Source organism: Leptopilina boulardi, unplaced genomic scaffold (assembly GCF_019393585.1).
Source record: "Leptopilina boulardi isolate dan_hultmark-lab unplaced genomic scaffold, ZJU_Lbou_2.1 LbouV2_123, whole genome shotgun sequence".
Classification (NCBI taxonomy): Eukaryota; Metazoa; Arthropoda; class Insecta; order Hymenoptera; family Figitidae; genus Leptopilina; species Leptopilina boulardi.
Window position 1 is genome coordinate 4,894,687 of NW_026137667.1, and position 886,219 is coordinate 5,780,905.

General features: G+C 27.4%; 51 protein-coding genes, 3 long non-coding RNA genes and 1 other non-coding gene across 83 annotated transcripts; 26 read left to right on the top strand and 29 right to left on the bottom strand.

Moving 5' to 3' along the window:
* The first annotated feature begins 1,936 nt into the window (after positions 1–1,936).
* On the top strand, positions 1,937–5,006 carry LOC127289647 (calcium release-activated calcium channel protein 1-like). Its single transcript, XM_051317728.1, has 2 exons — positions 1,937–3,354; positions 4,366–5,006. The coding sequence occupies exons 1-2, from the start codon at positions 2,785–2,787 to the stop codon at positions 4,855–4,857; spliced, it is 1,062 nt and encodes a 353-aa protein (XP_051173685.1). The 5' UTR covers positions 1,937–2,784; the 3' UTR covers positions 4,858–5,006.
* Positions 5,007–7,472: 2,466 nt separating this feature from the next.
* On the bottom strand, positions 7,473–12,405 carry LOC127289630 (signal peptide peptidase-like 3). 3 transcript variants are annotated; one of them, XM_051317699.1, is made up of 7 exons: positions 12,041–12,405; positions 10,951–11,012; positions 10,036–10,178; positions 9,386–9,690; positions 8,966–9,309; positions 8,062–8,487; positions 7,473–7,969 (listed from the first exon to the last, which is right to left on the bottom strand). In XM_051317699.1, the coding sequence occupies exons 3-7, from the start codon at positions 10,062–10,064 to the stop codon at positions 7,901–7,903; spliced, it is 1,173 nt and encodes a 390-aa protein (XP_051173656.1). In that variant the 5' UTR covers positions 10,065–10,178; positions 10,951–11,012; positions 12,041–12,405; the 3' UTR covers positions 7,473–7,900. The 3 variants fall into 3 exon arrangements, with proteins under 3 accessions (XP_051173656.1, XP_051173673.1, XP_051173664.1); XM_051317716.1 differs by lacking the exon at positions 12,041–12,405 and adding an exon at positions 11,482–11,892; XM_051317707.1 differs by lacking the exon at positions 10,951–11,012.
* A 444-nt stretch (positions 12,406–12,849) lies between these two features.
* Positions 12,850–12,922, top strand: Trnak-cuu (transfer RNA lysine (anticodon CUU)). The gene has a single exon. It is a non-coding gene; the product is annotated as a tRNA-Lys (tRNA).
* Positions 12,923–13,338: 416 nt separating this feature from the next.
* On the top strand, positions 13,339–18,699 carry LOC127289718 (14-3-3 protein epsilon). The gene is made up of 4 exons (XM_051317829.1): positions 13,339–13,536; positions 16,152–16,458; positions 16,558–16,901; positions 17,228–18,699. Exons 1-4 carry the CDS (start codon positions 13,473–13,475, stop codon positions 17,281–17,283), a joined length of 771 nt encoding a protein of 256 aa, XP_051173786.1. The 5' UTR covers positions 13,339–13,472; the 3' UTR covers positions 17,284–18,699.
* A 1,465-nt stretch (positions 18,700–20,164) lies between these two features.
* Positions 20,165–22,801, bottom strand: LOC127289667 (leiomodin-2-like). The gene is made up of 5 exons (XM_051317750.1): positions 22,230–22,801; positions 21,578–22,137; positions 21,333–21,506; positions 20,794–21,258; positions 20,165–20,680 (listed from the first exon to the last, which is right to left on the bottom strand). The coding sequence occupies exons 1-5, from the start codon at positions 22,615–22,617 to the stop codon at positions 20,354–20,356; spliced, it is 1,914 nt and encodes a 637-aa protein (XP_051173707.1). The 5' UTR covers positions 22,618–22,801; the 3' UTR covers positions 20,165–20,353.
* A 250-nt stretch (positions 22,802–23,051) lies between these two features.
* LOC127289707 (malate dehydrogenase, mitochondrial) lies at positions 23,052–25,215 on the bottom strand. Its single transcript, XM_051317819.1, has 5 exons — positions 25,014–25,215; positions 24,328–24,543; positions 23,963–24,235; positions 23,507–23,836; positions 23,052–23,381 (listed from the first exon to the last, which is right to left on the bottom strand). The coding sequence occupies exons 1-5, from the start codon at positions 25,086–25,088 to the stop codon at positions 23,253–23,255; spliced, it is 1,023 nt and encodes a 340-aa protein (XP_051173776.1). The 5' UTR covers positions 25,089–25,215; the 3' UTR covers positions 23,052–23,252.
* Positions 25,216–25,364: 149 nt separating this feature from the next.
* Positions 25,365–26,896, top strand: LOC127289746 (uncharacterized). Of its 2 annotated transcripts, XR_007844214.1 has the most exons (3): positions 25,462–25,716; positions 26,124–26,792; positions 26,882–26,896. It is a non-coding gene; the product is annotated as an uncharacterized LOC127289746 (long non-coding RNA). The 2 variants fall into 2 exon arrangements; XR_007844213.1 differs by lacking the exon at positions 26,882–26,896 and having other exon boundaries at positions 25,365–25,716; positions 26,124–26,468.
* Positions 26,897–27,190: 294 nt separating this feature from the next.
* On the bottom strand, positions 27,191–30,637 carry LOC127289675 (serine/threonine-protein kinase Pink1, mitochondrial). Its single transcript, XM_051317763.1, has 7 exons — positions 30,281–30,637; positions 29,728–30,002; positions 29,124–29,659; positions 28,931–29,053; positions 28,441–28,858; positions 28,268–28,366; positions 27,191–28,192 (listed from the first exon to the last, which is right to left on the bottom strand). Exons 1-7 carry the CDS (start codon positions 30,414–30,416, stop codon positions 27,938–27,940), a joined length of 1,842 nt encoding a protein of 613 aa, XP_051173720.1. The 5' UTR covers positions 30,417–30,637; the 3' UTR covers positions 27,191–27,937.
* Positions 30,638–30,923: 286 nt separating this feature from the next.
* Positions 30,924–32,926, top strand: LOC127289735 (DNA-directed RNA polymerase III subunit RPC8). Of its 2 annotated transcripts, XM_051317859.1 has the most exons (6): positions 30,924–31,151; positions 31,240–31,423; positions 31,525–31,665; positions 31,740–31,867; positions 31,942–31,999; positions 32,700–32,926. In XM_051317859.1, exons 1-5 carry the CDS (start codon positions 31,041–31,043, stop codon positions 31,993–31,995), a joined length of 618 nt encoding a protein of 205 aa, XP_051173816.1. In that variant the 5' UTR covers positions 30,924–31,040; the 3' UTR covers positions 31,996–31,999; positions 32,700–32,926. The 2 variants fall into 2 exon arrangements, with proteins under 2 accessions (XP_051173816.1, XP_051173807.1); XM_051317850.1 differs by lacking the exon at positions 32,700–32,926 and having other exon boundaries at positions 31,942–32,142.
* A 122-nt stretch (positions 32,927–33,048) lies between these two features.
* On the bottom strand, positions 33,049–42,043 carry LOC127289684 (F-box/LRR-repeat protein 16). Of its 2 annotated transcripts, none has more exons than XM_051317776.1 (8): positions 41,914–42,043; positions 41,093–41,466; positions 37,416–37,786; positions 37,054–37,347; positions 36,674–36,965; positions 36,402–36,597; positions 35,386–35,534; positions 33,049–35,247 (listed from the first exon to the last, which is right to left on the bottom strand). In XM_051317776.1, exons 2-8 carry the CDS (start codon positions 41,187–41,189, stop codon positions 35,099–35,101), a joined length of 1,548 nt encoding a protein of 515 aa, XP_051173733.1. In that variant the 5' UTR covers positions 41,190–41,466; positions 41,914–42,043; the 3' UTR covers positions 33,049–35,098. The 2 variants fall into 2 exon arrangements, with proteins under 2 accessions (XP_051173733.1, XP_051173742.1); XM_051317785.1 differs by lacking the exon at positions 41,914–42,043 and adding an exon at positions 37,979–38,121 and having other exon boundaries at positions 41,093–41,327.
* On the bottom strand, positions 41,742–44,946 carry LOC127289698 (actin-related protein 2/3 complex subunit 1A-A). Of its 2 annotated transcripts, XM_051317806.1 has the most exons (7): positions 44,713–44,946; positions 44,498–44,536; positions 44,066–44,326; positions 43,668–43,958; positions 43,403–43,581; positions 43,047–43,316; positions 41,742–42,852 (listed from the first exon to the last, which is right to left on the bottom strand). In XM_051317806.1, the coding sequence occupies exons 3-7, from the start codon at positions 44,271–44,273 to the stop codon at positions 42,814–42,816; spliced, it is 987 nt and encodes a 328-aa protein (XP_051173763.1). In that variant the 5' UTR covers positions 44,274–44,326; positions 44,498–44,536; positions 44,713–44,946; the 3' UTR covers positions 41,742–42,813. The 2 variants fall into 2 exon arrangements, with proteins under 2 accessions (XP_051173763.1, XP_051173753.1); XM_051317796.1 differs by having other exon boundaries at positions 44,498–44,946.
* A 297-nt stretch (positions 44,947–45,243) lies between these two features.
* On the top strand, positions 45,244–46,682 carry LOC127289729 (grpE protein homolog, mitochondrial). The gene is made up of 4 exons (XM_051317838.1): positions 45,244–45,413; positions 45,658–46,075; positions 46,150–46,233; positions 46,297–46,682. Exons 1-4 carry the CDS (start codon positions 45,325–45,327, stop codon positions 46,402–46,404), a joined length of 699 nt encoding a protein of 232 aa, XP_051173795.1. The 5' UTR covers positions 45,244–45,324; the 3' UTR covers positions 46,405–46,682.
* Positions 46,683–46,859: 177 nt separating this feature from the next.
* LOC127289657 (host cell factor) lies at positions 46,860–55,669 on the bottom strand. Its single transcript, XM_051317740.1, has 9 exons — positions 54,778–55,669; positions 53,523–54,230; positions 53,310–53,455; positions 51,860–53,242; positions 51,607–51,787; positions 50,021–51,489; positions 49,726–49,953; positions 49,260–49,644; positions 46,860–49,185 (listed from the first exon to the last, which is right to left on the bottom strand). The coding sequence occupies exons 1-9, from the start codon at positions 54,935–54,937 to the stop codon at positions 49,064–49,066; spliced, it is 4,782 nt and encodes a 1,593-aa protein (XP_051173697.1). The 5' UTR covers positions 54,938–55,669; the 3' UTR covers positions 46,860–49,063.
* A 191-nt stretch (positions 55,670–55,860) lies between these two features.
* LOC127290690 (iron-sulfur cluster co-chaperone protein HscB) lies at positions 55,861–57,244 on the top strand. Of its 3 annotated transcripts, none has more exons than XM_051319458.1 (4): positions 55,861–55,933; positions 56,314–56,717; positions 56,789–57,045; positions 57,111–57,244. In XM_051319458.1, exons 2-4 carry the CDS (start codon positions 56,337–56,339, stop codon positions 57,238–57,240), a joined length of 768 nt encoding a protein of 255 aa, XP_051175415.1. In that variant the 5' UTR covers positions 55,861–55,933; positions 56,314–56,336; the 3' UTR covers positions 57,241–57,244. The 3 variants fall into 3 exon arrangements, with proteins under 3 accessions (XP_051175415.1, XP_051175401.1, XP_051175409.1); XM_051319444.1 differs by lacking the exon at positions 55,861–55,933 and adding an exon at positions 55,955–56,119; XM_051319452.1 differs by lacking the exon at positions 55,861–55,933 and adding an exon at positions 56,068–56,216.
* On the bottom strand, positions 57,230–58,251 carry LOC127290708 (adenylate kinase isoenzyme 6). Its single transcript, XM_051319467.1, has 3 exons — positions 58,085–58,251; positions 57,850–58,001; positions 57,230–57,756 (listed from the first exon to the last, which is right to left on the bottom strand). The coding sequence occupies exons 1-3, from the start codon at positions 58,113–58,115 to the stop codon at positions 57,415–57,417; spliced, it is 525 nt and encodes a 174-aa protein (XP_051175424.1). The 5' UTR covers positions 58,116–58,251; the 3' UTR covers positions 57,230–57,414.
* Positions 58,252–58,313: 62 nt separating this feature from the next.
* Positions 58,314–67,366, top strand: LOC127290677 (ATP-binding cassette sub-family G member 4-like). Of its 2 annotated transcripts, XM_051319432.1 has the most exons (15): positions 58,314–58,445; positions 59,823–59,945; positions 60,065–60,136; positions 62,950–63,252; positions 63,819–64,002; positions 64,314–64,437; positions 64,572–64,717; positions 64,911–65,034; positions 65,151–65,265; positions 65,345–65,473; positions 65,545–65,699; positions 65,807–65,975; positions 66,064–66,320; positions 66,397–66,530; positions 66,741–67,366. In XM_051319432.1, the coding sequence occupies exons 4-15, from the start codon at positions 63,039–63,041 to the stop codon at positions 66,946–66,948; spliced, it is 1,959 nt and encodes a 652-aa protein (XP_051175389.1). In that variant the 5' UTR covers positions 58,314–58,445; positions 59,823–59,945; positions 60,065–60,136; positions 62,950–63,038; the 3' UTR covers positions 66,949–67,366. The 2 variants fall into 2 exon arrangements, with proteins under 2 accessions (XP_051175389.1, XP_051175388.1); XM_051319431.1 differs by lacking the exons at positions 58,314–58,445; positions 59,823–59,945 and having other exon boundaries at positions 59,952–60,136.
* A 145-nt stretch (positions 67,367–67,511) lies between these two features.
* Positions 67,512–70,930, bottom strand: LOC127290679 (ATP-binding cassette sub-family G member 4-like). Its single transcript, XM_051319435.1, has 11 exons — positions 70,443–70,930; positions 70,041–70,351; positions 69,757–69,930; positions 69,232–69,442; positions 68,992–69,087; positions 68,792–68,898; positions 68,551–68,719; positions 68,369–68,469; positions 68,139–68,294; positions 67,941–68,059; positions 67,512–67,863 (listed from the first exon to the last, which is right to left on the bottom strand). Exons 1-11 carry the CDS (start codon positions 70,609–70,611, stop codon positions 67,641–67,643), a joined length of 1,836 nt encoding a protein of 611 aa, XP_051175392.1. The 5' UTR covers positions 70,612–70,930; the 3' UTR covers positions 67,512–67,640.
* A 325-nt stretch (positions 70,931–71,255) lies between these two features.
* On the bottom strand, positions 71,256–97,271 carry LOC127288074 (ABC transporter G family member 3-like). The gene is made up of 23 exons (XM_051315302.1): positions 97,071–97,271; positions 96,780–96,951; positions 92,326–92,424; positions 91,703–92,089; positions 87,769–88,154; positions 85,409–85,526; positions 83,142–83,337; positions 81,960–82,107; positions 81,590–81,829; positions 80,796–80,909; positions 80,415–80,690; positions 79,461–79,717; positions 79,003–79,353; positions 75,911–76,082; positions 74,164–74,281; positions 73,847–74,030; positions 73,589–73,734; positions 73,273–73,511; positions 72,906–73,186; positions 72,624–72,792; positions 72,189–72,445; positions 71,938–72,092; positions 71,256–71,656 (listed from the first exon to the last, which is right to left on the bottom strand). The coding sequence occupies exons 5-23, from the start codon at positions 87,986–87,988 to the stop codon at positions 71,461–71,463; spliced, it is 3,837 nt and encodes a 1,278-aa protein (XP_051171259.1). The 5' UTR covers positions 87,989–88,154; positions 91,703–92,089; positions 92,326–92,424; positions 96,780–96,951; positions 97,071–97,271; the 3' UTR covers positions 71,256–71,460.
* A 609-nt stretch (positions 97,272–97,880) lies between these two features.
* On the top strand, positions 97,881–100,012 carry LOC127290723 (uroporphyrinogen decarboxylase). Of its 3 annotated transcripts, none has more exons than XM_051319491.1 (7): positions 97,881–97,972; positions 98,298–98,595; positions 98,750–98,908; positions 99,083–99,244; positions 99,313–99,450; positions 99,535–99,708; positions 99,778–100,012. In XM_051319491.1, exons 2-7 carry the CDS (start codon positions 98,299–98,301, stop codon positions 99,916–99,918), a joined length of 1,071 nt encoding a protein of 356 aa, XP_051175448.1. In that variant the 5' UTR covers positions 97,881–97,972; position 98,298; the 3' UTR covers positions 99,919–100,012. The 3 variants fall into 3 exon arrangements, with proteins under 3 accessions (XP_051175448.1, XP_051175449.1, XP_051175450.1); XM_051319492.1 differs by lacking the exon at positions 97,881–97,972 and adding an exon at positions 97,983–98,081; XM_051319493.1 differs by lacking the exon at positions 97,881–97,972 and adding an exon at positions 98,021–98,045.
* Positions 100,013–100,072: 60 nt separating this feature from the next.
* On the bottom strand, positions 100,073–112,682 carry LOC127290715 (zinc finger protein Xfin-like). The gene is made up of 6 exons (XM_051319480.1): positions 112,072–112,682; positions 108,191–108,325; positions 107,889–108,099; positions 107,262–107,658; positions 102,309–107,181; positions 100,073–102,234 (listed from the first exon to the last, which is right to left on the bottom strand). Exons 1-6 carry the CDS (start codon positions 112,204–112,206, stop codon positions 101,362–101,364), a joined length of 6,624 nt encoding a protein of 2,207 aa, XP_051175437.1. The 5' UTR covers positions 112,207–112,682; the 3' UTR covers positions 100,073–101,361.
* A 143-nt stretch (positions 112,683–112,825) lies between these two features.
* On the bottom strand, positions 112,826–120,942 carry LOC127287855 (protein mahjong-like). Of its 2 annotated transcripts, none has more exons than XM_051314981.1 (16): positions 120,494–120,942; positions 119,490–119,761; positions 118,038–119,417; positions 117,752–117,961; positions 117,472–117,638; positions 117,139–117,379; positions 116,916–117,038; positions 116,540–116,839; positions 116,272–116,469; positions 115,960–116,201; positions 115,642–115,896; positions 115,370–115,559; positions 114,998–115,291; positions 114,509–114,917; positions 114,203–114,442; positions 112,826–113,872 (listed from the first exon to the last, which is right to left on the bottom strand). In XM_051314981.1, the coding sequence occupies exons 2-16, from the start codon at positions 119,748–119,750 to the stop codon at positions 113,664–113,666; spliced, it is 4,719 nt and encodes a 1,572-aa protein (XP_051170938.1). In that variant the 5' UTR covers positions 119,751–119,761; positions 120,494–120,942; the 3' UTR covers positions 112,826–113,663. The 2 variants fall into 2 exon arrangements, with proteins under 2 accessions (XP_051170938.1, XP_051170948.1); XM_051314991.1 differs by lacking the exon at positions 120,494–120,942 and adding an exon at positions 120,169–120,355.
* A 341-nt stretch (positions 120,943–121,283) lies between these two features.
* LOC127290348 (uncharacterized) lies at positions 121,284–126,160 on the top strand. The gene is made up of 10 exons (XM_051318853.1): positions 121,284–121,509; positions 122,006–122,790; positions 122,856–123,110; positions 123,184–123,490; positions 123,599–123,864; positions 123,946–124,089; positions 124,165–124,408; positions 124,488–124,630; positions 124,720–124,855; positions 125,016–126,160. The coding sequence occupies exons 2-10, from the start codon at positions 122,047–122,049 to the stop codon at positions 125,192–125,194; spliced, it is 2,418 nt and encodes an 805-aa protein (XP_051174810.1). The 5' UTR covers positions 121,284–121,509; positions 122,006–122,046; the 3' UTR covers positions 125,195–126,160.
* On the bottom strand, positions 125,742–128,217 carry LOC127290411 (eukaryotic translation initiation factor 6). The gene is made up of 6 exons (XM_051318953.1): positions 127,919–128,217; positions 127,180–127,265; positions 126,881–127,056; positions 126,626–126,802; positions 126,363–126,544; positions 125,742–126,278 (listed from the first exon to the last, which is right to left on the bottom strand). The coding sequence occupies exons 1-6, from the start codon at positions 128,023–128,025 to the stop codon at positions 126,269–126,271; spliced, it is 738 nt and encodes a 245-aa protein (XP_051174910.1). The 5' UTR covers positions 128,026–128,217; the 3' UTR covers positions 125,742–126,268.
* A 417-nt stretch (positions 128,218–128,634) lies between these two features.
* Positions 128,635–130,888, top strand: LOC127290393 (mitochondrial import inner membrane translocase subunit TIM50-C-like). Its single transcript, XM_051318918.1, has 8 exons — positions 128,635–128,851; positions 129,228–129,568; positions 129,637–129,756; positions 129,846–129,953; positions 130,040–130,171; positions 130,246–130,369; positions 130,486–130,589; positions 130,658–130,888. The coding sequence occupies exons 1-8, from the start codon at positions 128,707–128,709 to the stop codon at positions 130,748–130,750; spliced, it is 1,167 nt and encodes a 388-aa protein (XP_051174875.1). The 5' UTR covers positions 128,635–128,706; the 3' UTR covers positions 130,751–130,888.
* Positions 130,889–130,892: 4 nt separating this feature from the next.
* LOC127290354 (uncharacterized) lies at positions 130,893–134,019 on the bottom strand. The gene is made up of 11 exons (XM_051318863.1): positions 133,575–134,019; positions 133,413–133,514; positions 133,206–133,336; positions 133,046–133,136; positions 132,851–132,970; positions 132,580–132,778; positions 132,323–132,458; positions 132,032–132,252; positions 131,700–131,965; positions 131,432–131,605; positions 130,893–131,344 (listed from the first exon to the last, which is right to left on the bottom strand). The coding sequence occupies exons 1-11, from the start codon at positions 133,810–133,812 to the stop codon at positions 130,935–130,937; spliced, it is 2,088 nt and encodes a 695-aa protein (XP_051174820.1). The 5' UTR covers positions 133,813–134,019; the 3' UTR covers positions 130,893–130,934.
* Positions 134,020–134,123: 104 nt separating this feature from the next.
* On the top strand, positions 134,124–140,949 carry LOC127290361 (alkyldihydroxyacetonephosphate synthase). Its single transcript, XM_051318868.1, has 7 exons — positions 134,124–134,254; positions 135,726–136,110; positions 137,358–137,450; positions 138,853–139,133; positions 139,215–139,503; positions 139,577–139,886; positions 139,969–140,949. The coding sequence occupies exons 2-7, from the start codon at positions 136,019–136,021 to the stop codon at positions 140,740–140,742; spliced, it is 1,839 nt and encodes a 612-aa protein (XP_051174825.1). The 5' UTR covers positions 134,124–134,254; positions 135,726–136,018; the 3' UTR covers positions 140,743–140,949.
* A 117-nt stretch (positions 140,950–141,066) lies between these two features.
* Positions 141,067–152,144, bottom strand: LOC127290320 (TATA-binding protein-associated factor 172). Of its 3 annotated transcripts, none has more exons than XM_051318818.1 (15): positions 151,939–152,144; positions 149,906–149,953; positions 148,721–148,968; positions 147,779–148,143; positions 147,228–147,570; positions 146,538–147,160; positions 145,705–146,465; positions 145,060–145,624; positions 144,705–144,999; positions 144,322–144,632; positions 143,943–144,247; positions 143,577–143,857; positions 142,756–143,495; positions 142,067–142,693; positions 141,067–141,993 (listed from the first exon to the last, which is right to left on the bottom strand). In XM_051318818.1, the coding sequence occupies exons 2-15, from the start codon at positions 149,914–149,916 to the stop codon at positions 141,790–141,792; spliced, it is 5,679 nt and encodes a 1,892-aa protein (XP_051174775.1). In that variant the 5' UTR covers positions 149,917–149,953; positions 151,939–152,144; the 3' UTR covers positions 141,067–141,789. The 3 variants fall into 3 exon arrangements, with proteins under 3 accessions (XP_051174775.1, XP_051174789.1, XP_051174784.1); XM_051318832.1 differs by lacking the exon at positions 151,939–152,144 and adding an exon at positions 150,767–150,788; XM_051318827.1 differs by lacking the exon at positions 151,939–152,144 and adding an exon at positions 150,285–150,308.
* A 225-nt stretch (positions 152,145–152,369) lies between these two features.
* On the bottom strand, positions 152,370–153,386 carry LOC127290420 (putative ATP synthase subunit f, mitochondrial). The gene is made up of 4 exons (XM_051318964.1): positions 153,210–153,386; positions 153,031–153,129; positions 152,715–152,831; positions 152,370–152,576 (listed from the first exon to the last, which is right to left on the bottom strand). Exons 1-4 carry the CDS (start codon positions 153,292–153,294, stop codon positions 152,548–152,550), a joined length of 330 nt encoding a protein of 109 aa, XP_051174921.1. The 5' UTR covers positions 153,295–153,386; the 3' UTR covers positions 152,370–152,547.
* Positions 153,300–158,141, bottom strand: LOC127290384 (divergent protein kinase domain 1C). 2 transcript variants are annotated; one of them, XM_051318895.1, is made up of 5 exons: positions 157,992–158,141; positions 155,794–155,954; positions 155,006–155,693; positions 154,748–154,915; positions 153,300–153,401 (listed from the first exon to the last, which is right to left on the bottom strand). In XM_051318895.1, the coding sequence occupies exons 1-5, from the start codon at positions 158,139–158,141 to the stop codon at positions 153,303–153,305; spliced, it is 1,266 nt and encodes a 421-aa protein (XP_051174852.1). In that variant the 3' UTR covers positions 153,300–153,302. The 2 variants fall into 2 exon arrangements, with proteins under 2 accessions (XP_051174852.1, XP_051174862.1); XM_051318905.1 differs by lacking the exon at positions 153,300–153,401 and having other exon boundaries at positions 154,646–154,915.
* On the top strand, positions 158,053–181,811 carry LOC127290336 (glycogen-binding subunit 76A). 3 transcript variants are annotated; one of them, XM_051318841.1, is made up of 3 exons: positions 158,053–158,194; positions 179,179–180,601; positions 180,674–181,811. In XM_051318841.1, the coding sequence occupies exons 2-3, from the start codon at positions 179,272–179,274 to the stop codon at positions 181,678–181,680; spliced, it is 2,337 nt and encodes a 778-aa protein (XP_051174798.1). In that variant the 5' UTR covers positions 158,053–158,194; positions 179,179–179,271; the 3' UTR covers positions 181,681–181,811. The 3 variants fall into 3 exon arrangements, with proteins under 3 accessions (XP_051174798.1, XP_051174801.1, XP_051174795.1); XM_051318844.1 differs by lacking the exon at positions 158,053–158,194 and adding an exon at positions 160,603–160,930; XM_051318838.1 differs by lacking the exon at positions 158,053–158,194 and adding an exon at positions 169,713–171,196.
* A 3,896-nt stretch (positions 181,812–185,707) lies between these two features.
* On the top strand, positions 185,708–189,701 carry LOC127290375 (fatty acyl-CoA reductase wat-like). Its single transcript, XM_051318884.1, has 10 exons — positions 185,708–186,736; positions 186,801–186,940; positions 187,100–187,222; positions 187,729–187,854; positions 187,936–188,096; positions 188,170–188,279; positions 188,407–188,605; positions 188,748–188,990; positions 189,073–189,336; positions 189,452–189,701. Exons 1-10 carry the CDS (start codon positions 186,688–186,690, stop codon positions 189,546–189,548), a joined length of 1,512 nt encoding a protein of 503 aa, XP_051174841.1. The 5' UTR covers positions 185,708–186,687; the 3' UTR covers positions 189,549–189,701.
* Positions 189,702–190,538: 837 nt separating this feature from the next.
* LOC127290365 (fatty acyl-CoA reductase wat-like) lies at positions 190,539–195,332 on the top strand. Its single transcript, XM_051318873.1, has 10 exons — positions 190,539–190,706; positions 190,870–191,009; positions 191,250–191,372; positions 191,538–191,663; positions 191,747–191,907; positions 193,311–193,420; positions 193,549–193,747; positions 194,361–194,603; positions 194,784–195,050; positions 195,142–195,332. Exons 1-10 carry the CDS (start codon positions 190,658–190,660, stop codon positions 195,236–195,238), a joined length of 1,515 nt encoding a protein of 504 aa, XP_051174830.1. The 5' UTR covers positions 190,539–190,657; the 3' UTR covers positions 195,239–195,332.
* A 369-nt stretch (positions 195,333–195,701) lies between these two features.
* On the top strand, positions 195,702–207,163 carry LOC127288081 (uncharacterized). Its single transcript, XM_051315315.1, has 31 exons — positions 195,702–195,807; positions 196,273–196,419; positions 196,497–196,636; positions 196,924–197,046; positions 197,166–197,291; positions 197,374–197,534; positions 197,610–197,719; positions 198,012–198,210; positions 198,429–198,671; positions 198,769–199,032; positions 199,127–199,167; positions 199,938–199,988; positions 200,091–200,230; positions 200,525–200,647; positions 200,819–200,944; positions 201,027–201,187; positions 201,265–201,374; positions 201,497–201,695; positions 201,825–202,067; positions 202,138–202,401; positions 202,637–202,664; positions 203,613–203,679; positions 203,792–203,931; positions 204,152–204,274; positions 204,394–204,519; positions 204,602–204,762; positions 205,150–205,259; positions 205,321–205,519; positions 206,223–206,462; positions 206,568–206,831; positions 206,939–207,163. The coding sequence occupies exons 2-31, from the start codon at positions 196,371–196,373 to the stop codon at positions 207,027–207,029; spliced, it is 4,422 nt and encodes a 1,473-aa protein (XP_051171272.1). The 5' UTR covers positions 195,702–195,807; positions 196,273–196,370; the 3' UTR covers positions 207,030–207,163.
* Positions 207,164–207,870: 707 nt separating this feature from the next.
* LOC127290401 (uncharacterized) lies at positions 207,871–211,197 on the bottom strand. Of its 2 annotated transcripts, none has more exons than XM_051318940.1 (5): positions 211,135–211,197; positions 210,276–210,483; positions 210,046–210,175; positions 209,627–209,958; positions 207,871–209,537 (listed from the first exon to the last, which is right to left on the bottom strand). In XM_051318940.1, the coding sequence occupies exons 2-5, from the start codon at positions 210,471–210,473 to the stop codon at positions 209,436–209,438; spliced, it is 762 nt and encodes a 253-aa protein (XP_051174897.1). In that variant the 5' UTR covers positions 210,474–210,483; positions 211,135–211,197; the 3' UTR covers positions 207,871–209,435. The 2 variants fall into 2 exon arrangements, with proteins under 2 accessions (XP_051174897.1, XP_051174888.1); XM_051318931.1 differs by having other exon boundaries at positions 211,032–211,195.
* A 3,034-nt stretch (positions 211,198–214,231) lies between these two features.
* Positions 214,232–219,271, top strand: LOC127288087 (ATP-dependent RNA helicase DHX8). The gene is made up of 9 exons (XM_051315329.1): positions 214,232–214,428; positions 214,803–214,888; positions 214,971–216,013; positions 216,095–216,399; positions 216,538–216,847; positions 216,939–217,317; positions 217,395–218,218; positions 218,327–218,711; positions 218,824–219,271. Exons 1-9 carry the CDS (start codon positions 214,329–214,331, stop codon positions 219,043–219,045), a joined length of 3,654 nt encoding a protein of 1,217 aa, XP_051171286.1. The 5' UTR covers positions 214,232–214,328; the 3' UTR covers positions 219,046–219,271.
* A 1,636-nt stretch (positions 219,272–220,907) lies between these two features.
* Positions 220,908–470,681, top strand: LOC127290938 (prostaglandin E2 receptor EP3 subtype). The gene is made up of 15 exons (XM_051319783.1): positions 220,908–221,067; positions 221,228–221,370; positions 233,524–233,675; positions 340,456–340,619; positions 395,769–395,824; positions 421,332–421,376; positions 443,530–443,562; positions 458,070–458,198; positions 458,845–458,934; positions 460,724–462,206; positions 462,897–463,136; positions 466,974–467,151; positions 467,406–467,644; positions 469,391–469,622; positions 470,293–470,681. Exons 10-15 carry the CDS (start codon positions 462,042–462,044, stop codon positions 470,403–470,405), a joined length of 1,167 nt encoding a protein of 388 aa, XP_051175740.1. The 5' UTR covers positions 220,908–221,067; positions 221,228–221,370; positions 233,524–233,675; positions 340,456–340,619; positions 395,769–395,824; positions 421,332–421,376; positions 443,530–443,562; positions 458,070–458,198; positions 458,845–458,934; positions 460,724–462,041; the 3' UTR covers positions 470,406–470,681.
* LOC127290943 (nucleolar protein 12) lies at positions 222,380–223,647 on the top strand. Its single transcript, XM_051319794.1, has 3 exons — positions 222,380–222,558; positions 222,644–222,749; positions 223,077–223,647. The coding sequence occupies exons 1-3, from the start codon at positions 222,461–222,463 to the stop codon at positions 223,572–223,574; spliced, it is 702 nt and encodes a 233-aa protein (XP_051175751.1). The 5' UTR covers positions 222,380–222,460; the 3' UTR covers positions 223,575–223,647.
* On the bottom strand, positions 224,033–391,575 carry LOC127290902 (rho GTPase-activating protein 7). Of its 2 annotated transcripts, XM_051319724.1 has the most exons (17): positions 391,420–391,575; positions 390,635–391,301; positions 377,122–377,358; positions 330,733–332,202; positions 330,388–330,562; positions 328,047–328,286; positions 327,516–327,758; positions 327,018–327,211; positions 321,114–321,156; positions 258,931–259,002; positions 240,704–240,891; positions 226,985–228,671; positions 226,574–226,908; positions 226,344–226,495; positions 225,967–226,251; positions 225,699–225,878; positions 224,033–225,602 (listed from the first exon to the last, which is right to left on the bottom strand). In XM_051319724.1, exons 3-17 carry the CDS (start codon positions 377,317–377,319, stop codon positions 225,488–225,490), a joined length of 5,577 nt encoding a protein of 1,858 aa, XP_051175681.1. In that variant the 5' UTR covers positions 377,320–377,358; positions 390,635–391,301; positions 391,420–391,575; the 3' UTR covers positions 224,033–225,487. The 2 variants fall into 2 exon arrangements, with proteins under 2 accessions (XP_051175681.1, XP_051175691.1); XM_051319734.1 differs by lacking the exon at positions 327,516–327,758 and having other exon boundaries at positions 390,635–391,572.
* Positions 439,306–454,099, bottom strand: LOC127290921 (probable basic-leucine zipper transcription factor Q). Of its 2 annotated transcripts, XM_051319764.1 has the most exons (8): positions 453,560–454,099; positions 447,975–448,109; positions 444,438–444,559; positions 442,102–442,635; positions 441,736–441,981; positions 441,004–441,383; positions 440,579–440,771; positions 439,306–440,465 (listed from the first exon to the last, which is right to left on the bottom strand). In XM_051319764.1, exons 1-8 carry the CDS (start codon positions 453,597–453,599, stop codon positions 440,199–440,201), a joined length of 1,917 nt encoding a protein of 638 aa, XP_051175721.1. In that variant the 5' UTR covers positions 453,600–454,099; the 3' UTR covers positions 439,306–440,198. The 2 variants fall into 2 exon arrangements, with proteins under 2 accessions (XP_051175721.1, XP_051175730.1); XM_051319773.1 differs by lacking the exon at positions 447,975–448,109 and having other exon boundaries at positions 453,560–454,097.
* Positions 454,595–458,900, bottom strand: LOC127290909 (alpha-taxilin-like). 2 transcript variants are annotated; one of them, XM_051319758.1, is made up of 6 exons: positions 458,725–458,900; positions 457,761–457,849; positions 456,757–457,407; positions 456,521–456,679; positions 455,313–456,446; positions 454,595–455,189 (listed from the first exon to the last, which is right to left on the bottom strand). In XM_051319758.1, the coding sequence occupies exons 2-6, from the start codon at positions 457,836–457,838 to the stop codon at positions 455,166–455,168; spliced, it is 2,046 nt and encodes a 681-aa protein (XP_051175715.1). In that variant the 5' UTR covers positions 457,839–457,849; positions 458,725–458,900; the 3' UTR covers positions 454,595–455,165. The 2 variants fall into 2 exon arrangements, with proteins under 2 accessions (XP_051175715.1, XP_051175705.1); XM_051319748.1 differs by lacking the exon at positions 458,725–458,900 and having other exon boundaries at positions 457,761–458,042.
* Positions 470,682–472,155: 1,474 nt separating the features above from the next.
* Positions 472,156–505,098, bottom strand: LOC127287896 (rho guanine nucleotide exchange factor 17). 4 transcript variants are annotated; one of them, XM_051315058.1, is made up of 26 exons: positions 505,003–505,098; positions 504,816–504,921; positions 498,296–498,482; positions 497,304–497,879; positions 496,968–497,207; positions 495,337–495,850; positions 491,477–491,896; positions 490,654–490,957; positions 490,266–490,563; positions 490,170–490,193; positions 483,759–483,836; positions 481,128–481,205; positions 480,821–480,925; positions 480,637–480,753; positions 479,893–480,179; positions 479,639–479,776; positions 479,470–479,564; positions 479,122–479,344; positions 478,581–478,672; positions 478,116–478,383; positions 477,921–478,025; positions 477,395–477,634; positions 476,641–476,708; positions 476,236–476,562; positions 475,957–476,127; positions 472,156–474,427 (listed from the first exon to the last, which is right to left on the bottom strand). In XM_051315058.1, exons 3-26 carry the CDS (start codon positions 498,461–498,463, stop codon positions 474,165–474,167), a joined length of 5,199 nt encoding a protein of 1,732 aa, XP_051171015.1. In that variant the 5' UTR covers positions 498,464–498,482; positions 504,816–504,921; positions 505,003–505,098; the 3' UTR covers positions 472,156–474,164. The 4 variants fall into 4 exon arrangements, with proteins under 4 accessions (XP_051171015.1, XP_051171013.1, XP_051171025.1 ...); XM_051315056.1 differs by having other exon boundaries at positions 475,957–476,130; XM_051315068.1 differs by lacking the exon at positions 490,170–490,193.
* A 5,723-nt stretch (positions 505,099–510,821) lies between these two features.
* On the top strand, positions 510,822–513,289 carry LOC127287920 (uncharacterized). Its single transcript, XM_051315075.1, has 5 exons — positions 510,822–511,074; positions 511,486–511,585; positions 511,668–511,855; positions 511,967–512,017; positions 512,094–513,289. The coding sequence occupies exons 1-5, from the start codon at positions 510,988–510,990 to the stop codon at positions 512,175–512,177; spliced, it is 510 nt and encodes a 169-aa protein (XP_051171032.1). The 5' UTR covers positions 510,822–510,987; the 3' UTR covers positions 512,178–513,289.
* Positions 513,290–520,099: 6,810 nt separating this feature from the next.
* Positions 520,100–541,440, top strand: LOC127289759 (photoreceptor-specific nuclear receptor-like). The gene is made up of 8 exons (XM_051317895.1): positions 520,100–520,537; positions 521,490–521,633; positions 525,213–525,630; positions 531,843–531,946; positions 534,517–534,631; positions 540,125–540,240; positions 540,323–540,820; positions 540,905–541,440. Exons 2-8 carry the CDS (start codon positions 521,513–521,515, stop codon positions 541,141–541,143), a joined length of 1,611 nt encoding a protein of 536 aa, XP_051173852.1. The 5' UTR covers positions 520,100–520,537; positions 521,490–521,512; the 3' UTR covers positions 541,144–541,440.
* Positions 536,840–539,985, bottom strand: LOC127289753 (centrosomal protein of 78 kDa). The gene is made up of 4 exons (XM_051317882.1): positions 538,847–539,985; positions 538,053–538,631; positions 537,368–537,991; positions 536,840–537,268 (listed from the first exon to the last, which is right to left on the bottom strand). Exons 1-4 carry the CDS (start codon positions 539,676–539,678, stop codon positions 536,928–536,930), a joined length of 2,376 nt encoding a protein of 791 aa, XP_051173839.1. The 5' UTR covers positions 539,679–539,985; the 3' UTR covers positions 536,840–536,927.
* Positions 541,441–546,951: 5,511 nt separating the features above from the next.
* LOC127290659 (protein disulfide-isomerase A3) lies at positions 546,952–549,990 on the top strand. The gene is made up of 5 exons (XM_051319395.1): positions 546,952–547,303; positions 547,792–548,023; positions 548,120–548,328; positions 548,400–548,516; positions 548,602–549,990. The coding sequence occupies exons 1-5, from the start codon at positions 547,164–547,166 to the stop codon at positions 549,371–549,373; spliced, it is 1,470 nt and encodes a 489-aa protein (XP_051175352.1). The 5' UTR covers positions 546,952–547,163; the 3' UTR covers positions 549,374–549,990.
* Positions 549,991–550,173: 183 nt separating this feature from the next.
* Positions 550,174–551,735, top strand: LOC127290666 (putative SERF-like protein). Its single transcript, XM_051319423.1, has 3 exons — positions 550,174–550,341; positions 551,016–551,127; positions 551,198–551,735. Exons 1-3 carry the CDS (start codon positions 550,335–550,337, stop codon positions 551,268–551,270), a joined length of 192 nt encoding a protein of 63 aa, XP_051175380.1. The 5' UTR covers positions 550,174–550,334; the 3' UTR covers positions 551,271–551,735.
* A 257-nt stretch (positions 551,736–551,992) lies between these two features.
* LOC127290662 (uncharacterized) lies at positions 551,993–562,149 on the bottom strand. The gene is made up of 6 exons (XM_051319410.1): positions 561,986–562,149; positions 561,393–561,444; positions 554,496–554,554; positions 553,954–554,291; positions 553,574–553,882; positions 551,993–553,494 (listed from the first exon to the last, which is right to left on the bottom strand). The coding sequence occupies exons 1-6, from the start codon at positions 562,053–562,055 to the stop codon at positions 553,486–553,488; spliced, it is 837 nt and encodes a 278-aa protein (XP_051175367.1). The 5' UTR covers positions 562,056–562,149; the 3' UTR covers positions 551,993–553,485.
* A 1,095-nt stretch (positions 562,150–563,244) lies between these two features.
* On the bottom strand, positions 563,245–573,976 carry LOC127290652 (myotubularin-related protein 13). Its single transcript, XM_051319383.1, has 12 exons — positions 573,183–573,976; positions 572,560–572,645; positions 572,162–572,449; positions 571,793–572,012; positions 571,411–571,652; positions 566,738–571,041; positions 566,482–566,629; positions 565,768–565,913; positions 565,452–565,678; positions 565,155–565,361; positions 564,592–564,674; positions 563,245–564,438 (listed from the first exon to the last, which is right to left on the bottom strand). The coding sequence occupies exons 1-12, from the start codon at positions 573,280–573,282 to the stop codon at positions 564,346–564,348; spliced, it is 6,144 nt and encodes a 2,047-aa protein (XP_051175340.1). The 5' UTR covers positions 573,283–573,976; the 3' UTR covers positions 563,245–564,345.
* A 918-nt stretch (positions 573,977–574,894) lies between these two features.
* LOC127290673 (protein Shroom) lies at positions 574,895–815,760 on the bottom strand. 2 transcript variants are annotated; one of them, XM_051319427.1, is made up of 13 exons: positions 815,567–815,760; positions 786,345–786,830; positions 640,901–641,260; positions 640,442–640,751; positions 639,147–639,392; positions 638,868–639,022; positions 638,016–638,801; positions 636,271–637,644; positions 584,920–586,316; positions 582,959–583,103; positions 578,509–578,710; positions 577,774–578,040; positions 574,895–577,636 (listed from the first exon to the last, which is right to left on the bottom strand). In XM_051319427.1, exons 1-13 carry the CDS (start codon positions 815,743–815,745, stop codon positions 577,385–577,387), a joined length of 6,159 nt encoding a protein of 2,052 aa, XP_051175384.1. In that variant the 5' UTR covers positions 815,746–815,760; the 3' UTR covers positions 574,895–577,384. The 2 variants fall into 2 exon arrangements, with proteins under 2 accessions (XP_051175384.1, XP_051175385.1); XM_051319428.1 differs by lacking the exons at positions 786,345–786,830; positions 815,567–815,760 and adding an exon at positions 765,021–765,461.
* LOC127290675 (uncharacterized) lies at positions 709,140–712,044 on the top strand. Its single transcript, XR_007844401.1, has 3 exons — positions 709,140–709,315; positions 709,458–709,610; positions 710,987–712,044. It is a non-coding gene; the product is annotated as an uncharacterized LOC127290675 (long non-coding RNA).
* A 1,927-nt stretch (positions 815,761–817,687) lies between the features above and the next one.
* Positions 817,688–824,261, bottom strand: LOC127290674 (uncharacterized). The gene is made up of 3 exons (XR_007844400.1): positions 823,583–824,261; positions 823,263–823,375; positions 817,688–817,891 (listed from the first exon to the last, which is right to left on the bottom strand). It is a non-coding gene; the product is annotated as an uncharacterized LOC127290674 (long non-coding RNA).
* Positions 824,262–824,794: 533 nt separating this feature from the next.
* Positions 824,795–854,243, top strand: LOC127291061 (dihydropyrimidinase-related protein 3-like). Of its 4 annotated transcripts, XM_051319972.1 has the most exons (5): positions 824,795–824,899; positions 825,065–825,113; positions 837,719–837,785; positions 852,338–852,432; positions 853,228–854,243. In XM_051319972.1, the coding sequence occupies exons 3-5, from the start codon at positions 837,735–837,737 to the stop codon at positions 853,550–853,552; spliced, it is 471 nt and encodes a 156-aa protein (XP_051175929.1). In that variant the 5' UTR covers positions 824,795–824,899; positions 825,065–825,113; positions 837,719–837,734; the 3' UTR covers positions 853,553–854,243. The 4 variants fall into 4 exon arrangements, with proteins under 4 accessions (XP_051175929.1, XP_051175928.1, XP_051175927.1 ...); XM_051319971.1 differs by having other exon boundaries at positions 824,795–825,113; XM_051319970.1 differs by lacking the exons at positions 824,795–824,899; positions 825,065–825,113 and adding an exon at positions 834,098–834,433.
* On the bottom strand, positions 825,321–833,937 carry LOC127291058 (histone-lysine N-methyltransferase KMT5B). Its single transcript, XM_051319966.1, has 8 exons — positions 833,502–833,937; positions 832,265–832,498; positions 831,973–832,138; positions 831,731–831,901; positions 831,504–831,632; positions 831,150–831,339; positions 829,060–831,037; positions 825,321–828,367 (listed from the first exon to the last, which is right to left on the bottom strand). Exons 2-8 carry the CDS (start codon positions 832,477–832,479, stop codon positions 827,968–827,970), a joined length of 3,249 nt encoding a protein of 1,082 aa, XP_051175923.1. The 5' UTR covers positions 832,480–832,498; positions 833,502–833,937; the 3' UTR covers positions 825,321–827,967.
* On the bottom strand, positions 834,724–837,617 carry LOC127291060 (FAST kinase domain-containing protein 5, mitochondrial-like). Its single transcript, XM_051319969.1, has 8 exons — positions 837,455–837,617; positions 836,349–837,344; positions 836,098–836,265; positions 835,841–835,990; positions 835,541–835,766; positions 835,381–835,455; positions 835,028–835,315; positions 834,724–834,947 (listed from the first exon to the last, which is right to left on the bottom strand). The coding sequence occupies exons 2-8, from the start codon at positions 837,302–837,304 to the stop codon at positions 834,855–834,857; spliced, it is 1,956 nt and encodes a 651-aa protein (XP_051175926.1). The 5' UTR covers positions 837,305–837,344; positions 837,455–837,617; the 3' UTR covers positions 834,724–834,854.
* On the top strand, positions 837,974–841,221 carry LOC127291059 (uncharacterized). The gene is made up of 4 exons (XM_051319967.1): positions 837,974–838,127; positions 838,501–840,093; positions 840,169–840,671; positions 840,775–841,221. Exons 1-4 carry the CDS (start codon positions 838,070–838,072, stop codon positions 840,994–840,996), a joined length of 2,376 nt encoding a protein of 791 aa, XP_051175924.1. The 5' UTR covers positions 837,974–838,069; the 3' UTR covers positions 840,997–841,221.
* Positions 854,244–886,219: the final 31,976 nt, after the last annotated feature.

Here is an 886,219-nt window from a genome sequence, read left to right on the forward strand (position 1 = left end):
ATTTAAAAGTAAAATTATATTTGAATGATAAAAAAAGTATATTGACGCAAGTTGAATGGTATTTTGAATTTAAAAAATTAATTTTCAAAGTGTGATTTTTTACAACATTAAAACACCTAATGATTAAACAAATTAAAATCATGGATAAAAATAATAGTATATAAAAAATATATTTCCTTTAAAGGAAAATGTTAATTATTGGGGGAATTCCATTCAACTTTGTTAGGCTTTTTTTCTGACTAATTAATGTATACATTTGAATATGCATAAATAATTGCGACATTGGCAGTGAAAAAACAAAGACATTTCAATATTTCCAATCTCAAAATTCTTTTTCCATTGTTTCCAAATTGAAAAATGCAACTTAATTGATTCTGAAAAATTATTGTTAATTACCTAAATGTGAATTTTCATTTGAGATTATGTTATTAACTATTATTTAGTACCTATTGTTTATTAAGAACTACTATTTATTATACCTATAATATTTATTGCCTATTGTCTGTAAATAATATTAACAATAAATATTATTAATAAATAAAATAAACTAAATAATAATAATAATAATAATAATAATAATAATGAATAATATTTTATATAAAATAAAAAGTTTTAATTTTTGATGAAATTTTATATGAAATTAGTAATTACATTTTATAAAATAAAATACGTTTAAAAATAATTAAAGAATCGTTCATGTGAATCTAAAAAGAAATGTTATTCATATATGCATAAATAAATCAAATATATTAGACTTAAAAGACAACTTGCACATATAGTATATCCTTAAAGTAAGAATTGCACAATATGTTATTCCAGCAATCACCTCGTGCACTCTACCATAAATAATTTTATTACGATTGTGTCTCATAATATTTTAACGCTCAAAAATGTCAGAAACAGTGTCAATTAAAAATAAATAAATAAATAAATAAAATCAAAGCTTGAAACAATAAAAAAGATCATTCATTTTTATAGTAATATTTTTTTAAAAAATTTCTAATTACTGATGGCAAAAAAAATTAGTTAAAAGTAAATTTAATAATTTAAATAACAATTGAATTTAAAAATTTAATTAATTTATAAATTAATTAATCAATATAAAATATAAATATAAATATACTTTTAATTTTAAAATAAACAAAATTTATTAAATTTATAAAAGATAATTTTTAAATAGTAAATAAATAATTTTTAAAAATCAATAATTAAAATGATTAATGTTTTTAATTAATTAATATGTAATTTATTAAGTAATGATTTAAATAATTTCCTTAATGACAATAATATTCATTTCACGCTAGTTCGCATATTGGGAGTTAATATAAAAGTCTTATATAGATTTTAAATTTGCAAAGTTAACGGTGTGAATTTAATATTCTATGATTATGAAATGATCAGCGTTATGTTAATTACTTTGACATATTTTTAATGCTATGTCATCAAATTTTTACAATAAATTGTTTCTTGAACTTCTGACGTTTACAAAAAATATTCGTCAACTCAATTCTAAAATAGATTTCAATAAAATATTAAATAAACTAATAAATATAAAAATTAATTTAAAAAATTAACTAAAGATATCCAAATGCATAAAAATATATTTTAAAAATTTTGTCTAGTTTTTGTTTTTTTTTTTTATATATCTAATCTTTGATTCGAATTGATTTATTTTGCAAATAACGAAGATAAATCAACTTCTTGTTAAATTGATTGAAGAATTTAAAAAAAAAAAAATTTTATACCTATACTAACACTTTCTAACTGATAATGAGTAATTCTGATTATATAGAAGATGAGAAACAAAGATGATTAGATTAAGTCAGCATCATAGGACAACTATGGATAAATCACCTGTATAATTTTTCTCTAGGACAACTTTTCTGAAAGTGCATATTATGCACATCAAAATATACTTGCACATTTATTAACTTGTGTGCATATATAGTTAGTTATTATGTGTCCGATATGGCTTGAAGGCAATTAGTACTATTGTTATGATTCGAATAGGAATGGATACACTTTGCTGTAACGTCTCAGTTACTATCAAGAGTTCAGAGTCATCAGTTGACTTTTCTATATTTCACGCACGTTTCTTTTTTTTCCCTCTTTGCATCCTATAAATAAATTATATAAATAAACATTAATAACAAATTTTTATAAATATTACTTCAAGTGCGTCAATTAATTTTTTTTTTTAAAGTACAGTTTTTCGCGTTTAAAAACAATTCTTGTTTTACACAATGTTTAAACAAATGGATTTGTAATGTGTCGAAAAATTTATTTTTTAAATGTGTCACAAAAGTGACTTGCTTTTTAAAGGTGTTAAAAAAAATTAGCAGTTTCCTCAATTTGTTAAAGAAGAAATAAACTTGTGTTTTAAAAAACTGTTTATTTTTTTCAAGTGACGAAAAATGGAAAGAAAAAAATGAATCTCTCAATTGAAAAAATAAAAATTTAGTGAAGAAATATAATTAAAACAATGTAAAGGACCTAAAGTCATCACATTTTTTTTTCATTGAAAGCGGATCAGTTGCATCACGTTTCAACATTCTCAAAGGAGTCATTAGTTAACGGAAGAAGAATATTAGTCTTAAAAATGTCGAGGTAGTAAATCTGGATTGTGTAAAAATCTTATACTGAAGAGATGTAATGAAAAGACGATAAATAATATTTTAATACTAATTGAAATTTAAGCTGATAAATCAAATACTCTCATATTTATATTTCGCATTGGAAAAAAGAAAATATTCTTTATGAAATAGCAACGATATCTGAAAAAAAATGATGATTAACGACAATTTGGAGGTGGGTAGGGCAAATTTATTTTTTCTCAAGGAAGAAAAATCCTCAATTGAGAGAGAAGAAACGAGAGCTAATTTGAATTTAGGAGCCTCGGATGATCCACCAGGTAAATCGAGCAAGTCGACGCAAATAGATATTTCACAATCGACTTGGAAGACAACTTATGGCCAAAGATCAAGACCATTGTCAATGGGTCATTTATCTAGACAAACACAATATGTAGATTCAAATTATTCGGGTATTTCACCGGCTCAAAGTGAATTAATTCTTTCACCAAGAAATCGTCATCAAAATAGATATATAGCTGTTGATATGATGAAATTAATGTCAAATAATTCACAATCTGGAAATCATTTACCAATTAATAATCAAAATTGTAATTGTTGTTGTATGTGTAATAATGGTTCACATAAACAAAATGGATCTGGCCCCGATGCATTGGAAGATCAAAATGGACCAGAAGGTCTCTCATGGAGAAGATTGCATATGAGTAGAGCAAAACTTAAAGCCACTGCAACCACATCTGAACTTTTAAGTGGTTTTGCAATGGTGAGGAAGTATAACTGAAACAAAATAAATACATCAATTATTAAAAGTGACATTTAATTATAGCGGTGAAAATTGGTTTAATTCAAAAATGACAAATAATTCGATTCGGTAGTAAAAAAAAAAAAATTATTATGCATCGTGGACAATCAATTTTTAATAGATAATTATTAAACAATATAGATAATAATAAAAATATAAATTATATAAATAATCGAAAATATTATGAGATTCTCAGGTTTTTTTATTAATAGAAATTTTCTTTTTGAGAATTTTGTCTCTTTGTTGAAAAAAAAATATTTCCAGAAAATTACTAAAATAATTTTAATTTTTTTTTTTATATTTCCAAACTGTTTGTTTTTTTGAGAAAAGGAAAATTTATTTTCAAGTGAATTTTTGAAATTGATTTATGCAGCTGCTTTTTAATTTAAACTTCAAACATGTTTTCAATCATTTGTGCCTTAAAGCGCATCATCATTAAAGTCATGTATTTTTTTTTTCTTATAAATTCTATATCCGTAATAATAAACAAGAAGAATCATAAAAATAATAAGTTTTTTTTTTAATTTATCTGGAAATACTTTTTTTAAAATAAGTTTCTTAAAAAAAAAAACAATTTGAAAATACATTAAATTTCATGTTTATGATGAAGAATTAAAAAATTGTTTCTTAAAAAATTACAATTCTATTATAATAAATTGGCCATGAAGTCAACAAAAGTATAATAAAAGATTATTACAATTTTGAGAAGTAGTTTTATGATTCAGTCAATGAAAGAAGATAAGAGTCAGTTCTATTTGGAAATAATTCCACAATAATCCAGGATTACTTCTTTATTTAAAAAAAAAAAAAATTAAGAAAATTTCTATTATTAAAAAAAATGAGTTTTTCTAATTTAAGTTTTCACTCATAAATCTTTGAATTAACAAATTATTTTTGATAATTAAAGAATTAATAATAAAAACTTGGTAGTGGTGAAGAAAGGAAAGATTTTGATTTTTTATTAATTTTTAGGTGGCTATGGTAGAGTTGCAAATAAATGAGCCAACAGAAGTTCCTGAATGGCTATTCGTAATGTTTGCCGTCTGTACAACTGTACTAGTTTCTGTTCATATATTCGCATTAATGATAAGCACATATCTTCTGCCAAATGTAGAGGCAATTAGTAAACTTCAAGTCGCCAGTCTTGTTACGGAATCACCACACGAACGAATGAGAGGTTTTATTGAATTGGCCTGGGCATTTTCAACAGTATTAGGACTTTTTCTCTTTCTTGTTGAGGTCGCTATTTTGTGTTGGGTGAAATTTTGGGATTATTCATTTACTGCTGCTACAGCAAGTACTGTAATTGTGATACCTGTGCTCATTGTTTTTGTTGCATTTGCCGTTCATTTTTATCATTCATTGGTTGTTTATAAGTGCGAGACTTCTGTAACGGACATGAATGAATTAGAAAACATAAAAAGGAAGTTAGACAACGTGACGATCAATCAAAGTAGTGTGTAAATAAATCCAATGCCAATTTTCTTGATTCATAATAGTATACAAAAATTTTTTCTTAAGACTTTTTGTCCTATAGGCGTTTTGACGGAATAATTATATTTTATACATTAATTTCAATAAGTTTAATAAAAAAAAAATTAATAAAATGACAATATATTGCATTTTTAGTCTAGTAATAAGTAACTATATTTTTTCATTATTAATAAATAATGCTCGTTAAAAATTAGAATAGTCAAAAAAAAAAATCTCATGAATACATGAGTAGATAAATAAAGGTTGTCCTAAATGACTGTAAACTGTGATAAATTTACTTTTTCTTTATTTGTATTTTTAATTAAGCTTAAATAACACACATACACACGAGGTGAAAAAATGTTTGAAAGCCTTCACGCAGTCAATAAAAAAAAAGATAAGATAACAAACAGAAAAGAATTTTTTTTTTGTTTAAATGAAACAATAGTTTTGCATAAAAATTCTTTTAAATAAATATACTAAGCTCAATTAAAATGGGGAAGGTAATATTTTTTTTTTAGATTTATGTATATGATAAAAGAAATAATAATAACAGTCTACTAAAAAGAAAGATGAAATAAAATATAAATTTTGTCATCGTGAGGAATCATCGTTTATTGTACAATGTTTTTTTCAGTTCTACTATTTTAATCTGCAATCTAGATATAGATTTGTATTACAGAACTCTATGTTATTTCGTTAATTATTATAATGAAATGCCAGTTTTTTTGTTTGTTTGTAAGATACAAACTTCTTGTACAAAAGTTAAATTTCACCTCTTAACTGTGAATGTACAAAAAAAAAAAAAAAATGTTATTTGTATCGAACAGTCTTTTCCAAATAAATCTATTAAAAATAATAGTATAAAACAATATATCCTTTAACTAATGTATATAGTAAAAGTTATTTCATAATAATAAATTATTATTATTAATAATTTAATTTTTGTTCACATTAACTTACTGAATAGTTAATTATATACGTTTAACAAGACATTTTTCAATGAAAATAAAAAATTTTTTTTTCTACATTTTTTTGTATTATAATATTTAAATTTAATTTTACCATAATTTTGAAAAAAAATGTCTATATAATTAAATTCTCTTTTTTTTTAATATTTTTTCTTATTTTTAATAATTTAATTAATTTTTTTTGTTCATTAATTCTTGCATATGTAAAAAAATAAAAATGAAAGAGGCGGGGAAAAATCGCTTGTGCTATGGACGGGCAGGCATTGCATTGGGAAGAAACTTATCGAAATCAGTAGAATATCTACAATTAATAGAGACTTAAAATCTAATCTTACATTTTTATATCTTGAAATATCTTTTTCACATAATTTAATCGTTTTAACTTGAATGATATAATTTTTTTTTTTTTAAATCATTGCATTTTTCAAAAAAATTTATCGCTTGCAAGTCTAGTGCAGACAATGATTACTCGTGAATAAATTTACGATTCCAGTATATTGTAATATTATAATTGATCATATATAATGCATTAATATATAAAATGGTGATCAATTTATTATCGATCGAACACTTATAATAACTAAATATATTCATATTTAAATGAATTTGTTTTTTAACAGAATTCATTCTATCAATTGGCATTTTTTTTTTCTTTTTTTAATAATATTTTCAGTCTTACAATAAAAGCAAGTAAATTAAAATGTCAAAAGAATCCCATCCATAGCAAGAACTTTTTTTTAACAAGTTAAAAATTTTTTTTTTATATATTTTATGTAAATGAGTAATTCTCAGATTTTTGTGACTGTTATCAAGAACTTAATTCTTTGTCTTTAATGTAGAGTTTAATTCTTTAGCTTTAAGATAGGTAGAGATTTTATCTTTATAACGTAGAGCTTAAATTTTTTTTTATCTTTATAAGGTAGAACTTAACTCCACCTAGTAACTCTTTTTTTTTATCGAGAAATAAAGAGAAGCTCGACCTTTAGTAACTCTGCCTGCAGAAAACTGCAAATCCAAAATTTCAAATGATTTTTTTTGTTCATGTAGAAATAATAATGAATATATTTACACAAATATAACTTCGTATCAAACTAAAGCAAACTTTAAAATACGATCACAACCTAAATTTGCATTTACTGGATTAATCGTGTATTTCTTCGAGTAACATTTTTTTTTTTACAATCTTTTTGTTACCGGAAGTAAATCCTATGTTTTACGTACAATTGGGAGGGGGTGACAATCTGTTAATATAATAAATTAAAAAAAAATCTCCTGTATTTATATATCAATATATATATATATATAGACTAATAACAACTTTTAGAGTGGAGCATTTTAGAAAATAAGAGGATTTTAAAATTAAACACGATCATTTACAAGCGGAATTATTTTTCAAATTGGTAACATATCCACAAAATTTCCATCATTGTTCGCAATCGTGCTTTGACGATAATATTCTTTTAGATGTTACTTTTGTACATAGTTCCTTTTTTTTATCTTTTGTTTTTAAAAACTTTTATGATCGCATAAAACTGTAAATATTCAACAAGGTTTTAAACCCGAAATTTTTTCTCTTAATTTCTATACAACTAGAATAAAAGGAATTAACAAGCATTTGAAAAATTTCCAATAATCTTAAAATTCGTATTAAGAATACGATATGATTCTTATATCGTTTATTTATATGAAATAATTCCTTATATCAGATTGCAATTCCTATATAAATAATTTTGTTCGTTTCTTTAAATGCCAACACATTTTTTGTTACTCCACTCTCTTTTTTTAACAAGCTATATGTTAAATTAAATAAATCACTGAATAATAATAATATTAATAATAATAATAATAATAATATAATATATGCCTATAGTTACATACAGTCCTTGTTCATTTTTCTGTTGATGTGAATTACGTTAACATCTTAATGACGAGAATAAAAAAATGTCTCATCTATAATGAAACGACAGGTTTACTTACGTAGAAATGATACTGATGTGAAAAATGAATGAGATGCTTTATAAGAACATGTCCAATAGAAATTGCGAGAATGCATTAGAGAGCTGTCAAACCTCCATATGTTTTGTTGGTACTTGAGATATGAAAGGTTCACTCCACATTCGACGTAAATCACCCTAAAAATTAATTGATAATAATTTTCATTGGAATTTTTTTTTTTTTTTTTTTTTTTGTTATTTCGTATAATATAAATGTGAATGAAAATTACCTTTAAATATGCCATTGTTAATAATGGCAATAGTGTAAAGGGCACGAGGTACAATAAGGCAGGCTGTGCAGCTTTGAACACCTCGGAGCTGACTGTGGCAGTAAGTAGACCGAGAAAATAACCAATGAGAGAGCAATGGAAGTAGCTGATGCGACTAAGATGTCGAGGTGGAGGTACGCCCGCTTCGCAACCACCGGGTATTAATTGTGTTTTTTTATATGCATCGTATCGTAATACAAAGCAAAGTAAAAGTCCTGGCATTACAACATCACCAAGACCCAACATGGAAAAATGTCCCGATTGATGCATCGATGGAAAAACTAATTTTCCAGGTAATGAGAGCTTTGGTGCTTCTCGCGCAACACTTCCCAAGTGAAATCTCCTAGCAACTAGACCCACTGGATTATCCGCCGGACGTGTAGCTACCTGTGAAAATTCAATTTAACCAGTTTGAATTTCAAATAGCAAGAGATGATTGATTTTAATGAAACTGGCAAAGATGATATTCATCTTGAAACGAACAAAATTTTTGCATTTTTAATAAATTTTCTTTTTCAGGGTGTCTAACGGTTAGGGAAAATGAGGGAAATTTCTGTAAATTTCTACAAAAATTAAAATTTTTTGTGAATTGAAAAATTTTTTAATCTAAAAAAACTTGAATGGTTTTTATTACCATTTGTTACTACCATTAGAAATTAATTTATTGTTAAATATGTCAGTAACCAAATGTCCAAAGAAAGCAGAAATAAGGTTATTAAAAAGTCAGGGAAAAATCAAAAAATATCAGGGAGGAGTCATGGAAAAGTCAGGGAATTTTTTTTCTCAATCCTTATTAGACATCCTGTTTTTGAAAATATATAAAAATGAAAAATTTTGTTCATTAGATGAATTCATGTTTTATTACCTTAACCATAACGTTTGTGCTGAATATATAAGATGAAAAAAAGACCCAAAAGACATCGTATATTAAAAGTCCTGTAAGAAGCAACGTGGAAACCTTGAGACTAGGGAGACGGACGAAAGCTATAAATGCAACACAGAGACCCATTCCCATAGCATCCATGAGTAACCAATGACCAGTCAATACCCATATGCAAACTATGCTGACGCTCAATGAAAATGATAATAACTCTGCTCCTGTAAACCTTCCACAGACTCCAAATGATATTTTATTACCGTCTGAACAGGGACGAATAATGTACTGACACATTGGTAAAAGAAGAAATGCCAATGCAACAGTGGCTATAACTGAAAAGAAAAAAAAATTAATTTGATATATTCTATGAAATTTTTCATTTTTAAACAACAAAATTAAAAGACTTACTGGCTGTGCAAATTGCAAACAGCATTTGCATACTGTCAAAAAAGAAAAACATGACAAGCAACGATATGGAAGCACCAAGAGGTAGACAAAGAGCGTGCATTGTATCCAATGTCTGCACACTTCCCCCTGTATTTTCCCCATTTCCAGTGCTTGGAATACCAGATAAAAGATTATTTCTCTCTTTTTCCTTTTCCCTTTCTCTTGCTTCTTGTTCCATATTTAGAGATCGAAAACTGCCATAAACAATTAGCAGTATCGATATTAAAAAAGTGGATACCCTGGACGAGTCCATTATAGAATAAGCCCTAAAACAAAAAATTAATTCAGTCAATTCTTCAATTCAATCTCATTAATTATTTTAATAATTAATTAATTCAATCTCATACATTTTATTATTATTCTACCGTGCAAAGGAAAAAGAAATTCTGTATTTTTAAAAATCTTCTGAGTGGACAGGATTTGCAAAGTCGAATATTATTATTATTATTATTATTATTATTTAACGCTTACAAAGAATATAATTTCTGTCCTTGACAGAATTAAATTGCCAAACAACGTCAAACATTTTGCAAAATTACACCAAAGATTTGAATGTTAATTTTTTTTTGTAAAGCTTTTAAAAATAATCTTTCATATATCTTAAAACCTACCACTGGTAATCCACTTGATTGGTGGCCATGATTAGATAACTCCTGGCCGTTGCAGGTGATGTTATACTAGGATGTGGAGCGACATTTAGATGCCTTTTATTGCACTCCTGATAACCAGCATTTGAGATCACCTGCAGTCACAGCTGTAAATTAAAAGAAAAAAAAATTCATTCATTATCGTAATGAGGTTTTTTTTTTCTGAATTATTGATATATTGAAAATTGTTAATAATTTCCCCAAACATTTTTTAATTTATAAAAATATATCCTTTTATAATATTAAAACTTTTTAAATTCGCGCTTTTATCAGAACATTATTTTTAATTTATATAATTATAATATATAATTATCCTCCTTTTGCTAAATATTTTTTTCAAATCGTTCTTGTTTATAATTTATTTAGAAGTTACTGATAACAGTGCTTTCAGAAAAAAAAAAAAATACATATACTATATACAATATTTGAATCACATTTTGCGATACTGGATATATGTTACGTAAATCTATTTTCATAATGTGAGAAAATAACTTGTAACACGCCTTAATATAATAAACGATGAGAGAATTATTTGCATGTTGTATATACACTCGCCTTTTGTAATTTATTGGAAATATTTAAAGCAAAGTTAATGAAAAAAAAAAAAATTTATAAAAAGGTATATTATTATTGTATTATAAAAAAATTTCGTGATTTTTCTAAAAATACTTTCTTCACTTTCAAATATCAATAAATCTTGAAGTAAAAGATTAAATTAAAAATCACCTATTTCTGGATCATAAGTATAAAAAAAAAATTTTTTTTTTTTGATAAAAAATTTTGTAAAATAATAAATATTAATAAATTTCTGCTTCAAGATAAATACAAAAAATATATATATATAGTATCAAAATTAAAATTATAAATTAAATAAAATACCTTTTTGTAGTAAACATATTAATTTGGAAAGTAATTTGGACGTCTTAAACTTCGGTCACCATCTGAATTTGAGATAAAAATTAATTAACGTGTGTTTAAAACATTTATATTTGGAGCACAATTTACATCTCAACTCGTTTCTTATATTAAGAATGTTGCGTTAGCCATAATTATATATGCAACTTTAATTCTCTTTAAATACCATCTTTAATACAATGCCTTGAGAAGTAAGAGTGCATGAAACTAGAACTGAAATGTCTAAATTTTTACATAACACTATTTTTAAAAATCAAATCTTGACCTGCACACTTTATACGCAATATATTCACACATTTTATTTCCCAAAGAAAGGAAAAAAAAAAAAAACAATTAGAAAGTGAACTAGACCACTTTCATTCACTGCACAATTAAGAAAATTATCTCAATAAATTTTTTTTTTTGAGAATTCTTATCACATTATTAAATTAGTAATTGTAATTAAATCAACAGTTGTTTTTATTTGGCAGTTTTAAATTAAATTCGAAAAAATACCTGTCAATATTATTAGGTCGTAATTTTTTTTTTATGAATTCTAGTTATATCCAAGCCTCCAATGTTTTTTTTTATTAGAATAGAATCTTGAAATTGATTTGTATTTCATGGTGATGAAAATCGATCGTAGATGAAAAACAGTTTTAACCGCACTGACAAGCATAATCGAATTCCACTTGTTTCATAATTATTACTTTTAAAAGAGTATAAACAATTAGCAAAAAGGTAGAAAATCAAAGCGAAACAATGTAGATTACATTCGCTCAAAAGAGAAATTCCAGAGTGCATTCATGCGTAACATTTAGAGTTTTTTTGCATTTAATATAATGCGTCAAATAAATTTTGAAATTTTAATGTTGAGAATTAATAATTTAAAGTGTCAGAAATTTTTAATGGATGGCTAAAGTAGTTAAAAATGGTTTTAAAAAAGAGAGGATCACCATTTTGGTAAACAGAGAGGTCACGTGACTGGCCTCTAGCTCTAAAGACTAAAACTACCGTATTCTCAAATGAATTCTCTTTCAATTTTATTGTTTTTTAAAAAAAAAAAACAACTTACCTGGTTTCTCCGAAGTTTCGTTTCCTCCTAAGCTCTTTCATTATCTTATGAATCCATTAATCGCCTGTGTACAGGTGACAAGTGACAGGAAAAGCAGAAAAAGATGGATTATTTCTTAACGTGAGATCGGTCAACTAACTGGTCAGGTTCGTGGTGCTTGACAGAAACTGCGTCTGCGAAGTCTCCCAGACAAAAATTAATGTACTCGGTGTTCCATTAAAAAAAATTCCATGAACTGGCTAATTCAACGAAATCTTCCATTATTACTTAAATGATTGTTACTTTCAATTTCAAAATTTATTTTTCTTTCTTTAAACAGAGCGAAATGATTATTTTGTTTTGAGAATATTGTCTGGAAACAATAGCGCTCAGGAGCGTAGCTATATAAAATAATTTCTTGGTCATTAAAATGAAAGGACAAAAGATAAATATATTTTTAAAAAGAAAATCTTTTATTAAAATTTTTTAATTAATTTTAAATAAAAAATATTCTTTAAAATTATTTTTTTTTAAATATTTTTTTCTACACATTATTGACTTTAGTTTTCTTTGTTCTTTGAAATCTTATAAACAGGGTTCTTAAACAAATTGAAAACATACGGTATTGTCTGGATCATTCATTCTACTATAGGGTGTGTTAAAGTAAATCATTATGGACAAATTCTGAAAATTTTTTCAAATTTAATGCCAATTATAAAATAGTGTGAGGACTTTTAATGAAAAATGTTTATTTTAATATATAATTTAAACAAAAAATATTATTATTTTAATCGAAGAGTGTAGAGAAGATTTTCGAAAAATCTTTCATTGCCCGGCTAGCTCAGTCGGTAGAGCATGAGACTCTTAATCTCAGGGTCGTGGGTTCGAGCCCCACGTTGGGCGAAATTTTTTTGAAAAATTTAATCGTATTTTTTTAATTTTATCAAATTTTTTTTATTAATTATGTTTACGTTGACTTATATCTCCTCTAGGGCAACAAAACGTAGTTTCCATAGTCCCCAACAAGTTAAATTAACTTTATAATCATTTTTTTCTTTTTCTCAATTATAGTTTTAAATGGAAATTAAAAAAATATTTATTTTTTAATTTTTGTCATATTTAATTAATAATATTTACAAAAGTAATTAACAATAATTGTAATATTATATTTGTAATTTTAATGACTTTGAGAAAAAAAAGTATTGATTAATCTTGTAGACATTGATTTTATGAAATTTTGAAATTGCGCGCGCTTTATTTTCGTGACGTCACGCGCATTAATCTGAAGAACGGAGCGTATGCGCGAGGGACTGCTTTCGGCGGGCGCCGCCATCTTTGGCAGTTTGCTAGCGGCGATCTGACGAAGTGTCTGTGTTTCGGATATACGCGTATCTGGTGTGAATTCTCATATCTCATCCGTTTTTATCCTTAAAAAAATCCGTGTGCATCCAGGATGTCGGAACGGGACGACAATGTTTACAAAGCAAAGCTTGCTGAACAGGCTGAACGCTACGATGGTGAGTTGATATTTTTTGGAAAAATTGGTTCCTACCGCTCCTTGAAAAATCTGAAATCGGTGGTGTATCCACTTGGCTGTAAAAGTGTCTCATTGAACGCTTCATTTTAATCGCTCAAGCCAATTTTTCACCGCGTCACATTTACAACGTTTTTTTATTTAAATATAATTGTGTTATCTGTCAAAATTTATAGTGAAACGTCAAATTTTGACTGATGAGATGCCGGTCGGTGTTTCGTCTTCGGAAGCGACCCTCCCTTTTTCCAAGCTTGCCCGGAGAATTTCCATTCATCTGGAATTTTTTTGACTTCAATCTTAAACTCTTGACTTTCTGTCTTGTTTATTAATAAGATTCTTGAATTGTGAATATTATAAGGATAGACGCATCTTAAATTCAGTGTTGCTAAGCGTTTTGAACCGGATCCCAATGAACCTTTCATATTAGTCTTCGCATTGAAATGACGCATAGACACGACACCCACCGATCGCCAGCATACTACGTACCTACCTACGTAGTAACGTGCTCTCTTGCAGCCCCTGGCCTTGAATGCGTTAAAGAAATCGGCTTCATGAAAAATAATCATCTTTCAGAAATTTTTACTTTTTACTTTCGTTAAAAGGACGCTCTTTTTATCCTACTTTTTCATCAAAATTAATCTCTAATGTGATTTTTTTCACTATCGCTTCTTATTTCATTTGCATTCATAAATAGTAACGCCGATTTCCAATGTATTTTACTGCGTCACGTGACTGACACATAATTTTTAAACGACTGTCATATTATCTACGCTGTAAGACACTGCAAAAAAAAAAAAAAAAATTCACGCTCACATTCCTCGTTTACACTAGTTTCCACTCCTTTTCTTCTTTTGCGTCATCCGATTATCCAAATTGTTTTGCAATGTTGCTTTTTTATTAGGCAAATAATTATTCAAAAAACAGGTGTATTTTTCAAGACTTGAAAAAATATTTTATTCACAACCTTTTTGAGTATTGAAAAATGTTTTATAAAATTATTTTCAATGTGATTTTTTTTTTTTATAAATATTATTAATTATTTAACGTTTGCCGTAAACTTCGTACTTTATATAGTTTCTTTAAATAAATAAAAATTTTAACTCGATAAAATAAATGTAACTTAAAAATTTGTATCTTATAGAGAAAATATTTTTTTTTTTGGAAATTAAATAGAAAACAATGTGATTGGATTGATTGAATAGAGAAGTAAAAAATATTTCTGAAATTAAGATATATATTTTATGATTTAAAAAATATATATGTATAAAAAAAGATTAAGTAGGAATGTCATAATCAAGAACGCACATAATGACTATTACTTTTTATCAGGGTTTTTATTAATGGGAAATCAGGTGTATTTAATCAAACAATTGTTACTATTTGTATAATTGTGGTGGTAGGTGTTAAAAGTAGGGGTTTAAATTTGAGGGTTGCAAAAGCAGGCGAAGGGTGAGCTCGGTTAGAGGGTGAGAGAAGGAAGGGAGGTCATAGCTGAAGGAAAGTATTGATCTGCGTCCGCTATCCTCTGTTCCTGTACACTTAAGCTTCTATACTCGATTTACACTAATTTTCAGTGACATTATTTAAATTTTATAAATTTGTTATTCACTCGATTTTTTATTGTACTGCTTTTTTTCACTATAATTATAACAATGCGAATATCAATAAAGAAACATCAATTGTAAAACTAAAAATTCGTTTTTATTTTATTTATTATTTATTTTTTTTTTTTAATTTTTTGCTTTAAACAAGTTTAAATAAAATATATTTTATATTTAATTTGAAGCATTCAGTGAGATAATTAAAAAATTATCACATGTTGTATTCACATTTATTGTATTTTAATTATGTAATTTTGTGATTGAATAAAGTTTTAAGCACTTTGTAAATTATCGTACATTTTAAACATGACACAAATTGCTTTTCGTTTCTCTTAAAACACAATTTTCACTTGACTGTATTTTGAAGAGTGATTTTTAAATTAATTATTAAATGTAATTTTAATTAGTGCAAGCAACTTTGAATCTTGTCTAAATATAATAATATAGCTCAAATTTTTGTTTCATAAATTAAGTAAAAATTCTGTTTTTCAATGTTCAGTCATTAAAAAATTTTAGACATTTTAAAGGAGGAAAATATTTTTCATATCTAAATTATTATAAAAATGAAAGTATTTTGATTTACTAATTAATCATTACTGTATTTATTTGATAATTTTGAAATTAAATTTTAGAATTTTAAATATTATTGAAAAGTGAATTAAGGAAAATTAAAAAGAAAATATTTTTATGACTAACAATGACGATATTTTACATCGAACATAACATTTTCATGGCTATTTTTATTTCCCGATGAGAGGGAGGGTTGCAATATATTGTCACCTCACTTTCGCCTTTGCACTTTATATGCAAATAAAGTTTATATATTTATTTAAATAATTTAAAGGTGAGTAATTTCACATGAGAAATCAATAAAAGTCTCAAAAAAAATTTAATTTAAATGAAAGCTTAGTTACTTTTATATTTCTCATTGGAATCAATGATTTTTGGAATTTTTAAGAATTAAATTGATGAATCTTTTCTTCTTTTTTTATTGTAGAAATGGTGGAGGCAATGAAGAAAGTAGCTTCACTAAATGTTGAACTTACTGTTGAGGAAAGGAATTTATTATCAGTCGCGTACAAAAATGTAATTGGTGCGAGGAGAGCATCATGGCGAATAATTTCAAGTATCGAACAGAAAGAAGAGAACAAAGGAGCAGAAGAGAAATTGGAAATGATTCGGCAGTACCGATCCCAGGTAGAAAAGGAGCTTAGAGATATATGTGCTGATATTCTTGGAGTTTTGGAGAAGCACTTAATCCCATGTGCGACAACGGGCGAATCCAAAGTTTTCTATTATAAAATGTAAGTATTTATTTATTTATTTATTTATTTTTTTTTATGAAATGTAACTTTTTTTTTATTAATTAAAAATTTTTTTTCTTTTCCGTTTTTGTAAAATAGGAAGGGAGACTATCATCGTTATTTGGCTGAGTTTGCGATTGGCAATGATAGGAAGGACGCAGCGGAAAATTCTCTTGTTGCTTATAAAGCAGCAAGTGATATCGCGATGACGGATTTGCCACCGACTCATCCAATTCGTCTAGGACTAGCGCTCAATTTCTCTGTGTTCTACTATGAAATTTTGAACAGTCCTGATAGAGCGTGTCGCTTAGCAAAGGCTGCTTTTGACGATGCGATTGCGGAACTCGACACCCTTTCTGAAGAGAGTTATAAAGATTCCACCCTTATTATGCAATTGCTCAGGGACAATCTTACCTTATGGACCTCGGATATGCAGTTAGATGGTTAGTTGTATTGAATTTTTTTTTTTTTTTTTTACAATCCTTTTTCTATTTTTATTTATTAGTCATTAGTAATTTTAATAATTAAAAATTCGCGTTTAAAAAGAGTTTTACGATTTAGAATCCTTACCTGAAGATGCAGCTGCTGATGAAAATCGTGGTACTGCCATTACCGTTGACTCTTAAATTTAGTAAGACTCCTATCCTTAAATTTATCCTTTGTGTCCCTTCAATAATAATAAAATTAGATTTTTTTAATTTCAATTATCACATATATATATTTTCTTTTATTAACAATATGGAAACTGATTTGATTGAATGACCAACAGGTGAAGGCGAACAGAAAGAACAGTTGCAAGATGTGGAAGATCCGGATGTATCGTAACTTTAGCTGCAGTGAGTGTTATTTGCGTATACAAATGAAACACAAGAAAAACAAACTCTTAATAACGTTTAAGCAAAAGAAAACAATTGAGCAGGTGGGAGGTCGGGGTGGGGAGGGAAGGTTTTTAGCAATTGCGTGACCCTATGTACGCACGTACGGTTACTCCAAAAACAAAAATACAAAAAAAAAAAGTAATAATAAAAAAAAATCATCCAATCACATGTTGAGTTATGGAGCACGCAACAAGAAAATAAAAATCAAGTAATTTAAAAACAAAAAAAAAAAAAAACGACACGCACCCTGCGAAATAGTGAGATTGCAAGCATTTAGTGAGGCAATTTTTATAATTGTCAATAAAAAAAAACGCATCGGAGGATTTGCATCGCGTATGTCCGAATTAAAATTCTTGAACGGCTGCATTTCTTATTTATAATGAAACATAAAAAAAAAACTTCGGATAATTCTCTAATCTTAACTGAATCAGTGGGAGTCGTCGAACATTTAAATGACATCATCGATTCAACGTTTTTTTTTTCTTAGGGTTAAAAATTCCTTTTATGTATTTTTAGAACTTTTATGAGCTACATAAAAAAAATTAGTGCAAGTATTTTGCTGCGGTGAAAACGATGTCATGTCGTCGAATTCGCATTCTCTTTTTTCTTTTTTTTTATATTATATATATATAATGTGCATAGATTGTCAGTACTTTATCACCAGTATTTCTTAAGTCGCGAATAAACAAAACAAAAAAAACAAAAAAAAAATAAGCGTATCACATCTACGATCGATATCCTATGTGTAATTTCTTTTCACTAAACAAAATCTTTATAATAATTGGTTCAACGACACAGTTTTAGAAAAACAAAACATATTTCCCCCTCCTCGAATAGTCTTCCTGCTGCTTGATTACAGGTTATTGTATTCTGCTTCACATATATATTTATATATAAATGTTTCCATTATATTTCGAGTAATATTTTATCAGGTTTTTTGCCGTTGACGCATGTTTGTATGAGACCAAGATAGAATGAAAAAAAAAAAAATAACTGACAGAACTGACTTTTAGATAATCGATTTTAAAAAAAAAATCCTTTTTCTTTTTTGTGAAAGAAAGTACAGTAATCTGAGATAAATTCAGGAGCTAAGGAAGATAAAAAAAGAGCTTCGTAAGATTTTTATGCTTCTCAAAAGTTTTTTTTTTTTTATATTTTTGGAAGCGGTGATGTTCGAATCGATTTAGAAAATGTCAAAGGAAACCTTTCGTCGTTGAAAATCAACTTCTTGTAGAATTGTATTGATACCAAAACTTAGCATGTTAGTTGACCTGTAACGAGAATGTACGTTTGCATACGTCTTTTATGTAAACTGTATCGGTAGCTGTGGTACGAGAAATGACAGAATAAATGGCTCTCTGTACTCTGGTTTGTTCTCTCTCTTCTATTTTCATTATTGAACTCTGAAATTTACGAATACCTATTATTTTTTCAATTCGAACAATTTTACTTTTGAAAATTTTATTTTCAAATCAAGACAATATCTGTAGATTTCCTTTTCTACGAAAGCTATCAAAAAAAATTTTTTTTTTTTTAAACGCGACTATAACGTAAAGCGTATATCAAGTTTCAATTGCTTAAAAAAAATGAAACAAATACAATTGCGGAATTGACAATTTATTTAACACATTGAGTGACTCGTTGTATTCGAATTTTAACTCTGGATTACGCGTGCAAGCTTCATGAATTGCCTCCTGCGCATGCTCAATATAATCAATTATTATCGAAATTTATTATAATAATTAAATTACAAAAATTTACGAAATTACTGAAATTTGTTAATGAAAACCATAATTTTTTTTTAATGTATAAAATCTATTTATTATTTAAAAAAGCTAAAAACTTGTTCAATCAAATTTAATGACAATCAATTTGGGTTTTTTTTTTCTTTTTTTTAAATCGTATTAAATTATGTAATTACTCGAATTTGTTGATAAATTTTATTGAATCACTAAAATTTATTAACAAAATATCTAAGTAATTTGTAAAAGATTTTCATTTAATCTAAATATATGTTTATTTTGTTACTAAACTTGATCAATAAAATTAATTCGTGAAAATTGAATGAAAATATTTGAAAGATTACTTTTTTTTTTTATTATTACAGCAAGAAACTTGACCCTACACACCCTGATCAAATGCGTGATTTTCATCGGCAAATTTGAAAATTTTGAGACTGAGATCAAATAATGCGAGATAATAATAATAATAAAAAAAATAATAATAATCGAGTATGCGAAGAGGCGAGTGCAAAGCGTTACATAAAATATTAAACTGTGTCGCGTGCCCCTGCATTTAAGTATTATATCAGTAATATTGATAATTACATTTAAAAAAAAAAACAAAAACAACTATATTACAAAGAATTAAAATAACATTGAATAAAATATTAATAATATTATGAGTAAGAATATTCATAATTTTAATTGCATATAAGACGTCAAGCGAGATTAATTAAGCTATATTAAATCTTTTGCATTAGGTGAAAACTGATGATTGTACAATTACATAAAAGAAACAAAAAAAAATTAAATGAAATTAATCGCGAATGTGGAGTGTATGGGCAATGAGAATATAAATTTCAAAAGAAACAAAAAAAAATCATAGAGCGAGAGTGAGAGAAAACGCGAGATAGAACGAAAGATAGATTCTTGATGTGTTTTAGCACAAAAAAAAATTATGAAATTTCGCGAATCTCTTATATATAGAAGGGAGACAAATCGTAATTGAAATTCATGAAATAATTAGGTTTGTATTAGAGTCAATACACCGAAATAAAAATTTATTGTAAAAGGCACACGTGGAGGAATAAAATGAATACAACTGTCTATCAAAATATTTCTTTATTGAATGTGTCTTCACATTGCGTTTTTTCGCTCCTCATAGAGATAAATAGAATTTTTTTTTTTTAATATCATCATCCTCGCAGAGAAATGTATATATATATTTTTTTTTAAATCGTCGATCTTCTATTGGTTTTTAACCAGAGTCAAAATAATTATTTTTAAATTTATCTTTTAATTAAGTTGTGGAACTTGAGTTTGATTTTGAGTAGAATTTGTATCGCATTGTGTTAGACACATAAGGGGTTTTCTTCTTGAGGGTCTATTTAACTCAACTTGCTTTAATATTTTTTCTAAAGGATTTTCTGATCTTGACGATGCTGGTGACATTTTTGGACTAGACTTTGATCGTTTATTTAAAATTACCGATCGACTTCTAGGCGATTTCGTTGTGAAATTACAGTTTCTACTTCGAGAAGAACGCAATTTGACACTTTGTAACATATCAAGGGAAATTAATGGACCTTTTTGAACTGGCAATGAATTTCTTCTCATGTTCTCCTAAAAAAAAAATTTTCTTTTTAAAATTTTTTAGAATAAAAATTTTTGAATTTTATTATCATTTTTGCGTTTATTGAAAATGGAAAATAAACTATAAAAAAAAAATAACAGACCTTTGAATTGTTTGGTGCTTTCTTCAAAGTAACTTTTAGTAAATCTTCAACTGTAATACTGGGTCTATTTAATGAAGTTGATGAATTTTTCTTGGACGGGGTTTTCTTTTTGAATTTTCTGCTGCTTTTAGGAGTTGTTGGGGTTTTTGCATTTTGTCCCAGGAAAAATGATGGGGGAAGGGGAGGTGGTGGAGGAGGAGGTGGTGGTGGAATAAATGGAATTGAAGATGTAGGTAATGGAGGTGGTGGAGGTATTGGTATTGTGTTAGAAATTTTTTGAATTAAAGGTTGAGATATTGGTAAAGAATTTTTTGAAGTGAATTGCATATTTTTTAAAGTTTCATGTAACGATTTTAATTCTTCAACTAGTGTGAAACTATTTTGTACTAATTTCTCATTGGCATCACGAAGAAATGATACTTCACTTTTGAGGGTTTTTATTGTAATTTCACTAGTTACTTGAACCTACAATAATACAGGTGTATTAATAATTTATATATTATAAAATATTGAAAAATATTTTTCATAACAAAATTTACCTGATTTAGTTCTTTAGAAAAATGTTTTATTTCTGAAGAAAAGACAGTTAAAATTTTCTCATTTTCACATCGAATAGTGGACAAGATTTGATTAATATCTTGTTTTTCTACAGGTATTAATTCTGATTGTGAAATTAGCCGAGATTTTTTATTTTTAGGTACTTGTGTGAAAATCTGGAAATTAAAAGAAATAATCACTGTATTTGAAAAAAAAAATTGAAGAAAAATTAATTTGTAAGAATTACCTGTTTCATGAAATCGCCTATTTTTCTTGTTATCCACCAACATACCTCTGTTATCTTTGGAAAAGGTATTTTTAATTTATTAAAAATTAACATTGATTGTCTAAACAATATGCATCGTGAATTTAGTATTAACGTATTAGTGTAATATTTTTTTTGTGGTATCACCTCAGATAATTTTGGTAAAATAGAAAATTCTTCCTGTGATTTGATTGAATATGGAATTTGATTCTCATGAGTATCATTATTTTCTATTATTTTCATTGCAGAAATAGAATGAATTACAGTTTCATTATTTTCTTTGTCATGAGATGTAGACAATTTTTGATTTGTTGGAGAATTACTATCATAACCACTTTCACATTCACTGATTTTATTTCTAGAGTCGACATTTGATATTTTATCATTTTCAATTGTTGTTATTTGTAAAAATTCAGGTGATGTAAATTCTTTGAATGATTCCAATTGTGATAATGTTGGTAAAATATGCGAATAGTTCCAATTTGCGTTTGTCTCTAATTTCGAAGTTTGAGCCTCCGATTCCAATAAATTATTATCAAACTCTTTTGAAACATGAAATTTAATATTTTAAAATCAAACAATTAAAATTTTGAACATAACGAATTAATGTTTTTTTTTTCAATTTCAAACTTACCTGATAATTGTTTTGTGATAGATTCTTTTGTCGTGGAATCAACTGTAAAATCCTCTTTATCCGAATCATTTTCTGGAATATCAAAATCTAATTTCAATTTAGGAATTTTTGGTGCAAATGTAGGACTGAAAAGTTTATCCAAATCGTCCAATTTTAATGGTGTGTGAAATAAATCATCTGATGGTGTTTGTTGTTTCTGATATTCAATTTTAGATTCGAAGAAAAAATTTTTCGGCGTTTTTACAGGAGTTCTTCCTGCAGAATTGAGAAGATATTTTTGTCTTTCAGTTTCAGGCGATTGGAATACAATTAAAGGCGATTGATCATTTGTACTAGATAAGTTATTTTTCTGTTGACGAAATCGTTTATGATTCTTCTTTCGAGTCATTTTAATTCTTGATGCTTAATATTGCCTTTTGCAAGTTTTTAAAATTTTCTACTCAAAATGTTGATTTAAAAAAAAAAAAAAAATTGAATTTATTTCTAATATAGAAAACCAGTTTTCGCTGTCCTAATCACTACTGACATTTTATTTATTTACAATCTTGACTTTAAAATCAAGATACGTTATTTACACTAACAAAACTTTGTAATTGAATAAGATTTTGAAGGTTGGATTTCATTAAAAGCTTTAATATTTAATGTAAACAGCATTTGTTTTGAGAGTTTTATTCTTGATGTTCAATTAGGTAGTTAGAATTCTCTAAATTCTATTAATATAATTATTATTTTATTGAATTTTTGAAAAACTTAAAGTTCTTAATTTAATAAATTAAAAACTGTTTCTTAATGTAGAGAATTTAAAGAAAAAATTAAAATAAATTGAGTTAACGTATAATCCAGAAGGAAACTTTAATCGTATTTTACAAGAAATTACATATACATGATTGAGGTGCAGTATTGACATTAAATGCTGCGAATTATTGTTGTCAGTCAACTGAGGGTTATCGGGAATATATTATTGGTATTATTTTTTTTTTTTACAATTTCAGTGTACTTCTTCGTTAAAATTCGTCTACATGTTTACTTTTTATTAATAAAGTCTTCTCCCTTTTGAATATTTTTCTTTAACTCTGGAATAGCATTCTTTAAGAGTTGTTCTTCAAAAGAGCTCAATTTTCCTAATCCATAATTCTTTTCTACGCCATTTTTCTACAAAAAGAAATATATTTTACATTTATTATTGTTGTATTATTTAGTTAGTATATATATATATATATTAATTTAATTTGATGAAAGTCAATTAAATTAGTCTTTTAGTAAAATAATTAACTTACGCCTAAAAGAATTGGTGTTGAAAAATATTTGGCATCTGTGACATTTGATCTAACGTATGAGCATTCAACAACATTTTGCTCGCCATTGATTGCTCTGATAAGAGAAAATCCAAATCGAGCACCAGCGTATGCCATTGATAATGTCGCGGAACCAGTTCCAGCTTTTGCTTTAACAACTTCCGTTCCAGCTTCTTGAATTCTTTCCGTGAGAGCTTTCAATTGATCTTGAGGAAAAGAAACTGATGGTTTGCATTGCGAAATTAGAGGAATGATTGTAATTCCACTGTGACCACCAATCACTGGTACATTCACCTTCTGTGGATCGTGACCCTAAAAAATATTTTGCTCTTTAGTTATTTTGCTCTCATAATCAAAGATTATTTTTCAAGGTCGTTAAATATTCGAAAAATCTTGTTCTAAATGAAAAAATTATTTTTTTTTTTTGTTACCACACACCTTAGCCTCTCCGATGAAGGTGTTTGCTCTAACAATATCAAGAGTTGTCACGCCAAATATCCTATTTGGATCATAGACTCCAGCTTTTTGCATAACTTCGCTTGCAATTGGCACAGTGCTATTTACAGGATTTGAAATAATTGCTACGAATGCTTTGGGTGCTACTTCAGCTACCGCTTGGGCAAGATCGCGGACTATTGATGCATTGGTGTTAAAAAGATCATCTCGAGTCATTCCAGGTTTGCGTGGAACTCCAGCTGGTATGATGACGACCTAAAAATATTTTTAATTTAAAAATGAAATTTTTCAAATACAAAAATTTATTACATTTCTCGTATTTCAAATTATAATATATATATAGTTACTTGTGCTCCTTTGAGAGAATCTCGCAGCTGATCTGGACCATTGTAGGCCTTGACTTTAGCAGCAGTGTTGATGTGCGATAAATCAGCAGCAACTCCAGGTGTATTGACAATGTCGTAGAGAGATAATTCAGTCACAAGGGATGATTCTTTTAATAAAAGTGACAATGGCTGGCCAATGCCACCACTTGCACCCATAACAGCAACCTTTGCATTATGCTAAAAAAAAAAAATATTGACAATATTTTATCGTATTTTTACATATTCTTAGTTAAATCTTGACATTTTTCTCAAAATTGGAGCATGCTCCAATTAAAACATTCTTGAAACAGTTGAATGAATTGATTTATTTCTATATGATGATCGTCAATTGTTTTCAGTATGTATTTTATTCTCGTAAGTGGATTGTTCGTTAGTGAGTGTATTGAAATTGTTAATGAATTGTTAGATGATATAGAAAAAGTATTGTAAATTGAGAATCATAGTTGCATAACATTTTTCACCTATATTGGTAACATTTTAAAAAGAGAAATTCATCAATTAATGTAGGTTTTAGTTTCATAGTGTATTTTTAGGTTTTCAGTTAAGAAATCAAAACACGTGTTAGAAGTATAGAAATTTGAGCTAAGTGATTTTGAATATTAAAGCTATTTTATAAATGATGTTAAAATAGGCCTGATTTTACATACCCTGGCGCTGGTTGATAATTGTTGTGCTCCTTTCTGAGCAACAGAGATCGTTGGTTTTATAAAACGGGGTAACATTTTTAATATTAGTCAATAAATTAAAATACAATGAAACTTATAAGTTTCAAGCAAACTCTTCGATAACCTCTCAATGACACCCCTATAATCCACAGCAAGTCAGGAATTCCACGTCCTTGTAGATAAAGTATATACATATGTATATATGTAAAGGCGGTTACATAAGTTTTAACATCAGTATAAATCGTTGACAACTTCATGTTATAAGAGTTTTGACTCTATTTTTATGTTATTTAATTCTTAAAAAACAAAATGTGTTCATTTCCCGATTTTTATAATATAATTATTTTTATAATACATGGATTTTCAAATTTTCCATCTGTTTTTTTCAATATTTTTTTAAGTATCATTCATTACTCCAAAGATTTTAAATCATTCAAAGACAATTTCAGACAGTTAATCATTTCACACGTTTCACACACACACAGTGTTTTTGAAGTGTCAAAAGTTTATAAATTTCATAAAAAAATAAATAATTGAGATATTTAATTTAAAAATTACGCATTGTATTTAAAGAAAATGGTTAAAATAATTGACAAAATATCTACCATCCTTCACTACTGGTACTTTAGATATTTACTTGTGACAGAATTGTACATGGTTGAAAAATGGGAAAGACACTTTGTTAGTATCCTTTTGACATTATTTTATTTATTTAATTAATAAAAGGTATTTTAACACCTTTGAATATTTAATAAGTAAAATTAAGAAGATATTTTTAATTATCTATTTAAAAGTTCTAGAACAATTTGAATACATAACCTCAAATACTTTAAAATAAAAATAATATTTAATTTTATGTCAGTAAATAATCAATTATATCAGTTTAAAGTATTCGATAACAATTAATCCATATTATAGAAGATATTTGACCTTGTGAAAAATAAATATATTTATAATTTTTTAAATTGAAAACAAATCAATAACATTAATTAATTAATGTAATTTAAGTGTGAATTAATTTTGATTCTTTAAAAAAGTACAAAAAAGATAGTTCATATTTAACTCAAATAATTTTCCTTAAAAAATTTATAGACATCTTTTTGATATCAATGTTCTTTGCATTCTTCCTCTTCAACTATAATGCAGTATTACCAACAACATCATATCTTCTTTCTCTAAATTAGTGAATAATTATGCAGTATTTTAGATAGGAATCAGATTTTAAGGAATAGTCATTTCACTTAAGATAATTTAACAACTGGCACATGAATTCATATGATGACACTAAAGCTTACTTATTTTTGTACATATATAGATAAATAGCCTTAACAGAAATGTGTATTTTTAATGATGACAAGAATATTGGCACAACGTTGTAAATATATATATATTCTGTTGAGAAAATAAAAATTTAATCAATTTTAAATTAAATTAAAATTTTATTATTAAAAAAAATTCCAAACTTGAATAAAATAAATGAGAAATTAAAGAAAAATTTAAAAAAAAAAACCCAAAATTGGTAAACTAAAATTGTACATAGATATTATAAATTGTTTATAAAATAAATAATAGTTTTTGAGTACAAAATATTTGAAACTAAGAAAACTGAATTTTAATGTTCATGCGCAAACTTGATATTGAATTAACAAATGCTGTCGAATCTATTGTCATTTTGTTTATATTCTTTCAAAATTGTGGAAAAAATGCAAAACATTTTAAAAAAAGAAGAAGAAATTATACCTTTGGATGAGATGTTTGAAGGTGTTATTTATAAAATTTTACAAAAAAAAAAATAAAAAAATAACTGAATTATATAGTAAAATATTTTTTCTATTTAAATTTTTCGAAAGCTTACTGTCAAATGGATCCTATTTCAAATTCAGTGGGTCAAAACTTGCTTCCACTTTCTCAAAGTGACAAATGGTTGACCAAAGCAAGAATTTTGGATATGAATAAATTAACAACAACTGACACTGGATTGTGTTTCTTTAAATTTCGAAAAAGAGCATTAACTATTGATGAGTATCTTTTCTATTTAGAAGATTTAGCAAATACCAAAAATCTTAATTTAGAAGACATGAAATTTAAAATGCAGACTGTCAAAGAACCATTAATTCTGGAAAAAAGAAGAAAAGGTGAAAAGAATAAAATAAACTAAATTATTTTCAAATTCTATGTACAATTTTATTTTCATTAGAACAATATTGTTAAAAGACACTCTGATTTTTAATTTATACAAATTTAACTTTCTTTTTATCACTATTATTGAAATTATTGTGAATAAATAATTCAATAAACAATCACATATATTATTAAGAATGACGATATTATTATTAAATTTGAAAATATAATCTTGTAAAAGCTGATTTGAAAATTATTCCTTAGAAAAGAAAATATGAAAATTAAGTATCTGATAGGTTTTGTAAAATTTTTTTTTATGTGTTTCTTCTCACAAATTTTTAACATGAAATTATCACGAAAATATTCACGGGTAACAATAAATGTACAATTATAAAAAAAATTTTAATTGTTTTTTTTCTTCTCGAAAATAAATACTTAAATAATTTTTTATTTTATTTAAGGCTCCTGAATCACAAAAGAGTCAATTCTTAAAAATTCGATAATTTCCGTTGAAAAACGATTTTTATTATTATCAGATCAATTCTTTTTCATTGATGATTTTTCTCTTTCTCTTTTGTGATTCTATAAGTATCAAAAATAAAGTTTGATAACAAATTTATGAAAAAAAAAAAATCACTTTCGTTAAGCACAATAAATTTTTTTTTTATCATATTTTCGAGAAAGCTTGATTCAATGCTCTACGAAAGTTGAAATATATTTCTTTTTCTGTGAAGTACTTTTAATTTATTTAGTACTATATATTATTTCCTCGAATTCGAAGGAGTTTATGCATTTTTTTGAATCCACTTTAAACCATCTCTGACATTTCCAAGACTGACTCTACTGAGAAAACTTGCGATAAGCTGATATTCAGGCATTGTTCTACGACCGCATGATTGTGTCGAGAGACTTCGTTGAAAATTATTTCGTCGCTCGAAATAAAGTTCATTTTCTTCTAATGAATCATCTTGAATATCATCCGACATTCTTCGACCTTCACAAAGTACTTTTGTTGTCAAACACAAAAGCCATTGAAGAATCTATTTAAAATGAAATTTATTTTACTTCAATCTGAAAATTAAATTTAAAAAAAAAATAGAATTAAACTTATATACCTCATTACTGGATGGAATTTTGCCCTCTTTTTGTAACCAGGAACTTGGTGCCCAGAGATATAGTTGTATAATCGTTGCTGACATCTCTGTACTCAGTCGCTAAAAATAAAATTTATTATTAAAATTTTTGAGAAAAAAAATTTACAAACAATGTAAAAATTTCTTTATCATACTTTGTATAAGCTTCGTGAGAGCATATTTTTTACTAAAGCGGAAATAATCGATGGAACACCTTCTGGAAGTGGTGGAAGAGCTTCTTCTTTATAATTATAATTTTTCAAATTTTCCGATTCATTTTTATCGAAATAAAATGGATTTCTCGCACCAAAAATCTCATAAGCAATTGTTCCCGCCGTCCAAAGATCGGCTTTAGTGTAATTTATATTTGTGAATGGTCCTGGAACTGCATTTACAATTTCTGGTGCCATTAATGCGACATTACCACCTTTATCGATATCGAGAGAATTAAAAGGAAGATATAATCCATGACTTTTATCAGCCAAACAACATCCAAAATCTGTAATTACCAACGATGGACAATTATCATGTTCCTCTGATAAATCGAGCAGAATATTATCACTCTTTAAATCTCTGAAAAAATGTTTTTATTATATTAAAAGAAATATTTTTGTAATTAAACGATTAAAAGGAAAAAAACAATACCTGTGAGCAATACCATGAGAATTCATATGAGCGATTCCCTCTAATAATTGCGCGAATAATAAAATTGACTCTCTAGTTCGTATATTCCGATCGGTGAAATACTGTTTCAATGTTGTATCGTATCTAAAGATTTGGAAAAAAATGGTAAAAAAAAAGTTTTTTATAGACGTCACGTGTATTATAAAAAACATACCTCTTCATAAGAAGAAAAAGACTCATGTTTCTTCCCGAACCATCTGGATAGATTCGCGAGGGCAAAGCATCTGGATATGCTTTTAAAGATCCTGGTAAATTAGGTACTCTGTCTGCAAATACTGAATACATTGCAACAATATTTGGATGTGGTGGTAATACTCGTTTATTATCAATCATTAATTGTTCCCAATTTGCTAATTCTTCATTTTGATAATGTTTTCTCGCTGGTACAGTTTCACGATACATTGCCCTTAAAATTGAAATAGCATTCGATTCTGCATCATAGTTAAACATCATTTTTATTGCCAAGGGAAAAATAGAAATTTTACTATTATTATCAATGACAAGCTGATTATTCTCTTCTTTTTCATTATTAGTTTGTAAACGTGCCGCATGAACAACAGCTGAACAACCTTTCGCTATTAATGGACCAATAACGAAATCTTGTAAATTTGTTGTTCTATCATCAATTAAGGTGGTTTCATAATTTTTATCGTTTTGCGGTTTATTCCATTGTAATTTAGATACTGCTTCCTGAAATAAATTTAAAAAAATTATGCAATATGTTGAAATACTCGAATGTATTGTATAAAAAAATTTACCCTAATTTCCCAACAGACACCTTCCAATTCATCTTCTTTTGTCAGTATCCCCGTTCCGGATGCTAGAGAAACACCGACTAGAGCAAAAAATGGTCTCGAATCTCCAAAAAGTAAACGACTTGCTGCTCGACGACGTAAATTTGCAGCTAAACTATTTGTCACTCTTTTTAATATATTATCAACGAATAATTGTCGTGCTTGAGTCCCCAGAAAGCCAAGACGCCAACCAGTAGTTGGAGTACCGGTACCCGGAGGCACATGGCCCTGGGATTTTCCTAAAAATAATTTTTCAATTAAAAATAAATTATTTTCAATTCTTATAAATATACCATCTTTTTCTAATTTTCATTTACCGTTTTGATTTTAATCTCATTAAATAACAAATAAGAAACATTGTTTTGCAAATTTGACATTGAATTCTATCTATATGTATGACAATTTTGATAATATGTTTACACAAGGCAATTTATTACGTTGCAAAAATAATGACCTTCGAGGATGGTGGGAAAAAAGTGAAAAAAAAAATAAATAAATAGAAAATATAACAACTCACCTACTTGTGAGACGTGTATCTTGTTAAGCTGTCCTCGATAGTAGCAGCTATTAACGTGGTGTTCTTGATTTCTAAGGGTTTGCAAAACAACCCGACCATTTTGTATAAGACGATATGCTGCAGCCCGCAAAGACATCTCCTCTTGGGCCGAGACGGCCCAACGGGCAAGTCCCGGACCCAAAAACCAGGCCTTCAACGCGGAAGGCAAATTTGCAAATATGACTTCAATTTTTAAAATATTTCTTTACAAAATTTATTGTTTCAATCTTTTTTTTTTTTTTACACACTACGTATTAAAAATAAACCTATTACGACTGAATTTTTGACATGAACCGCGTTCATATCCATGAAGTTAGCTCTCTAACTTATTTTTTTATTAAGTTGGTAATTTGGTACAGCTCTCTTGATAATTTATTCCTATTTAATAATACTTATTTATAACTAAAAAACTTCTGGAATTTTAATTATATTCAATTGAATATATTGATGATTCATGCTTTTAAAATAAAAAGAAACAATTTGGTTTTTTTTATTATTGTTTATTTGAAAAAAAAACCTGCTAGTAATAACCAATAAGAATACGAGATTCAACGCATGCGGGTTGTTAAAAGTCCGCATGCGCTTGCGCCATCCTGAGATGTCAACATTGTAACATAACCTTAAAAAAATTAAAAACCCGTTTACAATGTGATTGCACGTGTTTTTTTTTAAATTGTATATATATATAAAAAGAAAATAGTATTTTTTAAATTTAATAATTATGTTTGTTCTTACCGAGTTCAAAGATACTGTTAAAATTAAACCATGGAATTTCCAAAAAAAATTAAATGATACTGTCACTGATGAATTAAATAGAAAACTTGCTAATAAGGTAAGTAGAAATTAATATTTTATAATTATTATATATTTTTATATATTAATTTATAATTTTTTTATAAACTAATATTTTATTTTAATAGGTTTATCCAAATGTGGGTCTTTGTATTGCTTTACACGATATTGAAAAAATTGAGGAATCCTACGTTTTTCCAGGAGATGGTTCTTCTCACACAACTGTCTCCTTTCGTTTTATAGTTTTTCGGCCATTTATGGAGGAAATATTAATTGGCAAAATTCGAAATTGCAGTATAGAGGGAGTACATGGTATTTAAAAAAAAAACAAATTAATTAAAATTTAAAACACTAAGTTTTTATAGATTTGGTTAAAACACGTTATTTATAATTAATAAAATAAAATGTTTCAGTAACTTTGGGATTCTTCGAAGATATTATTATTCCACCAAATAAATTGCAGCATCCATCACGATTTGACGAAACTGAACGCGTCTGGGTTTGGGAATATGAAGTTGAGGGAGGTGACAAACACGATCTATTTATGGATGAACGTAAATAAAATTTTTAATTAAAAATAAATATTAAAACCCATTATTATATTAATTTAATGTAAACATTTTAACAGATGAAATTATACGATTTAGAGTTTTCAATGAAATATTTAACGAAACATCACCATCTCTTGCTAATAGACAAGTAGCAAGTGGTACAGAAAAATCAGAGACGAAAAACATTTCACCTTATACTTTAATGGTTTGTTATACATTTTATGTTAAATTTAAAATTAAAATTTTTAATTTTAATATAATGGAAATTTATGTTTACAGGGAGCAATCGATGAACCGGGACTAGGCTGTCTCACCTGGTGGGAAAATACTTGATCAGGTTTCAATGAAATTATAATTTAATCATTAATCAGATTTTTATTCTTTAGGAATTTTTATTTATTTATTTTATATTCATTTTATAGTTAACAAATTAAAAGAGATAATGAATTTAATTTAATAAATTCAATTTTAATTTGTAAATATTTACAGAAATTATTATTTGCAATCCGTTGAGAAATTTTATCATAAAATAGAATTATGTTTGAAAATTAAAATATTTAAAAAATATCTATGACATTATTTTAGAAAACAGATTTTTTTTTTCTTAATCAATATAAGATAAGAGCACTATTTCCCGACGTAAAAAAAAATGTTTAAAGTTAAAACTTGTTTTGATAATTTGATAATATAAACTTGAAACTTTAACTTTGTAAAAATTTATTTAAAGTTTCTTGTAAAAGAAATATAGTTCGTTTATAAATGTGCAAACAGCAGAAATTGAAAGATGATAATTACGAAATCAACAATTTTTCATTTAGCGTTGTTGTTTTGTACTTTGGGTAAAAATTGTTTAGGATGTATGGCTACGTAAAATTTTAATGAAATTCATTTTATCACCCTAAAGTTCCTTTTTAGAATGTTATTCAATTTAAATTATTTTTCTTGGAAAACTTTTTTTAAATTAAAATTATACAAGCTAATTGAATAATTTTTAATAGATTCAACTATTAATATACGTTTATTTTTTTTTCTTGTAGTGAACGTTGATTGTTCAACAAATAAGGCTTGTATTAAAAATCAATGTATCGATGCTTGTAAAAAAGCTTGTGCAACCAATGCACACTGTATAGTAAAAAATCACATACCTGTTTGTACCTGTCCTTCAGGTTATTATGGAGATCCTTTTTTGAGTTGTAAAAAAAATTAAGAACTGAAAAATAGTTTCAAAGAAATTAATTTCTGAAATAAATACAAAATAAAACTGCTTCTATTTATAATTTAAATAACAGTATGAAAATTATTTTCTATTAAACTTAATTGTAATATTCTGCAAAAATTTAATGGGAGAATATATTTGATGAGGTTTCAAAGAAATTTTATAGTAAATCATTAATCACGTCTTTATTTCTTACGTATTTCTGTCTCATTAACTGCTCGTTCTTAAAACTAATTACTCTTCGAAATAGAGTCACAATGCGGCATGATATCCCATATAAACGGGTGTAACTTTTGTTTTTTTTTTTTTTTTTTTCATTTCTTTTTTTGTATCATTAAACGAAATGTGTTCGGCAATGTTTTGTACAGTATTTACAAAGGACATTGTTTTTTTCTTGTAATCCTCGAAAATTGCAATCGCGCTCCCGAACACGTTTGACTACATCAAAGTCAATATTTTTGTCCATGAAATTCTGGATGCCAAGTCTCTTTTTTTTTTAGAATGACAAAAAACTTGCAAACAAAAACATCTTGAAGTTAAGAACACTCATCGATTTTATGATTTATTAAAATTATTAACAACTTTCACACACAAAATAATATATTTATCGATATTATTTATAATCTCGCGTGTTTTTTTTTGCTAACGCCTAGAATGATATAGTCGTGAAAAAAAAATTCAGTACGGAAATATCTTAAGGTTACAGAACACTAAGAAGATAAAAATTTAAGGTAGTTTGTGAATGTTGAAAGTTTACTCTCAAAAATTGAAAAGATTTTAAAGAAAGTAATTTTTATTTCAAAAAAAAAAATTTTTATTTTTTAAAATCTCTTTCTTTTTGATATGAAACTTTTTTTACTGCGATTTTCGTAATGACAACTACCTTAAGTCCATGGGAATTCAAATTTCCATTAAGTTTAAAAAAAAAAGAAAACAAAATTTTAGTGTTTTTAAATTCGATTTGATTGAAAATCGAGCACAATGAATAATGTGAATTAAATTTTGAATTCCCATATACGATTATGAATTTTACATATATAAAATGACAAATGCAATTATTAATAAGCATCAATGTTAAGTCATTTTTTTTTCTTGAATACAAGTCGTGTATTGTCAGATCGACCATGTAAAACATCTAGGATTATGAGCGCGTTCCTTATTTTTATCGTCTTTAAGTGCAACTATGTATTTTCTAAAATTAAGCTTAAATATATATATATATATTATATATGTATAAATTTGGTACAGAACGTCATTCAAAAATTTGTACAAATATATGAAAACGCAGGCAACAAAATAATTATTGTTAGATTCACTCTATATCTATGGTTAACAATCGTGAAGTTCAAACTGACGATAAAAACAAAGACCGCTTTACAAGATTATATTTAACATGCTTTGGAATGTGTGTTTTTTTTTTCTTTCTCTCTCTCTCTTGGTATTATGTTCCTAGATTGCCGCTCATAAGCAAGCTACTTGACTAGCATGATTAAATGACATAACGATAATGGAGGGATGAGCATCAGTTTACAACAAAACTAAATAAAACTATAATATAAACAATATCCAAAGAAATAAAATATGAATAACCAAAAAAGTAAAAAAACAAAAAACTAGATTTATCACAGATTCTAAATAGTGGTCATCACACTGCACAATTAATGATTAAATTAAATATTTATCTTCTATGATTTTCCAATAATTTAATTAATGGTATACTTGCTTCATCATGAATTTTTTAATAAATAAATTTCATTTGAAATTTTCCAATAAGATTATTTTAATACTTGGGAGCACACGAGATAAATTCTATACTCAATCGAAATAAATATTATTATATATACGATACAATGATAAAAAAAAAATTAGAATAATTGCACGTTTGTGAAAAATAACTATCAACTACTTTTAAAATCGTGTTATTTCACACACTGTCAAAAGCTAAATTTATTTCTTTTGTTTTGTATATTGAATAGTTTTTTTTATTGGATTTCTCGCGTGGACGTTTTTTTTTTTTAAATCGGTCACGGCAAGTCATTTTTCTCTAATTACTATATGCGTTAAAATTTGTCTTGAAGCTTTTGCACTTTTGTACTTTTCTTTTCTTTTTTTAATTTCCGAACGAATCTTTATACTCTTTTTGTATGATGAAAAGAGAGACGCTTTTTAAAAATAAACGCAAAAGTCAAAGTCTTTTCTTGAGTCTAATTTTCATTTTGTTTACTCGATTATTAAACAACGTGGCAAATGTTCTCGTAAATAATCAAAAAGTTCTCTTGATGTTCCTGGACAATTGGTCAATTCTAATTCATGAAGATGCCTTAATTGAATTAGACTTGATAAACCGCTACTTGATAACAATGGACATCCTGAAAAAAATAATTTACTTACAGAAATTGGAAATTATTTATCTATTAAAATATATTTTTAAATTATTTATTATTATTTTTTTTTTTTCAATTGAAAGTATTTCAAATTTTATACGTGTATATTTTCGAAAAACTCACCAGCAACAGAGAGAACTTGTAGAGAACGCATTCCGCACAAATGTTGAAGACCAAAGTCTCTAAGCTGAGAACACCATCTTAAGAACAATGCACTTAAAGAACCCATTGTTGAAATATATCCAACTCCAATATCAGTTACATGAACACACCTACGAGAAAAAATTATTATTTTTCATATTTTGCCATTTTATTTATATTTGCCGCAAAAATTTGACGAATGTCACTAAAAATATTTCTAAAAATTTATTTTCGTTCAAGGTTTTTTTACAAAAACATTTATTCATACTTTAGGAATTTATAAAAAAGTGAATTTAAAAAATTTCAAAATGCTTAGAAAAAGAATTTATAATTATATAAATTTATTGTGATTTTTCTTCTTTTTTTTTTAACAAATCACATTTTGTACAAAGTGGAATTGTAAATATTCAACTAACGAGCTTCTCAACACACAATTTACACACTATATAAGTGTGAAAAGTTAATTTAATTTCATGCGTTTACTAACGTGGCATAGACTCAATTGGCTTCGACGAATTACCCTGTTTTTCGAGATCAACAATTTACACATTGTGCAACATATCCTTAAATAGAAATACTTGGCAATATCTTTTTTTTCTACTATTTTAGTACATATAAAGTCGTGTAACAAAAAGCCGGAAGTTTACAAAATTAATTCAATCAAATGTAGAAAAATAATATTATCATTGGAAAATTTTTTTTTACACTTCAATAATAATTATTATTATGTCGATAATTCTAATAATTATTATGAAAATAAGAATTTTTTTCCCCCTCGATATTTATTTTTATTATCTTCACTTTTTTTTTAAACTTGTTTTTCTTTTTTATTTTCTTCACTTCTATTTTTCTAATATTTTATGCTTTATTTATTTTTTAAATTGAATATTCTTTGTTTTATTATTGGAGTTTATAATCACTTTGTGATTTCCGTGTTTTTTTTTCAGCAAAAAAAAAAGAAGTAAAATCTAATAGGCAATAAATTTTTGGAAAAATACCTATCCAATGTGAGTTCCTCCAAGTGATTCAAGTCACAGGCAATGTACTCCAAAGCTGCATCAGTGATTCTTGAACACCAACTCAAATCTAGCGAACGAAGTCTTGGCAAGTTTTCTGCTATTAATTCAACTCCATCGTCCGTTACCTTGCTACATCCCGATAGTGATAAAACAGTCAAGTTTGGCAACGAATGCACTGGAATAAAAAAAAAAAATGAATATTAATTAAAGTCAAATTAGTAAAAAAATAAAAATAATCAATGATAATTTACCGATATTAACGACACCGTGATTAGTAAGTTCCCAACAACTTTGAAGCCTTAGAATATTGAGAGATGTACTTTGCTTGGCGCTGAAATATCCGAGTGCAGCGTCTGTTACGTGATAAGCTTGCAGGGAAAATTCATAAAGGCTTGGCAAAAGTTGTGCAACAGCACCCACCGCTTCATCTGCTACATTAATACAATCGGATAATGATAATGAAACTATCCTTGGCGTTAAACAAGCCCAGAGACCAGCTTCTGTTATTTCATTACATCCGGCAAGTTCCAATTCAAATAAAGCCTGAAAATTAAATTCAAAATTTTGCTTTATAGCTTTTTTTTTCTAATTAATTAATTTTTAATTATTTAAAATTAAATTTTCCAATTACCTGCAAATGATCGAGAAGTGCTTCTAAACCTCTATCAGTGACTGCACAACAGCGTAATGATAACGAGTGAACGTGTCTTTGTGCTAAAGGAAAACCGTGCGTTAATTCTGGAATATCCTCATCTGAGGCTCCTAATAATACGAGAGAATGGAAGCCTCTCCGAACTAAAGATGCATAAAGTCGAGCACGTGAACTTGATGCCATTGCACGAGCTTCTCGACATCTTACAACTGGTACCAATCCAGCCCAAAGTCTTGGTCTCGCGTACAAAACATCACGCCATCGAGTACAAACCTGAAAAATAATTTTTTTTTTTTTCAATCAAATTTCTAAATAGAATTTTTTTTTGATTATTTCTATACCTGAGCTAGAATTCTTCTTTCAGTAGCATTGAAATATAGAAAAAATCGACTCAAAAAATGATCGTCTTGTATAAGTTGTTCCCAAGTGCAAGGTGATGTATATCCTCCAGTGCCACCACCGGCAAGTGGAACATTTTTTCCTCGATTTCTTGTAATTCTCATTCGATTGGAAGCCGATTCAATTCGATTATTTGTTAATGCTTTATTATTTCCCATATTGCTTGTACTATTCACAGGTAATGGAACACTTCTATTTGGTTTTTCTGGCGTTGTATTTGCATTATTTGCACTTTGTAGACTCGTATAAGCCACGGCTCCTCCACCACAAAAAACATTTGTCACACGTTCCATGACACTTGTTTTTCCACCACCTATTATAGAAAATTAAAAATTAAATTATTCACCTTTAATATTCGACAAAAAGAATAAATAAATAAATAAAAGAACGAAATTTTTAATAAAAAAAAACTTTTAAAAATCGTGTATATCGTACATATCATTGCAAAATTCATATATTCGAAACTTATAAATTGGTGCATATTTCGAAATTCGAATTATCAAACCTCTTTTTTACTGCTGAAGGATTCGTTTTTTTTTTGTGTGTGAAAAAAGCGAAGAGAAAAATCCAAAGGAAAATAATTTCAGCTTTTGTTGTCGTGTTTTTTTTTTTTATTGGATTTTCAAGTTTTAATTGTCATCATTATCTCTGTGAAATAAAATTGATTTTCAGTTTCTTTATGTATTTTATCAAGAGCAATTTCAATTTGTTTTAATGAGAAGCTTTGATTTTTTTTTAAATAATGATGAAATGAAGAAGCTTTGAATTTGTGATTTTTATTTAATATAGAGAGAAGATTGAAGATGAAAGTATTATTTAAAAAAAAAAAATTTCTTTCTGCGGAAAAGCAATCTTTGTTTTCTTTTTTTTAGAAAAATACTATTTTTTTTTAAATTTGGAGATTTATTTCTATCTATGTGATTTAATTGTCCATATTCTGAAACAATTGATTAAAACAACGTGACGAAACAGACGAAATTCCTGCTGATTTTATCAGCGTGCTCTCTCTACTCGGCAAGTTGCCAAACTTTTTTTTTTTCCTGACTGAATTCTATTCAAGCTACTTATCTAGCCTTGGAGGAAGTAGTGCGAACAACGCGTTTGGATCCTCCAATATAAACAAGATCAAAAAGAAGAAAAAAAAAAAAAAAATACAAAGACAATTTCAATTACGACTACTATCCCAAAAATAATTGAAACCTCTATATTGATCTGATTGCGGTTACAACAAACTTAATAAAAAGAAAGCTATCAGTAAATCAATAAAAATAAATTGTAGATAGAAAAATATTTATAAAATAAAAATATATTATTAAACAAATAATAAATAAACAATTTATATTTAATAAAAATATTGTAAAGAAAAATTAAAATGCAAAAAAAAATTAATTCAATGAATTTCTCGAATTAATGCGATCAAGTCAAGAATTAGGCGCAGACTTTGCGCTCTAATAATAATTAATTACGGTTTTCCTTATAGTCGATCTGATAACTGGGAATTAGAGCCAAGTCCTAAATTCAGAAAATTAACTCATTATTGCAAAAAAAAAAATTGAAAATTTATATCTTAATAATTAAAAATTTTCTTTTTTTTTGTAAATATCTAATTAATCAGCTGAAATCTCCTCGATATATATATATATATTTTTTTAAAGAGAGAGAGAAATGTAAATATTGAAATAGAATTTGCTTTCTGTGAGAAATTGAACGTGTTCCCACCTGCTGGCTCAAATCCAGGATTTCTCGACTCCCTCAATTATCCCTGACCGGATTTATTTCCGCTTTGGAATAAACGGTTTATTCGGAAATCCAATCTTGTTATAGGAAAGAAATTGCCGTTACCAATCCGCAAATTATAATAAACTTGAGGCAAATTATTAGATTCTAAATTTAATAAAATAATTAAAATTTTTTTTTTTTTAATTATTTTCACAAATTAAAAAGAAAAATATTTTTTTGAAAATTTTATTTTTTAAAGAATTTTCTATTGTAATTGCAATGTGGGATGAATTTAAAATTTAAATTAAACTTTTTATCAGTATATAGGTATTGGAATTTTAAATTATAATATTGCGAGTGCAAGTCTCGTTTTGATTACTCCCGGGCTTTGATATTTATTATTTTTCACATCAAAGAACAAAATAAAAATAAATTATTTTTTTTACATTAAATAATAACGAAAATAACTTTTAAAAAATAATTTGAATATGAATTATTCATTATTTAGGGCACACGTGCAAATCAATAAGTGAGTAAATATGTTGATTTTTCCCTAGGTTGTAAAGGCAACTGGTAATTTACATTTATGTGTAAAAATTGAAACATCAATAATCTAAAAAGATTCTATTTTTTCAATACCGGATACATTAAATAAAATTCTAATAATTAAATAAATAATTAATATTAATTCAATGAAGTATTTAGTTAATTATTTATTTAATAATGAATTTGACTTATTTTGTAATTATTAAATTTCTTAGTATAATATTACTTATTCTGTATATTGAAATTCTAGTATAGAAAATAGAGTTTAAAAAATTTCAATTAAATATTTTTTAAGAGTAAAATCGATTTGTTTTTTAGTATTTTTTTTTTTTGTTTTACAAAAGAAAGGTCATTGAATTGCAATACTGCATTGCTACTGCGCTATTAACTACACAGTATATGGCCCATGACAAGGGTCGATTGCACCATCTGATTGAAATTCAAGAGACGCAGCTTTAAATCGACCCATTAAAATTCTGCCTTCTGACTATCTATATTTAAAATTTAAATCCTAAAAAAAATCGATTTTGTTTAATGTCAAATTTGCACTAAAATGCTATGTGTTCAAGTTTCTATTTGAACAATCGAAGCTCTTAAACAAGTGGCACTTGGAAAATTTTTAATTATCAAGCAGACCTTCAATCTTCCCTTAAGTTTCAATTTTCAATAATTGTATATGTAATCTCATTTGGTAATTTAATAAACTTGAAAATCTCTTATTTTTCGACAGTGATTTTCAATGTTTTCTGATTTCTCTCTCTTTCTTTTTCTTAACAATTTCCCTTGGACAGTAATTTTACTAAATTCTATTTTTTTTTTCAATTTTTTCTAATCATTTTCTTGCATACTAATTTTATATCATTTGAATAATTTAAATTTTCTATTGCAAAATGTTGAAATTTTAAATTTTCTTAAGAAACTCAGTTCTAGGATTATAATTTCTAAAAATTGACAACATAAAAAAAAAGGATAATCAACACCTTTTATTTTATAATTTAGCCACGTAATCCAATGAGATATATTGACGTTTTATGAATAGAGGTCTTGACAAATCATTTTTAAATATTTGCTGGAAATCTTTTTTTACAAACTCGAGCCTAAGGGAAGAAATTCTTTTCAAATTTTTTTTTTTTTTTTTTTATTAAAAATTAGACTTGAAGTTAGTAAAATTTTCAATTTCAAGAAAATTTCTATTGAAAGATATTTAATTACATTTTTTTGTCATTTCTACTTATTTAAAATCAATAAATAGTAAAAAAAAAGTTTTTTTTTGTTTCTACAGTGAACGGCACTTTTATTTAATCCTCGCACTGCAGAGAGAATCTGTAATGATAAAAAAAAAAAAAATACAAACCATGATGTTTCGAAGCTCGAAGCCCTAAGCCGTTGATCCTCTTCGTCAGCTCAGCGCTAGCTCTCTCAACGACTCCTTGCGCAGATATCGACGACATCTCTCTCAACTCCTTTGTCTCTCCGTTTCTTATCTTTTCTCCCCGTGAGAGAATTATATCACTCTATAGTCAAGAGCTGCCATGAGCGTTTACCTCGAGGAAATCGAATACACCCCTCATAATTCGCTCCTATCAACACACAGGGTAGACGCTTTCGACCCAACTTCACTCCTCGTGATGACGAACGTTCATATTCAAGGAAACCAGATTCCGCCCAGCGATAGGCCTCACATCGATTTCCTTCGATAGACACACTTTCCTTCCTTTCTTCCTTTTTCTAACCGGAAATAATATAAAATTAAACTTTATATTAAAAATCCACTTGAACTTTCAATTTTTTAAATAGTTTTCAACAAAAAAAAAAAAAATTTGCAAACCAATACTTAAAAAAAATAATAGTAATTTTTAAAAATTATTTTAAAAATTTGTATTTAAAAATAAAATTCAATTTATTAATATAAAATAAATTTTTCTAATTGAAAAATATTAAATTTTTTTTTGCATTGATTTAAAAAAACAAATTTGAAAAATGATAATTATTTAAAAACCGACCGGTTTCTCTGCTTGCACTGCACAAATTGACCTCTTTTTTTTGGAGCAAATCAATATAAATTTATTTTATTGTCTGAATTATGCGATGAACTTTTAATAGAGAATTTTTTTTTTTTTTTTATTTGTTTGTTTATAAGATAAGTTTAAAAGTCTCAAAGTATACTATGTTTACATGAAGGTGTGAAGCGTCGAGATTCATAAAAAAACAAGGGAGTTGCGCGGCTCGGCGTCGAGGTGCTCTCTCTTTCTCTCTTGTCTTTTGTATATAACCGAGGCTCGACAATAGAACTCGGGGGTGGTTTGCGCGAGACTGAATCGATATTCGCACTGAACTTGTCCGGCTACCCCCCACTATTGACAAGCCAGTGGTTTTCTAGAGCGAGCGTTGGGTAGATTTAAGGCACCCCCAACTATTAAAACATGCGCGCAACTTGCCTTCTCCTAGGCCACTCGTTTCATTTTGACTTCTAACCGCAGGCGAACCACTTTACACCTGACTCTTCACAAAACCACTCACTTTTTCTTTTCTGTGAAAATAATTTTTTTTTACAATTATTCTTTATTTAAAAAAAAAGACAATTTTCTTCCAAGGAATTTAAAAAAATTTCTTTTCTTACTTTAAAAATAAATTCATCAAACTCACAGACTTTACACCAAATTACTCATGTTACAATCTGTCTGTGGCTATAAATATTCCCTTTATTCTTTGCTTCAATGATGACCAAACAGTTACAGGCCGTTGACACTAAGTTAGTACATAGTCAAAGGGTGTTCGTTATCCTCAATTTTCAAATTTAATTCATTTTAAATACTGAAAAAATTTGTTGACTTCTAAAAATGTTTTTTCGATTGTTTAAACAAAAATTCTTCTTCTTATTTATAATGGAAAAATTCTGGAATAGGTAATATTAATTAGTATCGTTTTTGAATTAAAAAAGAATAATAATCATTTTTTTTTTTTGAACGGATAAACCACTAATTGAGAAAGTGGTTAACATTTATTATTATGTTTATACATTATTGCACTCAGTGCAATAGTATTGTTTTGGATATTGCATTAAAAGTCAATTATTCAGACGATCTTCATTCCAGCCATTGAGTTCTCCATGAGCTTGAAAATTAAAGCACATTTTTTTTTTTACAAATTGATTTTTCATTATTTACAATCGAACTTTCGTTATTATTACATTTGTATACAAATAACATAAAAAAAAAATTGTTAACTAATTTTTTTAAATTAAATTAAATAAAAGTTCGACTGCATTTTTTTTTAATTTTATTTTTAAATATTATAAAAATAAGTACCTTTAAATCCCATACGACAAGTTGACCATCTAAACTGCTTGTACTGAACCTTGAATTGGATAATTTTCGTACGCATGTAATTGTATTTTGATGAATACTATCCAGAGCACTGTCATTATTTTCAACTCTTGCTTGACGATCGAGAGATTGAAATTTTCTCATAGCTGATAATCCGGCTGCACCTTTCTTTTGTGTATTATCCAACTTCGATGCGAAGTAAATTTGACCATTATCATCAAGCGAGTATAACATTGGCATACAATTGTGACCCTGTTAATTTTTTTTTTTTTTAATTATAATTTTTAGAATTTGTATTAAAATTTCTATATTAAAATTTAATAATATTAAAAGCTCACCGCTGCGATAATTGAATTTGACTCAACCCATGTACAACTTAAAAATGGAAGATGTTCTGTATATAATCTCACAACTGCATTTCCTTTTGTAGCATCTGCAACGCATATTGATGAATTGTGTCCAACCCAACAGATTTTATTTCCACATGGACTGAATGCAACAGCATGAATCCATCCGCCTGAAAATTTAAACAAAAATTTTAATATATTTAGCAAATTTTTTTTTTTTTTGCTTTAATAAACGGAAATAAAAATGAAAATTCACCTCCATTTGGAGTATTGGGAAACTCGACAAATAATTTTCCTAAAAGTCCACTGTTTCCCCAGGCACTTTCATTTTGTGGATCCTCCATGTCCTTGATACAAGCACTAAAAACTCGAACTTTATAATCCGTGGATCCTGCGACTAGCACTTTATTATTTGGATGCCAATCAATTGCCGTCACTGTTGAACGTAAAGGACGTTTTATATGTTTCGACACCCACCAATTATTCTCCGAGGCAAAATAACAAACGGAAATAATTCTATCACCAGAACCAACAGCAAATTTATTTTCTAAGAGAAAATTAAAATTTTACATAGTTAATAATAATTAGATAATGAAATTATTAATTTCATTAATAAATTATTTAAGAAATTATTTTATAAAATTTAAATAATACCTAATGGTGACCATTTCACACAAGTAGCAGCTCGATTTGTTCGTAGTAAAACCCATGCAGGATTCCATTTACCACTTTCGTCTTGTGTCCAAACAAAAGCATTTTTATCAGCTGCACAAGTGACAATTCTATTTGTCTTTGGAGCCCAATCAATTCCCGTTACTCGTTGATCGTGTTCTTGCATTACTTGCAATTGTTTCCATCCCATTGATTGATGCTTATAAACATGAACCTCATTATTGTTAGGAGATACTGCCACCTCTATAATATTTAAAATTTTGATTGTCAAATTTTTTTTTTTTTACAATAATTCGTATAATTCTTTAAATATCTCAATATTTGAATAGAAAAAAATTGATTACAATTTTACATAAACATTTATAAAGAATGATACAGCAATCTTATCGTAAAACATGACTTCATTCTACAAACCAGTTCTATCTTTATTCCATGCGTGACAGGAGACCGCATCTAAACCAAAATTATACACTTCCGTCATTTTTTTCCAAGTTAGAAGTCAAATATTTAAAAAAAAAAAAAAAAAAAAAAAAATTGCACTCAATTCAGAAAGATAATTTAACAAAATTTCACTATATTTTTAAAATTGATGTAAAAACTATAAATTTTTTTTATTGTATGAATCATACGAGTATTCGCTTGGGTGCGGCCAACGACCCGGTTCTTTTTATAAACTGAATTTAATCAAAAATGAATTAAATTTTTGGGACTTTGGATAATTCGTGGACTATGGTCAGTCTACACGAATTTCCTAATCCCTTCAAAAACGTTTATAAGTTTTAATGTTTCCACCAAAAAACGGTGGATTTTAATTCTGACAGCTCGATTTCACACCAAATAAACAATAGGTTAGGTTTTGCAAAATTGATGGTTAGGTTAGGTTCTACCGGTCAGGGTTGAAAAACTAATTTTTGTCACATTTTTGAACGTTTTAGTATTTACGGAGATATCTCAAAAATTTATCCTAAGATACGTATTTTTCGCAAGTTTAAAATGCTCGCTGTTCATTGGTTCGAATTGTGTATACCGAATACTATTGGCTATTTCTAGTAATAGTTATCGATTTTCATTGGTTTGTGAAAAATAAACCAAACCTAAGTTGCATTTTTTTGTCATGTGATTTAAACTTTAGCTTTATTATCTTTCTTTCTCTTGGTATCTTTCCTTCTTTTAATCTTGGTTTCATCATTTTTGGAATTCTCACGTGTGTTGTTTTTTTGGATTAAAATTAAAAAATAAGAATGGCATTTACTGTTTTACCAATTGCAATAAGATGTGGGCGTTTAACAATTGAAAATATTTGTCAAATTAGTAGGAACGTTTTATTTAGGTAAGAATTTTTATTTCCTAAAGAAAAATAATTTTTCTCTATCTTTATAGCTATTACGTGCATTTAACGATTTCGATGAGGTTACTTAATTTCTATAAAAAAGATACAATAAAACTTAAATATATAATTAATTTTTATTTAATTCTAAAAAATTAAATCTGTCATCTATAGTGACAATTTTCAGACATGTAATATTAATGTTTTTTAAATAGTTTTAATTTCATAACAAATTTTTTATTAACAGTTCGTCTAAAACGTTTTCGGCATCATCGACATATTATCAAGGTACAGCAGCAAAAGAGCAAAAACCTGGAGAAACATCAGAATCTAGTCAAGAACTTTCGGAAAATGAGAAAAAATTAACGACAGAAATAGAATTATTGAATAAAGAAATAATTGATCTTAAAGAAGAAAATCATATTTTAAATGACAAATACAAAAGATCACTTGCTGATAGTGAAAATTTACGAAGGCGTTTAATGAAACAAATTGAAGATGCAAAACTTTTTGGTATTCAATCATTTTGTAAAGATTTATTGGACGTCGCTGATATTTTAGGTAAAGCAACAGAAAGCGTTCCAAAAGATCAACTAACCGAGAGTAATCCACATTTAAAGACATTATACGAAGGTTTAACCATGACTGAAGCACAATTGCACAAGGTAATAATCTAATATATATATATCTGCAATAATTAATTATTTGTATTATTTATATATATTTATTTTTTTAATAGGTATTTAAAAAACATGGCCTTGAATCATTAAATCCATTAGACGAGAAATTCGATCCTAATCAACATGAAGCCTTATTTCAGCAGGTAATTAAAATTTGACGATTAATTGTTAATATAAATAATTTAAATAAAATTTTTCATTAACAGGAAGTTGAAGGCAAAAAACCAGGAACAGTGGTTGTAGTGTCCAAAGTTGGTTACAAACTCCATGAAAGAATAGTAAGGCCAGCTCTTGTCGGTGTTGCCAAAATATAACGAGACAATTTCTAAGAATAATTATTAATGTGTGAAGTCATATGGACCAGGTGTTAAATAGAGAACATAATGAGAAAATGTTGATTTGTTAACTATTTCTGATCTAATGTAAAATTATTATCGTACAGAATCAAATGTTAAAATATGTTATGTTATGATTTTAAATTATAAGTTATATATATATATAAAGAAAAAGAAAATAACTGGCGTTTGCATTCCTGTAATAATTCTCATTTTGTTCAAAAAGATCTTCAATAATTAAAGGCTTCTAATTTTTATTTCTTTTTTGTAATTTATCCAATACCCAATAGTATTTTATAAAAAATCTATATTTGAAATTTTTTAAATTTTAAAACAAAAGAATCATGTAAATTAAAAAAAAAAAAGGAAATTATTTTAAAAAAAAAACTAATAAGGATATAAAGGGTAAAACGAAAATTTGAATACAACATTAATTGATTCTCTGACCTGTATAATAATTACCGTCATACAAATATTGTTATCACGTAAATATTTTTGTCGCACAAAACCAATTTTTTCATTCTAGCCAATGGTCTTTTTTTCTTACAAGCTAATATATATTTATATATGTATAAATTACTCTATATGCCACTTACATATACAGCGCATAATGACTGTGATTTGTAAAGGCTGATCGATCCATCATGAATTAGTACAACAATCCCAAAAAAAAAAAAAAAAATGTTGCATACGTATTTATTATAAACGGTGGGCTTGAAAAAAAAGTAGATTAATCTCCACCTATGGAATTGTTTGACAGAACGACACTTTTCCTCAATTATGAATCATGTTTTCTTTTCTTTTATTTTTTATTATCAAATATTCTTCCAACGCCCTAAATATGATAAAAAGAATGTTTATGCGCGAAAAAGAAAAAAAAAACTTATATTAAATTTCTGACGAAATGAAAATTACCTACATAATAAAATCTTCGTTAACATAATATTCTCTGGACTTAATTGTTACAAATATTTATCAATAAAACAAGAAATCATATTTATAATCTAAGTAAACTTATTATGCAAGATTTAAAATGTTCTTTTTTTTATTTTTACGTCTTGCAAAAATCAACGAGAAATTATTAAAATTTTCAATAGAGTACAAAAAAATTTTTTTTTTTTTTTTGTTTTCATTTTAAAAAGAAAATAAATTATTTAAAATGTTTCCCCCTTTTTTCATTAAAAAAATAATAATAATAATAATAAATGAAGAAAATAGAAATCGAATTGACGAGAAAATATCTTTTTCTACGCTGCGTTGTAAAGTTCAATAATATATATCGATAAAGAACTTGAATATACAGAAAATTTGATTAACGGCGATATTAAAACACAGCGTCGAAAAGATTTCAATTATGAATTCTATTTTCTTCCCATATGTAAATTCACAATTATTAGTTCTTTTTCTTTTTTTTTTGTTTTTTTTTTTTTTTTTTTGAATATTTTGTAAAGGCTATTTTGGAAAGAAGATGAGACTTTTACAAGGTTTTCTTTTTACATTTGTCATTCTGAATATAAGCCTTAAAAATTATCCTAAATATGAATTTAAGGGATTTTTTTAAATTATTGAAATTTTCAATTGGTAAAAACGGACGTTTTTTTATATTTTCCCCCAAAAAAGAAAAATATATTTATATATTGTTACAAAATAACAATATTGAAAGGTAATTTTACTCTTTCAGTATATGTAAAATGACCAGCAAAATTCTTGTTCAATTAATTGTCAAGCAAGAAAAAAATAGTAAAATCACTGCAAAATTATTTTTTCCCCCTCTCATTATTAATTATTTCTCACATAATTGACGAAAAAAAAATGAAATGTAACTTGAAATTCTAAACAGCACTTAGTATTTTTGTAATAAATTTTATTATAAAAAAAAAGAAGAAAAAAAAATTGAAAAAACACATAATATCCAAAGCTTTTCTACGATTTATATGTAAAAAAGGTCCTTACAATTTAACGACAGAGCAAATTCATTTTAAACAATAAATTGATCTTAATAAGCAACGAGAAGCACATTCAAATCGTATTTGTCATAATGAAAATTATTTTCAAAGAAAAAGTTATTATTTTATTTTATTTTTTTTTTTACTTCCTAAGACTTGCTATTTTTTTTCTGCACCAGAAATAACACTTTAATTAATGAAACAGTGCAGTGACTTTCTTTTACATTATATATATTTATATATATAAGTATTTGTGCTCTGATTCTGCAAAAAGAAAAAAAAATTAAAAGATTAATGTAAACTGAATAAGATAGGATTCCCTTCATTGAGGAAAAAATATTGCCTCAAAGTCTTGTTAATGCTTGAAAATATATTCTAGCGTCTTTCTCGTGATCCAGGACTTTGATGGACAAAACTATTTTCGTGGTATCATATTACATTAATAGAGTACTTTAAGATGAAGACATTTTGCAATTTTTTTTCTTTCTTTTCTTTTTTTTTAACGAATCGCGTACCACTTTTTTTTCCCTATGTTCTTGTTACATGCATCCGATTAGTATCAAACTGAAGTTAATGTCAATTTTTTTTTGTTGACATTATTTGGTTCGATACTAATGGACATTTAATAATAATAATAATTAATAAGGGGGGCCTTTTTCATTTTCCAATTAATTCAATGAGACAAAAATAGCTCACGAGAAATTATCACCCGTGACTTCTGACTTCACTTTCTTCATTGGCGATCCTGCATGAGGTCTAACATCCGTCACAGGTCTCTTAACTTGAGGATTGCTCTTTCCTGTCGTGGTAGGATCTAAGGAAGATCATTTAATTTTTAATAAATTAATTTTCTATTTCGAATTATGATAGGAAAAAAAAGATTCTTACCTTGAAGCCACCTGACTTGTGTTGCGGGTCCATAACCTTTGTCGTTTCTGGCAGCTATTCTAAAAATGATGGCGGGCTTAGTTGTTGTATCAACGTGAGCCGCACTAAGGGAACTATTTGGTACTGAACAAGCATTGGTGGGTCCACAATAAACTCTGATGAATGCTAATTGTGTGGGTGTCGTTGCCACAGTTGTCGCTTCACCAGTATTGTTCGGTGTCGCACTTGCACTTCTCACTGCCAGATAGACGGAATATTCCAATATTGGGCCCAAATTACTTGGCGGTGGCTCCCAAGAGAGTTGAGCGCCTTCTGATGATTTGGAAATTTTAATTGCGCTCGGGGCACCAGGGAATCCAGGAAGACACGTTTTAAAAGCGGACACCTGAAAATTTTGATTTTTTTTTTATTATTCTATACATGTAAAAAAAAAAAAGAATTAAAATATTCTTGTGATTTCAATTACCTCGCTCCAAGGACTACGACCGCATGTGTTGACAGCGGCGACTCGAAATTTATATGCTGTACCAGGTTCCAAAGGAATTTTAACTTTATTTTTGAAAATATCCGTCGTTAATGCAGTGTTTATATCTAAAGCGTCGTCTGATGGAAGATAATAATGTTGAACAGTGAAATTTGTTGTTTTTACAACTCCAACGTCATACCATTGAATTTCCTTTTTCTTTTCTTCGCGCTGAAAATAAAAATTGTTTAAAAACAGCTAATAGAGATTATAAAAATAAAAAAGAAATAAAATTTACCTGTTCGGCTTTAACTTTAATGGGTGTTTCAGTGGATCCAAGAGCTGCAGTCGCCAAAGTGGTTAATGCAGCTGAATCATCATTTGTCTCAGCTCCATTCTCATCATTTTTCTCTTCTCTAACAGGTTCATTTTTCACTTTAACAGCTTCTTTTGGTTCTATTTTAATTATATTATCAACTTTCGTTGTTAAAGTCTCGGGTTCTTTTTCTTTTTCAATCACCGCGGATTGTATGGGTGTTGATTGTACAACAGGTTTTTGTACAATTGTCACGGGTGATTTTGCTTCTGATTCCTTAACAGATAGTAAGAGATCTTTGGGTTTTTCATCAACAAACACCATTTCAGCGGTATCTTTATCAAGATTGTCAACTGCATCAGACTCGGGTAAAGGATCTGTATCCATTGGTTCATCTACCTCATCCTCTTGTTGTTGTTGTTCTTCTTTTTCAAGTTTCACAGCATTAGCTTCATCGTCAGCTTCTGTCGTCGAATCCATGATATCCATTGCCTTCTCAGCTTCGTTGTCATCTTGTAATACATCCGGCTCAGTATCTTTATCACCCGGTGTACATTCATCTTCCAATTCAGAATCGTCTTTTGGTAATTTTAATTCTAATTCAGCTTCGTCCATTTGATCCTCTTTTTCATCATCATCATTTTTCGTTTCATCTTTAGGCTCTTCCTCTCCAAGTTTTTCATCTTCTTTCGTTTCCTCTTTTTTCTCATCTTCTTTCAATTCTTCCAATAGTCCCGTTGGCGGTTCAATATCCTCAGATGCTGATTCTTCAGGTTTTGTAGGCTCCTGCAATGCTTCAGAATTGAGATCTACTTGCATATCACTTTCACTAGGTACTTCAAGTGCAGACATTTCTTCTTCTTCTTCTTTTGCTTCCTCTTCTTCATTTTCAGTAGCTGACGCCGCTGTCACTTCAGGATTAATTTCCCCTTCGACTGCATTCTCCGATTCCATATTAGAATCAGGTGTAATTAAATCTGCACTTGTAGCTGCCGTTGATTCGGTATCCGCCTCTTTTGTCGATGATTCTTTCTCTTCCGTTGTCTCACTTGTACTGGGTGCTTCATTTTCATGAACGGTTTCACTTTCTTGGGATTCATCTTCTACTGGTGGATCAGCAACATTTTCAACTGCTTGTTCACCATCGGATTCTGCATCTTTGTTCTCGTCCTCAGATAAAAATAAATCAAAAGCACCATCAACTTGTGGAATTATAAAATTTCCATCGCCATCAACTTGCATTGGCTCGCCTGCATCCATCTGTGCAACTCCTTCATTTCCATTACAACCATCATCAGCCTTGTCATCTCTTTCCGATGGATCTTCAGCAGCTACCATAAATGAAATTCCACCCGATGGCTCTTGAACTGGATCAATTAAACCTGCCTCAGCGGCTAGTGCAGCTAATGCCGCATCCGTTGTTGCTGGTCCATCAGATGTAGTTGCTGTCACTTTGCAATTAAATAACACATTAAAAAAAAAATCCAACAAAATTGTAAATTTCTATTTAAAATCAAATAAATTTTTCCTAGATAATTTCGAAAAAAGTGATTGTTTTTAATACGTACCTAAAGAAGCTGATGGTTGTTTTTGCGATGGGACAAATAGCGCTTTGGTTGCGTCGATAGTTTCTGCAGTGCCGGAAGTAGTAACAATTGAAGAGCTAGTCGGTACAAGGGTAACAGTTTTAGCTCCAATTCCTCCAGACATTTGTAAAGTTACCGGTTTTCCAGCCATAGTAACGGCCTCCTAAAAAAAAAGAAAACACAATTCAAATGTTTCTTTGGCAAAAAAAAAAAAAAATTTCGAAATGAAACTTACGGCATTCTTTTGCATTTGTGGAACAGTAACAATTTGACTTTTCCCCGGATTGAAAATTGCTTGTTGTGAGCCTGCTTTTGTTGCAATTGTCACTGTTTTGGGAATTCCACCTTGACCTGGTACTGTAATTGTAATTGGTTTACCAGCAGTGCCACCGACCATTGCACCCGATGAGACAACAATCATTTTCACACCTTGTTGATTTGTCACATGATTAGCGGCTGACAATGGCAAAACATTGACGGGTGTTGTAATAGTTCCTCCTTGTCCAGCGCCAGCTTGTGTTGTTGTAACGGCTTGTACGGCTCTTAATCCAGAGCCAGTGGTAACGACAATTATTTGATTAGTTCTACCAACGAGGCCACCATTACCACCAGGTTTTGTGATCATTATTGTCTGTTTACCGGCAATACTTTGACCTTTGCTCATTGCAACAATACCCGATGATTTCATTGTTGTGAGAATTTTTGAACCGGCAACAGTATTTGGATTAACGAGTCTCAATATCGTTGGTCCTTGATTTAATGGTTTAGCACCTGTGGTGGCAACTGTTTTTCCAGGAATTAAACTAACTTTTGGCATGGTGACAACACCCTGCCCAGTCTTAAGAAGATGAACAATTTGCGGTTGACCGGCAATATTTTGTCCGGGTTTTTGTAAAATGATTTGTTTACTTTGTTGTGGTGTAGCTGCACGTAAAACAGTTGCTCCTGGTGCTGCGAAACGTATTTGTTGACCAGGTTGTACGCCCTTTACGCGTATTGTATTAGTTGCGCTTTGTGGTAATATTGGAACGTTGTTCATACTTATTTTGGGTGATGAAGCAGCGGCAGCGGCTAATGCGGCAATACCTGACATTGCCGCTGGTGTTTGTCCAGTGTTTGTAGTGTTGACTGGTGGTGTTTGTTCAGTGGTGGCAGCTATTGTTGTAACTAATGGCGAACGAATTCGAATGACATTGGCGGCAACTCGTGGTGTAATTGGACTTGCTGGTTTATTAATGACAGTCGATGTTATAAGTTTTTGTGTTGGAAATTGAACAGCAGCGGAAGCACGAATACCTTGTGGGATATTTGCCTTCGCGGCCGTAACCGTACTTGGTAAAGAAGCAACTGTGGAAATTGGAGTTGACGATATTGGTGTTGTTGGTGCTGTTGTCGTCGTTGGTGTTGGTGCAGCGGCTGCTGTTGGAGTTGTTGTTGTTGGGAAAGCACTACTTGTTGGTGGCATATCGTATTTTTGTATTTGCAATACATAATATTGAGCCGATGGTGTTGGATTCCAACTGACTTCCAACGATTGAGTTGAAGCACGAACAAGTTGCACTCGTGATGGAGCTGGTGGTTTACTCACTTCGAGATACCATAAGTCTTTGCAGCATACCTAAAAAGTTATTTTCAAATTAGATAGGGAAATTAATAAATTAACAGTAATAATAATAATAAATTACCTGATTATTCCAAGCTTTGCGATAACCGTCTCTACCGGACCATACGTACAATCTACTGTGAACACCCACAGCACAATGTCCAGCACGTGCACGAGGAACATTCTCTTCGAGTGAATCGACAGTCAATTGTTCCCATGTTAATGTTTCTATGTGAATATAAAACAATTGGATAAATGTCTAATTTTTCAATTATGAATTTTTTATTTTAATTACCTAGATTTAAGCATGCGAGAGTACTCGTGCATTTCCATTCCTTCTCGTGTGTGGCTACTTTAACATCATCGACGACAAGGGGGACCCATCCACCAAAGACGTACATACGATGATCAATTAACGTTGCAGTGTGCAATGAACGAGGTAATGGAGTTGGACCATGAACAACAGGTTTATTCCAGGTCATTGTATCAACATCGAGAAACCATAAATCACCTAATCGACAACCACTCATACCACCGTAGACAACTAGACATGATTTACCAGTCTTTTTATCAGTGTAAGCAACACCGGTATGCGATTCTCTTGGTGGTGGTGCATGGCCATAAGTTTGAGGCACTTCCCAAGCAGTCTGACCATTGGGAAGAAGTTCCAGTGTATAAAGATCATTCAAATATCTCGGTATATTATTTTTTGGATCATCACTGTCATTTGCTAAACCTCCAAATAGAAATACTTTATTTCCAATTAGTGTAAAACTATGACCAAGTCGAGGACACGGTGGTGGATCATTTTTCGGTGGTCTCGGCTTTAGCCTCTTCCATTCCCATCGGCTCGCTTGAAGCTCATACAATTCATTAGAATATTTTCCATATTCTACCATTCCTCCAAAGACTAAAATTCTTGTTCCATCCACGACAAATCCGTATGCCGCACATCCTGGCGGAATATCTCCTTTTGTTGATGGTACAAACCATTGATTTGTTGCTGAAAAAAAAAATTACAATCTTAATTTCTTTTTTAAATCTATAAAATATATTTATAGGTTAATCTGTTTAGATAAAAAAAAAAAAGAAAAACGTGTTTAGACTTGAGAAAAAAAAAAATAATGAAAATATAAAGTTGTGGACAATTAAAAATTGTTAAACAACCATACAGCAACAGGCAAGAAATAGAAATTGGAGACCGGACCGGAATATATGTACAAGAGGAACGCCGCGCGTTGCTAAAAGTAGAGTGGGGCAAAAGGCTGCAATGGCCGCTCCCGTACACATAAACATGTAAAATGTCAGGCAATTTTAATGTCTCAGATAAATGTCTATAAAGAAAATGGAAAATAGAAAAAAAAGAATGCCACAAATAAAACAGAATAAAATCAATAATCAATAATTATAACAATAATATGAAATTAAAGTAATTAGGAATTTGTGCCGGGTATGACCGGTGATGTCCTTGTCAACGCAAGTCGCCATATTGGATCGCGGGAATTGTTCAGAAGATGCGCGCTAAAACTTCATCTGTTAAGAATATTTACCTGTATTGTAGATATGAAGTTCATCGACGATTCCTTCGTTACCCCCGCCGAAAACAACCATAAGATCCTTGATAGCAACCGCTCTGTGTCCATGACGCGGTCTTGGTTGTGGCCCGACAGGATTTGAGATTCGCTTCCACTTTAACATGGGTGCCGCCATAATGACCGTCGATCACATAATTTTTTCATACACCAACCATACTAACACTCCCGTACAAAAACCAACAGTTTGACTTGTTCGTGATGCCGCAATTCAAACAAAAATCACAGAATTTTAACAAATTTACCCTTAATTAACACCTATAATTCGTTTCTTTACAAAAATAAATCTAAACTATTATACAAACGCGTCAGAAAACAATCACTTTGCTTCACTATGCGAAGGAAACCGTCCGCCTTGATTCTAACCTCTGATTTGTCAAACACAAAACTGAATTATTGCAAAAAGCTAATACATTCACAATCAATCAAGACATTATAATATTTTAAAATCTCAATTGAAAAAAAATACTAGAACAAATCCCCGACAAACATTTATTATCTGGCACTTATCAATCTAACGCAAATGAACATAAAGACACCAATTATTTATTATTTACTCTTACAATGTTTACAGCACTGTACTGTCACTAGTCAAGTCTTGTGCTTCTGTCACGAACAAAAATATATTTTTCAAGTTGCACAACCGTCATTATGAAAATGACGAAAAAGATTGTTCTATTACAATGAGGTTAACTGCCATACACTATTATAATACACCAAAAGATTTATTTGACGAATTTGCGTCAAATCAATAAAAACCGCACGCTGAAAATTCACACTTTAATAAACACAAAAACGTTTGTTGTAAACGCCAGTCGACAAAGCGTGATACACAATGCGCTGACCAGAAAATTTATAATACTCATAGCAGAAACAACTAATCAGAAAAGGAATCAGCTTTTTGTCCAATCTATCTAAAATACAAATACACGATTGGTTATAAATTATGTACTAGAATAATCTGTCCAATCAAAATACGAGATTACTTTAAATTTGAAACTGTGAATGCACCATAAGATGAGAATTCTGCTGTCATGAGAATTCGCCCTAAATCTTCCCACGTCCCACCATTGCCATTTAAAAATAAATAAGAGAAATTTTTTTCTTTTCTACAGTATGTATAAATTTTATAAATTTTGGAAGAAAACATTTTTTTCATATTTTAAAATTAATTATGAATTTTAGGAAATTTATTGTTTTGTTTTTTAAACTTAAGCGGTAAAAATTGGAAGTTTTGATAATTTTTTTCTTTATACAGTTGGTAATACTGATAAACAGTGATAAAAAAAAATTGCAAAAGGTGTTTTTTAAACTTTTTATTAAACGCAAATATTTTTTTTTAGATTTTTAATTAGATTAAATACTTTTAAATTACATATTCCAATAATTATTCAATTGTAAATAATATAAATCTATTGAGCAATATTAATTTTATTGATAGGAGTAATTTATTATAATTTTATTTTCTAATGCGTCTTTTATGAATTTTTATAGGTTATATATTTATTAATAAAGAAATGTCAAAAATGAATTCAAAAATAGTTGGAGCAACTTTAAATCTCATGAAATGTCGAGCACAATTTACAAAAACACAAGACTGTTGTCGTATTTATCATTCTTGTCACGCGATAAAAAATTTAACAGCTGCTTCGAATAAAACAAAACAATTGGGTTATTGTAGCGAGAGTTTATCAAAGTGTTGGAATTGCAAATTTACATTTAAATCAGAGTTATTTTGTTCAAAATGTAAATCCCTACAGGAAATGCCGGAGGATTTAACATTTTTTGATATTATTGGAGTAAAAAAAGATTTTAATATAGATAAAAATGAATTGCAGAAAAAATATAGACAAATGCAAAATAGACTTCATCCTGATAAATTTAGCAACAGTTCTGAGGTAAATTTCTTTTAAATTTGATATTTTCCAAAGTATTGTTATTTTAGTATTAGAATTATTAAATTTTATAGGAAGAAAAGCAAATATCCGAGAGACTATCATCGTTGATAAATAAGGCTTATTACACATTATCACATCCATTACAAAGGGGAATATATCTATTAAATTTAAATAATATAACACTTCCGGAAGGTACAACAAATATGAATCCAGAATTTTTAATGGATATCTTAGAGAAAAATGAAGAAATTGAAAGAGCATCTAAAGACGAATCAACAGCTATTAAATTAATTGAGGAAAATAGAAAAACTTTAGCTGATTTAACGAAGTAATTACTTCTTTTTTTTTTTTAATAATTTATATTTAAAAAAATTGATTATTTTTATTTTATAGAAATATTGCTGAGGCTTTTAAAAAACAGGACGTTGAGACAGCAAAACAATTGTTAATAAAAATGAGATACTACACAAGCATTGAAAATAGATTGAAAAAAATTAAGCAAGATATAGGAATTGTAGAATAAAAAGTAGATAAATATATTGTAAATAATAGTTCTCAGTTGAATATAATATTCAAATATTTATGTATATGAGTATGTAATTAAAAAAAAATTGTGATAGTGAATTTTTATGTTTTCAAGGATTTGAAATTATTCAAGGAAAAATAAATTGGAAATGTATATATATATAAATATCTTTTACGATCCTTCGTTATCTATTTTCCATTTTTGAATCCACTGACATATCCTATTAATGTTGCTTTCCATTTGTTCTGGTGTATTGCTAGTGAGTTCATAAACTATTTCCTCTTTATACGATTCCTTAGCTTCCTCGAGTATAGTTTGAAATATTTCACAATCTATATTGTCCTCTAATTTTTTTCCACTATAACCTCTGGCAACTAATCGATCATAGAGAACAGTATTGTCTGTTCTTAATACAAAAACAATATCAAACCAACGTTCGGGAAAAAATTCTGCTCCATGATAATCAACAATTTTTCCTCCCTTTTCCATTAAACCCTCCATTAAATCGAGTAACTATTTTAGAAGAAAAAAAAATGACTTAGCCGATAAAAATAAATATTAACAAATAATTTTCCCCGAAATAAATTTTTAAAAGAAAACAAATACCTTATCCTCGTTCAAAATTTGACATTGATATTGTTCATCAAATTCTTCTAGACAATTATATTTTTTCGCTAAAGAACTAACATCAATCCATTCTAATTCAGTTCTTGTTGCTAATTTTTCGGATAATTTACTTTTTCCAACACCTGGTGTTCCTGTATATAATAAAATTTTATTTATTTTAAAAACATAACCTTGATTTTGTTTTAAAAATAATTTTTTTTTTTTATTTAATCACCTGTCACTAAAATATTTGGATTTTTCCTCATTGTTAGTAAACAATGAATATTTTGTTTAATTTAGATAAAAGATGTTTATTCACTTGTTTTATTTATTTATTTATTTTTATTAATTGTTTCAAAACAGAGGTCTTCCTCCTATATCTAACCTCTTAGCGTTACAGCAGAAATACCAACATAATTTTTCATGTCATACCAACATGAAAGGAATAATTTAACTCTATCTCTCGTAAACAATGAATACTCCCACTCTATAAAAATACATTATATGGACCAAGAATTGGCATGATTTTATCAGTTATAAACAATAAGAAGAAGTAAATTGTGTAATTGTTTAAATATTATTTATTCTATTTTATGGTAAATATGAAATTACTAATTTATCTATATAAGCGTCAAATATTGAGAAACTAATATATATAGATTTGTTTATGTATCTAACCTAAAAATTAAACGATTTTTGCAATACATTTTGCATGTTATAAATTTTATTGTTTTAACCGTTTTTGAGAGTAAAATTTCAATTAGTTTTAACATTTTAAAAGTTTATAATTAAATTAGTATGTATTATCAAAAATTAAATTTAAAAATATATAATTCTAATTTCCCACGAATGTAAACAAAATATGTACTTAAAATACTGAAGGAATTATTCCACTGATTTAGATTTTGAAATAATAGAAAGTAAAGAGAAATGTTTTAATGTTTATAATAAATGTTTATCCGAAAAAAAACGTTTAAAGTGATTAACAAATGTAATTATATATGTAATACTTCACCTAACGATCTTTAACCTGTAAACAATATTTTTTAAATCATGTTAAAAGCTTGACGCACATTTTCATATTTGTGTAGGTTTTATCAGATCAAGCCTTTTTTTTAGTTTATTTTATAATATTTATGTTTAAAAAAAACAAGTAATATCGTTGTCGCATATTCCTTTTTTGATAATAATAGCGGATCAAGAATTTTTGTGTTAAAAAATATATATTTGTTTCATTTAGTTTTTTAATAAAACTATTTCCAGTTTGTTGTTAAATTATATTTTTTTTACAACGTTAAATAGGTCCACAAACTTTGTTTTGAAATTGACGTTTTATTATTGAACTGAATATTAAGATCATTGGTAACCAATATTGATCTTAACAGGTCAATGACTAACAAACTTACGTACATATATTACTTATTTTAATAATATTGATATCTTATATTGACAGTCAATATTTTTAAATAATCTTTTTTCTATTTATAAAAAGTATTTAATCGGCTTATTCAGCTTTAAAATTAAAAAGACAAATATTATTAAAATTATAACTAAAAGTTATTATTAGTTAATTGTTTAACTAATTTTATATTTTTTATTTAAAAAATCTCAATGGATCGAGGAAAACTCTTAATTATTTTTCTGTATTACAAAGTAAATATAAAAGAATCATTTTAATGGTAAAATTATGTACAAATTAATTTTTTTTTACTTCGATAGAAAATTGATTCATTAAAAGCAAATAATTTCTCTCTCTCTCTCTATTTTTTTGAAAACATAAAATTTTTCATTTTTTTAACATTGATAACGATAATGAACATTATCGAGTATAAATTAATAAATGTCAGTTTATAAAATAATTGCTTATAAATAAAAAAAGCCCTTTTTCATTATTGTGCATAATTATGATGATAGAATAACAATTTTCAATATCACATAGATCATTTGTGATATTTATTTATCTCTTTTCATAGTTCGAGATTAGAGAGGGGATGGCACAAGAGGACAAGGAAACGAGAGAAAAAAGAAGGGAATTGATAGGAAGGGAGGTAAGATGGAAGAACATGTGTACTGGATTCTGGGATGAACCGTCAGTAGTAAGTAGTCAGTAGTCAGAATCACTTTTCATTGATTCATCTACTTATTTATTAACTACTTTGTGACATTTCACTTGTAACTTATGTTTCACTGTGATATCATTTTATTTTTATCCTAGGCAGATCATTTTTCTATTTTGAGTGATCCAAATTGGAATCTAGACCAATGTTCTGCAAGAGAAAATAAAGTGGTGAGTTTTAAAATTATTTTCAATTTAATTTTTTTTCAATTAATCTTAATTGCGACATAATTTATTTCAATTTTTGTCTTATTTATCATAAATCTATGAAATTAGTCATGAAGGCTATTTTTTAATTATAATAACTTTTTATAAATTTTATATAATTCTAATTGTATTATTTTCTTTTATTTCAAATGTTTATAATTACAAATTTAAACGTTATAAATTAGTTTAGAATTTTTTTTTTTATTTTTAAATTTACATTTAAAAAAAATAATTTTCTATTTAGTAAAATAGTATTTAATTTTTTGTCCACATCAGAAAGGATCGTCAATCGTTTTTATCAGAGTGTTGTCAACCTTTACTGTTTGTATAAACGTGCCCTATTAAATTGCATTCATATATATCTATGCATTGTGTGGCCGGTATGAGTTTAAAATTTAATTGTCAACATCCTCATTTCAAATCTTGTCAAGAAATCAATTAAAATCATTGCAAAAGTTCATTAATGTTCCAGATGCCATTGCATTGTAATGTATTATTATGAACTTTGTCCATATAAATTTACGCACTTTTCTGTTTTTCAATTTATCTAAAGCAGCAATGTAGGACAAATGCATTTATTGACAGTGATCCTATAAAAAAAAATATGTCATTTTATTTTAAACAATAACATTGAGTTTAGATTTTTTTTTTATATTTATTTAAATATAAGAATATTTTTTTTTAACTTAGAAAAATTTCGAAAATTCAGTCTACTATAAAATAGTAGATAATATTTTATAAAAATGAATAAATTACAATAATTTATTACAAAATTTATTAATTAATATTTTTTTTATTAATATATTAAATAAAATATATAATTATAAAATAGTAAAATTCATTTAAGAAAAATTGATTAAAATATTCATAAATTCGGATAATTATATGTAAATTTTATACACCTTAAAAAATATTGATAAATCACAAGGATCAGAAAAAAAAAATATTTGAACTTTAAACATGTTCTAGGTAATTCCCGTTAAAAAGAACTATTTTTGCTTCTAAATTTCATAAGAAAAAATTTAAATAAAAGTATTTAAGTTTAGTTAGATTTACTTTCGCAATTAAACCATTATTATGTTGTTAACAAACGTGTTTAGAAATAAATTAACACTAGCTTAATTAATTATTGTTTCTTTTATTTTTCTTTACAAATGAAAATTACATATTAAATTAATATTTATGAAATTGATTGGCATAAACTATTCATATTCAATAAATTATCAATAACCAATAATTGAACTTTTATCTAAAGAACAAAGTCGACATTAGAATAATATATCAAATCCATCACAATAATGAAAAATTTCTTATTTAATTAAAATTGATTTATTTATTTTTTTTTAATTCTGATTTATCATTTTATTCAAAAATATATAATTTTATTAAAATTGATTATAAATTTAAAAAAAAAATGTTTAATCAATCAATCGTAAAAATTAATAATAGCGGTATAAATATGTTGATAAATATTTTAAAATAATCATCAAGATAATAAAATTGTAAACGATGCGTTGTAGGAAACACAAAGGAGTTTCATTAGGACGAATAATCATATTCATTTTGTTATACACTAGTTTCTCTTATCACTGCAATGGCAAAGTGACCATAATTTTTTTTTCTTTTCTTTTTTTTTTGTAAACATGCTTACACGATATGAATGCACTAGGGTGATAATATATATATATATGTATATAAAAGGTTCAAATTCAAACGTGTAACAATATAATGACTTTATATGAATCATAATTTATTTGGACTTTGATCACTACCACCATCCGTTATCATTTGTTATCATTTTAAAATGCACGTGGTTCTAAAGTCTTATTGGTATAGGCACCAATTGAATTCTAGAATAATGTTATCAATTGCTTTTATTTGCTAAAGTCGCGTGCAATTATCCCCCCGCAATCATTAAATAAAAAGTGTGCCAATTTGTCTAATTATTACACATTTTACTGATTTTCAAATGAGAAACTAGATTCGCCTAGAAATTCTTATATATACATTCATTCAATATCAGATTTATTTCATAAAAATTCTTATTTAATATCAATTATCAAATCATTTTATCAAATTATTTAAAAAAAAAAAATAATGATAATAATGACAATGAAGGAAGTAAATTAAAATAAATGAAAAAAAAAAAATTCTTTTCTGCAATAGCAAATGAAATTTAAATATGTAAATATGATTAAGATTCGTGAGAATAAATAAGCCATTTACAATTCATAGTGCATCTATGTGAAATTAATAGACTTTAGAAGTGAAAAATGTTTATATACTTTTTTTTAAACCAAGGCCGTCTTATACGCAGTCTTACAAAAAATGATGCCAAGAGGATATAATCTTAATCGGTGACTAAACCTGAATCTAGACAATCCACCTTTACCTGTTATAAAATGGACTTTAAATCCAAGTCCACTAACCTGAGACCTTCAATCTTGATTATTGACCATCAGATTCATCAAACAAAAAAAAAAAAAAAAAAACTAAATTAAATATGTCTTATCAAAAAAAAAAAAAAAAATTTAAACAGTAATTATTAATTATTATTTAAAAAATTAATTCATTAATAGTTTTATGAATAGGAAATTGTTGACAAAAGCGAAATATAAAAAAAAAATAATAATAAAGAATAAAAAAAATATTAAAGAAAATAATTTGATGACAAAGATCTAGATCCCCACTCTTTTTTTTTACGATTGCGACACATATATTTAATCAGTTAAAGCTAAACAATATGATTTCAATTGACAATATATAATTTTTTTCAGATTGGTAATCTTTTTTTAAGCGACAGTCGATTTCATCTAATTGAGAAAAATTCATCTTTATCTCTAGTGAAAAAAGTGAAAGAATAATTATGGAGGTTTTAATGCATGAAGCATCAAAAGGCCCTGACGAAAATGAAAATTCAACCTGTTGTAGTGTATATCAGGAACAAAGTATAAAAAAAGATGAGGAAATAGAAATGGAACGTAATAAAAATCCTCAACTCTCTTTAAATAAAAAAGATGACTACATGGACATTACTTTCGAGAATATAACATACAATGTTTCCTTAGGATTTCGGAAAGGTATTTTTTTTTAAATACTTATTTTTATAGTTACTCTGAATATTTATTTTATAAATTTAGTAAAGATATTTTCATTGAGTAAGTAATAAATCAAAGACGTAAAAATAAAGTAATATTCGATTTTAATGCTGAAAAAAAAAATTTGAACTTTGTTCGATTTTGTCAAGTGTTTTTTTTATTTAATGATTTTAGTTTTTAATGCTAAACTTTGTGAATATCACAAGAATAATTATCATCAGTGACTATTAATTTTTCTACTCGTCTTTATGTTTATAAATCAATAAAATTTTAAATAATCTAAAGAGAGAGGGTTTCTAACTATACAAGGAAAAATTAATATTTTTTCTTGTTAAACAATTAAAAATTTATTATCTTTCGTCTTATAAATTTTATAAGTATGATTTTTTTAATTTCTAAATTATCGATATTTATTATTATTATTATTATTACCTAAGTTTTGAAATAATTAAAAAATTTTTTAATAATTAATGAAATTGTGTTATTTATAATTTAATTTCAAATTAAAACAATTTTTTGAATGTTTTCATTTTTCTTTGTGAAAATAGGAACGAAAGAAATTTTACATGGTATCAATGGGAGACTTCCGGGAAAGCAGTTGATTGCCATAATGGGTCCTTCTGGAGCCGGTAAATCCACATTACTCGATATTCTTTCCGGATATCGAATAACTGGTGTCCAAGGAACTGTTTACGTTAATGGTCGTATTCGTGATTTGAATTCATTCAGAAGGTATGTTTTTCTTTTTTTTAAATTGCAATTACAATGATATATATATATTTAATTTGAACTTGAATCTTTATAATTACTTTTTTGTTATGTTAGGTACTTGAAAGTATCAATTAATTATGTCACAGCGTAATTCCCTGTAATTTTCTTTAAACTCTATAATTTAATTTTTTTTCAACATTTTTACTACTCTTACACATTCATATTAGAAGAAATAAAAAAATTGTAATTTAAAAAAATAACTTCTTATAATAATTTTATCGATTTTAAAATATTTAAACATAATTTTAATGTTTGAAAACAAAAATTTACAGATGTAGTGCGTATATTACTCAAGATGATAGATTGCAGCCTTTACTGACTGTCACTGAAAATATGAAAGTTGCTGCTGATCTCAAATTGGGAACCGATACTCCAGTAGAACAAAAAAAGAAAATAGTAGGTTTTAATTAATTTAAATAAATAAAATATATCTTCGGGAAAATTAGAATTTACTATATAATTTAAAATTACATACGAGTTAATAGAAAATAAAGAATATAAAATATAATTTTTGATTCAATTTATCACAGATAGATGAAATTTTAACCACCCTAAGCTTAAATGGAAATTTGAAAACTAAAGCAGAAAGATTAAGTGGAGGTCAGAAGAAGCGATTGTCCATTGCGCTGGAACTGGTCAACAACCCCACTGTAATGTTTCTGGATGAACCGACAACGTAAGTTCAATGTTTCTGTGTGTGTGTAGTGCATGAATTTTGATAATAAAATTTTACCGAGATTCTTTTTTTTTTTTTCTTTTAAACACCAAACCATAAAAATAGAATAAAAATATTTTCCACTTTATGATAACGAAATTTTAATATTTCATATATTTATTTTCCGTAAAATAAAATTTTATTTTTATTTTAGAGGCCTTGACAGTTCTTCTTGTATGCAAGTTGTAAATTTGTTAAAACTTCTTGCTTCTCAAGGAAAAACAATTGTGTGCACAATTCATCAACCAAGTGCCTCTCTTTTTCAATTATTTGATCAGGTAACTAGGTTTTAACGTTAATTTTAATGGAAAATAAATTTATTTATACAAATAAAATGTAATTTAGAGAATTATTTTTAAATAAACATTTCTTGTCACTTTATATTAATTTTTAGGTTTATGTATTATCTGACGGAGAGTGTTTATACCAAGGAGCAGTTCATCAATTAGTTCCATATTTAGAGAGTGTTAAATTACCCTGTCCCATGTATCATAATCCAGCAGATTATGGTAAAAATATTTAAGTCAGAAAAATTTTAATAGAAAAATAAATTTTCTTTAAATTAAAAAAATATATCTTTTTTTTCAGTAATTGAATTGGCTTGTGGAGAATATGGAGAAGACAAAGTGGAATCAATGATTTGTGGAACACAAAATGGAAAAAGTTTACAGTGGTTCGACAAATCGCTAAATTTATTAGATTTAAGGGCACTGAGAGGTATTTTTCAATTCTTTTATTATTTTATTTTTTATTTTTATGATTTCGACTTTTAAAATTTGTCAATTTAGCTGCATTTCCGGAAAAAGAGGATCGTAAAAATGAAAAGAGTATTTTAGCATCAAATCCGAAAAAAAAGTCAGAAGAAAGTTTACAAGCAACTTCTCAGTTACATCAATTAAAAGTTCTCCTTGGCAGAGGAATGATTAAAGTTAAAAGAGATCCGGTATGTATGATATAAAATTTTTTAAATTATTAGGTAACTTGTTTTTAAATTATTTAATTATTCTCTCTCTCAAAAAAAAATTGAATATTAAATTATAAAATTTTCAGACTTTGACCCATTTGAGAATAATTGTAAATATTTGCACGGGACTTATGCTCGGATCTCTTTTCATTAAAGCAGGAAATGATGGAAAACGTGTAATTGACAATTATAATCTTCTTTTTGGTATTCTTATGCATCATATGATGACCACAATGATGTTGACTATTTTAACATGTAAATTTAATTTGTTTTTTTTACATTTAAAATTCTGCTTAATCATAAATTATTTTATTTAATTTTAAGTTTTTTTTTATTTTTACAGTTCCCACTGAAATGAGTATTTTACAAAAGGAACATTTTAATCGATGGTACAGTCTAAAGGCTTTTTACATTTCTGTAAACATAATAGACATTCCAGTTTCAATATTATGTTGTACAATATTTTCATTTATCGTTTATTTTATGTCAGCTCAACCTGCTGATGTGACAAGATTTTCTATGTTTTTCACAATCAGTTTACTTGTATCTTTTGTTGCTCAGAGTTTTGGTCTTATGATCGGAGCAGTATTTAATGTAGTAGTAAGTCTAAAAATAATTAATCTATTTGTTTTTTAATTTATAATAATTTATTTAAAATGAAAATAAAAATTTTCAGAATGGAACATTTTTGGGACCAACTATTTCTGTACCAATGATGATGTTCGCTGGTTTTGGTGTTACTTTACGTGATATGCCAAGTTTTTTGAAATGGGGCACATATGTCAGTTATTTGCGATATGGATTAGAGGGGTAAGTTTTTTCTTTAAAAATTATTAATTATTTTGATAAGAATTGCTTTTGATGGTAAATCAAAATACAAAATAACAAAATAATATTAAAATAACTTATTTTTAAATAACATTTAAATAACACTTCAAGAATTATTATATTTAAAAAAAAAAATTAAATATAAGCGCTTAAATATTAAATTAATAATAAGAACAATTAATTTGATATCAGGTACATAAATGCAATTTATGGACTGAACCGAAAGACACTTGCCTGTAAAGACTACTGCCATTATAAATATCCAAGAAAATTTTTAAGTGAAATTGCCATGAGAGACGATCAATTTTGGAATGATGTTATTGCTCTCATTGTGATACTCTTCATTACACGTTTTTCAGCATACGTTCTCCTAAGATGGAAACTTATGGCATCGAGATAAAAAAAAAGAGAATTTTTATTCCTTTGGAAACAAAATACTCGAATAATTGATTTTTTTTTATTATTCACAAATTTTTAGTTGAAACTTATGTATTCGACAATTTTCTACAATTTTTTTTTTTTTAATAATTTAGATCTCGTTTTTCTTTGTATTTCATATTGAAAATTATGAGATCAATTTAAAAGACTTAAAACTTATATCAGAAGTAATAAGAAAAAAGAAATGGGTCTTTTAAAATCAAATTATATTAGAGCCAGTATATATTTTTATGGTCCGTTATTATTTATTTTTGCATAATATCTAATATTTTAGATTTAAAAGAAAAGTTGTTATAAAGAGATGTTTAAAGTGATAAATTAAATTTTTTGTACGTTTATGTATATATCATTGATAAACAAACGTTTCGTTTTTAAGTTAATCTTTAAACAATCATTCAACCTTCAATTTTTATTTACGTTTCTTTTCTTTTTTTCTTGAGTATTTTATTATCATATTCGTAAAATTTATCATTCAATCATGAATCATAAATTTTTTTTTTTTAAAAGAATGCTTTCTTTTTTAGAAACTTTTAAAATATATTTTATTATAAAAATATACATTTTTTGACTCACATTTTAATTCTAAAATACAAAAATAATTTCTTGATTCACATAAATTTTAAATAATTAAACTAATTCTGTGGAAAAATATTATTATTTGGCAGCGACATGCAATTTCCATCTCAGCACTAAATAAATAGTAATATGAAGAATAATAGTCCAAATGATTAAAGCTAAATTAGTAGTTAAATAATTTACAGATGGCATATTTAATTGTTTTAAAATTCTTCGAGGTGATATGCACATCTCAATTGTACAATTAAAAATTCGACGATCTGATCCATAAATCGCTTGAAGTATTCCTTCAAAAGCATATCTATAAATAATGAAAAATATATTTATTTTATTATTTTTGTTTTATAAATTATATTTTATTATAAAAACATATTTTACCTGAAATAACTTAATTCAGATAAAAAACGAAAACAATAAGGCATTTCTCCAAATTTTAAGAAAAATCCAGAAAAAAGAAACATTGGAATATTGAATGCAGGAATTAAAAACATTCCAATCTGAAAAAAATTTTAATTAAATTGAAATTTAAATAAAAATATAAGAATGAATGAAATAAATAAGTTTTAAAAAAAATACATCAGTATTAAACGCTGCTCCAGTAGCAATTCCCAAAGATTGTGCGACAATTGTTAATAGTATGCAAATAATCCAACTTTGGAAAAATCTTGTCACTTCCCACGGTTGACCAGTTAAATAATAAACAATTATTAAAAAACTAGAAGGACAAAGTATCTGAAATGCAATAATTTATTTTAAATTAAATATTGTTTTTTTTTAAAATATATAAATAATAGAAAATATTTTACCTGCAAGGGAAGATCTGAGACGACTTTAGAAATATAATAAATATGAAGTGAATACCAATTATTTGAATTTTCCCTAACAAAAACTGCTGCCTCAGTAGGAACTTAATTTAAAAAAAAAAGAAATCCATAAATTATTTGAAAAATATTTAATTTCAAAATATTATTTTTCATATATTTCTTACACAATTGAACAGCCGGCATGGAATTTGCAAAAAAGAGAAAAAGTATGATGAAAAATATACAAGCAATATTGCTTTGTACTTTACTTGAAACTTCGCCAAATTTGTAAAAAACTACTCCCAATAAAAGGGCTACAATTAAATGCGTTACGTAACGCAATTTTGTCAAGGTCTGTAAAAAAAATATTTCGTTATTATTAAATTTTATTAAATAGCAAAATAAAAATGAGAAAAAAAAACTTACATTATCTCGTCGTATACAAATGAAGGAACGTCGTAATAATACTTTTAATTGAATCCAATCGGAAACTGCATACCTCCGTGATTTTATATTAGAATCATTATCATTTTCTAAATGTTTAAAGATAATTTTATTTTTATCTCATGAAATTTTTCTTTATAATTATCATTTTTAAATATAGAAAAAATAAATCATCGACTTACTAGTTTCACTGTAAAATATGTTTTCTCTCTTTTTATTGGCATGAAGCTTTTCTAAAATTGAAAAATCAGCTCTTTTCTCTGTGATGACTTCCATGACTTGAAACAAATTATATAATTATTTAATTTAATAATTTTTCTAACGAATTTTTTTTTTTTTTTTTTAAATTGTGATTTAATTTTTTTTTAAATTATAGGTATACAAATCATAAAGTGAAAATATTATTAAAAAAAAAAATTTACCATATTCTGCAGGATTGTAAAAATTAGGGCAAATAAAACCAGCTTCATTAAAATGATCAACAATATTATCTCGTGGACCACAATAAAAACATTTCCCTTGACCAAGAATGAGAATATCATCAAATAGAGAAAATAATTGACTACTGGGCTGATGAACAGAGCAAACAATTGTACAGCCTGTTTGTGACAATGAATGTAACAATTCAATAACCTGCAAATTAATTTTAATTAATTTAATTTTTTTAAATCTTTGATAAGAATTTAAAAAAAATTTTTTTTTTTTAAAAATCCATTTGGTTAAAAAGTTTTTTTTTTAATAAATAGACGAAAAAAAATGTTTCAAGGCTTGTTAATTGATTGTATGTGCGCAATAAACTTGCAATTAAATATTCATGAGATTCTCTATTAGCGTTATGCAGTTATTAATCAGTAATTTTCGAGTATGTTACTATTTTTTTTTTTCTTTTTTTACGTTTTAAAATAAAATTAAAATTTTTAGTATAATTCTAAAAAAAAATGACGTACCTGTTTCGATGAAACACTATCAAGACCACTAGTTGGTTCGTCTAAAAAAAGTACTAATGGACTTGTAATAACTTCAACTCCAATAGACAAACGTTTTTTTTCTCCACCACTTAATTTTTCTACAGTTGAATTCCAACAATCACTCAAATTCAATTTATTACCAATTTCATTTATCTTAAATATTCAAATTATTATTAATTTTTTTTTTTAAAATATAAAAAATTTAATTTAATTATTTAAAAAAAAAAATAATATTCTCATTAAAATAAAATTTAAATACTAACTACCAATTCTCGTGCATGTAAATCGTATGTACTGTTTAATTTTAATTCTGCAGCTATTAAAAGAGTTTCTTTTACTGTAAGAAGTGGCATTAATGCAAATTCTTGAGGAATATAACAACAATATTTTTGTAAAGTTTGAGATGATATTTTCAATTCATTCATAATAATACAACCTTGAGATTCTATTCTTTTTCTTCCTGCTAGAATATTTAGCAAACTTGTTTTTCCTGCACCAGAAGGTCCTAAAATTGCTGTTAATCTTCCTGGTAAAAATTTACCAGAAACATCATTAAGAATATCTTTAAAATTTCCTGTAAAATAATAAATAATTGAATAATTATTTTTTTTTTTTAAATTTATTTTTTGACTTTATTTTCACATATATTTATTTTTATAACAAACCTTTTTTATATTCAACGCGATATTTTAAATTTATAAATTCAATGGAAATTTTTTTCTTCTCATCATAATTTTCATTATTTTCAGTCAATAATTTTTGATATGAAGCTAAATCAACTTCACATTGTTCTGTTTTTAACACTTCATCTGAATTGTCAGGACTTTGCTCCATTGCAATTATCTCTTTAAACTTATAATAATATAACGTTACTCCAATAATAATTTTTGTTTGTATTTAATTGAAATATTTACTGCGTTTTATAAATATAAGAGAGAAAACACATTTTAGAATTTGATTTCGCAAGTTGAGCTCTTAATAAAAAAAAAAAAAAATACAAGTGAAAGTAGTTTTACTGTCTCTTTGAAAACTGTTACTGAAGGAATCGACTCGCCGCGAGAATCAGCCGCTTACTGATAGATAGTATATAAAATTATCTTATAAAATGGTGGGGAATGAAATATATATGAAATAATGATTATAAACATCATCAATTAAAATCAATGGACACTATTTACAAAAAGACTGATGTGTATAATTTCATTGATTTTTTTTTTTTTTTATTATTATTTTACATGCTTTGAAAAAAATGAATTAAAACACAGTTTAGTTAAAAAATTAATTAGTATTATATATTTTTTTTCTATAATTTTTGAATTATTCATATTTATAATTGTTGAAAACATTATTATTTTTTTTTAATTTAAAAAAAAAAAAAAAAAAAACTAATAAATTCAAAACTGTGGTACAAAAGTTCAAAAATGATAGATTTTCTTAAAATTATTTTTGAGTATAAAGAAATTTAATAAACCATACAATTAGGTATAAATTTTTATTAATAAAAAATTATCAACTGTTTATTGTTGATTTTATTCGAACATAAATTGCTATAATTATAATCTATTTAATCCCATAAAAATTGTCTTTTTAATATAAAGAAAAATATAAAAAATTCGTCAAATTATATGAAAATATGAAATTAATTATTTAAATATAAAATTTTTGAAACATTTTCTTATATCACTAACGATAAAATCGTTGTTTCAGCCTTAATCTTAATATTAAAAAAGCACTAGTATCAAGTATAATGTAAATTAAAATTAATATTGCAATGCTATACCAATAATCTGAATATTTCATTCCAACTTCTTTTAAAAGTTGTTTAGGATGAGAAAAATGGCAATATTCTGAAGTGCATCGCATCTTTGGTCTATCGTATCTAAAAAAAAAATTAAAAATTAGTATTTTAGTAGAATTTTTTTTTTTAAAATACACGGAAAAAAAAGAAAAAGTAATTTTTACTAGTTTAATAATAAAACGGGAACTGTCCGAAGTTTTTACGCATCTCTGGCAACTTTTACTCGAAAAATAGTAAAATTTACTTCAGAAATAGTAAAAATTACTACGAAACAGTAAAATTTACTACAAAATTAGTAAATTTTATTAAACTGAAAATTATTTTTTCTTTTTTTTTTTCCGTGTAATTATAATTTTTCCTACCCATAAATGGCAACCATAATTCCTTCAAAACCATATTTTATAAATGAAATTTGAAATAACCATTGTAAATATGGTTGAGCATCATTCATGTGAATAAAAAATCCACTAAATATTGTAAAAGGCATTATTATCAGCGGTCCAAAAATTACACCATACTGTAAAAATATTTATTTTTTATTTATTTTTTATTTCTTTGAAAAAAATTCTAATGAAAAAAAATTTTTTCCTTTTTAATTTCAATTAAATATTACCTGTAATTTCATTGCTATACCAATAATAAGACCTATTTTTTGTGCAACGAGTGTAATTGCAATACATATAAAAATATAAAGGGCAAGTCTTTTTACATCTTGTACTTGGCCACTCATATAATAAACTATTAAAGTATAAATAAATGTTGCTGTAATTTGTATTGGGATGTCGGCCAATTTGTTAGCCAAATAGTAAGAACGAAGTTTATACCAACGATTGAAATGTTCTCTTGTTAATATTGGCACTTCTAAGGGAACTAAAAGAGAAAAAAAAAAATATTTTTTTTAATAACAAAAGAATTAGAATTTTTTTTAATTTTTAAATAAAATTTTTAAAAATGAAAAAAAATGTTTTAATTAATTATGTAAATTTAATAATTGGTGAAAGTAATATTTGAAATTTATAAGAGAATAATTATTGAAAGTCTTATTTACATGTTATAAGAGCTGCACTAAATGCACTATACATGAGAAACATGACATTAAAAAAAAGCAAATTGTAATTATCTAAAGCGTAGTCAGCATTCTGGCCAATATTGAAGAAAATAATTCCAACTAAAATTGCAATAATAAAGTGCATTGAAAGTCGCATGTAGGTCAGAACCTATATTTGAAAAAAGAATTTTTGTTTCAATTATTATTTTATATATATATTTTTTTTTTAATCAAAAAATTTTTTTATATTAAAATTAATAAAAAGAATTTAAAAAAAATTACTCTATCTCTAGAAAGTCGAATTGCATTTTGTTTGAGTAAAATGTATAATTGCATCCAAAATCCAGTTGCGTGATTTAATCCTTTAATTTTATTTTTTACTAATATTACAGGTGTTGGAAGATTTGGTGATACAATTGGTGTCATAATATTTCCATTAATTAGCTGCTGTATTTTACTTAAATCGTCTTCAGTTGGTGATCTCCATGAATTATTTTTACCATTTTCTATTGATTTTACTAATTTCATTATATCACCATAATCTCCATTACATATTTCTAATACTGAAAAAAAGAACCAAAAAAAAAAATGTTTTTTCATATTTTTATAATTTATTGAAAATTTTTTTTTTTCTAGTTAACAAACTCACCAAAATCTGCTGGATTATGATATGTCGGGCATTGTAATTGTAATGAGGATAGAAAATTAACTAAAGTTTTTGTCCCACCAGTATAAAGGCATGTTCCTTGGGATACAACATAAAGATGATCGATCATATCAAAAAGAGTTGCACTTGGTTGATGTATTGTACAAATTATTGTTCTACCCTCACGTGCTAACATTTTTAAAAAAGCTAAACATTGCTTGGATGAAACGCTGTCCAAGCCGCTGAAAATGGAATCATTGAATTTAAATCAAATGATATTTAAAGAGTACATTAAGAAAATATAAAGAAAATTAATTACCTTGTTGGCTCATCAAAGAACATAATCGGTGGATTGTTAACTAATTCTAAAGCAATTACCAGTCTTTTTCTCTGTCCTCCACTTAATTTATCAGTACGAGTTTTTCTACATTTTGAAAGACCCATGGCAACTAAAATTTGATCAACCTATAAATTACAAAAAAAAAAAAAATTATTATTATTTTTTTTTCTAAATTTTTATAAATAAAATTTAAAGAAAAAAATTTTTTAATTTTTAATTAAAAAAAAAGAAAATTACAGTTTGCTTTTTTTCTAATGATGATGTATTGAGCTTCAAATTTGCAGCACAATCCATTGCTTCTTGAACAGTTAATAGAAGTTGAAGATTGTCATCTTGCATAATATAGGCCGATGATCTTCTAAATGATGTTAAATCACGATTTTCTCCATTGACTGTTATATTTCCGGTAACAGAAGATGTCCTAAAATACAGAATAAAAATATTAATTTTTTTTATTATATTTCAAAAAAGCAGTACTTAAAAAAATACATGATTAAAAAAAAAATATATTAAATGAAAACAAATTTGTTTTTGAAATTTTTGAAAATATTTACGTAAATCCAGCTAAAATATCCATCATTGTGGATTTTCCCGCTCCAGATGGACCAATAATTGCTGTCAGCTCGCCTGATCTAAAATCTCCAGAAATTTCCGATAGTAATTTTTTTCTTTCTGAAAAAATAAAATTAAAAAATTTGTTAAATTTTCTTTTATAATTAATATTAATAATAATATTATTATTTCTTAATTTTGTCTTGCAATTTAAGATTTTTTGCTCTAAAAATCTATATTGGAAAAAAATAATTGAAATATTCGTTATAATTATTATTTATTTATAAATGTTTCTGGTCGTTGGCTTTTGATATCACAAACTTTCAAGAAGTTGATAAAGAACAATGCGGATTTATGTATGACAATCAAAGTCGCGTCTAAAATATTCACAATAAGTAAAATCGTTAATGTAAAAATTATTGATAATTAAAAAAAAATTGTATTTTATTTTAATTATATATGGAAAAAGTAATTTTTTTTTTTTGAAAGAGAAACAAAAAGCTGAAAAGTTAATTTTAATTTCTAAAATATTGAAGTTTGGTGTCGTATTTTGCAATGTGTGTAAAATTCTTCTAGATCTCTTAAGATACATATAATAGATAATATAATCAAATTTTTTTTTGATGTTCACATCTCTGTTAAAGATAAATAAAAAATTTTTTTTTTATCAAATATTTAAAAAAAAGGGTATTTTATCAGAGACTTGTAATATTAATTTTTTTCACAATTTATGTATTTAATTCTGATTTTCATATAATCCTCACTCTAATATGAATACTTTATTCTTATCATTATTCAGAGTTTTATCTTAACTAACGAATTCTTTCTAAATCTGAAAAACATCATCCGTCATCATTGATTTATTAACTATTTCAGTTTCTACGCTCTCTAGAAGATCATTATAAAAGATCAACAGTTTTTTTTTAAACATTTTATATAAAAGAAGATTATAAAAAGTATTTAAAAAAAAAATGTGTTCTTGTTATTCAATAAATTCTAGTCTTTTTTTAAAAAAAATATTGAATTAATATAAATGTCTTTCATTGTACCAATAAATCTGCGCTTTATTTTTATATTTATTAAAAATCCAGTTTTTGGAAATAAGTTTTAAAAAACATCTTGTATATTTGTTGAAAAAAAAAAAATGTAAAAATCAAATGAAACTCCATTGAATATTATTATGAAACTTATATATGCATAATAATTTCACATACTTGTGTGTGTATGAATAATAATCAACCAAACTCTGAATCACAATCGCTTTAATGAAGCAAGAAATTTTTAAAACAAAAACTATCAACAAGATATAAATTATAATTTGTAAAAAAAAAATTTCTAAATTATGAAAAATTAAAATTTTATTTTTCAGTAGTTTTTTTTTTATCTTTTTCTTTTTATCATAAATGACAAATTTTTAAGATTTGACTATATACTTAAACATTGATAGATAATAATAGTTGGATATATAGAAAATTAATAATCAACTAATTATTCTTTAGATTTGATAATATAGGGATAAGATATAGGAGTTACAAAAGAAAAAAACAGACATTTTTATAAATATGTCCCTTATCGAGAAGATATCCTCATTTTTATCAAATATTTTATATATATATTTTTTCTATAAAGAAATGAAACAATTATAAATTTATTAATCCATATATATATTATTGTTAAAACAATTTTTATTCTGATTTTCAATATTTAAATAATTATTATATTTAATATTATGAAAAAAATATATCATACTTTTAGAAAAAAGATTTGTCCGAACACTGTATGTAATATTGTTGAATACCAAATTAATGGATTTATTAAATTGATTAGATCCAGCATCATTGAAGGTGTCATTTTTTTTAATTTGAGTTAAATTTAACTTGAGATTCGGTGGTTTTTGGCAAACTTCAGTCATTATTGAAAATTTTAAAAATTATACATCATTTTTCACAGTTATTTTCAAATGCAAACAGATGCATTTCACGTTCCTCATAAATAAATGCGCATTTAATTATGAATATAAACTATTGTTCTATTTTCATCTTAGAACACTTATTATAATCACAAAAACAAATTCTCACTAATAATGACAAATTATTAATTTTCACTGTTTGAAATCACTTTTTTTTTTTATTCTTCTCGCAGATAATTCAAGACACATATTGAATTCTTGAAGGTTTTATTTTGTTATATTAAAAGGAAGGAATTGACAAAAGGTGTTTGAGATAAAAATAAATTCTTTTAATAATCAAACCTTGAGAAAATTTTAATTAATTAAAATAAAGGAATTAATTAAGTGTGTATTTAGTAAAGTGTAATTTTTCGAATGGATAACAAAAAAATTTGAAAAGTGAAATTAGATTGTCTAACAATATTAATTTTATATATATATATATATATATATGTATATTCAATATAAGAGAGTGTGGTGTGAAACGTCCGTCTCAGTCCGCCTACGAATCAACACTGAGCAATACACGCACTACACTTATTATTACTCTCGACACATTCAAACGTAAAAATAGAATATGAAAGAAAAGAAGATTAGACATTTCATTTTTAATTTAAAAAAAAAAAAAAATTTTTTTCTTTCTATTTTAATCAACAATATTATATTGTTATAAATTTTAATTTGTTTCATATTATATTCCACATATCCTAAGTTTAATTTTAAACATTCCATTCTTGCTTAGGTATTATTTTTCTTGCTTACCTTCAATCTTCATTTCTACTTCCATATACCAAACATTATTTCAACATCTTTAACCTGTGGTTTTTGAAGATTGTAATAAATTTTTTAAAAAAGTTCAAAAACTTATTTCTTTTGTATTTTTTATATACTTTACATAAAAAATATGAACTTAATTTAAATAAATATTAAATAATGAAATAGTAAAAAAAATTTCAGTTTCACACATTTTTTGCATTTTATTAATAACAATTTTAAAAAATTAAAAAAATAGACGTAAAAATCCAAATAGTAAAGAAGGATAAGATACAGAGAGTATACAATATAAAGATAAGATTAAATTGTTATATTTTGCTTCCTCTTTCCATTTTTGCAATTTTTGTCCTTGTTAATTGCATTTTTTTTTTTTTTTTTTTTTTGTTTCTTTATAGAGTTAAAATATACTTTACCATATTCTTTAATTTATTTGACATTAAAAATCACTTCCTTTATACTTAAATACAAATAATTGCAGAAAATACCTGTACCAATTTGAGAAAAAAAGAAATTATCAATATTGATTGTAAAAGCATTTAAAATAATTAAAATACATTGTATTGAGATAAGTGTCTCATGATAATTTCATATCAAACGATATCATATATAAAAAAAAATTGAAATACATATGTTGAATGGTATTAAAAAGAATTTAAAAAAAAACTACTAATACTAATCATAATGAATTTTATAATAAAGATAAAAATTGAACAAGAACAATTATAATAATATAATTGAAAATATTGTTATGCTTTCAAAACAATGTCATTGTTCTGCACCTTTTAAATGATTTACCGGATTACATGTATGTATGTATACAATTTTAAATTAATTTAAAATCAATTTTCTTTATCTAAAATAAATTTTTAGATATGGTTAATATTTTAAAACATTCGATTTCTGCCAGACAATGTTCCTTTATTATGAAATATACAATTATAAAACGATTTTTTAAAAAATCGTAACGTAGAAAATAACTGATGAAACTTTCAAGTTCTCTCTTATTCTTAAAATAATTTAAGAAGTGCAAAAAAATATATTACAAAAACAGTAATAAGATATTAAACTTAGTCATTAATAGAAATGCTAATTATCAAATATTTAGAAAAAAAAATATTTAAAAGTTAGAAAATTAATTTTTTACTTAAAATTAATAAAAAAAACAATCACAAAGTCGCAAAACTTTTCTTTTCTAAAGTGCAATAATACATTCACTATAATTTATAAATTACTCTGTATTTTCAAACTTAATTCTATAAAGTATAATAATTTTAATATGTACAAAAATAAATAGCGGAGTAAAATCATTATGATTCGTTTACATTTGAGCTAAAATAAAGACGTTAGTTTTCAATTAAAAAAAAAAAAAAAGTATAAAGAACCAACCCTGTTTTATGCGCTCAAAATTAATGAATCATATTTTTAAGTTAAGTATACATAAGTCACTGTTATTTATCTTTCAAGGATAAAAGATCTTTCTTTTTTAAATTTCTTAAAACTTTCATTTTTCTAATGAGATTCTGTATCACAAATAGAATTATGTATAAATTCACTTTCAATCGATATAAAAAAAATAATTAATATATATATATATATATATATACTTTCACTTTTGGTCCACAAAATAAACAAATTTTACAATTATTTAAAATCACTGTTATAATAATTGCTTCCTATTTCTTTATAATCAATTTTTGGTTTCTCTTCACTGTTTTCTTTTTTAATCAATTTTATATTAAACATTGCAGTCTCAAATACCAAAATATTTTTAAGTCACGTAATATTTAAAATTATCCTCAATGCAAACTTCATAATTTGCATGTCAATATTTTCCTTGAAAATTAAGTTTTAAATATTTTTAAGTGTCAAGTATTTAAAATTACACATCTTACGAGTAAAAAATATCAAAAAAAAAATTAAAACTTACAATATTTAAGACTGCTTTAAGAGCTTTTTTTTACTATTAAGTTATAAATAGTTTTCGTTAATATTTTTGCTTATTTTTTCTTATTAAAAAAAAAGCTTTCTCGTAATTAGCTTCCAATTGCTCTTGACGAGACTAGCACACGCTTTAAGCGAATACTGAACCACTGGGCAAATACATTTTTCATTAAACTCATCTTCTATTAAGTTTGCACCAAAGTGCACTTGCAGTCAAAAGATGCATAAGCACTCCAATTCCTATTATTAAAACCAAATTATTCACTACATTTGTGTCGGCAATTTCCATATCACTCAGGAATTTTTGCCCTTTTTTATAATGACAATATGCAATTGCTTCCTTTGAATCCTCACATTTTAGATCTTTACGATTAAAGCCATAAATTGATACCAATAAACTATGGAATCCAGCTCTAAAATAAGAAATGTGAAATATCCAACGAAAAACTTTTGGTGTATCCATATAACGGATACAAAATCCAAAAACCGAAAATAAAACAGCAATAATTGGACCAGCAAAAACTGCGATCTAGAATTAAAAATATTATTTATTAATTTTTTTTTTTTTTTAAACTCAATTAAATAAATTTTTATTGAAATTATTAAAATTTGATATATTTGTATAAAATTACGTACTCGTACGGGAGTTGTTGCACCAATAAAAAAGCCCCACGCCTGTGCAGTTAAACTTGCAGAAATGCTTAGAATCATAAAATAAACAATTCGATGTGTTTCCACTGGTTGACCTGTCAACCAATAACTAACCGACAAATACATTAATGCACAAGCAGCTTGAAATGGTATTTCAATTAGTAGCAAACTAATATAATAGGGAGCAAGTCGATACCATCGATTAAAATGTTCTCTAGTCAATATTTGCATCTCCAATGGAACTGCAAAAAAAAAAAATTATCAATTTAAATATAAAAAACAAATATATAATATAAATAAAGATATAAATCCCTGATTTTTTAAAATGATTATCTAAAATTACAATTTTATATCACATTCTTAAATAAAAAAAATAATTACATTTTCAGACAATGTATCATTCATGAATTCAAATTTCAATATGATAAGCATTATTTTTAAATATGTACTGAAAAAAACCGATTATTTTTATAAATAATCAATCATTAATTAATCATTAAATCTATGGTTTAAAAAAAACAATATCCAAAAAGAAAAAAAAATTAATTAGAATTTTTTAATCTAATATTTAATAGAAATTTTTATTCCTTCGAATTTTAATGTAGAAAAATTTCGATTGAGCCGAATTTTTGAATAACAAGAATTATTTGTTCCAAATTTTCCACTTCCGTTTCTATTTTCGGCGCGATTTTTAAAATTGACCAATCAAAATATTCTTGATAATTTCTGATTGGTCAATTTTAAAAATCGCGGCGAAATATTTATATAACCATTAATTTAAAAACGATTTATTAAAAATTCCGTTAAGTAGATATTTTGTTTAGTGAAAATTTAGTAAAATATAAATTTTATTTAATAAAAATTCTAAATTTACTATAAATTAATACTAAAGTGAGAATTTAAAAAGAAATTCTAATGAAATAAAAATTGAATGCTTACAAGCAAGAGTAACGGCCATTTTTCCTGTGTAAACAATTAATAAAAGTGATCCGTAAAGGTATACATAATTAGCAAAAACTCCATTTGCACGAAATCCACTTCCTCTGTAAAGATAACCGAATATCACGCCAATCAATAAATGACAAAGAAGACGAATCACCATTAAAGTATAATCCCTTTTTAATGAGATCAATTGCCTTTTATAAAGTAAATAACATTGTGCCAAAAATCCTGCAGGTGGTGGTGCTTTTTCATGTGAAATATTATCATCTAAATCTAAAATAAAATTATTTCTCATAAAATATAATTTAATTATAAATAAATTTTTATTAAAAAAAAAAGGAATTAAAAAGCAATTTTTGATATTAAAAAAATAATTACCATCGGCACTTGATTTTATTGCAGGTAATGTATTATCCTCATTGGGTATACTTTCAACTTTTGCTATTAATTTATCTACTGAGATTCCGTATTCACCAATCGCTACTTCCAATACTGAAATAAATATGATAATTATTTTTTTGTTTTTTTTCCCTAAATTTTTTTATATTTTTTCTAGTCATGAAGAATATAAAAAAAAAAAGTTTCTTTTATTATACTTCAAATTATGTGAGTTGAGAGAATAAATAATTATTAGATATTTGCTACAGTGACCTTCACCTCTTTCAAAATCTATTTCTTTCAAACAAATGCTGCATTTATCGAATTATTTATTAGATAAAATTTCTAGGGTATTGGGGCATCCAAATGTTTCTAAAGGAATTATATTTTATCTTCATCCTTTACTATCAACAAGGGTAAAATGAATGGAAAATTATGTCAATTAAGCATGTAATCGTAACTGGAGCGAGATAAAAAAACGACTCTCATTATTACGTCATTATCATTCAATTTCAAATATTAAAAATAATAATGGGATATTTAGTTCATCTCGTATCTATGAATAAAATTGTTTCAGTTATCGAACAATATACTTAGTGTTTCTTCAACTTTGATAACACATTAAATCATATATTCTCAAGTAACAATATATAAACAAAAGAGAATATGACATACTTTTGGAAAATGTCATATATTGTCATTATATAATTTTGAAAAAAGTGGAATCATAAAATTAAACTATATTAGATAAAAAAAATAAAATTAATTAGCTAATTTATTTTATAAATACGTACAAAAATCTGCAGGATTGTGATAAGGTGGACAGTCGGCTCCAACGGATGATAAATGTGGTACTAGTGATTGTATTGATCCTCTATATATACAATGACCTTCGGCAACGGCGTAAAGTTGGTCAAACATTTCAAAGAGCAGAGCACTAGGTTGATGAATCGTACAAACAACAGTTCGTCTTTCTACTCTTGCCAATCGTTGCAAGAGAGCAATGCACTGGCTACAGGAAGCAGAATCCAAGCCTGAAAATATTAATATATTTTGTCAATTTTAATTTATTTAGAAAATAATATAAGAATTTTTTAAAAAATTCTACAGGCAATAAAAAAATTCAATTAAATAGAAATAAAAATTAAAAAAAAAAAACCTTACCAGTTGTAGGTTCATCAAGAAATAATACTGAAGGATTGCTAAGTAGTTCTATAGCAACGTCAAGTCTCTTTTTTTGACCACCTGATAATCGACCACATAAAGTATCATAGCAATAACCAAGTCCAAGAATTTCAAGTAGCTCCAAAACCTGTAATAAAAATTGAAAATTACTTTTTATACCTCTTCTCAAATATATCAGTAAAAAATGAAAGTGTTGAAATTCATTAACCCACTGTGAATGCGTATAAGACTCACATATAAAACAAAAACCAGTCGCGGTGTCATAAAAGAAGATACGAATAAATTCAAACCAAAAAAATCGATCGCAATTAAAAATATCCAAAATTAGAATAATTCAATGATTAGACTTCTAATGAAAAAAAAAAAAAAAAAAAAAAAAAATTATGAGAAAAATTATAATAAACGATTTTATTTTTAAAATCTATATTGCAATATGAAAAAGTCAATAAAAAGAGATTGTTAATAATTTCAAAATCAAGTTTTCCATTTATAAAATAAAAGTAATGATCATTGGTCATTGAAATACACGTGGAGCAAAAGACTGTTAATTTTTGCATAATTAAGAATGTTTATCTATAATTCTTACTTTATGAGGGGTCATACTATCAAGTGCAGTATCATTATTAACGACGTAAAATAAAACAAGTTTAGTAAAATTTTGTATACAATTTAACATAAAAACAAGTTTTCAACTATTATAGCTGATTTGATATTATTTCATTCCATTTTTATCTGTTTTACTATAATAATTCATAAAAATTCGTATCAATACACAATGTTGACTAATTTTATTTACTTTTTTTTATTTTTTGCAACAGTCAAAGATTAATTAATTCTACCGATTTTTGCAATATTAAATCTAAATTTGAAATTTCAATGTTAGTTTTGTAAGATTTGTAAAATAGACTTTCGCAAATTACATAAAATTTTACTATTTTTTTTTTTTTTTTTTTTTGTTAACTTATTACATTCCTTTTGTAAAGTTAAAAACCAATAATACAAATTTTTATGTAAATTTCTTGGGAAATCATATAAATCATTATAAAAATGATTAATGGTAAAATGCAAACAATGAAGAAATCTATCGGAAATTGACGCGTGAATTTTTGTGCTTTTTTTTTATAATTATATGCAATAGAAGATGAAAAAATCTTAACACACCTGAGTGTGTTTATAAGCAGAGCTGATAGTGTAGCCGAGTTTGAGGTGAGCGGCAAGAGTCATGGCTTCTCCCACCGTTAGTCTCGTTCTTTGTAAAGAGTCTTGTTGTATGTAGCACGATGTTCTTCTCCACCTTTCACTGTGTGGTACTCGTTTCTTTCCATTCACTAGGATTTCACCGGTAGTACCTTGAACACTGAAAAAAGAAAAAATAATAATAACAGACGTCATAATCATTGTTTTCTTTATTTATATACAAAAATTTTTCCAACTGATAATATTTTGTCGCAAAAAAAAAAAAAAAACAAAAAACAAATGATTAAGAACAGATTTCAAAAGAGTTAAGATCTGAACCCGAGGGTTTGCCGTAGGGTCGTGAGTTTTGTCACGTAGACCCCAGTTCGTTGCACTCAATTATTATTGTGCATTTTATGTCTGCATAATATTCGTAATAATTTGGGACAGCCAGGAAGATAAACGTGACAGAATTCTTAAAGTTAGATCCTTTTTTTTTTAATTTTCTATAAAATATATTTTTAATTATTCAATTAATTATCACAATAATTATCTGCAATGTACTCTAACAAGATAATGTAATTATGTAAGAAGTTGTTTAATTAAAACAAACTGACATTGAAATTATGATATAATTTACAAAGAGGAATATCATCAACTTTAATTCATTTTCAACAATAAATTTATATACAATGAATGTAAAATAGCTCAAATGTAACTGGAAATAACTTTGACATAATGACATGCTTTTAAATTAAATAAATATGAGATGCATGACAATATATTTATTCAAATTGTACAATTTTCAACTACTAAATACTTTTTTATATATATAAGATATCAACTTTTATTTATCTCTATTTTTTGTATATTTAATAAAATGTCTCTTGGTAAAGAAACTATTAAATAAAAGTTTATTTATTCAGTATTCAGTGCTTTCGTATTCAGTGAACATTACATAAAACAATAATCCTTATAACAATGGAAATTACTCATAATTTTGAATTTATACTACACTTATATCTCACAAAATGACTATTTTTCTTTCCATTAAAATGTCTTATGTTCGTAATTTAATTTAATTCTTTTTATATATTTTTTTAAAGTTTATATTTATTTACGAGATTTTAATTTTTCATTATTTAATTTTTTTTTTCTAATCTTGACCTATAAATTGACATAAAATATCATAGATAATTCAAAAGAAAAATAAAGAATGAAAAAAAAAAATTTAATTCAATAAAAGGCATTTGACACATAATAGGTGGTAATCATTAGTCATTGTCAACTTTTTCCTACTTTTCACAACAATTACAAAAATTTATTTTCCTCCGCGTGTATGTCAAAAGGTTTATAAAAATCTATTAAGATTTGCGCATCAATTTTTTTTTTTTTATTGAAACTGGATCCAATGACGCTATAACTATTTCATTTGATTTGCATTAGTCATTTTGTTATCAGCAATGAATAATATACACTGAAAAAGAGTAAGTAGCGATAGTATTTTAGCTCTATAAAAAAAATTTCTATTTTTCAATAATTCAATTTTAATTAAATTTTTATCTATTTTTTAAAATATAAACATTTTTAATATAGAAAAAAAAAATTAAAAGAAATTTTTAATAATTTTTTTTTACCCGTATGTTTAAATAAAAAAATGATTTTAATGCAGCACTTGAAATCTTTAATCTTGAAAACTAATAAAAGATGAATCAATAAATAAATGTGTAAATCAATTCAATGAAGTATTTAACATGAATTTTCTGATAAACTAATTACAAGCAATAAAGTTTTCTTGTCTTATGTTAATTAAGATAATGCGTTTTGGAATCGATTCCTACCAATTATGTAATAAAAAAAAATAATAATAATAATAATAAAAATGTGAATCACGTTTATTGCATGGAGAGCTTTGTAAACCCATTAGGTGTTACTTGACTTTCGTATCTTCTATTTGTAACTAATTTAAATAAATAATAAAAATATTTATAGACAAATATTTGTATACTTCAAGAGTGAACAAATTTTTTATTTTGTACTTTAAAAATTGTGATTTTTTAAAAAAAAAAATTCATGTATAATTAAAGGGAATTAAAATTTTAATGTAAACAAATTAAAATAGAAAAAAAATTTAATTTTAAAATGAAATACTGAATATATTCTAGGAAAATAACTCTTATTAATGATTCAGTGATTTTTTGATAGAGATTATTCCACTTGGAAATTTAGAATAAAAAGAATGTGTTTCTTACGTAAATCCAGCAAGGACGTTTAAAAGTGTTGATTTTCCAGCACCGGAAGGTCCCATGATAGCTGTTAATTCGCCTGCTTTAAAATCTCCACTGACTCCATGCAGAATCTCTTTGGGCTCTACAATAAAAAAAAAGAAGAATTAACTCTCGACATTCTCGTAAACACATAAATATATTAAATTTTTTTTTCTGTTTTAAAAATATTTTTAAATTAAAAGAAATTTTTTCAATTTTTAAAATCTATTTAATTAAAAAAAAAAAATAATAATTTATCGTTTATAGATATTTCACAATTATAAAGTTGAATGATAACTCGTATATTACATTAAAGAACTACATAATTGCGTTTGATTACTCAATGAGGTAATTCTACTTGACTTAATCTATGTGTGATTCGACAGGAAATTAATTAAACTTTAAGAGTCGAATGCTTAATCATTTTTGCAAAGGCAGATGACATCTGTTCATTTTGTGTCAAACTTGATATGGACTTTGAGCAGCATTTCCGAAAGCATAATTACTTTTCTAGTTAAAGTGACGTAAGAATCAATTTTTTTATTTTTTTTTTTTTGCACGATAATGATAAGAAATTTTATTATCGAGATGATATTAAAAACATAATAATATAGGTATTTTGCAAACATTCAAATCTTTATTCTGGAAAGTTAAAAAAAAGTCAGAAGTTTCACTGAACAGAAAATAGAATTTTTATTTAAATAATTAGCAATAAAAATTCAATTTTTTTTTAAATTTGTAATTCTAATTAAAATAAAAAAAATGGATATTAATCCATTAATTAGAATTAAATTCTTTTTCTTTTAAGAAAGCGCTAATGAAAAACAAATTTGAACGATAACAGCGATTTGAAAAAAATGTTGAGTTCATCTTGTTAATTCGATGCAAAATCAAACAACAGTGCATTTCAAAACTATCAAGAAATTATTCATTTTCTTGAAATTTGTTTTTTTAGTCTAATGAATGAAAAAAAAAAAAAAAAAAAAAAAAAGGAAAAGAACTGTAACTTATGTGATCACATTTTTAGGTAATAAGCTATTTTGGTGAAATAATCTTAATTATGTTGAGACGATTAGAATTTAGGTCAATATTCGCTTATCAATTCTGCGACACCAAATCTAAGCAAGTTTTTTTTTTTTTTGCAATAATAATAGACATATCACTTATACAAATGTCGATTATCAAATAGTTCAAGGACACCAAATAACAAACACATCAAATATATATTTGTTTGACTATCAAAATTAAATATTTTCAATTAATTTACTATTAATTATTATTAATCATTATTTATATATTAATATAAGAGATTTTATTAATTTCTAATTAAGTTCCGATTTCGTATAAATTTTCATTTTAGGTAAAAAAAAACGAATAAATTTAACATTAGGGAAAAATACATTCAATCAATTTTTTTTTTTTAAATCATAATAATAAACAAAAAAATTTACTAAAAACTTCCAATGATTGACTGTATATTGGTTGTGATAAGAAAAAGTTCAAGGTGAAGATTGCTGTAATTCAAAAAAAAAAAAAAAAAATTTGTTATCTCTGTCTTTTAAGATACTTTCAATTATTCATAACGATTCACGAGACGTTAGAGAAAGTGCAATTTTCCCATCGGATGTAATTTTTTTTGTTTATAAATATATAAAAAAAAACAAATGCTCAATTTTTGTTATATAATGCATAAGATAGTAGATTTATTAAACATCGTTTAAAGAAAAATTAACTGCATATACGTATTTGATAACCCTTGATTAAATATTTTCTGTCAAATTAAAGCCGGATATATAATTTAAAATAATAAATAAGGAAAAAGATCTTGTAAATTGATTTGAAACGCCACAATTTTAATCCCCCTTTATTTTTTTTTTAAATATTTTTCTTTGAGTCTAAATAGAAAATGATAAAATTTTTTTTTCTTGAAAATTTTTTCATACTTCTTGAAAATAAAAATATATAATTATTCTATTTCTCATTAACCTTAGGCCACAATATGACGATACAAGCTATTGTGAAGCGTTTCCTTTGTTTCGTTATGAATAATACAATGAATCTTTAAGACGATTTCACATTTTAATTATTTTCTTCGCATTATATGTGTGGATTACAAAAAAAAAGGCAAGAAAAGTTTTCCTTGCATCATTGTAGATACTTTTTTTCCTTTCAATTTTGTCATTACTCTTTTTTTTATTGAAAAAAAACTCGCATTTAATTTCCTAAAAAAAAAAAAAAAAAAAAAAAATACCTAGTCTTTTATTACTCTGTGAAAAATTATTAAATACTCGATAATTGAGATTAAATTATTAAAAAATAATTTTTAAATATTGAACATATTTTACCAGGTTTCAATTTTCGGATGTTCCATTGCTTGATGCTGTACCTAATATTCCGAAAGGATAAATCAACTTCCGGCCTTTTTGGAAACGAATGTTTCTCTTGCATAAAATAATTATTATTTCCAGGCACGCATGTCTCATTCACGTCGCTTTGACTAGTATTATCCACCTGGCAACAGCTTAAAGATGATCGAGAAGGCGAGCAATGATGATTCGACGTCATTATGATGATGTTGAAAAAAAAAAAATTAATTCGAATTTCCTCAAATATCAAAAATTCTTCTCACTTGCTTCGATTCATGACCGCACTTCTGAATAATTTTTTCTTTTTTTTTTTTTTTTTCTCTCTATGGAAGTCTCTTTTATCAAACTTGCATCTTGTCCAGGTTCTGAAATCATAAAAGAGAGAGAAAGTTGTTTAATATTTCTGAATTCTGCAACGACCGCATTTGTAAAATTACATATGTATATATATAAAATTGAATAGTACTTGAGTCAATTTTTTCTCTACAATGAGCTGTAAATTGTTTCAACCTCAATACAATTTGGCGGAGAAATAATTCTTATTAATTGCAATATTTCTCCATCAAAAAAAAAGAAACTCTTAAATCATTTATTTGTGCTTGTTAATAATAAAAAAAAGTTTAAGTTAACAATAAATTATTATTCTTTTTTTTTTTCATTAATTTTTCATTTTTGAGTGATAATTCCGAAATTTAATTTTAGTCACGTTCAAATTATAAACTTTCTGCCAAGATTTACGATAATAAAAAAAAAGAAAATAAAAAAGAAGATGAAATAACTTCTTGACGGTTCTGAAGCAAGTTTTTAAGATTGAAATCTTAAAATCTCTCTCTACATCGAATTTTTTTGACTCCTAAACCTAAATCATTTTGTTACTTTTATTTCACTGTAAATATATAGAACTTTCACAACATACTTCTGTCAAGTTACAATTATGCAAATATTTGTAATGAAAATAAGAAAAAAAAAATATTAAAGACCGTTTTTCTCGTAAATCTATTTTTATAACAATTTAATAGAACTTGTCAATGTTTTTTTTCCGGAAGTGTTTTAGAACACCTTCATTAGTATTTACATATGTTAAATTTTTCTATTGTAATATTACATGGCTCACTTTAAAAAAAAAAAAATTATTATGTAACAAAAAAAAATCATCAGCTAATGATTTCCTATAACAAATTTCTATGATTATTATTAAATTTATTATTTTATAGAAAATATCTAACAATTTTTCTCTTATATAAAATTACATTATTCACTCATTAGAAACAATGTATATTTTCTTTAAATTGCACTATTCTTTTTGCATCCTTCTTTATCGCATTAGGTTTTCCCAATGCGTCAGAAAATTAATAAAAAAAATTTCCAAAGTGTAAATTTGCAAAAGAAAAAAAAAAAAAAACAATGAAACTTACAACCTGGTGGAAAAAAAAACATAAACTAATGTATCAATGAAAGTCAAAAGTTAATTAATTTTACTGTCAACATGAGATGATCAATCATTTTAAATTGGAAATGAAGTTAATAAATAAAAACTCGACAGATAAAAACAATAGTCGACAATGTGTTTTGTTTAATGTTTAACGAGCAAACTACAACGACCGATAAATCCCTAAAGATTTTTTTCCCCACTATGCGAAAGAAAAATATCAACAATATACAGGAAAAAAAAAGTGTCGATTTCAACGAAACAATATTAAAAGATATATTTGGCATTTGTTATGTTCATGTATGTAAAATACATAAATTACCAAAGTGAGTTGGATGATTAATATTGTATTGAAAAATAATAAGTTGAAATTAATTATTACCGCGCAGTGTGTTTTTTTTTTTTTTTTTTTTATAATAAAGTTTTCAAAAGGATTCATGTAAACGTTTAAAAGAAAAAAAAAGTGTGAAGGTTACAAACAAAAAGAATAACAAAAATTGTTGATAATAGAGTTCTTCATCCACAAGTATGTCAAAGTCCAAGTTCGTGGAGTTATCACTAACATTCAAGTCAAGGGCCGCAGACTGTAATCATTGGATTTGTAGACAATGATGTATTTTGAAAACTACTATACAGTATATAATAGTAATCAGAATGATTAAAGCTCTGAGGAAGCTTCGAGAAAATTGACATAACAAAAATTTTGTTTTCTATTACAATTAAAAAAAGAAAACTAATTTTTTTTAACAAACATTTTTTTTTGTCATCAGTCCTTCGAAATTAATTAAAATAAATGAATTAAATAATATAGAGATTAATTTTTTTTTTTCACGAATTAAAATATGCCAAATGTCCTAGAACTATTCAGAATCTTCAGGAAAAAAAATTTTAAATAATAAATTCACATTGCTTATGAAATAATTCAAAAAAATAATTTTTATATTATGTAAATTAATTTTTTTTTTTCATTTATATGCCTAATAAGATATGAGGACAAGATCGAGGTAAAATTTTTACATTGACCGCAATATTGGAACTCTCGATTTCATCTGGTATTTATATATATATATATCCCCATATAAAAGAATGTCTCGAATTAACATTTTTTTAATGTCATTTTGATGATAATTCTAACAAAATCAATGTCACGACCTGCGAATGTTATTTGTATAACTTTACTATAATACCGTTATGTATATAATTTCACATCTTATGAGATTTACGGAAGTATCAATTATTTTCATTATGCAACAAAAAATTTTGTCAAATAATTTCTCAATGACTAGACAGAGATTTGTTTTTTCTTTTTAATGTCTTATTGAAACAATTTTATAAAAATAATTATTAAAATAATTTTAAAAAATTTTGGTAATTTGGAAATTTTTTGCATAACGAACTATTTATAACGAATTAAAAGAAATGCAAAAAAAAACGCATTCTAATATAATTTCTACGTTAATTGTTAAGGTGATATAACTTATCGGTTTCTAAAAAGATAATACATTCCAGATAACAAAAGAATTACATATATCAACAATGAAAAAATTTTCAATTGTCTAAGGGCATGGATTATTGATAAATTTTTAAATTAAAAATAATCTTTTTTCAAATGTGATCATTGCTAATGAAATTGATATATTTTTTTTCTTTTTTTTTAACATATTCAAACTTTGAAAATTTAAATTATTCTTTGAAAGAATAATTAAACTTCTTTTTCTTTTACAACAGTCATTTGAATTTTAATAGATAGTAAACGAAAATTTCTTTTTACAAACACAAAATGAATATTCTTTAGTACAAATTTTATATACAAAACGTATTTGAATTCAAGGTTCTTTTAAATTATTCATTTTTTTTTTTTTAAATGACTTCTGTTTTTAAAATATATTTAAAATCTTTTTCAATACTTCGAAAAATATTTGTCAAGTTGTTTTTTCTAAAACTTTTTGTAAAAATGCTTTTATAGTTTTTTTTAAAAAAAAAAATTGAAAATGTTTTGCAAAAAATTAATTAAATTTTAATTGCAAATTAGAGAAAAAATTTTCTCATCAAAATTTGAAAAAACTCTAATTTAATGAAAAATTTTTCTGTCAGAAGTATAATTTTTTTTTTCAGGGACAAACATGTAAAAGGCAACATTTTAATTATACACATAACTATGTCACGTTATAGTCGTTAATAATTGAAGTATTGTTAAAAAAAATATAAATAATTTAAAAAGAATATTGAATTATAATTGAATAAGAATTTATAACTGATTTGTGAGTTTAAATAATACAACAATAATATTATAAAATTAATTATTAATAAAATAATTAAAACTCAAGAAATTAATTATTTAAAGAATATAATTATTTCATATTTAATTATTATTAATGAAAATAATTCTTAATTAGAAAATTGCAATATCCAAATTATTTTTTTAAATTGAAAAAATTTGCACTGTATAAATTTTTGAAAATTAAATTAAAAAATTTTTAATACCTGAATTTTTGAAATGTCACAAGGCGATGAGAACGGAAATGAATTTATTTCCCACGTTTCAAATTGAAAATAAATATACACTGCCGGTTGTGTGTGCGCGAGGGATAATTGAAGAAATAGAACTTGATGACTGAAGTGAAGTGTTATCGAATGTCTCGATTGATGAATTCGATCACAAATTCGAACACGTAAGTGTAATAAAAAAATAAAGCCGGTCTCCTTAAATTCAAACGACCAGAGAATGGCCAAATGACAACTTAACTTGCGAATACTTTAGCGTTTACTGACGAGTAGTTGCCATCGTCCAAGCTTTTCTACAAGACTTCTTTGTGAAGGGGTTAGTACGCAGGTTCGTAGCGCATATGATATCGAAATTGAAATCATCATCTATATACAAATCCAACAATAATCAATATCAATCAGTATATCCATCGTTATTTAACATAGATAATATTTATGATTAATTAAATAATCATCTTTAGAAACAAGATTCTATCTCAAAGAAACATTGTTTTTATTCTTCTCAATTTTCTCCGAATCCACAATTTTTACAAAATAGTTTTTTTATTTACAATCGTAAATAAAAAATATTTTCTATCGTTTTCTTTTAAATATATAATTACCTATATAATTACAGAATGGAAACCATTGAAATTTTCTTCCATATTTTTCCTCGGTTCTTCAGGGAGAGAATTTGTAGTTTTTCCTGATTTTTTGTATACCTGAAACATATAATTAATATTAGTTTCAAATAAAATTTAAAAAGGTCAACAAATGCGTTTTTTTTTTTTTTTTTTTTTATCAATTCTGAGCAATTTTTTAAAATTTAATTATCGAAGAGAAACGAAGAGAAAGAGAAAGTGTGTTATTTGTAAGAAACGAATATACTTTGCAAGGCACGCTTTCTTTCAAGATCATTGAACTGTTAAACTTATCCTTCCAAATGACTCAACAGGTTCGACTGTATCTATGCATATAATGTTTATTTCGCAATATTTCAAATTTTTTTTTTGTTTTGTTTATATTTTGTAAAAAAAAAAAAAACTTGCTTTCTCTTCGGCTGATTTTTAGTAAAATGTTCACTTGAAAGTAGACATGTCTAACAGTACTTGAATAAATTCTCAAGATTGTTGGCATAAAATCAAATCATAATTTTTTTTTTCAAAAGTCACTTAAAAAATTCGCATTTATTTGAAATTCCGGTTTATGTATAGTGATTTGCAAATCTATAAAAATTCGGTTCCCTTTGAGTTAATCTGATATGAGTATATAATTTTTTTTTTCTCTTTTTAATGCCCAGTTGAAAATTTAAAGTAGGATGGAATCTTTTTCTCATATTTTATATGCGAATTTCCTAAACGTGTGTGTCTTCCAAGAAGAAAGATAATATGAACATCTATGTGTCACGTTCAATTACGAACAAGAAAAAAAAAAAAATGTTGGAAAACGTGCCATGAGTAATTCGAGGTCAAAGATTTTTTTTTCTGAGATTTGACATTAAACGCTGTTGGATTGTCAATTTCTAAAAATTTTTTTTTTTTAAACTATTTTATGAATCTATAAAATTTAAAGAAAATTGCCATTTATTTAAAGAAGATAAAAATCTACATTATGAGAAATTCAAATCGTTATTAATCTTGCAAAGAATATTAAAAAGTTTAAAAAAATTGTTAAAAAGAAAAAAAAAACATCAACCCTTTTGGATTATGTAATAATGACATGAGATGAAATATTCATCAGAATATGTGCCGCGCACTGTTCAAATAAATTTTAATTCAATGTAATGAGAATGAAAAATAAAAAAAAATAGCTTGAATTTAAAAAATTGAGAATAAGTAGTAAATTATTTAAATTTTTTTGTATAATTTATTTAGTCCTAAAGTATAATTTTACGAATTAAATATTTTCTCTTTTCTTTACTGTCAATGAGAGAGTTTGATGAATGAATCACTATCGAGTTAAGAACAAAATATCATTCGCATTTTTGCAATTTTCTTGAACTTTGCTGGAAAATTTTTTTTTTTTAACTTTTGTTGATAAACAAACAGATTGATGTTGTAGAAATCCAATTCGAGGAAAATAATATTTAATACATATTTACTGTTAAATTTTAATGCGTTACTTAACCGTTACGTTTTACTTTATTTATGCGACACTGTTTTCTCAATTGTTTCAATTTTTTTTTAATAACAATTTATAATTTTTCTTTTATATTTTTAAAAAATTAAATCAATCTCGATAATTCTATAATTTAAAAATTACATTTCAATTATACCCGATTAATTACTATTAATTCACTATAATAACTGAATTTTCTCTGATGACCTTTTATGAAACTTTTTTTTTTTAGATCACAGATTATAATAGATTACGTGATCGACCTTCAAGTACATTACATATTACGTTTCTCTCCTTACTTACAATAAAAATTATACAATCCTAAGGTATTTATATTTTTACTATTATGGCAAAAAAAAAAAAATTAATATAAAGTTTTATTGATCAGGAAACCATAAGCCAGTTTTATATTATCCGTCCTTGGTTTAAGATAAAAATGATTTTATGGTTTCTATATATAATAATATTGCAATAGATATAAAAAAAAACTGTTCTGCTCTAAATAAACAAATTCAACAAAAACTTCTTTTGATTTAAAATTAATGACAATATTTAAATAATTCAAGATTTTCATTCAAATGCAAATATTTTTCGCAACTACAAAAACACATATGTCATTGAAAAAAACGTGAAATAATAAAACTAACAATGTGTTCGAAAAAAGAAAAAACTTCTCTAATGATTTGTAATCAGGCGCTAATTTTTTTTTTTATGATTTCACATTGATTATAAGTAGTTAATAAAAACATTTCTATTTTTTATTTCAGATAATAAATTTAAAATTTACGAGCACATTTTATTTTAATATGAAATTATATACAAAAAAAAAAAAAAAATGAGAATATGTAATATTTGAAAAACAGTTATAGAAAATAATATAAAAATTTCGTTTGGTCTCTATTCGAAAAGTGTTAAAGGCCCTGACGTCAAATGTGATCAAGGCTGTGCACGTCCGTATCGTAATAAATTAAACGTTTAACATTGCTTATAGACGTGCACATCAGTTCACGTACTGAAATAATTAAAAATCGTTAGTGCGTCATAAATATATTTGATAAGTAGTCTTCATCAAGGTCAATAGCCGAAACGGCACTTGCCAAAAAAAAAATTATTTCTATTTTCTACAAAAAAAAAAAAACAGCGAAGAAAAATACCAATAAATTTATAATAAATCATTATTCTACCTTATCGGAATTTTTTTTTTTTTTTATCAAAAACATTCCTCTTTAAAATGAAAATATTTACTCGAAATGCGCCAAGAAAAATGCGTTTTCTTTGGAAATCACATTTTTTTTTTCTTATCCTCGTGTATAAAAGTCTGACAATTTAAAATATCGTTCTCTTAAGTATGTCACTTTCAAATTTATAGTCCTTTTTTTCCTAAACAAAATAAAAAACATAAAAAAAGTCCTTATTTTATGTATGTAAATAAAAATTAATTATACAAGAATAGGGAAAACAATTTGTCAAATTAACAATTTCTCACAAGAAAGTGTAAATATAAACAATTTAGTTTTTTAAACTAAAAAACTTAAATTGCATGCGGATATTAAATAGAAAATCATATTGCGTGCAATAAATTATACTTCTTATGATTTCTGCACATAATTTTTTTTTTTTTGCATTAAACAAAGTACTCTTGTTTAAAAACAAGAGTACCCATTGACTTTAAATGAAATATGTAATTAAATAATAATTAAACAACTTTCCTCTGGATAACATATTTTTTAATCTTTCCTCAGGTGACAAAAAAAAATAAACGATATGAATCAAATTACCTGATTATGAAAACATTAATTCTTTTTTACATAAAAGTAACTGTTTATTAAAATCCGCACATTGAAAATATCTTGAAATTATTGAGAAAATAAGAAGTTATAAAAATTTTGTTTTAATCTTTAAAATTAAAAAGAAAGCCTCTAATTAACCTTTTTTTTTGTATTTAAAATTTCATTTACAATGTAATCTGTTTTTTGCAGTAAAAAAAATTATTTCAACTAACATTTAAATTAAATTTTTTTCCAATATTAGAAAATTATAAAGGAAATGTATATATATATATATATATATATACGTGTGCAATATGTATCTAATTATATTACAAAATTATGCCGCTAAAATTGCTCTACGAATAAATTCGAAATATATACACCAATTACGAACTATATAATTTTACCTAATTACTTTATTGCTGATACTCATTATGCAATCTTATTCCCATTTTCTATAAAGAATTTATTTGCTCTACTTTCTGGAAAAAAAAGTAATTAAAAAATTTTCAACGACAGTTCTTTTTGTTTTTAATATTATATATACGATTCTAGATTAATGCTATCAGTTACATTGCAATTTAAAACGCTATCATACTTGTTTCCTGAATATAACAGCTATATCCTGTTATTCTACAATATAACAGTATCCAATATATACATTATGACGCTTGAATAAAAACTTCTTACTTTACATGAATTCATATTTTCAAATTAAATTTATAACGTTACTTTATTAATGTAAAGAAAATATATTTTCTAACCCACACGCGGAAAAAACATTGTTGTTTTTGCAATTACAACAACAAAAAAAAAAACGAATATGACTCAGATAGATCATCAATTAAATTTAAATGATTAGAAAAAATGCTATTTATTATTCTTTTTTTAAAAAAAACGAAATTAAATGTAATTAAGGAAAAACGAATATAAACTTCGCATTTTCTCTTCAATTTTTTTTTGTAACATTTGATATTGTCTTTCAAAATCAGAAGAAAAAAAAATAAATGTCATTTCAAAATTGTTAATTCTTTAGACATTATAAATATTTGATTATATGTTAAACTAAACAATAATTCTATAAAAGTTAATTTCAAGTAGCAATCTATTTATAATAATCAATTAGTTAATCATAAATAATTTTTTCGTTATATTAAATAAATAATAAATAACAAAAGAAAATTACTTACAGTATTTGTTGAAAAGTTAGGAAAAGTTGTTGAATGCACGGTTGAAGATTACATACTTCCTGGTGATGCCAAAGTGATAGAAAAGCAAAATTGAGGTCATCCCCTTCTCTCACAGGCGCAATTCACTTTAGATTTTGTTTTTCGCATAGAATGATGTTTGTTAAATTACTTGCTTAAAAATAAAATTAAAAATTAGAAGGAAAAATACACAATAATAATAATAATAATAATAAAAAAAAGGTTATATAAATTTATTCTAAATTAAATAGAAATTTTGAATGTTTTTATTACCGGTATGTGTGCTGAATAAGAGAGACAATAAATAAGACTGAACAAAAGTATATTGAAAATTTGCTGAAGTCAAATGTCAATCAGCGCATGTTTCTATTCTCATTCCAGAATTTATTTCATCTTACACTTTGTCAAATGCTGCGTCATACTGTATCCACCCACTATAAATATACATGTATAACATTTATTACGTTCATTGCAATTTTGCCATCTTAATTTTTAGCACATGCGCCGCGCAAAAAAAGCTTCTAAATCAAAAGCTTAAAAGCTTTTTTATTTTTTAAAATATTTTTAGGAAATTACTCTTTTTTTTAACTGTTTTGCGTTAAAACTAATATTTATATTTAAACAATTATGAATTACATTTTTATATATAATTGAAACAATTTTTAAATAAATTTTCAATTTTTGAGGTTAGAAAAAAAAATTAAAATATTTTAAGTTTAGAAAATTTATAAAAAATAAATTAATTTTAATAAAAAATGATAATTTAATAAACCTGCTTAATATTATAAAATAATGTTAATCTCACTTTGCTTTAGATTTATTTTTTTAAAGATGTTTAGAGAGATCAAAAGTTTATGCACGTGGATATGTTTAACCGGTTTTATGATATATTACTTAATATAAATAATTACTTATACATTATAAATACTGTTATAATTACATTTTTTAACTGTCACAATTAAAATTCGAATTCTGTACATTTTTCCCAAAAAAAAGTTTTCGAAAATGTTATTGAAATAGAAATAAATTTAAAATATTCTTATTTGTTTTTTAATAATTAAAAAACATTAATTTGCCCTACAGCGCCATCTATTGGCAAATTGGAAAACTTCAGTACGTCATCGATCAGCTGATTGTGACACGTGTCTGAAGAGGTTATTCGGCAAAAATTTAAGGTATTTAATTCATTGCTCTATATTTATTATTAATTCGTTAAATGTGCAAAAAGTCCTGTTTTTATTAATCATAGTAATTCAATCTTAATTATTCTTCTTTCTATCATAAGTAACTAAATTTAATTTAAATTTTAATGTCATTCGGGTTAAGAGTTTTTCTTTTTTTTTTTTTATTATAAATGACGATATTTCTCAAAAAATAAAATTTTGCTCAATAATTCATTCTTAGAATGACTGGCATTATTTTCTTCACAAAAATTAAAATAATCTACTGCAATTCTTTGTTCTGTGTATGATATTCTAAAAAATATATATTTTTTTTCAGAATGATGGAACATAATTTTCCTTTATTGAAAAATGATAGAATTCTTCGGGCAGCTAAAGGTGAGGAAGTTGATAAAATTCCAGTTTGGATAATGAGACAGGCTGGTAGATATTTACCAGAATTTAGAGAATTAAGATCAAAACATGATTTTTTCACAATTTGCCAAACACCAAAGCTTGCCTGTGAAATTACACTTCAGCCAATAAAAAGATTTGATTTAGACGCTAGTATTATATTTTCTGATATTTTGGTTATTCCTCAAGTAATGGGAATGATTGTGGAAATGAAACCTGGTGTTGTAAGTATAAAAGTTTTAAAAATAATAACAGAATTTTTTTTTTTATTTAATTAGAACTCGATGCAACTACTTGTGATTGTAGTTTTTATATTAAATTTATTTCTCTTGAGAATATTATTCATTTTCATATATAGTTAGAAATTTTTTTTTTTAGGGTCCTGTATTGCCAAATCCACTTTTAGATCCAACACATTTGTCAAGATTAATTTTACCAAATGTTGAAACTGATCTAAAATATGTTGGAGATGCAATAACACTAACTCGTCATAAACTTGAAGGAAAAGTTCCTTTAATTGGATTCTCTGGAGCTCCAGTAAATACTTTAATATATTTCAAAGAAATAAAAATGAATTTCGAAATTTTAGAACTGAAAAAACATTTTCACAAGCTGAATTTTCATTTTATGATGAAGTAATTCTAAATTTAAAAAAATCCAGAACATAATTATTTTAATGGGACCGTTTTTTTTTTTTTTTTTTTTTTACAGTGGACATTAATGTGTTATATGATAGAAGGAGGTGGAAGTTCCATGATGTCGAAAGCTCGTCCTTGGCTTTACAAATATAGAGAAGATTCTCACAAGTTATTGCAAATGATCACAAACGTTATTATTGATTATCTTGTGTTACAAGTTAAAGCAGGAGCACAAGTAAGAATATAATTAAAATAATAAATTACAATTTCTTAATTATTATAAATATTAAATTCTTATTATAGTTGCTTCAAGTATTCGAAAGCAATGGAAATTTTCTCAATCTAGAACTCTTCAAAGAATATTCCTTTAAATATTTAAAACAAATCAGCGAGAAAGTTAAAGAAAAATTGGATGCTGAAAATATTCCAAAAGTTCCAATGGTATTTTGATGTTTTAATTTAATTTTAAAATTTTATAATGTTATTCTTTTATAATCAATTTTTTTTTTATATGTCAATATTTAGATTGTATTTCCAAAAGGAGCCACTTTAGATTCATTGGAATTATTGGCGAAGGATCAATGTTATGATGTAATAGGTCTTGACTGGACTGTAAATATTCAGGAAGCCAGAGAACGATTAGGAAATAATGTTACTTTACAAGGAAATATGGATCCTTGTGCGATGTTTGACACTAAGGTAAATATTATACAATCTTTTCGTTTCTAAAAAAAAAAACAACATATTCATAAATTATTTTTGTTTCAGGAAAATGTTTTAAATCGTGCAACCGAAATAGGCAAAAATTTTGGTAAACATCGCTACATTGCCAATTTAGGTCATGGTATTTTGCCAGAGACTCCAATAACGTCTGTAGAATCATTCATTGCAGGTGTTCATAGTATTTAATTATAAAAAAAAAACCTTGTTACTATTTTTTTTTTTGACATTTTAGTACTTCATTGTAATTTTAATATATTTTATAAAAAATTTTCAATTTTAATTATCAGTTTAATTACATTTAATGGATATTAAAAGGGGAAAATTTGACAAATTCATAAAATAAGTGCAAATGACCTCAGGCATTTATTCAAAAATTCGTTTCTGATATAACAATTGTTAGCCTTGGCTGTGTCAAACTATATATCTTTTTCAAATGATAAGTTAAACTATTTTTTTTTTTCATCGCGTGATTAAAATATGACGCCCTTTGCGTTTTATCCGTGAAAGATTTGGAAGTTTCATTTTTTTTTTTTGTCTTTATAATATATTCTTTATACATCAGTTTAGCAAGTGGCTTATCACAATAAACATTTTTTTTTTTTATTAAATTAAATCTTAATTATATGTAATAGAACATAATTGATAACATCAGTGGAACTGCCTTTTTAAAATTTAGGCAAATCTAACCGTTCACACATAATTTTTGCCTTTCATACCTTATTTATAGTTCTAAATATATTTTGCATTTCACGTATAAAGCTAATCGCTTTTTCACTGTTGGCTCTATGCTACATTATTTACATATACGAAGTATAGAGCAAATTATTGATAAACAACATTCACTCGTTAAATTTTGTTAAACAAGAACCTGATTGGAAAAGTGTTTTTTTTTTTTATCACCAAAAGGAAGCCACAATAAAACTTGAAACTTTCAAAGGAAATACTTTTAACACAATAAAAAGGATTGTGTTTCAAAAATAATTCTTACATCTTACTATAAAAGTCCATTCTCTCGCATATATATTTTTTTTAACAATTTACAAATCAATCAATCAGTAAAGAACACAAATTGCGTGCAAGTAAAATATACTAAATTGTTTCGAAACTTTGGAAAATGATATCGCGTATATACTTATTCAGGAACTGGAAATTGTTTCTTTTTACAAGTAATAGTTTTACTCGATATTTTTTTTTTACAAGTTTCGTCTTAAAATACTATACTTAAGTCAATATTTGACAAATTACTTGAAAGAAATAAATATAGGGATTTTTTAAGTCTCTTAATGAATTGAGACGAGTTCAGGAATGAAATAAAATTTTTTTTTTAGAATGGAAAAACGCAATATAAGTAAGAAATGTAATCAAAAGTTGGGCATAGCACAACATAAGAAATATTTTCGTCAACATTCCCTTAATAATAAAATGCCCATACGACTTTTAAGCGTGACAGTTAGGGCCCTTTTTGTCCAGCGAAAAATTTACACTCTTAATAATTTAAATTAACTTACTATACAATAGTACGTGTGTGTGATTTTGTGTAAGGTACATAGGAAATGGTTAGTGACGTTTTCGTGGTCCCTCTCAAGCTCATCTTACGTCACTTTGTCAAATATTTGAGTTTTTGACACTTTAACTTTTGGCACTCATTCTTGACTCTTCCGATTCACCATCATCAATTTTATTTTCATCTAATTTTTCATTCTCTATCTTCTCATTATTTTCTATTTCCTCACCAGTCAAAATATTTGTCTCAATAATATTTTGGTCATCAAGATTATTATCATCATCATCATCATTATTTATATCAAAAGTTCCATCGGTCATTCTCTGATTATCTTCTTCTTCTTCTTCTTCTTGTTCTTCTTCCTCTACTTCTTCTTCATCATCATTGAAGAAAGTATTTTGATCATGTGGAACTTGTACATAATCAGTTTCACCATCAAAATCATCTTGATAAACATATTCAGTTACTACTTCACGAATTAAAATAGGATTACCTTCAAGATCCTTACCAACAGTTAAAATAGTTTTATTTAAATTCTGCATGGAATGATCCTCATTGTTAATATCTTCTATATTAGTTTCATCTTCATAATTTTCTTCTCCTATAATTTCTTCTTCAATGAGAGAATTATTGTCGTCTAATTCTCCTTCAATTTCAACATTATTTTCCATTTGAAGTTCTTCTGCTCCTTCAATTATAACTCCCTCCTCGACTTCGTCAAAATTTTCTACAAAATTGTCGGACATTATCTCTGACTGTTCAATTGTATCATTTACAATTTGTTCCTTTCCAACTTCATATAATTCTTCTTCATCATCTTCTTCTTCTTCTGCAGCTTCCTCCTCCTCCTCTTCTTCTTCTTCACCCTCCTCCTCTGCTTCTTGTCCCTCTTCCTCTTCTTCTCCTCCATCCTCGACATTCTCATTATTACTTTCTTCTTCCGTTGCAATAGAATCTTGTGTTCCTTTATCTTCAAATATTTCTTGATTCATTTCATTCTAAAAACAAATAAAAATAATTTTTATATTCTAAATCAAAAAAAAAATAAAATATTGCTAAAAAAATATTATACCTGAAAATCCATCTCTTCTACTTCCTCTCCTTCTTCTCCTTCTTCTTCTTCATTATGATCATCATCGTCATCTGTATTTGTACCCGAAATATCCTGTTTAAGTTGTGCACTTTCTTCATAGATACACATTTTATTTTCATCATCACTTTCAGAATCTGTTGGATCAGCTTCAGTTAAATTTATTTTCGAATTTTTCAAATCATTCTCCATCTTCATTTCCAAATTTACCATAGGACTTAATTTATTCATTTCATTAATCTGACTAGTCATATCTTCATCTTGCGAAGGCAATAAAGGCATCATAGGACTCAAAACTGGTGGTCCCTCATCATCAGAATAATCCATACTATCCATTGTTTTCTCTGGTTTCATTTCTAAATTTCCAAAAACTGTCGAATCCTTTGTATCTGATTCCGATAATGTCAATTCTGTTTTAATTCTTCTTATTTCCTTTTGTTCTTTAATTGTTGTTTCTTTTTCCTCTTCTGATTTTACACGGGAATTAATTTCATTTTCACAATCATCCGAATTATCAGACTCTTCATCTTCACTATCACTTGTACAACTCAATTCTCCAAGTCTACTAGTTGTTCTTGATTCAGGTGCAGTTCCATTCTCTTCATTTTCATTATCCTCATTCTCATTATCATCTTCATCCTCATCATCGTCACTCGAACTTGATGAACTATCCGTTTCTGAATCATCCGAATCATCAGAACTACTTTCATCATTATCAGAAGCTTTCTCTTCACCTTCAGAACCAAAATCTGCCTCCTTTTCTTCTCCCTCGCTTCCTTTCTCATCATTCTCAACTTTTTCATCCTTATTCGCTGCATCGTGCCGAACTCCCAAACCTGATTGTCTACCCTCACAATTTCCAATGTGTTCCTTCAATTTATCATCAGTTTCAAAGCTGCGTTTACATTTGTTGCACATTGGATTATTCTTACAATTGATATGAATGCTCATATGCAATAATAATTTACTTCTTGCATTATGATATCTTCCACATATTTTACAAGTGAAATTATTTCCTTCACATGATAATAAAGCTTGATGGGCAGCTTTTAAATGATCAGCTAAATCCTCATAGGTCTTACACAATTTCAAACAAACACCACAAGTAACAGCAGCTTCCGTTCGATGAAAACGAATTAAATGTTGCCACAAATGTTTCTTTGCTGGCCATTGTTTTCCACAAACCTCACAAGTACATTCAGTGTTTGTTGATTCATCATAAACTTTTCTTGAATCTTTTCTTGAACATTTATTGCTACTTGATGATGATTTTATCGATAAATTTTGCACCGGCCTTTGTCCTGATAATTGCATATTAATATCTTCAAAAAGATTGAAATCTGGAGTATTTAAATTATCCACATCATCATGTTCTTCGTTTTTAATTTGATTATTATTCTTTAAATGAGCTTCGAGAATTGATGTCGAAAAACTGGGAACTTCACCAATTGGCAGACAACGACAAACAAAAAGATGATCATGATATAATTCCTTTGAATCAAATTGTGAATTACATGATTTACATACATAACATTCTTGATCATTTATTTTCTGTTCAATTGTAAGATTACGACAAACAACAATATGTTCGTAAAAATGTTCCTTCGATTCAAATTGAACATTACAAGGTCTACATTCATAGTTGACGTGATCCTTCATTTTATGTTTACCGCGAGAATCAAATTTCATTTTTTTTGCTGAATGAATTTCATCCTGCTCGTTGGAATAATAAGCTCGTGCATCATAATCGTAATCAGATTCAGATATTCTTCTCTTATAATCCATTGAATAATCTTCAACAGGCTCTTCATATAATTCCATTTCCTCTGGTTCTTCTTTCATCACAATTTCCAATGAATCATAATGACGTTTGCGTCCAATTTCCAAACGATATTCATAAGTTGCTAATTGATCCTTAGGCACATTATGAACATGCTCATAATGATTCTTCATATCCTCTTCAGTGATAAATACAGCCAAACATTGTTTACAAGTTTTAAAAACTTTTCCATGACATTTTTTTGTATGATCAAATGCTTTCCATTTTGATGCATATTGTTTACCGCAAACTTGACATGTATTTGGTTTCAAAAGAATTTCTTTATGTGAATCCTCAACATGTTTTCTTAAATCTTTTGGATCTTTCATTGGAATTAAACAAACACCACAAGAAACACCAATTTCATTTCGATGTAATGACAAAACGTGCATTTTTAATTTTAATTTATTTTCCACTGTATCACCACAAAAATCACAAACATTCGGTGATGTATGATATCGATGATCTTTTTTATGAGATTCAAGATCCTCTTTAGTACGGAATAATTTTTTACAATTAGTATAATCACACGTAAGATCTGGATGATTCATATGATGAACACGATTGTGTGTCATTATTGCCAATTTTGATGTGATTGTTTCATTACACAAATGACAAGTATAACTACTATGATGATTCTCAATATGTTTTTGAAGACTTGCTCTGTCTTTAAATATTCTCTCGCAAGCTCGACATCGTGTCAAAAGTGCTCCAGGATCTTTACGATAATTCTGACAACCCTTCATATGACGTCGTAATAAATATCTTTTATGAAATCCTTTATTACATTTTTCACAATGATGAAGAATTTCATCCTCAGGAATATTGACTTTATGATTCATTGATTCTCTCACATTATTCTTCACCTCCGGTTCATATCGATGAATTTTTGCAATATGCGCCGCTAAATGATCCCTCGATGCGCTTGTTTTCAAACAAAATCGACAAGTCACATCCTTATGACCTTTATGAACTCGATTAACATGCTTCCATAAATGTGACGTTCGTCCATAACATTTATTACACAAATCACAGGGAAATAAACTATGTGTCATTCTTCGATGATTACAAAGATCCTCCAATGATATAAATTTCAAATCTCCACACATTTCACAACTAAAATCAACTTCCGTTGCACCATTATCAAAACGTCCTGTATCATTCATATATTCACTTGGATCAGGATTTGCATTACCATCACCATCGAGACCATGAATTTTTCTATGTCTTGACATTTTTGATTTATTCGAATAAGGCCTTCCACAAATATCGCAACTAAAATCACCATTAGTTAATGGCCAATGATTTGTTTTAACATGTGAACTTAATTGCATAACATTTGGAAATACTTTTAGACAAACACCACAAATTAATGGAACAGTATCGGAATGAACGCCCATTACATGCTTCCAATAATCAACACGACTGCCCCATAATTTTCCACATATTTCACATGTATTTGGCGAACTACCTTGAATCATATGATGTTGAGCATGTTCATTACGTAATGATTTAGTTGCAAATATTTTTGCACAATCTTCTCTTTCACATTTTATTGATGGCTCATTACCATGTACACTTGAGACATGTAGCCAACGTTCCCATTTACTTGGATATGAACTTCCACAAAGTTCACAAATAAAAAATAAATGATATTGTGCCCTATTTCCATTTCCATTTGAACCTGGACCATTGCCATTTGATGCCGATTCACCAATTGCAACAGCTGGATCGGATTTATGAGCATTTCGTTGATGTCTTATAAGATGATCTTCATTTGGAAATGATTTATAACAAATATAGCAATCAACTTTTTCACTATCTTCAATTTCACCATCAATTTGTTCGTTTCCTTCATTGCTATTTAAATTTTCATTATAATAATTGCTATTCAATTGAACAAAACTCGCGGGATCATAGCTAGGATCAACATTGTGAATTGATACATGTGTTATTAATTTTTTACGCGAATCATGCTGTCGTCCACAAATTGTACAACTATAGCGTCTTTGTTCTGACATTAAAAGTTTTGAACCACCATGATACATATTGACATGATTTAATAATTGGGCATTGTCAGAGCAAATTTTTAAACAAACACCACATGCAAATGCGGCAAATTCTTTATGCGTTGCACGAATATGAAGCCACAATGATGCTCTATCATTAAAATCGCGAGTGCAAATTTCACACACAAAAACTGTTTCAATTTCAATCATTTTATTACTTTCCGGTTGTTGTTGTTGTTCATCTTCATCGTTTTCCAAAATTGCATCCGGCGATTCTTCTCTTTTAATTGTTAAATTCATCTTACCATTCGTGTCCTGTTTTTTATTCCACTTTTTCAAACATCGATCACTCTCAAGAATTGGATTTGGATCAACGCCATGAATTGTAACAATGTGATTACCCAAAATTGATTTTTGCGCAAAGTCCTTTTCGCATAATAGACAAAAATATGGTTTCTCCATTTCGTGAGTGTGTTCGTGTTCTTTAAAACTTTCCAAAGAATTAAAATTTTGTGAACAAGATTCACAGTACCATCGTTTTTGTACATCAGTCTCACTATTTTCATTTTGTTTCTTCGATTTGGAATTAATTTTATATTTCTCATCATAATTTCTCTTTAAATTATCACCTTTGGTAAGTGCCTGTTTAAGAATTGTGAGTTGTGGATTTTTTGCAAGTTTTGCTTCGGCATTTTTATATTCCTTTGATTCATCAGTTGATTCATTACTTGACATATCTGATGTATCAACAATGTGACTTCTTTTCAATTTTTCTATTATTAAATTATTTGGCAATTCCTTTTGTTGAACACCAGTACAAATTCGACTGTGTTTATTAAGATCCGTTGTATTTGTATACATTTTTGGACATGTTTTACATTGATATTTATTTTCCGGTTGTACATAGGAAACTGGTAATTCCGGCGGAAGTGGCAAACCAGCGTGTCTTGATCTAATATGTTCTTCTAGATTTCCTCTCGTTGAATAAATGCGAGAACAGTAACTACATGTTACCGCAGGATGTCCTCTGTAAGATTAAGATAAAAAAAATACAAAATGTTAAAAATAATCTAACATAGAAAAAAAAAAGAAAAAAAGAATAAGTACCTGTGCGTCGTTGAAACATGACCCCATCGATGTTTTGCAGTTGAATAAGCCTTATAACACAAGTCACATTGATAGGGCCTTTTGTATGATGTATGATCGTCAGTGATAACTTTTTCACCGATTACATCACCTGCGCCAACATGTATTCGTGCGTGAAGCGACAAATGACCTTTTGAGCTGAATGCCTTGTTACAAAGTGAACAAACATAAACTTCATGTTGCTCTGATTTATGATGCAATGGTCTTGCATTTTGCGTTCGCGTTGATACAATTCCACCTCTTATATTATCTTCAATATCCTCTGTAACCATTGGTGTCATTTCCAAAAAATCACTTGGATTCATTTCCATATCCATTTCGTATTCCTCTGATTTTCTGTCCTCTGCATCGTCAACTCCTGTAATTAATTCAATTTATTTTGCTTTTTTTAAAAAATTATTTTTATTTACACAGAGAAAAAATGGAAAAACAAATAAACTTTTTACTACTTTAAAAGTGAAATGTTCGTAGTTTCTGACAATTTTTACTCCGAAAATAGTAAAATTTTACTATTTCTTAAGTAAAAAATTGCTAAATTTTTACTTCATGTATTTTAAAAAATTGAGATCTTAATTTAAATAAATATACCTTCTTCTGTACCACTTTGTTCCAAAATTTCTTCATCGTCATTATCAGCTTCGCCATCAGAATTGAGTCTCGGTGGTGTTCCCAACGCTGCATTTGGATTAACTACGGGGGCTTCTGGAATAAGTATTGGCATATGTTGTTTTTCTTTAAGAAGTTCAGTTCGTAATTCTGAATAATGTTCCGGTGGATTTCTTCGATTCTCATCATTTCTCTGTAAAAATTTCAAATATTTTTTCAAAAAAAAAAAAAAATTCAAATAATTTCGATAATTAGAAAAAAAAATACACAATTTTACAACTTACATCTTTATCATGAGGTAGACACCTTTCTAAAAGTGCAACTGCATTCACACACGCTGTCCTGAAGTCGTAAAAATTTTCTAAATTGTACATGCAACGATAGCAAAGACACTTTGGTAGGCGATCATTCTCTGCTATCTAAAATCAAATAAAAAAAAAGAAATACATTCTTAAATGTATAATAAAACTCCAAGCCATCTTCAAATATCGGTTTTTTATAATAAAAAATCAACATCAATATTTAAGGAATGTCAATTAAAAATCTCTCATAGGGAAATTGAAAGTACCACTAGCGCCAGGATTCATTGATAACGAGAGCCGTAGTGGAGAAAGTAATGCCTTACTATTTACTATATGGGTCAAGGTGTGTGTACTCGTATGGAATGAGTCACTGATATATACCAGGTGATCATATTAAATCTCTTTCAATTTCCACTTCAATTATTTTTTTTTTTTATGTAAATGTAAACAAGGAAACAATGAAAAAGTTTGCAAGACTCAAAAAAAAAAAAAAATTCATTTTCAGTGTTTTGTAAAATTTTACAATATTTTGAATTTATCACTCAGCAGCACTAAATAATAAAAATGATATAAATAATTTTTATTATATATCATTTTTATAATTATAGTTTAATTCTAATATTTACAAAAAATCTTTTATTTCTAAATTTAAAAATATTATTATTAAATTGTAATTTGAAAAAAAATAATTGGAGAAAAAAAAAGAAAAAAAAAGCGCAAATATCTTAAAGGGACATTTCAGGTCGATCGTATTCCCACGTTACGTGATGTTGAGCCTCTCCAACCCCCCTGTGTAACTTTATCGATATTCCGAGGAGTCTGGACGCAAAAGGGAGAGAAACTCGTCGATTCTTGGGTTTTATGAAGCAAACACAGAGAGAAAGAGAGAAAGAGAAAGACCCCAGGTGCAATCTTATGGCCAGGTGATGCCTTAGAGGTCGGGTCGGAGGGAAAGGACGGGACGTGAAAACCAGGCAGGTAATTAAGGAGCAGCGGAGCGTCAGGTCAGGTAGTTTAGTCCGATTTTGTTGTTGGCAAGGAGAGAGAGAGAGAGAGAGAGAGAAACAGAGAAAGAGAGAGAATATGATAGTATTGGTGATTCGGTATAGAACGCGACGAGGATGCGCCATGCAGGAAGCCGGGTAGTGGTCTGGTGTTCTCGGGACCAGGGGGCGATCCCCGAGCAGCAGCAAACAAAGAGAGAGAGAGAGAAAGAGAAGAGCAAAGATAGAGAGACCGGGGGAAGGAAGGGGAAAGGAAAAGACACGGCCGGACATGGCAGCAGCAGAGACGAGGAGAGACGCCGACGCTTTTTCAATTGAGTGACGAAGAGGCACGACAAACTGCGTCTCTCCATGTAGCAGGCGATCAACCGCACCCGGCTCAACCAAGAGAGCCCTGGCCACGGCCCCAGAACTGCGGAGATAAAGGCCAACTCACTTCTCCTCCGTGGTCTTCAATTCCACCTCTCTATAACGGGTGTTCAAATGACAACTACGTTTCTTCACAAATTACATTTGCCTTCTTTCATCAATAATCTTCATATATGACTAATTCATCATCCTTACGTAATCAAATATAAATAAATAAATGCTTTCAATTATTTCAAAGGCATTCAATATTCATTAATAACTGTAAAAGAAAAAATTAATAATTAATAATCATTTAAAAATTGATCGTAAAAAATATTAAATTCAAAAAATAATATGATTGATATAAAAAAAAAGTATAATTTGAAATTAAATAATTTTAAAATTTACTTTTTTTTTTTCTTTAAAAAAAAAGGTATTACAATTTTCTAATAAAGAATTCATTCTTCCATGAAAATATCATTTATTTAAAATGTTGTTGAACTATATTCCTGTTATTCAATATAGTCTTCACTGAATCTTTCTTTACGTCAACACCGTTGCCTTTGACAGTTCCCAACGGGGTAAAATCCTGTGTGAGTTTCTCTGAAGACTCCAACAGGATGAAACCGCTGTAAGGAAGCTATCGGATTACAACTTGTACCTGGTGTCGCAAAAATAACTATCTATTTTTTCCTTTAAAAACCACTTTCTTCAATTTACAATTAATTTTTTTTTTTTCCAGAAATCTCACGTGAATGAATCAGATTCACTATCTTAATGAAGTTAAGAATCGCTTTGGTAATTATTTTTCCAAGTTAGACCTTGACGTAAAAATACTGATTATAAAAATATTCTCTGGAAAAATAGAAAATACAAGATATAGTCAATTAAATTGTCAAATTTATAAATTATAATATTCATACAGGTATTTTCTCAATATATTTTTTTAGAATTTACGTTATAGAAGAAAGCAAGATTTTTTTTTTTTTTTTTTTTTTTTTTTTTTGATGCAATATAGACAGGGTGATCAAAGGAGAAGATTCATTTCAAACTTCAGAGAAGGTAATTCGTAGACAGAAGTGAAGGTCCCTGGACTTTCGTCAAGGCAAAGAACGAGGTCTCTTCATATAACAGGAGAAGAGATTTAAACTTCAGAATTTTATTTAAAAAAAAAAAATATCACACGTTCATGAATAATTAAAAAAAAAAAAAAAAAAATCAAAATATCAAAGAAGCGTCAGTTTTCTATAAATAAAATAAATTTTTAAAAAATTTCAAAATCTTATTAGTTGTGCATTTCAAAATTAATAACAATTTATTCCATTGAGATCTCTAGGTATAATGTTCTCAAAAGAATATTTCAAATAAAGTACAAAACAAAAAGTAACAAGAAATTGTAATAATTAATTAAAAATTTATTTTCCCTTCAACATTGTTAAATGTAATTAATTATTTAAACTAAAATTTTCATTAAAATTTATATAATATTGAATGCATATTGATATATCACAATAGAAATTGATAAGAATGAATTATACAAAATGCTTCTTTGTTAAAAAATTGTTATCTAAAAATCCCAATTAAATTAAATCTTCTCCAAAACACGTAAATGATCGAAAATTACATAAGAAAATTTTGCAAATTTAAGAAGAGAATTTTTCTGACAATTTTAAAAGACTATAAAGAAACAAAATCATATAAAAGAATACAAAATTTTAATTACACCTTTACTGTTTTGTAAACTGAAATAAACATTTTTTATAAATTGCAAATATTGTGTCAATTTGTAATAAATGAAGTTCTAAACTTAGCTCTCTTTTTTTTTGCAATACATATTCATTTTCAATAAAAATTTTAATAAGTATACATGGTTAACAAAATAATTTCCAAAAGAAGCAACAAAACAAGGTTAAATGTTATCAACAAATGCAACTTTTAATCGAAGGGTCAAATTAATAAAATTAAAAAAAAAACTAGACAATCTTTACAAAATCTGAATTGTTTTAAATATCTAATTTATTATTTCCCCTATAATTAAAAATTAGGTCTATAAAATTGTGACATTTGAACAATTAATTCACCAGGTCTCTGAAAATTAAAAGAAGGTAGAAAAAACAAAATGTCTTCCGTGCGAGAGGCTAGCCTTCGATCGCGGATATACCTAACCACGTCGATGCGTACTTTGAGCAATTCGATGACAATTGGAAAGTAAGCCGTGGCAAGGGGCTGACGAGTCTGGAAACGAGAACAGGGACGTGGGCAGATACGAGGCTATACACTACGTAGGTAAATGTCTTCAACTCGGACATGAACAAGATCGAGGCCGTTTTCGATATGCGTAGGGGAATTTTATTAGTCAAGAGGAAAGAATCTCGAAATGAAATATAAGATAACATCCGGATATGAATTCTAGACAATCATATTTTTTGTAATTCTAAATTGACAATAAAAAATAATTAAACTAAGAGATAATTTTATTATAATTATAATGAAAATGAAAGCAAATCTTACCTTAAACGGTAGGCAGGCTTGTATTTTGTCAATTAGTTGACGATTTTTGCCTTCCTGGCCGAAAAGATCCATCTTGACGGCATCGTAGGAGGCACAGAGTCTGCATAATTCATCATAACGTTCTCTTTGCTCCATTGTCGATTATTTGTTCTCCGTAACAAAGAGGTTCTTCTCAATTATACTTTGATGTGAAAAAGGACACCAATTTTATTAGTAGCACTGAATCGTTCCGAGGACTTGGGCCGACTGATCCGCGCACTAGGCACCGCTCGAAACAACTGACCTCTTCCTCGCGGCAAATTTCTTGCCTGCACATATAACCCAGAGCTCCGTCAATCGGACTGGGCTTTAGACTGATTACATTTTCAAGATCCTGACTTGCAATTACTCGATTCACTACGTATACACGCTTTTGCTTTTTATTACTCACAAATTCACTGAACAAAAATGACAGATTACTATTTCGCACAAGCGATCAACCGACTGTTCTGGTAGGTACCACCATCTTGTATACAGAGTCACAGACACTTGTTTCGATCGAAGTGCAGGGGTCGTCGCCGGCGGTACCGAGGAACCATCCTCCACCATCCGCGAGGACAATGTTTTTTTTCTCGCTTGCACGTGTTGCAAGATGGCGCCTGACACTCCGTGCGCCCTCTAGTTGAAATGGCGCCATTTTTCAAATTTATTATTTAAAAAAAAAATATTTTTTTAAAAATTAATAAATTATTTTGATAGATAAAAAAAACTAGTAGACTTTTTACAATATTTATTAATATTTATATTCATATACATTATAGAGATATTTATTTAATCACGATCACTAACCAATTATATTTCACAATAATACCTATGAATCAGTTATCCTTTGAGTTTGGCTTTACTGAATGTACGTAAAATAGAAAAAATTTTTCATTGAAATCATTTACATATTATATGAGCGCAAGAGAATAGCAACGTTTGCATCTTCACTTTTTTGTATAGAAAAGTAACATTTTTAAAATCCTATCTATTTTTCTTGCTGTACCTATTCGACTTCCTTCATTTGAAAAAAATCTCAAAAGTAACTAATTATTGTTTTTTTCCTTTTCATCCTTAACAATATCTGAAATTCGTGGTTAGGCAAAGGTTTTCCTTTTTTTTTTTTAATTGGAACCCTTGACTTTTCAGTAGTGCAATGCATTTAAAATATAAAATTAATTTAATGTCATCATAAACAAAGAAATTATTATTGAAGACCTTTTATTTTGTACATATTAGAACAACGCGTCTCTTCGTATATTTTTCTTTAATATTTATCGATTGCCTATTTTTTAATCGTGAACATCACGACAACTATATTCTAAAATTTATTAACATGACTTATTAACTCCTGACTTCCAAAGTAAAAACTCAACAACAAATTGAGTCTATATATATATATTTATATAATATATAGAATGAAATCAATAAATATTAACACGTTTAGTTTAAAAAAAAAAAAAAAAAAGAAGAAGAAGATTTAGCGCTTACTTGTGCAGTAAATTTTTGAGACTCTTCAAGAATCTACACTGAAAAAATAAAATACCACGGTATTCCAGAGACTGTTCTATTCAAGGGAACATTATTTCTATATCATCCATATCGGAAAAGGAAAAATCATCCGAGAGATCATTTGAATCGCCATTTAAAGCAAATTCAATGCTGTCATCTGCTGATTCATCACCATCACCACTGTCATCATCTTCATCGTTATCGTCTCCATCATTTTGTTCGTTATCATCTCTATTATCTTCACTCCCTGGATCAGCATTATCAGGATCTGTGTTTTTTACAAGTTTTAATTAATCTTCAAACTCTTCTGAGTGTTGTGTAAATCATCAATCACACGCTTCACGATACTTGAAGTATTCCGATGTACGGCACTTAACAAGTTAAACTTATTATTACTTATTCTATAATTTTATTTCTTCAATTAAAAGCAATACGTGAAACGCATTTTATTCCCATCAGAATTTTCACATTAAAAAAATTATTTTTTTAAAGTAAATTATAGTTTTTTTTTGAAACTAGAAAAATTTAATTATTATTTGTTCAAGCATAAAATGAGCCTCAACTAACAAAATTCAATAATAAAAAAAAAAAACCTTACCATCACCATTATTGTCATCTGATGCCGAGTTTGATCCATCGTCATCACTCGCATCAAGATCCTCATCATCATCATCCTCTTCTGCTTCGTCCTCATCATCTCTTCTCCTACCAACGTCGTACAATCTTACCCATGATTCCTGTATACTATTAAATTCTCCCAAATTTTCTACGATTGCAATTTGCGTATCAAATTTATTGCAGGCAAGTCCAAAAATGCCTCTCTTGACATCGTAAGTTGCTAAAAAAAAAAATAAAACGTAAATTAAAAATTTTAAATAAACAAAATATTAATAAAAATCCTTACCAATACTATTGTAATCTAAAGCATCGAGTGTTTTAAAAGAAGTAGTATAATGGAATTCATCTTCATTTTCCTGATCCATTGATACTGCATAAATTATACTATTTACGGGAGAAAATATAATTTCCATCTGATCAAGCGCTGGAACTGTTTTAAGTAAATGAAACGTTCTTAAATCCCATACTTCAGTATTGGATACAACTTCAGTTCCATTTGGATGAAAAACACCATTTAGAGTTTGATTCAATTTGTCAAATTTATGTATTTCCTTTCCCGAATTCACATCCCACAATATTCCATCATTAAGTACTAATTCATCGTTCATACTAAATGTGGCTCGATTTTTGGTATATTGATTCGATATTGATGGCGTCAAAGTTGTTACCAATTTTCCAGTCGTAATATCGTATATCTGTGTAAAATATTAATTTCAAATTAAATAAGAAAAGAAAAAATTGAGTTAAATTCAAAAATTAATTTTTTTTCTCTTACTGTTGCAATTTCCCCTTGAGTTCCAATTATTCTATCTTGAAGTTTACCAAATTCAACGAAATCCTCATGATCAAGAGGTAATTTCATGTCGAAAAATGTTCCAAAACTCCACAGTGCAGACATTGGTGTTCGCCAAGCGGTTGATGTTAATAAAAGATTTCCTTTTTTATTGCATTCCATATGATAAATATACGATTCATGACATTGATATGTTCCCTCTTCAGTTCCCGTGTGAGCATTAAACATTTTTACTTCTCCAGCATAATTTCCAAGCACAAGATATTCTTGACATGGCTGAAATTTTTTTTTTAAATTTAATAAAATTAAAAAAAAAAAAAAAGTAAATATATTCAATTAATTATTTCTTTTTACCGAAAAAGTGCAAGAGGTGAAAGTTCCATCAATATCATTCGGTCTGAAAGTTTTAACAGGACAAAATCGACTATAAATATGTCTTCTATCCAATCGTCTTCCATCCATTCCTAAAGGTCGCCTCGATACTCGCATTGTTACGTTCAATGGTGTTGAATTTTTTGTACATGGATCGGGACATTTGTGAGGTCTAAAAAAAACATATTTTAATTAAGAAAAAAATAACAATTATTATAATAATTGAATATTAAGAAAAATAATTCGAATCTTACTCAAAGAGATTGAATTGAGGACACGTGACCATTGGATTTTTGCACAGGGCATGTTGATTGGTTAAATATTCCGTAATAATAGAATCTAAAGTAACAGTGGCCATATTTGATGTAGCTACTCCTGGACCACCTCCTCCAGGATCTCGTGAAATTTGTTTTTGCAAAGATCTACAAGAATTTGTCTGTGATTGTTGTGGAATTTGACAATTCGTGAGAGCTGTTGATAGAGGTTGTTTCTCATTTTGACTGGATTTTCTGCGATAAAATAAATGAAAATTAATTACAATAAAAAAAAAATGTTTTTAATTCATTACTTACTTTTGATTAATTTGTAGCTTAATTGGTTGACTAAGATTATTTGTTGCAGGACTCTGACCAAGAGAATCTGCCAATTTTATGCGAATTGGATTTGGTGAAGGAGATGCATTCGAGCATACATTAATAAAACGAGAAGGACCAGATGTGGGAGTTACATTTGTTCTAGGTGTTGTTTCACGAGCACCACATCTACTTGTATTGTAAAGATTAGCAGGTGCACCTGGCGAAAAACCAATTCTTGGCTGGAAAATAAAAAAGAGACGCAATGTAATAAAAAAAATATATACGAAATGATAATATTTTATGACTTACCCCTGAAGGCGCAGGACTTCTGTAATGAAAAGGTTGATAGGATGTTACAGCTTTCATAACAGCAGGCGAATCTAAACTCGCTTCTCGCAGTAGTGAATTAGCTGTTTCCATTAAACCTTTCGATACAAAATGCTGATACATGAGTTGATATAATTGTTGTTCATTATATTGTATTCTCGTTTGCGCAACAACGTTCGCCTAAAAAAACAAGATTTTAATAGATTTTAAATTTAAAAAATTAAATTTTTTTTTTTAAGATTATACTTACTCTATGTAGACTAACAAGGGAAACTTCATATTCGGCCCCAGTTGGTTTTGCTTTACCAGAAACTCTCTCCATCAATTCTAAAGCGTATTTTTGAAACATTACATGCTCCTGCCTTTTCTCTTGAAGTATTGGATCCTTCATAAGAGCTTGAATAAGATTATCAGTGACCATTGGCAATTTACTGATAATTTGTCGAACTTTTTCACTTCTTGCGAGGCCAGCAAGTGCTCGACAAGCGAGAGCACGAATACTATCCGCATCCGTGATTGGCGTTTTCACCATCATTAATTGCAATAAAACCTTTGAATAAAGAAATTATTTTAAATCTCAAAATTAAAAATTTCTAATATTACAAAAAAAAAAATAGAGTAACTACCATTATGCCATTGTTTGATCTCACACTTTCCCAAACTTTTTGTATTAATTCCTCGCTATTATGCAGATTTGTTTTCTTTTTCGCTGACCCTGTCACAGAATACCTGGCAACATTGCCACCCACCTAAAAAAAAATATATTCAATATTAAATAATACCATTTAAATTTGATAATTAAAAGAATAATTAAAAAAAATTAATTACTATTTAAATTAATGCTCTTACCCTATTAATTGGAGCACAAACACAATTAACAACAGCTCGGAGCGCAGCTCTTTGAACATCGGCATCTGCAATAATTTCACATTCTGCAGCAGCCAATAATAAATTAATTGCCATTGTCATAGACATGTCCGGCATGTCAACTCTTTCGCAAAGTAATGACATAACTTTTGGTACAACAGAGCAAATTGCAATTACATCTAAACAAGATCGAACAGTCTCAGCGCTGGATGTGGCGTGAACTCTGTAATTTAAAAATAAAATTTTTAATTTTAAACCCAAATTAACATTTTTCCTTTTTTTTAATTATCAAAATAAACAATAATTTATATTCACCGTCCGCTATAATTCCATTCTCGAGCAAAAGCAATAATTTGGAGAAGAAGAGTAATTCCACCAAGACGATAAAGTTCTTCCACAGGAAACCATAATGTTCTTAATGACATTAATTCCTGTAGAATCTCTACTTTTGCTTGTACTTCTTCGCTGCTCAATTTACATGCCTATAAAAAAAAATGTTTAATCAATTTTTTAAACAAATATTATATTATTTATAAATTAAAGAATTTATAAATCTATTAATACTTTGTAAGCTAATAAAAAAATATGTAAAAACCTTATATGGAGGAATAGAAGGCTGCCAAGTATCGCGTTCAGTTCTAGCATTCTCAGCTCTTTGCAATTGTTCCGCTTTTAAATACAAATGTGCTTCCATATATCTTTTTAAAGCAACAGCGACGTGTCTCACAATTTGCCTAGATGCACATTCTTCATCGTCATTTAAAGAAGGCTCTTCCTCGACATTTAAAATCGGCAACGTTGATATCTAGAATGTTTTTTAAAATACATAATTTTTTTTTTTATTTTTTTAATTAACAATTTTAATTAACATTTATACTCACCACATTAAATAGTTTTCTAAGACCATCCTGAGCATCAAATTCCTCCAAAATCACCTTAAATGGAAAAGAAAATCCAAAGAACATTGTCGCATGACATCGTCCCGAATCATGACTTCTTTCAAGTAGCCAAAGTGCATATGTAACTAAATCTGAAATAACATGTTTTGGTAAAAGACAAACACGTTCCATTGCATCTTCACAGTATGCAAGATAATAAAGGCATATAGAAACACCAGTGGCTGCAACACTTGGTCTTGGTACATCCAACAATTTTTGTAGTCCACCCATATTTAAAAATTCAATAGAAAATTTTTTATGACACAAAAGAGAGGCAAGATATTTTAATGATTCAAATGCCAATCGACTGTCTTTAGTTTCACGAACATTAATGTACTTAAGTATTAATTCTAGCGCATTTTGTTCGAATACATGACCTAAAAATTCTTGATACTCTCCCATTGGTGTTAAATATCTGAGAATTAACATTTGTCTTGTCGCAAGTGTCGGTGGATGAATTTGAATATTTCCAATTACATAAGATTCCATTTCTGCCCATGATGAATTTGAATTACCTTCAACAACACTATTTGGCGTACTACTAATATTTAAAGATCTAGATAAATTACATCTTGCTATCGTACCACTGGACCTTGGTGGTGTTGAAAGATTATTTAATCCTTTTATTGGTGTTACCTGGGAGTTGGACAAATTATTAGATTTTGGAATTGACAAGGGAGGTGACATTATTTCAGGATAAGAATTGTCGAGCGTTTTTAATGGTGTTGAGGGTTCATCATTGTTTTTCAATCTCTTACTAGGTGGAATTTCATCGGAACTTTGTCCACTCTCCTCTTCATAATCTTCACATGTATTTTCTTGTGATTGTGAAACACCTTCTGATGAAGAATTAACAACACCATTTTCTCGATTTTTATCCTTGACTTTTCGCTTTCCCGGAACACCTTTGTGCTCGAAATCTTGTAGGACATTACGATTTTGTCCAAAATGAGCAAAAGGTCGTGTATTTGCACAAGCTTGCCTTCCTTCGGTGGCTTTTTCTTGTAATTTGTGAAGTCTTTGCAACATTAATGGCACCATTTTACCATTTTGCTCACGAAATCCAGTTGCAATGTCCTGTACTTCCATTGCTGCTGCCAATAAACCAGTTGCATAACTTTGAAGTGGTTCGACACTTTTTTCAGCCCATGAAAATAATCTGTGTATTAATCCTTCCATATCGGGTTGAAACACTGCAGATGTTTCAAGGCCGGGCAAAATATCTAACATCAGACGACACGCAGCGGTGTTTAATTTTCTTACATCTCGTCCAGTGATGCCTGATCGCACCCAAAAAGTATCTCGAAGATAATCATTGATCAACTAACAAACAAAAATATAATAAATAAAAAATTAAACAATACATTAATTTTATAATTATAAATATTGACAAACCTTGGTCATAAAATTTTCCTTTCTGAAAAGCACTTTCAATATGTGACCAAAATTACATTCGGGATCAGTTCGTGAAGGATGCCTTTCATCAAATGGATCCGGATCCATTTTTAAATAATTTTCTGTTTCAAGTTCAATAATTTCAGCTAATCTTTGTAAAGTTGGAATCGGATCGTAAGTTGGGGAAATGTGATCTTCTTCCCATTGTCTCAAAATCTGAACTACATCCGTTACTTCTGCAAGTGATTCCGTTGTAGCCATCTTGATGGTTTCTATAATAATTATATTTTAATTTAATATCTAATTTTTAAAAAAAATTATATTTCTATAAACACTTTCAAAATTTTTATCTTTATTTTTATTTAAAAATTAATAAACAAAAATTAAAGAAAGAAATATAGTTTTACGAATTATTATTAATTGCAATTGTTACAGAATAAATGAAAATTTACTTGATTAAACTCATATCATTAAAAAAACATGACCTTTGTTGTAAATCCTATAACACCCAACTTACCGGATTTAAAAACAAATTATTGAATACATTCAAAAATAATCACATTATCAAATTAAAATAATACTACAATACAAAATATCATTTTCCATCACTAACAATTACTTTTTTGCGTATTAGTTTGAATAATAATTTAAAAAATAATTTTTACTTTCAAAAACTAACCTCAATTGTTGAATGTCAAAAAATATATATAAAAAATCATGAAAGTACGTAAGTTTAAAAAGAGTATTAATCTTCTAGTGGTAATTGACTATTCAAACAAATATATAGTGTCAATTAGAGTACGATAATAATAACAATGAAAATATAATATACAGAACAACTCTCATCCGTGCAAAAAAGAAGCCATATGTACGGACGGGTTGCTGACGATCTGCATCATCTGTCGACAATCTAACGATGGGATGGCGTGTATCATTTATAGGTTATGTCATATTAATGAATGAGAAAGGAAAATGAAATGCACATGACAATGTATTATGCTTACCCTCTACAGTAAACAGCAAATAAATATTATTAGCGTTATTTAGCGATTTCAATTAACACTTTGTATTACTCAGTCTTCTTTATATATTGCTAAAAAGCAATCTATTGTAATTCTCAATGTAAGCACGCAACTTCGATTGACTACAAAATGTTCACTGAACAACCACCAACTGCAACCACGAACTAAGTTCTACACATCACAACAATCACACACAACCATCACAAATAACGAAAGCATGGTTGATGGAAACTTCAAAAACACGTTTTTCAAATAATTCAAAGAATTCCGGAAAGTTTAGAGGTCAAGAATATAACACGTTATAAATGCACTTTAATTCATTTAAACATTCTTTAAAATTCACTTGTCTTGTTTTATTGAGAATCTTAATATTTCTGTTTAAGTAATTAATAACTTTTTTTTACAAGATAATTAAACTTCCTGTAAACTCTGTTATTTGGCGCTAATACGTAAATTTACATGCATTTTCAAGGACACGGAAACTTTGTAATTAGATCTAAAAGAAATAAAACATATCTTCCTCTTTGATTGGTGAAACATTTTTTTAATAATATTAAAACAGAATTTTATTGGCTTGCTCATACTGGACAAAAAATAATAAAATCTGTTTTGTCCATTCTGAGACGTGATAGACTTTATAACCAATCAAATTTTCTTTTACATTCTTTTCAAACCGCCTATCAGAAAGTAGAAAGGCAAATTTTAATTGGACTATATTGTTGATTCTTTGTCCAGTTTACCAGTAGAACCAATTAATAAAATGCATTCTCTTCAACAGCTGATTATCATTATTACGTTGATTCATCTCATAAATGTTATATCCATTCTGATATTGAGTACAATGTAAATTTTAATGAAAAAAATAATTTAAACTAGTTTAAAGAAGATTATGTAAATGAAATTTTAAAAAGACGGTGCGCGAGTTATCAGTGTAGTGTAAAAAAGATGTTATGACAAGATTTATTTTTAGCTAAAAATTTAGAAAAAAAGATACAAAGGTACTTAAGTATAACTTGTGAAATTAATTTATAAGCAATAATCAACTAATTATTCAATAATTGATCAAACTTAAAGTAAAGCAATGGTTTAAAAAAGGCAATAACCATATTTTTTTATTGTTCGATAATTGATTTCATCATTTCTTATTTTGTCTTATATTGGTTATTAATTTTAATTTTCTAAATAACCTTACAATATTTTCAGTTTATTTTCATTTTTCAGATAATTGTTCTATATATTAATTTTTGCTTAAATAATTTTGTCAAATTTATTGACATTTTTCATGTTTTTAATATTTGGCATTGGCATTATGTTGATATTTAATATTTTTAATTACTTTATATTTTAATTTGTAGAAAATATATAAAAAAAAGTATTTGTACTTGATATGAATTAACGAAATTGATTTTCAATAAGTGTTATTATGGAAATAAAATAAAAATATTAAATAGTAACAAAAAGAACATGAATCGACAATTCTATTTTTGTTCTCAGGATTTCTGGAATTCGTGTAATTTTTTTAAAAATTGCACACAATGAATTCAGAAAGTCAAAAGGTAAATGGTGAAAAAATAACTCTAGATCAGCAAAATTCAACAGATAATCGATTACCATCAGTACAAGAACCAAAATTCTGCAGTGTCACAAAATTAACAAAAACAACATCAGACGAATTAAAATTAAACAATAATGTTCCACTATCTGATAAATGTTCCACATCCAATGATTCATCAATAAAATTATTAAATGGATTGCCATTAACGAAAAATGTTGAAACATCTGAAAATGGTCATTTTTCCGATATATCATCATCATCATCATCGAATCTTCCATCTTATACTGCTCTAAATCTCAGGTTTCAATCGTCAAATAATTCATCATCAAATCATATAAATCATAAATCGACAATTTTCACAAGTAATTTGAATCTTCCTCAAGATAATCAATTAATTTCAAATGAATATAATTCCTCATCTTTAGAAGAGAATAATACGAGAAAATTGAATAGTAGTGAAATAACAGATGAATCATTTCCAAATTCATCAAATGAGGATCGTGATATGAGAAATAATGTTGATTATACATCGGAAATTGAAAAATGTCCACCAAAAGTTTCATGTAGTTCAGATTCAAGTCCAGAAATGGAGAATAAATGGTCATCGAATAGTGTTTTAAATAATATCGGCGGTAGTATTGGATCTACAAATCAGGGCACATGTTTTTTAAGACATAATATTAATGGTTGTAAGGATGTGGCTGGTCCCAGTGGTTTACAAAAGGTGAGTTTTTATTTATTTATTTATTTTTTTTCGTAATACATTTCTAATTGGAATTGAATTTTTAGGCTCAAAGAATACAAAATGAAAGTCGAGATTCAAGTTCAGGGAACGAGGGTGATTTATCCGATGAGGAGGATCAGTATATTTACACCTATAAAGGTGACGATGATGACGATATCGGTGTTGAAAATCGATTAGACTTTAGACAAGATTTAAATCATATTCGCCGACAAGAACTCGAGAGACACGATAGCGATAGATCTAGTCCAGAGATGGATTTTTTGGAAATGGATTTTGATCCTGGACCTTCTTGCGAGCATGTAAGTTACATTATTTTTTTTTAAAAAATATTTTCAGATTAGGTACTATACAAAATTTTGCTTTAATTTTCAGGATACAGGAGATAGTGATATGGCTTCCATTAATGAGGATATTCAAAATATTTCTTTGGATAATATTGAAGGGGAACCAAATTTATTGAACGATTTGAGTAACGCTAAAGTTGTTTCACGACAGGAAATATTGCAAATTCAAGTTGTACCACGTCACGATATGTTGGGAATTTCACAGGAAAATAATCCAATTGAAATTAATGTTAGAGATGATATTCCTGAGTGTCAACCGAGTACATCAAGGAATTCTTCTTCTAAAGAGGTGGAAAAATCATGGTTACCTGGTACTAGTAGCAATACTAGTTCAAGTTAGTATCTTTTATAAGTTTTAAATGTAAATTAAAATATTATTCCTTTGTGTAGTATTTGAAAAAAAAATTATTTGTTACTAGTAATTAAAAAGTGATAAATTATAGGAAAATCAGAAGCAACAGGATTACATAGAAGTGGAGGATGTCCCCTACAAGAATCTTATGGTTATCACAATACAAGTGGTGATTTAATTTCACCAGGTGAAAGTAGAGAAGTAGATGCAGAATTTTGGGCTAATAATGCATCAACATCATCATCTGATAATTCACGAAAAATTAATCTTAGTTCGACTCTTTATCATCGAATGATGGCTAAAAAATTAATGCTCAATAAGCAAACGAATTTTAATCAAAGCAGCGAATCAAATTTGGTTTGTTGAAAACGACTAGATATTTTCATCTACTTTTTAGTATTTAAAATTTATTTTTAATATATTTTTCTTTTTAAAAAGGAAAGTGAATTATGTGACGAGAGATTGGATGGTTTACCACCAATTGAAAAATTAATGCACTGGAGTGAACAGGAAGCGGCTGTCAAACAAGTTACACAAATTGCAACTTCTGCCTGTGGTGCAACTGCGGCAATCAATGCAATTGTGAGTTTCGCATATATTTGTTTTAATTTCACATTTATGAAATATTTATATATATATATTTTTTTTTTTTTATAGATGGCACTTGATGTGCCTTTTTCACTGGAGGTGTTAGTTAAAGGAGTTGCTACAAGATTGAGAGAACCAGGTACACCATTACCGAGATATTTGGTGAGTCGTTCATTAGCCGGTGCAACACACAAAGATATAGAGCGAGGTATACATTTAGCAACGAACGGTGCATTGGGAACAAAATTTTTCGCCTTTTATCCCGAGAGGAAGGTTTCATTATCCCATTGGTTACATCATTGGATTTCTCGCGGTAAATTAAATAATTTAAATTTTTAATCTTTAAAATATAAAGTTAAAAGGAAGACTAATTTTTTTTTTTATTTTTGTAGGTGCTGTTCCTATTGCAACTTTAAATCTTCAACATTGCGGAGAAGGTTGTAATATTCCCGATGCTTGGCATCATCAAATGATATTTGGTGTTGGTCCAGCGGGAATTTACATGACGAATCCTCTTCAATGTCTTCCAGAGCAGGTTTGAAAAAAATTAATATTAAACAAAATTAAAAGTATTACAATTAATTTTTTTTTAATTGAAAATTGCAATTTTTATTTTAAAATTAGATTTTGCGACATCAACTCATCAGCCCCAGTGTTTTATTAATCCGACGAGCAGATGTTTTGGCACATTGGAATCCGACAACTGATTTATCACCAATCAAGTCATTTGATCACAGATGGCGAAAACTCAATGTTCTAGGTAAGAAAAAATTTTTACAATTAAAAAAAAATGTCTTTTTCTACAATTTGATATTATTAACTTTATTTATATTTGTTATTATTATCAACTGGTTAAGATGATTTATTTGCCATTATTATTATTATTAATTTATGGGTTTATTGATTGTTTTTTTAAATAGGCCAAGTTGTCAATATGATCCGTGAAACAATGGGAGAAAGAAGTTGTACTGCCGTAATAACTGGAGCATCACATGTACGAATTCCTGCCTCGTATCAAGCTGGAATAACATTGGTTGTACCTTCGGATTCGGAAGTTGCAAAAGAACTCGCACTTGCTGAACAATTACCACTCCTCTAGTCTCAACTAAAGTGTTTTTCTTAAAGCTTCAAAAACTAAGAATTTCCTCCAGCACAATACACAAGGTTTTTTTTTAAATATAATTATTTTTTTAAATTCTTAAAAAATTATTTCTTTATATTAATTTTTTTTTTTTTTTGATATCAATACACTAACTTCTTTATAATGGCAATGATAATCAATCCCTTGCATAATGGATTATGTTACGAAAAAAAAGGAAAGAGTTTCAATATTTGTTTTTATAAATTGAAGCTTCAAGGCAAACTTCTTTAATCAATACTATTTTGAGATATATTTGTGAAATAATGTACATATATGATTAATACTAACTGTACAAATAGATAATACACTAATGTACATATAGAAGTAGAATTACGCTAGCTTGTCAAATTTAATGCAAGATCTAGCTGAAGTGTAATTGTTAAGAATAATAGTTATATCTTTTTTTTTTTTTTTTTTTTTAATAATTTTCGATAAATGTAATAATTAAGATTCTTTTTCAAATTAGTTTCTTTTCGTTTTTAAAAAATTATCACCAAAGCGTAAAGAAATTGTTTGCCAAGTTTATTTAATTATTACTGCGACAACTTTTTAGTTTTTAATAATGTGTCATTATTTCTTTTTTTAATTTTTATTTTAAAGAGTAACATTAAACTGACTCTTTATAAATTTTATATTAGATTGTTGTGCCTTGCAGTGCTTTAGGTTAAATTATATAGTTTGTACATTATACACAGACATTTGATAGTAACCTGTATGAAATACATTCAAGTCATTATATTGGATAAACGCTAATATTTAATTATCCTAGAATTAATTTTTTTAATTAAAAAAAAAATAATAATTATAGAATTTTCTTTAATTTACAAAGAGAAAGAATTTGTTTTATTTGTATTTCATAAAATTTTATAGCATTCACATCTATTTTTCAAAAGAAAACTCAAAAATGAATATGCTAAAGAGAAGTGTCAAGAAGATAGTCAAAAACGGTTTTTTTTAGTTGATTTTCATAATTTGTAAATTTCGGCCTTATAGTGCATTTATATTAAAGAATTTGTTCTTTAAAACTTCTCCTCACGACATACTGAAAATAAGAGTAATTTTTTTTGATTAAGAATTAAATTAAATTCAATAAATTAATTAAATCTTGATTTTAAATAAGACATACCTTTCTATGAGTGATGCACGCATAGTTGAGGTAATTGCAGTGGGTTGAGTTTCATTTAATTTAAAAACACTTTCAATAACTGAGATTTCTGGTGCTGTTGTATCCATTCCACAAAATGAAATCCAATCGTTTACTACCATTCCAGCTGCAAGTACATCGCTACCTCTATTTACTGTGCCTGCCTAAAAAAAAATTCAAATAAAATTGTTTTAAAAATAAAATTTTTTAACATTCATTTTGGAGTAAATATTTTGAAAGCTTACAGCGAGTGGTACTTGTAATAGGGAAGAGAGTTCATCTTGATCTTGAATCGATGTCTTTGGATGTACTAAGCCTCCTTGATTTGAGAGAACAGAATAAGAACCTACTAAAACATTACTCGCCACTGTTTGTCTAAATACTTCAACACTTAACGTATCTTCTAAGATTTCTTCAGTTTCCTAAAAAAAAGGAGAAAAGAACAAATACTTTCGTAGAAAACATTCCTTTTTTTCAAATTAAAATAAATTGTTAATTACTCTGTCGAGATCAGGATGCACCAAAGCGACGTGATCATTACAAGCAATCACATTTCCAAGTGCCGAAAGTCTTTCCTCTACCCGTTGTATTTTCACGGAATCAGGCAGTGAATTTCGAATGTGTTGTAATTCCACGTCTGTTGTTGTATTGGGAACTAAAAGTCCATTTTTATTTCCTGAAAATGTGGATAAAAATTTTAGAAAAATATGATAAATTAAAACAATTTTTAAATTATTTTTATTAAAAAATTTATTCTTTTTTGTATTATAATTATCAAGAAATTTTTAATTATACAAACCAACACAAAGTCTTCCAATAATTCTACATCCTGCAATGGAGGCATGAACAACTGGTATTGCATCCCCAAGTTCTGCTTCGAAAACACTAAATATCATTTATAAATTTTATGTAAATATTGTATTAAAAAAGCAAAAAAATAACATGAAAACTATCTAAATAGTTCAAGAAAAATAAATAATAAAGAAATTATAACCAGTAAAAATAATAATATCAAATGTTACATTTACTTGTGACACTATTAAAAACATTTTATTTCGCAATATTTTGCAATAACGGAATTGCCCTTTATTCAAATAATAAAAATTCACAGGAAATAAGAAATTAAATAAATTATTATAATTACTGGTATCATAAAAAAAAATTCAAAAAATTATTTTCGAATAGTTTAATTTTATATAAAATAATAAATTTTAGTTATTAAACAGACCTAACCTAACTTTTATTTTCGTACATCATATTAATCACATTTTTTTTGACACTTGAGCATTGTTCATGCAATTATTACACATAATTTAAAGTCTCATTACGTCAAAAACAATTATCCTTTAAAAACAATAAAAGATCTATGCGTTTGTGATTAATATATTAACAAAATAGTAAACATGCCAAAATTATCAAAACTGAACACGTGACAAAACTGTCAATCAACTGACTTCTTTTTTAAATTAAATATTAAAAAAAAAAATTAATAAGAATTTGAAATATTTTTAATCGATAGAATGAAAATTATTGTTTACCTGTAAAAGTTCTCAGAACCACCGATTGCAACCAAACAGTAAGTATTTGTTAGTTTAGAAAAGACTCCAACTTCATTATTATTTTCAAATTGTACTCGAACTGCCATGATTAAATAAAGTAGCTTGAATTAATATGAATTAAATTCGAAATTTTGAAAGGGTTGTGAAAAATTATTTGCACTAGTTTTCACGAAGTTTAACAAAGTAAATTAAAAACTTTACTTTAGCCGCGAATGAAGATCAATTGGAGTCTGTTTCCACAGTAAATACACTGAGCAGACACGAGGCTTTTTAGCAAAAAAATGTTGATAAGGAAATTACCGACTGTGATAACTTCCGTTTTATAAAAGGCGGCAATATTTTAAATTGTTTATAGAACTTCCTTTTTTTTTAAACAAAGAAATCAAAATAACAATAAATTTTTATAAATATTTAATTAATTTTCAATTTACTTATTTACCGTTTTAAAGAAAAAGCGAACATTTAATTGTTTATATATATTTTTTTTTTTTTTAAGAAAAAACAATTGAAAGCGAATAAGAGCTCTGATTGTTTAGTAAATATTTTTGTTTTGTTTTTAGTTTATGATAAAATAAAGCAATTGTAAAATATGTTTTTTGTTATCAAAAAATTATTTTTGATTTTTTTTAAATATAATTTTCTGTTATAAGAATTGTTATATGTTTTTTTTCTTTTAAATTCACATGCGGGAATATCAATTGATACGGGGGATACGTAAATTTTGCGCACTAAAAATTCCTCGCCGAGTTTTCGAGACGGTTTTAAAAATGTTGGCATTTGCGACAAGGCATTTAAGAATATTAAGTAAAATAAATAATGGCACAAAAATTGCAACTTTTTCCACTCTTCAACCATCACTTTCACGAATGACTTTTGTCAAATCAACACAAAAATACTCTTTCTGTACAAAACGTATGTATTTTGAAACATAACCTCACTTTTATTTTTTCTTATTTAAAAAATTGTTTTATAGTGACATTAATTAATTAACAATTATTTATTTACTGAAGTAAATATTGAAATTTAAACAATTTTTAAAATATTTCTAATGATTTTTTTTTATTAAGAATGATTTACAAGATATTTTATTTTATTTTAGAAATGAAATTAAATCTGTTTTTTTAAGTAAATAACATGGGAATTATTTTTCTTTTATTTTTCACTAAAAATTTTATAAAATATGGCTGATATTAAATTAATTTAATTAACTACATGTCTAAATTATTAATTTTTATTGAATTCGTATTTTTTATTTAAGGCAATAATTTATAATAAAATTTGTTTTCAGCAACCGGTCCTAAAATCACAGGTAGTCTAACAAATATACAATCAAGTACAACACCAATAGAAGCAAAACCAATAATAGAACAAAATCAAGGCAATGAAAAAAATGAAGATTCGGATAAAACGAATGAGGAGAAAAAAGATAAATCTTATTCTCAATTTACAAAATTTTGCATGGCTTTTTGTGGTATATCCATGGGAACAATGGGTTCGTATTTAGTTTATGAAATGGCAAGACCAAAATACGATGAACATGGGAATATAATTGAGGATGAATTCACAAATTTACCATATCCAGAGCAAATGTTTAAAAGATTATTAAGTGAACTGAATTACTATAAAAAGGTAATTTAATTAATTTTTTAATTTTATTAGCTTTTGATGATAATTTATTTTTAAAAACAATTTTACAGCTCGTTCAGGAACCAAGCAGAGATAAATTACTTCCTGATCCTTTAAAATATCCATACATTCAGCCTCAATATACTGTAGTTTTAGAATTAATAGATTTACTAGTTCATCCAGATTGGACGGTGAGTAAATTGGAAACTTGAAAAAAAATATTTTAATTATTTACTGAAATAATAAGAAAAAAAGGGGTAATTATTAATAATATTTTCAGTATCACACTGGATGGAGATTTAAAAAACGACCGGGAGTTGACAAATTTTTGGAAGCAATTGCTCCACCTCAATTTGAAATTGTTGTTTTTACTGCTGAACAGGGAATGGTAATTAAAGTTTTTATATTTTAGGTTTTAATTAGTATTTAATAATAATATTAATATTTATTCTAATTAAATGTTTAATATTTCAGACTGTGTTTCCAATTCTTGATGCTTTGGATCCGCAGGGATTTATTATGTACAGATTAGTCAGAGATGCGACTCGTTTTGTCGATGGTCATCATGTAAAAGATTTAAATTCCCTCAATAGAGATCTTAGCAAAGTTAGTGTTTAATTTTTTTTAAATTTCAAATTAAAGAAAATGATTATTTTTTATACATTAAATATTTTTATCAGGTAATTGTTATCGATTGGAATAGTGACAATGTCAAATATCATCCAGAGAATGTATTAAAAATTCCCCGATGGTCTGGAAATGATGATGATACAAGTTTGTATGATTTAGCAGCATTCCTCAAAAGTAAGTTAAATTAATAATTAATCATTATATTTACAAATGACGAAAAAATTAATAATCAAGTAAATTTTAATATAAGTAATAAAACAATTTTCAATGTAAAAATTAAAATGTTTTAGCAATTCATGTTTCACAAGTGGATGACGTTCGAGACGTTTTAAATCATTACAGACAATTTGAAAATCCTTTAGAAGCGTTTAGAGAAAATCAGCGAAAATTATTGGTAAGAAATTAAGAATTTTTGCAAATTTTTCTTTTACACAATTTTTGTATTTAAAATTTTTATTTCAGGTGCAATTAGAGGAAGATGAAGCAAAAATACAACAAGACGGATCGAAAGCACTTACGACAAAATGGAAACCATCTTTTCTAAAAAATCGTTAGTCATAAAAATAATAAACATTTGTTTGAAAAAAATAATTTCTATCTTATTTTATTTTTTTTAAATATTTTTTTTGTTTTTTAAATACAGAATTATATATATATATATTACTTTTAAATTAAATTTTTATATAAACAAAAGTTTTACAGGTATGTATATTTATTTTGTTGAAATTGAAAAAGAAAACTAGAAACCAGGAATGTATTTCCTTTTTTTGACTTCTTTGGATTTTGTTTTTGTCTTTATTTTAGGAAGAAACATTTGTTCAAAAATGTCCATTTCCACTTGTTGTGAAACGCTGACAAGTTCTTGTGATTGAAAAGGCATTGACAACACTTCAATATCTTGACTTGGCATTGTTGATTGAGTAAAACCATCTGCCACTTGAGTGGTTTCAAGCCAATTTAAAACTTTATCACGAGGAGCTGATGTCGAAGGTAAAACTGCATTATCATTAACTTCCCAAACTGCCAAAAGTTCAGGCGCTAAAAGATCCACGTAAGAATTCATTTCTTCCAATGATTCTTTCCAACGTGGCTCAATATAAATTTCAGTTTTCTCAGGATGCGTATACTTCAATTTCGAACGCTTTAAATCTATTTTTTGTTCGGGGGGAAAAAAAGGTAAATGATGTTTAATACTATTTAAAAATATAAATAATTGAAAAAATGATGAATTCTTACTTTCAAAAATGTGATTCATGCTTGTTTTCTCAGAAAATACGAGTGGTATCACAGTATCTCTTTGCTTTTGAATTGCATTCTCCCAAGATTCTAAAGCTCTTAAAGCTTGTAAATTTTCCGCGGAATATTTAACAAGATTTTCCTCGTGCATTATATTTTGATAGAAAATATCACCTATGAAATAGGAAAAATATTTTTCCATTAATTAATTTATAATTTAATTATAAATTTATTGAATTAATAACTATTATAGAATAATAATTTATACCAATAGAATTTTGTAGAAAAAGATAAATTTGTCCTTCAGTATCAGGAATTAATGTACATCCTGCATTACTAAGTCCTAATCTATGTTTCATTAAAGGATCTAAACATTTTCCCTGCATTTGAGATTCTTGAAGAGTTTCTAGAATACTGGGTGGTGTAAAGGGTAAACTGTAAGACTGTGAATCATTTTCATTAGTCCAATTATTTAGAATTATTGATCTTTCACGTTGAAGTTGACTCGTTAGAATTATTACATCCTGATCGCCTCTGTAAAAAAAAATTAGAATTATTTTCAGTTTAGAAAATAATAATTATTTAAAAATTTAATTTAACTTGTTGATAACGTTGAATAGAAGTGGAGCTCCTTTAAATTGATGAGTCCATTTTTGTTGCACACATTCATCTGGTACTCGATTGTCACATAAAAGTAAACTGTGATATGTTCCCACGTATCGACAAAATGAATTTCTACTTGAATTATCATAACAAAGATTTTCGCATACTTCCAAATTTGATTTTGGACACATTGACAGGGCAGGTCGTTCAATTGGTTCCTAATCAAAATTTAAAAGAAAAAAAAAAATAAATAATTTGGTAAAATAAAATGAAAAAAAATAAACTCACTCTTGTATCAATATAGTGGACACAACATCTGTCAGTAAAAATTAAAACATTGGGATCCATATTTTGATATCTAATACTTCCCCAATTATCGTCTGAGATTTTTCTGTTTATTACATTACCACTAGATATGGGTTTCCTGCAATTCAAAATTAAATTTCTTTTTAATTACACTAAGAATAATATAAATCTTATATAAAATTATTCTTTAGTTATTGAAATAATTAATTTTTTTTCCACAAAAAAAAAAAAATCATTACCTTTTCGTCACGTCCCAAATTGATATCAGTCTTTCAACATTTACTGTACTAAATTCTTTTACTTTGAATGGATTCAGATCCGCACTGACAAAAGGAATAGAAGATATTTCTTTATGCAATTCAATTAAATTCAATTTAGAATTAGATACATAAAGATTATATAATATACAGTGATTCTTAAAACGTCCAATAATTCTATCTGCAAAAAATTAAAAAATCTATATACGAAAGATAATTATTTAATTTAAAATGACATTTCGTTATATATTACATGAATCATTTGTGAATGTATTCCTTAATTCGTAAAGTTTGCCATCAAGTTGACATTTGTCTGCAGTTAGTAGATTTGGTTTCCATACAGATGCTTCATAAAGTGACATGGAAGTTGCAACTGTATTGAAAAAACTTAATTTAAAAAAAAATCGTTTTCTAAAATGTTTAAATAATTAAATCAAACAGATCTTACTTAATTCTTCACAATAGGGGAATAGTAGAATATTTTCGTTTCCATGACAAATATTATTTAATGTGCCTCCAGTGTAATACCAATTGTAGGTCTTAAAAAAGAAAAAAAAACATATTTTAAGACAATTAGTAAAGAATTTTGTATTAATTTATAAACTTACGCCTGAAAAATAAGGATCCGGATCCAGTTCAATAATTTCAGCAATTTCCGCAATATACCTTGGTAAAGTTGTAGTTTTTAATTTACTATTCTTATTCCATTTTATATCATCTCTTTTTAGTTTTTGCATAACTAAAAGAAATTTTGAACATAATTAAGTTGAATTTAGATATTGTTTATAATTTAAAAAAAAAAAAAAATTCCATACCCTTTTCGTATTTTAAATAATAGTTTTTAAGTCTATTCATGTCATTTTTCATGTGTGCTTTCGTTGTTATTAATTGTAATGCTGGATCTTCTTCAACCAAAACTAAAAAAAAATTATTTTATAAAAAGCAATAACGCTATTAAATAACAGTTAAGCATTTACCTTCACGATTTAACTTAACTGGTGGCAAAAGAGGTTTTGGAAGATCACAATTGTAAGGATAATCTTGAAACATTCCAATCATTGAACTAATATTCCAAGATTTATTCTTCTTATTTCGAATGAGATTAATTCCTGGCGCAGTATAGTGAGAATAACTTAATAGAAAAAAATCTTTAAGTCGTTCCTTAATGTTATTATTAGCGCGTTTAAAAGCTTTTGATTTAATTTTTTCACTCATTTTTGTAATTTATTTACTTGATTTTAATCAAAGTGTTAAATTTTTATGGATTTAGAACGATTTTTCTTTATTGTTTTTAACGACCACGTGCACGTGTTTTGACATATAATCTAACCTAACCCTGTAATTTAAATCGTCAGTGGTAATTTTTGTGATATTAATTTTACCGACATTTAAATGTGTCGGTAAAATAAATATCTACAATAAATTACCACCTGGGACAATGACGTCATATTTTAGATTGTAGATTGGCAACACTGGAATCAAGAATTCAATAATCGATCAAAAAAAAAAATAACCTAACTTCAGACATTATATGTCAATAATTTGATGTTGTTATAATAATTAAAGACAGTAAATATAATTAAAATCAAAATATAGTATATTATCAAGAGAGGTTAATAAAATAACCTAAAAATAGATGGTTTGATTTATTAAATAGGTACTGTTTGTTATTTTTTTGTATCTTCTATTTACTATCTTTCTTTATTCTTTTAAAGTGCCTTGTTCTATATTTTCTTCTTTCAACAATCTTTTAAAAAAGTTGTTTTATAATAATGTTTTTTTTTTTACTACTATTTTTATTATTTGAATAAGTTTATGGCAATATAAATATTATATGTGTTTTTATTAGAAAAATTTTCAGTTTGTACATTTCTAAAATGAAAACATGATAACCTTGATTTAGGTTTTTATTTTTTTCAAGTTCAGTTTCTGTCAAAATAATGAGAAAATTATTAATCATTGAAACTACCTTGGCTTCTACGATAATATTGCCTCTGGGCAAAGACGTATTTAATTTCTCTCTAAAAAGAATTTTATTTTATTATATATATTTGATAAAGGTGTTTCGAAATATTGCCTTCATTTGATTTTAATGAGAAAGCAGAAATATGTGGAAAATTGAAATTTTTTACTAAAAATTTTATATTAAGTCTTGCGAGAACATATTTGACATTAGTGTAAACTACTATTAAAAATCACTTATAATTTAATCATTGGTAAAAACTTTTAATGTTTATGTTTGTGAAATATTATCAAAGTATTTTTGAAAAAATATTAAAAAAAAAAAATTTTGAAAAATATTAACAATTTTAACTATTTTTAATGAAATGTTTAATTTTAATTATTATCAAATTTATTAAATTAATTAAAATTATATTTTATTAAATTGAAAACAGTAAAAACATTAAAATTAAATATTTTGAATTATGCTGATTAAAACTTTACATAATATTTAATGTGTTCTCTTATTGATATAACTCTTTAAAAATTTATTTTATGATATATAATATCAATCAACTTCCTTTTTGACACATTATGAAAATGCAAATATTTTGAAAATTTTACATAAATATTAACATGTATAATGTCACCAATGCCAAGGTGATGTTAACTTGCTCAACATTTACTTTTCTTGAGAATAATATCGAAAAAAAATATATTCAAAATAAAAATCAAAACTTACAACAATGTTTGTCAAACGTTTATAAACATTTGAGTTTTATAGTTTGCATAAATTTTTTTTTTTTTTTTTTCTAAAATTAATTGACTGATAAGACTTGAAGTAAAACAATAAATATCTAGAATATTTTTTATGTATAATAATAAGTTAGTAAATTTAAAAAATATTTTTTTTTTAATATCAAATTAAAAAAAAAATATAGAATAATATTTTTGATAATTTAGAAATGAAAAATTTTCAAAAATTGGGTCCAAATATGCAAAAAAAAATCATATTTTTCCAATTATTAAAAAAAACAGACATATTTTCGAAACATGAAGAAAAAATCAAATAATTATAATAAAATAAAAAAAAAGTGGTAAAATAATTTAGTTAATAGCTCCAATTGTAATAACAATTATTATATTTATATTTGTTATTATTTTTATTTTTTTTTAAATAATATTAGAAACGGAGATTGTGATTGGCTTGAGTCCCCCACGTTGTTACTTCGGTCAGACTCGGTGGTAGGCGGACCTTCATCGGGCGGGGTCTTTATTTATCGATTTAAATTTGTCTAGCCGGTGCATTTTCTGTCGACTGCTGGAACAGTGAAGCAGATGTTCCTCTCGTGTCTTGTATAATAAAATTTTTAATTTTACTTTTGTTGCGTATATTAAAAATATCCAGTTAAACGTAAATTGAATTTAAAAAAAAAAATTTTAATGTTCATTAACGTTTTGTATAACAAGACAATAAAACATGACTGATCCTTCAAATAAAACCGACACATCGGTTGATACAAACAATTTGATTGGACCAAAAGAAGTGATAAGTGCCGTACCAAAAGTCAGGTTAGTTTTATTTAAAAATAAATTTAAAAAAAATAAAAAATTCCGTGTCACATGTTTATGATAAATATTTTGAATTAAATTTTTTTTTTTTTATTACATCCTTTCTCCTCTCGGGATAATTGAATAATTTTTTCAGTGAAAATTGTTAATCATCCCCAATTTAGTCTTTTTATAGATTGTAATTATTTTTAGTAATTACATGTTAAAAGAGAGTAATTTAAATTTTTTTTTTATATAATTGGATATGTTTTTATATGCACATGATTTTTTTTTGTACGTTGTAATTATTTTTAATAAACGTCAAATTTGCTGCGGGAGAAATTTATTAGAATTTATATAGAAAAAGCCACTCCTCGTGTATTATGACTCATGCTATTATGGCATTTTCTCAAGTAAATGAATGTTGAGCGTCAAATTGAAGTCAAGGAAAAGAATATTGACTAAATAATAATCAATTGTCTTTATATAGTTGAAAAAATCATTTTTAATACCATAAATTAATTATTATTTAATGTGTCAAGTATTGATAAAAATTTTAACTGAGAGAGAGCTTGAAAAAAAATAATCTTTTAGTTTCTACTGTACAACATGTGTGTAAATAATATCTTAAATGGAGCAGACTTATTGTAATCCCAGCTTCAGACCAGACACACGCGTTATATGATCCGCAAGTTAGGAGTCTGAAAAAAAATCAATATTTACTTTCTGATTGGTTACTCGAGAGTCACGTGCCTCTGAATGCAAATTTACCCGCGAAAGAATTTCTTTTAGAAAATATCATATTTTTTTCACTTTACGTCGAGAAAGGAAAAAAAAAATTTTTTTTTTTACATTTTAACGACCTAAGTTTGTCATAAAATGTAAATTTATGTTGTGATAAATGTTTAAAGACTGATATCCAAATATAGAATACAACATTGAAATATATCGTTATTTAGGTTAATGTTTTTTTTCAGTGTATTAAAAAGTATACACAATAATATAATATAATATAATATAATAAATATAAATCAAAATAATTATTATATATTAGAAAAGTTCATAAAAGATAATTATTCTATAATATACATTACATTAATTAAAAAAATTGAATCATTGATTTGAATTATCTTTTTTTTTATTATTAATTAATTATTCAGTTCCGTCTTATCGCAATAATTTTTTATTTTCTTCCAATATGAAAATTTAAATATTAAATTAAATGGAAAATATTTTTTTCTGATTTACACATTTGTGTTTTACTTTAGACAAGATTTGCTCAAGTGGAATGGTTGGGGCTATAAGGATTCGCGGTTCAGTGTTAACTTGAATGAAAGAGTCCTCGAATTCACTGGAAATCGGTAAGTGTGTGTGTAATTCTGATGTCAAATGGTAAAATCAAATATTATGTCATAAATGTTTATATTACAATTTCAACAAAAAAATATATATATATATATATATATATATATATATATATATATATATATATATATATATATATATATATATACGAAATTGAGAATTTTTTTTCTTTTTTTTTTGTATTTATTATTATATATGAATGAATTTAACATAAAAATTTATTTGAATTGGGTAATTCAAGGCTTAAATTTCTGCAGTTGAATAGTGTTTACTTAGATGTTGAAATCATTTCCTTGCCCGACCGGCGACTCTTATGTGTATGTGGTAATCGTTGTTTAAATATTCGTAGGTATTCAAATAGATACCATAGGTCTATTCTAAACATTTTATGATTAGAAAAAGACTTGGGCAAAAAATAATATATATAATAATGAAAGCCTTTAAAATAAAAATTATTTAACAATCCAGTTTTATGGATATATTTCGTTTCATGAATTATAAAGTATCGATGTTGATAAAAAAAAAAAAAAAAAAACTTGCTGTAAATTTTTTTTTTCTCACCAATTATTTTTCGTATATTGTAAAATGCGTCACTTGTTAAATTTCTTTAATATGCTAAGTGAAAGTAATGAAGTAAAAACAAAAAACAAAGTCAAATAATTTATGCGAATTGTCGATTTTCATGTACCAAAAATCATAAGGAAGTATTTAGAAAATTCCTTTCTATTTAAATTTAATTATTCATATTGAAATTTAAATTTTTTTAAAATTTCATTTCATTATCTTTTTATATACTTATTTATTCTAATTTTTTATAATATAATTTAATTATCTTTTTATATACTTATTTATTCTAATTTTTTATAATATAATTTAAAATAGTTTTAGATTTAAATTAAAAATTTAAATGTGTGTCTATAAATATTGTTTTTCGTACTTTATACTTTTCTTAACATAGAATATTTTCATAGTGAATGGAAATATGTAGGTTGAGTGGCGTATAGGGTTTATGTAATCTTAATTAAATATGATTACTAGTCTGTTTTTTGTTCATATTTTTTAAAATTCGTTGGGAAAAAAAAAATTCTACTCAACATTAAATGTCTTTAAAAATTCATTTATATATTGTAATATAATCAGAAAATTTTATCGATAGAACTAAATATAACAGTTATTGACATGATTCTTATCAATTTCCATTATGAAAACGAAAGATAACTTGTTTTCTATTTTTTTTTTTTTTAATAAATAATAGTTTCAATAGTAAAGTAAAAATCAATGTAGATGTAATATTAAAAATTTAAAAAAAAAAAAAACTATGTATGTAAAAGAGGATCAGAAATGTCAGTGTCAGGTTTTATTGATTTCTTGTTTCTCTTCTTTTTTTGTTACCTATAGATATTCAATTGGCAATAAGCAATTACCATACTTTACAGTATGGGCACAAGAAAAATTAAACGTTGATTTAGATTCAAAACGTGATATTCAAGAATTACCAAAAACTTATCCGGAGCCAATTTTATCAGCAGAACTATTTGATGTAATTAAACAAAGTGGAATTGAATATTCGATAGAGGGTACCGATCGATTAGTTAGGGCTCATGGACATACTTTACGAGAAATTTATATGCTTAAACATGGCACATACCAAAGAATACCAGACATCATTCTCTGGCCAAGTAAATATTTTTCTTTTTGTTCAAAAAAAAAAAAAATTCTGTTTTTAATTTTATAATAAATTTGCTTTTTATTTTAATCAGAATGTCACAGCGATGTGGAGAAAATTGTGAAAATTTGCGCCGATTATGATGCGGCATGTATACCATTTGGAGGTGGAACAAGTGTCAGTGGCGCTGCAAATTGTCCCGTCGAAGAAAAAAGAACAATAATTTCACTTGACACATCGCAAATGAATCGAATATTGTGGCTCGATAGGGAAAATTTACTCGCATGTTGTGAATCGGGAATAATTGGTCAAGATCTTGAACGTGAACTTCGATTACAAGGATTCACATCTGGACATGAACCGGACTCGTATGAATTTTCAAGGTGAGAATTTTTTTTTTTTCTAAAAAAAAAAAAAATAGACAATTTTTTTTAAATTGAAAAAATATTTACACAGTTTGGGAGGATGGGTCGCAACAAGAGCTAGTGGAATGAAGAAAAATGTCTATGGAAATATCGAGGATATTGTCGTTCGATTAAGAATGGTCACTGGCAGAATTGATGACACTGCAGTGACGTTGGAAAAAGGATTTCAAGTACCGCGAATGTCATGTGGACCAGATTTTGATCAAATGATTCTTGGTAGCGAGGGAACACTCGGTGTAATAACAGAAGTTGTTTTTAAAATTCGACCACTGCCACAAATTGTAAAATATGGAAGTATTGTGTTCCCGGATTTTAGTAGTGGAGTCTCTGCCATGCGAGAGGTAAGAAAAATAATTTGAAAAAAATATTTTATTTTTTTTTATTTAAAAATATTTTTTACTTAAAAATAAAATTAAATTTCAGGTAGCAAAACAACGATGTCAACCGGCAAGTATTCGACTAATGGACAATGAGCAATTTAAATTTGGTCAAGCCTTAAGACCGGAAACCGGATGGGGAGGTCTCCTTCTTCAGGGATTAAAACACGCTTACGTTACAAAAATAAAAGGCTACAATTGGGATAGTATATGTGTCGCGACACTTTTATTTGAAAGCGATTCAAATGCCGATGTGGCAATACAAGAACAAAAAATTTACAATATTGGCAAAAAATTCAATGGTATTCCTGCTGGTGAAACAAATGGTGAACGTGGTTATACGTTAACATTTGTTATTGCTTATATTCGCGATTTGGGACTTGACTATGGAGTTGTTTCAGAATCATTTGAAACATCTGTTTCATGGAATCGTGCCTATTCATTGTGTCGTAATGTTAAAACGCGAATAATTCGTGATATTACCACGCGAGGAATTAAATACTATTTGGTCTCGTGTCGAGTCACACAAACATATGACGCCGGTTGTTGCATTTATTTTTATATGGCTTTCAATTATATGGGTTTGAATAATCCAGTTGAAGTTTATGAGGAAATTGAAGAGCACGCAAGAGAAGAGATTCTAGCTAATGGGGGTTCATTGTCACATCATCATGGTGTTGGTAAAATGAGAGCGGCATTTTATCCGGAAGCTGTTGGAAACGCTGGCGTTTCACTTTATCGTGCTGCCAAAATTCATTTGGATCCACAAAATATTTTCGCTGCTGGAAATTTGGATCCCCAGTATAAATCAAAATTATAGAAAGAAAGAAAGAAAAAAAAGTTTTCCCCATTCAAAAAAAGTGTACAATTTTTTCAAAATATGGTGTTCTCTTTTTTAAATATTGCAATTTAAAATTATTTCTCCCACTTTTTCATGAACGAATGATAAAATTTTCAATAATTGTATAGGTAGTTGCTTTTTTTTTTTTATAGAATTAATATTCAGAATAAATACATTTTTCAATTATTTGGAAAATTGTTTCAATAAAACGTTCAATTATTTTTAGTTTTCCAAGTTAAAAAATAAATTGACGTTATTTTTGTTTTTCTATTGAAAAATACATGGGCAAGTAAATTAATTCCATTTTGGTACAAATAATAAGTATATTGAATTTTTTTTTTTTTTTTGATAAGTTAATATAAATAATGAAAGAACTTACGTTTAATTAATTATTTATAAATTTTTTTAATCTAATCGCTTGTGTTATTCGACGCTAAAAAGGCATGTCTTTTTAATTGGACTAAGTCGATTCGTTGTACTACAAACTTTCTTCTTATTTGCTACCTTTTTTGCGCAATTTAACAAAAAAAAAAAATTTACAAATATATTTTATCAGACTTGAGTCAAAACTAAACCTACAAAAGAGTATTCGTTTTAAGAAATGGGATACTAAACCCGTGGCAAAAATATAATAATATAAAAGATAGAGATAGAGAGAGAGAAAAAAAAGGAAAAAAAATCTATTTAACATTTTCAAGTTGTGAATTTTATGTGGAAACTTTCATAAATGATGTCACGCACTTAAAAGGGAAATATGTTTTCAAGATACCTTGAGGGGGGGGGGTCCAAAATTTTGAATGACATCATTTATAAACGTTCCTTGTAAAAATGTAAATATATTCCATTCTTCTTCATATAATCGACATTTTTGGAAATATTTGCCTTCTTTTAAATTGTATTTCTTTTTTTGTTAGAAATATATACATACTTTTTTTTTAGAATGTCATCATTCTGACATTGATAATTGAAGTGGAACGCTTTATTTGTGTTTAATTCTGTCTGGAAAATTTTTTTCATTATGATAAATTATAGTTGAATGTCCCCTTTCAATGTTGACAAATACGCATCAAGATCGTATTCATCATCATATTGTTGTTGTTCCCAGAGTTCGGGAAGAATTTCAAGAATTGTACGACTAACCCCCGGCACTGCACTAACCTTTGATGTGATATCGTCGTTGCGATCAGATTTCTTTTCCTTACCATTATCCAATGAGAAGAGATCCAGAAGCTGTAAAAAGATGACATAAAAAAAAAATAATAGAATTTTAAAATAAAAATTGTAATACTTTTGAATTACTTACTTGATCAGTGCCCATTGTTTGTAATGAAGAATTTTCCGTTGAAATAACAGTGTTGGCAGTTAATAATTTAAATTTCTGAAGACCCATTATTTTCTCTTCAACTGTTGATCTTGTTACTAGTCGATAAACATTCACGACTTTTTTTTGACCAATTCGATGAGCTCGATCCATTGCCTGTAAGTCTTTCATTGGATTCCAATCGTGTTCAACAAAAATAACAGTATCAGCTCCAGTTAAATTTAATCCAAGTCCACCGACTTGTGTTGTCAATAAAAGTACATCAATAGAAGGATCAGCATTAAATCGTGCAACAACTGAATGCCTCTGTGCAGCGGGTACACTTCCATCTAATCGTAAATATGTGGCAGTTGGCAAATGAACACGAAGTAAATCTTTCTCAACAATATCCAACATTGCCTTTAATTGACAAAATATCAACGCACGATGTTGACTCACTAATTGTTGTGTTTGTTGTTGATTATCATTCGCCGCATTTAAATTACGATTCATTTGCTGTTGCGTCTGTCCAATTCCACAATCGAGTAACAATTGCTTTAAAGCCGGTAATTTTGCACCAAGTTCAATATCGGATAAATTAATTTTTTGTTGCTGTAACGAGGCGGAAATCTGGAAAAAAAAGAAAAGAAAATTAGAAATAAATTTATTTTTCGAAAAATCATTTGACTTACCGTTTGATATTGAGGATGTCGAGGAGTGAGAACTAATTTTGGATGATTGCAAACATTTTTCAGATATCGTAAAGCCTCGAATACATGACCTTTGACACCAACCGAAATTGAAGAATTGTTTGTCATCAAAGATGCCGAATGTCTCGATTGGAAATCCTCGTACAATGTTCGTTGCAACGATGATAATTCACAATAATAATCTTGAGTGATTTTCGGTGGTAAATCTTTAAGAACATCCTCTTTATTTCTACGCAAGAGAAATGGTAAAACTTGTCGATGAAGCGCTTCCATTGCCAATGCTCCAGCTTCTTGTTCCTTTGGTCCTGCCTTTGGATCACGACACGCTAAAATTGGACGTGAATATTTGGCAGCAAATTGTTTCTCACTGCCAAGGAAACCTGGCATTAGAAAATCAAAAAGTGACCACAATTCTAAAACATCATTTTGTACAGGTGTTCCTGTGAGAATAAGTCGATGATAAGCGTGCAGTCTTTTTGTGGCCTTGGCACTTTTTGTTTTTCCATTCTTAATAATATGACCCTCATCGAGAACACAATAATTCCATTGTATTGATTCAAAAAATTCAATATCCTTACGAACAATATCATAACTTCCAACGACAAGTTTATATTGAGTGACACGTGATCTTATTTTCTCACGTTCCGGTGGCGCTCCAGAATATTGAACAACAGAAAGATCAAGGGCTGTGAAAAATTTCTCCACCTCATACACCCAATGACCTATTTTAATAGCAAAAAAAAATTAAAATTATTAATTAAATTAAATTATTTAAAACTTTATTTTTAAAAATAAAATTTTACCTGTTAATGTCGGAGGACAAATAACAATACTTGGCGGTGCCTGTTGATTTCTATGATGATCCAATGCAAGAATACACAATGTTTGTAGAGTTTTACCCAAACCCATGTCATCGCAAAGAACACCATGAAGTCGATAACGATTTAAAAAGTCAAGCCAATTTAAACCCTGCTGTTGATACGATCGAAGTTCTGCGACAACATTTATTGGTATTTTTGTATCCGGAATATTGTGCGGATTAAGAAGGTGGTCCAAAAATCGTCGCTCTTGAGCTTTTTCCTCTCTGAAAAATGAATTTGTTTTTTTTTTTATTAAAATTATCAATTGAATAAAAATATTAATTTTCGTTATTAAAATTGGCTACGTACACAAGATGTGTATCTGCGATTGCGCCAGGATCCAAGGGCAATAATTGAACGAGAGTAGCGAACGTTGAACTGCATGTCAATCTTACAAATTGATTTTGATCACTCATCCGTCCGAGTAAAGGTACCATAAATAATACAGCGTATGGTACTATTCTTACTTCTAATTTTTCAATAAGACAAGCTAAAGCTTCAGCCGCTCCTTGACGACGAATATCCACATTGTTTGGCCTCGCACGATCAATTCCATCTTCAACATTTGTTGCTTCTAATAATGGTATCACACTACGAACTATATACGGCATTGTCTGAAAAATTCAAAATTCAAATTTATTTTTTTTTAAAACACATTTTTAATCATAAAAGAATGTTTCTTTTTCACCTTGTCAACATCGAGATAAGAAAGGACGGCCATGCAGCGTGATGACATATGCCTTACTGCTTTGTAAGGATGAGCTAACAGGATACATAAATATGGAAGGCACTCTATAACTTGAGGTAGTAGGGATTGAGCTACATTTGGAACAATTATCTCCAGCAATTGTAGGCTAAACACTAATTGATTGACTTGTTCTTGAAAATTATTATCCTGAAAATTTTTCCCTGTCGTTTCAGTATTTCTTATAATTGTTGGAATCATTAAATCCCAAAGATGTGGCATACGAGACGGTAGTTGAGCACCAAATAATGTAGCTATAATAAAAAAAAAAAAAAATTGGAAAAATTATTTTTAATTTTATATTTACATGCAAAAAAATAACTGACCAATAGCTGTGAGGGCAAATGTTGCTCCACGTCGTGTTATACGAGCAGCTTTAGCATCGGCTTCTTCACAGGCGAGTAATTCTTCTAAAGGAATATCAGAGGCTGGTGGTCGACCCGGTCCACGCATACCGCTAGTTCCAGCGCAAATTCCACGACCATAAGCAACTCTCTCAGCATGTTTTTGTTTATTACTCAATGTCAAAATTCCATCAAATGGATCATAATTTGCTCCTCCAGTTACTCTTGGTGTAAATTCAACATCCGAACACAAAAACGTGCACAAATTTGTTGCTATCTGTAAACGCAAAAAAAAATTAAAATAAAAAAATACAAAATAATTATAAAATTAAAATACCTTATTATTAGGACATGGTTTTCTGTCAACGCAAAAATCAACAAGATGTGCTAAATTTTTAGCCGTCAATTTTTGCAATTCCTCATCCTCCTCACGTTTAATTGATTCCATGAGTGGTTTTATAACCGGATTTAATGGTTGTGGTGATTGTGGTAGACATTTAAGCATTGTTGCAGCACCAGCAAGTGCAGCCATTGATGTTACATTAAATGATTGTTGTTGTTTTGATGTACTATTTGCACCGTTCTCAAGTCCACGGCGACGTTCTTCCAAACTTTCAACTAATTTTGGTTTTAATTTCACAATTACTGGATTATTAGCCATTCCCGATGATACCGAACTCTCGGCACTTCCGCTAATAATTGCTCCAGGCACTGGTTTCGCTGCAAGTACTGTTATTTGATCCAATGTCAATACACCACTTGTATTAACCTCCACGGGTATTGGTATTTTATAGTGTTTTAATGTTGCTAAATAGTCTCGACTCTCGTGCAATAATCGCGTGAATGAACCCGCCACTTCGTCATAATAGACACACTCATTTAAACAAGCTATTAATTTATCACTGAAAAATAAATTTTCAATTATTTTAATTAAACTGATTTTTTAATTTTTTTTTTATAATTTGGAATAAATTTTTCTTACCTGAGAATTTCTGGCACGTCTGGCAAATTTGTATTATCGAGTGCTGCCCAATATGACATAGTGAGACCGACAACAGTTCTTTGTAGTGCAGATTTTGAATTAAGATGCGCCATGAGTACCTTGGCATAACAAAGGGCAGGACTAGGTATTTCCGGTGTGTAAACAACACCAGGTGCGGGCATTACAAGATAACTGGAAAGTAATCCAAGCATTTTTGATGTCATACAACGTGCACGTACAACATTTGCGTGTCTTGTATTTTGAGAAACTGTTTCAACTCCTCCTAAATAACTTTTTAATTCTGATGTTGGTTTATGTGTATTATTTGTTCCACTAGCAGGATCCGATACACCATCACAAATTGATTGATTTGTTTTTGTATTTTTGTGCGTTATTGATGTTACATTCATTAGGAGACTGAGATTAAAGGGCACGTGTTCCGGTTGCATGGCAAGACAAAGCCAAGTACTAACTAATGGACACGCGGCGTGTAATAACATTTCGAGATCACTTCGAACGACTAGATTCTCCCAAACACGTTCGGCCACCTCCTGAATTGAAGGCACGTGTTCAATTAATACTCGTTGGAAAACATGACGAAGAGCTTCTTGTAAAACTAAACTCCCACCCTCGCCCCAACGTTCCTTTCTTTTCTCTCCATTATCGCCGTCGTCTCCAGTCAATGTTTGCAACGTTTGTAAAGTTGCTTTCCTCACGTTTGAACTCGAATGATTGAAAAATGGCCACATACGAGGCAAAACCTTAAAAATAAAATCATAGAAAGATAAAAAAAAATACATTTTTAGAAAGAAAATTGCATAATGATAAATTACCTCAGACAATGGTTGAGGTTTAAGACAAGCACGAGCAGCGGGTAAAGATAAAATGGCAGCAAGTAGGCCCATGAAACTATTGCAAGCAGCTGCCAATTCGTCCTGCTCCTTGAGTAGTTGCCAAAGTCTTTCAACCACCATTTCTAATTCAGAAGCAGCAAGTAAACGTGGCAGTGCCGATGCTACTGGAATTAATGCACTTGCAGCCGCAGCTCCAACATCATCAACAGGATCTGCCAATCCTTTCATAATATCAGGAAAAGCTTTTGGAAGAATATCATCTAAAAGATCATCTCTCACTGCCAATAAATATTTCAATGCAAGTAAAGCCCCATGTCTCGCTTCCCATTCGTCGTGTTTCAAAAGTTTCAATATAACCGATAAAATACCCATTATATCACTATTCGACACATCTTTACATTTCTCCTTTGCTATCAATAACATCAATGATCCCAATACTTGTGCACATGTTTCACGTACTGGTGCAACAACCTGATCCGATACAAAATCTCCAAAACGATCTAATCCTAAAACACAAAGAAGACGCAATGCTGCATCGATAACCCATTTTCGATGACTTTCATCCATTTCCTGTTCTGTCTGATCCCTAGATTTTCCAGCGCCTGTAAATTCGAATATAAATTGAAGAGTTTATAAAGACAAGATTAAATAAAGTAAATTATACAAGACCTTTGCCATGAAGACGAACGAGTTCTCTTAATGCAGTCGCGGCTCCATGACGCACTTCCCATTTTCGACTAAACAGATCTTGACATAAAGTTTCAGCAAATGATTCAAGAGGCCAATCTATTGCTGTTTCCGGCCAACATCCAGTTCCATCAGGCACTAATAGTCCCGATTCACTAGAACTAGAACTCCACCAACCTTCCGAGATTGTTTCCTCCAATTTTATTTTTTTAATCGGACTTTCTACACTATTACTTAATTGAGATTGATTATTACAAGTACTACTAAGATCCTGAGGTCCTTCTTCAGGATCTCTCGAACGTTGTTTTGAAATTGATTGGCGAGCCTGAAATAAATAAATTTACAATTTTAAAACAAAAAATCAAAATTGAAATAAAAATATAATAATTAAATACTGTTTAATATTCGTATTATTTTCAAAAAAAAAAAGAAACATTTTTGACACCCTGTATATTTATATTTCCGTATTATCATATAATAAAGCATTTAAATGAGAAAGAATTCGAGGCAGTTAGATAAGAATTCTAATTAACCTTGCGTCTCGCTCTGTTCATTTCACGACGACTGAGACCTTCGCCTTGACCCAATGTTTCCTCAATGGAAACTTTGATGGGTGCGTTTTTTGAAACAGGTAATGGTACAACAGGTGCTAAATCCTCGGCCGTGAATAATTCAGAAGCATCAACACCCATTAATCTTGGATGTAAACCTAAATTGGCAGCAATTTTTTCTTCTTGATTTATCAATGATGATTGTTCCTCATTTACAATATCGTATTCATTTCCTTCAGAACCAGTGAGATGAGAACTTTTTGCCAATATTTGTGTCATATCAAAATCATGTAAACTTAATTTTCGACTTGCATTACTCATTCTACGTTGTGGCAATTTTGAATTATCTACAAATCAATTATTATTCATTTAAAAGATATGTTAATTTCTTTTTCTTTTTTTTATTACAATTTACGTACCTATTTCATTTGCAATGATAAATAGTTATTACATATTTTATTATACAATGTACAATTTTGAATTTATATGCTTATTGTTTTTAAAAAATAAATATACGAATAAAAAATTGTAACACTGTAAATAAAAATATGTTTGTTTCCTTTTTTTAATGCAATCATTTTTTTTTTTTAATGTTTTTTTTAACTTCAAATTTATTTGAAAATTTTTTTAATCATGCGCTGACTATTAACTTTTTTGAAAATGCAAATAATATTCTTTCGATTTTTTTTTTAAATAAATACATAAAAAATGAAATTGCCCTTTTTTCTATAAATAAATGGAATTATTGAATTAATGGCTATTTAAATAATTGGAATATTTTATATTTTTTCCTTGTTAACGATTCCCGGAAAATTATTTTTATTTCGTTTACGACAAAAAGAATTCAAAAAAAAATTTTTTGTTCTTCATATTTTTCAATGTAAAAAAATATTTTTCAATTAATTTATCAATAAAGAAACGTACTTGAATTTGGCTCTTCTTTTACGGGTTCTGGATTCCAAGGTGGAACTTGAGATAAAATCGCTTGAACCGCATGTGCAGCCGATACTCTTGTATCCCATTGTGGCGATTTCAATAAAACCGATACTCTAGCTAATAAATGATGCAATTCGTGAGGATGTAATCGTTGAGCTTCTCCCAATTGTTGAGCGGCTGCACGTTTTGTCACAGCATTTGTTCCAGTTTCTAATAAAATAAATAGCCTATCTAATCTGAAAAAAAAGAAATATATCATTTTAGAGGCGAGACGTGAGAATTTAAATATACAGTTAAATATTGTACAATATTTAATCTGCCAAAGTTAAAAAATTTCTACAATTTCTACTTCACAAAGAACTCTTTATTTGTTAAAAGGCCGACTGTTCTCAAAATGTAAATGAAATACTACGTGCACATAACAAAGAAACACGTCTGTACTCGCGCATTGATAAACAAAAATCACAGACCACCGGCTGTGTACTCATATGAAAACATTATTAAAACCGAATGAGATCATCGTTTGTTGGTCGTTGAATTTTTCTTGTTTTTGTATTATAGAAAAATTAGCATATTTTTTAAAAAAAAATTCTTAAACCTCGACCCATCAATGGTTAACCACAATTTTTATTTCTTTTTTGCAGAAAAGTAATTAGGATCTTAACTTTTATTGCTAAACCACAATTTTAAAACTTCTGAAATGTTTTCAAAATATCAAGTCGTTAAAATCACTAATTTTAAAAAATTCAAACTAAATCTTTTAATTAAAAATAAATAAATTTTCCAATATAAATAATAAAAGTTTTTAAATATAATTATAATTTTTAGCTAATAAATCCATTATATTTTCCCCTATTTCTTATTAGAAGAGTTTAGGGCGATAAGTATCAAATATCGATTTACGTTTTATTCTGACATGAATATTTTTTTGTTTTATTATATTGAACTAAAAACTTTTTTTTTCAAAATTACTTTTTTTCCCCGTTAATGCACTCAGTAATATATTATATTAAAAAATAAAAAACATTTTGTTAAATAAATTTAATAACAAGGAAAATTAGAAGTTGATATTTGCAATTTTTCTTCAAATTACAAGTCTTTGCATGAAAATAATATACATTTAATAACTGGTTTATCTTTCTATGCATATTTAATTTTTTCATATTAACGTACCTTGAAGTCATGTTTATCAGAAACACTGGTTCCGATACTTTCAAATATCTGAAAATAAATAATAAATAGTTAAAAGAAAAAAATATATATATGAAAACAATGAATACTTAAAAAAATTAAATTTAGATAAGTGTTAAAATAATGCACAATGTTGTATGAAAAAAAAAACGTTTTCACAACATATTTTTTAAATAAACTTTTTTGTAAATTTTAATCATTCATAAAATTTTTTTTCTGAAATTTCATGATTTTTTTTTTTGTTTAAATTTTATAAAATAATCTATTTAGCTAATGAGCGATCAAAAACTTTTACTAATTTATAAAATAATTATATAGTCAAGGAAGAAAGCGAGCGAAAGCGAATGTAACCAACTATTACGTTAAAAGCTAAACAAACTGCTATCCCGACAATATTCCAGTAACTGAATAACTTGACTTGAGATATCATGCTAACTTATCGCGCCTGCGGGATAATATTCTATACTGTTAAATGGACACGTGTCTGTAAAACCTTATATATGAATTAATTGATTATGTTTAAAAAAAATCCAGCAAAATTATTTTAATACAAAATCCAATTAATATTTCTATCAGTAATCAGCAAAAATTAAGAAAAAAATTACTTGATACTTCCTCTATAGTCAAATAAGCAAATATTTAATATTAATTATAATAATTAATTATCAAACAATAAAATTCGTTTAATATTAATCAAAAATACAAATAATTATTTAAATAAAAAATTGACAATTCATACATTCTAAAATTGACTTTCTTACACTCTGATTTTTTTTTAAACACACATAATATATAATTAACAGTTAAATAGTAGCATATTATGTAAATATTCCATTAACTTACGTTATTTAACTATTTTCTTTTTGTCTACTATTTTTCAAAGTAAATGAAATACCACGTAAGACTGAAAAACCTTATCAATTTGAGTTTAAGTAAACTTTCAGTTAATGGTTTTGCAAGCTAATAAAGATTATCAAGTTTAATGCAAAAAAAAAAAAATCTTTACAAAAACACAAATAGAAACAATGTACGATATTTTAAATATATATATATAAATAATTTTCACTTCAGAAGACAATTACGAAAAAAAAATAATTCTAAATAAATACCAAGAATTCAATGATTTTGACATATTAAAAGAATAGCATTATCATATATTTATTATTGTTTTAATTATATATTATTTATAATATTCTAATAAATTTAATTCATTATAAAATATATGTATATAGAATTAAATGTGATTTATCTAAAACTTTCTTGGTTTTCTACTTTTCTGTTTGTGTCATCATTACAATCTGTTTACATATTAAATCAAGGTTTGTACGTACCTAGATAGACTATAATAGAGAAAATCATTCTTTCAAAATTCGAAACGCATATATACATAAATTAAATTATATATATAGCTATACACTTTTATTTATGTATATATATATATATATAATTCTCAAAAATGTAATACATTTAAATAATAATGTAGTATCAATAATGAATTGTTATCAATCTAGATTGCAACTGCATGTCATTATTTACAATGCAATAAATTGAATGTACTACGAAATAATTACTTTCAAATAGAAAATATGAAATTCCTTATTACGCCCAATGTCTCATCTAATGAATAATCATGTTTAATTATTACAACAATGTGCAGATTCACTCATATTACGTAGCATTTACTTTATATCTACTTTTTTCTTAAAAATAACTCCATTGTATTCAATGAACACATGATATTTTTATAAATAAAACAAATTAATGTATTTTGAGTTCCAAAGGAAAACAAGATGTTGATGATGTATATAAAGAAAACTCGATCCAAAAGGACGCGTCTTTATTATATATATTGTAAAATGTGTTGTATAAGAAAAAAATTGAATAGAGAGAGTGAAAAATTTAACGTGGCAAAATGATAAAATGATTAAAGAGATTATAAATTATAAATTGGCATCTGGATGTAAAAGATAGAAACTTTGTTTGTGAGTATAACAGTAGTTTGTTGTCAAGCTTACCTCTTCTTTGAAATACTATTTGACAGCAGAATAAATGTTTCAGCTAACCCTCATTGCTGTTTCCCAATGTTTTAATGCTCCAAAAGTCACATCACGCCGCGTGTTTTCCTGTATTCGATAGCAATGCGGTTCAATTATTGAATTTTTCAGAGAGAAACGCATGTTACAAGCATCAAATTTATACTGACAGCCATATTGCTCAAGAACCTGAGTTTTGTCCTCTGATTTTCGCCCTATTGGCCGATTTTAAGCCACCAAAAAATACGATCCTGAATATATCAACCAATCAACAATGTGCTTTAAAATATTTTCATTCTGCCCGCTGATTGGACGTCTTCTGTTCGATCATTGTTGAGCGGGAAAATCTGTCAAATTCAAATCAGAAAAAAATAATTCATAGTAATTTTAATTATAAATAAAATAAAGATATGTCCTGATTCAATTATTTATATTTAAAACGAGGCAATAAATTAAACTTGAGACACTTTTAACATGTACAGTTAGGTGAGAATACAATTTTTTTTTCCCCTCAAGTTTATTTAATATACATTTTATTAATTTATTTGCATTCTGAACTGTTCTATGATTGTAAAATGTTGCTGATGATTTTTAGTGGTACTTGTAGTTTTTGTGATGCTCTGCAAAAAAAAAAAAAAAGATTAATACGTGAAATAAAATTTTATACAATTCAAAAAAAAATGAAATTTAATATCTTTTGTTAAAAATTGAAAACAGAACTTTTAATAATAAATTAATTAAATAATTATAATACTTACTAATTTTGCCGTAATTAATCCAGTAAAATAATGCCATTCCAGCAAAAACTACTTGCATAGGTCCAACAAATAATGCATTTTTAGGTAACATATATTTATGTTGCCAACGCCACCACCCTAAAAAATAAAAACAAAAAATAATTATTACATGAAATATTATTACTAATCTATATTTAAAATCCAAATTATTTCTCAATTTTATTGAAATTTATTTAACTTATTATATAATACACTCAAAAGATCTATTCATTTGGAGGTTATGCAACTTTAAAAGTTAAATTTAGCAAAATCAATTTTTTGATATAAAAGATATTACCTCTTGAAACTAATTGAGCAAATGCTTGTGGACTTTTTTCACGACGACTAAACCAAGATCCAAAATCTTTCAATTTTACTTCCCCAAAAGGTGTATCAGCTAGAAAAAAAGAGAAAATTTTTAGTTTTGTCATTCAAATAATGATGGAATATATATATTATATTTTAATAAATACTCACGTTTTCCATAGAATCTAGCAGGATCGTAAGTGCCATGAATTTTCGGATTATAGTCCGGTTGATATTCTCCAAATTTCCAATTCATTGCACTATTTAATTAATCTGTTTTTGGAAAATGATTGCAAACAGGGTGCAGACGAAAATTGGAGAGTAAATGGAGAACAACGTCAGACGGATGTCGACTGCCATGAACTATAAAAACATATCAAGAATGACTTCCTTCCTTCTTTTTGTAACCAATAAACGGGTTTCAAAACCCCGGGATTTTTTTCAAAAATTTAAAAAAAACAAACTGCTATACGGTAATTACTTATTTAAAAAAGATTACAATTATTTTATTAAAAATATTATTTATGAGAATAATTTATTAATAACAATATTTAATATTGTAATTTTATATTCAAAATTCATTTTTTTTGTAGTAAAATAAGGAAATTAATAATTAACATACAAAAATTATAACGATTTTTAATAAAAATCTAATAAATCAAAAATTGATAATGAAAAATCATGCATTTGTTTTTAAATTCTACTTTATTATAAAGATAATAAAAATCTAATTTTTATTTATCAAAATCATTTTTTAAATTAAATAACGTGTTTTAAAAATTATTTTCAATTATTCTAAGAATATGAGTAAAAATACATAATTCTTCAGTTTTTTTTTTTTTAAATTTTTTATTAAATAGAAGTATCTAGAAAATAATTTAATATTTCCTAAATTCAATGTCAATTTTTATATAAGTCTTTTTTTTAATTGCACTAATTATTTATTTTTTTTTAATTACTTTTAATAATTGTAATAAGTAAAAAGTAGCAAATATTTTTACACTAAATTGCAAATATATTATTAAATTGTATAAAAAAAAATAAAAAATTAAATTAAGTACATTAAAATAAAAAAATGTTAGTTTTTAAATTAAATACACTTTACAGTCAGTGTTTTTTCCTTTAAAAAAAAAAAAAACATCAGATATTTTAAAAGATAATAATTAATTGGACTAGCTTTGAGCAGACTTATAATAAATATTAATTTTTTTGAATATTTTTAAATATTAATTTTAAAAAAAAAATTATCTAAAATGTAATTTAAATAAAGTAAAAAATTTCAATCTATCATTAATTTTACACTTTCTTAGTTATTTACATTTACATATTCTATTTACATTTTTTTTTACTTTAAAAAAAAACTACAGTAAATTAACTAAGAAAATGTTGACTAGAATAATTAGTAAAAATGGCTCCCTTAATTAAATTGGCGTTGCACTATAATATTACAAATATGTGCGCGTAAATAGTTCGAATCGATTTAATAAAATTCGAAACAATTCGAATTATTTTGATTTCAATAAGTTCTTCTTAAGAACTAATTATTCAATTAAAAAAAAAATAAAATCACTTAAAAATTATTTTCAATTAAAAAAAAATAATCTTCATTACGTTTCAATTTAAAAATCCTAATATATTCATATTCTTCACTAGGAGGAAGATAATTTCTTATCCATTTCACTTAGAATATTATATAAACGTGATTTTACATTTTCTGAAGCAGCCGCTCGAGCCAATTGTGACATATCTCCATTTGGATTTGCACATTGTCTCAAAAGAATTGCCAATGAATCGCTTGTATGTTCAGACATTAATAATCCTGGAATAATAATTGTTCCCGATATTGTCCAACCCAAAAAGATTTTTTCACAAACAATCTGAAATTAAAGAAGAAAAATTAATAAATATATAAATAATAAAATATTTGACTATTAAAAAAAAAAAAAACCAAAAAAAAAAATACCAACTTGTAAATTATTATTAGCCACCGGTGATACACAGCGTTTATTTTTCGAACATATCGATCTACAATCAAAATAATCACAATCCTCATTTCTTTCGCATTCCTTATTATTGTTAATTATTTTATTTAACACCGATTTAGGAAAAACTGCATCAAGATCGAGAAATTTTAATTTCTGTCCACCTGGCGGTAAACCAAAATGATTAATTTTCACATCACAAAGATAAAGAGGTTCATTAAATACTGTTTGTAAATCTTGTAATAAATCAAGAATCATAACAGCTAATTTAACTCTTTTTGCCCATTCTGGCATTGAATCAGATAATGCCAATATTGTCGTTGGCGTTTCAATTGGACGAATATATTCAACTGCATAAAATGTACCGCATGTACCAATTAATTGTGGAAATACATCTTTATTTTCAAATAAAATTGTCATTATATATTCCTGTTCTTGTAACAATGGCCAAACATTTTCCATTTCTAGTTGTCGTTTTTTTATTTCCGTTTCAATTTTACTTGTTCGTAAACGACTCAATCTTTCGAGTTGATGTGTCGTCATGCTGTAATTTAATTTATTAAACACCACATCCTTTATCATACTGGCAAATTCCAATTCCGATGGATAATGCTTTAAACCATTAGCGTCCTCCCATAAAAGTGATTCCGCTTGTTCAATTGTTATTTCCGTTCTAAACAAAAAAACTTATAATAATTAATTAATATAAAAAAAAAAATTATTTTTATGCCATAGTACAAAAATTAAATTTTTATTGAAAAATAAAAACAAACCTTGCAGCTTTAAAAACTAATTTAGTGCTTTCCCAATGTGCTGAAAAAACAGCCTCTTTTCCCGCATGTAAAGTTTCACAAACAAGAGAATGTATTCCTTGTCTGTTACACAGTGGAGAACAGAGAATACCCACAGCATTTCCAGAGTTGTGCCTGCTGCACTGGAATTAAAAGAAATTAATTAATTGAAAATAATAATTTAATAATAATTTCTAATAATGATAAATTATTAATTTATAATAATATTTATATTGAACAGTATTACAAATATAAATAAAAATATAAATTATGAAAAAGTTAATTATTAAATAAAATTAATTAACAAAAAAAAAATTTTTTTAATTATTTTTTATTAAATCTTTATTTTTAAAATCAATTTGTGAAATGTTCTTTTAAGCGTGAAATCATGTTTTTTTTCTCCTGTATAGGGCAATAATTTTGAAACAAAGAAATGCGTTTCTTTTGTGCAAAAAAGTTTTGAAATTCGCCTGAAGGGATTCATTCATATAGTTATTAAAGGTTTTTAAAACCCTTTTCGCTTCTTAAAAGTTAAAAACAAAAGTTGGCTTTAAGGTTTTCCTGGTATACTAATATGTATACTGAAAAAAAAGGGTTTGGTATTGACAACCAAACGTTTGGTTGGTATTTAAGCAACCAAAATTTTTTTTTGTTGAATCAACAAAATTTTAATTGTCTCAATCAAAATTTGTTTGACACAACAAAAATTAGAAAAAAAATTTTTTGTTCTCCTAACTAATTGGGACAACCAAAATTTTGTTGATTCAACAAATAAAATTGGTTGCTTAAATACCAACCAAACGTTTGGTTGTTAATACCAAACCTTTTTTTCAGTGGAAAGAGCATATGGTAATAAAAAAAAAATTGTATAAATATTGTAAACTATTACACAAAAAAATATTTAATAGTAGTCAAAAATACAAATAATTCTTTAAATAAAAAATTTATGTGCATTTTCATATAAATTCTAAAAATGACTTCATTTTCTTACTCTGATATTTTTTAAACCAAATAATTTTTATTACAATTTATTTGGACCAATAATTTCTTTACTTTCTGATATTTTCATAACGTAAAGAAATTATTGACTCAAATAATAAATTGATACAAATAAATTTGATAATAGTCAAGTAACCGATTATTTGAATGAAATAATTTTTTTTTTCAGTGCATGAATAAGCTAAACAGAATATAACAGTAATGTAACATACAGATAACGGAAGTTAAATAAAAAAAAATTTGTTTATATCTTTAAAAATTGGGAAATTCAATGCTAATTAATATTAAAGAGTTGAATATGCTGAATGACTATTTTTTTTTTAATTTCCAACACAAGATATTCATGAAATCGCAATCGTTCATGAGTTTGCAGTTTTTAATAAATTAAAAAATTCTTGGAACAATTGAGACACCAAATATACTGAATTAAAACTGTATATATAATTAAATTAAAATACATAATTATAATAATACTACACTGACAAAAAAAAAAATTTATTTAATTCAAATAATTATTTACTTAACTATTATCCAATAAATATTTTAAATAATTATTATTTGCGATGGTATTTGTTTCAAATAGAGAAATTATTAGTTCAAATAAAAATTATTTGGTTCAAGTAAATATTTATTTGATAATAATCAAAATATTATTAAATTTATATCGAAAAAATGTCTCTGATGAACAAACAAATTATATTACAAAAAAACATTATTGTATATAATTTATAAAATCATTAAAAAAAAAAAAAAAAAATGGAAAAAGTATAAAGAAAACTAGTTTCAATTTTAGTATAAAAAAATAATAATTCTTTAAAAAAAAAAAAAATTTATTTAACATAAAAAACTCTTTCAAGCATGTATGGATTCGAAGCTCCGAAATTCTTGAACTTTATATATCCCACCCCTATTTCACCCAATAATAAGGCGCGGGCGCATTTTGATTTGACCCTCAATACCATTCTCTCACTCAATCTATGTACCTAGTAAAAATCTCATATAAAATCGAAAGCGCAAGTTTTATATAATAAAACAAAATAAAAATTCCACTATTGCCGCGATTATTTATCGAATTTTATCTAATTTTTGAATCGCGTAACATTTAAATTATTGTGCATACATTATTTTTAGATATAATAAAAGAAGTGAATTAAAAAAAAAAAAAAAAGAAATTTACTCACAACGTTGGACACGTGACGCCAGGCTTGAAGATTTGTGCACATAATACCCCAATAAATGAGGAGATAAACAATTAAAAAAAGGCCGGATATCAATAAAATAGCAACAATCTTATAGTGATACATGAAGCTAGGAAGTCGACGGATATTCATGATTTCTGATAAAGATGACGATGAGAGTGATGTAAATTCCTGGAGAATATTAGGTGAGATTTTTGAAAATCGATGTGCACAATAATTTAATATATTTTTGAAGAAACATTTATAGGGAGGATGAGAAAAGATTTTTCAGCTGTAATACAGATAGTATGTATTGTATATATTTAAATTTTCGCCTCATGTCGAATTATTCATAATATTTTTGTTTTTAATATGATTTTTGTTATAAGGCTGGAAGCTCTCTTTCTCTCTTTATTATATATATAGAGATTATTCTTTTCCTCTTTTCTACTCAGTCGGAACTGAGTAAGACTCTTTGTATATACGTTATAAAATAAGGAAGCGGGAATAACTATACACTTACACACATTGCAAAGCAATGCGGTACGATCTGCGGCACACGCGAGCCGCGCGACGATGTTGCGCCATCGCGAGAGACGAGCTTTCTAGTATGTGCTTTCAATCACAGGAACGTAACATTTCTAAGGCACTTTTTTTTTTTTTTTTTTTTTAAAATAATATCACAAAAATTGTCTTAATTCATTCGAAATATTTATTTATTAAATATTAATTAAAGAAAATCTTACTTTAAGATACGAATATATCTTTAAATTAAAAAATAAAAGGATAATGTCAATATTTGCACTAAGTGTATATGAGATTTCTCTTGTTTAAAATATAAAACAAACGAAATAAATAAATAAATAATTTATAATAACAATATCACAAGAAAAAAGAAATTTTATTTTAAGATAAGTCTAAAATTCAGAATAGCTATACACTGAAAAAAATTTATTTGATTCAAATAAACGTTTACTTTATTTATCAAATAAATTTTTTTTTCCAAGTAATATTTTTTATTTTTATATATTTAATAACATTTATAATAATATCTTCACCTGGAATAGCGATAAATTTCCTTATAACAGCGATATGTTTCACTAAAACAGCGAAAGTTTTCTCTATTCTAGAGAAACATATCGATGTTCCAGATAAAGATCTTTTTTCCATAAAGATTTTTTTTAAATATACTAATTCATATTTAGTTTGACTAAAATGAGATATTTTTCTCGGTACCCTAAAAGAGGGCAACCTGTTGTGCTTCTCTGCACTTTATACAATATATACTGGAATTTAAATAATTTTTAATATAATAATACATACAGTGAAACTCATGTATGTCGAATTTGAAGGGATGAGTAAAAAAATCCGTTGTAAGCGGAAATCCGAATTATGCAAGTAAGATATACATGGGTTTCACTGTATTAAATTAAGTTTTAATCCTTAAAATAGCAGTTTTTACCAAGTAATAAAAAACTCTCTTTTATAATTATATCAATATTATAAATAAATAAATAAATATTTTTCATTTTAATGCGCGTTTGCAAAATCGAATTTAATTTGCGAGAGCTACGCGTCCATTAGGGTTATTTCACCCTACCGACTGATGGTAAAATAGTTTCTGAAAAATGAAAATATAAAAATTACCGACACAGAAATCTACCTTACTGCCTGATGATAATTTTTTTTGAAACAGGAAAATATAAAAATTGACGACACAGAAATCTCCCTTACCAACTGATGGTAAAATAAGTTTTTTGAAAAAACGAAAACAAAAAATTACCAACATAGAAGTCTACCTTACCGACTGATGGTAAAAAAATCCTATAATTTTCCCCAAAAAATTTGCCATCAATCGGTAAAGTAGATTTCTATGTCGGTAATTTATATGTTCTCATTTTTCAAAAACTATTTTACCATCAGTTGGTAAGGTAGATTTCTATGTAGGTAATTTTTATATTTTCATTTTTGAAAACTGTTTTACTATCAGTCGGTAAGGTAGATTTCTATGTCGGTAATTTATATATTTTCATTTTTCCAAAAACTGTTTTACCATCAGTTGGTAAGGTAGATTTCTATGTCTGTAATTTTTTATATTTTAATTTTTCAAAAAACTTTTTTTTTTAATGTATGAAATATCATCGATTCTTAGTGGATTTTTTGAATAATTTAAACTTAGATTATGTAAGATTTTTTTTATCTCTAACGAAAATGAAAAATTATATCTAGACTACAAATTATTTCAATAATTTTTTTTTGTGTGTTCTTTTTAAAGCCCATGACTACGTGACTAATGAACCACATACGAAGGAAAAGAATTATTATTATTATTATTATTATATAGTATTATTTACATTATTATATTATTTATTTATCTATTTATCTAATCCATGTTAATAATATTAAATCAAATAAATTCTTTTTCCACTGGAGCAACATGTGTCATCATGTAGATTTAATAGAAGAAAAAGCAAATTTTTTAATGTTTATTTAAATCTACTATTATTTAATTTAAATATTTATTTATTTATTTAAATAAAAAAAAATAAATTTATAACAATCACGCACCTGCGTATTGACGCGCAGCTGCGACCTTGAATGCCCTTGACGTCGCGACGTAAAAGAGGCACCTCATTTTTACGCGAGTAGCCCACAAGACTGAACGTTTTTATTCGATCATTTAACCCGAATCGTCCCAGCATCAGCGGCATGATAATCACGCGCGCGTGTGAATTTAGCGTCTTTTGACGCAATACATTATTATTTTTACTAATTTTTTTTTTCCCTTTTGTTTTATCAATAGTGATAAGTGTGACACACTGTGTGCCTGACGTAAAAAAAAGAACGTCACTTTTTTCAAAATCGGCCCTTGGGGTTTGAATTTAGGCGCAAATAATAATATCAAAAATTTTCTCAAATTGTCAACGTACTCACACAACTTGGTGAGTCGACGATTGTTATGTCAAACAAAAAAGAGTGCATTGTTTTTGATTGTTTACTTATTATTAAACACTGTTTTTTTTATTCTCATTTATTTTGTTCTTTCAATTAATTATTAATTATTAATTATTTTAATTAATTTATTATTTATTTATAGAGAGAAAATTGCATGCTTTCGTAATTTTACATTGTTTTCTTTACTTTCCTCATGCTGCAGGAAAATTAAAAATAAATTATCATTTAATGAGAAATAAACTAATATACTTGAGAAAATAATAATGAATTCTAATAATATAACAAAATTTTGATGTGCGAAATGTTAAAAGTTGCTCACTTGTTTTTTTTTTTAAGTTTTGTGACTAAAAAAGTAAAAGTGAGGTGCCAATTTTTGCTCTTAAAATAAACTATTAAAGTGACGTTTGGATCATTCAAGTTATTCACAAAATTTAATTCACAATTGCGAAACATTTTCGTAAAAAGTTTGAGGAACATGTGAATTGTAATTTTGCCGGTAGCACACTTCTATGAAAATCGATTTTCATTACAAAGGTTTTTGGGGTAAGGGTGCTTTTGAATTATATAGGGGATTTCTAATATAAAGGTCGCAGCTGTATTATTATGAATTTAGAGATACCCGAAAATTTTTTTTTGTTTGTACGCTCCTATATATAGAGGTAGTTACACTTTTATTTGCAAATTATTACACTCAATTGGAGTGAAATGTATTTAATTTATTTTTAAACTCAGATAAATATTTTTTTTTTAAACTAAATACAAAAAATAAATTTTTTTACGTCACATTTGAATATGCGTCTAACCTGATTATTTTTGATGGCAATAATATGTAATTGTTACCGGTGACACAGATTCAAATTGAACTTAAGTTATTATACTTCTAATCTTTCGTTTGAATTTATTTTTGAAATTGTAAACAAATATTCTCCCCTCGAGTGGAAATAATTTTTTTATATAATATATTGTTAATGTTTAATTATTAATTCTGAAACTACACTGAAAAAAATATTTATTTGATTACCAAATAATTACTATTTGAGATGGTATTTGTTTCAAATACAGTTTATTTAATTCAGTTATTTTCAAAAAAATTATTTGGTTCAAGTAAATATTTGATAGCAGTCAAGTAACCGGTTATTTGAATCAAATATACATTTTTTTTCAGTACAGACGGGAGAATTTTTATAAGAGGTTCTGTAAATAAGAAATAATTAAATCTAAATTAAAAAACTGATTTATAATACAATTTTCTTAAAATTAAAATCTATTCAAATTTAGAGAATAATAATTATTTATAAGAATCCTCAGAACAATGATCCACAAGAATAATAATTCTAGAATCATATATTTGTATGCGTAATATACACATTAATTGTTAATATATCTTCATCAGGGATGTGTCATTTAATACATTAGAAATTCTCATTACTCCCATTAGAAAATGTAAATTATTGTTAAAATATTTTCATAGCTACACTTGAAAATTTTATTTTTGGCATAATTGTGGGCATCTGTTTTCCCAAGATCTGCTCCATACCAACGTCACTATATTCTCATCATATCAATTATAATACTTTTAATACAAATCTAAATATATAATATCGATTTAAGAATTATTTAAATTAAAAAAAAAAATAATTAATTAACCTTCTTCATCAAATTGTTTTGTTCATATAAAATTATGAGCATATTTAAATTGTGTCACGAGAGTTTTAGAAATAAAATTTTTACGAAACAATTGAATAGAAGCCAAAATTTTGTGGAGGAGAGAGAAAATGACCACGTGAAAATATGAAGTTTTATTTTTAAATAACTCGATTCATCTTTTGAATGACTTTTTCGATTCAAATTTATTTTTTTGCTATGTTTTCACAATAATAAGACAATAAACAATAAGGTTCTGAGTTAAAAAAAAAAAAACACAAAATTCTATAAACATTCAAATATAAATTTTTGATATTCAAAAATATTAATTTAATATATTAATATAAAATTCCGAACGGGGTAACTTGACATTTCCCTACGTCTTTGCTTTACTGTCATGTTCTGATCGCGTGTCGTGTCACCCATTCGTTTAAATATAACACATGTTACTTTTGTGATAGTCCTATTACTCTCTTTCATTTCAATTGTTATCATTCAAGTGATTGATAAGACTACAGGTTTTTCCTAAACTCTCGTTCATATTTTTTTTTTACAATTTTCTCAGACGCTTCAATGACACATTATTGTCTCTTAAAATAACTTCTCATCTTCTTGTCTCATGTACATATATATTTATTGTATATTTAAATTTCGTGAAAAAAGTTTTATATAAACAGCTATAATTTAAGATTATAGATATTTTTTTATATAAATTTTAATAAATACATATATATATAGATCTGTCAATTGAGCTCGGAGATTCAATTAACAAGATTGGATTCGAGGAGAACAATAGTTTAGCCAATGAATGTGATATAGAGGGTCGCTGAAGAAAATACTTATTCAACACAAAGAGCCATCGTGTCATTGAATATATTACCTAATATTTTTGATAGTCACATTAATCTAATTTTGGTTCAAAAATTTCTTTTTTTTATAAAAAATTACTTTTTATTTTAAAAAAAATCTATTTTATTAAATAGTAATTTTTATTTCTCTTTTTAGATTCGAGTATTTTTACCTCGCGCCTTAAAAACACTTTGTCCCAAATAATAATAATTTCTTTGGATTATATCTCGATTCATCAATTTTTCCTAAAGAGGATCTGATTCTCTCTATCTGACCCTCTTTTTTTAATTTCTTCAATTATTATTTTTGTCCCTTCTATCCTTTATATCTCTCAACTTCCATCGAAATCAGTATTAATCTATATTTAAGTTTTCCCTTTTCTTAATCTTTTTCTATGTTCAACTTATTTTTTTTCGCAATCAACATAAACTGAAAACAATTTATTTGATTCAAATAATCATTTACTTGACAAATCAAATAAATATTTATTTAATTCAAATAATTATTATTTGTGTCAATTTAATGACATTTGTTTTAAATATACTTAAAACAAAATAATTTCTTTATATAGAAATTATTGATTCAAAAATATACAGTTTCAATATAAAAATTATTTGGTTCAAATAAATATTTAATTGATAATAATAAAGTAAAATATTTGAAATAAATTAAATTAAAATTAATATTTATTAAATTAATTATTATTATTTTTCAAATATTTAAATTTTATTTTATATTTAAATCAAAATATAAATTTTTTTTTCATTATAACCATCAGATTTATAATTCGTAAAAATTGTAGAATTTAAAAAAAAGCATAATGTTATTTTTTTTTGGGAGTACTGATTCAGAAGGACTGCGAATATCAATTTATGTGATCGTATAAAAATGTATATACCGTTATCTGTTGTATATATTTTTTATTTGAGGATCTAGTTTTATTACTGAAAGTATATAAATATATGATTTTCGAGACCTTCCTTCATGCATGTCCTGGAAGATTTAAATGTACGTACAAATAACTTTGGACCGTCCAAAAAGGATTTACAATCAGAGGCGAAACTGCCTGAAGATAAGATGAAGATTGTGGTTCTTCGATCTTTGAACCCCCCCCCCCCCTTCTAGGTTCGTGAGACTGTCAAGTTTCACCACGTGGGCATTTCTCAATTCAATTTGCTTTTCAATTCTTCATACTTTAACATTCATCACACTCTTCTTTCAACGAAATTTCATCTTTTTTTTTTTTTATAAATTTCGAACTTTTATAATTTTATAATATAAATATTTAATTTTTATACAAAATTAAATTTATTATTATAAATTTATAATTTAAATATTATTATTATTTAAATATTATTTATTTATTTCTTTGCATAGAATTAAATTTAATATATTATAAATTATATTTCTATTTTATTGTTTTTGAAAACGTAAACTTTTAAGAATTTAAAAAAAAATAATTTCTTTGCAAAATTATACTTTATCTTTTTAGGTTTATATTTCTTTTTTAACATGCGAAACTTGCATCGATAACCGGAAATAGTCTTGCGTGTAAAAAACCATTTTAAATGTAGGTACAATATATATATATATATATATATATATATATATAGTTCTAGAGAAAAAATTATTCAAATTAATGATCGAGAAAAGAAGTTCAGTGATCCTTAGCAAAAAAGTCATTCATGTGATAAGCAGACGTGCTTTGTTATGATTGAATCACAGAAGCGCATCCTGTAATTATTCTTAAAATTATGGTCTTATTTTATTTTTTAAATTTTAAATTATTTCATTTTAACCAAAAATTCGTTAATTAATAATAAATAATTTATAATTTTATTCAAATAAAAAATTTTCAATTAAAATACAAAAATAATTTCATTTGAATTTAAAAAATCAAAAAAAAATAGTATGTTGAATCAAAAAAATTCATTTACTTGTTATTTGATTCAATATTTTTTTGATTTAAGAAAAAAAATTTTTTAATTAAATTTTATTGAATTAAGAAAATTAGTGAATCAAATACAGATAAGTAAATAATTTTCTATGATATTTTTTTTTTATTCGATTCGGTTTTAAAGACTATTTCCAGCTTCTCTTGGCAAGATCCCATCATTTCAGGATTTTTTTTTTTTCTTTCATAGTTTAGACATCTTCATCACACAGATTCTAATTGCAAATAGACTTTCCTTAAAGGTCAAATTTTTCATTTTCATTAGAAAATAAGAAGAAAAAAGAAGTACCAAAATATGTTTTTCCCTGCACTAATTGTAAAAAAAAAAAAATATCTCCATAGAGAAATAAAATACAAATTCTTCAAGGTAGTTGTCCACCTTCTTCTCGCCACATTTAAAATCAAGTTTCAGTCTGGACTTTATGTCATAAGTCTGACAGTCTGGAGCACAAACATGCATGCACCATTTGCGTGAAAGCAATTCAATATATTTTACACATTTTCACCTACGACAGGAACTTGTGTGGGAGTCTACCAGGTGCGATTTTTGCTCCCAAGAAGAAGGTCTCGATTTTTTCTTTCCTCAGGAATTTACCATAGAATCTTTTCTATATAAATATATATATATATATATTGGTATATAAAGGCCATGAAATAATGTTTTTTATTTATTTTAATTTAAGAGACCAAATAAAATTCTGCAATTTATTCACATGGGGGGAAATGCAGGAAGTCGCGAGCTAGACAAAAATAATATATATATAATAACCATATAATTGCATCAAATTATTTGCTACCTACTTTATGGAAATACAATTTATAGAATGTGTTCTATAACAGAATGATACGTTTACGCATGAATTTGCATATACTACATGCAATATTATTTCAAAAAAAAAATATCACTGTAGAAAAATGAAACTAACACTTCCTCGCAATATTTCTTGTTTTTTTTTCTTTCAAAAATTAATCTTCTAACGCTTTATGAAGAAAGTAATATTAAATGCAAAATTGTCGTTACTTCCCCTTCAATTTATTTGCTTCAATTGAATAATATATATATGTGTCCTGATTTAGACGACCTATTTGAATATTTTTGAGTAGAAAAAACTATACATCAGTAAAAATGAATTTTAACAGAGAAATTTTCCAAAGAAGAAAATATTAAAATGAAATAATTTCTATAAAGGAAAAGAAAGAAAAAATTCTTCATTGTTATTGAAAATAAAGGCACAATCATAAGTTGATACGATTAAAGTAAAAACGAAAAATTTTAATTAGACATGATCGAATGTTCATTCTATATAACAACGCAGGTCAAAGGTTTTATATAAGGCCGATGTTCTGAAGGACGAGATATAAAATATGTCACGAAATTTTGTTATTATTTTTTGAAATTTCAAAAAGAAGATTATTTTTCATAAAATTGATTAGAAAAAAAAAACAGCAGTTTTATCAATTATTTAAATATTAGTTAGACAATTAAATTAACTAATTAAATAACTTGGTAATAAATTAATAGAAATTTAAACCGTAAATAAATTTTTAAAAATAATATATTAAAAACAAGAACAATGTATTCTAATTTGATAAAGGTCTTAAAACGTTACGAAACGTTTTATTATTAGGTCGCTTATTCGCCTACACTTTTATGCTTCAACTGCGTTCTGCGCAAACATTTGGCAAAATTGAAGCCTTCAAATTTTTCCCCGGCGAAAAAAATTATAATTTTTAAATATAGAAACATTGTTTACTAAATTTTTCAACGGCTTATTTTTTTTATTATAAAATTTGTACAAATGAAAACAGAATTTATTTTATTCAAATAATCGACTATTATGAAATAATCATTATTATTATTTGGTATTTGTTTCTAATACAGAAATTATTGGTTCAATATACAGTTTATTTAATTAAGTTATTTTCAAAAATTATTTGGTTTAAGTAAATATTTAATAATAGCCAAGTAACCGATTATTTGAATTAAATAAATTTTATTTTCAGTGTGTCTAATAAAAAAAAAATATTTTCGATGAATGAAAAGAAAAAGAAAAATTTGAATGCTATTAAAACATAAAGCACACGATGTATATTATAAATCAATAAAGTTTTGCTAAAGAAGATATCTTTTGCTTTCTCTTTTATCAAAACAGGACATTTATTTAAGGTTGGAGTATCCCCTATCTGACGTGAAAATAAACGTCTCAAAATGCTCACAATTCTTCGCTATATCCTAAGGTACAAGCCTTGATGTTTGCTTAATCAACTTTTTTTTTTTTTTTTTTTAAAAAAAAGAAAGAAGAAAATAAACATAAACTAAAGATAAGATTAATTCATGATATATGGATATTTTTATTTATTATTTAATACGAAAAAAAAATTGTAACACCAATTTGGCAAATTTTGTTTCGCTAAACAAAAAAAAAATTGAAAGTGAAAAAATATTCAAATAATAGTTTTTTTATATAGAAATTGTTTATTTAATCAAATAATTTTACTATAGATAATATCCAATAACAATAGCTTGATATCATTCTTCACTTTTGTGACAATCTAATTATATATAAATATAGGAAATTATCTTTATTGCTCGATGCAACACGTTCTCTACATGTGATAACTTAGGTTTTATATATATATTTCAGTGGACAAGGCTTTGTACCTCGGGATTAAAGTTTTCTCATAAAATTGTTTTCTATATTTTCAAAAAATTATCAATTAAAAAGTTAATTAATTCAACTAGAAAAGAAGTTAAAAAATTCCTTTAAAAATAATTTTCTTTATCCAAATTAATAATTTCTATTGTTCCCAGTAAATTTCACTATTATTTTCATAATAAATTATTTAAATGCTGCGAAAATATTTAGCGAGATTATAATTCACAATTATTAGCAATATTTACAGTTTAAATTAATATCAATTTTATTATATAAAATTCATATTTTCAAGATCAAGTCCATATATATGCGAAAATATTGAGACATATATACTATTTATTCATAATATTTATACAATAATCAGTTGTGTTATTTGATAATAAAGTATATTGCGAATGACTTTCTAGATTTCAGATCAGCGTCTTTTTTTGTTTCGCATAAAAAAAAAAGAATAAAGAAAAAAAGAAAAAAAAAGATGATCTCTTTTGTCAGTTTGATAATAAAGTGCAACAGATTATCTTCAATTTCGCAATTTGATTTGATTTAACAATATAAATACGAAAAGTTATAAATATTTATGATTTCGTTTAGCGCACATTTTCTTTTTATAGATATTTTGAGTACTTTTGCAAATAAATGTGACAATAATAAATTTTTATTTATCGAGAAAAAATTTTTTTTGTAATAAATTTAAAATTCAAAAAAATATTAATAATACAGTTATTAACCGGTATTTGAAATTTGAAAAAAGATTATAATCTGAATTGAAATCAATAAAGTGTTATAAGAGAGACAGTTTATTAAAGCAAACCTTGAGATATGTATCAAGGTACTTGCTATTTAAAAGAGAAGTAGATTATAAAATTGTTATTGTCACTCTTCCTAAAGTTGCAACGTGTGTGTCTTATCAGTGTTCTCCTTCCTTTTTTTTTATTCTCGCGTCTCTGTCATACTCGTTTAACTTTCTTCATGTCTGAAAAAGATATGAAACGCCTACTCAAGCTTCGTAATTCTATAACTGTACCGACCTACGCCAACTTTAACCTAGACGAAGAAGTAAACCTTTACGACCAGTTTTTTGAAGAAAAAAAAAAGAAAATAAATGTCTAGTTAAAAATACCACCTCGCAGACGGCTAATGTCTCGCCTTCTATATATATATATATATTTCCAAATGATTTAATTTAGAGGTTCAATTTTCATTCGAGAATATATATTATTTTCTCAATTAAAAATCAAAATATGCTAACTGTATTAATTCGAATTAACTGTTAAGAATTAAATTAAACTAAATTGTAATTAATTAATAAATATATTATTAATATCAATTAATATTAATAAATAATAATATTATTAATTAATAATTATTCAAAATAAATTTTTTGTTGAAATAAAAAAGGGATCTTTTGATTCAAAGAAAATTTCTTTGATTTAAATAAATTTCTTTCGAATCCAAGAAATTTGTTCATTAAATCAAAGAAATTCCAGCATTGATTCAAAGTAATATTTTTTTAATTTAAGAATTAATTTTTTCTTTGAAACAAAGGTACTTTTTTTGAAATAATTTTTTTTTTCAAATTTTTCTTTGAATCAAAGAAAAATTAACTTTAAATCAAAGAAATGAGTCAAAGAAAATGATTTTTTTTAAATCAAGAAAAATTTTTTTCCGGGTGAATTGAGTTGAGTCTACCAATGGTTACGAAAAGAAGTTTCGAAAATTCAAAATGGCGGATCCAAAATGTCGGACAATTAAAGAATTTGATTCATTCTCTCGAGGGGGTTTTTGAGGTCGTTGATTACAAATATTATGAAGTCAAGTTTGAAAAATCCGAAAAAATTTCCAAAAATACAAATTTTCAATTTTATGCAGTTATGTGAGCATTGCATATTCTGAATATTTTCCAACCTACAAAAGCATGTAACAGTAAAATATTTTTCTCCTCCGGTGGTACTTGGAGCAAAAATTATTTTTTTTTTTTTTCAAACTCCACATGGACATAAATGGTCCAGACCAATCTACAACTCGAAGTACATCCTGAAATCTTTGTCCATGCTTTAGCGCTTGGAGAGTCTCGTTAATCTTTTTGACTGATGTTTCGATCCTTCTTATTGAAGAAAGATCGAAAATGTTATATATATATATATATATATATATAGGTAAAACGAAGTAAGCTTATCTTGTCTGAGCAGTCTATACTGTAGAGTTTCTGGCTTTACTGCAGTTGCCATGCTACAGAGTAGGGATCTCAAGACATCTAACTACAATATGAACCAGTCGGAATTCAGTGTGTGTAAGCCGGCCGGTCTCGATGGGTCGTTCTGACCAACTCTATCATTATCCAAAAAAATGTTTATTTTTGTAAAAAAAAATTTTTTTTTTTCTCAAACGTGCAATTTTCTTCCTTGTAAAAATTCACAAAATTTAATATTTAATATCAGTATTTGCACATAAGAAATTTTTCATTAGAGTATCAAAAAAAAAAAAAAAAATTGCACAAAATGCAAATAATTCGCAAAAAAATACAATACCATTGAAATGTAAAAATTGCAAGACGGAAAAAAAACAAACTTTTAAATGCAACAAAATAATTAAAAAAATTAAGGTTATTTAAAAGAAATATTTTTTTTAATTATTAATAATAGTGTTTCGTGAAAATCAATACAATAAGTGTCAACGAACTGTGTATTTTTAAATCCACAAATAAGAGAAGCATATAATAGAAAATAGAACTGATATTCTCGTTCAAATTTTTGTGATACCTTATATATATATATTTAAACATGTCACAGCGAGGAGAAATAGAATTTTTTCTATTTTTAATACTATTTTCGGAGCACAGTGAGATTTCTCGAATGAAAAAACAAGCAATTGAGGAGTGATTTTGCAACTTTGTTTTTTTTTCAACAGTGAAACTCAACAGACAACTTCTTTTTTCCAAAGATATATAAATGGATGATTGGGGTTGAAAGTGATTAATAAAAGATTTAACAAAAGAGAATTTTATCCCACAGGGTAAAAAAAAGAAGATAAATAAAAAAAAAAAACTTGAAATAATTGGAAAAAAAAGAATAATTCACTGAAAAATGACACAAACGGAGGAAGTTTCAATGACCTTTGAGTCCAAGGCACCGGCTAAGCAAATGAATGGGGTAAATTTTACTTTTATTTACTCGTAAATTGAAGAAAAATTTTACCTAAATTTTCAGAAAAAAATAACGAAAACATAAAATAAAAACTAATTTAAAATTTTTTTTTGTGAAAAATCAAGATAAAATTAGCAATGAAAATAGTATAACCGTTTGAAATAAAGAACGGTGGATTTTACGAGTCTTGTTTATAAGAGGAATGAAATTTAAATTTTTTTAAAAGGACCGCCTGATTGTCAATTTAAATAGAGTGCCGGAGACATCGGGACTTGCATTCCAATAGATTCCGGTTTTTGATGTTGCTTGCACAACTTTCTAGCGTTATAACCGTTTTTTTTTTATTCTTATAGCTGTGCATAATTAAAAAAAAAAGATGTTTAAATATATAAAATAATGACAAATGTGTCTTATTTTATTTATACAATTTGCGAATCACGCGATGTTCACGTGTCATTCCAGACAGTTCGACAACGAGACTGGTATAGACATTATCTCCATTATTTTCCTTCCTATTAAGTATATATATAAACGATTTACGCATTACATTCAAAGAAGATTGATCTATTTTTTAAAAGACGATCTTTTAATATTCTACGCTTTTTTTTATTTACTTGTTTTGAAATAATTTACTTTTTGAAATAATTACAAAACATGTCAATTAATTAAATGAATTAATAAGAAATTTCCTCCTATTTTTTCACGAGAAGTTTTTTTAATTGAGAACTTGTATTTAAAAATAGTTGACATTTATTTTATTTATTAATAATTATTGAAAGAAAAAAAAAAAATATCGACAAATTTTCTGTAAATTCTCGCTGAATATATAGAAAATTTATTTTTATTGCTGATAATGCACTAGCTGTTTTGATGAAAACAATTTTCTCGCATTTGAAAAACTTGAATGGAAAAATATAGCTAAAGCTAAAAATAAATTTTTCACTTTATGAACTTTATCATTTGTTCAGATAAAATAACACACAAATGAATCAATATAAATAATGAAAACGATAACAATAAATAAATATCGTTTTAATAAAAAAAAAAAAAAAAAGATTTAATAATTATTTTACGTGTTAATTGTTTATTAGTCAATTTTTCGATTATTTATTTTAATCCTATAAACAAATTGAATTAAATAAAATTGTCAATTATTTAATTCTTTTGTTTATTCTCATAATAAAATGGTCACATTTTTTTGTTAATGTAAATTTAATAATTAATTTTACTAAACAATTTGTTTATTATTTGCAATTTTTTTCAGAAATCAAAAAAAAGTCTTATATATAAAAATGAGTTGAATCAATTTTCGATTTTATAATTTTTGCATTTTTTTTTTTATGATAATATTTGTATATTATGATATTCTCGGGTCATTTCCCTTTAAATCGAGTGTCATAATAAATTATTTGTATCCATTTTTTGATAAAGAAGGTCGTTTTTACGATGATATCCTGGAATACCTTGACACCGAAACTGATCTCAGACATTTGTTAGTATTGATGCTGACTGCGTGTCTCGACTATTTTTACTTTACTAATTAAAAAAAAAAATACAAAAAAAAAATTGATACTCATTCACACATATAGTAGTAATTATTCTAATTTTACGAAATTTTGTTTTTTTTTCGTCAAACGCTAAATATAAAAATATATTTATCTCGTAAAAATAAAATTTGCATTTGATTATAAAAACTCATTTCTATATATAAAACATTTCGTGCACTATATCGTAAAACCAAAATTGCAAAAAATGGAAAAAAAATTTATTCAAATAAACAGAGTAAAAAAAAATAAATTTTTCTTTAAGAATTACGTTCTGATTAAGAAAAAAAAGTAATTTATAAATTAAGAAATTTTTTTTTTACTGAAATACATTACATTTTATGGTGTAAGTATGTTAAGTATTTATTATTATAATATTATCAATAAATAATAATAATAATAATAATTGACAATTTTAAGTAACACGAAATGCATTTATCTCTTCTTTGAGTATATTTCAATGGAAATGTTACTGACTTTTTTTTTTGCTACTAAATTATACCAATATATCGAGATATATATATATATATATTCCTCTCACAGAGTGCAATTAGATTTATTGTCATGTAACAGATGCTGCCAATGACTGGGCTATAACGCAAATATTGATAATTTGTTTCTTCAAGACGATCAGTCGACATTCAAGTACGTTTTATTAATATCCTCATTCGCAGGGAGGAAGCCTTTCGAATATCGGCTCATAATTCAAGAAAACTATATGGACCGATTTTTTTTTCCTTGTAAATAAAATATTTACATTGATTAAATTTTGCAATAAAAAGTACGCAATCTTTTTACAATTAACAGGTACAAGCATGAAGAGATAAATTCTCCAGATTCTTGTCCTTTCAAAAAAAAAGAAAAGAAAAGAAAAAAGGATTATCCTGAAATATATTTCATTCAATATAATACATATTGTATATAAAAAAAAACTTCTGTAAATTATATTCATTATATACAATGTATTATATATTTTATGTAGTTAATTTTTTATCATTAGAGGTTAAATTTTTTTTTTTTCTCTTTTATTAATAAATTAATTCAATGTTAATAATACATTTTTTTTTTATATATCACCTCTATCGAGAATATATTTCTTGCGAATCTTTTGAAAGAAGAAATAATAGATAACCCCGCGCATTGTTCATAACTTTCTGCGCATATCGAATGCGTGCAATGTTCCTTAATCAAAAAATTATTAATTTCACACTAGAAAATAAGTTGTCGTTAATTATATATTTGTTATCGGTAGGATTATAAGAGTAAATTACCCTCAAATCATAATTATATATATTTCGCCAACTTTCAGAAGTTGATAATAATAAATATTTTCTCAATTTTATTTGCACTTTTTTTTGCAAAATCTTTTGTTTAATAAATAAAAAAAAAATTTTCATTTAAAAATCCTTTTAAAAAAAAAAGTTATTTTCGTCCAAAGAATATAATGTATATTTACATTTCATTTCGAAAAGACATGTGCGAATCGTTTTTAATTTAAAAAAAAAATTTCTTATATATCGGTTTTGACATATCTTTCAACAAACATTTATTTTATTTTTCTTCGAGAGTGCCAAATGGTAAAAAACTGTTTTTACACATTATCGAAGCATAAATAAAAAAAAATCAATTAAAAAAAATTAGTTAATTTCATTATAGCTGAGAACTTTTTTTTAATTTTAGTTAAAGATTATTTTTAATTAAATTTAATTTGTCATAATAATGTATAATTAGAATAATTCGATTAGAATAAATAAGTGAGGCAAGAGGTGTCATCTCGCTAACAATATTGATTCATGAAATTTTCCACTCTAATTTTTATTAATTTTCAATAAATAAATCGATGTTTCCGAGTTCGAGTTCAATATGTGACAAAAGCCAGGGAATGGAAATTTTTTTCAATTTAATTGATTAATCTAATTAAATTTATTATTTAATATTGTTTTAAATATTTCACAGGGGGGAAAAAATAATTAATTGTTCGATTATTTTTTTTTTTATACGTTTAGATTAATTCTCTCTTCCCCTTGTCATGTAATTGTCACATATGTAACGAGTGTTCTAATCAAAATACTAATTACAAGACTAATTACTCTTTCAAGGCAAGGGCATGAAGACTAAATATAATACAAACATATTTGTAAAAGACAATACAATTTTTTGTTACTAAAATTAATTTACTATTTTTACAATTCCTTTTTGTTAAATTCTAATATTAATTTCATAATTATAATTAAAAATTTAGTGTAAGTTCGCGTGTTATTTTTATAATGATACATTTTTAAAAAAAATGAAATCATCTTTTAATATTTTATTTTCATATCAATATAAGATACGCGATTATTACATAATTAATTCTATTTTGTAAAGTTTGCTGCACCAAAAGCAGCGAAGAGATAAGACTTCTTGTAAGTGATTATGATATAATTGTTATTTAATTACAGCTTTTGAATTAATAAACCACACATGAGAAAATAGTTAACTTTATTTCTAATTATAAATATTTTTTTTATAATAAAAATTAATATAAAACCGAGTTTAATAAATCATTTTTTTTTTGTATATATCCGATTCGTGCAAATTTCTGCATAAATGCAACATCTATTATTAACCTTTATAGAGTGGTTCAAGGCAAAATTGTATTTAATTAAATAACTACTTCACTATAGAGATTTATAGAAGAAGGAACCTAAATAAAACAATCACAAATTTCTTAATAAAAGAAAACTAATGAAAATTAATTGTCCATTATTATCATAAAGAAGATTGAATAAAATTATTAGCAACTTCCGTGATCAGAATATATTAGAAAAGTCTCTTCTCAATGCGAACAAGGCCTTCAATTGCTTCCTGAGTATAGTAGACTTGATGAATAGTTTCAGATTGATAAGACTAATGACAATATATAGTTTATTATCTCAATAAATAATAAATTTTAAAATTATCGAAAAAATGATATTAAAAATATCGAAAAAATGATATTAAAAATATCGAAAAAAAAGATATTAGAAATATCGTAAAAAATTACATTAAAAATATCGAAAAAAATAATATTATACTCCAAAGAAGATTCGCAATTTTTGGAATCGACAATAATAAAAAAAAAGTCCTATAATGGAGGGAAAAAAACAACAGAAGGAAATTTAAATATTTCACTTCTTTTGTATAAGAGATATTGAAAATACTAATTGATGCATTCAACGCAATGCTTCATTATTAATTCCCAATCATATGGAATGCAATATTATAATCATTTGTTAAGCAAAAAATGACTCATCACGATGAAAATTGCTCTTATTCCCCAACAATGATATTTTAATCGTCTTTGACATGTGGTTTGAAAATATTTTCACTCTCACAACAATTAGATTTTATAATGATATTCATACTCTGAAAAGTTATTTTAAACAAATTCATTTTGATTATCTGGAATAAATTATCATTATCTTTTTTGCAACTCGTCAAATAAATAAATATATATATAAACGTTCATCAAGGTGTATTAAATTATTTGTATATCGAGTATTTATCAAATTTTTATTGTGATAGGCATGCCTATCAGTTCCCTTATGTCTTCAGTTACAGTAACAAAGACTTTCCTGGAATAAAAACTGCAAATTATGAATGCATTTTTTTTTTTATTATTATTTATTTCGAGTTGCAAATGAGAAATTGTAATTTTTTCCAAAAATCCACATTAATAATTTATTCTAATTTCTAACTAATTTTAATTATTTAAAAATTTAATTAATTTTAGTGATTTTTTCGTTATATATACTTTTAGAGATTTGACCTAGTTTATTTTGAAATAAATTTACACATGACTACTAGACAAACGAATGATATATTTTTGCCTAAGCAAATACAAAAATTTGCCAACAAATTTTGTCCACATTGATATTTAAATGTCAACAAGACTCTTTAAGTCATCAAAATTATTGTATACTGCTTGTAAAAAATGATAAAACCAAAAGATAAAAAAATAATCTAAAAAATTAATCATCAGGAAAAGATTTTTAAGTGATTTTAAAAATTAAAGATGCTAAAGAAATAAATGCTATGTAAATAGCAAAAAGAAATCCAAATTGAAAAAAAAAAACGTGAAGATACAAATGAAAAGGTTTTCGAAATGATCTAAAAAAAGTCTCTGGTATTTGCATTTTCAACTTAAATATCAAAGAGCCTCGTTAAAAAAAAAAACGATGTGTACTTTTACTATCTTTTTTTTGTGAGTCTAAATTTATTTCTCTCAATTTCATAAAAACGAAATATTCTGCTATTCTTCAAATTACTTTTTACTTGATGCTTAAATATTAATTTATATTATTAAAATATTTATAAATTGAATTTTATTTTTTTAATAACGCAAGCTTCTCCTGTAACTAAGTAACTTTATTTCATCGTTATTTTTTTGTCAAATAAAAATAAACTGGAGAACATCTTTTTACGTAAATAACAAAAAAGAGAAAATAAATTTTGTTTTAATTAACTCTTTTATTTTTTCTTTTTCCCTATTTAATTCACTTCTTTTTTCTCTATGATGACACTTAGTAAAATTTTATTTTCATTCTTATTTCTTGCCCTTGAAAAATCAGTTATATTTCTAAATATAGTAAATTCAAGAAAGTCTCATTTAAAATTTAAATTAATTCTTTCTCATAATATACGTTATAGAAAATTTGTTCACGTTTCTTGTGAGTGCGATGAGTATAGACAATCTTACAGCGAGTCACACAAAATCTGCACACGCACTTACATAAGTGCGAATAAAAAGCGAATGAGGACAAGCAGAGAAACGAGGTGAAAAAATGTACTGTTCTTGTCTCATTATAACAGATAACCTCATTGCAAGGCCACATGTATTATCAATCATATCAATAATATGTTGATAGTATTATGTTATGTCTCGATTTTGTTCAGATAATAATAATATTTTTTTTGAATTATTTTCGAATTTTTACTCATCGAGGCTTCGAGTTATCGAAATTTGACTCTAATCGAGAATTTTTTTACAAGAAAAATGCCTAAGATTTTTGGGAACAAGAAATTTTCAAGATGTTTTTTTTTTAAAATATACTAACAACTAACAATAGAAAACATTTATCAAACAAATAAAAATGTTTGTTAAAGTACATAAAAATTCTATTTTTAAAACAGCTTATCCTTGCATATTTTATTGAAATATTTCAAAGAAATATATGACATTAGAAAAAAAATAAATACCAGTATTAATGAAATATAATATGGCATCGTTTTTTTTTTCAAAAGAGTGACTAAGGTCAGGATGTTTAAAAATTTGCAAACTAAGAGTAACGGTGAACGGACGTCCCAAAATAGATAGCCAGATCGCGTTATGTGTGATAAAAATAAAACAGCTGGAAGACCAAGTGAATCTTTTTACGTATAGCGGACAATGTCAGCTAAACTATTTTGAGATTTTCATAATCACACATGAACAACCATCAACTACAGATAAACTAGAAATGCTATTTACTAAATATTTATTTTCATTTTTCCGTAAAAAAAAAAAATTAAATTAATCTTTAATTTGGTATTTATGATGAAAATAAATTTAAAAAATTAATAATTATTTTAAAATTGTTAATTTAATTTTACATTAGAATTCAGATCGGAATAATATGAGCTTCTATAAATAATTATGAGTTTCTATATAAACCTATAAATCAAGAAAGATGATTCAATTTTCTTCTCAATTAAATTCCGATGTCGTGTAAATTACTTTTATCAAAGTTATCTATCTTTTGACTGCCTGTAAAATTGTAATACATTTATATGTACATGTACATGTACGATTTATACTGATTTCAGTGTATTTCACAAATACTCGTTTATGAGTCTATCGTGAGTCTAGTCGTTCGCACAGACATATAATAGATAATCGTTACGTAAGCCCGAGGTTTTACACTTGAGGCAAATGTCCTTTTACGTGACACATGAAGCCGTGGATTTACAATATATAATCTTTATCAATCCTCCCTACTTGAATTTCATTCCCACATATACAAGTAAAAAAAATACTATACTCTCCAACCACTACCTTTTTTTTTTATTATTGTCCCATCCTTTTTTTTCTATTTTTATCATATCTTTGGTATAAAAAAAGAGATTAAGAAATATAATACTATATATCCTTATATAGGTGTCAATTTTTTTTAAGGAAAAGTAGAAAATACCACAAATATCCGATTAGAAAAGAAGATTAATTAATTTATCTATATAAAAATAAAATATTATCAATTCTACTTAATTTCATTTATCTTATTGAAACTTGAAATCCGTTTCTTTATTCAATGGGGCTTTCGGTCAAATAAAATTTCGACGTTTTAAAAATTCGGTATCTAAAAATTCTGTTAAGTAAAAATTCGTTTTAAGAAAAAAAAAAAAAATTAATTTTACAAGAATGTAACTGAATTTTTTCATTTTTAGGCGGACACTGGAAGGCGAGATCAGGAGGAATTATCGCCGACCTCGACTTCGCCGTCGGGTCGGAACGAGACAAGTGGTGGGTCGGTCCTGGCGATGGGCAGTGCCGACTCAGCCGGAGATACCCACGACGGTGGACCTTCCTGTGGTTTGGTGAGCTCACTATTCCCCAGCAGCTGTCGAGGCAGAGCTGAAGCATTCGCCAGAAGTCTTCACCGACGACTGACTTCCCTAGGTGGAGAGAATGGCAGCAATGATGATGATTTTGATTTATCAAAACCAAATGAAACATCATGGCTACACTCGACAACCATCAAAAATGGAACTAATTCTTCCTCGAATAACATGAATCATGTACTTGATCATCAACCACGTCACAGTCCAGAATCTGATCTCTTTTACGATCTTGAAGGTGAACTCGAAGAAAATGGAACTGGCTCACCTGCAGAAGAAGCATCTGCAGCAGAACTAGCACATCTTCTTGTCAATCATCAATCTCTAAAAATCAATAATCGTTTTCCTCCTAATGGGACAAAACTTCCTGGTACCAGTCAGGATTCCGGTTCATTACCCAGAACTGGAAACAATACCCCGGAAAATGAATTAGCTCATCTATTGGCGAATCATCAAACACTAAAAATTAATAATCATGATCGTTTTACTGGAACAAGTCAGGATTCTGGATCTGATGGTGTGTATTCATCTCCCATGACTGGAAACAACACACCGGAAAATGATGAATCTGACCTATACTTCGATCCTTTATCATCCGATGGGGATAAGAAGAAGGAAACTTTTTTCGATCCTATTAATTCCTCAGAAAACGAGGGATTATCCACTCTTTCTAATGGAAGCGAGCCTGATATGATTAGAGTTCTTCGTCGAAAATTAGAGAAAACTAAAAATCAGGACCCGATAACTAATGATGAGGAAACCTCTGATTCTAGTTGTTCATTACAAAAGGATGAACTTGAAATCTCAAGATTACGAACAAATCCTGTTGAAAGTACCGACGAATCATCAAATGGAAGAAGTTCTATTGATACCACGTCACATGACTCACTATGGAGTACATTTGACGACAGTACCTTATCTGAAAATTCTGTTAAAAATGATGCACTTTGTAATATCCATAATCGGGTTCCTAAGTCTCATTCCGATTCAGAGCTACCAGGGATGGTAAATGTTAACGATATTCGACCAACCAGAAGGATAGATGTTCTAGAAGAGGGTGTAGATGAAGTGGACTTTGCTAGTAGTACTTTTGAAAAAGACAATTTGAGAGACAAACTTAATATTTGCCTCAAAAATGGATTAGATCTAAAGAATAAGGATGATGAGGACAGTAATAACGCTGAAATTGATAAGGTGACTCCAATCGAAGAACCTGATCAGTCGACCAACATCAGTACATTTAATATACCAGGTGAGATTCAGGTGTTTTTTTTCGTAAAAACATTTCTAATCAGTATATACTAATACTAAGTTCTATTTTTAGGTGCTCTGACTTTCGAATGCATCAACGGAGCCACAATCGAGGAACCAATTCAAACCGTAAGGAACGAAGTACAGCTGTTAATAAACGATGAATTAATACACAATTTAACAGATGCATCCGAAGTCCTACATAAATTTGACACTACTCCTGACAGTGATAATCAGGATGAAAGTAATACCACCACTAATCTTCATTTGCCATCCGAAGACTCTCCAGAAGAAGAAGAAGAAGAAGAAGAAGAGGAAGAAGAGGAGCAAAGGCCACCAAGAGTTAGACGATGTTCATCCTTAAAAACCGGCAAAACACCACCAGGAACACCGGGTAGAAAGAAAATAGTTCGTTTCGCCGATGTTCTTGGTCTTGATTTAGCAGACGTGAGAACCTTCCTTGACGAAATTCCAAAAGTTCCAAATTCCGCCTATTCCGATTTAATTTATGACGATATATTTCATAAGGAATCAAGTCCCATTAATTGTGGTGTTCAAACATGGAGCGCTAGATACTTAGACAACAATCGAACAAATTCGGTGGTTCAAAAACCAGACAAAACGCTGGTCCCACTTTTTCAGCAACCAGGAGGTCTTCCAAATTTTCTCGATTTTGTTCGCGATCGACGTGTTTGTCTGGAAAATGTTGTTGTCAGTGATCCCATGACTTTATGCATAAAAGGAACTGTTCGGGTGTGTAATTTTGATTTTCATAAATCCGTTCATATCAGATACACCTTAAACTCGTGGAAGACCTATAGTGACCTTCAAGCAACATATGCGCCTAATTCTTGTGATGGTTTTAGCGATAAATTTATTTTCACTCTTTATTGTCATACACTTCGAGTTGGTCAACGACTTGAATTTGCAGTTAGATTCCAATGCAAGGGCAATCAATATTGGGACAACAATTTAGGTGCAAATTATTGCTTTCAGTGCCTACCCTCATCTCCGGCTGTTGGATATATACCAATCACTGCGCCTGAAAACGCACACGATTGGACGCCAATGTTCTATTGATTTGAAGAACATAAGAACTGGATATATGGTCCAGATGATCTGGTCATAAAATAGAGATACTTCATGCTGCATGCGATCTTGCGGAAATGGCTCAAGAGATCTAGATCGTTTATATATAGATGATAAAGAAACACAAAATGCTGCCACTATATTTCGAAAGTTAACAATGTATAATACTCTCAAGAAATACCTAAGTCAATTGTTTATAGATTCGAAGATGAAAATGTTTATCATTTAAAAATCATTGCTATGAAGTTGAATAGAAATATTCTGCAAGATCTTAATCAGTATCGAAGATCTTTGTCATCTATCGATAACTCATTATGTAAAAACACCAAGTCAAAGGAATAAATGTTTTTTCTATATTCTATATAAACACTGCGCTATCAGAATTTTTTAAAACCATAAGAAGACGAAAAGGATGACAGAAACGAGGCTTTTAGAGTGTGAGAGAGAATATTTTTTTGACATAATAAATGACATTAGTCAAATAAAAATAAAGCCTTTAAAAATGAGTTGACTCGGGAAAATAATTTTGCATATGGACATGAACGTCTAAATGCAGAAATATTTATTTTGTTGATAGAAAAGTTGATGGAAAAGAAGATTGTTGACGAAAAAGAAGATTAAAAATAGAAAAAAAGGTTTATTAATCGAAAAGACGTTTGTTTTTAAAAATAGACGCTTATTCATAAAAACAAAACGTTTATTGATAAGAAATAGTCACTATATTGAGATTGATTAATAAAAAAATATGGGAAGAGAAGTACGTGAAATTTTCCTTAAATGTTAATTTTTGAATAGACCTTAAATGTTTGATATATTTTTTTTGTGTATAACATTTTTTATCAACGGTATTTGCCTGAAATTTAGGATCTATTCAAGAGTCGAGCACATGATAAATTTATTTATTGATAAAAAAAAACAAGAAAAGGGATATCAATAAGAAAAAGGAACATTGTCAATGGAATGAAAGAATTAATTACATTGGCATTGGCTTTGAAATCAAATTGTCCTTCTCGTGTGGGTGCCAAATGCTAACCTTCGAAAGTAATTTTCGTTGAGTGAAGCGGAACTGATGAAATGCAATGTTTTTTGAGATGGATGTATCATAATAATATATACCAATACGGTTATTGGCTACCTGCCATAGGGAAAAGAAGACATGTTTCCTAATAATACCAGGGTGCTAAATTTAGTAAATGCTTATAACGACACTTTTCATACAATCAGCCTAAGTTTAGTCAACGATAAACTGAATAAAAAAACTTTAGCCTACACATATAGTTTAATTTAAAAAAATCATTCAAGTACTTGTTAATCTTATTTTTATGTTCGAACTTTTAGAGGTTTTCTCAGTTTTCCATAAAATTCATAGGCTTTACTATTTTTTATGGATTCTGGGAAAAATCTCTAAAAATGTTCATTCAACAAATAAAGATTAAACTGTATCAATAAAATAATGTTAATATTGTCCAATAAAAATATATAAATATTGCTCGGTTAATGAATGGCATCGAAAAATGCAACGATATTTTCAAGAATGTTACAATTTACAATAGAAACTATATTCATATACAAGCTCTCGTTAAAAATATGTCCCTTTTTTAATTTCCAGTAATTTTTTTTGACAAAAAAAAAAAAACGCAAAAACTTAAAATGACAAATATATTCGTATTTATAGCCGAAATAATAAAAAATAATTGTCATTGTTTCATGTTTTTTTTTATTGGAAAAGTAACTGGAAATTAATTTAGTTAAAGATATATGAAAGATCTACAAAAAATAGATATTTTTGGATATAAGTACAACGACTGGGTTCGACGAAGTATATTTTGACATCAAATATTATAAATATGCCTGAGGGTGACTTCCGATTGCTGTAGTTTTTATCGATGTTGAAAAATGAAATTAATATATTATACATATATATAATATAAAAATATCTACACCCACGAAAAGAAATATATCATTAAAGTGTTAAAAGATAAAACGATTAAGGAAAAAAAAAGAATTAACTTTAATTAAACGCTAATGAATATTATAATTTCTGCTCTCGATGAAAGTAAAATAAGAGAACTAATAAAGCAATAAATACATTCATTGATTGTTTGAAATTCAATAACGTATATATCAGTATCAATAAGAGATTATTTGGATATTTTGAAAATTAAAAAAAAAACGCACTTTCTTTTTGTTTAAAAAAAGGTGCTAATTGTACATACGAATTATTGGGAATTTTTTTTTTTTAATGAATTAATGGTGACATTTTTTTTTTTAATGAGAGGCAATATTCCGAGATTTTATTAAGCTCAACTCAATAAATGATTAAAATATAAAAAAATTATAATAATAATAAAATGACGTCATTGTTTGTGAAGATTGTATCTCATATACTTTAATATTGTAGATTAAATATTCTATATGTTTGTGAAGATTCTGTCTCGTATCTACGTTAATTTGTAAATTAAATATGTGGTATTTTTTATATGCCTTTCGTCTAGTCCATATAGAATCGCGAAATCACATTGCAGCAATAAATCGAGAAATCGAGAATCCTCAGGAACACTTATAGAAAATCATATTAAATTATATATTTATAAATTGAATTTATATTTAAACTTCTTCAGTAAATTTAATTTTTACCCTATATACTTATTTTGTCAAGACTATATAATATTAAATCAAATCATTTTATTTTAATTTATATATTATTTCGTGAACTCGATTTTTTCTTTATAAGCGTGTAATTTTTTTTCGCGTTGTATAAATTTATTAATTATGTGAAATTAGGCTGTGCAGATCGTTGAATTGCCGCTGGAGATTAAAGACGTCGAGAAATGAATGTGTGGTTATTATAAAAATAACGATTTTTCAATCGTTTATTAAGGGCGTCGTTGAACTTTTATCTCGGTAATTCGCTTCTGATTTTATTCTTTTTTTTTCTTTTTGTGTATAAGAATGAAAATTTACATTGAGAAATGTTGCAAAAAAAAAAAAAATAAATAAATTTTTTTTTACACGTTTCTAAATAAGAAAAGCTCGTCGACAAAAGGAAACATTATTTTTTTTAAAAGGGGGAGAAAAAAAACAGAATTTGCCAGAAGATTATTAAAATAAAATGGCAAAAGTTAGACTGAACTTGGAAAGAAAATCATAATATTGAAATATGAAATTTGTTTTCGATATATAATTGATTTTCTCAGCGTTTATTATAAATGCCGATATGTATATAAAAAATGTTGAGATTATTGTTTTTCTTAACGACGAGCTAAGAGATCTTTTTTCAAGTATGTATTTGATTGTTGTAGTAGAATGTATATCGTTTTGGTTAAGTTAGAAATACATTATGTAATGGTTAAAAAAAAAAAACATAGAAAAATCACTTATTGAATGCGTGAGATTGAGTGAATTAATGATAGTACCTGAAAGATTATGAATGAAAAAAAACGGAAGCAAGCGATGAAAAATTTCTATTTTTTTAATTAAATTTTTCTCTAAATTTTTTTTTACAGGGTAACGAGAAACAATTTTAAATATTTATAACTTTTCCAATTTATTTAAAATAATAACTTAAAGAAAAGAATAATATGTTGAAATATTTTAATTTGTTTCTATTTAGCCCGTAGTATTTTATTTTATTCAATTTTCGAAAAATTGTTTGTCTTTTTAATATGGTGCTGTTAAAAAGCTTTGACAAAAGATATCATTTTTTATATATATGTAAACCTCGTGTTTGATACTAATTTATAAATGTATTTTTTACATCGACCTATAATTATTATTGTAAAAGTCCAAATAGAAGAGTGCCTGAATAACGAGAATATAATTACGAATGCATGTACCATAATGAACGATATATATATATATATATATATATATATATATATATATATATATATATATATTGTACATGAAAAAAAGAAGTCATGCATCTACAGAAATATTACACAAGCATCTACTATACATACACACGTATATATGTAATGTTGTTTTAAATATTATTACGACAATAAATGGAAAACTAAATTATATTTAATGTTCTTTCCAAGTCTGAATGATAAATTTCATCAAATTTTTTAAATATAAATAATTTAAAAAAAAATTTTTTTTCTATTTATATATTTATTATTTTATTGGAAAAATATAATTATCGTTATTTGTATAATTAATTCAAAAGTTTCGCTGATTTTTATATGAACTCTTACGATTTCTTGACTCTTTGTTTATTAATAAAACATTGAAGTATCATTAATAATTATTGACCTATGAACTTTTTTAATCATATTATGGGGTCCTTAACAGAAGAAAAGATTCTTGAAACAAAATGATTACTCTCATAATGAATCAACTAGTTAAATTTGTACGTGTCTATTTTTTTTAATAAAGATAAAAAAAGCAAAATAAATTTTTTTAAATCACAACTCCTAATATTTGATTTTTAAAAATAATTCTGTAATTTGTAATTTAAAAAATTACAAACAAAACTGATTTTTGTCTTACATGCGTAGGGCCGGTTCGATTCATAATTTAATTATTATTTTTATTACAGTCGAACCTCGATAAGTGAGAAACCGCTATAAGTAAAAGTTATCGACAGGTTCGTATCTAAATTTTCCAGAAAATTATGAATTTTTGTAAGTCAAATATCAGTCCCTTGAAATCTCACTTATACAGGTTTGACTGTATATAAATAAAATTTTTTAATATCGCCTCCAAATAATGGTAGACTCGACCCTGGTTTACATACTATTAAATGAATTGATTTTGTTGGATGCTAATTAGGCTTCTACATAAATCGTACCCTGCCACTTCTAATAAAATTGGTTGAAATTTAAAAGCATTTGTAAAGACAGTAAGGAATCATTGGTAATAGTGAAAACATGTGAATGTGTTATTCTACATTTTTTTAATTATTAATTTACCTAAATTTTCTATTTCTTTTTGGCACATTAGTATTGTATATTATTTTGTTAAAAATAATTAAATAATTAAATATATAGAAAAATGACGGAAATTCAAAGTTTTTATGAAGGACAAAATGTTTTTATAACAGGTATAAAAATTATTTGAACTTTTTTTTTTTTAAAATTCAATTATTCATCTAATTTTATTGACAGGTGGAACAGGATTTTTAGGAAAAATTTTAATAGAAAAATTACTTCGAAGTTTTCCGCAAATTGGAACTATTTATATATTAATTCGTTCAAAAAAAGGGAAAGATATCAAAACTCGATTGGATGAATTCTTTTCTGTACAAGTAATATAATAGATTTAAAATTTATTTCAAAATTATTTTTAAGCTTCTAATTTTTTATTATATTTAAATTTTTTTTACAAACATTTTGTAAATTTGAATTTTATTTATTTATTTTTATGGAAAAAAAAAATTCATTCTATTCAGAAAACCTATTTACAGGTATTCGAGGTATTGGAAAAAATAAATCCTAATTTTAGAGAGAAAATAGTAGGAATTAGTGGAGATGGAACTGAACCTGCCTTAGGAATATCAGCCAAAGATCGTTTACTTCTTACAAATGAGGTATATGATTTAAAATGAAAAAAACTATTACAAATTTAAATATAATAGAAAAAAGATTGTTTAAAACAGCAAAAAAAAAAGATGTTATAAAAAGGGAGTCTAAAGAGGGAAAGAATTTTTTTTTTTTTTATGGAAAATGAAGAAAAATAGGAGAATATAAGAAAAACAATTTGATGTCTGTAATTATATTTTGAAGAGTAATTAGATTTAAATTATAATCGATTTAATCGCACGTGGATTACATAGTGTGACTTGCAATAGTTGATTTAATTAATTGAATACATAATTGAATTTAAGAATAGGAAGAAATGATATTGCAAAAAAGTTTCCTCTAAGAATTTGGTATAAATTCAAAAAAATTGTTATTGAAAATTTTTAATTATCGTGAAAAAAATATATTAAATTTTTTCGCAAAAAAAGTTATAAATTAAAAAATTAAGTAACTTTAAAACAGATTAAATATAATATACAATGATAAATTAATTGTAATACGTAAATGTTTATAGGTGTCAATTATTTTTCATGCAGCAGCTACTGTAAAATTTAATGAACCATTGTCAGTAGCTGTAGCTATTAATGTCAATGCAGTAAAAGAATTAATTATTCTTTGCAGAGAATGTAAAAAATTAAAGGTAATTATAATTAAATTTTAATTAACTCAAAAATGCGAAGAATTTTGATTAAAAAATTTTTTTTTTAAATCATTTTTACAGTCAGCAGTCTATGTATCCACAGCTTTTAGTAATTGTATTTATGAAAAAATAGAGGAAAAAATTTATCCGTCACCAATGTCTTGTGAGCAAATTAATGCAACAGTAAATATAATGAAATATAAAAATTTAACAGAAGAGGAAGAAGAGCAAATGACAAAAAAGTATCTACTAAAACTAGATATTTCCTATAAATTAATTTTATGAATAAATTTAATCCTATTAATAGAATTTCAGTATTTTAGGTAAATTTCCCAATACATATACTTTTACAAAAGCAATAGCTGAAAGTTTAATAAATGAAAATGCAAAGGATCTGCCATTTTGCATATATAGATTTTCAATAGGTAAATAGAAAAAATAATTTAAAAATAAATTATAATATTATTTAGTTTTATTTAATTAGAGAAAGAGCAATGTTTTTTTTTTATAGTTAAAAAAATACGTTTAAAAAATTTTTTTTTGTTCCTACAGCATTGTCAACATATAAAGAACCATTTCCTGGATGGCTCGATGCTTATCAAGGATTAAATGTTGCTATTTCACAAGTTGGCAGAGGTTTAATTCATGTTCTTTATGCAGATCCGAGTGCAAAATGTGATTTTGTACCTGCTGATTTTGCCAGCAATGCATTAATTGCATCTGCTTGGGGAAATTATTCTATGCAAAGAGGGTAATTTTTACATTCATTTTTAATTTATTTATAATAGTAATTTGAGTAATTTTCAATATTTTATGTAAATTATTATTATTCATAAATAATAATAATAATAATAATAATAATAATATTTACTAATTTCATTAACATTTAACAGACAAAATGAAGATATTGCAGTGTACAACTATGTTTCGGGTACAGATAATCCTATTCTTTGGGAAGATCTTAGAAAAATAATGGTAGTATTGAGAAATACAATAGCAACCAATAAATGTATCTATTATCCATTTGGATGGTATATTAAGTCGAAAATAGTGTTTGATATTTTAAACTTTTTTTTACATTTTTTACCTGCTTTAATTGTTGATTTAATTTTAAAACTGATTGGAAAAAAACCCATGTAAGTATAATGTAGAAACAATTAATAAAGAAATTTTGTTTATTTATTTTATAAGTATTTTACTATTTATTTTGTTTTTCAGACTCTATAAAGTTTATAACAGAGGAATAAAGTTATTAAACGTTATAAGTTTTTTTATGATTCAAAAATGGGATTTTGATACACATAATGTTCGATTACTTTGGAATAAACTTTCCGAGAATGACAAAAAATTATTACCTTTTGATATTACTTCATTTAATTGGTTTGATGGTATAAGTGTATATATTGAAAGTATTAAAAGATATGTTTTAAAAGACGATATTAATGAATTCACGATAAAAAAAAGTCAACGCCATATTAAAAGGTTTGATTGTTAATGTCAATTTTAATTGTTCAAATTAATATTAATTTTTCTATTTATATAATTTCCGGTAAATTTTAATAGATTTCTAATTAGTAAAAATATTTTTATTTTGCAGACTTTGGACAATTCATCAAATCGTAAAAATTATTTTTGGATATTTTGTTTTATGGTTCATTTGGAAAATTATTTGTATGTTTAAAATTTTACTGTAATATCAAAAATAATTGTATTTGTTCTCTATCATTTAAATATTTAATTACGATTTAATTGTAATAAAATTCACCATCTGCGATAAAAAAAAATTGTACATCGATTATAAAATGTAATAAAAAGAAAGTAATTAAATAAATTGTTTTGTAATTTAATTGTGTATTAAACTATAAAAGAGTTTCTTTAGTGCTTTTTAACGCAGGGGAAGTTAGAAGAAGAAAGAAAATTAAATTTTCAATTTATTCAAAATTATAGTATCAATTTTTGGGTTTCACGAAAAGATAATAAATTTTGATACCTTTTAATTATTATTTTTGAGGGATTTTTAAATAATAATTATTTGGAAAAATAATTCGGTTTATAAAGATGTTTCCTCCTCTTTAATGAATACTGTTTTTTACACTTGAGACCTTTGAGCATATTTTAAGCGAAAAAATTCGATTGTTCAAAAGTCGAAAGTCAAAATAGACACTAACAAAACAAATTTTCTTAAACGGTTACTTGATTTCATGAAATGAATATTAATTTGTATTAAATAAATTTATTTTAGTTTACTGGTACTCAAAAACTTTAGGGAATGGCATTTTTTAAACATTTTTAAAATAAAAAAAACTTTGAAATACTTATATAATATTTTTTTGAAAAAAAATTAATTTAAATCAAAATTTGTTCAATTAAATATATTCTCTGAAACTTTATTTAACTTTTTTCATGTAAACAAATCGACATTAACTGGTCAAAATCAAGAAAAAAAAACTGTTCTTTATTGACTAAATTAACACAAACAATTATTACATCAACTCTTATTTTTACAAAATTAAATTCACTTTAAAATGTATTGCTGTCATGATATTGGAGAGTTCGTCAGCATTATTTCCATTTCCTCCAAAAATTCTAAATAAAAATAACGTAACTCGTTTATATTATAATTCATTTATGAGATATTCCCACCACGAATTTACATTTTTTTAGGTAAGATTCACGTTAGTTGTATTTCAGTTTGTAAGTGTCTTTCAAACCAAAATAACGTTTAAATCGTGACAATCAATTTTTTTAAAGAGTAATTTAACAAATTTAGAAGTGAACTTGAAAAATTAACTAATCTTCAATCATGACAGAAATTCAACAATTTTACAGTGATCAAAGTATATTTATCACAGGTAATGAGATTTAAAGTTTTATTTCATAAAAAAGTATATATTTTTTTAAATTTTTAATTAAAAAAAATTTTTTTTATATTAAATAAAATTAGAACTATAATAATATAAATTTTCTACTTTTAATTCAAATATTTATTCATCTATTTTGTTACAAATTAATTAGGTGGAACAGGATTTTTAGGGAAAATTCTTATTGAAAAATTGCTTCGTTCGTGTCCAAACATTAAAGTCATTTATATTTTAATTCGACCGAAAAAAGGAAAACAAATTACTGATCGAATTAAAGAAATGACTAGTTCACTTGTAAGATAAATTCCTATTTTAGTTATAAAAATAATTTTTAACTATAAATTAAAAGCGTAATTAAATAATTAATTAATAGGTTGTATTTTAACCGAATTTTTATTATTATTATTATTATTATTATTATTATTATTCTTAGTATATAAATTAATAATTATTGAAGTATAACCTAAATTATTACATAATAGTCAGTTACTTAATATAATTATAAATATTAACTTGTTTCTCTTTGAATAACAGATGTTTGAATCTTTAAGAGAAATAGATCCAAATTTTGACAAAAAAATTATACCAATGCCTGGCGATATAATAGAACCTAATTTCGGACTTTCGTCTGCAGATTTAGAGTTGATTAAGAAAGAGGTAGATAAACTAAAATTGTAATTGTATTTTAAATAAAAAAAAATATAGAACTAAATTTATACTTATAGAAGTAATCAAAAAGAATTGATAAAAATTCAAATTTTTATGTAAGATATTTAGTAATTAAAACAAGATAATTCAATGTTAATTAAAATTTTTAAATAGGTTTCAATTATATTTCATGCAGCAGCTACTACAAGATTTGATGAACCATTAAAAATTGCACTAAAAATAAATGTCGATAGTGTGAAAACTATGATTGACATTTGTAAAGAATGCAAAAATTTAAAGGTAAGAAATAAATATTTAAAATATTTTTTGATTAAAAATTTAATTTCATATTTATTTACCGGGAATTTTTTTTTCAAATTTAGTCCTTTGTGTACGTATCAACAGCATTTAGTAATTGCATTTATCAGCATGTAGAAGAAAAAGCATATCCAGGACCATTGTCACATGAGAAACTAAGTGAACTTGTCGGTGTAATGGACCAATTAAATATGTCCAAAAAAGAAGAAATCAGATTCACCAAATTGTACGTAAAAAATAATTACTGTTTTAGTAGAAAAGTTTTTTGTTTTTATTTTAAAATACAAAATAATTTGTTTTTGTATTAGGGTCAGTCGGGGTAAATCCGAACGGGGGGTAAATCCGAACGCTAATTATTTCAGCTTAATTAAAATTTTTAAAAATAAGTTCGATATGAGAATTTTTACCTCAGATCCTCTTGAAGAGATTCTAAGTATTATCCCATTTTTTGTTTGTTAATTAGCAACAGCATAAACAAAGATAACAAGTATTGCAAAAAAGATTGAAAATCAAAGATGACACTCTTTCAGTATTTTGTCTCGTATTTGAAGAAAAAGAAGCTAAAAATTCATTTTATTATTTATAATTGTTTGTTATGAATACTAGAACAGAAACTATTTTTGATTTTTGCCTTCTGTAAAATTTTATTAATAATATCAGACCGTTCGTATTTACCCAAAAAAATTGGAAAACTGGGGTAAATCCGAACGGTATTTTTAATAATTTTTTTTTACATCAAAGCCACACAAAATTGTTTTTATTTGATTACACTATTATTTTAACATTATAAAAGTACATAGAAAAAAGTTTTTCTTTCTATACGTATCCTCGTTAGTAATTAATAAGCAGAAACTTAATCTCTGTTCTCTCGAAGGAGTGTTCCACTTTTTTTGCCAAATGGTTTGTTGAAAAAAGTTTTACAGGATCTTAATAAAATTTGGTATTCTACGGTTTTTGGGGTCGCTAATTACCAATTTGAAGTCAGTTTTTCAAAATTCAAAATGGCGGACGAGAATTAAAAAATTCACTCCAAAATACTTTCTGTACCAAGTTTTGCAAAAATCCGTTATGATTTAATAAAGTTATTGAAGGTTTTAATTGTGTAATGCATTTTAATTTTTAACCTGTTTGATTTTTGTATTTATATATGATGCATTATTACATAATAGGTTTATTATCGTATTTTTTTTGAGTTTTTATATAAGTTTAACAATTGCAATACTTTAAATTTATTTTCCCTAAGATTTTTCTGAAATACAGTGGCGTTCGTATTTACCCCCATATTTTAGGAAAGTTGCAAAGTATCGAGGTAAATACGAACGCTAAGTTTCCTGCGATTGTAATTTATCAAAAATTTTTTCTACCCCATAAAATTGTTCTATGGAAGTAAAGTAACAACTTCATGCACCAGAATACCGGAAGTATTTTTTTTTTTAAAGAAAAAACTTATGTTATTGTTGAAACTTACTAAAAGCGTTCGGATTTACCCCAGTTGACCCTATAATTATATAAAAAAAATTCAGAAAAATTTGTTATATTTTTATTACATGTTGATTTATTGCAATATATGTAAATGAAATGAAATCATTTAAATTTACATTATTGAATAATGTGAAAATTTATTTTCAGGGTGATTGGCAAGTTCCCCAATACATATTGTTTTACGAAATCGATTGCCGAAGAGCTTATCAGTAAAAATACGAAAGATCTACCAGTCTGCATTTACAGATTTTCAATCGGTAGTTAGATTATAAATTAAAAAGAAATTATTTTGATTTAAAAAAAAATATTTTTATTTGTAAAAAAAATACTAAATTAAATATATAATTAATTTTTTTTTTTAATATTCTAAAACTTTTTTTCATAGCACTAGCTGCACTAAAAGAACCTTTAGAGGGTTGGTTGGATTCAAAGCAAGCACTTACTCAGGCTTTAATAGGATTAGGTTTAGGTGTCATTCGAGTGATGAGTATAAATGGAAACGCAAATATGGAAACAGTACCAATTGATTTGGCATGTAATTGTTTAATTGCTTCTGCATGGGAAACATCAACCAGTAAAAATAAGTGAGTATAATCTATTAATTTTTTTAAGGCACAACATTTTTTATGCAAAGAAAAATATTTTCAAACCGAAGTTTGAAAATCAAGTTATTTACACCAAAAACAAAAAAAATCCAAGGTGTAACTCTGGATTCTTACCATACGGAAAAAAGTTAAAGAACCTTGGAATTAGCATACAATGAAAGTAGAATTTATTAAAGTCCGTTAATTCAAATGTCGCAACTAAATTAAATTAATTCAATTTTAACTCATCTTTGACAACCAGTAGGTCACACACGCGTCCAAACAATTTTCAACATTTCAAATTCCTAAAAAATCACAGAAATGCCAGTTGAACACTTTTACTAAACTAATTAACCTATGAACTACCATGCCTTCAAAAGGATTAAAGCATTTTGAATATTGATTCAAAAAATAATTTAGAATTCATAGACTTACAAAGTTTCTTATTACGTCAATGCTAAAGTTGGTAATTTCAATTTTATTTTAAATTTTTATCAAAGCACAAGAGTTTAGAATATATTTTAATATACAAAATTTTTATTTATAAACAAAAAATTGTGTTTAAAGGGTTAATATATTCATTAAGAAGTTAAAGTATTTATTAAATTTTCAGTAAACAAGAAAATATGCGAGTTTATAACTACGTTTCCGGTACAGACAACCCAGTAACTTGGAACTATTTAAAAGACTACCTTCGTACTCAACGATACAATTTAGCAATGAAGAAAGCAGTCTACCATCCTGAAGTTATATTTATTAAATCTTTTCATCTATATTTTCTTTTGCACTACATATTTCATTTCCTTCCAGCTGTTATAGGAGATGTAATTTTAAGAATATTAGGTCGAAAACCAGTGTAAGTGAAAACTAAGAATACTAAAGAATACTAAGAATACTAGAATACTAAGAATATCTAAAATTATTCCAACTTTTAAAAGTTGTTGAAAATTAAAATTTAGAGCAAAAATAGAATACAAAACATTTTATTAGCTCTACATATGTAAATTAAAATTTTGAATTATATATTTTTAAACAGGTTATATAAAGTTTTTAAGAAGGGAACTAAACTTTCATTAGTCATAAGATTCTTCACTAACGGACAATGGGAATTTGACACAGACAATGTTAAATCATTGTGGGGAAAACTTTCTATAAATGATAAGAAATTATTTAATTTTGATATCACATCTTTTACTTGGGATGAGATGATTAGCAGACACTGTGAGGGAGGTATGAAATACGTTTTGGGAACGGATATTAATGCAAAATATGAAAGAGAATTAGCTGCACGTAAACTAAGAAGGTAAAAAATATCATAATTCAAAAAAAATAACGAATAAGAATATTACTTTTAAATTAAATTCAAAAAAAATTATGCTATTCAAATATTTCAGATTATTCTATATTCATCAAGTAGTTCGAGGAATATTCTATTCTATTGTCTTGTGGATTCTTTGGAAAATTTATAATTTATTATTTAATAGATTATAACAGTCTGAAGCAATTTTTATATATTTATCTGTATAAAATACGCAAATGTAAATATTGCATAAATGATCAGCAAAATATAAAATTTTGCAAATAATTTACTATTATTTACAGTTCTTACTTCCTTAGATAGTAATAAAATTTGTAAATGTGTTACATACAAAGTATCATAAGTAAATACAAATTAAAACGTTACATATAAAAATCTAAAATTCGATTTAAATATACGAATTAGGAATAATTTGGAAATTACACATTTCAAAAGTTAGCTTTGTTTATAATTGTCAAAAAATTTCTTAAATTACATATGTATATTAACACATTAGCAAATAAAATTATAAAAAAAGAGGAACAATGAAATTTAATTAAATTAAAAAAACATTATTTCTTGAATGAAAATTCAAAGCAAAAACAATGTTAGCAATGTATTATTTTTTTCCCACCATTTATTAACAATGTTTTCTAAGCACACTATTGATAGTTTGTATTCAGCAATCAGAGTGTATTTGACTTTCAATTTTCAATAACATTTACTGAATTCAAGTAGTTAAAAAATATATCTACATATCAAAGTGAGTTAAAAAAACCATTGTTTTTCTACCTAAGAGATAGAAATTTTCACCAAAATAAAAAAACTTCAAATAATAACACAGGAAATTAAAAAGCATTAAAATAAGCTGCAACGCTTATTATTTTAATCCAATTTTGCTTATTTTAATACCAAAATGGATTAAAATAATAAGCATTGCAGCTTATTTTACTCTCTAAATTTGAATCAGCGATAAGAATACCACTGGTACCAATCAGCGGATATACGCTGAAAAATCAGTGAAATTCCACTAATTTATCAGTGCATATAAGCTGATTGGAATCAGTGGTATACTTATAGCTGAGAATCAGCGAGATTCCACTGATTCAAATTTAGAGAGTAATGCCTTATAATTTTCTGTGAAATTTCCAAAACAACTTAAAACAACCTATCAGCAACGTAAAAATTTTGTTGAAATCAAAAAGTAAACTATTTTTAACAATTTCAGAACTATTTCTTCTCAGTGTTCAAATCGTCAGTCAAATTTTTTTTTTAATCAAAATAATTTGAATTAAACATAAAAAAAAAATTAATAATTCTTCAGTCATGACAGAAATTCAAGAGTTTTACAGTGGTCAAAGTGTATTTATCACGGGTAATAATATTAAAGATTTTATTACTGAAAATATATTTTTATTTCTTAATAATTTTAATTTATTTATTCAAATATAGGCGGAACAGGATTTTTAGGGAAAATTCTAATCGAAAAACTCCTTCGTTCATGTTCAAAGATAAAAGTTATTTATATTTTAATCCGTCAAAAAAAAGGAAAACAAATTCAAGATCGAATCAGTGAAATAATAAATTTACAGGTGAGAGACATATTTATATTAAACAATGAAATTATTTGTAATATATGTGTGCGAATGAGAATTATAATTAATTTTTCTCGTATGTAATATTTTATAATATATTTATGAAACAATTGTTATTTTGTATATTAACAAAAACAGATTAACTTTTTTGTTGTCATTATTTATAATGAAAAATCAGTTTCATTTTTGACGAACTTTTTTGTTACTATCGTATTTAAAGTTATTCTATTATTATAAACACTATTAACAAAATCAATTTTAAAATACTTTAAATTGTTAAATAGATGTTTGAACCTTTAAAAGAAATAGATCCCATGTTTGAGAGAAAAATTGTACCACTGGCTGGCGATATAATGGAACCTAATTTTGGACTTGCGTCTGCAGATTTAGAATTAATTAAGAAAGAGGTAAATCCATTTACCAATATATTAAGTAATTAAACTTTCGACGAATGTAAATTAAAGAATAATGGTTTTATCATAGGTGATAATTTTATGAAAAGATAAATAAATAAAATTATTTATAGGTTTCAATCATATTTCATGCAGCAGCTACTACAAGATTTGATGAACCATTAAAAATTGCACTAAAAATAAATGTCGATAGTGTGAAAACTATGATTAACATTTGTAAAGAATCCAAAAATTTAAAGGTAAGAAAAAATATTTAAAATATTTTTGGATTAAAAATTTGATTTCATATTTATTTAGCGGGAATTTTTTTTTCAAATTTAGTCTTTTGTGTACGTATCAACAGCATTTAGTAACTGCATTTATGAGCATGTAGAAGAAAAAGTATATCCAGGACCATTGTCACATGAAAAACTAACTGAACTTGTTGGTGTCATGGACCAATTAAATATGTCCAAAAAGGAAGAAATTGAATTCACAAAATTGTACGTAAAAAAGAATCAAAAATTTTTTTCAGAAAGTATCCAAAATTAAAAAATCTGATTATAAATATTTTTCAGGGTGATTGGAAAATTTCCTAATACATATTGTTTTACAAAATCAATTGCAGAGGAACTCATTAGCAAAAGTGCAAAAGATCTTCCAGTCTCCATTTACAGATTTTCAATTGGTAGTTATATTTAATTTTGTAAAAAAAATAATTAACTCTACACTAGCTCTCTAAAAAAAATTTATTTGATTCAAATACCGATGTATTTGGTTATTATCAAATAAATATTTACTTGAATCAAATATTTCTTATTTGAATCAAATAAATGATATTTTCTTCAAATACTGAAATATTTGATTCAAATATTATATATTTGATTCAAGTAAAGATTTATTTGATAATAACCAAATACACCGGTATTTGAATCAAATAAATTTTTTTTTCAGTGTAGTAATCATTATCTTTTCCATAGCAATGGCAGCTTTAAAAGAACCTTTAGAAGGATGGGTGGATGCAAATCAAGCCCTTAATCAAACTTTGATAAAAGTATGTTTAGGTATTATTCGAGTCCAATGTGTTAAAAAAAACGCAAATATGGAAACTGTACCGATTGATTTGGCTTGTTCTTGTTTAATTGCATCTGCATGGGAAACATCAACTATTAAAAATAAGTAAGTTTATATTTAAAAAAATAATGTAATGCTTTTTATGGATAAAAAATAAATTGAAAAAAAATTCTAAGGTTTTCTTTTTATTTATAGAATTTTGATTACAGCTTAATAGATTTTAGAAAATATTTCAATACCAAATTTTGCATTATTTTTAAAAAAAGATGGCCTTAAAGTTTAATGTATTTTTTTAAAAATTAATAAACTCATCAAATTTTCAGTAAAGAAAAAAATATGCGAGTTTACAACTTCGTTTCCGGTACAGAAAACCCAGTAACTTGGAACCATTTTAGAGACTATATTTCCACTAATCGATACAATTTAGGAATGAAAGAAACATTTTACCATCCTGAAATTATGTATATTGAATCTATTCATCTATTTTTTCTTTTGCACTACATATTACATTTCATTCCAGCTGTTATAGGAGATGTAATTTTAAGAATATTAGGTCAAAAACCAATGTAAGTGAAAAATATCAAGATATACATACTAAGAATATCTAAAATTATTCCAACTTTTAAAAGTTGTTGAAAATTAAAATTATATATTTTTAAACAGGTTATATAAAGTTTTTAAGAAAGGAACTAAACTGTCATTAGTCATAAAATTCTTCACTAATGGACAATGGACATTTGATACAGACAATGTTAAATCATTGTGGCGAAAACTTTCTATAAATGATAAGAAATTATTTAATTTTGATATCAAATCTTTTACTTGGGATGAAATGATTAACAGACACTGTGTGGGAACTAAAAAGTACATTATGGGATTGGAAATAAATGAAAAAGAAACAGAATTAGGTGCACGTAAACTAAAAAGGTAAAAAATTTCATAATTCAAAAAAAAAAAAAAACGAATTAGAATATTACTTTTATATTATATTCAGAAAAATTTTGCAATTAAAATATTTCAGATTATTCTATATTCATCAAGTAGTTCGAGGAGTATTCTATTGTACTGTCTTGTGGATTCTTTGGAAAATTTATAATCTATTATTTAATAGATTGTAACAATCTGAAGCAATTTTTGTTTCTGTAAATTTATACAAAGTATACAGACTTTATTATCCCAATATAAATATACAATAGCTCTCATTTAGAATACTACGAATGCATATTTAAAAAAATAGCACTGTTTTTGGTTATCAAAAAATTTGTAATAAATTTTTAGTAACACATTAGTAAATGGAAATATTTTTAAAAATGAAAACCAAATGCGATTTAATTTTATTTTAAAATAATTCTTTTCTGCTATCTGATAAATTCACAACAACAAAAATCTAACTCGGTTAAAAAAACTATTATTACTTTCCCACCACTATAATCAACAGTTTTTTTTCTAAGCAAAATATTGATAGTTTGTACTTAACAATCAGTCTTTATTCGCCTTTCAATCTTAAATAACGTTTACTGAATACAAATTGTCGCAAGAAAGGATTTACATATCGGGCTGAATAAGTATGTAAAATCGGACCCCGAATGAATCAAGTTCAAATAAACATTATTTTTTTCTACCTTGACGATATATATTTTCATTAAAAAAATTTTTTGGAGTAATCAAAATTTTTTCTCTAATTTAAAAAAAATTAACATTCACAGATTTTACAATAGGTGAAAAGAATTTTAAAAGAAACAAAATTAAACTATTTTCAACAATTTCAAAACTATAATTTGAATTAGAATAAAATTTGAATTAAACATAAAAAAAAAATAATAATTCTTCAGTCATGACAGAAATTCAAGAGTTTTACAGTGGTCAAAGTGTATTTATCACAGGTAATAAGATTAAAGATTTTATTTCATAATAATTTGTAGATTTTTATATTAAATAGAATAGGAAAAAGTTTTAATCTTAATTTAATTTTAATTCAAATAAAGGAGGGACAGGATTTTTAGGGAAAATTCTAATCGAAAAACTCCTTCGTTCATGTTCAAAGATAAAAGTCATTTATATTTTAATCCGACCAAAAAAAGGAAAACAAATTCAAGATCGAATCAAAGAAATAATGAAAATACAGGTGAGAGAAATATTTTTATATTAAAATATAAAAATAATAAAAGTAATTGATTTGGCAATTTTTTTAGGGATTTAGATAATAATTTAAAATATAAATTTATTTCTAATTTATGTATAAAACAATTGTTTTTCATGCTAAGAATAACGGATTTTGTCTATCACTCTTTAGCTGAAGAAAAACTAAAGTTTTCTATGTTAATAAATTATTTGTTATTATCATATTTAAATTTATTAGCAATTAAAATAATCCTACATTTGGAAAATCAATTATAAAATTTGCCACACGCTTTAACAGATGTTTGCACCTTTAAGAGAAATAGATCCAAATTTTGAAAAAAAAATTATACCAATGCCTGGCGATATAATGGAACCTAATTTCGGACTTTCTCCTACAAATTTAGATTTAATTAAGAAAGAGGTAAATAAAATAAAATTGTAATTGTATTTAGATAAAAAAAACTATAGAACTGAATCTATACTTATAGAAGTAATCAAGAAAAATTGATAAAAATTCAAATTCTATGGTAAATTAATTAATAATTATCAAGAAAATTAAATGTTAATTAACAATTTCAAATATTATTTATAGGTTTCAATTATATTTCACGCAGCAGCTACTACAAGATTTGACGAAAAATTGAAAATTGCATTGAAAGTAAATGTCGATAGTGTGAAAACTATGATTGACATTTGCAAAGAATGCAATAATTTAAAGGTAAACAAAAATATTTAATAGATATTTTTTCATTAAAATTGTATTTTATAATTATTTACCGGGAATTTCTTTTCAAATATAGTCTTTTGTGTACGTATCAACAGCATTTAGTAACTGCATTTATGAGCATGTAGAAGAAAAATCATATCCAGGGCCCTTGTCACATGAAAAATTAATTGAACTTGTTGGTGTCATGGACCAATTAAAAATGTCCAAAACGGAAGAAATCAAATTCACAAAATTGTACGTAAAAAAGAATCTAGAATTTTTTTCAGAAAGTATCAAAAATTAATATAATTAGAATATGTATATATTTTCAGGGTGATTGGCAAATTTCCTAATACATATTGTTTTACAAAATCAATTGCAGAGGAACTCGTTAGTAAAAATGCAAAAGATCTTCCAGTTTCAATTTACAGATTTTCAATAGGTATTTACATAATTTAATTTTTTTTAAATTATTCATAAAAAATATTATATATCTACAAGAAGGATATTTATAATATTATTTTCATCAACTACATGGAAAATAATCTGTTTATCTGTTTTTAGCAATGGCAACTTTAAAAGAACCTTTAGCGGGTTGGTTGGATTCATCACAAGCCCTAACTCAGGCAATAGCAAGAATAGGAATAGGTGTTATTCGAGTTATATGTGCAGAACAAAACGTAATTATGGAAACAGTGCCAATGGATTTAGCTTGTAATTGTCTAATTGCTTCTGCATGGGAAGCTGCATCTAATAAAATTAGGTATGTCAAGTGAAACACAACTATTTGATATTCATATGACAAGAAAATTCATCAAAAAGATATGTATTCTTAAAAATTAAATATAATAATTTAGATAAATTAATTTTAAAAATATATCAAAATTTTCAGTAAAGAAAAAGATATGCGTATTTATAATTACATCTCAAGTAAAGATAATGCCGTAACTTGGGGTTATTTAAGAAACTATCTTCGAAAAGAACGATATAATGTAGCAGTCATGAAAACAGTCTACCATCCTGAAACTCTGTTTATTGAATCATTGAAATTATTTTTTATCTTTCACTACATATTACATTTCATTCCAGCAGTTTTAGGAGATTTATTTTTAAGAATATCAGGAAGAAAGCAAATGTAAGTTATAGAAAATTATAGATATACATGAAATTTTTGAAAGATAATAAATTTTTAAAATTTCTTTTAGTTTTTATAAAATGTTTAAAAAAGGAACTAAACTAGTACTAGTTATAAGATTCTTTACAAATGGAAAATGGATATTTGAAACAAATAATGTTAAATCATTATGGAAAAAACTTTCTGAAAAGGATAAAGAATTATTTAACTTTGATATCACTTCGTTTACTTGGGATGAAATGCTAAAAGCTCAATGTCATGGAATTAGAAAATACTTTTTGAAAATAAATATGAGTGCGGAAGAACAAGAAAAAGCTACCCGTAAAGTAAAAAAGTAAAAATCTACACTTTTTGTTTAAACAAAATAATATTTACGATGAAAGAAAATTTTTCTAAACTAAACAAATGTTTTCGTCATAAAAAATTTATCTTTGAATGAAATTTTAAATCAAAGAAATATTTCTTTGATTGTACAACATGACTAGAACATTTTGTTTAAAGTAAAATTTTCAATTGAAAAATTGTTCTATGAGTGTGTATAATTCACATGTCTCATTTGATTATTTCAGATTATTCTACATTCATCAAGTTTTCCGAGTTGTTTTTTACTTTATAGTCTTGTGGTTGTTTTGGAAAATTTATTGTTTATTATTTTAATAAATTAGAACTTTACACGGAGAGAAGAATTAAATTGAATATCCTTCTCTCCTTGCTCTCTAAATATGAATTAGTAAAAATGTTTACTAATTTGAATTAGTGACGCACTTTTTGCTTCTGAATTAGTAAAATTTAACTAATTCTAAAGCAAAAAGTGAGTCACTAATTTAAATTAGTAAACATTTTTAATAATTCAGATTTAGAGAGTGCATATATATATATATATATATAATTATATAATATTTGAAGGAAATTTTTAATGTACTTTTATAAAACTGATTAAAAAAACAATGATATTCTAATTTTTAGAGTTAAATAGTGCGTTATGCACGTCACTCCCCTAATAGAGTCGCTAAGTTTTGCAAAATATTTTTTTCCACGAAATTTGCTCACGTCAATACGTATATTTAATAAATTATTAATGAAAAATTTTTTTTCGATTAGAAGTAACAAACAATAGCCAAAAATAAAAGTTTCAATTAAAATTGAAATATACAAACTTTTAGGGAAAAAAATGTCACATTTTTAATCAAAAATATTTTAATAAGTGATTTTCAAATAAAATTTTAATTTTAATTTAATTAATTAATAAAAAATATTAATTAATATCAATAAATTAAAATAACTAGCTATTTTAATGGATTTAAAATTTAATAATTTCGCTTATGAAAATTAATGTAAGATTTGTTCGTTAATTTTAATTTTCAAATGAAACTAGTTAATATTTATTAGTCATTTATTCCCACAAAGAAATTATATTCTTCATAGTGGAAAATAGTTGGTTCTATTCAGTTGAGAAGTGCATTTCAATCTTAAGTTACGTAAACAATTTGTAACAATTATTTAATGTGCATTTAAAACAATTCACGCAAGTAAACTTGAAAAAAATATAATAATTCTTCAGTCATGTCAGAAATTCAACAATTTTACAGTGGTAAAACTGTTTTTATCACAGGTAATGAATTTAAAGAATTTTTTTTAGACGATTACACTTATTATTATTATTTTTTTTTTTTTTTTTTATAATAATTTCAAAAAACAATTTTTTTATCTTAATTCAAATATAGGTGGAACAGGATTTTTGGGAAAAATTCTTATTGAAAAACTACTTCGTTCATGTCCAAACATAAAAGCTATTTACATTTTAGTCAGACAAAAGAAAGGAAAGCAAATTCAAAAACGCCTAAAGGAAATGACCACTTCACTGGTAAAATATATTTTAATATATGAATTTAAAGTGTAATATGCTATGAATAAGATTTATCATTTTCAAATTTGTTTTAATTTTTATTAACTTTGCACCTAGTTATTGTTATAGTATTTATAAAAAAAAGTAATTTTTACTAAAAGTATTAAGTGAATTATTATACTTAATTGTAATTAACAACCAAAGTAACTAATTAATTCGGTTTAACAATTTTTAACAGATGTTTGAACCTTTAAGAGAAATAGATCCAAATTTCGAGAAAAAAATTATACCAATGCCTGGCGATATAATAGAACCTAATTTTGGACTTGCGTCTGCAGATTTAGAGTTAATTAAGAAAGAGGTAAATCCATTTACCAATATATTAAGTAATTAAACTTTCGTCGAATGTAAGTCAGAGAATAATGGTTCTATCATAGGTTATAATTCTATGAAAAGATAAATAAATAAAATTATTTATAGGTTTCAATCATATTTCATGCAGCAGCTACTACAAGATTTGACGAAAAATTAAAAATTGCACTAAAAATAAATGTCGATAGTGTGAAAACTATGATTGACATTTGCAAAGAATGCAATAATTTAAAGGTAAACAAAAATATTTAATATAAATTTTTTCATTAAAATTGGATTTTACAATTATTTACCGGGAATTTGTTTTCAAATATAGTCTTTTGTATACGTATCAACAGCATTTAGTAATTGCATTTATGAGCATGTAGAAGAAAAAGCATATCCAGGGCGCTTATCACATGAAAAACTAACTGAACTTGTTGGTGTCATGGACCAATTAAATATGTCCAAAAAGGAAGAAATCAAATTTACCAAATTGTACGTAAAAAAGAATCAAAATTTTTTTTTTTCAGAAACAGGGTGTCTAACAAAGATTGAGAAAAAAATTCCCTGACTCCTCCCTGAGATTTTTGGATTTTTCCCTGACTTTTTAATAACCTTATTTCTGCTTTTATTTGGACAAAAATATATGATTACTGACATATTTAACAATAAATTAATTTCTAATGGTAGTAACAAATGGTAATAAAAACCAATCAAGTTTTTTTAGATTTAAAAATTTTTAAATTCACAAAAAATTTTAATTTTTGTAGAAATTTACAGAAATTTCCCTGACTTTGAATGAAATTTTCTTAAATTCCCTGACCGTTAGACACCCTGAGAAAGTATCCAAAATTAAAAAATCTGATTATAAATATTTTTCAGGGTGATTGGCAAATTTCCTAATACATATTGTTTTACAAAATCAATTGCAGAGGAACTCGTTAGCAAAAGTGCAAAAGATCTTCCAGTCTCTATTTACAGATTTTCAATTGGTAGTTATATTTAATTTTGTAAAAATAATTAACTCTAATAATCAATTTATCTTTTCCATAGCACTGTCAGCTTTAAGAGAACCTTTAGAGGGTTGGTTGGACGCATCACAAGCACTAACGCAAACAATTGTAAGAATAGGATTAGGTATTATTCGTGTGATATGTGTAAAAAGAAACGAAAATATGGAAACAGTACCTATTGATTTTGCTTGTAATTGTTTAATTGCTTCTGCATGGGAAGCGGCATCTAATAATAATAAGTATGTTGCAAATTTATCTTGTTCTTCAGACATAAACAGGAAAAAGCGCATTTTTAATTTAGGAACAACACTAAAAGAATTATGGATTTGTTTTTATCTTTTGTAAACGTATTAGTAAACAATTAAATCAAAATTTTGCTAATTGTACTTTAACGATTAAAAAACATTATATACGATTTAAATTAAAGTGTCAATACTGCACAGAAAAAGAAATTTATTTGATTCAAATACTCGATTACTTGACTATTATTTATCAAATAAATATTTATTTGTTTCAAATACAAAAATTATTGATTCAAATATAATTTATTTTAATTCAAATAAAAATTATATGGTTCAAGTAAATATTTATTTGATAATAGTCAAGTAATCGAGTATTTAAATCAAATAAATTTTTTTCCCAATGTGTATCGGTTGTACTACAGGTGGTATATAAATTAAGCATTAACATAATCTAGAAACTTGGTTGTCAGAAAATTAAGTAAAATTAGAGAAATTTCACTTTAATTGTTTAATTTAGTCGTTTATTAAAGCAGATTGAAATAAAATTTAAAATACATAATTTATAGTGTTTAATTATTGACTTTTTGGGAATAATTTATAATTTAATAAAATGCAGCCTAATCATGAGATCGACAAACCCCTAACAAGTAAATTTTAATTTCAATTAATTAAAGATTTATATATTTAATTTGATTTTCAGTAAGCAAGATTTGCGGGTATATAACTATGTTTCCGGTACAGATAATCCAGTGTCTTGGGGCTATTTACAAAACTATTTGCAAAGAGAGAGATATAAATTAGCAATTACGAAAACAATTTACTATCCTGATGCTATGATTATTGAATCATTGCGTTTATTCTTCCTTCTACATTACATTTTACATTTTATTCCAGCTGTTTTAGGAGATGCCTTTTTAAGAATATTAAGAAGAAAACCAATGTAAGTGAGAAAATTCCTATACGCTTTCTAATAAATAAAATATAGAAACTGCAAAAAGAACACGAAATCTTGTAATTAATTTGAAAATTATATATTTTTATCCAGGTTTTACAAATTATTTAAGAAAGGTAGTAAACTGGTATTAGTAATAAGATTTTTCACTAATGGAAAATGGTTATTTGACACGGAAAATGTCAAATCATTATGGAGAAAACTTTCAGAGACTGATAAGAAATTATTTAATTTTGATATAACTTCTTTTACTTGGGATGAAATGCTCACAGTTCATTGTTATGGGAGTAAAAAATATCTTTTGAAAATAGATATGAGTGCAGAAGAACAAGAACGAGCTGTTCGTAAAGCAAAAAAGTAAGAATTTTCATATAACTTAAAAATATGCGTATGTTTATTTTAATAATTATCTAAATTAATTCGAAGAAGAATTTTAACTCAATTATTTCATTTGACTATTTTAGATTATTCTATATTCATCAAGTGGTCCGAGCGATATTTTATGTTTTCGTTTTGTGGTTCTTTTCGAAAATTTACTGTCTATTATTTAAATAAATTATAATTATTTATATTTAAACTATATTTCAAATAAATACATATAGCAGTAATTTTGTAAAATTAATTGCTATAATAATAAATATATGAAATAGTTAATGGTATAAATAAATTCATAAAATTTTGCACATTAATTATTCGATACTTCTTTGATTGTGTCTTATAGGTGAAATTTTTGTGTTTCATGAAATTCTCGTGCGTCAATGTGCTTTAGATGAATAATTAATGAATTTGAAAAATCTTAAACTACATTCGCAAAGACAAGAAAATTATTATTGACGAATGAACGCTAATTTATCTATAATTTTTAGAAAAAAAAAATGAAAATTCAGCATCATAGTTTGAAAATTTTTAAAACAATTCTGATGTATAGAATAATATAGATTTATCAAAATTAAAATATTCGGAGCACATTTAAAACCTATTAACAATCAAACAGCATGCATTAAATGTTTGAACTCTTTCAAAGTTCAAAATCATCCATAAACATTTTTTTATGTTCATTCAACGAATGTATATTTGAATCATAATAGATTTTTTTAAATCAAATAACGTAACATTTTTAATAAAACAGTTGAATATTGAAGAAAATAATCTATTATTTTTTTTTATTACAAAATAGAATTACTGTCAAAAAGGATAAAATTTTTTATCGCAAAATATTAAAATCTTTTTTTGAATTGATTTTTTTAAAATCTTTTTGACTTAATAATAATAAATAGATAAATATTCAATAAATCTAAATTATCCATTAATTTAAATTTACCAATTAAAGTGAATTAAAAGTGTTTAAATTATTTTAAAAAATTGTTTCATGTAGAAAAATTATTGAAACGATCGAAAAAGTCGTAAAATGGACGGTATATTCTTCTTATAATAAACGAGAATACAAGTTTTAGATATGTTAACTTATTTTCTAAACTACTTAACAATACATATTTCTAGGACGGCATTGTTCATTGTTCTCACGAACATTAAATAATTATAAATTTGTAAATAAAAAATATAAAAATATGAGAAATAATTCGCAGTAATTACAAATGTAAGATCTATATGTACACAGTTGATTTTTATACACTGAAAATACTATATTATAGATTCTTCAACATTAAAAAAAGTTCTTTAAAAATTAAGGAAATTTTTTTTAAAAATTGAAGAATACTTTTCAAGATTAACACAAGTATATAATTAAAGGAAGTACACAATTCAATGTTATAATGAATTAAAAAAAAAAATCAATTAGTTCATTAATTTACTGTAAGTTTGATACTAAAGTTATGTACTATTATTTTTTGTGTATTCATTAAAACTAGAGATGTGCAAATTGAAAAAATTCCATTCTTTGTACATTTCTAATTAAAACCTTACACATTATAAAAAAAATCTCAACTGCTTTGATCTACAATATGGAAAAATTTGATATTTAAACGACTTATTAGAAATTTTTCAACAATTTTAAAAGTAAATCGTTTAATTGTAAAAATATATTTTAAATTCTTTCTAAACAATATAATAGACATATTATTAGAAATTAAAAAAGAAGCATTCGATTAAAATTTTCAGTTACTAATTAATCAATGGTTCTAAAAATAAAATACATTTTTGTAATTTATCAAGACATTTTTAGAGTCAATCTAATAAAATTTCTTATTAAAATTCAATTTCAAAAATTGAAATATTTTTATAAATTAATTTAAAAGAATATTCATAAAAAATTAAACAAATTTAAAAAATAAAATTTTGAAATATGTTAGTAAACATTTTCTAAATACAGTTAGAATAATTATATAATGAATAAAAATTACTTTTTCGTGAAAATTTACAAAAATTAAAGACATTAAATTTCTCTTTAATTTTTGGTACTAGTGGTAAAATTATACCACTAAAATTATAAAGAAATTTCGAATTTTCAACAATTGAGAAATATTTTCAAACGTGAAAAAATATTTCTTTTACGAATACAAAACAAAATTATAGACATTTATAGTCTTATTAATTTTTGGACGGATTTAAAAGTGCGTTAGTTTTATAAAATATTTTAACAATATATAATTCGAAAAATATCTAATATTATATATGAGATTCTATAATATACACCTGACAAAAATATACTATTGAATTATAGTATATTTTTCTCATTATATACTTTTTGTACTAAAAAAAAAGTTTGGGCTTCAGTCATTATTTTTTTCGAATTAAAAAAAAAAAACATGATACGCACATCTTTAAAGAACACAACGTCGGTCGTTTGATTTCATTCAAAATCTATATATAAATATTTTTTGCAAATAAAAAACCAAGAATAGTTTTTTAAACTTTAGAATCTTAAAATTATTTGTGAATTATTTTCTTTACTTTGTAAAAGAATTGTAGTTGTTTTTTGACTATAGATTTTTTTTTTTTTTTTTAATTTACCGGCATTGTTGATACTGTGCTATGTGGTGTTGTTGGTCGAGAACCAGCAATAGAATGCGTCGTCGATGCATTTAGAGATTGCATTGTGCCAATCTAAGAACAAAAACAAATTTTAATTCCCATTTTATATGATAATAAAAAATAAACATTAATGAAATTATTAAGTATTTTTAATAACTTACTCTCAAATGTGCTAAATCCTCTAATTTAGTCAAATCACTTAGCTCAATATATAAAGAATACACAATCAGCCATCCATAAATTGAAGCAATGGAAAATATTGTCCAAAGAAGGCACATTATTACGTTATAACCAAATATTAAATCGTTAACAACACTGTAAAATATATACATGAGAATACGTAAACCAGTAAATACCAAAAATGACCAAATCCAAGGAATCATTTTTTTCTCATGTTCCTTTCTTAAAGATTTTATCAGAATTATAGATGTTGCAAATATAATGATTGCTCCAATTATTGAAAACATTGCAAATACCAATAATGCATTTCGAACTGTAAAAAGAAAAATATTTATATGTATTGTTAAAAAATATTCTCATAGAATAATATTCTTATATTTTTCATAAATAAAAATTTTACCATGACGATTTCCAACATAAACAAATTCATATGATATAAATCTATAGCCATAATGGGTAACTCCCGGAGTTGCTTGTGACAAACAATAAATATCAAAAATTTGAGTGAAAATAGTAAATATTGAAAGACACTGAAACAGAGAAAGAAAAATATTCAATTAATAAAATTAATACTGAAAAATTATCGAATATATAATTAAAAATTTCAGAAATTAATTCAATGATAATTACCAGTGAGTATATTGCTGTTACCATAGAAGCTCTTTGAATATTTAGAATATATGCATGGGTTAAAACTTTTTTTCGATACCAAGGTATTTTAACACTTCGCACTGATCTTGTTGATCTAAGATTTGCATTACTACGACTTGTTACATGTGAATAAACAGAAGGTGTTCCCATACTGGGCGATTTTTTCCCGTAATTCATTTTGATAAACCTAAAAACATATTTTAATTAACTACAAATATTAATATTAACATTATTAATTACTTTACATAATTATTTTTATAACTATAATATTTATTAATAAAAATAATAATAATTAAAAAAATAATTATATATGGATTTAATTTATTAGAAATTTAAATTAAAAAACAATTTTGCCTATATTGTGTGTAACCATTTAAAAATTAAAATATCCAACAATAACATTAATATCCAAAAATATTTCAATAAAATAAAAATAATAAAGATGATTTCATACAATAAGAATGTAATTACATTTCAAATGTCAATTAAACAAATCATATAAACAATAAACCCTTTCTAATAAAATACAATAAAGATTATTTTTATCCTTACTCTTAGATTAAAATTACTATTTTAAAAACAATTGCAGAAAAACTTCTATTTTATAATTTCTTAGCAAAGTGAAAAACAGTGAATAATTAAAAAAAATTAGAGTGTGTCATGTGTCACACCCACAATCAAATAACGAATTGATTATTATGGAGGTTATCTAAATTTAATACTATAATGTATTACCGTTTTTTCCTGTTTAATTGCGTAACACTTTATTTTAATCAAGTAAATAATTTACATTTATTGTTTTCTTTATAAATAATAAATAAAAAAGAACAATGTTTACTTTTTGACAGCTTATAAACGGGCACACCTAAATCGTTTATTACAATAGACTAAGTGAATACACTAGATGTGCTACAGGTATGTCAGAATTGGACTCTTAATTCTTAAAATGGTCACCAGAGGCAGTAAAATCGTTTCGGAAAATTAAAACTTCTTGTAAAAATTAATTACAAAATTCAATAAAAACTTTAAAAATTATAAATATAAACCTATTTACATACCTTTTTTTTAAAAACTTGCTCTAAAAACACTTTAATTCACTCTTTTTTACAATTCTACTTTTTTAGAATAAAAATTTGCAAAACAAAATGTCTGCATTGCTTTTATTTTTGATAAATATAAAGTTTTGACAAAAAAAAACTGCTAGACTTTTAAATGTCATAGCTTTTTTAAATTCCGAGTTTTGTCAAAAATATAAAAAAAATTTTTATTCTTTTTATAATAATATTTATAATAAATATAATCAATGTTAATAAATAATTATACACTCAGGAAAAAGTTAAAATTTCAAAGAAAACGTACTGACTTTTAATAAACAGCTTTTTTCAATTGTTTTAAATAAATTTATTTTTATTTCAATAGTCAAATATTTTGGTTTATTTCAAAATCTGTTATGAATGTAAAATAATTTGATTAAATAAACCAAATATTTGATTAAATGGACAAAATGTTTATTTTGTTCAATTACATTTTGCTTTGAATTTAACAAACTTTTCCCTGAATATTAAAGTTTAGTAGGTACATATATAGTACAAAAAAAAGTATCAAATAATATTGTTAAAAATATTTTTCTGAAAGAACATAAGAATTAATATTAGTATGAATATAAATGATATTATTAAAAATATTTTCCTGAAAGAACATAAGGATTAATAAAAAAAAGTATATAAAAATATTGTTTCTCACCGCGATGACTCTGAAAACAATGTAAAATTAAGAAAACAACAAATAAAATTCACAAATTAAAAATAGTGACACATAGTGACAAAAAATTAAATTTTAATAATGATCTATTTCCCTACCTATAGCTATATTTAAAAATAATAAATTTTTTCTCTTACATCATCACAATACACACAAGTAAACGAAAAATATCCTACCTAAATCCTATATTTAAAATAAAAACTCCAATCCCCGCGAAACAATCATACAACGTCAGGAACTGTCCATACCGCCCAGGTGCAAATACCTAAACTAGGGATTACGTCCCGGGACGTATCCGTCACCTGAACTTATTCAATAAACACTCACACACACGCATATAATAAAGAAACATTGACAAAAAGTTTAATATTTTTATTAATAAAAATTAATATCAAATATTAAATTTTTGCAATGCTGTCACTATGTTGTCAATACCTTTCCTATTTATAAACCAAAAAAAAGAAAACATTTTTTTACTTTAACAAAATAGATACTTTGTTTTCTTACATTTATTTCCAACAAAATTTATTTAATAATTTATCGATAATTAATCAAAATATTGTTTAGTTAAAAGAATTTTCTATAACCGAATAAGTATTTTTTAATATTGATTTTTAATTTTAAACATTTAATAAATTATGAAATATTAAGTTTTCTTTAAATAGGTGCCCTACAAACAGGAAAGGTGTTAAAATAAAAAGAAAACTCACCGATCGCGGATTCCCACGTTGGAGCGGAGGCTGCTCGGATGTCTGCATTGCCTTCCCTGGAACAGCTACCGAAGATCTCATCCCATCTCATCCAATCTATCCTTCCTCTTCTTCAGTATCTTAGAACTGCCTGAAAAATAAATTTAATAACAGCTATGAGTTTTTCAAAATACTTTCAAATATTTGAAAATTCTTGAAAATATTTAGAAATATATTGAAAAATCAATAGTAAATATTTTTTCTTGCTTTGAAATAATATACTTATAATCATAAATGTTATCTAAACACAAAAATATAAATACAATTAAATAATTAATAAACTTACAATGAACTGCGCTCAGCGATGCCAGATCTCCTCCAGGAGCTGCTCCGCAACATTCTCCTATTTTTCCGAAGAACACACACAAACACTAAATAAACTGATAATTTAACGGCACAAATATTTCACTACACATTTAGGCACGACACTAAAAACACCAATTTTCCATATAACAATTACATACAACAGCCTATATGAACTAACACTTAAATTCATCCGATAACTGAAAACATTTTAAAATAATATTCACGCTAATCTTATAATGCAAAGAATACTTTTGATTGAAAAAAATACCGGCGCCCAACTCGGCGTTCTATAAAATAATTAAGACCACTGAACGAAAAAATACGATTCACAATTTGAGAAAATAACACACTTCGATAAAAAAAAACAACTAATCTTTTATATGCGATGTGACACTCCCGAACAAAAAACCGTTTACACAAATTTGGAATCAAAACTTTTCGTTTACTGAACACATTTCTAAACCACAAAAACTTAAACAATCACTAAAACACAAAAAAGACTGTATATATTTAAAATAAACTTTTTTAACCCGTACCAATAGGATAATAAACTTTGGATTCGTAAGAGTAAAGTGGAGGTTCCCTAGTTAATACATTTAGTATTTATATTAAGTATATACTAATATTTAATAAAAATTTGTAAAATATTAAAGAAAAAACTGCAAAGATTAACCAGGGAATAAAGGTTAGAGTCAGTGAACCGAAAAGGGCAAAAAACGTTATTCGTTTTCCACCGACGCAAAACTTCCTCCACTTATTCACTCTACGAGCTCCTAACTCGTACTGAAGCGCGCCATAGTGTAGCCGCTCTTGCCTTCCTTCATACTGAGCCTGATTGGCCGAGCGCTAGGCCAATGAGCGAGCGCGCTAGACTGCCTGTGTAGGGGGGGATAAATGCGCGCGCCTCCTACGGAGTAGAGGTGAAACATAATCGATTATCTCGATTATAATTACGTAAAAACGTATGTTCCGTTAAAATTGGTAAATAAATTGACTTTCGATTAGAGCGCTCAACTTGTAGTGGCCATTTTAAGAAACAATCATCTCTCTAAAAAGCTAGTCCTTAATTTACTTTCTGTAATATTGATGTTTCATTCTTTTGATTCTGTTTATACAATTTTATACGACTGTTTCACTGTTGTGTGATGCTTGTTGAAGTGGTGGGTTTTTATAAAAATAATATATAAAGAAATGTGTGTTTAAAAATTAATTAAATATGGAAATAGACGAAGTAGCAAAATTAGAGCATTTGTCTCTTGTATCAAAAATATGTACAGAATTAGAAAATCATTTAGGAGTAAACGATAAAGATTTAGGTAAGTTTACAGTTCATAACCTCATATTCATTAATTATACGTTTTCTTTTACTTCTTCTTTTTTTTTATTAACAAATATTTTCCATAGTAATATTTAATATAATAAGATATTTATTTTATTTAACTTGCTTAGTAATATTAAAAATTATTTTTGAAAACAATATTTAATTGTAATTTTAAGTGATTTACTTTTGACGTAATAACGCGTGTAAAAGTTACATATTTTACATTAATAAATTAACAAATGCTTTAAATGTTAATTAATTAATTTAAAGTATAATTATATTTTATTTATTGCCAAAATTTTTTTCTATAATTTTTATGAAAAAAGTACTTTTACAAAAATAAACCTTATTCTTTTTTTTTAATTTCAGCTGAATTTATAATTCATTTATCAGAAAAAAATGGTACCTTCGAAAACTTTAAAAGAGTATTAATTGAAAATGGAGCGGAATTTTCTGTGAGTATTTTATAAACATTTTATAATTATCTAATTTTAAAAAAACAACTATTTTTAATAATTAAAAATTTATAATTTTTAGGATTCTTTTGTTCAAAATCTCTTGAGAATTATAAAACACATGAAACCAATACCTACACAAGCATCACCACCAGCAACGTCAAAAAAAGATGAATTATCAACAAAATTTCCCGCATTAGCTCTACCAAATGAAAGACAAGATAAAAAATTAGCTAATGACGATGATATTATTAATGAAGCAATGGCCTCGTTAGAAGCCTTTGCACCATCCAGCTTGAAGACTAATAGTAATGAATCAAATGAAATTAAACACGAAAGAAAAAGAAGTCATTCACGTGACCTTCATAGAAATAGATCAAGATCACCTCATCAAAGGCATAAGAGACATAAAGGTAGATCTCGTTCTCGACATCGTTCAAGATCAAATTCACGTTCTCGACGTCGTTCAAATTCCCGTTCACGCAGGCGCTCCAGATCACGGGATCATAAACGTGAAAATACATCTCGAGACAGAAGAAGATACAGATCACGAGAACGTAAACGATCACGGTCTGGTACCAGAAAATCAAGAGTCGACGATCGTAAAGATTCAAGACGTACGCGAAAGGAAAGCGAAAGATCAAGATCACGTTCCACTGAGGAATTGTCAATTGATCCTGAAATTGGTAAAATTTATCCTGGTAAAGTGGCGAATATTGTGCCATTTGGTTGTTTCGTTCAACTTGAATCATTAAAACGTCGATGGGAGGGTCTTGTTCATATTTCACAATTACGAAGAGAAGGTCGCGTTGCAAGTGCAAGTGATGTTGTTTCACGTGGACAAAAAGTTCTCGTTAAAGTTCTCAGTATAAGCGGTCAAAAAGTTTCATTGAGTATGAAGGATGTCGATCAAGAAACAGGACGTGATCTCAATCCAGTTATAAATGTAACAAGAACCGAGGAGGATGAGAAACATTTGAGGAATCCTGATCGTCCAACGTCATTATTGGAACTTCAAGCAAATGACGATGAGGACGAGACATATTCTAGGAAACGAGTACAAAGACTATCATCGCCTGAGAAATGGGAAATTAAACAAATGCTTGCAGCGAATTGTATAGATAGGTAAATTATTTAATTAATATTTAATTATTTATTAATAATTATATTGAATAATAAATTAATTAATGATTGGTAAATTTATAGGAGTGAACTACCAGAATTTGACATGGAAACGGGACTTTTACCACGTGACGATGATGAAGATGAGGACATAGAAATAGAATTAGTAGAAGAGGAACCTCCCTTTTTACAAGGACATGGCAGAAGTTTGGGAGACTTGAGTCCAGTGAGAATTGTCAAAAATCCTGATGGGTCATTAGCTCAAGCTGCGATGATGCAAAGTGCATTAGCAAAAGAAAGAAGGGAACAAAAAATGCTGCAAAGAGAACAAGAAATAGATTCAGCACCAACGGGAAGTCATAAAAATTGGATTGATCCCTTGCCAGATGGTAAAAAAAAATCAATATTGTCTCTTATTTTTAAATAATTTAAATTCAAATAGAATTTAATTATTTGACAAATTAAATTTTTTATTATTAGATTACATTTTTGTAGTACTAGTTTTAATAAACTTTTTTAATTTTTAGTTGAAAGTCGTTCGATGGCAGCGAATGCTCGAGGCATTGGTCTTCAAACGCAAGATTTACCTGAATGGAAGAAGCACGTAATTGGCGGTAAAAAATCATCATTTGGAAAGAAAACGAATTTAACACTTTTAGAGCAACGTCAATCATTGCCAATTTATAAATTACGAGACGATTTAGTTAAGGCCGTTACCGATAATCAAATTCTCATAGTTATTGGAGAAACTGGTTCGGGAAAAACAACGCAAATAACACAATATTTAGCAGAAGCTGGTTTCACATCTCGGGGAAAAATTGGCTGCACACAACCAAGGTATTTCTATAATATAATTAAATGACTATTTCTGTTTTTAAAATAAATTATATAACAAAAATTTTAATAATTTGTTTTATTTTCAATAAAGGCGTATAGCAGCTGTTTCAGTAGCAAAAAGAGTGGCTGAAGAATTTGGTTGTCGTATGGGTCAGGAAGTTGGTTATACAATTCGATTTGAAGATTGCACTGGTCCAGAAACGAAAATAAAATACATGACAGACGGTATGTTATTACGAGAATGTCTCATGGACCTTGATTTAAAAACATATTCCGTTATTATGTTGGATGAGGCTCATGAGAGAACAATTCATACCGATGTTTTATTTGGACTTTTAAAACAAGCTGTAGGCCGAAGACCAGAATTAAAACTTATTGTTACCAGCGCTACTTTGGATGCTGTGAAATTTTCTCAATATTTCTTTGAGGCGCCAATTTTTACCATTCCAGGCAGAACTTTTGATGTTGAGGTGAATTTTTTAATAATTAATTTTCTAATTAAATAATTTTTATTGTTCTATTTTTAAATTTATAAAAATTATTTCAGATTATGTACACAAAGGAGGCTGAGACTGATTATTTAGACGCATCATTAATAACAGTTATGCAAATACATTTACGTGAGCCACCAGGCGATATTCTTCTATTTTTAACTGGTCAAGAGGAGATTGATACTGCTTGTGAAATTCTTTATGAGCGAATGAAATCATTGGGCAAAGATGTACCTGAATTAATTATTTTACCCGTTTATTCAGCATTACCATCAGAAATGCAGACAAGAATTTTTGAGCCTGCACCACCTGGTTCACGTAAAGTTGTTATTGCGACAAATATTGCCGAGACAAGTTTAACTGTCGATGGAATTTATTATGTTGTTGATCCTGGATTTGTGAAGCAAAAAGTCTATAATTCTAAAACTGGAATGGACAGTCTTAATGTAACACCAATTAGTCAAGCGGCAGCAAAACAACGTGCAGGCAGAGCCGGAAGAACTGGCCCTGGAAAATGTTATCGTTTATATACAGAAAGAGCTTATAGAGATGAAATGTTACCGACACCAGTGCCGGAAATTCAACGTACAAATCTTGCTACAACTGTTTTACAATTAAAAACAATGGGTATTAATGATTTGCTTCATTTTGATTTTATGGATGCACCGCCAGTTGAATCGCTTATAATGGCATTGGAATCATTGCACAGTTTAAGTGCACTTGATAATGAGGGACTTTTAACGAGATTGGGTAGGCGAATGGCTGAATTTCCCTTGGAACCAAATTTATCAAAAATGTTAATCATGAGCGTTCATTTACAATGTTCTGAAGAAATTTTAACAATTGTCAGTATGTTGTCTGTACAAAATGTTTTTTACAGGTGTGTATTTATAAATTAATTAATTTCATTATTATTTTAAATATTTTCTTATTATAATCATCTAAAATATAATTCATGTCTATTAATAATGGAAAAATTATTTTTTAGGCCAAAAGATAAGCAAGCGTTAGCTGATCAGAAAAAAGCAAAATTTAATCAGGCTGAAGGAGATCACTTAACTCTATTAGCGGTTTATAATTCATGGAGAAACAATAAATTTAGTAATGCGTGGTGTTATGAAAATTTCGTACAAATACGAACACTTAAACGTGCACAAGATGTGCGTAAACAACTTTTAGGAATTATGGATAGGCATAAATTAGACGTCGTCTCAGCAAGTAAAAATACGGTTCGAGTTCAAAAGGCTATTTGTTCTGGATTCTTTAGAAATGCTGCGAAAAAAGATCCACAAGAGGGATATAGAACTTTAGTCGATAGCCAAGTCGTTTACATTCATCCTAGCAGTGCTCTGTTCAACAGACAACCAGAATGGGTACGTAAAATAAATTTATTTGTTATCTAAAAAATAAGAACAATTTTATTTCTTTATTTGATAAAACAAATTAATTATTTTATTAATAATTGGAGAACTTTTTAATTTACAGGTAATTTATCATGAATTAGTTCAAACGACAAAAGAATATATGCGTGAGGTCACAACAATTGATCCAAAATGGCTAGTGGAATATGCGCCGGCATTTTTTAAATTTAGCGATCCAGCGAAATTAAGTAAATTTAAGAAGAACCAGAGACTTGAACCATTATATAATAAATACGAAGAACCGAATGCCTGGAGAATATCAAGAGTACGACGTCGACGTAATTAAGCATTTAATTTCTAAACATATATATATATATATATATTTAAATATATATTTGTTAATTTTAAATTATTACTGAAAATAATTTCTGTAAATGTACATATTAATTAATTGTAGCGAATACAATACATTATCATTGAAATTTAAATGCGACCAATCATATTTCTAATTTAATTCAATATTCTGTAATTTCTTTTTGTATAAACAAAAAGTGGCACGTTTGCCTATAAAATGTGTGTTTTTTTATTACCTACAATAATTAATGATTAATATTATTATTTATTATTTTAAAATTTAAGAATTTTAATTTAAAATCAATTAAAACAAAATACTAATATTTTTTTTATTTATATATAATAGTAATATAAAATTACAATTTTTAAAATTGTTTTTATATTTTTAATTAAATATATTCTTACTTCATTTAATTTAATTAATTAATTATATTAATTAAATTCATATTATAATTATTTAAAAAAAATAAATACTGATCTTTATAATTTAATATAATTTGTATTAGATTAATTAATAATCCTGTTTTTTAAATTATTGAAAATACATAAAATTAAATTAAAATTATTAAATTACACTAAAATTATTATTTATTTAATGAAAATAAATAAATCATAATAATAAAATTAGTAATACTAAATAATAAACGTTATTATTAATAGACTAAATTTGTATTATTATTATTATTACTAAATAATTGTTTTAAAAATTATAATAATATTAAAATTTTAAGTTTTTTATTATATTATATATATTTTACATTAATATATGTAATTAATAATATATATTATATTAGTTAGTAGATAATTAATTACAGAATTACTTTTATTATCATTAATCTTAAAAATAAAATACAATAATAAAATTCTAATATTTGAAAAAAAAGTTATTCGCGCCCTTTTTGTTGTTGGTAAAATCTGTCCAATCAGGTGATCCTAATTTTAAAGTTGTGAAGTGAACCGGAAATGTTCAATTATTGCGTACTCTTATTGGTTGGAAAAATGGAGAAGAAAGCGCTGATTGGCTGCTAGAATGCGTGCACAGCAAATTGCTACCTCCCCCACTTCCCCCAACTTTCTTCTTGTCGATGAGCGCCAACGGTCTCTACATTTCGTGTTTTGTCGTCAATAGAGTAGGAAGTGTTGTAAATATTTGCAGATTAATCGTTAATTTAGTTAATTTTTTGTTATTTCGGTCGAATGAACGTTGAAATATTAGTTTTTTCCTATCGAGAATAAAGATTAAAAATTGCTACGTTTTACAATATTTTTTCAGTATTGGCGTTTGGATAGGTTATGTATACACCGGCCGGTGGAATGTAGCGAGTGATTTTTTTTGTCTCCAATTACTCAAAACGGAAGTATTTTCGGGAATACAGATGAAATATTGTTCACGAAAAGTTTTCTCGTATTGATTTAATAGTTTTTGTCTCGCAAAAATCATGGGTCATTTGGATGCATATAATGGCGGCCATTTTGTTTCGATTATGGGGATCGTACGCCATACATTTTGCAATGGGGGTTTTTGCACGGTTCGCGTAGATTATTATAGTCTTGGAAAAGTATTCTTGTGTCAATTTGTTAATTTTATTTAGTAGAAAATGTTTTCGTCTCGTTTATTGCTGTTCGCGTGGGAATTATTCTCGTACGTATCGAAAATTGTGTAGGTATTATCGTGTTCCGATTTTTAGTTTGTTTCGCGAAAATTTTTTCATCGGTTAAAATTCGTCAAAGGGGCCATCTATAAACAACATTACTATTAAAGGGGGGGGGGTTAAGCTATTTAGGTATTACGATAAAAGAAAAAATGGCGCTAATATTTGGGTCAGTCCATTACAGGGGGATGGGGGGGGGGAAGTTAACTTTTCTAAATAATACACGCGATATTTTTTCAATTTTCTATAAAAAGTCATAAAAATTCGGTAAAGTGTTCAGTGTGTCGAAAAATATGTTCCAGTTGTATTTGTATTATTTGCATTGTTACACCTCCATGTTCGAGGTGATTAACCTCGTTTTTGTGAGTATAATTAAATCTAATTTTTATTTTACTTTGTACTTTTAACAAGTTTAAACTCATTTAAAAAATAATATATTGAATATCTCATTTGTTCTTTATATTTACATGATCATTAATATATTGTAGATTATGAGAATTTAATTATTATTTTTTTCCTCAGCTTTTGATGATGACGATTATAAAGAATACTGCGAGGGATTTTCTGTAGGATCAAGGTCACCTCTTTCACGCCTTCAATAATCCTTTGATGAAGGATTTTCCAATGGAAACCATCACCCCCCGTTTGCAGCACTTCTTCGACCGGTGAGTTATTCATTCAATTTTTTAAGCAACATAGTGACAACACTGATGTAATTAAAAAAAATATATAAGTGTGTACATTTTTATTGTTTTATTTAACATTTAATGAAACATTCTTCTGCATAATAAGAGCAAATTTTTTCTCAGAAGAAAAATTCCATTATTTACATCAGTGTCATATATTCTCATGATACATTGTGTTTATATTATACAGTTTGGTTATATTATTTTCATCTTCTCATTTTATTATAAATTTTATTTTCACTTTAAAAAAATCAATTAATTTGAATTCAAATAAAATAAATTAAATTAGTAAATTAAGTAATAAAGAAAATTAATCAATTAAATTTTTTTATTTAAAGATAATTATTAAATCAAGATAAATGCTCATAATTAATAATTAAAAATACAAATAAATTTTTTATAACATTTTTTATTTGAAAACAAATGCCTAACTGTATATAAGTTGTTTTTTTTATTCGTACGAATGAGTTTGTTTAAAATTTTTGGGCTCGTGTAAGGTTTTTCTAATATATTAGGTAGGCAGGTAATTTTTTATTTTTGGTGTGAATGAATTTATTGAAGAATATTTGTGCATTTTTTTCTGTTTATTATGTCACTATGTTGTTTTTTTATGTTATTTAATATATATTTATCAAATTTATATTTCTTTGCATTTTATTGTCTTTTATTTCAAAAAATATTGGAATTTTTTTTTTTTAATTTAACATTTATTGAAACTTTAAAAAGTTATTTTATAAATTTTTAAAAAAAGTTTAGAACAAACTTTTTTTTAGAATTTTTTCTTAACTTTTTAAAAGTTTCCCATTATATTAAAATACTATTTTTTTTAACTTTATTCAACCGAAATTAATTTCTGATATACTTGAAAAAAATGTATATAAATATTTCCTCTAATTTTTTTTTACATTTGAATATTCGTGCGAAAATCAAATACCAATCAGCAATCCACTTTAGCGCATGTGCACCGAGCACAAATTTACCACGTGACCACGTGTTTTTTTTTCTAAGGTTTGAGGTTAGATTTTTCAATGTGAGAATTTACGAATTTTTAAACAATTATTGTGTAATAATGAAGAAACAAACTGAAAATAGTGATAAAAAACAAAATCGGGGGAAATCATCTCGACAGAAGAAAATTAATTTAGTATTTGACGAAGAAAAACGAAGGTATAAATAAAAAATAATTACAAATATATAAACATGAATTCAACCAAGTCTCATTATGACTATATAATAAATTTTAATTTTGAAGACAGTTCCTTGGTGGTTTCCGCAAAAGAAAATTACAACGACAAAAAAAGGCACAAGAAGAATTGCAGCAACAATTAAAAGAAGAAAAAAAGAGAATAAAGAAAAATGTACGTTGTTTTTAGAGAACATATAATTTAGGTTATGTTGCACATGAAATTTAGACTACAATAACAATAATAATTACAATTAATTTAATATAATTTATTTGCACAATTTTTGTATAAATAACAAATATTAGAGATTCTTTAAATAATACTATAATTTCAATGTAAAGTTAAATTTATACGAAAGTTTTAATTATTTTTTTTTTAATTCAAGAACTTTGAAAATAAATTGAAATTTACCATTTCTTTTTTCACTTTTATTGTTTAAAATTTCAAGTGCAACAATATTTATCAAATTGTTAAATATCAATTATTTTCTTTTATTAATAGGCTAAAGATAGTTATAAAAAGTGGATTTCTTATCGTGCTGTACCAGAATTAGAGGAACTTTTAGCAAAAAAAGAATATGAAGAGGAAGGACATACAGTCAGCATTTTAGAATTAAATGTCGCAGATTTAGAACAACAGAGCAGTTTAATTGGAGAGAATGTAGTCAAATATGATGATGACAATGATAATGACAATGAAGATAATGAAGCAAGTGATGATAATTTTAATAGTAATGAAGTTCCTGGTATGGAAATTATAAGGAAACCATTAAAAAAACAAAAAATAGAAAAAGAATTGCCAGAGAAAAAACCATCCGAGTCTGGTAAAAATATTAAAAAAGCAATAAAACGAATTGCAACGAAGGAAGTACAAAAGAGCCGGGCATTTCAGCAAAAACAAAAAATTGAGCATTTAAAAAATAAAAAGAAAATGAGACAAAAAATCAAGAATCAGAAGAAATTAAAAAAGAAGGATAGCCGAAATAAACGAAGCGCGTAATTTTTATTCTAATTTAAGAAACTTGAAAAATATTTTTATAAAATATTTTGTAAATAAATACAATATCTAAGAATTATTGCAATTTTAATTACAAAAATAGAAATTAAAATTTGTAAGCAAAATTTACTTAAACTTGAATTATAATGATTAAATATTTTTTAAAGTTATATAAAATGGTTTAATTTGAAAAAACATTTGTTTTAATGTTTTTTTTTTTTTTGTAAATTTAAAACCACTTTTATTTCTTCTATTAATTTACATACAAGTGTAATTAGAAAATGAAATAAATATTTCTACTTTAATTTCTTTGAATTTTGTAATATTTTTAAAACTTTTTAATCTTTAATTAATTAAAATTAAAAATTAATTGAATACAAATTTTAATTTTTTGAAAAAATTTAAATTACTAAAAAAAAGGAATGGGATTAATAAACTGGATGTTTTTTTTTAAAGGAATATATATTTAATGAATATATATTCGTTATATACTTAATATACATATGTACAACTTAACAGACATTGATTATAAGAATAGAGATAATCATTACACGACACGAAGACACATTTGTTTCCACTCTTTCGCGATTAGCGGGTTTGTTTTTTTTTAGACAGAAAAATAAAATATATATATATTTTTTTCACATGCATTCCTCTTTGCATGTCTCGCAGTGCATATAATAGAATTTTAAACATCTTTTTATATTTAACGCAGTGGAATAAAAATCTATACATTCATTGTGTTGTCACTGTTCTTACAGTGTGACTAGCATTATGTTAAAATACATCTATTCGATATAGGTTATTATGCGCAGGTCATTGATTTTTTTTGGGCTCCAATTTTTTTTTCTTTTTTTTTTTTAAATATGGTCCCTGTAAATTTTTGCAGGTAACTTGAATTAACTGGTACTTAACACTTCGAACACATTAAGAGCCGATTACGTCATTTATTATTTATATATAACATAATTCAGGTAACTGCATAGACATCAATTTTCGTCACTCGATGCCTACAAACTCGTGTTTTAATATCCCTCCTTAACATCAAATATTTACAAGGGTTACGAGTTTTTTTGTTTTTAAATTATAAATTTCTTTTTTTTTCTTTCACATTCGCACACACACACACTTTTTTTTTCTAAAAAACTAATTATTTCTTTTTCTTGAAATAACTTGCACTCTCGAATTTTTAAATTTTTATGAAATACACAGAATGTTTTAAGCGTTTTCTTTCTCACGATGAAATACTATATAATTATACATTAATGTTTTCTTTTCTTTTCTTTTTTTTTCAGAACAACAATAATTAGATAAGTCTCTATACATTTGATATTTTTTCTATTCATGCATAATATTTTTGTTTTTTTTTAACGTTTCTTAATACTAAAACGAATTACGAGATACTTTTCTATAATAAAAATTAGCTTTGGTCCGAAAGTAAAGTATAAAAGTCATCAAATTGATTTTATAAAATCATGATTTCTTAATTAAATTAACATTTTTTTTTTTGCCTCTTTTATGAGGCAATTAAAAAAGTCCGGCTTTATTTAAATAGCCTTTTTTTTGTCATATATACTGCTCAAAATTCAAGTACTTATTATCGCTTTTTTTATTTGTCGTTCAAAAATTCTTCGAGATTTGGAATGAAAGCAATTTTATTATTATTCTTATTATTATTATTGTTAGACAATTAAACACAAATTAATGTGTATTTATTGGTTTGCCAGGCCCATCTCTATAGAAATGAATTCATTTTCATTTCTATATTCGTAAAAATGCCCATGAAGTTCTTCTTCGCGTATATTCAAGATCTTTTTTGATCTTCATATTTTTCTGTTAGAAAATTTTTCACGCATTTAGATTGAAGTCGTTTGTATGCTTCCGTGCAACAATAAATGTTGCACGGAATCCCTATCTCAAACTTTACTCTCTGGACCATCCGTCGTGTGTTTGAAGGAATTGCGAATTTTACTCAGATGAAGAGCAGTAATGTGTCCATAAGTTTTGTTGTACCATTCAGGAGTTCTTCCTCTGTAAATTTTAAATACAATTAAATTAATAATAATAAATTTAATTAATATAACACTAAAAATTAAATTATTAAATTAAATTAAAAATCGAACATACTTTGTATCAACTCTGGATAGATGCATAATGCGAGATTTGCCACTTCCACAAGGTTCAATTAAATATCGAGATGCTAAAACAATGCCTCGCGTTCCTCCAAATGTGATAGGAGCATTTGGATGCTCGACGGATGTTTCGACAATTACACAAGCACCTTTAGGTAAATCATTTCGCCATGATCTGTAAAAACAGAATTTTTACTTATATTTTTTTTTGTTTCGAGAAAAATTTTTCGTTTTCGATAATATATTTTAAAAATAGATTTTACCTTAAAACACAATAATCTCTGACTGGCAATGGAGGACTCATATTTCCAGTGACATACTGAAAAATCTCGACGTTTGTGTCTAATTTACTGATTAGTTGATATTTAATTAATTGATGATCCCAAATGTCTCGTTCTCTTAAAACTCGATTCAATAATTCATTGGGTGGTGCTTCCACATCAGTGGAAACTCGCCAAAGACGAAGGGGATGTCCATCTCCGACTTTTTTGTAAGCAACTTCGACACTAGAATCAGCTGGATTATTAACTGTCACCCATCCACGGCTTCTAAAATTAATTATTAATTAATTTAATTAGTGTTAATTAATTTCATAATATTTTCTTTTGATTTATAAATATTTTATTTTGTTGATAGTTACTTTTCTCGTGCTTCTTTCAATAAGGCGGTCGTACAGGCATTTAAATAGCCCCTCCAATCTTGTTTCAATTCTGATCCAAGTTCCTCCAAACCCACGGGAATGCTTTCCTCCATATAATTAAAATGACATTGAGTCAACATATCTGATGACACCTTTAAGTAAATAAAATGATTAGTAAGGAAAAAGTTGAAATTAAATATTTTTTTTTAATAATTAATTTCTATTTTTACCATAAAGAGTTCGCGATGACTTTTCACAAGATATAAAAGACAATCATGCGCTGCTTTGTTTTCGGAGAGTTCTCTTTGATCAGGAGTGCCGACGGTTTTTCTTCTTCGTGGCGAGACACTATTTGACCTATTAGTCACATTGGCATTATGATTGAAGTGGAATAAACTCGGCGCTAAGCATACTGACAAATTGGAAGCAGTCATTTGATTGTAGGGCGAATTACTCGCGACAATATTGAGAAAGTCGAGAAGAAATTCCAATGCTTCTCGATGCTCGTCTGGCAATAGTAGCAGGACGCATTGAACTGCATCGGGACGTAGTTCAACTGGAACGTCTGTAAAAAATAATTAGGTTTAATCATCAGCTAAATGATATTTGTAAAATAGAAATTATTGAATTTTTATACTCACGTTGGAAAATAGCGATAAATGTCTCGGATAGTTTATTAGTGAGTAATGCTTCAGGTAATTCTCTAAAATATTGTTTAACTAAATCGGCAACATCGTAAGCCTGTTGTCCATCAAAATTGATATTGTCACCCTGTGTCTCGGTCATGACTTTTAGTTTTTGGATTCTAGATCTTACTCCACTTTTTCGAAACAGTCCCACCTGATCGAGAGCATTTGTCTTGAGCCATTTTAAAGCAATTTGAATACATTTTGGCAGAGCTTGACCTGTTCTTTGCAATGATAGTAACAAGGGAACACCAAAAACTGTTTTGTCTTTATAATCAGGCGATTTGATTTTTCTAATGAATTTCGGTAATTCCCAATTCCAACCTGTTCTATGAGTGGGACAATATCGTTCCATACAGGCGGTTAGCTTTAAAAGTGCCAATTTCCTCAGTACCAATAGTTGACCACATGACATTGATGCCATCGCTCGACGACAAAGTGGATCCAATGCTTCAGGATTAAGAGAACCTCTTTGAAAGCTATGCCACCTAACGACTGTACTCTTGTGCTTTGGCGAATCTTCTTCTTGATCCGAATCCTTACTCGCTGCTGTCGAACTACTTTCTTGACTACCCGCTAAATCGGAATTTTTACTTCTTGATTTTTCCCGATAAACTGTAATCTCCTTGGATGGTGATCTATCGTCCCTGTAAATATCTTCACGTCCATGTCTAAAACTTTTGTGAAATTTATCCTCACGTTTCAATGATGTAACCTTCTCTTGATTAATCGATGAATCCCTAAATTTGGATTCTTTACTAGCGTGTAAACTACCACCGCGATTAATAATTGTTCCCGATCTTGTTGGCGATTCCTTTGGACTTTGTGAGACACATTCTAGAACTTTTGTATGATTACTATTAGCATCCTTAAAGTACCTTTGCCTCCAGCTTGTTGGCTGACATTCGGAATCACTAAGAGCACCCTGATCTTCACGGCCACGATTTAGAAATTTTCGTGCACGATTCATTTTCGTACGCGTGGGTGTTGGTGTTGGTCCTCCGCCTTGTGAACCATCGGAACAATAACTTGACGAGTCATCACCAAATAAACTTGGTGCATTAGTCATTGGTGATGGTGGAAGATGATTAGGTGATGCTGGCAAGGTGAGTGGCGATGCTGGTAAATGAAATGGCGTCGATGGCAATAGAAGATCATTGAATGATAATGGTGCTGAACCTGTTGGCGAGACATCAACGCAATTTAAATCCTTCATTTTTTGTTGCATTGATATAACATCAAGGACCTGTGGTCCACTAATAACAACGCCATCGCGATTTTGTCGTTTTCTTCGACGTGATTTTAATGATTCGACACGTCGTAAAAATGCTTTTGCACCATCTTTAATGCGTTCGGAACCAGTGCGACGAAAACGTTGACCAATATCATCGGGCGTTGTACCTGGAGGAAGACTGGAATATCTAAAATTATCTAATTGATCCTCAGCTTCTTCAACTTCAAGACGTTCTTCAATTGATTCCTCTTCGGATGGTATATTTTGACTTGCGATTGTTTGCAATTTTTCAAGATTCGTTTGTGTCACATCACATACACGCGACCATCTTCTTGTTTTCTTTTCAAACATCCAATTCTCGCTTAATGCACACTGTGTTTCCTCATCAGAATCATCGCCTCCTCCTCCCTGCAAAATAAAAATTTTTTTTTGTTAAATCTCAAATAATACTAATGTTTTAGAAGAATTTTTGATTCAAAAGTTTTCTGGATCATTTAGAAAATTATTTTTCCTAAAATGGGTAAAGGTTCGTTTGACCTATTTGTCATGTTAAATCCTGACTTTCTAAGTCCAAGTTCGTTACGAAACTTGACGCCTTTGTTATATATGGAAAATAAATGCATGCGGTCTGCGACCCATATGACCTGACCCCACAGCGACAATGGATCTTGTTTCACCATAGTATACCACGCCTGGGATCTTTCCTGGTCCAGAGAATCGTGCCTTTTTACGTTTGTAGGTTTATGACTACGAAACGATGGCTATAAATAATAAAGTTGACGTTTTTTCTTTCTCTCTTTTTTTATCTCGACAACCACTTGCCGTATCGTTACCGCGCTTGATTAAAAGAGGCACATACGAGAAAATCTCGCGCGCGAAAAAGTGGGACAGTTAAATATAATATGATTGGGAAGTTGTGCGCCGTGGGACAAAAAGAAGAAGAAGAAGAAGAAGAGAAAGAAGTAACACTTGAGGTGCGGTGGCATTGCCTGAGACACAAACCTCAACTCAAAAATATCATCTTGCCCACGCTTCTTGAAATAGATTTTTGAAATTAGGTGCACTTTTCCGATTACCTAACCCTGCACTGTCATGACCCCCACCCCCTCCCCCGCAAACGATGTAAGATTCTCTCGATTTTCGACATTTCTCGCTAACTTAAAATGAGAGCATCTCTGACGTCCAGAATATTACTTTCATCCTGGGGTATATGTGAATTGAATCTGGTCCACGAAATAAAAAATTTATCCATTTAACTTTTGTACAACCTCCCTCTTTAAAGTAATTTATCTTTTATGTGGTGGGAGAAAAAAAGTATATAAATTTTGCGAACAAAAATAAGAGAGAGAGAGTGGAAATTTTATATTTATTTTTTCTCGAAATCAGAAATTCGCGAAACATTTTTTATTTTTAGAAAAATTTTAAATTATTTTCTATTTATTTTTACGATTTGTATTAATATATGAGAAGGTATTATTTTATATAAAAGAAGAGAAGATTAATATTTTATGAATATGTTTTCTCCAAAAATTAAAAGATAAAATTACTTTTGACATTTCACATTAGAAGATCATAAAATAATAATGAGGTTACAAAATATGAAAAATGTGTGTTATCTGATTTTTACAAGATCCGGTGAAATGTCATAATGTTTGAGGTGTTTCTTTTTTTTTAGAAAAAAAATTTTATATACATTATTCAATCAGACACTATATATTATGGTATTTCATCAAGGAAATTATAAATTTTTAAACTCTGATTTCATAGTAGCTTTCGTAACTATATATATGACATTTTCGAAGTCACGGAAGTAGCTTCTTATATTATAGAAAGTTACATTAACTATATATATATAGTGTTCCGAATCCAAAGGGGGCAGTACTTCAGTGGCAATATGGTTTGCCATCTTAGGACTAATCTCATACTGATCCCGTGATTTAGAGTCACTGTCACGACTCGATAATAATCTCCATTTCTACATTATTATCCATAGAATTTTTTTCCCGCTGTGAATTTTTTTAACTGAATAGAAGTCTTCTTTAAAAACGTTGACGTAGTTTTTAAAATTATAATATAAAAACGATCTGAACCTAGAAAATTTGCTCATATCTTTTTTTAGTGGATTTGAAGAAACGTCTATTCTCGTCTGGTTTATTATTAACTTCTAAATGAAAATCAATTCATTAATATATTTCTTTTTTTCTGAATATAAAGCCGAGACTTTTTGTTAAATATATATATTAATTTGTCTTTTTCTTCTCGTTCTCGTTCTCTAAAACAGGAAATAAATATTCATTTTCCGAAAACTTGATTATTTAAAAAAAAGCAAGGCGGTGATTTCTTTGAAATTTTGAAGACAATATCATTGTATATTGTTTATTTTTACTCTCTTTGATGTTTTTTAATGGAATGAAAATAGATTTTCTTTTTTAAAAATAAAATCAATTTCCCTTTTTTAACAGACATTTTAGTCAGCATTTTACACAGACAATTATTATCGAGCTTGCCAGTTAACTTTTATCTACATTTCCGTTCCGCTGCTATTACTACAACGTGATGATGATTATTCTCATGCCCATGGAGTTATTTTGAAACTTATTCGATGTTCAACGAGCCATGTCACCCGTACTTTTCATACCTACTGCGTTCGTCATTTCCGTCACCGCACACGTTAAACAAACTACCATTTTACAAATAATTATAAAACAAATTATTTCTCAGAAAAGTGTCACTCTAAAATTTATTTATGCACAAAATTTTAGTTTGCACATAAGAAACTTTGTTAAGTTACTTTCAATTAAAATTATTAAATTTCTAATATTTTGTATTATTTATAAATTAAAATCGCTCAAAATGAAATTTAAAACAAAATTGATTAATTTTAATTATTAATTAAAATTAATTGATCAAGAAGAGTAATATATTTATTTAAAGAGAACATTTTATTTTGCTTAATCATTCTCGTGGATTCGTTAAAACTTTTTCTAATTTAAAAAATTACTATTTTCATCAAGTAAATTAAAGTTTATATATATATATAATTCATTATATAATAACTATAAAGTAATTTGAGTTTCTCTCACAAAATGGGTATATTTAGCGAATTTCATTTGAAAAAAAGAAAATCTTTGGGAATATAATAATAAAAGTCACGCGATTTAAAAAAAAAATTATATATATATATATTATTATAAAAGAAAAACTTTCTCTAGAAAGGTGTCAAACGTGGTTTTTATATATAACCTAATTATTAATTTTTTTTTCTTTCTTTTTTTTTTTGATGCTGTGACGACCCACATTGTACATATATACATGACAGAGGAAACCGCAAATTAGCCGAATCTTTTTAATTTTACGGTATCACATCACACAAACTTCACCCTTTAAAGGCTCTGGGCTGTTACTTTCGGTCTCTCTCTGTCTGTGTATAGGTATATATGTATAATTGAGGGGGACCAACGGATCGTTTTGAAAGACATATATACAACAGAATTTAAATGTAGATATATATGCGTATTTTTGGTTACCATCGTCATGACATGAGTTTTTTTTTTTTTTTTTTTTTCATCTTCCTCGCGGGGGTGATACTTAAAATGTGTCAACTCTCTTATATTTTGTTTGGCACTTTATCCAATTTTCATGCGTCAAAGATTATTCTTATTTATTCATTCATGGTCCTTTAAAATCCGGTGTATAATTGAATTAAATCCCACGAAATTTATTATTTATTTCAATTTATTAACTATATATACATATATGAAGTAAATTATTTCTTAAAATTTTTCAGAATTTTTTATATAAATGTTGCATTACAAAAGGTGGCTTTGTTTCATTTATTTGAAAGTCTTTAAAGATTCTTTTATTATATTCCGTTAGGTGTTTTTTCAATGTACGTTATATTTTTAGTTCAAGTTTTCTTTATCTTAAATTATTTCATAATTGTCTCTCTGAAAAACGGTTAAAAAAAGTAAATTAAGAATTAAAAAAATTAAATAATACTAATTGACTGTAATTAAATTAATTTTTATATTTAAAAAAAAAAATGTTATTTGAACTCTCAGAACTAATACATGTAAAAATTTTAATTGACCTTTGACTGAATTCAATTACTTGTGATTGCCAAGTTAAAGAACCAATATTAAAGATTGTGATTTTAACAAGAGATGATAAGTCTACGCAGTTTATTTTTAAATTCAATCAATGAATTCATTTAAGATAAAGAAAATAATATTTTTATTTGCAACCATTTTTAAATTCAAAAAAAAAAAAATTTGAAAAAATCGATTATTTTTGAGTTTGAGTGTACGTCTCTTTTCGTAGAAATTATTTTTATATATAATTGAATTTAAAAAATGGCACGTGCGTATCCTGTTGGAGTACCGGCTCTTCGAGATCTTTTGCAGTTATAGAGAAGAAACAAGGATTCCAGAAGTTTCAATGAGAAGTCTCATTAGTCGCATCGTCCTGGAGAATCTCGATTTCTTCATATAGTCTTATAAAAGCGTATTAAGAAAAACAAGAATCCTATAGACGTGTTCCACTCACTACTTGGAATTAAATACATATACTGTTGTAATGCTCGTCTCCCTTCCATTATCCCCGGATAATTCTTTACCTCTCTTTTATATTCCATTATATTGCGAGAATGTATAAGAAAATGGAATATATACCCTCTTGTGATAAATCGATTGCTGATTCAAGTATCTGTCATCGCAAATGTTTTTCCTCCACTCACTTGTCGTCGTGCCAAGCAGTCTGGAATATCCAGTATTACATTCTCTTCCAGGTCTCTTCTTTCTCTTGTGTTTCAATAATCAATCCTCTCTTTCATATATATATATATATACCGCACTAACGATGTGTGTTTTCTAATGCTATACACAACATTTACATTCTTGTCTCGCCATTCTCGGTTAGATTCGACAGTACGATTTATGAAAATTGGGTACTTTTGTGTATATCCATAACGAGCTAAGGAAAAAAAAACTCAATTTAAATATTTAAAAAGCCCTATAGGGAAATGGAAAATCTTTTTTGACGTGACAACGTTTTACTCCCTATAGGGAATCAGTCAGAAAAATTTGCGCTTATATCGACGCCGAGTTCTCGAAAACTATAAGTCATATATTTTCAAGATTTTTGTGTTTATAGTCTCAATGCCACACTTATTTTTGTCAAAGGAAATGAAATTTTTTTATAACTTTCTATTCGATCGGTTAAAGATTTAACTACATGTTAGTATTTTTTTTTTTTGTTACAGATTCTATCCTCCATGGCAGACTATTTAAAACTCGGTCTATTTTGACGGTTATTTTTCACATTTTTTGAATGGAAATTTAACTTGAAAGTAGGGATCTCCGAGGGCTATTTAGTTTGAAAGAATCTCCCTGCAGCTGCAAATTCATCATTAAGGTAAAAATTTTATTACAACAAATTTTTGTTCTCAATTCGTAAGGCTTATCGAATTTCAAAATAGTTAATTAATTAATGAAAATCAAAATTTGTATGTAATGAAAAAATGAAATTAGTATTTATAAAGAAACTCAAATAATTATAATTCTCAATGAATTTTATAAATAATTTAATTCAGATGAGTGCTGGTATTTTTATAAAATGAAAATACCTTCTCATTTATGTAAAAAAAATTTGATAGAAAGGTTATTTTTCACCTGAGAAAAATTAATTATAGAAAAAAATGAATTTTTTTTTTGAAGAATATCACTTTCACAGTGTTTTGTTTTTGTTGATCATTAAACTGACAACAAATAAATAATTATGTCTTTGGAGAAAGATTTTATTTTTATGAACTTCTTATAATAAAATTGTGGTATATATCCATTAGCACTATATCCTTGTCAGTAGCGCTTTCCATTGAGTCGCGATTATGCCTTCACGCAGTCTAGACATCTCCGACAACCATAATTATATGAGTCAGTTAGAGAAACCGTTTTTTTTTTTTTTTTTTTTTTTTTTTTTTTTTTTTTTTTTTTTTTTTTTTTTTTTTTTTTTTTTGCCCACTCTCGCCGTACAAGATTTCAGTATGGATCCTTTGTTAATAAATGAGGTCGGCAGCTTGATTTCATTAAGTCGTAATTATATGAAACTGATATAGCACACACAAGAGATGGACCCCATATTCTCTGGTTTCAAATGTACAATAAAAATCAATTTGAGCGGTCAATTTCTCTTTCTCAAGCATCTTCATTGTATTTGTCCTTATAGAAATTATTTATATATCACAGAAAAAACGCTGGGTAAATTTTGTTGCGGGTAATTTTCACCAATGTTAATTCACATAGACGGTGGCGCCCTCAACTAGGATAAAATTTGTTGCAGGTAATTTTTATACCGATTTTGGGGTAAAAATTCTACTTTTTTTTCGTATGATAGATATTGAAATTAGTTGTATATTTATTTCAAAATTTATTTGGTATACAATGAAAAATATAAATTACGAATTAAATGCGCATGTGCAATAGAATCTTTGAATGATTAACATTCTACAATTGTCCAATGATGATGACTGCGTACGACAAGTGGTCAATTTTCCTCTCAGTGAACAATCTTCGTCTTAACGAAATAATATATAGTATTGTCTTCATTTTTTAAAGAAAGTGTTTTCTAAATTAGGATATGAAAAAATAGTCTTGATATTTTAATAAGCATTTCGATGAATTTAATTCACTATACATTTGGGTTATATTTCTGTTCGATTATTAAAATTTCGAAATAAATTTTCTTGATAAAATTCCTATAGAATTATTCTTATTAAGGAATTATTAAAATTAAATTAATATCTAGAAATAATTGTTTGAAATAAAATAAAATAAAATTGTTTGAATATTAAAAATTCGACTTTTCTTTTAATGTAAATCGACTGCTTTTGTTTCTTAAATTCGATCCGAGGCCTATATATCTCCTATTCGGAACTAGATCTGACAGTCCTTTAAAAAAAACCTATATATATATATATATATATGGAGATCGTTATAACGGTGCGACATACATAGAAATGCATATAAATGCTCCAGTACGACAAGAACAAGCAAGTATTCCACACTAATGATCACTTCCTGGTGAGATTTCTCAGTAGTCGATCCTAAATAGAGCTTGCCAAAAACTTCATATTCCAACCATGAACTCTTTTTCTCTTTTATTATATCATGTTTATGCAACTTCTTTTTGTTGTATACTATAATAGTAAATACATTAATCATTTATATATATATATATAAACAATATTAATGAGATTAGTCAGCATGTGAAGAAAATGATGTCTAAAGTTTATTCAATTAATTGTTTATATGCAACTGAAATGTTGTTTGCAATCATAAATCCAATCGCATTTTCGTTAATCAAATAGAAAAGTTCGCTCGCATTCAAAAATGACAACTGATGTCATTTATGATAAATCAGTCTTTATAATATTATAAAGCTGTATATATATATATATAGACTTTCTGTGTGAAATAGCAATTGAAAATGACATTGAGCTTAGTCATGACTTTCACATTAATATGATTTAAAGTCAATTCTCGGTGCACTACTCATATTTTTGCCACTTTTTCTCACTTTCGAAAGTTTTTCTTTTCATTTTCTCCTTACCCCTTACTTATATCTTTCGTTTACCGCATAATTAGCGAAGAAGTTTAACTTCTTTCTCCTATATTTTCTATATGAGGAATTTCTTTTTCTTCCTATATATGTGTGTGTGTTTACTTTCCAACACATATATTTTAAAGATTTGTCATTACCTAATAACACACGGAATGACGATTGCTTTCGTTTTCTAAATAATTATCACTTCTATAAATCAACTAATTAATCACAGTAACTATGTGTCAATTTGGAATAATTACATATATTTTCTTTTACAATAAATTTAAATGTGCAATTGAAAAATTGCTTTATTTTGATATTTATTTACTGAAACAATTTTTTTTTTTTTGTTATAATTAATTCTTTTCTTAGAAAAAAAGTTTTGTTTCGCATTCCAAGGAATTGGAATTTTCCGTTCCGATTCCGATAGAGAAAATTGGACGATAAGATAAAAAAGAAGTGAATTGTTATTGAGGAAATAGGATTTGTTTTTTTGTAAAAAAAAATATTTTGTGCCGCGCTACTAATTGTTGTTGAGGATCCGCGTGGAGTAAACCACCGTTTCTTGGATGGCTTGCTCGCACCGGTTGACACGCAGCAAGGACAGCTCGACATTCCTCCCAACAACCGCGATCGGTAGAAAACCGGTTGCCATAAATTCGCACGAGGCGAGCTAGAACCCTATTTCAACATTCTACTGTATATACGGTACGATATATACCGGTATATTTTCTCTCTGTACACCTATAGGGGAGAGTACCTTTCATCTCCAAGTATACGACGGAACTATATGATCAATTCAAGACATGTTCCTTTAGATTTTCCTCCTTCAATAGCAATAATTTAATCATCAGAATACCGCAAGGTGTATTATTTTTTCATTAAGAAAAATCAACCATCAAGTTTCTTGACCTTTCCACGTGTAATTTCTTAGGCACATATATAGAATTCTATTTTCCATTTATTTTCAATGTCCATATTATAGAGGAGAAAAGCAATTGCGAATATTTGTGAAAAATTAGAGAGACGGGAAATTGTGAATTTTGTTTCATTGTGAATATATTTGATTTTAGAAATTGGAGGCGAGTTTATAAAAAAAAAAAATTGGTAGGGTATTGCGTATAGAAAATATAATTCATTTTCTTCGTTAAGAGTTATGGATGAATCTGCTGAGAAAAAAAAACAGTATACCGGTTTTCATGATATATTTATAGCATCATCGTCATTGCATTATTATTTTGTTTTCTAATACTTTATCGAGGACGTCATTTTTCCACTATATTCATATTTAATTGTTTCTAATGAGGTTATACGTTTTTGGAAAATTTTTTTTTTTCTTATCAGCCATAGGAAATTTTATAATCTATTCACTAAAAAAATCATTTTCAATGAAAAAACTATTCTGAAATTAAAAATAAATCCTCGGTATTTTAGAATATTTTAATTTATAATCCAGTATATAATTTTAAAATAACTAAATTTTTTCTTTAGAATTTAAATAATATATAAAAATAAATTTATTTTTAATTTCAGAATATAATTGTTACTTTGAGAAAAAAATATTTGCAGAAACAATTATTTTGTAAAAAATAAATTAATAACTCATGCACAATATATTATTATCGGTCATAAGTGATTTTGCTTTAGAATATATGTCGCGTAAAATAATTTTAATGAATGTTTGTATCTAGAGAAAATTCAATTAAACGAAAATGCATTAAAAATTGATTTATTGGGAAATAAAAAGCAAAGTGTCATTTGACATTTTAAACTGTCGTAAAATGGAAGCTGGGACAAAAGTAATTTTTTAAAATAATTAAAAAAAATATTTTACGAGAGAGAAAGAAAGGGTCGTTGTTAAATACATTATAAACCATCGGTCAATCTTGGATTTAGCGAGCAAGGTGAACGTAAACGCAGGTGCTTGAAAACACGAGAGTGCCGTGCAGTCTGCCGCTCTCTCATTGCGTGCATGTTTTGCAACCAGTTTTCGTCCTCTAAAGATCAAGAGAGTTAGTCCACGGAAGCGAGGATAATTACGCGTGTCGCTATATATATATGAAAACGCCTCGGATTCGCGAGAGAGCAATATATATATATATATATATATATATAATATAAGATTGCGTTCTCATTTGCGAGAAAATTACCAAGAGAACGCGAAGAGCGGATGCTGTGGACTTGAATTTCTCTCGTTTCTTATATAGCAAAGCGCATCAACGGAAATTTCAAGTTATAATCCTGCAATTTCATTTTAACTTCCTATTTTCCTCCGAAGTGCTAATTATGTCTCGTTAGTCGTTTGTCATTGTCGTTTATAAATGCAATACAGCAAAAAGAGGGTCGTGTAAAACACCATCATTTTCATATACACTATATATATATATATGTGATTTTCCTCCCCAAGAAATTATATATTTAGACATTTATAATTATAACTAAGTATCACGTTCTCTCGGGAAAAAAATCCATTTATTATTAAAGAAAGAAAACATTTTTCTACATCAGATTTTTATCGTATTTTAAATAAATTTTTTTTTAATTCAAATTTTTCATTTATGTTTAATAATGCAAAAAGTGATATTTTGATTTACTTTTTTTGATTTTGAAAAAATATTTTTTGCAAAATATATTATAATATATATATATATATATTGTATATGAAAATTGATATAAATAAAATTGAATGTGCGTTAACCGCAATATCGGATACCTAAACCGAGAAATTAATCGAGCAATGACCGGAAAACAAGATCCGAACGTTGAAAGTCATTGATTTCAGAGAAGAGATGTTTGATCACATTTTTTTAAGAGTGAAAGGTAGATTTAAAAATAATAAAATTGAAAGTTTTGTTTTTCATCAGAAAATTTCCATTAAATTATAATAATACAGTGAAAAAAAAAATTTATTTGATTCAAATATAATTGACTATTATCAAATATTGACTTATTAAATAAATATTTACTTGAACCAAAATATTTTTATTTGCATTAATTATTTGGAGCAAATAAATTGACTGGAATAATAATCATTTATTTGATATAATAGTCGATTATTTGAATCAAATAATTTTTTTTCAGTGTATAATATTAAAATTTCAACAAAATTCTTTTATTTCTATATACAATATATAAAAAAAAAATTTGCAGGAAATGTTTTATTTTCAAAATATTATATTGTTGGAAGGCTCACTGAAACGTGAAAGTCCATTTTGTTTCGGGGGAAAAAAAAGGCAAAATAGGTAGATATATATATATAATTAGAGAGAACAGAATGAAACCAGAAGTAAGATAATTGCCATTCTCGGGAGGGATGACTGTATAGAACAACTTTTTCATTTGTCTCTCGTCGTCTGCCATGAGTTGTATACAAACTATACTTCCGGCAAGAGTCAGAGCAGTTTGCTTGGGTCTTTCTTTTTTTTTTTTTTTTCTTTCTTTCTTTTTGCAGGGTGCACGTGTGCACTCTGTCAAACTGCAATTCGAGAAATGTTGAAGTTGAAACCATTTACGGTGAGGAAAGTTACAGAACCAGTGATGATCCATCAATTATACAAGATCGTTGTGAATCGAGAAAGTGAATTTATTTTTCCTAGACTTGCTTTAAAAAAAAAATTCAATTTTCAAAATTTTTTTATACACAATTTTTTGTATTAAAAACGCAAAAGTTTACATGGAAAAAAAATTTTTTTTTGATTCAAATAAAAATTATTTGATTCAAAGTAAATATTTATTTCATAATAGTCAAGTAACCGATTATTTGAATCAAATAAATTTTTTTTTCAGTGTATTTATATATTTTCAAAATATTGTAAAAATAAAAATTTTAAAATACAGATGAAATTTATTATTTAAACGGAAAAAAATTATAAGAACTAATTCTTTATTAAATCTATTTACCTTGATTATTAATTGTTCGAAATAAGATTGCAAATTGAAGGATCATAGGTCTGAAACTTTTTTTTTTTTTTTATGGGCAAAATATTATTTAACGCGAAGATTTAGATGGCTTAAGAGCTGACACGAATGATTAAGAGTGCTCGAGATTCCACGTTAATCATTTTAATGTGTATATAAGACAAAACAGGCGTGGGACTGATTATATATATAGTGTGTATATGTGTGGGGCATGATTCATTCGATCTGCGCAGTATTATTCTGATGTGAATTTTATTCCATGGGGGACTCTTTCCGAGACAATAAAATAAAATATCAAAATATATATGAGAAATTAAATTTTTCGGCGATTAGAAAAAAAATGTTATAATTTCTTTGGATGTTGGTTGGAGATGCGCGGTAGTCGTGTTTATGGAAAGAATAGAAGTTTTCATGATATGCATAACAATGACCATAAATGTGAAACATGTCATGGAGGGGAAAAGACGCTCGAGATTGAATACAAATATACTTAACAGTGTACTCGTGTGTAGTATACTTCACAAGGCGTACGATTTATGTTCCTCTTCAAGAACGTCAAGAAGGAAATTATGACTCATCCACGAGAAATAATCTACGATTCTAAAAGACCACTGTTTTGCCCTTTTCCAGTTCATGTTATCATTTTATATACCATGATTAATTCACTTCACGCGAAGATTCATTTACTTCTCTGGTGATGTTTTTTTATTTTTTTGAAAAAAGAGTTATATAATCTGTTACTGATTTTTGTAACTCATTTCATTGTTATCTAATTTCATTCTGTTCAATTTTTTTTTTTTTTTTTTGTAAAGCAATGTCCTTGAAAAAAAAGGTATTAGAGAATAGTTTGTCATTTGGGAATCGCCTACGTGAATTACAGCATATTAGAATTTTAGTAAAATCATTACATCATTAACACTCACGCTTTTACTGTGACTTGTACTATGATGATGATGATGATGATGATGGTGTGTATGGTGATGAGTATCCAACTTCATGTTGGCGCAACGATTAAGTGCGTGCAGTCTTCGAAAGAGACTCTGCAAAGAATCTCTCTCCAAAAACGGATGGTCCTTCGCCACACTCGATACATCTATTGGAAATTGGTAGTCTGTAAAAGAAAAAACAAATTTTATTTTTAAATTCTGCAAGAAATTTTCTTATTTTAAATTCAGAAAAAGAATCTCATCTTTATTTTCAAATCATCTTCCTTAAAAAAAAATATTATGTATCAACGTAATCTTAATTTGAACATCAAAGTGAGTCACGAGAGAGAGACGATGAGTTTCTCCGGTAGTAGTCTTTTTAAATTAGGAGAAATTTTCCGGAAGCTGGTATAGATTTAGATTAGAGGATATCGGTTGTATCGAAAAAAAAATAGTTGTTTAAAAATATAGAAACTAGTCGATAAGAAATACACGCGGGTATAGTATGTATGTATATATTTATATTGAGAGAGGAAAAGATTATTTCCATAATGGTTAACGCCTATCGATGATCCAGATCGCGAAATCGGCTCTTGGGGGCTTATCCCATTGGGAATAAATTAAATTTATCGATTAGCGATCGAGCCTGCTTTCTAGACATACTAATTATCGCCGCCTCGCGAAAGGGGCACTCTTGCTCACAGTACCGTTCATCTGACGAATCAATTAGCATTCTCGTGATGCAACGTATCACGTGTGTGTGTGTATACCATATGCGAAAGTAATCAATTTCCAAGATCGAACTTTATTCCATCTATATGGAAAAAATTTTTTTGCAAGGAGCTATATTCTAAAATTATAGGGTTCGTGAAAAATATGAGATAATAGTATTTGATAAATATGTGAAAGCAACATCAAATATCAAAAAGTGTAACGATGATTTAATTTTTGGTAAATAATATTTTTGACTATCCATTAAAATAATAATTATAAACAATAATAATTAATTAATTAAATTTTTGATATTAGTAATCAACTAGTTAATTAAATTATTAATTAATGTTGAAATTGGTTTCTCTAATACATAAATTTCTTTATACATATATATATTGAATATATTTGTTAGCATATATCAACAAGTTGCACTGCGAAATAGAATTTGTTTGACCAATCCTTATATTGTTCATTTCGCTCTTGATGAATATTCACTGATCCATAAAAGTTGTTTCTGGATCAATGACTTTGGTATCATATACAATATAAACCATATATATAAACGTGGTTGGTCGAATTTCGTGCATCCGATATGAACACATTCCACTTTGTTTTCCTTACACTACAATGCATAATTTGAGTTCAAGGGGGTCAATTAATTACAATTCATATATAGAGTTCTCAATGTTGTGTGTATTTTAATTATTAGAACTGTTTTATGTTTCCTGCAAAAGTGGACACATAAATTTGCAAATCACGATTATGTACTTTGATATTCGTATATGCTCTTCATTTAGTATTTGTGATATATATTATAAATATACGTTTTGAGGTCTTTCCCGTTTTCCTTGCTTTTTGATTGTAATTTTTCAATTTTTTCCTTGATGTGTTTTGTTAAATTTTTTTTACTAATTTGTTTTAGAACAATTAATAATTATTATTAATTATTATAGTTACTAATTATTATTATTATATAAAATCTATTTATTATTATCTGAATTCTACGTCATTCACAAAAACAGGAAATTAGTCATCAAGATTAAATTTCACTTTGGAAATTCCTATTCTATACCTTCTTTAAATTTTAATATCGTAAAAGAATCAATTGATTCATCAACTAAAAATGTCGCAATAAAATTAGTAAAATTTCCACTGATTATAAACAAATAATAAATATTTTTAATTAAAATAATTTAAAGTTTCTTTATTAATTGAATAATGAATTTTGGTAAGTGATGTACTAATTTAAATTAGTAAGAATTTTCACTAATTTTTAGTCACTTTTTACTAAAACTTTAGTAAAAAAAATTTTAAATTACTAAATCCAATAGTAACATTTTACTAAAAATTACTAAAAATTCTTACTAATTTGAATTAGTATAGAAAATTATAAGGTATTAAAATAAGCTGCAACGCTTATTTTAATGCCTTTTAATTTTCTGTGTAGCTCACTTTTTACTAATTCAAATTTAGAGAGAGTAATTGAAAGTATATCACTGAAAAAAAATTATTTGATTCAAATAATCGATTACTTGTTTATTCAAATAAATATTTACTGGAACCAAAGAATTTTTAAAACCAAATTATTGAATTAAATAAACTAATTGAACCAATAATTTCTATATTTGAAATAAATATCATTTAATTGTCTCACATAATAAAATTATTTAAAATATTTTAGTCAAGTAATCGATTATTTGAGTTAAATATACATTTTTTTCAATGTGGGAATTAAATTTTTTTTTACTGAAATACATATATTAATTTTTACTATATTCTCAGGTAAATTTTGACTGTAGGGGATACAATAAGAGACTATTAATAGTAGTTTTTCATATCTAAAATCAAGTATTATTTGAAATGATCACTGTAATGATCACATAAAATGTCAGCAGAGATTAATGATTTTTCGAGATGTGTTACGTAATAAAATGGATTAAACTTGAAAAGGGCGTTTATAATATAGAGGACAATATAAGTAGTCATTCCTTTTTAGTATGAAGTAAACATTCACACATATACATGTATATATGCATTTTTTTTGTACATGTATATGAAAACTCTAAACAGTCTTAGAAAATTTGAAGGACAAACTCGATACTTCTTCCGTTTGAAAAAAATATAATCACACCTACGTAGGCGATCATGGGTGTGACATAAGAATGAACGGTGACTTAATTCATAGATATGCGTCGTAGTAGGTATTCTAATTGCTATGATTGATTGTATTATATGGGATATAATAGAAATATATATATATATATATATATATATATATATATATATATATATAAGAACGTTTATAATAACTATATAGGCATTTATGGTGTAATAGGAAAATGATACAATATAGCAAAAGAAATAAATGCACACCTCCTTCTTCTCTGTGTGGCCTTTTTTTTAAATATAGTACATGAGCGAAAAACGACGTGACTTAACAAACTTTGAATCTATATAGGATGTTTCGTGGTAAACAATCGTTTTATCTCGACAAAAATGGTCTTACACAGCGTTCTCATACACGATAAGATCATGTGCCGTTTGTTAAAGATCAAGGCAAAATTCTACTTTGTTCATTCGATATATGTTGAAAATATCTCTCTTTCTCTCTGTAATTTGAATTGGTGGCTGCTTGAATATATTAGTGTAACTTTAGAAATAAGGTGTGCGACGGATTTACTCATGTAGAATAATTACTGTCATTAGGATTTATCTGGGAACTTTTTGAAGCTTCTAGTTTCTCGCTAATGTTTCTTCTATTCATTCACGTGTATATTAGAGAGAAAGTGTATAAGATTTAAGATAATTAGAATTTTAAGGGTTTGAATGTTAATTTAATTATATATACCAATTAAGAAATTCTGTTTGCGCAAAATGCAAGAATAATTTACTTAAAATATCAACTATATAGAATATAAATCTTTAGTCGAGGGAACATTGAGCAAGAAATAAGTAGAATAATAATGAATATGCAAAATAAAAGTAGATTATAAATAAAAACATTGTGGATGTATATATATAAAATGTTTATCATTAAAAAAAAAAAAAAAAAAAAAAATGAGTATTGTAACTCAGGGAAGAGTATTTTAATCCAAACTGGAATCAAGTTAGGCTCACTTCAAGACTCAATTGAGCCAATCAGTTGACAAGAATCGGTCTTAAGGCGAGCTTAACTCTTAAGCTTGAAGTGAAATACCGGACCTGGTGAAGCAAAGAGTGAAGCGTAGAATATGCTTGACAAGAAAAATCATTCAAGTCGTTAACTTTTATGTGCTCACGTAACGATCTTGCAAAACCCAGAAGAAAAGAGCAATTTAATGACATTTTTTTGTGGCTGCAATATAATGCAAGATATTTATATTTAGTAATAAAAACTATATCCCTTCTCTCAGGCTTCTTCTTCTTCTTTTTTTTTTTTTTTTTACTACTTTAATAACAATTTTATGATTTTCTAACATCTTTCCTTATTATCTATCGTTATATTAAAAATATATTTTATCAATTTTCAGAATTGATTATTAAAAATTTTTCAAAAAGAATTAAAAAACTGTTTTTCGTGCTACAGATTAAAAACATAATATTGCTTTTAAGATAGGATATATACATCCACAATGTATTACTACTAAGAAAAGTAATTCTATTTTTTTTTTATTTTCTTATGAACAACTATATATAGGAGAAGATATGATACTATTATCGACCTTATCAACAGGTAAACCTGTTTCTTGACGTCACAGGAAACCTCAAGAGGCAAAGAGTACTCAATATTTCAATGGCATTGAAGATTGAGTCTGTAATGTTAATAATTGAAGTAGTTATTAAAAAAATAAAGAAGCTATATACATATATTTTGTTGAAGAGGTTTGTTATATGAAAATCAAGGAACTATTTTGCATATTATTATTATTCTACGAATTTTAAATGTATTTTTTTTTTAATTATTAAAGAAAACATATAATTATTTTTTTCGTTACCGTTACTCAAAATAAAAACCATTAAAATTAGTTACCGTTACTAAAAAAAAAAAAAATAATAATTTTTCATTAATGCGTTACTTCCATTTTGAATTATATATATTTTATGATCTCGAGTGTAGAAAAAAAAGGATACATCCTTTTTAGGATTCGAATGTTATCATTTTCATTAGTCATTGAGGAACTGGGATGGGAGTACCAGATGATGACTAACTGTTATCTAACTGTAATTTCATCCTTTTCTTTCTTACACTATTTCTCAATGTCTTTAATCTTACTGTCTCCATATTTATTATTTTTTTACTTAAGGCCAAATTAATTTATTTGGCATTTATCGTTTTCACTATACATATAACCTTCTCTAAAAATCAATGATTCCCAATGTTATTAAAGTGAAATTCAATAGGGTTTAATTAAATCAATAATTATACAATCACTGACATGTCATTTGGTTATCAATAGTATTAGATATCATATTAATATTACGCTATCAAATTTCCTAATATCAGATATGCCAATTGTCTATCTATTATATACCTATTATTGATTTTTTATCTTTTCGTATGACTAATAATAATATTAAACAATTTATAAATATTTTTAACCTGCGTCAAAATTCTGTTATAAATAACTTAACATTTAATTTATTTTACATTCACTTTTACGTAAATCCTATTAGTGTTTCATTAATAATTTCGTGTAATTACCTAAAAATAATTAGGATTGTCTAAATAATTAAAAATAAAAATCGTTTCAATTTTTTTAAAAATAATTCTGATGGCAACAATTTTGCAATATAAACGCATATATGCAATTTATATCATACACATACTATAAATTATAATATATAATATTATGTAATTAGTACAATTTTTATATATTCTAATTACATAATGACATATAAAATAATTTGCATCAAATTTATATAAGTTGAAAGTATTTTTTTTAATTAATATGATATTATGCATAATAAATGTCAATATATAGGGTAATAATAATAATCTTGTATCTTAACATATATTATTGACAAGGAAAATACTTCTCTTTAACTAAATAGTTTTGGAGAAAATTTATAAATAAAGAAGTATTTTAATTTTTTTTTTTTTTTTGCCAAAAAAGTGTATTCATAATTTTTATTTAAAAAAATGCCCTTGTTTTTTTATTATTGATTATTTAGACTGAAATTATTTTCGTTTGTCAAATATTAGTTGCTTTTGACTTAATGTAAAAAATAAATCACTCAAAATTAATCACCTTGAAAATGGTTTTAATTTGATTAAAGAAAAAAAAAATGTTTCAACACCTGAAGGAAATATTTTTGTCTCTCTTTAAGAAAATATTTGTTTTGTTAGATAAATGATAAACGCTCAAAACGAAATTGTGAACAACTTTCAATTTCAAAAATATTCTTTCTAAATTTGAATTAGTGAAAAGTACTAATTACTAATTTTTAGAAAATTTAGTAATTTGATTTAGTAGTTTTAAATTTTTGTACTAAAATTCTAGTAAAAAAGTAACTAAAAATTAGTGAAAATTCTTAGTAATTTTAAAGTAGTAGCTCACTTTTCACTAATTCAGATTTAGAGAGTTGGCTGTTTCTAAAATTTTAAATCTTAATTAGTTTTAAAAATTATTATAGTTTTTTTGCTGATTTTTATCAAATTAGTTGTTTGTAATCTCTTTTTAAAATGAAAGAATTTTTCTTGGATTTTTGATCAATATAGAACGATATTGCATTGGGAATAAAAGATTTCGTTTTTGCAAACAACTATAGATTGATTAAAAAAAATCTAAATGTACCTTTCATGTTAATGTTCTGGCAGTGTCGGCACATTCGCAGCTCTATTTCCGTAGAGTCGTCTCGTGTGGAACGTATTAGACTTTACACAAAGTTCATTGCTACCGGGAGAGATAGATAGAGAGAGAGAGAAACTATATTCGCTATATAGCCAGGTGTTGGGAAATTCGTGAGTCCCACGTCTATCGACTATACGTGACCGGTTAATCTCTCGTGTATAATACAACCCTTATCTCTCAAGAAACAATGCCGGAAACCCTTTCTTTTGACAATATAGAATCGGGTAAACATTTTCGGGCACGCAACATGGAATGTTGTTTATGTAAAAAAAAAATTGTCAAAAAACTGTCACACATTTCTCACTAGATATTACACTTTTTTTTTTTTGTTTGTTTTTACTTCCACTATTTACATGTCACAGTTTATTCTTATTGGAATAATTCACCTTCTTCTATGTTCCGAAATACTAAAATAAGTTTCGAAATATTTTAGGTAAATGTAAAAATAATTTAATTTACCTATAAAAGAAATTGAAACTTTTTATTTTTGCACAAATTACATACCGGCCGGCATCAACCGCTAATGTGTTGGGTGCATAGCGGTTGGCTTTCGACTAGCGGTCGTCGGCGTATGCAACCGTATTCAAGAGAGGTCGACGTGAACAACTCCGAAAAGGAGGGGGTGTGGGGTATAGGATCTTGAGTGAAGAGAGTGTGTGTATATAGTAGTTGAGTTGAAGAAGGGAACAGTTCGCCTGGTGGGGTGCCACGGCTCTTCTCAACAAGTCAGAGAGAGATAGAATGAGAGTCTGCGTTTACAAAAGAAATAAGTATTTTGTGTTAATACATTGCGAGGATGCATATCCTGAAGGTCCTTGTTAAAGGGACTCGTGTTTCGAAACGTTGTAATCTTTACGCACCACATTTCTTTTCTTAATGTACAATTTGTTTAGTCTTCACGGCATATGTATTCGAAATATGTGTGTTACATTCCAAAAGAATGCCATAGAGAGCAAAAAAAGTAAGATACATTTTTAATAATATCAATTTTTAAAGTTATCGCAAAAACCTTTCTGCCGATGATGAATTTAGGTCTTTGGAAAAAAAATCTGATTCTTTTATATAGCTTTTAAAAGTGTTGTTATGTTTCAATATAAAATTTTTATAGGTATAAAATACCCGAGTCGAAATTTAGACTCTTTGTAAGTTCTCTAAAAACCTCCTTTTATCCACCTTTTATTCTCTCCAATACTTTCATACCCTCTTTTCGACCTCAAATTTGCAAAAGTGGAAATATCTGCTATATTATAGGCTGAAAGGAGGGTTTAAAGATGACTAGAGAGGCGTAAAAGTGGTTAAAAAAACGAAAAAATAAAATTAAAAAAATGTAAAAATTGGATTTTTTTTCTTATGGACATTATTTATTGACCCTATTGAAGATATATTTATTGGTCTTTGTCGTAATATTATAAAACTTTTAGAAGGAATAAAACTTGGAAAAATTCAAATTAAGAAAAAATTCCAAGACCTCTTTTCAACTTCTAAACATGCAGATTTGGAAATAATGATTTCAGACTGAAAAGAGGCTGAGAAAATCGAGGGTGAAAAGAGGGAAAAATTTCGACTCGGGTAGTGGTTATTTTTTTTTTTTTTAGGGAGAAAAATTTTTGTATAGAAGAAAAGTTACGGTATTTGTTTAATAAAATATATTGAATATAATTTATCAACTCTGTTGCCAAGTGTTTAGTGGAATTTTATTATGAATTTTATAGACTTGAAAATCATGAAATGTATCTTAATGAGCTACTATCTGTGTTTATCTATATCGATGGCTCATTGGAATAGCAAAGTAACTGACTGTTGCTATTACAGATCTACATATTTATCCGGCAGTTTATCATGTGCATTTTTAGCATTGGAGCGATTAGATATATTTTTATTATACACAGGAATCATAGAAATGCAGTAAATCAACTTATTATAGAGCAATACCATTTAGGTTTCTAAAAATAACCTTCTCTGTGACAAATTAGCATTCATTATTATTTCCTCTTTTTTGCCACCACTTCTTTTTTACATTAATGAATAATTTGTTTTCATTTGATTCAAATTAGTATTTTTTAAATTCAGCTTTTCGTTTAATAGAGATGGTAAAATTTTTAGTAGTATTCTTGGATTATAGAGAGGTGATTTGTCAGTTTTGAAATCTGAATTGCAATTTTTGTATATAGATAGATGGCCACTGATTGGAAGATAAAAAGCGATAATGGGATGCACCGTTGGATTCAAAAACTGGCGATGATCGATGAGCTTGGGGGGGCTTATTCCACTCGCTCTGTGGTTTGTAATGTAACCGAGCATGCTGTGTTGCACGCGAGGTGCGATTTTAAAGATTTACTACAAACAACCAGATACTTTATGATACCACTTAGCAGAAGTCAATTCGTCGATTGCACACACACACACACACACGTATTTTTTCTCTCTCTCTCCAATTTTCATATAATCAAAGCCGTCAAAGGTCGTATTTAACAAGACATAAAATATATATTTAAAAAAAAATTTAAACATTGCTATGGCGTAAAATATATTTTCTAAAAATACATTGTGCGAAAGATTTTATTTTTTCCAAAATAGTATAATCATTAATAAAGAACATCTGCCTCTTAAATTTTCATTGTTCAGCAAAATTAATGTTGGGTTACAATTTCCGTTTCTCTGAAAGAAATTGCTTTTGTGTCTAGGGAAACAAAACTGCAGTTTATCCAGGTGTGTTACAACACTGTATGCAGTTTAGCATTTTGGCATGCTACCAACAGATGTGTCAAAGACCTTTTTGGTCCAAGTTTGCAAAAAAAAAAATTGTCGACTTTTGGATCAGATCCAATATGTTTATAATGTATAGAGAAATCTGATTCGTTGAATTCTTCAGTTCCAGTGGAATTTGCTCAGTAGGGGTCTCTCTCTCTCTCTTTCTCTCTTGTCTGACGAGAAAAGAGGCCCTTGAATGCCACACAAACATTAGTTTAGTTATAAACGTTGTCTCCTTTGATCAGAACATACACGAGTAGTCTAGCGAATTTGGTAAGCTGCCCGTCTTTACCAGGAAAGATAATTTACTGTGATATTTCGAGAACCTAGTTATTAGACATGTGCTATATGCAGATACCAGAAATCTATTTTTGATATCACGCTGGTCACTTTTAGTTTTACCCCACCACTCCATAATCTCTTTTTATGAATAATTTTATTCTTCTATTTAATCTCAATTAAATTTCCTTTCTACTATTTTTGTCCGAATTCGGTAAAAAAATTTCTAATTAAATCCGATTATTTCTTTAATATTTTTCTTCTGTTTGTCTTTGATATAGGTTTAATATAAGCATTGTTCAATTTTTTTTTTTTTTTTTATCAAATATGTTCGGATTATTTTCCATTATATGTCAGCTAACAGGGATAATAGCCACACGATGGAGAATCCCCTCTTCACATAAGTTATCGAGGTGTGTCGAAATCAGCTTTTAATTTTCAATGGGTGTATATATAAGACGTTTGGACATTTTGACAACGAGACACGCGTGACTTATATGGTTAAAAAAAAAAATTAATATAAATCAAAAAAAATTCTCGCACAATATAATATTGCTTCGCTGATTTTGTCGAATTTCTATACATATGTATAAGAAAAAGAATTTCTGCAAGTTTTTTTTTTTTTTTTTTTTAACCTCACGCCTGGTCATGTTCGTCAAGCAACTCAGGCAAATATTGTACTGATTCTGTTCACCTGGAAAGGAAGTTCAATGCTCGAGTTTTCTAAAGATTTATTATGAATTTTTGACTAAAAAATTTGTACTGTTTATTGTATATTTTTTCTCAAATTACTGAAATTATATGTTTAAATAAATAATTTACGAGGTAGAAAAATTTCCAAGAAAAAAAAAAAATTGGTGTGTAAATTAAGGCACGTAAAATACAATTCCCCCCTTGCTATATGTAACATAGTTGTTGATTTTGGAGGAAAAAAAAACCTCAAATTAGACTTTATTTCAACTAAATTAGATTTTAATATGAGAAAGAAGTTTTATATATATATTTTTTTTTGCATATTAATATAATATAGAATCGTTAAATATTTATTTATTCTTTATTTTTTTTTTTTTGTTGATTTGTTTCTATTATTTTTAGGCCGATATTATTTAGAAATGGATTATTTCAACATTTTCTCTTTTCTCGCTGAAAAACAGATGTGTATAAAAAAAAAAAAACTCGGACCTTTTCTTTTGACCTAAATTTTAAAATTATTATTCTAATTCTATATAAAAATGAGGACAGTGAAAAATGTTATTTTGAATAGGTTCTTCTCTGATATAAAAAATTGGTTGCTCTTGACAATGACAGATATACCTGCTATTTCTAGCGAGATAGCAACATTATAATGGGTATATATATATATATATATATATATATATATATGTATATTTGTTGGTCAAGAGGCGGCAGGAAGGTCGACATTTGGTCTGGAAAGACTCAAGAGAGAGATTGACTGATCGAAAATCCTTGTCGTCGTAGCCAATTATCAATGGGGATTGACGTATTTACGAAGGAGAACTGAGGTGGTTTCTTTCTCTCTTTCTTTTTTTTTCTTCTTCTTTCTTTCTTTATTTTCTCGTCTCTGTTATATTAATCGTTTTTTTTTTGTTAATTTGACGTCATAAAAACGAGGCCGGACTATAAGTATATATATTTTCACGTCTGACTACTATCATCTTTGACCACTTAAACGGTCCATCGACTCTCACGATACATATATATATATATATATATATATATATATATTTATATATTTTGCGACATCACGTTACCATTTAAAAGATGTTGCAGCCCTAGACTGCGTGACTCTTCGAGGTCTTTATAATACATGTGATATTTAAACTTCATCCACAAGTATCTAATGACTGTTCATGAGTGACTCAAATATATATACATCTCATTGGAAAATCTCGCAAATATATATAGTCAAATGTAAGAAATACTTCTTCTTTTGAAGGCGTAGGTTAAAAATTCTGCTAAATGTTTCTAATAGAAGTGATGAATTTGCGATCATGTGGACGGAGAAAAAATTAATTTTTTTACTTACTAAATTTGGAACTAACAAATTTTGTTTAGTCGCTACAACAAATGTTTATTGTTGCACTAACTATATTTTTGTTACGATAACTAATTTTTAGTTGTTACAACATTTTATTGTTTCTTATAACAAATTTGTATTGTTATACCAAAACGAATTGTTGTAGTAACAAATTTCTTAGTAATACTAACAATATATTCGTTGGTTTAGCAATAAAAATTTGTTGTAAGAAACAATAAAATTTTGTTGTAACAACTAAAAATTTGTTGTATACACCCAGAGAAATTATTTATTTGAACCAAATAAAATCACAGAAAATTAAAAGGCATTAAAATAAGCTGCAACTATTATTTTAATCCAATTTTGCTTATTTTAATACCAAAATGGATTAAAATAAGCAAAATTGGATTAAATTAATCAGCGTTGCAGCTTATTTTAATGCCTTTTAATTTTCTGTGATATATTTGAGTTAAATAAACGTATATTTGTCTCAGAGCCTACTAACTTATTTATTTGGCGTAAATAAAAGTTTTATTTGTCAGAAATAAATTTTTCTTTGGCTCACTGTAAAAAGAAGATACTAAAACAGTACCGATTTTAGGTATTAAAATTGAACTAAAAGGCAATTTAGTACCTAAAGTCGGTATTAATACCTCTCGTTTTACAGTGCTTAAATAAATTTTTTATTTCATAGAAATAAAATAATATTTGCAACAAATAAATGACTTAGTAGGCTCGGAGAAAAATATACCATTTCTCTGAGTGTAGTAACAGATATATTGTTAGTGCAATAATACAGATTTGTTGTAGCGACCAAACAAAATTTGTTAGTTCCAAGTTTAGTAAGTACTACAATTCATTTTTCTCTTTGTGTGAGTGTATTTTTTAACAAAGGAATTAGGAAAATAAGGCCTTGACTATTATTGATAATTGTGAATTAGGTATAAAATTAAGTTAGTTAGTTTTGGCATTAGGTATAAGATTAGGTTAGAGATAAGGCTAATCTTAAACCTAATTTTAAACCTAATGAATTAGGTATAAAATTGTGTTTGGTTAGTACGTGTATTATTTTTGGAGAGTGGGATTTGTAACATTCTTAGAGTGCAGCATTGTAACATTCTTCGAGTTTATAGCATTTGGTATACAACATTCTCCAAGTTGGACAAAGAGTTTCTTCGTATCATTCTGAAGCCCGTTTAGATATGCATCCTGTCAGTCTAAATTTTCAAGTAACTCTCGTACATATATATATATATATATATATATATTCCTTTCAGAGAATCGTTATATACTCACATATGCAGAACTTTATATTTATATATATATATATATATATATATAAAGAAGTCTCAACTTCACCGCATGTAGAAATAAATACACGACAAGTTCGATTAAATCGACCTAGTTTAATATATTCTACGAGAAAGCAGAACGAGTAACTCGAGAAGCGTATATATAGTACTGGTATGCTGCAATAATGACAACGTGTATCATATATAGTCTAAGTATGCATAATTTCTAGTACATCGAAGCATTGTCTGATCCCTTTCTCTCTCTATATATGTTTTTAAAAATAGAAAATCGAGATATTTTTCATTATTTTTATTTTCTTTTGTTTTAATCATGTATAGCAAAATGATTTCGCGTATAGGTTCATCCAAGTTTAGAATTCTTCGAGACGTTATTCTACTTAGTAGAACTTGAGTAAGCGAAAATTATTTTGTCTTTATTTCCTTCTAAAAGCTTCTTTGAATTGTTTGTTTTTAAAAGAATTTCAATTTACATTAAACTAACATATATGCTTTTGATTCTAAATATTCCTAAATTGAAAATTAATTTCTCGTTTGAGATAAAGAATGAGAGATAAATGTAAGATTAATTATTTCAAATAGGATTTCATTTCCTGGAGTATTTTTGAAAAAAAAAAAAAAAAAAAAATTTGCGTATGTTAGAGATTGTGCGTTGTGTAATAGCTCAGGTGTGCCGGGTAAATACAAATTGGAATAAAATGCTCTCCGCTGTGAAAGGATATCAATAATAAGACAAATATGCATTACCATTGAATGTGCATATAACGGTAGCGACGTTCACAGGACGTAACATTTATTAGTATCGATTCAAACGTGAAATGACAGTGATAAAGAACTGTTCGTTGGCTGTAAACGGCAAACGTGAACGGACACATTTACGCGAACTTAAATATATAGTATATACACGAGAGTAACAATGAGAGGCGACTTTACCAGTAGTGAATATTATCTGGAGTAGGTGTTCGTACACAATTTGCTATGTAATACTATATACCCATATAACCAGGGCCATAAAGGCTTTCATTTCTAGAACACATATGCTTAAAGCATATATATGCACATTACTATCACTTTTATATTTACAAGAAAAAAAAAAAATTCTTATATATTACTGAATAAAATTGTTGATTTGTCGTATAACTAATTGAAACTACATTTTATACTTGAATATATTTGCATTTTTTCACATTTTCCTTGGATAATATTTATTTAAACAATTTTTGAAATATTCTTTCATTTTTTTTTTTTTTTTTTTTTAATAATATTTTTCAATACAATGTTATTTTTATAATTTTATTGTATATAAAAAATGTATTATAAATTTTTTATAATTTATTTATTGCATATAAAAAAAAATATTATAAATTTTTGTTTTATTATAAAAATGTAGTATAAATTGATTTCTTTTTTTTTAAATATTTAAATCTCTGATACAAATTCTAAAAAATTTGTTAATAACATTTTCCTAATCTCATTAGATTGACTCTTTTGACGTCAATGCTGTTGAAATTTAATTTCTAGATTTGAGAGTTATTTTCGTATAGCAAACAACAAAAGAGTTAAAATAAATTTTAATCTACACTAAAAAAAAAAAAATTATTTGATTCAAATACTTGATTACTTGACTATTATCAAATAAATATTTAATTGAAACAAATAATTTTTATTTGAATTAAATAAATTGTATTTGAACCAAATAATTTTTATTTGAATTAAATAAATTGTATTTGAACCAATATTTTTTTTTATTTAAAACAAATACAATCTCAAATAATGATTATTTGATACAAATAAATATTTATTTGATATTAAGTAACAAATAAAAACAAAAAAAAATTTAATTTTTAATTTTACAAATAACGAAATTATAACACGTGCGGATGAAGGTTTCCTTCTATTTTTCTTTAAAATCAATTCCTCAAACGAGGCGCGGAAATAAAATTAACTAAACACATGGTCAAGACTATTTTTAAATATTAGGCAAAAAAAAAAAAAAAATTTATTAAAATATTTAACCTTTACTCGTATCATAATATTCTTTCTTTTGAAAAAAAAGAATAAAATAAAAAAAAAGTTAAATAGTTAATGAAAATTTAGATTAATTAATTTTTATATATTAACAAAAACCTTTTTTTTAATAACTATATTAATTGACTAATTAGCAATTGGGTAAAATATAATTTTAGCTATAATTGATTTTAATTTTTTTAAAAACAAATTCGCAGATCTTTCTTTATTTCTCTCGACAAAAGAAGTGTATTTAAGAAAAGCTACAAATGTCAGTTTTCTCTCGAATATTTGCGTCCTCCTCGTGTGTGCATAGTTTTCAAGCAAGTTAATTAAGAATCCGGGGTGTCTCAAAGATTTCTTCAACACAGCTGCCTGACTCGATTCTCAGTAAAAGACGAGCAATTTACCTTTCACCAGAATAACAATTATATATGTACTACCCAATACAAGAAGATTTGAATTTTGGCAAACTTCCTACAGAATAAGAAATAAATGTATGAATAAAAAATAAAACCATAAAAGAATATTACATTTAACGTCCTTGAATAAAAAAAAAAACATTTTTATGTGAAAATTTTTTTCAATTAATCTACTTTTTACAATTATAATAGATAACAATATTTAAATTCAATTATTATTTGCAAATAATTAATGAATTATCAGTATAAATTAAACTTTATAATGAAAAAAACCCCAATGCAATAATTTAACAATTAATTAAATTATTTTATTGGCCCTTTTAGCAATATATGAGTAAAAAGTAATTAATTCGAAATGTATTGCTACCTAATTTGTAATTACTGACATATAATAAACTTAATTACAAAACAGGAATCATTAAATTAAATACATATTTGTAATCACGTCATGTTTCCTGAATCCAATTAACGAAACCTGCATTTAAGATTTATGTCTCTTATGACAAGAAAAAAAAGGATGAAAAACACATAAAATATTAAATTTTTTTTGAATTGACTTCTTTTTTTTTAAATAAATTAATGCTATGGCAATATGTGAAGGAAGTATTATAATATGTAACTAACAGTAAATTGGGAGGTATATTGCAGGCAGTAATGTTGCAGCATAGAGTTTGTTCTGTCAATTTCTGTTTAGTCACTCTTGTCAAATGTCTCTTTCCCTTTGAATGGTTCAACTGTAGATTACCAGTACACCATAAAAGGATCTCGATTCTAGATAGAGAATGACGTGACACAATGTTTCTTTATTTTATTTTTTTTTTTTTAAATAGACGATTACCGGCTTATTGTTGGGAGAGCTATATATACGTTCAATAATAAGCAATCATAGACATTGATGTCTTCCTTCTGTTTTTGAAATCTCTTTGCAATTTTATCTGTGGATTTAATCCAATTCTCATTTAGAAATTGTTTAAATAAAATAGAATAAAAATTGAATTTTTTTTTAATTATAAGCTCTCGCATGATTGGAATATAGGGAGTATTTTATTTATCAAGACCTTGGCCTCTAATTTATGCAGTGGGTTAAGAAAAATAACATCCTGATTTGAAGGTCCTATAAGGTTTGGAAAAAAATAAAACGTATTTCACAACAGTTCCCTTTGTGTAGAAGAAAACTTAATAATGCGTCTATTGTTACCGGAAATCCGTACAATCACTACTTTTTGATAAATAATATACCTACGTCATCTGTTTCAGTTGAAACAGTTCAAGACTTCTTTTGTAAAAAAAAAAAAAATTGACAATGCCGTTTTTATTAGAGCCACGAATTAAAAATCAAAATTTTTTTAATTATCAATTGAGAAATCAGAATTCAAAATTACGTAAGATGCTTTTATGTAAAATTAATTATATTTCATTTATTGTTAATTGTGTAAATTGAAGTAAATTATTGTAATTAAAGAAAGTAAATATTTAATTAAAAATAATTTTTTATTATAATGTTAATCATTATTATAATGAAATTATTTATAAAGTCAAATTTTTTCAGTCGCATTTTTTTTATTTGGATTAAAAAAGGTTCCCTTGTCTCTAGATGGACAAGAAAATGAGATATATATTCAGTTGCGCCCAGAAGTCAGAGGTCAATGTCTTGAAAATTAAATACCGCGCGCGATGAGAGAGCGAAACACCGAGAGCTTTGTCACTCAATTAATAAGACAAATCAAAAATATGCAAAAAAAAATTATTCCCCTTAATTTTAACAAGATTGCGCTAAAATTAATACATAGTCACACACTGTGTGCGGCCAATTTTGTGTACGATGCCAACGAACTCAATGCGAGAGAAATTTTCCACGAATAAAAAAAAAAAAAAAAATCACTTTTACGAATTATTTATTGTCGTCAACATATAGTATTCCACAAAAAACTAAAGATTTTTTTTTCTAATAAAAAGAAAATCAAATTTCATGGAAAAAAAGTATTTCCATTATATATGTGAATATAAATTTGATAAATCGCACAAGTGTGACAGTTGAGTTTTTCGCGGAAGTGACATTTTATATTCTTTTCGAATCTTCACTGTGTTTAAAAAAGAAATTGACACATTTTTTTTTTCACGTGAATTTTTATTTACTCTCTAAATCTGAATTAGTTTTTGCTTTTGAATTAGTAAAATTTAACTATCGAATTAGTAAAATTGAATTAATTTAAAGGAAATATAATTATAATTTTAATTTTCAAAAGAAAATAAATAATTATTATAACTTTAATATTATTAATTATAATTATTACTCTATTATTATTATTGCACATTTCCATGAGATTTGTAATAATAATGGATAAAATAAAAATAAAAGAATTCTTGAAAAATACATTACAAATATTTACTGGGGGTTTTTTTTTTTAATGATCTAAGCGAGTGATATAATTCAAAAGAGCTTCGTAAGAAGAAATAATAATAAAAAAGAAGTCAATAAATGTAAAATTGGCTCTCAGTGTAGATTATTGTTTAAAGTCTTTGGCTCTGCTCCAGATTGAAATATTGTGAACAAGTCTTTTCTTGAAAGTATCCCATTGGCCTAATCCTCATTTCAAAGCCAATGGAATACATAGACTCTTTGAAGTCACGATATTACGATTTATAACTTACATTGCCGAGGCCATTCGTCTCACACTCGCCTCAAACAAATCAGGTTGCTCACCGCATGCTTAAAATGCAGGTTGTATCATTCAATTTTACACAAATGGAAATAGGATTTAAATATATATAAATGGCGAAATTTTAATATAATTCGAAACTATTTTTTTTTCCCCCTTCGCATAATATTGAAATTAAAATAAAAAAAAAAAAAAAATTTTTTTTGACTCACCTTCATACATTTGTGCATATTGCGGAAATCCTGCAGCTCTCAACCATTTACAAGTTTCTTGGGCTTCAATTTCTGAAAGCAAACAGGAAAATATATTTTTATTAAATTTATTTAAAATAAAATGATTATGTAAAAAAGAAAGTTGCGCGATTATTTTATAGTTTCATTAAAAAATGTAATTACACAATTTTCCAAAGTAAAAAAAAATTTTGACGAATAAAAATTGAAATACTTGTCAAAACATAAACGATTTATATTTTGAGAAAAAAAAATTTTTTGTTTTTTAATGAATATTCTTGTCAGTGATAAATTTGAAATAAAAGAAAATATATATATATATATATATATATATTGATGGCTAAAAATATATCGTAAATGTCAATTTACATAAATATACTGTAAATTAATATAATTAATATATATATGAAAATCCTTCGGGGGAAATGTAAGCGCAAGATTAATGAGATCAGTTTTATATATATATATATATATATATATAAGAGAATGTAAGAAAAATATTTTGAGAAATGATTTGATACAAAGGGGAAAGGATGAGAAGAGTGAAGAGGGATATAGAAAATACATTATTGGCAATAAACGATTTACAATGTTGAGATTGATCACAAGTGTCACTATAGTTGATCTAGGAAAATCAATCTTCATTAAAGAGACAGTAACAATGACATTAGGGTTTAGCTTTTACTGAAGTTGTTTGTTTGTTTGTTTTTCATTTCACTGTGTATAGTGTAATCTTTCTCTTTGGCTAACAATAATAATTTAAAAAAAAAAAAAAGAAAAATTATTTGCCTCTTTTTTTTGTGATGTTGGATTCGTTTATATAAATTTATTCTTCTAGAGAGATGTTAAGCAGAGTAGATCTTAACGTCAATCCTTTCAAGGCCGATTTCAGTCTCTTTTGCATACGCAAGATCGATGGCCGATCACATATAGGTATATGAATGAGCTTCAGATGATCTACACTTAAATTTGTAATTGAAAGTATTTGCCAGACTCTTTTTTTTCCAGTTTCTATTTTGAGAAATATGAAAAATTTCTTAATCGTTATTATTCGTTATTTATGTTTTCTTTCTTTTTATCGATCTTTACTAATATGCTTTACACGTGGAGTAAGAAAATTATTGAAATACTATTTATTCGGACATAAATTTGACCGAATTTTTTGTTTAGCCGAATTTTTGTTTACTTTAAACAAATTTCGTTTAATTCAAATATAAATATTTATTTGATATGTGTGTAAAAGGTAGTTATAGCACAGCTTCCTAAAGGAATGTTGTTCGCGTTTTATACATACGTATAAGACAACGACACTCGTGAGCCGAGATGTCCACGTAGTGGCGTGTTTTGCGGAAAACATGAATAAAAGTCACTTAGTCAGTTGTATAGGTAAATATATATATATAATGGGGTTGCTTTCGTGCCAACAGCCAGAGACCTATTCGCTATAAAAGGTCTTGCCCGTAAATCTTGATGATTACCTATACGACATTTGCCATGCAGGACAAGAGAAGTCCTGTCATTTTGAAAAATTCCATTTTTTCATACGCACGCATTATCAAATGTATCATATCTGTCTAATTTCCCATAAAAAATTATATACAATATTATTATTATTATTATTATTATTATTCATACCAAAAATAATTTTCTTTTTAATTTAATAAAATGTCTTATTTTAATAATGCAACATTTTTTAAGATACACTAAAAAAAAATTATTTGATTCAAATAATCGGTTATATTTGACTATTATCAAATAAATATTTATTTGTATCAAATTATTATATTATTTGAGACAATTAAATCGTGTTTGTTTCAAATACAGAAATTATTGCTTCAAATACAAATTAATTTAATTTAATTATTTGGTTTCAAAAATTATTTGGTTCAAGTAATTATTTATTTGATAATAGTTGATTATTTGAATAAAATAATTTTTTTTCAGTGTATAAATTAATATATATTGATTAAATTAAAAAAAAAAAAAATTCGATTAAAATAAAGTTTATACATTAAAAAGTTGGGCTATTAAATTGAACTTTTAAAAATTATTGGGGGAAGGAAAATATTTTACTTTAGTATATATATATGTATACAAAATTTATTAGCAATAATTTAATATTATAATATCGTTAATGAAATTTCTAATTGAATCTCATATTAGATTCGATATTGAATTTTAACTTTTTAACTTGGATATACTGATATATATTAATTGACTAAATGAAAATAAGTAAAGGATTTTTTTAGACCTATTTATATTGATAAATATAAGTTTCTCCTTTTGATGATTAAATTTGAATCTATTTTGAAAGGAATAAATTTACGATAAAAATAAAATCATTTAAATTAATTATTATTTGGACAAATTTTTATTTGACTTAAATTCTTATGTGGGATAATTTGAATTTTGTTTTGTATTTAATAATTTTTATTTAAATTTAAATAAAAATTATTTTTTAATTAAATCAAAATTATGCCCCAAAAGAATTGGATCAAAAAATTTGCTCTAGGAGAAAAATAATAAACCGATAGAATTTCGATTATAAATATAAATATGATAAATGAATATAAATTTGGAGAAAATTCCATACATTCGTTTATTTAAAATAAATACAGAGATTAATTGGAATTTCAAAGGAAATCGTTATATGAATATTATTACATAATTATAATAAAACAAAATGTTGATTGCAAAGTGAAATTGCGATGAATGGAAATGATTTGGAAGTTGGTTTATGAGTCAGTTTTATAAGTATTATAGTTATATATCATATCTGATTTCTGGGCAAATCTACGATTTGCAACGAGACAATATTGTTCGAGAAATGTGCGGTGTAAGTGACCGCAGATATATAAATGCATTTATTGTGATTTATGTCAATGGTCTATTTGCTTTCATAAGAGCACGACAATATCTAATATGTCATGGGATTTATCGGGAAATAATCTTTTGTCAAAATAAACAACTAATTTAAAGTGGGGTATTTATTTAAAAATTTTTTTTTTCTTTCATTAATTTTTTTTCTTTTTTTCGATAAGAATCGTCTGAGCACTGTCGCTTCAATTACGCAAATGTAAATCTCTCTCTCTCTCTCTCTCCCTCGATACTTGCGAAAGGGGATATAGGAACTTATTCCGCACGAAGAAATACACCTACACGATTCTCTTATTTATAAAACCGATATAAACGATGGAGTTGAAAGGCTGAGCTACCGCAAAGCAATCACCATTATCATGCGGGTCAGTATTTTCTATGTATCGATTTTGATAATATGTTTATATATATATTATAACGACGATTGTCGACGCAAAATCCATAGAAAGTACTTGAGCGCAAACTTTATATATATATATATATATGTGTGTGACTTTCTTTGATCGAGATTGTGGAAATGTTCACCTATGGGGAAGAAAGTTGAATTTAGTCTTTAGAAATTTTATTGAGTCAATTATTTTCAAAGGAAGACATGTACTGTGTGCTTGTTGGCTTGTTTACTTTATGAGCCTCGTGTACTGTCTTTATGGAAAACGGAAATTGTTTTCAACAGAGTTATAGAGATAATTATTAATGAAAGAGTCTATAAAACATGTCAAAATCCATTAGTTCCGGAAAAATCAATCAAAATTGTATGCTTTTTCAAAAGGTAAAAAGGTAAAACTTTTTTTTTGGAGAATTTTAGATTTGAATTTTCTTTAAATTGTTTTTGATATTTAGATATAAGAACTCTTTTAATAAGCAAAAAAAAAAATCTTTTTGTTTTTTTTTTTACTGACAAAAATGATATTTCTTTTTCTTTTTTTTGAATAGCCTTGAAAAATGGCTAAATGATATTACATATTGTTATACATACAGAAATGACGGTATATACGTGCCATGACCTACTCAACTGGAATGTGACTGATTCGTACTTCATCCAGGGGCTAAAATAACATTACGTTTATTTTCGACACCTTGGCATGAAATTGGAAAATATTTTTGACTCTTATCGCGTTAAAATAAACCAAAATTTTTCGCAATTTATCCTTGGACTTGTAAAACGATGTTGTTCTATTCAATTTTGCCAATGATGCCATGACCTATCGCAATAATTTTAATTTTCTTTTCCAATGTGAATAATCCTTATTAGTGAATATTGGATCCAAATAAGCCAATAGAAAAATTGGAAAATAATAATTAATTATTTTAGAATATTTAAATTTGGAATTTTAAATTGATTTAAAAAAAGGTGATTAAAATAGTGCATTTAATTGTCGTGGTACAATTGATAAAAGGAATTAATAAGTTGATGAAAGAAGCTTTAAAAAAGATGATCTCCTAAAACAGGTTCATTAAACTTGTTGATTTATTGGTGAATGAATGAGGTGAAATATCTTGTAAAGGCCACGAAATACGTACTTATTTTAAATGAGGTAGAGAGAGAGAGAGAGAGAGAGAATTGTGGGTAGAAGGGAAGACAATAGCGTCTTTTGCGGGAAAGAGAGAATATCGTTAGCGCGCGCGAAGAGACCACAACATATACACGTATGTGTGGGTGTTTTATAATGAGGGGATATATCCTAATGAACGCAAAAATAATCCTTGAACCATGGTCAATATCCGTGTTTGTGTGTGTGTGTGTAACAAGGAACCAATGCCACATCAAGTCGAAAAATATTTATAGAATTTTTTTTTCTCTTTGTCTTTTTTTTTATTGATTTTTCTTTTTTGTTACAAAAATATGAATATAACAATGGGAAGAGAAAGGCAATATAAGTACCTTATATCCAAACTATCGTTATGTCCAGATCATTTCAAACAAACTGACGTTTCATTATAACAAATTTAAAAATACCAATTATTATTATCTCTTATATATATATATATATATATATATATATATATATATATATATATATATATATATATATATATATATATATATATATATATATATATGATATAATGATAAATTACCCACACGCGATTAATTAAATAATTTATCAAAATAAATTTTTCATACCGTCTTTGCAATTAATCACAATTAGTTTATTTTTTGAAATTATTAAAATTCTCACGTTGCATTTTCGTGAGCGCTATATGAACATAACTTTGGGAATTATAAAATATATCCGGCAGAGAGAAATAGAGATTTTTATTGACAGTAAGCTTATTTTATTATGAGAGGTAAATAAATAAAAATGGAAAATAAATAATAAATATAAAAAAAATGTTGGAAATGTGAATATCTTCCAAGTTTCGAACTGTCACTTTCCATAGTTAAGCCCTCGTTTGTGGTTGGCAATACCCTGCGGTTGTTCATGTTGCAAGTTAACCCCAAAACCGGCTGTTAACTTCCACGAAACGTATCATTTGGGGTCTTCTCAATGATGTGATTGCGGGCGATGAAATCCATTACGTGCCATATATTGCGGTGGAAATGATTTACACCTTATGGTCAGTAAATTAATGCGCCTTTAGTAAGGTGCTACTTTCGCAATCTCGAAAGAAGAAGGTGTATATATAGTGGCTCTCAGAAAAGAAAGCGAATCACAAAATATCAATTACTTTCTTTTGGCGCACACGCAAAGTTAAACCCCCCTCCAAAAAAAAAAAAAAAAAAAAAAAAATTGTATTTGATAATACAAAAGACATTAATAAAAATAGAAAGTTTAAAAAATTGTTTCTCTATTGAAGCAATTTTAGAAAATTTTTTTTAAATAATTTAAATAAAGGAAAAATCAACAAAGGCAAATGAACAAAGAATTTTTTTTTCTCAAAAAATTAAATATGTCAAATTTTTAACATAAAGTATGAACTCTAAAATGTTTATCGAGTTTTATTATTGTTTCTTTTTGTATTTCGTCCTTTGTCACGTCAATCCTCGAAAAATTCTTGCTAAAAATAATAATACGTCAAAACATACTTGAGCGCGCATTTCTTGAATGCAATGAAACACCACTAAAAACAAGATTAAGTTCTTTAAAAACTCGTTTACATAAAAGAGACAGAGATGAGTTTTCTGTATAGATGTGTGTGATCCTCTCTTGAATAATTCAAAAGACATAATCACAGATATACGTTTTATAAATCTCTTTTATAAATTGAAGATTACAAGCTCAAAAAAAAGAGAGAGAGAAAATTTTACGTAATTGCGAAAAACTTTTTTTTTAAAACGTATTTGTGTATACGAAAATTAGTCAAATTTTTATTAACTATTTTTTAAATCCGAGTTTTTTTTTGAAACAAAAAAATTTATTTGATTCGAATAATCGGTTAGTTTTTTTTTATCAAATAAATATATTTATTTGTATCAAAATAATTATTGAGTCAACTAAATGGTATTTTTTTCAAAATTATTGATTTAAATACAATTTATTTATTCAAATAAAAATTATTTGTTAATATTTATTTGATATAAGTAATTAAGTATTTGAATCGAATTTTTTTTACAAAAAATAATTTTCCATCACCTTTGAGGGAGGGTAAAATACAATTTTATGCGACAAAGTATAACGTTTTAATATGTGAATTTTTGATGAGGGGAAAAATAAAATAATAACATATATAAATGCATAATGAGACGTTGCATGTTAGAGAAAAGACTTCGTGAATGGAGGATCTAATTTTTCGTTACGTACTTCTCGCTTCCCACGGCTTTCATAAAACGGCCCATAGGCAAATGCTTGCACGTGCATTCAAGCACAAGTATGACAATGAACGTGATAACGTGTGTTAAACAACACGTCCTCTCATCGTCATTAGAATCACTCTGAACTTCGGGAACTTGTTCCTTTTTTTTTCTTTTTTTTTTTTTTTTTCTCTGATATTATGACCACACTAGAGAAAATACCCCGCATTGCTAGATGAGAATGCAACGCTTTAAAAGTAATTAGAGACTCGCGGAAGTGAGAGAGAAAATATTGAGATTAGCTTGTCAAGATTGTGCGGCAACCCACAAAATGCAAAACCAGGAAATGTCTCTTTTTAATTTTGACATATAGGAAATATTTGATTGGCAAAAAAAAAAAAAAAAAAAAAACTTTTGGAAAATTAATATATTTAATTATAATACTTGGCAAAAAGGAAAACATTTCCAAGGTGTACAAAAACTTTCTCATTAATTTTTTTATACGTAATTAAAAAAAAGAATTTCCAATGATTAATTTTTTTTTAAATATATAATAATAATAATAATATATGACACAAATTCTCTATTACCAAAAATTTTTTTTTATTAACATGTATTTTTGAATTTTTTGATTTTATAAAACTGGAAGTTTTTTTTTTTTTTATTGTCATTTCATGAAATTAATGAATCATTGATAAAATGTTTTAAATATTGCGCTTCGTCTCTCGTTGAAATGCGTAAATGCATATAAAGACCCAGCCCACCCGTATGATGTAACATTTAGGAAACAAACTGCTACAGAAGAGCGTTAAGGAGGAACATAATTTACGAGTATGTGATTAATTCGTGGCATGAAACTTTGCGATTTTTCTTACCGAATACCAAACGTCGACAGGAAATTAATTTAGTATCGTGCATTTCTTAACGGTGAAGTGATTTACAGGCACCATGCAAAAATATATACATTTTTCTTTGAAGAAGATTATCATTTGGCACCTGCGAGAGTATATATATATATATATATATGGTTCATTAAAAATGCATTGAAAATCTGTTCACGTTAAATGACGGTAATTATTTAATGAAAATTAAAAATTAGCGACGTTTTTTTGTATGTCATTTTTTTTTTGCGTTTCGTTACGAAAAATATTTTTGTTTTTTATTTATTAGAATTATATAATTTGTTTTTACTTCTTGTAATTTTATTTTTTATATAATTTTTTTTTTTTTTTGAAGAAATTGTAAAAAAAAAGAAAGAAACTTTATGTAAAATTGTGCGCAAATGAACAATAGAAAAATTATGGAAACTATTACGTAAAGTATATATATTTTCCCTATAGCATTCGATCATAATGATCGCAACATTTAGAGAGAAGTGAAACTGGGTTATTTAGAGACACTATACTTATTTATTACCTTTTCAGAATAATTTGAAGTTTAACATTTTGCTTATTTTTACAATTGTAATGTCTATAATATATTGTTGTAAATTTTATAAATAACGAATATATGTATATATATATATATATATATATATAAATGGAGAAAAATATTTGTCTTTGCATAACATTTTGATCGATAATAATAATAATAATTGTGTAACCAAACTTATTGGTTGATATAATAAAATTGTTAAACAAAATATTAACTAAAAAAATTTTGAAAATTTTTCAACTAAAATTAAAAAAAGCTCTCTTCAAAAGAGAGAACGAAACTTTGGTTTAAAGTATAATAAATTTAGTTGAGAAATATTTTGTTCCCCGATTTACTGCAATTATTTAATAACTAATTAGTTTTTGTTTAATAAATTAGTTTATAGGATTGAATTTTCATAGTGATAAGTATTTTTTTTATTAAAAAAGTATTGTTTATTAATTAAAAAAATTTTTTTTTTGTTTTAGGTAAGTCACATTACTGCAGATTTTCTTTTTTCCAACTGTTTCCATAATTGTTGGTAAGAAAATTCTTTTTCAAATAATTATAATTAATTTTGTTATTTTAAAAAAAATTTTTCCTTTAACACTTTTTTTTCTGTCTCTAAATTTGAATTAGTAAAAATTATTAATACATTAATTATTACTATTAAATATTAATCGTAGTATTCATATTTGAAATTAAATTCTATTCATTTTTATAATAATGAATATAATTTAATAGTTGTACATAAATACATTTAACGTAAACAGTATGTAATTGACAAATAACAATATAATCCACGTGACTTGACATGGCTGAAATAATACAACCAAACTTTTCCTTGTTGTTGATAGAAAGGGGTGGGGGGAGGGAAAGAAGGGGGTTGTCAATTAAAACTTAAACAAAGCACCCACCTCTGTATGCAAAGGAGATTGGATTTCCGCACTGTTTTATCTCTAATTATAATTTCTTTGTGTGCCCTCGGGATTCCATTCTCAAGAGGGAAGAACTTTTTTTTAATTGTAAAAACACATTTTCTAATTTTTCCATCAATGACGCCAATTTTATGCTTCAATATATTTAATTGTTATATAACTTATTTTTCAGGCATTTTTAAATCTTTTTTGCAAAATGAATTCTATTTATTACCCACACATTACATAATTGTCTATAGCCAATATAAAATCAAAAAAAAAAAGTTGACAAAATTTTTTAATATTTCAAAACAAAATTAATAATTGACTAATTCAGATTTAGAAATTGAAATAATTAAAATAATTTTTTTTTATGAATATAAACTTGAAAGTGTAACTAAAAGAAAAAAAAATAGATGTAAATATAAAATATGTCGATAAAACAATTTATATGACAGGTTGCAAATTGCTTCTATCGAGACAGGACAATAAATAATAATAAAGTTGATGAATAATGAGAAAAAATAATTAAAAGAATAGTTTGGGAAAGTGGAAAGTATGATTATAAAGAAACTAGATTATTTTCAACAAACTATGGCACTTGTCGAATGTGGCTTCTACATTTTATATATTGTTTATTTATTTAAATTGTCCTGGAATATACAACAAAATGGATAATCAAAGTGATATCCCATGCGAAGTGGGACGCTTATCTTGTTGCATATATATATATAAACAAAATTCGTAGGTGGTGAATGACGAACGTGGCACACGAGCCAGCATAAATTTCTAAACAACGAAGGAGAAGCAGGTATCAATTTCACGTGGGCATTAATTCCATGCAATATCGCGAAATAAAGAAGTGGAAATATTTTTTCCTCCATTCAATAGAAGAGAGAATATCGCGCACTCGCGTGGAGCAGATGTCTAACTTTCACGTTGGACTAATGTAAATAATACGTCACATTGTGTGAACGATATTATATATATATAGATTTTAATAACGTTTTTTAAACGTTTGATCAAATTTGAGATAAATCAATTAGTTTTCTTTTTTTTCTCTCTCTCGTTTTACAAAGTAGAATCAATTTTGGAAATTGTGCAATCGTACAAAAATATTTGGGAATATTTTTTTTTGAAGTGAACTATTTTTTTTCTTATTACTCACGAATTAGTTGAGATTATCTCGCCACACATACCTGTAACAGATAAAATAGACAATTGTTAGACGGTTTATAATTGAAAAGCATTTATGTACTTTAATTATATAGACGTTTTATCAAAGATAAATGTGATATCTCATTTATGTGACATTGTTGGGTTTGATAATTAATTGAATTTCGAGGGACAAATCTATAATTACGGAATGTAATTAGATGTTGGAAATATGCACAATTGAAATTGTGGAAACACTGATATATAGGATTGAGGAAATATTTCTTTAATTTAAAGAAATATTATTTGATTTCAAAGATAGATTTTTAAAAATATAGTTAATTCATTTAAAATTTTCTGTCAGTCTGCGACTAAAACGCTTTTTCTACTTAGAAAATAAAGGGGAAAGTTCTCTTCTACTTACTCTCTAAATCTGAATTAGTAAAAATGTTTACTAATTTAAATTAGTGACTCACTTTTTGCTTTAGAATTAGTTAAATTTTACTAATTATTAGTAAAAATTTACTAATTGAGAAGCAAAAAGTGAGTCACTAATTTAAATTAGTAAACATTTTTACTAATTCAGATTTAGAGAGTACAACTGAATTTTTTCTGGCTGACAATTTTTTTTCTTTCATTTAAAAAATAAATTTTGTCTCACGAAAAAATTTTTTCTACTTAAAAATAAAATTCCACTGTCTTAAAAACAGTTTTCACTTAAAATAATATAAATTTTTGTCTGATCCAATAGCTGTTTTTCTACTTAGAAAATAGATTTTGTTTGCCTTGATTGTTCTTTTCTACTTAAAAAATTAATTTTATCTGACTTAAAAGTTCTTTTTGATTTTAAAAAGATTTTTTGTCATCAAAATAATTTTTAATCTTGAGATCTTTGAAATCTTTTTTGAATTCTGAGTATTTTGACATAATTTTCAAAATGGAAGAACAATAATCGATTTAATATCGCCCACAACAAATATTAGGTACATCAATGTTATGTTTAACCCTCAGTGAACCTTGTGGAAGCAGTTAACCCACGTAACAATTCTAAGCTTGCACAAGATATACTTCCTGGAGTTGCTGAGTGTGTAATTTGCCACTTTCAATCTCTTCGATTGTTGGTGAATCTATGCTCTTTTTATATATATATACATATTATTTATTCGTTTGTTTAAAATTCAAAAATGAACACATAACCTAGTAATTCCTTTTTATTTTATTTTTTTTTTTTAAATTTGAACATATCTCAGGGAAAGGTTTTTCCCAAGGGAAAATAGTATATATAGTATACAAGAGTCGCCACACCTCTTTTACTACTCGTGGGTCGCGGCAATCTGCAAAAAGATCGAGCTTAATGGATTTACAAGTGTGGACATGCATCTCCTTTGCAGTGCGGCGCCACTAATTCTAATCGCACGTGCAGTCGTAAAATACCAGTATATCGATATAAGTGTCTCGTATCCCGTAGAAAAAATTGCGAAGAACTTGTTTGCTCAGTCCATTGTCTTTTATTTACTTTGTGAATGCAAAGTCTGTTAGTAATTGTCCTCAACCCACGGGATTCTATGTACTTTTTTTTTCTCTCAATGGGATCATTTGAATTATTGTCAATTATGCTTCAAATATCCCCATTTTTTTATATTTGCTATATATGTAATTGAGATTGATTTTGACATGTTGTTATTTGTTTTTCCAATTTTTTTTTTATTTGATTTTATTCCAATGGTTTTTTTTCTTGTTTTTTCTTTGCTTTTAGATTAAAATTGCTTTCTTTCTAAACACGTTTTTTTTCCATTAAGCGCGAATAGAAAAAAAAAAAAATCTCAATGAAGAGTATATTATTGAGAAGTGAATGGAATGTATACACTCACATGTAGAGACAATTTTTTTTTTTTTTAATATGATCATCATGGGTATTGCATTTCCCTTGTGCGCAAAAAAAAATCATTCAAGGTTTTTTTCTCCCCTCTCATATAATATGCATTCACTTCTCGTGAGAACACGATTTATTGGCATTGGCACTCGAATCATCATCGAACCATATCGAAACCCAGGAGTATTTGTTTCACACTAAGATTCTATATATTATGATTTTCAAGTTGAGAATAATAATTCATTCGATAACACAATATATATTTCTAAAAAAAAAAAAAAAAAAAAAAAAAAATATTTTACACATAAATAAGCAAAAGATTTTCAAGTAATTTTTTTCTACTTGAATAAATTGTGATTTTTAGAAAATTTTCTAATAATAATATTTATAATAATGAAAGAAAGGTCGTGTAAAAAGGTACAAAATAAAGAATATATATATATAAAAATTGAAAGCATACACCTTGAAAAAAAAATTTATTTATTTAATTTTTTTTTTTAATGGAAATAAATATAATGCAATTTTTCCTGGTTTAATACCTTTTTGATTTATGTATAAATATACTATCGATATAAATTATTATATACTCGAGAAAAGTGTCTCCTCGCGTTATCTCGAGTGTCAATGAACATTCTGTTAATAGCACCCAGCAAACGGTCGATACGGGCTAGTGCTTTACACATAACGTAATGAGATAAATTGCTTACGTCTGTTTGCGTTCAACATCAGCCAGATGCACCAAGCATCTATTCATGCTTAGATAGTACTCACCATTCACTATTATAACCACTCCCGCGACCACATTTCGAGTATAGAACGCCTTAATGTATATATATATATATATATATTTACGAGGAATCAAACTAGTCGACCGAGTGCTTAATTGATATTGCGAATTTCCCGGTGGTAATTATCAGAAGAACAGAAATACATTTCCTTGTGAGTGAAATCGTGACTGATGTATTTATATTTTCATTTGGGTGATTATTTATTCCTTTACCAATGCGGAAGTATATAATTCTCTGATAGGGGGTTGCTTCGAATATTAGAGAGTTTCGTTGTATAATATTGGATCAAAATATTTGTTTGAATTAAAATCGAACTATTTTTTGCCGTTGCAATTTTATTCGTATGAGAGAAAACATACCCGCAACCAAAAATTTCAGTATAATGCCAGAGTTGACTACTGGCGCAGTACTGGTTCAGTATTGGCTGCCGAGACTGGGCAGTCTGTACTGAACCAGTACTGGTATTTTCATTGTATCAGTACTGTCGCAGTACCACCCTTCCAGTACTGGAAAACCAGTACTCTGCCGATATTGAGTCAGTACTGACTAAAATAGATTTTCTTTTTGATTAATACTAGTTTACCAAAAGTTCTAGAGAAATGATTTATTTGAACCAAATAAAATATATTTGAGTTAAATAAACGTATAGTTGTCTCAGAGCCTACTAACTCATTTATTTGGCGTAAATAAAAATTTTATTTGTCATGAAATAAATTTTTCTTTGGCTCAAAGATAAATATACCATTTCTCTGAGTGTAGAGTGAATTTGATGAATCTTTTTGTTTAAATATTTTGTTTATAAAATTTTTTTCACTTTGATTTTATTTTTTTAAAATTAAAATGTATTTTATTTTGCTTTTTTGTAGATAAAATTATTTAAACAAAAAGTTTCCTGAGACCAATTCCAAAATATTTTGCAAGATTTTCTTATTGTCTTCAGATATGCAATGAACCAAAAAAAAAATTTTAAACGATAATTAAATAGCTGATTGTATAATTATATACATTATAATTATTTTATAAACAATTTTATTTTTACTGAACTATTTTTATATATTATAAAAACTTTGGTTTTAAAATAAACATATTTTTATATTTATTTTTTGATTTTTTAAAATAATAATTTGCAATATATATTATAATAAAGAATAAAAATTCTTGGTGTTTTCGATTTTATATAATAAAATATTAATTAGTTGACTAATTTAATTAATATTTAATTTGTGTTGGGTTAATAAAAATTTCAGACACTTTTTCCTAAGTATACCAAAAAAGTATTACCTGGAGCAGAGATAAGTTTCACTATTGCAGTTAAACTTTATTTCTGTTACAGTTAAAGCTTTCTTTTCATATACAATAAATTACAAAACTGCCAGTATTCAGCCAGTACTGAACCAGTAGTTTTTACCAGTACTGGTACCAACTCTGGCAGCCAATATTGGTAAAATGTTATCATTCCAAAGTTACGCCAACTCTAGCGCCAATACTGGGTGCCAGTACTGCGCCAATACACTCAGAGAAATGGTATATTTGTCTCCGAGCCTACTAACTCTTTTATTTGTTGCAAATATATTTTATTTCATTTAAATAAAAAATTTATTTAAGCCAAAGAAATATTTATATATGACAAGTAAAATTTTTAATTACGCCAAATAAATAATTTAGTAGGCTCTGAGACAAATATACGTTTATTTAACTCAAATATATTTTATTTGGTTCAAATAAATCATTTCTCTGGGTGTACTTACCAGTACTGCGCCATTAGTAAATTTTTGATTGGGATTGGTTATCATTTTTGAGATGACCATAGTTAGTTAGTAAAATATACTGCTGCTAATTTATTAATTGTGGTTACTATTTTTATTGGTTGGCATAACAATTTTATTAGTTGCTTTAACTATTTACTCTCTAAATCTCAATTAGTAAAAATGTTTACTAATTTAAACTAGTGACTCACTTTTTGCTTTAGAATTAGTTAAATTTTACTAATTGTTAGTAAAAGTTACTAATAATTAGTAAAAATTAGTTAAATAGAATTAGTTATTAGAATTAATTTTACTAATTATTAGTAAAAGTTACTAATAATTAGTAAAAATTAGTTAAATAGAATTAGTTATTAGAATTAATTTTACTAATTGTTAGTAAAAGTTACTAATAATTAGTAAAATTTTACTAATTCAGAAGCAAAAAGTGCGTCACTAATTTAAATTAGTAAACATTTTTACTAATTCAGATTTAGAGAGTAGATTGTTAAAAAATCTATTTAATTATTTACCTTACTAACTAAATGGTAACAATAACTAATATAAATTAGCAAAAATACGTTTTACTAAGGAAATGGTAATCGCAACCAATTGTTTCCATGTTTAGAAAAATACTAAAAAAAATCAAATTGTATATAAAAAAAATTGTAACCGTATGTACGATATGATTAAAAAAAAAATTTGAATTTGTTCCACTTGGTATACGCACCCTTTTTGTAATATAACTATAAAAGACTTTTTGAAAGGCATAATTTACGGGATGTTCAATCCCACTTTATTTATTTATTTATTTTTTTTTTTTTTGAGAGAGAGGAAGTAGTTCTCATTTGCAAAGGAAGAGCTTTCTACATAATATAGTTTCACATGTAACTGGTACAGTTTTCACTTTATATTTTGATTTACTGGCAGGGAATGAATTCATATTTTTTTTTATTATTTTTCATTGGATTGGACAACTCCGGAGGTCGCACTTTGCTTCATTCAAATTTTCAGAGATCTCTTAACGGCTTAAACGATCATCAACACCGTAACCAATGTCACATGTGTGTGGTACTTTCAAGTTATTATGAAACGTATTTTGAATCTTTTTTTTATATACAGTCTCTCATCATTTATGTATATCAAAAGATATACATTATTATAATTGGTGCAAAATTTATTATTTTTTCTTTTTATGAATCTTTACTTGTTTTTAAAATAAATTTAATTGTCTATCTGTCTGACGGTAGATGGAATAATTCTGAGTAAAAAATATTGGGATGACATTTTTTTTCTAATTTTTAATTATTTTGCGTTATTCATTTATTTAAAATTTTATTCAGAGAAAAGATATAAATTTATCTTAGAGACAAATAAATATTTATTTGATTTAAATAAAATTTTTATTTAAAAGTTTTGGTATGAGAATATCTATTCAATTGATAATTAGCTTCGATGAAATAATCTTCTCTTTGCATATAGAAGTTTGAAATGTTGTGCTCATATAGTGATTGTGTGAAATAAATAATACATTTATAGTGGTTTAATGTCAGAATGCTGCGAGATATGGTGATGTTATTGAATTGCGCGTATGGGTTTATAATGAGAAAGAGAGAAAGAAAAGATTTACCATTGCAGAATCGACACATTGTGAGAATGAGAAAATTATAAACACGTGCATCAGGTAATGTGTCGCATTTTACAATACACCTTAACTTCTCAAATAGACGGAAAATGAATTGTTCTGTTGAGATCGTGTGGCTTTGTCCATGACGAAGAGAATTCTGTATTATGTTTTGGGTCAAGGTTTCTTTTAGCTGTTATATAGCGAACGATACGACAAGACGCACATACACTGTTTATTATTTAGAACTCATATACTTTCAGGTCGAGCAGGTGAATATTTTAAACAAGAGAGAGATTGAGAGACCAAAATTTTTTTTAGTCTTTTGTTTCCATTCTTTTGCCTTCAATATTACATTCAACAAAGAACTTTTATTTACAAAGGGTTGAAAATTCTCGTTTGTCATCAGTCATATGGATAACAACTGTTATCAACAAAATGTCACGAGATTTTTAGGTTTAAAATTTTTTTTCTTTTTCAATCTATAATGTTCACATTGTAATTAATCACTGATTTATTGAATTTTTTATTTTTTTAGTTACTGTAAAAATTAAATTATTCCATTTGTTATCGTTTTATAAATTTTGACTTTGAAAAATTTTCTATTCAACAAATAAAATTTGATTTATTAGGTTTTTTAAGCGTATGAATTTTGTCGGAATGAAAAAAATTTTCCTACTTGGAAAATTTATTTTGTCTGACTTATTTTTTCTAATTAAAAATGATTTCCGTCTGACTGAAAAAAATTTTCTACTTCAAAAATAATTATTCTCTAATTTCAAACCATTTTTTTCTACAATTTTTTTTACCTAACAATGAATTTAATCGCTCCCTAAAAAGCTGTTTTCACTTAAAATATAATTTTCCTCAAACCTGAAAGCATTTTCTACTTAACCGATGAATTTTCATCTGGCTTGAAAGCTTTTTTCACTTACAAGTATCAAAATATGTCTTTTCCTTCAATTCTTTTTCATTTGCAATTTTTTTTCACATTCTAATAAAAAAAAGTTTTTTCTTGTTGAAATTTTTTATAAAAAAATTGTAATTTAAACAAAAAAAATTGTTATTCAAAAAATTTTAATATAATGTTTTACGTATAGAAAAACATGTAAATTTTTTTTTTATGACTAGCCCAATGTTGGTGATATTGATTTTCTATAGGTCAATCAAGAGGAGAAAGAGGCCTGTGTGAGAGGGATGTGTTTTCAACTCGAGATAACCACACAGTCCACCCATGTAAATCTCTTTGATGCATTCTAATTTTCTCTTGCTTCGGTTAGTCCTGTGTGTTTTTGGTCCTCGGATATTTTCTATATACTTGGGCGTACATTTTTTTTTTTTTTTTTTTTTATTAAAAAAAAAATCCCCTTTCGAAAAGTGACACTGTCCTTGACCTTCGTCATTAAAATCATTTTTTTATTTAAATTCTTTATAATTGAAAAAGATATTTGATAAAAATATTATTAAAATTATTTTCCTAACGCTTTTTTATGTAAAAATTTTGTTTAGCAGAAATGAATTATTATTTAATAATTTTTATTAATAAAAATTCATTTTATGAAAATTAATTTTCTTTAATTCCATTAACAAAAAAAAAAAAAAAAAAATTTTACTAGTAAATAAAATAAATAGCAACTGTTGTGAATTGATTTTATTTAATAATTGTATAAACTCTAAAATCTTTTCCTTTTAAATTGAAAAAAATAATTACGAGAAGAAGATGTTATGTTAATTTTGTAGAAATTGCAAAATATTTTTTCATGTGTCAAACTGTCGATGATTTAGACATTTCTAATCAAAGGCATTAAAGCACAACAGCATCTTATTAAAGTGGTTTAATTAATTATCTGGATCATTGAGACTATAAATTAGAAGCAACGACGACAAGTTTGGGGTAAAGAAAAGAACCGGAAGAAATTGCGAATGTTGACTTTAAAGTTCAATGAACGCCTAGCCTGTGTGCATTAAAATATTCACTGTTCGTGAAGTGCATTAGAATATTCTCTCTCTCCGTGCATCATCGTTTCCGTTTTCTTTATCCCTCTCTCTCTCTCTCTCTCTCTCTCTCTCTCACTTTTATTCTCTCTGTCTCTCTTGCTATCTGTTTTTTTTTTCTTCAGTGAGTATTCTCTGGCAACGACTTAATGCGAGCGACGTTGCGATTATGCGCATCGGTTTGTACCTTCGTGGCGAGTGTATACACACACTCTCGTTTGGATTGACCGATAAAAAGCCGTTTTATTATACCACCTCGTGGCCACATTTGCCTGCGTTCTCTCTCTCTCTCTCATTCTGACGACATTGATATGGATGGCTACTATATACCCCATTTAATCTGTAAAAATTTCACTTCATATGCGAGAAAAAAAAAAGTAAACATCTGATGATAGAAAAAATTTTACTTCCATTTATCATATTTTCTATTTGTCAATCTGGATTTTTTTACCTACTCGCAATTTACTGCAAGTAGAGAATTTTTTTTTTAAATTTATTTGAATTAAATAAAAATTTTTTTTGTCTCAGAGCTAAATAACTATTTATTTGTTTCAAATGAAAATTTTGTTTGATATAAATAAAATGTTATTTGATTTCAATAAATTTTTTACTTGAATCAAATAGAATTTATTTAAAATAAATATAAATTTACAAATAAAATTTACAAATAAAATTTACAAATAAAATTTATAAATAAAATTTATAAATAAAATTTACAAATAAAAATTTAATTATATAATATCTCAATACGTTACGTAATCGTTGAATTTTTTTTCTGTTTCAGGTGAGTGATTTTTACAAATGTCTACAAATTGCTTTTTCAATGTTTGAGGGTGAGAAAATTAATTATAATTATTATTTTTAATCAAATCAGAAAAAAAGCATTTTTATCACATAAATAAATATGAAGGAAATTATCAATTATAATTATCAATTGTAATTTTAATTATAGTATTCTCCTATTTTATATATTTAATTCTTGGCTTTGGCAAATAATTTCATATAAATTTCACGCATTATTCGCAGTTAGAAAAATTAATTAAAATCACGAAATTCCACACTGTAATTAATGTAAATTAGTGAATATCTATTTCACAGCGGAAAATACTTTTTATTTTCATTTCAAAATTAGTAAAATGGACTTTTTCCATGAAACCCAATATTTTCTTTTTGAAATGTACTTTGGAATTTTTTTTTTTTTAAATTAAATATTGTCTCAAATGTAAAATTTTCATTAAATTTAATTAACTTAATTAGTTTTTTGAATGAAAAAAATAATATTAACATTAAATTATTTTTATGAGGTATAATTAAATTAGAATTGATTTTTAATTGATTGAAAAAAAAATCGCGGAGTACTATGTTGAAATTTAGTTTTCTTTTGTGTACATGTGTAAAACAGCGAAAGGCAAATATTAATGATTGAAGAAGAAAGCCCTCCGTAACAATATAGTGGGTGTAAATAAACTGAGATCTTCAAAAAGCTTGACGTCAAGGGCAGGATGTGGGAAATTTTTTTTTTTTTTTCTGTAGTCCTGGGTATATTTTTCTAAGAATGCCCACTAAAAGTACATTTTGAACACATACAATATGTATTTTTGGCGCACAATCGGCTATTTTCGTAATACTACATAAAACCTTTGCGTTATTTTAAAATTCATTATATTAACGTCTCATTCTTAATGAGTTCGCAATGAGTATTTTTGTGATTTTTAGTGAATTTTAATAGCTAAAAATAATTTTAACTGCACTGAAAAAAAAATTATTTGACTCAAATAATGACTTGACTCACAGAAAATTAAAAGGCATTAAAATAAGCTGCAACGCTTCTTATTTTAATCTAATTTTGCTTATTTTAATACCAAAATGGATTAAAATAAGCAAAATTGGATTAAAATAAGAAGCGTTGCAGCTTATTTTAATGCCTTTTAATTTTCTGTGCTATTATCAAATAAATATTTACTGAAATGAAATAATTTTTTTTTTTGTATTGAATAAACTGTATTTGGACCAATAATTTTTGTATTTGGAACAACCATTTAATTGACTAAATTATTTAAAAATATTTTTTTGATTCACAGAAAATTAAAAGGCATTAAAATAAGCTGCAACTCTTATTATTTTAATCCAATTTTGCTTATTTTAATCCATTTTGGTATTAAAATAAGCAAAATTGGATTAAAATAAGAAGCGTTGCAGCTTATTTTAATGCCTTTTAATTTTCTGTGCACGGAGAAAAATGGAAAAACGAATAAAGTAACTTTTACTACTTTAAAAGTAAAATTGGACCTGTCCGAAGTTTCTGCGCATCTCTGGCAACTTTTACTCGAAAAATAGTAAAATTGACTATTTCTGTAGTAAATTTTACTGTTTCCGTAGTAATTTTTACTATTTCTGAAGTAAATTTTACTATTTTTGGAGTAAAAGTTGCCAGAGATGCGCAGAAACTTCGGACAGGTCCAATTTTACTTTTAAAGTAGTAAAAGTTACTTTTTCTTTTTTTCCGTGTGTTATTGTCAAGTAACCGATTATTTGAATTAAATAAATTTTTTTTAGTGCGTATAATAATAATTACCACAATAATTAAAATTATAATAATAATAATTTGCCGATAATTTAAAATGAAAAAATACTAAAAAAAATCATATATTTCAAAATTAGTGTTAAAAACATGAAAATAAAATGATGCGCGCAAATATGGTCAAGTAAACCGTATTTTAAACATACATAAACCTACATACTGTGAACTGATCGGTTAATAATAATTGTATAAGTAACCAAAGTTTCAAAAGTCGAACACTTTTTATGACTCATGTGGATTTTTTTATGACTGTAACCCGATACTGACAACTTCCGTCTGACATGAAAATTTAAGCTTTTTAGGAGCTTAACCTAAATTTCGAATTTTTTTTTAATTATATTAAAAAAATAATTGCTGCACTTTGAAAGTCTTGTGTAGGCAATTAATTAAAAGTACTATTAATTAGTGGAGGAATTGTATATCAGGAGTAATACATTATTTACTATATATATATACGTATCTTTAAAAGTGTTGCGAATCAAGGATCTTTAAGATCCCCGAATTCCAAAAGAACCTGTTCTAACGGAGTCGCATTCTACACTTAAGTGGTTAGGAGTATTATTATCAATGTGAAAACCAACTTTGGGAATGTCATTCAACTTGACGTTATGCAATTATTTACAAACGAGGTGTAAAGTGTTAAAGAAAGGAAAGCACAATGTATATATCTGTATAAAATGCGAAAAAGATGTTAATGCGACTGTTCTGAAAAATTAATGAACATAATCGATGGTATTCAATATTTTTTTTCTGCATTTAATTAATTTTTTAATTTTTATCTAAACAAAATTTTATTTTAAACAGCGAAAGATTTCACAGAAATAGAGAAAGATTTAGTGTCCTATTCTAGAAAATCTAGATCAGTATTTTTTCCCATTAGAGAAAACTTTTTTTTTAATATTTATTTTCGACATTTCTATCAACACAAACATTAAAATATTATTTCGATATTTTTGGCAAATTCTCATAAACAAAAACTAGTTCAGAACAGTATATTATAAATGACTGATATTTTAGATGCGTTCGAATGCGTTAGAAAAAGTTTAACGACAATGTTAAATAGAAGAGCAATGACTTTGGCTTTTAGAATTCATTTTACTAGTCTAGGAAGTGCTCAATTATGGATACTAAAATTCACTGATGCTCTAGTATATATATATATGTATAGTAATTTCCTAGTAACGCCCCTGATGGCCTATTGGGTGCGTTCGTAAATTATCTCAACTCGGTCTAGTCGACTGAACTCGTCCAATATTCACAGTGTGTGCTTTTTCTTTTGAAATAACGACACATACAATATACATTCATCAATCTAGCACCTCCACACTATATAAAATAGTTGAAAACATTTTTCATTCTGACAAAATTACTCGTTCGTTGTTTTATTCATTGCTTAAAATACAAGTTTTTTTTTTTTTAAATTAAAATAAATAAATAAATAAAATAAATTAATAGGATTATAATTAATTGAAAGGATTTTAATTTAAATGTAGCTTCTTTCATTATTCAGTAGGTAAAAAAATTCTATTTGTATAAAAGTACTCTCTAAATTTGAATTAGTAAAAATGTTTACTAATTTGAATTAGTGACTCACTTTTTGCTTCTGAATTAGTAAAAAGTGAGTCACTAATTTAAATTAGTAAACATTTTTACTAATTCAGATTTAGAGAGTATAAAAATTTCTCCTAGAACTTTGGCAATAGAATGTTTTTCGTTTCTTTGATTTCTTATTCATAAAAATAATAATTGACGTTAAATAGAATTAGAAATTTGTTTGGATTCCAGAAGCTTTTTGAAAAACTTATTGAAAAATAATTTGGAATTCGCATTAGAAGCTTGTTGAAATAGATTTCAAAAACTTGTTCGAACATAAGTCAAAACTTATTTTTATTTGAAAACTTTTACTGCAATATAAAGTTTGAAAATTGTTTCGAATAAATTTAAAGACTTGTTCGAACATTTATTAGTAACTGCGTTTTTAGTAGTTTGTTTCAAATAGATTTTATATTTAGTAAAATTGAATTTCGAACTTAATTTAAATTTTAGTTTTTTTATAATTTTAATATATCAATTATTTTTTGACTTCATATTTTATCCTGCTGTCGTCAATGCTGATTTGTTTATTTTTTTTACTCATTTAAATTTCGAGTGAAGTATCAGTAATACAAGTAGTGATTGTTAAATTTTTATATCATTCATTCACTGTGTGTTCAATTAGTAAATTACGTCATCGCATTAAAAGTGACGTCGATGAAAAATATTACATTAGGATGCTCTAAAACGGCTTTGACCTCGACAACATTCCATATGTGGAAACTTGTGAGTGACTTCATCATCATTGCCATATGAAAAATATTCAAAATCCTTCGGTTTTTTTTTTTTTTCTTTTGATGATTTTAAAAACAAAAGTGGGTTTATAGTTTTTGAAATTAGAAAATTTTGTAAATTTTCTTTAAAAAGCAATAGAAATGATAAAATAATTTTTTATGATTTCCAATTTCATCTTTCTTTTTCTCATTCATTCAAGCATATAAAAATTGCTATACTCAAGGTCATATGTCACTATTTTTTTTATTACTTTGACATAATTTTATGAAGTGATAGAAATTATTTAATAAAATTGTTATACAAATATTGAAAGTTTATTTACAAATAAGTCATAAATTTTTATGGACTAGTAAAAAATTGATTTTTTTTAGTATGTCTTGAAAAATACATTAAAATTATAAAAGGAAAATGGAATGTTAAAAAATTTTTTTATTTAATGTGTATCTTTCTTTTTATTGAATTGCATGTGGAATCTGCTTGACATTGTGCGGTATCTTCATTATATAAATATAATGTGTGAGGAGTAATTAGAGTGGAAATTTTTTTTTTTTTTCTTTTAAATCTTTATATCAAGAGGAAGTGGTTATGCGTTACCATTTTACTCTCTTTTTCAACGTTTACAATGTCACGAGCAGTCAGTCACTTTCACAATCGGCAGCTTTCAACCGAACAAATTTAACTTAACACCTTACCGTTGTATTTGCGAACCGGTCCAAAAAGTGGTTTTGTTTACCTTGATAATGGCATCCTTTTCGAGATCATGGGAATATAATTTTTTAGCTTACAAATCGAGAGACACAAAATGTGCATGTCACACACCATCTCATGTCTTTCTGTTTTTTTTTTCAAATGATTTATAAACCTCTAAAGAATTGTTTATAATTGGCAAATCAGTCATTTTGAAACATTTGCTTATTACTGATAAGAAATTTAAAAATATATTCCATTTAGGAAAATTTCATCTAAAAATAGTTCTTAAATTATATTCTTAAAATTATATTACTAATAATTATTCTTGAAATAATTCATAAAATCGTTTAGTAATTAGAAATTTAGTAATTTACTCTCTAAATGTGAATTAGTGAAAATGTTTACTAATTTGAATTAGTGACTCACTTTTTGCTTCTAAATTAGTTAAATTTTACTAATTGTTAGTAAAAGTTACTAATAATTAATAAAATTTCACTAATTTAGAAGTAAAAAGTGAGTCACTAATTTAAATTAGTAAATATTTTTACTAATTCAGATTTAGAGAGTAATTATTTAGATATAGTTTTGAAGAATTTTGAGAAATTCTTCACAAAATTCAAGAATTGTTTAAACTTTTCCTCAATTTAACCTGTTTACATGTCTTTTATTATGCTTTGCAATTAATTCCATATAATGACGACATTGTATAACAAATACTAAAGAATCAAAACAGATAAGAAAATAAGCGTTGATAAAACATATATTATCTTGATCTAAAATTAGCAAAGTAATTCATTCACAAGTTTTGTTCTATTCATTTGTCTACTGGAAAATTGATTGGCTATTATATGAATGAATTTTTAAATTTTGATTTTTTTTATATTTGCCAATAGGAATTGTTTCAGACAATCTAATTGTAATATTTTTAAGATTGTTGGTAGAAAATAACTTTTCGTTTATAATTTCTCGGTTTCCCCTCCTCCTCCTCCCTTTTTTCCATGAATCGAGTGGCTAAATTTGAAACTCACTAAAGCAGTTCGCTTCTTGATTGATTGACGGTGGTGTGTGGTTTTATCAAACTTTTAGCAATACTTGCGCTTCCGAAAGTGCTAGTTTCGACGTTGGCAAAATTGATTTAGAAATTATACTCAGAACTACTATAAAGTCAACAATTTTTTTACACTCTGCAATTTTGTGTTTTAGTTTTATTTTCGTTGGCTTTTAACATGATTGAATAGATTTTGAAGTTATTCCAAGATTCATTTGAACAAAAGAAACTTGATTTATAAAAAATTTATTTGATTCAAATAATCAGTTACTTGACTATTGTCAAAATAAATATATTTTCAATAAATAAATAATCAAAAATTATTTGGTTGAAGTAAATATTTTTTTTTGATATGAATTGATAATAAAAATATTTGGATAAATAAGTAACCGATTATTTGAATCAAGTAAATTTTTTTTTAGTGTATAATATTTTTCTATGAGTTTCATTAAAAGATAGTTGTTTATATTTTAGAATGTTTTTCCATTTCATTCTATAGAGATAGGTTCTTCTATTAAAAATCAGATCTAGAGATACTTTTTTTATTTTTTGTGTAGATTTATTTATTTTAAAAGTTATATCTATTTTAGAAATTTTCTTTCTAAAATTTAAATATAAAGTCAAAGTTAAAATATCATTCAAAAATTAGTTACTCTAAATTACATGCATTAAAAATTTTCAAGGTCAGGAAATCATATTTTATACAGCTTTTAATATATACAGTTTTTAATTTCTTTTTTTTTATATCGATCCATAAATTTAATATTTTTATTTAAATTTTGATGCCTGACAATGTGTCACGTAGTTTAACATACATGTCAATGTTTGGATTAAGTAATATATGTATAGATTTTCAATATATATTCATATTCAGAAATTCTCTGTCGAAATGAAACAGGAAATTAAGTGCAATGTGGAGAGAAGCTTAAATGAAGGGCTGGGGGTGTAAAAGTAATTGTGACAAGGACACAAAAAAATGTATTTCAAATCGAGGATTTTGCTCATTGACTAAAATTTCTTTTTGTTTTGTCTACTTTTTATTCATAGTTTTTTTTTTATTGTTGTATAATTTTTCGCAGGAAATGAAAACTCGTGATAGCGTATATATATATATAGTGTGATATCTTGAGTGTGTAAAGATGAAAATAACGTTGCGGATGTGTTGTAAGTTCGTCGACCGAGTCGACGTTTGACGTTGGTATCTGACGTAGAACGCACCAGTTGGTTCTCCATAGCAATATCTAAGCGCGAGTGAAAACGACCTCGATAACGATCAACCGTGATCGACATGGCTATATTTATAATGTTTTTATATAATCATTTTTACTACACACACACACACATAAATATATAAATATTCATGTCTATTAATTTGTCACTATTGGAAATTACTTACAAAATAAGTAAAGGGAAATTAAAAATTTTCAAACTTATTTGCAAAACATATTTGTAAATTGATTTAAAAAGATTTCAAATTTTTTATGATAGATTTGCAAAACTTGTTTGAACAGGTTTGAGAACTTATTTAAACATGTTTCAAAACTTATTTGAACAGATTTGCAAAACCCATTTGGACAGTTTTAAAATTTTTATGATAGATTTGCAAAATTTCTCCGAACAGGTTTGAAAACTAGTTTGAACATGTTTTAAAACTTAGTTAAACAGATTTAAAAACCAATTTGAACATGTTAAACCATTTGTGATGGATTGGCAATACTTGTTCGAATAGGTTTGAGAACTTGTTTGAACATGTTTCAAAACTTAATTGAACAGATTTGCAAACCCAATTTAGACAGATTTCAAATTTTATAATAGATTTGCAAAACTTGTTCGAAAAGGTTTGGAAACTTGTTTGAACATGTTTCAAAACTTATTTGAACAGATTTGCAAAATCCATTTGGACAGATTTCAAATTTTATAATACATTTGCAAAACTTTTTCGAACAGGTTTGGAAACTTGTTTGAACATGTTTCAAAACTTATTTGAACATATTTGCAATACTTGTTCGAACAGGTTTGAGAACTTGTTTGAACATGTTTCAAAAATTTAGTTGAACACATTTTCAATATAATTTCGATATTTTAAATATCAAATTTATCATTTTAAAGTCATTTAAGTTAAAGTAGGTGATCAACGACGAATATAGAATGTAAATCCCCTATCTCAAAGTGAAAATTAAGTGGGTAGTTGTTGTGAGAAGCTAAGCTTGAATAATTTTCGGGGATAATCGAAGAAAATTGAATTATCAAGGTTTGTTTGTTAATTTTCTTTTTTCTTTTTATCATATTCTTTTGTGGATAAAGAGACTACTTTTTGTATATTAATAAAGTAATTTAAGAAAAAAAAAAATGAAATCAAATGGAATTTGTTTTGTTGAATGATTTTGCTATAAATAAGTATTTGCAAATTCAAGATCAGTGTATTATCAAATATGATAGAGCATCATTAATTGAACTTTGACAAGTCACATAGTTGATCCTTGTGGCTATCGTTCTTCATTTCGATTATTACTGTGACAGTTCCAATCCAACATTTGCTGTGTATATATATACAATCACAATATATCTGATTATATGGGTCACACTTATCTCCTCAAATGAATCTCCAATCGATCAATATATATATATATATATATATATATATATATATATATATATATATATATATATAATATTATAGAACTAGTTTATGTTCCGACACTGTAAGATAATATACATATATACACCATTATTTGAATTGATTTCTAATTCGACTCACTTGGCATTGGCATTAATTCTATTTATTCGAGAATTTAAGGAAACAGGTGTCATTTTACAGGTATCTGGTGTATATAGATATACATAAAAGTTGTTGGCATTAGCCTTGGAAATTGTGGGACTGAAAGGGACTATAAAATGAAATCGATACCATCGAAAGTGAATAGGATGAAATCAATGCCAACATTCTGGCTTACTCCTACGTATATATACACTGATATTTTAAATGGACAACATGCGACAAGTGAGTTAATGGGTTAACGGGTTGGGTATAAAGATGACCCATTTATCAAAATTGCAAGACATATCTGGGTCCTTTGACACTTTGTTTTTCATTTTTCTTGTTTATAAATTATTATCTTTTTCTCATGTCAAGAACGGGATTCGAAAGTCATATTGATTGAAAATTATGAGTATTTTTGTTATTGAAAAATTGGTTATTTTTTCTTATACTTTCTCTTAAATTTTTTTTTAACGAGAATTAATTTTTATGTTTTATTTAATTTTTATTTTTATGCTTCTGTTTTTTGATTAGTGTTTAGTTTCTTTGAATTGGTTTCTTGTGAAATTAGATTTACTTGATTGATGTCAGTAATATATACTTATATATATATGAACAGTGGCTCGATCAGTTTGCGAGGGTGCACTGTAATATCTATTCAAATTGGCCCGCGAGGCTTTTACGTGTTCGAGAACTCGTGTATATACGTCATATTCTCGCGTGCACTTTGTTACATCAAGAACATTCCAATCATTAAACTAACCATCATATACTTCAAAGAATACCAGATCTCTTATATGAAAGTCGAATATTTGATAACATATAAAATTATGGTAATTTCATTATTAAATAAAAAAAATAATGTTTAGGAAAAAATTTAATTGATTCTTTAAAAGAATTATTATTGAACTTTTCTAATTGCTTTTTACCCCCCCCCCCCCACTCCCCTCTTTTTCAAAATGAGAGAAAGAAAAATATCTCGAACTTTGTGAGCGTTTATAAAAGTTGAAGAAACTATGTCCGTTACTTTTTTTTCTGCTTCTCTCTTGTTATAAAGAAACTAGAAGCATTTACTTTAAACGAGGCCATAAATTCCTTGATTCATGGAGTAAAAATATACAGTAAATGAGAAGGAATTAGTTTCAAAGTTAAATGTAATATCTTTTAAACCTTTCAATTAAAAATATATATATTTGTTATTATCGATAGAACTCGAAATTCATGGCTGTGAATTTTTTTTGGAATATTTCTGGTTATTCCAATATTGCGTTGAATAATTGGGATTTGTTATTAACGTTTTTTTAAAAAAGAATGAAAGAGCAAATATATTGGATTGGAAATTGAAGTTCCAGATTTGCGAAGCTGGGGAGAAGATATTAAATGGCATATGTGTCTGTGTATAAATGTGTCTCTGTGTGCGTTTGTAGAGTTCTGGTTACGGATCGTTTGTTGGGTGCGTGGATGTGGAATGCGAGAGGAACAACGCATTTATTGTACTTGCCGCTCGGCTTGAATCGCGAAGACTCTCAACTCAGCTGAGAATCGCACTTTGTAAACCGCAACGTTGAGATATTACATTGGATTTGGAATGCATATTTTTTCCTCTCAACATGGTCGCCTCCCACACGTCCCAACAGCATCCATACAGATTGCCCTTATACGTCCGCTTTGTCTATATACACACACATATATATACTTTGAGAGTCACACATTTATTCTATATATGTTCACGCATCAACCTGCTGTGGTCACACAATTTTTTAGTCCATAAACAAAAAACATTGTTGCCCCAGACAATATTTAACCACTTCCTTTTGACGCCGAGAAAAAAAAATTCTTTCTAAATATCAATTCAAAATTAATTTCCCTAAAAATAATTTAACTCATTAAATAATTTTGATAAAAAAGAATTCTAACAAGTTTTTCAAATAATCTGTTCGAACAAGTTTACAAATTTATTCAAACTAGTCCAGAACAGTTCCAAAATTTGTTTGAACAAGTTTTAAAATCAAACTGATTTCTATCTTTGTTTAACAAATTTTTAAATCTGTTCGAACAAGTTTCCAAATATATTCAAATAAGTCTAGAAAACCTATTTTAGCAAGTTTAAAACTGTTCTTTTAAAACTGTTCAAATCCGTTCGTAGAAGTTTCCAAACCTATTCAAACTAGTTCAAAACAGTTCCAAAACTGTTTAAACAATTTTTAAAATCGAACTAGTTTCTAACTTTGTTTAAGAAATTTCCAAATCTGTTCTAACAAGTTCTAAAACCTATCCCAATAAGTTTCAAAATCTATTCAAACTAGTACAAAACAATTCCAAAATTTGTTTAAACAAGTTTTAAAACCCAATTAGTTCCTAAGTTTTAGAAATTTCTAAATCTGTTTGAACAAGTTTCCAAACCTATTCCAACAAGTATAGAAAACCTATTTTAACAAGTTTGCAACTAGTCCAATAAATTTTCAAATCTGTTCGAAAAAGTTTTCAAACCTATTCAAACTAGTCCAAAACTGTTTAAACAAGTTTTTAAATCGAACTAGTTTCTAACTTTGAGAAATTTCTAAATCTGTTCAAACAAGTTGCCAAACCTATTTTAACAAGTTTAAAACTAGTCTAATAAATTTTCAAATCTGTTTGAACAAGTTTCCCAACCTATTCAAACTAGTCCAAAACTGTTTAAACAAGTTTTAAAACCCAATTAGTTCCTAACTTTGAGAAATTTCTAAATCTGTTCGAACAAGTTTCCAAACCTATTCCAACTAGTACAGAAAACCTATTTCAACAAGTTTAAAACAAGTCCAATAAATTTTCAAATATGTTCGAACACGTTTCTAAACCTATTCCAACTAGTACAGAAAACCTATTTCAACATGTTTAAAACTAGTCCAATAAATTTTCAAATCTGTTCGAACAAGTTTCCAAACCTATTCAAACTAGTCCAAAACTGTTTAAACAAGTTTTTAAATCGAACTAGTTTCTAACTTTGAGAAATTTTTAAATATGTTCAAACAAGTTGCCAAACCTATTTCAACAAGTCTAGAAAACCTATTTTAACAAGTTTAAAGAAAAAAAAACAAGTTTTTAAGAAAATTTACAACTTTTAGATATAAAAAGAAGTTAATAAGGAAATAATAACTAAAATTAATAAAATTGAATTGATTTTAGTTGTTATAAAATTCTGCTTCTGATTTTTCAATTGATGACAATTCCAATTGTTACAGTTGACTTTAGTGGATGAAAATAAATATTGCCCGCTCTCAGCGACCTCACTCCACTTTGGCGACAGTTCATGACTCGTTATAAGACGGGATTCCTGTAGTAGAATCATTCGAAATGTGTGTTACTGGTGTCTATGTCATCTAACGGCATCTTGTCTCTCTTCCTCCCCCTTTCCCTATAAGTTGACACGTATTGCAATAAATAGCGATATATTCCTATCCCGATGCAGTACACATTGTGTGTGTATATATATATACAATCCCTCTTTTTCTCTCATACATAAATATTACTTACACCTACGTCAAAACTGTTGCTTTATAAAGTGTTTTTTCTTTTTTTTTGTTGTTGTTGAAGAATTATGTATTGGCCTCGCAAAAAACCGGTGTGTGTGCCAAAGCTCTCGCAAATGGACGCATATATGTGCACCCACGGTATATATAGTCGCAACCAATAGAAAATCACCAGGAACTGATAGACTATTTGAAGTTGGCTTCAACCCACGACTATATATATACACGTAATTGTATTTCCGCTATCATCTATACCTTCTCTCATCGAAACCCTATCATCCCAACATTAAATCTCTCAAATCTTACTAACATAACAATTCTCTATGAGGAAATTTATGGCAGTACTTGTTTTTCAAAGCTTCTTATGTCACAAGATAAATAACCATACCTTTTAAACTACAATTATAATGTATGTGTGCATTTTATATTTTAATTCGTAAAATGTATATATATATATATATATATATATATTCAATGATCAGATATGCAATCTTTCCCTTATATACAAAACTTTCTAAAAGTGTGGGAAATTTCACCAAAAAAAAAAAAAACTGTTTTTACTAAATTTTTAGAGTTACAAAATTTTTGAGAAGATAAAGGAAAAAAGTGAAAAGAAAAGTGTCTTTTTTTGTTTATATAAGTGAAAGGTTGGTATACATATAGACTTGAAATTATTCGTCATGTCGCGGTATAGCTTCCAATCGAACGTCAGCGTCATCCTTTAACAGATTACTGGTATCTCATTTCAAACGATAGAAATCTACACTGCCGCATCTTCCCCGACAGTGTGGCTGTGCTTCTATTTACCCACTTTTAATACACTCAAAAGATACAAGTATTTTATATATATAGATAAATCGAGCGTGGCAGCTTGTCAATAGCTTCATATAGCATCTTGTATAGACGATCAATGTTGATTGTCATTTATATATATATATATATATATATATATATATATGAAAAGAAAAAAAAATTGGATTATTCAAACTCGATTTCTACTTTCTAATATCAGAATAATCACGTTTTGACCCAGCTCCAGATGTCCAGAAATTTTTTTTTTAAGTAGGTTATATAGTGACATTGTACACACAGAGAAATTATAATCCAGAAATTATATGACAAAAGCTTTGACACTAATAGTTTTCTATAGATATATCTATTAATATATATATCTGAGTATATAATTCCGAATATAATAGTAAAGTATAAAGGATTACAATAAAAAGGCAATTCTAAATATTAAGAATTCATTTTGTTCTAAATTCAAAATATTACCAGCTATTATTAGTTCCAGTTCTGAATAATCAGTTTTAATTGTAGATAAAATTATTTATGATCAGTTTTTAAAGGGAAAAAAAATTAATAACTAAACTTGAAATAAATTTATAGGTTCAGAAAAATAGAATCAAAAACGCCATATCCCAGGTGGAAAAGTTCCCGGTAGTCACTACCGGTAGTCATTACCGCTCCCGCTACCTGAATATTCACTACCGGTAATCACTACCGGTAATTTTTCCTAGACTACCGGTAGCCACTACCGGTAATTTTTCCGGGACTACCGGTAATTTTTTCGTTACTACCGCTAGTAACTATCGGTAATTTTTCCGTTACTACCGGTAGTTACTACCAGTAATTTTTCCGGGACTACCGGTAGTCACTACCGGTAATTTTTTCGTTACTACCGGTAGTAACTATCGGTAATTTTTCCGGGACTACCGGTAGTCACTACCGGTAATTCTTCCGGGACTACCGGTAGTCACTACCGGTAATTTTTTCGTTACTACCGGTAGTAACTATCGGTAATTTTTCCGGGACTACCGGTAGTCACTACCGGTAATTCTTCCGGTACTACCGGTAGTAACTATCCGTAATTTTTCCGGGACTACCGGTAGTCACTACCGGTAATTCTTCCGGTACTACCGGTAGTTACTACCAGTAATTTTTCCGGGACTACCGGTAGGCACTACCGGTAATTCTTTCGGTATTACCGGTAACCACTAATGGTAATTTTTCCGGAACTACCGGTAGTCACTATCGGTAATTTTTTTGATACTACCGGTAGTCACTATCGGTAGTCACTACTGGTAGTCATTACCGATAATTTTTCCGAGAGTTACAATCAAAATTTGTTATTTGGTAATAAATTTTGATTGTAATTCCCGGAAAAATTACCGGTAATGACTACCGGTAGTGACTACTGGTAGTAACGAAAAAATTACCGGTAGTGACTACCGGTAGTAACTATCGGGAACTTTTCCACCTGGGATGCTCACATCTCTAATTTACATCCAAAAAAATGTTTCTTTTATAAAGGATCAAAAAAATGTTTTCTTTAATTTAAAGAAAATTTTTTTATTCTAAATAAAACATTAAAATTAAAAAAGTATTTTTCTTTAAATTAAACAATTTTTTTAATTCAAATAAATTTTCTTTAAATTAAAGAAAACTTTTCTTTGACCCTGTATCAAAGAAATACTTTTTTGATTGAAACATTTTTCTGGCTGTATAGGGATGTGTCCATTTAACAATATTTTTTTCTAATAATGAATATCAACTCCAATTTTCATATGGGTTCTAAATTTTTTTTTTATATTGATCCTAAATTTGTCTTTTGTTTTAAAAATAATACAAAAACGAGATAAATTTGCATATATATATATAGTTCCTGGTTAATATTGGAAATCTATTTTGAAAGATTACGACGGACTAAATATGAAGCCCTAAACTGAGATGGAATATACGTCATTCTTGTAAAGTGAAGATGCATATAATGAGGTTGGAATAACAACCAGAGATAGCTCGCATTCTGAAAGGACTATTCACGCCAAAGTAAAATAATTTCGTGAAACATTCTTTGAAAATTAACCTTCAGAGTTCAATAATATTATACTCGCATTCTAGTTATTAATTACTTAATTTTATGCTTAATTTTTTTATTTTAATAATAATTAATTTTAGAATTTATTATGAATAATAAATTTCTATTAACATTTTTTTTCAAATAAATAAAATTAATGAAAATAAATATATAATTATTGATAAAAAAGTAAATATATTTTCTGATTTTAATTAAAGGTAAATATAAGATTTTTTTTTTGTTTACCGCATTTGGTCAAAATCGTTATTATAAAAAAGAGTTACTTTACATAATGAATGCGCAGGACTTAACTTGTCGATATTTTAATTTTTACGAGGGAGGTATTGAAAATGAAGTCGAACTTTCACTTTGCGTTTCTTATATGTATATACACTGAAAAAAAAATTTATTTGATTCAAATACCGGTGTATTTGGTTATTATCAAATAAATATTTACTTGAATCAAATATTTCTTATTTGAATCAAATAAATGGTATTTGCTTCAAATACTGAAATATTTGATTCAAATATTATATATTTGATTCAAATAAGAAATATTTGATTCAAGTAAATATTTATTTGATAATAACCAAATACACCGGTATTTGAATCAAATAAATTTTTTTTTCAGTGTATGAATAAAGTTTGATAATCCTATTTTGTGATTTTATATCGCCTTTCTCCGAGTCTCATCGATTTTCACGATCGCTTCAGCTCCTCGTTGTGCATTGCATATCGTAAATGCGAAATGCGCTCGCCATTATAAGTATAAATAAAAAATGAGAGGAAAAAAAAAAACCATTAGTTGGAGGAGTTATATAGTTTTTCTCTTTCTCTTCGCGAAAAAGGATATCTGATACACGTTGAGAAAAAAAAAGTCGAAAAAAAAATAATGTTCCATTATGTCTTCTGAATAATTGTATTCGCAGGAATTTCTAAAAGAGATAGAAAAAGGGAAAAGAAAAGTAGTCGCGAAATTATGCAAAAAAAAAAAAAAAAAAAATATGATTCATTGTCATGATATTCCCTACACGTACTTTCCAGCCACATAAAAACTTCTCTCTGTTTATCAGTTCACCTAATTTGAATTTAAAAGCTTCTAATGTTATCTTATTCGACATTTATTTGAGTATAAGTAAAATTTCTTTTTGATATGGTAAAAAATTTATCAGAAATAAAATTATTTTTGTACTTTCATATATATATTTTTTTATTAAATTACAATGAAAAAAAAATTATTTGATTATAAATATTTTCTTGAATCAAATAATTTTGATTTGAATTTAATACCAATACATTATTTAAAACAAATAAATTGACTCACTTATTTAATGCAAATAAATATTTATTTGATAATATTTAAATTATTTGATTTAAACAATTCTTTTTATATGAAATTTTATTTTTTATAATATTAATGTAAATTTTTTAAACGTGACATCATCGCAGTGTCACGATTATAACAATGACCCAGCAACAGTATTCGATACGATTAACGCTTCTAATATATGCTTTTCATGCAATGGATTATCCCTCGGATTATCGATTATCCATTGGTATTGCTCTGACAAGAGAGGCTTATATATAAGCTTTCTGTTTTACATGAAGTTCGACATGCATAATTATGTATACATTGAATATCGATATTTTATATATAATTTTAATATTCCAAAAAATTAATAATCAAAATTTTTTTTTTCAAATTAAAATCGATATTTCATGTTACAATTTTTTTGTCTTGCAAAATTTTTTTTTTTTTTTTTTGAGAGAGAAAAGAATTTTGTTTTGAATAGAAAAAATATTTTTAAGAAATTTAGGACACTATTTGACAGTTAAAATAATATAATTATTGACACAAAAATATGTGCTGCAAAAATTTATATTGGCAAATTTTGTAGCATATGTTTTCAATCGATACCATTGATGATAAAAATGATACAAATTTAGTTTTTTTAAAAAAGATTATAAAGATATAAAAAAAGCGAGGTAAAATTGATAATGGATTATTCTATTTTAATCCTTTTTTTTTGTTTGTTTTTTTCATTTCGTAATTTTTCTATCGTTTACACTTTGAAAATGTGCTTTTTTTATATATATATTACATAAAATTCTCATTAATTTTCACAATTTAGTTATCACTTTATATTTTATTATAATTCTCAATTTTTAAAGCATGTAAAATAAATTGAATTTCAATTTTAATCATAATGAATATTGCTGTAAAATTAACAAAATTTAATTTAACATGGAAAACCTTTTTTGAAAATTGACGTATTAACGAAATGTGAAACAAATACAATTAAAATTAAATAAATTAAAAATTATTTCAGAACAATCAAATACTTTTTTATTTAATATTTTTTTTTTTATTTTATTGTATTTTAATCTTCTTGTCAAAATTTTTTTATGAAAAAAAAAATATTTGATTTTAGGTAACGAAAAATTAACAAGAAAAAAAATTTCTTTTTTAATACATAATTATTTTTCTTATCAGAGTTTTGAGGTCAGGCAAAATGTGTGAAAAATTATTCATTGAATTACTGAAACTAAAGATAGAAAATACCGCATTTATATTCAATATGCGGGCAAGAATGAAAATACAATTTATATACGAGAGAGAAGAGGGAAAAGTTTGGAGATTCATTGTTGATTTTAGTTTAGCGTATGATGCGATGATATTCAGGAGTTGATAAAAAAAAAGAAAAAAAAAACTTGTGTATAATTTTTTTTTTTTAAAGTTATATTATAAATATTTCAAATGAAAAACTTGTTTTGCATTTTTATGTTATTTAAAAATATTATTGCGTTTACTTCGATATAGAAAACTTGAGAGAAAAATTTTAAAAATTCAAAGAAATTGAAAAAAAATATATATGAAAGTACAATTAAATTTTTTTTAACAAATAAATTAAATATAACAATAAAAATAATTTAAAAATAAATTAAAATAGATTAGAATAATAATTTCATGTGAAGTAATATTTGCAATTGGTTTATGAAATTAAAAAATTTGGAATAAATCTCGTCAAAGGGATTTTAATTGATATAGCAAATCAAAGGAGGATTTAAATTTCCAGATGCTAGATTCGAAATTTAAAAGAAATAATTTTCTTTTTCCATATCGTCTGATCGTAATTGGTAAATAAAAATAAATAACACGTGGGCTCCACACAGTGAAACGTAAGGTCCTACATTCGAAAAGTTCACATCTCAGTCTTTGTATTTGAAATTTGCTAATTTGAATAGAAAAGAATTGAGGCAACAATCGTATAGCTAATTTAAATAGAAAAGAGTTGAAAGCCATAACTATAGTAATTAGGCGGTACGAGGGTGTCTCTCCTTTTCTTCTTCTGTCATTCTTTTAAAAAAAACAATACAAAATATTTGTTTTTTTTTAAATTAATTTAATTATCAAATTAAAATTTGTTAATTGAAATTGAATTTCAAATCATCTTTGAATTTTAAAGAAAATTAATGTAAAAATCTTATTTTTAAATATTAATTTATCAATCAATTAATATAGAGAATAATTAATTATTCTTCTATACAAAATTTTTCGTGAATTATTAATAATTAGTATTAGAAAGTTTTTTAATTAATTTAAATGAATGTCTGACTTGTCCTTAATTGAGGTTTAGTGAGTGATTCCATTAATTTGGATAATTATTTTCAACATAATATGAGATAGGACGGAGTTTAGAGTAGACATAACGGAAATGAAAGAATGGATTAAGAGAAGTATGAAAGTATATGCATATACAAAGCAGTGAATCCAGATGAATAATTGTATGGACGTGCTCATGATTAAAGATAAAGATATCTCTTAGTCCCTAAAGGTGCATTCTGCAATAGCTACAGGGTGTTCGAAAATCGATGTATTATTACTGATATCACCTTTCGATTTAAGTCTCGAAAAACTGACTTCCGTCTCACTATCGCGATGACACAAATCCATTCATTTTGTTTGAAATTATTTTCTTGTACAATTAACCAAAAAATATTGTGAATTAATTTTTATGCAAAATATAAAAATTTGAAAACAAAAAAACAGAAGAGTAATTATATTGAGAATATATATATATATATATATAAATATATATATATATATATATATATTATAAATGGAGCGATAAACGGAATAGAAGAATTTTAACTACTGGCGCCTACAGGCAAAACCCACTGCGAAGATTGCAAAATGATTTACAAAGTGGCTGATTCGAAAAGGCGTATACAATGACAGATGAAATTACAAACGAAAACATTTTTATGATATGTTACATTTATGAAATTCCATCAACGGAGATAAGAAAAGAATGTGTCTTGTTTCATATATAGTAATATATAAAGTGCCTTGCCCTTGCACGAGATGAGGTGTGTGCTTAAAAAAAAAAAAAAAGTAAACTAAACACGACTGTCAGACACTTTAATAAATTCTTCTCTCTGATATTAAAATCACATATGAATGTTGCTGACATTTTTTTCCTTTTAAAGTTTATCCAAAGTTTTTTTTATTAAAAAATCGCCAAATGATTAAAAATAAAGATGCAAATGAAAAAAATAATTTTAATTTTTAAATTCAATATGAGAGTAAAATTATTTTTAAATATCGAAAAAAAAAATATTTTAAAAATTTTAATTTCCTACATTCAAGAATAAATTGCATTGTCCGTCATTATCAATTAAATGTAATTAATTAAAGGTCACATATATAATTAAAAACAGGATAAAAATATATACCTCGAATTTGCAAATAATGAATAAAACATTTTTCCGGAAGGTCAAAAACTTCGGAAGTATGAATTTTTTTTATATCCAAAAGTGGAAGAGAAAGAGAAAATATTTATTGGAATCTTCAAAAGAAATGAATCTTGAAATCAATATACTATATGGCGCGTTTGATTGAGGAAAAAAAAACGATCATTGCGTTGAAACAGAATCTTTTAAGGATTTATGTCAGGCCTACATTTTTACTTAATTAGATTAGCAATGGAATGTTAAGGTCCAGCGCAAGTCCACCTTGAAACTCAGCCACAGATTGTATATATATATATGAAAAAAAGAAGAAGAAAAAAAAAAAAAAAAAAAAGTAAACGCGTATCGCGCGCCATGAAAATGCAAAACCTCTAACTACCATGCCCTCGGCCACACTTTATGTTGATTGGATGTGTCTGAAAATCTAGGATATACTCACGCAAAATTTACTGTCTTAATCTGCACAAAGTAAACCAGCTTAATTCACCTTACCTGCAACAAGAAAACAAATGGAATTTGTTTTTAGAAAATAGAGAAAGAAAAAAAAAATTGAAATTGCTAGTTAAAATTTATTTTTAAAAAACAAAATCTTATTTTAGAATGAGTCTTAAATTCAGCTTTAATCAAAATCAGAAAAGTCTAAAAAAAAATATTGCATCTTAAAATAAAACTTTCTGCATTAAAATAAAAAATAAACCTTGTGGTACAATTTCACAGAAAATTAAAAAGTATTAAAATAAGCTGCAACGCTTATTATTTTAATACCTTTTAATTTTCTGTGTTATAAAGTACACTGAGAAAAAAAATTTAGTGTTTGCAATAAAATTTTCTTGTTAGGCAATTTTGGTTCTTGTAACCAAATTTTGGTTGGCTGAAACAAATTCGTAGGGTTATCTCAACCAAACATTTGGTTAGGTCAACAAAATTATTTGGTTGAAGATTTTTAAATTCCAATCAAAATTTAGTTACGATAACAAAATAATTTGGTTAACATAACAAAATAGTTTGGTCTAAAAAACCAAATGATCGTTTGTTGTACTAACCAAAATTTGGTTGCGACAACCAAATAGTTTGATTCGCTCTTAGCTCATAGCTTAAAAGAACAGTTAGTTTAAATCTCTCACAAGGATGAGTAGTCGAGTGGTCAGAGCTTCCGACCTTCAGTTTTAAAACGGAGGTTCGATCCCAGGCGGTGTAAGAGATTTTTCAAAGTCCATAAATATTTCAATTGAATAAATATAAATTCAATGTTAAATTGATAAATAAATAATTAAATAAATAAAAAAGTTAAAAAGAAAAGAGATAAGGTAGAATAAAATTTTTAATTTTACAAAAAAACTGTTGGTTTCATCAACCAAACTATTTGTTTAACCAAAAAATTTGGTTGAGCTAACTAAACATTTTTGTTATGCCAACAAAAAACACTCAACCTAATTTTTTGGTTAAACAAATAGTTTGGTTGCTTAAATACCAATATAATTTTTTTGTTGGCCCAACCAAATTTTGGTTGCTCTGACTAAACATTTTTCTCAGTGTAATAGTGAAAATAAATTTTTTCAATGAGGGGAGAGAAAGTTGATTAAAAAATCACTATATAATTTCCAATTTCAGTTATTATCTATTTGGCGTTTTACTTAAGACGACAGTTTCTGTCATATTTTTTTTTTTTTTTTTTTTTTTTCCAATAAAAATCCCCATTGGAATGCTAATCAGTTTAACTGTCTCTCGAGCAGTACATTAAAGATGAATATTGTCGGGTAGTAAAATCTATGAGATGATTAGATGATTGGTCAGTTCGGACAACATTAAAGATTAAAATTGAGTTGTTAAACCGGTTTTCATTGGTAAATTAATGCGAAATTTAACATTCACAAACTCTTCATTATAAAATATAGTCAGTCTTTTATTTATATGATGTGATCACTTTCATTATTAGATTAATTATAAATTTCGCATGTAGATGTTGAAAAAAATTAATTCTAATTCTCCTTTTAATAAACTGAATCGAATCGAATTTGGTAGAATTCAATTGCTTTTCATATAGTTTCCTTCTGGAACTCAGCCAGTTGTTCATCGCTGTTTGTCGTACTGCCTACCATCAGGCTCACTTTCTTTTCAAATCTTTTCACATATTGCTTCTTGTGAATCTGTTTTCGCTTTTAAAATAATTTGTCAACATTTTTATTTTTTACTATTGTTTTATAACAATTTTAGTAAATAATTATGTTAACTAATAAAACAATATAAATTTTTTATTTCATTTATATGAAAATTAATGTTATAGTTTTCATTTGAGAAAAATTTTTCTATAAAAATTAACCTAGATAGAATTTTATTATTTTGTATATCCTCTCTTTTCTCTCTTCTTTCTTTTTCCTCCTATTTATGTAAAATTATGCAAACGAAAAGAATTCTTTCGTGAAAAAAGGTTTCTCAAGTTTTTTTTTTTTTTTGCATCCTCTCATCCGCAAGTTGAAGGAAAATGATAATCTGTATCATTCGCAAGAAATTTAAGACGTGCTTACGAAAGAATATCTACTTAAGGAATTCAAACATATATACTATGTATATATGCTCATATACATAACGTTTGGTCGTTTTCATAATAAATTCGAAAATTTGAATACGAACGGATATTGTAATGTTCTCAACTATAAAATAAATATAGTTTAAATTGACTTTTTTTTTTTATTTATATATTTAAAAGAAAGATTTTTAAAAATATCGAAAGAATTTTTGTTTATCTTGTGGATCGAAATTTAAAAAAAAATCGTTTTCTGTTTGACTTTGAAATAAGTTCTTTTTTGCAGAGTTTGATAGGTTTAAGAGTATAATATTTTTTATTCAGTGTCCCGATAGATTACTTTTCTATACGATCAGAACTGACCTTTCACGAACGATTCGTAAAAGGACTTGTGTTTTCGCTTCAACGTGAATGTTTTAAAAGCTAAACGAGCGTCCTATTTTCACATATATTATATAGTTGGTGACTTCCTACGCGATCGTCGTTTAACGAGTAGGTACTGTTTACCAGAAGAAATATATAAATACAACTATAGACAAACAGCTGCAACAACTTGAAACACTAAAGTTGAATATTGCGCTCCTATAATATATATATATATATATATATATATATATATATATATATATATATATATATATTTCTCTCTCTCATTGTTTCAGAAAACATTAGATGATTTCAAAGAGACATTCCCAGGTGTAAACTTTACTCGCGTGATGAAATGTCAGTATTATTCAAGGTTTCCACTCAAAATAGAGAGAATAATAATAATAATAATAGTAGTTTGTTTGCAAAGAGAAATATTTCACTGTTAGGTGAAAAAATGAATTTTAAATAATTAAAATTAAAATGCGCGTAAAAAGTAATTTTTTTCTTCCTACGATTGCAAATGTATTTTTCTTGCGTAAAAGCAATAAAAAATTAAACAATTCATATACCTATTTTCTTTAAAAATGAGTTTAAAATTTCAATTTAAATTTCAATCATAAATGAATCGATTTTAGATGGATTTGTAGAAGAAAGAAAGAAAAAATACTGCTTTTTTAAAAAACTTTATTTCACTTTTTTTTTGGAAAAACATTTTCATTTTTTAAATAGCTTTAACTTTAATTAAAATGGAAACAAAAAGTTATTTGAAAATATATTGAAAAAATATTAAAGAACAAAAGTGATTTATTAATTTTGAATTATTAAACTTTAACGTCCGAGTAGAATATATTTAGAATAGGTTAAATAATAAAACGATAACATTTGATTTTTTTAAATAAAATTTCTTTCAACTTTTCGAAATAAAAAAACAAAAAAATAAATTAATACGAGACGAAAATGAGAATGACTGCTATATACTTTTTGTTTCATCGAATTGTTTGGTAAATTGTTATTTATTTTTTTTTTTTTGTCAATTTTCCTCTCATTAATTTAATTTCTTTGTTGGTTTTAATTAATTTTATAATTTTATTTATTGTCAGACCCTCTAGAGAGGAAATCAGTTTTCGAAATTTTATTAAAAAAATCCATTTATCCGAATTTTATCGTTTTGTTATTTAACTTATTCTACTTATTAATTTTTTTTTTTTTTTTTAAAAAAAAGTTTGCATATAAAATCTTTCTCGTCGATTTCAAGTACCACCCGCGGCGTTATATGATGTTTCCCCCTTTCCCACCTTAAACTATATAGAAGGTGCTGAAAATAAACGAGTAAATCTTGTAAGAGAGTGGATATATAACTTAATTTGAGAATATGAGGGACTACTTAGAGGTGGACCAAAAGGCACGTTTCATAAGAATAACAAATCTAAGCGCGGAAAACTTGTGCAAAATGTACGAGTAAATGTATATTGTGTGGGTTGGGGTTTATATTGTGATCTATTATAAGCTGAGGGTGCTTCCATAAATAAATTTATACAACTGCGTGCGTGTATATCACCATATCATATATATATATATAAATACAGATGATATCGCGAGAAAAGATATATATATATATATATATATTTCTCGTTTGTGCGTAACAAATGTGCAACTGGACCAAAATGATCGACAAGAAGTAGACAGATGAAAATAAACAATGTCTATCTTACACGTCTAATCTTGATAAGATATATATATATATATACTGTCGATTGTATACGTAAAACCTGCAATTTCCGGATTGAGTATATGACACTGGCAATGAGAGAAAACCTGCTTTATTCTCTGATACTATTTTTAGAATTCAGGATTCATAAATAAGAAAAAAAAAATTACCTTTATTTTCGTATCATTATTTTTAATTAATATAATTTCTCTGTGTGTCATATATTAATTGACAAAGAATATTTATTTTATTGTCCCGGAAAGATCGTTAACTTTTTTAAATGCGTAAAACGAGACTACTGAAAATCATATTTTTCTTTTTGTAATTCCGTAAAAGGTAAAATTATATTTTTATTATAAATAACTTTCAAAGCATTTAAAAATAAAAAAAATTCCCTCAAAATTCAGTTTAAAATGAGAAAAAAGGATTTTTTTCTGCATTTAATTTTTTTTTAACAAAATGTAAAGAAAAAAAAACTTCTGGAAGTTATTGCACTCTATAAATATTTACAATGATTGAATTTATAAAAAGAAGAAAGTGAATTTATACACATTCCATATCTGAATGGTTGACAATGTCTCATTCTTTCGTATATAACAATAAAACGTAATATATTGTGCTTTTGAAAAATATAGTTTTTTTTTTATTCTAACCGGGGCCATATTCAAAAGAATTGAATCTCTCGTCAGATTTCCCTGTAGCCAATACTTTCCAATTAAGCGGGCCAGATGAAAAGCTTTGCCCCCATGTATGTATATATATATATATAAAGTATTTTCAACCGAGCGCTCACTGGACTGTGGAACAATGTTTGCGAATAATAAAATAAAGGCGAAGGTCATTTGAGAAACAGGTCAGCATATTAACCCATTAGAGAGGCATCAAATTTTTCCACCCTATCAAAAAAAAAAAAAAAAAAAAAAAAAAAAAAATGTCGCATATATTTTGACATAAAAATCTTTTTTTATACCATGCAGATAGCGTGCTTCAGCGCACCTGTTTACTTTTATTACGCTTAAACGATAATATTTTACAATTAATTTCAACTTTAAACCAAAATTTTCGAGATAAAGTCTCGGAAACGTGAGGAGAGTTATCTTTAAATAGTGCTGTACAAAAAAAATATGGGGCATTTTTTGAATGGACCAACAGCATCCGAGCTACGATGGACCAAAATTTTCGCTTTAAAATCTCGAGAGTAGCAAGAGAGTTATCTTTAGATATAGTGCTCTACAAAAAATGTATGACGCACTTTTTTAATGTACCAACAGCATCCGAGTTACGATGGACCAAAATTTTCGAGATAAAGTCTTAGGAATAGCAGAAGAAAGTGCTATGCAAAAAAATATATAAAGCACTTTTTGAATTGACCAACAGCATCCGAGCTGCGATGGACCAAAATTTTCGAGATAAATCTTTAGAAAGTGCTGTGCAAAAAAAATATATAACGCACTTTTTCAATGGATCAACAGCATCCAAGCTACGATGGACCAAAAATTTCTAGATAAATCTTTAGATAGTGCTCTACAAAAAATATATGATGCATTTTTTGTATGAATCAACAGCATCCGAGCTACAATAGACTAAAATTTTCTAGATAAAGTCTTGGGAATAGCAGAAGAGTTATCTTTAAATAGTGCTCTACAAAAAAATGTATGACGCACTTTTTTAATGGACCAACAGCATCCGAGCTACAATGGACCAAAATTTTCGAGATAAAGTCTTAGGAATAGTAGAAGAAAGTGCTATGCAAAAAAATATATAAAGCACTTTTTGAATGGACCAACAGCATCCGAGCTATGATGGACCAAAATTTTCGAGATAAACAGCATCCGAGCTACAATGGACAAAAATTTAAAATTTTCCAGATATAGTCTTAGGAATAGCAGAAGAAAGTGCTGTGCAAAAAATATATAACGCAACTTTGCCACTTTTTGAATGGACCAACAGCATCCGAGCTGTGATGGACCAAAATTTTCGAGATAAACAGCATCCGAGCTACGTTGGACCAAAATTTTCGAGATAAAGCCTTAGGAATAGCAGAAGAAAGTTCTGTGCAAAAAATATATAAAGCACTTTTTGAATGGACCAACAGCATCCGAGCTGTGATGAACCAAAATTTTCGAGATAAACAGCATCCGAGCTACGATGGACCAAAATTTTCGAGATAAAGTCTTAGGAATAGCAGAAGAAAGTTCTGTGCAAAAAATATATAAAGCACTTTTTGAATGGACCAACAGCATCCGAGCTATGATGGACCAAAATTTTCGAAATTTTAAACATTCCAGATAAACTCTCGGGATTTTTTTTAAGTTTTTCATTTTTTAATTACAATTAAGCGATAATTTTTTTAATCTAAAAAGAATTAAAAATAAAAAATGAAATTTGATATAAAATAACGCAATTAACTATCCGATAAGAATCAAATATCTCTTTTTTAATTACAGGAAAGTAAATTAAATTTTTAAAAAAATAATTTTCGATTATTATTATTTTTATCATTATTTTATTTTGCTAGTAAAGAGAGAAAAACAGTTTCTCTTTAATCGGTAGAAAAACGTTTTGTGAGAAGGAAAGAATGATATTTTTTTTTTGTTCGCTTTTTGTGAAAAAAGTTCCACTTCGCAGGCACTAAGCCTCAAATAAACAGTGATCGTAATTTAAATTATGCATCGAAGACGTTTTTACTAGCAGCTCTTTCAGCTTATTCATCGAACCGGAAATGATGTTTCTTCTCTCATAAAACAGCTCGTCTGTTACGCTAGAAAAGTGTGCTGACTTGGCTGAAATGAAAGACTTTTCCGCATGGATGACGTATACACAAGTTTGCAAAATGAAAAAAAAAGAAAAAAAAAAACATTAGGACCATATTTGTATTTATTATAAATGAGGATGTCATTGCGTAAGGACAAATTAATTGCATTCTTTGCGTATATCATATTTTCTGATTCTAAAAAGTTCATAAAGTGCTTTTCATATCATACATATATGACAGAAGAAATTTCATTTATATTTAAATTTGTATAAAATTCCCCACAGATAGATTAAGATTTGTCATATTGCTCGTTTAATAAACCGTTACTTTTTATGAGAAGAAAATTATAATTTGAATTTTCATTTAGTCGCGAGTATGGAAAAAAATTGAATCATAATTTTATAAATTTTGAAACATTTGGTATTTAATGCTGCAACCCGGAGAAATTAAATGAGGCAAATAAAAATATTTATTTGTTGCAAATAAATTTTTGACAAATAAAATTTTTATTCACGCTAAATAAATGTGATAGTTGGCTCTGAGACAAATTTATTTAACTCAAATATATTATATATGATTCAAATAAAACATTTCTTTGGATCTGATTTTTTGAAAATACTTTATCTGTACTGATGGTATCAATTTTTTTTTTTTTTTTTTTTGTAATATGTATCGATTTTGTTGTCTTTGAATTATATTAAGAGTATGGGGTTGACCTTCAGACATTGATTCCCAAAGCGATGAATCTTTATTCCCAAGGAAAGCCACTTTTGTCGGATAAAGAAAAAAGAGGGGAAAAAAAAAGTTGACAAACACTAAGAAAATTATTTGACCAGACAAACAAGATTTTTTATTTTTTTATTTTCGTTCATAATCAGCAAAAAATAATTTCACAGATTTTTGTTCTCTTTGCTACTCTCTTTAAAAATAATTATACTAATTATTATTATTTTCAATAAAAAAAAAAAAAAAAAAAAAAATTAACAGAGAAACCACAAGTGAAAAATGTAAAATATTTTGACACATAATGCAAATAACTATATTCTGCAAGAAAATTTATTGTCCAAAAACAACTTTGGCGCTGTATAATATTGAAGAGAAGTAGTTATACAAAAATTTTCCCATTAACAATAAAAACAAATGCACTTGGCAATGATGATGATCATGATCAGAATTCTATTTTGAAACGAGACGAACATAATTCATTTCTTGAATATATATATATATGGTAAAAAGAATTTTATTGAAAGCAAATAAATATAAAAAAGAAAAAAAGAATGAAAATATAATACACATATTATGAAGAATAAAATAAAGAATCCTTACAGATGTTTACTCAAGATATTTCTATTTGAGAGTAAATAAATCCTGGATTAGGACTTTAGCCGGTTTCCCTTATCGATTGTATATTATAGAAAATGTTGATTTATCTTGAACGAAGAGGAGCAAACTTGAAATACAATATGTAATAGGTATATAGATATAGATAAGATATAGAGACACCTACGCGAATCTATCGTTTGCCGCTGTTTTCCGCATTCATTATATGTCGACATACCAATGTTTATATATATATATATATATTGCGCATGTACTGGAATTGCACAATGCACATCTGCCTGTGCATCATAGACACATTTCATGTTTAACATTGTAAAGAGCAAATGGCGAAAGGATATTTCCAAAACGTTTGCGATTTATAATGTGCGAATTTATATAAAGGAAATAATTACGTATTTGTTGTAAAATGCACATCTGGAAAGTGTTTATATACCAAAAAAAATTTTCGCCAACTTATATATATATATATATATATATATATATAAGGGAAAAAAAGGGTGAGTGCACGTGGTCCTCGAGAAACAAGGGAATTAACCGGAAAACTCACTTCACCGTGTATTATTGCTCGAGTAAACGCAATATTATTTTTTTTAAGTATATAAATAAAACAGATTCCCTGCGGATAGGGAATTTTTTTCCAAAAAAAAAAAAAAAAAAAAAATTGCGTACACAATAAAATGTATTTTATTGTATCCTCTCAAAAAATTCAATGAAAAAATATTTCATACTCTCTAAATTTCAATTAGTAAAATTTTTTAACTAATTTAAATATTAAATTTCATTAATTTGATAGTAAACATTTTTTTTACTATTAGATACCTAATTTTAACTAATTACAAATTACAAATTTTTTTTTACTATTAATTAGTTAAATATTAGTAATTCCTGTTAATTATTCATTAATTTTACTAATTACTAATTATAAAAAATTTATTTTTACTATTAATTAGTTAAATTTTCCTAATTCCCATTCATTATTAATTAATTTTACTAATAACTAATTAAAAATTTTTTTATACTATTAATTAGTTAAATATTAGTAATTCCTGTTAATTAATCATTAATTTTATTAATAACTAATTAAAAAATTTTGTTATACTATTAATTAGTTGAATTTTACTAATTTCTATTCATTATTAATTAATTTTACTACACTCAGAGAAATGGTATATTTGTCTCCGAACCTACTAACTCATTTATCTGTTGCAAATATATTTTATTTCATTGAAATAAAAAATGTATTTGAGCCAAAGAAAAATTTATTTCTGACAAATAAAATTTTTATTTACGCCAAATAAATAAGTTAATAGGCTCTGAGACAAATATACGTTTATTTAACTCAAATATATTTCATTTGATTCAAATAAATCATTTCTCTGGGTGTAATTACTAATTTAAAAAAATTTATTTCTACTATTAATTAGTTAAAATTTTCTAATTTCCATTCATTATTAATTAATTTTACTAATAACTAATTAAAGAAATTTTGTTATGCTATAAATGAGTTGAATTTTACTAATTTCTATTAATTATTAATTAATTTTACTAATTAAAATTTTTTTTTTACTATTAATTAGTGACATTTTACGAAATTTGAAAGCAAAATCTAATGTTAGAATGCAGAAAATTTAAAAGGGAAAAAAAATGTCACTGTTTATAAAATTATTTCCGCATTTGACAGAAATGCATATAACTTGATTGTAATTTTTAAACGAATAGCCACTTAACCGAACTGCCATTTAACATAATTGTTATTTAACATGATTGCCACTTACAACCATTTCGCATTTTTAAACGAATTTTTAAATGAGAAAATTTCACTACATTTTTCCGAACATTTATTTTTGCTATTAACAAAATAAAATTTAGTTGAATCAAAAAAAAAAAATGTATTTGTTAACACAACTAAAATTTTCTTTAGAAAAAAAATTTTATTTTTGCTAAATTAATTTGAAAATAAATATTTATTTGATTCTTAGACACTTTTTAATTATTTCAATTTGTCAATAATTATATTTTAAGTTTTTTTTAGTGATTTAAAAAAAAAATTTTTATATACGAATATGACTAAATCAAAAGATAAAAAATTGAAACAGTGGCTTTAATTTTTACTCAATCAAATCAATTTCTATATATATATTTGAGGCGAATTCATAGAAAATGCAATGGGGCATTCCTCGTCAAAGCGTGGAAATTTTATCGTTCGTTTCATTAAATTTCACCACGCGTTTCTTGTATCGTGCTATATAGTCTGCGGTTTTGCTGTGTCGGGTGTATGAGAGCTGAGGACGGTTAAAAATCAATTTGCTGTTTCACGGTGACCACAACGGTTTACTGTTATTTTTCCTATCACGTCGATTCAATCCCAACAAATCTGTTCATATTAGCTTTGTGGTCTTTTTACATGATCACTTTCTTTTGCATATAAACACACCTTTACTATATTATAAAGAGGAACAAATTCCATATTAATTTTTTTTTTTATATTTCCAAATATTTGAATAGAATTATTAATTATTTATTATTTTTATTATTTATATAATGTTATTATATATTATTATAATATTATTAATATTATTAATATTTTTATTATAATATTATTATATTATTATTTATTATTTATTAATTATTTATTAAAATAATATAAATAAATAAATTAAATAATTAAATAAATCAAAATGAAATTTTTTTTCATATTTTTCGTCAAAGGGAGAAAGAGAGAGAGAGAGAGAGAGAGAGAGAGAAAGTGAAAGAGATCGGATACAAATTGTCTTAGCAAGAATTTAACAATAATTGAAGTTACATTCTCTAAATAGTCAAGCATCCTTGACCAACTGTATAAGTGGCAGTTCTGTTTTTCTCTATTTGTTTAAAAAGCTAATTAACTCTTTAGAAAATAAAGAAAAAGTTTTACTGGAAATAGTGATTATTATCATTTCGCCGACGAATTGCGTTGTTAATATAATCTTAACGTTTTGTTATAATTGAAATTCGAAACTTGAAATTATTTATAATATAATTATATATAAAATATTTTATGGAATAAATATATTAGAAAAAAAACATAAAAAACAGAATTCTAAAACACATTTTTAATATTTACAAAATATTGCAAAAAAATTTAATATTTCATATAAATAATAATAAAGAGTTTTATCTATTTTTTTTTTTAAATATCTAATAACGTTTATCATAATAGTCAAAGTAAAAACAAGTATATACCGACAACGCTTCGTTGAACGCAATAATTAATCAATATATGTATATCTATATAAAACTGCTAAACTTTTGCTGAAACAAAACGCATTTCATTGGTCCCATTAATGCTTACCTTGTACATTTAACGAGCAGGACTATAATAATTATACTTGAGAAATTTATCGCCCATTTAGATAAATATCCAAATGCTCATAAGAGAGAGAGAGAGAGAGAGAGAGAGAAAAGTCTCATGTTTTTTCAGCTGTCTTGAGACTAATAACTATTCTTCTATTATTAGCGGATAATTTAACGCCAACATTGATTTTAATCAAATGTCAAAAATATTTCGCAATATCATATATATATATATATATATATATATAGAGAAAAACTATTATATTGCTTAAACAATTATTGAAATTCACAAAGTTTCAGATTCAATTTCTCATCATAATATTGTTTAGAAATACTATTAAATTTTAATATACAATTTTTTTTTTTTTGATATATTTAAAATTTTAAATTTATTTATTATTCAAAAATAATTGAAAGTGGTATTTTGAATTAATATTTTTTCTCATGCGACATGAATTTTAATAAAATGCCAATGATAAAAGGAATTATTAATATATTAGAGAATTATTTTCACTTATTTGCTAAGGAGAAAATTTAAATTTTTGATGGGGACAAAAAAAAATATGATGAAATATACAAAACCTGTTACCGCTCTAAAGATATTATTAATCTCAACAAAATCAGTATAACGATTTCTTCAGGCAATTTCTAAGCTTATTGTAATAAAAAAAAAAAAAAAAACACGAGCATAGATTATCATTCATATATATGAATGAATCCAGTGACTTAGCTGAATAAATTATTTGAATTTCAGAGACAAAGATAAATTGGTATCATCCAAGTGAAAATTATTTCTTATTTTGTAATAAAAAAAAAAAAAAATATTTTGAAAAATTTATATATATTTTGAAAAAATAATAATTGAATCCAAAAATAATTGTTTTTTTTTTTGAAAATAAAAATCATTTACCTGCAATTTTTCTCTCTCTCATTCGTCGCCAAAGTGCTTCGGCTTTTTTCATTTGCCATTTTCCAACTTTTGCACTGAAACTACGAAAGAATTTGTAATCTTTGAAATGTGACATTCTCCTTCCACTAGAATTTACAGTTTCATCGACGACATTTTCGGAATTTGCCGGCGTATTACTCGCTTGACCCTCTTCGGCCGCCATTATTTTCCAAAAAATTTTTTTTTTTTCCCCCTATAGACTCTGAAGATAACAAAATTTCCCCCGAGCTGTTTTTTTTTATACGAATTCGCCTTTAGGATCACGATCTTTATTTTAACCCTCGTTTTTTTAGTTCACTTCACTTTTGAATCCACTTTTCAATTTACTTTTTTTTTTCTTTTTTTTTTCAAGGAACCACTATTTTGTCACATATCACAGAATTTTTTTCCCCTCAATCAATTTTGTCACTAATTGTTCACGAGGAAAAATATATTAAAAATCTTTGTGAAAGAAAAATTTTATGAAAATTAAAGAAAATTGTTTCCAATTGTCCAGCAATCGTTTTTGGACCTTATTTTATTTATTATTATTTTCTCTCTTTTTTTCTATATATAGTATATAATATTATAATTTTTATATATATTGGATATAAAAAATAAATTTGACGAAGGGGGAAGTCCTTGCGATGAGAATAATGGTGATTGTTAATGATGATGATGATGATGATAATGGCTGATTTGTTGGTATAGAATATACGGAGCGTAATGAGATTATTTCAGGTACTCGTATAGCGCACTTTATAGTATATATAACGTCGTGTATAGATCGTGACGAATGATATACAAGGCAAGTTTATGCACATCGTTTTCTGTACCTATAGGGAAGTTGTAACCTCTCTTGAGAATGCCACTTGTGCCACACGAAACTTAGTACATTAGTATTATAAGGAAAACTGCTACAGAACAGAAACTCTTGACAGTTGTGAAACAAACTGCAAGATATAAATCAAGATTATTTTCCAATGTCACCAAAAATTAATTGCTTTTCAAGAATGTCGAGAGATGTTAATTTTAATATTTTATTTAAATAATATAATAATAAAAAGTAAACAAAAAATATTCCTGGTTTTTTTTTTTTTTTTGATATAAAAAAAAGGATAATAAATTTAATGGATTAATTTAAATTAATTTTTAATTTTTTTTTTTTTTAAATTTAAATTGGTTTTCATTTACGATCAAGAAGCTATTACTAAAGTTTGTTATAAAGAGCTTTCTCACTGTGGCATGAAGGATCTCTTTGGTAGATTACAAAAACATGAAGCGCATTCATAAAATTAAATTAAACATTTTATAACTATATTTTTATTTTATGATCTGTTGTAATTTAGTTGAAGAGGATATCGTTATAGGAAAAGGGAAAGTTTTGCATTGTGGAGTAAAACTTTTTTTTTTTTTTTGAATAACAATTACAGATAGCGAATATAATTTAAATTCTATTAGATTATTTAAATTTAATTAATTAAATACCAATTTTATCTATTTTAAATAAAAGTTTATTATTATTTTTCCAACCGAATTTCTTTTAGTCCCAAAAATTTTTTGATTAATTATTCTTTTTATTATATAAAAAAAAACTTTGTTTTTAATTATAATTTTTTTTATGTTTCAGGTAAGTGATCTTCTTTTCCAAGTTTACATATTATAGAGGTAAGAAAATAATTACGTTGATTACTATCTAAAAACAATTTTTCCATTTTTCTACAAAAAATTCAAATTTTTTCAAATTTTCAATCATTGAAAATAAATTTTATTATTATTGCACGGAGAAAAAGAAAAAGTAATTTTTACTACTTTCAGAGTAAAACTGGACCAACTCGAAGTTTCTGCGCATCTCTGACAATTTTTACTCCAAAAATAGTAAAATTTATTATTTCTGTAGTAAATTTTACTGTTTCCTTAGTAAGTTTTACTATTTCTAGAGTAAATTTTACTATTTTTGGAGTAAAAATTGCCAGAGATGCGCAGAAACTTCGAGTTGGTCCAGTTTTACTCTGAAAGTAGTAAAAGTTACTTTATAAAAGAAATCTTTTTTCTCCGTGTGGCAAAGTATATGTCGTATAATAATTTCCCAAACCTCCGTTAAATTTAGAAATCAATAATAAAATGAAAAGCTGGAAAAATTTTTTTGTACAACTTATTTTAAAAGAGATGATAATATATAGAGCTATAAATTAATAAATGTAAAAGCACATAAAAGTAGAGAAAGAATTTTTCGAAAAGAGTTTTTTTTTTTGGAATAATATTGACAATAAACTAAAACTTAAGTGTGACAAGTGTATTCTTTACACAAATTATGTTGTTTAATAGCCACTTTAAAACACCTTGATGATGATTATAATCAATAGTGTAAAAGATATTTCAATAAAATACCATCATAGAAATTATCTTGTCAGATAACAATTTTGAAATGACCACTTGACGTCGATCATATTCAGAAAAAGATAGTTTCACATTATGGAAACTCAGTAAGAATAGGTTAAGACTCTCGAGATCATAAAATAAATTACTGGGTTTCTTACACTCACTCATACACATACACAATTATCATTTATCATATTTTATATCTGCCGAAGAATCTTTAATTGAGCATTACCATCTATCACCTGTATTTATATATATATATCTTTATCTCTTATTCCTTCATAAAGAGATTTTTATTTTTTCACTTTTTAAATTGTTTCCAAAATTGAATTTTTTTTCTACTTTTCGATTGTTGATAATTTTTTCCTATTTTTCTAAATTTATTTTTTACAATTTCTTTATTTGGTATATTAAATTATTCTATTATTTTTGTTATTATTTAATTTTTTCTTTGTTATTTATATTTTTGTTTTCAATTATATTTTTTAAACTATTTTATTATTTTTTATTTAACTTTACTAAATTTTTAGTAGTTTTTGCAAATTTTAAGCACCAATTAAACAATTGTGGAAAATTACAAAAAAAAAATTGTAATTATTTTTTTTGTTTTTTACTCTCTAAATGTGAATTAGTAAAAATGTTTAATAATTTGAATTAGTGACTCAATTTTTGCTTTTGAATTAGTAAAATTTTTACTAATTATTAGTAACTTTTAATAACAATTAGTAAAATTTAACTAATTCTAAAGCAAAAAGTGAGTCACTAATTTAAATTAGTAAATATTTTTACTAATTCATATTTAGAGAGTATTTTATGTATTATAATTTTGATTTCAACAATTGGAACTTTTCATTAGTACCGAGTCTATATCAACTAAATTAGTAAATTTAATTAATTTCAAATGTCAATCTGTTTTACAATTTGAATATTGAAAAGAGTTAAATAATTTACAGTCTTATTAATTGAAATTGAATAATTAAAATTTAGAAAAATTTGCAAAATTAATTACAATTGAAAAAGTTGAAAAAGAAACAGTATAGGTAACGAAATTTAATTTTGTTGGAAAAATTTTGCATATGATTTTGCATTAAAAAATAAATTGGCAATTTTCCAACAGTTGTTCCATCTTGAGAAATATAATGGGCGGTTTATCTTATTTTGCCTTTAAGTTGACATTCTTTCTTTCTCTCTCGCATGGTTATCCATTTTAGAAGTGGAATTGGTTTTGAAATATTATACAGGCGTTTAAAACTTCAGTGGCTGAAAAGCATCACACCATCATGTTGAGGTGAAACAAATTGTCAAGTGGGTGGACAAAATGAAATGCTCGCGCACAAAATTACGCGTGGGATATATAATATATAATATTGAATGAGATATTCCAGATTTTGTGATTAATAAAAAAAAAAAAGAATCAGTATATATTTGTTGCATTTTATCTGAAAATAAAATAAAATAAAATATAAACTGAAAAAAAAGGCAAAGCAAAATTATCAATGTTTATATTGATTTGTTTATCAAAGACCTATATCTGGGAAAAAAAATTATACATCTTTCTAAAATGACATAAAATAAATATCATCATTAAATTTCCATCTGGAAATTAAAAAATAATGAAAGTATAGAATCTGCAATGGAATCGTATATATATATATATGAATCAAGAATCTAAACATGAAATCATATTTATTTGAATCCATAAAATCATGATTCATATTATACACAAAATTGATAATTTTTTAAATCGTTGAAAAACTGTTATTCCTTTGGAGAAACTTTCTTTATTATAAAATAGTCTCTCGATAGAAGAACTTTCTGATTCTGAATTACACACACACTTGGATTTTATCGTTTTTAAAAACAAGAGAATTGAAGAAACAGTTTAAGAAAACCTTTCTCCATACAAGAGGCTATATGTTTCAGTGACTGATATGCCTACCAGCAAGGTTAAAATCGTTGTTGTTGTTGCTGTTGTTGTATATTGAACAATAAGTACATTATCTGATCAGCAATCAACACATCGACTTTAATTTGACGTCGTTATGAAACTTGGTTTATATCAATATTATAAACTGATTTATTCGAAGGTATTGCAGAACCTATGAGAACGATATTTATCAGGTGTGTTCCAATAAATCAAAACGTGCGAATAAATAAAATCCCCAGGAAAAAAGGAGTTTTTTTTTCTTCTTTTCAAATGTAGTTACAAATGTCAGAATACTATGCGGCTTGTATATATATATATATTCATTCTTTAAGAGATTTATATATATATGTATATGAAGGTATACTATTCAAGATGAAGTACTATTATTGGAATATTGAAAAATCGATTAGTTGACATACTTTCATATGTGAAGTGATAATTAACAAGTGTTAGAATTTTTTATTTTAAATTGAAATAAAAAAGAAGAGTAAAACCGGTCAAAAAATGTATAATATTTTATTCAATTAGTTAATATTTATTGTTGAAATATTTTTCGTAGAAAAATTGCATAAAAGAAACTCGAAATATTCAGAAGGATTCTTAATATTTGAGAATTTAAAATTTCAAGTAAAAATTGTACAAATTTTTTTTTTCTACATGGAAAAAAATGTTTTACTTCAAACAGCGATATGTTTCACTAAAATAGTGAAAGTTTTTGTTATTATAGAGAAATATATCGCTGTTTCAGATAAAGATATTTTTTTCCGTGTACTAAAAGATGGTAAAAGATTTTTTTTTTTTCGTTACAGTAATTATAAATCACTTGAATGAAAATTATATTAACGTTATTATTAAATAATTTTATCTTTATAATTTTTTTTTTTAAACAAAAAAAAAATTTTAATTGTCCTTTTTTTAATAAAGTAATTTTATTAACTTATAAGGAAGAAAAAACAAATATTTATCATTGATAACAAAGAAGATGAGTACTTTTTATGTAATTAAATTTTCTTCTGAATTAATTATCTTACTTTTCGGAATAATTCTCGGAGAAGTTTAAAATAAAACATAAAAAGTTGTTAATTCTAAAACTTTTCAGTATACATGTAACTTCTAAGAATAAATCTGGACAGAAAGTGAGGCTTTTTTTTTTTTTGATGAAATTTTCATGACCAGTTTAAAATTCAGAATTTTTTAATTTAGTTCATAAATATTTTTTACGAATTTCACGATTGTTTTTATTTTGGTTTAGTTACCGATAATAAATAATATTTTTACTTCTAAATCATTTTACTTTTTAAATAATAAAAAATAGATTACAGTTTTTTAATAAAAATGTTTGATTTAAAAAAATTTATTTTTACATATAGACAGAATTTTTTTATTATTATATTAAATTATTTTAATTATTAATATATTAAATTATTGTTTTTTTTATTATTCTAATATTAATTATTTGTGTTTTCATTGATTCTCGTTTTTTTTTTAATTTAAAAAATGTTTAAGGAAAAAAATAAATTTTTTAATTTAAATTACAAAGTTTATTATCATATTTTGTATAATATAGCGAACTATAAATGACACTAAAAATATTATTTAAATAATTAATTATTATTATTATTATTAAAATAATTATTTAATTGAACCAAATAAATATTGTTATAAATTTTATTTTTCGGTATTTATAAAATAAACTGTTATTTTAATATATAAATAAATATATAATTTTAAAAAATTGTTAATATATTTTTTTATATGAAAATCTCGACATTCCAGAGGTAATTCTTTTTAAATAACACAAATAAAAAAAATGATTATTAACAATCAATTTAGAAAATGAGGAAATTTGTCGGAAAACATACTTATAAATATATTTTGAAGAGAAACCACGTGACTTGACAGAATATCACATTTGATTGAAGTGGGATAAAAAACGCACAATTTGTGATAGAGGAATTGAAGTTTTATTTCCTCCAGACAGTCATTGATTATAAAGAGAGTAAAAGAGAGAAAGAGAGAAAATGAAAGAGAAAAATATATATATATATATATATATGTAATATATTGATGTTTAAAGATATACGATCGTTAAAAGAATGATTTAAGGACGTGTTTGAAAGTGTCCGGGCTGTGGTGACAGCCCGAGACTCAGTCGCGAGCCGCGTGGACGCCGCTTGTAAACTGCGGTCTGTTAGACGGTGTTCATGATAGCAAAGACTGAGCTCCTATTGGTTGCCAAGCATCGAGTATAGTCGCGTGAGCCAGCGCTTGCGTTCGACTTTTTCTCATCTATATATCAAACTAAAACACCTGATACTGTCAACGTGTATATATATATATATATATATATATATATATATATATATATATATATGCGGTTTCAATTCCAACACTCCAAGGGGAGTAAACACCCCTTCCCCCTGTATTTTTTTTCGCACTGAAATTATATCGTTAAAAAATATCTTCTCTCTCGCCCTTTTTATAGAAGAGGGAAATTTTTTTACATTAAATTGAACCACATTTTCATAGTGAAGAAATTTTCCCTTTATAACCAAATTTGGGGGGAAAATTTCTATATTGAATCGAATTTTTCTATTTTTTATTCTCTCTAAATCTGAATTAGTAAAAATGTTTACTAATTTGAATTAGTGACTCACTTTTTGCTTCTGAATTAGTAAAAATGTTTACTAATTTGAATTAGTGATTCACTTTTTGCTTCTGAATTAGTAAAAATTTTACTAATTTTTTAGTAACTTTTAATAACAATTAGTAAAATTTAACTAATTCTAAAACAAAAAGTGAGTTACTAATTTAGATTTAGAGAGTTTCATAGAATTTTCATTCAACAGAATTTATGGTTAAAATAATTTTTATTCAATTTTCATTTTATGAAATTTTTATTTAATAAAAATACTTTTTTTTTAAAAGTATTTTTTATTTTCAAAAAAGAATCTTTTTTGTGTTTTTTTTTTATAAAAATAATTTTTTTATGAAAGAATAGAATAATAAAAATCTTTATTTGTCCTGATTGTTTTATTATTTTCATTTTGTTGTCACGGTAACCATAAAATGATAATATTAAAAAAATTTTATTATATGCGTTGAAAATTCCATATATATATATATATATACACTCGTTTTAAACACTTCTCATTTATGAAATTCTAAAATCCTTTCACAATTCTCTAAATTATTAATTCTCGACTATGAAATATTTCACATACGTGAAATTATTATATTACATTCTTTTTTAAATTCTCTCTTTTGTCTTAAAATTAACAGAACTTGATAATAAAATACACTCAAATGTGTAATTTAAAAGTAAAAAAAAAATATTCTTCAAATTTTAATAATTGGAAATTAATGTCTTGATTTTTTAAAAAAAAAAAATTGTTTAGACAGTGCAGCTTGAATAAAAAAAAATAAATCATTTATAGTGTGTGGTTGAACAATTGAGGTAAACAAAGGATGGGTGCAATAAAGTCGAGAGTGAGAAGATTGATAACGTCCTAGGGTGTCCTAAACTGGAACAACCATGCGAGTTATTCCATTTTACCCTCTCAAAGTTCTGACATGCTCTGAAATGTGTATCTACAAAATCCAAGTAAATTTCTCACTAGAAAACATTTCTTAGAAAAGATTATTTTTCAAAATGAAAAATTGCTTGAAAATTTTTTTTTTTAAATAGACATAATAAAGTGAGAAAAAAACTGGGTTATCCCATACCTTAAATGATAAATTAATTTCTACTTTCTTAAAAAATAAACAAACAAAAAAAAATTTCGATATCATAACAATAAAACACACAATAGTTTCAAAGAGCTCGAATAACAGTGCAACTAAAAGCAAATAAATGTTTTATACAAGGAAAAATAATTTTAAAAAATTAGAAAAAAAAGAGTTAAATAAAGTAATTATTATTTATTTGAAAAATAAATCTACTTTATGTAATGAAGAAAAATTTATTTAATAAAATAAGGAAATAAAAATTAAATAAAAAATAAATAAAAAATTAATCAAAAATAAAATAATTAATACTATAAGATAAAAATTTCGAAAAATGAAATTATTCATCATTGTTGGAAAATTTATTGAAGGTTAATTTGCATAGATAACGATTACTTGTTAATCTGATTCGAACTATTGTTTTCCCCTCTCGCCTTTCATTTCGAGTTTCTGTTTCGCGCTGTTTTAATTCGCATCAGATCGTTTAATATGAGCATCGAGAGAATTCACACTTTCATGAACGTTGATTAAAAACAAAAACAACATTTACACTTAAACTAGAACTTTAAAATATTCACATCATTTATTTTTCTATTAAAGAATATGTAAATAAATAAAAAAAAAAAAAAATTCAAATATTCAGCAAAAAAAAATATATATATTTTCCAATATGACAATTATTTTTCATATTTGTGAAATATTTGCATTCGGATACATTTTCTGCATATATGTAAAAAGTTCCAATATTTTATTATTATTTATTTTTATTATTCTGTAAATATAAAAATGTAAGAAAAAAAAAATGAAATTAGTGTATTTGAAAAAATTTAATTATTTAGGAATATTAAAGGAAGAATGATAATTTAACTCTTGATTGTGAAAAAACAATAAATATATCGAAGAAATTAACGCGAGAAAATCGTTTAGATGCGCTCTCACGTCTTTGGAATTTTTATCCCACTTTTAGCGAAAAAGTATAAGGAGAGGCTTGCTTTAGATTCTGAAGAAAGATTAAATACAAACTCTTCACTTCAAGTCACTTGTATAATGAAGAAATACAGTTTCTAATGAATTAAGCCAATTAAATGTAATTTGCAAATTAAAAAATCGAGCATTTTTTTTAATTCACAGAAAGTGGAGCCAAAATCATATTTTCCACTAGATGCGAAAATAATTAACTTTTACTAAATATTTAAAATTTGTTATATTAAAAATAATATACGATAAAATGAATAAATAAAAATAATAAATATAAATAAATATGAAAAAAAATTTCTAAATAATTGTTTGGGAAAATTATTATTTTATTGCATTTTGTATTTGATGAAATTTTTGATTCCGTGTATATAATAAAATTATATATATAGTGAACGCCATTCAAAACTATATCGTGCTCCCGGTTAATTATCGAGTTCTTGTAATAGTTCTCCTTTACGGTGATTCAGAGTAATTGCATTCTCTAGAATCGCGATCAAAACCATTCGAGCTCGAAACACTTTCAGCCAAGCCATACTATTTCGACGTGTATTGAAATCCCGTGCAAGGTATACTGTTTTCGAAAGTTCACACGCTACCTCTTATATACGAACAAAGACGCTTCTCTTATATATATACAGTGTTCCGAACATTGAACATCAGTCACGTTCCGGGTCTTGAAAATCGTATTTTATTTATTCAAAATTTCACCTGCGATATATCGCTCTTTTTTTCTCTTCTTCTTTCCTATTTTTCAATTTTTCCAATTTTTTTTTTTTCAAATTATATTTTTGAAAAATTCCAAATTATTTTTAACTATAATTAATTTAACAAAAATAATAATAGTCCTTTAAATAATTTATTAATTTTATTATTTTTGTTAAATTAATTATTATAATTAATGATTTATTAAATTACCATAATCTTTTTTCTAATCTTTAAAATTTTTATTGTAGCAATGAAATTTTTTACGAAATTTACTAATTAATTTTCGTTATACACCTTAAAAGCACAAAATTGTCACTTTGTTTTCAAGGCTGCAATCGACTTTTGTGTCAAATGCATTTAACAACACATATGTTTTGAAGGAATTTAATTGCTGTTTGCCAATTTTCCAGTTTGAATTGCACCCGTCAATTGCTTTGATTTGTATTACCTGCAATTAGGTGATTTTGTCCACTCTCTTTTAACGAGACAAAAAAAAAAAAAAAAAATATTAATAAAATTGAAAACACAATTTTTGAAATTAATTAGCAAAATTAAAAAATAAATTAATTTTGATTTTTTTTTTTTTTGAAAAAGGTGCGACAAAAAATTTAAAAACAAAGAACTTGGGAGAAAAAAAATTGTGAAATCTCCACTGACAACCAAAACGCCTACTCATATAATCGCGAATAACACACACGTGTGTGGGACTTGCGTCCAATGTCTTTTGTACCACGTTTTCTTCTTCTTCTTTCTCCCAACGAAACATATTGTTTCATGACTCTCGGTAGTTAATCGTGCGTGTGAATAGAAATTAATTTTTTTTTAAATATATTGTCTTTTAAAACTCACCTGATAATTGACGTTCTGACTGTGACCTCGGCTGCTGTAGAACCTGTAATGAAATTTTGCCATTAGTTAAAAAAATCCTAAAAAAAATTATTATTATTATTATTAAAAGATTTTTATAATAGAGCCTCGTATAAATTTAATAAATATAGTCGTAAAAATTTTACGATTTAATTATTTTCAATTTTTCATTTAATATGTCAAGAACAACAGGTGTTAATAGTTAATAAAATAATAGTAAAAGAAATTAAAAACCTGACCTCTAAAGGAGAAGATAAAATATTTATTGACGACAATTTCTAAAAAAAATAATTATTTATTATCAATCTTCTTTGGAGAAATAAAAAATTTTTTTTTTGTAAAAAAGATATTTTAACAAGAAAGTAGAAATTTAGAATTAGAATATATTTGTTTCAATTTGAAAATATTTTATTCGGAGTATTTTTTGTATTATTTTTATAAACTATATTTTCTACATTTTTATTTGTAGTTTATTTTTAAATTTACATTTTACTTTAATAAATATTAATTTAATAAAATTTAATTTAAATTTTATGAAATTAAATTTTAATTTAATAAAATTTAATTTAAATTTAATTAAATTAAATTGTTAATAAAAAGTTGTATTCGCAAAACTCTATACTTAAAATTAATCATATTGAGAAATGAATGAAATTATAAATTACAGTCAGACTCGTTGATTCGTTTTTTTTTACATTGCTTTCAACTAATAATGACTGATAAAATAATTTCGATTAGTTATTAATTTTATTAAGACATTAAACATGAATTGTTAATAATTTATTATTATCGACAGGTAGTATTTTAGCGCAATTGAGTAAAAGCAATTTTAATTCTACGTTAGACCAGTTTATTATATATATATATATATATATATATATATATATATATGCGTCTCTTATTGTTAGTTTGATTTGTGCAATAATTTATTTCTGAAAAACTGTCACTTTTTCTATATACATATTTATAAATTAAAAATATATAAATCTCAATTATTTACCATTTTTTAAGAATCTCATACATAAACAAAAAAAGTTTTTATTTTTTTTATTTTATATTATATCGATACTGCAGTTTTAATTTACATGACAATTTTCAAGGTGAGGAAAAAAAGTGAATTTTTCGAAAATAGAAACTAAAAATAAAAATGTAAAATATATAATTTATTACAATGATGGAATTTTTCCAACTTGAATTTAAATATTTTACAGAAAAGAAATTTAAATATTAAATTTAAATTAAGTTTAAAAAAAGAAAATAATTTTTAAAATTCAAATTGTAAAATGAAATAGTGTTAAAGAATATTTTTATTTTGTTCAATTTTTAGGGGAAAAAAATCGAAAATAGCTCACCAGAATGAGTCATATATAAATTGAAGTTGGTTTTTAAGACGAGATTAATGGGGAAACATTATTTTGCCTTATCTTGTGGATGCGGAGTATGAGAAATAAATTAATCTGACTATATATTCGCCCTTATTATTTTATTATCTAAACAAGACACACGTTAATGACAGTTTTATGAGATGCGCTACTCACGAAATTATTATTATTATATGAATCGATAACTCGCGAATATTTTAGAATTAATAAAACCTTTCTAAAATATATGCATTTGCCCCATATTCATTATTTTTTTATTTTAAAATTTTTTTTTACTAGCACAAATCGACAAATTTTTAATTAATATTAAGTGAAAATCGTTTCATTTTATGCATAGATTCAAAAAATATATTTTAGAAAAAATTTTTAATGAAGCTTGATTAAAAAAAAAAATTTCTAAGTAGAACAAAACGTGTTGAATTCAACAAACTTTAATTGCTTTTGAGTGGAAATTTACATATTTAGTTGAGAAATTTGACGAGTAGATGAAAATTAGTTGTTTATAAGTAGAGCAAATCGCGTTTAGTCAGACAAACTTTAATTAATTTCTAGTGGAAATAATAAATTTTTTAAAAATTATTTCTACTTAACATTCATACATTCAGAAAAAAGATATGTTTGAACCAAATGTACCATTTTTTTATATTTACCCAATTTTTTGGTTAGTTCAAACAAAATTTATTTAATTCAAATAAATATTTATTTGATCTAAATAACTGTTTGGTTTATTTTAATAAATTTTTTGAACAAAGAAAAAATTTGATTGAGCTAAATAAACGTTTGGTTTATGCAACCAAATGTTTGATTAACTGTATATCAATGCATTTATTTTGTTGATTTAACCAAAATTTGGTTGCTTCAAACGAATTTTTTTCAAAACTAAAAAAAATTTTTTTCAGTATAATATGGAAAATATAATAATTTAATAAATAAATAAATAATTATCAGTTGATTAAATAATAATTGAAATATGAACTGAGTAAAAATTTCCAACGACTTACACTGAGAAAAATGTTTAGTCAGAGCAACCAAAATTTGGTTGGGCCAACAAAAAAATTTTGTTGGTATTTAAACAACCAAACTATTATTGTTTGAGTCAACCAAAAAAGTGTTTTTTGTTGGCATAACAAAAATGTTTGGTTAGCCCAACCAAATTTTTTTTGTTAGATCAACAAACGATCATTTGGTTTTTTAGACCAAACTATTTTGTTGTGTTAACCAAATTATTTTTGTTGTCGAAACTAAATTTTGATTGGAATTTAAAAATGTTCAATCAAATAATTTGGCCTAATCAAATGTTTGGTTGAGTTAACTCTACGACTTTGTTTCAGCCAACCAAAATTTGGCAACAAGAACCAAAATTGCCTAAACAAACAATTTTGTTGCAAAGTCTAAATTTTTTTTTGTGTAGAGAGTAAAAAATTGAAATCTAAGAATAATTGTAGTTTGAAAATTATTTATTGATTTGTCAAGTATTGGGAAAAAAAAGAAAATATGGTGATATAAAGTTGGCCACTTCTCACCTGAGACCATAGTATATGTTTTCATGTATAAAGATCAAATACACATCAATACAAAGGGAAGTTATTCGAGGGCTGAAGGCTGTCAACCGATTAATACGAGGCACGGCTCACTGGTCCATTAACTTTGATCGTCTACAAAACACGCATTCGAGTGACGTGTTCACTAACATGTGGCTCTTCGTTGAAAACCTGATCATGTGAGAGATGGACAGGCCATGTACTGACACTTCATTGATATAATTTTACCCAGTTTTGTATTATAAGAGAGTGAAAGCGCAAGCAAAATCGATTGCCTCAGCATCTCAGATTTATATATTTCACTATTATAAACTCTCAGCAAAATGTTTTTTAAACACCATATTATATAGTGATTTTCACCTTGTCTCATATAATGTCTACCATTAACTATATAGTCAAACAAAAACCAAAGAAATATATTTATCAGCGAAAGTGAAGTTTATGCGCCTTTTAAAGACCATTAACGATTTTAGATTTATTTTAAATCAACATCTTTTATTTTTTTTAGAAAAAAAAAGGAAAAGAAAAAGAAAGCTGTCGAGAGAAAAATATAAATTATGAAAAAAAAAAGATTTTTCGCAACAAAATCGGTCAATTTTGATTGTAACCAAATTTTGGTTGACTGAAACAAAATTGTAGTTAACTCAAACAAACATTTGGTTAGGCCAAATTAGGACTAAATTATTTGGTTGAAAATGTTTAAATTCAAACCAAATTTTGCCTATGAGAATAAAATAGTTTGGTATGAAAAATCAAATGATTCGATTAACGAAATATTTTTGTTGCCCTATCAAAATAAATTGGTTGAGCTAATCAAACATTTTTGTTATGACAAAAAAAAATAGTTTTTAAATACCAACAAAAAATTTTGTTATTATTATAATAATTTATTAATAAATTAATATTATTAATTATAATAATAATTATTAATTAATTTTATTAATTAATTAGACGTGATTGAGTCGAGGAATTTACATGGCGTATATAATGCGAGAAGAGATAGTTTGTCGATATATTTGAAATTATATATTTTACGCTAATCGATAGTTGATGGACGTGATAGGCAGAAAGACTGATAACTGTTCGATTCAAACGTCACATGAGAAGCAGCCGCTCCCAATGAGGCTTTATATATATATATATATATATATATATATATAAAAGAGGATAAAGATTAACTACCATTTTCCCATGCGTTCATTTCACGAGAGATTAAATTCTTGATCTTTTAATGATTTTTCTTCTGGTGAAATGTTATTTTTTTTACCTCATTTAATATATGCGTCGTTTTATAGTTGGAGAATTTAAAACTAATGAAAGTAAAAATTAGAAATAAAAAAATAGTATAAAATATCTGTATTTTAAGTAGAACAAATTTTGCTTAGTCAGACATTTAAATTAACAAATGAAAAAAAAAATGTCGAGTGATATAAATTTTATAATTTAAGTAGAGCAAATTGTGTTTAGTCAGACATATTTAAATTATAAAATTAAAAAAAATTTATATTTTACATCAAAGAAAATTAAAAGACATTAAAATAAGCTGCAACGCTTATTATTTTAATCCAATTTTTACTTATTTTAATACCAAAATGGATTAAAATAAGCAAAATTGGATTAAAATAATAAGCGTTGCAGCTTATTTTAATGTCTATTTTAATTATAATTATTATAATTATTATTATTTATTATTATTATTATTATTATAATTATTATAATTATTATTATTATTATTATTTATTATTATTATTTATTATTATTATTATTATAATTATTATTATAATTATAATTTTAATTATTTTAATGGCATTAAAATAAGCAAAATTGGATTAAAATAATAAGTGTTGCAGCTTATTTTAATGCCTTTTAATTTTCTGTGATATTTTAATTATCAAGTAAAAAAACGTTGTTTAGACACTTTTTTATATTAAGTAGATTATATTGTGTTTAGTCAGACATATATGAATGTTCAAATATTTTACAAAAAATCAAGTGAAACAAATTTTTTCATATTAAGTAAATTAAATTGTGTATAGTCAGACCAAATTTGTTTTCCAAGTAGAATACATTGAGGTTAGACAAACTTTTTTTAAATTATTTAACAGAAATATTTTACTACTAAAAATATTTTACCATTAAAAAATAGTTTTTTTTTAAAGTAGAATAAATTTTGTTTTTTAAGTAGAAAAAACTGTATTTAGTCAGACATATTTTAATTGTCAATTTAAAAATGCTATCAATTTTCTATTTTAAGTAGAGCAAATTATGCTTAGTCAGACCTATTTTAATTTTTAATTTAGTAAAAAAAAGTTTTCCGAGTTTTTTTTAAGTAGTATAAATTAATGTTTAGTCAGACAATGTTATTTTAAATTATTTAGTGAATGTAATTAATAATTTGCCCAGGTTTTTAAGTAGTACAAATTTTTAGTCAGACAAAGTTTTCAATTAATTTATAGAAAAATTTCCCTTGATTTTTTTAAGTAGTACAAATTGTGTTTACTCGGACAATTTTTTGAATATTGTTTATTGAATTTAATTAATAATTTAATTTAAATGAATTTGAATAATTTTGCATAGTTTTTTAAGTGACACAAATTTTGTTTAGTCAGACAGACGTTTAAATAATTTATAAAAAAAGCCTCGGTTTTTAAGTAGTTTAGACAGACAATTTTTTAAAATAGTTCATTGAATTTAATTAATAATCAAAATTGAATTAAATAATTTCTCCAGTTTTTAGTGGTAAAAATTTTGTTTAGTCAGACAAACTTTTCAATTAATTTATAGGAAAATTTTTTTCTGGTTTTTAAGTAGTGCAAATTGAGTTTAGTCAGACAAAAGTTTTTTTTTTCTCAATTATTTATGATTGAAAAATTCTACTTTTCTTAAAAATCACTTTTAAAATGTGGAGAAAAAAAAATTTAGAAACCATATAAAAAATTACAAATTAGCATTGTGTCACTTACAGGTTTCTGTGAGTCATCCTTGTCTGCGTTGTTATTTTCTAAAAGAGGGGCACTGCTACTTTTTCCCCCTAATTCAATTGCAAGGGGCTCAGATTTAAGTTGAAGGCTCGCCGCAGATGGAGATGAAGGAGCACGTGGCGGTGTTTCTAATAATTCTCCAGAGCTCAACGAGCTACTTGCGGTTATTGAGAGACCTGTAAAAATCATAAAATTCAAAAAACCTATTTGTAAATTATTTTCAAAATGCTAATTACGTTTTTTTTTTGAACATATTTAGAAATTAGTAATTATTTACTAATTTCTTAAAATAAGTATTAAATTACATTTTTTTTCAAAATTTGTTATAAATTATTTTTATAAAGATTTAATTACAATGAATATTGAAAGTATAAATAGGAAAAATTGATACCATTTTTTAATTTTTTGAAATAAATATTTTTTTTTTATTGTTACGTCCTCGCTGTGGTGAAGATACAAAATGATAATATTGAATCTTACCCAGTGGTAGATTGTTGGGTCTATTTGGTTTTATTCTTGGTAGGGAATCATCTAAACCACTACTACTGTCGACAACATCATGTGAATAGTGATCCTCATCGTGTCGTCGAGTTTGCGTGTGAACGCTTTCTCTTTTTATCCAAACGTCCTGCGATCCCTTTTCCAATCGGGAATTCAACTTTGAGGGACGACGTCGTATTCTTTCCCAAGTCTCTTTGCGGTGACATTTGTTCGATGTCGCCGCTGTAAACACACAAAGCGAGGACGTAACGTATTTTTCAAATGTAACACAAAAAACAGCAGAAATTATTTTTTTTTTAATTTGTTAATTTTTATTATTATATGTGTTAAAATATCTAATTGATTTTTTACAAAAATATATTTGTAAATGTATATTTTTAGTTATAAATTTTTAGTTTTAAATTTTTAGTTATAAATTTTTAGTTTTAAATTTTTAGTTATAAATTTATAAAGAAGTGAACATTTTTTTTTTATTTGTTAGAATTTAAAAAAGAGAAAAAAATAAATTACGTTTAATAGAACGTCGTTCGGAACTTCTTGGTGGGCTTGCAGTGCCAATTCCACTTTCGAGAGGTGACGCTCGATCTGTTGTGTCTGGCGATACACTGCCGGAGGAAATTTCGTCCATACTTTGCAGTAAGTCTTGAGAGGAAGATGATGATCTGTTATCATCGTCTACAGTGTGTTGGGGAGACGCGTTATCCAAGGTCGTTACGTCTTGAAGTGATTGCACATCCACTCGAGAGTCAGCTATATTTATAGAGAGGAAAATTCAGAAGTTTATTTTAAAACCTAATAATTTGCCTTACGCAGTAAAATCTTCATCGTTTTATTATATTTTTCAGTATTTTTCATTTTTTATTATATTCGTCATTTCATTTTTTTATTTATTTAAAATTTTTATTTATTTTTATTAATTTTTTTTATTTTTTTTTATTTTTTAAATACAGATTATTTTCAGTTTTTAATTATATATTTAAAAATAATTTCTCTTATTTAATTAATTTATTATTTTATTTTATTTAATTTCTATTATATTTTCTTCATAGTTATTTTTTTTTTTTTAAATACAGATTGTTTTCAGTTTTTAATTATATATTTAAAAATAATTTCTCTTATTTAATTAATTTATTATTTTATTTCATTTAATTTCTATTATATTTTCTTCATAGGTATTTTATAATTTTTATTTCATTTTTTCTATTTTTTATTGGTTAAATAAATTTGGTAAATATTTATTTTAAGAGTTTATATTTAATTTTTCGTTAGGTTGTAGGAATAAAAGTTTGCAAATTTGAGTAGAACAAATAATGTTTGGTCAGACAGATTTTTATTATCAAATGGAAAAATGCTTTTCAGTAGAAAAAATAGTGTTTAGTCGGACAGATTTTTATCATCAAGTGGAAAACTGCTTTTTAGTAGAAAAAATAGTGTTTAGTCGGATAGATTTTTAATTTTCAAGTAGAAAAAAATTGGCGAATGGGCCAAATTTTTTTATTTTAAGTAGAACAAACTGTGTTTAGTCAAACAATTTAAAATTTTCAATTAGAAAGAAAGGTTAATTCGAACAAATTTTGTATTTTAAGTGGAAAAAAATTGTGTTCAGTCAGACATATTTTTATTATCAATTAAAAAATCGAAAAGGAAATAACAATTTTCTATTTTAAGTAGAACAAATTGTGTTTAGTCAGACATATTTTTTATTATAGAATAGGAAAATTAGGCGAATAGGATAAATTTTGTATTTTAAGTAAAACAAACTTTGTTTAGTCGAACGTAATTGAATTTTCAAGTGTGAAAAAAAATTGTGTGGTACAATTTAGTTTTATTTATTAAGTAGAAAAATATGCTTTTAGTCAGACATATTTAAATTATCAAAAAGGCGAAATGCGAATTCGGCAAATTTTGTATTTTAAGTAGAAAAAACTTTTTTTAGTTAGACAAAGTTGAATTTTCAAGCTGAAAAAAGTAGTATATGATATGTTTTTGTATTATAAGTGGAAAAAATTGTGTTTAGTCAGACATATTTTAATTATCAAATAGAAAAAATTGTTGAATAGAACAAATTTTATATTTTAAGTAGAACAAACTGTGTTTAGTCGGACAAATTTGAATTTTCAAGTTAAAAAAAATTGTTTTGGACAATTTTTTGTGTTTTAAGTAGAAAAAATTGTTTATAGTCAGACATTGTCTAATTATTAATTTAAAAAATTGCAGCGTGATATCAATTTTCTATTTTAAGTAGAACAAATTGTATTTAGTGAGACAATGTTTTTTAATTAATTATTAAATTAATATAATTAATAATTTTATGAATCGAATAATTTGTTCAGTTCTTTAAGTAATACAAATTTTGTTTAGTCGGACAAAATTTGCAATTAATTTATACAAAAATTTCCCTTGATTTTTAAGTAGTACAAATTGTGTTTAGTCGGTCAATTTTTTTAAAATATTATTTATTGAATTTAATTAATAATTTATTTGAAATAAATTGAATAATTTTGCATAGTTTTTTGAAGTGACACAAATTTTGTTTAGTCAGACATATTCTAAGTATCGATTAAAAAAAATTGGCGAGTGATATTAATTTTCTATTTTAAGTAGAAAAATTGTGTTTAGTCAGACATATTTGTATTAATAATTAAAAAATAAAAAAAATTTATTTTAAGTAGAGCAAATTTTTTTTAGTCCGACTTGAATTTTCAATTTAAAAAAAAATTGTACAATTTTTTTTAAGTAGAAAAAATTGTGTTTAGTCAGACTTATTTCTATTCTTATCAGATTCTTTTTTTTGTAAGAAAAAAATGTTTTTTAATTTCTAAATTAAAAAACAAAAAAAAATTGCCCTTACCTCGTGGAGATTCGCAGTCACTGACCCAGGTAAAACTTGAGCTTCGTGAAATTGCAGGCGATGTTTGTGTTGCTATATCGGCACAGGTGAATGATTCTGTAGGTGGTGAACTCGTACAACAGGTGCCCGACCCACTTCGAAATTTTGATAGTAGAGAATGTAAGGAAATTGGCAACTGAAAAAGAAAATATAAATTTTCGAAATGTGAAACTATTTTTAGTTTTAACATTTTTTTATTATAATTTAGTTTTATTATATTATATTATATTATATTATTATATAATATACAAATTGATTTAATAAAAAATTCAAAATACATTTATTAATTTAAAAAAAAATACTCACCGAACCCGATTTGGAGCCATCGTCGTCAATAATTTTCCTCTCATTCTCATTAACCGTCTTGATCTCTTTTTCATTTCCGTTGATAATTTCCTCGTCTCTCTTGTCGATATCGGGAAAATGACACTCAACAGCCACATCGTTGCTCTTTGACCTCCGAAATGGAAATTTCATTAAATTAACAGGACTTGATCGTCCAATATCTTTGTTCGATTCAGAGAGTCTTTTTGCCGTGAGATCAGATCTTAATGTCAATGGAGAAAGATCCCTTATTCTCAATGTATCGTCAATGTCATTTCTTTTTTTCACCCTTGACAATTGTTCGTTACTTGATAAATGTAATAAATCCTGATCGGGTAACGATGAGACACGCACCAATATTGCTTCATTGTCATTGTCATCGTGAAATATTGGTGTGTTATTGCGTTTTTTTAAAAATCGTGAAAATGGTAATTTTTTCTCCTCAATGGGCGTGACAGGCGCCGAACGTGGTAAATAATTTTCCAATGATTTTGATCTTGTTTCATGATAATCATTTGATTGTGATTTTTCGTAATTAAATTTTCTTCGTTTATTGATGCCTTTTAATGATGATGATGATGATGATGAGGATTGATTGATTTTTTTTCTCGTCTCTTGTCGTTGTCTTGGTGGTAATTTGGCATTGATATTTTCAAGATAACGTGTTTTAAATCCACTCCATGGTCCTGTGGTAGTTTTAATAGTATTTCTTGGATTTATTCCATTCTTTGGTTCTTGGCATTCTGTTGGATTTTTCAAATCAAAATCATTTTTTCGACTAGAGGTGTTTCTTAAATTTTCATTTGATTCCATTGATTGACATTCGCTCCAATTGTGATTTAAAAATTTTTCCCGATAATCTCTTGTTTCGAGAACATGAAGATTCTCCGGTAAACTTCCACTTAAACGACGTTTTTGAAAAATTAAATGATCATTTTTATTGGAATTAAAATTTTTCGGTATTTCATTTTGATATTTATTTGTTCGTTTTAATGAACTGTGCTTTCGTTCAATATCATTTATTTCCAAATTGTTTAAACTATTTGTTGAACTGTTATTACTACTATCGGCAATACCAAATTCATTGAGTAAATCTTTATAATTAATTTTTTCCTCCTTAACAGGATAATTGTTACGTTTTGAACAATTTAATTTGGTACGAGTCAGTTCATTGATCTCTTTGGCAATAATATCATTAAATTCGGCAAGAATTGTCTCTGACCAATCGCTAATGTCATCTCTCAATGAAATATTGTTGTTTGTTTTTTTATTTGATATTTGTCGTAATAAATGTTTTCTCGATGGCAATGAATTTGTTCCATATGAACGTTCTCTCGTCATTGATGTTGGTGAATTAAATGATTTTATTTTATTTGTATTTGATGAACATTTCTCAGTGTTGTTGATTAACGATGATGGTGTGACTGATTCTATTATCTCGCTTATTTCCTCCTGGAAAAAAAGAGAAGAAAAAAAATAATTAGAAATTTATTTAAAAAGTACATTTTTTTTTTTAATTTAGAAAAAATTTAAAAAGCGTGAGAAATATATTTTTAGGTTGAAGAAAATTATAAAATTCCGTAATGTAAAAACAATTGCAAGTTGATTGATCGATTCGTGATAATTCTAAATGCCGTTTAGATTCTACATTTTTGCTCTGCCTTTGTTTTTCTATATATATATTTTATTGGAGAAACAATTTTGCAAAGTTTTACTCGCAATAGGGATTCACGAGTGTTTATATATATATACACACGCGATAACGGATTGCACGATTACGCGTGTAAATCGAGTACCAAAAGTCCAAGTTAACAACTCTCTTGTATATTTACTTGCATAGAGAAAAGAGAGAGAAAAGTGGGGGTAGGAATATAAATGTACATATTATGCCAGCTAGTTGTCAACGATGTCTCTTCGCCAAATACATAGGTCAGATTAATGACGCTATAAAGAAACCTTCCATTATGCCTACGATAAAACCACCGCTGACTTTATAATATATTATACTATTCGCGGAAATGCAATTTCGAAAATTGACGACTTGAATTATTCAAAGACAATTTTTCCACACTCTCTTTTTCTCTCTCTCTCTCTCTCTCTCTTCTGATATGACTTTTACAGCCTCTGAAACAATTGTCAATATTCCTATCTTTATTGAGATTTCAACTTTAGATGAATTTTAATTTTATTCAAAAACATTTTTATTTTACATAGCCATAAATAATAATTTTTCGAAATAATATAAATAATTTATTAATTTTATTATTATTATTTATGAATTTTTATTGATTTTTTTAATAATAATAAATAATTTTAATAAATTAAAAGAATAAAATTTTCATACATTAAAAAAAAAATTTATTTGATTCAAATACCGGTGTATTTGGTTATTATCAAATAAATATTTACTTGAATCAAATAAATTTTTTTCAGTGTAGTAACATAAATTTTGAAATAATTTTTTTGTTATATTATAAAAAATTATTATTATTTTGTTAATTATGAATATGTGAAATGTGTAAAATATTATTTAAATCAATGATAATAATAAAGAATCAATATAATAGAACGTTTTTGATGCCTGTCTAAAACAGTAGAGAGAGAATGGAATTCTAATAATAAATGCGTGTGTGAGGGATATTATGAAATTATGAAATTTTTTTTCTTTTTTTTTAATGCCTGTTGAAATAAACCATTTATGATATTTTGACAGATTAGAATCTAACCAACGATTTCACTTGTTAATTAGAAAATGAATTACACAATTAATGCGCGACTCATTTTGACATAAATCTAAAGAATACCATAAAGTATTTGCTCGCGAGGAATAATGACCTTCCACTATTAAATTACATAACAGTCATAATTACAATAATTAATGATTTATTATACTCTTATTTATATATATATATATATATATATATATATATATTTATATTTATATATATTTATATATACATATAAGTAAAAAATTGAAGTTATTTTAAATAGGAGACGAAAAATTGTACTTAAAAAAAAAATTTAATTTAAAGTCAGAAATCTTTTCTTGATTCAAATAAAATGTTTCTTAAACTTTATAATTATTATTAAAAAAAAAATAGAGAAATTAGAAAAAAAATACTATTCGAACAAAATATCATTTAGAAAAATGTTTATATTCCCTTTCTCTTCAATTAATCAAATGTAATTACAGTTTTTATTTCATCGTTAAAACATATACATATTGAAAATAATTTATAGAGTGCAATTATAATTTTTTTCACGGCAAAATAGTCACAAATGTAAAAGAAAACGAGATGTTTTACACTGATAAAATCGACTGATAATTGATTCGTTTGCTTTAGTGAAAAAAATATATAAATATAGATATATAAATATATATTTAAGACCTGTTGGAAATATGTTTATTCATGAACTGTTTCAATTAATTTACTCGAGTTGATTAAAACAGGCTTCACGTTGTTATGAGCTATAATTTATATATTTTTTATTATGATTATGATTATTTTTATTATTATTATTATTATTATTATTATTATTATTATTATTGTTAATTAATTAATATATATATATATATATATATGTGTGTTTGAACATTTATAATGTTCTAATATATTTTTTATATCGTTAAAATTTTTTTGTGTTTTACTTACAATTTAGTAATATAAAAAAAAATTATAATAAAAAAAAATAAAAAAATAATGACCCGTCATTAATGATAGAGGTCAATATTTATGGTAACGTGTAGTAAAATTGATTTTGTCCGGAATTAAAGACTCCCGAGTTTATTGCAATTTCCATAGTATGAATTAAAAGTAAGGTCTCGTACACCAAGGCGGATGTAAAATTAAATTGAATTCGCTATTTTTTTTTTGCAAAAGTGGTTAATAGAATTTTGATTTTTTTTTCTCATCGAAAAAGAGAATTTCCTTTTTTTTCATGAAAAGAAATTTCTTTCTTTCTTATATATATATTGAGAAAAAATAAGTGTAATTAATTTTTTATGTAAAAAAAAATTGTAACTGTAGAAAAAAATTACTTATTTTTTTATAATATAAAGATTTATATTTTTTTTGTTAAAAAAAAAAGAATTGTAAATAATTTTTTTAATGTTTTTTTCTCTAAATCTGAATTAGTAAAAAAGTTTACTAATTTGAATTAGTGACTCACTCTCTAAATCTGAATTAGTAAAAATGTTTACTAATTTAAATTAGTGACTCACTTTTTGCTTTAAAATTAGTTAAATTTTACTAATTGTTAGTAAAAGTTACTAATAATTAGTAAAATTTAACTAATTCAGAAGCAAAAAGTGCGTCACTAATTCAAATTAGTAAACATTTTTACTAATTCAGATTTAGAGAGTTTATACTTAAAAAATTTGAAAAATATTCTCATAGAAAATAGCAAAATGAAAAGTAATTTTCGATGATTAATATTTTTTGCACGATATAATGACAGTAATAACAATTTGTTTTTTTTTATGTATTTTGAATTAAAAAAGAAGAAATTTTGTTGACAAACACAAAGTCCTGTTAATTTGTTTACATGGAGATGAGAACTTAGGAGAATATAATATCCATGTCACTTCTCTCTCTCTCTCTTTTTCTCTCGTGACATAAGGGAACCGTATAATTTTCCTTAATCATCGGTAGAAAGCTGAGAAGTCTCCATCATCGTCGCTTGGACTTGTAATCATTGGGCACGAATTCTCTTGTTTCGATGCACTGACCGATTATTATTATTATTATTCATATTCTCTCGAATGACGAGAAAGTGTTTCGAACACATATACATATATTTAAATATATTCGCTCATCATCATCATCATCATCACTTCCTTTTGTTATTTAAATGTTTCACAGGACATTATAATGTATGTACTTTAAGACACTCTGTCACTTGAATCGAAATTGATAGTCGTCTATTTTCAAGAGAGGAACAATTTGTCAAACAATCGAAACAAATTTTAGTCCAATTTCATAATTTTTTTTCAAATTTTAATTCCAATATACAAAATAAATTAAGTAAATAAACAAAATTAAAAAAATAATAAATAAAAAAAGAATAAAAAATGGAAACTATTTTTTTTTAATTTTTTTAGTTTTTTATTTTACAAAATCAAAAATATGGAGTTTGACTAACTTTTTGTTCAATTATTTCTCAATGGTATTAGTAGGAAAAATAGTTTTACATTTTGCAAAATAAAATTTATTATCGAACACGTGTTAAACAATAGAACCTGATTAAGTTTCCATAACACGGTAATATTGCATCATTCTTAAGTGGTTGATCGAGTAAAATAGATAGAATTATCAAAGTATCATCGATAAAATTTTATTCTCAATTTCTGTAGCACTATATTTTAAATTTTAATCATTTAAATGACTAGCGAACAGCATTTTTCAATTATTGTAATTTTTATATTATAGTCTAATCTTGACCTATATTTCCAAGACATTATTTATTTTTCCAAAATTTTTTTTTTTATCTCTAAAACCGAAATAAAAAAATAGAATGATAAAAATTATAAACATAAAATAATATTAACATAATTTTACAATTAATAATAATAATAATAATAATAATAATATTAACCATGACAAAATGAAATAATTAATATATATTTAATTATATAATATGTAATAATTATAGTATTTATAATTTAATATAATTAAAACAAAGGAAATGGCTTTTTATCACAGTAATAAATTAAATAAGGCAAGTAATGCAATAATAAAATTAATAAAAGTAACATAAATAATGCATTAGCGTATATACTAATAAAAATATATTTGAAAAATGTACGACCCCATTTTCCTTGACTCTCTCATTGCGTTTTTATAATGAATCATATATATATATTTGCAAATGGGCGCGTAATAATTAGATATAAATAAATGAAATTACGATTATTGAAAATTAATATCACACACACTTTATGTTTGAAAATAAAAGGGCAAATTATTCGCAATAATGAATATAAGAGGAATTTCATTATAAATATATGAGAAGAGGAGAACGGAAAAAAAAGTTGATCAGGAGAAAGAAAATCTCACAAAGCACTTTATATAAAAGAAAAACACAGAAGAAAAATAATAAAAATTTGCAATTTTTTACTCGTAATGAAAAAATTTTCAACGAAATAAGCATTCTTTTTATATTTAGCGAAAAAGAGACACACACTGTGAAATTGGAACCATGTGCGCGTTTAAACAGCAACTATCTTCGTTTTACTGAAAATTACAAGAAAACAGTCATTCAGTTGCTTATGTGTGTATAAATATATATATATATATATATTTTTTATAAACACAAAAACATGATTCGTCGCACAGAAGCGCTGCAAATGTTCTGCAGAGACAGCGGCGTACACGAGGCGACTGACAGTCTGGTTACATCGTAAACTCCATGAGCTGTCGCAAGAAAAAGAAAACCAACTCCTTTCAAATAATGTGTGTGTGTGTGTGGAGGAGGAAAAAAGAAGAAACAAAAAAAAAAATAACAATCAAATACGAGAAAAAAAAAACGAATTGTCCCGAGTAAGACAAAAGCGACATGGAGAAAAGTGACAAGAAAGATTTATCGTCATTGTTATAAGGAAAGGGAGTTTCTTAAAAATTACACAAAATTTATTATCCATGATTTTTTCTTTTCAATAACGAAAAGACCAGTGAGAAAACTAGAAAAAATAAATACCTTTTTTTTCCCTAGGATTAAAAAAGGTTACTTTCTCCCCTCAAAATGAGGCAAAAACGAATACTAAAAAAAAGGTACTAAAATAAAAATAAGTAAAATAAATAAATATCTTTTTTTTCCCTAGGATTAAAAAAGGTTACTTTCTCCCCTCAAAATGAGGCAAAAACGAATACTAAAAAAAAGGTACTAAAATAAAAATAAAGTAAAATAAATAAATATCTTTTTTTTCCCTAGGATTAAAAAACGTTACTTTCTCCCCTCAAAATGAGGTAACAAAAACGAATACTAAAAAAAAGGTGCTAAAATAAAAATAAGTAAAAAAATCTCAGTGATTCAAAAACAGAGAACAAAAAAATTATAAACTTAAAAATTAATATTTTTTTTTGAGGAAACTAATTTTTATCTAAAGACAAAAAAAAATTGTTCTCTATTAGATAGGAGATTATTATAAAATGTAGAGGATCATTTATCATTTTTATATAATCATGAAGTAACGTTATTTGAATTTATAACGAGTGGTAAATAATTCGCATGGGTGTTCCAGAACGATCGACGACATGATTAATACTTTCAGGTGAATTTAAGCAATTCTCACCACAGTGTGTATGTGTGTATGTGTAAAAGTCGCTCTTGGGATTAACAACGTCCGATGTTAACACATCCCGCACATTGAAGGGAACTTAAAATAAATGGACTTGTCCGAGTTTCACTATATCAGTATGTGTGACCAAAATCATCACATATTTATTTTATATTGAGATTCGAAAGTTCTACTTCTTTTCACAAAATTATAAATTTTGTTATTAATAAATAATTTTAAAAAAAATCCCTTCTATTTTAAACTAAAACTGAGGAAGGAAAAATTTACTTTATTTGTTTGATTTTTTTTTTATTTCATAAATGAAAAACAAAATCAAATATTTTTTTATTTCATCTTTGCAAATAAATAATTTAAAAGTAAATAATATATAAATTAAATTACAGGAATATTTTGCTAATAATATATAAATACACCTAAAGAAAAAAATTTAACTCGGAACTAAATAAATTATATTTCTTTCAAATAAATTTTTTAATTAAAAAATTTTTGTTTAAAATAAAAAATGTAATAAAATTTTATTTAGCGCAAATAAAATTAATTATTTTTTATTTGAAACATAAATAATATTGGATTATTTTTTTTTGGGGGGGGGGGATTGAAAAAATTGCAATGTGCTAAAAAAAGAGGCGAAATTTTTGAGAACAAAATTTCGAATACAATTGAAGATGTAATGTATATTTTGAAAAATGACCATTTTTGGTGAGCACGATAAAACTCTTGTACACTGACGTCAGAGTATTATACGATTATCTCGTCGAATATGCGCTTACCTCAGATTGTAACTTCTCATTATAATTATTATCGTGTGGGTGTAAGCGTAACTGCGGGAAGAAAGTGCAAAAATTGAGCAATATTATTTTTCACATTTTTGTATTTTTTCGAGAGAGAGAGAGAGAAAATATAATCGATTATATTCGTGTAAACTACACGGAGAAAAAGAAAAAGTAATTTTTACTACTTTCAGAGTAAAACTGGACCAACTCGAAGTTTCTGCGCATCTCTGGCAATTTTTACTTCAAAAATAGTAAAATTTATTATTTCGTTAGTAAATTTTACTGTTTCCGTAGTAAGTTTTACTATTTCTAGAGTAAATTTTACTATTTTTGGAGTAAAAATTGCCAGAGATGCGCAGAAACTTCGAGTTGGCCCAGTTTTACTCTGAAAGTAGTAAAAGTTACTTTATAAAAGAAATCTTTTTTCTCCGTGTATAATAATAATAATACAATAAAATAATAATAAAATAATAACAAAATAATAAAATAATTTTCCTTAAGCAAAAAATTAAAAAATTATTATTTTATTATTATATATTATAATATAAATAAAAAATGCACTGATTTTATCTCAGACAATGTCAAGTGTCGTCGGTAAAATTATAAAAAAAGATGGAACTAAAAGTAAAGTTGAAAATGATTGATAATATGGTTTTGTCGGTAAATCGCAAGGAACGCGCGAGAATCTTAGAACACTATCTATATATATATGTGTGTGCTTTTGAAACGAAAGATGAGGTGCGCTCATGAGTTAGATGCGCAAATTGCTCATAAATTATAATGAGTTAAGTGATGCTAAAACGAATTCTTGATGCCTTATTTGCAATTGCGTTGTCGCGCGTGAAAGTGTCCAGATCGAATTATCTTTTGCATTTTGACTTTATCTTTTCTCACAAGCGCGCACGCAGGAGAACCATTATTATTATTATTATATCCTCCTTCCGGGATCACTTTATCTTTTTAGTATGGGCCGCTAATTAAGTTTATTATAAAATACAATCATCTTTTATATATTTCACTTCTTGAAAATTAATTTTCCCCTATCGGAAATGTTCTTTTAAAAAAAAAAAACAGAAATTCTTCCTTTAAAGTAAATCACGATTTTATAATTAAAATATATATAATTAATTGAAAGTTATTGAAAATTATTTATACAATTAGATAATAATTAATATCTATTCTCAAATTTGGAAATAGTAATTTATTTTCAAAATTAGATTATAGTCTAATTATTTAGTGAAAAAAATTTATTGAATTCAAACCATCGTTTACTTATCAAATAAATATTTTTTTTTTATTATTTGAGTTAATTAAATGATATTTGTACCAAATACAGAAATTATTGATTCGAATACAATTTATTTAATTCAATTATTTTGAAAAATTATTTGATTCAAGTAAATATTTATTTCAGTCAAGAAACCGATTGAGTCAAATAATTTTTTTTTCAGTGTAGATAGTATTTTTTTTATTCACAATACATAATAATTAAAGTTAATATCAATTTGTGTTTATTATATGTCTTATTACTAATTATTAGCGAAATTAATATAACATGAATAATAAAATATAACATGAATAATAATATTAAAATGAAAAAAAAAAATGTAATAAATTATTATTGAATTATTACAGGAGGAGAAAAAAAAATGAGGTAATTCGGCTTCTGGTGGAAACACGTGTCCATGTTGTTTTTCAAGACAAACCGAAGCACCAGCTCGTTGCCATAAATTACGGAGATAACGCGAGAGAGCATTGGAATGCCGCGGCAACATAGCGCAGACCTTTTAATATGGGAGGTATGTAAAGTCTCATAAACTAATTAATAATAATCATCATTTTTCTGTCTCATTCGTACTTGAGAAGTTTAAACATCAATTTATATATTATGTATCTCTCACATTGTTGCATTATATTTATATAATCAAATTTTTTATGCTTTGAATAATAAATCCATGCGAGAGATATATTCTTCGGTTACATCCCTTAATGAGTTATTAACTCGTAAACTGACTCAAAACAAGTTTAGTTCGATTTTGTGCACACTTTATATAAACCAGTTTCTCTCTTAAACCAGAAACATAAATATAGAACTGAAAGTTTGAGTTTAGAAAATTTTCCATCAAGTTAGATTTTTATATTTCTTTACTCAATTTTTCAATTTCTTTGTTTCATATTTTTTTTATAAATAAATTTTTTTTTTTTTTTAGAACCTTTTAAATATTTATTAGACATATTTTTACCTAATTTAAAAATTCTCTATGAAAACATTTTTTTGTAATCTTTTACTTAAAATCGATATTCAAAAAAACGAGATTGTTTACGCATTATAAATGTGACAAATGAATTAACACGTTGGTAAATTAAGAGTTTTCTGCGTGTAGAGATTTTTTATCTTTATTAATTGTAATGGGATGTTATATATTGTTTTGCGAAGGTCATTTGGAGATGTGTTACCAATTATGGGGATGGAAAGAACTCGCGAGAAATGAAACGAAGTAAAATCACTATATAGCTATAACGACGAGTGTGCTTACGTGTTTACCTGTTTAGGACAAAACCAGTATTTGTCGACCCTGATATCACGTCAAACGACGTGTTTTAATTTCATCTTCTTAAGAAATGCTTTAATCATCGAGGAAACTTCTCCCTTCTTTCTCTCAATGATCCAATCCGGAAACCCAAGTTTTTCATCTTGACTATACGTTGCTTCTTAATTTTTATAGAAGCATCTCATAACAAGAATTATTTCTTATTATTCAAGTTTCTTTTAAATGTCAGTGTTTCTCTCATTCTGCTGCTCTCTTTCTTTTTTCAAATTATCACAAAAAATTTTTTAGTTTCACATTGCTCCTCTCTGATTTACGACTTTCTGAATTGCATAAAGATTATCAATTTTTATATTTCTCAATTTAAATTGTACTTTGTGCAACAAATGCTTCTTTCCAAAAGTATGATTGACTGTAAATAAATATTAAATATATTATAAATATAAATATTGACTGATGTCAATATTTTACAATAATTTTAAACTAAACTCAAATAAACAAAAAAAATGTACGGAACACTTATTGAATGGTCCAGCGGATGCTGAGCTGCACTCAAAAAGATTTTGGAAAAATTTTCGAAAAATTAAATTTGCGCGATAACTGCTCCGGAATACCGCCAAAAAATAGGGAAAAAGTTTCGAACAAAAAATGTATGGTGCACTTTTTGATTGGTCCAGCGGATGCTGAGCTACAGTCACTAAAACTGGGAAAAAATTTTCGAAAAAAAAAATTTGCCAGATAATGACTCGGGAATAATGCCAAAAAATTGAGCAAAAAGTCTCGAACAAAAAATGTATTGCGCACTTTTTGATTGGTCCAGCGGATGCTGAGCTACACTCACTAAAACTGGGAAAAAATTTCGAAAAAAAAAATTTGCCAGATAATGACTCGGGAATAATGTCGAAAAATTGAGCAAAAAGTCTCGAACAAAAAATGTATGTCGCACTTTTTGATTGGTCCAGCGGATGCTGAGCTACTCTCACTAAAACTGGGGAAAAATTTTCGAAAAATTAAATTTGCGAGATAACTGCTCCGGAATACCGCCAAAAAAATAGGGAAAAAGTTTCGAACAAAAAATGTATAGTGCACTTTTTAATTGGTCCAGCAGATGCTGAGCTACACTCAAGAAGATTTTGGAAAAATTTTTGAAAAAAAAAATTTGCCAGATAATGACTCGGGAATAATGCCAAAAAATTGAGCAAAAAGTCTCGAACAAAAAATGTATGGCGCACTTTTTGATTGGTCCAGCGGATGCTGAGCTAAACTAGAAAACAAATTGGGAAAAATTTTCGAAAAATTAAATTTGCAAGATATTCGTTCGGGAATAGCGCCAATAAAATACGGAAAAAGTTTCGAACAAAAAATGTATGGCGCACTTTTAGTTTGGTCCAGCGGATGCTGAGCTACACTCACTAAAACTGGGGAAAAATTTTCGAAAAAAAAAATTTCCCAGATAATGACTCGGGAATAATGCCAAAAAATTGAGCAAAAAGTCTCGAACAAAAAATGTATGGCGCACTTTTTGATTGGTCCAGTGGATGCTGAGCTACACTCACTAAAACTGGGGAAAAATTTTCGAAAAAAAAAATTTGCCAGATAATGACTCGGGAATAATGCCAAAAAATTGAGCAAAAAGTCTCGAACAAAAAATGTATGGCGCACTTTTTGATTGGTCCAGTGGATGCTGAGCTACACTCACTAAAACTGGGGAAAAATTTTCGAAAAAAAAAATTTCCCAGATAATGACTCGGGAATAATGCCAAAAAATTGAGCAAAAAGTCTCGAACAAAAAATGTATGGCGCACTTTTTGATTGGTCCAGCGGATGCTGAGCTACACTCACTAAAACTGGGAAAAAATTTTCGAAAAAAAAAATTTGCCAGATAATGACTCGGGAATAATGCCAAAAAATTGAGCAAAAAGTCTCGAACAAAAAATGTATTGCGCACTTTTTGATTGGTCCAGCGGATGCTGAGCTACACTCAAATAAATTTATGAAAAATTTTCGAAAAATTAAATTTTCGAGATAATCGTTCGGGAATACCGGCAAAGTCTTTAGCAAAAAGTAGCGAACGAAAAATGTATGGCGCACTTTTTGATTGGTCCAGCGGATGCTGAGCTACACTATAAAACATATTTGGAAAAAATATAGAAAAATAAAATTTGCGAGATAATCGCTCCGGACTACCGCCAAAGTCATTAGAAGAAAGTTCTGAACAATAAATGTATGGCGCACTTTTTGATTGGTCCAGCGGATGCTGAGCTACACACAAAAACATTTTGGAAAAATTTTCGAAAAATTAAATTTTCGAGATAATCGTTCGGGAATACTGCCAAAAAAATAGGGAAAAAGTTTCGAACAAAAAATGTATGGTGCACTTTTTGATTGGTCCAGCAGATGCTGAGCTACACTCAAGAAGATTTTGGAAAAATTTTTGAAAAAAAAAATTTGCCAGATAATGACTCGGAAATAATGCCAAAAAATTGAGCAAAAAGTCTCCAACAAAAAATGTATGGCGCCCTTTTTGATTGGTCCAGCGGATGCTGAGCTACACTCACTAAAACTGGGAAAAAATTTTCGAAAAAAAAAATTTGCCAGATAATGACTCGGGAATAATGCCAAAAAATTGAGCAAAAAGTCTCGAACAAAAAATGTATTGCGCACTATTTGATTGGTCCAGCGGATGCTGAGCTACACTCATTAAAACTGGGGAAAAATTTTCGAAAAAAAAAAATTTGCCAGATAATGACTCGGGAATAATGCCAAAAAATTGAGCAAAAAGTCTGGAACAAAAAATGTATGGCGCACTTTTTGATTGGTCCAGTGGATGCTGAGCTACTTTCACTAAAACTGGGGAAAAATTTTCGAAAAATTAAATTCGCGAGATAATCGTTCCGGAATACCGCCATAGTGATTAGAAGAAAGTTCTGAACAAAAAATGTATGGCGCACTTTTTGATTGGTCCAGCGGATGCTGAGCTACACTCAAAAAAAATTTGGAAAAATTTTCAAGAAATTAAATTCGCTAGATAATCGCTCGGGAATACCACCAACAAAATAGTCAAAATGTTCTGAACAAAAAATGTATGGCGCAGTTTTTGATTGGTCCAGCGAATGCTGAGCTACTCTCACTAAAACTGGGGAAAAATTTTCGAAAAATTAAATTCGCGAGATAATCGTTCCGGAATACCGCCATAGTGATTAGAAGAAAGTTCTGAACAAAAAATGTATGGCGCACTTTTTGATTGGTCCAGCGGATGCTGAGCTACACTCAAAAATAATTTGGAAAAATTTTCAAGAAATTAAATTCGCTAGATAATCGCTCGGGAATACCGCCATAGTGATTAGAAGAAAGTTCCGAACAAAAAATGTATGGGGCACTTTTTGATTGATCTAGCGAATGCTGAGCTACAGTCAAAAAAATTTTGGAAAAAATTTTCGAAAAATTAAGTTCGCTAGATAATAGTTTCGGAATACCGCCAAAAAAAATAGTCAAAGATTATTGAACAAAAAATGTATGGCGCGCTTTTTAATTGGTCCAGCGGAAGCTGAGCTACACTCAAATAAAGTACCGAAAAAGTTTTGAAAAATTAAATTTTTGAGATGTATGTATGTTGTATGATTTCGCAAAACTAATCGAAACGACGTTCGATTAATTCAATTGTAGATAGTTATTTTTTTTCTAACAAATATGTCGAAATATTTGTATATTTTTGTTGGTGATAGTCACGAGTATTGCAATTTTAGAGCATATATACTGTGCTCGCGTTCCTCATAAATAAACATTGCAGTTTCGTTGGAAATCGAAGGCGTTGTCTCCATATGAAACTCGGTCGACTCCTTCGCGGGATCCGATACGGTTCTTCTCTTTTATATATATATATGTGTGTATATATTTATTTATAAATATATCCCGAAATCATTCATGCAAACTTTCTTTGACAGAGCGAGAGGCGAGATCGCAAGTGCATTAAGTATTCATTTTCTAAATGTGTAGGCCGGATTTTAAATAAGACGTTATGATATGCATAAAAGTTGGCATTTTGCCTGTTATTTACTTTCGACAGATGAAAATTTATGATGATGTGAAAAGCAATAGTGTCTATATAGCGGATTTCTGAATATATATATATATATTCCATTTACCGTATGTTAATAACTAATTGTTTAGTAGTTTTTAGAAATGCATTTGCTAAAACTTTTGTCTTATTTTAAGACATAAGACATCACTTTTTTCATTGGTATAGGAAAAATATCTAAGACGTTTTCAGTTATTGGTACACTGAGAAGTATATGCTATTGAATCAATAGTATTTCTGCCAATGGTATAAAAATTATTGATTTAAAAGCATATATGCTATGGAATAAATTATTTTACAAATTTTATAGCCTATACTTTTGAATCAATAATTTTTATACCTTTGACAAAAATTGTGTTGATTTAATTAGCATATTTTTCTCCGGTGTAGAAATTTAAGACACCATTGTTTTGAAAATTAGAGCAAATGTCTTAAAAAGAGACATTCTTTGCAGTGGTTTTAAAAATAGAAGACTTAAAAATAAAATTGACAATTATCGTTGATGTTGTCGGCAAAACCCAATAAGGAATATCAATAATGCCAATATATACAGAGACAAAACATTTATAAGAAACGGCAGCAAGAACAAGGGACGATCGCGTGAAATTGCATCGCGTGAATAGCGCACTCGAATTGCAATGGAACAATAAATAATAGGATTCAAGAGCTCTACAACGAGAGAAGAATCGAATAATGGTGCTATTGGTTCTATTGCGTGCATTGGCTGCTTTGTTGTTGTTGTTGTTGTTGTTGTCTCTTGTTACTATACCTTATTCCGCACTGTTCCTTCTGTTCTTTTCTTTAAATCTTCTCAGATTTTTATTTTTTTTTATTTCCCCTTTTTTTTCCTTCGATTTAAAGAGGCGTGGTAAATTTCGACGACTCGCCACAGCGATTCGATGTTCTGATATCAAGAATACAAACCGCGCCACGTATAAGAGTGCGAGGAATTGAAAAGAGAGGCAACAGCAGCCAACTCTACAACCGCAGCGACTGAATTTTATTGCGATACTTATTTTCCATCGCGTTTGTTAAGTTTATATCGCGACGAAAATCGACGACAAAAGGAATCCAAAACCTACTCACGATTTGGCATCAGAGAAAAAAAAAATTCCCTAACAATGTTAGAAATAATGTGACACAGAGATCGTAACTGTTGAAAATATTGCTAATTAGTAATAAAGTCCAATATTTATGGGAAATCAGATCTTTTTCACAATCCACAGTCCTTTTCTTAAAAAAATTAATTTTACAATCGTTGGATTATTTTAGTTTTAGATTATTATTTTCCAGTTTTTATTTATCCTAAAATTTATTTGGCTCTGTATCAAATATAACTTTTCTCTGAAAGAATTAATTTGATTTTAATTTGAATTAATTCCAATAAAAAAAAAGAAACATTTTTAGTTTCTTTCAATAAAAAGAATTGAGAATTCGCAGTTTCTATCACGATTCTTTTCACCAAGTTGTTGTTGTAAAAAGTGGTGACACTTTTTCAGGTGTTTGTTCTGTTTCATGAGTGGAGAATAAAAGCATGGAATGAATGACAAAGAGTTTAAAAACACAAAGTAGAGACTGTTTCTGTTAAATTTCTTCATTTCTTGTACTTTTTATCGTTGCGGATATATAGTAGTAGTAGTATGTGTTTGAAGAGCTTGAAACATCAGACAACTTGAAATCGAGAGAGGATGTGTCTTCTTGACAACGAATCGAGCATGACATTCTTTCTGCAGTTTTCGTTTCTCTCTCTCTCTCTTTCTCTCTCACTCTCTTTGTAATACACTCGTACTCATTGAATAGCCATTGAGAATCGTATGATCTCTCTCCCTTGAATTTCTACGTGCGCCACATTTTTTTGCTTCCAACTCAAGAAAATACAAGCTACCTTATTAGGGCGTACGCCACGGCGCTTCTGTCGTACGATCATCATCTACAATTCTCACATGAGTACATTCACAAGTTATCACTTTAGAAATCCCAGTCATTGAAAATTATTCCATTTTTAAAATAATTGACATTGAAAAAAATTTTGTTACATTTCTATAATCCCTAATTTTTATTGTAGATTATTTTATTTGCAGACTGCAGTGAAAAAATCTGATTTTGGAATAATAATTCGTTAAATAATAATTTTTTTAAAAATATTTTTAAATAAATTTTTAAATAAATTTTTCTTATTAAAAGAAATAAGAATAAAATTACAAGTTGGAAAGATTAAATAAAATAAAAATAATTTTAATATTTAATAATATTTAAAAATTTTAATTTTATAGATTAACATCGTAGTGGTATTTTTATACCTGCATCCCAAGAGCCGAATGTTTATATTGAAGAATAACAATGGTCGCCGTGGGTCGAAGGTCATAAACAATACAATTTTCGAAAACCCCAAAGATAATTTGAATTAGTTGCAATTCGTGTATTGACCTGTTTAGACGTGATTAACGCGAGTGTAAATAATTTTCAAAGTCAAATCTCCTTACATTAATTATATATTTTCTTTTATTTAATATTTAAATAGCTTCGGGAGTGTTCGAATTTTTTTTAAATCGCGAAAGAAATAGTTTTAGTTAGTTTTTATTTTTATTAAATTCTTTTGTTTCGGGAGTGTTCGAAATTCTTAAAACCGCGATCGCTTAAATAAAAAGTTTTTTTAATTTCAAAACGTAGTTTCGGGAGTGTTCGAATTTTTTTTAAATCGCGTGTGTGTGTTTCTGGCAGATCTTCTCGTCGACAATATCATCGCAAAAAAAGGTTAGAAATTTTTTTATTACTAAATTGTATTATTTTTTTGTTTGCTAATTGTTTTTCAACCAAAAAAAAAAATTTTTTAAACATAAAAATGATATTTAAAAATATTTTATTTTATTTACTTTTTAGGAAAAATTTACTACTATGCTCACAAAATTATTTCCAAAAAGGCATTAATTAATTAATTACATTTTATACAGTGCTTCAAATTTTTTTTTTTTGCTTGGAAAACAATAGCGAGGAATCTTCTTTTATTTCTTAATGGCCATTCTAATTTGGCAAAAAAAGGTTTAAATTGCAAAATTTTGTTTTATATGAATGCGAAATATTTTTCTCTCAAATTTTTCATATGCGAGATATTTATATGTGTAAAATATTCCCTTTTATATTTTTAAAAATTTTTTTCATATTTTCTTTTTGGAATTTTTCCCCAGATTGAAGTATTCGTTTTTTGCAAATGAAAGCAACAGCTTCAAAGGAAAAAATTTGATTAAAAAAAATTTTAAATAGAAAAAAAAAGAATGCTCATAAAAAAATTGTAAAATTATATATATATTAGTAACGCAATTATATATTCACATATAAAAATATCCTATTATTTAAATTGATGTCTCATTAGCATAAAGAACAACATATTCAACAAGACGGTATTTTTTCATTTTTTTATACGAGAAAAATGAAAAATATTCGTAAATTTTTTTTTTTTTATTTTTTTAAGTCGTGCAAATTAAAAAAAAAGAGTTGATTTAAACAGCGAAACAATAAACATTCTATTCTATTAACCTACTTGAATATCATTGGCGGTGAGACGCTATTGTAAAAAAATAACAAAGTCAAAATAAATGGGCAAATTATACGTCGATTTCTCTCCTTTGATTTTTCACAAACAGTTTGAACGCTATTGTAACCGCAACATTGTGCGGTACATTTTATTCAAGGAATGAATCTTTACCAACGAGAAGTAAAGCAATATGGTTCATTGAACTTTCTCTAAAACCAGATAGAGACTTGAGTCACTTCTTCCAAGTTTTCATTTCTCGCACGCGTATCTGTTACATAAAAAAAAAATTTTCCAAAAAAAAAATTGTTTTTTGAAAAAAAAAAAAAAACAGACGAAATCTTTAATCTCTTACAATTCAAAAAACGTGAAATATAATAAATCTAAATCGCACGTTTTAATGAATCGATAAACAACAATTTGAAAATTGCGCGAGGCAATTAAACGACTGCAATATATGTTCTTCTCTTTGAACATTTCAAGAATGTGGAGCGAGGACAATGAATGGGGAATTTTATCGGAAACCAAATACGGAATATTGTTGTATATATATGAAAGGAAGAAAAAAAAAATGTCGGTAAAAATACAGAAATCTATTTTATCGTCATTTAATTAATTTCAATACAAGATGCGCCATCTCTGTAAGAACATCTCAACTTTATTGAAAGTTTTGTAAGCGCGCGCATTTCCTACTACTCTTTCACTCTTGAAATGGCAAAACTCACGTAACAAAAATCAAGTGGAAAATGCTTAGAACGCGGTTCGTGTCCCAGGTGCATTCCTGAGGCTGACCGCAAGCGCACACATCATAAATAAATTCAGAGTGCGACTCGGTAGTCTCTCTCTCTTTCTTTCTCTCTATTTTTTAAATTTTTTTTCCCCATAACTGCTCCTTAAATATAAAAGTGAATTATTTTGCTTTTACTTTTTTTTTCCTGTTTTTAAAAATTATATCTCCGGATAATGAATTCAAAAATTTTCTTCTATGATCACTTAAAGGCATTATTCTATAGTTTATTTAAAATCGCAAATATTTACTTGAATCAAATAATTTCACAGAAAATTAAAAGGTATTAAAATAAGCTGCAAGGCTTACTATTTTAATCCAATTTTGCTTTTTTTAATCCATTTTGGTATTAAAATAAGCAAAATTGGATTAAAATAATAGTTGCAGCTTATTTTAATGCCTTTTAATTTTCTGTGATTTTATTTGAATCAAATAAACTGTATTTGAACCAATTGATTTAAATAATAATTGATACAAATAAATATTTTTTTTTAATAATAGTCAAATAACCGCTTATTTGAATCGAATAAATTTTTTTTCGTGTAATTAATTTTTAATTAATTTCAATTTTTTCATTAATTCTACTTTTTGAGTGGTTTATCTTCGATAAATTAAAACGTTGCATTATTATTTTAATCAATTTTGGTATTGAAATAATATTATTTGGTATTAAAATAATTTACTGTCTATGATTTCGCAATTTCCTAAATTTTATTATACAAAACTTACTAAATTTTAATTTAAAAAGAAAAGAAAAAAAATCTTTTAAAAGATTTTTTTTTCCTTTTTTACGCGTATTTTTATTTCAAGCAGTTGATAATTTAAATTAACAAGTTTCCTATAGTTTAAATAGACATGTTTTATGGTTTAAATTTTCGCTTCTCAATAACATGTTGTTTTTTTAATGACTTCCGAACCAAGGCCAGTAGTAACATTAAGTTTTAAAAATAGGTAACAGAGTTCTAGTCTATAGTGTAAATTTTCGAAAATAGTTGGAAAATACAATTCTCATACATTGAAACAATTTCTCACAAATATATTTAATTTCCAAATTTTTTAGAAAATTTTTTTCTTTTCACTTTTTAAAAATTTATATTATTCAAAAAAAAACGAAACTATTTTATTCAAATAAGATAAATAAATATTTAATAAGTGAATCGATTATTTGAATAAAATACAATTTTTTTCTGCAAGTAATTTATTTTGACTTATAAAAAATTTGGAATTGGAACTATAAATAAAATGATAAATTTAATCAAATTGGGATTTAAAAAAGGGATGAAATTTTTTTTTTTTTACAGAATTGTCTGGAATATTTTTTTTTAGGGACGACAATCTTTTTTGGAATGTAGACTGGTTGGTTTTAACGTTCACGATCTGACTATCGCAGCTTATTTGTTCATGCCTGTTTACATAGTAGTTTATTTACCTAAGGACTCCTGCTGCATCAAGAAATAATGCATTAAAAAAAAAAAAAAGAATTTTTTTCTTTTCAAAAGAAAAACCTTTAAAGAAATGAAATTTCCAATAATCGTTTTATCATAATAATGAAAATAGAGAGAGACAAATATTACCACAAAAAAGAAAAATCGAAAAAAATTACTTTTATACAAGTGTCGAATCAAATTGGATGAAAAAGAAGAAAAAAAAAATTGAAAAGTTTATTTGATCAGTGCGGACAGGTTAAATAGAAGAAAAAGAATATTCGACTGTCAAAGAATGAAATAAAAAAAAGAAACAAAAAAAAAGAAGTGTATACAACGTAAGCTTAAGATGCCACCACGAGGATCTTCCCACTCAGGATCACGACAGGATTACATTGCAGGATCCTCAACGAAAAGGATCGTGTTGCCTTTGTGCCCAGAATCCGTGGCATTTGACCCCTCCCCCCCTTTCTCTCTCTCTCTCTCTTCTTCTTTTATGAAATAACAACCAGAATAAGATCACACGTTGCATGAGCAAAATAAAGTGAAATGTCTTGTGCTGCTTCGGCCCATAAAGCCCCGGAGCTTTTCGATGAGGCGCGCACAGTGAAAAAGGAGAAGACGGAAAAAAGGGTACTATAAACATTCCTGAATTGGGACCCCTATGATTCAAGTGTGATTTGTGTGTGTGTATATACGATGGTCATGATTTAAATATGAAATCATTTCATCTCTTCTCCCTTCAGTCAACCATTGTATCTTTTTTTTTTTTTTTAAATCGGGTCACTGAACTTAACACATCTTTTGTGTAATATATTTATATAAATTCTTTGTATAAATTTATGAAATGGGAATAATTTTTCTTCTATTTAATAACTAATTTATAAAATTAGGTACGCAATGGAATGATATTCTGAAATTTAAGAGAATTATCATCGTGACTATAAATGAGAATCTCTTTGTATTTGGAATATAATAAATGAGAAGGGAAAAATTGTGCCGGCAATATATTAATCATCATATGAGCAAAACGATTGATGATGATTTTTTTTTTTTTTGCAATTTCTGCGAAAATATATTAAAAACGATAAGTTAATTATGCATATATATATATATATATATGTATATATATATAAACATCTATCTGTATGTTAATAAAGTGCATTTCTTGAAACAGCATTCCTTTGAGTGATAAACAGATTTTAATAACAAGATCCTCGCGTTATTTTCGTCATTGAAAGAAAATATTCCCATGCGAGTTGAGAGACATTCATATGTATATAATTCTTCTATCTTTATGTAGACGAAGACGAGACAACTTTAAGAAACTTCATAATTATCATAGCTTCCCCTGAATCTTTCTCTTTCTCTCTCTCTTTCTCTCTTTTTCTCATAGGTATAATTTAAAACTAAGATTTTCTTTTTTGATAAGGAAGTTTTTTATGAGTTCTCTTCTATACGCCGAAATATCTTATTTAGGCGAGATATATAAATATATTAACTATATTTCTTTCTTTTTTTTGAAACATTATTTTTGAATTGAATAAATTGAAAAATATGTATCCGTTACGCCAAGCACCAATTATTATTATAGAAGAATTAGAATCGACATGCGGGTTATGCCAGAATTAATTTTCGTCTTTAAAAATTCTCTACAATAATTAGCCAATTGTCGAATTTAAATATTTAATTATTTAATAATATTTATTCTAACAATAATAATAGTTTTTTTTTTAATTAATTGTTTAGCTGAATTCATTTCAATTTACATCCAGAGAAAAATTTGTATATTTTTCACAGAGACAAATATTTATTTGATGTGAATAAATATTTATTTGGTTTAAATAAATATTTACTTGGTTTAAATAAATTTTTGGTTTGAATAAATGTTATTTGGTTTAAATAAATTTTATTTGTGCTAAATACAAACTTTATTTACCCTACTTTCTAAATCTGAATTAGTAAAAATATTTACTAATTTGAATTAGTGACTCACTTTTTGCTTCTGAATTAGTAAAATTTGACTAATTATTAGTAACTTTTACTAACAATTAGTAACTTTCACTAACAATTAGTAAAATTTTACTAATTCAAAAGCAAAAAGTGAGTCACTAATTAGTAAAATTTTACTAATTGTTAGTAAAAGTTACTAATAGTTAGTAAAATTTTACTAATTCAGAAGCAAAAAGTGTGTCACTAATTACTAAAATTTTACTAATTATTAGTAACTTTTACTAACAATTAGTAAAATTTTACTAATTAGTGACTCACTTTTTGCTTCTGAATTAGTAAAATTTTACTAATTGTTAGTAAAATATACTAATAGTTAGTAAAATTTTACTAATTCAGAAGCAAAAAGTGAGTCACTAATTAGTAAAATTTTACTAATTCAGAAGCAAAAAGTGAGTCACTAATTAGTAAAATTTTACTTGTTCAGAAGCAAAAAGTGAGTCACTAATTAGTAAAATTTTATTAATTGTTAGTAAAAGTTTCTAATAATTAGTAAAATTTTACTAATTCAGAAGCAAAAAGTGAGTCACTAATTCAAATTACTAATTATTTTTACTAATTCAGATTTAGAGAGTAAATAAAAATTTGATTTGCGCTGAATAATAATTTTTTTTATCCAAAAAATAATAAGTTATTATCCTCTTAGACGCAAATATATTTTTATTTGATTCAAGTAAATTTTATTTTTCTCATAATATTCCTCTGGATGTGATATTGTAATTTTTTTAAAATTCCTTTTTCCTTTGCACTAAAAAAAAAGTTGAGTTTAAGAAAAATATTCTCCAACAATCTCCTTAACAAAGAACCTTGAATACAATATAATAGTTGTATAAAAGAAAAAAAAAAAAAAGAAAAAAAGTATTTTACAGCTATAGAGGAATATATATAAGGTGCGTAGGAAAATGAGAAAATAGGTTAACAACATATTGTCTCAATTTCTTAAGAGCAAAACGGATAGTGATGAAAGTGAAGGGCCGGAAAAATAATAATGAGCAATATTAGGTGCAAAATATGACATTTAAGTGTATCGTTGAAGCCAATATTTAATAGATAAAAGGTATATATTTATATACAACTAATTACTATCTAATTGCGTATATATTACTGAATCTTGTGCCTCGCAACACTATAAAGTACAACGATGCGCAATATAAATGAGCTCTGACGGGATATAAATTCAGGGTTAAATACAGCATGCTAAGTGTAGTAAACCTGTAGTTTACGAGCACCCGACAAGATCTTATATGTCCAAGTGACTACTAGTTAAAAGGATAACGTACGTTACTTCTGCTTTCGGCGCGCAAGAAATTGGACTATTACAAACTTTCAAACCTCAGTTTTTCTTTTTTTTTCTTTTTTTTTTTTTTTAAGGCAATGCAAAAATATCGTTAACTCAAAATAATACTAACAATAGGTATCACCTTTCGGGGAAACTTTTACACCAAAGGGAGACCGACTCAAACAAAAAATAAAAATTCTAGTCCAGGAATCATATATCCACAAGTATCTCAAATTATATATATATATACAGCTTTGGAACTTTAGTAAAAACAACTGTAGCGGAATAATAACGCAGAAAAAAAAAATTACAATTATTTAGGGTAGCAAATCTGTTTTTATTTTCATTATTATTTTATTCATATATGAAAAGTGAAAAAATATTTCAATAATTAAATTATAAAACTGGCAAAATTATTAAATAAATTTTAATTAACAAAAAGAAACATGGGAAAAAAAGATTCTATTTGAAAAAATAAAAAGTTGAGAGAAAAATTATTCAATTAGTGCAGACGCATTAAACTTTTCTAAGACGAAAGAAATTGAAAGTATAAGTAATGAAGAAATCAGAAAAAAAAAATTGATGCAATCTGAATGAAATAAAACAATTTGAGTTAATGAAGAAATCGGTATTAAAGAAGAAAGAATTATAAAGAAGAAATCGGAATTATAAAAAGGAAATCTGAATCAAGGAAAAAACTATAAATTTATATAAAATAATTTTATAAAATCTATAAGAACATTGTTTAAAGTGATTCTTTTTTTTCAATATTATTATAATATAAAAGTATATTAAATTTCAATCGTGTCGCGCGTGAAATTAAAATCATATAATACAATGTATATTAAATTTCACACACTTTACGAAATTGAAGAATTTATTAAATTCGAGACTATTAAATACAGGAAATTCTATATTTCACATGATGTGCGCGCACACAATCAGCAAAAGTTAATTTTAGCTATTTAAAAACAATTGTCTTGTTATTATTTTAATTTTACATTACTAGCAATTTTCACTGATAATTCATTTAACGGAACATTCGAAGCAATAATTTCTTTATTAAAAAAAAAAAAGACAATTACTCTATAATAAATTTATAAATTATAAATTCAAATTAGGTAAAACAAGTAAAAAGTTATTAGGCTCTGAGACAAATATACTTTTAATTCAAAAAATAATTTTATTTGTCTGAAATAAAATTCTCTGGATTTTATTTGTGACTATTGACAATATGTCAATTTATAAATGTTTGTTCGCACTCTCACGTATATTTTATAATACATACGATCGTTGATATAATTACATATCTTATTAATGCAAAAAAAAAGGTTTAATTTTTTAATTTCCGTATTTTTTTTAGGGTTTGTTATAATACCGTTTAGTCGTCGCGTTGATCAAAAGAAATCGACGTTAAGATATATACTTATATGCGGTTCGATTGAGTACCAATTAATGGCGATTTTAATGAGAGGGAAATTTGTACATACCTGATGCATCGGAACTGCGATCCTATACATAACAGCAGGTTTATCGATTGAAACGTTCGATAACTAACTAAATGATACCTGATTTCAAATACAGTATAAAGAGTGGCAATTAGTGCCCAAGCATTGGTCTTCCCAACACACACACACATATATATATACAAAGTTTCTATAACATCTAGGTCGACTCTGATTTAACACTAATTAATAATATATACGATTCCTGGAAATGTTGGAAAAATTATAGAAAGATATGAGAGATTAGAGTTTTATTTCATTTTTCTAGCGGGACCACCAATCAAGTTTTAATCACTACTGAAGATTTTAACCAATTTTACTTTTAGGCTTTTTTTCTTAAATCTTTTCTAAAGTTGATAAAATACAAATTTTTTAATATTATTCCACAAAAAAGAAGAAGGGTTTATTTTTATTTTTCCATCTATAGAGGAATGATATAATTTTTCAGAGAGCCTAACAAATATTTATTTGGATAAATATTTATTTGGATAAATATTTATTTGGATAAATATTTATTTGGTTTAAATACAAATTTTATTTGCGCACTTAATAAATTTTTATTGGTGCTAAATAAAAATTTTGTTATTCAAAACATAAATAAAAAATTTATTAATCTCTTGTGACAATTATATTTTTATTTAATTTAAATTTGTCTTAAAAATATTTCTCTCTGAGATGTAGAAAAAAAAGGTTTCTTTATTATCGGGGTTAAAAAAAAAAGTTCAGCCCAAAAAAATTTTTTGTATTTTGTCTGCCCGTAAAATTATTTACTACATTGTTTCACGGTTAAAAAGTCGCGAAATGATTTTTCACACACAGTACGAATTTTAGTAAAGCCAAGGCCCCCTTGCGTGTTGACGACTTATTCCTAAAATAGCGAGACCAAAAAGCTTAAAATTGAAGGGTTTCAAAACCAAGAAACATATTATAAAAGAAACATTATAACATTTGAATAAAAATAAAAAATAAAATGAAAATTATAAAAATTAAAAATTAAAAATTAAAATTAAAATTAAAATTAAAATTAAAATTAAAATTAAAATTAAAATTATAAAAATACATAAAATATAAATATAAAATGAAACTTGATTGCAAAAAGAAGAAAGTAATTCGATAGTATATATATAAAGAGAAGAATGGATTTAAATTTAATGAAGCAATACAGTGTTTGAAACACAAAGTATATAAATGACTAATGACTCTTTTCGAGGTCATCATTATATGGCTAAAACGATGCATATATAAGTCGCTTATTTGTTTTGCGCTACCCGTTATGCAATTATCTTCTTTGCAAGTAAAAAGATAACGTTTGTATATAATCTGTAATGCATGCGAGAGCATAACCAATCAACTTGCGGACCTCTAACATTCTTCGTTGAAAGTTTCGCACAGGTTCACTTTTCCCTTAGAAATGCAGGATAAAAAAAAATCTTTTACGACATGTGTCAAGTCTCAGGCAATTTTTTTTTTCTATATACAATAGCCGCGAGTATGCTTAGAAATTCTTAAATTAACGCCTACCTTCATGTATATATATATATATATTTATAAATGAGCAAATCTCTTCTTGTGGGTTGTTGAAACATACAAATTCTTTTCAAAAAAAAAAAAATTGATTGAAATTTTTTTTTTAATTCGATATTTTTTTGAAATAATTTAATTTTAATTAAGAATTCCATACCAACACTCAGAGGAATAGTATATTTTTCTCAGAGCCTACTAACTCATTTATTTGTTGCAAATATATTTTATTTCATTGGAATAAAAAATTTATTTAAACTAAAGAAAAATTTATTTATGCTAAATAAAATTTTTATTTACACCAAATAAAAAATTTATTTATGCTAAATAAAATTTTTATTTACACCAAATAAATATGTTAGTAAGGCTCTGTGTGACAAATATACGTTTATTTAATTCAAATATATTTTATTTGATTTAAATAAATCATTTCTCTGGGTGAAAGATTAAAAATGCAAACTTTCAAAAATTTTATTATTCACGAAATTCAAAACCTTTAATTGAAAAAAATTGATTATTTAAATTTTTTATGATACGAATTTGAAACGCTTTTTGCACTGAAAAAAAATTGATTCAATCGGTTTCTTGACTATTATAAAATAAATATTTATTTGTATTAAATAAACTGTATTTAAAGCGATTCTGTATTTGAAACAAATAAAAATTGTTTAAAAAAATATTTATTTGATAATATGTAACCGATTATTTGCATTTTTTTTCAGTGTAGGAATGTTTAAATCTTGTTTTGTCAAATTGTATCGAATGTTAATTTTTCCGTTTTTAATAAATTAAAATCAATTTCTTTTTTTTTTTTAATGAAAAAAATTAGAACGATGAACAATACGATTGGAGCGTCTATATTCAAGAACCGTTATGCTATAAATAATTGGTCACGATCGCAAAGTACCGAAATCGTCGAATAATGATTCTCTTCTATGAGGTCACATAGACGACAAAGTTGGCAAGAGGTCGAGGGAAAATTTCAGGATAGAGAATTTTTTTTTTTTTCTTGGGGATCCCTAATTATAATCATTGTAATAGCGGAAAGTATATACACAACGGTACTGTCAATTCTGATTTTAATGATTAGTAATTAATTAAGAAAAAATTCATAATTAGCAAAAAAAAATTTTAAATAAAAAAAATCAGAATAAAGGAAAAAATTAGTTTAAAAAAAAATCCGAAGTATTTTTTTTCCTAAATATAATTAAAAAAAAAATGTTTACTATTTTTATTTTAAATTGGTTTTTTTTTCTCGTCTTTTTCCCCGAATGTAAATTTAAAATATAAATTGTTTTGCAAATATGGTAATTTGTTTTTAAAAAAATAATTATTTGTTATTAAACAAAAATTATTGTTTGTTTGTAAGAACAAAACAATGATATCGCGTGATTAGTGAAATAAAAAAAATGTAAAATTAATTTTTTTAAAGCAAAATAAAATAAAATTTTGAAAATTTTCGAAAATTTCGAAATATATTGTAGATTTCTTGTTAGTCGTTACTCTAGTTTCAATCGTTGAATTTTGAAACGTAATCAGAGTGAATGTTATGAAACGCGAATAATGAACGAAGAGAGAGAAAGAGAGAGAGATAGTGATGTGAAGTTGCATATAGTGGGAAAAGAGAAGGTGGCATCATTTTCGCACGATACGTAAGGGCACTGACAGCCATTATTCATCTTGAAGCCCTACAATCACGAGATGCCATTAGATGATTAGAATTCTCAGGATACAGATCGTACCTCTTTTGCTGGGTTACAAACTTTCTGGACTCCGAAAGAGATTTATCGAGAGTGCATTGCCTCACAATTTTTTTTTTACTTTTCCTTTCATCCCTTTTTCACTCTATAAGAAAGTCGACTTTCGGTTTTTATAATGAAAAAAAAAAAAGAAATTATTCGCCAATAAATTTAATAACCACATTCCATTCGCGTTTGTTGTGAAACTTTATTGGAATATTTTCAGAGATTTAGTTTTATTTAACGAGAAAAGATTTTTTTTTATCTAATAATTACGGAGGAAAAAAAATAGTTTCTTCATAGAAATTAAAATTGTAAAATTTATTTTTTACGCGCGTTTCTGGATCGAATATATAAATTACTAAGAAGAATTATTTCTTTTTGATTGTCAACCATTCACAAAGTACATATGAATGAATTGATTTACACAAACGCTGAGTCGTGAATATTTTTTTGTTTTCTTTACATTAAAATAAATTTCACTGAAATTTTGTCCATTCAAAAGGAATTATTTACGAAATTGCCTTTTTGGACTCGAAAAAATTCCAATTATTTTTTGTTTATTAAAGGCCCTTACAAAATACCAGAAAATAGAAAAATTATTAACTGAAATATAAATATGTAGAGAACAAAAAATAAAAAAAAATTTATATATTGGCTTGTGAAAATAAATTGATATCATTTATTTTACTTTTCCTTTGAGCAAATACCAATTATTCGTTTGTATATATAATAAACAAATTCCTTTTCGAGCGTATAGATAAAATTTTACATTCGGTGGGGGGCTTAATTAAGTAAGAGTTAAGGTCGGGATTAAGTCGCTTGTCGAAGTGTAATTCATGAGTTTGTATATATATGTGAATGTGTGACGCTTTAGAGAGAACCATATGTATTACATAATCTTTCTGACTGACCCGCATAATTATTTGTAAAGCCTGTGCTGGAGGCTGACATAAATTCGCTCGGTGTTAAAAGCGTGTCCGTGAGCCATAATCCGATCACGTCGCCATATATATATACATATATATATATATATATATATATAGTTTGGTCGGCAAGCTCTCATAGAAGCACCATATCAACCTTCCTTTAAGCTAGCTCTCCCTTGGCCAACATGAAATTATTTATCACCCAACAAGGAAGGAAAGTTTGCAACAAGAAATTACGACGAGCTTGGAAATATATTTTCTCTCCTATTTAAGTATTTTTCTTTTTTGCGAAACAAAAAAAAATCATTCTAATCCATAAACAATGAAAATTGCGTGAAACTTTCTAATTTTTATTTCTATTTTTATCATTTATATACTCTCTAAAGAATTGGTAAACAATTTTAATTTGAATTACACTCATAGAGAAATGGTATATTTGTCTCCGAGCCTACTAACTTTTTTATTTGTTGCAAATATATTTTATTTCATTTAAATAAAAAATTTATTTGAGCCAATGAACAATTTATGACAAATAAAATTTTTAATTACGCCAAATAAATAATTTAGTAGGCTCTGAGACAAATATACATTTATTTAATTCAAATATATTTTATTTGGTTCAAATAAATCATTTCATCTGGGTGTAGCCCATTTATTTGGTGTAAATAAAATTTTTTATTTAAATAAAAATAAAAATTTATTTGAATCAAAGGCTATATGAGACAAATATAACATTTTTCTGGGTGTATGGAAAAAAATATTAGAATAACGAAAACTTTCGCTGTTTCAATGAAACTTATCGCTGTTTCAGGTGAAGATTTTTTTTTTGTGTCTCAGAGCCAAATAAATATATTTATTTTTTATTTATAATAAATAAAATTTTTATTTACCCCAAATGAATGGATCTGAGACGTTTATTTAATCCAAATATGTTATATATTTGGTTCAAAACATTTCTCTAGCTGCAGATTTAGAGAGTTTATTTATTTTTTCCTATTATTCTCTTCGCTATGTATAGAAAATTTTGTCAACTTCAATAAAATATTGCGTTTTTTTTTTTTTTTTAATAATTGAAATGTGGGTCAAATAATATGCGCAGAGTTCAAATATAATGAAAAATTGGAATGTGCTGAATTTATAAATAAATTTAATTTTCATTCTCTTAAATTGAAAATTAAAAAATTTTTAAATTAAAATCTGTGTACCTTAATGATATACACTGAAAAAGAAAGTTTGGTATTAACAACCAAATATTTGGTTGGTATTTAAGCAAAAAAAATTTGTTTTGTTGAATCAACAAAATTTTGGTTGTCCCAATCAAACTTTAGTTAAACAAAAATCCTTTTTTTCTAATTTTGGTTGTGTCAAACAAATTTTGATTGAGACAATTAAAATTTTGCTGATTCAACAAAAAAAAATTTTGGTTACTTAAATACCAACCAAACGTTTGGTTGTCAATACCAAACCCTTTTTTCATTGTACAAATATTATTACACGGAAAAAAAAATTTACCTGGAATAGCGAAATGTTTCACTATAGTAGGAAAAATTTTATGTAAACCTTTTGGCTATTTTAGTGAAACTTTTCGCTGTTTCAGGTAAATTTTTTTTATTTTGAAAAAAAAAATTCCACAGACATAATTTATAAATAAAAAAAAAATTTGTATAATTTTTTTTCTATTTGCTACACTTATCTTCTATGTAAAAATATGTAGATCTCTTTAACACCTATTCTTTATTGTATATGTGTGTGACGAAACATATATATATTCTATATAGAGAAACTGACAAGGTCAAGAACGTCCATTGAGAGTCTTGTTCCCTATGGGTCCACTTGTTCCTTTATACGCCATATACTGATTAACATAACAGTTTAAACTCATTAGTTAAAGTCCCGATAAAGTAAAGTTTCGTGTAATTTATGGAATGTGGCTCTAACCGATACGCATGTTCAACGAGAGTAAAAAAAAAATGAAAATACCTCATACTAATTTATCGAGGCGATTAGTTTCAAATTTTACATCATGAAAATTATATATATATTCACAAAATAAAATTTATAGGACATCTATAAATCAAATAATTAATCGAATATTTTTTTTTTTTTTTATATACTTTTTTCCCAAAATTAATTGAAAGTTAATTAAAATTTCATAAAGAGAAAAAGAGAAAAAGAGAAAATAAGAAAAAGAAATAAAAAAGAAAAAAAAAGAAAGAGCATTGAACTATTGAAAATAAGAACAGTGGGTGTCTGATATGCAAACAGGTGGGCAGCGTAAACAATATAATAACGCGGGAGCGTAAAATCGTCTGACCGTGAAGAATTATCGAAAAAAAAAAAAAAAATAGTGAAGATAGCACGCGCGCAAAATGTATAGAAAGAGGTACACGACTCGCGCCAACGCCTTGATTGTCAATAGAAAAGATCGAAAATAATATGGCGTCAATAAATCAATGATTAAAAGAAAATTTTTTTTTTTATGCATTCCAGTCAACCTCCTCTTGCGACAAAATCCACCCTTTTTAATCCGACAATTTTATACTGTATATATTGTTTCTGAATATCTGAATAAGTAAATTTTCTCTCTTATATTCAGAAAATTTATTCTCGCAAATCAAAAATAAATCCTACCTATTTATATTTAACTTTTTTTTTTTAATTAAAAATTCAATATAAAAATATAGAATACACCGTCCGACACAATTTTTGACCCACAGAAAAATTTAACATTTTCGGAAACTAGGACCCAAAAAAAAATACCCGTATCTGGCCGTTTTGCTAGATCAAGTCGTTTGTGGTTTTTAGAGGTGAAAACAACCCCTAAATGAACAGTGACAAGATATCTTTTAAAAATTATTAATATTTTATAAAATTTGTTATCTGGAGGTTTTCGGGGTCACTGATTATTAATCTGATGTCAGATTTTCAAAATTCAAAATGGCGGATCCAATATGGCGATCAAATTTTTTAAAAAGTTATTAATTTTTTATTTTATATCCGCCATTTTGAATTTTGACAATTTAACATCAGATTCGTCATCAGCGATCCAAAAAAAACCTCTAGATATCAAGGTTTAAAAAAAATTTAATAACTTTTTAAAAATTTTGACCGCCATATTGAATCCGCCATTTTGAATTTTGAAAAACTGACATCAGATTAATAATCAGCGACTCCGAAAACCCTCAGATACCAAGTTTCATAAAATATTAATAATTTTTAAAAGATATCTTGTCACTTTTTATGGGTATTTTTTTTGGGTCCTAATTTTTCAAAAATGTTGAATTTTTTTGTGGGTCAAAAAAAAGTTGAACTTTGTCGGACGGTGATATAATCCATAAGAAATATACTAAAATGTTTTTAAATTTAGAATTGTTAAACTGGAATATATATTTAAGAATAAATTTGAATATACAATAAACACTCAGAAAAAAGATATGTTTGAACCAAATATACCATTTTTTTTATATTTACCAAATTTTTTGGTTAGTTCAAACAAAATTTGTTTAATTCAAATAAATATTTATTTAATCTAAATAACTATTTAGTTTATTTTAATAAATTTTTTGAACAAAGAAAAAATTTGATTGAGCTAAATAAACGTTTGGTTTATGCAACCAAATGTTTGGTTAACTGTATAATCAATGCATTTATTTTGTTGATTTAACCAAAATTTGGTTGCTTCAAACGAATTTTTTCTTAGTGAATGCATTATATTAATTTTAATTTTGGAGAGTATTTAAAATAGATAACACTTGTAATTATATTTACACTGAAAAAAGGGTTTGGTATTAACAACCAAACGTTTGGTTGGTATTTAAGCAACCAAAATTTTTTTGTTGAATCAACAAAATTTTAATTGTCTCAACCCAAATTTGTTTGACACAACCAAAATTAGAAAAAAACCATTTTTGTTGTCCTAACTAAAGTTTAATTGGGACAATCAAAATTTTGTTGATTCAACAAAAAAATTTTGGTTGCTTAAATACCAACCAAACGTTTGGTTGTCAATACCAAACCCTTTTTTCAGTGTATATTCATTAATAAATATTAAACAGCAAAAATGCAAATGAAGCAATCTCATTTAAAAAAAAAAAAAAAAAAAAAACAATAATTTATATGGAAACTAAACGTCCAGTGAACTAATAAAAAATATATATTATATTTGGTTTAAGGGAGGGGGGGGGGATATTTAATCGCAGATTAATTGTGGCGAGTAGCCGTTTATGTTGGTCATTACTTTCATGTGTACAACATGAGAGATACAATTGCTCTCGGTTCCCGATGGTGTGGTAAATTAAGGAACCTCGCGGCACGCAAGATTTATGCGATACATAAGTGACAACGACATTGGCGAAGAGAAAACCCGTGTGTGTGCGGTATAATATCGCAAATAACTTTGTCCAAGACAAACAGTTTATCTCGTCTCATTCCCGATTAGTCAAACGATAATGTTACATTTCACATGAAACACTGAATATACTATCTTACATTGCATTTTAATTATTTATTTATAGATGCCCATCGAACTGGAAACTGTATATCTATTATAATCGCAGATTTTTTTTTTCCCATAAAGAAATATTTTACTTGCATTTATTTGAAACAAATAAAAATATATTTACCTCAGTAATAACATTGTTTTAAATAAAAAAAAAAATTGTTTACCACAAATAAAATTTTATGTAGAGTATATAAATATTTTATTTAATCTAAAAGAAAAAATTTAGTAAGATTAAATAAATATTTTATTAAAACCAAATAAAATTTATTTAAATCAGATATATTTATTTGTCTCTGGAGACAAATATATATACTATTTTCTCGGTGAGTGTATTTGATGATATATGAGAATGAAACAAAGGCAAGAGAGAAACGTTTTTGGAATGATAATGAAAATTGACTTTTTTTTTCGAATTGCCGTAAACAATGCATTTGTGAAGGTTTATTAAATTCTTGGTAAAAGGAAGGAAGCCTGTTGTGAATGTAATGTTACGTGAATGTGACGGTCATACCCGTGTCGATGACATAATACCACCATTCGCCTACATATACCATTTTCACATTATATTGAAGTGAACTAAACATCCTATATTTACCATATGCCATATGTTATATACAAAAATGGAAAATTCCTCCTAGGCCATATGTTTGTGAAAATCAATTATTTTTTTTTAATCAATAGTTCCTTTTTTATAATAAATCTTGATAACAGAACCCCCCAGACAAATAAGGTGTACACAAAGTGGTTTTTTCGACAAATTTCATTTCAGTCTCTAAATATTAAAAAAAATAGCTTTTTTTCTATTCTAATAAAAAAAAAATTTTGATTCCAATAATCGATTATTTGACTATTATCCAATAATTACTTATTTTTATTAAAAATTTATTTTTATCAAATAAATATTTATTTTTATTACAAAAAAATAATTTTTTTGTAACAAATATTTTTTTTTATTTAAATCAAGGAAACTATTTAAACCAATAATTTCAGTATTTGAAATAAATACAATTTAATTGACACAAATAAGTAATTATTTGGTTTAAGAAAATATTTATTTGATAATAAAGTATTTGAATAAAATCAGTTAACAAAATTAAAATTGTTGAGATTTTGAATTACTTAATATCGATGGAAAATTTCCACTCTCTCTCTCTCTCCTCTTAAAATACGTGGCATATAATCGATTTGTCAACCGAGACTGTACACAAAAAGAAAATACAAAAGAACAGTATAGGTATTGTATTTGGAGATAAAGATCAAAAATTTTTGGCCAAAGCGAATATTGAGGGTCAAGAAGGGGGACGGGTCCCCTTAAAATTTTTTTTTTGAAAACTTGACACCCTATAGTACCCTATATAATGAGACACTATTCAGTTAAACCTCAAAATCCACCAAATAACAAATGCCATTTTTCCTTTGTTGCGCATTTACACACCATTAATTATCTTGTTAGAAATAATAAAAGCATTACACCTACAGCGAAAGTGATACGTCAAACACACAATATACAAATAGTAAACAATATCTTCTATAGGAGAATATATAAAAGATTCAGGGCATATCAATTTACTTTTCTATATGCAATCAAGTCAATCGCGATTCAATCAAATTGATTTTACAATCAAGTGATTTAATTCAAACAAATTGATTTTTAAAATGTGGCAATTTAAAAATTTCTTTTTATTAATAAGTATTTCTTTTAAATTAAAAAAATATTGTACTTTTTTAAAAATTAAAGTAAATTATTCTTCTGTTAATTAAAAAGGAAATTGTATTTATTTTTTTTTAGAACCAAAATAATAAAATGAATAATTATTAATAAATTTTAAAATGTAGATATAGTTAAATTAATTTTTGTTTACGTAAAATTTCATACATGAAAGAGAGAGAGAGAGAGAGAGTGTAAAATTTATATTAGAAATACCTAATGTAAATTTTAAAATGTGTTAGCAACAGAGATCAGTCAGTAGAATGATTGCTCAATTTTTTTTTTTTTTGTTTAGTTTCAAAACTACGGTTCATATCTGTTAACAACGAGGGATTTCCTTCATGTGAGCGGCGCGTTACTTACATTCAAGGAAAACATTAACATCTGTTTATACATTCCACATTAAGTTCCTGATATAAAGATAAAACTATTTTACATGTTAAAAATTAAAAAAAATATATATCTTCAATTATGAAGTTAAAAAAAATAACTGAAAACTTTGTATGTTTTTCAATTTCACGTGTAGGTAACAAAATGCTTTGATTGGTTTTATAAACAATTTTTTTTTATTGAAACAACCAAAACAAAAATATGTTACAGAAACATTAATTAAATGTTTTGTTGTCAAAATGCAAATTAGAAAATTATTATTTAATTAATCTATATCATCATATTTATAATTTATTTATTATACTTATTATATTGTATTTATTATATTTATTATATTGTATTTATTATATTTAATATATTTTTCTTTTTTGTTTTAGGTAAGTGGATGCTACTACAAATTGTCATTTTCAATTACCATTACCATTACCAATTATGGTAAGAAAATTTTATCTTTTTCTTCATTTAAATTAATATTATACACGAAGGGAAAATTTTTATTCAAACTATTTGAATTAAATAAATATATTTGTCTCCGTGATAAATATAACTATTTATTTGTTTCGAATGAAACAATTTTTTTTGGCGCAAGTAAAAGTTTATTTACAACGCGAATTAAAAACCTCAATATTACTCTTTAAAATCTGAATTAGTTACAAATAACTAATTATTAGTAAAAATTAACTAGCTAAAAGTAACTAGTAGAAAAGTAACTAATTATTACTAAAAAGTAACTAATTATTACTAAAAAGTAACTAATTATTACTAAAAAGTAACTAATTATTACTAAAAAGTAACTAAATTTTAGCAGAAAAATAACTGTAAAAATTCAAACTGGGATCAACTGAATTAATTACCAGAAATCGTAGTTCTCTTTGACATAACCTAAAAGTAAATATAACTAGCAGTTATTTTTAACTAAAAAATTACTAGGAATATTTTTTTTTCAATCAGTAACTGATTTTTTTACTATCAAATTACTTATTTTTTTAATTCAAATTTACTTTGTTAATTTTAATCATTCGCCGTGTTTTATATCACTGGAAAAAAATTCTCATTTGTCTCGGTTTCACAGTTAATTTGAATTCAATACTTGTTTGAATGCAGTTTTATACATATATATTTCTTATTGTTTTTATTATAAGTTTCACGTTCTGACTACAAATTTAACTGCATAGAAGAACGAACACGTTTACGTTGAGCGAATGATTCCAGTGAAATAGTTTGTGGCATGTTTTACGATTTACTTAGCATTCCTTCGACGTATATATATATATATATTATAAAGTTATACAGTAGGGCATGATATGTTCAACGACGCGTTAAAATTATTTTTAGGATTATTTCTCTTACGGTTATAACGCTTATTTTTATCGTCTCACTGACGCGTCAATGCCGGAAGTTTTATTCCTATATAACCAATTTGTCATTAAAAAATTAAAAAAAAAGACAATCATTTTGTCATTTTTCCATTTATAATTATATATTGACGCATAATAATTAATATCGAGAAAAAAAATAATCATTGTACTTTGATTCTTGATAAACGAAAATCGCTTTAATCTTTAATAGATTATAAATATTTATTTCAAAATGAACAATGAAATATGAAATGAGGGGAAAAAATTTTAGGAATAAAAGGCATTGCATTTACGCAATTTGAGTTTAAATAAGATGTTATAAAACATTTTTGTTGACGACTTTTAAAGGGAGAATAAAACGATGAACAATAGGGACTAATGCGGAGAATTGGTACGCTGGACCAACACAAGAACGAAATGTCGTAAAAAAAAAAAAGAAGTTCAGCTTTGGAATTGAGAATTACCGCGCTAAATGAATGTAATTTAGACTTAACCACATGTTATATAGGCTTGGCAGTCATTCACATCTGGCGTTGCGATCAAAACTGTGAGCCGCGCAAAGGCGAGAGGGACACACTCTGCTTTATAAGCCAAGTAGCCCTATATATATACTTGAATTTTCTCCACGTTTGCCAGCAGCAGCTGTGATGGAGATCAAGAATGGTGGCCTTTATGACCTCTCGATTCGGTCAACTAATTGCAAATTCATTTCCGTTACCGTAAACGACATCATTTCTTAAAGCAATAACAAATAGACATAGAAAAACATTTTTTTATTTTCTTCATAAGTCTAAAAAATTCATCAGAATGAAAAAATTTGTTTAAAATGCTGTGGCAAATTGTGAAAATTAATTTGCAGTAAATATAATTTGAAAAAATTACCTGGATCTGAATAAAAAAAAATATCATTCCAAGAAGAAAGTGAAAAGATCTTCGAACTTAAAATCAATGTATTTTAATTATTATATTTTTCGTCATCATTCACTTCTTTTGTCGAGGCAATGTTTCCATCTAACACAAAGCAAAAAAAAAAAAAGGTTGGAAAGGTCGAATAAATTTTCGTTGCTTCGAATATGCGCCCTCATACATATTTTTTTTAATTTGCAATGCTGATGCAAGAGAAATTATAATCATTATTTTTTTTATTCTTGAGAAACAAGAAATCTTGATAAATTAGATCAATGATACATGATTTGGAGAAGCAAGAAAAAAGAAATAGATACTAAAATCTGTATATATAATATTTTAAAGCTTAACTCATAAAATGGGATAAAGACCCATAAATAATTACGAACACTGGAGGAATTAAGAAACCGTTGTTAGAAAAAAAAATGCTATTGAACAAATTTTTAAAATGAGAGCACGCACATTTTTCAGTAAAGTGTGTTCTATTTTTCAAAAAAAGTACGTGTACCTTTTCTTTTTAACCAGCTAAAGGGCAGCTGTACCGCCCAACTGTCTATCACCTGCCTATGGTTCTGACAATGCGGAAGATTCACAAACGCGTCTTTTTATACCCCCCACAGAAAAAAAAACAATACCTTTCGAAAATAAAATTTCACGCTCATTCATGATCAACAATTATGGTGCTTCTGCTGCCTTTTTTTTGCTTTTATTCATCCTTTAATTTTGTATTTTTATATTCCCAATTATTTTTAGTATGCAGCAAAAGAAACCAAGAACTTTTCCAAAACATTTTGATTTGCTGAATGCGAATAATTTTTTTTCAAAAAGGTAGCATCTGAAAGTACTACTCTTACCCTTTAAAATGCATTTTGTTTAAAAAAATCTTTATTCGGCTCTGAATAATAATAGTAATTGTAGATTATTCAAAAAAATTCAAATGACGATAACTCAGTGCCGAATAAAGATTTTTTAAACAAAATGCATTTTAAAGGGTAAAAATAGTTGTTGCATGCAAATATTTCAGATTCATCAACACTGTAAAACGGAAGGTATTAATTTAATACCAACTTTAGGTACTAAATTGCCGTTTGGTTCTATTTTAATACCTAAAATTGGTACTATTTTAGTACCTTCTTTTTACAGTGAAGTCAAAATTCTTCGTCCGGTTTTCGGTTCAGAAGTAACCCAAAATTTTGTCGACTTTTGTTACTGTACTACAGTAATATTTATTAGCTAAATGTTTATCGAACTGATAATGGATTTCCGGTTGAAAATAAAATATACGGATTCACATTTCAAAATGAAATGGGTATTTACATTGAAATAATGAGATGAAAGGTATAGAGAGGGAGGCAAACGAGATGACAAGAGTAACAACAGTAGGTATTTTTTATATTGTAGTTATAGTAGCAATATACCTACTGCATCTGTCGGTTAGACGAAACCCATCCGACACACCCAACCGGATGTGCAGCAGTCCTACACCACCACCCACACGTGCATGCTTCATTCTTAGTATTCCATCTGCACACATACTGGTTTATAAAAGACACTCACTGTCAAATAGACATGACTCGAACTTGTATATATAGTGATCTATATGTAATAAGCGAGTTGCATGTGCAATGTATATATTCACATACACGGTCTTTGTACTTCTCTCTCTTTCTCTCTCTTTCTCTCTCCCTCTCTCGTTCAAAGAAGGCACTGCTCGTGATTAAGAGTGAAAGTAATATTGCCCGTGCGAAACGACACAATCCCAACAACATGCTGATCTTGTCATGACGACAATTATGCGTGCAATGAGCTCTGACATTTGCCACCAATTATTATTAGAAAATACATCCTTATTATATATACATCTATTATTTCACGTCAAGCGCAATTTTGTCAAAAAAGAAAACTTTTTAATTCTAAAGGTATTAATTTTTTTTCTATGGAAATTTAAATTATCACAAACAATTACTATTTTAATTATTGTATTTTCGTAATAATAACTATATAATTAAATTAATATATATTTTATAATTATATTATAAATGGAAAATTTTTTTTCCCTAAAAACAATATTGCGGAAGTATGACAAATTCGGTCAGATATCGTATATATTAATCGTATGGTACCATTGAACGCGGAATAGTTTTTTTTTAATATGAACTACTATTAGAAGAGCAATCAATTAAAAGTATATCATTAAAAGAATCTGTGGACTGTAATTGAATATCGAATAGACGGCGAATGAAAGTTTAATTAATTAGAACAAAAGTTAATTGAAAGTAGATTAAAATTGTGAATATCTTTAATTGTAAATGTCGTTCATTATTAATACTGTCAAATGAAAGTACTTTTAATTAATGTTGATATATAGAAATATTAGAAATTGGTAATTTTATTACAAAAAGTACCATTAATTACAGTATCAATAATTAAAGTACCGGTAATTAAAGTTAATGTTACTTTAATTACTTGTACTTTAATTAATGGTAATTCAATTATTGATACTTTAATTACTGGTACTTTAATTAATGGTACTTTAATTATTGGTACTTTAATTATTGATATTGTAATTAATGGTACATTTCTTAATGGTACTTTAATTACTGGTACCTCACATTAATTAAAGTATCAGTAATTTAGGTACCATTAATTAAAGTACCAGTAATTTGGGTACCATTAATTAAAGTACCAGTAAGTAAAGTACCAATAATTAAGGTAACAGTTATTAAAGTAATGGTATTTAAAGTTAATGGTACTTTAATTAATGGTACTTTGATTACTGGTACTTTAATTAATAGTACTTTAATTATTGATATTGTAATTAATGGTACTTTACTTAATGGTACTTTAATTATTGGTACCTCACATTAATTAAAGTACCAGTAATTTAGGTACCATTAATTGAAGTACCAGTAATTTAGGTACTATTAATTAAAGTACCATTAAGTAAAGTACCAATCATTAAGGTACCAGTAATTAAAGTAATGGTAATTAAAGTTCATGCGGTACTTTCATTACTGTTAATTCAATTATTGGTACTTTAATTACTGGTTATTCCATTATTGGTAGTTTAATTTTTGTACTGTAATTAATGGTACCTTAATTACTGGTACTTAAGTTACTGGTACCTTTTGTTAATTAAAGTACCATTAATTAAAATACCAGTATTAAAACTGCCATTAATTGAAGTACCATTAATTAAAGTACCATTAATTAAAGTACCATTAATTAAAGTACCATTAATTAATGTACCATTAATTAAAGTACCATTAATTAATGTACCATTAATTAAAGTACCATTAATAAAAATTACAAATAATTATTAAAAATTACTATTTTTTAATGATGACATCAATTAAAAATGTCAATACTTAATGGTACCATTAATTGAAAGTATCAAAATTTACTGGTACCATTAATTGAAAGTATCAAAATTTACTGGTACCATTAATTGAAAATTAGAAACATATGATAAATTTGATATAGTTTTTGATTCACCGATATTTGAAAACACGAAATAATTAAATTTTCTACAAAATAGAAACAATTTTTATAGTCTATTGTTATATAAAATTTATTTCAAAGCATATACATACTGAAACTCCCCGATTGCCTCTATAACGATAACAATCGCAACCTGGTCGCATATATATATAGTGTTCATATTGAATTGTCGACCATATATATATGTATATACATTCCACTTGTTGCTCTTGTGAATAAGCGTTCCTTAGTTACACGAGGCAGACAAGCGTGAATGGCGAGTGAACTATAATTTGCTTACGCTGCGCGAAAACTATAGGTTCCGTGTTCAATTCAGATTCGGAGACTTGTATTTTAACTATATGTGCACGTGATCCTATCGCATAGTTTAATGAATACGTATTATTTCCTTAAAGTAAACATAAGAATTTTTTTTTTTTTTTTTGTTTTTTCCACGTGGGAAATAATTTTTTCAAATATTAAATATTGTTACATAAAATAATTTAAATCAAATGAAAAATTAATATTATTTATTTAATAAAAATAATTTAATTTTTAATATTTAATAAAAATAAAAAATTTGATTAATGGCAATTTAATTTGACAATTGGTGTGGGGTCGAAGAATTTATTGAAAAGAAGGCGTGACGGATTAAAAAGGATCTCGAATATTTTTTTTTTCCAATGACGTGTGTGTATATAATAGTAGGTTTAATGTCCCAAATTTTCACACCTGTATAATTTTTTAAACACCCCTTGACAACTATTCAATAATAATAATCGTAGATAAATTTCTAAGTGAATGCACTTGAAAGATTTAAAGTTCCCGCATGACTTTGCCCTTCGCTATACTACATTGAAAAAAAAATTTATTTAATTCAAGTAATTTCTTGACTATCAAATAAATATTTATTTGTATTAAATAATCGAATTATTTGACTATATTATATAAATATTTATTTGTTTAAATTGGTATTTGTTTCAAATACAGAAATTATTTGTCCAAATATAATTTAATTAATTCAAATAAAAATTATTTGGCTCAAGTAAATATTTATTTGATAATAGTACACTGAAAAAAAAATTTATTTGATTCAAATACTCGATTACTTGACTATTATCAAATAAATATTTATTTGTATCAAATAATTATTATTTGAGTCAATTAAATGGTATTTGTTTCAAGTACAGAAATAATTGGTTCAAATACAATTTATTTAATTCAAATAAAAATTATTTGGTTCAAATAAATATTTATTTGATAATACTCAAGTAATCGAGTATTTGAATCAAATAAATTTTTTTTTCAGTGTATAGAAAAAAAAGTAGGAAAATTCTCTCTCGTGCAAAATCCTAGGTAGATATTTTGAAATTTAAATTTCTGGAATCTAAAATTTTTCATTTAAAAAAAAAAAAATTACTAAACAGGTGAAGAATCGTTTGTTTCGTCATCGTATCTAGAAATCAGTTCGCGTATATATAAACACAAGCGGTTCACTTTCATTTGACTCGATAATATCTTCAAATGCAAAATACACAAAAGAAGGAAAAAGAGAGAGAGAGAGAGAGAGAGAGAGAGAGAGAGAGAGAGAGAGAGAGAGAGAGAGAGAGAGGTTTCTGCGCGGCGCCTGCCATGCGAGGGATGCGAGGAATGACATCCGGATATTCTCTCTCTCTCCTTCTTTCTCTCTCTCTCTCTCACTTGGTTCAGAGAGTTCCTGGCGTTTTGAGTTACAACGCCGGGATCCATGTTGCCGAGAGGCATTCAACCTATTGTTGCGCAGGCAGAAGAGAGAATCTTCTTGCGTTTTTGCATCTCTTCTTCTCTTCCAAGTTTCCACTTCGTGGAATAGCCCTCTGCACGAAATGAAGTGATTTACTACATCCCACAAAAAAAAGGACACCAAAAAAGAAACAAAAAAAAGAAAACAATTTACACATTCACAATCCTTCAATTTTTGTTTGAGAGAGAGAAAAAAAAAAGAAAAATGATGACAGGTTTAGTGTCAACTTATTTCAACGAAAATTATAGGTCATTCTATAATGGACGTGCTATTAAAATGACAAGACAGAGGTCCCTAGTCAAAGATTTTATTATCCCTTGTTAAACTTCTCAAAAGAGATGCGACGCGGAATTAATTGAATTCATTTTTTTTTGGCGAGGAAAAAAAATTAATTGGAGAATGGTTACATAACTTCTTTTTTTTTTTATTTATTTCGAAGAATAATAAAAATTCTCGAATCTTTCATCATAGAAAATAATCTAAAAGAACGAACGTAAAATACGAAATCGCTGATATATCGGTTTTATAAAAAGGATTATCACACTGTCCCTTGCACCTTCATAATTCTCTCCACAACTCCCATAAAGTATAAATATTCTCCTGTCATCTGATGCCCATAGTAAAGATATATATATTTTTTTCGAAAAAAAAAAAAATTATATAGAAATAAATCATCAATATATATTTTAGCGATTTCGCTTTGCTTTGATCACTTCTTTATATAAAATTTTAAAAATGCGCAAAATGATACTCGATGATGTAAACAAGCGTAAAACAAGTTTTTATTGTCGTCTTTAAAAAAAAAAAATTGTTTTCGCTAATTGTCAAGTTTTGCTATTTTTTTTTTCCCCCAAAACTACGTGTCAGGAATAAAAAAAAATGTAACTTTTTTTTTTCCTCTCGCCTCTGGATTTTAAATCACGAAATAAAAAATTTAGGGCCTTATCTGAAGAGATAAACTGAGTAAAGAAATTACAGGATGGCAATTTCATATCGCTTTGGCCCACCCACTGTTGTAATGAGTTGATTATATAAAGTGATTTCTTGGCTTATTATTATTAAAGTGCAAAATCTTTATGAGAACTTGACTCATAATTTATTTTTTTTTCCTTCTTTATAATCGTTTTCATACGTAATAATTCGTCATTAAAGATTAGTGTGAAAAAATCGTTGTTTAGAATAAATCGAGGAATAAATTCCGTTTTTATTACTGCTTATTTCTTGAAATTGATAATTAAAATAATTTTGAATAAATAAAATTTATTATTATTATAAGTATTTTAGTAAATATTGTAACAATTATTGTAATAATTATTTTAGTAATTATTTATAATTTATAGTTATTATAATAATTATTATTAAACGAGGATAATCGAATTTTTATAGAAATTGAAATGAGAAAAGTTGGAAAACCGCGAACGTGTTGGGTAACATGTGAATATGTGTACCTTTGACCAAAGAGTATTTTCTAACTTTATGTACCTTGTGTTAGAGTACCAAGTTTACTCAATTCTACTTCGCGGAACTTCGAGCAGAGGAGAAAGAGGAGGAGACTATCTATGACTGGTAAAGTGGTAGCGACTCATGATACAGAAACACATATATATATACATATATACTCTTGGGAGAATGGTTCGTGTGGTGACGTTGCACAAGCATGACGCATGTGTACAAACACGTGCCCTGCATACACAACTTGTTCCTAAAAGTTATCAACTCAAAAAAACCTTGAAATTTTCAAATAACGAATAATTAAAATTAATAAACAACAATTTTTGAATGAAGAAATTTCAAAATCAAAAAATCTCGTATCATCATAGTGTCAATAATTTTATACAAATGAGAAGAACCGGTTTTATCATTATAGATGAGAGGGGCTAAAACATAGTTAAACACCCACGCACCTGGAAAAAGCAACCTGATTGCAAAATATGAAAAAAAAGACGAGGAAGTGTGATGGAAATAAAGAGGGAATACTTCATTGCAAAACATGTTTCAGAATCTCGTACGTGGATCGAAGTGTCAACTTCAATTTGTTTTATATATAGTTTCCTATACAGATGATCAAGAAACGGAGATCGATGAGATGGATCTTTAAAAAAAAATTTTTTTTTCCAATACAAAATGTTCCGATTTCAATCACATCAATCCTCTCTTGTCGATTCTTATTATAAATTCCTTTTGTAAAAATTTGTGAATTCTCTCTCCCTCCTTTTTTGATGATAATCTTTAATCGTAAACATCTTAATGAAGATGTTTTTCCCGCGCTATAATATAAGAAGATAAATTTGCGGTATCTTTGTTTATGATGAAGGTATATTCTATCTTCATTAAGCATCGTTACCAGAGATGATGTTTTGATATAAGTAACATAGGTCGTTTACGTGTTGAAATTGACGATTTAAAAGAGGGTGACTAAAGAATTACTTCCTTGGATAAAAGCAAATAAGACAAATCTCTGATGTTGGGGGGGAAAAATAAGCGGTTAGGTTTAGAGAAAAGAGAACCGTTATGGCAAACGTCAAACGATCTGCACGTGATACGAAGACTCGACCCGATCGAGCCTCCATGACCCTTTGCAAAGAAACTATGAATCATCTATGTCTTGTAATAACGTTTCGTATATATATACAAAAGTAATGAGATGTGCCCTCTAGCTTCTGAACGTAATTTTTTTTCGAAAAATCAAAATAAAAACATAAATTCAATTTTACAATTCCAATTAAGTTGCCTTCACGTGACATTTGACGATGTCTTAATTAATCATCGCTTCATTTCGTTGAATTTATAAATAGGGAAAAATTTAATGAAGAAAGAAAACTTACATTTACTTTCGCGAGGTATAATTCCAATTCCTTGTACGGATCCATTTCTTCCTTTGTAAATTCTTCAGGAACCTTGTCACTGTCAACATCACATTCCACGATTTTTAAATGATTCACACTTTTTGAGGGCGAACCCGACACTTCACTTCCCGTTGATCCATTCACCCAACGAGCTCCATTCTCACGCACTGTCTCCATTTTTGCGCATTATCTCATTGAACAAATTTCCACTCTCGCCTGTAACAGAGAAAAAATTATTTCTTAGATTCATACTCATAATATGTAATTAGTAATCAACCGTTTTAAATTACATTGTATTATGCCAATTCATGTGAGAATAAATTATCTATAGTCAAAAAAGTACAGTCATTGTTAGCGTTTCCAAAACGGATTCTTAATTCTGATAAGGAGGAATTTATTTTTATAAAAACCGAAATGTCAATGTAAAATGTATAATAACTCAATTAAGGTAATATTTCGTACATTTTTAAAATGGCTTTGATCTTTACTCGCCGACGCGTCGTCACCCATGATAAATCTTCTTCAAAATGCACCGGAATAAAGTGAAATGCCGTTAAGAAGTTAAAACAGAACATTGGGTTTGCGGTGTAATTAACAGCAGCCTCTTTTTTTTCGAGGCTATTCCTTTTTACTGTCTTTCAAGTTTTGGTTTTTAAAAATCCTTTGTATTCTTATTTTTTTCATTATATATGAAAACAGCCACCTGCAACCGATATGATGATGATCCCTGCACTCGTTATATTTATAGACAGAGAGAGTACACATGCGTTAGTCACGAGAGCTAATTATATAGTATATATTTTCGCAGAGATTAGTCTTACCATCTGCGAAATACCAACACACAAAATAGCCTTGCGTTGTGGGCAATATAACGGCGAGTGGATTAGTAACGTGACGAAGTCACATTTTCACAACTGGTCATCAGACAAAAGACTTGCTGTCTGAGGCTGTGGCACGTATTTTGTGCGTGCCAAATTTTAACTAAAGTGTTGTATAGAAAAGAGATCTTATTATAATAATGTTGAGGAAATAATTGCATCATCCAAAGAGTATGGAGAAAAGTTATTGAAATTTAGATTTATACGGATTATGTTACTGGATTTAATTTGAAAATTTCTCGCCAATTTTGGTGTTGAATCTGCATTAGCTAAATCTGTTTGGGATTAGGTCCAGATTGAACTGTCCGTACGGATGGTGATAGGATGGGTAAATACTGAACTAGTTTTAATTTTAGAATTACATTGGATTATGATACTGAAGAAGAGGGTTTTTGACAGTAAATGCGCATTTAGCAATCACAGGTATAGCTTAGAACAGTACTGGTTTAGTACCAAGTATACTTTAATTTGTTTAGTGTTCCAAAAGCTTGAAAATTCTGAGAAGCAGTACTCTGCATTAAATGGCAGAATTTGTTCTGTATTATTTATTTTTTGATCCAAATAAACAACAACACAACCTCTTTTGTACTAATCAGCAACAAGCAGACAGAATTAGTTCGGTCTGACCCAACCAAACCCAATTTCTTCTGTACTAATCAGCAACAAGCAGACAGAATCAGTTCGGTCTTACCCAACCAAACCCAATTTCTTCTGTACTAATCAGTAATGAACAAACAGAATTAGTTCGGTCTGACCCAACCAAACCCAATTTCTTCTGTACTAATCAGCAACAAGCAGACAGAATCAGTTCGGTCTGACCCAACCAAACCCAATTTCTTCTGTACTAATCAGCAACAAGCAGACAGAATCAGTTCGGTCTGACCCAACCAAACCCAATTTCTTCTGTACTAATCAGCAACAAGTAGACAGAATCAGTTCGGTCTTACCCAACCAAACCCAATTTCTTCTGTATTAATCAGTAATGAACAAACAGAATTAGTTCGGTCTGACCCAACCAAACTCAATTTCTTCTGTACTAATCAGTAATGAACAAACAGAATTAGTTCGGTCTTACCCAACCAAACCCAATTTCTTCTGTACTAATCAGCAACAAGCAGGAAGAATTAGTTCGGTCTGACCCAACCAAACAAACAGAATTAGTTCGGTCTTACCCAACCAAACCCAATTTCTTCTGTACTAATCAGTAATGAACAAACAGAATTAGTTCGGTCTTACCCAACCAAACCCAATTTCTTCTGTACTAATCAGCAACAAGCAGACAGAATCAGTTCGGTCTGACCCAACCAAACCCAATTTCTTCTGTACTAATCAGCAACAAGCAGACAGAATCAGTTCGGTCTGACCCAACCAAACCCAATTTCTTCTGTACTAATCAGCAACAAGTAGACAGAATCAGTTCGGTCTTACCCAACCAAACCCAATTTCTTCTGTACTAATCAGCAACAAGCAGACAGAATAAGTTCGGTCTGACTCAACCAAACCCAATTTCTTCTGTACTAATCAGCAACAAGCAGGAAGAATTAGTTCGGTCTTACCCAACCAAACCCAATTTCTTCTGTACTAATCAGCAACAAGCAGGAAGAATTAGTTCGGTCTGACCCAACCAAACAAACAGAATTAGTTCGGTCTTACCCAACCAAACCCAATTTCTTCTGTACTAATCAGCAACAAGCAGGAAGAATTAGTTCGGTCTGACCCAACCAAACAAACAGAATTAGTTCGGTCTTACCCAACCAAACCCAATTTCTTCTGTACTAATCAGCAACAAGCAGGAAGAATTAGTTCGGTCTGACCCAACCAAACAAACAGAATTAGTTCGGTCTTACCCAACCAAACCCAATTTCTTCTGTACTAATCAGCAACAAGCAGGAAGAATTAGTTCGGTCTGACCCAACCAAACAAACAGAATTAGTTCGGTCTTACCCAACCAAACCCAATTTCTTCTGTACTAATCAGCAACAAGCATGAAGAATTAGTTCGGTCTGACCCAACCAAACTCAATTTCTTCTGTACTAATCAGTAATGAACAAACAGAATTAGTTCGGTCTGACCCAACCAAACCCAATTTCTTCTGTACTTATCAGCAACAAGCAGACAGAATTAGTGTGGTCTGACCCAACCAAACCCAATTTCTTCTGTACTAATCAGCAACAAACAACCAAAATTTGTTCGGTCTGACCCAACCAAACCCAATTTCTTCTGTACTAATCAGCAACAAACAATCAGAATTATTTTGGTTCCTTATTTTCTAACCCAACCGAACACAACCTCTTCCAATCAGTACCAACACCAGCAGAATTTCATCAGTTCAATACAAATTCAATAAAGATTTTCCAGTCTTGCTTTCTCGGATTCTAAAAATAAGAAACCAAGATAAAATAGATCTAAAGATAGATGTGCAAATCTATTTCGAATGAAATTATGGCTCGAATCGTGTTTGTGTATTGGGCAAAGAATTCGTGTGGAAGATATCGGCGAACTATCAGTGCGAGATCAAGGTCCACTGATAAGAATCTCACTTGATACTGCACCCGCAGAAGCCACGGCAACCTGAACGACCGCAATTAACCTTACGTAACACGGCCTTTCCTGGTGCACGGCTTGTTTACCGCAAGATAAACTACAATGCCTTCACAAGCAGTGCGCGCATACGAAGCCGTGCAAACTATAAAATAGCTTCGGGCCACTTTACGGTTCTCGCTTCAAACAAAAAAAAAGAAAAAGAACCTTTAACCATTCACGCCCCAAGAAATAAGTAGTTTTTGCGACTTGTATAAAAGATTTCGTTTTACCCGAATGACGATATCGACACCAGGAAGTTAAATGTCGCTGTTTTCATTTTCACACGACGACTAATCGAAATCTTTAAATCTAATATGTAGGCGACACTTTCTTTTATATTTAAACAGTTGATGGTATGAATAAGTTGCCTCGTGGATTCATACCAACACAAATCAGGGATTTCACACCCTTTTACGATCCTGTTTTACATAACCAATCTCGTTTTATCTCATTGGAAATCAAAAATTTATAAAAAGGATATAAAAAGATTTTGTATGTTATATTATATACCAATAGGAAAATCGTTTTTATTTTTGTCATTTCCTTTTTGAATCGTTATTTTATATAGAAACAGAGTAATACTTGTGGGACTAATTTATGTCAAGGTGAATTGTTATATTTGAATGAAATACGCAACTAAATGGTCATATACTTTGTCAAGGGGATACTATATAATTGCGAACTTGAACGGAAATTATGTTTCAAAAGTGAAACGTAATCGACCACAAAAGTAAATGACTTTTCAGAGTTAATTTTAACTTGAAGAAAAAATTATAAATATAAAAATGTATTCAGAAAAATGATTATCGAAAATAAAAATAAAAATCTTGTTGCATAGAAAATGATGATGCATATATTATTAATATTATATATACGATAAGAAGAGTGAACAATCATGATTAACAGGGCATTGGCTTCTATTTTGCACAATGTGCCTTTTGACGACACCACTATCAGTTAACTCACTATCGTCTTTATGAATTATTCAAATTAGAAATAGCTGATAAGACACCCACGTGAGAAAAACAAGAACCGTTATATTTATTCTAAAAATAAGTCTCAATTTCATCCTTTTCTCTTTTCTCAATTTGTTTTATTTAATACATATATTGCTATAAAAAAATACATAGAGATAAATTCAAGATTTACAAAATCAACTATATAGCAAACATCTTGTTTACATGTTGAGGACTAAATTCTTTTTCATTGTGAAATAATCGCTTGGCGCCACTATAATCGACTATACTAATTTTTTTTAATATCACACATACATTGAAAAGAATTATCACTTTGAATGTTATGACTTTTCCGATAAACTTGAAATATCTACTAAGAAAAAGAAAAAAATAGAATAATGAAACAAAAAATAAAAATTTCTATAAATTAAAAAGAGGAAAAATGGGAGAAAAAATAACTATTTTTGAATTTAAAGGACAAAACCTTGATGATGAAGGAAGACAGAAAAAATGTGACGAATAAAATTGTCTGCGGTTTTAGAAACAGGTTTTCTTCTTCTTCTTCTTCTCCTTGACGCGAGATGAGTATGCGCTCGCGTGGAACTTGGCTGTATGTCTCAAATATGGGGAAGACTAATTGGAAATTAAATGCAAGTTTGCTTATTGTAAAAGAGGCGCGTTTAAATGACAAATTCACTGTTATCGCAAGTAATTAGAAGTACACGATACGTCCATTTTCGAAACGTTTTATAAACCACTTTCTTCAATTCTTTGTGTTATATATAAATTTTCGAAAAAGAAAACATGCAATGCCTTTCACGATAAAAAAAAATATATATATAACCTTAAAATGAAAGCCTATAAAATTTCTTTGGGTATATCAACCACTCAGCTGATTTCACGCCGTTAAACGTTTTCAAACGGTATAATTCATTTAATTATAGTCTTGTAAAGACTTTAAAGAGGCTTTTTTTCTTCTCATCGTGAAATTCTTGTAAAACTATTTTGAATGTAAAAAAATTGAACTAAAATGATAATTAATGACACTTTTTTAAAACTTAATACAATGTTCGTTGATAATTAGTATGTGAGTTAATTAAAAGAGAAATTGAATTCAAGTCGTTGATAGGAAAATTGACATAAATCTCGCACAAACGTCCATCAAAATGTAAGAGGAAATATTATTCTATATGTGTATATATATATTAAAGAAAACGTGTGTGTATGAAGTTATGTACATTCTCGATTTGCTTCCTTTCCACACGCTCTGTAATCATCGCGTCGACTCTCCAACGGTCACGATATAATGACGGCACCGACAATTACAAAACGTTACAGCTGTCACGAAAGGCGCTGCTTTACCAGGCCCAATTAACGCTGTCATATGTTATTCGAAATCGCCCTCTTCTGATCGACAAGTAAATGCGCTTGGAATTCGTCAAGTATCACAACAACACTTGAAGGTATAAACTATACAATCCAATCAAAAAAAAAAACCCCAATTAGAAATTACATTGCTATTGGTATTTCCCAAAAATTATTTGTCCGATTTTTATAACCAATTAAAAGAATTTATTAAATCTGTAAATGAAAAAGGGAATAATGCATTTTTTCATTTGGAAGAAATAAGAAAAACGAGATTCTACAGGTGAAAAAAGGTCCTAATTGGCAACATTCGTTGAATATCTTTTTAAATGCCGAACATATTTATTATTTAGTGGAGGTAGAGTTCGTTTGAATCGTTTAACGCCCGCTAAACACCGTAGGCATCCGCAAAGCTAGTCTTTTGCCTTTATTTTATATATATGTATACCAACCGGGTCTACCAGCTTGACTCTTTTCCCCCATTGAATCTCACACAGAGCGGGTTGGTTGTAACAAGGCCTTGCAAGGTTACCTGTTTTCGCAAGCGATAGAAACGATCTTCACTTGAATCCAATCAAAATCAGAGCAAGAGCTAAATTCTTTGCCGCAGTTATTTTCTCAACAAATTATTGTTGCGATTTCTCTGAATTTAATCAACGTAGTTCTTAATTAATTACGGAATAAATTAAAAACAGATTTTTATACATAGATATAAACTCGATATTTTTGTTGTTTGTAATTTTTAGTCTTTGAGCATTTCTAGATGCAACTCTGTAAGAAATTATGTGGGTTCAAACGACCTTGTAGTGATATATTGATTTCTGTGTATGAAATGTAATACTTTTGATCTCACCGAGAGTGTTAGTAGTGGATGTAAGTTGTATCGTTGGTAATAGTATATTATGGGTAATTACAATTTTTTTTTACAGATCATACATTTTATCTGTAGTGCAAAAAACCGTTATTCATAATTGTGAAAATCGAAGACAGAATTCTCAACTATTCAGTATTGGTTAAAATCGTTCTGAATCTTTACTGGTTGCTAGAATCGAAACAATACTGATTCTACTGAAGGAGTACTGGTTGATAGAATTAGGCAATTGTTTGCTATTTCTGATTTTGGATTAAAATTTTAGTACTGACAATCCAGAATCTGAACGGTACTAGTTAAATCTGCTGTTTCTGATTTCGTACTAAAATTTCTGTACTGAAAATTCAGAATTAAAACTAAGAATTAGAGCAGCATTTGTCTGCTATTTCTGATTTTTGGATTAAAATTCCAGAACTGACAAATCAGAATCAAAGCAGTCGGAATTAGATCTGTATTTATCTGCTATTTCCGATTTTTGATTAAAATTTCAGTACAACAATTCAGAATCTGAACGGTTCTAGTTAAATCTGCTATTTCTGATTTTTGGATTAAAATTCCAGTACTGACAAATCAGAATCAATGCAGTCGGAATTAAACCTGTATTTATCTGCTATTTCCGATTTTGGATTAAAATTTCAGTACTAACAATCCAGAATCTGAACGGTACTAGTTAAATCTGCTATTTCTGATTTCGTACTAAAATTCCTGTAATTAAAATTCAAAATTAAAACAATAAGAATTAGAGCAGCATTTGCCTGCTATTTCTGATTTTTGGATTAAAATTTCAGTACAACAATCCAGAATCTGAACAGTTCTAGTTAAATCTGCTATTTCTGATTTTTGGATTAAAATTCCAGAACTGACAAATCAGAATCAAAGCAGTCGGAATTAGACCTGTATTTATCTGCTATTTCCGATTTTGGATTAAAATTTTAGTACTAATAATCCAGAATCTGAACGGTACTATAGTTAAATCTGCTATTTCTGATTTTCTACTAAAATTCCTGTACTGAAAAATTAAAATCAAAACAATCCGAATTAGATCAGTATTTATCTGCTATTTCTGATTTTGGATTAAAATTTCAGTACTAACAAACCAGAATCTTAACAATACTAGTTAAATCTGCTATTTCTGATTTCGTACCAAAATTCCAGTCCTAAAAAATCAGAATCAAAACAATCAAAATTAGATCAGTATAATATGTCTGCTATTTCCGATTTTGGGTTACAATTCCACTACTGCCGAATCTGTATCAAATCAATGCTGATTCAAAATTATCTGACACTGTTGAACCAGTACATGCTGCCTAAAGAAACTTACAATCATATTCGGAGAAATGTATATATATTTATCAGTAAACAAATATGCACTTCTTTGATGATTATTAGAATACAAGATGTGTTTGTTTGCTCCTTTCTTACACGGTCTCTCGCGACTAAAATGTATATTGTGAGTGTGTTTGCGGTATATATGGACATTAAAATGGAACACTTTCACTCGTGCAAAAATATACAATAAAGTATGACGAGCAACTTTCCGGCGCGAAACACATCTCAGTGGTGGCGTTACTTCGAACTTTATCCCCGCGATCCTGACTTGTTATAAACTGGTTTTAAACACATTTACCTACACCCATAAAATAAAATGCACTATATATATATATATATACATGAAAATGTATTCGTCTAGGTACAAAAATGTGTACACTGTAGAAAAATGCTTTTATATGTGTACTATGAAAATATACCTATACCTATTATATACATGTATTATTTATATGTATATTAGTGCACATGTTCAAAAAATATATGAAAATATGTATAGGAGATAATTATTTCCACGCACAGTCAATTCCAATATTAAAACGAGGCTTCAAAATCTTATTATAATCTCGACAGGTTTTATTCTATTCTTTCACTCTCAGCGATTCGCCTAATTAAGTGCTGGACCCGCTTTTGTACTCCTGCAAAATGCTTTTGTGCATCCAAGAGTGTATAATTGTTCGAGAAGAGAAAAAAAAAAGTCTAAAGCACAAAAAAAAGAACCCTGACATTTTCTTCGAACTAAAGAAAATAGGATTTTTTTAACCTTCAGAAGTTTGATCTTGAGACTTTTGGAAAAAGGAGAAAGAAATTAAAAAGAATACGGAATGTAAAAAAAAAATTTCCTTTTCAACGAATTCGATTTTTCCACACATTAATTGCTCGCGAACCTTTTCGAGAGACTAGGTCGTTAAAGTAGTTTTACCAAAGGGAAGGGCGGAGGAAATTAACGGCAATTAAAGTCAATTAAAAAGTAAGAGGCCATTGTCACCGGTTTAGCAATTGATAAGAATCTTCCGCGTCAGTCGTGCCTGAAATTATAAGGAGAACATTGTTAAGAAAGTGTGCGCTTACAACTTCTTTGTACATGTGGCAAACTGACGAAAAATACCAACTCTAAACCGGAAATTACACAAAAAAAAAAAAATGAATAAATAAAAAAGTTAACCTTGATGAAATTCTATTAAAATCAAGGTAATCATTGCTTTTTTTTATACGTAATTATTTTTAATTATATTTGAATTAAAATATTTGTTTAGAATTACGGAAATAGTTTTTTTTTCTTTTACGAAAAAAATAGTAAAAATTTAAATAAACGTATATTTAAAGGCGGTGAGAATATATATCTATTTTTTTTTAAATAGACGCAAAAATTGTTAAAGGAAAAGTACCATAGTAATAAATGGGATCAAAAGTCGAGTTAGGTTCACAAACATGGGAAGTTTGAATGGTTTTTCAAAGCTGTTAGTTATTGGCCCTAAAGCCAAGAAAGGCAAACGACCGAGAGTGGCGTGAATTACGAGGGAGGAAGGTTTTTAGAACGCACACATGCGCTCGTCACGTGCTGCTGCTGCAAGCTACAAAAACACAAGGCAAAATCGAGGAAGCCATTTGACCTTTTTTTTCTTTCTTTTTTTTTTTTTTTGTTATGCTCGAATTCCAAAACGCAGTGAAACCCATTGCAAATTTATAAAAATTTCGTACAAAAATATTTAATTTTTTCTCTCTTTAACAAAAATTAAAATAAAAACGCGTTTATCAAGGATAAAATATTCGTTTCGAATAAAACTTCTTTTTGCTACAAAAAATAACGTCTCAGCTGACAAATGGCCATTGATAACAAATATAACTTGATAACAACCCATACTTAAATTAACAAGATTTATTATATTTCTCATTTAAAGTTCAAATCAGTTTACTCAATGAAGAATTTTTTTTTAATTTTATATAAAATTTATCTATTTATTATAATATATTATATTGTAATTGATTATATATATATATATATATATATATATAATAATTTATTATAATAAATTAAAAAATAAATTATAAAATAAATTTAGAATTAAAAAATAAATCTCTATTTCTCCTCATGAAAAGAGGAGAAAATATTACTTCAAAAAAAATTTTTTTTGACTTTCTTTTTTGTCAATAATAATAGTGAAAACAATGACATTTTTTTTTGGCACAATTTACAGAATTGTTCTTGTTATCTGTGAATGCAACAATAATTTTGTGTCTTACAATATTGCAAATAGACAACGGGCATAGTTTTGTTATCTTTAGTTAGAAGGGGGCATTTATACTTTCTTGACAGTTATACACTCTCGCTTCAAAAAGCGCGCGCGACTTATCATTGAAAGCCACTGTGTTGATTCAGTATAAACTTCCAATCGGAGATCATTTTCTTCTTTCCCAGAAAAGATCACCCTCCAGAATACATATTTTTTTTAATCTCATAAAAATGATTTCTAACTGAAAAGATAATATTTATCACATTCCCATATTTTTTTTGAAACAAAAAATTTTTTTTTTTAAATTATAAAAATAGGAAATATTTATTTTTTAAAATTATTAATTACAAAAATCAGTGTAAAATTACTATATTGTTTAAATAAAGTTATGCTGAAAAATTTCTTATTAAATATATAATATAGTCTTATCATAAGTGCGATAGTAAACCGCACACACTTGTCAATCAATAATAACAAGTCTTATCGGAAGACTATAGCCTATACCCTACTTAACATAACGTTAACTAAGTAATTACTTGCTCGATTATGTATTTCGATATTTTCTCTTAACCCAAGATTAGATTATTTTTTTTTTTCATATGAATAGAAAAAAATATTCTTTTCAATATAGAAAAATATTTTTCTTCAATAGGATATATATTTTCCGTCATGTAAACAGTGACTCATCATGATATGAAAATAATTTGTAGAGAAATAAATTATTTTGGTAAAGAAAAAAAAAACGTCTCTCTCAAGTTCATTTTGTAAACTAGAGCAAAATTTTTTAACACACTCATGGCATAATTTTCGTATAATAAATTTTATTACCTCATATGTATATATGTAGAAATGCGTGACTCAAGTTTTATCGTGAAAAATGATATAATGCACCACGCATGTTCAATTAAAACTCAAATATTACCGGGAACGATAAATTATTTTTTTTATATTTGAAAAAATTTTTGTAATCAACAGGAAGTTACTTTTTTTATCAAAAAAAAAAAACCATTAAATTTTTTATTTTGAAAAATATTTGATTGTACTGATTTTTTTTTAATTTTCTTATTTTTATTTAATTTAATGTAATTAATTATTAATTTTAAGGTAAATAAAAAAAAATTCATTTTTAAAATAAAATTCCATGCTAATATTTTCCTCACGATTATATAGAAAAGAAGTATTTTTAAATCGTTGAATAAAATAGGAATCGAATTGTAAATTCTGATTACGTTGAAAATTGACATTCATATCACGAACAATTCGACTTAGAGACAACTGTGATTATAAAGTATCCTGCGATCTATTATTGTTCGAACTTCTAATTTCGAAATCACAAACTAGCAATTTTATACAACCTATACTATTATCTTAAATTTTTAAGTTTTAATTATTTACAAAAACAAAAATTAAAATCCCTGGAATTTGAAACAAGAAAAATACCTTAGCGCGATAGGAAAAAAATCTTTCTCCAATTTGACTTCGAAAAAAAATTAACCTTGAAAATTTATTCAAACAATCGCAGTTCGTGACTTATTTCATAATTGGAAGATGTCCTCGAGAGGAAATGACAAATCGTCATTTTATAACCTTTGTATTTCTTTGTAAAAAGATGTTGACAAAGGTAACTGTTACACATGCTCGCAGATAAGAATGAATTATCTCAAAGAATGTTGAATACCTTCTATATATATATGCTATCATTCATGTCAAAAAAAAAAAAGGAAAAAAAAAATTAAATTAAATATAATGCGCAGAAATTATATTCCTTGAAACAAAGGGAACGGAGTAAATGCATCCTCCATTTAAAATTCTGAATTTTAGAAAGTCTTAACAAAACCAAAAAAGAAGAAAAATTGTTTTTAAAGACTCGATTCTTGAGTTTTTTTTTTTTGTATTCTCATGAATGTTTAAGTGAAACTCGATAAAAATTGAATTCAATTGCATTGGAAAAATAATGCAAGATAATGGGAGGTTACAAGATTGAAGTTCTTTTTTTTTATTTATATATATATATACATCAGCGAAATCTTGACTCTCTCATGGCCGCATGTGAAATCGATTGTATGATTGAGAAAAATATGCTATGAGTAATGTATGTTTGAAGGTTTCATGATTAAATTTTTTTCCTTGCATTACTTTAAATGCGAAAAACCTGGAAAAATTTAAAAAAAAAAACAGACTGAACTTTGTTTCAAGTATAATAATAATAATTGCTATTGGCACTTAAATTCCAAGAGATATAAATATAATCGAGCATAATGAATTCCAAGATGATGAGATGACCACTTCTGATGTCACTTCTTCTTCATATTAGTATTTTTTGCCTTTTTTTTATGCATTCTAAAATATAAACATATATAAATGTTTCCTTAGGGAAATATTTTTATTAGAAAAAAAAGTTACTTTAAAAGATTTCTTTTTTATCTTCTTTTTTTAATCTCTTCTTTTTTCTTTGCTTCTTTTGTATCTTTTTTTAAATCTTTGTAATTTTTCCAATGGTATTGGTATTTTTTAAAATGGAATATTTTGAGAAATGGAGAATTATAATAATTTTATAAAAGAAATTTTCCTACTACGTAGTCACAGACTCATGTTTCGTTCTAGAAAATCTGTATCATCTCAAGTTTAAGTATTTTCTTTCAGTTGTCAACCATTCACATAAGACGTATAGCAGTGTTCTGCAAAATATTGTCATCGTGGCAAAATTTTTTTTTCATGAGGCAACAATTTATATATCAAAAATTGACATTTTTTTTTTAATAAAACAAAAATCATAATTAGAAATAAATTTTCTATCGACCACAAAACAATTTGCTTTTTCCCAAAAAATTTTCACGTCTGCCAAAAAATTTTGTTCTCTTCACAAGTCCGATTTGTGTATTTCCCAAAATCAGCTGTTTTGTGGAGGCTGCAATTGCAGTTTGTAGATAGCACAAGAAATTTTTGTGTACAAAATTTTTAATTTGAGGAATAGTCTGTAAAAAAAGGAGATTTTTTTTGAAACCTAAAAGTCTGTAAAATAAAATATTTGAAGGCCAAATGATAGTCGATATTTATTTTTTTTTTTTTTTAACAGGCAACGTCGTAACCTGATGAAAATAAAACTTTGCCAACGTTAATATTTCAAACCGCAGTTGATTACAAAACTGACGGACGTCAGTTTTATCGACTGCCTGTATATCAACATATTCTCACACGCATACACATTGACAAACGTTACGAATATAAATAAATATTCCAAGTTTATAATCGGATTAAAAAAAAGTTATAAGGATTTACCTCTGAGCGAGATAAGATCGCATTCCTTGCGCGGCAAGTTTCATCAGTGATGTATCCACGTGCTCTCTCTCAACGGAAAGTATATCCCACTTGCGTAAACAGTATATCGATGCCGGCACATATGAAAATATCCTCTCGTTGTCATCAACAGTGACTGTCAACTTTTTTTTAAAACTTTTTATTTAAAAAAAAAAACAGAAACTTTATCACTGTTATCATAAATTTTGTTTTTTTTTTTTTAAATTTCAATTTTCAAACATTTTACAGAAAACCGCGCGCACCAAAATTATGCGCGGGTAAAATTTAAATCGATTCCCTCACGAATATTTTGCCTCGCGAATAATCCAATCGATGAGCTTGATAAACACTATCCTGAAGTGCATTAAACTTCACCACACAACCGGTCACCTTTCCATCGAAAAACCTCATCGCGAGTTCATTCACTCACACTTTGTTTGGTTCAAAAAAAAAAAAAGAAAAAAAAAGAAACAAGTATTTGACATTTCAATACATGTATTTGCATTTCTCATGTCTTTTCACATTTCTTACTATTTCAAAATAATTCATTTCGTTTAAATAAATTCCTCTAGTTAAATTTATCATAATCAAGTTCTTTCAAAATTTTTCAGTAAAGTTTCTAGAAATAAATTTCCAAATTCGATAGTTCCTATGAAAGAAAGCAAATTTCCAATATTTTTTTTATGGTAAAATATTTTGAATTAATATTTTGAAAAAAAATACTGTCTTAAAAAATTATGTCAATTGGAAAACATATATAAATATACAATGAGAAAAAGAAAATTTCGCGCCACGTGAAATGACATTTGAACAAGAGTCCGACCTCCGCGACGGTCGAAGTAACACTGAAAACGACCGCTGAGCTGAGCAATGCTCTAAGCAACCATGAAGAGGCAGGAGTCACATATTGCCGAACGGCTCGGCAACTCTCCTGGAAGCCAACAACGATGCTACCAAACCACCAGCTAACCGTTCGACAACGACTGATTCCATACTCGGGAACTCATCAATGCATTCAATTTTGCATCCTCTTCTCTTTAATACCAGTATACATATATACATATATCTCTACTAGAAACAGGTATCTTTAACCAAGTCTAGCATCTATTCCTCTTCATCCAGCTGTTTCTTCTCTTATATGTATATATATATAGATACAAACATCAACAAAGCCGGTATATATAGTTTGTATTATATAGAATAAAACATCTTGCATAGGTGAATAGACTTGAACACGTCGTGACACCGTGGCACATACGAGGCCTACTGCCCGAATGGATTCCTGTCTTATCACAATGTAATCTGTTTATAAGCGAACGCAAAATCAATTTTTATATATTGTTTTTCATTATTTTCAACGAGTTCAGCTCAAAAAATCAATATCAAATTGTTGTTTTAATTTCTGAGTGAGGAAATAGTATAATTTTTCCCTCTGGATATTTATCTGCATGAATTTTATCTCTAAATTTCCGTAAATTACCTAAAGATTTCTATTTTCCCAAAATTTCCTATAGATTTCTGTAAATTTCCATAAATTACCTATACAGTCTGTAAACTTCCATAAATTACATAAGGCTTTTTTTTGTAAACTTTCATAAATTTCCTATAGATTTCTGTAAATTTCCATAAATTACTTATAGATTTCTGTAAGTTTCAATAAATTACCTATCGATTGCTTTAAATTCCATAAAGTACCTTTAGGTTTTCATAAATTACTTATAGATTTTTGTAAGTTTCAATAAATTACCTATCGATTGCTTTAAATTCCATAAAGTACCTTTAGGTTTCCATAAATTACCTATTGATTTCTGTAAATTTAAATTCTCTAAGAATTTCTGTAAATTTCCTATAACTTTCTGTAAACTTCCATATATTACCTATATTACATATACTTCTGTAAGTTTAGATAAAGTACCCATAGATTTCTGTACATTTCCATAAATTACTTATAGATTTATGTAAGTTTCCATAAATTTCCTATTGATTTCTATAAACTTCGCAAGTATCTATAGGTTTCCAAAAACTACATATAGATCTATGTAAATTTCCATAAATTACCTATCGACATCTATAAACTTTCATAAGTTGCCTATAGATTTTTTTAAATTTCCTATATAGGTTTCTGTAAACTTCCATAAATTACCTATATTACATACCTCTGTAAAATTAGGTAAAGTATCTATAGATTTATGTAAGTTTCCATAAATTACCCATTGATTTCTTTAAACGTCCATAAAGTATCTTCAGGTTACAATAAATTACCTATCAATCTTTTGTAAAATTCAATAAATTATCTATAGATTTCTGTAAATTTTTATAAATTGCGCCTATAGGTTTATGCAAACTTCCATAAATTACCTCTATTACTTACTTCTGTAAATTTACATAAAGTGCCTAAAAATTTCTGTAAATTTCCATAAATTACTTAGAATTCTGTAAGTTTCCATAAATTACTTGTCGATTTCTTTAAATTTCCATAAAATATCTTTAGATTTTCATAAATTACCTATCGATTTCTATAAACTTTCATAAATTACCTATAAATTTCTGTAAGTTTCCTATAAGTTTCTGTAAATTTCCACAAATTACCTATAAATTTCTGTAAGTTTCCTATAAGTTTCTGTAAATTTCCACAAATTACCTATATTACATACTTTTGTAAATTTAGATAAAGTACCCATAGATTTCTGTACGTTTCCATAAATTACTTATAGATTTATGTAAGTTTCTATAAATTTCCTATTGATTTCTATAAACTTCGATAAAGTATCTTTATGTTTTCAAAAACTATCTATAGATCTATGTAAATTTCCATAAATTACATATCGATTTCTATACACTTTCATAAGTTGCCTATAGATTTTTGTAAATTTCCTATAGGTTTCTGTAAACTTCCATAAATTACCTATATTACATACCTCTGTAAATTTAGCTAAAGTATCTATAGATTTCTGTAAGTTTCCATAAATTACCCATCGATTTTTTTAAACGTCCATAAAGTATCTTCAGGTTACAATAAATTACCTATCAATCTTTTGTAAAATTCAATAAATTGTCTATATAGATTTCTGTAAATTTTTATAAATTGCGCCTATAGGTTTATGGAAACTTCCATAAATTACCTCTATTACCTACTTCTGTAAATTTACATAAAGTGCCTATAAATTTCTGTAAGTTTCCATAAATTAACTATAGATTTATGTAAGTTTCCATAAATTACCTGTAGATTTATCTAAATTCCCATAAATTACCCAATAGGTTTGTATAAATTTACATAAACTACCTATGTATAGATTTTGTAAACTTTCATAAAGTTACTTAAGGTTTCTATAAATTTTCATAAATTACCTATAGATCTTTGTAAATTACCATAAATTTCCAGAAATTACCTGTAAATTACCATAAATTACCAATATAAATTTTTATAAAATAAATCCTTACTTTATATAAGTTTCCAAAAAAAATTTTTTTTATAAATAACCAAATATTTCTAAAAGTTACATATTATTTTGTAAATTGCCAAAAATATTAACTTTCAAATTTGATACATAAAATAACTTAATTAAAAACTTGAATGTTTTTTAATTAACTTCAATAAATTGATAATTTACTCGCGAAGGTACTTAAATCAAAAAAGACAAAAGAGATTTATCGTCTTGTTGCGCGCGGGTAGTTACGCATATTTCTGGCCTTGTTTTATTATAAACATTCCAGAACTCACGTCTCATTTTTTCAAGGAAAAACACAGTACTATACTAGCAAAGAATCACCATAAGATTCAAGAAATCCATAATATTCTACTGATATACACACAAAACAATTTACAAGATTTTACAGAAAAAATTACTCATATTAAAAACCTCTATTAAAAACGGTATCTAAATTCCGTGTTTAACTTGCAAAGGAAAATGAAAAGAATATTATTTTTAAACCTATTTTAATGCAATTGGTAAATAAATAAAATTTTAATAAAACAATTTTTTATTGTAATTTATTTATATTAAAATTTACTTTTTTCAGAACAGACAAATAAATTATATTTTTAAATTTTTTTTTCAAAAAAATAAATAAATTACGCAACAAATTGAAGTGCAATGTAAATAAAAAAAAAAATAATTTTTCAAAGCAGTTATTGATCGATGCAGTTATACAATAATCTAACTTTTTTTTAATAAACCACTTTTCTATATAGTTTACACTCTGAATGAAAAGAAACAATTTTTCTAATACAAAATTATTTTATCTTTTTCTTTTCAAGTTTTATGAAATCTGACATTTCATTAGATTGTTGATTAAGATACGGTTACATTTAAAAAAAAAGGAAATGAAAGAAGTTTTGATTGTATATCAGAAATAATCAGATAAAACATATATATGTAAACTTTCTTTATATATATAATATATATGAGTTGTGAAATCTTCGCGCTTGTCAGAAATAAGTACGATTAACCCTTTCGTGTGTCTCTATCAATTTTTCCCGCGTGAGAAATATTGTCGAGAGAAAAAAAAAAGAGAGAGAGAGAGAGAGAGATCACTCCAATTATTTTGCACATATTCTCGTTAACGATAACAGCAGGCAATGTGCGGCTAATCGGTATAAGTCTATATGTATATATAGCTGCTTTGCAAAGTGGTAGACATTCGACAGACAGGAAAAATTTATGCCCCACGAAGTATATATATGCAGTCAGAGGTCAACATTTCGAAATTAAAACCTTTTTCATCGACTCAACAACTCAACGTTTCAGTTTGTTGCATTCTATTAAACTTCCTTGTTTCTATAATTTTTTTTTTTTTATTATTCCTTTATATCTATAATCTGTTATTAATCAGATTTATAAATAGGTAGCTGATTTGATAAATCATATAACAAGCATTTTGCGTTCAAATTCAAATAATAATCAGTTATTTTTTTCAATAATTTAGAGTCAAAAGTACGATTTTAAATTTACAAAATTACAAAAAAAAATTTTATTTATAAAGTACGATTTTAAATTTACAAAATTACAAAAAAAAATTTTATTTATAAAGTACGATTTTAAATTTACAAAATTACAAAAAAAATTTTTATTTATAATTTTGATATTTAATCAAAAATTTTTGTTTTTGATTTCAGTGTGCGTGAGGAAAACTAAGGAGAGCAATCATTTTAGTGGATCAACGAGATTTATGGTAAGTGAACTAAAAATTGAAAATTAAAAACAGAAATTATTTTTTAAAAATACAATTCCTTTTTTCTAGTATTTTACAATAAGAAAAAAATTCCTTTGAAACAACCAAATTTGTCAGAATTTTTATATTTCACATAATTTCTTTTTGCCAAAATTTTTAATGAAAAGAATTCTAATTTAGCCGAATTTTAATTTATCCTAATTATCATAAAACAGAATTTGAAGTGATGCAAATTTTTAAATGTCGGTTTTCTTTTTTTATACAATTTCGAATAAATTAAAATTCGTCGTTTTAAGAATTCTACCAAATAGAAATAACACATAAAAATTTAGGACAAATTAAAATTTGATGATTTGAAAATTCTATATATGTATTTAAAAAATTCGAAGCACTTAAAATTCTTATTAAATTGCGAAATTCGTTAAATTGAAATTCTTTCAAATAAAAAGTTGTGTAATGAGAAATTTGGTAAAATAAAAATTACCAATTTAAATAATCAAAAAACTTGTGTTTATACAAAAAAAAAAAAAAAATTTTTATATTTGGTTCAAACAAAACTTTTCTCTGATTTTGAATCACCCCAATCAAGGTTTCACAGAAAATTAAAATAAGCGTTGTTTAATCCAATTTTGCTTATTTTAATCCATTTTGGTATTAAAATAAGCAAAATTGGATTAAAATAATAAGCGTTGCATCTTATTTTAATGCCTTTTAATTTTCTGTGTTATTAATCTTCAATAAAAAAATTTTCAAAAAATAGAACACAAAATCAATGAAAAATGTATATTGAACATAAAAAAAAAATCTTATCAAATCACATTTTAATCTTCTTTTGACATATATATAGAAAATTATAGTACCTTATACTGACGAGCGTTTAATGTATATCATTAAATCGAAATTAAAAATGGATTAGGGAAAAGTAAATTTTATCTCGGGGTTAATGAATATAGAAAAAAAATATTTTCTAAATAGTATCAACACTGATTTTGTTAAATTTTTTTAAGAATTTTTTTTTTTTCCGAAACAAAAAAAATAATATCTTGGTGCGCTAAACACCAAGTTTAATTAATCACATGCTAATTTTGAGAAGCAAGAAACTGAAATAACATACAGTGGAACCTGAAATAGAACTTCAAAGTATATATGTGTGTGTGTGTGTGGCTTTAATTACAAATAAATGGAACCAGTTATAATCTTGTATAAATGTTGGAAAAAGAGTGCGAAGGCTTATATAGCGGATCCTATGTCAAGATCTGTTTTGCTATTTGCGCTTGAGAGAAAGAAAGAGAGAGAGAGAGAGAGTTGAACAACCTTTATGGAAGGAATATCAAAGCTATAACACCATCCCTGATCTAGATGAAGTAATAATGGAGCAATTTTGCAGGCATGCGGTCTTCGTTGCGCAACTGCTATTGCCCTCTTTCTTTTACCCTTTCTCTCTCTCTCTCTCTCTCTCACCATGGAAAAAAACGAATATTTTATATTTATTAAATAGCTTATCTTTTTCCACGTGTGAAATACATCGTTGAATTTTCTCTCTCTCTCTCTCTCTCTTTCTTTTTTTTGTCATATATGAATCGCCTTTCAGATCTTATCAATATTATCGGCGCTCGTAGATATTATTTAAAAACCACTTGTTGAATAATTTACTGCCACAAAAAAAAAAAAAAATAGGTCTTTGGAGACAACATTTTTTCATTATATTTTTTTTGCTTCAATGACAATTATTAGGTATGGGAAAAAATTTTTCCAAATTATTTTTTTTTTTTTTGATTTGAAAAATGAGAATAATATAATAATTGAGAGAATGAATGTTATTCGTATTTAGTTCGTCTCTCTCGTGATGTTTAATTTTAATTTGACGAGAGGGTGATATCAGAAGCCCGCATGCCTTTTAATTAATGTCAATTACGTCGTAATTAAAAGCAGTCGAGAGGAAAGAGAGAGAAAGACTGACGATGTTTTTCTAAAACAATATAACAATTTTTTTTTCTATTATTTTTTTTTTCTTTACGGAAATTTAATTTTGTTTTGAAAAGTTTTTTTTCTCTGCACGCAAGCGAATTTTTTGCTGCCACAGTAAATTTTGCTCTTTAATATAGGATTTTTTTACATAGAGAGAGAGAGAAATTTATTTGATTCAAATAAATATTTATTTGGTAATTGCCATGTAACCGATTATTTGAATCAAATTTCCAAAAGTTCTTTTAGAAAAAATTTAAAATTTCTTTTACAGTCTTTTAAGTAACCTTTTTTTAAAAGAAGAAGAAAAACTAATTTTCAAAAAAGAAATCACAAAATCTAAAATTTTTTTCTTTTTTACTATATTTCAAAATATTTCATATTCAGAATACTCACAGAAGCTGTGGGACGGATTAACATATCTCTTATAAAAGTTTAATCTCGAGATTCCAAATTTTCAAAGAAGAGATAAGATACCCCATGTCGTGAGGGGAAAAAGAAATCATTTTTCGAGATTTAAAAAAAAACTGACCTACGATTAATATCTATTGTCTGCTTCTTCAAAAAAAAAAAAAAAAAAAAAAAAAAAAAAAAATAGTTTAGAAAAAAAACGAACAAAATTTATGATATTTCAATGGTCATATATTTTTTTGAAAAAGAAACTAGATTGTTTAAAATTTATTGGTCCTGGGAGTTGTTGCTCTGTTTGCGTAACAACTTTAATTATGTTTTCAATTACGAAATAATTCCATAGTCGGTCTGGCCAAAGTCGTTTCATTTAATTCAAGTGGAAATCGACCGCGAGCAAACGAATATTTATGACTTAGATATAGGCAACATTAATAATCTCATTTTGAAGGGGAGATGTAAAATTAAGCGTTTCTGCCATTGGCGATGACTAATTTACGCATATACTGCTTATTAGTTTGCAAGTTTTTCTTTCTCTCTCTTTTTCTCTTTTTCTCTCACATACAATTGCCCCTATATGCCTCTCCATTGTTTACTGAATCTTGAAAGGATTTTAAGAGCGAACAAGTGATAATGAGAGTGAATTCGAGACGCGTTAAACAATGATTTACGATACCCTTATCCATCTGCAATAGTGTTCTCTTGTTTCCCCGCGAGACATCACGCGTTGAACAAAAGACTATTTATAAAATTTCTACACATCATTATATACAGATGCGACCTACAAATTGTTTTCACTTGTTTTGTTTTTTTAATTTTTTATTGTCGCAAATAATTTTTCTCTTTGATTTTCTGTTACATTATGAAAGAAATTTGTTTAAAACAACCAAATTTTAGTTGAATCAACTCTCTAAATCTGAATTAGTAAAAATTTTGACTAATTTGAATTAGTGACTCACTTTTTGCTTCTGAATTAGTAAAATTTTACTAATTATTAGTAACTTTTACTAACAATTAGTAAAATTTTACTAATTCAGAAGCAAAAAGTTTTTTTCGATTGAAGAAAGAATTTGGAACATAATAAAATTTGTTTGTTTCAATAAAAAATTTTGGTTGTACAACAAAACAATTTTACTAATTCAGAAGCAAAAAGTGAGTCACTAATTCAAATTAGTAAACATTTTTACTAATTTAGATTTAGAGAGAACCAAATGTTTTGTTGTACAACCAAAATTTTTTATTGAAACAAACAAATTTTATTATGTTCCAAATTCTATCTTCAATCAAAAAATTTTAATAAACGTTTATTTATATTAAATAAATATTTATTGGAATTAAATTTTTGTTTGAATCAAAAAAATTGTTGTTTGACATAACCTGAAAATTGTGTTAATAAAAGTAAATGGTATATTTGGTTTAAAAAAAATTTTACGTTACAGATTCAGTAACAAATTTTTGAAACATATATCACTCAGAGAAAAATTTTGTTTGAACCGAATTATTTTTTTTTTTTTTGTATTAACACAATTTTTCAGTTATTTTAATCAAAATTCGTTTGATACAAATAAATATTTATTTGATCTAAATAAATGTTTGGTTTATTTATTTATGGAAATACATTAAAAATGTTTAGTTTAATAAATTTTTACACTGAAGAAAGAATTTGATTAAACGAAATAAAATTTGGATATATGCAAACAAAAATTAAGTTAATGTAGCAATAAATTTAGTTAAGCTAACCAAAAGTTTGGTTAATATAGCAATAAATTTGATTGTTTCTACCAAATTATTTTCTTTCACGAATAAATTTCGTACCAAAAATTGAATTAAAAATAAAAAAGTTAATCAGAGTCAATCGAATTTTTTTTATCGTCAAAAAAAATTTACAAATTCTTGAACTTTACCAGCAGCAAAGTTTCAGAAATATTTGAGACAGGTTTTATATATATATATAGATAAGATAATTAAAAATGTAAAGTAAGACATTTGGTATCTGGTGAAAGTCATCAGAAGTTCCTTAAGGTAAAGACTATATAATACCTTCACAAGAGTCGAATTGATTCTGACCTCTTAATGAACCTGTTAATTAATTCTCGTTAACAGAGTTCGTTGATAAAAGAAAAAAAAAAAAAAATTTTTATTTATACATGTTCATCGACTTTTATTCAGAAGCTGTATACACATTACAAATTGTCAATGAGAATTTTATCAATAAATAAACAAAGGATTTTTGTATTACAACACATTGTATATATAGAAATGATAATCATTGATAAAAATCTCTTCATGCTTCTTCTGTATATATATATATATCTGTATGGTATTTAAGCCAACAAACGGATCTCACTTTGACAGGCGTGCAATAAATTTCATTTAATTGAATGCATCATTAAATGATTATTACATTAAATGAATAAACATATTTTTCTATATTTAAATTTTTTTTTTATCATACGAATTTAAGGAATTAAAAAAAAAATTCTTTTTTCCTACAGTAAAAATTTGCCTTAAATTAATTAAATTATTTCCATCAGAAAATTTATTTAAAAAAATTATATTTTCAAATAAAAAAAAAATGTTGTTCGTAAAACTATTTTGCTAAAAGGAGGAAAATAATTTTCACTAAGAATATTAATGGCGTGTATTTAGTAATGGAAGGTGGCTTTTACACTGTGTGAGAAATTTCCAGGAAAAATTATTATTTTGTGTGCTTGTACAATTTAAAAGCAGATGTAAAATGTTATTATTGTTTCACTATTTATAGGAGGAAATATATGGCCAAACGGAAATATTGAAATTCAAATGCAAGACGTATTTTCGAAAATAGGAGCATTTCCTGTAATATAAGCGACTATAAAAATTATAGAAATATTAATTTAGTTGAAAGGCAAAAATTTTATAAATTTTGCAAATAGTGATAATAATTATTATTTTCAATAATAATAATTTAAATATAATAATAATAATAATAATAAATAATAATTTATATTATAGTGTGGGTATAAATTTAGGGTGAAGCCAAACCTCGCAGAGAGTTTTGTGGGTTGGAACCAGTTGTGGCCATAAAGAAAAGTCCCTTTTTTTCTTTTTTTTAATGGACAGAAATATTTCGAATGGTGACATCGTTGGAAATGTTGTTTCGAGCAAAGGTTGAGCCATGTTTGACCCTTTAGGCTGTAAGAATTCGCTTTTACGATTTCTCTCTTTACACATTTTTTACCCTACTATAAAAAATGTGTACAGTAATAATATCTTTCGAGTAAAAAATATTTTTTTGTTATACCATTTTTTTCAAAGGATATTAGATTCTCGTCCAACTGTGTTGCAATTTTTATCTTTCATTTTCTCATCATTAATATTATAATTTTAGTTAGAAAAATGTTTCATGATTTTTAAAAATTATTTGTTTCAAATGAAAATTATTTAATTTAAATTTATTTATTTGAATTTATTTATTTGAACACAAATAAATATTTATTTGATAATAACTAACCAATTATTTGAATGAAATAAATATTTATTTGATTCAAATAATAATTGGTTTACTTATCAAATAAATTGTATTTTCTATGTGTAAAATTTTTACCATTCAAATTGAATAAAGTTGTATAACAAGAAAAAAGAAAATAAAAATTCCCATTATCATTTAGAGAGAAGAATATCACTTTTCGAAAGATTCGGTTTTGTGTGACTTCACCTTCGACAGTCGTTCATTAACAATAACAGTAGGCGCAGTGACTTTTAAAGCGCAATATCTATAAAATCCATCGACGACGTTTTCATTGCAAGCCAGAGACGAGAGAGCCTCTTTTCCCATCCCTCGGAACGACATAAAGAACCCTTTTAACTTCAACAACCAAGACACACTACCTAGAGAAAGAGAGAGAGAGAGAAAGAGAGTTCGTTTTTAAACATCCATGACACGTCAGACTCCCTGTATTTTTAGGGACCCGGTGAAAGAAAGATAGTGATTCGACCCATCCACTTGTAACATAAATTATATCTTTAAAAAGAATCAACAAGAGGTGTGTGCGGGTACTCCACGTGCGAAACTATATATATACAGACAGATCCTTATAGGCCTTTGTGTGGATCCGCAATTTGTGGTCAAAACAATTTTTTTCTGTTGTTTTTTTTTTTTTTTTTACATGGGAAACACCCATGATTTTCAATTCATTTTTTTCGTTGGAACTGTTTTTTTTTTTAATTAATTTAAATCAGGGAAAAAATTAGCTTTTAATATAAATATTTAGTTAAAATAATAAAAAAATAATCATTTTTTTAATAATAAAATTTTTGTACACCCAGAGAAATTATGTTATTTTTTTCTCAGAGCCAAATAAATATTTACACAGAAAATTAAAAGGCATTAAAATAAGCTGCAACTATTATATTAATCCAATTTTGCTTATTTTAATACCAAAATGAATTAAAATAAGCAAAATTGGATTAAAATAATACACTCAGAAAAAAATTCGTTTGAAGCAACCAAATTTTGGTTAAATCAATAAAATAAATGCATTTTACAAAAAAAAACTGTCTGTTTGATCAACCACACATTTTTGTTGATCTAACAAAAAAAATTTGGTTCGGCTAACCAAACATTTTTGTTATGCCAACAAAAAACACTCAACCAAATTCATTGGTTGACTCAAACAAATAGTTTGGTTGCTTAAATACCAACAAAAATTTTTTTTTGTTGGCCCAACCAAATTTTGGTTGCTCTGACTAAACATTTTTCTCAGTGTAAGTCGTTGGAAATTTTTACTCCAGTTCATATTTCAATTATTAGTTAATCAACTAATAATTATTTATTTATTTATTAAATTATTATATTTTCCATATTATACTGAAAAATTTTTGTTTGAATTTTGACAACAAAAAGGACAAAAAAATTGACAAAAAAAATTTTTATTTTTTATAAAATACACTCAGAAAAAAATTCGTTTGAAGCAAACCAAATTTTGGTTAAATCAACAAAATAAATGCATTGATATGCACAGTTAACCAAACATTTGGTTGCATAAACCAAACGTTTATTTAGCTCAATCAAATTATTTCTTTGTTCAAAAAAATTTATTAAAATAAACCAAACAGTTATTTAAAATCAAATAAATATTTATTTGAATTAAACAAATTTTGTTTAAACTAACCAAAAAATTGGGTAAATATAAAAAAATGGTACATTTGGTTCAAACATATCTTTTTTCTGAGTGTAAGCTTATTTTAATGCCTTTTAATTTTCTGTGTTGTTTTAAATCAATTGTATTTGGTTTACATAAATTTTATTTAGTTTAAATAATTTTTATTTGGTTTAAATAAATTTAATCTTTAACTAAGAGCCCGTTTTCACCGTCTATGGATAAATTTAATCTTCGGAGAGGTTAAAGGCATTAGATTCTGCGCAGAAGCTGTATAGAAACATTTTGCGCAGACGCAGAATCTACTGCCTTTAACCTTTCGAAAGATAAAATTTATCCAAACAATGAAAAAAGGCTCTAAATATTATATTTGCGATAAATTACATTTTTTTTTATTTGAAACAAATAAATGTAAAACAAATAATAAAATATTTTATTGCAGACTATGAGACAAATTTATATTTTACATACACAAAAAATTAAAAGGCATTAAAATAAGCTGCAACTTTTATTATTTTAATCCAATTTTGCGCTTATTTTACTCCATTTTGGTATTAAAATAAGCAAAATTGGATTAAAATAATAGTTGCAGCTTATTTTAATGCCTTTTAATTTTCTGTGTATTCAAATAAATTTTACTTGTCTCAAATAAATGGAAATAAAATATTTTTCTTAATGTAATGAAACATTTTTTTTTCTTTCTATATTCAAAACAAAAATATTTCGAATTATTTAAATTTATTTAGTCAAATACCATTTTTTTTCGAATAAAAAAAAAATACAAATTTTTAAAAATGTTATTCATTCTTAGAAACGAAAAAAGAATTTTATGCAGCGCAAATAATCAATAAAAAGAAATCGTGACAGGGATATTTTATTTTTTTTTTTACTTTTTTTATGACATACAAATGGCGTACATTATATTATTATTATTATTATTATCATCAAAGTGGAGAATTGCAATAAACGTTTATAATATACGTACAATCGCGTTACTTTTGCCAATGGAAAGGAGAGACGAGAATTTCTAGGCGTGAACTCAATGGTAGACAAACTATTCCTGACACGTGGTTTTATCTGTTGAGTACAAGAATGGTCGTAATGGCGTGTGATGCGATGTTGGAAATTCATCACTTTACCCAAGTGATTAGCGATTCAAATGCATCTAGGGTTTTGGAAATCTATTTTTTTTTTCTCAAACCATAATTGCTCGATATTGTTTGTTCGTTAGTCTCACATTATTCATTTTTTTTTTTTTTTTTTTTCTAAAAACTTTCTACAATCTAAATTGTAAATAGAAATTTTCTAAAATAACCTTGACAGTTTTCAAAGAAAATGTGAAAAATAGAAGAAGTTTAAAGAATTTAAAAAAAAAATAGATAAGTAAAGATCAAAGTGTCGGGTATTTATACAGTAGTTACAGCTTCTATTACTACAAATATTTATTTCCTCTTTTTTTCCCCCCCTTTGGAAAAAAAAAAATTAAAGAGAAAGTAAACTTTTTCCAATTTTTAAAACGACCACCCGCAAAAGAAAGAAAAGCCGCTTTTTTTTTCCTGTGATAATGAAACTCAAGATGTATATTTTATTAACACCTGAAAATTATATTATCACCTAGCCTTTTCTTTTTATTTATTTATTTATATATTATGACTCAATTTCTGTTGAGAAATATAAATTGAAATATTGGGAAATTTCTAAGAATTTTTTTTAATTTGGACAAAGGTATATAAAAAACAAAACAAAAAAATACCTTATGTACTACCCAACCTGTTCTGAATTGAACCGCCAACTTTGGTTTCAACTCATCAAGATGCGTGTCCACAAGACTAGTGGACTTCTACAGAAGCGAATGTTTTTCCCCGTGTGGCAAACGACTGTGCATAACTTTTTAACATCAGAGACGTTACGCACGATTTATTGAAAATGTGGCGCCATACCAAGTGGCGTGCTCAGCCGTAAAAAAAAGGCCTTCGTGCAAGGGAGATTTACAATCATCCATAATTAGACCTGTAAAAAATTTTTTTTTTCTTTTTTTTTATTTTCCCTCCAAAGATTATTAAAAAAATCTTATCAATTCAAGATTTTACACGTAATGTGCAATTTTTTTTTTGAAATTACTTTCATCCCCTATTTTTCAATTATAAAATTTTGATAAGTTTTGATTTGTTTTTCTTTTTCAATTTTAGTTTTGGTTAAATTAAAAATTATTTTAATAGTAATCAAGAAACTGTTTATTTGAATCGAATAATTTTCTTTTTTCACAGTATTCTTATAACGATTGTAAATGATTGATTATCGTTAATCAATTTTGAAAATTATCCAATTATATGAATAGATACACGTTTCCGCGATAATTATATATGAATCGATTATAAATGTATTGGAGAGTTAGAATTAATAATTCTTTTCATAATTGTAGTATAATTAAATACAGGTAATTTTGACTAGCGGTGATGTTAAAGAGGAATTTCCGTGCCTCTAGTCACGCGAGCAACATAATCAGTTCGAATCGAATTATTACACACACACACACACACACACAAACAAAGAGGTACAAAAAAAATTTCACATTTTCAATTTATTTCTAAATAATAGCAGAATTTTCAAAATTATTTCTGAATAATAGAAAAAATTTTCATATTATTTCTGAATCGTAGTAAAATTTCCAAATTATTTCTGAGTAATAGTAAAATTTCCAAATTATTTCTGAGTAATAGTAAAATTTTCAATTTATTTCTAAATAATAGCAGAATTTTCAAAATTATTTCTGATTCGTAGTAAAATTTTTAAATTATTTCTGAGTAATAGTAAAATTTTCAAATTATTTCTAAATAATGGAAGAATTTTCAAAATTATTTCTGAATAATAGTAAAATTTTCAAATTATTTCTGAACAATAGTAAAATTTTCAAATTATTTCTGAATCGTAGTAAAATTTCCAAATTATTTCTGAGTAATAGTAAAATTTTCAATTTATTTCTAAATAATAGCAGAATATTCAAAATTATTTCTGATTCGTAGTAAAATTTTCAAATTATTTCTGAATCGTAGTAAAATTTTTAAATTATTTCTGAGTAATAGTAAAATTTTCAATTTATTTCTAAATAATAGCAGAATTTTCAAAATTATTTCTGAATAGTAGTAAAATTTTCAAATTATTTCTGAACAATAGTAAAATTTTCAAATTATTTCTGAGTAATAGTAAAATTTTCAAATTATTTCTGAATCGTAGTAAAATTTCCAAATTATTTCTGAGTAATAGTAAAATTTTCAATTTATTTCTAAATAATAGCAGAATTTTCAAAATTATTTCTGATTCGTAGTAAAATTTTCAAATTATTTATGAATCGTAGTAAAATTTTTAAATTATTTTTGAATCATAGTAAAATTTTCAAATTATTTCTGAATTGTAGTAAAATTTTCAAATTATTTCTGAATCGTAGTAATATTTTCCAATTATTATGAATCGTAGTAAAATTTTCAAATTATTTCTGAATAATAGTAAAAAATTTTAAATTATTTCTGAATCGTAGTAAAATTTCCAAATTATTTCTGAATCGTAGTAAAATTTCCAAATTATTTCTGAATAATAGTAAAAATTTTCAAATTATTTCTAAATAATTGTAAAATTTTCCAAATTATTTCTAAATAATAATAAAAATTTTCCAATTATTTCTAAATAATAGTAAAATTTTCCAAATTTAATTTTGTAGTAGTATATATTCAAAATATAAATATTAATGGAATATATGTAATTTATTATAAGACTATAATTTACAAGCAACAAGTTATGATATATACATATGTATATGTTGCTCGCGTACACAGCTAATCGTTCAGGCAAACCACTCAAAAATAAACTAGATAAATTGTTATCAGCAACTTCCTTCCTGCAGCAGCTGGCGTTCTCCCTCGCACATAATATTAACTTTGAGAAAATTTACTTGATAATATATAGAATTTAGATTCACAATACATATTGATAGTTGGGAAATAATATTTCAAAAAAAAAATAAATAAATAAGTGTCATAATTATATTGTTGCATAATTTTTGCTACAAATAATAATTATTGAAAAATTACACGTGCACTTCAATTTGAAAATTATTTGCATTTTTATTATTAAAATAATTATTGAAAAATTATGTGCACATTAATTAAAAATTATTACACTATTTTTTATGCTTAAAATAATTATTGAAAAATTAGACTCACTTCAATTAAAAATTATTGCATTATTTTTTATTATGCTTTAAATATTGAAAAATTGTGCTACGTCAATTAAAAATTTTAATTACTATTAATTAAATGGATTAGATGATAATATTAATTATGTAAATTAAAGAATTAAAAAGTTATGCAAAAATTTTAAAACCACTACCAGTGATTATTCAGAAAAAAAAAAAAAAAAAATTGTCGATCGATTTATTTAAAGAGTTTATATGTATTCAGTTTTCGATACGTCGCACGTGCACTTTCCACCCACGTGGCAAAAGTTTGTGATTTGTAGGTTAAATGAACTCACTTCACCGATCTGACATAAACACACCGCACACATTATATTATACATATATATATGCAGCCTACGTGTACTTTACATTTGGCTATGGGAGGTGGGTGTAAAATTACAAAGATTGCACGGAAATCAGGAAATCGTTGTTGCTGCGAACCGTATAGTTGACCTCAGAATTCAAATCATCACTTGAATATATATATTTCTATTTTTTTCCCCTCAAAAAATTTTATATACGCACGCAGAAAATTTTCAATTATAATAACGGAAATAGAAAATTTATACAATTTTAACAAAGGATAAAAATCTTTATTTGAAACAGTAAAAATTTTCACTAAAACTAAATTGACTACACAGAAAATTAAAAGGCATTAAAATAAGCTGCAACGCTTATTATTTTAATCTAATTTTGCTTATTTTAATCAATTTTGGTATTAAAATAAACAAAATTGGATTAAAATAATAAGCGTTGCAGCTTATTTTAATGCCTTTTAATTTTCTGTGTAAGGAGAAAATTTTTGCTATTCTAGAGAAACATATTGCTGTTCGAGAAAAACATTTTTTTTAGAGATGTGCAATGTTCTAATCGAATCGAATTTTGTTCGGTTTTTAATTACCCTGACTCGAATTTCGATTATTTCGAATTATTTCGATTTATTTTGCACAGGACTAGATTTTTTCATTTTCCAGGAAAACATTCTATCTAAAAAAATTTTTAAAAATTGATTATTCTTATTCTATTGCAATTTAGGTTCAATTGGTAGGTTTTTTTAAGGTATTACCTGTTGTTTTAAGGTAAAAAAAAAGTAGAAACATGCTGATTAATTTTATTTGACTTTGAAAGGGATTTTTTCATTTTCCAGGAAAACATTCTATCAAAAAAAAGTGAAAAAAATTGATAATTCCTATTCTATTGCAATTTTGGTTCAATTGGTAGGTTTTTTTGAAGGTAATATGCGTTGTTGTAAGGTAAAAAATTAATAGAAACATGCTGAATAATTTTATTTGACTTTGAAAGGGATTTTTTCATTTTCCAGGAAAACATTCTATTCAAAAAAATGGAATAAAATTGATTATTCTTAGTCTACTGCAATTTAGGTTCAATTGGTAGGTTTTTTTTTGAAGGTTTTAAGGTGTTGTTTTAAGGCATAAAAATAATAGAGACATGCTGATTAATTTTATTTGAATTTTTTTCGAATTTTTTCATTTTCCAGGAAAACATTCTATTCAAAAAAATGGAAGAAAATTGATTATTTTTAGTCTACTGCAATTTAGGTTCAATTGGTTGGTTTTTTTAAGGTTATTACATGTTGTTTTAAGGTAAAAAAAATAGAGACATGCTGATTAATTTTATTTGAATTTTTTTCGAATTTTTTCATTTTCCAGGAAAACATTCTATTCAAAAAAATGGAATAAAATTGATTATTCTTATTCTATTGCAATTTAGGTTCAATTGGTAGGTTTTTGAAGGTATTACGTGTTGTTTTAAGGTAAAAAAATAATAGAGACATGCTGATTAATTTTATTTAAATTTGTAAGGAATTTTTTCATTTTCCAGGAAAACATTCTATTCAAAAAAATGGAATAAAATTGATTATTCTTAGTGTACTGCAATTTAGGTTCAATTGGTAGGTTTTTTTGAAGGTATTAGGTGTTGTTTTAAGGTAAAAAAAATAATAGAGACATGCTGATTAATTTTTTTTGATTTTGTAAAGAATTTTTTCATTTTCCATGAAAACATTCTATTCAAAAAAATGGAATAAAATTGATTATTCTTAGTCTACTGCAATTTAGGTTCAATTGGTAGGTTTTTTTGAAGGTTTTTGACTTTCGAACTCGGCGTAAAAATTCGAACAGTTCGGTTCGATTTATTTTGCATAGGTCTAATTTTTTTCCATTATTCTATTTAATTTTTTGAAATTTGATGCTTAATGAAAAAAAAGGACCTTAGAGGCAATAAATTTTAGATTATATGTTTGTTTTTTTTTTATTGAAAATTAAAGTGGATGGAACAAATCACTTAATTAATATAATAAATTTGTTTTTGTACGAAAAAGATGAAAAAATTATAGAAAGCATTCGAATTTTTTTTTTTATTTTTTTGATCGAAATCAGTTTTATCATAGTGACGAGATCGAGAGTCTATCGTGTCTGGATAAATATTAAGGACAAATTGCCCTATGAAAATTGGAACACGAGTGTTCGTCCAAGTGGAATTTGTCACGATCAATTTGTCGCCAGTTCAATTATTAACGAGACGCGCATTCCCAACTCTTCCGTCTTGTTGAAAATGTGAATATACATCATGTAAAATATGTTAATTCCTTATGTCTGCATTTATGCGTCAATTTAAATACACATTTAATGTATAGACTTCATTTCTCTATATATATACAATGTATATCAAATGTGAATACAATAATTTTGAATTTTTTTCTTTTATATTTTATGATCTTCCACTTGTAAATTTACTGTCAGATATTGATCAGGAAATTAGTGAAGCGTATATTATAAAGAATAAATTCCCTCTATATTATAATACTTTGAAAGCGAATAATTTTATTATTTTTCAAAGTGAATTGTTTTGTTTCTTAATTGCTCGCAAAAAATGCAGTTTCACTTCAATATACTCTTGTCACGGTTATTAAATTCATAAACGAATTTAAAAAATTACCTTTTTTTTTTTAACCCCGCGAACAAGCCATAAAAACAGTTGATTATAAGAGGCATGTCGAAACTTAAAGATATATTTTTAATTTTTTTTTTCGTGATTTATTCACTGGAAAATAATTTTAGTTATAAATATTGTCTACGCTAATTAAATGTGACTTATTTATAATCGAGAAATAATTTTTGAATGCAATTTTAAATGCATTTTTTGGGGGGGGGGCGGGAAATTAAATAATTTAATTTATGGAAATTAATTCCGTTAATTTTTTACTTTTATTCATTTTTGTTTTATTATTTTACTCTCTAAATTTGAATTAGTAAAAATTTTAACTAATTTAAATTAGTTACTCACTTTTTAGTAAAATTTTACTAATTCGATAGTAAAAAAAAATTTTATCTATTATTAATTAGTTAAGTTTTACTAATTCGATAGTTTAAAGAAAAAATTTTCTAGTATTAATTAGTTAAATTTTACTAATTCGATAGTAAAAAAAAATTTTTTTCTACTATTAAATAGTTAAATACTAATTCAAAAGTAAAAACAAAGTAACTAATTTAAATTAGTTAAAAATTTTACTAATTCAGATTTAGAGAATACTAAATTGAATAATTACACAGGAAAAACAAAGTGTTATTTTAACACCAGAATTGGTGTTAAAATAACACGCAACAAATTTTACCCTAAATCTGGGTTAAATCTTATGGGTTTTAGCATTAGAAAAAATTACCCACAACAAAAATAACACCACCTTTTTTCTGTGTAAATTTTACTAATTCGATAGTAAAAAAAAAAATGTTCTAGTATTAATTAGTTAAATTTTACTAATTCGATAGTAAAAAAAAAATTTCTAGTATTAGTTAAATTTTACTAATTCGACAAATAAAAAAAAAATTTTTTTCTACTATTAAATAGTTAAATACTAATTCAAAAGCAAAAACTAATTAACTAATTCAAATTAGTTAAAAATTTTAACAGTAGAGAATACTAAATTGAATAACTGAATTTAAGATAAAAATTAAACTAAATATGAGATAAATTTTTTCTAAAATTGAATAAATTTTATAAAATTGAAAATTTAATATTTCTACCGTTTATTTAAACAGTATAAGGAACAGTTAATTTGAATTGAAAATTATATTATGACAAAAAATAACTAAGGAAAAAAGAAATTCCAAAAGAATGTAGCAATAAGGAACGTGTAACGATGAAAAATTATATATAGGGAACTTTCTTCGCAAAGCCGGGTAATAAATTTCTATTTAACGTCAGCAAATAATAAATAGTTGAAATGATTGTTAATTTCCCGCGAGGCATTTTAATATGGATTTCACAGCGATGACGTTAACTATATATATATATATATATACGAATTCAATCATCAATATAACACATGACTTCTGACCAGTAAATGTGCTTCTTAACGATTAATGCGATTCTAATATTATTATTATTATTATTATTATACAAGTACATATACACTTTCTATAGAAAAAAATAGTAATGTAAAACAAAGTGATATGAAGCTACTTTATAAAATGTGTTACACGAAGCTATTATTTTTTCCAAGCACTTGGAGGAGACCGTTATAAAAACACACCTCTTGAAAAGTAGTGGGAAATACATGCACACACAAATAAAATAAATGTGCAAATGTTACGTTCTCGTATGTATATATATATATATGTAATATTTATTCACCTACGCATGGTGCACCTGCTCCTGAGGGCCGTCGAGTGAAAAGAGGAAATTATAATGCCATTAATTTTGTAATCTGCGTAGGAATGGGCGGGCTAAAGCCAATTGGTATGTAGGCAAGCCTTGAGGGGGCCTCATGTGGAATTCTTCATATATATATATATATACCAATCTGGCAAAAGTTACACCAAAGCGCGCGTACACACCTCAACTTTTATGGTATTCTAACGTTGATTGACTCGATGTCTCTTTGGCATTTTATTTTTCCTTTCGCGCATATATATGTATAAACGGAAATGTGTCGGAAACACATTCAAACGTGCTCGGAATTGCTAACGAAAACTCAATAGTTCCTTGCAATATATATATATACATATATAGGAAATCACTTAAGAAATACAGTACATATAATCAATTCTTGCATAATCAACCCAAATTTATTCATTTTATTTTGAATCGATTGTATGGGTGTGGATCGTATTATTTTATATCTTATTATTTTTATTATTATTATTATGATATTTATTTTATGTAGTTGTTTTATATTATAGACCACTTCTATAACCAAATAATATAATATTTATAATTTTAAAAAACATATTTCAAATAAATTTTATTTGACATTAATAAATTTTTTTATTTAAATCAAATAAAAAGTTATTAGGTTATTAACAAAATGTTATTACCCAGGTAGAAAAATTAACATTACTAACGTTACTAATATTACTAACGTTACTAACGTTAGTACCTATAAAAAAATTAAGAAAATGTTTCTAAATTGTATTTTTGCAGAAACTTGTCGAAAATCGACCACCAGGAAGTATTTAATGTTATTTCCCGCACTTTTTATAATTTTCATTTCTATTATCACTTCCACTTTTTTATTTTCATTACCGTTTCCACTTTCACTTTTTCTAATTCTCATTCGCACTTCCATTCGCACTTCCACTCTTTCTAATTCTCATTTCCACTTTCACTTCCACTTTCACTTTTTTATTTTCATTACCACTTCCACTTCAACTTTTTCTAATTTTTATTCCCACTTCCCTTTTTCTAATTTTCATTCCCACTTCTACTCCCATTTTTTCCACTTCTAATTTTCATTAGCTGTTGCCATTTCGACTAAAACTATTTCTAATTTCCATTTACGCAACCAGTTCCACTTTTTTTAATTACCATGGATGGAAATTAGAAAAAGTGAAAGTGATAATGAAAATTTAAAAAATTAGAAATGGAAGTGGGAGTGAAAATATAAAAAAAGTTGTAATGAAAATAAAAAAGTGGAAGATGAAATGGGAATGAAAATTGGAACAAGTGGAAGTGAAAGTGTGAATGAGAATTAGAAAAAGTGGTAGTAGCAATGAATATAAAAAACTGGATGTGGAAATAGGAATGGGAATGAAAATTAGAAAAAGTGGAAGTGGAAATGGGAATGAAAATTAGAAAAAGTGGAAGTGAAGTGGGAATGAGAATTAGAAAGAGTAGAAGTGAGAATGGAAGTGCGAATGAGAATTAGAAAAAGTAGAAGTGGAAATGGGAATGAAAATTATAAAAAATTTAAGTGGAAGTGAAAGTGGTAATGGGAAAGTAGTGGCAAAGTTTCTGTGAAAATATATTTTAGAAACTCTTAATTTTTTTATAGGTACTAACGTTAGTAACATTAGTAATCTTAGTAACATAAGTAACGTTAGTAAGGTTAGTAACGTTAGTAACGTTAATTTTTTCACCTGGGTAGACTCTGTGAGAAATAAATATCTATTTGCTTGATATAAATTTTGTCTCAAATAAATTGTTAATAAAATATTTCACTAGGTGATTAATTGAAGCAATTAAAACTTTTGTGATTTTAGTAAAACATTTCACTGTTTCAAGTTAATCTTTTTTAATCAAGTAATCGAGTATTTGAATTAAATAAATTTTTTTTTTAATGTATAAATAAAGAAAATGTTGCATTAAAATATTTAAGAGAAATCTTTTTTTTTTTTTTTAATGGAGATAAAAAAATGTAATTTTATTTAATTACCCATTTAAGAAACATTATTTTGTCTGAAAAAAAATTGAAGTTTACAAAAATGTTATACAAGATTATAAACAAAAAAGTCTGTTTTATTTCTATAAAAAAATTATTTATTTTATCTCCGCAAGTATTGCTTTAAAATTTCATATTGTACTTTTTGCCCCCATTACATTTTATTTTATGATGGAAATAAATATAGAATTTTTATAGTAAACATAAATAGGTTTATTATAATATTTATATTATAGAATAAATTTTTATAAACAAAAAAAAAGAGATAATTAAATACAAAATTAGATGAAAGATACAAATGATATAATTATCCTAATTAGCCATTTTTTTATAAAATTAAAAATTTATAAATTCTTGTGTAATATAGATTTTAGATAAAATAATATATTTATAATATTACTTTCAGATTTACTTTCAAATAGGCTACTTTCAACTTTTATAATTACTCTCAAAGTGTTTATAAAATATATATATATAGCTCGCTAAAATATATGTGCCATTATTTATACAGATATTACCATATGAACTATTTCCCACAGTGACGAATAAGCTTTCATTACATGTAATGAAATGCTTTTAGGAATTTTTCTCAAGATTTGTATCTGTAAAATCTTTTTTTTTTTTATATATATTACCCTTTTATATAGATTCTATATATGTATGTAAAATCACGGATGCTGCGTAATCTTTTATAAAATGCGCGAGAATCGATACCGTTGTGAGTTTCAATCGTCTATTAGATGAACGGGCGAGAGTGCGCGCTCTCGTTGTAAAATTTCTATTCTGTATATAAATATAATACAAGGATTTTACCGTTCCTTTCAAGTGCATTAGTTTACTTTTTTTTTTTTTTTTTTTTTTTCTTTAAATGTAGAAAATCCCCAAGAGACTTACAAATGACTATTGAAATTTAAAATTTTAGTTATTTCGAATAAAAGAAACTTTCGATGTGAGATTTGCATAGAATAATATATGCGATGTTGGAAAGAAATTTAATTTACTTTCAACCAAGTGGGATTATAATTTTCTTTCCCCTATATGTCTGTAATTTCTTATCGTTATTTTTATAATAACAAACAATTACTTTTTTCTATTTTATATTAGAAAGAAACTTTCATTGCAAATTATTTGCACCCAAAAAAAAAGATATTTCGAGCCAAATAAATATTTGTTAGGACTTAAATAAAACTTTTATTTATGACAAATAGAATTTTTATTTACGCCAAATAAATAGACAAGTTGGCTCTGTGACAAGTGTAAGTTTATTTAAATTAAATATATATTATATTTAAATAGTCCAATTAGTTTACTAAAAGGTAGTTAAAATTTACTGAAAGTAAGTCCCAACTTTGCTGAGTGTTACACAAACTTTGCTTACGATTAATTAAAGTCTACTGAAAGTAAGTCCCAACTTTACTGAAAGTTAGACAAACTTTGCTGACGGTTAGTTAAAGTTTACTGAAAGTAAGTCCCAACTTTGCTGAAAGTTAGTAAGTTTATTGAAAATTAGTCAAAGTTATTAATTAGTCAAATTTTACTGAAAGTAAGTCCCAACTTTGCTGAAAGTTAGTAAGTTTATTGGAAATTAGTCAAAGTTTACTGAAAGTAAGTCCCAACTTAATTAAGTATTAGATAAACTTTGGTGGCGGTTCGTTAAAGTTTACTAAAACTAAGTCCCAACTTTACTAAGTGTTAGATAAACTTTGCTGACAGTTAGTTAAATTTTACTGAAAGTTAGTAAGTTTACTGAAAATTAGTTAAAATTTACAGAAAGGAGTACTAAAAGTAAGATAATCTATACTAAAAGTAAATTAGATTACTAAGAGGTCATTAAAGTTTACTTAAAGTAAGTCCCAACTGTACTAAGTGTTAGACAAACTTTGCCAGTTAAAGTAGTTAAAGTTTACTGACAGTAAGTCCCAACTTTACTGAAAGTTAGACAAACTTTAGTAACATATTGGTTATAATAAATTATTACATAAATTATAAATACATTAATTAACAAAAAAAAATATATTTTATTTATATAAAAAATACAATGGAAAATTGAAAAAAAAGATTTTGACAAATGCCTTTTTTTTAAAAATAATTTCTTATGGAAATTTTTAATATAAATCTTGAAATGAAATCTGTTTGGAGCAATTTCTCTCTAAATTGATATGATTCACACCTCTCCCATCTGTGTGTATAAATCTCGGTTGGTTGCAATTGGGTAGATTTGTACGTGCTTTGTGTACTAACTATATATAAGTCCTCCCACCCTCATGTTTTTGAATCGACTATGAATTGGAATGTCAGAGAGCTATTTTGCACTCTGGCACATCAGTCATATAAAGATTTCCTCAATCATTTCATCAGCTTCATCAGTGAGTTCGCCACTCACCAGTCTAATCCCACGCGATCCTATCGAATAAGTCAGTGATTCTCAATCATAAGCCCACCTATAGAAATTTCTTTTAATATTAAACAAATATTCATGTAAAATTCCAAAAAAAAATTACCAAACCCACTTGGAATGATTCCCCTGAAAGTGCCCCCTGGAGGTTCTATCAGAATTCCGACGGAACTTTCAACGTAATTCCGTCGGAATTCCATTGGGAGTTCCAAAGAATTTGCGATGGGGTTCCGACGGAATTCCGATTAATTTTTTTTCAAAATTTTTAGAGTCCTAATTCCATCGGAATTCCGTCGGAATCCCATCGGAAATTCTTTGGAACTCCGATGGAATTCCGACGGAATTACGTTGAAAGTTCCGGCGGAATTCTGATAGAACCTCCAGGGGGCACTTTCCGGGGAATCTTTCCAAGTGGGAAATGAATCCAGAATAAACAAAAATGTTTGCCCCCTGGAGGTTCTATCAGAATTCCGCCGGAACTTCCAACGTAATTCCATCGGAATTCCATCGGGAGTTCCAAAGAATTTCCGATGGGATTCCGACGGAATTCTGACGGAATTCCGATTAATTTTTTTCAAAATTTTTAAAGTCCTAATTCCGTCGGAATTCCGTCAGAATCTCATCGGAAATTCTTTGGAACTCCGATGGAATTCCGACGGAATTACGTTGAAAGTTCCGGCGGAATTCTGATAGAACCTCCAGGGGTCAATTTCCGGGAAATCTTTCCAAGTGGATAACCAATTATTCAAAAAGAAATTATTAATAATTTAGATTCATTAAAACTTCTTTTTTTAATTATTCAAAATCACTTTAAGAGAAATGTTTTATTTAAACCAACTATAGTATATTTCAGTTAAATAAACGTATATTTGTCTCAGCCCATTTATTTAACTTAAATAAAAAAAATTTTGTTATATAAATAAAATTTTTAATAAACACAAATCATCAATCTTAAATTAAGAAAGTCCCGAGTGTTTTATATTTTCCATCTATCCAATCATTTGAATAAAATTTTTGCAAAAATTTTTTTTTTATTTTTTCCTAAATTGTGAATTACATAAATTACAATTATTGACGATAAATTAAATTAAATGTCTTGTAAATGTAGAAAAAATAAAAATCTAAAAGTGATAAATTTTATATGATTTTTATTTTTGTTATTTTTTTTTTAATATAGTGTAAAATAATCTGTAAGTTCCTATACGAGATAGAGTGAATCTTGTCTTGTGACATGATGAGTAATGAATGTCTGCAAAGCCTAGATATCAAGTTCAAGGCAACTTTAAACGACTCGAATGATGTTCCAAGTGCGTGCAAAAATACCAATCCTATATATATATATGTACTAAACACTGTCGCAAGCTTCCTTAGATGGATAGCGACGACGAAGACGACGACCCCTCCTTTGAGGGAAAGCTGCACGATAGTTGTTGTGGTTTATAATTCCTGCGCGCGCTCTCTTTGTCAATCAGAAATTCTTATAAGAAAAATTCTTGTCCAAAGATCTAGAACAACCGCGTTGTCTGAGCTAATGACCTCGCTGTGAGAATAAAAAAAAAAGAAATCACCTTCATTCATATATATTTATATGGTTCTTTAATAACTGGAGCAAAGACAGTGGAAATAATTTTATTTATGTTTTTTTTTCATTGTATACATTTTTGATTTGTAAAAATGTTTTTTTTTATAAGGGTAATAGGATTGAAGAATCTGAATAATTTTCCTCCTACTGACTTAGTTTCAGTATAGTTGATCTTACTTTCAGTAAACTTTAACTAAGTAAGCAAAGTTTGTCTAACATTTAGTAAAGTTGGGACTTAGTTTCAGGAGACTTTAATTACTTTTTAGTAAACTAATTGACTTACAGTATAAATTTTCTTACTTTCAGAATATATAATCTTACTTTCAGTAAACTTTAACTAAGTTTTAGTAAACTAATTGACTTTCAGTATACACTATCTAACTTTCAGAGTATATATACTTACTTTCAGCAAACTTTAACTAACCGTCAGCAAAGTTGGTCTAACTTTCAGTAAAGTTGGGACTTACTTTCAGTAGACTTTAATTAATCGTAAGCAAAGTTTGTCTAACACTCAGTAATTTTGAGACTTAATTTCAGTAAACTTTAACTACCTTCCAGTAAACTAATTAATTTTCAGCAAAGATTATCTTACTTTCAGTAAACTTTAATTAATCGTAAGCAAAGTTTGTCTAACACTCAGTAATTTTGAGACTTAATTTCAGTAAACTTAAACTATCTTCTAGTGAACTAATTAATTTTCAGCATAGATTATCTTACTTTCAGTGAACTTTAACTAACCGTAATCTAGTTTGTCTATAGATTAAGTAATTTTGGGACTTACTTTCATTAAACTTTATCTACTTTTTAGTATACTATTTTACTTTCAGTGTAGATTATCTTACTTTCAGTAAACCTTGACTAACATTCAGTAAAATTTGTACTTACTTTCAGTAAACTTGAACTACCTTCTAGTAAACTAATTGACTTTCAGTATAGATTAACTTACTTTCAGTAGAAATAATCATTAATAATAAGTTTGACTAATTTTAATTAAATTTACTAACTTTCAATAAAGATTGGACTTAGTTTCAGTAAAATTTAACTAACTGTGAGCCAAATTTGTTAAACGTTTACTAAAATTGGGACTTGCTTTCAGTAAACTTTAACTAACAGTCAGCAAAGTTTGTCTAACACTTAGTACAGTTGGGACTTACTTTAAGTAAACTTTAATGACCTTTTAATAAACTAATTGACTTTTAATATAAATTATCTTACTTTCAGTAAAGTTCGACTAATTTTAATTAAATTTGTCTAACATTCAGCAAAGTTGGAACTTAGTTTCAGTAAACTTTAACTAACAGTCGTCAAATTTTGTCGAACACTTAGTAAAGTTGGAACTTACTTTCAGTAAACATTAACTAATAGTCAGTAAATTTTTGTCTTAACTCTTAGTAAAGTTGGAACTTACTTTCAGTAAACTTTAACTACCTTTCAGTAAACTATTTTACTTTTAGTATAGATTATTTTACCTTTAGTGTAAATAATCCTTCTTTCTGTGTACTTTGATTAATTTTCACTAAACTTACTAACTTTCAGTTAAATTTGCACTTACTTTCAGTATTTCACTGAAAAGTATCGAATATGAAAAAATCAACATGATTGTAAACAAAGCAATTGACCCTTTTCTCCAATAACCATATATATACATTATAATTTACATTATAGTTACAAGAAAAAAAAAAAATTGGAAAGCAATATATTGACGATAAAATATAAATTTGATTTCCATATATAATATTTTCAAGCGAAACTGATCGAATCGAATTTGTTTTCGGTTGAAATCACTTCAATCGGTTTAAGAGCACCTTACACGCTCGTTCCAAGAATATGTCGAATAAGTTAAATCGCTTCCACATTATGAGTGCACAGTGTACATATTATAAGCTTCAGGAGTTCTTTACGTGCGCTCACAAGTAAATCGACAGTGTATCGAGTCCATACAGTGACGTCATAATTTAAGCGGATTCAGTTAATGGGAGAACGTTGTCGATAAATATCACAAAAAAAAAAAAAATATATATAATAATAATAATAATAATAATAATAAACGTCGGGAGATTCCTCTCGGTAATATAAGATCGAGATTCATGCGAAAATGAACTCTTTATATACTTTAGTAACATTCAGAAATCCATTAAGTAGCACTTAAGTATGTGTGGGCATATACTCGTGCGTATCCACCCACGTGGGACTTACCTTTTGAAACTATAAAAATTATATTCTAATAAGAATTTAGTTTCTTTTTGAAAATAATAATTGTTCGTTTTATTCTTAAAATTAGAGTATATATAATATTTTTACTCTAAATTTGAAGAAAAAAAAAATTATTTAAATCGGTTACAGTTGATAATCGAATAAATATTTACTTGGGTCAAATATAATTTTTGAAACCAAATATAGTTGAATTAAATAATTTGTATTTGTACAAATAATTTTTGTATTTGAAACAAATGACATATTTAATTGACTCAAAAATTATATTTGAATATTTATTTGAGTTAAATAAATTTCAGTTTTAATTTTTTAAAATAAAATTATTTTTAATGTATTATTTTTAAAGAAGAGAATAATTTTTTATATCACTTTTTTGTCAGATTTGTATAATTGATTAGTTTGACAGCAGATGTGATTGAATTGCATTTATATATCTATACATGGGAATGAATGTGTGATTGATGACCTAATGAGATTGATTTGGCTTAATGGACTCGGGAAGATTCTGTGTGACACCCGCGCACTTAAGTAACCCAATTTTCACTGCTGAGAGAAACCAGCTCGCATAATAATTATTGTCAGGAGCAGGTTCAGCAAGAAATCCATTAGTCAGATTTCAGATGCTACCAATATATATATATATATTAGCATCGGAGAAAAAGTCGCGAGTTCATAAAGAATTCTTTAAATTAAAATTAAATAAATTAATTTTAAATTAAAATAAAAAAAAATCTTCCTCTGATTCTCAAAATCTTATTTTTTTTTTCTAAAATTGACTGCTTATTTGTGAACAAATTTTATCTCGTTGTCAATTTTTCAATATGAAAAAAAAAATTATTAACTAAATTATTAGTTATTTATTAAATTATTAACAAAATTTTTCTATTTTCAGAAATTCGATGTGCAATTCACAGGAATACGATTCTAGAACTAAAGGGTAAGTTTTTTTTTTACATTCCATTTTCGAAAAACATAAAATGCCTTCGTCGTAAAAATATATATTTATTAATATATTCCTTGAAAATTTCAAAAGGACTTGAAAAATAATATTTTGGAAAATGATACGATTTTCGAGAAATAATAATTACTTCCAAATAGATAAAAAAAAATTTTTGCGAAATAAAATATATATCAGAACAGATACCAAAAATAGCAAAATTCATGGAATACTTCGATTATAATATGTACCGCGGGAATTCGTTTTAGGCGAGAGGAAAAGTGATCTTGACCTTTAGCGAAGCCATAAAATTCGAGATTTATGGATCGGGTTTCAATCTTTATGAAAATAGTTTTTTTTTTTTTTAAATATTTACGAGCATTTGCTTTTCAATTTGTACACGCAAGTTTGTGTTACAAATATTATCATTTCGCAAAATTAAATTCAAATTTTTTGAAAATTTTTTTTTTCACAAAGAAAATGACAATTTTTTTGTTTGATTTTAAAGAAAAATTGACCAATTTCTTTGACTTGTTTTCTTTCATTCAAAATAAAATTTTCTTTAAAACAGAAAAAGCTTCTTAGTTTCAAAGAAAATTTCTTTAATTCAAACAAATTTTCTTTGAATGGAAGAAATTTGTGCATTAAATCGAAGAAATTCTAACATCGATATATAGGGTCAAAGAAACATTTATTAGAATTAAATAACAAATTTCTTTGAAACGCAGATAATCTTTTTTGTATCAAAAATAATTTGTTTGAAACAAATAAATTTTCCTTAAATCAAAGAAAAATTTGTCAAAGAAATTGATTTCTTTGAATCCAAAGGAATATTTTTCCTCGGTGTACATATAGGACAAACTTGGATTCGATACGCACTTATATTGGTGTTTTTTGTTTTTTCGCTCCCCCCCCTTTTTTCTTGATTTTCATGACTCTTTTACTTATCTTTTATAATACTTGCTCGACTTCTCGCCTGATCGCATCGATCCTCCAACGAAGACAGGTTCCCCAGTCATAAAGAGTTCGATGCCCTGATGCACAGATCACGCATACATCGATGAATCATAGCGATGGATGTTTTATTATGCAAATACATTTGCTTTGACACGAAGAGGGATTCGCCTCTGCACAAAACGCTCGACGATATAGTTGCTCGTTATAAAAAAAAAAAAGGAAAATTTTATTGATAGTCTGCTCTTTTCCGTCTCACCTTCTTTGAAAAAAAAAATATCATACTTTCACACACTAGATTTCTAAAGCCAGAAAAAATTATTAATTTCAAAAAAAAAAATTACAAAAAAACATATTTTTTAAATAATTTAAAAAAATTTTCCAATTTCTCTAAATGGATAAAAGAATTTCTTCTAAATTTTTATAATCTCCTTTATTACAAATTATAATGTCGTTTGTATTTAAATTCTATTTATAAATAATGCATTTTGTTATTTGTCATAAAAGCAAGTTGAAAAATGATGCGGTATACATCTTAAGAAATTCTATGAAATCATTCTCGAATCATAAATCAAATTTTATTGACCACATCTTTTTTAAATAGAGAAGAAATTTTTCGAATATTAAAATTTCTATACAACGACACTTTGAATTTAAAAAAAACCAATGATTTGTAATTTAATATTTTAATCTCAAAAAAATTCAATTTTTCTTAGGCAGACTATTTTATTGCAATTTCTTGCACAAAATACACCTAAAAGTGTAGAAAAAAATTGACAGCCCAATTCGAGTAGAGGAACACCCCTTTTTATGACCTTTAAAGCGTTTATCGTCAAAAAAAAAAATTTTCAAAAAAATTCAATTTTTCTTAGGCAGACACCTAGAATGATTATGGAGAAAATTTTAAACCTCTTAATATTTGCACATGAGCTTGAACATACAAAAAAACCCTGGTACTTTATCGTTATTAATTATAGAAAAAGATTATAAAAAAAATTTTCTTTATAATAGAAATTTGTCTGAATAAAAATTATTTTCGTTAAAAATTTCTGTGAAATAGAAATTTGGCTTAATAAAATTTCTGCTAAATGAAAATTCGATTAGATAAGATTTCTGTTTTAACAGAATAGAATTTCGGCTCAATAAAAATTTGCTTAAATAAAAATTCGGCCAAATAAAACTTCAGTTTGATAAAAAAAATTCTGTTAATTAGAAATTCAATTAAATTGAGCTCAATAAAAATTCTGTTAAATTAGAATTCAGCGAAATAAAACTTCTGTTACATTAGAATTCTGTTTCTTAAAAATTCGGCTTAATAAAATTTGATTATAGATAAATTTTCTGTTGAGTAGAAATTTTGCTTAATAAAAATTCAGTTCAATAGAAATTAGGCTCAATACAAATTCTGTAAGATAAGAATTCTGTTAAATAGAAGTTCGGCTTAATAACAATTCTTTTAAATAAGAATTTAGCTCAATAATACCTACTTATGTTAGTTAAGAATTCTGTTAATTAAAAATTCGGCTTAATAAAATTTGATTAAATAACATATTTGTGTTAAATAGAAATTCTGCTTTAAAAAAATTCGGTTTAATATGAATTCTGTCGAATGGAAATTAAATAAAATTTCTGTGAAATAGATAATCGACTAAATAAAAATAATATTAGAAAAAAATTCTTTTAAATAAAAATTCGTTTATACAAAATATTTGGTTGAAAAAAAAAATTTAACAATTCTTTTGTGTTCCTTATGTGTACAGTCAAGGCATTGTTAATCGAAAAATGAAAGACACATGATATACACGCAAGAATATTTTGTTTATATATGTGTATGTTGAATTTCCTAGAACTTAATTACTATTCAACGTCGAGAGTCCCTTTCTCGCATATATAGTGGTACAGCGCGGCCCTTTTTTTAAAATGAGAATCGCTGCCGCGAGATGAGAGGAACGCGGTAAGAATAAGAACTTGCTCAGCAATTCTACATCCCTGATGATCATAACGATAAAATCATATTTCTTATGAGACACTCGGCAAAACGATTGCACTCATCTCTCGTTCTCGTCGATTTTCTTGCAAAGGCATATAAAAGCCTCCGCCTGTAATCGTGCAATCTAATATTTTCGTTACTATGGCCTTTATATATATATAAACGTATATGTATATAGAAATATATACGTGTATATATATATATATATATACACATGGACCAGGAAACATTTTGTTCTGCCGCGACCTTTGACATTTCCGGCATAAAGCCATTGATATACAATTCTTAACGGTTGTATAAAGAACAGGCAAAAACAGGCAAAACAACAGAGAGGGAAGAAAAAAAAATGAAGTCGATCTCTCGTGTACGAAAAGAGGTAAGTGAGACGTCGAACCATGAGTGCATTATTGCTATATGCAGCTCTCACTACCTCTTTTTCGTTTAATGAAATATATAATTGAAAATTATATATTTTATTGGAAAAAAAGTATATTCCTTTCTAATTTAGATGATTTTTGTTAAAAAAAATATTTACAGATGAAAATAGCTTTTTTTTTAAATAATTAATTAAATATTATAATTGAAGTTGGTGAATTATTATGTCTCGTTAAAAAGTTCCGTTAAAATATTTTGTTTTAAATAAAAATTTTCTACCCCAAGGCGATTGTAAACAATGAAAATTATTACTTTATGGTACCTAGAAATCGAATCTAATTTTACGCCTATGTGCGCGCGCAAAAAAAAAGAAAAGAGTTGATTTTAATTCTCCTTGCTTGACAATTTATAATCGTAGTATATTGCTTTCACTTAAAACGTATCAGAAATTTATTTTTTTTTTTTTTCTATTACCGAATACAAGAAATATTATTTTATTACAACGTTTTACATTTTCTTTTTCCTCTCAAATATTCTGATGAAAAGAATTCTACACTGGAAAAAAATTTATTTGATTCAAGTAATCGAATACTTAACTATTATCAAATAAATATTTACTTGAATCAAAAATACATTTACTTGATAGTATTTGATAGTATTTGTATTTAAATAGTATTTGTTTAAAATACAGAAATTATTGATTCAAACACAGTTTATTTAATTCAAATAAAAATTGGTTGGTTCAAGTCAATATTTATTTGATTGTCAAGTAACCGATTATTTAAATCAAATAAATGTTTTTAGTTAAAATTTAATTCTTATATTAAATATTAAAGATATTTTAAAAAGCGTGGGAAAATTTTTCAAGCAAATCAAAAATGGAACAGTCAAAAAGAAAGAATTCTTAATTTTCTTTAAAGTTAACACTTTCTCTCGCATTTAAAATATTTTAAAAAGTAAAAAGTTTAAGTGTTCTCTTTAAAAAAATAAAAACGGTGAAAAATATTTTTATTTTTTTAAGAAGATTTTTATCAAAAGTGTAATTACCTACTTTTGTTGGATATACACGACCTACGCAAATTTTAAAAGTTAAACAGTCGGTGTATTACAATGCCCTAAATGGTAATACTTGTCATTTTACAATACTGCGGTATATATATGTAATCCTTTTTTTTATCCAAGTTCGGAATATCGTCTTTTCTACTGTGATGCGGTTTCTTTTGAAGCTTCTGTCACATTCTCGTTTCGCTTCTTTTCTGTTATCTTTGCTTCTATCTCGACTTGGATCTTTTCTTGTATATATATATATATATATATATATATATATATATATATATATATATATGTGTGGAGTACTATTTACTCCCACATACATATAACAATGGTAGTTCTCACAAAAGTGCGGCGATGTTCATAGAATAAAAGGGATCAATGAATTCTATGGATGTACACCCTTTCTATGTGTGATAAAACACAAGTCAAGTGCCGCACTTATTATTTTATTGTTCCAATTAAAAGAAGAAAAAATAATTATTAAAAAAAAACCTTTGAAACATTTTTTGTTTACGTTATATAACTTTTCGAAAAAATTAATTTTGCTTCCTCGTGGAGGAAGCTTTGTAGTCCTTTCGTTTATAAAACTTTTCAAAGTGGCGGAAACAAATTTTTTTCTTTATAGAAACATGTTACATGAGATCCTGATCAATTGTCCGGATGTATGTATGTGTGTGTGTATGTGTGTGTGTTTGTGGATCCGTTTTTTGTTTAGAAGATAACTTTAACAGGTTTTAATGGATTTAGATAGAATTTAGTAGGCTCATTTATCATATTAATATCTCAAATCCGACCAAAGGATTTTGAAAAATACTCCGAAAAAAAAAATTTTTTGGTCTTTTTTCAAAAAATTTTTAAATAGAAAAATTTAAGGTTATATATAATAAAATCGTATTTTTTACGTCAAGACGAATCGATCGATATATATAAAGTATTCATTTGAGGTAAATTTAAAGAATTAATGAAAGTTAAAAAATCAAAAAATTAAAATTTTGTCAATAAAATTTTGCTTTCTCCACGAGGAAGCAAATTTTTTTGCTGAAGGTAAAGAGGAAGCAAAATGTACATGTAATGAACATCTGAATTTACAACTTTTTGGTAAGTTTTTTATGCTTTTGGATGCGTTTTTGGTGGTAAAAAGAGTCTTCCTCTACTCGGATCTGTGTGTCAATTTTTTTCTACACTTTTCGGTGTATTTTGTGCAAGAATATGCAATAAAATCTTCTGCCTAAGAAAAATTGAATTTTTTTGGTGAGTTTTTTATGCTTTTGGATGCGTTTTTGGTCATAAAAAGGGTCTTCCTCTACTCGGATCTGGGTGTCAATTTTTTTCTACACTTTTCGGTGTATTTTGTGCAAGAATATGCAATAAAATCTTCTGCCTAAGAAAAATTGAATTTTTTTGGTGAGTTTTTTATGCTTTTGGATGCGTTTTTGGTCATAAAAAGGGTCTTCCTCTACTCGGATCTGGGTGTCAATTTTTTTCTACACTTTTCGGTGTATTTTGTGCAAGAATATGCAATAAAATCTTCTGCCTAAGAAAAATTGAATTTTTTTGGTGAGTTTTTTATGCTTTTGGATGCGTTTTTGGTCATAAAAAGAGTCTTCCTCTACTCGGATCTGGGTATCAATTTTTTTCTACACTTTTCGGTGTATTTTGTGCAAGAATATGCAATAAAATCTTCTGCCTAAGAAAAATTGAATTTTTTGCTTCCTCGTGGAGAAAGCTTTGTAGTTCTTTCGTTTATAAAACTTTTCAAAGTGGCGGAAACAAATTTTTTTCTGTATAGAAACATATTATATGAGATCCTGATCAATTGTCCGGATGTATGTATGTGTTTGTGTGTGTGGATCCCTTTTTTGTTTAGAAGTTAACTTTAACAGGTTCTAATGGATTTAGATAAAATTTGATAGGCTCATTTATCATAATAATATCTCAAATCTGACCAAACGATTTTGAAAAATCCCCCAAAAAAAAAATTTTATCGTCTTTTTTCTAAAATTTTTTGTTTAATCGAAAATTTTTTTAAATAGAAAAATTTAAGGTTATATATAATAAATTCGTTTTCCTTACGTCAAGACGAATCGTTCGATATATATATAAAGTATACATTTGAAGTAAATTTAAAGAATTAATGAAAGTTAAAAAATCAAAAATTCACATTTTGGCAATAAAATTTTGCTTTCTCAACGAGGAAGCAAATTTTTTTGCTGATCGTAAAGAGGAAGCAAAATGTTCATGTAATGAACATCTGAATTTACAATTTGTTTAGAAGTAATTTAATTTAATTGGGGATTTGAATTCGAATACGGATTTTAAATTTACAGCTTCCGTTTTGAATTTAGGTCGCGCACCAAACAAGAAAATACTGGTGAGAATATCCGCAATGTTAACGACGGTTTTTTTTTTATCTTCTAACTTGCGTCAATAAGACTTTAAGCTTTTTATATATATATATAAGTATATATTTTTCCCTCGCAACATCTGGTGAGAGCTTGTTTCTTCAAGGCAAATTTTTTTTTGTCACTTTCGTAAGCAATTGTCAATTGCTCTAAAATGACAAACTTTTTTGTAATTTTTAAAATTTTTTTAAATATGTGACATAATTTTTTTTTTGTGAAAAATTATGAGATGTTATATAATTTATATTAATGTGCAAACAAAAATAGAGGAAAGTTAGTTTTAGAGTCCCATGGATATTAAGTTCATTAAATGAACAAAAAAAAAAAAATTACAAATAGTATTGTATTACGGTAAAATGCTTATGTGGAGTGATATCCATGACTTTAGTGAATAAATGCCGAGAAATTGCACGACTCTCGTTAAATAGGCGAACGCGCAAAGATGACAAAGAGAAATTAAATTCATGAGAGAGGCTTTTACTGTATATATGTTTTTATATATATATATATATATATATATATTATTCGTGTGGGAAGTAGACTTATGAGGAACGGAAGAAGATGAGAGATCACAAAACAATTACATACTGAACACTCGACAAGATTCGTTACGGTATTGTAGGGTTAAAATCCTTATAGTCCAACTTCCCACGAACATTAGAGTTTTCTTCACAATCATTAGATCCTTTCATGGAAGCATCATTCTCATTCTCAACCTCTAACAATTGAACTTTAGTCGCAAATAATTTGTACTTTTACTCTTTCTCCAATTATCTCTCTATTTTTTGGTTGTAATTGTTGTCTTTTTTTTCATAATACTTTCTTTTGATGGTATTTTGTATTAGTTACAAAATTTATTGAGTTATTTACAATTTTAATTGTGGGATTTCCTATTTCACTCAGAAAAAAGATATGTTTGAACCAAATGAACCATTTTTTTATATTTACCCAATTTTTTGGTTAGTTCAAATAAAATTTGTTTAATTCAAATATATATTTATTTGCTCTAAATAACTGTTTGGTTTATTTTAATAAATTTTTTAAAAAAAGAAAAAATTTTGTTTGAGGTAAATAAACGTTTGGTTTATGCAACCAAATGTTTGGTTAACTGTATATCAATACATTTATTTTGTTGATTTGACCAAAATTTGGTTGCTTTATACGAATTTTTTTCTGAGTGTTGTTTGGTGGCATTTACAATCTGGTATTTTAGAATTTCCAATCTGGATTGTGTAATTTACAGACTGTACAGCAGAATTTATCATCTTTATCACAGAAATTCCAATCTGAATTGTACAATTTATAATTTTTATTGTAGTATTTTCATCTTTATTGTAGAATTTTAATCAGTATACTAGAATTTTAATCAGTATAGTAGAATTTACCAACTATATTGTAGTACATTTATATCTATTGTAGAGTTTCCTATGTGTATTGTAGAATTTACAAATTGTATTGTTGTATTTCCATCCCTATTATAGATATTCCAATCTGTATACTAAAATTTACAAAACTATATTGTATTTACCATCTCTATTGAAGAATTTCGAGCCTATAATTTACAATTTACAATCTTTATTGTAGTATTTCCATCACTATTGTAGAATTTCAATCAGTTTAGGGAATTTTAATCTATATAGTAGAATTTACCAACTATATTGTAGCATTTCCATCTGTATTGTAGAATTTTCAATCTATAAAGTAGAGTTTGCATATCATATTTGTAGAATTTACAAACTGTATTGGAGAATCCACCATCTTTGTGGTAGAATTCACATACCGTTCTGTAAGTATTACAAAGCATATTGTAAATTCTATAATTTATTTCCTAAGCAAAAAATACAAAATTGTCAAAAAAAAAAATTTCCTCCTATCTCCATCTTTGAATCGTTTTTAATCTTTTATAAATTTACATTGGCCTTGAATTTCTTTTTTCGTTTATTTTTTTCTTTCTTTTTTTTTCTTTATTTTTACTTTCAATATTTGGGGGAAAGATGCATTTGTCTGGAAGTAAATTGTTTTTAACATATATGCTAAAATCGCGACGTTTGCTTGTCAAGCGCGTATATATAATCTCCATAAGCCCATTCAACAATGGGATCCCAATGGAGGAAGAAAAATCGCCACACACGAAGCCGTAAGCATCTGTAAAGGAGCAAAGTTGCATTAACAAACAATGGATTCTTCAGTTTCGTCCCTCACCCCGAGGTGAAGGGGGGGGGGGGAATGAATGACGTTTAATACCCGTCGGGCACATCGTTCTCTGCGTGGACCAAGCGAGAAGTGAAACGGAAGCCATGAACAACCGTCTCAAACGTCGAGTTGTACTGCTTCTTTAACAAGCCTAAGGAAATGCTCTTTCTCTCTCTCTCTCTCTCTTTCTCTCTCTGTGTATGTTTGCTCATTTAAATCCGCAACTTGATTCAACACCATTCAGCTTCTGAATCTCATATTGATTTCATTGCATTATCGTGACTTGAGATTTATTTTTCTATTTACAAAGTTTGAAAAAAAACCATTAATTGAGAAAAGAATTCCTTTTATTATAAAAAATTTGTTTTTAATAGAATATGTTTAGTGAAAATAATTTTAAAAATATGAGAGAAGCTGGCGCATGGCGTCTTTATTGCAGGGTTTCGTAGCCAATATTAATATTACTGTTGCTAAGGAAGAAAAATCCTTAGCAACCGTTGCTAAAGAAAAAAAGTCTTTAGCAACGCGCGGTTGTCATGGAAATAGTTTCTATGGTAACGGTTGCTATAGAAACGGTTGCTATGGAAACGGTTGCTATGGAAACGGTTGCTATGGTAACGGACGGACAGACGGATGCCATAGCAAAAATACTCTCTAAATCTGAATCAGTCATATTTCACTGATTATCAGTAGAAATCTACTAATTGCCATAGCGAGAATTAAGCAACTGATAATTACTAGAAATTTACTGATTCAATTAGTAAAATATCAATTACTGATTGAATCAGTAATATAAACATACACTGTAAAAAAAAAGGAGTTGAATTTCAACTCCCTAGGGGATGCTATAAAAGTCCCGCACCATTTTGGAGTTGAAGCGAAGGGAGTTAATGCTTTACGAGTTAATTTTATGCCTAGGGAGTTGGTTGTAAGGAGTTAATTTAATTATTAACTCCCTTTTTGAGTTGATTTTTAACTTGAAAATTTTAACTCCCAGTAACGTTAACTCCCTAATTTTTTTACAGTGTATAACAGCGGCCGCAAAATCTACTGATTTAACAGTTCATTTTAAAGGTTATGTTATATATACAAATTACTGATTTACATAAGTTATTTACTATTGCTTATATATTCACTAATTATATTAGTAAATTTCAAAAAATAATACTGAAACTTTAGTTAAAATGAAAAGTACTGATTGAATTACTCTCTAAATCTGAATTAGTAAAAATGTTTACTAATTTGAATTAGTGACTCTCTTTTTGCTTCGCAATTAGTAAAATTTTACTAATTATTAGTAACTTTTACTAACAATTAGTAAAATTTAACTAATTCTGAAGCAAAAATTTTTACTAATTCAGATTTAGAGAGTAGTAAAATTCCTACTGATTCAGATTTAGAGAGATATAAGGTTTTCGAGCATGAGCCACGAAACCCTGAAAAATGACAACAAAAAAAATTCGATATTTTCAATGATGTATTTGTAATTAAAATTCAAGAAAAAAAAATTGTATATAGATGGGTTAATGGTCGGTGCAAGAGTGACGAACTCCCAACATATATATATACATACCGAGGGGAGAGGGGTTTTATATACGTGATCAGTATACGTAATCACTGACACATCCTGTCTTCTTTAAAGCCACACCTGCTCCTTTATATACACTTGAGCATAAGAGAAAATACTCGAAAAGATTAAGTATCGACTCGCGTATTTCGCATTGATTCTTCGACATCTCATCCGGTATATATGAGAAAAGAAATCAGATTTACTAATGAGTTTCCTGGCAAAAAAAAAAAAAAAAAATTGGAATACAGTGAAAAAAAAACACGCGTTGACATTGGAAAGCAAATATATATATATATATATATATATATATATATATATATATATATATATATATAAAATCCATACAGGTGTTATAATATGAATTTTTGATAATACAAAACAACTATTATTATTATTTGAATCAAGTTCTCAGTTCCGGTCGTTAATAAAATATATACAAGTACCTGTAACATTTAAATATGTGCCTTATCTGAATATTCAATAACAGGATTAAATTCATTTAGAAATTATTTTAACACGCCAACTTTATTTATTATCATTATTATTATTATTGTTATTATTTTCTTATGAATATATAAAATTATGCATATTTTTCAATATATGGTTGAGAGTAATCGAATATTTTATGAAAATTGACTTTTTATCTCTTTAAAATTCTTTATGAGATTAGAGAAAATTTTAGGACAAAAAATCATATAGTGTGTGTCATTTTTTTTCGGTCTATCAATTTTCTGTTTGATTCGATTTGTGATGCATGAATTATTTTTTCTTTAGTGTTTCGAAATTCAAAAGATCGAATTCTTATCTAACTAAAGTTCTATTGAAATTTAATTTAATTTAATTGCCAAGTGGACTTTTAAACGAATTAATTTGATTTTTTTAAATCATTTTTTTTTTAAGAAAATTAAATTTTTTATTTTGTAGAGTGATGAAGAATAATTTTTTTATTTAACAAATTAATATTAAAATAAATTGAAAATTTATTATTTGTTGGAAAAATTCATCAAATTGTAAAAATCATTTTTGAATATTTTATTCTATGGCACATTGTGGAAAATTATTTTAATGTTTTAAAAATATTTTTTTTTTTTGCCAAAAGATACCTACAATGTAAAAGAAAACTTGTTTCAATGAGACAGAAATAGTTTAGCTATAAGAGAAAAAATTAACTGCTATTGAGAATAATTTTTTTTTTTGCTTCCTAATTATATACATATATATAATTTTCAAAATAAAATGTATATAGTCGCTTCATTTTTTTCGTCGCACAAAAATAAAATGCACCTTTAGAATTAGAAGTTAAATCTCTATTATTAGTGAAATTATTCCTGATTACGGAATGAGCGCGTGCTTTTGATGTATATAGAAGAATGAGGGTTTGGGAGGGGGGGAGGGGACAAGTTGGTCCAGACAAGTATCGTGCGTGTGCGGTCTTTCTCATCAAGTCCACGATGGTGGTCTTTTCTGCAATATACACACGTATTCTGAATTAGGTTCTATGTAAATATATATTTAAAAAAAAAAAATTTTACTTTTACAATTTATTTTAATATAAATAATATTCGATTTATCCAAAATTCAATCTTTATACGCAATATTGATAAGAGATTAATTTTGCACACTTCAAACATATCAATTTTCATATGTTGTAAATCTGAAAATATGCAAATTAATATATAAGGACTCAATTCTCCAATATGTTTGCATAAATTATCCCCCTTCTTTCTCTCTCTTTCTTGATTCGGTACGAGAAAGAATTTCTATTTTTTTTTTTTTTTTCTTTCAGCTTCGAGCATCAATCTTCAAATTAATGATTTTTTGTTATCGATGCAAAATAATTTTCTCCATTTCTGAATTATTGATTTAAAAAAAAAAATTGTTTTTTAAATTGCAATTTTATAATAATTTTTGTTTTTTTTTTTTATTTTTTTCCTCGTATATAAGGGTAAAAAAAATTTATTTTTTTTAGAGATGATTTTAGTTTTCGAATAAAATGAAATTTTTTTTCGGTGTAATTATATACATGAAAAAGTTGATATTAATGCAGTTTAACTATAAAGAGGATCGTTTTGCATTATGGACTTTTATTGTCATGAAAATGATCACACACTTGTTTATATATATATATATATATTGACGCAATTCACACGCTAGATATGTCCGCAAATGACTAGACGACGCTAATTGTGCTATCAAATAACCGCAAACGATAATTATGTCTAATGAGTCGTTCAATTGTTCGAAATTATTCACATTTTTCCGCTTCTTTTTTTTATTACACTTCCTGCATATAATATAATTGAAATTTAAAATTTATTTCCTGTTTTTTCAATTTTTTTTCAGGCAAAATATTTCTCAAAAAAATTATTTCAATATTCATTTTATTTAAATAAAATGTCATTTTTTATTTTTCTTCATTTTTTTAACTTAGGAAAAATAATGACAATCTTTATATTTTATAAAACACTAAATTTACACTGGAAAAATAAATTTATTTGATTCAAATAATCGGTTACTTGACAATCATATAAATATTTACTAGAAGCAAATAAGTTTTATTTAAATTAAATAAATTGTATTTGAAATAATTTCTCTATTTGAAACAAATAATATCTTAAATAATAATTATTTCACAGAAAATTAGAAGGCATTAAAATAAGCTGCAACGCTTATTATTTTAATCTAATTTTGCTTATTTTAATACCAAAATGGATTAAAATAAGCAAAATTGGATTAAAATAATAAGCGTTGCAGCTTATTTTAATGCCTTTTAATTTTCTGTGTTAGTACAAACAAATATTTATTTAATTCATGTAAATATTTATTTGGTTCATTTAAATATTTATTTGGTTCAAGTAAATGTATTTTTGATACAAATAAATATTTAATAGTAGTCAAGTAACCAATTTATTTGAATCAAAATAAATTTTTTTTTCAGTTCAGAAAATGTTTTATTTCTCAAAAAATTTAGTTTAGGATTCATATATTTCTTGGAATATTTTTTCTTAATTTATTTATTTATTTATTTTTTTGGTCATATTTTACGTTCGTGACGATATCAATGCTCAAGATCATATCAATTCATTTAGATCGTATTTTGCAAGAAAAGGATAAATGTCTACGGTATGAGATTAAATTTCCTTCTTCATGCAAGAAGACATCAAGCGCGCATATAAGATTATAGTCTTTTTTAAAAATTCTCTCGAGTTTTTTTTTTTTACATATATACATATTTTGCATTCTAAATTATCTTTATATGACTTTCATTAATGTTACAAATGAGATAAATACATATCCTTAAATGTCGGATGATATTTTATCCTTTTGAATGAAATATATGTAATCCATATGCGTGTGTATATATATATATGTATGTGAAATGCGGTCTCAAATCATCGAATACATTATAATTTTGAACTAAGCATATTCCCAACCATTGAAATCTACAATATGCATATAAGTCCTATTAATAATCATAAGCCCCATTATTTATCATTCTACTCATCGCGTTGTTGCAATAGAAGACCCTGTGTCGAATGATTAATCTTGACTCGAATTCGGTGAATTTATATACATATATATATATATACAAAATTGAAGCGAACAAAATATTTATTTTTTTAAAAAATAATATTTTGAAAATTAGCTACACTGAAAAATAAAATTTCATTTAAATAATCGATTACTTGACTATTATGAAATAATTATTTACTAGAAGCAAAAAAAAAAAAAAAAAACATTTACTTGAATCAAATAAATATTTATTTGCTTTCTAAATTTTGATATAGACATAAAAATAATTTAGTCGCAAAAATAATATGCAATTGTTTGTTTTTTCAAAGACAATTTAAAAATTTTTTTCATCATTGTCTCTCCTGTTTATTTATAATGATCAAAGGCGGCAGAATCATTGACAATGATAGTCGGTTTGAAAATTAGAGAATTGGATCGATTAAAGTGTCAATTGATGTGTCAACAACATATATTGCATAAATGAAAAAAGGGAGTTGAAATTTACATCATTTATTTATTATATATTGGTTTGTTATGTAAATATAATTCCCTTTTTATTAAAATTATGCAATCAATATTGTCATTCATTAATGAAAAATATTTTATTTTTAAACAGAAATAAAAATTTATTAATATAGAGAAAAATTTTTAAAAAAATTATTTAAAAGAGAGGAAATATTTTAAGACACAAATTTTTTTTTTAAGTGACAGTGTCTTAAAAATCAGGACAAAAGTGCGTCTTAAAATAAGACATATCTTATATAAGGTTTTTTTTCTGTAGTTATATATTGATAAAGGAAAATATGAAAAAGGGGGAAAAAAATAAATAGGGGATAAATTTGTTAATGCAGGAAATAAATAATAAACAATAATTTTAGCAATATCGCGAAAGCTTAACATAAATTTATTTATGCGCTGTTTGACGTTTCCGCCCCTTTTATATACAGTGAATAAAGGACATTGACACCGACAAGCAACACTTCTGTCTTTGCCGGTTGTTGCCCCGTCGTTGTCGAGTCTAGTCTCGTCGCATCCCATCAGGATCCGGCAAATCGTATATATATATATATATATTGCATGTTCCAAACAAATCATTCAACAAACGATGATGACGCTATCGTGCTAGAAGAACGTGTTAATCCGTCGGAAACTATGCACACTGGAGTCTTGAATAATTAATTAAAACGTCATTTTACTCATGGGGTCCACTCATCTCTCGTTACCGTTACCTATATATATATATATATACATAAGATGATCCCTGCGCTCTTCTATTTTACACCATTTCATCCTTCTCGATGTGGTTACTATATATACTCACTTATCTCAATTATACTTATATATATACACACACCAGTTTCATCATCAATTTTATGCCTTCAATTTTCAATTTCACACTCGCGAGTTTATTTTCCATTAATGCGATTTATTTTTTTATGGAGAAAAAAAATTTATATATACTTTGATTTTTTTTTAATATGTCAATTTGGTACCTGTATAACTAATTTTTTTTTGTCAGTAGTAGAAGTAATTTATTGTCAGACGAAATATTTTAAAATTGAGTAATTTAAGTATTTTAGTTTTTAATTTTTGTAATTTCTGTATTAGTAAATTTTTTGTCAGTGGTAGAAGTAATTTATAGTCAGACAAATCGTTTTAAATTCAAGTAATTTTAATATAATTTTAGTAATTTTATTTTTTTCTTGTAATTTTAGTAACAGTAGTAAACATCGATTTTAGTCAGACGGAAAGTTTTTAAATTTTTGTCATTTCTGTATTAGTAAACTTTTTGTCAGTAGTAAAAGTCATTTATAGTCAGACAAATTGTTTTAAATTCAAGTAATTTTAATATAGTTTATTGTAATTTTAGTGACAGTAGTAAATATCGATTTTTGTCAGACGGAAAGTTTTTAATTTGTGTAATTTTTGTATTAGCAGTTTTTTTAAAAGTAGTAAACGTCGCAGTTATAGTCAGACAAAACGTTTAAAATTCAAGTAATTTCAGTATTTTTTTCTTGTAATTTTTAGTAACAGTAGTAAATGTCGATTTCAGTCAGACACAAAGTTTTTAATTTTTGTAATTTCTGTATTAGTAAATTTTTTGTTAGTAGTAAAAGTCATTTATAGTCAGACAAATCGTTTTAAATTCAAGTAATTTTAATATAATTTTAGTAATTTTATTTTTTTCTTGTAATTTTAGTAACAGTAGTAAACATCGATTTTAGTCAGACGGAAAGTTTTTAAATTTTTGTCATTTCTGTATTAGTAAACTTTTTGTCAGTAGTAAAAGTCATTTATAGTCAGACAAATTGTTTTAAATTCAAGTAATTTTAATATAGTTTATTGTAATTTTAGTGACAGTAGTAAATATCGATTTTTGTCAGACGGAAAGTTTTTAATTTTTGTAAATTTTGTATTAGCAGTTTTTTTAAAAGTAGTAAACGTCAGTTATAGTCAGACAAAACGTTTTAAATTCAAGTAATTTCAGTATTTTTTTCTTGTAATTTTTAGTAATAGTAGTAAAAGTCGATTTCAGTCAGACACAAAGTTTTTAATTTTTGTAATTTTTGTATTAGTAAATTTTTTGTTAGTAGTAAAAGTCATTTATAGTCAGACAAATCGTTTTAAATTCAAGTAATTTTAATATAATTTTAGTAATTTTATTTTTTTCTTGTAATTTTAGTAACAGTAGTAAACATCGATTTTAGTCAGACGGAAAGTTTTTAAATTTTTGTCATTTCTGTATTAGTAAACTTTTTGTCAGTAGTAAAAGTCATTTATAGTCAGACAAATTGTTTTAAATTCAAGTAATTTTAATATAGTTTATTGTAATTTCAGTGACAGTAGTAACTATCGATTTTAGTCAGACGCAAAATTTCTAATTCTTGTAATTTTTATATCATAAATTTTGTTATCAGTGGTAGAAGTCATTTATAGTCAGGCAAATTGTTTTAAATTAATGTAATTTTAATATAATTTATAGTAATTTCAGTGACAGTAGTAAACATCGATTTTTGTCAGACGCAAAGTTTTTAATTTTTGTAATTTTTGTATTAGCAGTTTTTTTTATCAGTAGTAAACGATCATTTTTATTGTCAGACAAAACGTTTTACATTCAAGTGATTTTAGTATTTTTTCATGTAATTTCAGTAACAGTAGTAAAAGTCGATTTTAGTCATACACAAAGTTTTTTATTTTTGTAATTTCTGTATTAGTAAATTATTTGTCAATAGTAAAAGTTATTTATAGTCGGACAAATCGTTTCAAATAATTTTAATATATTTTTTATTGTAATTTTGGTGACAGTAGTAAAAATCGATTTTAGTCAGACGGAAAGTTTTTTATTTTTGTAATTTTTTTACTAGCAGTTTTTTTAAAGTAGTAAACGTCAGTTATAGTCAGACAAAAGATTTTAAATTCAAGTAATTTTAGTATTTTTAGTAACAGTAGTAAAAGTCAATTTAAGTCAGGCAAAACATTTTAAATTCGAGTAATTTGTTCATAAGTAGTAAAAGTCGATTTTAGTCAGACACAATTGATTCCGAATTTTTCTTATTATTTATGTCCTCTTTATTAACTGCAATAAATTTTAACTATCGAAACTAATAACTTAGACACAAACACTAAATTTACTCGTAGTAAAGTAGGGTTGCCTATTGTCAGGCAATTCATCTCTTTTCAACATTTAAATGTGTGTTTTTATTAAATTAATTTTATAATATTTTTATATTTATAACATAATTAATTTTTTTAAATCATTATTAAATATTTTAATAAATTATAATTTAATAAATAAATTATTAACTAATTATTTTTGAAATTTAAATGTTTAATTAAATAAATTAAAATTGGATTATTATGAAAGAAAACGAAAATAAATGAAATAGAATTTTAATTTATTTAAAAATTCAACGTGAATAAATAAAAAAAATATATTTACATTTCTTAAAAATAAATATATAGGCAAGGGCCTGAGCGTATAAAGAATACATTATTTCACTAAAATTCCTTATTTCGCAACAGTAAATACTGTTTCTTTTTTGATTTAAATTTATATATATATATTATCGTGCGGTATTTATCGATTTTATTACGTAATATGTAAATTATTTACCATAATTAATTTACTTTTACTTAAAATCATGTCACTACTGTTGCTAGATAAGAATTATTATCGCTCTATAATATTATTCCTATAAAGATCATCATCATCATCATCGTAAATTCCCCAAATACCAATAAAATATATTTATATCATCTCTAAATTCTCAATTATCGACAAGAATTGAATTTCTAATTAATTTAAAAATGATAAAACACATTATAATAAAATGTCAATCCTGTCTCGTTGTCATTTAATTAATTCAAATTTTTACTTATTGACTCGAAAAATGAAAAAAATTTCACAATATTTTACAATAATAATAATAATCAAAAATAAACAAATATACAATAATTTAAATATTTATCATTTTTATATTATCTGTACATAAATTAACTTATTAATTAATTCAATGAAAAAATCTTCGTTATACAAATTTTCTAACAACTCACACAAAAATAAATCTAAATGTATTTTGAGCAATAGTGAAATCATGGCAAAACGATCATTTTTTTTTCTTTTTCGAGCGTTTCTTGATTTCATTGGAAAAATAATATTGTCATATTTATAGTCTCTCGTGACAATATTATATTTTTAATTGATAAAAAAGCATCCTCATATGAGGAAGCAAAAAAAAAAAAAATAAATTTCTCTAATTTTTCTCAATTTACTAAAGGCTTTTTGCTTCTTCAGTTTCTGTTGCTTGCATAGTACTGTTATCGTGATTTTTATAGGCTGAGAAAAATGCCAATGCTTTCATGAGTTGATAACTTTTGCTGATGGGAATATTGCTGTCGTAAAGTGTTTTTGATGTTTTGCAATCCACGTAGAACCACCAGTTGCATTTTAAAATTGTTTGATCAAAAAGCGTTGATTCGGGACATAAGAAACTTTTCATTATAAGACCATCGTCAGTTAAGGCGCAGACATGAAAAACCTAATGCAAAAGTAGAGAAATTGAGTATTAAACTTTTATTTTTGTAATAAAAATAAAATAAAATTTTATACGGTAAGTGATTTTAGAATTTTTAATTCTTTTTTTTTTATTACCATGCAACCGAGATCTTCATCGGCATACAATCCGGGAAAATGTTTCTGATCCCCACAATAAAAACTCGTATCGGGTAAATCAACTCGACTTGCAAAATTATCATCAAAATTCTTATCATATCCAACTGGATAATATTCTCGAGGAGCGTTCATTACTTTTGTTGTGCCAGAATAATTGTTATTATTACTTGTTCTGCAACAAAAATTGTTTTTATTGTCATCTGTAAATTATATTTGAACACAGAAAATTAAAAGGCATTAAAATAAGCTTATTATTTTAATCCAATTTTGCTTATTTTAATATCAAAATGGATTAAAATAAGCAAAATTGGATTAAAATAATAGTTGCAGCTTATTTTAATGCCTTTTAATTTTCTGTGAAAGATAAAAAAAATATGAGAGAAGCAGGCCCTAAAAACACTTACAGTGAAGATGGTGTAGTAGTTGTTGTCGTTGTTGTAGTAGTAGTAGTAGGTCCTTCCTGCCTCTGCAACAATTGTTGTTGCTTCAACAAAATAACTGCCTCCAATGCTTCTAATGTAATATTGCTAGCTTCAGCCAAGGCCTTTAACGATGTTTGCTTACTACTTTGAATGGGTTCCAATGATGGAAGAGTATTTCTAATTGATGATTGAAGAGAATTTTTCACTGGTGATGAATTTTTAATTGTTGACGGTAAGGATTGTCTCTTTCCATTCTGTTGATCAGGCATCGATTGTTCAACAAATGGTTCGACAACAACTTGTGGAAATGAAAGAAGCGTCAATTTATTCGATGATGGTACATCATCAACCGGTATTGGTAGCTGTAAATTTTATTATTCTCCATATTTATTGCTTTCTTATTTTACTTTTATTATTATAAATTAGAAAAATTGAATCAACAGCAATTCTGCCAAAGGCATAAAAATTAGTGATTCAGAAGCTGATAGAATTTATATAATATTTTTACAAATTCGAATTAGAAAAATATGCTATTGAATCAACAGAAATTCTGCCAAAGGCATAAAAAATTAGTGATTCAGAAGCTGATAGAATTTATATAATATTTTTACAAATTCTTTAGCTTTTGAATGAATAATTTTTATGCCTTTGGCAAAAATGCTGTTGATTCAATAGTTTATATTTCTCAGTGTAAATTTATTCAATTATATTTACTTGTTTATCATCGTCTTTCGAAACTTCATTAACGGAATCCTCCAATAACGTTGGACTGTGACTGATTCTGCTTGTCAATTTAGCGGATGATTGAGGCATTGCTATAAATGGTGGCAATGCACTGTTGGGAATTACAATACCAGCAACTGGTTTTGGTAAGGGATCATTGACAACACTACCAGCTGGTGGTATTGCTGCGACAATTGTTGGTAATCTTGCAACATTACTTGTGGAACCTTGCACCACCTGAAACAATTGTTTTTTTAAACCTTCACAAAAAATTAAAAGGCATTAAAATTTTAATACCTTATAATTTTCTGTGTTTTTTCCAAGTTTGATAAATCGAAATAAAAAATTGCTACAAACCTGCATTCTTTTGGTTTGCATTGCTGCTATCTGCTGTTGTATCTGATTCTGCTGTTGTTGCAATTGCTGCTGCTGCTGCATTGGATTCTGCTGCTGTAGCAACTGTTGCTGCTGCTGCATTAGACTCTCCTGCTGCATCTGTTGTTTAGCATGTTGCTGTTGCATCTGTTGTTGTTGCATCTGCTGTTGTGCAACTTTTTGTATTTGTTGTTGCTGTGCATTTTTTTGCAACTGCTGTTGTCTCATTGCCTCCTGCTGTTGTTGTCTCTGTTGTTTCAACATATGCATTGCGAGTGCCTCCTGTTGAATTCTCTGTTGTTGTCTGGCTTTATCTTCATCTTGTAATTTTTGCTGATGCTTAAATAATTCTTCATTCATACCACCAAGTGAAGGTGCAGGAATTGTTTTTAATGCCGTTGAATTTTGTTGTACTACTAATCTTTGGCGTTCGGGTTGTGGTGACATTGGTCGTGTACCACCTGGTGGAAGAGGTTTAAACGGTGGCACCATTCGCGTTCCATCACGATTAATAGCCTGTAAAATATTCATTTGTATTTCTTTTTTTTTTTGTAATTAAAATAGTAAAATAATAGTAAAATAGTTTTGTAATTAAAAAGAAAAATGTTTTGTCTCGTCTTATAAATGTTATAAAAATCCATGAACTGTTTGACATCTAAATTTTAAAATTAAGTCTTTCGGAATCTAGCAATATAATATATTGCGTTACATTCACTTATTGCTTTGACAATCGTTTCACAACATCTCGGTCCATGGTTCATCAGTATAGGTGTGAATGTCAAACGTACTTGACAAATAATAATCGTTCATTTAATTTTTATTTCGACAGAAAATTATTGATAAAACTATAATTAGCAATTCTTTTTTTGACATTAAAATTTAGAAATTTTTTTTATTCATTAATTGTCCCATCCTTGAACGATGCTCATTAATTTTTTTTTATATAAAAAAAGCGATAATTTTTTCGAGAAGATTGTGCAAAAATTTGAACCTTGAATCATTGCAAAACTATTTGGCATCACAGAAAAATAAAAGGCATTAAAATAAGCTGCAACGCTTATTATTTTAATCCAATTTTGCTTATTTTAAATTATTTTGGTATTAAAATAAGCAAAATTGGATTAAAATAATAGTTGCAGCTTATTTTAATGCCTTTTAATTTTCCGTGATATGGTTTTTTAATTTGCTTTTTTAATGCTAATGTAAAAAAAATCATTAAAATAAATTGTGTCCTAAATTAAAAACATAAATTAAAAAAAAAACATAAAACATAAATTAACACATACAATTTTTTTCGTATTTAAATAATTTAATAAAATATTTTGAATATTTTATTTAGAAAATAAATTGAATTTTTTCTATTTAGAATTAAAATTTTATTTTTCTAATTTATTTAATTGTTTGTTACAGGGGACACATGGACCAAAGACAATTAATTCAGCGGTGAGTAAAAAAAAAAATAATTTTTACAAGTTTTTTTGTAACAAAAAAAATGATATAAAAAAAAATTTAATATAATACTTTAAAAAATGTATTTTAACGGAAATGCATGTTATTTAATAAGAAAGTAGAAACAAAATACATTTTATAAAAGTTAATTTGGAAGGCGTCTCCTTTGTCAGAGTAGTAGAGTGTAACGATTGTCATGAAACAGTTTAAGGAACGGAAAATCAGATTTATATTGTATATAATCATATATCGAGTGGTTTAGTTTTTTTTTTTATTAACTTATTTTCGTCCTGTACGCAATAGTATTACAAAATGAAAGTATCTTGTCCGCTTGCGATATTCGATCATATTATCAACAAACGCAATTGCAATTTTAAACTATCTATCTTTTTCTAAAATTGCAAATTTATATTTTTTAATTTTAATAATTTATAAATCAGAATTTTAAAAATTAAAAAACTCGAAAATGTAATCAGTAATACATTCAAAAAAAAAATTGAAGGTAAAATATAAAATTCCTAAAATTTGGGAAAAAATTTAAAAATTAATTAGCAAATTTAAAAAAATTAAAAATATACTTTTTTAAGATTAATATAATATATATATAGTCTTTAAGAGTGTTATTTAAAAGAAAAAGTGAGATGAGTTTGTCGAAAGTTGAATTGCAATTTCCGAATAGGACACTCGATAACATAAATGGATCGAACTATATAAAAGTTTACATTCACGCGCTAGTTACGACAAGGCCAGTATCTCCTGAATCTCTTAATTAACAATATTTTCCCCAAGATTATAAGCAAAAAAAAAAAAAAAGAAAATTGAAAAAATAATTTTTTCTCATAATTAATTATTTTTTTTTTTTTATTTACCAGATTTGATGGATTTATGGCAATGAAATTTCCTCTTCCATCTTGAACACTTCGCCTCTTACTCACTACTTCTGTATTACTTAACGAATCTCGAAATCCAAGTTCATCTCCAACTGAAAATCCTGAAAATCAATTAAATTTCATATGAAAATAAATTTTTTTTTCTTTAAATTAAATTGAAAAATATTAATAGAAAAAGATGAAGTTAAGTAGAGAAATTCATACTTTTTTTTTATTTTTTAAGTGTTGAAAGAATAAACAAGAAATGTTATTTGTGTCATATATTATATAAACAAAGAGCAGATAAACAAATTGCAAAGAAATATATATAATGTGTGCTGCAAACTTCTTTATAATATTGAGTGTCAATTTCTTTTTCTACATGAGATGCAAATAATAATAGAAAGAAAAAAAAAAAAAAAAAAAAAAAAAAAAGATGCATATTTATGCAAGTGCAATCTGTATATTTCCAGCAAAAGTAGGTTAAGCATAGGATATACATGAATTAATCATTTGTCGTATTAGATTGATACCCAAAGAAAGAAAACAGGCAGTAACTTATAAACAATCAATTTTTTCTTTTTCTAATATGTACATTTATCAATTTTTTTTTTTTTAGTAATATAATACAAAGATTAGCCAAATAATTATTTAATGCAAATATTTTATAAATATTTTATAAATATAAATAAATATACAAATAAATAAAATAAAAATAATATATATTATATATTTTATTATTTCTATTTTATTTAATTTTATTATATTGCATATATATGTATAAATAACAATACTTATTAATATATATTATGAATATTTTATAATATAATATATTTTGTATTATGATTAATTAGAATAGAAATTAAAATAAATCAAAGCATAATTATTTAATATATAGATCAAGGTCACCTGATGTTAAATTATAATATACACGATTTTAGCATATTGAATATAATCATTGCTAGTTAATAAAATATAATATTAAATTAGCGATGGATCAGTAAACCAAGTTTCACTATAATAAGAAAGTTATGTAGATTCCAGATTATAATCAATAGTTGATAACGTTCATATATTTTTACTTTTCATTTTTTATTTTGTTTTTTTTATTTACTTATTTTTGTATTTTATATTTTTTGTATTTTATATTTTATATTTTGTATTTTGTATTTTGTATTTTTTGTATTTTTTGTATTTTATATTTTATATTTTATATTTTATATTTTATATTTTATATTTTATATTTTATATTTTATATTTTATATTTTATATTTTATATTTTATATTTTATATTTTATATTTTATATTTTATATTTTATATTTTATATTTTATATTTTATATTTTATATTTTATATTTTATATTTTATATTTTATATTTTATATTTTATATTTTTTGTATTTTATATTTTATATTTTTTATTTTTTTATTTACTTATTTTTGTATTTTGTATTTTTTGTATTTTATATTTTATATTTTGTACTTATTTTTTATTTTTTTATTTACTTATTTTTGTATTTTGTATTTTTTGTATTTTATATTTTATATTTTGTATTTTTTATTTTTTTTATTTACTTATTTTTATATTTTGTATTTTTTGTATTTTATATTTTGTATTTTGTATTTTTTATTTTTTATTTTTTATTTTGTATTTTGTATTTTGTATTTTGTATTTTGTATTTTGTATTTTTTATTTTTTATTTTGTATTTTGTATTTTGTATTTTGTATTTTGTATTTTGTATTTTGTATTTTGTATTTTGTATTTTGTATTTTTTATTTTTTATTTTTTATTTTTTATTTTTTATTTTTTATTTTTTATTTTCCGATTTTTATATGCACGGTAGATACTTGGCCCCTTTCATGTCTAAACGACCCTAACTTTCTATGCCAATCATTATGATGAATGCAATGCCAATTATTATCACTGATAGACGATATATGTCATTTATTAACTTCTTAATGGAGACACTTTTTTTTCTTTTTTTTTTTTTAACTAAACTGACACTTTATGCAACTTTGCGTGACAAGGACCTAGGAAAATTATTATTAATTTAAAAAAAAAGTGCATGCAAACACGGGAAATGGTAAAATTTTTTTTTTTTACTAAATAGTACCTTTTGACACAAAAATGAAAGTTAAGGTGGTCAGTAATTAGAAGGTCCAAATAACTATATCAATGAAATAGCTGTAATTTGTCCTTTAGATAATAAAATTTTTTTATTTAAACATTGGACAAATTCTTGCTTTGAAAGTTGTATATTTGAAATATCGACAAAAAAAAAAAGGTTTAAAAGAGATAAAAATATCAATTAGGTAATTTCAATGAAATCAGATATAGAAATTTATGAAGTGTTGAATAATAAAGTTTTATTGAATAGAAATGAAAATATATATATTATAAAAATAATTTTATATAATTATTTTAAATACTAAATAAATACTAAATAAATACTAAAAAAATACTAAAAAAATACTAAATAAATACTAAATAAATACTAAGTAAATACTAAAAAAATACTAAATTAATACTAAATAAATATTACAAAAAAAGTTTTATTAAATTAATACAAAAAGTATTTTTTAAATTATTATTTTTCGTAAATAGAATTTGAATTTTTTTTTTGTGTATAGAAAAAAATAAATAATCGTAATTGATTTGTAGTTAAATTTCTATAATATACAACATTCAATTACGTGTAACAAATTCACGCTTCTTCAAATGTTATGTAAAGATGTTGGCAAAGTTTCTTCTTTCATTACATTTTTCACACATGCAAGTGAATTGATTAAATTACATTTATCTATATATATATGAATTTAATGATCAAGATTCAGTTATTTTGAAATACTGATTCTCTATTTAGTTGAATAAATAAATATTATTATTATTATTTATATTTACAATAGATTAATTATTATTTAAAAATATTTTATTGTTATTTAACAATGATTATTGTTTTGAAAAGAAAATAATATTATTTAAAAGAAAATAGCATTGTTATTTTAGAGAAAAAGTATTGTTATTTAAAAGAAAAGGTATTCAAAAAAAAATTCTTAAAAAAAAATTTCGCTTCTTTGGGCATTAATCGTTTATTATATATATATATATACTTTGTATATTACAAAACTGAGAGTGAATGATTTGAATTCTGTTGCATTAATCAAAGATTTTGCCTCTCTATATAAAGATATTAACACCTGTATTGAAGGATGACTTTCATAATCGAATTTCGTTTGCGCATTATTTTATCGCTCTCATGTGGTCCATATTCAGTTCAAAAATAAAATTAAATATAATAATTCACGGTAAATTACGCAGGAAATGCAAATAAATAAATTATTCGGATTTTTTTTTTATTTTAAAATCTAAATTTTTTAATTAACATTATTTTTCAATTAATATTTAAGAGGTATTATAAATTTATATAGAAAAAAAAAACATTGCACCAAAATTTATATTTATTTTTCAATTTTTTTAATAAAAAAAATTCGGAATGTGATTTAAATGATTTTTAGGGTTTTTTTTCGGACACTCACCGAGTCCGACGTAACCTTTAACACCTCCCAGATTTCGAACCCGGAAGAGACCGGATTTTTTGAAGGCACAGTTAAGACTGAAACCAAAGTCGGAAGCCCATACACATGTGCTTAAAGCCTCCCGCCACGTGCAGCCTAGAAACAAATTTGAAAAATACCATCTCTTTATAGATTTTTGCCCTTTTTCACAAAGGTTTAATTTTTTTTTTTTTTTTTTTTTTTTTTAATCTCTGTGCTATTGATTCCGATTTTTTTTTCTCTTTTTTTAAAAGTTGAAAATTTTTTTTTTTAATAAACAAACGAAATTTTGTTATTAAAAACACAATATTCATGCTTCTTTTTATTGTTTCATTCAAAAATATTTTTTTTCTTATTCCCATATTTAATTCTCCAAATTGAAACTTGGATTAATTAACAAACAATGATGATTAATTAATAATAATTGATTGAGTGATGATTTTTTTTTTAAAATAACATTTCGAACAATTAATTTTAGAAAATATCAATGAAATGATTTTTTAAATTTTCTATTATTTTATTTGTTTTTCCGCCTACAAGATTTAAAGGAGGTTGAGTAAATAATAATATGAATCCGGAATAATGTAAACGCTTTTGGAATACTGATGATGATTTCTTTTTTGCCCTCAGCAACCTTTATTTCTTTTTTGTACAGTAAAATTAAATAGGTTCTTTGAAAATATAGTTTCTTTGGATATTATCATAAAAATTTTTGTATTTTTTTAGTCTTCCTATTCCAGTTTTATTTTATAATTATTTACTTTACTATTTTATTCTATTTATTTAGAATTATTTTTTTTTAATTTTTTATTTCTTGAACTTTTGAAAATATATTTGTATGTTAAATAAAAATATTCTAGAAACAATTTTACCATAGTAAATATTAATTTTCATTATTTATCTACTCGTATATGCAATTTTAGCAAATTTTCGGAGTCAATAGTGAACCATTTCATTTATTTACTTTGGTTGTTGATAAAAAAAAAAGAATTTATTTGTTAATTTTTCCAAGCACAGGGCATCGAAAGAGAAATCTTTACGACACAAAACTAACGCTGTTAACCTGAATTGAACACATTCGTATATCCGCGTGTATTTGAATTTCACTTGCCAATCATTTTTTTCTCAAATATTGTCACTATTCCAAAAATTACATTCGAAAATTAATTTTTCCAAATTATTTATATTGATTAATTAATTGAAAAAAAATCATTTTATTGAGATTAATTACAGTATATGCAATATTTTCTCAGTCAGGAAAAAAATTAAATTTCATTTAGATAAATATAAATTGGAAAACTTTATTTATTTTATTTGATCTCAGCGAACATTTGAACTTTATAATTTAATTTTTATGATTAAATTCACATTTTTAAAATGAATTTATAATTACGCAACAATTGCCTTTCTTCGTCTTTGAATATAATCTTTTAATCGTTTTCTCAATCGAATTTCTTTATAGACACTGGCACTTGAATTAAAATGTCATTTCTAATTCAGAAACAGAAATCAAATGAGGAATTCGTGAGCAATTCTATATAAAATTTGAAATAAATAAAAAAATTCTAATAAATTATTAGAGTAGAAATTTTTGAAAATTAATCGGAGAATTTTTTTTTTTTCATTTGTGATGATTAATCAAAAAGAATCTTTTGCCAGTTTGACGGGATAGAAGTGTATATGCCATTGGGCCATACCCTAGTGACCCACTTGAAAAAACCTGACTAAACGTTCGAAGACGACCCATGAATGACCACACTCTATAACCACTCGAATACAACTTTTCAATTCCTTTAAATTTTTGGACAAGTGTATCATATGATTCACGTTTTTTTTACTTTCAAATATATATATATATACCCAGATTTTTTTGCTCTGATTTTATCACATTCTTTTAAAACATAAATTTTAATTATTTGGAAAAAAAATACTTCGATTTTTTTTACTCTGCAATTTCTTCTTTCAAAATAGAAAATTTTAAATCAAATATTTTTTTTTAAAAAATTGTAGTAAAAAAAATGTAATGACAATTTATAATAGAAAATATAATTTAGAAAGAAAATTATAAAAGAAATTCTTTATTATTATTTTTTTTAAACAATAGAAATTAAAAAAAAATCTTGAAATGTTTTTAGAGAAAATTATTTCACCTCCTTTTTCATAAGATTGAAGTAATAATTTTAAAAACACATAAACGTTTTTGCATTTCTCTTAAATAGCTTCATATACATAAAATTAATCCTTCGCTTCCTCAATAGTAACGCTTAATTATAAAAAGACATAATGAAATACGAATCACTATAATCTTTTCTTATATTTAAAATTATGCATTAAACGAAACTTACGCAAATTCTTATGATGATTTCACACTTTTATTATACTATATATATATTATTATTATTATTATTTCACACTTGTTTTCATTTAAATGAACCATTTTGAAAGTTTACATATTATATTTCTTTTTGTAATTTTTAAAATGTGTTCCATTTCACGCTTTTGCTATTTGTCATTGAAGAAGAACAAAATTTGCATAATCATTAATAAACGTATATTACTAATTGCAAGCATATAAATGTAAATTCAGGTCTTCAACTCGAACATTAGACTCTTGCATATATGATGATACTTTTCCTATATATACTGATCTCATGAATTCTATGAATCACAAAAAAAAAAAAAAAAAAATTTATTAAGAGCAAGGAAAATTTATTACTTAAATAAAGTTACTATCACCTCCATGAAAAATTATTCCTAAAAATATATTTTCTTTATTTGTAGAAATAAACAAAGTTTAACCAATTTATTATAATAAAAAAAAAATTGTTTTTTAAACTCTTTTTTTGAAGCTTGTTTTTAAAAAAAAATATTTTTTCCTAAAAAAAATTATTTAAATAAATTTATGAAAAATATTTTTTTAAATTAGAAAATTTTTAATTGTTTTTTTTCTAAACTTTTTTTTTTTCCTATGACTATGAAAAATTAATTTTTGAACAAGAAAATCAGTCGTTCAGTAAATTCAATGTCAGTATTTAAACGTGTCCAAAGCATCGTAGAAAGTGTCTTGATGTATAAACGGAACATTAGCACAGTCCGGCTGGCCCGATTCCCTAAATACTCTACTCACAAAATATAATTTTTGTTTATTGGACATTTTTTTTTTTTTTTTTTTTTTATCAATATTAAATTTACATTTAACATCATTGCTAATTTACTTATTTACATATACCGAATTTAATAATTTAATTCTCAATTCTAGAAGTAAAAATTAATTTTTTTGGCAAATAATTTTAATGATTTTTTTAAATAAATAAATTTTTAAATCAAAAAAAAATTTGAGAAAAAAATTAATTCGAGAGAAACAATCTTGTTAAGTAGTTACAATAAAATCAGATGAATTTCACTATTGTTGATTATCCATTAAAGAGGTTTCGATTTCTACGATTATATCCTCCGTCTTTTTCCAGAAGAGTAAATCGATTCAATAACATATAATAATTATCAACTTTCGTTATCGACGTGTCCTATTTTTTTTTTTTTTTTTTTTTTAACGTCAAACTATATTTTTCAATAAAATATCGGTTTACTGTTTTGCTATTTTCTCACTTTCTATCGAGATCATTGTTCCTTGACCATGTGTTCAGTCATTGCTTTCGATGACATCTTGTCTTTTATTCCCCTCACCCTTCTTTTTTAATACTTTCTTCTTTTTTAGACCAAAACTCACTTCATTGATTCATAAATATAATAACAGTGCATTAAAAAATAGAATTTCTTGAATAATCTAGAAAAAATGACGTTCACGTTCTAGTCAAAGAACCGTTAAAATTGCGCGAATGTGATACAAAAAATAGGAGCCAACATGCGAGACGATTTTTCATAATTCTCATACGGGCATTTTTTTTTACTATTTCCTCTCTTTTAAATATTTTTTTTTAAATTTATTTATTTAAAAATTGAAATTTAATAATTAATTTATTAAATTAATTCCTCCTTTTTAAATATTAAATTAATTTCTAAAAGAAATATATAAATAAAAAATTAACTGTCAAATTAATTAGCCAATAAATTATTATTTAAACTATTAACAATTTTATACATACAAGCAAGTGTATCTTTAAATATTTACATTATGATTAATAATAATAATAATAATAGTTGTTAGTAAAGAAAAGAAGAATGAATTTCAAATTATAAAAATAAAAATTGTTATAGAATTTCGAGTCAGAAATCAATAGCACAGAAATAATACAATTTATAAAAGAGAAATACCCAAAAACCTGAAAATATTTCAAAAGTCTATTTTTATACATTATCGATAAAATATACAATTTTTATTGGATGCTGAAAAAAAAATGGAACACTGATTCCTTTCACTGGACATAAATAAAAGAATTACCATTTTTTTTTTTTTTCGTTGAATTTTGTTTCATCAAATTATGAATATTCATGCAAATATTTATTTTAAAAATTATTTTCTTTAAAAAAATTAATTTAATAAAAATAATTAAAAATTTATATATTTGCAATAAAAGTATTTGTTATCATTTGTGTGATTTAGGAATTTGACAATTTCCAAATATAACTGGATCAATTTTACGTTACAATTTGTTTAATTTTCACTCAATAAATAAAATTATTGAGATAAATATATATATATTTTTTTCTTGTTGTAAAAAAACAAAATTAAAATTCTCTATGTAGTAATGATATTGAAATTGATTATTATTTTTTTCTAATTAAACTTTTTCATGAAAGTAACAATTAACGATAATCAATCAATGATTTTGCTGTAATAAGTCTCCTTGATCCACTATTAGGTTTTTGTCATCCTCCTTTCATATGTCACACATCTGATTATCATATTCGATGGATCTATGTAAATAAATCGTTTAAGGATAATCTATATATATATATATGATACAACTTATTAGTAAAGAAGGAATACTGAAAAAAAATATATCAGTTCAATTATACTAATTATTACTACTTTAAAAAAAAAGCGTTATTTTCTAGAAATTGAAAATGTTATTTAATGAAGAGAGAATAATTTAATAAATCACTTATACATATTTACAAAACAATTGGTACCATAAAAAAATATATAATTTAAAAATACTGATTTTAATTTTAAAGAAAATTAGAGTTTTTTTTCATGAAATAAAATAAAAATTAAATATTTTATAGAATGAAAAAATGTTTGTTTATTTTAAACTTGGTACTTTTAGAATTACTCAATAGTTGTCTATGAAGAAATGTGCAAACGTGATTCAGTTGCTATAGCAACTGATTCTGTGTTCGTATCGACAGGCTTTTATTACAAAATCTAAAAAAGAATACCGGTTTTTTTTTTTTTTTGCGATTTATCCAAATGTAAGCTAATTTTATATAAAAATAAGAAAAAATTTTCGTAAATAAAAAATACGAGTGAAATTATATTTTTATAAAAAAAATATATGTCCAAAAATGTATTTGACAATATTGAAAAATATTTAGAATTTCCTCTGTATAGAGTCGAAAAAAATGAGAGCAAATTAAATTTTTTCTAAAAAATATAAAATACTTACCAACAACGACGAAGAGAAATAACGTCGTGGCAATCTTCATCTTTGTTGATCCAGTTTAAAGAATTGCAAAAAAAATGAAGAAAATACGGTCAGACAACTCTTGTCTGATACATACGAAATTCAAGAATTGATTTTCGAGTTTTACAATTTTTTCAAAAATTTCCCTTTTTTTTTCTTAAAAAAAGAACACCATTGTCATACACTTATTGATAAAAGAGGGGAAAAAAGAATGATTTTGTGTTTCTCCAAATTTTCAGTGATTGTATAAAAATTATTTTATATGGAAAAGAGCTCGTGATATTATACGCGACACGTTACTCGTACTCACAGTTACTAATATCCTGTGATATATACTAGTCGGTTGAAGAAAAGCATGTCTGCGGCCGCACTTTCATATCAGAGGAGAACACACAGTTGCTGGACACAAAACGAGGTGTAAGAACGGCTTTGAAGCCCCACTAAGTTCCCCCATGACAAGGCCCTGCTTCTGCGGGTCAATGATGCGAACACACTCTCCGATTCTCATATGTCCAACGTTTCTTATGATCATAAAATGTATATATGTATATATATAAGTCGGAAAGAAGAAAGAAAAAACGACTATATCAGGGTAAGAGAGGTGCCACTGACCCACTCGCTTCACATGATAACGGGATCGTTCACTTGGCGTAGAACGAACATTGTTCTAATCCACCATTTAGATCTAGAGGTCGAGAGGATTCACTGAAAAAAAAAACAAGTCAAGAATATTAGCAAACAGAGCAGCAAATTAATTCAATTAATTAGCGAACATTAATTACCCAATCGGAAATAACATTTCTGAAAAAAAAATTAACTCCATATTTTTCTGATTATTATTATTAAATTCATTAATCATTAAATTTTTAATTAAATTTATTATTCGTGAGATTTATTTGTCAAAATGTTAATAATTACATTTATTTATTAATATTAGATAGTTAATTTTGATTTAAATTTTTTTTAAATTATATAATTTGTGAATATTAATTTTCATGGAAAAATATCCAAGGAGAGTTCACATACAAATTTATAATTTATTAAACACAATTATTAAGTTTGAAAATAACAGCAGATATATATGTTTTTTCACAAAAAAAAAGATGACAAAATAAATACAAGAGATCTTGAATATGTCACAAAACTTAGATTTATATACATTACGTATACGAAGAAGAAATTTTTGTTTTAACATTCGAATAAAAATTATTTTTACTTGTGTGTATTAAAAAAACAACACAAGATATTTTATTCGTAATAAATAAAACTGGCAAGATTCACTATTTTTTTTTTTTTTTTTTTTTGTCGTCAAGACATTATTTCTCTTTAAAAAAAAAACATGCTAAACGATTTTTAATATATGAAACATGGAAACGAAAGAAAAACATAAGAACAATTAAATTAAAATATTAAATCTATTTTGCCTGCGATCAATAATAAAAAAAAAAACACTGTTTAGAAAAAGTTAAGAAAATCAGTGTTCTTAATTCGCATTGATGCGTTATAAGACTTACATTACTCTTCTTTTTATTTTGTTAAAATACTTAGATCTTAAGGGAAGTAGTTGGAAGATTTTTTCTCATTTTTTTCACTTCTTCTTCCTCTTTGCTTCCTGAAATAATCGTTTCATTTAAAATAATTTGTATTAATTTTTCATTTACAAAAATTTTATTCTAAAAATTAAAATTAATTCAAATATTGTTTAGAAATTTTTAATTTATATTTAAATATTTACCTTTCCTTTTTTCGCTGTCATAGGACATGTTGGAGATTTAATTTGTACATTATCTGAATTAGATAAAACTGTCATTTCGCAAAGATTTTCCATTTTTTCAGATTCAAGTTGAGAATTTTGTGAAACACTACAATTCTCTTTAATATTTTCCTCCTGATAATTTGTATCACTTATCAATTTATTTTCAAGACACTCATCATTTGTTTCTAATTTTTTTTCATTTACTTCGGTATTCTTTAATGTTTCACTTAATTTATCTATTTCATTTGTAATTTCAATTTTTTCTATTTTCTCGCTGATAATATTCTCAGTCTTATTATTGTCTACAGGCAATTTTACATCATTTGATATTTGATTTGTACTGTCAGAATTTGATACACAAATTTTTTCTAAATCATTATTTTTCATTAAATTATCATTTGAATTATTTTTATCTGATTGTTCTATTTCTTTAGTTTCTTGATCAATTACTTTTAGTTCAGTATCTTTAGTTTCTTGATTCGAATCATTTTTCAATTCATCTTTAATTATTTCAGGTTGATTAATTTCTGAAACAAGTTCTTTATCTTTTGTATTTTTACTCTCTTGTAAATTCTCTTGTTTAGAAGTAATTTTTTCATCTGATATGATTTCTTCTTTTTGGATTTTATCATTATTTTCATTTTTCACTGTTGATGATTCATTCTTTTTTTGTTTTGCATCCTGTTTTTTCTTCTCTTTTCTTTTTGTAGATTCTGTTTTTACTGGTGGTTCATCAGTTTTTTGATTTGTTCGCTTTGCCTCTTGGGCGGCAATATCTTGCATTAATGATTCTTGCGCTTGTGATAAATTATCACCCAATTTTTCTGAGACTTTTGTGAAATTTTCAATTTGTTCAATTGATTTAACATTGTCAGTTTGAATGGAATTTGATTCGACAGTTTTCTCCTTTAATTGCATAATGAGTGTTGTTCGCTCCTGTTGAAAAGCTTTACACAATTCTAAAAGAAGTAATCGTTTTTTATTGAGACCCTCAATTTCAGCGTCTCGAGTTTGTTTATCGGCGGCCATTTCAAGTAGAGCTTGATGACTCTTCTCCCAACGCTGTTTCCATAATCCTGTTTCTTTTTCGAGTTTGTAAATTTTCTTTGACATCTGAAAGAAAAAAATAATTTAAATGAAATATTATGCGAAAATTTAAATTCAACTTCAATAATTTTATTTCTTACTTTCTCCATTTCCTCATTGAATCCGCCAAATACTTGATTGCTTTTTGTTAAAGCATTTTGAAATTCGTCGTATTTGTCAGTGTACATGCTTATTTGACTTCTGAGTCCCACTTCCTGGGCCTGCATTTCTTTCAGTCTCAATTGATATTCGGCTAATTTCTGAAATGAAGAAAAAAAAGATGAATCAAATATTTATATGAAAAAAAATTTATTTAAAAAAAAAATTGAAAACTCACTGCCAAAAGTTGTTTTTTCTCATTCAAGAGTGCTTCTTTCTCCGATGTCATTTCCAACGTGACTTTAGCTAATTTCGCTTCGGCCAATTGAATTTCCAATTGCATTTGTTGATGAATTTTTTCAAATTGCTGTTCTCTCAATTCAACTTGTTCACAGAGGGATTTAAAATTTTTACTCATTTCCATATTGTCTTCGTAAAGTTTGGTATTTTTTTCATTATTTTGACTCATAAGAGCAGTAAGTTCGCCCAGGGTACTTTGAAATTTGGCCGATACTTCCTTACGTTTTTCCTCTTCTTCGCGAAGTTTAAGTAAACTCTCTTCTTTTACGGCTTTATTTTGTCGTTGTAATTCACGACATAAACTTTCAAGTCGACTTCTTGTTAAAACAGCTTTGCTACGCTCTGTTTGTAATTGATCTTTCTCGCGTTGTATCATTTGAACTTTTTTCTCCGATTGCTTTAATGACAATTGTAATTTACGATTTTCATCAATGACTTCAGAATATTTTTTACACATTGCCGATAATTTTTCGTCAGCATTTTCAATGCTGACCAAACTTTTTAACACTTGCTCAACACCTCGTTCCTCCTTTTTCTTCGGTTTTTCATCTTTTACATGCTTTCTTTCTCTGTGATGCACAGGTTTTGGCTGTAATGTTTTTATTATTATTAATATGAAAATATAATTATGATAATGAATTATTGAATAAATGACAAATAAAACATTAACTGTATTATTTGTTTTAATTATCAAATTTGTTTATTAATTAAAATTGACATTTTGTTTTATATACAATTTTTTACAAAATTTCTAACCTCATTTCTAAACAATTTTTACTATTTTTACAAAAAAGACGAATTAGAAAAAAGAAGATATATTTAAAAGATATTGTTTAAAAATGTTAATATTTAAAACTTTAATGAATATTGTAATAAACAAAAAATTGTTTTTTTTTTGAGGTTATGTTGAGAGTGTGTTTTGTCAGAAAAAAATTTACTCACCTCTGCTGTTATATTTTCCGTTTTCTTTTGAGCTTCAGTAGCTTCAATTTTAACACTTTCATTTATATCGTTATCCATTATCAAAACATCTGTAGAACAATAGATATAATTAATACAACCTGAGAACGACCTCAATATTTTTGTGTTTGGTTTTTGTTCGAAAATGATTCGCATGCGATTCGGCAGTAAATAAGAATGAAAACTCGCGGTTTTATTTGAAATTCAATTCATAAATAGTTTAGAAAAATTATTATTATTTTCTATTTAATTGACAATTTGTTAATAAATAATAATTAATTTTATTTTCAGAATATACCATTGAACTTTGCAAACAAAAATGTAAATAAATAATGTTTATATGGAAGAAACTTTCATTTGTACACTGAAGTATAACCAGTTGCCTATCAACAGGCGAAGTAAATTAGCTCCGATATAAAGGTATTTTATCATTTTTTTAAAAATAGTTTTAGTTAATTTTAATAATGAAAAAAGTAATTGTATTTTTTTTATAACAATATGAATAATAAACAATAAAATTATTATTATAATTAATACTTTTTGCATATTATAATTAAAAACTATTATAAAGACAAAAAAAAATTATGAAACAGTAAAATAGGGAAAGTTAATTAAAATTAAAGTAATAAATATTTAAACAATGTAAAATATAAAAAAAAAATATTTAAACAAATTTATATTTGTTAAGAAGATAAAGTGTTATGAAAATATGTTAATGAGGAAAAAAATTCAAATTAGTAAATTACAGTGTAAAACATGTGGAAAATTCATTGAAAAATTTTCTGTAATACAATAAATGCGACAAATTAAAAAAAAAAATTTTAAACAAAAATTGAAAAATATTTCACTATAGAGTATCTATTTTTGAAACATGCAACTATGTTTTTTTTTTTTTTTTTGCTATTTTTACAAAGTAAAACTTTAAAAATTGTCTATTGACACTCACTAATGTTCGATGCGGACAAAAAAAAGTTGAGCACTAAATAATATTGATCACAGTGATAAAAATTATTTTTCCTTTTTGATTTTGAAAATTTATATTTAAAAAAAAAAACCTTTTTTTCAGAATGCGGAAAAGAAAAACTCGCGTGGTTGATCTGAAGATGTGTGCCGAGAAAGAAATCTGAAAAAGTCACGTCAGAGGTACAACAAAATGGTACGGTATGAGAAAAGAGGGAGAGTTCAACATAGTAGTTATTTTGGGAATATATCTAAAGTTAGAATACCTATAGGAGCTTCTAGACCAGTTTCAAGTATATGTACTTACTATAATCACATCTCTCAAAAAGTATATATCAAAAGAAATCACATATTATTAAATAACAATTAAAATTTGTCTGGAAAAATTGAAACGAATTTTTTTTTTTGAAAAATTTTCCTTTTATCAAATTTTTTTATGATTTTTTTTTTTTTCAAAGGAAAAGAGAGTATTTGTAAAATATTAATTTATTGAGACAAATTGAAACAAAAAAAAAAGTAAATTGAAATTTTTTGCCAATCCACATTGGTCAAGTATCAAGTATTCATATTGTGAACTTTTGAAGAATTTAATTAGCATAAAAATAAGAAAGAATGATTCTTATGGTAGCAATTTAGTCAGTATTTATTGTAATCAATTTCCTGATCATTTTCTATATTGTCCATTGTATGTTTATAGAAGTCCATTCTAAGATGAAGGAAATGCTTCTTATAAATAGCATTTGTTTTTAATTATTGTCACATGGAAAAATACTCGCATTTGTAATCCGTATAAATATTTTCCACTATTTTATAATTATATTTTTTATATTCTTAAATATTCTAAAAATAATAATAATATAAAAAAAAAAAAATTTCAATTTTTTGTAAAGAAAAATTCAATCAAGTAAAAAAAAAATGTTTCTTCCCCTTTGATATGGAATCCCATAATTATCATTAATATAACTGAAAAATTTGTGGTATATAAAATTAAAGACATCAAATCTTAATAAAGGATCAGGAAAGAACTATTTAGAGGAAAAAATTTTTTTTTTCTTTTTTGACGTGAGATTATGAAGGGTATTTGACCTCAAGCTGAAATCGATAGGACATTTACATGATTCGTATTTTTTCTCTTCAAATTTTTTTTATTTATCAAAAGAGCAGGTATTTCTATCTTTTTATAATTTAAAAAAAATATATAGGACATTATTCTTGATAAGGGTTTTTAGATGTACTTGTGTGTATATAATTAAAATAAGATTATTATTAATGGAGCGCTGAAAACATTAAAATTTTTTTTTCATATAGCAAAACGAGAACAAGATTCATATCTTATTTAACACGAAGTTGAAGATTCAATAAAACGGTCAACAGTTTCGTAAGAATTATGGATATTTGCATTGGCACGCAAATTTATACAATTTTCAAAAAAAGAGTGTTGAATGCAAAACTACATAGTTTGTTCTTATTTCAATTTCAAAAATTAATATTCCAATAATTTTTCTAGTTAATCAATTTTTCGAAAATTTATTAATTATTACAAATATAAATTAAAATAGAATTTTTTTGCTTTTTTTGTTTATTTTTATTTATATACGTTTCAAATTTGTGAACAACAACGTGTTTACTGTAGAGAAATAAAATTTGGTTCTAACCCTCATTGTAAAAAAAGACACGCAAAAATGTTTCATTAATAATTATTTCTAATCTACATAATGATGGTACTTTATGTACCTGTTGGAAGGACGAATGCAAACGCAAAAAAAAACAAAAATAACGTTTAGAAAAATAGTTATTAATTATTAATTAATTATTAATTAATTATTAAATAATAATTATTCACTACTAATTATAATAATTATTATTGAATAATTAACTAATTACTAGTAAATTGATAAACCAATAAAATAAGAATCATTGTATCTATTATTTTAACTAATTAATTAATTTATAAATTAAATTAAAATTTGAATTATTATTTTCAGATCCATTCAACTTGTTTTCATTCTCTATGAAAATATTATTATATCGACAATGGATGAGAGAGAAAAAGAAAGAAGAAAAAGAAGATATATATTCAAAATAAAAAAAAAAAAAAAAAAATCATTGAATTATCATGAAGAAGATTTGAGAAGATGCGCAAATTGTTTGCGCGCTGACCCACAATTTTATCAGCAATGTGTCTCTATAAACAAAACTGCTAGGACCTCGTGTTTTTGATTCAGTGAGGCGGCAACTGTGAAATGGAAAAAATATTCTCGTCAATTTTTTCCAATTTTTTTTTCAATATTCCGCAGTCATTTGACGATTTAAAAAAAACAAATTAATTAAAATCATCAATTTTTCATCAATCAAAAAATTGAAGGAAAAAAAAAAATAAATGTATTTTCATTCAACAATCTTGGGAGAAGAAAATTTCTTATAACAAGTGAAGATTGTATTGTGAACATTTAGCTGTTTACCAAAAAGAATACATACCTCTTTCAAATTTTTGATAAATTTATCAAAAAGTGAATTATCAAAAAAGAAAAAAAAATTTTAAACTAGTGATTTAAAATTTGTGCGAACTGTGTTTTTGATTATATTTGAAAACTACTTTCTGGCTTATACAGGTATAAAAAACAGAAAAAGGTTTTATTGCAATGTTGCCAGATTGGAGAATGATAAAAAAAAATTTGGACTATTCAAAAGAATTGTGACTATATTTCTACAAAAGAGTTAATTATATATATATATATATATATATATATATATATATATCCATCAAGAAAATAAACCGGTTCATTGAGAAAAAAAATGTCAATCTTTGAAGATGACTTTCACATATCTCCAAAATTCATTTTATGATTTTTCGTTTAAAAAAAAGAAGCTTAATTAAAAAGGACAATAGAAAAAAATTCTAATTCTCAACTGAATAATAAACTCACTTCCTTATTTAATGAAATAATTTTGAAATAAACACGCATGTTTCATTGACACTAAAAATTATTTAGTCCCATTAGAGATAATGAAAAAGTGAGGAACAAATTTTTTAATCACTCTTCAATAAAATGTCACGCGAAGATAATGAATTTAGAAAAACGAGGAGAATTTTCTTCGAATTATCAATGTATCATCGATGAATTTTCATGATAACGTTTCAAGAAAATGTTTAAAATATATATAATAGAAGAAGTTGAGTATTATAAACTGAAAGTTGTATATGAGAGAAAAAAAATTTTTTTCTTTTAAAAGGATATCGATTAATATTAATTGGTTATATGAAATAGGGGTACAAAGTGTATAGTATATAAAAATAACATCATGGAAGTTACAACATCATTTGATCATTTAAGTATGACAAATATTACTAATGATAAAATGGTGCCCTATGTGAGTTTTGCAAAACAAATGCTACTTACAATGGTTTACATTGCTGGTGTTGTGGGCAATGTTTCGGCATTAACAATACTTTTTCATAAAGACAAGGTCAGTAATTAATTATAATAATAATTAATAATTACCAAAAATATAATTAAAAATAATAATAAAATCGATTTTTATTGCAAAATTTTTATTCCATTTCCAAATTCAGTTTGAAAAATTTCTTAATTGATGACATTCTATAAATCAAAAAAAAAAATATTTATTATTATTTCAAGAAAAAAATACAATCTTCTTCCGCTTTTATAAATATTTTTATAAAAAGTTGAACAGCTAATCAATTATATAAATATAGTAGTGAATTAGAAATCTTTTTTTAAGAGAAAATTTATTTTTTCCCTTTTTTTTTATTAATATTTTGTCTAGTCTTGAGAAAATAAATAAATTTCGAAAAAAAAATTCTTTAACATGTCTGAAAAAATATTATTTATAATAAAATACCATTAAATTAAAGAAATCAATCTTTATTTGAAAAAAGAAGACAGTGATAATATATTATTTACTGCGTCTAAAATGTCTTTTAGTGGTTCATTGAACAATAAAGAGATGGAATCTAAATTAGGGTGAATACGATGTGAAATATAATCAATAATTTATGAAAGTAAATAATATATTATAAATGCAAACACGTCCACTGTTATTTACTGGAATAATAATTAATAAAATATAGGATAAAATAGAAATTAAAAATTGGATTATAATTTTAAAAAATCATGTTTTTTTTTTGTCTTACAGAGAAGGAATCCAAAGCATTTATTGATGCTTCGTTGTCTCGCTACTAACGATTTGGTAGCATTATTGGGAATGTTGGTGCAAATGTATGTGACAATTTATGTTAATGACGTGCAATCATCTCAAATTGTTTGTTCATTTCGTGTGATATGGAGACTTTTTGGACTCTTTAGTGGATGTGTTGCCATTGTTATGGCAGCAGAAAGATGGCTTGCTTTAACCAGACCCTTCGTTTATCAAAAGGTAATAAAAAAATTAATTATTATTAATAAATTAATTATTAAATTTAATTAAATTTTTAAAATAATTTAAAAATTGCAAAATTTTACCAAAATTAAATTTTTCACTTAAAGAAAAATAGTTTACTTTAAAAAAGAAATGTGAATAAAAAAAGAAAACAAATTTTTTTGATAAGAAATCAGTCTGAGAGACACAAAAAAGATGATTGCAAAGAAAACTATTTATATAAAAGAAAAAGAAAATATTTAAAGGGTTGAAGACAGTAGCAAAAGGTTTACGACCATATAGTCGTCTAGAGTACGTAATCAAATATTACTAAAAAAAGAATGAGCAAAAAATGCGACTCTATCTCCTAGATAAAGAATTACGAAGAAATAATAAATTAAATCATCAGTGAAAATTTCTTCAAATCAGTTTAAAAAAAAAAAATTATTTATTTCTTAATGTCAAATTTAATTATTATTTTTTATTAATAATTTAATGTTATTAATTATTGAAATATTTTTTTATTTATTATTTATTAATTTTTTAATTTAATTAAATGCTCGTATAAATTTTATTCGAAAACCCAATGTGCTCGCGTATGAAATGAATGAAACCTAGAAATGAAATAACGCTGAAAATATAGTATTAATTTAATTTTGTCTCATTGTGATGTCTAAGGACACTAATTACCTCAGCATGATCATCAGACAATATATTAATGATAGATGGATATAAAGAGTTAATTTAGAAAATTGGATCCATATTGGGTGAACCTTTTAGTTATATTTATAAAAAACATACATAGATTGAAATCTCGATTTTATGCGATCATAAAACTTTTATCATCATTATTCATATCATTGAACATATAAAAATATTTTTTTTTTTATTCTTTTCTTTATTTTTTCAAATTAAATAGAAATATTTATTGATCCTTTAATAATTATTGTATAATTTATTATAAAAGTATTTAAAGTTTTGATATCAATATGCAAGAGGAGGAAAAAAGAATACTTTTTTCTCGTATATTTTTAAAATTAGTCACAAAAACCATGACCTGACATTGAAAATATTTTAAAATTTCTTTTTGAAAAAGAAAAATTGAAAAATCAAGTTCAAGATTAACTATTTTTTTTTTTTTGCTTGCAAATATTATTGAAAATTTCAAAAAAAATCATTTTCTTTTATTTAACGTGTAAAAGAAAAAAATTGCTTCAATTTATAAAATCTTCACAAATAAAAATAGGATATTTGCGCGTGTTTTTTTTTAAACTGGAACAGGAAACTATTATTTTATTTTTTTATTGCAACTAGACGCATAATTTATTTTTGAAGGAAAATAAAGAGTAGGGTTAAAAAAAAATTTTATTTGAAAATTCATTTTTTACATCAAACACTCCTTGAAATTAATAAGATTATTAATAATATTAACGCTAAAAAATATATGAATATTAAAAAAAAAAATTTCTTTGTTAAATTCTTATTTATTTTTAATAATATTAAAATAACTGAATTTACATATCGTGCGTTAAAAAATTTTTTTTGCATAAAAATGCCAAATAAACGGAGTGTGTTATTTTTCAATCAAAAAACTTTTTTTTTTTGCCAATCTACCTGATACATTGTTTCAGAATTTAGATCGCCGACTTTTTATCAAGTAAAAAGTTCATAGGTCAATAGCAGACAATTCTGTACACTAATAATCTTGACCTCAAATGCGTCAGTTATCTCACATTTAGTTGTGTCTCCTATATTTAATTTTTTTTTAGAATTTTTTTTTTCTTAATATAAAAATATAATGTCAAAAAAATTGTTTTATGGGAATAAGAATTTATTAAAAAAATAAAATAATTTTTAGTTTTTTTTTTTTTTTGAAATTATAAAAATACGATTGCAATTTTCAGTATCAAATATTTATCTAAAGCTTTTTTTCTTCTTTTATTTTCACATATCGAGAGGAAAAAGTTGTGTTATATTTGATTCATTGACTTAAACCTTCGAACTAAAGATGAGAAATGGACTTTTTGACACGAAACTTATAATTGAATATAGGATTTTTTTTTATTTCATTCAATTTTCGATTCTAAAAATATTTTTCGAATATGTCATTACAAATAATATTTATGTTACATTTTATTATGTATAATCGCATTATTTTATTTTTATATTTTTATAAATAAACATTGTTATATATTCATTAAAAACAAACATTTTTTTGATAATATTTGTTTCACAACAAGAATAATTAAAAAATCGGGTCAATAACATTGTAATCTTTATATAATCGTTAATCAGAAGTCTTGTATATATATAATTTTATCATTGCAGATTTCAAAATTCAATTTTATTGAACTATTTAAGAAATAATGCTTCTAATTATTTTTATTTATTTTTCTTATTTTTGTTGTAAAAAACAAAATTTATTATTTATCACTCTATTTATTCAAACAAGGAAAAAGTATTATGAAACTATTTTCGATTTGTTGAATTCCTGATAATCTGAAAAAAAAGATCCCCCAAACATACTAAAAAGTCTTCTTTCGTAATTTGATAAAATATCGATTTAAGGTCAAAATGAATTTAAAATTATTAAATTTCTGGGAAATTTAGATTAACTTGTCTTTTATTTTAATAAAAAATTAAAAACAAAAAAATTTAGAATAAACAATTATTACTAAAAATAAAAAATTATAAAGTAGAACATATCTCTAAAATTAGAAATTAGTTTCAAGGATATCCTAAAAATATATATATTTATACTAAAAGGCATCATCTGTCAATGTAGAATCATATTCATGGGAAATAATGAAATTAACGGATTATAAATGTCAAATTAGTTTAGTGCATTTTCATCATTATTATAAAATAAGGCAATAATTTTTTTTATTCTTTTTCCCATTAAAAAGAAAAGAAAAAAATTTTCATCAAATGATTCAACTAAAATAAACTTTTCCTTTGGTGCGTTATTCAAAAAATATTTTTTGAGGAAATTTTTAAATATAAAATATTTGTTTATTTACAAAAGTCCAATGATCTTTCATTACTATTTATTTATTTTATCATTTACTATTTTTATTATTTTATAATTATTATTAATATTTGTATATTAAAACTATTATCTTTAATATTTAATTGTAAAATTTTGAAATTTTCAAAAATTTATTTTTTAATTATAAAATTTTTTTTTGAAAATATGAATTTTCATTTTTTAACGATACTTAAAATTATTCTGATAGAGAGGCATTTTTATGTATCTTGTTTTACATTTCCATAATATATTCTCTTTTACCCTCAATATTTAAAAGAATTATATCCCTTTTTTTCAATCATAAAAGATATTTATTACTGAATAAAATTCTTTGAAATTTAGAAATTTTCAAATCATTAATCTTTTTTTTTCTCCCTTTATATTGTTACACGAATTTTCTCAATATATTGTGTATCTATATATAGATTTTCTTCTTTTTCCTTTTTCAAAACAAAAGACAATGATTTCTTCTGAATTCGTCCCTTTTATTTTAGGAAATTATTGCTTATGGTTAGTAGTGTTCAGGCAATAAAAAATCGTCTATTCCGCAAAATCTATGAGTCTTAATATATATTATTGCCGAATTGGGGGAATCTTATAACCAACATGGCTTAAATTATAAGACAAACAGGAATTAGAAAATACTATAAATACAGTTTTCCTATATATCCAAATTAAATCTTTATATTTGTATGTTAGATTATTTTATTTATATATCATATTGAAGCCATTTGGAAATTATTTTTTTTATTATTATTTATTATAATTATTGTTTGAAAAAAAAAATGGTAAATATTTTTAAATTAATGATAAAATTTATTTTTTAGCACGTGACATTTCCAGTAATTGTGAGATTCATGTTGATCCTTTGGTTGGGAGCAGCGGCATTAACAACATTGCCACTTTTTGGATTTGGTCTTTATTTTAAAAATGGAAAATGTGGCCGATATAGAGAAGCCGAAGAAGCCGGTGACATTGCGTACGCCTATATTTGGTTTATATGTGGTTTGTAAATTAATTTTAAATTATATATATATATGTAAGAAAAAAAATTGAATTTTTAGAAAATTTTTATTTTTAGCGAAATTACTTTTTTTTATTTTCATCTAGACAAAAAACAATTGTCAAAAGAATAAATTACTATTTTTTTCGAATAAATAAAACTTAATATCAATTTTTGCTAAAAGAAAAAAAAAGATAAATAATTTTGTTTCTTTATATACAAAAGTTTTGTCATCTAATCTTTCTCTTTTTTTCAGGCACCCTTCTTTGTTTATCCATTGTGGCGTGTAATTTGGCAGTTTCTCGAGCACTCAATCGAATGGGACGTCGAACCGGAAATATAAGACGTATTTCCAGAGCTTCATCGAGAATAAAGCCACTTTTAACGGTCGCTGGTTCAACACAAGAAGTAGTTGCCACCGCTGAAGAAAGAGCATTTTCCCGTCTTATGGCTGTTTTATCAATCTCATTCGTCGTTTTTTGGATGCCTCAAATGGTGAGATTTTTAATATTTCTTTTTTTTTCGATAATATAATAATAAATAATTAGTAAAAAAAAGAAAATAGAGAAAAAAATTAAATAACAAAAAGCTTTTCTCTTTTCATTTGTAATACAAATATTTGTATAGAATTTAATTTTTTTGTTTTCCAATAATTTATGTAAAGCGATGGGATTTGTTTTGAGAATGGAAAATGGCTATTTTTAAAAATATCAACGATGTATATATAAGGATTTTCAAGAATACATTTCGTTATATAGGCTATAGTAATTTTTATCACGTAGAAAGAAGTAACTTTATATATATTCAAGAAGGGAGGCTGGGGATTTCACCACAAAGATCTTTTCAAAGCGATAATTTTTCTTCACCCGTGCGTATATACTTATATATAAAATTATAACTGGTCCATTAGAAGACAAAACGTCATCATTTTTCGTTTCTATTCAGTGAGCATCAAAAGCTCATGAAAAATAGTTCGAAATTTTTATTAACTTCCTTAATAACTTGTATAAAAAAAACTTTTTTTTTTCAAGGATATACTTATTTTCCACATGTCAAGTTGGAAAGGTGATGTTACTGATAAAAGATTCCCTTGAGATGAGGCACAATTTTACAATTTTATCCCATATTTCATGTTGATACTTGTTAGAAGTATCGTTAAAAAATTTTAATGCTAATTTTGTTCAAAAGTTGATTTTAAAAAATTTTATTTAATTATTTTAATATTAATTATTTATAAATTATTGCATTATTAATTATTTTTTTTTTCAATTATTATTCGAGAATTTTTCTTCTGAATCACTGACAATAATTAATTTAATAATTTTTATTATTAAAACATATCAAATATCTAATCAATCTAAATTTATAGTTGTGAATTTCGCTTTCACGAAATAAAACGAATACCCTCAGGTCAAATGTATTATCTAGAAGAAAAGACAATATTGTTGTGGCTTGTTCCATTTTCGCGTTTTTTGCTTTCTTCATCTCTTTCTTTCCTTATTTGTACGTCTGGGAATAATCCTCGAAATTTTACAAAAATTTCATACTCGCCCAAAGTCACGTAGTCAAAATAAATTTGTAATTTTAATTGTAAAATTTATTTTTCATATCGAATTTGAAAAAAAAAAATTAAAAAGGATTGAAAAACTGTTAATTGATGTTAAATGTTTTTTCATTAATATTAAATAATTAAAATTATTTTTCAACGAAAAAAGTATTTGCCAATAAATCATAAAATTTTATATATATACTTTTAAATTGGTATTGATATATAGCAATACAAGTTGCGGCAAAATATTGTCCGTTTAATAAATTTAGATGAATTCAAGAATAACAGTGAGCGGAATATAAAAAATGTGAATGTCATTCTTTTATCACACGAGAGTAATATTTTGTTTGGAACAATGCCCTAGAGGGAAATGTCGTTGATTTACTCACGATATGTGCATGTTAGTTTTATGAAGAATGAATGCGCATACTGTCAATGACAATGACAATGAACCGATAAACATAAAAGGATTATAATTAACCCGCGCTGTTGATTTAATAAACCAAAAGACTCGTCAAGGTTTAAGACCTCTTGAAATTATTTTTCATGTTTTTTTTCATTATAATTGAAATTAATTATTAATTTTTCACGCAAATATATTTAGAATGTAGATTTTTATATATGTAATAATATATTATATTGTGATTTCGTAATTATTAATTTTTATTTATGTATATATTTTATTATTACAGATATCAATTCCATTGACGCAATATGAGCATACAATGCCTAGTAATGATGGAAAAGTTATACGCAAAATTTTCAAAATCTTTTATGGAATTGCTGATATACTTTTATGCATTCATTTTACTCTGGATCCATATATTTACGTAATTCTGAGAAGGCGACATCCACATTTTGGTTTTTTTAAACCATTGTGTCGTATGTGTTGGACACCGAGAAGTAGATCGAATTCTTTAACAGGTTATATTTTTATTATTATTTTTAATATTGAAATGCATGACTATCGTTCAATTTCTAATTTTCCATTTACCTGAACTCAAAGATATTTTTTTATTGATTATCAAATTGTTTTGTTCTTTTTTTTTTAAACCTGATTTTTTAATTAGGAAATTATTGATTTATGTGTGTTTTTTAATTTATTTCACTAGAAATTCATCTAAATTGAAAGTTGATTTATTTTACGTTCTTTTCTATATTTTTAATTATTTAATTAAAATTTTAATTAATCATATATTTTACTATGACAGAAGAAATAAATTAGTCTCACAAAGCTTAATTTCCATTTTAGAAATATTAATTAATACAATTAGTATTTTTAATATTGAATGTTCGTAGACTATTTTTCGATATGTTAGAAAAATAGTAATAATAAAGAAAAATATGTTCAATAAAATTGAATATATTAAATTAATTACAAAATTTAAATTTTTATCGTTTTCTAATAATATAGGGAGAAATAATGGGATCATGTTATGTAAAAATTATGTAATAGTATATAATGAGCTAATAAATGAAAATAATCCTGCTTCTTAGATTTAATTTAAAAATTTGTTTGAAAGATTTTGATTTTTAATTTCAATAAACATTAGAAGTCATTTTGAGTTTATTAAAATTTTAATAATTGATTTAGGAACAACTGAACATCATTGTAGTAGTGCTGATTTGCCAACACCTATTACCGAAGCTCCATCAACACCAGTCAGTGAGGTTCATGAACCTCAGTTAGTTTCTGTTGCTGTATGAATCCTAATTTTTAAAAAATTTAATTTATTTGAATTCAAACAAGAGGGGAAATTAATTTTTTTATTTGTTTCATTAGGTATAATTGTACAAAATTTTTATCAGATTTACGTCTATTATTTACAAAAAAAAAAATTTATTTTTTATAAACATTCTGGTATTTTGAGAAATTAAGTATTGATGAAATATTAGGATTTTAGTTACTTGAAGCACGAAATTTGAGAAGTTCAGAAGTATACTGAACTTCTAGAATACAAATTTTAATATACTCTTATTAGATTCCTTTGTAATCTATCCAAAAAGAAAAATCCTCATGGATTTGTTATTATACGATTTATTAATCATATAGTATTTTTATATTTTAGTTTAATTTTGATAACGTTTGTACTTTTAAAAATTATTTTGTAAAAGAAAAACTATATTTTGATAATCTAAATGGAATTTTTTAAGAGTATGTCACACATATATCTTTAAAATTTTGAAAAGAAATTTGTAGTGTATATAATTAAGTATAATTAAGTTACTTATATAAAATAACTAAAATATCTTTAAAGATTTTCTTTTCATCGACTAATTTATTTGATAAATTATACGATATTTTCTCTTGATATTAAAGTGTATTATTATTGAATATCAAGAGAAAAATTAAATTTTACAATTTAGAATAACGCAAATGTGATCTAAAAATTGAGATTGTAAAGTGTAAAGACTTTTAATACATTCCATTAAATAGTTTATTATTTACAGTCTATGTAAAATAAACAAAAAAAAATTATTCTATTTAAAATAGAACCAAAAGCTCCGATCATTTGTTTTTGCAAATGAAAGTGACGTTCTAATTTTGAAAAAAGTCATTATCAAATTTAAAATTAAATTTTCAGAAAAATTAAAAAACTCTCCAATAAATTTTTGAAAAGTTTTTTTTAATTTTTAGTCTGAAATTTATATTTTTCTTACAAAATTTTTTTTTAAATTTTAAACCCTTTACAGTCAACAATTTAATTATAATTAAATTATTATTATTTTCTCAAGTATTGAGAAAATGTAATTTTTTTTCTATTATTTCATGACAAAATTTATACAAATCATTGTAAGTGATAATGATCTTTGTGATTAAATGTCCATTTATCTAGTCAGTAAATGTATCAATTTATTAAATAAGGTAAAAATATAAAATCAAAGACTACAATGTATATGTATTTTAATAATAATTAAAATATTATTTAAGCTTTTGCTTTTGTACTTTAGAATAACTTTTGTTAGACAATTAATAAAAGAAAGATGTTTTAAATAGATAAATTTTTTTAATTTAAAAAATATTGGAAAATTTATTTTAATAAAATTAATATCAAATAAATATTTAAAAAAAAATGTAAATTCTGTTTTGTAAATATTATGTGAATATATATTTTTTATTAACTATTTGTCATTACTATAAGAAAATTAAAAATTAATGTATATTTCATATTAATTCAAAAATGTCTGACGAGCATAAATTTGTCGTGAATAAATGTAAAAAAAAGGCATAAAAGTGTCATTTTCTCTACATCGTCATCTTAAATTTGTTTACATAATTACCATTAATCATTATAAATTATAAATGTTAAATATTATTTTACATTTCTATTTATAATTAATTTCATAAATTATTTTAAACTTTGAAAATATAGGACAAAAATGTCGATTTATTTCCTTAGGATGCAAAAATAACTGAGGAATAGTTGATAAAATAAAATTCAATAATAAATATACATATATAGTACAAATATATTTAGCAGATATGCACTTCGTTCATAGACACAAACGGAAATATAATTTATCGTCATTTTACTTTACACAGATTGAATAAAAATGTATATACGTTTATTTATAATTTTCTCTTGTTGAAATTTTATATACTTTTATTATCATTAAATTAAAAAGATTTAATTTTAATATTTCACTATTTTTGTTTCTTGTATAGATTAAAAAATTTCTACTGCACGAAGAATAAAATTTTTGTATTTTATTTTTGAATTTTTGGAAAAATGTGAAATTTCACGAAAAAAGCTCTACTTAGGCAATTTTTTCTACCTGTTATATTTTTTTTCTTTCTTTTGGCACATATTTTTTATTAGAATTTTAGGCGCGCGTTTTTTTTCAGGTACTGCATTTTAAATTTAAATTAATAATCACTACAATTTTTTTTTAGTCTTGAAATGATAATATTTTTAAAATTTAGATCAATATACAAATTTAGAATTAGATTTAAATACAAAGAATGAAATAATAATAATGATAAATTTTTTAAAATGATTTATACATATATATATATTGTCTGATTTAAAGGCAGTAATTTTTCTAATTTATCCACAATTGAAAATTTTATTGAAAAGATGATTCTAGAAATTTTTTTGAAATATTTATATAATAAGAAATTTTTAATCGTCTTGATTACAATAAAGTTGAGACATTGATTGTTATGCATTTAATATATACACAATAGACAATGATTTACTATTTAGAGCTTTTGAAGCTTTCTTGCGCTTCATTTTTTTTTTTTTTTTTAGAAAACTTTGTTTTTCATTTTTTTTTAAATTACAAAAGATCTTTTTGAAAAATGATCTCTTTTTTTTGTACAAAAATTTATGGCAAAATAATTGCAGGACAAAAACAATTTTGTTCGCACATTATTTATGGAAACAAAGTTTCCTTTGACAAACATGTACATATTTGATATATATCTATTTAGAAAAAATTAGTTTTTGAAGAACAAATAGATTTTAATCATAATTAAGGAACAATTGTGTAAAACGATATAAGTATCGAGAAATTCTTTCATTATAACTTTCAGGCAGTGCGATAAAATTTTCTTTTCAGAAAAAAAAATAACTGATCCCTAGGACATTCTTGGTATATAGAAAAGTTAGGAGGCTGAAAGTTAATTTTCCAAATCGTAATTAATAAAATTCAATTTAATTAAAAAAATTAATTACAATATTGAATTAAAGTTAAAAACAAAGAGATAAAATCACTTTAAATTACATATCAAAACAATCTTATTAAATTTAAAAGAATTTTATCTACAATATTAAAATAAATTCAAGATATAAATGAAAATAAATAAATTAACAAGAGAAATAAATAAATTTCTCATATATCACAAAAAATGATAAAAAAAAAAAAATTGTCATATTTTTCAAAACTAAAAATATATTTCGATACTTGAAATACTGATAAGTATATTTATAGATAAAGTGAACTTATTAGAAAGTTGTTCATTATGAGTTTATCGAACTTTTAGGGATATAATTTCACTTCAAGATCGTATAAACTTTTTTTTTTTCGGAAACACGTCTTTGGAAAATTAGCTTCGGATGTTAGGATAAATTTACAAGCCTCTCTCCCTCTTTTTCTCTCTCTCTTTTTTTTTCTCCATCCCTCTTATTATTTGCTTTCTTTTTCGCCGATAAAGAAATTCGCTAGGGATTTAACTTCCATCGAGGACCCCAAACCATTAACCAAACTTTTTTTCCTCTCTTTTTTCTTTTCCTTGCCCAACCAACCGGCCGTCCATTTTAACTTTGTCGAAAGCAAATCGCTTCCTCCAAATGGCAAACTAGTTTCCATTGGTTCAAGAAGCAAATTTAATAATCCCAAGGATTTATCAAGAATCACTGGGACATCTTCCTTTTGTCAAACGACGTGACTCGATTCACATGGCGTGTCATGACGAAATTCATCAGAAATTATTTTCCGGACATGAAGCCGGTTTTTGTTATATCAAACTTTCCATAATAAAAGATGATTTGTCGAATCCTCACGACCAGCTTGAAGTTCAGCTGATGCTTGTGGTCCACGAAAATCCTCATATCCATCACCACCCGATATCACAAGAATTTTTCCATGATTTATATTATTTTGTGGAACATTGCCCGTATCATATGTGTAACGATTCATTTTTGGACGTGCATCATTTTTCGATTGTGTTGACATTTCAACACATGTTAAAAATCTTACGTGACCTGTGTGTCCATGTGGAACACCTAAAACGATATAAATTATTTATATTATTTTTTTTTAATAACATTTTACCAAAACACAATTTTTTTAATTTTAATAAAAAAATTACAAAACAATTTTTAAATTACTCCAAATAATTAAAAAATTTATCAAATGAATAATAATTTAATTTAATTTTCTCATTCATATTTAATAATAATTTAAATAATAAATTTATTATTATTTGAAAAATTAATTTTGATACAAAATATTGTCAATTTATTAAATTTTAATTTAATATTTTATTAATTAATTTATATTAATACATTAATACATATAAAATGTATGTAAAATTATATATTATATTTTTATATAATATATCATTTTTCATCAATATTATTTTATTTATTAATAATAATTTATTTTTTGTCCTTTGCTCTAGATAGTTATTATTAATTTATATTATTTATTGATATAATGAAAATATTATATATTTAATTTTATTTATTTCAATAATTAATAAAATATTAAAACAAATTTAAAAATTGATAAAACCAGGAATAAAATATTTGAATATTTGAATTCAGCTATTTCTAACTAGTCCGCATGCGCAGATCAGTCACATGATCTTTTGAATTTCAACTCCGATAGAAAACATGAATTTACTGAATATTTATTAATTTAAAAATTATAAAAATTGTAAAATTCTAATAATTAAACATCAAAATTAATTAGTTTCACCCTATTTTGTCGAAAAAGTTTATTAAATTGCAATAATGAATCATTTAAAAAGTGACGCTATGCTCATTTGCATTTTTGAAACATTGGCAACACTGTCTCACAAAAAAGCTCATTGTGCGCGTACAGTTGCAACCGTTTCTTGTGCTCCGCTATTCTCATACTTTTTACATCCAAAAATGTATATTTATCGTAATGTTTTATTAAATTTTAAACCGAAATCTTGAAAATTAAATAAAATATAGTGTTTTTGTGTAGATATGATTGTGGATCATCAAGAATTCTGGATTCTCTTCCCTTTTTCGTCAAGTGGCCATCACGCGTTTTCATCTACCACGATGCCGGTAAGTTACTTATATTAATCTAATATATTGTTCGATTTATTCTTTAATTTGATTTCATGATATTTTCGAAATATTATTTCTGATTTTATGAATTTTATTTCCGGTCAAGATATATTTTATTTCAACATAACCTATCATTTATTGTCGTTTTCGTTCACCTCAAATCGTGAAATTTGTCAGTTTCTTTTTGGTATTTAATTGATTAAAAATTTATTGATTTACAATTGATTTATTATCAAAACTTATTCTAGATTGTGAATTTATTGAAAATATTAACAAAACAGTTATAGTTTCCAATTAAAAGTAGTGAAATGTTAATTGAATTCGGAAGTGTGACAAATAAAAGTTAGGTTATATGTACATTGTTGAAATTCGTTTCTGTATTTATTGATTTAATGAAAGTGTTTAAAATATCAATTATAAGGTAAAAAATTATTACTAATTGAAAATTAGTCGAAATTATTGACCTAGGGAATATTAGAATAATTTACCTGTTACAATTGGAAGTTGTGTCATTCTTTGTGTGGATGGTTTAATATGAGGAATAGGCATTGTTAAAAGGACTCCTGCACTTGTTCCAATCCATAATAATTCGTTGCAAGCTAATAGAGCTGTGACCCTTAGACAAGCAGCTTTATGTTGTCTAATTATGTCATCGCAACCTGCAACAAGATTAATATTTTCGTTAAAATAAATTTCATAGAATTTTAATTTTTTTTTTTTGCTATTTTAATTAATTTCCTTTATATTGTGTTAGATTTAACACTTACTAGCAAGCATTTTTGTTACCGCCGGAGCAATATTGATATCCGATAAACATTCATAGCTGGTTGCATGAAAAAGTTTAAGTACTGCACTATTGTGTAGAGAAATCCAAACTCCCAAACCACCGGAACTTGCCATACAGGATACCGTTCGACTAGCATCGTTATTAACTGTAAAAGTATGTTCGATATCCAAAGAATAGGTGTTTAAGATTTTAATTGTATTGTGACAACCACACCACAATTTTCCCGAAACTGGTAGCATTTTGGTAACAGGTGAAGCGTCTGTACTGACTGAAACAGTCATTGGATCTGTCGTATTCCAAATTCCCACTGAAAAATAATTTTTTTTTTTTAGTATTATTCGAGGACAATTGTTTTTTTTTGGAAAGTTTAATTCTATTATCTCACATTGATCTCGCGAATACACCGTGACATCACCATTTGCCAGGGAAACAAAGACTTTGTTGTCCAGATAACTAAAAAAAATTACATTGAAATAAATTAATTTAATTTTTCTCATTATGGATAATTTAATTAGAAATCAAAAAAATATTTCAATTTATGAATTTTTTAATAAAAATATTCAAATGAATTTAATTTGATTAATTAATCTCTGATGATTTAATAAATATTCCTTTGAAGTTAGTTTAGAATTTCAATCGACTTTTATTTTAAGTTAATTATCAGGTTTTTTTGTCGTGGAAAAATTAATTATATAAAAAGAAGCGAAATAAAAAAAAAACCCCACGTGTATATGCAGCGTTGGCTGTAAAAGGGTTTAATTTTACACCGCTTTATAAAGAGGTCGTTGATTAAAATAGAATACCTGTAACATCAATAAATTATCTCAAGCCCTCGAAAATGTGTAATTTAAAATTTTTCAAAAATTAGCATTTTTTTTTTTAATTTAAGAAATTGGGCCTTAAATTATTAAATAATTATTATAAATATGACTTTGGAATTTTTTTTTACAATTTCTTAATTTAAATATCGTTAATCAATAATCCTCCCTGTTTCCTTCATCTTCTTTTTTATATGGAAATTTAATTTTTCTTCATCATGTAAATATTTTTTTGTTTTTCCCGTATATTTATTTTATATAAAAAAAAAATTATTTTAATAAACAATTTTCTTAAAATAAATTTTTTTGAGAAAATCTTACATAATGCAATTAACATTACTGCCGTGTTGAATTTTGACTTTATTTTTCTTGATTCTTATATTGTCGCTACAATTGTAGACGTGAATGCAACCATCCTCAGTTCCTAGCCACATTGTCGGTTGATTAAAGTCTTCTTCGATGGTTACTCCATCGATACTTGATACGTCACCACCTAAAGAGGTACTCGCTGCGTCCGCGCATGGAATGTCGTCAGAATCCGAATCTTCAGAGCTCGAACTACTGAAAATGGATTAATACACATTGTCAGTAGCTCCTCTTTAAGAAATCGTTCATTCACCTCTTTTCCCGCAGCATCCCTCTCTTATAATCTCTCTTGGGTAAAGAAAAGAGAAGACAAGTTGCGAGGAAACAACTTTTTCTCACTTCCTTTATATATAATTCTATTTTATATATCTTACATAAAAATAAAAAAAAAAACCAATTTTTCAAAAATGGAGAAAAAAATTTATTAAATCAGAAAATTTTCCAAACAATAAGATTGAAAAAAAGAATGCAATTAACAAACCTGTCGAGTTGAATGTTTCCACTGCTTGTTTCCGTATCCTGAATTGAGATACTAATTCCACTTTTATTATTGACAAAGGTATTGTTGTTGGGTAGGGAACTCGTTCTAACGAGGATAAAAAGTAAAAAATCAAAATTTTGTACAAAAAAAAGAAAAAATAAAAAACGAGATAAAAAGTAGGGAAAAAAAGATTACCCAGTAGTTGCGGCAGGAATGCCGGCAACGCAAAGAATTCTAGCGTTGCAAACCCCATTGCAAGATGTGACTTGTGGTGGTTCTGGACTGAGGCTCAAGACACAAACTTGACCTACGTAACCGTCACTATTGCAGACCCACACATCCCTTATTCCCTGCTCATTTGCCAATGTGGGTGCAGCACATGTAAATTGAAGGCCAGCTCGTGTCTTTCGAATTGGCAAAGGTCCTACGAATTCAGGACAAGGTCTCCTATCGGCTGACAATGCTGAAAAAAAAAATTAATTATTTCTTCCCCCTTAGATATGGAATTTTTTTTTATTTTAATCCGCCGAAAATTCACATTTTGATAAAGTATTAAATTTGAAAAATATTTGCAATTCAAACTTTTTGTTTGGTTTGACAAAAAGTATATATATATTTTTTTTTAAATTTTATATTGTTTCAATTATAAAAAAAAATCACCTAATTTTTGCTTGGCTTCATTGAAACTCTCTTCCCAACTTGCACGTTTGTCCGGCTTTGTAAACATAATCGAAATGTTCTCGACTCCTGCTCTGAAACAGAAAATTTTTTTATATATTAATTTTATTGATATTTATAATTTCAGGGTGTCTAACGGTCAGGGAAAGTCAGGGAAACGTTAGGGAATTTTGTTGGTCAGGGAATTTCAGAAAATTTCATTCAAAGTCAGGGAAATTTCTACAAAAATTAAAATTTTTTGTGAATTTAAAAATTTTTCAATCTAAAAAAATTTGAATGGTTTTTATTACCATTTGTTACTACCATTAGAAATTAATTTATTGTTTTAAATATGTCAGTAACCATATTTTTGTTCAAAGAAAGCAGAAATAAGGTTATTAAAAAGTCAGGGAAAAATAAAAAAATGTCAGGGAAAAGTCAAGGAATTTTTTTCCTTATTAGACACAATTTGAGAATGATTAATTAATTATATGTGAGAAAAAAATATTTTGTTTGATTAATAATTAATAGAAATTAATTTTACTGAGTATTGAGAGTAAGTTCCAGGCATGCTAATTGCGAATGTGCGGTATTCCTCTCTGCTAATTGCCTTTGTGAATGACTGAGTAATTCTTTTATCAAGTCCTCTAATTGTTGTTTTGATCCATGTAAAGACATTGATAGTTCTTGAAGATGACTTAACGTTGCACAATCCTCTCGCAAATGATCCACTTCTCGTGCCATTCTTCGTAAATTTTCATCCTTGGCTGTAAATAATATACATCTCTCTAAATCTTCTTTTTTTTAAATTTTAATTTCACTAATTCGGAAATATTTTTTCTCAACAGAAAAGGGAAAGTGTTTTTTTTCCCCTAAATATTCTCGTATTTACCTTTCATCACCTCGAGATCATCCAAAGAAATCCTCATTAGCATTTTGTATTTGTTTGCTTCCAAAAGACCAACCAGACTATTTGGACACGAACTTCTACTCAATTCAAAATAATATTATGAAATAATAAAAAAAAATTAATTAAATTTATATCAGAAATATCAACTCACGTTGATGGTTTTCTTATCGTTCCGCTTCTTCGTTTGATACTCGTTATAACCAATAGGTCGGAAAATAAAAATAGGGCTCGTTCTTTTCGAGTTCCTTGATTGGATGCTATTGTCACCAGATCGTGACGAATAAATGCCCTGAAAGTCAATATTTGAATTTTCATTAAAAATTAGTATTACTAAATTAGTATTACTAAATTAGTAATTAGTAAAATACAAAAATAAAAATAGTATCTTTGTCGAAAAATACAAACCTATCATTAGCAACTATTCCCGCGAGTCCTTCAACAAGTGATTGAACTTCTTTCAAAGTTGTTTGCTGTTGTTCCCATTCAAGACTCTCTCTTTCGGTACAATTAATTTTTACCACCAATTCATGAACTTCTTTTTGAGCAGCTGACAAAAGTTCATAATCAGGATGCGATGAATCAGTATGTTTCAATAGTCTTTGAATTAAAAGTTCATAACGTGGAATTTTTTGAACAGGTTTTATCAGCAATTGATCTAATCCAAGTTTACCTTTATGTTCCCTTTCCATTGTCTATTTTGAAAAAAAAAAGAAAAATAAGCATCAAATCATTGAATCATTCTGATTTATTTTCAATGAAATTTTATATATATTATAAATAAATAAATAAATAAATATATATAGTTAAAATAAACCAATTTTCACGGAAGTGAAAATAAGTTGAGGTCATCAGTTGCTAAATTTGGCATTTGTCAAATATGGCCTCGACAAAATAAAATGAGTTCCAACTTTCCACACTCTATACTGTGTTTATATGTAAAGCTAATTCTAGCAGCTCTTCGGGCATTTTGCGTGGTTATAATACGGGGCCGAAAAACTTGACATGCCAACTTTAGATAGGTGATAAATTATTCGAAATTTATTGAACACAATTGTTGACTTTTTCTTAAACCGCAGTTTTCAATTTTACAAACTTTGTAATAAATTTTAATACACTAAAACACATTTTTTTTTGTAAAGATGATATTACCTCTAAAAATCGTGCAAAAGCTGGTTTTGATTGACAGGTATTTTTAATTGCAGTCTTTGCCGATTTCCAATTATCGAGAAAAAGTGTATAGGTCTCCAGGACAACAGGTTTCATAAACTAGAAAAAAAAAATTTCATTGGATTTTTTTTTTTATTAATGTATAAAATTTTTTGATATACTTTACCACGTTAAGAAATACATCTCCTATTGTCTGTCCTGGTTCCCATATTTCTAATCGTTTTCTTAATTCTTCGAGAAATACTTCATGATGACTAAGTATTGCTGGAATCTATAATTAAATTTGATAATTTATTAATTTCCTTCTTTTTTCCAATTTAAGAAAAAAATATATTTAATATCTAATTTCACAAAATTTTTATATTTAATTCATAAATTATAAATTTTCATTTATAAATTATAATTATAAATTAAATTATCTAATATAAATATTATGCGAAAGAGCAAATATAAATTAGATAAAAAAAAAATACCTGATAAAATATTTCATCAACTGTCGCTGAATCAACAAGACCAGCATTTTCCGGACTCTTGAGTGGTTGCAAATATTTCTGCAATATAAAAAAAAAAACAAAAAAATTTCTAATAATCCCCATATAATTTAAATTAATATAGATTTCATTAGTAAGCAATATTGAAAACTCGGAATTTCTTTTCCCTTGTTTCCAATTAGAAACTAAAGATTTTCCAATGATCTCCAATTTCTTTTTCTCTTGTTACCAATTAAAAATATGTAGCATTTTTCTCTAGATATTCTCATCTCTTTTTTCTCAATCTTCCATTTAATTTAACATTTTGTCGAGAGTTTTATTTTAAATAGTTTTAAATCATTGCATTTGTGTTTTGCCCTCAATTGTGTATTATTTAATTTGTCTTTTCATTATTGATTGAAGAGGTTAAAGAATTATATAGAAATTGTTTTCTTTTGTAGTATTAAAAAAATAAAAAAAAAAAATGCAACAAGGACATGATGAAGACAATGATCCTGAATATAAAATGATCCTTTGTCCTCGCACTTATAAAGTCCATAAATGTTTGTGTGTCAGCTGCCCCTGAGATGTTACCCTTGAATGGAAATGCAAGGTTCGCATGGCCATTCCCTTGAGACAATAAAACGTCACATTATACCAGTTATTCATATGTTTATGTTTATATCTCCCTCGAATTTTCACACTATATATATATAATAACAGAATTTCATTCGCCCCGGCTTGGCGCCTTGTCCACTAACGTCACAGTTACATGGCGCCTATATTCCGGATTTATCATTCAGGTATTTCGATGGATTGATTTATCGACCCTCCTCCTATTTTTCTTTTTTTTTAATATATAAATCTCGCTCGAACTTTCTAAGTGAACATGTGTTTCTATTCTCGACAAATTAACACGATTACCTAATCGTCCACTCGAAATTTATTTTAAAAAACTATAAAAAAATTAAAACGATGTGAAAAAAATTCCCAAATTAGATTAGGAAATTATGGGTTTAATATTGTGTTTTGAAATTCAAAAAAAAAATATTTAGGTTTTCAAAAATTGGAAAATAGAAGTGAATATTAATTTGCAATTTATCGATTGGTTTATCGTATGTCCTGCACTTAACGTCCAGGGTTAATGAGAAACTTCAGGAAGTGAGTAGTTATGCGAGTGGATGGAATGAATCTATATGATCATAGTTACGACGATATACTCGTTCAACCGGAATAGAAAGTTTTGTTGTTGTAAATAAAGGGAGCTTGTTGACGAAAATCTCAGTTACGCGCAATAAATGAAGTACATTATTATGTCATAACAATTTTTTAAAAAAAAAAAAGAAACATTGGCAGCTTTCTTTCTATTTTGTGAATAGTCTGACGAAGCTGAAGTACGCAACGTTTATATAAATGATTTTTACAGAAATAATTTTTTAAAATTAAAATTTTTATAATTTTTTGCCTAAACAATATTTCTTGTAGTTTTCATTAATTAACAAATTATAAAAAAATATTTTTTAGGCAAAAAATTATAGAATTTTTCATTTTAAAAAATTATTTCTTTAAAAATCGTTTATATAAACGTTGCGTACTTCAGCTTCGTATAGTCTGAAAAATTAATTAATTGTGGACGAATGGATATTTCCTAATACAATCTTCAGTTCTTTCCAATGAATCGAATTTTATTAGGCCGAATTTTCGTTTAGCCAAATTTTATATAAGGTAGAATTAATATTAAATCGAATTTTTCACTATATTAAATTTCATTACAAAGAAATTAATTTACCGATCGATTAAAGATTTAACTACATGTACAGTACAGCGTTGACAATATTTTAATTTATTTTTTTTTTGCAGATTCTATCCTCGATGGCTTGTACACGTACTTCAAAGATAAGGGCAAAAGTAAAAAAAGGAAGGACACAGGATTCTCCATTTGCAGACTTTTTAGAACTCGGTCTATTTTTACGGTTATTTTTCACATTTTCCAAATGGAAATTTAACTTGAAAGTAGGGATCTCCGAGGGCTTTTTAGTTTGAAAGAATCTTCTTGAAGCTGAGAATTCGTTATTAAGGTAAATTTTTTAATTTAATGGAAAAATTTTATTACAAAAAAATTTATTTGTATTTTTTTTAACGTGACTTAATTATTTTTTTTTAAGTTTCTCCAATTTATTAAATTAGTATTTAACAGAAATAAAAATTAAATTATCAAATAAAGTCTATTTTAATTTGCCATGGATAAGCAAAGTAGAAAAGACGAATGAAGTGAGATTGATTTTGAGTTTAAAGACAAACAAGACTTTTGGAGTGATTTCTACTTAAAAGTTAGCTTGTAATTAAAACTTGAAATGCAACTTCAATATTGTGCAAACAAGATTAAAATTTTAGATAGAAATAAACTAGCTTCTTTGCTATTAGAATTAAACGTTATACAAATTCCTCTATAATTAACTTTTTTCTATTGGTGGCTTATTCAAATTTTTATTTTTATTAAAAGAAATTTTTTATTTTTTTTTTACTCTTTCAATAAAATTTTATTTTATCAAACAAATAAATTCAGTGACTTGATTTATTTGTTTTATAATTTTTCAACAATGAAAAAAAAATTATAATATGCAATAAACTTACATTGACTAGTATTTGTAGAGCCTCGACGTAAGATCGTTCTGTATCGTATAGTTCAACGACAACATGCGTTCGTGTATCCTGTAACAAAAAATAATTTATTTTTTACTATGACAATGTATTTTACAAAAGAACGATTTACATAGACTTTTTTTTTATGATAAAATTTATAAAATGATTTACGTTTAATTTATCGTTTTCAACATAAACGTTCTTAAATTATTTTTTAAATGCTTTTAATAATTATAATAAAATATAAAAATTATCGATGAGAATTTATAATGGCTAAATTACAAAATATCATATATATATATATAGATTTTAATAGTTGAAAGATAACAAAAGGTCTGTATCATTTGAAACTGACATCCTCTATAAGTTTAGAATATATAACTGATTTGTTATCGGATACAATTGTCTCAAGGACAATCCTATTGAGGAAAGCTGGTACTGGCTTTAACAACTTTGTTGCTTCATGGCCTCGATGCTTATAATGAACAATATTCTGCTGCTTCAGATTCACGTTGCAGGTCCCAAACAATAAATGTTTTACACGCGCAATGTAATTTTACATATATGCAATTCATGTATATTTAATAACGTAAAAGACCCCAAAGCACGTGTATATACAAAACAAAAGTTCATGGTTATTGAAAAGCTTGGCGAAAATAAAGACAAATCGATAAAACTGAATAATTTCAATTTATCTCTTCATTTTTATAGAAAATCGATTCTTTTTTTTCTAAGGGAATAAAAAACTTTATCTACTTAATTACGTTAAATAAATTAGTTAATTTTATTAACTAAAAATTCTATTTTGAATCATATTTTTTAGTTTATAAAATTTTTTAAACATTTATTATTAATAACGATCATTTTGATTATTTGAAAATTTTATTTTACATTTATAAGAATCGAATAATTTTTATGTGAAGGTAAATTTACCCACCACTAATTTCAGGAAACATTCACCATCATCACTTCCTTCTGAAGATTGACTGCAGAGTCTTTCTTCTACACTCATACTTAATTTTTATCACAAAAATTTTTAGAAAAAGTTTATTTTTTTAGTCTTTTTATATTGACGTTTATTATTATCTTTTTATACACAATTGAATATTAACATCTATTAATGATTTTCATTTTATATGTTATTTTATTTATTATTAGTACAACACACTCGTACATACATCATTGAGGTATTATTTTCTTTTTTTTTTACATTTAAAAAAATTTTACTTGAAACAACTAAAATATTCACTAGAATAGCTAAACCTTTAGTTACTTTTGATAAATGTTTAGTTAAGCTAGTAATTTTTTCATATTCTAAATTAATTTTTTTAAAAATTTTTATTGTTAAATACAAATTTTAGATTTAAATTCTAATAAATGTTTTTTAAAAACAATTTTTTTTTTAATTAAGAAAATAATTAATTTAAAAAGAATAAGAATATCAGTAACTAAAAAAATATCTTGACTGCTTCGTGGTATAATAATAATTTTTTAAAAAATAAAGGATTTTAAAGTGCACACAGACATGTTTACATTTGTCTACTTTAACCGTTACGCAAACGCAAATATTTGGAACGAGTAGTGCTTCAAAAATATTTAAAATTCATTTGCAAGTGATTAACATTATATTTACACTTTCTAAATTCATATATATATAGAGTTCAATGTTTTTAAAATCATACAATTTTTAGTGTGTCACTTTTTTAAAGCGAATAATTTTCTTCTATCTCTTATGATAATATTTGAATTATATAAAAAATAATGATAGTATTCTATTGTTATTTAAAATTATAAATAATTTGTCAGTTTAAAACAAACAAAATTTTTAAAACTATTTTTTTATCACTTTATTTATTTATAAAAAAATTAATTTTTATTCGTATATTAATTAATAAACGATGCAAAACGAATTATTAATTCGAGTAGCACTTTTTTTCACACCATCGCGTTCAACCACTAATCACGTGTTCCTCTCTCGTTATTCGCGCGGAAATAATTTTCGCACGTGCGTTAAATTTTCTATCAATTTTAATTTTCTTCTTCTTTTTTCTATAATAATTTTTTTCGAAAATTGCAAAATGAAACTAATTTTAATAGTTGTAGATTTAAATAAAAATAGTGAAAGAAAAAAAATGGGAAAATTTTGTTTTAATTGTAATGTGAATTTTTTAAAAAAAAATTTACTATTAAAAATTAGTTTTTATTAAATGGCTAAATGAAGTTTATATACCGTATAAGAAAGCACGATCGGGATAAAGCGTGCAGCAACAGGCATTACATCCCCGATACTATTCCTCCCAACGCAACGACTAGATACACAAGGGGTTGATCGATGCCTTTAAGTGGAAGAGAGAAGGAAAAGGCGCAGCGTCGGAACGCCGGCGCGTAATTTAACACTTTGTTGCTTTTAGCAGAAAAAAAAAAATGTATTACTATATAAGCTGTCACAAGCAAAAGTTAGCGCACTGTACACAAACAAAAAAGAGTATGATCGTATATTAATAATTAAAAAAGTGTTCAGTGTATAATGAAATTATCAAAGAGAACATCACAAGTTTTTAGATAAAAGTGATTATCAATATTTTTTTTCAATTTCATATTAAAAAGAAAAACAAATTTTTTTTATAGAGAATTAATTTCTAATATTGGAAAATATATTATAATATTTATACAATTAAGTAATTAATATAATTTTATATTTAATTATAATAATACTGATTACTAATTGTCAATTAAAAATTAACTTCGATTACTTGACTATTATGTTTACTTGAACCAAATAATTTTTATTTGTATTAAATAAATTATATTTAAATCAATAATTTCTGTATTTGAAACAAATATCTCAACTAATAATTGATATAAATAAATATTTATTTGTCAAGTAATCGAATATTTGAATCAAATAAATTAATGCAGTGATACTTTTAAATTCAAGAATCTATTTTAAAAATAATTTTAAGTGACATCTCCCAAAAAAGAGTTTTGTGAGAATAAATATAAAAAATGACGTCAATAAAAAGAAATGTTTTTTTTTCAATTCATTCTTTTGTACGACGAGACCAATATTCAGGAAACAAAAACGATTAAATAATTTTTGTCGTCATAAGAGGTAAAAATATAGTTGCGATGTCGCAGTCTATTTTTTGTGTATTATATAGAGTGATAGTAAAATGTGTTTGGGCATCACTTAATGATCATTCATTCATCCGGTGGATACTTATATATATATATATTCTAAATGTTTTCACACACTATTACTATCTCGCAAGAAATCCGGATCGAACTTTTGTCAGGTTGTTCTAATTTTGAAGGAATGAATATATAAATGTAGTAGTAGGAGTTTTTATGACGTTAGCCACCTGGTGGGCGATGCCGGAACTCTCTCACCTGCGTCAATGCGAATCACGCATGCTTTGTCTATTTCAGCACCGCGTGTGTATAACTGTCATTCAAAAAAGTCTTTATTCAACTTTTATACAATGATATTATTATACCTTTTCCATTATTAGAATCACATTATACATTCTGACAACCCTTTTCAATATATATTCATTAATGTATAACTTTTTATATATATATATATTATTGACAAGTTCGCGGAATTATATCGGTCTTCACGTGTATATGTTATTTACAAGATCAAATTTTTTTTTTTATTTATAAAAAGAATAATTTTTCTTTATTTTTATAGCAAAAAAATTTTTTTACTATTTGACGTTTTTTTCCATAATTTTTTTTTTAATGGTAAATAATTTTTATTTAAACTATTGTTCAGTATTTTTAATTTTCTCTATTCTATAAAAATGTTACTTGAATTTATATTAAAAAATCAAATTATATTAATTTTTTTTTTCATTGTAGTTTTTACAGAACCTTTGAAATTTTGAAAATAAAAGTGAATTGACAAACTTTTTTTTTTTGTATATGTTTTATTTCTCTTTATTGCTAAACACACAACTTGTCAAATATATATGTGCACGTGCACATTAGAGAGACACGTTTTTGCTTTATATATATATGTTTTAAATTACGCAAGTTGGCAACAATTTTCCGCAGGTGGAAAAACAGAAAATTCTTGTTCTTGTAAAAGATGTGTGAATAATAAAATAAATTCGGTGACTATACAGTACTTTAAAAATTTTAATTCGTAATTTTTAGTAGCAGGAAAAATTATTTCTACTTTGTTTGATTTTTTAAACAAAAATTAAAAAGGGCAATAATAATAATAATTATTATTATTATTATATTTTTGAGTAGGGCCATAATTTTCGCGATTTTTAAACTGATTTTAATTTTTATTATTTTTTAAAATTATTTTTTAATTCAATATGCAGTGATTTAATTTGATTTTTAATTTTCTGTTTTAGAAACAAATCCCTTGTGAGAAAACTGGTCATGAATTTGAAACTTCACGACGAACAGCGATAATAAAACAAGTGGAGAGTCAAGGTATGAGATTGGATTATTAATATTATATACATTAGTATTGTGACAAACGCATTATTTTTATTTATTTATTTTTTTTTTTAATTTAAATATTAAATTTAAATAAACACTGTGAGAAAATGATAACTAAAATTTATTGTATTTTACAATTTAGGAAAAAAGAGAAATGAAAAATTTATAATAAATTTTGAACTAGCGGTAAATATGATACAATTAAATTTAACCAAATTCAAGTTTGAAATTATTTTGAAAAACTTGAAAAATTTCATCTACTTTTTATTTTATTAAAAAAAAAATTTGACTTCTTTTAAAAATCGTAAAATGCATCAAAATTTTATACATCATTTCTTTCAGTTGAATTTCAATATTTGTTTTCAAACTATTGCTGTCACATAAAAAAATATATAATTTTACCGAGAATGAACGAGGAAATTTTAAAAATAGACATATCGAATTATAAAAAATTTCATTTATTGGAATTTGAATAATCAAAATGCGACTTGGTATTATCAGATCTGAAAAAAGTGGGATAAATTTTTCTATTAATAAAAAAGAAATTTTTTTTTTTAACCTCTAATTTAAAATAAATGCACCAATTTTTCAGTTTGGAAAATATGAAAAAATTGGGAAATAAAACCCTGTAGAATTTTTTTTTTTTTTTTTTTTCTATAAAAGATTTGAAAATTTGCCTACTATATTTCAAGCTTGCTTCCAAGTATTGCTGAAAGCTATTTTTAAGAAAGAGTTATCCGTCGATTTTATTTGGCTCGGGTCACAACAATTTTGTGCATTTTAATCCTCACGCGCGGCACATCTCCAGAAAAAAATGTCCTGTCTAAACATGTCAATGACAATTGATAATATTTACCGTCAAATATGCCGCGGAATCGGTTTTTCTATCGGTTCTAAAAATCATTAGTCAGAATTTACATTTTATCGAATTTTATTTGTCATAATTAGTTTTGAGCCGAATTTTTATTTGTTCTACTTAGTATTTTGCATAATTTTCATCAAACCGATTTTCTATATTAAATAATTTTTATATAACCGAAAATTTACTTCACAGAATTTTTATTTGTCAAAATTTTTATTTGCTCGAATTTTTATTTGTCAAAATTTTTATTTGCTCGAACTTTCATTTAACATAATAGGCATTTTAATGAATTTTTATTGGGTAGAATTTCATTGCATAGACTTTTCTTTGAGATGAATTTCCATTTGTTGAAATTATTATTTGATAGAATTTCCTTAGAACCGAATTTCATACTACAAAATTTTTACTTAACCTAAAAATCATTTAACAGAATTTCTAATTGATAGAATTTTTATTTGTCGAAAATTGCAAACATCTGAAAAAACAATCGACAGAAAGATTTCGGCGCGATTTTCAAAAATAAACCAATAAAAAATTATCCATAAAATTGTGATTGGTTGATTTTAAAAATCGCGCGAAAATCTTTCTGTCGATTGTTTTTTCGGCCATTTGCAAATTCGGACAAATGAAAATTCTATCAATTAGAAATTATTATGACAAATGAAATTCGATAAAATGTAGATTCTGACTAATGATTTTTAGAACATAATCATGCGCCCCATTTTTGATTTTGAAAAAAGGGTTCCCTTTTGTAAAATAATCATTTAAAAGCCAAATAGTGCTTTGTATTTCTCTAAAAATAGAAAATTCCTTGTGACTCATTTTCGCTCCAGTGATTTCACGATTCTCTCTTTCTCTAACGAAAGTTATAGTCTCGTGCAAACTATAATAAACTTTGCACTAGAAACAATAGGTTTTCGACCTACCAGGAGGTCTTTATATGTTGAACGATAACTCATCAGTGAAACATGTTCGCTTACACGGTTCATTTAAAACGTCGTAAACTTTTTATTATGCGAGTTAGAATTCATCACTTGTTTAACACGTCTCAATATACAAATAATTGTAGAGAAACTTACTTTTTTGTTTTGTATATATAATTTCTGAAAATTAGACGAATCATCAATTAATGAATTTTTTTTTTTTGTTGAAAAATTAGATAAAATTTAACTTACGTTCCGTTGAGCTGGAGCACGTGCAACTCTCTCTGAGGAACCTCGTAGAAGTTCGGCCAATAGTTCAGGACTTGGTCCAGGTAATCCTTCCAATTTACTAGGACTCGATGTTGTTCTATGATGACAAGGCGTTGGTGGTTCAGAATTGCTATTTGTACTTGAATTAAAAGAGAGATTAGCTGAAATTTTTCTTCTTTGATGTAGACCCTCATCAAGATTCATATCCGTTGTTCGTGGTTTAGCCATTTCTGCTTCCAGCATCTGACCGTATGGACCTCTCAATGGTCTCTTACTGTATCTGAATCAAAAGACAATTTTAGATTTGAAAATCAAAAAACTATTTTTCAAAATAAAATTTTTTGCGTTTTTTTTTTTTTTTTGTACTCACCTTCTCGGCACTTGTCCCTCACAATCGGAGAGATCACTAGGCGTTGCTGGTGGATCATCTTTTTCCTCGCTACTCTGAGCTACGAGTTTACTTCGATCAATGTCCGATGGTTCAGGCCATTGAGTTATGTAAACTCCTTTTCTTCTTTTACTCGTGTCTCCCCGATATCTTCTCACTTTGCCCGAAGGCGAAGAAGTCTCTGAAGTTGCTTCACTTGGAGCTTCACTTCCTTCACTTGCTTGACTTAACCTCGGCTCTTCAATAGGTGGTGTCACTATCACTTCATGTGGTTCCAGTCTCATTTCTGCGAAAAATAAAATTAAGAATCTAATTTTCTAAAAAAAAACAAAAAGTGAAATGAAAATTATCTTTACAATTAGTAAAACATTAAATTTGGAAATTTTATTTCCTTGGAATTTTTATTGATTTTATTTTTAAAAAATGATTTTTTTTTGTCCTTGAATTCTTCATAATCTATTCAGAGAAAATCATTAAAATATTTTTGGTATCAATAACGTGTCATCCGCAAGGAATATTATGAAATTCCACATCTCAGAATCGATTTATCTTTATGAGGGTGGAACTATTTTCGGTGCATCATTAGTACAAAGGTTCCAAGTTATTTTGTGTGAGAGAGACACTATATTTTGGCTAGGGGACACACAATGCTAGACAAACTTCCCCGATGGAAGTGAAAAACAATCAATCAATGATCAATTAAGTTCTCTCGCTATATAAAGTAGAAGAAAAAAAGTAGTTACAATTTATTTTTAAGTTAATTGAATTATCAATTTTGAAGGAAAAAAAAAAAAGAATTGTCAACCTCTTTGTCCAGAATCTGATATTCGATTTTCAAAATGTCGATCATTAGTTGATGTTGAATCGTTGATAATTTCAATGGATTGAACTAAATTGACGCGAGGTTCGGGAATTTCGTGAACTTGTGGTTCTGGACTCGTTAGGGCACTGGAAGTTGCAAGACTGTCAGATCCATCGCTTCTTGGTCGTAGTTCGTTGAGACCAATTTGTGGTACACCAAGACCTTCAGCTGATCCAACTGCACTATCAAGACTGGGTGTTGAAGCTCTTGGACTTTGGTGATTTGGACTGTTACTGTTTCTTGGTGTTGTAACATCTGGACTAACTTGTCCACGACGTCTTGGCAAAGTGCTTGCTTTAATTTCCTTCTCGTCTATTGGATTTGAATTATTGTTCGCTTGCAGCTTTTGTCGATTAGCTAAAACTGAAAATTATTTTTTATTTTTCACACATTAGAATTTATTCAAACTAAATTTTTCTAGCATAAGAATATTTAACCAAATTTTTTATGACTAATATTCTCTAGTTCAAAATATTTAGTTCATTAAATTTTCATTTAGTAGAATTTCTATTTAGCTGAATTTTTGATAAACGAATTGTCATTTAGCAAAATTTTTATTAAGACGAAATTTCATTTAGCAGAATTCTTATTTAGTTGAATTTCTATTCAGTTGAATTTTTGATAAACGAATTGTCATTTAGCCGAATTTTTATGGAACAAATATTCATTTAGCAGAATACAGCAGAATTCTTATTTAACCGATTTTTTGTTGAACGAATTTTTATTTAACAGAATTTTCGTATAGTAGAATTTTTATTTAACAAAATTCTCATACAGCCGAATTTTTATTTAGTTGAATTATTGTGGAACAAATTTTCATTTAGCAGAATATAGCAGAATTCTTATTTAACATATTTTTTGTTGAACGAATTTTTATTTAACAGAATTCTCAAAAAGTAGAATTTTTATTTAACAAAATTCCCATACATCAGAATTTATATTTAGCTGAATTATTGTGGAACAAATTTTCATTTAGCTGAATTTTTATTTATCAGATTTCTCATATAGTAGAATTTCTATTTAGCTGGATTTTTGTTGAACAAATTTTTATTTACCAGAATTCTCATATAGTAGAATTTTTATTTAACAAAATTCTTATACAGCAGAATTTTTATTTAGCTGAATTATTGTGAAACAAATTATCATTTAGCAGAATTGTTATTAAACCGATTGTCTGTTAAACGAATTTTTATTTATCAGAATTCTCATATAGTAGAATTTTTGTTTAGCTGGATTTTTGTTGAATGAATTTTCATTTAGCAGAATATAGCAGAATTCTTATTTAACCGAATTTTCATTAAATCGATTTTTTGTTGAACGAATTTTTATTTAACAGAATTTTCATATAGTAGAATTTTTATTTAACAAAATTCCCATACATCAGAATTTATATTTAGCTGAATTATTGTGGAACAAATTTTCATTTAGCTGAATTTTTATTTATCAGATTTCTCATATAGTAGAATTTCTATTTAGCTGGATTTTTGTTGAACAAATTTTTATTTACCAGAATTCTCATATAGTAGAATTTTTATTTAACAAAATTCTTATACAGCAGAATTTTTATTTAGCTGAATTATTGTGAAACAAATTATCATTTAGCAGAATTGTTATTAAACCGATTGTCTGTTAAACGAATTTTTATTTATCAGAATTCTCATATAGTAGAATTTTTGTTTAGCTGGATTTTTGTTGAATGAATTTTCATTTAGCAGAATATAGCAGAATTCTTATTTAACCGAATTTTCATTAAATCGATTTTTTGTTGAACGAATTTTTATTTAACAGAATTTTCATATAGTAGAATTTTTATTTACCAAAATTCTCATACAGCAGAATTTTTATTTAGCTGAATTATTGTGGAACAAATTTTCATTTAGCAGAATTTTTATTAAATCGATTGTTTGTTAAATGAATTTTTATTTATCTAAATTCCCATACAGCAGAATTTCTGTTTAGCTGGATTTTTGTTGAACGAATTTTCATTTAGCAGAATATATATAACAAAATTAGATTTGAAATAAAAATTCAATTAAATGAAATTTAATGAAAAATTCGGTTAAATATAAATTCTGTTAAATAAAAATAATTCTAGTTAATATAAATAAGACTGACGATAAATTGTGTTAAATAAAATTTTCAGGTAAATTAAGAAATTTGCAATAAATAAATCAAAAAAGGAAAAATGTTAAATAAAACATTAATGTAATTATTTTTTATTGTATTAATACTTTCTTTTTGCACAAATCTTTTTTGACTACATTTTCTCATGGGAATTTGTAATAAATAATATTTTTACACGATAAGTGCGCTTGGAAAATTGGATCTTCACTTTGAGAAACTTGAGATGTTATATTAGATTTCCGGTCGAAATTTTCATCAGAAACATAAACGCGTATGTGTGCTTTCTCTGTAAAAATAGACGGGGGGGAGGGGAGGGTTTCAATCAGTAAAATCCGCTCTCTGAATATAATTCTATTTTCGGAATATATAGCCACAAAAATTCATTTTAAAAAGTATATATATATATATATTTCAAATGAAGAATGTTTGCAAACTAGAGACAAAAATTATTATTTTTTTTTTCTTGAGACAAGAAAAAACAAAAATTATCCACATTCTTGCTAAATCTTTTTGACGACAAATTTAAAATAGTATATCCATAAAATATTTCCTAAGGTTCATCAATTTAAAATCTTGAATCCCAATTTTTTATTTTTAGATCTGTAAATTCTTTCCGATTCTGAAATATAAAATTCTTTTTTCACGTTTATTATATTGCTACGTGGCAATAGTATAATTCTCTATTAGATTATTTAGATAAAATGAGTTTAAAAAAAAGGGAACTAGCTAAAAGAATTGATTTTTTTTTTGCTTCAAAGAAGCATTTGAAAAAAGAAAGTTGTATTTTCAATTAGACGCATTGTTTTTACTCGAGTCAATGTCATAAGTTCAGATGCTTATCTTTGGTATCACACTAAAGTTGTTGATCTTATCTGGCGTCAAAAGCTTTTTATTATTTACAATCGTAGCATCTCATATCACGATATGTAGTTGATAACAGCAGCCACAAATTTGCTTCAAAAAAATTTTTTTTTTAAAGAACCTGTTTCAAAACAAATTAGAGCATTTGAAAATTTCGTCACACAAAAATACGATTTAAAATTAATTTCACAAAATTGAAATTACTAGATTAAAAATTGATGTTATAATTTTTTTACAAAATTGAAATTAAATTTCAACTATAAAATTGAGGTTAATAATTTTGATTATTGTGTGATAAATTTTGTATTTTATTATTAATCATTTGAACGTCAAGGCATAATTGGAGGAATTTTGTTTGTTAAATAATAGAATTTTACTAAATTTTCTAACATATATAGTATATAGAGAGAGAGTGATGTGTGTTTTGTAACTACAAACTCCATCTGGACTTAAAGCGTATTAAGGACGTCTAAAGTTGAGAGACGAGGCCGTTTGTAGAAAGACGAGGATGTCTTTTTGCTTCGCGCTGTCTGGGGCCAAACTATGTGTAGTGAATTTCGACCACGCTGTTGATATTCGCGTTCATAATGCTTTTACAGTGTAAGGAAAGAAAACAAACGTGGCTAACGATTGAAATGAACGCTTAATGCTTGTTACAAAACGGTATGGAACAAATCGAATAATTTTCTAAATTAAATCTCTTTCTACTTTTATAGGTAATAAAAATTGTAATTGTTAATTTAAAAAATAATTACGAATTTAAATATATTAGTGAATTTCAATATTTAAAATTTTTTAAATGAATTAAAAATTTGTACCCTGATTAAAATCCACTTGTCCAAATGATGCACTTCTATAAGGTGTATTGGTTCTGTGAAAGCAAAGAAATGGTCCACGTGGTTCTAATCTTGTTATTGCATCTCTTGCTTCGCTCTCATTACTAATAGGTTCGTGAAAATCGACTTTTACACCTTTTGCACTGTCCACCATTGAATCACTGTACTGCCTCAAATGCCTACCACCATTGTTTGATTCACTTAAAATACACTTATTATTATCATCAACAACAATATCACTGACATCGGCACTATTTCTTTGTTTTGTTTTATTTAAATTTGAACCATTTTTTGCCCACACCATTGAATCAACACTTGCTGATGATTTTCTATTTGATTCCAATGGAACATCACCATATAATTCTTCACTGACACTTTCACTTCGAACAAATGTTTTTGCATTATTCCCTGATGATCCATGGCTGCCTTCACTGTAGGTGTTACTTCGTCGTCCATCGTAACGATTACAATCATCAATTTCCACCGATTGTGGAGACTGAAAAAGAAATTTTTTTTTGAAAAATTATTGGATAGAAAAGTTTATTTTTTAAAATGAATTTCTTCCTGATGATAGTTGGCATGGGATGAGATTAAAATTGATTAGCGTCATTTTTGATTATATGGCATGAAATGAAGTTGATTAAATTAAGCGTTGGAATCACCTGTTGAACAAGTGGAATTATACAATTCATCTGTTGTGAGTATTAGTATTCAGATGTTAGCGATTAGGTTTTAGATAAAATAACAGTTGATTAGATACCTATAGATAATTTCAAAAAATGATCATCATAATTATTTTCCAATCAAGATGTTGAAGAAGACATTTCTTTTGATTTGAATTTTAAAGCGCAAAATATATTTTCACGGGAGATGCAAAACACATTCATTCAAAATGATCGTAAAAATTAGAACGAATCGATTTGAATAACCAAAATCAACTTTTTATAATAATAATCGTCAAAATTATTCTAGATTAAAATCATCGGGAAATGTATGATCGAAGTAAAAACAAAGCGTCTGATTAGAATCAACATGGAACGTTCATAAATTGATCAAAATCAATATTATTATAATAATAAATATTTAATATTTCTCGAGGATGATTATAATTTTATAAACTATTGAAGTTGATCAGAATGATCAAAATGATCAAAATAAACCGAAAGCGTCTCCAAAAAGGATTAGAATCAAAGGAACGTCTCTTCAGAATCATCAAATTAAAATTTCATTAATTAAGCTTTGATCAAAACCATCGTAATGATTTTAAGGATTAAATTTAACCTAATATAGCTCGATAATGATTATAATCATCTATATTAGAATCTGATTGAAAAGAAGAAAGTCAATCCTTTTTATCAAATTCGTCAAAATACCTTTACTCTGGAGCCTGGAGGATAATAAAAAATTATTGTCATTTCTCAATCAGGATCTTAATTTCGTATATGATTTTCAATAAGAGGAAATGATTTTGCAGGATCAGGAAAGTAATCAATCATTTTTTCAAATCGTATATAGATCTAAATAGAATCTTTTCAACTGAATTAAAAATCAATTTTTGATGATTATAAATGAAATTTTCGGAATAATTATTGTCTCAATTGAAAGTGACCAACCTGTGGATTGTTTGATGAGAGGTTTTGTTGGCATTCACTCGAAGGTGGTGGTGATGTTTGCACACGCGAAGGTCGTCGAGGCGGAGGGACGGGTGCTGGTCCTTTGAGCTTTTCCGTCAGTTCACGAAGGCGCTCGGCCTTGTCGCTGCGGGGGCCGGAAGAGGACTTTTTCCCACTTCCTCCTCCACCCCCGCTCCATCGAAATCTCTGAAGACGATCCACTGCTGTCACTGTTGGATCCTATAACAAGATATCCAAAATTTTCACAATCAAAATCGATTTTGATCATTAAGAATTCGATAAAAAAAAAATAAGAATTTTCTTCTTTTTTAATACCTGGAGTTTAAGAGTCTGATGTTTGGTCCATTGAGCGAGTTGTCGCGGCACAGAGATGGAGTGCGATACTGAAGTAGTGATCGTTGGCGACGTTGACGTTGCTGTCGTCGTTGATGACGAGACGATAGATGAAAAAGAAGAGGTGGAAGATGAAGATGAAGAAGAGGAAAATGATGTCGGACCGTGGCCGACGTTAAAGTTGGTACTGATGCCGCTACTACCCGTTTGCAGCCACCCGCAGTTATTATTAGAGTTTGAGTTTGGCGGCGGCAGTTGCGTCGCTGGATCCACAGTTGCCACCGCCACTCGAGTGGGAGATTGTTGAGATTGAGGTAAAGTAGGAGAGATTGGACCCACGTTTGACGGTGACGATAATGGAATTCGCGATAGAGGTAGTCGCGATCGTGGACCAATGCAACAGCAATCAGTCACACTGTTGACAAATTCAATTGATGATCCACTCTTTTCACCGGATGTTCTGTCCGTTAATTGTTCACGGGATTCGCTATCACGTGAATTTCTCTTTCTTCTTCGATCTTGACCCTCTTTTCGTGAGTTTGTCAATGTTAGACTGTCCTGCAATTATTAAGAATTAATTATTGCTTTTATTGTTCTTCAAAATGTGAATTTTGATAATTAAAAATTTTATTCAAATTTTTATTGAATTATTAAAGTGTAGCAGCACTGAACTCGAATAACTAAAATGTGTGTAGCATCAAGTCATATATGCTTGTTAGTTCACTAAGATGAGAAGGTAAGGTGACGCCGTCTCTTCTCGTGAACTCGTTTCAGATAAACTCTTCTGAAATGTATCTCCTGCACATAATGCACCATTCCTTTTGTACAGATTTTTTTTTCTTCAATAACGACTTTATTCGAAATTTCAAAATTTTTTTTCATTTTTAACTATTCAATAAGTTAATTTTTTAAATAATTTTTTTTAGTAAAAATATTTTTTAAATGTTTTGTATAATTGTAAGGGAATAATTTACCTGAGATAAATGTAAACCGTAACGAGGACCACCGAGAACAACGTAACCAGTCCCACCGCTGCCCCCTGTCATGGCCCTCGCAGCACCTCCGAACCATCCACCAAAACTGTTTCCCGTCTTCTCCGCATTGCTGCCGCCTCCGCCTTCGTCTTCGCCGACGCGGGACATTCTTCATCCTTCCTTCACACTGCAAACAAATGAATTCACATTTATATTTTTTTAATCGTTCAATCCTGTTTTCGAAGTGACGTCTTTTAAAAAAATATTAGACTTGTTATGCGTGTCCCCTCTCTCAAAAAATTTGAATAACCGATCTTTCCTGTATACGATAGCAAATTTATAAAGTGCATACAAAACAAATGGCATTTATCATGAGGTCAATGACCTCTAAATTATTTTTAATTTAAAACAAAATAGAATACTTTTTTAAAATCAATAATAAATTTTTTTAATTCTTAATTATTATTTTAATAATTTTTATTTGTCTTTAAATTCCAAAATAATATTTATATTATATATAAATAATAATTATTATTATAATTTTATTATTATTTTAATTAGCAAAATTAAACGCGCGCCAAATTGAGTATTTAATTGTTTGTTATAAAGAAATTAAAGATTAATATTATCAATAATAATTTAATTTATTAGAATATTATTACATATTAAATGATAATAATGAAAATTATATGTTTACAGGCCTCGGATTATATACGACTTTTTTCGACTTTTTTTTTTCAAAAATACGACTTTTATCGACTTATTTTAATAAAATGCGACATTTTTTATTTTACATTTGAAAAAAAATGTAAATAAAATACCTTTTTTTTAGTATAAAATGTAGATCTTCTTCAATTCAACTATTTAACAAATTTTGAACTAAAATGATTCTTCACTAAATTAATTATTTTTAATAATTTTAATGAAATACATCACAAATTCAATTATATCAAAATTATTTTTCAATTAAAATTTTTATGAAATTTAACAATTGTTTATAATTTAAAAAATTTAAAAAAAATATATCACAATAAAATTGAATTATTTTTTAAAAATTTCAATTCAAAATAAACTAAAAATTCAATTATTACAAGAAATTTTAATTCAAAATCAATAAAAATTCAATAATTATCAAAAATTTTCAATTTAAAATTTAATTATTTACCAAGTTTTCAATTTAAAATGAAATAAAATTCGATTATTTTCTAAAATTTCTATTCAAAATTAATTATTTAAATTTTCAATCAAAAATGAACTTTTAAATTAAATTATTATTATCCAAAATCTCAATTGAAATTCAATTATTTTCTAAACTTCCAATTCAAAATCAACTAAAATTCAATTCTATTCAAAAATTTAAATTCTAAATTAATTAAAATTCAATTTTTTTCAAAAATTTAAATTCAAAATCAACTAAAATTTAACTAAAATAAAATTATTTTTCAAAATTTTTATTGAAATTCAATTATTTAAAAAAATTTTCAATTTAAAATCATTCAATTACTTTCAATTCAAAATGAACTGAAATTCAATTATTTTCCAAATTTAAAATCAAATAAAATTTAATTATTCTCAAAAATTTGAATTCAAAATTAATTGAATTTTTAATAATTTGAATTTAAAAGCATCTAAAATTTTCCATCGAAAATTTTTTTTTTGAAATTTAATAATTTCAATTATAACTCTAAGGAAATTCAATTATTTTTAACTACAATTATACAACTTTGGCAAAAATGAGAAAAAGAATTGTCAAAATTTGACACGTCATAAGATTACTATTCAAAAAAAACACGTAAAATCAGAAAAGGCCAACTTCAAGTTAGGACAGAAGGACAGACCAAGCATTTTATTATTATTTTAATTGTTAATTAATTTAATAATAATTATTGTTATAAAGTTGTCTCTATATTCGAATATGAAATGTGAAGAATTTTCTGTTTGTAAAATATTCATCTTCCTGTTCGTCGATTTTTCGAAATAAATTTCGTCAGATTAAAGTTGTTTCGCGTACTTCCGGAATTTATCATAACAAAATTTTTGCGCTCAGTTTTGAATGCCAATATATAGTGTTATACCCCTCTCGTTTGGAATTCACGTTCGAAATACACACATATATATATATATATATATATACATACGGTTCAAGATCATTCATTGGAAGCGCGCGCATTTCCTTTAGGTAAATAAATAAATTCTTTGACAGATGAATGTACTTTGAAAAGAGAGGGAATGTGCCTACGTTCGCAGAATTGCAACGTTTCTAGCACGCATCGTAAGACTGCGAGTCAGACACACTTGCTATACAAATTTTTTTTTTTTTTTTTCCACCGAAATATTTTCATGACCCAAAAAAAAATTAGAAAATTTAATATATTTTTCATTTAAATTTTTTGATTTTAACAAAATTTATTAATATTATTAAAAGTTTAAATATTGTTTTTTTTATTGGATTTTATTTATATTTAATCAATTTAATTCAATTGTGAAAAAAAAGTTTACATTAGAATAAGGTGCAATAAAGAAAAGTTCTTCCGCATCTGTCAATCAAACTGTCACCACTATTATAATTCTACAACTGTCATGTTTGCGTCACCGGACGTACTATAAGCTTTGTTTATGGCAATGGAATAATAAACTGCATCTTAAATATATATATAGAGAGGGGAAAAAAAATTACATGTCTGTTACACTTTTTCCATTATTAGAATTAGTTTTAAATAATTTTTCAATTGCGAAGAAAATTTTTTGTTTTATTTTTCTGAAAATTAAGTGATGAACCCCCTTATTAATATTCACACTTGCTAATTTGATATTAACACACCCAGGTCGTTAAATTCCGCCTATATATTTTTTACACGCTACATGTATTAAGGTACTTTGTTGAGCACACACACACACACACGCCCAGTGAGAATTTTAAGCAGCAGAATCGGGATATATAGATGCATGAAACTTTGTTGGAAAATAATGTGCGATAAATATAGGTGTAATTGGTGCTTAAAAATGAAGGTATTTTCGATTTCATAAAGTTTTTACATTCAACTGTTGCGATAATGGAGTTATCAAAAAAAATTAATATTTTTTTTTTTTCATACAATTTGTATAGCAAATTATATAAAAAGACATATGATTGGCTTGTCATTTATGAGCCTTGAAAATATTATATTGTATATACGAGAATTTTTGCTCGTTACCTAAATTATTTTTGATTTCGACTCGTTTTTCTTCTTCGTTTCTTTCTTTTTTTATTTTAGACTCTCGCGTCGTCAGTAAAGTTCGTTCGTATATACATTGCGACAGTGTCGAAACGATAAAGACGCACGTTGCATTCCATTCAAAATTATTTGTTTAAATCTCTTTTCACGATTTGCTGATAAATATGTATTTTTTTTTGCAAGTTCCTTTCTTTTTGGTTAATTAATTTTTTCCATCTCCTTCTCCTTTTTTTTTGATAATTTATATTAAATGTAATATAAATAGTTAATTTTTATTTTAATTAAGACTGTTAATTTTAATTAAGATTATTTATCCAGTAGTTGTGTGAAGGGGGAAAAAATATATATATGCATATTAGTAAAACTATATATTCGTATTAAATGTCGCAGTAAAATGGAAACTTTACGTTTCAGTGGAGAAAATAAATTAGTTAAGTGACTGTATGTTTTAAACAACTATTCATTATGCGTTGAAATATTCGACTTGCATTAGTATTCGTATTCAGCAGCTTTCATATAAATTTCAAATATTTATTGTCCAACTCTGGCGCCTCTCGTTATTGTGCCGCAAAAAAAAAAAAAAACTATACTTCGCGCGTCAATTGCTTTTAATTGTCAGAAACAGTACGATATTAAACAAAATCAGAATCAATACAGAAAATCCCCTATCCCAAAGATACAGATGCAAATTCATCTTGCAAAATTGTATTTAAGAGATCATTTCAGTCGAATCATTTATAATTCCTAAAATTTATCAAGTTGGAAATTTTTGAAAGAACTATTTTTTTTTTTTTTGCATAAGGAAACTCGAGTGCATAATTGCGCGGGATTACACACTCTAATGATAGAATAATGAAAATAAATGTTAGATTAAAGGTTCCCTTTAACAGCTGGCCTAAACAAAAATTCCGCGAAGTATGAAACGCTTATAATAGAAACGGATGTACCCATTTTCACTGTGTGTCATCAAATGAGCATTTATCCTTTAGCCATGCATATATAGTGAAGCTATGTGTCTTCTTTAAAGTCCGTTTTCTTCTTAAGATATTTCTCCAATAACTGAAAGTTTATTTTTGGCCGTTTCTTCTTATATACACTTGCATATAGACCTATCGCCGTTCAATGCCACCACTGTTTCAAAATACGACGCAGTCCCAACGGTTTCACACTTTTGCAAGTCATATATATATATATATATATATATATATATAATTTTTTGCTACATGTGCATTTTAACTTGAATTTCATAAATCATTTTGTCACATAGTTTTTTTGACCAATCAAAAAAAAAAAAAAAAAAGTAAAAAAAAAACTTGACTCAATTTTAGAATTACAAAAATATTGTAATTATTTTGAGAAAAAAAAATCCGCAATTGTGTACAATAAAAAAAAAGTATAATTGAGTCAAGAAAATCATATAATGTAATTGATTTACCAATTTTCTTGATTCAAGAAAATTTACTTCAATGAAAATTTTCCTGGATCAAGAAAATATTGAATGAAATAAACAGGTAAATTGGTTTTCTTGATTCAATACTATATATATTTTATAAAATATTATATTTAATTTATTAATTAATTATAATAATTTATTAATTACAATAATTATAAATTTATATATAAAATTTTATAAAACAATTTTTCGAAATAATTCGATTTTATTGAATATATAAAAATTATTAATCATAATTAATTTGGTTATGTTTCAGATGAGAAAATAGTAGGAGTTTTGATGTACCACTGGAGGAGAATGGGACAGGATGCTTCTGCAATGATAATGTGAGTTTTATGAATGAAATATTACCGTTAGATTAAAATATCGAAAACTTACTTCTAACACCCACATTCTTCAAACAAAAACACATTTGGTTTAATTTCATAACATATATATAGAAAGTTGAATTAGTCGCAAGATTGAACGATTTTTTCCTTCAAATTATGATTCAGAGATTATTTACTGTTTTTTCAAATTTAATTTAATATCGTTAAAAAAAAGAAAAAAAAATTTAAATTAAAAATTACGTGAAAAATTGTGATATAAAAAATTTTTTACATTTATATAAAACTCGTTTTTTTTTTTGGAAAAACGGACTTTTATAAATCAAGTAATTGAGACGTAAATATGTATATATAGTAAAGAAATATATACATGAGATGAAAATTATCAAACAGGCACTTTGAGATTTATCTGAAAACTATTTACTATGAATTGAAATCAATGCATTCGAGTTGTTGACAGGTTGATAATAAAGTTAATGGAATCCGGTCTCATTGATCACTGCTGTGTAAACCTTTTTCGCGTCTTCTTTTATATACCAGATCGAATAAATGGTATACTAAAGATAAGAGGAAAGATCAGGAAAAGCTGGTTTACTTCACTTCTCTCTTCATTCCTATTATCGAATGTGTCGCGTCTTTATTTTTATTGCAAAACATTATAGTTGTAAAGAATTTGCAAACGTCTAAATTCACAAAAAGGGTCCGATATTTTCTATATGATAAAAAAATTTTCACTTACAAAAAACAGTATTCTTAATAATAGAGGAACTATAAAAATTTGTTTAAAAAATCGATTTTTTTATTATTATTTATAATTATTTATTATTTATTATTTATTATTTATTATTATCATATTAATTCTTATTATTATTATTGAATTATATTTTTCTAAATTTCCGCATGGTTTCAATTTCCATAATTAATATATTCAATTATATTATCCAGTCAAACCGGTTTTATATTTCAATTATTATCATCATTCAATTATCATTAATAATAATAATCAAACTATAACAATTTTTTAATAAAAAAAATTTTTTGAATTTAATTTTTTATTATCAGAGAACATTTAAAATAAATTCCACACTTGAAATAAATCTGGCAATTTGTATTGAAAGAGGAGTATAATATATAATAAAATAAGGAAAATTAATTGAATGATAAATCTTGAGTGATAAATTTTAAGTAAATTATCAAGCACCGTGAAAATAATGACATATCACGTGAAGGAAAATGGAGCAAACAGGTGGTCGCTCTAGTAATTCAAAGAGATTTTATAATATATATATAGAAGGTATTATTATATTTACACGTTTATCTAAAATTTACATTAGGCTAATTTTTTTTTTATTTGCTATATTTCGATTTATCTTTTTAATTTATCAAGAAAATATTTCGAAATAAAATCACTTTTTTTTCAAATTTTCGAAAAAATTTAACACTGATTTTTTTACGTGTAAACAATTTTTTTTGGACTTTTCTCGCAAAATGAAAAAATTGGCTGAAAAGCAATAACAAAAATTTACCTTTGAATTTGTCGCATGATATAGCGATTTAATTCCGTATATTTTTATAATAACTGTTATGAATATAAAATTTACGACACATTATTGGGTTATAATTAATCGTTCACTGTGAATGAAAAAAAAAAGATTTGAGATATACTTTATGAAAATAAATAAAAAAAAGCATATATATATAATGTGTTTATACCGGTGAATTATAAGAATCGTGTGCACCTATTTCAAGGCTGTTTTCATCGCGAGGTTAATGCAAACGGGATACATCGTGGCATGCGCCAAAATGTGAACTCGAACACTGGCGGTGAATACGAGTGCAAGATCGAGGAGGATAAGAAGTTGGATGAAGAGGGTAGAGGTGGTGGAACAGAGGAAGAAGAAAAGAAGAAGAAGAAGAAGGAGGAGGAGGAGGAGAAGGAGGAGGTGCGGCCACCTTCTTAAGTGAAAGCCATGCACGAAGATGCTCCCTTGCATTCAAGTACCTCCCGCTAAGCGAAAGATTTTCTAAATAGCGCAGACTCCAACAACATATATACATGAAAAAACATCAAGAGTATAAATATGTATATACTCTACAATCAGCCAATGCGATATTTATATACATATATACAGAGATTGCATACATTGTCGTCGACGGCGTCGTTAAAAATTAAGTCAATTTCATTCGCAGTGCAACGATTCACTTGATCCTTATTTTATTATTCGCGGACAATGTGCTTTTTATGAGATTTTTAACCCTTTTTATATGTATACAAAATTTTAACATTTTATGAGAATTTTAAATCCCTTAGGAATTTTAACATATATATATATATATATATATATATATATATATATGCTATTGTGAAATAATTTAATTGAAACTAACAACTTTTTTAAATACCCTTTGAATCTAAATTAGTAAAATATCTAAACTAATTTAAATTTGTTACTGACATTTTGCGCTCTGTACGAATTATAGTGAAAATTTACTAAAGAATTAGCAATAAGAATTATTTTTTCAACAAAATACATAGATTGTTCAAAAATAAACAAGATGGTAAAAGTTTTGAAAAAATATAAAAAAATTACCGACATAGAAATCTACCTTACCGACAGATGATAAAACGTTCTTTGAAAAATGAAAATATAGAAAATTACCGACACAGAAACCTACCTTACCGACTGATGGTAAAACAGCTTTTTGAAAAGTAAAAATATAAAAATTACCGACACAGAAATCTACCTTGCCGACTGATAGTAAAACAGATTTTTTGAAGAATGAAAATATAAACTTTCTTCAAAAAAATTCAAAACTGCTTTACTATCAGTCGGTAAAGTAGATTTCTAGGTTGGTAAGTTTTTATATTTCTAGTTTAAAAAATTTACCATCGGTCGATAAGGTAGATTTCTGTGTTGGTAATTTTTAATTTTTTGAAAAAAAAATTGTTTTACCATCTATTGGTAAGGTAGATTTCTGTGTCGGTAATTTTTTATATTTTCATTTTTCAAAACTTTTTACGTGGGTTTCACTATATGTAAAATTTAATTCATAGCAATAAGTCAGTATTAAAATTAGTGTTTAATTTTTTTTAATTCAGATTTAGAGAGGAACAAATTTAAAGTACCTACTTTTTATTATTTTAATATTTATTTATTTACATAGTTCAAAGTTGAGGAATTTTGTAATAATATTATTTACACCTGCATCCCGAGCTGTAAATGTTTACATTTACAAAGGGAACCTTAAATTAAAGGTCATAAACAATGCGGTTGAAAAATTCCTAAGATAATTAAATCAGTTGCAATTCGTGTCTCGACCTGTTCAATACATTTCACTAAATTTCGGGGGGTTTCGAGATTTTTTAAATCGTGATCGTTTAAATCATTAATAAAAAAAATGTTTCTTAATTTATAAATTTTTTAAACATCATTTCGGGAGAGTTCGAAATGTTTGAAATCAGGTGTGCCTTACCTGACAGAATTCATTGTCCGAAATACATGAAGATACATCGGTTACAGATACTAAAGGTTAGAGATATATTTTTTATAAATAATAATTACACGGGTTTTCTACAAATTTTTTTTTTTTCAAATATCACATTAGTTTCTTTTCTTATACAAAAAAGGTTTATTATCATTTTAAAGCTTGCGAAAAAAAAATTTTAAAATTAAAATTTTGAAATTAAAATTTACAATATTAAAAAATATGAGCGTGAAATTATACAAAAAATCCCACATAAATTCGATAAAGAATTATTTGCATGGAATGCAGAATACGTGAATAATAAATGTTAGGATTATTATTTACTGGTAAATTTTTGAAATAAAATCATGCACCTGTGCAAACCCAACAAGACGTGCCAATATTAGTCAGCCGACAGGCAATGTGCCTCGGAAAGTCGATGAGTTAATTAACGGTAAAAAGAATTTATTTCACTCTTTATTTATATATATATACAATCTTCATCAACTAAAAGAATTATAATCCGTTATAATTGACTGCTTTATTATATATTTTTAAAACATATTATTACCTTGAAAAGAAATCATCAAGTTATTGTTGTTTTTTTTAAGAGATCAACAAACAAGAATATAATAATCACGTGATAAAGAATAAATATATTCGGTAAAATTAAAAATGAATAGTGGTTGCATACTTTTAATTTAAAAATGCAGGTATATACAAAGATTTTAATTTTCATTCCAAAATTCTTGCAAATTTATATAAGGATAAATGAAAGTATATAATTAGATTTAATCAACAAAATTTCAATAAGTATAGTTAAAAAAAAAAATACAATTCCAATGAGGAAATTTTTTTATTTCAAAAATCAGAGATACAAACCCATTAACGGAATACATTTTTTGATTAAAAAAATTAAAAAAAAAAAAAAAAAAAGTATATCTTCAATTAAGATTCGTTTTAATAATCTCTTTCTCTTATCTTGAGTTAACAATTATAATCAATTGAAATTTGAGAATTTATATATCTTTTTAAAATTTATCATTTAATATGATTATATTAAATATGACAATTCTCACAATTAGAATAATATGCAAAATTCGTATTTTCAATTTTTACCGCATACAAAGCAAATATTTTTTCCCCTTGTAATTTGTAAGTTGCCATTTCATCGTGTAATATTACACGCATAATCGCTTCTAATTTCCACTTTTCTTTGTTAAAAAAAAAAAAAAAAAATTAGTCGACTCAACTTAAAAAATTAAATACATTTAGTAAACATAATTTTGTTCATTTAACTAAACATTTGGTTGTTAGACGTTTAATCCTAAAATATGGTTAAATATTAAAATATTTTGGTAGAATCTACTGTATAAAATTTTCTTAATTTAACCATATTAATTAATTGTTCTCTGAATGTATTTAATTATTAATTAACTCACTTGAAGTTATAACTGATTTTTATTACATTCGCCCACAATTTGATTTTCTATTTTCAAGACGAAAATCGCGTTTTCCCGTTTGTACATCAATGTATCGCGAAGAAAAAAAAAATCACACACCCAATAAAATGCACTTTCACGCACGACTCGCCGCACAACAAAGTGCTTTGCTTCAAACATATATATTTATACGATCGAGGAAGAGCACGTTTAGAAATCACTGATCATATTTCAATAAAGTCTCAACATCATAAATTATTTTAACAACTGTACTATGTGGAAAATTAATTTTTATTATGCTAATCGACACGTTGAATAAATCTTGGAAAACTTGATCTTTATATGATTTACGATTTAAGCCTATATATATATTTCTTGAAAAGCCCGTTCTCTTCAATATACATTTTAATTTTTTTTATATTTGTATATTTATTTAAAAAATTTATTTTATAAATATATCTAAAGAAACAAAAGTTTAATTTGACTTAACTTTTATTAAAATCAATTTACAGTTTTGAACTAAATTTAAAATAATTTATTATGTTAAGGCACTTATGATAATAAATTAAAGAAATAATGAGAATAATGAAAAAATAATATATAATTAACAATTATTATTTATCAATATTTCACTACTATTCTGTAATTCAACTTTTATAGATAAATATATAAAATTCATTTATTTTCTATGTAATAATTTTAAAAATTATCTTTTTAAACAGAACAAATTTTTGAACATATTAACTCTAACGCCCCAACGTGTATTTAGAACAATAAATTTTGTTATCCTCAAAATATAATTTAATGTCAAATTCAAAATACTTAGAACAATTTTTTTTTTTTACCACTTTTTAAAATGGGAAATTTATTAGCTAGTATGAAAAGAAATTTGTTATAAAAATAAGGGAAAAATTAAACCAAAGAAAAGGGTTAAAAAAAGTTTATATTGTACCTGGATTTTCAATGAAAAACTCTCTTCGTACACATCATTTTTTTTTTTTTGCGGCACCAATGCAAAATTCGCGGACACTCGCGGTTTTGAAAAAAAAAAATAATAATAATAACGTTCTCCAGACGTGATAAAGAAAAATGACGATTGTATAAGATAAAATTGAGTTAAGAATTATGAAGAATGAAATATAACCGGACTAAAGTTGACGAGAAAGGATAGCAAGACTGTGAGAGTCTTACTGAGTCAGTCTTACCAACAGTGGTTTTCACCAACGTACGCAGAGCACTGTAATCGAGACGATACTGTACTGGTCCCGAGACAGTGGTGGGGGGTTACATCAGAGTAAAACCTTCGCTTCTCCGAGGCCAAACTCTGGGTCCGGTATATATATATATATACACTGACAGACCGTATGGTATTCGTTTTAAACTTTTGAATTTTAAGATGAGTCAAATTCTCATATGTGTGAGCGTAAAATGCATTTTGGTATCAGTACCATGAAAGCTTCTAACAGTGAGTGTACCCAAGAAAGGGCCCAATCTTACCAGACCCATAGGAGGGGGGGGGGAGAGATCTCTCACATTCTCTCTACTTTTCTCACTCTTCTTCTCCTCTTTCTTTATACATATATATACATTTATGCTTATTATAACCAAACTTATGTTTTGGATTTTTTAACTCTAAATTTTTCCCCTGACACAATGTTTAAAAAAAAAAAAAAAAACTGAAATAATGTTTTTCTATTCTAAAATTATAATAATAACAATATAATAGTTATTATAATAATTCGAATAATTATAATAATTGTTACATAAATTTATATAAAATTGTTATAAACAAATTGGTTGTGATTTGTGCAGGGAAAGAAAATAAATATCAAATTTTGTAAAAATATTTTCAAGTCATGAAAAATATGCAAAAAAAAAAACATAATTTTCATATAAGAAATTTTAAATTTTAGAAAAAATTTTATAAACTTAAAACACATTGAACAAAAAAAAATTTAATTTGATTCAAATACTCGATTACTTGACTATTATCAAATAAATATTTGAATCGAATAATTTTTAGTTGAATTAAATAAATTGTATTGAACCAATAATTTTTATATTTTGAAACAAATACCATCTGAAATATTAATTATTTGATACAAATAAATATTTATTTGATAATAGTCAAGTAATTGAGTATTTGAATCAAATAAATTTTTTTTTTCAATGCAGGATTTAAACAAAAGTATCATTTATAAATCAAATATTTTTTACCAAATTTTAATTTGAACGAGGTTTTTTTTTCACACTAATTGTTTATTATGCTCTCTAAATCTGAATTAGTAAAAATTTTAACTAGAATTAATGACTCACATTTTGCTTTCGAATTAGTAAAATTTAACTAATTATTAATAAAAAAATACTTTCGAATTAGGAAAAAAATTTAACTAATTCAAAAACAAAAATGAGATTTTATGTCTAAAATTAAAAAAAAAATACTAAACTGATTTTAGAATTTTTTTTTTTTAATCTATTGTGGGTAAAAAATTTTTTTCCTTGCCTCATCATGGTACAATCTACTATTGTTACCTGTCGAGCGCAGTATTTAGTACAAAGAGGGCAGTAGTTACCGTTAAGCTACTGCTACGCGGTTAGTATTCCCCTCCATTTGAAATTGTTTCTATATAGGTGTGACGCGTATGCCAAGTGATGTGTTCGTTTCTAGAGACGACGCCCAAATTTTTATAAAGTGTGCGTGTGCGAAGTTAAGGTTAAGTCATACACTACTTGTTTACAACGTATTATTTGAAATAAAAGAAAAAATTAATAATTAAAAAAAAAAAAAATAATGGCAATCCTTCAGTCATTCTGGACACCATGCATTTGGACAAATGGAATAAAAAATGGTTGTAGAGTCGTTGCATTTTACACTATTGTAAGTATATTGTTTTTTTCTTAAAATATTTTAATAACATTTTTTATAATTAGTACACATATTTTCTGGAATACATCACACAAATTGGGATTGTAAATTTTTTCATTTTTAATTAACATATTTTTTTCTTAATTTGTTTAAAAATTCGTAAATCTGGTTTGGGGTAAATAATTTAGTTTTTATTTATTTTTTTTTATTATAATTTATAGTTTACCAATTTTTATTAACGTATAATAAAAACAGATCTAATTTTAATTTTGTTTTCTAATATATCAAATTTTTTTTTAATATTATTATTATATTAATTATAATAAATTGACTTACAGTAATTGTTACATTTATTCTAATTAGAAATTTATTTTTAACTTTCTAATTATAAATTACAAATTTTACTATTTTTTTTCATTTCAGGCCGTTTGTATTATTTTAATAACATTAATAATATATCAACTGAGAGGAGGAGATTCAGCACAACTTTATAATCCTCTTTTTGAAGCTGATGTAAGAAGTTGTAAGTCTTGAAAAAAAATGTTAAATTTTTTTTTAAGTATTAATTATTTTTATATAAATAATTATTTTAATATTTTTTACAGCTATGAAAGTATATGGATCTTTATTCATAGCATATTTCTTATTATTCATTGTTTCCTCTGCCCTGATATTTTATGGACTGAGAGAAAGTGTAAGAGGCTATCTTCTTCCATGGCTCATTTTAATGTTCATTGTCATCTTATTCCAATTAGTGTTTGGTATATGGTTACTGTATGGATATTATATCTATGTAAGTTTTGTATGATTAAAAATTTAATTTGTTTAAATTAACAATTTTTCATTTCAATAATATAATTTAAATAATTTTATTATTTTAAAAAATTAATTATTTCTTTTGTAGCTTGATTCTGTACTTCCTGCACTGTGGAATTGGCTCTGGATGGGTTATAACGTAAGAATTGATTTTAGATAAAACAAAATTTAATCAAAAAGTTTTTTTTTTTTTAATTAAAATTTTATTTTTACAGATTTATTGCTGGCTTTGCGTGTACTCTATGTTTAAAATTTTCGAAGAGCTTCAATCTCCTAATATTGAATTATTATGGCCTTAAAAAAATGTCATGGGATAAAAAAAGAAGTTTGAAAACTTTAAACTAGAAAATATTAGAACGAAGGTACAATACCAAAGTATATATTATGTTTGACGCAGTTAACTCACGACATTTTTTTTTTTTTTTTAAATCTTCATCAGGGAAGATTATCTTAAAAATTAAAGACAGACTTAAAAAAAAAAGTACAATTGAAGAGAAATATTCTATTTTCTAATGGAGATTTAATATTATATTCTTAATTACTGTTTAAAAATGACCGAAGACTGAAAGTGGCTTAAATTTTATAGAAAGCCGACCCGTCCAAATTCGGTTGTTTTAAAAATTTAGACCTTTTTTTAAAAAAATTTTTTGTTTCCTTTGACTTGAAATTGCAATTAGGTGAATTTCTCCACTTTGTCTTCGAAATTTTTAATTGCAATTTTAAAAGTAAATTTCTCCCTTTTTTTTTGTCTTATAAGACTTGGAATTGCAATTTTTAATGTAATTTAGTTTTACATACTTTGTAACAAAAGTATACATAAAATTTTTTTTATCATTTTTAATTTAAAACATTCATCATCATATTTCGTCAATTTTAATATGCAGAAAATTCTAATTTTTGTATATTTTTTTTACCTTTGGAGATTCAAGTTTATTTTTAACACTACAGCCAGTGCCTTTTTTGCTGTAAGACTCATTTATTACATATCTCGCAATATTTCGAACATATCGAAATTTTAATTAAAAAACAAAAAAGAAATCTCATTAGTATGTAAATTAGTTTTTAAAGTACTTTGCACAATTAGTGTAAAGTTTATTTGCAATATTATAAGAATTAAGTAGTAAGCTTCAAGCACTGCCTAGATTAAATTGTTATATACGTCGATAAAATGATGATCGCAATGAGATATTTGAGCATTTAATGCAAAAACTCATTGAGTATTTAAATTTTTCTAAATATATATATATATATATACATTTGTAAAATTCCACTTCCGCAATAATTTTTTTTTATACAATAAATGTTCTACTACTTTATATTTATAAAAATTGTATTTTATAAAAGAAATTACAGATATAATACATGTACATTATTTTTTAAATTTGTAATAAAGAATCATTATAAAAAAAAATATTGTCTTTCTTAAAAATATATATACCTTTGAAAGAATAATGTTTTTCTAGTTTAAATAATATTGAATATTTATTTCGTAACATCTATTGCTTAAGAAGTTCTTGTCTTTACCGACAGTTGGTTTAATAGTGAAACAAATTATTGTTTCACACAAATAATTATTCTTTCACTCCAAAAAATTTTTATTTGATTTAATTTTCAAATAATTTAAAAATTTTTAATAAAAATTTTGACTATAGACAAATTTTTCTCATTTTGTTAATTTTTATGTTAATGAATGTTAATAAATGAGTTGGAAAATAATTTTTTAATATACATTTTTTTTTATTTATTTTCAGTCAACGCCAAAATGACAATCTATTAAAAGATAGGAAGGATGATGGAGGATGAAGAAAAGTGTCATATATTTTTTTTTTTTTAATTTTTTTTACTTTATTGTGGCCCCTGATTTGGGCAAAAGTGCAAGCAACGTGGGATTCATCGATCGGTGAGTCATTTTTAATTTAAACTTAGACTTAGATAATTTATATTAAATCGCGAATTAAATTAAAAATTCTATTAAACGCGATTGAACAAAAATTCTGATAAATAAAAATTCAAGAGGATGGAAATTCTATTAAAAGAATTTGGTTTTTTTTATTTTTGATTGCGAAAATCGGAATTCGATTTCGAAAATTTATTGAAGTAATCCTTTTCGATCTGAATTTATATTGGAAGGCAAACGTGAATATTATTTACAGTAACCAAATTCAATTTGTCAGAATTGTATTGAGTTAGTCCCAGATATGAGTGTCACCCCAAGCCACAAAATTTTTTGATCCAATAGGCAAAAAAATTGGTACACGCATATTATATTGACCTAGAAGGCAGAAAATTAATAGCATACTAAATTTTTACATGTAGTCGTCAAAAAACATAGAAAACCAAATTGAAATTGATTAAATTAGGAATAAAAAAATTAATAGAAAATTGTACCAAATGGAGAGTTACACTAGAGTTTCTAATATTTGCCCTAGAGTTCTTAAACTTAGTAAAAATGAATATTATTTATCTCAGGTTTTAAGAAAATGTAGTAAAGGTGATCGGATAAATGAGAGTTGAACTAGCGCAGGAACCTATAGGGTTGCATGGTTGTGAAATCTTTGGTATGTAATTTTGTTCATTAGTTAAGGTTTTTCTTTAGTTTTGTTTTTTAATTTTGCTTGTAGTTTTAGTTGTTACTAATGGTTGTAGAAATCATTGGTAATTTTTTGCATGTAGTTGTAGTTAGTTGTTACCAATGGTTGTGGAAATCATTGGTAATTTTGCTTGTAGTTAGTTGTTATCAATGGTTGTAGAAATCATTGGTAATTTTGCTTGTAGTTTTAGTTGTTACCAATGGTTGTAGAAATCATTGGTAGCTTTGCTTGTAGTTTTAGTTGTTATCAATGGTTGTAGAAATCATTGGTAACTTTTGCTTGTAGTTAGTTATGTTATCAATGGTTGTAGAAATCATTGGTAATTTTGCTTGTAGTTTTAGTTGTTATCAATGGTTGTAGAAATCATTGGTAATTTTGCTTGTAGTTAGTTGTTATCAATGGTTGTAGAAATCATTGGTAATTTTGCTTGTAGTTTTAGTTGTTATCAATGGTTGTAGAAATCATTGGTAACTTTTGCTTGTAGTTAGTTGTTATCAATGGTTGTAGAAATCATTGGTAACTTTTGCTTGTAGTTAGTTGTTATCAATGGTTGTAGAAATCATTGGTAATTTTGCTTGTAGTTTTAGTTGTTACCAATGGTTGTAGAAATCATTGGTAATTTTGCTTGTAGTTAGTTGTTATCAATGGTTGTAGAAATCATTGGTAACTTTTGCTTGTAGTTAGTTGTTATCAATGGTTGTAGAAATCATTGGTAATTTTGCTTGTAGTTTTAGTTGTTACCAATGGTTGTAGAAATCATTGGTAACTTTTGCTTGTAGTTAGTTGTTATCAATGGTTGTAGAAATCATTGGTAATTTTGCTTGTAGTTAGTTGTTATCAATGGTTGTAGAAATCATTGGTAATTTTGCTTGTAGTTAGTTGTTATCAATGGTTGTAGAAATCATTGGTAACTTTTGCTTGTAGTTAGTTGTTATCAATGGTTGTAGAAATCATTGGTAACTTTGCTTGTAGTTTTAGTTGTTATCAATGGTTGTAGAAATCATTGGTAACTTTTGCTTGTAGTTAGTTGTTATCAATGGTTGTAGAAATCATTGGTAATTTTGCTTGTAGTTTTAGTTGTTATCAATGGTTGTAGAAATCATTGGTAACTTTTGCTTGTAGTTAGTTGTTATCAATGGTTGTAGAAATCATTGGTAACTTTTGCTTGTAGTTAGTTGTTATCAATGGTTGTAGAAATCATTGGTAATTTTGCTTGTAGTTTTAGTTGTTACCAATGGTTGTAGAAATCATTGGTAACTTTTGCTTGTAGTTAGTTGTTATCAATGGTTGTAGAAATCATTGGTAATTTTGCTTGTAGTTAGTTGTTATCAATGGTTGTAGAAATCATTGGTAATTTTGCTTGTAGTTAGTTGTTATCAATGGTTGTAGAAATTATTGGTAACTTTTGCTTCTAGTTAGTTGTTATCAATGGTTGTAGAAATCATTGGTAACTTTTGCTTGTAGTTAGTTGTTACCAATGGTTGTAGAAATTATTGGTAACTTGGCTTGTAGTTTTAGTTGTTATCAATGGTTGTAGAAATCATTGGTAACTTTTGCTTGTAGTTAGTTGTTATCAATGGTTGTAGAAATCATTGGTAACTTTGCTTGTAGTTTTAGTTGTTATCAATGGTTGTAGAAATCATTGGTAACTTTTGCTTGTAGTTAGTTGTTATCAATGGTTGTAGAAATCATTGGTAATTTTGCTTGTAGTTTTAGTTGTTATTAATGGTTGTAGAAATCATTGGTAACTTTTGCTTGTAGTTAGTTGTTATCAATGGTTGTAGAAATCATTGGTAACTTTTGCTTGTAGTTAGTTGTTATCAATGGTTGTAGAAATCATTGGTAATTTTGCTTGTAGTTTTAGTTGTTACCAATGGTTGTAGAAATCATTGGTAATTTTGCTTGTAGTTAGTTGTTATCAATGGTTGTAGAAATCATTGGTAACTTTTGCTTGTAGTTAGTTGTTATCAATGGTTGTAGAAATCATTGGTAATTTTGCTTGTAGTTTTAGTTGTTACCAATGGTTGTAGAAATCATTGGTAACTTTTGCTTGTAGTTAGTTGTTATCAATGGTTGTAGAAATCATTGGTAATTTTGCTTGTAGTTAGTTGTTATCAATGGTTGTAGAAATCATTGGTAACTTTTGCTTGTAGTTAGTTGTTATCAATGGTTGTAGAAATCATTGGTAATTTTGCTTGTAGTTTTAGTTGTTATCAATGGTTGTAGAAATCATTGGTAATTTTGCTTGTAGTTAGTTGTTATCAATGGTTGTAGAAATTATTGGTAACTTTTGCTTCTAGTTAGTTGTTATCAATGGTTGTAGAAATCATTGGTAACTTTTGCTTGTAGTTAGTTGTTACCAATGGTTGTAGAAATTATTGGTAACTTGGCTTGTAGTTTTAGTTGTTATCAATGGTTGTAGAAATCATTGGTAATTTTGCTTGTAGTTTTAGTTGTTACCAATGGTTGTAGAAATCATTGGTAATTTTGCTTGTAGTTAGTTGTTATCAATGGTTGTAGAAATCATTGGTAACTTTTGCTTGTAGTTAGTTGTTATCAATGGTTGTAGAAATCATTGGTAATTTTGCTTGTAGTTTTAGTTGTTACCAATGGTTGTAGAAATCATTGGTAACTTTTGCTTGTAGTTAGTTGTTATCAATGGTTGTAGAAATCATTGTTAATTTTGCTTGTAGTTAGTTGTTATCAATGGTTGTAGAAATCATTGGTAACTTTTGCTTGTAGTTAGTTGTTATCAATGGTTGTAGAAATCATTGGTAATTTTGCTTGTAGTTTTAGTTGTTATCAATGGTTGTAGAAATAATTGGTAACTTTTGCTTGTAGTTAGTTGTTATCAATGGTTGTAGAAATTATTGGTAACTTTTGCTTCTAGTTAGTTGTTATCAATGGTTGTAGAAATCATTGGTAACTTTTGCTTGTAGTTAGTTGTTACCAATGGTTGTAGAAATTATTGGTAACTTGGCTTGTAGTTTTAGTTGTTATCAATGGTTGTAGAAATCATTGGTAATTTTGCTTGTAGTTAGTTGTTACCAATGGTTGTAGAAATTATTGGTAACTTGGCTTGTAGTTTTAGTTATGTTATCAATGGTTGTAGAAATCATTGGTAACTTTTGCTTGTAGTTAGTTGTTATCAATGGTTGTAGAAATCATTGGTAATTTTGCTTGTAGTTTTAGTTGTTATTAATGGTTTTAGAAATCATTGGTAATTTTTTGCATGTAGTTGTAGTTAGTTGTTATCAATGGTTGTAGAAATCATTGGTTACTTTTGCTTGTAGTTTTTAGTTAGTTGATACTAATGGGGGTGAAAATCATTGGTAGGTTCTTGTATGTATTTTTAGTCATTAGTTGTTCTTTATTGTAGTGTTTTTTTTAAATTTTTGTTTTTATTCCAAATAAATTTGACTAGTATATAGAGTACCTGTAGGTTTTATTTGCGTGTTCCACTCGCTTTTGTCCAATTTTTTTTTACTAAAATTTAGTTAAAATAGTTTTTAATTCATTTAATAAACGAATCGTGAGAATTATTGAAAAGTGACTTTAATTTAAAGACTACTGTAGAATATTATAGTTTTACCTAAAAAAGTTTTTGTTTATATGTTTCAAAATAAACATTAGGATGCGATTGGATTTAATTAAGAACAATCCTTAAGTCAAAATGAATTTTTATTTATGAATTTAATAGAATATTATGAGGGAATTTAATGAAAATGAACCTTTTCAATATACATACATTATATAATCAATTTAAATTGAAAGAGATGGAAAATGTATATAAAGCGGAAAACGTAAATGTCAGTTGCAATAATCTTACTGTTAATTAGTCGGCGAACTAAACGATCAGTTCGCTGATGCATAAGTTAAGAGCGAAAGCTTTCGAATTACAATACTTGGTTAAATGAGCTATCGTAGTGAACGTTTGTGTGGCCATTTACAACAACATACTCAAATAGAATAATGTCATACACACACATATACGTTGCACATTGAAAATACCTAGACTAGTGTTGGTGCGAGAATATCTCTGTTTCTGAACTCGCAGTATCTATAGGGAGGGAGAGTTCGAAATTGAAAGGTATCAGCGTGAGGGTGTGTTGTCAGTGACAAGCGAAAGACCGTATCAGAGGGTAATCCTATTGGTGGACGGTAGCGTCGCGACGTTCGGACGTCATTGGCTCGTCGGTGGACTTTGTGGGCGTGGCTTTTCCCCATTTTCAAGCGGGGGTGTCGCGGGAACAACCCCTGGTAGCGATTACGAGAAAACCACACGCGGGGTTGTGCACAAGGGTGGATGAGAATTCAACATGGCGGATATAGCAACCTCGAGGGTAAGTTGAGCGTCTCCACACACTTTTAACCCGTTCGATTCAGTCGGAAATGAATTTTCTATATATCTTTTCTCTCTCAATAAACTCAATTCACGGGTAGCAACTTCAGAAATCGCAAGTTCGTTATTCGACTTTACAATTAAAGTTCGTTATACCAGGGTCTTTCTAAAGATTTTACTTCATTTTTTTCTTGTCTTTAGACTGTAAATATGAGATTAAATTTTGGTTCTTTTAATTAATTTTACTTTCAGTATAATGCCTTTTCAAAGTTTGGTATAACTTTAAAAAGTCGAATTTCCAAAATTCTACACATCTGAATCGTGAAATCGCTTCTGATTTTAAATTATATTCCGGATAGTAGAAATCATCGTTGCTATATGCAATTTTTATTTTAGTGGAATTTCATTCTAAAGAGTTGTGGAACCTTATTTTAAACAAGAAAAAGGATCTGACATTGCTAATATGGAACTAATAACAAATCTGGTTTGTTGTTGCAACAAATTTTTTGTTCGTCTAACAATTTGAAATTAGTAAAATTGTTGTGGTAACAATAAAATTGTTTTAACAAAAAAAACAGATTTTTTTTAGCTCTTTATTCGGTTATTAGATTTCATTCCTTTTTAAAAAATAAGGTTCCTCGCAACACTTTAGAATAAATTTTTCTTTTCTGAGGAAATAGAAAAAATTACTATACTAAAATAGTAAAAATTACTTCAGAAATAGTAGTTTTACTATATATATACTTACGGATCCTTAATAGTAAAACTACTATTTCTGAGGGGTAAATTTTACAATTTCAGTATAGTAATTTTTTTTTATTTCTAGAATTAATTTTTATGGAAATGCGCAGAAAATTCCGGACAAGCTTAGGATTTACTTCGGAAGTATAGTAAAAATTACTTAATTTTTGTTTTCCCATTTTTCTTCGTGCTGAATTAACGGAGCTTTCAAATTAAAAAAAACGAATCTACAAAAAAAAAGTTCACAATAAAAAAAGAAGAAAATTTTTTGATTAAAAGTCACTTATCAGCTAGTGGAAAAAAATATATAGAATATTTAACTTTGAATATAGCTGGATGAATTTTGTATATAGTATAACACCCCACCACAAAAATTGAGTACCTGCGGAGAACCAGGACAACTATGGTATACGTCGATGCAGCGATCAACAATTGCAAACCGTATATAATGCTATACACACATATAGATAGTGGAAAGTATATGTGTGTATATGTGCAATGTACATTGGGTGGGTGAGGAGGGCCAAAAAGGAGCACATCTCGTTGTTAAGGGGGTGGGGGGTTATTTCTGCCATCAGACGAATTTTGAGTTGCGCGCAAGCGCCGCGACGCTCCTTCGAACGCCGCACATCAAACGTGGCGGCTATAGGTTAAATCCTCGGTATCCCGTTTTTCTTGTTTTTCCCGCGTTGCCTCCTGATCCCGCCTTCAAAAGTACTCGCGGACCAATCAGTTGCCTATACCGTCGCGACGATATCCGTCGGTACTGTCTCTTTACTGTGTGACATTGCCGTCGGTGCAGTCAACGTTTATCCGAACAGATCGGCTGTCATCCACCAATATACACATATATATATAGATATATTATTGCGATATTTGAATTTTCATCCTCTAAAAATTGGCGGAACGATTAGTCAAGAAAAATAATTTTTTTTTTTCGTTTTCATCTGGATTTATTAAAAAAAAAACTCTTCTCAATTTTTGAGTATGTTGTTTTTTATTTTCAAAACTGTGTTGTGATGTTCTTTAAATTTGTTTTGTTTTGTAATTATTGTTTTTGTGTTTTTTATTGTTAGTGGTATTATTTTGTTTTTATAAAAGTGATACCTTGTGTTGATGTGACAATGTTAAGGGATGAAAGCATTGGGGGTTGAAACTTTGTTAGTGAATTTTAAAAAATTTTTATTTTAAAAATTCTCTATTTACATTCAAATATAAAAAAAAGTGGTGTATTTTTTCAGCTCTTTAAGACCTGAAATAATAATATATCAAGCATTAATAAATATGCTTGATATTTATAGAGATTTTGAAAAATAGTTTTTCAAAACAAAATTTGTTTTTTATTTTTGTGCTCAGCAATGTTATATACTCTCTAAATCTGAATTAGTAAAAATTTTTACTAATTTAAATTAGTGACTTACTTTTTGCTTTAGAATTAGTTAAATTTTACTAATTGTTAGTAAAAGTTACTAATAATTAGTAAAATTTTACTAATTCAGAAGAAAAAAGTGAGTCACTAATTCAAATTAGTAAACATTTTTACTAATTCAGATTTAGAGAGTAAATTAAAAAATTTTGTGTTTGAAAATTAAAGGATGCTTTAAAAAAATGTAATAGAAAAAAAAAACATTGTCACATCATAATTTCGAAAGTTGTGGATGTGTGTAAAAAATTAATAAGTTAGTAAGTATTTCGATTCTACTTCTATTTTTTTTCCAATATTATATTTCAATTACATATATATATATTTTATATATAATGTAATTAAAATATGTTCATTGTATTAATCATTTATTTATGTTTATTTATGTTTTTTATGTTTCCTTAATAATTATCTGTTATAATTATATATTTATTATTATTTATAATTTTTTTTTTTGTTTATTTTTGGTTTTTGCTTGAGAATAATTTTTCTTTGTAATTTTTTTTTTTCTTAGAAAACATTTAAAATTGAAGAAAAATGAATGGAGGAACAATTGTTGGACCGTCGGACGATCAGTGTATTCAACATCGACAGTCGCAAAATGAAACAAGTTCAGAGCATCCACAAAGTCCGAATAGTCCTTTGAGCATTCGTCATGGTAAGTGGAAAATAATTTTTAAAATATTACAATTATTTATTTATTTTTTTTTTTGAGATTGTTAGAATTTTTCCCAATGAATATTAGAATAATTTTCCCAAGAATTATAGAAATTTTTTTTATAATAATATAAAAAAAAGGGTTTGGTATTAATAACCAAACGTTTGGTTGGTATTTAAGCAACCAAATTTTTTTTTTTGTTAAAACAAAATTTTAATTCTCTCAATCAAAATTTGTTTGACACAACGAAAATTAGAAAAAAAGGATTTTTGTTATGTCCTAACTAAAGTTTGATTGGGACAATCAAAATTTTGTTGATTCAACAAAAAAAATTTTGGTTGCTTAAATACCAACCAAACGTTTGGTTGTCAATACCAAACCCTTTTTTCAGTGTAATATTAATAATAATAATAGATAACTTTACCCAAAGAGAAAATATATATATGCTTCTCTCAGAGGCAAAGAAATTTTATTTGATCTAAATAAATATTTTATTTGTGCTAAATAAAATTTGTTATTTCAAACAAAAAGTTATATTAGACTCTTGAGACAAATATTATTTTATTTGAGACAAGTAAATTTTATTTATTTCTTTTCTTTTATCCAGAAAAAAATTTTTAATTTACATTTATTTAAATTATTTGCCTCAAATAAAAAATATATTTTTCTCAAATAAAATGTAAATAAAAAATTTTTCTGTATGCAGAAAAAAGTTTTATATATTTATCTTGAAGCTAAATAAATATTAATTTGTTTCAAAAAAATAATTTTATTTGAATCATATATTTAGCTATAAGAGAAATATATATATTTTTTATTTAATTCAAAGAAATTATATATTTGGTTCAAATAAAAAAAAATTATTATTTCAGTATAATATATAATTTAAAAAAAAAATAGTTTTTTGCCCTACTTCATTCGAATGTATATATATATATATATATTGTACGCGTGAGTGTTGACAACAGTATTATGCCATTAGAGTAATTAAATTCTAGTCTTCTCTCAAGGGGTGGGGGAGTACCAAACACATTTCATGGAATGCAGTACGGGGTTAAACGAGAAAAAAGAAATTATACATTGAATTGCTAGGCGAACAACCATACCACGAACACAATTTGGTGGGGCTCAACTAAGTAAGGGCGTCAAATTTCATTAGCATATCAATGCTGGTGGATGGTGTGCGGGCTTCCGGGCGCCACCTGCGTCCAGTATTATAGGATCATTGAAGATAGAGCACAGGGTTATAGTGTATATATATATATATTGGCGGGAGGGTAAATTGCAATGAGAAATGGTCAAAGGGTCTGAATTTTCTATCTCCGAATCCCCCCCCCCTTTCAAAATCCGGTTTACTCAGTGCGGTTAATCGTTATCGTATTAGCGATACTCCCGTTTATTTCGATATAGAAACAGAGAAATATTCACCCCCTTTATTACAATATTATTTTTTAAATATTTTTATATAAAAATTAATAAGAATAATTTTTTTTTTCATTTTAATTGAAAAATTATTATGTACTGAAAAATTGTTTTAATTTTGAAAATGATTTTTTTTTTTTTTAAACTATTGCTTTAGAACAAAAAAAAGAAAAAATGATTAAAGGACCAAGGTGCAGTTTAAATAGAGTTGAAATTGGGTTTTGATTATATAAAGATAGAGAGAGAAACTTTACGCGAAGACTTGCGACCCCTTTTAGAGTGGATGGCAGCAATAAATACAATTCCATCAAATCACTGCTGTAATGAAAAGCGTGACTAATAAAATAAGTGGCAGGTCCCAAAGTGATTTGCCAACGACCCCCCCTCTTTCCCCTTTACTGAAAGTTAGGAAATCGCATTTCGTCAACTCCCAGATGTTTGCAGGGCGTGCAGATCGTTCACGATCTCCCCCTCTTGATCTTACTATGTATATATATATATATATATATATATTGTCCCTTAGATTCCCATTCTTTCTCACTTATTCTATTGTTCCCTAATTTTTTTCTTTCTTTCACGATTTAAATATATATATATATTTCAATATTCTTTCTCTTGATCTCATCGTTCCCTTTCGACAAAACAAATACATATTTATTGTTTTGCGTCGCGAATTTAATTCCATATCGCTTTCTACTTTCTGAGCTTTTTCCAAACTCATTTCCCCATGTAAATATTGTTTGCATTCCAAATGCCTTGTTGAGCCCCTTTAAATTGAATGAAAAACAGAAATTTCTGTTCGCTTCAAAATTGATCCTAAAAGCTCATCTTTTGAATGATGACAAATTTTTCAAAGGAAAAAAAAAAATGGAAAAATTATTTATAAAATAAATTTTTTTTTATTTTTTAGCATTTGTTTTCTGTTTATTAAAATTTAATGTTTATTGTAAAAACAATTTCAAGAAAAATTATTTCAAATCGCTTTTTCTTTCAATATATATATATATGTAACCAAACGTTTGGTTGGTATTTAAGCAACCAAAATTTTTTTTGTTGGATCAACAAAATTTTAATTGTCTCAACCAAAATTTTTTTGATACAACCAAAATTAGAAAAAAAGGATTTTTCTTGTCCTAACGAAATTTTAATTGGGACAACCAAAATTTTGTTGATTCAACAAAAAAAAAAAAAATACCAACCAAACGTTTGGTTGTCAATACCAAACCCTATTTTTCAGTGTTTATATATATAATTAAAATTTTATAAAAATTATCAGTGAGGAAAAGTTGACTTTTTACCTGAAAAAATGTCAACAGCATTCAATAAATATTTTTTTCAATAATATTACACGGCATTTGTGTAAACTTTTGAGTTTGCAAATATTATCGAGAAGTGTCTGCACTCGATATATATTTTATATATATATATTTGTGTTGTCGGAAGTTTTTTTTTTCTTCTTTTCTAAAAAATAAATGCGAAGTAAATATATATAGTAAACAAGTGTATTTTTTCAAATATGCCTAAATTTTTTTTCTTATTTTTTAAAGATAAAATACAAAAGTTTGTTATTAAATAATGTCTTTTTTTTTATATACAGGAAATAAATGAAAGAAATGTATTTAAAAAAAATATATATATATATATTGATTAAATTTTAAGTTGAGCGCAATTGAATATGATAATTTTTTAACTATATATAAAAAAAAAATTTTCTTTTTTGGAATAATAAAAAAATATTTATTATACTGACGATTTACTTTTTGATTGTTTTACTTTATCAATATATAACGTCAAATTCAATATTTTGACATTCTCACCACATTATATGAAAAAGTATTATTAAAATTACATCTGAAATAATAAATGTCTGCGTTTAATTTTGAAGATTATTTTTCTTAGTTTTTTTTTTTTTTCTCTAAAATTTCTGATCAATAGGAAATTTTGTGCAAAAATTTTTTTTTTCTCTTAAAAATAATATTTTTTTATTTTTATTTTTTTGAATAACTAATTTAATTAAATAATTTTGTTTTTGGTTAAAGTACTTTTGTGTATGTAAAAATATTTTACGATATTGGAAAAAAAATTGTATCTTGAAATTTGTTATTTATTATTAAAAAAAATAATAATAATAATTGTTTAATTTTTTTTTTTTTACAGATTCGGGGGAGAGTACAGTGATTTCTCCGGGTCTACCGGAACGATATAGTCCACTTGGTGCAACAGGATCAGTTTCAAGTCAAGATCCTTATGTATCAAGATCAGTGCAAGAATGTCCGGTTCCATTGTGTCGTGGGATGCCCAGCAATTTTTCTGTTGCACCATCTCCCTATTTGACTGCTCTTGAAAATGGACATCCTCATATTCTTGGACAAGTTCAACAACAGCAACATCAACAGCAACAACAGCAGCAACAACAACAACAACACTCACAACATGGTACCAAATCACCTCGAAGTCTTGGATTAGTTTGTGTCGTTTGCGGTGATACAAGTTCAGGAAAACATTACGGAATTCTTGCCTGCAATGGATGCAGTGGTTTTTTCAAAAGAAGCGTACGAAGAAAATTAATTTATCGGTGAGTCATTAAGAAATTTTATTAAAACATTTTCTAAATAAAGATTTTTTTTTCCTACATGATGCAAATTTTCATAAAATTAATTTTTGCCTGTAATTTTCTGTTTTGATTTTTTTTTCAATTATTTTATAGAAAATGAGAGAAAGAATATATAGTGAAAATTTGGTTCAAGTTCACGCCTATTATACGATAAGCGAGTCATCTATATGGTAAAGTTGTGTAGATTATAAAACTTTGGTCACGTGGTGCGGGATGATCCCCCGATATGCCATGTGTTCCAAGTCGAGTAGGCTCATCGTAATTCATATAACAATGCAACTCCAAGGATCGAATAATACCAAACTATATATAGCGACACTGATCCGTGTTCAAAGTCGTATGAAAAAGTATATACACATGGTGCATATATATACAACAAGTACATGTGAATGATATTCAGGGTTTATATACATATAGAGGCCAACGGATGGGGCACCATCAACCGCATAGAGAAACTATTACCGTCTCTCTAGGGATGGTCCATCCATCTCCATCGAATCCCTCTTAACTGGAATCGGTGTCTGCTCATGCTTCATTTCGATCGCCTGCTCTCGCGTCTTTATATATATATATATATATATATATAAATATGGTCCCCAATGAACACTTATACGGGAACCACGATTTTGACCTGATTTACATTGAGATTCAGATAATATATTTTTTTTTTTTCGTATTTATATATACAAAATATTTACTCTCGTTTCCGAATTTTTTTTGAAAGGAGATGCTATTTGAGATTATTTCTTCTATTATTTCTATATTTTGTTTCCAATATTAAAAATTTCTACTAAAATTATAATTTTAATTTCAAAATTTTGCTTCTAAATTGTAGTAATAAATAAAAAATATTTGGGTGCACATGATTATTTCATAAAAATTATTAGAATTTTAATTTTCGAGGCGCATGATTATCTGATAAAAAATTATTAGTTAGAATTTTCATTTGATAGAATTTTATTACATTATTTTTTAGACGAATTCTGTACAATAAAATTTCGTTTAATGAGAAATTGCATCAAATTCTAATTTGGAAAAAGGAAAATTCGTCGAAAAAATAATTGTATCTAATAAAATTCTTTCGAATCAAAATTCTAACTTATGTTTTTTATGGGATGCGCCTCTAATTTTGAAAAAATTTAATAGATATATTTTTTAGACGAATTTTTATTTTTCGAATTGACATTTGCCAGATTTTTTTTTAATTGTTTACTTTACAGAATTTTTAGATACTGAATTTTTATTTGACAAAATTTTATTTTACAAAATTTCTTCTTTTTTATTTAAAATAATTTAATCGAATTCTGATTTAATTGTAAAAATCGTGCCGTAATCTTTTTGTCGATTTTTTTTATTTGGTTATTTGTACTTTTGGGACAAATGAAGATTTTTCGTTTTAAGAATTCTCGCAAATAACAATTCGTGTCGATAAAAATTCAGACAATTGAAAATTGGAAATTTTGATAGTAAATTTTGAATAACTTGATATTCAGTTGAATAAAAATTATGCTAAATAAATATTCGATTAAATTAGAATTCTACTAAATACAAAATTTGATAAAGAAAAATTCTGTGAAATAAAAATTCGGTATCTAAAAATTCTGTTAATTAAAAATTCGTTTATAGAGAAATTCCATCAAATTCTAATTTGAAAAATGAAAATTCGTCGAAAAAATAATTGTATCTAATAAAATTCATTCGAATCAAAATTCTAACTAATGATTTTTTATGAGATGCGCCTCTTAATTTTGAAAAATTTTATTAGATATATTTTTTAGACGAATTTTTATTTTTCGAATTGACATTAGCCAGATTTTTTTTTTTCATTGTTTACTTTACAGAATTTTTAGATACTGAATTTTTATTTGACAAAATTTTATTTTACAAAATTTCTTCTTTTTTATTTAAAATAATTTAATTAAATTCTGATTTAATTGTAAAAATCGTGCCGTAATCTTTTTCTCGATTTTTTTACTTGCTTATTTGCACTTTTGGGACAAATGAAGATTTTTCGTTTTAAGAATTCTCGCAAATAACAATTCGTGTCAATAACAATTCGGACAATTGAAAATTGGAAATTTTTCATAGTAAATTTTGAATCACTTGATATTCAGTTGAATAAAAATTATGTGTAAAAAATAATATTAATTATTAATTATTAAAATTCGGTTAAATTAGAATTGTACTAAATAAAAAATTTAATAAATAGAAATTCTGTGAAATAAAAATTCGGTATCTAAAAATTCTGTTAATTAAAAATTCGTTTATAGAAAAATTCTGTTAAATGATAATTCGAAGAATAAAAATTTGTTTAAAAAATAATTATATCGAATAGAATTGTTAAAAATAAAAATTCTAACTAATTTTTATGGGATAATCATGTGCTTCAATTTTTGTGTCAATGTTAACAGTAGAATAAAAAAACTATTTCCGTGTCGAAATTTGAAAAAAAAATTCCATTTCCAAAATAATTTTTTTTTTTTATTAATTGTACGATAATTGCGTGAAATTTAAAATATGAAAAATTTGAAAAGAAAAAGAGAAAGAGAAATTAAAAGAGATTGTGTCGTATATGACAAATAGGATAAAACTTTTTTTTTTCTTTCTTTTTTCCTATAGTAAAGCACCTGTGTTCACGAAGCTCGGGAGGAAAATAAAAAAATTGTTCGACGTTCGAAATTCGCTGTAACGATTCTAGGGGCCCAGCTTTTTCCTATGTGCTTTACGATCCATTCCTGTCAGATGGCTGTAATACGGTAAAGACTGAAGAGCCTTCGCACAGATAACCAATTACCCGAGGGGTGAGGGTCGTTGGCTCGTCACAACGTCGAAGCGACAGATGCGTCCCGACGCGACGCGTCGCGAAACATTTTGCCCGCAATCGACGGATTACGATCCAAAGTCTAACCACAATGTTTCTCATTTTGAGTCCACTTGCAATACATCTATATACCACAAAAAGACTCTCTTTTATTTATTCTTTATATATATATATATATATATATATATATATATATATATATATATATATATATATATATATATATATATATATATATATATATATATATATATATATATATATATATATACGTCTAATATATAAATAATTATTATACTTTTTTTTTCATTATTGAATAATTATTCATTAATGAATTAATTAAAAAATTCTACAATGAGGAAAAAATTTATTTAATGCAAATAATCAGTTACCTGATTTGCCTTTTTTGGTACTAATTTGATAGTTTTAATTAATTGTAAAACAAATCAAATTTAATTGACATGAAATAAAAAATTATATTTATTTGATAAATAATCGATTAGAATCAAATAAATTTTCTTTAATTGTGTCATATTTTATGCTGTGCCAGCTATAATTATTAAACTGAAAAAAAAAATTATTTGATTAACTAATATTATTTATTTGGACAAAATAATTTTTAGAGTCAAATATATTTGTTTCAAATAAAGAAATAATTGATTCAAATATATTTTATTTAATTTAAAAAAAATAATTATTTATTTAAATATATTTATTCGACAATTGTTATTTGAGTAAAATAAATTTTTTCTCACTGTAGGAAAAAAAAAATTAATTAATTATTTTTGTAAAAAAATTTTTTCTTGAAAAATAAAAGAGATGTACCTATTTTCTTGGCAAATATAAAACGTTGTCTATTATGTAATATGCATTTGATTGTAATAGACATTATGAAAGGAAAATTTAGGGGTAGATTTATGATTTATTGTGACGCCATTAAACAATTAGGAAAAGCATACAAATTTTGATAGCCAGAAACACATGTTTTGGGTTATACCGAGCGTAACTCGATAAACCAAACAATACTGGTCTCCAAAGAATAGAGAGATGCGTAAATAAATGTATGATGTGGTTCTGAAGGGTGAATAGAGATAGGGTGAGATAGAGTGAGAAAAAGAGAGAGATAGAGAGTTTTTGGGATCTGCAAACTCCGCTGGGGTGTGAACGCAAATCAATTTGCTGCGACCCCTGCCGGTAGGCACGGAACTACCCTTCGAATTCGTCAACGTTCACTGCCCCGGGACAAGATACTCCTTCTCGTTACAATAGAGTCACTTTTTTTTGCCTTTAAATACTTTTTTTTTTTTTTTTTTTTTATATTTGGACATCGTTTTCATACGAAGAATTTTTTTTTATTCACATCAAATACTAATTTATTTGAATTAAATAAAAAATAATAATTTTTTACTCGGAGCAGAAAATTGGAAAAAAAAAAAATTTATTTGATTCAAATAATCGGCTACTTTATTATCAAATAAATATATTTACTTGTATCAAATAATTATATTTACTTGAATCAAATAAGTATATTTACTTGTATCAAATAATTATTATTTGAAATAGTATTTTTTCAAATATAATTACAATTGGTTCAAATACAATTTATTTAATTCAAATAAAAATTATTTCATTCAAGTAAATATTTATTTGATAATAAGTAATCGACTATTTGAATTAAGTACATTTTTTTTCAGTGAATAACTACACTGAAAAAAAAATTTATTTGGTTCAAATACCGGTGTATTTGGTTATTATCAAATAAATATTTACTTGAATCAAATATTTCTTATTTGAATCAAATAAATGGTATTTGCTTCAAATACTGAAATATTTGATTCAAATATTATATATTTGATTCAAATAAGAAATATTTTATTCAAATAAGAAATATTTGATTCAAGTAAATATTTATTTGATAATAACCAAATACACCGGTATTTGAATCAAATAAATTTTTTTTTCAGTGTATTTGTTTGAAATGAAAATTTTGTTTGGCACAATTAAAATTTTATTTAGCGGAAAAAAAATATTTAGCCGTAGATAGATAATTTATAATAATTGTAATTAACATTTACTAAATTAAAAAATTGTTGACAAAAAAAACGAGGTTAGATTTTTATTGGAAATATATAATGTTCACTAATTTAAGTAGTAAAGGTCAATTACTTCCACTTGTCAGACAAAGTTATAACAGCCTCAAGTAGTATGTACCCAATATTGGTCAGACAAAACTAATATACATTATACGTAGATAATTTTATTAATAATTTTCAATAGTACAATTTTTTTTTACTAGCCAATTAGTATTATTTTCAATTCAAAAATATAAAAATAAATTTCAGAGATTTTCTAAATAATTTATATGGGAAATTCGGTTGAATGAGAATTTGTCCTTGAATTGGTTATAAACTTATTCTTGAAATATTTGACCCAAATATAATTATCTGTAACTGAAGTAAAATTGTTCATTTTCATGAATTATTGGACCAAAATGTAAATTGAAATTCGTTAGAAAATGTTACATAACAAGAAGATAGGTATATTAAAAGGAAGGAATATGCCGAAAATAGAATGTTTGGATTTGACTTTAATCGTGTATATCCATTTATAATATTATCTATATATATTATACTGAGGAAAAGTTTTTGTGAGTAGACAGGTATTTTTGGAGGGGAAGGAAGAGGGGCTCGTCACAAAATAACGTTGCTCGGGGATTGGTTGAGATTAAGAGGATAAGGAGTAAGTACGTGACCTCGAGGGTCGTCTCTTTACGTCGCGTCGGCCGCGACGAGGGATAACATTGTTATCCCAACAATGAAAGTAATCGAATTTAACACCACCTCCTGACTACGCACCCTGGATTTCCGACAAGTGCACCAAAATTTATTGCCAACTCGGGGCAAAAATTGTTTTACCAAAACTTTCTTATTTTCTAATCATATTAATTTCTTTTTTCATTTTTTTTTGTTTAATTTTACTACTTTATTTCTTTTCTTTAATTTGTTTTTAATTCCCTATAGATTTTTTTTAGGTTTTCATCTCTGTTTTTAATTTTTTATGAAGAAGATGAAAAAATAATTAAATTTTTTATATTTCTTTATAATTACCATTTTTTTTTATTAATAATTTTATTTTTCTTATGTAAATAATTTTATTAATATCATATTTTTGCCTTTCTTAAAAAGTATATATAATTTTATTAAATACGTTTGATTTTATTTTAATCAATTTGAAAGACTAAATACAAAAAATAAAAGTAAGGAAAGAAAAAGAAAAAAGCGAAATAAATAGTAAATATGAAATAACAAAATGAAAAATTTATTAATAAAAAAAATTTAATTTTTTGTTTCAGATGTCAAGCGGGAACTGGAAGATGCATTGTCGATAAAGCGCACAGAAATCAATGTCAAGCATGCCGCTTAAAGAAATGTATGCACATGGGAATGAATAAAGATGGTAAGTTTTTGAAACTATATGAAAAAATTGTTCTCTGGAAATTAAATCTGAATTAGCGAAATTTTTTACTAATTTTTAGTCTTTTTTCTTTTACTAAAATTTAAAAAAAATGGAATACTAAAAATTAGTGAAAATTTTTGCAATATACATTTTTTTTTGCTCTCTTTTGAATTATTTGGAAAATTAACCTCGATTAATAAAAACTAATTTGAAATTAAAAATTAGCTTGAAAAAAAATTTATTTAATTCAAATAATTGGCTACTTTATTAACAAATAAATATTTGTATCAAATTATTATTTGAAATGGTATTTGTTTCAAGGAAATATTTATTTGAATATTAATTTTGAATTTGAAAAATTGGTGTTGGATTAATAAAGAATTTTTAATTAATTAATTTTTTTTTTTGATCCACGACAATTTTCTATATCAAAAATTTATGAGTATTGTTTTCGTATTTGACTTATATAATAATAAGATGCTATAGATTTCGAATGAAATAAAAATGGAAAGAGAGAGAGAGTAGGTCGCGAAAAGGTGGAGAAATGGCAAAGAAATTGGAGGGTTGAGATAAAAGGAGTTTCGCCCACATTCGATTCAATTCTTAATGCCTTTTTGCAAGTAGCGGGGTGTGCACCTGGCATATAGCTCTCACTTCCTCCATCTTTTCTTTTCTCTTCTTCTTCTTTTTTTTTGTCCCCTTTTTCTCTACTTTTTGCTACATATACCTTCGCTCTGCTAACTTTCTTATTGCCAAACTCAATGTCGTAAAAAGGAAATCGAGTTGAATCTTCTCTCTTGGATGAAACTATACTTGCACATACCTCTTGTCGTAAATCGAAAAATACGAAAGTCATGCAGATGAAAATTTTTTTCTCCAAAAAATTAATTTTAATTAATAACTGTTATAAATTATTTATAAATTATTTATAAATAATTTCTTATTTAATTAGATAAAATTTCTTTGATGCAAAAAAAAGGCAAATTCATTTTTTCGAGTATTTGAGCGAGAGGTTTGTAAATGGGAATAATTTCATAGAATAATAATAACCAGCAATAATGATAAACGTGTGTCTTTGCATTTCTCGTATATGGCCTGCTGAGCGGCTTAATAGGGTCCCTCCTACTTCGTCACAGCCCTTTGGTGTGTGTGTGTAGAAACGACGTTGTTCCCTATTATCTTTTTCAGTTTCATTTTTTATTATTTTTTGTCAGCCAAGAGAGATAAACGTCAGAGTCTCTCATTTGCATGAAACGAGAGAGCGACGACACACGACGGGCGGTCTTCACTTTCCTCTGGTCACGAAAGAGTGCGAAAATGAAGTAAATGCATTTTCTATATATATATATAGGAAATGTGTCCGCCACCCTTTGCATACGTTTATTTCCTCCAATTAACCCTTCGGGCGCCATGCCACGTGACCGTCGTTAACGACCGCAGTGTTTACTAAGCGGATAGTATAGTGCAACATTGGTGAACCACAAGCGCGATTCATGTATAAAATCAGAGAGACATATATATATTATAATCCTCCAATGACTGTCAGGATAACTATCGTATTTATTAATAAATACAAAATCGATAATTTGTGCGCAAGCATATTATTGACATATAATTTGAATTTTCCAAATTTACCCCAAAATTGATTTTCTATTTGTATTTCACGCGCTTCAATATAATTGGAAAATTTAATTGCTTATATATCTGCATTTATTTGATCAAAAGTTTACTTAATCACTTCCGTGTGTATGTGCCTTTGTATCATACAAATTATCAAATGGAAATTTCAATATCGCAAATGAGAATTTCAATCGTCATTTAATATCAAACGGGAATTTCAATACATTAAAGGAAAAATAAAAAAAAATTCATTATTATTTTCACAAAAGAGAGAAAGAAAATATATTTTCTCTTCAATTTATTTCGAAAATAAAATAAAATAAAATAATAGTCATATTAATTAATAGATATTTAAACAATTTAATTTCCCTCATGTAAACATGAGTTACCTAACTACTATGCAAACAATGGGTTTGATTTCTGCATGTTTGTTGGAAATTCACGCTGTCAGTAACAGACTCCTTGATGATGTAAGAGTATTATTATATGTACTTGACAAGAAGGGAAATTAATATAATTCAGAGTCAATTCTTAAATCAAAATACTCTCGAATAATTCATTTCATTTAAACATTTAACTTTACAGAATAAAAAAAAAAAACCAAACCAATTTAATATTGAAGCCACGTCATTTCAAGAAACTTCTCCAAAAAATTGTTATTCTGTTATTGATCTCTTAAAAAGCTGAAATTCATTTCCAATTAATTTAAAGAGACCAATAACAATGGAATTATATATAAATGTAATTTTAATTTATTCCGACAATAGAGGAAAAAATTTATTATTATATCGAATAAAAAAATACAAATAATGTTTATTACAATAATTGTAAAAAATTAATATAATTTATTATTTAATTGATTTTATTAATTTATTTTTCTATTAATAACCAAATATTATAATTTAATATTATTAAGGAAAAAAAAAATTGAATTTTTATTTTTATTACAGCTGTCCAGAATGAGAGACAACCAAGAAATACTGCGACCATTAGACCGGAAGCTTTAATAGAAATGGATCAGGAACGAGCATTGCGAGAAGCTGCCGTCGCTGTCGGAGTATTTGGGTAAGAATATATTTCTTTTTTTTATTTCTTTATTTAAAAAAAAACACATCATCGAACAAAAAATTTAAGGGGAGGCATCACCCCCCAATTTTGACCCACTTTAATTTATATTATTAAACGAAGTTCTATTTTTTTTCTTGCATGATTTGGGTCTTAAAAAACATACAGGATGGTTCAAAAAATGAAATTTTAATTTATGACCATTTTAGAAATTAAAGTCTTAAAAAAATTATTATTTTAAATATCTATCTTTTTTTACAATTTTGACTATTTTTTTCCACGCTTTTTTTTAATGATTCTTAAGAATCTCTCGCATGGATTTTCAAAAATTTTAATTTTTTCAAAAAAAAGAGCGAAAAATATAAATTAAAACATCATTGCACTCTCCTATTAAATATGTATCTTCTTTCACAATTTTTAAGTATTTTTCATCGTCAAATTTTTTCCACACTTTTTTTTAATGATTTGTCAGAATCTCTCGCATGGATTTTCAAAAATATTAATTTTTTCAAAAAATAAAAATTCTAAAATGGTCAAAAATTAAAATTTTCTTTTTTTGACCTGCACCTTATATGTTTTTTGGACCCAAATGATGCAAGAAAAAAAATATAACCTCATTTAATAATTTAAATTTAAGTGGGTCAAAATTGGGGGTGGTGCCTCCTCTTAATTCATACACCTAAAAAAAATTGCAATTCATTTATTAAGGGGAGGGACCGCTGAAATTTTAACACATCAAAATTAAAGCTGTTTAAGGGTGGTCAATTTTTTTTCTGACAATATTAATTATTTAAATGTATAATATATCATGAAAAATTGAAAAACTATAAATTTGTTAATAATTTTTAAAATCAAATTCAAAATTCTCGAAAATTTAAAATTTAAACTTCTCTCACAATTTTAATTATTTTTGACTGCCGATTTTTTTATACGCTTGTTTCATGATTCTAAACAATCAAGCGTATGGATTTTGAAAAATTTCAATTTTTTCAAAAAATAAAAATTTTGAAAAATAAAAATATTTGTAAAATTGTTAAAAATTACCTTTTGTTGTTTTTCTCAGTAGAATAAGATTTTTGGTTGAAAAAAAATGTTGAAAAAAATTATTACCCCTAAACAAGATCAATTTTGATTGCTTTCAATTTTAGTGGTAATTTTGAAAAAATTCAACTACTTCCACAATTTTCATTATTTTTTATTGTCGAATTTTTTTTACGCTTTTTTCACGATTTTAAACAATCAATCGTATGGAATTTAAAGAAATTTAATTTTTCCAAAAAATAAATTTTCTAAAATGGCTAAAAAATTTTTTTTTTAAATTTTAATAATTTATAATAATTTTGGATCCTAAATTATGCCAGAAAAAAAATTGACACTCTTTAACAATAATAACTTCAGTAGACTGAAATTTCACCGGTCCCTCCCCTTAATTGAAAAATAATTGATAATTAAATCAATTGAAAAGTCACATTAAAAGTTGAAAGATTTTACTTGAAATAAAAAAAAAAAAAAAAAAAAAAAAAAAAAAAAAAAGTGAAAAAGGGTCTTATAAAGCCGCTTTGATTTTCCGATCTCTTTCTCTCTCTCAAGAGAACAATGATTTGACCATTAGTTTATAAAGCTTGAATTATATATATATATAAAAGTTAATCGATGATAGTGTATGTGTGTATGGTTTTAATCAAAAGGTGAAAACAACGAAAGATCGATAGCGTGTGTGCGTCTATATCTCGTATATATGAATGATCGGAAGCAGAAAGGACGCGCCGTTACCACGTTTGATCTTGTCAACGTTGTCAATATATGGTAAGCAACACTGGTGGCAACACGCCACGCCGAGCATGATCTATCATGAAAAATTACCTTTGACCGTTAGTCTTGGTTACTTCAGGTAACCAAGTCGACGAATTGGAATTAATTAAAAATCGATAAAAAAAAAAAAAAAATACTTCATTCTCGATAAACGTTAAAATCGACGTAACACGAGTAAAAGAACACGCGAGTGTGTTTTTTCACCCCTTTCCCTTTTTCTTTTTTTTTCTTTATTTAAAGAAAATTAAAGCGAACGATCCTTGGCTTATAATATTTACAATTAACAATAGAAAATTTTATTTGAAATATTTCCAAAAATTAATTTTCGAAATCAAATTTTGTTTTTTAAAAAAATATTTTTGAATAAGTAAAAAAAAACTGCATTATTTCGTTAATATAAGTATATTATACTTCACGATACTAAATATAAAATATATTAAAGGCTGTTCTTAAATTTAAAAAATATTTATCTTTTTCAAATATTCTATTGTGAACTGAGATTCAGTGACATATTTCTATTGATAATTTGTATAAAAATAGCTCTTGCTTTTTCTTTTGTACGCGGCGATGCTATTGGATTATTGTTAATTTCAATTATTTTTTTCTCCTTTCCTTTGCGTAAATTTTCAATAATTTTTTGAAAATTATTATTATTCTCCTCTTCTTTCTCGTAACTATCGTCATGATTTTCTTTATTTTGATTATCTTTTATTAAAATTCGTCCTCCTTGAAAATTTTTTTCCTCATTTCGAAAATTCACCTCTTTTCGTAAAAAACTATTTTCTTTTTTTCGTAAATTCTCCTCTTCGACTCGAACATTGTCCCCTGTTTTTGGGAATTTTTAATTTAAAAAAAAAGAATTTTTTCCATATTTCTCAATTTATAATTTAATTTAGGATAAAAATGAAAAAAAATTTTCCTCACCATTGTAAACATTCATCCCTATCATTCTTCTTGATGTATTTTCCTCGGAAATTATATCTGGATTATCGCCAATATTCTTTTCATAATGAATAATATCAATGAGTGGTAATAAATTTCTCACATCTGCCTCTGAACGTGCATATTTTTTCATTTCATTTGAAATTTCCTCAGTGAAATAACCACGTCGAAAACTTTCAGATTTTGTCTTTCGAATAAGTATCGCCATTTTTGTTCTTATATCATCGCTAATAATTATTTCCTCATTTGATTGTGAATTAATATTATGATTTTTCGCCTTTATTTCTAATAGTTCGATTAAACTATCAAATGATGAACAAATTTCATTGAGAGAATTTTGACTAACTAATAAATAACCATGTGTTTCTTCTTTTTTTTTTCTTAAAACATTTTCTAATTCTGTAATATTATTTTGTAATGATCGTAAATTTTTTTCTGTTGTCTCCCTACGTATTCTCTCTTTTAACAATAAAATTTCATTCTCTTTTGTTCGTTTCAATAAAAATTGATATTCCCTTCGTGCTTCATCTAATTGTTGTTGCAATACTTCTAAATTTTCATTCTTATTGTCTTTTATCAAAATTTCTTGAATGTCGATTTCTATCTCTGAAATTGAAAATATTTTTAGTAAAAATTCGAAAAAATGAAAGAAATAATAAATTCTTACTGTTTTCATCGTTTTGTTCGAGAATTTCTTCTTTTTCTTCTTTGCTGCTTTCCAATTCAAAATTATTGAATCCATCGGTAGTTTCCATTTGAGAATTGAGATTTAAAAGAAGATGTTTCGAATTATCGTTGGAAATTTTCGTTTGTTGCTTCAATTTGGAAAATGATTTTTCCTTATTGCTTTCAATAGTAGAATTTTTATATGGAGTGGATTTTGAAAGAATTGAGTGACAATGATTTTTCATTCTCTTGGACATTGTTTTCAATGTATTACCATCTTCTTGACGATCATTTCGTTTTATTGCCTTTGAAAATTGTTTTTTTGGTAAATTAAACCATTTATATTCAGATTTTCCCTTGGCATTATTTTGTTCCAATTTTTTCACAATTTTTTCAGCCAATTCATCCTGTAGATTATTATTCATTCTCACATCAACAACAACTAATGTTTCATTGTAATCCAAAAGATCCATAATATCGTTAGTTATCACATCAGTGAGGCCACATTGTTGTAAATCCAATGCTTTTAACCACAAACTATCCACTATTGCTTCGAGAATTTCATTTACACCCGAATCACCTGAAAGATAATTTTCAAAAAATAGAGAATTTTAAAATTAATTTAAATTAATTAATTTAATTTAAATTAATTAATTTAATTTAAATTTTAATTTAATTTTTTTTAATTTAATTTAATTTAAATTAATTTAACGTTTAATTTGATGATCCACGATAAGAGATACTTAATATTTTTATTTTTGTATATTTTTGTTGAAAAAAAGTTTTTAGATTTACCTAACCGAGGATTTCCATTTAAAGTGAGTCTTCGTAATCCGGGCATAGCGTCCATATTTGGTTCTCGATATCTTAATGATTGTTTCCAAGCGTCATGATAAAGAAGTAATTTTTGTCGTGAAAGAGCAGTTGCCAATGCTGATGCACAACGAGATGATAAATCACATTGTCCTAAATTTAAAGTTCGAATACTATTGACATCGGCAATTGTCCGGCAAATCATTTCACAACTTACATCGCCAATGTAGCATTTAAATAATGACAAATGCCTAAGGCATGAGGTATTTGCTAAACCAACGCACAAAACTGCTAAACAATCTGAAGGCAATGGAATGCCTTCCAATTCGAGTGTTGTTAAAACGGACGAATTTCTAATACATTGTGAAACACTGTGAGACAATAATTCAAGAAGATAACGCGTTAATACAACTGGTGTTTTGCCAATTGATCTTGCTTTTAATTCAGAAGTGACATTTTCCATTGGTTTACGATATTGATATCGGCTACGAATTGCAATTGATTTTAAAGTATTATCCAATGAAAGGGCATTTAAAATTGGATTCCAATCATCCATTTTTACACGATCTGTGGTAAAATCTAAGGAATGAGGTAATGTTACACAAATAACGGGCAATGGACGTAATCGTCGTTTTTTACATAGTTCAATGTAACATGTGGAGAAACTTTGACCATTTGGTATTGAAATTTTTGTTGTTGATGATTGTGAACGATTTTTGTCAGGAATCATTGTCGATTTTTTCACTTTTGTTGATTGTTGTTTTATTAAAATCATGGAATTTTGTTGATTTTTCTTTCGTTTCTCTGGGATCATTTAAAAAAAAATTTTTAATTGAATTATATGTCACTGGAAATTTGATTTTTTTTTTTTTTTTATTTTTCAAGTTACACAGATTATAAATTTTGACATTTGATTATAATATTTTTGATGGTGATTAATTTTCTGATTGCGCGGAATCGTGGAATATCGTTGAAAATACATTAAATTCACTGAAAAACACCCTCAAAAATAAAAATTGTTTATAAAACACTTCATTGAATGATGAATTACGTGAAGTTGATTACAAATTTGCGAGAAATGAAAAACGATAATTGTTTGACTAACGTCAGATGGATTATTTACAATTTTTTTTTTATTATTAATAAAATTTTAGATATTTTTTTGGTTTGCAACATTTAATTTTGTATTTTAATTAAAATTTTTTTATATTTTTTTATGAATTATTAATAATTGGAGGGGGGAAAATTCGTCTGTTACAGACCACCGGTGTCATTGGCAATGGCTAGATATGGAACACCTTTACCTTTGCCTACTGTTGCTCCGACAACAAATTCTTCGACTGCAAACACACCACCTCGTCAAGATACTGACGATGGTAAAAAAAAACTTATTTTTCAAATTTTCATTATTTTTGTTTACAGAAAAAATTGGAATTTTTTTTTTTTTTCATAAAACAGGAAATGGTTCTGAGGACAGTATAGATGTGACAAATGAGGAACCATTGATGCCCCAACGAAGTGGTTGTACACAATTGACGCCAATAGTTCCAACTCTTTATTCTCCGGTGAGTGCCGAAACAGTTTACGAAACGAGTGCAAGATTGCTTTTCATGGCTGTTAAATGGGCAAAAAATTTACCCTCATTCGCGAGTCTACCATTTAGAGACCAAGTGATACTATTGGAGGAAGCGTGGTCGGAACTCTTTTTATTGAATGCCGTTCAATGGTGTCTACCATTGGAGTCATCGCCACTTTTCAGTGCTGCTGAATTGACTGCTTTAACTGTTTCACCACATTCACATCCACATTCGGGAATGCATTTAGCGACAAATGGAAAACCAAGTCAAGTCGCAGCTGACGTTAGACATCTTCATGATACTCTACAAAGATATAAAGCTGTTATGGTTGATCCCGCTGAATTTGCATGCATGAAAGCCATTGTTTTATTTCGACCAGGTATTATTAAGAAAATTTCAATAAAAAATATTTTTCACATATAAAAAAATTGTTTGATAAATTGAAATTTTTTTTTTTTTCCAGAAACACGTGGTTTAAAGGATTCAAGTCAAATAGAAAATTTACAAGATCAGGCTCAAGTTATGTTGGGACAACACGCGAGAGCACAACAACCAACAAGACCAGAGAGATTTGGACGATTGTTATTACTTTTACCATTATTGAGGACCGTTCCTGCACCAAGAGTTGAATTGATTTATTTCCACAGGACAATTGGCAACACACCCATGGAGAAAGTTCTCTGCGATATGTATAAAAATTAAATTCATTATTTATATAAATATAATAATAGTTTCAAATGAAACCAGTAAACTAAAAAAACAAAACAGTCACATAGTTTGTGACAAAAAAAAAAAAAAAAAAAAAAAAGATACCAGGCTGTGACCGCAGATGAATTTCATGTCAGTGAAAAGTAAGTCATACATCAAAATTTCGTAAATAAAAATAGTGAATATTTACTATTTAAGAATATAGTTTAGAATATTCTTTTTTCTTTAAATGAAAATTCATTTATACTATATTCTTAAATAAGAATAATTCAATTATAGAAATTTTGAAGATATATAGCCAATGAAAGAAATCATTTTATTATTTGTATTAGATCGTTTCTAAAGTCTATTAATTTTTTTATTTTTTTTCTATTATTATGAACGTGGTTAATCTTGTTATCTAGAGTATAATCTCTTTAATTAGAACTTGTTTTTAGTTTTTAATTATATTTACTGCCTTTTTAGACCAAAATTCAAAATAGTGTCTTTTATTTAAATTAAAAGCCAATTTTTGATTTATTCATTATTTCTTAGTTTTTTAATTTCAATGTTTATAAATGTCATTTTTATGTCTCTTGTGTAATATTAATGTTAAATTTAAATTTAGAAATTTTAAATTAACAAAAATAAGTGTTAATTATAATTTACAAAATTCATAACTTAAAAATTGTTTTTATTGTAAAATTGTGAATTAATTAATATTAATCTCGACTTTAAAATATTGACATTCATTTTAAATTTAATAATTGAAAGCGCATATAATTTTTTCCAGAAAAAAAATATAATTCCTCTATTGTTAGATAATTTTTTTAGGATATAAAATATTCGAAACAGAAAAAGTAAAATTTCAAATACCAGCACCGAAGTAACTGGCCTAAAAAAATATATATGTATAAACGAAAATAATTGATCTTTCAATACGATTATATATAAAGCATTACACTGGACGATACACTCTGTTTTATAGTGAAACTTGTATTTGATCTTTTTACAGTAGAGGAATATTTATATATAATATATAATATATATTATCAATGGAAACAAAGAGTTTCACTATCGATATTTAGTAATTTATAGACACACGATATTTCAGAAAACCCCAGAAATATGTTTTTGACAATTTGTCAAAAAAATTTGAATTTTTTCTTTTAAATATATAATTTAAATAAAATTTTTCATTTTAATCCATTTGAAGAAAATTTCAAAGAAATTAATTTAGAGGCCTAAAAATTTTTGGTTTCTATTAAAAAAAATTTCAAATTTTTTTTTTTCAATTATGGTAAATATTTGAAATATATGGAAAAAAGAGGGGGATATGGACTCAAGGACCGATATAATAATTCGGTATTGTTAATTTTTTTAATGTTTAAAAGAAGAAAGTACATTTTATCACATTGCGTATGCATTTGTGTCATATATATATATAATCAAAAACGGGGGAAATAAATTATAACTGAAATATCTTCTCCCCATTTGATAAGCCATTAAAAAAAGTAATATTGACTTGTGCGCGCGTTCTGTAAATTTCGTGTTGTGATATAATGATGGTTGTAAAAGTGTATATGTATAATATCTCGGTATAACAACCCGTTGTAACAATCTCATGATTCCTTGTAATAAAATGATATAAGGGTATATTTATTAATAATATATGATTCAACCCTTTCATTTTTCAGGCTCAATTATATATATATAGACAAATCGTAATTCTATTTATTTCTTTAATTTAATGTTTAAATTTTTAATTTCAATATATATTTTCTGAAAAATAGTTAATATTTTTTAAATTCCTTGGCGCGGGTTTTTTTAATTCCGAAATAAATGACAATTTGCTCGCGGAATTTTAAGTTCGTCGGTTTTACGGTGGTTATTGTATAATATTTATTTATCACATAGGTAATCCCTGACTTTGAACAGGAAAGGGAAGTTGCCCTAAGGATTTGCCACATGGCAGTTTGACGGTCCCGATGGTACCCTCAACAACGCTTATAAATTACATCGAGCTGAGTGAGGTTTAAGGGGCTGCTTAAGTTGTCAAAGCCGTCGGGGAGTTAAACGGTATCACTATAGGGAGCGAGAGTAATGCTTTTTCAATTACGATCTCTTCAAATTCTCCAAGTCAAGTGAGCGTTAATAAATTTTATGATTTAGCCGCGTTGCATTAATTTTGATTTTGAAAATTTGATTTTCTAAAACAGATTTTGAAAAATTTGCAAATTACACATGAATTTTTTTTTTCTGTATATTTAAAATGTTTATTCACTTTTTTGTTTGTTTTTCAGTTGCTTGTACAGGAGAATAAAAAAGAAAAATGAAAACCTTTTTTTTTTGAAGCTGAGAGAATGGGAAATCAAAGATGCTGAAAAGTGTCAAGCATGATGAAGATAACGAATTTCAGTGTTTTGGACAAATAAAAGAGTTGCGCTGTATATTCTACTATCGGGTCGATGGGACCAGAAGAGAGAGGATAAGAGTGAGGAAGAGAGAGAGAGAGAGAGCGTGTAGTATTGACTCGCATTTCCAGCATGAGGGCGGAGTTTTCGATGTTCCCCGAACCCCTAAAGCCCCGTAAAGGTTCTCTGCCACCCTCGGTTGCTTCCAACACCCCCGACCAGTAACAAAACTCCCGCTGAAGTGCAATCCAGCAATGGCGGCAGGACTTGTTGTATTTCGCTTTCCGAGGTAAACTCCATTCCCTTCTACCTTCTCGATTTTCATTCCCGGGATACGCGAGAGAGAAGGAATCAGAGCCATAGGAGATAAAAATCCGAAATGGATGGATGGAGAGAGAGAGAGAGAGATAGAGAGAGAAAAGCATCTCTACAAAGTTAAAAGGAATGAACGGAGAGAAGCTATATATTGCTCGGGAGCAGCCTTCATTTATTTTATTACATTATCATACCAACTGCGCGTTCGATAAGTGGGGTTTTAAAGCGAAGGTTCTCAAACTGCTTGCGAAAAGCTGTCTTACTTTACTTACAGATATCAATTGAAAGTTTTCAATTCTAATCTTGATTTCCCCTTTTTTTTTTTTGTGATCACACAATGTTTTACAAAAAGCACCGCGCAAAATTAAAGAAAAATATTCAAAACCATCATAGAAAAAAGCAAATACTTTTAATTCTAATTTCTGTTAATTAGCTAATTATCAAGAATTTTTTTAACAGTAGTTTAAATATTAAAAATTTAAAAAATATCTAATAATGAATTTTCAAGTCTAAAAATTGATTTTTTGTTTCTAAATTAATTTATAATTATAATAAATTAAATTTTTTACTTCAATTACAGTGAGGAAATATTACAAGTAGATTAATCAATTAAAGAAAACTTTGACTAAGGATAAATTTAGGAAATGTTTTTTTTTTTTTTATCTACTTGCCATGTATATAAACTACAAATCCCAAAGAAATTATTTATCTCTTCAAAAGCTTGAGGGTTATTGCGTTTAAGAAATCGCGCTCTCATCTCACGTACCAGTAGAGATTGCCTGAACATTCACCCTTCAAGACGAGGGTGGCCACTTCATTTCTATTATCCAAATTCAAGAAAAGATGGACAGAATGCTACAATTTTTCTTCTCTCTGTCTCTCTCTCTTTCTCTTTTAAATATTTTATAAAAGAAGTAAATAATTAATTTTAATTTCTTCTCTTAGAAATTAAAGAAATTTTTCGTTTAATTTCAAATAAAATTCTATATAAATGAAAAATAAATAAAAATCGTTTATTTAAAAAGCTATTAATTAAAAAAATCGTACATTTGAAAATTATAAAGAATAAACGAAATGCACAACGTATATTGCAATGAATTAATCATCGTAAGAAGATTATAGTATAGAATAGAGCTGAAGTCACTTGAAAAGATGATATTACGGATCTTGATGGTCAAATTGGTCTGTCGACTTCCTCTCTTCAACTCCCTTCTATTGCCTGATTCGTATTATCCCTCTCTCCAAAAATCAATATCCCAGCTCTATACAATTTACCATCCCTCAATGCAGAAATTGCCCTTAACATTTTTCAAGAAAATTATATAAATTTTTATTCTTCTAAGAATTCTTTCTCTCTTAATTTGAATTATATATTGAAAAGTTGTTCACTCTGATAAAAATTAGTAAACACGAATAATATTCACAAAATATTTATTAATAATTATTATTATAAACTTTAATTGAAATTAATTTGATATAATATCTTTAAGGATAATATTAAAAATATAATAATTTATAATTGAAATAATTAACTCGATTTTAGAGATTAAAAAAAAAATTGATTGAAGGGTATTGAAATTGTTTGACAATGAAAAAGAAATAATATTCCCCTCTTTTGAGAATGTGACCTTCTACTTTGAATTGAGTAAACTCAATTTGTGTTTAAACAATGAGCATCATCACATTTATTCAGTGTTGCGTGAAATTCGACGACAGAGGGACATTTTCCTCTTTTAAGGATGGCTTACGTTGTCAACCTAGAGGGAGATATAATCAACTATATACGCATACTCTTGTATATATAGTTTTTTGATGTTCACAATTAAATCACTCATGCAAATTATACTGTAAATTACATAATCCAGTATATAAATTTTCAAAAGTGATTTAATTTAGTATACATCATAAAAAAAAAAAATACTAATATTCTTGAAGAGATTTTCTTTTCATTCTGAAATATATTATTCACTCATGTAAATTATTTATAAAAATAGAAAATAATTTTATTTATGAAATTAGACAGAACGAAAATTTATATAAAACGAAATTAAACAAAAATACTTATTTTTGTATAAAATTTTATTTGTTTTTATTGATGAATTTTATTATAATTTGCAAATCACTTAATTGATATTGTTTTTTTTTTAGGTTCCAAAGTTTATTTGAAGAGAAAAACATTTGACAGTAACAAAATAATTCCGCATTAATGGATAATTCATCAGTCAATCGTCCATTTTAAAAGGTATGATAAAATTTTTTAATATTACGATAAATTAATTAATTACGATAAAATTAAAACTTATTCATAAAATGATGACAATTTTTTTTTGCAGTTTGAAGTTGCTCACTTACATATGAAAGTGAAATGTCAAAAAACAAAAATTTAAACACAAAAAAAAATTTTTAATTCCGCTTCAAAATTAAATTTTTATTTTTCTTTAATCTATTCTATTATTTGAAAATATTTTATTCATTTGGAATATAATTGTACACTAATTTTCAAATTCTTTGAATTTTATAACTTGAAATTTTCCGTCTGTAAAATTGCAAAGTAATTTAAAATTATTGATCTGTTTATTTCGATTTATTTGAATTGTTTTTATTTATTCAATTGCAATTTTTAATAATAAACTTAGATAAGAAAAAAAAGATAAGATCATCTTCAGTGAGTGACAATAAATAATTTTTTTAAGAAAATTTTATTATTATAGTAACTAATGTAAAATTATAACAAAAATTTGTTTAAAAAATTCTTTTTTTATTTATTTATTATTTTTTTATTAACCATACCTTGGTATTTATCGTTGTATGATAACTTTAGCTATTCATGGTAAACTGAATTTCTACATTCGTCGATCAATAATTTTAAATTCAAATATTTTGAAATTTTCAATGTTATTTAAACAAATAAACAAAATTTTGATTCTATTTTCTTTTTACATACAAGTCTATATTATAAATGAATTTATTTTGAAGGGAATTTTGAATTTTTTCTTTTTATATAGATAGAGAATTTGAGGGATCCAAGAAGATTTTACTGCGTCCCTGATTTAGCCACATATACTTCCTATGTTCTGTTAGCACGCGATAGGTTCCAATCCACCATGATCTACAAGAAAGTCCTTTAGAGGATCTTTTAGCCAATCACTGAACGACAGCACTAAACCAGTTTGCTTAGTTTAAGAAAAAGGCCACGTCTTCGGCTTTTTCCTGCCTGGTGCAGCGGGGGCAGTATTATTTTTTTCAATACAGAAAAGTTTTTCGTAAAACAATTTTTCAATTCAGTTAGATTTCGAACTTGTTACAATGTTGATCAATTATCTATTGCTTGTGTTTCTCTTTCTTGGAGTTCGTGGCTCCGAAGACGATGTTATCGAATTAACTGACAGTGATTTCTCCACTCTAGCTAACCATGAAAATTCACTTGTCATGTTTTACGCACCATGGTAAATTTATCATTTTTATTTATAATTTAATTTCTCTTTTTACATATTGCACATTTTTTTGTTTTACATAAGTTTCTGTGGCTAGAAAATTTTCCTTATGTTAAATGAATTTAAATTTTTAAGCGACAATTTCATAATTATTACATATTTCTGTTTTTGTATGAAAATGCCGGTATTTGTGTTAGTATACAATTTCCTTATTGTTTGACGTAAAATCATTTAAAATTTAATTACTTTTTTTTCTTCATCTTTTTTGAGAAAATTTATGTTTTGGTTTAAAAATTTGAAATTATTTTAATTTTGAAAAGAAATTGATTAATTTTTAAATAGTAAATATTTTCCATTTTTTTTTATCAGAAATTTGAAAATTGTAATCAAAGTTACATTTTAAGCCAATAAATTCCAAAATTGTTTAATTAAAAAAAAAATATGTAAATAAACTCTAATTGAATATTGCTAAATTAATTTTTTTCAAACTATTTTTCCAGGTGCGGACATTGCAAAAGATTGAAACCCGAATTCGCAAAAGCAGCGGAATTATTAAAAGACAATGATCCTCCAATTTCTCTAATCAAAGTTGATTGTACTGAGGGCGGAAAAGAAAGTTGTAACAAATTTTCCGTCAGCGGTTATCCAACTTTGAAAATATTCGCTGGTAGTGATATGGTAAACGATTACAATGGTCCAAGAGAAGCAGCAGGAATCGCAAAATATATGAAGGTAATTTTTAAATTAGTTACTTTATTCTCAATGTAAATTAAAAAAAAAATTTTCTCAAGTACTTATTTTATAATTAATTCTTTTATTTTATTTCAGGGACAAGTTGGTCCGGCTTCGAAAAAATTATCTGATGTAAAAGCATTAGAAGCATTCTTGGACTCGAACGATGTTGGAATTGTTGGTTTCTTTGAAAAAGAAGATTCTTCCTTGGCCACGACATTCCAAACTGTTGCCAAAAAACTTCGTGAAAAATTCCAATTTGCTCACACATCAGAGAAATCAGTTATTAAGGAAAAGAAAATGAAGTATGTAATTTACAACAACTTGATTGTGAAATTTAAAAATATTTCTATAATAATTTTCTATTTTTTTTCAGAGACAACATTGTTTTATATCGACCAAAAGTTCTTCACAATAAATTCGAAGACGATAGTGTTACATACGAGGGACAAGATTCAATTGCTGACATTATTGAATTCATTTCAAGCAAGGCGTAAGTAGAATAATAAAAAAATTTTAATTTTGGAAAAAAAGAGAAATTGTAAATAATATTTGTTTTTTTTTTTTTTTGCTCTCAGTCACGGAATGGTTGCAGTAAGAACACGTGACAATCATGCAGATTTCAAAAATCCATTGGTGGTTGCCTACTACAATGTCGATTACAAAAAGAATCCCAAGGGCTCAAATTATTGGCGTAATCGAATTTTGAAAGTGGCTAAGAATTTCCCAAAATTGAATTTTGCCATTTCAGCGAAAGATGATTTTCAACATGAATTAAATGAATTTGGAGTTGAATTCTCCGATGGTAAGAAGCCAATTGCACTTGCACGAAATGAGAAAAATCAGAAATTCGTTATGCAAGATGAATTCACAGTTGAGACATTTGAGAAATTTTTGACCGATTTGGAAGGTGATAAACTTGAAGTTTACATGAAATCGGAAGCAATTCCTGAGGATAATAGCGGTAATGTTAAGGTTGCAGTTTCTAAGAACTTTGACGATATTGTAATGAATAATGATAAGGATATTTTAATTGAATTCTATGCACCATGGTGCGGACATTGTAAACAATTGGCACCAATTTTTGACGAATTGGGTGACAAAATGGCCAATGAGGATGTTGAAATTGTTAAGATGGACGCAACAGCCAACGATGTGCCACCACTATTTGAGGTACGTGGTTTCCCAACACTTTTCTGGTTGCCAAAGGACTCAAAGGATAAACCCATGAAATATGAGGGTGGACGACAATTGGACGATTTCGTGAAATATATCGCTAAACACTCAACAGAAAAACTTAAAGGTTTCAATAGAAAGGGCGAGGAAAAAAAATCAAAGGAGGAGTTGTAAAAAAAATTTGCCAAAAAAAAAAAAAGGAATTTTTTTTATTGAAAAATATTGTTGATAAAATTTTCTTTATTCGAAGAAGATTCTCTAGAATATCTAAAATTCAGATATCGTCCAAGTGATCATTTTTTTAAAATTTATTATAAGCAAATAGTTGAGAGTCAAATTTTACAATTTATGCGAGAATGTTTTTTTTTTTGATAAATAGAAGTAATGTATCTTAAGATGGACGATTATTGGAATTTGTATTGAAATATACATTTGAAATAAGTGTTCATTTAGGTAGGCTGTAAAATTGAGTTTAAAAAAAGCATGATTGAGTTCTTTTTGTAAAATTTATGTACATTTTTATATTGAAAAATGCAAATTAGTGAGAGAGGGTATGTACGATTTTTTCTATATGCGTGAAATGTGAGAAAGAAAGAACTCCGTCTGATTTTTTTTTTTTTATGTACAAGAAAAAGATACAAGAACTGATTTTCTAACCAGTTAATAAACTTCATTCCACGTTTATATAAATGAAAAAAAAAATGCTGGTTCAGATAATTTATAAATAAGTCAACTATTGATTTTTTTATTAAAATAAAAATCATAATAAATTGTTTTATATGAAAAACTTATTACAATGAATTATTAATTTAATTATCTAAATCCTCAAATAGCAAAAGAAATTTAAATCAAATTAAAATTAATATAAATTTTTTTAATATTCTGTTTGTAAAATTTAAAATTTTCGCGGTTCAAAGTTAATGTCGATTAAAAAGAAACTTTAGTCGAAACTACCGACAGAGTCAAGTGAAAACAGTGGAAAATTATTTACAGATTTTACTGCTTGTTGTCAGTTGTTGTTCTCTGCTCCAAAAAAGCACTTTTCTGATTTATTAAAATTCTAGTTCTTTTTGAACCACGTTTATTTTAATTAAAATAAAATTACTTGCTAATCGGAGATCAAGACACAAAAAACATGACACGTAAGTTTAATTTGAATTTATATATTTTGTATATTTGTTTGTACATTTATCTTTTGAAGGACATTTCACCGACTATTCTTATTAATAAATACAAATTTTCAAATCTTTTCCACAAATGGAACTGTTATAATTTATTTAAAAAATTATATCTTTAAATTTTGGGATTTTATTAAATGTAGATATTAAATAATTTAGAAAAGAACAATAATTTATTTTTCAACAAAGAGAAAACTGATATGTCAGAATTCAAGATAAACTGTGTCCTCCATATTTTTTTTCTTCTAACGATTCACTTTCCAATAATAGGCGATAATAATAACTTCTCGGTTGAATTGGATTTTTTTAATTCTCAAAAAAAAACATGTATTCACTTTTTCTATTTTTGAAAATTATTTTGGAATTAAGCGTGAACTATTTTTAAGTTTCAATGACTATATTAGAATTTTATTACCTCATGTTAGATTAAAAACTAAAAATACGTCTGAAAAAAATTTAGGAATTGTGTATTAAAAATAAACATTATAAAACTTTGATCAACTTTATCATTTTTAATCAAAATATTTTGTTCTTTGATAAAGATAACTAAACGAAAAATATTGCAAGACGCATGGAAATATTTGTCTTGTTGACAAATTCTTTAAGAATACATATGCTGATTAAAATATTTGTTTCAGGTGGAAATCAACGTGAATTGGCACGTGCAAAAAATATGAAAAAGAACGTTAAGAAAACTGCAGGTGAACAAGAAAGCAATAAAGGTTTAACTTTAGAGCAGCGAAAACAGCGGTGAGTTAATTATAAATTTCTTTTATTTCCCATGAAGTATAAAATAAATAAAAATATAAATAAATTATAGAGACGCAGATCGAATGAGGGAAAAGCAACAGAAAAAGGTGCAGGATCCATCACAAAATGTAACGTCTACATAAATGTAAATAATTATAGAAAAAAAAAAAAGCTTGACAAACAACAAATGCATAAATAATACAGGTACTTTAGTATTGATTACAAGAATTGCACGAATGGAATACTTAATTTAATTTCTTTAAAAAAAAAAAAATCTTTTCTTTCGTTTAAAAAAAGTGAAAAATTTCAATTTTAAAATGTTTCAAAATTTCTTGTTTGTCCCTCATGGTATGTGCAAAATAATTATAAAAATGTGAATGAAATTATTACTTGTTTACAAATTTGACTGGTATTAATTAGTAATAGGAAAATAAATTATTGATAAATACCTTAAGTAGTTTACTTGTACATTTAATTCTCAGTTTACTTAGAATGTAATCGAATTGATCTTCAGTAAGATATAAAAATAAGAAAGTGAATGTATAGCCAGCAAATTTGGTTTGTAATAAATAGTTCAAATTTAAATATAATTAATTTTTTGAATCATATTTTGCCCTTTAAACGTTTATTATTTCTCACTCGAGTGGCAGTAAAATAAAATATTTCAATAAAAATTACTGCTCATTGAATGGGAACTATTTCTGTATAGAAATGAATAAATAGTACTGAAAATTAAATAAAAAAAAAAAAAAAAAGATAAGATACTTAACACCATAAATGTAATATCAACGAGAATAAAAAGAAAAGAGAAAGTATTTAAAAGGGGGAAAAAACAATAACTTAACAAAATTGACAAAGACGTCAGTCAGTGTAAAACAAACATTTTTATTCATTCTATTATGAATCATTGCATTAAAAAAAAAAATTCATAATTAATAAATCAATATATTGTACAAGAAATTTCGCTTCTATTAAATAACAACTTTTGAGTCCAAGTATTAAATAATTTTTCTTATAAATCGTTACTAAAGTAACTAGAAATGGGCGGCAGTATATTATTTATTTTCAAAAAATCATTCCCCAAATTATTACAATAAAGCTATATAAAATTTGTAATCTTATGCCTGACAATGAATATTAAGATTTGATAAATTGACACATATTTTCTTTTTTGTAGTTACTTATAATTAATTCGATGTCTAAGGACATAAAAATCTTATCTGTGAATTTCATGACAATTTCTTTTATATAATTATTGCATGCCACTCCTGCTATTATTATTATTATTATTATTATTATGATTATTAATATTATTATTATTATTCATATTATATTATTACTTGCAGCTTTTTAGCACCATTTAATATTGTTTATTGATAAATCATTGTAAGAATACTCGAGAATTATTCGAGTACTTAAGCACCTTTAACTCATTTATGAATAATAAATTTTTTTTCGGGAAAAAAATTTAATTTTATTTCACTTTTTGAAAAGAATTCAATTTTAATTCAGAAAAGAATTTCTGAAAAACGGTTTTATTATAATTCTTTTAATTTTAAAATCATTGATCAACGTTATTTAACGACAAATTTTAAAGAATATTAATTTTTTTCTAAAAAAATAGAAAAAAAACACCACGTCTCCAGTGATTTTTAAATTAAAAAAGATATTTTTCCTGGACGGAAGTGAATAAAAACCAGATTCTCTGTTATAAATGGAATGAATTTGTGCAGAATAAAACCTTGAGAAATTATTATTATTATTATAATTGTAAGCTAAATCACAGTTAAAAATCATTGACATTGAAAGTCCATTGAATTATAATAATAATTATTATTATTTTAGTGTTCTCGTTGTCTAAGAAACTATTTACAATAATAGTTATAAAGTTAGACAAAAATAACTGAATCCGATTCTCATTCTTATTACATATTATATTGATGTCTAGTTAGAATATTGGAAAATTTTTCAATTATATTGATAATATTTTTTTAACGAAATAAAATTTTACGTTCACTTTGGAATGATTTCCGATTATTACAAACTATACAAAATATTAGATATTATTGATAAAATGGAAAGTGAAAAAAAAATACAGTTAAAATTTTTTCTATACCTTTTTTTTGGATTAAATTGAAACTAAAGATTCAAGGAGCAAATGGTGCAGGTTTGTGCAATACAATGTGGATGAAAATGCGGAGAATGTGGAGACGGGGGTGGAGGTGGCGGTGGCGGTGGTGGCATATAAAGCCAACCAGAATCTGCTGACCAAACCGATGCTCCTGACGGTGATGAAATCGGAAGCAATGATCTCGACCCACCGGTAACCGGAACGTGAGATGATGGTCCTCCCTCTACTCACATTACCTAAAATCAATTTTTTTAGCTAATTTGTTCAACAATAAAAAAAAAAATTTAATTTAAAAAAGTAAAATTTGCAAATTACCTGTAAAATTTGACTGGCCTCGAAAGCCGTTCCTGGCAAGAGAATCACTGGACTACTAACATGTCCACTTTCCACACAAATCATATTTGGAAATTCATCATCGCCAAAATCAGGAATATCCCTTGCCTTCTCTTGCCATGGATTCCAAACGACAGTGTCGGGAAAATTATATTTTTGCACACGCATCTTCCTTCCAGATACAACATTTGTAATTATATGTTCCGGTTGTGTATTCTGATAAATTCTATCCGTCCATTCACAGACTGTCACCACGTCTCGACCCTCTTGAAATACCTGATTATCTCTCGTCTAAAAATAAAAAGTGATTATTTTTTCATTTGTGAGCTAATTTTTCTTTCTTTTAATTTTTTTTTTTTTACCTTATCAATAAATGTACAGCCATGAAGACCTGTGATTTGACACCTTCTAACGTCAGGCACCTTGAAATATGTGTGCAACAGCAAATTAAAACTAAATGTGTGATCCTTGTTAGGATTGTAAACGCCAATATTAAAATGCAATTCTTTTTCTCTTAGAATTAGCCTGTACGTTAACCTAAAGGGATAATTCCACATCGATCGTGTAAATTCATTGTCCATTAGTGAGAAAATAGCCTCAACATCACCGCTTGGTAATCGTTCAGGTGATTTCTCCACATTCCATCGAATTATCCTTGCGAAACCATGACCCGGACCAAATGTCCATGCTCCAAATTGTGCTGCAAATAAAAATTCATAAAAATATAATAATTATCATTGCACAAAAAAATTTTTTAATAGAAAAAGTAAGAGTAATTAAAATAGAATAAGAAAAAAAGATTGAAATTATTTTCTACTTGGAAGCGAAGAAAAAAAAAGGATATCTTCATAAGTTTTGAGCGACGAAATGTTAGGATCATTTATGCTTATCGTTATATACTCACGAAAGACAAATGGTATTCCGCCTCTAATGGGTTTCTTTCCGTCGAAGACTGCTTGCTTGCTGAAACAAAGAAGGAAAATTGTCTTTTAATCGATTTAGTAAAATTGTATAGTTTTTAATTTTCCTAAAATTAAGATTCCATTTTTCTTACTATATTTGTTAATTAAAATAACAGAATTAATTAAATTGATTATCATATTAAATTACATTATAATTAAATTTATATATTTATAAAAATGATTGTTTTCAAGTAAATACGATTTGCAAATAAAAATTATTATTGAACGGGTTGAGAGCATGAAAAAAAAATATATATATATATAAATGAAACAGTAGTTCGCAAAAAAGATGTTTCCTAATCTAAAACGTTACCAATCTCATTCATGATCACAGTCACGCTTCGTCTCAGAAAACTCATTTGTTCTTTCGTTAGCAACGGTACAAGCAACCGAGCAGATAAGATCCAGAGAATACCTATAGAATTGTAACGCCCGCGCCTGCGGCGGATGCAGGACTACCATTAGTCAAGCCTGTCATGGACCACTGAGAAACGTCCTTAAAGAAAGAGTCGAAGGAACGTTTGAATTCGATGATGCTATATAGAAAAGGACTCACGAAATTCCATATATATTTTATTTCCACTAACTACTTCATTTACGTATAAATTTTCTATATATTTTAATTTGAAATCTCTTTCAAAAAAACGAGATACTTTTTTTGCATCATCAAATATTTTATCATCAATAATTTTACACTTAGAAGAATTTCCATTTAGTATACAAATTTTCATATATATATTTTCTATTTAATTCTCAGTAGAATTTTTATTTCATCGAAAATTTATTTAGCGAAAATTTCTATTTAATTCTCAGCAGAATTTTTATTTCATCGAAAAATTTATTCAGCGAAAATTTCTATTTAATTCTCAGCAGAATTTTTATTTAATCAAAAATCAAATTAATTTTGAGAAAAATCAGAAATGAAATTTTAATTAATTAAATGAAAATTCTATTTTATAAATAAAATAAATATTAAGGAAATTGGTTTTTTTGAAATCAAATTTTAAAGTTAGAATGTAATAATAAATATTGGTAAACTCTGTTCATTTTCAGTTTTCACGATCTCGATGTATATATATACGAATGAAGGAGAGTCGAATGACGTACCACGAAGTATGGTGGTATAGAGGAACGCGGCTGACGCGGAGCAAAAACGATCACCGCTGTCTGGTGTGCTTTTTGCGAGCATCACAGTTTCCAACCTCCGTCGCTTTAGTTGGTAGCCTGTGTATAGTTTGCAGAGCACCCAATTCGCGATGCGGTTACACCCGTTGTCCAGAATATTCTCATATCAAAACTTCCTTGTAAAATTATTTTCAAACAAAAAAAAAAATTCTTTAATTTAATCTTACAATTTTTCCTTCATTTAATTTTATTTTTCAATTTTTCATTTTGCAAAAATAATTTAATTTCTTTTTAACCAGAGAAAAAAAAAAGTAGAGAGATGACTCCTTTAAAATCGGCAAATGTTACTTTAATGTTGGAAGAGATGACCTCATATTATATAAAAGAAGCGGGGAAATGACGTCAAACTAGGAAAGAAACATGAAAGACGATATAAAAGATCCCCAATAAAAAGGAAGAGGAAGAAAAAAAAATCAAAGGGTACCAATGAACCCGCGTGTAAGGTGAAATAAACGCTCTTTAGATGAGTTAATATTGTTCGAAGAAGAAAACCTTTAATAAAAAAAAGTAAAACAATTTTCAAAGGATAGAGAAATTTTTCGAAACCTTAAATTATTGACTATTGAAAAGATTTTATATTTTATATACTAAGAAGAAAATAATATCTTCCGAGTAAAGTAGTCAATATTTCCGAGATAATGAATAAAAAAAAAACCTCTTCCACTTTAGCTTGTAATTTAAACGTATTTATCTAATCATTATCAGGAGATTCTGTGGCTTTAGAATCTTAACTTCGATAGTTAAAGTCACAAAGATTATTGCTTCCGGTTATTTAAATTTAAATCCCCATTTTTTTCAAAACTATATTTTCTTCTAGATATCATTTATTGTTTCATTGTTTTATAAAATAAATCCCTTAATAAATTATGCAAATAAAAAATTTTTTTTAATTATTTTTTTTAATAGAATTTTCTGTATTTTTAAAAATATTAATTTTGGATATATTTTATATATATTGTGAATTTTTGTCAATTGAAAGATATAATGAAATAGATGAAAATCAAAATTTGTTGTTGAGTCACCCGTTACACTCAACCTGCATCAAGCGCGACCAAAGCCAGAGCTTTTTGCGTATTGCCCGGCTCTGGCAGGGTTCAACCCTCTCTGACTATAACTCCATCCCTTCATCTATCCTTCTACTCCCCCATCCAGAAACTTTGTTTAACTAAGGTTGGCAAAAACCAAACCTACTTATACCAGGTTATACAACGTTTACATCGCCAGTAAGCGCAAATTTCCTTCCTGTAAAAAATTACAAAACTTTTTTTTTTTAATAATTTCTCGCACAAATACTGAAATTCCACAAAAATTTCCTCTTCAAATTGCTTTTATTATAAAAAAAAATCTAATTTTTTTCATTTCATTCATTAAAATGAATTTACCATTTTTAAATACTTTTGACGATTAAGAAATTTTTTGATTCGAAAAAAGAGAAAAATTGGTGGGAATTTAGGAACAAGAAGAGAGCCCCTTAAAAAGCGATAATGAGTTGAGACATCACTTGAGAAGAATTCGCGTACAACCCACTCGAGCACTTACACTATATATGCGAGTTGTAATTCTCTATACACCGTTTTAGTATATTCGCAAAGTCAAATCAAGTTGTTATCGCGCACTAGCTGTAATCACACTAAAGTGCCCTTTTCGCTCTCGGGCGACATAATATATTTCATAAAAGAATTTTACGCTGGAGTTGCCGCGTCAATAATAATTTTACCCAACATTCCATTCTCCCTTTTCTTTTTTTTCCATCATCAATCATAAAAGAAGAAACAAAGAATCTAAAATTCACAAATTTTTTGAAAAATAAATCCAAAAAATTACTGGATAAAAAAATGATCCACTATGGACCAAAAATGATAAAAGAAATTCAAGAAAATTTTTGGAACAAAAATCTGAAGCGCGAGAAAGAGCGATTTAAGGAAACTGATTCCCATGTGATCCCCTGACAATTCGCGGGGACATATAACTTTCAATTGTTTCACCCGGTATAATACTACGATGGTTATAGGCTCGACTGTAGACTAATGATCTCAGAGCCTGTGGTTTTTGCCGACATTCTACAGCATTCCCATTCAACTGGATTCTGCACCGTGAAGGCTCTACGGCATTATTTTCTCTCTATAGAAACTACATGTATATACGCCGCTTCGTGACCGCGCGTCAGCCGATTCGATGGAACCCACATCCCTTGTTCGCGGGACCCCGCTTGTCTTCGCATCAAGATGAGAGAGAGTACTTCTTTCATCCATATTATACAATTCTTCATTTAATGTTTGTTAATTCTTCTCCATCTCTCTCTCTCTCTCTCTCTTTCTCTCTCGTGTGCAAGAAATCCATCTTCTCACTCGACGACTAATGACTATCGGCGAAGAAGGGTGCCAAGATTCCTCATGAATACAATTTCCAAAGACCTGTTTCTAATTAAGCAAATTGAATCGTATTAAGAGCTCTCCAAACAATTGAAAATCCCTTTTTCATCTAGTAAATAATTCTGAAAGATAAAAAATAATACAAATTACAAAAATTCGAAAAATTTTGGATTTAGAGATTAAAAATAATTCCCAATTTTCTGTTTCTAAATTTAGAAAAAAAAAAATATACGAGTCTGTCACTGGGCAAGAAAGATGCATCTGACCGACAAGAAAAACATATAATGAGAGGGAAACGCGTTCTGCATCCGCCCCCTCTTCCAATTGAAATTTCATCCCGGAAATGATTTTCGGCCCATGTGGCAACTCTAAAATCAAACATATGGAATCCATCGCACAGTGGTAATCGTATTTTAATAGAAAATCAATATCAGATGTTGAATTTTACACGCTCCTATGCATATTTATATGCGAAAAGCTGTTGTTCAAATCAAAATCAAATCAAGTTAATTTTCCAATGAAAAAACCGATAATTGAGAAATTATTACAAAAAGCATCAAAATAAACAAAAATTAATTTTTAATACAATTTTTTTAAATTGAAATTCGATTGTTATAAAAAAAAATTGTTCCCGTTGAAAGAAGACAAAATTCAATTGTTAGAAAAAAAAAAATGTATTTTCATCGAGAAAAACAAAATTCGATTGTTATAAGATGTAAAAGTTTTTCCCCTTTCGGGTATATATGACAAACAATGAAGATCTATTTTCTAAAATAAAACTATCACTGGATATATATATATCTCTCTCTTTTGGTGCGGCAAGGGAGAGAGCAAAGGGAGGTGGAGACTATTCGCCAAAATCCCAGGCTTTAGAACAAAAAATCCAGCTACCGAGACGATGATTGCCCTGGCACTGGATCATTAGTGTTCGTTCCTTTTCCACTCAGCCACATTTTCTATATCTATCTCTCTTTCTCTTTACTTTCTCATCCCTCGGCTTTGCTTTTTCCCGCTTTTTTCGACCACCTGATAAAATAGCTCGCTTAGATTTCACAGCGGCGAGAATCAAGCTGAAAATTTTCTTCTTTCAAAACAATATTTTATTCAAGAGTCAAATTATCGCCAAATGAAAAAAAAAAAAAATTTTCTCATTTATGAAACTAAAAATTGTTATAAAATTAAAATATAAATAAAATATAAAATTTGTTCTTGGAAAAAAATGTGAAATGCTCCAGATTCGATTGAGTTATTGAGACATGATCCTAACAACGGTTTTTATTTTAAGAAGCTGATTGTATGAGGAGAGAGATGGGAAAGAGAGAGAGAGAGAGAGAGAGAGAGAGAGAGAGAGAGAGAGAGAGAGAGAGAGAGAGAGAGAGAGAGAGAGAGAGAGAGAGAGAGAGAGAGAGAGAGAGAGAGAGAGAGAGAGAGAGAGAGAGAGAGAGAGAGAGAGAGAGAGAGAGAGAGAGAAGGAAAAGAGACTGGACATTCGAAAGGGTCCAGATCTAGAGATGTCTTGTGCGCAAAGCAAAAGCATACTGGAGTCATCTAGAGTGGCTCGAAGAGAACCCTCTTTCCTCTTCCAAGTTCCATTCGTTAGTTTTTTTATCGTCTGCGCGAGCTCTCGCTTTAAAACGATCGTTGCGAACTCATGCTTGTACTTTATTTCTCAGCAGGTGTTAAAAGAATGATCTAATAATTTCTATTTCAGAATCTTTTTCCCATATATGAAACCGATTTTCGAAACTCAAACTCATTTTAGTCCGTATTAATTTCGCCATTCATCTTGACATTGAACCGAAAAAGATACACACACACGATACAAGATGTGATGAAACACTTTTTATAACATAATTTCATAATTCATTACATTCTCATTTGAACTAATTCTGTAATTCAAAATTTGGAATTTCAATTTGAATCTAAAAATTCAAATTTAATTCCATTCCAAATTCTAATTAAAATTCCAGTTCCAATTGATTGAATTTAATTTTTAAAAGCCATTTGAAAATTTAAACATTGAAAATCCATTTACGTAATCAATAATAAAAAAAAAAGTTCCATGCGAGGCGAAGGGGAAAAAAAAAATTTGTCATTGGAAAAACCACAAATATTTCATAGGTAATTGTTGTGTATGATTGAATTTTAAAAATTACGATGAGCAAATATCGAGTGTCATAGAGAAATAACAAAGTCTTGACCCTATGACATTTTTAATGAATTCAAGAAATTTGAATACAGTTTTAAAATGACAGTATATTCAATATTATTAGAGAATAATTTTTTCATTTGATGATAATAATAATAACAATAATTTTTATATCACAAATATCTTGGAGACAATAAAATATTAGAATCTCGAAATCTTAAATGAAAGCAATGAATAATTATTTGACAGCACGAATAATGTCGTGTATATATGACAATGAAGAATTGTGTTGGTTTCCGCATCATTGACGGTTAATTCTTATCTAACACAATCATCATGATGTAACTACTCGTTTATTTCACTTCGTTCGGTTTTTTTTTATTTATTTAGCTAAAAACTAATTTTATATTAATTTATTTACAGTAATAGTAATAATAATATTGTTAAATAATAATATTTATTATTTACCATATTTACTAATTCAGCCATAATTTCGGAATTTATTACAAAAAAAAATGTAATTAACTACTCCGAAGATAAGATCGAAAACAAAAAAAGTAGAGCGAAAAAAAACCCCCTCGCGAGATTCTTTGATTACGTAAATATTTATAAATTGAAAAATGATAAACTAGATGCTTGTAAATATGTAGTTTAAAAAAATTATGCCTTCAAGGACAAAATTGTTACCATTGGCCATGGAGAAACTGGAAAGTGCATAATCAAACGACCAGATAAAGATTATAATTAAAAGTCACGCATAATTATAGTATTTGTTTAGTGAGCCTTATCTTAATAAAAATTCACTTACGCACGAGGAAGAGCTTATAATAGTCATTTAATTTTTTTCCCCGACTCGAGAGCATTAGTTTTCAAAAAAAAAAAAGATCTAGATCTTATTTGCAAACTCTGTAAACATTACAGTTCTAACATATAAATATTAATATACTCCACATCTTTGCTAATTACAGATTTATCTAATTATCACCTTACTTGGCGTAATTATTTTCTTTTAGTGAAACTGAAGAATTTATTATTATACTATTACTTAACTGAAATTTTGATCTTTTTTTTAATGAAAAAAAGAGTTTTTAAATGTAAACAAACACTTGTAAACAAAAGAAATAAAAACTTACCTAACAAACAGCTGTTCTTGATTATTGACTCGCCAGGATACAACAGTCGCTCCTGAAAATTGAATAATTTCATTAAAAAAATTAATTCACAAAATCAAACATTAAGCGCTTTTAAATTATCAAATGCCGATACGAAAATTGATACTCTAACAATTTGTTTCAAATAAACAAAATCAACGAAAATTTATATTTTAGAATATTACAAATTATTTTCAATTCACTATTTATAATATTAAAAAAATAATTCATTAGTTTTCAAATTTTTCTCAAACAAAATTTAAATCACTTTTCTAAGAAACTCGAACTCGAAACCGAACTCGATTCGACTCGGCGCTTTTAATTCAAGTCCAATTTTCACGCGGCAACTGAACGTGCGTCAATTCTCATGTGTTTTTTCTGACACTCTTTCTAGAGAGAAAGAGTGTGTCTGGCAAAGGACAGATAAGCAACCAAAAAAAAAAAAATATATATATATACAACTATTTTTTCTCTTTTTTTCAAGAGTCCAATTTTACCTAAATTCGATTAAAAAAAAAGAAGAAAAAAAATCCCCGTCACCAAGAATCTCGTAGAAGTTACACGCGCACACGTACCGTGTAAATTGATCGTGCAGGTGGTATTATTCCCCCTGTCGAGCACGACAACGCTGGTAGCCGCTGCCATGTTTGAATCTTGAATGCCAGTGCTGCCGGCTCCAACCTTTGTTCAATGCCCCCGGGCGCGCACTCCCACCACTCCTCGACTCTCTCTCGTTCCATCTCTTCTTTCCCTTCATCTGATCTCTTTTTCCTTCCCTATTTCTCCCTCTTCACCGTGGCACGTCACTCACTCTCTGGGGCGAAGCTATAGCGCACTTCCAACAACTATACAATGTGTTGGCTAATCTTCTTCGCGTTCACAAATTCACTCATTTTGTTCATCGACTTTCCTCGATCATTGCTAAAAAAATTTGAATTTTCAAAAATTAGATTCAAAATTTAGATTATTATTTATTAATTTTGAATTACAAAAATAAGGATATTTAAAATCGGAAAGATTTTGAAAAAAACTATTTAAAATAATAATTAACTAATAATAACTAATTAACTAATAATTAATTAACTATTAAAACTATTTATTTTAAAAAAACTCTCTTTCAATTAATCAATGGATCAAAATTTAGAAATTTTTTGAAATATTTTTAATTTACTGTACCTTTAAAAAAAAAAAAATTCAAGATTTCCCACATCAATTCATTTCAGAGAAGAAAATTTGATCCTCGCGAAATTTTTTCCAAAGATCCCATCCTCTTGATTATAGTGACGATCGCGCAGAAAAGAGAGGGATGTGGAAATTCAACGTCACGTGACAAGCCGGGCTTTTTTGTCGCTCTGTATAGAAAAACACCAAGCTGCAGAGTCTTTGGAGTTCGCAGCAGTGATGAGATTCCCGTAGGGTCGATGATTCAACCTCAAGGGATGCTGTGAAAAAGAAAGAAGAAAAAAAGTTATACCTGAAAAATTAGGCACCCCAAAAAGTTTGTTACCTATAAGTATTCATATTTATTCTGTCGATGGTTAACCCTTCCTCTAAAAAAAAGAACCTAATACTTCCTTTTTTTTTCATTCTTTTTTTTTTTTTGAAGAAATAAATGCCATCTAGTGATCATCAAACGCCTGGAGAGCGGGATAAAACAGAGTCCTTTTTAATTTTCTTCATCCAAAATCAATACATTCCTAAAGGATAAACAAAATCTCCAAGAAATAAATAAATAAAATAAACTACGATTAAAAAATAATCGCTAGAAAAATGAGTAATTTCTAAGAGTCCTAATTTTTTTTTACCCCAATCTTAAAAAAAAATTAACAAGTGATTAACGAAAAATTGTAATTTATTTGCAAAATTCAGATAATTGCGTATCAGTCAACTTTCGTTTAAAAAGTAAACACATAATTGCGTATAAATCTAAAGCGAACATTTAAGGCGAAGTTTTCGTTTCCGCGAAACAGGGGAATGTACAAAAAGGGTTTTTATAACAAAAAAAAAAAAAATAAAATAAAATAAAAAATAACAAAAGCTAAGCGAACAAGCGTTTGCCACTGTTTTTTTTTTTCAAAAAATATCGATTTCGCTGTGTAATCATTTCCATCTGTACTTTTCTTTTTAAAGATTTGATTATAGAATATTACTTAAAATTAAATAAGTCTTCATGGCATCTGTGCTACACAGAAGTTAGTGTACAAACAACATGTAATAATTATCTTTGCCAACATCACCATTTAATTTTTTTTTCCATTTTTAATTCATAATAATTAAAAAGCGCATCGAAATTTAAAAACAAAGTATACCTATAGCGACGAATTCAATTTCAAAAAGCTGAGCATGCATTTTGTTTTTATTTTATCTATAATAATATTATTTTCATCTCAATATAAATGAGATTACGTCTTGATAGTTCAAATGACAATGCTCATTGTTTTTTTTTTTCTGTTCTCCACTAAATCTAATGATATATCGACAGATATACGAAGCTTATAAGTTAGACTTTTTAAATAAACTTTTTATTTTTCAATACTATGTTTGTTTGTTTTTTTTTGTCAAAAAAAATATAAAAAACAAAACTAAAAAAATGTGCTTTCAGATAAATCTCTCTCGTTTGTTTTTTCTTCAATTGTCACTCAATTGTTTTTTTTTTCTTTTGTTAACATATAAAAATTAAATTTCTATGAATGATAATGTACAACAATAATCTGCACTCTAATATTGAGAACAGTATTTGCTGACACATAGTCTTTGTCTTTAAACTCTATATATCATTTTTCACGAGATTCGCAACACCTAAAAAACATCTATTACTTCGATATATAATTAAGCTATACAAAATTATTTAACAAAATTTAAATTTAAATTATCCTATCAGTCACTTCCATGATTTAAAAATTAAAATTAAAAAAAAAAACTCAGAACAGAGGCACTACTGTAAGCACGCTTGAACCTTCTCGATCCATTCTTGTGCCGTTGTCGCATCACCTGCGCAAAAATTGTAGGTTCGCCTGTTTGTGCGTAGCTGTAATGTAAAATAAATTTTATTTACATTTTACCCCTCACCTAATTTTCACTTATTTTGTTTTTGAGATTTTTTTCTAATTAATTTATTTTTGAAATTGTAATAATTTCTTTTCTATTTTTTGTTAAATAAGAAATAATTTAAATTGCTCACATCAAAGAATGATTTATCATCCGTTTTCTTTGGTGGGCCTTGCATTGGCGCTGCAGGAGTCACAGACACAACTTCGGCAAGATCTGTAATTAGCGCAATTTTTTTTTTAATTTTTGTACCGCAGTTTTTTTTTCAATTTCTTCAATATTAATAAAATGTTCTCAAATACTTGTTTTTCAAGTGTGGCATTAAAAATATTTTTGCGTTCGTCGAATATATTTTTTTTAATTTACCTAGAATATAAATTATATCTCCAACCTTAGATTCCAACTGATCGAGGACGATAACATCTAGCGGAAACACTCCCGAAATCATGTTTAAATTTAAAAAAAAATACTTCTTTCTAATAATTAAAGCGATCGCGATTTTATGAATTTCGAACACTACCGGAAAAATTCATATTTTGAAATTATGTTATTGAATTTTTAAAAATATCGCAATATTTGTAAATTAATCAAGAGTTCAAATAACAGTTGGATATTAAAAATAAAAAAAAGATTCAAATCAATGAAACAAAAAAAAATTTGCCGATTAAAAAAATATTTTTTTTTCGAAAAACTCACCAATGTAACCTTTGCAATGTGAATCTTCCATCGCGTCGTAGTACCTCAATTGATGTTTTATAGAATCGAGCACGAACCATCGTTGCTTCCAACCTTTGAGAAGTGCACCACGTTTATATAAATATCCCTCGTGTGTTCTGTTTTCAGCTACATTACTAGAAAATTGATCGTAGTACTGCTGCGAAGTCGTCTGCATTGTTGTGACACCTTTAAAAGTAAATAAAAATATGTAAATACAATTTTTTTTTTTTTTAATCACGTATAATTTAATTATTTATTGTAAAATAAAGTTCTTACTTGAATTTACGCTTCCATTGTCACCACCACTTCGAGTGAGAGTATGCGATTGTAAATTGTCAGCTACGGCTTTGTATTTTGTACAATTTTTCGGTACGGCATCGGCACATTTGTCATGACAAACGTGACCGCAATCAACACACCTCAATCCGGCTTTTACTGGTCCCCATAAAACTCCAGAGCACGCATCACAATGAGTTGGTGTTGCAGAATCCAACCTCTCGAATCTATTTAAAAATATAACAAAAATAATTTTCCCTTTTTAAGATATTTTACTTTTATAATAAATAAAAATAAAAACTAATTAATTAATTACCTGTGTGGATGAGCGTAGACAGAACTCTCATTTCCAGTTGCAGTTCCGCCAGCGAGTTTCCCTCTTAAAAGTAATTCCAATGTGGATCGTTTATGAATGAGCCGACCGTGATGTCTAACGAGAGCCGTACTGAAAGACGCGTGTCTCTGTAAAAAAAGAAATAATTTTTTTTTTAATTCCACACGATGTTAAGCAAAAAAATTCTACATAAAAACTGCACGCATAAAAAAAATATCTTGTTTGTAATGGCAGTAATGTGCAGTTTCTAAAAATGACCAAAAAAAAATACATCTGTGCTTTCTTTTTTTTTCAGTGAATCCAGAATAAATTTATTGCTACAATAATCATTTGAAAAATGTGCAAAGATCGACATTTGTGCCCCGGAAATATTGAATTTTTTTTTTTTGAAAAATCGCACCTTGTCGTTAACCTGATGGAAATCCAAGCAGAAACATTTTGAAGTAACTTTTCTGCACATTGTTCTCTGGGATTTATGTCAAACAAAATGATAAAATATCAAAATCACAAATATTTTCTTTGTTTTTCTTTTGAAATATAAAATTATTAATTAATTTTATTTAATTTCTAAATTTTTCACGTAAAAATAATATTAAAATTATTGCGGGTATTTTTAATAAATTTTCTAAGAGATAATATATCTTTTCACTTCCTCGATTGAAATTTTTGAAAAATAAAATATTAATGATTTCTTACCGCGAGAGAATCAGTATTGGGCAACTCGAGTTTATCCCAAAGGACTTTCCATTTCTGTGGCAAGTGACCTAGTTCCGTTTCTAATTTGTGAATTTCTTCTAATAAATGAGTAAATTGATCAGGTACCATTGAACTGACGCTGTTGTATCTAAAAAATTAAAAAAATTATTTATTTTTCTAATAAAATTCTATTTGAAATAAATGTAAAATAATTGTTTAAAAATTAAATTAAAACTAAAAGAAAGAAAATCCTCACCCTTGAATTACAACTTTTCGATTGCTTTTAACAATCCCATCGGCAGCCTCAGCCTCTTCTTCCTGCTGTGAATCTTGCTGAAGAATCTCCAAATCATAAGCGGGTCCATGCGCTAATTCCTCCTCAAGATAATAATTCCAAATATCCAAATTCGGTAAATGAGAAACAGGCCTCAATATCGGATGTTCCGAATTTGGTGTATAAAGAAAATTATAAAATAAAGGCGATCTTGCATGTTGTTTTTCAATATAATCAAAAATACTCTGACCCAAATTACATCCCATATTTGTACCTGCCAATCGTCCACCAGGATAAACAGTCTCATCATCACTACCAGTATCAACTCCCTTATGATGACTAGTCAACGATCCTCTTTTATCTTCAACCGCAGTGATTCCACATTCAACTCTATCAAATTCACAGTCCAATAAAAATGTTCTAAATCGACAAGACACTGAATGATAAGCCAAAAATTTCAAATAATATTCATTGAATTCAAATGCTAATGGAAATTGTTTTTGAATTTGATGAACAATATCGAGAAATTGAAGGAAAGTTGGCGTAAAATTAGTTGTCTGTGAATTTGTCGCTAAATTACTACGATGACCAAATCTATGTCCAAAACCAAGCCATTCTTTTTCAATTAAAGTGCGAAAACCATCAATTGTTCGATAATGTGGATCAAGACAAACTTGAGCTATTGAGCAAACTGTAGCTGTTGTATCCCAACCATCTTCCAAGCATACAGCAACCGATGAACCCTGAACGTCCATTAAATCAATAACAGCACCGGCGAGTTGCATCAAACTTTGCAATTGATGAAGCCACTCGGAGCTCTCAATTAATTTATAAAAACTCTGATCCGGTTCGATACTTGGTGAACTGGGTACGCAGGCCTTCATCAACTTTTTAAAAGCAGCTTTCGTATGTCGAACATCATAAAATTCAACTGGTATGAAATCTGTTTTTGGTGCCGCTGACTCTGCCTTTACACCTTTCATATATGATTTTTCACCAAGAACGTACAATGCAGCACGTTGAAAGGTGTGAACACACTCAGTACCACTATCAGAATCGGCAGAATGACGTATTGTACCACGTTGATTAACGGAAGACAATGATGCTTGTGAACTGTGTCTTTTGTCCTTCAATGATCCCCAACGTCCAAAATTTTTTGGTCCTTTACCACCGGAAGAGCCAAGATTACCCATTGCTTTATTAAAATGATTATTTCGTCGCGATTGTTCTGGTGTTGCATTATTTCGATTATCCTCAGCGGCCAATAATAATGAATCAATACTTAATGAACTATCCGACATTCCCCAAGCTGAACCTTGTCGTAATATTGAAAGAGGTGTCGCGGCAACAAGTGCCATTATATATTTTTCTTGTTCCAAGGAAGACGTACTTTCTGATGAGGTAGCTTTTAAATTACCAGCCGATGTTGGATGTGCTTTTAACATACCCATTACACCTTTACCATGATAACCGGCACCACGTATTAATAATGCCTTTGTTCTTGGATGTCGCCATGTTACAACTGGAATTCTATTGTGTCTATATAAACGACAAAAACGACGAATACTATCATCTGTCACAGCAGTAGGAACTAATAATAATGCCGGATAACTTCGACACAACATATAGGCACAATTGGCCGATGTCAAACGAAATGGTTCATTACGTCGATTATTTTGCGGTCGCGATGAACATAAACCCAAACGATACCAATCACGAACATAACTTCGTTCCGATAATCTCTCAAGTGTTTTAGCATCAGTTAAAGGTTGCGCGGGTATTATACCCGGTATTTCAAATTCGTCGACACTTAAATCATCATCATGGCTCATGTCATTATTTTCTGTCATTGGAAGACTCATTCGACCAGGTGATGTCATGTATTTATTACTATTCGTGAGATTCATATTAGGTAATACATATTTTTGTCGTTTTGATGATTGTTTAGGTTTGAATCCCGCTTTTCTTGCCGTTTTCAATAGTGTTTTTTTGGCAAATCCCTTGAGTGTGGCATTCTTTTCCTTGCCTTTATGATGAGTCGTCGGTGTGACTAGTACCTGTCCATTAAAGGCAAAATGATGAAAAATATGTGGTGGATTTCGGGCTTTTTGAACCAATTTTCTTAATGTTTCAATATTCTCCGGTGTAACCTCTTCATCAAAGGCTAATTTAATTAATTGAAATGTACACGATCGTAATTGTAGACCCTCCTGTATATATTGATCCAAATGAGCGAGATGCTGAACCGAAACACGTTTCTCCTTTGTCAAAGAAGTAACGGGAAATGAACGAACGACCAATTGTTCACAGGCAAAAGGATCACATGGTATACCTTTGAAAACAATTCTATAATTTGTGAGAAATATCGCACCCTCAGCTGGCAATAGTGGTGGTGTTTTTGGAAGACCCGCTGAACCTTCTTCGCGTCCATCTGGTAGTAAATAAACACGAAGACCATCCATAACGACCTCCTCACCTGGTAGCATGTTTGGTGTCAATATCTTTGGCTTTTGTATCGGTGGTAAACGTTTACTTTCACGATGAACTGCCTCAAGTGTCTCGATATGCATATGAACAACACCGGGTACCATTTGATGAAGACATCTCACGTGCTCTGTACTCACACCACCTTCCGTACAAACACGATCAACAAATCGCGACACCATTCTTATCACCGAAGCACCAGTCTCACCAGGATCGGCTTCTTCAAATCCCGATTCAGCATCACCACTATCACTCGCCACACTATTTGTTATACTATTACTTGCTCTCTCATCATCATAAACATGATCCTGTCGATGTGTTTTTGTGCTAATATCAAGTGGTACTAATAAATAAACCATTCGATTTGCATAATGAATCGCTTGACTGTACATTGTACTCTCTTCACTTGCAATAAGCTCCTTTTGTTTATCACCATTTATCGATGACCATATTCTCATTTGTTCAGCGGCAATTTCTAATGCCGATGGCTCTTGAACACGATAACCACGTTCACGAAATGGAAAATCTTTATTTTCACGTGGACTAATTGGACTTAATATACTCTCATTAATTTGTCGTGGCGGTGTATTTTCCCCAGGTAAATATAATCGTTTAATATCCTTTTGTACATCAAGATAAAAAGCGTCTTCCCAAAATTGTAAACTTTGCCAAACAGCGTGTTCTTGAATGCAAGTATAGGCAAATTGTATTACACCTGTACATAATTTACGACAAAATGCAGTTGCAAGTGGTAAAAGTGCTGCGGCAACACCATGCTCATCCATTGATGAATCATCTTGTAATGCACAATTCATTAATCTCACTACTAAATCAAATTGTTGATGTTCCAACATTGCCTTATTACCAACGACATGTTGCGATAATTCCATGCACAATGCTAAACGCGCTGCTTTACTTTTTAAAGCGCGTAATACAGCTGGAAATGTTTTTCTTGCATCGGAAATTTTATTCTCAAATATACAATTAATACAATTGCGAAGTACCTCAAGACGTCGCGCTGAATTACTAACTAAATGTCTAGTATCGTGTGTTATCGATATGTGTGGTCCCATTGGAACAATTCGTGGTTGTATTGGCCTTAACGATGATAATCTCACTTTAAGATTACTTTTTGCTAAACCCTCGTCAATTATTGCTTGTACATTCTCAGGATTTATTCTTGGCAACATTGGCTGATGTATTCTTGCGAATGCACCTTCTGGTGGTTTAAGAATTTTTTGTACATAAGGCTGGGGATTTGGATTTTCATTTGTATAAAGTTGTTGCGCTAATTCTTGAATATGCGTTAATATTAAACGTTGATCTTGTGATTCTTGTTTTAAATGATCACTAAAATTACTATAAAGTTCATCCCATACGTCACATGGTCTCCATGGTGGTCCACGTTCAGCTATAAATGAAGTGAAAAACATACAATCCAAAATTCTTGTTGTAAAATCACAGTCAGTTAGGCCTCTTTCGCCAAGAAATGCCGCTTTATGAAATGTGATGACAGGTTTTGGATGTATTCTTATCAATGTTAAACAACTGCGATAGCCTTGCAATAGTTGAGCAAATGTTCGCATAAATACAGCTCGAAGTTCTTTGTCCAACATTGGTGGATGAGGAGCTCTTGTTGCGAGTGGAGGAAAAGCGTAATCCGCACAGGCCAATTCAGGTTGTAAAACCATTGATAATGCATCTTGAGTTTGTGACAATAGCGGCTCAGGAAGAAGTGATAACGATACACCATCTGGTACCATTAATGAACCGCCATCCAAATCGGCGACAATCACGTCCAACTGTAATTTTCCAAAAAAAACAATGATTATTACAAAAGACAGGAATTAGAAAAATAAATATTAATTAAAATATTTTTAGTTGATCGAAAATTAAAAAAAAATCAAGTGTTATCATTCATAAATAGATAAACTGTTTTTCTCTCTTTTTTTTTTATCTAGTCACACTTTAGTTTTCTAATACTGATAAAATCAAAGACAATGACTAGAGTGAATATCGTGTATATAATGATCGTGATTCAGCGGCAATAATTCAAGGATGAAAAATTACGAGAACGCAATAAAAACAGGTTTTCGAATAGAATTTTTTTTTTTTATATTAAATTGCACAAAAGAATTTTGTCGAAATAAAATAATTTTGAGAATACTCACGAGTTCAGCAACTTCATGTTTCAATGAACTATGAACACCCATTATAAATGGTGTTGGAGTGTCGAGAAAGTCAATCAAAGCAGCCGGCAATAGGGGAATATTCACATGGGTATATTTGAATGGATACATTAAAGCTGTGAGAGCACGACATCCTTCCGTTAAACGTGAATAGCTTGATGAGTGAAAGAGAATTTTGTGTTCCGTCATAACTGCACAAAACAGTACAAGGACATTTCTGATTCCTAAAAGAAATTAATTTTAATTAACAATTTTTATAAAGAAATCAAATGCTAAAAAATGTAAAATGTAAAATTAAATTCAAATTAGAATTTTAAATTAAATAATTTAGATATCTTTATAACTTATATTAAATATAATTTACCTAATTGCATGAATAGTAAATTGACGCTGGTATGAGTTATAGGTAAAGAGGGACTAATTGGAGGCTGTAATGCTTGTCGATCTCCGGCACCAATGCTAAATCGTACTTGTGGTCCACCAGCCGGTGGAACTTGTATGCATCCCAAAATATTTCCCACCAATGTCTCTAAAGGTATTCCAAGATTTTCCACATAATCGGTGTAAATTATTCCCAAACAATTCTGTAAATGATTAAATTATAATCAAAATTTCAATTAAAAATTGCATAAAAGATTTTAATTTAACTTTTCTTTTTCAATATTTAATTTTTGTTTCATTTTAAATTTAAATAATTTAATAAAATTTTTATTTCAAAAAATTGTTAACTTACTCGAAATGTTTCTATATAATCAAGTCTGGAGACGAGAACTAAACATTTTGGTGCATACATGATACTGTGATGTGAAACAGCTGGGATTGCTTTCACAAGAGCACGATTCACACCATCGACGGGATCCTCTTCTTCGTCGACGGGTTTGCTGGGTGTTATCGAGACAGTTTCGTTGAAGCACATACAAGCACAATAATGACGATTTGCATCTATGTCGGTTAATATTGCGACGTAAAATCGAGGTTCCTGCCTTTCGGTCGACAAGGCCCATCCTTGAGGTTGACAAAACTGTAAAAAAAAAATGACCAAGAGTCAATTAAATTTATAAAATATAAAAAATATTAATTAGTATGATTAATTAATACATATAAGGGTGTCATTGTTAATGCGATAATTACCCATTCTATGCCTTCAATGAATGGAGTATCAGGCCAATCTTTTTCTGGAAACCTTTGTAATATTATGCCACTGCTAATTCCACCTCCTAAAATGATTACAGTTATGTATTATTAGCTCATTTATAATACTTGAGTCAATATTCCGTCATCATTGAAATATGAGGAAAAGAATATTTGTTAATTTAATGACACAGAGAGAATACTTTAAATTTTTTGCTAATTAAATTTCAAAATAAATTAATAACATACACAAACAGAATGATTTAAATTGAAAATATCTTAAATGTGACAAAGAACTATATATATATACACAAAGAATACATAATGAGATGATTGAAAGTATAACATATTGTGTTTTAATCTTTAAAAAAACAAACTGACATATGATAATTGAACTTTTTCAATATCAAGAATCCCCTTAATGTGTAATTCTATATTAATTAATAATATGAAATATGAGAAACAATTATTTTTTAATTGAAAATGTAAAGATTGAGGTTATATTTCTAGAAAATGAGGTTAGGAGGCCAAGCATTGAAGGGTGTCGGAGATTGTAATTTTCACGTGAATAAGTGGAATAAAATAAATGAATAAAATAGAAAAATAAGACCTTTTGTACTTACTCTCTTTTTCGTGATGGTAGCCGACGACTATGAAGTAGTCGGCTAACCGAGACATCTCGGTATATTCGTGGAGCTGAGTGGGGGTGGTAACGCTCAACATCCCACGAAGTGTATGGAGCTTTTGATTTCATCGACAAATTTGCTGCAGAGCAAGGAATTCACCGCTTTTTTTTAAAAAGTGGTGTCTTTATTTTTTTTTTTATTAATGCGTCAACGATAATTAGATTGACGTGTCTGAAATCGCATTGTCAAACACACATTTAAAAACACTTGTCACAACATGACTCACTCGAGGTGCTGGAGGTTAAAAGACAATGAACCGATATGTAATTGACCCTGAAGATGACTTCCCAGTCGTTGATTCTTGTAGTTGTTTATTATTTTTCTTTTGAAAAATATGATACCCTCAGAATGAGATTGTATAGGTTTGAAACACACGAAAACGACAACTCACAATCACTGTTTTCACTTTATCGACAGATTTTATAATAGCGGAAACGCTAGAGCTATGCGGCATAATTAGCACAAAGTATTTTCATTTTATAGACAACAATACGATGCCACACCCCGAAGCTTTAATCCATAACCTTCCAAACTAAAGCGCCACAAGTTTCGGTGAAACGTTGAGCGTAAAGAACAACTTCGTACACTGATGGCTCTCGTTCCGCCATACTTATTCATCACCCCACCACTCGATTTCTCATTTTTTATAATTATCATCATGCTGCAGCAATTATATACGGAAATCTCGTTTTCTTTACACTCTTTACACAGATTAAGATTTTTATGGAAAAATGAAGCTAAAAGGAATAATTTCTGATCTTGAATCCCAGGGACGTAACTTGACCCATTTTTAAATGGTTCCTTTTGTATATTATGGAGAAATAAAAATAGAAAAAAAGAAACCGCCCCTCCAGTTGAAAATCAAAGTACGTAAAGCCTGAGATAATAATTCTAATTTTAACTTTACTTCCTGCAGATTAAGTTCAATAATTTTACTTATTCTGCGTTGTTGCTAGGCTCAATTTCACTCTAAGAATTTAAGATTCTTCTCACAGTTTTTTTGTCTAAAAGAATATTTTTTAAATAATATAATAGTATTAAAAAATAATTTTAATTTTAATAAAAAGAATAACTATTTTTTCAAAAGAAATTGTAAGAATTTATATTTATACATGGTTAAACCCTTTTACCCTTCGAATCAAGATAATAAGGGCCTTTCAGTTACGCTACTGAAACAAGTTACCAATTTTCCGGGAAAATAATAATATATTTCTTTTAACTGTATACGAATTTGAATAGAACATTTTTTCAATGTTTATAGTCATTATAGAGTTAAATAATTTATTTTTTCACACGCTTTTTTTTACATAAATAGATAGCAATTTTGGAGCGAACATTATTTAAAATTTAAAATAGGCGCTGTGTTTCTGCGCACGCGCAATAAATCACTCGGTTAGTCAAAATTCAAATTTAAAAACGAATTTTCCCGGGAATTTTATAGTATAATTATCAGTCGCAAATCGATGAAATCTGTAAAACATAAATAAAGTCATACATAAAAATATACAAAATATATTTAAAAAATAGAAAATTATTGAAATAATAATTGAAAACGTTTAACATTACAAAAATGCATTAATTAAAATTGTAATAGTAGTAAATAGAATTTTTTAATTGATTAATTAATAGAGAAAGAAATAAAACACACCTAAATTTTCAATATGTAATTTATTGCAAGCGATTTTCAGAATGTGGTTATCGTAATGATTGATAATAATCCTAATACATGATAATATTGTCAGACTAAAACAATCTAGAGTCACAAAAATTGAATGTGACTTGATTTGTGTAATGTTATGGATTTCACATGAGAATTATAAGTGATATTATATACAAAAACAGCGAGAAACGTTAAATATCAATGTAGTACTTATGTTTAAAAGACCTATTGTATAATTGAAAATGAAACGATTCTAGTTTTTTTTTTCTCTCAATGTTTCGTAAAAAAAAAAAAAATTCAATCCGGAGCACCATAAGTATTTCGTATAATTCATTATTATATTTACAATCATTATAGCAGTGCCGTGATTAATAAAAACAAAAAATATATATATATTCGCACATATAAAAATTACATTGCATTTTTAGACAAAAAAAAAAGGAAAAATCACGACACAGCTATTTTATTAAATTTGCAATTTCGTATTGCAAATGAAAAAAAAAAAAATGAGGAACAGAAAACTGACTATTATTATTTGCAAAATTATATGCCTTGCGTTCAGTCTTTAGTGTATTTTCTCAACTTTTTTCATTGCTTGTTAATCCATTTGACTCGACTATTCCTACTAAAAATTATATTATATAAAAAAAAACAGTTAAATTATTTCACAAGCCAATTGACAAGTCAAATGAATTTAACAGCAATTTTTTTTTTAAATTTTTTAAATTAAAATTTGTTTATTTTATTAATCGTAATGTTTTTTCTTTTATTTTTTGTAGCTCCATCGCAAAAGTTTTGAAACTACAGTAAATATCTCATTACTGAGCTCAAAAATTCGGAGGATCTTGAAAAATTCCATCTTCGACGCTAAAGATTATCATCGTCATTGGCGCACGAAGAGAAAATATTGCCGAAGAGGTAAGCAATTGAAAAATCTTTAAATTAATCAAAAAAAAATACATTTTTTAAAAAAGAGAGAAAACTTTTCGAACTAAGGCATACAATTTTTGTTTTCATTTTCTTTTAATTAAAAATCAGGGAGGCTTGACATTGTAGATTTGCGTCGAGCGTCCTTGGTTTTTTCTTATCGTAGAGTAAATAAAAATCACAAGCATCAAGAAGATCTCGCGAGAGATCTTCAGGTAAGAGTACAGTGTAAGAGTTTCGTTATTTCACGTGTAAATGTTTTAGTTGTTATAGAAATTTATAGTTTCCAGTCAACCAAACGCATTTTTTTTTTATTCCGTGGAAAATGAGAAATGCTATTATTAACTAACTATAATACAATTTCAAATCTTTCTTTTTTTTTTTGCACAAAAAAAAAGAAAATGACTCACAGTAAAACACCACGGCAAGGTTAATTATAAGTATAAACACTGAAATTGCACAGAGTACAAAAAAAAAAAATTTTGTATTTTACACGCTTTCGAAATGATACATTACTCTCATATAATATTTCTATATAATTATATTTCTATATTATGTATATATTTATATATATATATATAATAATAATATATTAAAATTTTGATTTCTTCCATTGCGAAAAAAATTTCACTTGCCTGATTTAATACATTCAATAAATAATACAATTATACTAATTGTAAGTCTTGATAAATTCTTCCAAATAAAAAACAAATGTCCGCGCGCCCAAATAGCTGCCGACTTTTTCAAAATCACTTTTCATTATTTACATCAATTCTAATATATAGTTTTCACAATTAAAAAAGTAATTTACATTATTTAATTTGTACACATATTGTGTAGATGAAAATTCGCCAATCAACTCGACGATTCTCGCCGTGGTCTTTATTATCATCGCGTACTATTTTCAGTGGAATTTAAGTTTTTTCGATTTCAAATTTTGAATTTTATAGACTAGATGATTATTTTAGATGAATTGTTTCCTGAATTTTGCATTTCTAAATTATTAAGAATTTTTGTAATAAATCAATTTTTTTCGAATAATTGTTTGTACGCGACGCGCAATGGCTCACCGGTTGAATAAGGACGACGCACTCATTTAAAATAAAAAAAAAAAAAGACTAGGCAATCAAGGTTCCATTGGGTTAACGCATGACAATCAGAATTGAGATCGTGAACCCTCTCGTGACCTTGCAAGCAGAGAATTTGCGTCTTATAAAACGACACTAATATATATGTAAAAAAAAGCCAACTGACTACTCTCACATCAATGAAACTCGTAAAAAATCTTCATAAAATAGTCTTGGTACAAAAATGTTTTTTCTCTTTTTGGAATGAGGCACACTTCGTTGTTTTTCTTGAATAAATGATCACTTTGTGGCTACTGCCACTTTGAAAAAAAAAAAAAAAAAATGTTTCTAGAAAAAAGTCTTTTTATGCCCTTTTAAAATGCTCGTATCGCATGTGATTGGCCCATTGGTATGCCGCCTTTGGCTTTCCCAGCTCTTTCTTTCTGTTTCGAGGTTTTTGACTTGAATTCATCAATCAATGTGTTTTAGTCGATCGTTTCCTTCAAGGCAACCAGCTGCTCTTCTCCTAGTTTCACCTTGTCCTGAATCTCTCTGCCGTCCATTATCAGCTTTGCCTTCATGTTGATAAAGTGCTGGTAGTCGATAAACTCCTCGTCGTTCAAGTACTTTGACAGAATTGCCGAGACGTTTACGCTACGCTTATCGATGTTGCCTTTTAGAATCTTCGCTTCCTCCAACTGATCTATCAGCTTGTCTCGTTTACTCTCCAGGACTTTCTGCAAATCAAATGAACATTGCTTTTAAATTAAATCACAATTTTTAAATTAAATTATTTGAAAAAAAAGATGAATTGAAAATAGAATTATGATTTAAAAAAATTTATTCGTGACAATAATTTGATCGGGACTCTTACTCTCTCGGCATGGTCGGCTGACATTCCATGAAGGGCGTTCTCCGCACGAGCGAGTCGGCCACTGAGTCCAAGAAGAAGACTGGTAATTTTGCCAACTTCCTCAACGTGAAGTCGATACTTTGAAATCTCCGCAGGACGCGCTACAGCCGCTACTTGTTTAGCGACACGAGCACCTAATGCCTCATTCAATTCACCTTCTTCCCTGACAGCCTCCTGTTCAGCTCTCAGCACCACTAGTTTCTTATCCAGTCTAATCACCAACTCCTCCTGTAAAGAAATATTTTTTTTTTATTTTCTTCCACTTCATTTTAATCTTTCCCTTATTTACAATTTTCTCCGTATTTTTCTTACTAGAAAAAAATTTAAAACTAAGAAAATTTAATGCTATATATTATCTACTTTAAAAATAAAAAAAAATAAACTAATTGTAATTATGTTTTCTCAATTTTTTAAAAAACGAAGGTGCTGATGAGGAGAAATGACTGACTCGAAGGTCGATTTCAGAAAATCATCACCTTCATTATGGACTTAAATGTCGGTATAGTGCTTTCAAGTTGTATTCTTGTTACTCTTTAAACGAAGAAAATTATGAGGAAGAAAAAGAAGTTCGTTATATTCTCGATTTGAAATATCGAAAAAAATTATTTTCATTACCAGTTGTCATGCATTTAAAAGGAAGCCAATTTACAGAAAAAGAACCATTTTTTCAATTATTTTATATATATATATATGTACCTTCTTTTGCCTGAGATCGACATTGTCCATGATAACAGTCGTTGGTTCATCCTTGATAGGTAAAGTATCCTCAGTCACTTCTTGTGAATACCTTGTCAAGAATGTTGTCTTTCCTTCCGAGGTCGTAAAGTAAGATGAAGTTGGCGAAAGAGGACTTCCAGGATCAGCAATTGTTATCGGTGTCGCGGGCGCTGATTCAATTCTGAAAAATCGAAATAGAAAATTATTAATTTTATTTTTTTATTAATTAAAAATTAATTAATAGAAAATCAAAATTGAAACAATATAAAAGGAAGGACTGAATTGAAAAAAAATAGGCAAAAAAGAACAAGAGGAATTTTGAGACTCGAGTTGAAGAACTCGTTACCGTAAAATTACAACGAATTATTTCAAGTCATAAGAGAGTAAATTGAATTGTGATGATTTTATTATTTTTCCCATTGAGATTAGATTAAAAATAAATTGCGTGTACTGAAAGTGACTACTACTGAGGGTTTCGAGATTCTGGCGAAAACATATTTTACATATACGTGTAGGTGAGAATAAACATCGTATAAACCAGAGGGGAATATCTACTTGACAATATCATTTATGGGCGTCTTGCGTAATCGACACTTTCTCCTCCTTAAAGGAGCAAAGCGGTTCAAGACAATAGTATACTAAAAACAGATTGAACGTTCGCCAGATGCAAAATTGGCATCGCCCTCTTTTTTTTTTCCTCTCTTAAAAAACAGCTTCCGACAATAATTTATTCCACGAATTGGAGGAGAAAAATTATAAACGAGGTCAAGACACTCGGAACCAAAAAGACTCTTATTAGTTGATGTCACTCAGTATAACAACCCAATTCTTTTATAAACTATTTTTCCTTCATTGTATTCCAAAGCAAAAAAAAGATTGCGCGGAGACATGGTCCAATTGTCTTCGAGACAACCTTTTAAAAATAATAAAATTCTACTCTAATTTTACAAAAAAAAAAAAAAAAAAAATTCTCTTGCAGAATGAAAATATAATATCAGAAAATTATTTATTATTTTCAATGATGATCAACAAGAATAATTTCCTGAGGAAGTTACGTATTTTTAAATATACTTGCTATCAACGTGTTGGAATCTTTGCAAAGAAAAACGACAATAAAATTACCTGTGCGATTATTAAATAACGCGCACTCCGCGTGATAATGATTGTTAAGAGAGAATTGAATTTTTCGACACGTTACCAATATTATTTCTTAGCCTTTTGAAAATATTAAAAAATAAAAAAAAAATCATCATCCTCTGACCTCCCATATCGATAACTATACGAGCCTCCTTCAGACGCATTTCCATTCAACGAGGACAAACATTATGAGGGTGCCCATAAAATAGATGATATGCTTGAGAACACAAATATTACACCACAGACAATTTATGTCGTAAAACAATCCTCTCTGACCTTCCACTGTGGTACTTCAACGTGATTTTCTAGAAGAAAAATTTCCAAAAAAAAAAATATTTAAACATTTTTTTCTCTGAATAATTATAGAAATTAAATTTCTTTTTTATAGAGGAAATATTTTATAAAAAAAAATAATATTTAGAGTAAAATTTTATTGTATAAGCAAATACAGATGAAAGACACCTGAACGAAAGAAGAGATGAATACAAAGTGTGCATTATTGAATAAACGATGAATCAAGGAAATCTTCAATAATAAGAGCTCTGATCTAAGATCCCTCCTCTGAATACGTAAGCACCTCTATCATTAAAAGTCGAATTAAAGAGATGTATTCAAAAGGCGCACGCCACGTCTTCAAGTTATAAACATACGTGTCTACTTGTGTCTTCAAACGGGACACAAAAAAAAAAAGAAGTTGTACCTCAAACTTCCGCATCGTTTCTTTATATGAAAATAATAAGAATACTTCTTTGTTACTTTAAGCAATGAAATTCCTCGAAAATATAATAAATAATTTTCCAATTTATAATAAAGATTTAAATAAATAAAATCTTATTTCTTCAAAATAGAAGAAAAAAAATTCCCTTCAAAATTGATTATTAAAAATAAATCTATAGATTAATTTGAAAAAGACATCTTTTGGACTAGTAATCATGAAAAAAAAAAAATAATCAACTTCTCAAGGTTCATTCTGCAAGGACGTTACACGCATGAAGTATCATGTGCGTATAATTTACGTGGGAGGAGAAAGAAATATTGGAGAGTCTGTAATAAAGTCGATGATCTTGCAAATAAAATGACAGTGTTTATATAAAATCCATAGGGAGAAAAAAGGCTATTCGACTTTTCATTTTTCTAGAAAAAAAACGCCTTTTTAACAGGCCTCGGATCGACTTAAAGGCACAAAAAAAGTCGTTTTAGTCGATTTATATTCCAAAAAAAGTCGATTTTTTTTATTTTAACAAAAAAAGTTTTACAGATTTTCAAATAAAATTTTTTTTTTTAAATAATAATTTTAGAAGAGTTATAAAAGTTGAAATTTTTAGAAATAATTGAATTTCAAAAGATTTTGTTAATTTTCAGATAATAATTAAATTTTACAAAATGAAAAATAATCTATTAAATAATTTCAGATAATATTTTTTAAAAGTAATTGATTTTTTTAACGATTTATAATTGAGATTTTTGAAATTAATTGAACTTCAAGTGATTTTTAATTAAAAAATGGTTTCAGATAATTGAATTTTCGAATAATATTATGAAAATAGTTAAAGATAATAGAATTTCATGAGAGAGTTATAAAATTGAAATTATTAAATTTCAAACAATTTTAGATAATAAATTTTAAAAGATTTTAAATTGAAATTTTTGAAAATAATTGAATTTCAATTGAAATTTTGGATAATAATTTAATTTTAGTTGATTTTAGATTAAAAATATTGATAATAAATAATTTTGAATTGAAATTTTTGAGAATAATTGAATTTTAGTTGATTTTGAATTGAAAATTTTGAAAATAATTGAATTTTAGTTGATTTTGGATTGAAATTTTTGAGAATAATTGAATTTTATTTGATTTTAAATGGAAATTTTGGAAAATTTTTTGAATTTTAAAAGATTTTAAATTCAAAATTTCGTAAATAATTGATTTTGAATTGAAATTTTGGAAAATAATTGAATTTTAAAAGATTTTGAATTGAAAATTTCGTAAATAATTGATTTTGAATTGAAATTTTGGAAAATAATTGAATTTTGAAAGATTTTTAATTGAAAATTTTGTAAATAATTGAATTTCAATTGAATTAGAATTTTTTGATAATTTTATTTTGTTAATTTTTTTTAAATTATATACAATGATTAAATTTCATAAAAATTTTAATTGAAAAATAGTTTCAAAATAATTGAATTTGTGATAAATTCCATTAAAATTATTAAAAATAATTAATTTAGTGAAGAGTTTTAGTTAAAAATTTGTTAAATAATTGAAATAAAGAAGATCTTAAGAAGATCTGCATTTTATACTAAAAAAATCGAAATTTATTCAAAAAAAATTTTTTTAATTTAAAAAAAGTCGCATTTTATTAAAATAAGTCGAAAAAAGTCGTATAATCCGAGGCCTGTTTAACAGCAAAAAAAAAATAATTTTTAATCAAAGATAAAAAATACAAATTAAAAAAATTAGACTAGAAAAAAGAATTTTTGAGACTAAAAAAAAAACGATAAGTCTCAAAAATTGGAAATATTTTAAAATCGACGAAAAAAAAATTGCGGAGATAAATAATGAAGATGTTGAACGATTGGAAAAAGAAGACTATAGGCGATCAATTGTAATTTGTAATCCACCCTTGTAAAATGGCTATAACTGTGAAAGTGTAAGCTATATCGTAAACCTCTCTCTGCATTTTTTTTTTTTTTTTTTTTGAAGGCCTGAAGAACGCACTTATATGCACCATGGGTCGCAAGGTCATCACGATGTCTGCGATATAGTGGGTGGTGCTGAGAGATATAGGTATACGCATTGTTATGAGGTTTTCTGGGTGCGGTAACTTACGCTCTTGGACACCACATTTTAATCTGATGGCGAACGACCTCAAGGCTGTATCAAAAGATCTCTATCGATGAAAGTAGAAAAGAACGTCCTTGAATTTTCAACTCTATTATTTTGCATCAAGGATATATTTCTTTTTTACACTATTTTTATCCAGTGAATTGCAATTATTACTTCTCAAAAATCGATTTCAGTATTTTATATTAAAAAAAAAAATTCGAATAAAGTTTAGAATATTGTTAATTTTCAAACTTGGTGAATTGAATATTAAAATAGCGTATATTTATATCAGCAAAAAAAAAAAAATTTTTTTTTTAAACTACTATTATAGTATTATTATTTAACATTGCGAAGGTGAAAGTTAATTTCACTTATTGTGCTTATTTGGAAAGTAATTAAAAAAATTAGAATTCGCGCTCATGTCCAAAAGAAATGAATTATAAAAGTCATAAATCTACAACTTACTTGCTCTCGTCTCCAGTTTCTTTATCAACGCCGGAAGTGGGTTCTTCTAAAGAAAGCCTTCGTCTCGGTCGAGGTTGTAATGTCGCTTCCACCCTAAAGAGACCGGAAACGTAGTCTGTTGATTTCTTCAGCTCGGGTACGGGAACTGAAAATTTTTTTACAAAAATTAGTTTTACAAAAAAAATTTTTTTTTCTAAAAAAAAATTGATTTTTTTTCCAAATATTTTAATTTATTTATTTAAAATTATTTATTAGCGATGATAAATAAAAAGATTGAATGTTTCTTTTTTTTTGAGAGAATAATCAATTTCATGGGCATTAAATTATAAATCAATGATCAATTTGTATGATCGATGATCATGTTGAAACTGTTATTAGCCGTTACTGTAATTATATATATATATACCTTATGGTATAGTGAAAATATTTTTTTTTCTTATCCGGAAGCCTTAATATGATAAGAGGCGCGTGCGTGTTCATTCAATATTACCAACAATGAACTATAATTGAATAATGCTCCCTTATTGCTGATTGGGTTAGTGTTTATTAAAACAAAAGGGTCACTGCTCTTTGTTCTAGTCACAAGAATTAAATTTCACATGTTAATGTTTTTAATTTTACATAAATTTTATTACAAAAATTGTTTACATTTTTTTTTTTCTATCACATGAAAAATAATATATCATGCGTTAATTAATGATATTTAAGAAGTATATATATATCATTCATGATAAAGCAATTAAGAAACATTAAAACTCATTAGCGTTTTGTTGAAAAGAAAGAGAGAGAAAAAAATAGAACGCGCTAAGTGAATCAGACAATTTATATGCTGGAATGATTCATTTATTATGGAATGTGTTGTGTAATGTTACATTATTTGTCGGGGGGGATTTGTGACTGACAAAGATACAATGAATTCAACTCGAAATGAAGCCAAAGAAAGGCTCGAGTCAACAACCGACCTCTATAATATAAAAGTTATAAGCTTATGGCTTTCCGAGGAGAATGAAAGTTAATGGAAGAAAAGTAAACAATATATTTTATTTTAAATATCGTAAAATTCAATTTTATGTTAGATTTTTATTTTATATTTACTTGAATTTTCAATTATATTTTTATACGCCCCCTTTTTTTCTCCAAAATTGAAATTCATCAACGATTTAGAAAAAATAGGGATTCATGTTCTAAAAAATTTTTTTTAAATTATGATTTGATAGAATCTTATTTTGTAGAATATTAATTTTGCAGAATATTTATTTGTTCGATTATTTATATTTTAGAAAATGTAAATGGTCGAAATAAAATTTACCAGAATTTTTATTTAGACGAAAATTAATTTGGCCAGAAATTTAATTTGTTCGATTCTCAATTTGATCGAAATTTTGTCTTGTAGAATATTAGACCAAATTGTAATTTAAAAGAATCTTAATTTTTCAGAATATTAATTTTCTCGAATACTAATGTTCCAGAAAATTAAAATGGTCAAAAATCAATTTGCCAGAAATAATAATTCGACGGAAACTTCAAAAATTAACCAATCAGAAATTATTAAGAAAATTTTGTTTGGTCAATATTTGAAGTTTACGCCGAATTATTTTTCAAATTAATATTCTATTTTAATTTTCTGGACATTAATATTTGAGCAAATAAATATTCTGTAAAATTAATATTTTTTTTAATCATCTTTCTGTAGAATTAAGATTCTTTTAAATTACAATTCTATGAAATTAATATTCTACAAGACGATGAAATTCGATTCGATGAAATTAAATTTCCGTCAAATTAATTTTCGTCTAAATAAAAATTCTTGTAAAATTGATTTCTCCACCATTTGCATTTTCTAAAACATTAATATTCGAACAAATAAATATTCTGCAAAATTAATTATCTAAAGAATATGATTCTATCAAAATATTGTAATTTTTTGTTGGAAAAATTTTTTATATTTTGAAAAATCTTACCAAGAATTGGCACAAGTTTATCATTCGGACTGAGTTGACTAGCGAGTTCCCTGCTGAGTTCCTCGCACTCGATTTCCTCTGGTAGCTTTTTCCTCGGTTCGGGAAGAATTTCCTTGATTTTGAATCGTTCATCAAAATCATCGTCCATGAGTTCAGTTTGTGAGGCAGCGTCAATTGTTGTTGCATTCACACGTAAAACAATTTCCGTTCTTTGAACCAATGTTAATCCCTCAATGCCTGGTTGTGGTGAGACACAGGGTGAATTTAATGGTGATATTTTCGTTGAATCCTGAATTGGTGACGAGGATGATAATGATGTTTTTGACACTGATGACGATGTACTCGACGACGATGACGATAATGTCGAACCATTATGAATTCTCAATGATCTTGAACTTGACGATCGTCTGGCAAGATATTCAGTTCTTCTAATTCGTGAACTGAGAGGCGAATTTGTCTTATCACAAAAACCAGTATTATCAGTTTGCGTTGGACTTGATACTTTTCTAATGGGGAATAATTCATTTGGCGATAGACGAAGACAATTTCTTATTGGTGAATCGAGAGGTGATTTTGGCGAGAATCTTGATGGTAATGTATTGGGTGGTGAAATTCGTAAATCAGATGATCTTGACGATGAACTGGAACTTGAACAACTTCCAGTTCTTCGTGGTACGGCGCCAGATTTTGGACTAGTTTGATGTGAATTCGGTGATCGTGGTGGTGAACTAGAAGGTGGTGGTGGTTTTTCATTGGGCCTGGTATCAATATCATTGATTTGACAATTTCTCGACCAATTCTCATTGGATCTACGTTCATTTCTACGATTTAAAAGTTCAACATTTTGTGAGGTCATTTCAATTGTTGCACTTCTCTCGCGATAAAAATCGGATGACAAAACTTGTGGTTCACAATTTGCTGCAAGTTTTCTTCGTTCACGTTCCAATTGTCGATTACGATCGTTGAGAACCTCAATACTCTGGGGTGAAAGACGTTCCTTTTTCTCGGGATTATATCGATCCTCAAGATTGTCATTGTTATTGTTCTCTCTTGTTGTTCGTGTATCGTTGGTTTGTAGCTTTTTTGTGAGATCTTGCGATAGTTTGCCAATTACATCGGCCGATTGATTAATTGTACGATCATTGTCTATTCGTTGATGAAGAGCATCGACACTGTGTGATTTCGAGAGATCATTATGATGATGATGATGATGGTGATGATGATGATGAAGTTGATGAGGATGATGCGGTGTAACTCGCAAAAGAACAGGATCATCGCGATCACGAGGCCAGTCGTCCAATCGTGCCGTTGGTGACATTGTTCTTTTGTAGCTGCCCTCGTTGTCAGGTACACCTCTTTCCCGACGATACGCCAGGTAAGATGCCTTCGATTGGCTTCTGTAATTGTAAAAAAAAATCACATTAGCATATTTTCGATATTGGAAATTCGATTTTTGATAGAAAAAATTTTTTACTATTTTTCATTTTCATTATTTTTTTATTTCGAGAAAATTTTTTTTTTATAATTAATGGAATTCAATTTTTAAAGCAATTTAATATATAGCATAACCGGTTAGATAAATGTTTTTTTCGCGTGAAAAACAATATAACATTCTTCATTTCTGATCTAGCAATTGATCAAAAATTTCTAATTGCTAGGCACGTTACTATTTCCGGTGAGGTAATACCAAGGAACAATTTTTTTTTTTTTTTTGCAAATAAAGATTGCCCGATACAAGTTAAAGAATGAGTAATAGAATTTTATTATACTCTTGGTATATTTTATCGATACACAGCACACGTCAGGAAAGATCAGTAAAACAAAGAGGTCTCTCTTTCTTTACCTTTCTTATCTGAACGGTCAAACTTTTATATTGACGATTTCATTTGAAACTGATGCCGCTCACTGATAATTGTGAAAATGCAGTCATTTAATGTCATTCAAAGTATACTTTATGGATTATTATTTTTTTTCATAAAGATCAAGATTTTTTTTTTCAGTTTCAGACTAGTAAACGATATGAAAAATTAAATATAATTTATAAAATAAAGATGAATATTAAAATTAAGAAAATAAAAAATTAAATAATAAGAGAAATATACATTTTTTGAATAAATAATATTTTAAGAAAAGATACTTTAAAATATCATATATAAAAGAAATGAAAGGACTTCAGAAAACGAATTGGACAAAGAGAGATATTTTTTTAATAATAAAAAAAAAAACAGGCTGGCAGCATTTACTTTATCATCCGGTTTTGTGAAGCGAAAGAAAAAAGAGAAAGACGTGAAAATTATGGATGTTTTGTACAAAGATGAAATGACTTTATTTTAAATCCAACGAAGAATAAGTTAAAAATTATATCTCCTGTTTTGAGACAAAAATTATTTCTCAAATATTCAAAAAGGTTTTATATAATTTATTATAATTAATTTAAATATTTATTACTTCTCTATTTAATTTTAATTAATTTTTTTTTCTTTCTATAAATTATTATTTTTCGTTATTATTCAAGAGATTTAGGGAATCAAAAAAATTAAATAAATTCCTCAATTAGAAAATTTGCGGCGTTTATAAAATTCGTTTTGAAATGAATTTAGATAAAATATTCCTAAAATTGTAAATTATTTCACAATTTTAGAAAAATAAGATTTTTAATGTCTATGGAGACACAGGAAGAAGGAAATCCGTGAATTTTTGAATCTAATCACGTGAAAAGGTCGATTGAAAATCGTGCCAGGTGAATTGTTCGGGATTAAAGAACCGTTGTACGTGGGTAGGATCGTACTTAGGGAATCCACTATCCCCAGGCGAAGTCTCCTCTGTACCACCCCGTAATTTTACAATTTTTTTTTTTTTTTTCAAAAGAAAAGCATTTTTTTTTTTTTTTTTTTACCGCGGGGATACTAATTTAAAGAAATCGGGATATAGCAATTTTAGTAATATACGTGTATTGAACTAAAGAATCCTTTTTTTTTTTGGAAACATAATGATTATAGTTGTTTCCAGATTTAAAAAAAAAATAATTAAAAATAATTATATATAAAAAACAAGAATTATTTTAAAAAAAAATGTGTTAATAAAAAGACAAATTTTTTTTTTCGATTCAGTAAAATATTTTTCTTAAATTAAAAAAATATCTCGCGTAATTTTAAGAATTATTTTTTATTTTTTGAAAAAGAAATGTTCTGCATTTTAATCTTTGAAGAGAAAGCAAATTTTTTTTTTCTGTTTAAAAAAAGGATTTTTATGAAGATTTCATTATGACATCCTTTTTCACGTTATATTGGTATTAGGGACGTTTGCTAATTCAATGCGAATCGCGTTTTCAAGAAGGACACGAGAACGTGAGTGCGCATAAATTTTCAAATTGAATTTTAATACGTTCATGCGAATAGCATTCTAACATTTTTTTTTTATTTTGCTCTCTTGTGAAAATAAAAAAAAAAAATATTGATATTTCAAACAAAGAACTATTTGTCTTTTTTTGGTGAGAAATAAAATTTGATATCAGTATTTTTCATTTATAGTTATAAAAATATTGTTTACTTCTTTTTTCTTTTTCAAGTTCCAATAAAAGATATCGCGCAGTATGACCTGGTTTTATTTATAGTAATTGAAATTGCGTGAACTCGAAAATGTCTTTAAGGAGATAGTAAGCGAGACAATGAGATGAGAACGTGAAATAAGTAACGGTCCATATATATATATATATATACAAAGAGCTTTTAAGAGCAAGTACATCAAGTGCACTTACAAGGTGCCTTTCAAGCACTCAAAAATCCTTTACCAATTGCAACATAAAACAATTTTGTAGACATGCATCCGGTAACATTTTGCCCGGGAAAGTTATTTCACAAAAATGGAATTGTTAAATTTTATTTATTTTTTTTTACCGAATTTTTCTAAAGAAGAATTTTTATTAAACCGAAAAATTCCCTTAAACAAGAATTGAGTTAAATAAAAAATTATTTTCAATTAAAATTCCACTATTATAGAAATTCTGTAAAATGTAAATTTGGCTCAATAAAAATTCTGCTAAGTAGAAAATTTTGTAAAATAAAAATTCTGCTGAACAGAAAAATTTAGGCAAATAAAAATTTTGCTAAATAAAAAGTCTGTAAAATAAAAATTCTGCTGAACAAAAAAATTTAGGCAAATAAAAATTTTACTAAATAAAAAGTCTGTAAAATAAAAATTTGGCTAAATAAAAATTCCGCTAAGTAGAAATTTTGGAAAATAAAAATTCTGCTAATCATAAAATTTAGCTAAATAAAAAATTGTCTGAATTAAAAAATCTCTTTGACGAGAATTGAATTAAATAAAAATTTAATTGAAAAATTCTGTTAAATAAGAATTTCCGCAAAATGAAAATTTAACTAAATAAAAATTCGGTTAAATAAAAATTATTTTCAATTAAAATTCCACTATATAGAAATTCCTGTAAAATAAAAATTTGGCTCAATAAAAATTCTGCTAAGTAGAAAATTTTGTAAAATAAAAATTCTGCTGAACAGAAAAATTTAGGTAAATAAAAATTTTGCTAAATAAAAAGTCTGTAAAATAAAAATTTGGCTAAATAAAAATTCCTCTAAGTAAAAATTTTGTAAAATAAAAATTCTGCTAAACATAAAATTCGGCTAAATAAAAAATTGTCTAAATAAAAATTCTCTTTGACGAGAATTGAATTAAATAAAAATTTAATTGAGAAATTCTGTTAAATAAGAATTTTCGCAAAATGAAAATTTAGCTAAATAAAAATTATTTTCAATTAAAATCCCACTATATAGAAATTCTGTAAAATAAAAAATTGGCTCAATAAAAATTCTGCTAAGTAGAAAATTTTGTAAAATAAAAATTCTGCTGAACAGAAAAATTTAGGCAAATAAAAAGTCTGTAAAATAAAAATTTGGCTAAATAAAAATTCCGCTAAGTAGAAATTTTGTAAAATAAAAATTCTGCTAATCATAAAATTCGGCTAAATAAAAAATTCTCTTTGACGAGAATTGAATTAAATAAAAATTTAATTGTGAAATTCTGTTAAATAAGAATTTCCGCAAAATGAAAATTTAGCTAAATAAAAATTCGGTTAAATAAAAATTATTTTTCACCTGCAATTATCATTCTTAATGCATCGAGTATATTTTATCGATTTTAAATAATATCTCCATGATTGCAAATGGAAAAATAGTTTAATTCATTCGATACTTTTCACTCTTGTTAGAAGAGTGATTAATTAAAGATGTATATCGGGTTTTATTTTTTTGCGTGGGAGGTGATAAAGAGTCGACATGATTTAATAATCTCGGTCAATATGTAAATAAATCGATGGACAACGATTCGTGTGTAATATAGGTATAAAATTTTTTTTTTTTCATTTTTTTTTTTGTCAGTGATTTTAAAAGTGAGACGGTATAACTTGAACTGATTTCGAGTTTAATTATAAAGGTGTCGTAATGACCGATTGCCTTTCTCAAAAATAAATATCCTGACTTCTTCGCCGCATGCAATTGCGATTCTCCTTAATGAATTTTGAGATAAAGAAATGTCCCTTTTATAAGCCACACAGCATTCACGCATGTACGAGAAGTATTATTTGCAATGTAAGAAAGAAAATTAAAAAAAATTTATGACATGCAAACTGTCTTCCTTCAATTGTTAATAAAATCATTCAATTAAAATTTAATCGTTGTTTTCGCTTTTTTGCAATTATTGAATTTGATTAATTACTGGATGCAATTTATTTATACAAGCATTTATTAATTACGTGTGATTAATTTGTTTATTTTATTCTCAAGAATAAAATTTTTTTTATTAATTTTTTAAATAAATAATCGTTTATTTTTATAATAAATTTTTTTTTTGAATCTTTTAAGGATAATTCCGCGGTGGGATTTAAAATAAAAATTAATAAACAATGTCCCATTAAATGATACACTTAGCATTGTTAAATTAGTTTTGAGGTCTTATAAATTCGATCACAATATATATTTTTATGAATCGACGCTTTCGTTTTATTAATGTGAAATCAGTTTCTTTTCATGTAACGTGCATAATTTTTTTTTCAACTTGTATATTATATACAAATGCATTTAAAAAGTCAACGTTATTGCTTTCTTTTTTCATATTTTCGCGTTTGCAATTTTTTTGTTATCCGCGATTTATTATCCCTCAATAATAAACAATATCAATTTTTTCAATTAGAAAAAAAACTACTTAATTGGCACCACCCACGCAATAATTTATACTTGGAAAATAGAAATTACAAAGAATTATTTGGGTCAAATGATTGATTTAAAAAAATGATCTTGATTTAAAAAAACGATTTATAAACAAAAAAAAAATTATTCTGCAATATTTCCTATTGAATTTCCTTTTTAATTATTTTATTTCTATTGCATAATATTTTTTTATTATTTTTAATTTTGAAAAAAAACTATTCAGTGATAATTTCCAGCAATAAATAATTATAAAATATTTCGATTTTTTATTTTTTTTTTGGAAAAATTCATAATTTTCAAAGAGAAATTATAATTTCCATAATGGCAATTAATAATTAAAATCTACGACATTTTGAGAATAAATTGAAATTGAAACTAAGATTTAAATTGCGATTAGAATAAAAAGGGGAGTGTTTGATATATATAATGTAGTGAATCGTGATAATTATAATTTTTTTTTTTTTGAATGAAATGTGAATTTATGTACAAGTTTTTAGATTAATGTTTTAACTGAACTTATGTAATCGACCTAAGAAAGAAAGAAAAGGAAAAAAAAATCTAACGAAATGTTTTCGAGCTAGTTAAACAGGTTTTTGTCAAGTGATAACCAGATTCACCTGTTCCGGCAGACATAAGGTGGTGACAAACAAAAAATGGTGTTAAATAGACGCTATTAATTTTGAATGTGTGGCCCGAGTAAATTAGTTAAAGCAAACCTTGATGTATGGACCGCTAACTAAACTATATATATATATATTTTAATCGCGGAAATGTCGACAACACACACACACACACATAAAACTTGCAAATCGGAATTACAAATCGGGTCGGAAAGTGAAAACTTTTCTTGAAATAAGCGTTACGCAGAGACTGCGTTCCACTTCCGGACAACAACGGTGTTGTTATTTTAGCGAGAATGGACTGATGAATGGATTTTATTGCCCCACCGGATGAATCTTCACGAATTGTTTCTTTTTTCTTTTTACAAACGAAAAATGCACTTAAATTTCAGCTATCGCTTACGAATTATAAATTAAAAAAAAGAAAATAAATTCAAAAAAAATGGTAAAAATTTTCAAAATAGAATTTAATTTATTTTTTATTCATTATTTAATAAAATTATTATTATATTTATTATTACAAAAAAAATAGAATAGAACAAAGGCTATATTATATTAAATTATAATTTCCCTTTTATTTGTAATAATAATTTTATTTATATAATTTAAATAATAATTTAATTAATAATTTTAATGATAAACAAAAGCGATAACAAATTTTTGATTCAATGTAAAATTTTTTTTTTTTATTTTTTTGATTCAATAAAATTATTATTATATTTATTAATACAAAAAAAAGTAGAATAGAACAAAGGCTATTATATTAAATTATAATTTCTCTTTATTTGTAATAATAATAATTTTATTTATATAATTTAAATAATAATTTAATTAATAATTTTAATGATAAACAGAAGCGATAACAAATTTTTGATTCAATGTAATATAAATCGTTATCTTACTTGATTTTAATCAAAAGAAATAAAAGAAAATTAGAACTTGGGAGAAAGTTACAGCATCTGATTATTAATTTTGTATATAATCACTCTCTTATATATTTAAAATTATCAAAACTTTTCAATGATTATATTAAATATATCAAAATAATATTTCATTTATAGTTGCAAAATATAATTAAAATACATAATTAATATATGAATAAATATAATTTTATTTGGAACAAATATAATATTATTGGGAACAAATATAATTTTATTTGGAACAAATATAGAATAATTTGGAATAAATAAAATTATAATATAATTTTTAACAAATATAATTTTATTTAGAACAAATATAATATTATTTGGAACAAATATAATTTTAATTTTTTTAAAAATTTTTTAAAATTAATTTTTTAGCGAAGTATAATTTTATTTAGAACAAATATTCTATTATTTAGAACAAATATTCTATTATTTGGAACAAATATAATTTTATTTTGAACAAATAGAAATTAATTTGAATTAAAAAGAAAAATCTAATTGTCTAATAAAACTATAGTTGGTTTTAAATACAAAAAAAAAATTTGTTTATCGTAAATAAAATTCTATTTGGCGTGCAAATAAAATTTCCATTTAAACCAAATTTTATTTCGAGCAAGTAAAATTACAAATAATATTTATCTGAGACAAATGTATATTTTTTCTCTCTCTATGTGGAAACTAGAGTAGTTTAAAAAAAAAGTGTCAAAAATCTAGTACAATGTTTACAATATAATAAGGTATAAAATTATATACTTGAATTTAGAATACCGTAACGATTTTCGAAGCGGAAGTATAATTTTCTGAGAAAGTATATTGTTTCTCATATATATCTATATATAAATCTACTTTGAAAATCAGAATTTTATTTAGTAGCGCATCGTTTATTTACTTTCATAAAAGTAGAAAAAAAAACTGTGAACGTAATGATTTTCAAAAGAAATCACCTAACAATCAAATGATAATTAATGAGTGTTATTTTCCCCCTCCAATTATTTTTTCTCACACATATATATATATATATATATATATATATATATGCAATCCATAGCGGAATAAATTATTGTACATTTTGTAATATTGAACTCGTCAAAGTCACTTTCCCACGTAATATTTGTCGTCCTGTTAAATCGAGTTATACACAGGATCTCAATTATCCTTGACGTAATTATATTATAGTCCATTAGGGCATGCTTAGAATTCTCGGTCGAGGACGCAAAAGTAAAATGATATATCTGTTGTACTTGTTAACATATTATATAGACGAAAGTCCTATAAAAGTATTTTACATAAAACATAACGAACAGTTGTTAACTAAAATAATATTCAGGGTGAAATCAACTTAGTTAAATGAGTTCAAAAAGTAGGTAACTAAAACAGTTGACGAATTTTCCTGATTATTATTATATGCAAGCAATGAACAATTGCGTTATTGTTTTTTTTTCACCCCGCGAGCAAGTGAAAACATCAAGATTAAAAATAATTTTTTATAATAATTACTTTTCTTTTGTCATTGTAAATATATAAACTCTCTAAATCTGAATTAGTGAAAATCTTTACTAATTTGAATTAGTGACTAACTTTTTGCTTCTGAATTAGTTAAATTTTGGGTTAGAATTTCCCAAACGGATCACATAAAATTCAGAAATTTTTTTTCTCAACGGTTTCTTACACAAAATTGTGTGGGCAATTCAAAAAAAAAATTTAATTTTCTGTAGGACGTCAAGAACACTATTTTTTAATAACATTTTATAAATAAATAATATAAAAATCTATTAAATATGAAATTTTTTCAAAATAAAAATTATATTTAGAAACTACATTTTAAGATGAGAAAAACCCTTTTTTTTAATTGGTGAACAGGAACTCGAGAAAAAAATTTTTTTTAAATAAGACTGCAAAAAATTTCAATTGTTTATAACTTTAACAAAAAATTTTCTTTTGACCTAAAAATTTCAGGGACTTATTTTTACCATGTAAGGAGTCAAAAGAAATGATTTTTGATTAAAAAAAAAAATTTCTGAATTTTAGGTGATCCGTTTGAGAAATTCTGACCCTTTTACTAATTGTTAGTAAAATTTTACTAATTCAGAAGCAAAAAGTGAGTCACTAATTAAACATTTTTACTAATTCAAATTTAGAGAGTATAGGAAAAAAGACTGATTTCCTTTTGTCTTAATTTTTTTAATTTTGCAGATTATACACCCAGAGAAATGATTTATTTGAACCAAATAAAATATATTTGTGTTAAATAAACGTATATTTGTCTCAGAGCCTACTAACTTATTTATTTGGCGTAAATAAAAATTTTATTTGTCAGAAATAAATTTTTCTTTGGCTCAAATAAATTTTTTATTTCAATGAAATAAAATATATTTGCAACAAATAAATGAGTTATTAGGCTCGGAGACAAATATATCATTTCTCTGAGTGTACCCTCTAAATGTGAATTAGTAAAAATGTTTACTAATTTAAATTTAGTGACTCACTTTTTGTTTTAGAATTAGTTAAATTTTACTACTCTCTAAATCTGAATTAATAAAAATGTTTACTAATTTGAATTAGTGACTCACTTTTTGCTTCTAAATTAGTAAAATTTGACTAATTATTAGTAAATTTTACTAACTAATTTTACTAGTAAAATTTACTAATAATTAGTCAAATTTTACTAATTTAGAAGCAAAAAGTGAGTCACTAATTCAAATTAGTAAACATTTTTACTAATTCAGATTTAGAGAGTAATTGTTAATAAAAGTTACTAATAATTAGAAAAATTTTACTAATTGAGAAGCAAAAAGTGAGTCACTAAATTGAAATTAGTAAACTTTTTTACTAAATTCAGATTTAGAGAGTAAATAAATTATATTTTTTTAATTTGACAGGACAAGAAAATAATTTTTTTTTCATTTATTTTCTATAAATTTTCTCGCAGTCTTAAAAGAAAATTTGCAAAGGAAAATATTATTTTTTAAAAATAAATATTAAATGTATTTTTTTTCGAAGAAGTAAATTAGTAAAATTAAATGTAAAACAATTAAATGAATTTTCAAATGAAAATTTCCAAATTGAGTTTAATTTATTTTTTTTTAACACAACCGCTATGAAAAATCCCAATTGAAATGGAAGTGAAATTTTAGAAAGCTAAAAAAAGGCGTGAAGCAACAAACTAACAAAACTAAACTTTTACTTGATGTTTTCGCAGCATTATATAGAAGATAACATTTTGCAATTTGCATATATTGAACTCTATATATATATATATATATGAGGAGCACGATTAATTACTCGTTACAACAGCGTAGTGTATTTTTTTTTCATGTTGTTTGACTCGACCCTGAAGAACATAAATTCAGTTATATATGAGTGGCAGGGAACTGTCGGATTGTCAGATGGACAGACAGTTATCAGGCAAAACTAGAGATAGACAGACAAATATATAATATGCATGGGATTTTCCATGTTAACTATTAGCTATATATTTATTTTATGAAAAAAGAAAAAATTCTCATTCATTTTTTTTCTATACTTTATTATAACCGAAATAATAAAACGTCATCGACTTTACATATTTCAAAGTGGTCCATAGACAAGTCGCGGGATGCTAAAGAAATTTCCGTAATGTAATTCATGGCAGTCAAAAAAAAAATAATACAAATTTTTTTCTTTTCATTTTCAAATTGTAAAAGAAAATATTTTTTTTGAAAATTTTCAATTATTTTTTTTTTCAGAGAATTAGATTTTTATAAAAATCGAAAGAAAGTCGAGGACAATTATAATTTACCGGAGGTTAGGACCTTAAAATCGTTTTGTGTCTGTGAAATAAATCACGTAGTCCAGTCACGTGTCTTCTTTATAGTGACATGATATCACAAAATGACTATTTTAAAATCAAGATCTCAAAATTAAATTAATAAAAAGTTACATAACTACTTTCGCTCATTATGAAATTTTCATACCGAAAAAAAAACAATAAAAATTTGTTTTTAAAAAATAAAAAGCATTTTTTTGCAAAATTATTTGTTTTTTTTTTATTTTTTCATATTTTCAAGATGAAAATTTACAGAAAACAATTTTTATGACTAAAAAAACAAATAAAAAGTTTATTAACAATTGTAGAACAAAGATTTAGTTTTCAGGGTCGATGCATGACTCTATATAGAAATCATGTGTTGAAATAAAAGAGCATGAAAACTAATCAGTTCAAAGACAATAAAAGTTTTTTTTTTGCACAAAAAAAAAAAAACCTTCGTAAACAGTGTAATATTTAATAGCTGCATTTATTTCTCATAAAAGATATGAAAAGTCGTTTGAAATTATTTATTAACATAAATATAGGAGGAAAAAAAAGTTAGTTAACGATCGAAATAATTGAAATGGGAAAATTTTTTTTTTTACTAAATTTGTTAATAAAATATTCAATAAAATAATAAATAAAATATTAAACAAAGTATTAAATAAAATATCCAATAAAATATCAAAAAAAATATTAAATAAAATATTAAATAAAATATTAAAAAAAATATTAATTAAAATATTAAATAAAATATTAAATAAAATATTAAATAAAATAGAAATAATAAAAAATGCTTTTTAATATAATACAAAATATGAATAATAGTAATACTCTTTTTTTTATTATTTTTAGACTTTTTTGTAATTTCTCTTAGACTTCTTTTCTTTTTTTCTTTTTGGCTAACGAATGAAAATCATAAAACGTTGGACAGAATAACTGTCATCTTGAAACATTATGGGCAAGTACAAAATATGCTCTCTGTATACCTCAACTCTTGTTATATATGAATATATATAGCGAGAGCACGTCTCTTGAAGAAAAAAAAAAATGTAACGCACAAATCACCTCAACCTCGACCCTTTCACCGTCGGCAATCATTTTATCGTGCCAATCTGGGACAGACGAAAGAGCAAGTAGCTTTCATCGCGCGAATTAAAAAAAAAACGAATGTTTACACAACTGTCGGTTACAGCATAAGGAATTATTTTTTTCTAACAGATCATCTTCTTTTCATGCTAATTTATCAAAAAAAAAAAACTGATTATTAAGGACAATGACTTTTCTTAAATTCTATAAATATAATATTTGGAATATATTAATAAAAAAAAATAATAATAATAATAAACTAGTTTCAAATCTCGAAGGTCTGTGAATTTGTTAGCCTCATTTTCTTTTGCACAATAGGATATATGTCGTGAGAAAAAATACTTCTTATCAACTTGGACGATATATCAGCCCGTATATATATATATATGTATATATGAGGACGTAAACCTGTCGCTATCGTTTGTGCACACGTATAAATAGCTTGCTTCCCCCCTTATTATATTTACAAAGCACTTTTTCGTTATCTATGGTTATTAAGTCAAGCTCAGCTGGTCATTTTATAAATTTAAAAAAAAGACCGGATGTTTGTATGTCAATTATTCACGATTTTTTTTTCAATGAAAAAATAAAGCAAAAAAATTCATTTTTCAAAAAAAGCAAAATTCATAAAATTTTTAATACCAATTTTGATATTTAAAAAAAAAAATTAATTAATATTTCCTTTAAACTCATAATTATTGACAAGTGTTTAACGACTTTGAATAAAAAATTAATTGAAATTTCCATTTATATATTAATCAGAGGAATTAGAAATTACAAAAAAAATGTATTAAAAAATTGAAGATGAGACCAAAATGTATTTCTAACAAACTGAAGGTTATATAGAATGTTAATTTCATTATTTATCTGGCAAATATGTACTCATCGCTATACACACATGAAAAACGTTTTGATATTTAAAAATTGAAATAATCTTCTTTAAATATGTGTACTTTTGGAATTTTTAACAATAATTTAAAATATCAAAAAAAAAAATGTTTTATGATAATTTCCAAAGTCATTGAAATATTTTAACAATTGTATTCAATTCTAGATAAATAATAGAACAAAAAAAAATGTAAGGTTAGATAAACGAAAAATAAAAAAAAAATGAATCTAAAGAAACATAAAAAAAACATGAAAAAAAAAATTTCAAGAAATTAACAATGACAAAGAATTCTTTGATTTAATTCAAAAAAAAATTCTTCATTTTCGAAAACTTTTACTAATATTCTTTAAGTAATAAAAAAATATTTCACCTTTTTTTATTTAAATTCTTTTTTCACCTATAGCTAATTTTTTTATCATTTGTTTTTATTTTGAAAAATAAGAAATAAAAAAAAGCCACAGAATAGAAACAAAAGAAAAATTGTTTATAATAACGAAATAAAAAAATAAACAAAAAAAGAAGTAAAAAATAAGAAATAAAGCCAATGAAACAAAGAAAAAGGAAAAAATTAAAACGAATTTAATAATTGAAATAAACAAAAAATTTAAAAATAAAAAGAAGAAATGTAAAATATTCCATTTGTCTATAAAAAGACAACGAGTTTTTCTCTTGGCAGAATGCCATGAAATCCATTAGGTGAATGATTCGTAAAAATAACTTATCAAATAAATAAAATTTAAAATCACATCTCTTTTTTTTTTTTATCATCGGAAGAAGAGAAGATGAAAAAAGAAGAAATGTTACTTGAAGCAAAAATACTTTTTCTACCGTGTTACGTGTGGTATATATATATATATATATATATTATAAAAGGTATATAATATATCCAATGGGGTGATTCATGGGTCTTGACCTCACGACCGGTTCGCCGACGACCATAACGGTTCGATAGGTGATTAAAACGTAATCGATTTCTTAATTGGACAGCGACAGGTGAAATTGCAAACGGGCAAAATTACAAGCTCTTGAAACGGAATTGATCGCGCAGTAGAATTTATCCCATGGGACCAAATGACTTTATTCCACAGTCATTCGTGGAAAAAAAAAATTATTATATTACTTTCAACCGATTTTCAAACCAATAATATAAATTTCAGAGTTAACGTACTTTTTGATCAAATATTAAATGAAATAAAATTCGATTGATAATTTAGTGTCAACACTTCAATAAAAATAAAACAGTTGTAAAAGAGGAAGAAGTCAGATCGTTAAACAGTTTTTTTTCCCTACATTCCATATATGAGTGTTAATAGGCCCTCAGGCAAAAATAAATAAAATAATTCCGTTTAATTATTTATTTTCTAATTTCAAATAAGTAAACCATTTTTATTTTTAATAATTATAAATAACTATAAATAGTTATTTATTTAAAATAGTATAAAAAAAAAATATTTTCTGTAACTAATTTTTTATTTATTTTAATGCACTTTTTAGTTACTGCTCTAATTACCTCTTCTTTTCTCAATTTTTTTCTAAAAAGTTAAATTTCTTTAAAGCAAAAAAAAAGCGATACACTTTCTCCCGAAGAAAATAATTATCTATTTTTTTCGACTCAATTTTTTAAGAAATAAAAAAAATCTATTTTTTTAATTAAGAAATTATAAATAAGTTTATTAATTAGAGATATAAATTAATAAAAAAAAAAGTGTTATTGGTTTTTTGTTTAGGAGGGCAATTTCGAAATTGACATTAACAATATATATATATATATATATATATATATATATATATATATATTTGTTGAACTCGATCTTTGGAACGGGGAAGTTAAGTCTGTCGATACATTATAATCGTGTACTCATACATTTGTACACCCACGTTAATTCAAAACGAGACGATGGTCTGTAATATCAACAAGCTTAATTTTTTAATGTCTGCCTCGTATTTTTTTTAAAGCATTTTAAACTGTACAAAAAAGCATTTAATTTCACATATATATATATTTGTATCACCGTTATTCGATAATTTTAAATTAATCTTTTCATTTTAATTTCTCTTTTATAGATATAATGAGAACAATATTAAAAAAGGAGTTATTTTTCATTGCCCGAAAAATAATATTATAATTAAAATTAATTAATTAAAATGATTTAATAAAAATTAATTGAAATTAATTAATTAAAATGATTTAATAAAAATTAATTAAAATTAATTAATTAAAATGATTTAATAAAAATTAATTAAAATTAGTTACTTAAAATAGAAAAAAATAAAATAATAAATACTTCAAAAGAGATGGAGAAAATTAAAAAATTTTCTAACAGCGAAACTAAACGATAATAAAAGTATAATGTTAAAAAAAGTTAACATAATTTTCGATTAAAGAGTTAATTTTCTAAACTGGTCCATCCCACCCAAGAACATTATTTTTCCCCTCTTTCATAAACATCAATTGCTAGAGAGTAAAATTACCTCTTTAGACTTCAATTGAACAGAACCAATTTTCATTAAATTAGCATTAGAATACAACAAAATATACTGAAAATGAGCTCATTCTGAAGAGCAAAGGGTGGTTTGAAAAGAGGCACAAATTACTAACTCAGGGCAAAGTATACTAATAAGGAAGTGAGATAAAAAGACCTAAATGAGTTGCATCTTCACTAGACCTCAAAAAAAAAAAGAAGAAGAAAAAAACCCAAGTATTGTGAAAAGAGCAAAAATATTCTCATTTTCTACGGTCGAGTGAAGAAAAGAGATATAATCACGTAAATAGAGAAACGGAACTTTAAAGTTAAAAAGAAAAATTATTTCTTTTTTTTTTTAGAAATTTTTTTTTTGAAAACCATAATTTTATTTAAATTTATTTAATTTTCAAATATTTAAAAATTTTAATACAACAAATTAACATTTTATTGAAACAAATTTTCTTGTCTGAAATGAAAACAATTTGATTCATACATTAATTCATACTTTTTAATGATTAATTACTGATTAATAATTATTAATAAAATAAGAAATAGAATAAAAAACAAATAATAAAATAAATGAAAATAAAAAATATTATTAAAAAAGAAAAAAATTAATTTAGCCTTGAATTATTTATTAATAATATTATTTTTTTTATTATAATTTTTTTTATTAATTTTTTTATTTTGTTAATCATTAATTAATCATTACAAAATAATATTTTGTATTTTTTAATATTAACAAAATAAAAAAATACAAAATATTATTTTGTAATGATTAATTAATGATTAACAAAATAAAAAAATTAATAAAAAAAATTATAATAAAAAAAATAATATTATTAATAAATAATTCAAGGCTAAATTAATTTTTTTCTTTTTTAATAATATTTTTTATTTTCATTTATTTTATTATTTGTTTTTTATTCTATTTCTTATTTTATTAATAATTATTAATCACTAATTAATCATTAAAAAGTATGAATTAATATTTTGATCGACTTAAACTTCTTTTTTAGAAAAATAAAGAAAATGAAATTATAAAAAAATAAGAAAGAAGCAAAAGTTAAAAGAAGAATAAAAAAAGAGTATCCAGGAAGTATTTAAAAAATATCCGATTTGTTCTACATAGGGTTACGAGAGGTTCACCCATAAATAATTGTAAATTGTTCTAACATGACAAATGCCAGATTCAAGTTGACCAAGAAATAAGACGAAGAATAACTTTCTAATTCTGAATTGACGACAAAGAATAAAAAAAAAAAAAAACCATGGCAAATAATTTTGAAAATTTCACAATGACATTATTGTTATTCATCTATGACCAAAATTTGAAGAAAATCCTCTTATATGTAACTATTAATCAGAATTTTTGAATTAAAAAAATTTCCTATAAATGAAATTTTTAAATAAATCTCAAATAGTGAAAGAAAAATTTTTCAATTTGAAAAATCAAAAAGTGAAAAATATTATTTTATTAATTAAAGAAGCTTTTATTTTAAATATATATAGTTACAAATGTTTCAATCCTGTGAGAAATTACAACACAGTGAATGCACTGTGATCCAGTTGTGTGACAAGTGGAGATAATTCAACGAAGAAATTCATGTTCAGGATTGAATTTCACTTTCTCAAGACGAGTTTTGTATATGGTGGAATCAAGGTTAGATATCAGGGCCTTAATCCATATTAGACGAGGCACGATGAGATTCCAATCCATTTGCAGAAAATATCGAACTCTGTGATTCGAGATCGGTTTTCGATTCATGATCGAGAAATTGCAATTGACACGACCGGTATTCCCATGGATTTTGCCATATATATTAAATGAACCGTAGGGTCACGAGGGGGTTTTTTTTTTAGAAAAAAAAACCTTTTTTTTTTTACGTCCTGTGGAAGTATTTTTTCGAAGAAATAAATTTGAACCAAGTTGTATAATATTGTATAATTAAGTTGTAAGTAGTGAAAGTGTAGTTTTGGTCAGACAAAAATTTTATGCAAATTATTATGTATAAATAAAACTGTCAAAGGTTATAATTATTTTATGTAGAAAATGTAACTTTTAGTATAAGGCAAATTTTATTTTTAAGTAGACAAAGGTTGTCTTTTAAGACAACACTGAAATTTAAAAAGTAAAAAAAAAAAGTGCAAGTAATTTTAATCAAAGGAAAATTCAAGTTTTAAGTAAAAAAAGCAGTTTTTGTCAGACAAATTATTTCCTTAAGTAGAAAATAATTATATTTTTTGTGGACAAAAAAAAGTAATTTTTATAAGAAAAAAATTTTTTGTTTTCAATTGAAAAAGCAGTTTTTGTCAGTCAATTGTTATTTTAGTGTAGAAAAAATAATTTATGTCAGACAATTTTTTTTTGGTAAAACCAACTTCAGTTTCAAGTAGAAAAGTAATTTTTGTCAACTAAATATTAGTTTCAAGTAGAAAAAATACTTTTTAATAAGACACATATTAGTTTTAAGTAGAAAAAGTAGTTTTTGTCAGAGTTTTAGTTTGGAATAAAAAGAGTTATTTTTTGTCAGACAAATATTAGTTTCAAGTAGAAAAAATATTTCCTTAAGTAGAAAATAATTATATTTTTTGTAGACAAAAAAAGTAATTTTTATAAGAAAAAAATTTTTTGTTTTCAATTAATAGAAGAATCAGTTTTTGTCAGCCATATTATTATTTTAATGTAGAAAAAGTAATTTATGTCAGACAATTTTTTTTTTTTGTAAAACCAACTTCAGTTTCAAGTAGAAAAATAATTTTTGTCAGCTAAATATTAGTTTCAAGTAGAAAAAATACTTTTTAGTAAAACACATATTAGTTTTAAGTAGAAAAAGTACTTTTCAGTCAGAGTTTTAGTTTGGAATAAAAAGAGTTATTTTTTGTCAGCGAAATATTAGTTTCAAGTAGAAAAAAATATTTTCTTTGTCAGACAAATATTAGTTTTAAGTAGAAAAATTAGTTATTTCGAAAGAAATTTTTATTTCAAGTACAAAAAGTAGTTTTTGCTAAAAAAAATTTTAGTTTTGAGTAAAGAGTGGATTTTTTTTTCAACCTAATATTAGTCCCAAGTAGAAAAAGCACTTTTTAGTTATAGACAATTATTAGTTTTAAGGAGAAAAAACAGTTTTCGTCAGCCAAATTTCTACTTTTTTAAGTAAAAAACAATTTTTTCGTTTATATATTGTGTTATAGCAAAATTCAAATTTTTATCTATAAAAATAATATTTTTTTGTAAATGAAAAAAGTAATTTTTTTTTCAAAAATAGAAAATCAAAATTGTTTCTAAAAAAATCTACGATTAGGTATCTTGTATCGATATTAAATTTTTATTATTTAATCATAATTGCTCTCAACTGAGTATCATTTTATTAATTATTATCATAGCCCATCAAAAAAAAAAAAAAAAAATTTTTTTCCCCTAATATTTTATGGGGGCCAATCTGAGCACTAATTATGGAATTAGCGTGTGTAGCAAATCTTCTTTCGATTCGCTATACGATATTATAATTCTATAGCTCTACCATATAGTTATAGTGCACTTGCGTCTATTTTATCTCAAATTACGTGGAAATGAAATGTTCTTTAAGGCAGTTTATATCTTCTTTTAAGTGCTCAACTTTAAAGACGTTTAACTACAAAACATAGAATATATATATATGTATATATAGCAATTCTTTTGATGATCTAGTAATCATCATCTTCATTTTAATGTCTCGAATATTAGTCTATTTACTTTAATTATAATTGCAAGGATGATCGTTTCCATTTGTGTAATTATTGCGCTCTCAAACTCTCCTCCCCCCCTTTTTTTATAATATTAAGATAACCATAACGAAAGTGAAAAGTCAAGTAAAATGTATTTTTAAACTCTTCATTATAATCGCGAAAAAAAAATACTTTTATGACAATGAATTGAAAACAAAATTTGTATAAATAATTTCTAGATAATTTTTTCAATGCTTCGTTGAGGTAAAAAAAAAATAAAAATAAAATTGAAAAATCCACGTATTCATCTTCGTGGGAAAGTTGAATAAAAGAAAGGGGAAAAGGAGAGATTTTTTGTTTGTTTTTAATGACAATGGAATTTTTATTCGCTGTCATTTGGATCATAAATTAAAAATGATAAAAATCTTACTTCTCTGGAATTTAGACTAATGGTCAATGAAGTCATCATTTTCATACACACTCAAAAAGGACAATTATATATTTCTTACCGTGATGATGAAAATGAAAAATCATATACCAAAAAACAGGAAAAAGTGTCGAAACAAAAAAACTCACCTGAAACAAAAAAAAAATAAAATTACAATTAAATTTATTGTCTAATTTAAATTAATTTTAATTATCACATATTAAATTTATACAATAATTATTACAAAATATAAATAATATTTATATATATAATATAATTATATATTAATTATTATATTAATTATATATTAATTATTATATTAATTATATATTAATTAATATAATTTATATATATATATATATAATTTCAATAAGGGGGAAAAAAATGAAACAAAAGAAAAGAATTTTTTTAAAACAAAGTTAAAAAAAATTGAAAAATGATTTCTCTTATCATAAAGAAACATATGTGCCTTTGGTGTTAAAAAAAGAATTTCGAGAAATTATCTCAAAGTGTGTTTAATGAGAAAATAACAGAACATGTAAATGAAAAAAAATTCCTTGGCTTTTTTTTTTTTCATTTTGAAGATATATTATATTTGAATCATCTGTATAGGTATAATACAGGTGCTATATACGACAGTTAAATATAATAATAATAATAATAAAAAAATTGTCAATTAAGGTGTTGCCAAGTGCAACCCACACCTGTGAAATATGACGTTCGACAAAAATTCTTGTCTTTTTAGCGTGTTATATTACACACACATATGTATATATATATGTATAGTAAAGGAGTCACGCGAGAGAGAAAAGTAAAACTGGAACGCGAAATATTAAATGAGAGAATGCTCGGTATGCAAGGTTTTAAATCGCTTTTCATCTTATGCAAAGAAATATATATGTACGCGTAAACTAATGTTTGAAAATTACGCGTAACCTATTTTACAACACACACACACACATATTAAAACTGCGATAATAATAGCAATATATATGTGATAATTAATAAAGTAAGACAAAGAGAGTAATGTACTCCATCAATGCAATAATCAACAATATTTCACCTTTAATTGAATCGATAATTGTAATATTTACATTTTTCAATTTATGGTTCACTAAATAAAGATTATTCAAGTTGGGAAATCGACATTTTTCATATATATTTAATTAACTTGAAATTTTCTTAAAGTTTTCATTTCTTTTTAATAATAATTTAATAATATAACATTTTTTGAAATTAATTTATTATATATTAATTTAGCTTTTTTTTAATTATTTAAACACTCTTTTTAATTTTATTTCCCCTCTAAATCTGCATTAGTAAAAATGTTTACTAATTTAAATTAGTGACTCACTTTTTGCTTTAGAATTAGTTAAATTTTACTAATTGTTAGTAAAAGTTACTAATAATTAGTAAAATTTTATTAATTTTATATTTTAATAATTAATTAATTATTAATTTTATTATTATTATTAATTAATTTTAAAATTTTAAAATTTTACTAATTGTTAGTAAAAGTTACTAATAATTAGTAAAATTTTATTAATTTTATATTTTAATAATTAATTAATTATTAATTTTATTATTATTATTAATTAATTTTAAAATTTTATAATTTTACTAATTGTTAGTAAAAGTTACTTATAATTAGTAAAATTTTACTAATTGAAAAGCAAAAAGTGAGTCACTAATTCAAATTTTCAAACTTTTTTACTAATTCAGATTTAGAGAGTCAATTTTTTTTCTTTCTTCAATTAGTAAATAAATATTTATATAGATTTAAAATGTTTTTTCAATTGAAATATCAAAATTGAGTGAGAAATAACGTATAATTCAAAAAAAAAAAATTATCTTGGAATTATTGTACACAGCTTCCTTATTTTTTCGTAATTTTTAATTAAAGTGAAAAAATTCTTTACATTTGTAAATTAAAAAAAAAAAAATTCCTCTCTTTCAAAATATTTTCAACAAATAAATAAATTTTTAATTCATTGTAAATGTAATATGTGAAACTAAAATTATACAAACAAAATAACCAAAATTTAATTTGAAAAAAAAAATAAAAATAAAGTGAAATGAAAAATAAATTAAAATTTGTGAATTATAGAAAATAAATGAAATATAAAATAAATACGGACACTGCTCGTATATTTATGAATGAATAAATAATTAAAGAAACGTAGAAAAATTTTTTTTCTTCGATTTCCCAGATATTGAAGAAGTTGGCGTGAAAAATATAATTATATATTTATAAATGCGATAGGGTGTGCCATATTAGAAATAATGAACAATTGTAAAACGATAATAAATTTTCAGTTTGCACTAATTTTCGCATGTTCCACTTTTTTCGTACAATGGCTTCCGTAATTTTGTTCGCGACCTCCGCCCATTTGTCTCCCGTTTGTAATTGGTAATTACTCGCGTTTCACTGGGCGGACAGCACGCTTTCCTTTGGCAATTAAGAAAATTAGTAACGTTGTTTTTCGCACAAAGAGAAAAGTTACCTTAATGCATAAACTAAAACTCCAATGTCATAAGTCAATTAAATATTTCCAATAGCCAAAATTGGATGCTTCAAAAAAATTTTATTTCTAATGGGAAATTTCTTTTTTTTTATATATAAATAATTATTTTTATAAAAAAAAAATTATTATAACTATTTATATAATAAATTTGTATAATTTTTATAATAATATTTATAAAATTCACCGTTAATTGAAAAGAAGAAAAAAAAAAAATTAAAAGATATACACTCATCTATATATTATTATAATGATTCATCTTCCTTTTCACAGAACATTTAACTTTTAATTACAGCAAATATATAAGTATTTTATTATTTTTCATTTAACTTTGTAATATAATAAAAATTGTAAATAAATAATTGACAGGATGTAATTCACAAAGAAACGATTGATTTCACGGTTAAATGTACATATTTATATTTTGAACTTGTTCTAATGGATCGCTAATATCTTTCAAGCATAGATCATTAAACTCTGCTCGCTTAATAATATTTTATTATAAAAGAGCCTGTAAATAGAAATTTTTTTTTTTTGAAAAACGTTTTAAAAATATTTTTTATTAATTTTGATAAGAGGATAATTTATACTTGTTTTTTTTGTAAATAAATAAAATATTTATTTTTTTAATAATTAAAAATAATTATATAAAAGATCAACAATTTTTATATTTTATTAAGAAAATTGTTAATATAAATAACTAAAATTTGTCATAAAATTCATTGAAAAAAATCGTTATAATCTTTAAAAAAAAAAATTGTAAAAATTTCTTAAAAATTGTGTTATTTTTAATAAACTTGAAAAAGATTTTAGTGTTTCTTTTCTTTTTTTTTCATCTCACTTGATCAAAGATTCTTTTTTCTTTTTCTTTCCATTGCCAAGGTATTTAAAGTGCGCGATCGAGCTCAGAATTTCTATAAAGAATATATATATATATATATATATAAGTGAAAACGATGCTCATTGGTGAGACATCTGCATCCTTGCAAGTATTTCTCGCTCCAGTAGTATAACAACAACCGGTCTGACTTTCGCTCCATCTCAAACACCCCGTTTATAGGTGAATTTTTCCGAGTCTCGTTTCTTCTCAAAAGCGACAAAGGGAAAAATAAAAATATCTCCACGACACTGACATTTATGGAGAAAATGTGGAATTTTTTTATACGCGAATATTTTGCAAAATGAAAGTAGCACTTTTTTTTGTTTTAAATATTCATCCACTGCTGATTTTCAAGAATTATTATTATATTCAAAAATTACACTCAGAGAAAAAAGGTATTTTTTTTCTTATTATTTTTTCACTATTTCAAATAAATATTTATTTACTATTTTATATAAATTTCATTTGTCTTAAAATAAATTTTGTCTTAAATAAATTTTTATTTGTCTTAAATAAATTTTATTTGTCCTAAGTAAATTTTATTTGTCCTAAGTAAAAAAAATTTGATTTGAAAAAAATATAATTTTTTTTGTTGACGTAAAATAAATTAAAATGGAAAAAAAAATTTTCATTTGAAACAGTGAATGAAATTGCGTTTTGGATCCGGTACGATTACACCATTTCGCGTAATAATCCCGCGAGGGTCATTAATGGCTAAAAAAAAAGAAAAAAAACATATATGAAAACTGATATAAAAAAAGACTCATCAACGCGATGACTATACATCGTGTAGCATCTTTCGTTCAAAACTAATTTTTATAAAAAAAATTTTTTTTCCAATTTTCTTTTAATGATTTTATAATTTTGTATAATAAATAAAATTAATTCGAAATAATTTTGAAATATAAAAATAAATTTTTTTTAAACTCTTACTCGACACGTTATCAATGGGATGAAAAAAAAAAAAATTCTACTGAAAAATTATCATCTCTCAATGAAATCGATTTTCAATTGTAATATTCAAACACAAACACAGCGTAGGTTTTGCCGCACCTTTCAAACTATATAGGTACAATAATATAGAAATGGAAATTCACGAGAAAAATTATTGGAGAAACTAAACTCTCGCGCCATATTTTCAATCGTGTTTCGTGTTTTTCAGGGAAATTTACAATTTATTTTTTCTTAATTTTAAATATTGCACAATTTGTTCTTTGTATATATTATAAGAGCAAGGAACTTTAAATAAATTCTCCTTCTATTGTGGAGAAATATACACACAATATATTTTATGAAATAAAATGTTAAGAAATTGGAACTTTATATTTGCAATAAATATAAATATTTTAAATCTCGTTGTTGAATAAAGAGAAAAAAAAAATTTACTCTTTCAATAAATAAATAATTTATGTATAAATTGATTTTTGTGAAAATAATAATAAAATTATTTTATAACAGTAATAATAATTTTTGATAGGAATACTATTTTATAATAGTAATTTTATAATAGCGATATTATAATAATATTATAATACTGATTCTTATAATTTATACGACTTTTTATAATTATAATAATTTTTGCTAATAAATTTAAAAAAAAATAAAAATAGTTTATGAACGAAAAATCCATTTGTCTTTTTTAAAATCTTAAATTATCTCCAATGAATCATATTTAATAACTTATAAAACGTGAAACAAATCGTTTAAAAAGTTTCAAACCATGGTAAATTTACTAGTTTTCAAAACAATATACAAAATAAATTATTTGTGGACATATTTTTTTTTTACTCACTCAAGCCTTGAATAGAAATAACTGCATAATGAACTCACCTGAAACAAAAAAGAAAATGCGACTGTTAGTCATCTGAAAATATATACGTCTTATATTATGAACACTTACTTGTCTAATTTAAATCACTTTCCAAATGTAAAATAACTTTTATTCTCATTCATTGAAAAAAAAGAAAGAAAAAGAAAATTAATCAAAACTATTCTTTATAGTTTAAAAATGAGAAAAAAAATTAAATTAAATATTAATTTTTAATTGAAAATAATTATGAGTATACGAGAAAAAAAAAATTTTTTCTAAAAAAGGAACTTTGTCGCTCAACAGAAATATATAATTTCGAAGACAAAATTGCCAAGGGCTAATCTAGTAAGAACTCAATATTTCCGTGCAGCAATTAAAAAAAAAAAATAATAATAATAATTCTGTCGGCATTTCACAATATTTCACAAAAGATTTCATTTCACAAAGAAAAAGATAAGATAACCCCGGGGGGGACTAATTTCCCGGAAGACGAGTTAAAGGAAGATGATGATAATTAGAAAGGGGGAAAAAAATTAAAAAGATATTATCGATTTTCCTCGATTATAACTCAATTTAATTATAGAATTAATAAATTACCAATAGAATTCGTATTAATTATATATATTTTTTTCCCCAAGTGTCCTTTGATTTTTTTTCCATTTTTTTCAGATAAGAGAAAATATTTTTAAAATCAACGAAAAAAATGATAATTGAATTCAATTAGAATTGAATTTTTCAAAAATTTTTCATTGTATTTATAAAAAATAAATAATTCGATCATTAATATTAATATGTATGTACCATACATGAGAAAGTGGAACTCATTATCAAAGAGTTAACAATTTCTGCCAATCTACATGTTGGCAAAAGCGACATTCTAATAGTAATCAACATAAGAGACTGACAGACTGAAATATTTATGATGAGGACCTAGGACGTGCTTTGGCATTCTCTATAAGTAAACATGGTAAGCATGCCTTCTTCTCAGAAGGAATGGAAGTCTATAGCGGACTTTATTAATTACGGTCTCGTTGTAGACGATTCTCGAGACCAGCATGAGAACCACACAACGACAGAAACAAGCAGAATTTCTTTGAGAGGCAGTCACGGCAATTAAAATTTAGAAAAAAAAAATTATTTTAATAAACAAAATAAATATTTAATATAAATTTAATAATGAATAATAATTATTAATAATAATTTAATTACATAATAATAATATAAAAATTTAAAAAAAAATTTAAAGCAATTTTTATACGCAATTAATAATAATAAAAATAATACAAATGAAAAAAAAAACATTTTATCGATCACTCCGAAATTTTTACTATTATTTTTGTTATTATATATTTTTTATTTAATTTTTTTTTTATTATATTCACAGAAAATTAAAAGGCATTAAAATAAGCTGCAACGCTTATTATTTTGATCACACTAAAAAATAATACTTACTTTCAGTTCACTTTTGACTATAACCGTTAATATTAGAACCATTTTTACTGAATTTCAGCCTTGAGTGTATGATTTTAAGTCCTAAAATTGACTTAATCTACACGGAAAAAATGAATTCAGTAGATTTTACAGAACTATCACGGAGTAGCGGATACAGCTCTTTACGAAACTGAGTGTCTTAAAATGTCACGAAATATTCAGGATAAACTCCAGAAATATTCAGCATAAACAACGAAAGTTCTGTAGTTTATCCGAAAATATCCATCACATTTTACAAAACTCAGTTTCGTAAAGAGCTGTATCCGCTACTCCGTCACAGTTTTGTAAAATATACTGAATTAATTTTTTCCGTGTAGTTTTAAGATTAAAATTACACTAGTTTTAAGGCATTTTGATTTTAAAATGTTAACGGTTTCAATATTTGTTTTTTGTGTGATACAATTTTGCTTATTTTAATCCATTTTGGTATTAAAATAAGCAAAATTGAATTAAAATAATAGTTGCAGCTTATTTTAATGCCTTTTAATTTTCTGTGTTTTTGTTATTTAATTTTTGTTATATTTTGTTATTATTTTTTTAATTTTATAAAATTGGTTATTAACGGAAGAAAAATCAGCTATATTAGACTTGAAAAAAAAAACAGGGTGATATAATACATAGTAAAAGTGTTAAGAGTTTTGCGTGGGTGGATCATAAATTTGCAAGGCAACTGCAATTAGAGTTCTCTATAGTGTTGTTAATTATGTACGATTAACATTGCCACTTATAGAACTAATTTGTGTCATAACAACCACCTATATATGCATATAATGAATGAAATGCAATTATCAATAGGGAACCAAGACACTATTATTATTATTATTATTATTACTATTACAAACGACTTCAATAGATCGAACGTATATATGCAATTTTCTTCATAAAAAAAAAAATAAAACGTGAAAAATTCTTTTCGAAATTATAAACAATATTGTACAAACCTATCAATTATTATTATTTCATAATCATTTCCGCGATATAAATAATCAATTCAGTTTCAAATTAATATTTATTAGGGCAAAAATTTATTTACAATAAATATTTATTTATTTATATATTAAATAGTGAAGAAAAATTAAATTAAATTAAAATTAAATATAAATAAATTGTTCTTGTATATTAATTATATTTTTTAATTAATTTATATTATTTATTATTTATTTATTTATTTATTATTTATTTTTTATTATATTTTTTAATTATTATAATTTATAATAATAATAATAATAATAATAATAATAATAATAATAATAATAATAATAATAATAATCCCGTAGGTAAATAAATAATAATAATAATAATTTTTTTTCAAGTGTAATAAAAATTGACATCAAAAGTGCTACTGAAATTTTACAATTGATTTTCAAAACATATATCGTGAAATTGTTGCAAGTTGAGAGAAAAATTATTTGTAGGAACAGGTCAGAGGCATAAAATTGATTTTTCATGCTTTTTCGTCATGGCATTAATTATATTATATATATGTGTGTGTGTGGCGATACGCTCTGACGTGTAAGTTGGTTATAGCGCAGGAAAACACAAGTACTTATGGAATCGGCTTGTGCTTATGGCTCATGTCTACTTGGTTAAAAGAAGTATCAGCGAAGCCTGGGAACTTAATGGCGGTCGATAGCAAGGACGAAGGGGGCACTAAACGAATAGAAAATGAGAAAAAAAAAGAAAGAAAAAAATTATGTGGAAAATGAAAAATTACCGTATAGAGAAAAAAGTAGAAGAAGAAAGAAAGAAAACGAAAAAAAGAATAAAAAAATAAATAAAGAATAATAAAAAAAAATAAATATATATAAAGATAAAGAGAAGGAAAAAAATGATAAAGTAGAAAAAGAAGAAAAAGGAAGAGAAAAATAAAGAAAAAGAATGAGGATTAGAATCTCGATTTAGCTATTTTTATCTCTCTCAATTCTCTTGGCGCACAAGGACGATTCTGTTTTATTTATCCAACCGATCACGATCGAGTTCTACTGTCAATTCTTTGACAATCGACTATCAAACTCTGAACAGCTTGCCATTTACCTAACAAAAAAAAAAAAAAAAAAAAAAAAAAAATTGCGAAAAAATTCAAAGATACTTGCAACCATAACTATTCGTTTACACTCATTTCAGATTTTTTTTTTATCATTTTCTCTCATCCAAACAGATGGTAAATAAAAAATTTTGTTTTCATCATATGAAAACAAAATTTATTTGATTCAAATAAATGGATTACTTGACTATTAAATATTTATTTGCATCTAGTAAATATTTATTTTTATCTAATAATTATTATCACAGAAAGTTATAAGGTATTAAAATAAGCTGCAACTATTATTTTAATCCAATTTTGCTTATTTTAATACCAAAATGGATTAAAATAAGCAAAATTGGATTAAAATAATAGTTGCAGCTTATTTTAATACCTTATAACTTTCTGTGATTTAAATCAAATAAATATTGTTTCAAATACATAAATATTATTGGTTTTCAAATATTGTTTATTTAATTCAATTATTTGATTTCAAAAATTATTTGATTCAAATAAATATTTATTTACACAGTAAAAACAAAGTCTTAATCCGTTTACACCTTAAATTAAGCCCATATATTTTGCATAAGTCTGTCCTTTTTTAATTGGTCTGACTCCGTTTACACCTTAAATTCAGCCTCAAAAATAGGCTGAAATCAAGATTTCTTTTTTAGTGTATAAGTCGCAAGTATACCTAATTATTTGAATCAATAAAAATATTGAAAAACAAAAATGGAAAATTAATTACAAAAAAGAAAACTCTAAAACAAAAATAATAAAAGAAATTCGAAAGATATAAACACGCAGTAGACTACAAAGAAAGAAAAAGACTTGCAAAAAACAAAGAGTGACTCAATATGTTATAAAGGCGCAAAAAAAAGAACTTTCATTGCAAGATGATAACACACCCTTTTTGTATGATTAAAGTCACACATTCACTTTTAAGTTTTTCTATTTAGAATATATATATATACATATACTGATTTTGCAAATATAAATAAATTTATACAGTGACATACAAATATCAATTCCATGCGTGGATAATTGTTATAATATACTCGCGAAGATTAATCACCTCGTCACACCCACATTATCGTAAAGGAAAACACAAACAAAAAACAATAAGGAAGAATGATAAAGGAAAATTAGAAAAAAAAAAAAAAGAAATTGTGACGTGATGACGATATTGACTATAAACAGCCCCCATTATTTCATTGCTCTTTCTCACGCTTAATCAGGCACACTGATACGTAATCTGCATCACTAGACATGTATTTCGATACGCCTGCTTTATCGTCCATGTATAAACATATATTTTCTCTCTCTCTCTCTTTTAAAATCTTGCGTAATTTACCGCAAATGTACTCCAATCGTTTTTAAAGAAGTCGCGCGTGGCTTGACTCAATTGCTTCAAGCTATATATATATATATTTGAAAAACAAGTAGTATTTCTATAAATGCATATAAAATGTATATACTTATAGAAAATTGAGAAAATTAAATCTCCTTCGTAGACATATTTATTTTATTGGAAAAAACATATTCTATCAGGCGAAAACACCGGTTTCACGTAACTTAATTTGTTGCATTTCGAATACTAAATAGGCTAAAAACTTGTTAACAGATTTCTTTAAATGTCATATTAAATAGTTAACAAATGATACATATTTATTTATATATACATATAGATATAGAATTAATTATAAATAGAAGATTTCCTCTCTACATCTGAATAATAATAAAAATTATAAAAATAATAAAAATTATAAAAATTATAAAAATTATAAAAATAATAATAATAATAATAAATATTCGAGATTAATTTAACAAGATTAATATTGTTACATATCAAATTAGTAATAAGATTACAGTGAAAAAAATGGAAAAATTATTAATTAAAGAATATTTATTTGCGAGAGGAAAAAAAATGAATAGTTTATAGGAAAATCAGTGATATAACCGATCGTTTGCATTTTTTTTTTTGATATAATTACCAGAGGGATTTCTTTTTTTTTTGTTGTTTTAAATTGGAAATTCGATTACACATATTCAACGATAAATGTGCGTGGCGGAAAGGAATTTTACCATTTTTGCGGATATTGGTTTATATAGAAATTTATGACTACTACTACTACTAAGGCGAAGAAACGAAAAATGATTTAACGCGCAGATTTTAATAACATCTTGCGACACATTTTATAAATTTATCGAAGTCACGTATATTTAAAGAAAAAGAGAAAAAAAGAAGGTAATTTTTGTTAGTATTTTACATTTTGTCAAGGCGTTGATATTTTAATTACTAATTACGAAATTTTCTCTACTGATTGATTAAAAAAAAAAAATTCTATTGGCAAGAAAAAGTTGATTTTTAAGTTTGAAAAGTAGTTTAAGACAAGTTCCATTGGTTAGTCAAATTTTAATTTTAATTAGTTTCAAAAACAGTTTTTTTTTTAATTTTTTGATATTTTAAGTAGATAAAGTAGTTTCTGTTTTGGTTTCAAGTAGAAAAAGTAGTTTTTAGTTAGACAAAATTTATTTTTAAAATAGTTTAGTTTTTTTTAGCTAAATTTTACTTTTAAGTAGAAAAAGTCATTTAAGTGAAATAAGTTTTTTTCGTTAGTGAAATTTTAGTTTTAAGTAGAAAATATAGTTTTTGGTCAACCAAATTTTTGTTTTCAGTAGAAAAAGTAGTTTTCGTCAGACAAATTAAGTTTTAAGTAGAAAAATCAGTTTTCGTCCGTCAGATATTAATTTTAAATAAGAAATGTAGAATTAATGAGATTAGATTTTAGTTTAAAGTAGAAAATGTCGTTTATGTCAGCCAAATATTAGTTACAAGTAGAAAAAATATGTTAAACAAATATCAGTTTTATATTTACAAAAAGTAGAGTTTGTCAAATAAAATTTTTGTTTAAGTAGAAAAAGTAGTTTTTAGTTAGACAAAATTTATATTTAAAATAGTTTAGTTTTTTTCAGATAAATTTTAGTTTCAAGTAGAAAAAGTCATTTAAATGAGACAAGTTTCTTTTGTTAGTGAAATTTTAGTTTTAAGTAGAAAGTATAGTTTTTAATCAACCAAATTTTAGTTTTCAGTAGAAGAAGTAGTTTTTGTCAGACAAATTAAGTTTTAAGTAGAAAAAGCACACAGAAAATTAAAAGGCATTAAAATAAGCTGCAACGCTTCATATTTTAATCCAATTTTGCTTATTTTAATACCAAAATGGATTAAAATAAGAAGCGTTGCAGCTTATTTTAGTGCCTTTTAATTTTCTGTGCAGTTTTCGTCAGTCAGATATTAATTTTAAATAAGAAATGTAGTTTTTATGAGATTAGATTTTAGTTTAAAGTAGAAAATGTCGTTTATGTCAGCCAAATATTAGTTACAAGTAGAAAAAATATGTTAGACAAATATCAGTTTTATATTTACAAAAAGTAGAGTTTGTCAAATAAAATTTTATTTTAAGTAGAAAAAAAAGTTTATGACAGACAAGTTTCAATTTCAAGTAGAAAAGGTAGTTTTCTATCAGACAAGATTATTTTTGCCAGAAAAATTTTTTTCATTGAATAAAAAGTAGATTTTAACAGTAAATTTTTATTTTTAAGTAGGATGAGAATATTTTCTTCAGTCAAATTTTAGTTTTCAGTAGAAAAAGTAGTTCTGGTCAGACAAATTATATTTATATGAAAAAAAAATTACTTTTTGTGAGCCAAATATTATTTCTTTAATAGAAAACGTAGTTTTTATCAATTTAAATTTTTCTTTTATAAGTAGAAAAAGCAGTTTTAGTCAACAAAATAGTAAATTTTAGTTTTCAGTAGAAAAAGTAGTTATAGTCAGACAATTTATATTTATATGAAAAAAAAATTACTTTTTGTGAGCCAAATATTATTTCTTTAATAGGAAACGTAGTTTTTATCAAATTAAATTTTTCTTTTAAGTAGAAAAAGCAGTTTTGGTCAACAAAATAGTAGTTTTCAGTAGAAAAGGCAGTTCTTGTCAGACAAATTTTAGTTTTAAGTAGAAAAAGTATTTTTTGTGAGACGAGTTTTAAGTAGAAAAAACAATATTTTTTTTTGCTTTTTTCTGTATTTTAAGTAGATAAAGTAATTTTTGTCAGACAAAGTTTTTTTTTTAGTAGAAAAACGACTTTATAATCAGACAAAATTTATTTTTAAATACAAACTGTAGTTTTTGGTGAGCCAAATTTTTAGTTTCAAGTAAAAATTTAGTTTTTCATCATAAAAATTTTAGTTCTAAGTAGAAAAATTATTTTTTTTTTGAAATTTTATTTCAAAAGTAGAAAAACCTAGTTTTAATGATAAAAATTTTTACCTTCAATTAGAAAAATTAGATTTTTTCTACCAAATTTTTAGTGAATTCTAATTACCAATTATTATTTACGAAAAGAAATTTTTTAATGGAAAAAAAATTCATTTCCCTCTTTTTTTTTTCTTCTTTTTAACTTCACACGAACTATAATGGAAGTAAATTGAACCTCTAAAGTGCATTGCCTTTGCCTAGGGCTCTTTAAAACATTATCGATGCTAATTACACACTATAGAGTGATAAATGTTCAATTAAAATCGATTTTCAATGGTGAATTTATTGACAATTTTAACATTACAGGTCAATGATCTCAAGACAACGTGAGGGGACAAAAAATCACAAAAAAATAAATCCAACTTTAAACGTTCAAGAATATAATGTGTGACAATATGTTAAATATTTATGGAACGATTTCACGGTCAATGTATAGGAGGAGTCAATTGATACTCAATTGTTCTTTTAAATCATCATCATTGACAAGGAAAAATTTCTGGTTTTTAAAAAGAGGAAATTAATTTCAAATAAAATGATTTTTGGATAAAAATAATAAATGAAAATTATTTTTGAAAAAAAAAAGAAAAATTAATAAGCTAAAATATTTTTTTCAACAAAGAGTGAAATTGTGAGGCGCTTCACCCTTCTTGTTTAATTAGAATTGAAAGCACAAACACGAACAGTGTGAGTTTAACGTCGTCACGTGACCGCAAATAAAACATCAGAAGGGAACAAAACAATATATTGATTGGTAGTCTGCATGACTGGAAGTTGGCTTCCACCGGAAATAAATAATTCTGAGTCTGTTAGGGAGAGCGGAAGTTGAAAGAAAAATATATATCTTTTAGTGGCGCCGGAAATCGCAACAAGCTTTCTGCTATATTTTCTTCTATATGCTTGTGAAACAAGACTAAATCCATTGTTACATCTCTCTCTCTCTCTATATATATAACGGGTCAAGGGACATAAACCACAATTTATATTTTTATCCTATTTTTTCCTTCCTTAATTTTTTTTATAATAAACTAATTTTTGTTACTTTAAATTTTCAAAATTTTTCTTTAGATAAAATAAAATAATTGATAAAATAATAAATAATTATTGAATTATTCTACCAATAATATGTCAAAAAAAAAACTAAACATTTTCCAAATGAATTTAGCATTGTTCTGAGATTTTATTTTCCTTCCTATTTCAATGAAATTCGTATTTCCTAATAAATTATATTTTTTCTAGCAAATGAATTGAATCATCTTGAATGCAATTTTTTATTATGCAATACAATTTTACAGCTGACGATTCAAATACTTTGTTTTGCTCGTTTTTTCATTAATATATTATCATTAGCATATTCAAATGCTTATAGCAAGAAAAAGGAAATTGCAAATTAATTTCTACTGAAAAAAAAAATTTATTTTTAAATAAAAAATATTTTAGCACTTAAAAAATTTATTTAAAAAAAAATTTTTTATTTGTATTTTTTTTTTGAATTTAAAATCAATAAAAAATTAAAAAATAGTTAATCAATACCTTCGGATACGAAATTTATTGCTACCAAAAACCATGGTATTGATGCCGGTCAGCAAATTATAAACACCCAGATTCAACATCTGTCCGACCGGCACAATTTTTTGAAAATCCTCCACAAAAAACTGATTTCTTCAACTCATTGCATTTGAAAAAGAAAAATAATCACGATCACTTATTATCACTTTTTGTTTTCAAATAATCGAAGCACATTTATTGTTTTCAAACACATTTTAACCAAAACTTTCGAAAATCAAATAAAATCATGATTAATTAAAAAAAAAAAAACAAAAATTTGTATAACACGCGCGAACATAAATGACGTTCACTTCTTGACTGTCGGACGGCGAATGATCTTACCTCTGATTCTCGTCTAGCGGTAAATGGTGGGGGTGTGGGGGAGGGAGAGAGAAAGAGAGAATTTTGTTATTGTATAAGCGAAAGAGAAAGAGAGTACATATATATATATATGTGAATAACGATCTTACACGAAGGGGAGCGTTTTTTAACGAAGATCAGATGATTGGTGACAGGTCAACGCTGTCACCTTATCTGCCACGTGATCTATACCAGCGAACTGAACGCATAATATGTAAATGATGGTAAATGTAAAATAAATGTATGTGATCCACAGACAACTAGCGTTTGATGCCTGTCAACACATTTTCTCAACTTTTCACAGTCAAAAAAAAAAAGAAAAGAAAAAAAAAATTTTACTGCGTTGGCGTTTACAGCTCGATTGCGAGGCGCAAACTGAATTATATTTTATTCTAATATCATCGTATATGCAAATTTTAATTTCCGTCTTTGACCTTTTTGAATTAAATTTTATTTCAATGCTCATGATCGAAACTAACACAGAAAATTATAAGATATTAAAACCAATTTTATAAAATTAAAAAAATAATAAACACAAAATATAACAAAAATTAAATAACAAAAACACAGAAAATTAAAAGGCATTAAAATAAGCGTTTCTTTTCCTATTTTAGTTTTTTTTTTTATTGAATTTTTCGTTCTTTTTTTATTAATAAATTTTTATACTATTTTTATAAGAAAAAATTGGATTCAAGTAAAAATTACTTTTATCTATTTTCGAAATCGTGGCAATAAAGAAATTTGTTCTAAGGAATTTCCATTCGGAATTTACATGAAGGATAATAGAAAAAAAAAATTTTATTTGTTTGAAAAAATATGTATGAAAACTAAGGAAGTTAGTTTTTTCAAATATAGAAAAAAAATTTAAGTTATTTTCTTTTTTTAACCTTGGAATAATAATAAGTTTTATTAGAAAAATTTTAGTTTTAAGTAGAAAAAAGTAGTTTTTGCAAGACGAATTTTAGTTTTGAGTAGAAAAAGTTGTTTTTATTAATCAAATATTAATTTCAGGTAGAAAATTTAGTTCTCGTCAAAAAAGTTTTAGTTTGAAGTAGAATAAGCATTTTTCGTTAGACAATATTTTTTTTTAGGACAAACTTTAGTTCCAAGGAAAAAAATGTATTTCTCGTCAGACAATTTTTAGTTCTAAGTAGACAAAATATTTGCCAGACAAATATTAATTTCAATTAGAAGAAAATTTTATTTTAAATAGAAAAAATAATTTAAGTCAAAGTTTAATTTTATGTAGAAAATGTAGTCAGGCAAATTTTAGTATTGAGTAGAAAGCATAAGTTTTTTTAAAAGAAATTTTATTTTCAGCAAAAATTAAAGGGTTCTGTCAGTTAAATTTTATTTTTAAGTAGAAAAAGTTGTTTTTGTCAGACAAATATTAGTTTTAATTATAAAATGTTCTTTTTTCAAGCCAAATATTAGTTTCAAGTAGAAAATGTTGTTATTAGTCAGACAAACATTAGTTTCAAGTAGAAAGAGTAGTTTTAGCAAACAAATTTTAGTTTTTAGTAGAAAAAAGAATTTTTTGTCAGCCTAATATTAATGTTAAGTAGAAAAAGTATTTTTTAGCAAACAAATTTTAGTTTTTAGATGAAAAAAGGGATTTTTGACCGACAAATATTATTTTCAAGTAGAAAAGTCCTTTTTGTTAGCTAAATATTAGTTTTAAGTAAAAATAAAATTAACATTAATTAATATTAATAAAATAAAATTCTTTTTGTTAGCTAAATATTAGTCTTTAGTAGAAAAAGCCGTTTTCGTCAGACAAATTTTAGTTTCAAGTAGAAAATGTTCTTATTAGTCAGACAAATATTAGTTTCAAGCAGAAAGAATAGTTTTAGTAAACAAATTTTAATTTTTAGTAGAAAAAAGAAATTTTTGTCAGCCTAATATTAGTTTCAAGTAGAAAGAGTAGTTTTAGCAAACAAATTTTAGTTTTTAGAGGAAAATAGGAATTTTTGCCAGCCTAATATTAGTTTAAAGTAGAAAAAGTAGTTTAAAAAAAATGTAGTTTTAAGTAGAAAAAGTCCTTTTTGTCAGCCGAATATTATTTCAAGTAGAAAAGTCCTTTTTGTCAGCTGAATATTATTTCAAGTAGAAAAGTCCATTTTGTTAGCTAAATATTAGTTTTAAGTAGAAAAAGCAGTACTCGTCAGACAAATTTTAGTTTCAAGTAGAAAATGTTCTTGTTAGTCAGACAAATATTAGTTTCAAGTAGAAAGAATAGTTTTAGCCAACAAATTTTAGTTTTTGGTAGAAAAAAGAAATTTTTGTCAGCCTAATATTAGTGTTAAGTAGAAAAAGTATTTTTTAGCAAACAAATTTTAGTTTTTAGATGAAAATAGGGATTTTTTCCAGCCTAATATTAGTTTGAAGTAGAAAAAGTAGTTTTTTTAAAAAAAATTTAGTTTTAAGTAGAAAAAGTCCTTTTTGTCAGCCAAATATTACTTTCAAGTAGAAAATCTTCTTATTGGTCAGCCTAATATTAGTTTGAAGTAAAAAAAGTAATTTTTAGGAATAAAATTTTACTTTTAAGTAGAAAAAACGACATTTTGTCAGCCTAATATTACTTTCAAGTAGAAAATTTAGTATTTGTCTGGAAAATTTTGAATATTAAATAAAAAGTAGTTAGACAATTCGTTTTTATCAATCAAATTTTCAGTTATTTTTTTCTCTTTTTCACACCAGGAATATTTAGCACCTCTAAATTAAAATTATACATTAAAATGTATTCAATGTATTCTTTGGTACAAATAAAAAAAAAAAAAAAAAAATATATATTATCATTAAAAAATCATCAAAAATCATAAATTCATTAAAAAAACCAGGAAGCAATTTCAATGAAGATTTAAATTTTCCCGACGAATATACAAATGAATTGCGATTAAAAAAAAAAAAAAGAAAAAAAAAAGTGAATATATAATTATTTCCATATTATTGCATAACTCGAATACAGACACGTGGGGTTTTTCATCAAAAAATGTCTATTCCCTATGGTAAAAGCAAGATGGTATATAACCACATAGTGTTTCGAGTTTATTATTGTATTGGTAAATATATATAAAAGGAAGATCGGTATAAGGCGTGAGTTGTTGATATTTTTACCAGTTTCCTCGACCCGCGAACCAAAGAGGTCCGGTCCTCCTTTTTCGCATTCCCAAGTAATAACAGACCTGACCGTTGATCGAACGATCGCTCTTCTCGTCTCGTCTCGCGAGAAAGAAACTGGCCTTCAACAGCCTCAGGCGATTGTCGTAGGTAAGGGAGTTTATAACTTGAATATCGACACTGTGGTATATATATATATATATTCGGTATAAATATATATTTATATCCAAAATTTTTTTTTTTTAACTCCTTCACTACTTATGGTACTCTATATATATGCTAATGAAATTTAATGGATCCAATTTTTTCAAATACTCATTTCCTATACTAAACATGAGTAGAGAAATATATGTTGTCTTCAATTCATGTCACAATGTTGCTTGATCATTATATTCATTAAAATGATTGATATATGACACTTGTGTGTTTCACTATCGTATCAATCAAAATATCATTCCTATAGATCTATATGTATATATATAGATGAAGTTGACGAAGAAAAGATTTTTAAACATTTTTCTTTTTACTATTAAACAAAAAAAAAATTTATTTGATTCAAATAATCGGTTACTTGACTATTATATAAAAATATGTGACACGCTCTGAAGAAAGGGACCTTAGAAGCAAAAAAAAATTATAGGTTATGTTTTGAATTTTTTAAGTGAAAGAGGATCAATATATCTTTGTGTAAATAAATAAATAAATAAATAAATATAAATTATTGATATATTTAACTCTTTATTACATCGAAAATATTTATCAAAAACTGATTTTTACAGAAGTTAAAAAGAAACTTTTTATCCTGGTAAAACTATAGTAAACATAACCTATAATTTGTTTGCTTCGAAGGTCCCTTTCTTTAGAGAGCGTTTTGTATTAAATAATTATTATTTGAGTCAATTAAATATTTATTTGTATTAAATAATTATTATTTGAGTCAAATAAATATATTTATTTGTATTAAATAATTATTATAAACAGAAAATAAAATAATAAATTAAAAATTCCTAACGCAAGCAGAGAAAAATTAAAATAATTTTCCAATGGATTAGAAAATGGAATTTGAAAAAAAAACCAGGTAAAAATTCCATTATACATCAAGAATATAAAAAATACCTATTTCGAGGGAGGAGAATGGTCCTATAAAGCAAGGGAAACCTGAAAATTTTTTAATTATTTTTTTTTCATACACTTTCGATTCGCTACCAATCGATGATTCGTCGAAATCGAAAGAGCAATGAAACCGCTTCGAATTGAGGCAGGCCACTTTCCAAAGGCTTCACTTGCAAGGGAAGAGAGTGCACTTTTCACGTAGAGAAAGAGAGAAAAAAAAAGGACTCAACATGACACTCACAGTCAAATTCTTTTTTTTTAAACACTTTAATTTCTTCTTTTTTTTTTTTTTTACTTTTATTATCATCATCTCCTTTCTTCAAGGTCTTCGAAAGGCAAACTAAATATATCATATATACACACGAACTATGGGACATTATTAATCAATGCCCCATGCACTTCGTGTGGTAGAAAGTCCGACATAAAAATATGCTCGTGTGGTAATTGTCCTTTATAATTGCTTAATGAGAGTCCATAAAATAAAATGAGCCCTACGACGATCTAACAATCCTTTTTTTTTTTTTTTTTAATGAGCGTAAGAAGATCATAAAAAGGCGAGCAAGTCTTTTTAAAAAAATTCTTTTGCAGAAAAAAAATAGGTGAGACAATAATAATACACTGTAAAAAAAAGGAGTTGAATTTCAACTCCCTAGGGGATGTTATAAAAGTCCCACCCTTTTGGAGTTGAAGTGAAGGGAGTTAATGCTTTACGAGTTAATTTTATGCCTAGGGAGTTAATTTGAAGTTAATTTAATTATTAACTCCCTTTTTGAGTTGATTTTTAACTCGAAAATTTTAACTCCCTAATTTTTTTACAGTGTAATTATTGAAAGAAGATTTAATGATTTTTTTTTGGAAAATATTATTCTATTACGAATCGACATTTTTTTGAATTAGATAAAAGAGAACAAAAAAAAAAATTTACGAAAATGGAACTATATTTTTTTTTTTAAACAAACAGAAAGAATTATTTAAAAATTTCCTTCCTCAAACGAACATTATGATTGATATAATCAATTATTGATTATGATAACAATGAGTCCTGTTTTTAAAACAATTATGATAAATTGACACAAAAGGAATTTATTATTCGTCAGCTGATTTTATCCAATGTGACGAATTCAACCTTCAGTTGAAAACGTCGCGAAATAATCTATTCAATAAATGATGTGTCGACAAAAAGAATTCATATGTATATTACTTTTTCAACAAAGATATTTATCATTTCAAAATGAAAATATATATACAAATTAAAAACAAAGAAAACTCTAGAAAATTCTAGATAAACTCTCCTAAATTTTAATTTAAAAAAATAAAATCGAAAACTTCATGTATAGGTGAAAGAAATATATTTTTCAATAAAAAAAAATGAAATTAATTAATAATTAATAATTAATTTGAAATTAAATGTTCATCCTTATGTAAAATAATTAAATAACAAAAAATAAAAGAAAAAACAAGTCTATAAATCAATAAAAATCCCAATGAAACTATCATTTTACAAGATGAAATCCGGTTTAATGAATTGAACTGACACGAGTAGACATTAAACAGACACATTTTCCAGACAGTTAACGACTTGCCATTAGCAAAATAAAATAAAGAAAATCTATCATCTTTGAGAAGAACAAAAAAAAATCATCAATTTGTTTTCTAATTTTTTTTTTTTCAAATGTATAAAGAAAAACTGACTGAAAATATCGTTTACAACATATTGCGGTCTATGGATGAAATCAAGTGATCAACAAACAAGAAACGTATCGACGTGCGTCTATATAAATTTTTTTTTTCTAATTGAAATCGAACGACATATACGATGAGACAGAGAGAGAGGAGAGCTCATTTTTTTTTGCTATCTCTAACCGCAAAATCATCCTGGGGTATTAGAAAATTTATAACATCAAAAAATTCGTTTAAATAAAAATATTAAAAAAAAGCATAAAAAATTCGGTTAAATAAAAATATTTAAAAAAAGCATAAAAAATTCGGTTAAATAAAAATATTAAAAAAAGCATAAAAAATACGTTTAAATAAAAAAAACTTTATAACAAATTTGATTAAAAACAAAGTAAGTGAAAGATAATTTTTTTTCAATGAAAATGTCCTATATGAAATTTAATTGATTTTCTCCATCAAATTTAAATTCGGTGATCATCCAATTTAATTGCACGTGACATTAATATCTCAACGATAAATTTTCATTAAGTGCCAACCTCTGTTACTTTGTATCGCGAATTGGTTTCGATTTACCGGACGCAATTTACTTCAAACTATTATTATTATTATTATTTTTCTTTCTTCACGGGAGAAGACACATTTTACGCATCGCAGCATTTGGCATAATGCATTTTTCGCATTGCATCACTTTTTTTTTCTCTCTCTTAATAAATTCTTTAATCAAAATTCAGATAAAATTAATTTTCAAAATATAAATATTACCTATATGTAAATAGGTAACTAAATAGAATTAATTTTATTCAATTAAAATTAAAAAATTAATTATTCAATTAAATAAAATTAATTTTAAATTTAATTATTCAATTAAATAAAATTAATTTTAAATTTAATTATTTTAATAAAATAAAATTAATTAACATGAATCGAATTCGAATTAAATGAAAACAAATCGGAATTAATTAAAGCAATTAAATAAAAAAAAATATAATTTTGACGAAAAATTAAAATATTTTCTTTCACCTGTTGCGGAAAAAATTCATTTTTCCATCGGGTCATATTCTTTGGGTAATTCACTTTAATTATTATATCGAGGCACTTAAGTCACATTCACTCAAGATTTTCTATAACAAAATTAATTTTTTTTTTTTTTCAAAATCAATGAAAGAAAAATTAAAATTTGAAGCGCATTTTACTCAAAACTGCGAATAAAACTTGTTTCGTTTCACTGACTATGCTACTAATTTTTTTTTCTCTCTCTTTTTTTTTTTTTTTTTAGAACTGATGTCATTTGCTATTCTGGCAGATTCACAGACTACTGTATATACATATTTACTCGACAACTATTCCGGTATAAATGACCCTGGGCATTTCTTGTATTGTACGTTTACTTTTCCTTCAAGAGAGACACGTGGACATTTAAGATTCGATCATTTCATGCTCAAGATTTAAATATATAAACAAAATACCATTACAACATATAAAATCTGGTAAATAATATTTAAAGCAAATTTTACACGAAAAACTAAAAAAAAAACAATTAGTAAATTGTTTCTTTCAGTAAATATTATTTTACAAATTTTTTTTTTTATAAGATAAAATTTTCATATTAAAAATATATTATAAAATTTTTTTTTTTTTTTAAAGAAAAAACAAAAAAAGGAACGAAGAAAATATTAAATTAAAAAATTCAGAGAGAATATAAAAAAAGGATATCCGCGGAAAAAAAGAATATAAAAAGAAACTCGAGTAATTAGAACAAAAAAAAAAAGAAAAAATAAAAGGAAATATAAATAAATATTAAAAAAAAGACCTTTAAATTGTCAGAGAGATGTCAACTTAACGTGGGCAAGAACCGCGGAAAAGAAAATATTGTTTCACGATGAAAGCTTTTTTCAATCATTTGCGCGACTCTAAATAGTGGGTATATATTATTACAGGATGTCAGAATTTTTAACTCTCATCATTTTGACGATGACTACTGGAGTTGAATCATTTTAAATATATAAAGGCGCACACTTTTACGATCCGTCTCTACTTTTATTGCGCGTTGTATTTGCACGGTTATTATTATTTTTATTATTATTATTATTATTACGGGAGCGCCGCACGTGGTCTGGAAAAAATTATTTGCTGACTTTAAAACTCCCGCTAATAAAAGTGTTCAATCTTGTTCACAAAATACAACAACAACTATTATTAAAAAGCAGAACAAAATAAATTATACGCGATTCGATTTAATTTTCAAAATTACTTATTCATACTCAGAATTTAGTTATTTTAAAAAATAATATTATTTTTTAATAGTTTTAAAATTTTTTTTTCAATTTAAAAAAAAATAATTTCCAATTTATTTTTTTTTCCCTGCACCCAGAGAAATGATTTATTTAAACCAAATAAAATATATTTGAGTTAAATAAACGTATATATTTGTCTCAGAGCCTACTAACTTATTTATTTGGCGTAAATAAAAATTTTATTTGTCAGAAATAAATTTTTCTTTGGCTCAAATAAATTTTTTATTTCAATGAAATGAAATATATTTGCAACAAATAAATGAGTTAGTAGGCTCGGAGACAAATATACTATTTTTCTGAGTGCAGAAAAAATATTTGTTTGTCTCAAATTATTTGTTTCAAAATTAATAAATTTTATTATTATTATTTATTAATTATTAAGCCTTTCGGTCCAGAAGTGGACTTGGTTTAATAAAAAATTAAAAATATATATAAAAAATAATTAATAAATTTTATTTGCTCCAAATAGAATGTTATTTGTGCTAAATATAAAAATATTATTTGTGCTAAATATAAAAATATTATTTGTGCAAAATAAAATGTTATTTGTGCCAAAATTAAATTTGTTATTCAAAACAAATATATTTTTTGCTTAATTAAAAAAAAATTTTTTTAATGAAAATAAAAAAAATTTCTTACATTTTTCGTAACGAAAAAAAAACGACAACTAATATGAAAATAAGTAGAGGAAAGCAATAATGAAGTCAAAAGGTGTAAAACGAAATAAAAAAATCTATCGTAATGAGGATTATTAGAGGAGGCTTGAGCTAAATGATAGTGTAAGATTGCAAATGGCCGGATGAAGTTGAAGAAGGAAGACACAGAAGAGAAGCACGTGCTCTCTTAAAAAAAATAAAAAAAAATAAAAAAAAAAAACAGAATTTGTTCTTGGTTATCCAGTAGCAGCGTTAAATGTCCTCCAGAATAATTCCTGGCTTTAAAATAACGGTAATACGGGTAGGCGAGTTACCACCAGTAATAATGTTGGACAATTTGCTCCCTTGGTATATATATATATATATATATATATAAAAGAGCGAATGTCTCCAAGGCGATCCCGTTCCACGAGACGGTCCTTAAACTCGTGTCCGGTGTCATTTGGTTGCGGTCTCTGGTCATTGTCTTCCTTGACTCAGTATCATTGTCGCACTCGTCTTATTTGAACCCAGGGGCCTCATTACATTTAACCACATTCAGAAAAAAAAAGTTACATATATATTAGAAACCATTTTTTTTATAGATCCAATTTTTTTTTTATTTTAAAAAAATTAATTTAAAATTTTAAAATTAAATAAATAACAATAATATAAATATTTTAATTTTAATAAATTTATTAAAAAAAAAATTATTGGTATTAACCAAAATTCAACGGAACAATAATTTTAATTGACTCAATGACATAAATTTTATTTATTTATAATTAATTGTTTCAAATAAATTCTTTTTATCAATTTTTTGTTAAACTTTTTTTTTTATAAATCAATTATTAATAATGTAAACTTTGGTTTTTATCCTATCTAAATATACAAGATTTCAACAGAATAATAAGCTTCCTTCTTTTAAAAAAATTTTTTTTTTTTTCAACGCTACATTATTTCCAAATAGAAGAATAATAAAGCAAAAATAATTGTGAGAACACTGAAAATTCCCGTTTTTGACAGTTGTTAAAATACACACTAATATTGTGTGAGAAAATATTTATTAAAAATAGAATTATTTTTATATAACATAATTATTATTTTGGCATTGAATTCGTATTTAATTTTGTTTATTTAATAATTTATAATTATTTATTTAATTTTTCATATAAAATTAGAAAAATGTTATTTTCGAAAAAATTGGATCTATATAAAAAAATCTTTGCGTCTATTGTAAAAAAATTTTCATTATATAAAATTAAGAAAATATAATTTTTTTTTCCCTATCTGTGAATAAGACGATATTACGAAATTAAGTGATACCAAATTTATTACGCATTTGTTGTTCACCAACACTAACGCACTATTGGGACACGTTTCAGGAAAAAAAAAAATTGCGATTCCATAAATAATTGACCTGGTTTCTTAACGAGCTGCCAAACACACCTTGGATGATCACCAAAGGCATTCCAACCTTTTTTGTTCCTTTTTTTTTTTTTTTTGCTTAAAAATTTCTCACCATTTTCACGATCAATTCAAGGTCTTTTTACTGACCCAGTGATTCATTTCTTTCGATGAAAGTGACGAATTATATATGAACATATTCTTAACATAATTATTTTCGCAAAATTATTTAATAATCATAATTTGTATTATTATAAATAATTATAATTTTCTATTTTATTATAAAAATTATAATTTTTTTATTTTATTATAATAATTATAATTTACTAACTATAATTATATAATACAATTAAAATTATAAAAAAATTTTGATAATTAGTCCCATTTTTTTTTTTTGCCAATGTATTTTAAATCGCGAATGAAAAATTTCGGATTTTCTTTTCGGGTGATTATAAGTGCTTGAGTAATGGATATTCATTGATCTCTTGAAAAAAATTCAAGTGATTTAATCGCATACAACAGGTAATTGTCTTTTGAAGAAATGATGATGATAATGATGATGATGATGAGGAACGGTGAAATCAACTAGTTGTTAAATGATACCCAATGTCTTTACGGAGTGGTGACTACCTCGTCGAGGTCATGGTCTTTATATATATATATATATATACCTCATAGCCGCAGGTGCATACATGGCGAAACAAGATTCACTTGTGGATATAACGAGGAAGATATATACAGCATAGAAAAGACGAGGGAATAAAGGAAGAAAAAATGATCACGAAAACAAGGCAAAAACGGATGTAAAAAGAAATTCGATTAAAAAAAAAAAAAAAACTGATCATCGAGACGAGCGAGAAAAAGGAAGACGGAAGAAGAAAATAACAAGGAGATGAAAAATAAGATAACAGATGGGAGAGTGAAGAGATAACAACAAAGGAAAGAGAAAATAAAGGGAAAAAAAGAGAAAAAAGAAAAAAATAAATAAAAGAAAAAAAAAGAAAAAAAAGAGAAAAAAATAAAAATATTTAATAAAAGCTACAAAAAATAAAATTTTGAAAACGAAAATTTTTTTAACTATGAGCCATTAAAATTCGTTTGAATTTACAACGCTCAAGCGTAACTGATAACTGAATCGTCACTTTTTCCTTTTTAAAAAGTCTTTCTCTTATTTTTTTTCTGATTTCTTTTCCTTCACTTCCAATCTTTCTTTCATTTGCTGCTACTCACGTCACAGTTTTACGTTCGCTCAGAAAAACCCGTATAAGAGATAAGTTAATAACAGTGAGTTGGAATTTACTGCCAATTATCTTCCCTGCAGATATATATATATACACGAAAAGTGAAAATAACACTTATGTTATTTCCATCTAATCTTCAATTGACAAAAATAACAAAAAATATTTAAAAAAAAGAAAAACTTTTCAAAAAAAAAAATGTAAAATTCAAAAAATTAAATTTTCAATTTTAAATACTCAATTCCGAATAATAATTTAAACAAATATTTTTCGAAATTTGTTCACCGATGCAAAATACCGTTATAAAACTAAGGTGTCTTTTTTTTCTCAGTTCGTTTCCTCGGGAAGGTCACGAGGACGAATGTAGTCGTCGAACCTGATCGAGAGGTCGAACCTCTTAACAGTGCGTGTTAAAGGACGATCGCTCGGCCGTTAAAAGCAAAGAAGCAAGGTGTAGTTACCCAATCAGAGCGAGGAGGAAACAAAAGAAAGGTGAAAAGAGAGACTTATCGCCTCATGGAGATTGAACCTTACATCCTGCATCCTGGTTAAATTATAAAGAAGAAGAAGAAAAAAAAGGAATAAATAAAAAAAAACAAGCGTGAACGAAAGAGAAGCAAAAAAAAAAAAGAACAGAGCCGCTCGAAAACAGTAATTATTATTGGGCGATTGTTTGCGGGTGTAAAGAGATATAAAAAATGATTCTTCATCTTCTTCATTACTCTCCCCTTAAAGAACACGAAAAAGTCTTAACGAACCTGTATTTAAAAAAAAAATATTAAAAAAAAAAAAAAAAAAAAAAAAAAATAAAAAAAAATAAAAAAAAAAAAAAAAAAAAAAAAATAAAAAAAAAATAAAAAAAAATAGGTAAATAAGAATAAAATAGAAAATAAATAAAAAAAAAAAGTAAAAAAATAATTATATAAAGAAGTCAAAATAAATTTTATTCCATGGCACGAAAAATCGAATGGATTTATGAGTCACTGGGTCACGTTCTGCATTCACGTTTTATTGTTTTAGGTCAAAGTGTTTTTTTTTCTCTCAATCACGTATGACAATAATTTATTCGATAATTTCGTTTGGTATACATATTACCATTTGGCGAAATCATAAAAATTTTTTGCGCCAAAAGAATTTAAAAAAAAAAATTATTGGACAAAAAAAAAATTATATCGAAATGAATATTTTGGAAATACTGATAATAATGGAAATAAGCAATAATATAAGAGAATATATAAATTTGGTTTTTTTTTCTCAGGCAGGTTTGCGTGCCAGGAAGTCGAGGTCGATTAGTAATGCGATTAGAAGTGACACGAAGATATATAATTGGTCACTCTTTGCTTCTAAAACTGGACCGCCAATGACCAGGGGCGAGTTACAACGGAATATCTCAGTAAATGATCTCTCTCTTTGAGAAACGGTACTGTGCTTGGTTCACCGCATTTGACCCTTTGCTCCCTTCCGTCAACATTCCTGAATCATACCACTACCGTTTCGTGGGTTCGAAAAAAAAAAACCAACACACCTCTAAATGATCCTCTTTTGCATTTTAATTTTTCAAAAATCTAGTTCAAAAACCTCAAATTAAGTTAAGTGCCTCTCTATTTGCAGAAGTTTGTTATAATAAAAACGTTTCTCCTGGTTAGAAAATCCTTTCTAAAACAAAAATTAATACAAATAAAAATTATTTGAAAACACAAAAATTATTTCATATTAAAAAATTATTTCATACTAATAAAAATTATTTGATATAAATAAATATTTATTTCATACTAGTCAGGTAACCGATTATTTGAATCAATTAAATTTTTTTTTTCAGTGTATTTCTCGAATTAATTTTTATTTATTTGATAAAAAAATTCTTTCAATGAATTGAATATTTTAAGAGTTGAGTTAAATTGCAATTTATATAGTTTCTTCCCTCCTACACCTTTCACCCTTTCAGCAATTGAAAATCGTATAGCTGCAATCATCTCGAGGCCATTCAGGGAAAGTCCGCGAGTTTTGATCGTAAATCAAATTGTAACGAGAGCGCGCTATCATTAGCAATGATAATGTCATGGTAATGCGTGCGCCATTCGTAAATTCAATCATAAATAAAATCACATTTATAATTAACAAAACTAATTCCCAATTACTATTTAAATAAAAATAAAAATTTTTTTTCACTCATTTTTCGAAAAAAAAAGAAATAAAATCATTAGAAAATAAATTAAGAAATTTAAACGTTGGATAAAGAGAAACAAAATTATCAATAGAATTACTATAATGAATCAATAAAATAAAAAAAAAAAAAACGTGGATGATTTAGAAAAAAGGAACTGTCAATAAAATTTTCTCTAAACGAAACAAATGGTTACTTAATCGCAATAAAATGCAAGTCACTTTAGGATCAATAAAAATGCAATAAAGAAATTTCTTTATTGTGACGAAAATCATCATTGAAAGCTATAATCTAAGAATTTCCAAATAGAGATCATATGGACAAAGGAGAATCGAGTACAAAAAAAAATTTCCAAATTATATTATTAACAAAAGAGATAGTTTTCCATATATAAATACGAATCGAAAAAAATATATATTACGTCGATCTATTAGACTTCAGGAATAGAAAAGAAGAAGAAGAAGAAGAAGAAGAAGAGAGACTTGAAGAATATATGTAGTAAAAAAAAAGAAGAAGAGAGGGTGTACTTATACGAACGATCTCTAATTCAATTGATCGATCGATGAGATAAAACGAGATATGTATATATAAAGAATCTTGAACGCAGTTTCAGTAACTAGAGAGTTGCTTCATCTTTACTATATTATAGTCATGGTCATTTACTATTCAATTATATCGCAATTATAGGACCTCAATATTGCCCTGAGCTTAAAAACCAACGATCTAATTTTTAATGCCAAAGATCGATCCCCTCTAGTTTGCTTATCAAAACGATTTATACAAGACTATTTAAATTTTGACAAAAATAAATCGCTTTCTGATACTTTATGATTTTCTCTCTCGGTTTTTTTTTTTTCGTTTATGGATTAAACTCTGCGATTAAGCCTCCAGATTACTCCATTTATCGTTCCCCTTTCAGATTATCAATTTACTTTTTCCCCTACTCCTCTTAAATTTAAATTTCTGCATTTATTCTCCCAACAATTTCAAATTTTCATTCAGATAAAAGTAAATTCAATATTTTGTATTTTCAATTTTTGATTAAAAAAAAAATACAAATTTAAAAATAAAATTAGTAAATTAATTAAAACGTGGAGAAAATGTTAATAAAAATTTTGCAATAGTAAATTGATCGAATTAAAAAAAAAAAGTTTAAACAGAATTAGTCAATATTCAATTAATTAAAATATGGAGAAAACGTTAATAAAAATTTTGCAATTGTAAATTGACCTGTTTAAAAAAAAAAAAGGATTACACTATAATTTAGTTCGCGGCATGAATCTGGAATATTGAACATTATTTTGATTTCAATCTCATTGAAAAATTGCTTTTGATAAAAAGAAGTTTCACTTATGGCAAAAGAGAAAAGCAGATTGAAATTGAATATTGGAGCCTTCCATTCTGGTAGTCCATATTCAATTATTTTATCAGCAATCGATTCATAAAAATCAATTCGAATTTTTGAACCATGACTTCTCACGATTGATTTCATCGCAAAAATCCTTTGCAACGCATACATTTATAAATTCGAAACAATTTGCATTATATTAAATTGCACACATTTGTACTTGGTAGGAAATTACGAATAAAAAAATTTGCCAAATTATTTTTATATTGTCGAATTTAAGAAAATAAAATTTTAATTTTGATGTTTTATGTAAATTAAAATTATTTGTTTCATTTTTCTTATTTTAATTTCATTGAATTTCCATCTAATAATTTTCTTTTTTCATATTATTTTTTATTTACAGAAATTTTTATTCAAATGAATTTTCATTTAACTAAAGTTCTAATTCGATGATTTTTTATTTAGCAGGCTTTTTTGTTTATGTGGAATTTTTAATTAGGAGATTCTTAATTCAACAGAATTTTTAGTTTACAAAATTTGGCTTAAATTTCTAAAGCCGAATTTCTATTTAACAAAATTTAGTTTAATTTTCTAAAGTAGAATATTTATTCAATAGAATTTTTTTAATTCATCTATTTTTATAGTAGATCCTGTAGTTTTCAATTCCCAGTATTTTTATTTAGCTAATTTTTCATTTAGCAGAATATTTATTTAGATTAATAAAGTTTTATTAAAAAGAAATTCTCTTAAATTGAGAAATACAGTTAAATATAAAAATTCTTTAAATTAAAATTTGCCAAAATAAAAATTCTATTAAATAAAAATTCTGCTAAATGAAAATTCTATTAAATAAAAATTCTGCTAAATGAAAATTCTATTAAATAAAAATTCTGCTAAATGAAAATTCAGCTAAATAAAAATTCAGCTAAATAAAAATTCTGCTAAATGAAAATTCATCTAAATAAAAAATTTGGTTAAATATAAATTTTACTAGTAAAAATTTGGATAAATTCAAATTCTTAAAAAAAAAATTATTAAATTAAAAATTCGCCTAAAATAGAGATTTGAAATAATTTCTAAATTTTTTTTAACCAAGTCTATTATAAATACAAATTCTGTTAAATAATTGTATTAAAGAAAAATTTCCATTAAATGTAAATTAAAGCAAAATTTGATTAAATAAAATTTTAGTTTTTTCAATGAATTTAAAATTTGTTTTCAAAAAAAAAAAAAAAAAAAAAATGTGGTTTAATAAAATTTTTTGTACTCACCCATGAACAGCGTGTGGAGGTGGCGCAGGTCTAGGAGGCGGTGGCAGCGATTTTCTCCCAGGGATATTTTGTCTAGGTGCCAATGGCGGAGGTGGAGAATTTGATGATCCCGTGTTGTTGTTGTTGTTGTTGTTGAATCTCTCTGAAGGACACTGTGGTTGTGGTTTTGAAGGATCCACGTACTTTGGTGGCAAGGCATAATAATTCCTTTGCGTCGATTCCCCATGACGATGATGATGATTAGGCACGTACTTTGGTGGTTCGTGATACTTTTGAGGATTGCCCTCTGATGAATAGTGCTTTGAATTGGCCTCATATCCTGTTTTCACAGGACTACTCATTGAGAATGAATTACCATTCTCCTGATTTTTGTTGGTTTTACTCGTTTCGACAATTGGCAAATAATTAGGTCGCATTGGTTGTTGTTGTTGTTGTATTTTGTCACCATTTTTTGTGATAATTTGTGTCATTCTTTCGGATTCTTGACGTACTATTCTTTCGTTATACCTTTGGGTTATAAGATCCGGAAGTTGTGCAGGTGGTCTTGATGTTTTTTCCTCGACTTTTTTTTTTAACTTTGAATATCTTAAACTTGATCTTGTTTTATGATTTGTGAATCCATTTTCGTGTGATTCATCATTTTTATCTTGTTTTTTGCTTCTAGTGTCTTGGGGGGATTTAGATTTGGATTTTCGACGTTCGATTTTGTTTTTTTGATTATTTTCGTCTTCTTTGCGATTATTTGAATCGGAATCGTCGCTTAGTTCGGGCGGTGGTGGTGGTAGGGGATCATCGCAAATGACTTCGTTTTCAGTAATTGTTGGCGGTGACGGTGGTGGTAAATCGGGACTCGGTAGGCGTTCATTGTAAACATTTCTTAAATGAGGTTTTTTCGGTGGTCGTTCAGGTACCCAGTCGTCGATTGAAATTGCAGGACCGACAATTAATGGACCGAGGAGATTCGTTGAGAGACTGCCACAGCTATTACTGTGTTGATGTTTTGGAGTTGGTGTATCGTTTATAGTTTGAGAATTGATTTTCTCTCGCCAATTGCCACTGGCGTAATCGGACGCGGAACTTGCGCGTCTTGATGAAGGGGGCCTTGGTCTAGGCGGTGGTTGAGGTGGTGGAACAGTGAGTGATTCCTGAGTGAGTTGTGGTTCGGAACGCCAAGAGGATGATGTTTGATGATGCCTTTCGTAAAAGGATAATAGTGCTTTTTTCTGAATTGCTTTAAGCGTTGGATCAGAGACACGATGACGTTTCTCGGGATCCAAATACGTGTAACGCATTTGTTGTTGATGTTGTTGCTTCTCCAATTCACTGATTCGTTCGGCGACCGACAATTGTTGTTGTGGTGATGTTGGTGTGATTCTGTAATGAAAAAAAGTAGATTATTGAAAGGGAAATAATTATTTAAAATTGGAAATTATCGGGATTCTCTATCGAATTTCTATTGGTAAATGTCGCACCTAATTTTCATGTGGGGAATCATTGCTACTACTTTTGCGGGTTATCGAGCGGTTAAGTTGTGTAGAAAGCAGTGCAGTTAAATCACGCCCCGAGATAAGTATCTCGTATGGAGGAAATATTATCTCTATTATATTAATAGCAGTTTCTCAGGTACTTAAACGAGCGTTCCGTACATTCCAAGTGTTTCTTGGTTCGTAGGTCAATACTATAAATTAAGTCATTTTGCTCGGAGAGAAAGGACTAATTTAGAGTTAAAATAAAAAGTAAATTACCTCGAAGTTGGTGACATATCAGTGGTATTTACGGGGTATAATTTCCTTTGAGTTCGTTCACGATCGAGATAGAGGACACTTTCGGAATGATGTCTTTGAGGTGTTTGAACTCGTGCGCTGTGTGCTATTAATTGTTTACTGCCCTGTACTCCATTAACGAGGCTCACATCCGACATGGAGCCATGAAGGGGATTCCAATCCTGACTACTTTGCATTGATCCTTGAGATCTAGAGACTTGATAGGCTTGAAATTTTTCCGATTGATCCCATTGTAGACTTTTCGATCTTTCAACACGACAATCGTCATCAATATTTGATTCTTGCCATTTACCCTCGTGATTTGAATTTGTTTGACAAACATCAAGACTTGATAGACAATGACCAATGACGGGTGGTAAGCTTGTTCTGCCCGTTTGTTTATTACGATCGTTCATCCATTTTTCGTTGTGCCTCATTTTTGTTGGTGTTACAACATCAATAGTGCTGACATCGCTTATTGAACCCTGCCATTTTTCATGAACGTGATTTGATTGTTGACTGGGTATTCCACCGTTTACGCTACTTACATCCGACATGGAACCATGATGCCATCTGTCGGAATTCACTTGTCGCGATGGCATCCCACTGGAAACACTTACATCCGACATGGACCCATGCCATTTAAGAGTCTCACTGCTGGAAGCACTTCCACTTGAGGTTGTTACAACACTGTCTCTTCCTTCTCGCGAGCCTTCTTCCCAATTTGGTGTTGGACGTTGAGCCACTGCCTCGCTGTCCCTTCGTAATCTAAAATTCAATTCATCAGTTTCCGGAATATTTAATTATAATTTTAATTAATTGTCAATAAATTACCTATCGAGAAATGGTGTATTGGTCGTGGAATCGACACTCGAAACATAACTGTGGTAACCTTCGGATTGTGCGTAGCTGGCTTGTTGAGAATGTTGTACTCGTGTGTATTCCTCTAAACCTGCTTGCGTCAAGGTTGTTTCACGGTAAATATCCACCTGAACAAAAAAAAAACAAAATCAATATTTGCGAATATTTGTTTTGATGATTTGAAATCTTGGAATGTGAAAATTATAAATAGAGGGAGAGAGAGAGAAAAAAAACTTCAAGTGTGAAGTGTACCTGAGGCGTTTGAGGATCTTGATAGCTTCTGACATAGGCTTCTAAATCAGCGTGACTGAGAGTTTGTGATGGTGCTTGCTCTCTTTCAGGCGGCGATGGGACAACATATTCAGAATCGCCCAAGGGTTTGCCTTCTCGATCAACACGAGGCCACAATCTTGGCTCATCATCCGAATTATTACTTCTGTTCCTCGATTCAAATGTTTCAGCTGGAATTTTCTCGCAACGTTCCATCACAGTTTTCAGCTGTAAATTATAAATAAAGATAAAAAATCTTTTTTTTTTCAAAATTCATATGAAAGTGATAATACTGAAGGTCAAGATCAAGAATGTGAAACCTGATGGAAATTATTCTGTGACTGTCAGGAAAAAAAAATTGCTGATAGAATCTGTCTTTTAGAAGAAAAATATTTTCCAAAGAGAACGATGGATGACAGCGTGGGATTGAAGATTAATTACACGATGATTTCAGGGTGCAGTGTAAGGTTTTGACCTCCGTTTATTATTTGTTTGTATTAATTATTTTTATCAAAACAATGACATAATTCTTCAACCAAAGAAGAAAGTTAGAGATCTAAATTTAAAGACCGTAATTATTAACAAAAACAATATTTACATGAGTAATTATTACATAACAATTTTTAATTTTTTTCGATGTTACTTTTTTATTTGAACTTGAAATTATTTTGTAATCTGTTAGTTTTTAAGAAACTGTTTCGAATGAATGTATTTTATAAGTATAATAAGCATTCATTACCTATTTAAACAAGATGAAGTGAAGTTAAATAAGATGAATCACTGAAAGTGGGTTTCAACTTGAATCCACAAGTGAAGTAAGAAGTATCCAATTAGAGGAAAATAAATTCCAGAGATTTACATATTTGCAAATGCAAGGTAGGCGCAGACGATCAGTAAAAGGGGGGTATATCTTCTCTTCTTCGTCGTCCTTTTTCTTCTTCGAATAAGAAGCAAACAAACGATTTTTCGAGTTCGACGACTCGTCGACCTCGGGGGAATTTTCGATTCACGTGGGTGAAAATAAAAAAAGAAATCTCGCGGGGAGAAATACAATTGTTATATTCGAATTAGAAAAAAAAAAAAATAATTTCATTAAACCACCTACGTGTGTTATTTATCAAGAAGAGTATTGACTTTGATACACTCGTGAGAGGCGTTCATTAATTGCAAATCTTTCTCTCTCTCCCACGCTGACATTGATTCTCTATATATATTATTATTGACCTCATACTTCCGTGTTTAAATCGAACTTGAAAAAGAATTTTTATTTTCCAAACCTGTTGCGTGAATGTGGGATTTGGCCTTTTGTTATGGGGTCTTGTATATTGTGCTGGCTTTTCCTTAGGGTAATTTGTGTGATCGGTCCACGATTTCGAACGATGTGATCCAGTGTGAGAATTGGAAATTTCTTCTTCGGTATGTCGTTCTGGTGCACTTGGCCAGGATGGATATTTTTCGTGTCCTGGACCATAGCAGACACTTTTGAGGCTCGATGCATCTCTAACCGGTGGCGTTGGCGGTGGCGAAGATTCGTCCCTCTCGTTGATAGGGAGACTAAAGCTGTCGAATCCGATGCTTTCGCTGTATCTGAAATTGAAATTTTATTTATTTAGAAAAAAGAAAATATTTCAAAAAAAATATATTTTTTCAAAAAAAAAATATTTTTTCAAAAATGGCTCTAATTATCGAATGCTGTATGAATAAATAAAAAATTTATATATGCCGATTGTTATTACCCGCTGTCGTTTTTATAGCCTGGAGTATTCTTCTTGTAGCCATCGTTGTAACCGGTATTCGAGGCCTTCTTGAGATTCTCGTTATCGATGTCGTTTTCCGCGGACCTTCTTGAATTGTCGTTTCTTCGCCGATAGTATTCGCTAGTAGGGATCGGACGAGACGTTGTCTTGAGGTTGTAGCCCTCTTGAGGATACGTTGTGGTGCCCTTGTAATTGGCAACCTCGGACACGTGGCCATGGTTCGTATATTTGAATGAGCCTGACGGTGGTCCCGGGGCCTCATCTTGACCGCGATAACCTGACGGTGACGGTTGCAGCTCCGTCATCGTGTAACAAACGTCCCCCCCATCCGTGATGCACCTGAAAAAACAATAAAATTTTTATTTTTTATTTTATTACTCTCCAAAAATTATTTTTAATAAAAATAATTTAATTTTTTTTCAGCTCTCGTTTCGTGTAAAAAAAAAAAAATAATACTATTTCAAATATTTATTTTCTTGTAGGAATTTTTTAAATAAAAATTCGCCTAAAATACTCATTGAATCCAATTACTTTTTACCGTACGAAAACAGTTTGTCCAGGTCCTTATAAATCTCATGACCCGCATTTGCATTTAAAATTGGTCAATGTTCCAAACCAAGAATCATGAATCTCTCTTCGAGTAAATTATTTAAGAAAATAAATCTCTTAATGCAAAATATCAACAAAAATAATTAACAATCTAAGTTTTTTTCGACAATTTATCACTTTTGCAAAAAAAAGAAATTTGTTCTCTAGGAGAAGAAAGTTTGAAAAAAAAATTACCTCGTCCCAAATAGAATTGAGCACAAATAATAATAATTGCCCTAAAAATCATTTGGAAGTTGTTTTCATTTCAATTTTATTCGTGATGAGTCAGAAAATGGAGTGAAGAGGAAGTAGCTGTTTTAAAACGTGATTGATTCTGATCTACAGCCTCCTGCGGTTCCATGAAGTTCGCAAAATGTTACTAAACGAAAGCAGAAATAAGAAGAAGAAGAAGAAGAAGAAGAAGAGTAATTGCAAACCTAACAGCGAACATATTCTCAATATTTAGGTCAACCTGTTGATGTTAAATGCCAACAAGATTCTCAAACACTTAACACGTTTAAAGATAAAAAAAAATAATAATAATTGACAAAAAAAAAAAAAAAAAATTTCTCTCCTGAAAAAAACTATTTTTAATTTCATAATCTTTCGACTTTGCATTTTACCAAACTCGATTATATTATCACTGAAGAGTGAAAGTTTTTTTTTTTTTTTTTTTTAATTTCCCAAGAGGAAATTAATATCTAATATTTTTTTTAATATTTTAATAATAATTTTTAATATTTTTTTTTATTTTTTTTATTATAATTTAATTTTTCTATTTTAAGTATAAAAATAAATTTTTTTTCAAAAAAACCCTGAGAAAGAGATGTATAATAATTTTCCGCCGACTATCTTCGAGTCCTTAATTAGGTTTCGTTTCGCTTCCTGCTTATTTTATCTGGAACAAAATTTTATTTCCAGTTTTTACGTGCGTTATTTCTGCAAATAGGAATGCAGGAGTTTCTCGTAAATTTTTGTCAAATCTCGCGCGAAAGGAAGTGAGTAAAGCACACGCGATGCTCATTTGCGAATAAGTAAATTTTTTTTTTGAAAAAAAATATGTGTGTATAACTTCCGTGTTTAGCCAGAAAGTAAATATATATATATATATATATATGAAGAAAGAGAGAGAGAGAAAATCGACAAATATCGGTTTTCTTTTCTTGAGCATCTCACACGCGTGATTAAGACTTTAAAGTTTCTATATATATACAGTTAAACACGATAATGTTGTTACCTCCGTGAAGCTATGGACCATACTCAACAAGCCAAGCTATACATAAAACTGAAAGACGATTATTTCTTTCCTCTGCAATCTTTATATATATATATATATATATAAGAAATTTCATCTCAAGGTCTCTACATCATCCCCTTTTTATCACCCACTCCCCCTTCTTTAATTGCTTTCGTATATATATGCAGAATTATTTTATCTCATATAATAATTTCCCACAAATTCATATACTCTCTTTATCTTTCACTTTACCTTTTTTTTCAAGTCGAATTCAAAATTGAATTATTGAAATTAAAATTTTTTTCTACTCAAAAGGAAATACATATAAGAAATTTTTATATAAGTCTGAAAAAAATTTTAAATTCAAATAATTATTTTTTGAAACCAAATAATTTTTATTTGAGTCAATTAAATTTTATTTCTTTCAAATATAGAACTTATTGATTTAAATGCAGTTTATTTTGTTTAAAAAATTTTTAATTATTTGGTTTTAGAAAATAATTTTTTTCGATAATTTTTTTTTTTTTTTTTATTAAAAAAAAAATCCAAGATTCATTGCTACAAAATTTTCTATCTCTTTCTGTGAGTTATTCTGCGCAACAACCTTTCTAACTTGAACAGTTCCTCTATCGATAAGAATCGTCGTTCTATCGCACATAAACATGTAAGTAATTGTCCCTCAACGGGGACAAACGTCTCACATGGAGAAAATGCGATACCATTATTCTTTATAGAAAAGATGGCTTCTGTATTCATTTTTCTTTTTTTTTTTTTTGCATAATGCTCTCCTTTGGCTTTCCCATATTTACTGGGGAAAATAAATAAGAAATAATAAGAAAATAAAAAGAGTAGAGAAAAAATATTCAAGAGAGAAAATTATTATTACAATTGTTAAAAAAAAAAATACAGTCAAACCTTGTTAACTTAGACAACAGTCAGCTGTCTCACTTAGCCAGGTTTGATTGCAGTTTTGATTGTAATTTTAGTAGAAATTTAGAAATATTTACGGAGGCGGAAATATATTAAAGACTTGGGAAAATAAAAAGAGTAGAGAAAAAGTTTACAAGAGAAAAAATTATTATTCCAATTGTTAAAAAAAAAATACAGTCAAACCTTGTTAAGTTAGACAACTGTCAGCTGTCTCACTTAGCCAGGTTTGACTGTAGTTTTGATTTTAATTTTAGTAGAAATTTAGAAATATCCAAAAATATATAGAGAACACTAGAACTTGATTGACAGAGACTATTAAAAAAAAATGCCTGTACCACTTAGAGAGGTTTGACTGTATTTTGATTTTCGCAGAAATTTAGATATATAAGGAAATATTTTATATTAAAAATATAATATAATAATATAATATATAGTCAAAACCTTGTTAACTTGAACAACAGTCAGCTGTCTCACTTAGCCAGGTTTGATTGCAGTTTTGATTGTAATTTTAGTAGAAATTTAGAAATATTTACGGAGGCAGAAATATATTAAAAACTTGGGAAAATAAAAAAAGTAGAGAAAAAGTATTCAAGAGAGAAAATTATTATTCCAATTGTTAAAAAAATAATACAGTCAAACCTTGTTAAGTTAGACAACAGTCAGCTGTCTCACTTAGCCAGGTTTGACTGTAGTTTTGATTTTAATTTTAGTAGAAATTTAGAAATATCCAAAAATATATAGAGAACACTCGAACTTGATTGATGGAGACTATAAAAAAAAAATGCCTGTACCACTTAGAGAGGTTTGACTGTATTTTGATTTTTGCAGAAATTTAGAAATATAAGGAAATATTTTATATTTCTAGCCGTGAAGCTAGATAGGACCTTAAAAAAAATCTCTGTCCCAGTTAGCCAGTTTTGACTGCAAAAACATTTATTCAATTCTAAGGATATTTTCCATTATTTTTGCTTAAAAAAAAATTGTATGCCAAAGGGCAAAACAGGAACACGAATATATTTATTTTTCGAGCGAAAGGTGAGAAACAAACCGTTATTATACATATTATCCCGCGGTTTTCCCGAAGAGAAGTTTCAAAGATTCACTTCTTCAAAAAGTCCCCGTGCTAATGGTTCGAGTTGTAAATCAGGCTTAATACACGACGCGTAACCGGTAAACTGGCTGCGAAGTTATGGTTTCGAGAGGTTACAAGTAACATGGCCTTCTTCCTACTGAAAAGAAAATCCCAATCCCTCGCGCGCGCTCATTGCGAAACAAAATTATTTTCTCGAAAACAACTCTCAAGTGATTTATTCACTCTTTTTTTTTTAAACGATAATTTCTTTTTTTTTTTTTTTGTTTATTGTGATATTTCCTTTTATTTATGATAATTTTCGAAAAGAAATTCATATAAACAAATTTATCAAATTCAAAATATAAATTTTTTTTTTTTTTGTATTATTCAATTCAAGTATTATACAATGAAAATGTAAAATGAAGATGAATTACAATCAATGTATATATATGTATAACTTATAGTTATCTAATAAAGAAAGTTGAAAGATAAATCATAATCTTCATGGGAATCAATCATCGTTTGGTAACACGTTATATGGGAGTCTAGACTGTTTAATGGTTTTAAATGGACTCGCATTGTATTTATGGGGAAATTTTTTTTTTTTCTACTTTTGCTACCGTATGCGTTTATTCTTTTGACAAAAGAGATGCGAGGCCTACGCATGATAAAATACAGTAATGTCGCCAACGCGAAAAATGATCATAAAATATTTTATCTTGGCAAAAATTGTTTCCTATTTCCATATTATACAACCCACTGATCATATTTTGCTTCCGTTAACCCGCCTTTTTCAATATTTCGTTTCAACTTCCTTCTTCTTATTTCGTTATTTTTTTTCTTTATTTTTTGAATATAAATATTTTTTATATTATTATTTTTTATATTGTAAAATTAAATTTAAAAAATTAAGTTAAAAAATAAACGGTAAATGTAATATATGAAAAAAAGTAAAAAAAATTGATAAAAACAAGTTATGTAAATTGAAGAAAGGGATGAAATGACTAATTTTTTGGGAGGAAAAAAAAGAGATTAATTGAATGACTTATGAATTAAAAAAAAGGGAATAATAATGAGCTTGTGTGTGTAATTTAAAAAAAAAAAATGTTTCTGGTTATATAGAAAATTTTCAGTTTAAAATTCTTGGTTAGCGCGAAATTAATGATCGAGATCAAGAGTCGATCTTCTTTCATCGTCTGCGCGCTTAGAGGATCGTTCGGCGCATCAATTACATGCGCGCACGGTTATATTCACAGTCAACGAACTCGGTGCGCATTAATTACGTGATGTAATCTCCCACTCCCCATCTTTTTCTCTCTTTCTCTCTCACACATACAATATATATTCGAACAAGAAATCGTTCCTCTTCTCTTACTATATATGCAAATCATATCTGAATTTTTTTTTAATCACTCCCGCAAATAACAATTCCCTCGAGGTAACACATTTTATTTTCCCGAAGAAAAGTGGCCAATATACATTTGTTAATTTAATAAATTAATTATATAATTAAAAATTTTATTCAATTTTTTTTCTCTATTATCAATTTACAAATTAATTTCAAATTTTCTGCTTATTTATAATCCAGAATTTTTTTTTTGTTATAAACAATATTTAATTTATTTGGAGCAGAAAAAATATTTATTTGAACAAAACTAATTTTTATTTGAACCAAAAAAATAAAAAAAAGAAAAAAAAATTACCATTAATTAATAATTATTTGAAACAAATAAATATTTATTCGATAAATAGAAAAATAACCAATTTTAAATTAAAAAAAAACTTTTTCCACTGTTAAATTTTTCATAATAATAATAATTTTTTTCACAATTAAATTTATAATAGTTTTTACACTGAAAAAGAAATTTATTTGATTCAAATACTCGATTACTTGACTACACAGAAAATTATAAGGCATTAAAATAAGCTCTGCAACGCTTATTATTTTAATTCAATTTTGCTTATTTTAATACCAAAATGGATTAAAATAAGCAAAATTGGAGTTAAATAATAAGCGTTGCAGCTTATTTTAATGCCTTTTAATTTTCTGTGTATATTTATAATAATATTTATTTCTCTCCATGTACATCTCTTTGGATTTTTACATATTAATTGCCCTCTTAATTACAAAACTAAAAATTAAAATAGAACAGTAAAATAATAGAAAAATAAAATATTTAATACCGTTCTTAAGGCTAGATTACTTGACACTATATTATTAAATAAATATTTATTTGTATCAAATAATTTTCATTTGACTTAAATAATTTGAACCAATAATTTCCTGTATTTGAAAAATAAATACTATTTAATTGATTTTTAAAAAATTATTTGGTCCAAGTAAATATTCATTTGACTAAGTCAAGTAATCGAGTATTTGAATCAAATAAATTTTTTTTTCAGTGTATAAATAGATAAATAATAATTATCATTATTTTGTAATTGTTTTTTATTATTTTTAATTTTTTTTATTATTATTATTGTAATAATAATAATTGTTATAAATTATTGTAATTATAATAATAAAAAAAAAGAATTATTAGTAGATATTGAAGAACGTAATAATGCACTATATAATTACGAGATAGAAGTTAATCATGATAATTTGTAGTAAGCGTGTCTATTTCCGTGGGTAGTGTGTGTTTATATATAAGAGTTTGAGAATATGGTAATGTGGATGATATTCATCAAGTGATACGTCATTCTCGATGACTTCGACGATAAGAAAGTGCATTCGGTTGATTCCATCGCGAGCACAATGCCACTTGCCAATTAATAAATTTGCTTTGGGTGTTTATCTCTCTCTTTCTCTTTCTTTCTCTTTATAAATATACATTGCTTTATATATAAATTTTACTCGACATTTACAAGCCTACCTTATACCAATAATATTACAAAATCGTGTACATTTTACAGTAAAATGCAAATTTTACACACTGTTTTTTTTTAATGTTCAATATATATGTAATTCAATATATTAAATCGATTCGATTAACTTTGTTTTCATCTTTTGTATTTATTATTATGAACTTAAAAGGTTTATGTAACAAAATTTAAAATAACAATGTTCAATTATTATAAATAAAACAAAAAATTGTAATTAATTTATTTTTTAAAGAACTTATTTTATTAATTGTAACTTTAATAAATAAGTTCATTAAATTAAGAACAATTTAATTATTATAAATAGTAATAAACTAATTTGAGTTAGAAGTAATTTTACATAAAAAGAATGTTAATGTATTTGTAAGTTTTGAAAGCTTTAAATATTAATTATTTGTTTTTTTAAAGTTTACAAATGAATAAAAAGGAAAGGCTGTAAAAAGATATATGAAACCTATTGTAATATCAATGAATTATTATAAATAATTGTTATAAATAAAATAAAAAATTGTAATTATTTTCCAATTTATTTTTTAATTTTTAAAGAACTTATTTTATTAATTGTAACTTTAATAAATAAGTTCATTAAATTAAGAACAATTTAATTATTATAGTAATAAACTAATTTGAGTTAGAAGTAATTTTACGTAAAAAAATGTTAATGTATTTGTAAATTTTGAAAGCTTTAAATATTAATTATTTTTTTTTGTAAAGTTTACAAATAAAATGAAAGGAAAGGCTGTAAAAAGATATATGAAACCTATTGTAATATCAATTAATTATTATAAATAATTATTATAAATAAAATAAAAAATTGTAATTATTTTCCAATTTATTTTTTAATTTTTAAAGAACCTATTTTTATTAAATTTACCTTTAATAAATAACTTCTTATATAAATTAATAATTATTAAGTATAAAGAAAGCTTTATGATAAAAAAAAACATTTTTCTTGTATATGAATTGCGATATTGAATACATTATACAAGAACATTAAAATGACACCTTTGGAGAGATTTTTTTTTTTTTTTTTTTTTTGAAAAGTAGGCGATGAAATAAAGGCATTTTTGACACATGAAAGTGAGAAAAGATTAAACACTTTCTTTCATGAATCATAAACACTTGATCGTCGCGAGAGTGAAGATAAATAATAATAATAATAAGAAAAAAAAAGTATAAGTGTTGCGTACGTTTTTTTTTTTTTTTTTTTACCAGAACGAGAAGTGGTCTCGCGTGATCAATCATTGATGTCACCGGCTTTACGACACTGGGAATCACATACATTTTACTTTATACTGCGCGCGACCGGAAGACGAATGTGGGTGAAACGAGGACGTTTGCGATTGCCTGATTATTTCTTCTTTCAATAAAATGTTTACTTCGTTTATTCAATGTTTATCGATTCGAGAAGAGGAAGAAATTTGTAAATGCTCATGAGACTAGGACACTGCACCGGGAATTCTATGCCAATATATATTTATATATATATATATATATATATATACAATGCGAGAGACGAGAATTTATGTCAATAATCTTAACTGATTTTCATACAAATTATATATACATGAACGTTTAACTGCACATTAAGATCCCTTACAATAAATAAAGATAAAAAAAAAGATACAAAAGTTAAAAAAAAAAAAAACATCAAATAATTTATTGTTATTTTCTCTCATTTTTTTTCCCCCTCGACAAAATAAATTTACTTTTATTTATTAGTTAAAATATAATTATATAAATATAAAAAAAGTTTTTTTACATACAAAAAATTCTGGAACTTTTTTTTTTGTCGTGTTAAAATAAATGATTGAATAAGAAATAACAATAAAATGAATGGAATGAAATACGTGTCAATTTGTTGCAAAAAAAACGAAACGAAAAAAAACAATGTTCCATTACTTTGGGAATGTCAAAGGGGAATATTTTCATCTCAATTTAACTGAGGAGAGAATTTAAAGCGCGTTCTCTGTCGGGCACTGGACCACAAAATGTCGGAAAGTGAAGCAGTGCGTGTAAAAAAATTTCAAATGGCATTTGTTAAGTATTTTTTGACCTTTTGCAAAAGAATCACAATGAATTCTTTATTTGTATGTATATATATATATATAGCAGTGAGTACAGCGTGACATTGATCCTAGTTCCAGGAAAAAGGTTTATATTCTAGAAACAGATCGTATCGAATTTGTTGTGTAGAAAAAACCGTGTGACTGCACACATTGAAAGAGGTCGGCAAAAGTTTGTTTTTTTTTCTTTTTAAAATAATATGTCAAAAAAAAAAAATAATAATGTCATGCATAATTTTTTTTTTTGAAATATGTCAAAGCGTAAAAACTTTTTTTTTCTTGAGAAACATGAATATTTTTAAAATTTATTCGTTTCAATTTTACCGAATTAATATAATTTTATTAAGGCCAAATTTTTATTTAGCTGGAATTTTTGAACGGTAAAAATTTCAACCTATAGAATATTTATTTTATTTTATTACAATTTCAATTTATTAGAATTTCTATTTTATTGAAAATTTTATTTAACATAATTTTTATTCAGCAAAATTTTTATTTAGCAGAATTTTTTTTCGCAAAAAAATATTACGAAACTTAATTTTTAAAAAGGAACAATTTCTATTTTGCAAAATGTTCCAATTTTTATTTAGCCGAATTTTTTTTAGGACAAAAATTCATTTGATTGAAGAAAATTTGACACTTCTATAGAATTCACATTTATTTCATATATATGAAATGAAAATTTGGTTAAACAATAATTTTGATAAAAAATACTAATTTTGGTACAATGAAAACTTGGGTCAATAAAAAAAATTCAGTTAAATATGTACCAAATGGAAATTCGGTTAAACAGAAATTTTGTTTAGTGAAAATTTGGCTAAATACAGATTCTGTTAAATGAAAAATCTGCTAAATAAAGATTTTGTTAAGTAATAATTCTGCTATATAAAAATTCCTTTAGATGAAAAATTTGGCTAAATAAAAATTCGTTCAAATAAAAATTCGGTTAAATAAAAATTTTGCAAATTAAAAATTCTGTTAAATGAGAATTCTAATAAATAAAAATTTTGCTAAATAAACATTCTATTAAATAAGAATTTTGATAAATAAAATTTTTTTCATATTATGAGTATTTTGGCTAAATAAAAATTTGTCCAAATAAGAATTCTGTTATAAATAAAAATTTGGCTAAATAAAGATTCTGTTAAATGAGAATGCGACTAAATAAAAATTCGTTCAAATAAAAATTCTCTTAAATGGAAATTTAGCTAAATAAAGATTTTGTTAAGTAATAATTCTGCTATATAAAAATTCATTTAGATGAAAAATTTGGCTAAATAAAAATTCTGTTAAATAAAAATTTTGCAAATTAAAAATTCTGTTAAATGACAATTCTGATAAATAAAAATTTTGCTAAATAAACATTCTATTAAATGAGAATTTTGATAAATAAAAATTTTATTAAATGAGAATTTTGATAAATAAAATTTTTATCATATTATGAGTATTTTGGCTAAATAAAAATGTGTCCAAATAAGAATTCTGTTATAAATAAAAATTTGGCTAAATAAAGATTCTGTTAAATGAGAATGCGACTAAATAAAAATTCGTTTAAATAAAAATTCTCTTAAATGGAAATTTGGCTAAATAAAAATTCTTTTAAATGCGAATTCTGTTAAATAAAAATTCGTTTAAATAAAAATTTTCCAAAATAAAAATTTAACTATAAAAATGCAGTGTTAAAAATTTTGTTTAATAAAAATTTGGCTAAATAAATGTTTCATTAAATGAAAAAGCAAATACTCGAAATTGAGCATTTGAACTAATAAATAATTTTCCTCACGTAAATGTTTATAATTCAAAAATGAAATTTTCCAATTTTTCAAAAGGATATAAAATCAATTAAAAAAAAAATAGGTCAAAATACAGCTATTTGGGGAAATAGGGGCCAATTAAAAATCAACTAAATTGGGCAAATGTGTTTTCAATTCCAGCACGTGAAGAGCATAGCACATATAAAAATCTGGAATAGTTTTAAGATGAACTTTTTTTTTTTCTTTTTTAAAAAGAATGTGAACAATTTTTTAATGATTGAAGTTGTTTTCTTGAAGGTAAAGGTTGTTTAAAACGGGAAGGTGAGTTTTGCTGGAGGACTATGGTGTCCCATGAGTCAAGAGAGAGAGAGAGAGAGAGAGACAGAGAGAAGGGATCATGCATGAAGGAGAACCGGTCCCCGAGTACGGCGACTCATTTCTTCTTCACCAAGAGATGTTTGAGCACTCTCAGCTTTTCCATTGGCGTAACCTCAGTGAGTGTGGGTGCCGCCACAACTTCGAGAGAGACCTTCTCACTTCAACCTTCATCGACTTCCGAGCATCTACCATAAACATGTAATATAATAGGCATCGTAAAACTACTCGATGCTGGTGGCCACGAATCTTTTAAGCGCATAAAAGAAACGATAGACCATTACCCGCTTTGAAAATTAATACATTCCCCCCCCCCACGGTTTTTTTTTCTTCTTTAATTTTCTTTCATTCAAATTGTAATTGCTAAATTATATTGTTGAACGCCTTCTCGCGTTAATTTGCTTTATATATTATTTCGCGTCAAAATAAAACTAATATACGACTTGAAACTCTTTTTCACACTGATTGCTTACATTAAATCCAGAAGAAAATAATTCCATTCTTCTATTCGGTTCATCAATTTTTTTGCTTCATTTTTTCTTCTTCTTTTGTTTAAATTCAATTCTAACTAGCTATTACTGAAAAGTACTTCCTTCTTTATTTTTTAAGATTCAATTATATACAACTTTTAAAATTAATTACAGTTTAACATTGAACAATGATTTTTCTTTTTAGTTTAGTGAAAAAAAAAAAAATCTATTTTCAAGTATTTTTACAATCTCTAGCTAGGTTTTTTTCTGAACTGAAGGATAGTAATTTTTCTCTCTTTCAAATCAAGAAAAACAATTATAATTTTCTAGTTGTTTTTTTTAGAAATTTCTATTATCAAAGATAGGAATACAATTTTTTTTCAAGGGTTTGAAATATTTTAAATAGAAATATTGTAAATGAAAGGTTTTATTTTCACAGAAAATTAAAAGGCATTAAAATAAGCTGCAACTATTATTTTAATCCAATTTTGCTTATTTTAATCCATTTTGGAAATTAAAAATTAAAAAAATTAAAATAAGCTGCAACGCTTATTATTTTAATCCAATTTTGCTTATTTTAATCCATTTTGGAAATTAAAAATTTAAAAAATTAAAATAAGCTGCAACGCTTATTATTTTAATGACTTTTAATTTTCTGTGTTTTCATAAAAATGATAAATTTGTAAGTAGACAAAAAAAAAAAGAACGAATGGTTTCGCCATTGGAAAAAAATTTATTTAATTAATTAATTTATTTGATTACTTGACAATTAGCAAATTAAATATTTATTTAAAAAATTTTTTTTTTTATTTGAATTAAATAATTTGGATCAATAATTTTTCTACACTCTAAATTTTAATTAATAAAAATTTTAACTAATTTGAATTAGTGACTCGTTGTTTTTAAATTGGTAAAATTTAAATAATTAATAGTAAAAACTTTTACCATCAAATTAGTAAAAAAAAAAAACTAATCAATAGTAAATAATAGTAATTTTATTTTTAAAGGAGGCAGTAAAGTAGAAAATATTTCATATAAGAATAAGGGTTCTTTGTTTTTTTTTTATTTTAATTATTTTATTTTTGTATTTGATTATTTAATTCAGAAATAATTATTTTTTAAGATGAATTTTCAAATTAGTTAACAAAAATTTTTAGCTACCAAATTTTTTTATTCAAATTTTTAATACTCCAAATTTTTATTTATCCGAAATTGCAAACCGAATTAAATTCTTTGTTCCTATTCTTATTAGTACGAATTTTTCAATTGATAGAATTTTTTTAAGACGACGAATATTCATTTGTCCGAAACTACAAATGTCCGTGTATTTAGCAGAATTTTTATTCAATTGAATTTTATGCAATTGGAATTTTTAAATGTCAGAAATTACAATTCAACGAATTAAAATTTTTCCATATTTTTATTTGTACGAATTTTTAAGAAGTCAAAATTTTTTTTTTGGCCGAAATTACAAATTTGTGCCGAAACCTTTCTATCAATTGTTTATACAATGATTTATAATTTCGGCCAAATAAAAATTTCGCGTTTTTAAAAATTCTATCAATTAAAAATTCGTACATACAAATAAAAATTCGGTAGCGACTTGTTTTTAAAATGGTAAAATTTAAATAATTCATAGTAAAACAAAATTTTTACCATCAAATTAGTAAAAAAAAAAAAAAAAACTAATTAATAGTAAATCAAATTTTTTTATAAAATCATATTAGTAAAATTTAACTAATTGTTAATTATTCTTAATTATTAATTATTTATTAAAAATTAGTAATTTTTATTATATATTATTAAAGAAAATAATAATTATTTATTAATAATAATAAAATAAAAAATAATTTTTTTCACTGTATACGAAGCAATCAGGTGAAAAAAATGATCACACAATTTTCATATAACAATTCATAACTTCATCGAAATAATTTCAGATGATTGATTCATGAATACATATACAAAATTTCAGTCAATCTCGCTGGGAATTTATTTATTTTCTTTTTAGTTTGCCATATCATTTTCTTTTTCTTTTTTTTTTTTTTTTAACACATACTGTGCCGGTCATCGATATTTGGTTATTGGCGCACGATCGTTTATACCAAAAAAAAAAATATATATGTGCAAGTACATGAAGGTACCTTTTTAAATATACATATATGCCTTTTTGGTGCAAGGATGAGGTTGAACGATGTCGCCTTTTTTCGCCGGTGGTCCTTTCCAAAGGGTCATTAACCTCTTACGCACTTTTGCAGTCTCTCTTTCTCTCTCTCTCTCTTTATATATATATATACGTCGTATATGTGTATTTGAAATGCCGGAATATAAGTGAGCATGCGAATAAAATCAGGCGTTTATTATTTATAAAAGTATGCGAAGTCGCGTAACTGGTGCCCCGGTCGCACGATTCTCTCTCTTAATGAAAACTTGTTCGCACGCTATACTAGAGAACTATATATATATATATATACATATTCCTATCTTGCATCGACACAAAGAATAAAAAAAAAAAAAGAAAAAATTATATTTATCCTGTACCCAATATTATGGCGCTACTTTCTTGAAATTGTTTTCTAGTTCATACATTATATATCCATAAGATAGTGTGTATTTTCTATTCCCGTTTTCTGTGGTATTTATATTTGCTTATGGCTTTCCAAGTGAACTCTTATATAGCACATATCTTCTTTAATGTAAAATTTTTCTCTCCTTTTTTCATTTTTTTTTTTTTTTTTTGCCTTTTCTTATATATACTAAACTTTCGACAGAAAATTAAATTGAACAAATTATCATTTTCTAACGAGAAAACAAAATTTAGAGAAAATAAATGATTAGTATATATCTGATCTTGAAATTATACTCCCAAAGAAGATGAGCCATTAAAAACTGATGGAAAGTAGAATTATTTTTTTTTATTATGTGATTCAATCTTTTTTCCCATCTCAAAAAAAAAAGTTTATAAATTTTTCGATTCGAATTGAAACGTGAGGGAAAATTTTTTTTTTTTAAATATTCTCTAAATATGAATTAGTATTTTACTAAATCGGTAGTAAAACATTTTATTTTTACTATTAATTAGTTAAATTTTACTAATAATTTTACTATTAGTTAGTTTAGTAATTAATAATAATTACTAATAATTTAACTACTAATAATTTTCGTAACTGAGAATTTCATTAATTTTGATAGTTAAGAATTTTGTTTTTACTACTAATTAGTTAAGTAATTATAAATATTTTAACTACTAATAATTTTACTAGTTTGGATAGTAAACAATTTTATTTTTACTACTAATTAGTTAAATTAATTACTAATAATTACTTATAATTTAAATTACTAATAATTTTACTAATTTCGATAGTAAACAATTTAATTTTTACTATAAATTAATTAAATTTTACTAATAATTTTACTATTAGTTAGTTTAGTAATTAATAATAATTTTAATTACTAAGAATTTTATTAACTTTTATAGTTAAGAATTTTGTTTTTACTACTAATTAGTTAAATAATTATGAATATTTTAACTACTAATAATTTTACTAGTTTGGATAGTAAACGATTTTATTTTTACTACTAATTAGTTAAATTAATTACTAATAATTACTTATAATTTAAATTACTAATAATTTTACTAATTTCGATAGTAAACAATTTAATTTTTACTATAAATTAGTTAAAAAAAATAAAATTTCTTTTTATACAATTTTTGCAAAATACGTGGTTCCATTAATTATAACTTGCCAATTTACAAAGTTCGTTTTGAAAAAATGGGAAAAAAAAGAAGAAAAAAAGGAAGAAAGAGTATACCTAAGAATCTTAAATCAATGTGCTAAAATATAATGGAATTTCCATTAGGCATTAGGTATCGTGAGCATAAATTCTTCCTTTACGTCAGCTGGCGTTTAACGAGGCGCTACCCATTTGCTAACTTTGTGCGCTAAGAGGCAAAAGGGATGATGATGAGAGAAGAGAGGAATAAAGGGAGAGAGAGAGAGAGAGAGAAAGAGAAGATTAGTCACTAAATCTTCACATTTGCCAGTCAATGTCGCTGTGGGTTGTTTATCGTTATTTTATCCCTAGCAATACAACTAATATTTTTCTTTTTTTTTTTTTTCTCTCTCCAAAATGAACCACACACGGAAGATTATCATCATCAGCGCGCTTTGCATAAATCGCATTTTAAATGCGGATGTACATTTTGCTAAATTGATATTTTAACCACACCCCATAACAAAATAGATTTTCCTTGTCAATTATCTAAAGAAACTTTATAATAATAAATAACTGTCCATCTAAACAATTGAATGTTTTATTATATGAGAATTTTATTTTTAAACGGAGGCAGTAAAGTAGAAAATATTTCATATAAGAATAAGGTTTTTTTTTTATTTTAATTATTTTATTTTTGTATTTAATTATTTAATTCAGAAATAATTATTTTTTAACATGAATTTTCGAATTAGTTAACAAAAATTTTTAGTTACCAAATTTTGTACGAATTTTTAATACTCCGAATTTTTATTTGTCTGAAATTGCAAACCTAAATTCTTTATTCCTATTCTTATTAGTGAGAATTTTTAAATTGATACAATTTTTTTTAAACGACGAATTTTTATTTGTCCGAAACTACAAATGACCGTAAATTTAGCAGAATTTTCATTCAATTGAATTTTATGCAATTGAAATTTTTAAATGACAGAAATTACAATTCAACGAATTAAAATTTTTCCATATTTTTATTTGTACGAATTTTTAAAAAGTCAAATTTTTTATTTGTCCGAAATTGCAAACCGAATTAAATTCTTTGTTCCTATTTTTATTAGTACGAATTTTTAAATTGATAGAATTTTTTTAAGACGACGAATTTTCATTTGTCCGAAACATACAAATGACCGTAAATTTAGCAGAATTTTCATTCAATTGAATTTTATGCAATTGAAATTTTTAAATGACAGAAATTACAATTCACCAAATAAAAATTTTTCCACATTTTTATTTGTACGAATTTTTAAGAAGTCAAATTTTTTATTTGGCCAAAATTACAAATTGTGCCGAAACCTTACTGTCAATTGTTTGTACGATGATTTGTAATTTCGGCTAAATAAAAATTTGGCGTCTTTAAAAAATTCTATCAATTAAAAATTCTGTCAATTAAAAATTCGTATCTACAAATAAAAATTCGGTATCAGCAAATTTTGTCATGTAAAAATTTGTTCGAAGCTAATTAAAAAATTTTGAAATTCAGCTAAAAAATAATTATATTTCAATAAAAATATTTTAAAATAAAATTCTAATTATTATTTAAAATAAATTAAAAATTTTAGTAATTGTTTTTCGTCATTTTTGTTGAATAATTTGGAAAATAGTTGACAAAAAGAAATAATGGCCTATTTTAGTAGAATCTCCCCCCCCCTTTTTCCAAACATTATTGCTTCTTGGATATTTACTGAATTGACGAAGACAATTATGGTTGTGGTTACATCCCGCTTGTTGCAGCACGACTCGCGTTCGGTTAATCGGCCCGTGAGTCTCGAAGAGTTCTTTATATTGTATGCGCCTTGACCTGAACTCGTAAATATCGACATGACGACCGAGCGGGAAAAGCGGCAAGACTTAACTGTGTAAGGAACAAGTATCTTTCATAGACAGCCGGGGGTAAAAGTTTATCTCTCTCTCTCTTTCTCTCTTTCTCTCTATTTCTCTTTACTCTATCTTCTATATAGCCAAGACATCAAACTATATACTTCGGTAAATCGTGTCTGCGCGTATATCCGCCTACGCGAAAAAGGGGATCAAAAAAAGGGCACAGACTCTTCTTTACAAACATCTCAAGATGAATATATATATATATAAACTCTCTCAGCGAAAGATCAACGATTACTGATACCGTTATTCCTGCCACCCTGCTGTCAACAACTGTCATGGAAAGTAAGATGCTCCAATCGTTTCGATCCTTATTCTCATAATTATCGCGCCACACGTAAGAAACTGCCAATTACATTTAACCTGAACTCAGAAAAAAGATATGTTGAACCAAATAAACCATTTTTTTTTATATTTACCCAATTTTTTTGGTTAGTTCAAACAAAATTTGTTTAATTCAAAAAACAATATTTATTTGATCTAAATAACTGTTTGGTTTATTTTAACCCGCCGTGACTAAGGTAGGGTAAATTTTACCCTACACGGAGAAAAAGAAAAAGTAATTTTTACTACTTTCAGAGTAAAACTGGACCAACTCGAAGTTTCTGCGCATCTCTGGCAATTTTTACTCCAAAAATAGTAAAATTTATTATTTCTGTAGTAAATTTTACTGTTTCCGTAGTAAGTTTTACTATTTCTAGAGTAAATTTTACTATTTTTGGAGTAAAAATTGACAGAGATGCGCAGAAACTTCGAGTTGGTCCAGTTTTACTCTGAAAGTAGTAAAAGTTACTTTATAAAAGAAATCTTTTTTCTCCGTGTATGAAACTTTTATTCCTCGATAGTTTGAATTAGGAATGCTGAATTTTACTGCGATTTTTATATAAATGCAAATTTTGTTGTGACACTAATAAATTACATTACTAGACAATATAAAACAAATTTGTTAAAAAATTTCCATGATTTTAAGCTTTTCTTAAATATAGAAACAGAAAATCATTATAGGGTAAAATTTACCCTACCTTAGTCACGGTGTTACAAAATTGAACCTTAGTCTCGCCGGGTTAATAAATTTTTTGAACAAAGAAAAAATTTGATTGAGCGTTTGGTTTATGCAACCAAATGTTTGGTTAACTGTATATATCAATGCATTTATTTTGTTGATTTAACCAAAATTTGGTTGCTTCAAACGAATTTTTTTCTAAGTCTGTTCAATATACACAAAAAAAACCCTTTCGCGAAATTTTTTTATATTTATATAAATAAAATAGAAATAAAATATAAACAGAATAAAAAAAATTATTTTTTTTTATAAATTTTTTATTTTGCTAAAGTTTTAGTGAAAAATAACTAAAATTTACTAATTTAAATTATAAAACTCTATATAAAAATTAGAGGAATTAAAAAAAAATTGTCTGACTCTAACTGACCTTCGCTACTGATTTCAAATATAAAAAATATTCTCATTATTTAAAAATGTATTTTGTATTTAAAAATTTTTAAAAAGTATAATTTTCCATTACTATTGTACGATGTTAGTCTGACCAAAACTGTCTTTTACTACTTGATAATAATTTTAAAAACGCTATTGTCTGGCCAAAGTTATTTTTATACTACTGATTTTTAAATAAAAATGTTTTATAAATTCTCGTTGCAATATTCTAAGCAATCTGTCTGACTTTTATTGTCTTTTTCCACTAATACTAAGGAAGAAAAATCGAAAATGCTGACAAGACTGTAATTTCCTTTTACTACTAATATACAATACAAATTACAAAAAAATAATAATATTAATAATAATAGTAATAATTTACTGTACACATTTAATGAAATTGAAATTGTATAAAAAAAATTGTCTTACTATTATTGACCTTTACTACTTCCTAAAAAAAACAATTCTGTCTGACTAAAAATTTCCCTTACTACTGAGGTTTATACTAAAAAAATATTTCAGTATATAGTATTTACAACTTTAATATTCAATTTACTCGAATTTAAAACATTTTGTCTGACCAAAACTGCCTTTATCACTTATACTGAAAATAATATATTTATATAATATTACATTATTTATGTAAATATATTATTTATTCAGACAATAAATAAATAAAAAAGCAATTAATTCAGATAATATACATTTTTTTTAAATTAAAAGAAAAGAAATAATTTTTTTTTTAATTTTATATTTTGAAAATCTACTATCGAATAGTAATCGTATAGCTATATTCTTTCTCTCTCATAGGAAAATCGTGACGATTCACGTGGTTCACATGCGAAAAAGTGTAGGGATACTGTTAACTGCTGTCAAGTCACTGACAAGCGAGACTCTCAGCTTCTCCACTTTAGCGACAACAACCACCAACGAGTTGTTTCAAAAACACCGTTCATAATGTAATCCTATATCTATACTCTCTTTCACTGTTTTATATATCTATATATAAAATTAATGACCCACACAAGTCACCGATTCTCCTTTGTTTCACTTCCAACGATTGAAAATCTCTTCTATTTTCTCATGTACATACAACACAATTGATTATGTTTCATCTCTATCACTTCCTTTATATATATATATTTGCTTTCAAATTAGTAATTTTTAACATGATTCTGAATCTACTCTCTAAATCGAAATTAATTATTTTTGACTATTTTAATTGCACTGATTCGCTTATTAAATTAATTTAGTAACCGTTTTTGACAAATTTTTAATTTAAAAAAAAATAACTAATTATTAGTGGAAAACTACTAATTTATTTAGTAAGGTTACTATTTTAATTAGTAAATTTTAATGAATAAAGTAGTAATATTCTGGTATAATTAATAATTTTCTTCTACCAATTAGTAATTTTCTGCTACAAATTAGTAATTTTCTACTATTAATTAGTAATTTTCTGCTACAAATTAATAATTTTCTGGTATTAATTAGTAATTTTCTACTACAAATAAGTATTTTTCTGCTGTTAGTAATCTTCTGCTACTAAAATAATTTTCTGATATTAATTAGTAATTTTTTGATACCAATATGTAATTTTCTGCTATTAGTAATTTTCTGCTACCAATTAATAATATTCTACTACCAAAAGATTATTCTGATATTAATTAGTTATTTTCTGATATACCAATATATAATTTTCTGCTATCAATTAATAATTTTCTGATATAAATTAGTAATTTTTTGCTACGAATTAATAATTTTCTACTATTAATTAGTAATTTTCTGCTATTAATTAGTAATTTTCTGCTACCAATTAATAATTTTCTGGTATTAATTAGTAATTTTCTACTACAAATAAGTAATTTTCTCCTGTGAGTAGTTTTCTGCTACTAAAAAAATTTTCTAATATTAATTAGTATTTTTCTACTATTAATTAGTAATTTTCTACTATTAATTAGTAATTTTCTGCTACCAATTACTAATTTTCTGGTATTAATTAGTAATTTTCTACTACAAATAAGTAATTTTCTGCTGTGAGTAGTTTTCTGCTACTAAAAAAATTTTCTAATATTAATTAGTATTTTTCTGCTACCAATTAGTAATTTTCTACTATTAATTAGTAATTTTCTGCTACTTTTTCAGGCATTAATTAGTAATTTTCTACTACAAATAAGTAATTTTCTGCTACTAAAATAATTTTCTATTATTAATTAGTAATTTTTCGATACCAATATGTATTTTTCTGCTACTAATTAATAATTTTCTACTACCAAAATAATATTCTGATATTAATTAGTTATTTTTTGCTATACCAATATATAATTTTCTGCTACCAATGAATAATTTTCTGATATAAATTAGTAATTTTCTGCTATTAATAAGTAATTTTCTTAAATAAAAATTAGTAAAAATAATTTTCTACCAAAAATTAGCAAAATCGATTACTAGTTCATCATTTCTGAACAAAATCGGCTCAGTTAAATTAGTCAAAAATGATAATAATTTAGATATAGAGTAAAAATATTATTCAATTAAAACGACGGCGAATTTTTTTTAGGTACTTCATTTTTTTCTGGAAAAAGGAAAAACATTTTTTACATATACGGAAAATGCAGTTCATAAGAAAAATAACCATTTTTTTTTTAGAAAAAGTATACTCGTTAGTAACAAAGTATTTTCTTGTAAAAGGTCTTATATATACGCACAAAAGCTCATTCTAGTGCAAGAGACATAGGGAAGATGTATATATATATTTTTTTTTTCTCGTTTTCATTCCGCAATCGATTCGCGTCATCGATAACTCGCGATAGCTCGCAACGGACAGTAAGCAGAAATTCTTAGGGTTTCTTGAATAGTTCGAATCTTTCGTGGTTGTTGCTTGAAATAAGCCTATATCGCACGTCACATAGTCAAGAACTTCTTCTCTTTGAAAATAAACAACAGCCTCTTTACGCTTTCGCGGTTTACGGTATTACACGCGCTCGTTGTTGAATCAGTATATATATATATAAATAACAGCCAAGAAAACGCGTTTCGAATTCCGCTCGCAAAGGCCAATAAAGCAACAATATTATATTCTATGCGTAAGAAAAGCTTCAATGAATTTACTCGCATGAACGAAGAGACTTCTTACATCTATGAATGGGAACCAATCATAATTATTTTATATTTCTTATTATTTTTACTATTCTTGTCATTATTAATAATTCATGCTTACGAAAATTTGTAATTTAAATAAAAATCAAATGATAATTTCAGTTCCAAAAAATTTCTGCCTAAAGACTCTGTTTTTTATAAATAAAATAAAAAAAAAAATTTTAATATTACAAATATTTTTCGAAATAAATTTTATTTGCGCTAAATAAAAATTTGTGTTAAATAAATTTTTTCAAGCTCAAATAAAAAGTTATTTGTCTCTCGAGGCAAATATATATTTTTATTTGCGCTAAAGAATATTATATTTGTGCTAAATAAAATTATATATCTGCTAAATAAATTTTTTTTAGCTCAACTAAAAATTTATTTAACACTGAGAGACAAATATGTATTTTTTTTTATTTCATATTTCATTTCAAATAAATTGTATTTAATTCTTAATTGCGCTAAATAAGATAATATTTGTGCTAAATAAATTTTATTATACACCCAGAGAAATGATTTATTTGAACCAAATAAAATATATTTGAGTTAAATAAACGTATATTTGTCTCAGAGCCTACTAATTTATTTATTTGGCATAATTAAAAATTTTATTTTTCATAAATAAATTTTTCTTTGGTTCAAATAAATTTTTTATTTAAACGAAATAAAATATATTTGAAAGAAATAAATAAGTTAGTAGGCTCTGAGACAAATATACAATTTCTCTAAGTGTACGCTAAAGAAAATTTTATTATGCGCTAAATAAAATTATACTTGTGCTAAATAAATTTTTTTATTTATAAAAATAAAATGGATTCAAAAATACATATTGTGACTAATTGGACATTTTTTTTTAAATATAAACCTTGACATCAGTTAATAAAATCTGCGATTAATCTCATTTTTATAAAAGCAAACAAAAAAAATTAAAAAAACATGAGCAATGTCCCCAGACCATATATAGCTAAAAGTATAGTGATTAATAATTTTTTAATTCGATTTCCGGGTATTATATATATACATATATATGATAAGCGTGCGCCGCTTGCGCCAAGAATCTTTGTGAAAAATTTACGTCCCTCATTGCTGGAAATTATAATCCCTCAGTGTCACTCAGAGCATTCCTGTGACCCGTTAGTTTGCCATATTGTAATCACTCGTGGACGCATTGAATTTATTATTATTACCCCAGTGTCTCTCGATAATAACGGTCACAAGTGTCTCACGCGTCTCTTCTTGAGTGATTATCATTTTCCAAGAGAGAAAGATATAATATGCATTTCTCTCTCTCTCTCTCTCCGGGTGTAAATGGATCGCTAATTAGTGCATTGAAAATGATTTGCCAAATCGTCATTCCAAGAGAGAAGGAATGAGAGAAAGGGGAAATGTAAAAAAAAGAGAGAAAGAGAAAAATCAGAAATGACAATAACGGTACGTTGACAATAATTGTTAAATAGTTGGGACGAATGCATCACTGACCAAGATACGATGTTGGATATATATACGTCAGTAAAATAGATGCGCTTAGAAATGTCGTATTTATTACCAGGAAAACTTGTGAGATTTATTTTTTTTTTCCCCACCCTTCTTTTCAACAGAGACGATTTGAGAATGATCCATTTATCTTAATCCCATAGACACACGATGGTTTATTACACCTGTCGAATATTGTTATATACCCTGGATATAGATATCTCAAAGAGAGACGAAGTGTCTTTTACTGTATTATTGTTTAGTCGTTCAAAAGAAGAGTTGGAAAAAAAAGTAGCAAAAGAGAGAAAGAGATCAAATATTTTATATATACAGAACAGAATTCTATAGCAGGACTAAATAAAAAAAAGGACTAAATATAAAAAATTTTATCTATCACAATTTTAAGAAATAATATTTTAAAATAAAAATGAATCATTTTTCTCTTTTTTAATTTCTAAATTTTAATATATTTCATTTTTGCAAATAGTTAACAATTTTTTCAGTAATTTCAAATTGAAAAAATTAATTAAAAATTACTTCGAAATTAAATATTCAACAAAAATAAATGAAAGTCTCATTTTATATATCTTCGACAAATGAAAAATATTATGCTAAATTAATATATTTGTTTGTTTCAAAATAAACTATTTATTTCTTTATTTAAATAATAATTTTACTTGCGCCAAATAAAATTTTTATTCTGGTTCAAATAAATAATTTTATCCTACGCCAAATAAAAAAAAATCACAGAAAATTAAAAGGCATTAAAAGAAGCTGCAACTATTATTTTAATCCAATTTTGCTTTTTTTAATCCATTTTGGTATTAAAATAAGCAAAATTGGATTAAAATAATAAACGTTGCAGCTTATTTTAATGCCTTTTAATTTTCTGTGTTTCTTTGTTTCAAATAAACTATATTTATTTGTTTATTTAAAAAACAATTTTATTTGCGCCAAAGAAAATTTTTATTTTGGTTCAAATAAATAATTTTATCCTACGCCAAGATAAAAAAAAATCACTGAAAATTAAAAGGCATTAAAATAAGTTGCAACGCTTATTACCCACTTGGAAAGATTCCCCGAAAAGTGCCCCCTGGAGGTTCTACCACAATTCCGCCGGAACTTCCAACGTAATTCCGCCGGAATTCCATTGGAGTTCCAAAGAATTTCCGCTGGGATTCCGACGGAGTTCCGACGGAATTAGGACACTAAAATTTTTGAAAAAATTAATCGGAATTAATTAAATCGGAACTTCCAACGTAATTCCGCCGGAATTCCATCGGAGTTCCAAAGAATTTCCGCTGGGATTCCGACAAAGTTCCGACGAAATTACGACACGAAAATTTTTGAAAAAATTAATCGGAATTCTGTCGGAACTCCGTCGGAATCCCAGCGGAAATTCTTTGCAACTCCGATGGAATTCCGACGAAATTACGTTGGAAGTTCCGATTTAATTAATTCCGATTAATTTTTTCAAAAATTGTAGAGTCCTAATTCCGTCGGAACTCCGTCGGAATCCCACCGGAAATTCTTTGAAACTCCGATGGAATTCCGACGGAATTACGTTGGAAGTTCCGATTTAATTAATTCCGATTAATTTTTTCAAAAATTTTAGAGTCCTAATTCCGTCGGAACTCCGTCGGAATCCCACCGGAAATTCTTTGGAACTCCTAAGGAATTCCGACGGAATTACGTTTGAAGTTCCGGCGAAATTTTGATAGAACCTCCAGGGGGCACTTTCCGGGGAATCTTTCCAAGTGGGCATTTTAATCCAATTTTGCTTATTTTAATCCAATTTTGATATTAAAATAAGCAAAATTGGATTAAAATAATAAGCGTTGCAGCTTATTTTTAATGCCTTTTAATTTTTCTGTAATTATATTATAATTTAATTAATTAATAAACAAAATTTTAATTTAATTTTAAATAAATAAAATTTTATTTGTTCTAAATATTTTTAAAAAAAAATATTATTCTAGTTACTTTTGAATGTATGTTAAAAAAGGTTGCACAGTGATGAAAAAAAGAAACATGAAAAAATTAATAATAAAAATGAAAAGAAAATTAGTTATAAGTGTGCAACTCTAATTTTATGCGCGCGAGTAAAGTAAACTTTCATTCTACTTGAATAATAATTTCATGTAATTTCAAAATAGATTTGTTTTTACGCTATAATTCTAATAATGAATCATCATCATCATCATCATCATCATCATCAGAGTAAGTCAAGGAGTAAGTGGATATAATATTAAGTAAAATATATATATATATATATATATATATATATATAACTATATTATTTGTTTTTACGCCAGCTTGAATTTCAAATTATATCCGCAGGTTAAATATATACGAATATATAATGATATTTCATGTTTAAAATTATAATTTTACTTACAATTACTTTTCACACGAGAGAGCTGTATATATATACACAATTTTTGTTGTCGAGACTCACCTGAAACAGGAAACAATAAATAATATTAAATACCAACATTTTACAAGTACATTAACATATTTATTTATAATAACAATAACAAAATATTTATTATTACTATAATAATTATTATTACTTTTATTACAAGTAATAATAATAAAAAAATAGTAATAATTATTATATTTTATTATTGTAATAAATATTATTATTTTACTATTAAATATTAATATTTTTCTCATATATCCAAAAATTAATTTTTTCCCATTACGAAAAAAAATATAAAAGTCATAAAAATACACATAAGATAAAAAAAATGTATTCTTTCGCAAGTTTTATATTCCGCATCAAAAAAAAAAGAAACACCCTAAAGGGCTTGAAACACTTTTTTTCCGACTAATTTTGCTTGAGATAAAATAATTTTTTGTTCCTTCAAGTATAGTAAAGTTTTCTTGAGAAACGTTTAAACCGCAGTTGTATATATATGTTGCAAAGAGGGAGAGAAAGAGATTGGTGGTGGTCTCTTTTTTTTTTTTTGTTTTTTCAACAGTCACACGTAAAGAAATTTCCCTATGTGCAATATTGCTGCCGCTCTCCTTTTTCTATATATTCAACCTGACCTCTTTTACCGCATCCAATTATAAACTTAGATTGGTCGGAACACACAGACTGTTGGGATTTTTTTTTTCTAATTTTTTTTTTTTTTTTTTGTGAGAATTTATAAAAAAGGGCATCGCTCGTTAGTGTGCCTTGTGCGAAATCTCGTTCACCATTTTGCGGAGAAAGAGACTCGTCCGTAGGTGGATGGAAGGAGCGATAAACGATCCGTTGCGGCCACTTCCTCGTATACTTGCTCTCGACGAGATAGGTGTGTATATATATATATAAACTCCGTACTGTCAATCAAGGTGTCAACGCTATCTTGGCGTTCGCGGACGTTCTCTCACGAACGAGAGAGAGAGAGAGAGAGAGAGAGAGGCCCAGCATCCCATGGACCACTGCTTCTTTTTCAGTTATACCACTTCGTCCTTCTCTCGACGTTAATTGAATAATTTGCATCTCACCTGCCGGCTTCCGGCATTGCGATGCAGGTGGCACAGGACATACGTAGAAGAATACATTTCTTCTCTTTGTTTCTCTCCCTCCTTCTTTTTTTTCTCTCTTTTCTCTCTTTCTTCTCTTTCTCCTCACCATCATTTTCTATATACATCTATCTCTCTCAATTTATCTATATATCCATCTTTCTTTTCTCTTTTCTCGAAAGAATCTCTTAGAGGAAGAGCCTCTTCTCTCTCTCTCTCTCTCTCTCTAATCGCTACTCGACGAACTGAACAACGACTACTACACTGCGAGAAACGAGGGGAGAAATGAGAAAATTATACAAGTCCAAGTTTCTTTGGCGGCCGACAAAACCTTTTACAGAGAAAAAGAGAGAGAGAGAGAGAGAAAGAGAGAGAAAGAGAGAGACTCGCAATGTTGCTGCAATTTTCATTGTAGAGGGTCCCAACAATTTCTTTGAAGGAAATATGTGACTGGTGGTCGTTTCCTGATCATTTGTAACGGACCAACATTTTATGGCTTTCAAATTAAGGAGAGCATGTATATTCTTTTTTTTTTATTATTATTTCGAGCCACTGAAAAATATATTTCGCGTCTCGTTCAATTTTCATTCATTCATATAATTTATGAAAAAAAAAAAAAAAGTATTGTTTATTATTATTATTTTCATTTTACGCCTTGTTTCCTTATAAGATTACAATTTTTTTTTTCTTCTAAAAATTGTTTTTTTATTCTATGGTAATTTCAATAATAAATTTTACCGTCACTTTTGCTTCAGTAATAATCGTCACGTGAGAGAATTTAAAGCAATGTATTGAATTTATTAATTAATATAAATAAATAATTTCAAATTGAAAAAAAATATTTTTTTGTAATTTTCAATCGAAATAACAGTAACGAGGACTGCGGCATTAAAAAATTAAATTAAAATCTTAAAACTTCACATATTTTTCACATTGATATTGAAAAATAATTATGAAAATTTAAGTGAAAAAAAAAATGGAAAATTATTATTAATTTTGTTTCAACTAATTGTGAGAAAATAGTTGGAGAACATAATAATTAATAATTATAATATAAATAAATAATAATATAAATATATTTAATAAAAATAATATAATATATATAAATAAAATATATAAATATAATATATATATAAATATAATATAATAATAAAAAAATATATTTGTAATAAAAAAAAATTAATATATTTATCATTTTTTTTCCATCAGAAAAATATTTATAAAAAAATATTTCTAACCTTATTCAGCAATCGATGTTATACTTTTGGTCGATATATACAAAACGCACGCGATTATAAAAAAAATTTCGAACACTCCCGAAACGACGTTTATAAATTTTAAGGAAGAAAAAAAAATTTTCTATAAAAATTAAAGCGATCGCAAATTAAAAAGATACGAACACTCTCGAATAAGTATATTAATCACTTTAAATTTGAAAATATCAAATAAAAAAAGTTGAATTTTTTGGAAAATATTAAGTTTTACTATTAAAATTACAAAATTTACACTCGCACGAGTTGATCACGTCTAAACAGGTCAATACACGAATTGCAACTGATTGAATTTTACTTTGGGATTTTCCAATCGCATTGTTTGTGACCTTCGGCCTAAGGCGCCCCTTTTATATTTTCAATTTATAAACATAAAAATCAGGTATATAATCGTATAGGTATTAATATAATTCCAAAATCACCTTGAACGTATTTGGAGCACTTGAAAATTTTATTATTTTTCAATTTAAATATTATTTTGTTTATTTATATAAAATTGTTTAGTAGAAATTGAATTAAAAGAATTATAAAAAGTAATATTTGGAAATATTTGGAAGAATTTAATTTTAATATAATTAATATATTAATTAATAATAATTAATATTATAATCAATATATTAATTAATAATTAATAACAATTAATATTATAATTAATATAATTTTAATTTAATATAATTCTAAATAAATAAAATAAAAAATTTATTTAGTAAATTTTTAATTCCAAATTCTGAGTTTCAATGGAAAATTCTTTTATTTATTTTTTTTTTTTGAGAAAGTAGAATTAATTTTGAAAAAATGTTAAAACTAAAATTTACGATATTTCGTAAATATATTTTAAATTAGTTAAAAATAACAATTTTTTGCTGTTATTTTTCTTTTTAATATTAGTTATTCGCTGAATTTGAATTAGTCAAAAAAAAAACTAATTTGGCAGTAAAAAGTCAGTTACTGATTCAAATAGTACATAATAGATTTCTGCTAATATTTTTGTTTAAAAATAACTCAATTAGTGAAATTTAACTATTTTTTTTACTAATATTAGTAAATTTTTACTAATTACTAAAGCAAAATGTCATTTTATTAAGAAATGATTTTTTTAACTAAATCACTTTTAAGAAATGTCAACTAAAATTTCTAGTAACTAATCCAATTAGTTTTTACTATGTTTTCAATTATTTTTTCACTAAAAATTAGTTATTTTTTACTAATAAATAGTTATTTTTTTTTACTATTTGCTGAAACAAAAAGTCATTTTACTAACAATTAGTTATTCGCTGAATTTGAATTAGTCAAAAAAAAAACTAATTTGTCAGTAAAAAGTCAGTTACTGATTCAAATAGTACATAATAGATTTCTGCTAATATTTTTGGTTAAAAATGACTCAATTAGTGAAATTTAACTATTTTTTTTCACTAAAATTAGTAAATTTTTACTAATTACTATAGCAAAATGTCATTTTACTAATAAATGATTTTTTTAACTAATTCACTTTTAAGAAATGTCAACTAAAATTTCTAGTAACTAATCCAATTAGTTTTTACTATTTTTTCAATTATTTTTCCACTAACAATCAGTTACTTTTTACTAATAAATAGTTATTTTTTTTACTAATTGCTGAAAAAAAATCATTTTACTAACAATTAGTTACTTTTAACCAATTTATATTCAGGGAGTAATATATTTTGTTCCTTTTGTTCATATAGTTTCTATAATATAATACACCCAGAGAAATGATTTATTTGAACCAAATAAAATATATTTGAGTTAAATAAACGTATATTTGTCTCAGAGCCTACTAACTTATTTATTTGGCGTAAATAAAAGTTTTGTTTGTCACAAATAAATTTTTCTTTGCCTCAAATAAATTTTTTAATTCAATGAAATAAAATATATTTGCAACAAATAAATGAGTTAGTAGGCTCGGAGACAAATATACCATTTCTCTGAGTGTATAATATTAATAATATTAATAATAATAATAATAATAATAATAATAATAAAAATTAATTTTTCGTTTCATAAAAAATTCGTGCCTCAAAGGGTTAAAAGGAAACAAGTATGTGAGTATAGTGTTACTAAATTATGCACACCGTTCAACTATTCAGAAGCGATGACTAATCATTGAATTATTATGACAAAATAATGGTAATTTCAATAATTCTCAATTGTATATTTATATATATATATATAGAAACGTGAATTATTGAAATTACCTTTGAGATAAGTGTCTCTGATCACAACTTCTGTTGCTGTTGCATTTCAACAATTATCAGAATGATATCTGAAGTCTTGATTTATTGTTCGAACGAACGTATACAATTTAAAGAAAATTATCATTTATTTACCGATCATATTCAATTTCTTTTTGATCATAGAGTTCTGATCTGATTTCATGAAAAAAAACACATCTTATATATATATATAGAAAAGGTAGCATCAATCTAATTAATCATTATACTATAATTACCCCCAGTGAGTTCATTCTCTTATATATTGCACTAAAAGATAAGTAGGCGCGCTTATTATTATCGACCTTTTCCAAGCATAGCACGTGTAATTTCACACAGTTTACATCATTCGACTTTGTCGATAAATTAGCCTCAAGGAACGATTGCTACTTTCGCAGAGTGTTGAGGACGAACGACGGAATCTTGGAATTCTTCTCCTCTCTTTTTTTTCATTTCTTTTTATCCTCATGGGAAAACCCTCAAGGCGAGATCGAGTTATAGGATGTTATATTATTCACAATTTACTGAATTAGCGACCTTTATGTTACAAACTGATATTATGTAAATGCAAATCTTTATTTAATGTGACTAATGAGCTACTGAGGAAATTATGAATCAATAATATCCATTTTTGTCTCAAAAATGAAATTGTTTTTTCTCTCTCTCTCTATTTTCTCGAACCTATCACGCTTGTAATAAACATTTATTTTCAATATCATTGAAGAAAAAGCGACAGAAAAAAGAAGAAGGGATATAATTTTCGCGTGGGAATATGAAAGTATTTTGGACTTAATTTATTTCATATATAAAACAACTTATCAAGATTGTTAATTAACTTTCAATGTTTGATACTTTTTGATATTGATATTCATATTTGACCTTTTTGATAAAGTATATAATATTCACTTAATAAAAATATAATCTGGTTCGTAAATTACATTATTTTAAAATTAACGATTTTAAAATAAATTATATTAATATTTTAGGATATTAATTAATATTTCAAGATATTAATAAAATTATTTTTAATTTAAAAATTGATTTTTTTTTTATAAAAAAATGTTAATTATAAATAAAAAAATTTATTTTGAAATTTTCTTTTGCAAAAAAAAACTAAATGTATATATATTATAGAGCGCAAAAAGAAATGTACGATTCAGTTTTCAAGTTCTTATAACGAGAATTATTAAATCACAAAAATTCTCATATATGCGCAAAATTCTTTCTTATATATATACATATTTATGCGCAGGCAAATGTATAAGGATGATAATTTTCGAATTTTATTACTCCAATGCATTAAACGTGGAATCCGGTCTTATATAAAGTAATAAACGAAACTGGATTAGTAAAATAAAATCTCTCAACTACTTTTCATTATACTCTCTCTCTCTCTCTCTCTTTCTTCTAAAAAAAAAACAAAAAATGTGTCAACTATTTCTGGGGCGAATCAAAATAAATTTTATTTTCTTTATAATATTTTTTAAATAATAATATATATAATAATTTATATATTTTATAAATAAATAATTATAATATATATTTTTATATTTTATAAATAAATAATTATAATATGTATTTTTACAATTTTTTGAAAGAATGTAAAGTTTTTCGAAAAAATAAAATTTAAATATAATTTGCATTGCGTATAAAATAATATATATCATGGGTAGTGAGGCAGAGAATCGCGCCAAGTTGAACATTAACGTTAGCGCGAATTTAACGATCGGCACGCGCTCCAGTCAGGCGGGGAATTCACCTAGGCTGAAAATTCATTTTGCAAGTATGTACATACATATATATATATATAGAGGGTTACATACCTATATATATATAAATATATATTTTATATGTATGAGTACATATAAAAGGACGATAAAAGGAGGGGGGACCGGTTAGTGGCCGACATTCCTGACCGTCGACCAGATGTCATCGACGAAGAAGACTACTTTGGTATGAAAGAGGTGAAGCGACGCGAGAAGAGAAAAGAAGGCACTGATCGGTTTCTGTTGTAACCTCCACCTGCCTGCCAAGAATCGAGTCCTCTCACAACCCCCACAGCTATATATATATATATATATATATATATATATATATATATATATATATATATATATATATATATATATATATTACATTATTATTATTATTATTAAATTATATATTATAATATAATATTACACCCAAATATAAATATATTTATTTGATAATAGTCAAGTAATTATTTGAATCAAATAAATTTTTTTTCAGTGCAAAGAAATATTTTATTTGAAACAAATGTACACTCAGAAAAAAATTCGTTTGAAGCAACCAAATTTTGGTTAAATCAACAAAATAAATGCATTGATATACAGTTAACCAAACATTTGGTTGCATAAACCGAACGTTTATTTAGCTCAATCAAATTTTTTCTTTGTTCAAAAAATTTATTAAAATAAACCAAACAGTTATTTAGATCAAATAAATATTTATTTGAATTAAACAAATTTTGTTTGAACTAACCAAAAAATTGGTATATACCAAAAATGGTATATTTGGTTCAAACATATCTTTTTTATGAGTGTATAGTATGTTTGAGTTAAATAAACGTATATTTGTCCTAGAGATAACTTTTTTTATTTGGTGTAAATAAAAATTTTACTTCTCATAAATAAAATTTATTTTTGCTAATAAATATATTTATTTGAAATAAATTTTTGAAATAATAAAATATAATATACATATATATATATATAACTTGCCTAAGGTATATGAAAAACTCTAATTTATGCAGGTATTACACACTGCAGCTTGCTTTCCACTTGTTTTAAGTGTGATTATATGGGGGGAAGGGAAAATGAACGACATAGTTTCTATGTGTTTTGCAAAAGAGGTTCTCTTTTTTTTTTTGTCTGATGTAATAATATAAGACATGGGTGTGAAGAAGAATTGCATTTTTAAATTCTTTTCCGAGCACCATTAACAGATGTTGCGAAAAATATGTTTAAAAAAAAATGTTTTGTTACTCTACAATCTACGATCAACTATAAACAAAAAATGAATTCCAACATTATATTAATAACAATACGTATTTAAAAAAAATATCTCGCGAAACATCCTGTTCGACTTATTTTTAACGATTTTATTATTCATTTACTTGAAAAGGCCATTTTAATAAAAAAATTTTATGAAATTTCGAAATTTTTTGTCCATTGGTCCATTAAAGCTCGGATGCTGTGCGGTCCTATCAATAAGTTCCCTTGTATATTATTGTAGATCACTTTCTGGGGATAACTCTCCTGCAATGCCCGAGGGTTTATTTCAAAAAATTTATTAATTTTTAAAAATTTTTGTCACTTTGGTCCATTGTAGCTCGGATGCTGTGGGTCTATTTATAAAATGTTCCACATATTTTTTGTAGAGCACTATCTAGGATATAACTCTTATGCTATACCCGCGAGTTTAGCTCAAAAATATTTTCAAAATTTTTTTGGCACTTTGGTCCATTGTAGCTCGAATGCTGTGGGTCCAATTATAAAATGTTCCATATATTTTTTATAGAGCACTATCCAGGAGATAGCTCATCTGATATACCCGCAAGTTTATCTCAAAAATATTAATTTTCGAAATTTTTTTGGCACTTTGGTCCATTGTAGCTCGGATGCTGTGGGTCCATTTATAAAATATTTCATTCCTTTTTTGTAGAGCACTATTTAGGAGATAACTCTTCTGTTATGTCCTCGAGTTTATCTCAAAAATTTTAATTTCCGCAATTTTTTGGTCCATTGTAGCTCGGATGCTGTGAGTCCATTCAAAAAATGCCCCATATATTTCTTGTAGAGTACAATCTAGGAGATAATTCTTGTGCTATCCTCAACAATTATTACTTCAAAAGTTTTAATTTCCGCAATTTTTTGGTCCATTGTAACTCGGATGCTGTGAGCTTAATCAAATAGTGCCTTATATATATATTTTTAGAACAATATCTAGGAATAACTCTTCTTTTATTACAGACAGTTTGTTTGGAAAATTAAAAAGTTGGAATGTTTTTTGTTCACTTTGGTCCATTGTAGATTGGATGCTGTGGGTCCTATCAATAAGTTCCCTCATATTTTTTTTAGAGCACTTTCTGAGTAGATAACTCTCCTGTTATGTCCGCGAGTTTATCTCAAAAATTTTAATTTTTGAAATTTTTTGGTCCATTGTAGCTCGGATGCTGTAGGTCCATTTAAAAACTGCCTTATACATTTTTTGTATAGCATTATCTGGGGATAACTCTCCTGACATTTCCGTATCACGAAAATTTAAAATTTTAAATATTTTTTTTCACTTTGGTCCACTTGTAGCTCGGATGCTGTGGGGATAACTCTCCTGCTACTTCCGTAGGTTTATCTCGAAAATTTAAAATGAATATTTTTTTCACTTTGGTCCATTGTGGTATACCCGCAAGTTTATCTCAAAAATATTAATTTTCGAAATTTTTTGGCACTTTGGTCCATTGTAGCTCGGATGCTGTGGGTCCATTTATTAAATATTTCATCCATTTTTTGTAGAGCACTATCTAGGAGATAACTCTTCTGTTATGTCCGCGAGTTTATCTCAAAAATTTTAATTTTTGAAATTTTTTGGTCCATTGTAGCTCGGATGCTGTGGGTCCATTTAAAAATTGCCTTATACATTTTTTGTATATAGCATTATCTGGGGATAACTCTCCTGTTATTTCCGTAGGTTTATTATCTCGAAAAAATTAAAAATGAATATTTTTTCCACTTTGGTCCATTGTGGTTTTGGATGCTGTGGATCCATTCAAAAACTACTTTTTACATTTTTTCTGTAATTATAAAATAAAAATAATTCTCTAAAAATAAAACAAATAAGGTGATAATAAAAAAAAAAACAATGACGCAAAAAATAATAATAATGAGAGGAAAATAGTATGTATATATATATATATAAAGCAACGAAGCAGGTTATATTTCAAATCTCAGTGGAGATTATAAGGATGTTGTGTGTGCGCCACGGTGCTTCAAGGATGTTACTTTTCATGATCCTCTTGATCGTCGTAACGCACAGCGCGAGACTTCCCTATGTGTGTATATAGCTACCTGGGAGTACCAAATGGTTAATACTAATAACTCACAGTCGAACTATCAGATACCTTACGCGCGTCTTCAGGGCGTCTAGGGCTATTAGCTTGCTCTGCAACTATATATATATTAAAAATTTTTTTTTTTCTCCTTTATGTGTATTGTTGTTGTTACTTGTGCGAATGACGATTTATCTTTTGCTCAAGGAAGAAGAAGAAACGAGAATCTAGGATCCTTATTCGCGACAGGACGCCGTGCCGTTTATATAAGAAGGGGAGGGGAGGGGGGGGGGTTAACACAACTTAAGACAAAAGATAAATATGTCCTTTAGTTTTATCGCCATGTTTAGGAGCCTACACCTTTTTTGCGCCAGAGGGTGAGGATGAAAAACATAAAGATGCGTGTGCAGAGAAATCTTCATGCGGGTACGACTTTCGATTAAATATATATATATACAAGTTCCCTGTGTGTGCGGATAAAACAGATAAATATGAAAAACTGATTTCCTCTCAATTTGACATGATTTACTGTTACATATTTTTTGTTGCTAAGAAAAAAAAATCCTTAGCAACATTTAAAAATCAATTAATAATAAATAGCGATATTTTTTAATAAGAAAAAAAAAGATTATATTTCAAATATGGATGGGTTTTTGAAATTTCTTTGTTGCTTTTACATGAGAATATTGTCGAAGATTATTGAGAAATGAGTATAATTATCAACTATTGGTATATATTGAAGAATGATATGAAGGAGAGTAAAGACCATAATTTCCTGTCGTTTAAGACCATGAATTTGACCTTGATATTAGCAATAATAATTCATCCCCGCCTGTTTCTCGCGCCTTTTATATATATATAGATTTTCTGGAGGATTATATATATATATATATATGTATTGGCGTCCGGTACAAGTTCATTGTCGCGTTCAAGAAGGACGAAGGAAACGGCCGATTAATTGCCAACATTACCGGCACTGCGCCCTCCTCCTGCGTCGATTATTATGTGAGCCGCAACTTGCGTTCCTCAGGCAGGTGTGCCAACTACACTATTTCTTTTATATTATCTATAATATTTTTTATATTGTCCTAAAAAAAAAATGATTTTTTTATTTTTTCTTAAAAGTAAGAAATATTTTACGAAGAAAAGAAAAAAATTTTTTAATTTAAGAAAAATGTTTCTTATTTTTTTATTTAACTTTAAGAATTAAATTGCAGGGGAAATATTTTTATAGGTATAGGCGCCAAGAAGATACTCTTAAAATTAGAATATAATTTTTTCCAGCACCGAAAAAAATTAAATCTTAAAATGAGAAGAAAATTCCTCTCAACATTTACTTTTACATTTTATTTTCAATATATATGAATATTCATCTAAAAAATAGAGGATTCTTTTTTTTATTTAAAAACATTTTTGTTAGATGATTACTTTTAATCTTTCTTTTTCGATTGAAAGTATTCTTTTTCAATTGAGATTTTTTTTCTATAATTGAGATTATTCCTCCAGAAATATAGTTTTTTGTTTTTTTCTACGCACACATTCAAACTGTTCGAAAACTGACAGTTAAAAAATAAATAATGGACATCCCACTAAGAAACCTTCTATGTAAAGTGGGACTAACAAATTACATCTTTTTGAAAATAATATTAATTACTTATAATCAATAATGTTATTATAATAAATTACGAAGCTGAAGTACGCAACGTTTATGATAAACGATTTTTTAAGAAATAATTTTTTAAAATAAAAATTCTATAATTTTTTGCCTAAAAATTATTTTTTTTTATAATTTTCTGATTAATGAAAACTACAAGAAATATTTTTTTAGGCAAAAAATTACAGAATTTTTCAAATTTAAAAAATTTTTTCTTCAAAAATCGTTTATCATAAACGTGCGTACTACAGCTTCGTAATAAATTAATGTCAATGTGTTTAACCCCTATTCTTTCTATGATTAGAATTTTGTAATATTCCAGTTAGAATTAAATTTTTTCAACATCATATAATCTATAAATATTATTTTAAAAATATATTCATTTTTATATTTAAATAAAAATAAGAATGAATTTTTCTCTTCCATATTTTTTATTTCTAGGAATGTTTATAAATTACTTTTTCGATTTTTTGGAAGGAAGTAAATAAAAATTATTATGTAAATAATTGATAAACTTTTTCACTTGCATACTATTCATTTTATTTTAAAATTAATCTAAGTTAAAAGTATTTTTCATAAATTAAAAAATTTTAGTATTTTTATTAAATAGAAAATTGTCTTTTTGCCATATGTTTCGTTCTCTAAAATGATTTCTTTCCTATAAATAAATAAATCCAAGTTCTAAAGGGTGAACTAATCCATATAATTTCTTCTAATTAAATAAAGAAGATTGACATTACTGAACTTAACGTAGGATGAATATCTCTTTATTTGAGATTATTCCTCTCAAAATATAGAAGAGAAAAATCCTCTCAATTACACACAAAATTAAAAGTATTAAATTGATACCAAAAATATCAAATTGATACAAATTTTTATATCAATCTGATATTTTTGGTATCAATTTGATACTTTTAAATTAGTGTGTAGATATGAATACTTTAGTGCTCATATATAAGAGGAAAAAAATGCGTCAAAAGAAGAGGAATCCTCTAAAATTAAGAACTTATTTTTTTCGGTGAGTGAACGTTCACGAGTAGAAATTGCCCTAGTAGGGAATGAAACGCAACACCTGATAAGGACCACATCAGGCGCTAATAGGGCAATCTTATCCGGCCCCAATTTGGACTCTGGCAAAAATTTCTGCACGAGTTCTGAATGAAAAAATTTTTCACTACTTTTTTCACTGTAAAACGTATAAGGTACTAATTTAATACCGACTTTATGTATACTAAATTGTCATTTGATTCTATTCACAGAAAATTAAAAGGCATTAAAATAAGCTCCAACGCTTATTATTTTAATCCAATTTTGCTTATTTTAATCCATTTTGGAATTAAAATAAGCAAAATTGGATTAAAATAATAGTTGCAGCTTATTTTAATGCCTTTTATGCCTTATTTTAATCCATTTTGGTATTAAAATAAGCAAAATTGGATTAAAATAATAAGCGTTGCAGCTTATTTTAATACCTTTTAATTTTCTCTGATTTTAATGTCTAATATCGGTATACTATTTTAGTACTTTCTTTTTTATATAATTGCAAATTTTATTCTAAAATATTGCTTTCAGTATTCATAAATAAATAATTTATTAAATTATAATTGCAGTGTAGTAATTTAGATAAAAAAAAAAAAATATCGTTCGTTTAAACGTTCAGATGAATTATATTCGTCTGCATAAAAAAAAAAAAATAGTAAAAGAAAATTTTGTGAAAGAAATTTTCCCACAGCAAAATTAGAAAAAGAAAAAGAAAACACACTTTCCTGTCGTAAATTATTTTTGAACGCGCGCAATTAATTAAAATTTAAAATTGATGTAACAGGAAAGGTCCTCATCATAGTATATAACCATATAATTTACAGACTGGGGCAATATAGACGTGTTTCAATAAATAATTGTTTATAATCGATTATTACATTCGATTGGAAAATCATATTGAATTGAAGATCCGGAAAAAAAAGGAGGAATATATATTATATATATATATAGGAAAGTGCAATTAGGTGATTAATTCAGAGTGTGAATAGAGCTGATGATGACTATAGGAGAGCTATTACAAACGTGATTTTCTCTTTAACTTCATCTGTAATAATTTAATCCCAGTTTTCAAGAAGCAGAGCCATAAATTAAGTCGAAACAAGGCAGCAACAATCTGAAAGTACTTATTTCTTGATTGGAAGAGCGCGTCTCATATATATAGAGAGAGAGAAAAGATGAAGTTCTCAAAGGATCGCGCTTTGGATCCGCATAGCGGTTCTGTGGTATCGATCTCGATATTGTAAAACACGTAGAAAATCGTGGTTGGTCTTGATATCTCGCGCGGGGAACGCGGAACGGCAATAGGAACAGATGTCGTTGTTTCAAGGAATGCCGACGACGACTCGATTCTTCCTTGTTTTCTTTTCGTCGCGCGCGTCTATCGCCGACGACGCATTTCCAGGAACCGTCTTCCTCAAGAGAAGAAAGAACCTTGTCTCTTTTCTTTTATTCTCCTCTCATCATCGAGAAACTCTCCTCTCTTTTATATATACCGCGAATCTGTCTCTTTGCTGTGGTGAATGATAGATTTTCATGAAATTCTTACTATGGAACGCAAACAGAAAAATTAGCCAGTGAGAGAAAGAGAGAGATACCATATAATGGCGGAACTATTTTCTGATTCTGAATTTATCAGACTTAACGATTGACTTGCTTTGACATTCTTGGGTGTGGCTGATTTAATATCAACTTCAAATTGATGAATATTTCGTTGTTTTTTTTTTCTGTTTTACTAGAGGAATTTCTTTAAACTATTTTGATAAAATAATTACCTGCATGAAGAAAATGTCTAGGCTTATATGTGAAAAAGATTGAGAATAAAAAATATTTTGAAATTTTGAATACATTTTAGAATATTTTATACTATGTCAGTATAATATTCTTAAAATTAGAACACGGAGAAAAAAGATTTCTTTTATAAAGTAACTTTTACTACTTTCAGAGTAAAACTGGACCAACTCGAAGTTTCTGCGCATCTCTGGCAATTTTTACTCCAAAAATAGTAAAATTTACTCTAGAAATAGTAAAACTTACTACGGAAACAGTAAAATTTACTACAGAAATAATAAATTTTACTATTTTTGGAGTAAAAATTGCCAGAGATGCGCAGAAACTTCGAGTTGGTCCAGTTTTACTCTGAAAGTAGTAAAAATTACTTTTTCTTTTTCTCCGTGAATAAATTCATCTTGGTACTTAGCAACTGTTGCTAAGGACAGTTTTTGCCTAGCAACGGTTGCTAATGATTTTTTTTTTGCCTTAATACTAAAAATAATAACAAAAAATTAAATAATAAAATTAAATTATATAAGAAAATATTCGACCCCCTTGATATAATCACCAAAAAAAAGAACAATGTCGTGTGTACAATTGGTTCCTCTCTCTTCGAGAGTTATTTTCTAAAGCGTGACTTGAAAAGAAGAGAAAATTTTTTTTTTTTCCCCCAAGTGTCATGGATAATAAACAACTCAAGAGAATGAGGAAATAAGTATATATATATGTTGAAATGGTTCATCTGGGAAATCAGTGACACACCGCACACTGTATTTATATAAACAAGAGAAGAGCATTTCACCAAATCTGGAAGATTCGACGGTATCCAAAGAGTGTGGCTCACGATTTTTTCAAACCACACCACACATACATACGGTTTTAAATGGTATATATTAGAGAAAGTGGAGCTTTTAAAAGGTGTCTAATATATGTAACTGCAATGAGCTCCAGATAAGGTTTGGCGTGGGCAGTTCAATCGATCGATTCTCGAAAAGGAGACAACAACGATCAAAGGTCACGAGAGCTCAATATAACTCCTGCAACTATTAAACTTGTGCAAAACACTTTACACCTAACCATACTTTAATTGGACACGATTTGACTATAAGTGAGGAAAGTCAATATATATATACGCAAGAAAGTCTTTCAAAACATGTTTCTAAATTATAATCTATAAAATACATTCTCAATATTATACCAATTAAAATACCTTTTGCAAATTTTTTTCCCTCCTTCATTTATTTTGTCATATAATTATTTGCCAAAATCAAATTTTCCCAAAAATGATAATAAACCGAGTCGAAATTTAGACTCAGTATAAGTTCTCTAAAAACCTTCTTTTATCATCCTTTTATTCTCTCCAACACTTTCATACCCTCTTTTCGACCTCGAATTTGCAAAAGTGGAAATATCTACTATATTGAAGGCTGAAAGGAGGGTTTAAAGATGCACTCGCAGAGAAATGGTATATTTGTCTCCGAGCCTAATACTAACTCATTTATTTGTTGCAAATATATTTTATTTCATTGAAATAAAAAATTTATTTGAGCCAAAGAAAAATTTATTTCTGACAAATAAAATTTTTACTTACGCCAAATAAATAAGTTAGTAGGCTCTGAGACAAATATACGTTTATTTAACTCAAATATATTTTATTTGGTTCAAATAAATCATTTCTCTGGGTGTGACTAGAGAGGCGTAAAAGAGGTTAAAAAAACGAAAAAATAAAATTAAAAAAATGTAAAAATTGGATTTTTTTTCTTATGGACCCTATTGAAGATATATTTATTGGTCTTTGTCATAATACTATAAAACTTTTAGGAGGAATAAAACTTGGAAAAATTCAAATTAAGAAAAAATTCCAAGACCTCTTTTCAATCTCTAAAAATGCAGATTTGGAAATAATGATTTCAAGCTGAAAAGAGAGGCTGAGAAAATCGAGGGTGAAAAGAGGGAAAAATTTCGACTCGGGAATTAACAGTTAATTATTGAAAAACCGATAGAATAAGAAGAAGAGGAGAGACAAAAAAAGCTACTTTGAAAAGGGGGGGAAAAAGAAGTGAAGGTGAAATAGCCCAAGGGTGGAATGAATGGAACATTGTATATATATATATATATATATACTGAGTGCTTTTCCATTAAGATGGTTTCGTGTCTGTCTCAAGGTAAGTCTATTTCAATTAATTCTCTGGAATACTCGCTTTTTCATCTTATTATCTTCTGTTATTCCTCCTTCTTTACATCCTCGACTTCATTCTCGCAAACTGGTCGGTTCTTTTTCACCTAACCCTTGGACTGTTTTTTTTTTTTTTTTTTTTCTCTCTACATCATGCGGGAGCAGGAAACAGGTGGTATAACGATCGTCTTTTCACGTGCACCGACGAAAGACAATGCAAAATAATTTTAAACTGCACAATAGCAAGAGAATTCATTTTAATCATTTCCTGAATCTCAAACGCCCTCCGGGTTCAAAAAAAAAATATATATATATTTATTTCCATTTCCGAATGGCCTTAAACGCTTAAAACGACTTATTCTGTATACCAAACAAGAAAACTTCATTTAAACGATTTTTTTTAGTTCAAATTTATTATTTTCTATTAATAAATTTTTTTTTTAAAGATAAAAATATTTACTTGAACCAAATATAAATATTTAATTGAATCAAATAAATATTTACTAAAACCCAAGTAAATATTAAACTTGAACCAAATAATTGACTAAAATAATTATAATTAATACAAATAAATATTTATTTGATTGAAAAAAAATTTATTTTATTCAAATAATCGGTTACTTAACTATTATTAAATAAATATTTATTTGATTCAAATAATCGGTTACTTAACTATTATCAAATAAATATTTACTGGAACCAAATAATTTTTATTTGAATTAATTAAATTGTATTTGAACCAAAAATACATTTTTATTTATTATAATAATTAACTACATAATCGATTATTTGAATCAAATAAGTTTTCTTTTTTTTAGTGTAACGATATCAAAAAAAAAAAGATTACCTAAAAAATTATTATTCGAGAGGGAAAATAATTTTTCTTTTTTTCTATCTTAATTTAAAAACCACGAGAGAAATTTTTATAATTCCGTGAACGAATTCTGTTCTCACAATTCCAATTTAACGCATTTTAACGGTTAAAATTTTATTTTTTTTAGAAAAAAAAAAGAATTTTTTTTTGCCACACTAACTTTTAATGAACCATTAAAAATACTTTGACAATAAAGTCTCTATTGCAAAAAAAAAAATTTTTTATTTTTCCCCGGGATACATAAAAATGTAAGTTGACACGCGATGAAAAAGGAATTGCAGAAACTGCGCTCATCACTCATCTATAAAAGAATGAATAAAAGGCGACGAAAGAATGAATGAAACAATAATTATCCTCTCTCTCTATGTTGTGCGCGAAGAAATTGCAGTAAGTCGACAGAAATTGTCTCGATTGCAATTAATTTCAACTTTTTCCCCCCAATGCCTACTGTTCAAACAAGGTAAAATCTAAAGTTCCACACTCAACAATAAATTGCAAAAAAAAAAAAATTTTTTTTTTTCTTTTTGAAACCAATGAAATGGGGGAAGGAAGATGAGGATTCTCTGTTACGATTGTCTCCTCGGAAGTAGGTGCAAGTAAGCAAGTAAGTACAAGTGGTTACTTACGCGAGTCGGTTAACGACTTATCTTCTTTGTGTATATGTGTGTGTGTTTAATACACATATATATAGACGCGCCAGTGTTAGATAGACCGGTACGATAAAACATTTATAATTGCCATTCGCCAGGGTTCCCGTGACCGCTAAGTAAGGATAATTGGCTTAATGACACGAAGAAGTACAGTATTAAAATACATACGACACTTCTACGAACAATTCTGGCTAAAAGGCTCCTATATAAAAAAATAATAATAAAAAAGAAGAATATCGCGAGAGAAGCTTTTAATAATATTCCTATTATATACCTGATATATATATATATATATGTATATAGCTTTATATATTCAACATAAGCGCGAACTCATTCGCGAAAGAAAGTGCAAGACGCGCGAGATTGAGAGATTAGATACAATTCTTTATATGCCGTTTGAAATTCGAAGAGATGCATAAATGTTTACACACACACATTTATATATAAAGCAATATATTGGCGCGCTGAGGAACTTGCCTGTTTCTTCTTCTTCTTATTCATTTTCTATATGTACATGATGTATGAAGCAACTGTAAATTCGTTAAGGAATTTCAGATGAAGATTGAATTCAATTTATGGACTTTAATTTTTCATCGAAATAAAATATTTTTCTTTCATGACATTTTTTTTTTAAACGCGGTGTCTATTGATATTTAACGAGATTTTAGGAAAATATATATATATTCGAAAATTAATCATGTTTATTAAAATAATAATTTTAAATAAAAAATAATTCAAAATGATAATTTTAATAAAAATAAAGTAATTTTTTTATTTATAATCTATACTTAGTAAAGTTAGGCTTAATATATTCGGTATAATGAAAGTTTTATTTGGTAAAATTTGGCTATTAATGTATTTAGTAGAATTTTTATATTCAGCTGAATATATTAAGCCAAGTTGATAATTGGTAGAATAAAAATTCTGCTTCTAGAATTCGGCAAAATTTGTTTAGCCTGGTTGATATTTAGTAGAATAACAGCTCATACAATTCGGCTAAATATATTTAGCCAAGTAAAAATTTAGTAGACTAAAAATTCTGCTTCTACATTTCGGAAAAATATATTTATCCGAGTAGATATTTAGTAGAATAACAATTCTTGTTATACGATTTAACTAAATATATTTAGCCGAATAGATATTTAGTAAAATGAAAATTTAACCATTTACAATTTGGTTAAATATATGTTTAACCAAGTAGATATTTATTAAAATGAAAATTTAACCTTTTTCAATTTGGCTAAATATATTTAACCAAGTATATATATAGTAAAATGAAAATTTAACCTTTTTCAATTTGGCTAAATATATTTAACCAAGTAGATATTTAGTAAAATGAAAATTTAACCTTTTTCAATTTGGCTAAATATATTTAACCAAGTATATATTTAGTAAAATGAAAATTTAACCTTTTTCAATTTGGCTAAATATATTTAACCAAGTAGATATTTAGTAAAATGAAAATTTAACCTTTAACAACTTGGCTAAATATATTTATCTAAGTAAATATTTACTCGAACTAAAATTCTATCTTGTAAAGTCTAAATATATTTTTAAAAAATTCGGCTAAATATATTTAGTTAAGTAAAAATTTAGTAGAATAAAAATTCTGCTTCTACATTTCGGAAAAATATATTTATCCAAGTAGATATTTAGTAGAATAACAATTCTTGTTATACGATTTGGCTAAATATATTTAGCCGAATAGATATTTAGTAAAATGAAAATTTAACCTTTTACAATTTGGCTAAATATATTTAACCAAGTAGATATTTATTAAAATTTAACCTTTTTAAATTTGGCTAAATATATTTAACCAAGTAGATATTTATTAAAATTTAACCTTTTTAAATTTGGCTAAATATATTTAACCAAGTAGATATTTAGTAAAATAAAAATTCAACCTTTAACAATTTGGCTAAATATATTTAACCAAATTGATATTTAGTAAAATGAAAATTCAACCTTTAACAATTTGGCTAAATATATTTATCTAAGTAAATATTTACTCGAACTAAAATTCTATCTTGTTAAGTCGAAATATATTTTGAAAAAATTCGGCTAAATATATCTAGTTAAGTAAATATTTTATATAATAAAAATTTAATTAATATATTTTAATTAACAAATAATTTTTAAGCAATAATAAAATCCTATCAAAATTTATTCTTCTCTTCATAAAAATATAGAACATTTTTATTCAACCTTCTTTACTATAAGTACACATGTGACTCTCGGCAATTAAGCATAATTTGAGAATATACGGTATCATATAATTTCAAATATATCCACATCAAATTTCACTATATTTTCTCCAACTTAAGGGAATTTTTTATTTATTTTAATTATAAAACGAAAAATGTATTTAAAAAAATAATAATTGAAATATTAATGAATTAATAAGTATAATAATATTAATTCAGAAGAATAATGAATTTATAACCAGATGAATAAATTAATTAATATTATTTTGAATATTAAAATGATTTTCATATTGAAGAGTGGAAATTAGAAAATATATATAGGCAAATTGAAATTGTTTTGAGAAACTGTTATAGAATTGAAAATAATAAAATCCAGTAGCAAAATGGCATATAATTCAATATAAGAGAATCAATTTTCTTTTTGCCTGTGTATCGTGTGCCTATACCTATATTTCTATTACTTCTTTCTCGATAGATCATATGATCTGTACCGAATGAGAAAAACGTGATTCCATCATATTCACACGAAGGTTCAAGTTTATCAAATAAATATATAAAACAGCGGTACTTTATATATTATTTCCCCCTAAAAAAAAAAATTAACATCCGGGCAAAGTTAAAGAGAAAAAAATCAAAATTAAAATTAAAAAAAAATAAAATGAAATATTATTTAAAATTTTTAATTTCTTCAGCAATTGACAAATTACAAATAATAATATTCTCTAGAGTAACATAAATTATGTGAATTCTTCTAAAATTTCAGTGAAATTTATTCAGCAAATTTCAAATAATTATGTATTCAAAATAATGATTTACAATTAAATTTTATGATTTATATATTCAAAAATTTATATTAAAGCTATAATTTATATTTGCAATGTACGATATAAATTTCTATACATTTTTTTTTTTTTTTTTTTTTTTTAATATTATTTGCATAGGTTTTTTTTCCTTCGTTTAATAAAATTGATGTTCTAATAAATTTAGTGGGTAGAGTGAGATTTTTTCTTTTTTTTTGAAATGTAGGTTGTATATAATATGTTTGGAGAATATATATCTTGTTTTTCATCTGGCCATGAGGCTCGATCATGAACTTAAAAAACGAGACCGTGACCACGCAGTGACTTAAACAGTAGAATATTTTTGTAAAAGAGATTCGCGTGAGCGATAGAAACGAGTGTGTAGCGATCTAACGAGTTTTACTAACAAGCGATTCCCTCTCAAGTTTCATTACACACACATACACAAATACTCGGCCTCATTTGTCTTGGTCATATTTTGCATCTTGTGGTCGCGACAATTCTCCAATTTTTTTTTCTTTTTTTTCATTAATGCATTAGAATATAAATAAATAGTGTTTTCCGTTTTTCTCTCACGCCTTTACAGTTTTCAAATAATCGATTATACTTATTATCAAATAAATATTTCCTTGAACCAAATATATTTTCTTAAATTAATAATTTTATTGGTTTTAAACCATTTTTTAAATCAATAATTTCTTTATTTAAAGTAAGTACCATTTTATTGATTCCAAATAAAAATTATTTGGTTCAAGTAAATATTTATTTGATAATACACTCAGAAAAAAATTCGTTTGAAGCAACCAAATTTTGGTTAAATCAACAAAATAAATGCATTGATATACAGTTAACATATATCAATTGCATAAACCAAATGTTTATTTAGCTCAATCAAATTTTTTCTTTGTTCAAAAAATTTATTAAAATAAACCAAACACAGGCCTCGGCTCGACTTAAAGGCACAAAAAAAGTCGTTTTAGTCGATTTATGTTCCAAAAAAAGTCGATTTTTTTTATTTTAACAAAAAAAGTTTTACAGATTTTCAAATATAATTTTTTTTTTTTTAATATTAATAATTTTAGAAGAGTTATAAAGTTGAAATTTTCTAGAAATAATTGAATTTCAAAAGATTTTGTTAATTTTCAGAGAATAATTAAATTTTACAGAATGAAAAATAATTTATTAAATAATTTCAGATAAAATTTTTTAAAAGTTATTGAATTTTCAACGATTTATAATTGAGATTTTTGAAATTAATAGAACTTCAAGTGATTTTTAATTAAAAAATGGTTTCAGATAATTGAATTTTCGAATAATATTATGAAAATAGTTAAAGATAATTGAATTTCATGAGAGAGTTATAATTGAAATTATTAAATTTCAAACAATTTTAGATGGTAAATTTTAAAAGATTTTAAATTGAAATTTTTGAAAATAATTGAATTTCAATTGAAATTTTGGATAATAATTTAATTTTAAATTGATTTTAGATTAAAAATATTGATAATAAATAATTTTGAATTGAAGTTTTTGAGAATAATTGAATTTTAGTTGATTTTGAATTGAAAATTTTGAAAATAATTGAATTTTATTTGATTTTGAATGGAAATTTTGGAAAATTTTTTGAATTTTAAAAGATTTTGAATTGAAATTTTGGAAAATAATTGAATTTTAAAAGATTTTTAATTGAAAATTTTGTAAATGAATGAATTTCAATTGAATTAGAATTTTTTGGGTAATTTTATTTTGTTAATTTTTTTTTAAATTATATACAATGATTAAATTTCATAAAAATTTTAATTGAAAAATAGTTTAAAATAATTGAATTTGTGATAAATTCCATTAAAATTATTAAAAATAATTAATTTAGTGAAGAGTTTTAGTTAAAAATTTGTTAAATAATTGAATTAAAGAAGATCTCAAAAAGATCTGCATTTTATACTAAAAAAATCGTAATTTATTCAAAAAAAAATTTTTTAAATGTAAAAAAAAGTTGAAAAAGTCGCATTTTATTAAAGTAAGTCGAAAAAAGTCGGAAATAGTCGAAAAAGTCGTATAATCCGAGGCCTGCAAACAGTTATTTAGAACAAATAAATATTTATTTGAATTAAACAAATTTTGTTTTGAACTAATCAAAAAATTGGGTAAATATAAAAAAATAGTACATTTGGTTCAAATATATCTTTTTTCTGAGTGTAGTAATCGTTTATTTGAATCAAAAAAAAAATTTTTTTCAGTGTACGATTAATTGTAAGTATTTAATTTTTTTTTTCCTCTTCTATATAATTTATTCTGTATTATAAAATTTTGAACAAAGAGATTGAAGCTGAGAATGAAGCTTGATTCCATCGATTTGAGGGAAGAAGTAGGCTATATAGGTACTCGTAAATCGACGCACTTACTATTACCGTTAAGCAAAAGTAGTCTCTCTCTCTCTCTCTTTCTCATCCCGATGGAAAAGAGGATGCTAGAGATAGAAAGAAGAGAAAGGGAGAGGTATAACGAGATGAATAAGGAAACAATATATACACAATAAAAGGGTGAAAAAATAAAAAAAAATTTTTTTTTTTAATTTCCAGGAACAAAAGACAAAGATGGGGGAGTGTGAATTAAAATGGTGCCTAAGATGCGAATATATAGGGGTTACTAGGTGACCCTACGTCCAAGAGACCAATGGACCAATACGTGACGAGAAATTGTGCTCTATAACCCTGTGTAGTGATAAAATATATGTGCCCGAGAGAAATTACATAATTTGCCTCCAATAAATGTCGTTTCATTATTTCAAACTTTTAGTCACGTGATTTTATAGAGAGTGAGGTGGTGATCACGACATAACCGATCACACAATATAAATGCTTCAAGGCACAATTTTTCTATTTTCTATATATATATATATATTTATATACTTGAGCAATATGTTACTAATTGCATGTATTGCTAATTAACAAGAGTTTTAAATTAACTACGAGAGATTGGAAAAAAAATTTCCATTTTTCTATAGATAAGAAAATAATATCTACTCACGTGCATTTGATTGTAAGATATAAAAACATTGTCACTTTCTCAGCTTACCTGAAACAAAAATTAATTAATACAATTAATATTTTTATCTATAAAATAATTTTCGAATTTTATTCTATAGAACACAATAAATGTTAACGTTATTAAAATTATTTTAATTAATTAATAATAGTATAATAATAGTATAATAATAGTAATAATAGTAATAATAGTAATAATTAATAATAGTATATTATATGTATTATTATTATTATAATAATATACTACTAATTAATTAATTAACGTTATACTCGGTATAAAAAAAAAATAAAATTAATTTATAAAATTTTTTCACATTATGCAAAGTTCAATGACTATATATATATATATATAGTGGAAAATTGCATCAATGTGCAAAAAATTTGAATTCTTTGTATAAAACATAATTTTGAAATTCTAGACGCAATAAATATTTGCTCAATTATATATATATATGAGAATATTTAAAATTCTTATGGCATTAATCATACTATACATACAAGTCTATTAGACTATTATGCAAGGGAAATAGTTTGACAAAAATTATATTTTACAACAAGAAAATATTGTGTAAATCCATTTGGGCAATATTTATATAGTGCGTGAAAAAATATTTGGTAAAAATTTGTTTTAATAAAAAATAATTACACAATAGTGTGTGTGTGAAAAATACAATAGTAAAAAAATAAAAATTATTTTGATCTTTTTTTTATAAAAATAAATTACGAATATATACAAGAAAGTAATAAAAAAAAAAAAAGAAAAAAAAACAAAACAAAAATATTCAGCGAGAAAATTTACACTTTGTGAGCATTTGAAATGAAAGCCACGAAGCAAAGAAAGGCAGTGAATATCGATTCGTATATTGAGATATAATCAAATGATCGTTCACATGAGGATTTATGGGATCGCGACACACCATACTAAGGTTTACATTTTACACATATAAATATATATATATATATATATATGTTTAATGCAATAGGTGTGTGTGTAAAAACTAAACGTTAAATTTAAACGCCTCTGCGCATACTTATCTAAAAGTACTTTCATGAAGATTATTTACAATTTGTGGGATGAAAATTGAGGAAAATTTAAAGATAAAAATATAAGCGGAGGCGGTGGGTGGTTTCGTTGTACAATAACTAGAATTTGTCTTACTAACCTTCATAACAAAAAAAAAAAATATTATCGAGAAATTATAATTATATTCTTTTTTACTACAATTCAATTTTTCAAATTCTATATACAAAAAAAATAGTTTTCGAATAAAAAAAAAACTCTTTTATTAAAATAAAAAATCAGGAATTTTTTTTTATAAATAAAATCGAAAGATTTACAAGAAATTTTATATTCGCAGAAAACTAGCTTTTGTAATAAAATCAAGATATAGAGATTTGAACCCAGTAGTTGTTGGGTTCAAGGTGAACGTCCATCTCCTTAGGACATAATCGATTCGCTTATACTGGCAATGCATAATATACAACTTTTCAAATCATCTCTCTTCCCGTGTGCGATGATGTATATATATATATATATATATATAAACACAATAATAACTTAAGCAAATTCTCTAAAAAAAATAGTTAGAAAAAAAAAATTTTTTTCTACAGTGGTCCCTCGATAAAAAAAAAAACCTAAAACACACTGAAAAAAAAATTTATTCGATTCAAATACTCGATTACTTGACTGTTATCAAATAAATATTTATTTGTATCAAATAATTAATATTTGAGATGGTATTTGTTTCAAATACAAAAATTATTGGTTCAAATACAATTTATTTAATTCAAATAAAAATTATTTGGTTCAAATAAATATTTATTTGATAACAAGTAATTGAGTTCAGTAGGACTCCGGTTATCCGAGCTAATGTGGATCGGACCTACCTCGGATACGGCGAAAACTCGGATAATCCGAACTGTTAAATATTTATTACAATTTAACATTATTATTTTTTAAACAATTATTATTTAATACAAACGGGAAAATAATATTGTAAATATTCCATAATAATTTAAACAATTTGAATTTATTAAAAATAAACTCATATTTATAAAAAACTAAAATTAAAAATAACTCGGATGACGCGAACTAGACTCGGATAATGCATAATTTCCTACTGGGACACTACCTCGGATAAACGGGGTTTTACTGTATTTGAATCAAATAACTTTTTTTTCAGTGCAAAACAGTTAATAAAATAGTTAATAAAATTTGAGTAATTTTCATAATTGTATTAAAAACTATTTAAATTTAATCTTATATTAAAGATAAATATAAATAAGTAATTAAATAAATAAATGAATAAACAAACAAATAAATAAATGAATAAATAAACAAACAAATAAATAAATGAATAAATAAATAAATATGTATGTATATAAATGTCAGGATGCAATTTTTATTTTCAATTATACGACAACGTGAATGCCGCAATGTCAAGAACCTTTTTCCCTCTATATAATCGATAGAGGAATTCTAATGGTGCAGCATCCCCCAACAACATATCTTTGGTGAGATGCCACGCGAGCCTATTGGCGGACACGTGCCTGGTTACATATATTCCGTAAAGGTTAGGTAACGGTTCACTGGCAAAGTGGCATCAGACACGACCATATATACCCGAGAGTCTCCTTTATGCCCGATTACAGATAGATCATGAGTCATCCCTGAGGTTATGGAATGTCAATAGAAAACGGGAAATATTAACTTTTCAAATGATGATAATGATGATGATGATGATCGGATATCTTCGAGACTTAATAAAACTTCCTATATCAGCGCTTAAATCTCTTCATATATAATATTTACTCTTAAAAAAAAAAAAACAAAACCGCGATAACACAGTCTCTCTAAAAACCGCTTTCTTAGGAAAAAAAAAAAATTTGTGTACAGTTGTCCCTCGATAAGTAAACTTCAAGTTATTTCAAAACAAAAAGTTTTTAAAAAGGTTTCTAAAAAGGTCTTTAAAGAAAAGTATTTACAGATTTTTGTGAAAATATGTTTTTTCTTTTAATAAAGAATACACTAGAACTCGAGTTAGTGAGACAGACAAGAAGGAGTTCACAGTACTGTATAAAAGTAATTAAAACAAAATAGATTGATTTTTATAATAAAAAATACACTGGAACTCGAGTTAGTGAGACAGACAAGAAGGAGTTCACAGTACTGTATAATAGTAATTAAAACAAATTTACCGATTCTGCTGATATTGATTTTTATTATAAAAAATACAATAGAACTCGAGTTAGTGAGACAGGCAAGAAGGAGTTCACAGTACTGTATAAAAGTAATTAAAACAAAATAGATTCTTGATTTTTATAATAAAAAATACACTAGAACTCGAGTTAGTGAGACAGACAAGAAGGAGTTCACAGTACTGTATAAAAGTAATTAAAACAAATTTACCGATTCTGCTGATATTGATTTTTATAATAAAAAATACACTAGAACTCGAGTTAGTGAGACAGGCAAGAAGGAGTTCACAGTACTGTATAAAAGTAATTAAAACAAAATAGATTCTTGATTTTTATAATAAAAAATACACTGGAACTCTAGTTAGTGAGACAAAAAGAAGAAAAATTATTTGTATTTTTTAATAATAATAATTATTATTTTAATAATTTAATGCTATTAAATAAATAAATAACAGTAATTTTTTTTTTCTAAAACAGAAAAATTGACAAGTCTAAATTATCGAGAGTTGACTGTATACATATGAAATAACAGGAAACGATATAAATCCTCGTTTTTAGACACTAATTACATTATTTAACATTTGAAGACATTAATAACGATGATTTGTCACTATTAACCCTCGGGCATTATAAAATGTTACCGATCATGCTGCACAACTATGACCTGCAAGATTCGTTCAGCTCTATAATGATGTAATGTATTGTTCAACGTGAAAAATGACTATGAAAGTGGATGCTGTGTTTTTATACCATAGATAGCCTAGATTTTCAAATTTTTTTTTCTGCTTTAAATTTATATACTAAAAGCACCATCAAAGAGTGAGAGAGAGAGAGATAAAGAATCGTGACCGGTCTTTCAAGTTGAACCTAGACCTCGCACTCATATCTTAGAAGAATCATTGGGCCACTGGAGGACGAGGCCGAGGACGAAGAGGGATGGTAAAAGTGGTGGAGGAGGTACCGTTCGAGATAAAAGCTCGTGACGTACAGTGAGAAACTCAAGACCCTTTGCTTCTTGGGGTCCTGTATTTTTACTGCTCGAAATGGGAAGATCATCGATCTTCGTGAATCTTTACCAGATCAAGAATCGTTAAGTGCGCGCGCGCGTCAGGCCAATATGGAAAGAACAGAGATATAGAGAGAAAGCGAAAGGCCTCGTGACTATATATATTCAAACACGAAAAAAAGAAAACAAGAGCAATACACGAAACTTAAATAAGATATTTCATGCATAATAACGGGGAGAAAAAAATTAATGCAAAAAAAATACAATACACTCAAACTTGCTAAAGTGAGACGGCTAGAAACAAAAGCCAAACTAAAACTGAAAAATATTAACAAAAAAAAATTGTTTGAAAATAATAATAAATTATCCCTTTATATTCAAATCCCACTTAAACAGGTTTGACTGTATTTCAAATTTCTGATTTAAAATTCTGATTATATTAATATATTTTCTAAAATATAAATTAAAATTTTATTTTTTAATATTAATCATTTTTATCTTTCTAACCACAAGAATGACAAGATCCTCGATCTTTTATGTGAAAATTATGGTCTTTTATATAGTTCACACAAACCGCGATGCCGATTGACCATTTTGAAATATACTACGTGTTTAAAACATTGCGTTTTACGAGGCCAACCCTATAAAGCATAGGGTTTCGACTTTTAGCGATTACACCTTTGTCTTATCGTTTTTCTGGTCGTTTATCGATATCGATAAATATATATATATAAAATAGTTCGGAATAGCATCAAGAAACAGAGGGAGAGAGAGAGAGAGAGAGTTGGATATATAATATAACGGAACAAATAAATGTATGTGAGAATTTGATCCCTATATATAAAAAGAGGTACCAGTAAAATAAAGGATCATCGAGAGACAAAGGTATGTATATATTATAAAGAGCAAGGATTGTACTCATAACATTTGAAAGCACAGCCATTTGTGTAAAATACACTATTTTCTTTATATAGTCAAGAAAGGGCATTATACATCTTTTTAAAAAACAATCGTGAATAATAAATTTAACTTTCTATTTTCATATTAATTTAATGACAATATATATGTATATATGAAAGTAGATCAGAATATTTTTTCCGCAGTATTTATCAAAACCATTTGACAAAATCGAAATAAGAAAAAAACCAAATAATAAAAATTCAATTCATAGAAATTCAATTAATACAACTCTAAATAATAAAAATTCAATTAATAAAAATCCAAATTATAAAAATCGAAATAATAAAATTCTAAATAAGAAAGATTCAATTAATAAAACTCTAAATAATAAAAATTCAATTAATAAAAATACAATTAATAAAAATCCAAATAATAACAAATTCAATTAATAAAAATACAATTAATAAAAATCCAAATAATAACAAATTCAATTAATAGAAATTCAATTATTAAAAATCCAAATTATCAAAATCGAAATAATAAAATTCTAAATAATAAAAATTCAATTAATAAAAATACAATTAATAAAAATCCAAATAATAACAAATTCAATTAATAAAAATCCAAATTATAAAAATCCAAATTATAAAAATTCAAATTATAAAAATTCAAATAATAAAATTCTAAATAAGAAAGATTCAATTAATAAAACTCTAAATAATAAAAATCCAAATAATATAAATTCAATTAATAATATTAGAAATAATACAAATACAAAAATTCCAAATAAATAAAATTCAATAAGAAAAATTCAATTAATAAAAATCCAAATTAAAAAAATACAAGTAATAAAAATCTGAATAATAAAAATTCAAATAAGAAAATTCCAAATAAAAATCCAAATAATAGAAATTAAATTTATAAAAATTCAAATAAAAAAATTCTAAATAAAAAAGATTCAATTAATAAAACTCTAAATAATAAAAATTTAATTAATAAAAAATCCAAATAATAATAGAAATAATACAAATACAAAAATTCCAAATAAATAAAATCCAATAAGAAAAATTCAATTAATAACAATCCAAATAATAAAATTCCATATCAATATAAAATCTAATAAGAAAATTTTTTAATTTCAAAAAAAAGAAATTCCCAATAATGTCATGTAAATTTTACAATCCGATATAGGTATATACAACTTGTTCACCGATCGGTAAAGATATCGTAAGAAGATAAAATTCGATTTAGTATGTCACACGAGTAGGTGTATGGATTTAATTACAAATGTTGTATTCCTAATCAAAAATATCAGTTGGAACATGAAACATTGTCCGAAAAAGAGTGTACAAGAGACGGAAGTAAAATGTCTAATGGCTCTGATAAACTATTATATACATCGATTTTATAAACATATCGGAATCACGATGTGTATACATATACTAATATATATATATACATTGTTCACAAAACTAAGCCAATGTGGGTGTAAAATAAATGGTAAATTTATTTCTTCTTTTTTTTGGCAAATTATTTATATAAACGCCTGCGCAAAAGAGATAATACTACTATATATAAGCATTTGCTACATATTTTTAACTCACACTAATCGTTTCTTGATTATATTCACAATCGTTAATTTTTTTCTTTACTTAATTTGCAATAAACTAAATTGTTTTCCGATTTTTATTAAGAAAATGAAATAAAAAAAGAAATAAAACACAATAATTTGCATTATTGTGAACGAAAGTGTTTTAAAGTGGGTGTAAAAGAACTCGATAATTATGGGAGTGTTTTTTTTTTTTTTTTATTTGAAAAAGTAAACCAATCACTTGGTTTTACCAATGCTTGGACAATGAGAAAACTGTTATACGGGAGAAAAAGTTATTCGAAAGAGAAACGACGACAAAAGTTGTTCTTGCAGAAAAATGTACACATTTTTTTGATTGTTATTTATTTTCACTTTTTTTTTTCTCTAATAACATTTTTATTGTTGTATACGGAATTTTTTTTATATTACAAGTAATTACATTAATATAATTTTTATAAATAATTAAATTAATATAACTATTACAAGTAATTATATAAATGAAATATTTATGAGTATCATTAATAATCATTAATGTAATTGTAAGTATAATTATATTAAAATAATTATTATAAGTAATTACATTAATATAACGAACTTTTATTATTTTTATATATATTTTATTTTTCGATTTTCTTTTAATGAACCGAGAAAATAGAATTAATATTTTCAAAACTATTTTTAATAACTTTTACACTGAAACCTCGTTAAGTGAGACAATGTGTATATCTCAATTAACCAGGTTCTAGTGTACCTCTTTTTTACTCTCCGAAAAAAGGATTTCCCCTCCTAATATTATTTTTAATAACTTTTACACTGAAACCTAGTTAAGTGAGACAATGTGTATATCTCACTTAACCAGGTTCTAGTGTATGTAAATCTCTTTTTTACTTTCAGAAAAAAATGATTTCCCCTCCTAATATTTCCTAATATTACTTTTAATAACTTTTACACTGAAACCTAGTTAAGTGAGACAATGTGTATATCTCAATTAACCAGGTTCTAGTGTACCTCTTTTTTACTCTCCGAAAAAATGATTTCCCCTCCTAATATTATTTTTAATAACTTTTACACTGAAACCTAGTTAAGTGAGACAATGTGTATATCTAACTTAACCAGGTTCAAACTGTATGTAAATCTCTTTTTTACTTTCAGAAAAAATGATTTCCCCTCCTAATATTTCCTAATATTATTTTTAATAACTTTTACACTGAAACCTAGTTAAGTGAGACAATGTGTATATCTCAATTAACCAGGTTCTAGTGTACCTCTTTTTTACTTTCCGAAAAAATGATTTCCCCTCCTAATATTTCCTAATATTATTTTTAATAACTTTTACACTGAAACCTAGTTAAGTGAGACAATGTGTATATCTAACTTAACCAGGTTCAAACTGTATGTAAATCTCTTTTTTACTTTCAGAAAAAATGATTTCCCCTCCTAATATTTCCTAATATTACTTTTAATAACTTTTACACTGAAACCTAGTTAAGTGAGACAATGTGTATATCTCAATTAACCAGGTTCTAGTGTACCTCTTTTTTACTTTCCGAAAAAATGATTTCCCCTCCTAATATTTCCTAATATTATTTTTAATAACTTTTACACTGAAACCTAGTTAAGTGAGACAATGTGTATATCTAACTTAACCAGGTTCAAACTGTATGTAAATCTCTTTTTTACTTTCAGAAAAAATGATTTCCCCTCCTAATATTTCCTAATATTACTTTTAATAACTTTTACACTGAAACCTAGTTAAGTGAGACAATGTGTATATCTCAATTAACCAGGTTCTAGTGTACCTCTTTTTTACTTTCCGAAAAAATGATTTCCCCTCCTAATATTTCCTAATATTACTTTTAATAACTTTTACACTGAAACCTAGTTAAGTGAGACAATGTGTATATCTCAATTAACCAGGTTCTAGTGTACCTCTTTTTTATTTTCCGAAAAAATGATTTCCCCTCCTAATATTTCCTAATATTATTTTTAATAACTTTTACACTGAAACCTAATTAAGTGAGACAATGTGTATATCTCACTTAACCAGGTTCAAACTGTAGGTATAATCTCTTTTTTGCAGAAAAAAAAATGATTTCCCCTTCTAATTGGGATTAAAACTACTTTTGTATTAAACAAAATTATTTTTTCCCCTAATTGGAAATGAAAGATAAATGTTTTTCCGCTCCAGATAGAAAATATTTAATGCTCCATTTGAGTGGCAGAAATTGAGTAAGTACAATATGAACCTTGTTATTATACACACATATACATTAAAACAATGATCAGATTTATATACAGAAATGGCGACTGAGGGAGTAATTTTTTTTTTAATGGACAGAAAATTGTTGGGTTTTGTGCGCGCGCGCGCGAGTATAACGTGACGACGATGTAACACCGTGGGAGCGAATATAAGCGAGTTTCATGATTTTCCAACAACAACATCGTGAAAGTGATCCCCGCCGAAGCGTGGCTCCCATATCCCGCGAGACATGTTCGCGATCCTCGCACGCCGCGTATAAGATCGTCTAAACAGATCGTGCTCTTGATAGATCTTGGTCATTTGTTTGGACCGATCGCGTGCTATACCACACGTCTCTCTCTTTCTCTATCTCTTTGCATTTAAAGTTATATATATACTGAGAGTCATATAACATTGTGCAACGAGGAGGGAATTTTTTTTTCCTTTTTTTGTCTTTCTCTCTTTCTCTCGCTGAAAATATAGGAGATCGCCATATAGAAATTCCATCATCAAGAGGACAATAAATGGACATCATCAATGTAGGGAAAATAAACAAAGAGGAACAGATTTTATGATCGAGGGATCGACATTGAATCGTTCAGTCACTGTCATTTATATACAAGTTGTGAAATTCTTATTTATATATTAGAAAATTCGATATTCGTATATATAGAGAGAGAGACAAGATGTATAGTATATCGGTTTTCAAGCTTTTATATGTATATGAATGTGAGAAACTACTTGGGCTAATCAATAAAAGTTTAAATCGAAAAATAAATTATATTTCATATTAGAATGAATTACGATGATACGACACTGATTTCAATAATCGAGGTTTTACTGTACTGTATAGTAAAAATAAATTTTTTTTTTACTATCGAAATAGTAAAATTTAACTTATACAAAAAAGTGACTTGCACTGATCTCTAAATCTGAATTAGTAAAAATGTTTACTAATTTGAATAAGTGACTCTCTTTTTGCTTCGCAATTAGTAAAATTTTACTAATTATCAGTAACTTTTACTAACAATTAGTAAAATTTAAATAATTATTAGTAACTTTTACTAACAATTAGTAAAATTTAACTAATTCTAAAGCAAAAAGTGAATCACTAATTTAAATTAGTAAACATTTTTACTAATTCAGATTTAGAGAGTGATTCAAATTATTATTAATAATTATAATTATAAAAATTAATTATAAATAATTATCATAATTATAGTATTAGAGAGTATAATTTTTTCAATTATTTTTCCACTGAAAATTAATTAAATTTTACTAATTAGTTATTTTTAAATTATAATTTTTAGAGAATATATATTCTTTCATACAAGAATATTGCGTCTAATCATGAAATGACAGCAAATAAAATTGTCGATTCACTAAACGGTATATATAACATGTGCACGATAATTAAAGTGGCAATATTGTATATTTCTAATCGAATGTATCATATTATTCTTTTCATTGATTCCTGTGTTCCGTTATATATACGCGAATTGCCGATATCATATATTACATAGTAGTAATGATGACTTCCATGACTCTTCATTCAAATCGCAATCTCATCTCCTGAAGAGAATATTATGAAATGCTATATAATATGTCTGTCTCATAACTGTCTATACACCATCTTTTGACGAAATGAGAAATTGAAATTGCTTTCGCGTGCGTTTTATTAATATGGATCGATCTTTATTCCTCTCTTTCGCTCTGAGATGTTTCAATAAATTTTATTTAATTTTTTTAAATATTTACTTGCAATAGCGAAAGGTTTCGCTATAATAAGCGAACCCAGGTGGAAAAGTTCCCGCTACCGGAATATTCACTACCGGTAGGCACTACCGGTAATTTTTCCTAGACTACCGGTAGGCAATACCGGTAATTTTTCCGGGGACTACCGGTAGCCACTACCGGTAATTTTTCCGGTACTACCGGTAATTTTTTCGTTACTACCGGTAGTCACTATCGGTAATTTTTTCGGGAGTTACAATCAAAATTTGTTATTTGGTAATAAATTTTTATTGTAATTCCCGGAAAAATTAACGGTAATTTTTTCCGGTACTACCGGTAATTTTTTCGTTACTACCGGTAGTCACTATCGGTAATTTTTCCGGGAGTTACAATCAAAATTTGTTATTTGGTAATAAATTTTTATTGTAATTCCCGGAAAAATTACCGGTAATGACTACCGGTAGTAACGAAAAAATTACCGGTAGTGACTACCGGTAGTACCGGAAAAGTTACCGGAAGAATTACCGGTTGTGACTACCGGTAGTCCCGAAAAAATTACCGGTAATGACTATCGATAGTGACTACCGGTAGTCCTGCAAAAATTACCGGTAGTGACTGCCGGTAGTACCGGAAAAATTACCGATAGTGGCTACCGGTAGTACCTACCGATAGTGACTACCGGTAGTACCGGAAAAATTACCGGTTGTGACTACCGGTAGTACCGGAAAAATTACCGGTTGTGACTACCGGTAGTACCGGAAAAATTACCGGTTGTGACTACCGGTAGTCCCGAAAAAATTACCGGTAATGACTATCGATAGTGACTACCGGTAGTCCTGCAAAAATTACCGGTAGTGACTACCGATAGTGACTGCCGGTAGTACCGGAAAAATTACCGATAGTGGCTACCGGTAGTACCTACCGATAGTGACTACCGGTAGTACCGGAAAAATTACCGGTTGTGACTACCGGTAGTACCGGAAAAATTACCGGTTGTGACTACCGGTAGTCCCGAAAAAATTACCGGTAATGACTATCGATAGTGACTACCGGTAGTCCTGGAAAAATTACCGATAGTGACTACCGGTAGTAACGAAAAAATTACCGGTAGAGACTACCGATAGTGACTACCGGTAGTACCGGAAAAATTACCGGTAGGAACTGCCGGTAGTCCCGGAAAAATTACCGGTAGTGGCTACCGGGAACTTTTCCATCTGGGAAAGATTTAACTGAAACAAGTAAACCTTTTGCTACTACAGTGAAATATTTCGCTGTTTCACGTAAACCTCTTTTATCGTGTTTTATAAAAAATATTCGTAAAAAAATATTTTTTCCTAAATTCCTAGTTAATTAACCCTGAAGTTACTTCTTGTCTCTCTCTCTCTCTTTCTTTCTGATTCTGATTACAAATGCGAGTTTATATACGTAATGTTAGACGTGAATTAAAAGTTTTCTAATTACGTCAAGCGAAAACGAACTGACTAGAAAAACGAGTCTATCTTTCATTACTTTCCTTACCAATCGAGCGAGTCAATTGACGTGACATAAAGGAGTGTCTGTAACTCGTTCTCTCGCGCGCGTAAGGTCAATCGTTTCAAACATGTTATCTTTCTCTCTCTCTCTTTCTCTCTCTCTCGAAGAATGAGTTGGACTCTCATTACTGGTGAAACGACCAATTAAAGTGCATCGCTCTCTCAATGACGAGACACTTCGAATATCATCTCGATTATATTCATTTGTTAGTTATATATGGGATTTGAATCATCATCAAAGGCACCTCAACTTCCTGTATATATATTCATATAAGAATAACTGTATAATTCTACCAAAAAAAAACAAATATTTTTTTGACCTACATTTTCATAATTTATAATTCTGCAAAAAACAATTTTTTTCTACCACCGAAAAAAAGTATTACTCGAACCAAATAAATATTTACTTGAACCAAATAAATATATAAATAAAAAAAAATAAATAAAATGTTTCTTGTAAATAATTTCCTTGACCCTGATGAGAGCAAAAATAAAGGTCGGTGAAGTTCACATCGATTATGATCATCGAAAATCTTAAATCCAAGTTACTCCATAAACACAACAAAAACTTACATAAAACTTCAAAAAAAGATTATACTTAACAAAAAAATTCAGTTCAACCCCAATTTCATTAAAAAAAACACCCCTAGTATAACCCCCTATAATGACACATTGAAAAAAAATTCCCAAAAAATTCAATTTTTCTTAGGCTCAAAATTTTTTTTCATATTCTCGCACTAAACACACCTACAAGTGTTGAAAAAAATTGACACCCCAAAAAAAGTGGGGGAAAGTCCCCAAAACCTACCCTAAAGACCCCATCTTTAATAAAAAAATTCCCAAAAAATTCAATTTTTCTTAGGCTCAAAATTTTTTTTCATATTCTCGCACTAAACACACCTACAAGTGTTGAAAAAAATTGACACCCCAAAAAAAGTGGGGAAAGTCCCCAAAACCTACCCTAAAGACCCCATCTTTAATAAAAAAATTCCCAAAAAATTCAATTTTTCTTAGGCTCAAAATTTTTTTTCATATTCTCGCACTAAACACACCTACAAGTGTTGCAAAAAATTGACACCCCAAAAAAAGTGGGGGAAAGTCCCCAAAACCTACCCTAAAGACCCCATCTTTAATAAAAAAATTACCAAAAAATTCAATTTTTCTTAGGCTCAAAATTTTATTTCAAATTCTAGCACAAAACACACCTACAAGTGTTGAAAAAAATTTACACCCCAAAAAAAGTGGGGGAAAACCCCCAAAACCTACCCTAAAGTCCCCATCTTTGATAAAAAAATTATCAAAAAATTCAATTTTTCTTAGGCTCACAATTTTATTTCAAATTCCAGCACAAAACACACCTACAAGTGTTGAAAAAAATTGACACCCCAAAAAAAGTGGGGGAAAGCCCTCAAAACCTACCCTAAAGTCCGCATCTTTGAAAAAAAAATTCCCAAAAAATTCAATTTTTCTTAGGCTCACAATTTTATTTCAAATTCTGGCACAAAACACACCTACAAGTGTTGAAAAAAATTGACACCCCAAAAAAAGTGGGGGAAAGTCCCCAAAACCTACCCTAAAGACCCCATATTTAATAAAAAAATTCCCAAAAAATTCAATTTTTCTTAGGCTCAAAATTTTTTTTCATATTCTCGCACTAAACACACCTACAAGTGTTGAAAAAAATTGACACCCCAAAAAAAGTGGGGGAAAGTCCCCAAAACCTACCCTAAAGACCCCATCTTTAATAAAAAAATTCCCAAAAAATTCAATTTTTCTTAGGCTCAAAATTTTTTTTCATATTCTCGCACTAAACACACCTACAAGTGTTGAAAAAAATTGACACCCCAAAAAAAGTGGGGGAAAGTCCCCAAAACCTACCCTAAAGACCCCATCTTTAATAAAAAAATTCCCAAAAAATTCAATTTTTCTTAGGCTCAAAATTTTTTTTCATATTCTCGCACTAAACACACCTACAAGTGTTGAAAAAAATTGACACCCCAAAAAAAGTGGGGGAAAGTCCCCAAAACCTACCCTAAAGACCCCATCTTTAATAAAAAAATTCCCAAAAAATTCAATTTTTCTTAGGCTCAAAATTTTTTTTCATATTCTCGCACTAAACACACCTACAAGTGTTGAAAAAAATTGACACCCCAAAAAAAGTGGGGGAAAGTCCCCAAAACCTACCCTAAAGACCCCATCTTTAATAAAAAAATTCCCAAAAAATTCAATTTTTCTTAGGCTCAAAATTTTTTTTCATATTCTCGCACTAAACACACCTACAAGTGTTGAAAAAAATTGACACCCCAAAAAAAGTGGGGGAAAGTCCCCAAAACCTACCCTAAAGACCCCATCTTTAATAAAAAAATTACCAAAAAATTCAATTTTTCTTAGGCTCAAAATTTTATTTCAAATTCTAGCACAAAACACACCTACAAGTGTTGAAAAAAATTTACACCCCAAAAAAAGTGGGGGAAAACCCCCAAAACCTACCCTAAAGTCCCCATCTTTGATAAAAAAATTATCAAAAAATTCAATTTTTCTTAGGCTCACAATTTTATTTCAAATTCCAGCACAAAACACACCTACAAGTGTTGAAAAAAATTGACACCCCAAAAAAAGTGGGGGAAAGCCCTCAAAACCTACCCTAAAGTCCGCATCTTTGAAAAAAAAATTCCCAAAAAATTCAATTTTTCTTAGGCTCACAATTTTATTTCAAATTCTGGCACAAAACACACCTACAAGTGTTGAAAAAAATTGACACCCCAAAAAAAGTGGGGGAAAGTCCCCAAAACCTACCCTAAAGACCCCATATTTAATAAAAAAATTCCCAAAAAATTCAATTTTTCTTAGGCTCAAAATTTTTTTTCATATTCTCGCACTAAACACACCTACAAGTGTTGAAAAAAATTGACACCCCAAAAAAAGTGGGGGAAAGTCCCCAAAACCTACCCTAAAGACCCCATCTTTAATAAAAAAATTACCAAAAAATTCAATTTTTCTTAGGCTCAAAATTTTATTTTAAATTCTAGCACAAAACACACCTACAAGTGTTGAAAAAAATTTACACCCCAAAAAAAGTGGGGGAAAGTCCCCAAAACCTACCCTAAAGACCCCATATTTAATAAAAAAATTCCCAAAAAATTCAATTTTTCTTAGGCTCAAAATTTTTTTTCATATTCTCGCACTAAACACACCTACAAGTGTTGAAAAAAATTGACACCCCAAAAAAAGTGGGGGAAAGTCCCCAAAACCTACCCTAAAGACCCCATCTTTAATAAAAAAATTCCCAAAAAATTCAATTTTTCTTAGGCTCAAAATTTTTTTTCATATTCTCGCACTAAACACACCTACAAGTGTTGAAAAAAATTGACACCCCAAAAAAAGTGGGGGAAAGTCCCCAAAACCTACCCTAAAGACCCCATCTTTAATAAAAAAATTACCAAAAAATTCAATTTTTCTTAGGCTCAAAATTTTATTTCAAATTCTAGCACAAAACACACCTACAAGTGTTGAAAAAAATTTACACCCCAAAAAAAGTGGGGGAAAACCCCCAAAACCTACCCTAAAGTCCCCATCTTTGATAAAAAAATTATCAAAAAATTCAATTTTTCTTAGGCTCACAATTTTATTTCAAATTCCAGCACAAAACACACCTACAAGTGTTGAAAAAAATTGACACCCCAAAAAAAGTGGGGGAAAGTCCCCAAAACCTACCCTAAAGACCCCATATTTAATAAAAAAATTCCCAAAAAATTCAATTTTTCTTAGGCTCAAAATTTTTTTTCATATTCTCGCACAAAACACACCTACAAGTGTTGAAAAAAATTGACACCCCAAAAAAAGTGGGGGAAAGCCCTCAAAACCTACCCTAAAGTCCGCATCTTTGAAAAAAAAATTCCCAAAAAATTCAATTTTTCTTAGGCTCACAATTTTATTTCAAATTCTGGCACAAAACACACCTACAAGTGTTGAAAAAAATTGGCACCCCAAAAAAAGTGGGGGAAAGCCCCCAAAACCTACCCTAAAGTCCCCATCTTTGATAAAAAAAAATTCAATTTTTCTTAGGCTCTCAATTTTATTTCAAATTCTTGCACTAAACACACCTAAAAGTGTTAAAAAAAATTGACACCCCCTAACAAGTTGTGGAAAGACTCCAAAAAATTAAAAAATTTCAAATAGAAAATTTATTTCTCGAAAACTAAATGAGAGACCAAAAATTTTATTCTTGTTTTGACTTCCTATTTATAGTACACTCAGAAAAAAATTCGTTTGAAGCAACCAAATTTTGGTGAAATCAACAAAATAAATGCATTGATATACAGTTAACCAAACATGTGATTCCATAAACCAAACGTTTATTTAGTTCAATTAAATTTTTTCTTTGTTCAAAAAATTTATTAAAATAAACTAAACAGTTATTTAGATCAAATAAATATTTATTTGAATTGGACAAATTTTGTTTGAACTAACCAAAAAATTAGGTAAATTTAAAAAAATGGTACATTTGGTTCAAATATATTTTTTTTCTGAGTGTAGATAACTTTAATAAAATGTAGACATCCAAGCCATGTGGGAAATTTGTCTTGTTCACACCCAAATTTTACGTAGCTGAAGTACGCAACGTTTATGACAAACGAAATAATTTTTTAAAATAAAAAATTCTTTAAATTTTTGTCTGAAAAATATTTCTTGTAGTTTTCATTAATCAACAAATTATAAAAAATATTTGTCAAGCAAAAAATTATAGAATTTTACATTTTTAAAAATGGTTTATCATAAACGTTGCGTAGTTCAGCTTTTGTCAAAAGTTGAAAAACGTGAAAAATTTCTATTAAAAAATTTATTTCTCGCAAAGAAAAAGCGAGACTAAATTTTTTGTTTGTTGATTTTACATTCTGGCAATAATTGACAATTGCCAAAATAGTTTGTATATGCAAGCAGTCGGGGAAGTTTGTCGAAGTTGAAAGTTTAAAATTTAGCAAAAAATCACAAAAATTTTATTTGTTTGTGAATATGATGTTTTTTTAAAATGTTTATTTACTAATTGAAACTAAAAACATCATTTTCTATGTGGAAATTTGTAGCCGCGTAGAGAATAAATGTTAAAATCTTTTCAAACAACAGGCGTGATTAGCCTTGAATTTGACTATAGTGTGAAGGCATGAATAGTGAGGATAGAGCCGATCGTGGATATTCGGTTGCGTTCGTCTTTGGTCGGCTCTTTGCTTTACGTTATCCCCACCGCGCCGCTCACTCCACAGACCCCGGCGAAAGTCTATGACTGCTTGGAAATCTGATTTTGCCTTTTTCGTCGTATTTTTTCTCTCTCCACTCGGACCCAATTTAAACGCGGTTGGGTGAAAAAGTGAAGATTCAACGAAGCTGAATTACGCAACGTTTAAATAAAATAAACGATTTTTAAAGAAATAATTTTTCAATTGAAATATTCTAAAAAAAATTTTTTTATAATATGTTGATTAATAAAAACTAAAAAAAAATTTTTAAAGTAAAAATTTCTAGATTATTTTAATATATTTTAATAGTAATAATAATAATCTTAATAAACTGAAGATCGCAATATTTATGATAAACGTTTTTTAAAGAAATAATTTTTTAAAATGAAAAAATCTTGAAATTTTTACTTTAAAAATTTCTTTGTAGTTTTTATTAATCAACATATTATAAAAAAAATTTTTTTAGAATTTTTCAATTAAAAAATTATTTCTTTAAAAATCGTTTATCCTATATAAACGTTGCGTAATTCAGCTTCGTTGAATCTTCACTTTTTCACCCAAGCGCGTTTAAATTGGGTCCGAGTGGAGAGAGAAAAAATACGACGAAAAAGGCAAAATCAGATTTCCAAGCAGTTATAGACTTTCGCCGGGGTCTGTGGAGTGAGCGGAGCGGTGGGGATAACGTAAAGCAAAGAGCCGACCAAAGACGAACGCAGCCGAATATCCACGTTCGTCTCTATCCTCACTATTCTTGCCTCCACACCTTGCTCCACACAATAGTCAAATTCATGGCTAATCACGCCTGTTTTTTGAAAGATTTTAACATTTATTCTCTACGCGGCTACAAATTTCCACATAGACAAAATGATGTTTTTAGATTCAATTAGTAAATAAACATTTATAAAAAACATCATATTCACAAACAAATAAAATTTTTGTGACTTTTTTGTTGAATTTTAAATTTTCAGCTTCGACAAACTTTCCCGACTGCTTGAATATGCAAACTATTTTGGCAATCATCAATTATTGTCAGAATGTAAAATCAAAAAACAACAAACAAACAAAAAAATTTAAAAATTTTTTCAAAAAAATACTTTTTGCCAAAATTTTAAGCCTCGCCCGATCGTGGACAAACAATTTTTACAATATTTTTGAAATTTTTAAAAAATGTTTCAATTTTGAATTTTTTAAAATATTTTTGATTTTTAATACTTCATACTTTTATGTATTTTGATGAGCTGATTACGTTTATTATAATAATAATACCCCAAAAATTTGATTTTTATAGCAAAAAACCAGAAAAAAATACTAAATGGTTTTTTTTGTTTATTGGATAAAATATGCAAAATTATAAAAAACTACATAAAATATAAAATTTTGAGCATAAGAAAAATTGAATTTTTTTGGAATTTTTTTATTAAAGATGGGGTCTTTAGGGTAGGTTTTGGGGACTTTCCCCCACTTTTTTTGGGGTGTCAATTTTTTTCAACACTTGTAGGTGTGTTTAGTGCGAGAATATGAAAAAAAATTTTGAGCCTAAGAAAAATTGAATTTTTTGGGAATTTTTTTATTAAAGATGGGGTCTTTAGGGTAGGTTTTGGGGACTTTCCCCCACTTTTTTTGGGGTGTCAATTTTTTTCAACACTTGTAGGTGTGTTTTGTGCGAGAATATGAAAAAAAATTTTGAGCCTAAGAAAAATTGAATTTTTTTATTAAATATGGGGTCTTTAGGGTAGGTTTTGGGGACTTTCCCCCACTTTTTTTGGGGTGTCAATTTTTTTCAACACTTGTAGGTGTGTTTAGTGCGAGAATATGAAAAAAAATTTTGAGCCTAAGAAAAATTGAATTTTTTGGGAATTTTTTTATTAAAGATGGGGTCTTTAGGGTAGGTTTTGGGGACTTTCCCCACTTTTTTTGGGGTGTCAATTTTTTTCAACACTTGTAGGTGTGTTTAGTGCGAGAATATGAAAAAAAATTTTGAGCCTAAGAAAAATTGAATTTTTTGGGAATTTTTTTATTAAATATGGGGTCTTTAGGGTAGGTTTTGGGGACTTTCCCCCACTTTTTTTGGGGTGTCAATTTTTTTCAACACTTGTAGGTGTGTTTTGTGCCAGAATTTGAAATAAAATTGTGAGCCTAAGAAAAATTGAATTTTTTGGGAATTTTTTTTTCAAAGATGCGGACTTTAGGGTAGGTTTTGAGGGCTTTCCCCCACTTTTTTTGGGGTGTCAATTTTTTTCAACACTTGTAGGTGTGTTTTGTGCTGGAATTTGAAATAAAATTGTGAGCCTAAGAAAAATTGAATTTTTTGATAATTTTTTTATCAAAGATGGGGACTTTAGGGTAGGTTTTGGGGGTTTTCCCCCACTTTTTTTGGGGTGTAAATTTTTTTCAACACTTGTAGGTGTGTTTTGTGCTAGAATTTAAAATAAAATTTTGAGCCTAAGAAAAATTGAATTTTTTGGTAATTTTTTTATTAAAGATGGGGTCTTTAGGGTAGGTTTTGGGGACTTTCCCCCACTTTTTTTGGGGTGTCAATTTTTTTCAACACTTGTAGGTGTGTTTAGTGCGAGAATATGAAAAAAAATTTTGAGCCTAAGAAAAATTGAATTTTTTGGGAATTTTTTTATTAAAGATGGGGTCTTTAGGGTAGGTTTTGGGGACTTTCCCCCACTTTTTTTGGGGTGTCAATTTTTTTCAACACTTGTAGGTGTGTTTAGTGCGAGAATATGAAAAAAAATTTTGAGCCTAAGAAAAATTGAATTTTTTGGGAATTTTTTTATTAAATATGGGGTCTTTAGGGTAGGTTTTGGGGACTTTCCCCCACTTTTTTTGGGGTGTCAATTTTTTTCAACACTTGTAGGTGTGTTTTGTGCCAGAATTTGAAATAAAATTGTGAGCCTAAGAAAAATTGAATTTTTTGGGAATTTTTTTTTCAAAGATGCGGACTTTAGGGTAGGTTTTGAGGGCTTTCCCCCACTTTTTTTGGGGTGTCAATTTTTTTCAACACTTGTAGGTGTGTTTTGTGCTGGAATTTGAAATAAAATTGTGAGCCTAAGAAAAATTGAATTTTTTGATAATTTTTTTATCAAAGATGGGGACTTTAGGGTAGGTTTTGGGGGTTTTCCCCCACTTTTTTTGGGGTGTAAATTTTTTTCAACACTTGTAGGTGTGTTTTGTGCTAGAATTTAAAATAAAATTTTGAGCCTAAGAAAAATTGAATTTTTTGGTAATTTTTTTATTAAAGATGGGGTCTTTAGGGTAGGTTTTGGGGACTTTCCCCCACTTTTTTTGGGGTGTCAATTTTTTTCAACACTTGTAGGTGTGTTTAGTGCGAGAATATGAAAAAAAATTTTGAGCCTAAGAAAAATTGAATTTTTTGGGAATTTTTTTATTAAAGATGGGGTCTTTAGGGTAGGTTTTGGGGACTTTCCCCCACTTTTTTTGGGGTGTCAATTTTTTTCAACACTTGTAGGTGTGTTTAGTGCGAGAATATGAAAAAAAATTTTGAGCCTAAGAAAAATTGAATTTTTTGGGAATTTTTTTATTAAAGATGGGGTCTTTAGGGTAGGTTTTGGGGACTTTCCCCCACTTTTTTTGGGGTGTCAATTTTTTTCAACACTTGTAGGTGTGTTTAGTGCGAGAATATGAAAAAAAATTTTGAGCCTAAGAAAAATTGAATTTTTTGGGAATTTTTTTTATTAAATATGGGGTCTTTAGGGTAGGTTTTGGGGACTTTCCCCCACTTTTTTTGGGGTGTCAATTTTTTTCAACACTTGTAGGTGTGTTTAGTGCGAGAATATGAAAAAAAATTTTGAGCCTAAGAAAAATTGAATTTTTTGGAAATTTTTTATTTAAGATGGGGTCTTTAGGGTAGGTTTTGGGGACTTTCCCCCACTTTTTTTGGGGTGTCAATTTTTTTCAACACTTGTAGGTGTGTTTAGTGCGAGAATATGAAAAAAAATTTTGAGCCTAAGAAAAATTGAATTTTTTGGGAATTTTTTTATTAAAGATGGGGTCTTTAGGGTAGGTTTTGGGGACTTTCCCCCACTTTTTTTGGGGTGTCAATTTTTTTCAACACTTGTAGGTGTGTTTAGTGCGAGAATATGAAAAAAAATTTTGAGCCTAAGAAAAATTGAATTTTTTGGGAATTTTTTTATTAAAGATGGGGTCTTTAGGGTAGGTTTTGGGGACTTTCCCCCACTTTTTTTGGGGTGTCAATTTTTTTCAACACTTGTAGGTGTGTTTAGTGCGAGAATATGAAAAAAAATTTTGAGCCTAAGAAAAATTGAATTTTTTGGGAATTTTTTTATTAAATATGGGGTCTTTAGGGTAGGTTTTGGGGACTTTCCCCCACTTTTTTTGGGGTGTCAATTTTTTTCAACACTTGTAGGTGTGTTTAGTGCGAGAATATGAAAAAAAATTTTGAGCCTAAGAAAAATTTAATTTTTTGGAAATTTTTTATTTAAGATGGGGTCTTTAGGGTAGGTTTTGGGGACTTTCCCCCACTTTTTTTGGGGTGTCAATTTTTTTCAACACTTGTAGGTGTGTTTAGTGCGAGAATATGAAAAAAAATTTTGAGCCTAAGAAAAATTGAATTTTTTGGGAATTTTTTTATTAAAGATGGGGTCTTTAGGGTAGGTTTTGGGGACTTTCCCCCACTTTTTTTGGGGTGTCAATTTTTTTCAACACTTGTAGGTGTGTTTAGTGCGAGAATATGAAAAAAAATTTTGAGCCTAAGAAAAATTGAATTTTTTGGGAATTTTTTTATTAAATATGGGGTCTTTAGGGTAGGTTTTGGGGACTTTCCCCCACTTTTTTTGGGGTGTCAATTTTTTTCAACACTTGTAGGTGTGTTTTGTGCCAGAATTTGAAATAAAATTGTGAGCCTAAGAAAAATTGAATTTTTTGGGAATTTTTTTTTCAAAGATGCGGACTTTAGGGTAGGTTTTGAGGGCTTTCCCCCACTTTTTTTGGGGTGTCAATTTTTTTCAACACTTGTAGGTGTGTTTTGTGCTGGAATTTGAAATAAAATTGTGAGCCTAAGAAAAATTGAATTTTTTGATAATTTTTTTATCAAAGATGGGGACTTTAGGGTAGGTTTTGGGGGTTTTCCCCCACTTTTTTTGGGGTGTAAATTTTTTTCAACACTTGTAGGTGTGTTTTGTGCTAGAATTTGAAATAAAATTTTGAGCCTAAGAAAAATTGAATTTTTTGGTAATTTTTTTATTAAAGATGGGGTCTTTAGGGTAGGTTTTGGGGACTTTCCCCCACTTTTTTTGGGGTGTCAATTTTTTTCAACACTTGTAGGTGTGTTTAGTGCGAGAATATGAAAAAAAATTTTGAGCCTAAGAAAAATTGAATTTTTTGGGAATTTTTTTATTAAAGATGGGGTCTTTAGGGTAGGTTTTGGGGACTTTCCCCCACTTTTTTTGGGGTGTCAATTTTTTTCAACACTTGTAGGTGTGTTTAGTGCGAGAATATGAAAAAAAATTTTGAGCCTAAGAAAAATTGAATTTTTTGGGAATTTTTTTTCAATGTGTCATTATAGGGGGTTATACTAGGGGTGTTTTTTTTAATGAAATTGGGGTTGAACTGAATTTTTTTGTTAAGTATAATCTTTTTTTGAAGTTTTATGTAAGTTTTTGTTGTGTTTATGGAGTAACTTGGATTTAAGATTTTCGATGATCATAATCGATGTGAACTTCACCGACCTAAAAATAAAAAGAAAAGAAAATGAAAAATAAAATTCTGATCTTGATTTCATTCGCGGTTTATAACACATCACAGGTGATAGAAATTACTTGTTCTCGCGAGAGTTTCTGCGGTTACAACATAACGATAGATATATACATGATCCAATATCTCTCTACATTTTTTTTTTTTCTTCTAGATATCCACTTTATAAATAACACATCTGCTTTCCCTAGTCAAGATTTAACTTCGCACATTGTGGACAACTTGATTCCTGATGCTTCAAACATGTATACACATATATATATTGAAAAAAAGAAGAATTAAACCAAAAAAAAAAAAAAAAAGAGAAATTATATATCTTGATGTTAGATCTCTTTAAATTGGATACATATCTTTTATACAGTAAATCAGATATATTTCTCTCATGTCTCTCAAAATGATTTCATATTTTTTTTCTTTAAAAAAATAATTGGTAAAATAAATATTTGAAATTAATTTTCGCGCGAGATTTTAAATTTAAATTTTTTTGCCAAGAGAGAGAGAGAGAGAGAAATGATGATATAAAAGAAAATAAAAAATTTTCTTCGAGGTCAGTTATAAGAATGTTATATACAGATTTAGGTTTTTATCAGGACTATTTCAAAAAAGGAGAGGGAAAAAGAGAGATGCTGCGCGAAAGAACTCTTGCTACACACAGGGGGAAGAAAAGAGTGAGTAGCAGGTATGAAGAGAAAGAGAAGAGGAGGGGGGAGGAGTGAAGATCAGGACAAGGCACGCTGCCAAGGGCGCCAACTTGGTCCACCAAGTATTCCTCTATAGTCAAGCGTATGTGAACATACGTTATTTTCTTATAATACGACTTTTAAATTCCTCAGATATTCTCATCAAATTTTGTCCTGAAATATCATCCTTGAATTTCCTATTTCACAAACAATTTCTACGTTTTATGCGGATTAAACAAATTTTTTTTTAATTTCAAAAAAAAAAGTATATATATGTCTCAAGGCGAAATAAATATTTGTTTCAAATCAATTTTATTTTTGCTTTAAACAAATTTTATATTTGATATAAATAAATTTTATTTTGCTTTAAATAAATTTTTATTGGCATTAAATAAATTTTATTTGCTTTATATAAATTTTATTTGGTTCAAATAAAAAAAAATTTTAATCAAATAAATATTTATTTGCACGGAAAAGAATCTTTTTCTGAAACAGCGATATGTTTCTCTAGAATAGCAAAAACTTTCCCTGTTTTAATGAAACATATCGCTATTCCAGTGAAACTTTTCGTTGTTCCAGGTGAAGATTTTTTTCTGTGTGACGCAAACAAATTTTTCACAGAGTCAAATTTTGTTGTCAATTGTATAAATCCAAAAAAAAATTTTGATTCAAATAAAATTTTTCTCTGTATATATTTAACTGCGCCTAGAAAATAATTCCTAGACATAAAAAAAACCTGATACAAGGACAATTTGATAATTAAAGTAAATGTAAATTTCTCTGAAATTACATATATATATATATATACGAAAGACACTTTAATTTGCCATACGATCAAATGATCGACAGAAATTGAAGAGACAGAGAATATTATAGGGAAAAAAAAATTGATTTAAGCCGTGGAACCAGTGACGTCACGGCTTAACGCCACACAGCGAAGGTTACGCGTGGCAGGAGTTTCAAGGTCGGCAAGTGTCGGCCTATCGTGCCCAGAGTACCGCGGATCCTCTTTTATAAGCTACCGTGTAAGCGTAAGCGCCTTAACAACCAGTAAGAAAAGAATGAAAAAAAAAAAAAATTGTGAAAAAAAACCTGCCAAGGAGCCATAATCGGGAGCTACTGCGGATTATCGGCTCGTCAATCTTGCCGAGGATTAGAGCCGGCTTGCCGTGCCATTTTTCAAGGGTAGACTATATAGTAATCGATGTGAGTGAGGAATTTTTCTCGTTAAGAATAAGAAACTGGAAAGAAGGACGAGTCGTCAATCTTGGAAAATTTCTCCAACATTCATTCCCATCTTTGGTATAAACAATTTATTAAAAAAAAAAAAAAAAAGAAATTCATTTCAATTTTTTCCCAAATAATCCGTAAAGAAAGAAAAAAAAATTATTCAATTATTAATAAAAATAATTAAAATAATTTATTTTTTTATTCAATTTTGCAATTTTATTTCATTTCATTCTAATACAAAATTATTTGATTCAAATTACTTGATTAAAATAAAAATTTACTTGAACCAAATAATTATTTAATGTAAATAAAAATTATTTTGTTCAAATAAATATTTATTTTAATCAAGTAATCAATTATTTGAATCAAATAAATTTTTTTTTTCTTTGATAAGTTTTTTTTCTACTATAATTGAAAATGAAAAGAATTTTTATATTAGAAAATATAATGAGTATATTATAAATAAAAATAGAGAGAGACTATTAAGCTACTGAGTTGGAAAAGAGTCAATTCACTCGTGAGGTATGCCAAGAATGCTAATAAATTTTTAATAATATTAAACCATAAAGTCAGTTCTTTTGATATGGTAATTGAATTTTAAAAAAGAAACGTAATGCAAGGTCAGTTAAATATTATTTTTTAGTGTCTTTGTATATTTAGCATAATTATTTGTAGAGATTGTGGGTGGATTTTTCTCTCAATAGGGTATATAAAATATTTTTCTCCCCGTGTGGTTTATAATAATAATAATAATAATAATAATAATAATAATAATAATAATAATATACAAAAAGAATGTTGGGGCGCCAAATAGTTTATTATGCGTCATGAGTGAATGTGCACCTTTGTAAAACTTGCTTGTCCACAACGCAATGACAAGAGAGGGTCGAGTGACTTTGTCATGGAAATCGAGACACGAAAGTGAATCGAGCGTATCGAACAAGCCTAATAAATTTGGTTATACAAACTAATTCTTAATTCACAAATTCTCCTACATCAAAGGTGGTACAAATTGTCAAAAAAAAAAAAAATAATAAAAACCTTTTTTTCTTTAGTACCTCTTACAAAACGCAATTAAATTTAAAAAAAAATAATTCTATTAATTAATCAATTAATAATTAATAAGAAAATTAAAAATATGAGCGAAGCAGGCGCATGGCACCTTAGCAACGGTTGCTATAGTAACAGTTGTCATGGAAACGGTTGCTATGGTAACGGTTATCATAGTAACGGTTGCTATGGTTACGGTTGCTATGGAAACAGTTGCTATGGAAAAATTTCTATTGAATCGGTTGCTATGGTAACGGTTATCATAGAATCGGTTGCTATGGAAACAGTTGCTATGGAAAAATTTCTATTGAATCGGTTGCTATGGTAACGGTTATCATAGAAACGGTTGCTATGGAAACAGTTGCTATGGAAAAATTTCTATTGAATCGGTTGCTATGGTAACGGTTATTATAGAAACGGTTGCTATGGAAACGGTTGCTATGGAAACAGTTGCTATGGAAAAATTTCTATTGAATCGGTTGCTATGGTAACGGTTATCATAGAAACGGTTGCTATGGAAACGGTTGCTATGGAAACAGTTGCTATGGAAAAATTTCTATTGAATCGGTTGCTATGGTAACGGTTATCATAGAAACGGTTGCTATGGAAACGGTTGCTATGGAAACAGTTGCTATGGAAAAATTTCTATTGAATCGGTTGCTATGGTAAGGGTTGTCATAGAAACGGTTGCTTTGGAAACAGTTGCTATGGAAAAATTTCTATTGAATCCGTTGCTATGGTAACTGTTACCATGGAAACCGTATTAGCGTACAACGAACGGACGGACACTAAAGCGAAACTATAAGGCTTTCAGGCCTGGACCACAAAACCCTAAAAAATTACTTAAGGTATTTAAAAAAAAAAAATTTTTTTAAATAAACGAAAATGTAAAAGAATTACATTTCACTGTGAGATGTCCCATTTGGAGAATTATTTTCTGAAATTTATATCATCTGGTTGTCAAAGGAGCGGATATATTTTTATATACATAAACAAAATGTCTAACCATGTAGGTATATATATAATTCACCAGATAAAAATCAACTGCTCTTTTGATATAGCCAGATTGATAAAAGCTTATCTTTCATATATATTTTCAATTCGAAGGTGGAAAGTATTTTGCCTTTCACTTTATATATATATATATATAAAATTAATCCAAGTCAATGCGTTTCAGGATATAAAAGTAGTAGAGAGGAAAAAAAATTACTGTGAATATTTCAAAGAAGATCCACATTTGAGTATATCATTGAAAACTTTTGTTAAATATTTCCTGATCAAAAGAATTGATATCAGGTTTTTTTTTTTTTGCAAAAAAAGGCTATTATTTGAAAAACTACTCGGATAAGAAAAATTCTAAATAGATTTTGTGTAACAGGAAAAGCTACAGAAAATTAACAGTTGCATCATTAGTTAGGTTTATATTGAAAGCAATTAAGAGCACAGCCAAAGAAACGTAAAACCGTTTTTCGAAACCAACAACAACCTTTAAATCAGTAATAGAGTGAAAGATTTGAGATAAAAGTAAAGAGTATATTTAATTGAATCCAATTAAAGTGAAATGCTTCCTAATATTAATGAAGATAAGCGGGGAAAAAGGTTGAGATTTTATATGCTCGCTCACACAGGGGGTGGGTATATCGTGACATCATCGCAAAAATAATGAAATATATATTCGCACACTGAATATTTATTTTGTGTATATACAATATAATAAATTATAAGCTTTCCCAGAAATAAATTATATAGATTCCGTTTACAAAACAGAGAAAAGAATATTATTTTTTTTTTTTACCACTGATGAAATTATCTGGAACAGTTTAATCTATAATAGCGAAAATTTTAGCTGTTTTAGTAAAATATATCGTACACAGAAAAAAACTGAACTCAGAATGAGCCGTGTAGGCAGCTCATTTTGATGTGCAACAAAAATGAACCAGGTTGGTGGCGCCACTGTCTATGTCGTTTAGCATTGGCTCATTTTGATTTGCATCAAAAATGAGACAAGGTTTTTTCTGTGTATAAATAGTGATTTTCTATTATTTTTTGGAAAGAAATATATTGAAAAATTCTTGCACAGTATGAATCAATTAAGACATCGTGAAATAATCATTGTTCGTGAATCTTTACTGATCGCGCATGTTGGTTTAAAACATAAAGCATCCATTTCTTATAGTCAAGCACTAATCTAGGCAGCACGAGCGAAAGCATTTACAAAGACTAAATCAACAATATATATATATATATAACAAGTAACGTCAGCTATATATATACAATATATAGGACAGAAGAGACGCCGCACGATATAGAACTGACAGTGACTTGATCAGACAAAATTATAGTGCGAGCAGCAACTATTCCCGTTCTAATAAGATCGTTACAGTTTCAAGGACCCAGATTCTGTATTATCTCACCCTCGATCGTCGTGTAGCTCATCATCATCATTATTGTTATTATTATTATTATTTCTTGTTATTTTTTTATTATTATTATTATTATTATTACTTTTTTTGTTATTATTATTATTATTATTATTATTATTATTTTTGTTATTATTATTATTATTTTATCATCATCATTATTGTCATTACAGTACGATTGTTGGCTTTAGATCATTTCTTGAGATCATCGTCACGATCATCATGAACATCAATCATCGCCTCGTAATATCAGTCGAGATGGCGTAAAACCTATTAATCTGCTTTCATCCATTTCGAGACAATGGAGCCGTTCTATATTTATAAAAATTCCATTGGACTAGAGAAAACATTAGCCAATGTGAAAGATGGATGGTTCATCTGGCTTTTAATAAATTATTCTGGTATTAACATTTTAAATGTAGGTTAAATTCTTTTCAAGACTTTTCTAAACTTATATTCTATTATTTTCTGTTAACTCCTATTATTGTCTATTTATTTTCTATTATTTTCTATTACAATTTTCTACCGTTTTCTATTATTTTCTAATATTTTCTATTATAATTTTCTACCGTTTTCTATTATTTTCTAATATTTTCTATTACAATTTTCTACCGTTTTCTATTATTTTCTAATATTTTCCATTGTTTTCTATTATTTTCTATTATTTTCTGCTATTTTCTATCGTTTTCAAATAATTAATAAATTAAATTTAATCATGAATAAGATTTTTCCGTATCTAGCGAGTTGCATTTGCAGTCGACTTGGTCTAGACTGGTTGCATGATTGAGAATGGTCGAAAGACACGTCACCAGACACCGCAAGTCTTGTGCAATCTAACCTAAATACCCGCTGCACCTATTGTCCGAGAGAGCATGCGGAAAAGACAAACCAACCTGCACTCTCATAGGGTTGAAGACTATTTTTCTTTTTCTCTCTCTCTCTTTCTCTCACTATCTGGAGATAAAAATTTACAAATCGAAAGGATTACGCGATCCGTTGTGTTGCATAACATGTCACAGGGAAATTTTTTTTTTTTCACCTTTTCTTACCTAGAGATACACGAAAAAAATATACAGAAAGAGCAAACATCTCAAAGGCGTCTACAATATTTACCAAAAAAATTGATTTAATTAACAAACATTTTTTTCTCCCCTTTTATGAAACAAATTTTATCGAAAAAAAAAAAAATTATTTGACGAAACCATAAGATACCATAATAATGGTTGTTTTTTTATATTGTAGCAATTAGATTTTGATTTAAACAATAATAACGGTCATCATTCTAAGAGTGGGTCAATCATAAAAAAAACGACTAGAAATCAAAACGAATCATAAAAAAGAATCACCATTTCGCAATGGAAAATTCACATTAAGGCGTGTTTAATTCTATAAATTGTTCATTGTTAACGAGAGAACAACAAAAGAAACTTGGAAGATAATGCAAATGTCAAGATATCGAACATAAAAAAAAGGAAACATTTCTTGTCAACTATTGAATTTGTGTTACTGCCACTTTTAATGAGTACAACAAACAACGGTTTTACAATATATAATATATATATATAGTTCATAGTGTCAATGATTCTCAAAATGGGGTTTATATATTCTATACTAATGATGAAGAAAATATCAAACAATATAAGAAAAGAAAAAAATTGTTTGAATTGACAACATAAAACATTTAACTGCAATCAAAATTTTTTGATCAGTATTATTTTAACACAAAATTTTTAGTATTCTAACACTAGAAAAAAATTTATCTTATTCACAGGATCTCATGTATTATCAACAGTTGTAGTCTCCACAAAATAATTAATTTTGGGAAATATACAAATTTGACTTGTAAACAAAACAAAATTTTTTTGGGTGAAATAAACAAATTCCCGTGTAGAAATTGCACTACCAGGGCCCTAATAGGGAATGAAAATCCACACCTGATTAGGGCAAAATTAGGGCGAGCAAAAAATGTGGATTTCCTAATCAGGGCCATACATCAGGCGCAGCGTTTCATTCCCTATTAGGGCAACCTGATCCGGCTCCGATCTGAGCCCTGGCAAAATTTCTGCACTCTAAATCTGAATCAGTGAAAATTTCACTAAATTCAAATCAGTGGCTCAGTTTTCTTTAATTCACCAGGAATCAGTGGTTTTTACTGATTCCCAGTAAATCCCAGTGAATCAGTGGTTTTTACTGATTCCCAGTGAATCAGTGGTTTTTACTGGTGAATTAAAGAAAACTGAGCCACTGATTTGAATTCAGTGGAATTTTCACTGATTCAGATTTAGAGTGTGCAAGGGAATTGTTTTTTGAGTGGGACAACAAAAATTTTGTTGTTGCTACAAAAAATTTTGGTACATAAAATGTATTGTCGAAAACCTCTTTTCTCTGTGTTATAAAATAGTATTAGAATTCCAAGTATAGAAAAACTCTCTAAATCTGAATCAGTCATATTTTACTGATTAGCAGTAGAAATCTACTAATTGCCATAGCGAGAATTGAGCAACTAATAATTAGTTGAAATTTACTGATTCAATTAGTAAAATATCAATTACTGATTGAATCAGTAATATAAATATATGGCGGCGGCCACAAAATCTACTGATTTAATAGTTAATTTTAAAGGTTATGTTATATACAAATTACTGATTTACATAAGTTATTTTCTATTGCTTGCTCTCTAAATCTGAATTAGTAAAAATGTTTACTAATTTAAATTAGTGACTCACTTTTTTTCTTTAGAATTAGTTAAATTTTACTAATTATTAGTCAAAGTTACTAATAATAAGTAAAATTTTACTAATTGCGAAGCAAAAAGAGAGTCACTAATTCAAATTAGTAAACATTTTTACTAATTCAGATTTAGAGAGTGCATATTCACTAATTATATTAGTAAATTTCAAAAAATAACTAAAACTTCAGATAAAGTGAAAAGTACTGATTGAATATTAGTAAAATTTCTATACTGATTAAGATTTAGAGAGAAACATTCAATTTAGCAATTTTTAAAGAAAAACTCTCATTCCTTTTTTTTCGACACTAATGGATTACAAAAACATTAAGTGAATCAGACGGGAAAGAAAAAAATTAATAACCCATTAAGAGATGAAGCTCCCGTTCAATATATATATATATATATATATGAGAATAATAATTATAGTTTGATGTCGTGTGTGCCGTAATAGCGGCACTATATGACTGACGTGTATCTTACATATATATATATATAAATGCACACTTTCACTGTTTTGTTGGCACGTGGTCGAAGGGGGTCGATATCCCCATAATAATGATTATATATATATACGAATCAAGTACCCATATAGCTACAAGTGGAAGTTAGGATAATCGTTGATCCGGCAGAAATAAATCAGGGCCATTTGGGAGTGGTATATAATAGTTGCTGTATATACATATCAAATTATCGATTAGTCCAATCGAGCAAGGTTGATAGTGATCGAATCAAGAAATATATATATATATACAAAAGTTTTCACTGTCGAGAAAATCTATTCATTCTCCCTTGACGATTAAATCGACATTTCAATTGTTTCATAACGAGAGCGAGATTAAATTACCATATGTTATATATATGCGCGTTCATCAGAATTTATGGTGACATATGCATTGAAAATTTAAGAATTTAAAAAGTAAAAGTTATTTTTGATGTATTTATTTTTTTTGGAGAAAAATTGGTATATATGAAAGACGTGCGATTTGCATTCCAAAAGGGTTTTCCATGCCGGAGATCCTGACTTTCTACAAGGACGCCGACTAATCGAAGAGGTGCTTTTCAATGGTCCCCATATACAACCAGTTTGAAGAAGTTTGCGTTCAAGTATTACGTCGTTTCGAACCGCATGCCTGCACGCGATTCAAAAGATCGTTATGTTAATTGCTTCGAAAAGAGTATCTCGAACGTTCATGGAACTATTCCTCAACAATTTTCCAGAAATTCCTATTAACCCACCCCTTCATACACTTGTTTAACTGAAAAAGATATAATGAAAATTTTCAATTTCCTATAACTTCGTGTTTGTTTAAAAATTTTCACCTTTTCAAAATCGATTTTTTCACACGGAGGCAAAAAATTAGTAACTTATCGCTATTCCAGATAAAGATTGTTTTCCGTAATTTGTTTTTAGCTGTTTAGCTAAATAGCAAAAAAAATGAACAATACGTAACAGCAAACTAATTTTTCCTTCTCTCTAAATACAGAAAATTAAAAGGCATTAAAATAAGCTGCAACGTTTCTTATTTTAATCCATTTTGGTATTAAAATAAGCAAAATTGTATTCACAGAAAATTAAAAGGCATTAAAATAAGCTGCAACGCTTATTATTTTAATCCAATTTTGCTTATTTTAATACCAAAATGGATTAAAATAAGTAAAATTGGATTAAAATAATAAGCGTTGCAGCTTATTTTAATGCCTTTTAATTTTCTGTGAATCTGAATTAGTAAAAATATTTACTAATTTAAATTAGTGACTCACTTTTTGCTTTAGAATTAGTTAAATTTTACTAATTGTTAGTAAAAGTTACTAATAATTAGTAAAATTTTACTAATTGAGAAGCAAAAAAGTGAGTTACTAATTCAAATTAGTAAACTATTTTACTAATTCAGATTTAGAGAGTTCGTGTACAAAAAAAAAGCATAAATCAGCGGGGAATTAAAATAAATTTTGTTAATTTAAAAGAAAAATAATAATGCATTATTCATAGCAACGAGCGCAGAATCTGAGTTTAATGAGTGACGTATGCACCTCTCCTGAGTTATATAGAGACGAGATATATACACTGTGTTTATAATTCAATGTACGCGACATAAGTGCAAACACGCAATGCGGGTAACATGTATATATATATATATATATATAAACCTTAAGATATTGTAACTAAAAAGTGCAAGTAAATATTTTCAATACTGCTATTTATCAAACGAAAGAAAAAAAAACAAAAGAAAGCTATAGGGATTATGTCTAGAGAGCAACACACATACACACACGCGTGTCTATATAGAAACACAAACCGCATGCGAGGTGACAGTGAAAGTTCTGAATCGCATTCCGATTCCAACGAGAAGACTATTAATAGTGAACAGGAAAGAGCGAGAAAGTACTATGAGCATAATCGATTATAAAGTATGTTTCAACATACTATAGTGACATAAGAGATGATTACTTGTCATTGTGACTTTGAAATATATTTTTTTTTCCTTCTTTTTTTCTACAGCACTTTTTTTTTCTTTCTATTTGTATACAAGACAATTTACCATCTAATTGTAAATTAGAAATTTAAATATTTCTTCATATAAATAATATAAGAAAATAACTAAATGGAAAATAATATTTTCATAAAAAAAAAAAATAGTAATCGAATTTAAATGAAATTATCATCCGATTGAAGATTAATAATTAAAAATTTATTATTAACTAATTAATTAATTAATTAATTAATTAATAATTATATTAATAATAATAAATTAAAATTTGCTTGGCAAAAAAGTATGGGTCATAAAAAGAGATAAAAAAAAATGGTGAGGCTTTTATAACCATTATTCATTTGTATCCCTCTTCAGCAAATGGCAAAAAAATCACAATTAATTAAAAATACAAACACTGTAATTAGTATATTGGAAATAAAAATAAGCCCTTGGATCGACACATTTTTTCAAGGTTGAAAAAACAAAAACTCGAAGAAGAAATAAAAATAATAATTAATTGTAATTAATTACAGCTTGAACGAGACCAGAAGGGTCTAATCAACAATCAAGCCAATATATAAGCGGTCCCAATTTTTTTTAAACTCTTTTTACAATATTTATTTCACTCATCAAAAAAAAAAAAAACTATTTTTCTTTTAGTCCTTCTATATTGCTTGGAAAAATAAAGCTTAATTTTAAAATTCAAAAAAAAACTTACCCAGTCCAATTTTTAAATCAAAATTTTTCCGTTTTTCAGAATCGATTTACTCTCAAAATCTGAATTAGTAAAAATGTTTACTAATTTAAATTAGTGACTCACTTTTTGCTTTAGAATTAGTAAAATTTTACTAATTGTTAGTAAAAGTTACTAATAATAAGTAAAATTTTACTAATTCAGAAGCAAAAAGTGAGTCACTAATTTAAATTAATAAACATTTTTACTAATTCAGATTTTGAGAGTAAAAAGTAAATTTTCATTCTTTATCAAAATCGATTTTTTAATCAGAAAATTTTGTTTTTAAAAAAATAACTTTCGATTTTTAAATATAATTTTATATTAACACAAAATATGAATCAAAAGTGATTTTTTTTTTTTAATCTTTAGGATTATAAATAGTTGATATGATCTATTAATAGTTCGCGTGACTGGACTTTATATTGAAACTGAGAAAATTATTTATGAGAAACTGTTTCAACGCTATATGCTACTGATAATCAGGCGTTAATGATTATATATATATATAAAGAAAACTGTCCTCTTCGTCTAAAAGTACTCGAGAAAACAGGATAAGACATATATAATATTATAACCGGTTGTATATCTATCACATTAAAACGATTCCGATAATAATTCTGATATAATATGTCCTGCAAGTCTACTTTTTTCATATTATAAAGAATTCACTTTTAAATGATTTTCTCCTATATTCTCATTTAGCCAGCAACTTTAAATTTTTATTTTTCATTTATTCATTCAACCTTTATAAATACGCTCCAATGTAAATGATTTTATTATTCATCATTCGTTCATTAAAAAAAAAAATATTTTCTTGTTACGTCATTTTCGTATTTTTTTTTTAAAAACAAATATAAATTTTAAATTCTCAATGTTTAGAAACTATTTTATAAATGACTATAACAAAAAATTGTTTAAAAAAAAACAAAGAAAAAATTAAATTACGTTATGTTAAAATTTCAACACTTTAAAAGTGAATTTAAAAAGTTTAAAACTTTTGAAAAAAAAATGCACCATTAATGAACACTAATAATATATTAAATTACTCAAAAGATAAGATGTAATTTCAAGATTATTTCATTTTTACTTTACGTAAGAAAATGTTTAATGACTCATTATTGGACTGGGGAAATTTTTTTCCATGCATATATGTATAATAATAATTATTGTACGTTACCATATAAGCGAATGAATTTTTTTTTTTTCGACATGTTAATTACAATTGCATCATACCTGAAACAGAAAAACATATTTTTTTAACAATAAATTTACCCAAAAAAAATTAATTTACGAAAAAATAATTTTTAAGGAAAATTTTTTTTAATTTTTAATAATAAAATATTTAACATCGTTAAATTATATTTGACTATGTTTATATATATATTTTTTCTGTAATACTCATGTCAATCATGAACAAAATGACCGTCACTTCCGTTCGCAGACAATCTTCTGTTCCATTGTTTTCTTTTGCAAATATCTTTCGAAACTTTCTGGGCGGAAAGTGATAATTAGTAGTACCGGAAGGAAAACGTGATCTATTTCTTTTAAATGATGAAAGGGAAATTTTTCTCGATCACTTCCGACTTGGAAAATATAGTGTCAATATTAACAAGATATAATAATATACACGATTTCAGAGATAAACAGATAAGAAAAAAAAAAACAATTCCACAATTAAAAAAAAATTTGTTTCTATATGAAAAAATATATTCATCTAGGAAAAATAAAATTATTCTCTACAGAGCGAAATAAATATTTATTTTTTCCAAACAAATTTTTTTTTTTATTTAAACTTATCATAGACATATTTTTATTTGCTTCAAATAAACTTTATTTGAAATAAATTTTCCTCGCCCCAAATAAACGTATTTCTTTGAATGTAAAAATCTAGGAAAAAATTTCTAAAATAAATATATCAAGAAAAATATTTAAAAATATATACCGATAAAACAGAAGGTGTTAAAATTTCATACAAGTAAAAATTGAAAGAACAAACAGAAATAAACAAAACTTTGAAATGATTGAAAGTAATTATAGGTGTTAATTAAATAAGATGATTCACGAACAAAAAGGAAAAAAAAAAAAAAAAAAAAAAAAGAAAAAAATTCCCTTAATTGAAGTTTATGCCTGAGACTTGTTTCCAAAGGAGCGTTTATCTCAATGCCTGATTGACAGAGGTCGTCAGTCACGCTTGAACGAATGGAGGGCGATCGCGCAGTCGTTAGATCAACGGCTGATAATTCGTCGCTCCAATTAACGCCGATCGTAGAGAAAACCATGGCAATATACGGAACATAATCAAATAAATTGCCGCCCACATCTCATTCGCGTGACTGGCGACAATCTCATCTCTCTCTCTCTCTCTTTTTTTTTACCCCCCTTTTGCAATTCTGCATCTCCATTATATACCTTGCGCCAAAGATAATTGGCCTTTATATTGAGGAAGTAATCTCCTTTTCCAAACCTTTTATTTCTATTTTGGAACTTTGTCTCATATATATATATATATAATTAAACTGCAAAAACCGATAAATAAATTATTTGACAAGGAAGAGAAAGTTCTCCATATAAAGTGAAAATTGCATTATTTTTTTTTTCGTTCGCTTCCTCTTTGTAATTCTTTAATAATATATTTACTTTTTCCAAGATGACAAAATTATTTCTTATCTTTTATTATATAATATTTCATAAATTTTTAAAAATATAGTTTATATTTCGATTTTACACTCAAAAGACGAATTTTATAATTATCAAAAACTTAAATATCCGATTCGTTACCAATAACTGGTATTTTTTTCCTGTTGGGAGGTTGCTTATTTTTTTCATTTTTTACCTCTCGATCCGGAACGGTGTCAACGAACTAAGCCTTTCGTTTCGTCGAGAGCGTGGAAGGTCAAGGAACGACCTTCCGGGTCTCTTTTTTATAATGTGTGTATTTTACTCTTAACACCTCGAGCGTAAAAGATCTCTAATATATATATATATGTGTGTGTGTGATCTCACAAAAACAGGTCGAAAGGGGAATAATGTGCTTTATAAAACGCACAAGACGTATATAAATAAATATAAAAAGAAGAAAAGAAACCAGTTTTTCTTCTCAGAGGCATCTAATGTCATATCAAACAAGAGGCCCGATTCTTATCAAAATAACAACACACATATATATATATATATATATATATATAAGAAGTGCCGCAATCGGGTGTCTAATTTTTTTTTAAAAGGCGACACATTGAGTTACATTGACGTGAACTTTCCAGGTGAAACGTTTCAATAAAAGGGAATGGAATAAAAAAAAATATCTGACACCTATATACATATATACAATGTTATTATATTGACACAATCAGAATTCATTTATCAAAAATGTTGAAAACATTATATATATATATATATGTGATTGGGCAAATTTTTTAACACAAGAGAGATTTCAACATTTCTTCACTCACTTGACTTTCAAATTAACTTTTGGAATTTTTCTTTTTAAATCTTTTCCTTTTATTTTTCTCACAATTTTAGTTTTTTTTAAATCAAATTCTATTGAACTGAATTTCTGGCTTAATACAATTTTTACTTTAGACAAATAAAAATTTTTATGGAAAATTCTGAGCTAAATAAAAATTTTGCCAAAATAAAAACGTTGATAAAGATTCTAAATAAAAATTTGGCAAAATGGAAATTTAAATAGAAATTCTATCAAATAAAAATTCAGCCAAATAAAATAATAAAATTCTGTTAAATAAAAATATGGCAAGATGAAAATTTAAATAGAAATTCTTTCAAATAAAAATTTTGCCAAAATAAAAACGTTGATAAAGATTCTAAATAAAAATTTGGCAAAATGGAAATTTAAATAGAAATTCTATCAAATAAAAATTCAGCCAAATAAAATAAAATTCTGTTAAATAAAAATTTGGCAAAATGGAAATTTAAATAAAAATTCTATCAAATAAAAATTCAGCCAAATAAAATTCTGTTAAATAAAAATATGGCAAAATGGAAATTTAAATAGAAATTCTGTCAAATAAAAATTCAGCCAAATAAAATAAAATTCTGTTAAATAAAAATATGGCAAAATGGAAATTTAAATAGAAATTCTTTCAAATAAAAATTTTGCCAAAATAAAAACGTTGATAAAGATTCTAAATAAAAATTTGGCAAAATGGAAATTTAAATAGAAATTCTATCAAATAAAAATTCAGCCAAATAAAATAAAATTCTGTTAAATAAAAATTTGGCAAACTGGAAATTTAAATAGAAATTCTATCAAATAAAAATTCAGCCAAATAAAATAATAAAATTCTGTTAAATAAAAATTTTGATTAAAAATTCGGTTAAATAAAAGTTCTACAAAATATATAGAAATTCTATCCAATGAGAATTCAATCAAAAAAAAAAAATCATTCAAAATTAAAATTGAGAGAAAAATATTGTTTATAAAGAAAAATTGTTATCATTTCTATTGCGTTCTTCTATTGTTTTATAAAATACAATCTTATCAGAGATTTTTCGTCACGGTAAAATGAACAAACTCTCAAGAGAAAATAGGAATTCTTTCAGAAAAATAGTGGTTTAAAAGAAACAATGGCGAAAATTTATATATATATATATATATATTTTACTTTAAGAGAAAAAGGTGTCGCGCACGGTTCAACCAACCTGAGGCATCAGTCATCAAGGTCATCACCTCTGCAATAGGAATCAACTGCGCTGAGAGATGACTAACCACAAAATGACCACAATGACCATTCTCGCGTACAGCTCACCAGAGTGGCATCTCTACCATTTTAGAATCACCGGAAATTCTTAGAGATCATAACCCTTTTTTTCCTATTTTTTACACTAAAAAAAAAATTTGATTCAAATAATCGACTATTTTCAAAGAAATATTTATTCACATCAAATAATTATTATCTGAATTAATTAAATTATATTTTCATGTCAAAAAAATTATCGGTTCAAAAGAAAAAAAAAATACAAAAAATTTGAAATAGAATTTTATTTAATTGAAATAAAAATATTATTTGGTTCGAGTAAATATTTATTTGGTCCAATTAAATATTTATTTGGTGCAAGTAAATATTTATTTGGTCGAATTAAATATTTATTTGGTGCAAGTAAATATTTATTTGGTCCAATTAAATATTTATTTGACAATAGTCCGATTATTGAATGAAATAATTTTTTTTCCCCATTGTATAAGATTCACAAAACTTTATTTATATAAACTCGAGAAAAAATCTCATGTAGACAAGTTCACTTTTGTATAAACACTGCGGTATTTCAATTACTCGAGTCATCGACTTTTCGATGAGCTGACATATACATATATATATATATACATATGCTTCAACTAATTGACTCAGAAGGCGTAACGCAATTCAAAAGAACGAGTTATTCCCTTCGCTTCCGTGGTTATTTAATTAGTAAACATGAATATTAACTAAAACTAATTAGTCCCAATTTTTCCATCGTTTTGAAATTAGGAATTTTTTTTTTAAAGTAAAAAAATACGTTTTTTTCTCCTTTTTAAAATATAAATAATTGTGGACCATTGGTTGAAATGAGAGATTCAATTACATTTGCGTGGGTTGAGAAGAAGTGAATTCACTGTCAGATGCAAAAAGGAACTGATCGGACATGCATAAAAAATGGCTGCGATGGCGCCAATGCGTCGGGAAAAAGAGAGAAAGAGAGAGAGACTTCTCTATCGGAATCCAACTTTAAAACTTGGTTCTCTCCTTTCCTGTGCGTGATCACTCAGTGTCTCTTTCTTTACTCGGACACTTTCTCCTCTCCTCTCCCCCATCCATTTTAGATCACATTCAAACACACTGCACTCAGGTATGTGCATTTTTATATCCTCTCTCTTTCTCATTTATGCACACGCACGTACTAAAAATAATCCCGGATGGAAACACCATAGGACGCGAGTCATCGCTTTTGCTTCCGTTCACAACTGTGTTTTCATATACATAACAACAAAAATGCAAAATATATTTTTACCATTTAATATAATAAAATAAACGAAATTTCTTTTAAAAATATTCCCCAACAAGAACAGGATTTCTTTGATTTAAAGAAATCAATTTTTTTGACATTTTTTTTATTCAAAACTAAAATTTTCTTCACCCAGAAAAATGATTTATTTGAACCAAATAAAATATATTTGAGTTAAATAAATGTATATTTGTCTCAGAGCCTACTAACTTATTTATTTGGCGTAAATAAAAATTTTATTTGTCAGAAATAAATTTTTCTTTGGCTCAAATAAATTTTTTATTTCAATAAAATAAAATATATTTGCAATAAATAAATGAGTTAGTAGGCTCGGAGACAAATATACCATTTCTCTGAGTGTTTGAAACGAAAAAAAAGTTTCTCAATTTCAAAGAAATTTTCTTTGAATCAAAGAAATTATCGTCAAAGTAATATTTATTTGAATTAAATAAAAAATTTCTTTTAAAACGCGAATGAATGAATTATTAAATTATTTATATTATAAATTATTATGTATTTTCATTTTTTTTTTCTAATTTTTTATATTCAGAGTTAAAAAGAAATTTAAATATATTTTCGACTTTAATGGGAATAAAATACATTGGCCAATATAAGGGAAGTTGCAACTTTATTGTTTAATGTAAAAGTGAATAGTTTAGCTGAAACGATCATGCACTTTATAAGATGAGTGTCTATATATATACTATTCGAGGGCAAACCGTTTAGGAAACTCACTGGTTCTTTCTTTCTTTCTTCTTCTTTACGTTCACTTATCACTTCCCACGCTTCGTCACTAAACTTCCCTCCCAGAAGGCAATATAGTAACATTCATTTTCCTCTTTTAACGATGAGAAAAAAAAGACTGATTTTACTATTTTGTTGAGATTCGTATTTATTACTTTCTTCCTCGTATCATAAACATTATTTTTCATTTTTTTTTTCTAAATTTTGCTATTTTTCAAAAAACACTCATATTATAATATATTGCATGGAAAAAAAATCTTCACCTATAGATTAGCCGTAAGTTTCACTGGAACAGCTATATGCTTCACTAAAACAGCGAAAGTTTTCGTTATTCTAGAGAAAAATATTGCTATTACAGATAAAGATTTTTTTCCGTGTGAGAAATTGTTTAATTTTTTTTTTTTTTTTTGAAATAAATATAACTCTCTCGTATCAATGAATCACTGATTTTAGACTATAATAGAGAGAAAAGATAAGAAATGAGTCACGCAGCTATAAAATGTTTTATGATTCATTATAGACGATTTTGACGCGAGTCTATTAAATACGCGTATATATATATTGAGCAATCGATCAGGCGTATATACAATGATATAATTTATTTTAAGAGAATAAAATTAAAAAAATAATAAATAAATAAAAAAAAAAAAAAAATACATGAGAAATATTCTAATTTAGAATTTTGGTATAAAATTTTTTTTTTTCAACAAGAAAGAAAAAATAATTAACATCCTATATAGTATTAAAAATCAAGATAATGTCGCGCAATTTAAAATGTTTAGATTTTAAATTGCGGCATTTGAATTTTAATTCTAAGGGAGTACATATACAGAGTCGATTTCCGGTTTTTGAAAGGTCTTTAAACTCCCGTAACACACACACGATGTGAGAGAGTCATAGGAAACAGAAATGGCGATCGCCTCGATGTGCGATTTGTGATACATACAAAACGCGTGATTATTGCGTGGGCGAATGGCGTCGACAAGACACCCCTCATCTCATATATGGACACAACTGAATCAAGGGGCAAATATAAATATATATACACCCAAAAAAAAATGTTTCAAAGAAAAATTTTCATTAATTTTAAAGAAAAATTTATTTAATCAAAAAAATTTGTTTAATTTAAAGAAAAATACTTTTTCAATTTCAGTTTTATTTAAAATTAAAAAAGTCAGCCATGATTTTACTAATTAATTATTTATAGTAATGAGAAATTAAATTTTAAATTAAATATTCAAAAATGCAGATTGCAATTTAAATGGAAAAAAAATGTTGCAAAATACCTTCTATTTCTTTGTGAATAAAATTTTTCTACTATACTAATATACATATATATATAGTTTATGTTTCTTTATATATACACAACATGTACCAAGTACTTGCCATCGTTTAAAAGCTTTAATCATTTAAATCGCATATGCGCGCACTTCTCTCTCGCGCGCGGCTTTGATAAAGTTATCTCTGTCGGCGGATCATTTACCTACTGCACAAGGGCCATGGATCATCAAAACGCGCACAACAAAACATCAACGACACTATATATTGCGTGCACCGAGCCATGCAAAATGCAGATCTATAAACCCATTTCAAAAGCGTGGGAAAAGTTCAATTTTCTTATTTTTCCATATCAGATGAATATTACAAGATTTTTTTTTTTGGATTTCTTCTCTCAATATAAATAAATTAAATATAAAAAATAAAATTGTAAAAAATATAAATATCACAGAAAATTATAAGGTATTAAAATAAGCTGCAACGCTTATTATTTTAATCCAATTTTTGCTTATTTTAATACCAAAATGAATTAAAATAAGCAAAATTCGATTAAAAAAATAATAAGCGATGCAACTTATTTTAATGCCTTTTAATTTACTGTGTACCCGTGCAGAACTTTTTGCCAGGGCCCAGATCGGGGGCGGATCAGACTGCCCTATTAGGGAATGAAACGCAGCGTCTGATGTGGCCCTAATTAGGAAATCCAAATTTTCTGGTCGCCCTGATTTGACCCTGATCAGCGTTTCATTCCCTACTAGGGCCCTGGTGTTGGGCAATTCACAGAAAATTAAGAGGCATTAAAATAAGCTGCAACGCCTATTATTTTAATCCAATTTTACTTATTTTAATCCAATTTGGTATTAAAATAAGCAAACTTGGATTAAAATAATAAGCGTTGCAGCTTATTTTAATACCTTATAATTTTGTGTGTTTCTACAATTTATTTTTTATATGTAAAACATAAAAATATAAAAAAATAAACAATATAAAATATATAAAGTTGACATGGTATTAATCCAGTGCTTCGAATATGGAGGGTGAGTGTAAAAATTCAGGGACGATGAATTACCTGGCAGGTATCATTTACCATGTACCCACGCAATGCGAAAGGTGTGTGTAGAGAGAGAGAGAGGTGCGTGATACATTGGTATACAGAATATGTCTATAGTTTTCAATTGTACAACAGCAGCAGAGAAAATGTACAAAATTTTTCTACAAAAATTTTCATGGGTTTATTATTGTCTATATAACCAAGATAATGACACTCTTGAGAGACAGCAATTTATCCTATAGTCTCGAATAATCGATGTCAACGAAAATCGTCTCTCACACTGAGAAAAAAAGTTTAGTCAGATAGCAACCAAAATTTGGTTGGACCAACAAAAAAATCACAGAAAATTAAAAGGCATTAAAATAAGCTGCAACGCTTATTATTTTAATCCAATTTTGCTTATTTTAATTCATTTTGGTATTAAAATAAGCAAAATTGGATTAAAATAATAAGCGTTGTAGCTTATTTTAATGCCTTTTAATTTTCTGTGATTTTGTTGGTATTTAAGTAACCAAACTATTTGTTTGAGTCAACCAAAAAATTTGGTTGAGTGTTTTTTGTTGGCATAACAAAAATGTTTGGTCTTAAGCTATGAGCTGAGAGCGAATCAAATTATTTGGTTGTCGCAACCAAATTATTTTGTTGTCGTAACCGAATTTTGGTTGGAATTTAAAAATGTTCAACCAAATAATCTTGTTGGCCTAACCAAATGTTTGGTTGAGATAACTGCGACTTTGTTTCAGCCAACCAAAATTTGGTTACAACAACCAAAATTGTCTAATCAAACAATTTTGTTGCAATCACTAAATTTTTTTTCTCATTGTGCACTTTTGCAAAATCATGTCATTTTTTTTGCACAAAATTAATTTTTTTTGTAATTTTGTAAAGGGTTTAAAAAAAAAAATTACGGGATTTTTCTACTTTATGATTAACTATATATATATATATATATATATATATATATATATATATATATACTCGCACAAGTGTGGTTCAAGTTTACAACGTGTAGCCATAACAAAGTGTATAGAAATGTTACCGAGTCATGGACTCGAACGCGATGAAACGAGTTCTTCGTCGATCGAGCACGATGACGCAGGAACCTCCATACCGGATCTCATGCGAAAAATTAAAAAAAAAAAAAAAAAAAAAAAAAAAAAAAAAAATTCCCTCTCAAAGAGGACGTCGACGTCAATTGCTCTTTATGAGAACTGCCAATGCAAAGTGAGCGAATTCTTTGCCTACGATGCTGATATAATGTATATATAAATTTACAACGTTCATGTCAATCAAATATAATATCACTCAATTTATATCTATGAATGTCATTTTAATAGAGGATCATTTGATGTCAATAGTAAAAAAAATTCTAATTCCCTTAAGAGTCTATTTTTTTAAATATAAATTTTTGCGTTTTTATTATTAAAAAAATTTTTTTTTTTTCTTAGATAAAAGCTTTTATATCCGTTCAGAAATTTTGCCAGGGTCCAGATCGGGGGCGGAACAGGTTGCCCTGATTAGGAAATTCACATTTTCTGGTCGCCCTGATTTGGCCCTGACCAGCGTTTCATTCCCTTCTAGGACCCTGATACGGCAATTTCTAATTTTTCATTTTAAAATATAATTTATTTTCCAGTTAATCATTAAACGTGAACTTTCAGCATTGTTTCTCAATAGAAATTATTTTTCCTCTAAAAAAAAAAAAAATAAATATAATTGCAAAAAGAGACTTAAATTCCTTTTGTAATTCCAAAAATAAATTGTCTTTCTCTTTTTGATTACTCGTCCCGAATGCGTATATATTTATATTTAGAATAAGTTAAGTGAAAAAAAAAAAAAATGTGCACGCAAGCCATCTTACAAATTAAGTACATGTTGAACGTCAATTTGGTTAACCACGTACATACGTCAGCTTTCATTGAAGTGATTACTTTTGACAAAATGGCGTGACTAAGAGGTAATTTTGTGTCAGTTCTTAATACAAAGATATATAATAAACCCTTGTGCGTGTCTCTTTCCAAAATGATGAGAGAAAAAAAATTAATTTCCCAACTTCTTTTTAAATATCAAAAAATCACAATTTAAAAAAGCAATAATTTGCAAAAAAAAAAATCTAAAAAAGGAAAGAGAAAGAAATATATATATTTTGGAATTTTAACAAGACAAGAAGCCAAGAGATTATCTTGAGATATGAGACACTTATAGCCATTTTATTTCTCGTCTGATGCTTCATTTGAAACCTAATTTCAGAAGTTAATCTTAAGTCTGCGTGTCGCAATCGTTCGAAGACATCAGCGAAGAAGAAGAAGAATAAGAATAAGAGAGGGGACATCAAAAAGAAGGAGCATTATCATAATGCAGATGGATATGCGTATAATTTTTGAAAAATTAACCTCTACGATAACATCATTGTATATATATATATATATACAATCGTCAGAAATTTAGCCCACCTGCGGGATCAGTTTTTGTGTACAAAAAAAAACTTTATCTCAATGACTCGATCTTGGAAGATCCTTAGTGACCTTAATTCACATTATGCGGGAGAATAAAAATCGTTTCTTAAAAAATACATCGATTTGAGAAAAATAAAATCAAGATTTTTATCTCTTATACAAAATAAATATTTTACCACAAACATATGTCATTTATTAATTTGTTCACATATATATTTAATAATCAAAATAGTTAAAATAGAAAGTCTTTCTTTTTTTTTTCCTGAGAAGAAAAATCAAAAACTTTTAGCAGGGTCAGAAAGTTTAGGTTATATCCAATTCGGGAGATATATTTCTTTTTTTTTTTTGCTTACTTGTCTCTATATTTCTCCAACCTGTCACGAGAAACTAACCAATCGACCTAAGCAACTTCTAACCTAGCAAAATTTATCGCTGGGTGGAACGTGCAAAAATGCACTTTGTCGGCAAGAATCTCGAGTGCGATGCGAAACTCAGGTAGGTATCTCTCTCTCTCTACTCTATATAGCGGCAAAGAAAGCATATTTCATTCATGACTAAGATCCAGGTTGCAAGAATCGACCTCACATGAAACAAAGGAATTTAAAATCAATTTTTCATCTCCCTTCTAATTACCATTTGCATTAATCTTCTTTTAAAAAAAAAACCCCTACTTTTTCCCCAAGAAAAAAAAGAATCAGAGCATAATTAATTTTGCATAAACCTTGTTAATTAAAATAATTATTTCATTTTTAAGGTTCAGCTAAAAAGGTTAATTAGAAAAAGAGTTTATAATTAATGAGAATAAATTTCTAAATTGAAAGTATTTTTACAAGAAGAAATTGACTTTTTTTTTTTTTTTTAATAATTTTACACTAATGAAATGACGACCTTGTGTGTGAACTGAAAAAAAATACTAGTGAGAGATCTTCTGCAATTATTTATTTCCACACGAGGGGCAGCGCAAAATAATAACAGTAATAAAAGTGTGTGTGTTACAAAAAGGAGTAGTAAAACCGCAAAACGAAATTAGCTGAAGGATTAACTTTCCTTCCAGAGGCAGGTCCGGTCGCGACGGTTCTGACACACGAAATAAATTCTATCCCCAAGAGAAGAAGAAGAAGAACAAGAAGAAGAAGAAGAAGTCTGACCGTCCCGATCGTATTTCTCAAACCGCGGCCTTGAAAGTCGTTCCACTCGTGGCTTTCTTACGCAATCGAAGATCACACTTTTCGTTTCTCTCTCTCTCTTTCTCTGTATAGGGGCCACCCTGAGGATAATTTTTTAGCACACAACCGCGCGTTGTCACTGATCCTTTTTTTTCAAGAGAAAGTTTCCAGTCACATTTTTCTCGTTGCAAAAGAGAAACACATTAATTTTCCTCATATATGAACTCATTCAGAAATATAATCGAAGCAATCGCTTCCTGGACGATGACATCAAAACCCTAAAAAAAATTCTGACATCTTCTTTATTCCATTTTTGGATATATTTTAATCCTCAAAATATTTCTCAAAAATAAAATATTCTTTTTTTTGAATGAGAGCATTAGAAATACGATATTAAAAATCGAAAGTTAAAAATGTAATACAAAATGGAAAAAAATAGAGGTATTTTAGAAAGGAATTTAAGTTTATTTTCCTGCTAGAACTTGAAGATTATGTTGAAAGTCCTGTCTGAGAATTCCGCATTGCATATGAATATTAACAGTTCGCTTTCTCGCCCACATTTTGTCTCTTATCAACAAAACGAGTGCGTATATATATATATATATATATATAGACGATAGGACAACGCTGTATGTAGAGTCAATATTGGTACAGTGGTCTGTCACAATGGCAGACGTGGGTTTATCTCTAGAGATACATTCCAGGAGTCAACTTGCTGTCAACGTCCTTTCCACGAGTCAATGAATTGGAATGTACGCCAACTAGCCGCTAGAGAGTATAAGATATTTGATTTCGAGAACACCTGCCTTCAGCGCACAAAAATTCTTCTCAAGAGCACACATATACACACAACAAAAAAAAAAACATACAATCTCACGCTCGCAAATGTTCTAAAAAAAAAAAAATTCCCCCAACGAAAATCAGATCAAAAAAATTAATTCTTTAGTAGAATAAACTCTATAAAATAATCTAAATTTAATTTAAATTAAAAAAAACAGTTATTTTAATTTCAAAAAATTTTTTTAATCCCGTGCAAAAATTTGCCAACCTGGCTCTGATCTGGTTGAAACAGAACCCGAATAGGGTCAAACCAGGTCCTGATTGGGCTTCGATTTTAATTGCACTGAAAAAAAAATTTATTTGATTCAAATACTCGATTACTTGACTATTATCAAATAAATGTTTATTTGTATCAAATAAATGTTTATTTGTATCAAATAAATGTTTATTTGTATCAAATAAATGTTTATTTGTATCAAATAATTATTATTTGAGTCAATTAAATGGTATTTGTTTCAAATACAAAAATGATTGGTTCAAATACAATTTATTTAATTCAAAAAAAAAATTATTTCGTTCAAATAAATATTTATTTGATAATACTCAAGTAATTGAATATTTGAATCAAATAAATTTTTTTTTTTCAGTGTGCACTCAGAGAAATGGTATATTTGTCTCCGAGCCTACTAACTCATTTATTTGTTGCAAATATATTTCATTTCATTAAAATAAAAAGTTTATTTGAGCCAAAGAAAAATTTATTTCTGACAAATAAAATTTTTATTTACGCCAAATAAATAAATTAGTAGGCTCTGAGACAAATATACGTTTATTTAACTCAAATATATTTTATTTGGTTCAAATAAATCATTTCTCTGGGTGTAATAGGGCAGTCTGATCTGCCCCCGATCTGGGCCCTAATAGGGAAAGAAACGCTGATCAGGGCCAAATCAGGGCGAGCAGAAAATGTGGATTTTCTAATCAGGGCCACATCAGACGTTGCGTTTCATTTCCTAATAGGGCAGCCTGATCCGGCCCCGTTCTGGGCCCTGGCAAAATTTCTACACGGGATGTTAATTGGGCTGAAATAGGGCTTTTTCTGTGATCAGAAAGCCCTGTTTCATGCGAATTTGAAGCTTCCTCACGTGGGTTCTGCCAGGGCCCCTTCAAAATTTCTCCACTAAATCCTTTGTCTATAAATATTAACCTAATTCGAGCGCTATAAAAAAATTAACTACGAAATATTAAATTTAAAATTTTTTTATATCACAGAAAATTAAAAGGCATTAAAATAAGCTGCAACGCTTATTATTTTAATCCAATTTTTCTTATTTTAATACCAAAATGGATTAAAATAAGCAAAATTAGATTAAAATAATAAGCGTTGCAGCTTATTTTAATGCCTTTTAATTTTCTGTGATTAAATAAATGTTCTTGAAATTAAAAAAAAAGTTTTTCTCTCATTCTGTAGTAAAGAAAAATTTCTTCGAATGAAGCGCATATTAGTATAAAAAATTAGACAATATTGATACGTTCTTAATGAAACAAAAGTAGTTTAATAGTTGCTGATTGTTAATGAATAAATTTGCAATTAATTTTCTGTGTCAGCAACTAAGGATGTTGTCTGCTCTACATATATATACGAAACCGGAAGTATAATTTAACTCAGGAAAAAAAAGTGACACAAATTTTGCAAAAGAATTTTTTTTTTAAGTCTCCTTAAAACTTCCCAGCGACAGTATAACTTGACATAAGAGTCAAACGAAAACCGGGAGATCGTCGTCACCTCGTGACCTACGCAACGTCGCAATTTTATGGGGCACTGGAAGACAAGGAACGGTTCATGTCAACAACTTTTCACATCGCTGATATACCCAGTACTTATGGTGGTACTTTTTATTATTTCTTTTATTTTTCTCTCCTTTTTCTTCGTCTTTGTCACATCGCTGCCTCTTTGCTCAAAGACTATAACGATCCTTACAAGTTTATATATAAAAATGAGGGAAAAAAAAATATTTTTTATTCCATATTTACAATGCGTGAATTATATGTATATATCAGTATATGCATCAATGAATAAAGAATAAAATGATTCTTTCTATATATTGAGGCCTTGATATACAATCCTGTTTCTTATACATATCCATATATATATATATAATTTATCCATAACTCGTTTATAATTTAATTCATCTTAATTCAAGTGGAAAAATTATTCCACATTTTTTTTTTTTTTTGTCTCAAACAAAATCTTGTACTCTCTAAATCTGAATTAGTAAAAATGTTTACTAATTTGAATTAGTGACTCACTTTTTGCTTCTGAATTAGTAAAATTTTACACACTAAAAAAGAAATCTTGATTTCAGCCTATTTTTGAGGCTGAATTTAAGGTGTAAACGGAGTCAGACCAATTAAAAAAGGACAGACTTATGCAAAATATATGGGCTTAATTTAAGGTGTAAACGGTTTAAGACTTTGTTTTTACTGTGTACTAACAATTAGTAAAATTTAACTAATTCAGAAGCAAAAAGTGAGTCACTAATTCAAATTAGTAAACATTTTTACTAATTCAGATTTAGAGAGTGGGAAACAAAATTTATTGTGGCAAACAACTTCAATTCTAGAATAGACAAATTGTAAAAACTGTGCTGTAAACAAATGCAAATCACAAAATCTGTTTTTTCCAAAAAATTTTGTTTTCTTTACAATTTCAATTTGGGTATTTTTAAAAATTAGCTGCTTTTTGGAGACAATAGTTTGTAGCTAACAGAAGAAATTTTTTTTGTTTAAAAGAAACTAAAGATGACTTTCTCGAAATCTACATCAAAATGCATCCTCAAGTCACGAATTTTAGAAATGTTAAAGCTTATGTAAAATAGCTATATATACGCATTCAAAAAAAAAAGAATAAAGTAAAAAATTCACAAATGAGCTTGCAGACGAGTTTAAGGGCACTGTTTCATCTTCGAAGGTCATCGCTATTAGAATCCAAGTAGTGAATACAAAAACATTCGACTTTCACCCGCGTTCGTGTCATGAAAGGCCTTAATAGTCTCTAGAACGACTCACGTCCCAACAAAATATATATCAGCTAAACATATATATACATATATATAAATAGGCAAATATGATTCTAAACGACTCGTGTGGAATCAAATAGTCAATCATCGAATCATTAAAAAAAAAATAAGGGTTGAAAATTGATGCAATCGTAAATAGCTTTCACCTCGAAATGAGTTCTTTTTTTTTTGTGGCCAAGGCCTACAAAGTAGATTTGAGACAATCATACCAATGGCTTCGATACCTTACGAGTGTCACACACCACTTGTTTTACTGCGTGGCAAACACCCGGCGATATCAATTTCTGCCACCAAAGGGAGTTTGAAAAAAGAAAAATTGGTAACGAGAGAAGGGAATCTTCGCCGGATATCCAGAGGTCGCATCCCCGTGACCCGGAACGTCCGGGTATGTCGAGAGACAACATAAGACAAAGGACACCGATATGTCCGCGACAATGCCGACCCCCGGGGTCAGACGGATACCTATACGATTTCAGGAAAGAATCTCCACCATAGATTTGAATCGCCTTCGATTCTTCGCGTCACGAGAAATAACAAAGCGTGCTTCGGGTAATCAAGATTCTCGCGAGAGTATATATATATATAAACAAACGGGGCGAGTTTGACTCGCTAGATCGATAAATTGGCATAATGTCGCTTTCAATTCGTGTCTAAAATGTCTATAGGGAATTTCTCTCTTGGATAATATTAACATTAACGAGCTTTTTCTTTTTTAAAATTAACTTTTACTTTTGTCAACAAATGAAAAACTTTAATTGAACCTGCTACCGAGTTGATAAGAACGTGTTTGATTTTCTCATAACTCGAGGGCTTAACTGTGATGATTGATTGAAAATGCAACGGAAGAGAGAGAGAGGTATATATATATATAAAAGATCTTAACGGTTCTATCTGACTTTTTCTCTCTTATTTGGGTCAAATTAAAACACGCCGGCGGACAAATTATTTTTTTCAATCAAGACAAGTATTTTCTATTTTGAGATGTGCACGCACTTACCCCCAAAAAAACGGGTCTCTCCATCGCTTTGCAGAATAAAAACCATTAAGCTTACCTGAAAAAAAAAATTAAAATTGCATTAAAATACAATTCCTATAATTTTTGTTTATTTATGGAATTACTCTCTAAATCTGTATTAGTTAAAAATTATTAGTAAGATTATTAGAAATATTCACTCAGGAAAATGTTTCTTTGAACTAAAGAAGTGTTTCTTTGAACCAAAAAAGTATTTCTTTGATTCAAAAAAAAAAAAAAATTTCTGCCTGTTGCTGTTGAAATGACTTTTTGCCATCAATTTCGTTTATTTTGAACATAATCCAAATTTAGAGACCATCAAAAATGAAGGTTAATAACAAACATATAATAGCTTTTTGGAACATATATATTTCTTTTTCCCTCCCACCCAAAAAAAAAGCATAGAATTTTTTTTCCCCAGCTTACGGTAGTTTATTTTGAAAGGTCAGAATATTATAATACAAGTAATAAATCAATTTGACACTAAAAATCGCGTTTGCAGTAAAAAACCAATAGTTAAATTTAAAAAACGAAAATCATCGATTTTTTCTCTTTCTTCACTCAGCCTTTCATCCGTATCAAATTTCAGTTTAACTTTCCTCGCTCTTTTAATGAACAGAAAGACTTTTATTCGTAACCGCATTTCACCGCGTCCATGAGACGCAGATCGTAAAAGTTGATTTTTTTTTTAACACACCCTCCTCGGAAGCTCATCCTTGCGCACATTCCCTTCACAATTACATTCCGAAAGTAAACACAGATTAATGCGCGCCGCTCTCTTAAAAACAAAAGCAGCAGTAAAAGAAAAAAAAAAAAAAAACTTCCAACCAATTATAAAGGCGTAAAATTGCGGGTGTTTTAAAAAAAAGGATGCAATTGCGCGCTACATAAACAAGGATGTGTATTACAGGATATATGACATGAGAGTGTATATATATATATATATATATACGTACATATTGGAAGCTACCCAGTAACCTATGTACACGACACCTATATATGCGCTCGTAACTTTACATACCAGGATGCATTACCCATGTATATATGTATGTATTGACATCGTAAACCGCACGTTCGCACAGGACGAAGAACATCGGCACTATATGTACACCCAGTTACGCGTCCAGTACTATATAAGGGGGCCTTTGGTATATATGCACTATACATATATTCATGTGTTGAATACGCATGAATACCGTAAAGTGCAGATACAGTGTGTCTATGTGAAGAGGACTTGGAATAGTAGGACCATGCGGGACGTCCTTATATAGTTATAGGCTTATATACCTATATATATATACGATATAGATGCCTACACCTATACATAAACAAACGCATGCATTCAATACTTATAAACACATACCTATGTACAAAAAGGTTTACCTCTAATATATAAATATAAGCATACCCGATTGATATAGGTATGCATCAGGAACGTGTAAATAAAATTGCAAATGAGCTCTTAGTAAAAGCGTTATAAGTCACACGTTGAATTCTATACGAATATGTGGTAGATAAGTGTAGTAAATTCTGAAAAGAAAACTTTACACTCACTTCTAATTCTATAAAGAAAGGGATTTAGCAAACAAATTTTAGATTATAAATGTTGGAAAAATCAAACTTTTTAACACAGAAAATTAAAAGGCATTAAAATAAGCTGCAACGTTTATTATTTTAATCCAATTTTGCTTATTTTAATACCAAAATGGATCCAATTTTGCTTATTTTAATCCATTTTGGTACTAAAATAAGCAAAATTGGATTAAAATAATAAGCATTGCAGCTTATTTTAATACATTATAATTTTCTGTGAATTTTTCGACGGCTCAACCAATCTCATCAGAAGTTTAAGAAATACAAGAATTAATCTTAAAACAATTGACACTGTTTTCAAAATTAATTCTTTTATTTCTTTAACTATGAGGAAAAATGTTGAATCATCAGCATTTCTGCCAAAGGCATAAAAATTATTGATTCAAAAGCATATATATGCTGTAGAATTTATATATGCTTCAGAATCAATAATTTTTATGCCTTTAGCAGAAATGCTGTTAATTCGATATAGCATATTTTTCTCAGTGTAGTAATTTCAGATTCTGATGAGGATGTTCGAGCCATCGAAAAATTAAGAAGATTAAATTTTAGCAGCAACTCCGATTAAATCCGTAACCGACCAATCATGAGCTAAATTGGCTTTAACTGATTATAACTTTTAATCAGAGTTGGTAAATTCTTTTACAGAACTTGGATTGATTGATAAATTTTTTCAACACATTAACCTTAATTTTATATTTCCATCATACCAAAACTATCCCTTTAAGGGAAGGTTCCCATTGCGGAGGCCAGAATTAACAACACACTTTGACAATTTTTTACGGGGATGTAGTTTTTTTCTTAAATAAAGTTGACTGCAATTTTCAGGCGGAATTCACCCAAAATTCGTATGATCCTCAATAATTCAAATGGTAATTCAGATATTCGAGCGAAGTTCACCCGAAATTTGTACGATCCGCAATAATTCAATTGGTAATTCGGATTTTCGAGCAAAGTTCACCCAAAATTCGTATATAATTTACAATCATTCAAATCAAAAGTTCAGTCGTATTTTCGAACGAAATTCAATGAAAGTTTGTTTCTTTTGCAATTAAAAAAAAGGCACAAATCAACGTTTATATTCCGGAGAATTTCATGCAAAAATTTGTATAATCCGCAACTATTAATTTGCACGATTCGCAATTATTCGAAGAACATAAGTTAATTCTAATTAGCTACCGAAATTCACCCAAACTTTGCCCGTTATATGAATAGTAAAAGTAAAATAAAAAAATAAAAAGTAACATCCTAAAGAATAGGTAATAAAATAGTTAAAAAGTTAAACAAATGACAAAATGGCGGCCAATTTTTTAAAACACTGCGTTTTTTGCCTTATTTTTTCATGTTTGACCTCTTGTAAAAAAAACTTTATTGTTAACAATTGAATCATATTAAAGGTAGAATTTAGCAGAATTTAGTTACCTTTAATTAGCCGCAAACTGATTGGTCAAATAGTTTAGACGCAACGATGCCCACCAATTTGAAGAATCTTGTTTCGAGAAAAACGCGTTTAAATTTTTGGGAAAATTTTGAAGCATTTTTATATGTGTAATATTTGTCTACTCTTAAAAAGCGATTCAAATGCCTGAAATTCCTTACTCGGGAGTTTTTGGGGTCGCTGATTACGAATCAGATTTTCAAAATTCAAAACAGCGGATCCAATATGGCGAAAGACTTACGACCTCAGCGGTTCTCAGCTTCGGAACGTCGGTGAGTTCAAGACGTGCTATAGAAACGAAAATATTCTTCCAAAAAATCGCTTTACACACAAATTCCACACATATATAGCTTTCAAAAAATGCAATAAAAAAAAATATATTTTTTTACTCCCGCAATGGGAACCTCCCTTTAATCAGTGACTAATTTAGATTTAATCCTTGTTGTGAATTTTCAAAACAATTTTTTTTTTTGCTTCTTCAGAGTCACATAAATAGCACATTAACACACACACAAAAAAACAGATTGAAAAAAACGTATTTGCCGTTAAGTATAGTACACGCGACAAAAGGCATTGTTTACAAATTTTATTGCACACGATCCAAACTTACGCGAAAGAGTCACGAGCGAGGAATGCGTAATCCTGTTGCACAGTGTGAAGCTACTTTGGACTTAAATACAGTTAAGTGGCCAAAGGGTCACTGGAACGAAACTAATCGATTGTATAGACGACGCTATATTTGTTGTTAATTCAAGGTTCTATACTGTGTGGTTTTTTTTTATAAAAAGAAACTTCTATTGATAAAAATTATATACATTCAGAAAGGGAGTAGTTGCCTGCATCAATTGACGCTCAATATATGGCAATACCGGTTTTAAGAATATCAATATAGACTTTTCAAAGAATAGAAAAGTCGGTCAGTAATAAAATTTATGGAAATATGGTCAGTTTCAAAAATGAAATATAAAAAAATATGAAGAAATCTGTAAAAAAAAAAATCAGACAATGAAAATTATAAATGCAATCAATTTTTATCCTTCTTATAAATCATTTTGACCATATATGTACATTTTTCTCTCTATATATATAAAGGAAGACTGAAACAAGGTACTTAATGCAGTAGTTGTTAAATATATTAACTGTAGTTCGAAAACATGTAAAAGGGTACATCATAAAAAGCATCGTCACTAGTTTTAGCTCCATTATTTCGACCGCAGCTAATGGATGGTGGAATTAAAGCAGGGCTAAAATTGTGGAATTCCAGAAGGGGAAAGAATTTAATTTCCTGTATAGGGGGCTAAAAGAGAGAAGGAAAAAGATTTTTATGGGTCATAAGAATATTATCACTTATTCATTTCACGGTAGCATTTTCCAGATGTTGGGAGAGGAAAATGTTCGTTGGGTTATATTCGCCGTCATTAAAAGCTGGTACATCGTGGCACTAAACCATCAACAGGTTTCTGCGAAGGTCTTTGGTACTTTAAGTTATATACCTACTTTAACGAAAGCCATCGGTCGAGGAGAAGAAGAAGAAGAAGCAAAAGAAGAAGAAGAAGAGGAAGAGAAGGCGAGTATGTCTGGAGAGTGAGAAAATCAGAGAGCATCCACGTTATTATATACACATATATAGCGTTTCCCTTGGATAGTCGAGAGAGTTGGCCAATCAGCATTCGAGATCGTACACTTGTCGACGTTCCTCTCTCGCGCGTCTTTTCGTTCTCGTATCGTCTGCTCACAAGGACGAAAGCTCGCTAGCCGCCAAAAAGGAAGCAAAGAGAATATAAACTGAGAGTGACTGGATGCTTTTCTATCTAAGGCTATAGTATGTTTGTGTTTGTGCGTTTTCTTTAAAGAAACATTCAGTGAATTCAAACAAAGATTGAGTGCATATTCCTGTTTCTATAATAAATTTCGCAAATTTAAAATTTGTATTTTAGCTTTCATTTTTTTGTCAAGATATTTGCGAACCCGGATGTTCCGGAATGTCGCATAACAACTGGTGTCTGTGTAATCGCACTATTTTATGAGATTGGGTCTGTAAACTTGGCACAAATGGAGGTGCGAAGGATATTATGATGTTGAACAAGTCAGAAATTCGCCTCCAGAGAAGAGATAAATCTCGAGCTCATACTTATTTTATTACACACAGAATAGTATAATCTCGCCTCAAGAATCGAAAGGCAATCTTACAAATGTATATCTTTTTTTTCCCTCTGAATTTTTATGCAAAATTTACTAACAATGTAATTTACTTACTGTATAAGTAAGCATGAATATAATTTACTTGTATGATTTAGTAACAATAGAATTAAGTTAGAACATAGATTATACACGCAGGTAATCCAATAGATTACATACAGAGGTATAGATAAATATATAAAATATGTAATTTAAAAAAATATACTCCGCCAATAGGAAATATAATTTAGTTGTAATTTATCAACAGATATATAATTTAGTGACAGCGAGTTAGTAAAGAGTATAGAAAAGTGTATAACACATTTTTTTGTAAGGGGGAAAAAAATGCACAATTTAGCAACGGTCAATTTAGTAACAGGTCGACAATTTCGTAATTCTGATCAGCAAATCAATTATGACTAATCAAGAACATAAGATTTAATCTTGAAACTTGTAACAGACAAAACAGGTTAAAAGGAGAATTAACAAAAGCGGGGTTCCAAATTAATCTTGTGGAGATAATGTGTGTGTGTTTGACCTCGAGAAAGCCTTTTCGACATATTGATAAACACATCGCGATATTCGAGTGATAAAAAAGTAAATGTCGATTTAACATATATGATCGTGGGTGTCAGCAAATCTTGTTTTCAACCAATTGGAATATTCTTAGTTTGTATTTCATATATATTGAACTGATATCACATGTACATATGTTGCTACGCAAATTGTACATGTGATTACATTTCACTAGTTGCGCAAAATCTTTTAATATATATATATAGTCTACAGTAGGTTAATTGAGATGCTAGAATGTGTCTAATTAACTTTTATATCCGCAACATTAACAGATTTAGAGCAAATGGGAAAAATTTGATTTTAACAAAACTTTTGGTTTAATTTTAAAACAAAATTTTTCTGTTTTTAAAATTTTAGTTCAAACAAAAATTCTTTTTCTCTAATTTTGTTTATCAAAATTTGTTTGTGTCAATCAAAATTTTGTTGAGGCAACAAAACCGATTTCAGTGAAAATTAGAACAAGATGTTTGGAAGATGCAGAATTTATATAAATGAGAAGAAAAATAGTTATATATGCTCTACTTTTATTCTCTCATGATGAATATAAAATTGCATAATTAAACTTTCACAATTCGTTATAAGAGAGAGAGAGACGTAAATTCGTATCGCGCAGCATCTTGGGCAATATTTAGACAATGTAATTTTTCAACGACACATAAATTCACAATAGAAATATTCGTCCTTTCTCTTTTTCTTGGACATGTCGCTTTTATGGTTTTGCCACGTGGGTTATATATATATATATATATATATATATATATATATATATATTCTGCCATCTTTATATATATATATATATATATATATATATATATTTACAATAGATATATTGTGCATGTACAATGCGATATACACTCTGCTAGATAATATCGATTATACTAATCGACATTAGCATTCCAAATGTCAATTTCGATATCGAATGTGCATATATATATGCGTAAGCAAAAATTGAGTTCTTTGTCAGAAACAAAAAAGAGGGAGAAAGAGAGAGAGAGAGATTGAAAGTATTTACGGAGAAAGTTGTGATATCATGAACCCCTGGATAAGTACAAATGTGATCCTATAGATCTAGATACGAATTTAGTAATTGTTTTACTTAAATAATTTTATATTTTATTATGTTTCTGAATCTTATTTCAAAAAAATCGAAATAGAAAATACAAAAAAAAAGGAGTAGGAGAAAGTGTGAAGAAAATTGGAGCATCTCATCTTATATTTAAACTAAAACATCCGTGAAATGGAATGCGGTTATCTCAAAGCTGTCAAGCAAACGTTACACATATCAAAGTGCATTCGGTTGTAAAATGTCTGATGTTCATATATAAGTCTGAATTTTTAGACTCCTGACGAATTGACTCAAATTTTATTCAACATAAGCGCATTTATTGCTCATATGGCTTCACGCACTTTTGATCGACTTCCAAAAACATCTGCCACTCGTAAAAAAAAACGAAACGAAAGGCAAAAGGATTTCTTTTTTTTTCCCTCCTCTCTGACACGCACCTGCACTTTTTAAAACACCTTGAACTATATTTTATAGACACCCATGAAAAAAAAAATATTTAACTTTGTTACCTAATTTTTTTTTCGAAATATTTCTTTAATAAAAAAATAATAATTAGACATAAATATTTATTAAACTAGAAATTGAGTAACTTGGGGTAATTGACTTTCGTTGTTTGAGGAGTGTCTCTCTCCTGTGAATGATGAAAATGCGCAAAAGTTCACGCGATTAGATCGAACGTATAAAAAGAGTTTATATTATCATAATCGTGAATTATCCCGCATAATTGCATGATAACATCACTTGCTCCAATGATTTTTAATCAGCGCAATATACTGGGAATGTTTTGACAAAACATAAATTATTTAAACACAAAAAAAGCAAAGATAGGAATCAACTTTATATATAGTGAAATCGCTTCCTTTTATACCAATTTTCAAAATTTTCTCAACTTTCTAAATCTAGAATTGAAAATTTAATTTGAACTGTTAGTCATTTTTTAATAATTAATTATTTTTTTAGTAATTACAATTACTAATTGTTGCTATTATTTTTTACTGTTATAAATATGAATAAAATTACTATATATGAAATAAAAAGGAACTTTTATCAAGACGAAAAAAAAATAAATCTCGTTAAGTCAATATTGAGAGCAAAAAAATATCCTTTCCTGCAGTAGCGGAACGGGATAACCTTTTTATATAAAGTCTTTATCGATGACATTGTTAAATCTGGAATGATGGTTCATAGTTCACGTATACCGTGAATGATTAGAGTTCTACAAACGTGGGAACGAATTGCGGTACTTGAAGAATCGAAAAAAAAATAAAAAAAAAATAAAAGGCATTGAATTATGGATTCAGTGAATGGATTTATGCGAATTTCGTATAACAATAATCGCTCGAGTGAATCGACGAGTTCCACTCCTCGACCAATCAACTAATTACTAATTAGGGTACCTAATAATATTACAGGATGATTGTTCAACATAGCGGACTACACGCATCGACGCTCATTATTCAGATGAACGACGATAAACTCGAAAGTCAGAATGAGGAATCAATGGCGCCTTCTGATTACTCATAAAATGAAATTAGAATTTTGCAATATAAATAATAAAATAAGACAATTTGCAGTGGAAGGAAATATTTTTTTCGAAAAAATGCAGAATTAATTAATATTGTGCAACAAAATTGTTTTCTTAATCACTGTCATCTATTTCCCAATATATGTTTATAAATAATGTATTCGGCAATTTGTTTCTTGTAAAAATTCAATTTTACATGTCCCAAATGAAAATCACAGCGATAATTAAACATTTCAATTGCAAAATATAAATAGTTCAATCAACAGCGGGTGGTCTATACAAAAAAGAGAGAGAGAAAAAAAAACCCTTTACATTACTTGTACATACACAATTGCCAATCCATAATAATTGAGTGGCAATTATTGCGTCAAGGACTTTGCTAATTTTTCCCTTCCAAAAAGAAAAAAAAAAGGTAATATATATTATCTCGATAAATATGGTATATTTCGATAAAAGCTAAAATAGTTTACGATCTTTAAAATGGACAATTAGACATCGTAACAACGTCACTTTAAAACATGTTTAACATACACACACTTATGGGTGTAATAATTCCAAAAAATTTTTTTAAATCAAAATTTACCTTCCGTAAAACTTGGGAAACTGCTTTTATGATCAAAATGTAATTTCTACTTTAAATGTGGTGTATAAACTCATAAAAACGTAAGAGAGAAAAAAATAAATAAATACACTCATTAGGACTTTCAAACTTCATTTCTAATCTTTTAAAATATTTTTATTTTCATTTTGTCATGTAATTGTATTTTTATAAAACATTTTTTTTTTTTTTGCCTCATCTCGCGAGAATTGAAGATGCAAAGCGATTAAAACCCGATAGAAATAACCGATTTACAGACTCATAAATTAATTTAATTCTATGGCATATTCGTCTTGAAAACATTTACACGGAATCTTATAACATCGCGAGATATAACTTAAATTCATTTATATACACGTATATTTATAAAAAACAAAAATATATATACGCTGACATGGGAAATAAATTTTCATCTTCTATATAGGGAACTAAAACTATCCTTTTCCTATTCTTGAACTGGTGTTTTCTATTCTAACGATAATAGCCCCAAAGAATATTTCCCAACCGTTAAAACCGTTTAGTCACTGTTTTATGAGGGAACGAGCATAATGTAACGAAGTCTTGTTTGCGCAATTACTTGTCCTCGACATTTGCACATATATATATATATATATATATACTCTAAAGAAATTAGTATCATCATTTTAATGAAAACTAAATTTTTTCATACATCATTTGACGAATCAAAAGCGCGACTCAAATTGATATAAAAAAATATGACATTTGGGTTAAATCCATTATATTCTAAATTGTTCAGGGATATATCTATTTAGAATATATGTGAAAAGCAGGAAGTGGAAAAAAACAGTTCTATTAAAAAAAATTAACTATCATGTTCAATTTTTGTTAATAAAAAAATAATAATAGAAAATTTTTCTTCCGGTTTTAATTTTTTATTTAATTTTCTTTTTTTCAAAAAAATTTTAGTTTCTAATGAAATTAAAAATTGTTTTTTTTTCCTTGGATATTATAAAGATAGTGCGTTATTATGCTCCAATTGTCTTAAAATACTATCAGAATAACCGTAAATCATATATAAAAGATTTTCAATTAGAGAGACTAATACATCTAATTTAGAGTTTTCTACATAATTTCAAGAGTAGAAAAAAAGAAATAATTTTCTTTTACAAATTATGACTACCGTTTTAAAATTTAGTTTTATCGAATTACTTTTTGAACTTAACAAAAATTTCAAATGATGTCATTTATTTTTGAACAATATTCAAAAATAAATTATCAGCTTATAATATGGATTAGAATTTTCCTAAATGAAGTAAAGTTGTCGCAATATGAATATTATGCTAAAGGGGGCAAAAATATCAGCATTGGGCCAACAACTTTACATGAAATATAAATTATAGAATCGATGCAGTCATACAGGCGGGACTCTGTTCTAAGCAGGTATACAAAACAAAGATAAATAGCTATAGGTTAGGTATAGTTTCTCTGTCTCTCTCTCTCTCTCTCCCTCTCACTTATAAATATCGCTTGGAGGCTGGACCAGACATCGTTCTATCTATTTATCTAGTTGATTTATCTAGACATAATCTATAAACTCTATAATGCTCCTTTTATACGCAGAGATCCACGCTCTAATTTCTTATCACATATATAGCCTCAAGATTTGTTATGGATTTTTCTTTCTTTTGTTTTTTGTGTATAGAAAACTCCTACAACCATCAATAAAAGTATAATAAACACAATGAATTAAAAACGAACAAAACTAATTCAGGTTGAAATCAATCAAAATCGTTTCTTTTTTTTTTTTTGATAAATAATTAATACTGCAAAATTATAATTGCTTTATGCAGAGAAATCCTAACAATCAACGCTGCTATGGTAACACAAACTATGGTACTGTTACTAACTGTGGTACGGTTGCTATGGTAACATTAACTATGGTACTGTTGCTATGTTATCAGTACCTATGGTAACAGTAATTTTAGTACCGTTGCTATGGTATCTGTATCAATGGTAACAGTAACTTTAGTAACAGTAACTATGGTACCATTACTATGGTAACAGTAACTATGGTACCGTTGCTATGGTAGCAGTAACTATGGTAACTTTACTATGGTCATACTGACTGTTGCTATGGTAACAGTGACTATGGTACCGTTTCTATGGTAGCAGTGACTTTAGTAACAGTAACTATGGTACCGATTCTATGGTGGCAGTAACTATGGTACCAGTTACTATGGCAATAGTTACTATGGCAACAGTTACTATGGCAATAGTTACGATGGCAACAGTTACTATGGTACCAATTACTATTATACCTGTTACTGTGGTACCTGTTACTATGGTACCAGTTACTATGGTAACAGTTACTATGATACCTGTTACTATGGTACCAGTTTCTATGGTAACAGTTACTATGATACCTGTTACTATGGTACCAGTTACTATGGCAAAAGTTACTATGGCAGAAGTTACTATGGTACCAGTTTCAATGGTAGCAGTGACTTTAGTAACAGTAACTATGGTAACAGTAACTATGGTACCGATTCTATGGTGGCAGTAACTATGGTACCGTTTCTATGGTCATACTAACTGTTGCTATGGTAACAGTGACTATGGTACCGTTTCTATGGTAGCAGTGACTTTCGTAACAGTAACTATGGTGGCAGTAACTATGGTACCGTTTCTATGGTCATACTAACTGTTGCTATGGTATCAGTAACTTTAATAACAGTAACAATGGTAGCAGTGAATATAGTACCGTTGCTATGATAGTAGTAACTTCAGTAACAGTAACTATGGTACCGTTTTTATGGTCATACTGACTGTTGCTATGGTAACAACAACTATGGTACCGTTTCTGTGGTAGCAGTAACTATGATATCGTTGCTATGGTAACAGTAACTATGGTACCGTTGCTATGGTAACAGTAACTATGGTACCGTTGCTATGGTAACAGTAACAATGGTAACAGTTGCAGTTACTAGAACAACAGTCCAACCTAAAAATTCAACAAAATAAATATTTCCTCTAGAAATTAAACAGAAAACTTTGAAATAATTTTTATTGAAAAAAAGAGGGAGCTATTGCGCTCAAAAGAAAGTAGCAAAGAATATCCTTTCGTCAAGGACATGTGAGATGTATTCGATTACATCCTCTCGCACAGAGAGAGAGAGAGAGAGAGAGAGAGAGAGAGAGAGAGAGAGAGAGAGAGAGAGAGAGAGAGAGAGAGAGAGAGAGAGAGAGAGAGAGGAATTGCACCTCCTTAAGAATGAATATACCAGCAACGACCTTAAACGACCATGGGCACTGCTAATGGTACAAGAGTAGACGTTCGCCAATGTCGATTATTATTGCCAAGATTCACCGTGCAAAAAAAGGTGGGTGGAAGGGGAGGAGGATTTTACATTGTATTCACGTCGAATTCACGTATCGCTTGAATCTACAATGTTGGCTTGGTCAATAGTAGCCTGGAAGCGCGCTCTCCTTCTATATTGCCTAGAAGATCGTGCCGATGCCTAAGATTATGGACCGATAGTCGATTTTCCGCTCTTGAAACGCGCAATTTCAATGGCCATTGCCTGCCAACGGGATTATTAATGCGAAATGGGTTAGCCGGCTTCCACAACACGAAGGACATCCGGTTTGCATATATATATATATATATATATATATACACAGATTTAACATCCTTGAGGGCGTTTTACAAACATTATACAGCCAATAAGGGCGCATCGCACATTTATTTATATATAGTGACAGACGGTTTGCCGCCTTAAGAATTCCTTCGACTAAACAATTTCATGTCATTCATTTATACCTTGTTCAATATTACAGTGAAAAAAAAAGAATTTAAAATCGATTTCTGTCGCAGTAAATAGAGAAAATTTTATTTTATATCGATTTTTTAAACGTGACATTATCTAAAAGTTAATAATTAAATGATTGAAAACAATTGCTGAATAATTTTTTATTGTTCCTTGTAATTATATAATGAAGGAAAAATATTAGTTAAAAAAAAATCGTTAATGATATTTAATGACCGTCACTTAAAAAACAGAAGAAAATTGGTAAATAATTTCACGCTCCTCACCTGCTCATAGCAATAATTAAAATTTTTACAAAAACTCATTCGATGATTTTATCAATTCAACATTTTCTTTCATGAAATTTAAAATACAAAAAAAATAATCCGACAGATATATGTTTGTGAGGTCATTTATATACATATATATGATTATAAATATAACGGATTGATATTCGTCTTAACACACATTTTTCCCCAATGGTGCGAGATTGACATTAAAAGCAATTTATCTCTTTCACTCACTTTTTATCGGCTTAAAAAAATGCACAATGCAAGACTCCTTCCACGAATTTTTGCATGCATCGATCTCGCACTTGGGGGACTTATAACCCACAAGGATCGTCGTCGTATACGTCGACCGCAATATTATTTCTTGGTAACGGTTTTTTTTTTCTTTTTTTTTTTTTATTGCATTCTCGCACTCGCATATGCTCGATATTTATTGGTCCATATGCAGGGGTATCCGCGCCACTTTCGTATATATATATATATATATTGCATCATACTTTCGAAAATCTTTTCCTTCTTTTATTCACGATGACACCTCCCTATTAGTGTGCAATTCTTATCAAGTCACTCGATCGAGCCTGATTTGTGCGTTGAAAAAAAAAATTGATAAAAGAATTATGGGCATTATCTACATCTCTCGTTCATATATATATATATATAAAAGTTAAATCTTTCAATATTTTCAATTTCGAAAATTTTTTAAATCAATATAATAATTTCAAGAAAAAGTTAAAGAATTTAGAGAAAATAAAAGTCTAATTAATTATTTCAAAAAATAAATTATAAAAATTTATAGAGGAAATAAGGATTTATAATTAATAAGCCTATAAATAATATTCACTTTCTGCTGTAATTTTATATATATATATATATGAAAACTTGCAAACGAAGATTAAAAAGCAAAAGTCTGATGACAAAAATGAGATGTGCCGTGTGATAATAACCCAGAAGTCGTAATTTTTTATTTTACTTTCGTTTCAAGGCCATTACAAACACGAACGTCCCTCCTCTCTTTCTTGATGCATATACCCATTTGCAATTTTCCCTCAAATGATGATAGAGTACGCATAATTTCTTTGTCTTTTTTTTTTCTTTTCTTATTTTTTTTTTCTCTCTTTCTATATATGTGAAATGCGGAAAGTGTTTTACCTTCTCAAACGCGCAGTTTGTCTTTTATAGACAACACCAAAACAAGTTCTCGAGAGAAGAACTTCCGCTCTAGTTAGTTTCCGGTTAAAAGACCCGTTTCATGAGTAAATAGATATAAATTATATTTTCAAATATATAATAGGGAAATTGTTTAACGAGCATTTATATCGGATTATTATTGATTTATTACTACAATGATCATTAAATTATTTTTCTTATACATATGTCCAATCTATTTATCAATCAATATAAATTTGTTCCACCCCCTATTTATATATGTAAATTATAGGCAATTGGTAAATAATTGTAATGGGATAAATGTATAAATAAAATTGTTTTAAGAAACAATAAAAAATGAAAATTCGTGAGAGTCAATGATTTTAAATGGAGCGTGAATAATTTTTCAAATACTCCGGCAATTAACCAAATACAATGATCGTTTAACTAGATAATCAAAATAGTGAACAGTTTCTAATAATTTGTCATGTTTTTAAAATACGATAATTTTTTACAGGTTCTATTGTGCGAAATTATCAAACTGAAAAGTTGATTACCATCATTAAAAGATAAAACTAAATGGACAAATTATCATAACTATTTTAAAACAAATAATAATAATACAGAAATATTAAAATAATCATTAAGAAAGCAATAAATAATAATTATTATCAGTTTTAAAGTATATACTAAAATAATTATTATAAATAATAAAATATAATAATTATTAAAAGAATAAAATAACTATTATGGAAACAATAAATGTAAATAAACTTAGAGAAATATAATAACTATTATTAAAATAATAGATTAAAATATATTTGTTGGAAAATTAAAGGATCGTAATGTTGAAGTTATTATTCAATTACGTATGGTATTTAAAGGAAATAAAAAAAAAAAAAAGATAAATTTATTGAGGAAAGAGGGAGAGATTATATATCCATAAAAGTACTGATTGATACAATTAGAAAGGAGTTTGACAGTGAATGAACGGAAATAGTGATACGTGTCTAAATGCATTTGAGAAATATCTTTTTCGCTATATGAGAGTCGTGACCCTAAGTTTAAAACCACTGTAATCGATGTAACGGCCAGTAATAGTATTTTAATAAGCGTTACCATTGGTTTCTCAGGATTTCAAATGCTTCTGGAACCTGCTCATCCATAAGTAATATCTTTGCGCAGGTACATGCTGCACCTGCGGTTTAAACGTTTTACCCCCAACAAAAATTTTTCACATCCGGAAAGAAAAAAAAAAAAGTTTTTCACAACTTGAAAGAGACCACTATTACTATGTTCATTGTAAACGAAATTTTTTGAAAGAAATGCCGACGATAGATATTCTCTTCTTTATCCCTTCAAGGATCTAAAAGGCCCACACGTACTAAAATTTTTTCCGCATGACAAAGACATACAATATTTTTTTCTCAAATACAATATAGAAAAGCAGGATATCGAATCGTTTTAAGCATTTTGACAACTGTATTTAAGTGACAAATATAAACTGCTTATTGTACCCTATGTTTTGATATCCTTTTCAAGCTCTCAACGATAATCTATATATATATACCTCAGAACATATGAAGATAAATACAAAAGAGAAGCCAAATAACTAGGTAATTTTTAATTAATAAATTCATTGAAAATGAATTTGAAAAAATTTGTTAGAAATAAACTAATTGAATATACACTGTAAAAAAAGGTACTAAAACAGTACCGATTTTAGGTATCAAAATAGAACCAAATAACAATTTAGTACCTAAAGTTGGTATTAAATTAATACCTTTTGTTTTACAGTGTAATTTCAAACTAATTAATAAAATGCTCTTTTTTTAAAAAAATATGTTTTGAATTTTTAGAAATGATTCATGGAATAATCACAAAAAACTGTTGGGGTAAATTGAGACAAGGTCGATTTTAGAAGAATGACGAAACCAAAATCAACACAATGTGCAAATATAATCATCTAACCGCACCAAAAATGACGATAAGATATACAAGAACCAAGAGTAAGAAAAAAAAAACGTTAACGACAGATACGATAACAATCAGTGTTAATTGATGTTTGTATTTCAAAGTGCGAGGAAAAGATTTATGTTCCGAAGATACAAAGCCAAATAACCTGGAATTAGATAAATTTAAAAAAAAGTTGATATATAACAAACAATAAATAAATACAGCAAATAGAACAAAGGATTTTTGAAACAGTAAACAAAACACTTGTCAAAATTTTAAAAATAGTGCTAAATAATTATAATTTATTTAAATATGGCAGTTAATTTTTTATGTTAAGAGGGGGTAAGGGTAAATGTGAATATTTCAAACCACAAAAATGAGCCAATATAAATTCCGTGGTTATGGTATTGCCAGACAAAATAGAAAGAAGATGGAAATAATGACGATTTGTTCGTGAAGCATGACTAATTAGTTAATGTATATATATATATATATATATATGGTAGCAAAATATCGTCTCTGCAATTATTGTAGACCTGCTCATTTGCTTTACTAATTCATATACATTTGAGAGTGGCCAATTACCAACCGGTGGTAAATTTATAAGACTAGTTCAAAGATATTATTGATATTTCATAACAATAATTATCTCTCTCGTAGTGTGTGCGGAGATAGTGCGCGCGAGTAAACTAATTACTAACTCCTTCTCCTTCATTAAGAATTTTCCCAATTATTATTCTAATTTAACCTTTTTTTTCTAGAACTAGTCGTATGTATCAGAAAAAAAAATAAAAAGATTGAGTAAACATTATAAAAAGTTAGAAAATTTTTTTGCTATATATGCGCAAAATTCTTTGTTTTTGAATTGAATTGGTGATTAATCTATTATTATTATTATAATTTAGAATTATAATAATCGAATAGAAACAAAAACAGAGGAAACACAGAAAATTAAAAGGCATTAAAATAAGCTGCAACGCTTATTTTTTTTATCCAATTTTGCTTATTTTAATCCATTTTGGTATTAAAATAAGCAAAATTGGATTAAAATAATAAGCGTTGCAGCTTATTTTAATGCCTTTTAATTTTCTGTGAATATAATAAAAAAAAAAATCGGACAAGTGCGAGTTACACTCGCACTGAAATCGAGGGTTCCGTACTCGAAGCGAACTTATTTGGTATAAAAACAAATGTTTAAAAAATATGTGTTGTATGACAACTAATATAAGTGATACGAAGAGGAACAATTTTGTAAAATTTAAGAAAATTGTTCCTCTTCGTATCACTTATATTAGTTGTCATACAACACATATTTTTTAAACATTTGTTTTTATACCAAATAAGTTCGCTTCGAGTACGGAACCCTCGATTTCAGTGCGAGTGTAACTCGCACTTGTCCGATTTTATTTTTTAAAAAATATTTTACTAAAAAAATATAAGAAACATAATTTTATTTCAACTCGCAATATTTTTATTGTATTTACATTTTAAAAATATATTGAATATTAAATTTTATCTTTCTAAGTCAAAAAGAGATAAAACTTAAGATATTGATATAAGGCTAGTAGCTGCTTGTCAAGGAAAAATCGAAAGTTATCTAAAAAATAAAATTTGTTTATTAATTCCAGAAAAATCAACTCCAATCATCCTCGCTATATTTTTTTTGTAATCTACACGTCAAAATACGTCAAAATATATAAATTTGAATCACTGTAGAAAAACTTTTTTCGTTTTTTGCGGAAAAATACATTTTTTTCTGAAATTTATCATTTTTCTTCAAAAATTTGATAAAAATTGATTATCAACTCCAATCGCGCTTACATTTTTTCCCTGTATTTTTCACGCAAAAATTGAGTTTTACAGCAAGTATGAACAGTCTGGATTGAATATTGTGTGCGCTAGGGAGAATAAATCATTTTTTTCGAAATTTTTGATTTTTCCTTGACAACGCTATGTAAATTAATCCGAATCAAGTTCGCTATAATTTTCCTGTAATTTTCACGTAGAAATACGTAAGTGTGTCAAATTTGAGCTCTTTATGTCAAAAGATGTGGCCGCTAGGGGGGGGTACATACTCATTTTTAGGTATTTTTCGTAAAAATTCATGGTTTTTCCTTGACAACGCTATGATAATCAACTCCAATCATGCTCGCTATATTTTTTTTGTAATCTACACGTAAAAATACGTTAAAATATATAAATTTAATTTCCTTTAAATAAAATTTTGTTCGTTTTTGGTGGAAAAATACATTTTTTTCCTAAAATTGTCATTTTTTCTTGAAAAACTTGATAAAAAGTTAATCATCAACTCTAATCGTGACCGCTTTTTTTCCCCTGTATTTTTCCCGTAAAAATACATTTGTATACTAAATATGATCTGTCTGGGTTGAATATTGTGTGCGCTAGGGAGAATAAATTATTTTTTTCGAAATTTTTGATTTTTCCTTGACAACGCTATGTAAATTGATCCGAATCAAGTTCGCTATAATTTTCCTGTAATTTTCACGTAAAAATACGTAAGTGTGTCAAATTTGAGCTCTTTATGTCAAAAGATGTGGCCGCTAGGGGGGGGGTACATAGTCATTTTTAGGCATTTTTCGTAAAAATTCATGGTTTTTCCTTGACAACGCTATGTTAATCAATTCCAATCAAGTTCGCTATAATTTTCCTGTAATCTACACGCGAAAATACATATGTGTACTAATTTTCAGCCCTCCAGATAAATTTATGTGGCCGCTAGGGGGGGGGTACACGATTTCAAAAAAACCGATATTAATAGGGTTCCGAACCGAGTACGGAACCCTAAAAATTAAATAAAAAATGTATAATAACAAAAATAATAGGGTCAAACCATTATATTTCAACTAAAGTGGTCGCTGACTAATTTTTAAAAATTATAATACTTTGCAGGAATGATTTTGAAGTTATCAAGATCACGAAATGAAAAGAATTTTATTAAAAATTTAAATATTTATTGTAAAATATGAATTTAAAGTATATGAGGTGCTAAAAACTGTCAATTTTTTAGCCATTAGAAAATATGCAAAAAAACATAGAATTTACCATAAAAATAAAAAAAAATTATTGGAATTTACTAAGAATGAATAAATTTATCATTATCAATTGATATAATTATTTAAAGATGTGAAGTAATATATAAAATATGATTTCCAAGTGCACCTGTCAAATAACCTAATTTTGCGATTTTTATTCATTAATTATAAAAAATAGAAAACATTAAATTAAATAAAAACTTACCAAATATGAAGTTCTTGCCATAAACTTTTAGAATTTCTTTGCACTTTTCTTCTTTTCTATTCATAAGTATGAAAAATTTAAAAAATAAAATAGCTACTTTGTCTATTTTCACTATTTTTGAAAGTCAATAACTTTCTTGGAGAAAAATGAAAAAATATGGGGTTCCGAAAATTATTTAAATACACACTACATATACATTCACTGAAAATTTCGCATTGGTCCCGAAGCTATTTTCGAAGATAAAGTAGATTAAAAATTTCGTATTTTTTAGGCTATATTGACATGGGTTTTAAAGGTATTAAATCAATGTGAAGTTTGTCGTCACCAGTGAACCACCTTCACATTGATTTAAAATCCATGTCCATATAGCCTAAAAAATACGAAATTTTTAATTTACTTCATCTTCGAAAATAGCTTCGGGACCAATGCGAAATTTTCAGTGAATGTATATGTAGTGTGTATTTAAATAATTTTCGGAACCCCATATTTTTTCATTTTTCTCCAAGAAAGTTATTGACTTTCAAAAATAGTGAAAATAGACAAAGTAGCTATTTTATTTTTTAAATTTTTCATACTTATGAATAGAAAAGAAGAAAAGTGCAAAGAAATTCTAAAAGTTTATGGCAAGAACTTCATATTTGGTAAGTTTTTATTTAATTTAATGTTTTCTATTTTTTATAATTAATGAATAAAAATCGCAAAATTAGGTTATTTGACAGGTGCACTTGGAAATCATATTTTATATATTACTTCACATCTTTAAATAATTATATCAATTGATAATGATAAATTTATTCATTCTTAGTAAATTCCAATAATTTTTTTTTATTTTTATGGTAAATTCTATGTTTTTTTGCATATTTTCTAATGGCTAAAAAATTGACAGTTTTTAGCACCTCATATACTTTAAATTCATATTTTACAATAAATATTTAAATTTTTAATAAAATTCTTTTCATTTCGTGATCTTCATAACTTCAAAATCATTCCTGCAAAGTATTATAATTTTTAAAAATTAGTCAGCGACCACTTTAGTTGAAATATAATGGTTTGACCCAATAGTAAAAATTTGACTCGGAGTGATCGATAACAGAAAAAATTAAAAGGCTTTAAAATAAGCTGCAACGCTTATTATTTTAATCCAATTTTGCTTATTTTAATCCATTTTGGTATTAAAATAATCAAAATTGGATTAAAATAATAACCGTTGCAGCTTATTTTAATACCTTATAATTTTCTGTGAAACTAAAAATTCGGATTAGGTATTTATAAGTATAATTTTGGACTAAATTTTTAACTAATGAAATGAAAACGAAGAAATTGAAATACATATTTTGATGAAAAATATCCAATTCGAGAAAAAAATTTTTAAATCTTATACAAGTAATTATAAAGAATTGAACTATTTAAATATTTTAAAAACATTCTGCGATAATTATACTATTATTTTTATAGGTAGAAAATAGAAAATGCGCACTTATGGGTGAGGTTCAAGACAATGAACTTGACAGAAAATGGAACATCTCTTGCTCTTTAAAGAATGTGAGAAATCCTTTAGATAGATGATTGCGCATTGTATATAATTTTCAATTAAAATTCATCACTTTATCGAGAATAATTCAAGATCTATTCTTTCAAAACTATAATCATTGTTTAATATATAATTGTATTAAAACCCATGGGAAGTATTACTTTTGCGGAACATATTAAATTAAATTGTAATTATTTTATATATCAGAATCTAATTTATCCATTATATATAAAAAATTGCTAAGACAATTTATTGAAATATAATAATAATAGAATTTATGTGAAAATAAAAAATATCAATCCTCCAAGGATTAAATTATATCTACAACCCTTGATTTCTATTTTTTCAAAAATAGGATCATATTACATTCCTTTTGGAATTTTTTTTTTCTCTCTCTCTCAATTTGCGACATTAAAGTCAAATTAATCCTCATCTTTACAGAAAAGCCCATCATCCATTACTTCAGTTACGTTACTTTAAATATTCGATGCGAAATAAGATTATCTAAAGGTCATTTGATAATGCTTCTAAGTATGACCATTCTCAATAATATTTCAAAGACTTTGTATCAAAACGCGTATAATCGGATTGAAAGCATGGAGAGCTGAGGAATATATTTTTTTTTTCTCGTTTTAAATCATAAAAAAAAGTGTCTGAAGAGGATGGAAATGAACGTAAAGATGAGTCAGAACTTGGGATATCATCACAATTCTCAGTAGCGAGAGCGACGTAACAAATTTCTTGTGAGATTATACTACTTTCTTTGGCATCGGGAGGTATACGATATATATCCAATGAAAAATTGTCTATTGAATTACAGCGCGTTTTAAATGCGGTTTAACTCGATCCAACCATCGCTGAATCGGATTCACGGGAGCGTGGATACCGGAGATCCGCTAAAGATCATTATCTTGGATTATAAAATGCAAAGAGAAGGACGATTCATTAAGATGCAGGTTTCAGACGCCGTCTTTCCTTTATTTCTTAGATCTCTTTCTTTCTCTCTCTTTCTCTCTATATCTAAACTGAAAAGAGAACTATATAAGCTTCAAGCTTGCACTCACTCTAAGTAAGCGTTAAATCGCAACGGGGCATAAATGTCTCGTATATTATGCACGATTTCGAAAAATCCAACGGTAATCACGATCTGATATTTTTGTGAGAAGCGGAAGTCGTGCAACGAGACTTGTGCCATTACGCAGAATTTGCACATATCGTACATATATGTATAGTGTACAGAAAAGTGCGCACTCGTTTCTTTTTCCAATTGTTAAAAAAAATTTTCTTTACCGTCAGCTGCTTGAGGCGTGAGAAACGAACGACCGCCTTAAGGAATCCGCACACCTTTGGAAAACCTAACCTCTCTTTTTCCAGCTCATCCGCACACGATCACTTTTTCATCATCACGATATATCTATTCGAGGATTTTATATTTTCAAAAACAAATTTCGAAACATTAAAAAAAAAAAGCAAAAATTATTCACCATGAATCAATTTCAAAAAAATCCAAAGGGATTTGAAATTATACGTTTGGTCTAGGTTTTTCCCAAAGATATCGCTACACAGTGTAACACAGTAATTACAAGAATTTCAAGAAATAAACAATGTCGAGAGAGATAGAAAAAAGATTGAACTCATAATTTCCCCTCCAGTGAGAGACCTTGCATTAACAATTGACATTAACGTTTGTTTATGTATTCAAGCTCTCGTAAATTTTAATAAAATCAGTAAAAGGAACTGAAAGAGTCAATACCTGTTTGTAAGACCTCAGGATCCCACCTGTTGATTCTTGGAATTTCGCCTCTGGCTAGTCTTCTCAGATCGGTATAAAATATCCAGTGGTTTTTGTATATACAAGAGATGAACTTGAACTCGCGATTTAAACCAGTACAAAAATTGACTTCTTTTCACAATTTTTCTTCAATTTTTCATTCATATAAATAAGAAAAAAGAAGCACCAAATATCACAAAAAAACACACACGTCACAAGTTTAAAAAAAAACCGGCGCGTCTTGATAATCACTTTTTTTTTATTCTAAATTGATTTCAAAAAATTATAGAATCTGGTTTATTTTTTGTTTTGTTTTGTCAATTGAATAGATGTGAAAAGTAATATCATCGTGTTTGAATAAAATACAACACTAGTAAAATGAGAGACCACTCGAGGCAAGCGCCGATTCACTACTGGGGCCCGAAGACAACCGAGCGGAATGCCGAACGGACTTAGCGAAGAATACCGAAGAAACACGAGGAAAGAAGGCCCGACAACTATGGAATGTAACGCGGGATTGAAATTGGAATCGGGTTGTTCCATATGTACCATGGCCCTTGACTGTCGTATTTCCACATCTAGTTCTATTATCCTCTTTAATTCCCCTCCTAAAGAAAATCTATTTCAATTAATAAAAGAATTCTTTTTCTAAAATCATTATTTTCTTGCTAATTTTATATTTATATATACCTTTGAAGAATCTTATCATGCTCGATAATTAGCAGCAAGACTCTTCGACTTAATTAAATGAGTCAGAATTTGATAACCAATTTTATTGTCATTTCATCATTTTCCACATTGTAAAATTAAAATTTTGAAAACCAGATGCCAATAATTATAATATAAAAATACACTGAAAAAAAGGGTTTGGTATTGATAACCAAACGTTTGGTTGGTATTTAAGCAACCGAAATTTTTTTGTTGAATCAACAAAATTTTAGTTGTCCCAATCAAACTTTAGTTAGGACAACAAAAATCCTTTTTTTCTAATTTTTGTTGCGTGAAACAAATTTTGATTGAGACAATTAAAATTTTGTTGATTCAACTAAAAAAAATTTTGGTTGCTTAAATACCAACCAAACTTTAGTTAGGACAACAAAAATCATTTTTTTTCTAATTTTGGTTGTGTCAAACAAATATTGGTTGAGACAATTAAAATTTTGATTCAACAAAAAAAATTTTGGTTGCTTAAATACCAACCAAACGTTTGGTTGTTAATACCAAACCCTTTTTTTCAGTGTATTAATCTCTAAATCTGAATTAGTAAAAATGTTTACTAATTTGAATTAGTGACTCACTTTTTGCTTAAAAAAATTTATTATAGTAATTATTAGTAACTTTTACTAACAATTAGTAAAATTTTACTAATTCAGAAGCAAAAAGTGAGTTACTAATTCAAATTAGTAAACATTTTTACTAATTCAGATTTAGAGAGTATATTTACTATAGATGATGAATTCATTGTTGAGACAATTTTAAAATTGATTGACCTCTAACGGGAATGATAAATTATTTTAAATTATTTAAAAGAAATGACGTTTCAATTAATTTATTCTTGGGTTATATTCCCCGATGCACTTATTTAACACTAATATTACATTTAAGAAAGAATTTAAGTTCAAATCGTTTAGAAATTGAATATTCATTTTTCGAATTTTATTAGTTGCGGTATAAACATTTTACTAGATGATGCAACTATTAAAATAGATATTTCAACTGAAAAGAGTGGTTATCTTAACTCATAAAATTCAGGATACATGTATTATAGAAACATATATAAGTAGTTGGGCAAACTACACGGAAAGAATAAAGATAACACTTTTAGGTTTAGAAATAATATAAAAAATACTATAGTAAATGTTAGTATATCTAATAAAACACTAAATAAAAGGAATTATAAACAGTAAAATGGAATAACTATCGGAAAATTCTATATTAGAAATAGAAAACATATTCTATTATTTTTTTGAAAGCTAAGGAAATTTTTTTTTTAACAAAATATCCATATAAATGATTACGTAATCAGTGATTAATTATTGTTATCTATTATAACAAAGCGTGGCACATAAGTAATTTTCTTTTGTCAATTAATGATTCCACATCAAAGAGTCTTGCAACATTACCGCATAAAAATAATAAAATTAATAACTGTGGTAAAAGTGAAGGTGAAGCGGGGAGAAATTATCACATCTCATTATTGTTGCCTTTTTGCATAAAATTACAATATTGATGTTGCAGAAAGCAATTTTTTTTTTTTAAATTCTCGAAAAGTAAATGAGGATCGAACACCCACATAAAGAAATTATTAGTAATCGAAAAGTGATTGTAACTTCCACACTTATTATAAACAAATTGCATCAATGTAGAGAGAAGGAGATTTTGATCTAATCTGTATAGTAGGCGTAAACCAAAGTTTCTTAAGAGAATTATAAATATAAAAAATTGTCAACAAATGACTTTTCTACCTAAACAGATTAATTTTTGATGATCCATACAAACTAAATTTTTCACTATGGAAAAAAAATTACTTGTGTTATCAACAGGTTCTCATGTGCGTTATCTATACAAACTACAGTTGTAGTTTCTCCAAAACAGCAGATTTTGGGAAATACACAAGTCGGACTTGTAAAATTGTTTGTGAAAGTAACAGATTTTTTTATCATTTACCCAAACCTGCCTGTTGGAAACCCTATTTTTTTATTTACAGCAAAGTTTTTACAATTTATCTATATTCTAAAATTGGAATTTTGGTTGCCACAATAAATTTTTTTTCATTCTACTAAAATCTGCTATTGCTATCTCATATAATGAAAAGTAAAATTGGAATTTTATAATGTTGAGAAAAAAAAAATTGAATATGCAGCCCTTAGATGGAGAGAAAGGGGTATATCTTCATAATACCGGATTTTGTTGAAATTGCTCTTTGCAATGACAACATAATTGTGACAATATAATTACTGGATTGTATAGGTTTGAATCAATCATAAAAGTTTATTACGAACGCCCACTAATACTCCAAATTGCTTAATGGAATTCAAAACCTGTTGTATATATATATATATAATACCATTAAGAATATAAGCGCGTGTCTCTTCGCCCACGCTGCGCACGTTTCCTCGCTTAGTGCTATTTTGATGAGACTCTGGCGAGTTGGATACTTTTCGAATATTAATAAGCGATAGTATCCCAACAAGACATTTTAATCGCAAAACTGGCAACGCGTACCATCTTTCACTGTTTCAAATATATACCTCATCCGGTCTTTCAGGGGCGCATTCTCATGTTTTCACGGCTGAGGAATCATTAATTTAACCGGATGAAAGTCACTGTCTTTTTTTTCCCCCTTATCAGTCAGAAGATATTAATTAAAAACTATTTATTACCTTAATTAATTTCCTTTTAATAATACGAATTTCAAATAATTATTTATAATCAAATTATGATGTTTTCGAAAAAAAGGTACTACATTTTCGAAAGTGTTATACAGAATTGAGAGGATAATTAGAAAAAGAGCGTATAATTGTTAATTAGGAAAAATATAATTCTCTATATATTATAACAGAGGGCATCAAATCGGAAAACTTAGAGAAAATTACAAAACTCTTTAGAGACTTTCTGTACTTTGAATAATTAATAATTATACAAGCATAATTTTCTACATTATATAATCTTACATCATTGAAAGAAGATGCATTATCAAAAAGACGTAAGAAGAAGAAGAAAAAAAAAACTACAAATTTCGAAAGGTAACAATTTTTCTTAAGAGCTTCAAAAAAGGAAGAGAAATCTATTGTGTTCCATTAATTTGAATGCGACAAAATTAACACCAAAATTATTTCCAAAGTTTCATCATAAATTTCTATTCGATTAATTTTTGATTAGATCGAATTATCTACGCACTTATATTTCCTTCATAAAAAAAGGATAATTTTCTAATGTAACGGTTACATCCAACAGTCAAAATACATTTGTTATATCAAGTTCTATTAAATATTATATGCTCGATATATTTTATATATATATCAAATACCGTAAACTCTAAAAAAAATTTTTGTAATAATACAGTTAATATCAATTAATTGATAGTTCGATATGGGCTACAATCCGGAAAAAGTAACTAACAGAACTTTTCCCTCATTTCCCGTTCTGAAAAAGTAAAGAAAAAAAAAATAGACGATCACTTTTCTCAGCATGACTTTTCTCCCATAGCGCGCAATTGATCCAAAACGTTTTCGTAATACCTTTCACAATATTGTAAGAGATTATATATATATGTACCTATTGATCGGACGCATCGAACCGTAATACAACTAAATATAATAAAAGATCGCATTGTCAAAGCTTAGGCAATGATTTTTCGACGATCTCAATATCGAAATAGAAGATCAATATTGTCGATCGTAATCGTTATATAGGTTTTAAACTATCATTATTGGAATTTGATCAATTTCATATCTATATTTGTATAGACAATACTTGTTATTTAACGATACAGAAAAAAAAAAATTTCTTTTACGTCATAATTTCGATATCGAAATTGTTAAATAAGCGAAGCACAACAATCACGATTTTTCTCATCTTTCTTTATTTTCCTCCCACTAATTGTAATGATTTTTTTTCTATGAAAATTTAAAAAAAAGATGCATATAAAATTATATACAACAGCAATGGACCGTCTTTGCCAACCATCTGCCAGGTTGTGGCCAAGGACGTCGAGTTCGTCGATGTTGTCGCTGACCCGAGGTCGATTCAATTATTGTTACAATTAAAACATTCTTCAGTGTTTTGATAACATTATTTTCCATCCCCCTTGTGTCTTGTATATATATATATATATACGCATAAGCATGATTGGATATACCATTGTTTTACGCCCACTATATTATATCCGAAACTGAAAACTCTACGCACACATATACAAGAGAGAGAGATATATACGCCTGCTGCGAAATCGCACCATTGTTTCGAACATCGTAATAAAAAACAAAAAAAAAAAAACTCCTCAACATATAAATAACCCCAAGACTTTATAAACTGATTTCGAATTTTGTTTCGATAAATCGCGATTCATATATTGCTGCTCATATTTCGCCAATTATTGCAATATTTCCTTCTGAATTTTATCAAAAAATAATAATTTTTACTCACAAAAACTCGATGTTATCAATGCGTGTTAACTAACCTGAAACAAACAAAGAAACAAAATTAATAAATAACAATTTTTATATAAAATATATACTTTTTTCTAATATGGCAAAACAATTTTATTTATATAAGAAATATATAAATATTTGACAAAAAACTTCATTTAAAAAAAAATATTTGAAAAAATAAGGTCAGTTTAAAAAAAAAATTCGCAAAACTAAACATTTTCCAAGGAATCAAGCGAAACGAAATATAAAATTTACCGGAACAGAAGCGCCTATTGTTTAGTGAGATTTCTTCTAAGAAGAAATTACATGATCAAATCATGCAATGACGATGATTATAACTGTGACCAAAAATATATATCAAATACAATGATAGTATTACCAAATAGCAAATACAACAACCAATTATTACCAAATATAGATATAACCACAAAATCTAAATATAATTGTAATAAATAAATTACAAGATAATATAACCACCAAAAATGTAACAAATCAAGAAAAAATAAATAAAATAAAAAAACAAATTAAAAAACAAATAAAAAAACAAATAAATAAAAAAATGAATAGTAAAAAACAAATAATAAACCAAATAAAAGATAAAAAATGACAAAAAATATATAGAAAAGTTTGTTGAACGTTCAACATCAGTTACACTCAATCCATTTTCAAGGCTAATGCAAACTGATTGCTACCAGTATTAATCTTCATCGCAAAGAATCCACTACAATAAAAAAAGAAAAAAAAATACACATCAGTAATGAGTTGTGTCTGCAATAATATAATTCAAAATCAAATAATAGAAGTTGATTTTGTATACCAGTTGACCTTGAGAATATACATATTATAATATACACAAGATATATATATATAATATACTTTGACATATACCTTATATTTTCCCATTTAACGGAAGGGAGATATTTGCTTTCGCGTATAAATGTCATCGAATTTTCAATCTCAACGAACGCGACTGATTACATTAATGTCATTGTCATCATTTACATGAGAAACTAAGAGAGAGAGAGAGAAAGACAAACTCGTTTTTATCCAGTAAAATAATCTTTCCGGAAAGACGTTTCTTTATCGTATCAAAATATCAACATATGGGATTTCTCTACAGGGAAATTTTTCCAAACCAATGAAAGAGAGAAAGAGGAGGGGTACAATTTTTTAACTTTCGCTTTTCTTTTTACGCTCTTTCCCATCAAAAACTTTCTATATTATTTACAATGTCAGTAGATTATAAATATCGTTTGTAAATATCTTTGACAGAAAGACACTATATGTATATAATAAAATATATATATTTATTTTATTATTTATTATAGTTTGTCATTCACTATACTAATAATTCAATAACAATGTTATCTACATCGTCACATCATTGGAATATAATTTCAATTGTTTCTAAAATTGTTATATAAAATTTATCATAATTCATCATCATTGTCATTTTTAACGTGACAATAATTTGAAATTTATTAATTTAATTTTTATCGGACAGAATTTATTTTTACACTAATTTTCATTCATGAGAATTCTAATATAACCGAATTTTAATTTATCATAATTCGTTCAACGAATTTTTAGTCAAAATTTCTAATTCGCCAAATTTTCATTTGTTCGAATTTTTATTTATACGAATTGTTATTTAATAGATTTTTTAAAACGACGAATTTTCATTTGTCCGAAATTGGAAATAACCGAATATATTATAAACAGAAAAATTTTGCCGCAATTTTTAAAATTGACCAATCAAAAATTATCAAAAAAAAAATCGTGATTGGTAAATTTTGAAAACAGCGCCAAATTCTTTCTGCCTATTTACTTTGATTATTTGCAATTTCGAATAAATAAAAATTCGGTGTTTTAAGAATTCTATCAAATAAAAATTCATAAAAATAAAAATTTAAACAAAATTCGGTAAATTATGAAAATTCTAGCATTGAAAAATTCAAATCAGTTAAAATTCTATTAAATGAAAATTCTATTAAATAAAAATTTATCTATAAATATAAATTCTGTCAAATAAAAATTGTACCGAATAAAAAATTTAATACAATTAATAATTTGCTTAAAAATTTTTTAAATCTTTTAGAACTTTTAGAAAATTACTTTTTTTTTGCAAATTTTTTTTTATCGGCGAATTGTTATTTACGAATTGTTATTTAATAGATTTTTTAAAACGACGAATTTTCATTTGTCCGAAATTGGAAATAACCGAATATATTATAAACAGAAAAATTTCGCCGCGATTTTTAAAATTGACCAATCAGAAATTATCAAAAAAAAAATCGTGATTGGTAAATTTTGAAAACAGCGCCAAATTCTTTCTGCCTATTTACTTTAGTCATTTGCAATTTCGAATAAATAAAAATTCGGTGTTTTAAGAATTCTATCAAATAACAATTCGTACAAATAAAAATTTAAACAAAATTTGGTAAATTATGAAAATTCTAGCATTGAAGAATTCAAATCAGTTAAAATTCTATTCAATGAAAATTCTATTAAATAAAAAGTTATGTATAAATATAAATTCTGTTAAATAAAAATTGTACAAAATAAAAAATTTAATACAATTAATAATTTGCTTAAAAATTTTTAGAATCTTTTAGAACTTTTAGAAAATCACTTTTTTTTTTTTTTTTGCAAAATTTTTTTTTATCGGCATTTGAAAAGGAAGAGAGATATAATAACATTCTTGCTTCCATATATATTTCTTAATGCTTAACCCTACTATAATTCTATATGTTTTTATTATTATTTCAAGCTGCCAAAGAAGTCAAATTAATGCGGGTAGCCAAAGTTGGCAGCACGCGCGATCACAATTTTTTTTTTTTTTTTTTTTTTTCTTATACACGCGTCTTGCAATGCAACTGCGTCCTTCACGGGTGTACGAATCACGAATTAAATTGAAGGGCATATCAGACGCGTCGGGAGAACCAGTTGCGAGAGAGCGACTATTGCCAATATAAGAAACTTCGATATGTCAATGCTCTCGTTTATTTCAGAAGAGACCAATCGACTTTTTTTTTATTTTCTTTTTATTTTCAATATATATATATATATACGTCGAATTAACAAACACGAATTTTATTTTTGTTTCATCAAAAAACCTGTTGGACTTTTTTTTTATATAAAAATACCTTAAGAAACACTTTCATCATAAGAATCATCTCTCTTTTCAATAAAAATTAATTTAGAATTTTTTTTCTTTTTTAAACAAAATGCTAATTTCTTTCAAAACATTTTATTGTTTAGAACTTGATTTATTCATTAATGAGGAGTTACACTGTGAAATAGCACGAAAAGGCATTGTTAATTACCTTATAAATAATAATGTGGAATTTTTAATTCGCAAACAAACTGAACCTTAATGAAAATGTCGTGTATATTCGAATGCGAACAAAGGGGAGCGTGAGATCGATCAATCGATCTCTATGAATCCATTGAAGCCTGTTGGGGCGCGCTCGATCAAGGCAGGGCAATCCATCCGATTGGATGCTCAGCATATATATATATATATATATATTTTTTTTTTCTTTTTTCAAGTTAGCACCGTCCGTTGGTGCAACCAGGTATGCTAAGCAAATGCAAATGTTACGAATCTGCATAATTTGCCACGAGAGAGATTTCTCTCTGTTGCGAACTGCTTTTTCCTTTTCCGATCATCCCCCCTCCCCCTCACTGAATCCTTTTCAAACATCTCGATATTTTTTTTTTTTTTTTTTTGAAAAACAGAAAAAAAATAGATACACTCAATATGTTAAACATAATTCTTCCAAATGTGGTTATATATTTTAAAGGTTCGCCAGGTATATAGAAAAATAAACATGTTTCTTTTATCTTTTCGACCTGTCCTAAAATGCGGGACATAAAAAGAAGACAATAACATGAAACAGAAACTTATAACGGATATAATCTAATATTAAAAGAGTTCGAGAAAGAAACTGTAAAAAAATCCGTTTTAGAAATAAAGAATATTCAAAATTGAGATTAAAATGTTGTTTTTTTTCCTCTAAAAGGGAAAATTTAACTGAAATCCTCAGGTTAATTAAAAGCTATTAAAATTATTTTTATAATTTTGTAGAAGATGACCAAAAAATTATTTTTGTAGAAACGTGTTTTTTGAAGCATTTGTTATGTCGCCGCACCACGCACACACCCTCGAAAAGAATTTAATGAAGCAAACTTTGTATAATTGGTATTAAATCGATCAAACGTCTTGACATTTTGAACTTGTCTAATTTCCTCTTCCCACACTAAGCGAAAATAGTGAGAATCGATTCGTCTCGGGATATAAAATAATAGTCTCATAACTCTCGCAATCATGATTTTACTACTGCCCTAAGGATTATTGTGAACATAATTATTGTTATACTATTATATCATTGTCATTAATTTACACTTAGAATGTTGTGTTCAATTTTTATTATATACGGGTGGTCTAAAAGGTGGATTTTAATTTTTTTTATGGGGGAGTTTAAAGCAACTGAAAAATTTTTGTGGTTTAATATTAATAAAAATAATTTAAAATTTATTATTTTCTCACAGGTGGATGACCTCGATTTTTTAGACGAATCAAGTTTGTATAATATATATATATATATTTCTTTTGCATAATCATGTTAGCACTGTGAGACAATGAAAATGTCATAACCCGTTGTGATTCGTCTAGCGTATTCTCGCTAATAATAACGGTTATGGAAGGTTAAACTCGAATCACAAAAAGAGGAAAAAAAAGAGAGAGAGAAATATGCATCGCGCGGCATTCGCGAGGTGTCAAAGAGCTACCGGTGAGATGCTAGGTTAAACAGAAATATCCATTCATTCATAGTTTTCCAAGAATGGTTGCTCAAGAACCATTCAGAGGATTGTCGATTCACACGATCGCTCAACCGAGAAAATCTTCATCCTCTTTTCTCTATTTTTCACTGATAAGAATATTTACTGCCAATTACGCATTCATTTCTTTCTATTACTTATTCTATTTTTCACTTAACGACTGTCTGAGTCTGGGCTGCATATACACATGTTTCTGCTCTCTAGACGCACATTTTTTTTTCTCTGCTAACACTTTTAAATAAACCCATTTTTTTTTATATATTATCAAATAATTTTTAATAAAATATAATTAATTGCGTTGACTTAAAAGTAAATAGGAATTAGGCTAAATAAAAATTTACTAGACAATAATAAAAAAAATAAACCTAATAAAAATTAAGTTAAGTAGGGATAAGACCATAGAAAAATTTAGCCAAATAAATAGGCGAAATATGAATTTTAAAAAATTCTGCCATTTAAAAATTCGGCTAAATAAAATTTCTATTAACTAAAAAACAATTCAAACACAAGAGGAATTAATTGTAATTCAGTTTCCGTTTATCAAAATAATAGAAAATAATTCCAGCAAATAAATTTATATAAATAATATGAAAAAATTGAATCTGATACATATAGTGAAGAATACATAAATGAAGAATTTTTTATATATATATATATATATGGGACGTTCTTTGTCAACCGGACCACCCCATCTCTCCATAATTGGTTTAATTTAAAAAAATTTTATCATATTGGAAAAATTAGCTTGGAATGTCTACTTTTTAATCCCGTTGGGCGCTTTTTGAAATTCAAAATGGCGACTTAAATATGGCGCCTAAACGACATAAAAAACACAAAAAATCCACTAATATGATCTATATTATTGTTTAAAGCTTCACATATGACGATAAAAATAACCACAACATAGTTTACTTACAAACTGATAACGTATCTCCATTCAAAATTCAAAAATTTAAAATGGCGGATTAAATATGGCGGATAAAATTAAAAATTGAGCTAGACTCGTGAAAATTACTACTTGGAGGTTTTCGAGGTCGCTGATTACGAATCCGGTGTTAGTTTTCAAAAATTCAAAATGGCGGATCCAATATGGCGGACAAAAATTGAAAAATTGTTTAGATTCGACTGAAACTTGTTACTCGGGGGTTTTTGGGGTCGCTGATTACGAATCCGTTGTTAGTTTTCAAAAATTCAAAATGGCAGATTCAATATGGCGGAAAAATTGAAAAATCGTGTAGATTCGATTGAAACTTGTTACACGGGGGTTTTTGGGGTCGCTGATGACGAATCCGGTGTTAGTTTTCAAAAATTCAAAATGGCGGATCCAATATGGCGGACAAAAAATTGAAAAATCGTGTAGATTCGATTGAAACTTGTTACACGGGGGTTTTTAGGGTCGCTGATTACGAATCCGGTATTCGTTTCCAAAAATTCAAAATGGCGGATCCAATATGATGGACAAAAATTAAAAAATCGTTTAGATTCGCCTGAAACTTGTTACTCGGGGGTTTTTGGGGTCGCTGATTACAAATCCGTTATTAGATTTTAAAAATTCAAAATGGCAGACTTAAAATAGTAGCCCAAAATTTAAATAATTAAGTTAAACCCGTAAAATTGTTTACTGGGGGGTTTTCGGGGCCACTGATTACGAATCTGCGGTTACTTTTTAAAAATTCTAAATGGCTGACCAAAAATCCAAGAAATTGAGCTAAACTCGTTAAAATGTCTACCTAAGGGTTTTTCAGGACAATCTTTACGAATTCATCGTTACTTTTTAAAAAATCAAAATGGTGAATATAAAATGGTGGACCAAAATATAAAAAATTGATCTAACTTTTTTATATTGAACGTAAAAAGGTGCCATTTGAACTTATCAAATACAACGCCAGATAACTTTTTATGGAAATTACGTGAGGATTATTTAATTAATAATCACAAAACTAGCTTAATTTTTTAATTCTATCCGCCATTTTGAATTTTAAATAGAGATTTGTCATCAACCATTTAAAAATTTTTTTAAACTGACATTGGATTTGTAATCAGCGACCAAAAAAACCCCTATGTAGACATTTTTACGAAATTAGCTCCATTTTTTCAATTTTTGTCCGCCATATTGGATCCGCCATTTTGAATTTTTGAAAACTAACACCGGATTCGTAATCAGCGACCTCGAAAACCCCCAAGTAGTAATTTTCACGGGTCTAGCTCAATTTTTAATTTTATCCGCCATATTTAATCCGCCATTTTGAATTTTTGAATTTTGAATGGAGATACGTTATCAGTTTGTAAGTAAACTATGTTGTGGTTATTTTTATCGTCATATGTGAAGCTTTAAACAATAATATAGATCATATTAGTGGATTTTTTGTGTTTTTTATGTCGTTTAGGCGCCATATTTAAGTCGCCATTTTGAATTTCAAAAAGCGCCCAACGGGATTAAAAAGTAGATATTCCAAGCTAATTTTTCCAATATGATAAAATTTTTTTAAATTAAACCAATTATGGAGAGATGGGGTGGTCCGGTTGACAAAGAACGTCCCATATATATATATATATATATATATATATAAAGTAAGGGCAATTCCAGCCTAGGGTGGCAATCTCATGATATGCTTCAGACTGCAAATTCAATGAGATCTTTTTTTTTTTTTTTTTTTTTTTTCGTTTTAATTTCTTTTCAACTCTATCGAGCTCTGATCTCTTCGTAATTCTTCAGCATGTCCAGAAGCGAAATCGTTAATTGTGCGACATGGATGGAGATTGCGGGGGATGGAGGATTCTTGCATAAATTGAAAAACACGTGAATAATCACGTGACATCGACAAAATAATGAGAGTAAAATTAAACGATGCCTACCACCAGATGGTTTAAATACAACATTCGAACAAGGTCCCTTTAATTAATTTAATTAATGTTTAAATATATTCATTATTCATTGATTATTTATTTGAAAAATCGCGTTGAGAGATATATAAATATTATTTTCGATATATTATAAATTGACGGTAATTAATATTTTTTTTTTAACACTTCTATACGAAATAAATGTCATTTTTCAATTTATAAAGATGTATCGTGTTTATATATATATATATATATATATATATATATATATATATGATTAGTGAGAATATATACATTGATGCGATAAAATTAATATAAAACTACAACTTCTCTATCGAGAAAAAAAAAATAATGTTCAGAGGTCGAAGACTTTTTTAAAACAGGTTTTTGTGATTGGCAAAATTACTATATGATCATAATTCTAGAATTCATTAATTTTAGAATTTTATCATTCAACTTTTTTTGAAATTTATTATTTAAAAAAATACACACGTGTCAATAGCTCATTTATATAAACAGACAATATTAATCGAATTTTTTAGATTCTAAAAAAAAATTGATAAACTGAAATAAAATTCAAATATTCATTTTTTATAAAAATTAATAAAAAAAAAAATTTATTATTACACCCTTAAAAAAGTAATCTCATATTTAGAGGAAAAATCCTCTTCTAATATCCTCTCAATTTTTCCTCTTAAAACAAAAGTATTCCACTGGAATGTAGAATATTTTTATTCTTTGGTGACTAATAATAAAACAAAACAATTTTTTTGAGGTTCTGATGTCAAAAACATTGAATTAAAGTTAAATAAATAAATCTATTAATTAATTTAAGTAATTACCTAACTATAAATCATTAATTATATTTAATATTTAATTAAAGATATTTAAATTAGTGCATGATAATAACTTTTCTTTATCAGTTTATAACCATAATTGTCAAATATGCATCAAATTAAGAGGAATTCGCTAGAATCAAGATTACTTTTTTTAGGGTGTAATTTTAATAAAACTAAGAAAATATTAATTTATTATAAAATTTCTTTTTTCAATTAAAAAAAACTATATTTATATGATATCGAAAGGTGGAAAAAAAAAAAATGCTTTTACTGAATTTAAATTTCGCGTTCCACTGGATCCGGTTGAAATCTAAAGTCGACAGCTATCTAAAGTATATTGGACATGAATTTTTATAAAAGAGAAGTTGATTCTCCTAATCTTCTTGATACAATACAAGATTCGCTTTTGCCTTTCGAGTTAATGGATCGGATAAAAGCGGATCGTGTCTTGTGTCATGTAGTTTTTGAAACGAGTTCACCAGGTTGAAAGCACATACATGATTATGCACTGCTAGACTTCTCCCCCCCCCCTTCACCCCCAATCCCTCATCACCCTTTTACTGTGGCGGGGAGAATATCATATTTTCTTAACCTGACTTTCAGCTTGTTGAAATCCTTGATTTGTTGATTCACCTTCACTTTGCAATTTATATTTTATTTCAAAAATTCACTTTTAAAATTGCTTTTATACAATAATTATTCAAGGAAAATTTTTACAAATAAGCATTTTTTTTTATATCTTATTCAAATATTTTTTGTTTTAATAATTTTTTTTAATTACTTTTTTAGTAATGTAATTTCTGTAATTATATTATTTAATTAATGATAAATGTTTTGTTTACTTTTAAATCGTAAAAACGTTTTGCTATCCCTTTGATCAATATTGAAATTTATAACTTTGATTAATGAGTCAAGTAATGAGGTATTAATTATTGTGATCTTGAGTTGATTAATGTGCGGACTTTAACTCCGAGGGTCAAGTCATAGAGGTTATTTAAATATTGAAGATGAAAAGTACTAAGAATCGAAAAATTATTGACAAAATGGACCAATAAAATCAATTTTTTAGTTCTTAGATCCGAATATTAATAATTAACTTATAGAAAAATGTGAAAATTATTATCTGTATTAGCTAAAAATAATTCCTATCTGAGTTACCTGTTATTTATATATTTCATGAAAAAATACATAACAACTGAAATATTTCAACACCTCTGTACAATATGCCGACAAGTTTTTTTTTTTGAACATAATTGAAATTAAACCTCGTTTTTTTACACCAACACGATGGTTACAAGTGATTTTCTTTAGGTCTACTTAAAAGATCGCAGGGGAAAAAAGGATTGCGGCCTGATGGATGCAGAGGTCACTGGCTTAACCTCAATGAACAATAAAGGAGGAGATGAAAAATGAGTTCGACGAGGAATGCCGAGAAAATTACACGAAAAGGGCTCGACTCACTCGACGACGAGAAGAGTCAAGCGACGAAAGATAACGCGAGCTCGGAATTTCAAGGTCTTGTCCGACTCGACCTTGAGATATGATGTTACTGGCATTACCCTGACCTACCATGTATCTGGCCACCCAGAACCTCATTTTTTATATAATATATATATTTTTTAGGCTATTCTCAGTTTGTTTAATCATCCCCAATTTTGGTAAATCAAAAATGATTTCATATACTCATCTCAATTTTAATATAATTCTGTTCATAATAAATTCCCTTTCCATTAAATTAATTTTCCATTAATTAATAAAAAATTTAATGGTTGGAATTTGAAATTTCCACTTAAAAAACTATTAATCTTAATATTGTATTAATAACTAATTAATTATTATATTAATAAAATTAATTTTCCACTGATCGTAAAAAAAAATGTTATTTTATGAATAATTATATTCCATAGCCATTTTTGCGAAATGATTATTAAAAATTAAATAAGAAGATGAGGAATTCCTTAAGCACATAAACTTGCACTGGAATGAATATTGTGAGGAGATAAATTTATGTAAACCTCGAGAGGAATTTCGACAAAATGTTCTGATTCGCGAGACTGGACATTCTTTTAGATTTTTTTCAAGCGAAATAAAGATGCCTTGGTATTTGTCGCTTCCTCTTCCTTCTCAAGAAATGCGAATTTTTTTTTTTTATATAAAACCCCTAAAAATCACGAGTCCAAATTTTCCAAATTCATACAATTTCTCATATAATCAAATTTTTGTAGTATCAAAAAATATTTATAACCAAATTATTATATTTCGATTATTTTTTTTTTTTAACTAGAATTTTTTAATCATAATAATTTTTATGAAAATTTTTTTTTTCAAATTTTCAAGATAATTTGTTTTGCACAAGAAAACACATCTGCTATATAGAAGAGATAAAACAATGAAGCAAGACGAGTATTCGAACCAGATGGTCGCATCAACGGAATAAGGTGTGTGAAATCAATCGGTCATGCTGATTTTTAGATTAGGTTTCAGAAAAAAAAAAAAATAATGTATTAAATTACACTGAAAAATGTATTTTGATGGTCACACTATAATATATTTATCGATGAAAAATATATTATCAAAATCTTTGCCCTTTAATTCAAAATTAAATTGAAAAATTTAAATTTTCAAAATTGCACAATTTTCACGACAAAATCGAGAATAATTTTAAAATGAAGAAGGTTTAGCGCAAATGAAAAAGGATATTGTGCGATAAGTATATATAAGAGGTTATTAGAAGAAGAAAAAAAAAAAGTGGACAATTTAATAGTTTTCATATTATGCAGTGTGGTGGTACATACGTGGCCCTATGAAGATTAGATCGGGTGAAAAGGTACTTAAAGCCGCGTGGGTTGCCAGCACTGCATTCCTATAGGTTCAAGGATCCCTGGTTATATCTCGCGCACATAGAAACACATATATACAACCCTCCTTCACATACTGCCTGCACTTTCTCCTTTTTCATCTCAGGGGTGAACGGTGATCTCGCACATTTAGATCTTTACCGCCCATGTCAAGTTCATCCGTCAATATTGAATCTACCCTTTTTTTTTCTACATTGTCATCCTTAATATCTGTTTTTTTTCACCTCACAAAATCTTTAAAAATCAACATCGTAAAAGTATTCACAAAAAAAAAATCACTAATTTCTTTTATTTCAATAATTAAAAAACAAATTCAATTTTATTTTTAATTTAAAATAATTAAATAGATGTTTATGGTTCCTTTTTTTTAACAATATAAATTGAATTATTAAGAAAACGAGATTGATACTTTTTTTTCCTTTTCTTTTTTTATCGAACACGATGACAATGGAGTTCCAATTCGATTATACACGAACCGAGAGTTACATATAGGAATGGGTAGAAAGAGAAAAGGAATGTATCGAAAAGTTCAATGCCCTCTTGAATATATTGTGTATATATAAGCAACAAGTAAAATCATCTGACTTTGAACTTGAAGTTCAATCGACCGTGATATCAAAATAAACTGTCAAGCTGTCAATGATCATCAAATCTTGACAATGATAGATGGCAAACATATCGCATAGGGTGTCAAACATAAAAAATGTTGACTGAATCGAGAAAAAATCACCAATGAAAAATTGTTTTTTTTTTTTTTTTTTTACTAGAGTCTAATAGATAATTAATCTAATCTAATAGTTCATATCGAAAGAAAGCAGAATGATACATAATAATATTAAAAAAAAAGAAAGTACAGTATACATAATATAAAACAAGATTGTACATAATACAAAATAAGATGAAAGTATTATATAGACATAATACAAAACAAGTTGGAAAGTAGAATATATATATATATACGTAATGGTATACATATGGACAAAACGAAATATTTAATCGAAAGACATTTATATTTATTTTTATGCAATAAAAATGTAACGTTATTCTATTATTCTTTCGAAAATATAATCAAGACGAATTCAAGATGAGTACAAAGAAAAAATTATATTTCTTAATTGATACTGTAAAAGTGACCTATATATTCCCGCGGCATGATTAAGCGAAAGATTTTCTTAATGTCGTCTAATAAATAACACACACACACACATACCCTACTCTCTAACGGGTTGGTTTGGTAGGCCAGAGCGTGCGAGTATCATTTAAATGAGATCTGAACTTGTTTTCAATGATTACAACAAATTGATAAGGTGCTGTAATATCTCTTAATATCTCTTGTAATTAAACTGCAAAACATTTTTCAGTTCCCCCATAAAGCTCATTACATACAACTTAATTTATTTATATAAGCCCACCAATATAATTTAATTACTGTTATATAGTGAGATTAATTGAATTAAAAAAAAAAAAATATCAGAAATTTAAAAAAAAATTAATTTACAGTTATTGTTTTTTTAAAAAAAATTTTTTTTCATTTGCTTTTAGTTTTCATTCCCAAGAAATTACGAAAGCAAGATCAACTGGAAATATCTTCAACTCGAAGGCGTCAATTATATACGATTCCGATGGAAACTGGACTAACTGGCTTTATACGTCTGTCAGTATATATATATATATATAAATGCGAAACATACAGTCATATAAGAAAACCACATTCATCCGAGAATGCAAGCGTGGTAAATCGTCAGTCATCAAATAGAACGCGACGTGTTATACACATTTAAAAATTTTTATTATTTTTTTCAATTTTTACCGATCAATTGAAATAAATAATGTCTCATGTATTTTTTTTCTCACACTATTTTTTTTTTTTAGATATAAATGAAAGAATGACATCTGACACGAGAGCAATTCATCAGTCACTTTTATTAATTCCTTGCCATGATGCGGATTAGGGTAAATTATAGTATTTTGTCTGTTCCTTCTGAGTGGCTTTGTGGTTGAGTGCGACGAAGAAAGGGTAGATATGATATTGAGTATATTGCACAATAGACGATTAGATACACGGAGTCTCAGAGAATTGTGTTCTTAATTCACATGAATTATTATGATATATATTTGGAACTATTTTTGTTACACTTTAATCGAGAGTATATATTGTAAATATAATAACGGTTAATATATATCATTAAATAGGTCAATCTAATTATATCGAAATCATCCATGGAGAAGTGAAATTTTTTTTTATAAATCATCCATTAGCGATGGTTGTGAAATTTTCTCCTATGATAACATGATGCAATGATATTAATGATGTATGAACAATCATCGAATTAATGAAAGTTCTTTTTAAAGATGAAATCGAAATTGCAAAAATAGAAGATACAAAAAAAACTGCATTATAAATTCAATCGAAGATTCGGTTTTTGAAAAAAAAGTCCTTGAGTACCAACGTCAATTTTTTCTCCCTTAAGTTTCGACGTCAAAACAACAATCAAATCCTCGCGAAACGTCTTGTTTCCTCTCCTCCGTTTTCTCATATCTCGAGAACGATCTTCTGTTTCTTTTGCCATCCTCGACCTTGAGGTTCACGTCAGGATACAACTGCAGGCATCATCTCCTAAGAGTCACTGGCCCCTTATCGAGGGAGTCGACCTCGGAGGTGAGGTCGACTCCGGGATCGAGTATAGGACTGGAGGATGTCCATACATTTGGCGGAGGCGTAAAGAAGAGCGAGAGAAAACGAGTCAAGATAAAAGGAAGAGGTGGGCAAGAGCACGCTTGAGGAAAGAAGACGAAGAAGAAGAAAGAGAAGGAGACGCAGAAGAAAACCAAAAGAAAAAGGCATAATAAATAAAAAAGATAAAGTAGGCGCAGGGAAAGAGTAAAATGGACGATGAAACGCGCGGGAATGAAAACAAAGGAAGAAATGTTGATGGTTTTTGATGCCGCAAGAGAGTCTGATCCTGATGTGGATACCGGTCATTTTGAACTTCGGGGTTATATTCTATTTATAGCATGACGTTGGCTATATTTAGCTCGACGAGAAAGCAGAAGATGAGCGCAAAAGAAGGAAGATCAACGAGATGAGAGAAGGGGAATCGCAAAACAGGAAAAAGAAATACCAACCGTTTGCTATACATTTTTACCAGGAAGAAGTGTATTACCAAGATGGGATGAGGACAGGACCATGTTAACAGATTCGTGGATAACAAGCTGACATTTACTCCAAATCTGGCTATCTTGCCTTAACCGCGCGGTACCACTTCCCATTACTCGTATATATATATACCCCTAACCCCTGTTTCGGATGTCAGGCACGTATAAAACGCCCACGTTCCATAGGGTCAATCCCCTCTGACTTTTGCCTTTTTTACTTTTACATTATTTCGTAATTAAGCAAAAATTCCCTTCATTCTTTAAAGCTACCGCATAAATAAAATTTAAAATAATATTCGGAGTAGTAATTATGAATGTAAAAGACAGAATCAGAAGGATATCATCTAAGAATTAAAGCGCAAAGACGAAAAATCCAGTGAACATGGTATCCCATCTGAACAAGTGTTTTACACCGTTTCCGCAAAGCAATGGTGAAAATCATGTTCTTGTATATACGGCAACAGGTTTGCAAAAAGATGATCTTTTCTTATTCAAGAAAAGATGGCATTACCTTCACATATTTCTTTAGCTATGAGAAATCTTTACTTCTTCGAAGCAGGAACTCACATCGGATAAAATTCTCGCCAATATCCGAATGCTTTGGAGAAGGTGGAGATGCGCGCGGCTTTTGCGTCAACTTGCAAAATATACATTCAGAGGCGATATTCTCTTGCTTCTTCTTCTTCTTCGAGACTAGTGCGTTCGTGTCGGTGGTATCAAGGTTATCTCAAACCCTGCCGTAAATTCAGACCCCAACAACCCGCGTGGACCCCGAGAGTAAATGTGTGACTCTCTTTCTCTCTCTCATTCTATAAGTCTCACGTCGGTATTTCACATTTGCGGACATCTTATATTCTCTCCGATGCATATACGCCGATGCGAAAGATGGTTCCTTCTAACAGTCTCTCTATGAAGTCCGCGTAAGGAATCAACAAGACTTGCCATATATTCTATACACACCGAGTATATATATATATATACATACCAGACATGGACACTTAACAAGCGACGTAAGGCCCTAAGATCAGAGACGAGTACGATCATCATTCGCTATATGGGGCCTCGTTGAATCGTTGCTGCGTTAAATCATCCTAGCGAGGACAAGTCTCGCCCCCAGGGGCGTTCTCGCGAACCAGGAAAGAGAGACGTCGATATTACAGATTTATTTACACGATCGCATTGTCATTGAAGTACGTTCCTGGAATATCTCGCGGGATTCTAAGGGACTCTTTTATTTCAATGAAACTCTTCCGGTACAAGTCTCCTGTTCGCCAAAGAGAAGTTCCAGGATCAACCGGAGGAAGAAACTTTGCGTATATGTTTAAAACAATTCTTTTCCGGGATCCAGAGAGGATGTGAAGGACAAAAAGGCTTTCTATGTTTTCTGCATTATAATGGCAGTACTAACGGTATTGCTTTTGTTACATCTTATTCTCTTTAGTCTCTTTATTTCCAACGTCTTTGGTATATTATATTTATCATTCGGAATTATCGAAAAGAATTTTAAAATTATCCAACTACTTTATAAATCCACACATCAGAATTCAATTTGTGATTTCGAAATATATATGCAAATAATAAAGATTTGAAATTGTTGTTTTTTTGACTCACCTTTTGCGACGTTGACGACTCTGTTCAGCATCGTTCATGGAGTGCCTTCGACGATCCTTGTTGCGCTTTCTAACACTTTTTCCCTCGCTTCCGTAGACGGGTCCTCCCCTCATAAGATTGCCAAGGTCACTGGAGAATGACTTCTCGTGAAGAAGACTTGCAGTGTTTGTACGTGGTCGATCGTAGACCTGTGACTTCGGAGAAACGTTGACCGACTTGCGAGTGCCATTATGATAGTGTCTACCATGTTCCCTAGGCAGGCTACAATATAAATTTTGCGAAGTATATGTTTGTTTCGCAACATTCTTTTCATTGCCCGGAATTTTCACTGTTCCATTTGATTTTGATGAATTACTTGTATTAATATCATGACTTCCTTTCAAACCACCACTTAAATGATCTCGTAACCATTTTCCAAAACCTCCTACGCCTCCACTACTACTAGTGTTACCCTCATTTGGTTCACTATTTTCAACTGTTTTTGTCCTGAAACACAAAAAATACAAAGCAAATTTAATAAAAAAAAATATTTTAGCAAAAGGGAGAGAAGAGCTGCAGTACTAAACACGTTTTGTACGCATTTATTGCAGATTCTACTAAACAGTCTACTATATAGTTCTGCCACAAAAAGAAATTTACCGACAGAGAAAAAAATGCACAAATCTGATTGGTTTGTCCACAATTAAGCTGGTTGTGAAAGATTCTGTTTAGTAGATTGAACTGACATGTTAGTAAGATCGCCCTTCTCTCCGTGCGGATAAAATTATTAAAACAATAATTACATCAAGTCATCTTAAAACTAATAATGGGTTAAATAAATCAAAAGATTAAATTCCGGGAAGAAGCGACAAACTTGTAATTTACCAAATAAGGAAAATCCAGTTTCAAAGACACCGCAATTCTGACAAAAAAATGAAGAATCAGAGTGTCCTCGTTTCTCGAATCAGATAATAGAGCCCCAACCACGAGTTTTGATTTCAGTGTATCAAAAAAAAAAAAGGGAAAAAAAAACTCCGCGTAACAAGGCAGGTGCAAAAAAATTGGTCATGGGGGGAGGGAGGGAATCTTAAGAAGAGTGATCTTCAGTGGAATGAATGGCACCCGCGGCCTCGTGGAATCAGAACGAATGCTTTATAATAATAATAAGGGCAGGCAAGGTGGAAGGGTCTCTCTCTCTCTATATATATATAAATGTATAGTTAAGATGCGGTAACCTTGCCAAGGTCATCACAAGTTCTGGCCATTGCCGCAGCGAGTCGCCATCATATATATATATATATACGTGGACCCTATAATACCACGAGAGCCTCCTTTCTTGACTAATGGCTCTCCTCTTTTATCGATAACGCTCTCCTCTTGGCCATCTAAAGACTTGGATCTTAGAGAGATAATGCTAGAGATAGAGTGCGCCATAAATGCCTCGAAGGACGTTCGGTAACCTTGATTAAAGATATCTTCAGATGAAATCTTTCACTATTTTTATCTGCCAATAAAACGTAATGTCTAGTTAGAAGTCGATTTAAGTCACCGACGCGACGATTAGATCAGTGTTGATTGTCAAAGAGAGAAAATTCTCAAGTTTTGTATAATTTTTCAAAAAAAAAAACAAAATATTTATTAATTTTTGAAATTAAATTTTTCGAAAACAATTTTTTTTTCTTCACAACACAATGGGGGTAATTTTTTTGGTAAGTATAAAATTTCCACGATATTTAGCGTGTTACGCCATTGCATAAAATTCCGGTTCTTGCAGACCCCGATCGTTCGGTCCTCGGACCACTCTTCTCTTTCTCTCTTGCACACAAGTGTGTAACTCACTTTTTCTCTCTTTGTGTGTTATCTCTGCAGTTTTTCGTGACGCTTGTTTTTGCAATCATGCAAGTAAGGCGAGCCCGAAAGCGAGTGCATTATCAGAGGGCACTCCTGTTACCCGCGACCAATCATCGACCTGTTTAGGGCTCGTGTCGACCGTCTAAAGTCGAAGACCCCAAGAGACCATATATATATACACAAGAGGGAGTGAGAAGCAGAGAGGAAAAAGGGGTTTCTGGAAAGTTATGTACATTAAACTCGTTACTTTACATACACGCTCCAAACTCTAATGGATTTGCCAAATTAATGACGCAAAATCAAGTCACGACTCGAAATATGTAAAAGCAAAGTGGAATGACATTTGATGTGAAAAATAATTTTTATCAACTATCGGGACAATAAAATTAATAAAAGCGAAAGATTGCACTTATCCCCGAGATAAGTAGAAAAAATTTAAATATTTGCCGCATTTTATCTGAAATTCTTCAGACTATTGAGAATAATGAACGAACTGCGACAAACAAACTATTTGCACTTGCGCATTACGTTACCAACTATCGCATTAGTTACATAACCTACAAAACTAGCAAATTTTCACACTAACATTGTCTTTTATCAACAAATTAAATTTTCTGATTTCTAATTGAGAATTATGACTGTAAGCACACTTCACATTCGGTTAATAACCAATTATCTTCATATAATCATAAAAAAAACTCACTCAAAAGATCATAAAAGTTTTAATGACATTATTGTTTAATGATCCAATCATTTTGACATTGAGCACACACTTTTTGTCATATGTGGTGAATTGTCACTATACTTGCTGATTTTTTTTTTTTAAATATATATTTTTTTTTTTGTTCAACTATTGTCATTATTGTTATTGATAATATTAAATTTATTGTTATTGTCGAAATTTATGTGAGTAAGAAATAAAAAAGTTTTAGAAATGAGATATAAAGAATGTGGGGAGGGAATTTATTTATTTTTTTTTTTTTACCCGTGGATTTCGACTTGTTCCCTCCTTTTCTCTCATTCTCTCTGTATGCCGCTCCCTTCTTGAGGGTTTTTTCTTGTCTCTGACCGTATTTAATTACAGTTTAATCTCGAATCGAACGATGCGGCTTGGCGTTCTGGTTCGAAGTCACGCGCGTTCGTATTCGCTTAACCCTGAGAGAGAGAGAGAGAGAAAGAAAGAGAGCTTCAGTACTTGCACTTGCAAGCTGCACCGGATCCAATTCTCTTTTTGTAGCGTTTCGTTCCGTGCTTGGTCGTTCTAGTTTATTTCTGGTGACTCTCTTGGGCCTTGCTGACCGAGCCAAGGCCCTTTTGGGTCCAGAGACCCCGCGCTAACGTGCGGGGTATATATGTTCAGCATTGTTTCGTGCTTCAATGGCTTGGCCTCAGAACACTCACCTCTAGTGACCCTCTCTCATCAAGGTAATAATCTTTCACCCCAGGGGGGATTTCTTAATTTCATTTTTAAATTAAACACTATTTTTAATCGAAATTTTTTTAATAGTTGATATTATTTTGAATAATATGATCGACTAATTAGTGAATAAAAAATGAATCAATACATTTCATTAGTGAATAAAAGTAATTTTGCGCAGGTGAAAGAAATAGGGAACGAAGCGAGATAATATAAATAATTTATACCCTTGGTAAATATAATGACCTAGAATAGAAATAATGAAGGTCTTGGTAGCTAAGAGTGAGATTGGGGTAGATATATATAATGTGATAGGAAGGATGTTGAATTTCCCACGCACTTAAAGAATTGACTCCCGTAGGTCTTTCGATCGTGAACTCGATGAGCTGAACAAAATCGATACTGATTACTTATTACACGAAAAATCGTCGGCACTGTTCTTCATGATTTTCTCTGTTTGAAACTAACGCATTATGTATATATACATAAAAAAGGGACGATAAAAAATATGATGAAAAATATTGTAAACTAATTTTAATTTATCAATCACTAATTAGTTATTGAAGATTATTTTAGAAAATGCACGAATATTGACTTTTAAAATAAAAACCCATAACTCTTTGTATAAATAAAAATGTTTAAGGAACAGGTATATCCCTTAACGAATTCTCGAAAAAAATATCCTGAGAAAACTTGTCTCAAATAAAAGTGAAAACAAACCAACACAAGTAAATATTTAGTCAAATAACTTGATTCTCTTTCTTTTTTGTGAGTATTTAAGCAACGGGTGAAAGAAACCATATGATAAAAAACATAAACCAAAAGAGAAGAGATAAGAAGACGCTTAACTCCTGCAGAAAACTTCAAAGGTATGTTTAAAGTTTAACTTTAAACACGTACCGCATTAACTTTGGCAGAAATTCTTTGGTTGGTCAACAACTGATTCTGCGCCAAAAGAATGTTTTGTGCTTTTAGTCTATATAAACGGAAGGATTTATTTTGTTCAAATTAATACTTATTTTTAAGTTTCAATTAAACTTATTCAATATAAATAAAACTTTAATTAATTAGAGTAGGGATTTCTTGGAAAAATTTTCAACATATTCAATTTAAGGGATAATCGTTCAAAAACACCGCTAAAGATTAAAACAGGGAGTTGTATACAAAAAAAAGTATGAGGCACATTTTGATTGGTCCAGCGGATGCTGAGCTACACTCAAATCTTTTTCCGAAAAATTTTCGAAAAATTAAATTCGCGAGATAATCGTTCGGAAATACCGCCAAAGTAGTTAGAAGAAAGTTCTGAACAAAAAATATATGGCGCACTTTTTGATTGGTCCAGCGGATGCTGAGCTAAACTAGAAAACAAAATCGGAAAAATTTCGAAAAATTAAATTCGCGAGATAAGCGCTTCGGAATACTACCAAAAAAATAGGGAAAAAGTTTCGAACAAAAAATGTATGGCGCACTTTTTGATTGGTCCAGCGGATGCTGAGCTACACTCAAATCTTTTTCCGAAAAATTTACGAAAAATTAAATTCGCGAGATAATCGTTCGGAAATACCGCCAAAGTAGTTAGAAGAAAGTTCTGAACAAAAAATATATGGCGCACTTTTTGATTGGTCCAGCGGATGCTGAGCTAAACTAGAAAACAAAATCGGAAAAATTTCGAAAAATTAAATTCGCGAGATAAGCGCTTCGGAATACCACCAAAAAAATAGGGAAAAAGTTTCGAACAAAAAATGTATGGCGCACTTTTTGATTGGTCCAGCGGATGCTGAGCTACACTCAAATCTTTTTCCGAAAAATTTTCGAAAAATTAAATTCGCGAGATAATCGTTCGGAAATACCGCCAAAGTAGTTAGAAGAAAGTTCTGAACAAAAAATATGTGGCGCACTTTTTGATTGGTCCAGCGGGTGCTGAGCTAAACTAGAAAACAAATTCGGAAAAATTTCGAAAAATTAAATTCGCGAGATAAGCGCTTCGGAATACCACCAAAAAAATAGGGAAAAAGTTTCGAACAAAAAATGTATGGCGCACTTTTTGATTGGTCCAGCGGATGCTGAGCTACACTCAAATCTTTTTCCGAAAAATTTTCGAAAAATTAAATTCGCGAGATAATCGTTCGGGAATACCGCCAAATTCTTTAGCAAAAAGTAGCGAACAAAAAATGTATGGCGCACTTTTTGATTGGTCCAGCGGATGCTGAGCTAAACTAGAAAACAAATTCGGAAAAATTTCGAAAAATTAAATTCGCGAGATAAGCGCTTCGGAATACCACCAAAAAAATAGGGAAAAAGTTTCGAACAAAAAATGTATAGCGCACTTTTTGATTGGTCCAGCGGACGCTGAGCTAAACTAGAAAACAAATTCGGAAAAATTTTCGAAAAATAAAATTCGCGAGATAATCGTTCGGGAATACCGCCAAATTCTTTAGCAAAAAGTAGCGAACAAAAAATGTATTGCGCACTTTTTGATTGGTCCAGCGGATGCTGAGCTAAACTAAAAAAAAAATTCGGAAAAATTTCGAAAAATTAAATTCGCGAGATAAGCGCTTCGGAATACCACCAAAAAAATAGGGAAAAAGTTTCGAACAAAAAATGTATGGCGCACTTTTTGATTGGTCCAGCGGATGCTGAGCTACACTCAAATCTTTTTCCGAAAAATTTTCGAAAAATTAAATTCGCGAGATAATCGTTCGGGAATACCGCCAAATTCTTTAGCAAAAAGTAGCGAACAAAACATGTATGGCGCACTTTTTGATTGGTCCAGCGGATGCTGAGCTAAACTAAAAAAAAAATTCGGAAAAATTTCGAAAAATTAAATTCGCAAGATAATCGTTCGGGAATACCGCCAAAGTAGTAAGAAGAAAGTTCTGAACAAAAAATATATAGCGCACTTTTCGATTGGTCCAGCGGATGCTGAGCTACACTCAAATCTTTTTCCGAAAAATTTTCGAAAAATTAAATTCGCGAGATAATCGTTCGGAAATACCGCCAAAGTAATTAGAAGAAAGTTCTGAACAAAAAATATATGGCGCACTTTTTGATTGGTCCAGCGGATGCTGAGCTAAACTAGAAAACAAATTCGGAAAAATTTCGAAAAATTAAATTCGCGAGATAAGCGCTTCGGAATACCACCAAAAAAATAGGGAAAAAGTTTCGAACAAAAAATGTATGGCGCACTTTTTGATTGGTCCAGCGGATGCTGAGCTACACTCAAATCTTTTTCCGAAAAATTTTCGAAAAATTAAATTCGCGAGATAATCGTTCGGAAATACCGCCAAAGTAATTAGAAGAAAGTTCTGAACAAAAAATATATGGCGCACTTTTTGATTGGTCCAGCGGATGCTGAGCTAAACTAAAAAAAAAATTCGGAAAAATTTCGAAAAATTAAATTCGCGAGATAAGCGCTTCGGAATACCACCAAAAAAATAGGGAAAAAGTTTCGAACAAAAAATGTATGGCGCACTTTTTGATTGGTCCAGCGGATGCTGAGCTACACTCAAATCTTTTTCCGAAAAATTTTCGAAAAATTAAATTCGCGAGATAATCGTTCGGGAATACCGCCAAATTCTTTAGCAAAAAGTAGCGAACAAAAAATGTATGGCGCACTTTTTGATTGGTCCAGCGGATGCTGAGCTAAACTAGAAAACAAATTCGGAAAAATTTCGAAAAATTAAATTCGCGAGATAAGCGCTTCGGAATACCACCAAAAAAATAGGGAAAAAGTTTCGAACAAAAAATGTATAGCGCACTTTTTGATTGGTCCAGCGGACGCTGAGCTAAACTAGAAAACAAATTCGGGAAAATTTTCGAAAAATAAAATTCGCGAGATAATCGTTCGGGAATACCGCCAAATTCTTTAGCAAAAAGTAGCGAACAAAAAATGTATTGCGCACTTTTTGAGTGGTCCAGCGGATGCTGAGCTAAACTAGAAAACAAATTCGGAAAAATTTCGAAAAATTAAATTCGCGAGATAAGTGCTTCGGAATACCACCAAAAAAATAGGGAAAAAGTTTCGAACAAAAATGTATGGCGCACTTTTTGATTGGTCCAGCGGATGCTGAGCTACACTCAAATCTTTTTCCGAAAAATTTTCGAAAAATTAAATTCGCGAGATAATCGTTCGGGAATACCGCCAAATTCTTTAGCAAAAAGTAGCGAACAAAAAATGTATCGCGCACTTTTTGATTGGTCCAGCGGATGCTGAGCTAAACTAGAAAACAAATTCGGAAAAATTTCGAAAAATTAAATTCGCGAGATAAGCGCTTCGGAATACCACCAAAAAAATAGGGAAAAAGTTTCGAACAAAAAATGTATGGCGCACTTTTTGATTGGTCCAGCGGATGCTGAGCTACACTCAAATCTTTTTCCGAAAAATTTTCGAAAAATTAAATTCGCGAGATAATCGTTCGGGAATACCGCCAAATTCTTTAGCAAAAAGTAGCGAACAAAAAATGTATCGCGCACTTTTTGATTGGTCCAGCGGATGCTGAGCTAAACTAGAAAACAAATTCGGAAAAATTTCGAAAAATTAAATTCGCGAGATAAGCGCTTCGGAATACCACCAAAAAAATAGGGAAAAAGTTTCGAACAAAAAATGTATAGCGCACTTTTTGATTGGTCCAGCGGACGCTGAGCTAAACTAGAAAACAAATTCGGAAAAATTTTCGAAAAATAAAATTCGCGAGATAATCGTTCGGGAATACCGCCAAATTCTTTAGCAAAAAGTAGCGAACAAAAAATGTATTGCGCACTTTTTGATTGGTCCAGCGGATGCTGAGCTAAACTAGAAAACAAATTCGGAAAAATTTCGAAAAATTAAATTCGCGAGATAAGTGCTTCGGAATACCACCAAAAAAATAGGGAAAAAGTTTCGAACAAAAACTGTATGGCGCACTTTTTGATTGGTCCAGCAGATGCTGAGCTAGGTCAAAATAGTTTTGGGATTTTTCAAAAATTCGAGATAATCACTCCGGAATATGACTTAAGTCTAGACCTGAGAGTCTCGAACAAAAAATGTATGGCGCACTTTTTTGATTGTTTGGTCCAGCGGATGCTGAGCTGGATCAAAATAAATTTCGTAATTTTTAGAAAAATTTTCTATTATATACACTATTTATTACATTTCTCATATTTTTTTTTAATATATTAAATTTTCTTAAGGTATTAGTCGCGCGCCGGCTCTAACCAAAAGTTTGTCTTGAGTCTGACTCAGTCTGTGCTTAGCAAGAGGTATAGTTCTGAGTCAAACTTTTTGAAGGGTACAGGTAACTTCCACTCAGAGCGCCGCGTTATCGCACGTGTAGAACTAAAGTTTTGATCGCGGCAACGTCGCAATCTGAATATTATTAAAAAAAATTCAAATATGCTTCTTTAAAAGCTATTTTTGAATTATTTATGATTAATAATTATGTATATAAATGCTTAAACTTTTTAAAAGTATGAGACTTACTAAGAATAATTAATAATTAAAGATGTGAATATTATTAAAAAAAATTCAAGTATGCTTCTTTGAAAACTAATTTTTAGTTATTTATAATTAATATTTACATCAATAATGTATTATAAATTGGTTTATAAAGTAAAAAATAAATATTTCATCAAAAAATGTTTTTATTTCTTAACTGTTGAAATATAACCAACCAATTTAACGTTTCTCATTCGTATTTTTCTTAAAATATATGATTTAATTTAAAAAATTAAGAATTATTTAATACTAATCTATGTTGTGAAATTTTAAATATATTATTTTTTTATTCTACTCTATGAGATATTCCTACTTTCTAACTGTGTACTTTGCATGATTTTGAATTTTGTATGCATTCGCGCGCTACAGCGTTGCCAAGTTTACTGCTTTCCAGCAGTGGAACTTCATATAATTTAAAATTTTGTTAACTTTCTCCTAATATATTTATAGTTTGGTACGGTCAAAAAATTTTAGTTTTTTTGTATGCATTCGTTTCATGAGAATGTATTATGTGGTAGTTTTATTTTAAAATCTGACGACTGGTTTTCATTTAAATAATTATAAAGCAAATTCCTTACATGCATTAGGTGCTCCGTCCATGTAAAAAGTATCAACTTTGAAATGATATTTTAAAGCTTAGGAACGGTCAAAATCGATGGGATTGGTCTTATTTTGTAGATAATTATGTCAGAAACACTCATGCAAAATTTAAAAAATATCTGACGAAAATGATTTTACGCGACTAATACCTTAAGTTAATTTTTACTTTCAATTTGCAAACAATGAGCTCTTTCGGAGCACTGTGGAATTTCTTGACTTCCTATCAAAGCTGCCATCGACCTCGACACCAAAGATCGATTTGTCAATCTTTTAATCAATTACCAATCACTGGAAATGCCAGGAATAGTTTTGTTCGATTCGATAATTTTCGGCTCAATGAATGTGTGAAATTCCGAAATAATTGAGATGAAAACCTTGGATCGATAAGAAGTAGGTACATAGGTATATATGAAAAGAAAAAGTATCGATAAACCCTCGGGGATCAATAATAATAATAATAATATATACTTGAAGCTAAAATAAAAATAACTGTTACGTGTGAGAAGGAAAATAATTATTTCTAATCTATCTAAAATTATATATATATATATATATATATATATATATATATATATATATATACGAGATACAGAAATAAAATTCAATATTTCGTTTTATTTGTTTAAAATACCATACTCAAACTGTTATCATTACAAAATAACTGATTATTTTTTTCTTATATTAAATTAGAGAAACTTTCCCCTTATTTTGATATACTAATTGTATTGAGTCAAATTTTTACAGCTGGAGATTTAGTGTTATTACAAGAAGTTCTCACGTTTTTTTTTTTTTTTTTATTTCTTTTTTGCATCAGTAATGGCAAATGGTTGGTTGATGAAACTTGTGGTTTCGTTCGAGAAGCGAATAAAGAAATCTACAAAAAAAAGTCAGCCGAATCGGAGGAAAAGTAAGATTTTATGGAATTGGCCTTGTAGACGATCGGCTCTCCACCGCCTACGATCGCATCGTGCGACGAAGATCTCAAGGTGAGGTTACACGGTTTTCTGTTTGCCCCCAGAGCTTGCCGACATTGCCAATGTTCCAGATTGAATTTAGATTAAATATTGCATACGCTTATAATAAAAATAAAATCCCATGCCTAAATTTTAAATCCATAAAACAAAATGAAAAAATCTTCTATATAAAATAATATTAATATTGAGTCTGTCAGAATACCAAAAAGATATTATTTTTGTTTTCTTTACATATTGTGAATATTTTAATCAGCAACTGATTTTTGCTGGTAAATAAATGGGGATAATTAGATAATAAATGTGAACTTAAAACTAGAAAATTGTTGAATATAAATTACATTCTATATAGAGAGAGAGAAAAAGAAAGAACGACTAACATATACGTGCAGTCACACGTGCTCTTTGAGAGCCTTGAAAGGCAATAACTCGCGAGACGGGTGTAACTGCAAAATCGTCAACGTCATTGGGCGAGTATCTATTTCACAGTCTAATGGCAAAGGTTGGTAAGATAATGGCTGCGATTTCGTTATAGATTGTTTGGGAATTAGAAGAAAAAAGAAAAGTCATACATAGAGAGGAAATTACCTTTCATCATGGAAGTCACTAGATATATATATAGTGATTGTCGCAGGTACCGATCTTATTGCTCGTGTCAAAGGTTACGAGGTAAAGTTTTGTTTAACGGTATAAACGTTCATATCCACCCCTCTGTTTCAGGATGCTAATACCTCTCTCGCTACACGATCATTACTTCTATATAGAGAGCCAGAGACATTGATCGGCTTGTTACGTCACACGATCTCACGCTAATGATCCCAACAAGGCGCCGGATATCTTTGATCAGGAGAAGAGGACCGTCCTTTCACAGGAATGCGAACGCTCCTCCATGATCATGTATGGGAAAATAAATCCTTGATATATAGTTTTAGAAGATCATGGACGCACTTTCTTCAATATAGATAATAATTTCTCGCTCTAAAAAATGGCATTTGCTCTCTAAAAATATATATGAGAATCCTATAAATATTGAATTTAAATAAAGAATTTTTATAAACACGTGATGTTGCATAAGAAAATGTCAATTTTATACTAGAGAAAAATAAAAGAATAAAGCAATTTATCTTCTTTTGGGAGGTTTATCTTTCTTTTGAGGAAATCAAAAGCTTAAAGAATGCGTTGTCACGCGAGACCTCTGGTGAATATTTGTAGCACGTAGAATGCATCCACAGAAGGAAACAACGATGACAACGATGAGAAGGTAAAAGAGAAAAGAGGACCGAAGATGAGATGGAATAGAGAGGGCAATGGTTAAAAGGAAAAAAGCAATAGTTGTCCTGCAGCCATAGTATAGTCTACAAAAATGTATATGCCTTTGCTGCTGTACAACTTCGAATCCGCCTGTCCTTGGCTAACATTGTCTGCCTCTTTCTACTTCTACTTGTTTCCTCTTCTTTTTCCTTTTTTTTCCTCTTTCTTTTTTCTTCTACCCTTTACCCCCACTATTCTTCTTGTTTTTAAAATATCTATTCTCATTTTTCTCTTTTAAATCTACATTTTACTGAAACTAAAAAGCAATTCAAATTGGAAAAGTTGGAATGAAAAATCCTTTCTCCTTATTCCTTTCTGTGAAACCGAATCTCCCATATCAAGCAAATGAAGTATATATATCCTTAAAGGATTTATATTTTGTATACATGAAAAAGGAGACGCTTTCTCTTTTGAAAAAGCTCATGAAAGATTATTCTTTCGGGGAAGTTATCTTTTCTCGAAATCAGTAATGCGTATGCAAACGGTCGCAAGAAAGACTGGCTCATTTTATATATAAATATAAAAAAAAACACAGCTATATTTTCAACACCTTTGAATTGCAGAAAACAGATATATATACATACTGATGAGAGCTGAGCATGTTAGCTAAATCGAACTCCATCCCAAACCTGAACCATTATACTTAAGAGAAAGCTCTAGATCTAATAGAAGGGGGGAAAAAATCAAAATAGGATAATTTCTCCTCTGCTATTGATACCCAAAGTGTAGTGTACTTTGGAATTTATCTACGAAATAGAATTTTATGCGAGGAATAGATTTTATGGAAGAAACAGTATTATTTTATGTAAGAAATTGAATTTTACGTTTCAAACTTGATAAACTAAAGTATATCCAACAGAGATGAACATATACCTATATGTATATATATAAATAGAAAGCTATTGATACAGTTAGAAAGTTTTCGAAATAAGACAAGAATTTGCAACACTAGATATATAGTCTAAAGTTTTAGATTAGTTTTGAATTGAAATTTTCACGATAATGATATATATGTACATTAAAAGTTACTTGGATGAATATATACTTATCAAAATTCCAAATGATTTTTAGATTTCTTTTCTCTTTTTGAAAATTGTATTAAATTTTTTGCAACAAATAAATCAAAAATTTGAAATACCAACATTTTTATAAAATAAGTAACATTTCCTCAAAATAACATTCGATATAAAGAAATGCAAACGACTTGTGCATTTTGAAAATATGCACAATTTACAAACATCAATTGCGTGTAGTATAAATTAAATAACATGGATTTTTCATTCCACACCATAAACTTGCCGAATGAAACATCCAAGGAATTTCAATACATGTTCATTTCACATTTAAAGAACGACTAAACGGTTACTTGGTATGTCAAAATGATAGTGTTTTAGATTATATGAATTTTCTAAATATATATATTTATACCGTTACATTGTCTGCTTTTCTCTTTGAATTCAAAAATTGTTTTTCTCACCTTGAATCGAAAACAAAAAATTTAGTTACAGAGTATTTTAAAGAATTTAGTAGAAAAAAAAACTAGTCATTTATGGAGATATCTATCATTGTATATGAGCAACATAAAGGAACAACATTTGCATATGCAAAAAAAAAAATCAACTATGTGATGTGTCATTTAGATCAGGAACTAGTTAAGAATACCGCCAAAAAAATAGTCAAAAAGTTCCGAACAAAAAATGTATGGCGCACTTTTTGATTGGTCCAGCGGATGCTGAGCTAAACTAGAAAACAAATTCGGAAAAATTTCGAAAAATTAAATTCGCGAGATAATTGTTCGGGAATACCGCCAAATTCTTTAGCAAAAAGTAGCGAACAAAAAATGTATGGCGCACTTTTTGATTGGTCCAGCGGATGCTGAGCTAAACTAGAAAACAAATTCGGAAAAATTTCGAAAAATTAAATTTTCGAGATAATCGTTCGGTAATACCGCCAAAAAAATAGTCAAAAAGTTCCGAACAAAAAATGTATGGCGCACTTTTTGATTGGTCCAGCGGATGCTGCGCTAAACTAGAAAACAAATTCGGAAAAATTGTCGAAAAATTAAATTCGCGAGATAATTGTTCGGTAATACCGCCAAATTCTTTAGCAAAAAGTAGCGAACAAAAAATGTATGGCGCACTTTTTGATTGGTCCAGCGGATGCTGAGCTAAACTAGAAAACAAATTTGGAAAAATTAAATTTTCGAGATAATCGTTCGGTAATACCGCCAAATTCTTTAGCAAAAAGTAGCGAACAAAAAATGTATGGCGCACTTTTTGATTGGTCCAGCGGATGCTGAGCTAAACTAGAAAACAAATTTGGAAAAATTAAATTTTCGAGATAATCGTTCGGTAATACCGCCAAATTCTTTAGCAAAAAGTAGCGAACAAAAAATGTATGGCGCACTTTTTGATTGGTCCAGCGGATGCTGAGCTAAACTAGAAAACAAATTCGGAAAAAGTTTCGAAAAATTAAATTTTCGAGATAATCGTTCGGTAATACCGCCAAATTCTTTAGCAAAAAGTAGCGAACAAAAAATGTATGACGCACTTTTTGATTGGTCCAGCGGATGCTGAGCTAAACTAGAAAACAAATTCGGAAAAATTGTCGAAAAATTAAATTCGCGAGATAATCGTTCGGGAATACCGCCAAATTCTTTAGCAAAAAGTAGCGAACAAAAAATGTAGTAGTATGAAAAAAAAACTAGTCATTTATGGAGATATCTATCATTGTATATGAGCAACATAAAGGAACAACATTTGCATATGCAAAAAAAAATCAACTATGTGATGTGTCATTTAGATCAGGAACTAGTTTAGTGTCTTAAGAGGGTGTTCAAGAGAAGTGTGTAAAGTGAGTTTTAGTGCCACTGGAGTTTGCGTGTTCACGAACGATTGATAAAGAAAAGAAAAAAAAGAAACTATTTCGAAATCGAGTTTACCCTCCGGTCGTCGATATAGTGTTCCCGAGAGTCGTGGGTCGATATATACGTAATCGATGAACAATACGTACGAGTTTTCTGAGCGGGTAGTATTATGTACTGAGACAAGTAGGTAGTTATAAGGACGTCACGTACATACAGGTACCATACTTTCCTCTCGAACAGAGTGGCTCTTGGGGTATATAAACATGCGAGTCTTATGGTCCCAGGGGTTACTAATGCGGGATTTCTCTCTCGAGAAAGAGTATATATATATGTATATGGAATTGTTGATTACCGTCACTACGTGGGCTTGTTATGGTTTTCCGGCTCACTATAATGTCTCATTGAAAATGATTCAACCGTAAACCGTGAAATACGTAGCAATCACACAAGTGGATATGTTGACGAGTCTTCGACACGTCGCAGAAAGACGATGAAATTGAGACTTCATCTCTTGCAAGAGGAGTTAAAAGACTCAAGGGAATCACCAAGTACCAATCACGACCATACAATTTCAAGTTTTAGAGACGTTGTTGTTGTTGTTGTTGTGCGAATGGAGCTGGGGGGACGTGATGAGTTTGACGACTCGGCGATTTCAACGGTCGAATGTCAGGGACGAGGTGGAAACCAGTCGTCGAGCGATTTATTGGCTTTAAAAGGAGCTGAGGTCTGCGGTCCTACTTGAAAGGAGACCATTGGACCCAAGGACTTACTCTCTGTATGCAATTAACCCTTCATTGTGGAAAGGGGTCAACTTTTAACATCATGGCCCTTTTCTCATGCTTTTTAAGAAAGTAAATTGGATTGTTGTAGGGGAGTACTGGGCTGTATTATGACAGACTCAATAAATATTTTTACTGTCCAATTTTTTAGAAAAAAAAAAATGAACCATTTTTTTTAATAATATATATAATCATTTTTACAATTTATGTAAGACTTTGTATTTTCATTTACTGTAAGTGGAAGAGTCTAGAAGTAGACTTAACATTATACTCGACAATTTTATATCCTTATCAACCAACCTTGAAACTTGGAATTGCACTACAAGAGTATAATTTTCATAAGAGTAGTATAATTTTGATCAACGGCAAAAAGTATTTTTTATTCAGAAAGAAAAATGTGTTAGTTTATATATAAATAAATTCTATTTATACAGTAAAAAAAATCTTGCATTAAGATAAATCCTTTGGATAAATCTTCCAATTAAATTACTCTTGGAAAATAAGACTAGTCTTAATTAAATCTGAATTTAAACCTTTTTTTTTTCTATATAAAATATTAAATCGTAAATATAGAGAATTTGCCAATATTGTGCCAGTAGTAATCGGTAGTAGTATCGCACAAAATGTATGAACTTACGCCCAACAAAATTATAGTTAGTTGATACATTTACATCTAAGTTTATTATGTGAAACCGGCGAAGCGTGCTAGTTGGGAACGGATCGTCTGTCGAGTGAGAGAGAGAGGTAGAAGGAGAGAAAAAGAGAAGAATGAAGGGTTTAAGAGCATGGAGAGAGAGAGAGAGAGTGAACACGATTTAAGATTACGGAGCAGCCATTTGTTTAGATAAAATTACTCCAAGACCTCAAATGTACAGGTCAAACCGGAAATACTGCAATGTCATCGAATTATGCAGTCTAATAACTTTCTGCGTTCTAAAAATACGAAAAAATTTATATGTAATTAAAAATGTCTCTGATGAACAAGAATTGAAATAAAATACTTCATCTAAAGATGAACAAATAATTTGAATTATTCTCTTCCATGATGTAAAATTACAAAAAAAAATTTTTTTTTTAAAGAGAATACCGTAAAGAAAATGAAGATAATTAAAAACTTGTCTTTATATCATTGCCGCTATATAAAACTAAAAAAAAAAAAACGTACACAAACGATGAGATAACTTTAATGATGTTTCTCTTGTATATTAAATTTGAATTGATCATTTCGAGTTAAATCTATTGATTTCCTTGGCAATTATTTCTCGTTATTCGCAAACTTTAAAATTAAGCAAATAAATATATAAGAAAGAAAATGTATACATATATATGAACTTTGACGTGATTTATAATCGATATTTACCGAGTGGGAGAATCACTGTAAATGGGCAAAGACCGCTATGCAACACCTTTAGATTAAGTGAGTGGAATAAGGCGTTCCTTTATCCTTCTTGGCATAAAGTTCCATCGATTCGAATAAGTTCAGTTAAGTTCAGTGTGACGAAGCATAATCGCGAGCGGTGCTCCATTTCCCGTGGAGCAAAAGCGTCGCAGGATGCGAAAAAGTTATAAGAACCGAGTGAGAGAGAAAGAGAAAGAAAAAAGAAAAAGTGAGAGAGAAAGATAGTTGAGGCTCCTATTACATGGTTTGCCGTTCTTGAAACTAGAGTAATGCAAGAACAGAGTTCACCAGGTCGGGTCAAGTTGGTCGCGACTGACACTGCGTCTAAATGCAACGGTTGTCAACCTTTTCAACCGAGAAACCGATTAGACACTTGCCCTATCTTACATCAACTTCCCAGAATCCGTTACAATCTCACCATCGCACCCACAGTATAATTTATCGCACACAAAACAAAAAAACATTGTACATTCTTAACTAATTTTAATAAATCTATAGTACGTGATGAGATAACAGTTTTTAACATTATTCTAAGGTAACATAAATATTTGTAAAATAGACAAAAATGTTAATTAGCTGACTTGTTTCTTTTTTTTTTTTTTATTTTGGTATTTGCTTATATTATTTTACACGCGACTATTCAGAAATTTAACCTCAACTTTATGTTAATTTTAACCCACTTTTGTGACAGATTCAAGTCAATGTCAAAATGTTTATGAAATCACTTCATTTTTTTTTTTTATTCATTCACCACAGTCAATTAATTATTATGTTATAATTTTTGACACCTAAATATAACAAACTGCAAAAATAGTCTCTCGCAATTGTTGTTTTATCACTTGACAGATTAATATTATGATATTTAAATTTGTTTTTGTTATATCCGATTGTGACAGAAATAATAAAATTGATATATAAAGAAATGTTTATATAATATACTGCAATTTTAATTTTGTTTTTGAAAATATTTTAAAGTAGAAAAATAAACGATTTATATTTTGGATTGCATCACCAATGTAAAAGAGAATAATAATCAAAAAAGTTAATTTTTTACATTAATAAATTTTCATTTTTAATAACAAATTGCGGAAAAAAATGTTCTTTGTAAAATTATTGAAAGTCAGTAAAGTCAATTGGTATATAACAAAAATTATGCACAGTCATTTAAAGTGAGTGAACTTATTTGAGTTAATTAAAGATAATCAAAACAGTTGCAGTCATTAAAGTCATCTAAAGAAATTTGCAGTAAAAGTTGAAGTTAATTACATGCAATTAACTTCAATTTTTGTTGTAAAAGTCATTTCAAATAATTGAAATTGCTATATATATATATATATATATATATATATATAGAAGAGATCATTTCAATTTATTGAAATCACTGATGTTAAAATTACTTTAATGAAAGCACTAATGATATTTCAAATCGCAATTATATAGTTTTGTTAAGAAATTAACACTTTTTCTCGAAATAAAATATTAAATGGATATAGAATAATTAAATTTAGTTTCTTTATTGCGTTTCGCCTGAGAAATATTAAATATAAAAACCATTAAATTTTTTTAAAAGTTCAATATATGTAACTTTTATAGTTCGCATATTATACAAAGAAAATCGGACGGTACGTGTTCAACGATGTCAGATGCAATTATCTAATCTCATTTGGTGAGACTGTGAAGTCAAGAGAGAGATGCGACAGGGAGAATCTAAACACAATCTTCAAGTGGGCGGTCCTTAGAAAGTTGGCTCAAACATGTATAGAAGAAACACAACTCTTGGTTAAGTTATCTCTGCATTCGGTAATTTACCGGTACTTTCTGCATATTACATAACATGAGTTCCACCACTGTTATTGTAACTGAAATTACACACTTTTTTTTTATTGCTCTAAGCAACGAAGTTCATGAACTTTTCTAGATATTTCAATTATCATCATTCTTTAAAAACAGTTTTCGAATGCCAGAAATAAAAAAAATTTCGACAAAACAAATGATTTTTTAAATTGCGAAAAATTCTGATCTTCAGTTATAAAAAACAAACTAAATGATCGGAAAATTAGTGGAACAAAACTCAATCTGTAATTAGAGCGCTTAACTTTAAATAATTACATGGTGTTAAAAGAGCTGCATTTCCTAGAAGATGGAGAGAGATTTTATAGGCGCAAAATTCTAAATTCACGATGAGAAATATAATGGACGATTCGAGGCACATCTATGCAAGGCAGAAACGTGTCCTTAAATATAAATAGGAGGCAGTGGAAGGCGAAGGTAAAGGTTTCTCGTGACGGCAGCATCGAGAGTGCCGTCAGGGGTCAACAGTTCTTTCTTTCTTTTTCTATATCGTCGCGGCCTATAGGTGCATACTCTTCATCGACTCTCTCGATTCTCGAATCCCAAGCGCGCGCGCACACTCTCGATAAGTATTTATTACCGCAGGCCCACGGGATCGGATAGAAATAGTCGACGTGGAAACTATTAAGCCAGAGAGGATCCATTGCAAAGTCGCGGTTGGAGGTTTCGATTCGAAAAATACAAACTTTTCCCAGTTGGGAAATACAACTAAAGGCACACGCCATAAATCCTTCTGCAACCAGTGGAGAGAACCCCATTGGAGAGAACACGCGAAAACCGTCCTTCTCTGCCACAGAACTCGATTCTTCTCCATGACTTTCTCTCTCTCTCTCTCTCTTTCTTTCTTTCTTACTTTTTCTCTTTCTCTACCTTGAAACTTGTGCTTCACTCTTTCCGGTAGCGGGAATATGACAAGTTCATTATGGTTATGTAGTATGTGCACGAGCCGACCAATGCGTTGTTTCAATAACGAAGAAGTCATTCACTTACATGAATTTATGAGCTCAGGTGACATGCACGGAAAATGAGTTTGCTACTACTCGGATAGCTAATTTTTAGCATTGTTATAGCTAATACTCAGCTGCTACAGCAAAACATGTTAGCTATGTAAGCAATTGGATTTCGCTAAGGTAGCTAAATTTTAGCTAAGATAGCTATTTCTTTTACTAGCTTCAGAAACCGAGAAATTTAGAACAAGTAATAATTATTACCTACATTGATAAAAATTTTGATTAGTTTTTCACAGAAAAAACGCTGGGTAAATTTTACTGCGGGTAATTTTCACCAATGCTAATTCACATAGACAGTGGCGCCCTCAACTAGGATAAAATTTGTTGCAGGTAATTTTTATACCGATTTTGGGGTAAAAATTCTACTTTTTTTTCGTGTGAATTCCTATTTCGTAAATTGACAAATACACAGAAAGAAGCTGGTGTTATTTTTGTTGCGGGTAATTTTCTCCCCATAAGATTTAACCCAGATTTAGAGTAAAATTGGTTGCATGTTATTTTAACACCAATTCTGATGTTAAAATAACACTTTGTTTTTCCTGTGATAAAAAAAATCTTGTGATTTTTTAAATACGAGTCTAAAAAAATCGAGGCTGCCATAAAAAAAGAAACTTATGAATGCACTTCCCAGGCCTGATGAATACAGAACGCAAAAATAAATCAAATTAATAACGATGCAAGGAAGAAATAAGTAAAATAGATAAGAAATAGAATCGAGTATAAAACGAAAAAATAATCATTCTGAAGAATCTTCAATAAACGTAATTTAGGCAACTTAAGTCCAGGTAGCAAAATAAATTCTCTCTCATGTGTAATTATCTGGCTCCCGTGCGATTTCTTATCGGACATAAAATCGTATATATATATATATACGCACGGTGGATGAACCGGTAAGAAGATTTATGAAGTCAACTTTATAATAAAGTCTTTTCAAATTAATTTAACGTAACATAACAAAGTTTACGTTTGCCATTTCTTAATGGGTTTAAGAATTACGGTTTAACTTATTTAACGTATTAATTATAATTGCGGGTTTATTTAAACTTGGTTCCTGCGACATATATATATACATTATTTTTTTTTTTTCGAAGTAAATTCCTGAGCTCGTTTCTTGATAAAATAAAATTAAAGAAGAGCTTTCTCGCCATCGCAACTTGAAAGTTTGATGCTGGTGCTCTTTCTGTGTGTGTATATACATGCTTTTTTTTTTAATCATGATTTAGTAACGGTACTACCCTGAGAGCAAACGCGGGTACTTGGATAATGAATCAACGATTCGCCAACGATTACCACCAAAGAATAGAAGGTGCATCTCTCGGGTTTGAAGTCATGCGCCAATTAACATTGAGAACTTGACTCAAATTGACCTTAAGGCAATTACGTTATCGTTCACTGATATCCCCACGCTACTTAGGCGTCTTAATTTTTTTTTCCTAACACAAAAGTCACCGACAATTTTATATTTGTTACATAATGATAATTGTTTCTTTATCTATTTTCCGATGATCAAAATTTTATTTCAGGTTTGAAGAAATAATTACAATTATTAACAAATTATAACAACCAATATGATTCTATCTGACATTTTAGAAGATCAAATAATTTTCAATGGAGAAATAATTCAATCGATAATAATGATATGAGTCTAATTTTCAAATATTTAAATATATATATTTTATAGCTGACAGATTAATTTATAATTTAATATGGCAAAAATTGTTGTGGAAGAATTATCCTTGAAACCAGTTTGATGAAATGCGAACCTCTTTATAAAATCTTGAAAGAAATGCATATTGATAATCAAGGCTGAAACGCAATTGATAATCATTGCTTGTTTAAACACGTTTAAATAATTAAGCAGAAGTAATAACTCAGAAATCCCCTATATATATATCTCCTCATTACTCATATTAATATTATAAATTCTCTGCTCATTATTTGATTCGATTACACTCTATTATAAAAATATGAAATCTAATTTTTAATCATCAAATAACGAAATTATTAAAATAACTAAAAAATTTAATTAAAATTAAAATATTTGAAGATCAAAATAGAAGTACTGATATATCGTAAACTAAACAATAGACAAGAAATAAATGAAAATCACTATATATGTTTATACAACATATGTATTATTTAACTAAAAATAGGAATATTATCTCTCTGTTGTGAAATAATTTATTACAGTAATTAAGTAAAACTATCGTTAAGACAGACGTTAAAAACATCTTGTTTCTTGTGTATATATATATAAGTACTATATGACTGGTAATAGTCGGTGCTTCGTTATAAACATATAATATTCTTCAGAAAATACTTCTATGTTCTTATCCACCCTCGGAATCGTTTAAAATTCTGTTCGATTGTATTCACCTTTGTGGAAGAGAATATAACCAAGATGCGCTCCTCGCCCCGTATTCACCTTTCGTGGGGGTTATTCTTTTGATTCGAAAAGAAAAGAAGGGGGAGGGGGGGAAAGGAACATCCTGTTAATTTTGCCATAGCATAAGCCTTGCGGGAGAATCAAGAATCGATCTAATATTTCGTTCGAAGCCTACGAATATTATCGGAGGCAATTTTCGAATCTGATTATAGTTATGACTATGAGTAATGGCCACAAATCGTGTCGGTAAGGTCGTGGCTTCGTTGAACCATACACACAGAAAAGATGAGGGAGGGGGATGGAGGGGGGGGGGGATCTAAGATTCAGATACTGTTGCTGAACTTGTCTTGGACACAACCTGTTTGTCCGTTATGCATTATACTTGTTCACGAATGGTCGTGCTACGCGATACGCTACCAATGAACAGCGTGTTGGGATGATGTTTTGACGTGTTATATCGATTCCTTCCGATGAAGAACAAAAAGAAGAGAATAGAGGGTAAACGACCTAAACAAAGATCAACTCGAAACTCACTCTCTTCGAATTTGATTATTAACTTTGATAATAATTATTGGATTAACTGAGGCTTTTGTTCTATATTTCATATAGTATAATGAAAAGAAACGGGAGGTAGATGATAACTCAACAGATTCGGCGCGAACGTATTACGTTGATAAAAAAAAAAAAAAAAAAGGAATATTAGAATTTTCTTTCCTTGTTGAAAAAAACAATGACTGTATCTTAATTGAGAAAGCGAATCGAACATGATGAATTAAAAAGATTCAGAGATTGCGTGACTTTGATAATGCGAATTTGATAATTAAAGCCGGAATAAAGAAAAAAATTATTAAAATCGAAATGAGATCTGTTAAATTTACCTTATTGGATATAAAATGCAATAAAAATCTGCATGATAACCAAATTTTTGTGATTCGAATTGTAATTTTTTTTAGAAACAGTACTAAATATAAATTTTTAAAGTTATAATTTGTACTCACATACGCACTGAAGTTTCAAAACTTGAATGTTAATAAATCATCAACTCACCTGAAACAAAATAAAGTTTATAATTAGATTAAGAATTAGAAATTATTGATTGTAATTGTAAATTAATGTTAAATCTAAACTAACATACACTGAAAAAGAATTCTGGTTAGGCTATATTTAACATTGCACTCTAATTAAGATAACCAGAATTCTGGTTGAATTAACTAGAATTATGTGGTTATGAAATAAATAGAGTTTTGGGTCATCTAACTAAAATCAAAATGTTAAACATACCCTAACCAGAATTCTAGTCGGAATAACCGGAATTCAGGTTATCACAACCAGAATCATAACATTAAACATGCTCTAACCAGAATTCTAATTGAATTACCCAAAATTCTGGTTGGAATAACTAGAATTCAGTTTATTTCCATCAAAATCATAATGTTAAACATGCCCTAACCAGAATTTTAATTGAATTAACTAAAATTTTAGTTGGAATAACCAGAATTGGTAGGTAATCCCTACCAGAATCATAAAATTATAATGCCCTAACTAGAATTCTAATAGAAATAAACAAAATCCAGTTTATTCCCATCCAAATCATAATGTTAAACATGCCTTAACCAGAATTCTAATTGGAATAACGAAAATCCAACCAGAATCTTAATGTTAAACATTCTCTAACCAGAATTCTAATTGAATTAACCAAAATTCTGGTTGGAATAACAAGAATTCAGTTTATTTACATCAAAATCATAATGTTAAACATGCCCTAACCAGAATTTTAGTTGAAGTAACTAAAATTCTAGTTGGAATAACCAGAATTTAGGTTATCCGTACCAGAATCATAAAATTTTAATGCCCTAACTAGAATTCTAATTGGAATAAACAAAATCCAATTTATTCCCATCAAAATCATAATATTAAATATGCCTTAACCAGAATTCTAGTCGGAATAACCAGAATTCAGGTTATCCCAACCAGAATCATAATGTTAAACATGCCCTAAACAGAATTCTAATTGAATTAACCAAAATTCTGGTTGGAATAACCAGAATTCAGTTTATTTACATCAAAATCATAATGTTAAACTGCCCTAACCAGAATTCTAGTTGAAATAACCAAAATTCTAGCTGGAATAACGAAAATCCAAGTAAATCCAACCAGAATCTTAATGTTAAACATTCTCGAACCAGAATTCTATCTGAATGAACCAAAATTCTAGTTGGAATAACGAAAATCCAAGTAAATCCAACCAGAATCTTAATGTTAAACATTCTCGAACCAGAATTCTATCTGAATGAACCAAAATTCTAGTTGGAATAACGAAAATCCAAGTAAATCCAACCAGAATCTTAATGCTAAACATTCCCTAACCAGAATTTTAATTGAATTAACCAAAATTCTGGTTGGAATAACCAGAATTCAGTTTATTTTCATCAAAATCATAATGTTAAACATGCCCTAACCAGTATTTTAGTTGAAATAACTAAAATTCTAGTTGAAATAACCAGAATTCAGGTTATCCCTATCAGAATCATAAAATTTTAATGCCCTAACTAGAATTCTAATTGGAATAAACAAAATCCAGTTTATTCCCATCAAAATCATAATGTTAAATATACCTTAACCAGAATTCTAGTTGGAATAACCAGAATTCAGGTTTTCTCAGCCAGAATTTTGTTTACTGTATACGTAAAAAGAAACTTTGCAATTACATATTCATGTTGTGTTTATTAAAATTATATGATCACTCAAAATTAAAAGTTATTATTGAATCAATGAGGTTTTGGCCCCCCGACAAAGAAAGTTAAAAAAATTATCTTCCAAGGCATATATGGCAAGTGTGTATATGCCTACCTCGTTTCGGCATATATTGAACGCATATATACAAAAATTGCATGTATAAGGTTAATAAATATATATGTAAAAGAGGTAAAAGATCAAAAGGAGAAAAAAAAGAACGACAACAACAACAGTGAATATATCAGAGAGATGCAAAATTAAGTGAAGATGATATAGAAAGAGAGGTTGAAAAGTAACCTAGGAAGGGGGAACGAGACATAAGACGAGAAGAGAATAAGAGAAGGAAATAACGTGATCGTGAGTCTTTTCTGTCGAGGGTGTAAGGGCTCGACGAAGGCGATTCATTAGTCGAACAACACGGAAGTGTTTCGAACAACACGCCTGTTTCTTGACATATGTGTCTACCAATGCGCGCCGCGCACATACGTAGAAATGTTTCGCGTGAGTATATATAAATGTGTTTGACAACTCCATGCACGTATATGTGTGTGTGTGTGTGTTTTTTTTTGCCCCTCACGTATGCAAACATTAATGCATGTTTGAGATTCACAAACACCAAACTTGGATCACCCATAATGCTTTACTCTCGGCGCGCCGCGCTCTTTGTTATAAATGCACTACGCGGTGGTCCAGAAGCTCTTCTTTCCTTCTCTCATCTCAAACACGAAATAATCGTGTCGCGATAATTCTTACTTGGTGATTATTTAAGCGATCCGCACTCACATATAAACGTTGCCCAAAACATAAAAAGAAAACATGTACCGCGTTTCGCCGAAAAGGCATATTGTACATACGAATAACAGCTTTTCAATTTACAGCGCCAGGTGTCTTAGTCATGCATCTCGTCGCTTCGTCGTTATACATTTCAGATTTCTTTCCTTAAAACATGTTGCACATCTTTTTCAATTTCATGCAATAAACATATACAAGAGAATTTGGGACATGACACGATAATTATATATTTTACTTTTTAAATTTTGTCATCATATCTGGTTTATGAATATATATTATTACTTAATTTTCGTGACAAGAAAAAATAAAGGACAAATCTTGACATGATTCGACAAACAATTAATCTTATAAAAATATGATAATTATTAAATGATGATGTAATTTTTTGTTATTTACTAATGATAAAAGAAAAGAAAATTTTTTAAACTGTTATCAATAGTATATCGACCCTGTATTGAATTGCGACCTTATAGGAGCAACAACATACACGTTGATTAATGATGTGAGATGTATGGGGAAAATAAATTTTAGGACTTAGACATACTCGAGGACGGAAGCTCTCGAGTTTCACAGATATCTTATATAGTGAACTATAATCTATCTGGGCATAAAATCATTATGAAATTCATACCGTTGTGAAATACGGATGTTATAACAGTTAAATCAGGTCCGACCTGTAACCACCTAAAATTTATCACCCAGATAAACTCTGAAACACAGGTAGGGTATTTTTTTTTATGATTATCACCGACGGTGATTATTTGTTAAGCATAAGGTGGAGAAATCGCCTTTCAATGTATGTTATATGTAAAATATAAATTGAAGGTACAAAAAAATTTATATAAATATGAGAACAATATTTGAAAAGGCTTATATATGTATGTATATTTAAATTCATATGACAAATTTTTTCTCTAAAGAAAAATTGAAAAAAAATTTGAAATAATATGTTTTGCACCATATTGTTTGATTGTTGGTCGCGTAAAGTTTTAGTCATATCATATATAGAAGAAATCGAAAGACATTTAACTATATTATAAGGAAAATAATAAAAGATATTGTTAATTAACCAATGCAAATGGGGCCACAATTGCAAATAAAGAAACATTAATAATTTCTCCATATATTCTTTTATAAATGTGTTAAATCATTTATTATATACATCTGCCAAAATAAATTTTTATTATTATTCGTCGCCTTTAAACTTTCATTAAAAAAAAAAAAGAGAAACATACATTTTACATGTTTTACTGTAAAGTGTACATGAAAACAATTTTTATCCCGCCCACGATTGTTAATACCCCTGATGTCATCTTTTTATAACGAAAACAGCGTTCTCAAAAAAAAAGAAAAAGTCGAAAGCGTATATAATAATATGCGCAAGAGAATGTTTAAAAAAAAAGATCGTAAACTCTAAAATGACTTCTCTCATTTTCGCATAATAATTATTTAGAAGTTTTGATATCCTGTTTAACTTTCGTATATATATATATATATATATATATTTCAAATATATTAAATTCTCGTTTTTCAATAAAAATTGAGCTCAATTCATTCACATTTGCTATATAGTCTTCTTTGTTTGCCATCATTAAATATTGCGAGTTCAATAATTTAATAATTCTTTGTGAGCTTTAAAAATGCCCTGCAGTTTACGGCGCAGTTAAAATTGAAGAGTTATGTACAGACGATATATAAAAAGGTAATAAACGTCAAGATGAAAAATCTTAATTGGCAACGACACAGCTTTTGGATGCATTAAAAGCTGAATTATGCTTGCTCTGACTTTTTCTAGAATACTTTTACTTTTTTATGAAAATGAATCTGTTTCTTTTACAATCGTTTTATTGTTATTTAATTACTTTCAATTGTTTCTCTTTTTTTTTTATCTCATATAAACGCTTTTATTCCACAATTTTTTTTATTTTAGGGGTTATGATTAAATTTTCCTTCGAAAAAAAAAAGTTTTTTACCTACAATTATTTGTAATAATAATTTTTTTTTTTTGGTGAATAATATTTTTTAATAATAAATAATATTTGTAAATTATTTTTAATAATAATAATCTTTTTTTTTAATAATTATTTTTATTTATTATTTGAATATTATTTTTTTTTTTAATCAAAACGTTTGTTTCTAGTACACGTTATCAAAAAAGATGCTGATTATTCAGAATGTTGCAGAAAATTGCGCACAGCAGTGAAGTCTGACCGGACACAGACTTTATCTACTGGAGCGCATTGATTCTCAGCAAAGCATTCTAAGATTTTTCCGAGTTAAGCTTTTATTTCATTGCTCTCCCAACGCCGCATTTTAGATAGATAGTTTTTTGTATTACGTAGAAAAATAAAATAATTTCTCTGTTTTTATCTTATTGTTCTCAACTAAAAATTTAATGTGTAGTTTACTTTTTTTTTAATCATTTATTCCTTTTATCAAAATATTTATAAATATTAAATAAATTAATGCTGATTTTCAGCACTTATGTGTTAAATTAAAAGAAGCAGGTAGGTATGTGCTGAATTTAAGACAGTGCTTTTTAAATTAAGACTTAAATCAATCTTAATTTCACGTTTTACAGCAGTTTAAATTAAAACTAATCTTATTTTCAAGACTAACTTGGATCTTAGGGCAATTTTTTTTACGCTCTAATTATTTAAAAAAATTTTTTTATTTAAAATTTAGCAACATTTAAATGACAATGTCTATATTATAAAATTTATTTTTCCATTCCTGTAAAACTATGGGAATACAACTCATTCCACATAGAATCCCATGGGTCCTTTTCTGTGGTCTCTCGTGCCAGTAAACAATTGTTGGGAATGAATGGTTTTTTTTAAAGAAGGAAGAATGTAACGTCTTTGAACAGTCGTGTTAAGGTCTCACGAAGCTTAAAGCAACGTGGAATAGTTCTAAACCCCGGTGTTTAATAAGAAAAATGGTCAGTAACTTATTCCAAGAACGACTTCTTTATATATATAAAGAAACAAAATAAAGATAAAATTCTAAGTTTGATATATAAAATAATTAAATTTATTTATTTCATTATTATAATTGTTTTATATGTATTACTATATATATATTTCATTGATTTTTAGTGCATTTCTTTACATGCGCATAATTTTTATTGTCTTCATTTGCATATTATTATAATTTCTCTTGAAAAAAAATTTTAAGAAAAGAAATAAGCGAATCGCTCTTCTATATATTGCATAACTTTCTTTATAATACCTTTTTGTCAACCATATATAGTGATACCCATTCTTATCTCATTTTTAGCAAAGGTTACGTAATTTTTTGAGAGAGGGCGCAAGCTATCCAAAGGCATAAAATAATTGATAGTCCGTATAATAATGAATTATGATCGTGAAGTCATCAATCTTATGAGCAATTTTTATATTATGAAATTAATTTATAAAAAATCAAATAAAGATCAAGGATATATGTTTAACAATGCTTATTATATTCGCCGCATAAAGATCCTCTGTATGCAGAACAAAAATTTAAAAAAAAAATCTGATTTTAAAATACGCCTAAAATTAAAGTAATCTTAAAGGCAAGATTAATTTTAATTTAAAACATAAAATTGCATAAAATTAAGATCTTAATTTTGTATGCAGATTTTAAAATCTAATTACATATCTTAAATTCAGCAAGGGTTACTGATTTTCAGAACTATCTTAAATTCAAAAAATTATTAGGTATATATTATATTACAACTGAAAATAAGAATCATTAACTTAAAATAAGACATTCTTTTTTACTGTGATTAAAAAAAAAAATTTTTTTTGTAATTCATACCGATTGCAGTGTCGTTTCAATTCGCGTCTGATGCTATTTCGCGTGCGAATAAAACGAAGAGCACCACTGCCCAATGTACAGGATCGTTTTTCCTCCTTATCATTAAGCGAGCGTAATGAGAACCACTGCTCCAAAGGGGGACCATTCCGCAACGCGTCATCCATTTCTTTTCGATACATCCTTCTATGGCATGTAGACTTTTGCAGAAAGACGCGATATTCAATCGTTTTTTTTTTTTCGTGTTTCTTTTTTTTTTATTTTATTTTATTTTATCCCTCGTGAAGATGCGAATGTCCGTGAAACAAAAACACATCAATATTCTCAAACCCAGATTAAAGATAATCATGACGATCTGTACTCTTCACCCTCGGTGCACTCTTTAACCTATAACGGATCCTATATAGAGTCCTAGAATCTGATGCCGTCGATCAACAATTGAGATCGATTCCGAAGGTCGAAAGATCTCCACATCATCATCATCATCATCATCTAAATTTGAATTTTAAAATAAAAAATTTGTTTAGAGAAAAAAATGATTTTTCAATAAGCAAATTTTTATAATAAAAATATTATTTTATTATTGAAATTAAATTTCCTCCAAGTTAAGAATATTGTTTCCGGTGATATTGTTTATGGAGTCGCGTGCGTGGGGTGAGTAACATTACGTAACACTATATATCGTACGCACGAGAGTGAGTGAACGTATATATAGAGTCGAACGACCGGTCTCTTCTCTGGTTCTACCGGTCGTGAGTCCAAGACCCTAAAAGAAAGGATCTCTCTTTCTCTCTCATGCAAACACACACTGATATTACGATCCGATTTCCGTTTATCAAGTCCTTCCCAGGTACCTCAAAACTTGAAACCTCCCAAGACCTTGAATCTCGACTTTTTTCTGTGTCTTTTTTTTTTTTTTTATTATAAGAACTGAATCTTTGTTTCGGTCTCTAGCTTCTGTGAACGATAGTTTCAAAATAAGATTCAATCAAGCGTAAAAGAGGGTCCCCCACACACCATAGATTGAAAAACGCCTTTCGATGTTACTTCACTGGTAGTTAATATTCGCGAGGGTCGCACGTTTACTTCAGGTTGGATTCGGTCTGCTGCTCCTGCTTCCGGAACGCATTATTGCACCAAGTTCAAGTTGAAGAACCAAGTTCCGCGCGCGGTTTTCTCAAGTCAGACACATATAGTTTTTTTTTCATCAGTTTAATCGAAATAATTTTTAGTTATTAACATACCTCACTAGCATTAATAGTTTTAATATTTTTTTTCCACTGGTAACACTTAAAAAAAGAACCCCCCTTAAACTTCATTTTAATGTATAAAGTTTATTGGTGAAAGTTTTTTTTTTAAATAAACATTTTTCTAAATAACTTTCATATATATATAGCACTACTATAGGGAAGACAGGTACCACTTTGAAGATCGGCGTCTCACCGGGTAATAAAAGCACGTAGGGCCTGCACGACGCGCCGAGAAGGACTGCCCGGTTTTCTCTCTCCTCTCTGACTTTGCTAACCGATCTCGGACTGAGTTCCTCCTTGTAGAGTTCGCTTTCTTACGAACTCTCAGGCTTCTACAACGTGACTATACACCGTGGTCAGGTTGTGCCACCATTACCGAGTGGACGGCTATACGACAAGTCGGCCCTTTTGCTTATTATGGTGCTGCAAGATTCGCGCACGTTTCTCAGTCAGGCAAAAAAAAAAAAATAAATAAAAATAAATAAAAAAAAAAAAGTTAAGCGCGCCATTTCAATAGGTGTATTATCGTCGAATCGCTTTGACCAGTAATATCAATGATGCTTCAAAAAATTCTTTTAAAAGTGTTTGGAATGTCGTTGCAATAAAATTTATCCTTATTATTATATATATAAGAAAATATCAAATATCCGTATTTTGAAAAATCACAGTGAAAAAGAAGATCTTATTTTAAGATAAAAATAATTGATTTTAATTTAAACTACACATTTTTTTCCCTCAAATAACAACACGAAAACAAAACAAAGTGACAGCAGTCAGCGCTGTACTAACATGTTAAATCATTAACCGATCGGTAATGTAGAAAAAATACAACTAAATTTGTTTTGTAATAAAAATATTTCCATAAAAATATTTACCTTAATAACGAATTTTCAGCTTCCAGGAGATTCTGCTTCCAGAAGATTATTTCAAACTAAATAGCCCTCGGAGATCCCTACTTTCAAGTTAAATTTCCATTCAGAAAATGTGAAAAATAACCGTCAAAATAGACCGAGTTCTAAAAAGTCAAAATATGAAGAATTCTGTGTCCTTGAAGATAAGATGCCATCGAGGATAGAATCTGCAAAAAGAAAAATTAAAATACTATCAGCGCTGTACTAACAAGGAGTTAAAATTTTAACCGGTCGGTAATATAGAAAACTATAAAAATAATTATTTCCAAATTTGATAAAAATAAGTATGGCATCGAGACTAAACCTAAAGTAATCGAATAACACAAAAATCTTGAAAATATGACTTATAGTTATACTCCTATCTACATTGAAAAAAAATTCTAGTTAGAATAACCAGAATTCTGGTTAGGGTATATTTAACATTTTGATTCTGGTTAGGTTAACCAGAATTCTGGTTATTTTAACGAGAATTCTAGTTAATTCAACTAGAATTCTGGTTAACATAACTAGAAAGTAATGTTAAATATAGCCTAACCAGAATATTTTTTTCAGTGTATCGAATTAAAACGTTGTCACGTTCAAAAAAATCAAATTTGTTATTTAAATCATAAACGTCAAAGAGACTATAGCAAATTGAAAATGTGACGATAGTTTTACAAAAGCCATAAATATCAATCAGATTATATTGAGTATTGTTCAGTCTAAATAATTTTACAATAGAGATTTGCTATTGATTAGCATATTCTAATAATTATGCTAAATTTTGTGATATAAATTCAACGATATTTGTTATTTGTATACAAATACAAAAAAAAAGATCTGAAAACAATAAATTTCAATTTTTATCTATAAATATTCCCTATATACTTTAAAGAATCAACACCTACGCCATTTCCGAGTTCATCGGCTAAAACATCGCAAAAGCAATGCAAATTGAGAATAATACATTTAAAACTTCATTTTTTTTTTATGAAAAAAAAGAAAATTTTAATTAATTTTTAAATTTAATCTTAAATTTTAATAAATATTAATTTTTAAAAAATAAATTAAAATATAATAAATTTTCATTTATTCTAAATTATATGAAGAAATAAATGATCAAATGATACATACAATATGTATACTAACGGTCATGAAACGCCTTCTTTTCAAATAGGTTAGTTCACATCAAAATACATATATGAAACATTGATGCGCTGAAGAAAAGTATTTATGACCGTTAGTGCATAGAAGTTATAATTACAGTTGTTAATTGTTTCTAGTTATCAGTACCGTTTAAATCAATTTTTTTAAAATGAAAATTCGTTTTATATCAAATCGAGAAGAAATGCAAAAATATACACTGAAGGCTATTAATCTATATATCGTTAAAAGTATACTACTCGCTTATTTTCACCTTCAAAGACCTTGAATTGCATCTATAACGAAAGTATAACGCGTGCCTTAAAAGAAGTAGAAGAAGAAGAAGAAGAAGAAGTAGACGAAGAAGATAAGGAGTGGGAGGAGTTAAAGAAGAAGAAGAAAGAAAAACGACAAAAATGAACATGAGTTCGATGGCGAAGACAGTTGAGTAACGACTGACATGGACTGAGATTGCAGCTGCAATGGAGATCGAACGACGAGTTACGCTTGCGAGCAAGGCCGCCATCACAATTCTACGTACGAGGGTTTTAAAGTATGTACAGACTAAAGAGTTGCGAATTTCTTGGTATAGAAGAAGGCCTACTACCAATCGTTGCTACACGCGAGGTACAATGTTGCTGGTGGTACCAGTCAAACGAATTAATCCCACAATCCGGTTATTTAAAATTAGAAGTCATGAAAACTTATTCAACAAACATTGCTTGGAGGAAAAAAAAACGTATATGAAATTTGCAATGTTGTTAATAAAACAAAGAATAAATCCTCTTCATTTCAGTTTCTATCATTTTTTTTTGTTAAAACCCACGTCAAGAATTTTTCTTAAAACAATCTTCTTTTAATATTTTCTATAATTAAATTATTATTGATTAATATAATCTTTCAAGAGAAAAGAATCAGAACTTTAATAAAAATAGTTCATTAATCTTTTTCCCTCTTGACAGAGAAGTCATTGTTCCTCCCTAAAAAAAGATTCAACTTCTATGATACTTAAAGTCATAATTACTCTTTTTCTTTTCCGTTCGTTATTTTTATTTATGCATTCGATGAACCTCTCGCTGGATGAGGATTCATAGAATCTCTCTTTGAATTTCGAAAACGTCACTCAAGAGTGAATTCTCATTGTCAGAGGATGAATCGCAGAATAATCGATATTCAAAACTGAAAATGGACAATGGTCCACCAAATTAAGTTAAAGATGCGATACTCAAAATATCTCTATAAATATGAATAAATTGAAGAATATAATAATTTGAATTGACGAAAATTTTTGCAAAAAGAAATATGCCCAGAGAAAGTAGAGCGACAAATACTGAATGTACTTTTAATTACACTTTGAGTATATATAACCCAAGACACATTCCAAGCTTCATGACTTAATCCAAATGGAACAGGCTCTTCGAGTTTGTCGCGCATTGTATGCCATCGTGAATTCCAAGCTCTTTATTCTGAAATCTGACAAAAGAGGACCAAAAAGAAAGATACTTGAGTCAAAGAGTATAAACCTCCTAACTACATCTCGTTAAACAGAAGAGAAAAAGAGAGCCATTCAGATCACCAACGATCCCTATGCACACATGTTTTATAAAATTTCGTACAGATCATTTTTTTTTTTTGTAACTTTTATTATTTCTACTGTTTTTCCTCGCATCAGCTCATTCACTCTCACACCCACTGTGATGAATGGCACGATGGCACGCACAACCACTCGGCTTTATGCTAATTAGGTCTCTAATCAATATATCGTTTATTCTTACTAGCAACTACATGATACTTCTTTCCCAGTGCCTTACTTATCATTATTTTCTTCTCGTGCAAACCGATCGTATAATGGTTTTTCGTATCTCGAAATGTGAAATTGAAATGAGATCCTGACGAAGAAAAGGATTGCAAAATATTGGCTATTGAGGATCTATTGATACTGATACAATATAAAATGAATACTATAAGGGAGAATATATATACAATATTGAAAGTGCTTTCGCTTTTTCAACTATATAGAACGAGCAATTATTTGTGAACTCATTTTGAAAATTTAATATTATATACAGCGGATATTAAATTTACTCTATTAAAATTTTAATATATCATTTTGTTGTAATTTTTTTTTTTTAAACTTTTTAATTCAAAATAGAAAAATTTGCACTTTGTTTTGATTTATAGATTGCATTTCCGGTTTTCTATATATGCAGACACATGACAACCCTATAGAAGTTGAGGGTTCTGCCCTGAGGATGTATCAGCATTATTTTCTAACAACATGTTTTCAAACCAACGATGGACAGTGACATCCCGATAAATTGACTGACTTACATTATGCAATCGAAATCAAGTCAATCTTTTTTCTTTCCTCTCTCTTTTTTTTTACTTTTCATTCTTTCTGTATATGTATTTTATATATAAAAAAACATTATTGTATAAAACAGTTTCGTCGACCACCCGCCGATGGCGAATGATCGACCACCATATTCTTTTCATTTAACTTCCGGCAAAAGTTCATTGATCTCTTTTATTACATTTTTTTTCTCTACAATCTCCCTATATTAATTTAATATAGAATTTTTTACTAAACAATTTATTTAAAAAAATATTAAAATTCTATTAAATAATGAAATTTAAGAGAAAATTAAATTTGAATTGTAATTTATTTTTAAAACTTAAATGTTTTTTTGACTTTTACATCCTATATTTAAAAACTTGAGTGCGACTTAAACGATTTAAGAAGATTAAAGACTTGCAGGAGTTGTCCAAGTTATCCCTGACCTATTGGCTTTTTAGTTTGAAAAATAACAGCCATGAATTTAACACAGCTTTCAAATTTCACGAGGGTCAAAAAAACAAAAAAAACAAAAAATATATTTAAGACCCTCAATTTTAAATAGATCGCAATGCCACGTCTTAAAATTCGCCTTTTAAATAAAAAAAAAATTTACTCATCTATAAAAATTGCAAAGTGTAACGAAAAAGAATTATTAAAAATTTTTTTTTTCCTTTTTTTAAACGTGAAAAAAGAGTAATCTAACTGCCCCTTAGTACTGACAACTGGAAACAACACCATGCACTCTGGGTTGCATAATAGAAGGAGTTCAAAAAGCTGTAAATTACTAATTTCTAATTCCAATTTTAATTATCTTTCATTTTTTCCAAATACTTTTAAAATAATGAAAAAATTATTAAATGTGACAAAAAAAAAAATTGAAGAATTAATTTTTAATTTAATTACAATATTTTAAAAAACATTTCTTTCCAGTTAAGAAGAGAAAAGAATTGTCAAATCAAAATCAAGATCCACAAAATATTCTAAAAAGAATTTTACATAACTTTATCATGAAATGGTATTAAAGGTCAAACTAAAAGTTGGACATCATGAGAAAGGAAAGTTGTGTCTCTCCACTATAAGGTACCATTTAGTAATGGTGAATCGTTGGGAAATGTCTTTTGTCTCCAAGGCTCAGGAGATCAAGATGTAGTACGAATCGTCATCTTAGAAACTCACTTTGCACTGTATATATATATTCAATAAGAGCAAAATCCATTGTCATGAGTTTTTATCAGAGTTCTCTTTGGAGTATATATATATATATATATACATATATAAGTGCAAAATATGATACAAAGTTTTCGCTCCCGCGCCCTCAGGGCGGGCGAAAGTACGACTTTGAACCCTTTAATGCTCGCGAATGCAGACACTCACGGACGCTTTGTTGCGATGATTTATGCGGCTTTAGATGTATATTCTCCAACCAAAGAGAAGATCCTGGCACATTCGCGTCACGAGTTCTCATTTCCGGGATGTCGTGAATCAAAATATCACGCCACGAAGATAATAAAATCTCGTGCATCTCGAAGTGTGTGGCTAATAAGAGAATTCAACAATTTGCGACAGATATGATATGTTTGAAGAGACTAAATTGAATAACCAAACTGAATCTTAAAAACAATATGAAAACATTAAGCAGACAGAAAACAATTAAAATTATTTATAAAATATCCATCAAGGGTTGCGAATTAAATTTTTAAAAGTAGAAATAATTATTTTCAATTTAAATAAAATTTTATTTAAATTAATTCATTTTATTTCATTATTAATTTAAATTAGTCGATTCTTGAATATACAAGAAAATTCTTGACATAAAAAAAGAATTTGTTAAAAATCAAATTTAATTAATATTTTTTTGTGTAGAATTATTTAAATTTGTTTTATTATTAAATATTTAAAAAATATTAACAAATACCACAAAATATTTACAATTTATAAATAATTTGCAGGAATGAAAAATTGTAAAGTTTGATTTTTAGTTTTTGAATTTATAGGTTATGTTTTCTAAATATAGTAATGTAGAGAAAAAATAAAAAACAAAATATGTAAAATAATTATACAAAAAAATAATCACTCACCATTGTTGAATTCGTCAATAAAAGAAGAAGAGGCGGAAATATTAGGAAATCTCTCTTTTTAGTTCTGCGTGTACATCCAATGGCAGATTAGTTAGGAATAAATATATTCAATTCTGAAAAATAAATAATAAATCAATAACAAAATTACTATAACAATTATTAAAACTGAAAAAAACACTGCAAATATTATTTTCTGAAAACAATCAATTTGTAAAACTAACATTGTAAGGTTAGGTTTTCGATGTTAAAATATAATAAATGCAATTGATTGGTAATTTAAACAAAATACAAGTAAATTGAATATCATTATTCAAACTCACCTCTGAATACTTTATATTTAGATTCAAAATTCGTAAACACAAGCGGTCAATTTTGTTTATATACACTTGGATCCGATATTAAAATTCACTACAAAAGCACTTGAATTTACACTCTCCGGAAAATTTATACTTTACTACAAATTACGAAATTTATTTTACACATCAATAAGCTTATTCTTTTGAAACTAAAATTATAAACTTAGAAAGAAATAAAACAAAAATAAACGATCAACATTATCGCGAATCAACGTCTTTTTGGCGCGATTTTACTCCGACTCGACTGATTGCGACGCCATCTTGAAAAATTGGGAACTATCAAACAGCGCCGATTCCTACTTCCGAGAAAATTTAAAAATATTCTATATTCCGAAATAATCTAATTTTTTCAATAAAATTTAGTTTTCTACCCCACTGACTGATGCAAATACTTTGAATAATGTGCAAAATACGATGTGAAAAGAAAAGACCGGCCGGAATTCTCTACATGCTGCTTGTCAATTTTACTTTTGCTCAATAAACAATATTTTTCGCGATATTTCCCATATTCTAATATATCACTATAACCGAAAAGCTTTAATAATCACGACACACGTACACTTTTGATAAATTATTAGTTTTAAATGACGAAAAAAGTGAAAAAAAATAGACAACACTACTTGCAAACAACTACTTCGACGCCATCTTGGCACAATGAATGCTGAGAATTTTTCAGCCAATCAGATTCGATATCGATTATGCGGGAAGTTATACATATTTAAATGTTCGATTTTGGAATATTTTAATTTTGTCTTTTTATTAATTTAGACTATATTACTTAAATATTAATCAATTATCATAACCGGAAATATATTCTAATTACAAAATATGTTGAATTTGTTATAATTATTGCATATAAATAATAAAAAATACTAAAAAATTAAAAATTATTTTTTGATAGCTTCTTGCGCGCCATCTATTGGCAATAGCTTGAAGTTGCATGGCGGGTAAATTCTACTTTTTCAAATAATACGAGAATATTTTAACATATTTCAATTTTTTATTTATAAAGAATGACCAATAAATATTAATGTGATATATCATAACTGGGAAGTGTGTTTTATTTGATGAAGAACTAATGAATCGTTTGTTAAATAAAGTATAATATAAGTAATTTCCTGTGCAAACCGTGAATCTACCGGAAGTGTTGCCTGCCAATTCTCAACAGATAAAAGATGTCGTCGCTCTAATCGCCCGCGCGAAGTTTAGCTCTCTCAAATTTCTTTCATTATCTCGAAAATAAGTGTTAATTCATCAAAAGATTACTCGTTAAATAATTCAGTAAGTTTAGTGAATACTTTAATATACAAATTTCGAAAAGTTTATATGAATTAAACGAGTTTTGTGAATTTATTGTGATAACCTATATGTTTATGCATTGCCGGCTGTGAAATTTATTCTGCCTTTTCACGTGTTTAATTTTACATTTTTTTTTTTTTGCATCAGTTTTTCAAGATTTTCAAGAAAATCAAGAGGTAAACTTCTCTAGTATAAGGTAAGAGATTTTTTTTGTTTATTGATATATATTGAGAGAAATTCTTGTGTTCCATTTCCCCCTTATTTCCCCCCTTTGTCCTTGAAATGTTTCTTGATGAATTTTCCAGTGATATTTAATTAATTTTGAATGGATGAAAATTTTTTTTGATAGGCATTGTTTAAATTAAAATTTAACTTATTCTAAATATAAATAAAGAACACAAGGTTATGGATAACTGTTCTATTTTACTTGATGGTAATGTTTTGTTACATCAGCTTGAATACTTTGTTTTCAAAGTCTTCGATCCCCTTGGCAATGCTGAGACATGAAATATTGTTTTTTCTTTATCTAAGAAAATTGTCACTATACAAAATGGATTAATTATGGGCTATATTTAAAACGAAGGAGGGGATGATTATCACAAAAGTGTCGCGACGATTTTTTTTTTGTCAGATTTTCACCGGAAAAATCTGATAGTTTTTAATTATTCTATCGCATTTATATAATGGTATTCGAGAATTAGCTTGATGTATATATAATATATTTATATATATGTATACATTTTATACTATATTTGTAATAACGCTGCAGTACTGAAAAATGTTTCAATTTCCCTAAATTATTAACTCCAAATAATCAATCAATTTACAAAGTGCGATTTCAGAAGCTTTTGCAAGCATTTTTTTTCAATCTCCAATTTTGGAAAATATATGTTTTGTTTAAGAATTAAAGCATACACTTTCTTAATTTTAGGAAAAAAATTCAGCATTTTATTTTATTGAAATGTGATAATAGGTCATATATCATAAAAAGAAACTTCGTGATATTTTTGTCTATATTAACTATTGCAATTATCAATTTTAACAATTAATGAAGTAAATAATTATTTACAACAATTACAATTTTCCATCAATCACGATTCAAATAGGTACTAATTAATATACATACAATTCTTATCCGCCATGTATAATAGTTAATTCATAACGTGATGTTTATTACAATTATCATTATGCTTAAGATAATTATTCAATACCAACAAGTTGAGATTAATAATTCTCAGTGAATGTTTTCTTGAAATTCAAAATGAATTTTCAATTATTTATGTAGGTCTTGCCTGTATTTTCAAACGATGCTGAATTATTTCGTTTCTTTCTTTTATTACCAAAATTTGTTTTTATATATGCAAAAAAAAATATTGCACATCTACTGCAACTTTTAATAAAAATTAAATTTTAATTCATATTTTTTTCAAGTTCTAATAAAATTCCATTAAGAAATATTCATGTTATGATTAAAAATTGAAAAAAAAAATTTTGTTAAAAACTTTCAATTAAAAATCATTAACAATAAATCTAACTTTTTTTTCATTTAAAAATAACCAGATTTAATAAATAGATTTAAAAAAAAAGTAAATTTTAAAAATTCCGAAGAACGCAAAATACAATTTTAAAAAAATAAATATACAAAAACAAGATATTCACTTTCTAAAAGTATTAAAAGTTTGTGCCTCTTTGGACGAGATAATAAAAGCGTTAGTGTCGTAAAATAATTGCGAATTAAAAAAAAAATTAATAACTTATAATTATAATTTCAAAAAGTAGTCGAAAAATATTTTCAGAAATTCGTTTAAGATGAAAAACTGATAAATTTTCGGACAAAAAAAAACTGGCGTTATTGCATATTTCTCAATTTTGCAGATAATACTTAGTCACTTATTCAATATTGTATTCGGTATGTGTATACACTAAGTGATAACAAAATACTGAATACAGTCATGAACTCGTTAATCTTAAGCGCTATTTACAATTCCATGTAAAATCTAACTAAGCTCTTCGGCTCAATAATTAATCATTCCTAATATTTAGCTAAATTACTTATTACAGGATAATTATTTATACATAGTATAAGTATGCGCAAATGATGGAATTTCCGACGTTTCTTTTTTGTATTTCTTTTTCGAAAAAATACCATGTCATTTAATTCAAATCGAGTCAATGTTAAAATTTTCGTACATTTTCATTCTTTTTTTTCCCGCACAAAAAATAAAAACTACACTTTTAATTTGAAAAGCAAATCACTTTTACGTATCACAATATATATATATATGTATATATAAATGATAACTTTAACACGATTTGAATTAATTTATCCAATTTAAACAGTGGAAAATCCTTCATTGGATTTTTTTTTATCTTTCCTGCACGAATAATGTGCAGGATATAAGAAAATATAATCACGCTAAAAAACCAATTTATAAATTATTATCATTCGTTTTTTCTAAAGAATAAGAAAAAACGACGAACTCCTTTATAAATATACGTCGGAAAACAATAACCAAATTAGATTTGAAAGATAGATAAAAGAAAGTGGACTTCTAACATCTAAATTACTCAATTTAAGAATAAATGTACATACAAAACAAAAATATACAGATCTCACTCTTACAAACTGCAATATTACAGATTGACGATTGGAATGAACGTTATTGTTGCATCGAACACATATAGGTATTTAAAATTAGTGAAACAATTAGTAGAACTGTATTATTGTTCCGTTGAACACTTCTTCTTTAACAAATACAATTTTAAACACACAAAGTGTGAAATTCACTAGAAAAAAAAAGCAAAAGTAAAAGTTCATTCCAATCGTAATGTGATCGATCATTAATGATTTTCATTGCTTGCAAAGATTAATTTCAATTTTAAGAACGAAAATCATTTTCTGACACATATAACTTAAATAATTCTAAGCTAAATATAATATATATATATATAACTTGTTCCAATGATGGAATTTAAAAATTCGTAGCTCTGCTAACGTTTTATCTAGAAGAATGATGCTTTGTTATTACAAGCTGGGGGAAACTTAATTGTTAAGAATGAGACAAATCAATTGTTGAGATTGACTCATTTCCCAAAAGCAATCGTAGCCTTTTAACAGGTGGTGGGGGTGGATTAAAATCGAGTCCACGTCTTTTGTGTCGCCTCTCGCGATTTCGTGTTTTATGTTTTTTTCGTCGCCTCGTATTTTCAACACCTTCGACTTCAACAACTTCATATTCGGGCTCATAACTATCTTCACTGAGACTTGTACCCGATTCCATATTATCATCCACAACTGGTGATCGTTTCATACGCAATGTCAATTTCAATCTTCCACTTGTTTTCTCAGGTGTTGTTGGATATGCTGGACAATCCGAATTTCCATTTTGCCATTGATAATTTGGCAATGCAGGAACTTTCAGAAAACTTTTCTCGTTATGAATGACGATCCTATAAAAAATTTAAATAATCAATCACTGATAATATGCGCACACTCCTTTTTTCAAAAATAGAATTTCGAATTATTTATACGTTCTCTTTGCTCCAATATTTTTTCATTTTTCTTAAATTATTTCACGATTCTTCTTCAATTTTAGTAGAAAATATTGATTCAAAATATTTTTATTAGAAATTTTTTTTAAATTTAATAAAAAAAAAAATTTAATTTGATAAAATATTGAAAAAATATTTTATTTAAATATATTTTTCTAAAATAAAGTTATTAGAAAATATTTTCTGACCTTTTTTTTCACAAAGAACATAAAAACTCTGAAAAAAAATCATTTTTTATTTCTTTATGTTCAGGAAACAAAAAATAAATGAATTTCAAAAACAACTTTTAGAGAATCTGAAACTTAATGATCACCTTATTTAATTTCATGATAATAAAAAATTATGATGTGTATAATTTGCAGTTTCTAAATTTTCCTTATTAAAATAAAATAGAAGATCACAATAAAGCAGACATTTCATATGCTGAAATAAAATAGTAAAGTAGGAAAAATAAAAAAAAAAAAGAAAAATTTCTTTAAAAATGAATTAAATTTAATTGTAATGAAATTAATTAAAATTGTGCAATAATTAAATTTTGAAAAGTACATTTTTATGTTTAGTTTGCAAAAATTGCATAATTAATCATTTACCCATTCGGCTTCTCTTCAATTTTAATAGAACTTTTTCTAGACGGATTATTGCTATTAAAGTTATAACTCTGTTCCTGTGAGCTGCTCTTAGTCCATTGATCTTCAGAAATTAAATTCTTCTCAATTTTAATTTCTTCCTTAATTTCTGGTTTTGTTTCTTCTGGTATTCCCATATCTTCTGGTAAATTTGTCTCCTGAATTGGAGAACGTCTGTCAAATTTATGTCTCATAACCGATGACAAACTAACACTCTCAAGATTACTGTCCTTTTCGCTAAATTCATAAATATCGCCCTGAATGCCCGAATCATCGTCGGCTGCTGCTCCAACAACAGCTGTATTAATAATTTTATCGACATCTTTTTTTTGACTTCTTGTTAATCTACCGCTTGGATTTGCAACATAAGCAAGTTTCTTTTTACTAGACGTTGATATTGTTCCTGTTGTTAAACGACTTCGAGATTTTTTATTACGTGACTTCGTTGATTTTCGACTTGATTTTGTTTTTTGTTCTTTTCGTGGACGTAAAGCAACATCGAAATATTCACTTCGTTTTGGTAATGATCTTTTTAATGTTAAATTTCGATTATCTTCGGATTTTTTTGTATCAATTGAATCGTCAAAATTTGTTTGATCACAATTATCAATTCCTGTATCTATTTCCGATTCGGATATTCGATGAAGTTTAGCTTTTGATAATTCATTATTTGAACTACTTTCAAGTGAATTTATCTCATGAAATCCTTCAGCAATTGATGGTTCCATTGAATTGATAATGGAATTTTTATCTTGATCATATTTTACAAGATCATCGCTAAATGTCTCCATTGATAGGCCTAAAGAATTTTTCATATGAAAATCATCAGATTGATTTGTTTCACTGAGATAAGTTGAATTTTTCGGTGCTTTTCCATGTACTGGCGATTTTCGACAATTTGGATCAAGTGGCATTGAATCTCTCAAATTGTGTTTAGTGACTTTTTTATCGTAAAAAAATTGGTTCAACGATTCATCTGTTCGAGATGGTGATGCTGAATCTTTGAGTCTATTTACGTTCAGCACTTCATGATCACAGCGTTCAATTTTACATGTACTGACACAAAGATAATTGCTATGTCCATTTTTTGTTTGTAAAACAGATTCATTTTTATCTAAATTTTGTGTATTGTAGAGTTTCGAATGAGCAAAACTTTTATTCTCCTCAAACGAAGAATGATGTTCTTTATCATATGAGGAATGTTCAGAGGTTTTGTTTTTATTATTGTGAGCTTCTGAATTTGAGGGGCAGTGAGCTGACAATCTATCGGTGAAATTATTGCATCCACGTTGCTTGGGAATGTAATTTCCTGTGGCAGCTGATCTTAAATTTGGAATTTGACTTTCATCATCTCTAATTGAATTTTCCATGTGATGATTGTGAGAATTTAAATATGCACAATCTCGTTCTTTTGATACTCGATCGGAATCTTCTTTTCTGTGTGATGCTTCAATTTCACTATGATCCTCTGTTAAATCATCAAGCAATGAAGATGAACTTTTATTTTGATTTGTTCTACCCCTTTTCTTTTGAAGTCGTGAAGCACTAAAACGCTTCATATTATTTCTATTATTATTTCGTTCAGTCTTATTAACTTGCTTATTGCGTAGATTTCTCGTTGCCGATCCAGCGACAGCGTTGTTATTATTTTGTTGTCGTTGATTTTCTTGTGAATTCTCTTCATTATTCAACAAAAGTGGTTGTTGTTGAGCAATATCAGAGAATCGACATCCTTGTGCTATAAGTTCGGCATCGTATTTAGTCAGGCCTTTTCTTCTTTCTTTCATGCATAACGATTGAGGCGTTACCGCAGCATTTCCAACTAATAATTCATTTTTCTCAGTGAGAGTGCTTTCTATTTGAGGTTGCTTGTTTCTGTTCAATGGTTGTTGTCGATGTTTTGTCCGGTTTATACGATTATCAGTTTCACGTAGCCGATAACCTGAAATATAAAAATTAATTTCTATTCAACTTTTTTTCTAATCCACTTTTCTTTTTTTTTTTATTTATTTAAGAATTATTTAAGGAAAAAAAAAAATTTTAATTAATCTTACCAGATGATTGATCATCTCCAAGTTTTTGACTAGCAAATGCGCCTGTTCCACGCCTTTCACAGGTTTCGCATTCGCAATAGCAATTTCCATCACCAAAAAAATCTTCGCCATAAAAACAAGTGATTTCTTCGCCTGCTTCAATATCTCGTAAGGCTTTAACGCAAGCTGTATCTCGACCGGTTGCAACAAACTAAAAAAAATATATTTTTCACTTTCTGGAATATTGTATTCTCACAAAATCTCTCTATTGATAATTATTCGCTTTCGATAAAGAGAGAGTTTTATTTTTATTGCAATTTTTTAAAAATATTTTATTGCATTTTTAAAAAGTTTCTATGAGTTAAGAACAATTACTTTGCAATTTGCCCTGCAATCATGATTGATGTATGCTGCAGGACCAAGCCAAAGTTGAGCGCAATTTTTTCTGCAACTAAACATGACTGAAAAGTCATTTTTTCCCGGATGTAATAAAGCAGCTTCCTCCTAAACGAAAATGAAGTAAAATTAATGAATTTTAAGTTGAAAAAAAAATTTTATTCACTACTTGATGAATTTTCATTCAAAATGAAAATTTTATTTACCTTTTCCGTCAATTCTGCGATGCATCCCACGAGACAAGGAATTTCATCGTGTTTCAACCATTTACGAGTTGCGCTTATTTTTGCACCCTTTTGACCTTCTAAGGAATATCTGTAGCAAGCCTCAATAGCAAATCCAGAATCCTTATCGAAAACCCTTAAATATCGGTATATCTAAAAAGAAAATTATTTAATTAAAAAAATTATTTTTTCCTTGAAGAAAATTTAAATATTTAGACACTTACGTGTTCCTTTAAGTTCCCTTGTTGTTGTTTCGATTTTGTATGAGGTAGACGAGCTCCCCAATCACCTCCAATTAATTTTTTGTAGGTTTTTTCATAATTTTGGGTTTGGATGAACTCTTTGATAATTTTCCGAAGCTCTTCCTTATTCGCTTTTAAAGGCCTATACCTGTTTTTAAATTTGATTTTAAAAATTAATTCACACAATAATATAGAATTTTAAACAAAATTAATTTACTGGAAGTTTTTTTTTTTTTTTAGAAACAGAATTGAAAATAAATTTCAAAATTTTTACCTGACATTCATTTTATGAGTGGTAAATCCTAAATAAGGATCCAATACGAGGGAAGTAGCTAGGTCGTCATTATCAGAAAGTTCTTTGGGTGTCATCCCACCACCATTTGTACCTACATTAGGCTGCATTTTGGAATTGACAGAGGTGCCTAATCTTCTCTCCTGCTTCCTCGCTACAGCTATCGAGCCCTGAACTGACAAGCAATCTACCACCATTCTGTAATTTTTGCATTCACTAAAAAAAAAAAACAAACAAACAAATGACAAACAATTAAATTTGAAAACAAGACAATGAATTACTTATTGTAATCAATTATGTGAACAAAATTCATTAAATCTCAATTTCATTTAGAAATATGACTTGTCACATTTTTAAAACGTCAAAATCGTTAAATCTCACTCATATTTTTTTAAAATTATAATACATTAACTAGTATAAAATTTAGAAATCGATAAAGACTAAAAAAAAGTTTTAAGATTAAAAAACAATTATTAGTATCACAAAAACTTGTAGTAAAGTTTTATACTTGTTTTACAAAACCATGAAAATATTTTTTAAAACAACCTTCTAGTTATTAAATTTTAGTAGACATAAATTTAGAAAAAATCCAAGACTTTATTCGTATTTTTTTTTTTTTTTTTTAATTTGTGGTAAATGTTCTAAATCAATTAAATATTGTTGTAAATAAATTTTTCAATGCTGTGCAAAAATAATACTTTTACAGCTATTTGAGTATCATATACTTGAGACTTTCTCACATGACAAGCTGATAAAATACAATAATTTAAACATCCTTTAACTTTATTAAAATGTAAATTAAAAAAATAAATACCATAATATTTTTCAATTAATTAATTAATTAAAAAAAAAATCAAGTTCGCCGTTTTTCCAGGGTCAAGTTCTGAGCAATCTCAAGATACATACTTGACACTTGAAAAAAAAATCCAATTATTTCAGGGTGTGTTGGTTGTTTTTATTCGAACACGAATTAAATCGATTAATCATTCAAGAATGTAAAATAACTTTCTAGATTTATATACACTATTTGTAAAAACGTAAAATATTTTTTGGCAATTTGACACAGGAGTTCTTGGCGATTTACAGAAATGGCCGCAAACGAAGCCAAACGATCCGATAAAATGACTTTGTTAGAAAAAAAATGTAATTGACCCTGTCATATTTCTACTTCACTGATTAATATTTGAAAATGTTGATTGTCAAATATTTTCATGCTCACCGTAATTATCTGCTCCGAAAAGCATAAATTTCGCATTTTGCTAATGATTACCGACTTTTTTCTCACTGCAAAGAAGACGCGTTCTGATCTATCATGGCAGATTGACCAAATCGCACACTTCCCTTATTTCCACGTTGATTTATTAAATCGAGTTGAATTATGCGAGAAATCAACAGATGCAAAATAGGAATTCGGGGGAAATTATTACACTAATATTTAACAAAGAAATGGAATCACTTAAAACTGATAATTAAGAAATGAAATCTTGTTTTGGGCCTACACACAACTTCGCGTACGATTCTATCGTGTGCATTCCGATCTAGTTACAAATGTGGGTTTTGGCTCCATTAAGTCTGGAGGAATTTATACTCAATAACATCGAGTAAACTTAACAAAATAAAAGTATTAAAATTATTTTTTGTTTTAAATGCAAAACCACATTTCGAAAAAGAAATTAACAGCTTGTTATGTAGTAAAAATATATATATTAGCAGTAATTTTTTTTACAATTACATGAGTTACTAGAAAATTCTAGTTAGTTTTTTTTTTGTTACTGTTGGTCATCATGAGTTTCCATGACGACGCTCAAGTACGTTGATGGCGCGAATAGTGTTCACGAAACAGTGTAACAATTTCTGAATTAATTAGTGTTTTTAATAATTTTACAATAATATTTATTACTTTTTTCAATACTGAAAGATACTATTGATAATTCTTCTTTCAAATATAGTATTCTTTAAAGTAATCATCGTGACAGTGAATTAAACCAACTTGTGAACTTTACCACCGGTGCTTTCTAACCTCAAAATTAGTTGTCAAAAACGTGCAGTGTGTTTGAAAGAATTGTATATTATTTTATAGTTTTCATTTTTATTGTGTGGAAAAATAATGGATATGAAAAATACGTTTCATAAAAACAACATCTTGAATAGGTAAATTTATTTTGTTTGAAAATATTCTACTTTGACTTTGTATTTTATATTTCTAATTTTTTTTCTCAAGTGTTTCAATAACGGCTTCATACAAATTTTCTTTATAGTTATTTTAAACAAAACCCAATATTAAATAATTTAAATTTTGTGTAGATCTTATATATAATTTTGGAATACGGCGTTCGAGCATTTTTTTAAAAAATTAATTAAGAATGTCATGGTTAGAAAATAGCTGCTAACTTCAGTAATTAATATCTACTTGTTGATTTAAAATTTATATTGAAATGCTATTTTATTTTATTTTTTAAAAACAATCTATAATTTATTAATAAAGAAAAAGTAGAAACGTACAGAATTTAAAATATTTAAATCATTAGTCTCTAAAGTATCGGATGTTCATTTGAATGAAATTTTTTACAATTTATTTAACATTTAACAGTTTTTTTAAATAATCTTCTTGATATTTCTCACAATTTTCATCGTTTGCTTTTAAATACCATTCCTGATGGGAAAGCTGAAATGAGAAATTAGTTTTAGGTTTAAAAAATTAATAATCAGTACAATTAATTAAAAAAATTTGAAAAATGAACTTACAACAACAGGTATATATCCAAGAGCTTTTAGTTGTCTACATTTCATTGCTAAAAGACTACTATAATCTTCGCTGTTTTTATGTATCATTTTCCAGTTAGTTATTATCACAGTTAACCATTTGTAATTTTTTGCCTCTTCAGGAATATGTTTTATCAATCCGTTTTGCAATGGTGATAAGAATGGTTCTGGTGAAATTAGTTTATCATTTTCATCAAAACAAAATATAATATCTTCATTAAAAAAGTGGGGCAAAATTTTACACATATAAACTGGATTTTTGAATACCCGCTGTGAAAATAAACATAATAAAATTAATAACAATAAATTCAAATTTCATTCAGTGATATAATTACCTCACACATTTGAATGACATCTTTTGTAATTTTGTTTTTTAAATTAAATTCAGTTAGCTCGTGAGATTTATATTTCTGAAATAATATATTTTTATTAAATTAGATAAAAATATCTTTAAAATATTCTTTCATTGAGTTTATTTATTTTTAATTAATTCACCTTTGAAAAGAACGTTCGCACTTTTTCATTTAATATATGCCCTGTATAATTTGGACACTCAATACTCATACTTTGATCAATGAAATAATGGCAACTTTTCATTGCGTGCACATTTTTATAATTTTTATCTATAAATTCAGAATCCATTATTTTTGATATTAAATCCGTGGGATAAATGTTTACGTAAACTAAGCTTTGTAGAGTGCGAATAAATGCTCTGCTGTGTCTGAAATAATTTTACATAAAACATTAATAATAAATTATTTTGTTTTAATTTTTTTTTTTTTTTATCAAACTTACTTTGAAATTTCTTCCTCTCGATCTGGATTTCTTAGTTCTTTTAATAAATTTATATAAAAAGGATGATTAGAATCGTAATTAAATGATGTCATATTACAAGAAATTCGTTCAATATCTGGTAACGTTAAATTATGCATTTCTTTATTAAACCTGTTAAGATTCAATCAACATTATATTAATAATTAGTAAAGACTTTTGAAATATATTTAAATAAGTTAAATTTTATAATTAGAAATAGTTTTAAAAAAAACTCTTACCTCTCCAGAATACAATTAATTAATGTTTTCTCATGAATCAAAGTATGTGAAGCTAATCCTAAAATATTTATCAAATTTTTCAAAGAATATTCCTCCAATTTTGGTTCAATGGATTTAAAAAATTTTCGAATAATCTCATCAACATCGTCAATTATTTTATATATTAGACTGTGTGAATAATTAATTAATTAGTATTAAAAATTTTAAAATATAGAAAAATAATTTTTGTTTTGAAACAAAATGATACATACATTAAATACTGCAAACTAGGATTTATATATTCAGGATTCATTTCATTAATGTTGTTTAGAATTAATTTATAAACTTGTATTCTAGTATCTTTGTTTTTAATTTTATATTCGTTTTTTAAAAATCCATATACTATGTTAAAAATTTGTGTCTCATTGAAGGTGTCCCAATTCTTTTTTTCTATAGCGTCTTCAATAATGTAAAAATTCAGTGGAAGATTGAAACAATAGCCAAGTATATTCATCAATTGACATAATTCTTCTAAAGACAAATATTTCACTCTCCTGTCAATTTTAAAGATTCCTCTTATAACAAATAGAACTTTTCTCGCAAGTTTATTACTTCTGTAGATACGAATAAGAAAAAATATTTCTTCTAATTTTAATTTTGAAAGTCTATGTAATAACTCCTGATTGAAACTTAGTAATATTTTCTGCTTAAAATCAACAAATATGTTTTCTTTAGATTTCAAAGAACACGTATATTTAAAGATTGAAATTATTTCTTCTGTAGAAAAATTGCTACATAATTCTGAAATACCTTGTAGAATATTATCAACATTGATATTAGGTATATTTTCTAATTGTTGCATGTACAAAATAAGTTTTTCAAAATTATCAATAAATTCTTGTGTTGTAATTTTTGACCAATCTAAATTTAATAATTTTTCAATGTCTTCATCAGTAATTTTTTTATTTTGAGAAATGAATGATTCAGATTCTACAAAATTTTGTTTTTTTACGGTTATAATATTAGTACAGAATCTTTGAGTGTTTTTTAAAAGAGAATTGAATTGATATTTATCTTTTTTTGTGAGTTCACTAGAGATACTTGAACATTTGTATTTAGTGAATTTATTACTATTATTTCTGAAAGTAGAAAATATATTTTTATCATTAACATAACTTCGCAAAATAGATTGTCTTTCACTAAACTTTCTGAATATGTTTGGTAACATTTTACTCCATTTATTTTTTACTTCGTAGATTCTTTTTGTTCTGAAACATATATAAATATATTGAAAAAATACACAGAAATTTTATATTTAAACCTTTTTTTCGAATCAAAAGTCTTATTAATAATATGTTATGTTCTCATTTTTAATTACCTTGGTTTATATTTATTTAAAATGAATTAAGTATACAACAATTACTATTCTTACAATTTGTTTATTTCGTTTATTTTGAGGTTAGGTTTCGTCATGCCCGCGCATCGTACACGTGAGATTGAATAATAGAATTAAGGTTATAATTTTGTTTATTGCAATCTTGTTTTGATTTATTGTATACAATAAATTTATTTATTTATTTATTATATCGATAATTATTAGAAATATAAATAAAACATTAAGTAAATTTTTTATTTTTTTCAGGTTAACAGACAGGAAGATGCCAGAAGATACTTCTAACTATTGTAACGATGAGCAAATTCTACGATCGGTGAGTGAATAAAATTATTATTTTTTTCTCTTTTTTCTTTATTAAGATTATTATTTATTATTTTATCCTCTCATAATAATTTTTTAAATGTGCGCGCCAATCAAATACTGAAAGCGTAAAAGATTTACGTAAGTTTAAGGTGTTTCTACCGTGAAATACGAGAAACGTTAAAAGTTGTTTATTTGACGTATCTAACGTATCGCAACTGTCGTTATTTTAAAGTTGTTTGTGATTTATGTCGGTTGAAAAATTTGTGAATATTTGTGGATATTTTTATAAAAACAATGAGTTTTAGAAGACGCCGTAGTGGCGATTTTACATCTACATTATTAGAGTATAATCGTAAGTTTATAAATATTTTTATTTACTTTATAAAAAAGTATTTTCTTTAGAAAAGATTAATATTATCCTAACCTCAATTCAATAATTTTGTAAACTTTTGAAATATTTAAATAATTAATAATGTACTTACTTTATTTATATAATTTATTATTACTTGACGAAAAGTTTTTTTATTAAGTTGATTTTATTCTTCATTTTGTTGAAATGTCTTTGTTTAAATATGCAAATATTTTAATAAACAATATATTTTTTTATTCATAGCTTATTAGAATAAATAATCTTATCTACAGAATTTTTAATAAAACAATTGATTTTCAAATATTTCATTTTTAATTTCGTACAATTTTTCATATATTAATATTACTTTTTCAAGGTACTATGGAATTGGAAAAATCACAATCAAATGATCTTTATGAATTAAATGATATGGATATAGAATTAGAAAAGAAGAAAATTAATGTAAAATCCATTGAAACAATAGATGCAGATACTACAATTTTTCATCAAGTAACTGAATTGAGATCTCAATTAAATACCCACAAACAGCAAAGTTCTGCAGAAAACATAAAAACTTGTCAAACTCCAGAAAAATTGAAAAAAAATGTAACTCCCGTATCACCACTAACTGATGTTTTGAATAAAATCAGTAAAACCTTAGAATTAAAACAAAACCAAAATAATGTGCAACCTACAGTTGTAACATCTCGTCAAGAACCAAGTAAATTATGGAATGCTCTGACAAATTTTAATAGAAGTTTAAATTCAGACAAAAGTGGTGTACAATCCCATCAAAGAGTATTGAGTAGGCTTTCACAAGAATTTCATTTGTCACCAGCAAAATTTGCAGAGAAATTAGTGACAATAATTGAAGAGTCTGTTATGCCATCAATATCTGATCAGAAAGATTATTCTGGTGTAAGTGTTCATCGAATGACACAAGAATTTCGTAAATTATGTAAATTCATTGAAGATGAATCAATGCCGGAATGTTTAATAAATTCAGACATTCAAGAAGAACAAATAGAAAATCAAACTATTGAATTTGTGGATGAAACATGTTTAGAAGAAATGCAAAGATTCTCATCAACACCACTTGACAATAAAGAGAGTAAATTAAAAAATTACGAAATTTCTTATAAAGAAACACCTAAAGGTATTTTTAAATTTAATGACACTCCAAATTCTGACAAAAAACAATTCAGTAAAGTGAAGAAAAATTGTCCAATAAATGATACAAATAATTCTTTTGAATATTGGGAGAGTATGTGTAATGGTGTATTTAAACCACAACCAATTTCACCACAAAAATTAAGAAGAAGTATGTCTTTACCAGATTCTCCGGTTATAAGATTCAATAATATAAAATCAACCTGTGATCGTCAAATGGCTTCTTTAGATGACACTGCATTAAATGAGAGTCGACTCGGTTATAAATCACGAAATTTCAGAGATATAACGTTTAGTCCAAAAAAATTGTCAATCACAGATGGTAAAACATTGACAAATAAGAAATATTTTTCAAAACAAAATGAAAAGAAACAATTTTCCACAAAGAAACAAACATCAATTTCTCATGAAAATGAAACTAATGATGAGTTTAGTTTTAATTGTGAAGATGATATGGATAAAAGTTTTTTAGCCGAACTTGCACAAAGAAGACAAAGATGTTTTGAAACAGCGAAATTAATGATGGAAATTGACAAGAATGATCCAACAGTTTCTAATCAATCGAATGAAAAGAAAACTGCAGAACTTATTGCAAAATTAGCAAGTCCCAATAAATCTCTTTCATTACCTGCAACTAATATTGATTTTCTAAATACAATAAATCATTGCATGGAATATCAAGATTTTCTACTGAAAAAAAGAAAATCTATTTTCCATATTCTCAAAAATCCAATGTCCCCTGATTCTAAATTAGGAAATACTACAAAATCCAAAAAAACAGAAACACCCATTTTATCAGGTACATTTTTTTTAATTTTACAAACTATTTAATCCTTTTTTTTTTCTTACTAAATTTCTGCTTTCTTTATTTCAGTGAAATTAAAAACTCCCATTAGTGAAGTAAAGAGTGTCGAAAAGAAAGAGAAAAAATTTCCAAAAAAAAAATTTTTCTTTACTCCTGGAAAAAGTCCACGTAATGATGATGTAAAACAAAAGAAGGAATATTTTCCTCAAATGGATAATATTTTCAGTTCACAATCATCAATAAATAGTCTAAAGAGTCCTCGAACTCCAGATGCAAGAAAAAATTTATATGAATATGTAAAATCACCAATTGCTGAATATATAAGAGGTACTGATACAAAATTAGTCAAGAATGTACATGGAAAAAATAATGAATGGTTATTGACACCACAACCATTAGGAATTTCTAATGATTCTAAAGGAAATCGAATTACACCATTAAAAAATTTACAAGAATCTTCTGCCCTTAAATTCAATTTGTCTCCACTTAAAAAGCAACAGCAAGATGAAAATAATCCTGAAAAGGAATTTAAATTTCCTAAAGTTGATTATAAATCTTCTGCAGTTCAAATAGTATGTAAAATATGTTTATTATCATTTAATTAAAGATTCATTTATTATTATTAATTAAAAGGATATTTATAGATTAATAAAGGATATAAACATTTCTTTGCAGGTCAATGAGGAAAGTGGAAAAGAATCTAAAAATTCAGGAAAACGAATGAAAAATTTATTAAAATCGTGTGAGAGAAAAGTTGTAATTAGACACGAGGGGCGAATGGGTGTTGCAAGTCCAAGAAATAAGAATGAAGGTTTAGACGTTTTAGTGGATACTTCTATACAAGTAAAAACAGTAGCGAAAAAAACAGATTCTATCAGATCACGAAATATGCGATAATTAAAAATTATGGAATTTTATACTTACTATAAATGTTTTCTACAGTAAGCATATTTTTCATATATTTCTCATTTTTACATTATTAATTGTTTAGCATTTACACTTAAACTAGATTGTAAATAAACAAAAATTTTTTTGCTCTATATATCTTAAACATATTTTGCGAAGATACATTTTATTTTTTTTTTATTAATAGTAAAGAAATAAATTTCTAATAATTTACTATTTAAATGATATTTAATTAATTAGTGTTTTTGCATTTTGTATTTCTTTTTAGTATTTTGTATTTTCCTTTTTGTTAAGTGTCTTCCAATATTTAATTACTTATTAAACTTTAATTTTTCTCTAATTGAAATATATTTTTGATTTTTCTTTAAAAAAGTGCATTAAATTTTATTTTCATGACCAATTATTTTTAAATTAGTTACTTACAATCTAATACTATAAAGTTAATTAATTTTAAAACCACGAATAAAATTATCCTCATTATTATCAGAGTTTTTTTTTTGTTCATTTCTGTCGATTGGAATTATTTAATTTGTTTATAATTAAAAATTAAACAAATTAAAATTGATAATAATTATTGTATATTTTACACCTGGTTAATTTTTTATTTTATATCATTTAGCAAGTTATAAATTTATTTTACTGTATAAACATTTACTTTTTGTATTAATATTATTATTATTAATATTATTTATTAATATCTTTTTTTTAGTATTTGAATTTGCAATGAAATTCACGCATCTTCTGAAAAAAAAAATAATCAACTAAACTTTCGTTTCGTTCATCAAAAAAAATTTTTTTTTTGCTTGGTCATTCTTACTTTTGTGAAAGAAGCCGACAAGGCACCCATAGTGAAATTGGCGGTTTGAAAATCTCCTGCCGAGTTTTTATTTTGTGGAATAATATTTTTCAGGCCCTTAAATAATTAGACGACTTTTTTCCAAACTCACTTGAGAAAATTTTTAACTCACAATATTTGAACGGGATATGTATCTAGTTTCATTTTATGAAAAAAAAAGAAAATAGAAAGAAGACTTGATTGAATACAACTTTCCTATATTTTCAAAAGAAATCGTGAAAGAACAAGATCCATTATAGATCGCAACATCGAATTTAATTTCATTGATGACTTTTACTTCTTTTCAAATATTTCATCAAAAAGAATATAATATTAGACGTATTTTTAATGTTACTTGGCATTTGGCTTCTTAAAATCGGAATTCTTTTATTTATTTTTTTTTTTTATAAAAATAAATAATAATTAATTTTACAATAGACGATTTTTGAATTAGAGTTAAATAATTTTTTTTTTAAATAAAGTCCATCTTATGATTTTACTTGGAAGTAACTTTTAAATTATATTATCGACTGATGTCTTTTGAAAGAATAGAGAAAGCGGTAGCTGTTTTATCAGTGTACAGTAGATAAATAGTAACAAATTTTTAAATCTTTATTCGTGTATTTATGTTGTATTGAGATTTCTTTTAAAAAAATTATTTTAATTGGTTTAAAAAATTTTACAAAAAGTTTTTTTATAAGTTTTTAATTTAAATAATTTTCTTTAATTCTTAATTATTGTTTAAGAATTTTTCCATAGGAATTTTCATTATTTCACATCAGCAGCAAAAGAAAATTTTATTTTAAAATACGTGTCAAATTAAATTAGTTTGAAAAATAAGGCTAATCTTTAAATTAAAAAAAAAAATTCAAATTTTTAGATCTTTTAAAAAAAAAACTTAATATTCTGATAATTTTATCTCATAATTATCTTATTACAACATTCAGCATATTAAAAATGTTGATCAGTGCCAACAAAAAATTTAATTACAACAATCAAATTATAATTTAGTCTCTCAGCAAAATTATTTTTTATTTATTCATTCTTTGGATCAAATAAAATTTTTTCTAAATAAAATTATTTGAAAAGACTTAAAAATCCATCAGAGAAAATCAAGTTCTTTTTGGTTTTTTTCTTCAAAATTCAAAATAAATATTTCAAAATAATATGACTTGATAAAAAAGGTTCATATCTAGGTAAAAAAAAAACATATATATGTGACTGCAAAAAAAAAAATTAGGAGGGTGGGAGATATAGGAAACATTTTATAGTAGAGGGGGGGAATTTCTACCTTGGTGCGCAGGCCGCAGAGCTCAATCGCGACATTAGTCGATTGCCGGCTCTGTTAGACGCGCAAACTCGTGATATCTCAAACTGCATTCAATATATAACACATAAGAAAAATCATAGCATTAGCTAAAAATTTATTTTCTTTTCTTGTTCAGGCATAAAAATAGGATAAAATTTTCTCTCATTGTCATTTAAAATTTAAACCGTGTGTTGTTGTGATCAAGCAAAATTTTTTTTTCATTCAAAAAAAAAAAAAGTGCTTCGTCAAATAATAATTTTTCCATTATTTGTGAGTGCGTATTATAGAGATATTTCTCGATTCAACTAGAAAAGAAAAAAAATAAAAAGGACTAGATAGATAACGAGATGAGTACGCCGGTGAAAAAGGTGCCGATCCATCTGCAGGTGAGACTGTGAGAATAAAGAAAATAAAAAAAAAGAATTTTTAAATCGAAGGGGATTTTAACCCTATAAGGGTTAAAATGGTTGCGCGCAATTGATGTCAACCCCTTGCGAGAGCTTTCAAGCTTATAGATTAGTGAGTCAACCCCCATAGACTATGATTCTTGTCATCTCGGTTACATCCCATTTGAGCAATTATTATTGGGGATTTTTCGTTTAATGATTATTTTTGAATTATATCTTTATTAGATATATTTTTAATCGATTATTGAATGTTATTTTTTCACGGATATTTTTAATTAATATAACACTCCTAAATTAACATACGGTTGTACTGGAAGGTTTATTGATTGGTACATTTCATATATAGAAAGAAACTAGAGATTTTTCTCTTTGCGAAGTACCCGCACCATCCGCTGTTGACGAATGTTAATAACTAGTTTGCTCACAAATTTATAAATTTTTTTTTTAAATAGTAAAAAAATTGTTTAAATCAAATAAAGTCTTTTTAAATTCAAGAAAATTCTTTGATTTTAGTTCACTTAGAGAAAAATTATATTTGAACCATATATTTTAGTTTTTTTTGAATAGACACAATTTATTTTAAACAAATTTTGTTTCAATTTTTAAATAACAAAACTAGTTACTTTAATTAAATTATGTTTTTTTTTTTTTTTTTGAGTAATTTTAAACACAAAGAGCAAGTTCAATGTAATTTAAATTTCAAATAATAATAGAAATTTAAATTATGCCTTTTAAAATAATATTAAAAAGAAAAATTTATTCTCATTCAATAAAACTATTTTAAATTTCCAAAAAATCTAAATGTCATTCAAAAAAAAAAAAAAAAACAAATAATGCCTTATTTTTTCGATTCACCGTTGTCATAGCATCGGGAAAATTTATGTTCAATAAAACAGTACCACATGTGGAATATAGTATCAGACCTGTTCATATTCTATTCTTAGATAGCAAGTATATTTACATCGTAGACAATTGAGTATATTTTTTTTTTAAACAAAATGTATATAATTTATTTAAAAGAAAAAAATCATATTTAAATACTGAAAAATTTGTTTATATTGCATTTTTGAGCAATTTTTTTTCACAATTGCGCTTTCATTATCAATTTCGTTTTATATAACTTTAAATAAATATTGAGCTGAATTTCTTTTTTTTTTTTTGGGCAATTTGCCAACATTTTGTTCTGACGAACAACAATGAATCAAAATATGTCAATATTGATTTTATGTCTAATATAATTTCTAATGTCCTATAATCATTAATTCAAAAGAAAGAAATATTTGTGCAATTAATTTTATAATAGAACATCAATCTGATTTTTATATTAATTAATTCACATTTAAACTAATTAAATTTAAAATTTAATTAGAGAAACTAAATTCTTTAACTTAATTATTAATTATAACTTTAATTTTTATTAATTTCTTAGATTTTTATTGTTATAACGATATGGGGAAAATTATAAATTATTATGAATTACATATATATGAGTGAAAAATAATTTCCTTTCTTGTAAATCATTTCCTTTCGTATTATAATTTTATAAATATGGTAAATAAAAATTTAATTTTCTCCTGTATAGACAGTGGTTTCATTGATGCAAAAATCAAGTGTCAGACACTTTCGCGGCTCTCAAAACTTGTTTTTCATTAATGATTCTTTATTAAAACGCATTTCCGCGAGTAATTAGAACATTACAATGAATGCATCATATTATGTTTCTCGATGCACCAACCGTTTCAATGACATATTTAGCCTTGACTTTGCTGCTCCTTGTTTATATATATAGTATATACATTTCATTTCATATTTCATATATAAAAACTAACTTTCTAACAAACACATGAAATTATTCATGTATAAATAGTATTATTTTCACATTCGTGAATTAATTATAATATACTTTTTTTTATCTTTATATTAATTATTCTGACATTTTCTTTTATTTAATAATTTCCTTTTTGTAACATTGTATATATTATATTAATATAATTAGTATTATTCTATTATATGAACATACATTTGAATATTTATAAAATTTATTTTATTCAAAAAAAAAACAAACAAACAAATTTCTATATTTCCTGTAAACAAGTTTGGTTTCTTTTTTTTTTTTTTTTCTTTGGAAAAGTCATTAAAATGACTATTATATAGAAAGTAACCAGTGTAAATTGTGAGTGTGAATAAAAATTCTTTTTCAAAGAGACATTTCTCAGGATTACCGCGCAATTTTTTCATGCTTTTCAAATTAGCGTTTCAGTGTCCTCCGGGGCAATTACCTTTCCAGTAAATACACGTAACAAATCAGTAAATTTGTATGCGGAACGCGCAAAATAGAAAAGTTGCATAATCCGTTTAAAGTCAGGTCTAGTATACAAGTTGCTTTTTATCGCATGCGGCTTTCATGTATTTTTTACACTGTCCGTCTCGTGCCATTTTAGGGAACGAGACTCATGAGTTTTCCATCCACTAGACCCGTAGGCATTTTCGCATAATGACATATTTTATATGTCTAATTGCCATCGCTTTTTGATTGGGTTCGATTTCTTGCATATTGAAAAAAAAAAAAAAAAAAAAAAATTCAGCCTAATTGAATTGGTCTCTCTATATTATTAAATTAATAATTTCAAATAATGAATTGCTAATTAATAATAGTAATTACAATAAAAAATTATGCAGTTAATCTGAAATTATATGATTTACAATTCCTATTTCTATAATTACTCGATATTTTGTTAGAATTTACGACCCATTTGTAGAGAGTTGATTAGCCTGTTAATTGTTATGACTTCTTTCATTGTTTTTTTTTTTGAGATTCTCAAACGGTAATTTTGCACGCAAGGTATATAAATTGTAATTTTTTTTTTGTTTTTGCTTCATCTTCAGTCTAGTTTACACTTCGTGGTTCATTGAGCCAACTAAAATCATTATCATCACGTTTTCCATATATACCAGACAGTGTAAACTATTTGAAACTAATTCACACCTATATATTATATATATATATATATATATCGTGAAACATAAAATGAAACGTGTCCCAGAAATTTATCTTCTATAATAAAGTTACCAATATTGAAAAAAATAAAATAATTTGAAATTCACTAATTAAATTAAACATGTAAATAACTGTTTACGGTTATGTGAGAATTTACTAAACCGCGACTAATCGAAAACTAAATTTATTTAAATTTATGTTATACATATATACTTTTTTTTATATTATACCTATAAAGAAAAATTATTAATATTAATAATATAAGGCGTTTTTAATTAATTTTATTTAATCTATAATTCAATAATCGCGTAATTTAATAAAATTTCACCTAATTTATTTACATTATAAAATATTAAATTCTTAAAATAACATTTTTTTTTGAAGGAAATAATCAGTGGCATTAAAGTGTTTTGTAATTCGTATGTTGGATTAAAGTTATCGAAAGAGAATAAAAAAAATTTATCACACTTAAGTAATCATAAAGACATATTGATTCACCTTTTCGATAACAAAAATCATAAATGGAAAAAAAAAAAAATTTTATGTGTAAAAACTGTATTTTAATAATTTTTAAATCGGAATAATTTAAATGAAGTTAACTTTACATATAATTTGACTTCTTAATTGTTTTTTTCGAAATTAGTAATTAGATATATATACCTACTAATTATTTGATTATGAAAATGATTATACAATTTTCATAAATAAATATTTAGTTGCTAATCTTAAATAGACGGAAACAAGGCGTAAAAAAAGTGATAATTTTTTTTTGGTATCTTGTCTATATATTATGTACTCTAGATATTGTAATAATATTATCAACAAATTATATATACACATCAAAAATACTCTCTTTATGATAAAATTGACCATTGTCTAAAAATAAAATTTAGAAGAAATGATTAATTAATTAATTTTTATAAAAAAAACAAATTATAAACTTTATATTATTTATTCTATTAATAAAAATGCACTTTAATATCACTGTAATATTAATTAATAATGCAATTTTTTGTAAAAAGTAATTAAAACTGAAAAAACAGATTTGATTAAAAAAAGAATTCTCTTATTTTGAATAAAAAATATAAATAATTATTTTTAATAGTTCTTTTGGTATCAATGACATAAAATAGTATTTCATATAGATAACTTCACGCATCAGAAATTCGATTTACAAAATCACAATTTAATATAATTCTTCCTTTTTATATTCAATTACTCGTCAACGTCTGACAGGAGAGACAATTAGGTATTCCGTTAGAGACAACACAATGTGGTTACAAAGATATATAATATATACTATTCAAAAAGAAAAATAAATTTAAAAATTTATTTCAATTTTTATTATAATTGAGAAATTATTTTTAAAAATGTTCAGTTTTAGGGAAATTTTTTCAGAATTATAACAAACACAATTATTAATTTAATTAATAATAAATTAATATTAAAATAGTAACAACAACAATATTAAAAATAATTATTACAATAATAATAATAATAATTATTATTATTATTATTATTATTTTAATATTTTTATATTATTATATATTATAATAATAATAATAATTATTATTATTATTATATTAATAATAATACTGAGAGGAACAAAAATGGAACACTTTTTAGAGACTGGTCAAATAACGTGGACAGGTAAACTAGTAATGAATAAATCAATAGTTTGTCGAGACATGCTTGAATGAAATGTATATACTTATATATGTATGCAAATTTGTGCAAGTAAGCAGAATTTGTATTTTTTTCACAATGTATTACAATATATTGTTTTAATAATATTGAAAATATAATACTAAAATAATTATTTGATATATAAAGTATAAATGTTTATACATTTTATATCTGATCAATATTAATTCACTTACAGAGAGAAATTTTGAAATTAACATTATTTTAATAATTTATTATACACTTATAAAAATCCACGTATCTTATTATAATAATTATAATACGGAAAAATAATAATTCATTGCAATTATTACGTAAATTATTATTTATTTATTTATATTCAAGAATAATGCTTCAAAAATAAACTAAACTAAACTTCCTTTTTCCTTACGCTATAATTAATTGTTCTCGTTTATGATATAAAAAAAAAATTATATTCTTATAGTTATAAAGGGGAGAAATAATTTTTTTAAATATTTTCTTTAAAAATTAATTTCTAATAAAAAATCTGATATTCTTTTTTTTTAATTGAAAACTAATTCAAAATATACGATTTAGTAAAAATCTTTTTAAAATTGCGTCAGCAAATAATTTTCTTCACTTTAGTGTAAAAGAAATTTTTGTTTGCCTCGCGGGTACATATATAATCTATAAAGACGCTCTAAGGAACAAAAACTTGGTGATTGGAACGAATCAAGTTGCAGAGAGTGAAGACTGAATCATAGTAATCGTCGTTGTGTTACATAAGAGGGATTTTAATTCACTCTGCGATGAAAAGATACATAGTAAATAATGTTTTGTATATATGCGCCGTTCCCTTTGTGTTTTGAAAATTCTAAAAAAAAAAAAAAAGAAAATTGTGTAAAAAGACAAAAATAGATGTGCTTTCTGATGGGGATCCAGGTGTGACCTAGGCCTGCCACTTCCGGGACGGTCATTTGCAAATAGGTGTATGTGTATATAATACACCACGAATTAGACCATGTTTTTCGTATGACCCCTTTTTTTTATATATATACACCTTTACTCAAGTGAACAACATAGGGTAATATCTCTTGGCATACAACCACGTGCAAAATACCTTCTTTTCCATCTGATTCTTCAATAGCTCATCCGTGACATAAGGGACTCTCAAGTTACGGTAAAAGACCATCATAACAATTTTCTACTACAATTTGCAATCATTTACAGTTATGTGTTTTATCATATATATACTATATATTTTATGCGAAAAATTAGATATTATTGAAAATTCGAGACGAATTTGCGTATAGAATTTTGAAAACAATAATTTTTTTTTTAAATTAATAAAAATTTAGATTCTTTTTTCTGCCAGGTATATATAAATGTGATGTAAATCTGTATATTATATTATCTTTCTCGGCGATCTTTTATAATACAGATCCAGTAGTAAATTTATTAAACCAGACGAGATTAACTCTCGCGGCGATTGGAAGGAAACACCCAGGAGAACCCATAATGTTCGAGTCTTTCGAGAAATTTATTATACGCGAACCCTATGTCAATTATTTTCGCCTCTCTTCTTTGCTGTAAGAATGAAGTGCGTTAAATTTATTTCTCTTTCACTAAAATTGGGTATTAAATTAAACTTTGTTTTAAAGTAAAAATAAATATAATTTTTTACAAATCGATTTACTTATCCAAAAAACAATAAAGTTATGTAAAATATATGAAAAAAAAAGTTGGCTTCGATGGTCAGCGCCGAAAATTGTTTTTCGTAGAATCAAAAATTTTAAATTACTTTTTTTTTTTTAATTTTTCAATCTAAATAATACTTTGAAAAATACTTCTTAAGACATTGTGTGAACCCTAAACCCCTTTTTAAAAAATGTTTTGATATTTTTGGTCCAACTTCATGGAGGTAAAAAAAAAAAAAATTACACAGAATAATATTTATAAAATTTTTCTAAGTTAAAAAAAAAAATAAAAAAATTCTGATTGAAATTTTCAGATTTTTGACAATGTTTTTTTTTTTATTTTTCTCTAAGTTGAGAAAAATATATTTTTCATACAGCAAATTTCTATTTCCGAAAAAATGTCGACAATCAAATTCTATCAAAATATTGTTACCCATTTTGAAAATTCTTTTCTCCTTTTTTTTTTTTAATATATAAATCGTCGTAGGGCAAATCTCTTGTCGAGACATCTAGACCTTGAAGTCTGCGGTTCATCTCTCTGAAATTCCTCCTTCTTTGTGTATGACTTCTTCTATTTTTCAGGGTAGAAGTGCTATAAATATACTCATCCAAAAATACATAGACATTCCCTTAAAAAAAAAAAATTATATCAATATTTAAATTCATTTTTTTGCAATAAAATTATTATTTAGAAAATTATTTTTTTTTACTTTCTGTAAATTTTGTTAAATTTTCTTTTTTTTTGTACACCTTTGAAGAGTATTCATTGTATTTAAATAATTCGTATTGTATTAATTAAGTGATAGCTCATCATTAAAAATAATTTACAAAACCTATGATGATTTTTGATGAATAATAATTGAAAGAGAAAAAAAAATAGTTGCAGTACGCGAGTATATTGCGTGCATATAGCAAGGTCTCTTCTTTCACAATCTCTTAGTATTTTAATATTCATTCATTTACTATCCATGATTCTTATACATTATAGAAAAAAATGTAATCGATCTATTTCCAAGGTTATCGCTCTGTCTTTTTTTTTATTTATATACAAAATATTATTTTTAAACAATTATTTCACTATTAATATTATAACGATGTTAAATTAATTATATTTATTCCCCTTAAAGCTAGTTAAAAATTTTTCTCTAATTTGAATTTTTAAAATTTTATTCACTAATTCAGTATTCACTATTTCTAATTCCGATTCAAGAATTATTTTAATTAATATAATTTATATTTTTTTAAATTTTGTATTAAACCAAGTCCACTTCTGGGCCGAAAGGCTGAAGCTTAATTAATAAATAATAATTAATATAATTTATTAATCAATATAATTATTAATTAACATAATTTATTAAATAATATTATTAATTATATAATTAAATTTAGAAAATGGTGAAACAAAAAAAATATATTTCTAAGTTAAAAAAAAATTTTAAATAATATATTAAAGAAAAATATTATTCGTGAAATTCTTTCAAATGCGTCATATATTTTCTTGTAATAAATATCTATACCATGAGGGAGTGTAAAATTAAAGTTAAGCTTCTGGGGTTGAAAATATAATCGCACGCGGAAAATCTATACACTGAGGTTGGTGATATATACGAAGGGCGTCGGCGTTATGGTGAAAGTAAAGGGTGGCAGACACGAGGGCCATAAAATTATTTCTTTTTTTCTTTTTATTTTATTTCCCACTTCGTCGAATACATATACATCCTTTTTTTTTTTCTTCAAAAACCCTTTCCCATTCTTGTGTCTAGCACCTTGTTCACGATTTCACTTTACTCTTTCTCGTCTTAATTTTTAAAAGCTGAAAAATCCATTAAAAAATTGTTTAATTATTATTTATTATATTATATTCTCCCTAACAATGAGAAAAATAAAAAAAATATTTAAAAATTTATTTATAAATATTTATTTATAACTAAATTTATATTTTGTAAAATGAAAAGAATAATAAAATTTAAAACGTCAAGTTATAAACTTTTTTTTTTTAAAAAAGAGGTTCATTTTAAATTCAACATCGCCGGAAGTGCGTGAAAGTGAGGCAATATTATTGGTTTACATATGGTCATATAAACCGGATGCCCTTCTTAATATGTATAAAGCGAAGGAAACTCACTTGAATATTATAATATATATTTTTTTTCATGTAAAAAGAATATTTATTATGAAAATAATTATTTAATTTACTAATATGATTTATGTCTTAATCATGGTCAATATTAATTATAAGTAATTTAAGTTCATTGTGATCTATAATTGACTTGATATTTAATAATATCAAATTAAAAACTCTCGCATATTAATTAATATTTCTTTCAATTAAAAATATTCTATAATAGTAAATTAATTAATTTTTAAGAATTCACAAAAAAAAATATTTTCTTAAAAATTTTTAATATTTCTATTAATGCAAATTTTATATTTAAATTTCAGAGCGCGCAGAATCGGCTTTTGATAAAAAATGGAAAAATCGTGAATGAAGATGACATGACTGATAATGATATTTACATCGAGGATGGCATTATTAAGTAAGTTAATTTAAAAAAAAAAATTTTCTTTTTAATTTATAAAATTTAGTGTAATTGAAAAAAATTTTACAACTTTGTTTTTTGATTGCGTGCATATAAAAATAATATTTCTCGAAATGTTTTCATCTCCTTCATCCGGTATATTTATATATATATATATACAATATATATTTGCGTGTGTAATGACAGGAAAGATTAGAATATTAAAAGGAAATAAGAGCCTTTTAATCACATGCGATTTCGCATGCTGTCTACTTTCATCATAATATAAATCCTTTTAATATCCATGCAGGAGAAACTTGACACATGTAAATATAAATATCTTGACATCAAGACTTTTTTCATTGAAACTAAAATGAATGAACGCGAGAACCGATGAAATACATAATATAGTAGTACAAGTGTGTATTTATAATAATTATTAGTTGCAATTGATTATAATTATAAACATAGTAATTTTTATATTCTAGGCGTTATAATTTCTATTTTGAAAAAAAGAGTACTAAATGAATTAGAAAAAAAAATTTAAGTTACATAACATTGAAGTGAATATTGCTGGCCTCTGCGACAAGAGGTCACTTTGCGCGCATCGTTAACCCCTCAGAATCAGAAATCGGTCATCTGGAAAAATAGCTTTCAATTTACGCGTCCTTCACGCACACAGAACACTCGATGCAAAAAAAAAAAATTTTAAATTTTAATTATTATAACACTCGAAATAATTAAACAAAATTTATTTTTAATTAAAAAAAATAGTAATAGCTGAAAATAATATTTTCTTGTTATTTTTTCTAGACAACTTGGTCGCAATCTTATAATTCCCGGTGGTACAAGAACGATTGATGCAAGAGGAAAATATGTTATGCCAGGTGGAATTGATCCTCATACACATCTTGAATTTGAATTCATGGGAACCACAAGCGTTGATGATTTCTATCAAGGTACAAAAGCGGCCGTATCAGGTGGAACGACAATGATCCTAGACTTTGTCATTCCAAGGCCAGATGAAAGCATCCTTGAAGCCTACGAAAGATACAGAACAAATGCTGATGAGAAAGTTTGTTGTGACTATGGTTTACACATTGGCATCACATCATGGAATGCAAAAGTAATATTTTGAAAATTCTCTTTATTATTAATTATGAACTAATATAAACAATAATAATCTAGGACAGAAATAATAAATACAGCAGATATTCTCAAGAGATTTCATTATTTAATGAATAATTTAATTATTTTTTAAATAGAAGAAATAAAATGACAGTTTTTTTTAAAGACAAAGCGCTTAAAAGTGATTTTCAAGTAAATAATTTAGAAAATAAGGTTAATTACACGCGCTCATTGTATATAGACAAACATAATTTATTGAATATAATTAACTCACGCTAGACGTTAACAGTTTGTGTGATCTTGAACGCATGTCAACCCTTGCATTGTAATAAGGAGGTCATGTGTGTGGGTGAAAATTTCTTTTCTCAGATATATATATATATTTAAACGGTAGAGACATGTTAGAATCATTACAAAAATTTTTCCTGAAAGAATAATAATTAGGCACACTGTGTACTGAACCGTGCGAACCATATCATATATGTACGTAGAACGATGACCCCTTACGATGTGAACTCATCCAGCGTCACCGGTAGATCTTGTTAGCGTAATTCTGCAAAAAAAGAAAAAAAAACGGATTCCCTCTTTTCTATCTTCTCTCATTTTCTTCCTTTAAAATCTTTTAAATAAACTATTCGAAATATATATTTTATACTGACAAAAATAGATATAAATTTTGATAAACAAAAAATAGTTATGTATTTATTTGTAATTAATTTTTTTAAATTAATTTAGAAAAAAACTTTTTTCTTTATATCGAAGAAAATGTAAATTATTTTTCTAAAGAAAAAAAATATTTCTTTTTTTACTGAAAAAAAAGTATTTTATGGTTCTTAAGATGAAATATATTAGAATCTATTATAAATCTGCTAAGGATGATGTTGACTATAATTTATATGACATACATAATTTAAAATCACTTACATCATATATATATATATATATATATGTGCGAGTTTTTAGTTATGCCATGACTCGTATTCTCAACAAAGGGCGTGTAAAGTGTGTTATATGTACAGTAAAACGTACAAATGCCTTCCACTTGAAGTTGCTGCTAGAAAATGAATATTTGCGGTTAGTCTTGTATTTTCGTACTCTTTGCCGACAGATCTGCCAAATGATCAGGTGTCATCAATGGTCATCACTAGAAAAGTTTGTTTTGATCGGTTGGTTTTTTCGATAGCGGCTTTTGTAAATTCTTCAATGTTTTAGAAATAATTCCGAGTGTTAAAATAATTAAATGTGTTCGGGAATTAAATGTTAAAGTGATTGATAAAAGGATTATGCAATCAATTGCAGGTGAGTAACACTTTCAAACAACATGTAGGTTAGAAAAATGTAAACAATAACACAAATGATGTTTTTATATTTGGAAAATAAAACCAATAATTCTCTTATGATTTCAGTATTTTCCCCGTCAATTAAATGTGGAACTTTGTTTACATACTGAAATAATTATTTTTTATCACTAATTTTTAATTATTTGTCTTTTACAGTAAAACTGTGATTTAGACAATTTTGTTAAAAACAGGCTTTTTTCTTTTCGATTTTAAGATTTCTTTTTCCTCTCATTTTATTTTTTCTTCGGTTTTTACTCGTCGATTTACGGAAATCAGATTTATAACGACAATTTTGTGTTTTGAATTTTTAGTTATTATACGAAAGACAGCAACTACGAACAGAGGAGACATTATAAAGAGGAATTCAACAATCTTTGTCCGGAATATAAACAATTATAAAAATACGTTAACAGTAAAAGTCGATATTATAAGTGGCAGCAGCAATATAATATAGTGAAAGCTCAGGGGAATTTTCAAGAACTCAAGGTAATTGTTTGAAATATTTTTTGCTAAATAGATAAAGTAAAATATTTTTTATATTTTGTTTGAGCCAATTTATATTTCCCCCAGAGTCCTTGTCGGATATTTATTAGTAAAATTTGATAATTCATGGAAATAATTTTTGTAAAATCACTCAATTTCTAATTCATCTTTTAGAGCTTACTTATAATTTATAAGAACTTACAAGCAGAAAAAAACGTAAAATTTGTGTTTGATGCACAAAAACATTTTATATAAATTTTCTTGATTTTTTTCGATTTTTAACGGTATTGGATTCTTAAAAAAGATGAAAAAAATTCAAACTTCGGGAATTATTTAAAGTTAACAGATTTACCTTCGTTTCAAAACTAATTTAAAAGACAATGAAAAATTGTAGATTTCTTTGTAAATTATTACAGATTTATGAATTTTGTTTCTCCCAATTGAATTTTAATTCTCAAAAAGTATATTACAAAATTTTTTACATTTCAGATAAAAATAAAAATTTTTAAAGATTACAATATGAATAACGATCCGGTCTTCAAGCAACGTAACACGAGACACGATTATTTGCATGGAAAATTGACTCACTTAAAGAATTTGGTCGAAGAATTTGATACGAAGCATTTCGGTGTTAATGGTAACAAGACAAGATTTTGAAGAAGAAAAATATTTGTTTAATTGAAAATTGTTGGATAGAAAATTAATTTGGCTTAATATATAAAATATGAAAAAAATTTAATAAACATTAATAGATTTAAAGAAGTTAATTTCAGAAATAAATAAAAAAAGAACAATAAACGAAATTAAACACAAGAAAATACTAAACAAAAATAATGTTACAAATAAATTTCCTTTCATTAAAGAAAATATTAATATATTGATAATATATTTTTTTAAGTTAGAAAAATGTTAATTATTTTTAATAAAAATTTGATTAACAAAATTAATCTGGTTTCAATTTATAATGACGATTAAATAAAAAATGTCTCGTGCCTCTAATAATTATATTGATTTTTTATTGAAGTTATAATGAATAGTAACAATAATTAATAATAACAATTAATTTTAATAAATTTTAATTTCTTTAATTTAATTAATTTGAAAAAAATATAATGAATTTTTCTTAATTTTGGGGTGGCGCAACGTTTGTATGAGGTTATTAATGACGGTTGTCCACTCCTCCCTCGTGAAACTTACATCCCCTTTCTTCTTTCACTGAACGTAAGCTATAAAAAGAAATTTTTTGATAATTATCATTATTATCACAAGTGGAAAGATTCAATGGAACGTGCTAATTAGAAATTCCGTTAGAATTTCGATTTTCATTAGAAGTTTTTTCCTTTTTTTGTAAAAAGTATTTGTTTTTTACATAATTATATTGAAATTTCTCTTTTCAATAACCTTTCGACAATTGCCAATAAGAATTCACATGAAAATTTCAAAGAGCACTTTTCTATAAATCTATCCAGGTAAGTAGATTTAGAAATTTAAGGTAATTTTTTACCTATAGTTAGAGACGAACATAACATTAAATTTTTTATCAAATTTTATATCACTTTTGACCTAAAGGTCAATAAGATCAAGGGGAAAAACAAGTTCGCAGATAGTTCAAAAATTTTGAACAAAGTGTTTTTTTCGCCTCCAATACTTTGCCATACATGGCCCATAGTTCGACCATAGTCCAAAAATTTTGAAAAAAGTGTTTTCCTCCCCTCCCATACTTTGCCATACTTGGTCCATAGTTCAAAAATTTTGAGAAAAGTGTTTTTCTCGCCTCCCATACTCCGCCATACTTGGCCCATAGTTCGCCCACAGTTCAAAAATTTTGAGAAAAGTGTTTTTCTCGCCTCCTATACTCCGCCATACTTGGCCCATAGTTCGCCCATAGTTAAAAAATTTTGAGAAAAGTATTTTTCTCGCCTCCCATACTCCGCCATACTTGGCCCATAGTTCGCCCATAGTCCAAAAATTTTGAAAAACGTGTTTTTCTCGCCTCCCATACTCCGCCATACTTGGCCCATAGTTCGCCCATAGTTCAAAAAATTGGAAAAAAGTGTTTTCCTCCCCTCCCATACTTTGCCATACTTGGCCCATAGTTCGCCTATAGTCCAAAAATTTTGAAAAACGTGTTTTTCTCGCCTCCAATACTCCGCCATACTTGGCCCATAGTTCGCCCATAGTTCAAAAATTTAGACAAAAGTGTTTTCCTCCCCTCCCATACTTTGCCATACTTGGCCCATTGTTCGCCCATAGTTCAAAAATTTTGAGAAAAGTGTTTTTCTCGCCTCCAATACTCCGCCATGCTTGGCCCACAGTTCGCCCATAGTTCAAAAATTTAGAAAAAAGTGTTTTCCTCCCATCCCATAGTTTGCCATACTTGGCCTACAGATTGCCCATAGTTTACAAAAGTTTGAGAAAAGTGATTTTCTCGCCTCCCATACTCTGCCATACTTGACCCATAGTTCGCCCATAGTTCAAAAAAAAAGAAAAAAGTGTTTTCCTCCCCTCCCATACTTTGCCATACTTGGCCCATAGTTCGCCTATAGTCCAAAAATTTTGAAAAACGTGTTTTTCTCGCCTCCCATACACCGCCATACTTGGCCCATTGTTCGCCCATAGTTCAAAAATTTTGAGAAAAGTGTTTTTCTCGCCTCCAATACTCCGCCATGCTTGGCCCATAGTTCGCCCATAGTTCAAAAATTTAGAAAAAAGTGTTATCCTCCCATCCCATAGTTTGCCATACTTTGCCCATAGATTGCCCATAGTTTACAAAAGCTTGAGAAAAGTGATTTTCACGCCTCCCATACTCTGCCCTACTTGACCCATAGTTCGCCCATGGTTCAAAAATTTTGAAAAAAGTTTATTTCTCGCTGCCCATACTCCGCCATATTTGGCCCACACTTCGCCCATAGTTCAAAAAGTTTGAAATAAGTGTTTTTCTCGCCTCCCATAGTTTGCCAATACTTGGCCCATAGTTCGCCCATACTTCAAAAAATTGGAAAAAAGTGTATTTCTCGCTTCCCATACTCCGCCATACTTGGCCCATAGTTCGCCTATAGTCCAAAAATTTTGAAAAACGTGTTTTTCTCGCCTCCCATACTCCGCCATACTTGACCCATTGTTCGCCCATAGTTCAAAAATTTTGAGAAAATTGTTTTTCTCGCCTCCAATACTCCGCCATACTTGGCCCATAGTTAGCCCATAGTTCAAAAATTTATAAAAAAGTGTTTTCCTCCCATCCCATAGTTTGCCATACTTGGCCCATAGATTGCCCATAGTTTACAAAAGTTTGAGAAAAGTGATTTTCTCGCCTCCCATACTCTGCCATACTTGACCCATAGTTCGCCCATGGTTCAAAAATTTTGAAAAAAGTTTATTTCTCGCTGCCCATACTCCGCCATATTTGGCCCACACTTCGCCCATAGTTCAAAAATTTTGAAATAAGTGTTTTTCTCGCCTCCCATAGTTTGCCAATACTTGGCCCATAGTTCGCCCATACTTCAAAAATTTTAAAAAAAGTGTATTTCTCGCTTCCCATACTCCGCCATACTTGGCACATAGTTCGCCCATAGCCCAAAAATTTTGAAAAACGTGTCTTTCTCGCCTCCCACACTCTGCCATACTTGGCCCATAGTTCGCCCATAGTTCAAAAAGTTTGAAAAAAGTCTTTTTCTCTCCTCCCATACTCTGCCATACTTGACCCATAGTTCGCCCATGGTTCAAAAATTTTGAAAAAAGTTTATTTCTCGCTGCCCATACTCCGCCATATTTGGGCCACACTTCGCCCATAGTTCAAAAAGTTTGAAATAAGTGTTTTTCTCGCCTCCCATAGTTTGCCATACTTGGCCCATAGTTCGCCAATACTTCAAAAAATTGGAAAAAAGTGTATTTCTCGCTTCCCGTACTCCGCCATACTTGGCCCATAGTTCGCCTATAGTCCAAAAATTTTGAAAAACGTGTTTTTCTCGCCTCCCATACTCCGCCATACCTGGCCCATAGTTCGCCCATAGTTCAAAAAAATGGAAAAAAGTGTTTTCCTCCCCTCCCATACTTTACCATACTTGGCCCATAGTTCGCCCATAGTTCAAAAATTTAGACAAAAGTGTTTTCCTCCCCTCCCATACTTTGCCATACTTGGCCCATAGTTTGCCCATAGTTCACAAAAGTTTGAGAAAAGCCATTTTCTCGCCTCCAATACTCCGCCATGCTTGGTCCATAGTTCGCCCATAGTTCAAAAATTTAGCAAAAAGTGTTTTCCTCCCATCCCATCCTTTGCCATACTTGGTCCATAGTTAGCCCATAGTTCAAAAATTTAGAAAAAAGTATTTTCCTCGCCTCTCATACTCCACCATACTTGGCCCACACTTCGCCACATAGTTCAGAAATTTGGAAAAAAGTGTTTTCCTGCCCTCCCATACTTTGCCATACTTGGCCCATAATTTGCCCATAGTTCAAAAATTTAGAAAAAAGTGTTTTCCTCCCCTCCCATCCTTTGCCATACTTGGTCCATAGTTAGCCCATAGTTCAAAAAGTTTGAAAAAAGTGTTTTTCTCTCCTCCCATACTCTGCCATACTTGACCCATAGTTCGCCCATGGTTCAAAAATTTTGAAAAAAGTTTATTTCTCGCTGCCCATACTCCGCCATATTTGGCACATAGTTCGCCCACAGTTCAGAAATTGAAAAAAGTGTTTTCCTCCCCTCCCATACTTTGCCATACTTGGCCCATAGTTCGCCCATAGTCCAAAAATTTTGAAAAACGAGCTTTCTCGCCTCCCATAGTTTGCCATACTTGGCCCATAGTTCGCCCATAGTTCAAAAAGTTTGAAAAAAGTGTTTTTCTCGCCTCCCATACTCCGCCATACTTGGCCCATAGTTCGCCCATAGTTCAAAAAGTTTGAAAAAAGTGTTTTTCCCGCCTCCCATACTCCGCCATACTTGGCCCATAGTTCGCCCATAGTTAAAGAATTTTGAGAAAAGTGTTTTTCTCCCCTCCAATACTCCGCCATACTTGGCCCATAGTTCAAAAATTTAGAAAAAAGTGTTTTCCTCCCCTCCTATAGTTTGCCATACTTGGCTCATAGTTTGCCCATAGTTCAGAAAAGTTTGAGAAAAGTGATATTCTCGCCTCCGATACTCCGCCATACTTGGCCCATATTTCGCCCACAGTTCAGAAATTTGGAAAAAAGTGTTTTCCTCCCCTCCCATACTTTGCCATACTTGGCCCATAGTTCGCCCATACTTCAAAAATTTTGAAAAAAGTGTTTTTCCCGCTTCCCATAGTTTGCTATACTTGGCCCATAGTTCGCCCATATTTCAAACATTTTTTTTTAAAAAAGTGTTTTTCTCGCCTCCCATACTCCGCCATACTTGACCCATAGTTCGCCCATAGTTCAAAAAGTTTGAAAAAAGTGTTTTTCTCGCCTCCCATACTCCGCCATACTTGGCCCATAGTTCGCCCATAGTTCAAGAATTTTGAGAAAAGTGTTTTTCTCCCCTCCAATACTCCGCCATACTTGGCCCATAGTTCAAAAATTTAGAAAAATGTGTTTTCCTCCCCTCCCATAGTTTGCCATACTTGGCCCATAGTTTGCCCATAGTTCAGAAAAGTTTGCGAAAAGTGATATTCTCGCCTCCGATACTCCGCCATACTTGGCCCACACTTCGCCCATAGTTCAAAAATTTTGAAAAAAGTGTATTTCTCGCTGCCCATACTCCGCCATATTTGGCCCACACTTCGCCCATAGTTCAAAAAATTGGAAAATAGTGTTTTCCTCGGCTCCAATACTTTGCCATACTTGGCCCATAGTTCGCCCACAGTTCAGAAATTGAAAAAAGTGTTTTCCTCCCCTCCCATACTTTGCCATACTTGGCCCATAGTTCGCCCATAGTCCAAAAATTTTGAAAAAAGTGTTTTTCTCGCCTCCCATACTCCGCCATACTTGACCCATAGTTCGCCCATGGTTCAAAAATTTTGAAAAAAGTTTATTTCTCGCTGCCCATACTCCGCCATATTTGGCCCATAGTTCGCCCACAGTTCAGAAATTGAAAAAAGTGTTTTCCTCCCCTCCTATACTTTGCCATACTTGGCCCATAGTTCGCCCATAGTCCCAAAATTTTGAAAAACGAGCTTTCTCGCCTCCCATAGTTTGCCATACTTGGCCCATAGTTCGCCCATACTTCAAAAATTTTGAAAAACTTGTCTTTCTCGCCTCCCATACTCTGCCATACTTGGCCCATAGTTTGCCCATAGTTCAAAAAGTTTGAAAAAAGTGTTTTTCTCGCCTCCCATACTCCGCCATACTTGGCCCATAGTTCGCCCATAGTTCAAAAAGTTTGAAAAAAGTGTTTTTCCCGCCTCCCATACTCCGCCATACTTGGCCCATAGTTCGCCCATAGTTCAAGAATTTTGAGAAAAGTGTTTTTCTCCCCTCCAATACTCCGCCATACTTGGCCCATAGTTCAAAAATTTAGAAAAAAGTGTTTTCCTCCCCTCCTATAGTTTGCCATACTTGGCCCATAGTTTGCCCATAGTTCAGAAAAGTTTGAGAAAAGTGATATTCTCGCCTCCGATACTCCGCCATACTTGGCCCATAGTTCGCCCACAGTTCAGAAATTTGAAAAAAAGTGTTTTCCTCCCCTCTCATACTTTGCCATACTTGGCCCATTGTTCGCCCATAGTTCAAAAATTTTGAAAAAAGTGTTTTTCCCGCTTCCCATAGTTTGCTATACTTGGCCCATAGTTCGCCCATATTTCAAACATTTTTTTTAAAAAAGTGTTTTTCTCGCCTCCCATACTCCGCCATACTTGACCCATAGTTCGCCCATAGTTCAAAAATTTTGAAAAAAGTGTATTTCTCGCTGCCCATACTCCGCCATATTTGGCCCACACTTCGACCATAGTTCAAAAATTTGAAAAAAAGTGTTTTCCTCCCCTCCCATAGTTTGCCATACTTGGCCCATAGTTCGCCCATATTTCAAAAATTTGGAAAAAAGTGTTTTCTTCGCCTCCCATACTTTGCCATTCATGGCCCATAGTTCGCCAATAGTCCAAAAATTTTGAAAAACGTGTCTTTCTCGCCTCCCATACTTTGCCATACTTGGCCCATAGTTCGCCCATAGTTCAAAAAGTTTGAAAAAAGTGTATTTCTCGCCTCCCATACTCTGCCATACTTGGGCCATAGTTCGCCCATAGTTCAAAAAGTTTGAAAAAAGTGTTTTTCTCGCCTCCCATACTCCGCCATACTTGGCCCATAGTTCGCCCATAGTTCAAAAATTTTGAAAAAAGTTTATTTCTCGCTGCCCATACTCCGCCATACTTGGCCCATAGTTCGCCCATAGTTCAAAAATTTTGAAAAAAGTTTATTTCTCGCTGCCCATACTCCGCCATACTTGGCCCATAGTTCGCCCATAGTTCAAAAATTTTGAAAAAAGTTTATTTCTCGCTGCCCATACTCCGCCATACTTGGCCCATAGTTCGCCCATAGTCCAAAAATTTTGAAAAACGTGTCTTTCTCGCCTCCCATAGTTCGCCATACTTGGCACATAGTTCGCCCATAATTCAAAAATTTTTAGAAAAGTGTATTTCTCTCCTCCCATACACCGCCATACTTAGCCCATAGTTCGCCCATAGTTCAAAAATTTTGAAAAAAGTTTATTTCTCGCTGCCCATACTCCGCCATACTTGGCCCATAGTTCGCCCATAGTTCAAAAAGTTTGAAAAAAGTGTTTTTCTCGCCTCCCATACTCCGCCATACTTGGCCCATAGTTCGCCCATAGTTCAAAAAGTTTGAAAAAAGTGTTTTTCCCGCCTCCCATACTCCGCCATACTTGGCCCATAGTTCGCCCATAGTTAAAGAATTTTGAGAAAAGTGTTTTTCTCCCCTCCAATACTCCGCCATACTTGGCCCATAGTTCAAAAATTTAGAAAAAAGTGTTTTCCTCCCCTCCTATAGTTTGCCATACTTGGCTCATAGTTTGCCCATAGTTCAGAAAAGTTTGAGAAAAGTGATATTCTCGCCTCCGATACTCCGCCATACTTGGCCCATATTTCGCCCACAGTTCAGAAATTTGGAAAAAAGTGTTTTCCTCCCCTCCCATACTTTGCCATACTTGGCCCATAGTTCGCCCATACTTCAAAAATTTTGAAAAAAGTGTTTTTCCCGCTTCCCATAGTTTGCTATACTTGGCCCATAGTTCGCCCACATTTCAAACATTTTTTTTTAAAAAAGTGTTTTTCTCGCCTCCCATACTCCGCCATACTTGACCCATAGTTCGCCCATAGTTCAAAAAGTTTGAAAAAAGTGTTTTTCTCGCCTCCCATACTCCGCCATACTTGGCCCATAGTTCGCCCATAGTTCAAGAATTTTGAGAAAAGTGTTTTTCTCCCCTCCAATACTCCGCCATACTTGGCCCATAGTTCAAAAATTTAGAAAAATGTGTTTTCCTCCCCTCCCATAGTTTGCCATACTTGGCCCATAGTTTGCCCATAGTTCAGAAAAGTTTGCGAAAAGTGATATTCTCGCCTCCGATACTCCGCCATACTTGGCCCACACTTCGCCCATAGTTCAAAAATTTTGAAAAAAGTGTATTTCTCGCTGCCCATACTCCGCCATATTTGGCCCACACTTCGCCCATAGTTCAAAAAATTGGAAAATAGTGTTTTCCTCGGCTCCAATACTTTGCCATACTTGGCCCATAGTTCGCCCACAGTTCAGAAATTGAAAAAAGTGTTTTCCTCCCCTCCCATACTTTGCCATACTTGGCCCATAGTTCGCCCATAGTCCAAAAATTTTGAAAAAAGTGTTTTTCTCGCCTCCCATACTCCGCCATACTTGACCCATAGTTCGCCCATGGTTCAAAAATTTTGAAAAAAGTTTATTTCTCGCTGCCCATACTCCGCCATATTTGGCCCATAGTTCGCCCACAGTTCAGAAATTGAAAAAAGTGTTTTCCTCCCCTCCTATACTTTGCCATACTTGGCCCATAGTTCGCCCATAGTCCCAAAATTTTGAAAAACGAGCTTTCTCGCCTCCCATAGTTTGCCATACTTGGCCCATAGTTCGCCCATACTTCAAAAATTTTGAAAAACTTGTCTTTCTCGCCTCCCATACTCTGCCATACTTGGCCCATAGTTTGCCCATAGTTCAAAAAGTTTGAAAAAAGTGTTTTTCTCGCCTCCCATACTCCGCCATACTTGGCCCATAGTTCAAAAATTTAGAAAAAAGTGTTTTCCTCCCCTCCTATAGTTTGCCATACTTGGCCCATAGTTTGCCCATAGTTCAGAAAAGTTTGAGAAAAGTGATATTCTCGCCTCCGATACTCCGCCATACTTGGCCCATAGTTCGCCCACAGTTCAGAAATTTGAAAAAAAGTGTTTTCCTCCCCTCTCATACTTTGCCATACTTGGCCCATTGTTCGCCCATAGTTCAAAAATTTTGAAAAAAGTGTTTTTCCCGCTTCCCATAGTTTGCTATACTTGGCCCATAGTTCGCCCATATTTCAAACATTTTTTTTAAAAAAGTGTTTTTCTCGCCTCCCATACTCCGCCATACTTGACCCATAGTTCGCCCATAGTTCAAAAATTTTGAAAAAAGTGTATTTCTCGCTGCCCATACTCCGCCATATTTGGCCCACACTTCGACCATAGTTCAAAAATTTGAAAAAAAGTGTTTTCCTCCCCTCCCATAGTTTGCCATACTTGGCCCATAGTTCGCCCATATTTCAAAAATTTGGAAAAAAGTGTTTTCTTCGCCTCCCATACTTTGCCATTCATGGCCCATAGTTCGCCAATAGTCCAAAAATTTTGAAAAACGTGTCTTTCTCGCCTCCCATACTTTGCCATACTTGGCCCATAGTTCGCCCATAGTTCAAAAAGTTTGAAAAAAGTGTATTTCTCGCCTCCCATACTCTGCCATACTTGGGCCATAGTTCGCCCATAGTTCAAAAAGTTTGAAAAAAGTGTTTTTCTCGCCTCCCATACTCCGCCATACTTGGCCCATAGTTCGCCCATAGTTCAAAAATTTTGAAAAAAGTTTATTTCTCGCTGCCCATACTCCGCCATACTTGGCCCATAGTTCGCCCATAGTTCAAAAATTTTGAAAAAAGTTTATTTCTCGCTGCCCATACTCCGCCATACTTGGCCCATAGTTCGCCCATAGTTCAAAAATTTTGAAAAAAGTTTATTTCTCGCTGCCCATACTCCGCCATACTTGGCCCATAGTTCGCCCATAGTCCAAAAATTTTGAAAAACGTGTCTTTCTCGCCTCCCATAGTTCGCCATACTTGGCACATAGTTCGCCCATAATTCAAAAATTTTTAGAAAAGTGTATTTCTCTCCTCCCATACACCGCCATACTTAGCCCATAGTTCGCCCATAGTTCAAAAAGTTTGAAAAAAGTGTTTTTCTCGCCTCCCATACTCCGCCATACTTGGCCCATAGTTCGCCCATAGTTCAAAAATTTTGAAAAAAGTTTATTTCTCGCTGCCCATACTCCGCCATACTTGGCCCATAGTTCGCCCATAGTTCAAAAAGTTTGAAAAAAGTGTTTTTCTCGCCTCCCATACTCCGCCATACTTGGCCCATAGTTCGCCCATAGTTCAAAAAGTTTGAAAAAAGTGTTTTTCCCGCCTCCCATACTCCGCCATACTTGGCCCATAGTTCGCCCATAGTTAAAGAATTTTGAGAAAAGTGTTTTTCTCCCCTCCAATACTCCGCCATACTTGGCCCATAGTTCAAAAATTTAGAAAAAAGTGTTTTCCTCCCCTCCTATAGTTTGCCATACTTGGCTCATAGTTTGCCCATAGTTCAGAAAAGTTTGAGAAAAGTGATATTCTCGCCTCCGATACTCCGCCATACTTGGCCCATATTTCGCCCACAGTTCAGAAATTTGGAAAAAAGTGTTTTCCTCCCCTCCCATACTTTGCCATACTTGGCCCATAGTTCGCCCATACTTCAAAAATTTTGAAAAAAGTGTTTTTCCCGCTTCCCATAGTTTGCTATACTTGGCCCATAGTTCGCCCACATTTCAAACATTTTTTTTTAAAAAAGTGTTTTTCTCGCCTCCCATACTCCGCCATACTTGACCCATAGTTCGCCCATAGTTCAAAAAGTTTGAAAAAAGTGTTTTTCTCGCCTCCCATACTCCGCCATACTTGGCCCATAGTTCGCCCATAGTTCAAGAATTTTGAGAAAAGTGTTTTTCTCCCCTCCAATACTCCGCCATACTTGGCCCATAGTTCAAAAATTTAGAAAAATGTGTTTTCCTCCCCTCCCATAGTTTGCCATACTTGGCCCATAGTTTGCCCATAGTTCAGAAAAGTTTGCGAAAAGTGATATTCTCGCCTCCGATACTCCGCCATACTTGGCCCACACTTCGCCCATAGTTCAAAAATTTTGAAAAAAGTGTATTTCTCGCTGCCCATACTCCGCCATATTTGGCCCACACTTCGCCCATAGTTCAAAAAATTGGAAAATAGTGTTTTCCTCGGCTCCAATACTTTGCCATACTTGGCCCATAGTTCGCCCACAGTTCAGAAATTGAAAAAAGTGTTTTCCTCCCCTCCCATACTTTGCCATACTTGGCCCATAGTTCGCCCATAGTCCAAAAATTTTGAAAAAAGTGTTTTTCTCGCCTCCCATACTCCGCCATACTTGACCCATAGTTCGCCCATGGTTCAAAAATTTTGAAAAAAGTTTATTTCTCGCTGCCCATACTCCGCCATATTTGGCCCATAGTTCGCCCACAGTTCAGAAATTGAAAAAAGTGTTTTCCTCCCCTCCTATACTTTGCCATACTTGGCCCATAGTTCGCCCATAGTCCCAAAATTTTGAAAAACGAGCTTTCTCGCCTCCCATAGTTTGCCATACTTGGCCCATAGTTCGCCCATACTTCAAAAATTTTGAAAAACTTGTCTTTCTCGCCTCCCATACTCTGCCATACTTGGCCCATAGTTTGCCCATAGTTCAAAAAGTTTGAAAAAAGTGTTTTTCTCGCCTCCCATACTCCGCCATACTTGGCCCATAGTTCGCCCATAGTTCAAAAAGTTTGAAAAAAGTGTTTTTCCCGCCTCCCATACTCCGCCATACTTGGCCCATAGTTCGCCCATAGTTCAAGAATTTTGAGAAAAGTGTTTTTCTCCCCTCCAATACTCCGCCATACTTGGCCCATAGTTCAAAAATTTAGAAAAAAGTGTTTTCCTCCCCTCCTATAGTTTGCCATACTTGGCCCATAGTTTGCCCATAGTTCAGAAAAGTTTGAGAAAAGTGATATTCTCGCCTCCGATACTCCGCCATACTTGGCCCATAGTTCGCCCACAGTTCAGAAATTTGAAAAAAAGTGTTTTCCTCCCCTCTCATACTTTGCCATACTTGGCCCATTGTTCGCCCATAGTTCAAAAATTTTGAAAAAAGTGTTTTTCCCGCTTCCCATAGTTTGCTATACTTGGCCCATAGTTCGCCCATATTTCAAACATTTTTTTTAAAAAAGTGTTTTTCTCGCCTCCCATACTCCGCCATACTTGACCCATAGTTCGCCCATAGTTCAAAAATTTTGAAAAAAGTGTATTTCTCGCTGCCCATACTCCGCCATATTTGGCCCACACTTCGACCATAGTTCAAAAATTTGAAAAAAAGTGTTTTCCTCCCCTCCCATAGTTTGCCATACTTGGCCCATAGTTCGCCCATATTTCAAAAATTTGGAAAAAAGTGTTTTCTTCGCCTCCCATACTTTGCCATTCATGGCCCATAGTTCGCCAATAGTCCAAAAATTTTGAAAAACGTGTCTTTCTCGCCTCCCATACTTTGCCATACTTGGCCCATAGTTCGCCCATAGTTCAAAAAGTTTGAAAAAAGTGTATTTCTCGCCTCCCATACTCTGCCATACTTGGGCCATAGTTCGCCCATAGTTCAAAAAGTTTGAAAAAAGTGTTTTTCTCGCCTCCCATACTCCGCCATACTTGGCCCATAGTTCGCCCATAGTTCAAAAATTTTGAAAAAAGTTTATTTCTCGCTGCCCATACTCCGCCATACTTGGCCCATAGTTCGCCCATAGTTCAAAAATTTTGAAAAAAGTTTATTTCTCGCTGCCCATACTCCGCCATACTTGGCCCATAGTTCGCCCATAGTTCAAAAATTTTGAAAAAAGTTTATTTCTCGCTGCCCATACTCCGCCATACTTGGCCCATAGTTCGCCCATAGTCCAAAAATTTTGAAAAACGTGTCTTTCTCGCCTCCCATAGTTCGCCATACTTGGCACATAGTTCGCCCATAATTCAAAAATTTTTAGAAAAGTGTATTTCTCTCCTCCCATACACCGCCATACTTAGCCCATAGTTCGCCCATAGTTCAAAAATTTTGAAAAAAGTTTATTTCTCGCTGCCCATACTCCGCCATACTTGGCCCATAGTTCGCCCATAGTTCAAAAAGTTTGAAAAAAGTGTTTTTCTCGCCTCCCATACTCCGCCATACTTGGCCCATAGTTCGCCCATAGTTCAAAAAGTTTGAAAAAAGTGTTTTTCCCGCCTCCCATACTCCGCCATACTTGGCCCATAGTTCGCCCATAGTTAAAGAATTTTGAGAAAAGTGTTTTTCTCCCCTCCAATACTCCGCCATACTTGGCCCATAGTTCAAAAATTTAGAAAAAAGTGTTTTCCTCCCCTCCTATAGTTTGCCATACTTGGCTCATAGTTTGCCCATAGTTCAGAAAAGTTTGAGAAAAGTGATATTCTCGCCTCCGATACTCCGCCATACTTGGCCCATATTTCGCCCACAGTTCAGAAATTTGGAAAAAAGTGTTTTCCTCCCCTCCCATACTTTGCCATACTTGGCCCATAGTTCGCCCATACTTCAAAAATTTTGAAAAAAGTGTTTTTCCCGCTTCCCATAGTTTGCTATACTTGGCCCATAGTTCGCCCACATTTCAAACATTTTTTTTTAAAAAAGTGTTTTTCTCGCCTCCCATACTCCGCCATACTTGACCCATAGTTCGCCCATAGTTCAAAAAGTTTGAAAAAAGTGTTTTTCTCGCCTCCCATACTCCGCCATACTTGGCCCATAGTTCGCCCATAGTTCAAGAATTTTGAGAAAAGTGTTTTTCTCCCCTCCAATACTCCGCCATACTTGGCCCATAGTTCAAAAATTTAGAAAAATGTGTTTTCCTCCCCTCCCATAGTTTGCCATACTTGGCCCATAGTTTGCCCATAGTTCAGAAAAGTTTGCGAAAAGTGATATTCTCGCCTCCGATACTCCGCCATACTTGGCCCACACTTCGCCCATAGTTCAAAAATTTTGAAAAAAGTGTATTTCTCGCTGCCCATACTCCGCCATATTTGGCCCACACTTCGCCCATAGTTCAAAAAATTGGAAAATAGTGTTTTCCTCGGCTCCAATACTTTGCCATACTTGGCCCATAGTTCGCCCACAGTTCAGAAATTGAAAAAAGTGTTTTCCTCCCCTCCCATACTTTGCCATACTTGGCCCATAGTTCGCCCATAGTCCAAAAATTTTGAAAAAAGTGTTTTTCTCGCCTCCCATACTCCGCCATACTTGACCCATAGTTCGCCCATGGTTCAAAAATTTTGAAAAAAGTTTATTTCTCGCTGCCCATACTCCGCCATATTTGGCCCATAGTTCGCCCACAGTTCAGAAATTGAAAAAAGTGTTTTCCTCCCCTCCTATACTTTGCCATACTTGGCCCATAGTTCGCCCATAGTCCCAAAATTTTGAAAAACGAGCTTTCTCGCCTCCCATAGTTTGCCATACTTGGCCCATAGTTCGCCCATACTTCAAAAATTTTGAAAAACTTGTCTTTCTCGCCTCCCATACTCTGCCATACTTGGCCCATAGTTTGCCCATAGTTCAAAAAGTTTGAAAAAAGTGTTTTTCTCGCCTCCCATACTCCGCCATACTTGGCCCATAGTTCGCCCATAGTTCAAAAAGTTTGAAAAAAGTGTTTTTCCCGCCTCCCATACTCCGCCATACTTGGCCCATAGTTCGCCCATAGTTCAAGAATTTTGAGAAAAGTGTTTTTCTCCCCTCCAATACTCCGCCATACTTGGCCCATAGTTCAAAAATTTAGAAAAAAGTGTTTTCCTCCCCTCCTATAGTTTGCCATACTTGGCCCATAGTTTGCCCATAGTTCAGAAAAGTTTGAGAAAAGTGATATTCTCGCCTCCGATACTCCGCCATACTTGGCCCATAGTTCGCCCACAGTTCAGAAATTTGAAAAAAAGTGTTTTCCTCCCCTCTCATACTTTGCCATACTTGGCCCATTGTTCGCCCATAGTTCAAAAATTTTGAAAAAAGTGTTTTTCCCGCTTCCCATAGTTTGCTATACTTGGCCCATAGTTCGCCCATATTTCAAACATTTTTTTTAAAAAAGTGTTTTTCTCGCCTCCCATACTCCGCCATACTTGACCCATAGTTCGCCCATAGTTCAAAAATTTTGAAAAAAGTGTATTTCTCGCTGCCCATACTCCGCCATATTTGGCCCACACTTCGACCATAGTTCAAAAATTTGAAAAAAAGTGTTTTCCTCCCCTCCCATAGTTTGCCATACTTGGCCCATAGTTCGCCCATATTTCAAAAATTTGGAAAAAAGTGTTTTCTTCGCCTCCCATACTTTGCCATTCATGGCCCATAGTTCGCCAATAGTCCAAAAATTTTGAAAAACGTGTCTTTCTCGCCTCCCATACTTTGCCATACTTGGCCCATAGTTCGCCCATAGTTCAAAAAGTTTGAAAAAAGTGTATTTCTCGCCTCCCATACTCTGCCATACTTGGGCCATAGTTCGCCCATAGTTCAAAAAGTTTGAAAAAAGTGTTTTTCTCGCCTCCCATACTCCGCCATACTTGGCCCATAGTTCGCCCATAGTTCAAAAATTTTGAAAAAAGTTTATTTCTCGCTGCCCATACTCCGCCATACTTGGCCCATAGTTCGCCCATAGTTCAAAAATTTTGAAAAAAGTTTATTTCTCGCTGCCCATACTCCGCCATACTTGGCCCATAGTTCGCCCATAGTTCAAAAATTTTGAAAAAAGTTTATTTCTCGCTGCCCATACTCCGCCATACTTGGCCCATAGTTCGCCCATAGTCCAAAAATTTTGAAAAACGTGTCTTTCTCGCCTCCCATAGTTCGCCATACTTGGCACATAGTTCGCCCATAATTCAAAAATTTTTAGAAAAGTGTATTTCTCTCCTCCCATACACCGCCATACTTAGCCCATAGTTCGCCCATAGTTCAAAAAGTTTGAAAAAAGTGTTTTTCTCGCCTCCCATACTCCGCCATACTTGGCCCATAGTTCGCCCATAGTTCAAAAATTTTGAAAAAAGTTTATTTCTCGCTGCCCATACTCCGCCATACTTGGCCCATAGTTCGCCCATAGTTCAAAAAGTTTGAAAAAAGTGTTTTTCTCGCCTCCCATACTCCGCCATACTTGGCCCATAGTTCGCCCATAGTTCAAAAAGTTTGAAAAAAGTGTTTTTCCCGCCTCCCATACTCCGCCATACTTGGCCCATAGTTCGCCCATAGTTAAAGAATTTTGAGAAAAGTGTTTTTCTCCCCTCCAATACTCCGCCATACTTGGCCCATAGTTCAAAAATTTAGAAAAAAGTGTTTTCCTCCCCTCCTATAGTTTGCCATACTTGGCTCATAGTTTGCCCATAGTTCAGAAAAGTTTGAGAAAAGTGATATTCTCGCCTCCGATACTCCGCCATACTTGGCCCATATTTCGCCCACAGTTCAGAAATTTGGAAAAAAGTGTTTTCCTCCCCTCCCATACTTTGCCATACTTGGCCCATAGTTCGCCCATACTTCAAAAATTTTGAAAAAAGTGTTTTTCCCGCTTCCCATAGTTTGCTATACTTGGCCCATAGTTCGCCCACATTTCAAACATTTTTTTTTAAAAAAGTGTTTTTCTCGCCTCCCATACTCCGCCATACTTGACCCATAGTTCGCCCATAGTTCAAAAAGTTTGAAAAAAGTGTTTTTCTCGCCTCCCATACTCCGCCATACTTGGCCCATAGTTCGCCCATAGTTCAAGAATTTTGAGAAAAGTGTTTTTCTCCCCTCCAATACTCCGCCATACTTGGCCCATAGTTCAAAAATTTAGAAAAATGTGTTTTCCTCCCCTCCCATAGTTTGCCATACTTGGCCCATAGTTTGCCCATAGTTCAGAAAAGTTTGCGAAAAGTGATATTCTCGCCTCCGATACTCCGCCATACTTGGCCCACACTTCGCCCATAGTTCAAAAATTTTGAAAAAAGTGTATTTCTCGCTGCCCATACTCCGCCATATTTGGCCCACACTTCGCCCATAGTTCAAAAAATTGGAAAATAGTGTTTTCCTCGGCTCCAATACTTTGCCATACTTGGCCCATAGTTCGCCCACAGTTCAGAAATTGAAAAAAGTGTTTTCCTCCCCTCCCATACTTTGCCATACTTGGCCCATAGTTCGCCCATAGTCCAAAAATTTTGAAAAAAGTGTTTTTCTCGCCTCCCATACTCCGCCATACTTGACCCATAGTTCGCCCATGGTTCAAAAATTTTGAAAAAAGTTTATTTCTCGCTGCCCATACTCCGCCATATTTGGCCCATAGTTCGCCCACAGTTCAGAAATTGAAAAAAGTGTTTTCCTCCCCTCCTATACTTTGCCATACTTGGCCCATAGTTCGCCCATAGTCCCAAAATTTTGAAAAACGAGCTTTCTCGCCTCCCATAGTTTGCCATACTTGGCCCATAGTTCGCCCATACTTCAAAAATTTTGAAAAACTTGTCTTTCTCGCCTCCCATACTCTGCCATACTTGGCCCATAGTTTGCCCATAGTTCAAAAAGTTTGAAAAAAGTGTTTTTCTCGCCTCCCATACTCCGCCATACTTGGCCCATAGTTCGCCCATAGTTCAAAAAGTTTGAAAAAAGTGTTTTTCCCGCCTCCCATACTCCGCCATACTTGGCCCATAGTTCGCCCATAGTTCAAGAATTTTGAGAAAAGTGTTTTTCTCCCCTCCAATACTCCGCCATACTTGGCCCATAGTTCAAAAATTTAGAAAAAAGTGTTTTCCTCCCCTCCTATAGTTTGCCATACTTGGCCCATAGTTTGCCCATAGTTCAGAAAAGTTTGAGAAAAGTGATATTCTCGCCTCCGATACTCCGCCATACTTGGCCCATAGTTCGCCCACAGTTCAGAAATTTGAAAAAAAGTGTTTTCCTCCCCTCTCATACTTTGCCATACTTGGCCCATTGTTCGCCCATAGTTCAAAAATTTTGAAAAAAGTGTTTTTCCCGCTTCCCATAGTTTGCTATACTTGGCCCATAGTTCGCCCATATTTCAAACATTTTTTTTAAAAAAGTGTTTTTCTCGCCTCCCATACTCCGCCATACTTGACCCATAGTTCGCCCATAGTTCAAAAATTTTGAAAAAAGTGTATTTCTCGCTGCCCATACTCCGCCATATTTGGCCCACACTTCGACCATAGTTCAAAAATTTGAAAAAAAGTGTTTTCCTCCCCTCCCATAGTTTGCCATACTTGGCCCATAGTTCGCCCATATTTCAAAAATTTGGAAAAAAGTGTTTTCTTCGCCTCCCATACTTTGCCATTCATGGCCCATAGTTCGCCAATAGTCCAAAAATTTTGAAAAACGTGTCTTTCTCGCCTCCCATACTTTGCCATACTTGGCCCATAGTTCGCCCATAGTTCAAAAAGTTTGAAAAAAGTGTATTTCTCGCCTCCCATACTCTGCCATACTTGGGCCATAGTTCGCCCATAGTTCAAAAAGTTTGAAAAAAGTGTTTTTCTCGCCTCCCATACTCCGCCATACTTGGCCCATAGTTCGCCCATAGTTCAAAAATTTTGAAAAAAGTTTATTTCTCGCTGCCCATACTCCGCCATACTTGGCCCATAGTTCGCCCATAGTTCAAAAATTTTGAAAAAAGTTTATTTCTCGCTGCCCATACTCCGCCATACTTGGCCCATAGTTTGCCCATAGTTCAAAAATTTTGAAAAAAGTTTATTTCTCGCTGCCCATACTCCGCCATACTTGGCCCATAGTTCGCCCATAGTCCAAAAATTTTGAAAAACGTGTCTTTCTCGCCTCCCATAGTTCGCCATACTTGGCACATAGTTCGCCCATAATTCAAAAATTTTTAGAAAAGTGTATTTCTCTCCTCCCATACACCGCCATACTTAGCCCATAGTTCGCCCATAGTTCAAAAATTTTGAAAAAAGTTTATTTCTCGCTGCCCATACTCCGCCATACTTGGCCCATAGTTCGCCCATAGTTCAAAAAGTTTGAAAAAAGTGTTTTTCTCGCCTCCCATACTCCGCCATACTTGGCCCATAGTTCGCCCATAGTTCAAAAAGTTTGAAAAAAGTGTTTTTCCCGCCTCCCATACTCCGCCATACTTGGCCCATAGTTCGCCCATAGTTAAAGAATTTTGAGAAAAGTGTTTTTCTCCCCTCCAATACTCCGCCATACTTGGCCCATAGTTCAAAAATTTAGAAAAAAGTGTTTTCCTCCCCTCCTATAGTTTGCCATACTTGGCTCATAGTTTGCCCATAGTTCAGAAAAGTTTGAGAAAAGTGATATTCTCGCCTCCGATACTCCGCCATACTTGGCCCATATTTCGCCCACAGTTCAGAAATTTGGAAAAAAGTGTTTTCCTCCCCTCCCATACTTTGCCATACTTGGCCCATAGTTCGCCCATACTTCAAAAATTTTGAAAAAAGTGTTTTTCCCGCTTCCCATAGTTTGCTATACTTGGCCCATAGTTCGCCCACATTTCAAACATTTTTTTTTAAAAAAGTGTTTTTCTCGCCTCCCATACTCCGCCATACTTGACCCATAGTTCGCCCATAGTTCAAAAAGTTTGAAAAAAGTGTTTTTCTCGCCTCCCATACTCCGCCATACTTGGCCCATAGTTCGCCCATAGTTCAAGAATTTTGAGAAAAGTGTTTTTCTCCCCTCCAATACTCCGCCATACTTGGCCCATAGTTCAAAAATTTAGAAAAATGTGTTTTCCTCCCCTCCCATAGTTTGCCATACTTGGCCCATAGTTTGCCCATAGTTCAGAAAAGTTTGCGAAAAGTGATATTCTCGCCTCCGATACTCCGCCATACTTGGCCCACACTTCGCCCATAGTTCAAAAATTTTGAAAAAAGTGTATTTCTCGCTGCCCATACTCCGCCATATTTGGCCCACACTTCGCCCATAGTTCAAAAAATTGGAAAATAGTGTTTTCCTCGGCTCCAATACTTTGCCATACTTGGCCCATAGTTCGCCCACAGTTCAGAAATTGAAAAAAGTGTTTTCCTCCCCTCCCATACTTTGCCATACTTGGCCCATAGTTCGCCCATAGTCCAAAAATTTTGAAAAAAGTGTTTTTCTCGCCTCCCATACTCCGCCATACTTGACCCATAGTTCGCCCATGGTTCAAAAATTTTGAAAAAAGTTTATTTCTCGCTGCCCATACTCCGCCATATTTGGCCCATAGTTCGCCCACAGTTCAGAAATTGAAAAAAGTGTTTTCCTCCCCTCCTATACTTTGCCATACTTGGCCCATAGTTCGCCCATAGTCCCAAAATTTTGAAAAACGAGCTTTCTCGCCTCCCATAGTTTGCCATACTTGGCCCATAGTTCGCCCATACTTCAAAAATTTTGAAAAACTTGTCTTTCTCGCCTCCCATACTCTGCCATACTTGGCCCATAGTTTGCCCATAGTTCAAAAAGTTTGAAAAAAGTGTTTTTCTCGCCTCCCATACTCCGCCATACTTGGCCCATAGTTCGCCCATAGTTCAAAAAGTTTGAAAAAAGTGTTTTTCCCGCCTCCCATACTCCGCCATACTTGGCCCATAGTTCGCCCATAGTTCAAGAATTTTGAGAAAAGTGTTTTTCTCCCCTCCAATACTCCGCCATACTTGGCCCATAGTTCAAAAATTTAGAAAAAAGTGTTTTCCTCCCCTCCTATAGTTTGCCATACTTGGCCCATAGTTTGCCCATAGTTCAGAAAAGTTTGAGAAAAGTGATATTCTCGCCTCCGATACTCCGCCATACTTGGCCCATAGTTCGCCCACAGTTCAGAAATTTGAAAAAAAGTGTTTTCCTCCCCTCTCATACTTTGCCATACTTGGCCCATTGTTCGCCCATAGTTCAAAAATTTTGAAAAAAGTGTTTTTCCCGCTTCCCATAGTTTGCTATACTTGGCCCATAGTTCGCCCATATTTCAAACATTTTTTTTAAAAAAGTGTTTTTCTCGCCTCCCATACTCCGCCATACTTGACCCATAGTTCGCCCATAGTTCAAAAATTTTGAAAAAAGTGTATTTCTCGCTGCCCATACTCCGCCATATTTGGCCCACACTTCGACCATAGTTCAAAAATTTGAAAAAAAGTGTTTTCCTCCCCTCCCATAGTTTGCCATACTTGGCCCATAGTTCGCCCATATTTCAAAAATTTGGAAAAAAGTGTTTTCTTCGCCTCCCATACTTTGCCATTCATGGCCCATAGTTCGCCAATAGTCCAAAAATTTTGAAAAACGTGTCTTTCTCGCCTCCCATACTTTGCCATACTTGGCCCATAGTTCGCCCATAGTTCAAAAAGTTTGAAAAAAGTGTATTTCTCGCCTCCCATACTCTGCCATACTTGGGCCATAGTTCGCCCATAGTTCAAAAAGTTTGAAAAAAGTGTTTTTCTCGCCTCCCATACTCCGCCATACTTGGCCCATAGTTCGCCCATAGTTCAAAAATTTTGAAAAAAGTTTATTTCTCGCTGCCCATACTCCGCCATACTTGGCCCATAGTTCGCCCATAGTTCAAAAATTTTGAAAAAAGTTTATTTCTCGCTGCCCATACTCCGCCATACTTGGCCCATAGTTCGCCCATAGTTCAAAAATTTTGAAAAAAGTTTATTTCTCGCTGCCCATACTCCGCCATACTTGGCCCATAGTTCGCCCATAGTCCAAAAATTTTGAAAAACGTGTCTTTCTCGCCTCCCATAGTTCGCCATACTTGGCACATAGTTCGCCCATAATTCAAAAATTTTTAGAAAAGTGTATTTCTCTCCTCCCATACACCGCCATACTTAGCCCATAGTTCGCCCATAGTTCAAAAATTTTGAAAAAAGTTTATTTCTCGCTGCCCATACTCCGCCATACTTGGCCCATAGTTCGCCCATAGTTCAAAAAGTTTGAAAAAAGTGTTTTTCTCGCCTCCCATACTCCGCCATACTTGGCCCATAGTTCGCCCATAGTTCAAAAAGTTTGAAAAAAGTGTTTTTCCCGCCTCCCATACTCCGCCATACTTGGCCCATAGTTCGCCCATAGTTAAAGAATTTTGAGAAAAGTGTTTTTCTCCCCTCCAATACTCCGCCATACTTGGCCCATAGTTCAAAAATTTAGAAAAAAGTGTTTTCCTCCCCTCCTATAGTTTGCCATACTTGGCTCATAGTTTGCCCATAGTTCAGAAAAGTTTGAGAAAAGTGATATTCTCGCCTCCGATACTCCGCCATACTTGGCCCATATTTCGCCCACAGTTCAGAAATTTGGAAAAAAGTGTTTTCCTCCCCTCCCATACTTTGCCATACTTGGCCCATAGTTCGCCCATACTTCAAAAATTTTGAAAAAAGTGTTTTTCCCGCTTCCCATAGTTTGCTATACTTGGCCCATAGTTCGCCCACATTTCAAACATTTTTTTTTAAAAAAGTGTTTTTCTCGCCTCCCATACTCCGCCATACTTGACCCATAGTTCGCCCATAGTTCAAAAAGTTTGAAAAAAGTGTTTTTCTCGCCTCCCATACTCCGCCATACTTGGCCCATAGTTCGCCCATAGTTCAAGAATTTTGAGAAAAGTGTTTTTCTCCCCTCCAATACTCCGCCATACTTGGCCCATAGTTCAAAAATTTAGAAAAATGTGTTTTCCTCCCCTCCCATAGTTTGCCATACTTGGCCCATAGTTTGCCCATAGTTCAGAAAAGTTTGCGAAAAGTGATATTCTCGCCTCCGATACTCCGCCATACTTGGCCCACACTTCGCCCATAGTTCAAAAATTTTGAAAAAAGTGTATTTCTCGCTGCCCATACTCCGCCATATTTGGCCCACACTTCGCCCATAGTTCAAAAAATTGGAAAATAGTGTTTTCCTCGGCTCCAATACTTTGCCATACTTGGCCCATAGTTCGCCCACAGTTCAGAAATTGAAAAAAGTGTTTTCCTCCCCTCCCATACTTTGCCATACTTGGCCCATAGTTCGCCCATAGTCCAAAAATTTTGAAAAAAGTGTTTTTCTCGCCTCCCATACTCCGCCATACTTGACCCATAGTTCGCCCATGGTTCAAAAATTTTGAAAAAAGTTTATTTCTCGCTGCCCATACTCCGCCATATTTGGCCCATAGTTCGCCCACAGTTCAGAAATTGAAAAAAGTGTTTTCCTCCCCTCCTATACTTTGCCATACTTGGCCCATAGTTCGCCCATAGTCCCAAAATTTTGAAAAACGAGCTTTCTCGCCTCCCATAGTTTGCCATACTTGGCCCATAGTTCGCCCATACTTCAAAAATTTTGAAAAACTTGTCTTTCTCGCCTCCCATACTCTGCCATACTTGGCCCATAGTTTGCCCATAGTTCAAAAAGTTTGAAAAAAGTGTTTTTCTCGCCTCCCATACTCCGCCATACTTGGCCCATAGTTCGCCCATAGTTCAAAAAGTTTGAAAAAAGTGTTTTTCCCGCCTCCCATACTCCGCCATACTTGGCCCATAGTTCGCCCATAGTTCAAGAATTTTGAGAAAAGTGTTTTTCTCCCCTCCAATACTCCGCCATACTTGGCCCATAGTTCAAAAATTTAGAAAAAAGTGTTTTCCTCCCCTCCTATAGTTTGCCATACTTGGCCCATAGTTTGCCCATAGTTCAGAAAAGTTTGAGAAAAGTGATATTCTCGCCTCCGATACTCCGCCATACTTGGCCCATAGTTCGCCCACAGTTCAGAAATTTGAAAAAAAGTGTTTTCCTCCCCTCTCATACTTTGCCATACTTGGCCCATTGTTCGCCCATAGTTCAAAAATTTTGAAAAAAGTGTTTTTCCCGCTTCCCATAGTTTGCTATACTTGGCCCATAGTTCGCCCATATTTCAAACATTTTTTTTAAAAAAGTGTTTTTCTCGCCTCCCATACTCCGCCATACTTGACCCATAGTTCGCCCATAGTTCAAAAATTTTGAAAAAAGTGTATTTCTCGCTGCCCATACTCCGCCATATTTGGCCCACACTTCGACCATAGTTCAAAAATTTGAAAAAAAGTGTTTTCCTCCCCTCCCATAGTTTGCCATACTTGGCCCATAGTTCGCCCATATTTCAAAAATTTGGAAAAAAGTGTTTTCTTCGCCTCCCATACTTTGCCATTCATGGCCCATAGTTCGCCAATAGTCCAAAAATTTTGAAAAACGTGTCTTTCTCGCCTCCCATACTTTGCCATACTTGGCCCATAGTTCGCCCATAGTTCAAAAAGTTTGAAAAAAGTGTTTTTCCCGCCTCCCATACTCCGCCATACTTGGCCCATAGTTCGCCCATAGTTAAAGAATTTTGAGAAAAGTGTTTTTCTCCCCTCCAATACTCCGCCATACTTGGCCCATAGTTCAAAAATTTAGAAAAAAGTGTTTTCCTCCCCTCCTATAGTTTGCCATACTTGGCTCATAGTTTGCCCATAGTTCAGAAAAGTTTGAGAAAAGTGATATTCTCGCCTCCGATACTCCGCCATACTTGGCCCATATTTCGCCCACAGTTCAGAAATTTGGAAAAAAGTGTTTTCCTCCCCTCCCATACTTTGCCATACTTGGCCCATAGTTCGCCCATACTTCAAAAATTTTGAAAAAAGTGTTTTTCCCGCTTCCCATAGTTTGCTATACTTGGCCCATAGTTCGCCCACATTTCAAACATTTTTTTTTAAAAAAGTGTTTTTCTCGCCTCCCATACTCCGCCATACTTGACCCATAGTTCGCCCATAGTTCAAAAAGTTTGAAAAAAGTGTTTTTCTCGCCTCCCATACTCCGCCATACTTGGCCCATAGTTCGCCCATAGTTCAAGAATTTTGAGAAAAGTGTTTTTCTCCCCTCCAATACTCCGCCATACTTGGCCCATAGTTCAAAAATTTAGAAAAATGTGTTTTCCTCCCCTCCCATAGTTTGCCATACTTGGCCCATAGTTTGCCCATAGTTCAGAAAAGTTTGCGAAAAGTGATATTCTCGCCTCCGATACTCCGCCATACTTGGCCCACACTTCGCCCATAGTTCAAAAATTTTGAAAAAAGTGTATTTCTCGCTGCCCATACTCCGCCATATTTGGCCCACACTTCGCCCATAGTTCAAAAAATTGGAAAATAGTGTTTTCCTCGGCTCCAATACTTTGCCATACTTGGCCCATAGTTCGCCCACAGTTCAGAAATTGAAAAAAGTGTTTTCCTCCCCTCCCATACTTTGCCATACTTGGCCCATAGTTCGCCCATAGTCCAAAAATTTTGAAAAAAGTGTTTTTCTCGCCTCCCATACTCCGCCATACTTGACCCATAGTTCGCCCATGGTTCAAAAATTTTGAAAAAAGTTTATTTCTCGCTGCCCATACTCCGCCATATTTGGCCCATAGTTCGCCCACAGTTCAGAAATTGAAAAAAGTGTTTTCCTCCCCTCCTATACTTTGCCATACTTGGCCCATAGTTCGCCCATAGTCCCAAAATTTTGAAAAACGAGCTTTCTCGCCTCCCATAGTTTGCCATACTTGGCCCATAGTTCGCCCATACTTCAAAAATTTTGAAAAACTTGTCTTTCTCGCCTCCCATACTCTGCCATACTTGGCCCATAGTTTGCCCATAGTTCAAAAAGTTTGAAAAAAGTGTTTTTCTCGCCTCCCATACTCCGCCATACTTGGCCCATAGTTCGCCCATAGTTCAAAAAGTTTGAAAAAAGTGTTTTTCCCGCCTCCCATACTCCGCCATACTTGGCCCATAGTTCGCCCATAGTTCAAGAATTTTGAGAAAAGTGTTTTTCTCCCCTCCAATACTCCGCCATACTTGGCCCATAGTTCAAAAATTTAGAAAAAAGTGTTTTCCTCCCCTCCTATAGTTTGCCATACTTGGCCCATAGTTTGCCCATAGTTCAGAAAAGTTTGAGAAAAGTGATATTCTCGCCTCCGATACTCCGCCATACTTGGCCCATAGTTCGCCCACAGTTCAGAAATTTGAAAAAAAGTGTTTTCCTCCCCTCTCATACTTTGCCATACTTGGCCCATTGTTCGCCCATAGTTCAAAAATTTTGAAAAAAGTGTTTTTCCCGCTTCCCATAGTTTGCTATACTTGGCCCATAGTTCGCCCATATTTCAAACATTTTTTTTAAAAAAGTGTTTTTCTCGCCTCCCATACTCCGCCATACTTGACCCATAGTTCGCCCATAGTTCAAAAATTTTGAAAAAAGTGTATTTCTCGCTGCCCATACTCCGCCATATTTGGCCCACACTTCGACCATAGTTCAAAAATTTGAAAAAAAGTGTTTTCCTCCCCTCCCATAGTTTGCCATACTTGGCCCATAGTTCGCCCATATTTCAAAAATTTGGAAAAAAGTGTTTTCTTCGCCTCCCATACTTTGCCATTCATGGCCCATAGTTCGCCAATAGTCCAAAAATTTTGAAAAACGTGTCTTTCTCGCCTCCCATACTTTGCCATACTTGGCCCATAGTTCGCCCATAGTTCAAAAAGTTTGAAAAAAGTGTATTTCTCGCCTCCCATACTCTGCCATACTTGGGCCATAGTTCGCCCATAGTTCAAAAAGTTTGAAAAAAGTGTTTTTCTCGCCTCCCATACTCCGCCATACTTGGCCCATAGTTCGCCCATAGTTCAAAAATTTTGAAAAAAGTTTATTTCTCGCTGCCCATACTCCGCCATACTTGGCCCATAGTTCGCCCATAGTTCAAAAATTTTGAAAAAAGTTTATTTCTCGCTGCCCATACTCCGCCATACTTGGCCCATAGTTCGCCCATAGTTCAAAAATTTTGAAAAAAGTTTATTTCTCGCTGCCCATACTCCGCCATACTTGGCCCATAGTTCGCCCATAGTCCAAAAATTTTGAAAAACGTGTCTTTCTCGCCTCCCATAGTTCGCCATACTTGGCACATAGTTCGCCCATAATTCAAAAATTTTTAGAAAAGTGTATTTCTCTCCTCCCATACACCGCCATACTTAGCCCATAGTTCGCCCATAGTTCAAAAATTTTGAAAAAAGTTTATTTCTCGCTGCCCATACTCCGCCATACTTGGCCCATAGTTCGCCCATAGTTCAAAAAGTTTGAAAAAAGTGTTTTTCTCGCCTCCCATACTCCGCCATACTTGGCCCATAGTTCGCCCATAGTTCAAAAAGTTTGAAAAAAGTGTTTTTCCCGCCTCCCATACTCCGCCATACTTGGCCCATAGTTCGCCCATAGTTAAAGAATTTTGAGAAAAGTGTTTTTCTCCCCTCCAATACTCCGCCATACTTGGCCCATAGTTCAAAAATTTAGAAAAAAGTGTTTTCCTCCCCTCCTATAGTTTGCCATACTTGGCTCATAGTTTGCCCATAGTTCAGAAAAGTTTGAGAAAAGTGATATTCTCGCCTCCGATACTCCGCCATACTTGGCCCATATTTCGCCCACAGTTCAGAAATTTGGAAAAAAGTGTTTTCCTCCCCTCCCATACTTTGCCATACTTGGCCCATAGTTCGCCCATACTTCAAAAATTTTGAAAAAAGTGTTTTTCCCGCTTCCCATAGTTTGCTATACTTGGCCCATAGTTCGCCCACATTTCAAACATTTTTTTTTAAAAAAGTGTTTTTCTCGCCTCCCATACTCCGCCATACTTGACCCATAGTTCGCCCATAGTTCAAAAAGTTTGAAAAAAGTGTTTTTCTCGCCTCCCATACTCCGCCATACTTGGCCCATAGTTCGCCCATAGTTCAAGAATTTTGAGAAAAGTGTTTTTCTCCCCTCCAATACTCCGCCATACTTGGCCCATAGTTCAAAAATTTAGAAAAATGTGTTTTCCTCCCCTCCCATAGTTTGCCATACTTGGCCCATAGTTTGCCCATAGTTCAGAAAAGTTTGCGAAAAGTGATATTCTCGCCTCCGATACTCCGCCATACTTGGCCCACACTTCGCCCATAGTTCAAAAATTTTGAAAAAAGTGTATTTCTCGCTGCCCATACTCCGCCATATTTGGCCCACACTTCGCCCATAGTTCAAAAAATTGGAAAATAGTGTTTTCCTCGGCTCCAATACTTTGCCATACTTGGCCCATAGTTCGCCCACAGTTCAGAAATTGAAAAAAGTGTTTTCCTCCCCTCCCATACTTTGCCATACTTGGCCCATAGTTCGCCCATAGTCCAAAAATTTTGAAAAAAGTGTTTTTCTCGCCTCCCATACTCCGCCATACTTGACCCATAGTTCGCCCATGGTTCAAAAATTTTGAAAAAAGTTTATTTCTCGCTGCCCATACTCCGCCATATTTGGCCCATAGTTCGCCCACAGTTCAGAAATTGAAAAAAGTGTTTTCCTCCCCTCCTATACTTTGCCATACTTGGCCCATAGTTCGCCCATAGTCCCAAAATTTTGAAAAACGAGCTTTCTCGCCTCCCATAGTTTGCCATACTTGGCCCATAGTTCGCCCATACTTCAAAAATTTTGAAAAACTTGTCTTTCTCGCCTCCCATACTCTGCCATACTTGGCCCATAGTTTGCCCATAGTTCAAAAAGTTTGAAAAAAGTGTTTTTCTCGCCTCCCATACTCCGCCATACTTGGCCCATAGTTCGCCCATAGTTCAAAAAGTTTGAAAAAAGTGTTTTTCCCGCCTCCCATACTCCGCCATACTTGGCCCATAGTTCGCCCATAGTTCAAGAATTTTGAGAAAAGTGTTTTTCTCCCCTCCAATACTCCGCCATACTTGGCCCATAGTTCAAAAATTTAGAAAAAAGTGTTTTCCTCCCCTCCTATAGTTTGCCATACTTGGCCCATAGTTTGCCCATAGTTCAGAAAAGTTTGAGAAAAGTGATATTCTCGCCTCCGATACTCCGCCATACTTGGCCCATAGTTCGCCCACAGTTCAGAAATTTGAAAAAAAGTGTTTTCCTCCCCTCTCATACTTTGCCATACTTGGCCCATTGTTCGCCCATAGTTCAAAAATTTTGAAAAAAGTGTTTTTCCCGCTTCCCATAGTTTGCTATACTTGGCCCATAGTTCGCCCATATTTCAAACATTTTTTTTAAAAAAGTGTTTTTCTCGCCTCCCATACTCCGCCATACTTGACCCATAGTTCGCCCATAGTTCAAAAATTTTGAAAAAAGTGTATTTCTCGCTGCCCATACTCCGCCATATTTGGCCCACACTTCGACCATAGTTCAAAAATTTGAAAAAAAGTGTTTTCCTCCCCTCCCATAGTTTGCCATACTTGGCCCATAGTTCGCCCATATTTCAAAAATTTGGAAAAAAGTGTTTTCTTCGCCTCCCATACTTTGCCATTCATGGCCCATAGTTCGCCAATAGTCCAAAAATTTTGAAAAACGTGTCTTTCTCGCCTCCCATACTTTGCCATACTTGGCCCATAGTTCGCCCATAGTTCAAAAAGTTTGAAAAAAGTGTATTTCTCGCCTCCCATACTCTGCCATACTTGGCCCATAGTTCGCCCATAGTTCAAAAATTTTGAAAAAAGTGTCTTTCTCGCCTCCCATACTCCTGCCATACTTGGCCCATAGTTCGCCCATAGTTCAAAAATTTTGAAAAAAGTGTATTTCTCGCCTCCCATACTCTGCCATACTTGGCCCATAGTTCGCCCATAGTTCAAAAATTTTGAAAAAAGTGTATTTCTCGCCTCCCATACTCCGCCATACTTGGCCCATAGTTCGCCCATAGTTCAAAAATTTTGAAAAAAGTGTTTTTCTCGCTTCCCATAGTTTGCTATACTTGGCCCATAGTTCGCCTATATTTCAAACATTTTTTTTAAAAAAGTGTTTTTCTCGCCTCCCATACTTCGCCATACTTGGCTCATAGTTGGCCCATAGTCCAAAAATTTTGAAAAACGAGCTTTCTCGCTTCCCATAGTTTGCCATACTTGGCCCATAGTTCGCCCATACTTCAAAAAATTCTGAAAAAAGCGTTTTCCTCGCCTCCCATGCTCCACCATACTTTGCCCATACTTCGCCCATGGTTCAAACATTTTTTTTTAAAAAAGTGTTTTTCTCGCTTCCCATACTTCGCCATACTTGGCTCATAGTTGGCCCATAGTCCAAAAATTTTGAAAAACGAGCTTTCTCGCCTCCCATACTCTGCCATACTTGACCCATAGTTCGCCCATAGTTCAAAAATTTTGAAAAAAGTGTATTTCTCACTTCCCATACTCCGCCATACTTGGCCCACACTTCGCCCATAGTTCAAAAATTTAGAAAAAAGTGTTTTCCTCCCCTCCCATACTTTGGCATACTTAGCCCATAGTTCGCCCATGGTCCAAAATTTTGAAAAACGTGTTTTTCTCGCCTCCCATACTTTGCCATACATGGCCCATAGTTCGCCCATAGTCCAAAAATTTTGAAAAACGTGTCTCTCTCGCCTCCCATAGTTCGCCATACTTGGCACATAGTTCGCCCATAATTCAAAAATTTTGAGAAAAGTGTATTTCTCGCCTCCCATACTCCGCCATGTTTGGCCCACACTTCGCCCATAGTTCAAAAATTTGGAAAAAAGTGTTTTCCTCCCCTCCCATACTTTGCCATATTTGGCCCATAGTTCGCCCATAGTTCAAAAAGTTTGAAAAAAGTGTTTTTCTCGCCTCCCATAGTTTGCCATACTTGGCCCATAGTTCGCCCATACTTCAAAAA

What these genes read in the sequence shown, in the direction of transcription:
- LOC127289647 (XM_051317728.1), top strand. Translation starts at nt 2,785, where the DNA reads ATGATGATTAACGACAATTTGGAGGTGGGTAGGGCAAATTTATTTTTT. An exon ending in TTTTAAGTGGTTTTGCAATG is followed by an intron (nt 3,355 to 4,365) that starts GTGAGGAAGTAT and finishes ATTAATTTTTAG; the next exon opens with GTGGCTATGGTAGAGTTGCA.
- LOC127289630 (XM_051317707.1), bottom strand. Translation starts at nt 10,064, where the DNA reads ATGGCCACCAATCAAGTGGATTACCAGTG. An exon ending in GTTTGCAATTTGCACAGCCA is followed by an intron (nt 9,310 to 9,385) that starts GTAAGTCTTTTA and finishes TTTTCTTTTCAG; the next exon opens with TTATAGCCACTGTTGCATTG. An exon ending in GCACAAACGTTATGGTTAAG is followed by an intron (nt 8,488 to 8,965) that starts GTAATAAAACAT and finishes GAATTTTCACAG; the next exon opens with GTAGCTACACGTCCGGCGGA.
- LOC127289718 (XM_051317829.1), top strand. Translation starts at nt 13,473, where the DNA reads ATGTCGGAACGGGACGACAATGTTTACAAAGCAAAGCTTGCTGAACAG. An exon ending in ACAGGCTGAACGCTACGATG is followed by an intron (nt 13,537 to 16,151) that starts GTGAGTTGATAT and finishes TTTTTATTGTAG; the next exon opens with AAATGGTGGAGGCAATGAAG. An exon ending in CTCGGATATGCAGTTAGATG is followed by an intron (nt 16,902 to 17,227) that starts GTTAGTTGTATT and finishes AATGACCAACAG; the next exon opens with GTGAAGGCGAACAGAAAGAA.
- LOC127289667 (XM_051317750.1), bottom strand. Translation starts at nt 22,617, where the DNA reads ATGACTCGAAAGAAGAATCATAAACGATTTCGTCAACAGAAAAATAAC. An exon ending in TTTCTAAAGAACTAAATCAG is followed by an intron (nt 21,259 to 21,332) that starts GTAAATTTTGTT and finishes GTATTATTGTAG; the next exon opens with GTTCAAGTAACTAGTGAAAT. An exon ending in AAGCACCAAACAATTCAAAG is followed by an intron (nt 20,681 to 20,793) that starts GTCTGTTATTTT and finishes TTTTTTTTTTAG; the next exon opens with GAGAACATGAGAAGAAATTC.
- LOC127289707 (XM_051317819.1), bottom strand. Translation starts at nt 25,088, where the DNA reads ATGTTACCCCGTTTTATAAAACCAACGATCTCTGTTGCTCAGAAAGGA. An exon ending in AATTATCAACCAGCGCCAGG is followed by an intron (nt 24,544 to 25,013) that starts GTATGTAAAATC and finishes TTTTTTTTTTAG; the next exon opens with CATAATGCAAAGGTTGCTGT. An exon ending in CCTTCATCGGAGAGGCTAAG is followed by an intron (nt 23,837 to 23,962) that starts GTGTGTGGTAAC and finishes AATATTTTTTAG; the next exon opens with GGTCACGATCCACAGAAGGT.
- LOC127289675 (XM_051317763.1), bottom strand. Translation starts at nt 30,416, where the DNA reads ATGTCTTTGCGGGCTGCAGCATATCGTCTTATACAAAATGGTCGGGTT. An exon ending in GATACACGTCTCACAAGTAG is followed by an intron (nt 30,003 to 30,280) that starts GTGAGTTGTTAT and finishes AATTATTTTTAG; the next exon opens with GAAAATCCCAGGGCCATGTG. An exon ending in GTGTCTGTTGGGAAATTAGG is followed by an intron (nt 29,660 to 29,727) that starts GTAAATTTTTTT and finishes AATTTATTTCAG; the next exon opens with GAAGCAGTATCTAAATTACA.
- LOC127289735 (XM_051317859.1), top strand. Translation starts at nt 31,041, where the DNA reads ATGTTTGTTCTTACCGAGTTCAAAGATACTGTTAAAATTAAACCATGG. An exon ending in ATAGAAAACTTGCTAATAAG is followed by an intron (nt 31,152 to 31,239) that starts GTAAGTAGAAAT and finishes TTATTTTAATAG; the next exon opens with GTTTATCCAAATGTGGGTCT. An exon ending in CAGTATAGAGGGAGTACATG is followed by an intron (nt 31,424 to 31,524) that starts GTATTTAAAAAA and finishes AAAATGTTTCAG; the next exon opens with TAACTTTGGGATTCTTCGAA.
- LOC127289684 (XM_051317776.1), bottom strand. Translation starts at nt 41,189, where the DNA reads ATGTCGTCGATATCTGCGCAAGGAGTCGTTGAGAGAGCTAGCGCTGAG. An exon ending in AAAGAAGAATTCTAGCTCAG is followed by an intron (nt 37,348 to 37,415) that starts GTATAGAAATAA and finishes ATTATTTTTCAG; the next exon opens with GTTTGTACTCGATGGCGTGA. An exon ending in ACAAGTTCTCTCTGTTGCTG is followed by an intron (nt 35,248 to 35,385) that starts GTGAGTTTTTCG and finishes TATTTTTTTCAG; the next exon opens with GATGTCCATTGTTATCAAGT.
- LOC127289698 (XM_051317796.1), bottom strand. Translation starts at nt 44,564, where the DNA reads ATGACGGAAGTGTATAATTTTGGTTTAGATGCGGTCTCCTGTCACGCA. An exon ending in ATGGAATAAAGATAGAACTG is followed by an intron (nt 44,327 to 44,497) that starts GTTTGTAGAATG and finishes TAAATATTATAG; the next exon opens with AGGTGGCAGTATCTCCTAAC. An exon ending in CAAATTCAATTATCGCAGCG is followed by an intron (nt 43,317 to 43,402) that starts GTGAGCTTTTAA and finishes AAAAATTAACAG; the next exon opens with GGTCACAATTGTATGCCAAT.
- LOC127289729 (XM_051317838.1), top strand. Translation starts at nt 45,325, where the DNA reads ATGGCATTTACTGTTTTACCAATTGCAATAAGATGTGGGCGTTTAACA. An exon ending in AGTAGGAACGTTTTATTTAG is followed by an intron (nt 45,414 to 45,657) that starts GTAAGAATTTTT and finishes TTTTATTAACAG; the next exon opens with TTCGTCTAAAACGTTTTCGG. An exon ending in CTGAAGCACAATTGCACAAG is followed by an intron (nt 46,076 to 46,149) that starts GTAATAATCTAA and finishes TTTTTTTAATAG; the next exon opens with GTATTTAAAAAACATGGCCT.
- LOC127289657 (XM_051317740.1), bottom strand. Translation starts at nt 54,937, where the DNA reads ATGGCGGCACCCATGTTAAAGTGGAAGCGAATCTCAAATCCTGTCGGG. An exon ending in ACTTCATATCTACAATACAG is followed by an intron (nt 54,231 to 54,777) that starts GTAAATATTCTT and finishes TTTTTTTTTCAG; the next exon opens with CAACAAATCAATGGTTTGTA. An exon ending in ACAAGTCAGGTGGCTTCAAG is followed by an intron (nt 49,186 to 49,259) that starts GTAAGAATCTTT and finishes GATCTTCCTTAG; the next exon opens with ATCCTACCACGACAGGAAAG.
- LOC127290690 (XM_051319458.1), top strand. Translation starts at nt 56,337, where the DNA reads ATGTCAAAAATGAATTCAAAAATAGTTGGAGCAACTTTAAATCTCATG. An exon ending in AATTTAGCAACAGTTCTGAG is followed by an intron (nt 56,718 to 56,788) that starts GTAAATTTCTTT and finishes TAAATTTTATAG; the next exon opens with GAAGAAAAGCAAATATCCGA. An exon ending in ACTTTAGCTGATTTAACGAA is followed by an intron (nt 57,046 to 57,110) that starts GTAATTACTTCT and finishes TTTATTTTATAG; the next exon opens with AAATATTGCTGAGGCTTTTA.
- LOC127290708 (XM_051319467.1), bottom strand. Translation starts at nt 58,115, where the DNA reads ATGAGGAAAAATCCAAATATTTTAGTGACAG. An exon ending in TCCAAATATTTTAGTGACAG is followed by an intron (nt 58,002 to 58,084) that starts GTGATTAAATAA and finishes TATTATATACAG; the next exon opens with GAACACCAGGTGTTGGAAAA. An exon ending in AAATTTTGAACGAGGATAAG is followed by an intron (nt 57,757 to 57,849) that starts GTATTTGTTTTC and finishes CTTCTAAAATAG; the next exon opens with TTACTCGATTTAATGGAGGG.
- LOC127290677 (XM_051319432.1), top strand. Translation starts at nt 63,039, where the DNA reads ATGGAGGTTTTAATGCATGAAGCATCAAAAGGCCCTGACGAAAATGAA. An exon ending in GAGCAGTATTTAATGTAGTA is followed by an intron (nt 66,321 to 66,396) that starts GTAAGTCTAAAA and finishes AAAAATTTTCAG; the next exon opens with AATGGAACATTTTTGGGACC. An exon ending in TTGCGATATGGATTAGAGGG is followed by an intron (nt 66,531 to 66,740) that starts GTAAGTTTTTTC and finishes ATTTGATATCAG; the next exon opens with GTACATAAATGCAATTTATG.
- LOC127290679 (XM_051319435.1), bottom strand. Translation starts at nt 70,611, where the DNA reads ATGGAGCAAAGTCCTGACAATTCAGATGAAGTGTTAAAAACAGAACAA. An exon ending in TACATGCACGAGAATTGGTA is followed by an intron (nt 69,931 to 70,040) that starts GTTAGTATTTAA and finishes TGAATATTTAAG; the next exon opens with ATAAATGAAATTGGTAATAA. An exon ending in CATATTTTACAGTGAAACTA is followed by an intron (nt 68,899 to 68,991) that starts GTAAGTCGATGA and finishes TTAAACATTTAG; the next exon opens with AAAATGATAATGATTCTAAT.
- LOC127288074 (XM_051315302.1), bottom strand. Translation starts at nt 87,988, where the DNA reads ATGACGTCGAATCATCATTGCTCGCCTTCTCGATCATCTTTAAGCTGT. An exon ending in TCTTGATGAACCTACAACTG is followed by an intron (nt 81,830 to 81,959) that starts GTAAGGTTTTTT and finishes TAATATTTTCAG; the next exon opens with GCTTGGATTCTGCTTCCTGT. An exon ending in TTCGACTTTCTAGAGATAGA is followed by an intron (nt 72,793 to 72,905) that starts GTAATTTTTTTT and finishes TTTCAAATATAG; the next exon opens with GTTCTGACCTACATGCGACT.
- LOC127290723 (XM_051319491.1), top strand. Translation starts at nt 98,299, where the DNA reads ATGATGGAACATAATTTTCCTTTATTGAAAAATGATAGAATTCTTCGG. An exon ending in TTGGATTCTCTGGAGCTCCA is followed by an intron (nt 98,909 to 99,082) that starts GTAAATACTTTA and finishes TTTTTTTTACAG; the next exon opens with TGGACATTAATGTGTTATAT. An exon ending in GTGCGATGTTTGACACTAAG is followed by an intron (nt 99,709 to 99,777) that starts GTAAATATTATA and finishes TTTTTGTTTCAG; the next exon opens with GAAAATGTTTTAAATCGTGC.
- LOC127290715 (XM_051319480.1), bottom strand. Translation starts at nt 112,206, where the DNA reads ATGGAGCAAAGAGAACGTTATGATGAATTATGCAGACTCTGTGCCTCC. An exon ending in ACAAAGTGGTACAGAAGAAG is followed by an intron (nt 107,659 to 107,888) that starts GTATATTTATTT and finishes AATTAATTACAG; the next exon opens with GAGTTGACGATGCAGAGGAC. An exon ending in TAGAAGAGATGGATTTTCAG is followed by an intron (nt 102,235 to 102,308) that starts GTATAATATTTT and finishes ATTTGTTTTTAG; the next exon opens with AATGAAATGAATCAAGAAAT.
- LOC127287855 (XM_051314981.1), bottom strand. Translation starts at nt 119,750, where the DNA reads ATGGCTACAACGGAATCACTTGCAGAAGTAACGGATGTAGTTCAGATT. An exon ending in CTTCTATTCCTCCATATAAG is followed by an intron (nt 117,639 to 117,751) that starts GTTTTTACATAT and finishes TTTTTTTTATAG; the next exon opens with GCATGTAAATTGAGCAGCGA. An exon ending in AAGCTACAAATTAATCAAAA is followed by an intron (nt 115,897 to 115,959) that starts GTAAGTAATGAA and finishes ATTTTATCGCAG; the next exon opens with AAAATCCAGTCAAAATGAGA.
- LOC127290348 (XM_051318853.1), top strand. Translation starts at nt 122,047, where the DNA reads ATGAATTCAGAAAGTCAAAAGGTAAATGGTGAAAAAATAACTCTAGAT. An exon ending in TAGTAGCAATACTAGTTCAA is followed by an intron (nt 123,491 to 123,598) that starts GTTAGTATCTTT and finishes GATAAATTATAG; the next exon opens with GAAAATCAGAAGCAACAGGA. An exon ending in TTCAATGTCTTCCAGAGCAG is followed by an intron (nt 124,631 to 124,719) that starts GTTTGAAAAAAA and finishes TTTTAAAATTAG; the next exon opens with ATTTTGCGACATCAACTCAT.
- LOC127290411 (XM_051318953.1), bottom strand. Translation starts at nt 128,025, where the DNA reads ATGGCAGTTCGAGTACAATTTGAAAATAATAATGAAGTTGGAGTCTTT. An exon ending in GGTTCTGAGAACTTTTACAG is followed by an intron (nt 127,266 to 127,918) that starts GTAAACAATAAT and finishes AATGATATTTAG; the next exon opens with TGTTTTCGAAGCAGAACTTG. An exon ending in TATTGGAAGACTTTGTGTTG is followed by an intron (nt 127,057 to 127,179) that starts GTTTGTATAATT and finishes CCACATTTTCAG; the next exon opens with GAAATAAAAATGGACTTTTA.
- LOC127290393 (XM_051318918.1), top strand. Translation starts at nt 128,707, where the DNA reads ATGTTGGCATTTGCGACAAGGCATTTAAGAATATTAAGTAAAATAAAT. An exon ending in AACTGAATTACTATAAAAAG is followed by an intron (nt 129,569 to 129,636) that starts GTAATTTAATTA and finishes ACAATTTTACAG; the next exon opens with CTCGTTCAGGAACCAAGCAG. An exon ending in TAGTTCATCCAGATTGGACG is followed by an intron (nt 129,757 to 129,845) that starts GTGAGTAAATTG and finishes TAATATTTTCAG; the next exon opens with TATCACACTGGATGGAGATT.
- LOC127290354 (XM_051318863.1), bottom strand. Translation starts at nt 133,812, where the DNA reads ATGAGTGAAAAAATTAAATCAAAAGCTTTTAAACGCGCTAATAATAAC. An exon ending in AGTTAAGTTAAATCGTGAAG is followed by an intron (nt 133,515 to 133,574) that starts GTAAATGCTTAA and finishes ATTTTTTTTTAG; the next exon opens with TTTTGGTTGAAGAAGATCCA. An exon ending in TTATTTAAAATACGAAAAGG is followed by an intron (nt 133,337 to 133,412) that starts GTATGGAATTTT and finishes AATTTCTTTTAG; the next exon opens with TTATGCAAAAACTAAAAAGA.
- LOC127290361 (XM_051318868.1), top strand. Translation starts at nt 136,019, where the DNA reads ATGACTGATCCTTCAAATAAAACCGACACATCGGTTGATACAAACAAT. An exon ending in AGTGCCGTACCAAAAGTCAG is followed by an intron (nt 136,111 to 137,357) that starts GTTAGTTTTATT and finishes GTTTTACTTTAG; the next exon opens with ACAAGATTTGCTCAAGTGGA. An exon ending in GACTCGTATGAATTTTCAAG is followed by an intron (nt 139,504 to 139,576) that starts GTGAGAATTTTT and finishes ATATTTACACAG; the next exon opens with TTTGGGAGGATGGGTCGCAA.
- LOC127290320 (XM_051318818.1), bottom strand. An exon ending in AAAAGAAGAGCCAAATTCAA is followed by an intron (nt 148,144 to 148,720) that starts GTACGTTTCTTT and finishes ATTGATTTGTAG; the next exon opens with ATAATTCAAAATTGCCACAA. An exon ending in AAACAATGGGCACTGATCAA is followed by an intron (nt 141,994 to 142,066) that starts GTAAGTAATTCA and finishes ATCTTTTTACAG; the next exon opens with CTTCTGGATCTCTTCTCATT.
- LOC127290420 (XM_051318964.1), bottom strand. Translation starts at nt 153,294, where the DNA reads ATGAATTGGAAATTTGGAGAATATCAACCGGACTATAATCCGAAAATT. An exon ending in TGCTAGATTCTATGGAAAAC is followed by an intron (nt 153,130 to 153,209) that starts GTGAGTATTTAT and finishes CTTTTTTTCTAG; the next exon opens with CTGATACACCTTTTGGGGAA. An exon ending in TGCTCAATTAGTTTCAAGAG is followed by an intron (nt 152,832 to 153,030) that starts GTAATATCTTTT and finishes TTTATTTTTTAG; the next exon opens with GGTGGTGGCGTTGGCAACAT.
- LOC127290384 (XM_051318895.1), bottom strand. Translation starts at nt 158,141, where the DNA reads ATGAATATCCGTCGACTTCCTAGCTTCATGTATCACTATAAGATTGTT. An exon ending in TTAGTTTTTAAAGCTGCAAG is followed by an intron (nt 155,694 to 155,793) that starts GTTTGTTTTTAT and finishes TTTTTTGTTTAG; the next exon opens with AACGGAAATAACAATTGAAC. An exon ending in GAGCGGCTGCTTCAGAAAAT is followed by an intron (nt 153,402 to 154,747) that starts GTAAAATCACGT and finishes ATGTTTTTATAG; the next exon opens with TTCATGGCAGTCGACATCCG.
- LOC127290336 (XM_051318838.1), top strand. Translation starts at nt 171,131, where the DNA reads ATGACACAAACGGAGGAAGTTTCAATGACCTTTGAGTCCAAGGCACCG. An exon ending in CGGCTAAGCAAATGAATGGG is followed by an intron (nt 171,197 to 179,178) that starts GTAAATTTTACT and finishes TTTCATTTTTAG; the next exon opens with GCGGACACTGGAAGGCGAGA. An exon ending in CAGTACATTTAATATACCAG is followed by an intron (nt 180,602 to 180,673) that starts GTGAGATTCAGG and finishes TTCTATTTTTAG; the next exon opens with GTGCTCTGACTTTCGAATGC.
- LOC127290375 (XM_051318884.1), top strand. Translation starts at nt 186,688, where the DNA reads ATGACGGAAATTCAAAGTTTTTATGAAGGACAAAATGTTTTTATAACA. An exon ending in ACAAAATGTTTTTATAACAG is followed by an intron (nt 186,737 to 186,800) that starts GTATAAAAATTA and finishes TTTTATTGACAG; the next exon opens with GTGGAACAGGATTTTTAGGA. An exon ending in AATTATTCTATGCAAAGAGG is followed by an intron (nt 188,606 to 188,747) that starts GTAATTTTTACA and finishes AACATTTAACAG; the next exon opens with ACAAAATGAAGATATTGCAG.
- LOC127290365 (XM_051318873.1), top strand. Translation starts at nt 190,658, where the DNA reads ATGACAGAAATTCAACAATTTTACAGTGATCAAAGTATATTTATCACA. An exon ending in AAGAATGCAAAAATTTAAAG is followed by an intron (nt 191,664 to 191,746) that starts GTAAGAAATAAA and finishes TTTCAAATTTAG; the next exon opens with TCCTTTGTGTACGTATCAAC. An exon ending in GCTGCACGTAAACTAAGAAG is followed by an intron (nt 195,051 to 195,141) that starts GTAAAAAATATC and finishes CAAATATTTCAG; the next exon opens with ATTATTCTATATTCATCAAG.
- LOC127288081 (XM_051315315.1), top strand. Translation starts at nt 196,371, where the DNA reads ATGACAGAAATTCAAGAGTTTTACAGTGGTCAAAGTGTATTTATCACG. An exon ending in GGTGCACGTAAACTAAAAAG is followed by an intron (nt 199,033 to 199,126) that starts GTAAAAAATTTC and finishes AAAATATTTCAG; the next exon opens with ATTATTCTATATTCATCAAG. An exon ending in ATATCAGGAAGAAAGCAAAT is followed by an intron (nt 202,068 to 202,137) that starts GTAAGTTATAGA and finishes AATTTCTTTTAG; the next exon opens with TTTTTATAAAATGTTTAAAA.
- LOC127290401 (XM_051318940.1), bottom strand. Translation starts at nt 210,473, where the DNA reads ATGAATTACGGGAAAAAATCGCCCAGTATGGGAACACCTTCTGTTTAT. An exon ending in TTATGTTGGAAATCGTCATG is followed by an intron (nt 209,959 to 210,045) that starts GTAAAATTTTTA and finishes TTCTTTTTACAG; the next exon opens with TTCGAAATGCATTATTGGTA. An exon ending in AGGATTTAGCACATTTGAGA is followed by an intron (nt 209,538 to 209,626) that starts GTAAGTTATTAA and finishes TTTTGTTCTTAG; the next exon opens with ATTGGCACAATGCAATCTCT.
- LOC127288087 (XM_051315329.1), top strand. Translation starts at nt 214,329, where the DNA reads ATGGAAATAGACGAAGTAGCAAAATTAGAGCATTTGTCTCTTGTATCA. An exon ending in ATTGGCTGCACACAACCAAG is followed by an intron (nt 216,848 to 216,938) that starts GTATTTCTATAA and finishes TTTTCAATAAAG; the next exon opens with GCGTATAGCAGCTGTTTCAG. An exon ending in GTACAAAATGTTTTTTACAG is followed by an intron (nt 218,219 to 218,326) that starts GTGTGTATTTAT and finishes ATTATTTTTTAG; the next exon opens with GCCAAAAGATAAGCAAGCGT.
- LOC127290943 (XM_051319794.1), top strand. Translation starts at nt 222,461, where the DNA reads ATGAAGAAACAAACTGAAAATAGTGATAAAAAACAAAATCGGGGGAAA. An exon ending in TTTGACGAAGAAAAACGAAG is followed by an intron (nt 222,559 to 222,643) that starts GTATAAATAAAA and finishes TTAATTTTGAAG; the next exon opens with ACAGTTCCTTGGTGGTTTCC. An exon ending in AAAAGAGAATAAAGAAAAAT is followed by an intron (nt 222,750 to 223,076) that starts GTACGTTGTTTT and finishes TTTTATTAATAG; the next exon opens with GCTAAAGATAGTTATAAAAA.
- LOC127290902 (XM_051319724.1), bottom strand. Translation starts at nt 377,319, where the DNA reads ATGGAGACAGTGCGTGAGAATGGAGCTCGTTGGGTGAATGGATCAACG. An exon ending in TGACTGCGAATCTCCACGAG is followed by an intron (nt 328,287 to 330,387) that starts GTAAGGGCAATT and finishes CTATAAATATAG; the next exon opens with CTGACTCTCGAGTGGATGTG. An exon ending in TTGAAAGAAGCACGAGAAAA is followed by an intron (nt 226,252 to 226,343) that starts GTAACTATCAAC and finishes AATTAATTTTAG; the next exon opens with AAGCCGTGGATGGGTGACAG.
- LOC127290921 (XM_051319764.1), bottom strand. Translation starts at nt 453,599, where the DNA reads ATGAAGATTGCCACGACGTTATTTCTCTTCGTCGTTGTTG. An exon ending in CCATAAATCCATCAAATCTG is followed by an intron (nt 442,636 to 444,437) that starts GTAAATAAAAAA and finishes AATATTTTACAG; the next exon opens with GCTATTAATCGTGATGGAAC. An exon ending in ACTACTACACCATCTTCACT is followed by an intron (nt 440,772 to 441,003) that starts GTAAGTGTTTTT and finishes TTTTTGTTGCAG; the next exon opens with AACAAGTAATAATAACAATT.
- LOC127290909 (XM_051319748.1), bottom strand. Translation starts at nt 457,934, where the DNA reads ATGCGAATCATTTTCGAACAAAAACCAAACACAAAAATATTGAGGTCG. An exon ending in CGGAAAATATAACAGCAGAG is followed by an intron (nt 457,408 to 457,760) that starts GTGAGTAAATTT and finishes AAAACATTACAG; the next exon opens with CCAAAACCTGTGCATCACAG. An exon ending in TCAATGAGGAAATGGAGAAA is followed by an intron (nt 456,447 to 456,520) that starts GTAAGAAATAAA and finishes TTTTTCTTTCAG; the next exon opens with ATGTCAAAGAAAATTTACAA.
- LOC127290938 (XM_051319783.1), top strand. Translation starts at nt 462,042, where the DNA reads ATGGAAGTTACAACATCATTTGATCATTTAAGTATGACAAATATTACT. An exon ending in CTATATTTGGTTTATATGTG is followed by an intron (nt 467,152 to 467,405) that starts GTTTGTAAATTA and finishes TCTTTTTTTCAG; the next exon opens with GCACCCTTCTTTGTTTATCC. An exon ending in TTTTTTGGATGCCTCAAATG is followed by an intron (nt 467,645 to 469,390) that starts GTGAGATTTTTA and finishes TTATTATTACAG; the next exon opens with ATATCAATTCCATTGACGCA.
- LOC127287896 (XM_051315056.1), bottom strand. Translation starts at nt 498,463, where the DNA reads ATGTCCCGCGTCGGCGAAGACGAAGGCGGAGGCGGCAGCAATGCGGAG. An exon ending in ACAAGTGGATTTTAATCAGG is followed by an intron (nt 491,897 to 495,336) that starts GTACAAATTTTT and finishes AATAATTTTCAG; the next exon opens with TTTTAGCTAATCGACAAAAG. An exon ending in TGAAGCCAAGCAAAAATTAG is followed by an intron (nt 478,384 to 478,580) that starts GTGATTTTTTTT and finishes TTTTTTTTTCAG; the next exon opens with CATTGTCAGCCGATAGGAGA.
- LOC127287920 (XM_051315075.1), top strand. Translation starts at nt 510,988, where the DNA reads ATGGCAATCCTTCAGTCATTCTGGACACCATGCATTTGGACAAATGGA. An exon ending in TCGTTGCATTTTACACTATT is followed by an intron (nt 511,075 to 511,485) that starts GTAAGTATATTG and finishes TTTTCATTTCAG; the next exon opens with GCCGTTTGTATTATTTTAAT. An exon ending in TGAAGCTGATGTAAGAAGTT is followed by an intron (nt 511,586 to 511,667) that starts GTAAGTCTTGAA and finishes TATTTTTTACAG; the next exon opens with CTATGAAAGTATATGGATCT.
- LOC127289759 (XM_051317895.1), top strand. Translation starts at nt 521,513, where the DNA reads ATGAATGGAGGAACAATTGTTGGACCGTCGGACGATCAGTGTATTCAA. An exon ending in TCCTTTGAGCATTCGTCATG is followed by an intron (nt 521,634 to 525,212) that starts GTAAGTGGAAAA and finishes TTTTTTTTACAG; the next exon opens with ATTCGGGGGAGAGTACAGTG. An exon ending in GTCGCTGTCGGAGTATTTGG is followed by an intron (nt 534,632 to 540,124) that starts GTAAGAATATAT and finishes CGTCTGTTACAG; the next exon opens with ACCACCGGTGTCATTGGCAA.
- LOC127289753 (XM_051317882.1), bottom strand. Translation starts at nt 539,678, where the DNA reads ATGATCCCAGAGAAACGAAAGAAAAATCAACAAAATTCCATGATTTTA. An exon ending in AAATGGAAATCCTCGGTTAG is followed by an intron (nt 538,632 to 538,846) that starts GTAAATCTAAAA and finishes ATTATCTTTCAG; the next exon opens with GTGATTCGGGTGTAAATGAA. An exon ending in CGAACAAAACGATGAAAACA is followed by an intron (nt 537,992 to 538,052) that starts GTAAGAATTTAT and finishes TTTCAATTTCAG; the next exon opens with AGATAGAAATCGACATTCAA.
- LOC127290659 (XM_051319395.1), top strand. Translation starts at nt 547,164, where the DNA reads ATGTTGATCAATTATCTATTGCTTGTGTTTCTCTTTCTTGGAGTTCGT. An exon ending in GTCATGTTTTACGCACCATG is followed by an intron (nt 547,304 to 547,791) that starts GTAAATTTATCA and finishes CTATTTTTCCAG; the next exon opens with GTGCGGACATTGCAAAAGAT. An exon ending in GAATTCATTTCAAGCAAGGC is followed by an intron (nt 548,517 to 548,601) that starts GTAAGTAGAATA and finishes TTTTGCTCTCAG; the next exon opens with TCACGGAATGGTTGCAGTAA.
- LOC127290666 (XM_051319423.1), top strand. An exon ending in TTAGAGCAGCGAAAACAGCG is followed by an intron (nt 551,128 to 551,197) that starts GTGAGTTAATTA and finishes AATAAATTATAG; the next exon opens with AGACGCAGATCGAATGAGGG.
- LOC127290662 (XM_051319410.1), bottom strand. Translation starts at nt 562,055, where the DNA reads ATGGCAGCGGCTACCAGCGTTGTCGTGCTCGACAGGGGGAATAATACC. An exon ending in CTGCACGATCAATTTACACG is followed by an intron (nt 561,445 to 561,985) that starts GTACGTGTGCGC and finishes TTCAATTTTCAG; the next exon opens with GAGCGACTGTTGTATCCTGG. An exon ending in CGGAATACCATTTGTCTTTC is followed by an intron (nt 554,292 to 554,495) that starts GTGAGTATATAA and finishes TTTTATTTGCAG; the next exon opens with CACAATTTGGAGCATGGACA.
- LOC127290652 (XM_051319383.1), bottom strand. Translation starts at nt 573,282, where the DNA reads ATGTTGAGCGTTACCACCCCCACTCAGCTCCACGAATATACCGAGATG. An exon ending in CTACCATCACGAAAAAGAGA is followed by an intron (nt 572,646 to 573,182) that starts GTAAGTACAAAA and finishes TAATCATTTTAG; the next exon opens with GAGGTGGAATTAGCAGTGGC. An exon ending in ACATTGCAAAGGTTACATTG is followed by an intron (nt 564,675 to 565,154) that starts GTGAGTTTTTCG and finishes CGCTAATTACAG; the next exon opens with ATCTTGCCGAAGTTGTGTCT.
- LOC127290673 (XM_051319427.1), bottom strand. Translation starts at nt 815,745, where the DNA reads ATGTATCGAAAAGAAATGGATGACGCGTTGCGGAATGGTCCCCCTTTG. An exon ending in TTGAAACGACACTGCAATCG is followed by an intron (nt 786,831 to 815,566) that starts GTATGAATTACA and finishes TTTGTGTTTCAG; the next exon opens with GACAAAAACAGTTGAAAATA. An exon ending in ATCCCACATTCACGCAACAG is followed by an intron (nt 639,393 to 640,441) that starts GTTTGGAAAATA and finishes TATAATTTACAG; the next exon opens with CTGAAAACTGTGATGGAACG.
- LOC127291058 (XM_051319966.1), bottom strand. Translation starts at nt 832,479, where the DNA reads ATGGTGGTAGATTGCTTGTCAGTTCAGGGCTCGATAGCTGTAGCGAGG. An exon ending in AAGGGAACTTAAAGGAACAC is followed by an intron (nt 831,902 to 831,972) that starts GTAAGTGTCTAA and finishes TTTTCTTTTTAG; the next exon opens with ATATACCGATATTTAAGGGT. An exon ending in ATTGCAGGGCAAATTGCAAA is followed by an intron (nt 831,340 to 831,503) that starts GTAATTGTTCTT and finishes TATTTTTTTTAG; the next exon opens with TTTGTTGCAACCGGTCGAGA.
- LOC127291061 (XM_051319970.1), top strand. Translation starts at nt 834,390, where the DNA reads ATGGATATGAAAAATACGTTTCATAAAAACAACATCTTGAATAG. An exon ending in AAAAACAACATCTTGAATAG is followed by an intron (nt 834,434 to 837,718) that starts GTAAATTTATTT and finishes TATTTTTTTCAG; the next exon opens with GTTAACAGACAGGAAGATGC. An exon ending in ATCGAGGATGGCATTATTAA is followed by an intron (nt 852,433 to 853,227) that starts GTAAGTTAATTT and finishes TATTTTTTCTAG; the next exon opens with ACAACTTGGTCGCAATCTTA.
- LOC127291060 (XM_051319969.1), bottom strand. Translation starts at nt 837,304, where the DNA reads ATGTTACCAAACATATTCAGAAAGTTTAGTGAAAGACAATCTATTTTG. An exon ending in CCTAGTTTGCAGTATTTAAT is followed by an intron (nt 836,266 to 836,348) that starts GTATGTATCATT and finishes TTATTCACACAG; the next exon opens with TCTAATATATAAAATAATTG. An exon ending in ATTAATTGTATTCTGGAGAG is followed by an intron (nt 835,991 to 836,097) that starts GTAAGAGTTTTT and finishes GAATCTTAACAG; the next exon opens with GTTTAATAAAGAAATGCATA.
- LOC127291059 (XM_051319967.1), top strand. Translation starts at nt 838,070, where the DNA reads ATGAGTTTTAGAAGACGCCGTAGTGGCGATTTTACATCTACATTATTA. An exon ending in AGAAACACCCATTTTATCAG is followed by an intron (nt 840,094 to 840,168) that starts GTACATTTTTTT and finishes TCTTTATTTCAG; the next exon opens with TGAAATTAAAAACTCCCATT. An exon ending in AATCTTCTGCAGTTCAAATA is followed by an intron (nt 840,672 to 840,774) that starts GTATGTAAAATA and finishes ATTTCTTTGCAG; the next exon opens with GTCAATGAGGAAAGTGGAAA.